Source organism: Dreissena polymorpha, chromosome 6 (genome assembly GCF_020536995.1).
Source record: "Dreissena polymorpha isolate Duluth1 chromosome 6, UMN_Dpol_1.0, whole genome shotgun sequence".
NCBI lineage: Eukaryota > Metazoa > Mollusca > Bivalvia > Myida > Dreissenidae > Dreissena > Dreissena polymorpha.
Window position 1 is genome coordinate 105,937,955 of NC_068360.1, and position 972,632 is coordinate 106,910,586.

The following is a 972,632-nucleotide window of genomic DNA, read 5'->3' on the forward strand; positions in this document are numbered from 1 at the left end:
TTTTAAACAAAGTCTGACAATTACGTGTGTATCATAATTTTATGTTACTGGATCTGTTCGTTTTCCAAGAAGACTAACCAACAATAATTGTCCCAAGACTCGACTATACTTCTTCTATAATTGAATACATTTATGTTTACAAAATAATAATATCTAAGGGAGAAAACAGCACAAAAAGACCAATCATGACTAATCTACAGAATACTGCAGCGCAGCGCCACTCATTTTTCGTATTTCGTTATTATACCTAACCAAAAACGTTAAACGGGATCGAATTATCAACATTGTTTTATAATTTGTACAACAACAAGCATTTTGTTTTTGTTTCGGTTATTGTGAAATCGGAATATGAACTAAAATACTTTAATTTTCGTATTCGTTTAGTCAAATGCAAAAAATACACAAACAGACGGTATATACACGAATCTTATTGACAGTCCTCTCACAAAATGCTTCAAAGAAAAAACAAATTACAACAACAAAAAAGTCATCACTCTTTCGACCTTTTTACACTTTCGACCTATTAGTAATACTAGGTATGAATAATACCTTTTTAATTATCCAATTTTACATTAACATTATATTCCATTGAGTCGATGAGAGATGATTATACCTTTTATTTATTTAATAATATTTTCTCTTAATAAACGTAATAAGTAGATTTATTTTAATAACAAGAAAATCATGACATGTGTTCCTCTTTTCTTTTTGTTATTACTATGATACGAACGGCAGATTATACCCGCACTTTGAAGTGGAGCTGCTAAGTACGCGACACGGATAATGTGAAATTTAACACTCGCTCACCTGTTATGATAAATTATGTATGGTAATATAGTGAATCATGTTTAGTGATTCAGATGTTAAAGTACACGAAAGTACACTTATTTGGGTCAGTTTGTATACAGAGTCCCTAAAAGTATGTTGTTCTCTCGTGTTTTACGATGTCACACGTTGTTTTACCTGACCGTGATGAATATGTACCTGTTAATTCCTAGCATGCATCACAATATGGAAGAAATACGAGGAATTGTAAGGAATCAATTGTTCTACTGATGGAGATACCGATAAATGAGATTGTATATGCAATACATAGTATATATGTTAAATGGATCCAGAATGTGCAGGTAAGCCAAAGTCTCAATTTTTTAAACAAATATAGTTTAAATGTATTTTTTTAACACAAATAGGGATCCTTGCACATTATAAGAATTACAATATCATACAAATAATATGATAGTTCATTAAATTAAAATGAATCATTCTAAAACCACTTATGCCGATAAATATTCGTTATATAGAAAAGACCAGAATCGATAAATTGACCGCCGCCATATTGGCTATTACATGACCCGCTGCCATTACGGTACTGAAGAATCTGGTAGACTACAAAGTTAAAAGATCTCACAATACACAAAGATTAGAAACATGATGAATTATACTTCGCATGACTAAAACTAATACAAGCTAGATTTCTAACATATGTGTTTCTGCAAAAATATTTAGTACAACACGTAATGTTTAAGGCCGAAATAGCTGGCTTGTTAAGTACTTCGTTCACTTATGCCTTTGCTTAAAACACAATTATTATTTTTGAATGTTCGTATTTGAAGAATTTTAAAGTCACTATCACGCTCACCAATACATACGGCTACTGTATTATGCTATATAAAAACATTCGACAACAAGTAGTACCATACGATGGTTAATTACAATAGGAAGACCCTAAAAACAAGTAACATAGATGTAAAAACGTTATATTACAAGCATTCGGCAAGTTGTAAGCATCTAAATATCTAAATATCGTTCCACGATGTAATCTACTTTCGCTTTCGAGTCAGGATCGGATTCATTCGGGTTGCGTTCATTTGCATAATTTATACAAGCCATTTTCGCATTCGCCAGTTCCAGTTACACAGAATTCATTTTGATTTCACAAAATGATTATTCATGAGAGCTACGTCATGCTTCCGACGCTTACCGTATCCAATCTCGTGTTCGCCCGTAAATGTTCGGATATTTCACGGGAGATATCAATTGAATTATTTGTGGCCGCAAAAAAAATAAAAACGAGCATTTTGTATCTCGTTAAATCAATTCTACCAGACAACATCCAACGTTGAAATTTTGCATTTTGCTAAAAGGAACATTGATTTTTTATGGGTTAGCTTTGTTTAACGAAATATTCGATATTTTTGAGCGTGATTGTTACTTTAAAGGTTATATAAGCATCTAAAGTCTGAAGTAAGCTTTGTGATGTTTAGTTTCAGAGATATTTATATATAAGCATCTAAAGTCTGAAGTAAGCTTTGTGATTTTTAGTTTCAGAGATATTTATTACCGAATCTGTGAAAGATTTATGGCCAAGGTACAAAATTTTATTAAAAATCAGATATCTTTCATTTAAAACATAATTATTTCTTTATAAAATGTCTATAGTTCCGGAGATACTCATTACGAAAATTTATAAGATTCAATACCGATGCAGACTTTTATATTGAGTAGTTCATATCTTTGTATTTATGCCCCCGGATCGAATGATCGGGGGTAATTTGTTTTTGGCCTGTCTGTCTGTCTGTCTGTCTGTCATTGTATGTGTGTCTGTCCCAAAACTGTAATCTTGATCATAATTTTTCAATATTAAAGATAGCAACTTGATATTAGGCATGCATGTGTATCTCATGGAGCTGAACAATTTGAGTGGTGAAAGGTGTATTTAAGTATCATTATTAAAGGTAATGCTAACATATATAGCCGAAATAAAGTTTGTCACTTTAACTTAAATCTGTCCGGATATATTTATAAGCGAAGCACAGTAAGAATTCAGGTAGAGGCAAACTTTTTAAATTAAAAAGTATCTGGTTTAGTCTTAAACTTGAGCGTAATTGTTAACAATATCTTTATATATCTTTATCTTCATTTTATGTATTCGGATTGAAAGCGTTATTTGGTATATCTGTGAGACCACATGTCTGCACCTGTGTAGATGCCGTTATTTAGATAAGATACCAATTGCGTCACCTTCTAATAACATGTACAATAAAAATCAAGGCCAAATTCATGCTAAGTTGTATTACTCTTAATCACCAAATAACTGAAAAAATATTTATTTAAAAAATACAAACTATTTTGTGATGATCAAATCGATTTTTTTAAATCTTCATATATATTAAATAAAATGCATCACTTCCTTTTATTGTTTAGGGCCCCAACCAAACATATAGGTCTCTGTATCGTTCTTCAGTACTGTAATCGCGGAGCATGCGAGTATTCAGTGACAGTCATCCGGGAGTTATCGATTTCTTAGGTTGTCTATACTTTCGTTATCTTATATCGTGAAATATGAATTGTTAACGATCTTTAATAAGACTCATTATCCCCATGTGTTGGATAAGGACATTAACACTAAAAAGCGGCAGGATTTATCTGTCATATAGCCGATCATTTATAGACATATATACACTGAAATTGGATGATTCTCCAAATCCTTATAGCAATTGACTATATTTTAATATTAATGACATTTCTCTTTCATAAATGGTTCATAATGTTTTATTGTGATCTTGAAATATAATAAAATATTATAAACACATAACTAATACAACTTTACAATAATTACAGGCAACTGATGAAGCGTAAAAATTGGCTTTTAAAAAAAGGCACATATTGACTTCACGAGCAACGTATCCGTTTACAGGCGAAACCATAAACTATTATCCGTTTACAGGCGAAACCATAAACTATTTTTAATAGTACGATTGGGTTACATCTGACGCGACGAGTTCATCTGTACATGACATTGTCCTGTCAAATCATGAATTTAACTTTATTATTTAGACAAATATGGATATGTTATGAATATTGTTGATAAATAAGTTGTTCCACAAAAACACATTTTCTACATCAGAATTTGAAATAACCGAGACATTTTGAAAGCTTTACAGACGAGTTTTAAATTATGAGTGTATTTGGCGAGCATGCAGCCGTCGTTTTTGGGGGGATATATATTTCAACAGGATACCCTAAATGGTTTTATGAGTTGTTGTTGTCCTATAATCTAAACATTACAAAATGTTTACAAAATCATCAGCATACTTTAACCGTACAATACTCAGCTACAGTACTTCCGGCTTTTATTCAGTGCCTTAATCGGTGATATCAATCGACATATAAAATAGTTGTTTTGCTAACCACAAAACTTTCGCCCCTTAAGGAAATGACTTCACAATAATTATTTCAACACAAATCCAAATCGGAATACGAATTGAATTGCTTGAATTTATCAATATCTGCAGTTTTCTACCGTTTTCACAGATTGTGTGCATGACCTGTTGGACGGTGAAGGTTTGCACTGTGAATCGATTTTTTTGATACTGAGCACGAGCATACAATTTACTGAAGGAATGTCAATTGCGTGTCTGATTGTTCCTTTTTTTAACAATATTCAGTACATAAATTAAAACTAAAGAACACACTTACCTCAACAGAGTCAATGTGTTCTGATATAATCCTATGCCGCTTCTTGTATTAGCAGCCTACGCCACGATGTATTCGGTAATACTATTGGTTAAGCGCCGATAACTAAAAAAATCACTTTAACTCTTCAATAGCGTAACCAGCAATGCAAAATCCCAGTAACTTGTGTAAATTCAGAAATGCTATTTAAGTTTTAGTTTCAACCACTAACATATAAAATATCGCATTCGCGTACGCTTGTTTGCCACTGACGCTTACGCGAAACAGGTTGTTTCGATTTAACATAGACGAACATTACAAGTGAAATGCGAATAGAAGCTATGCTTGTTTGTAAACGCATTTTAGCAATTTGATATTAGATTTTAGCAAATATAAAATCTTGTATTTCAGGTAGATTGCAGATAGCTTCCGATATTTGCGAAGACACATTAACACTGATCATGTACCATGATCTAAAATATACATTATATGCATCTATTGGCGTTTTAAAAAACTAAAAATTATGAAGCGTTACAAACGCGAAACGATTATGAAATTTGGAGAGTCTGTTGTTATCGTTATTGTGTGACACAACGAGGTTTACTTATATTAAAGTATAAAATACGACATTCAACGTATGCGAACGGATGGCCGATAAGTTTTAGTGCTAGCGCGTAAAACGAATACTTCACACATAATTATGTGTATTATCGTCGTACGTATAAGAATAAAATTTCGCTCGAACATATAATGATATCAGCCTGAATAAAGCACGGTTTTCGCTATAAATGTGTTGTTACGGTGTATCGTTTGATGTTTTCTTTTCGGGGATATAGATCTACATCACAGGATTCTGAAACAACTTTTCTACGATGAAAACGAAAACAAATCATCTACATACTTCATGTAAACATGTATTGCATAATAATGAGTTTAGAGTAAAATGTGCTCGTTCTTGTATGACATATTAACTCATTTTTGATATCAGCCTTAATAAAGCACGGTTTTCGCTATAAATGTGTTGTTACGGTGTGTTGTTTGATGTTTTCTTTTCGGGGATGTAGATCTACATCACAGGATTCTGAAACAACTTTTCTACGATGAAAACGAAACAAATCATCTACATACTTCATGTAAACATGTATTGCATAATAATGAGTTTAGAGTAAAATGTGTTCGTTCTTGAATGACATATTAACTCATTTTTGAAGCGATAACAGACCCGATCTGCCTGGATAAATTTTCGACGCTGATTCCTGTAAACATAAGTTACAAAATAATGTTTTCAAAATATAAATTATTTACCAAACTGATAACATTTGACTATGGCAATACAAATTGATCGCAAGCTAAAATCACCCGGCAAATATGAAGGATATATTACATGCTACATTTATTTGTGTAAAGTTCCCATTGAGAAAATAACTACTATGGTTATGAAAATAAACCGATATGTTTACAACCCTGGAACAAGTTAATAAACCGTACACTGGCTTTATTGGTTAAGGCATATATCGACATGATTTTGTAAATATATGAAACAATCTTTTAGCGCAAGACTGTGTACTCTGAAACAATTTAGGCATATTATACTTCCGTCGAAGCTGAATATTTTTAGTTGTGTTATTAAAATAAACTATTGCATATCGTAAAAGCTTTCCTACTTCTTATTGCGAATGGAGTTCAGCAAAACAGCTTTTTGGCGCAATATAGTCCTTAAATTATAAAACAAACTTAAACGAACTTGTTCACAGGGAGAAAATGTGCATAATAACATGTTTAAACATTTAATATGCGGTGTTTGCACGTTTCGATAAATCAATATAGTATTGAAAGGAGATTGCAAAGGAGTGTAGAATAGTTTTATATTTGCACATGCACTCTGACCTATTCCACGTGTACGTCCCACGGGATGTAAAACAAATACGTCTTAAAATGATATATATAAATGCGGTTTCTCCTCATACCTCAGTCACTTAGACAATTCAAAATATTCACTTTTCGTCATTGCCATGATTATGCTATAGAACTTACCGGTAAATTAACACCATAAAACGTTGCATTAGCATGTGCTGAAGTGAAGAGAAAGAGTCCCCGAGTAATTAAAGCATTGTGTACAGTAAGAACCCAGCATGGCATAAAGCGCTGATGAAACAAATACTATGGAGACCGTTTGACCGTTGCTCTCTGGGACAAAATAATCGATACAGCGTTCGAAAACGTCTTTAATTATGGATAATCCTTTAAGGTAAACTATAACTATACTTACGAAGACTGGGGTAGAACATGTTGAAAACTGCGTTAATTGTACATAATTATACTGCACACAACACATAATGAATACAGTATCTATGCAAAGAGCTAACGCAAAGTGTTGTTTAGACAACGGTGTACACATAATTAATACATTGTTTATGCAAAGAACAAACAGAAAGTGCTGTAAGGCAACGATGCTTTATAAGCAGTAAGAAAAGGCCAATAGTTTGAAAGCGTAGAAGAACGTTGACATCCCAAGTTATCCATATTAACGCAAAATGCGATAGTCAAAGAGAAAGACAGCAGGACATAAGAAGTACGTATTAATGAAAATGATGCTTCTCTAATCGACAGCCCTGTAATTGGCGTCGCACTGGAGTGCGGCGACTAGTATGTAATGCATTTTTTTTCGCTTATGGGAGGAGAAGTTATTTTACGGATCAATGTATATATTTTTGTTTTAAGAATATCTTGCATAGTGGTGATTTGTTGTGTAAATTAGTGTAAATAAGTACTGCATTTGTGCCTGTTACATTTATTACAACATTTATTGCCAATAATGCAAAGCTAATTGTTTTTATTAATAACTGATCCACAACTGATCAAAGGGGAAAGACCACAGGGACTGGGAAAAAACGCGAGACTTTCTGGTTTTGTATAAAAAAAAAAACATAATCAAATATATATATTTTGTGGTTTTTCTAACAATAGCGCAGACTGTTGCTGTTCGATTTTTGGTTAACGCGTATTTTTTTCAATTTTACAAAACGACAGCGATTACACGCTTTATTGCTTTATTAATAACAGTTACACTACAGTCACTTATTACGGCAGTAGGTGCTTAGTGAGATCAGAATAGTCGGTCCAATTAAATAAATGTCAATCTAAAGAAATAGATATTGCTAGTGACACTGTTAAAGCAGAAAAATGCATACGGTATTTGGGTGCATATTTAGACGAAACACTAAATTTTAAAGAACACATCAAAATTAAGTGCCGTACAGCCATGTACAACTACCTTAAAATCAAAAACATAAGGAAATACTTAACAAAAGAAGCAACAGAAATACTCGTTTTGTCTTTGGTAATATCCCATCTAGATTATTGTAATCTCATCTTCTATGGAACTGCTCAATGCAAAATAAACAAAATGCAACGTATCCAAAACATGTGTGCCAAATTGGTACTCGGCCGACAGAAATATGACAGTTCAAAAGATGCCTTGTATGAACTACACTGGCTACCAGTAAAGGCTAGGATAACATTCAAATTACTGAACTTCATGTATAATTGTTCTGTTGGTAACGCGCCGAAATACCTTACAGAACTTTTAAAAGAAAAAGTACCAGTACGTAACCTACGATCTACCGTCTCGTATGACGGATGTTATGATGTGAAACGCACAAAGAGAAACATTTTCATGGACAGGAGTTTCGGAGTTGTTGGTCCGGAACTGTGGAATGACCTTCCATCAAGCATCCGGACTTCCGCATCAATAAACATTTTCAAAAGGAATTTGAAAACATTTCTCTTCAGAGACTATTACAACCTATTTTAATTTGAATACATGTGATGTAAAAAAATAATCGAGACTCAGTTGTACGGGCTTATTTGTCAATAGGACTCATAGCACCAAGCAATTAAAGAATTATGCGGGCTTCTTTGCTCGAAAAGGATATTTATTGTACAAGTGACTGGTAACCAAGAATCATTAGGGCTTCTTTGCTCAATGATTGAATTACATCAACCAGCTGTCTTTTAGTCATGCTTAGGCCTTCTAGTTGTGTCTTATAGTCACACTGTAATTTTAACCTTCAAGTTGTTTCTTGTAGTCACACTTGGTCAGTCTATTTGTGACTTGTAGTCACGATAGTTCAAATAAGGTTAAAACCCAAAAGAAGTGTCCTTAAGTATGACAGGTGACCGGTAGCTGTGGGATCCGACAGCCAGAGTGCAGAAATATCCTTTTACGTATCATTTTAGTTAATGAAAAACAGTGTCTTTATGATGCCAAATATTTGCTCATATTATCATTATAATTATTGTCTTAACTCTAGTTATATCAATTTATTACATAATATTTTACTTTTACTGTGTTTTAATAGTGTAGCCGGTATCGTTTTATTGCTTAAGTTCCTTACAGCATTCTTATTTATATCACACATTTTAAGATCATTAATCCTTTAATTAATGCTGCATAATATTATCAATACCTCTTATTTTTTTATCAATTTTATGTACATATATATGTTTTGTACAACGCCATTGAATATAATTATATAAATAGGCGTTTCATCAAATTAGCAAGTTTCAAGGTTAGTTTCAAGATATCGCCGTATTTGGAAAGCGTTTCGGCTATAAGCGATATCTACGGTAAAGTCCGGAAATCATACTAAATACACGAAATAAATTTGTATTTTTTTATTTAAGAGTTCAATTTGCTTATCTCTTTAAGATTTATTAACTATACAATACAAACATAAGTAAAATTAATTCGTTTAATAAAATATTTGTGTTCATGACGTCACGGTTGTTGACATTTTCTTAGCAAAATGAAAGTGCGAAATAAAAGCGAGCGATTTGCAAAATCGAAAAAGAAGCCAATGCCGATCGACAACGTTGTGTTAGATAACAATTATTCAATTACCGAGCTCTGCGATGGCGATTTGTGTGAAAATGACTCACGTAAAAGCTATTCGCATTTGCTAAATGGCGTGAAAAGAGTAAGCATAAGTGGGTGGGGGGATGGAAGAAGATTGATTGACTCGTTGAGCTGGAGGTTTTGCTAAACAAATTACAGTATGGTCAGTTTTGTAATCCATTCCTTTGACAATATATAACATTGTTGGCGAACTACAAAATGGCTTTAATGGTTATGTGTACGTTGTTTGTGAAAACCCTGACTGTAGAAAAGTCACCCGTGTTGCTTATGGAAAACAGCACCATCTCAAGATCAGGGGAATGCCATGCTTTGACGTAAATACCAAGCTTGGAACAGGTATGCATGTCTTCATTATTCAACCTGCCATTTCTATCAATGTTTAATCATTGTACAATTGCCATTGATCTTTGGACTTCTTATACATTTTCAGACCCCTTAAAATTCCAAGTGTCGTTCCAAGTAAATATTTGATTAGCGTGTAATTATATGGAAACATTCCGGTGCCCATCATATTCAGTTTTAAATTTAGTTCCGCATTTGTGTTGTTAAATCCAATTGATTGCTCATTGATGTTATTTAATAATGTAATGATGATACGAATCGATTCTATGAAAATACATTTGACAGACGTCATTATTAAGTAACTACGGTCTTATTTTGTTTTCAGGTTCTTATAATTTTCAATTCTCTTTTCAGCAATGAAAGTCTGTATGGGCAGGCCGGTGAAGGTAAATAACTTCCTAACCACTCTAAACATAACGTTTATTGCAAATTGAAAGAAGATAGAGGCTCGTGCTGGGGAGGCCATCAAGAAACTCAACTGCGTCGTCTGACAAGGCTGCCATTGATGCTTATGAGAAATGGAGTAAGTGTAAAAACAAACTTAATACAATGTTATTGACTATTCTGGTGCCAAATTTTAGAATTGTTTCTCATCAACTGTCTTCTAATTTCCTATTCCAGATGAACATATTAACAATAATTTTGTTATTTAAGGCACTGTGTTCATAGTTTGGTAAAATTACATTTTTTAAAGATTTTTGGTTAGAACCCCAGAGCAGGCGCATTATTAAAAATATTTGTGATTGTTTTTATAAATATAAAAAGCTATTCCAAATATTACATTGTTTTTACATAAATTCATTACTTTTAGTAATAAATCTTATGAAGGAGCATAGCTATATTAAAATTCTGAGCTATTCATATAAATGGTGAATTCTTTTCACAAGCGATCATTTGAGTTCAACGACTTTTCAATATGTAATGTGTTTGTTGTGCTGAAAATTGATTTTTCTCATAACCAACGATCATAATAAGGCGTCAGAATGAAACTTAAAGGGGAATTATAAAATTCATGAAACAAGCATTGTGTGAATTTAATTTTGTATTTCAGTTCGAGGCCTGATGTTACTCAGATTGCTGCTGTGCATTTGAAGACGGGTTTTAAGTTCTCGACATATGTGAACAGTGCCAATTTCTTCCTAAGCTCAGAAAGTGATTGGCATCTGTGTTGGTGATCATGGCATAATGCATGTAAATGGTGGAAGTGTTGATAGTGTATCAATTAAAACTTCTCTACATGATTGTATGATGTGGCTTGCAAAGTTTCCCAGAGCCATATTTGTTGATCATAATGGGCGCAGGTTTGATTTCCCGGTTTTGGTTAGTGCATTGCTGAACACACACTGTTTTGAAACGTTTTGTAATCTTGTAAGCAGTTTTGTTGACTCTTTGCCGGTTTTCAAAATCGTATCCTTGACAGTCACACAAACAGGAAGATCTAGTGAACGTGTTCTCCAGGCAACTTGCAACGCCCACCGTGCTCCTGATGATGTTGAAGCACTGGGATCTTTGCTTAAAACATGTAACATAACTGACAATATGGCCCACATCTTTACTGTTACAGCAATCCATAATTCAGTTTGTTTAAGTCATGAAAAGCCTTAAAGGCAAAGAACATTAGATTGTTAGACGTGCTGTTGCCTAGAGGACCTCTAAAGCGACCATCAACTGAACACATTGTGGAATATTGACTTGCCTTGTGTCATTTGAAAATCATATTTTCTAGTTCCGGAGAGGATACTTTCATTGCTAAAAACAATGAGGGACTACCAAAAGTCACACACGCAAACAAATATTTTATCTGAAGTGGTCCCTAAAATCGGTCAGTTTTTCAGTGACGAAAAGTGACGGAACGAGATGATATGGCTTTCCAATGACACGCGGCCAGTCAAAATCACGCAATGGCTTTATACCGATACTAAATTATGTACATCTAGTTGTCATTAATCTGGCTGTTTTTATTAAAATATAAGTTGTATATTATTGTGCTACATGTTTAAATCAAAATGATAACTTATACATCTTTATGCTACGTAATATTGGGACAACTTTGACATTTTGTGGTGAAGTGCGCCTGTATTCATATGTTGACTTTAGGCGACCTTAAGATTGTATTATTAGCTCAGCTGTTTTCGGAGAAAACTCCGAGGTATTGTCATAGCCTCTTCGTCGTCCGCCGTCGTGCTAAAACCTTTACATTGGCTCTAAAATTAAAGTGCTTCCACCTACAACTTTGAAACTTCACATGTACATGCACCTTGATGATTTCTACACAACACACCCATTTTTGGGTCACTAGGTCAAAGGTAAAGGTCACTGTGACCTCTAATATAAAACTTTATCTTTGCCTCTAACATCATAGTGCTTCCACCTAAAACTTTGAAACTTCATATGTACATGCACCTTGATGAGTTCTACATGCCACATCCATTGTTGGGTCACTAGGTCAAAGATCAAGGTCACTGTGACCTCTTATATAAAACTTTAACTTTGCCTCTAACATCACAGTGCTTCCAACTACAACTTTGAAACTTCATATGTACATGCACCTATATGAGTTTTACAACGCCACTCCCATTTTTGGGTCACTAGGTCAAAGGTCAATGTCACTGTGACCTCTAATATAAATCTTTAACTTTGCCTCTAACATCATAGTGTTTCCACCTACAACTTTGAAACTTCATATGTACATGCACCTTGATGAGTTCTGAAAGGCACACTTCTCTTTCAATGACACTTTTTTAATTCTGTATCAACTAACAAAATCCAGTCAAGTACGTTTGTTAAGGTAATTGTCAAAATATATGTATATCCCATTACAAAAAACTATATATTTATGCCTCCCTTCAAAGAAGAGGGGGTATATTGTTTTGCTCATGTCGGTCGGTCGGTCGGTCCGTCCGTCGGTTCGTCCACCAGCTGGTTTCCGGATGATATCTCAAGAACGCTTATGCCTAGGATCTAGAAACATCATACATAGATTGATCATGACTGGCAGATGACCCCTATTGATTTTCAGGTCACTAGGTTAAAGGTCACAGTGACTCGAAATAGTAAAATGGTTGCCGGATGATAACTCAAGAATGCTTAGGCCTAGGATCATGAAACTTCATAGGTACATTGATCATGACTAGCAGATGACCCCTGATGATTTTCAAAACACTAGGTCAAAGGTCAAGGTCACAGTGACTCTAAAAAGTAAAATGGTTTCCGGATGATAACTCAAGAATGCTTACGCCTAGAATCATAAAACTTCATAGGTACATTGATCATGACTGACAGATGACCCCTATTGATTTTCAGGTCACTAGGTCAAAGGTCAAGGTCACTGTGACTCTTAACAGTAAAATGGTTTCAGGATGATAACTCAAGAATGCTTACGCATATAGTATCTTGAAACTTTATAGGAACATTGATCATGACTGGCAGATAACCCCCTATGATTTTAAGGTCACTAGGTCAAAGGTCAAGGTCACAGTGACTCGAAATAGTAAAATGGTTTCCGGATGATAACTCAAGAATGCTTACGCCTAGGATCATGAAACTTCATAGATACATTGATCATCACTGGCAGATGACCCCTATTTATTTTCAGGTCTCTAGGTCAAAAGTCAAGGTTACAGTGACTCGAAACAGTAAAATGGTTTCCTGATAATAACTCAAGAATAATAAGGCCTAGGATCATGAAACTTCATAGGTACATTGATCACGACTGACAGATGACACCTATTGATTTTCAAGTCACTAGGTCAAAGGTCAAGGTCAGTGACAATAAACTTATTCACACAATGGCTGCCAGTACAACTGGGGGGCATGCATGTTTTACAAACAGCCCTTGTTTGGATATAGAGTAAATCCATAGAAAACGCTAAACCGAGTAAAGGGGTCGGTGTATTCAACAAAGTATAAAAAGATAACCGGCTGGTAAAAAGTTTTAACATTTTGCAATTTGTTGTGACATACAATTTACTATTTGGAAATAATAACAAAAAGTGTTTCTGGAAAAGGACCCATTATGCTCCCACTACCTTAATATCTTAGTAAGAAGGTGATTTTCAAGCGGTTCCGTAGTGTAGTGGTTACACGCTGGCTTCACATGTCAGAGGTCCAAGGTTTCAGCCCCAGTAGAATCAAAATATTTCAAATGTGTTCTATGTTAAGTTTTTGTTTTGATGTAGACATTTAAGTTAAAATAAATATGCTGTTTTATTGTAACCATTTTTTGTTTTTATTATGCCCATGAAATATATGTGTGAGAGGGTGGGGGCCGGGTTCGTAAACACATTAAAACCTTCTTTGTTCCACTATCCTAGCAACCACCTAGTTACTTATAAAGGCGCTGTAGAGCGCGAAGCGCGACACGTATTATTAATTGTAATAATAAGTCTTGAAAAAGGAAGCAGCCGCTTATCAATGAGGAGCACTATCACAGCACCCCAGTCTCATTACTATCAAGTCCTCCTACAGGTTTTTTTAAGAACCACATATAGAAGGCCGCAGCCCTGACCCGTATCTTGCCAGTGGTATGGGCATTTGGTATGGACCTTTAACCCCGCTCACTATCCAGCGTTTAAACTTCCAGGTTTACAATTAAACCGACTATTAATAGCTTAGTAATATCTTTAGTTAGAATGTGATTTTTCAAGCGGTTCCGTAGTGTAGTGGTTACACGCTCGCTTCACATGTGAGAGGCCCAAGGTTCGAGCCCCAGTAGAATCAAATTATTTTATTTGTGTTCTATGTTAACTTGTTGTTTTGATGTAGACATTTTAGTTTAAATAAATATGCTGTTATATTGTAACCTTTTTTTTTTGTTTTTATTATGCCAATGAAATATATGTGTGAGAGGGTTGTAACACTATTTCTGTATAGTCATCACTATTTTAGTAACATGAGATGCATTGTCACGGGCGAAATACATTTAAGACAGAAATGACGCACATTCGACCATATCTTGCGGTCAATAAAATATTAATTATTCACGAACTGCTTATATAAACAGCTTATATAAACAGGTTAAATAAGCCTATATAGTAAGAAATAATTTAACGACCAAAAAGTGATAGACATGGTTATATCCCGTTTATAGTTATATTTTTTATGGTTATGAGTTTGTGTCAAAGTGATGGATAACGCTGTTTACTCCCTAAAACAAGTAGGTCAGCATCAAGGTCACCATTTTTGTATAAAACGGACCGTGTTGAAACCTCTATTCGAGCCATTCAAGCCAAGCGGTTTTGAACTAGCACAAGTGAATATCCCAATTTCTGGCTTCACGGGATAGTGCAAGAGAGACGGACATTCGGACATTTGTTTTTCTGGACGGATTATTGTTTGTGTTGGAGTATCTTGTTTATTTCTTTACTGATTATTTCTTGTCTCAATTTCTTAAAGAAGAATTACAAAACAAATAAGAATAAAATACATTTACATAACAATATTTAATCAAGAATAAAAGTTGTTATATGCTACAAAAAGACTTGTTGCCTTATTATGCAAACTGATGAATAATCTACGAATCTGGGACATTTAAGTCAAATCAAAAAATTGCACAACGCGACTTAAAACGAACATTGGGAAACAATAGATTATCATTCTAGACGCCGTGACGCAATATAGTCACTAAGTGCCACATAAGATAATCATTTTTGGCGCCGTGACACAGGATATCTAAAAGATTACATTATCATTTTTGGTGCGACGTGCCAGGATATTTAAAAGTTTGCAGGCAACAGCATATCTATTTTTGGAGCCGTGTGACAGCAGCAGACGACAAGAAGCAGTAACGTTTTCGTTTTGCAGTGGGACGATGCGACCGGAGGCAGTGTAACATTTCGTTTTTCAGTGGGACGCCACGATAGACAGCAATAACCATTCATCGACACGCTAGGAAAGCAGACGACATTAACACATTTTCTTTCAGCGGTAACAACAACAACAACAACAACGACTTTGGCGACGGGAGCAGCGGACAACCTACACGACAACGACCGGAAACAGCGACGAACATTTTGATTTATATTTATTATATAGATTTAATTATTGTTAAGCAAATAATGCTTATTATCTAAATATTGTTGTAATAATTACAGGTCACGCACATATCGGTGGAGCTATCCTGAGAAACGTTTGCCGGAAGCTGAAAACGGCATTTTGTCACGTGAACCGGAGTCAGGTCAGAACTTTTTTCTGTCTCAGTTCTTTTGACCTACTTGCCAACTTGTTAAACACTCATATTTAAGGTTGAGCTGGTTAATATCCACATTTTAGGTTACGCTGTTCAGTTTTTACATTTTAGGATTAAGAAATAAGATTACGGTTTTTAAGAAAATAATATAAAGATGGCCACTGGATCGCAACAAACACCATATCACTGGCTGAAAGTTTAATTAACTTACCGGACACTTTATATGCAAACACAGCTTTAACACAGTTACCACGATTTTCGGGAAAATCGTCGGAATTCCATGATTGGACATTAGAACTAGAGAGATTTTTTATGATTCATAATTGCGATGAGGCCAGAAAAATTAAAATAGTTTTTCAGACGGCTTCAGGCCCAGTCTGTGAATTTTTAAAGCGATTTTTAACCACAAACCCTGAAGTTAGGTACATTGACTTAAAAGCTGAATTGAAAATGCGATACGGGGATATAACTGACCCACAATACGCCTTAAAGCTATTAAGGAACGTTAAGCAACGTGCAGGGGAAAATGTTGCATATTATGGGGAACGCCTGTTGATGTTAGCTAGGGATGCATGTGAGGGTGAACTCGATGAGAGGGATCCCATACAACGAATTTTAGTAGGCCAATTCACTGATGGGTTGATTTATCAACCTGTTAGAAATAAATTAATACGGAGTAATCCAAGGAATCTAACGGAAGCTGTTAATATGGCCCTAAAGGAGCAGAATATCTTAAAGAGGGTAAACATGAGGAAAGGTCACGGAGAGTATGAGTCCCATGATCATGGTCCACAACCGATGGAGATAGACCATGCGCGTCCGACGCGCAGGTGTTATAAATGTGGCAGGAAAAACCACATAGATAAAAACTGTAGAACAGTTAACGCAGTCAGTCAACAAAAGGAACTCGATAAGCAAAGAATCCAATGTTACACGTGTCATTCGACAGGTTTTTTGTCAGAGATTGTCCTCTTAAAAAAAGTACTACCGAAACCACGTTTGGAATTGATGATTACAGGAACAAATGTCATAATTGTATTTGAACCAACCATTTTATTAGGGATTGTCCGAAACCGATGACAATTACAGGTTCTCTAGCGCACCATTTTCATACGCAAACTTTGAAAGCGAAACGTTTAAACCGACAACGACCTTTCGACGCAGGCCAACCGAAAGGAACAAACTAGGGGCCACACAACTTTAATTACCAGAAGATCCTACCTCGTGCTTAATTAAATTAGGAAATGTTAAAGTTAGGGTATTAATCGACACAGGTAGCGATATAACTATTTTGAGTGAAAAAATATTTAAACAAATTTCTCCGCGTAAAAATATGCGTAGATACTCATTAAATATTCAAGCTGTAAGCGGCGACAGTCTCAAAGTTTTAGGTATATCGACACTTTCATTCACAATAGGGAGACAGAAACTAGTACACGATTTCGTTATTATAAAGGACATTAATCGAATTTGCATAATAGGAAGAGATTTTCTAAACAGATTTAGCGCAAGAATTTATTTTGATTTAAAACGAATTCGAATTAATCATGAAATGATTCCAATTGAGAGTGACATTCACATAGCGTCATTGGTACGCACATGTCGGTCAATCACAATTCAGCCGTATACTACGCTGGTCACACAAGGTAAAATAAAAAACCATAACTCCACGTTTGAAGGCGTACATAGTTTAACACCGATAACAGACTGTATACACGATGAACCAGGTTTTCAATTAATTGATACGATATTGACCTTGTCAAAAAGCAATAGAATACCAATATGCGTTGTTAACAATACCGGAAGAACAATACGATTACGAAAAGATTATATTATTGGAAAATTAGATAAATCAGTCGAAATAAATACCGTTACGTCTTCTAATGATAAGCAGTTTATGGAAAATGATGAACAGTTTAAGTTTAATTGCAATCCGAAATATACGCACTTAATTCAGCCGATATTGAAAAAGAATACCGATTTATTTGCACAAACGGATAAAGATTTAACTCCGACTTCTGCTATTAAAGCGAAAATCGATACAGTCGATCACAAACCTATTAAGTTAAGACCGTATCCCACACCAATCAAACATAGGGAAATAATAGGAAATACAATTAAGGAAATGCTCGAAGCGGAAATAATTGAACCGTTAAGTTCTCCTTGGTCTTTTCCAGTAGTATTTGTAAAGAAATCAGATGGTTGTCTTCGTTTTTGTGTAGATTTTAGACAATTAAACAAAATAATAAAAGATGATGCCTGGCCTTTACCTCGCATAGACGAAATCTTACCACTATTAGGAGGGTGTAGTTTTTTCACAAAATTAGACATGAAGTCTGGGTTTGGGCAAATACCTGTTGATGAGAAATCACGCAAAAAACTAGCTTTTACTTGTGCAGGGCTAGGACTTTACCAATTTCGTGTAACACCATTTGGGGCAAAGATATCTCCCTCAATATTTTAAAGACTTATGGATACCGTTTTGAGGGGCTGTGGATCTTTTGCTATTCCATATCTCGATGATATTATAGTGTTTAGCACTGACGTCAATAGTCACTTGACCCACATTCAAACCGTATTTGATAAATTAAGACAATATACTCTGAAATTAAAACTTTCGAAATGTAGCTTTCTTGAGAAAGAAACAAATTATTTAGGCTTCATATTAAACAAACATGGTTACAAACCCGACCCGGAAAAGGTTAAAGCAATTAAAATTGTTCCTTCACCACAATCTGTTAAATACATCAGGTCATTTGTTGGTATGTGTGGTTTTTATAGACGAATAATACCAAACTTTTCTCAAATAGCGGCACCACGGATCGCTCTTACAAAGAAATATGCCCGTTTTAATTGGACATCCGAATGTCAAAGCGCCTTTGACATGTTAAAAGAACGACTGACAAGCATTCCTTTATTAGGTTTTCCCGATCGTACTAAAGGTTACAGACTTTACACGGACGCATCAAATGATTGCATTGGGGCTGTTTTATGCCAAGAATGCGACGAACAAGAAAGCATTATTCCAGGAATACCTAATGAACGACCAATTCACTTTTTATCCCACAAATTAAGTGCTACAATGCAAAAATACTCAGTTATAGAAAAAGAAGCGTTTGATACTAAAATACGCACTTGACAAATTACAAATATACGTACAAGACGCACCTGTTACGTGTTTCGTAGATCACCGACCTTTAATGTACCTTTTGATAGCAAATTTAACAAATAAAAAGTTACAGTCATATGCACTAGTTATTTCTGGTTACAACGTAGACATAAAATATATCTCGGGATGTAAAAATAAGGTTGCAGATATGTTATCTCGATGCAGACATGATGGGACAATACCTGAGGTAAATGAGGAGGAATTACCTCAACATTTTGACATTGGAAAGCATGCGTACGTAGCAAAGGTGCCAGACACGAAGTTAAGGGACTCCGAGGACAAGAAAATGGAGGTAAATGCAGTCAATTTAAATTTAATTAATCCAAGTAAAGATTCTTACATAACTGAAGACAGTGAAACTCAGAAAATAACGCCACCAGTGTACATCGATGACGGAATCGATGTGAAGAAAGCACAGGCTGAAGACCCGCAGATCCAGAAAAGGATCACAGAACTAGAAAGGGGCGAGAGAGAGGGGAATTCTACAAGGTACATTCTTATTGACCAGATATTATACTATCTTAGTGACAAAGATGAAGAACCAATTTTACGACTGTTCGTTCCTTCCAATTTACAGGCAAGCCTAGTTGAGCATTATCATGATAATTTGGCACACATGGGGTTGATAAGTATTACGATACGTTAAGGAGAAAATACTTTTGGCCTAATATGTACAAAGATTTAAACAAGTATATTCGTTCATGCGTTACTTGTCAGGAACGAGCCAAATCTCATAACAAAATTCCAATTCAAGAAACTAGAGTATCTCATTCAATCGGTATAACTTGGTCTGTAGATACCCCAGGGCCATATAAGGAGACTTTGGCAGGGAATAGATACCTTATCACATTTGTTGATGAAAACACTAAATGGGTAGAATCATTTTCAGTCAAGAATAAACAAGCAGAAATAGTAGCACACCTTTTCCTCGACGAAAGTATCCCCAGATTTAGCTTTCCATATCAGATAAGATCGGATAATGGAACAGAATATTGCAATCAGGTGATTACATTTGTAAGTACTATTCTATAGGTAAAATTACCACTTCAACGCATAACCCCCAGGCTAATGGTCAAGTTGAAAGGGTTAATAGAACACTTAATGACATGATTTCTAAGAGAATAAGTGAAGGAGACATTAACTGGGATTTGCATATTAATGCCTGTTTGACAGCTATTAGGACAGCACCTTCAGAATCGACCGGATTTAGCCCATTTTTCTTAATGTACGGACGAGACCAAGTCTTACCATTAGACAGTTTATTACAACCGCACCGGAAGTACATGGGAGAGGATATCTCGAGGTACTATATAGAAAATTTACATAGAGCCATGAGACAGGCTCACAGTAATATGAAAAAAGCTAAAAGAAAACGGAACCAGAGAATTAATGCAGATGCACAGGAACCAGTATTAGAGGTAGGTCAAGCCGCTATGATAAAGAATCATAATCGCACTAATAAATTAGACAGCTATTATAAGCCGTATTATAGAATAATTGAACAGATATCTCCAGTTACGTTCAGGGTTAAGAACGTAGCGAACGGGTCAGAACAAACCGTGCACGCACGTAATATAAAATCGGTAGATATCGAGACTTGGGACGTTCCGCAAGAGCGACTCCAGTCGAGTAAAGGTAAGCGAAAAACTACCTATGTTGTACCACCGAGCAGTGACAGCGAGGTGAGTGATAGCGAGATGAGTTCTCATTACGAAAGTCAGAGTGAGGATCATATGTCGGACAATGACGATACACCCTTAGCGAAATTAATTAGGCGACGTGTTCATGAGCGCAGTAATTCATCAGACAGCAATGATGACATACCTCTGGTCGAACTAAAGAGAAAATATAGACGAAAGGCAGAGCGTATGCGCGAACACAAAAGGTCAATTTCGGGTGAAAGAAGTGATCACTCCGATATGGAGATTAATGTAATCGAATACGCAAGTCCGCGGTCGATTAAGAAACATTACTCCGCTAAAAATGACGTTGTAATTGATTTAATCAGAAAGATGTTAAAGTAAATATAAACTCTCTGTACGTGTGAAAACACATACTTTTAATACCTTCCAGGACAGAATGTACGACTTTCGACTGACGATACGACTATGGACATTGACAGTTATCACCGGGTTGAGCATCGCACAACCCATTGTAAGGAACAACGTAGTTTTCCTACCCGTAAACAAATTTTCCGCAACACAGTCTACATGGACAATAAGCTTTGTACTAGATCTACAACCGTATGACGACTTCTTAAATGCATTAAGAGCAGACTTGACGATAACAGAAAACTTAGCGACTTCAATGACGAACAAGTACCTACCCACTAATGCATATAAGTTTCTAGATTTATATTTAAGTTCTATTCAAGGGTTAAATGCTGAAATTCAGAAGCTATATAGTGTTTACATTCAGCTTATGCACAAAGTAAATTCAAACAAATTTATACGTCAGAAACGAGCTTTATTTGATTTTGGATCAGATATATTAAGGGCTGTTTTTGGTGTTGCTAAAGATAGCGATATTCAGCAGATCCGTTCTGTTTTAAGTACTCTTCATCAGAGACAATTACGTTTAATGCATGTTAGTTCACAGTCATTTACGCTGCTGAATCCCACACAAAACGCGGTAAAAGGAAATCGCAACTCGTTAAATGACGTAATAAACACCCTTAGCAAAGTTGAAGTAAGATTACGTAACGTAACTGACGAGGTTAACGGCAGGTTACTTGAAACTAATAATTTCATGGTAGCATATTTTCATTTGGATCTTCTTATTCAAGAAGTAAGGGATTTAATGTCACGAGCAACCCTTATGTTTGAACATTTAGATAATTAACTCACCGCCTTAAGTTTAGGACATTTGTCACCAAATTTGATTCCTCCTTATCAGTTAAAGGATTTACTTTTAGAAATCAAAAATGAATTACCACCGTTGAATACGTTACCGTTTGACATCGAGAAGGAAATTTTAGAGTACTATAAATATCTTCCATTATCGGGCGTTATCGAAAATAACAAAATGGTTATGGTAGTAAAAATACCACTAAACGAGCAATATGAATATTATCAGATGTATAGCATAATTAATATTCCGCTCACATTTGCTAATACGACAAAAAGCCAATTAACGTCAAATATGGCCGTAGCGAAATATGACATTCCATACGCCGGTATAGCGATAAACTCGAAGCAAACGAGATACGCATTACTTGAAACAGGAGAGATAAATAATTGTGTTGGGGCACCATTTTGTCAATTAATGAAACCTCTTTATCCGATTAAACTATCAAGCACATGTAGTGTTCATATATTCATGAATAAACAATATTTAATAGCTGAAAATTGCAGGGAATCGGTTAAACCCAATGTACAGCTACCTTACGCCGAATATATTACTAATGGTGTTTGGGTTGTGGTGACACCAAAATCACTGAGGTTATCTATCACTTGCAAACGTGAAAACAATTTAGAGTCGAGTTGGTCAACGATTAACCCACCGTTTGACATAATTACTATTCCTCAAGGCTGTACGGCAATTAATGATCTAATTACGTTGTCAGCCACATTTGATTACCGATCTACCGCTACAATTACTGATGATTTTGTACAAATCATGAAGAAAACACTTAATATACCTTCATTATCTATATGGAAAGAGTTCAATGAAAAAGTGATTTATTATGGGACGATTGAAATACCCAAAACACTCCCTTCTGTAGATTTTATTCCCATTGATTCATTGTTAAATGAAATAGAAACCGCTAGGCAATATAGCACGAAAAATAAATTGAACATGCTTTCATTCATTACTACGGGTGTAGTTACGTTGATTATCATAGGTGTATAAGCCTATATCATTAAGGTCAAATGTAGAAATAGATGTAAGAGGAAATTCTTTGAGAAATTTAGGTACTTTGGCAAAAGGTCAAGGACTGAGATGGGTCCTGACGAGGTTTTTATGGCGAGCATGAATGCCTCAGCCCCGGTAAGGGAAAACTTCACCGATATGGTGATGCCATCAAAGAATAAAACAAACCTCAATTACATTGCTTTGTATCCTAAAACTCAGGAGACCGAAACTTAGGATTTGTTTTACTATGATATGTTAATTGTATGTCTGTATATTTGCATAAACCGAGGAACACTGGAGACACGTGCAGGGCGACCATGGTTCATCGCTAAGCCGCCAGGTGTTATGACATTCTTGACCGGGCGACTTGTGCAACGAAGGCGATAAGTGAACCAAGTGACATTTGTGGCACGTGTAGACTCTTGACTTAATAGTGAACTTGTGTGACTTACAAAAGTGTTCCCATTTATGATAGGACTTTACATTCATAGTCAGACTTTGTTTTATAGTAGGACTTGACTTGTTAAAGGACTTTGTGTTTATTATAGGATATTGTGTTTGTTATAGGACTTTGTGTTTATTGTAGTACTTTATACTTAATCATATCCTGATAACCTACTTATACATTGAATGACTTTGTGTCTGTTTGTATAAGACTTATTATTTAATGTGACACTTTGGTGTAGGGTTTGCATTTTCATGATAGATTATTTGATATGGTGTTTCATGTTGATGAAAATTGATGTATTGTTGTTTGATATGCATTGTGACGACATAGCATAGGACTTCCCTGACATTGACTTTGAGGACGGTTTGGAAAAAGAATTAAACCCTTAATTATTTTTCTTAGAAAGGGGCGTATGTAACACTATTTCTGTATAGTCATCACTATTTTAGTAACATGAAATGCATTGCCACGGGCAAAATACATTTAAGACAGAAATGACGCACATTCGACCATATCTTGCGGTCAATAAAATATTAATTATACACGAACTGCTTATAAAAACAGCTTATATAAACAGGTTAAATAAGCCTATATAGTAAGAAATAATTTAACGACCAAAAAGTGATGGACATTGTTATATCCCGTTTATAGTTATATTTTTTATGGTTATGAGTTTGTGTCAAAGTGATGGATAACGCTGTTTACTCCCTAAAACAAGTAGTCAGCACCAAGGTCACCATTTTTGTATAAAACGGACCGTGTTGAAACCTCTATTCGAGCCATTTAAGCCAAGCGGTTTTTAACTAGCGCAAGTGAATATCCCAATTTCTGGCTTCACGGGATAGTGTAAGAGAGACGGACATTTGGACATTTGTTTTTCTGGACGGATTATATTTGGAGTATCTTGTTTATTTCTTTACTGATTATTTCTTGTCTCAATTTCTTAAAGAAGAATTACAATACAAATAAGAATAAAATACATTTACAATACAATATTTAATCAAGAATAAAAGTTGTTATATGCTACAAAAAGACTTGTTGCCTTATTATGCAAACTGATGAATAATCTACGAATCTGGGACATTTCATTCAAATCAAAAAATTACACAACGCGACTTAAAACGAACTTTGGGAAACAATAGATTATCATTTTAGACGCCGTGACGCAATATAGTCACAAAGGGCCACATAAGATAATCATTTTTGGCGCCGTGACACAGGATATCTAAAAGATTACAGGGTGGGGGGGGGGGGGGGGTTCGTAAACACATTAAAACTTTTACAGTGTTTTCATATCAATGAGTACTCAACCCCTATCGTAAATGAGCAACGTTAGAATAAGTTCAGAATCATCTACCCTTGAAGTTGAGAAAAATATGAAATTACGCTTACAAGATGAAGCTGATTTTTTAAACCTACACAGTTCTGTTCCATTACTGAAAATTGCACACGGATGCCAGTACAAAAAAGGAAACCAATGTAAATAAAATGAACTATGAAATATTTGAGGGTTACAACACAAAATCATAGATAATGGTTATTTTGGGGTTATAACACAACATCATAGATAATGGTTATTTGGGGGTTATAACAAACAATTATAGATAATGGTTATACCAGTATCTTTTTCTATGTTGTTTAAAATAATTGGCCAATATATTAATATTTACATTAGAAAAAAAATCGTTCCATGTAACTTCATTGAGTGCCTTTTACACTGAAATTTCCGACGCCCTTTGATGCTTTGCATCAATACTTTTATTGTTAAATGTTTGAAATATATTTAAATTTCGATACAAAGTGTAAATCACCCTCTCAGCTTGTTAAAGTTTTCCTTTTTATACAATTCGACACTAACAGCTTGATAATAAGTAAGAGACTATTTTAATTGTTTACTCATTCGTGAATGTTTCGTTAAGGATACGTTTAAAATTGCTTAATTTACTTTAGCAGTATTGTAAAAAACAAGCCATTTCGTCTTCAGGAATTATTATAACTACTGTAATATGAGCTGCGTTATATAACCGTAGAAGTCTGGCTTGGCTGATGAAGCACTTGCGATGTGATATTTAAAACGCGGTATTGTGTATAATATCAATCATGTACGGATATATGATACATCATTAATGCATTGTACTGGATACGACAATACTCTTATTGTGGTCGATTTTGTTTGCAAGAGCCATGCTTTTGTTTTCTAAATGTAGTGTACCCAAAACCTACACAACCTTATACGAGTTTTACCTGACTCGCATACGTATGTACGTATGTACGTATCAATGGAGCATAAACAAAAGCGACAGCGGTGGAGATAAAGATGAACGCGATTGTATATCCAATACATAGTATAATTGTTCAGTGGATCCATGTATATCAGGGAAACCTATGGTCGATGTTGTAATACAGCTTTAGTTGAAATGTTTCTCTTTTTTTAATAACACAAACATGATCTACGACTTTGCATACAAAGCTGTTACACATAGTGGTAAGTTTAATTTTATAGAGGGGACCGTTGTACATTATTAGAACGAACATATCGTTTAATAACAAGGAAGATAATAAAAATACAAATATGCATACAGTTCTTCTCGTGTAGAATAATTAAATCTGAACGTGCCGATCAATAATTGTTCTATGCTGGCCTCATCATGAAATATAAATTATTTCTGGAGTAAATTCTGACTTATTATTCCTTTATGTTTGATGCGGAAATAAACATACATTGATAGGTGACTGTAAAAATATGTTTGCCAAATAATCCAAAACAATACGCTGTACAAATGAAATCATACATGAATATTCAATTGAAAAAAAGTTATGTCTTTAAATGACGATGAATAAGTTAAAACCTATATCAAACCCAGTTCAAGAATACAATAATTATTGTCAACCGAATGATTTAGTTCATTTGTCAACATGAGTTGTCAATTTTGTTAAATGTTAATATCAATTTTGTTCATTTTGTTCAAATAGTATTGACATTTTTTCGGTTTCTGAAAATGATACATTCTTTGACAAAAGACTAATTGTATCAATGCATCGTGTGCTATTTTGCTTACAACGTAAATGGCATGGTACGCTGGAAACATCAATTTTAAAAGTGGTGATTTCGTCAAACAGCTACTTTCGCTTGATAAACATGAAAGTGACTAATTCTTATAATGAACACAAGCAAAAGTAGACATAGTATTGCACTTGGGGATTAAACATTATTAAATGTTAGATAAGAAAAGAACAATCTGATATTTGAACTCAAATTAAGTGAAGATATCGCAATGTGTTAAGACATTATAATATCATCATAAATATCTACTTACACTGTACCGTATCTAGGTATCCAAAATCACATCTAAACACAGACACTGTTTTCGGATGTTAAAGTTTCAAACATCAACACACCTGCTGTCATGAACGATATGTTGCTATTGAAGTTTAAACGTAACTGTTACGCTTTGCAATAGTGGAACATCGCAGGTAAACTTTGAAAGCAACTCTGTATGTGTGTAAATGCATTTTCGCCTTATGATAGTCTGATATATTCGTATACATATCGGTTTAAGGGAGAGGATATATAGCCTCAGGTTAAATGTCGATGATGCATTGTACTGTGGCTGTATTGCAACGGATATTTTGTACAAGTTTCATTCACGTGGGAATTTGTTTTCTAATTCAACAGTATCATCACCATCACCATCAGCATCATCATCATCATCATCATCATCATCATCATCATCATCATCATCATCATCATCACCATCATCATCATCATCAACATCATCATCATCATCATCATCATCATTGTGCCCAAACATCCTCATTACAACCAGAGTGTTAACATGGTTTTACTAAAGCCATATCAGGACAAATGCCTCGCCCCCTGCAGCAAATTGTATAAATATGGATAACTTTAGCCAATCCAAAAGATAACCTTTGGTTAACTTCATCCGTTTTTGGATATTTTATCCAACGTGGTTATCCTATTGTATAAAAATGCAAGTCGCATTGGATATCTTTATCCGATTTGGTTAAAGTTAGCCAAACATAAAAAACCCACAATGCATATTTAATCTGGTTCCGGTCAAGACGGTTTCGCGGAAAGTGTCATTTCAGACGACAACAAAATGGCTGAAACGCTTTCGCTTCGTAAAAAACGTTCAGTTAACTTTTTCCATGAAGAAACTGCTGTAATCCGTGAAGGTGTTATGAAATTTGACAAAGTTTTGACAAAGAAATTTTCAAGCGGCTCAACACCAGTCACCAAGAAAATTCAAGATGGGGCGTGGGCCGAAATAACGGAAAAAGTGAATTCCGTCGGTCGTGCGTGTCGCACGATTGACGACGTGAAAGGTATGCGAACGCCAACATTGATATTTTTCGGCCATTCGTTAATATGAGATATGTAAATATATGTATTTATTGATACTTAACTGATGTATTGAGGTGTTAGTATTCCACAAGCCGAAGTCGAAGATCAATGTCCGTGCGCATGTAATCATAGCGCCGTTTGAAACGCAATATGAATCCGTATACAATTTCTAGAGACTACTATATAGAGATTATGCATAATTACACAAATTTATAGAGCTTATTGTCATTCCTTCAATTTCAGAAATGAACAATTCGCATTTTCCGTAAATATCTGACAAGTTTCAAATTGCGCGAGTGACTTGTTGTAATATGAGCCGAGATAGAATAAGACAAAATTATGTAATCAGTAATTTTATTGTGTGTTATTTATTTAGAAAAATATCGGAAAATGGTCGCGAAGGCCAGAGAGTCGCTTACGATGGAGCGAAAAAACGCCCGGCAGACGGGTGGCGGACATCCGATGAAAGCCGCAGACACGGTAACGATGTCAATCATTGAAACAATGAAGGACACGCCGTCCTTCAGTGGGATTTCGGGTGCTTCTCAATCCGAAACAACCATCGGTATGTGACCACCCGTGTACTTAATTATTAAAAAAAATAACTATATTGATTATGAAAGATCCACTGCAATTGTACCTAATGTATAAAAACAACACAATTTGATTATACCTAAATCATAAACCACTGAAAAGACTTACACTGTCGAGTGCCTAATTTTTCTATGCCAGCTACATACATGTATCTAACTATTCTTACCTTTCATTCAATATATTCACATAATTCCATTTTAATCCATACATCTTTTTATTCTCGTTAGGTGCAGTGCGCAGCGCAACAGGATTTGTTGAGCTGCTCCAACTGGATGGTAATTAAATCCAATTTATTTTAATTTCCTTTGCAAGAAACAAAACACAGTCAAAACGGCCCCAGTCAAAACGGCCCCTGGTCAAAAATAGTCAAAACGGCCCCACTTTGGTCAAAACGGCCCCAAAGACAGTTTTTAAGTTGGTCAAAACGGCCCCATTGTGTAACAACAGAACTTTGTTTAATATTGTATTTATTTGAATAATCAAACATAACAATTGTTGTTAAACATAATAAGTATCAAATAGTTTATATTAATTGTAATGAAAGAATGAAAAATGAGATATATAAGTAAGATTTCTTTGAAAAAATGAGTTAATTATATTTGTATCAAGTACATTCTAACATAACAATTGACAAGAAAGATATTTATGAGTAAGAATATGAGTATTTTTTTTATAGTAAAACATAATAATTATCAAATAGTTTATAATAGTTGTCAAACAGAGATATTTAAGTATGATTTCTGTGAAAAAAAGTTCTATTTGTATCAATTACATTCTAATAGTTTACGAACATAATAATTGACAAGAAATAACGAAAATGTTTCAGTGTTTCACACTGGCAACAATGTAAAGCAAACGCACAAACGCCCAGCTAAATTAATATCTTGATTGATTTCAGTCATTAATAAGTTCATCACTCATTCATTTCAACTTCCTCTGGTCTCTTGGGTACCATTGGTCTGTAGAACGTACTGCACCTCTTCAAGAGTCCACTCGTGGACAGCGTCCCGGCCCTGTATCTGAAATAACAAAATTATAACAACGATACATTTCGTTAAACCATACTTGAAACAATTAGTTACAAAGATATAAGAATTCTTTTTAAAGAACGAAATTACGCTAAATAAAATACTGGTATGTGTACCAAACTTTTATAAAAAAAATAATACATCAATACAATTTTATTTTGATATCTTCTACTTACTCTTCCCAAGCAGCAAACAATTTGGCCTGAATCGACCGACTGGAACAATAAGACATTAAATCTATATCATTTGGTCTCGCTGAATCCGAATCCGGTGCTACTTTTCCGTTACCCGTTAAAGGTACCATATATTTAAATATATTTTATTATTACAAACAATACTGATACAATGAAATAATTAATTCGTCAAGACTAGATACATATTGCCGCATCAAGAATACGTTTAATACAGAACAATATCTGGACATAATTACAATTTAAACTCTGTAAGCTGAATGTCGTAGAAAGTGAATATCATTTCTTATTAATATGCACAATTTACAAAGATATACGAAAACATATTATCATTTTATTTAATAATACATAAACAGTCCATTATTTATAGTCTCGTTTAAAAGTATTAGTAAATTTTGGCAAAAAAGTTATACTTGTAATCAATATATCAATGTTTTTCATTAAGCACCCTTTATGGAAAACGTCCAAAAACTCACCACGGATACCTTAAATTCCGTCGAAATAGATTTGATCATTACAAACATCAGTTAACAAAATAATTCGTCAAGACTAGATACATATTACCGCATCAAGAATACGTTTAATACAGAATAATTTAATTAAATATTGTCATATGAACGTCGTAATAAATGAATATTATTTGTTATCAATATGCTCAATATACAAAGACATAAGACATAACCAATACACATATGCAGAGCTGTACATTTATTGAAAATCTAAATATCAACTGATATACTTGATATTCGCTTACCTGAATTGCATGTTCGGTGTTGCCATCTGTCACAAAGGTATCATGAAATTCCCTGTTGACGCGGTCGAACTGATAAATCACACTCAATACACTTATCCTCCATTGCACAATTATACACTCAAATATATCCGTATAGAAACAAATAGATCATAATAATGAACTACATGCTCTTTCGCCGATATTTATTTGATCGGGAAATAATTGATTTAAAGAATATTATTAACACTTATGCAGATTATACTCAACAGTTTGCTTTAAACAATACATCTAAAGCACCTTTAATTCCTTTGAAGTTCACTTCAATTACGACTTCAAATAAGATCACAAGTAATCAATAACCTTTTGATTGTGATAAAACTGTGATATAATTATAGTATATGTACAATTAGTCTAATTTGTCAAAGATACATAATTTATTCTCATAATAAACTTACGCTCATTCTCGCCGGCAAACAAATTATTTTCAATTAAAAACCGACGCAATCAGTTATTTGTGAGATAGTTGAACAATTGAGAATTATAATATAATAAGGCACAATCAATATTTGTTTGATATGTTTGTATGTACGTAAAATAAACTAAATCCTTTAAAGTTGCAATTGCAGACTTAACTAAAGAAAATAACAGAAGTACATTTCATATATATTTTTTTCTTCTGATTTTTTATTTCGTTTTGACTATCTGTGGGGCCGTTTTGACTAAATGTGGGGCCGTTTTAACTATCTATGGGGCCGTTTTGACTAAATGTGGGGCAGTTTTGACCAAATGTGGGGCCGTTTTGACCAACTTAAAAACTGTCTTTGGGGCCGTTTTGACCAAAGTTGGGCCGTTTTGACCAAATTTGGGGCCGTTTTGACCAAGTTTTCGGTCATTTTGACTAGGGGCCGTTTTGACTTGGGGCCGTTTTGAATGTAAACCCATTCCATGTGCCTCCATGTCGCTTAAAAATCACACTGTCACTGATAAACATTACACGCTTCTATGCATAGAATTTTCTAGATTGTGTAGTCTTTTGGAAGAGTTCATTTTTTTTCGTAGGTTAATGGATACTAAAATAATCAATACTATGTACGCAAATGCCTTTAATGATTAGCGAGAAATTGACATTATAATCGTACTATTAATTTCCTTTCTTGCAAGTATGCTTATAATCTGAGAAATCATGCGTTTGTTTATAAAGTGTTACATGCTCTTGTATGTGACATCTCCACGACTCCGACATTGGCGTAGGTCAGTTTGCCAAGGCAAATGAGGCTACTTAAGGGGAATACATAATATTGTTGCTTTTAATAATATTTAAATATATTTATAAATCATTTTTTTATATATTTCAATGATGTTCATGTATTTTCATTTTAGACTTCCTCAACTTTGCTGACGATATTCGTCCATTCGACGATGATGAAACAGTAAACGGTAAGTTATATTGTTACTTTTACTTTTTTAAATACATGACTTTGTAATAGCAACATGTCAAGGAAAGTTAGATAGCTTGTCATTAATGTTCACTTGCATCCAACAATGATAAGCAATTAATATGGAGCATTAAGAAAAACACACAAATGACATTACATAACAATTTATCACTAAATAAATCAAGTATTATTTATTTATTGTTGTAAATGCATCAAAGCATGGCTTTAACAATAGTAATAATTTACTTACACATTTATACAAAACAAAATTTAACATTTTGAAATCAGTGATTTTGTTTGCCCAAAATTACCGCCTCTTACAAAATGTTTCCCAAATGCAAAAAGTTAAAAAAGGTTGTTTCTTAACAGCAAAAAGTAACTTTTTTTCCGATTGTTGATCCACAGTCACAATTTTTTATTGCACTGATTTGTTTCAAGCTTTAAAAAAAAATAAGTTGCACGGCTTGACTACCAACTTTTGAAATTGAGTTGCCCAGGCCAAAATCTACTTGCCCCGGGCTCACGGTCAACCACTAATTTCCATCCCTGATGCAGTTATAAATAATTGATATACTGTTGCTCTTAATCATATTGACTATATATGTTTAAAAAAATCACAGGAAATTAAAATAAGTTAATATTGTTTTCTAAATTATTAATAAATGATTTCATTTTTTTCCAGAAACATCAATAGACAGCAGTGCAGATCAAGGTAAATATCATAATTGGCTTATACAATCAAGAAACGCCTATTGAACACACTTATGAAGTTAATACGATAAGTTAAATGCATTAACTTTAAGTGTTTTATTCCATAGAAAATATTGAAACTTAACATTGTAAGTAAGTATTTAACAAGATGTAAAATAAATATCTGCATTTCAGTTCTTAGTGTGCCTGTTCCTGTGAATAATAAGGAAATTAAACCAAGCAGGAATCCAGCTATTGGTAAAAGGTATATCCTAATTTTTTTCTCATTTGTTACATATTCAAACTTTGTATAATAATTTCATTTATTTAATAAATTTAATAATATCATTAAGGAAATCAAATTTAAATGGGAAAACTCTTACGCCTTACTTAGATTTAAAAATCAACATAAACACTGCAGATGTATGACATAATAAATACGATTTTGTTATTAAGTTATAATAACTTATTATTTATAAATGTTTATGGTAAAAAATGCTACAAAGCACTTTCCTAAAATCAGGAAAGAGCAGACCCTGAGGGAACTGCAGATGGCATATTATGCTGGAGCAATTGCAGTTCAACAGGAAAAGTTGCTCCTTATGAAATCCCAGAGAGAGTTTTTTGAGGAGGGAAACCTCATGATGGCATTTGCCAAAGACAAACTGTAAAAGAATGTCATAAAACAACATTTTTATCATTTTGAAAAAAAAATAATTCTAAAAATGATAATAAATGATACAAATTACATTTGTAGCCGGGGTTTGTGTTAACAACACAAGGGGTTTTAAGTTCCAAGTTTTTAATATATGTGAATGATGGTCAGTGACCAAGACTTAGTGTAGAAAGTGGCAATTGAAAATAGCCAACTACAACATCTACCTCTTGCAAGGTTTAACAAACAAGTGACTTAACATTTAGTTACTATTTTAAATTATATGGATTAACATAAAATCATCTCACAATAAACACAAAAATGTAAATAAAGTAAGTTATTCTTACTAATTTACACCTTTGCCTATACCAGCAAATTTAAATTACTGCAGTACACTATCCACCAGAGTAGACACTCAGTAGTAGGCAGTGTTTACAAGGTGCGTGAGACAATTCCTGATTTATATTTAAATACATCTGTTCAATCAGCTGATGGCTGACCTAGTTGTCAGTTAAATGTTAACATAATGGATCTCTATAATTATGCACAGGGAAAATAATCAAAATTATTAAACGATATATTTATGAACACACATTTTTAAGACTTGTTTTGTCTTTATCAGATGTAAATGAACACACATTTTATAGACTTGTTTTGTCTTTATCAGATGTAAATGAACACACATTTTTAAGACTTGTTTTGTCTATGTCCGTACATCTTTCTGAATACTATTACGCCATGCATAGATCAAGTCACCCATGGTGCCTTGTAATGTCCGTCCGTCTTCATCTGCAATTAATGTTATTTATTGATGATTAGTTTTATTACTCATTATTATTGTTATTAATATTGTTATAAATATTATTATTTATGTATGTTATAAATGGTTTTTTAATATTCAATATTATTATTAATATTACAATTAGTGTGCATTGCTTATTAATTTAATACTATTGTTCATTGTTAAGCTAGATATAAACAGCCTTTTACTTGTTTAGTTAAGTATTTTTAACAAATTTATTGCACATAGTCATAATATTTGTTTAATGTATTCTTAGCATTGAATAAATTATTTTCAAACCTGAAATAGTTTGCAGTTATTGCACCCCTGATAGCCTGCCCGTCAGGTTACCCTCAAGCTGGACAAGTGGTGGAGGTTGAGGGTCTTCTTCCTCTGGGAACGCCTCCCTCTCACCCCATGCCTTAGCGAGATTGTGCAATACTACACATGCCATAATTATTTTTGTTACCTTGCCCTGCTTCATTCGTACCTAAATGTTTAAAGAACATTATTAAACATTTTTAAATTAAAATAAGTTAATTTGGTGCATATTTTTAGATATTTCATGATATTAAACATAAATGTTATAGTGCTTATTAACACATTTATTCTTAATTAATACCTCTCCATGAAGGACATGAAACCTCCGCTTCAGTACACCGAATGCTCTTTCGATAACATTTCTTGTCTTTGCATGTGCGTCATTGAACATCTGTTGCTGTGGGGATCCTGGTGTAAATATGCTATAGTTACAATATTAATTTCAAACATATAACATCAAAATGAACTTAGACATGTGTTATAAGAAAAGATTCAGTACAATGTATTTTGTAAAGACCGGTAAATGGATAAGATGTTCAACAGAGAAGCACTCACCAGGATGCAGGTAAGGTGTCATGAGAAACTTCCTGCATAGGTAGGCACTGTCCCCCAACACAATTCCATCCTCCAAACCTTTGAACAGAACAATTAAACAACAATTACAGAATGATCCTCTTCTAAATTTATATAATTTATTTTCACATCATTTTTTTTACAATAACCTTTAGTTTAAACCTATTTATTTTAGCTCGATTGCATCGAAAGCTGTAGGCTTATATAAACGCTCTCGAGTCCGTTTCCTGGGACTATAACCAGTACTTGGTGTCGTTGGGGGAGATCAAAGGAACGTTCCCAGTGGGGTCCGAACCCATGACATCCAATTCGCTAGGCGGACATCCATTACGCCACGGCGAATAACCTTTTATAAGTTTACATTTATAAATGAGAAACAGGAACATGCACAACAATAAATGAAATAGCATTAAACAAAATCAATCCATTTTAGAATATGCGCTTACCATGATGATGGGCTTCCAAATAATCAGACAGTACTAAGGTTCTGAAAACATGAGCATCATGAGTACTTCCAGGCCATGTGGCATTTATGCTGGTGAATACACCTGAAATATGATTACATAGAATATAATGTATGCAATTTAACTATAGACGTTCCGGTGCAGTAAATCATTAAAATAGTATGATACATCTTATTATTAAAATGTAGCAAGAAAATAATTCTTTGTAGCCTCTTTTACTGTATATTCATCCACTTAAGAGTGAAATCGACTTTTTCTACTGAATGAAAAGAATTTCACCACAAGTGAGACATTTAATTAGACATTTTATATACACTTCAACACCGTTATTTCGAACACCGATAATCCGAAGTCACCGTTATTTCGAAGTATTTTTCCGGTCCCGATTTTGGTTCTTCTTTGTTTAATGTAAAATTTCATTGTTAATCCGAACTTCGTTAAACCGAAAAAATCGTTAATTCGAATTGATTCTGTCGGTCCCAACACTATAATTCGCACCTAATCATCAATCTTTAATCCGAAGTCAAAGCTGCAAAACGCTGAGCATAATTTCACACCTTTGTCGTCTGGGCGTGGTGCGTCAAAAGCTGATAATTACACCTTTGGCGTCTGCGCGTATCGTGTTAATTTTATAATGTCGTCAAAAGCCGATAATTACTATTTATGTAGTTTGCATTCTTTAGTAACAAATAAACGTGTCAAGTTAGGTCTGAGTAAATGTTGTCCAAGGAAATTCATCTTATATAAACTCTACCTTCTGCGAGCAAAACACGGGCGGAAGTGAGTTCTTCCATCTCCTTGACAAATAGGACAAATATGTTACACGCGTCCAGTTTAATGCTGTTCAGAGAGACATGGCGTCTTATTTACAAAAAATGTTAATCCATTTCCAAAAATGTATTCATCTGTATTTACGTCATGTATGACAATTTGTGCTATTCGTTATATTTTATATGGTCTGGTAATTTGTGCTATTCGTTATATTTTATATGTTCTGATAATTAGTGCATATTCATTATATTTAATATGTTCTGTACTTAGAGAAAACATAAAAAGTAGAACAAGAATCGTTTTATTCCTTCGTTTGTTACAAGTAGAAATCTATTGCAATCTGACAAAAAAAGTAAACAATTATTAATAGTAGCGTGTAACCGAACCATGCGAATTCCACAGAATTATTACAGAATCTGAGAAGTCGTCTGTCAAATGTTTATTTCGAATTATCGTTAATCCGAAGTTTTTTTAACGGTCCCGACGACTTCGAAATAACGGTGTTGAAGTGTATTTCCAACAAAAGTATGGCAAAATAATTTACAATGCACACCCAAGCAACCACTTATTTGTCTGTATCTTTCCTATCAATCTGTTCAGTCAACATTTATATAGGAAAACATAAATCTTTTGAAGTAATTTTGATATAATCATTAACAAAATATAGCTTATAGACTAATAAACACAAAAACACTGTTTAAAAGTGAATATTTTCAAAAATTATTGTTTTTGTCTAACAAAATCTAAAATTCACATGTTTTTAACCAAAATACAACATCTATGTTGTATGTTTTTTAAATAAGCATTACTAACTTAAGTTTTATCAGAAAAATTTCATAATTACCAAAATAAGGGGGTGGATGAATTTATAGGGTTGGATGAAGAGAGATAAAAGAAGGCTATCGGAATTCCCTGTTTTGTGCCTCTATAATACAAAGGATCAGACTATATTTTAACCATGAAACAGACTTTACCTATCTTTATTTAGAATCGTTACGTCATTTGAACTGAGTACATGTGAGTTTTTGGGCTCAAAATATGCATTACACTGTGGAAGTTTGGACTTAAAGGACTTGTGTTAAACGAAAAACGGAATTATAATAAATCGTACCAGATCATAAATAAGTGTTACGGAATCTTTGATCTGGTGTGTAAAACAGCAGGATGCATATAAATATAAATAAATGGATTTATAAAATGAAGGGATACTCAAACTTGAAGGTAAGAACTAAAATTATGTTTTGAATTTTTGTGTACAAATTGATAAATACCTCGATGGTCGCACGTTGCCTGTACATTGACACTGTGATAGTGCTTTCTGTTCACATATTGCTCCTCGTGTTCATGGGGAGCAATGATGCGAACGTATGTTCCGTCGATCGCCGCAATTACAGACGGAAATCCAGCGATTTTGATAAAATTCTTGTTTAATAATTGATTTATGTCTGTCCGTCTTCGGGAATTTAATTGTTTGGTCTTTCAGGTCACACAGTTTGTCAGTTAATCTGGTCACTACCCTTGAAACCGTGGCAATGTCCACCCCAAAAGTATCCCCTATTAATTGCAAAAAATTTCCGGAAGCAAACAATCTCAGTGTTATCAATATTTGCTGCCTCGGTGTCAAGGGTTGATTCCGTCCAGTTGGTCTCTCAAGTCTATGTCCGATCAGTCGTTCTATGCGGTCGATGCTGTCAGGTGTAAATCTAAATCGTCGACGTATTTCTTGAGGGTCGTCAGTTTCCGTAAATCTGTCAATTCGTCGACATTGTCTTGGTCGTCTAGCGTTCGGCATGTCAAAGTCAGCCATTTTGTCAGCGCGTTCTTCATTTGGATAAAGATAATCAACGTCAAATATCTTGGCTAAATCTTATCCAAAACTTAACCAGAACGTGAACCGTTTTGGACAACTATTTTTTTATACAATCGCTAACCAAAAAAGATATCCTAAAATTGAAGATAACCAAAAGTTATCCGCTGGATAAGAGTTATCCATATTTATACAATTGGCTGCTGGTGGCTATGTTTTTGCAATAAACCGTAACCGTTTTAAAACTCAACTGAGTATTCACAAGAACAAATATTCTGACCATGTTGCATGGCCATGGGACCTTAAACCTGACTCCTAAAGTGTTAACAAGATTTTACTGTAGCCAACTTATGAAAAATGCCCAGCCCCCAAGCGGACATGTTTTTAATAAACCGGAACCATTTTCGAGCTCTGCCAAGCTGTAATTAGAACAAATCTTCTGACCATGTTACATGAAGATCGGACCATAAATGTGACTTCTAGAGTGCAAACAAGGTTGTTGTTTTTATAGCCATATGAGGGAAACGGCCCGGTCCCCTGGCGGTCATGTTTTATAACGGACCGGAACCATTTTCAAACTTAGCCGAGCTATCATAATAACACATATTTTTTCAAATGTTCATAAAAATTGGACCAGCCCGCACCCTGGCGGTCATATTTTTTAACCAACTAAAACCATCGGAATCAGCTGAGACATCATTAAGAAAAATGTTATGACGAATTTTCGTGAAGATCGGACAATAAATGTGACTTCTAGAGTGTTAACAAACCTTTTCTTTAATTTAACCTAGTGACCTTGTTTTCGACCTCACGTGAACCAGTTTCGAGCTCGACCAAGATATCATTAGCACAATTGTTTGGGCCAAGTTTCATAAAGATCAGACAAGCAATGTGGCCTCTTGAGTGTTAACAAGGCAAAATGTTGACGACGGACGACGCATGACGGACAAAAAGTGATCCCAAAAGTTTACAATGAGCACGTTGTGCTCAGGTGAGCTAAAACACTAGAGCAACACAAATGCATAGTAATTGTTTATTTCCAAATTTGAACAAAGCATAAGAATTGTAAGTTATCTCAACGCTTATACTTGTATTAACATTAATCGTTAGAACAATTTTCAGACTGGTAAAAGGGTAATCATGCAAAAAAATGTACAGAAAATCAATTGAGATGTAACAACGTCTTACTCCATTATCAACAGCAGCGGAGAAAATACAAACTGTTTGTTGTTTTACTGAAAGCAACATAATTCATTTTGAGCCTTTTATCCACTTTTTCTCGCATATTAAATGAGAACATATAATATGTGTTTCCTTATATATAATTATAATATTTGGCCAACACAAGTTAATAAAGGGATTTGTTTGATAATTAACAAATAATCCAAATGTATTTATACTCCAAAGGAGACTTATTATGGAAAATAAACATTTACATAAATTCCCTGTAATGTAGCTGGTATAACATATTTATCAGTTTGATACATAGAATACAATGAACATAAGAAATATATTTTAACTGTTTCAGTTTAAATTGCAATACACTAGCAATATTACATATAATCTAATCAAAGTGCATAACACATACCTACATTGTGATTGATATTATACAATAACGATCCTTAGCGATCAATCAATAATGTTTATTTAGACATATATTTTAAACAACAATTAAATGCTTTGAAAAAAAGTAACATACTCTATTTGACCATCATAAAGCAAGTATACAATCAAAGTTCGGTATCCGTGAACAAAATTGAGAAACATACATATTGTATCACATTCACCCATTCAAAATTTCGTTATTAGCTGACCAATTTCTGATTTGTACCGATATTTAGGATTTGTTGTACTTTTCACATTTCTCATAATTGGTCTTTTCTACGAAATTTAAACTTGAACAAAAAACTTCATTGACCATGCATGCAGTCATGAATTTTATGCAATGTGAACTACATTCGTTAACCTGAAAACTATGCTTTTAATATGCAAAATGCAGATACGAACATCGCAATTGCTTTATTTTGTCAAAAGCTTCTGATTCTGCATGAGTAAAACGTTTTTCAAGTTGATATGCATGTACCTTAACTAAATATGTTCTGGGTAATATGCTTTTTTAACATAATAATACAACCGGGTTATTAAATGCTAATTACAAGAAGTGATCGGTCCCTTTTGAAATATTATTATTGTAACACATGTAAACCTTAGTGGGTGGGGTAATATTTATTTACTATTTGATATTTAACCTATGTTTCGAATGCTGTCTGCAGTTAAGTTATAGTATTGTATGAGACTCTAATGATAACAGACTTGAAAATTTACCTGGATTACCAGCTACGCGATTGTTGGAGTTTAAATCCAGATTCTTGTAAATTTATTGTACACATGTTCACTTAGTGTTATTTAACCCTAGGTGGCGTTGTAGCTGAGAATGACGTCACTATTACGTAAACAATCTGCTGTAAACTGTTTTTATACTGAATCAATTTTTATTGTTTTAAAATACTATTTGCATTTAAAATAGCAAATATGCAGGTAATTTATGTAGTAGTATATATTATATTGTTAATACATATTGAAATGTTATATTTTTCATTGAACAATCCAAAGTTATTGGTGATTCTGTCAGTCTTCTGCTGTTCACGTTATGACATTCTAATACTTAGCAGAATTCTGCGGTAACATAATTTCTGAGAGTATAAAAGGCCGTGAGTTCTGAGTTTGAATCACTCTAACCAGAACGGTTGGGTCGGTAGGTGATAACGCAAGAATATGAGAATAAAAGAAAGACAAAGGCTTTGAAAGTTGATGGTTTGTAATTGACAACCTCATAAGAAAAAGAAATATAAACATACAAATATAACAGAAAACTTGCGGAATTATAACAGAAAACTCACAGAATTTTAACAAAAAACTGGCAGAATTTATCTGCATTGAATTTCTTTTATTTGGAAATCCATTTTGGGGGACAAGTACCCTTGTAAGGTTTCAATTTGTCATGATGTACAACTTTCACATCAGTCACAGATTTAGAAATTGTAAAATATAATTTTGGTCACTAATTTTACTTTGGATGAGATATGGACCGGAGTATGGTGTTAACAACTTAGTGCATACTGCTTCTTTTCTTCTCACATTTAAATACCAAACAATGTCACCAGCATTGTACTGATTAAATGTTTTTCCTGACCCGTTCAAATCTGTATGTCTTTTAGCAGCATTTTGTAAATGTTCTCTACAAATTTGATGGCAAGTTAGCATTTTATTTTTGAGTTTCAAGACATAATCACCATAAGAGGAGATCAATTCATTTTTACTGTTTTCAAAACTACCAAAAGCAATCTCAGCAGGTAGTCTGACCTCTCTACCCAACATTAATAAATTTGGAGTCAATTTTGTAGTTTCATTGGGAGTAGCTCTATATGCTGCTGCTAAAAAACCTAAATTTAAATTCCAGTCAGTTTGATTATCAGACAGATAAGCCCTGATCATGCGTATTAATGTTTTATTATATCTCTCAGTTTGACCATTGCCTTTTGGGTTTCTACTTGTCGTTCTCGTTTTCTTAATTTCAAGCATTTCACATAATTCTGAGAAAATTTTACTTTCATAATTGCTTCTTTGATCACTATGAATAGAAATAGGGCATCCAAATCTTGCAATAACTTCATTTAGTATCACTCGAGCTGTTGTCTCAGCTGTTTGATCAGGTACAGGTATTATCTCCACCCACCTCGAAAAATGATCTGTCACTGTTAAAATGTACCTATTACCCCTTGGAGTATAAGGCAGTGGACCTAAGAAATCAGTGGATAATCTGTCTAAAACATTGCCTACTGTGAGTGTTCCTAACGGAGCTTTTGGATTTATTGTAGGTGTCTTGTTAGCACCACAATTGTCACATTGTTCAATCCATAAATGAATATCTTACCTAACACCATACCAATAGTATCTCTGTAACAACTTTTCTTGTGTCTTTTTGCGACCAAGATGACCAGATAAGATACTGTTATGCATCTGATACAAAACATCTTTTTGTAATATCTTAGGAATTAATAATTGTAAAAATATTTCTGAATTATCCTTCTTATGAAAACGCCTAAAAATCAAACCATCCTTTATAATCAATGCATCCCAGCAATGCAAATAGTGACGTGTAACCACACTTTCTAAATTGGACATATTCCCATTAGGTTTGCTACCCAATGACAGCCATTTTAATATAGGCCCGATATCTTTATCTTTCATTTGCAAATCTATTATGTCTTGTATAGTAAAACTGTTTGACCATGTAATGTAATCATCTAAGGAACCAGTTTTTGACCTTGTAGTCATTGATCTACACACTGAACGATACACAGAATTGAATTTCAATCTGTAAACAGTCACTGTAATAAGTACTGTTAAAACAAGACTTATTGTCTCAAACATTGACCTTTTCATTAGGCCAAACAAAAAATATATTCCATTCAGACAACAGCTGAACAACAGTAATAATAATAAACAATCAACACTTCTTGTTGATTCTATATTTGTTCCAGTATTTGTAACCTTGACATTTGACTCATTTACTACATGTATGTCGTTGACCTTTGAATCAGTAACTGAACAAGTCTTTAAAGGCTCATTGTATATTTTGTTTGTACATACATTTTGACTTGAAATATCATGGATGTTTGAATCCATTTCTAACGCTCTTTTTCTACACTTGAAACATGGTCCACATTTAAGCATTTCCTCGGTATCAATATCTTGACAATTACAATCTTTTGGATTGGGACACCTTGACAAAGCATCAGCATTGCCATGTTTTTGACCTTGCCGGTATTCAACTTGGAATATGTATCCTGATAGGATTTCTAGCCAACGTGCTATTCTGCCTGTAGGCGATTTCAGGCTAAAAAGCCAACGTAACGCCCTATGATCTGATCTCACTCTAAATTCTCTACCAAGTAAATAATGACGAAAGTATTCGACAAAATATCGAATAGCAAGTAATTCTTTATCTGTCACACAAAAGTTTCGTTCTGCTTTACTCAATGTACGACTAGCGTATGCGACAACTTTTTCTTTTCCACCTTGTATTTGACTTAATACAGCACCTATACCAAAATTACAAGCATCACAATCTAAAATGAATTCTCCATCATTTATTGGTAAAGTCATGAAATCTGGATTTGTAAGACAATGTTTCAATTTGTCAAACGCTATTTGACATTCATTTGTCCATTTCAAAGAACTATCAGTTTTGGTGAGATCAAATAAAGGTGTTGCAATAGTACTGAAATGTTTTACATGTTTACGATAATACGAGCAAAGACCAAGAAATTGTTTAACCTCTGTTACATTCTCGGGGACCTTCCATTGTAAAACTTTACTTACATTACATGGATCTGGTTTGACACCTTTAGCAGACACCCTGTATCCAAGAAATGTAACCTCATCTTTCAACAACTCACATTTTTTAGGCTTGAGCTTTAGATTTGCCTGTCTAAATCTGTTTAAAACCTCAGATAACCTGTTTATGTGGTCAGCCACTGTGCTTCCAAATACAATACAGTCATCAATATAGATGATACATGTTTGCCATTGTAGACCCGTTAAAGCAAGTTCCATAACTCTTTGAAAAGTAGCTCCACTATTGGTCATACCAAACGGCATAGAGGTAAACTCATACAACCCATATTTTGATGTGAATGCTGATTTGGGAATGTCATTTTCATGCAAAGGAACTTGAAAATAACCTGATGTAAGATCTAGTGTTGAAAAATATTTAGATCCTGCTACTGTGTCAATACATTCATCCACTTTTGGTATTGGAAATGCATCTACTTTAGTGACCTTGTTTAACAAACGATAATCTATGCATGGCCTTATTGTGCCATCCTTTTTGGTAACTAAACAAAGCGGTGAAGCCCAAGGGCTGTTTGATGGTCTTATTACCCCTTGGTCAAGAAGTTTATCAATGGCCTTTTTTTCTTCTTTTTGATAAGCAATTGGAACACGCCGAAAAGGTTGTTTGATTGGCCGTGCATTGCCAGTGTCAATAGTGTGCTCAGTTAAATTGGTAAGGCCAATGTCATTTTCATCCTTAGAGAAAACATCCTGGTATTCTATAAGAACATTTGCAATCTTTTTAATATCAGACTGATTTTTGTCTTTAACTGAGTCAGTGTACAGTGTTTTTAAATGTTCTGGTATTTGCTCACTTATGCTGTTATCATTTGCTATTTTAATGTTGTCCTGAGAAACATTTCTTAGGACTTTGTTTTCAGGTGTTTGAACAAATTGTAATCTCCTTATTGAATTTGTATTGAGGTCCTGCATATTTTCTGACTCAAGTAATTGTACTGGGTTATTTGCTACAACATCTGCTGTACCAATCACTGTGTCTTGATTGATTGAAACATCATTAGGAAATGGATTTATCAGTCTAACTTTAACTGTTGGGGCACTATTGATATTTGCTAAACTTGTGGCCATCATAACAGGGAAATTGTTTTTAAAACTAGCTGATGCCTCAATTAAAATGTCCTACCATTGGGTAGCAAACCTAATGGGAATATGTCCAATTTAGAAAGTGTGGTTACACGTCACTATTTGCATTGCTGGGATGCATTGATTATAAAGGATGGTTTGATTTTTAGGCGTTTTCATAAGAAGGATAATTCAGGAATATTTTTACAATTATTAATTCCTAAGATATTACAAAAAGATGTTTTGTATCAGATGCATAACAGTATCTTATCTGGTCATCTTGGTCGCTAAAAGACACAAGAAAAGTTGTCACAGAGATACTATTGGTATGGTGTAAGGGAAGATATTCAGTTATGGATTGAACAATGTGACAATTGTGGTGCTAACAAGACACCTACAATAAATCCAAAAGCTCCGTTAGGAACACTCACAGTAGGCAATGCTTTAGACAGATTATCCACTGATTTCTTAGGTCCACTGCCTTATACTCCAAGGGGTAATAGGTACATTTTAACAGTGACAGATCATTTTTCGAGATGGGTGGAGATAATACCTGTACCTGATCAAACAGCTGAGACAACAGCTCGAGTGATACTAAATGAAGTTATTGCAAGATTTGGATGCCCTATTTCTATTCATAGTGATCAAAGAAGCAATTATGAAAGTAAAATTTTCTCAGAATTATGTGAAATGCTTGAAATTAAGAAAACGAGAACGACAAGTAGAAACCCAAAAGGCAATGGTCAAACTGAGAGATATAATAAAACATTAATACGCATGATCAGGGCTTATCTGTCGGATAATCAAACTGACTGGGATTTAAATTTAGGTTGTTTAGCAGCAGCATATAGAGCTACTCCCAATGAAACTACAAAATTGACTCCAAATTTATTAATGTTGGGTAGAGAGGTCAGACTACCTGCTGAGATTGCTTTTGGTAGTTTTGCAAACAGTAAAAATGAATTGATCTCCTCTTATGGTGATTATGTCTTGAAACTCAAAAATAAAATGCTAACTTGCCATCAAATTTGTAGAGAACATTTACAAAAAGCTGCTAAAAGACATACAGATAGGAAAAACATTTAATCAGTACAATGCTGGTGACATTGTTTGGTATTTAAATGTGAGAAGAAAAGAAGCAGTATGCACTAAGTTGTTAACACCATACTCCGGTCCATATCTCATCCAAAGTAAAATAAGTGACCAAAATTATATTTTACAATTTTCTAAATCTGTGACTGATGTGAAAGTTGTACATCATGACAAATTGAAACCTTACAAGGGTACTTGTCCCCCAAAATGGATTTCCAAATAAAAGAAATTCAATGCAGATAAATTCTGCCAGTTTTTCTGCCAGAAACAGAAACTATTATTTGCATGCTGTTTAAGCTCATTAATAACAATGATTGTCATGGTAAAAAGATTAAAAATAATGGTATTACAATATTATAACATGTATTAAAACAAACTTTTGTGTATTTTCAGAATGTCTTACATCAACAATAGAGGCAGGATATTTGAATGCCAACATTGCCTTCCAAAATATCAAGGCGAAAAATCTAAAGTTTTTGATCATTTTTACAAAAAACACGTCGCTTTGGACAAAGTTCCATTTTATTGTGCAATTTGCAAATTTGTGTGTGCATCCGAAGTGGATTTATATCGTCATGTTAAAAAATGTAACTTTCCTCCACATGAGGCAACTGTAAATGCCATGTTGGCTAATAATGAAAACGTAAATGAAAATGCTTCATTAATCAAAAATGTCAATCCATATGTTCCAACTTCCTTGGACATTGTTCGCTTTTCAAAAGAAGATTCGTTTTTGATTTTTAACAGTCGTCGTAAGTCTTCAGACATTTTGAAATCTGCAATGGAATCGTCAGGCTTAAAAACGAATTCCATTCACAGTACCCCTACTGTTGACATTTTGCCCGAGATGTTAGGTGAACACGATTTGTCACCTTTTGACTTTCCAGAGTCACCATTACATTCTTCCAATAAAAGAATTTTGTGTCCTACGAAATCTCCATGGAGTGTATCTTCCATGTCTTCGTCTTCTTCATCGTCGACGTCAACTTGTGACACTTGTATAAATGATCTCAAATCTGAGATTCTTGAACTGAAATCAGCGGTTCATACGATCGGCTTAGCGCTGGGCCAATTAGTTGATGAACTCCGTGAGTTCAAAGCGGAGAAAAGGGCTGTTGTTCCAGCTTTTGTTGTTCCTCCCATTCAAAATAGAAAGGAGAATGAACAAGTCATTGTTCGAAGGCCAACAATCACTGAAAGGTGTCATTACCAGCCATCTCCTGCGAGTTCACGTGGTCGAGGGTATCATCCTTACCGGCAACAAATGCGGAGGCCACCACTGTTCCCGCCAAAGCCAGTGAATACCCACATAAGATTTTGATACAACGTGTTTTGCACAGCAATTATTTTGCACTGGTTTCCTGAAAAACATAATAAGCTAACCATAAGTAACTTCTTTGTCATTTAAAAAAAAATCATAAATTTATACTAATTTTAATTGTAACATGCATATGGAAATAATGTCTTAAATCCGAATATGCAAATGCATCCAAAATTACTAACTTAGTGGTCGGCTACATTTAGAAACAGATTCAAGAAATAACTAGAATCTTGCCATAGAAACAATTAACGCACTTTAACATTAAATACTAATGAACTGTTAACATACCGAGTTTTGGTATCTCTCCTTCCATTACATGTAAATAATCTAGAAAAAACGAATCGAACTTTGAATAGAAATTCTAACGGCATGGCTGGTAAAGGGAAGTAACTCTTTAAACCATGCAAACTGTGTAAAACTCGGATCAGCAAAGGTCGTAATGCACTAAATAATTCCGACGGTTACAACCTTAATTGTCATTTTTGTTTTTGGCAAACAATACTATGAAATGTGAAGTAAACATAGTCATTTTATTAAAAAATTGCTGCATTATAACAAGAATAATAATAGTCAAAGAGTTTATTTAACATTTGATGTGTTGTTACTGTTGTTGTAGTTTTATTGTTTATGTTGATGTTTAAAGGTAAATTTAAAGAGCATTGGCTCTTTGCATTGTTGTAAAATTGATCTTTAAAAAGATCGGAATTTCCTCCAAATGTTTTAATCACTTTTGACATGCTCTGTTGTTTGAGATGCTTGTGATAGGGGAGGAAACATTCTAGTCTTATCCATGCTCAATTTTGATATATGTACTTAATTTGTTGTTATAAGTAAAATGTCATGAGCATCACAATGTTTAATATATTTGTTAAAAACCCTTGCTCATAACTTACTTGTTAACATGTTTGTTCCTATTATTGTCACTTGTGTTTTACAGCACTAGGTGATAAGTATTGTTATTATCGGAATGTTATATATGCTGAATATATTATCTATTTGTTAATGTGTATTGTATTAATTGTTCAATGTCGATAGTTAGACATTAATTTAATAAATTTTATTTATTGAAAAGGAGTTATTTATTTATTGTGATTGTTTAAATAATTCTATGAACTTAATAGTTTTGTGAGGACACAAACAATCTTAAGAGGGGGGTAATGTAACACATGTAAACCTTAGTGGGTGGGGTAATATTTATTTACTATTTGATATTAAACCTATGTTTCGAATGCTGTCTGCAGTTAAGTTATAGTATTTTATGAGACTCTAATGATAACAGACTTGAAAATTTACCTGGATTACCAGCTACGCGATTGTTGGAGTTTAAATCCAGATTCTTGTTAATTTATTGTAAACATGTTCACTTAGTGTTATTTAACCCTAGGTGGCGTTGTAGCTGAGAATGACGTCACTATTACGTAAACAATCTGCTGTAAACTGTTTTTATACTGCATCAATTTTTATTGTTTTAAAATACTATTTGCATTTAAAATAGCAAATATGCAGGTAATTTATGTAGTAGTATATATTATATTGTTAATACATATTGAAATGTTATATTTTTCATTGAACAATCCAAAGTTATTGGTGATTCTGTCAGTCTTCTGCTGTTCACGTTATGACATTCTAATACTTAGCAGAATTCTGCGGTAACATAATTTCTGAGAGTATAAAAGGCCGTGAGTTCTGAGTTTGAATCACTCTAACCAGAACGGTTGGGTCGGTAGGTGATAACGCAAGAATATGAGAATAAAAGAAAGACAAAGGCTTTGAAAGTTGATGGTTTGTGATTGACAACCTCATAAGAAAAAGAAATATAAACATACAAATATAACAGAAAACTTGCGGAATTATAACAGAAAACTCACAGAATTTTAACAGAAAACTTGCAGAATTTTAACACAATTATTAACTTATAACTCTTACTTTTCGCATGTAATGTTATCATTGACATAAATGTATTATGTTCATAAATGTGTGATATGATGAAAATAATAAATGATACGTTTGACAAAATTTATAAAAAGTGTTTATTTTTCACTTCTTAACTAAAAGGAATTTATCTTGACACGATTCGCTACCGCTTCCGAAGATATTTACTTTCACAAAAGTCAGAGTCGTGACATTATATACATATCGTTGTATGTTCAGATCAATCAGAAAAGAAAGCGTACTTACAATGGTAAATTTTGGTAGTGAAATGTACGAGTAAAGATATAAAAACTATATATAGAAACTAGCCTACGAATGCTCTTGGGAACACGAGAACATACCTGATTTTCGCTGCTGTGAACCCGATTCTTCTTGACTATAACAGCTGAATGGAATAATTATGTTTCGAATAGATCAGATTGTTGACCATCTGGCTTCAGCATCGTCATCGACTTTTCCTACTAAAACGAAATATGCAAACTAGTTAATATAACTATTGTGATTCTTGTAAGAGGACAAATATAACTGATATAAATATTACCTCAGTAATATAATGTTGTAATGCTATATCTGGGAATATATCAATCACACTTACATAAATGCGGTTTAAAATCAGCTCTTCTGTAAGCGATTAAATCATCCACATATCGCTCTGTCAGGAATTTCGAGCCTTAAAAATAATTGCTGGATTATGCCGATACAATATTTAATAGCACTAACTGGTTTGGCATTCCCTTTGACCACAGCATGATAATGTACTTTTTTCGGACATGCTTAATTTAAAGTACAGGTCCGCAGTTTGTGATTTATTTTTAAAGTGTTACATTGACACTTCATTTAGTCATGTGATGTTTGCACGAGATACAACATCTTATGTAGTTTTACATTATATTTTCAAACTTTGGAGCAGAATTATCCTATTTTGAATATAAAGCGTTGTTTTTTAATAATTTTTCCCAAACACTCTAAGTAAACAAAACGCCTGACAATTTTGGGGAAGATATAAATGCTGGCGAAAATATCGGCACAATATGAATACACATTGATTCCTATATGAGTATTCATGGGAACATAATGTTTATCAGTATTATGGGAAACACTCATGACATAAAACAAAGGAGACGCCTAGTACTTGCCAGATTGACAAGTTCTTGTAACGCTATAACAGCTGTTGCCTACTTCAATGTCAGAATAAGCTCGGTCTTCATTACCTAAACAAAATAATATAATATTGCTCGTGTGTACATTAATTGATTATAATTATTCAAACAAATATAGTGATTTATTAAGAAACAGAAAAAAAAACATTAAAGAAAATGTTCCTTTGTAGGTTGATGAAAACACTGAGATACATTTAGTTGATCTTTTCTCATACACTTGCTATTAGCTGCGGATCAACTGCATAATTCAGATATATATTGTTGTTGTTTTTCTAAAGACTATTTTTGTTTTTATATCCATGTTAACATATACATTTAAATGGTTATGTGAAATGTGCTAAATGAAACAAAATATTAAACAGCGTAATAGTGTCGGCGATCAAGAAATATATGTAATCTCGATGCAATTGAAAGGTTTCATTTCACGGCGTAATTTTTTTTTTCTTTCAATATGAATACATATATAAGCTCAGTAAAAATAAAAGCGCTACTTAACTTCTTTTTCTCACGAATCGTCATATGTAACAGGATTTTGAATATCTAACAACAAAAAGGTTTATACTTTAAAGAGCATAAAACATTAAAACATTATTAAATTGGATATTTAATAATACAAATAATCAGAAACTTTAGATTTTTTATTTTAATTAAATGAAAATGCTTCAACTATATTTCGCATTTAATAATAGCATCATTTTATTATAACAAATAACTTACCATCAACTGCAATGTCTTCGAGCGTTATCCCTCGGAACCTACTAATATTTCCGCTTTCTATTTTGTGACCTTCGGCTTCTCTAGTGTTGAACTTTGCAGCCAGTACATGCCTGTGTGTATTTTCACCTTATGACCCATGGGATCAGTAATGGTATTAATTTCGGAGTCTATGATATCAATAATCTGCAATAATTTATATTATAATTACTATATAACCCTTAATACTTCAGTTAGACAAACTTTTCACCTAGTCGGGCGAGAACAATGTTTTGCTGCTTTTACACTACAAATAAATTACATGTTTTTAACAAATTGTCGAACTAACTTGAGACTTTGTTGCAAAATACTTGCTTGTGTTCTGATGAGTTTTGCATGCATCAACCATTGGCACCTTCCCGTGAAAATTTACATCGCTTCGCAGCGTTCTATATGTGTGCTGTCCTGTTTTTCTAAGTGTAAATCACATTTTCATTATTTCATATTTTATTTCGTGCATATATGTGGTTTTAGTAATTTCGTATACAGAAATGAAAAATTTATATATGTTAACCTACCATACAGAAAGGGACTGTTGTTTTGTCTTGTTCATAAGAGAAAGTGTATCGCATCAATCCTATCTGGATAAAGAATGACGAATATTTTTCGGAGACCTCGTGTGGACTTGCCCCGCACTTGAATCACCTTCATTAAATAAAAAAGGGTGATTTACCAAGTATATCCAATCTGGATAGACCCAATAGAATGGCTTTAAGAAAACTAAATGTTATGAAAGCACTATCGATTGTTTTATAATTATTGGCCGTAATAAGATGGTGTCAATTTAAATATTTCCAAATATATATAGACGGTATAAATAAATGAACCATACTTTTGTGTAACTAACTTATCACATTTAAATACTTTACACAACTCTAAAATACATAGAAAGTAAGCGCTACATTAATATATTAAACCTTTTGGGAAAAGCTCGTTCGGTGATGTCGAGAATATTTGCGATCTCATCCGTTTCATTTGATTCCGATTGCTATTCCATCATAAGGAAATCAGCAACCTTCATCTCTTCAACTTCAGCGTTTCTCCTCTTGTTGAATATAGTTATACGGGCCTTCACCTTCTGAGCAGTTAAAGCCCATGTATTGTTTTCAGGATGTGTATTTTCACGTGTTTCTGTATATTGTTAGTAAGCCATGATTTAACCTTGTAAGTTGATCTGTAAGGAGAAGCGTGTCCAGTTTATTAATTTGCCTTCGTCGTTAGCGTCGTTTTGCAATGGAAGTAACTGCATTGTTCCTGTTTGCTTGCAACATGTACTGGAACTCTCTACCTACGTTTTGAGCGTGAGGATAACCTGTTTGGATTTCTAGACTTATTTTAGCAATGCTATATGCTTGACGTAGTGCCCAAGCACTAAAGCAATCTGTGGGCTGTCTGAATTAATAGGCAGTGGTTTTTGATTCAGCCACAACAACGTTAATACGTTTTCCAACTAAAAAGTCGGTTAAAGGCAAAGTCTGTTCTTTTTCTTCATTGAGTTTTTCAAGTAATCGCCCAACTGTTGTTATTTTGGTTCTTACATTATTCAGTTCACGAATTCTGAGCTCGTTCTCTTCGCCTAGGCGACCAACAAGTGATTTTGCAAACCCTTGTCAGTACGTCATCCTTACAAATACGTGGCATCCCTGGGTTTGCCGAGGTTTCTTTTGATCCGCTGAAAATTACTTCTAAACCTTTCTCGTCATCTGAAACTTGTTTTACAAACGTATTGGTGGTTTCAATACGCAAGTAGAGATGTACTGAAATTAATGTTTTTGATATCCAACCTATAATTGATAAAATGTTTATATAAGGACAGTAGACTTTAAAATCAATAGTCAATATTTCGATGTACGTCTCATTACTCGGAATCAACTCAAGTCATTATTTTCGGTAGAACTGAATTCGATTTATAAAGAAAAACAATGGATACTAAGATATAGTCTATTTTATGCACAAAAAGCATAAAATAAACTAAAATAAAATAAATCTGCAAGTTCTTAAGATATTATAAAAAGCGAGTTGTTACTTTATAAAACAGATTCATTCGCGCTAAAACGCAGATGTATGTCTATTTTTGTTACATATGTTAAATTTGATGGGTGTAAAAATAAACTTCAAGGCATGTTTCTCCTTTATTGTTTTGCAACATATTTAAATTTCGGTATATCCTTAAATACTATATAAAACAAAACATTATAATGTTCCTCACTGTGATCCTTTTTTTAATGAAAGTTTAACATAAAGTAGAGAATAATGAATTAACATGGTGAAATATGGCGGGCAACCCACTTGATATTCGGACCAGCGTTTAGCTGTAAACTGAATAACAACATACTGGTTTGTTTTGTGTTCAAATTTAAGGAACTTAACATTTACTTAGTGAAATAAAAATTCGGTTTTATTTGTATTGAAGGATTATTACCCATTATTTGTTTAAGCTCTATTGCATCAAAAGCCTACTGCTTATTGACAGACTACCGTGTCCGTTTCATCGTCATAACCAGTCATTGATGTATTAAGAAAAGATTTTGTTATGATTAACGAGCTTTAATAAGGACTGTACGTACTGGTCGTTTAACACGAAAATAATATTTATTACGATTAATGGTACATTTAAATTGGTTAATAACAAAACACAAATAATTGATAATTGAAGCATAATATATATTTTAAAGTTTTTTAAAAGATTATCGGTACAAAACAATATTAACCATAAGTGTAACTTACCTTTACTCGAAATGGCATCTAGTCGTTTCCCTTCGAATTTATTAAGATGTCCCTTTTCCATGGCGATTGACACCTTCGTTTTTTCTAACAAAGAGCTTTCAAAATTGTAGTCTGTACACATCTGTGTGGACGATTAGGTTATGACCCATTTGGTCTGCCACTATTTTCAATTCAAATTCGGTCATATCAAGAATCTGTTTGAAAATAAAATACAAATGTGTTTAAAGTAATTATTAAATGTACCTCATCATTGTATTTTAATGAAAAAAAACTTATTTGTAATTCTTCATTAACTTATTGTTCAACTTCATTATGACTTTATAAGAAATTGTTGATATGAGATAAATCTTAGATTTAGTATTTGAACATGGTTTAGAAACATGTACCTATGATGTTGCAGCCAGGTATTTGCGTAAAGTTCGTGTCCTAATACGATTCTGTTCCTTCAGATCAAGACACTGATTTGTCACTATCCGCATCACATCGCATCCGTCTAACGGTGTTCTGTCACTCGGTCTATAATACGCATAATTGTGAAAATGATAAAGAACGAATTTGATTAACTAACACAAAAAACTAACTTTTTTTTTAATTTAATATATTTTTCATATGAAGAACTAGAACGTAATCCTTGTCATATTGAAAAAATAAATGTAATTTTTATTTAAATATGTCTAATGGTCTTGAAAATGCGCATAATTCATATCAATTATGTACATGGTGCAATTAAACGTATTTGTAGCTTTGAAAAGTTACGAAATAAAATAACAATTAAATAAGGTCCCTCTTCGATTCGTTTCATTTAGACATCGTATTTAAACATAATATGTGGTTTTAAAAATATATATGATCAACATAAACATACTTCCATCTATACCATAAGCATAATTATACCTGCAGAAGATGAACGGAATTGTGCTGTTTCTTCTCCGAAGTTGATAGTAAAGGGCCTCAATTATGTCGGGCGTCAGTTTATATGAACTTTTCGGAGACATCTTGTCGATTTCCCACGCACTTTAACTGCCTTCAATCTGGAGGTTAAATAACTTTAGTAGTAATACATGTCATCAATAATAGAAAATATTATCATCTATTTAATATCACGTAAAGTCATTATCATTTTTTGACGTTATTTGAAATTGATATATTCGCACTCATAACGGAGCTGTTTCTTACGTGTCTTATGTTTAAGATATATTTCAAAGTAAGAGCAAACTTCTAAGATAATGAAATGTATTAATAATATGCTGAGCATACATGGTTTTCGTATTTAAATTTTCCGCTAAAAGATTAGCCAATTAAAACCTAAGGAGGATAGATATACAGAAAGCGACAACATAAAAACAGCAAACGTACTACCTTTTAGATAGAATTCGATCGGATACATCGAGGGAGCTATTTATTTCTCTGTCTACTTCGTCGTGCTGATGTATCTGCATGAAATCCGAAACTGTTGTGTATTTAGATAATGCCGCTACGCCACGCCTACTTGTAAATGAAGCGTAGCAACTCCCCGCCCCATGTTCTTCATAACTGCATGTTGACCTCTGATCTGGTTAGTTAGTTGTTAGGCATTGATCGCTTCTATCGTTGAATGATAATAAAGTAGCCACTGAAATTATATGCGTTTCACTTCGTTTGTTTACCCAAACACAACAAACTGGTGACGAGGATAAAACTTTGTGGATTATATTTCGAGAATTTTATCCGTTTAATAAGATTGTGCGTGCAATTCTGGATATAAACACAAAATGGCAACGGGCCTGATTGGGAACATTAACGCATATGACAGCAATGTTGAAACATGGACTTCCTACCAGGAACGACTTGAACAGTACTTTGTGGTCAATGACATCGATAATGAACGAAAAGTGGCAGGACTTTTAACGCTCTTCGGTGAAAAGACGTACGGGTTGTTAAGGAACCTTACCGTACCAGCAAAGCCGTCCGAGAAATCGTATGAGGAACTTTGTCAGCTTTTACAAACTCATTTGTGCCCGAAACCGTTAATAATCGCGGAGCGATTCCGATTTCACAAGAGGAAACAAGCAGTGGGCGAAAGTGTGAGTTGTTACGTAACTTCACTTCAGAAGTTGGCAAAATTCTGTGAGTTCGGATCGAACTTGAACGATTCTTTAAGGGACAGGTTCGTTTGTGGACTTAAAGATGCAGGAACACAGCGAAGATTATTGTCAATCGCTGATTTAACACTGCAAAATGCCATAGAAATAGCGCTTGCCATGGAAGCTGCACATAAGGACGCCGCCGAGTTACAGTTATCGGCAGCCGCCGATGTGCCTGTCAATCGAGTTGGACATTCAACAAAACCCAAGAAATGGAAGCAGCACAAACATGCCAAAGAGAGCAGCAAGTGCATCCATTGTGGGAAAACTAACCACCCCTCCGAAAAATGCAGACTGAAAGATGCAGTTTGTCATCACTGTAAAGCAAAGGGACATATAAAGGCTATATGTAGGAAGCTTAAGTCGGTGCAGTGTATGGAGGAAAACGTTTCAGTGATCAACACTGTGAATAAAGGAGACAACGGGAAATTCATCGTTAAGCCGATATTTAACGATGTCGAGGTACCCATGGAGCTTGATACAGGATCAGCAGTTACCCTCATATCAAACAAGGATTTCCGAAAACGATTCGGAAATATGAGGCTCGATCCTGCTTTTTCCATACTGAAGACATATTCAGGCGATGTCATAGAGCAACAAGGGACAGTTATGGTGCATGTCAGTTACAATGGACAATCGCGAACAATGCGACTTTGCGTCGTGAAAGGTGATGGGCCTGCACTGTTCGGAAGGGACTGGCTGAGTCACATCAAACTGGACTGGGACACACTTTTTAACGTGAACTCTGTAACAACGGAAGGCCTGAAGGTACGTCTAAATTCTATACTTGAAAAACATAAAGACGTGTTTAGTGACGGTATAGGACAGGTGAAGGGCATTAAGGCAAGGCTCACCCTAAATGAAAATGCTCAGCCTAAATTCATAAAGGCTAGGCCGGTACCATACTCTATTAAGCCAAAAATAGAGAAAGAACTGGACAGTCTCGAGAGTCAAGGAATCATCTCGAAAGTGGACACCAGTGAATGGGCAACACCGATCGTTCCTGTCGTAAAAGGAAACGGCGATGTGAGAAATTGCGGTGATTTTAAGGTTACCGTAAATCAATCAATCAAGGTTGATAGATATCCTCTCCGAAGAATCGAGGACGTTTTCGCCAATCTGTCAAATGGGCGAAAATACAGCAAGCTTGATATACGACAAGCGTACCTACAACTAGAATGCGAGGACGAAACCAAGGAGTTGCTAACGATCAACACCCACCGAGGATTGTACCGTTACAACCGGATGCTATATGGGGTTTCTTCTGCTCCAGCTATATTGCAACGCACAATGGACCAACTTCTTCAAGGAATCCCTGGGGTGCAGTGCATGCTGGATGATATGGTGATTACTGGTAAAAGTGATAATGTGCATTAGGATAACTTACAAAAGGTGTTGTGTAGGTTACAGCAATATGGAATTAAAGTAAATAAGGACAAGTGTGAGTTTTTCGTGCCAAGGATTACATTCTGTGGTCATGAAATTGACGAACAAGGTTTATGGAAGTGTAAGGATAAATTAGAGGCAGTATTGAATACACCACCTCCATGTGATGTTACATCACTTAGGGCATATCTCGGGGTAATCAATTATTACCATCGTTTTCTGCCAGATCTCGCGACCGTAACAAAGCCCATGAACGCGTTGCTCGAGAAAAATCGAAAATTCGTCTGGTCAAAAGAATGCCAGAGCGCGTTCGAAAAGTCGAAAACACTTCTCATTACGGAACCTGTTCTTACACACTACAGCCCGGAACTTCCGGTAAGGCTCGCGTCGGATGCCTCACCGTTCGGTATTACCGGTGCATTGTCACACGTTATGCCAGATGGCTCAGAAAAGCCGATCGCGTTCGCATCAAGGTCACTTTCCAAAACTGAAATGAAATATGCTCAAATCGATAGGGAAGCATTGGCAATTTATTGGGCAGTACAAAATTATTACCCATATCTCTATGGTAGAAAGTTCACATTGGTTACTGATTGCCAACCCCTCACTTCAATATTCAGCCCGAGCAAAAGCATTCCGGCAACGACTGCCGCACGCGTTCTGGATTTGATTACGATATACAGTACAAAAGTACTAAAATGCATACTAATGTGGACGGATTGTCGCGTTTACCCGCGCCGTCAAAGGAAAAGGGCAAAGAAATTTCAGTTGAAGATGTGTTCTACACTTCTCAGTTAGAACAAATTCCGGTCACGAGCGCGGAAATCAGCCGAGAAACTAGGCGGGAGCGCGTTATGTCACGTGTATTTAGGCAAGTACAACAAGGTTGGAATACCAATGATAATGACCCTCTTTTGAAAGGCTATTACGCGCGACGAAATGAATTGACGATTCACCACGGATGCTTAATGTGGGGCATTAGGGTGATAATTCCCATTAAGATGCACGAACGTGTGCTTGATTTATTGTACATCAGCCATCCAGGTATCGTTAAAATGAAGGCACTAGCGCGTAGTTACGTCTGGTGGCCTGGCATTGATACTGACATCGAACACATGGTTAAAAGATGCGAACCGTGTCAGATGCAACAGAAATCGCCCGCGAAAGTTCAGTTACACCCGTGGGAATGGCCTACGTCAAGTTGGGAGCGAATACATGTAGATTTCATAGGTCCATTTCTTGGACGCATGTTCTTGGTTATCGTAGATGCTCATTCGAAATGGCCAGAAGTCATCGAAATGAAATCGATAACTTCTGAAAGAACAATTGAAGAATTGCGTACAATATTCGCAAGATACGGCTTGCCCAAACAATTAGTATCAGACAATGGTTGTCAATTTACATCTGAAGAATTTTCTCTGTTTATGAAGAGAAACGGGATATGTCATATAAGAACTGCGGTAGCAAAACCGTCTACAAATGCCACATTGTACGACGGGAAAAACTCCTGCAAAACTATTTTTCGGTCGGAATTTGCGTAGTAAACTTGATTTGATGATACCCGACACACAGACACGAGTCACTAATGGTCAAATGCAATTGTCAATGGCTGACAATAGAAAAGTTTGCGAATTCGAATTAGGCCAACGTGTCTTAGTGCGAGATTTCAGACCTACTTCAAGGGAAAAATGGATCCCTGGGTAAATAGTTTCTCGAGATGGTCCACTTTTATACAAAGTAGATATCGGGAATAATATGACATGGAAACGCCATGTTGATCAGCTTCGCGCGTCGGAAATGCAGAAGTATTCTGTTATAAATGTACCTGTTTTCACACCCTTAGAAACTACTTTAAATGCCGCGAACACAAATGTCAGTGAACTTCAGCCGGCACCGAATTCGATGGAAATAAATGAGTCCCGGGATAATCGTTGCAATGATACGGATTTACGATTGCCAGAAAGACGCTATCCATTACGCAATAGAAGACCGCTCGAACGCCAGCAGTACTAATGACACTGATGGTTTAATGTTTAGCCAATTACGTTTTATGGTGGCATACATACATTAACTTTAATTGGCAGGAGAGAAAGACAGGTTATCGGTTGTTTTTACAACCTGTGTCGAATTTGGACGCTCACTAATTTTCTTAAATTGCATGCTATAATGAAGAAAAGGTCATGCTTAGTTAAGAGAGGTCATGAACTTAAAATGGAAAGGTTTTATTGATTTATTATTCTAATGGTTAGAATTGTGTTCATTGATATTTACATGTAAACGCATGTGTTTGTATGTTCATTTTTATTTACATGTATGATCAATGAAATTAAAAGGGGAGAATTGTTGTGTATTTAGATAATGCCGCTACGCCACGCCTACTTGTAAATGAAGCGTAGCAACGCCCCGCCCCATGTTCTTCATAACTGCATGTTGACCTCTGATCTGGTTAGTTAGTTGTTAGGCATTGATCGCTTCTATCGTTGAATGATAATAAAGTAGCCACTGAAATTATATGCGTTTCACTTCGTTTGTTTACCCAAACACAACAGAAACCTTTAACTCTGCGACTTCAGCGATACAACTCTTGTTAAAAAGCGCAAATCGCACAAGCGTAATCTGCCCGGTTTTCTCCCATGCCCTTCTGTTAGGTTGGTCATTGTGTACACCTTCAATCATTTCACCACAAAGACATTCTTTCAGTGCTGTGAATTCTTCAGAGAGGGGCATTCATGTTGGCTGATTTATATGCCGGAGCTTTTGCCGTCTTTTTGCGACGGACGACACTCTATTATTCCAGTGATTTCTTAAAGCTCTCTTTCCTAAATTCGCGTTAACTTTTGGGCCATTCCGAATGGACACACTTACCTTTAAAAATGTCATGTGCTTAACATTATGTCCTTGTGACGTAATAGCCTAAATCTAGTTAACATTTGAGGGTCATTCATTTACAAAATAACGATATCATGGTGCAGCCTTATTACAAATTGTTAATTAATTTTCTCAACCGTTTTCCCCATGTACTGTCAATTTGATAGACCAAAATGTCATTTATGTGTGAGTGTACCTTCCTTAATAAGCTGGACTTTTCCTTATATTACATACTAGCGTCTAGTGTTAAATGGTTATATAAACTGTCACTTTTTGCATTAAAGAGGTACCACGCACACAGGCAAGAATGGAGTTGTGCGATTTCTTGTTGTATTGGGCGAGGCCCCGTTTATGAGCTCGCTTGTATCTTGTGAATTAACTACTGGATTTGTTAATGGACTTTGGAAAGTTTATGAATAAAAATATATGGAGCAAAATAAAATGGAAGCTTTATCTATGTGTTAGCGTCATTGTTCAGATCGAAGAACGCTACACATACTAATACCAATGCAATTTGGGGTAATTTGCTTTGTTTCGAAATTGCAATAATAGCGTTCACAAATTGAATAAATTTTGATCCTGCGCCTTGAATGTACATTTCCTTCAACAGTCTCTCAAACGTTCTACTTTAGTTATTATGTTGTATATGTCTTTCAACCTTTGTTCTGAATCTCCGCCCAAACGGCATAACATGGACTTTGCAAACTCGCGAATGTATTTATTGCGCCTGTACAATTCAGGTATGCCCGGATTTGCCGACGTTTCTTTAATGCTTTGTATAAGGCTTCCAACGGCGGATTCCTCTTCGCAGACTGGTTTTATAAAGGGCGAACGTAGTACACATGCATCCCGCCTAAAGTTTGTCGATGGCTGTTCATTGTCTGGCATTAATGCACAGCTCTTCGTGTAAAGCCAAAGGAAGCTGTTTAAGAAGAAGCCAAGAAAATACTGGCACGACAAACATCGTTCAGTCGCGTATGCGGCGTTACTTCCTTAACGACGGGAGACGATCAGCTCTCCAGATCCATTCTCAATAACCTGCATTTAAATCGACCTTAATGTGATAAAGGATACGCATCACAAATAATAAATAATGGCTGTGTACGCATTTGATACAATAATTTCAATTCTTTATAATAAATCAAACTGATTAAAATACATTGTCAAATACAGTTATAAGTAACAAATAAAGCATGACTGCATTGAATAAAGAATTAATGTTGTTTGTATAAAAAATAAAGAAATAAGAGAGATAATTTATGAATTGGTAAGTAGAGAGTTCCCCTTCGTATTGTGCTGGAAATGTCCTTAGTTTTTCAGTTCCAAATATTTGTGCCTTCGTTCTTTTGATGCTTTTGGACGCATAAGAACTAACTTTTTTCCGGCTCGTTAAAATGGATGTTTGTGTAGTGCGTTGAAATTTTCGAAGTAAATATGCGTGTACAGTATAAACAACTATGTTATGTGCATGTAATCCCTTTTACCGTCCGCTTTGTGAGTATACAGAGGAACAGTTACCGTTAGTGAAAATCATTTCTATAAAGAATAAACGACTCGAAATGTAAATGCATAATTAGCGAATAATTTCGCATTATTATTTCAATTGCGACACAAAAGAAAATGGATCCGAACGGAATTTTATTTAAGATTCATAGAATGCAACTGACAATAAATTAAACTTACAAAATATAAAAAAATCTATATAAGGTAGCGCACCCCTAATGCTTTCCCGCGATTTCTTCGAAGGTTGAAGAGCCTTATATTAAGCGCCATAGTCTAGGGGTTAAGGCGATAGACTAGAAATATGTTTTGGGATATTCCCGCGTAGGTCCGACGACGTATACTTTTTTGCGACGCGTTTTATTTTTATTTTCTAACGTAATTTGATTTAATATGGCATATAAGCTATGTTTATTGTTAAATATGTTGCAATTTTTATAAACATTCTTCATTTTGGTTTATTAAAACAACGTTATGGCTAAATTTGGTGATTTACTGCTGAAAATACGAACCATGCTTGTTGCATTTTTATATTTTTTCAAAAAGTAAACGGTAAATCTGTCTACTTCTTGGTATTTTTGCTGTATATAGTGTATCTATAAAAACTAAGTTCAACATAATACTTAAATGATACTATTTTGAATTTGATGACACTTTGTTTATAAAGCGGGTATATACGATTTTTTATATGTGTTTAATTGTAATATATTGATAAAATATGTTACAATAACACATAATAGGCAAGAAAAATTATACATTACAGCCGAATTTCATAAAATGCAGCAAAGACAAATTAGCGCCCCGAGCCGATAGTGACGTACATATTTTCCTACAATAACCGAAGCATTCGTCTTTGTATTATAAACCATTAAACTCGTAAGTTTAGATGCACATCGTACATGTATGGTTTACATGCTGGCGAATTCAGCTGTGCAGCCGTTTTCAATTTCAGAATTAAATATCTGGCTTATTTCGCATTTTTCGACACATGTTCTTCTTAACTTTTATTTTAATTTATATTGAAATATATATATAATATTTTTTTACACAGTTTATATAAATTCATAAATATTTGACAAAATCGTATATATCCGCTTTAACCAACCCAATTTCTACTTGCCTGAAACCATTTACATTTCATGGCGCTCTTCCATAGATAACAAGTTATAAAAAATAAATGTCTTTTATCTTGTTTAAACTTTAAACACCTTTACTGCATCTGTACACATCAACTGCATGCTTATATTTGGAAATCTGGATGAATTATGGAACGTTGATAATCCCAGCGGTGCACAAAAACTTGACAAAAGCCGATTGTGGGGGTGGTTTTGAAAAAATCAGTTTATTCTTTTAAAACGCATGGAGAGACTACCTAAACATTTGCATATAGTTCAGTGAAGTGATGCTAATTAAGAAAATAATAGATTATATTATATTTGGATAGGTGCCCATTACGGCTGCGCTACCTTAAAACAATTGTTTGGCTTTGGTCTGCATTTAAAACAGATTCTTTTTTTTTATTTTGCCTCATCTTAAATCATATTAATGTGTATAGTATAGTGCAATTAGATATAACGAAAAGATAGCCCCTTTAATGTCGATCAAATGTTATACATAACCAAAGTAACATATAAAATACATTTAAACATTATTTACATACAGTTCTTTGGTTTAAGTATGCGGTTTAAATAAAGCATTATATGGAATCATATTTACAAACATTTTAGTCAAATAGCCGCGTGCGTACAATTTTCAGAATAAAGTTTATATAATGTGAATACAATGTTAATGATTTAAAACTAGTAATACAAACACGATCGTTGCCCAATACAATGACAACTCCCCGTTATGTACAGTACTAAGTACCAATACGAATTGTTAAAGCCCCATTAGTACTAAAAATCAACGAACATTTCGTACAATATTTCGTAAAATAATGTTAAACAACTAAAAATCAGTGTTCCTTATGGCAATTGTCGAAATTTCAACGCCAGATGTTTGTAGATACAAAATGCTCGTTTTTATTATTGTTTTGCATATTTAATTCCAGTTTAATTGCCTGCAACGATATGAACGACACGACACATGACACGATATACGACACATGAACACTAACATGGTACCATTTTAGTGTTCGTGTGTCGTATGAATAGATACATTCGCGGGAAATTAAAATGGAATTAATTGTGTCACAAATAAATAAATTATTTTGAGATAATTCATTTCTACCTTTAGGTGAAGATAAAAGGTAGAAATGAATTATCTCAAAATAATTTTTCTTTTAATTTCGCCATGTCTGAACACCTTGTTTGAGGTCATACGTAGGTAAAAGAGTTTTTCGTAACACAAACAATATTACTAACGATAACCAGAATTTGTCACAATAGTGACGAAGAATCTCCGATGAAGCCACATGTCTTAATATTGAGTTTGGTGTATATAATTTCTTAGTTGAAAAAGGGAAAAATCTTTTGAATGCTTTTACGTATGATGTTGAACTTGCAAATGCACAACTTAATATCATAAGGAAAACTGCCTGCAAAATTCAATGGTGTAAATTGACAAATGCAGGAGAAAGCTTGCAAACATATTTGTGTCTACGAACAGACGGACGAACAAACGAATGGATGGACAGACGGACGGATTGACAAATGGAGTAATGAATGAATGAATGGATAGATAAATAAATAAATAAATAAATAAATAAATAAAATAATAAATAAATACATAAATTAATTAATTAATAATAAATAAATAAATAAGAATCAATGAATGAATTAATGAAAGCCTGCTCTGCTCACAATTCTTATTTATTAGTTTTGGTATTGCATTCTTAAATATAATTAAGGTTCATGTAGAGGCTTCAATTTGAAAAATGTGGGATCCATAGCATTGAACTCAAATTTGACTAAAGGAAGAGTTCCACATTGAAAATGTATACATATATGCTTTAAAGGATGTTTTTCCTTCAAACTGCTATTTTGTACATCAACGTATCATAACATCCACAAAATCAATCAAAATACAAAGCGATTTTAACAATAAAATATACATTATTAAAAAAAAATCTGAATCATGTTTATTCCACGTATTTCGTCGGAAAATTATATAACTAGTGATTAATATCGACATTGACGAGGGCAAGTCACGCTTAAATAGTAAAAAAAGTTTACATATCTAGAAATATCAAAACTCGAACACATGTCATTTCATCACCATGGGGCAGCCATTTTTAAATTAATAAAATAGAAAGAAACATGATAAAAACTCACTCATCGCCTAATAGACATTCCAAACGGTTGACGATGACAAATGCATTGGATTGTAATCTTTCCGTTGATGTTTGCAAACTGCACGATCAGACCTCATAAACACTCAAAAGAATAACTATGTAAGAAGCATTTCACCAATGTTTACAATCGTTGTCGAATCACATTACTTATATTATTGCGCATACAATAGTACGCTTACAGACTGACAGAAAGATCGATACGTAACTCCGTTCAATTCATCACAGTATACTATTATATTGATAATATATAATAATACATCGCTTAAACAATCTAAAAGTAGAAATAATTCTTAAAACGGAGTTTTTAATAACGAAAGTGAAAACAACGGAAGTTGGATGGATATTCTGTGAGATGCACTTCGGCTCCACAAAAACAATACAAATAAACTAAAAAAGACGTGTGGGGGAAAATTTTCAGCTGGAAAGTATTTGAAATACGGTAAGTGATGATATCTCTACGTGGTCATTTCTGTTATTTAATGCGATCTCTTGCTGATTAATGTTAAAAGGTGTTTTACTAGTTGTTACCCAACTGTCAAAATAAGTATGTGTTTTCTCAGGTATGTGTATACACATACCCGGTTTTCTCACCAATGCACGTGGTTTCGACCGATTTGTTTTGCACGTTTTTCTACGGAGCACAGCGATGGCCACGCTTTCAAAATGGGTAGAAGGAATCGAAATATAAAATCAATCGGTTTGCCAATTTCTTTATATTCCTTTACAATTTTATATGTCATCTGCAATCTATTTCAATTTGAGATGGTTTAAAATTTGCAATTTGGTTGAGAGGTAAATAACAAAAATGTTAAGCCTTTGAAATAGAATTGTGACTCTTATTATCCACCATACCTGGATTTTTAAACAGTAGTTACGTTTTAGTTATTTTTAGAACTTTGTTTAGGTAATTTATCCGAAAAAGGCAGTTGAATAAAAACTCATTTGTTGCTTTATGGCAATAATTTTCTGTGACATTGCTAACATGTATATAGCTTTGTATTTATTCAACTTAAGGTAGTGCATATCCTTCCTATCTTTAGATTGAGATTTTGGTAAATTAGTGTAAAAATGTATTGGTTTTAAACCAAAATATGAATAAAGCACACAAATATTGAATGTCAAAAATGTGTTTATGTTATTCTATCCGTCTGAAGCTTTAAAATGATACATAGTTTGACCATATTGTACCACATTGAATGAAGAAAAACCAAAGCGAAGTTTTAATGAATTTTATCCCCCCCCCCCTCCCATGAACCTTAAACTACAAACAAATCCCAAGTGTTTTCAAAATTATCAATATATTCTACATTTCACAGGTATGACGCAAAAACACGCGGTAACAAGATTCACTTCAGTATGTATTATATTTAATCTTTAAACGTTCCAAATTCCGTGAATAAAATATATATTTATATTCAATAGTTCAATTATTTATTGAAATCAAGATCTTAAAAGGCGTTTTCTTCCATTATTTTAAATAAATAATCCAGAAGATCGTGATACCGTAGCCTAATCTCTTTTCCTTCTGTATCTATAAATAAACTATTTATTAATAGGTCTTTGGGCCAGGTTATCTAGAGGCTAACCGCATACAACATGGTATGATGGTTATGCAATAGTCTGTCCATACAGCGTAATTCCGTTAACCTAAGGCTTCTTGAACAGTATAACTCGAGTCGTATCGGGTGAAATACAAGTATTGTTTTCACCGATACGACGTGAACGCGGCGACTCCAAAAAATCAATTCAATTTATTCAAGTGTATTGGCAATACGGCATTCTACATTTTGCCAAGTCATATATACAAAAGAAATGTGGCCAAGACAGTTATACAACAAATCAAATAAAATTTAAGCAAATATGACACTCATAACAAATCATATGTGTGAATATTAAATTGATTTATGTTTGTTGGCATGTTATACAACACCTAGACTATTTAACTTCCCGCCTCTAATTTTCAACACGTCGACACAAATGTTGCAATGTTTCCTAACATTTATACAAGACATCATTAATGAAAATGTTTAATTTTCGTATTTATCATCCATGTTATATTACGCAGGATAATGAAATACAAAAAGAGCATATTTTACAAATCTATTAAATTATATGAATTGTTAATAATACCTTTAAATCCCTAACATGATATGGGCATTTTTGAAAGTATATTTTAACCTAAACATTTATTCAGTTATCAGTCAATCGGTTAATCAATCGGTTACATTAAAATTAATTTCGTTGTAACGTTTTGCATCCCTAAAACGTCGTGGTAAACCAATTATAAAAATGTATTTAAATAAAGTATCATCCTAGAATGTACATTTGAACTGTTTCTGTATGATGTTTTTCAATTTGAACAAATTTAAGTTACACGGCTTACTTGATTAATGCCTATGAGATGGCAAAATTATATCATAGCTAGTTTTGAAATAAGGTCGAACATGTGTAACAAATCTGTCGCTTATATGAGTCATGTTCCGAGAAAACTGAGCATAATGCATGTGCGTAAAGTGTCATCCCAGATTAGCCTGTGCAGTTCGCACAGGCTAATCAGGGGCGACAATATCCGCCTTAATTAGATTTTTGCTAAGAAGAGACTTCATTTAAAAGAAAAATATAAAAGCGGAAAGTGTCGTCCCTGATTAGACTGTGCGGACTGCACATGCTAATACGGGACGACACTTTACGCACATGCATTAAGCCCAGTTCTCTCAGAACGCGGATCATATGATTAATTTATAAAATCTTTGAACAGCGAAAGATAGAACGCTTAATATGCTTCATTGCTAAATATTCTGGCTTCTTTATATTATATTCACGTCCTTTATTGTTTCAAACAAGCCAATAAGCGTTGATTAGTAGTTTACTAAACTTAACTTAACATTCAGAATAAAACGGATATAAGGCATCAACAAAAATTAGAGTTTTATGAAATTTCTTATGATTTTTAATGCAAGTCAAAATCTCATTCATGAACAAAAACAAGTGCAGTTGGGAAATACCCAACCATTCTTAAATCATACGTGTAATTTTTGTTTGCGTAAAAGATATTTTATTATAACTTTTCGTAATGAAATACGCGGAGAAAAATGACATTTAACATATGATATAAATACAATCATATGTAGGTTCCTTTACAATTTAGATGTATTTAAATAATTGCTTGCTATAGATTAACAACATTATTTCTAAAATCAGAGACGTATATGTTATCCACGTTTCTGCTAAAATACACAGTTGATACACACCTTAAGAGATGTTCAAAATAACACAACGCTTATTTCAAAAAGTGAGTATTAGTAAACTCAATAAAATTACCGAAAACTATATGTTTTAAATACGCGTTGTTATAGGGATATAGTTAGTCAACAGCAATTAATTGTTTGTGCGCATACAAATTCACTCACTTCCATAAAACAGTAATAGAAAAACTACTTACATTTTCCGCTGGCTTTCGGATGCATGTCGGCCATGCCCTTCAGACTCATTCAAAGGATTTTGCAGCTATTGCCATGATGGCAGGCAGTTAAAGGGTACTAAATACCACTTGGATTCCCAGGTTTGCGGGATAAACAAGTACTTCAGCTGACTGATGCAATAATTAACACCTCGCCTGGAAGACGATCGCTCCAACCTGGACAAGCTAACACCAAAGTGGCGTCTATAACGCTACAATCTGGGTGTTTTGATGATTTTTTTCCCCTTATTGCACTGGAAAAATTGTTTTGTTTGTATCATTTATTTATTTGCAAATGCACAAATATTAGTTTTTAAGCTATCTAGAATGGGTATTTCGGTAAGTTGAAATACACTCAGACGCTCTCGGACGCTTTTGCGGGTCGAAATCTCCCATATAACTACGTATAATAGTGGTATAAGTAATAAGTTACACTTCTTCAATTGTATTTATCGATGTTAATTAGTAAAATATTAACAAAACATTGTTTTACTTGTATCTGACACGAAATGGCGTTATATATTTGGGATTTCGGTAAGTAAAACAAGATTTCCGACGCCTAGCGGCTACTGTAATCTCCCATGTAATTTCGTATTAAAAAGATATTTATAATATTAAACAAATCAGTTTGGTCATTTCATGAAATACGTTAACACTCTATAAAGGGGATTTCGGTAAGCCTACGTTTTGAAGCTGCCAATAGCAGACGCTCGCGCGGGTACCGACATCCCCGAAATTACCAAGTGTAATGGTGGTGTTAGTTATAAATAATAATTCTAAGATTATATTTATCGATGCAATTTACAAAACATTGTTTTCGCTTGTTTTTAACACCAAAATAGCGATTTATAACGTTTATATCGGCAAGTTACTTATCTATTTATTTATTAATCAAACTATATAATGGACAGTGCTACACACAAAAAAGTTTGGTGATTTTCTGAAATAAACTGACGTTCTATAAAGGTGATTTTTGTAATTCTACACATTGTCGCTGCCATTAGCGCTTGTGAAGATCACGTATCGGCTTTGAAGATTGTATTTATAAACGCCTCCAACAAATTTCTATAGATACCGACTTTTCGATGTACATAAACCCAAATAGACACCTTTTGACTATATTTCATTAACTTTTTTTCGAAGAAAATAACCTTAATTCGTTTTAAAATGTTAGCCTAGTCATATTTGTTAGATATAACAATAGCAACATTATCAGAAGCGCAACAACAACAGAAACATGAAAGAAAAAAACAACTTGCTATTATGTTGTTGGTGCTACGTATGTTGCTTTGCTGCTATTAATAATAAATCAATATAAATGCAAGTAAGCACTCTTATTCTCTATATATCGTTGTTGGTGAATTTATAAAGTCGAAAGTCGGTCAATAAAATACGCGTTCAACTTTACCTTATACAATTAACGCGATTCTCTGTTAAAATTGCATACCACACTTATGTGTTTATGATCGGAGCATTGCCTCCATGTACCGGTGCTGATGTCAAGCTAATCAAAACAAATATACGGTTAATTAACATTTCTTTGAGTTGAAAGTGAATTTTTTACATAAGAATATCATGCCAATCACAAAATGTAAACAAACTCAGCATTGCGCCATTGGGAATTATTAAAACAGGCTCTTTTTTTCATCTGAGGGTGAATTTTGATATTATTTCTGTCTTAGGGTTAAAAGTTGTGTTTTAATTTACAACGGATAAATATATTTCCTACGTTATATGAAAATATTTTTTATAGATAATAATAATATTTTATGTTTATAATTTTATTCAAAATCGATATAATATATAGAGGATATTTGTTGGATTCGGTGGATTATCGATTTTAATTCACGAGTGATCATAGAAAATAATATTTTCACGAGTGGCGCAGCCACGAGTGAAAAATATATAATATATGATCACGAGTGAATTAAAATCGATAATCCACCGAACCCAACAAATTGTCTTTTTATTTAATACTTTTTTTCACAGTTTATATATATTGTTAAAGAGTTAAACTAAAGAATTTTGCTGGGAAAATGACGTCATTTCGTCAAAAAATGACGTCATTTAACATAAACAGTGAAAATAATCGATAATTTTCAATGATAATTTTCATTGTTTAAAACAGTGAAATTAACAGTTTTAATTCACTGATATTTCTCTATAAACCACCGGAAAGCATACAATAAATACCAAATATTATATTTTATTAATTGTAATAAACCATATATTATAGTTTATATCATTAAAATAATGTATTCTATTTCAACAAGGGCTGTTTGTAAAAAACATGCATGCCCCCCATATGGGCTGTCCGTTGTAGTGGCAGCCATTGTGTGAATACGTTTTTGTCACTGTGACCTTGACCTTTGACCTAGTGACCTGAAAATCAATAAGGGTCATCTGCGAGTCACGATCAATGTACCTATGAAGTGTCATGATCCTAGGCAAAAGCGTTTTTGAGTTATCATCCGAAAATCTTTTTACTATTTCGGGTCACCGTCACCTTGACCTTTGACCTTGTGACCTCAAAATCAATAGGGGTCATCTGCGAGTCATGATCAATCTACCTGTGAAGTTTCATGATCCTAGGCATATGCGTTCTTGAGTTATCATCCAAAAACCATTTTACTATTTCGGGTCATCGTGACCTTGACCTTTGACCTTGTGACCTCAAAATCAATAGGGGTCATTTGCGAGTCATTATCAATCTACCCATGAAGTTTCATGATCCTAGGCATATGAATTCTTGAGTTATCATCCGGAAACCATTTTACTATTTCGGGTCACTGTGACCTTGACCTTTGACCTAGTGACCTCGAAATCAATAGGGGTCATCTGCGAGTCGTGATCAATCTACCCATGAAGTTTCATGATCCTAGGTGTATGCGTTCATGAGTTATCATCCGGAAACCATTTTACTATTTCGGGTCACCGTGACCTTGACCTTTGACCTAGTGACCTCAAAATCAATAGGGGTCATCTGCGAGTCATGATCAATGTACCTATGAAGTTTCATGATCCTAGCCCCAAGCGTTCTTGAATTATCATCCGGAAACCACCTGGTGGACGGACCGACCGACCGACCGACCGACCTACCGACCGACCGACCGACCGACCGACCGACATGAGCAAAGCAATATACCCCCTCTTCTTCGAAGGGGGGCATAAAAATATATGTGCAAAATAAAAATATTGACACTATCACAAATAACACTAAAACTTTATAACGATTTAATTTAACTAACTACTTCATGATATTATTGCATAATATTATTAGTATATAGATATTTGTATACAAGTGTTCATGTATTTATAAATTGTATGCATACACAATATATTAAATATTACATTTAATAATTGTACTAAATATAGTATATAGTTGAAGGCAGTCCGGACAGGCTAATGAAGAAACACTTTCCGCTTTAATGCGATTTTGCTTTTAAAGGCAGTCTCTTTCTTGCGAAAAGGAAGTTGTTTCTGATATATAAATAATGAATAAATAAATGAATATGCATTCCGAATAACATGTACTCGTGTTTTCTGCAGTTTATACATGTAGAATTATTTAACTAGTGCGTATGCTCTTCAGAATAAATGAATCTTCAGAATAAAGGAACAGAGCAGCATGTGTCGGCAAATGCCATACAATGTACAATCGATGTGGTTGTAAAATTGATCAAATTGATACGGTCAAGACACCTCACACGATATAAATTTCGCCGCAGACCGGTGCAAAATGCTGAAGAGGTGAGAATTGTTTTTTGATTATCTTAACAGTCTGATGTCCGGATGTAGAGTGAATCTGCAGTCTTGGTGAGTTAGCCAGGCTATCAGACATCTGGTATGACGAGGAAAATTAATCTTAAATTAAACAGAATATAAATATTTTAATTATTATATTATATCTTTTAAATCATTTATTATATTATTATCATTTTGATATATATTATTTATTTTATAGAAATATGGAAGGGTTATTTCAATTCGTTTTCAACATTTAACTATGGACACAATTGATGTCCATCTCTGTGTCTGCTACTTTTACTGCTGCTGCTGTTAATAAAAATTCTACTACTACTACGACGACTTATAGTATTATTCTACTAACACTGATACTACTACTACTTCTAGTACGACTTCTAGTATATGTTTTAGTATAAGTTGGTGCGTAACATTAGTTTTATAATAGAAAATGATATTTCATTTAGCTTAGTCAAAACATAGGTTAAAATGATAATTCACGCAAAAAACAGTCCGCACTTTGCTATTTGTATTTGTTATACCACCTAAAGCCTAGAAGACCATAGTCAGATGTACATATAGGGATGATACGGAATGCTGAACAGATGTCTGTTTTGGCCATGTATGCGTTTTACCTAGGGATTTGATTATTTTTATATTCGTCATCCACATTTTCATACGAAACTTCTGTGAACTCTGACAGAATTTGACCATTTACAGACGTTCCAGTGTGACGTGGGTATGACAGGTGATGAATCATTCTAAAATTCCCAGGTTCCTTGTTTGGAACGACGCCAATTGGCGATATCTTAAATTCCGCAAAGGGTTTTTCTTCATATGGGCCATTTATTCTTTGCATTTCTACTTCTTTGGCCAATTGTTTAGAAACTATTTCAGGATGCTCTTTTGCGGATTGAAGATTTGGGCTATCAGAGCTAGTTCTATCGCCACAGAAATTAAGTTTAAACCCCGACTTAAAACCTTCCACAAAATATTTTTTGTCCTCTGCATCATAACCATCTAGAAAGGTCTGCAATATATGCCAGTTGACATGAGTGGGTAAGGGATCATTAGTTATTATTTGACCTGTGTTGGAGGTTTGACCTGTTTTGGTTGGCTGACCTGTTTTGGTTGGCTGACCTGTTTTGGTTGTTTTACCTGTTGTCATGTGCTTGACCTGTGTTTGATTTGGACCTGGATTGATCGGGTCCTGTAGATCTATTGCAGCATTTAAATTGGGGATGATTTCCGGAGCGTGTTCTGCATCTGTGGGAGAAACTGCAGCCGTTAAATATTTCCCCTCTGTTTAACCGGTTACAGGTATTCCTGAGTTGGCCCGATTGTGGGCCGGTTGACCGAAAGGGCTGCCTCTGATTCAATGCTTTGATGTAAAGCTCGTGATGAATGGAGTCCCATGGGAATGGTCAGTTTTGGCGTAATTTACGAACATTTGTATCGTATAAATGCTAGTTTCCACGGGCTTTTGCTATAATTCGTACAGTGTTACAGTACTGCGCTAGTTGTTCGGCAGAGTGTGGATATTTTTGCCTATACACAGAAAACAAAAACGGCAAAAGCATCTGTCCACTGCTCAACACTTATAAACATGCGTGAGGCCACGGGGGTCAAGGACTGGATGCCTTGATTAGAAATAGTAATGCACAAAGTGTCAGCAGACTTACTAAATGCAGTGGAAAAATCCACAAATTCATTAGCCCAAATTTTCTCTTTGACCTTAAGGGGAACTGAAGCATAAAAAGGTATGGATGGTGACTGTTAAAGGGATATAGAATTATTCAAGATTGATGGGTTCCCAGGAATACCAGTACCTGTGAAAGAGCTATTGTCCGCCTGTACCATGTTGTTGTTCAGAAAATTGTCCCGCGGTCCCTAATGTTGGTTTGCTTAATTTCCCTCATCGTTTAGTTGCTGTTCATAATCATCCATTGTAGTTGATGTCTGGCGCAAGTTTTTCCCAAAATGTCCGATATGTTCGTCTCCACTATGTCCTCCAGTCTACTTGAAATAATTTCTACTATTTGTCGTGATATTTGTGTTTCGATATCGTTAGTAACGCCAGGCAGAGATTGGTTCCCAATTTGTCTCGTAATTCGTGGATTGGCCTCGTTTACAGCCTGGGATTGGCTCCCATACAGTCCGGGCGTGTCAACGACTGGTCGTCTTGCCGCCCTATGTCTGGTATTGTCAGTTAGTGCCAAAATTGCAGGGTCAGTCGTGTTGATTCTGTTTGTGGCTGTATGTGAGGCTGTTTTGAATTGAAGAAATTGTTATGTAATTGACAAGTTATATGTTAGGATATATATATATAATATGTTTTTATTAAAATCTGTAGCGACATATCAAACAAGAACTGTAGTAATGTACACCTGGTTCGAAATCAATTTTAGTTACAATGGAATCGTCCGATTCATTGATTATAATGTAATATAACTGTTTTCTATCATGATATCTTACTGCTTTCAATTCTAAATAAGCAATATTCTTGACATTTGAGATCAGCCTTGATTTCGATTTCATTACATAAGGAAGCAGTGATCTACATATATCATAAAATGTACTCCCCTAGAACACTCTATGTATAATTCTTCACAGCTCTCTTAACCGCATGCCGCAATGACCTGTAGAAGCGATGTTGACCAAAATGGGTGAGGTGGACCCCGTCTGATGCAAATATATGTGTCTTCTCTAATATACTCGCCACGGTTGATGGGAACCCAGAGTTTATGCCTATCCCACACCACAGTCTATGTCGTTCTCGCCAAGCTGAATTACAACAACTTATGGCTTGTGTATATTTAGAGAATTGTCAAATCGTTGCTTAAACTTGTCAGTGCTGGTAATGTGTAGTACAAGTGCACAGCTTGTCAAATAAATATAACTATGCAATCATGTATAGTCTATAAAATAACGTATAGATTCAAATAAATTTAAAAAAATTCTTTGTTCTTTATGCGCATAATTAAAGATCGTTACACTTCGTGTGTTTCCGTCATTGTTTAAAGGGAATATAGCCAAGCTGATCCGATTTTTCTGTAGATAGGTTAAAGTCTATCTGATTGCCGTTCCTTTCACCCAACGCATAAAAAAACACTGATACGTTGTTTCGTATTGTTTGCATATATATTCTAACACGACATGCGACTTGTTTTCTATAGACAAAGAAGGAAATCAAGGAGGAGCTTAATGTTTCGAAAATAGTTCCGAATAAATAAAGAAAATATTGCGGTAAAATGTACGTGCTAAAACCCGCTCTAAAAGAAATGTAATAAATGTAGCAAGTATATAAATTTAATCAAACAACAAATTGTATATTTGGTGATAAGTGGCATATCAGCTTTTCAATAGCATCAATAAACGTGACGCCATTAAGTTTCTACGATTGTTGATCTCAATGAAAGTGCCGTCATTTGCAAAATATTTAAGAATGAAAACGACGTCATATGTTTGTACAATTTAATGACGTCGCTAAATATAGAACTTTGTACTAAGAAGGGCGGAATATTGAAACATATAGTTCACGTCCAAAAGCTTTAACCAACTCAATCAGAATCGTGTTAGAATCGAAATAATATTGTTCTATGATGGTTTGTTATCGAATAAACAACAGTAAGGAGTATAGATGCGTGTTATCAAATCACTCGTGCTTCGCACTCGTGATTTAATTCCTACGCATCTATACTCCTTACTGTGGGTTATTCGACAACAAACCATGATAGAAAAATATTATTTCTTAAATAAACAAACGGTGAAACTCTAAAAACACAGGAGAGAAAGTATTGTTCGTAAACACTAAGATTATAACATGCACTTACTTTTAACATACAATTATTAAAACTTGGATCATCGGAATATAAAATGCAATGCATCGGGGTTCATCCTAGAATTGGTTTCAAACTAGTCGTGTCTAAAACGATCCAATGATGACCAAAAATGAAAAAAAATAATTCCAAAACGATAATCGTTTCTCGAATAGTACACACAAACTTTTATTGTACTAGTGTCGTAAGTATAAGACACAAATTGTATTCTGACATGTAATGCTTTCATCCTAATCAGAGGGGGTAATCACGTGATAGTCAAGATGGCGACGTCCATGACGAGACAGTTATTTTTCGCCGTGTTATACCCTTTACCTTTGTTACTTTTGTTTAATTTTTAAATTACGCTCACTTTCCAGCCCCGCAAAGAAAATTCGCAGCGAGTAAATTCGAGATAAAGAGCGAATATGAACACGAAATAAACGCTTGTTACTTTCTTGCTAACATAGCTGGAAAGTGAGCGGCATTTAATTAATAAATACAAGTTGTAACGGTATGTAACGGCGAAAAATACCTGCCTCGGAATGAACGTCGCAATCTTGACTATCACGTGATTACCCCCTCTGCTTATTAAACCACTGTTTTCGCTATGATTAAAATTTAAATATTAATATTGCGATGTGTTCTTTAGAGGGATGTAATTTATACTACACATAATTCCGAACGTTATGCGTTAAGAAAATAAATTGATTATAATTACTCCGATATTGTAGTAAACCGTTATGCATAAAGGCATAGTTGGTCAATATAAAGCATTTGCCATACAAAATTCTGCTCTGCAGATTATAAAACTAACTCTCTCCTCATGTGTAATAACATCGTTTTCGAATAAAGTCTTTATGACTGACTGAATACTTAAGGCAAATTCTATGTCAAACAGCTTATAGTTGTTCACTTTTTATTTGGGTTTCTATTGTAGTATTATCGTGCAGCAAGACAAATAATGCCATTGAATTGTATATCATTGCACGTGTCTTAATTTTATTACATGCAGTTGGTTAGTGAAACGTTCCTAGATATTTGACGGTGGCAAAACGATTGCACGTTGAAATTCATTCCCTACAGGATATGTTGTTTTTCTTTACTCGCAATCAAGCTGACTGACATCCAAATAGTATGGTGTATTATTTGTGAACGCATTTTGTTTTAAAAAGTTGAAACATGCGTAAGGCGTCGGGATGAGTTTGTGAAGCACGTGTGTCAAGATCAGTGCCGTAAATTGTGCAGTGTTTTCAAGTATTTATTTCATAATGACATCGATGAAATAATTATAAAACCATACAAACAATATTTAAAAGCACAAACAATTTCACATGTAGTAGAAAAAGATCGTGGTGTTATCCACATCCAATATAACGCTAATAATTCAAATAACCAAACAAATTATAGTTATTTCACAAAATACCTCGCACAAAAAGAGACATTGTGTTAAAAAGTATCCGTTTAATTGCAATTCAAAAATAAAAATGATAGAAACATATAACCATGTATTGTTTGTAATCAGTTAAATGATATTATGTTAATCATTCGTGTTCACTACACAAATCAAGTTCCTTCACACATTCAATTAATTGCCAGTTTAAAAAAGTAAGCACATATAATTATGTCATTATTTTTTAATTTTAAAACGGAAATTAGTCATTACACACAAACATTTACATTGCACCATGTCACAAAGCTAAAATGTATGACCATACATAACGATACATTTATACTTATAAGTTATATTTTCAATCGTGTCTTTTGAATCACGCGCTGCTCCCTCTATATTATAACGTTATCACCTTTATTTAACTGCATAAATAACAACTAGTATTTGTCTCGATCTACAAAAATAAGCATGTACAAATATATGTGTAACGTAATACAGACTGCAATACAACTAATTAAACTATTCATGTGAATAAACACGTGTATTTCATTATACGAAAATACGAACGTGCTTAAAGCAAAAAACAAATATAACAGCATGATGCGTACATATCTTGCAAAGTTTTCTTTCTCATTCAGTTAAGGTTATCGCATAAACGATTTTCAATGGTGAAATAATGGGTTCAACTTGTTCAATAAGCAAACAATGATTCGTATGTATTAAATAACACGTGTTTGCCATTGTATCGATCTATAGTTAAAACGATTAACACAAGTTACTATACACAACTTGCCGAAATAATGTATAACGATGCCAATAAGCTGCATTGAGTTGTGGCTGTATTGCAACGGATAATCTGTATCATTTCCATGCATCTGGTAAACTGTTTTCTAATTCAGCAATATGACCTGTTAAGTGCTGTAGCTATATGAAGGTGGTTTCTAATGTGTAGTTTCCTCTCGCAGTAGTCTGAAAGCTTTTGTAATCCAATTAAAATTACAATCTCATGAAATAAATGTAATGTCAAAATTTTCATTTTTAACTCATTTAGAAAATTTAATATAATTCTAATTAACATAGTTTTAATTAATTTCAATTAACAAAATCTTAAAATAGTTATTGCATAATGTTAGAAACTCTTATTTTTATGTACGGAATTGTGCAGTTTATTTTCTAAAAGAAATATATCACAGTAATAACAGTTTTACGCATTGCGTTAAGACCCGGTTTCCCAAAGCACTACTCATTTTGTAAGCATATTTTCCATTTTAAAGTCACATCATACATTTAATTTATGAAGTTTTTAAACAAATTTAATACATAAACAAATAGTAAACAGAAAATAGAATCAATAAACAAATATAAAAAAAAGATGTAAAAGAAAAATTACAGCAAACAAATATTTCTCTATTGTACTCAATCAACCACATGTTGATTCTTACATGTCGGAATCTTACATTGGTGTACTTATGAATGAACCAAAAGCAAACTAAACACCAGCTAAAGGATAAGTAACACATTCCGATCTAAATTGTTTTCCATGTTGGGAACGGGGGGAAAGAAGTCTTGAGAATCTGGAAAGTTCCATGACTTAGGGTCAACGGTTTTGACCCGAATAAATATGAATAAGTAAGTAAATAAACGTGTCACGTGAGACCACGTGAGATACGTATTTGGAAATGCCGATTACATTTCTAGGAAATAGACCTCGAAATGATATTTTAAGATCCGCTCTGGGCAGATTCGCCAGAGCGTTTGTGATATTACTTTCAGGTAAGGTTTTTGTTACTTTTGACTTATTTACACACTTAAATTATTGTTTGCTGCAAATGAATATTTTCATACTTAAACTATTGTTCGCTACTTTCATTCAGTTTAACTACATTCAATTTAGGGTATTTAGGAAAATTGTTTAACTGCACAGTACCAGAATAGAATATAAATGATTATGTATTTATGATTGTCACTATTTTATAACTGTTATACTAGCAAAATCAATAGTACTGTTTTCTCATGAATTAATATTTTTTTTGTTTTGTGATTTGATAGAGAAAAGTTAATGTTTGAAAAATGTTAATGCATGATTTTGTGTTTATGTTGGTTTGTATTGTGCTGTATTGTGCTGTTTTGTACTGTTTGGGCAATCGGTCACTTGCCTTAAATAAAGTACCAACTAATTGTTTTTAATGAAAATTCAATACTGCTCCAGCAGCTGGAGTTTCACTTCTTTATATTGAAAATGGGAATAGTATTTTGTATGACTGATTAATTTATAATGATTAACAATACCATTGCCTATATATATATCACAAATAATATTTGTGTATGCAAATATTTATGTTGTTTTGACATATTATTGAAAGCGTTTGTGATATTTCTTTCAGAGAATAAAATGGGCTGTTTTATATCATCGACTTGGTTATTTATGTCTCTCATGCATCAAAGAGTGTCAGCGCTTAACGCTCATTGAACTTAAAATATAGTTGACATAATATTTGTAATTTAATGAATAGGGCATTAAGACCGAAAAACGAAGAACGGACAGAATTATTAATTATATTAGAATTTAATAATTTGTCATACGATAATTAATGAAGATCCCGTTACCTACAATGTAAAACGGAAAAAATGGAAAACCTTATTGCGCATGAAATTATAGGAAACCAACGAATGACACTTTACTAATGCAATATAAAGAAGTGAAACTCCAGCTGCTGGAGCAGTATTGAATTTTCATAAAAAACAATTAGTTGGTCCTTTATTTAAGGCAAGTGACCGATTGCCCAAACAGTACAAAACAGCACAATACAGCACAATACAAACCAACATAAACACAAAATATGAATAAAGCTGGGGTCACCGCCTTGGAACGGTCAATGCAAAGCATTGGGGGTTTAAACCTGGTAATAGAGCGCTCAACCTCACACTTTGCCCAGCAATATTATTAATACATTTAAAAGTAAATAAAATTTAACGTCATAGCATTTTAACTCAAATTAAACAATAATAAAAGGGAATTAAAACGCATTCAATTTAATTACTATTTAATTACTCCATTGCATTGAAGATACAAGAGTAACAGAGTTACAACTTTTTGACGAACGATCAAATAAAACTATTAACAATTGTCAACTACATTCCTTCTTTATAGAAAAAGATTTGAGAATATAGCGTCATGGAGTTAATATCTCAGATAATCATCGCGCAAATACAGGAAGAAGCAGCAATAATGGGTGTAAAAATTCCATATTACATAGCTTGGTTGTTTATGTGACTGCTAAAAAATCAAAATAATTAAATCAAACAAGAAACGCCTATCAGAGAGAAAATATAAATAAAATGGAACGTTATAAACCCAATGACCTATGCATGTAGATTACAACTGGGAAAGTCGGTCGTATGACGTCACAGAAATCCATAATGAAATAATGACGTGAACAAATTCCAGGGGCAGTACTAAATAAAAATTTAATGGGGCTGTGCTACTAATAAAACAAGTTTAGGTGATTTAATATTAAGAAGCAAATGAATAAAAATGGTAATTCCATTAAAGCGACATTATTGGAATCAAACAGTATATAGGTGTTTTGACGACTGAAGACAAAAATGATTTGATGTACGATTTGAGTCCAAATGTAGTTTTCATGCAGATTTGTTAATACGACACAATGACACAATTTTATTCAACAGTGAAAAATGCCTATAATGTAGTTTTCATGCAGATTTGTTCATACGACACAATGACACAATTTTTTTTCAACAGTGAAAAATGCCTATAATATCACTAATGATTCCAAGTTTTAAGGGAAGAAATATATAGTAAATCGAAAACCATCAAACACGTGTTTTTAAGTACATAAGCATCGTATCCTTTTGATAAAAACAAGTTAATTAAATTGAAAAGTTTAATATGAACATTTGGTTTAACATATTTTAATTTGCGGACACGCTTCAAAACATCTCCGTAAAATGATGGATGGGAGATTCCATTATTTAAATGCCATTTTAAAGAAACATTATATTTTGAAATTAAATCACCATACTTAGAGTAAAATCTATCAAATTTATTTCTAAGGTTATGATACAAAAAGCCTTGTTTTAGCAATTTTTAGTTAATATTAGATTACGATCATTAAAATCTTTAAAACACGAACATTCTCTGGCATAACGTACTAACTGCGAAATGTAAATACCATAGGAAGGTCCTTTAGGGATGTTGCCATCTAGAAACGGAAAATTCACAATTTCAAAGTTAAAATCGTCCCGTTAGTCGTATAAACTAGTTTTGATCAAATTATTATTAATAGTTAAATGTAAGTCTAAATACGCAGCGTCTGTATTGGATATAAACGATCTATTTAAGACTAGTTGTTTTGGGTAGATTTTGTGAATACATTTTTCAAATAATGGATGATCTAAATTAAGTATGTCATCAATGTACCTACTAGTAAGGTTAAAACAATTAATCAAATCTACTTGCTTAGTTTTAGATAATTCTAACATAAATTCACTTTCATAACAATATAAAAAAGGTCAGCTATACGTGGCGCACAATTAATACCCATAGGAACACCAATAATTTGTTTAAATATTTTACCATTAAATTCAACAAACAAGTTATCCAAAAGAAAAGTAAGTGCTACACAAAAGTCAAGACCAGTCCAAATGATGTAATTATCTAATATCTGATTAGTAAAAAAAGCTGTTTTAGTGTTTAAAGCTAGATACAAACACTTCTACCTAGCAAAAGTTTTTTTCAATCAAATAAACAAGTTGGGATTTTATTAAAGCGTGAGGAAGCGTTGTATATAGTGTAGAAAAATCATAAGTACTTACCTGTGACACCTTATATTTTTTATTTTCTATTTTATCAATAACTTCTAAGGTGTTTTTTATTGACCAAAATAGGTTAATATTACTATTTTCATAAACTTTATTACAAAGTTTAGCTATATGATATCTAATAGCACTCAATGCAGATGTAAGATACACTGATAATTGTTTGGTGGTACAAGACACTGAATTAGCGATACAACGACTTTTATATGGCGTCTTATGTAATTTAGGTATCCAGTAAAGTGATGGCAATTTCTTGTCAGTAATATTGACTATTACATTTAACTTTATGCATTGGGCAATGTGGTCGGTTATAATGTCATTAGGTTGGTTATTGTACTCACAATATGATGTAGTTTGTGAAAGTTCTTGTGAAATAGTTTGAACATAAAACACTCGTCATATTATAATAACATTATTAGCAGCCTTATCAGCAGGAACTAAGACGAATTTAGATTTTAAGTCTTCAAGCAATTTACAGAGATTTTGTTTATTAAATTTAGGTGAATGCGGTAGGGCCAAAGGATGTGTATCATAAAACATATTTTATTCATGGCCATACTAAATATTTTTGTTTTCCAATCATTGAGCGCAGTAATTTCAGCATTTTCCTTCCTGCACCGTTTAGTGCAATAATCATGTAAGGATGTTACGATATTCTTAATGCAGTCATCAAAATCAACAGGAATAGGCAGTCTGTACTTAGGGCCTCTGCGTAGCAAATTTCTAAGGTTTTTATTTTGAATGAAATTAAGGTCCCCAGTAATAACATGTCCAACTGGACCATATATATATTTAGAACTAGTACAGTCACATAATGTAGGACAATTTCTTATTACATTTATATCTGTGGAAATAGAATTATAATTAAAAACGATACTTCTTACAGGTTTACTATATTTGTAACAAATGAGTGGTGATTCAGTATTGCGGAAATAAGGGGCAATCAACCGACGTACATTTTTATCATTGAATATTTTAGGAAGGTCAATTAAATCAAGACCTTTGTTACAAAACTCAATTTTGATACGATTTCTAGTTTTGTTAAGTACATTTTCAATAACAGGTTTAAGATAGTAGTCAGTGAAAGATTCAATAATACAAGCACATTCATATAGAGGGTCAGATTGAAGTAAAATAAGTTTACATTCCTTATCAATATGCGCCAACGAAGAAACAGAAAGAGAGCAACGTGCACTTAGTAATTTATGTTTACCCCCATTTTGTAATAATGTGAAGCAATCATTTAAAGAAAGCAGACGTTTAAATGTACGCCTTAAGTTACCATTTTTCCTAATGCCATGTGAACGTTTATTTCTTAGACGTTTACCTAACAGAGAAAATGAATTAATCGATTTATTTTTAGAAATTGTTCCAACCTTTAGAATATTATCATTTAATCCAAGTGGGTAAGCTGATTGCAAACGTTTAATCCATTCAAATTCTGACATGCACCTTGCTTTTAAAACCAAACACTTCCCGATAGTTTTGGTTTTCTGATTGGTCAATTTGTGCAAAGGAAAATACCGATGTATTTCGTCACAGTGCTTTTTGTGGCGCATTAGTACTAAAACCATGCGATTGGGGCTATTTTATTTTCGAATACAGAATATGGAGATGCAAAGTGGTTGTTTGCAGTAAAAGAAATTTTTCGTCGGTATACATATATTATGTTACCTATGGGGCGAATTACAGAAGGCAATCGCCCTAAAAATACAGTCATCATCCAACAAAAGTAATTTATTTTCATGAAAACGTATACATACAGATACTTCAAAAACGTGTGCATGAGATTAGAGATACTAATGAAGACAATTCAGACGTATATGTTTAACATTCATTCACTACATATGTAAACTTCGTTATCTATAATGAGTTTTTTAAAGTATAATAATCTATTATTTTGTGAAACGCCTCTGTATGTATATAATTAAATCAATCTTGATATTTTAAATATATATTGACTAACAATTTTAAAGGCACATAATACATTTTTGGACGTTTTAATAAGTTGTGATCATTTGTTTGTTACTCATAGAATTTTACAATCGTTGGTATTTTGCTAGAGCAAAATTTTGATGGTTAAAAAATTAAACAAAAATCCTAGATCGTCAGTTTTGTATATGTGTCACTGGGATTTAAAAATACTATTTTATTATGTGGTTTTACCTCGCAAATATGCCATTCAGGATAAAATTGAGCACAATAGTTAGACAACTTCTGAAAATAATTTATTTATATTTTATTATTTATTAAAATGAATAACATCCAAATCTACACAAATTGTTCATGGGTTACCATAAAATAAGAAATTAAGGATTAATCAACTGGGTCACCAGGTTCTTGTGTAAGAATTACAGTGCGATTTCATTGAATACAAAAAACATCGAAGTCAAACAATAAATGCTTAACTCCAAAACATTTAATTACGACTGGAAAGGCATTATATAATGTAATAATTATCCGTCCCTGTTTGCTCATTTTCGCGTGGGTCATTGTTCTTTTGACTGTATGACTAATATCTGTAACATAACGGAAATATGTAGATGCCTTTATGTGCCCATGAGCGTAAACGAGTTTTAATCATTTAAATTATTATGACATTTAAAAGATGATCAACCAATACAATATCAAACTTTTTTCAAATTAAGAAAAGTAGTTTCTGACCAGATTTGCTTATCAAGTAAATTAAAACTTTTCAAATTAAAAAAGAGGATATAATGTATCCATAAATCAAAACGAGGTCACATGTTTTAGTCTTCCGAAATGATGTTCAAATTGTAAGTAAACATCGAAAACAAAAAAATGCAGGTTCGCATCTAATTTCAGGTCAGTCTCGTTTTTATCATAACATAAGAACTTGCTTTATCTAAAAAAGACTATTCGGATGCAGTGCTATTTCAAGTGACGATACGTAAGGCGTTGTTATTGTAGATTATGTTTCCGTTTTTAATTGTTATTGAAGAGAATGATTTCCTATCTTTGTACAAGTATTTATTTCTTCTTGGAAGGAAAGTTAATTAGTATAGCTCATAAGCAGCATGTGGTTGACCCTTGACACTTCTTTCATAAGAAGGAAGTGTTTAATGGGTCTTCGTTGACTATTGTTTATTAATATATTTCCCGAAAACAGTTGAGTAAAAAATACTGTAAAAAGATAACTTCGTATATACATCAGTAAATGATAAAGCATTGCTTAACTTTTTTTTTGAATGTCATGTCCAATAATGAAACCTTTTAAAGAATGTTTTTATTGTGTTTGTGTTGTTTAAACGATTGTAATATTTGTTCTAGTAATTACGCAGCTAATACAACAATTCATTAAGCATTCTTTTGTACTATGCCAAAAGAATGAAACAAATACCAATGTGTTTTGGCGCATGAATTGGTATTATAATGTATGTATATAAACTATGGATATCAAATAGTGGTTGCGTGGTTCTTTTTTTCTCAATAATTTCAAATTCTCTGTTTAAACCTCTGGTACTTACGATTGTCAAACCATAACTTTCATGTTGCACTTCATAAGAGCACAATTCTAGATAAGTTTTCAGGAAGGAAATACTTGATAGCATCTGCTTATCTTGTCTTCAAGGCAACTGATCAAATTGTTATAAAATTAATGGCAATACAAATTTACACTCTTTGAGTAGTACTGAAAACTGATTGTGAAACTCGGGTCTTTAAAAGACACAAGTGGATGCGACGACCGGATTTGTAACGATTCTCCACATATCGATTTGCCTCAGTGTAAAAACGATTTGTCACGGCTTTGTCACGATTAGCCACAATCGTTGAAAATAACAAATATATGTATTTAATTTTTTGTTAAAGGATCTTTGAAATAAATATTAGTAGTAACTTATCAAATTTGATTTCCAGTATAATGATGAGGGTTGCACTTATTCATTTATGTCATTATAGGATAAAATGCTGAATTATCTACTAATGCTTTCGATTGATAATGCATTTTAAAGGTGAATATAGTAATATAGAACTTAATGACAATTATTATCTTGTAACGTGGATTCAATCATGAAATGAACGCGAATCATTCACGTCAGCCTTAGATTACACTGGGCCATACAAATTTACCGCGGTTCGGAAAAGCGCCACTGAGTAAATTAATATGACAAAAAGGGTCACTATGTTGTTTGGTTAACAGTATTAGCATGAGATTGTTAGCTCACTCGCTTTCTCTTTCTTTTCTCTCTACCTCATTCCTACCTAGTGACAAAGTTTTTGGACGCATATGACCTAAATTCGAAATCGTTCTAGTTTGTCAATATTAATATTCTAACCATGTTTTATAAAGATTGTGTTACAGATATGATCCTTAGAGTGTTAACTTGGTTTTTATAAGGCTTGAACCTGGTTAACTTGTCTTTAACTCACATAACACTGACACTGAAATAAAGCCTTTCTAAGTTTTGAACTGTTGACCTAATATTTCGACGCGCGTGACCAACATTCGAACTAAGACTCGACGATGTCAAGAAAACCAATCAGACCAGGTTTCATCTGTAACAAATTAGGCTTGTCTTTTCAGATATCACCTGGTTATATATTTTTAAACGCCCGTGACCCCGTTTCAAACTCGGCCTAGATATTGTCCAGAAAAACATTCCGACCAAGTTGTATCAAGATTTGATAAAATTCTTGGCAACAAGCTAATACATGCCAACGCACACCGCGTACTGCAGAACGCCAGGACACAGTGTGATCAGAATAGATTAGCTAGATAACTTCGTACTAGTCAGCTTACATGCTAAAGCATGACAACACACACCACCTACTGCACGACGCAGGACGTCGGACATTGCTTGATCAGAATAAATTAGCTAGATAACTTTGTACTAGTGAGCTCACAAGCTAAAACATCACAACACACACCGCATACTGTACGACGCAGGACGCCGGGCATTGTGTGATCAGAATAGATTAGCCTGATAACTTCGTGCTAAGGTGAGCTAACAAGCTAAAACATGACAACACACACCGTTTACTTCACGACGCAAGACGTCGAAAATTGCTAAATCAGAATAGATTAGCTTAATAAATTCGTACTATTGAGCTTACAAGCTAAAACATGACAACACACACCACATGCTGCACAACGCCGGACGCCGGACATTGTGGGACCAGAATAGATTAGCTGGATAACTTCGTGCTATGGTGAGCTAAAAAGCTAAAACACCACAACACAAACCGCATATTGCACAACGCCGGACGCCGGATATTGTGTGATCAGAATAGATAAGCTAGATAACTTCGCTCTAGTGAGATTACAAGCTAAAACATGACAACACACACCGCATACTGCACAACGCCAGACGCCGGACATGGAGTGATCAGAATAGATTAGCTAGATAACTTCGTACTAATGAGCTAACAATCTAAAACATGACAACACACACCGTATACTGCACAACGCCAGACGCCGGACATAGTGTGATCAGAATATATTAGCTAGATAACTTCGTACTAGTGAGATAATAAGCTAAAACATGACAACACACACCGCATACTGCACAAAGCCAGACGCCGGACATAGTGTGATCAGAATAGATTAGCTAGATAAATTCGTCCTAGTGAGCTAATAAGCTAAAACATGACAACACACCCCACATACTGAACGACGCCGGACGCCGGGCATTGTGTGATCAGAATAGATCAGCTAGATACCTTCGTGCTAAGGTGAGCTAATTAATAAGACTGAGGAAAAACTACATATATTTCCCATACAACATTTGAATTAAATATCAGATTTGACGAAATAGACACGCGGGTATTCATTACATATAAATGAAAATATACCAACTAACGATATATTATTTGATGAAAATGTAATCACTCATCAGACAATTGGCATGATTCCCGAATACCTATAAAAATCAAGCGAATTTATATTTGGATTAATCATACAAAAAACGTTCAACAAAGCCGAATAGCACAATACATATTGTAAAATCGCAAAAGCAGAGTTCGACCATGGAAGAAACAGTTTCAAGAGAGTTTAAACATAATATAAGACCAACTTTTATTTCATATTGAACAAATAGGATAGCATTCGGCGGAAAGGCATGGTGTCAACACACGGTAAATGGTATTGCCAAATAACTAACACGAACGTTTTGCACAACAACAACAACAACAACAAGTGAAAACCATGCATTATCGATACGATATGCCTGTCACTTTAATTATATGTATAAATATGACGTACACGATAAATGAGCCAATACGCCCAATACGCCACGTTTGAAAATACAACCCCTAATTGAACAAATGATACACAGCATAATGGAAAATCAAGCCGACCTGATAATATAACTGCAAAATTAACGAGCAGTGTATATACATGTAATGTTATAAAACTCCATCTAAACATATATATAACACCAACATATCTAGGGGTTGCGACCCCAATCATGCATAAACTGATCGGGGAATAACCATCATTTATATAGTATCAAAAATTTGCCCACATTTCCTATTCAGCATAATAACTAAATGGCTTGAAATAAATCAATCAATAACCTTTTAGTATGGTTATCATTTGGGAAAAACGTACCGTCGATTGCTTTTTATTTTTGAACAGTCTAATAAATAAGAGCCTTGTCACACACACAACAGCCGCCCCCAACCGGATTAATGCCGGAATAAGAACATCTCCAAAAACCTAAACAAATCACTTTTAGTAATGGCCGGATTAAGATTTAGTTTTTTTAAATATTTTCGTAACCACATAGCAATCACAATTTCGATCTGACGACAAACTACTTATTTAGTAGAAAATTCACCACATTTTGCAGGACAAGAAATGACAGAAAGTAGGGCCTTAATATGGGCAAGGCAACATATTTCGTAAAATAGTCGTTGTATGGTTAACTTTGTAGATTTAACGTGACTTAATGGTGGTGTTTCCTCTTTATTACTGATATTCAATCATCCGTATAGCAAAATTTCATTACGTATTACCCCAATTACAAAATTTGATGCTGCAACCAATTAATACTGTATGTTACTCTATAGAAATCATCAATAGCCAATATATCACGTTGGGTTTGTCTGTATTTACAATAACATTGGCAAATGAAAGAGGGACGAACCAGGATTGAATATATTTGTTAAAGAGTTGAGAATTTAAATGAAAGGGGAGGGGCGATAATCATTAAAATGGAAGGAGAGGGGGCGATAACCTTGTTGGTGGGGAAAAACAATATAAGCCCCGCTCCCGACCCCATTACGCCTGCCACTCGCTTAAGCAAAATCACAAATATGACCCTCTACTTTCATACCAAGTTTCATAAATCTACCTTTAGTACTTTAGAGGTGTAGCAGGATTTAGATTTAAGTCATTACTCACTTCCGAAACCATAGCAATCACAATGTTTGTTTGAAAAAAAACTTGATATCACCATCTGGTCCTCGATCCTCAACTTTGCTCAGCTTTTAAAGTGATCACAGAGTTTCTAACTGACGGATGGACTTAAACATCTTAAATAACGTCCATATTGCCCATATAGACGTCTGTCCTCATAGAAAGGTTTATCAGCCTAGCTAAAGTACTTTTTGAGATATCGCAGGATCCACACTTGGACGGGCAGACGGAACCACGCACACACAAACGAGCAGGGGATAAACCTATAGACCCATCCGGTTACATCGGTAGGGGTCAATTAAAGAACACAATTTGGACAACAAGTATACTGCATATTTATTGATTGTGATCAGATAAATGACCTAAAACGAGCACTGTTATTTCAAAGACTTGTATTACAAATTTTTAGATATCTGTACAAAGATGGTCGCCGCTCTACATGAGATGTACACATCGATGTATACATACACATGTATTCGGCTTTTTATTAAAGTTGTTGGAAAAAAATCTAATTCCTCACTCTGTATAACATCGAACGAAGATGTCAAACAAGGCCATCAATATTCAAGCATGTTGATTTTATTCTTGTTAAACGATGTTATAGAACACATAGACTGAACTATCAATTGTATTACAACTATTTACGACATAAACATGTTCCTGTTGTCATACGCTGGTGACCATGTATTTTATTTTTAACTTATCCAATATATCTACAATACGAAACGAAATTGAACACAACTGCTTAATGTCTTATCACACGATTTACTCGGTCGTAGTATGGGTTTTTACTTAAGCAAACGAAAAAAAGGGATACAAACTTTATTACATACACGGATATTGACAAAAATGAATCTACGAACTTAGGCAGATATCCGCGTTACTAGGCAGATGGGCGTTGCATTCAATACGCAAATTACATATACTACGCTACTGGTTTAAAACACTATCGTCTACAAAAGACAGTCCTATACAATACAAGTTCAACACTGTTAAGAAGTGCGCATTAAAACATTACATACAACCACAGGAATGGGTCATTTCTAGAGTACATACATACTCGCTAAGTTAGACAATCAAGCAATGTTGATACAACAAATGGATCAAACGAACATTAATAACTTGATAAAGATTTGCTTGTTCGATAATTTTAAATATAGCTTTAACATTGAAAACAATAATTGATGGCATACTGTCGGTCTGCACTCACTCACAAGGTTGCGGTTATCATCACATAAATCATAAATAGAAACAGGACCATTGACTACTATCCTACGCGAGAAATAAAGATTTTTAATCTTAATGTTAAATAACCGAATATCGGATTTGACATATGTGTCCTATATAAAGAGAAATGAGGAGAGAATACATGGACCATGTAATTTCAAATGTGCCAAACATTAAACAAGTTCGACAGCTTACATATAAAAGACGCTCTCAATTAGAACATTTCACGATTAATTTGTTAAATATATGTATTTATTCTGGTTTTGTTAACTTTAATTATTTCAATAACTTATATTTACATATTACGTAATATGTAAATACTACAATATATTGTGCCATAAAAGTAGTGTATCTTTTGTATATGCTAATAAATGTTCTTGTTGTTTCTGAGGATAAGCATTTTCTGATTGACAGAAAATAAAACAAAACAGATGTGACCAGCTTATGTACCTCCATAACCTCGTTATAATGAAAACGAAAATTATTCCCTGGATGTCAATCATATCTATAAATATCAATACGCACCAATAAACCCCCTAGCAAACACTTATGAATCTGTGACGAATCGTTATCAAATTGCAGCGAATTGTTGTGTGGTCATTCGTTATAGAGGCGAATCGTTATAGTACCGACGGTCTCAACCCACTAGTACCATTAAAACTGAATATCAAGCTATTGTAATCGGTTTGAATGTATCCTTACACCACGTAAGTATGCACACAAAGACTGCCTTTGAGTTTACGCAATAAGCAATTAAGTGGATTTGTCGGTATTAGCTTGGCCCGAATAAATGAAATGCTCGTAAACATGTTTTCAGGAGTGGATAAGTCTCTATCAAGTATAATGTACATGTTTTCATTCTCTTTAACGTCTTGTGTGGTCTAATAAGATTATTATTATATTAAGCACAAGGTATACACTCGGTCTTGGCCATGTACTACTTCAACATAAAATGAAACACAAGTTGTGCTGTTGTTATCAATATTTCTAGAGAGAATATGCCTTAATCTAAGAAGGACACGGTTTTAACTGATTTGCCTTAAACAAGTGCATTTACTTGTTTGTTCCATAGCAATCCAGCCGATCTAGTTTCTTTCCAAGGATATATGGCCATATATAAAGTGTACACCTTTGATTAATATTGAATACAGATTGAAGCTTATGTATCGACAAAGTCGACTTGCAATCGTACTTCATTAATAAAGGTTTCTACTGAAATACTATGTAATTAACAGTAGGATATCTTGTGCATCTTGTTACCAGTGTATGCTTATTTAGGTAAGCGCACACTAATTATAACTAAAAAACAGAAGCCTCATATAAGACACCTGAAAAAAGGCCTATAATGACTTATCAAAATAATTATAATTTGAAACAAAGAAAATTGATGATTTTGAATAAAATAAATAAGAAGTGAACGCGAATTAAGTGCGACTTCTCATATGTGGCTATATTTCGCGTATATTGCTCATATAAAAGTAGCTAAATATTCGGACAGGACTTTTATCAAATCATACGAATCATAATGTTTATACATTGCTTTATAATGTAAAATTTGGAAAAATAACACACACGTAAACTCAGAGGGTGTTAATACAAATACAACTATTTTCCGATCTTGTAAATTTGCTGATAAATTTCGATACAATTTATACGAGTTTTTGTTTTTGTTAGTTTTTGAACCTCTACACAAAGATTGTTTTGTTTTCATATTTTAAAATATAGACAATAATATACCTTCAATCTGATTTGCATATTCATCAACATATTATTTTTATTTATTTTATTTCAAAGGTAATGTTCTCTGTAATAAGACAGGAAAATTTTTGGTAATATAGACACACTATCTGGAAGGTCGGGCTTGTCTTTTCTATATTATCAAAAACCTATTGTTACTATGAATGCCATCTGATACGAGTACATCCTCTTTAAAGTTAATACTGTATGCGCGTCATTTAATCACAAAATAGGCCTTTTGTGATTTGTTTTCAAGACGAGTGTTACTAATTTTCCAGTTTAGTTTCGTTTAAAGACGATGAGAGGCTTAGTGCTTCACCTGACACCAAAACGAAATCATTTCACTTCTAAAACATGTATGTTGCAAGTTAAAAGTCAATATACTCAACTGACCAAGTAAGGGCACAATATTGCGCAATTATTTAAATAATTGTTGATGTAGGTTTACTTAACTTGATCGTGTAGTCGTAAAATCAGTCAGGTAACAATCGGCATTGTCTGGCATACGGTCGCACAGAGCTCTTTTGGGGATAAGGGATAGTAATTCCTATACTGAGGAGCGTAATATGTATTACAGTTCATGGTCCTATAACTGATCAATGTCGTATAGAATATGACCTTGTAGTTTAATGATTTCAAAAATATAAGAACACAGTTTCCTAATAGAACAGTTCAACCAGGCTAATTTAAACATTAAAAACATTGCATACAGTAAAGCTTTATAAAGAAGCTTAGCATGGTATATAGGCTTACAACAGAATCAATAGCTGCAACACGTGTACACTTACGGGTTTTTTCACTCTGTGTTTTCAATACTTTTCTTTGCAGTTTCGTTTTCGAAAACTTGTCATAATTTGAAAGATTAAGAGAAGGCAACACAACAATACTTCCATAAACATCAATTGCACAATGATGTGTAATAATTCTGGTTTTTGGTGTACGTTATGCAGCCGATACAGTCAAACGACTCATAACTGTGCAAATAGTGTACGTTTTGTTCATTTAGTTAATTAAATGTTTCATGGAAGGAAGTTAATCAGCTTGTTAATATTTGAAGTTTAATGTCAGCAGACTTTACCGTTAACGCCGAATTAAACAACGTCAGGAATATTTTTTTAATAAACTGTAATATTTATATTGAATTTCCTTGTTTTATAGTCCGATCATTGTAAAGTACAAAATGACCTTTAAAGGGGTCTTTTCACAGGTTTTGGCATGTATTGAAGTTTGTCATTAAATGCTTTATATTGATACATGTCAACATTGGATCTTAAAAGCTCCAGTAAAAAAAAAACAAGAATAACATTAAAGAAATAAAAAAAGTTAACCTCAACGGGGTTCGAACCACTGACCCCTGAAGCCCTGGAGTAAAAAGTATTCCAATTAGACCGCTCATCCATCCATGCTCATAAAATGGTTAATGTATTTTAAAGTTTATATAAGCAATCCGTGTTGTACCACAAAATAAAACGACAACAACACAATTCTCCAAATTATTCAATCGTTTCGCGCTGCAACGCTTTATAATTTTCAAGTTAGTAAATAGTCAAACGATGCACATAATGGATATTTTAGAGCATGGTAAATGTTCAGTATTACTGTTTTCTCACACTTATCATAACTACAACGAACATTTGCGAATATAAAACATTTTTTTTTAATTTTGTCAATTTACCAAAACGTGAAAAGGCCCTTTTAATTAACGATATGGCCGACACCTAAAATTAACATGACATTTTCTATATATATTTTTAACCAATCCGTGAGAAGTCACATGTTGAAAATATCCTCTGTATGTATTTTTAACGGAACTAAACGTGAATACACTTACTAAGTTTTCAAAGTGTTTCTTTCTTCATTATTTAGCTCTTGAGTTTCCATTGTGAACACACCGGTCTTACTGACAATAACGTAGTGACGTTACCATCTATGCATAGAATGCTGAAGTTTCGTTTTCGAACAAATTGAAGGCTACAACACAATAACAATTATTGGGATATAGAAGTTTGTAATTTTGATTTTTATAAATATTTGTTTCTTCTACTACTTCGTCTCCCTCTTCTTCTTCTATTATTTCTTTTCTTTCTTACAGTTAGTACAACCGACTTAAAGAAGTATTCGCTTAATTTAATATTTAACATTTTTTTATATTTTGATATTTTTTTTAATCTCGATATTGTTGAATCGCAGGTAATAGACTTGTGAATGTGTGTTTTTATTAATTAATGTGCGACTATTTAACCCTTTACCACTTAGATACGTATTTTGATGCATTTCAAGTGCCTTAGAAAGTTAAATTTAATTAAAGGCCTTTCTCACTAAATTCAAGCTTTGAAGGCTTATTTCCAAACCTAACATACTAATGCGCAGCAAACAACATAAAACCTGAACGGACTGAGAGTTACTCGCAGGCTGTTCTGGTTTTATGCTGTTTGCACATAATCATTTTCACTTTGCCTACGAGTGGGAAAGGGTTAATATAATATATTTACTATCAACATTCTTGTGGAAATAGCTTATTTATATATTTATTGTGTACTACCTTCACATATAACTTGCAGCGCCCACTACTTGTTTCATCGTTCGAGCAAACGTTCAAAATAAATGTCAAAAACCTTCACTCGTGTTAAATAAGAAACAATAATAAAATTCAGAGACTAAGAGGGCAGATTAATATTTCTGTAATAAATTTACTTTTATTTGAAGTTGTTACGTTTCACAACAGACTTATTGTGTATCATTTATTTTGTGATCGAAACGTATTGTTTTTTTTAATCTATGGTGCAGGTACAGAAACGTACTTTTTTAAACATCGATACGTCGGAACCGAACGTTTTCGACAATGTGTTCACACGGATCAAGAATTATTATATGTATATAAAACAACATATACTTACTTTATTCTAATAACAAAACAATTTATAAACAAGGGCTGTTTGTAAAACATGCATGCCCCCCTATATGGGCTCTATGTTGTAGTAGCAGCTATTGTGTGAATACGTTTGTTGTCACTGTGAACGGTGGTGGTGGTGGTGGTGGTGTAGTGGTGGTGGTGGTAGTAGTAGTGGTAGTGGTAGGTAGTAGTAGTAGTAGTAGTAGTAGTAGTAGTAGTAGTAGTAGTAGTAGTAGAAGTAGTAGTAGTAGTAGTAGTAGTAGTAGTAGTAGCAGCAGCAGCAGCAGCAGCAGTAGTAGTAGTAGTAGTAGTAGTAGTAGTAGTAGCAGTAGCAGCAGCAGCAGCATTACAATACCAATACTTAAGAATGATCAAATGGGAAAAGGTAACATAGCACTGGCAGTAAATATGGGGCTCATTTACAGGTCAGATTGGGAATCTCTGCTGTAAAATGAGATTTTAAATGAATTAAAGGGAGGCAAATGCTGTAACAAAAAGAACATGCATAAACGGTAGTTGTTTCCCTTGTTTGAACCATGCTAAATCCTTAAAATGCCTATTTCCAGTAACTGTGACCTTCGACCTAGAGACCTCAAAATCAATAGGGGTCATCTTCGAGTCATGATCAATGTACCTATGAAGTTTCATGATCCTAGCCCCAAGCGTTCTTGAGTTATCATCCGGAAACCACCTGGTGGACGGACCGACCGACCGACATGAGCAAAGCAATATACCCCCTCTTCTTCGAAGGGGGGCATAATAACATGATCAAAATTGATGACCACCATTTACATTCTTACTGGAATATAGAATATAATAATGGGTTGGTGAATATGTATCCTGTGCATGTCCTCAAGGTAAAACTGTGGACCTTATAAACTCATCAAAATAGTTTATTAAAACATCAATGTATTTAACATGCACCCTATAATGCGGATATATTGAACCGGTTTAAATCATAAAATGCATCATAGCATTGAAATGTTAGTTGTGGTTATACTACACATGGTATCAAATACCTTAAAAAGATTAATATGTATTACCGAAAACAAGAAACAACAACATAAAATACAAAATCAATATATTGTTACACTTTCAGTAACAAATCGTGGTCAACTTTATAAAAAGAATCCTATTAGTAAATAATCTGGTTCATGGTGCTTAATCTTCAATTTTAAACTATCGAAGTTTTAGCTGATGTTTAGTGTGTGCAAATTTCGACATTATATCATATTACCGATATGCACTGTGAATACTTAATAGTTAATTTCGCTTTTCAAACCTCCTTTACGTACTCTTAAACAGATTGAAGTAGCGATTATCAACCGAAGGTGACAATACTGTGCACATACCTCGTGCAGCATACAGGTTCATGATCATTGTAAATATGGTATGATCATTATACATGTCATTCTTTTGTATGTGTTGTCTTTATTTCATATTTGATCTTATAAAAAAGAGGGGCGTTTGTTGTTTCGTGTATCAAAGTATATGCATATTAACATCGTACACTTGATAAATTCATGTTTAATGCGTGTCAGAAAACGATAAATGACGTAATATTTCCAAAAATTTCCTTGCATTCTTATGTTCTATTCAGACATAATTGGTAAAATTATATTTCATATAGTGCATGATTATCAATAAAACAATTATTATGTCAACCTTCTCTATACGCGCTTATATAAATTCCACCTCCTTATGCCAACCAGTGGGCGGAGTCCAATATTTGGAGGTGCGCGTGACGTCACTTGTCGACTGCTATATTCCATATTATTCTAGGGCCATAATGACCAAAGGCTGCAGGCTGTCTGACTGGTTATCGCAACGATGAAATGCCCACAAAAAATGTGAACAAGATTGGTGATGATATATTTAAAGCTGGTTGGCTTAAAGAGCGAAAAATATTTGTTTGTCATAATTATTGTGCAATTATTCAGACGGGTTACAAGTTATCTGGCTGGTTATCTAACTTAGCTACAATATTCATAGGTACTTGAATATTTTTGGGTCTAATATATAATAAAATAAAAGGTATTCAACGATGAATTAAAAAAAATCGCCTTCCGTCACAATTGACATTTGGACGTCGATAATTACAGACTTCGATTTTGGGGTCATATTTGTGAAACTTTTAGCTTTTTTTTGGGCGTACTTGGTAGATTTTCATCAAATAAACGGTGTTTAATCATAGAAGGACGCTACTTGCTGGCAACCACAATGACATACGTGTGAATTGTTTGATCTATCATGCTGTTTCATAGTATTATTCAATACACCTGTGAAAGCATCGTTGGATACCTTACATTTATAAGGACCCACATTTTTTGAAGTACCTGTTGATAGATTATGCCCATAAACATGTCAGCAAGCTAAATAGTGAAACGATTCGAACTGTTTTGAGTTACTTAGCGGACAGGATTTATATGCCGTTTTTAAAATTCAATATTATTTAGTGTGCCTCAGGCGATCTGACTTAACATGGCCGTGATATTATGCCCACAAACAGTAGCACAACGATTTAAACAGTTTGAGTGAGATTGCGGAAAAGGTGAATTGTGCCTCTTTTCATAAGTCAATGGTCATGCGACTACTAACCAATCTTGCCTCTTTTCATAAGTCAATGGTCATGCGACTACTAACCAATCTGGATAGATATTATGACTTCACACAATTTCAGAAAAATTGCATGGAAATCCGATTTAAACTGTATGAGGTAAAGAGCGGACATCCTCCTGGAGAACGACTGTCAGCAGCTGAAGTTTCCCTAATAAGCAACATTTTTTGAACGGGTGTATAAAAAGGATTTATTGTTTCAGAGAACTTCTGAACGGTTAAAAATAAATGCCAACATATCGTTTTGAATACTCTTGCAGATGTATTTAAAAGCAGTGTTTACATTTGTGTAAAAAGTGTCTACTTGATTTTTTTTCCAAGGCCAACCATGATTGCAGACTAGGTGACATTGGTATGAATGTTTCTCCTGTAAGAACATTTTACAGGAATATGAAAGGGTTTCACAACAAAACCAGTAATTAATTACAACGGAGGGGTTGACTGATAGGTAACTTAGATTGAAGTCAGTATCGGCTGACCAAAAATTAATACATGAACAGTCAGTATATTGGTTATTGGGTTACAAGGTATATGGTAGGCTCTGGTTGAGACGTGGGTTCCTGTGGAGTCGTGGTTATCACCTCCGGAAACCCGATATTCTGTGAGAAGTTGGATGTGCTAGGAGAAGTTGCCGATAGATTTCGATAAATTTCGGTAGGGTGAGTAAATCAAGTTCTAGAATTGTTTTAAGGCATTCTTGAATTAAAATATATTTTGGTGTATGCAAATATGCAAAGGAGGTATTACCATGTATGTTAGAAAAATCCTGGTTATTAATATTCAGGATTTATTGAAATATGGCTATTTAAAGTCGACGATGCAGGGATTTGTCCCATATTTAGCTCTTTATTTACACATTTCTTTAAAGGTATGCCAGTGAAAAAGTTTGTGCACCGACAATTATATTAACCAATGTCCCCGAGTAACATATCCGCCAGGATTTCATAAAAAAATTCATATTGGTGGTAAAATTCGACTTTATATTCAACATGTTGATGAAAAAAATGATATGACATGGTGCTATACAAAGATGTCGAGATATGACATGAGTGCAGTTCATTTATGAACTTAAAAGCTCACTATTACAGCTGATTTATGCCCACTCTGATGCACTGTAGATCATTATCATTGAACTTTGAGGTTTTATAATTATACTCTTTATCATTTTAAAGTTAAATGAACTGTGTCACAGTAAAAGAGACATTAAGGCGAGTGTGGCCAGTCTGGATCAAGATCAGCCTGCGGTCGCTTGAAAGCTGATTGCTTAAAAGAGGTTTTCTGACAATAACAAATAGTTTAATTGGATACACAATGTACTGATTGCACTGCGCTTTTCCTGTGACATGGCTCAAATAATAGATTTGTCATGAATCAAATGATTTATTTCAAATACTATTCTTTCTTTTTTCTTGTTCCTCATATTAACGACTCCAGCACGTTCCTGTTGAAAATTGAATACTGCTTAAGGCGATGCTAGGGGCGTGAGAGATGTTGCACCTTACATTATCGCTCGATTGTTCATTGTGGGCTCGGGTACTACTTACATGTACCCCGGGTACCCTTAAGTATACTTACATGTACCCCGGGTACAGTTAATAAACTAAAACGTACCCGGGAAATTTAACGCTGAATCGGTCGTTGTCGGCTATTTTTTTTTATTTACTATAGTTTCACATGTATGTCAATTTTCTGTAAAATGGCCGCTATGTTATCGGAACACATACTCAAAAAGCATGTTGATGCAGTTTTTTTTAAGAGAAATTTGTTTAAGATAATCGGTTGCGCGTTTTACGACATCGGATTTTGGACGGGAATACAACTCGGGTACAGTCTAATATCGACCGAGTACGATAACGTATATTTACCGTACCCGGGGTACATGTCAGTATACTTAAGAGTACCCGGAGTACATGTAAGTAGTACCCGAGCCGACATTGACCAATCGAGCTCCATTATTTCTCATGAACCGACTCAATAAAACCAAGTCGGCAATATTTGATTTTATTTTTGATTTGATTGCTCTCGAGGGATCGAACAATTTCAGCTTCTTCCTAAAAGCCTAGTGGTAGTGTCGACTTTGATTGCATGAGGTTGCGCTGCGGGTTTGATCCCCAGAAGCGACATTAAAAACTAGCCAACTGTGTTATCTAAAAGGCTGCTAAACCTAATATACTAAGACAATGTGAATTTTCTCTCACATGTTGGTCATAAGTTATATTATATAGCAAGAGGGCCAAGATGGCCCTCAATCGCTCACCTGACTAACTTTGCCACATCAACTTAAATTATATCAGACCCATATACAATCCCAAGCCAGATTTTATTAATTAATACATTCTGACAAAATAACATTAAGACGTGATGAAAACGGTGACCTCTATGTTTGTTTTTCAAGATTAACAAGAGATGTGTTTGTCAAAAACACAATGCCTCATATTGCGCCGCTTTGAAGCCATATATTTGACCTTTCACCACTCAAAATGTGCAGCTTCATGAGTTACTAGCAACCCCTGTTAAATTTTAAAATTTGTCATACATTAGTTTTATTAATTTAGCTAGATAGATATTCAAATCGCTTTCCAAAACAGTTTGAATTGTTAAAATATCCCCACCGGAAGAGAAGTTATGACAATTTTTTCGATTTATTGGAAAATATTGGTACTTATTACTACATAGTAAATGCGTTAAATCACAGCACCTTCGCCTTATGGTACTACAGAGAAATTGACATAACTTTTGTTCTAAAGAAGATGTTTATTACTATAATCATCATGTGTGCACAACAAAAATAAACAGTTTACAACAAACCATTTATAGTACATACATCATAACTCAAGCACATGTTCATAACATAAGCATATAATAAATTTACATTACATGGACACATGATATCATGAACATACATTTTAGCAGAAGGCCATAATCCACATCATGTGTGCATAACATAAAAAACAAGCAAATTCGTTGAATTGATATCCCCCGCCAAACTAGACCTTTGTCACAGATGTAAGCATTTTTTCAAGATACAAAGGACCATAACTCCGTTATTAACAAATGGTGTTCAATGCCATTTAGCGTGCATCATCGTCTTATTCATATATATATATACTCATACCAAGTTTCAATGAAATCGGCCAAAGCACTTTTAAGATATGGCTCCGGACGCAAAAGTGCCGGACGGACGGACAACGCCAAAACAATATCCCACCGCCTTTGGCGAGGCATAACAAAAGTACAACAAAACATGTATAGATATACACACATAACTCAAGCACATGTTCATAAAATAAGCACATGATAAATTTACATTACATGAGAACATGATATCCTGAAAATACATTTTAGCAGGCCATAATCCGCCTCAACTTCAATCCAGCCCAAATCTTGAAATCAAACTTGTCCATTGGTGGGCTGCCTATGGACAAATTCAACAAGTTCTTAAAGTTTTCAATTTTAATAGAATTTCTCAGAGATGTTGAATGTCGATTCCCTTTCTACCAAGAAAAATTAACTACATTCTCATATATGCTCTCTGCATTTGCTCTTTGAAGTTCAGCCACACCTAAAAAGTAAGAATGTGGCAAAGCCATTCAAAACTCATCAGTTTCCAAAAGTCTAACATAGGTCTCTAAATTTCGCTTCACTGAAATGTCTGTACTCTCATCGATCAAGGTACTGTACTTGCATGATGTCTGTATCTTCTGGAGAAGATCACTCCTCAGAACGTCTGCCATACAGTTTTGAAATTCCGACACACTGGAGCTGTGTTCATATGACGTGTTGCTGTCAACTCGAAGGTCATTGTGCTGGGTTGCACCCTGAAAATATATAAATACAAATTTGCATCCTGAAAATATAATTTATGATTTCAAGTATATTTTGCTCAATATTTGTAGCAAACTTAAACAAAATCAAATGTTATCAATCAATTTAAAACAAATCAAATTTGTTTTAAAGATCTTTTATTTATTTTTTTACCTGCAAGACACACAATCTGTTCAGGTCTGGAACCAGCGATGATGCGAGAGTATGTTGTGCAGCAAAGTACAAATTAGTCATAGCCGACACTAAAGCCGCTTCACGTTTGGATATTGCTGCAGCCTGCGCATTTGTCATTGATGTTTTCAGACTTCAAGCTTGTGAGGCCTCTTTATGATCTGAAATAAACAAAATTAATATGCTAAATTTCAAAACAAAAAGCCCATTTTAAAAAGTGTCAATATTTATTTATTATGAAAATCACAAAATAGTATTGTTATTTTTAATATATTATTAATAATATAAAAATTGTTCATGTATATTCATGTTAATATTGATTGTCATTCTTTTTTATTACCTTTTGATTTTTCGTGTTTTGAAATGTCTTTTTTCAACATACTACACCCAAAGTGAATGAATTTGATTTTTGAAACTGTATGCATATTTGCAATACATCGTTTTTGATTTTGCATTATAGTCTAACCACTTGAATTCCGAAAGCCAAACATCTTTGAATGATCTATTATCAGATTTTAGACCGTGTCATTAGATTCGTCAGAGTCCAAAGGACGCTTATTGCCTATGGTCGCCATAATGGCAGTCGCAATTTCCGACACTTTCGCCGAAAATGTCAAGGGTTTTATACCCGTTCATCTATCGTCATTCACAATTGTAACACATTTAGCCTTTAATCATTACAAACATTTCGAACTTCTCGAAATTAAAATCAATTATCAACTTCTTTACTTACGTTCATTGTGTGACTAAGTTGATAATTCGCTAACGGCTTTTACTCAAATTGATTGAAATCAGATGTAATTGTTTATTTAAGCCGATAAGATGTACGATTACACCATTGTTTTGTTTTCACACCAGTTATTTTTCTTTGTCTCGATGACCGGTTCTGACCGGTGTTAATGCCGACTGCGTATCAATTTTTCGAGTCAATAACACGGCGATGTATTGAAGCACAGTCTACAGCTGAAAGAGTTTATTATCTGGGACGGCATTTGTCAGGAAATAAATCGTTAATATTTTATTCGATAAATTTGCTAAATTTTCACCATTGGCAAATCTGGCGAACGGCAGCGAGAGCCCTGTAACGATTCAAAATCAGTTATTATCAGGATAAACATTCTGACCATATTTCATTAAGATCAGATGAAAACTATGACCTCTTTTGTCTACACAAGGTTTTTCTATGATTTGACCTAGTGACCTAGTTTTTTACCCTAGACAACCCAAATAAATCCCAACCCAGATTTCATTAAGATAAACATTCTGACCAAATTTCATAAAGATTGGATGACAAATGTGACCTCTATTGTCTACACAAGGTTTATCTATTATTTGACCTAGTGGCTTAGTTTTTGACCCCAGATGACCAAAATATAATCCCAACCCAGATTTCATCAAGATGAACATTCTGATCAAATTTCATAAAGATTGGATGAAAACTGTGACCTCTATTGTCTACACAAGGTTCTTATATTATTTGACCTATTGACCTAGTTTTTGACCCCAGATGACCCAAATACAATCCCAACCCAGATTTCATCAAGATAAACATTCTGACCAAATTTCATAAAGATTGGATGAAAACTGTGACCTCTACTGTCTACACAAACAAATTGTTGACGGATACACGCACACACGCACGCACACCGGACATCACGCGGTTACATAAGCTCACCATGTTACTTCGTGACAGGTGAGCTAAAAACTCACAGCAGTAGTAAACAATTGGACAATAACTAATGAACGCATCTTTCATTTGTCTTTGACACTTTGATTTTTTACATGGCTTAGATTTAAATATGTGACTTGACTTTACCAGCACTCTTGTAACAGAGCTAAAGTTTATATGTACCATTGAAGATCACCTAAATCCAGATTTGCTTTTATAGAAGTGTGGAAAGTTTTAAGTGTGTGACAAGTAAGCAACAATTGGTCATTACCGAGAGGCCACAACTAATCTATGACTGTTACTTATGTGTCAGACCAGGGCCATGATTTCAAAATCCAGGACATGCATGGTCAAATCTTCATGAAATCAAGACGAACAATTGTATTTTAAGTCCTTTATTGACCTGGCTATAGTTCTCAGACTATTATAAGCTCAATCAGTATATTTATATCATTATTTAAGCTTTGTGTATTACAAAGACCTATATAATACATTCTATAGGTCTTTGATTGTAAACATATACACAATCATGCAGTTACATTATAGCAATAAATAATAACAAAGCCACCCATACTATAAAGGTCATTGACAGAGCCTATGGTAAAAATGTGAACACATTGAGTGTAATCGCACTCTCGTGCCAGCAAAAACAACACGTTGACAGGTTATCATTTTAGACAGTTCTACTTTCACTTTCATTTTGTGATATCAAACTATTAACAACAAGACTATTGCCAAGCAATATAGTCCCCTACCGGCTCCACCATTGTCAGAAATTACACCAGTCAGAATTTTTGTTGTTGCCATAGCAACCATAACGTTTGAAGTAGGAACAAAGTGAAATGACGTGCACAATGTCCATATTGCCATCTATCCATGTTTCAATATAAAGAAGTGAAACTCCAGCTGCTGGAGCAGTATTGAATTTTCATTAAAAACAATTAGTTGGTCCTTTATTTAAGGCAAGTGACCGATTGCCCAAACAGTACAAAACAGCACAATACAGCACAATACAAACCAACATAAACACAAAATATGAATAAAGCTGGGGTCACCGCCTTGGAACGGTCAATGCAAAGCATTGGAGGTTTTCAAGTTTAATAAACAAATAATAAGAACTTTTAAAGTTATCGCAGGATCCAGAAAACCACCATTTTCAGCAGTAATTCTAGTCTATTTGTTGCCATAGCAACCATAATTTTTGACGTAGGACCAAAATGAAATGACGTGCATAATGTCCATATTGCCATCTATCCATGTTTCAAGTTTCATGAAAAAATATTAAGAACTTTTAAAAGTATCGCAGGATCCAGAAAAGTGTGACTGACTGACTGACAGACAGAGCGCAAACCGTAAGTCCCCTCCGGTGAAACCGATAGGGGACAATTATGTGGCTGAGAAAAACATCGTCATTGCTTATTTAATATATTTTTTGCACATTTCTTAAAAAAAATTACATCAAAACACGATTTTCTTCGATAATTAAAACATTTCTGACAGGCTACCGCTTTGTTAACATATTTGGACGTGTGTAGATAGGACCGCATTAACGCTTCCGAAATGTGTATTCATACTATTGCCTTCGAGGTACTTATCCGATGTTTGACGGAAGGGGCCGAAAAAGTGTGATTGTGGGTCAAGTTCCCCATGGTTACTACTTTTCCGTACCCAAAATTGTTCGTACCCAATTTGTCTTCGTACCCATTTTTTGTCATACCCATTTTTTGTCATACCCAAATTTTTGTTCGTACCCAAATTGTTTTCGTACCCAATTTTTTTTATCCACATTTTTTTCGTACCCACATTTTGTTGGCATATTTTTGTTGTACCCAAATTTTTTGTTCGTACCAACATACACAATTGTGGTGATGTAGATAAACTTAAATTGATGCTATTATATCCAGCCTCTTCAAAAGCATCGTCATACTAGTACTGTCAGTACTTTCATTTAAGTTGTACAATTGATATGATTGCTTATATGCATATTGTTTATGATTATAGATACATAACATTTGTTTCCTAATAAACACGAAATTGATTATAATTTGTAAAAAAAAACACGATAAACTTGTCACTGTTGTCTTCTATGCTAATGGCAATCACCAAAGAAGTAACCATCTCGGCAATGTCTTTGTTTAGAGTGTTTACAGCATGCAAATCCTGAAATTGGAACAGCCAATCAGAACCCACGATTCAACCAGAACCTTACTTGACGGTTTGACACAGTCAACACATTTGATTATTTTGATGTAAACAGACAATAAACATTTGGGAAAAAGGGCAAAAATCAAAAGACAAAAGGTTAATAATTATTTTCGTAGTGATTCATGGTAATATATTTATAAAATATTTGAGATATAACATACTTATGAAAGTTAACCACGACTCAACCAACATATAGCATACATCTTCAAGCTTAATAAATATACACAATGATAATAATACAGTTTATTAATGATTATCGTTATATTTTTTCATACATACATGTAGATTGATCACATGTATTAGTACATATTTATTTCTTACTTTAAACAACATAATTAAAATATAAACGCATGTATAATTATTGTTTGTAGAATGGTTAAGGCGCAAACAGTTTCTGTTTGTCCGTGCATCAAGGGACATATACAAGTTTATACAAGTCCCTGGCGCATAATATGGTATGCAAGTCCAAAAATTCGTGTATTGCAAACAACTCCGTGTGAACGAATACTTGTGAACTTGTTCACAATTATAAGACAGCGTGTCGGAACAGAAACGCAAGACCGTTTAGTTTTGAATGTAAACCTTAAATGACTGCAGTTTTTGTCAGGTGAAGAACTCAAATTAATGGGCTAAATTTGTTCATAATCATTGGTGCCAGAGCCAGTTCTACGACTTCCAAGGTCAAGGAGACACTTAAAGGTAATGCCAAAAATCACCATTAGGGTAACTATCACAATAAGTGGAGTGTGAATATCCTTATACATATAAAATGGGAATATTGCGCATTTATCCAAATGATAACTTTAAAGTTTCCTCTCTACCTTTGAACGTTTTGGTTAACTGACCAATTTTCGCTGTAATTATGTTATTTGCGAGGAAACAGTAATACTGAACATTTACCAGGCTATAAATATCCATTTCATCTATCTGTTGACGATTAAAAAACCTGAAATAATAAAGTGTTACAAATGCGCAACGATTGAATTATTTGGAGTTTGTTTTCATCGTAATATTTTGTGACATGACGAGGTATTGCGTACACATGGTATAAAATAGGCTGCAGCTCTAGACTTTTACTACAAGGGTCAGGGGTTCGAGCCCAGCTGTGGATTACGTTGTTCGTCTCTCTTCATTTGTATTTGTGTTTCATGCTGGATATATTTAGTTCCAATTTTTAAATTTATCAATTTAAATCATTGAATGACAAACTACAAAACATGCTTAAATTTTTAAACCTAATCTTAGTTAAATACCGTTCAGATAACAAAGACGCCCATATACATGTCAATCTATCTGCAATACATTTCAACTTTCAAAGGTCTAATTATTACTACTACAGCGTGTACACCAATAAGTAAATTATTAAAATGCATAAAGTAGAAATATACATGAAACCATAAAACACAATTATAATCATCTAGTAAAGAAACAGATGAGCTACTTAAATGTCTAAAAAAGCCACATAGCTTACAGCAAAGAACATCAATCAATTTGTAGGTGTCCATTTAATATTATATTGTGTTAGTTTAGTTTTGCTAGATGTCAAAGTATAAATGTACATTATTTGAAAAAAATCGATACTGAAAATGATGCCTATTTAGATGTTTAAATATTGTTGTATAGAAAAGCAATTTTACATAATTTCCTATTTTGTCCTTTTAGTGAGTTTGTTGTCAAAATATATGAAATACACATATTACATTATATAAATATTAATAAAAAAATCACCATGAGCACGTAATGCTCAGGTGAGCTCAAAAACAAAATACATGATAGTATTGGCAACAAGAAATCAACATATCAGTGTGTATAGCTAGCAACAAAGCATGGTTATCTGAATTTAAAATTTAACATCAAAATTAACAAATGTATGCAGAATGTAAATTTGCTTACATTTAACACACATCATAGACACGTTTGCATTATATGAATACATTAAAAGTAAGCATGCACGTTCTTAAAAACATGCGGTCACGAACGCATGAATCATGCAAAAATCTACTCTTTTGTAAATATTGTACCCAAAGTAGTTATTTTATGACATTTAAAACTTATTTAACGTATAAAAAACAATGCCATATTTGTTTGTTTTTTAAAGTTAACATTTTGCTTTTTTTGTAAATTGAACAACTCACCAAAACATGTCAAGAAACAAAAACACTTCTGACACTGACACATGAGCAACAGTGATGAATGGGCGACACACGTACTAACGTGTTTTAAAATACATATAAAATACAAAAAAGGCATATGATAAGAAAATATAGGATTTCTTCGTCTAGTTCAGATGCTTTAAGTTTTCATTCTGAAGATTTCAACCACTATCTATCTATCTATCTATCTTTTATAAAAACAAATCTTTAAAAAAATATTTCCCAAATCATAATCTAACATTTTTAATCTTTTTCAATTACCAACCTTTTCTTATTGTTAAATGTTCATGCATCAAAGCATGCACCAAAGCAGGTCCTTGTTTACACTTTTTTTTGTAAAATGTAACAATTCATGAAATTAAAGCGATTACACGATTTTTTATATGTGTTAAATTGTAATATATTGATAAAATATGATACAATAACAAATAGGCAAGAAAAATTACACATTGAAGACGAATATCATAAAAAGCAGCAAAGACAAATAAGCGCCCCGAGCCGATTGTGACGAAGATATTTCGTACCTATTTTCCTACAATAACCGAAACATTCGTCTATTAAGTTAGTGTTCGTGTGTCGTATGCATAGATATCGTTGCAGGAATTTAAAATGAACCGTTAAACTTAATTTAGATTCACATCGTGCATGCATGATTTACATGCTGGCGAATTCGACTGTACAGACATTTTCGATTTCAGAATTAAATATCCGGCTTATTTCGCATTTTTCGACACGTTATTCTTAACTTTTATTTTTAATTTATATTGAAATATATGTTTAATAAGTTGTTTACACGTTTTATATAAATTAATAAATATTTGACAAAATCGTATAATCTCGCTTTAAATTCATCCTGCGATTAAATTGCAATTATATTTTTTGAAGAAGAAGTATATAATGAATTCACAAAAACATAACTATTTCTGCTGCTCAGAATTACAAATAGATATCATTTCAATTGTTCCAACTTACTTTGTTTAACTGTATATTCAGAGGAATAATGAACTATCATGCGACCAATTTTGGCATTGATCTTGATATTCAAAAGATAACTGTTTTTTGTTCTACTTCTTGCAGTACAATTTTGCAGCATTTATGGCTCTATTTAGCCGTCGAATAGTTGCTTTTTCACTCTCTTTTCTCCTCCATTCTGCCATACACTTGTAACTGAATAAACGATTATTCTGTCCACATTCAAAGTATAAGGTGTTCATTCGCGCATCTGTCAAACCAAGTTCAATGCCCAGCATCCAATATTCATTACCTATGGAACTAGCAGCGCTCCAAAGATCACTGTCCTCCGCTGGTCTATCATCATCATCCGAGTCTATTAGATCTAAGGTGTGTTTGTACCAATATTGTAAAGCCTCTGCTCGTTCCACTGTATGACGCGGACGACACGCTTTGCAAATTAATTCATTGTCATACATGAAGTCAGCCACTCGTAGCATGCCTTTATTGTGTAAAAACTCTTGCATGAATGGACACTGAATGTACTCCTCAAATGCAGTAGCGGTCCTAGGATTATCCACAGATTGACCAACGCAATTAAGCAAACACATCCGAAGAGTGTGCCTGACGTCTTTACATAATTGGAAATCTATATCTTCAGTGTATTTCTTCGACCAAGAAGATAGTCTTACATAAATGATGTGGTCCTGGTACCAGATTGTCAAAGTGTATGCTGAATGTGATTGAATGTCAAACACAGCAACTCCATTGTATAACAGGGTTTCGTCGCCTTCTTGGCTGATAGGCCAAGTGCGAATACATAAAGCAACAAGTCTGTGGTAGAACGATTGAGGCATAAAATTCTCAGAAAAAACAAAACATAAAACCTGTGTTGTTTTCTTTGCTTTAGGTGAAGTTAAGTCGGATATGAAAGGTGGTGGTTTCTTTAGTCGACAAGGAACAATATGGAAGTCAAGATATTTGGTATTTAACTGTTGACCGGCATCATGTTTATCTTCTTCAATTTGGAGATCAGCAGCCATATTTCTGGCTTCTTTAGCTTCTTCAAACGTAAATGGCTTTACCATAACATCTAGATGCTCCATATACTTAATGACATAAACTCTGTTGTCACCTATTGTTTTTGCACTTTTGTCCATAATTTCATTAAAAACCTCAGGTTTAAGAATAGCAAGATTCGTATAATCTTCCCATGCATCGAAATTGCTTGGGTTCTTATTCTTTACATGAGTTATAAGGCACTGGAATGCTTGAATGATCCACTGCGGATCAAGAATTATCAGACCTTTAAGTTGATCTGTGTTGAAATATAGTATGTTCCCATGCCTGTGCTGAATCTCCAAAAACAATTGGAGTTCATCCTCACCAAGTGGGTGTACATTTGATTCATTTGCGTTTTGAATGTCTACCATTTGAAGAAGCTGTCTTCCTTCATCTCTCAATTTATCCAATGACTGCTCCAATAGAATCCATCTAATAGGTCTCTTTTTACCCCAATATTCTTGATTCTCAGCCAAGCAAAGGATTTCCGTTTTCAACTGGTTAAAAACTGGATCTGCAGGAGACAAATTATTAACCAAGAATTTCCGGGGATGAATATGCTTTAATATGGGCGAACCCTTAACAAAAGCCCTCTGCAGTGCTTTCTCAAAATACAAATCATTTTTAATTTCTTTTTCATCGTTGGTTCCCGTCATTTCATCTTTACGCGTGCCAACTAAAATAATGCTTGGCTGCAATTTTCCTACTGATGACCCATCACCGCTATACATGTGGATCGCATTAAGCCAAAACTTAAAAACATCCAAATATGTGCAGTCCTTCATCAAACCACACAAGATTCCGCATGCCTTATCCCCTTCTCTGACAGGATCGTCTAAACTTTTTGTCAAATCCATTAAAACTAAATATATAGAACTTTTATTCAAGAAAAACTGATGAGTAGAATAGTAGAGTGTTTGGCCTGCAAAATCCCAAACAGACACAGTGATGTCTTTCTTTATAACGGGAGCAGGTATGTTGACAGGAACATCCTCATACATTTCAGGTAGCTTCTGAACAACTTTAATAATGTCCTTTATCCCCTCATCATCTCTTTGTTCTTTGACATTGTGCAGTACTTCTTCCAAGGAAATTGATGGTTGCTCTAAATCAAAATTTAGGATACCAGGTTCCGATGCCTCCCTGCTTGTGCTATACATTTTACCGATTATTTTGGTTTCCTTTAAGGCTGTTCTGTATCTATTGTGATATTTAAGATATTTTAATTCTTTATCCAAACACCAGTCACCATTATCTATCAGCTTACACCTGTGCAGGTCAAAACCTTCTGTGCTCAAAGGAATTATGTTTTCATTCCTAAAGTTATTTATCAGATTGTTGACAAGAGATGTCTTTCCTGCGCCAAACATGCCTAAAATCATTAGACGAATCTCATGATCTCCTTCGTAGCCATATTTTAAAGTTTTGGCAAGAATCTCGTCTGAGTTGTTAGAAATCTCTTTCAGTGAATCCATAATGTTGTCAAAGTAAACCTTCTTCACCACATGCCTATCTACAAGAATTTGTTGATCATGCCCTTCAGCCATTGTTTGCAATACCTGAAGAAAAATACTTGATTTGAATATTCTTTTTAAAGACAACAAACAACAGCAAACTGATATACAGACGTGGATACCCTGATAACACACAAAAGACCACATTTGGAATTAAAGTATTATATTTACATTTAAGTAAGGGAAATTGGGGTCACTAACTCAAAGGTCCGGGTCACTGTGACATTGAGTGTTAAATTGGTTTCCGTTCAATACATCATCAAAGGATAGAATCTTAATAATGTTTACAGTAATTACAATGGTGTGTATAGAAATAAATAAACAAAACCAGTTTGACTAATTTGTAAAAATTCCTTTTTTCACTGAAACAAGATAAATGCTAATCACGAAATTGATGATCTTTTTGGTTCACTAAATTGGAATTGGAAAATTAGGTAGAATTGTTTTTCTCAACTTTAACCTATTTGTTAGCAAACATCAACAACAATAATTGCCCAATTTTGGAAAAACGAAGCTGTTTTTCCCAATCAAAAAGCACCCAGCATTACTCCCAAAATGGTTAAAAAACACTGACACCAGTTGTCCTACGATATTAACAACACTACATACAATGGCCCTAAATATCAAATACATCCCACTGGTACTAAATATCGACGATACCATTATGGATATTTAATTCTTTCATGCCCAAGGTATTTCTACCTTTAAAATTGAAACGCTGGGCATATGTATTCGTTAGGATCTTAAAGTAATGGTTCAGTAAATCCACGAAATTAACGAAAATGAAATTTCCACACATAATTACGATTTTAAAGTATTAAAAGGAAAGATTTTATTTACACATCCATAACTAAAACTACCAGGATAAAGTACCTTGTATTTGATGGACTGGCATATGGCAGAGTCGGGCGTCAGGTGATCCTGTTGTAACTGTTCCAGGTGTTGAGCATTCTCCTCCTCCGCACGACCTACATTGGTTGTGATGCTTAAGTTGACTCTTTCTCTTTTACTTTCAGCAAGAGCCTTCTCCCCCTCTGAGCTGTCACATGACTTTTGTTCGCCAGTTGAGCAGTCTATTGAGTCACAAAATGCGCAAATTTTAAGTAATAAGATACATTGATCTTGAGTTAGAGAGGCCACAATAGTAATTTGGCAAATAATAGATCATTCAAAGGATATAATACAGACGTTCTTCAAGTGATCTAACTGCCGAGATTCTATGCAAAAACACTGGGACCAAGTTTCATGGTGATATGATTTAAACTATTTCAGTTATAAGAAGACAATGTTAACTTGGTTGATATTTGATAATTGAAGAAATATTATTCAGAAAAGCTTACGGATTTCAGACTGGTTATCAAACTTTGTAAATTTTGTATGCATTTATACAAGTTCCCCAAGTGTGATTATGACCCACTATAATACTATTTGAGTTAAAAGAAAGACAATGTTAATTTGGCTTTTCTTTAATTCAAGCACAAACAGGTTTTAGTTGTTAACTTCCCAGAATCTGTGAGGCTCGTGTCCCCAAAACAACAATTAAGATTCTCAATCCATTGAATCGGCCATAAACAATTCTTCAAAAGTTATTTATAACTAAACTAAACAAAAGATAACAAAAGTGCTCTGTATAAGTACATATGATTTGTCAACAGCATTTCAGAGTTTTTTTTTTATATAAACTACAACTAAACGTATATTATTTGTTCAATGATTGAATATACATTTGGTATAGAGAAATGTTTATACCTTGATTCATATTATAAAAAATCTTTCTTTACAAATATTTATGTCAATAAGTAAATAATATCATTTGGACACTATTTCAACCCTTTAAATCTTTTTTCTTAAGTTAAAAATGAAACAAATTATTGGCGTGCCAAATAAAACTTACTATGCAAAGCTTCAAGCTGGTTTATTTTATATTTCTTAAGAACCTGATTTAAATAGAATTACTATAATTAATTAAATGTTTTCAACAAGACATATTTATTTATAAATATATATTATATAAACCAAAGAAATTACTGTAGATTCATTACATGCTTGTTTATCAATTAATTTCTGTTAAAATACAATCCTAATATAATGTTGGCTGGATTTTAACTGTTGATTCTGTTTTCAATTGTGACTTTTGTGATTATCTGGATATATTATATCTGTATAATAAGTAATCAATTTGGTGTGGCATAAGTTGTTTATACAATTATTGTGTATTACTTCAAATTAATATCATAAAATAAAAAATAAACATCATTTCTGAATCTTTGCTGAAACCACACCTGTGGCTGAAACTGGTATATTGTACAACAGTGTACACTCTGTTGAATGACAGTCTAATTGACACTTTTACACTTAACTGATTGAATTACAGTTTAATTTAATCCCTTCCTTGTTTATCACCTTGATGAAATTATTCCTAATCCCATAACATCAGGTTTGACTGTTGTTTATTAACCCTTTCCCACTCAGAAGCAAAGTGAAAATGGCTATTTGCGAACAGCATAAAACCAGAACAAACTGCGAGTTACTTGCAGTCTGTTTATGTTTTATGCTGTTTGCTGCTTATCAGTATCTAAAGGTTGGAAATAAAGCCATTAAAACTTGAATCTAGTAAGAAAGGCCTTTAATTAAATTTAACTTTCTAAGGGCCTACACATGCGTAAAAATACTAATCTAAGTGGTAAAGGGTTAAGAGATGTCTGTTTGAAAAGTATGATTGCAAAAGTTTAAAATAGCAATAGATACAAAACCAAAATGTGTCATCTTCGCCATCATAATGTGGATTAGTATTTTTTTGGTTAAAAGTCATAGAAATCATGAGTTGGCGACGAGACATCATTCTTTGATTTGGGCTGAAGCCTTTTAAGAATCTTCGAGTATTGTTTTGGGTTTTTGTCATGCATTTTTCTCAATTTAGGCATTATTGTGTTTAAATTTCTTAATATAATAATTCATTACATGTTTATACTTTTTACTTGCATATTGTCCGCACAATTTATTATCAACGGTTCGCTAAAGTATACATTTTTTTGCGTCATGACAATTTAAATAATATCCTAAAAGATAAATTAAAATGCTTTGAATATATTTCTCTTTGAACGCGAAAGGATTGAATTATTTGGAGAGTTCTGATGTCGTTATATTTTGTGAAACTACGAGGATTGCTTATATAAAGTATACAAGGGCTGTTTGTAAAAGACGCATGCTACCCCCCCCCCCAATTGGGCGTTCAGTTGTAGTGGCAGCCATTGTGTGAATACGTTAGAAACCATTTTACTGCTTCAGGTCACTGTGACCTTAACCTTTGACCTAGTGACCTGAAAATCAATAGGGGTCATCTGCTAGTCATGATCAATGTACCTTTGAAGTTTCATGATCCTAGGCCTAAACGTTCTTGAGTTATTATCCGTAAACCATTTTACTGTTTCGACTCACTGTGACCTTGACCTTTGACCTAGTGACCTGAAAATCAATAGGGGTCATCTGCCAGTCATGATCAATGTACCTTTTAAGTTTCATGATCCTAGGCCTAAGCATTCTTGAGTTATCATCCGGAAACCATTTTACTGTTTCTAGTCACTGTAACATTGACCTTTGACCTAGTAACCTGAAAATCAATAGGGCTCATCTGCCAGTCAAGATCAATGTACCTATGAAGTTTCATGATCCTTGGCCTAAGCATTGTTGAGTTATCAACGGGAAACCATTTTACTGTTTTGAATCAGTGTGACCTTGACCTTTGACCTAGTGACCTGAAAATCAATAGGGGTCATCTGCCAGTCATGATCAAATGACAATGTACCTATGGAGTTTCATGATCCTAAGCCAAAGCGTTCTTGAGTTATCATCTAGAAACCATTTTACTGTTTCGAGTCACTGTGACCTTGACCTTTGACCTTGTGACCTGAAAATCAATAGGGGTTATCTGCCAGTCATGATCAATGTACCTATGAAGTTTCATGATCCTACGCCTAAGCATTCTTGAGTTATCATCCTGAAACCATTTGGTGGACGAACTGACAGACCGACCGACAGACCGACCGACATGTGCAAAACAATATACCCAGAGAGGCAAACAAATACATTCCACATTGTATAAGCACGGATGGCCGAGTGGTCTTAGTTGTTGACTTTTACTCCAGGACTCCAGGGCTAAGTGGTTCGAGCCCTGTTGGTGGTTACTTTTTTTCTTTTTTAATTTTATTCTTGATTTTTTTTACCGGAGCTTTTTAGATCCAATGGTTACATTTATCAATATAAAGCATTTAATGAAAAACTTCAAAACATGCCAAAATCTGTGAAAAGGCCCCTTTAAATCTATGGAAGGCATTTCAAAAAAATAAAGGAGCTGTCAGAAGACAGTGCGCTCGACTTTTCGAGTGCTTGACAGTATAACGTAAGCCATCATAAGGAAATTGTTCATATTCAATAAAGTCAAGGTAATATAGTCATATTCTAAGTGGAAAAGGACCATAATTGAAACATATTGATCACTTATGTTTTAAAGACGTTGTGCTTTATAGACGATTCTGAGTTCAAGTATATTTCCAACAATCTATTGAACATTTGTAAAGACATAAAACAAACTAATAAGATTTTATTTCAAGTTTGATAGCAAAAGGTTGGGTGGGATGGTTGGACGGTCCTTCAAAAATAAAATAAATATTTGTGTTTTTTTTTACCATTTTCAAAAACTGTGTTGTTTTTTTTTTTTCGGGGGGGGGGGGGGGGGGGGCGGGGCTTGGGGGTGGAGAGGGGGGTATAATGTGGGGGTGTGGTCATTTATTAGATGATCTTTCAAAAATTAGAAAAAAAAGGGAACACATTTTTTTTTTTGGGGGGGGGGGCGGGATTCTGGGGTGGAGCGTGGAGGATGGTTTGGGTGGAGTCTATTGTGGTATGTCAGGTATGTGTTGTTTTGTCAAAGTATTAATCAAATCTGATCATAAATAAAGAAGTTATGGCAATTTAAGCAAAATTTATTAATTTGACCTTGAGTGTCAAGATCATTCAAAGATCAAGGTCATATTCAACTTGTCAGGTACAGTACCCTCATGATGGTAAGAAAGTATTTGAAGTTTGAAATCAATAGCCTTGATACTTTAGAAGTAAAGTGGATCTAAACACAAAATTTTACAAAATATTCAAAGTTACGAAGACAAAAAAATGGCCATATTTCCTTTAAAATGCCAACCAGAGTTATGCAACTTGCCCTGTACAGTCCCCTTATGATAGTAAGCGAGTTTTCCAATTCTGAAAGCAATAGCTATGATACTTTAGGAGTAAAATGGACAAAAACACAAAACTTAACCAAATGTTAAATTATCTAAGTATAAAAGGGGCCATAATTCCGTAAAAATGTCAGTCAGAGTTACATAACTTTGCCTGCACAGTCCCCTTATGATAGTTAGTAAGTGTTGCAAGTATGAAAGCAATAGCTTTGATACTTTAGGAATAACAAGGCTATTGTCAAGCAATATGGTCCCCTACCGGCTCCACCATTGTCAGAAATTACACCATTTTCAGATTATTTTTTTTGGTTGCCATAGCAACCACAGTTTTTGACGTAGGAACAAAATGAAATGACGTGCATAATGTCCATATTGCCATCTATCCATGTTGCAAGTTTCATGAAAAAATATTAAGAGCTTTAAAAGTTATCGCAGGATCCAGAAAACCACCATTTTCAGCAGTATTTCTAGTCTATTTGTTGCCATAGCAACCAGAATTTTTGACGTAGGAACAAAATGAAATGACGTGCATAATGTCCATATTGCCATCTATCCATGTTTCAAAGCAATAGCTTTGATACTTTAGGAATAACAAGGCTATTGTCAAGCAATATGGTCCCCTACCGGCTCCACCATTGTCAGAAATTACACCATTTTCAGATTATTTTTTTTGGTTGCCATAGCAACCACAGTTTTTGACGTAGGAACAAAATGAAATGACGTGCATAATGTCCATATTGCCATCTATCCATGTTGCAAGTTTCATGAAAAAATATTAAGAACTTTAAAAGTTATCGCAGGATCCAGAAAACCACCATTTTCAGCAGTATTTCTAGTCTATTTGTTGCCATAGCAACCAGAATTTTTGACGTAGGAACAAAATGAAATGACGTGCATAATGTCCATATTGCCATCTATCCATGTTTCAAGTTTCATGAAAAATTATTAAGAACTTTTAAAGTTATCGCAGGTGTGACAGACAGACTCACAGACAGACAGACAGACAGACAGACAGACGCACAGAGCGCAAACCATAAGTCCCCTCCGGTGAAACCGGTAGGGGACAAAAAGAACCTAAACACAAAACTTAACCAAATTTTCAATTTTCTAAGTATAAAAAGGGAACATAATGCTTACAAAATGCTTGACACAGTTGTCTGCTCTCTATCGTTAGGTCATGTTGGTTAAGGTCAGAATACACTAAATAGTTTCCCTATATAATTCAATGTGAAAGCGACAACTTTAGGCAAAAATAAATGCAACATTTTGCACATAGAGACCCCGATAACCATACCTTTTCTTAAAGGCCTTTCTAAGCGGAATCGATTTATGCAATACAAAATATAACATGATATGTCATGTACAATGCAAGGAAGAACTTGACACAAATCAAAATCGAATGTTTTTGCAACTTTTTTTTTCGGCCGTTTCTTAGTGGAGTGTAACCTTTTTCAGTGCGATGGTTTACTATAGTCTTCAAGTTTTTCATATTTCAGGGATTCAGTAGTGAACACCTATTCATGCCCTACCATTATCTCCGAAAGATAACACCCGAATACTAGATAAAAGTGTAAAACATGCCTTCCTGTCAACTATGGAATTTTTTTAGAGAGTACAGCCCTTCATGAAACGGTTATTTAGTGTACTGTAACCTTAAGATGTATGCAAAATATAAAAGCAATATGACAAGGTACATAGAAAATAAATATGTTAGGTGGTACGCAAACTTTAACATTGATTTATCAATAATATGCATACTCTTAGTGGAAAAAGGGCCATAATTCTTACAAAATGCTTGTTACAGTTGTCTGCTCTTGTTTATAAATTGGGGTAATGTTGGTAAAGAAGTATGCAACATATGAAAGCGGTATGCCAAGGGACATAGAAAATATTTGAGGTGGTACGCAAACTTTAACATTCCAACACTCACGCAGATGCCGGGGTGAGTAAGAAAGCTCCACTATGTATATTTCATATATAATAGTCGAGCTAAAAATAAAATATGATGTATTACAAGCACTTTGTCTTCGTTGGGTTATCATAACTTTTGGAAAAGTTGAAAATTAGGCCTTAATAAGTTAATTTTTGCTTTGTACCGAAATCAACTTCAGATATTAAACAACCGTAGTAAAATCTAGTTATATTATTCATCAAATAATTGAGATCCTTGCATGCAAATATAGTTCTTGCATTGAAGTTCGGTCATAGTTTTATCGCAATACAATTAACTGATAAGCACCCTTGCATGTCCTACTGGCTGCAAAGCATTATATAGAACGAAATGGAAGATGTCCTATCTAATGTTTTTTTTCTCAATATGCCATTTTTCCCGCGTTTGACATTTGACTTGACATACTGGAGACATTTTATATTACTTTTGATTCAAAGAATTCTGATAAATATGTCTGTATCTGAGTAAAATTTATTTGTAATGGTCATCAATCTATTAAACTGCATAAATATATTAAGATCATTAAATGTAAAAAAATAACGAGAACAAAACGAAATTGATTATTCCACACCACATTTTATATATGCTAAACAAAATAATTTAGCATCCACAGTTTTGCAAACTTGTATATGTTTATTACTGACACACAGACACATTAATGCAACAGTGCATACATACTAATGTTTGTAGTTTGAACGGTACACTGTTGTATGTCAAAGTGTGCATGTTGACAAAGGACTTTAACAATGGAATTACAAAAAAAAGGGCCATGGTGGCCCTGGGTCACTCACCTGAGTAGTTTTAACGTTAAGCAAGAGTTGTTAACGTTGTTTTATGAAAAGAAAGGGTTTGTTGTTTCGGCAGATATATACATATATGCGTTATAAGTAGTTTTGTGTGTGTGTTTATGTTTTTAAAATAGACATTTGTTACCTATTTAATAATCAGCATCAGCAAAAGATAAGAAACCGTCGAAGACGGGTGATGTTCCCCAATTTTTTTTGGTCACAATATTGCACTATATATTCAGATAAAAGGAAACGTCTTGAGGGGCATAACTTTGGACAAAATAATACGATGGATGGTTTAGCAACTTTAAAATTTCAAAGGGCCATTATGCAACTCTCTAAATAAATCATCTAACCAGAACCCACAAATAGCATGCACATCTCCTCAAGGTAGTTAAGCTTCCCATAAAGCTTCATTGAATTCCAGTCAGTAGTTGGGGAGAAATAGCCCGGACAACAATTGCACTATATGTACAGTTTATAGAAAATTTCAAAGGGCCATAACTCTGTGAAAAATCATCTGACTAGAATCCGCTGATAATATGCACATGTCCTCTCGGTAGTGAAGCTTCCCATAAAGTTTCATTGAATTTCGGTCATTAGTTGCTGAGAAATAGCCCGGACAAGAATTGCACTATATGTAAAGTTAATGGAAAATTTCAAAGGGCTATAACTCTGTGAAAATTCATCCGACCAGAACCGGCTGATAATATGCACATCTCTTGGAAGTGAAGCTTCCCATAAAGTTTAATTGAATTCCAGTCATTAATTGCTGAGAAAAAGCCCGGAAAAAATTGTGCACGGACAGACGCACGGACAAACGAAGCGGCGACTATATGCTCCCCCCAAACATTTTGGGGGAGCATAAAAATGAAAATACTTTTTTTCACAAATTGTTGTCCAAATTTGAGATCATTAGATAAGCATCTCAGCATCTTTGGTTGTTATAGGAGATGACTAGTTACAACCTGTTTTGCAAAAAAACAGCTTTAGATACCGAAAACAACTGTATTTTATCAATAGATTTACAAATGTAGTGTTTATGAAATATATTTTGCATAAATAAATACAATATGTTAAATTGTTATCATATATCAAAGTTGGTTATAAACAAGTAAATGAGTATGAGAATATGTGCTAGAAATTAAACACTGGTCTTTTTTTAAGGTACAAAACATCACTTTACCTATCTCATAGTTACAAATGTGTGCAAATATAGAAATAAACACACACAAGACATTGGAACATTTATCATATCAAAACAACTGTTTGTAATTTAAATGCAAAATATGTAGCATAAATACATTATTTTTGCAAAAACAATTGCGAAAACAACTTTTCTTTTTAACCAAACATTTTTTTGTGCTTCTTAAAAGATGTGGTATAATTTTGTTGTTTTTTTTTACTACCAAATTGTTCACATTTTTGACATAGTGTTTAAACAACTGGAACAATTTTCAGACTCACCTTGCATGATATTTCCAATAGAAACAACGATAAAGGTCTTGGGAGTGCCCCATTAATTGGGGCCAATTTCCAAGGAGTGTTACACAAATGGCTATTTAAAAAGTCATCAATCAACACTATTGTACTGGAAGAATGCAAGCACAGGTATAAATGAGCTTTATAGAGAATAGGATAGGTGAATGAAAGGTCAAATAACATTCATATTTAACAAGTCTTGTTGTTTTATTGGTTTTACCAATATGTTGAATATCTGCAAAAGACAAAGATAACAATCTGAAGTAATTGCAATAATTAATTTGAGTAATGCAATAATTATAACTAGAGCTTTGTCACAGACGTGACCCCTACATGTAGCATTGACACAGAATATTTTGCAAGTTGTCTTCACAAACAAGAGGGCCATGATGGCCCTGAATCGCTCACCTGACTCATTAAGATCAGATGAAAACTATGACCTCTATTGTCTACACAATGTTTTTCTATGATTTGACCTAGTGACCTAGTTCCTGACTCTAGATGACCCAAATACAATCCCAATCCAGATTTCATCAAGATAAACATTCTGACCACAGTTCATAAATATTGGATGAAAACTGTGACCTCTATTTTCAACACAAGGTTTTTCTATTTATTTGACCTAGATTTTTACCCCAGATGACCCAAATACAATCCCACCCAGATTTCATCAAGAATTCTGACCAACTTTCATAAAGGTTGGATGAAAACTGTGATCTCTAATGTCTACACAAGGTTTTTCTATAATTTGACCTAGTGACCTAGTTTTTGACCCCAGATGACCCAAATAAAATCCCAACCCAGATTTCATCAAGATAAACATTCTGACCAAATTTCATAAAGATTGGATGAAAACTGTGACCTCTATTGTCTACAGAAGGTTGTTCTATTATTTGACCTAGTGACCTTGTTTTTGACCCCAGATGACCCAAATACAATCCCAAACCGGATTTCATCAAGATAAACATTTTGACCAAATTTCATTAAGATTGGATGCAAACTGTGACCTCTACTGTCTACACAAACAAATTGTTGACGGACGGACGCACGGACACACGCAGGCACGCACAACGGACGCCGGACATCACACGATCACATAAGCTCACCGTGTCACTTCATGACAGGTGACCTAAAAATATGTGTCGGAGATAAACATGAACAGTTGTGGTTAAAATCCCATAGAAACAAGGGCTGTTAGTAAAACATGCATGCCCCCCTATATGGGCTTTAATATAGTAGGAGTAGTAATAGTAGTTGTAGTAGTAGTAGTAGTAGTAGTAGTAGTAGTAGTAGAAGTAGTAGTAGTAGTAGTAGTAGTAGTAGTAGTAGTAGTAGTAGTAGTAGTAGAAGTAGTAGTAGTAGTAGTAGTAGTAGTAGTAGTAGTAGTGGTAGTAGTAGTAGTAGTAGTAGTAGTAGTGGTAAAAGTAGTAGTAGTAGTGGCAGTAGTAGTAGAAGTAGTTATAGTAGACGTGGTGGTGGTGGTGGTGGTGGTAGTAGTAGTAGTACTAGTAGTAGTAGTACTAGTAGTAGTAGTACTAGTAGTAGTAGTAGTAGTAGTAGTAGTAGTAGTAGTAGTAGTAGTAGTAGTAGAAGTAGTAGTAGTAGAAGTAGTAGTAGTAGTAGTAGAAGTAGTAGTAGTAGTAGTTGTAGTAGTAGTAGTAGTAGTAGTAGTAGTAGTAGTAGCAGTAGCAGTAGCAGAAGCAGTAGCAGCATTACAAGACCAAAATTTAAGAATGATCAAATGGGAAAAGGTAACCTAGCACTGGCAGTAAATATGGGGCTCATTTACAGGTCAGATTTGGAATCTCTGCTGTAAAATGAGATTTTGAATGAATTAAAGGGAGGCAAATCTGTAATAAAAAGAACATGCATAAACCGTAGTTGTTTCCCTTGTTCGAACCATGCTAAATCCTTACAAGTTTGGAAAGAATTGGATGAAAAATTTGGACTTTATTGCATAAACACCATTTTTTTCAATTCAAGGGGAGGTAAATCTGTACTTCATGGACCAATAATGCTCATTTTTTTGTAGGGTTCGTGTCCTCATTGATATAAAGACACTGTGCAAATTTGAAAAGGATCGGACAAAAAATGTGGAAGATTTTTGAAAGTTTTCACAAAATAGGCAAAAACGAATAAACATGCAAAGTTCAACGAGCTCCTGCGGCCATGTTTTTTGACGAATCAAATTTCTTTGAACAACTTTTTCAGGGGAGCCTTCAAAGGTCATCCCTGTGAAATTTTTTGAAAATCTGATGAGCGGTTTCTGACAGGAAGATTTTTTAAGGTTTTTACCATAATTGGTCATGGCGGCCATCTTGGTTATGTGATCAAATTTTTTTTAACAATTCTTTTGTCCCATGACCTAGGGATGCTCCACATGAAATTTAGTTGAAATTGGCTCAATGGTTTAGTAGAAGAAGATGTTTACAAATTGTTTACAGACAGACAGACAGACAGACAGACAGACGGACGGACGGACGGACGCCGGACGGTGAGTGATCACAATAGCTCACCCCGAGCTATCGCTCAGGTGAGCTAAAAACAGCGGACACCATGCTATATGTTTAAAACGCACTAAGTGACCCTGTGACCTAGTTTTTGACCAAGCATGACCGATATTAGAACTTGACATAGACATCATCTAGATACAACATCTGACCAAGTTTGGTGAAGATCGGATAAAAACAACTTGAATTAGAGAGCGGACCGACCGACAGACCAACCGAAAAGCTCACTCCTATATACCCCCCTAAACTTCGTTTGTGGGGGTATAATTAAATATTGGGTTGTTGTAAATGTGTCTGAATCCATGACCAGTATCACATCATCATTATCATCATCGTGCACCAACATCCTCATTACAACTAGAGTGTTAACATGGTTTTAATATAGTCATGTTGGGAAAACTGCAACTTCCCTGGCGGCCATGTTTTTCAACGAACTGAAACCATTTTCGAACTCAGCTATTATTAGAATAAATCTTCGGACCAAGTTCCATGAAGATTGGATTATAAATGTGACTTCTAGAGCGCTAACAAGGTTTTACTATATCCATATTAGGAAAACTTCCCCGCCCCCCTGTCGGCCATTTTTTCAACGGACCGGAACCATTTTCAAACTCAACCGAGCTATCATTAGAATGAATGTTCTGACCAAGTTTCATAAGGATTGGACTATAAATGTGACTTCTAGAGTGTTAACAAGGTTTTACTATAGCCATAAAAGGAAAACTGCCCCGCCCCCTGGTGGCCATGTTTTTCAATAGACCGGAACCATTTTCGAACTCAGCTGAGATATCATAAGAACAAATGTTCTGACCAAGTTTCATGACCATTGGACTATAAATGTGACTCCTAGTGTGTTAACAAGGTTTTACTATAGCCATATAAGGAAAACTGCCCCGCCCCCTGGCAGCCATATTTTTCAACAGACTGGCACCATTTTCAAACTCAACTGAGCTATCATTGAAACAAATGTTATGACCAAGTCTCATTAAGATTAGACAGTAAATGTGACTTCTAAAGTGTTAACAAGGTTTTACTATAGCCATAAAAGCAAAACTCTCCCGCCCCCTGGCGGCCATGTTTTTCAACAAACTTGAACCATTTAAAAACGCAGCCCATATATCATTAGAACAAATGTTATGACCAAGTTTCATGAAGATTAGTCTAAAAATAAGACTTCTAGAGTGTTAACAAGGTTCAACTATAGCCATATAAGATAAACTGCCCCGCCCCCTGAAAGCCCTGTTTTTCAATGGACCAGAACCATTTTCGACTCAGCTGAGATATTATTGGGACAAATATTCAGACAAAGTTTCATGAAGATTGGACAATAAATGTGACTTATGAGTATTAACAAGCTTTTTATTTCATTTGACATGGTGATCTAGTTTTTGACCTCATGTGACCCAGTTTCGAACACGACCAAGATATCATTGGTACAAATCTTTTGACCAAGATTCATGAAGATCAGACAATGTGGCCTCTAGAGTGTTAACAAGGCAAAATGTTGACAACGGAAGACGGACATGAGCACGTTGTGCTCAGGTGAGCTAAAAACATTGGGGTCTGTTTTATCTCACCATTCTTTTGTATACTTTTTCGGGATCTGTGGTCTTCTTATTATAAATGTATCAAAAGATATCACATTCATCAATCGGCCTCGGGCAACAGTTCCAAAGTCATCCCTATGATACCTTGGGACAACAGTTTTGACTGTTCACCGTGCATCCATGAAATAACTGTATATTGTTTAATGATTGGCGCAATTTTGTTCCACATACATGTACCCAGTCTCATCAAAGGGTTAGAATGTTCAAGGGAAGTTATTGATATACAGTACTAATACTAGAGAAGTATATATTATCATTTGCATTCTTGATGAGGTTCATATTTTTGTTATGCATATAGGGATTAGGCATAGCGTTATCAATGTTAATGAATTGTTTATACGTTTAAATAACTAAATTGACATGTACTAACCTTCTTCCGAACCCGTTAAATAATTTAACCTTGAGTTCAAGTGGTTGACTGCAAATAAAACAACAACAGTTAACTTGTTGCGCTCTTAATATAAAACAGGTGATTGATTTAAAGAATTTGTGCAATATACATTTATAAATGTAAGTTAATGAAAATGTATGTTTTCTTCTTTTCATCTAGACAAAAACGAGTCAACAATGAACCTTGGAGAAATTATTTTTCAAAATTTACGCAACAAATACATTTAAAGATACTCAATTTGATAAATACAACATATTTCAAAACAAACCTTAGTTACTTACTGCTTGCTTTTGCACAGCATGCAAAATATTCTTCGTCAAATTCCATTCTCAAAGTCAAATTTTCGCACCCTTCAAATGTTCTTAGATATCTTTGTACCGGCTCGAATTCCATTGCAATTGAACCATTGGAGAAATCCTCACATAATGTGATCCAGCTTTGTATCGAGGGAGATTCAATATAAAGCTCCAGACATTTTCTTTTTGTGCATATAATTCTGCTCAAACCTAACAATAAATTACAGTTTATATAAGTACACATAAGAATACATCTTCTTGGATATATATAGTAATACATACATATATATTACTCTTCTTAATCGATTTAATAGTTAAACAATAAATATTTCTTAAGAACACATTAAACAATTACTTGTTAATGTAATCACTTTTCATACAGTAATACATGTTTAACAATATAGTAAAAAATTGGAATTAACCAACCATGTTGTAATAAATTGGAATTTACCAACCTCTCTGAATTATTTGGAATGGTGCATAAAAATAGATTCTAAGAGTAGAGTTTTGCTGTTGTACAGGTGTCTGGTTAATTATACTGTTTGCTACATCATCCAGTCTCTTTGTAATATTTTCGTCAGCTGCAACATCCTCTGCATGGATGGTTAACTTGGATTCTTTATATTAAAATATAAATAAAAATACATTCAAACACACTACATTAAATACAGTTAAATTTCAATAAATTCAGCATTAAAAATCTAGCTCTCTATTTCACAGTAACAAAAACGATTCATATACATTACAATATTTTATAGTTTGTCTTGTTGCTCTCTCTTATTGCAATGTAACTTAGTTACCCAATTTGCCATGCAGGATTTCGCCTTTTGGAAGAATGACATCATTTGTAGTTGTTTGATTTATTTTTGTTTCAAGTTGTTCAACTCTTTTTGACAGTGCAAGTATGGCTTTAACAAAGAAAAAAATATTGTCAACTTAGCAGAAAGATAAATTCTTGGTAATATATGGAACAGTAAAATATATTTGCCCAAGGTGGAGATGGACCATCGGACTAAAATTGTTTTAACTGTCATCCCAAGACCAATGTCTTAATGTTTGGAGTCTTTTTGCAAACTAAAATGATTTACTAATTACTTGTAACAAAAGTAACAAAAACGATTCATATACATTACAATATTTTATAGTTTGTGTTGTTGCTCTCTCTTATTGCAATGTAACTTAGTTACCCAATTTGCCATGCAGGATTTCGCCTTTTGGAAGAATGACATCATTTGTAGTTGTTTGATTTATTTTTGTTTCAAGTTGTTCAACTCTTTTTGACAGTGCAAGTATGGCTTTAACAAAGAAAAAAATATTGTCAACTTAGCAGAAAGATAAATTCTTGGTAATATATGGAACAGTAAAATATATTTGCCCAAGGTGGAGATGGACCATCGGACTAAAATTGTTTTAACTGTCATCCCAAGACCAATGTCTTAATGTTTGGAGTCTTTTTGCAAACTAAAATGATTTACTAATTACTTGAAGCCAATGATAAATGCTTTTAAATCTAGCGCAAAAAAGGGAAAACTGCAATACAAACATTCTAATAATAAATAAAACATCGGCAATGGGATGCAAGGTTTACCAGGTCAATAAGTACATCAATGTTAATGAAGACATTTATTTATAAACTAGTACCGGTAATAAAAGATAACATATTTCTTTTAGATTGATTATATTATATTCATAGTTAGGATATGAGTGCCAACATGTCATACATATAAGTATACATTATGCATTAGTAAGAGTAGAAGCAGAAGTACCAGCAGCAGCAGTGGTAGTAGTAGTTGTTTTTTGAAGTAGTAGTAGTAGTAGAAGCAGTAACAGTAAGAGTAGACATAGTAGTTGATATACTAGTATTCATAGAAGTACATAGTACCAATAAAACATGACCTGTGTTTGTGAAACACAATGCCCCCTAATACGCTTTGAATCCGCAAAGCAGCTGTTTTAGACAAAAATGTTAAGTCCACAAGGCCCTTAACTTTGCCAAAAATCAATGGACTGGCACAAAACTCACACTTCATCCGTCAGTCATATAAATAGACTCACACATACACAAAAACCGCTAAATATCTGAACGACTTATGAAAAAAATCTGAAACAGAAACTTTCCAGTCCAACCCCATAACTTCGCCAAAATTCAATGGACAGGACCGAAACTCACATTTCATCGGTAAATCATGTAGGTAATACCGGTACTAGGTATACTCACATTCTAAAAATCAGCTTAATATCTTAAAGTGTTTTGTAAAAACAAACTCTGGAAAACAGAGAATTTCTATGTCCAATGTCCATAACTTTGCCAAAAATCAATGGATTGGAAATTCAAACTTCATTTATGTAAGTCATGTAGTTTGACTCGCATACCAACAATCTGAAATTGATTTGAAAAAACCCTCAGCAAAACGGTTATTATAGAGAAAATTCCAAGTCCAAGGCCCATAACTTCGCCAACGAGAGCGCCCACAGCGTTGGAAGTCCATTGGAAAGATGCAGGGAATTTTCTGTTCAATGTTAAAGGAACCATTGATTGAATGAAAATCTAAAAGGCTATCAAAGAGGAAAGTGTGTTTTTAGAATAAGTACACATAAATGAAACAAGTGGTGAAATATTGCAAACCATCCTATATCAATTGGAAAATCAGAAATATGTATCAAGGGCGCTTTGTATTTTGCAAGCAAGTAAATGCCGGGATGTTAATTTTATTTCTGATTGGCTAGACTTTTATTTATGTTCTTGTTTTAATTAATGTAATAATTATATCATTACTAATTACGAGACTGGACGACGTTTTCATTCGCAAGCTAAGGTCAAATTTATATCTTTGTTTTCCTTGTTTTGTTACAATTCGTTATACTGTTACGTTCGCTTCATTTTCTTTTAAGCAGAAAGGAACAATTTGTTGTTGTTGTTGTGTTGTTTTTTTGATGGTGTTGATGTTATATTTACGGACTTCGAACATACCCAAAATATTACATGCACGCTATATTTTAGAGCACAAGTTCCGAAGTTTTCAATCCTTATACAAATTATCTAAATAATATAATATTTGATCCTTATTCAAATTATTTAAATAATAAAAAAATATTTAATCCTTATTCAAATTATTTAAATAATGTGCAAAATAATTTGCAAATTAAGATGAATATACTGTAATTCGACCCCCTCTCTTGCCGCCCAAAATCGCAATGTAAATGTTTGCTGTCACAAAGTTTAAAGATATTGATGCCCTGAAAAATACAGTCTTCTGCACGAAACCAGACAATAATTAATCCGTTAAAACTATTTAAAGTAACGTACCCCATCAGTAAAAACATTAAAAAAGTATAGTATCTCAAAACCAAATATGACAAGATTCACTTTGTAAAATAAAACATGACTATGTAAAAAATTAGCAATCAAGAGATGTGTTTGTCAGAAACACAATGCCCCCTATCGCGCCGCTTTGAAATAAAATTTCAATATATCATTTGGCAGGTTTAGAAATTATCTCCCTTTTAAAGCTTATTACTTCCCTTGGATTGCATTTTTTTTTACTTTTGACCTTGAAGGATGACCTTGACCTTTCACCACTTAAAATGTGCAGCTTCATGAGATACACATGCATGCCAAATATCAAGTTGCTATCTTCAATATTGCAAAAGTTACGGCCAATGTTAAAGTTTTCGGACGGACGGACAGACAGACGGACTGATGGACAGTTCAACTGCTAAATGCCACCCTACCGGGGGCATTAAAATATAAGGAACGTATTTATTGAAGTTAATTGGAATGATGGCATATATGTAACAAGTGGAACTATGATAATTTAATCAAAATCTCGTCCCCATCCACATTATATTTTGGCATATTTTCAAATGTTATAAGATATGTTGCTTAAAAATATTTAACGTTTTTAATAGACTTTACTAATTTAAAGTAATAACAAGAGCTTTTCACAGTAGCTCCGAATTCCCGCCGAAATGTGTTTGCTTGTATGACAACATTTGTTTTAGAGAGTAAAATAATATTTGTACAACATGGCACCTGTGTCATCTATTTATATTTCAAGAATCAATTACATGTAGTTATATAGTGTTGGAGTTATGCTGTAGAAAATAAAATATATGGAAGTGAAAGAAAGGGAGATAATTAAAAAAAGAAGACTATAAACAGTTACTGTTCTTGATCACTGTATTTTTCCTTAAACTCACCTATTCATTTTACAGTGAATACTTCAGTTTTCAAATTAAGGTATTATTGCAAAATTAGATAAAGGGAGGTATTAAAAATTGAAAAGCTAAAATATTTACTATGAAACTAAATTAAATATAATTTAAAATTATAAATAAATTAAATATAAATAAAATAAAAAATATAAATAAATAAAGGGAGATTATTCAAAAACTACGGCCGAAAGAGTTATGGTTCATGTTCACTGCAATTCTCCTAGTTGCCATCTGTTTACATTTGTTTCAAGTAAATCCCTTCAGTAGATTTAGATTATGCACCGGACAAAAATTTACTTTGAAATTAAAGGGAGATAATTCGAAAACTAAGATATATAGAGTTATGGTTCTTAGTCACTGCACTTCTCATACTTGCCATTTGTTTATATTTCAAGTTTCAAGTAAATCCCTTCAGTAGATTTAGAGTTATGCTCCGGACAAAAATTTACTTTGAAATTAAATAAAGGGAGATAATTCAAAAACTAAGGTAGATAGAGTTATGGTTCTTAGTCACTGCACTTCTCCTTCTTGCCATTTGTTTATATTCTAAGTTTAAGGTAAATCCATTGAATAAATTTGGAGTTATGCTCTGGACAAAGTTTCGGACGGTAGGACGGATGCACAGACGGACGCACAGACGGACGGGACCAATTACTACATCCCCTCAGAATTTTTTTCGGCGGTAATAAAAAAAGTTGAACAAAAAACTAACGTCGCCGGTATTTGAACCAGTGTCGTCAGGATTTGTAAGCGGATGAGCTACCACTACGCCACACTTACTTGTATGACCTGTTGCAAATTATATTATCTATTGTAACCAGTTAATATAAAATAAAATGTGTAATCACCATCATATTACATGAATATTGTTGGAATAGTGAACACCTATCACACTAAGAATATAATTTCATGATAGAAATTCTCTTTACAAAACTTTTTTGAAACCACCTTGCGGGTGCAGACCGCTCATCTATTTTTCTTTTTAAAAGTGATGGTACCTATCTCAATTTCAATCACGAAGAAGGGAGGGGTGGAGTGGAGAGGGTGTATAGTGTGGGTGTGTGGTCATTTATTACCTTATCTTCCAAAAATGCAAAAAAAAATGCAAAGAAAAAAATTGGGGGGGGGGGGAATCGGGTGGAGGGGGGGGGGTAAAATGGGGGATGGTTTGGGTGGAGTCTATTGTGGTTTGTCAGGTAAGTGTGGTTTTGTCAAAGTATCAATCAAATCTAATCATAAATAAAGAAGTTATGGCAATTTAAACACAAATTAATAATTTGACCTTAAGAGTCAAGGTCATTCAAAGGTCAAGGTAAAATTCAACTTACCAGGTACAGTAACCTCATGATTGCATGAAAGTATTTGAAGTTTGAAAGCAATAGCCTTGATACTTTAGAAGTAAAGTGGATCTAAACATAAAAATTAACCATATATTCAAAGTTACTAAGTCAAAAAAGGGCCATTACTTGGTAAAAAGGACAACCAGAGTTATGCAACTTGTCCTTTACTGTCCCCTTATGATAGCTTGCGAGTGTTCCAAGTATGAAAGCAATATCTATGCTACTTTAGAGGTTAAGTGGACCAAAACACAAAACTTAACCAAATTTTCAATTTTCTAAGTATAAAGGGCCCATAATTTCGTCCAAATGCCAGTCAGAGTTACATAACTTTGCCTGCACAGTCCCCTTATGATAGTTAGTAAGTGTTGCAAGTATGAAAGCAAAAGCTATGATACTTAAGGAATAAAATGGACCTAAACACAAAACTTAATCAAAATTTTCAATTTTCTAAGTATAAAAAGGGCACATAATTTTGACAAAATGCACGCCAGAGTTATCTAGCTTTGCATTCCCAGACCCCTCATGATAGTAAGTAAGTGTACCAAGTTTGAATGCAATAGCATTGATACTTTATGAGAAAAGTGGACCTAAACACAAAACTTAACCGTACGCCGACGCTGACGCCGACGCCAAGGTTTTGACAATAGCTCTTTTTTTTTCTTCAAAAAATAGATGAGCTAAAAATAAATCTGCAAGTAGTATTTCTTACTTACGAATTAGGTAGTCATAAAGACCGCGCTGTTGACCCATACTTTGTTGTTGATGCATTACTTTTTACCCTCGTAGTTCATACGTGTGAACCAGTCTATGACCTTAACATCGGTATAAAATACTCAGACATGCTTTTTTCTGCGTAGCTGTTTTACCCAGCTTTTCACCTTAATTACTACATAACGCCAGCAGGCACGAATGAATACGTTCGAATATGTAATAGGCTGATTCGAGAGAAATCCCCTGAAATTTGGCTGCATCACTGTGTCTATGCACAACGCAAAGGATTAACACTGTTCAATGTACGAAATTCCGGACTACTATCTGCATGTTCAAAGGACCCATAGACACAAATTGTGGCCCAGTTACAACTACTCATTAAAATCAATCTCGAAGAATTTCAGGGTCTGTACTCAGTCACTAAATCGTCAGGGGAAGATATAATTGACTATCAATAGTCACAGTTTTGCTTTCAAGATGAGAAAAACAAAACACTACCGAAATAGTATAGTGTCGCTTAAAGAGGAAAATCGTTTACTAATCTAACCACAAATTGTTGCCGTACTCGGTCAGCGCGTCTGGAATAGGCTACCCTTATTTGCCAGTTTGGTGTATTTGCTTTTTTTTATTCATTTTTATATCAAAATGCATTGTGCTAAAATATGCATTTACAACTTGCACTAAGATTTAAAAAGACCTGTATCATGCGAAAATGGGTCTTTTGCCATATGCACCCATCACAGCTATAGCCCACCCAGCCGGTGCATCTCTCAGTCTGCACAGGAGATACATAATGAGACCATAAAACCTTGAGTGATTTTATAGCCGACAGCATCGCCTCTGACCAGACAACGCAAATGCACAGGCTGGGCTTGAGCTACGCTGGCCGAAATCTTCGCAAAAAAGTTAATGAGTGACAAATTATAAGAATTAGAAAATTATTAGTAAACAATATGTGTTTGTGAAACACAATGTCCCCCTATATGACGTTTGACCTTGAAGGATGACCTTGACCCTTCACCACTCAATATGTGCAGCTCCATGAGATACACATGCATGTCAAATATAAAATTGCTAGCTTCAATATTGCAGAAGTTACATTACATTAGCAATTTTGACCCATATATTTGACCTAGAAGGATGACCTTGACCTTTCACCACTCAAAATGTAGAGCTCCATGAGATACACATGCATGCCAAATGTCAAGTTGCTATCTTCAATATTGCAAAAGTATTCATAAAATAAGCGATTTGGGCAACATATATTTGACCTCTGACCTTGAAGGATGACTTTGACCTTGACCTTTCACCACTCAAAATGTGCAGCTCCATAAGTAACACATGCATGCCAAATATCAAGTTGCTATCTTCAATATTGCAAAAGTATTCATAAAATAAGCGATTTGGGCCACATATATTTGACCTCTGACCTTGAAGGATGACCTTGATCTTGACCTTTCACCACTAAATATGTGCAGCTCCATGAGATACACATGTATGCCAAATATCAAGTTGCTATATTCAATATTGCAAAAGTATTAATAAAATGAGCGATTTTGGCCACATATAATTGACCTCTGACCTTGAAGGATGACCTTGACCTTTCACCACTAAAAATGTGCAGCTCCATGAGATACACATGCATGCCAAATATCAAGTTGCTATATTCAATATAGCAAAAGTTATTGCAAAATGTTAACGTTGGCGCAAACCAACCAACCAACAGACCAACCAACAGACAGGGCAAAAACAATATGTCCCCCACTACTATAGTGGGGGACATAAAAATATCTTATCTATTTTGTCTGGCAACATCCTACTACATTCTGGCATTTTTACCGCATTTGTACACGCCACTGATTGCAAGATGTCTTTTCGATTTGCGGCTATAAAGTCGATTGGCTTAAGCCAATGAACTAACAAGTGTTCCGCGGTCGGAGATTTCAATTGGGTCATCAACTGTCTAAGGCCAATGCACATGTGAGGTATCAAGCCAATAGGTCAATTGGTTGACAAGGTTTTTATCGGGAGCGATTTTCACACTTTGTGTGATTAGTGACCTTGACCTTTGACCTTGTGACCCCAATTTCAATAATGGTCATCTACTGTCCAAGGCCAATGCACATGTAAGGTATCAAGCCAATCGGTCAATTGGTTGACAAGTTTTTTATCGGAAATAATTTTCAAACTTCATGTGAAAGTAACCTTGACCTTTGACCTAGTGACCCCAATTTCAATAGGGGTCATTTACTGTCCAAGGCCAATGCACAATATCAAGCCAATCGGTGAATCAGTTGACGACTTAATGATCAGAAACCATTTCACACTAAGTGTGTTAAAGTGACCTCGACTTTTGTCCTTGTGACCCCAATTTACATAGGGGTCATCAACTGTCTAAGGTCAATACACATGTAAAGTATCAAACCAATCGGTCCATTCATTGGCGAGTTATTGATCGGAATGATTTTCACACTTAATGTGATAGTGACCTTGACCTTTGACCTAGTGACCCCAATTTCGATAGAGGCCACCTACTGTCCAAGGCCAATGCACAAGTGAAGTATCAAGCAAATCTGTCAATTGGCTTCCAAGTTTTTGATCCGAAACAATTTTCACACTTAGTGTAATAGTGACCTTGACCTTTGACCTAGTGACCCCAATTTTCATAGGTGTCATCAACTGTCCAAGGCCAATGCACATGTGAATTATCGAGCCAATGGGTCAATTGGTTGACGAGTTTTTGATTGTAAACCATTTTCACACTTAGTGTGATAGTGACCTTGACCTTTGACTTAGTGACCTCAATTTCAGTAGGGCTCATCTACTGTCCAAGGCCAATGCAAATGCGAAGTATCAAGCCAATGGGTTGACAAGTTATTGATTGGAAACCACTTAGTGTGATAGTGACCGTGACCTTTGACCTCAATTTCAATAGGGGTCATCTACTGTCCAAGGCCAATGCACATGTGAAGTATCAAGCCAATCGGTCAATTGCTTGACAAGTTATTGATCTGAAACGATTTTCACACTTACTGTGATAGTGACCTTGACCTTTGACCTAGTGACCCTAATTTAAATAGGGGTCATTTACTGTCCAAGGCCAATGCAAATGTGAAGTTTCAAACCAGTCGGTGAAATTGTTGACCAGTTATTGATCGGAAAAGATTTTCACACTTGCCCTTTAAGCTAGTGACCCCAATTTCAATAGGGGTCATCTACTGTCCAAGGCATATGCACATATAAAGTATCGAGCCAATTGGTGAAATTTGTTGAAGAGTTATTGATCAGAAAAGATTTTTACACTTAGTGTGATAGTGACCTTGACCTTTGACCCAAATTTCAATAGGGGTCATCTACTGTCCAACGCCAATGCACATGTGAAGTATCAAGCCAATTGTTCCATTGGTTGACAAGCTATTGATCGGAAACTATTTTCACTCTTAGTGTTATAGTGACCATGACCTTTTACCTAGTGACCCCAATTTCTACATGGGTCATCTACTGTCCAATGCCAATGCACATGTGAAGTATCAAGCCAATCGGTCAATTGGTTGATGAGTTATTGATCGGAAACAAACTGGTCTACCGACATTCAGACTGGTCTACCGGCAAGACATCCAGCAAAACAATATACCCCTGCTTCTTCGAAGAGGGGCATAAAAATCAAAGGACCGGAACGAAACTCAAACTTCATCTTAAAGTCATGACGGTAGACTCACATACCAAAAATCAGCTAAATACACATGTATCTAAAAGCGTTGAAAGCGTTAAGCTGCTAAATTTGTGTTGGTGTTAGTGGTGGTGGGTTGTCTTATTAGTTACAGTAACAAACAGTTTTAAGAGAAAGATCTTTGAAGTTACTTACTGTCCATGATATCATTCTTATCTTTTCCTAAGGTTGATAAATTCTGTGCTTGTTCTGTTTGATTCTTCAAATAAGCATAAGATATATTTCTTAAATATTCTTAAGTAAAATAATTACGTAATATCACTGCTGTCAAAATAATCGACAAAAGTACAAAAAACCAGTACATATTATAGCTAGCTTTAAGTGATAACAAAATCGAAATTCAAACCATAACTTTGTTTTTGTTTGTGCTTTTGTTTTTACAATGAAGTTTTGTTAAGTTTTCACTTAATCTATGTTATAATTCTAATGGATACATACTTGTTTCAAGGTCTCTAAATTGCTCTGGCAATCATGCCAACGCTGTTCAAGAGCTTCCAAATTAGACTCTTGGTCTTTTCTTAACCTATCAGTCTCACTTTTATTGACATTTATTTCCATGGTTAAATTTTTAACAATTTCTTTCATATGACTTTGTCCCTCTGTGAAGTCGATCAGTGTCTGTTTCATTCCCAGGTTTGCATCAATAATTGTATCAATCTGGTGTTGCGTAGTTAAAACAAAGTCCTCTTTTTCGAGCTACAAAATATGACAATACCATTAACAATTTATACGAATAATGTTTAAATTAAAGTACATACTAATCAAAGGTAATTTAATGAAAAATGATCACAATACACATTAAACAAAATAGTGAAAATTTACCCCCAATATGACAAATCAATTTTTAAGTAAACCATGAAAACCATGAAAACACATGCTTATAAAAGGGAAGTAATAGATTACGGAAAATGGATCATTTTTGTCTATTCACGCAGGGCACCAATAGCTTTAAAACGTAACCTCTGCTTCAGTATTATATGTGTACTTATTTATGTTGGAGAACTAGATTATTAGCGGAAAATAGCAGCCAAGAAAATTCATAAATGCCAAATAATTTAAATTTGTAGGAACTCAAAGTAACACCAGTTGTTATAAATAAACCAATAACTGTTTAATATTTTTAAAAATAATAATTGTTTAAATATGCGGTTAAAGTTAAAGTTTAAAAAAATATATTGACAAATAATACAGCAATTAACAATTAATTTACTCACTGTAGGACATGCCATAATGTTACTATTATGTTTGCTACATTAGCAACTAGCCTTAAATAAACAAGAGGGCCAAGATGGCCCTAGTTCTCTCACCTGAGAGGAGTGGGTTCATTCAATCTTAATCAAACGTCAAACTTGACCTAGATATTGTCCTGGCAAACATCCTGGTCAAGTTTCATCATTATTGAACCAAAACTCTGGCGAATGGAGTGTTTTTGTTTTTGTAAGATTTGACCATGTGACCTATATTTTTAGTTGACCCCCCTTACCAAACATCAAACTTTGCTTACAAAAATATATATTTTGACCAAGATTCATAAAATCTGAAACAAAATTGCGAACTCTAGAGTTTTTACAAGGATTTTGTATTATATAATGAAAATTTGGACAATCTAAGGGCAATAATTATGTCATTAATTATGTGATTTTGCTCATTATCAAACTTGACTGAGATATTTCAGCAACTTTCATCAAGAATGCTTGAGAAGTGTGAATGCTAGAGTGTTAACAGATGGACGGCAGACAAAGACCAATCCTAAAACCTCACCTGAGCAATCAGGTGAGCTAATAATTGTGTTTCACCGATCTGAGCCATTTTCCAAATTGTCCAAGAAATCAATAAAACAAATGTATTGACTAAGTTTCACGATGATTAGGCAAAAAATGTGACTTCTATTGTGTTCGACCACAAAGTTTCTCTCCAGTCACATAAGGAAAACTGCCCCCCCCCCCCTGGCGGCCATGTTTTTTACCGGGACCATTTGCGAACTCATCTGAGATATATATAAAACCAATCTTTTCGACAAGTTCAGGATGATTGGGCAAAAAATGTGACTTCTAGAGTGTTCACAAGCTTTTTTTACAATATAAATATAAGAAAACTGCCCCCCCCCCCCCCCTCGGCAGCCATGTAATTCAACTGACCGAACCATTTTTGAACTCAACTCTCATATCAAGGAAACAAATGTTCTGACCAAATTTCATGAAAATTGGGCCAAAAATGTGACATCTAGAGTGTTCACATGTTTTCACAATATATAGAGAAAAATGCCCCGCCCACTGGCGGCCATGTTTTTTCACCGATCTGGACAATTTTAGAACTCGTCTGAGATATCAATAAAACCAATGTATAAAACCAATGTTTTGACCAAATTTCATGATGATTGGGCAAAAATTGTGACTTCTATTGTGTTTACAAGGTTTCTCTGTAGCCAAATAAGGAAAACTGCCCCGCCAACTGGCGACCATGTTTTTCAACGGACCAGAACCACTTTTGAACTCAACTAACATATCATTAAGAAAAACATTTTGACAAAGTTACATGAAGATTGGGTATTAAATCTGATTTCTACAGTGTTTACAAGGTTTTTCTTTTTTTTGACCTAGTGACCTAGTTTTTGACCCAGCATGACCCAGTTTCGAACTGGATCGAGATATCATTGGGAAAAATGTTCTGACCAAGTTTCATGAAGATTGGAGAAAAAATGTGGCCTCTAGAGTGTTTACAAGGTATCTCTATAGCCAAATAAGGAAAACTGCCCCGCCCACTGGTGGCCATGGTTTTCAACGGACCAGAACCACTTTTAAACTCAACCAACATATCATTAAGACAAACATTTTGACAACGTTTCATGAAGATTAGGCATGAAATGTGACTTCTACAGTGTTTACAAGGTTTTTCTTTTTTTTTGACCAAGTGACCTTGTTTTTGACCCAGCATGACCAAGTTTCGAACTCGACCGAGATATCATTGGGAAGAAGCTTCTGACCAAGTTTCATGAAGATCGGAAAAGAAATGTGCCCTTTAGAGTGTTTACGAACAAATGTTAACGGACAGACGAACGGACGGACAAAGACCGATCACAAAAGCTCCCCTGAGCAAACAGGTGAGCTAAAAATACACAGTTTAACAAATATATCAAAATTTTATTCCGAATTGGTTATTTGGTATATATGTGAAATCTTTTGATGTGAACTACTGTTTTAAATGGTTAAACTTTATAAATTTGACTGTGTATTTCCAGTTGATAAAGGTTAGAAAGGCTGCTTTTCAAAAACAAAACAAGAGATGTTTTCATCAGAAACACAATGCCCCCTATTGAGCCGCTTTGAAATTAAAAAAAAAATTAAAAAATTACCTTTGACCTTGAAGGATGACCTTGACCTTGAACTTCCACCACTCAAAATGTGCAGCTTCATGAGAACGGTGCTTTGAAATGTTTTTATCTTTTTTTTGACGTTGGACCTTGAAGGATGACCTTGACCTTGAACTTCCACCACTCAAAATGTGCAGCTTCATGAGATACACATGCTTGCCAAATATCAAGTTTCTATCTTCAATAATGCAAAAGTTATGGCCAACCTTTAAGGTTTTTTTTCGGACGGACAGACTGACATACACACATTCTGACATACTGATGGACAGTTCAACTGCTATATGCAACCCTACCGGGGGCATAATAATAATACTAACAAGCAAATTCATAGAATTGATATCCCCCGCCAAAATACTTCTGGACACAAATATTTCTGGACGGATGGACAACGCCAACATCATCCTCTTATCCATGTATATAATCATACCAAGTGTCAATGAAATCTGTCTAAGGACTTCCAAGATATGGCTCCAGACACCCAACAAAGCTTTTTTTCAAAATACAAAGGGCCATAACTCCGTTATTATCCGTTGGTGTACAATGCCATTTGGCGTGCATCATCCTCTTATCCAAATATATACTCATACCAAGTTTCAATGAAATCCGCCAAAGCACTTCCAAGATATGGCTCCGGACACAAAATAGAATTTTTTAAGATACAAAGGGCCATAACTCCTTTATTAACAGCTGGTGTACAATGCCATTAGGCGTGCATCATCCTCTTATCCATATATATACTCATACAAAGTTTCAATGAAATCTGCCAAAGCACTTCCAAGATATGGCTCCGGACACAAAAGTGCCGGACGGACGGACGGAAGGACCGACGGACAACGCCAAAACAATATCCCTCCGCCTTTGGCTAGGGATAACAAGCAAATTATTTGCATTCATATCCTCTGCCAAATTATTTTTGTTTATGGATGGGTGCAAATTCCTTGATACATGTATATGGTATAATCCTATAAAAAATAATTAAGTGTAGGGTAATTGTTTTTATTAATTTCTTTTCTCCTTGTTGATATATATTACACCTGTTAAGTTTAATGTTGAAATATTGTGGTGTATCTTAGATATAGCACTGAAAAGTTGCATCATACAAATCCAACACAGGACAATAACTCTTTTTAAAGAAAGTGTAGAATAATGGTTCTGTGCATGACATTTTTTTCAATTGATGTAGACACACCCATGAAGTTTCATGTTGAACTGTTGTATTGTATCTGAGAAATAGCCCTGAAAATTAAAATTAAAAGCGAAATGCAATAACTCTTAATTTTAGAAAGTGAAGCAGTGTTCACACTAGGCCTAAATGGAAGAGCACTCCTCCATGCTGTTTCGAAGTCCCGCCCTGCTGTTCCAAGGCCCTGCTCTGTCCTTTTAATCTGTCCTTTTGCAATTGACTACAAGTTTCACAAGCAAATTCATAAAATTGATATCCCCCACACAAAAAACTTTGTTTATGGGATCGGTGCATTCCATTGATATACAGTATAATCATTAGGTTAAGTGTAATAATTAATAGGTAATCATTTAGTGTAGGGTAATTGTTTTGATACATTACAATGCTTCTCATTAATATGTACACATCATTCATGTACAAAAACAACAAAGGACAATAACTCTTAGTTAGGAAAGTGCAGGGTTATGGTTCTTGTGCATGGCACTTCTTTTCATTGATTTCTACACAACCTTGAAGTTTCATGTTGAAATGGTGTATCATATCTGAGATATAGCCTTCAAAAAATCCATCATACAAAACAACAAAAGGCATTAACTCTTATTTAAGAAAGTGAAGGGTTATGGTTCTTAACCATGGCACTTCTCCTAAATTTCAATACACCCATAAGTTTCATGTTGAAATCTTACTTGTATCTTAGATATAGCCCTGAACAAGATGTGCTTGTGAAACACAATGTCCCCCTATATGATGTTTGACCTTGAAGGATGACATTGACCTTGACCCTTCACCACTCAAAATGTGCAGCTCCATGAGATACACATGCATTTCAAATATAAAATTGCTAGCTATAATATTGCAGAAGTGACATTACATGAGCAATTTTGACCCATATATGTGACCTTGAAGGATGACCTTGACCTTTCACCACTCAAAATGTGCAGCTCCATGAGATACACATGCATGCCAAATATAAAGTTGCTATCTTCAATATTGCAAAAGTATTCATAAAATAAGCGATTTGGGCCACATATATTTGCCCTCTGACCTTGAAGGATGACCTTGACCTTGACCTTTCACCACTCAAATTGTGCAGCTCCATGAGATACACATGCATGCCAAATATCAAGTTGCTATCTTCAATATTGCAAAAGTACTCATAAAATGAGCGATTTTGTCCACATAATTTTGACCTCCGACATTGAAGGATGACCTTGACAGACCTTTCACCACTCAAAATGTGCAGCTCCATGAGATACGCATGCATGCCAAATATCAAGTTGCTATCTTGAATATTGAAATACTGCAAAAGTGTACATTAAATAAGCGATTTTGACCCATATATTTGACCTTTGACCTTGAAGGATGACCTTGACCTTGACCTTTCACCACTCAAAATGTGAAGCTCCATGAGATACATATGCATGCCAAATATCAAGTTGCTATCTTCAATATTGCAAAAGTTATTGCAAATGTTAAAGTTGGTGCAAACCAACCAACAGACCAACCAACCAACAGACCAACAGACAGGGCAAAAACAATATGTCCCCCACTACTATAGTGGGGGACATAAAAAATCCTCATACAAAAACAAACAAATGGCAAAAACTCTTATTTGAGAACATGTAGGGTTATTTGTCTTGTGCATGACACTTCTCCTCATCGATATCTATATACATCTATGAAGTATCATGTTGACATCTAAGAATGTTTCTGAGATAAAGCTCTGACAAATTTTGTGACAGATGGCAGACTAACAGACGAACAATGCAAATATTATATCTCTCAGCCTATGGGGATAATAATAATAAAACGTAGTTCTATTTTACAACAGTTTAATTATCAAATCGTGCCATTTCTATGAGCTTAAATCACGTTGTTATTCAATAAGGCCATCCTTATTCTCTTATTCAAAAATTCGTTTGATTTGCATAACCCGACCGACCCACTACATGTAAAATCGGCCCAACAATTTTTTTTTGCTCGCCAAAACTTCTTTCCGCTTTTTATCCTTTCCGGTTATTTGCGTCATTTAATTGAATGCTCTTTCAAGCATATCTAGAATAGCAATGAACAAAACGCGTACCGGTATTTATTTGAGTCGCCTATTTATTTGACATATGCATATCATATTATGTGATTAATTAGACTTTAAATACAATTTAACCGCTCTTGTTTTTCTCGTATCCCTTAATTAAAATACGCTGCTGTTGTTAAGGATAGTTTGGGAGTAAAAAACAAATTAATTAATTATCACCGTTCAATTCAATTCGGCAATCGGCAGAGATGTGTAATATTATCGCCATATAACTAATAAATTAATTATCACTCTTTAATTCAGACCGGTAAATATTCGGTAGAAAGATAAAAAGTGGTCAGCTTAGAAATATTTACCGACGGGTATTGTCATGTTTTTGTTTCATTTGCTTATCTCTTTATACGACTTTCCAACCGGTCGCTATTTTGGAGGCAGACGGCGATATTAAATGTGTATTCAAATTATACAACATCTGCGCATGAATGACCCAATATTATCAGATAGCTCCACCCGTTCTCACGTTTCATTCGACAACGTCATGTCAAGTGTAAGCGAGCTCAATGCTGATTGGCCAGCTACCATGTGCACTTCATTAACAATAAGGTCAAGCAATGTCTTATCGGGTACAGACTGGGTTTCGTTAACTGTTCGAATTGCAAACACTTTCATTGAAACAAAGAGACAAATATAGAAAACCAGTCCGGATTAAAAAGGGCGGATGTTTTCAACGAACTTTTACTAGATTTTCGCATTTTCGCAAATTAGATTTTTCTTGAGCCAAATTTTCAATAGTTTTGCAAATGACTCAAATGGCAAACGACAGCACGAGCATTGCGGACGTGTTATTATTGGAATAAATGCTCACTAATACAGGGCTTGCGCTGTCGTTTGCCATTTGCGAAAGTAAAGCGAATTTGACTCTAGAAATATATAATTTGCGAATATGCTTAAATCTCGTTAAATTTCATTGAAAACATCCGCCATTTAAATCCGGAGTGTTATTTTAAAACAATTTTTCTCTTTGTTTCCATGAACAATTTGAAGTGCATATGGTAGCGACCCATCAACATTGAGTTCGCTATCGGGTAATATTGGGTCATTCATGCGCAGATAATGGAATACACAGTTGATATTGTCGTCTGCCTACAATATAACGGCCGATGGCAAAAGTCGTATAACAAATAAGTAAATGAAAAGAAGCTTTTTATAGAAAAAATAGACTTACGAATACACGTGCGGTGATACGGACGGTGCAGAAAAATCTTTACCAATTTTCTTTCATGAGGCAGAAGACTTAAAGCTTTATTGTCAGAAAAAAAAATGCAAAACAAGATGGGTTTGTTAAACACAATGTCCCCCTATATGATGTTTGACCTTGAAGGATGACCTTGACCTTGTGAAGGATGACCTTGACCTTTCACCACTCAAAATGTGCAGCTTCATAAGATACATATGCATGCCAAATATGAAGTTGCTATCTTCAATATAGCAAAAGTTATTGCAAAATGTTAAAGTTGGCGCAAACAGACCAACAAACCAACGGACCAACAGACAGACAGGGCAAAAACAATATGTCCCCCACTACTATAGTGGGGGACATAAAAAGGGCTGTTTGTAAAACATGCATGCCCCCCATATGGGCTCTCCGTTGTAGTGACAGCCATTGTGTGAATATGTTTTTTGTCACTGTCACCTTTACCTTTGACCTAGTGACCTGAAAATCAATAGGGGTCATCTGCCAGTCATGATCAATGTACCTATGAAGTTTCATGATCCTAGCCAAAAGCGTTCTTGAGTTATCATCCGGAAACCATTTTACTATTTCGGGTAACCATGACCTTGACCTTTGACCTAGTGACCTGAAAATCAATAGGAGTCATCTGCGAGTCATGATCAATCTACTACTCAAGTTTCATGATCCTTGGAATAAGCGTTCTTCAGTTATCATCCCGAAACCATTTTACTATTTCGGGTAACTGTGAACTAGACCTTTGACCTAGTGACCTCAAAATCGATAGGGGTCATCTGCGGGTCATGATCAATGTACCTATGAAGTTTCATGATCCTAGGCATAAGCGTTCTTGAGTTATCATCCGGAAACCATTTTACTATTTCGGGTCACCATGACCTTGACCTTTGACCTAGTGACCTGAAAATCAATAGGGGTCATCTGCAAGTCATGATCAATGTACCTATCAAGTTTCATGATCGTAGCCATTAGCGTTCTTTAGTTATCAACCGGAAACCATTTTACTATTTCAGGTCACCGTGACCTTGATTTTTGATATAGTGACCTGAAAATCAATAGGGGTCAACTGCGAGTCATGATCAATCTACCTATCAAGTTTCATAATCCTAGGCATAAGCGTTCTTGAGTTATCATCCGGAAACCATTTTACTATTTCAGGTCACCGTGACCTTGACCTTTGACCTAGTGACCTGAAAATCAATAGGGGTCATCTGCGAGTCATGATCAATGAACCTATGAAGTTTCATGATCCTAGGCATAAGCGTTCTTGAGTTATCATCCGGAAACCATTTTACTATTTCGGGTCACCGTGACCTTGACCTTTGACCTAGTGACCTGAAAATCAATAGGGTTCATCTGCCAGTCATTATCAATCTACCTACGAAGTTTCATGATCCTACGCATAAGCGTTCTTGAGTTACAGGCTGTCAAGTGACCTTTTTTCAAAAAGTAGGAAAATATAGGAACTACTTTTGCAAGAAAAGTAGGAAAAAAGTAGGAAAAAGTAGGAACTTTTCCCTCAAAAGTAGGAATACATAATACTAATTTTTTAGACACAGGTCCAGGAAACATAGCTTGAAACAGAGCAGGAGTGCCATCACATGTTATGTATGGATACCCACTTGAAGCTACCTTAAGGGCCCAGAAGATTTCAGCCTTTTGTACCTGTTCCTTGTGTGATGGATGTACTTGCATACAGATAGATTTATCCCCACAGCCCTGAGAGCTGCTTGGCTTTTGGGCACTTCCAAACAAACGCTTTTGTGAATTATCATGCATGTATTTCATGTTTTCCTTGTGTTTTTATCCATCTGCATGACTTATAAGTTGATTAGCACCAGAATTACTACAAGATGGACTTCATTCAGACAGTACAATATCTTGCAAACTCATTGCCGGTATCTCTCTTGCACCATGATCCCAGTGTTTTTCCACTGTTGTCCAACTTCTCCATCCATGAAGGGTTAAACTTTGTTTTCCCACTAGGAATTTTAGCACTTATAGTGTATCTATGATAATTAAGTTTCAAGCAAAGCTACCCTGATAAAGAAGTATACATTAGATGCTGTTCATTTTGGTGTATCATCAAATAAGTGGTTAGAGGTCTTCTGTGTAGCGATATAAAAATGGTAATATATTGTGCATGTTATATCTTTAAGCAGAAGACCAAATTTATTTAGTGATACACCAACTTGTTGTACAAGATTAATACTAGTATATAAAGCAGTGTCAATGCTCTACTACAGCTACATTGTGAAACCTTTAAATTGACAATAGGGTGCAATTATAATGACTTAAGTTACATTCAAAATGACTGGTCATTGCAGAGCAGATTATGCAACTGGAGATAGGACCTTATCACCTGACATCTTTTATGACATCATTGATTGGGCAATGAAACAGTTGCACTACATTGTTTATTCCAGTTTCAAATAATGGCTTTTACATTATTGATGACTTTGCGGGAGTGTAATAATGCCGTTTAATAATTTTAATACTTCCCTTTAACACCTTGAAGTTGCCTCACTAGCTATGGCATCATACAGACAAGAATTGTGTTTGTCCGAAACACAATGCCCACTATTGCGCAGCTTTGAAATAAAATTTCAATATATCATTTGGCAGGTTTAGAAATTATCTCCCTTTTAAAGCTTATTACTTCCCTTGGATTGTATTTTTTAACTTTTGACCTTGAAGAATGACCTTCACCTTTCACCACTCAAAATGTGCAGCTCCATGAGATACACATGCATGCCAAATATCAAGTTGCTATCTTCAATATTGCAAAAGTTATGGCCCATATTAAAGTTTTCGGACGGACACACACACACAGACAGACAGACAGACAAACGGACTGACAGTACAACTGCAATATGCCACCCTACCGGGAGCATAAAAATGTATCAGGGCATTTAGGCTCTGTGCATTTATCTTTAATTACTAAACATGATGTACCTATGATATCAATAGAACATCATATCCGTTGTCATCTAATACAGAATTTATAACATTATATTTGTAAATGATGAAAACTCGGCAAAGCATCAGTTTTATCTTTTTTCCAATAACTTGTGTAATAAATTCCATATTACATAACCACTCATACAATACATGTATCTCTATATCTCTACATTCCAAACAGCAATATCATGTAAACATGCATAAGGTTTGGTCAAATTGTTGTCAATGGAAACAAAATAAAACTGGAATAAACAATGGGTTCCCTCAGCTCTTGCATCACTGGGAACTGTGTAAGGTAGTGAAGTCTGCAGTGTACAAATGCTAAGAAAGTAAACAAGGCACTATTGTTACTTCAAAAAAAAATTGTCAATAATTTTAAAAGTTACATAAGAAATAAATATTTATGCTCCTGAAGAGGTGCTAGCAGACAGTCAGCATGGGTTGTCAGGTCTCATCTAGATGAATGCACATTAACAGGGATACAGTCATGCCATAGATTCATTCATCCTGCAAGTTTACTAAAAAAAACTCTTTAAAAAAAATAATTCTCCATTGAAAAAGAAAAAGTAGGAATAGTAGAAAGATTTGGTAAAAAAATAGGAAAAAGTAGGATCCTGATGAAAAAGTAGGAAATAGTAGGAAAAAGTAGGAAAAAGTATGACCGCTTGACAGCCTGGAGTTATCATCCGGAAACCATTTTACTATTTCAGGTCACTGTGACCTTGACCTTTGACCTAGTGACCTGAAAATCAATAAGGGTCATCTGCGAGTCATGATCAATCTACCTATCAAGTTTCATGATCCTAGGCATAAGCGTTCTTCAGTTATCTTCCGGAAACCATTTTACTATTTCGGGTCACCATGACCTTGACCTTTTACCTAGTGACCTCAAAATCAATAGGGGTCATCTGGGAGTCATGATCAATGTACCTATGAAGTTTCATGATCCTAGGCCCAAGCGTTCTTGAGTTATCATCCGGAAACCACCTGGTGGACGGACCGACCGACAGACCGACCGACATGTGCAAAGCAATATAACCCCTCTTCTTCAAAGAGGGGCATAATAAAATCCCTACCTACCGACCCACCCAAATTTACCCGGGGTGGGTTAAGCCAAACAAACAGTTTTTTAAGGATGGCCTAATAATCCCAATTTATTCACCATATAATACAAATTTATATGTAGGTTTTTATGCTATGATGTTGCAATTATTTCTGAGCTATAATAGAAACAGGTCGGAATTCATGTTTTATTGAATCACACTTAAAATAACAAATACAACAATAATGCAAAAGGTAAATTATAGATTATCGAATATATTGCTGTCAATTGAACTTATGTTTATTGTATGGCATGAGACAACTAAAGATTCATATCACATACCACCTCTGTCAATCACAGGGTAACACATAAAATGTGAAATACTCATAGACCTAATTTCCCTGCTTCTAAATCATTTTACTAATGCTTTTTTACATTTATCAGGGCTCCCCCTGGCTCAAAACTTTCTCAATAAATAATTTTCCTATGGAATTGTGCATACAACAACAAAGACTCTACAGACCCATTACAAGATATTCAACGCACGCAGATATTTTGTGTGTGTCTCTCAACATTGCGAGCTATCAATTAGTTTTCCAACATGTGTGAAGAGCAGCAAATTAACTCACCTCTACTCATTTGAGGATCAATACTTACCGTATTTTACCATGCATAGCGCGCAGGTTTTTACCTTCAAATTTCAAAATAACAAGATGTGTTTGTGAAACACAATGTCCCCCTATATGATGTTTGACATTGTAGGATGACCTTGACCTTGTGAAGGATGACCTTGACCTTTCACCACTCAAAATGTGTAGCTCAATGAGATACACATGCATGCCAAATATCAAGTTGCTATCTTCAATATTGCAAAAGTATTAATAAAATAAGCAATTTTGGCCACATATATTTGACCTCTGACCTTGAAGGATGACCTTGACCTTGACCTTTCACCACTCAAAATGAGCAGCTCCATGAGATGCACATGCATGCCAAATATCAAGTTGCTATCTTCAATATTGCAAAAGAATTCATAAAATGAGCAATTTTGGCCACATATAATTGACCTCTGACCTTGAAGGATGACCTTGACCTTGACCTTTCACCACTCAAAATGTGCAGCTCCATGAGATACACATGCATGCCAAATATCAAGTTGCTATCTTCAATATTGCAAAAGTATTCATAAAATGAGCGATTTTGGCCACATATAATTGACCTCTGACCTTGAAGGATGACCTTGACCTTTCACCACTCAAAATGTGCAGCTCCATGAGATACACATGCATGCCAAATATCAAGTTGCTATCTTCAATATTGCAAAAGTATTCATAAAATGAGCGATTTTGGCCACATATATTTGACCTCTGACCTTGAAGGATGACCTTGACCTTGACCTTTCACCACTCAAAATGTGCAGCTTCATGAGATACACATGCATGCCAAATATGAAGTTGCTATCTTCAATATAGCAAAAGTTATTGCAAAATGTTAAAGTTGGCGCAAACAGACAGACCAACAGACCAACAGACAGACCAACAGACAGGGCAAAAACAATATGTCCCCCACTACTATAGTGGGGGACATAAAAATTCAGTGCGCGTAATTAATCAACAGGACGCTTTTCTGGTTGCTAAATTGCAAAAATCCATTTCGTAATCGTTAATCTTCACACTTGCCGCCATTTTTTATTGCAGAAAACTACACCCTATACTGTTATAGACTGACGGGCCGTTGTCGAAACAACAAATAGCGGGAAACGGTGGGAATGAACGGGGTAGTAACAGTTTTGACAAAAAAGAAAAGATGAAAAAAATGTCTTTGTTGGTGTTTTCACACTTCTTCATTGATTGTTCATTTTTTTTTTTTATTGAGGTATATCGACCCCCGCGTCGTCGTGGTATTGTTTGTTAAAGTTTTTGTTGTCATTAAAAGTCATTGATTTACAACGCAAAACGTCTTATTTGAACTGACGCTAATTATTTCAATCATATTTCTCAACTTCGCTTTTGCTTTATTTTGATAACTTAATCCAAAGTTTAATGTTAGCAATTCTGAAAATTTGCACTCTATGTGAATTGACAGTTTGACGTCATCAAAGGAAAGCCGCTTCCTGTCTTAAGCAATAAAGCGACAAGTTTCTCGCCGACAAAATTGGCTTCCTTTGTCTAGCAATCAACATGCCGAACCAATCGTGTATTTGTTCCTCAATGGCAATCGTCCAATTAAATAATAGCACGTGCAAAGCTCCGCCTTCAAACCTTTTGCAGAGAATGGAGATGGAGTTTAACGGTTAATTGAGCAAGTGTTTTACGTAAGTAAGAGTTCCGATTTGCCGAAATTACTCGACCCTAAGCATTGAAACGACGAATACATTTATCAATGATTTTCTGATCTCTGCATTAATATGCTACCGTGCGAGTATACTACGTAGGTAACAAACCAACAATAGAGATATAGACCCGTTTTATTTTCTTTCAATAGAGAAAAACAAATGATATTTGTCTAATGGCTTGACGCTGATAACGCCGATAACGTCAACTGTATGGAATAGAGCGTTCGGGTGTATTGTTTGACTCACTATAAATATTAATCAACAAGACGCAGTGAAGGTCAAACTGGATTTAAAGGGGCCTTTTCACAGATTTTGGCATTTTTTAATTCATTCATTAAATGCTTTATATTGATAAATGTAAACATTGGATCGTAAAGGCTTCAGTAAAAAATCAAGAATAAAAATAAAAAAAGGAAAGAACATTGCCCGGAGCAGGTTTCGAACCAGTGACCCCTGGAGTCCTGCCCGAGTCCTGAAGTAAAAACGCTCTAGCCTACTGAGCTATTCCGCCGAGTACACATACTTGACGTATTTTATACCTTATATAAGCAATCTTCGTAGTTTCACAAAATTTAACGACAAAAACAGAACTCTCCAAATTATTCAATCGTTTCGCGTTGCAACGCTTTATAGTTTTTAGGTTTTAAAATCGTCAAAAGATGCATATAATGGCTATATTAGACCATGGTAAATGTTCAGTATTACTGTTTCCTCACAAATATCATAACTAAAACGAAAATTTGCGAATCTGAAACAACTTTTTTCAATTTTGTCAATTTACCAAAGCGTGAAAAGATCCCTTTAATGGGGAGCATCTCTTAATGGGGAAATATTTTAAGTCGATGAAAAATAAAATGGGATCCACGGACGATTTGCGTAAAATTGGACATTGCGATGTTGCGGGTCTGCAGAAGACTATGTCATACTATGTTGTGAGCGGCAGGTAATGAAAATGTGAGGAATAGGTAATAGTGGTCAAATTTAACGCGCAGGGGTCTTGAAAATAAGGACATATACGGTGTTCTCAAGAGTATAATCTTTAAAATTGTCGAAAATATAGTGCTATGCAACCCATGCTCCTGATCGTATAAACGCTCCCTACTTTAAAACAAAAAATTAAGCGCCCGAAAAACTTAGATTAAAAGATTGCGCAATATAAGAATGGAGGCCATTTTCGGCCCAATTTTCAGGTTTTTGGACTTGAATTCTTTTTTTTTCCATTTTGGCTTTAAAAAATTGCATGCGCGTTATACATGGGAGCGCGCTATACATGGTAAATACGGTAAACAAACTGAGGTAAATGGTGATGTTTCATATAGATTTTGGATATATCATATATCTATATAGGTTTGCATTTGAATGTAAAAATATACCTTTTGAAGAACATTTAGTTGATGTTCAATTTCTGGACCACAATCAGGGTACTTGATCTCAACCTCCTTCAACAATGTTGTCGCATGAAAAAATAACTCTTTCATAAAACCATCTGAGACCTTCATTGTACTGGAATGACATATATCATTCCGCAGACGTCGAACCTTAAACAGAGTACCACAGAATGTGCCAATTTTGTATACACAGATATTTCAAAAACTTTGTCTTGCAATGTTGAACAAGGTGCCCAAAGGCCCTAGGTTTCTCACCTGAGATATGTAGAAATTAACCTTTTTAAATATAGATTTTGTGATGTTTAAGTGTTTACTCCTTACACAGATATAATGTGCTATGAAACAGTATTATAAAATTATAAGTTTTTTTATAAAATTATAAAAAGGGAGACAACTCTGTCAATTCAACATATTTCAATCGCCATTTTGCAGTTTCTTCCCATGACACTCTAAACTAGAGTGTTCACAAGCTGCTTTACTATATAAATATAAGAAAAATGACCCCCCCCCCAGCGGCCATGCTTTTTTACCGATCCAAACCATTTTCGAACTCAACCGTCATATCCAGAAAACACATGTTCTGACCATATTTCATGAACATTGGACCAAAAATGTGACTTCTAGAGGGTTCACATGTTTTCACTATTTATATAGAGAGAAAACTGCCCCGCCCCCTGGCGGCCATGTTTTTTCACCGATCTGGACCATTTTCGAACTCATCCCAAGATATCAATGTAACCAGTGTTTTGACCAAGTTTCATGATGATTGGGCAAAAATTGTGACTTCTAGAGTGTTCACAAGGTTTCTTTATAGCCATGTTAGGAATACTGCCCCGCCCCCTGGCGACCATGTTTTTCCACGGACCAGAACCATTTTTAAACTCAACCAACATATCATTAAGACAAACATTTTGACAAAGTTACATGAAGATTGGGCATCAAATGTGACTTCTACAGTGTTCACAAGGTTTTTCTTTTTTTTGACCTAGTGAACTAGTTTTTTACCCAGCATGAACCAGTTTCGAACTCAGTCGAGGTATCAATGGGACAAATGTTCTGACTAAGTTTCATGAAAATCAGACAATAAATATGGCCTCTAGAGTGTTCACAAGGCAAAATGTTGACGACGCACTACGCACAACGGACAAAAGGCGATCACAAAAGCTCACCATGAGCACGTTGTGCTCAGGTGTGCTCAGGTGAGCTAAAAAGGAAACCAATGTAAATAAAATGAACTTTGAAATATTTGGGGGTTACAACACAAAATCATAGATAATGGTTATTTGGGGGTTATAACACACCATCATAAATACCGTAAATCTACGAATATAATACGCACTTTTTTACCTGCCGATTTTTTCTTCAAGTAGGGGGTGCGTATAATATACGAGTTTAGAGCAGAACAAAAATTTTCCTGTGCAAATTTTCAACTTAATCGCTGTTATTTGCTTCGCGGCAGCCATTTTGAACTACACCGTTATATCAAAGGGGTGCAACAGGGCTCGCGCTGTTGTTCGCCATTTGAGTCATTTGCGAAAATTTTGAGAATTTGGCTCAATAAAAATCTTATTTGTGAAAATGCGAAAATCTAGTAAAATTTTATTGTAAACATCCGCAGGCTGTCAAGTGACCTTTTTTCAAAAAGTAGGAAAATATAGGAACTACTTTTGCAAGAAAAGTAGGAAAAAAGTAGGAACTTTTCCCTCAAAAGTAGGAATACATAATACTAATTTTTTAGACACAGGTCCAGGAAACATAGCTTGAAACAGAGCAGGAGTGCCATCACATGTTATGTATGGATACCCACTTGAAGCTACCTTAAGGGCCCAGAAGATTTCAGCCTTTTGTACCTGTTCCTTGTGTGATGGATGTACTTGCATACAGATAGATTTATCCCCACAACCCTGAGAGCTGCTTGGCTTTTGGGCACTTCCAAACAAACGCTTTTGTGAATTATCATGCATGTATTTCATGTTTTCCTTGTGTTTTTATCCATCTGCATGACTTATAAGTTGATTAGCACCAGAATTACTACAAGATGGACTTCATTCAGACAGTACAATATCTTGCAAACTCATTGCTGGTATCTCTCTTGCACCATGATCCCAGTGTTTTTCCACTGTTGTCCAACTTCTCCATCCATGAAGGGTTAAACTTTGTTTTCCCACTAGGAATTTTAGCACTTATAGTGTATCTATGATAATTAAGTTTCAAGCAAAGCTACCCTGATAAAGAAGTATACATGTAATTAGATGCTGTTCATTTTGGTGTATCATCAAATAAGTGGTTAGAGGTCTTCTGTGTAGCGATATAAAAATGGTAATATATTGTGCATGTTATATCCTTAAGCAGAAGACCAAATTTATTTAGTGATACACCAACTTGTTGTACAAGATTAATACTAGTATATAAAGCAGTGTCAATGCTCTGCTACAGCTACATTGTGAAACCTTTAAATTGACAATAGGGTGCGGTTATAATGACTTTAGTTACATTCAAAATGACTGGTCATTGCAGAGCAGATATGCAACTGGAGATAGGACCTTATCACCTGACATCTTTTATGACATCCTTGATTGGGCAATGAAACAGTTGCACTACATTGTTTATTCCAGTTTCAAATAATGGCTTTTACATTATTGATGACTTTGCGGGAGTGTAATAATGCCGTTTAATAATTTTAATACTTCCCTTTAACACCTTGAAGTTACCTCACTAGCTATGGCATCATTAGACAAGAATTGTGTTTGTCCGAAACACAATGCCCACTATTGCGCAGCTTTGAAATAAAATTTCAATATATCATTTGGCAGGTTTAGAAATTATCTCCCTTTTAAAGCTTATTACTTCCCTTGGATTGTATTTTTTAACTTTTGACCTTGAAGAATGACCTTCACCTTTCACCACTCAAAATGTGCAGCTCCATGAGATACACATGCATGCCAAATATCAAGTTGCTATCTTCAATATTGCAAAAGTTATGGCCCATATTAAAGTTTTCGGACGGACACACACACACAGACAGACAGACAGACAGACAAACGGACTGACAGTACAACTGCAATATGCCACCCTACCGGGAGCATAAAAATGTATCAGGGCATTTAGGCTCTGTGCATTTATCTTTAATTACTAAACATGATGTACCTATGATATCAATAGAACATCATATCCGTTGTCATGTAATACAGAATTTATAACATTATATTTGTAAATGATGAAAACTCGGCAAACAGCGATTTTCCTCCTTCTTTATAAAGTACCGGTAAACGGTACTTTCCCAATCGAACGAAAATTCCCAAATTCCCAAAACGGTACTTTCCCAATCGAGCGAAAATTCCCAAATTCCCAATCGGCATCTGGAAAAATCCCAATCAGCGTCCGAATTTTTTCTCAAAACGATAGAAAGTTTCGTAAAAAAACCAACTTTCGGCGAGCGAACAAAGAAAATCGTATAGTTGTGTGTAACCACGCGCTCGATTAATTTCGGGTTTTATTATTCAGCGCATTCAATCAATAGAGTTGTTACTGTTTCCGGTTCTTTTGCCAGGCAGCCAGCGTACTGTTTTACGTCGGTTTGTAACCTTATCGTAGTTTGAAATGAGTCATAATAGCAAATATTATGCCAAAAAACCAATCGGAACCATCAATCACAGGACACATTGACAGCAATAATGATGCTGTGCAGGGAGGGATGCAAGCAACTGAGTGATGATTAAACATCAAAGATTGTTGAAATTTCACAAAAATGAAAGAGAGAGACATTGCTTTAAAAGAGATTAAAACAACTAGTAAATGATTTGGTGTGTTCTTTATAATATTTTGTTATTTATATAAACTTTATAACTTAATGGTCATTAAGGCATGCCTGCAAATGATTATTTAAATGGGTATGTTCAATTAAGTATGAACTGTATGATGTATTCAATAAGACCCAAACTTCACGACGCGATTTTCCCAATTTCAGGATTTCACGACTCGATTTTTCCCAATTTTGAGGTTTTCACGACTCAATTTTTCCCAATCGGACCGGTACGGGTACTTTTCCCAATTGGACAAGGAAAATCGCTGGCAAAGCATCAGTTTTATCTTTTTCGGCGTAAGCTGTATTAAGCCAGCTTTTCACCTTAGCATGACCTTTGTAAGTGTCCAATAAAATTCCAATAAAATTTCCCGCGGCTAGGTACGAATGAATACACTTCATTTATTCCATTGGCTGATTTGAGTATACCACCAGAACATTGCAAACATATCCGCGTCTTTGTAACACTGTTTTACTGTATGAAACAATTTTATCTCGAATGAAAAGGCTTAATAGATAGAACAGTTTTACACTCAATTCTCGACATCAATACAGTTTGTGCGTACACCTTTTATTTTCAGAGTATTACCAGCGCAAGAGCGTTTATACTTAAAAGGCTATGTTCTCATATTTAGTACTTACTTCCTTATTCCTGTCAACATGTTAACATGTAAAAGTATAAAGAGCAATGGAAGCGAGGCCTCACTTTAAAGCATTGCATTTCAACCCGCGAGGTATATCGGGTCAATTCGCGGACATTCAGAGTTTATATACAGGTCATCACCGGAGAAATGGCGGCCAGTAAAATAATCGTTATATAATAAAGACGCTATCCGTGAACTAGGTGACCTGGAATTTTCTTTAGACCAGAAATATGTTAAATGAAGATATTCAGCAATATAATTATGGTATGTAAATAATAGATTCTTAATGTGTTTTCAACAATACAATGATAAATATTATTGTTGATAAATTTAACAATAATTATTCGTCCATATTGCTTAATGTACTAAAGTGATATTATGAGCATGTAACAGTTAATAGGTGTCTATCGCAACCGTTGATTATTTTTGATGTTTCTACTTCATATACACTTATATTAATTAATGCAGCATCATCATACTAAAACAATATACCAGAAAGAGAAAAATAATGCATTTGAATATCAACCGTACTTTCGTTTGACAACTGATCATGCGTTTACGAGTTGAACCTAAATTTAGTTTTAGTGCAGATTTGTTCATACGACACAAAGACACGAAATTGTTTTACGGATCATTTCAGCTTACAGGACTGGGTGGGTCACGTAAGAATATCGAATATAAAATATATTTTTATAAACAACTGGTAGCAAGGTGAGTTGCAGATAATTAATCAGTAACCACATTTTAACTAACTATTTTGACCTGTTAATTCTTTTCAGCTCAATTCAACAGTGCAAAATGCCCATAATATCACTTTAAGCATTAGCACGATGATAATTGATACTGTTAATAATCGAATCAAATAGCAATGCCCGACAAACCACTAAAACAGGTTTGTTCGAAGAACGCGCCTATAAATACGGATACTTCTCGTGTGGCCGGTTGACTCATATGTTTAAATTTCACTTCCATTCTTCTTTTGGTTTTCTGTTTTGTATCTATAGGTTTATGACCAGCAATATGTTATAATGTAAAATAAGCCGCGAAAACTCCCCGTAACATCCCGTACTGCGTGTGATGCAGCTAAGAACTGCACAGAAAAAGACATTCGCTATCCTTGATCTCATTCATTAAACTATTTACGCCGTATATCTTTTTTAAAGATATTTCTTGTTTCCATAACTTGTGTAATAAATTCCATATTACATAACCACTCATACAATACATGTATCTCTATATCTCTACATTCCAAACAGCAATATCATGTAAACATTCATAAGGTTTGGTCAAATTGTTGTCAATGTAAACAAAATAAAACTGGAATAAACAATGGGTTCCCTCAGCTCTTGCATCACTGGGAACTGTGTAAGGTAGTGAAGTCTGCAGTGTACAAATGCTAAGAAAGTAAACAAGGCACTATTGTTACTTCAAAAAAAAACTTGTCAATAATTTTAAAAGTTACATAAGAAATAAATATTTATGCTCCTGAAGAGGTGCTAGCAGACAGTCAGCATGGGTTGTCAGGTCTCATCTAGATGAATGCACATTAACAGGGATACAGTCATGCCAAAGATTCATTCATCCTGCAAGTTTACTAAAAAAACTCTTAAAAAAAAAATAATTCTCCATTGAAAAAGAAAAAGTAGGAATAGTAGGAAGATTTGGTAAAAAAATAGGAAAAAGTAGGATCCTGATGAAAAAGTAGGAAATAGTAGGAAAAAGGAGGAAAAAGTATGACCGCTTGACAGCCTGCATCCGCCATTTAAAATCGGACTGGTGTTCTGTATTTGTCTCTTTGTTTAAATGAAAGTGTTCGCAATTCGAACAGTAAACGAAACCCGGTCTGTACCCGATTATGAGACATCGCTTGACCTTATTGTTATTGAAGTGCGCATGGTAGCTGGCCAATCAACATTGAGCTCGCTTTTTCATGAAATGACAGGGTTTTTTTTGGCCCGATTTTATAGCCGAAATTCGGCTATGTTCCCAATCCCAAAAAGTATACTTTTTTCCCAAAATGTGGCAAAACATTCCCAATTTCCAAAAAAAAAAAAAAAAAAAAAATTTTTTTTTTTTTTAAAGAAGTCTAATGCGTATTTTATCTCAATTTCAATTCAATTACATCTAACAAAGTATTATATGATTTTGTTCTTTTAATTTGAATGATTATAAAGAGTTATATCAAATTTAGTATTTCCCTAATCAGTGGACTTTTCATGTGGAAAAAAAGGCTAACGTATTTATTTTCCCAATTTCATGAAAATGCCGATACAATTCCCAATTCCAAAGCCATGGGCTATCTTCCCAAAAAGTGGAGAAAAAACCCTGAATGACGTTGTCGAATGAAACGTGAGAATGGGAGGAGCTATCAGATAATATTGGGTCATCCATGCGCAGACACTGTATACTTTCAATACACAGTTAATATCGTCGTCTGTCTACAAAATAGCGACTGGACGCTAAGTCGTATAAGGAGATTAGCAAATGAAAAAAAACAACTGACAACACCCGTAAATAACTATTTCTTAGCTGACCACTTTTTATCTTTCTACCGCATATTTACCAAATCTGAAGTAAAGAGTGGTAATTAAATAATTAGTTTTATGATGCTAATAGAGTCTATTACACCTGTCTGCCGATTGCCGAATAAAATTGAAAGGTGATAATTAATTAGTTTTTTACTTCCAAACTAGCCTAAATGACAGCAGCGTATTTTAATTAACTAGATCATGAAAAACACGAGCAGTTTAATTGTATTTTAAGTTATATTAAAGTATCGAGTTTGTAACTCGAAAAAAGAAAAAGTAATTCATCTAGACAACTATAAAAACGGAAGTAACCATTTTGTCTTCTTATTACTTTATTATTATTATAATTATTATCGTCCTGAATATTGTCAAATTGAATTAAATGTTACAACAAAAACAGCGTCTCTGCTTTTTTCTTTTGTAATTATGACTGCTTGACCCGGATGTCAGCAAGGGGCCCGTGTGTTATCGTTAACAATCAATGGTAATATAAACAATAGACAGAGATATTTTTTATGCAACTGTCATAACAACAGCACTATAACACATCCCGATCAATATACCGGGGTAACAGATAGTTGACAACACCAAATTGATTTGCTTTGTTCACAGCACAAAAATATATTGACACATTTTTTCAGAAATGGCCGATTTCGGACACTGATTTTTTTAGTGCGTATTTTACTTGGATTTTCAATTTTTACCGATAAACTTTGACCAAACTCGGGGTGGGTATTATGCACGAGGGCGTATTATATTTGTGGATTTACGGTAATGGTTATTTGGGGGTTATAACACAAAATTATAGATAATGGTTATACCAGTATCTTTTCCTATTTTGTTTAAAATAATCGGCCAATATATTAATATTTACAGTAGAAAAAAATCGTTCCATGTAACTTCATTGAGTGCCTTTTACACTGAAATTCCAGACGCCCTTTGATGCTTTGCATCAATACTTATCTTGTAATGAAACTATAATGAGTATTTGTCAATTTGATTAATTGAGTATCATTGCATACTGAAACAAGGGCTGTTTGTAAAACATGCATGCCCCCCATATGGGCTGTCAGTTGTAGTGGCAGCCATTGTGTGAATATGTTTTTTGGCACTGTGACCTTGACCTTTGAATCTTGACCTGAAAATCAATAGGGGTCATATGCAAGTCATGATCAATGTACCTATGAAGTTTCATGATCCTAGGCGTAAGTTTTCTTGAGTTATCATCTGGAAACCATTTTACTGTGTCAAATCACCGTGACCTTTGACCTAGTGACCTGAAAGTCAATAGGGGTCATCTGCGAGTCATGATCAATGTACCTATGAAGTTTCATGATCCTATGCGTAAGCATTCTTGAGTTATCATCCGGAAACCATTTTTCTAAGTTGAGTCAATGTGACCTTGACCTTTGACCTAGTGACCTGAAAATTAATAGGGGTCATCTGCGAGTCATGATCAATGTACCTATGAATTTTCATGATCCTAGGCATAAGCGTTCTTGAGTTACCATCTGGAAACCATTTTACTATTTCAGGTCACCATGACCTTGACCTTTGACCTAGTGACCTGAAAATCAATAGGGGTCATCTGCGAGTCATTATCAATGTTCAGTCCAACCTGCCAATAAAGACCACTCAAGGGATTTGGTCGGTGTGGTCTTTGTTCACAGGTGGTCTTTATTCGCAGGGTCGATCGAAACTTTGCAAAATATGCTAGTAGTTTTTTAACAGGTACCTTATCTATGTATGTGCTCTATTGTTTAAGTGTTTGAATACTTTTGCATGTATAATGAAATAAAGGATTGAAAACAGTTTTGTTTTACATCGTAAATGATATAAAACCGTTAATTTCCTCTATTTGAGTTTATGAAAGCCCCAAATTTGTCTTTGATATTTTCGGCAATTAGTACATTAATCGCGAGTCACTTAAATACAAAGGAAAATTTTTACACTTTTGACAAACTGTCAAATGCAAAAGAGGCAGGCGACTACCAATTATCAATGCATGTTAAATAAACAAACAACTGCTGTCGAGTGCATTAAACTGTCACTTGCCAATAGCTCCATGGCGACCGACAAGTCCACTGGTAAGATGTGTATCACGTGAGTACGCAGCGTCCTGGCGGTCATTTTGTTTTTTGAAAGATGGAAATTGTTGATTTTTATGATTGCAGTGGTCGTTGTAAGCTATCAAAATGGAGATTTGGGAATGTAAAAGGGTGGTCGTTGTTCTTTGTTCACAGGTGGGCTTTATTCGCAGGTTCAATATATAGTGAAATCGTTCGGGAGGAAATCGGTGTGGTCGTTATTGACTGTTGGTCGCTATTAACAGGCGGTCGCTCGGGCAGGTTGGACTGTACCTATGAAGTTTCATGATCCTAGGCACAAGCCTTCTTGAGTTATCATCCGGAAACCATTTAACTATTTCGGGTCACCGTGACCTTGACCTTTGACCTAGTGACCTCAAAATCAATAGGGGTCATCTGCGAGTCATGATCAATGTACCTATGACGTTTCATGATCCTATGCCTAAGCGTTTTTGAGTTATCATCCGGAAACCATCTGGTGGACAGACATACGGACCGACGGACCGACATGTGCAAAACAATATACCCCCTCTTCTTCGAAGGGGGCCATAAATATGAAATATAACACTTTGAAATAACAAAACACTAACTAGAACTGCTTAAACTTTTAACACAGTTTAAAAAAAAACATTACTAGTCAGGGCCCTCATTCGGCGGCAGTCCCCCACCTGAAAAGTATACTTTTTTCCCCTTTTGGGAGGAAAAATTCCCCCTAAAAAAAAAAAAAAAAATTTTTTTTTTTTTTTTTTTTAATAGAAAGATGTGTCTCATGATTATTATATCTCAATTCTAATTCAATTTAATCTTTTCAAACATACTAAATTATGAAAAATGCAATGAATATAGTGCAAACTTGTACAAATGAAATAATGAGAGAGTAAGTAAAAAAATCCCCCCAAAAGGGAAACGCCGCGAAAATTCCCCCTCCTAAGGGCTGTGGACCCCTTCCCCCAAAGATGTGTGAGGGCCCTGCTAGTACCAACAAAAAATGTGCTTGTCAGAAACACTATGTCCCCTTCTGTGCCGCTTTGATTTATTTTAATTTTTTTATCATATGGCAGGTTCAGATAATTATCACCCTTAAAAGCTTATTACTTCCCTTGGATTTGATTTTTTTACCTTTGACCTTGAAGGATGCCCTTGACCTTGACCATTCACAAATCAAAATGTGCAGCTCCATGAGATACACATGCATGCCAAAAATGAAGTTGCTATCTTCAATATTGCAAAAATTATGGCAAAATGTTAAAGTTGGAGCAAACAAACAAACAAACAAACCAACCAACCAAACAACAGACAGGGCAAATACAATATTTCCCCCACTAAAGTGGTCAGGGACATAATAAAATCCTTGAGTAGAACAATTAAGCAAATTGACATGCTAGGCTCCATGTTTGTTGATAAGTTGCAAAATTATTGTCCTAAAGGTAAACATAAAAGAAATTCCATCTGCTAATCCTTTGTGTGTATGTTTGAGCATCAAATCACTCATATTTACCTAAATAAACATTAAACTACCATCGAAAGATTTTTCAATTCAATGTCGTAAATATTCAACCGATGCCGGCCATTTTTGTTGATAATCTCACTGTGGAACATAGTTGGTGGGGTAAACATGATAAAAACGCCGGAATAGGGAGAAGAACATTTAAAGGGGCCTTTTCACAGATTTTGGCATTTTTTAACTTATTCATTAAATGCTTTATATTAATAAATGTAAACATTGGATCGTAAAAGCTCCAGTAAAAAATCAAGAATAAAATTAAAAAAAGGAAATGAACATTGCCCGGAGCAGGTTTCGAACCAGTGACCCCTGGAGTCCTGCCAGAGTCCTAAAGTAAAAACGCTTTAGCCTACTGAGGTATTCCGCCGAGTACACATATGCGACGTATTTTATACCTTATATAAGCAATCTTCGTAGTTTCACAAAATTTAACGACAAAAACAGAACTATCCAAATTATTCAATCGTTTCGCGTTGCAACGCTTTATAATTTTTAGGTTTTAAAATCGTCAAAAGATGCATATAATGGCTATATTAGACCATGGTAAATGTTCAGTATTACTGTGTCCTCACAAATATCATAACTAAAACGAAAATTTGCGAATCTGAAACAACTTTTTTCAATTTTGTCAATTTACCAAAGTGTGAAAAGATCCCTTTAAATACAGGGGTTTATTGTATGAACCTTCATTTGTAAGGTAAGATAAGATGATTAAACTTTCAAACTCTTAAACCACGTTGTTTGTATTCGTCAAATATTCGGTTCGGGAGGTGGCAAATAACAAATACGATTTGTCCACAGCCGTATTGGAGTAATTCGAATATTCGAATGTATCGTTACAGCCCTATATACAGTACAGCCAAATCGGCACAAACATAATCCGCGGCTACGCCACGGCCAGATTATTAGTCCGCGGCGGCCGAATCGTGTGTTCACGCGGCGTATCGCCGTAGCACTCGGCATCGATCCGCGCAACGACGCCAAGTCTGTATTAACCTCGCGTACTTTCGCGGAGTAAATCCGCCGCATACGTACGCGGCGGATCGAGTGAAAAGATATCCACCTACATGTACATACATGTATGTGTAGCGTAGAATTAATTACGCGCAACTGTTTATGTTTCGTTCGATTATCATTATTATATTTGTAATCAGAAACACACTTCAGAATTTTAATGCTAACGCGTCCTTTGGCAAATTCTAGCGTCAAATAAACAGTGCTAAAATATCCTTTGTTTCATAAAAAGCGCGCGAAAATTATGCAGACATGTAGAACGTCGTTTGGAAAGTTTGGGTGTATTTTGTGTTGTATAAATACATGAACATCACGTCAGGCGTAAATCGCGTGTTCAGTGGAGAAAAAAACGCCCCGATTAGACGTTATTTCATCATCTCTATAAATAGTAACAAATGCCCAAATGTATTTGATACTTAAGGAAATATCGAGAATGTTTGTGTATCGTAAATATTTACCAGCATTTGCTTTAAAACTGGAATATACGGGATTATCGGGTAATTAGTAGCGATATTAACTGTATAATATGAACAAAATAAAACGTGTTTATATACGCATAATCAAACAATAGTTGTAATAAGCTGATAATTAACAAAACAACAAATACGTCGTCACCGTCTTGATTATTGATGTGGCTTCAAACTGCTTATTTTCTCAGCTAAAATATAATAGCGGAATCAACATGCAATTAATTTATAAATCCACCATATGCTGGAGCCTTGACCACTTGTATGTGCGAAAACATAATTACGTGACCTTGTTTATGTGTCAAATAAATACGCTACGGGCGGGAAACAAACTTAATAATTGGCCAGACACATTAACTATGCTTACATGTATATGCTAATACAATCCGCGCACAAAAAAATTATTATGATTTTAATTATTATTATAATTGTTCTTTCAAAATTTGTTAACTACATATAACTAATAATTTAAAAAAAAAAAATTTCATGGTCGCATCGACTCGGAATCATGTCGCAGACCGCGGCATGCCTCGGCGGACAGATGCGAAGTTTCGCGGCGAAATGCGACTTGCCGCCGCATACTGACGCGGCTTCAACGACTGACGCGACATCGACTCGTTTCGTCTTGCCGCCGCGGATCGCGAAATACGTTTGTTCCGCTTTGGCTGTACTGTACAATGTTACAAATCCAAACATGAAACCCGAGACTCTTCCCGTTTCAGAGATTTATGACGTTTAACAATATTAACTATACAAGTCTTTTTAATTTATTTGGCCCCTAGGGGTAGAAACTATTGATCCTGGTACTTGCTGTAAACGAACGGTGAACATGCTGCAAATACTTAACATCTGGGCCTTGAGGATTCAGGGGTGATTTTTTACAAGTTTTCACTATATACATAGCAAAAAAAAACAACAAGAAACCTTTGACCTCAATGGCATGATTTCCATAAACATGGTAGAGGACCGCCATATGACACTGAACATCAAAATCAAACCACCGAACCCGATAGTTATAATGAACAGGATTTGTCAAGTTATTTACGACAACTAACTATAGATGAAACTATTACTAAGTCTATATAACACGTGTGACCCTTGGGCGTAGCTAGTTTTGGCCCAAGCGGCATGATTTTGATAAAATGATACATGCCAAATACCAAATCTCTTGGCCATGCAATTTCATAGAATATTATTTAAGTTTGTACTATTTACACATTATGGCAAGAATAACCACCTAGGAGAGGCCAATTTTGACCCCAGGGTAATTATTTGAACAAAATTAGTAGCGGACTACCATTTTATCTTGCACACCTTTTATCAAACTCCTGACCCTTTCTGTTTCATAGATTTTTTTAAAGTTATTCACTAAATAAATCTATATAAATCATATGATTCCTGGGGCGTGGCCAGTTTCAAACTGAAAGGCATCAATTGAGTAAACTTAGTATTTGGCAACTTGACGATTTTACACCATATATTCAAGCCCTGACCCTTATGGCTTATGAACATTTTTTAAGTTTACATTGTTTAAATTTATGTTAAGCTCCACTGAATTATATATGCTTTTGACCAGAACCATTTAAACAACTTTTAAAGAGGGAACCGAGGTTCATTGGTAAGAAATTTTGTTTCAGTGGTTAAGAAGTTGTTATAAGGAAAATTTTGAGCACCTCATGTATTGACATACGACAGTCATCCGGGTATCCTAAAAGCTCCCCACGAGCACTTTGAGCACTTTTTGCTTTAAGTAGGGCTGTAACGATACATTCGAATATTCGAATTACTCTAATATGGCTGTGGACGAATCGTATTCGTTATTCGCCTCCTCCCGAACCGAATATTTGACAAATACAAACAACGTGGTTTCGAGTTTGAAAGTTTAATCATCTTATCTTAGCTTACAAATGAAGGTTCATACAATAAACCCCTATATTTAAATGTTCATTCCCTTATTCCGGCGTTTTTCATCAATTACCCCACCCACTATGTTACACCATGACATTATCAACAACAAGAGGGCCTGAAAGGCCCAAAGTCGCTCACCTGAGATAAAAAGAAATGACCTGTTCTTTGCAGCCCGAGATATCAATAGAACAAATGTTCTTACCAAGTTTCATGAAGAATGAACAACAAATGGCCCCATGGTGGAAATGTTTTTCAACAGACTGGAACCATTTTTGAACTCGTCCAAGATATTATTGGGACAAATCTTCTGAAAAAGTTTCATGAAGATCCAACAATAAATGTGGCCTCTACAGTGTTAACAAGGCAAATATTCATGACGCACAACGGAAGACAGCCAATTGACAAAAGGTGATCACAAAAGTTCACCATGAGCGAAAAATATTATGCTAATAAAGATTGTCACCATGTGTGAAGATCAGCAAGTGTCATTCAGATAAGATTGAACTAAAAATGTGACTAAAAGTATTCACAATGTTTTACTATAATTAACTGTGGTAGTGCAGTCTTGTTCGCTTACACAAGTGAACCGGTCACGGGACGGTTACGAGTTATGTAACTGTGAGAGCACTTATGTAATACAGAAATATTTATCGAGTCCAATTAAAGAACGCTTATTTCTAACACACTTACTGGTTGTAATTTAATTAACTAAAGACGTCAAGTCAGATACACCTGAATACACTCAAAGAATTAATCTACAAGTGAAAACCAAAGCAGCTTTAATGAAAATAACTAACTTTAGTCTAAAGAATCTATTCATTGTTAAAAATGAACAAATACAGAAAATACCTTAATGCATGTAAAAAGAAGTTCACAATCTGTCAAAAAACTGATATAAATACTAGTTACCGTTAGTCTAGAAGTTGCTTCAAAAATTTTGTTTATAAAAAAAGTCTAACTTAATCTAAAGAACACAATTTATGGAGAGTGGAAAACTCCAGTGACTCGAATATAAACAAGGGCTGTTTGTAAAACATGCATGCCCCCCATATGGGCTCTCCGTTGTAGTGAGAGCCATTGTGTGAATATGTTTTTTGTCACTGTGACCTTGACCTTTGACCTAGTGACCTGAAAATCAATAGAGGTCAAGTCAGTCATGATCAATGTACCTATGAAGTTTCATGATCCTAGCCATAAGCATTCTTGAGTTATCATCCGGACACCATTTTACTATTTTTGGTCACCGTGACCTTGACCTTTGACCTAGTGACCTGAAAATCTATAGGCGTCATCTGCGAGTCATGATCATTCTACCTATCAAGTTTCATGATCCTAGGAATAAGCGTTCTTCAGGTATCATCCGGAAACCATTTTACTATTTTGGGTCATTGTGACCTTGACCTTTGACCTAGTGACCTCAAAATCAATAGGGGTCATCTGCTAGTCATGATCAATCTACCTATCAAGTTTCATGATCCTAGGCCTAAGCGTTCTTGAGTTATCATCCAAAAACTATTTTACTATTTTGGGTCACTGTGACCTTGATCTTTGACCTAGTGACCTCAAAATCAATATGGGTCATCTGCGAGTCCTGATCAATCTACCTATCAAGTTTCATGATCCTAGGCCTAAGCGTTCTTGAGTTATCATCCGGAAACCATTTTACTATTTTGGGTCACTGTGACCTTGACCTTTGACCTAGTGACCTGAAAATCAATTGGGGTCATCTGCGAGTCATGATAAATATACCTATCAAGTTTCATGATCCTAGGCCTAAGCGTTCTTGAGTTATCATCCGGAAACCATTTTACTATTTCGGGTCACCGTGACCTTGACCTTTGACCTAGTGACTTCAAAATCAATAGGAGTCATCTGCGAGTCATGATCAATGTACCTATCAAGTTTCATGATCCTAGGCCCAAGCGTTCTTGAGTTATCGTCTGACAACCACCTGGTGGACGGACCGACAGACCGACCGACAGACCGACATGAGCAAAGCAATATACCCCCTCTTCTTCGAAGGGGGGCATAAAAATGAGAAGACTTTACAAAAGTTATTTTAATCAAAAGAGTCTTTCTAATTTAGAAAATGCCAAATAACAAGGTTGCCATGGAAACAGTTTCATAGCACAGTAGTCTGCTAAATACACCAAAAACAGTAGGTTAACTTGGCTTATAAGTAAAGATCAAAGATAAGGCTCTACAGTGCATTAGTACATGTACAGTTATTCTATGACATAGGTTTATTAAATTGCATGCAAACTACTGTCTTTATCTACACCACATTTTATGAAAGAAGTCCCAGGGTTATACAAGGGAGTTAACTATTAGTTAACTATTAGAAAGTATGTACAGGTTATCTTTCTTTAACATTATGGCTTATCACAACTAGACTGTTCAAATGCTTTCACTATATACATGTAGAGAAAACTGCCCCATCCCCTGGTGGCCATGTTTTTCCACTGATCTGGACCATTTTCGAACTCAACCGTCATATCCAGAAAACACATGTTCTGACCACATTTCATGAACATTGGACCAAAAATGTGACTTCTAGAGTGTTCACATGTTTTCACTATATACATATAGAGAAAAGTGCACCGCCCCCTGGCAGCCATGTTTTTTCACCAATCTGGACCATTTTCGAACTCGTCCGAGATATCAATGAAACCAATGTTTTGACCAAGTTTCATGATGATTGGGCAAAAATTGTCACTTCTAAGTGTTCACAAGGTTTCTCTATAGCCATATAAGGAATACTGCCCCGCCCCCTGGCGGCCATGTTTTTCAACGGACTGGAACCATTTTTTAACTCAACCAACATATCATTTAGACAAACATTTTGACCAAGTTACATGAAGATTGGGCATCAAATGTGACTTCTACAGTGTTCACAAGGTTTTTCTATTTTTTTACCTAGTGACCTAGTTTTTGACCCAGCATGACCCAGTTTCAAACTCAGTCGAGGTATTAATGGGACAAATGTTCTGACCCAGTTTCATGACGATCGGACAATAAATGTGGCCTCTGGAGTGTTCACAAGGCAAATGTTGATGCCGCAAGACGCACAACGCACGACGGACAAAAGGCGATCACAAAAGCTCACCATGAGCACAGCTCAGGTGAGCTAAAAATGGCAGGCATCGGTTGAATATTTACGATATTGACTTGAACAAGATGTGTTTGTGAAACACAATGTCCCCCTATATGATGTTTGACCTTGAAGGATGACCTTGACCTTGTGAAGGATGACCTTGACCTTTCACCACTCAAAATTTGCAGCTCCATGAGATACACATGCATGCCACATATCAAGTTGCTATCTTCAATATTGCAAAAGTATTCATAAAATAAGCGATTTGGGCCACATATATTTGACCTCTGACCTTGACCTTGACCTTTCACCACTCAAAATGTGCAGCTCCATGAGATGCACATGCATGCCAAATATCAAGTTGCTATCTTCAATATTTCAAAAGTATGCGATTTGGGCCACATATATTTGACCTCTGACCTTGAAGGATGACCTTGACCTTGACCTTTCACCACTCAAAATGTGCAGCTCCATGAGATACACATGCATGCCAAATATGAAGTTGCTATCTTCAATATTGCAAAAGTATTCATAAAATGAGCGATTTTGGCCATATATATTTGACCTCTGACCTTGAAGGATGACCTTGACCTTGACCTTTCACCACTCAAAATGTGCAGCTTCATGAGATACACATGCATGCTAAATATGAAGTTGCTATCTTCAATATAGCAAAAGTAATTGCAAAATGTTAAAGTTGGCGCAAACAGACCAACAGACAGACCAACAGACAGGTTAAAAACAAAATGTCCCCCACTACTAAAGTGGGGGACATAAAAATCGTTTGATAGTTGTTTAATGTTTATATAGGTAAATACAATGTACAAGTGATTTGATGCTCAAACATACACACAAAGGATTATAAGCAGATGAAATTTCTTTTTTGTTTATCTTTATGACAATGATTGTGCAACTTATCAATAAACTTGGTGCCTAGCAAAGGATATGCTATTGATATCGTTGACCCGCCTGCCAAATACACGTCTTTTGTCTGGCGCTACTTTGGTTTCCTTAATTGTTCTACTCAAGGATTTCATTGGTACATGTACTGGGAGACGGAAAACTACAACGGGCGAGGCATGGTATGGTATTGCGCAAGGGGGGGTTAGAGGGTTAGGGTTAGGGTTTGGGTTAGTGTTAGGGGTCGGGTTAGGGTTTGGGTTAGCCTAAACCCAACCCTAACCCTAACCCGACCCCTAACCCTAACCCTTACCCAAACCCTTTTTTGGGGTTATCACCCCTGACCATGCCTCGCCCGTTGTAGTTTTCCGTCTCCCACATGTACTAGTTATGTTTTCAAAACTGTTCAAAGTTTAAGCAGTTCTAGTCAGTGTTTTGTTATTTGAAAGTGTTATATTTCATATTTTCATCATGCAATGATACTTAATTAATCAAATTGACAAATGCTCATAGATTCATACTTTATACATGTAATGTTATGTCAAGTTGTCAGTAATTCTTTTGTTCATTGAAATTCATATTCGCGAATAAATATTTGTATTCGCCACCCTGTATTCGTGATACTTATCGTATTCGTCACCTAGTGTATTCGTTACAGCCCTAGCTTTAAGTGAGCTAAAAATGCAATGCAACATTTACTTTATAACTTCCAATAACTTTTAGCATAATATCAATTGTCAATAGTATGTGAATGTTTGTCAAATGTTTAAAAGTTGTATCCAGTCTTTCCGAAATACAGTCCAGGGCCCTCAATCTATTAAATCTGCCGCCAAAATTCGGCGGCAGTCCCCCACCTGAAAAGTATACTTTTTTCCCCTTTTGGGGGAAAAAATCCCCCTTAAAAAAATATATAAACATTTTTTTTTTTTTTTTTTTTTTGATAGAAAGATGTGTCTCATTATTAAATCTCAATTCTATTTCTATTTAATCTTTGCAAACATACTAAATTATGAAAAATGCAATGAATATAGTGCAAACATGTACAAATGTAATAATGAGAGAGTAAGTAAAAAAATCCCCCAAAAAGGGAAACGCCGCGAAAATTCCCCCTCCTAAGGGCTGCGGACCCCTTCCCCCAAAGTAGTGTGAGGGCGCTGCAGTCGGTCCTCGTATTTTTCGATAATAATTTGGAAAATCCAGGAATGATTCTTATATTGCAGGACCTCGTTTCCCGTAATAAAATTATTGCAAAATTTGGAATTCCATAAGCTATTTTCAGAAAAGTTTCAAGGCTAAAGTTGCCGAATTTACCGAATTATTAATGAATACTCCAATGATGTAAAATGCTTTTTTATTAATTGCATTTTTTTTTATATTGAAAGTATCAGATTTTTGCTGCGTCGTCAAAGCGAAATACACTCTTTGTCATCACTATACATGTATGAGTACATTCCGCAAAGGGAATCAAGACATGTGTGTTTTAGCTCCCATTTTATTGGATTATTTCTAAGTAAGCAGGACACAAAACAACCCTAAATGTCAATATAAAACGCACTTTTTACCAAAACACACATTTAGCGCACTTAAAAGTGCGTCAATTCTGTGTTTTTTGTTAATATCAGCGTTTTCAGTGTTCTAAAGTGCATTTAAGTGCGCATTTTGTGCGCTTTTTCTTTTCAAGTGCGTTATTTAAGTGAAACAGTTTGTTTTTTGTGTGTTTTCTTCATCTGTTAGTGCGCTTTTGAGTGTAGATGTGAGCAAAATGTGTGGTTTTTTCTAAGATCAGGGCTCGGCCGTGAGGGCGACATCTTCGCCCGGGACATAATAATGTCGCCCTTAAATTACATGAAGGAGAAGTTGACTTTGCCTTCTTTTTTACAACATCGACGTTTTTTTCTCTCAACTTTTTCATCTAAAAATTCTCTAGTTTCATATGTCATAAAGTCACCGATGACGCTTGATATGTTATCAGTTTATTATCACAGCAAAAGATCGACTGCTGTGAAAGCTTATCCAGGCAACTAGCATACATGGGCATTTACTCCAAACAATAACGGTTTAGAGCAAAAGATAATAGCGTGTCATTTCGCCGACAGTTTGGATCGTTCTCTGTTCTGCAAGCCCAATTAGTACACGCCTTGCAGGCGGAGTTAAGCGGTACATCAACATCGATAGTTACCAATGAGAACGTGCGCATTGTATATACATATGCAGTAGTTTACCTGAGCGATGAAATGACGTCGTTATAGACATGTATTTACTCTCAAAAGAGTTTACACGCGCAACACATTCCCAACAGTAAATATGAATGCGATTTATTCTAGTATGTTCTACTGTTTACTTGTTTCGTGTTTCAAAACTCATAAACACTAATTATCCAGTCGATGTGCAATTTCTTTTGTCAGACATTAATTCATAACCATATAAACAAAAACTAACAACCCAACCGTGCAAACTGTAGTGCTAATTTCCATAATTTTATCTACCGTATCCATACGTAAACGACTTTATTTTATATCCCGCAACCTCTTTGCGCGTGCTGTAAGTTGTCTAATGATTACGTGATAATTGATTGACCATTCGATAATTACAGGTTTTTGGCAGACGGCACGGTTAAAGAAAGTCGGAAAACTTATTAAAGAAAAACAAAATTGATCAAAGGTCTATTAATTACGTAGATCCACTACTGTAAAAGTCCAGCGAGTTTTGTCAGTTTGTTAATCCACCGATAATTACGAGTAACACCCATGTTATATAAACTGGAATCACAGTTCATTTTTATACTAACAAGTCCTAATACTACACAATAGACATTGAGAAAACACATTTCCTCGATAAGATATAAATTATCCGAGTAGAATAAAATTGCTATGTCATGACTCATGACCTTCGACATTGCAAATGGAAGATGTACTGTAACATAAGACCCGCGTTCAATTCAAAGCTGGCGATTCGAATTACAACTAATGGTGATTCAATAATGGAGAAAGCATTAACTGGATTTAACAAACATGTACGTGTAATAAGGTTTGTTAAACCAGATAACAAGGAAAATTTGGATAATTAAATGAAACAGGTAAGGCATTCTCAAGTGTACATATTTCGGATATATATACAATTCGGATAAACAGTAATAGATATACTATATGTCCCATGCATTAAGATTTTGTTTTGTTAAGACTCGTTTTTACCACAATTTGGTGATTTCATGACGCGAAGAATTTCCAATGTACCGGACCTGTTCCCAATTGGGTGAAAAAAAACACTGACTAATTATCATGTATGATTATGATGTAAATAGGGTTTGGATTGTCATTGCATTATTAAAGTACTGCTTATTTTATGATGCACATGGAAATCACAAGTTTTATTTGTATGAAATGATTTATGTGACTTAATATGTAAGGATTTATTGAATTTGAAAATAGTATTTGCTTGTCATTGATGATGATACTAAGGCTTGGTGTAATGAGGGGTATAAAACAAGCGAAGATTTTATTAAACGCCGAACAGAAATCACTTCTCCTTCTAGTGGCCTCACTTCTCCCTAATTTTAGCTCAGGGAGAAGTCACTTCTCCCTCAAGTTTGAACCTAGGCTGAGCCCTGAAGATGTGCGTCTTTTATCTAGGAAGTGCATCTTTTATCTAAGAAGTGTGTTTTAAGATTTACAGATGTGGGTTTTTTCTCACAAAAGTGCGTTTTTCTTTTTTGATGTGCGTCTTTTTTAAGCATAAGTTAGTCTTTTATTTCATAAGTGCGTTTTTATCATATGATCTGTTTTTAACGGATGTGTATTTAAGAAAACATGTTTAACACACTTCTTAAAAAGTGCGTCTTTAACAACCGTTTAGCAAATGTTGTACACAAATTGAACAAGAAACAAAATTGTTGCAGGCTCTAACAATTTATTTGCATCAAATGAATAAACATAGACATATACCTCAGTAACCTGTTACAATATAAGGTGCAGTTTGAATTCAAAGCGGTTACTGGTTGTGCATATGAACCTGTTTAATGTTAGTATACTTTATAATACAATTTCAATGCATATAACATTTCTAAAAATTTCAACCTAAATCAGACTGTGGGTAACTAATTAAAAATATTTAAAGTGTCAAAAATATTATGTGGGCTTGATAGTATCAATTTTATTTCCTCAACATAAAAAATAAGTATTTGAACTTTCTTATACTGATATATTTATACCCCAATACAATTAATGTCTACCACATTGACTATTAACATACATTTTAAAAGGCAATTAAAATAATATTGATAATATTACTATTATTTGCTAACACCATTCAGCATGTTATATTAAAATATTCACAATTAAATATAGTATGCTAATGGTGCTGTGTATTAAATATTCAATAAATATTTTGGTGTTGAAGTGTGCCTATCAGTAGATACATGTATTTCCTAGATTGAGTAATTGGCTGAGACAGTAGATCAGATAAGAGATTAGCATCATAAACATTAATCCCTATCAGTGCTCCATCTAAGCCTAACAAAGGGGTGTTGATAGACTTTTGATTGGTTGAGGCACTATCTATTTCAAAACAAGCAACTTTTGATTGGTTGAAGGGCAGGAAGCTATTGAAAACAAGCTTGCTTCAGCCACTGACTTTCTATGAGTTAAAATTTTAGGTATCATAAAACTTTGAGCAACATTAAGACATATGTTTGTTGCAAAGGAGATTCAAAGTGGGTGGTTAAAGACATTTAATGTGATATGGTCTAGTTCAACAATTGCCTGTATTTTTGGTATACTGAAGAACAGTCTGTTGCAACAGGTTTATATTTTCAATTCTGCATCCCTTTTTTATTTAGTTTATTGAATTAATTATGACCATTATCATATTTATGTATTGTCACTGGGAAATGTAAATGGATGAGTAAATGTAATGCAATTTTAAGAAAAAACAACACCATTTGAATTATGGCTGTATTTTATGGTTATTGTCATCTTAAATGTTATTTATACCTTTTTTTGGTCATTAATGAACAGATTTTTTCCCCCATATTAAATGAGAACTTTTATATTTTAAATTTAAAGGTTATACCCCATGGTGACCGTGTTATTTACATTGATCAGAAGCTCCTTTGGAAAGAATGTGCATCATCGCATGGCCTGCCAAAAAAGGGAGCAAGGGGAGACTACCTGATGTATTGACTTGAAAACCATGTTTTACCCTGCACATGCTGGCCAACATGAGGAGAACAGGAGTGGGAAAACTGCGCCCTCTCCTTGACCAAGAAAAGCTGGATTTGTTAAGAGTTAAAACTATACAGGGTACTGGTTATTGCATTTTAAAGGCGTCACACTTCCGACCAGTCCACACAGCCAAATGAGACCACGTATCTTGGTACATTTTCAAATAGTATTTTCTACCAAACGTATTTATTTATGAAAAGCGTTAAGTCACATGTGATCAGGGGATTAAAATTGCAAAAAATAAACAACCCAAAACAACAAGCAAACAAACTTGTTTTGATTTACATTAATAATTTTTATAGCAACGAGATTATCATAACAGCAATATTCAACACTTACATTATAAAATATCTTTCAGGACCTGATCAAATGAGATCATGCACGAGACGCACCGCGCAAAGGCCATGACAGTATAATAGTTGCAAAGAAGTTTGACTGGCTGGTGGCAGACGTGGAGAGAAAGATAAGAACCGCACTCCGCCGCCTCACGAAATGACAAACCTTGATTGATTCTCATCTTTTTTATGTATATAGATGTTCCTGTGTATATACTGTACATGTTATTTTTTAGTATGCTATTATACTTTGTTTATTTATAATCTAATTATGTTAATATTTATTTCATCAAATTGTCATTGATATTTAATTACTCATCAGTGCCTTCCCCAGGAATTTGTTCACGCGCCCCGGGGCCGACCGGGGGTGGTACCCCTCCCGACGTTGATTTTTTTTTTAATTTAACGTGTCAATTCACGTTCTGTGGTGCGTTATAACTCAAAGAAAAACAGCGTCAAAAGACGTCATTTGGTGCGCTATGACTCTTCAAAAAAATCCCTCAGTCATGATTTAAAAATATTTTTTTTTATATTGTTTAATTGTTTTAAAACTTTTCCGCACAGATAGTAAAATCACGACTCGAACTATTCCCCAATACATCCGTTTCAACCCGACTCTATTACTGTATATGCATACTTACTATTTTTCAAGTTTCTATTTATTACCCGATAATCCCGTTTATTCCGTTTTTATCAATCTCGTTCTGGTAAATATTTACGATAAAAGCTTTCAGTTATTTCTTTAACACAAACCTTGCCATTTTTTAAGTGACTATTTATAGATTTGATGAAATATTGCCTCTGAATATGCGTCAATCCCCTGACCTGTTTTGTGCTTGTTAAAAACGCTCAATACACGCCATTTGTATGCAAGAGACGCGACGTTGTACATGCTGCATAATTTTCGCGCTCTTTTTAATTGAGAAAAAGATTCGACACAAAATAAATTTGCACTGCTAATTTGAAGCAAAAATATTTAACGTTGCGGTAACATTTACATTCGGAAGTGTGTTTCGGATTAAAAACGCGTTAACATAGACTTACGGTAATGGGTTTCGGATTACAAATGTAATTATTCCCATTTGAGATTCCAACAAATATTAACCGTTGCGTTATAAATTCAACGATAATTTGTTTACACACTTTACGAGTCGAATAAATGTTTTGACGGAATTATGTATGAAATTCACGTTGTCCACGAGGATCACGGCCGGTTGCCATCATCAGTCTTCTAACTATCGATTATCGGACGAAACATTTACAAGTGTGCGTAATTAATTCAACGAAAATTTGTTAAAGCGCATTACGTGTCGAATAAATGTCAGAAAAACAAGGTGAATCAGTTCTATAAATGGACATGTTGAAATATACATGTACTGGAATTAAATAAATTGTTATCACATAATTGTAACCGGGAGTCATTTGCACAACTTACTCGCTATAATAATTAATTGTTTACCACTTACAATTAATTTCTCATATTAATTATGAGTCATAGGTAACACTTGTTGACAGTAAAAAGGTGTGATGATGATGCCCGAAACCGTCTTTAATGTTCTGTACTCTACTAAGTACCGGTTTTATATTACTCAAATGGTACAACTTCTTGCTAATCAAGCTGCGATAGACTCTTACTTCATGCCCGACGTCAATAAAAAATAATGGTCGATAGTTAACCCCGCCCTCATAAGCATTCGCATAACCGATTGGACGATGAACTTCACAGTTTGACGACTGGAAAGTTACCAGATACATCCTTGTCAGCATTCAAATGACCGTGTAATGTGGCTAGAATAATCGATACGCGCGTCATGCTATTCTCTTATCAGTGGATTATCCATTACCCCTTGTGGTGTTTATGGCAATTACTTGTGAAAGTAGGCACCGAGTGCTCTTTTAAAACAGGGAATATTGATACACTGATAGGGAAACCTTGATTTTTTTGGACAATCTCAACTTTCTTTTACTGAAGAATACACTGATCGGAAATTTTCAAGCGCCCCGGGGACTCTGATTTCGAAATTCAAGCGCCCCGGCAAGGGGCGCTTAAATGGCCTGGGGAAGACCCTGCTCATGTATGTTAACAAATGTTGGTGTACATTAAAGTATAAAATTTAATTATCTTGTAATTATTTAAAATACACAAATATATTTGTGTATAATTATTGGGTTTTAATGCTTAGCTGAATTAAAAAAAACTTAACAGCAGATTGTTGAATCAACTGTTAAGGCAAAAGATGCACCTTTAACGCACATGTGTGCTTTTTGTGAGTGCGTTTTTGACTGCCATTCATGTGCGTAAATTGTGCGTTTTATGTGGGTTAAAACTGCGCTTTAAACCGAGTCAAATGTGGGCTTTTTATAAGGCAGTACCTATAAAAAGTGCACATTTAGCTCGCTTAAAGCACATTTTCAACCCCCAGAAAAGCGCACATTTAACACACATGCACTTTTATGTGGGTTATAACTGCGCTTAAAGTGAGTTAAATATCCGCTTTTTAAAATAAAAAAGCTCACATTTAACTCGCTGCAAAGCACAGTTTTAATCCACTTAAAAGCGCACATTTTACACACATAAATGGCAATCAAAAACGCACATATAAAAAGTGCACATTTAACCCACATAAAAGCGCACATTTGACACACCTGTTTGTTTTTATGTGGGTTATTCATGTAACTATGCTTAAAGTGAGTTAAATGTGCGCTTTTTAAATAAAAAAGCGCACTTTTAACTCGCGAATAGCGCTGTTTTAACCCACTTAAAAGCGCACATTTTACACACATAAATGGCAGTCAAAAACGCACGTATAAAAAGCGCACGTTTAACCAACATAAAAGCGCACATTTACCCACAAAAAGCGCACAGTTTATTGTTTTTTTGTTTTTGTTAAAAACGCACATGGTAAGAAAAAGCGCACATTAAACACAGTGCCAATACTGTCACGTTTAACACACGCAAAACGTACTTAAAATGTACATTTCACACACTTTTTTGAGCAGGGAAAGGTCATTGTGAAATTATCGCAAACTGTCAACATCACCAAAGGAGTTACAATACAGTTACATAACATTAATTACAAAAATGAACATAAAAACAAGTATTTAATTTAACTTTTAACTTGCACACAATGTAATAAATAAAGTGAAGCTCTCAGGCGTACATTATTTGGTTAAGAAGAATTAAGTTTAATTATTTGTCAGTGACATTTATGAATATTGATATTAAATAGTTTCTTTCTATAATAATATTAAAATATTGTTAACAAATATCATTTTTTGTCTTAAATGATCTTTTTTTGGGGGGGGCCGGCAATGATTAGTCCGGGCCGGCAAAGGCTGCATGATTATAGGACCTCCTGGCCGGCAACAAATTTTTATTTCAGGAAGGACTGGTTGTATCTATGTTACACAGACTGTGCCAGAGTGTTATCCTATCCATTAAGGCCAAAAGAAAACTTAGCCTTTTTTCAGTGAGGCCAGGCTTTGAAGGCATATTTAAGAAAAGTTTCATTTTACAATTAAATTTCTGTTATGTTTTCATTTCAATAGGTTTTACTCTTTCTGTGTTGAAAATTTCAGATAAATCGGCCAACTCGTTTGGAAATTATTAAACTTAAAAGTTGCCTAAACTTGCAGAAAACTGCCATTTTTGCGTGACATTTATTTTTTGGTAAATAAGTAATGCATATTAAAAGATATTTTAATATCATATTAAATTATTTTTGTATTTATACGGTAGACTATCATTCTGTCTTTCTCAGAAAATCATTTTCGAGAGAAAAAACAAACATTTTCTGATTTTACGTGTTTTTTTTAAATATTCTCAATTGAGGCCAAAAGAGCATTTCATACCTTGATTATATATTGCATGAAATAAACCATACAGGCAGCTTTAAATGTATGTAACCTATGTATTTTACTAGACATTAGGCACCATCTTTGATGGTATCCTAACCTTTGTCATAATATTTCCTGTATTCTGAAGATTTGTGTCCTAAAAATCACCAAATTTGTCCTAACAGTCACAGGTTGACAGTGTGTCTCTTCTAATGCTCACTGTTTGACAACGATAGCAGATTTCTTTGAAAAAGCTATCTTAACTTATTCTTAAGACCAGTCTTCACGGTTAGTATGAGCCCGACAGCCCGGGACTGGTGAAATGGTATAAGGGCTATTAGAAATAAAAAAATTATATAGTCAGGCTATTGGATTTCTTGACAGTTTCAAATAAAGCATCATTATTCGGGCTAATGGTTTAAATATATTACTATGAAGACTGCTTAAGACCCTAACAGAGGTATACATATTTCAGTCAAACGTATATGCTGACAAGTACATGTATTAACTGTATATTGCCTGGAATATGTGTCCCAACAGTCACGGTTTTGTCCCAACAGTCACGGCTGTTTTATGTGCCTCTATTTCTGCTTTAACATCACCCTAAATCAGCGATTTTCCTCCTTCTTTATAAAGTACCGATAAACGGTACTTTCCCAATCGAACGAAAATTCCCAAATTCCCAAAACGGTACTTTCCCAATCGAGCGAAAATTCCCAAATTCCCAATCGGCATCTGGAAAAATCCCAATCAGCGTCCGAATTTTTTCTCAAAACGATCGAAAGTTTCGTAAAAAAAACAACTTTCGGCGAGCGAACAAAGAAAATCGTATAGTTGTGTGTAACCACGCGCTCGATTAATTTCGGGTTTTATTATTCAGCGAATTCAATCAATAGAGTTGTTACTGTTTCCGGTTCTTTTGCCAGGCAGTCAGCGTACTGTTTTACGTCGGTTTGTAACCTTATCGTAGTTTGAAATGAGTCATAATAGCAAATATTATACCAAAAAACCAATCGGAACCATCTATCACAGGACACATTGACAGCACTAATGATGCTGTGCAGGGATGGATGCAAGCAACTGAGTGATGATCAAACATCAAAGATTGTTGAAATTTTCACAAAAATGAAAGAGAGAGACATTGCTTTAAAAGAGATTAAAACAACTAGTAATTGATTTGGTGTGTTCTTTATAATATTTTGTTATTTATATAAACTTTATAACTTAATGGTCATTAAGGCATGCCTGCAAATGATTATTTAAATGGGTATGTTCAATTAAGTATGAACTGTATGATGTATTCAATAAGACCCAAACTTCACGACGCGATTTTCCCAATTTCAGGATTTCACGACTCGATTTTTCCCAATTTTGAGGTTTTCACGACTCAATTTTTCCCAATCGGTCCGGTACGGGTACTTTTCCCAATTGGACAAGGAAAATCGCTGTAAATATAAGCGTGCATGTCATTGTCTTCATTGAAAAGCCATTGAGAGAATAAGACTGGTCTTTGACCTTTCGGGTTTATCAATTCATTATACTAAATATAGAAACTTTTTGTCCCAAGAGTCACCGCTGATTTACTATCCACAGATCACAAAATTTTAATGGACCCCAAATGTAATACTCTGTGGTCCACATGATTCCCAAACCTCTGTTATTATAATTTTGTTACATTGTAGTGTAAAATATGCATGAATACTGACTCAAAATAATGGTTTTAATGCAATGGAACATGTCCCAACAGTCACATTTATACATTTAATTAATTCTTTAAAATATTTGCACTAAACCGTTAAATATTTTCTTACTGCTTTGGTTTTCATCTTACATAAAATAATTAACAAGATGCGTTTGTGAAACACAATGTCCCCCTATATGACGTTTGACCTTGAAAGATGACCTTGACCTTGACCCTTCACCACTCAAAATGTGCAGCCCCATGAAAACACATGCATTTCAAATATAAAATTGCTAGCTCCAATATTGCAGAAGTGACATTACATGAGCAATTTTGACCCATATATTTGACCTTGAAGGATGACCTTGACCTTTCACCACTCAAAATGTGCAGCTCCATGAGATACACATGCATGCCAAAAATCAAGTTGCTTAATCTTCAAAATTGCAAAAGTATTCATAAAATAAGCGATTTGGGCCACACATATTTGACCTCTGACCTTGAAGGATGACCTTGACCTTTCACCACTCAAATTATGCAGCTCCATGAGATACACATGCATGCCAAATATCAAGTTGCTATCTTCAATATTTCAAAAGTATTCATAAAATAAGCGATTTGGGCCACATATTTGACCTCTGACCTTGAAGGATGACCTTGACCTTTCACCACTCAAAATGTGCAGCTACACGAGATACACATGCATGCCAAATATCAAGTTGCTATCTTCAATATTGCAAAAGTATTCATAAAATGAGCGATTTTGGCCACATATATTTGACCTCTGACCTTGAAGGATGACCTTGACCTTGACCTTTCACCACTCAAAATGTTCAGCTCCATGAGAAACACATGCATGCCAAATATCAAGTTGCTATATTCAATATAGCAAAAGTTATTGCAAAATGTTAAAGTTGGCGCAAACCAACCAACCAACAGACCAACCAACAGACAGGGCAAAAACAATATGTCCCCCACTACTATAGTGGGGGACATATAAATATAGATCTACTTGGTACATTTGATTCAATACTGAATTGTAAAAGGGCAATAAATTAAGTAGGACGTGCAACATAATATTGCCTTTTTATACTTATTTTTTTTCAAAAAATAAAATACAAGATTACTGTCCTTTCCAGCCAAATAGAGCATTATATTGTGTAAATGTATTAAAGGGCAAGAATTCTCCTCCATTACACTAATAACTGATACTTCACAGTAACTTCTCATTTTTGTCCCAACAGTCACAGTTTTAGTGATTTAATTGGTGACATCATTTCTCAATCAAAGCGCGGTAGGCGCTGAAGGCCTGGGGCTAGATTTAGTGTGCTTGCATGGAAGAAGCAGTGCTTTCCACAGGCAATTTAACGGTCCCTCAGCGGGGCGCTTGAATTTCAAAATCAGCGTCCGCAGGGCACCTGAAATTTTCCAATTAGTGTATTCTGGCAGTTACTGCAGCTTAAAATCAAAGCCGGTTTACGATCCTTTGTCGCTTTATCCAATTAAAGCCCACCTAAAGGCAGAGCGTCTTTGTCTTACAGGGGTTTTTTACCTTATATAACAGACGCCGAATATCGGCGTCTTCCCCCACCAGCTAGGCTGGTTTTTTCCCCTTTCCGGACCAAAAAATTCCCCCTTAAAAAAACTTTTTTTTTTTATAGAAAGATGTGTCTCATGATTATAATATCTCAATTCTATTTCAATTTAATCTTGTCAAGCGTACTAAATTATGAAAAAAGCATTAAAACAGTTTTTATTTTTTCCCCAAATATGTCTCTATCGCCCTCTATTTTCCCCTTTCACCCAGCGTCCAGCGTCTTCCCCTTTGTCTAAAAAAAACCCCTGTGACTTAGAAAATCAATATTGGCCAATGAGAGTGCATGCTTTGTATGAGCAACAAAAGCAGGCAGGAAATACCTGCAGTTAAATCATGCAGACAACTCCTGACATACATATAATGGCCAATCATATAATTGGTCAATTACTAAGAAGACTGAAGATGGCAACCGGCCGAAATCCTTGTGGACAACTTGAATTTCATGCATAATACTGTCAAAACATTTATTCGACTTGTAAAGTGTTTAAACAAATCATCGTTGAATTAATTACGCAACTTTTAACAAAGGGCTGTTTGTAAAACATGCAAGTTCCCCATATGGGCTGTCCGTTGTAGTGGCAGCCATTGTGTGAATACGATTTTTGTCACTGTGACCTTGACCTTTGACCTAGTGACCTGAAAATCAATAGGGGTCATCTGCGGGTCACGATCAATGTACCTATGAAGTGTCATGATCCAAGGCAAAAGCGTTCTTGAGTTATCATCCGAAAATCATTTTACTATTTCGGGTCACCGTGACCTTGACCTTTGACCTTGTGACCTCAAAATCAATAGGGGTTATCTGCAAGTCATGATCAATCTACCTATGAAGTTTCATGATCCTAGGCGTATGCTTTCTTGAGTTATCATCCGAAAACCATTTTACTATTTCGGGTCACCGTGACCTTGACCTTTGACCTAGTGACCTCAAAATCAATAGAGGTCATCTGCAAGTCATGATCAATCTACCCATGAAGTTTCATGATCCTAGGCCTTAGCGTTCTTGAGTTATCATCCCGAAACTATTTTACTATTTGGGGTCACCGTGAACTTGACCTTTGACCTAGTGACCTCAAAATCAACAGGGGTCAGCTGCAAGTCATGATCAATCTACCCATGAAGTTTCATGATCCTAGGCGTATGCGTTCTTGAGTAATCATTCAAAAACCATTTTACTATTTCAGGTCACCGTGACCTTGACCTTTGACCTAGTGACCTCAAAATCAATAGGGGTCATCTGCGAGTCATGATCAATGTACCTATGAAGTTTCATGATCCTAGGCCCAAGCGTTCTTGAGTTATCGTCTGACAACCACCTGGTGGACGGACCGACAGACGGACCGACAGACCGACATGAGCAAAGCAATATACCCCCTCTTCTTCGAAGGGGGGCATAATAATTGTTGAAATCTCAAATGGGAATAATTAAATTTGTAATCTGAAACCCATTCCCGTAAGTCGATGTTGACGCGTTTTTAATCCGAAACACACTTCCGAATGTAAACGTTACCGCGACGTTGAAACATTCTTGCTTCAAATAAGCAGTGTAAATTTATTTTGTGTAGACCGCTTTTATCAATAACAAGATGTGTTTGTGAAACACAATGTCCCCCTATATGATGTTTGACATTGTAGGATGACTTTGACCTTGTGAAGGATGACCTTGACCTTTCACCACTCAAAATGTGCAGCTTCATGAGATACACATGCATGCCTATATCAAGTTGCTATCTTCAATATTGCAAAAGTATTCATAAAATAAGCGATTTGGGCCACATATATTTGACCTCTGACCTTGAAGGATGACCTTGACCTTTCACCACTCAAAATGAGCAGCTCCATGAGATGCACATGCATGCCAAATATCAAGTTGCTATCTTCAATATTGCAAAAGTATTCATAAAATGAGCGATTTTGGCCACATATAATTGACCTCTGACCTTGAAGGATGACCTTGACCTTGACCTTTCACCACTCAAAATGTGCAGCTCCATGAGATACACATGCATGCCAAATATCAAGTTGCTATCTTCAATATTGCAAAAGTATTCATAAAATGAGCGTTTTTGGCCACATATATTTGACCTCTGACCTTGAAGGATGACCTTGACCTTGACCTTTCACCACTCAAAATGTGCAGCTTCATGAGATACAAATGCATGCCAAATATGAAGTTGCTATCTTCAATATAGCAAAAGTTATTGCAAAATGTTTAAGTTGGCGCAAACAGACAGACCAACAGACCAACAGACAGACCAACAGACCAACAGACAGGGCAAAAACAATATGTCCCCCACTACTATAGTGGGGGACATAAAAAGGGCGCGAAAATTATGCAGCATGTACAATGTTTTGTCATTTGCATAGAAAGCGTGGGTGTATACAGCGTTTTAACAAGCACACAACACGTCAGGGAACTGACGCATGTTCAGAGGCAATATTTCATTAAATCTATAAAAACATGTAGTCACTTATGCCGAAATTTATTGGATACTACATGTATAGACAAGAGCTGTCAGAGGACAGCGCGCTCGACTATTCGAGTGCTTGACAGTATAAAAAAAACGTAAGCCATCATGGGGAAATTGTTCATATTCAATAATTTATAGACCGAGTTTCAAATACTGAAATATTAATTTAAATTATGAGCACAGCGGGATTTATTACAATGGAACTCGAGATGTTAACTGACTGACGCACGGGTCAAATTTTCTGTGCGTCAAAATGACGCACGGCAGAAAAAGGATTGCGTCAAAAACGAGTCATTTTTAATTTGCTTGCGTCAAAACGCAGGATTCTGCGTCTATTGAAATCCCTGATAGATTTATCAATAATATGCATATTCTAAGTATAAAAGGGGCAATAATTATGACAAAAAGCTTGATAGAGTTGTCTGCTCTTGTTTATAGGTTGGGGTGATGTTGGTAAACAAGTATGCAAAATATAAAAGCAATATGTCAAGGGACAATGAAAATAAATGGGGTAGTACAAAAACTTTAACATTTGCTGCATATTCTAAGTGGAAAACGGGCCATAACAAGAGCTGTCAGAGGACAGCTCGCTCGACTATTGGAGTGCTTGACAGTATAACGTAAGCCATCATGGGGAAATTTTTCATATGCAATACTTTATTAAACAATCTTTCAAAAATAAAAAAAAGGAACAAATTTGTGGGGGGGGGGGGGTAGGGGGGTAGGCGGGGTGAGAGGGGGGTATAATGTGGGGTGGGGTAATTTATTAGATGTTGTTTAAAAAAAAAATTGGGGGGGGGGGAAGGAGGGGAGGGGGGATGAGAGGGGGTGTATACCCAGGCGAAATGAAGGCCATATGACCATGGTCTACCATGGTAGACCATGGTTAAACCATGGTCGACCATGGTCATATGACCATGGTTTACCATGGTAGACCACGTTTTGTTAAATGGCACCACGGTTTTTGACCATGGTCATCATGACCATGGTCAACCATGGTCGACAATGGTCAAATACCATGGTTAAATAACATGGTCGACCATGGTCAAAGACCGTGGTGCCATTTAACAAAACGTGGTTGACCATGGTCTACCATGGTCATATGGCCTGTATTTCGCCAGGGCTTGCAGTCATTTACAGGCTATTTTAAACTTGAATAGGTCTTTACTTCTAGGTCCTAAAGTTTAACATGACATGCCCTTAACTCTTTTACATTCCATTCCAAATAATTTCCACACCAGTACAAGTTATATCAAATAAAATTTGATGCACACACTGAAAATACCAAATAACTGAAAATGCATTGTGAACAAGAGATGTGTTTGTCAGAAACAAAATGCCCCCTACTGCGCCGCTTTGATTTTTTATTTGACCTTGAAGGATGACCTTAACTTTTAACCACTCAAAATGTGCAGCTCCATGAGATACACATGCAAGCCAAATATCAAGTTGCTATGATCAATATTGCAAAAGTTATGACCATTTTTCGAAAACCTTAACGCAAAGTGTGACAGAATTTCAGACAGACTGATCACCTTCGGGGGCATGAAAACTTATTCACCAATACAACTTCTTCAACAGTTTGTAAACATGGTAAAAATTGTGAAGGATATAGGTGCTGCTAACAAAAACAAAAAAAATAATATTATTCAATTCTGTTGAAGTTAAGTGAGTAAAAACAATGTACTTCTTTAAAAAGGTCCTAAAACTGCTTTAGAGCTTGTTATCATTAAAATATGCAACAGATATTTAAAGGTGATACATAATAAATTATAAGCATTTTAATTAATAACAAAACATGCAATATTTTCATTTAAGATACAAGTTTATGATTGAAGATCACTAGCAACGCTCACACTGATAATCATGTCAAATACTCCCCTGCGAAATGTTGTTCTGCAGTTCACGAATAATTCGTGAACTGTTCATGAACTGTTCGTGAACCGAGTTCATGAATAGTTCACGAATAGTCAGTGAACAGAAAATGGGCCATGTCTGTGAAATGTTCTTGAAATTTTAGTTTGTGAACTGTTCATGAACACTATTGGCATGAAGTGTTCATGAAATATTCTTGAAACCTAATGGCATGAAGTGTTCATGAACTATTCTTGAACCCTTATGGCATAAGTGTTCATGAACTATTCATGAACACCAATGGTATGAAGTGTTCTTGAACAGGTCATGAACAACACAGTTCTTGAAAAGTTCTTTAGGGTTTTGCTGTTCATGAACAGTTCATGAACACTTTCCTTCCATTTTTCAATGGCCCATTTTCTGTTCACGGACTGTCAGTGAATAGTTCATGAACTATAATTCTTCATGAGTTCATGAACTGAGGTCTTACAAAGGTTATTATAAGTGTAAGCAAACATGAGAGACTACAAACAATGTCATCAGCCACAGACTGCCAGGCTTAGCACATTGCTAGTTTTCAAATTGTTTGTCAATGTCTTCAACACACTGCCATTTTCCTTTCTGGCGCATATTTGAGAATATTGAACACCATGCACTGTCTCTGGGTCCTTTCTGGTATGAGGTAAACTGTTCACATGTGCTCTAGGGAATAAAAATCATAAAAAGGTCTATAGTAAAGAGTTATTTACATTCAATCTATTATAAAAGCGAATCTATAATCAATATATATTCCGATCTGACAACAGGAAAAGGACTTAAATGTCTGGTTTTGTTAGGCTACTGCATGGTGATTGGTCTGATATTGTTCTGTAGGACATCTATCTGGGGTAAATTAAACAAGACAAAAGTAATATTTAAAATTCATATGTATATCATAACATATTATATTGGCCCCAAAACTAAGATACTTCCCATAAGTGATTATTTTACATAATAACGAACAAATACGAATTTAATGTACAGTTACTTAGTGCAGGGCTTCCGCTGTCGTTCGCCAAATTCGCCGTTGGCAAAAATTTCGCAAATTCGGCAAATAAAATTCTCGGTTGGCAAAAATGCTCGGCGAAACGTTTTTAAAATTTGGCGAATAAAATTCTCGGTTGGCGAAAATACTCGGCGAAACGTTTTTTGCCTGTCAAGTACCATCCCAGATAGTAAACTCTTTAAACCGTCGACTGTGCGTCAATACATCATCGTGTTATTAACCAGAAAATTTGATACGCAGTCTGCAGCAACACCGGTCAGAACCGGTCATCGAAACAAAGGAAACTTGCTGGTGCATTGCGTACTGGCAGTGATGTCACCATCTATGTATAGAACGCTTGCTGGTGTGAAAACAAAAGGTGTTATCGAACATTATGTCAATACCACGGGCCTGGCAAAAGCATTTAACAAATAAATCAAATCATATCAAATAAATTTTATTTTGAGTCGGCAAGACAATAACAAATAACATAAGCTGTGAAGCTTTTGAACCGACTATACAACAAATGTAAACAGTAAAACAAGAGTAAAGAAACTAGTTAAAAGAAAGACAATTACTTGGGTATTAAAATACAAATACATAATCAGAAGAAATACAAATACACAAACAGTCGATACAATTTAAAACTAAATTTAAAAACAAAAAACTATTTCTTCACAAAAACACATGAAATCTTGTTTCAACAGGAAATTGAGAGCATTTCTGTTTAATAGTTTCATTATTATAATATTTTGGGAAAGGTAAAGTTTGATTAAGAAACCAACAATTTTGGAAATAAAAAGTATACCATTCACTCGTTGAAATATATTTCGGATAAGTTAAAAATTAGGACATTTAAAGATACGGACATTTATGTGTTGGTTTGTTGTTGATAGTTTGTAAAACTATGTTTTATCATATTTCAGGCAACTAGAATGGATGATGGCAATTATCTGGGCCTTTCTGTAAAGAAATATGCGTGAAAAACATTCATTTATTTGAGCCTAGAAACATCCACCACTTACAGAAAATGTTTTAACAACAGAAGCTGTCAAAGCTGATGTATATCATATCCAAATGACCAAATATAACTAACAATATGAAGTGAGAGGCTTTGAAAATAAAGCATCTTTAGTCTTGATCAACTGTTACGTTTTGCAAAGATTGAAATATGTGCTCAAGAATGAATATCTTTAATATAATGAAAATGTGCTTATTTTGTAAACAATGTGAACTGAACATGTGCTTATGATGTATGTATAAACTGATATTCTGTTATGTAGAATAAAACTATGATTATTACATTGATGTATGTATATCTAGATGTATGCATATATATAAATGTTTTTGTTATAAACTGATATTCTGTTATGTACAATATTTTAAAAGGATGATTATAGTAATAAATATATTTAAGCTTCATATTTTAGATATTTGTGTTCTTACACCTCTAGACTTTCACGAGGTGGTCCCAAATGCTTGGCTAAAACTTTGGCTACAGTTTCTAAAATTTGGCTACAAAAAAATCCAATTGGCTAAAATGTTGGCTAAAGAAATTTTTGAGCCAGGGGAAGCCCTGCTTAGTGCAAGCCCAGTACCTTGAAGACAGAATACACTGCAGTCTGTTTGAAGCTTTTTCCAGCATTTGGTTGTGGATGCCCACTCAAGTTGAATTTTGCTATATGGGGGACATTCATCACCCTGAAATTGGTCTGTTCATTACAATAAGTTACATAAAAAACTTAATTTATAAGCATCTGCATTGCATATGTTATGATTATCATAGCAGATTACTATTTATTGTAGTATTTGATTTCTTTCTATTTTAAAGAAAACTAACCACATTTGTTCTGGAAGCGAATTATTTCCGTTAAATATCTATTTTATTTGGCATGGCAGTTATTTTATTAGATAATGAAGAGTTTGTACCACTTTAAAGCTTGTTTCATTATTGAACATAATGATATATATTTTGGAGACTGTTGCACTGTGTACCACAAATAAATACATAATTTCCAGTAAACTGTTACATTACAGACTTATGGTACGAAGTCCACAGGGTACGAACTCCTTAAAGATAATTCCATTTTATTCATATCTAAGTAAATGATATAGACACCTTTTAAATTATTCTAATCACATCAGTTTAAGAATTACTTAACTACCAACTTATCGCGCGGATTGTTTTTCTAAATTTAAATTCCAAAGAACACAAGCAAAACTTCCAAACATATGGTTGTTACTGGTTGAGTCGTGGGTTCTGTTTGATTCGTGGGTATAGAAATCGCCTGAAATCTCGCGATAGAATGTTTGCACATGATGCAGTTCGTTACGGAAAAATGTTTTGACACGGTCACCATTTTTTCCGATCAAAAATGCGTCAAAAACAAGTAAATAGTGTAATTCATCATAACTTGATAGGTCGGTATGAAATATTTCCCCATTTATGTATTGTTCACATAGTGTTTCAAAGTAACACAAATTCGTTTATTTAGAAGTATTTACCATGCTACATCGTCTGTTGACATTTTTTCACAAGAAATTAACCTGTCCTGCAAGGTATGTTTAAAGGCTATTTATAGTATACAAATCTTGAAATTCGGGCATCCAATCAGAACCCACGAATTAACCGGAAGCTTATTTTCATGATTGTAGTTTGACACTATCAACACAGTCGATTATTTTGATGATAAAAGACGATAAACATTTGGAAAAAAGCAACAAATCTTAAAGAAGAAAGGTTAATTATTATTTTCATAATGATTCATGGTCATATATTTATAAAATATGTGTAATGTAACAACTTTATGAAAATTACCCACGACTCAACCAGACTATAGCATAATGATAAATATGTAATACCACGAAAATATATGACTCATCATTGCAATAAAAATTTGCGAGTTACAACATGTTTCATCCTATACTTTACATAATATTCTTAAAGTGTTCACCTGTTTGTTTGTCACTTTTTCCCCAGTAGAACAGCGTATAGTAAACTCTGCAGACCACAATATTTGTTGACAAGAACGAATCACTGAACACGTTTAAATAAAAGAACGCCGTAATGTCACTTCCGGTGTAGACCGGCATTTTCTGTCATCTATTTTCGCGACTTGTCAAAATGTCGATCCGTGACATAAACGGGCGTTTCCAGTAAGTTAAAGTGAAATAAACAGTAATTTAGACCACGACTACACTTCGGGAGTTTATATAAACGCAGAGAAACAATGTCTAGAGAAGAACGTATCCAGTGATCATAGTTTGAAGGCTAATTCAGTAATTGAACTTTGTGTTTTGTTGGACAACGAAGTTACGGTTTTGAAAGACTGTGTTTAAGAGAAAGATTGATATAATTGTGATTGTTGATCATATTTATGTGACTGGAGTTAATGATAAAAGTCAACTATTGGACGGAAGTGCTGATAATTACAAAGAAAACTATTAGTGAAAATACTGTCGCGGTCGCCGGATTGTCGAATTCGGACGCTGATTGACAATTCAGATGGAAATGTAGGTTTTTCACTGATTTATGCGATTTTTAATGTATATCCCATTTTTCAATTAATAAATTAAATGTAGCATAAATGGTCAGTTTCGTATCCATTAGGAATAATACATGTATTTGGTATTAAATTTGGATGAAGACTGTTGTTTTCCCTTATTTATTAATCCAGTTTGAAAGTGTTCATCATATAAAATACTAGTAATGACATGCATTGTCACGAATGTCTGAATTAATAAAAGCAATGACACTTACACAATATGGATTATATCACACTTACTATTAAACACGTCAGTTGGTACTCCTATACAAGTGCTTGTTTATTTGACCTCGGTTTAGACTACAATTGTTTTGTTAAATATTAAACATGAAGAAAATGTCAATTATAGTAAACTGTAGATGTCATTTCTTTCCAGAAAAAAGGCAAGGTGAGGAGGGAATTATCGGGGGCAGTAACTGTGTAAAACCGTCGAAAAGGCATGTCAGTAGCTCAGGATACTTCATGGCATAAACTGGGTTTCGGCAGTCTAAAATGTAAGTTAATTGTAACAAACACTTCATTTGAAGCAATAGATTGTCACTGAAACAAAACTTTACATTTAATTTTATTAAAAACAATTTAGGAATATATGTCTGTCTGACCGTCTGTCTGTCAGTTTATTTTTAACTTTTCAACTTGTTAAGATATCAACTCCAAACTTCATGCATAAATAGTGCACACACATTACTACATATGTACAATAGCTGCATTTTTTATGGATTTAATTCCCCTGTTCAGTTGTCCTTGTTTTACTGTCGAAGTTAGTTGTCAGGGTGATATTTAGTTCTCCTTCAGCAATGGTTCTAGTTTTATTATAAAGTCAAATAATTTATTTCAGCACACACATTCTTGATGTCCAAGCAAAAGTATGGAGGGCAGATAGTGAAGTAGGTCATGTCTCATCGTATCTGTGAAACATATCTGTGAAACGTGCCAGTGGCGGCAAAGAAACCAGACCGGCCAGGTTGCATGTGCACAGGACTGTCCACAAATTGAGGAGTGCAAAAACAATTTTCTTTTGCTAAAATGTTTTACTTTGTATAATGTTTTTGCATAAATTTTTGTAAGGCGTGCACTTTAGCCGTCACATCTTTTATTGACCCAAACTTGTTTTTAATGACCGACAGAAAAATGTTATACAGCCTTCGGTCAAGTAATCTTCAAAAGTTCATGTCGATAGATGGACTTCAGTATGTGGCTTGTATGCCAAACTTGAAAGGTCACAGTATTTTCAAGTAGTGTGTGCCATTTTCAGGACCATCATGGTCCCCTAGTTGGAAAGTCGAAGAATAATTAACATTATTGTATATTTTATGTAAATGAACATTTAACACCATGGGAATACTGAAATGAAAATAAAAGTAACTTTGCCGATCAGGGTCCATGTTTTAATTTACCATGGCCAACTATTTTCTGTCTTTTGTCACCATTGCCGACCATGGTTAACCATGGTCAACCACGGTCCATGTTTTTTGTGACCATGGTCAACCATGGTCTGTCTTTTGTCACGATTGCCAACCATGGTCGACCATGGTCACCATTGCCGACCATGGTCTATGTTTTTTGTGACCATGGTCAACCATGGTTGACCATGTTCCTGATCATGTTCCACCACGGTTTTTGATGGTTGACAATCAAATACCATGGTCAACCATCAAAAACCATGGTGACCATGGTCTACCATGGTCATCGTTTCGCCTGGGTAATGTGGGGTGTGGTGATTTATTAGATGATGTTTAAAAAAAAATGGGGGGGAGGTTGGGGGGTGGGAAGGGATTCTGGGTAGGGGCGTGGGGTATTGTTTGGGTGGAATCCATTGTGGTATTCAGGTAAGTGTAATGTTTTGTCAAAGAAATAATAAAATGTTATCATAAATAAAGAAGTTATGGCAATTTAAGCAAAATGTTCAATTATCTAAGTGTAAAAGGGGCCATAATTATGTCAAAATGCTTGATACAGTGGTCTGCTCTTGTTTATAGGTTGGTGTCATGTTGGTAAACAAGTATGCAACATATAAAAGCAATATGTCAAAGGATATAGGAAATATTTGGGGTAGTACGCAAATTTTAACATAGATTTATCAATAATATGCATATTCTAAGTATAAAAGGGGCAATAATTATGACAAAATGCTTGATAGAGTTGTCTGCTTGTGTTTATAGGTTGGGGTGATGTTGGTAAACAAGTATGCAATATATGAAAGCAATATGTCAAGGGACAATGAAAATAAATGGGGTAGTACGAAAACTTTAACATTTGCTGCATATTCTAAGTGGAAAAGGGGCAATAATTATGACAAAATGCTTGATACAGTGGTCTTCTCTTGTTCATAGGTTGGGGTCATGTTGGTTAACAAGTATGCAAAATATGAAAGCAATATGTCAAAGGACAAAGAAAATATTTGGGGTAGTACGAAAACTTTAACATTTGCACGCAGACGCTAACGCTAACGCTTTCACTTAGTTTAACGCTAACGTTAACGCCGACGCCAGGGTGAGCAGGGGTCTAGCTAGGTTCAAAATTTAGGGAGAAGTCACTTCTCCCAAAGGCCAAAATAGGGAGAAGTGGCATCTTTTCGGGGAGAAATGGTACTTTTGCATCCAGGGGTCAAGATTAGCTCAAAATTTCCGGAGATGTCACTTCTGTACAGTTGCGTCGTAGGTCTTCATTTTACATGTATTTTGCGGCAAATTAAAGAAGTTAAAGAAGTATTTCCGTTCAGCTTTCAATCAACTCTTTACTTGTCTTATACCCCTCATTAAGCCGTGCCAATTATCATTAATCAGAAACAACTCTTATTTCACACTTTTGGGGTCAACATTTACAAATACAAACACACACTCACTTAAGTGTTCATTTTTGTTATTGATGTATTTAACTGAGTTTAAGGAATACATTTAACACTTAACATGCTATTTATGTGATGACTGATAAGCTATTTCAATAATAGAGGCTGAAATGGGTGATGGAATTCAAAAGGCTGCATTTCATTTATAATAAGAGATGTAAAGTACATTAAACCTACATTTTTCTTATTTGTAATTGATTGTATATTATTCTGGTACTTAAAAAAAAAAAAATCCTGTACAGGTGTATCAAATAATTCCAGGGGACAAAAATATTTATAAATGGCACTCGTCCTGCAGGACAAGTGCATTAAAATTCTCACTCGTCCTGCAAACGCATGCACTTGTCCTTCAAATATGTGTGAAAGAAAGATTGCAAAGGACTGATATGACTAACAATGTTTCCTATATCACTGCTAAAATGCTGCATACTTAGTTATTCATGCCAGCTGATCACAGAAGAAATGTTAACTTACTTTATTTATGAGGAACACAAAATAAATAAATGAAGACAAATTTGTTTTTTCCTTTTTCTAATGCTTGCGTGCTTTCCATTTCGGATGGTTGAACATCGCTCCTGCCCCCTTTAAAGAACGCTCGTATGTCAGACATTTTTCAGATGGAATTCAGACTGGTTAAAAACCGTACTTCGCAGTAAAATAATTCTTTAAAAAAATCAATACTTACAGTGAATGAAGTCAGATGGTTCCCTGTAAACATGGACGCGCAAAGTTTACACCAAAAAGCCAATATTTACTCGGGACACAGTCTCGCATAACAACGCACACCAGGTCCTGCTGTATGAAATTTACAATTACGATTTCCGGTTCATTCGCGTTCTACTTTCAGAATAGATATGCTTTAAGAAACGATTTTATTTAATGAAAAAGAGTCTTACTGGTCAGAAAATACATATTTTAACATCAGTTTTTTTTCACTCGTCCTGTAGGACGAGAGCTTTAGGGTAATTCACTCGTCCTTTCAAGATTTCACTCGTCAATACGAGCGGACGAGTGGATTTTTTGTCCCCTGAATTCTAACAAAACCAGTAATATTCATAATCTTCTTACTTCCTGGTAAATTTTAAGAAAATCAAGATTAAATCGAATTTATATTGTGCTACAATTTTTTAAAATAAAAATTAATTTAAAATCTCATTTAACAGCACAGCTTCCACATCTTACCCGTAAATGAGCCCTATATTTATTGCCAGTGCTAGGTTAACTCTTCCCGAGCAAATCGCCCACTTCGCCCACTAGCGAGACCCCTGGTGAGTAGGATAGCTCCACTATATATATTTCATATATAATAGTCGAGCTAATTATGACAAAATGCTTGATAGAGTTGTCTGCTCTTGTTTATAGGTTGGGGTCATGTTGGTAAACAAGTATGCAAAATATGAAAGCAATATGTCAAGGGACAAAGAAAATATTTGGGGTAGTACGAAAACTTTTGCACGCTAACGCTAAGGCTTACGCAGACGCAGACCCCGACGCCGGGGTGAGTAGGATAGCTCCACTATATATATTTCATATATAATAGTCGAGCTAAAAAATGGCAATGTTTGTGTTGAAGAAATTATTGAGAGCTTTTATCGTAAATATTAACCAGAAAGTGCTTTACAAAAATGGAATAAACGGGATTATAGGGTATTAAATAGAAACTTAAAAAGTAGCAAGTAAGTATGCAGTAATAGTCGAGTTGAAACAGATGTATTGGGGAATCGTTTGAGTCGGAATTTTACTATCTATGCGGGAAAGTTTTTAAACAATTAAAAAATATATCTTTTTAAATGACTGGGGGATTTTCTTGAAGAGTCATAGCACACCAAATGACGTCTTTTGACGCTGTTTTTCTTTGAGTTATAAAGCACCACAGAACTTCAATTTACACATTAATTTTTTTTTCAATCAACGTCGGGAGGGGACACCCTGTCGGGAGGGGACACCCCTCCCGAAGCCACTCCTTTCAGCCCCGGGGCGCCTAACAAAATTCCTGTGGAAAGCACTGAAGAAGTATTGTCCGAATTTCTCCATTTGTCAGAATTTATACGGACTGACCGTTACGTAAGTGGTTGAGTGCAGAAGCTCAGAGACTGTAAGAAAAGACAATATTTGTGTAAATACTACAAGGTACAAAGACGGTGGAGGACTACATGATACTGGTGGTGGAACGATAATCTTTTGTTCAACTCTAAAGATCAAGTAGAGGTTCGTCTACATAGGCGGTGAAGATATACAACAACAACAAAAACAACATGGCCGCAAAAAACTGTTATTGTTGGCGTCAAATAAATCACTTTCATAGCCTACAATAGCGTTTTATTACATAATTAACAGATCGGGAAAACACTCATACTTCCTTTGTAATGTGTATACAAGAGAAAATCCACTTACTCTGATAAAGAACATTGTACAGATTGTGTAATTTGTCTCACATATAACTTTTCGCACTTGATTTGCGCGTTCGATCTGCACAGTGAAATATCATATCCTGTAACTTCATCTATTTCAGAGAATGATATTGAATATTTGTTGTTGTTTTTTCATTTTCTTTTTTCTGGAATGTCTTGTTAACGCAAAATAAAATAACAATGTTTTAAAATATGTTTATAAATACCAAATATAATGTCTTCAAAAAATGTTCTAGAAAAAAATTCTTCCTACTGTCTCCGTAAACACTCGTATCTTTTCAGCCTAGAACGTCAAGTGAGGAACTTATTCTCGCATGAATATGCAAACAATAAAAAGTATGTTGTAGCCAATGCTTAGCAACACTGTTATCAGCGGTTTTCCTTGTCCAATTGGGAAAAGTACCCGTACCGGTCCAATTGGGAAAAATCGAGTCGTGAAAACCTCAAAATTGGGAAAAATCGAGTCGTGAAAACCTCAAATTGGGAAATTGGTGTATTTGATTTTTTACTCCCAAATACTTTAAAATTAATAACCAAGTGTTTTCAAGCTGTCAATGTTATATAAATCTAGGTTCAAGCTATAGAGCTGCAAAGGGAAACTAACTAAATGTTGCTTAACAAAAAAAAAAAAAAAAAAAAATTTATTTTTTGTTATTTACCTTTAATTGGGAATTTAAGGACAGCAATGGGGAAATTTGTATTTTTTTCGTAATTGGGAAAGTGCCGTTTACCGGTACTTCATAAAGAAGGAAGAAAATCGCTGGTTATGTTATATAGTGATGTTCTGTATCAGGGTTTTTTTTTAATAAGAAAGTGACGCCGATATTCGGCGTCTTCCCCTACCAGAATTTTTCCCCTAAAACTACCATTTCCCCTCCAAAAATATAATTTTTCACCAAAATATAATATTTTACCCTCAAAGAAATGTTGTTTTTTTCTTTTGGGAAGTCGACACTTATCCAATTTGTACCATGTACAACGCTCTCTCCCGACGAACACTCAAATCTGGGGATCCCAGTGATTCTATATATAGCTCTTAAATTATGTCATGGAAACCGGGCAACTAATCGTTTTAATCATGCGACTATTTTACTGGATTCTGGTCTTGCGCGAGAAGGGTTTTTCGTCAATTAATTACCGGAAACCAGTGGAATTTTCATCCGGGTTATGTGAAAGCCAAGATATAAATTTTAAAACAGAAAAAAGTCTCACAACTGGCGTTCATACACAAACAAAATAAAAGTTCGGACTCGGAAAATATTAATTGCGTTGACGCATTTTTTAAGAATGAATCATCAAAAACCGTTCAAACCCAGCAGGATTCGGAGGTACATGTAATCAACATCGATTAATACTGTCGGATTATTGTGAAAGTGAAAGTAGACAATCGGCAGCTGCCGCACCTTTCCCTTCCAATACTGTAGCAGATCTAGATCATCAACCCATTCATCATGTCTTGAAATCACAATATTAACATCGTTCCCCGGCCCCAGTTAAAAACATTTCCCATTATTAAATCTATCCCTGCAACTTTATTTAGGACTTTGACTTTAATATCATACTTGTTCATGTGTTCAAGAACAAAAAGGTCAGAGACATGCCTCTTTTTCTAAATAAAAATCTGAAGTCTGTACGCGAGTTATAGACATTGAAATGAACAGTTTTTATTTTTTCCCCAAATATGTCTTTTTCGCGCTCGATTTTCCCCTTTTACCCAGCGTCCAGCGTCTTCCCCTTTTTCTAAGAAAAACCCCTGTAGTATTTACAAGGCGGGTTATTGAGATCTGCGAAGAACTAATTTTATTGCGCATGAATTAAGTGGTAAATCGGACTTTTGGGAATTTGGATTTTGGAAGCCAGCCAATTCGGATAGGCTCAGAAATTTGTATCATTACTATGGCCTTGGGGCTATGCCCCAGGCCAAATACTACGCAAGATAAGTTGGTCAAATTTTGAACATTGATTTTAATGCCATGGTATTAAATGACAATCATGTTTGTGTACAAAATAGTCCTTGATTCTTCTTTAAATAAAACTGACCATGTTCAAGACTCTTTTACACTACCTTTTGACCCTTATTTTCAAATAAGGATGTTTATAATGCACAAAGTAGTTATATTTCTCATTCTCTATATCCCAACTAACTCATAAAATAGATAGATAATAATATACATGTCTCTTTTATTCCTATATTTTGTTATAATTTTCTTGTACATTTTTTTACATTTTTAACAAATTTTCTGTCAGTCATGGTTATTTTGTTCATACTGAACGAAAAGATTTACTTGAAACATTAACTATTTCATAAAATTTGAAGTTTCGGCAAATAGAAACATCTATATTATTTCCACTTGTAAAAACTTTATTTTTTTACAAAATGTCACGCTTATTTTGCTTTAGGCTTTAAATTATTTGTCTTATCATCATTTTTAGAGTCATTTTACATAAATCCACTTATAAACATTTATTTAAACTTGATCAGATGAAATATTTCTTATAAATGACAATATGTTAACGACGCTTATTTCTTAAGAAATGACAGTCGAAGTAGTGCAAAACATTAAATAAATTTAGATAGGAAAGACAATCGTCTACAATTATTGATGTATAATTTTCAGTCTGGCTTGATGTCATAGTGCTTTGATTTACATTTTATATTTAAAGTGAAACTAACAACTTTTTTAAATGATATAACAAGAAACATTCATGTCAGTAAGAATATGATGCAACGAGAGGTTAAAATACACCACTAAAGATTCCATAAAACATTTTGACTAAAGGTTCAAATAAAAGACAAGAGTTCCGCGGTCGGAGATGACCGCATTGAAGCCGGATTTTTGATTTAAATGACAGGAAAGTACCTTTCGTGTTTTTGTCAATGCAATACTTAAATTACTGAAATATTGTTCAAAGGTCTAAGTGTGCTTGCAAACCTTTACGTCAAGTTTGAGATTCTAGGTCCAAGCATACCAAAGTTATAACAATTTTAACATTTTAACATTGAAGGTCACAGTGACCTTGACCTTCAAATGAATGACATTGAAATGAGCAGTGGTGATCTTCTAGTACTGGCCAACCTTTATGTCAAGTTTGAAGACTCTAGGTACAAGCATACCAAAGTTATAACATGGAATAAGAACTTTAACATTTTTACCTACCAAAGTTATAAGAACTTTAACATTTTTACATTCAAGGTCACAGTGACCTTGACCTTAGAATGAATGACCTTGAAATGACCAGTGGTCATCTAAGTGTGCTTGCAAACCTTCATGTCAAGTTTGAAGACTCTATGTCCAAGCATACCAAAGTTATAACAATTTTAACATTTTAACATTTAAGGTCACAGTGACCTTGACCTTCAAATGAATGACATTGAAATGACCAGTGGTCATCTTCTAGTACTGGCCAATCTTTATTTCAAGTTTGAAGACTCTAGGTACAAGCATACCAAAGTTATAACATGAAATAAGAACTTTAACATTTTTACATTCAAGGTCACAGTGACCTTGACCTTCAAATGAATGACCTTGAAATGTCCAGTGGTTACTTACTAGTTCTGGCCAACCTTCATGTCAAGTTTCAAGACTCTAGGTCCAAGCATACCAAAGATATAACAACTTTAACATTTTTACATTCAAGGTCACAGTGACCTTGACCTTCAAATGAATGACCTTGAAATGTCCAGTGGTTACTTACTAGTTCTGGCCAACCTTCATGTCAAGTTTCAAGACTCTAGGTCCAAGCATACCAAAGTTATAACAACTTTAACATTTTTATATTGAAGGTCACAGTGACCTTCACCTTCAAATGAATGACCTTGAAATGACCAGTGGTCATCTGTTAATCCTGGCCAACCTTCATGTCAAGTTTGAAGACTCTAGGTCCAAGCATACCAAAGTTATACCATGAAATAAGAACTTTAACATTTTTACATTCAAGGTCACAGTGACCTTGACCTTCAAATGAATGACATTGAAATGACCAGTGGTTACTAACTAGTTATGGCCAACCTTCATGTCAAGTTTCAAGACTCTAGGTCCAAGCATACCAAAGTTATAACAACTTTAACATTTTTTATATTGAAGGTCACAGTGACCTTGACCTTCAAATGAATGACCTTGAAATGACCAGTGGTCATCTGTTAATCCTGGCCAACCTTCATGTCAAGTTTGAAGACTCTAGGTCCAAGCATACCAAAGTTATACCATGAAATAAGAACTTTAACATTTTCGAGCACGCCGCCACCCCGCCCGCCCGCCCGCCCCCCCGCCCGCCCGACAACATCAATCTATAAGCCGAGATTTTTTCGAAAAAAATCCGGCTAAAAAATATTATACCGCATCCAAACATCCAAGGTTGTGGTAAAACAATCCGTTGATCTGTCTGTTATTCACACATATTTGGAGAAGAGCAGTGACGTCAGCTTCGCACAAATTTTTTTTCTCCTCGTAACCCGGTGTAAAAATGTAACACTTCATCTGTTCCCATGGACTTGTAGACCAAAGTGTACTTTTGGTGTTGGACCATTTTGGATCATTTGACACATGAGATGCCTTTATCTGGTCATACATAACACCACAAGCCTCATTTTGAGGACAAGCCTTTTTAGACTTACCCTTGCAGTCACACTTTTTGTATTTACACTCATAGGGTTTGTGAAATGGTTTTAAGCATGTGATGTCACATTTATTGCATGTATACGACACTAAACCTTGTGTCAGAGTAATGTTTCTAATATTATCAGTACTTTGTTTATTGCAATAATATTCTATTAATGGAAGCATTCCATCTTTGACACATTTAATTGCTAAACTAGCCGTTATCCAGTTTCTAAATTCACTGTCCGAAAACATATCCATGCTTCTTACCTGAAATAACAAGGAATTAATTAAAATCTTTTTTAATACTTAAATATGCATAATTAGAATGATTGGCAAATCAATTGTATATAAGACCAATCTCAGTACAAATCACAATTAAACGATAAACATGTGGAGATATGTATTCTGTTTATGCTTCACGGACGCTTTCTGTCTGTGAGTTTTCCTAAGAGTTCATTTATTTTAAGATTTTCAGGTTTCGTTTAGAAATAATGTCTACCCTTTCAAGGAAATGCCACAACATGTGGAATTATTCTTGTATATGAACAAAATAAGCTGCCCTTGTTTTTGAGTAAAACATTGCATAGTTTAACAATGATTATGCAACTACTACATCACAGGTATCAAGGATGTAGGATTGTTTGCACTTGTTGTAAACACAAGTTTCATGAACCAACCGGAACCAAGTTCAAACTCATCCAACATATCATTGGGACAATAGTCTGACCAAGTTTCGTGATGATCGGACAATAAATGTGGCCTCTAGAGTGTTAATAAGGTTTTACTAAAGCCATATACATTGTATAGCCATATTAGAAAAATGCCCCGCCCCCTGGTGGCCATGTTTTTAAAGCAACCGAAACCATTTTCTAACTTATCCAAGATATCATTGGGACAAATCTTCTGACCAAGTTTCATGAAGATCGGAAAATAAATGTGGCCTCTAGAGTGTTAACAAGGTTTTACTATAGCTATATAAGAAAAAATGCCCCGCCCCCTGGTGGCCATTATGTTTTTCAACCAACCGGCATCATTTTAAAACTCGTCCAAGATATTATTTAGATGAATCTTCTAACCAAGTTTCATGAAAATCGGACAATAAATGTGATATCTAAAGTGTTAACAGAATTTTACAATAGCCATATAAGGAAAAATGCCCCGCCCCTTGACAGCCATGTTTTTCAAGCAAACGTATCCATTTTCAAACTCCAACGCCGGATATTGGGGAAAATAAGGAAGGTCTTAAATAATCAATTTAACATATTTTACTGTTTTTAAAACAAATTCAAGGCAACAGATAATTTAATTACGCAATATATTCTATTTTCTACACTAGATCAGCTTAACTTCTGTATTTAAAGTTTAAAAAAAAAAAATGGGGGGGGGAATGAAATCTGGGGGAAAATTTACCTGCTGACGGGAAAAAAATCTGAGGGGAAAGGGCCATTTTTTGGCGGGTCACAAAGAAGGAAAAAAAAAACTGAAAGGCGATCACAAAAGCTCACCATGAGCACATTGTGCTCATGGTGAGCTAAAAATATACAATTGATAAATGGAGGGTGGGGTAATTAATTATAATTGAAAACCGAAAAAAATATATATTCATTTTAAACTGGTTCAGATGTACACCATCCCTAAAGATAGGCGTATCTGGGTTTGTTAGATGCCGCACTTTCCCTCTAATTGGTAATTACAGACGTGTTAATCATTATGGTATATTCTCAACTACTGTAATAGATAACATCAATCAGTAAGTGTCATAAATATAGCGTATCCGAGATGCAAACATGCGAGTCACTAATGCGAGTATTATACCCCTATTGAAATTGTAAAACTATACATTTGATTGCTAAATTTTAATAACATGTATTCAATAGGTATAAAAACATGTTTTATAAAAATACATGGATAAAACATGTGTTGTTTTTATTATTTGTTAAGATATTAAAACACATGTATTTTTTATTTAATATTTAAGTGATGTAAGAAATTGTAATTAACATTGTCAAACGCGGCATCTATTAATTTTAATAACAATGTTGACCAGTTGAATGTTATTGTTGACATTCAAGATTTTTTTTCAGTCGACCTATATTAAGTTCCTATTCATTGCAATAATGAATAGTTTTAGTTGTTTAACGGAAGTATGACAAACAATGAACTTAACAGAGAATTGTGTCAAGTTTTGGCTGTATCAACTAACAAAGTATACAGTTTTGTTTTTTCCCATACGGTAATACCGATAAATGAGGACTTAAAATTTTGCCGTAAATTTCATCTCGTTCTCTCCAGAGTTATAATAATATTTGGGTTCTTACTCAGTGTTCTCGTATTCTGGATATAAAACGCTCCAGTTTATGTACGAGAAGGACGTTTTTGAAGTTGCGCCTTTTTTTTCAGTAAGTACCGAGCACAGCACAGTACATATATATAATATGATATGATTATATATTGTATAAATGGGTAGATTATTGATAAAAAAATGTTCACTATTTATTGTTCACGATTTCTATACATAGTTATTAACTTAATACCGCCAATTAGAGCGTGAAATATTACAAACAGAAAAAAATTGTTTATTTCTGCCAACATTTTGATATTTTAAACAGAGTATTTAAGTATCATTGATAGAGGAATAATGTTATAATATTATTTATAATTTCAAAACATTTTTAGTTGGTGATGTTATTCACGTCCAATAAATACATCAGTTCTTCTTATCAACCTGATGCCTGTTGTCTGCTACTGTTTCTTATCATAATTGTATATATTACAATACGACGCTTAAAAAATGTGGATTGTGGATCATCAAATTCCAATTGTGGTACAAAAATGCTTTGATATATATGTCAAGCATGTGCACTTAACAAAAAACATACAATATTTCTTTATTTAATGTAGAATTTTGCAAAAGTAAAGCGCTTTATATAAAACAATGTTTTATTTTTTTTTTCTGGTTGAGTAAAAAAACGTATTCCATATAATGTTTGTACATAATTTATAAAAAGAAATATAATGATCCACGTGATGTTTTATAATTTTGTTAAGTGCGCATGCAATTGAACGTTGAGTTAAGCGTGAGATGCAAATTAAATTACACATGATCAAAAACTCAAAAACTGATACCACTCGTCAGCTTGATTTATAAATCATGTTCCATCGCACCAATGTATTAACATAACGCCAGCAGACCTGAATGAAAACACTTCCTAAATTCCAATCAGGTAAATAACAATTACAATAATAAAACAGGGGAAGTATACACTGTGTATTAGCAACCTGCTGTGGTGATCACTATCTTATCAGCTCAATACACAGGCACCTGGCTACTGTACTGGATAAATTGGATTTACTGCCAAAATAACTGATTTCATTTATTGCAGTGCTTTCCACAGGATTTTTGTCAGGCGCCCCGGGGCTGCTAGGGGTTGTTCGGGATGGGTGTCCCCTCCTGACGTAGATTTTTTTAAATTAAACGTGTCAATTCACGTTCTGTGGTGCGTTATAACTCAAAGAAAAACAGCGTCAAAAGACGTCATTTGGTGCGCTATGACTCTTAAAAAAAATCCCCCAGTCATTTAAAAAAATATATTTTGTATATTGTTTAATTGTTTTAAAACTTTCCCGCACAGATAGTAAAATCCCGACTCGAACGATTCCCCAATGCATCCGTTTCAACTCGACTCTTTTTCTGTATACTTACTACTTTTCAAGTTTCTATTTATTACCCGATAAACCCGTTTATTCCGTTTTTATCAATCACTTTCTGGTAAATATTTACAATAAAAGCTCTCAATTATTTCTTTAACACAAACCTTGCCATTTTTTAAGTGACTATTTATAGATTTGATGAAATATTGCCTCTGAATATGCGTCAACCCCCTGACCTGTTGTGTGCTTGTTAAAACGCTCAATACACGCACGCTTATGTATGCAAATGACGCGACGTTGTACATGCTGCATAATTTTCGCGCTCTTTTAATTGAAAAAAAGATTCGACACAAAATAAATTTCCACTGCTTATTTGAAGCAAAAGTATTTTAACATTGCGGTAACATTTACATTCGGATGTGTGTTTCGGATTAAAAACGCGTTAACATCAAATTACTGGAATGGGTTTCGGATTACAAATTTAATTATTCCCATTTGAGATTTCAACAAATATTAATATCAACGATAATTTGTTTAAACACTTTACGAGTCGAATAAATGTTTTGACGGAATTATTCATGAAATTCACTTTGTCCACGAGGATCACAGTCGATTGCCATCATCAGTCTTCTAACTATCAATTATCGGACGAAACATTTACAAGTGTGCGTAATTAATTCAACGAAAATGTGTTAAAGCGCATTACGTGTCAAATAAATGTCAGAAAAACGAGGTGAATCAGTTCTATAAATGGACATGATGAAATATACATGTAATGACTATAATAATTAATTGTTTACCACTTGCAATTAATTTCTCGTATTAATTATGAGTCATAGGTAACACTTGTTTACAGTAAAAAGGTGTGATGATGATGCCCGAAACCGTCTTTAATGTACTGTACTGTACTTATTACTGGTTTTATATAACGTAAATGGTACAACTTCTAGCTAATCAAGCTGCGATAAACTCTTACTTCATGCCCGACTTCAATCAAAAATAATGGTCGATAGTTAACCCCGCCCTCATAAGCATTCGCGTAATCGATTGGACGATGAACTTCACAGTTTGACAACTGGAAAGTTACCAGATACATCCTTGTCAGCATTTAAATGACTGTGTAATGTGGCTAGAATAATCGATACGAGCATCATGCTATTCTCTTATCAGTGGATTATTAATTACCCCATGTGGTGTTTATGGCGATTACTTGTGAAAGCAGGTACCGAGTGCTCTTTTAAAACAGGGAATATTGATACACTGATAGAGAAACCTTGAATTTTTTTTACAATCTCCACTTTCTTTTACTGAAAAATGCACTGATCGGAAAATTTCAAACGCCCCAGGGACTCTGTGATTTGGCCTGGAGAAAACCCTGTTATTGCTAAATTGTTGTTTACATTTAAAATAAACAGCGAGAATGGATCCACATCACCGATGCACATTTTTATTAAGTTCACTGTAATCTGTTCTTTAAATAGACATAGCCTAATTAAAGACGGCGCTAATAAAGTGTTATGGTAGATATTAAGAAATAAAATCCATTTTCGCATGACACTGGCAGTATAGCATGTAGTATTATATAAATAAGACACATTTAAGACATGGATAAAATATAAATAAGACACAATGTCATATGAATCTTTCATTTCTTCAAAAAACTAAGCACGTAGTCACAGGTAAATAAGATACATTAAACACACAGAAATAATGAATAAGACACATTCACATCTTTCATTTATTTAAAAAAAACATGTGAATCTGAAGCAATACATTTATTACGGGCACATTATTCTAAAAGTCGACATACAACATAAGTTTACACATTTAAATCTATATGATGCATGTAATTTGTTTTTATAATAATGATTATTTTTATGATTATAGATATATCTCAAAAGTTCTGCTAATCTATACTTTCCATATTTGATAAGGGAGGATAAAAGATTACATTATTATTTTGTTATTATTATAATTTTATATACTGTTTTTTTCAACGGAAAATAGTTTGCAAAGTTACCTGAAAACATCAACTCTTAATGTCATGTTTTAATGCCATTTTTGACAAATACCTAAATGTCTGGATGAGCAGAAATTAATAAAGTTTTAATATGTAAATAGATTAGTTATACAGTTTTACAGTGAGCATAATATTTATTAAAACTTTAGATCCATTTCCAGTCATTGAAATTCAGATTTAAATCTACAAGCAAGTCATTCGGCGAAGACTCGACAAGCTCGATCGGCACTCGTTCTACGAAATTAACGCTAAATGACATTGTAATCTTATTGACTTAATTGGGAAAATTTGGTCATTTTTGGGGAAATTTTAGTCAGATTTTTGGGAAAATGGGTTAAAGTAACCATGGGTCCAAAATCTAACTTTATATCAAGTTATAATAACTGCCTTCAAAACAATGGTAAGAACATGATTCTGTGGAGTCTATCTAATGTTAGTTATGCACGTGTGTGGTTTAAAGAATCTTAATATAGGATTTTGACAAATAGGAAAGTGATTACATGAAAGCACATTAAAGTATCTTACAATAACGTATCTTACCAAAATTTTTAGTTTTTATTACCATCATAATGTTTGTAGAGCATTATTAAGGAATCTTAACCTCATGGAATATCATACATTTTTTTTTCCACTTTTTGGGAAGATAGCCCATGGCTTTGGAATTGGGAATTTTATCGGCATTTTCAAGAAATTGGGAAAATAAATTCATTATCAAACTTTTTTGCCCCAAAAGTCCACTGATTTGGGAAAATATAATTTGATATAACTCTTTATAATAATTCGAATTAAAAAAGAAAATCATTATTATATACTTTGCTAGATGTAATTGAAATAAAATCGAGATAAAAGAATCATAAAGACACTTCTTTCTAATTACAAAAAAAAAATAATTTTTTTTTTTCGAAATTGGGAATTGTTAAGCAAATTTTGGGAAAAAAGTATACTTTTTGCCATTGGGAATATAGCCGTTATTCGGCTATAAAAACAAGCCAAAAAAAACCCTGTCATAGGTGTGAAAAAATTCGAATTTCGTCCATTTGTGTTGTTTTAATTCTCAAACAATGAGTCCTATTTCTATTATAAACATGTAATGTGACCACTGCAGATGTCATATACATATAATTCACACTATATATTATTTCATACCAAATATGTGTTACCAAAATGTGTTAACGTATCGTACCGCAGTTTACGGGACACTCATTAGATATGTTATGTGAACATAATGAGCATGCTTGCAGTGTCAATTTGCATATTTTAATGTTTGCCAGTTATGTTTCCTTCAGTTCGCAAATAAAAGCCCTCTATAAATCACCAGTTATTTATAGTTTGTGTCCCTTTCACTTTATCACCCATGCCTGCGACATTAGAAATAATGCATTTCATAGGTAAATGTCAAATATCAACTGAAAGTGACTTTTTAATTTGGTAAAAAGTGCTGTGCAGTGTGCGAAATTCGCACTAGCCCGAAGGGTTTTGGCTAATGGGAATTAAATTTTTTATATAGTCGGGCTAGTAAGAAATTTTACTTTTTATATACAGTACACTCCACGCGTTTTCCCCAAAAAACGCGCTCCCTCCGCTGGGTTTTTCTGCTAGCGAGTGTTCACGTGGCGTTGAGAGAGCGAGGTGAACTTGATAAAACGCTCGGCGTTACGCCGCGTTCGCTAATTCCCGTGGCATGTATTACTTTAGCCTAGTCGGTAAATGCAGACAATTTCCCTTCTTATCAGTGACCGCCGCGCAACGCCACGTTAGCAGTGTGCTACTGGGCATGCCAAAAAATAAAAACATTGTTATAGTAAATTGTTTAAATACTGTAGTACATGTATAAAAAAAGATAATTGTATAGAAAATTAATACGTATAAAAATTATGTTTTTTAATTCACAGGTACGTCTGCAATATGAATGAATAAAAGACATTTGACAAATTAATATTTAAATCATAACACATATAAGACAAGAATAAATGTTCTGTAAAATTTCCAAATGAGAATAATAATAAGTAATCCGAAACACACTACGATTTTTAATGTTAACACGACGTTTACAAATGCTTCCATTAAAGTCATCATGTATATTTCCCGACAAAAGCGCACGAAAATTATGCTGCAATGTACAAGGTGTACTCCTGCAATGCGTGCATGTATTGATTTTTTTATACAAACTTTATAGCGCAGAGAACATTGAATTTTGTTGATTTCGCTTAAAAGTTTCTTTGGTATTTTTTAACAAAATTATATCGTGAATAAGTTGATATTTCCTCCAAAATAATTTCAAATCATACACGCCGAATCTTTATCGTTCCGGTATTTTAGTAGAGTAATTATTTTAACAGTCTTCAGAATTGTGAAAATGAGTCGCGAACTTGCAATAATTGTGAAAAAATTTGAAAAAAACGAGTCGTGAAGTTGTGAATTGTGTTCAAGATTAAATGTAGTAAATGCAAGTAAGTACCGGTAAATATTTCGTTTCATTAAAAAATCTAATCCTCATTTGTATATTTTCGAACCAATCAAAATTAATTATTCAACCTATAAAATTTAAGTGAACATGATAGCCCCGAATCTTAAGTGATGTTATTGATATTTAAATGATTGGTCGGCTCATGCATAAGATCCGCCCTTTGCATGACGTAATCAAGAAATTTAGCCAATTGCGATTTATTGCACTTAAAATATGGCTCACCTTCATCTCACATGACAAAAGAGGCATTTACATTTTATGCAAACTAGTACAGTGCAATGATCAGCAAAACCCTTTAATATGTCCTGTTTGTTGTTTAATTGCTGATTAACATATTTGACAAAATCGTGCAGTCCTGCTTTAATTCCTAATTTATGTTGGCTAGATTGCACATTACCGGTTTGCTGCCATCTTGGATTCCATAATTCGCACAACTGCACACTAATTATAAGGGCTAGGGTTAGAGTGCGTACCAGTAAAGTGCAACTGCCCCGGACTGTTTTGTTGCTCTTATCCGCAGTTGGTATTCGCACCATATATATATCTACCAGATGTGTGATTTTATCTATTTTACAAACAGAAGCTTTTGTGGGCTTTTCAAAAATTATTGAAGTTATAGTACAAGCACTGTTCTGTTGCTCTTATCAGCAGTTGGTTTTCGAACCATATATGTTTCTACCAGATTTGTGCAAAATAAGGGTTTATCTGAACAACACAGTTGGCAAATTAGCACCATTTTACAAACAGAAGCTTTTGTGGGCTTTTCAAACATTACCCAGTGTCCGACAAATTTCTTATTTTTCAGGTAGCCCACTGGGCTATTAATAAAAATATTTGGTAGCCCATAAATTTTTCCTACAAAATGATAAGAGGGTGGTTTGCATCTTTATTTTATTTCTTCATTTACATATACGGTACATAATATGTATACATACATATACATAAAACAGCAAGTAGTCTGATGTACACAGTCAATATCGTAAATTAATGTTACTGTACAGGCACCGTGTACTTAAATGTAAATGTACCAAAGAAAATCATATACTACATGTGCGCATGTATACATGTGTACTGAAATTCAGACAGCACGTTAAGTCGTACACGTAAATAAAGCGTTTAGATGATCAATACGATTGACTCGTATGGTGTTAATCAATGCAATTTCCCTTTTTAACAACAAATACCGAGTTTCAAGAAATCAAGAGTATTAAATCATTTATTTACTTGTGTCCCACTTTAAGTACTGTCCTAATTTACGTATTGCATCCGTATGTTACAACACTTGTGTGAAGTCAGTATACAATACAATAATTGTTTCAATAATGAAGGAACTGATACAGCGTAACGGTAACGATACAGCGTGTTTACATGATATTTTATTAAGAGAAAATGTAAATGCCAAATAATTCGCGAGATACCCCGGTACTTTAGTTGAAATTCACAACGAAACTTTTAAGGAAAATTAAATGATCTCAAGGTTGTACCCGCTACGAAATTTTTATTTACAAATAAATACACCCACGCCAATTGTCGCGCGCTTTTTATCAGGACAAAGGAATTCATTCTTAAATGTAGAATTGTGTAACCTAAAATAGCTGTACATAACGCGTGCAAACCATGGCAGGTTATTTACGCATGTTTCAATACAACGTTGGTCCTCATTGGGAGCTTATTTCATCATATCTTTAAATAGAACCATATGCCGAAATTCATTTGACACTTTGGAAAATTTCAAAAGTTTGTGTTTATGACTCTTATCGTCTATATTACCCACCCATAATTTGGTTTTAAAAATATAAATCAGGCATATATGGGATTATTGATTAACAGTTGATTAATCCAATTATTAATTGACAATGCAAACTAATTAGCAGGTGTTAACCAAAGACCTATCAATATACAATGTATATTGATAGGTCTTTGTGTTAACCGCGTTCACAAAATTGTCATTAATATTCATTTTCGGTTTCGTTACCGTTTTGAAGAATCCGCTATTGTTTTGATTTATTTAATGTTTGGCGTCCTTGGATATTTAACGACATCAAAAACCTTGTCGCTATTACTCATTGTTGCGGTTAACAAATAATTCCAAACTGCGAATGATGTTGCATCATGTGCGCCAACTATCCAACCGCTCTCATTATATTATTAGCAGACGACAAATGTTGATTCTGATTGGATGATTAAAATACACTGTTACTGTTTAAGACATTACCGCAAGTGATCGGTGACTGATTAGATAATTGATTGCACTTTGTTATCGGATTATAAGCAATACAGTGTACAAACACATGGTCAGCGTGTTTATTCTACGTATGTCTGTCAATAAACCGGGCCACCGCTCTTATAAATTTATAGTAGCCCGGCGGGCGTCAGCTGGAAAATTTCAGTAGCCCAATGAAAAATTTCGGTAGCCCCTGGGCTCCGGGCAATGGATTTGTCGGACACTGCATTACCTCATGTGACCTTTTGAACTGACAATATACCGTTCTAAATCATAATAAAATTTCAATTAAATGTAATTCTTTGTAAAATTTTGCTAAGCAAGTTAATCATGCTATTATACAGCATTGCAGTTTACCTATATATTTTTCAAAAGGTCAGAATAGCTTAATTGGTAGAGCAACCCAGGCTGGAATGATTGCTAATTTAGATGGCTCACAGGGTGGTTTCGGGTTCGAATCCCGATCTGACCTTCGTAGGTAAATTGTGGTTGCAAGGCTGGCAACTGATAGTGTGACAAACTGTTTTGGGCAGGGTTTTGGGCTAACAGTTCAGTTCACAGGGGTTTTTCTGCCTATTTTGGGAAAAGGAGTCTGACCAAATTGGGAATTCTTTATCGACAAAATTGGCCATTTTGGGAATTTTTGCTTCGATGAAACAGCTCATTTGGGAAAAATTGTGAATATATCATGCTTAAATAATTCAGTAGTTTAACAAATAAATTTGTTTTTTTTTGTTATTTTGTCTTCTTTATATAAACAGATGCAATATTGGGCATGTTCAACGTTTAGTAAAGTACTGCAGTTTTGTTTTTCAGTTACAGTTACACTCTGAGATTAGAACTGAACAGTCCAAACCTTAAACGGATCTTTTCACTCTTTGGTAAATTGACAAAATTGAAAAAAGTTGTTTCAGATTCGCAAATTTTCGTTTTAGTTATGATATTTGTGAGGAAACAGTAATACTGAACATTTACCATGGTCTAATATAGCCATTATATGCATCTTTTGACGATTTTAAAACCTAAAAATTATAAAGCGTTGCAACGTGAAACGATTGAATAATTTGGAGAGTTCTGTTTTTGTCGTTAAATTTTGTGAAACTACAAAGATTGCTTATATAAGGTATAAAATATTTCATATATGTGTACTCGGCGGAATAGCTCAGTAGGCTAAAGCGTTTTTACTTCAGGACTCTGGCAGGACTCCAGGGGTCACTGGTTCGAAACCTGGTCCGGGCAATGTTCTTTTCCTTTTTTTAATTTTATTCTTGATTTTTTACTGGAGCTTTTACGATCCAATGTTTACATTTATCGATATAAAGCATTTAATGAATAAGTTAAAAAATGCCAAAATCTGTGAAAAGGCCCCTTTAAAGCAGATATTTTTGACTAAAACAAACACTGGTTAGTCACACAAGTTATAAGACACTTCATTCTTAAAAAAAAAAAAAATAAAAAAAAAAATTCCGTGGTTTCTTCTATTTAACATTAATTGAGCTCGCTTTGCTGCTTTGCCTTATTTCATATTATGCTTTTCTCATATTATATTTTTACATATTTAGAAACGGTGGAAGAAAACCATTACAACGGTACCAAAAAATGTATGGTCGGTTGGAAAAATGATGCTTTTATAACCCCTTTTATCTTTTCCGTGTTTTCCTCAAGCCATTGTTTTGTGTACAAAAAAAACACAAATGATCGGTCAAATTTGGCCGCGATTCAAAGCCAGAATCTGATACCGACAAACAATATTTTTACATCGTTAAAAAACGTTAGAGGATCCTCTTTACAAAGGTACCATTATAATTAATATCGAATCAATAACAATGCTTTTATAACCACTTTAACCTTTTCCGGGTTTTCCTTTAGGCATTTGTGTGTGTAAAAAAAAACGTTAAAATAGGCCGACTTTGACCGCGATTTACAGGCTGACTCTGACCCTGCCATAAAATATTTTTACATGGTTAGAAACTGTGGAGGTTCTTCTTAACAACCAGGGCTTTTTTTTCTTCTTTGCGATTGGCCGTGGACGGACATTTCACAATTTTGACACGGCCAATTCACAAACCTGAGATGTCCGTGAATATTTACAAAAACGGCCGTTTTAAAACGTGAAAAACGGACTTTTCGTGCTCAAAACTGTCAAAAACGGACATTTCGGAACAGAAATATAGGTTTCAAAATCTCGTTTTAAATTCCGAATTCGCGAAAAATTGTCGACTCGCGTTACCGATGTTTGTTTGTTTTAATCGATTTTAAAGTGTTGTGTAACTGGTGAAACCGGCGTAAATAGTAAAAGCTCTGCCTAGCAACGTCACTATAAAAAAATGGTGATGCGGAGCGCTCGTTACTTCACGAAGAAAATTAAAAAAACGCAAATAATCCCGAATTATTGAAAATTTGGATAACAGTGAAGAAACAAAAGCTTTCTATAGAAGGGTAAGTTTTAAAACATGCACATTGATAACATTATAAGAAGTCATTTGATAAAAGTGAAAGCATCTACCGCGGCTATGTATTAATGGAACTTGGAAGCTAGTCAAAACGTCCTCTAGTATTGATGACCGTGACTTGTTATTCGCTAGGATCATATTTTTTTCGGTTTTGTCGGTCCTAGACCGATTGGGGTCATAAAAGACCGATTGAAAATCCCAAACAGTCGGTCCGATTCTGTTTGCTATTAAAATTCCCATGTCATGAAATCGATTACACAGTGTACATGATAACACACCCTAATGACATTCTTATCTCGATTAGGTGTGATAACCATTCGCTGCAGTCTCTAAACCGGTCAGGACCGGTTTATTGCACGTCAGACCAAGAATAAAAAACTTGTGAACAGCGGATTAAAGACGCATCCGAAATGACGCGTCTGAATGCACGCCCTGTAACTTAACAAAACATGCCGATACTTTTTCCGCCAGCGTACCGGTAATATAATTATGAATGAAAGTCGCGGATCTGATCGACAGAACAGCCGAAAGTTTTTTTTATGGGCGGAACTTCACATAAAATAGTACACAAGAAAAATAATATACATTGAATAAATCTTTAGTAAAACCGGGTTAGAATCGAAATAATTCATGTACTTTATACTTTGTTGTTGAATAACTCACGACCGGAAAATTAGATGCGTGGTTTCAAATGCTTCGCTCTCGTGATTAAATCCCTACCCATCTAAACTATCGGCCGTGGGTTATTTGACAACAAATTATTTCTTAATTATTTGGTTTGTTGTTGTCAGTAGCCAACCTACGCACAGACATTTGTTTGGTTCAGTGCATGTTTGTAAGCTATTAGCGAGTCGACAACAATTTAAAACATCGGTATAGACTTACACAGATTAATAATATTGACAACGATGAAAAAAGTCTGATAAAACAGCACACGAAACAACAATGAAATACCAAATGATAAAACCAGTTGAGAAAACTCGTTCCTTTTAAAAAAAATGCCTAAGGGAATTTTGTTTGTACATGTATTATACCACCTTCATGAATGGCAAAATCAATGGTATATATTTTAACGTAATTTGTCATGATTTCGGATATACATTTTCGGATACTTTTCCCCATTTATATACGGACCAATTGATGTTGCGGGAAAATATGATCCCTGGTTATTCGTATCTGTTTACAATTGTACACTACGCGACCCGTGATTTTTGCCACGATTCTCGCATCACCGCAATCGATGCAACGTGACAAATCGCGGTGATTCCGAGCGACAAGAAAATTTGAGTGATGTCTCGGCGACTCCATGGTGACCGTCGCGCGATGTATCTCGCTGTTACGCAATCAGCGCGAATCACCGCGAACCGCCGTGGTTCACCTTTTTAAGCGATTTACATTGAGGGTTACACTACATTACATGTAACATATATGTATACACTTACATTATACATTGCAATAATAAAGCTTTTGTTGTTGTTGTATACAATGGGCATATTAGCTAAAATACTCCCGTTATGACATTAACTTGATGAAGTAATGTCGGAAGCTTTAACGGCTCCAAATTAATATAACAGCGCAGAATGATCATGCAATAATTATTGAATATAACATGTAAACATTATTTAGCTAATTGCATTAGCAGAATGTTTATTAAAACTTACAATCAATTATATTCCAGGCCCGAATACACTACCACTGTTTAAATTCCATATTGTTGCCATATACATGTAGCGTAGCACTATGTAAATTGAAAATTGCATAGTGTTTCGTCATTGGTCGGTTATAAATACCTTGTTTCTCTATCCATGGTATTAGATTTAGAAAAAACTAATAATTTGATAATTTACGAGAAATATAAGTTTTCCATTTAATCTTTGATCTTAACCGTGTGTGTTTATTGACGTTATTAATTATGTTAATACTTTTTTTGCATTTCATTAAGAATTATAACGTGTAGCCCTTTTGTTAACAGTGTTTAGCAAACTATTCGCGCCTTAAGACACAGAAAATTGTTTAAGTAACACTTTCATTTAAAGGTTAAATGTAGAGCTGCAACGATTTACCAACAGCTTGATTCGATTTTGATTTCAGACACTCCGATACCGATTTTTTCGATTCGATTCATCTTCAAACCTAGTTTTATCATATATTCACTCTTATGCCTAAAAATTAACATTTCTGTTCAAATGTGATTTCAATACATCACATAAAAAAGAATAGCAAATTAGGAATTTTAATATAAAAACTTCTCACTAGAAGATTGTGTTGAAAACACAATAGTATAAAAAAAAAAAAATAAGAAGAAGAACGTATCTGGAATCAGTGGAATGGTAGTACTATCACCATTATACTTTAAACCAAAACTGCTATAAGCATGTCTACCATTGTGCCATGACAGCATCACCTGTTACCTGTAGGACAAATCACATTCTCTAATAAACTTAACAAAATTCTAACAGAAATTAGAACTACTTTTCTGGCTCGCGACTTCAGTAGTTGCACTTGTGCCACCCTTAGTCTTGCTAAATCAACGTTATGTTTGCGTTAGTTGCAATAATCCAACTCCCAGCTATTGACCCTCCGGGTCTGGAGCAGTACGTATGTACTCATAAAAGCTCGGAGCATTCAAGAAGAACTAATGTTTGCGTTAGACATGTTGCATTAGATAAGTGGTTGAGCCGGACTTAGCGTACGCCACATCCGTGAAGCACAGTTTGCACATTGCTTTATCTGTAGGGCGACCATTCCATAACCCAAATACCGCCACACTTTTGATTTTAGCTTTTTAGGCGCATCTGATAATTTCAATTTGTCGGCAACAACTTGTTCAGCCATTTTAACGCTTTTTCCGAAAGTAGACCGTAACGCGCTTATTGATTGGATGACTAAAGTAATAAGCAACCAATCGCGCGCGTCGTAATTACAGGTAAAGATAAAACCTTCACCTTCCCTTATCAATAGTCGGAATACAGCGTGCTTTACGTATCTATGTATATATAATGTATATATGTTAAATAATCGAATCGAATTTGGTAGGTTTGGTATCATAATCGAATCGAAGCATTTCGAATCGATTTTCGATGAATCGGATCGAATAGTTGCAGCTCTAGTTAAATGTAATCGGTAGATTACGTCTAATTATTTGGAATAAATTATGCTTTACTTATTTATTTTCTATTTCAGGCTCCAATGCGGATAACTCGTTTTACTCGCGTTACTTTCCGAGCGTTGTACATACATTCACAATGCTTGATAAGCCGGAAATCCGAAATACATTACTGTTCTATTTTTAAGTACATGTTATTATGACATCGTGTTATATAATATGTTGTTATTACATCATTGGATATATATTAAAGCCATTAAACATTGTGTTTGTTTTGCTGAAAAAAATACGAGAATATCAACGTAGCACATAGCGTTCGCAGAGTTCAATAAATTTGATGATGATGTATAATGTTCATGCATTTCTCTTGGTTTTCACGCCCAAAACAAAAACAAGAGGGCCATGATGGCCCTGTATCGCTCCACTGCTGAAAAAGGCTGAAACAAATATTCTCTGCATGTGCAAATACTTAAATAAATATAGGCCCTATTTAAGCACATGTTCACTTTTGTGACCCCTGGGCTTGGTCAAATTTAACCACAGGGGCATAATTTGAGTAGGTCCTAGAGTTAAGGACAAGAATATTTTTAAAGTTTTCACAAAATAAGCAAGATATAAGCGTATATAATGTTCAATTTTGTGACCCGCAGATCAGGGTCAAATTTCACCCAAAGGGCATAATTTGCACAAACTTGGTAGAGGACTATAAGATGTTACTGCATACCAAATTTTGTAGCCATTGTCTGAATGGTTTTCGACAAGAAGATTTTTTTTTAAGATTTCACAAAAAAGGCGCTTTATAAGCGTTAATTCAATTTTGTGACCCCCCAGGGCCGGGTCAAAGAGGCATTATTTGAACAAATATAGTAGAGGTTTCTTAGATGTCCCTACATACCAAATTTGGTAGCCCTAACCCAATGGTTATGGACAAGAAGTTTTCACAAAATAGGCCCCATATAAGCTTATGTTCAGTTTTGTGACCCCCGGAAAGGGTCAAATTTGACCCAAGGGGCATAATTTGAACAAACTTGGTTGAGAACTATAAGATGTCACTACATACCAAATTTGGTAGCCCTTTGCCTCATGGTAAAAACAGAAAGATTTTTTAAGTTTTCACAAAATAGGCACTATATAAGCATATAATCGATTTTGTGGCCCCCAGGGCAGGGTCAAATTTGACTCCTGGGGCATAATTTGAACAAACTAAGTGAAGGACTATACAATGTCACTACATACCAAATTGTGTAGCCCTAGACCCAATGGTTATGGACAAGAAATTCTTTAAAGTTTGCACAAAATAGGCATTATATAAGCATATGTTCAATTTTGTGACACCCGGGGCAGGTTCAAATTTGACCCCAGGGATAAAATTTGAACAAATTTGGTAGAGGGCTAAAAGATGTCACTACATACCAAATTTGATAGCCATAGGCTGGATGGTTATGGACAAGAGGTTTTTGAAGTTTTAACAAAATAGGCCTTATATAAGCATATGTTCAATTTTGTGATCCTCGGGGCAGGGTCAAATTTGACCCCAGGGGCATAATTTGAACAAACTTGGTAGAGAACTATAAGATTTCACTACATACCAAATTTGATAGCCCTAGGCCCAATGTTTATGGGCAAGAGATTTTAAAGTCTTCACAAAATAGGCCTTATATAAGCGAACGTTCAATTTTGTGACCCCCAGGGCAGGGTCAAACTTGAACCCAGGGGCATTATTTGAACAAACTAAGAAGAAAACTATTACATGTCACTACACACTTAATTTGGTAGCCCTAGGCCCAATGGTTATGGACAAGAATTTGTAAAGTTTCCACAAAATAGACCCTATATAAGCATATGTTCAATTTTGTGACCCCCGGGGCAGGGTCAAATTTGACCCCAGGTGTATAATTTGAAAAAAAATGGTAGCGGACTATTAGATGTGTCTACATACCAAATGTATTAGCCCTAGGCTGGATGGTTATGGACGAAAAGATTTTTAAAGTTTTCACAAAATAGGCCTTATATAAGCATATGTTCAATTTTGTGATCCTCGGGGCAGGGTCAAATTTGACCCCAGGGGCATAATTTGAACAAACTTGGTAGAGAACTATAAGATTTCACTACATACCAAATTTGATAGCCCTAGGCCCAATGTTTATGGGCAAGAGATTTTAAAGTCTTCACAAAATAGGCCTTATATAAGCGTATATTCAATTTTGTGACCCCCAGGGCAGGGTCAAACTTGAACCCAGGGGCATAATTTGAACAAACTAAGAAGAAAACTATTACATGTCACTACACACTTAATTTGGTAGCCCTAGGCCCAATGGTTATGGACAAGAATTTGTAAAGTTTTCACAAAATAGACCCTATATAAGCATATGTTCAATTTTGTGACCCCCGGGGCAGGGTCAAATTTGACCCCAGGGGTATAATTTGAAAAAAATTGGTAGAGGACTATTAAATGTGTCTACATACCAAATGTATTAGCCCTAGGCCCAATGGTTATGGACGATAAGATTTTGAAAGTTTTCACAAAATAGGCCTGTTATAAGCATATGTTCAATTTTGTTACCACCGGGGCAGGGTCAAATTTGACCCCAGGGGCATAATTTGAAGCAATTTGGTAGAGGACTATTAGATGTCTCTACATACCAAATGTGATAGCCCTAGGCCCAATGGTTATGGACGAATTATTTTGAAAGTTTTCACAAAATAGGCCTTATATAAGCATATGTTCAATTTTGTGAACCCCGGGCAGGGTCAGATTTGACTCCAGGGACATAATTTGAAGAAATTTGGTAGAAGACTTTTAGATATCTCTACATACCAAACTTGATAGACCAAAGCCCAATGGTTATGGACGAGAAAATATGTTTCACAAAATAGGCCTTATATAAGCATATGTTCAATTTTGTGACCCCCGGGGCAGGGTCAAATTTGACCCCAGGGGCATAATTTGAAGAAATTTGGTAGAGGACTATTAGATGTCTCTACATACCAAATTTGATAGCCCTTGGACTAATGGTTATGGACAAGAAGTTTTGAAAGTTTTCACAGAATAGGCCTTATATAAGCATATGCTCAATTTCTTGACCCCCCGGGCAGGGTCAAGGGGCATAATTTGAAGAAATTTGGTAGCGGACTATTAGATGTCTCTACATACCAAATTTGATAGCCCTAGGCCTAATGGTTATAGACGAGAAGTTTTGAAAGTTTTCACAAAAAAGGCCTTATATAAGCAAATTTTCATTTTTGTGACCCCCGGGACAGGGTCAAATTTGACCCCAGGGGCATAATTTGAAGAAATTTGGTAGAGGACTATTAGATGTCTCTACATACCAAATTTGATAGCCCTAGGCCCAATGGTTATGGACGAGAAGATTTTTAAATTTTTCACAAACTAGGCCTTATATAAGCAAATTGTCATTTTTGTGACCCCAGGGGCAGGGCCAAATTTGACCCCAGGGGCATAATTTGAACAAATTTGAAAGAGGTTCACCTCAGGAACATTACTGAGAAATTTCATCAGAAATTGGACCAGTAGTTTAGGAGACGAAGATGTTTTAGGGAAAAGTTAATGCACGCACGCACGCACGACGGACACAGGACCATGACATAAGCCTCGCTGGCCTCTGGCCAGTGGAGCTAAAAACCTCAACATATGATTATTTATTGTGTACTGTCCAGCAGGGGATAGTGTTTTTTCTAGTGTCTAATTGGCACTCTTTGTACGTGTTCAAACTGTGAAAAGATGTGACAATCACAGAAACATCAGGATGGCGCTGCCAATTAAGTGCGATAATGGATCAAAGGGCATTGACAAAAAAAAAGTTTGTATATATTTTTTGGCGTTTACTCAGATGGTCTCTCACAACACAAATCCTATACAAGTCAAGGTATTATGTTTTACTTCTATCAGTAACGATACGGATACGGCGTGTTTTATTTGAAATGACTTTAAAAGAAATATCAAATTGACGGCGATTTAACTGTTTTTAAAATACCAAAGAAACATTTAACCGAAATTAACAGAATTCAATGTTCTCTGCGCTACGCAGTTTGTATAAACAAGAGGGCCATGATGGCCCTGCATCGCTCCACTCTTTTTTGCGAAAAAAGACATGCAATGCGCATGGGTTGAAATGTACTCAAGCATGTGACTTTCTCTTTCTATCCCTCGTCTCACTGGGGGTTTCAAGTTGGAAGGGTGAGCATTTTTATATATGGAAAAAGTTACTACCGTGTTAACTAAACACACTTAAAAACGACACATTTTGGACTTTCCCAATTTGAAAGAGGTTGCAGACGTCAATTAAATTAAAATGGAATATGAAGGGAATGATCAGGTAGGGTAGAAATAATTGTGATAAAAGGAGAAATTGCTCATCAACCCACACATCCCTAAGACCAACAGGCCTGAGAATATTATGATAATCTAAAGATTATTTTCTTTATATTTATAAATGTATTTAATTAAGTAATACATTTGACTTCTAAGATCAATTCATAACTTATATTAAGAAATTTATAAAATGGTCAGAAATATATATGGATTGTTGAGCAATTGACAATCATATCCACAATTCATGAGTCACGATTCACAAATGGAACAATGAATCATTAGTTATTAAAAAGCAGCATATACGATAGTTAAAACATTAAACTTCATTAATTTTAACACCATCTCTTGGATACAAAGTTTGAGTTTACCGTGCAGTATCATATATTGACTTTTCTTGAAATAATTATGTTCATGGAAGTTGTGTTTTTAAAATCAATAATATATTATTAAACTGGTTTAAACACTACAAAAAAGACATGAAATTAACATGTCATCCGAAATATTTTCATCCGGATATATGGTCACTTTCGACATATTTAAATAAAACCCGACTTTTTTCAGTTTGTAAGAAAAACATTCATAACACATGTTCTTACTTCAATGCCTTTGTAAGCAGTCACCATCTGACCTAAAATGGCACTAAATGACAGGGTATTATCTCATGTTTACAAGATGTTGATGTTGTTGTTGGTCACAGCCAAACGGCCGCAGTAATCTCCACTGGTAAACGTCATATGTTCAGTTTTGTGACCCCCGGGGCCGGGTCAAATTTGAGCCCAGGGTAATAATTTGAACAAATATGCTAGAGGACTATTAGATATTACTACATACCAAATTGAGTAACCCTAGGCTCTATAATTAAGAACACGAAGATTTTTAAAGTTTGCACACAATAGGCCTTTTTAAGCATATGTTCATTTTTGTGACCCATGGGGCAAGATAAAATTTGTTCCCAGGGGCATAATTTGAACAAACTAAGTAGAGAACTATTAGATGTCACTACATACCGAGTTTGGTAGAAATAGGCCCAATGGTTATGGACAAGAAGATTTTTATAGTTTGCACAAAATGGGCCCAATATAAGCATATGTTCAATTTTTTTACCCCTGGGGAACGGTCAAATTTGATCTCAGGGGCTTAATTTGAACAAACTTAGTAGAGGACTATAAGATGTCATTACATACCAAATTTGGTAGCCCTTTGCCATACGGTTATGGACAAGATTTTTAAAGTTTGCACAAAATAGGCCTTACATAAGCAAATTTTCGATTTTTTTGACCCCCCAGGGCAGGGTCAAATTTGATCCCAGGCGCATAATTTGAACAAACTTGGTAAAGGACTATAAGAAGTCACTACATAGCAAATTTGGTAGCCCTAGGCCCAATGGTTATGGACAAGAAGATTTTTAAAGTTTGCACAAAATAGGCCTTATATAAGCAAATTTTAAATTTTTTCACCCCCCGAACAAATTTAGTAGAGGACTATAAGATGTCACTACATACCAAATTTGGTAGCCCTTGGCCCAATGGTTATGGACAGTTAGATTTTTAAAGTTTTCACAAAATAGACCTTATATAAGCAAATATTCAATTTTTTGACCCACCAGGGCAGGGTCAAATTTAAACCCAGGGGCATAATTTGAACAAACTTGGTAGAGGACTATGAGATGTCACTACATAGCAAATTTGGTAGCCCTAAGCCCAATGGTTATGGACAAGAAGATTTTTAAAGTTTGCACAAAATAGGCCTTATATAAGCAAATTTTCAATTTTTTAACCCCTGGGGCAGGGTCAAATTTGACCCCAGGCGCATAATTTGAACAAACTTGGTAAAGGACTATAAGAAGTCACCACATAGCAAATTTGGTAGCCCTAGGCCCAATGGTTATGGACAAGAAGATTTTTTAAGTTTGCACAAAATAGGCCTTATATAAGCAAATTTTCAATTTTTTGACCCCCCGGGCAGGTTCAAATTTAACCCCAGGAGCATAATTTGAACAAACTTGGTAGAGGACTATAAAAAGTCACTACATAGCAAATTTGGTAGCCCTAGGCTCAATAATTATGGTCAAGAAGATTTTTAAAGTTTGCACAAAATAGGCCTTATATTAGCAAATTTTCAATTTTTTTACCCCCCGGGGCAGGGTCAAATTTGACCACAGGGGCATAATTTGAACAAACTTGGTAGAGGACTATAAGATGTCACTACATAGCAAATTTGGTAGCCCTAGGCCCAATGGTTATGGACAAAAAGATTTTTAAAGTTTGCACAAAATAGGCCTTTTATACTTTAGCCAGTGGAGCTAAAAATAAATGTGGTTTAATACTCTGAAGTAGAGCAGACGTTGATAAAGAACATGCAGACGGTTGTTTTGTTTAACTCACAAAAGGGTTATCACCTTTAGCATGAACCCCCTTGCGCGGTGTTGTGAAGCTGTGCCTGAAAACAGTTCCTTTGGTGAAGTCTGACATATATTATTCATTTGAATGCTATGCTACATTTGGAAAACATAGATTAGGAACGTCCGACGTATTGCTGTAGGACTTGATTAGGCACGTCAGACTTTAACTTTATATAGGACTTTGTTCTTCAATCTTGGGAGGTATATACTTGTTTAATACATTTTAAGTTAGAAAATAACATATATTTAGTTACCTAACAATTGCTTTTACAACAATTCTTCATCAAATTTAAACTTTAATATTTTCCTAATTCTAAAAAAAGCAATCTTCCAACAGAAATCATGCACTATAGGGATTTGTTGTGAATCGTTGGTCTGCTGAACTGTGTATTTTCACAATATATAATCAAGAACATGTAACACTATAAGACACGTTTAATGAAGAGTCATGCAGGAGATTGTTTCGTTAAATTACTACATCCGTTTATCGTTGGGCACATTTAAATTATCTAGCCGAGATAATTATATTGTCATTCGAGACATCAGTTTATCAAACACGAATATTATAACCTTGAACATTTGAATTTAATAATATATTGCAAGCACTTCATGTGACTTAAATAAAACTTTTTTACAACCTGCCACATGTCTGATAAAAGGGAGTTTCACATAACAGCACACAAACGCAATAAATCAATGCTATAAGTGAACACATTAATGTCTTTGAGGCATTCTGAAAACACTAAAAAAATCTCCAAAATGTTTGCCTTAGACACTTGAAACATCAATAAACTGGCCTCCAGAGCCCAAACAAACGTACAAGAGCATATAAATCTCGGCACAAATAAACAAAATATACTTGGCAATATTTACATAAACTTCTTTTAAGAAGATGATTATAAATGTTGATCTGTTTTGCTGTTTTCATAGTCAACATCAATGTAAATCGTGTTCCCTCACGTAAAAAATTCATAAATATGGAATCATTCAGTACTTAACAGCTGATTTAGAGGAATGAGTGCTGATTTAAGAGTTTTAAGTTTTTAGGCTGTCGCATGGATCTGATCCCAACGAAAATGGTTTCAAACCTGTAATTGACTTGTCCCGTATCTCATTAATAGCATTGTTTTCCATGAATGAAGAAAACAATCATTCACTCTTATAGTCTTGTTTCATATGTATATATATATACCATATTACAATTCATATTGAAAGTTACAAACTCATTTATACAGTTGATTTATAAAAAAGCACATTAAATAACCAAACAAATTGTAATAAAACTCATACATGTGTATTGCCGTACGTCTTAAACAATAAATTTTAGATAGATTATTAATTTAATTTTCTCAAACATGCATCTACTACGTTCCAATTTAACATATTTTATTCGCATGTTTTCAAAACTGTGCCCTTTGCTCCCATGGTGTGTACAGTCAAACCAAATGTAGGCATGCTCCCTGGATGTGTCCAATCACAATAATCAGTGGACATTTCTGTTGTAAAATGATCGTTGGTAAAAAAACAAATTTAGTATTTATGTCGTTGTTAATGCATAAAATGGTCTTTTGGCAAGACATACTTCATACTGCCTGAGCGATACATTGTTAAATGAATAATAAAACAATTGCTTGAAGGATGCAAACACAAAATTAAATTAAATGAGTCAATAATTGTTGATATACATTATCAATTTAGGCAATTAAAATATCTCTAAATGGCCAGACAAAACACATCTTATATCATGTGATTGTTCTAGTTCAAAATATAATTATAGTCGAGTTGGTCATGTTATTACTGGGTATCTTAATTTTGTTGAAATGCAAAACCTAAGAAATTTACTGCGACGAGGCCCTAAGTATAGACTTGCTATTCCAATCGATTTTCAAAGTAAGATAACAATGAAAAATAAAAGAAAAATTGCGAGGGGGGATTATAAGGTGGGGCGTGGGGGATTGTTTGGGTAGAGTCCGTTGTAGTATATCAGGTAAGTGTTGGTTTGTCATAGTATCAATCAAATCTGATAATAAATAAACAAGTAATGGCAATTTTAGCAAAATTTAATAATTTGATCCTACGAGTTAATGTCGTTCAAAGGTGAAGGTCAAATTTAACTTGCCAGGTACAGTACCCTATGCCATTAAGAAAGTATTTAAAGTTTAAAGCAATAGCCATTATACTTCAGAAATACAGTGTATCTAGACAAACAAGAGGGCCATGATGGCCCTGTATCGCTCCACTGCTGAAAAAGGCTGAAACAAATATTCTCTGCATGTGCAAATACTTAAATATAGGCCCTATTTAAGCACATGTACACTTTTGTGACCCCCTGGGCTTGGTCAAATTTAACCCAGGGTTGGCATATTGACCGGGACGGCGGTCAATACCCGGTTAAAACCGGTCAATACTGGTCGATTGAAAATTGTAGCATTTAAACATTACAAAGGAGCCATTTTATATTTAATCAATAATTATTCTGTAATTGATAAACTTTTTTCTGAGTTATTTATTGTAAAAAAATCTTTAAAGCTGTAAAAAGTTACTTCTTTATTATTTATGGAAACAGCCTCAAATACATAAGGACTAAGGCAATATCTTTATCTCAGTGTATCACATCTGTTACTAAAGTATTATTACTATTGTAGGTACCATTTCACTTAACTATTGATATATCTATATGATAAGCAGATGGACAAACAGAACTCTTGTGTATTCTAGGGTTATAAATCTAGCCTCTTAGTTGGTAATAAAATGCATGCAGTGTTATGTCTCTGATATTGACAATTAAGCAAATCTGCCCTATTTCATATCACTCACACAAGAAGATTACATTGTACTTGCTATTAATTTAATAGTTACTTCTAACTTGTTTCCTTTCTGTATTTAGAGGTGTTTTTTCCCTTTCATATTAAAAAGTTCAATTGGTATTCAAATGAATAAACAATCAAAGTTCTTGATTTTGCCAATAAATAATGATTTCCAATTGTGGGTCTACTCTTCTTTTCAATTGTTTTTTTCTTTTAATAATTATTTCTTATTATGTTTTTTATTCTTATATCAATAAAAATTAAAGTTTTTTACACTATTTTGTTTAAAAAGTATTTAAAGAAATCAATTCAAAAATACATGACAAGTAAGAATTGTGTCAAAAAGGTGCCATTTAAGGCCCTATTATCAGTTTTGGCTGCCCCAACCTGTATAGGTGAGAAGACTGTTAGAAGACTGTGGGGACAGTGGGGTATGAGGAACAACGCATACACAGTAATTGACAGGTTCTTGTTGAATCAAGCACAGAATTATATGAGCATCATAATTCATTAGAATTGGAAAAAAATTCAATCAACCAGAAAAATCAAATTGACCAACTTTGACATATTTGCAAAATTTTGAGAGATTGGCCTAAAAATTGCATGAACAGGTATAAAATAGTGGGTATTAATAGCTTAAGACATTATTGGCAACATGTCTGTTTAATTTATATTATCAATATTGTTTAATTAGGCATGGAATATAAATTAAAATTGGGGGTAAAGTTCAATCGACCAGTATTGACCAGTAATGACCACTTCGGGAGTATTGACCGGGGCGGTTTTAACCGGTAAAAACCGCCGGTTAAAACCGGGGGCGGTCGATTGGTGCCAACCCTGATTTAACCCCATGGGCATAATTTGAGCAAACTTTGTAGAGAACTACTATATCTCACTTCATTTACATACAAAATATGGTAGCCCTAGGTCCTAGAGTTATATACAAGAATATTTTTAAAGTTTGCACAAAATAAGCAAGATATAAGCGTATATAATGTTCAATTTTGTGACCCGCGGGTCAGGGTCAAATTTGACTATAAGATGTTACTGCATATCAAATTTGATAGCCCTAGGCCTAATGGTTATGGACAAGAAGTTTTGAAAGATTTCACAAAATAGGCCTTATATAAGCATATGTTCAATTTTGTTTTAATGTAATTCTCAAACATATTTACCGACATAAATGTTTAAGATTATTTTTTTGATGTTGGATTATCGGATAATTGTGAACATAAGAAGCGTTATGTACATGTTTACAGTTATCGATACGATTCGGTTTCTATGCATGATAATAATATATATTGCAAGCACTTCATGTGACTTAAATAAAACTTTTTTACTTTTTTATTGCAAGCACTTCATGTGACTTAAATAAAACTTTTTTACAACCTGCCACATGTCTGATAAAAGGGAGTTTCACATAACAGCACACAAACGCAATAAATCAATGCTATAAGTGAACACATTAATGTCTTTGAGGCATTCTGAAAACACTAAAAAAATCTCCAAAATGTTTGCCTTAGACACTTGAAACATCAATAAACTGGCCTCCAGAGCCCAAACAAACGTACAAGAGCATATAAATCTCGGCACAAATAAACAAAATATACTTGGCAATATTTACATAAACTTCTTTTAAGAAGATGATTATAAATGTTGATCTGTTTTGCTGTTTTCATAGTCAACATCAATGTAAATCGTGTTCCCTCACGTAAAAAATTCATAAATATGGAATCATTCAGTACTTAACAGCTGATTTAGAGGAATGAGTGCTGATTTAAGAGTTTTAAGTTTTTAGGCTGTCGCATGGATCTGATCCCAACGAAAATGGTTTCAAACCTGTAATTGACTTGTCCCGTATCTCATTAATAGCATTGTTTTCCATGAATGAAGAAAACAATCATTCACTCTTATAGTCTTGTTTCATATGTATATATATATACCATATTACAATTCATATTGAAAGTTACAAACTCATTTATACAGTTGATTTATAAAAAAGCACATTAAATAACCAAACAAATTGTAATAAAACTCATACATGTGTATTGCCGTACGTCTTAAACAATAAATTTTAGATAGATTATTAATTTAATTTTCTCAAACATGCATCTACTACGTTCCAATTTAACATATTTTATTCGCATGTTTTCAAAACTGTGCCCTTTGCTCCCATGGTGTGTACAGTCAAACCAAATGTAGGCATGCTCCCTGGATGTGTCCAATCACATTAATCAGTGGACATTTCTGTTGTAAAATGATCGTTGGTAAAAAAACAAATTTAGTATTTATGTCGTTGTTAATGCATAAAATGGTCTTTTGGCAAGACATACTTTATACTGCCTGAGCGATACATTGTTAAATGAATAATAAAACAATTGCTTGAAGGATGCAAACACAAAATTAAATTAAATGAGTCAATAATTGTTGATATACATTTTCAATTTAGGCAATTAAAATATCTCTAAATGGCCAGACAAAACACATCTTATATCATGTGATTGTTCTAGTTCAAAATATAATTATAGTCGAGTTGGTCATGTTATTACTGGGTATCTTAATTTTGTTGAAATGCAAAACCTAAGAAATTTACTGCGACGAGGCCCTAAGTATAGACTTGCTATTCCAATCGATTTTCAAAGTAAGATAACAATGAAAAATAAAAGAAAAATTGCGAGGGGGGATTATAAGGTGGGGCGTGGGGGATTGTTTGGGTAGAGTCCGTTGTAGTATATCAGGTAAGTGTTGGTTTGTCATAGTATCAATCAAATCTGATAATAAATAAACAAGTAATGGCAATTTTAGCAAAATTTAATAATTTGATCTTACGAGTTAATGTCGTTCAAAGGTGAAGGTCAAATTTAACTTGCCAGGTACAGTACCCTATGCCATTAAGAAAGTATTTAAAGTTTAAAGCAATAGCCATTATACTTCAGAAATACAGTGTATCTAGACAAACAAGAGGGCCATGATGGCCCTGTATCGCTCCACTGCTGAAAAAGGCTGAAACAAATATTCTCTGCATGTGCAAATACTTAAATATAGGCCCTATTTAAGCACATGTACACTTTTGTGACCCCCTGGGCTTGGTCAAATTTAACCCAGGGTTGGCATATTGACCGGGCCGGCGGTCAATACCCGGTTAAAACCGGTCAATACTGGTCGATTGAAAATTGTAGCATTTAAACATTACAAAGGAGCCATTTTATATTTAATCAATAATTATTCTGTAATTGATAAACTTTTTTCTGAGTTATTTATTGTAAAAAAATCTTTAAAGCTGTAAAAAGTTACTTCTTTATTATTTATGGAAACAGCCTCAAATACATAAGGACTAAGGCAATATCTTTATCTCAGTGTATCACATCTGTTACTAAAGTATTATTACTATTGTAGGTACCATTTCACTTAACTATTGATATATCTATATGATAAGCAGATGGACAAACAGAACTCTTGTGTATTCTAGGGTTATAAATCTAGCCTCTTAGTTGGTAATAAAATGCATGCAGTGTTATGTCTCTGATATTGACAATTAAGCAAATCTGCCCTATTTCATATCACTCACACAAGAAGATTACATTGTACTTGCTATTAATTTAATAGTTACTTCTAACTTGTTTCCTTTCTGTATTTAGAGGTGTTTTTTCCCTTTCATATTAAAAAGTTCAATTGGTATTCAAATGAATAAACAATCAAAGTTCTTGATTTTGCCAATAAATAATGATTTCCAATTGTGGGTCTACTCTTCTTTTCAATTGTTTTTTTCTTTTAATAATTATTTCTTATTATGTTTTTTATTCTTATATCAATAAAAATTAAAGTTTTTTACACTATTTTGTTTAAAAAGTATTTAAAGAAATCAATTCAAAAATACATGACAAGTAAGAATTGTGTCAAAAAGGTGCCATTTAAGGCCCTATTATCAGTTTTGGCTGCCCCAACCTGTATAGGTGAGAAGACTGTTAGAAGACTGTGGGGACAGTGGGGTATGAGGAACAACTCATACACAGTAATTGACAGGTTCTTGTTGAATCAAGCACAGAATTATATGAGCATCATAATTCATTAGAATTGGAAAAAAATTCAATCAACCAGAAAAATCAAATTGACCAACTTTGACATATTTGCAAAATTTTGAGAGATTGGCCTAAAAATTGCATGAACAGGTATAAAATAGTGGGTATTAATAGCTTAAGACATTATTGGCAACATGTCTGTTTAATTTATATTATCAATATTGTTTAATTAGGCATGGAATATAAATTAAAATTGGGGGTAAAGTTCAATCGACCAGTATTGACCAGTAATGACCACTTCGGGAGTATTGACCGGGGCGGTTTTAACCGGTAAAAACCGCCGGTTAAAACCGGGGGCGGTCGATTGGTGCCAACCCTGATTTAACCCCATGGGCATAATTTGAGCAAACTTTGTAGAGAACTACTATATCTCACTTCATTTACATACAAAATATGGTAGCCCTAGGTCCTAGAGTTATATACAAGAATATTTTTAAAGTTTGCACAAAATAAGCAAGATATAAGCGTATATAATGTTCAATTTTGTGACCCGCGGGTCAGGGTCAAATTTGACTATAAGATGTTACTGCATATCAAATTTGATAGCCCTAGGCCTAATGGTTATGGACAAGAAGTTTTGAAAGATTTCACAAAATAGGCCTTATATAAGCATATGTTCAATTTTGTTTTAATGAAATTCTCAAACATATTTACCGACATAAATGTTTAAGATTATTTTTTTGATGTTGGATTATCGGATAATTGTGAACATAAGAAGCGTTATGTACATGTTTACAGTTATCGATACGATTCGGTTTCTATGCATGAATTGGCGAGTCATCGTTGTCACCGATATCCACTGCGATCACGGCGAATTGCGGCGAATCGCAGCGAATCACCACAACATTGGGGGGATTTAGCGCGAAGATTATCTTGCTCTCGCGCGACGACGGTGTGACCAGTCACGTGAACTCGCGGTGATTTTACACCCGAAAAGCAAAATGCCCGCCTTGACTCGGCTAATTTTGCAAAAATCACGGGTCGCGTAGTGTAAATCTTGGTTAAAGTAATAATGTGGTCCCTTCATATATATTTTTTTAATTAAAATGCAAATTCATGACGCATATTCATGATTCAAACTTTGTAAGTAGTCTATATATGCTTTGTGATAAAATGTGAAAAATAAAGTAACTCGTTTACATTTCTTACAAAAGTACTGTTGTTCAATGTATACCTAATGTTTCAGATCAAATGCCAACTTCCCAGGGAGATCACCATGCACTGGCGAGGGTCAGGCTCACAGAACATGAAAATATCATGAAGAAGGAATTTTCCTCTTCAGATATTGTGAGAATTATTAACATTTTCAAGAGTAAAATGAACAGAGTTTTAAAGCTGTAAAGTCCAGAACATGTCTGAGTTATGTGCCCTTGAAATGCTCTATGTTTATAAATGTTTTTCCTGTGGTAAAGAAGTGTTGGGACCAGGTATTTTAGTTGCATTTGGTACATGAATGTTTTGCAAATCAGATATATGTATATGTGTTGTTATTGTATCAAATACAGTATTCATAGAAGGAAAATATGCCTTTATTGCATTACTTAAGGAAATGAAATTTTGATAATATTCAAGTGTTTAACATGCTTTAACTATACTAATGCATTGAACTTTGAATTTCACAATTTTAAGAATTTCGCGACTGATTTTTTCACAATTTAAAGAAGTTCGCGACTCAATTTTTCACAATTTTAACATGTTCGCGACTCATTTTTTTACAAAGTGAGGGGCCAGGGCCGCTTCACAAAGTCAGGAAAAAAGCCCTGACAACGGTACCATTATAATTAATGTCGGACGAATAATAATGCATTTATAACCATTTTTACCTTTTCCGTGTTTTACCTAAAGGATTTCTGGGTTTTCCGGATATTTCCGGGTTTTATACCTGCCCTCCGAAAGTATTACGCAGGGGGAAAAACCTAGTAATCCTTACAATCGGGTAATTCAGCAGACTGTTCATATAAATCTACATACATGATATATATACTAAAAACGTAAAAACTGTGATGAAAAGTGAAGATAAATACCTTAGAAATCCAAATTCAAATTTGGCGTGAAAACAGATCATTTATGTTAATTCGTCAATAATTTCTAACGTGGTAAGACAATCGTGATACATCGGCTATCTCGGATTCCTCCGTCGTCTGCTGATCCAGAGTGGTGGTCATTCTATACATAGATGGTGACGTCACTACGTTATTGTCACCTCTATACTTAGACGCATCACGCACCTCCATTTGGAGGCATTTATGACTACGACACAAAGAAGTCCGCGGATGAATGAAGAATTTGCTTTATAAGTAAACATTCATGTTATGATTTAAAAGTTAAGTATTATTTTGTTCAGTCTTACGGTCTTATGTTAGTATCAATCATATTTCGTTAGTTTTCAACAATTTCGCTCTTTATTCATATTTTTTTTAAACAGAACTTTCACTTTCGGTTGTATAACAACATGTAACCTTTATTGACGAAAGTTTGCAATGAAATAGCGTTTTCAAAACCGCTTAAAAAGTTTCAGAAGGTGTGTCTGATGCATGTTTTGAAAAGACACAATGTCATAGCTATATTGCCGACTAGTATGGGAACAATTTGATATTTCAAGTGGCTCCATTTGCATTGCAAGAGAAGTTCAAATTGACTTGTTCAGTTTGTTAAATTTTGACACCCTTATTATATATTTTTTTATAAGTGCCTGATAGATTTCTTTCTTTAAATAATTGAAATCATTGAAAAATTTAGTAAAAGCACAGCATTGATGTTCTATGATGGTTATTTTTAGTGGAATAGTATGTTACAATAAAACAATTATAACTATTGTATTAATGAATTTAGATTAGGTGTCATTTTTAAATGGGGTAGTAATTCATTATATGAGATTAGCACATTATATAGTTGAAAAATAAATAACACTTTAATGACTTACCATAGTGAAATAAAGTAGCATAGAATATGTTGCAGGTCATAAAATGTAAAACTGAAGTTCAAACTCAGAAGAAGCTTTACAAATATTTTACACTGACAACACTGTTGATTTTCCAAAAAAAATCCTACCTATCTTCATGCCCTAGTTTTTTGGGGAAAATTTAAATATTAATAATATCATTGAGTTAAATTATTAAAATATCAATATGTTTTTATTACATTAGCTAATTATAGTATTATATTATTAATAATGAAATACTTTGCAAGGAAAGTCCAATTCTGTTTTAATTAGTCTTAATTAGCTACTAGTAAAATTGAAAATATCAGTGACATCCAATAATTGGATTATATGCGTGTGAATGCATATGTTTTTTTGACAGTTACATAGTACCCTATTTAATTGTATAACAAAAAACAACTATAGTTCCACAACCCAGCCCAAGTTTACACAAACTGAATTAATTCATCAATTGATCCTATTTAATTATATTAAAAACAACATGTGTAAGATTTTGATAATATCCCATGTATTCCTCTAGTATTCCTTTAGTACACCCAAGGTTGGCACCAATCGACCGCCCCTGGTTTTAACCGGCGGTTTTTACCGGTTAAAACCGCCCCGGTCAATACTCCCAAATTTGTCATTACTGGTCAATACTGGTCAATTGAACTTTACCCCCAATTTTGATTAATATTCCATGCTCAATTAACAATATTGATAATATAAATTAAACAGACATGTTGCCAATAATGTCTTAAGCTATTAATACCTACTATTTTATACCTGTTGATGCAAATAAGTCAAAGTTGGTCAACTGGATTTTTCTGGTTGATTGATTTTTTTTCAATTCTAATGAATCATGAATGCTCAGAAAATTCTGTGCTTCATTCAACACGAACCTGTCAATTACTGTGTATAAGTTGTTCCTCATGCCCCACTGTCCCCAGTCTTCTCACAGTCTTCTCACCTATACAGGTTAGGGCATCCAAAACTGATAATAGGGCCTTAAATGGCACCTTCTTGACACAAACCTTACTAGTCATGTATTCTTGCCTGGATTTCTTTAAGTACTTTTTAAACAAAATAGTGAAAAAATATTTTATTTTCCATTGATATAAAAATTTAAAAAAACATAATTAGAAATAATTATTAAAAGAAAGTAGAGTAGACCCACAATTGGTAAACATTATTTGTTGGCAAAATTAAGAACTTTGATTGCTTATTCATTTGAAGACCAATTGAACTTTAAAATATGAAAACCCTCTTAATACAGAAAGGAGACAAGTTAGAAGTAACTGTTAAATTAATAGCAAGTTAACTCCTTTTGTGTGAGTGAAATGAAATAGCCTAAGGGAAGATTTGCTTCATTGTCACTTTCAGAGACATAACACTGCATGCATATTATTACCAATTAAGGCTTAGGGGCCAGATTTATGACCCTAGAAACCACACTAGTTCTGTTTGTCTTTCTGCCTATCAAATAGATATATCAATTGATCAGTGAAATGATTTATTATGATTGTTTTTAGGGAAGCCTCAAACAAATTTTACTAATTAAATAGATCCTTGAAAAATTGAGTAAAAACACAGCTTTGATGTTCTTTGAGGCCACACTTAAAATATTGTTGGTTTGCCCTTTACCGACCCTAGATTTTACAGTTGGGTAGGTAGGTAGGAAAATTATTTTATTTTATTTTAGAAATCATATTTCTAATACACTAATAGTCTTTGAATATTCATAACACTGGTATTAAAGCACTGTTGCAGTGTAAGAAGTCCTAGTTAGCTTAACCATATCTTGTTTGCTGTTTTCTTGCATATATTAATATCAAATGCATGCGTGTGTGTTATTGTATCAAATACGTGTTCAATAAATGCTGTTAATTGCTCTGAATGTAAATAAAATATCTACAATAAGGAAAACATCAATACCACTTATTGTAACAAGATATTTATAAATTATGATATGCCAATGTAATTGTATCAACTATCATGCATGGGTTGTGGTTACTTCGGTTTGCAGTAAGTATAAAACTAATTAAAATCAGTTTTAACTTGAATGAATGAATGAACAGTAAAGCAAACCGTTTAAGAAGCTATAGAAATCATTTGACTGACTGTGACAACCAAATTTAAACAAAATAAATCGTTTCAATTTTTCATCTAAGTTCTAACTTCAGGTTAAAAGCGAAAGTAGATTAACATGTGCAAATATTTACTTCATTTGAAAACTGTTATCCATTCCAAACTGAAATCTTCCGTTAAATAATAATAAAAACAAAATGTTCAAAGCACAAGAGATGCTGTGCTTTTAATTTGTTTAGATCGTATTCACAATTGAACAGAAGTTTACATGTTGACCTTCATTGAAGATTAACACTGTCCGCCATTTTCATGATTTTGATTGTTTTGACAGGAAGCGAAAATCTCTTCTATTTCCTGTGCAAAACAAATTTAAAAACTCGTAAATTAATTTCTTTTTACTGAAAATAGTTATTAAATTTATTTTTAAACCATATGTGATATGAAACCATGCATGACATGTCTTTAAAAAAAATTATTTGAAATCGAGACCACACGTACTTTATTGTTTTAAACAAAATGGCGGACTAAGTTGACAGTTTATAGACGCTTGCATAACTGCGCACCTCCTATTATTCCAAAATATTGACTACAGTATATGTCATTCACAACTGTTGATAATGACTCCTAACACTTCCCATATACATTTGGTTAAAAATCATATCTCGCAATATTGAACGCTTAATTACAACAACCAGTTTTGAAAAAAGGTCGCACATAAATCAACCTTTACAACAATAATTGCTGTGCAGACACCTTTTTTAAACAGAAGATTACTCCATGAGGTCGGATATTCATGTAAAAAATGTCTTTTAATGAGCGAACGCATGCAATACATCATTAAGTCCATATATAATTAAGAGCGGTGTATGCACATATTCGTTATTGAACATATTCCTGTTAATTAAGCACAATATATTTAAAGAACATACTTTTTTCTCGTCGATGATAGAAGCTTGTCACCGTTCGCCAACCAATTTCACTCCTCTGCACTTAACCTACTGCAAGATGGCTTAACTTGTCGAACGCTCGATTCGCACGTACACCACTTTGACGGTTGGGATTGGTGGAATGTTTAAGACTTCCTAGTCAAAGATCCTAGTAACAAGTGGGCTGCAAGCGAAATGAACAATACAGCCTTGTGCGTTCCGGCCGTTGAACCATTTACGTCCTTAGTCTTAGTTGAAATGACAAGTGATACTTGAAACAAATTGCGATTGCTATAAAGCGGCCCGTACATGTGTAGAAACCGCGCTCTATGAAACGGTTTTATTGAATGTGCGTGAAGTGTCGTCCCAGATTAGCTTGTGCGGTACCCTTCGTGTGTGTTTAAATGCCTGTAATTTAGTATGTGTTTGAATAGATTTTAACATAATTAATTTGTGATTACAGGTTTTCAAGTTATAATTTTAAACAAAAATTTGCACATTCATCTTAATTTTCATTCTATTTGTCTTTATTGTAAAATATGTGTTTAAAAGCGGGTGCTGTTTAGTGTACATTAGCTTTTTTCACAAAATGAAATTGTTATCTACCCATGGGTTTGTGTAGGTTTGTGTTCGAGAGTGCAGTAATTTTCATGGAATGAAAACTGGGTATAAGGATAATTTATAGAATGTTAAGAACTTAAAAAGCCGATTCAAATGAAAGTATATGCTAGATATTTTATACGGGTTCTAAGATATCACATTACACTGAAACATTTTACTATGAGTGCTTCAAACTTTCCATTCACTTGGTGACTTTTATTAAAATTTGTAAGCAAACAAATACAACACCATTTTCACAATTTAAGTAAAAAAAACGACGCGACTTTTCCCAATCTGAAAGGCCCCGGCCCTGTTCTCGAAATGGTGAAGAATAAAAAAAAAACATTTCTAACTTAGCCAAGTGACTCGCGGAAGTAAGTAAACGATGGACAATTTAAGAAATATATACTTCGTTAAAATGAAAGCAATTTAAAACATGTGTGTTCCCATACTGCTCGTCGGGTCCAAGAAATATATACAAATCATCCCAAAAAATTAAATGCTGCAAGCTATAGATCCCGCAATTACGTATTTGCTGAGTGTTCTTATGTCATTTGCGAGTTTTAATTTGGGTAAATACATTCATATTGATCTGTTCAGTACGACTAAAGTTATAGTCAAACATATACATTTTCGTGTAAATAGAAATAAGTGCGGATACTTTGTTAGCGGTGTAAGGGCCTCAGCAAAAATATATGTAAGTAAAAATAAATAGTTTGTACATGAAGAAACATCTGTTTGGACTCCGGACCATTTTAAAGGGACCTGTTCACGTTTTGATAAATTGAAAAAAAAAAGAAACATACAATGTTTCAGATTTGGATATGTTCGTTGTAGTTTTTATAAAGAAATCAGTAATACGAGAGTTGCCTTCAAAATGAACAAAAGGAATCCGTGTTTTTTCAAGTACATCCACGGTTTTCTCGAACCATTGTTGTGTAAGCAGATGTGTTAAATACTATACTTCAATGAACATGCAATTTGTCAATATTATTCAACATGCCTCATAAGAAAATTAGTGAAGCTGTGAAGGACATTGTTTTAGGCCTTTTGAGATGCAAATGCAGTTACAGTAGCATTCAAATGAACTAAAATGATGGACCATGCTATTTCTTTGGGAAGTATTCGGAATATTCGACATGACGCTACTGTATAGCGCAGAACAACGCCTGGTGGTCCTACAAATTCAACTTCAAGTAGACGTCCATATAAGGTCAAGCCTGACGTCGTATGCAAAATTCGTCGGTGGATCTCTAAAATCAATCCGCCGATCCAGAGAAAAAAGGCATTGGACACAGGAATGTCCAAGGGAACAGTATACTACATCATTAGGCATGTTGTGAAAGCAAATTGACGGAAGAAGTTAAAGGCTCATCAGCTCAACATGGCACAGATTCAGAAGCGCAGGGCCAGGTCTTGGAAGCTATATATCTAAAGCTTAAATGTGGCAAGTGGAGAGATTTTGTTACATCTGACGAGTGATGTTTTATCTTGGTGGAAGTTATAGAAGAAGAAGAGTATGTTATGTCAGAATGGGAGAAAACGTTGGCGATAAACTGAAGTTTGTAAAACGTGATGCGTTTGCCCGTGGCTCTATGGCGTGTGCTGCTTTATCGTCCAGAGGTAAATCAGTGATCAGAATAATTCCCAAAGGGACCAAGGTAAACTCAGAATACTATATCAATAAAGTTCTGAAACAATTTATACGAAAGGATGTACCGAGACTCTTTCCGGAGGATAAACACGTCATGACTTTCCATCAGGACAGTGCATCTAGCAACAATTTTAAACACTGTTTTCTACAAAAAATATCAAAACATTAACACCCGAAGAATGGACTTAAGTCTCTAGATGCGGCCCAAATGGATTTTGGTATATGGGGATACTAAAACGACGCTTACAAAATCGACACGTAAACTCACTTTCTGGTCTAAAAATAGCTCTGAAGGACGAAAAGCGTAAATTGGAACAAACAACCATCAACTAGACGTTGAAATCTTGGCCAAAACGTTGCAGGATAATTTACAATTGCCATGAATCTCATATTGAGCATTTGTTGCAAAACAAATGTATTTAGATTATAAATTATTCATATATTTTGTTTTGTTCGTCATGAAATTGGGCACCTCTCGTACTGAACATTTATGATGCCCTTAAATATCCATTATATGCATCTTTTGGCGATTTAAAAACCTGAAATTTATAAAGAGTTACAAACGCGATACGATTGAATAATTTGGAAAGTTGAATTGATATCGTTATATTTTGTGACATTACGAGGATTGCTTATACAAAGTATAAAATATGCCATGAACTATATCAGCATGGATGAAGGAGTGGTTAAAGCGCTAGACGTTTACTCCAAATGTCAGTGGTTCGGGTCCAGGTAAGGATGTTTGTTTTATACTGGAGCTCTTTAGTTCCGATGTTTACATTTATCAATTTAAAGCATTTAATTACAAACTTCAAACCAGGTCAAAAATCAGTAAACAAGCCCCTTTAATATATACAGATTTATCATATCCGTTTTATGCGGCGGCTACTAAAAAACGGAAACCGTCGCTTTGTGAAACAATAACATTATTGTCCTTAATTCATGACTCACTGACTCACTGTTCTTTTTCCACGAATGGTGTATTTTTAGTTTGGTTTTGGAATAGTTTGCAGACGGATAAACTGCACGATGCTGAGTGTTTATATCGTTAATCAAAAACGTTTTCCTGCCAACAAGAAGTATCCATATTGCAAATTACTAGAAGTTGGTATACACATGTTTTAATAAAACGTACTTAACCCACCGCGAACGACAACGAAATGATGGTCAGAACATTTATCATTATACTCAGTTATTTATGTGGTTAATTTGTAAATTCACACATTCATTAAAAAAATATAAGAAATTACTTGACGTACACATTATTACCTTTTTATAAATTATTCACTCGAAATGCATTCAAGTAAGAGCTTACAATAATTAAAGAATCAAACTAACTTTATTGAGTCGCGTCATGCGAAAATTGGTCTTATGCCATATGCGACCAGCGTAGCTTCAGACCTGCCTGCGCATTTGCGCAGTCTGGAAAGGCGATACCCAATCCGCTAATGAGACCACGAAACCTTAGGTGACATTATAGCGGACAGCGTAGATCTTGGCCGCCCGTAGTTAAAACCGATGTTCGCATGTCCGTGAATATAACGAATACCCATATAACATAATCTAAAAACCACCAAGAATTGTCTAATGTCAGATATTGCTGACAGTCAGATCCTCGGACTTGCCTAATTTACAAAAAAGGCGTAAAAAAGTTGTTTGTTTTCACCAACCCAATTGCTTTAACGTCCCTACGTGTTTGTGCGAACCACACCCTGATTTTCGGTATTGCAATATTAGTTTTCGATCTTATTCACTAAAATAACTTTAACTTAAAAAAACAACCGATCAACTTTACTTAACTGACTTCAAATTGACCAAAACCATATAAATATAATGTTAAATACAAAGTGGGAAGATTTCTTCATGTCATGGCATATTCTTATTAAGGGTAATCAATCGTAAAAGAAAAATTTAGAAAACAAAACTAACGTTTAGTCGACCTACCTACCATCATGTTTGGCTATGTTAGTGAAACTTTCTTTTGGACGAAATACTTTGTACTTATGTAACCCCTAGATAATCCAGCTTTCACCTGCCAAAATTTTTTGCTTAATTGGTAATTGTAGGCTCAGGTACTACTTAAAAGTACCCCGGGTACTCTGAAGTATACTATCATGTACCCCGGGTAAGGAGAATACGCTTAAAGGCACCAGGCCATACTCCGGCGTACTTTTAAACATATTTCCACACTTATTAACACAGCATGGACATGGACCTATTTGTGTAGGTCCCTGGCATGAATATTTAATAAAGACATACGTGAAGAGCAATCTAAAGAACACACTTGGAACTATTTAAGTTTATTTAAGGCCTATTATTTTTCATGTTGAACATTTCAATCGTGAATTAAGATGTTATTAAGAAAATTTAATAAATAATTAAATCAGTTAAGTAAATATTCAGAACAACACAAACAACGTTTATTTCAGGCAATAAACTTTGATTTAACATGAAAAACGTTATTTAAATTTAAAAAAAAGAACGTTATAGACAAAAGTTGATATGTCCTTTTCAATAAAAAAAAGTATGACATGTCCTGACATCTTATACAGTTTTGCAAACGAATAACTCCGGTACTTGTTCATTTTAAATCACAAAATTCATTTCCGGCTAGATATTTTTGTATTAGCTTGAGAGCGATTTTTAAATAAAAGATTGCTAAAACCACTTTAGTTTTAGACTTAACTAGATACATTATTTTAATTAAAAAAACTATACCTGAAATCTTAGAGAGTTCCGCTAATAAATTTTTCCGGACCAATTTTTGAATCACAAACTTCATTTCGGCTATAGATGTGTATATTACCTTTAAAATGACACTTACAAGGGAAATATTAATAACGAAATGGTAACTGTTTAGACAAACAAAGATATGTACTATTCAATAAAAAAAGCCATCCTCGGTCTTTAAGTACTGTTTATTGGAATAAAGGGGGTGAACACTATGATAACGTTGTAATCTGCCGAATTCTTCAGTACCGTTTTCAGTAGCGGGTGACGTAATAGCCAATATGGCGGCGGTCAATTTATAGATTCTGGGATTGTCTATTGGTTATATTACACTAATTCCGATTCCCATAGGGTCCCATTATAAAACTGACAACTTTCACAGCATTTTTCTTGCCTTTTCGACGTATCAATTTTTCCGAACCTGGTATCATTTTAAAGATGGATCTGTCCTCTTCCAATAATTGCAATCAAAAACATACCGTCTCGCAACTTCTAAGAAAGTAAATCGCTGTCGAATGAACCCACCGTAGAAAAACGTGTTTCGGAATCCTAATTTCGACAAAAGCCCCACACAATAGAAAACACACCCTCAAAAGTCCATCTTTTAAGTTAGCTTCCAATCCAAGGCATCAAAGTACTCCAGACACATACAGGATATTACAAATAACCACAAAAGACATGTCTCACATTGTTAAATGGCTTATATTCAAGAAGAGAAAAGGAACTCTTTAGAAATAGGCACTACTTTCGAATGGACCACGGAGGGATACACAATGATTTAGTGTAATGTAACCTTTAAGGGAACTCAACTTTGTCCTATCCTTTTCAAACTTTCTCCACATGAGATTTAAACTATTTCCACAATGAATATGCAATTTCAGTGCATTCGGAGGGGGGAAAAGGCCTTAAAATGGCCATTTAAAGCGGTGACTAAATTGGCCGCAGTCAAGTCGGAATGCATGATTTTTAGTCTAAGTGACGACAGCTGATTTTGTGTCTCTAATTATTGTTACGCGTAACTTTTATGGCAAAAACTGGTATCATTGCATGCGAAATTCACCAATATATCAGCAAAAGGCCCAAATAAATGTATTGATTGTGAATCAGTGTACTTTTCTTGATGAAAAAGGAGACTTTTTTTTAATTTTAAGCACTTTTTTCACACAAAAAACTCACTGACAGCATATAAAATCATGTTTTTCAAGAAAATTATTATTAAAAGCTTCACTTACAATCTAAACATACACATTGCAATTAAAATAATTAATGCTATCATGATGAGAGGAATAATTTGCAGCTTTCAAGCCGATACAAGCCTGCTACCCAAAATTAACACTTGAAATGGCGCAAATCGCTCCTTCAACAGCTTACGACACAATGTGACATTTGTTGCTCATCCAGATAGTCTCTCTCATTAAAATAAGTCCTGTTGGCTTCATTTTATTAAGTGTTCTCTTTAAAATCCAGCGTTGAAACTTAAGTTTTGCAAAAATGCCACAGTCCCCATGCAAAAAAACATGGTTGCTAAGGAATTCCTGCCCGAGGGGCCACACTAATGTCGGAAAAGTCATTTGGGTGTGATTCCTCTGTAGTTCAGTGTACATTCATTTCACTACCTGGGGATGACTATCAGGATCAATTTTCCCAGCTTGGTGAAGTGTTGACCTTTCAGGATGTCGATGGATCGTCCACAAGCGCTGCACCACTGCGGCCTCGGTACCGGACAGGGAGTCGGATTGAGGTGTACACAAACCCGGAGTCAGGCAAGGATCATCCAGACCTTTAATAAAATAAAATGTTAAGGCCCCTGAAACTGGCAATTATGTTCAACACTGAGATAAGGAAACACATAAAGGAGACATCATGCCATGGCTTTATCATTATTGACACGGCAAACTCGAGCAGCTGGGGACTCGGCTCTAAACAAAACAGGTATGCTCTATCAATCCGAGCAAGATGGCATGTCAGAGTTGAAAAGAGCAAACAAACATACAAAAGAGATGTAAAGGAAATTAGAAATTAAATGCCAGAAGTAATTTCAATTTTTTTTTTGTCTGCAAGGGTTGCTGTGGAAAATAGTGCTTAACGCATAGTTTGGCCTGTCGGGGTTCTGCTGGCAAGAACACATCGAAGTCATATCTGCCCGAGAACTGTAAGCTTGAGATAACCATATCTGATGAAGTACTGCTTGAAGAATGCATTCTAATTGTACTTGAACCAGATAGCATTGACAGCACAAGGCTGCAGACCCCCCAAAAGTGTGAGGCTTTCAATAGTGCTTACCTGATACCAGACCGCAATGCCCAAGACAGTGACTTTCTCCCGGAACTGCACAGGCCGCATCCGCAGCACAATCCTTAAGCTCAATCATGGTCTGGCTGACTCTGAAATAGTGAAATCTGAATTTACAGATGCTCCTTTTTCTAAAGTATATGAGTTTATTGCCTATCTTAAAAGCAATCACAATGACATACTAAAGAAGACATGTGCATTTCTGAAAAGACATACAGCTGCCTGATACTTGACTAGGAAAAGGCGCTATGGTCTTCACTCTGAAATTCATTACTCTAAGGGCTTAACAGAACCAAAGCCAGATCTTACAGCTAAATGGCCCCACCTACAGCTAAATATGCTTTATAGGTTGAAAATAAAGTTATTTGTCTGAAGAACTAGCGCTATTTACTCATCAGCTATGTTGCTCCACCGGCCGCAATTCTGTAAACATAGTGTATATATGGAAATACCTAGTCTACCGCATGCGACGCACCACTACGTCCACTGTAAATACACAGCTAAGTTAGTACTTTAACGAACAAACTGAAATTCATGTTTGAATTAAACAATCAGTATGATGACTCTCATTGAAATCATGTCCAGTGCACCAGTCAGAGCAAGACAGCTAGCGGATTGTTGACCGTCTGCGGCTCAAGGGACAAATGGTCAGGCCTACAAACAAAGAGAAAAATGGCATAAATGGGTTGCATTCATGTGATTTGGCATATTTTTCATCTTGCTCTCCACCTGAAACTTCAATCTTTGGACATAATAATATTTACATTCAAGATTTGTTGGAAATGTAACCCTTACTTGTCCATACCAGGTCCCCCTCCCATCCGGAACAGTCCAAAATCACCTAAAACATCCATTTGAACCTAAATATTGACATCTCTCATCTATTTTAGCACCCAAATCATCAAAACATTCATTAAAATTCATGTTCTACTTGTCTCGCTTGCAGACGAATCCACGTGACCTTGACATTGCAGTAAATGTGCTTTTTTAAGGTTATATTACACTAATTCCGATTCCCATAGGGTCCCATTATAAAACTGACAACTTTCACAGCATTTTTCTTGCCTTTTCGACGTATCAATTTTTCCGAACCTGGTATCATTTTAAAGATGGATCTGTCCTCTTCCAATAATTGCAATCAAAAACATACCGTCTCGCAACTTCTAAGAAAGTAAATCGCTGTCGAATGAACCCACCGTAGAAAAACGTGTTTCGGAATCCTAATTTCGACAAAAGCCCCACACAATAGAAAACACACCCTCAAAAGTCCATCTTTTAAGTTAGCTTCCAATCCAAGGCATCAAAGTACTCCAGACACATACAGGATATTACAAATAACCACAAAAGACATGTCTCACATTGTTAAATGGCTTATATTCAAGAAGAGAAAAGGAACTCTTTAGAAATAGGCACTACTTTCGAATGGACCACGGAGGGATACACAATGATTTAGTGTAATGTAACCTATTGGGGCATATGAAATTCCAACCATCGCAGCGACCTAGATCGGTCAGGGGCGATAAGAAAGGACAGGGATAACGTGCACGAATTAATATTGCAGTCGGCTCTTTTATGATCGGCGAATACGAAAATAAAAAAAAATACGTTTTCAGAAATCGCAATAAAAAAATTTTGGGTCGGGGGGTAAAAAGTGGGTCGGTCGGTAAAGGGCAAACAAACTTAATTTTAATTTACGCCTGATGGTCATTTAAAGTGGAATAGTTGTGATTTTTAATGAAGAATAATAACTATATCCAAGTTTTAACTGAAACACAAATTATTTTAACTAAATAATTATCATATTGGGATATTTATTTTGAGACAAGTAAATAAAATTGTTATGTAACATTTAAATTATAATGTCCCAATACAGCTAGTATGAACATTTTACATTGATTTGTAGTACTCAGGTGTTACCTCTCAAAAATATTCTTAAAAAACTAAAGGAAACTCAACGATGAAAATATTTTCAAAACCAGGCAAATAATAGGAAAGTTATGTTTTCACTAATATTAAGTAACAACACACACCTACCAATGAACAATATATCAGGCACTTATGGTGCAATATACAAGCGTTAATTGGATTGGCAAGTGTATATAACAAGATAACAGCTATTGTATAAAGGGGTACTTATGGTGCAATATACAGGCCCATTAATCAGCATTGATGAGATTAGGTGACATCTTTGAAGGGGGATAGTCATTCATAAGATGAGATTAGCACATTATCATACAAAAACATTTTTATATAGTAATAGTTTATCACTGTTTTAATTATTATTAATAAATTGCTTTGAATTTACCTTTTTTTAATTCATAAAGTTATTAATTTTTCCTTAAATTCCACAAATTCATTTCATAAAAACGGATAATTGTGTTTTGTGTTTTTTATATCAATAAGTTTTTATTACACTTGCTAATAAATTATATTATTAATAATGAAATAATGTGCAAGGAAAGTTCAATTCTGTTTTAATTAGTCTAAATGAGTTATTAGTAAAAAATAAAATATCAGTGACGTCCAATAATTTGATAATAAACATATGAATGCATGAAAAAAAATGTTGACAGTTACAAAGTAAATATGTATTTATCATATTTAACTGTTACAAGAAAAAACAGTTTTAAAATTAATTTAAATTTGATTTTACCATTTTTCAATTCACCAATTGACCATATTTAATTGGATAAAAAACAACAAACACTACATTTGCACAACCCTGCCCAGGTTCACTCAAACTAAAAAAAAGGTGTTAATTGTGTATTCAAAACGGGTCTTGATTACACATTATTCTTGGTTGCATTTGTGTTGAGCAACATGTATAAGATACTCATTAAGATTTTGAGGATATTCCATGTATTCCACTAGTACACCAACATGCACTTACTAATGATTTACATGCAATAATTACACAGTTAAACCCTCAAAAAAACAATTATAAAACCAAAAAACCATACAAGCTGCTTCATAGATATTAAAAGTTAATTAAAGACTTCATAAACAAAATAATAATTTTGATAATAAACAAAGATTATACTTCAACCGAACAATTATAAATTTATTGGGGGTGGGGGGGTGGGAAACATCTGCACTAAAACTAAAATGGGGGGGAAACGTCTGGGGAGGAAACGTCTTTGGGGGGAAACGTCTTGGGGAGGAAACGTCTTGGGGGGGGAATGACCGGAAACCATTCCCAAAATGGTGAAAAAAAACACTGGCATATAAATAAAATGGAAAACATACAATATTATGTCAAGAAAAATAAAGCTGTAAAAATCTCACCTGCTTGTCTTTGATGTTGCAATTAGCACATTCAGCATTTTCAGTATCTACTAAATAAATATATGAAAGTGCCAAATGTCCAAGATACCATGACGTCTTCCTCAAAATGTTAGATCCTTCGAACTCCATTTTATTTTATCCCTGACTAATCCTCTCACACATAAGGCCTACATGTAAGATTCCTTTTAATGTTCAAAGCGTTTATTTTAAATCGTTTACGTTCTCAAATTTCAGCAGGTATTTAATTATAAATATTGATTAATGATTTAGATTTATTTACTATTTCGAATATACAGTCTTGCAACATGTTTAGTTAGTCTAAGTTACGTGTTTAGTGATTCTTACAAACAATCGACTGACATGAAAAGTGGCTCCTTTTGAAGCGCAAACTGCATCCAACTATATATTACAGCTGGCCCGTTTTGATGGGGCCTGTTTTTGATAATAATTAATTACCATTTTTCACTTCCGTGTTTATTATGTTTACCAACGCCATGATGGAAAAAAAGTCCGTTTCCCACAATGCTTAGCGCGCATTCACACAGGTCAGTAAAGACCGGTGTGACACAATGGAGTGGTGGTAAGAATCAGAAATGAATGATAAAGGTTACATACAACTGTTAATTTTCGGTGAAAGGAAATGTCACTCTGTTACACTGCGGTTCATTAGGCACGAACGACAACTCTGCTAGGAGAATGAGGAAATCTGCCGGACTAAACATAAAAAATATTAATTACCTACGTTAATAAATAAAAAATTATTATCTCTCATTTAAGATGATTTATTTTAATTATACTTTGCAATTTGTATCCTTATTTTTATTAATACATGTACTACACAGGGCTTTTTTCCATTTTTAGCAAGGGCCTTATAAAGGCCCCATTCCCCAAGAGTGGCCTGTTCCCCTTACACGAGTTATTTAAAATGATGAACATTTACCCAAAGTTCAAGCTAACTTTGGGCAATTACTTCCCCTTTTTCAGTTTTTTTCGATAAGTTTTCGATCCCCAATATGGAAAACCAGGCCCATTCCCTAAATCAGGAAACAAGAGGGCCTGAAAGATCAAAAGTTGCTCACCTAAGATAAAAGGAACTGACCCGTTATGTGCAGCCCAAGATATCATTAGAACAAATGTTCTGACCAAGTTTCACGAAGAGTGAACTATTTTCAAAAAGATTTTTCTTAAATTCTTATAGCTGTCACTAATATTTGTGGCATAGTACAAAAAGATCCCAAGAAGAGGAACAGAAATATCCCAAGAACAGGACTCGAACAGTGAAAGTAAACATCTAAAGATTTAGTGCCAGTCGAACGGAAGCAATAGTCCAGCCGCTCCCAGCAACCCAGGAAGCAATCAACCATATTTTGACCACCGACAGCTATACACATTGCGGACATCAACAGCCCTCCGCATCGCTAACAATCAAAAGCCGTCCACATCGCGGACCGTCAACAGCTGTCCACATCGCGGATTATCAACTGTTCTCCACAATCACCAACTTCCACAATCATCACTGCCCTCAACAGCAAGAATAAAAGTGCTGAAGGCACTGAAGTTGTTCGCTATTGCATAATCTAAGACTCAACTCATTTGTCAAAATTTGGTTATAGTTTTTATAATCGCAAGTTTGAAATGAACACAAGCCATTAAAATGTATAACGAGTGTGTCTTAACGCACCGGTCGAGATGTGTGTGCACTGTTTATCATCCTATTTATGTTATAGAGATAACTTAGACAAAATAACAACAACATGTCTCTTTTTTGACGTTCTGAAAGCATAGAAAGTATGATAAAAATGGTATAATGAGACCCAAATATAAGAAAACAAGAGCTGCCTCAATCGGAAGACATATGCCCCCGAAAAACGCTTTTTCGAAACCTAAACGCAATTTTTCGATGATTCAAGGTCCGTAACTCAAGAGTGTCTGAGTCAATTTGGCTGATTATGTAACTTGACGTAGATCTTATTGCCTAACACATTTTCATGAAGTTTGGTGACGATACGATGACAATTACTTGAGTAAATGAGCGGAAACGCATTTTTGTTGATGATTCAAGGGCCGTAACTTAGAAGTCTCAGGGTAAATATTGCTGATTATCGAACTTAACTTAGATTTTATTGCCTTACACATTTTCACGAAGTTTGGCGAAGATCCGATGACAATTGCTTGAGTTATTGAGCGGAAACGAGAAAAACACTGAATTTTTCGATGATTCAATGGCCGTTACTCAGGAGTGTCTTGGTCAATTTGGCTGATTATCGAACTTGACCTAGATCTTATGACCTTACACATTTTCATGAAGTGTGGCGAAGATCCTATGACATTTGCTCGAGTAATTGAGCGGAAACGAGAAAAAACGCAATTTTTCGATGATTCAAGGGCCGTAATTCAAGAGTGCCTTGATTAATTTGGTTGATTATCAAACCTGACCTAAATGTTATTACCTTTCGCATTTTACTGAAGTATTGTGAAGATTCAATGACAATTGCTGGAGTTATTTAGCGGAAACGAGAAAAAACGCAATTTTTCGATGATTAAAGGGTCGTAACTCAGGAGTGTCTGGGTCAATTTGGCCGATTATCGAACTTGACCTAGATGTTATTGCCTTACACATTTTCATGAAGTGTGGCGAAGATCCTATGACATTTGCTCGAGTTATTGAGTGGAAACGAGAAAAAAAAACACTTTAAGATGATTCAAGGGCCGTAACTCAGGAGTGTCTGGGTAAATTAGGCCGATTATCAAACTTGACCTAGATGTTATTGCCTTAACTTTTTCATGCTGTTTGGTGAAGATCTGATGACAATTGCTCGAGTTATTGAGCGGAAACGCGAAAAAACGCAATTTTAGGATGATTCAGGGGCCGTAACTCAAGGGTGTCTGGGTCAATTTGGCCGATTATCGAACTTAACATAGATGTTATTGCCTTATGGTGAAGATCTGATGACAGATTTAAAATATACAATAAGATAATTGATGAAAATAAATAAAAAAAAATCTGCAAGCAATACATTTACTCACGAATTAGGTAGTCATAAAGACAGCCCTGTTGACCCGTACTTTGTTGTTGATGCATTACTTGTTACCATAGTAGTTCACATAGTGTCAACCAGTCTTTGACCTTTACATCGGTATAGATTGGTATAGAACACTAATGCGCTTTTTCTGCGTAGCTGTTTTACCCAGCTTTTCACCTTAAATGACAATTACATAACGCCAGCAGACACGATCGAATGAATACATTCGAATATTTCATAGGTTTGTTCGTGAGAAATCCCCTGAACTTTGGCTACATCACTGTGTCTGTGCACAGCATAAAGGATTCCAAACTTCTCTCTGCGTGTTCAAACAACACATCGACACAAATTGTGGCCCAGTTACAATTTCGCGTTAAAATCCAACTCGCAGAATTTCAGGCTTTTTACTCGGTCACTAAATTATCAGGGGAAGACATAATTGACTATCGATAAACATAGTTTTGCTTTCAAGATGGGAAAATATACACTACCAAAATAGTATATTATCATGATAAGAGAAAAGCAAGTCTGGAAATCGTTCCTGAACGCCTGGATAGGCTACCATTTTTGCCAGTTTGCTATACTTGCTATTTTGAATTCAGCATTATGTTAAAATGTGCCATTTACTATTCACAATTTATTTATATATATTTTGATATTTAAAGACCTGCGTTATTCGAAAATGGGTCGTATGCCATATGCGCTAATCATATATATAGCCAACCCAGCCAGCACATCTCTCAGTCTGGTCAGGAGATACATACCGAGACAGTAAAACCTTGTGTGATTTTATAGCGGGCAGCATGGATTTGACAAGACTGCCCAAATGCACAGGTTGGGCTTGAGCTACGTTGGCCGAAACGCCACAAGATCCATTTTCACATGACGCAGCTATGAAAGTGTGATTTAAATGTGTCGAAAGAAAACTGCGTGTTTATCAAATATTAACCCAAATTTTTAAAGTCTAGACCTTCCTTATCTTGTTACTAGGCTTCCTAAGAACCTCTTCATCAGGCTTGTTAACAGTTCCAAAATAATTTTAAGACGGTTTTTCTTCTTATTATGGCTTCAGCCATACGGAGAAGTGAAATTCATGCTTTCTCTGTGGAATACGACAATTTTCAGTTTGATCCGATGCAGTTCACTTTGTTGTGTCAGCGAGGATTCCTTGCTTAATATCAACTACCCTTTATGGCTTCTTAAAATCTTCAAGTTCCCAAGTTTTTCTAAAACTGGTAAACATGAAGATGAAGATAGACTTCTCTGGCCAATCGGGTCTTTAAAGTTCTATCTCAGCAGTGTTATTCAATTCGAGGTTCTCGCAAGAGACTCTTCATTTCCCTAAAAAAAGGAGAGGGGGAGATGTGTCTGCGGCTTCTATTTCTCGTGGTTAGCCTCGACTAAGAAAGATTTACTCTTATCTCTAATCTCTAATTCATTCCTTTTTAGGATCTGACCGCATGAATTAAGAGCTCTGTTTGTTTCGTGGGCGTATATTAATCGAACCCCACTTTCTGACGTGCTCCGAGCTGTTTTCTGGAGGAATCCGACCACCTTATTTATCTTTTTATCTTCGTTCTCTGAAGTGCCAACAATACAATTTGAATATGTTCGGTCTTGTTGTGGTTTCACTAACGGTACTGTCTTTTACGACAAAGACATACTTACTGTCCGAGAAGTCACAATTAATACCGTTCTAACGAAGATTAGCTGATAATCCTTGTTTTGGGTTTTGCTATCATTAGCTTATAACCCTGTATATGGGTTCTACTGTAATGGGAAAATATATACGAACCTTCCCACCGCAGCTTCAAAATCAGCTATTAGATAGCAGGTAACGTATTTATGATATTAAACCAAATTTTGTAAGTAAAATTCATTTAAATTATTAAATACTTACCTGCTATTGGTAAGTCCAACCTCCCACCCCGCTCTTCGATTAATATTTTTGTAAATATTATATTTAAAGAATATTGAGGGCTGGTTACTGATTTTTGCCTGGGTTGTATTGCACTATGTTTAGCCTAGACTAGTTTCAGGATAGAGGTGGCCGGTCCTGATGAAGTGTCTAATGCGACAGAAAGAACACGCACGGCAAAACGCAACAAGGCGTTGAGACGACCTGGTATGTTTAGGACGATAGAGAAAAATTGATGTTCTTGTAAAGAAGGAGTAAGTTCATGGTTTCCAGATACAAGGAGTGATAATCTGTTCACCTCTGTGTCTTGATGTAAACCACGACTGATGTGTTGTTAGTTGACACCATAACACAGGAGTCGTGAAGATGTTTTGCAAATAAAAAACAGCTAAAAAAGAATGCTCGCTTTTCAAGATGTTGATATGCAGGTGATATTCATTAGGATACCACATACTTGTGAATATAAGGATAAGTGGTTCCAGGTGAGCGTCCCCAACCTTCCCTGCTAGCATCTGTATAAGATGTAAGGAAGGTTGTGGTAGAAGAAAGTATACTCCTGCCCAGATAATCTTCTAGTCTAGGCACCACTGAATAGTGGAAAGTAAAGACAAAAAGATGGAAACATGTGTCATTGAATAATCCTGAGATCAATTCCAACAAACTTAAAAATAAAGCTGAATAGGACATAAGAAAAGACGTCCCAGTAGAAAGACCGGTTTGGTAAATACCGACCGTTGGCCGGAACCATTAGTCAAGGATGGGTGAGGAAAGAAATCACGGCAAGTCGAACTTTCCCACTCCCATCAGACTTGAAAGTTGGTAGAATAGGAACGTGTTGAACACATTAAAGACTATGACCTATCTACAGTAGCCTCTTTCTTGAACCAATAAATGGCAATTTTAAAATCATGGAAAATAAAGGTCGTGAAGTTATCGATTTGCGCAGTTCAGAAGTATGACTGAAAGTGGTACCTCCGGCATCGGAGGTGTGGTGGCAGAAAAGGTGAAAACCCTAGGAGTAACCTTAGTGAGGTCCACCCTTGCCGGTAGAATTCTTGGAAGTCTTCAAATATGACTTGGTTAAGCCCTTTATTTCAAGAATCCTAACCAGACGAATTCCGATAGGAATACGACCAGAAGTGTAATAGAAGAAGAACTTTAAGAGTGAAAAGATGTTCTTTCTAATAAACTTGTCTCCAACAAGGGAATCTTGAAAACGAATAGAGAGGATGAGGTCCCTCCAGATCCATAGCATCAAAGATCTGAGTTCGATAGCTCCCAAGCCATCTACAAGGCTGTGGCCGCCATGCGGTCAAGCTGGTAGGCAATCCTATGTATCAGCCCTCTCTCAGTTGCCAATTCTCCAACATGGAGTAAATAACTTAGATAGTAGTAGACACAACTGACATAGGAAGCGCAAGTATGATAATGTCAGAAATCTGACCCGGCAGTTTGGAAAAATCCAAATTGTTAGTCGGGTCAGGGACAGGGGACTTGTAGCTTTTACCGCCATCAAGCGGTTTAGGCTAAGTCAGGTCCTAAGGGACTTTCAATGACGATTGAGCAGGATTATTGTTGATTCCAGTAACTTGAAAACATGCACTGTCGTACAAGCAATAGAAAAGCAGAAGTCGACATGAAACGTCGTCTTGCTAATCCTGCTTGGGTCACGTATGTGGCCCAACTGTTCCGTGACAGTGACTGCAAAGTCTGTAGCCGACAGGTAAAGGCGGGTAAAATTCATCCCTTAGGTCTAATTATAGACCTGATTAATAGAGGTCAAATAGTAATGTTTGACCTCAATGTTAGACTCCGAGCCCGCTTCAGCAGAACCATCTGCAAGACCAGTGGTCTGCATGTAGCCGGCTGAGATAGCAGTAGGAATACCAGATTGCGGTACTGTCAAACCATTTATTTTCGTCATTTTAAAAAAAAATGACTATTTCGTCAGCACTTAAATTTGTCCATTTCTGGTTTTGAAAAAAAAGCGTCCGATTTGTTTGTAATGTTTGTAATACATGTAATACGCGGTTGCGAAAAAATCGTGCTGGGGAAAGAGGGGTGACACTTGGTAGTCACTTTCTGGAGGTGCGCCTTGTTTGGCATATGCCAATTAACAAGTCTGTTATTTCAGGTGATAGTAACTGTCCCATATTATTTTATGTCATTGACACGTTCTTTGTTATGATTAGCGGATAAGTGGGACTGAATAACCGTTATCACACATCGTCATATTTTAATTGTGTTTAATAGTATTGTCTTTAATCCGGATTCGCCGCGTGTTGGCTGTATAATCTGCAACACAATACACACAATGGGTAATAAAGTTGTTAACAATTAGCGCTAATCAACACTATTCTACCTAAACGAAGTCGACGCATTCGATACAGCCTTATTGCATTCGCGTTTTACAGGAAATGTCAGTTGTCAGTACACTGTATAATGCACACCCCTTTGTGTCAAAACCGGATTTAACTTGAGTGTGGATAGTCGACTGTTTCATGTTCTTTGTATCAATACCATCCGGGTATCTGTACTATAAGTATACCAGTCTACAAACAAGGTGCGCGCTTCCGCATATGGGTATTCGGACGTAAAAAAAATTGACCTACGGTTTAGCGTTCACGACGTCGAACGCATTTAGCAATATAACTCTTTTTTTTTTCACTATTTATTTACTTGCAAAAAAATACTAGTGGCTTATAACTTACCTTGCAATCTTTTTTTACATTTTGCGAGTGTGCGAGTGTTAATTTCGAGCCCTGTGTATAGGCGTGGATTACGCTGGATTTAAATGCCTCATGCCTACGGTAATTCAGTCTTATTTGTTTCAAATATGGGACATGATTGTTCGTTAGGATCTTAAATTCGCCCATCGGTCGAAGGACGAAAAAGACGAAAATTAATGTCTGACGAATAATAATGGTTTCACAGTATTTCATAATCTTCTAGCATTAGTAGTTCCTTATCCAGCACCAGAATGGATAAGCTGGGGAGGAAAGTCAACGATAGACCAAGTCAGCGGAGATGACTTGGAAACCAAAGGTCGCCAGTAGAACATCAGTATTGAAAGGCACAAAGTGTCCTGGAGACTGTTGAATCCATAAAGTATTGGATTCGATGAAGTAATAGCCAGGGATATACAACTAGGTCACGTAGAAGATACCCGTGCGGCTTCATAATATGACCGAAGAAAACACAGGGTAATACCAGGTGATTGGTAACTGGTGACCGAACCGGACCGGTCAATGACCGATGACTGTTGCCAGGTGAACGGACCAGTCATAATATGACCGGTGACGCTACCGGTTAAAGACCGAAATATGCTGGAATCCATATGGTCTGACATCAGTGCCGATAACTGCTCGGAAAAGAAGAGTGTGCCAAATGTCCAATCCGATGGCGATGAGACATCGTTAAAGCAGACGACGATGAGTCATTCGATGACGAAGAAGAGGAGGAAGAATAGTCCGATTATGATGAACGACGTCTTTCTCTGACCGGTGACCGGTGATATGACCGATGACCGGTGCCCGTTGACCGGACCGGTCATAATATGAATGCGTCAGAATGGAAATATCTGGTGAAGAAGAGTGACCATCCACGAAGTCATCGAACTGATAATGGAAACCGGAAATCAACGGTAGATTATCAGTATTGATAGGCACAAAGTGTCCAAAATAATTATGAATCCATAATGTAAAAGGATTCGATAGTATAGCAGCTGGGAGTACACGACTAGTCAACGTAGAAAATACCCGTGGTGCTGACAATGTAGATGTAGTGGCGAGAAGAACACCTAATCTCGAAGCCTGAAAGTTAAACGAACTAGTGTTCGTAGACAAATAAGGCTCGGTGACTACAACATGTGTGGATGCCATATGGGAACCAACACACGTGGAATGGAGACATGATATTCCGTAAAGGAATAAAATGGGGACCGTTGATATGACCAGTAGGTACGTGAACGCCTACGTGAGGAGTGGCGACGTCCCATATCCCTACGATGCCGAGATCTTGTTCGGCTACGCTGGAAATAAGGTCTCCTACAGTAGCGTCTCTGTGAGCGTTGACGTGATCGCTTACGAGCATATCGACGCCGAGAACTGCTCAATGAAGTAGAGCGTGTCCGATGTCTATCCTGTTGTATTAATGGTGACAGCTTGTTGACGATGATGAGTCTTTCGACAACGAAGAAGAAGAATAGTCAGATGATGATGAACGACTTCTTCTTCTGACCGGTGAATGACCGGTGACCGGTGGCCGGACCGGTCCATGACCGGTGACCGGTGTGACCGGTTACCGAACTGGTCAATGACCGGTGACTGTGACCGGTGAACGGACCTGTCATATAATGACCTGTGACGTCACCTGGTAAAGACCGAAGTATGGCGGGTGCCATATGGTCAGACGTCGATCGATGCAGAGCCAAAGCTCCGTGATCAACGTCCTCGGGAAAAGACCGACGTATGGCGGGCGCCATATGGTCTGACGTCGACCGACTGCCAGCATTAGCCCGTTTCGGTCAACGTCTTGCCCGGATGATCAAAGACCGACGTATGGCGGGAGCCATATGGTCTGACATCGACCGACTGCCTGCATTAAGCTCGTTTCGGTCAACGTCTTGGCCGATGTCCGGTGCAACCAGCATCTTCAAACTCTTGTATCTGCGACCATCATGTAGTCTATATATGATAAACAAGAGCAAAACATATTCAACAATAAATTGGTCATAGACCAGATTGTCATACGGCACATTAAATGATTATTTGCCCATAATAAAAATAATTTACATTCTCTCAGTTATTAATGTAAAAGAGAATGTCAATTGTGCGTATAATACCACTGCCGTAGAGCATAAATTAAACAAAAGTTTAATTCAAAACAGATGAAACAATAAAATGACCATAAACTAGATTGTCATATGGAACTTATCAAATCATTATTTGCACACAATAGCAAATGATAAACACTCTGTCAATGTATAAGAAGAACACGCTTTGCACGTTCTCGCAATGTATTAGAAGAACACGTTTTGCACGTGCTCGTTCGCGTCTGAAAACACCCAGCAAGGTAGAAATAAACCATTGTTCAATAAAAGCAAGCATTGCTTACCTTTACAATATCAAACAAAAGTCCATTAATTCCACATAAAATAATCCGAATGAATAGTTGAAAGATAAATTATACAATTTATCTATTCAAAACCCCATTCAACCATGTGAAATAAATCGAAAAACATGTTTCAATTCAGAGCCATGAAAAGACATGTATTCACCTGGTCGATCCGAAAAGAATATTGAGGGCTGGTTACTGATTTTTGCCTGGGTTGCTTTGCACTATGTTTAGCCTAGTCTAGTTTAAGTATAGAGGTGGCCGGTTCCCAGCTTGATTAAATTTCCGGATGAGTTAAACCCCTTGAAAATGTAATAGCTATTAGATAGCAGGTAACGTATTTATGATATTCAAATACTATATATTTTGGTGGTGAAGAAAAAAACTCATAACAAGACACATATAATGTGAACGCTCGTAGTATAATTTTTATCTACTTACACTAATGTGTGGTTTGACTATTATAACACACATAACATGCGGTGAATATGCGATTAACAAGGGAAATAAACAACAATAGTTAAACTTTTGTTTTCAATTTAATTCTTTAGAAACGTAAATTTCAAACTTTATTTTAAAGTCAGCATTTACGCCAAATATCTTTTAAAAAGATATTTCTTGTTATATTTTTTTGGTTTTAGCGATTATAAAGCATTTGTGTCAATAGTATACGTATAGATTATTATATGGAGAAAGTGTGCCTTTAGTGGTTATTGGCACATTTGGTGAGTTATTTGCACGAGAGCTTTAGCCTGTTTATTGCATATGTTCATCATGTGTATACATACTGTATGTCATGCATATCGAAATTAATAATCAATATCGAAATAAAAACATAATTTAATATAAACGATACGCTTACCTCAATGACAACTTTAAATCAATATTTATAACAATGAAATTGAAACGAGTTGCACTTACATTCTTTATTATTCCATCTCTTTATCGAAACTTATTTTAAACCACACTATTTTATTGTATTCCTATCGAAGTTTACAATTATGCACAATAAACACGCAATGCGAAATACGTTTTGCATTTGTTCGATGATTTAAACAAATATTTTACTGTTAAAAAAACAACACGTCCAACATGTTCTTAAAATCCAGATAGTTTGACTCAAACTAGTGTGTTTCGTCAGAGAAATTACGTCATACAACATACGTCATAAATTGCGCTATGAGTTACATGAAAAAAAGTACGGAAAGCCGATTTTGAGAAAAAAAAGCGATTCAAAATCAGTTCAGACGCCATCTTGTTTTAACGTTCCGGTCGCCAATTACGTAACATCAACGCGTGCCGACGATCCGCCGTTACTGCGAGATAACCGGAAGTTTGAAAATAACCGATTTTGGCACAGTGTGCCAATAACCGGTTATTGGCACACTTGCTCAATACCGAGACTTTCACGAGTTATTCGCGAAAAAACGGCCAATTTTGTTACTTAATATAGTAACATATGCAATAACTGTAGTTATTGGAGAACTCAGGTTTAATGTTTTATAAATTGAGAACTATGAGTATAAACAAACTTAACCGTATAATATTGCGTTGTTATCACCCGCGCAGTTGAGAATACATGAGATGTCGCCGCTACCTGTTGAGAACAAAAGAACTTTTCCCAGACATATCAATTTAACCAAGCTGTACTAGCGAGCACTATCAACAGGTGTACGCAACAGAGGCGTGATAGTTTATTGGACTCTCGATATCCCACTATTCTTGTTGAGCAGCTGTAGTTTTATTAATGACCTGTGCTGCGCAAAATTACCATGAGATTAAGACGCAACAAATAGTGGACTATTTTAATTATTCATTGACATTTTCTTCCGCAACACGTATAATTAAAAAAAATCTTCCTATATACGTTCCGCTTAAAAATATTCCATTTAACATGATATTTACGTGTCCATTTGTGAATAAATATAGTTGAAGAACTGAAACCACTGGCATACATTATACAACTCTTTCTTGGCGTGGATGTGGCAGTTATCAGGTTTATCGTACCTAACACAATAAACTGGCTTGAAAAACATGGTATTTACCTTAGTTGTTCGCAAGCGAACAACTAAAAATGGCAACATACCAAGGCAGGACCTCTTTTCACAATGATTTGTCTAATAAATCTGACCGACTAAACGGATTAGTTTAGGAAATTTTTGTAAATGATCAATTAGATCAAACATCAATAAAATGGGTTCATTTTAGTTTGTTATAGTAAAAAAAAGAGTAAAATACTATAAAAATGGAAAAATAAATTATGGACATGGTATTTATTTATTTCCATTTACAAAGCTTGGATAAAGAAAAAGGGTAAATGTAATTAAACAGAGAAAAAAATACTTTTTATGTAAATAATATGATTACATTTATTTTTTTGTATTATTTTTAATGTATTGTCAGATTATGGTAGGTGTCCCTAGAAGTTGTAACCAAGGATTAAAATAAGATCATTAAATTTTCTTCAATCTGATACTTAAAGTCTGGTATTATGATTTGCAGTCTACATGTACTATGATTATTATTGGGGATGGGAACGAATACTGGAAACGATATTCGAATATTCGTTTGTCATTATTCGAATATATTCTAATATTCGATTTTTAAACCATATATTAAAATGTCCTAATTTATGACCGTCCGGGGCAAACTATTCCTGATTGCCACAAATGCCACTATGAATCGTATCTTATGTGCAGCTGTGAAAAACAGGATCGAGTAATATTTGTTTTAAAGATCATTGATTAGTATGCTCTTTTTAAAATAAATACTGTTTAGTTTCTTTAGACGTAAGATATTTCAGAAAAGCACATAACCGTAATTCTAATTTATTTCAATACATATAATTGATCTGGATTACTTTCCATCGATACTATTTATGCTTTTGGTTTCGCTATTTTTTCTGGAATAAAGAACCATTTAAGAACGATTTAATTGCTTTAGATTTGAAAAACTAAATTCTGAGTACATAATCATTGATTTGCATATGGTTAACGGAATTAAATCATACATGTCAGATCTCGACGGGACAGTCCCGCCAGTTTGGTGATTGTTCCAGCGTCCCGATATGAGACAATTTGTTCAGATATTCGTTAAAACGTTCTATAAATTCACAATCAAATTCGCTATTCAAGCTCTGCCTGGCTAAAAGTTACCATCGCTATATACAGTATATAATCCCTTATTGCCCCCTATTGACAACCAACTTCTACCTCTCGAGTGCAACATTACCGGTATGTAAGGCGTAGACAGCTCTGTTAGACTGCATTTAAGATTAAAGGTTAACCAATCGCGAGAAAAAATCAGCATTTTCAAAGCTTAAACAATGTTCTGTTTTCTGTACTCTTCAATATGCATAAGGTACAGTAGGCTAAGTGAACAAAGCAATAAGTGGACTTATCAACTATGTAAGAATTAAATTAAATAAAGCTTAATAGAAACATAATTCTAGTGATGTTACGTATATTATTTCGGTAACTTGAAACGAATGAAGTTTTCATTTTAAGTCCGCAATATTTAATGCTTAATGTCATGAACATTAAATACATATTAGCTATTTAAATACAAACTTCAGTTAATTTGATACTATGCAAGTGATTTCGTTCCAAAGAATTATTTTATGTCTATTTTACTCATGTCATATTTCAAATGTAGATTCTATCTCTCAAAACGCAGTGTTGCGAAACGGACACCTTTATTGCTTCAAACTTTATACAGCCGGGATTCGATCATAAATTCCGTGAAATTATGTACAAAAGCATGAAACTGTATTCACCCGGGATTTGATAATAAATCTTGACAAAATATTAAAAAATAATATGTGTTTGTTTCGTTGTTTTGCTTCGTTGCACCTTACTTCGGTCCATGTGAATAACTGTGTCGCTGATGTAGACTAACCACAATAGTTATATCACCCCGATAAATTAATGACTTTTGCGATTCAATGCGTACACATCAAAGCCCATTAACACTCAAAATCAACGAATATTTCGGTAATTATATGGTAAAATAAAGTTAACCCATACAAAATCAGTGTTCCGTATATAACAGTCATACTTTAAATACTACATATGGTCTGGTAACTTGTAAACCAGACCACATATAGCGTTCACATTTTGGCTGTTGCTATAAGGAACAGTGATTTTGTATGGGTCAACTTTATTTTACGAACTATTTTACGAAATATTCGTTGATTTTGAGTGTTAATCGGGCTTAAAATAATGACTTGTACCAAGTTTCTGACAACAACGAGCATAAGTTATTAGGAAACGAGGGGCCGCTTTGCTTTGTTTTGAGTTTATGAAGATTTTCTTTCATTAAGTTCTTAAAAACGTTCACCTCTCGGTCACTAAAGGGTTTAGCCCGTTTTTCGCTTTTTTCTTTTGTGACAGAGTCAGAGGCCATATTGGACAATGTTCATCTGACAAATTGCGCGAAAACGACGTCATTTTCAGGGTTGCATTGTAGGTAATTTTACTGTGGTAAGATAACAAATGTCTATGGTTAGGTTACAACAAAGTAACCATCGTTTATACAAAAACAATTATCTTGCGGTAACATAACCATGTAAATAACTACGTTAATCAAGTTACTAAAGTTAATATTAACAACTGTTTATACAATTGACCGCTGAGGTTAAAAAACCTGTCAAAACACCAATTTTTAAATGTTTATCAATATACGTAAATGCTTTGCATAAATTTACTTTCATTTTCGACTGATTTTCGGAAAATTTGTACATATTGCATAACTATGAATTGATAGTAAATCGACGATTGGTCCCTCTCCTTATACCATCCCGTCGGCCAATTATCATCTCGTTTATTGATGGAAGCTGTTATCAAAGCAATGACTTTTAATGGAAACCAAAATTGCGATTGTGTACATATACTTATAACTTTTTGGAAGTATATTTGCATAAAAATAGAATATTCGAATATGAATTTTGGATTCGAATATTGGGCCGACTTTCGAATATTCGGATATTCGGTCCCATCCCTAATTATTATCATAGTAAGGACCATTTTATTGTAGAATTATGGAAAATTGTGTTTCAAAACATTATCTATGAAATTTGCAGCAAACTATAGAATGGTCGCTATCTTTTGTTAGTGGCTCTATCTAAGCTTCAAGGAAGATGTACTAAAGCATACATATGTGAGGAACCATGTTTGAATGGAACAACTGATACGACTTCTACACTTGACATGCCAGTTAATTGATGAGACTTATAATGTTCTTTTTTTTATCAGACAATAGACATTATGAGAATGTCTACATTTCCATATACCAGACTTACAAACAATGAAAATAGAGAGACTAATTTCAATATTTTGTGGATGTTTATGACATAGATGTCAATAGTTAGTAGTTTGATCATCAAAAATGGGTTGTTTTCAAATTATCAGAGGTAAGATGTCTCACATTTCGATGAAGGGGCCTACCAAGTAAAAACACAAGGACTAACTTTCTGAAAAAACATCCAAGTGAATAATGGTTTGTCATTTAATTCAGACCTTTTGTCTGCATTTTGTTTTTCTCGTTTTTTGTTCATTCCTTTGTAAGTAAATTGTACTTATTACAAATGTTTCATAATGATCCTATCACAAATCGCAATATTGTATCTTATTGTGTTCCTGTAAATTGCAAAGTACTTGTTTAATTTTACAATTAAAGTTATATACTGCTTCCATTTTATATGTGGCTTGCATTGTTGTAACATGGGCTTCCTTTTTTGGTTCAATATTAAACCTTAGCCTGAGTTTGTCTTCACAGTAGGTTAATTTTTCAGAACTGGTTGATTGCCATGAATTTAGTGCTAAGAACTAAGCGTGTAGTTCTTCACCCTTAGTTCAGATTTTCGCATTTCATTTCAAAATGCGAAGAGAATGTTGAACAATTGGAGAAAACTTGATGAAAGCCTCACCTTCTGCAGAATATCTTAAATAAGAGAACATGCCGATTAATGACACTTACACAAAATGATCAGTTGTGGAGATTTATACTTAGAAAAATTAAATGCGGAAAAATGAACTTATAATATATTATTTTATTTATAATTTTGTACATTAAATAAACTTTCATTATAAAAACAACTATTTTGTTACACTACAATATAAATCATTTATAACAAAGCTTTGATTTTATTAATATATGTGCATATTTCTATACTCAAATGATTGCGAGAAGCTGAAAAAGAAACAAAAGTGGGAACTGATCATTTTCATGAAGCGTACTTTCAGACCTAACGTATGCATTCTGCATCCAGCATTATAAGGACTATGCATATACCGTTAAATATGTCGTAAAGAGGCATCGTGAAAGACATTATCCCCTGTTAATGGCTATTCATGCATTAAATTGATCCAGACATAATCACTGATCTTTCCATTTATATTACCAATGATAATACGTTGTCAGGTGACTATTGCGCGCGACATTCTTAGTGCTTATTATCTTGTACAAAGTTATTAAAAATTCCATCCGTGCATAACCCACTTTAAATCCAACGATTGTTTTTATTTTACTATGGAAGTTCTCTCTCGGATTATTGTAATTTAGCCTGCCATCCTTTTTCAAAATTATAAATATCAGTTTCATAGAAAACAAACCACCCTTAGTCTGTACGAAAAACGTTTTAAAAAGCAGAAAGCTCTAAAAATAAACAGTTTTCATTATTTTACATTTGTAAAAGACGGAAATATTTCATATCACACATACATTCACATAACAACATATCACAAAACAGACATACAAAAGTATGACAAAAATTGCAACTTATAGATTATAGGTCAATCATGTAGTTAGCGTAGCTCTCTACATCATATTAAGTTATTTTCAACAATCACCTTTATTTGACTGAGGAACAAATAACACATATATGCGTTGATATAATAACTAAAATTAAAAACTACACAATCTTTAAACAATTTACAACATAATTGTACACGTTAGATGTCTTTACTGCATCTGTCTTCGGTTAAACCTCACATGAAAGTACGAACGTGTTTCAAGTAAAAACAAATAATAAAACCTGATGCGTAAATTTATTCCATAGTTTTCATTCATGTACAAGAAGTGTAAGCAAGATTATTTTTAAAATTTTTACAATATGGTTTATAAACTTCGTAAATTATCATAAATTTATCCATAAACTACATAGTTAACAACACGTTTTTGCAATTGTATCGGTCTATAATGAACATGAATATTAAAATTTACTATGCACAATATGTCCAAATCATAGGAACAGATGCCAATAAGCTGCATTGAACTTTGGCTGCATTTCAACGGCTATTCATGCAGAAAGAAAAACCCTTAATTAACGTCTCACTTTCGTACATGATATAACAGATACACATATAAAAATATGGTAAAAATAAAAGACATGTTCAAAACCACTCAGTGTGAGTTATGAGAGACACACCTATATATATATATATATATATATATATATATATATATATATATATATATATGTTATTACATATATGATGATAAAAGCGCTGTAGAACATGATATGATAAAAATTATTTGTTCAAAATTTGATATAAAACAAAACTAGTACAATAAGCATTACATATTTACAAACTATCTCCTATCTATACAAGGTATTTTGTCTGGTGACTAGTATATCATGACAAGCTTTGGCACTGTATTTAACGATTTCATCATTAGATAATATGTAACAGAATTTGTAATCATCACTATCAGAGAAATCCGGATGTATTTGAAATATCTTTGTAACAACATTCCTCAAATATCTTCGTAGAGATAACATGACATAAGTACATGATATTCATATTCCGTTTGGTTTATATTGCTAAAACTAAAACGTGCATTTGGTACAATTCGTTGATATCGTCCACTTCCTATTTTAAGTGGTGCTACAGCACAACGGAATTTATCAAATGCACTTCTAGGTATAAAATTATATTATAAATATAAGACTCAGTGTTGTATGTTTGTTTAAAAAGCTTTTATGTTCTAAGTTTGTTTCCTCCTCTGCCATGAGCAGCTTGTTCTCTGTTTATATTATTTAACCAAACAGCCTTATAATCATTAAATAGATCATCAGCACAGTTATTGGTAATATATTTGCGTTCAGATGCCGAACACTATAACTGATATCCAGAGGTACTTTCATACATATCTTGTGGTGCCAGTTCTTTGTGTGGTGTATTTTCATGTAAAACCATTTAAACTCGTCGTAGTTGATACGGTTATTGTCAATACTATTTAACGGGAACACGTGTGTGAGAAACGACTTTCACTGCCGTGCATTTGGGGGAGCCAACCCATATCTTCAGTTATTCCCACGTTAGGTGAATATTTTACCACTCCGAGACAGAAGCGACACGCTCTATGATGTACGGCATTGATAGAGGGATAGTCCTGGGTTCCCCGTATTGCTGCCTCGTAACGTATAGTGGCCACAGTATACTGTCGTACAGTTTCGTATAGACTTTACACGGCATTCCACAAAGTGATTTGAACTTTGATATAAGCAGTCCTAAAGCTCGAGTCGCTGACTTACCGACATACTTGGCCGGTACACTATAGTTTATAGAGATTCTGACAAAACACGCCCATAATATCTATATTCAGCAACACATTCGAGGTCATTGTTGCGACATATGGACCTTTAATTTTGTATTTCGGAAATGCATTATTTTACTTTTTTGTATTGATAGTCATTTTGTTTGAAGGAACATCACGATCCTAAAATATCAATGAGACTTGGTAGGTCACTCTCAGTCTCAGCAATGTGTACTAGGTCGTCAGCGTAAAGTGGGTGGTTAATAGTCGTTCCTTCTATATGAATGCCTATTCCTGACTGGCGCAGGCTAAGGTCATTGAGGACGACATTAAACAAGGTAGTTGACAATAAACGTCCTTGTTTAAACCGATATTTTGGCCAAACCAGTCTACAAGTTGACATTAACAGCAAATTCCACATTTTCGTACAAAAACTGAATAGCACTGAGTAGTTTCCCTTGAACCCCGTGTTTTTCTTGTTTTGACTACAGATTGCGCCTCGGGATCCGGTCATATGCCTTAAAATAGTGCACATAGTATGTGAAGGTTGATTGTTTATTTTTTGTACGGCATTCAATATTATCAGTCAATGTTGATACCTTGTCTAATGTGCTTTGTTTACGCCGAAAGCCGTTTTGTTCGTCGGCGAAAACGTTATAGTCTTCGGCTCACTTCGTAAGTCTATTATTTATCACCGCAAAATATTTTTTTTATTCAATAAAAGACATACAATGTAAACATGTATATCATCATAAAACAAAATGATACCATGTAGCAGCAATAATGTTCAAACATGTTATACATGATATGCTAATATATCCTGTTTTGTTCCTGTGGTTTTCTTTTGATTTAAAAAAGGTTATAACAATAACAATACCAAGGCTATTGTCAAGCAATATTGTCTCCTACCGGCCCCACCATTGTCAGAAATTCCACAATTTTAAGATTTTTTTTGTGGTTGCCACAGCAACCACAATTTTTGACGTAGAAACAAAAAGAAACGACGTGCATAATGACCATATTGCAATCTATCCATTTTGCAAGTTTCATGAAAAAATAGTAATAACTTTTCAAGTTATCGCAGGATCTAGAAAAGTGTGACAGACTGACAGACTCACGGACACACAGAGCGCAAATCACAAGTCCCCTCCGGTGAAACCGGTAGAGACAATAAATATGCTTTGTAAATCGATCCCGTTAAATTACAATACCCGGGTAATTGATTGGGTCTCTTTTGTCCAACAGACGGTTTTAAAACCGGTGTAATTAAGCCCTGATTCCAAAGGTTTGGGATTTTTCTAGTCTCACAGCAGACACAGAAAAGTATATTCAGGAAATATATACAAGGTTCCGACTGAATAACTTCAACGGGTATTTTATCATGCCCCGGGGCCTTGTTTTTATTATGAGATCTCACAGCTATGTGTACATCATCCAAGCTAATGCCTTGATTCAGGTGTTCTGTATTATGGTGCTCGAACATGTTAACTGTGTCATTATTCTCCTCAAAATTAGAGTCCGTTCCACAATTAAGTAAGGTTTGGAAAGCATGTTTCCATTTAAATAATAGCCTATTTTCCCAACCGATTTCAGATTTATTGTCCTCACAACCTTTTAATAACCTTTATTGTGATTAGCATGGTGCTTGTAGTTTTATGCGTGCCCGTGATAATTTTAAGTGCCGTAGTTTGAATAACTTGTAGCGAGTAATTTATCGCAGGATGAGTTATACGCAATGCTTCCGTAATTTATCTTTGCCCAGAAAGTGGCTTTATAAATACGCATAAGAGCTTATTTTATCCGTACCCCAGTTGTTTTTTGGGATGCATTTTATTAAATAAAGGTCTTTTTGGCAGCACACTCACAATTCAAGGATGTGATCTTCCCATGTTAGATATTTACATCAAATGCCATCACATGGAACGTAATTTTGTCAAGGTATGGAAGAGGAGTACCGCATAACGTTAATTGTGGGAGGTCTGCAATTTTCTTACATAGGGTTGCTGTACGTGCTCTGTTCGAAAATACGATTGTTTGTGTTTTTGTAGGATTAATTTGGAAACCGTATGATATACTCCAGTTCTCTATGGCAGTTAGGGCTTTTTGAATTTTATTTATTGCTTATTTAGGTGATTTTGAAGTGGTCCATACAGCACTGTCATCTACAAAAAGAGATATGTTAATTTGATCATTGTCATTCTGACAATTATGGGTGTTAATCGTTCGATCTAGGGTGTTCATTGTACCGGAAAATAAAATAGTTACGAGTACACTTCCTTGAGGGCAGCCGTTTATAGTATCGACAGTGTCGAAGGTCGCGTCATGAAGTCTCACTTTTATGCATTATATTTTGCAATAATCTGTGTTTGAAAATTCGATCAGCTGCAATTTTAAACCAAGAAATGAGTTACTTACACGTTCGGGTGTTATCAAAATTCAGGGCGACAAGCAATAGAAATAATATAATAACTTTATTACAATTGAATTTGCATGAACACACATTTTTTGTCATTCATATTGTCGTATTGCCATATTAATATAAATTTTATATACATGTATGCATTATATTTTGCAATAATCTGTGTTTGAAAATGCGATCAGATGCAATTTTAAACCAAGAAATACGTTTATTACACTTTCGGACGTTATTACAATTCAGGTTGTCAAGCAATTGTAAAAATCTAATAACTTTATTACAATTGAGATTGTATGAGAACACCTTTGTGTCATTCAAAGGTCGTATTGCCCTATACATATACATTTTATATACATGTATGCATTATATTTTGCAATAATCTGTGTTTGAACATGCGATCAGATGCAATTTTAAACCAAGAAATAAGTTTATTACACTTTCGGGCGTTATAACAATTCAGGTTGTCAAGCAATTGTAATAATGTTATGACTTGATTACAATTGAGGTTGTATGAAACTAACTTTATTGTCATTCATAGGCCGTATTGCCCTATTAAGATACAGTTTATATACATGTTTGCAATATATTTTGCAATAATCTGTGTTTGAAAATGCGATCAGATGCAATATTAAACCTAGAAAAAAGTTTATTACACTTTCGGGCGTTATTACAGTTCAGGTTGTCACGCAATTGAAATAATGTAATAAAGTATATTAAATTCAGGTCGTTATTACAATTCAGGTTGTAACAACGCTCGGCTTTTGTTCAGTTTATTTGCACCCCACGGGTATATGAAAGTTCCATATGTCATTCAGATTTCCAAATATGGGCATGCAGTTGATGTGTACAGATGCAGTACATGTCTTTAAAGTTTAAACAAGATGACATAAGTATTCTTTTACAGACATTTATTTTTTAAACTTGTTATCTATGGAAGTGCGCCATGAAATGTAAGTGGTTTCAGCCATGTAGAAATTGGCTTGGTTAAAAACAAAGTGTCATAAAATTGAAAATAGTATCATTAAATTTATATTTTGAACTTATTATTTTTAGATGCATTATATACAGCAAAAATGCCAAAAAAAGACAGATTTACCGTTTACATTTTTAAATAAAATAAAAATACAACATGTATGATTCGTATTTTCAGCAGTAAATCACCCAATTTAGCCATGACGTTTTTTTAATATTAAAAATTGAAGAATGTGCATACAAATTGCAACATATTTAACAATAAACATAGCTTATATGCTTTATTAAATAAAATTACGTTAGAAAAGAAATAAAACGCGTCGCAAACAGTATACGTTGTCGGCAGGATTCGAACCTGCGCGGGAAGATCCCATAAGATTTCTAGCCTATCGCCTTATCCACTCGGCCACGATAATTTTGCAAATTGTAATTAGTTTTTATAGTTGGACCTGAACTTTATCCATTAATCTATTAAATAGAGGTACTGATGCAATGTATTATGTGTAATTTGTTAATGAATTGGGCAAATATGCTTGTTAGTATACTACGTCATTTAGGTTATATATAGCACATCAGGTGCCATTTCGTCAATTAAAGGTAACCACAACTTCAAAACTGCAAATGCCGTATACCTGATGACGTGCAGTATATGAAAGAATAAATATGTTGGCGAAACACGAATGGCATTGAACAAGCGCATGAATCTACATAGTTCAGACTGGAAAATTCGCAAATTAAAAAGATCTCCCGTTTCCGCTCACTTCAGCGAATCTGGTCACTCGTTTGACAATATCATTTTGTATTGAATAGAAGCAAATACACAATAGTCCAACGAGGAGCGCAAGTCGCGGGAGACATATTGGATAAGGCGAATGAACACCCTTGCTCCATATGGAATAAATAAAAATGACACATAAAGGGAATTTTATATATAAATATATATATATGTGTGTGTGTGTGTGTGTTTTTATCTTGTACACCGTTTGCCGTCACATATCCTCATTACATAATATGAATGTAAAATATGCCTTTTCAGGACTTTTAATCTTCTTGAACAGAAGTAAAGATATAAAAATTCATTGCTTAACATGTTTTCTACTTCTCATATTTTTAGCCGCCATAATTCACACAAACATAGTTTACATCGGCATTTGGTTTTTCAGAAAACAAACCGTTCTATCCAATCTGGAAGAAACACTTTGATTCAAAAGACAGCTTTAGTCTTGGTTGAATTGTACATGTTGACATGTTTTCGAATGTAACTCTTGAAACATGATTTTAATTGATCTATGAACTATAACCTAGATATGTGCAGCAGCTTTATATCGTAAAAACAAACATCATAGGTATAAATAAATTGGAATCGCATTCGACAAACAAAACCCCTTCGAGAACTAAATTGGCATAATAATGTGGTCGTGACGGATATTTTCCTTTAGCTGTGAAGTTTAAATCACCGAATATTAAACATACGTTAGTTTAACACGAACATAGTATCGGTTAACATTGTTCTATATGTTTGAAAAATACGAAATTCGTAGGTTTGCAAATGGGTTAGTAATTATGTATCAAACTCGCAATTTCAACATACGGACTTGCAAAACTGCAGCCATATTCTACATTATGAACGTAAACAGACAAAACCTGTAGAAAACACTTTAATGTCAAAAAAACAACCTCATGCAAACTCTACTAGAACACATCCTTGAAAACAAGGCGAAAGCAAACAATGTACTAGTTTTTGACGTCACATAAGTTTCCGTTGATAGAAAATGGTTTAGTTTTAAGTATGTTTCCACATTTTAAATTGCTTTTTTTCGGTGGTTAGTCGTATTGCCAACCATTTAACGTAGTAGATCAAGCGGCATACTAATTCACGCATTGCAGTCGACGGGTTTCGTCTGGTTCGTCTTCTGAAGCGTATGCAGGCATGTTCGGTAATGTTGCATGTAAACGGAAAATTATGAAAAGAACCTTTTAGAATTTTCGGCCAACCGTTGTGTAAATGAGGAAGTTAACAGCGTGTTGCTCACACACAGCCACTTTGATAACACGTCTTGGTCTAGAAACCAAAACTGTGCAACAAGACCTGGCGTTTGGCATAAAATGAAAACCACAACGATCAAAATAAGTACAATGCTTATATTTGTTTCACTGTTCTCATTCATATTTGTTTCACTGTTCTCATACGGGTTTGGCGATATGTATGGTGCCGTTCTTCTCTTACGCATGCGCATCAACTCGATGACAACATATTCAATATAATGAGAATTACTAGAGGTACAATGTATATTACGACCATGTACGCTTAGACGCTATAGTACTGTTCATACCTTTCCGTTCTACCCAGATCTGTAGTTACAAGAGAAAGACAATCACGTTTGTTGCCATCGCATGACGTGACACAGTCAGTTATATTATCACATGCCGTGACTTTGGTCGTGACACCAGAACGAAAATCACTCCTGTTACCCACGCATGATGTGACATACTCAGTTATATTGTCACATTCCGTGACCATGGAAGCAAAGCATCGGGGTATGTTATATGCAATTGCAATAACAGAAATACTGCCGATCAGAATGAAAGTTTTTCTTCTATTGCAGACATGGATGGCACTAAACGGGTGGCAAATAGCAATGTAACGTTCAATGGTAACGGCCGCCGTCATCCACACGTTGGTGAATTGCAGCGTCATAACAATAAAATTGATGGGCGTGTACATGTGCGGGTAAATGACGTGAGTGTAGTAGTTCATTGCTGGATTATCTGGATGGAGCTGCGTTATGGAGATACTGGATAATCCAAGGATACATCCGACAATAATACCGGTGTCTGTAAGGACAAGAGTTCGTAAGAAATACACTGTCGTGGACTTCATTTCCCACCGAAATAGGACAATAATGTTAAGTATGTTCCCGATCAATCCAAAACTGCCAATCACAGGTAAGATGATGCCCCAGAAGATGAACATGAGTTGCTTACCCTGCTTAAATGCAACATCGCCCACGGAGAGGTTCACCTGCAGATTAAGCTCGGATACAGGCATGCTGGAACTGATAGTCTAACGTTTTTGCGTAATCACTACAGCAGCTGTAAAACGTCAACTTGTTACTGCTTAAATCGGCACATTTTGACCTGGAAAAAATCAGAGTGACGGGTGTATTGATAATGCGTATACTTTATAATCGTTGATTAGTTTTAAATAAGCATATTATAAGCCGTATATCACTTACTGTTTAAAAATTTATTTTCAATGTAATATAAAATAAAATGCTTTTTTCGGGTGAAAACACACATGTTAACACATAAACGGGAGACAATTATCCTATTTCGATCTAAGTCAATAATTACATGGTATTTATCTCTCTTTCTGTCAATAATAAATTAGTGTTTTCACATAAAACAAACAATATCGTATATGAATGAAAAAAAACTACAGTTGGGTATTTTGGTCGTTGATTTTATCTCAACCCATGTATAATCTGTGTGTGTCGACTTGGTCGACGTGAGCTTTATATGTCTCTACGAATGCTCGTCATAAAATTATGGTTCAAGATAGCGACCATGTACAATTGAAGCTATATCAAGTATTGATAGCGATTATAACAAAGAGGTATATAACCGGTTAGAATGGTACAACTCATTTATACAACAGAGTACTTTCATATGTTGTAATTGCACCAGTTATGAGTGAATGCAATATAAAATTTCATTTAGATGCTGAACAAGAGATTAGCTGAAACGATTACAGTACACTGTCATTACCAATAAAAATTCGTCTGTTGATTTTTTGTAGCTTGGCGTTTAAATATTATTATAAAGTTTTTCTAAGAATCAGCAGTGCATTATCTAAATTGAGAATGCTTACTTTCCTATTAAAACTTGACGCAGGACGTCATGGCAATAATAGAATCGTTTTTTGTTAAATCAATTTATTTTTTATTATATACGATGAGTATCACATTAAAAGTATGTATGATCTATGTATTTGCCAACCCCAATCTTAATTGTATTATGACATTTACAACAACTTTATTGAATTTGTGTAACAAACTAATCGTGCTTTTTACGAAATGTATAGTAATATGGTTCTAAGCCTCCTTGTAAGTTATTTTTCTACGATATTACAATCAGATTATTTTATATTTTCGTATAATACTGCTAATTCTCCGCTGACTTTGTAGTTGATATAAAATTAACTAGTACGTTCAAAATTACCATTTGTATTAATCACTTTATATACATGTAGACTTATCAAATCAGCATGTGTTTTAACATGAAATGATCTGTGTTTATGTAAATGTGAGTAGTATTATTCCTTTGATCAAGTTATGAAGAACGTGTTTATGCAAAAGTAACTGAATAAATATTGTGTTCTTCTTGTCTTCGTTGTAGTTGTTTAAATTGTTTAAATTCTGAGACAAAATTAAATGGTGGTTATGCGTCAATATTTTATATTTTAAACAATCGTTTACTTATTTAAGTACACATGTAAAACATATTTTCACAAATATAATTAAGTAAAGTGTATTATTGTTTGGTTTATTATGTTTTTAGGTCCGCTTCCGCATACAATCAGACCAGATATATATGTTGTGAATAAAAAGAAACTTCCTGATTACCCAACTTGCATTAACTTAAAATAACGAGTACTAAATGAAAACTACCAACAAACAAGGAAGTTTAAACGGTTGCTTCTAATTTAAATATTGTCATTTATGACGATGCTGCTTCAGCAGCTCGCCTAAGTTATCATACAATGAAAAAAATCTTCACAATGGTGAGCTTTATAAAAGACCGAGCCCGTCCGATTGAGATAGCTCGATTTTTCTAATCGGCATATCTCGCTGATTAGCATTGATAACATTCTCCAGCAGAGTTGTCGTTCGTGCCTCAACATACAACAATGGCCGCGCCCATGAGAAAATGTTCACACTCGTGTCGACACTTTCTTACAGCATATATCGACTTGTTTGGCTATTTAGAAACTGTCATTTAGGATATATGAGTTATTTATTTAATAAATCTCCGCTAATGTCGACAAGGAATTGAATTCGAAGGATATATTCGATGTGAATGCAGGACTTTCTGGATCTTGACAGCTTGACACGGCAAAATTGGTATTTTTAGTTATGAATTTAAGTCACATTTTTCTTTGTAAATTGTTTTCGAGCATTTTGCGACTTATTGAATGACTATGATACCCGATATCAACATATCACATGGGTTTTGCAGATCACCAAGCTGTCCTGAAAACATTGATAATAAAGTCTTTACTAAAAAGTCAAATTACTGGTTTGTATAATTTCTTATTTCTATTTAAGTATTTGATATCATTTTAAAGTCAAATGAACTGTGTCACAGTAAAAGAGAAATTAAGGCGATTGTGGCCAGTTTGGATCCAGATCAGTCTGCGGTCGCTTGAAAGCTGTGTGCTTAAAAGCGGTTTTCTGACAATAACAAATAGTTTAATTGGATACTGATTAGACTGCCCTTTCCCTGTGATCTGGCTCAAATAATAGTATTGTCATTAATCAAATGATCTTTTTTTGAACATTAATCAAGTGTTTTTTCTAGTCCGTCGGGATCAATGACCCCAGCAGTTTCGTGTTGAGAATTGAATACTGCTTAAAGCGATGCTAGGGGGCGTGAGAAATGTTGCATCTTCAATTATCTCTCATGAAATGACTCAATAATACCAAGTCGGCAATATTTGACTTAATTTTTGGTTTGGTTGCTCTGACGAGGGATCAAACAATTTCAGAATCTTCCTAAAAGCCTTAAGTTGTTGTGCAGTCTTTGATTGCAGGAGGTTGTGCTGCGGGTTTGATCCCCAGAAGCGACATTGAAAACTAGCCAACTTTGTTATCTAAACGGCTGCTAAACCTGATATACTAAGATAATGTGAATTTTCTCTCACATGATGGTCATCAGTTATATTATATAAAAACTCACAGCAGTAGAAAACAATTGGACAATAATTAATGAACGCATCTTTCATTTGTCTTTGACACTTTGAGTTTCACATGGCCTGAATTGAAATATGTGACTGGACTTTACCAGCTCTCTTGTGACAGAGCTAAATAGTAAATGTACCATTGAAGATCACCTAAATCTTAAATTTGCTATTATAATAGTGTGGAACGTTTTAAGGTTGCGACAAGTAAGAAAAAATGAGTCATTATCGAGAGGCCACAACTAATCTATGACGGTTTTAAAACAAGAAAAATCAGTGCCCGAATTAGATTTCATTACATAGTTCAATACAAATTAATTACAGTTTAACGTTAATGTTGCCAATGTGTCAGACCAGGGCCTTGATTTTGAAATCAAGGACATGCATGGTCAGATGATGTCATTAAAGTTTATACATTTGTTCAAATACATACAAATCTAAGCATGTATCTGTAACTAATGCAGATGTTATAAATAGTAACATGCATTAAGTCAGAAGGCATTTGACTTGTCTGCTGGTGCGTTGGCATACCAGGTGGCTCTGTTGCACTGGTTTGATGGACTGCTTGGATGTGTAGTTACATTTTATACAGTATATCAAACTGTATTATTTCAAATATGTTTGCATCTAGTATATTTATAATGATAATATTTACAATTTAATGTATATGAATGATAAACTTGACTGAAATCAATTAAATGATTGTGAAATCATGACAGTACTTTATACTGATAATTATTTAATTATGTTGCTTGATACAATCATGTACATCTATATCAAATGAGATCATACTGTACCTTCAGTGATGAATTTCAGTGATTAAATTAAATTCAAATTGTAAGTCACTCCCATCTCTCTCCCGAAGCGCGCATACGTAAAGGTCCTGCTGTGTACCAATCCAGATCCAGATCCAAAAATATTATACATAATTATGTATCATGTTGTTTAGAGGAAATGGTTTTCCCTCTGTTGTATCAATGTATTGTTTTACTTTTTTAACCAGTGTGTTTAAAGATATATAAACATACCTCCAGCGTCAGAGCTTCAGGCAATGAATATTTCACCCCCTGATCTTTTTTCATATGGATATTTTAGCTAGTTCATACATACAATACAGTCAATATATGTTACGTAGTATCTGTAAACATTGGTAGATTAAATTTGTACATTTAATATTATTTTTTAGTGTTTGAACGATAAAGTACAAGTGTTCATGCTCGATGAATTAAGAGCCTTAGTCAAGCGGTAGTTAAACATTTTTAAATTGTAAAATTTTCTGAAATGTACACATTTTCTCTTGAGCACTGTCCAGATATATAATGTATACCATTTAACCACTTTTATATGTAAGCCTTGACCAGATCTCAAATGTTTATCCCTTTTCTCTGGCACCCTGGTCATCTCCTGTTGATCACCTAACAAACACCTATCAAAATGGCAAAATATATGCAGAATAATTCATTTTATTCAATGGTTGAATGAAATACTTCAGAAAAAAATGACATCCTTTTCACATGAAAAATTCACTTTCACAGTCACAGTCATGGAAAGAGAGCCTGCACCGAACGCAGATCAAAAATACTTTTGATTTGTGGATCAACCCATATATGTGTGCATAAATATCTCAAGTCTTCGTGAAATCAGGACAAAAAATTGTATTTTATGTACTTAATTGATCTGGCTATAGTTATCAGATTCTTTCAATCAGTATATTTATATCATTATTTATGCTTTGTGTATTGTAAATATATACACAATCAGGCAGTTACATGATAGCAATAAATAATAACAAAGCAAGACATACTTTAAAGGCAATTGGCAAAGCCTATGGTAAAAAATTTGAACACATTGAGTGTAACCGCCCTCTCGTGCGTGCAAAAACAACACATTGACAGGTTGTCATGTTTTACAGTTCTACTTTCCCTTTTTAAAATTGTACTTCGACGTACAAAATGAAATACACTTCGAAGTATAAATGTGTACGTCGATGTACAATTTGTACTTCGACGTACATGTTTGTACTTCGACGTACAAATTTTCTTAACAGCCGATCAAAACACGTGTCTCATGAGCCGCTTTTCCTTCAGATTTATTCATAATAAATGTTTAAAATCTCTTTTTTTAATTGAGGACAAAATAAATAAAACTATCAAAATTGAAAACGAAAACTTTTTACAAAGAAGTTTCGAGTATTTAATGCATTGAAATAGAGTATATACCTATTTGAAGAAGATTCAAGATTACCTTTTTTTTTAAATATCAAGCATATTGTGAGTATTTATTGACCATGCGGGGCGGAATATCAAGGTCCAGCGCATTTCTGTGTAGGAAATTCCCAACGGTAACCAAACAGTTACCAAACGATTACGGGATTAAAAATGTATAATAACCTCCCTTGTTTTGGTTGTATTTTGTGTTAACCATTATTTGCATAAGTCAGAGGTTAATTCCGCCACGCCAGGTCAATAAATACGCATAATATCTATGAGTTACCGGTCGATAGTCGCATAATTTGGTATAAATAATAATAATAATAATAATGTTCAATAAATACGCTCAATATCTATTAGTTAGCGGTCGATAGTCGCATAATTTGGTATAAATAATAATAATAATAATAATAATGTTCAATGTCAAATATCTCTAAAAGCAACATATGTCAGGCGTCTTCTGATTGGCTAACACTCAAGAGTCAGTAAAGACTGAATGTCGAATTACAATTTTGTACGTCGAAGTACAAAAATGTACTTCGACATACATACTGTACGTCAAAGTACATTTCTGTTTTTACCTACTAGGTCGTTGACTTACGACCCAAATGGTACGACATTAATGTGTATTCTTTCTATTGCCTTCGAGGTACGATTTTTGACGGAAAGGGCAAAGAATGTGCGATTGTGGGTCAAGTTCCCCAGGGGTACTACGTCTCCGTACCCCAATGTTTTCCGTTCCAAACATTTTTCGTACCCAATTATTTGTTCGTACCCATTATTTTTCGTTCCCAAATTTTTTTCGTACCGATTTTGTTTCGTTCCCAATTTTTTTTCCTACATAATTTGTTTTCGTACTCTAATTTTTTTTCGTAACCAATTTTTTTGTTTGGCATAATTGTTTCGTTCAAAAAATGTTCTTTCCAATTTTTTTTTCGTACCCACATACACAATTGTGATGATGTAGATCAACTTAAATTGATGCTTTTATATCCATCCTCTTCAAAAGCATCATCACACCAGTACTGTCAGTACTTTGATTCATTTTGATTTGTATGTTATTTTGTACGAAAGCGCAATGTTGTCAGGTTATATCCCTATGCAATCTCAATGAGACAGGCGTTAAATGTATTTGAAATTGAAATACATATTTACCAAAAGACCTTATTTAATATAAATCTTAATGCAGCAAATGTTTAAAACTTTTTAGTTCTAAACAAGCTGATAAACTTGACGGCTTATAAACATATTCAAGAACTATATAATATGATAATAAAATGTGCTTTGGATTTCCTTATAGACAACAAGTACCGGTTTAAGTCCCAGGAAACGGACTCGTTTCAAATAAGCCTTAGGCATTCTATGCAACTGAGCTAAAATAAATAGGTTTAAACTAAACGAGTGTTTATAAATACAAAACAAACGTGTTAACAATTTTGGAGTGCTTTCTTAAGAAACAAAGTGTGCTTAGAACTAATTAAAGTCGCGAAAAGATAATTAATTGAACGCCCCCCCCCCCCCAGAGATATTTAAATGAATAGTTGAATTGCATGATTGAGATTTAAACTTTATTCATTCCATATGATTTGATTGTGTGGGGAGACTAATCACCATATAAACAAAGTACTCCATATCTAACTGTTTGTACCCACAAACCTTTGGTCCAAGTGTGAGGATTTTTATAAGTTATATGTTTTTCATGAACAGTGTACTTCTAACCGTCAAAAGCTCGACTTATAAGAATCTTAAGTAATCGAATTTTGAAATAAATCATTTCTTCAACAATTAACAAACAAACATTATCATGATATTTAAGTAAATGTTTATAAAAGAAAATGTCACTCTTATTATTATTACAATATTAATACTGATGGCAATTAAATTTCGATACTGTAAACCTTTTATTGCAGTTTATGCTGGCAAACGTAATTGTACGCTCTTATGATTTACATAAATATGCAATATGCAATTCGCAAGAAATCATATAATATATTAAACATGATACTATATTTATATGACTTTATTTTAAGCACCATAGTAGGAATACACGCATTTTCCCGTATAAAGTGTTGCATACGTAGTATAAAGATGCCAATTTTGATTGATGGACTTTGAATAACAAACATATATTTTTCTACGCGTATACTGTAATGTATTTCTAGTTCATATCAATGTATCGTGTAATTTTACTAATTTAAAGCAATAATTGAGTGATGTTCTAAACGTGTATGCTTTAACCAGATCAAGTATCTATTTTTCGTTTTTATAATTTAAACATATTATAATAAAACACTAAAACCCACCGTGACAAACTCATATATTTCCAGTTGTGAATGCACTGAGTTTGTATCCAATTGTTTATCGTACAATGACTGTTCATAAACAACTTAAATCTTACATTCGAATAATTGCCTTACTATTAACGAAAATGCAGTCACACATGAAGGTACATAGTTGGGGTTGAAATTTTGTTAAATGAGCCTTGTTAAATGAGCCATGAAATGTTAATCTTGTTATTGGCGTCGCACTGAAGTGCAGCGACTAGTATGCAGTACGTTTTTTTCGCTTATGGGAGGAGAAGTTATTTTACAGATCAATGTATATATTTTTGTTGTCAAAATATCTTGCAAAGTGGTGATTTTTTGTGTAAATTAGTGTAAATAAGTACTGCATTTGTGTCTATAACATTTACCACAACATTTATTGCCAATAATGCAAAGCTAATTCTTTTGATTAATAACTGCTCACAGGGACTGGGCAATAATAAAAGATCACAGGGACTGGGCAAATACGCGAACCGGTGAAACTTTCTGGTTTTGTATAAAAACAAAACTTCTTTGTTCCACTATCCTAGCAACCACCTAGTTACTAATAAAGGCGCTATATTGCGCTTGAAGCGCGAAACGTATTATTAATTGTAATAATGAGTCTTGATAAAGGAAGCAGCCGCTTATCAATGAGAAGCACCATCACAGCACCGCAGTCTCATTACTATCAAGTCCTCCTACAGGTTTTTTTAAGAACCACAAATAAAAGGCCGCAAGTATTCTTTGCAGACATTTATTTTTTATAACTTGTTATCTATGGAAGTGCGCCATGAAATGTAAGTGGTTTCAGCCATGTTAAATATGTTAAATATGAAAAAGACGATATGAAGAAATCCTAATGTAAGATGTAATGAAACCATATTTTAGTCAAACGTAATGTAACTGTCGTACACTTGACATTAAGGACGTTGAATTGATCTGTAACTTCATCGCTGCAAATGTTTTGAGCTAAGAGTTCTTGATTTATCAATCACTAAATAATTTCAGTAATGTTGGTCAAATATATATTACCATTTCAATGACTGTTACATTAGCCAGAAGATTCTGAAGATTCTGTTTATCGAATATATGTATAATCTCATCGAGTATGAATTGACCATTAATGGTCGATTCATAACTTGTCAAACGCACATTTACAACATAAACGATACAAGTATATTATATAAAACAACAGGTCGCGGCATTTAACTACACAAACCATTTATTTGAAAATATGTTCGGATACTATAAAGATAATGAATACACTAGGTTTTTGCACAACATATTTATGATTAAAAAATATTACAACTAAAATCTTATCAAGTGAGCGATAAACTGCGTTAGGATAAAACAAACAAGTTGATAACATCGTATGATAAGACAATAATAGCATATATTCAATAAAGTAAATGGTTTATATTTTAAAAAATATTTTTTTAATAGCATGTTTTACTAAAAACAATGACATTAAAGCTAAGGTCGTATCCAGATTTCTTCAGGTAATGTTCACGTGTAGAAAATTGTGTCTTTGTATATGTGAAATTATACTGTGTGTATCCCCTGTCCTGTGGCAGTTCATTTAACATTACACAGAGCAAAGACTTAAAAGAACATTTAGAGAAGTTGAACATATATGCGTTGAACATTAATGACATATCGACAGGCTTGACTGGTTTGACTACTACCATTGTATAACTTTTCCATTTATTAGCTATATCGCAGAAAAAAGGCGGTAAATACCGACAGACAAACGCTAAATTATTCTCAATAATCATGCTCCAGCAAAAAATTTTGGACAATCTCCATGATATAATTGATCCCCTTAGAGTCTGAAAACACTCTTACATCCTTACCTAATCTTCACATAGCAAGCAGTCATTAAGTCATGTAATGTTTTTGCTAAGATGATTGAAACAACATCAAACAATTTATAGACGAGTGTACAATCAGATCCTTTCGTCGTCTAATGCGTTCTCCTTCATTTTCTGTTGTTAGAATTGGAAACATTTAGAAGGAACATATTGGTTGCTATAATGATCGTTTCTTTCATGTTTCGCATGCGTCAATTTAAAATGTTCACATATGTTTTAACGGAAACTAGCCGAACAATTATCAATCATTGAATTAACAATCACAAATCAGCAATCATATCGTTAACTATCCAACAATGTGGGCGTTGGCTGTCCGTCCATCAAGCCACCTGTGGATACCGTACCCGATGTCTTCACAGCAAAATGTATAGTTGGTTTATAGAAGTAGCATGAATTACTTAACGGGCCTGTGGGGTTCGTGGTCCTTCAATCTGACTGTTATTCGTATTAACGCTCCGTTAGTTCGCATTCGCCATAGTTTGTTTGCATTTCTGTTACTCGCCACTTGTTTTTATCTTGAACACTGTTTGTCATCATATATATATATATATATATATATATATATATATATATATATATATATATATATATATATATATATATATATATATATATATATATATATATATATATATATATATATATATATACATTTATTTATTTATTTATATTTATTTATATATAGATCTTGCACTTTTCAGAACTTTTAATCCACATGAACAGTAGTATAGATTTAAAAATCTGGTGTTAAACTCTTTTCTCTTCTTCTCATAATTTAGCCGCCATAATTCACACAGACACAGTTAACATCGGCATTTGGTTCTTCAGAAAACACTACAATCTTGCAAAACTGCAGCCATATTCTTCATTATGAACGGAAACATAATAAAACACTTTAATGTCAAACAAACAACAACGTGCAAAACTCTCAAATGCCCATTTACACATACGTTTCCGTTGATAGAAAATGGTTTAGATTTAGGTATATTTTTACATTGTAATTTGCATTTTTTCGGTGGTAAGTCGTATTGTCAATCATTCAACGTCAAGTGGCATACTAATACACGCTTTGCAGTCGACTGGTTTCGTCTGGTTCATCTTCTGAAGCGTATGCAGGCATTTCCGTTAATGTTGCCAATTCATTTGCGCAATTGTGGGCACCACGGTTTCTTTGTCCTTGTGCATGTAAACAGAAAATTGTGAAAAGAATCTTTCTGAATTTTCGGCCAACCGTTGTGTAAATGAGGAAGTTAACAGAAGAGTTCAGAGCAAACAGCGTGTTGCTCACACATAGCCACGTTGATAACACGTCTTGGTCTAGAAACCAAAACTGTGCTACAAGACCTGGCGTTTGGCAAATAATGAAAACCACAACGATCAAAATTAGTACAATGCTCATATTTGTTTCACTGTTCTCATTCGGGGTTGGCAATATGTTTGATTCCGTTCTTCTCGTACGCATGCGCATCAACTCGATGATTAACAAAATATTCAATATAATGAGAATTACTAGAGGTACAATGTATATAAACAAACATGTACGCGTAGACACTATAGTATTGTTCATATCCCTCCGTTCTACCCAGATATGTAGTGACAAGAGAAAGACAATCACGTTTGTTGCCATCGCATGGTGTGATACAGTCAGTTATATTATCACATTGCGTGACATTGGGCATGGCACCAGAACGACAATCATCTCTATTGCCAACGCATGACGTGACACACTCAGTTATATTGTCACATTCCGTGACTTTGGTAGCAAAGCATCGGGGTATGTTATATGCAATGGCAATAACAGAAATACAACCGATCAGAATGAAAGTATTTCTTTTATTACAGAAATTTTCGGCACTGAACGGGTGGCAAATAGCAATGTAACGTTCAATGGTAACAGCTACCGTCACCCACACGTTGGTGAATTGCAGCGTCATAACAATAAAATTGATGGGCGTGTACATGTGCGGGTAAATGACGTGAGTGTAGTAGTTCATTGCTGGATTATCTGGATGGAGCTGCGTTATGGAGATACTGGATAATCCAAGGATACATCCGACAATAATACCGGTGTCTGTAAGGACAAGAGTTCGTAAGAAATACACTGTCATGGGCTTCATTTCCATCCGAAATAGGACAATCATATTAAGTATGTTCCCGATCAACCCAAAACTACCAATCACAGGTAAGATGATGCCCCAGAAGATGAACATGAGTTGCTTATCCTGCTTAAATGGGACACCGCCCACGGAGAGGTTCACCTGCAGATTGAGCTCGGATACAGGCATACTGGAACTGATTTTGCGAAATTACTTCATTAGCTGTGAAACGTCCATTTGTTACTGGTTAAATCGGCACATTTTGACCTGGAAAAAAGCACAGTGACGAGTGTATTATTATATGTATAATTTGTGATCGTCGTTTAGTTTTAAATAAGCATATTATAAGTCGTTTATCACTTATTGTATTAAAATGTATTTTCAATGTAATATAAAATAAAAATAAAAATTTCGGGTGATAACACATATATTATCACAAAAACGGGAGACAATTATCCTATTTCGATCTAAGCCAATAATTACATGGTATTTATCTCTCTTTCTAACAATAACAAATTTGTGTTTTCACATAAAACAAACACTATCGTATATGAATTTAAAACAAAAAAAGCAAGTTGTGTATTTTGGTCGTTGTTTTTATCACAACCCATGTATAAGCTGTGTGTGTCGACTTGGTCGACATGCACTTTATATGTCGCAATGGATGCACGTCATAAAATTATGGTTCAAGATAGCGATCATGAACAATTGAAGCTGTATCAAGGATTGGTAGCGATTATAACAAAGAAATATATAACTGGTTATAATGGTAAAACTCATTAATACAATAGAGTATGTCCATATGTTGTGATTGAACCAGTTCTCAGTGAATGAAATATAACATTTCATTCAGATGCTAAACAAGAGATCGACTGAGAGGTTACAATACACTGTCATTACCAGGAAAAAATCGTCTGATGATTTTTGTAGCTTTGCGTTTTAATATTATTTTAAAGTTCTTCTAAGAATCAGCAGTGCACTATCTTAATTGAGAATGTTAACTTTCCTAATAAAACTTGACGCAGGACTTCATGGAAATAATATAATCGTTTATTGTTACAATTATTTTTCTTTTTTATTCTATAAGATAAGTATCAACTTAAAAGTATGTATTATCTCTGCATTGTGATATTTTGAAGGCATTTTAAAGCAATTATATACAAAAATTCCTAGTTTGGTTTAATTTGCCAACCCCAATTTTAATTTTATTCTAACATTTGCAACAACTATATTTAATTTGTGTAAAAAACTAATCGTGCTTTTCACTGGCGAAATGTATAATAATATGGTTCTTAGCCTCCATGTAAGTTATTTTTCTAAGATTACAATCAGATTATTTTGTATTTTCGTATAAAACTTACTACAAGCCCTCTTCTGACTCTGTCGTTTATTTAAAATTAACTAGTAGGTTCACAATTACCATTTGTATTTATAGTTTTATATACATTTGACTTATCAAATAATCACATGTTTTAAATAAAATGATCTGTGTACATGTATAAAAGCCCAAGTTGACATGTGAGTGGTATTTTTATTTTGATCAAGTTATGAAGAACGTGTTTATGCAAAAGTAACTGAATAAATAGTTTGTTCTTCTTGTCTTCGTTGTAGTTGTTTAAATTCTGAGACAAAATGTTATGGTGGTTATGCGTCAACATTTTATATTTTAAACAATCGTTTACTTATTTGAGTACAAATAAAAAACATATTTTCACAAATATAATTAAGTAAAAAAATGATGGTCGGGGTATTATTGTTTGGTGTATTATGTTTTTACGTCCGCTTCCGCATACAATCATACCAAATATATTTGTTGCTAATAACAAGAAACTTCCTGATTACCCAACTTGCATTAGATTAAGATAACGAGTACCAAATGAAAACTGCCAACAAACGAGGAAGTTTAAACTGTTGCATCTAATTTAAATATAGACATTTTGCATTTTGATTTGTATGTTATTTTGTACGAAAGCGCAATGTGGTCAGGTTATATCCCTATGCAATCTCAATGAGACAGGCGTGAAATGTATATGAAAATGAAATACATATTTACCAAAAAGACCGTATATAATATAAATCTCAATATAATGTGATAATAAAACGTTCTTTAGATTTCACCATAGATAACAAGTACTGGTTCTAGTCCCAGGAAACGGACTCGTTTGAAATAAGCCCAAGGCATTCTATGCAACTGAGCTGAAATAAAACATGTTTAAACTAAACGAGTGTTTATTAATAGAAAACAAACGTGTTAACAATGTTGGAGTGCTTCCGTAAGGAACACAGTGTGCTTAGAACTAATAAAAGTCGCGAAAAGAACATTAATAGAACTCCCCCCCCCCCCGACAGATATTTAAATGAATATTTGAATTGCATGATTGAGATTCCATATGATTTGATTGTGTGGAGACTAATCACCATATAAACACAGTACTCCATGTCTAACTGTTTGTACCCACACACTTTTGGTCAAAGTATGAGGATTTTCATAAGTTCAATGTTTTTCATTAACATTGTACTTCTAACCGTCAAAAGTTCGAGATGTTTCTTTGAGGGCTTACTAATAAGAATCTTAAGTAATCGAATTTTGAAATAAATCATTTATTCAACAATTTACAAACAAACATTATCATGATATGTAAAGTGTATGTTTATAAAAGAAAATGTCACTCTCGTTATTATTACATGTCTTGTCTTAATAGGTTTTTACTAATGTTCCTAATCGTATTTTATCATTGTGTATTTTCTATTGGATCCCGAAAGTAGTCAAAGCAAAAGCAGGATATCTCAAAACATCATATCGGTGAATATTATATTCTTTTAACTGGAAACAAGACCATAACTTGTAACAGTACAATGAAAAAACAACTACTTACATGTATTTTTTTATTTAAATACAATTTAAAGACTGTTTTCTTCAAAATGTTTTGATTTATGTTTTAGATAAATATTGCAGTTCCTCGTGTGTTCATTTAATACTGATGAAAATTAAATTTCGATACTGTAAACATTTCATTGCAGTCTCTGCTGGCAAACGTAATTGTACGCTCTTATGATTTACATTAATATGCAATATGCACATCGCAAGAAATCATATAATATATTAAACATGATACTATATTTCTATAACATGGCTTTATTTTAAACGCCATAGTAGGAATTCACGCATTTTCCCGTATAAAGTGATGCGTGCGTTTTATAAAGATACCAATTTTGATTGATGGACTTTGAATAACGAAAATATATTGTTCTACGCGTATACTGAAATGTATTTCTATTTCATATCAATGTATCGTGTTATTTTACTTATTTTAAGCAATAATTGAGTGATGTTCTAAACGTGTATGATTTAACCAGATCAAGTATCTATTTTTCGTTTTTATAATTTAAACATATTATAATAAAACGATTAAACCCACCGTGACAAACTCATATATTTCCAGTTGTGAATGTACTGAGCTTGTATCCAATTGTTTATCGTTCAATGACTGTTCATAAACCTCTTAAATTTAACATTCGAATAATTTCCTTATTATTAACGAAAATGCAGTCACACATGAAGGTACATAGTTGGGTTTGACATTTTGTTAAATGAGCCTTGGTCTATTGATCTTGTTATTAATATATATATGAATATATATATCTGTGTGTGTATGTGTTTATGCGTGCGTTTATGGATCCCCTTATGAAAATGGCTGCCTGTAATGATGTGTGTCAATAAAAACGGAGGCATACCAGCAATAATATTAATAGTGAATAAAGAACAGTTTACTGGATTGTATCAGAACGATTTCGCGTAATTAATGTAGCGAACCTGGGCACCTATCCAAATTTAATCTAATGTATTATTTTCTAAATCAGCATCATTTCACTGAACTACATGCACATTTTGAGGTAGGCTTTCCATACTTTAAAAAAAATACTGATTGTTTCTAAACCACCCCACGCTCGGCTTTTGTCCAGTTTATTTGCACCCCTGGAGTATATGAAAGTTCCATAGTTCATCCAGATTTCCTAATATGGGCATGCAGTTCGTGTGTACAGATGCAGTAAAGGTGTTTAAAGTTTAATCAAGATGAAATTAGTATTTTTTTTACAGACATTTATTTTTATAACTTGTTATCTATGGAAGAGCGCCATTAAATGTAAGTGGTTTCAGCCAAGTAGAAATTGGGTTGGTTAAAAACAAAGTGTCATACAATTCAAAATGGTATCATTTAAGTAATATTTTGAACTTAGTTTTCATAAATACACTATAGACAGCAAAAACACCAATAAATAAATAAAAATGCAACATGCATGATTCGTATTTTCAGCAGTAAATCTCCCAATTAAGCCATGACGTTGTTTTTATTTTAAATATTGAAGAATGTGCATAAAATGGCAACATTTTTAACAATTTACATAGCTTATATCTTTAATAATAAGGTTATATGCTATATTAAATCAAATTACGTTAAAAAAGAAATAAAACGCGTCACAAAAAGTATGCGCTGTCGGCAAGTTTCGAACCTGCGCGGGAAGATCCCAACAGATTTCTAGCCTATCGCCTTAACCACTCGGCCACGACAACTTCTCATTAGTATCTGCTTAAATTAGATATCCATAAGTAAATAGGTAAAAGTGCTCTTCAAACTTAACAGAAATCGCGGGAAATCATTACAGATGCGTTACCTTAAAGTAACGTTATTGCTTGACTATTATTGAAATTATTGAAATGTCTTTCGTGTGCAATTTTAAACAAAAAAGTTAACTATTTAAGTAAAAGCAGGTTTTGTTACAAGTGATCATTGTATGAAATAGTGATTTTACTCTCCCAAGTTTGGAAATTGTAATTAGTTTTTATAGTTCGTCTGGTCCTGATTTTGTGATTTGTTAAGGAATTGAAGCAAATCTGCTTGTTAGTATATTACGTCATTTAGGTTATATATATATATGTCTCATGATATATTCTTAAATAGTTTTACTTATGCAATGTAACATATTTCATATACATAAAATGTACAAAGTTTGTAGTGCCTAATTTCTGCCACATCTCTTGCTTGGTTTCGCGACTAAAGGTCTTGATAAATCGTGCCTCCGTGCAAAACATGAATCGTTCTTGTGCGAGGCTCAGGCACCCTGTATGACGACCTTTAGTACAACAGTTTTTATCAATACTTGAGTTGTATTATATTTATCTAATAATACATTTATTTGTGTTATTGTCAATACAAAATATAGCATTTCAATAGTTAATATTAGGATAATATCTTTCTGCGATTTAAGTTTTAAATATGAAGTATCACAAAATTAAGTGTCTCGTTTATTAGACTAAGTCTTCATGATCTTTATAATTTCAGATAGACAATCGTCAACATCATAATAAAATACTTAAAAGACACTAAATTGATACATGTATTCGGCGCAATTAGCCTTTGAAAATGGTTTAAACTCGAAATATATTACTAAATTTGATTCATGTTTTCATTGTTTGTTTTGTATGTGTGCAGTGTGGATACAGTAGAACATATCCCCGTACACATGTTCAAAGTTTTTATATTTAAGTCTGTAAGCAGTTAAGCTATTTTTATATGTAAATGAAACTTATTTACGTGTATAATCTTTCTTAAAACCTAGTTTGCTTAAAAAAAATTGTACGGACATTCTTACATTTATATGTGAGGTTCGGCTAGCCCCTACACCGGTTTAAACTCTAGCTATTTACTGATCATTTTAAGGGGTTGATCCCAGTTTAAATCAATTTATATTTAAAGTGTGTGCTATGTTATAAAATAATTGGATACGTACAATAATTTATTTTTTGATAGAGCTCTGGAATGTTATTGATTGCTAGATTTTATAATTGTTAAATAGTAAAAACTGGTCATAGTGTAACTTGTGTGTTTTGTGCATCTTACCCATTGTAAAGTATCATATTTTATAATGTATCATTCATGACTGGATATCGCGTAAAATGTCATTGTTCACGTAACTGACTGCGTCTGAAGGCCTTTTTGTCATGAATTATTCATAATTACAAACATTATGAAGGCTGAAATGACCAAAACATCGTTGCAGTTACAGATCAAATTTATCATTTCTATTTTAATTTCGACTTATTTATCGTAACCTATGGTTGTTATTCCGCCTAAGAAATTTGTATTGATGAAGTTAGTGTCAATGATATCCGAGTACCTTTTGTAAAAAGGGATAGGAATTCATCTTTGTTACATGCAAGAGAAAGATCATTTACATGGTTAATCAAAGCGCTGAAGGCACTGAATTTGTACGCTATTGCATAATCTTAGACGCGACACAGTTTTCAAAATTATGTTACAGCTTTTTGTATCGCACGTTTGAAATGAACAAAACCCATTCAAATTTATAAAGAGTGTGTCTTAAAGCTCGGATCGAATTGTGGGTGCACTGTTTATCCTAATAGTTATGTTATAGAGATAACTTAGACAAAATAACAACAATATGTCTCTTTTTCTTTCGCAATAGGTTCCTGCAATGGCAACCATCTTTAGAATGTTGGTTTCCTTGCTAGATAATAACTAGCCTAGAATCATGTACATGTTGTGTTATGTGTAACTAATATTTTAATTATTTTTCTTTAAATTATTGAGCAACAATTTTGCCGACATGACAAATTACATTACGTAGAAAGATGAGACCCCTCTGTTCGTTACTTATGACGTTATTTTGGTCCGTTATGACTTTTTAAGAAAAAACCTATAAAGTCATGGATAACGACATTTTGTTTCATTGCTGAACACTTTTTCTCACGCAAAGCCTCGCATAATCCCAACTGGATCGATTCCCCAATGCATCCGTATCAGCGCAACTCTTATCAATAACTGCATACTTACTTCTTTTCTCGTCGCTGTTCAATGCCAGATTATCCCGTACATTCCAGTTCAAATAGTAAACTCAAGAATTTCATAAACATAAACATTCGCCTTTTTTCTTAAGTAGCAAATTAATTTTTGGCATATGTGACAATTAAAAGATGTGATGAAATAATGTCCAATCGAGACGGGGTTTTCCAACAAAACACACGTATGTCGTCTGACTTGCTGTTCAATAAATACACCAACACATTTCACGTGACGTTGAACACGTCTTCATAGTTTTCGCGCGCTATTTACTGAGACAAGGAAACCGCAAAAATACACGAAGCACTGTTTATTTGAAGCTACAATTTGTTTATGTGGCGTTGACAATAAAATTCAGAAGCGTGTTTCGGATTACAAATTTATTTATGCCAATTTGAGAATTCGACAAAACAATTTAGTGGTATGTAATGAATTCAAGTTATTAAAATTATTTACGTCAAATATATGATTTAACTGTATTTTGCATGTAACGCGCAATTTCCACGAGAAGAGCAAATGTTGAATAAATTTCTTGCTCAGAAAAATTCCAGTGGTCAGGGCGGGATTCGAACCAGGGTCCTCTCGTTTACTAAGCCAACGATCTACCATTACACCACTGTTCCGACTCATTTGTCGCCTGCATAATTTAACGGCAGGTAATGCAGGCCTACGAGTGATGTCGCTCATGCAAAGCGTGCACTCTCATTGGCCAATATCGATTGTATACAACGACGCTCCGCCCAGCGTAGCTAAGCTCATACTGACTTGCAAAACTCGCTACATTATTTGTAGGCTATCGCGTACAAATAAAAATTAAACATAGATTTTAAAAAGGAATAAAATACTCAAACGACAACAATTGAAAATTCCTATACTTAAATTTACTTCGATTTTTTTAGAAACGTGGAAAATATCCATATGGAAAGACCCTCGATACTGTTTAAAAACTTACGGTAAGAACTATATGTATGTTTGTTTTAAATTGTTTACAATTGTATCAATAATATTATTACTTAACAATTTTTGAATATTAAAAAGACGATAGGAAGAAATGCTACTGTAAGATGGAATGACACCATATTTAAGTCAAACGTAATATTACTGTCGTACACTTTTTAGTTTTTGGACAACATGATTATAATGTAAACAAATAACAATAAAAAATGAAAAAGGAAGTGATACAAATGTGTTTGGATAAAAAAAACGTTGTTGACAAAATCGTATGAACAGATAATAATTACACACATGAAGGTACATAGTTGAGGTTGACATTTTGTTAAATGAGCCTTGGTCTATTGATCTTGTTATCAATATATATATATGATTATATATATCTGTGTGTGTATGTGTTTATGCGTGCGTTTATGGATCCCCTTATGACAATGGCTGCCTGTAATGATGTATGTCAATAAAAACGGAAGCATACCAGTAATAATATTAATAGTGAATAAAGAACAGTTTTCTTAATTGTATCATAACGATTTCGCGTAATTAAGGCAGCACACCTGTAATGGCCTTTCCAAATATATTCTAATGTATTATTTTCTTTATCAGCATCATTTCACTGAACTACATGAAAATGTGCAGATAGGCTTTCCATGCTTTAAAAAAAAAATATGCTGATTTTTTGAAAACCACCCACGCTCGGCTTTTGTCCAGTTTTTGCACCTCTGGGGTATATGAAAGTTCCATTATTCATCCAGATTTCCAAATATGGGCATAGAGTTGGCGTGTTCGGATGCAGTAAATGTGTTTAACGTTTAAACAAGATAAAATAAGTATTCTTTTACATACATTTATTTTTTATAACTTGTTATCTATGGAAGAGCGCCATGAAATGTAAATGGTTTTAGCCAAGAAGAAATTGGGTTGTTTAAAAACAAAGTGTCATAAAATTCAAAATAGTATCATTTAAATTATATTTTGAACTTAGTTTTTATAGATACACTATATACAGCAAAGAACGCGCGTATTGATATTTCAAATATGTACGGTTGATTCGTGCGTGGCTGTTGACTCGTATATTTTCATTTAATTTCCATTCTTCTTTTATATTTCGGTTCTATGTACGGCTGATTCGTGTGTGGCCATAGACTCGTATATAATCATTTAATTTCCATTTTTCTTGCGTATTTCTGTTCTATATTTATAGATATATGGTTAATAATATCTATTAATGCGAAATAAGCCATAAAATCTGGCGCAACGTAATTAATATGCATGTGAAGCTTCTAAGAACTGCGCAGAAAAGGGCATTAGCTGTCTCATTGATATAACTCTTTATCTCTCATCAACCACAACCACTATCAACGCCGTATATCTTTTTAAAAGATATTTCTTGTTTATTAGTGTTGATAGATAAAAGTCAATGTCGGATTCGGAGAGTTCTCTTAAGCTATATTAAGTAGGTGCCTGTACTTTAATTTCGTCGATCAGATAGTATTTGCTAAGCGCTTGAACATTCATCGCGTACAGAAGTCTCTATTCTTTTAAGGTAGGCCGGGTCTAAGATGACGCTTAAATTGATTGGAAGTTTATTTTCCATAGATATCGTGCGCGCGCAGTATTATAGTTGATTAATTTGCTTTTGTTGGCCCAGTTCAACCATTGCACAGTGACACTTGATGTGTAGTAGCATGGTGCATGCAGTTTTACGCGTTCCCGTGATAATTTTAAGTGCCGTAGTTTGAATAACTTGTAGCGAGTAATTTATCGCAGGATAAGTTATACGCAATGCTTCCGTAATTTATCTTTGCCCAGATAGCGGCTTTATAAATACGCATAAGGGCTTTTTTTATCCGTACCCCATCATGTTAGATATACATCAAATGTCATCACATGGAAAGTAATTTTGTCAAGGTATGGAAGAGGAGTACCGCATAACGTTAATTGTGGGAGGTCTGCAATTTTCTTACATAGGGTTGCTGTACGTGCTCTGTTCGAAAATACGATTGTTTGTGTTTTTGTAGGATTAATTTGGAAACCGTACGATATACTCCCTTTCCTTATGGCAGTTAGGGCTTTTTGAATTTTATTTATTGCTTATTTAGGTGATTTTGAAGTGGTCCATACAGCACTGTCATCTACAAAAAGAGATATGTTAATTTGATCATTGTCATTTTGACAATTATGGGCGTTAATCGTTCAATCTAGGGTGTTCATTGTACCGGAAAATAATAGTTACGAGTACACTGCCTTGAGGGCAGCCGTTTATAGTATCGACAGTGTATGAGGTCGTGTCATGAAGTCTCACTTGTATGTATTAGATTTTGCAATAATCTGTGTTTGAAAATGCGATCAGATGTAATTTTAAACCAAGAAATAAGTTTATTACACTTTCGGGCGTTATAACAATTCAGGTTGTCAAGCTATTGTAATAATGTAATAACTTAATTACAATTGAGGTTGCATGAGAACAACTGTTTTATCATTCATAGGTCGTATTGCCCTATTAAGATACATGTATGCATTCTATTTTGCAATAATCTGTGTTTGAAAATGCGATCAGATGCAATTTTAAACCAAGAAATGAGTTTATTACACTTTCGGGTGTTATCAAAATTCAGGGCGACAAGCATTTGTAATCATATAATAACTTTATTACAATTGAATTTGCATGAAAACACATTTTTTGTCATTCATAGGTCGTATTGCCATCTTAATATAAATTGTATATACATGTATGCATTATATTTCGCAATAATCTGTGTTTGAAAATGCGATCAGATGCAATTTTAAACCAAGAAAAACGTTTATTTCACTTTCGGGCGTTATTACAATTCAGGTTGTCAAGCAATTGTAATAATGTAATTACTTTATTACAATTGAGGTTGTATGAGAACAACTTCATGCCATTCAAAGGTCGTATTGCCCTATACATATACATTTTATATACATGTATGCATTATAATTTGCAATAATCTGTGTTTGAACATGCGATCAGATGCAATTTCAAACCAAGAAATAAGTTTATTACACTTTCGGGCGTTATTACAATTCAGGTTACAATTCAGGTTGTCAAGCAATTGTAACAATGTTATAACTTGATTACAATTGAGGTTGTATGAAACCAACTTTTTTGTCATTCATAGGTCGTATTGCCCTATTAAGATACAGTTTATATACATGTATGCATTATATTTTGCAATAATCTGTGTTTGAAAATGCGATCAGATGAAATTTTAAACCTAGAAAAAAGTTTATTACACTTTCGGGCGTTATTACAATTCAGGTTGTCACGCAATTGAAATAATGTAATAAAGTTTATTACAATTCAGGTCGTTATTACAATTCAGGTTGTAACAGGCCTCATCCAATATCATGAAATATAAATTATATCTGGAGTAAAGTTTGGCTTATAATTCCTTCATGTTTGATGCGAAAATAAACAGACATTGATCAGCGACGGTTAAAATCTTTTTGCCCAATATTTAAAAAAATATGTCGTACAAATTAAATTCATGAATATAAAATTGAAAAAAAAAACAACAGTTAAATCTTTCAATGAAGATGAATACTTTCAAACCAATATCGAACCCATTTCAAGAATACAAGAATTATTGTCGACCGAATGATCTAGTACATTTGTCAACATGATTTGTCGATTTTGCAATATGATGAAATGAATTTTGTACATTTTGTTCAAATGAATTGAGTTATGACCCGTATAAGTTCAGTACCGGCATTTATCAATTTTGCAATTTAGAAAAGAACAATATTTCATCCTTTCTTATTTTGCCTCCTTGTCATTTAAATATCGACATTTATCAATTTCGAAGTGTTTAACAAATATTTTTCTGTTGCTTTATAGTTTGTTATGTGACGTACCATAAGGATCTAAAGTAATGAATTCTCCCTTAATTTAAAATTTTCCTTAGGAAAATTTATATCTTCATTAGGAACAATTAAATCTTCCTAAGGAAGATATCAATCGTCCTAAAGAAGATATAAATCTTCGATAGGGAGATTTAAATCTTCCTAAGGAAGAATTCGTGAGTTATGACCCGTATAAGTTCAGTACCGACATTTATCAATTTCGCAATTTAGAAAAGAACAAAACTTCATCCTTTCTTTTTTTGCCGCCTCGTCATTTAAATATCGACATTTATCAATTTCGAAGTGTTTAAAAAAGATTTTTCTGTTGCTTTCTAGTTTTTATGTGACGTACCATGAGGATCTAAAGTCATGAATTCTCCCTTAATTTTAAATCTTCCTTAGGAAGATTTATATCTTCCTTAGGAACAATTAAATCTTCCTAAGGAAAATATAAATCATCCTAAAGAAGATATAAAATCTTCTTAAGGAAGAGTTCGCGACTTATGACCCTTTTAGCCGCATCATCTTAATTCTTCCTGTGAATTTCAAATTCTTCTTTAGGAAGATTTCAATGTTATAACCAATCAGGGCTCTGCTAAAAATAACAACCAATCAAAATACGTGTTACATTGCACGCGCGCTATTATATCTTCATATTATTGTTGAATTCTGCCTCAGGAAGATTTAATTGTTTATGCAGGGCTCTTCCAGAAATTACTGTCAATCAAAATATTCTGATTCCACGCGCGTTATTTAATCTTCAATATTTGCAATATTAAAGATAGCAACTTGATATATTTATAAATTTATAAATGTTGACATTAATTAATTAATTTACATTTTGTCGTCATTCTCGTCTATTGTTATCAGGGCCGAACACATCACATCAAAGGAATTTTGAAAGGAGTCCTTTCCAAACTCCTGGTCAAGGAAAATTTTAAGTACAGTTATGAGTAACTCATTCGATCCAAATTATTATACAGACATAACATTAGTGCGATGATTCGCTGAACTGTTTATATTCGTTGTATTTGTTTTATATTCTTAACGGACTTTCAATTGGGCTGGAAAATTATACGACGGTTAATACGATATTTGCGACTAAAATATTAAAAGTAAGCAACGTAGTAGAGAAAAACTTAATTATTGTTATTTTGACGTGTGATATTTAAATACATCAAAATTACAACAATACATCAAAATGACAACGTTTTTATTTAAAGATATGCGTGTTTCCATTGCGTGCATTAACAAAAGGTCATAAATACCAGCAATTTAACATATCATTGTACTTACATAGTACGATGGGCAGGATATATAATTAAATTCGCTCGAATTTATATAACAACTCTTAAACAACCTTAACACTCCTCGGTTACAAACTAAATGCGCAGTATGCACCAAAGCGTGACAGTACCACGTGTATCTCATGGTACAAACGTAATGGGCTACTGCTTCAATGGATTGACATTGTACTGAAGCTTCAGTAAGAAACTGAATAATCGTCTCCCTATCGGTAAATATGATTGGTCTCATTGCAATCTTCAAAATATATGCTTTAGAAAGAAATCGTTAAGCTTTTTAAAACATACTATACATACATTCTCGAAATCGAATATAATTATTAGATAATATGTATCATCCATTTTTATTAAAGTTAGTCTTCATTTAAAGGGATCTTTTCACGTTTTAGTAAATTGACAAAATTGAAAAACGTTGTTTCACATTCGAAAATTTTCGTTTTCGTTATGATATCTGTGAGGAAACAGTATTACTGAACATTTACAAGTGTCTAATATAGCCATTATATGCATCTTTTGACGATTTAAAACCTAACAATTATAAAGCGTTGCAACGCGAAACGATTGAATAATTTGGAGAGTTATGTTGTCGTCGTTTAACTTTGTGAAACTAAGAAGATCGATTAAATGAGGTATAAAATACTGCGTATGCTTGGCAGGATGACCGAGCGGGCTAAAGCGTTTTTACTTCAAGATTCCAGGGGTCACTGGTTCGAGCCCTGCTGCGGGCAACTTTTTTTTCCTTTTTTAAATTTTATTCTTGATTTTTTACTGGAGCTTTTAAGATCCAATGTTTACATTTATCAATATAAAGCCTTTTATGACACACTTCAAAATATGCCAAAATCTGTGAAAAGGCCCCTTTAAAGTTTAATCCATTCAGTACTATACACAAATAATTATTTAGATAGTGTTTTTAACACTCACTGATAGTTAGTAACTGCACAACTGTTTGTATACATAAACGTGATTAATTTAACACAAATCTAAAATGTGTTATACAAGATGATTTTGCTTGCAAATTTTTAACGTAAGTAAATACCTATCCGTCTAGTGTATTTGCTTTAATCATATGCCAAAGTGTAATCGTGCCATGTGTTCAGACAAAACAGATCTAGTAGGGGTCAACAGAAAATACCAAACTATGCTATGTTGTTAAAGTTAACTTCATTACAGAACATAGGTTTGATACTTGATGAAGCAGTTCATTGCAATATCATTATACATACCTATATGACATTGATTTCTTTTAAGTCAGTTGCGATGCTCGCACCGTAACTTGTATCATTAAAAAATATAAACGAAATACGCTTTTTAATACTGATTTGTTGCACTACATATATAATGTATTTTTTTTGGCAGCATACTGCGAATAAAACATGAACACTTTCATATAAATGAGATATATTCATTGGCTTAAAGTAACTTTAAATTCAAATTTGTCTTATACATTATAATAACCGTGGTTGTAAATACGTTGAGTCATATCTTGAAAAGTATTCACCGCTTTACCGAAACGGTTTTAAATATCCCATACTTAGAAGCGATAAATTGTTTTCTGTGTTTCTTAAAAAGGAAGAAGGAACATACCTTGTATTACATTTCATAAACTTCATACCTGGCTGAATGTGTTTAAATGGATCTTTTCACGTCTTTGGTAAATTGACAAAATTGAAAAAAGTTGTTTCAGATTCGCAAATGTTCGTTTTAGTTATGATACTTGTGAGGAAACAGTAATACTGAACATTTACCATGGTCCAATAATAGCAATTATATGCATCTTTTGACGATTTAAAAACCTGAAAATTAAAGCGTTGCAACGCGAAACGATTGAATTATTTGGAAAGTTCTGTTGTTGTTGTTTAATTTTGTGAAACTACGAAGACTGCTTATATAAAGTATAAAATAAGACTACCATACTTATTTGGCAGGATGGCCGAACGGTCTAATTGGTTTTTACTCCAGGACTCCGGGGGTCACTAGTTCGAGCCCTGCTGCGGTCTACTTGTTTTTTCCTTTTTTAATTTTATTCTTTTTATTGGAGCTTATTAGATCCAGTGTTTCGATTTATCAATATAAAACATTTAATGATAAACTTCAAAACATGTTTAAATCTGTGAATAAGCCCCTTTAACGTTTGCAAATAATTAAGCATGTAGCTGAATTTGAATTGAGAATTGGTTTATGTAGCTGCCTAAAAGCATAGTACAAACAATAATAGACGAAATGTTAAACATTGACTAATGTATTGTATACTCGTGTTGTTATGCTGCCCGAAAATTTTTGTTGGAGCATTTAGTTGCCAGTTTGTCCTTCCTTACTTCCTTCCTTCCGTTACAGTTACGGTTTCTCATATCGCCTTCAATATTTTTACCGATCTCTTACATATTTGGCATGTAGGTACCTTGCATGGACCTCTTCCTTTTGATTAGTTTTGAGGTCACTGGGATCAAGGTCAAAGTCACCGAGGCTATTGTCCTCCCTTTCTTCAGTCACACTTTTGTTACAGTTTCTCATAGCGCCTTCAATATTTTACCGATCTCTTATATATTTTGCATGTAGGTACCAAGCGTTGACTTCTACCGTTTGATCAGGTTTGAGGTCACTGGGGTCAAGATCAAGGTCACCGAGGCAAATAGATTTCCTCAAGGTCAAACTTTGGTTACAGTTTTTCATAGCGCCTTCAAAAGTTGACCTATCTTTTATATATTTGACATATAGGTACCTTGCATGGTCCTCTACCTTTTGATGAGGTTTGATGTACCTGGGATCATGCCGGACCTGATATTTATTCTGAGGGACTTCAACAAGGTAGTCCTAAATGGTCAAAATTTTCTACATTTCGAAACCTGATTCCAAGTCCAACGTGTAAGACATGCAGAGTTTTAGACATGGTAATTTACAACAGACAGGATCAAGTCATGACTCATATTCAGTCATTGTACTTTAGTGACCATAGTGCTATTTGAGTTAGAGTTCCATTTTAAAGAAAGAGCGAGCGCATACTATGATTGTCATTGCTTATTATTAATACCTGTTTACTTAATTATGAACATAAAGGGAGCATACATCGTTTTCAACGATACTTATTGTTTATATAAATTGATATTTCAAATGTGGATGCATTTTATTAAATATAACTTAAAATCGCGATTTCTATACACTTCTGCAGTAAATAACACTTAAATAGGACTTTTTAATGGTTTAATTCAATTTTCGAAAACATTATTCTTAGATTAGAAAAAGAATGTAAACCTTACAGTCTAATAAAGCGAAGTAACGCTCCTTAAGAGAATAGTTACAACAATTGTTTCGCTTCTTTAAAATCAGCAATACATCCCATTATCAGCGTGTGTTACAGTTGTCCTCAACACTTAATTTAATATAAAATATATATAATATATATAATAATTTAAAATACACTGTTGACTTTAAAAACGTAAATGGTTCACTCTTAATAACAATTGTTTATAAAAACAATGCCAAGATAACTATTGATTTCCAAACTTGAAAGTAAGATGTGGGCATGAAGGTAAAGACAGTAGGTGAGTATCGTCGACCATATTTTTGTTCACTTAAACAGACCAAACAATATGATCTTTAAGCTTCGAATCGTCTTCCGGAAAATGTTATGACAATGTCTCTTGAGGTTTCCACTTTTATGGTACTGCCTTGTAATTATGTATTTGAACTGAAACTTTATCTAAAGGATGTTACTACATAAGTTCTGACATATTCTCTTAAGCATGTTACTACATTTGTTTTGTAATGCCAATTTATCTTAAGATGTTCCTGACAATATCTCCTGGGTATGTAATTACATTGGTAATATCTCTTGAGTATGTTACTTAATAGGTTCTGACGCTGCCATTCGCGGATGTCACTGTATAGGTACTGTCACTGCCTCTGCATGATGTCACTTCATAGGTTCTGACATTGCGGCTTGAGGATGCCATTGAATAGGTGCTGACAATGTCTCTGTATGATTGATAGATACATAGATTTTATTTCGGTATCATGGTGCAAACACAATTAACAAACATGTTGTATATATAAAATAATACATAAAAAACAAACATGATAATTAACCATGCAACACAGTACCAAGGATAGCACAAAAAGAGAGTGATCTCTTATTTCCATTGTGGTCCTTGTTACTGGTGGCATAACATACAGAGACATGAATTGTTGCTTAATATTATTATAGATTTAAACTGAGCATTAATAATACTCGAATTGGTGAACATTATTGTAGGAATATCACAGTTAAAAATTAGCACATACAACATGAAGTTAATAAATAACTTTAGTTATTAAAATAGTTTTAGCATATAAAAAATTATAACAGATAAAAATGACATTAACATCACAGACTGACTAGTGAAATGTAATTAAGAAGCGGAATGCATTTAAAAAAATACACATTATACGTATTACTTAGTATAAAAATATTATAAAACCTGACTTAAAAAGTGGTTTTTGACGGCAACCTTAAACCTATGGGACTCATATGTACTACTAATAGAACGAGGTTACACATTCCATTGTTTAAACCCACAAACGCAAAGGATCATATCACTGTATGGGTACTGACACTGTCTCTTGTTGCTGCCACTGTACAAGTACTGAAACAGCCACTTGTGTAATTCACTTTATCCTTTGACATAGTTACTTTATAATGTAACTGTATAGGTACTGGCACTGCCTCTGTCGGATGTACGTCATATGTTCTGCCATTGCGGCTTGAGGATGCCATTGAATAGGTACTGTCAATGTCTCTAAATGATGTCACTGTATAGGTAATGACACCGTCCCTTGTGGATTAAACTGTATCGGTACTTGACCAGACTCTTGTGGAGTTCACTTTATAACTTAGGACACTGTTACATTATGATTTCACGGTATAGGTACTGATATATGATGTCAATACATTGGTACTCACAAAGTCTCTTGAGGTTGTTTTAGCATTTGTAATGCCACTGTCTGTTTAAGTAGTTATTGCTTTGAAAATGTATGTTGCGGATGTTAATGCATTGGAAGTGACACTGTCTCTAAAAGATGCTGTTTTAATGGTACTGAATTAGTCTCTTGTGGATGGCAAGGGATTGGTACTGACAGTTTCACTTGATTCTGTTAGTGTATTCTGACATTGTTTCTTGAGTACGTTATTGCATTTTATTATCTCTTTTGGTAGTCACTGAATTGGTACTGGTCATATATAACAAAAGACACTGCTTTATGTCAATATTATTTCATTTGTTATTACACTTCTCTTGCAGATGATATTGCATTTTTACTGTCATTGTCTTTGGAGAATTTCATTTCATTACAACGGACACGCCACTTGTTGCCGAAGTTCTTGTATGGGTACTAACACAGTCTTTTTGATGATGGCATTACATTGGTAAAGTGTTACACTGCCTCTTTAGGATGTCATGACAATGGAACTGACACGGTTTCTTTAGGATGTTTTTCATTGGTACTAACACTATCTTGAGGATGTCAATACTTTGGTACTCACACTGTCTCTTGTGGATGTCATTATATTGGTACTGACACTGCTTCTTGAGAATGTCATTGCATTGGTACTGACACTGCCCCTTTAGGATGTCATTAAATTGGTACTGACACTGTCTTTTGAGGATGTGATTTAATTGGTGCTGACACTGCCTCTTGAGATGTCATTGCATTGGTACTTACACTGTCTCTTGAGATGTCATTACATTGGTACTGACACTGTCTCTTGAGATGTCATTACATTGGTACCCACACTTTCTCTTGAGGATGCCATTATATTGGTACTTACACTGTCTATTGAGAATGTCATTACAATGGTGCTGATACTGTCTCTTGGGATGTCTTTGCATTGGTACTGACACTGCCTCATAAGGATGTCATTTCAGTGGTACTGACACTGTCTCTTGAGGATGTCATTTCATTGGTACTGGCACTGTCATTTGAGGATGTAATTTAATTGGTATTGACACATTTTGTTTAGGAAGTCGTTGCACTGGTTCTGAGACATTCTATTTTGGTTTGACTACATGTATACTTGCATAACCTTTTGAGGATGTCATTGTATTGGTATAGACACTGTATATTGAGGATGTCATTTTATTGGTACTGACACTGTTTCTCGGTGATATTGTTGCATTGGTACTGACACTTTCTCTTGAGGATGTCGTTGCATTGGTTCTGACACAATCCCTTTTGGATTTGATTACATTTATACTGACATTAACATCTTGATTAACATCTTGAGGCTGGGATTGTTTTTGGTATCGACAATGTCTCTTGAGGATGTCATTGCATTGGTACTGACGCTGTTTCTCGGTGATACCGTTGCATTGATACTGATGCTGTCTTTTGATATGTTATCGTATTGGTACTGACATCCCACCAGTTGAGTCAATATACATATTGCAAGGGTGCTTGTCATCTCTTTGATGTTGGCAATACATTGGTACTTTGTTATCGTTGCATTTGTACTACCACTGGCTCTTCGAGGATGCGATTGCATGTGTACTAAAAGTGCCTAGTGAGGATGTCATTGCATTACTGACACAGTCTCTTAAGATAATATTGCTGCATTGGTACTGACACCGTCCCTTGGGGTTTTATGGCATTACTACTAACACTGTCCTTTGAGGATGATATTGCATAGGTACTGAAAAAAAAATTGAGAATATCTAAAAAAATGTACCTACACGTTCTGGTTTGGATTTTATTGCACTGGTACTTACACTGACTCATTTGGATTGATTAGATTTTTAGAATTTTTGATTTCATACTTTATATTAAACAATTGAAACTTTAAGTATGTTACAAAAAAATCGTCTGCTGCGTTGATATATGCTTAAGCATGTTCGACATTTGTTAAGTTACCAACAACAACTTACATCTATGCGTGTTTATGTACAATTTTAATATACATGACAAGGCCATGTACACATGGTTCATGCATAAACTGATAATATACATAACGTTTATCTCTTCTTAATTGATCTTTACGTATTTTTACACAATATGGTATATAGTGTAACGCCATAAGTCCGAAATATATGGAACTACCCAGTTACTACATCAATAAACTATGTATTTGTACTGTACAAAATATTTGTGTTGTACAACATAAAAGGTATTTTTTTATGCTCAAAACTTGCTTGTCGACCTATTTGGTAGTTATATTGTTACATAACAATGATGTCACCAATAAACCTTATATTGCATTGATTGTTAAGCATTATGTTTAAGTGCTGTCTCATGTCGTTTGCAGTCATGGCCATTTAGTCCTGCAATCCGCTTAGTTCGTTTTTAGCTCACCTGATTGCTCAGGTGAGCTTTTCTGACCGGTCTTTGTCCGTCGTATGTCCGTCCGTCCGTAAACATTTGCTCGTAAACACTCTAGAGGCCACATTTCTTGTCCCACCTTCATGAAACTTGGTCAAAAGCTTTGCCCCAATAAAAGCTCGGCCGATTTCGAAACTGGGTTGTGCCGGGTCAAAAACTAGGTCACTAGGTTAAAAAAAGAAGAAAAAACTTGTAAACACTGTAGAAGTAACATTTTATGTTCAATCTTCATGTAACTTTGTAAAAATGTTTGTCTTAATGATATCTTCATTGAGTTCAAAAGTGGTTCCTATGTGTTGAAAAATATGGCCGTCAGTGGGCGGGGCAGTTTTCCTTTTTTGGTCCAATGTTCATGAAAATTTGTCAGAACATGTGTTTTTTGAATATGACAGCTGAGTTCGAAAATGGTTCGGATCGGTAAAAAAGCATGGCCGCTGGGGAGGGGGTCATTTTCCTTATATTTATATAGTAATAACAGCTTTTGAAGACTATATAGTTTATCATGTCAAGGGAAGTAACTGCAAATGAAAAATTAAGTTAAATTGACAAAGTTGTCTCCCTTTTTAAAATATTTGTTTTAAGCACAAGAAAATTAAGTGGAATTAATTATAAATGATAGTTTTACATTCTGGAAGATAGCAAACTTTTTAATATGTTTTTTATTGTTTGATGATTCTGTACAATATTGCATTCTTTTGTCACACAATTAAAGCGTGACTTTACGAATTTTATATGTGTTAAATTGTAATATATTGATAAATACATATTACAATAACACACAATTGGCAAGATATTGAAGACAAATTTTATAATATGCAGCAAAGACAAATTAGTGCCCCGACCTGATGGTGACGAAGATATTTCGCACATATTTTCCTACAATAACCGAAGAATTCGTCTTTTTATTAGGATCGGAGTTAGTGTTCGTGTGTCACATCGTACATGCATGATAAACATTCTGGCGAATTCTACTGTACAGACATTTTTTTTTTCAGAATTTAATATCTCGCTTATTTCGCATTTTTCGACAAATGATCTTCTTAAGTTATATTTTAAATTATATTGAAATGTATGACCTTGTTAACACTCTAGAGGTCACATTTATTTTCCGATCATCATAAAACTTGGTCTGAAGATTTGTCCCAATGATATCTTAGATGAGTTCGAAAATGGTTTTTGTTGCTTTAAAAACATGGCCACCAGGGGCGGGGAATTTTTTTCTTATATGGCTATATATGCTTTAGTAAAACCTTGTAAACACTCTAGAGGCCACATTTATTGTCCAATCTTCATGGAATTTGGTCAGAAGATTGTTCTCAATGATATCTTGGATGACTTCAAAAATAAGTATGTTTGCTTTAAGAACATTGCTTCCAATGGGCGGGGCATTTTTCCTTATACGGCTATAGTAAACCTTGTTAACACTCTAGTTTTATTTAATTCAGTTGCCCAATCTTCATGAAATTTGGTCAGAACATTTGTGTCCTGTGTAGTAAAGTTTGGTTTAATTATGTCAGTTTTATGTACTATTAACTGTTTTATTTAATTTTTCATAACACAGCATTTTCATAATTAACAACTGTTTTAGTCATTATTACTTATGGTTAGCCTATAGACGAAGAGAAAGCTGTAATGAAGACAACATGTACACAATTTTGCAGTATCTATCTCCATTGTTTAACCTGCTGAGTCATATTTCCCAATCTATTTTTAGTTCTGCTCTAGAATTTGTTAGACCCCAGATATTGATCATTGCAGTGTGTAACTATTTACCACGCAGCTTACTGACCCTCTCGCTTTGCTGTATGCCAGATGTTAATATCAGTGGTCAGTAATAAAAGCTGGTTAAACTGCTTGATATATTTTTAGCTCACCTGATTGCTCAGGTGAGCTTTTGTGACCGGTCTTTGTCCGTCGTATGTCCGTCCGTCCGCCCGTTAACATTTGCTTGTAAACACTCTAGAGGCCACATTTCTTGTCCCATCTTCATGAAACTTGGTCAGAAGCTTTCTCCCATTGAAATCTCGGCCGAGTTCAAAACTGGGTTGTGCCGGGTCAAAATCTACGTCACTAGGTCAAAAAAAGAAAAACCTTGAAGTCACATTTCATGCCCAATCTTCATGTAACTTTGTCAAAATGTTTGTCTTAATGATTTCTTGGTTGAGTTCAAAAGTGATTCCGATCCGTTGAAAAACATGACCGCCAGTGGGCGGGGCAGTTTTTCTTATTTGGCTATAAAGAAACCTTGTAAACACTCTAGAAGTCACAATTTTTGCCCAATCATCATGAAAGTTGGCCAACACATTGGTTTTATTGATATCTCGGACGAGTTTCAAAATGGTCGGGATTGGTGAAAAAACATGGCTGCCAGTGGGCAGGGCATTTTTCTCTATATGTATATAGTGAAAACATGTGAACACAGTAAAAGTCACATTTTTGGCCCAATTTTCATAAAATTTGCTCAGAACATTTGTTTCCTTGATACGAGAGTTGAGTTCAAAAATGGTTCCGGTCAGTTGAATAACATGGCTGTTGGGAGGGGGCAGTTTTATCGTTATGCCCCCCCCCCCTTCGAAGAAGAGGGGGTATATTGTTTTGCTCATGTCGGTCCGTCCGTCCATCAGATGGTTTCCGGATGATAACTCAAGAGCGCTTATGCCGAGGACCATGAAACTACATAGGTACATTGATCATGACTCGCAGATGACTCCTATTGATTTTCAGGTCACTAGGTCAAAGGTCACCGTCACGATGACCCGAAATAGTAAAATGGTTTCCGGATGATATCTCAAGAACACGTATGTCTAGGATCATGAAACTTCACAGATACATTGATCATGACTCGCAGATGACCCCTATTGATTTTCAGGTCACTAGGTCGAAGGTCAATGTCACGATGACCCAAAGCAGTAAAATGGTTTCCGGATGATAACACAAGAACGCTTATGCCTACGATCATAAAACTTCATAGCTACATTGATCATGACTCGCAGATAACCCCTATTGATTTTCAGGTCACTAGGTCAAAGGTCAAGGTCACGATGACCCGAAATAGTAAAATGGTTTCAGGATGATAACTCAAGAACGCTTAGGCTTAGGATCATGAAATTTCATAGGTACATTGATCATAACTCGTAGAAGTCCCCTATTGATTTTTATGTCACTCGGTCAAAGGTCAATGTCACGATGACCCAGAATAGTAAAATGGTTTCCGGATGATTACTCAAGAGCGCTTATGCCGAGGACCATGAAACTTCATAAGTACATTGATCATGACTCGCAGATGACTCCTATTGATTTTCAGGTCACTAGGTCAAAGGTCACCGTCACGATGACCCGAAATAGTAAAATGGTTTCCGGATGATATCTCAAGAACACGTAAGTCTAGGATCATGAAACTTCATAGATACATTGATCATGACTCGCAGATGACCCCTATTGATTTTCAGGTCACTAGGTCGAAGGTCAATGTCACGATGACCCAAAGCAGTAAAATGGTTTCCGGATGATAACTCAAGAACGCTTATGCCTACGATCATAAAACTTCATAGCTACATTGATCATGACTCGCAGATAACCCCTATTGATTTTCAGGTCACTAGGTCAAAGGTCAAGGTCACGATGACCCGAAATAGTAAAATGGTTTCCGGATGATAACTCGAGAACGCGTAGGCCTAGGATCATGAAATTTCATAGGTACATTGACCATAACTCCTAGATGACTCCTATTGATTTTTATGTCACTAGGTCAAAGGTCAAGGTCACGATGACCCAAAATAGTAAAATGGTTTCCGGATGATAACTCAAGAACGCTTATGCCTACGATCATGAAACTTCATAAGTACATTGATCATGAGTAGTAGATAACCCCTATTGATTTTCAGATCACTAGGTCAAAGGTCAAGGTCACGGTGACCCGAAATAGTAAAATGGTTTCCAGATAATATCTCAAGAGCGCTTGTGCCTAGGATCATGAAACTTCATAGGTACATTGATCATTACTCGATGATGACCCCTATTGATTTTCAGGTCACTATGTCAAAGGTCAAGGTCGAGGTGACCTGAAATAGTTAAATGGTTTCTGGATGATAACTCAAGAACGCTTATGCCTAGGATCATGAAACTTCATAGGTATATTGATCATGACTCGCAGATGACCCCTATTGATTATCAGGTCACTAGGTCAAAGGTCAAGGTCACAGTGCCAAATAACGTATTCACACAATGGCTGTCAAGGTCAAGGTGACTCAGCTTAGAAAAATGGTTTCTGGATGATAACTCAAGAATGCTTACGCCTAGGATCATGAAACTTCATAGGTATATTGATCATGACTCGCAGATGAAATAATGATGAAACTTGACCAGGTTGTTTGTCTGGAAAATATCTAGGTCAAGTTTGACATTTGGTAAAGATTGAATGAACCGACTCCTCTTAGGTGAGCGAACTAGGGTCATCTTGGCCCTCTTGTTTTCTTTAGGACTGTGACTCATTTAGAAAATAAGCCCATCTAAAATATTTAGAGTATCAAAACGGGGCGCACGCGAGTACGAGTATTAATGCACGAAATTTTAGGAACAGGTTAAGAAAATATCATGTAATATTGAAGTCGGTTTAAACAGAATAAGTGTCATATACCTTACGCGCGTGATGGTTTTTTTCTCAAGATCATAAGCTTTTCTTAAGAAAATATCGCAGGAAGCCGGCTGTCCAACTACAAACCATCATTATAATGTTTTTGAAATAGCATACTCATTACGTGTCACTTTACATATCATATGAATACGATGTCAACATGTTTGTATTTTGATTGTCTTTCAATTTTACTAAGTTCAGACTTTGAACTGCTTAACACAAATATAAAACATGGAGCGGTTATCATTATGTGTGTTAAAGATGTTACTGACCCGTCCAAAAATGCCTATACAGTAACAGGTTTTTCTCCCTTATCGCCCAAAATCACGCATGCAATCATGTCCAATCAATCAACATATTTTTACGCACTTTTATCGGATAAATAATACATGATAAGAAAACAGTACGTTGCAAAATAAAATAAAAAAAACTGTCGAATTTCATAATCAACTTAACGTTATTATCATTTAAAATGGAAAGGTCTTCGTTGCGTCTTTCTTTCTTTCATATTCAGATTTTAACCCATCTGCGCAAAATCACCGACCTTCTTGTGCAAATAAGTTACTTGATATAGATACGGACGTCGTTACACTGACATGACAGTTTTATACGTGTATATTGTAATTCGAGTATGGTTATATCGTTGACAATAATATAGCTTTTAAAGCATTAACACATTACAGGTAAAGGTCATTGCGTATCGATTCTCTAAAATATCAACGTTTTTACATTAGATGTGTTACATGCAATTACATGTTCCTTTAACCGAATAGGTGTATACGTATGCAAGAAATGTTTGGTATAACGCATATATTAAACATATTACACGATTTTGATATTATATTTTAAATAACGGAATGTACAAAATGTTTAAACCAATATTTACGAAACAAATGAACTTTCTTTATCCGGCATTTTGTATTGTCTTAAGAATTTCAATCCTTGTATACAACATTTATAAACGTGTCTTAACATGACAAAATAGGCATAGAACAGTCCCTTTAATCCTTATAAAACATATATGAAGTCGCTGTCCCCAATCAAACGTAACAGGACTTCGATTGATCAGTGATAGAATATTGACCAACGGATAGAATGTTACGATTGTTTTAGACGGTATAAGGCTGTTGATACAAGATCGTTTTTTCAAAGTAGTCGGTGATTTTGATCAAGTTGCAAACCTGTTATATCGGACTCTCGATAACCTGTGTGAGCCCACCAGTTGAGTCAATCTATATATTGCAATGGTGCTTGCCATCATAATGCACTTTTCCCACTTTTCCTGTGTTAATATTATTTTATCCCATTTAACATTATCATCAACATTTCAAAACCATTTCGCCATCAAGATATTGAAATATGAATACAGTCACTATACGCCTACGTAACCAATAAACACCTGCAGGTTGTACGCTAAGCAGGAAGATAAGTACATGTTTACCACAAAAGCACAAGCTTTTGTATCATATTCATATGACATTTTGCCTATTACAATACCTTTCAAAATTCGTCGAAAAAGATTTAAGAATTGTAAATTGTATGCAACGAGAAAACGCAAACGAATTAAACTTATACCTTAAACAGAAGCTCAACTGATATCTAGCTTTGATTCATGGTATTCTCATAAAAGAAAATATATATGCACTTGGTATTGGCTTTCATTCCAATCAAAATTTCCTTTTGTGATATGTTGAAAACAGTTGAACAACTTTAAATAGATCAATGGAAGATACCAATGAGCGAAAAATATCTTCAAAACTATGTATTACATAATGATTTATAGCAACTAGAGGGTAAATTAAACTTTCCCGTAAGACATGACACAACAGCTTAATGCTATCAGGCTAACCTTTGGTAAATGCAGGGATAAACAACTGTCTACGTTGTTAAACATGTTTTATAAACTGATATAAAAAAAAATCTTCTTTTAAAATAAACTGCGGGAACAAATAAACACGATTGTTCGATTTTTTGGTAGGGCTTATCAAACGAAAGTCTCATCAATTTCATGTGGTTTAATGCGACATATAGTGATGCCGCTGTTGTCTTTATTAAAACTACATCATTCAAAATGTATACGCACGTTTCCTGGACAAGCATAGTCGTTAATGAATACATCAGTCAACATACTATTGACATGGGCAAAGCAGTTGTAAAGTGCAATCGTAACAAATGTGCATAAAATGCCAGAATACGCATGCATATTAAAGATCGTGACGTCATCATTCCATCAAACAAGGTCATTTGTTTGAATCCCATAGGAGTCGTGTAATATATGTTACGTCAATGTAACATTATTAACAAATACACAATTGCTTGAGATTAGGGGTTTTACATTTTTGATGTATAATGATACTTAAGGAAAATGCCATCGATATACCCGTAAAAGCTTTAATAAATTAGCGAAACAACACCATTCTTTTTATTTTTTAATTGTTACATTTGTTTGCCTTAACTTTTATACAGGTAGGCAGATTTTCAATATGGTCAGCGAAATTGAAACGTTATAAGATGGTTTGTATCGACTTCCTTGTTAATAAATGCAAATATAAACATATTATACCAGTATTAAAGTAGATAAAGCTTCATGTTTTCTCCGCATGCTAGCACGAAAGTAAGTCAAGGGTTTTCATACAAGCTCCCAAATGTCGACTATAATGTTTTATATTCAATAATTGTTAACGCAGGAATTATTACAAAGCATAAATGGTTTAAAAGTATTTTGCAGCCTCGGTACACTTACATCTGCGTGAGTGCAAATACGTTTGGTCACATGCATTAAAACAACAGGAAACTCTGTATTATGCATTTAATACGCCTATTTGTTATTAAAGGAATCTTCAGTTAACAGATCGCATTACATAGTTTTTAAGGACTAAACTGTGAACTGTATATTACAAAACGTATCAACTCAAAAGAAAATGTCATAACTAAAAAAATAAACATGTGACTGTACACGGGAAAGCATCAATCGCGCAAGATTTAATGATAAAAGTTCTCGTATTCCTCTACATGTATGCCACGGTGACATCATGGACAGTGTAAGTGGCATTTTCTATATTTTCAGAATATTCTATTCGGAACATCCCCATCGTTTTTCTTTACATGTATTCAGCTGTTCCGTGAGATTATGCAATGCTATAATGCACACTATTTGCAATCATCGGTAGTTAAAGGTGCAAGAGAAATCAAAAATTTGATAATTACAATGAAGAACTTGCGAACGCTATTGATCAGCGCAGTCTTCAGTATTCTTCTATAAAAGAAGCTAATAACAATTTTGCTAAATCAACCATTGTATTTACAAAATACATGTGTGTTTATATCACATCTATTTAGTTGTTGAAATACTTGATGGGATGCGACGAACTTACCAGTACTATTATTATTAAAGGCTTGTTTGTGAAAAAAAGACATTTCGTTAGTTCTGGACATGTACCTATTGTGACCACCTATCCTGCAAATAGGACAACTTTATTTCGAACATATGCCTTATTATGAAAAAAAATGTACTAAGTAAATATTAATTAATTATACAATGCTAGAAGGTAATACAAGCTAATCAAATATTGCTAAGTGGGATAAAGTGGTCCGTTTTTGTACATTATGGACCTATTTGAAGTTAAAATATTGAAAGAAATAAATAGCGGTCTTTCTCAAATTGAGTACTGCACTTACATTTTCCGTATTTTAATTGAAATGACAGGGTCGAACTCAAATGTCCAACAGTTAAATATGGCCAAAAACAGATTATGTTTGACATCAGTGGCGGTTTTAAACGAACGTGGGACTTTGGGCCTTTTTTATTGATGGCATAAGCTGCATATTGTGAACGCTTATTTCGTGGGCATGAGGAAAATGTATGTTTAATTACAAAAACAAACACTACGCATTTTCTATAACCTGACATGATGCATATTTATAACATTTTATCTTGATAAAAATTAATGAAACCCTCTAACTTGTTATATACGTGAATAATTACTGGGATTGAGTAATATAATTGCAATTACAATCACGCCTAGTATTGTTTAACTTGTGTCACAATATTGACTATCAATAAGCGTCCCTTAAATGCATTGCAACGATGGCTTTTCGATTATTTTACTCAAACTATCATTTGAAAAAAATTATATAGAAAGGTTGTTTAATACCTTGCGACCCGCAAAACATTTACTTCGTTCATAGCGGTATTTTGTTGCCGTATCTCGTTACTTTATGTTAAAATTACGCGTGTGTATACTTGTAGATGATTTATTTGTTGGGATTTGAACATTAGTAAAGAATACGCGGTCTTATTTACAATTGGGCTTACTTTTAATTTTGTTGCACGTATCATTTGAAGGCCGAATGAAGCCAATATATTAATGTGTTTTATTTGAAAACATTATATCGTAATGATCAGTTTTCGAAACAAGACACTTCATTTAAAAACAATCGGAACATAATTATTCCATATGCAAGAATGTATCATATATGTACATCATTAATCGTTCACATGCATGAAGTGCCTATATTTAACGCAGCATGTTACATAGCGTTAAATAAAGACAATAAACACATTTTAATACGTTTTATCATTTCAGGAAATATATTAAAATACAGTTTAAGGTAACTTCGTTAGGGAATTCAATTCTGCAAACGTTGTGTTAAAATGGTGCTATGTTAGCAGTGCAGAATTGCAAAATCAAGGAAACAGGTATATCAATACTGATCTTGAGCACGAAAAGTTATATATTACGTGAGTTTCTTTATGTGATGGATACTAGTTCAGTTTTTTTTCGGTAGGATGTTTTTTGTTGAGCAGCAGAACGACCATTTAATTTCGTCTAATTTACTATTTTACTTTAGATTTAAAAATCCTTAGCATTTATATATTTTTTTGCATACAATTTGCAAAGCAACGCTCTCAATTGCCTATTTGTGATGAGCATAAAACTCAATCACAAGCGAAAATGATACCAACACACATCTTAATGCATACACAATTATATTGTCATCACAGATTTATGTATATATAACCCCTTTATACTGAATTCAACATCGCTATGTACAAATGCAAAGTAAGAGATGAAAGCAGCATCTGACTGTAATTTATTCTATATTGAACAATAGTAACCCGCTTCTTAAAGTTCCCCTATTATGAAAATATGCAATTGTATAGTGTTGGACCTATCCAATGGCCGTTTTGTCATCTACTATAATGTTACACAACAGGTTTGAATTATTTGAGTAAATAAATTCCATAACTCAGAGCAATATATGCTTACTCGGATATTTCGACTATATCACATAGTCTTCATCAGCGATGTGCTGGTCAGTTGAACGAGTCACGTGGCGTAGGATGGTCACGTGACACGAGGAGAGCATTGTACACAGTAACTGGAACTTCCGCCTGTGAAAGAAGAGCTAGAACGTAATCCTTGTCAAAATAGAATAATAAATGATAATTTTCATTTAAATATGTCTAATACTCTTGAAAATGCGCATAATTCGTATTCATTATGTACATGGTGCAATTGAAAGTGTTTGTAGCTTTGAAGAGTTACGAAATTACATAACTATTAAATAAGATCCCTCTTCAATTCGTTTCATCGAGACATCATATCATATTCTATGGATTAAGAGGGAGGAGAAGAGCTGGCAGCTAACCACTGACCCGTAGTGCCTGATCAGCACTGCGGTTCCACCGCCCGGAGAGTGTCCTGGGATTAAAGGATGAAACACTTGTTGATGGGCGGCTCCCAGCTGATGAGTCAGTGGTTTCGTGCAGCACAGACTGTATTCAACACATTACTTATCTGGGGAACCAGTGACTTCTAGGAAAGACTAGATGGCAACCGAGAATAGATTGGTGACACTGGAAAGACAGGTGACAACCAGGAACAGACTGGCCAGGTGCAGGATGGGGTAGCATCCCAGAATGCAGTCTTCGTAAGAGGACAACCATTATTCAGCTACAGACTCCATTACAGAAGAATACCCCCAAAGTCTTCCGAGAGGGGGGGAGGATGAAAGACTTACACGGACGGATTCAACGGTTACGACACGGCTAGTTCAATCGACTTTGACTGGAAAGAAGGCAGAAACAAAGTGTAGGTGTGGAAAAGTCTGCAAGAATCTCAGGGGCTTGCGCATACATCAAGCGAGAACTATGTGTGGGCAGACAGCACGACAGCAGCAGCGCACAGATGTAATGTCTGGTGAGACGGTGGAGGATCCTAGTCAGGAACAAACCCACAGTACTGGGGACCTCTTAGCGGCTGACATGCTGGATACAAACACATTGCGATCGGGAACGGATGCTCAAGAAGTCTTCGATGATGAAGACCCACTACTGGCGTTACTGAGAACACAGAGTGACCCAGAGGCAAACACCGACTTACCACACTCCACAACAGCTCACAAGGGTGATGAATCTCCGAGGAAGCCAAGAATATCCTGGCCGAAAACGTCAGACAAGAAAGCATGGAAAGACCTGGATGATGACCTTCATGCAATACTGGAGACAGCACTCCAAGGAGCAGTTGAGAGAAAGCTGGTTGCTTTAACCAACCTTGTCTACACAGTTGGGAAAGAAAGATTCGGTCTGACTATCCAGAAAACCACCAAGAAACCTGTACAGATGAATAGAAGGCAGCGACAGATAAAGGGCATCAGGAGTGAACTGAAGGTTTTGCGAAGGAGATATAGGCATGCCAGGGAAGAAAAAAAGCCAGGGCTGAAGCAGTTAAGAGACAGCCAGAGGGAACAACTTTTAAACCTATGCAAGGCAGAACAACTTCGTGAGAAAAGAAGGAAAAAGGCCAAACGCCGTGCTGAGTTCATTGCAAATCCATTCAAGTTCTCTAAAAACCTGCTAGACAAAGAGAAATCGGGCAAGCTAGAGAGCAGCATGGAAGAAATTACACAGTTCCTAACTGAAACGCACTCTGATGATATCCGAGACGTACCGTTAGGCAACTGCCAGAGAATGGAACCAGTACCAGAACCCACAACACCTCTTGACACCAAGGAACCTACACTGAAAGAGGTTTCAGAAGTAGTTCAAAAGGCAAGAGCAGGGTCGGCCCCAGGACCAAATGGTATCCCTTACAAGGTGTATAAGATGTGCCCTAAACTTCTTCGACGCTTATGGAATCTTCTGAAAGTGGTTTGGAGGAAAGGTAAAGTTCCAGATTGTTGGCAACAGGCAGAAGGAATATTTACACCAAAGGTAAAGGATTCGAAGACCGTCACCCAATTCAGAACCATTTCCTTACTGAACGTTGAGGGGAAAATCTTCTTTGCTGTGCTGGCCAAGAGAATGACGCAGTATCTGACATCAAACCAATACATTGATACCTCAGTGCAAAAGGGAGGCGTCCCAGGGTTCTCTGGATGTGTGGAACATACAAGCGCCCTCAGTCAGATCATCAGGGAAGCAAAGGTTAACCAAAAAGACCTCACTGTTGTCTGGCTTGACCTTGCCAATGCGTATGGCTCCATACCACACAAGCTAATTGAGATCGCACTGAAGCACTACCACATCCCAGACCATGTGCAACAGATTATCAATGGGTACTTCAGTAACATACAACTAAGGTTTGCTGTAGGAGAACAGTCAACACCTTGGATAAGGCTCGAGAAAGGAATAGTAACAGGCTGCACTATTTCAGTCGTGTTATTCGTGATGGGAATGAACTTAATTATCAACGCCGCAAAGAGGGAAACCAGAGGACCAAAGACAACCTCCGGGATATACCTCCCATCCAATAGAGGTTTTATGGATGACCTCACGGTAACTACAACGACACACGTGCAGGCTCGTTGGGTTCTTAGAGCATTGGATGAGACAGTGACTTGGGCAAGAATGAAGTTCAAACCAAAGAAATCGAGGAGCTTGGTAATCAAGAAGGGAAAGGTTACTCAAAGGTTCACCCTCCAGGTACAGAGCGAAGACATACCATCCATAGTAGACAATCCTATCAAATGCCTAGGAAAATGGTACGATGCCAGCCTTAATGAGACAAGCAGCACAAACCGCACCAAGAACCAACTCCAAGAAGGTCTGAAACAGATAGACCAGACATCACTTCCTGGGAAATTCAAGTCATGGTTATACCAACATGGATTGTTACCAAGACTCATGTGGCCTCTAATGCTGTACGAGATAGCAGTTTCTACTGTGGAAGGCTTTGAAAGAACCATCAACAGATACCTCCGTAGATGGCTAGGGGTCCCACCAAGTTTCACCAGCATCGGACTATATGGGAGGACCAACCAGCTCCAACTCCCAATATCATCAGTTGTTGAGGTGTACAAAGTTGCCAAGGCCAGGATGGTGGTGACACTGAAAGAATCTTCTGATGACCTGATCAGGATGGCAGGCATAGAGACTAGAACCGGAAGGAAGTGGTCGGCAAGCCAGGCGGTGTCCCAAGCTGAAAGTATACTGAGACACAAAGACATCGTCGGAACTACTACGGAGGGCAGACAAGGGCTTGGCATGATAAAACCACAGCGATGGAGTACGGCAGATAAAAGGGAGAGGAGTCAGATGGTGCAGAAGGAAATCAGGGCGAGCGAAGAGGAGAGCAGAAGAGCCCGTTCAGTTGAAATGGGTGGACAATGTGCCTGGAACAAATGGACAACAACAGAGAGGAAGTTTACGTGGGCAGACATATGGCAGTATGAGCCGCTAAGACTCAAATTCCTGTTAAGGTCAGTTTACGACCTGCTGCCATCCCCAACCAATCTCCACAGATGGGGTCTAGTGGAAGACCCAAGTTGCAGTCTTTGTAACAAGCCAGGCACCATGGAACACATCCTGTCATCATGTCAGACTTCGCTGACACAGGGCCGCTACAGATGGAGACATGATGCTGTCCTTAGGGAGCTAGCAGATGTACTTGAGCGCGAGAGAAGGAAGAAAAGAACAGCAAAGAAAACAGCATCTACAAAGATCAACTTTGTCAAGGCAGGGGAAACAACCACAAAGCAAGCTCCTAGAAACACGTCGATCTTAGATGAATCAGACCAATGGGAGATGAAAGTCGACTTAGGGAAGAAGTTGGTCTTTCCCGAGATTGTCCAAACTACACTGAGGCCTGACATAGTGATATGGTCCACCAAACACAAGAAGCTGGTGACCATTGAACTCACCGTCCCATGGGAATCAAGGTGCGACATGGCATATGAGCGGAAGAAAGCCAAATACACTGATCTCTTAGACCAGTGCAGTTCCCGCGGTTGGAAAACATGGCTGTTCCCGATCGAAATTGGCGCCAGAGGCTTTCCCGCACAATCACTGTGGAGGATGCTAAGTGCCCTAGGAATCAGGGGAGGAGAGAGAAAGAGGGCTGTTGGGAGACAAGGTCAAGCAGCAGAGAGAGCGTCCAGTTGGCTATGGATTAAGAGGGAGGAGAAGAGCTGGCAGCTAACCACTGACCCGTAGTGCCTGATCAGCACTGCGGTTCCACCGCCCGGAGAGTGTCTTGGGATTAAAGGATGAAACACTTGTTGATGGGCGGCTCCCAGCTGATGAGTCAGTGGTTTCGTGCAGCACAGACTGTATTCAACACATTACAAACATTATCTGTTGTTTTGAAAATATATTTGATGAACATAAGCATACTTCCCTCTATTCCATAAGCATAATAATTATTATACCCTCAGAAGATGAGCGTGCTGTTTCTTCTCATAGGTAAATAGTCAAGGGACACAATCATGTCGGTCGTCAGTATAATATGTACTTTTCGGAGACCTCTTGTCGATTTCCCACGCACTTCAATTAATTTCAATCAGGAGGTTAAATAACTTTAGTATTAATACATGTCATAAATAGTAGAAAATAGTATCATCTATTTAGTCTCACGTTAAGTCATTAACATTATTTGACTGTATATGAAATTGATATATTCGCACTCATAATGGAGCTGTTTCTTGCGTACAGCTTATGATAAAGATATATTTCAAATTGAGTGCAAACTTCTTAGATAATGACATTTATTAATATATGCTAAAAAGCAAACTGACTACCTTTTAAATAGAAGTTGTTCGAATACATCAACTGAGTTATATATTGCTCTGTCTACTTTGTCGTGCTGATGTATCTGCATGAAATCCGAAACCTTTAATTATGCGACTTCAGCGATGGTTTTCGTAATTTAATTTACCGCTAAAAGATTAGCCGATTTAAATTAAAGGAGGATAGATATACAGACAGCGACAACTTTAAAAAGCACACTCACTACCTTTTAAATAGAAGTTGTTCGAATACATCGACTGAGTTATATATTGCTCTGTCTACTTTATCGTGCTGATGTATCTGCATAAAATCCGAAACCTTTAATTATGCGACTTCAGCGATACGACGCTTGTTAAAAAGTGCAAATCGCACAATCGTAATCTGCCCGGTTTTCTCCCATGCCCTTCTGTCAGGTTGATCATTGTGTATACGTTCAATCATTTCATCACAAAGCCATTATTTCAGTGTTTTCAAAGCTTCAGAGAGGGGCTTTCTTGTTGGCTGATGTATGTGCCGAAGCGTTTGCCGTCTTTTTGCGACTGACGACACTCTATTGTTCCAAGCCTGATAGATTTCTTGAAACTCTCTACTCCTCATTCGCGTCCTCTTTTTGGACACTCTGAATGGACATACTTACCTTTAACAATGCCAGGTGTTTTACATTATGTCCTAATACCAAAACAATTTGTGGTGATTTGCTTTGTTTTGAAATTGCAATAATAGCGTTCACAACTTTAATAACTGTTGATCCTGATATCATATGTTCTAGCGGCAATAGAGATGCGCGTTGAATGTGAATTTCCTACAACTGTCTCCCAACCGTTCTACTTTAGTGCTTACATTGTCCATGTCTTTCACCCTTAGTTCTGAATCTCCACCCAAACGTCCGTCTAGCGATAGGGAGTTTGTGGGTTCGTACTCAGGGAGCGTACTCATTATCTCCTCCATAGACAACAAGAACTGGTTCTTCACAGAAAACGGCCTCGACAGTGTCGATATCTTGCTATAATAAGCCTTCCTGTAATAGTCAGCAATTGACTGTATTAAGTAGGAAGTAGAAGTAGACGTAGAAGAAGGTCATTCGAAGGTAAAAAAGTTTTTTATAACACAAACAATATTACTAACGATAACAAGAATTTGTCACAATATCGACGAAGAATCTCCGATAAAGCCACATGTCTTAATATTGAGTTTGGTGTTACAGAATTTCTAAGTAGAAAAATGGGAAAATATTGTGTAAGCTTTTACGTATAATGTTGAACATAAAAATGCACAACTAAATAGTATAAAAAACTGCCTGTAACTTTCAATGGTGTACATTGACAAATACAGGAGAAAGCTTGCACACATGTTTGTGTCCACGAACAGACGGACGAACAAACGAATAGATGAACAGGCGAACGAACGGGCGGATTGACGAATGGAGGAATGAATAAATAAATAAATAAATAAATAAATAAATACAAACAAATACAAACAAATACAAACAAATACAAACAAATACAAACAAATACAAACAAATCCCTAGTGTTCATCAATATATTCGACATTTTACATGTATGAACCACGTGGTAACAAGTTTCACTTGAGTATGTATTATATTAAATCTTAAAATGTTCCAAAATCATTGAATTAAATATATATTTATAACAAACAGTTCGATTTTTTTTATTATTCAAGACCTTAGAAAGCGTTTTCTTTCATTATTATTAATAAATAATCGAGAAGATCAAGATACCGTAGCCTAATCCCTTTTTCTTCTGTATCTATAAACTATTTATTTATAGATCTTTGAGCCAGGTTATCTAGAGGCTTACCGCATACAAAATGGTATGAATACTATTGCCTGTCCATACAGTGTAACTCCATTTACCTTAGGCCTCTTAAACAGTATAAATTGAGTCGTATATATATCAGATTGAAATATTTGACTTGAAAGCGGCAACTCCTGATCAATCAAAGCGCTGAAAGAACATATCGAAATGTGGGTGCACTGTTTTTTTCTCATACATATGTTGCAGAAATAACTTAGACAAAATAACACCAATGTGTCTCTTTGTTTCGGAATTGATTGCTGCGCTGGCAACCATTTTTAGAAATTTGGTTGCCTTGCTAAAGAATAACAAGCCTAGACTCGCGTACATGTTGTGTTATGTGTATCTAATACTTAATTTATTTTCTTTAAATTATTGAGCAACAATTTTTGCCGACATGACAGACATTTAATGCATTATGTATTGTTGTGAGCCGGAATTGAATCATTTCCTAGGCCTTATTGATCAACATGCGCCAATTTGTATTCTATGTTAAATGGATTTAGTTGTTTCAAGCTTTGAAAAAGCTAGTTACCCTGTTTTTCAGCCCAACTGTAACCAACTTTTCAAATTGAGTTTCCTGGGCTTAAATCTAGTGACCCCAGGCTAACAGGCAACCACTAAACCTGTAAGTTATTCATGATGTAAGAGCTTACAGTGTATTGAACTCAAGACATTCAATTTGCAAGTCTGAAGACATTAAATGGACCTTTTCACGTTTTGGTAAATTGACAAAATTAAACGATTGAATCATTTGGAGAGTTCTGTTGTTGTCGTTATTTTTTTTCATACTACGAGGATTGCTTATATAAAGTATAAAATGCATCTTTCATTAGCACGGATTGCCGAGTGGTCTAAATGACATTTATTCCAGTGGTCAGTGGCTCTAGCTCAGCTGAGGGTAACATTTTTGTTTCTTTAAATTTATTCTTGTTTTTTATGAAGCTTTTAAGATCCGATGTGTACATTTATCAATATTAAGCATTTAATGACAAATTGTGAAAAGGCCCCTTTAAGATGTCTACTTTAAAATGCAACAAGGTACAAATTTAGAACTCATTGTTTATTTCATTTAAAAGTGATTTTGTTTATTTGCCTCGTCAGCGAGGATACTTTGAAGTAATTATTACTTTTTTTCAAAGCATTAATAGAAAAAATAGTTAAGCTTCATTTTGGGAAAACAGGGTTTAACGCATACGCATTAATTGTCATAAAATCAGAAAGTGTCGTCCTTGGTTTGCTTGTGTGCACTGCACAGGCTAATCAGTGTGCATAGGACACCACTCATTGACATGCATTAAGCCCCATTTTCCCTGAACGCAACCAATAAGTACATATTTCAATGACAAACTGGTCACTTTTGTCGCACAAGCTGTTAAACATTATTGATTACATACACACACTCGCTGTCTGCAGTGCACCAGTGGTGAAGTGTAAACAGGCAGAAGCGGTGGTTATCGTTAGTGCGAACAACTAAAAATCAATTCAATTTATTCAAAGCGTTTTGGCAATCCGGCATTCTGTCTTTTGCTAAATCATATACACACAGTATGGCCAATACATACAATAATACAAATAAAAGATATACGGAAATATGAAACGTATAACAAATCATGTGTGTGACTAATAAATACAACTATGTGTATTGGCATGCAATAATTTCACAGCTAGACTATTTAAATTTTCGCCTCTAAGTTTAAACCCGTCGACAAAACTGTGCAAAGGTTTTAAACAAGACATCATAAATGAAAATGTTTTATTTGACTATGTATCATCCATATGATATTACGCAGGATAATTTAATTCAAAATCGGGCATTTGTTTTTTACAAATCTGTTTAATTACATGAATAATAATAATATATTTAAATCCCTAACATGATATGGACATTTTTTAAAGTATACTTAAACTTAAACATTTACTCAGTTATCAGTTAATCGCTTTATCAATCGACTACATCATAATTAATTTCGTTGTAGCGTTTTGCATCCCTAAAATGTCATGGTTAAACAACTATAAAAATATATTTTTAAAAAGTATCATCCTAGAATGTTCATTTAAACTGTTTCTGTATAATGTTTTTCAATTCGAACAAAGTTACAGGGCTTAATTGTTTAATACATATGAGATGGCAAAAACATATCATAGCATGCTAGTTTGGAAATAAGGTAGAACATTTGTAACACATCTGTACCTTATATGATTTATTAATAAAATCGTTGAACAGCGAAAGATAGAATGAGTATGCTTCATAGCTAAATATTCTAGCTTCCATATATTATATTCACGACCTTTATTGTTCAAACAAGCCAATAAAGCGTTGATTAGTAGTTAACTAAACTAGACTTAACGTTCAGAAGAAAACTGATATCAGGTAATCACACAAATTAACGTTCTATGAAATTACAAGTGTTTTTAATGCAAGTCAAAATTTCATTCATGTACAAAAGGCATGTGCAGAGTTGGGAAATACTCAACCATTCTTTAAACATATGTGCAAGTTTTGTTTGTGTAAACAATATTAAGTTATAACTTTTCGTAATGAAATACGTGGAAAAAATTACATTTAATATATGATATAAATACAATTATATATGTAGGCTCCTTTACAATTTAGATGTATTTAAAAAGAATGACTTGCAAAATAATTGCTTTCTATAGATTAACAACATGGTGACTAAAATTAGAGACGTAGATGTTATTTACGTCTCTGCTAAAATACACATTTGATACACACCTTAAGAGATGTACTTAATAACACATCGCTTATTTCAATATGTGAGTACAAGTGCAGTCAGTAAAATTACTGAAAGCTATATGTTTAAACGACGCGTTATTATCGAAAGATAGTTAGTCGACAGCAGCTTATTGTTTGTGCGCATAAACATTCAACCTCTGTCGTAAAACGGTAACAGAAAAACCACTTACATTTTCCGCCGCCTTTGGTATGCATGTCCGGCCATTGTTTCACCCACAAACTTATAGACAATATCAAACGGCCGTTTTGAACATGCACGCAAATGCCCGTTAGACTTATTCAAAGGATTTTGCAGCTCTTGCTATGATGGCAGGCAATTAAAGGGTACTTATTACCACTTGGGTTCCCAGATTTGCGGGATTAACAAGCACTTTAGCTGACGGATGCAATTATTAACATCTCGCCTAGAAGACGATCGCTCAATCCTGGACAAGCTAACTCCAAAGTGTCGTCTATGAGTACAAATAACGCTACATTCTGGGTGTTTTATGATTTTTTTCCCCCTATTGCACTGGAAAAATGGTTTTGTTTGTATCATTTATTTATTTGCAAATGCACAAATATTAGTTTTTAAGCTATCTAGAATGGGTATTTCGGTAAGTTTAAACACACTCAGACGCTTTCGGACGCTTTTGCGGGTCGAAATCCCCCATATAATTACGTATAATAGTGGCATAAGTAATAAGTAACACTTCTACAATTGTATTTATCGATGTTAATTAGTAAATTTATATTAACAAAACATTTTTTTTACTTGTATCTGACACGAAATGGCGTTATATATTTGGGTTTTCGGTAAGTTAAACACTATTTCCGAGGCCGAGCGGGTACTGAAATATACAATGGAATTACGTATACTAGAGATATGTATAATAGTAAACTAATCAGTTTGGTCATGTTTTGGAATGCGTTAACACTCTATAAAGGGAATTTCAATAAGCCTACACTATGAATTTGTAATTTAATATAAACGTGATGCGATTCATATTAAGCATTGCATATATTTTATATAAAAACTTTATAATGGAAAGTGCTACACTGAAATAAGTTTGGTAATTTTCTGAACTTAATCAACGTTGTATAATGGTGATTTGGGTAATTCTACATATTGTAGCTGCCATTCGCGCTTGTGAAGATCACGTATCGGCTTTGAAGAATGTATTAATTCAAAAGCGCAAACTAATCTCTCTGGATACCGACTTTCCGATTTACATCAACCCAATTAGACAACATTTTTCCCATATTTCATTAACTTTTTTTTCGAATATAATTACCTAAATTCGTTAGAAATAATGTGCACCTGGTCATTTTTGGTAGAAGTAACAATAGCAACATTATCAGAAGCGCAACAACAACAGAAACATGCAAGAAAACCCCCTAGCCATGATGTTGTTGGTGCTACGTATGCTGCTATTGTGTCTTGTTCTGAGAAATCCGGTCATAATGCATGTGCGTAAAGAGTCATCCAAGATTAGCCTGTGCAGTCCGCATAGGCTAATCAGGGACGATACTTTCCGCTTAAACTAGATTTTCGGTAAAAAGGGACTTCCTTTAAACGGAAAATACCATTTAAGCGGAAAGTGTCGTCCCTGATTAGCCTGTGCGGACTGCACAGGCTAATCTGTGACGACACTTTACGAACATGCATTATGACCAGCTTTCACAGAACAAGCCACTATTAATGATAAATCAATAAGTGAATATAAATTTTAACACGCACTCTTGTTCTCTATAAATCATTGTGTGTGTATTTATAAAATCGAAAGTCGGTCAATAAAATACGAGTTAAACTTTACATTATACAATAACCGCGATTCTCTGTTAAAATTGCACACCAGCCTTATGTGTTTATAATCGGAGCATTGCTTCCATTTACCAGTCCTGATGTTAAGCTAATCAAAATGACGATACGGTTAATTAACATGTCTTTGAGTCGAGAGAGAATTGGCTATTAAAAATATCATCCCAATCACAAAATGTAAACAAACGCAGCATTGCGACATTGGGAATTATTAAATTTAAAGAGTTTATATCTCGTTACTTATGGCGGAGAAGTTTGAAATGTATTTGCTCTGATAAAAAATTGAAATATCCAAGGATCTAGTTATAAATCTGCCCGGTTTTCTCCCATGCCCTTCTGTTAGGTTGGTCATTGTGCACACCTTCAATCATTTCACCACAATGACATTCTTTCAGTGCTGTGAATTCTTCAGAGAGGGGCATTCATGTTGGCTGATTTATATGCCGGAGCTTTTGCCGTCTTTTTTCGACGGACGACACTCTATTATTCCAGTGAGCCCGATAGATTTCTTAAAACTCTCTTTCCTAAATTCGCGTCATCTTTTGGGCCATTCTGAATGGACACACTTACCTTTAAAAATGTCAGGTGCTTAACATTATGTCCTTGTGACGTAATAGCCTTAATCTAGTTAACATTTGAGGGTCATTCATTTACAAAATAACGATATCTTGGTGCAGCCTTATTACAAGTTGTTAATTAAGTTTCTCAACCGTTTTCCCCATGTACTGTCAATTTGATAGACCAAAATGTCATTTATGTGTGAGTGTACCTTCCTTAATAAGCTGGACTTTTCCTTATATAACATACTAGAGTCTAGTGTTAAATGGGTATATAAACTGTCACTTTTTGCATTAAAGAGGTACCACGCACACAGGCAAGAATGTAGTTGTACGATTTCTTGTTGTATTGGGCGAGGCCCCGTTTATGGGCTCTCTTGTATCTTGTTGATTAATTACTGGATTTGTTAATGGACTTTGGAAAGTTTATGAATAAAAATATATGGAGCAAAATAAAATGGAAGCTTTATCTATGTGTTAGCGTCATTGTTCAGATCGAATAACGCTTCACATACTAATGCTAATGCTAATGCAATTTGGGGTAATTTGCTTTGTTTTGAAATTGAAATGATAGCGTTCACAACTTGAATAAATTTTGATCCTGATATCAAATGTTCAAGCGGAAATGGAGGTGCGCCTTGAATGTACATTTCTTTAAACAGTCTCTCAAACGTTCTACTTTAGTTCTTACATTGTCCATGTCTTTCAACCTTTGTTCTGAATCTCCGCCCAAACGGCATAACATGGAGTTTGCAAACTCGCGAATTTATTTATCGCGCCTGTACAATTCAGGTATGCCCGGATTTGCCGACGTTTTTTAAATGCTTTGTTTAAGGCTTCCAACGGCGGATTCCTCTTCGCAGATTAGTTTTATGAAGGGCGAACGTAGTACACTTGCATACCGCCGGAAGTTTGTCGATGGTTGTTCATTGTCTGGCATTAATGCACAGCTCTTCATGTAAAGCCAAAGTAAGCTGTTTAAGAAGAAGCCACGGCACGGCAGACATCGATCAGTCGTGTATGTGGCGTTACTTGCTGGACGACGGGAAACGATCAGCTCCCCAGATCCATTCTCAATAATCTGCATTTAAATCGACGTTAATCTTATAAATGATACGCATCACAAATAATAAATAAATGATGTGTACGCATTTAATACAATAATTTCAATTCTTTATAATAAATCAAACTTATTTAAATATATTGTCAAATACAGTTATAAGTATCAAATAGAGCATGACTGCATTGAATAAAGAATCAATGTTGTTTGTATTTAAAATAAAGAAATAAGAGAGATAATGTATTAATTGGTAAGTAGAGAGCTCCCTTTCGTATTGTGCTGGAAATTTCCTTAGTTTTTCAGTTCTGTGGTGAATATTTTTATGTTTTGTGGACTGTAAATTTTCTGTTTCACCACATTGGAGAAACGTGTTTATTTCCAAATAAGAAACAAGTCATTTTAATAGTTTAGTTATTTAATATTTTTTAATATTCCGTTAACAAATTAACATGATGTAAATTTTAACTAAATGCAATAACTTCACTGTTCTTCACTGGTTCTTAACTGGTCAATCCGTGCTCAGTAAGTCCTTTATATAGTAAATAGTCACGTGGTTAGTCTTCCTTCAAATTAAGTTACTCCGACGGCTCTGGCGGCTCCGACGGCTTTGGCGGCTCCGACGGGTCATATTGCCCGTGGACCAGCACCGCCTTATCGACGGGTATATTGTACACACACATATATATATATATAACGGAGTTTACTCGCGTACTTCGAGACAAGTTCCAAATATTTTTGCCTTCGTTCTTCTGATGCTTTTGGACGCGTAAGTACTAACTTTTCTTCCGGCTCGTTAACATTGGATGGTTGTGTAGTTCGTTGAAATTTTCGAAGTGAATATGCGTGTAACGTATAAACAACAGTTATGTTCATGTAATCCCTTGTACTGTCAGCTTTTTGAGTATACAGAGGAACAGTTACCGTAAGTGAAAATTACGATAAGTGCTCATTTCTATAAAGAATAAACGACTCGAAATGTATATGCATATCATTTCGCATTATTATTTCAGTAACGACATAAAAGAAAAGGGACCCGAACGGAATTTTATTTAAGATTTAAAGAATGCAACTGACATAAAATTAAACGTACAAAAGTGAAAAAAAATATTTAAAGCAATTGTTTGGCTTTGGCCTGCATTTGAAACTGATTCTTTTTTTTTATTTTGCCTCATCTTAAATCATATTAATGTTTATAGTATAGTGCAATTTAATATGACGACAAAATAGGCCGTTTAATGTCGATCAAATGTAATTTTAAATAAATAATCAAGAAGATCAAGATACCGTAGCCTAATCCCTTTTCCTTCTGTATCTATAAACTATTTTTTTATAGATCGTTGAGCCAGGTTATCTAGAGACTAACCGCATACAACATGATATGAATACAGCGTAACACCGTAAACCTAAGGCCTCGTGAACAGTATAAATCGAGTCGTATCGGATGAATTACAAGTATTTAATTTAAAAATATTAATGCTACCTTTAAATCCCTAACATGATATGGGCATTTGTGAAAGTATATTTTAATAAAATTTATTCAGTTATCAGTTAATCGGTTAATCAATCGGTTACATCAAAATCAAATTCACTGTTACCTTTTGCATCCCTAAAATGTCATAGTAAAACTACTATAAAAATGTTTAAAAAAAGTATCATCCTAGAATGTTCATTTAAACTGTTTCTGTATAATGTTTTTCAATTTGAATAAAGTTACACGGCTTACTTGTTTACTATATCAGAAGGCAAAATTATATCATAGCATGCTAGTTTGGAAATAAGGTCGAACATGTGAAACAAATCTGTAGCTTATATGAGTCATGTTCTGAGAAAACTGGACATAATTCATGTGCGTAAAGTGTCATCCCAGATTAGCCTGTGCAGTCTGCACAGGCTAATCAGGGACGACAATTTCCGCCTAAATTAGATTTTTGCTAAGAAAAGACTTCCGTTAAACCAAAAATGTCGTAAAAGCGTAAAGTGTCGTCCTTGATTAGCCTGTGCGGACTGCACATGGTAATCTGGGATGACACTTTACGCACATGAATTATGCCCAGTTTTCTCAGAACGCGGCTCAAATGATTCATTTTTTAAATCTTTGAACAGCGAAAGATATAACGCTATGCTTTATTGCTTAATATTCTAGCTTCCATATATTCTATTCACTGCCTTTCTTGTATCAAATATGCCGATAAAACGTTGATTAGTAGTAAACTAAACTTTACTCAACGTTCAAAAAAAAAACTGATATTAGGCATTCCCAAAAATTAGAGTTTTATAAAAATTTCTTATGTTTTTAGAAAGCAGTAAAAATCTCATTCGTGTACAAAAGACATGTACAGAGTTGGGAAATACCCAACCATTCTTTAAACAAACGTGCAATTTTTGTTTATGTTAACAATATTAAGTTATAACTTATCGTAATGAAATACGTGGAAAAATGACATTTAATTTATGATATAAATACAATCATATGTAGTTACCTTTACAATTTAGACGTATTTAAAAAATGACTTGCAAAATAATTGCTTGCTATAGATAAACAACATAATGATAAAATCAGAGAAGTAGATCTACGTCTCTGCTAAAAAATACAATTGATAAACACCATAAGAGATGTACTAAATAACACAACGCTTATTTCAATAAGTGAGTATAAGAGGAGTCAGTAAAATTACCAAAAACTATTGTTTTAAAAGACGCATTATTATCAGAAGATAGATAGTCGACAGAAGCTTATTGTTTGTGCGTATAACAAATCAACTTCTTCCATAAAACGGTTACAGAAAAAAAAAAATTACATTTTCCGCTGCCTTTATGATGCACGTCCGGCCATGATTCATCCACGAACTTAAAGGCAATATCAGACGGCCGTTTTGAACATGCACGCAAATGCCCTTTAGACTCATTCAAAGGATTTTGCATTTTGCCATTGTGGCAGGCAGTTAACGGGAACTTAATATCGTTTGGATTCCCCGGTTTCGGGATTAACAGATACTTTAGCTGACCGATGTTATAATTAACATATAGCCTGGAAGACGATCGCCACCACCTGGACAAGCTAACACCAACGTGGCGTCTATGAGTATAGAAAACACTTCATACTGTATTATTTGGATTACGATTTTCTAATCCCTTTAAGCACTGAAAAGAAATGTGTTTTATCATTTATTTATCTGCCAAACAAAAAACGAGTGTTTAAGCTATCTAGAATTAGTATTTCGGTAAGTTAAACCCACTCAGACGCTCTCGTACGCTTCTCCCATAGAACTACGTGTTATGGTGGTATTAGTAGTAAGTAACACTTTCTTTTATTTCAACTACGAATGTTGATAAGTAAAATATTAACAAAACATTGTTTTTTCATGTATCTGACACGAACTGGCGTTTTAAAATTGGAGTTTTGAGAAGTTAAACACGATTTGCGACGCCGAGCGGGTACTGTAATCTGCCATGTAATTACGTATACAAGAGATATTTATAATATTCAACAAATCAGTTTGGTCATGTTTTGAAATACGTTAACACTCTATAAAGGGGAATTTTGTAAGCCTACATTTTGAAGCTGCCAATAGAAGACGCTCGCGCGGGTACCAACATCCCCAAAGTTACCACTTGGAATGGTGGTTTTAGTTATAAATAATACTTCTAAGAATACATTTATCGATGCAATTTACACAATATTTCTTTCACTTGTTTTAACAGAAAATAGAAATTTTTACGTTTATTTCGGCACGTAAAAATTGCGAAGTTACGGAGAGAGGGTAGAGAAATCCACCATGTAATTCAGTATAAACGTGATACAATTCATATTGAGCATTGCATATATACATCTATTTACTTATCAAACGTTATAATAGAAAGTGCACAAAACACAAAAATAAGTTTGGTAATTCTCTGAAACAAATTAACGTTGTGTAATGGTGAATTTGGTACTTCTACATAGTAGACACAGCTACTGCCATTCGCGCTTGTGAAGATCACGTTTCGGCTTTGAAGATTGTATTAATTAATTCCTCCACCTAATCTCTCTGGGTACCGACTTTCCGATTTACATAATCCTAAATAGACACCTTTTTACTATATTTCATTAACTTTTTTTCGAAGAAAATAAACTAAATTTGTTAAAAATGTGAATCTAGTAATTCTTGGTAGAAGTAAGAATAGCAACATTATCAGAAGCGCAACAAAAACATGAAAAAAAACGCCCCTAGCCATGATGTCGTTGGTGCTGCTGATGCTGTTTTGCTGCTATTAATAATAAATCAATAAATTAATGTTAATGCAACAAGCACACTTGTTCTCTACAAATCGTTGTTTGTGTATTAATAAAGTCGAAAGTCGGTCAATAAAGTGCGCGTTAAACTTAACATTATACAATTAGTGCGATTCTCTTAAAATTGCATACCAGCCTTATGTGTTTATTATCGGAGCAGCGTCTCCATTTACCAGTGCTGATTTTCAGCTAATCAAATCGACGATACGGTTAATGTACACTTCTTTGAGTTAAAAGGGAATTAGTTGTATATAGAGAATACTAGGTTAGCGTTGAATACAGAGAAGATTATAACTATATAACGTCTGGCATTTTTACCTATGGCATTTTTACCTATGGCATTTTTACCACTTTACCTATGGCATTTTTACCTCTGGCATTTTTACCTACATTCTCTGAATGTAGGTAAAAATGCCAGAGGTAAAAATGCCATAGGTAAAAATGCCAGAGGTAAAAATGCCATAGGTAAAAATGCCAGATGTAAAGTGGTAAAAATGCCATAGGTAAAAATGCCATAGGTAAAAATGCCAGACGTTATATAGTAAAACAGATTTTTGAGCAATATTTTTTAAGGATAATGAGTATTGTACGAAAACAATTTTTTATTTGAACTTGTTCAAGTGTCTTACTAATACATATAGACTGTTATTTTGTTGTTTTGTGCTTTATTCATTCTGTTTATTCAGAGACGTAGATAACAGAGACTGGAAAGTCACCCATTTTATATAATAAAGCGTGCCGAGTTCTCACCCGTTACGGGATTTCGCGAGACTTGAAGAAAAATATAGACGACGCCATTTTGTTTGCGAAGCGGGTAAAAGCTACAAACTAAAGAGCGAATTTAGAGCGAGTTCTTTGTGAACATTGACTGAATATGTTATTTTTAAATTGCTGGATAATGTTTTCACCAGACCAGTTCAGTAAACAAGGGACATCATTTGAGGTTACGGTAAGAATCGTTACGAACATTACTGCATTTTTACGCTATTCTCGGTAAACACACGTTTTGCTCCAATTGCAGTAAACTTGTGACACATTAAACTAAGAAAATATGACCTAAATATTAATAAATTTGATTTTTGTATTAAAGTACTGATTCGGTTTAATGAATTCACACCTTTTTATTGTGATATTCTGTTAGATAATAAATTTACAAAAAAATTACACCAGATTTTATTTACCCCATTTTGCCGATGCATTTGATTTTCTATTTAAACTCCTCATAGTTTTAGCGAATAAAACTTCGAATATAAACTACGGATCACATCATATATGGTTTCATTTTAAAGTGCTGATTTGGGTTTTATGTCTGCCCATATTTTCAGTGTGATATTCCATTAAATAATTAAGTTGTGCAAGTTTTAATTTTACCCTTTTTTTCACATACTTGCATTCAGCCATTTTGGTTTTCCATAGAAAACATGCATATTTCCAGTGACCAAAGCTAAAATAGGGTGCATTGCATCATATCATAACTTATATTTTTTCAAAGTGCTAATTGTAATTTATTAAGTCACATATTTTCATTGTGATATGCCTTTGAATAAGAAATTGACACCAAATTAAATTTTCCCCATTTTGTTGGTGCATGCTATAAGCCAAAACTTGTTTTAATCCAAACTCTGCATAGTTTTAACGACTAAAACTGACAACATGTTCTATCGATCATATCATCAATGGTATCATTTTAAAGTGCAGACTGAGTTTTAAGGAAGCCCTTATTTTCATTTTGATATTCCTTTCAATAATAAAATTATCCAAGTTTTAATTTGTCCTGTTTTTCAGGTATTTTCATTCAGTCGTTTTGATTTTCCGCAAAAACCTTGCATATTTTGCGTGACCATAGCTAAAAAAGGGTGCATTGCATCATATCATAACTTATATTTTTTTAAAGTGCTAATTGTAATTTATTAAGTCACATATTTTCATTGTGATATGCCTTTGAATAAGAAATTGACACCAAATTAATTTTTTCCCCGTTTTGTTGGTGCATGCGATAAGCCAAAAATTATTTTAATCCAAACTCTTCATAGTTTTAACGACTAAAACTGACAACGTGTTCTATGGATCAATCATCAATGGTATCATTTTAAAGTGCAGACTGAGTTTTAAGGCTGCCCTTATTTTCATTTTGATATTCCTTTTAATAATGAAATTATCCAAGTTTTAATTTGTCCTGTTTTTCAGGTATTTGCATTCAGTCGTTTTGATTTTCCGCAAAAACCTTGCATATTTTGAGTGACCAAAGCTAAAAAAAGGGTCCATTGCAATATATCATAACTTATATTTTTAAAGAGTGCTAATTGTAAATTATATAGTCCCACATTTTCAGTGTGATATTCTTTTGCCTAAGAAAATTACAACATATTTTATTTACCCCACTTTGCAGGTGACTTCTTCAAGCCAAAATGTTTTTCAATCCAAACATTTCATAGTTGCAGCGACTAAAACGTCAAATATTAACTATGAATCGCATCAAATATGGTATCTTTTTTTTTTGGCATGCCAATTGAGTTTTATGTCTGCCCAAATTTTCATTTTGACATTCCGTTAAATAATGAAATTCTGCAAGTGGTAATTTATCCTGTTTTCAGATATTTGCATACAGCCGTTTCGATTTTCCGCAAAAAAACTTTATATTTTGAGTAACCAAAGCTAAAAATGGGTGCATTGCTTCATATAATAACTGATATTTTTCTACAGTGCTGATTGATTTTTATTTAGCTCCTCAGTTTCATAGTGATATTTCTTTGCTTAAGAAAGTTACACCATATTTTATACACCCCATTTCGCAGGTGAATGTTTTAATCCATAAAAAGTTTCCATTCAACTCCTTCATAGTTGTAATCACTAAAACTCAAAACATATACTATGGCCTGTAACATAAACTTAATTATTTTACAGTGCAGATTTAGTTTTATGGCTGCCCATAATTTCATTGTGATATTCCTTTAAATAATGGAATTGTGCAATTTTTAATTGACCCAGTTTTTCAGACATTTTCATTCAGCCCTTTTGGCTTTCTGCAACAAAGCTTAAAGACTGTGTTAAAATTGCTTTTTATTTTAAAATAATTATATCCCAATATGATTGAAATTATACAAAAATGAATAAAAAATAAATTTGTTACAAAGAAATGGACTCATGCTGGCAATTCGAGGAGAAATATTATGGGAAAATTTTGATTTCAAGCATTCTGATGACAGTTGACAGTATTGAATAGAATTAAAGCTCAATTTCAACCTGTGAATGTTAATTTACAATAAAGAAATTTCATTATAATATGAATATGGTTAAATGCCTCATTATTATTGATTTCAAAAACAATAAAACTTAGCATATCTCTATAATTAAATTATCTTGATTAAATTTAAGTGCACACAGTTAGGGATTCCTTTATTCCTTTCTTAGCTTTCCCAAATATCCATAAAAATCTTCCAAGGCAGATGTAAAAATTGACCCTAGTTACTAATGTTATGTAATATTCCATACAGAACTGCCAATTCAGTCATCTAGTTTATGGCTATATGGGTGAAATATGCATTATCAGTAGATAGATCTCAAATTTATTATGGCAGAGACAGTATGGTGCCAGATATGTTGACAGCATGTTCTATGGATCATACCATTAGCCCTCCCAAATTTAATCAACTTTTTATAATAATCATGTATAATTAGGCATCATACTCATTCGCAATATAACTTTGTGTAAATTCGTATAAATAATAGTTTGTAGTTCAAACCGTTGATGAATGTGCTTAATTAAAAAGTGTTTCTGTTTTATAAGTTGAGGAAGGTTTAAATTAATTAATTATTAAATATATGATTTAATTTATAAATTTAGTCGTGTAATTATTTATATAAGAATTTAATATTAATTATAATGGTTCTTGTTGATCAATTTATAATATAGTAAAGTAATTTAATAAGGTGGGTTAGCTCAGGTAATATTTAATACCACACAATACCTGGTAACAAGAAACAATTTTGACTTATCACCAGGTATCTTGTGGTGTAAATGGTGGATTGGTTGTTAATTGTCTTTCTGTGTTCATTTGCTGAAATATGACAATGAATGTATTCATGAATTCATCAGGAAATATTAAAAAATGCATGTTTATATGCCTTCTTTATAAATTTTATGAGGCATTTATAATTTTCATCTAAATTTAGAATAGCATATAATAAATTTCATATTATTTGGTGCTCATCTGCAATGCTCATTGGTATTTCAGTTTGGCCAGGCCCAGGAGGGAGCGACTGAGTGATGGGATGCAACAGCGATCTCGACATTGACTTGATGAATCATCCCGAACAGCACTTGTCGATCGTCTCCTGCTCAATGAAGATGAATCCATAACTGGGAACTTAGGACGATACTTCTTTCAACAGCGCATTGTATGAAGACAAAGCAACTAAGTGTGGTTTGTCATCGTCAACAACCGAACCAGGCTCAGCTGCCGTTGGAGTCTGCCAAGTTGAGATCAATGTACCTATCAGGGTTGAGTGTTACATACTAAAGGAAGTGATCCAAAGCCATATATTGTCCATATGCACGCAAGAGACCTGGAAATGCTCTGTTTACATTCAGATCAAAGCAATGGCAAAACATATTAAGTATGAAAGTATGTGTAAATGAAGCAGAACACACTATTGTGTATGTATGTTCATTGTTAGGAAGTTGCTCAGGACCATTTTTTGTGGGAACACATTTCTAGTGATTATCTTTTTGTCAATTAGCTCACCTAAGCACAGTGTGCCATTGGTGAGCTTTTGTGATCACCTTTTGTCTGTCATGCGCAGTGTGTTGTGGGGCGTCAACATTTGCCTTGTTAACACTTTAGAGACCACATAAATTGTCCAATCTTCATGAAATTTGGTCAGAACATTTGTCCCAATGATATCTTGGACAAGTTAAAAAATGGTTCTGTTGTATGGTCTGTCATCATGAAACTTGGTCAGAAGATGTGTCCCTATGATATCTTGGGCAAGTTCAAAAATGGTTCTGGTTGGTTGAAAAACATTGGCACCAGGGGGTGGGCATTTTTCCTTATATGTCTATATATAGCTATAAAAAAAAAAATTTAACACTATAGAGGCCACATTTATTGTCCGGTCTTCATGAAACTTGGTCAAACAATGTGTCCCAATGATTTCTCGGACAAGTTCGAAAATGGTTCCGGTTGTTTTAAAAACACGGCCAGGGGGCGGGGCATTTTTCCTTATATGGCTATGGTAAAAACATGTCAACACTCTAAGTCACATTTATAGTCCAATCGCCATGATGAAAAATTATTATGTGATTATGGTTTTTCTTCAGCAATATTAATACCCTGCCTCAAACGATAACGGCTCTTATGCATTAGCTTACATGTTTGTTGCCTGCATAACTGCAGAATATTAGCTGTTTTCTTCCAATAAGTTATTTGTTATATCAACAACTTGCTTAATATGTGTTATGTTGGATAAATTGCTTAATTTTTGTTATGGAAGGTGTATTGATATTTGTTCATGAAATATGAAGTTTTGATGAAATATTAAACTGTAAAAACTATGTTCATGCATTCTTTTATTGCACCGACTAAAATTGTTACTACAGAGGTTTATGAAGAGACTTTATCACATAAATGGTTGCATAGGCACCTCTGTAGAAGCCGGGACACACTTAATCATAATGTACATGAGAGAACATACTTTTCAAGTTTAGATGATGCTTTTTTACAACATACGGAATCCATATGTTCTTTTCATTAACTTCGCATTCTGGGCACTCATACACAACTGACTGAATAAAGTCCTGAACAAATTAACTATCATAACATTCATCATAATTCACAATCACAATATTCATCATAATCGGTATAACTAGAAGTAAATCCAGATTTAAATCCTCGTCATCCCATGACACAATATCCGTTTCAGACATTGTGAAAAGACACAGAAAAGTAACTTCATAACTGGCTCGATATGCTTAATTACGGAGAATGGCACAGTATACGGGTCTGAAGATTTCTATACATGTACTCTAGGTGGTAATGTTATAATTGGTAAAATCGTGCATTGAATTTAGCGGTCATTAAAGAGAACAATGAACACAAACAGTCGATTAGAGCAGACCAAGAATAGATTCTCTCCATAAGAAGACGAATTTGTTCAGAGCTTTATTCAAATTATACTACACGTAAATGGCAGTCGGATTTATCAAATTTAAACACTGCAATTAAAATGAAAAACAAAAATCTAATTTAAACAAATAATTATTAGTTGTTTGTCGTAAGATTATGATCGCTTCTTTATTTGAATTTATCGTATTTCAAAGGCCATCATTAAATACCGGTTATGATGGTGTGTTTTTTCAAACTGGAGGCGAATAAAATCGCTAAATACAACAATGCGGCATGTGATTTATTGTAATTACATTAAAATTGTGTGATAGTACCGAAAACATTCTCATATTAATAATACATAACAGTTTATTTGTTTCAAATCGCAAAAACTGAAACGCGAAAGCGTGTTTCAGGAATGTTGATAAGCGTATTAACTACCGTGGCAACCGACAAACAGTTGCGCGCTTATCTCGCCGAAACCCGCGACGGGCGAGAGTTTACCGATATTTGGTGACCTGCTTATCTCTGTTATCTACGTCTCTGGTTTATTGGTTGGGATTTTTTGTTTCTTTGATGAATCGGTCATTAAAGGAAACTTGTTAAATTCATTGTAAAAGCTATTGGATTTTTATTGATGTAATGGAATCTTTAGATTTTTGAGGATAATAAATTATTAAAGCAATGTGACAAACAAGCAGGGTTTTGATGGTGATTATGTTTACATTTATTTTTAAATGAGGCATGTATTGATACGTCTAGCTAATTACAGCATTTAAACTTAGATATAAAGATTAATATAAAGATTTTGAAGAGAGTAATTTTTTACCCCACAACTAAAATTTTGTACATAACATCTAACTGTATTTTTTTCTTTATCAATTGCGGATTTAAAAAATTCACTTAACTTTGTTAAAACAGAAAGAGCTTTCTCTTACATCATACATTCTCACAAGTCATATATTTGTACAAAATGCATAAACATTTTTTGGTGTTATTTTGATGCATGTGTATTGTGTATTTATTATTATGGTTGTTTGATGTTTAGCTGTATATGCTTATGTCGCAAATAAACTCGCTGTTCTGTTCTGTTACCTTTATAATATTGGGATTTATTGTGCTCGAATTAAAGTCAGGGGAAGTCTACATTGTGTATAAGCAACCTGCTGAGTTGATCACTATCTTATTAGCTCAATACACAGGCACCTGGCTACTGTACTGGAAAAATTGGATTTACTGCCAAAATAACTGATTTCATTTATTGCTAAATTGTTGTGTACCTTTAAAAAAACTTCAATTAATAGTAAACGCTCTACCATTGTCTTATATTTATACCGTTTGAAATATTTAATGACAATAATTGCAAGCGTCTGTTTTATTTACCATTATTATTTTAAATACGCGTTCAATGGCAAATAATACAGGTAAAATCATTATTTTATGTGGATATCAATACAGTTAATACATGTTAATAAATGTCTATATATTCTAACCATAGCATACGCAATTGTATAATTCCGAACTAATATTATTTACTTAAATATGATCTAGCTAGAATCAACATCAACATTGATCAACATCACCGTTGTACTTTTATTTAGTTTTCAGTAATCTGTCCTTGAAATAGAGGTAGCCTAATTAAAGACAGCGCTAAGTGTGAAAGTGGAGATTAAGAAATAAGATCTATTGCATCGCACTGGCGCTAAAGCATGTAGTTTTAAATAAGACACATTTAAGACATGGATAAAATACAAATATGACACATATGAATCTTTCATTTCTTCAAAAAAATAAGCACGTAGTCACATATAAATAAGACACATTTAAGACACAGAAACAATATAAATAAGACACATTTGAATCTTTCATTTCTTAAAAAAGCTTGTGAATCTTTAGTAATACATGTATTACTGACACATTATTCTCAAACAACATGTTTCATTAAAAAAAAGGTTCCGTAAAATACTCAATATCCTTTAACAATGAATTTAACAAGTTTTCTTTAATGACAGATTCATCAAAGAAACACAAATTTCCAACCATTAACAACATGTTCAATTTAAAAAAAATTGTTTCATTACAATACTCAATATCCTTAAAAAAATATTGCTCAAAAATCTGTTTTACTATATAACGTCTGGCATTTTTACCTACGGCATTTTTACCTATGGCATTTTTACCAATTTACCTCTGGCATTTTTCCGCTGGCATTTTTACCTCTGGCATTTTTACTTATGGCATTTTTACCTCTGGCATTTTTACCGCACACCAGAAATTAATCGATTTAAACACCATAAAACCACCGTATTTTCTCTCACATTCTAAATTTTCTTACATTTCCTTTTTAAGCCAAAATATTTATTTTTTCATGATTCTAAATTTTCGGACATACGGATTTTCGTACAGTCAGTTAAACAGCGCTATTTTATCAGATTTTGGCCCTGTTTTTGCTTATCTGATGACCCTTCGATCATGCATTTTTACAACCGGATTAAAGTAATAAAACAGAATCATGCCTAAGGGCAATCGACCATTACATTTGCGTACTTGGGTAAATTACCTTGTAAACCTCTAATAAGCAATGGTTCCTTCCAACAGCGTTTGAAATGATATCGTATTAAGAAAGCCAAACGTTTATTGTTTTTACTTTTTATATATTATTTCAGTTGATTGCAAAGCTGTTAAGTTGTATTTTTAAAGTAAAGAACGAAGGGAACAACATAATAAAATTATGTACATGGATGTATTATTTCTACTTCAATTAAATAATTGACAAACAAACATAACACACTTGTCTCTAAATATTTTTCGTATTTAAATTTTCCAACACGAAAAACAATATCTTTAAGTGACCGGAAACTTATATTTATTACGGCATATAGTAAAAGCAGAGTTGTCTGAACCATAAGTAAAATAAAATTTAAAAAAATGACACAGCTTATTTTTCCCTCAAGTGTTAATGATAATATGGATAAACAATTAAAAATACATAAAGTCAATTGTGTTGATTACTCGTCATTGAAATATTGCAATGCCAATTATAAGACATCTGATTAAAAACAAAATGTATGTTGGAATACCTAATCTGGAAATACAAACTAATGATACTATTAATGCAACAACAACAATCACATCTTTTCAAGCGCAATCAGAAAACTGCTACAGCTTTGTATTAACAAACATAAATATGTTTGTGCTTATAGATTTAGATAAACTTCAAATCTTTAAGCGTGCTATGAATTGAATATAATTTATATTTAAAAGTTTTGCTACTCTGTTGATAACTAGAAACAGCAAAAAGGAAGATACCATTTTTTATCATCTAATTTTATTTATATTTCTTTGTTTATTTGTTTATGATCACAAGAATTGTTTGCATAACAGAGTGTGTCTAGATATACCGGTACCCTTATCAATATTTTAATGAATTGCAATAAAGCGTAGAAATTAAACAGGCCCTAATACAGACACCATTTTTATCGGAATACGATTATAGTTTCCATAGCAACTCGTAACGCTTTTTGGATTGAATGTGTAATGACTACTTTTAGCGACAAATTGACTTGGTCAAATACTGCATCTTAAACGGATAAATAAAATTGAAACCATTTATTTTCAATATTATCAACATTTTTATTTAGTTTTTAATACATTAAGCAGCAAACTCTATTAATCAAAAAGATTTGATATAACATCCGAATTCACTGCAATAATGAGCTGAGCGATAGGTTTTACGGTTGTTGAAATTGTTCATGATGATAACGATGATGACGATAACGACGATGATGACGATGACGACGACGAGGAGGAGAACAACGACGATGACAATGACACTGATGATGATGATCACGACGATGACGACCATAACGATGTTGTTGGTGATAGTGACGATTATGCTGCTGATGTTGCTAATGACGATGCTGCTGCTGATGTTGCGGTGGAGGCGGAGGAGCAGGACGAGGACGAGGGCGACGACGACGACGACGACGACGACGACGACGACGACGACGACGATGATGATGATGATGATGATGACGACGATGATGACGATGATGATAACGATGATGATGACGATGATGATGACGATGATGATGATGATGATGATGATGATGATGATGATGAGGAGGAGGAGGAGGAGGAGGAGGAGGAGGAGGAATAGGAATAGGAGGAGGAGGAGGAGGAGGAGGAGGAGGAGGAGGAGGAGGAGGAGGAGGAGGAGGAGGAGATGATGATGATGTTGATGATGATGATGATAACGATGAAAACGATGATGTTGATGAAAATAACGATACTGTAAGTAGTAAATTTACTCATTAATTGTTATTATAATACACAAGCACATGCTAATGGATCTGTATCCGCAAGGCTGTCAAATGAAAACTCACTTGGTATAAATATGAAAAATTGAATCAAAATATCATAATGCGGAGTGTTAAAATGTGTTCAAATCTAGCGAAATTGTTGCAGTACTTTTCTACCGAAACCAATGCTTAGCCCAGTTATTTTAAAAATAATTTCAAAATACCACGATACACGTCAATTGGCTTATAAATACATTTGTAAGTTTTACCTCACTCAAAAACAGTATTTATTGAAGACAGGGCGTCAACAATGTCCGAGTTTCATCAACGTAGCTTAAGTACCTAAAGTACCTTTCCGTTTGATTTATCGCAGGATCCTGGGTCCGCACCCACAGTCTTTAAAAGTGTCTGCATTAAAAAAGATAATAATTGTTGTTTGTAATAATCTTTTACAGCTCATAAAAACATGTAAATCCTCAATTCGTAGAGTTTCAGTATGATTTCATTTATTTAAAAAATAAAGACGGTTAACATATTTTATACACACATATATTAGCAGCTATACGCCATATAACATAGGACATAATGTATATTATAAATCAAAGCGCTGAAGGCACTGAAGTTGTTCGCTGTTGTCGTCCTTGATTAGCTTGCTCGCATTGCATATGCTTATCATTGTGCACAGGCTAATCTTATTTGACGTGCATTAAGCCCCGTTTTCCATGAAAGCAGCCAATATGTACATATTTTAATGCTAAACACTAGACTGGTCAATGGCGTTTACAAGCTGGTATATACATTCACTGCTAGAGCAGAATCATTTGTCGTCTGCTGCAGACAGGCAGTGGTTATCGTTCCTAGCAGAGTGAGTTGTGGTTCTTGCCGTTCTTAAGTCTTCTAAGCACCTACTGATTTACATTTATTACCCATTCTCTTGAAACGCCGACTAATAAAACGCGATAAACCGCCTTTAAGCACTTGGCACATTAACAAATAAGAACATTCCACACCTAACTCCTAACCGAGAACCGACGTCTTTAATCGCGAAACTATAACCAGAAATTGAATACCGCCAGAAACAACAATGAGCTCACTTCGATTAAATATAAATACACTAGATTCATTGTGTCCTAAGCAATCTAACATATTAACCGAAAATACCAGCGAATACAGTATTATATATGACATCGGTCTTATATATCGCCTCAGACATGCGAGAGCGCCACGACGAGTGAAGAGTGTGTGTATCAGAGTTTGTTCACAGGTCCTACTGGCCTCTTCACGAGATTTGTGTATCCCGACCTGAATGATGAATGAAATAGATGTAGTAACAATTATATGAACAAGATATATCCGTACCAATATCCATGTGAGCGCATACTAATAATAATTAATTTTTTAATCGCCATTAGCTTGAAAATAAACGTAAATAGATACAACAAAGACCAATTCGGAGACTTTAACATTTTTAATTACCTCCCCTGCAATAGAAAATATATATGGAAACTCGCATTTTATGGAAAATCAAAATCTCAATGTATGTTTCTCCGAAAAAAAATACTGGTAAAAATCATCTTAAATATAGCTGTATATTCGTATGTAATTAATTAAACAAGAGTTATAAAAAGGCATCGCAAAAAATCTCGCGTTTTACTTGAATAAATTACCTCCCTTAAGCCTATCGGAATATAAAAAATACGTTTATAAACAAAACGCGTTCCTTGCATAAGTGATAATAAAGCGCGTGCCCGTGCCACTCGTCCTCCAAATACTTACTAAATATAGTACAACGTTTCTACAATCATTGCGACTAACTCAAACCTCAGTAAATAAGTAACCAGGATAAATATACGTTGAGGTAATTAAGGTATAAAACATACATATAAAAATTTACATGTTCCCTGTCTGCCAAACCCGATCCATGGACTATAGCCACAAGAGGTTCCTATGTACCTATGTAGCCGGATTGCGCCCTCAGAGCGCCCAACACCGACACAGATCACGCTACTCTCCGGTCAAACACGATACTACATAGGACTGCTGCCTTTGTCACCATATTATCAGAATCATTTACTTGCAAAATGGAAACTTTCAACTGTCCTTTCACTTCATACATAAGCCTAATTATGATCGTTTATCGGAGTAACGGTGATTTCGATATCCGAGCCTTAAAAAGGTAGAATTACCGAAATTCCCGTTCTTACACGTTGTAGCATGGATCGGGTATTGAACACGATACACGTGTGTATTAGCACCCTACTGTAGTCCCGGCGGGGTGCTCGTTATCAACTGCATCTATACACCGGTAAGCAACCAGGGGGATATCATATGAAAAAAGAACTACATGTATCATGCATGTTTGATGTGTTAAAGTGTGTCACAAAATTTCCCTAACTGCCGATGTCGGCTATAATTTCGGTATAAACATGCAAAGAAATTAACATATATATAATGTTATTGCCGGTATGTTATTGGACATTTTGTATGTCAAATGTTCATTATTTGTATTAAAATTAAGACGATGCTTATTTGCCAGAAAGCGTTTATTTCAAATTCAAAACAAGCAATAATCATACATAATACCAAAAAATAAAACTAACAAAATGACAACAATCTCGCTTAACGCAACGTTCAGTGGCACGCGCACTTAACAAAATTATTGCAACAAATGCAAGCTGTAACTAATATGTGACTACTTGCTATACAACCAGTATCATGCGAAAATTGATCTTATTTAATTGTGGTTCCCTCTTTGAATTTATGTTGCCTGTCGACTTTTAGAATAATGTGTAAGTAAGAAATGTATTGCTTGCTCTACAACCAGCATCATGCGAAAATGGATCTTATTTAATTGTAAATCCCTCTCTGAACTTACGTTGTCAGTCGACTTTAAGAATAATGTGTCAGTAATAAACGTTTTTCTTCAGTTGCACATGTGTTTTTTTAAGAAAATTTAGTGAAAGATGCAACTGTGTCTTATTTATTTTTTTCTGTGTCTCCAATGTATCTTATTTATATGTGACTGTGTGCTTATTTTTTTTCAAGAAATGAAAGATGCAAATGTGTCTTATTTTAATTTTATCCATGTCATAAATATGGCTTATTTGTATAAGATAAAATGATATACTGCCAGTGTCATGCAAAAAAGGATCTTATTTCGTAAAATCCACATTCATGCTTTGTTCTTAACGTCACTTTTGACGTTAATTGACCTTTGTAAATGTCCAATAAAATTCAAATTAATTTCCCGCGGCTAGACACGAATGAATACACTTCATTTATTTCATTGACTGATTTGAGCATACCACCATAACATTGGAAACATGACCGCGTCTTTGTAACACTGTTTTACTGCGTGTTCAGCATGAAACAATTTTATCTCTAATGAAAAGGCTTGATAGATAGAACAGTTTTACACTCAACTCTTGACATCAATACACTTTGTGCGTGTACCTTTTATTTTCAGAGGATTTCCAGCGCCAGAGCGTTTGTACTTAAAGGCTATGTTCACATATTTAGTAATTACTTCCTTATTCCTGTCTGTGTACTAGTATATTTAAGGTCATAAAAGTATCTTTTTCGCTATCCTGATATTCGTTTAGGCAAAACCATTTTAAATTGTTTTCGAAATTGAACATTTAACATGTAAAAGTATAAAGTTTGAAACAAGCCGTCGTTCCATCAGTGGAAGCGTGGTCTCACTTTAATGTATTGCATTCCAACCCGCAAGGCATCAGGGTCAGTTTGCGGCCAGTAAAATAATCGTTATATAATATAGACGCTATCGCGCGAACTAGGTGACCTGGAATTTTCTTTAGACCAGAAATATGTTAAATGAAGATATAATTATGGTATGTCAATAATAGATTCTTAATGTGTTTTCAACAATACCATGATAAATATTATTTTTGATTAATTTAACAAGAAATATTCCACCATATTGACTAATGTATTAAGCATGAGCGCGATGATTCTCGATACTGTTAATAATTTAATCAAATAGCAATGCCCGACAAACCACTAAAACAGTTTTGTTCGAAGAACACGCGTATAAATATTTACTAATATGTACGGATACTTCGCGTGTGGCCGGTTGACTGATATGTTTTAATTCCACGTCCATTCTTCTTCTGGTTTTCTGTTTTGTATCTATATGTTTATGACCAGCAATATGTAATAATGTAAAATAAGCCTCGAAAACTCCGCGTAACATCCCGTACTGCGTGTGATGCAGCTAAGAACTGCACAGAAAAAGACATTGGCTATCTTTGAGCTCATTCATTGAACTTTTTACCTTTTACCAACTCCAACCACAATCAACGCCGTATATCTTTTTAGATTTTTCTTGTTTAAATTGCAGTGTATTGTTAATATGAATCTGTTTTTGAATATCAAAAACTTAATTGCCATTAAAATGAACAGTTTCCAGATTTGCAGGCATTTATGCATTTTCTGCTGAATTATTTTTTTATTTTTTATTTAAACTGCAGAAATAATGAAAACATCACTATCATACTTGTGATGTATTTTTTTAAGAATTTTCTACAGTTAAAATAATAGCATTTTCACACACACAAAAATACATGATATTGCATGACGTAATGCTTATCCCATAATTATATGTCATATTTCTCTTAGCCAAATGAATATATTTGTAGACCTATCAAATTTACATGATTCATTTTTATAGACCAGTTAGTTTGATAAACATATCTACGAGATTCAGATTTACACAGTAAACATACCTGTTTACATACTAAGCACCTAAGGCAATGCACCCTTTTGGTTATTTTATAATAAATAATTGTATAGCTTTAGCCGAATAAAGGTTGCATAAACTCAAAAATTTTCATTTAATTCATTTAGAGGTCTTTAAAAGGAATTGGACCCCAAGAAATAACATTCTCGTATCAGTTAGAGCACATGAAAGTTATCGCCACATTTTGGTACACACTTTTTGAAGGCTACGGCTCTTTCTCACTAGGGCAGTTAAAAAAATAAGGTGGCGAATGTACAGTTCTAAAGGAAAGAAAACAATATGTATGTCATGCGCAGATAAACATGCTTTAAAGCATCAAAAACCTATGATTTCTTTACCCCAGCATTGTCTGTGAATGTTTAATAATTTATTGATTTAACTACCACCAAGACTAGGGTTATTTCATTGCAAGAGAAAGTATTCCAGTAGTGTGCTATGGCATGCGGTGTGACGCATAATCCCAAGAAACTAGTTTTTTCATGACAACCTAGGTTCTCAGAATGAGAACCTAGGTTCTTGCTTGAAGATTGCACATGGCTTCCAGGACCCAATTTTTTATTCGATATCCTAGGTTTTCATGAGAACCTAGGTTTTAATGAGAAACTAGGTTTTTCATGAGAGCCTAGGCCTCATTTGAAAACCAAGGTTCTGGTAAGAACATCGTCGTACATATGAACAAGACGCGGTCACCGACGGCTTATGCCTGTTCAGAGCAAGAATTGTAGATGTTTAAACGCATATAATAGTGTGGTTGGCCTTAATGTCACGGAAAGTTCTAAGTCAATAAAAACATAGTTTTTTTCTTCTTTTTTTCCCTTAATTTAAAATTATCCATGAAAAGTGATTAAACAATCTCAAAATATGTACAGTGTTTTTTCCGTTCAAAATCGGGTCTGATATAACGTCCCATTTCTAACTGAATTTTTCCCAAATGGGTCGTCTAAATTCCAAAGAGTTTTTTTTAGATCTAAACATTGACAACGTTCATCTCCCATCCAGCTGTATAAGTTCAACCTTAGTAAATATGATACTGAAAACACTGTAAATCTCAATGTTGAAGATTTTTTTAGCAAACAACAACAATACTTATACACCACTTTTTGTAAAAATGTAACGAATTTTCCCCATCCAAAGGGATCCGGCTCCATTCCCAAGATGGAGAAAAAAGCAATACTGATTTTGTAAATTGTTTTGACTGTGAATGTAAGTGTTGTATATACATGTATATGTATCTTAATATTTCAATTTACAATATCCTTATGTATTCAATTTTCTCTGGACTTTCGAAATAAATGTGATCATTTTTGAATTGTTATTTTAGTTATTAAAATGTATTCTTATAGATAGCTATTCGTATCATGATTACACCAATATAAGTCTGTAAACATATTTCACATAATCAAGAGATGAAAAATGTGTTCTTTTTACATAACATCTATTCGTCATAGTTTGTTATAATATTACCTTCTTATAATTCATATTGGTTAAATATAACTAAACAATGTTGCATTTCTGCACCAAGCTATTTTTTATCCCCTGCTACAGGCGGAAGGATATCTGTAACACTACGAATTAATGTTTCTGTGTACTTGGGTTCTTTATAACTCTTGAAACGAAATAATAAATGAACAAAGACGTTCCTTTCACGTAAAAGTGTATTATTATTATATACTATCTTCCGCTCATCTCGTTACACATATCAGAAATAAATGTCTATTTGATCGTATAGTGGTAATCAGTTCTTTAATTCATTACAGTTATTTTCACAAGTCCAGTTTCTTAGATATATTAAGATATGTTTTTCTATATATCAGTTACCTTTCACAAGTCCAATATAATATATTTATAAGATATGTTCTTCTATATATCAGTTATCTTTCACAAGTCCAGTTTAATATATTCGGTAATATATTAATAAAAGAACGAAACGAAACGTGTTACGAAAAGCGAAACAGTTTAAATCCAAATTTCCACTGCACTCCCTTGACGCTACTTGGGATAACTGACAGTTTCCTCGAAAGAATGCGCACCGTTTAGGAAAAACGTCGGGTTTATATACCGACTGGTCACATTTTGCGACACCGTGTGTTTTGAACATCTGGTTTAAGATAGTAAACAGAACTTTTATTTATGTCAGATTGTTTCTATATTGGTTTTAGATGTAAACAACTAGGACTAATATGGAACGACTCTTTACGCAATTGCTTAGCCCCATTTTCCCAGAGCTAGGCTGTAATATATTTTATCTGGTTACATACAAATATTATTGTAAAAGCAAAATAATACTCCTGATATAGAAATATATGTAATGCATCAGTAATTATTGAGTATTTATAGTGAATATATTAGTCTTATTACAGTAAGTGCTTCGTTAGTTGCATAAACTGGTCATTTGTTACGACCCAATTTATCACATTGTTGAAATGTTATCAGTTGTTAATTTCGTGCTCATGATGAGCTTTTGTAATCATCTGTGTTGTTTATTGCCTGTCGTCAATAATGATATGTACCTTGTTTAAAATCTAAAAGCCGCATTTAGTGTCCAAACTTCATGAAATTTGCCATAAAGATATCTTGACCAAGTCTGACACTGGGATATGTGAAGTCAAAAACTAGTTCACTTGGTAAAGTTAAAGAATTTTTTTGTCAAAACTCTGCAGGTCACATTTTTAGTCCAATCCTCTTGAAATTTCAGTTAAACATTTGTTCTGATGATATATTAATTGAGTAAAAAAATGGTTTCGCTCCGTTTTATAACATAGCCAACATCCGAAAGGGCCAAACCTAGAGGTATGTAACTGGAACAGAACACTTGCTGTTGTTTTAGCACGCTGACGGTTACTGCAACCCATGGGTATGAAAACAGGATCCAAGTGTACACATTCGACATCACAGAAAAGCCTGAAGTGGAGGTAATGTTTTACAAAATTGTTTACAAAAGTCGCTTATCAAAATATAGTGAAAACATGTTTAAGGGATTTCAAAGACAAAGGTTGCTTAACTCAAGTAGTCCCATCCACAAGATTGACTTTAGTTTGCAGCTGGTCCTAGAACGTGGGATCTTGCTATCAAGGTGATTGCTCTGCCAAGTGAGCTGCTTACACATCTTATCTCAAATGTTTCTCAAGTTCAGTACAATTGCAATTCGCTGCAATTGTCTGTTTACTAGTCGAAATAGTCTAGGTCGTCGATGGTAAGCTTTTATAATGTCGGCCAGTTTGTCTAAGTTATCTTGCGGTTACTTGTACTCACCCACCTAGAGAAGCAGGGTATGTTTTAACTGGGTTTTAAGAGATCGTTTTTAACATACCGAAGTTTACACAAACGCTTACCGACTAGTTACCAACAAGTTACCGACTTTTAATCGCCGGTATGTATGGTTGCTGCATGGATTTCCTAAACAGGATTTTTAGCTCACCTGAGCACAACGTGCTCATAGTGAGCTTTTGAGATTACCTTTTGTCCGTCGTATGTCGTCTGTCGTAAACATTTTGCCTTGTTAACACTCTAGAGGCCACATTTATTGTCTGATCTTTATGAAACTTGGTCAGAAGATTTGTCCCAATAATATTTTGGTCGAGTTAGAAACTGGGTCACTTGAGGTCAAAAACTAGGTCACTAGGGCAAATTAAAGAAAGAGCTTGTTAACACTCTAGAAGTCTCATTTATTTCCAATGTTCATCAAACTGTGTCAAAACATTTGCTCCAATATTATATCAGCTGAGCTCTGGTAAGATGAAAAACATGGCCCCCAGGGTGCGGGGCAGTTTTCCTTATATGGCTATAGTATAACCTTGTTAACATTCTAGAAGTCTTATTTGTAGTCAAATCCTCATGAAACTTTGTCATAACATTTGTTCTAATAATATCTCGGCTGAGTTCTAAAATGGTTCCAGTTCGCTGAAAAACATGGCCATCAGTGGGCGGGGCATTTTTCCTAATATTGCTATAGTAAAACCTTGTTAACACTAGAAGTCTTATTTTGGTCCATTCTTCATGAAACTTGGTCATGACATTTGTCTCAATGATATCTTGGCTGCGTTCTTAGATGGTTCCAATTCGTTAAAACAACATGGCCGCCAGGGGGCGGGGCAGTTTTGCTTATATGGCTATATTAGAACACTCTAGGAGTCACATTTATAGTCCAATCTTTATAACACTTGGTCAGAATATTTGTTCATACGATAGCTAGGCAGAGTCTGAAATGGTTCTTGTCCATTGAAAAATGTTAAATTTTGCAAAAAGTAGAAATAGTGGTAAAACCGATCAAACAACAAGAATTATTACATATACATCGTATTTGACCTTTCATTTACTTATCCTACTCTTTATAAAACTCATTTATACCTGTGCTTGCATTGTTGCAGTTAAATAGCAATGAGATTATTGTGTAACACTCCCTGGAAATTAACATGTTTTTTGTTGTTGTTTCAATTGGAAATATCATTGCATGGTGAGCCTGAAAATTGTTCCAGTTGTTTAAAAACACTGCCAAAAATGTGAACAATTTGGTAGTAAAAACCAACCATTTATCACATGTTTAACGTCTTTGGTTAAGAAGAAAAGTTGTTTTGGTAGTTGTTTATGGCATATATTTTTTGCGCATTTGAATTACAAATAGTTTGACAGTTGTTTTGATATGACAAATTTTCCAACATTTTGTGTTTACTGCTATATTTGCACACATTTGTAACTCTGAGAAAGATCAAGTGATGTTTTGTTCCTTAAAAGATCAATTTTGAATTCATAGTACATTATTTAGTACATTATTGTCATACTCATTTACATCTTTACAACCGACTTTGATATATGATAACGGTTCAACATATTGTATGTAATTATGCAAAAACTATTTCATGAACACTCAATCTATTGAAAAAAATACAGTTGTTTTCAGAATCTAAAGCTGTGTTTGCAAAAAACGTTGTATCTAGTCATCCGCTATAACATCCAAAGATGCTGAGCCATCATGCTGATCTTATGATCGCAAAGCTGGGCAACAATTTGTGGAAAAAATGTACTTCCATTTTCTTATGCTGATTCTTATTATTCAATTACTTTCCTCATATTACTTTTATCCAAAATATAGATTTGTCGCAACGGTTAACAAATGTCTATTTAAGAAAACATAAACACACACACACACAATCACACGCGCACGCACGCACCCACAAATACATGCTTGTATAGGAACCTTTTCTGGGGACCTGGACTTTAACCTTGTTTTTGAGATCATGTTGACATCATTAAAACGTTGTCCTTTCGCTATTGCATACTAAATGAATACGCAGATATAGGTAGGAAAGAAAATTTTCTATTAAACAATACACGCAGTAGTTACCACAGAAAACACTTCGAGGACCTCTCTTGCTGAGCTACACTTACGAGGACATTTAAGCGAGGACGTTCATTTGCATAATTCAGACACACTGGACAGCTACATACAACACGAGGACCTTCATTTGCATATATCACACACTGGAAAAGTTCGTAGAAATTAAGGACTTCCAACGCGAGGACCTTTATACATACAATGCGCAGATTTTTAATGACAACAAATACACAAATTCACAGACTACTCGATCAAAGTTTCCAATTAATTAATCGACATCATTTAACAGTGTGCTTAATCTGTTACATCGCCAGTGATGCTTGACATAAGCTCATAATACAGCTTCGAAATAATCTTGCTCAAATCAGTCTTGTACCTCAAGGTTTCCATAGGTTCAACCATTCTTATCCCGAAAGAAATAAAAATTGTTGCTGTAAGCGAATCCCCATATCATCAATAGTGTGTCAATACGTGCGTAAAACTGCATGTCATATAACTAAGGCAATAACGAGCAGAAGTGCTTTGTACCATAGATAGATATTCAAAACACACTTTATTAGGTGGTTAGAAATATTCAGGTTCGCTTACAGCTGTGGACAAATCGGAATTCATAATCCACCTCCTTTAACCAACAAAATAACCTACAAAGTCACAAATATTTTGTACAAATAAAGTAAAATAGTGAACATGTTTGTCATAAAGTAAATGAATGATAAGAAAAGCTCGCAGTTGTTCGGTCCGTGTATATACCGTCTTTTCCTTTTTCGTTTAACATTCGAAACAACGAGACACGAAAATCAACGCATATAAGTTCATATAAGTTCATATTCCGATTTTCTAATAACCGAAACTTCAACAAAATACGAAAACAATTTAAACTTCTTTATATCGTTTTTCGTTGTACTTATTATAAAACAAAAAACGAAATTTATTCCCTGTTCATATTTCGTTTCGATTCATATAACAAAAGTACATGTTTGAAAATTGGAACGGATTGTTTAATACCGTTTACCGTTATTGGTTTGAAAAAAAAACGGTATACGAAAAACGAAAAACGAGTGGCGTTTGCGGGATGTGCTGCTGTCTTGGGGAGGTAACTCATTAGTGGCTTTTTGCGCGTATTTTTCTCCCTTACATAAGACTTAATCACTTATTTCCATCAGCATGGCTTCCTACGTTTTTTTTTCGTGGAGGTAAAGACACGTACGTAAGGGACAGAGTCGTGGATATTTTCAGTTGTTTTTCCAGGTATTGTATTTTTCCAATTTGAAATGATCATAATCTTGACATCGAAAGGTTTTCCAACGTACCGGTATTTCATGCCGATCCAGCCGATTAGATAGGGCTATAATTAGCCTCTTATGACACGTCTTGTTCTTTGCCCCTATGCTATGTAAATTCAGTACTTATTTTACAAAAAACAACTCGTTTTAATCCTATTATCATGGGGGAGTTCCTTACATTTTAAGAGCTGCAATACCCCGTCCCCTATTCCTATTTTTATTACCCGTTAGACCCGCATGACATTTTATGGACACAATAATCGGCGGCGGCTGCTAAAATGAACCTATGTTTTACTTTTAACGTCACCTTACATAATAGAAAGTTGTATTAGTACAGCCACTATTGAAAGAAAGAACAGGACGAAAGGAGAATAAATTTAAAAAAATGTTTTAATCTTATGGAACGGTAAAGTGCAAGGTGTCTAATATATAATTTCTAATTCGTTCGATTAATAACAAATACATGTTGCATTTAACAACTGCATTGTGATATGTCTAGTGATTTTAGCTCTAAAATAAGAGTTATAACCAAACACCTTATATGAAACCGCTTTGCGTTTGAAGAAAATGAAATTAAATATAATTAATAAATGTGCCAATTAAATAACTTATTAAACAACATATTTAATGTTCCTGAAAGAGCGCCCAAGATTAAGTAAATGCTAACAAGATATATACATTCCAATGATATTATAACGCCGCTTAATCTTTTTTCCTTTAAACGTTTCGTTACTTAAAGAAGGCGAATATCATGCGCCACGCCTATATAATCTACAAGTTTGCACTCGTTGAAATGTTCCGTTTAAGACCTCGGTTGTCTCCTAAAATGAAACTCGAATGCCATTATAGAAAAGTGCTTACATTTGTAACAATACGTGTATGAGTTGCTGAGTCAATGATATATATGAGGAGCGCGCCTTCAAGCGTTCGCTTGAATGATCTGTTTAAGTACTTTTATTAGTCGAAAAGTGTATTATAATTTTTTCGTTTTATACACATCCAGTTCATTTTAACAGTCCTTCAAAAATTGGACAAAATCTGTACACCAAACAAAAACGTTATTAAAAATAAATAAATAAATTTGTAACAACGTCAGAGTTGTAACTTATAAAATAAAATCCATTGACATAATATACTATACTTAGCGTTGATTTTTATGTTATTTGAATGATGTTTTCTCGCAAAGAGTATCAATTAATTTTATAATTGTTATAAGCAAATTTTCTTTATTCTATAAAGGGTTCTATAAAGGGAGCACCAAATATAATCATGTTGATAAAATTTAAAAAGAACTCAGTGCGTGAACCGATAGCTTTATAACAACATAAATTGTTACATTCAGGACCAGTGTCGCACCCTACATTTGCAACTTGTTGCAAATCACTGGTTCGATGCAAGAACTGCATGGACACCTGGTACGAGAGCCCACCGCCAGCCAGTTACCCGACGTGTTTGAGCCAGGACGGCACACGACGTGCCATGACAGGGCTTTATGAGGCCGTGCATGCTCTTAGAAATAATTAACCATACTAATTGAATGTACATGTGTATATATTTAGCAATAATGTGGATTTGTATTTCATTTCTTAAACAGATATGAATACAGTGTAGCAAATAATTAGATTTTTGTTTATTACTTGAAGAGAAAGGCTACGCCGAACAAAGATATTTAATTGTGCAATGATTATTGTAATGCATGTTATACATTAAATCAAATCCAATGACTTGAAACAAAGAAGGCATGTATATTGGTATCGTTATATAACTTTACTGTTGATCTATTCATTATTCCATTAGACTAGCCTAAAAGAGCTTTCCCAAGACTCGTCTATTCTTCCTCTATAATACATGTAATAGTGAACATTTTATTATTCAAAATAATAGTTTCAAAGGGAGGAAACTGCTCACTAAGATTAAGCATGAGTTATCATCCAAATAAAGCTGCGCAGCGCCCCTCGTTTTCCGTATTCCATGTATCGTTTTATCAAATCAAGAACGATAAATGAGAGCAGGCGCTTTGTTTCAATTTTCAAATATTGATTTTTTTTATTTAAATTGAAACGAAATAGGAATAGACATACACGTTTCGTGTTTTGTTTTGTAATTAGTAAAACGAAAAACGATATAAATAAGTCGATTTGTTCTTTGTTTTCGTATTTGTTTCGGTTATAAGAAAATCGGAATATGAACTAATATGCGTTTATTTTCGTGTTTCGTGTTGTCGAATGCAGAACGAAAAACGAAAGGACGGTATGTACACGGACCTTGTTTTTAATAAGTTCTTTTATAGCCAAAGCAATAAATATTGAAAATCTTGTTCGAATGACAATATGTTATACATATTAAAAATCATGCATCAACAATATCGAAAACAGACTTACATCGTTATTCAACTTCCTTGTAGAAACACGAAATATCAGAAAAACTGGTCAATCTGTGTTTTTGTTCCACCAAATAAAACAAGAGGGCCAAGATTACCCTATATTTGCTCACATGAAAATCACTTATCACTCTTTAAAACTTTGTTTTGATGCATGACCTAGTTGTTTACCCCAGATGACTCATCTTGCCCATCATATAACTAAGGCAAACATTCAGACAAAATTTGGTATGGATGCAATCAAAACATTGACTTCTGGAGTATCCACAAGGTTTTCCAGAAATTTGCCCTTGTGACCTAATATTTAACCGAAAATTACCCATTATCAAACTTGACCAACATATTATTGAAACAAACATTCTGACAAATTTCATAACGATCAAATCAAAACAGTGATTTCTAAAGTGTTCATAATGTTTTCCCTCATTTGGCCCTTGTGAACTAGTTTTTCACCAACAATGGCACAATATCGAACTTGTCCAATTTGCTCAATATTAACATCCAGACCCTGTTTTGCTTAACTTGGTCTAGAGTTCACAAGGTTAAGATTGATGAGTTTCTTTTAATATGATGCGTAGAGGCTTAATTACCAAACGTATGAATTACGCAGGAACAGGTGTCTAACGCAAACACAATTTGCTATTCCGCGTCACAAATTTGAAATAAATAAAAGGATCTTAACAAGCCGCTTAATACGGGGGGGAGGGGCGTTCAAATAAGCATTAGGCTTTCGATGCAATCGAACTTGAATAAATAGGTTTAAACTAACAGATGAGGCAACTTAACGAGCTTGGTTTACGATATATAACTAGTGTTTTCCGGTTATATAGTATCGCAGCAATCATTACGTTGACCTTTGCCGGAAAAGTTGTAAACTTGTATTATTATCAGCAAATGTACCAGGCATTTGATTGTAGAATAAAAAAACAGGGAACTGACTTATGTACGTTAAGTGCTGAGAGTTTCTTAATATTGCATTTTTTTCAATATGTATGCCTTTAGGGTTGATTATACTAATGTTTATTTTTCCAGATGCAACCTTGATTAAAAATTAGAAAAACATCAGGTAATATTAAATCTTTAAGTTTGTTTACAGATTTATATATATACTTTATAATTGTAGAATTAAGTATTAAACACAGTTCATTAATCTAAAGCAGGGGTATTACTCGTTGCATTGTGAGTTAAGGCATGACATATTAACTTATCACAATAATTATTTTACTTAACTGCATCATTTGCAATGTGTGACGGCACGTGCTTTGAGACATCATCATAAATGAACACTTGAATACGTATTCCACTACATTACTTGAAGACTCGTTTTGTCATTATTTGAAGAGTAATGTTATTCATTTCCTTGTTCCTGATCAAGAGCGCTGTATTTGTACAGTTAAAATCAGTTTGTTTGTAGTGCACAATTTTTACTTGCTCAAGTATTAAAATTTTGCATTACTTTAAAGCCTTGGTCTGATTTGTCCAAAATTCTTACGTATTTTAGTGGACAATAAGCCTGGTCACAAACATATAAGACTCAATGAATTTCTTTTTTACTTTTTTACTTCCTGATGATTCACGTACAAGTATGTAAAACCTTTGTATGGGTGCAGGTTTAAGCATGTCTAGTTTAGTATGACATGCTTGTTCAGACCGATTGAATTTTTGAGATAGCGTGTTTAGATCTCTATCGCGCGAATCTTTGCAATAGACACATCGCAATCATATTGTGTTTTTGTGTGTGTGTTTTTGGTTTTTGATAATAACTTCCCTGTGGTTGTTTTTGTTAAATTATTTTGAAGTAAAAATAACTTCCTCGAATGGATGTTTACAACATGCTATCAGAGTAGCATGCGCCATTTACCATTGAAAAATACTTTACCGAATTCATGGCAATTGTTAACGTTCGATCTAAATACAAGACACAATACGAATTGTTAGTTTAGTTTACGTTATTTTTCACGTTATAACACACACACACTCACAAACACGCACACACACACACACACTCTCACACACACACACACACACATATATATATTACATTTCCGGCGTCAACGTTGTTTTGTCGCCCTTTCCTGCACGTTAATACCGAATGGTCGGTATGTCCTTAGTTTTGCCTTCTACAATTGCTCCATGGTTTTGCGTTACTCGTCCGACCGCTGAGTTTTTCAAGTCTTATATACTGTATATTAAAGGATCTATTTGACAATTTGCAAAGTGTTGAGGTTTGTATTGCGGCTAAAATTTTCTAATATTAGTTAAACTCATCTAACAGTGTGATAAAAGTTCGCTATTTTTTCTTTAGCAAGAAGCAGAAGCTTCTGTCGTTCTTGTGAATCTGGTGGTTTCCTTATCACTTCCTTTACTGAATTTTCTTTTGAATGTATGTAGCTAAAATGCGAATATATATTTTATGTAAACGATATTTTGAAAAATGATCAGCAGTTGATCTTATGATTATTGTTTCTATCTCCTTTACGTGCCTATGACGTAACTGTTTCTGCAAATATAATGATCAGGACTATTTGTCAGAAAGAAATAATAGTATGTTATCTTCAGTCTTATTATTCTCATATATTTACTAGTATGTGTTGCTATTAAAATCTTGAACATGTATTATTTAGTATAGTCCGGAAATGTCTGTGAATGACAAGATCTATGCGTTTATAAACACAATATTTTAACAATATTTAGTTTTAAACTTGTACATGTGTATTATTGTAAGCGTTATCAAAATACTCATTTGTGTCATGTACAACCTGAATTATATGACAACACAATCGCAATACCATATTTCATCTTTTTCTTCAATGCAGCATCAAGACTATCATGTACCGTATCTGTTTAATCAAAAAGAAAGAAACACACATTATAAAAAAACAGTTAAATCGAATTTGTGTTAGTGTTTTTGATATAAACTCACTATTGCAGATTAATAACAGTTTCGCTCCTTGACGTGACATTGTTTACCTTTTTATTATCAACATAATTTATATGTGTGTGGCTTCTGCCTTGTTTTATCTAAAGCCTTATATAGTCACGTATTATAAATACAGTTGAGTAATAGTTCAATAAAATGTATTCACACATATTCGCAATTGCACTACTCAGCTGATGACATTAAAACGTATGACGTATTGTTTATCTGTGTATAATATTTCCTAGCCTTTTACGCTTTGCATAGAGCTATTAATAGCTCTAGTTAATTATCGACACCATATAATGACCTTTTTATAATAATCATATCTATATACAATGTGATTTGGATACGTTCCGTCATCACTTTCTTTAAATTCGTTGAAACCTGGTGCATCACTTTCAAGATCTAGAAAGTATCAAGTGTTTGCAATTGTTTCTGCTTTAAACCAGCCTCACGATCACATAGCAAAAACATACAACCCAACCATTCGGAAATATGAGGTGTCAACAAGCGCGTTTCATCTATTCAAAAGACTTTCGTAACGAACATGGTTGTCTTTCCTTTTCTAACACTGAAGTTGCCACTATAAATTGTATTAAAGAATGACTAAATTCGGGTCTACGTGCTTACATAAACAGTATGTGAAAATAGCGAATTTTGATGTGAACGTCATAAAGCGATGAACATTTAGTACAATTAGTTAGCACTTAAGTCTGATCATCTGCAGAATGAAACGGAAACAAAAACTGTTTAATAATTTTACGGTCAAAATAGTAATAGATGTGGATTATTTTATGCCGGCGGCAGCAGGAACGTACATCTTGTCATTTAAATCATTTAAATCATCATCGAGCTTCTACTTTTTTCAACAGCTGAAAGTTTTAGTGTAGCATATGAAATATGACATGTAACAAAAAATATCAAATAAATTGAAATAAAGAACGTTCACCCGAACTTGTATTTGTATTATATTCGACTTTATATTGTGCTTAATGAGTTATACGTCCAAAATTAGCCTTTTACAATTAGTCAGAATATCCGCCTTGATTGGAAAAAACTCGCTTATTGATATTAAAAAACTTCATAGCAAAGTAATTAAGGCATGCAAAATTTTTCAAACGGAAACAGCAGGTACGTAAGACTTGTCATTTATATCATCATATAGGCTGCTGCTTTCTTAAACATCTTACAATAGTATTGTTAGAATATGAAACAGGACATATAACAAGAAATATCAAATAAAATAAAATGAAGAACGTTAACCTCAATTCGTATATATATATGTTCGAAATTATCGTCACTTGGAAACCATATTCGGTATGAACACATAATGAATCTTCAAACAATGATGAGCGCGTTATATTGGACACAACCACACGAATTTAGACTTGAAAACCATATTACTTATAGACATATTATTAGTCCTCACATTATGGGCAGCGCGTTTTGTTGGCAGAATCATATAAATTTAGACACCTTGCAAACTATATTAAGTAGGGACAGAAGATTAATCTTCGAGAAATGGGGAGCGCATTATATTTGACATAACCACGTAAATTCAAAAACCATGGAAACCACATTTAATATTGACAGATGATAACGAAATGGGGAGCGCGTTATATTGTGCAGAACTAGACACATTGGAAACCAAATCAAGTATGGACAGATGATGAATCTTCAATGAATGGAGAGCGCGTTATATTTATCTGAACCATATGCATTCAGATTGGAAACCACATTAAGAATGGCCAGAAGATGAATCATTAACATATCGGGAGCGCATGATATTAGACAGAACCATATAAATTCAGACGCTTTGGAAACTGCCACTACTATGGAGAGATGATGAAGCATTAAACAATTGTGCGCTCGTTATATAGAACGTAACCACATAAATTCAGACACATTGGAAACTGATAGTACTATGGAGAGATGATGAATCATCAAGAAATGGGGCGCTCGTTATATTGGACAAAACCATGGATGATCATGCAGTATTAATGAATGAAATCTCCAGTTGTAAAGACACACCTTCGCATTGGACCAATGAAATAACTCGTGTGTTTAAAATGTCAGTTAGTTGAAATGTATGTATACAAAGGTTTCAAACGGCGCTGGACAGTTAGTTTTGATGCATTATGTAACGACAAGCACGGTAATAATGTTTTTTCATAAGTTTTATTGAATTATGGTATCGAGGTACATGGACTTTGCAGGGAAGATGCCCTTTACTCCGTGAAGATTTCAGTCTTAAATACTGCATGATCATTGTCAACTGGGTCAAGCGAATTGTGTATCGTGTTATTTCTTAAAATTGTACCCAGCATGTGTAGAAATATAACAAGATATATACATGTCCAGAAAGGAAATTTATTTCTGCGTTGAATAAGACCGGTTTCATGAAAATCGCTGCAAAATTGCTGAAGTAATGGCTGTTTAAAGCGATGCACCCCGTTTTGGGGTGATTTTTAGTTGCATACCTTGTTATATATATATTTGATAGTGATTTTTTCAGAAAAGTTAATTTTTCGTTATTATATGATTATTTATCATTCAAAATGATGTTTTCACTAATTAATAGCATAGCCACACGCTAACCACCTGTGCCATATACCTCTGATTTAAAGGAACCACTTCTCCTTCTGGAAATTAACATCTCTTTTTACTTTTCATCACATTCATGTTGTGCTTATGGTCACTTTTATGCCTCAGCAAGGCCTGTTTATTTAATACCGAATGTGTCATTTTTTTTGCTTTCCGAAACAGTGATTTGTTTATGTTCTTCTTTAGCTTTTATAATTTACTAAAATTCATTTGCGGATCTGTATACATTTTCCAGATGATTTCGGATATTTTTCATCAGTTTCGAACAAAAAAAGCAGGCGTGGACAATGTCGTTTACTCTTCCTGACTTTGAATGCCTGGTGTAGCATGTTTTATAATATATAGTCCCCGGTGTTTGTCACAAAAATCTTTGCTTATTCCGCTATGTGCCGACTATTTACATTATTGTCCAAAACAATCGTTGCGGGTCGTCTAGCTTGTTGGCACCTGGTATCACCTATTTTATCGTTATCGTCTATGCCGTCATGCTCTGATTGTTGTTCTGTTTCACTGTCGGGGTCTTCTTTTTCATAACTTTCCTCCGTGTCTGTGTCTGAACAGTGATTCTTATCAACAGTCCAGTCTGATTCTGTCGCATTGGTAGAACAACTATTGTCATCAATATTCCATTCTGATCCCGATGGACAGGACATGTCGTTCTCCCCTGCAAGAAGGCGATGAATGCATGATTGCATGCTTACGCAAAAAAAAATAATAAAGCGCAGTTGTTATATCAAACTGTCACAAGGTACATTATGACTCAAATACACTTATTTTCTTAAATCACATAATTTGAATTTATGAATTCTTTAACGAATACTTCTTATACGTGTACATATTATTCTTCAACTTATAAATTGACCAATTTCGATAATGAATAGTGTAATATGTAGTGAGAGTAAGAGTCGTAATTGCAAAACATTGATAATGATTTGGAAATGGATTGTTATATAAAAGGTGGATAAGGCACAACAATTGTGCATATCAATGTCTATACATAAATACAGATTTTTTTTTACAATAAATGCAAGTCATTAATCAAATTCAAACATTTACAATACCAAATAAAGGCTCTTATACATTTATATATACGAAATTAATGCCATATATTGATAAACATTATAACATCTATGTCATAAGATTCAACTCCATATTCGAATCCATCTAAGTTGCGGAAAAATCACTTACTTTTCCAAACCTTAAATAATAAACAATTATTTATTAACCTTTGCTGTCTATTTCGGTTGCTGCATAAAACATCGTACTTTGACTTGTTTATGGTTTGGAGACTTCGCTGTCATCTAATTGTAAACAGTCAGTACCAGCATATTATAAATCAAACTAACGCTTTGCATTCGGATATCGGTCGAATATGAATGTGAAAATGTCATCACTATAAATATCCAAACGTGTTAATAATTAAAACCGACCATCAAACTTGATTTCAAACATGTTCAATTTAATATATACAAACAATCTATAACATTATGTATATGCATTACGCAAATATGGTTGCTCTGGTTTCCAGAACTTGTATTGAACTGCTGTTTTTTTATCACGCATATAATGTACAGTACACATCCAAGTATGCATTTGTTTCCAAATGTTCATATTAACCCGAGTTCTTAAAAAAGAAGCAAATACATGAATTTAAATTTAACGATCAGAAGGACCATTATTTCGTTACTGCGGTTATTAAAATATGATATAATTATTTACGCACGCTCGGTGGCAGTACTAGTGGCTGCCCAAAACACGTATTCGCTGTCTGATTCCTGCGACACTTCCTCATTGGCATCGGTCTACAAGTGGTTATCTGAATATAAGAAGACAAAACTTATATATATAAAATAACGCTTTCCATTCTGATATCTGTTTCATACAATTATACAACATAAGTAAGTATTATGCTTAAAAATGGTTATATTTTAAAACTCGATATAGAGTACTGTGTCAATACATGTTTCATTCTGTTCAAATACACTATCCTCTATTTTCCCGACCTGTATGCCCTTATTATTTTTCTTTAGCAACGCCTGTTTGATGCTGATGTTTTTCAATACGAAAAACATTTGATGTCCTAATTCTCAAATTTTTAACTCCAGAACACTGCTGAATTTGTAAATCACAAGTACTGCGGATTGTACTCTGTGTACCTGTTTTACTTAACGTGTTGTGCCATCAGTAATACAAGGCTGTAAAATTAAGCTGCGTGACGACGTTACACAACGTAGATAGGGATGTTAAGTAATTCCACGAAACTAAATAAGAAGTTTAATAAGACATTTAGTGATTTACACCGTGCTCGGACTTTTTTCATGAATCAAGTTATCGACTATCAAACTACCACATAAACGTCTTAAAATAGTATAACATGAAAAGAATGGAACACGTATTTGAACGTGTAACATCCAGATTATAAGACTAAACCTCATTCGGAACTCAACTAAACACAAGGAAATAACACCTGTGTCATTGTTATATGCACTTGCGTCGCATCTTGACAAAAGAGTAGAGGTTATTGTTATTTAAATGACAAAGATAACTGCATGGGTTTAGGTCGCTTTTTGTTATACGTGTAAACTAGCTGAACAGAACATCGTTCCCTGAGTTACGAATAATACTTATTTTATCCGAGTGTATTTTTCATATGACCCGAAGTATTTCCCTGCTAACTGAAAACACAACAATTATTTACGTACCTTTGATGTCAGTGCAGGTTTCTGCAGACACTACATCTTTGTTGTTAGCTTGTTTGGTTGTTTCATTCTGATCACCGCTTTCCATAACGTCAGCTTATCATAAATAGTCGATACAATATCATTCAATTTAACGATTTCCATTCCGGTATCGGTTGAATATGACTGTGCATCACTACACGTTTCAGAACACGTGAATAATTAAAACCGGCATCAAAATGAGTTCAAACCATTTCAATGTAATATGTGCGAATACTCTATAATATAATTATAAACGTTACACCAATATGGTTGATCTAGTTCCCTGAACTTGTATTGTATTGCTATTTTTTTATCACGCATACGGTATAGTTTAAACATACAATTATGAATATGTTTCCATTTCATTTACCTGACTTCATAAAATAAGAAAAAAAATCTACATTGCAGAATCTAAATCATGACTTTAATTATACGTCAAAATGATCTAATTGTCATCATACGACTGATTTCAAAGGCAAATAATAATGCGGAAACGGTTTGGGCAACAGCCATTTAATTCATCACCTGCTGGTTCCTGCCGACCACAGGTCATTTATTATGTTATTAATAAGAAGTTCGGGAAGAAAATCCCAACTCTACACGTCATGTAAATGGTGAGCAAAATATGTGCTCTCTACGAAAGCAGTACCAATTGATTATTATTATTAACTACTTCATGTGCTTTGCTTTCCTGTAACTCAAAACACGCAGGTTTAAATTTAAAATCGAAATGCCCATTATAGCGTGTATTGTATACGATATACTAGTATATAATGTAATAACAAGATGTGATATGCTTTTTTTATTTGCGGGCAAATAAGAAGTAGATGTACAATCGCTATGACTGCCATGCAACTAGAGCTTTGTAACAGACGTGACGAATACCCCCACATGCCGCATTTACACAGAATATTGTGCATGTTGCACAGCGGACGCCATGCTCTATGTTTAAAACGCACTTAGTGACCCCGTGACCTAGTTTTTGACCCGGCATGGCTCATGTTCGAACTTGACCTAAACATCATCTAGGTACAACTTCTGACCAAGTGTGGTAAAGATCGGATGAAAACTACTTGAATTAGAAAGCAGACACCATGCTCAATATTTAAAACGCACTAAGTGACCCCATGACCTAGTTTGTTACCTCTCATGACCTATGTTCGAACTTGGCCTAGACATCATCTAGATACAACTTCTGACCAAGTTTGGTGAAGCTCGGATGAAAACTACTTAAATTAGAGAGCGGACACCATGCTCAATGTTTAAATCGCACTAAGTGACCCAATGACCTAGTTTTTGACCCGGCATGATCCATATTCGAACTTGACCGAGACATCATCTAGTAATTACAAATCAGTGGCGCATGTGATAGAGTGCGGACGTTTCTACCATATTTTAAGACCAGTGGTTGGTAGTTTTATGTAAATATTTACTTTTGTTACTTTGATGACAAATACACTTTAAAGGAATTGGAAAATCAATTGCGGAAAATTTGCAGAAAATATTAAGATTAATATTATATATTTTATTTGGGTGGTGCCTTAAACATATGTTTAAATGTTCAAAACCATAATGCGAATAATTGTGTAGTCATATTACGATAATAATAATATATTATCAAATATTATTGAGCGAGTGTCTTAAATGACACAAGATTGCATATTTACAGTAAAACAATAAACTTAAATTTAAATACCAATAATTGATTTTTTATGAAAAAAACGCCCAAAACTGGTACCTCCCATACAACGTGCGCGAAAAAAAACGTAGCTAACGTTCGTTTTGTGCATCACATATTTACACAAAGTCAACACAAATTTGAAATGGAGTGTTCGGACTCGGAGTTTTGTTTTTGCGGCAATTACGCGTGACTTTTATACAATAATTAAATTGCTAGAGATAAATACATACCATTATTAATATTGACATTCAAACCAGAAGTGGTAAAAAATAGCCAACACATATGTTTTAAGCTAAATTCATTTTTTACGAAAGTTACCTATTCGAGCAAAATACTAATATATGTAGCAATTTCCATCGTTAAACAATTGCTTTAATAACTAGTAATTGGTGTACCATTTTGTGTTGTTAATACAATAAACCAACTATAAAGACACAATTAAAAATTTCAGCAATATGTTCAAACGTTTAATATTGTATGAAGTACAACATGTTATTAGGACACTTTGCGTACATTTGTTTAAATTAGTTTCCAAGAACAGTTGTTTGGATTGTAGATTCTAATTTGGATAACCATTCATGTTTTAAAATCTTAATACTATAGCGAATGTATGTTTCCTCAAGTCGCCCATAATATATTCCTTCGTAGCAATGATTGCATCTATTTGTTAAGTTTCTTGCATACAAAAAAAGAAACATTACCTCAGCAACCGCTTTATAAAAAGAATTAGGGCTCATCGCAGTTTTGAAACTGTTTGAAACAGTGAAATATCAGTTTGATTTCACTGATATTTCTCTAAAAACCACCGGAAAGCATAAAATAAAATAATTTGATTTCGCTCGCTCGCTCCAATTATTCTGACAAAATGCTGTTGCTTTATTGGCCGACAAAAACGCTAAATAAATAAAAACTTTTACGTAAATGGTTTCATGCCAACGTTAAGTGTAAATATGCACAAACAAGAGAGCATAAAAGGCCCATAGACGCACATCTGAGATTTAAACGAACTGATCTGTTCTTTAAAGACCAAGATGTCATTAGAACAAATGTTCTAACCAACTTTCATGAATAGTGAACACCCTGGAGGCCACGTTTTTCATTAGACCGGAACCATTTTCATACACATCCAAGGTATCATTAAAACAAATATCGTAATAGATTGGACGATAAATCTGACTGTTAAGAGTGTTAACAAGTGTTTTTAAAAGCCATATAAGGAAAAATCATTGGAAGAAATCTTCTGACCAAGTTTCATGAAGATCAGACAATAAATGTAGCCCCTAGAGTGTTAACAAGGTTATACTATAGCCATAAATATAGCCATATAAAGAAAAATGCACCAGCATTTCCCAGTCCCCTGGTAGCTTTGATTTTCAAGCAACCGGAACCATTTTCGCCCTTGTCCAAGATATCATTGGGACAAATCTATTGACCAAGTTTCATGATGATCTGACATTAAATGTGGAATCTAGAGTGATACAAGCTTTTACTATAGCTCTATAGGGAAAAATACCACGCCTCCTTGGCGGCCATGTTTTTTGACCAACCGGAACCATTTTCGAACTCATCTAAGGTATCTTTAGGAAAAATCTTGTGTCCAAGTTTCATGAAGATCGGACAATAAATGTGGCCTCTAGAGTGTTATCGAGGTTTTACTCCAGCCATATATAGCAATTTTAGGAAAAATGCCCCGCCGCCTGGTGGCAATTTTTTAGAGCAACCGGCATCATTCTCGAACTCGTCTAAGATATTATTGGGATGAATTATCTGATCAAGTTTCATGAAGATCGGACAAAACATGTGGCCTCTAGATTGTTAACAAGGTATTACTATAGCCATATATTTTTATATAAGGAAAAATGCCCCGCCCCTTGGCAGCCATGTTTTTCAACCAAAAGTTATCATTTTCGAACGCATCCATTATATCATAGAGACCAATCTTCTGACCACATTTCATGAACATTGGACTATTAATGCGGCCCATACAGTGTTTACAAGGTTTATTAAAGCCATATATAGCCATATAAGAAACAATTCCCAGCCCCCTGGTGGCTATGATTTTCAAGCAACCGGAACCATTTTCGCCCTTGTCCAAGATATCATCAGGACAAATCTTCTGACCAAGTTTCATGATAATCTGACATTAAATGTGGCATCAATAGTGTTACAAGCTTTTACTAATGCTCTATAGGGAAAAATACCACGCCCCATTGACGGCCATGTTTTTCGACTTACCGGAACCATTTTCGAACACATATAAGATATCTTTAAAACAAATCTTCTGACCAAGTTTCATGAAGATCGGACAATAAATGTGGTCTCTAGAGTGTTATCAAGTTTTTACTCCAGCCATATATAGCCGTTTTAGGAAAAAAGCCCCGCCCCCTGGTGGCCATTTGTTTAGAGCAATCGGCATCATTTTCGAACTCGTCTAAGATATTATTGGGATGAATTATCTTACCAAGTTTCATGAAGATCGCACAAAAAATGTGGCCCCTAGATTGTTAACAAGGTTAAACTATAGCCATATATTGCCATATAAGGAAAAATGCCCCGCCCCTTGGCAGCCATGTTTTTCAACCAAACGTTACCATTTTCGAACTCATCCATTATATCATTGAGACTAATCTTCTGACCACATTTCATGAACATTGGACAATAAATGTTGCCTCTAGAGTGTAACAAGGCAAATGTTGACGCCGCATGACGCACAACGCACGACGCACAACGGACGAAGGACAAAAGGCGATCACAAAAGCTCCATGAGCACATTGTGCTAAGGTGAGCTAAAACATATAAAATAAAAATCGGGTGTTAACGCAAAACTCTTAACTTACTTGTTCTATATGGTTTCCAGGCCTTGGCCAGAACTCCACTGTTTTATCAGCTGCCAGTCCTGGCTTTCTTTGAAGCTAGCCGTAAGTTTGTCCCTATTTTCCTCGATATGCATTTGTTTCTCCTTTGACACTTGCGAGATCTTGTCGTAATCCTCTTCATGGACCGCTTTAATAACTTGAACTTGCGACATTTGTTTCTGTGTTTGATGTTGATGCATCAACAATTGATCAACAAGTGAATTCGCAGTATACAGAAAACTTTAAGTATGTATACGAGTTGGTACAAACTCACATGTTATGATTGAGTCGAATATTGTATTTCCGATCCAAAATGAACATAAATACAGGTTACTATAAAACTTTATTTTAAGTGTCTGGGATTCTTACATACTGGTCTTAGAGTGTATTAACTGCAATAAACATTGCATGCTTTACATGGTTATATATTACTCACTGATGTGGATGTATTTTGGAAGTGTGGGGAGGTTAATAGGGTACACATAAAAGTCGGCTCAAGATGTACCCATTCTATCATTTACCCTTCCTGTTTGACTGATTTGTACGGTTAACTGTTTTGAACAGGTAAATGTTGCTTGTGAACCGACTACCGTGTCCGTTTCATAGGCATAACCAGTAATTGATGCATTAAGAGATTTTGAGAATGCTCCCTGAGCTCCGTTAATTGCTATACAGACACAATGTTCACTACGCCATCGCGACCTCAGACTTTACGAAGTAAAGTATATAATATTCATACCTGGTTTTCGTTTTGTTGCTTTTCCTCATTTGTCCCTGAGTGTAGATTCGTGGTTATCTCTGTCACAAATAAGAAACGTAAACAATAAGGCCAAATAACAACACGCATCATTAACTAATGGTCACATGTTTTTTGTAGTTGTTGAATCATACGATGCTAAAATGTTTCATATGTGTTTAATTATATGGTTCATAATAAACAAATAATTATATATAATTTTCCCAATACAATATCATTTGAGATAATACAGTGACAGCACCACAACCAAATCAATAATTAAGCTTTAGTTAACGTTTTGTAGTAATCACTCTATAACCTGAACTATGTTGTTAACAATTTAGCATCAAAATGACAGGTTATATATTTAATATTTAATAGTATTATTGTTTGAAAAAGGATAATACCACTTCAAGCATGTTGTTTTAAATGTACACACCTGAAAGTGGTTCTGAGGCAGCATGTTGCACAGTTGCTGCGTTTTCATTTTCATCACCTGCAAAAAGACAATCGGGTAAAATGCGTTCATCTCAATTCTATATAGATTTAAAAGCATATATCTCATGTAGTTTACAAAGAATAACAATTGCATCACATGTTTACGATACATAATGCAAATTGCGATTTTAACATTAATTGATTACCTGATATTTCATTCATTGTCTGGTCAACTGACCATGAATCTTCATACTCTGCAGGTTCTAGAATGTCTTAATAATAAACATGTTAAAGTTTATATTAACAATTTGGTATTAATGTTCATTTCTTACCATATTGGATAAAACGATTTCAGAAATTCTTATTATTAACGAGCTTTAGGAAGGACTGTATTGGTCGTTAAACACGTAAAACACATTAAGAATATTATATTAATAATGTCGTGTTTATAATATTAAAATAGAAAATATGTATTACGATTAATGATCCATTCAAAAAGGATTTAAAAAAACACAAATAATTGAAGCATTATATATATATTATAAGTTTTTAAAGAATATCGGTACAAAACAATATTAACCATAAGTGTAACTTACCTTCAATCGAAATTGCATCTAGTCGTATTCCTTTGAATTTCTTAAGATGTCCCTTTCCCATGGCGATTGATACCCTTGCCACCTTCGTGTTTTCTAACAAAGAGCTTTGTAATCTGTTCACATCTGTGTGGACGTTAAGGTTATGACCAATTTGGTCTGCCACCATTTTCAAATTCGATTTGGTCATGCCAAGAATCTGTTTTAAAATAAAATACAAAAATTGATTTAAGTTATTCTTCATTAACTTATGTTTCACCTTCATTATGCCTTTATAAGAAATTGTTGATATGAGAGCAATCTAAGATTTAGTATTTGAACATGGTTTTAAACAAATGTACCTGTGATGTTGTTGCCAGGTATTTGCGTAAAGTTCGTGTCCGTATACGATTTGGTTCTCTCAGGCCAGGACACTGATTTGTCACTATCCGCATCACTTCACATCCGTCTAACGGTGTTCTGTCACTCTGTCTATAATACGCATGATTGTGAAAATGATTAAGAACGAATTTTATTAACTTACACAAATTAAACTTTTTTTTAATTTATTTTTCATATGAAGAACTAGAACGTTATCCTTGTCATAATGAAACAATAAATTATATTTTTTATTTAAATATGTCTTATACTCATGAAAATGCGCACAATTCATATCCATTGTGTGCATAGTGCAATTGACTGTGTTTGTAGTTTTGAACAGTTACGAAATAAAATAACTATTAAAAAAGGTCCCTATGCGATTCGTTTCATATAGACATCATATTTAAACATTATCTGTTGTTTTTAAAATATATTTGATAAACATAAACATACTTCCCTCTATATCATAAGCATAATTATACCTGCAGAAGATGAACGGACTTGTGCTGTTTCTTCTCCGAAGTAGATAGTCAAGGGCCTCAATCAATGCAGGCGGCAGTATAATATAAACTTTTCGGAGACCTCTTGTCTATTTCCCACGCACTTCAACTACTTTCAGTCTGGAGGTTAAATAACTTTAGTATTAATATATGTCATAAATAAATAATAGAAAACATGCTCATCTATTTAATCTCACGTAAAGTCATTATCATTATTTGACTTTATTTGAAATTGATATATTCGCACTCATAATGGAGCTGTTTCTTACACATATCTTATGATAAAGATGTATTTCAAATGAGTGCAAACTTCTAAGATAATGACATTTAATAATATACAGATATAATTCGTTTGGATAAATCGAGAGCGTTATATATTTATCTGTCTACATCGTCGTGCTGATGTATCTGCATGAAATCCGAAACCTTAAACTCTCGACGCTTGTTAAACAGCGAAATTCGCAAAAGCGTAATATGCCCGGTTTTCTCCCATGTCCTTCTGTCAGGTTCATCCTTTTGTATACCTTCAATCATTTCATCACAAAACCATTCTTTCAGTGTAATCAAATCTTCAGAGTGTGTCATTCTTGCTGGTTGATTTATGTGTCGGAGCTTTTGCCGTCTTTTTGCGACGGACGACACTTTATTGTTCCAGTGAGTGTGATAGATTTCTTGAATATATCTTGCCTCATTTGCGTCCTCTTTTTTGCCATTCTGAATGGGCACACTAACCTTTAACAATGCCAGGTGTTTAACATTATGTCCTAATACCAATGCAATTTGTGGTGAGTTGTTTTGTTTTGAAATTGCAAAAGTAGCGTTCATAACATGCATTTATTGTGTTCCTGATCAAAAATGTTCAAGCGGCTTTGGAGGTTCGCCTTGAACGTGCAATTCCTTTATAAGTCGTCGAACCGTTCTAACTTTAGTTCTTACATTGTCCATGTCGTTCACCCTTTGTTCTGAATCTCCACCAAAATTGGAATAACATGGACTCTGCAAACTCGCGAATTTATTGCAAAATTCAGGGATGCCCGGATTTGCCGACGTTTCTTTCATGCTTTGTATAAGGCTTTCAACGGCGGATTCCTCTTCGCAGACTGGTTTTATGAAGGGCGAAAGTAGAACACATGCATCCCGCCTGAAGTTTGCCGATGGCTGTTCATTGTCTGTCTTTAATGCACAGCTCTTCGTTTAAAGCCAAAGGGAGCAATTTAAAAATTAGCCAAGACATAACTGACACGGCAAAAATCGATCAGCAGTGTATTCGGCGTTACTTCCTGCACGACGGGAGACGATCAGCTCCCCAGATCCATTCTCAATAACCTGCATTTAAATCGACGTTAATGTGTTCAATTATTCGCAGCAAATAATAAATTAACGGAGTGTACGCATTTAAAACAATAATTTCAATCATTTATAATAATTCAAAATTATTTCAATCTATTGTCATATACAGTAATAATCATCACATAAAGCGTAACTGAATTGAATAAAGAAGCAATGGTGTTTGTATTTAAAACAAAGAAATAACAGAGATAATTTATTAATTGGTAAGTGGAGAGCTCACCTTCGTATTGTGCTGTAAATTTCCTTTGTTTTCCAATTCCAAAAAAAACATCGCCTTCGTTCTGCTGGACGCATAAGTGCTCACTTTACTTCCGGCTCGTTGAAATGGATGTTTGTGTAGTGCGGTGAAATCTTCGAATTAAATATGCAAGTGCAGTATGAACAGCAGTGTTTTTGCTGTAATCCCTTTTACCGTCAGCTTTGTGATTATACAGAGGAACAGTGAACATTACGATAAGTGCTCATTTTTAAAAGAATAAACGAGTCAAAATGTAAAAGCATAAGTATCGAATCATTTCGCATTATTATTTCAGTTACCAGATAAAATAAAAGGGACCCGAACGGGGTTTTGTTTAAGATTCAAATAATGCGACTAAAATAAAATTGAAGTAAAAAAAGTGAAAAAAATTATATAAAGCAATTGTTTGGGTTTGGTCTGCATAACAGATTACTTTTTAATTTTGCCTCATCTTAAATCCAATTTAGGTTTAGAGTAAAGTATGATTTAATATGACGACAAAATAGACCTATTAAATGTCGATCAAATGCTATACATAACCTAAGTCACATATAAAATACATTTTAACATTATTGACATTCAGTTCTTTGGTGAACTTATGAGGTTTTATTTAACATTATATGGAATCATATTTACAAATATTTTAGTCAAATAGCCGCGTGCAAACAATTTCCAGAATAAAGTTTATCTAATGTTAATAAAATGGTTATGATGTAAAACTAGTAATGAAAAACACGATCGTCGCCAAATACAATGACAACTCCTCGTTATGAACAAAACTTTATTCGAATACCAATTATTAATAAATATATAACTACCATTTTTCATTTGTTTTCTCAATTCCCCTGTAAAATTGATTGAGTCTGTTTGATGGTCGTCTTCAACGTCATCCGAATAATTGTTGCTGTCACCGCTTTCATCACTGTTATCTTCCCCTAAAGGTTGAAATTAAGTATCTAAAATAATGTCCTATTAATGTCGCATTGTTTGAACACTTTGTTTGAGGTCATATGTAGGTAAAAGCGTTTTTCGTAATACTAACAATATTACTAACGATAACAAGAATTTTCCACAATAGAGACGAAGAATCTCCGATGAAGCCACATGTCTTAATATTGAGTTTAGTGTTATAGAATTTAAGTTGAAAAAGAGAAACATCTTGTGTAAGCTTTTAGGTATGATGTTGAACATGAAAGTCACAACTTAACTGCCTGCAAGTTTCAGTGGTGCACATTGACAAATGCATGAGAACGCTTGCAAACATGTTTGTGTCTACGAACAGACGGAAGAACAAATGAATGGAAGGACGGACGGACGGACGGATTGACGAATGGAGGAATGAAGGAATAGATAATATTTTAAAAATTATCAATATATTCTACATTTCACATAAACTGCGCTGTAACAAGTTTCTCTTCAGTATGTATTATATTAAATCCTAAAATTTTCCAAATTGCTTGAATATAATAAATATTTATAACCAATAGTTCAATTATTTTTTATTATTCAAGACTTTAAATGCGTTTTCATTCATTATTTTAAATTAAAAATCGAGAATATCAATATACCGTAGCCTAATCCCTTTTCCTTCTGTATCTATAAACTATTTATTTATTTATTATTTATTTACTATTTATTTATAGATCGTTGAGCCAGGTTATCTAGAGACTAACCGCATACAACATGATATGAATACAGCATAACTCCGTAAACCTAAGTATAAATCGAGTCGTATCGGATGAATTACAAGTATTTAATTTCAAAATATTAATAATACCTTTAAATCTCTAACATGATATGGGCATTTTTGAAAGTATATTTATCAGTTAATCGGTAAATCAATCGGTTACATCAAAATCAAATTCCCTGTTACCTTTTGCATCCCTTAAATGTCGTGGTAAAACAACTATAACAAGAGCTGTCAGAGAGCAACGCGCTCGACTATTCGAGTGCTTGACAGTATAACGTTAGCCATCATGGAGAAATTGTTCATATTCAATAATTTATAAGACGATTTTTCAAAAATAAAAAGAGGAAAAAACATTATTTTGGGGGGCGTAGGGGGGTTAAGAGGGTGGTATAATGTGGGGTGTGGTCATTTATAAGACGATCTTTAAAAAATAAAAAAGAGAAAACAAATTTTGGGGGGGCTAGGTGGGGGGCAGGGATTTTGGGTTGGGGCGTGGGGTATTGTTTGGGTGGAATCCATTGTGGTATTCATGTAAGTGTTGTTTTGTCAAAGTATTAATAAAATCTGATCATACATAAAGAAGTTATGGCAATGTAAGCAAAGTGTTCATTTATCTAAGTAAGAAAGGGGCAATAGTTCTGTGAAAATGCTTGATACAGTTGTCTGCTCTTGTTTATAGGTTGGGGTCATGATGGTTAACAAGTATGCACAATATGAAAGCAATATGTCAAGGGACATAGGAAATATTTGGGGTAGTACGCAAACTTTAACATAGATTTATCAATATTATGCATATTCTAAGTATAAAAGGGGCAATAATTCTGTCAAAATGCTTGATACAGTCGTCTGCTCTTGTTTCTAGGTTGGGGTCATGATGGTTAACAAGTATGCAAAATATGAAAGAATTATGTCAAGGGACACAGGAAATATTTGGGGAAGTACGCAAACTTTAACATAGATTTATCAATAATATGCATATTCTAAGTATAAAAGGGGCAATAATTCTGTCAAAATGCTTGATACAGTCGTCTGCTATTGTTTATATGTTGGGGTCATGATGGTACGCAAGTACGCAAAATATGAAAGCAATAAATTAAGGGACAATGAAAATATAAGGGGTAGTACGCAAACTTTAACATTTGCACGCTAACGCCAATGCCAAAGCCAACGCTAACGCCAACGCCGACGCCGGGGTGAGTAGGATAGCTCCACTATATATATTTCATATATAATAAACGAGCTAAAAATGTATGTAAATATAGTATCATCATAGAATGTTCATTTAAACTGTTTCTGTATAATGTTTTTCAATTTGAACAAAGTTACACGGCTTACTTGTTTGATACCTTTCAGATGGCAAAATTATATCATAGCATGCGAGTTTGGAAATAAGGTCGAACATGTGAAACAAATATGTAGCTTATATGAGTAATGTTCTGAGAAAACCGGGCATAATTCATGTGCGTTAAGTGTCATCCCAGATTAGCCTGTGCAGTCCGCACAGGCTAATCAGGGACGACAATTTCCGCCTAAATTAGATTTTTACTTCAGTTAAACGAAAAAATGTCATAAAAGCGGAAAGTGTCGTCCTTGATTAGCCTGTTCGAACTGCACAGGCTAATCTGGGACGACACTTAAAGCACAAGCATTACGCCCAGTTTTCTCAGAACGCGGCTCATATGATTCGTTTTTTAAATCTTTGAACGGCGAAAGATAGAACGCTATGCTTTATTGCTAAATATTCTAGCTTCCATATATTATATTCACGGCCTTTATTGTTTCAAACATGCCGATACAACGTTGCTTAGTAGTAAAATTAGAGTTTTATAAAATTTCTTATGTTTTTACAAAGTAGTCAAAATCTCATTCGTGTACAAACGACATGTACAGAGTTGGGAAATACCCAATCATTCTTTAAACATTTTTGTTTGTGATAACAATATTAAGTTATAACATATCGTAAAGAAATACGTGGAAAAATGACATTTTATATATGATATAAATACAATCATATGCAGGTTCTTTACAATTAAGATGTATTTAAAAAATAACTTGCAAAATTATTACTTGCTTTAGATTAACAATATAATAACTAAAGTCAGAGACGTGGATGTTATCTACGTTTCTGCTAAAATACATTTTTGATAATTTGATAAACACTTTTAGAGATGTACTAAAATAACACAATGCTTGTTTCAATAAGTGAGTACAAGTGGAGTCAGTAAAATTACTGAAAGCTATATTTTTAAAAGACGCGTTATTATCAGAAGATAGTCGACAGCAGCTTATTGTTTGTGCGCATAAAAATTCAACCTCTTCCATAAAACGGTTACAGAAAACCCACATTCATTTTCCGCTGCCTTTGGTATACACGTCCGGCCATGTTTCAACCACGAACTTAAAGACAATATCAGACGGCCGTTTTGAACATGCACGCAAATGCCCGTTATACTCATTCAAAGGATTTTGCAGCTCTTGCCATGATGGCAGGCAGTTAAAGGGTACTAAATACCACTTGGGTTCCCAGGTTTGCGGGATTAACAAGTACTTTAGCTGACGGATGCAAGATTTAACACCTCGCCTGGAAGACGATCTCCAAAGTGGCGTCTATGAGTATAAATAACGCTACAATCTGGATGTTTTGATAAAAAATATTCCCTTATTGCACTGGAAAAATTGTTTTGTTTGTATCATTTATTTATTTGCAAATGCACAAATATAACTTTTTCAGCTATCTAGAATGGGTATTTCGGTATGTTTAAATACACTCAGACGCTTTCGGACGCTTTTGCGGGTCGAAATCTCCCATGTAACTACGTATAATAGTGGTATTAGTAATACGTTACACTTCTACAATTGCATGTATCGATGTCAATTAGTAAAGTATTAACAAAACATTGTTTTACTTGTATCTGACACGAAATGCGTTATATATTTGGGGTTTCGGTAAGTTAAACACTATTTCCGAGGCCGAGCGGGTACTGAAATATACCATGCAATTACGTATAGATCTACAAAAGATATTTATAATAGTAAACAAATCAGTTTGGTCATGTTTTGAAATACGTTAACACTCTATAAAGGGAATTTCAATAAGCCTACACTATGAATTCGTAATTTAATATAAACGTGATACAATCCATTTTAAGCATTGCATATATATATATATATGGTTGAGAAATATAATAAAACACCATATATATATACTACACTGAAATAAGTTTGGTAATTTTCTGAAATTAATTAACGTTCTATAATGGTGATTTTGGTTATTCTACATATTGAAGCTGCCATTCGCGTTTGTGAAGATCACTTTTCGGCTTTGAAGATTGTATAAATAAATGCCTCCAACAAATCTCTCTGTATACGGACTGCACAGGCTAATCTGGGACGCCACTTTACGCACATGCATTATGACCAGCTTTCACAAAACAAGCCACTATTAATGATAAATCAATAAGTGAATATAAATTTTTACACGCACTCTTGTTCTCTATAAATCATTGTGTGGGTATTTATAAAGTCGAAAGTCGGTCAATAAAATACGAGTTAAACTTAACATTAAACAATAACCGCGATTCTCTGTTAAAATTGCACACCGGCTTTATGTGTTTATAATCGGAGCATTGCCTCCATTTACCAGGCCTGATGTTAAGCTATTCAAAAGGTCGATACGGTTAATTAACATGTCTTTGAGTCGAGAGAGAATTGGCTATTAAAAATATCATGCCAATCACAAAATGTCAACAAACGCAACATTGCGACATTGGGAATTATTATTAAAACAGGCTCTTTTTTCGTCTTAGGGAGAATTTTGATCTTATTTCTGTCTTAGAGTTAAAAGTTGTGTTATATTTCCAACATTTTATATAAAATCAATTTGTAGATAATAATAATAATATGTTTTGTTTATAATTTTATTCAAAATCGATATGATATATTTAAAATATTATATTTTATTAATTGAAATAAACCTTATATTATAGTTTTTATAATTAATATAATGTATTATAGTTAAATATGTACAATATAAAAAATATTGACACCATCACAAATAACACTAATAACTTTTCTAAGATTTAATTTAACTAACTATTTAATGATATTATTCAATATTTGTATTAGTATATACATATTTGTATAAACATGTTCGTGTTTTTATAAGTTGTATACATACACAATATATTAAATATTACATTTTAACAATTGTAATAAATATAGTATATAGTTGAAGGCAGTCCGGACAGGCTAATCAAGAAACACTTTCCGCTTTAATGCTATTATGCGTTTAAAGGCAGCCTCCCTTTGCGAATAGGGAGTTCTTTCTGATCTTTATAAATAATAAATAAATACATGTCTATGCATGCAAAATAACCTGTACTCGTGTCTTCTGCAGTTTATAGAATTATTTAAATTGTGCGTAATCTTTTAGAATAAATGGATCTTCAGAATAAAGGAATAGAGCAACATGTGTCGGCAAAATCCATACAATGAATTATCGCGGTGGTTGTGAAATTAATCAAATTGATACGGTCAATAAACTTCACACGATACAAATCTCGCCGCAGTTCGGTGCGAAATGCTAAAGAGGTGAGAATTGTTTTTTGATTACCTTTACAGTCTGATGTCCGGATGTAGAGTGAATCTGCAGTCTTGTTGAGTGTGCCAGGCTATCAGACATCTGGTATGGCGAGGAAAATCATCTATAAAACTGTTTAATTGCAAATAGAAATATTTCAATTATTATATGACATTTTTATAAATCATTATATCACGTGATTATCAATGCAATATACTTTATTTATTTTATAGAAATATAACAGGGTTTTCTATTCGTTTTCGAAATTTATCATTCCCTCAAAATTGATGTCTATCTCGGTGTTAGTCCTGTCTGTTTCGGACTGTTATTTCTACTGCTGTTGCTTTTACTACTAATGCTTCTACTAACACTACTAAGACTTAAGTACTACTGCTACTTATACTGATACTACTTCTACTTCTAGTACGACTCATAGAATAAGTGGTACTATAAGGTAGTGCTTAGCATAAACTTTTATCATAGAAAATGATGTTTCATTTAGCTTAGTCAACACATGGATGAGTTTGGTTACTTTAAAGCCCAAAACACATGTAAAAATGAAAATTCAGGCAAAAAAGAACACCCATATATCGAGGCGCTCTTCAATGAGTCCACGATACTTTTTACTTACTGAAACATATGAGTCGTGCTCGGTAAAAAGGGGGTTTAATGCATGTGCGTAAAGTGTCGTTCCAGATTAACCAGTGCAGTCCGCACAGGCTAATCAGTAAAGACACTTTCGGCCTTAACTGGATTTTTGCTACGAAGTGATCATAGAAAAATATATTTTAACTCGTGGCTGCGCCAGTCGTGAAAATAGTATTTTCTTTGATCACTCATGAATTAAAATCGATAGTCATGATCGAATGCCTATCTCACTAAGAGTATAATTACATGATGGAAATTACCTGTACAAAACTTTTGATTTTTGACACCATATACAAATTCAAAACATACAATAAGATAATTGATGAAAATAAATAAATAATAAGTATGCGAGCAATACTTTTTACTCATGAATTTGGTTGTCATAAAGACAGCCCTGTTGACCCTTACTTTGTTGTTAATGCATTACTTGTTTCCCTAGCAGTTCACACAGTGTCAGCAACTCTGACCTAAACATGGGTATAGAGCACCGATGCGCTTTTTCGGCATAGCGGTTTTACCCAGCTTTTCACATAAAATGACTTTTACATAACGCCAGCAGAAATGCAGGCATATTTTTGAATATTTAATTGGCTGATTCGAGATCAAACCTGTGAACTTTGGCTACTTCACTGTGTCTGTTCTCAGCGAAAAGAATGTAGCATTGTTCAATGTAAGGAATTCCGGACAACTCTCTGTATGTTCAAACGACATAAATTGTGGCCCAGTTACAATTACGCGTTAAAATCCGTCTCGCAGAAGTTCAGGGTCAGTACTCGTTCACTAAATCGTCCGGGAAATATATAATTGACTATCGATAAACACAATTTTGCTGTCACAATGAGAAAACAAACAATACAAAAATAGTCTAGTGTCGCGATAAGAGGATAATCGTTTAATTGCCCAACATCAAATGTTTGCCGTACTCGGTCAGCACGTCTGGAAAACGTTCCGGAACGCCTGGATTGGCTGCCCTTATTTACAAGTTTGCTATTTTGAATTCAATTTTGCATCGAAAAGCATTGTGCTAAAATGTGCCATTTACAACTCACAGTGAGATTTTTAATGAACCTCGTCATGCGAAAATGGTTCTTATTCCATATGCGCCCATCATATATATAGCCCACTCAGCCTGCACATCTCTCAGTCTGGACAGGAGATACACACAGAGATCATAACACATTTAGTAATTTCATAGCGAACAGCATCGCCTCTGACCATATGGGGCTTAAGATACGCTGGTCGAAACGCATAAAACCCATTTTCGCATGACGCGGCTATAAAAGTTTGATTAAAATGTTTTGAAAGAACACTGCGTGTAAAACAAATATTTAAATACGATTTATTTCGATGGTGAAGACACATACTCATAATAAGGCATGTGAGGACACATGATGTGCACCCACGTAGTATAATTATTATCTACTGACACAAAAGTGTGGTTTGACAATGATAACACACATTTCATGCGGTGAATATGCGACCTACGATTGAAAACAAAACATACAATAGTTAAACTTTTGTTTTCATTATTTAGAAATGTATATTGCAAACTTTATTTCAAAGTCAGCATTAACGCCGAATACCTTTTTAAAAGATATTTCTTGTTATATTTAGTTGTTTTTTATATTCGGTTTTAGCGATTATAAAGTATTTTTGTGGTTGCCTATTGTATACCTGTAGTAATTGTTCAACGTTTTATAAATTGAGAATTGTGAATATAAACAAACTTAACCTTCTACTTTTGCGTTGTTAGCACCCGTAAATTCAAAAGATCGCCGCTATCTGTTGAGAACAAAAAAACGTTTCCCAGAAATATCATATCTAACCCCGCTGTAGAAGCGTGCAATTTGAACCGGGTTATCAAAATTCCCACTGTACTTGTTTATCAGCAATCTATTAATAGCCTCAGATTATGCAGATGCGATGGTTATCGTTCTTAGCGTAGTTAAGAGCAGACCGACTTGCAACTCGTCCTACTAACCTTAGTTGTTCGCAAGCGAACAACTAAAATGGCAGTATAAGACTTAAGTATATTATTATAAGCCGGGTAGCATAAATATGGCAGCTGTTACAGTGGCAGGCTTAATATACGCCATAGTTCTCTACGCCTGATCATCGATTTCGGTAGAAGTGAGCTGTTTAAGTACTTGGTAACACCTTAAGTTAAAATGGATGAACATCGCTCCATAAGCTGTCGCCATTAGGATTGTATATAAGCGCCAAACTGGAGATGATTTTGAAAAGACTGAAAATGAGTCATGTGAAAGAAACGCTTCAGTTTTAAACAACAGGTCGCTAAAGCAGCAGTCGCAAACGTAAGGTTACACAGTTGTACTATTTGCTTCTTTTTATTTATGTCGTTACCGCGAATTAGTTCTTGGTTCCAACGACTAATTAACTCGTTCCAAAGAAGTTACTCGTTATGGCGAAATGTTAAGTAGTTCCAACTTTAGTCGTGAGAACGAGTTAGTAACGAGTTAGTAAGTCGTAGAAACGAGTCAGTAAATCGTGGAAACGTCTTAATACTAGTAACTCTTGGGCCGATATATCGATTTAGTTGGAACGTCTAAATAACTTATTGGAACAAATAATTATTTTGTGGTAAAAGGCATAATCAACGAACGCAAAAACACGAATTTAAAAAAAAACTACTAATACAAGAGAGATTTATATAATATCGGACGACATAAAACAGGCTCTAGATGCTTTTCAAACTGTGTGTATTCTGATTGCCTTCTTATGCCGTTACACTGAGTAAGCTATCTCGTTATCATGACTAATGCCGTCGTTCCAACGAGTTAGCTATGTCGTAACAACTACTTACTAAGTCGTTCCCAAGACTTAGGAACTCGTTTACGCAACATAATAATTTTTTAATTTTATCAATCTAATACTATAACATATATTATCAATTGGTGGAACTAATTACGAAGTCGTTGGAACGAATTACGAAGTTGTGGGAAACATGCACATGTCAAATCTGTTTATTTGCACAGACGTGTGGAGCAGATTTGTATCGAATACAACGGGGTTTTCCTTAATGGCCATCGCCCTAGAAGGCTTTATAGTTGGATTACGAGGGATATTCCTATTCAACAGGCGGCATTTCGTTCCAGAGACGAGACGATCCCGGAGCTTTAAAATGTTTACAATTAAAGGGGCCTTTTACGTTTTGGTAAATTTGCGAAATCGAAAAATGGTTGCAGATTCGCAAATTTTCGATGCTATTATGTTCTTTGTGAACAAACAGTAATACTGAACATTTACCATGCTTTAAAATATCCAATAAAGGCACCTTTTGGGTATTCAAAACCCTGAAAATTATATCGCGTTGCAACGCGAAACGATTGAATAATTTGGAGAGTTCTGTTGTTGTCGTTATATTTTGTGACACTATACGTGCATTGCTTAATCAAAGTATAACAACTCATTGTATGAGCACGGATGTCTGAGTGTTCTTAGCGTTTGACTTTTACTCCTGGGGTCAGTGGTTCCAGCCCAGTTGAGGGTTCCTTTTTTCTTTCTTGAATTGTATTATTGTTTTTTTAATGGAGCTTTTTTGATCCACTATTACATTTATCAATATAAAGCATTTAATGAAAAACTTCAATACATGCCAAAATCTGTTAAAAGGTCCCTTTACGTGATTGGCTTGTTACATAAATCAGCTTGTAAATGAAATTAAAGATTAAATTGTGGTTAACGGCAATGCGCTTACAAATAACGAATTGAAAGACGAGTATTTTAAAACACAAATAAACATTATTAAAATGCATTAAATTTACAAAACATAACCACTATAAATTCGTTAAATAACAGCAATTTTGAAAGGTTTAACCTTTCATCGCTCCTTAATATTGTAACGTACTTTGGTGAAATCCTAACCATGGTATTGAACACCTTAAATAATGACGATGATGATGATGATGATGATGATGATGATGATGATGATGATGATGATGATGATGATGATGATGATGATGATGATGATGATGATGATGATGATCATGATGATGATGATGACGACGACGACGACGACGACGACGACGACGACGACGACGACGACGACGACGACGACGACGATGACGATGACGATGACGATGATGATGATGATGATGATGATGATGATGATGATGATGATGATGATGATGATGATGATGATGATGATGATGATGATGATATATGGAGTATGCTGACATCCTTGTGGTTCATACCATGTCCGAGGGAGTTAAAATGCTTTTTTCCGTTGAAGTCTTTCATCCGCTTCGTGTTCTTCTTTGTCTTTGTTTTAATGACCGCTTGGTTTCATCCACATATACCACTTTTTGACATTTGAGACAGACAATGCTGTAAATAATGTTCAACGTCTCACAGCTTTGCCTTTTCGATAAGGAAACTCCTTCTATTCCGTCAATCGTGTGTAGACCTTTTTCTAATTTCACAAACCACATATTTTCTTGTACATTTTGCTTCTTGGTTCGTTTTGTTTCTAAATTCTAAGTCCACAATTGTTGTTGTTCGACAATACATACTACTTCTAAAACGATAAATTGCAGACATTCGATGTACGAAACATGTATCTATATTTTCTGATTGGATAACAGAAGATTGATTTCATACAGCTTAAAATTAGTGTTATAAGCGATGCAATACGTGAAGAGAATTTCAAAATTATGTTGTTGTTTTTTACATTACAATTTCATTCAGTAAGAATTGCTCTTAATTTATAAAGAGGAGCACCGCCTTGCGGGTGCAAACGCTCGGCTGCGGGTGCAGTTTTGAATAAATGAAAGCTTGTCAAAAGAAAAGTAAGAGAGGTAAGTGGCGAGAAGAACTCATCTGAGAGACTATGCATCTGTAGATATAATACTTTCATTTTAAAGCCAGTGTGTGGAGTGTAGAACTGATGAATGTTCATCTACATATGAAGTTTCAAAGTTGTAGCTGGAAGCACTTTGATTTTAGAGCCTATGTTAAAGTCTTATATTAGAGGTCACAGTGGCCTTGACCTTTGACCTAGTTACCCAAACATGTGGCGTGTAGAACTCATCAAGGTGCAGCTGCATATAAAGTTTCAAGGTTGTAGATAGAAGCACTTTGATTTTAGAGCCTATGTCAAAAAATTATATTAGCGGTCACAGTGACATTGACCTTTAACCTAGTGACCTAAAAATGGGCGTGGCGTGTAGAGCTCATCAAGGTGCAGCTGCATATGAAGTATCAAAGTTGTAGGTGGAAGCACTTTGCTTTTAGAGCCAATGTTAAGGTTTTAGCATGACGTGGACGCAGGACGGCATACGCCGGACGGCTGACGACGAGCTGGCTATGACAATACCTCGGGTTTTCTCCGAAAACAGCCGAGCTACAAATCACCAAACACTACGAACTAGGCAAATATAAAAGTGGTTAAGTAAATTAATTTACTATGGGACACCAGATATACCAAATGTAATGTGTGAAAAAAATTATAGTCAAAACTTAAAAAACGTTTTACCTACAAATTAGGCTTATCTTGGAATACACAGTTTGTTTCAAACACTCTTGATGTATTTTTTTCTATGTCGCCCTTGCAAATTTCATGTTCCAAAACATTTGAAAGTCATGTTTGTCCATCGGATGGATTAGCTGGCAGATGGTTAGGTTAGAGCTGACCAGCATTTTTTTTTTTTCGCTCTCGACGTTATGAGTATTGTAAAACACCTTGTCTTCAAGTTTGGCGAAGTTATAGCCAGTTCAAACCGTACATGTACCAATTAAAAACCATGCTATATGCAGGTAATAATTTCCTGGAATATTATCTTTGTTAGGATTATTGTTATAGTAACTCTTACACACATGTTTTCATGCGGTACCTTTTTGTAGCAAATCATTCGACATTAAAAGTTCTTAGTTAAATGTACTGTCAAAAACCTTCATTTAACTGGTAACTGTGTCTGTTAATATTCCGTTTCAGTATTACATTTATTTATTGCATGTTCATACAATGTTCAATGTTTTGTTATACATTTCTTAATGCAATATATTTACGTTCTGTATCGTGAAAGTCTGTTTTAAAATGTGTTTTCATACGACTGTTACTGTTAAAGTTTGACATTTGAAATGTCACATGCATGCTGCTCTACGTTTTGCCGGGACTATTGAACTTGTCAAGTAACACGTTCGCTAGTCTTAACATATACATTTGTAAATAAACTCAGTTGTATAACTATTTTGCTTATTTGCCAGCAGCAAGTATTATGTCATCTCAGTTACGAATATGGCTAATGTTGTCAATTGATTAAAAAAAACACGAAGACGATAAGTAAACTTTCCCCATCGGACTGAACTGTCTGCTAAATCGGAACTTTGAAGCTATTCATATTAGAAATAGAACATTAACATTCACACTTTATAATCGGCTGCATATAATTTGGAGATAACTTGGAAACCTTACACTTTCAGTTTGAATCCCGATGACAACATAGTATATTACATGATTCGCAAGATTTACTATTAGTGACGATGGGTTTGATTTATGAATATGGGTCCCGAGAGTATCAGCCTGACCAGAATAACAATCCATATCAGTATGTATACTCTGTATGATGGATGAACAGGTCTGTGATTGCTGTGAGCCGTTATCGTGGGTTAATTGAAACGCGGATTATATCAATTGATACACAGAGTCTGACTTTTACTAGCTTACAACCGAAAACATACACAATATAAAAGGTGCAAATAAATGAATAGTTGTCGCTACTAAGAAAAACCGTTTCGCGTATACTGTTTCATGTATTTAGGGAAGAGGTTGCCAAAAATGTCGCTCATTAAAGTGTTCACGTAAAGTAAAAATAAGTAGGTTTGTAAACAGACTTAGATACAAAAATGACATCGGTGTAACAATTAAAAAGAAAGCGCACAAAAACCAAAACATTTTGACAAATGCATTCTTCATCCAGCATCATAAGGATAAGGCATATACCTTTAAATACGTCGTTGATTCACACATTACTAAAACAAAAAGAACCATCCTGAAAGACAAAATCTTTTCTGATTACCATTCATGTATTAAAATGATCTAGACATGATCAATGATCTTTAAACATATATTCTTATGATCATAAGTTGTCAGGTGGCTGTTGCGAGCGATATTCTTAGCGCTAATTATCTTTTACACACCTATTTGAAATTCCATCCATGCATAACACAATTCAAACGATTGTTTATATGAGTCGCGTTCTGAGAAAACTGGGCATTATGCATGTGCGTAAAGTATCGTCCCAGATTAGCACAGGCTAATCAGGGACGACACTTTCCGCTTTTATGACATTTTTTCGTTTAAATGAAGTCTCTTCTTGGCAAAAATCCAATTTAGGCGAAAAGTGTCGTCCCTTATTAGCCTGTGTGGACTGCACAGGCTAATCTGGAAGGACACTTTACGCACATGCGTTGTGCCCAGTTTTCTCAGAACGCGACTCATTTTACTATGGTCGTTCTCTCTCAAATTATTGTCATTTAGCATGCACTTTTTGCTAAATTCTAAATAGAATCTTCAAAGAAAACAAACCACCCTGTACGATTAATCTTTTTTATGTTAGTACAATACATCACAAACCAATTTCCATCACAATTTCAAAATATTACAAGTTCTAAAAGTTAGAAAGCTCTAAAAATAAACATTTATCATTATTTTACATTTGTAAAAGACGGAAATCTTTCATATCACACATACATTCACATAACAACATATCACAAAACAGACATACAAAAGTATGACAAACATTGCAACTTATAGATTATAGGTCAATCATGTACTTGTAGTTAGCGTAGCTCTCTACATCACATTAAGTTATTTTCAACAATCACCTTTATTTGACTGAGGAACAAATAACACATATATGCGTTGATATATTAAATAAAATTAAAAACTACACAATCTTTAAACAATTTACAACATAATTGTAAACGCTAGATGAATGTAATGCATCTGTCGTCGGTAAAGCTTCACATGAAAATACGAAAGTGTTTCGAGCAAAAACAAATAATAAAACCTGATGTTTCTTTTTAAAGTGTTGCTACACCACGACGGAATTTAGCAAATGCACCTCTATGGGACCTAGGTATAATATTATTATTAACATAAGACTCAGTGTTGTATGTTTGCTTAAAAAAGCTTTTAAGTTCTAAGTGTATTTCCTCCTCTGCCATGAGCAGCTTGTTCTCTGTTTATATTATTTAACCAAACAGCCTTATAGTCATTAAATAGATCATCAGCACAGTTATTGGTAATATATTTGCGTTCAGATGCCGAACACTATAACTGATATCCAGAGGTACTCTCATACATATCTTGTGGTGCCTGTTCTTTTTGTGGTGTCATTTCATGTAAGACCATTTAAACACTTTGTAGTTGATACGGTTATTGGCCATATTATTTACCCGGAACCAGTGTGTGAGAACCGACTTCCACTGCCGTGCATTTGGGAGAGCCAACCCATATCTCCAGTTATCCCGCATTAGGTGTATATTTTCCCACTCCGAGGTAAAAACGACAAGCTCTAATATGTACGGCATTGATAGAGGCATAGTCCTAAGTTCCCCATATTGCTGCCCCATAACGTATAGTGGCCACACTATACTGTCGTACAGTTTCGTATAGATATTATTCCACCAAGTTATTTGAACTTTGATATAGTTATAGCAGTCCTTAGGCTCGAGTCGCCGACCGAGCGACATACTTGGCCGTTACATTATAGTCTTGAGATTCTGACAAAACAAGTCCAAGATATCGATATTCACCAACACATTCGAGTTCATTGTTGTTACATGTGAATATATAATTAGTTTTAACAACATTTATATTTCGGAAATGCATTATTTTACTTTTTTGTATTGATATTTATTTTATTGGAGGTACACCACGATCCTAAGATATCAAGGAGACTCTGTAGGTCACTCTCAGTCTCAGCAATGAATACTAGGTCGTCAGCGTAAAGTAAGTTGTTAATAGTCGTTTCTTCTATATGAACGCCTATTCCTGACTGGTTAAGGCGCAGGCTCAGGTCATTGAGAAAGAAATTAAACGAGGTAGTTGACAATAAACATCCTTGTTTTAAACCTTTAGTTTGGCCAAACCAGTCGGTTCTATACGAGTTGATATTTACAGCACATTTCACATTTTCGTACAAACATTGAATAGCACTGAGCAGTTTCCCTTGAACCCCGTGTTTTTCTAGTTTTGACCACAGAATGCGTCTCGGGATCCGGTCATATGCCTTAGAATAGTCCACGTATGCTACGAATGTTGATTGCTTATTCTTTTTACGACAATACAATCAGTCAATGTTGATACTTGGTCTATTGTGCTTCCTTTACCCCGAAAAAACGTTGTGTTCGTCGGCGAAAACTTTAAAATCTTCGGCCCACTTCGTAAGTCTATTATTAATCATCGCAAACTATTCTTTGTAAATCGATCCCATTAATACAATAACCCGGTAATTGGTTGGGTCTCTTTTGTCCGACAGAGGGTGTTTTAAAACCGGTGTAATTAAGCCCAGATTCCGAGAGTTTGGTATCTTTCCAGTCTCAAAGCAGACACAGAAAATTATATGCAAAAAATATATACAAGGTTCCGACTGAATAACTTCAACTGGTATTTCATCATGCCCCGGGGCATTGTTTTTATAAAAAGATCTCACAACTTTGTGTAAACCATGCAAACTAATGCATTGATTCAGCTGTTCTGTATTATGGTGCTCGAACATGTTAACTGTGTCATTATTCTCCTCAAAATAAGTGTCCGTTTCACAATTAAGTAAGGTTTGGAAAGCACGTTTCCATTTAAATAATACTTTGCCAATGTCATTTGTTAAGGAACCATCTTCTTGTACTGTTTCCATTGGAATGTATTTAGTACGTTCCGAGCCTAAGCCTATTTTCCCAATCGATTTCCAAAACTCGCCAGATTTATTGTCCTCGCACGCTTTTAATAAGCTTTCTTGTGATTCAAACAAATATTGGCGTTTGCGTCGTTGTACACTTTTGTCAAAAAGTTTACGTTTTCGAACGTAAGCGTTCTCTTAGCATTTATATCCTTACATTTCTGCCATGCGCTTTCCCTTTGGCACATATCATTCCATTAAATTGTTTAATTTTCGTTCCACCATTGCTTACGGTTACGTTTCCTTTTGTTACTATGACCATCGGGAAATGATATGTATTCATTTCGCGTTTTATAATACATGATAAATCGTTGTATGTATTGTCTATACATGTTTATGTATGTTGATTTGATTCTAGCACATTTATTTCATCATCCAGCATAGCAATAATGTCTGGCGTATTCATAAAAACGTTTGGTATATTTGTTTTTTCATACCTTTTTTATTGGTTTGTAGGTACGTATCATTATAGGGGTGTTTTACTGTCTCTGGAAAACTTGCAAATTTCAATTCTATATTCCACGATATTACAGGATGGTCTGGAATTGAGGTACTGTCCCTACATTCAATATCAATGGCTTCCGTTACGAATTTCGAATCTTTGTTACGTTAAAAGCACTATATATGTTTAGTTGCTCGTGCGGTACAAAACAGTAGTCGATAAAAGAACAAACCCGTACATATATACTGATATAGTAATTTCCGGTAAAATAACGTCCATTCAACATACACATATTCGTACTTAGTAAGAAGTCGACGTATCACAATGTTAGTTTGTCTTGTAGTTGATTACGTCTCGTGTTATCAGATCGTCCACACCTCTTATAAAATCGCCATTGTCTCCAACTCGGATATTGAAATCTCCGACTATTGTGACAATGCCTTCTGATTGATACTTGTATAAATGTGACATTAGTGTATCTAAACATTCATTCACATATATATGTCTAGATGTGTTTGCTGGTGGTAAGAACATATGGATATCACAAGGATTTCTGTTGTGTTCTTTTCGGTCAATTTAATCCACAAAATTCCGTCTGTTTCGTAGTAAGCTTTTCAATAAAGAATTGATCATACAAAGCATTTCGTATTAAAACACCTACACTACAACTTCCCCATCAACGTTTACAAGGATATTAAGTATATTATTTCCAATACACGTATATCCGGTTATATTTAATATGTCATGTTGTCGTAAATGAGTTTCCGCCAATCCGATTATTTTACAATTCCAAAACCCGCATGAAACATAGTCCCGGTAGCGCTTGTATCTTGAAAAGTGCGGTATATGGTAGTCACGTGATTCATTGTAGTCATAACCACAAAAACTGTTTTCAAAGACAAGGTCACGTGAATTGTAGGAGGTTGTCTCGGTCGCCGCCACCCTGTTTACGTCCGTGATTGCAATATCCGTTTTCCAATAATCGGGCCGCATACGTGTCGCGATGGCGACCGTTACGGTATTGTGACGAAGCTGGTGTGTTGCCGCGTCGATTATCCATACCTTGCCTGTCCCGGCGATACGTAACGCGCTGCAAGTAACCACCTGTGTTTGTTCGCTGGTCTGTTTGGTCCCGTAAAAATAGCTTATTTTCTCGCACATAGTTTTTGTCTTTTCCTATCACTTTATCTTTAACATTTTCGTTGACTTTTACGGGTAAATTTCTTATAACAATGTTATTCACTCCGCTATTTATCTGCGACGTATCAATTGCATGTGTTAAACTGTCTTCTAATTCAACAACATGCATTAACATGTCCTGGGCTGTAGCTAAGTGGTCGCTCGTTCTTTTTTTCCGTTCGCACTCACAATAGTCTGAAAGCTTTTCAAATGCAATATTTTTTTTGTCTATATTATTTGATGACATGTATTGCAAATAGTACAGGAATGCCTTGACATCGGCTTTTAACACATGCTCAATGTAACGACTTCCTACTTTTACATCTGCACATTTTATTTCAGCGTCTGTGATAGCCCTGTCTTTTTCTTTTATCAGATATTCTGGAACACAATTTATTTCACTTCTAAACAACACGATGGGAAAAATGTTCTTTGCTAAATAGTTCATTAATATTTTTTTCGATGAACACTTGTTTGATCGTTGATCTGACTCATCTTCGACATCGATGTTTTGTTTTGATGATTCTGATATTTCATTCACACCTGGTGCAATCATATTTTCAATTTTTTCCAACACTGCACAAGCAAGGTCATACTGACGTGTGCATACTAACATTGACGCATATCTTAAATGATTCGTGATGTCTTTTGATCCGAGAGATATTTCGTACATTTCAATAATGTCACTAGTAACCTCCATTCTGTTTGCTATACAATCAGATGCTTCCTGGGATGCTGCATTGCTACACATATTTTGAAACATAAATTCAAGCTCATCCTTGTATTCGTGGTCAGTTGTTATTGCTGACTTAATTTCTAAAGCCTCCGTTTTTAGTTCGTTGCAAGTGCGTCCATACGGCTGACGATAATCATGACGAAATTGTTTTAGCATCTTTTTTATTATTTCAAAACGAATTTCTGTGGCAGACAGTATAGTTTCATTACTTGAACCTAAGGAACCCGCAGATAGTCTGCAGCCTACGTCATCCATACGTAGCGTATGAAGACAACACAAGCTTGATTTAACCATCTCTGTAAGTTTTTCTTTCAAAATCTGTAGTTCATTCTTCGTTAGCTTTTCTGCAAACAAATTGACAGCGGAGATGGTGTAATGTGGACAGTAGCCTCTTTTTAAAAAACGCCTTAGTGTTTTAAGACAGACGATAACACATTGCACGAGGTTGTCATCTCTCCATATGTATTCTGGAAATTGTTCAATTGTAAACAAAAGAGCCGTTTTCATGTGAAACGTACTCAAACGGTCATCAACCAGAGGATGCAGAAACTCTTTTTTAATCATTTTTGTAATTACAAACGCCTTCATTTGTACGATGTTAAGGTCAAACATCAGTACACGCTCAGTCATGTTAGTGGACATTCGGAACTGCGAATCAACATACGTATTTTGGTATTGGAGCTTAATGAAGCCAAAACGACGTTCATGATTGTAACCAGATATATGCCCTTTGACGCCGGGATTAACCATATACACTTCACATTGTTCTGCCTGTGAAAGCGTTTCTTGTTTAGGCCAGTGACCCGGTCTTGGCCGTGTAAACAAAACCTTACAATTATCCGGCAATGAAAGCCAGCGAACTGCCCAAACGATGTCAATATCAAAGGTGGTGTCGGGTTCATGATACGTGCATGCAGGTCCATTTCTAATCATTTTAGAGTTTTCAAATTGTGCTAAAAATATATCTAAATTATGATTAGAATTTAAAAACAATCGGCCTTGTTCATTGATTATAAATCTTTTACCAATCTCTTCCCTAGGTACAGGAATAATGTTCTCCAAACTTTCAACGTGCGAAAGGCAGCAGCATTGCGGTAAAGACGTTGGTTCTTGCATAACCAAAGGATTATATATTAAAGCCTGATAATGCGACGGATGTACAAAGGCATTTTGGATTTCAAAATAAAAAAGTCTATCGAAGTCAGAACACATACCAATGGTCGTAGAGCCCTCGCTTTGACTACCAAACGTGATATGTTTGACAAATAGTTTATTGAAACATATAGAAACATATCTATCCATTAGAAGACTGACGTGGCGTCTTAAAGATACCATTTCTTCATTAACTCCAATATCATCCATGACCTGCGATAGTTCTTTAGAAAATCGTTTCAAATCCTTTTCCTCCATTTTCATTTGTTTGTTTTTTATTTCATGTATATGGTAGTTGATATTGTGTCTGTCTGTTCAGTTACATTTTGAACACATTCTGAAATAAAATAAAATAAAATACTTAATATATATATATGTTTTAAAAATTTAACGAATTATGCTATCCTATATGTAACGATGCTAACGGAATACTTATAAATATAAAAAAACATGTATATCAGGCCTAAACATTGTATATTCCTTTGCACTTCAATAAAGACACAAAGACCAAATTACAATTCATTTTAAAACTTGAAACAATCAAATTATACTTAACTTCCTTCCATTAATGCATACACCGCAGCAAACGCCGGACCTTAAGGAGGCCATCAACGGTCTGCGGTTGTCCCTCGATCAGTATTCACTTCATTTTACACAGAGCGAGACGGTGGCCGACAAGGTGAAAGCAAGCTGCAAAGGTTCATTTTAGCTACTATACGGCTGGGTTAATAGAATAAACTTTAAGCAGTTTATAACTGAAGACGGAATAACATAAAATGGAAGCACATATCGTTCTTATTATATCAATATAAGCATTGGATTTAAGTTGTAATTAAAGTTAGCGTGTCGTAGCGTAGCGAGAATGAGCCCACCAAATCTGTCAAAAACTAACTAATTTCGAAACTTAAAAACATTAAAAAGAAGGACAACATCCCCGAATATTTATACAAAAAACTTCAGAAAATGTACCCAAACTTTACGGAGAACCCAAGGTCCACAAGAAGGATGCCCCCCCCCCCTACGCCCTATTTTGTCGAGTATTGGCAGCTTTATGTACCCCACCGCCAAGTATTTAGCCAACATTATTGGCCCTTTAGCGGGAAAGACGGAGCACCACATCGTCAACAGTGTTGACTTTGTTCAGAAAATCAAGGTACTGGAAGTACCGCAGGGAACAAGATTAGTTTCTAATGATGTATCAGCATTGTTCACAAGTATTGCTGTAGATAAAGCTTTAAAAGTGATTAAAGACAGGTTAGAAAAGGACAACAGTCTATCAAGCAGGACTGAATTTAGTGTGGACTCAGTTTGTGAACTTCTAGAACTTTGTTTGAACAGCACATATTTTATTCAAAGGGTACAGTTCTTTCAGCAGAAACAGGGTGCAGCCATGGGTTCTCCAGTCTCGCCCATTATTGCAAATTTATATATGGAGCACTTTGAGAAGGAGGCCTTAGACACCACCAAGAACCCAACTTCCGTATGGTTCAGGTACGTGGATGACACAATGACCAAACTCCATGAGTATGATATTGAGTCGTTCTCCTCACACTTAAACTCCATATATGAACACATTAAGTTTACGTCGGAACAGGAGGAAGATGGTGAGATAACCTTTTTTGACAATTTTGTTCACGTGAACTACGATGGTTCCACCAAGGTTACCGTTTACCGAAAACCAACACACAACGAACAGTACCTGAACTTCAATTCCAACCACCACTTAGATCACAAACGGTCAGTAGTCAGGACATTATTCTACCGAGCAGAGAAAATAGTAAGTGAGAAACATGACCAAAAGTCAGAAATTGAACACTGCAAAACTGCACTTAGGGCAAACGGTTATCCAGAGTGGATGTTTACGACCCAAAAGAAGAAAGACAAAACACCATCTGATAAATCCACCAACACAAAACCAAAAGATCAATATTGGTATGCCATAAATCCGGGGCACATCAGAAGCTCTGCACAGAACATTCAAGAAATATGGTGACAACACGTATCATCGACCATATAACTCAATCAGACAACAATTAACTCACGTTCAAGATAAAACAGACAAATTGAAAAAGTGTGGGGTGGTTTATTACATACAGTGTGAACAATGCAAAAACGAGTACATATGTGAAACAGGAAGATCATTGGACATAAGACTGAAAGAACATGTAGCCAGATCCAACTCGGCCATACATGAACATTGCTCCCACACAGGACACAAGATTTATCCAAACAACACCAAAATACTAGCATCCGAGGGCTCGCACATCAAAGAGACAATTAACATCAAACAACGAAGACCGTCGCTTAACCGGAACAATGGGCTGGAACTTCCGCCGGTGTACAACTCTCTCCACGTGTCACGTGACCATCCTACGTCACGTGACTCGCTTAACTGACCAGCACATCGCTGATGAAGACTATGTGATATAGTCGAAATATTCGAGTAATCAAATATTGCTCTGAGTTATGGAATTGTTTGACTCAAAATAAAGTCTTAAGTTTTCTATATACATTACAAACGGAAAAAAATCTTAAATATCTATTTTCATAAAAGGTTGACTATTCGTTTTGCATTAACCTTTCAGCCCATAGTATAAGTCAATACGGAGACTATTTGTTGGCATTTATGTAAATAAATTAATAATCATTTATCATTATATAAATTAAACACTACCAAAACATGTCCGTATAATTTGTAACAATCGCGAGCCTCAATTCAATTGTCATTGCGGTTGCTTTCTTTGATGTGGCTTGTTAAATGAAAGTGAAAGGAGCGGTTTTAGGCGATTTAAACAGTTTGCGTCATAGAACTAACTTTCTAAGATAATATTTGCAAATGGTGTACAGTGAATTTTAAACAGGTAAGAAAAATAAACAAGAATTGTCGAATAAACCAGGTGACTGTATGAAAGATCTAAAATATCCGTTTAATGCATAACCAAAAATATACACAATGCTTATAGCTGTATTTTTAACTGCTTAATACTTTCCTTAATTGCATCTGATAAATGGAATATTTTCACATCATTAGAATCAACATTTTTAACAAATAACATAGTAGTTCGCTAAAATTAAAACTAAATAAATTGGGGTTTTATTGATGAGCTCCGCGTTCTTACAACTAGCATTCTAAAACCCCTCACTGCCGATCAATATTCGTTATGGCCTCACCCAATTTTACTCTATATTTAAACTTATCGCTGTGTTTTGGATACGGCAATAACCAGACCATTTATAAGAGCATGATTCTTGCCCCAAATAACCTCGTGTTTATATAAATATAACCCATAGAAAAGTAAATTATGTTTTAATATAAATGGTGTACCTCTTTCATTGATTGTTTATATTGCGTAATGCTGATCTTAAAATATACTGAAGCACATGCGACTCCTTGTACAAGAGGAACTTGAGTTATTATCCACCAATTTGTACAAATATTTCGTTCAAAATACAACTCCTGAATGTTTATTCAAGCGGAAACAAAACACTTTGTGTTTTAATGCCCACCCATAAGACCTATATTGAACATCTGACAGAATTCAATACTTATTGACGAATACTTACTAAGTACATTTTTAAACACGATTTGCAAATCGTGTCAGTTATTAACGATGAGGGAAATGTATGAATTATGACAATAACGTAGTGGCATAGAGCTGATTTGTTCATGACATTTAAGGCCCAGTCTCACTATGATGCCGGCGGAGCCCCGGTGCGTGATCCGGCATCTACCGGGATGAACCGGGGCTCTACCGGGATGAACCGGGGCTCCACCGGGATGAACCAGGGACGACCGGGGACAATCGGGGCTCCACCGGGAAAGTATTAAAATGTTAAATACCTCCGGAATGAACCGGCGTGGCACCGGGAACAACCGGCACGGCACCTGGAACAACCGGGACGGCACCGTAGCTCCACCGGGGCCCATACAGACCCCTGCAGAGCTAGGGCAACGCCCTAAGTACATAAGTAAACCGGCGCTCTGTCGGGACGCCACCGGCATTCACCGAGGCTCTGCCGGGGCATTACCGGCGACGACCGGGGTTACACCGGGGCGTTACCGTAGCTTTGCCGTGGTTTGATGAATGCATAGCCCTTGTGAGTGCCGGCGGAGTAACGGTATACCGGGGCTCTGCCGTAGCATTACCGGCTTTCACCGGGGCTCAACCGGGGCATTACTGGCTTCTACCGGGGCGGCCTTGGGAGAAAGTGTGACCGCGTTAAAAAAAAATCTACGAAACATCCCGGTTTCCGCCGGTCGACCGGCGTTAGAAAACCGGGATGGACCGGGGATCTACCGGCAGTAGTGAGACTTGGGCTTAACTATGTTTAAATCCGTTTCTGAACATGAATCATTCTAACATAAAAATGGAGCCCGTATTGGGTACATTTGTCAGTTTTTCTTCAACAATTTATATATTTTTTTAAGAAGAAATTTGTAAAAGTATTCTATCGCTTGGCATTATAAAAACATTATAATAAACAAAAACACAACTTTACATAATATGTATTTCTTTTTTTTTTAAGTAAAAGATAAGGGATTAAAAGTTGCTCCTAAAAATATAACCAAGATAAGATACCGTTTTTGAATACGACATTTCAATATCGAAAATAAAAAATATCTACTTACAGTGTTTCGTAGATAGGTAACCAGATAACCAACTGAACTTGTAAACAGCAAAACTATCACTGCAGAATCTTGTTTTTGTAAGTTAAAGTCTCAGCCACGTAAACTGTCGCTTTCGATGAAAACGTGTTGATAACGAAGATTAAACAAAACTTCCTGTTTCTATTTGCCACAGTGTTACATTACGGGTAAAACAGGAACGGAACCTGTAACTCATTTTAGCACAAGGGCATTCAGGCATATCCATTTTTAACTGCGGTAAATATCAGGTATTGACGTTCTTGTTTAAGTAAGGAGAAGGTAGACACAATCGATACTGTTAAAATACATTTATTTGAGTTAAATAATGGTCCATAACAAATAAAGCACCTGTCAGGTAAAATCAATTATAGATCTGAAACTCAATATCGTGCTCCGTGTTCGAACCGGCTCTTAAAGTTACGATGTAAACTTGATCGTATAACTTGTATGCTTTTAAAAGAATCTAAATACTATCAGACTTTTGAATTTTTTAGGAAAACAGGTTAGTCCCCAAAAACGTACATTTCAAAATTAATATTTCAATAAAATCGTAGATACTAAAGATTCTTGATAATTATATTTGTTCTACTCTTAAATTACGTACCTTTATTTTTTGAACATTTGAAACCGTAATTAATTACTTTCCCCACGAAAATAAAGTTAAATGATTTTATTGGTCAGCATTTAATGTAAAGTTACAAGTCTGGCAATTTAACGAACAAAACTTCTGACTGCATCGTAAGGCGGTTATTCTGTCCGAATGAATGACTAATAAAACATCTAATACATAGAGGATATTTGTTGGATTCGATGGAATATCGATTTTATTTCACGAGTGATCATATACAATAATATGATCACGAGTGAATTAAAATCGATATTCCATCGATTCCAACAAATTTTTTCTTTTTATTTTATGCTTTTTCACCGTTTATTTACATTGTTAAAGAGATTAACTGGATAATGTCGCTGGATTTATGACGTCATTTCGTCGAAAAAATGACGTCATTTCACTGTAAAACAGTGGAAAATATCGTTATTTTTCACTGTTATTTTTCACTGTTTCAAACAGTGAAATACCAGTTTTATTTCACTGATATTTCTCTATAAACCACCGGAAAGCATAAAATAAAAGGGTTTATTATATTATAACCTTGACGGAATTGTTAAGTATTGTTTAATTGCGTTACGGCCTTTGCTTGATATTCGATTTGCTTTAAAGAGCTTAGTTAATCATTGTGTTTGACTTTGAAGGACCACAAAATGCGTAAGGTCCTTTATTGTACTTATTCGTTAAATCAAAATTGTCTATGTTTGTTTTTCTCAGACACGGTTATAAAAATAATAAAAAACAAGAACACACAAACAGTTCTTGACATGTCATAGTTATATTTTAGTAGCTAAACATTTCAAGGAAATCTTTTTTATATCTGCACCTAAATTTTAAATATACCTTTATCTGCTACACATGGTTTATATAGCTTTGTTTATATGTACATTATTTGAACTCGCATTAAATATTAAGTACCCAGCATACTGTGACAAGCTATTTATATAATGTTCTTGTAGTTTTGCACCGGCATCATGATGTTAAAGGCATAAAAAGACTTTCCTGTTGTATTATCGTTCCTTCTGTCATTTCTTCATTTTTCGCAAAGAATGGTAAAGTAGATTTGAATATTTCTTCTAACCTCAACTTAAAAAAATATGGGTTATTACGATTTCCTTCAATCCAAGCACTGCGTCCTTTAACTTATCCTTCGATCTTGAGCTAATAAATTAGCTACCCAGCACCTGTAAAGGGGATGTACTGTGTATGACAGACACAGATTCTTTTTTATATTGAAAGTTTAACATACACCCCTCATTGTTTAGCACAGCACAGAGGTCTAAAGTGGTTTTACTTCAGACTAACTCCAGGACTCCGGGGGTCACTGGTTCGAGCCCTGTTACCGGCTACGTTTTTTTCCTTTTTTTAATTTTATTCTTGATTTTTTACTGGAGCTTTTCAGATCCAATGTTTACATTTATCAATATAAAACATTTAATGACAAACTTCAAAATATGCAAAAATCTGTGAAAAGGCCCCTTTAATATATTCAAAACGCGGTTAGTGTATAAAGAATGTCGATAAGACAAGACTAAGCCATATTTATCAGGGTATCCATATCTTTTTAATATAGCATCTAAAACGTAGTTTCATTACAATAACTATAGTTGATATATGGTGACTAATCCCTAAATCATTTTACTAGCTTTCCGATACTTACAATACTAGGACAGCCAGACACCTTATCTGGCATAGTAAATTTAAGAATAAATATAAAACATATTTTGTATATGCCAATTAGAATATATATGGTGATTACAAGGTAGTAATCCGTATTTTTTGCGATTAACAACTTAAAAATAATCGCGTTTGTCGAAACGGACGTATACGTCTAGAAATCCTACTTTCGGTTTTAAAAGCGGTACCCTTTGAAAAATAATAAATTATTTGCTAACTAGGCTATAGATTTAATTTTATCTAAGCCAATTATAGTATATCTGGTGGTTACAAGGTAGAAAACCGTCCTTTTTAGCTTTAAACTTAAAAATAATCACGTTTTTCGAAATTGACGCACACATGTATAGGTATAGAAATCCCACTTCGGTTTTAAAACCGTTTGAAAAATAATATATTACTTGCTAACTATGCAATAGATTTAATGACAATTTTGCACACTTTCATATTGCATCCATATGTATTGATTAACGTGTATTTCATTGCAAGGTGTGTGGCTTTAAATGTGTAAAACTCAACACGCGCGTATAACACGGGTTCATGTTTTCATATGTAATTGTTTTTAGGATCGCTTGAGACGCGGGTAAGGTATGTTATTAATTCCGGGATGGTTGTGAGTTCCAGCTGACCCGTTAACCTGTTTAAGTTCCAATTGTTTGCCAGTTTCAAGGCGGTGATCATAGTTTTAATCATTTTATAATTATAGTTGGTTTTCTGTTATGAAAATAGTAAATGTGAACACAAAGTTCTCTCTTGATATAGTTTCTCTAGTTTCATTGTTTGCTATAATGGAAAGCATTTCAGGCGGGTCATTGTGTTATGTATCAGTGTGTTTTTCCTAGTATCTTGCACATGTCCAAGTAAGGCTATGATGATTGAATGGTTTTGCTTTAAAAACTATTTGTTCGCATACAATGCAATTCCCTTTTCTGTTAATACCGGTTTCTTATGTTTAAGAATCGAAATAATTATTTAAATAAAGGGATCATTTGATTAACGACAGAAGTGATAAGGTAAGCGGCCGAGTAATGGAATGAGTATGTGGGTTGCGGGAGTGAACGACTGACTTTCCAAGGCGACAATATTTTGCATTGCATGCAGCGATTCCCTTTTTGATCGCTGGATGGATATCCACAGTAAGGATACCAGTCTTGTAATCATGGTATGGACATGATAGTGCAATTATTTGAAAACCATAGAAAGTTATTGCGAGAGCCACATAAATTTGTGTTGCAGCGTGTGTTAAAATGGTTTACCGTAAAAACGATAGTTTTATTCATATTGTTGATTGTTCGGAGCAAGATATGAAACGGATTCGGGATGTGAAACATACAAATAATGAGGCAAAGCAATGTTAAAAACTATACATACAACACGAGACAATATTAAAGTATTTAACGATGCAAAACGTAAGTTGTTGGCAGAGGTGGACACCGTTAACGCAGACAAAAGGAAGACGCTCGACAAGATTAATAATACACTGTCGATTGCTCGTGCGCACAAGTCAGTGCCCGTTGTTCTAATGGGTCAGAAAAAGGAAGGCTTAAAAAAAAATTCTCACAGAAATGTGGGGATACTTGATGCAGATGAACAACAACTTACATTGAAACGCAATATTAATCTGTTGCGAGAAATGCACGTAAACTTTGCTACAGACCTTACTTATTCCAACGGTTATAATTAAATGAACCTTAGTATCTGCAAGAAAATAACAGATACACATTATTTTCGCTTATCTTATTGGTCATGTCAAATTTATTGATCACTCACATTTGGATTTTGAAGACCTTGGCTTCGTAGAGCTTGTTCAGACCAACTGTTGGAATCATATCTCGACTGAGTTCGAACATCGGTTTGATTCCTTAAAAACATGGTCGCTAGGGTGGGAGTTACCCTTTAATTAGAGTCTTTATTGACCAATTTATTTCAACCTCATGCCGACAAACTTCCATTACATTACGTGTTTCCTAGGGCGTTAAGTCTCAACAGTTGGTGTTCAGATGCAAGTGACAAATGTGCCTTTACATTAGTACAAACTTCAGTTTTTCGAGCAAGACATATCTTTAATGGACATCAGTCATATTTGTATGTTTTCAACAGTTATCAACACTTAGCCGGAAAAAAATTCTTAAGTATAAGATTTTTTATTCAACACTTGAATTTTTATCTCATGTCTGTATGTGTTTGTGATATGTACAAACCTTTCCAAAAAATAATTATATACTCTGTTGATGTTCATTTTATGGGTTTCTATGCATTACAATGTTCTTGTGTTTAATGATATATTTTTATGTAAAGTATGTACAGGGAATGAGAAGAATCTATATGGATGTTTGAAATTTATTTGTCGATTTTGCAATTCAACGAAAATTATTTACGTTAGAGTTGGAAAAGACGACCAATGTCGATGTCCGAAATTCGATACTATTCGTTTCTAAAGATGACGTTTTATTACAATATCGCTACAATAGTATAACTTATTGAGCAGAATCTTTTATTTATTGTGATATCAGTGACGTCTTCATATAAGGCATCTACCTACGACGTTACGCGACAACATATAAATTCGTTATTGACTGGTTAAGGGAAATCGTTTTACTATAATAATAATAAAAAGTGAACTTCTCGAAACCTCTGATCCCAAATGCATTCCCATGCTAGTTCTCATTCCACGCGTTTTACATCCAAAGTATCATCAAGATTGGTAAAATTGTTCACACTCAATGTCTGCATGTAAGCTACAAACACAGCACAGTACCTTTATCACAACTAGAAATAATGAGCAGGGCCTTTAAGTATGTCATTTAACAGTGACCTTGACCTGACGTGCCCCATATTCTATCCCACAGACATGCATTCAAGCTTACAATATCCAAATTAACATCAAGTTGTGAAAATATAGAATGAAAAAGGGGTTTAATGCATGTGCGTAAAGTGTCGTCTCATATTAGCCTGTGCAGTCCACACAAGCTAATCAGTGACGACACTTTCCACTTATATGATATCTTTCGTTTCAATAAAGTATCTTCTTAGCAAAAATCAAGTTAAGGTGGAGAGTGTCGTCCCTGATAAGCCTATGCAGACTGCGCAGGCTAATCTGGGACGCCACTTTACGCACATGCAGTAAACCCCTTCTTCACAGAGCTAGGCCCTGTTATTGACAGGAAAGGACTCCTGTCTGATACCGCCAACGTTCCCGGTTACAAATTTAAACAAACATTGTAGTTTCGCTGGCTTATAACACGAACAAGCAAAAAGTTACCGAACACATTTATAACAGTAAATTCTGTAACAAAACCATCATCAAAACATGATCTTACAACAAAAACATCATGTAATAAACAGCACATACATATACAAAATATTAAGCATGAACATAATATTAAGCACAGAATAAGCAAATGTTGTCACACACTCGACCTTAAAAAGCAAATCTGCAGATAAACAAGCTCATACATATGTTGGTCAAATGCAACTCTAATTATTCTAATTGGTCAAGTGGTAAACCCTACTTCACAACTTTCTGCTACATTGGATTGCATTTCGCCCTTCATTGCCCCCCGCTTTCCGATGCGATATGTTCTTTGCTCTGCAAACACTCGAGTGAATAATATTTAAAGCAGATTGTGTTCATCATCACTTCTCTATTGTTTTACAAAAGTATCTTATTTTCATAAATGAATCTGTTTAGCTGGCATTGAATAATATTATAAAAAGTTTTATTCTACTTATATTTCAATTTTGAAATTACTTATCACAAAACGACTAATAAAATAATAATGGGTAATGCAATTAAAGTTTCCTTCTTTTTGGATTTCTGAGTTTAATGTTGAGTATGCCAAAATGTAATACGCTGTTCAAACAGACATTGTTGTTTCACTGTTTAATGGAAGAATCACAGCATGTAAAACCAAACAACATTATAACAGCAGATTTCATGTAACAAAGACATCATCAAAATATGATCTTACAATATAAACACAATTTAATAAACGGCATATACATAACATTTAGCAAAGTCATTTCATAAAAACAAAACAAGTATGTATTGTCACTAACTCGGATTTAAAAAGAACAATACTGATCTAAAAAAATCTCAATTCAAGAGCAATCCTCGTATAATGTTAAATTACATACAATGCAATGCTAATAAGACTAATTGGTCAAGTCGTATACGCCACTTTCACAACTTTCTGCTACATTGGATTGCTTTTCGTCCTCATTACCCCCGCGGTACCGAGAAGACCCGTCCATTTCACTGCATACACTCGGCAACTGGTAGAGTTTGGTCAGCTTTAAATGATTTGAATTCCGTAGATACACAAATATAACGCGGGCGGCGATCTGACAAATGATCATTAAGCACGCGCTAATCAGCAGTAGGTAAACGGAATTGAAAATGATGTCACGAAGATTGAGAACTAAGGGAGATAACTCTGCCTTTACTGCATCGAGAAACATCTCACTCTGAACACCTGAAAAAATACCATTTCTTCTTTTACAACAAGCTAAAATCTTTCTCTAAAAGCGCAGTAAGTATGAAGCATTCAGACAAACATCTAAGGCTGGGCATATTATAGACATTGCGAATTATCTGTGCATAGTAACGTTTAAAAACGGTTATCCTCTAAAGGTTTACAACTTAAATAAAACTCTAATTACCTAATCAGGAAGCAAAACTTGTATTTCTTATCATTAAAACGATGCGTTTGTTAAAAAAGATCAGAAGTCTATACTCCTGAGGGCGGTGAACACGCATTGATTGATATGATATTAAAAATAAATGAAGAACAGTAACGCGTTTGCTACAGACAGGTCGTCGACGGAATCTCACCTGGGCTTAGATGTGCATGCAGCGGCAAGAAGTTGCACGAAGTGATCGACAGGGTGACTAGATTCGTGCCAAAGTCGCAGGACTCGGAGCCCGCCAGGTTGCACATGTCTGTGATCACGGTGTTCAACAGCAGTTGCTGCAATAACACACAGAAACATTTAAGTCGTGATCTGAGAAAACTGGGCATAATGCATGTGCGTACAGTGTCGTCCCAGATTAGCCTGTGCAGTCCGCACAGGCTAATCAGGGACGACACCTACCGCCTAAATTGGATTTTTGCTAAAAAGAGACTTCATTTTCACGAAATATGTCATAAAAGCGGAAAGTGTCGTCCCTAATTAGCCTGTGCGGACTGCACAGGCTAATCTGGAACGACACTTTACGCACATGAATTATGCCCAGTTTTCTCAGAACATGAAACATTTGTCTTCATGTTTTCATGAGTTCGTGGATTTTACCTAAGATACTACGTATAAACGTTACTTCAATGAAATGTCGGTATTAAACAATCCATTTGCTTCAACGGCCGATAACTAGTTGGTAGCAGGAAAATAAACTTTAAATAAATTAACAATATATATTCGTTATAAGAGAAAGCATTAAAAGCACATGAACCCTCAATTTGAACGAAAATTTGGCTTAAAATTTCGATTAAAAATAAAGTTAACACCAAAAAAAATCAGTGTTCCTTACAGCAATAGCCCAAATTTCAACGCTATAATTTGTGGTCTGGTAACATAAAAATAACGAGATACAGCACGCTTTTTTTTGTTTTTTGCGGGACAATATACTCAACACATGTTTATTTACTAAGTTAGTGTCGTGTGTCCATGAATAGTTGCGGGATATTAAAATGGAATATAATGTGACACCCAAAAATAAAAACGAGCATTTTGTATCTCGTTAAGTCTATGTAACCATACCACATCTAGCGTTGAAATGTTGGCTATTGCTATAAGGCACTTAATTTGTTCGAAATAGTGTACGACACTTTTGTTCATTTTGAGCATTTGTGTTATTTAAACGTTACAACGTCAACGGTCTGCCATTACATGTGAAGCGTCTTTTCTTCGTTTAAAGGATCCTACAAAAGGTTCCACCTCGCAATCAAAAATGCTGTACAAAAATATGTCCCATGTGAATGAATTCGTGAGTTAGAGACAATTAAGATGATAGGCAATACAAATTAAATTAAAGAAGCAAGCCAAAAGTTTAAACACATCGTTCGCGAACTACTTTTATATTCTACCGTAATTTTAATGATATAACAAACCCAATACACTTTTGATCAGACACTTTATGTACAAGTACCATTATCCTGGTACAAGACCCACCTGTCTTTCAGCCACTTGAACGAGAATATTGTTTATAGTTTGTACCTCGCCGTCAATGCTGTTTTTGTATACCACCAGAAATTCATTGAGGTATTCAACAAACTGTTCAACAACTTGTAAACTGATGTCACTTTGTCTGTCCAAGAGTGGTTGCATAGCGTCTATATCCAGCAAGAATATCGCCGATTCCATTGTCACAAGATCATGTGTCACTTTGGCAATTAGACATAATAACAACACGAATGCGCACATAAGCACTAATCTCCAAAATACGACAGACATAAATAGCGAATATGAATGTTTTAACACTTTTAATCCGTAAATATGAAAACATCCCTTATTTGACATATTATTTACGGGTGCTAACTGTTGACTTTTTGCACACAACTCGTTCAAAATGTCTTTTCTCTCTTGGTCGGATCCGCGACAGTATTCAAAGTATTTACGACTATCACCACCCCAAAAGTTCTTATCTTTCATTCGCCGAATATGGTCATACCCATCCTCCCATACATTTTCTGGCTTGGGAATATCCTTTCCAGTCAGTATAAAATGCAATTTTTTGGTGAGTGTGTCGCATGGAATACGGTCATCTAAACCATGCTTAAACGCATACCACGACTGAATTAACCACGATGATCTATACACTAGCAAACAAATATCCAACAACACAAAGACGCCTACGAAAAGAGGCAATATAACACTACGAATTCTTAGGACTGAATTGTCATCTTCCGTTGCCATTGTATTTTCATTTCCATTCGCTGGCTCAGAGTTAAATCTTAAACTGCTTTCTTGTTCGCTAAAATAGAACTTAAAGAAATTTGCAGACGGCTTAAGATTGACGAAATAATCTTCTTCAGGGTTTTGTTGAATGCCGCTAATCTCGCCAACATCTTCAAGCATTGAAAAGTCTAACGTCGGCAGCATAGATGTAACCCTATCAACAAAATAAGTATACTAACAAAGTGTCGGAATGCGATTTAAACGCTTTGCCAATTTTACAAATAGGAATTAATGACGGAATGTGGGGTGTTTTGTTTTATGTGTTCTTCCAAAGGTGATTCATTTACAATTGAATACATTATTTAAACAAATACCTTCCTGAAAGGTTTTATAAAACTCGGATTTTTAAATAGTGTTTCTAATGAATTTAATACAATTAAATGCATGTCGTATGAATTGCTTTTTGCGAAGGTGGTAAATTAACATTTTCATGTATACTTTTAAGACATCTTCTTTCCTTAAATGGTATGTATACATGTTTACAATATTACACACTATCAGTATGATAAATTAGTTATAACAGGTACAAAAACACTTACCTTTCCATCAGCATCTTTTTGATCTCGAAGATTTCCTGAACCTTGTCGATTTCCAACCACGTCAGGAACGCCGCTAAATTGTCTGTCACCTTGTTTAGTGGGTTTCTTTGAAGTAGTTGCTGCTCCATAAACAGTTGTTGTGGAAACTTAAACCACTTGTTTGTAGCAACAGATTGCAAATAAGATGCATATTTGATCTGAATTGATTTCAAGTTTTTGTCCAATGTCTTATTAAATTCGTTTAGAAATTTTGTCATTCCTCTTTGGTACACAATAAGTCTTTTTCTGGAATAGTCTCTTAGTTTTTCTTTAACAATTCCCGAGCTATTATTAAAAATTAGTTTCATCGTGTTTGATAAATTTTCATTCACATTCTGCGGACTGCTGTAATTAAAAGATGATTTTAAATGATTACTGCAAGCATGCATACGCTTGCCAATTTTGTCCAACATCTGTTGCACTTGATCAGTCTCCTTCCGGACAATCTCATCAAGGCTGACTTGCAGAAGAGCCTTAACATGAGAACTTACATTGACTGCCACTCCAACTTCGTTAATCTGATGCTGTTGAAGTGCATGAAAAATACCGAACGTCGCACAGAAAGAGAATATCACCGCGTAGGTCACGTAGAGCACAGTTAGAACAAGTTTTATCAATTTGGTTTTCTTGGATTCCTTAATCTCTTCAATCTTGTCGATGCTCTTAAGCAAAGTCATTTGCGGTCCCAAATCTGGCTTAGGTACAGGGATATCCGTTACAGTAGTTTTCGGTTTATTTTTATTACACTTAACATAGAACATTAGTAGGAATACTGCTATGCAAAAGCAGATGGCAACAATTGCCAAGAGGAAAAGCCACGGCGCTGATTCGCTTATTTGTGATGTCTCCGCATAACTCTGTGAATCCACAAAATATTGGGGTCCTTGCACGGACGACAAAACAATCTTATGGCTTGTGGAGGAATCGTTTATGACAACAGAGAAAACGTCTACAACGTTGACCGAGTTGCATCGTAAAATGAACGTTGTTGAAAAGTCCTTTGGGCAGGCTACAAGTATGTCATAGTTTGCAACGCGTTCAGATGTCGCTTCGAGGAAGACTTCCAAAGTAAAAAGTCCGGGACAAATGGTAACTGATCCTGGAATATAACGGAACGATATAAAGCTTTCGATATGTGTGCCCTCACCTAGTTTAAGAAATGAATGGTGGTACAAATTTATACGGCGTAGGATAAACGTGTATCAGACGGCACCCAACATCGTTGTTTTTTTTTTCAAGTGCCGTCAAAAATTACTCCTATTCCCCGTGTTTTGCGTATATCTTGAAATGTTAATGTAATTTTCATGTTTCAGGTTATCACAACAGATTTATTTTATATTTAAAGACACATCATCATGATAAACCCTACATTCGTTAACGCGTTTAATTAAAACAGATTGCAAGAACCTTTTTGACAAGTAAATTTTATTTGAAGACAGTGAAGTTTGCAATTAACTTGATAATTACAAACTGACAATGTCTATGTCAGTATACAACATGCAACAATCATTTCAATATGTCCAGACCCGTTCCTACAATAATTGCACGCATAAACATTACACTTACATGTATTCCGTATAACTAATAAACAGTGAGTTACCAGTAAGTGTGATATTCCAAGACTGCATTTGCTTTATCCAGGACAGTTCGCCATTCAAAGACCAAGGATTCATTTTCGAATCTCCGTAACGATCCTTGTAAAATGACATAACTGAAGTATTTTCTGCAAAAGAGGAAAACGAGCGCAATCATAAAACAAAGGTACTCTGAGGCCTTGTTCTTGAAACTCAACTTCTAACTTAAGCTAGACCGTATACAACAATTAGAGTAATGTGAATCGATCGTTTTAAATGTTCCAATAAAAATAAACTAGTGCAACATTTAAACACAGTGAAAAACATTTATATGTGAACTCATTTTTAAATTGGGTAACAACGAGCAATTATTCTACAGAACGGTCAGAATCGAGGTTAACAAGGTAAATTAAAGAAATAGTATGGTAATAATATTATACCATACCTGGTATTGAAAACCTGATATGCGGAAGCTCATCTTTAGACATGATTTGATACACAAACTGGCCATTGTCCATCCTTTTCTCCGGTGGTTGAACAGTTTTTCCATAGTCTTCATATATGCCCTGGGAGGGCAAAATTTGAGACAAATTCTTATCGCAACCTCCTTCAATCCACGTTAGTGTAGAATGTTGAAATGGACGTTCAAATTGTATCTTAGTAAATAACTTAGTCGTGCTCGAACTTATTGTGAATGGAGATCGTCGAAGGTCGTTAATGTTTTTCATCTTATGAAGTGTGAAGTTCTCAGCCTTCCTTGGGTCCTGATGCTTGAAGGAACCCTTCAAGATGACCTCGTCATCATATCTGCTCTCTAGAAAGGACATTAGAACAACACTATTAGTATAATGCCACACACATTTTAATTAAGCTTAGTCGCGATATTTGGTCTCAGAAATGGAAAAGCAACTCTTTATATTATATTATTACTTTTATTATTTGTAGACTTAGTAGTAGTAGAAGTAACTGTAGTTATTGTAGTAATATTAGTAGTAGTAGCATTATTATGTCGTAATACCAGTAGTAGTAGCATTATCATAAGTAGATGTATCACTATTATTATTATTATTATTATTATATTTATATGTTATGAACACATTGTTAACTAGAAACGTGCCTGTAAAATGATTCATTCTGATGAATGCTTCTTCCTCAAATCCATGCATGAAGTCAGTGAAGTTCTTGTAGGGAACTTCCTTGACCCGTGAGCCAAACGAGAAGTTCAGCCATGGCACGGTCGTCTCGTACGAAAATCGGTAAAGTGCAGTCGGTGGGTGATGTCTCAAGTGACAGCTGAATTCGTCCATTATGTGTTCGAACCGCGGCACAATTCCAATTCGGACAATAGTGCCTGTAATGAGTAAGAAATAAACAAATAGTCAAACGGTTTGCCTTTGCCATACGAGTACACAATGATATATGTGGCTCTCCAATTAAATTTGAATTTAGCATTAAATATGTTCTATGTAATGATGATGATTTTATTTGAATATCTTCATTGATATTGCTGTAGGACAATCGTTTTACGGACCTGCTGTAATAGTAATAATTATTATATGTCAATCTGCGTCTATAAAAATTTCAAATCACTATACACGGATACTTGAATATTTTTTAAGCCCCACATAATACCTGTCTAAAAGAAGTTCCATACATAGTAGAGATAACAGTAAAAAGACACAGAAAATCATCGCTCTCACTTTTTATAAATGGACTACATTTTCTTAATGTAACTCAACGAAACAATTGTTTTGATGTCAAACACATACCAAACACATACATGAGAAAGTCTTTTTAAGTGAAATATATCAGGAAAAGTGTTAATATTTCTGTTTTAAAAGCATTCACCTCTTGAACATTCTATATCCGGTGCAGGGCATTGTTCACTGTAGAACTGCTGGCACTCCGAGGAAGCGTGACACTGGAGGTTGCAGCAGTCGGTCTCGTTGGAACCTATAGGTAAAGCGTCACTTTGTGTTACTACATAATCTTGTGTCCGCATTGTGAAGTACATGTACTAACGAGTATATGTGAAAAAATGAATGTTTAATAATAATGTATCATGTTTTAAGCTGTTATTTATGAAAAGTTGATTTTCATCATTAGCTTCCAATTTCTTATCAGAAAGAATCAGTCCAAATGGTAATTATAAGTGACCTTCTGTATAACCAAACAGTCACGAAGTGTATTCAACAATGCCAGAAACGAAAACAAACTGGTTCTGAAAGGTAAACATACCAGATATACACGCCTGTTTTGTCAAGCAACGTCCACATGTCTCCATGTTGCTCTTGCACTCTTCAGACGGGAAGGTCAGATATGCGGGGTCAGCATACCTCTTGTTGAAGATCTCCTTGGCGATTTCAGAGTTGCCAGGACACTGGATGGTGTTTGTTGAGATCGTCTTAAACTGAGCATGCTCTGCCTTTTCGGGAACCTGAGATGTACAAAATTACCACTTAACCCTTTCAGTGCGGGAACCGAATTTTGAAGGCCTTTGCAAACAGTTTGGATCCAGATGAGACGCCACAGAACGTGGCGTCTCATCAGGATCCAAACTGTTTGCTATTCTGATAATATTCTTTGAAACATCGAAGAAAATGCTAATTTTAGAAATTCAGCAGACGACATTTTAGCGGACGACAAATTTCCCAGCATGCAAAGGGTTAAAAACGTAGTTTGACGCATTTGTAATCCCTTAGAAAGTTACATTTATTTCTTACTAGGTTCAAGTTTTAAAAGCTTCAGTTCCAACCCTTAGATACTGATGAGCAGCAAACAGCATGCATCCTAAACAGACTGCAATTACTCGCAGGGTGTTGTGGTTTTTTGCTGTTTGCACAAAGTCATTTTAACTGCGCTTCTTAGTGGGAAAGGGTTAAGGCAGATGCCTATAGTAGACCTATTTACCTATAAGGTGAGTGCAGAAATGGTTGGTATGACAATTTCTTGACAATTATTAAATTGCTAGAATCATATCATGTATCACTCACAATTTTACATAAAACTATAACTATAAACTGTCATGATATTTATGAAGACTACCCCTGATGATGCATGCCGTAAAATGTAGCAATGTCTCATTTATAAGAGTTCAAGAATACTAAAATATACATCCTGAATTTTAATAAAAAACAACTTGACTCATGAATAAGCATACTGCACATGTAAAATCTGAGACGACACTTTTAGCACATGCATTAAGCCAAGTTTTCCCAAAAGAAGCAAAGTGAAAATGGCTTTTGCAACCAGCATAAAACCAGAACAGCCTACGAGTAACTAGCAGGATTTATGCTGTTTGCTGCTCATCAGTATCAAAGGGTTGGAAATGAAGCCTTTAAAACATGAATCTAGCAAGAAAAGTCTTTAATTAAATTTAACTTTTTTAGGGACTACAAACACGTCAAAATACGTTTCTAAGTGGGAAAGGGTTAAGCACATGCATTAACCCTTTCAGCGCTAGAACCGAATTTTGAAGGTCTTTGCAAACAGTTTGGATCCAGATGAGACACCACAGAACGTGGCGTCTCATCCGGATCCAAACTGTTTGCTATTCTGATGGTATTCTTTGCAAAAAAATCGAAGAAAATGCAAATTTATGAAATTCAGCAGACAACATTTTAGCAGACGACAAATTTCCCAGCATGCAAAGGGTTAAGCCCAGTTTTCCCACAATGAGACGCATACACTTACTTTAGAGCAAGGCTTGCTGAATATCTGGGCCACATATTTGTCCCCGTCCTTGTAGTCGCTGGGGCAGCGTGGGAGATTGGTGTTCTGGGAGTCACACACGATCTCTCGCGCAACACTGGCAAGGTCGTTACCCACCAGCATGTTCAGGTCGTACTCATCTGGGAGGGGGTGTCTGCAATGTTCCAAATACAGTGACATGTAAATGTGGAAATGTAAATTACATGGTATTTATACCCAGGGAATAATGATTAATATGAAAATTATAAATAATGCAAGAAGTTAACTGCATCTACAGAAAAGTACAAAAGAACAGAAACACAACAAATAAATACACATACATTAAAAAACATCATGACCATACATGCCATAATTTTCAGACCAATTCCGGGACATTGAGTTAAATTTTCCGGGACTTTTGCCGATTTTCCGGGACATGTATAAAATGTAGCGATATTTATAGACATATGCATTTTTGGTACGTTTTTTTAGTTTCGCATCGTTAATTGCAAAAGTTCGAAAGCCTATCCGAAATACACTTGATCTATTAACGTCAAATTAAACATTACTACTTCCGTTACTAGATACAAGCCACGCGTTTTCAGTGTAAGTGTTCTAAACATTGATGGTGACGCGACTGCGTTATTGTTATTAAGACCGGTGTGTAACGCGTAGTTGTTGATACGCCTTTATTCATTTATAACATTTATATAATAAAAAATACAACAATACAGTACCGTTAGATCAAACTTAAACTGCTTTTAATTTTTTACTCAGCGATGTTGGACTTTAGATGTGTGAACAACTATCCTTTGCCCTTACACAGCGGGAAATAATGACGTAGTAGATTAAAGTCAATTAACAACCACATTAAACAATGCCCCTTTTTCGGTTTGACCGCGAACGTGAGACAATCGATATGATAACAGGACCCCTGTTAATTGATTGATTTTGACACGTAGCGTAGTCTGCCTATTCGGGTAGGCATTGTTCTAGTTATGATATATGCCAGGAAAAAGTAATAATGAACATTTACCATGCTCTAAAATATGCATTATTTACATCTTTTGACGATTTTAAATTGTAAACAAGATGTGTTTGTGAAACACAATGTCCCCCTATATGACGTTTGACCTTGAAGGATGACCTTGACCTTGACCCTTCACCACTCAAAATGTGCAGCTCCATGAGATACACATGCATGTCAAATATAAAATTGCTTGCTTCAATATTGCAGAAGTTACATTACATGAGCAATTTTGACCCATATATTTGACCTTGAAGGATGACCTTGACCTTTCACCACTCAAAATGTGCAGCTCCATGAGATACACATGCATGCCAAATATCAAGTTGCTATCTTCAATATTTCAAAAGTATTCATAAAATAAGCGATTTGGGCCACATATATTTGACCTCTGACCTTGAAGGATGACCTTGACCTTTCACCACTCAAAATGTGCAGCTCAATAAGTTACACATGCATGCCAAATACCAAGTTGCTATCTTCAATATTGCAAAAGTATTCATAAAATAAGCGATTTGGGCCACATATATTTGACCTCTGACCTTGAAGGATGACCTTGACCTTTCACCACTCAAAATGTGCAGCTCCATGAGATACACATGCATGCCAAATATCAAGTTGCTATCTTCAATATTGCAAAAGTATTCATAAAATGAGCGATTTTGGCCACATATATTTGACCTTGAAGGATGACCTTGACCTTGACCTTTTACCACTCAAAATGTGCAGCTCCATGAGATACACATGCATGCCAAATATCAAGTTGCTATATTCAATATAGCAAAAGTTATTGCAAAATGTTAAAGTTGGCGCAAACCAACCAACCAACAGACCAACCAACCAACAGACCAACAGACAGGGCAAAAACAATATGTCCCCCACTACTATAGTGGGGGACATAAAAACTATAAAGCATTACAAACGCAAAATCATTGAATAATTTGGAGAGTTCTGTTATTATTGTTATATTTTGTGACACTACGAGGATTGCTTATATAAAGTATTAAAGACAACAATCAATGTATGAGCACAGATGGCTGGGTGTTTAAAGTGCTAGATTTTAACTCCAATGGTAAGTGGTTTTAGCCCAGTTTGGGTTTACCTTTTTTTACCTTTTTTTTCTTTTATTCATTGTATTCTTGTTTTTACTGGAGCCATTTAGTTTCAATGTGTACACGTATCAATTTAAAGCATTCAATGACAAACTTTAGTAACATGCTAAAATCTGTGAAAAGGTCCCTTTAATCCCTACAGCACGCTTAGTGTCAGTGACTTTTGTGATTGACTGAGACAAACTGCATATCAGCCAGACAAAAACTGACCCTGCTACCATCCTGTATGCAAATTATCAAAACGATTATGACAGCTTTATCAAATCACTGACTACCGGTAATACATGATAGTTATCTGCACACAGATCTTTCATATGACTTTGTAGTTGTACAAACTTAAATTTTTATGGAGAATATCAATGATTTTCTAAAACACTTTTCAATATTCATACCAGAATGTTTTATTTGAATATTTGTCAAGTTTTCAAATAATCAAATATTAGATTCATTCATTACCATCCGTACTATAAATGTAAACAATAATTTTTCTTCCACAAGCTTTACAAAACTGCAGATTTTGTTTAAAAAGGTACCTGCAGTTGTTTTTTCGAATGGATGCCATCTGTTCTTTGACATCCATGGAGCCAGAACCGTTTATAAACTTCTCGTCATCGATGTAGTTGACATCAGCATACTCAGGAATCAGGAATATTTCTGATGCCCTGATTGTAATGGTCAGACCTAGCAGAAAGCATTTACATGTCAAATTACTTTCACCAATTGGATATATCTAAAACACCTTAAACTGAAAAACAATAGCTGTCTCCATCGGAAGACATATGCCCCCAAAAATGCTTTTTCAAAACCTAAACACAGCTTTTGAAACCTAAACGCTGACCCTAAGTTCAATGTCAAGTTCAAAGGGGTCAAAATAAGTGTGCGTATGGAAAGGCCTTGTCAACATATATACATGCATACTAAATATGAAGGTTACATCTGAAGGGACATAGAAGTTATGAGCATTTTTTTAAACCTAAACGCAAAAGTGTGACGGACAGACAGACGGACAGACAGGGGTATAAAAAGGCTTAAATTGAGTTTTAACACATTAAACAGTATTAGCATCTAATTTCATTTATAAAACAGATATACATATACATTTTATTAAATAAAGAAATACTGACCTAAAGAAAACAATATCAGGAGATTCATGGCACTTTACAATACAGGACAGTACACTTAACTTAAAATTCTAGCATAGCTGTGGTCACAACCTATTCAGCATACTGATTTCACATTTAATAGTAAAGCATAAAACAAAGATTTTGAATAACATAGTGGTTTAACTATTTCAAAGACCAATGCTATGGCCAACCTGATTCAGGTCGCACCCACACAAAGCCAAGGGCCTGTTTATTGCTGGACAGGTAGATGGACTCTTCCAGTTTCTTGATACCATCCAATCGCTCCATGAACAAGTTTCTGGACATGCTCACATTGACAGTCACCAGGTCTGGTAGGACAAAAAAACCATTGAATACTGGTAAATAAAATGTCACCAGATCTAGTGAGCAAACTGTGATTAAACTTTAAATGATGTTACACATGTGTTTAGCACTTGAAGTAATTTACTTAATTTATATAATATATATGTCTTCTTTATTGATATAAGATTTTTTTTCTCCAGGTTAAATACATCGACTTATATTTTAAATATGTTTTTTTTTTAACAATTATGTCACATTATATCACAGGATGAAGATAAACCCTCTCAAACTCTTGGAAAAGTCAAAAATGGCAAAGATTATACGACATACCTCTCAAAGATGCCATTTTAGCCTCAAACTGCCTCAGTGGAAAAGTCACATCTGTAACAAGGTTTAACTCAAACATATGCAACAGTTTTACACATATTACAAATATTGTAAAACATTTCAAACATTCAATTTCTGCGCAAAAACAACAACAATGTAGATCTAGTTTATGTAAATTACAAACACGAAACATGACAATGCCTGAAACCAAATTTTCAATTTTTTAGTTCTTAATTATTGTAATAATTGTGCAAACCAAGCAATTTATTAATTTAACCTACCTACACACAAAATATCAGTGCAATATAACCTACATACACACGTAAAACCCGCACAGGCTAATCAGGGATGACACTTTCCACTTTTATAGTATTTTTTGTTTAAAGAATTCTCTTCTTGATCAAACATTTGATTTGGGCGGAAAGTGTTGTCCCTGATTAGCCTGTGGGGAGTGGCTAATCAATTCCACGTCTGTATACCGATGCATATGGTGTCCTGGGTGGTGGTACATGCAGCAGCCTCATAAGAACTACCACTGCAATGGCTGCAAGCTGATAGAGACAATATGTGGATTATGCTGAAGCCAAGAAAGTCTTTCAAAGGTATTGTTACCTGCTTTAATCATTTTTATAAATGACAAATGAATTTAATAACTTATAACTTGGTAAAAAATTAGAATTGTTGCGCTTATTTTTTTATAGATTGATTTGGCATAGAAAAAGCTTGCAACCTATAATCAGATGTGTTATTTTGTTTCATATTTAAATAAATATATAAACTTTAGACTTTTCTGAAGAGGGCTATTGTTCAACAACATTCTGACAACTTGATTAACCCTTTCCAACTCAGAGGCAAAGTGCATATGATTATGTGCAAACAGCATAAAACCAGAACAGCCTGCTAGTAACTCAGTCTGTTCAGGTTTTATGCTGTTTGCTGCTCATCAGTATCTAAGGGTTGGAAATGAAGCCGTTAAAAATTTAATTTAGTAAGAAAGGTATTATATTAAATTTAACTTTCTATGGGACTACAAATGCGTCAAATACGTATCTAAGTGATAAAGGGTTAAAAACTGTTTGACAACCAGATGTATCAAGTACAACTTGTAACGTAGTTGGTATTAATACATTAATAATTGTAGAAAATTATTAATAAATATTTTATCACAACAACCATAATTTCATAATTATAGTATTCTTGAATTTTGGAGATAATTTATAGATGTTAATTATAAAGAATAGAATAGAATGAAATAGAAGTTTAAATATAGAGAAAATAGTGGTTTAAATAAAATTAAAGAATCTTAATTTAAATATTTACCAAATCATAATAAAACGTAATTAAGTTTACATTAAAATGTACTACGGTTATCACGGTGCAAATCAAAATGTGACTGCCTATAGGTATATACTTAAAGATGTCAAACAAGATTAGTTATGAAACACACTCCAAATATGCTTATCTTTAAAAGCCATCAACAAGCATCCTGTCAGCAAGGTTCAAACATGATAATTTGGTCTAGCGGGTTTCTGTGCGTCATTGAACCGGAACATAAGAGAGTCGGTCAACCGACATATTTATACTGACCAACCAGAACATGTATACAGCATGTTAGGTCAGTTTTGAATTTTTCATCTTTCTAAGAATAAAGTCTGAGTTTGACAATCCAATAGAGCAGTCACGTTTTCTTGTCGTGGCGGCCATTTTTGCCGCCGAACTGTAAAATTGTATTTCACGAACATTAGCAAGCGTTGTATTAGAAAATAATCAACAGAAAGAAATCGCTATGAAAAGAGAAATGAACTTTGTTTGTTACTGTGTGTTTTCCAAAAACAATGTGTAATTATGTCACAGACTATCACCTACGTTTGCACACGACATCTGTCTCCATGCTACACTGCTCTGTCATGTAAAACCCATCATCACAGGACGTTCTGCATGCTGAAATAACAACAAAAGTAAAGATAATTTCAATAAATTTGCATGTGACTTCTTGTGTATTTTTGGAGAATTCAAATAAAATACATAAAGGATAGCATTCACTACTTAATTTAAAATTTAAAGAAAAAGATGCTTAGGCAGCCTGCGGAGACATTGCCAAATCTAATGCAACATCAACTAACATTTGTTTCAATACACACTTTATGACTTATTTGTTGGAATACATTTTGAAAGTGATGTGTTCAAAATATATTAACAATTTTTCGCCGCAAAATTTATAGACTTCATAACCACAGCCTTTCTTTATCCCAGTAGTAAGAGACACACATGAGGTCTTTCAGATAGAAGCCCTTGTTTCATGGACACTGCATTCTCAGCCCTCAGGACCTTGGCTGCAATTAGTAGTAACTACCAACCCTCATTTGTTGCAGTTTCAAACTATTTGTTGCCATACCAAACCATGCAACTTGCAATGCCAGTACTTACGAACACACAGGAGATCCTTCAGGTAGAAGACCCTGTTACATCGACACTGCATGCCAAGCCCTGGACCCTGGCTGCTACACAAGGCGTGGACCCTACACTGCGTTAGGTTGTTACGACAGTCCTTAGACAGGTCTGGAAATACATACAATGTTGTTTACATTAAAAAAAGCAATTTTCTTTGGTTATCATTTTCATTCATGAACACAGAGTATGTTCATTTTATTGACACAATACATGTTACAGGGCAATAAAAAGGAACCAGGTTTGCAATGTTTTATTTATCTACACATTTGAGCCATCAATAGATAGGTCTGCATGTAAGATAATGTTGTATAGTCAGTGGAACACAATAACATCCACAAGTCCACTTCAGTTCTCATTGTGATTTATTTTTGTTGATTTATCTTCAACACAATTTAAACAACATTTCAACGCAAAAACCCCATCAAAACTCTAAAACATTCATGGTTGAAAACTTTTTTTCGAATTTTATTGACAGCTTGATCTTCATCTAACTGGTCCCAAATGCAACTCAAAGCTAGGCCTGCATGTGGGCTACCATTGCCTAAACTTGAGTGCAATAAATCCCTCCAAACCAAAGTTATTCAGTGGACACCCATTTCTATTTGAAGCACGTTTAACATGCCGTCTGGCATCAACAATAATACCAAGCAAGATTTCCATGCAAGCAATGTCCCAAGTTTCATCAAGACTGGATAATTCAACATTAAGTTAAATATATTTGGATTCCGCCAACACCATGTAAGGCATCTTTGACTATTAAAATGTTATTTCAATACCATACATTTTAAACGGCATTATACAATATAATATAAGTTAATATCTGTATTGTATACAATACCTTTTTAATTAGAACACATACACTTAGCCCAACATCACTCCTAAGCACAATCACTAACACACAAATACCAGAAGGGATGGATACTTGGGCATCTTTATGTCTTGGGCTGCAAGAAGGTAGTTCAAAATGCACAGTTCCATTTTTGACGATGCTGAAACAGCATCGTCCAAGGTATCATAACCATAAAAAAAAATCACAATGGCGCCCTATGTAAAAGACCGAGCCAGTCCGATTGAGATAACTTGATTTTTCAGTTACTTCCCTTTTGCATTCGCCACTGCGTAGGAGATTGCTCGTCATTGATAACATTCTCCTAGAAGAGTTGTCGTTCGTGTTTCAACATTCAACAATGGCCGCCCCCATGAGAGTCTCGATTCAAAACTTTCTTACTGCATAAATTGGCTTGTTTCGCTTTTTAGAAGCTGTCATTTAGGATATATGAATTATTTATTCACTAAATCTCCGCTTATGACAACAATAGTTGGAATTCGAAGGATATATACTCGATGTGAATGAAGGACTTTCTGGATCGTAACAGCTTGACAAGGCAAAACTGGCATACTAGTATTTTTAGATATCAATATAAGTCATAGTGTGCTTTATAAATTGTATTCGAGCATTTTGCGACTTATTGAATGACTATGATACCCGATATCAACATTTCATCGGGGATTTGCAGATCACCAAGCTGTCCTGAAATTCAACATTGATTTCAAACTCTTTACTGGTTCGTACTCTTTCTTAGTGTTAGTACTTTTTATCATTTTAAAGTTAAATGAACTGTGTCACAGTAAAAGAGACATTAAGGCGATTGTGGCCAGTTTGGATCTAGATCATCCTGCAGTCGCTTGAAAGCTGTTTGCTTAAAAGCGTTTTTCTGACAATAACAAATAATTTAATTGGATACTGATTTGACTGCGCTTTTCCTGTGACCTGGCTCAAATAATAGAATTGTCATCAATCAAATTATTTATTTCGAACATTAATCAATTGTTTTTCTTGTCCCTCGGGATCAATGACTCCAGCACTTTCCTGTTGAGAATTGAATACTGCTAAAGGCGATGCTAGGGGGCGTGAGAGATGTTGCACCTTCCATTATCGCTCGATTGTTCATTGTCGGCTCGGGTACTACGTACATGTACCCCGGGTACTCTTAAGTATACGTACATGTATCCCGGGTACGGTAAATATACTATAATGTACCCGGGAAATTTAACCCTAAATCAGTCGTTGTCGACTATTTTTTTGTAATTACACATTTATATCAATTTTCTGTAGAATGGTCTCTATATTATCGTAACACATACTCAAAAAGCATGTTGATGCAGTGTTTTTTTAAAAGAAGTGTGTTTAAGATAATCGGTTGCGCGTTTTACGACATCGAATTTTCGGCGCGAATACAACTCGGGTACAGTAATATGGACCGAGTACAATTACGTGTATTTACCGTACCTGGGGTACATGTAAGTATACTTAGAGTACCCAGGGTACATGAAAGTATACTTAAGAGTACCCGGGGTACATGTAAGTAGTACCAGAGCCGACAATGACCAATCAAGCTCCATTATCCCTCATGAACCGACTCAAAAAACCGAGTCGGCAATATTTGACTTAATTTTTGGTTTGGTTGCTCTCGAGGGATCGAAACTTTCAGAATCTTCCTAAAAGCCCTACGGGTTTGATCCCCAGAAGCGACATTGAAAACTAGCATACTTTGTTATCTAAAAAGCTGCTAAACCTGATATACAATGATAATGTGAATTTTCTCTCACATGATGTTCATCAGTCATATTATATAAAAAATTACAGCAGTAGTAAACAACTGGACAGTAATTTATGAACGCATCTTTCATTTGTCTTTGACACTGATTTTGACATGGCCTAGATTTAAATATGTGACTGGACTTTACCAGCACTCTTGTAACAGAGCTAAAGTTTAAATGTACCATTGAAGATCACCTAAATCCAGATTTGCTATTATAGACGTGTGAAAAATTTTAAGGGTGTGACAAGTAAGCAAAAATTGGTCATTACCCAGAGGCCACAACTGATCTATGACTGTATTAAAACAAGAAAAATCAGTGCCTGATTTTGATTAGATAGTTCAATAAAAACTAATTTCATAAGCCTGGAAACAGTTTAACGGTAATGCTACCAATGTGTCACACCAGGGCCTTGAATTTGAAATCTAGGACATGCATGGTCATTTCTTCATGAAATCAGGACACAAAATTGTATTTTAAGTCCTTGATTGACCTGGCTATAGTTCTCAGATTATTATAAGCTCAATCAGTATATTTACATCATTATTTATGCTTTGTGTATTGTAAACATATACACAATCATGCAGTTACATGATAGCAATAAATAATATCAAAGCCACCCATACTATAAAGGTCATTGACAAAGCCTATGGTCAAAATGTGAACACATTGAGTGCAATCGCCCTCTCGTGCCAGCACAAACAACACGTTGACAGGTTGTCATTTTTGACAGTTCTACTTTCACTTTCATTTTGTGATATCAAACTATTAACAATTATGTGGCTGAGAAAAATATCGCCATTGCGATAGGGTGGCCTATATCAGTTGAACTGTCAGTCAGTCAGTCAGTCAGTGTGTCAGTCTGTCCGTCCGTCCGAAAACTTTAATGGCCATAGCTTTTTTAATATTGAACATAGCAACTTGATATTTTGCATACATGTGCATCTCATGGAGCTGCACATTTTCAGTTGTGAAAGGTGAAGGTCATCCTTCAAGGTCAAATGTCAAATATAAAGTGTCTGTCTGTCTGTCCGAAAACTTTAATATTGGCTATAACTTTTTCAATATTGGCGTGCATGCGTATCTCATAGAGCTGCACATATTGATTGGTGAAAGGTCAAGGGCATCCTTCAAGGTCAAGGTCAAAGGTCAAATTTTGCAATATTGAAGATAGCAACTCCATATTCGGCATGCATGTGTATGTCATGGAGCTGCACATTTTGAGTGGTGAAAGGTCAAGGTCATCCTTCAAGGTCAAAGGTAAAATAAATGGCTTCAAAGCTGCGCAGCAGGGGGCATTGTGATTCACAAACACAGCTCTTGTTTAATATATTTTCTGCACATTCCTTAAAAAAACTTACATCAATACATGATTTTCTTCGTTAATTTTAATCATTCCTGACAGACTTGTGTACATATTTCGCTTACATTCTGACGCGCGTAGGTAGGACCGCATTACCGCTTCCGAAATGTGTATTCATACTATTGCCTTTGAGGAACTTATCTGATGTTTGACGGAAAGGGCCGAAAATGTGCGAGTGTGGGTCAAGTTCCCCACAGGTACTACTTTCCCGTTTCCCCATTTTTTTTTCCGTACCAAAAATTGTTCGTACCCAATTTTTTTCGTACCCAATTTTTTGTTCGTACCCAATTTATTTCATTCCCAATTGTTTGTTCGTACCCAAATTTTTTTCGGTCCCAATTTTTTTGTTCCCAAATATATTTTCGTACCCAAATTGTTTTTCATACCCAAATTTGTTTCGCAAAATTGTTGTACCAAATGTTTTTTTCGTACCAACATACACAATTGTGGTGATTGTGGTGATGTAGATAAACTTAGCTTGATGCTTTTATATCCATCCTCTCAAAAGCATCGTCACACCAGTCCTGTCAGTACTTCGATTTATTGGGGGTGGAGGGGCACGTCCTCGGAGACGTGGTTTGGTGCGCGTGTGGGCCTGGACCTGCTTGGGCAGAGATGGTGTCATTGGGCTTGGTATTACGTGTTTGTTTCTCAGAAGTGGTACAGGACGCAATTGGACAAACGATAAACTAACACGAACTGACAACTTCCTCTTTGACCTCCAAAAGACATAATAAGATAACATACAACTATGTGAAACACGCGTCACTAAACACATTATACAACTTGAAAGTTGGCATCTAAATTTCAGCATACCAAAAGTCAAAGTTACGTAATGTAATGATACATGGTTACTGCAAATATATTCATCGGAAATTAACAAACCGATGGTGCATGTGTGGTATATAGTTGGGCACAACTACCTGCGAAACAAATACAAATGAAGTACACAAGATAATCATTTACACATCAAACACAAATGGGATAACCACTAAAGGAAAATCAACGCAGAGCATTCAGGTAATGAATAGGTTTTAATGAGCTCCAAACCTCACACGTGGCCATAAAATATTTATACACATTTTTAGTGTAATTAAAAATTGACATAACATAATATCTTATTTTGTACAATAAATATTCCGCGAATTTATTAAACATCCCTCGAATACTGTAAAATCTTTTTTTAATCTATAGCATGAACATTCGTGGATCTCTGATTTCGGAAAAATGAGGAATTTGCATCGGTCATTTTCTTATATTTTTGTGTTAAATTCGGTGATAAATCAAATTGTCGCAAACTTTGCGATTTATATTAATTGTTTTTCTGATAGGGTTTTGGCTAAATTAAAAAACCACGTGATTTGAAATCGTTTATGTAACTTTGACGTATTAAAGGGGCCTTTTCACAGATTTTGGCATGTTTTGAAGTTTGTTATTAAAAGTGTTATATTGATAACTGTTAATATTGGATCTTAAAATCCCCAGTAAAAATCAAGAATAAAATTAAAAAAACAAAAAGGTAACCCTCAGCAGGGCTCGAACCACTGACCCCTGGAGTCCTGGAGTAAAATGTCTACTACTTAGACCACTCGGCCATCCTTCCGGATAAAATGACAGATGTATTTTATACTTTATATAAGCAATCTTCGTAGTTTCACAAAATATAACGACAACAACAGAACTCTCCAAATTATTAATTCGTTTCGCGTTGCAACGATTTATAATATTCAGGTTATAATCGTCAAAAGATGCATATACTTGCTATTTTAGAGCATGGTAAATGTTCAGTATTACTGTTTTCTCACAGATATCATAACTAAAACGAAAATTTGCGAATCTGAAAAAACTTCAATTTCAATTTTGTAAATTTATCCAAACGGGAAAAGGCCCCTTTAATATAATGTTATGTATTTTATGATTCACGTGCTTTTCGTTCAGAAAATGTATTTCATTATTCACATGCTTTTCGTTCAGAAAATGTATTTCACGATTCACGTGCTTTTCGGTCAGAAATTTTGATTTCGAAAATGTATTTTTTTTATATTCTAATACCCCTTTTGGCTCCAAATTATATTTTTGGTGGTAAATATGCTCATTTTTGAATTGTAATCAGGATTATTTTGCTTATCATGCATTTCTTAAGTATTTTCGCGCCATTTTTTAAAAACTTTGTTTACTTCTTTACTTTTTACTATATATTTCGATGTTATCCTGAGCTTATGGTGGATGTAAAAAAGTTCAAGTAAAAGTTATTGTAAAAATGCTGTTTAAAAGTTTGAAAAGAATACGTATTATTATAGGGTAATAAAAGGATTTAAAGAGTTGATCTTTGTGTTAATTCAGTATAGTTACAAACGGAAAAGAAATTCCGCTACACAAATCACGAAATCCTGGTAGCTAGCTCCCAAGTTCAGCAGACTTTTACTTCGGCATAAACTCTATCGCTTAGTCTGGTTCCCAGCTTCTATTGTAAACAAATATAATCTTTGTATACAAAGGGGCAGGCAATCCAGACTATCTATCGCTCAGATGCATTGTTGTAAAACGGTATTTGAATTGTCGTAAAATGGTTTTTCGGCGTCATTTACAGATGTAGATTACGTCCGTTTGGGGATAATACGACAAAGTAATGGCATCTAATTAAACCGAACAAAAGTTTAATTATATGAACCTTATATAGTTTTTAATTATATTTGTTACAAATGTCTCCTACAGATCGCGCATTTCGCTCAATTTTGATGGACTAAATAACAAGACTCCATCACGATTCAAACAACGTAGTCCGCACAGGCTTATCTAAGACGCCTAAACTAGATTTTTGTTTAGATGAGATATTATTTAAGCGAAACATTCTATAAGATCGGAAAAGAGTCGTACCTGATCAGCCTGTGCGGACTAAACGAGCTAATCTTGAATTGCACTTAACGCACATGCATTTATCACGCATAATCTGTACCATCTTCTTCACTTTATTTTTATTGTCTGCCCGATTTGTTTTCATTAAACACAAAAGGTCCTATCAGTTTGTATCATCATGCATGGTTTTGTAAGTAAAACTAAAAAATGTCCATGCAAGTAGACATATTTGACTGCAACATTTAATGTATGCACATTTAACAATACATGGTTTGCAATAAGTTCCTAGTTTAGAGATTTGGCACAAGGAGTGACACCATCTATCTACATGTGGTATGATGCTCTTATTGTTGTTTTATTTCTTTGATGATATTAAATGGTATACACACAAATAAAAAACATCTATGATCTTATGATATTTATATATTAATACACAAAACACCATTAACGTCCATCATGCATTTCACAACACAAACCAATTTCCTTCACCATTCACACAAATTACAATTTCCAAACAGTAAGCAATAATCTATCAACATACACGTTTGTCTTATATTTTAATAGAATACACATTGGAAATATGTCATAACACACATACATACACATAAAATCTATCACAAGGAGCACATGTATTAATATATATAACGATGCTTTTATATTTCTAAATTATGTGTTCAATTATGTAAATAGCGTATCTCTCGACATCATATCAATTTCTTTACACTTTACACCTGTATCTAACTGCATACATTGGATTCGTCTCGAGATAAATACTACAATTGACAACCACATTACGGTTATAAACACTGTTACTGCACAAATATGAACGGTGGATGCAACGATTTTCATGCAATTGTAGTCGGCTAAGCTTCAGTCTTTAATCTTTGCCTTCAGTTCTTGAACCGAAGAGAACCGATTCGAAAGGGCCATCGTGTTATGAAAGTAAAACGATAATACAACAACTAAGTACACGCACATTATCAGTGAAGAATATTAGTACAGTATAATACAAAATTGAAAACACCTTACTCAATAGTAGAAATAATTTTACATTTCGTAAAACTAAAAATACACACGTTGTCAAAGCAAATGTAAAAAAACAATGTTCCCCAGAACATGATGTGTGAATTTCTTCCAAAGTTTTCTTTCTATAAAGGGTTTTATTCAACACAGAATCGATTTTTATTAAACAATATTAGTTTAAAACTTTTTAAAGGAGCATCAAATTATACGCAAAGTTCTTATTGAACAAAGCGTGTTTGCAATCATATCGCTCTATTTTTAAGATGATTAACAAACTTTGCTATACGCAACATGTCCAAACAATCGAAAAAGATGAGAGTTAGCATGGTTATTGTGTGGCTGTATTACAAACGATCTTCTGTATGCTGTCCATGCAACTCGTAAATTGTTTTCTAATTCAAAAACATGACCTAACATGTTAAGTGCTGTACTTAAGTGATCCAGCCATTTACTGTGTAGTTTGCCCTCGCAATAGTACGAAAGCTTTGCTAATGCATATTGCCTTTTATCAATATTATTTGATGCAAGGTATTGAAATGCGTAGACCTCGGAATCAAACACATGATAAATATAACCACCCCTTATTTTTTTATCTGCATATTTTATTTTATCTGTAGTGATAGCAATACACTTTTCATATATCAAATGGTCTGGAACACAATTTATTTCACTTTGTATAAACAAAAGAAGACACGCTATGTTTCTGGCATATTCCATTAACACTTCTGTCGATGTACACTTGTTAGATTTTTTATCTGACTTAGGTTTGGCATTAATGCTTTGTTTTGATAATTATTTTATTTGAATCAAACCTGATATAATCATACTTTCAATTGTGTCCAGTAATGCACAAGCACGTTCAAACTGACGTGTGCATACTAGCATTGACGCATATCTTAAATGGTTCGAGATGTCTTTTGATTTGAGAGATGATTCGTACATGCAGATAATGTCAAAGGTCACCTCCCTGCAATTCGCTCTACAATCAGATGCTGCCAGTGATGCTAAACTGCTACACACACTTTGGAAAATAAATTCTAGCTCATACATGTATTCCTGGTCGGTTGCACTTGCGGACTTTATTGCTAAAGCCGCCATGTTAAACTCGTTGTGACTGCGAAAGAGTGGCAGTGTATGTGGACAAAGATGCATTTTGTGTATCATATGCGTGATTATTAAATAACGAATTTCTTTACCAGATAGTATACTGTCATTTCTTAGACCTACGGAGCTCGCAGATAGTCTCAAACCTACGTCATCCATACATAGCTTTCGAAGACAACGTAAGTTAGATTGAATCATCTTTGTAATATTTTCTTTCACATTATTAAGTTCATTCTTCGTAAGTTTACCTGCAAACAAATTGACAGAGGAGATGGTGTAATGTGGACAGTTGCCTCTTTTCAAGAAACGATTGAGTGTGTTGAGACAGTACATTACACATTGCACGAGTTTTTCATCTCTCCATATGTCTTCTGGAAATTGTTAAATAGTAAACAAAAGAGCCGTTTTCATGTGAAAAGTACTCAAGCGTTCATCCAACAGTGGTTGCAAAAACTCTTTTCGGATCATTTTTGTTATAACATACGCCTTCATTTGTACAATTTTAAGATCAAACATCAGTAAACGCTCAGTCATGTTTGTTGACATTCGAAACTGCGAATTAACATACTTAGTTTGCAATTGTAGTTTAATGAAGCTAAATTGATGTTCATTATCGTACCCAAATGTATGACCTTGACATCCAGGATTAACCATATACACTTCACATTGTTCTGCCTTTGAAAACAATCCTTGTGTGGGCCAGTTGCCTCGCCTTGGTCTCGTAAACCATACCCTACACTTGTCCGGCAAAGTAGGACATCGTATTGCAAAGACGTTGTCAAAACTTGGCGGCGTAACTGCAGGTCCATGCTGTTGCCCTTAAAATAAACTTGAGAAGTCCGATTCTCGTAAAATCATGTTTAAAGTAAACATGGAATTATACAACACTCGACCTTGTCTATCACATATAATGTGTTTTGCAATTCGTTTTGTGTCAGATATGAAGTCTATATTCATTGGAAAAAATATGTTGTTCGCGCATTTTATTACGGTTTGTAGGCTGCAGCATTGTGGTAAAGATGTTGGTTCATTTATAACATAATAATTGGTTTTTGAAACCTGGCAATCTGACAAGTGTAAATGGGCAACATGTGTTTCAGGATAACCAAGTTTGTCGGTGTCTGACATCATACCAATTGTTGTAGAGCCCTCGCTTTGACTACCGAACGTGAAATGTTTGCAAGGCAATTTCATCATGTTCACACGTATAGATATATATCTGTCAATCAGAAGACTAACATGGCGTCTCAAAGATACCATTTCTTCAGTCACCCCAATATCGTCCATTACCTGTGCAAGTTCAATTGAAAATCGTTTCAAATGTTCGACCTCCATATGCATTTGCTTTGCCTTTAGTTGACTTTTATGGTAGTTGTTTTTAGTCTCAGTTTTCATGAACATTTAATACACATTCTGAAAAACATTGAAACAAGACAATCAAATATTACTATATATCTTTGAAACTTTATAGATTTCGCGTCCATGTGTTACACGATGCTGATTGAGCTCAGTTTAAGATAACGACGTGTATTTTAGGCCTTAACATTGGAGATAATTCAATTATGCCACGAATACGGAAATACACGTCATTTTCAAACATTTAAAGATCAAAGCTTGTTTACAGCAATATCGTTTGAATGTGATTGTTTACTACATGCCTTTATGTTTTACTCGTAGAATCCATGCATAACGAAGACAGCTTTATTAAGGGACATAACGGCTCACATCGATTTATATTTCAGGGATTACGATTGCATTTTAATAAGTATGTATTGAATCTATGCTTATCACAAATGACTCTTTCCTATCAACGCCAAGTAGACTTTTTATTTTTAAAATTTAACAAATGTCTCGAGCGCAAAATAAGAAGTAATAGTAAAATCCGTTGGAATGGAATATCATGACGTAACGCTATATGCATGAGCATTTGTTATATAAATACTGCAGTATTGAACATTCGTATTCAAGAAAGTCAGCTCGAATCCATCTGGAGGAGTTGATTAAAATACAAAATTTTGGAAGTTTCACGTTGTCTTAACAAATTCACCAATCTATATTATTGTTAAAAGATAAACATACGCGTGAAGCGAGCATTATCACAAGGGGTGGAAACGAATATTTGAATGATCGAAAATTAGAATACCAAAAGTTAATCGGAAATTATTTTCTGTTCAAATACCTGCCTCTTAGCGTGTTTTAAATCACATGATTAAGAAGTACTCGGGTTAAGCTATTGTAGTTAGTCTATTTCCGGCACCCGGCGTCATGCCTAGTTGTCTTGCGGTGTCAAGATTTAGCTCGCTACCACTATAAATGCCATGTGTTCATCTCATCATGATGACACTTTGTCAGAATGTATATTAGAACACAAAGGCCAAATTTTAATCTTAATCGCGTGCGTCCAAAAACGAGGTAACGAGGTGAAATTTTATAAAACCTAACTACTACTAGAGATATCATATGTATTATTTAATCTTAGCCATATGTATTACCCAATCTTGGTAAAACTGTGTTAAAATGATAAAACTAGGAGGATTAATAATATGTTTACATTCAGCAAAATTCTTGGTTACCAGGTTTAAAAAAAAAATAAACACATAGAAAACAAAATGATGACGAAATGTATATAAATATATATATATATATATATATATATATATATATATATAAATATATATATATATATATATATATATATATATATATATATATATATATATATATATATATATATTGACCAGATCTACGCCGAAGTCGTATCTGGCTCATGTGCGTGTAAAAACATGGTCGCGAGGTAAAATATTTTATAACTAAACCTTATTACCATTTTAGACGCCGCATATATCAAATGCTAATAAACCTTGGTCAGAATGTTTTCCTGAGTAAAGCGCTGACAAGTCAAAATCTACACGTAATTCACATGGTCAAAATCATAGAAACACTTTTTACCACTGTAGTAGCCGTATGTAGTACTCAATCTAAATACATTTTGCTCGGGAATATGTAACGAGACAATTTCCAATCCGTTTGCGAATGTTGGTCCCGTGCGTAAAAAGCAAGGTTAACGGATCGGCATTAAAAACAACAACACTAGAATCTACCTTTATCAAGCAATCTTGATGAAACATGGTAAGAATGCTTACATTAATTAATTCAAGGACATGTTTAAATTATCAAAACGTCTCACAATAGGTAGTGGTTTAATTAAACCTCAACATAAGGTCACGAGAAAGAATACCGCACAAAGCACTGAGAATATCCCTAGGTACACTTGGATACTTACTGGATGAGGATGTCATGGTGCTTCCTTTTTTTCTATGCGCCATGAACAGCAAATAATCCTCCACTGAGCCAGAGCACATATCCGGTGGGATCAGAAGCATTGGATTGCTCGTTTGGGGGGTGGCACCTTCATAAAGAGCTGAAAATGGGAACATAAACAAATTATACAGATACCCTTTTGTCCAAGGTAGAGGCTTTTTTGGAGGATGCGGATCTATACAAGACAAAGAAAAAAAGAGTACAAAGTACAGTAGCCAAGTACACACCTTCCTCCATCCTTCCTTGGATAATTTCGAGTCTAATTGGAAATATATTTTACAAAAACAACTTTCTAAATCTCATCAATCTAAAATTAAAATGAAAAAAAAATAAATATTTCATATATCGGAGGGTAGTTAACACTGACACAGAGGGAATCAAATGAGATCGACACTGAGAAAGTTGCAGCTGCTTTTGAAGTGACTTAACGTTACTGTATTTTTTCGAAAGAAAATGTCGCACCATATCTCCATATTACGTGCTGAACGATATGCAATCAAAAAGGCCATTAACTGGGTAAAAAAATTAATTGTGGTATGTTCTTCTTCATCCTTTCGACAGAAAATTCAATCAAAAAACATTAATTTAACGTCAAATTATTACCATCAATTACACAGTTTATTCAGAGCAAATATAAAAATTGTACAAGTACACCTTGCCTGGTCACCGGCATATTCTTGTTTCTGGTGATTAGGTTGCGGATGTGGCATCTTAAGTTTGCCTGGGGACAAACAAAGTACACACAAGAAAATTGCCCATATTTTCCTGCAGGAATATACTCAAAGGCTTAACAAAATCGACCAACACCAAACAAAAACTTTAATAGAAATCTGAAGGCAAAACCTGACGATTAAATTATTTTGATAAACGTATGTCCCGTGTTAAGATGGAAAACAAAGGTTACTTTTTCGTGGAAATATTGGTAATTATATGCTAAACCTTGTAGCATTTTGGGTACAATATACATTCTCTCATACCGTATACGCCGCATCGTACAACAGCCCTCAACGGGAGGCTCTAAGCTGTCTGAGGTTTTCTGAAGTTGTCCCTCAGATTTACTTCAGTTGTATACTCGAGTAAAGGGGTGGCCTCTCAGGTGATAAACCGGCTGTAAAATTATATGGTATATATTTGCAGGGCTGGTAAAATATAAAGCGGCGGCCACGTTTACTAAGTAAAAAATGAATGCATATCAATGACATTAAGCAACTTAAATTATGTTATTATCTGTATACCCATGTATTTGTTTACACATTTGAATTCTTTGAATAAGACATTATATTCTAACACGTAGTAATTAGAGCACACGTGGATATCCCACTTTGTGTTATTTATATCATTATATCACATATTATTATGAATAACGGGAGTGACACAAAGTTTCTTCCATCGGTAGTGATACTGGGAAATGCATTGGAATGTGTGTTGATATTCGACTTGCTCATTCTAAAATGCCTATAGTGTTGACAATAGTTATGCCCCTTCAACAAAAATAATCGTAATGTTGGCTTTGAATTTACTCAACAAGCTATTACAACGAGTGGGGTCTCTGCTCATAGTTATTGTTTAACACTGTTGTTTCTTACTTATACAAACTAACATGTCTTCCGCGAGGGACGTTAAACGGGGTTGCAGTATAGCGGTGCTATACACCGGGCACTTAAAAGAACCAGGAGCGCATCTGAAATCAGGGCGTCAACTGTATCCCACGCGAAGCCCCACTTACACCTTTCTTTTGGCGGAGAGCACATAATCAAGGCTCAAATACAGTCTTCACATTATTACAATCAATAAAACTTATGGAATCATATTTCAATTGTGTAGTATTCCTAAAGCCAGTATATTACTATATTCCTGACCATTACATAACTACTGAATATTTACAATAATAAATATTAATGTAAAACATAACAATAAAACATAATCCGGTAAAAAACATACCACATAATTCCTCATAACTTAATAAAGATAACCACATATTCGGCCTAACTACTATATATGAAAATGTAAGGCATATGGGTAAAATATAATAATTCATTGCTCCTTTACCTTTCGACTTCTTAACTACCTATCTGACGAGTCACGGATTAACCTCTATACCAGAGCACATTAAGTTCTCATTGGCCACCGTTCACTGGATTATTTGGATCAGGGGTAAATTTGACCCACTTAGGCTCAAAATCAATGCCTTTCCCCTGAAAGGTCACAGGGGCAGGTCCACATTATAGATGCACTCTACGAAGAGGCTGATGGACCCGTAAATAAACTTTAAAATACACACACAGGGATTGTTTGTAATTAAATTATTTTTTAAGTATAACCAAAAAAAATAATAACAAAAAAGAATTGTGAATAGAACGGGTTTTTATTCATTCATTCGTTCGTTCGTTCGTTCGTACATTCGTTCGTTTGTTCGTTCGTTCGTTCATTTTTTTATTTATTCATGTATTTTTCAACGTGGATAGCGTATGTCATTATTGCCTATACGAGTATAAAAGGTTTATGTTGGAGATTTCATAATGCTTATAAGCAAATAACATAATTTTGGTCGTTAAAGCATGAATAAATATACAAATTGTGTTTTTCTATAATATAAGACATTCAGAAAAACACGACTCTCTGGCTCTTTGATAAAAAATAACCCTTTTCAATATTAATATCGTTATGTATGTGGCTTCTATGGAAAAGTATATTTCAGAATATCAGTATTTAAATGAACATATTAGATCATTTGTGGAAAATTGGTCATCGTTGTTTGTACTGATGGATTTGACGTTCAGAATGTTGAGATCCAGATTGCGTCGGTAAATTTCATTCGAAAGCATGCCACGTTTTACCATTACATACATTACGACAATCCCGTGACGAGTAATACCCGACCATTTTTACCGCAGTCTCATGAACACCTTATCGACTTTCATAAAAACTGCATGCATTTATAAACATCACACTAACATTGCGTGATAACTGCTATGCAGTATATTCTGATTGGTTCCAGATTTCGACAGCATTAAGTATGTACGTTATAAACCAGTTGTTTTTTAAGTTAATTGCGTTCTGGTGAAGGTAATTCAATTTGTTTTGCGTCTGCTCATGAGTAAATTAAACGAATAGAAATCGGTTATACAATCATCTGTTTAACATTAACACATTTTTCATTTAACCGCAGCTGCCGGTGTAGACATGCATTCGTTAATCAAAAGTTCGATTAAAGAGAATAATTGAGGTTACGTTTAAGTTACAGTTTTTTATAAGTGTTCTGTTTTACTGGGACGAACGGGCTTGTACATCTGTTTTACGACATTTGCTACATGTTTGATGATTTTTTCGAAAATGTTTTACAACTGTTCATGCATACTTATATGTTCAAAATTGTTAACGACTGTTTTAATATTTTTGTCAACTGTTTCAACTTATTTGATGGCTTTTCCGACATGATTTACGAATGGAAATTAGGGGTCGAGTTGTTATAACTCCTTCCACAGTTTAAGAATACATATCAAATTAACATCACACCATGAATGTACTTAATCAAAGTTAACCAGGTAATTGTCAGCAGGATTGTTTTGCGGTCCGAACTGGCGTTGTTTTCTGTTATTTAACATCGATGCAGTAACCTGTTTGTAATGGGGAACAGTTACTAAATAAGATACATTGACTTAAACGGAGTCTACGTATTTTCCTCTAAAGCATTTTATGGCAAACTAAATAATATTCACACCGCACTCAAAAGGCACTTTGGAGCATATAATCCTAGTGCACTTTAGGGCACATTATCCTCTAGTACTTTGGGGCATATTATCCTAGTGTACTTTAGGACACATTATCCTCGTGCACTCTAATACCTCACAACGCTTATACAATCCACATTTAAGTACCAAACAAGTAAACGTTTGTCTTTATTTCGTACCACGGTAATTACTTTAATTCGGGAAAAAAACAGTTTAAATGTTTTCCAACCGTTCGGCCCAGTTAACTTAATTGCAAAATCAGGCTGGTTTCACTCATGCAAATCGTGTAAGTTAATTGCGGAAACATATGGCTTCACAATCGATGCATAAACAACAAAATAATCGCAGGAGAGCAGAAAATGCAGTCATTATAAGTCTGCACAACACTCCGGTCTTGCATTTGAATTATTATCACGTACATTTAAAAAGAACATGGCAGTGAAAATTTGTATGCTCTTCTACTTCATAAATGCGCTAGCATTCACGGCTGCCGAGGAACCATCTTGTCCCGTGTGCTCCCGGTATGAGTACGAAGAAAAACTATTAGAAAGAGTGTTGAGAAACGAACTGGCTTTGGAAAACACCCTGAAGGAAATTAAGGAAACAAACGCTAAAGTATTGAGTGGTTTGGCGGAGTTAAATGAACATCGGGTGACTTTGATGTCGGCTTTAGACAAAGCTAAGCATGACGTCCAGACGATTGTTCAGGACTACAGACGGGAAATCAACATAAGCGACATTTCGCAAGGTAATTATATATAAGGTGCGGCGACGATAATATCGATACCTTTTCAATTAATAAGTACCAATTCCTTTAAGAGATGTCTTTCTTTTGTTAACAAAGAGCTTATTATTTATTTCATATTTATGTTAAATAGTATTGTGTCCGTCCATTTTAACTGAAACATAGAAAAAAGGGAAGTAGAAGCAAATTGCAGTAAATTGGAAAAGGCTTGCATTTATATCTAAATGATCAAATTTCCAATGTCAAACGCACAAGGCACTGCAGCCGCAAGGTTATCTTCATCGAGGCGTAATCACATGTATTAAACATTGAAAACAATCGTTGACTTCCGTTGCAATTTAATATCCTCGCACTTTACACGTATACACTTTTCATCTACCTTATTAAAATCTTTAGAATATACGTAGCTTCACTATATCTTGTAGTTATAACTTATATTGATGTAGCACATTTCACGATTGATGTATTCATTATTATTGTGTTCACATCCCGCAACATGTTATTGGAAACATTACTCTTAAGTGCCCAGCCATCCTATTTCTACTTGTGTAGGAAACAATTTACACTTAATTCACACCATACTATGCGGCCATACACCTTCGACTCATTTGAAGGTGCGTAAAAAATATACTAGCGTATTGAATTGTATATAAAAATCAATTGAGCGTGTGCATAGACTGATTTAGAATAATTAATATTTTATTACGCGCATGCAACCCGTCTCTTGGATATATATTGTTCACATGTTGAAAAGCTGAACGCCGATTTCACTATATATTCTTAATATAGTGTTGAGCATTTAATTTGATTTAAATACATTGAAGACAAAGATTTCCAAATATCTTGCATTCTGCCCCCAATAAGACACAAACATACAAGAGTCTTTTAAATCTCAATTCAGAATCGTTAACTGTGATCATACCCATGGGAACTTATTTAACAAATGTGCGTGCTATAAATTACATTTACAGATCAGTCGCATAGGACCCCGATTGTATACTTCCGTGCTCGCACGCCAGCGACCACATTCACTAGCGGGAATGGTGTTGTGTTTAGCCAAGTTGAGGTCAATGAAGGTCAAGGTTACAACAAGGTCACTGGCAAGTTCGCTGCCCCTGTCACCGGCGTGTACATATTTTCTGTACAATATTGTGCCGCTGCCAACAAATGGGCTTTTCTGGGGATTGTTCAGGATGATGCCCTTCTTGAAGCTTCCGGACACCATTCCTCGTCCATGGCCGAGGGGTGTGTAACGCTTCAGGTTTTCACAGCATTAAGCAGGGGGCAAAACGTCTGGGTGAAGGATACAAGCCCAACCGACACAAAATTGTATGAACAACCAGGACATAGGCATACGTCGTTTTCCGGCGTTCTGATACACTCTTAGGAGGAGGCATTTTGTTGACCAGAAATTGCGTTTGACGATAGTAGATTATCTAACTGTATATCTCACGTGAAATACAGTTCTTATGTGTATGTGTGTTAATTTGATGACATTCTGGTCTTGTTATTTGATGTTAACATGAGAAATTCGTTGAAAATGTGATAAATTGTATAACCTGATGCTTCAACGTCAAACGATATTATAATAATGGGTCATTTTTTATTAATTCTCGTTTTGTGTCCAATACATCTGCAGCGATTTACCCATTTAGACTTTATCGTATTAGAGGTGGTATCGAATTTCACGTGGTATGTTATTACAGGTAATATCGTATTACATGTGTTATCGCATAAAATGTGGTATGGTACTACACGTGGTATCGTATAACAGGTGATTTCGTATTACATGTGATATCGTATTACAGGTGATATCGTATTACAGGTGGTATCGTATTACAGGCGATATCATATGACAGATGGTATCACATTACAGTGTTTTCGTTTCTAAATAGTAATGCCAAATATTGTATTTAGAAAAAACTGTCCTTTTCTAACATATGAACATGTTATGTTAGCAAATTACTGTAAAACATCTACGCGTGTTTAACAGAAATATCATCGTCACATGCAATGTACACATGTATGTTAGCAGATCCTGAATAAAGTTTTTGTTAAATCTTACAATGCTATAATTATAATTCTTAAGCATAATTTATTGTGTTGCTTTTTTTCTTAAAATTATCTGACTCTATATTTTGGTGAAATTCGTGTTTCTGATTGTTACATGTTTTTGTACAGTTGAATTCATCTATAGTCGTAACTGATTAAATTAAATTCGATTGTTTAATTATGTTTTGAATAAAAAAATATTCTTTTATTTCTTATCATGCGTATAATATAGCAATTTTAATTATAGCAATCTGTAATTGCTTTTGATGGAAAAATACGACAAAAACAAAAAATAAACAAATCTAAATAACTGAATGTGGTGTCCGTAGTAATTGGGGGAAATCCGTTCTGTTCGGTATGGTGACCCTACAAAACACTATATATGGGCCATGCTCTGTGAAAAAAGGGTTTAAAACAGTGCGTAAAGAGTCGTCCCCGATTAGCCTGTGCATTCCGCACAGGCTAATCAGCGACGACATATTCCGCGTTTATTATTTGTTTCGATTTAAAAAAAGTCTCTTGCTAGCAAAAATGCAGTGTATGCGAAAAGTGTCGTCTCTGATTAGCCTGTGCGGACTGCATTAAATCCCCTTTTCACAGAGCACGGCTCATATGTTTTATCTTGCCTCGGCTTAATATCTGTTAGATTTCAGCCAAATGCTCCATTATAGCCGAGCAGTCTATTGTAAATTAGTATTACCAATATACACACCTCTCAAGTGTTCGAGTTTGTCGTAGATACTATAACATAGTTTATAATCGGTGGCATGATTTTTGGATGTTTTTCAACAACTGACTTTTTCGTGGACACGTCAATTCGTGGATTCTGATTTAGCCACCAAAAAAACGAATTCGTGTAGGTCATAGACGAGCCAGTGGTGGAGTTGCTCTGTATTATAGAGACGCACTTTCCAATGGTATTTCAATTATTACAAATAGACATGATACTTTAATATGGATTAAATTAGACAAAGTGTTTTTCAATTTAGACAATGATATCTATATATGCGGTGTTTATCTGTGGGGCGATGATTCCCCAGCATACAATAAAGTTAATATAGACTTGTTTGAATGCCTGGAATATGACATTACATACTATTAAAGTAAAGGTTCTGTCTATCTGATAGGCGACTTTAACAGTAGAATAGGTGATAAAAAAGATTTTGTTGTATTTGATAGTGTAAACCATTGTTTTGATGAATTTGATTATGTTCCCGATTATAATATGGAAAGGGCTTCAATGGATAAAAAATGTAACACTTTTGGAACAAAACTGCTTGATCTTTGTAGGTCAAACAATTTGCGAGTAGCTAACGGTAGATTAGGTAATGATTTTAATATTGGATCGTTTACTTATGTCGCCCAGCACGGAGCTTCTGTCATTGATTACCTACTCATAAAAGACACGAACTTCTCAAGTATACTTGACTTTACAATACATTCTGTAAATGAATGGAGCGATCATACCCCAATTAGTTTCTCTCTTCTTTGTAATAATATTACACCTGTAGTGAATGAAAGCTCCCATGTTAGATATAATTGGAATAGTAATTATGTAAATACCTTTCGAACCAGTCTGATCGCCAAATTGCCCGATTTTAATAGGATTTCAGGGAATATTGATAGCACTAGTCGGTCGTCTATAAATGATGCACTGAATAGTTTTACCTTTATAATCCGGGGAGTAGCGGATCCGTTATTTTCTAAAACAGTATATCACAAAAATGACAATACGTCATTCTCCGACACATCTCATGTGAAAGATGCAGACTGGTTCGACAATGAATGTAAAAATTTAAGAACAATATATTTAGATTCACGGTATGCTTATAATACATGTAAAACGAAAGTTAGTAGAGAATATTTTTGTAAATGTAAAAAAGAATACAAATTATAAGTACGAAAAAAGAAAAATTCTTACTTTAAAAAGAAATGCTCTGAAATGGAAAAACTTAGGTTTTGTAAACCGAAACAATTTTGGAGTTATTTTAAAAAGAATAAGAAATCTGTTGGAAATGATGTTTCTGTAGATGACTTTTGTAAATACTTCTCATCATTATGTAACGATGTATTTGTATGTAATAATGCAGAAGCAAATGTGTTTTGCCAAGAAAATAATTTTGATAATGATGATTGCCCCTTTGATGAGTTAAATATTCCTATTACTGCTGATGAAGTTTTATGTGCTGTTAAATCTCTCAAAAAAGGCAAAGCTGTAGGGCCAGACTTCCTTTTAAATGAGTATTTTACTGAAAGTGTAGACATCTTGTGTGCTCACCTGTGTGATCTATTTAATGCCATATTAGAGTCTGGTTTCTTTCCCGACAAATGGATAGAAGGAGTTATCGTTCCTGTACATAAGAAAGGCGATACAAAAAATGCAGAGAATTACAGGGGAATAACACTAGTTAGTTGTTTTTCTAAACTTTTTACAACTATTTTAAATAAAAGAATTGAAACGTTTTGTGAAAATAATAATGTTATATCTGATGCCCAATTCGGTTTTAGAAAAGGGAAATCAACTGTTGATGCGATATTTATTCTCCACTCAGTAATACAACACTATATAAATAATAACAAGCGTCTGTATGTTGGTTTTATTGATTTAAAATCTTGTTTTGATAGTATTAACAGAAATTGCCTTTGGCTTAAATTATACAAATGAGGTATTCAAGGTAAATTATTACGTATTGTTAAGGATATGTATGAAAAGGTTAAGTCTTGCGTTCGCAGTTGTAATACGTACTCAGACTTTTTTAGCTACGCTGTTGGACTACGTCAAGGGGAGGTAATTTCGCCTCTGCTTTTTTCTTTATTCGTGGAAGACCTAGAACTACATTTACAAAGTAATTAAGATTCAGGTTTATATTTTGAGGATATGTTGTTAATATTATTGTTATTTGCTGATGATATGGCAATTTTGGGTAAAACACCAGAAGACTTACAAAATAGCTTAGATAGTTTATATGGTTATTGTAACTGTTGGGGTCTTATGGTTATGGTTTTTAGAAAAAGAGGCAGAGTACTTCCAAATGAGAAGTGGAGTTACCATGGGAACTTGTTAGAAACTGTAGATAACTTCAACTATCTCGGTACAATTTTTAATTACACTGGCAATTTCGCTATGAATCAAGAGCATCTAATTGGTAAATCATTAAAAGCATTGAAATTACTTATGTATAATTGTAGAAAATATGATATTAAACCCAAATTACAATGCCAGATCTTCGATTCCTTTATAGGTTCAATATTGAATTATTCTGCCGAGGTATGGGGCGCAACTAAATCTAAAGATATAGAGCGTATACACCTCAAATTTTGTAAAAGTGTTTTAAAGGTCAGAATGAGTACTTGTAACGCTGGTGTATATGGTGACTTAGGAAGGTACCCGTTATATATTACTCGATATATTAGGATAATAAAGTATTGGTGTAAATTGTTAAATACTGATAATATTATTATGAAAACGATTTATCGACAAAGTATATCTGATTGTTCAAAAGGTTATAATAATTGGGTATCAAATGTTAAACAATTGTTAGAAACATATGGCTTTGCTGATTGCTTTATAAATGGTGATAATCTTGATTGTAAAACATTTCCACATATATTTAAACAAAGATTGATTGATACTTATAAACAAGACTGGCATAGTTCTGTTGAAAATAGTAGTGTATTAGATTTGTTACAAAATTGTAAAGATTCTCTGTCATATGAACTTTATCTAAATGTATTGCCAAGTAGTTTAAGGTTCTTTGTCACTAGAATAAGATTATCTGCACATTCCTTAAGAGTTCAAACTGGTAGATTCGGTAGGAATAGAATACCAAGAAATGAGCGATACTGTCAATGTTGTAACTCCGTCGATATTGAAGACGAGTACCATTTCACTCTTGTTTGTCCTTGTTTTAGCAATATACGTAAGAAATATATTAAGAAACATTATTATGTACGACCATCAATGTTCAAATTTATTGAGCTATTGAAAACTGAAAACAAATCTGTATTGATTAAACTTGCAAAATATATTAAAGAAAGCTTGGAAATTAGAAACGAAATTACAAATGTAAACGAAAACTGATCATCCTCTTTACATGCTGTGTTATGTTATATTGAAATGTCCATTAATTCGTGTTTATATATTATACTGATATACGTGATGTTATAAATTATCATATAATAATATGTGTATATGATGATGTACTATGTACAAATCAAATAAAATATCTGTTCTGTTCTGTTCTGTTCTGTTCATTTCCCAATGCGTTTGTTTTAAATTCGTGAATCGGTCTTCCCATGAAATCAACGAAACTTAATGACCCATTAATAATTATGATTGTACAGTAATTGAGAGTATGCGAAAAGAAATACTTATATAAAATCAAACGCAAAGGTGTGAATCACTACATGCCAAATGAATGACAAGCTGATAAACGAAATGTTTTTTTTTTGTGCACATTGCTTTATTCGACGACATAAATAAAACATTGACAGTATGCGCGCTTTGTACTGGTAAACTATCTTATCCAGAAAAAGTGAGTTGGATAGATAACTTTCGTGATAAGCCTCAACTACGGTTGAAAACAGAGACACATCTGACTAAACAAATAAAACAAGCAACTATAAATAATGGTACATTTGCCGTCATTTATAGCGCAAACAAAATGCGGACAGTTTTCAACAATATCAATACGTGTTTTACTCAGAATTAGTGGATGTAATGTTCATCAAGCAGTCCGTCCGTTTTTGACAACATATGTTTATTCAAGCGATATGAACTGCCGGGTTTAAAATAATCATAAGCCGCTTATACCCTTGTTATTCTTAGCCAGGTAGTGTAATGTTTTAACGCGCACGAGACATTCAGGTTACAAAGCTGGGATAACATACCTTTAATGGGCCAGTAAAAATCCCAGAGGCACCAACAATGTGTTTAATGTTATCATGAGTATTTTGCAATTTAAGCATTAACTCATTTTTTTATTAATAAGAAAAGCACAAAACAAAACAGTTCATTATAATAAAAATTGTATCGTTATTAAATATTGATGTACCATCGTTATTTCAAACGAATATCCAGCCGCTATTCTTGTGGGATTTTGCAGCTGCATTTTTTCTGGAGATTCTATCGCATATAACGATGCAATGTGGGGGTTTCGTAATTAAATTCTGAAAGCTGAGAACGGCACACGTTGTATTAAATAACGACCTTCGCTGTGGGAAAACGGGGTTTAATGCACAGGCTTGTCGTGTCGTCCCTGACAAGCATGTGCGTTCTTTAAATGCATTTAACCCCGTTTTATAAGAACGAGGCTGATATGTATGTGTTCCTGCTTGCACACTAAGCTAACGTTCTTGCACTGTCCACTTAGTTGTCGCAGTATACAAGCCATCGTTTGAAATCTTGTTTAAAACGAGTATAAATGAGTAAAATTTCAAAATGTATTTTCTCTAGTATGGCAGTATCCGGGATGATCCGGGGCACTGCCGTATATGGTCCGGGGACAGCCGTATTTATGTCAGTGTCGACCATGTGCGTTCTTGACATCAGGAAACAATTGTAAACCCCGGAACATCAAGGACCATGACGGCAGCTGCACGGTTTTCTGAGGACCCTTCGCGGCGGTAACTAAGAACACACCCGTACAGCTTATTTTTTGCTACCATCACGGATCAGCACGGAGAAACACGATGCCAACAACAACCAACACGGTGGAAATACGGCTGATACACGGACTATCACATAAGAACGAAAGACAACGCGCACGATTCCGGACTTAAAGGGTGCTTATAAGGACCTTGCAAATGAGAATCATATGAGTAAGAAAATGGCTCGCCAGACTGGTTAAATACGTATTGCTGAAGGATGAACCGAATTAAGGAGACCAAAATGGCATCTTTAAGTTCATGTACTTGATTTTCCTTGACCCAAGCGGTCATGCTGCTCTCCTATTTCTCTTAAATGTCATAGGCGTTTACTTTTTCTTTAAAGCTACAGTTGTTTATTGTGCTGATGCTCGTAGATAAACTTGTGACGGTGATGACGATCTCAACTTGTGACGGTGATGGCGATCTTGATCTCGACATCGTGATTGTCTCGTCCTGTTTCTGCTGTTCTTCGTCGGTAACAGGTGCTCTCCCCTACATCTATATCACATAGCGGTTTCTGTTTCGGTTTCGAGTTTTACGGATAAACGTTTAATATGAAGTTTATCGATTACTTCTTCCCAAGGAACTATCTTTCAAATAAATAAGAAAAAAAAAATCCAACAAATATATAAAAATAAGCAATGCAAACCAGTTTACCATACAAATAACTAGCAGTTTAGAATGTTAACGTCAACTATACATATGATCGTATCTTTTTTCGAAAATGTTGTTACATTTATTTACAGCTTACAGTTTCATCGTCCAGATGTATATTAGTGTATAAGTACTAAGCATTATATTTTGAGACAAACAATGCTGAATTACAAAAACTCAAATGCGTGAATTTATAATGGTTAATATTTATTCATCAGCGGGGAAATAATGACGTATTTAATATTTACCCCATAATTGATCGAATAGAACAGGCTTGTTTAACTTCAGTTGATAATATAACGAGGTCCATGCTGTTTGAACATTGTTAATGAACGTTATTTTAGGGACAGGAAAATATATATGTTGAGACGCAAAACGCAACCGCACAATATGCATGCGTTGGAAATAAAGACAGTTTAAGATTAAGTCATCGGCGATTTTTTTTCGTTTTTCACCAATATATAAGCGAATCAAGATTGTGTACGAACAAAAAGTCGATCTTTTAAAATCACGAATGCGACCTTAGTATTCATCCATTTTAAAACGGATCTGCCAAAAAAGCCTTGTATTTTGTAATAGAGTAAACAAGAAGATGCATAAATCATTGCCAGCTAAGAAATATTTGTTTTTTATTAACTTGGTGAGTTAGCCAGGCTATCAGACATCTGGTATGACGAGGAAAATTAATCTTCTATAAAACAGTTTTATTGCAAATAGAAATATTTCAATTATTATATTACAGTTTTATAAATCATTATATAATGTGATTAACAATGCAATATACTTTATTTATTTTATAGAAATATAACAGGGTTTTCTATTCGTTTTCGAAATTTATCATTCCCTCAAAATTGATGTCTATCTCGGTGTTAGCCCTGTCTGTTTCAGACTGTTACTTCTACTGCTGTTGCTTTTACTACTAATGCTACTACTACCACTACTAAGACTTATAGTACTACTGCTACTTATACTGATACTACTTCTAGTACGACTTCTAGAATAAGTGGTACTATAAGGTAGTCTTAGCATAAACTTTTATCATAGAAATTGATGTTTCATTTAGCTTAGTCAACACATGGATGAGTTTGGTTACTTTAAAGCCCAAAACACATGTAAAATGAAAATTCAAGCAAAAAGAACACCCATATATCGAGGCGCTCATCAATGAGTCCACGATACTTTTTATATACTGAAACATATGAGTCGTGCTCGGTAAAAAGGGGGCTTAATGCATGTGCGTAAAGTGTCGTTCCAGATTAACCTTTGCAGTGCGCACAGGCTAATCAGTGAAGACACTTTCCGCCTTAACTGGATTTTTGCTACGAAGTGATCATAGAGAAATATATTTTAACTCGTGGCTGCGCCAGTCGTGAAAATAGTATATTCTTTAATCACTCATGAATTAAAATCGATAGTCATGATCGAATACCTATCTCACTAAGAGTATAATTTCATGATGGAAATTCCCTGTACAAAACTTTTGATTTTTGACACCATATACAAATTCAAACCATACAATAAGATAATTGATGAAAATAAATAAATAATAAATATGTGAGCAATACTTTTTACTCATGAATTTGGTTGTCATATAGACAGCCCTGTTGACCCTTACTTTGTTGTTAATGCATTACTTGTTACCCTAGCAGTTCACACAGTGTCAACAACTCTGACCTAAACATGGGTATAGAGCACCGATGCGCTTTTTCGGCATAGCGGTTTTACCCAGCTTTTCACATAAAATGACTTTTACATAACGCCAGCAGAAATGCAGGCATATTTTCGAATATTTAATAGGCTGATTCGAGATCAAACCTGTGAACTTTGGCTACTTCACTGTGTCTGTTCTCATCGAAAAGAATGTAGCATTGTTCAGTTTAAGGAATTCCAGACAACTCTCTGTATGTTCAAACGACATAAATTGTGGCCCAGTTACATTTACGCGTTAAAATCCGTTTCGCAGAAGTTCAGGGTCAGTACTCGTTCACTAAATCGTCCGGGGAATATATAATTGACTATCGTTAAACACAATTTTGCTTTCAAAATGAGTAAACAAACATTACCAAAATAGTATAGTATCGCGATAAGAGGATAATCGTTTAATTGCCCAACATCAAATGTTTGCCGTACTCGGTCAGCACGTCTGGAAAACGTTCCGGAACGCCTGAATAGGCTGCCCGTATTTACAAGTTTGCTATTTTGAATTCAATTTTGCATCGAAAAGCGTCGTGCTAAAATGTGCCATTTACAATTCACAATGAGATTTTTAATGAACTTCGTCATGCGAAAATGATTCTTATTCCATATGCGCCCATCATAAATATAGCCCACTCAGCCTGCGCATCTCTAAGTCTGGTCAGGAGATACATACAGAGATCATAACACATTGAGTAATTTCATAGCAAACAGCATCGCTTCTGACCATATGGGGCTTAAGATACGTTGGGAAGAAACGCATAAGACCCATTTCGCATGACGCGGATATAAAAGTTTGATTAAAATGTTTTGAAAGAACACTGCGTGTAAATCAAATATTTAAATACGATTTATTTCGATGGTGAAGACACATACTCATAATAAGGCATGTGAGGACACATGATGTGCACCCCCGTAGTATATTTTTTATCGACTTACACTAATGTGTGGTTTGACAATGATAACACACATTTCATGCGGTGAATATGCGACCTACAATTGAAAAAACAACATACAAGAGTTAAACTTTTGTTTTCCTTATTTAGAAATGTATATTGCAAACTTTATCTCAACGTCAGCATTTACGCCGACTACCTTTTTAAAAGATATTTCTTGTTATATTTAGTTGTTTTTTATATTCGGTTTTAGCGACTATAAAGTATTTTTGTGGTTGTCTATAATATACCTGTAGTAATTGGTGTACATGTGTTCAACGTTTTATAAATTGAGAATTGTGAATATAAACAAGCTTAACCTTCTACTATTGCGTTGTTAGCACCCGTAAATACAAAAGATCGCCGCTATCTGTTGAGAACAAAAGAACATTTCCCAAAAATATCAAATCTAACCCCCGCTGTAGAAGCGTGCAATTTGAACGGGGTTACCAAACATCCCACTGTACTTGTTTATCAGCAACCTATTAATAGCCTCAGATTATGCAGATGCGATGGTTATCGTTCTTAGCGTAGTTAAGAGCAGACCGACTTGCAACTCGTCCTACTAACGTTAGTTGTTCGCAAGCGAACAACTTAAAATGGCAGTATAAGACTTAAGTATATTTTTATAAGCCGGATAATATAAATATGACAGCTGTTACAGTGGCAGGCTTAATAAACGCCATAGTTCTCTACGCCTGATCATCGATTTCGGTAGAAGTGAGCTTTTTAAGTACTTGGTAACACCTAAAGTTAAAATGGATGAACAACCCTCCATAAGCTGTCGCCATTAGGATTGTATATAAGCGCCAAACTGGAGATGATTTTGAAAAGACTGAAAATGAGTCATGTGAAAGAAACGCTTCAGTTTTAAACAACAGGTCGCTAAAGCAGCAGCCGCAAACGTAAGGTTACACAGTTGTGCTATTTGCATCTTTTTATTTATGTCGTTACCGCGAATTAGTTATTGGTTCCAACGACTTATTAACTCATTCCAAAGAAGTTACTCGTTATGGCGAAATGTTAAGTAGTTCCAACTTACTCGTGGGAACGAGTTATTTAGTCGTGAGAACGAGTTTGTAACGAGTTAGTAAGTCGTAGAAACAAGTCAGTAAATCGTGGAAACGTCTTAATACTAGTAACTCTTGGGCCGATATATCGATTTAGTTGGAACGTCTAAATAACTCATTGGAACAAATATTTATTTTGTGGTAAAAGGCATAATCAACGAATGAAAAAACACGAATTTTTAAAAAAACTACTAGTACAAGAGAGATTTATATAATATCGGACGACATAAAACAGGCTCTAGATGCTTTTCAAACTTTGTGTATTCTGATTGCCTTCTTATGCCGTTACACTGAGTGAGCTATCTCGTTATAATGACTAATTCCGTCGTTCCAACGAGTAAGCTATGTCGTAACAACTACTTACTAAGTCGTTCCCACGACTTAGGAACTCGTTAACGCAACATACTTATTTATAAATTTTATCAATCTAATACAAAAACATATATTATCAATTGTTGGAACGAATTACGAAGTCGTTGGAACGAACTACGAAGTTGTGGGAAACATGCACATGTCAAATCTGTTTATTTGCACAGACGTGTGGAGCAGATTTGTATCGAGTACAACGGGGTTTTCCTTAATGGCCATCGCCCTAAAAGGCTTTATAGTTGGATTACGAGGAATATTCCTATTCAACAGCAGGCATTTCGTTCCAGAGACGAGACGATCCTGGAGCTTTAAAATGTTTACAATTAAAGAGGCCTTTAACGTTTTGGTAAATTGGCGAAATTGAAAAATGGTTGCAGATTCGCAAATTTTCGTTGCTTTTATGTTCTTTGTGAAGAAACAGTAATACTGAACATTTACCATGCTTTAAAATATCCAATAAAGGCACCTTTTGGGTATTTAAAAACCTGAAAATTATATCGCGTTGCAAAGCGAAACGATTAAATAATTTGGAGAGTTCTGTTGTTGTCGTTATATTTTGTGACACTATACGTGCATTGCTTAATCAAAGTATAAAAACTCATTGTATGAGCACGGATGTCCGAGTGTTCTTAGCGTTTGACTTTTACTCCTGGGGTCAGTGGTTCCAGCCCAGTTGAGGGTTCCTTTTTTCTTTCTTGAATTGTATTATTGTTTTTTTAATGGAGCTTTTTAGATCCACTATTACATTTATCAATATAAAGCTTTTAATGACAAACTTCAATACATGCCAAAATCTGTTAAAAGGTCCCTTTACGTGATTGGCTTGTTACATAAATCAGCTTGTAAATGAAATTAAAGATTAAATTGTGGTTAACGGCAATGCGCTTACAAATAACGAATTGAAAGACGAGTATTTTAAAACACAAATCAACATTATTAAAATTTATTAAATTTACATAACATGACTACAAGTAACCACAACCAATTCGTTAAATAACAGCAATTTTGAAAGGTTGAATCTTTCATCGTTCCTTAGTATTGTAACGTACTTTGGTGTAAACCTAACCATGGTTTTGAACACCTTAAATGATGACGATGATGATGATGATGATGATGATGATGATGATGATGATGATGATGATGATGATGATGATGATGATGATGATGATGATGATGATGATGATGATGATGATGATGATGATGATGATGACGATGACGATGACGATGACGATGACGATGACGATGACGATGATGATGATGATGATGATGATGATGATGATGATGATGATGATGATGATGATGATGATGATGATGATGATATATGGAGTATGCAGACATCCTTGTGGTTCATACCATGTCCGAGGGAGTTAAAATGCTTTTTTCCGTTGAAGTTTTTCATCCGCTTCGTGTTCTTCAAGGCTTTGTTTTAATGACCGCTTGGTTTCATCCACATATACCACTTTTTGATATTTGAGACAGTCAATGCTGTAAATAATGTTCAACGTCTCACAGCTTGGCCTTTTCGATAAGGAAACTCCTTCTATTCCGCCAATCGTGTGTAGACCTATTGCTAATTTCACAAACCACATATTTACTTGTACATTTTGCTTCTTGGTTCGTTTTTTTTCTCAATTCTAAGTCCACAATTGTTGTTGTTCGACAATACATACTACATCTAAAACGATAGATTGCAGACATTCGATGTACGAAACATGTATTTTTATTTTCTGATTGGATAACAGAAGATTGATTTCATACATCTTAAAATTAGTGTTATAAGCAATGCAATACGTGAAGAGAATTTCAAAATTATGTTGTTTTTTTACAATACAATTTCATTCAGTAAGAATTGCTCTTAATTTATAAACAAGAGCACCGCCTTGCGGGTGCAAACGCTCGGCTGCGGGTGCAGTTTTGAATAAATGAAAGCTTGTGAAAAGAAACATAAGAAAGGTAAGTGGCGAGAAGAACTCATCTGAGAGACTATGCATCTGTATATATACTACTTTCATTTTAAAGCCAGTGTGTGGGTGTGTAGAACTGATGAATGTGCATTTACATATGAAGTTTCAAAGTTGTAGGTGGAAGCACTTTGATTTTAGAGCCTATGTTAAAGTTTTATATTAGAGGTCACAGTGACCTTGACCTTTGACCTAGTGACCCAAAAATGTGGTGTGTAGAACTCATGAATGTGCATCTACATATGAAGTTTCAAGGGTGTAGATATAAGCACTTTGATTTTAGAGCCTATGTTAAAAAATTATATTAGCGGTCACAGTGACATTGACCTGAGACCTAGTGACCCAAACATGGGCGTGGCGTGTAGAGCTCATCAAGGTGCAGCTGCATATGAAGTATCAAAGTTGTAGTTGGAAGCACTTTGCTTTAAGAGCCAATGTTAAGGTTTTAGCATGACGTGGACGCAGGACGGCATACGCCGGACGGCTGACGACGAACTGGCTATGACAATACCTCGGGTTTTCTCCGAAAACAGCCGAGCTACAAATCACCAAACACAACAAACTAGGCAAATATACAATTAGTTTAGTAAATTAATTTACTATGGGACACCAGATATACAAAATGTAATGTGTGAGGGACTTATAGTCAAAACTTAAAAAAACGTTTTACCTACAAATTAGGCTTATTTTGGAATACACAGTTTGTTTCAAACAATCTTCATGTATTTTTTTTCTATGTCGCCCTTGCAAATTTAATGTCCCAAAACATTTGAAAGTCATGTTTGTCCATCGGATGGATTAGCTGGCAGATGGTTAGGTTTGAGCTGAACCAGCATATTTGCTATTACTTTTTTCGCTCTCGACGTTATGATCATTGTAAAACACCTTGTCTTCATGTTTGGCGAAGTAATAGCCAGTTCAAACCATACATGTACCAATTGAAAACCATGCTATATGCAGGTAATAATTTCCTGGAATATTATCTTTATTAGGATTATTGTAATAGTAACACTTACACACATGTTTTCCTGCGGTACCTTTTGTAGTAAATCATTCAACATTAAAAGTTCTTAGTTAAATGTACCGTAAAAAACCCTCATTTAAAACTGGTAACTGTGTCTGTTAATATTCCGTTTTAGTATTACATTTATTAATTGCATGTTCATACAATGTTCAATGTTTTGTTATACATTTCTTAATGCAATATATTTACGTTCTGTATCGTGAAAGTCTGTTTTTAAATGTGTTTTCATACGACTGTTACTGTTAAAGTTTGACATTTGAAATGTCACATGCATGCTGCTGTACGTTTTGCCGGGACTATTGAACACGTCAAGTAACACGTTCGCTAGTCTTAACATAAACATTTGTAAATAAATTCAGTTGTTTAACTATTTTGCTTATTCGCCAGCAGCAAGTAGTATGTCATCTCAGTAACGAATAGAGCTAATGTTGTCAATTGATTAAAAAAACACGAAGACGAAGTAAACTTTCCCCATCGGACTGAACTGTTTGCTAAATCGGAACTTTGAAGCTATTCATATTAGAAATAGAACATTACAATTCACACTTTATAATCGGCTGCAGATAATTTGGAGATAACTTGGAGACCTTACACTTTCAGTTTGAATCCCGATGACAACATAGTATATTACATGATTCGCAAGATTTACTATTAGTGACGATGGGTTTGATTTCTGACTATGGGTCCCGAGAGTATCAGCCTGACCAGAATAACAATCCATATCAGTATGTATACTCTGTATGATGGATGAACAGGTCTATGATTGCTGTGAGCCGTTATCGTGGGTTAATTGAAACGCGGATTATATCAATTGATACACAGAGTCTGACTTTTACTAGCTTACATCCGAAAACATACACAATATAAAAGGTGCAAATAAATGAATAGTTGTCGCTACATGTATTTAGGAAAGGGGTTGCCAAAAATGTCGCTCATTAAAGTGTTCACGTAAAGTAAAAATAAGTAGGTTTGTAAACAGACTTAAATACAAAAATGACATCGGTGTAACAATTAAAAAGAAAGCGCACAACAACCAAAACATTATGACAAATGCATTCTTCATCCAGCATCATAAGGAAAAGGCATATACCTTTAAATACGTCATTGATTCACACAATACTAAAACAAAAAGAAGCATCCTGAAAGACAAAATCTATTCTGATGACCATTCATGCATTAAAATGATCTAGACATGATCAATGATCTTTAAACATATATTCTTATGATCATAAGTTGTCAGGTGGCTGTTGCGAGCGATAGTCTTAGTGCTTATTATCTTTTACACACCTATTTGAAATTCCATCCTTGCATGACATAATTCAAACGATTGTTTATTTGAGTCGCGATCTGAGAAAACTGGGCATTATGCATGTGCGTAAAGTATCGTCCCTGATTAACCCTAACAGTTTCCGCTTTATGACATTTTTTCGTTTAAATGAAGTCTCTTCTTGGCAAAAATCCAATTAAGGCGAAAAGTGTCGTTCCTTATAACTCTGTGTGGACTGCACAGGCTAATCTGGGACGACACTTAACGCCAAGCGTTGTGCCCAGTTTTCTCAGAACGCGACTCATTTTACTATGGTCGTTCTCTTTCGAATTATTGTCATTTAGCATGCACATGTTGTTAAATTCTAAAAAGCATCTTCAAAGAAAACAAACGATTAATCTTTTTTATGTTAGTACAATACATCACAAACCAATTTCCTTCACAATTTCAAAATATTACAAGTTCTAAAAGGTAAAAAGCTCTAAAAATAAACATTTATCATTATTTTACATTTGTAAAAGACGGAAATCTTTCATATCACACATACATTCACATTACAACATATCACAAAACAGACATACAAAAGTATGACAAAAATTGCAACTTATAGATTATAGGTCAATCATGTACCTGTAGTTAGCGTAGCTCTCTACATCATAAGAAGTTATTTTCAACAATCACCTTTAATTGACTGAGGAACAAATAACACATATATGCGTTGATATATTACAAACAAGAAATATCTTTAAAAAAGATATACGGCGTAAATAGTTTAATGAATGAGATCAAGGATAGCGAATGTCTTTTTCTGTGCAGTTCTTAGCTGCATCACACGCAGTACGGGATGTTACGGGGAGTTTTCGCGGCTTATTTTACATTATAACATATTGCTGGTCATAAACCTATAGATACAAAACAGAAAACCAAAAGAAGAATGGAAGTGAAATTTAAACATACGAGTCAACCGGCCACACGAGAAGTATCCGTATTTATAGGCGCGTTCTTCGAACAAACCTGTTTTAGTGGTTTGTCGGGCATTGCTATTTGATTCGATTATTAACAGTATCAATTATCATCGTGCTAATGCTTAAAGTGATATTATGGGCATTTTGCACTGTTGAATTGAGCTGAAAAGAATTAACAGGTCAAAATAGTTAGTTAAAATGTGGTTACTGATTAATTATCTGCAACTCACCTTGCTACCAGTTGTTTATAAAAATATATTTTATATTCGATATTCCTACGTGACCCACCCAGTCCTGTAAGCTGAAATGATCCGTAAAACAATTTCGTGGCTTTGTGTCGTATGAACAAATCTGCACTAAAACTAAATTTAGGTTCAACTCGTAAACGCATGATCAGTTGTCAAACGAAAGTACGGTTGATATTCAAATTCATTATTTTTCTCTTTCTGGTATATTGTTTTAGTATGATGATGCTGCATTAATTAATATAAGTGTATATGAAGTAGAAACATCAAAAATAATCAACGGTTGCGATAGACACCTATAAACTGTTACATGCTCATAATATCACTTTAGTACATTAGGCAATATGGACGAATAATTATTGTTAAATTTATCAACAATAATATTTATCATTGTATTGTTGAAAACACATTAAGAATCTATTATTTACATACCATAATTATATTGCTGAATATCTTCATTTAACATATTTCTGGTCTAAAGAAAATTCCAGGTCACCTAGTTCACGGATAGCGTCTTTATTATATAACGATTATTTTACTGGCCGCCAACTCCGGTGATGACCTGTATATAAACTCTGAATGTCCGCGAATTGACCGATATACCTCGCGGGTTGAAATGCAATGCTTTAAAGTGAGGCCTCGCTTCCATTGCTCTTTATACTTTTACATGTTAACATGTTGACAGGAATAAGGAAGTTAGTACTAAATATGAGAACATAGCCTTTTAAGTATAAACGCTCTTGCGCTGGTAATACTCTGAAAATAAAAAGTGTACGCACAAACTGTATTGATGTCGAGAATTGAGTGTAAAACTGTTCTATCTATTAAGCCTTTTCATTCGAGATAAAATTGTTTCATACAGTAAAACAGTTTTACAAAGACGCGGATATGTTTCCAATGTTCTGGTGGTATACTCAAATCAGCCAATGGAATAAATGAAGTGTATTCATTCGTACCTAGCCGCGGGAAATTTTATTGGAATTTTATTGGACACTTACAAAGGTCAGGCTAAGGTGAAAAGCTGGCTTATGCAGCTTACGCCGAAAAATAAAAACTACACAATCTTTAAACAATTTACAACATAATTGTAAACGCTAGATGAATTTAATGCATGTGTTTTCGGTTAAACCTCACATGAAAATACGAAAGTGTTTCGAGCAAAAGCAAATAATAAAACCTGATGTTTCTATTTTAAGTGTTGCTACAATTTGACGGAATTTAGCAAATGCACCTCTATGGGACCTAGGTATAATATTATTATCAACATAAGACTCAGTGTTGTATGTTTGCTTAAAAAAGTTTATATGTTCTAAGTTTATTTCCTTCTCTGCCATGAGCAGCTTGTTCTCTGTTTATATTATTTAACCAAACAGCCTTATAGTCATTAAATAGATCATCAGTACAGTTATTGGTTATATATTTGCGTTCAGATGCCAAATAGCTATAACTGATGTCCAGCGGTTCTTTCATACATATCTTGTGGTGCCTGTTCTATTTGTTGTGTCATTTCATGTAAGACCATTTAAACACTTTGTAGTTGATACGGTTATTGGCCATATTATTTACCCGGAACCAGTGTGTGAGAACCGACTTCCACTGCCGTGCATTTGGGAGAGCCAACCAATATCTCCATTTATCCCGCATTAGGTGTATATTTTCCCACTCCGAGGTAGAAACGACAAGCTCTATGATGTACGGCATTGATAGAGCATAGTCCTAAGTTCCCCATATTGCTGCCCCATAACGTATAGTGGCCACACTATACTGTCGTACAGTTTCGTATGGATATTCTTCCACCAAGTTATTTGAACTTTGATATAGTTATAGCAGTCCTTAGGCTTGAGTCGCCGACCGAGCGACATACTTGGCCGTTACACTATAGTCTTGAGATTCTGACAAAACAAGTCCAAGATATCGATATTCACCAACACATTCGAGTTCATTGTTGTTACATGTGAATTTGTTTTCACAACATTTATATTTCGGAAATGCATTATTTTACTTTTTTGTATTGATATTTATTTAATTGGAGGTACACTACGATCCTAAGATATCAAGGATACTCTGTAGGTCACTCTCAGTCTCAGCAATGAATACTAGGTCGTCAGCGGAAAGTAATTGTTAATAGTCGTTTCTTCTATATGAACGCCTATTCCTGACTGGTTAAGGCGCAGGCTCAGGTCATTGAGAAAGAAATTAAACAAGGTAGTTGACAATAAACATTCTTGTTTTAAACCTATAGTTTGGCCAAACCAGTCGGTTCTATACGAGTTGATATTTACAGCACATTTCACATTTTCGTACAAACATTGAATAGTACTGAGCAGTTTCCCTTGAACCCCGTGTTTTTCTAGTTTTGACCACAGAATGCGTCTCGGGATCCGGTCATATGCCTTAGAATAGTCCACGCAGGCTACGAATGTTAATTGCTTATTCTTTTTACGACAATACAATCAGTCAATGTTGATACCTGGTCTATTGTGCTTCGTTTACCCCGAAAAAACGTTGTGTTCGTCGGCGAAAACGTGAAATTTCTTCAGCCAACTTCGTAAGTCTATTATTAATCATCGCACACTATTCTTTGTAAATCGATCCCATTTATACAATACCCCGGTAATTGGTTGGGTCTCTTTTGTCCGAAAGAGGGTGTTTTAAAACCGGTGTAATTACGGCCAGATTCCGAGAGTTTGGGATCTTTCCAGTCTCAAAGCAGACACAGAAAATTATATGCAAAAATACATACAAGGTTCCGACTGAATAACTTCAACTGGTATTTCATCATGACCCGGGGCATTGTTTTTATTAAAAGATCTCACAACTATGTGTAAACCATGCAAACTAATGCCTTGATTCAGCTGTTCTGTATTATGGTGCTCGAACATGTTAACTGTGTCATTATTCTCATCGAAATAAGTGTCCGTTTCACAATTAAGTAAGGTTTGGAAAGCACGTTTCCATTTAAATAATACTTTGTCAATGTCATTTGTTAAGGAACCATCTTCTTGTACTGTTTCCATTGGAATGTATTTAGTACGTTCCGAGCCTAAGCCTATTTTCCCAATCGATTTCCAAAACTCGCCAGATTTATTGTCCTCGCACGCTTTTAATAAGCTTTCTTGTGATTCAAACAAATATTGGCGTTTGCGTCGTTGTACACTGTTGTCAAAAAGTTTACGTTTTCGAACGTATTTTGACTTAAGCGTTCTCTTAGCATTTATATCCTTACATTTCTGCCATGCGCTTTCCCTTTGGCACATATCATTCCATAAAAATTTTAAATTTTCGTTCCACCATTGCTTACGGTTACGTCTCCTTTTGTTACTTTGACCATCAGGAAATGATATGTATTCATTTCGCTTTTTATAATACATGATAAATAGTTGTATGTATTGTCTATACATGTTTAAGTATGTTGATTTGATTCTAGCACATTTATTTTATCATCCAGCATAGATATAATGTCTGGCGTATTCATAAAAACGTTTGGTATATTTGTTTTTTCATACCTTTTTTATTGGTCTGTAGGTACGTATCATTATAGGGGTGTTTTACTGTCTCTGGAAAACTTGCAAATTTCAATTCTTTATTCCACGATATTACAGGATGGTCTGTAATTGAGGTTCTTTCCCTACATTCAATATCAATGGCTTCCGTTAGGAATTTCAAATCTTTGTTACGTTAAAAGCACTATATCTGTTTAGTTGCTCGTGCGGTACAAAACAGTAGTCGATAAAAGAACAAACCCGTACAGATATACTGATATAGTAATTTCCGGTAAAATTACGTCCATTCAACATACACATATTCGTACTTAGTAAGAAGTCGATAAACGTATCACAATGCTAGTTTGTCTTGTAGTTGATTACGTCTCGTGTTATCAGATCGTCCACACCTCTCATAAAATCGCCATTGTCTCCAACTCGGATATTGAAATCTCCGACTATTGTGACAATGCCTTCTGATTGATACTTGTATAACTGTGACATTAGTGTATCTAAATATTCATTCACATATATATGCCTAGATGTGTTTGCTGGTGGTAAGAAACATATGGATATCACAAGGATTTCTGTTATGTTCTTTTCGGTCAATTTAATCCACAAAATTCCGTCTGTTTCGTAGTAAGCTTTTCAATAAAGAATTGATCATACAAAGCATTCCGTATTAAAACACCTACACTACCACTTCGCTTCGGAGCGTTTACAAGGATATTAAGTATATTATTTCCAATCCAACGTATATCCGGTTATATTTAATACGTCATGTTGTCGTAAATGAGTTTCCGCCAATCCGATTATATCCAAGTTAAAATGTTTTACAATTCCAAAACCCGCATGAAACATAGTCCCGGTAGCGCTTGTATCTTGAAAAGTGCGGTCTATGGTAGTCACGTGATTCATTGTAGTCATAACCACAAAAACTGTTTTCAAAGACAAGGTCACGTGAATTGTAGGAGGTGGTCTCGGTCGCCGCCACTATGTTTACGTCCGTGATTTCAATATCCGTTTACCAATAATTTTTTCCAACACTGCACAAGCACGGTCATACTGACGTGTGCATACTAACATTGACGCATATCTTAAATGATTCGTGATGTCTTTTGATCCAAGAGATATTTCGTACATTTCAATAATGTCACTAGTAACCTCCATTTTGTTTGCTATACAATCAGATGCTTCCTGGGATGCTGCATTGCTACACATATTTTGAAACATAAATTCAAGCTCATCCTTGTATTCGTGGTCAGGTGTTATTGCTGACTTAATTTCCAAAGCCTCCGTTTTTAGTTCGTTGCAAGTGCGATCATACGGTGTACGATAATCATGACGAAATTGTTTTAGCATCTTTTTTATTATTTCAAAACGAATTTCTGTGGCAGACAGTATATTTTGATTACTTGAACCTAAGGAACCCGCAGATAGTCTGCAGCCTACGTCATCCATACGTAGCGTATGAAGACAACACAAGCTTGATTTAACCATCTCTGTAAGTTTTTTTTTCAAAATCTGTAGTTTATTCTTCGTTAGCTTTTCTGCAAACAAGTTGATAGAGGAGACGTTGTAATGTGGACAGTAGCCTCTTTTTAAAAAACGCCTTAGTGTATTAAGACAGACGATAACACATTGCACGAGGTTGTCATCTCTCCATATGTATTCTGGAAATTGTTCATTTGTAAACAAAAGAGCCGTTTTCATGTGAAACGTACTCAAACGGTCATCAACTAGAGAATGCAGAAACTCTTTTTTATCATTTTTGTAATTACGTACGCCTTCATTTGTACGATGTTAAGGTCAAACATCAGTGTACGCTCAGTCATGTTAGTGGACATTCGGAACTGCGAATCAACATACGTATTTTGGTATTGGAGCTTAATGAAGCCAAAACGACGTTCATGAACGTAACCAAATCTATGCCCTTTGACGCCGGGATTAACCATATATACTTCACATTGTTCTGCCTTTGAAAGCGTTTCTTGTTTAGGCCAGTGATCCGGTCTTGGCGGTGTAAACAAAACCTTACAATTATCCGGCGATGAAAGACAGCGTACTGCCCAGACGAGGTCATTATCAAAGGTGGTGTTGTTTTCATGCAACGTGATGGCAGGTCCATTTCGAATCGTGTGAGAGTTTTCAAATTGTGCTAAAATCATGTCTAAATAATGAGTGGGATTTAACAACAAGCGGCCTTGTTCCTTGATTATAAATCTTTTACCAATGTCTTCCTTAGGTACGGGAGTAAGGTTCTCAAGACTTTCAACGAGCGGAAGGTAGCAGTATTGTGGTATAACCAAAAAATTTAATTGTGAACCCTGATTATCCGACAAGTGTACACATGCATTATCGATTTAATTATTAAAAGGACAGCATACTGCCCAGACGAAGTCATTATCAAAGGTGGTGTCGGTTTCATTACACGTGCATGCAGATCCATGTCTAATCAATTTATAGTTTTCAAAATTTACTAAAGGCATGTCTAAATAATGAGTGGGGTTTAGAAACAAACGGCCTTGTTCATCGATTATACATATTTTACTAATGTCTTCCTTAGGTACAGGAGTAAGGTTTTCCAATATGTCAACGCACAGAAGGCAGCAGCATTGTGGTAAAGACGTTGGATCTTGCATAACCAAATAATTCAGTTTTGAACCCTGATAATCCGACAAGTGAACACAAACATGATCGTTTTCATTATAAACAAGTCTATCAAAGTCTGAACACATACCAATGGTCGTAGAGCCCTCGCTTTGACTACCAAACGTGATTTGTTTGATAGATATTTTATTTAAACATATAGACATATATCTGTCCATAACAAGACTGACGTGGCGTCTTAAAGATACCATTTCTTCATAAACTCCAATATCGTCCATGACCTGCGATAGTTCTTTAGAAAATCGTTCCAAATCTTTGTCCTCCATTTTCATTTGTTTTGTTTTTATTTCAGGTATATGGCAGTTGATATTATGTGTGTCTTTTCACTCACATTTTGAACACATTCTGAAACAAAATTAAACAAAATATTTAATACAAATATATGTTTTAGAAATATAAGGAACTATGCTATCATATATGTACGATGCTAACGAAATTATTTTTAAATATGAAAACATGCATTTCAGGCCTTAACATCAGGGCTCACACGGGTCCAAAATTGTCTTCGGATCGGGTCGGGTTGGTGGGTTAAAATTTAAATACCCGAGAAAATTCAAGTCGGGTCGTGTCAGATAATACATCAGTTAATTACAATTAAACTGCATAAATAGTCATGGCATGTTTGAGCGTTCTTAAATATTCGACTGTTTGTCAGGTATATTGTTTAGAATATTATACTGTTTGTTGTTTTGACTTATTTAATTATGAATGAAACACTGAACTGCATATAATTATGTATAAGGTTTAAATAATGTTGTTGAATTTAATCGACAAATGTTAGAATTACTTGGAATAACCATCAAAAGTGCATGTATAGCAAAAACATCATGTCGAGCAAATATAAAGCTTGTCTTATTTTGATCAGAGAAGCCAAAATAACTTTCACTGAAAGCTATTACTGCCTTTTCTACTTTGAAGTCGATATATTTCATAATACATGTTCGGTTTTTTTAACGTCGCCTGCTTTGAATGTTAATAACAAATGAAACTCGAGGTTATTGCTTTTGGTGGGTCACTTCTATAACAACACTGCTTGAAATGATAAAGGGTGTGATTTGCCCACACTTGTTTAAAAGAGATTATTTGACTTCATGTACAACATGTAATCTTGTACTTCATAGCTTGCGACCTTAACCGGTATTATTCGCAGAAACTTTTACCCGGATACGCGGGCCTTTTTTTGAATCGCGTACTCAGTTTTTCGAGTACCCGTTTGAGCACTACATTAAATTGTATATTCATGTTCACTTCAATAAAGACACCAATACTAATACAATTATTTTAAATTTTATAACAATCAAATTACCATTCATTAACGCATACACCGGACCTTAAGGTGGCCATCAACGGTCTGCGGTTGTCCCTCGAAATTCACTAAGATGTATACCCAGCGAGACGGTTGCTTATCAGGTGAAGAACCAGCTGCAAAAGTTCATTTTAGCTACTATACGGCTGGTAAAATATAATAGCAATCAAGCAGTTCATAACTGAAGCGGGAGGAACATAAAATGGAAGCACATATCGTTCTTACTATATTCCTTTTATCATTGGATTGAAGTTAAGATTAAGGTTAGCGTGTCGTTTGATAAATTGTGTTTTTGATTTCTCCTGTTAAAGCTGAAACAGTGTCATAAATGAAATGTACATTACAGTTTCACTTGCAAACGATATGTAATGATACGAATAGTGCGCATTTAAATACCAAAATGTTCGATTTTTGTTGATTTGCGGCTTAGTTTTATTTGTCATCGTTTGCTAGACGAAATGTGGACGCCATTTTCTTAAGTTAAAGCCGCGCGACTCGAATCTTTTTAGATATGAGAAATCGTCCCATGTGTAAATATGAACATATTGGTCCGCCAGATACGAATTACGGCCCGCTTGTGACGTCAATTTATAACTAATTATAGTAAATATATATACTTTTCTTGAATGAGGCTGCGTTCTTAAGCAATTTTGCATTTGCCAAGCAACATACTCAACATCAACGTATCATAATGGAGTGTTTTTAAATTAGTTAAAATATGTATATCCCTCTGCATCGCAATGCTACTGCTGATGCACGCTATTAGTCTTGAGTCATCTGTATACATACCAAACGGAAAAAAGTATTTTACAAATGTATTTTCATAAGAGGTGGACTATTCGTTCTGCATTAATAGACATTTTTCTGTAATATTCTTGTGTCAAACATGTAGTACTTAACTTATATAGGTTAAACTATACTAACAACTGCTAACTATCTAAGCACTATCACAGTGAGAGAGTATTTTGCACATACCCATTACCCTGTTATTTTTATTTTTGTAAAGTCTCTATATTGATTGATTTTATTGATTTAAGTCTGAAAAATGTCGGACACTGAAGAGGTAGAAGGTGCTAAAAGTGTCAATTTCATTGCTGTTGAAATGTCTAAACAAAATATGATTAATAAATTGATGGCTTCAGGTTATAAGGTACGTATGCCGGAAACAAATCCAGACATTGCTAAGGGTACTCATGTTTCTTCAACTCCCTTTGATAAGGTTGAGAAAAAGCCATCTGCTATTCCAAAAACATTTAAATTTGAGCAAGCAGTCCTTTCTGATCAGGCTAGTGCTAGTCTACAGAATGTCTAGCATTTTGAATTTCCACATGTTTATGGTAATGTACCAAAGTTGCCTTTCTTTTCTGGTGAGGAACCCTGTCCTAAGAGTGAGGTTTCTTTTAAGGAATGGTTGTTTGAGGTAAAATGTCTTATGAATGATAAGAATTTGTTACCATCCAATGTTCTTCAAGCAGTAAGACGTTCAATCAGGGGGTCAGCCCGTCAAACACTGATCTCAGCAGGTGAGAATGCATCATTAGACAGTATTCTGTTGAAATTTAACACTTTGTTTGGTACAGCATTTGATAAAAATAATGTTCTGCAAGAATTTTTTAATGCTTCTCGGCATTCAGATGAGTCTGTGACTGCTTTTGCCTGTCGATTGGAATACATTTTGTCAAACTCTTCACAATCAATAAATATGAGTTCAGATGCTAGAAATGAAATGCTTAGATGCAAATTTTGGACTTCCCTTCACTCTGAGAAACTTAAGTCCCAGACTAGACATACGTTTGACAATGTTCTTTCCTTTGAACATTTAATGATGGAAATCAGGGTTGTAGAACATGAAATGTCCTTAAACCCTCACACAGTTGCAACCAAGACTGGTTCACAAACCAAAAGAGTACAGCAGATTGCTGTGTCAGCTGATTCCTCTGACATTGAGTGTCGGTTGAAATCTCTTGAGTTAAGGGTGGACAAACAGTATAACGCACCTTCTCAAAGATTGGACCAAGTGCTATCTGCTTTGCCCAACAATAGTCCTCCACAGCAAAGACCATACTACCCGACACCTAATTATCAAGATAGAGGTCGTGGTAGGGGTTATTACATAAATAACTACCCCAAACACAATTATAAGATGAATGACCCAAAAGAATAACTGCCTCTGTTGCTGGCCAAACAGGGGTTGGTAAACAAAATGGCCAATACAATTTGCATTTCAGACTAGTGGGTGAACCAAATAACAGCAAAATAAGTCTCAATGGTTGTCTGTTTACAGCATTGATTGACTCTGGTTCAATGGTTACCACTATTTCTGGAAATGGTTTAAACTCTTTGAGTACCTCAAATTTTACCGTTTGATACCCTAGGTTTGAAACTTAGTACAGCAGATGGTTCGTTGCTTAAGTACTGTGGGTATATAGAAGGTACAATATGCGTTCCTTCTATGTCAAATATTGCTTTTGATGTGCCAATTCTAGTTATCAAAGATAATTCATTTAACAGAAATTTTCCTGTTATTGTGGGCACTAATGTGATCAGACTTGTACGTGACATGATAGTTTCACATGATAGTAGTGAAGTCATTCCAGAGGAATGGAACATTGCAATTGCATCCTTAAATGTTACACCATTTGCAGCCAAATTATCAAGCATAGACCAGTCAAGCTAGGCCCGTTTGAAACGGTTTCTTTGAATTGTGTTGCTAGAGGGGTGAATCATGCTATAGCCAATGTAGTAACTGAAAATCATGATCCCTCAGCTAATTACTCTGTATGTCCAAGAGTAATAAAAATTCAACAGCATGGCAATTGTTGCAAATTTTCTGTGAAAGTTTGCAACATTGTTTTCAAACCAAAGTCTCATGTTTGTCAGATTTCTGAAGTTGAGGTCATAGATAATTGGTCCTCAAGTTTTCAGAATGACTCTCAACAGAAAAAACCAGTAAATGAGTGTATCAATGACCTTGGATTTAAGATTGATACTAAAAATCTTACACCCGAACAAGTAAAAAGGGTTCAACAAGTCTTAGGAAAATGGTCACAGGTGTTTTATAAAGGTCCTACTGATATAGGATGTACAAATCTTCTAAAACATAAGATTGTGTTGGAAGATTAAACCCCCTTCAAGCAGTCTTACAGACGCATACCCCCAGGGTTATATGAAGAGGTAAGGCAACACATTAAAGAAATGTTAGATGCCAAGGTCATTAGAGAATCTGAGTCACCCTTCAGTTCCAATGTAGTTTTGGTTAGAAAACGGGATGGTTCACTTCGGTTCTGCATTGACTGGAGACAACTCAATGCACGAACCAGAAAAGATGCATACAATTTACCCAGATTTGACGATATTGTAGATAGTCTTTCTGGTGCCAAATACTTCTCCAAACTTGACATGAGGTCAGGTTATTGGAATGTTGAGTTAGAAGAGGAGGACAAACATAAAACAGCCTTTAGTGTAGGAAACCTAGGTTTCTTTGAGTGGAACCGTATGGGTTTCGGACTCTTCAACGCCCCTAGTACTTTCCAACGTCTGATGGAACGCTGTATGGGGGACCTACACTTAAAAGAATGTCTCATATTTCTTGACGACATTTTGGTGTATTCCAAAACGTTCGACGAGCATATTGAAAGGCTCCAAGCTGTATTTTCACGCCTTGCTGAAAACGGTTTGAAACTTAAACCCTCAAAATGTGAGTTGTTCATGTCCTCTGTAGTATACCTTGGCCATGTGATCAGTAAAGATGGCAACTCCACTGATCCAGAAAAGACCAGAGCTGTCACTCAATGGCCAGCACCCAAAAACATTAAGGAGCCGAGGCAGTTTCTTGGCTTTGCTGGTTTTTACAGGAGGTATGTACAGCACTATGCACAAATTGTTGAACCGCTCAATGACCTTCTGAAAGGCCATGATACCACTGGCAGACCCAGCAAGAGCAAGAAACGGTCCAAAAAGACCATTAAACCAGCTGTTTGGTCTTGGGGTGAAGCCCAAAACAAAGCATTTCAAATGATCAAGGACAAATTCACATTCTCTCCAGTGCTTACATATGCCCAGTATGAAAAACCCTTTGTCTTGCATACTGACGAATCAGGCTCAGGCTTAGGTGCCGTCTTGTATCAGGTGCAAGACGGGATGAGCAAGGTAATTGCATATGCAAGTCGTGGATTGAGGCCATCAGAAAAACGGTACCCAGCACACAAGCTATAGTTTCTGGCACTTATATGGGCCGTTACCTAAAAGTTCCATGACTACCTTTTCGGTAACAAGTTCATTGCCTACACAGACAATAACCAATTGACCTATGTCACCAGTACAGCCAAGCTGGACGCTACTGGTCACCGTTGGCTCGCAGCATTGAGTACATATGAATTTGAGATTAAATACAAGCCAGGCAAACTCAATTTTCATGCAGATGCCTTGATAAGACTGCCTCAGGCCCAGGTTAGTGTTGATATGGTTCAAGCAATTTGCATTGCTTCTCAAATATCTGCACCAATTGCAGATTGTGTGGCTATTGATGCCTGTCCTCTTTCTGCAGAAGAGACCAGGACTCAATTGCCCGCAGAAGAAAGGACTAACTGGGGGCATGAACAAGCTCAAGATAAAACCTTTAGTCGAGTGATTGACCTACTAAAGAGTGGTTCCCAACCCAGGGAGAAAGCACTCCGTAAGAAAACGCTTAAGGTACAGCAATTCTTGCGAGAGTGGAAACGCCTCGTAATTGAGCATAATGTGCTGTACCGAACCACTTCTTTGGATGGTCAATCGGTCAAACAACTGGCTTTACCAAGCAGCTTTAAACAACAGGCGCTTAAAGGGGTACACGACGATGTAGGACACCCCGGTAAAGAAAAATCTTTATGGTTAGCCAGACAGAGGTTTTATTTACCTGGTATTGAAAAGGACATAGAGTCCAAGATACAGAACTGTGATAGATGTATCCTTAGGAAACGCCCATCGCAGACAGCTGGGCTGGTTAATATCACAACAACCAAACCCATGGAACCTGTGTGCTTGGACTTTCTCTCACTGGAACAGTCAAAGGGAGGCTATGAACACATACTAGTGATCACAGATCATCTCACTAGGTATGCGCAAGCTGTTCCATGCAAGAACCAGACAGCTCAAACAACTGCCAAAGCCCTGTACGACCATTTCATAAGATATTACTCTTTCCCTGATCGCCTCCACAGTGATCAGGGAAGAAATTTTGAGAGTAAGGTCACACAGGAGCTATGCAAAATAGCAGGGGTCGATAAATCTCGCACAACTCCCTATCACCCCATGGGAAACCCTGCTGAAAGGTTTAATCAAACCTTCTTTAAGATGTTAGGGACTTTAAATCCCGAACAAAAACATGATTGGAAGTCCTTTGTCGGTCCCCTAGATCAAGCATATAATGCTACAAAATCTGAGGCTACTGGTTTTTCCCCACATTATTTAATGTTTGGATGGAATCCCAGGCTGGCAATTGACACATTTTTAAGAACCGAACCCGGGAATGAAGGACATCCAGATCCTGCTGGATATGTGCATAAACTGCAACTTCGCTTGCAGCAAGCCCACAAGCTAGCTGCTGAGGCCTCGGCGAAGCAGGGTGCACGTAATAAAGCACTTTATGACCGCAAGGCAGGTGCATCCTGTTTGGATGTAGATGATAAAGTTGTGGTCCGTCAAACTCATTTTGATGGGAAACATAAACGTGCAGATAGATGGGAACCAAACACATATACAGTCCTGGAAATTCCAAATCCAGAAATACCTGTATATAGGGTTAAACGTGAGGATGGCATTGGACCAGTAAAAACCGTACACCGGAATTTATTGCTGCCAATACAACATGTATCCTCATTTCCTAGTGTTCCTATTGAGGTTACTCCAAAACAGAAAATGCAAATTGAGAAACGTTTAACCAGATCCAAGTCCAAACATGTAGATTCAACTGACAGTGACTGTTCAACAGACTCTGAAACCTACATTATTCCCCAGCGTAGAGCTGGATATATACCAGGTTATACAGCCACTGAACAAAGGTCAAACAGTCTGGATGTCAATCCCAACCCTCCTGGCTTGGCTGACACAGAATTTCAAAATTCTACATCCAGAACATCTACATCTTTTACCTCACTAAATGAAAATGTGGGTAGTAATCAGTCTGAACAATTGAACATTAGTTCTTTCATAGACCAAAATCAACCAACAACACAATCTACACCACCAACAACACAATCTACACCACCAACAACACAACAACATACAGTTACAACGCATCCAACAACGCAACAGGAATCAGTTGGCCGACCTAAAAGGCTTAGGCAACCTCCAAATAGATATGGAGAATGGGTCACGCCAATAATTTACTATGTGTAACTAAATTATACATAACAAAACCCATATAAGAATGCATTTTAGATTTGAATTCAACAGATTTTATGATATTTTAAAGTGTTTTTAATTATTTCTGCTTTTCCAGGTTCATATCTTCCATAGTTCAATGGTTTATAAAATATAAACCTGGTGAATGTTATTGGTTGAATTTTCATCTTGTGTATATTTTCAATTACTCTTAATCACTAAATGTAGTGTATAAAAGTAATACTGTTTCATACAGAAAATTATGTTAACAGTTGTCACTGTATAAATAGCAGTATATATTGATCAATACCTTGATCAGTAAATTAAGACTGTTTTTAGTAAATGTATTCTTTAAATCTATGAATTTTTATTTCAATTATTGTATATACTTAGATTCAACGTTCTAAGTTTAATAATTTTGCATATTTTCACTGTGCATAATTATAGAGCTTCATTCTGTTTACATTGGACTGACAAGTAGGTCAGCCATCAGCTGATTGAACAGATGTATTTAAATATAGGTCAGGAATTTTCCCACGCACCTTGTAAACACTGTCTACTATAGTGGAGAGTGTACTACAGTAATTTTCAATTGCTGGTATAGTCAAGGGGTTTACTATGGTAGGATGTTATTTAAATTATTGTGGTCTATATTTAAAATGTCAGGAGCCATTTTTTTCCAACAGAGGGAGTATGTTACAGGGTATTCACTCTGACACTAATCCTTTTAACAATACTAACGCAATCAAGACTGAGAGAAATTCAGTATGAGAGATACTTTGTGATGTATGAGTGAGTTTTATTACTAACAGTGCATGCTTTTATTGTGAGATGATTTCATAGTCATCTATATAATTTTATATCATAACTCAACATTTGGTCACTTGTTTGTAAAACCTTGTAAGAGGTAGTAGGCTTTTTCCAATTGCCACTTTCTACAATAAGTCTTGAGGTCACTGGTGAGTGCATTATTCTATGTTTATATAATTGTATTTTCTTGAATAACATTGTATTGCATATTATTTTATATAATTGTAATTTCTTGAATTGTAATTGTATTGTATTGCATATTATTATGTATAACAATGAATTATTTAAATTGTTATTATAATTGTCATTTGTTAATTATAATATGATTTTTATTCATGTTTCAGGCCATCATTTTCATCATTTATACTTTATAGTATTAAAAGCTTGGAACGTAAAACCCAGGTTGCGTAATAAACTCAATCCCCAGCTACATACATTTATATAAATGAGCTTATAATCAAAATTTAAATTAAAAACTACCAAAATATTCACGTATGTTATTTACCAATCGTGAGACTCAATTCACGTTATCATTTCGGTTGCTTTCTCTGATGCGGCATTTAAAAGAAAGTGAAATGAGCGGTTTTAGGGTATCTAATTTGTTTGCATCATATAACTAAGTTGCTTAGATTAAATATGCAATTGGTGGTCAGTGAATTTTAACCAGGTCAGAAATTTGTCGAACAAACCAGGTTTATTGAAGATCTTAATTTTGCAATGAATTCATAACCCAAAATGTATATAATGCTTATAGCTGTATTGTAAGCTGCTTCATATTTTCCTTAATTGACTCTGATCAATAGGATCTGTGCATACCATAAGAATCAATATTTTAAAATACTTGTATAGCATGTTCAATAAAAGTAAACTAGACAAATGAGGGTATCGACGAGGTCGGCGTTCTTACAACGAGCATTCTAAAACTACTCAATACCGATCAATATTCGTTATATACCCGCCTCACCCAATATCGTGCAATATAAATCATTTAATTCTATATTTAAACTCATTATTGCTGTGTTTTGGTTACGGCAATAAAAAGATCATTTATAAGTGCATGATTAATGCACCAAATAACCTCGTATTTATACAAAATGATTACCCATTGTAAAAAGTAAATAATGTTTTAATATAAATGGTGAATCTGTTTTATTGGTGGTTTAAATTGCGTACTTCGGATCTTAAAATATACTGAAGCACATGCGACTCCATTTACTAGAGGAACTTGAGTTATTGTTTACCAATATGTACACATATTTCGTTCAAAATACAACTCGTGAATGTTTATTCAAGCAGAAACAAAACACTTATGTATGCCCACTCATAACACCTATATTGATTATCTGACATATTTAAATACATATTTACGACATACTTACTGCTAACCTAGTGCATTTGTTAACACGATTTGTATAAAGGGACAGTGTCCGGCTTAAAAACAACCACCCGAATATATGTTGTTTGCTTGTTTTATTTATAAGAATTCCATGTCACATTCGTGGAAATTGTACGGAATTCTCTCTATCATTAAAATCTCTGCGGGCGCTGTGCTTATGCTTATTTTGAAGTAATGGCAACTCGTAGTATAAATGTATATATTAAAAGTTTATCTGAAAAGTTATTTGGCCTAGTTGAAAGTGACCAGTAGACAAAGGAGAGCGGGAAAATCAATGGTCAACCCTGACTGAACAATCATAGGTGCTCGATGTCAATGACAATGTTTTTTTGATTTATTGATTTATTTATTTTTTAGTTACCCGTTGTTTGTTATAATGCATACACATATTAAATTAATAAAAATCTTCCGACAAAACGTCCTCTTAAAAAAAGATAGTTCGACTATGTATGTAAAGATATTGACAAGGTAAATCACTCGCCATTTTCTAAAGCAACGGAAGTGCGTCATTATGCATAATTAAATCGCTGTCACCCCGCTAGCTTATTGAAATGCGCACGCAGGCCGGGAACCTCGCTCTTTATACACAATAACAGCCACTAAACACTATGCGCTAGATTTGATTTTTGACGTGCTGATTATTTTCAGGAAATCACCATGGCAGACGAAATCAAGTTAACCAATTGGTAAGGAATGATTCATGTGTATGCAATTTACAATATCTTTTGTTGATTGCCCCATTAATTGAGTGAAACAATAGTTACAAGGATTTATCACATCGTCTGTGGATGTTTCTGTTGAAACTGAAAGTAGATAGAGAAATAGCGAGGTTCCCGGCCTGCGCGCATTTCAAAAAGCAAGCGGGGTGACAGCGATTTAATTATGCATAATGACGCACTTCCGTTGCTTTAGAAAATGTCGAGTGATTTACCTTGTCAATATCTATGTACATAGTCGAACTATCTTTTTATTAAGAAGACGTTTTGTCGGAAGATTTTTATTTATTTAGTTTGTGTATGCATTATAATAAACAACGGGTAACTAAAAAATATATAAATAAATAAAAACAAACAACATTGTGATTGACATGCCTATGTGAACAATTACATCAACTGGAAAAATGATAATAACATGCTTCACTCAATTAACGCTAAGACTGGCCATCGGAACACAGCTTAATAAGTAAACCATGTTTACACAATACCTTAAAGGGAAATAATAAGATAAAAACAGAACAAATGAACAGAATACTTCAAAAAAATATTTCAACCATTTAACGGTGAGGGAAATGTATGAACTATGATCATAACGTATTGGCATAGAGCTGATTTTTTCATGACATTTAAATCCGTTTCTGAACATGCATCATTCTAACATATAAATGGAGCCCGTATCGGGTACAGCGTTATTTTTTCTTCCACAGTTTATTGAGTATTATAAATAATAAATTTGTTAGTGTTCTTTCGCTTGACATTATAAAAAAAAACTTAAAAACTAATAATTAACACAAACACAACTTTTCATTAGTTGCATTTGTATTTCTTAAAAAAAAAGTATAAGATAAGGGATTAAAAGTTGCTGCTGAAAATACAACCAATATAAGATACCGTTTTTCAATAAGACTTTTAATATCGGAAATTAAAAAATATCTACTTACACTTAATTGTAAATAGGTGAACAGGTTACCAAAAGAACTTGTAAATAACAAAATTATTACTGCAAAATCTTGTTTTGCAAGTTTAAATCTCAGGCACGTAAATTATCGCTATCAATGAAGGTGTGTTGCTAACGAAGCTTAAACAAAACTTCCTGCTTCTATATGCCACATTACACTACAGGTAAAACTTGAAATGAACCTGTAACTGTCTGTAAAAGCATTTTTAGCGTAAGGGCATTCAGGCATATCTTTTTTTTTTAAATCAGGTACATCATGTATTGACGATCTTGTTAAAGCGGGTATATACGATTTTGTCAAATATTTTTGAATTTATATAAACTGTGTAAAAAACTTATTACATATATATTTCAATATAAATTAAAATAAAAGTTAAGAAGAACATGTGTCGAAAAATGCGAAATAAGCCAGATATTTAATTCTGAAATTGAAAACGGCTGTACAGCCGAATTCGCCAGCATGTATACCATACATGTACGATGTGCATCTAAACTTACGAGGGGTGTTCCAGAAGTTCGTGGATTTTCGCTATAACTTTCATTTGGTAACATAAATGGACAAACAAATAGCATGTTAAGAATATTTCGTCCTTTCCAAATCTACTCTCCAAATATCATGGAAATACATAAAACAATAAATATATATCAGAGATTTAAACATGTGCACAATGCGCACACCGACGCACGTGTTACGTTTCTGTTCAACGTCAATGACGTTATGAAGTTAACAACTGTCAAATCTTTTCCACATAATCACCTCCAACGCGAATGCACTTTATGTGTCGGGAAATCTACTTGTCAAAAGTGTCTCTATACCAGTCAGCGTCAAAAGACAACACGATTCGCTTTGCTGCAACTGTAAGTTCCTGTTTACTTGCAAAGCGAATACCGCGCAACTGAGATTTAACTTCCGGGAAGACGCGAAAGTCCATAGGGGCCAAATCCGGGCTGTAATGAGGACTTGGGCGCTGTAACGTGAATTTTGCCGTAAATTCTGTTTATCAACGACATTTAAACCAAATTTAAATTCGCGTAACGCTCATACTTAAATTAAAATACACACGTGCGCCGCATGTCGTTACTGAGGTCTCTATGGCAACGCGTTTCAAATGCGCTTTATGGAATTCATGCATTTTTAGCTTTTATATAAAGTCCGTGATAATTGGTTTGTTTAATTGGTTTCATTGACTTTTACCATCAAACTAATAAGTTATAGCGAAAATCCACGAACATCTGGAACACCCCTGGTAGTTTAACGGTTTATAATACAAAGACGAATGCTTCGGTTATTGTAGGAAAACATGTACGTCACTATCGGCTCGGGGCGCTAATTTGTCTTTGCTGCATTTTATGAAATTCGGCTTTAATGTATACTTTTTCTTGCCTATTTTGTGTTATTGTAACATATTTTATCAATATATTACAATTAAACACATATAAAAAAATCGTATATACCCGCTTTAAAGTAAGAAGCAATGTAGACACAACCGATACTGTTATAATACGATATGTTTAGATATTTATTTTAGTTAAATCATGGTCCATAACAAATAAAGCACATGTCAGGCAAAATGAATTAAAGATCTGAAACTCAATATCGTACTCCGTTTTCGAAACGACTCCTAACGTTACGATGTAAACTTTATCGTATAACTTGTATAACTCGCATGCTTTTAACGGAATCTAAATAATTTCACTTTTGTACATCTAAGGAAAACAGGTTAGTCCCCAGAAACGTACATATAAACATTAATAAAATCGCAGAAACTAAGGATTCTTGATGATTATATTTGTTCTACTCTTTGGTTACGTATCTTTATGTTTTGAACATTTGAAACCGTAATTAATTAAGTTCCAAACGAAAGTAAATATAAATGCTTTTAAGAGTCAGCATTTCAAGTAAGGTTAACAAGTCTTACAATTTAACGAACAAAACTTCTGACTTCAGCGTAAGGCGTTTATTCTGTCCAAATGAATGACTAATAAAACATCTAATACAAGGGTTAATTATATTATAACCTTGACGGATATTATTAAGTATTGTTTAATTGCTTTACGGCCTTTGCTTGATATTCGATTTGCTATAAAGAGCTTGGTTAATCACTAGTTTGACTTTTAAGGAACATACAATGCGTAAGGTCCTATATTGTACTGATTCGTTAAAGCAACATTGTCTTTTTTTCTCTAACACGGTACAAACATTTATAAAAAAAACAAGAACGCACAAACTGTTCTTGATATGTCAAATATTAAGTACCCAGCATAATTTGACAAGCTATTTATACAATTTTCTTGTATTTTAGCCCCGGCATCATGATGGTGAAGGCATATAGAGACTTTTGTTTTATTATCGTTCCTGCTGTCATGTCCCCCTTTTTCGCAAAGAATGTTAAAATAGATTTGAATATTTCTTCTCGCCTAAACTTAAACAATTATGGTTATTACGATTTCCTTCAATCCAATATAAAGAAGTGAAACTCCAACTGCTGGAGCAGTATTGAATTCTCATTAAAAACAATTAGTTGGTCCTTTATTTAAAGCAAGTGAAAGCATTGTGCCCTTTAACCTTCACCTCTCATTGATAAGCACTAAACATGTGCATGATGCATTAAAAAGTCGAATTGTATAAGTAATTGAAATAATGTACTCAAAACAATGATAGCGTATAAAGAATATTAACGAGACAAGACATAAGACTAAGTCATATTTATCGGGTATCAATATCAATGACGCTTTACCTGGATCGAACAGCCAGATAACAAACACGAAATATATGCAAATTTCATACAATAAGTATATAAATTATAATCCATCTACTCATTGATTCTGTTAACCCTGAGCTGTTAGAATGCTAACGAAATTATGTCCTTTTAACTAATTAATCGCATAACTGTTGCAGCAGAACATAGACAGAGGGTGCAAGGTTGAGAGTACAAGCGGGATCGTTGTTACGAGTACCACATACTATTTGTGTTGTGTTCACTTGTTTTATGGTTAAAGGAGTCAACACATCTAAAATTTGTATGAGTGAGTCATTGATAATATTGAATCTTTATTGGGATGTTTTGTGTAAATAGTCGTTTCCGAATACACGTTCACTAAAGGTAATTTATGATTAGTGAAATACTAAAACATAAAATATATGTGTGTTTTTTGTTAATATTTATTGACTTCAGAAGTGAGTTGGATCTGTTACTTTTTTTGTTTGTTATATTATAATGGATACCAAAGCTCTGAATATTCTCTCCTGGTTACAAGTTCATTTAATATGAAAATTATGGTATTATATGAACGATGCAAAAGTGAATGACTTATACAAAGTTTAAAATATAACGCCATGTTATACAGGAGTGTATAGTTTATTATCATTCATAAATAAAAGGTGTGGAAAAGAATTTAGTTTCATATTTGAAGATGGCACAAAACAGGCAAAGCAGCCAACCATCAAAACAAGCAAGGCGTGTTAAATGCGAACTTACAAACTTAGAACTCTATTATCGTGGCAAGATTGTCAAATGCAGAAGCTATGATTATGACATGCATTGCTACCTTTCTGAACTGTCTAGTTTTGGTGCATCAGTATATTTAGAACATAATGCAGAAGTACAAGGAGATAATCAGGATGACACTGAATAAATGTAGACACGTGTTTATTCAATCTCTAGCGTCCGCTATCATTGCCAACAACATGCGATACGCTTCGTTTCTTTTCTGCATTTAAGAATATGATGAAGCCTGTACATTTCTACCTTAATTGAACAAAAGATAGAATATGAAACGTCTAAGATTACAAAGCAGTCATTTGAGCAATCTTTCAAACAAAGCTTTTCTTTTTTGTGATTTTGACAATCACAGGCGATGCGTTTTCCTGTATTCTTGCGGTGTGAAATGTACCGTTGGTTTTTCAGCACCGACACTTCTCCCGAACGTATCATAAAGATGTTTTACCACAAAGAGTGCATGTGTGTGCAGATCCAGCCCTATGTCTATTACATGTATCTACAGTACCTTACATACAGGGAACTACACCAAGAACATATACAGTCTTACACGATTCAGCTCCAACTTTGATACCTATTTGAACATGTGAGGTCATTGCTTAGAACTAGAGAAGAAATTAGAATCAGCGTGGAAGACATACACAACGTCTTTACAAAAGCTACCTAAAAGAAATGTGGCCATACTACACATATTTTGACGTCTGTGGCAAGTTGATCAAAGTCTGCGGACTATGGGGCATTATAACTACAATCTCGAAGTGACCAAACGAAACATGTATCTCTTATAATGTGTTGTATGACTGAACAATAATTAACACTGAAGGTGATTAATACCCTAGCATATCTGCTTGATACGGATGCTGAGGTTTGACGAAGGTTCTGTTGTTTTTCACTTGCGTTTTCAACGCATGGTCCATCATGGTGACATAGGTATAGTTTCCTTCAAACTTTGTTTCACAAGATGGTATAATGGATTTGTGACAATATTCTGAGTAAAGACAGTTTTGTAGTAACACTCTTTTCTATAAAGGTGGAAAACTAACTCAAATCTATAGATAATTAACACGTTTGTCTATTCTTCGGAATAATATCATCAATAATTGTATCGCTATTCTTGACATTTTATTTTAAACGTTCGGGAATAATATTACGAGAAACATGTGTTGTGATAGTGTTAAGCAAACTACAAACAACGTTCTCATTCAAATCAAAACAAAATGTCATGTCCGTAAAGATTAGTTAATACCAATTATTACCCAAAAAAACTCAAAACAAACAAGGGCTGTTTGTAAAACATGCATGCGCCCCATATGGGCTGTTAGTTGTAGTGGCAGCCATTGTGTTAATACGTTTTTTGTCAATGTGACCTTGACCTTTGACCTAGTGAAAATCAATAGGGGTCATCCGCCAGTCATGATCAATATACCTATGAAGTTTCATGATCTTAGGCCTAATTATTCTTGAGTTATCATCAAGAAATCATTTTACTGTTTCAAGTTACTGTGACCTTCACCTTTGACCTAGTGACCTGAAAAGTATAAGGGGTCATCTGCCTGTCGTCATGATCAATGTACCAATGAAGTTTCATGATTCTAAGCGTAAGCATTCTTGAGTTATCCATTGGAAGCCATTTTACTATTTCGAGTCATTGTGACCTTGACCTTTGACCTAGTGACCTGAAAATCAATAGGGGTCATCTGCTAGTCATGATCAATGTTCCTTTAAAGTAACATGATCCTAGGCGTAAGCATTCTTGACTTTTCATCCAGAAACCATTTAACTGTTTTGGATCACTGTGACCTTGACCTTTGACCTAGTGACCTGAAAATCAATAGGGCTCATCAGCCAGTCAGGATCAATGTTCCTATAAAGTTTCATGATCCTAGGCGTAAGCATTCTAGATATCTCATCCGGGAACCATTATACTATTTCGAGTCACTGTGACCTTGACCTTTGACTTAGTGATCTGAAAATCAATAGGGCTCATCAGCCAGTCAGGATCAATGTTCCTATAAAGTTTCATGATCCTAGGCGTAAGCATTCTAGATTTTTCATCCGGGAACCATTATACTATTTCGAGTCACTGTGACCTTGACCTTTGACTTAGTGATCTGAAAATCAATAGGGGTCATTTGCAAGTCATGCTCAATGTACCTTTGAAGTTTCATGATCAAAGGCCTTTTTGTTCTTGAGTTATCATCCGGAAACCATTTGGTGGACGGTCCGACCGATCGACCGACGGAACGACGAAACGACCGACCGACATGTGCAAAACAATATACCCCCTCTTCTTCGAGGAGAGGGGCATAATAAAACATTAAACCTCTCGAACATGCAATGAACTTTCAGTAATTTATCATTCACGAGAACACTCACAGGTTTTTCGTTTGCATGGTAACATATAATTAAAGCAGTGCGTTTGCTATTTTTATGTAATTTTGGTTATTCATGAACACCATGATATTGTTGATGTCTAAGATTATGTACAACACCTTACAGTAACAAAGAACAACTACAACTATATAATAGGTATTCAGCTATATAACTGTGTTATGCCGGTCCGTCTGGTGGCCTCATACGGCACCAACACCAATTAAATCCAAACGCTGAATACATAAACCAAGGCACCACATTTACAAATAAAAAATGGTATTGAAGGACATATATAATACGTGGTCGTTATCGTAACTTACTTATCGTAACTCATCGCACAACTATCGAAAATGATATCCTCCTCTCCTGTAACCATCCTTATAAACTGAGTGTACGAAGTCAACTGATATCCGCTTGACATTTGTCCAACATCTAAATGACATTCAATTGGTCGTTGTCGACTCAAGTACTTCTTAAAAGCACAGGTGGTTAGCGTGTGGCTATGATATTAATTAGTGAAAACATCATTTTGAATGATAAATAATCATATTATAACGAAATATCAACTTTTCTGAAATAATTCACTATCAAATATATATATATATAACAAGGTATCCAACTGGAAATCACCAGTAAACGGGGTGCATCGTTTTGAACAGCCATTACTTCATCAATTTTGCAGCGATTTTCATGTAACCGGTCTTATTCAACGTGGAAATGTATATATCTTATTATATTTCTACACATGCTGGGTAAATTTAAATAAAAATAACACGATACATAATTCGCTTTACCTACTTTACAATGATAAAACCGTATTTATGAATGAAATCTCCAGTTGTAAAGACACACCTTCACATTGGACCAATGAAATCACTCGTGTGTTTCAAATGTCAGTTAGCTGAATGTATGTAAACAAATGTTTCAAACGGCGCTGGACAGTTAGTTTTGATACATAATGCAACGGCAAGCACGGTAATGATGTTTTTTCGCACGTTTTATTGTATTATGGTATCGAGGTCCGTAAACTTTGCAGGGAAAATGCCCTTTACTCCGTGAAGATTTCAGTCTTGAAGCATGTCTTGTCGGTGTCTACTGTGTCATGCGAGGTGTATCGTGTTAATTCTTAAGAGTTGACCAAGCATTTGTACACAAACTGTTAGTATTTATTTAGAAACTATTTATAGAACAATAACATGATAAACACTTTTTCAAATTCAAATACAATTTATTTGGAATACATCATAAACAAAGAAATGACACATTATAATATAAATTACCTGTTGAACACGTATGTTTGTAATTGATTACATGTATTAAGATTCAGTATTTTACTCTTTATATTTTAAAGTTCCGAAAAAAAGAAAACTAATTCGTATGAAGCTTATAAAAAGGTAAATGTTAACACTCACCTTTAATGTTTGATTTAAATTGGATTGACGTGAAACTTTACTGTACGTAGTTATCCAACGCCGATTAACATATTCTACTGATGTGTGAAAAGATTAGCCACTTTATTTTATGTCGACTCGTTCCACGGTTTATTGATCGACACTTATCAACAGGTAAATAAAAAATATAATAGACTTGAAAAAGCAAACGCGACGCAATTTTGTTAACTTTAGGGTTGCGGGAGTCGTAACGACTTTAGATGCGATATTACGATACTTTCTTTTGTTCTTATGCAATACGGAATTTTTTGCGTATGGTAAATAAGTTATTTTAAATACGAATGAAACAACTTCGTGCTTATGCTATCGAGTGACTTATTAATTTATAACAATATAAATAAATATCTAATGTTGTGAATTCTGTAAATTGAGTTAACACAATACTATGTTTTCGTGTGAGAATAATGTTAGGGAACTATTTTAGTATTTCGTTGTAATAAAAAATATAACACTATTTTTTTAAAGAACACAAAATAATATAATACAATTTGAATCACAATTGCATTATATTTTAGTAGTACACAAAATACCGAATAATATGGATACTTAATGTTTATACAACAACTTTATCATCATATAATAGTTGCAACACATGGTGAAATACAGCCTTTACCTTATCACTCCAAACAAAATTATTTTAAACGACTGGACAAGGCACACACATCTTGCACTAAAAACTAATCCAAACGAAATTTCTCAAGATCGATAATCTCAACAGATCACTCACTCGCGGCACCAGACAATGCCATACAATTAGTACCTAGAAGGTGCAGCCCACTAAGGTTTGCATGAACTTTGTTCTGGAAATCTCTTTCCGAAACAAATATTTAAAAAGGTTAAGCATACGATTGGTTATATGCATATAAAACGAGACTAACATATATGGACATGAATATTGTGGGGGGTTTTTTTGAAGTAGGGTACGATCAAGGTTATAGCTAATATATCTGTAATCAATTGAATTCAAACTTTCTGTTCAAACTTGCAAAAAATGTGCATACTTGATATTGTTTACACGAATAACACCAGAACAAATGTAAACCCATCGTATTACTTAATAAATGTAACCTAGTTAAATCCAAATCCGCACGCGCTAATAAGTATCACAGAAATGATTTATTGAAATTTTCCGCGGTATTGCCGAAGCCCTTGCAAACAAATTGTAAGCAAATTCCGACATAAAAAGGCGCTGAGGCGTTGTATAAGTATTTATCGATCTTACAATGTCGCTTTAAAACGGTTTGATATTTGCTTAGCAATTCAGTTTTATTTAAAGACCGATCTTGCGTGCAATATCTAACATACCGGAAACTCAACTAAAAAACCAACACAAACATATATGCTCCAAAGATTCAGATAGCGTTCAATGCAATCAAATCCTACATTAAAATGGATATTGGCAAATCGAACAACGAGCAATTTTGAACGCATTTTGAAACATCTTTAAATATGATTGGACATTGAAATGGAGGTGGGAATTTGGCGTGGCAGACTTACAAAAGCTCTTAACAATGTTAACCGCAACACAATGCGGCCGTTCTTCACATGATTCGACTTCTTTGGCACCATGTTCAAAAAATATGGACATTTTTACTAAAATGTCCAATTGACTCGTACTCGTCTCACGTTTAACTGTTATGAGGTACCTATAAAGATAAACACTCTGTTGTCACGGTTACTTAATGCAATTTATACTCTACATATCTCTTGTATTTTGTCCCCACACATGTGTACGTTGCAGTTTTAAATCGGGAATTTACGGGAGATTTCACAGCAAATAGGTAAAACAGGGCCATGTATTATATGTATATTATACTATGCGTTAAAACAGTATACATTATTTGCATTTTTGGCGTTTTGACCGAGACTATTGATTTTTTAGTAAGGGATACAACTCATAAAATTTCATTAAACTAATTTGCAATTAGTATAATGCTAAAAATAATGCACTTTATAATCGGAAGTTTACTATAACAGCCATCATAGCAATTTGGATGTCGTCATGATGTCTTACACAATGAATCACTCTGTTTATATTAATTGTCATTTAAACAAATGCAGTGGCAATCATGTTTAAAGTGTTTGTTTTATTTATTAAAACATGACATCCACCAATATTTTTGTGTTTTCAGTGCATTTGATGTACTTATTGATGTCAACACCTTTTAAAGAACACCCAATTGACTGTTGTCTATTTAAATGAATATGAAATCGGGAGAACGAATGATCGGTGACTGCGTAACGCAGTAATGGGTAACATAAAGCAAATATCAAGTGTAAGAAATGATTGTCACCGAACATTAGCGTTTTCTGTCAGGCGAATTTTCTGTTTTATGTGATCGATTCGCGAACAATGAAATCGTTGAAATTTAAATCGTTATCTTTACAATCCATTCAATTTAACATGAATGTCTGTGCGTTCAAATAACGGATATATCAATGCAAATCATTAGACCATTACGTGAACGTTCATTTCATTGTGCATTGGTGTACACTTTGATTGTGCACGGACGTAAAATTAAAGCTTATTATTCTTTATATAAAGATCAAAATGCTTCGTTAATGTTGTAGAAATCAAACGTATTACTTCTGTATCTTCCGATATTGCTTGATTCGTTTTAATATTGAACGAACTCTCAAGTATAGGAAGTTATCTACAGAAGGTTTAACACAACATTAGCAGGTAAGCTTTACCCAGTTATATAATTAAAGTGAGGTATTCTATGTATCTAACTTTCATTCGTGAATAAGACTTTAACTTAAATAACTAAGATTTATATTGAAACTAAAATTGTAATATTAAACAACATGGATCATTTTGCTATGTGTATTGATATTATATATAAAAATTAAATTTGACACAGGTTCATAAAAAAGCAAAACGTTTTTACAAAATGTATACAATATATGTAGCTTTTCTCTAATAATTACGTTTTACACATCATCTTACTGAATAATGTTACTTTACTGATCACGTATCACAGCGTTGAACTTCATCATGAAGCCGTGTACATAATATGTATATATTATTACATGTTAACACGTGTTATTTGTTATTTGCATGTTTTTATTGCTTCACCCTGTGTAGTTGTTATCTCAACTTGTGTTGTTTTCTGTTTGGTTTAATACTTTCTGCTCATGCGAAACGTTGAGGCATTTCAGATTGAAAGTATATGGACATATTAACGTGAGGCTGTTCTAGGGGCACCGTCTTCCTTTTATGATCTACCAATTGAAATTGTTAAACATAATAATAACGCATAGGAATTGAGTGTTATCGTGAAATATATTCAAATATGTATCATGTAAACATTTACAAGAAAAGGTAATAACAGAAATGCTTCTTGAGCATTTTTAAACAAACGTTAACTATTTAAATCAAGTCAAGTTTTAAGGGCACTTAACAGGTTGCAGATCCGGTTGAAGTAAAGACCAATCAGATGTTTGTTTATTAGTATGTGCTGTTATATATCTGTGCAAATATGCATAGTTATTTCACAACGAATAGAAAGTAAACAGCTATGTTGCATCCGCTTTTCGTGTAAACACAACTTTGGTTTGAACACGAAAGTGAGTAACGTAAGGAATACAAATTTGTGTTAGCCTGTATTGAACGCCTTTATTTGTTGGCTTGGCCAAGATCATAAGTAGTGCATAATCTGATCATACTCCGTGTTCTATTCATGTGTGATATATTGTTCCTCAGCACCACCATCAATACTAATAGCTGAAAAAAACACCATTTGCAATAATTAATCCGTATCATCAACATCCGTGTCATCATTATCATAATCAGCCTTGCCGTCGTCATCATCGATATAATCTCAGCAGTAGCATGTGGTTCTCTTGATCTTAAATATTTTATAACTCTAATTGTATGTGTTCTTTCTTCATCGCAGAATTTTGATAAAATTGTATTTACTTCCTGTTATTAACTAATAGGAACTAATATAACAGTAATAATTACTTGTGACCCAAATTCATTTAAAGAAATAGTTTAAATAAAACAGAGAAGAAATAATCTGTTTGTAAATAAAAATATACATTTTTATATTTATTTAACATTCGTTTAAGTAGCAAATAACGGTGGTAATCATTGTTCAAAACGACATATTATCTATGTAAGACGTTTTAACATCATACTTCAAAATTATCTTTAAAACGTATTAACCTGATGTATTAAGCAACATTTGTTGATGATAAATTACATCTCGTAATGAAAATTATACATACAAGAGAACTACGAGTTACCGAAAATGTGCAAAACAGAAAATTTAAGACAGAATTACTATGTTATGTCGAGAAGTGCGCATTTGCATGTGAAGATATCACCATTATCATTATCATTTTACTGTTATATACTTGAAGCGTCATTCAAATAAATACTATTAACATATTCGTTCATGAGTATTAACGGGAATAAAATACAGTTATTACTTAAAATGTGCAAAATTCCATAAATTTTCTGATTATATGTAGTATAATAAACCCCTACGTTAGTTTATATGGTCGAAAATACTTAAAACAATCACACAGGTTTAGTCTTAAAAAAGCACGTCAGTTGCAACAGTTTTTCGGGTTTTACTAGAGTCGGAGTCACATTAGTAGGTGGGCGGATTTATCAGGTTTTTTTTCGAGTGGTAACTTTTCGAAATGCCTAACACTATTTCCTCAATAAAATACTTAACCGTTGATTACTACCAAACTAAATCACACTTATAGGTCATTAACTTCCCAACTAATTGAATTCAATATATCCGAGGTTATACTTTCAAGCAGAGTAATCTATACACAAGCGGGGCACTGAAGTACTAAATCAGATTATAGCTTAGTTATAGTATTATGGCATAGTATGAATGTAATACATATAATTTAAACCAACATTTATACCATGCGTGTAACAGTTGGAACAATGGGCTAGTGGTAATATGATTGGAATCGGAAGGTTCCTGCTTAGAATTCTTGTTCGAAACAGAACGCTGAATGTTTGCTGAGCAAACAAATAATTCTACGTTAAACTTTGCTTCTAAATCGGTTACTGTAAGGGAAATAAAACAGCAGCATAATGTACTGGGTGTTAACCTACGACTTTAATATATCAATCATATTGATCAGGGTTTGAATTTATACTTTTTATGTTTTGTGTTATTGTAGGACAAAATCGACGCTCGGATTGTACTCTACGGGCTACTGTACATGGATTTTGAAATTATTTCAAGATAAACTAAATAAGAGAGCGAGAGATATAGTTAGTTTTTTGAAGATGCCTCAAGACAGGCCCAGCAAACATAAACATACAACAAGAAAAGAAAAGCATGCGTGTAAAACAGTCTATGATGTGGCAGGTAGTGCGACGAGTGATAAAGAGTTCTCAGAGAGACTCTCGCGTATTCTGGATAGATTAGCATTCAATGAACATTTATTACAGTTTAAAAGAAAAATGTTTTACTCTTATGAACGTGAAATGACACTTGTGCACAAAGCTTTGGGTCGTAACAGACGCACTTATATATTCGGAAGTCAAATCGAGGGCACTTCAACGATAGGAATGATGTCTGACATAGACATCTTACATCGTTTTGAAATGTTTCGTTTGTATCTTGATTCCGAAACTCCGCCCCTTCAGCCGCATGATAACCAAGTCGTACTTAAAGTGAGCACAAACGGGTGTGCTTCGCAGTACTGTTTTTTATTAATGGATGAACCATTTAAACAAGCAAGGAATTTTCAAAAAATTCTTAATTTGAATCCGATTGATATCGTTCGTTTATGTCTAACGGATTGGGCGCAAACGGACGTCATGATTACACATGTAATTATGTTCGATACCCATCGCCGAAATCCAGATATGGTTAAGCATGCAAACAGAAACGGACCTGCAGATACTATTTGGAATATGGACAATGTTAAAGCGTGTTACTGTAAAAGTGTTCCCAAGCAATGCAAGTTCGTTTTCCATAGGCCTCGCCCCGGTCACTGGCCTTCTGAGAAGACGTTAAGAAAAGCCACGAAATATGGCGTCTTTATAGTACCACAAGGACCTCCAAAACATACGAACATTTGTACATACGATTATTTTCATTATCATTGGCGAATGTCCACAAATCTAATAGAAAGGCTTTTTATGTTAAGTTTACAGAAAGTACATCTGAAATCTTATGTTCTAACAAAGATGATAAGAAAAGAATTGTTTGTGCCAGAATATCGAGAAAGGCTGAGTACATTTCATTTCAAAACAGCCCTCTTCTTTGCGGTCGAGAACACAAGGCCTGATTTGTGGAGGGAAGACTCTCTTATCAATTGTGTCAAGTATATTCTTGTAACTTTGCGGCGCTTCTTAATACGCCGTAATTGTCCACACTTTACTATAGAAAATGTTAACCTTTTCGATGGAAAAATTGAAAGACACGAGTTTCAGAAATTGGAACATATACTTACATATGTTATCAATTCACTTCGGACAAGGATCGAAAATATACAAATGGACAACATTGGAAATACGCTTAAAGAGTACGGTACGAGCGAAACTTACTGCAGAAGATATTGTAAGATAGAATCAGTTTTATTTAAATATGTATATACTATTTTTCAGGGAGTGACCCAGTTTGTTTATGCTGAATTTTCAGAAAAAAAACTAAATGAACGGAAAGCTGCGGTGGACAGGGAATTAACACTTTTAGAAACGTATGTTCGCGCCCCGTCTGAGAAATACAGAAAATATGTCTATACATTGCATGGCCTCATGTCAATTATGGCAAGTGTGAGTGCTTCGATTTATCTAGAACATAAGACAGAAGGGCATGAATATAATAGCGATGGAATCAATAAAGCTAGAAATATGTATATAAAATCTCTTGAGTCCGAAATCATTGGCAACTACATGCGATACGCTTCCTTCCTATTCTGCAATCAAGAATATAATGAAGCTTGTACATATTTTGACTTGATAGAACAAAAGATACAGGAAGATAAAAAAACGAATCTTATTGATCAATTATTCATTTGTCCATCAGAGTCATTAGCATTGCAGATAGCAAAACAGTCATGGGAAAAGACTTTCACACAAAGATGGTCTCTCTTTTTGATGTTTAGACAAGCAGAGGCGATGTGTGTTCCTAAATTCCTTCATTGCGAAATGTACCGAGGAAGTTTCGGCACCTATCTATCATCTGAGTGTATGTCTCAATTTTATAGCAATTATGATTGCATTTGTGTGAAAACTGAGCCCTATCTGTACTTTTTGCAGTACCTTACATATAAAGAACTGCATCAAGAACCCAAAAAATTGGAGGCTTTGGAGAAATTATCACAATTCACTAAAATCAGTGTATATACAAGATTAGTCGCATTCGATTACGATGTTGTTTTGCCATTTGCCAACTTAGACACCTCTTTGAACATGCTAGGACACTGCATGGAACTGGAGGAGAATTTTGAATTGGCGTGGGAGAATTACAAATATTCTATACAACTGCTTCCTCAAAGAAATGCGGCCGTCCTGCATATAATTCGACTTCTGTGGAAAGTTAGTCAAAGTCTGCCGATATGTGAACTGCAATCTTGAAGGGAAAGAGCGAAAATGTTCTTCCACATATGTATTCATAAAATAGTGAGACACTGGAAGCGATAAAAGTTGAAATAATTTCAAAAATAAACACATACATTTTATCCGTTATTGCGGAATACAACAGTTGCAATATGAATCAACTACACACATCTTCATCGCTCCTTTCCGTATATTATATGACGTCATGAACTCGTATTAACAGTGGTATAAAATATCTCCACTTTGGCATTCGAAAGATGAATTTTGTATCTGATATGTTTTATACATTTATATTCCGGACTGACCTACATGGTTTGCACATTTTGTTCGTAAAATTACAGCTGACTGACAGGCGCAATTTGTATGCAGAGCTTCCAATAGAATTCTGTACAGAATTTACTCAAACTTAGTCCCGGTTTTGAAAAAAAAAATTAAATCAAAGCTTGCAAAACAGATTCAACGTGTAATTTTATTCATGCATATATTTTTGAAATAAAACACATTGATTTGTTATGTTATTATATCGTTTGTTTGTGTGTTTGTTTGCACAAACCTCTTTATAGATAAGTGGTTTATTTTCGATTAATTGTCTGCTTTTCATGACATTAATGTCTATAGTGTATATGTATGTCGTGACGTTCAGTATATAAGCACTGGAGGCTTAGGAGGTCAAAGCGTAGTCCGTTTGTCTACGACGTCGGGTATATGTTTTACTACGGGACATTGTGTCAATACACTACATAATCAGGCGACTTTCATCTTTCTGGTATTTATGGATTAGAGAACGGAACATCCATTAATGGTAGGAACTTATTTTCAATAAAAAAACGTATTAAAAATGCGCATAGATGCAATCTTGACATTGATTTACAGCTAAAATCGAAATATGTTGATTTGAAGTAATGCATAAGGTGGTTATCCTGTTAAAATAGCCAATTACAGTAACTTAACTTAAATGAAACTACATGTTACTTTGATACATTGTACATAAAACATTTTAAAGTACAAAACAGGTTACGAACATATATTTTAAACATTCACATATTTTGTTTCGAAGGAAATTACAAGTCGCTGTATGTAAAGGTTTTGCACAGAGTACGTATTGGTTGTGCAACGATCTACAAATGTAATGTATATATTACTCAACGAAGTTTCATACGTATATACGACTACTGTCAGACACATTATCATGCCAAATAATACTTTTTAACCTTTACTTCTGATAACTGGGTCACACACCAGTGGCTTAACGATACATAGATCAATATGGAAATTGTAAAGATGTGTTAATTAAACACAGTTGTAATCCTAAATTACATTCGTTAAATTGAAACTGATATTAAATCAGCGGTATATTTCATGTTTAACCGCATAAACGAGACACATGGTGGAATATAATTTAATGTAACATACCTATGACATGTCAAAGTGCATAAATTCCGAGTTTTGTTATTAGAAAAGCATAATCATACTTTTTTTAAACCCAATTTTTCTACCAATATGTACTTCGATGGTATGTTTATTGACACAATATTTCGTAGTACAACATAAACCAGACGTTGTAAACAAACAGACTACGCTTTGACCTCGTCAGCTCCCAGTAATACGTATCCATTCTAGAATCTGTTAAACTATTTTTTTCGAGTTATAAACCCGTGGAACACGTTGAAAAAAATAACCGCGAGTTAATTTAGGCTAGAATTCACGTGTGATACATGTTATGCTTACAGTATCCAATATTGCGTGGTCACTGTGAAATCATTAAACACATGCTGGAGGAAGACCAGATACAAATACTAAACAATACAGCACGCAAAATATTAAATCGTGTAGTTTATACAAATTGTCCATTTCAACATTGTGATAGACTTGTGAAAAGGGTTTTCAGATTTACTTTAAAACGGACGTTTTGTTTTTAAATTGAAAGTGTGTTGACGTTACTTTAAGTGCAATGTTGTGGGAAGCAATAATAACATAAAAAAACGCGTTGCAACAAACGTTGGACATAAATGCTTAACAAATATGTTTGTCTTCAAAAAGGTTGCCGAACCCAATATCGGATTAACACAGTGAAGGCCCATAGGCAGTACAACTTTTCGGACCCACGCCCCAGGCCCATAGTGCCTTTTAGTGCGTCACTTCCCAGTCAATTTCACTTATTTAAATTAAATTAACCTACCGGTGCCAAGGCTGGCTTAGACTTAAAGGGGCAGTCCAACGTTTTGCTAAATTGGCAAAATTAAAAAAATTGTTTCAGATTTATAAATTTTGTATTTTTTTAATGATATTTTTGAGGAAATAGTAATACTGATCATTTACCATGCTCTTAAATATCCATTATATGCATCTTTTGACGATCTGAAAACCTGAAAATTATAAAGCACCGTGCGACGCGAAACGATTGAATATATTGGAAAGTTCTGTTGTTGTCGTTGTATTTTGTGAAACTACGAGGATTGCTTATATAGGTTAAAAATACATCCGCTCTAAGCATGAGCATGGATGGTCGAATGGTCTAGGAGGCAGTCTCTTTACTCCAGGACTCCGAGGGTCAGTGGTTCGAGCCCTGTTGAGGGTTACTGTTTTTTCTTTTTTGAAATTGCATTTTTTACTGGATATTTTAAGGATTAATGTTTTTAATTTATCAATTAAAGCATGTAATGACATTCTTCAATACATGCCAAAACCAAAATATGTTGGACGGCCCCTTTAAAACAATAAACCAGTGTTTGGAAGATCATCGTATCTTGATATTGTTGACATTAAAAACCATAGGAACAGTATTGCTTAATTACGTGTATCGTCTCACAAATTATCTATAGAAACGGGCAGACAGCAGACAATTGTAAATAGATGTTATGCAACCTTAATTTCATCAAGAATGAATTTCACTTTGTTCTTAAATGTCCGTATTGTAATGAGATTAGGAATGCATTGATTCCAAAATATCATAGAACCCGGGGAAATATGTTCAAGTTTATGAAACTACTTTATAGTTCAAACAAAACTGTATAAAGGAGCTAACTATGTTTAGTTTAAATCCTTTCCAATAATAGAAAATGTCATATAAAAAGTAGTGTTAAATAATTATGTATTTATTGGTTCAATTGTTCAACTTTACGCATAACATTGTGTGATCACCGTGTTTTAAAAGGGCCTTTTCATAGATTTTGACATGTATTGAAGTTTGTTATCAAATGCTTATATTTTTTAAACATTGGACCTAAAAATATCATTAAAAAAAAACAAGAATACAATTAAGAAAAAGAAAAAAAGTAACCCTTAACTGGTCTCGAATCACTGACCCTGGAGTCTTGGAGTAAAAAGTCTTCCGCTTAGGCCACTCGGTCATCCGTTCTCGTGCATTTTTTACTTTATATAAGAATTCGTCGTATTATTACAAAATATAGCGAAAACAACAGAATTTTCCCAAATTATTCAATCGTTTTGCGTTGCAACGCTTTATCATTTTCAGGTTTTCAAATGTTCAAAAGATGCAGATAATGGATATTGTGAATGTTAAATGTTCATCCTTACTATTTCCTCACAAATATCATAACTAAAACGAAAATTTGCGAATTTGAAACAACTCTTTTTATTTTGTCAATTTACCAAAACGTGAAAATGCCCCTGTGACATTCTCACACAAACAGTTCACAAAAATATGTATTTCCTGTTTATTTAAAATTAACCGTTCTTTTAAGTCATGTGACGGTGTGTGTTTTGTGTGTGCGTAAATGCATAGTTCTATTTTGTATTAATATTGGTGATGATTCGCTTCGCATGTAAAAATAAACCAGATGTTCTGTTCTTTTCATTCAATGCGACAATGTCCGTTAATAAGTATAACGTGTACGGAATACCATAAGAGCCATCGTGTTTACACATCAAAATCCAGAAGGCGACAATGCGATAGTAAGATGGCGACAATGCGATAGCACTATTGTTGCCCTCTCGATTTTAATGTGTAACCACGATGTCCCTAACGGTATTCCGTAAAAGTGTAATTATACTGCCGTAATGTCAATACGACATCATAGGTATTACATTAGGATTTTAAGAAACCGATCTCTGTAGTATGCATATGGGCCTCTATAAGTCGCGGGACCAATAGACTGGTGCCTGCTCTGCCTAATAGGTAATACGGAACGGGTCGAAGCAATCTATTAGTGAGAATTTTAATTACCACGAAACGCCTTATCAATTTCATGTACATAACACCGACTTTGATACTTGAATGACAATCTGCATATTATAAATATTCGAAGATTGGAAGTCCGGATTGTTTGAAAGAATAGTTGAGTTTATTATATTTAAAACTCTATATTCAGTCACTATAACTTTTGCCTTGGGATCTAAATTACGGAAAGGCAACGGAAAATAAAGTATATATAAATATAATTTACATCGTCTGAGTTTACGACTTAGACGAAAATTATTTGTTCCCATAATGCAATGTAATGAACGCTTTGCCACACTGAAAGTGTGAAGGAGGACATCGAATGTGTTTGGCAGTTTTCCGCCATTCAGCTTTGGGCAGCCGAACTGTAAAGACATAGTTAACGATTGAGTTTTATTTCTTTGTTTTGTTCCAAATTCATTATTTAGTAATTGGTTAACTTGGAAGTGAAAAACACACTACGCGTGATCTTGTATATGTGCATGTATTAAAAGATTTTCATGTAGATAACATTAGTTTTGTTTATACGTGTTTTTGAGTAATTATATCATTTGGTGTGTGTCATGTTTGAAGCATGTTAATTTGTAACAAGTTAGAAAATACATGGTATTTTATACGAGATTAGTTCATTTCAAGTGAATTGAGTGGTATTTTAGTATTACGGGTTTTACACAGATCTGGTTAATGTAATCCTTTGTAAAGCAATCAATCAACATCGAACCATTCAATTATTTACAGCGACATATGCACTTAATTTCCATTTGACAAGTGCAGCGATATACACTCAACTGATAACGGGAGAAAACACAACATCGTGCATGTTCAGATCATATATCTATCAAATTCTTTGGATACAGGGATGCAAATAAAAGGAAGCACTTCAAAGAAATCAAGTTTTACTGTTTGGACAACGCGTATGTATGTTGCAGTGTTATCATGCACAATAAATGAAAAGTTTAATTAACCAATTCATTGCTCTGGAGAGGAAGGTAATCAACTACCAGATTTAATATGTACAATCCTGATAGCAGAAAGCGACTTCTGATAGCATTGCTCAGTCAAAGATCTTTAATCGGAAAGTAAACGTTGATGATTTGATTAAATGAATGAACTCATACATTTATTTGAAGATTCGATAAGTGATTGTTTGATTTTTTGAAAGAAGCAGATACTCGAAGAAAATAACACTAATTTGTCAAAGGCGTGAAGTATTAGCCGGTTTAAAAAAAATATCATCAATGTCCAAGTATACTATGAAATTCTCAAAACGAAAAAACAATTGTTTATTTTTTGGTACCTGAACTGTAGACGTTATCCTTAAAGAATTCGAAAATCACAGCCATCTTCTCCTTACAAATTCCAAATTGCTGAACATGGAGCTGATGTATTGCATTTTTATGGGGAATAAAACATTCCAGAGAAAGACTTTAAACACTTGTATTAATGTGTGAACGATTTTGACTACCCATTGTTAGATACTGGACTTTTGTGTCCGGGTAAATTGGGATATTTGTAAAACAAAAAAAATAGAATTTGTAATTAATATCAACGTTTCGATGCATATTTTTGTTTACACTGTTTCTATAAAATCTATAAAATCTTACTCAGTTAATACAATAAAAAAAACAGCAATGTAAGTTGCATACGATTCGAATTTAACGTTCAATGCACTAGCATTCTACTTTGTACATAGATCTACGTCAACAAATTAACGTAAACATGACTCAAATGCATTTCCTTAAAGTCGATACTGCAATATAAAAATGCAAATGCTGCCAACATGTTTTCAAAGTTTTAGTGTTTAAATACAAGAATTACTTGAAAGGATTGAACAATAAGAGGACTACAGTTTCGGACTAAGACATACATGCAAACGAATTTAATTTAGAAATTCGCTGTGAAACAAATTATTGTAAGAAAACATATAGTAGAAGCTGGCTAAATAATAAAGTGTTGTTAATGGGAAGAATTAAGTTTATAATGGTATCATGTTTGAAGCTTCACTGAAACCCCAACCCCCGACTTTCTCTTTATATGGATTCATTTTATTTCGGATTTTACCACGTGTTCTCTATAAATGTACGCATTATGTGCATTTTCACAACACATAACTTTTTAAAAATATTTCATACAATGCAAAACTTATGCAGAAAAACGTCAATCAACACATATGACATGAAGTTTATAAACTAAACGCATAACTGTTAGTATACATATAAATTCGCATTACAACATATTACAAGTCACACAGGTAAGACACTAAATAACGATACGGTTATACTTATTATCAATATGTTCAATCATGCCGTTAGCTTAGCTGTTTACATCATATAAAGTTTTTACAACCTTCACCTTTATTAAAATGCATCAAAAAGAACAAGTATTTGTGTCGAGCGTATTTCTAAAAGAGAATAACTACATACTTTAAATGAACACTATAACAGCGAAATTGTAAACGGAAAATGCAAATGTTTACTTGCATACCGCAAGTGTTTTCGGAAAAAGGCTCAAAGTTTTTGCTGCATTTCTTGAATCGAATAGAACCGATTAAAAAATCATCGCGTTATGGCTTAATTTCAAAGTAAAAAAATGCAAAACTAAGTACAAGTACGTCATCAGTGCAAATGTATAAGTTTAAAAGTCTATAAATACTCACAATCAACGAAAAGTTCGTACAATATTTCGAACAATATAGTTAACACATGAAACAAAATCAATGTTTTTATTTAGAGTACTAATTTAACAACACGTATTTGAAATTGTATTGGTATATCATTATAATTATTAAAGAATTAACTGTACACAATGCGCCCAAATAAACGGAAAAGGTGCCAATAAGCTGCATTGTAGTGTGGCTTTATTGCAACGGATATTTTGTAAAGTGCCCATGCACCCGGAAAGTCGATTTGTAATTCAGCAACATGACCTAACATGTTAAGTGCTGTAGCTACGTGGTCGCTCGTTTGATTTTGTAGTTCGCCCAAGCAGAAGTAATAAACCTTTACTAGTGCAAGTCGCTTTTTGTCGTCATTCTTTGATGAAAGGCATTGCAAATAGTAGAGGAATGCGTTGGCATTTGATAGAAACACAAGATTAATGTTATTACCACATAAGTGTAAATCTGGAACTTTGATTTCATCTTCTGTGATGGCCCTGTACCTTTCGCACCTCAGATGGCATGGCACACAATATATTTCACTACTACCAAACACGATATCAAAAAATATGTTTCCTGCATACTCCATTAATATATATGTCGATGAAGACTTTTGTGGTCTTTGATCTAAATTAGATACGGCATTAATTCCTTGTTTAAATAATTGTGTGTTTTTAATCATACTTGATGTTATCATTCTTTCTATTGTTTCCAGCAATGCACTAGCGCGTTCGTACTGACGTGTTGATACAAGCATTGACGCATATCTTAAACGATTCGATATGTCTGGTGATCTAATAGATGTTTCAAACATGCATATAATGTCACTTGTTACCTCCCTGCCGTTTGCTATACAAGCAGAGGCTTCCTGTGATGCTATTTTGCTACATAAACTTTGAAAAATAAATTCAAGCTCATGTCTGTATTCGCGGTCTGTTACCATTGCTGACTCAATTGCTAAAGCCCACCTTTTTAAATTTTTCTCATTGAAACATATAAGATTTTCATAATCCTGACGAAATTTTTGTATCATCCGCCCAATTATCGTAAAATGCATTTCTGTGCAAGATAGTATATTGTGATTTCTTGAACCGACGGAACTAGCAGATAGTCTCAAACCTACGTCATCCATACATAACGTTACAAGACAATGTAATCTAGATTTAATCATCTCTGTAACCTTTTCCTTCACAATCTGGAGTTCATTCTTCGTAAATTTTCCTTCAAACAAATTGACAGAGGAGATCGTGAAATGTGGACAGTAGCCTCGTTTCAAGAAACGCTTTAGTGGTGTCGAGACAGTAGATTTCACACTGGGCGAGATTGTCATCTCTCCATATTTCTTCTGGAAATTGTTCAAGTGTAAACAAAAGAGCCGTTTTCATTTGAAAAGTACTTAATCGTTCATCTACCAGTGGTTGCAGAAACTCTTTTAGAATCATTTTCGTCATTACGTACGCTTTCATCTGTACGATTTTAAGGTCGAACATCAGTAAACGCTCAATCATGTTAGTGGACATTCGAAACTGCGAATCAACATACGTATGTTGGTATTTTAATTTAATTTAATGTAACTTAATCGACGTTCATCATCGTAACCAGATAAATGCCCTTGAACTCCGGGATGTTCCTTGTGTGGGCCAGTGGCCCGGCCTTGGTCTCGAAAACAAAAACCTACAATTATCTGGCAAAGTAAGACAACGATTTGCAAAGACGTTGTCCATATCAAGAGACGTAAATGCAGGTCCATTTTGTTTCGCTCCATATAAATTATATTTGTTAAAAAGTAATAGGAAAATGTTTAAATCATACATGGAATTATACAAACATCGACCTTGTTTATCGAATATATATTTATTGCTAATACTTTCTGTTGGCGGCATTAAGTCCCTACTCATAAGACAATAAGTTTTGTTCTCCAATTGTTGAACCGGCTGTAGGCAGCAGCATTGTGGTAAAGACATTGGGTCTTTTAAACCCAAATAATTTGTTTTTGACTCCTGGCAATCCGACAAGCGTAAACAGGCAATATTGATTTCAGAATAAGAAAAGTCTGTCCTTGTCTGACTTCATTCCAATGGTCGTAGAGCCCTCGCTTTGACTACCAAACGTAAAATGTTTAATGGGCATTCAAAAACTGTTCAAATATATAGAATTACATCTATCCATAAGAAGACAAACGTGGCGTCTCAACGATACCATTTCTTCATTCACCCCAATATCGTCCATTACCTGCGCTAGTTCCATCGAAAATCGTTTCAAATATTTTACCTCCATTTGCATGTGCATGGTCGTTTATTGACATATATGGTAGTTGCTATTTGTCTCTCAATTTTTCTACATTGTGAACACATTCTGAAACAAAAGTGAACCAAAACATAAAAAATACAACTTGATATTTTTGAAATGTCAAAGACCTTGGTATAGTATTGTAATATGGAATTTATTTGAATATAGCATAGCAATATAGTGTATTTTAGACGAAAACATTACGTATAAAGTTGCAAAGCAATTAAGAAACACATACGGAAATACAATTCAATTACAATTTGCAAGCATAACAAGATCAAAGCTTTGGGTTCGCAATCACGTTTGAACTTTAACAGTGTAGCGGGCGTAACGGGTCCGATGCGTTAAAAGTAGTTTACCATGTCAAATCAGTTAAGAATAACATTTAAACCACTATATTAGAAATGTGTTTTATTCGATAAAAGAAATGGAATTTTTATCTTGGCAATACCAAGGCCTAGTTTGAATCGGGATAACGTGCGTCAAAAATCGATGTCAGCAGGTCAAATCGTGACTTAGAAGAAATAAACTACTAGAATTCACGTATATGGAACATTCTAAATAAAATATTTGTATTGTGTTAATATTTATGATATCAGGGTAATCTTTCATAAATGCTTACAGGGACAGGATAAGTATAGATACAACAAGCCTCTTTATCCTTTATAAGTCTCAAAACGTCTAAAGATATAATATGCTGCCGGATTCTATGAATGTTTAAGTAAATCTCAACTTACGGTCACTAAACACAATACAGCTAAAGGCTCTTAGAAAACCAATATGGTCGCATGTCGGAACAACGAGACATTTACTTGAAGAGGAAGCCAGTGTGCTGCGTTTGGCTCTGCGCCTGAACAGCAAATCGTCCGCTTTTTGGCATGAATTCCGTGGGAACAAAATCCAGTTACCGCTCTTTACGTAAATGGCACCTTCATAAAGATCCGAACCTGAAATACAAACAAATGGTACAGAAATCATCCGGTACCGATGATGACTTTTGATAAGGTGGCTCTAGACAAGGAATTTATAGCAGACCACTCTTCCCTTTGACAATTTCTGATTCTAATGTAGACTACGGTGGTTCCAAAAATATCAAAGTATTACATGATGCTAGTTAGAGAGAATCTGTAAACAATGACTGAAAATAACAATATTTAGGACTTGCTTAATGCTTTCAAATTCGTTAATACAAGAAATGTGGAATATATGCATATGCTGAAAGCAGCAATTACCCGATGTTGTTTCTTGTAATGTTGCAAAAACGCTTGTACTTAATTTGTCTTTTTCGTGTGGATTCTGAAAATTTAATCCAAAAACAATTAGTCAGAAAACCAGGAATACCTTTTAAAATACAAGTTTGATCAAGATCAAACTTGCCCTCTAAGATGAGTTGAAAACGAAAGCTTCAAGATTTATGTAGTAAAGATGAAGAAACAGGCAAGTGCTATGCTTAATGCCTCCAACTCTATGGGTGCATAGAAACACGAAGTCCAAGGGTTTAGGTGGTAAATCTGAGACCCGAAAAAAACTGAACTGTTCTGAGAAGCTATTGTGAATTCAGAAACAAATGTAATCAAAGCGCCGTAGGCGCTAAAGGCCTGGGGCTAGATTAAGGGTGCTTGGAAAGAAGTGTAGTGACTAAACTGAAGTAAATGTAAACGGATCCACGCTATTTTGCTGCCAGATACAGTGTACATGTATGCTGATGTTATGAAGTTGAAGGTTTAATATGTTACTCGTGCTTAATATGTCTATCTAGTTTTAAACACTTCGACCTTTAAGCTAAGGTCATTCAATGGTCAAGGTCATCATAAAATAGGTCAGTGGGAAAGTCTTGTCCAAAGGGGAGTTATGGACAAAAATAAAGTAAATCAATCATGAACCACAAGTTATGGTGAATGTTAAGTTATTGGGTGCTTTGACTTTTGAGTTCAAGGGCCAAGGTCATCAAGAAATATGTCCGTGGGACGGTGTTGATCAAAGAATAGTTGTGTACAAATATCAAGTGAAAAAATTATTCTGTAGTATGGAAGTTATGGCAAAAGTATAATTTTTCGGACAGACAGTTCAGAAAGCATATGCCTGCTTTCGGGGCATAAAAACAATGTATGTATGAACAAGTTTAAATTTAATATTAGATTTAGGGTTGTATTTTACAGACAAACATTTTCAAGAGATGAAGAGGAAGATTCATAAGTAAGGCTAGGTTTCTTTAACTGAAGTGTTAATCGGATGTCAAGCTTCTCATTTATACTCTGGACAAGCAGTATCAAGTGTTGACAAGAGCACTGCCAACGGGTGCAGGACGCTGGAATACAAGTGCTTGACACAGACTATGTTTCAAATCAAAAAAAGAGGAATAGTTTCCTCATGTCAATAGAAGTAGGTCATCACATAATCATTCTACAAGAGTGTTGGATTTCAAGTTGAAAGCTTTGAATGATTGAGAAATTGAAGTCGGAAAAGGGAAATAACTCTTACAAAACGGTGTATAGTTGTCTTCTGTTGTCAGTAGATGAAGGTGTTGATATTCTACAAGTGCATAGACTTCGAAGTTGAAAGCTTCGATAGGGTTTGAGAAATTGTAAGTCGGTAATAACTAGTAAAATATGAAGGATAAAGGTATGTGCTTTTGTCAGAAGTTGCATGTCATCATATTATATAAGTGTGCAGACTGTCAAGTTGAAAGGTTAGAAATGTTTGAGAAAATTAAGTTTTTTGTTGAGAATTTGCCATATTTCTATGTACTAAGTCAAAACAAGGGCAGATAATTCCATAAATATAGGTCACATGGTAACCAGCCTTGTTAGTATGGACTTAACAGGCAAAATTGAGCAAGTATTGTAAGTTTGAAGAGGATATCTTTGATAGTCTTTGCGGAAATTGACATTTACAGACAACTAAACAAACGCGGATGCCGACTACCTGGCTATGACATAGCTCCTGTTTTGTTTTAAAAGTCGAGCTAAAAAGGGAGATATTAATTAAGTTATGTGTGACTGGTAGACTATTTTCAGTCAATATAATGACAATGATGGCATTTTGAAAGGAAAGTGCTAATGATAATGAAATGTTTGAAAATGGTTTTGAGATCAATCTGAAGGCAGGGCAAAGTTACCAATACCATCGTAATAAATGAACAAGTACATAGTGCTGAGATCAGTTTAATGAACACAATGTATCAACAACCTGTAGAACATGGAAGGTAATTGTTTTTAACATCAAAGCTTAATATAACATTACATAATGAACTATTAACTAATAATCTAGCTCTACAAAATGATTTTAAAATGTTTGGAACAAGAATGGTATCATGCAATTCTCGTCCTTTTGTGTGAGTATTAAGATATGTACTGTAAATGTACAAGGGCTAAATAACAAAGACAAATGCACTAAAAGTTTCAAATGGTTAGACAAACAAAAGTAATATATGTCTTTTTTATACAGGAAAGTCACCTAAAACATACCTTAGCAAAAACATTGAAAAGTGGTTGGGACGGAGATATTTATCTTAGCGGACAACATACAAATAAACAAGGCATCGCTTGTCTGAGTAAAAGTCATACAGGATTAACAGTGGATTACTTGAACGAAATAATGATTGGCAGACAAGCAAGTATAGATATAAAAATACACGAAACACAATTAACATTAATGAACGTTTACGGTCCGAACATAGATGAATCCAAATGTTATAATAAATAACCAAGATAAGAACATTATAGTCGGATAGGATTTCAAAATTGTTCTTAACCCATTATTAGAGATAAAAGAAATGGAAATCTTTATACTCACTCCAAAAAAAGGGAACATTTTGAATAACATAATTGAAAACTACAATTTGATAGACATATGGCATACAGTTAATCCATAATGAAAGAAAATTCACCTGGCACTCAAACACAAAACCAGCAATATTTTGGAGATAAGATTTTTTTAAATATGCGAGTCTATTTGCAACATTATCGACACATGCAACATAAAACTAGGATTTATGACTGATCACTCGATAGTTGAACTTTAACTGCATGAAATACAACCTGAAAGAGGCCCAAGGTACTTTAAAAGTAAATAATAGCTTCTGAAAAGATACACAATATCAAACACAAATATAACAGGTAATAACCAATACAGTTTAAGATAACAAAGATGCAAATCCAAACACATTATGGGAAATAATTAAAGGCAAGATACTTAACACAACAATAAGATGCACGTCATTTAAAACAAGAGGGCCGTTAGGCCCTAAGGCGGTCACCTGAGAGCAAAAGGAACTAGACTATTCTGGACAAATGCAAGCTGATTCATGAAGATTAGACCAAAAAAGTGACTTTCAACATGTTTTTTTTTATATTTGACCTAGTGACCTAGTTTTTAAGCTCATATGACCCAGTTTCAATCTTCGCTAAGATTTCATTGGAACAAAATAATTTTTTGACCAAGTTTCATGTAGATTGGCCAATAAATGAGGCTAATATAGCGTCAACAAGTTTTCACTAAAGCCATATAAGGACAACTGCCCCCTCCCCCCGGGCGGCAATATTTTTCAACAAATCATAACCATTTTCAAACTCAGCTGAGCTATTGTTAGAACAAAGGTTCTGATCAAGTTTCATAAAGATTGGATAATTATTGTGACTTCTAGTGTTAACATTACTAAATAGCCATATAAGGAAAAATGCCACGCCCCCTTGCGGCCATGTTTTTAAGCGGACCTCAACCATTTTCGATCTGAGCCCAGATATCATTAGTACAAATATTCTGACCAAGTTTCATAGGCATTGGACCACAAATGTGACTTCTAGCGTTATAACAAGGTTTTACTATAGTCATGTAAGGAAAACTGGCCCGCCCCCTGGCAGCCATGTTTTTCAACAGACCAGAACCATTTTCAAACTCATCCGAGATATGGTCTGAAGAAATGTTCTGACTAAGTTTCATGAAGATTGGACAATAAATGTGACTTCTAGAGTGTTAAAAAGGTTTTACTATACACTAAAGCTATATAAGGAAAACTGCCACGACCACTGGCGGCCATGTTTTTCATTCAACTGAAACCATTTTCGAACTCGTTTAACATTTTATTGGGAAACATGTTCTGACGGACTAAAAATGTGACTTCTAGAGTGTTAACAAGGTTTTATTGTAGCCATTTAAGGAACAAGGGCTGTTTGTAAAACATGCATGCCCCCTATATGGGCTATAAGTTGTAGTAGCAGCCATTGTGTGAATACGTTTTTTGTCACTGTGAACAACGGTGGTGGTGGTGGTGGGTGGGTGGGTGGGTGGGTGGGTGGTGGTGGTGGTGGTGGTGGTGGTGGTGGTGGTGGTGGTGGTGGTGGCGGCGGCGGCGGCGGCGGTGGTGGCGGTGGCGGTGGTGGTGGTGGTGGTGGTGGTGGTGGTGAACCATTTTACTGTGTTGAGTTTTTCTTCGAAAGGGGGCATAACTAGGTAGATATAATGCAACCTTAATTTCATTTTTGCCCGATGTTTATTGATTCAATGCATTACAAAAATGCAGTTAGCCTTACATTTGGAAAAATTTAAATAAATTACAAGGGAGGCAAATGCTGTAACAAAAAGAACATGCATAAACGGTAGTTGTTTCCCTTGTTTGAACCATGCTAAATCCTTAAAATACCTATTTCCAGTAACTGTGACCTTTACCTGTGACCTTGACCTTTGACCAAGTGACCTCAAAATCAATAGGGGTCATCTGCAAGTCATGATCAATGTTCCTATGAAGTTTCATGATCCTAGGCCTAAGCGGTTTTGAGTTATAATCCGGAAACCATCTGGTGGACGGACCGACAGACCGACCAACATGAGCAAAGCAATATACCCCCTCTTCTTAGAAGGGGAGCATAAAAACTGCCATGCCACCTGGCAGCCATGTTTTTCAACCAACCGGAACCATATTTGAACTCGTCCAAGAAATCATTAGAACAAATGTTCTGACTAAGTTTCATGAAGATTGGAAAATAAATTTGACTTCTACAGTGTGAACAAGTTTTACTATAGCCATAATTGGAAAACTGCCCCGCCCCCTGGCGGCCATGTTTTTCTTCCAACCGGAACCATTTTTGAACTTGTCAAAGATTTTATTGGGACACATGTTCCGACCAAGTTTCATGATGATTGGACATAAAATGTAACTTCTAGAGTCTTAACAAGGTTTTACAATAGCCATATTAGGAAAACTGCCACGCCCCCTGGCACCCAGGTTTTTCAACAACAAGAAGCATTTTCGAACTCGTCCAAGATATTAATGGGACACATGTTCTGACCAAGTTTCATGAAGATTGGACATTAAATGTGACCTCTAAAGTGTTAACAAGGTAAATGTTGACGCTGCACGACAGACGACGCACAAAAGGCGATCACAAAAGCTCACCATGAGCACGTTGTGCTCAGGTAAGCTTAAAAAAAAAAGAAACACACAAACTTGAAAATGAAGCCATAAAAGTCAGTGAAGCACTTGAAAAACAGATGCATAAAAGAAACACAAATAATACCACCTCCATTGAAGAAGGAAATTCTTACAAAAAATATATAATAGAAGGAATTTATCACACACACGTCAATGGCATAATACTTCAAGCACGGACACAGCATGTTGAACACAATGAAAACAATACAAAATACTGTGCAAACATTTTAAAACGTAGAAGCAAACACAAAACTATACACAGACTAGTATTTAATGGCAAAGACATTACAAATAAAAGTCAAATAATAGAAAAAGCCTATTTTTCGAAACACTATAAACGAAAGAATGTCGAAAATAACAATCTCTGTAAAATAACACATCATGCTTTAAAGGAAGAGGAATAACAAGTATGTGAAGGATTACAAACTGAATATGAATATTGTGCAAATAATAGAACAAGCCTATTTTTTGAAACACTCTATAAACGAAAGAATGTCGAAAATAACACCCTCTGTAAAAAAACACATCATGCTTTAAATGAAGAGGAAAAAGAAGTATGTGACGGATTACTAACTGAATATGAATGTGGACTATCTCTTAAAGAAATGCAAAATAACAAAAGTTCGGAATCTGATAGCATCACTAACAAGTGTTATAAAATATTTTGGAACGATATTTAAACACATTTAACTAATTCACTAAATTATTCATTCATTTAACAATGGAGGTTTTACCACGCGGAAAGCAAAGTGTTAATGATAATGAAATGTTTATAAAGTGGTATCGAGATCAATTTAAATGAAGGCAGGGCATAGTTACCAATACCATTGTAATAAATGAACAAGTACGTAGATCAATTTAATGAACAGAATGTATCAACAACCTGTAGGACATGGAAGGTTATAGTTTTTAACGTCAAGGGTAATATAATTTTGCATAATTTAGTATTAACAAATAATCTAGCTCTACAAAATGATTTTAAAATGTTAGAAACAAGAAAAGTGGCATGTATTTCTCCTCCTTTTGTATGAATATTAACATATGTACTCTAAATGTAAAAGGGCTAAATAACAAAGACAAACACACTTAAATTTTCAAATGGTTAGACATAAAAAAGTTTTTTACAGGAAAATCACATCACACGTACCTTCGCACAAACATTGAAAAGTGCATGGGACGGAGATATTTATCTTAGCAGACAACATACAAATAAACAAGGCATCACTTTACTGATCAAAAGTAATACAGGAATAACAGTGGATAACTTGAAAGAAATATTGATTGGCAAACAAGCAAGTATAGATATAACAAGCAAATTCGTTGATATCCCCCGCCAATTTGCTGCTGGACACAAAAGTGTTATATTTGACACTCAAAAAAGCATTTTTTCAAGATAAAAATGGCCATGACTCCATAATTAACATATAAAGTACAATGCCATTTGGCGTGCATTATTATCTTATCAATATATATACTCATTCCAAGTTTCAATGAAATCCGCCAAAGCACTTCCAAGATATGGCTGCCGACACGCAAACAAATGCATTTTTTCAAGATACAAAGGGCCATAACTCCGTTATTAACAGATGGTGTACAATGACATTTGGCGTGCATCATCCTCTTATCCATATATATACTCATACCAAGTTTCAATGAAAACCGCCAAAGCACTTCCAAGATATGGCTCCAGACACAAAAGTACCTATAGTAAAAAGCATTTTTTCAAGATACAAAGGGCCATAACTCTGTTTTTTACAGATAGATGGTATACAATGCCATTTTGCGTGCATCATCCGCATATGCATATATATACTCCTACCGAGTTTCAATGAAATCCGCCGAAGCACTTCCAAGATATGTCTCCGGACACAAATGTGCCTATAGTAAAAAGAATTTTTGCAAGATACAAAGGGCCATAACTCTGTTTTTAACAGATGGTGAACGATGCCATTTGGCGTGCATCATCCTGTTATGCATATATATACACCCAAGTTTCAATGAAATCCGCCAAAGCACTTCCAAGATATGGCTCCGGACACATAAGTGCCTATAGAAAAAAGCATTTTTTCAAGATACAAAGGGCCATAACTCTGTTTTTAACAGATGGTGTACAATGCCATTTGGCGTACATCATCCTCTTATAAATATATATACTCATACGAAGTTTCAATGAAATCCGCCAAAGCACTTCCAAGATATGGCTCCGGACACAAAAGTGCCGGACGGATGGACAGCTGGACGGACGGAAAACGCCAAAACAATATCCCTCCGCCTCTGGCGGGGGATTGATTGATTGATTGATTTTATTTGGTAAACATATGAACATTACATAGTTACTACATAATGCAGACAATATAAAATATATTATCACAGCAATATACATAGCAAACCATGGAATGCACACACAATACCAAAAAAAAGAGAAAAATGATTTTCACTTATTTCCATTGTGGTCCTTGTTATTGGTGGCAGTAACCATGAAACAGTCATGTATTAGATTTTAATAATGTATATGTATCAAATATGTACTGTTTAATAAAGTATATTACTGATTAAGAATGAATAAATATAATCACATGTTCATTATTATCACAGAAGTTGCATAAGAAAGTTACACACTGCATAGGTAGTTAATAAACACACTTTGTAGCATACTATAAGTTAAAGAATAATTATGAGATCCTTGCATCTTATTGATCATAAGACTTAAAAATGTATCACAGTATTTTAACAGAACATAAAAATCATAATAAAAATTATACTATAAAAAGCTATAAAGACTCTAAAAACTGTTTCTTGATAATAATACACGAAACACAATTAACATTAATAAACGTTTACGGCCTGAATATATATGAATCCAAATTTTATGAAACATTACATACCAATAAAATAAATAACAAAGATAAAAATATTTTAGTTGGAGGTGATTTCAATATTGTTCTTTATGCATAATTAGAGATAAAAATGGAAATCTGTATACTCACTCCAAAAATAGGAACATTTTGAATAGCATAGTTGAAAACTACAATTTGATGGCATAATACTTCGTGCACGGGCACAGCATGTTGAACACAATGAAAACAATACAAAATACTTTGCAAACAATAAAAAACTTACAAACGAACGAAAAACTATACAGAAACTAGTAGTTGATGGCAAAGACATTACAAATAGAAGTCAAATACTAGAAGAACGCATATTTTTTAAACGATCTATAAACAAAAATGTTGAAAATAATACCCTCTTAAGAAATACACATCATTCTTTAATTGAAGAGGAACACACAATAATTCGATATGCCTGCACTTCCAGCTTGTTAAGTGAACAATCAATCGTGTCACATGTTATCACACATGATGACTCGAATAAACAGCCTCAGACAATGAACAGGAGCAAAATTTAAGTGTACAATTTCGAGTATTGAAAGTCTCATTCTTCAATCAACCATAATCTAATCTAGAAGTAAAAGTGCACTTTTGCCTTTCATAGATAAACTTTCAAAAGGACTTTTCGGCACTACAACAATGGATCATGTCAATTTTCTTGCTGATCACATGAATAAACTAACCATTTATAAGAATGGACAACTGTATGTCAGGTATTAAATATAACATGCTACCAAACAAATTTATTGACTGTGGATTGCAATCAACATCCTCAAATATGCACCAAGTCATTGATTATGTTACAAGTATTCTTATGGATCAAATAAGAGAAACCAGTAGCATACATGATGAATTAGAAGAATTTAAGTTAGATGGTTCAAGATTTAATCAATGGAAAGACATGTAATCAATGAATGACTTTCTGTTTGCAAGAAATGAATCAAGCTTGTTTGTAACTTTAAAACTTCTAATTTTATAACTGAAAGATCCTTTGCATTTATACAAGGTCGAGTCTTTTCCTGTACCTATAAATGCTACATCACATGATCTGTAGATGAAACTCAAATATTAAGTCTCCCTGCTTTCTTATTGATAACTAATGAGTGGTTAGACCCAATTAAACTGAATGTGTAGGGTCCAGCTTCAAGTATTGTAAAAATTATTTTGCATAATTACTTCTTCATGTTGTATATTGGCAATCTTTGCAAATGACAAAATCAAGCAATTATATGCGTAATTTCAGGTATGTTAAAAATGACATTATACCTACAGCAAACACAACTATATTTAAAACACTATGAATATATGTATACATATCCAGGTGACATCAAATTAACAAAACCAAATTATTTTTTTGCCCATTAAAAGTTTTTAAGACTTGTTACTTGAAAAAGAACAAAGGCTGTTTGTAAAACATGCATACCCCCCCCCCTATGGGCTGTCTGTTGTAGTGGAAGCCATTGTGTGAACACGATTTGTGTCACTGTGGTGGTGGTGGAGGTGGTGATGGTTTCATGATACCAGGCGTAAGCCTTCTTGAGTTATCATCCGGAAACCATGTTCCTATTTCCAGTCAACCATTTTTACTGCCTCATTTCATTGTGACCTTTGACCTAGTGACCTAAAAATCAATAAGATTCATCTGCCAGTCATGATTAATGCCCCTATGAAGTTTCATGATCCCAGGCGTAAGCGTTCTTGAGTTATCATCCGGAAACCATTTTCCTATTTCCAGTCAACCATTTTACTGTTTCAGGTCACTGTGACCTTGACCTTTGACCTATTGACCTGAAAATCAGTAGGGGTCATCTGCTGGTCAAGACCAATGTCCCTATTAAGTTTCATGATCATAGGCGTAAGCATTCTTGAGCTATCATCCGGAAACCATTTTTCTGTTCCGAGTCACTGTGCCCTTTACCTTTGACCTAGTGACCTGAAAATCAATAGGGGTCATCTGCCAGTCATGATCAATGTACCTATGAAGTTTCATGATCCTAAGCGTAAGCATTATTGGGTTATCATCCTGAAACCACTGTGACATTGACCTTTGACCTAGTGACCTGAAAATCAATAGGGTTCATCTGCTAGTCATGATCAATGTTCCAATGAAGTTTAATGATCCTAGGCCTAAGCATTCTTGACTTATCATCCGGAAACCATTTTACTATTTCTAGTCACTGTGACCTTGACCTTTGACCTAGTGACCTGAAAATCAATAGGGGTCATCTGCCAGTCATGATCAATGTACCTGTGAAGTTTCATGATCCTTGATCTCAGCGTTCTTGAGTTTTCATCCGGAAACCATCTGGTGGACAGACCATGTGCAAAACAATTAGCCCCCTCTTCTTCGAAGGGGGGCAAACAAATTAACAAACAAGTGATGTCATCATCCTTCGAAAACGAGAAAAATTGTCATATCTAGTCACGAGTCTTTTTTTAAATAAATTGTCAAACAAGAGCTGTCACCATAGGATGACATATGCCCCCTATAAACGGTTTGATAGAAGTTTTAGCATTTTACGAAACCTAAACGCAGATTTCGAAACCTAAACGCGGACCCTAAGTTCAAGGTCAAGGTCACAGGGGTCAAAATGTTTATGCGTATGGAAAGGCATTGTCCATATAATCATGCATACCAAATATGAAGGTTATATCTCAAGGGACATAGAAGTTATGAGCATTTTTCGAAACCTAAACGCAGATTTTGAAACCTAAACGCAGACCATAAGTTCAAGGTCAAGGTCACAGGGGTCAAAATTTGTGTGTATGGAAAGGCCTTGCCCATATACACATGCATACCAAATATGAAGGCTTTATCTCAAGGGACATAGAAGTTATGAGCATTTTTCGAAACCTCAACGCAAAGTGTGACGGAAAGACGGACAGTCCGATCACTATATGCCCCCTATTCTTCAAAGAGGGGCATAAAAAAAACTAGCAAAAGGAAATTACAATCTTCGAACATAGAAATCATCTACAATGTATGCTTGAATGAAAAATAAAAAAAACAAGAGCGTCAGAGGACAGCGCGCTCGACTATTCGAGTGCTTGACAGTATAACATAAGCCATCATGGGGAAATTAATCAAATTAATCAATAAGGTCAAGGTAATTGTTCAGGTATATTTTCAACAATCTATTGAGCATTTGTAAAGACATAAAACAAACTAATAAGATTTTTTTTCAAGTTTGATAGCAATAGCTTGGGTTGGATGTTTGGATGGTCCTTCAAAAATAAAGTAAATAAATATTTGTTTCTTTTTTTTAAACCATGTTTCAATGAAAAGAAAAAAAATGTGGGTTGGGTAGGGGGGAGGGTTGAGCGGGGGTATAATGTGGGGCGTGGTTATTTATTCGAAAGACTTTCAAAAATATACAAGGAAAAAAAACATTTTGGGGGGGGGGGGGTGGTGGGTGGGTGCAGGGATTCTGAGTTGGTGCTTGGGGTATTGTTTTGTTTGGGTGGAGTCCATTGTGGTATTCAGGTAAGTGTCGTATTGTCAAATTATGAATAAAATCTTATCATACATTAAGAAGTTATGGAAATTTAACTAAATTTTATTCTTGTGACCTTGAGATTCAAGGCATTCAAAGGTTAAGGTACAATTTAACTTGCCAGGTACAGTACCCTCATGGTATTAAGAAAATATTTGAAGTTTGAAAGCAATACACTACGCGACCCGTGATTTTTGCCTAATTAGCGGAGTCAAGGCGGGCATTTTGCTTTTTGGGTGTAAAATCACCGCGAGTTCACGTGACTGGTCACACCGACGTCGCGCGAGAGCAAGATAATCTTCGCGCTAAATCCCCTCAATGTTGTGGTGATTCGCTGCGATTCGCCGTGATCGCAGTGGATATCGGTGACAACGATGACTCGCCAATTCATGCATAGAAACCGAATCGTATCGATAACTGTATACATGTACATAACGCTTCTTATGTTCACAATTATCCGATAATCCAACATCAAAAAAATAATCTTAAACATTTATGTCGGTAAATATGTTTGAGAATTTCATTAAAACAAAATTGAACATATGCTTATATAAGGCCTATTTTGTGAAATCTTTCAAAACTTCTTGTCCATAACCATTAGGCCTAGGGCTATCAAATTTGGTATGCAGTAACATCTTATAGTCCTCTACCAAGTTTGTTCAAATTATGCCCTTTGGGTCAAATTTGACCCTGACCCGCGGGTCACAAAATTAAACATTATATACGCTTATATCTTGCTTATTTTGCGAAAACTTTAAAAATATTCTTGTATATAACTCTAGGACTTAGGGCTACCATATTTTGTATGTAAATGAAGTGAGATATAGTAGTTCTCTACAAAGTTTGCTCAAATTATGCCCATGGGGTTAAATTTGACCAAGCCCAGGGGGTCACAAAAGTGTACATGTGCTTTAATAGGGCCTATATTTAAGTATTTGCACATGCAGAGAATATTTGTTTCAGCCTTTTTCAGCAGTGGAGCGATACAGGGCCATCATGGCCCTCTTGTTTGTCTAGATACACTGTATTTCTGAAGTATAATGGCTATTGCTTTAAACTTTAAATACTTTCTTAATGGCATAGGGTACTGTACCTGGCAAGTTAAATTTGACCTTCACCTTTGAACGACATTTACTCGTAAGATCAAATTATTAAATTTTGCTAAAATTGCCATTACTTGTTTATTTATTATCAGATTTGATTGATACTATGACAAACCAACACTTACCTGATATACTACAACGGACTCTACCCAAACAATCCCCCACGCCCCACCTTATAATCCCCCCTCGCAATTTTTATGCCCCCCTTCGAAGAAGAGGGGGTATATTGCTTAGCTCATGTCGGTCGGTCGGTCGGTCGGTCGGTATGTCGGTCCGTCTACCAGGTGGTTGTCGGATGATAACTCAAGAATGCATACGCCTGGGATCATGAAACTTCATAGATAACCCCTATTGATTTTGAGGTCACTAGGTCAAAGGTCAAGGTCACGGTGACCCGAAATAGTAAAATGGTTTCCGGATGATAACTCAAGAATGCATACGCTTAGGATCATGAAACTTCATTAATAGATTGATCATGACTCGCAGATGACCCCTATTGATTTTGAGGTCACAAGGTCAAAGGTCAAGGTCACGGTGACCCGAAATAGTAAAATGGTTTCCTGATGATAACTCAAGAATGCATACGCCTAGGATCATGAAACTTCATGGGTAGATTGATCAAGACTCGCAGATGACCCCTATTGATTTTGAGGTCACTAGGTCAAAGGTCAAGGTCACGGTGACCCGAAATAGTAAAATTGTTTTCGGGTGATAACTCAAGAACGCATATGCCTAGGATCATGAAACTTCATAGGTAGATTGATCATGACTCGCAGATGAACCCTATTGATTTTGAGGTCACAAGGTCAAAGGTCAAGGTCACGGTGACCCGAAATAGTAAAATGATTTTCGGATGATAACTCAAGAACGCTTTTGCCTAGGATCATGACACTTCATAGGTACACTGATCGTGACTCGCAGATGACCCCTATTGATTTTCAGGTCACTAGGTCAAAGGTCAAGGTCACAGTGACAAAAAACGTATTCACACAATGGCTGCCACTACAACGGACAGCCCATATGGGGGGCATGCATGTTTTACAAACAGCCCTTGTTCTTTTATTTTTCATTGTTATCTTACTTTGAAAATCGATTGGAATAGCAAGTCTATACTTAGGGCCTCGTCGCAGTAAATTTCTTAGGTTTTGCATTTCAACAAAATTAAGATCCCCAGTAATAACATGACCAACTCGACTATAATTATATTTTGAACTAGAACAATCACATGATATAAGATGTGTTTTGTCTTGCCATTTGGAGATATTTTATTGCCTAAATTGAAAATGTATATCAACAATTATTGACACATTTAATTTAATTTTGTGTTTGCATCCTTCAAGCAATTGTTTTATTATTCATTTAACAATGTATCGCTCAGGCAGTATGAAGTATGTCTTTTGCCAAAAGACCATTTTATGCATTAACAACGACATAAATACTAAATTTGTTTTTTTACCAACGATCATTTTACAACAGAAATGTCCACTGATTAATGTGATTGGACACATCCAGGAGCATGCCTACATTTGGTTTGACTGTACACACCATGGGAGCGAAGGGCACAGTTTTGAAAACATGCGAATAAAATATGTTAAATTGGAACGTAGTAGATGCATGTTTGAGAAAATTAAATTAATAATGTATCTAAAATTTATTGTTTTAGACGTACGGCAATACACATGTATGAGTTTTATTACAATATGTTTGGTTATTTAATGTGCTATTTTATAAATCAACTGTATAAATGAGTTTGTAACTTTCAATATGAATTGTAATATGGTATATATATACATATGAAACAAGACTATAAGAGTGAATGATTGTTTTCTTCATTCATGGAAAACAATGCTATTAATGAGATACGGGACAAGTCAATTACAGGTTTGAAACCATTTTCGTTGGGATCAGATCCATGCGACAGCCTAAAAACTTAAAACTCTTAAATCAGCACTCATTCCTCTAAATCAGCTGTTAAGTACTGAATGATTCCATATTTATGAACTTTTTACGTGAGGGAACACGAGTTTACATTGATGTTGACTATGAAAACAGCAAAACAGATAAACATTTATAATCATCTTCTTAAAAGAAGTTTATGTAAATATTGCCAAGTATATTTTGTTTATTTGTGCCGAGATTTATATGCTCTTGTACGTTTGTTTGGGCTCTGGAGGCCAGTTTATTGATGTTTCAAGTGTCTAAGGCAAACATTTTGGACATTTTTTTAGTTTTTTCAGAATGCCTCAAAGACATTAATGTGTTCACTTATAGCATTGATTTATTGCGTGTGTGTGCTGTTATGTGAAACTCCCTTTTATCAGACATGTGGCAGGTTGTAAAAAAGTTTTATTTAAGTCACATGAAGTGCTTGCAATATATTATTAAATTCAAATGTTCAAGGTTATAATATTCGTGTTTGATAAACTGATGTCTCGAATGCCAATATAATTATCTCGGCTAGATAATTCAAATGTGCCCAACGATAAACGGATGTAGTAATTTAACGAAACAATCTCCTGCATGACTCTTCATTAAACGTGACTTATAGTGTTACATGGTTTTGATTATATATTGTAAAAATACACAATTCAGCAGACCAATGATTCACAACAAATCCCTATAGTGCATGATTTCTGTTGGAAGATTGCTTTTTTTAGAATTAGGAAAATATTAAAGTTTAAATTTGATGAAGAATTGTTGTAAAAGCAATTGTTAGGTAACTAAATATATGTTATTTTCTAACTTAAAATGTATTAAACAAGTATATACCTCCCAAGATTGAAGAACAAAGTCCTATATAAAGTTAAAGTCTGACGTGCCTAATCAAGTCCTACAGCAATACGTCGGACGTTCCCAATCTATGTTTTCCAAATGTAGCATAGCATTCAAATGGATAATATATGTCAGACTAAACCAAAGGAACTGTTTCCAGGCACAGCTTCACAACACCGCGAAAGGGGGTTCATGCTTAAGGTGATAACCCTTTTGTGAGTTAAACAAAACAACCGTCTGCATGTTCTTTATCAACGTCTGCTCTACTTCAGAGTATTAAACCACATTTATTTTTAGCTCCACTGGCCAAAGTATATAAGGCCTATTTTGTGCAAACTTTAAAAATCTTCTTGTCCATAACCATTGGGCCTAGGACTACCAAATTTGCTATGTACTGACATCTTATAGTCCTCTACCAAGTTTGTTCAAATTATGCCCCTGGGGTCAAATTTGACCCTGCCCCGGGGGTAAAATAATTGAAAATTTGCTTATATAAGGCCTATTTTGTGCAAACTTTAAAAATCTTCTTGTCCATAACCATTGGGCTTAGGGCTACCAAATTTGCTATGTAGTGACATCTTATAGTCCTCTACCAAGTTAGTTCAAATTATGCCCCTGGGGTTAAATTTGACCCTGCCCCGGGGGTTCAAAAAATTGAAAATTTGCTTATATAAGGCCTATTTTGTGCAAACTTTAAAAATCTTCTTGTCCATAACCATTGGGCCTAGGGCTACCAAATTTGCTATGTGGTGACTTCTTATAGTCCTTTACCAAGTTTGTTCAAATTATGCGCCTGGTGTCAAATTTGACCCTGCCCCGGGGGTTAAAAAAATGAAAATTTGCTTATATAAGGCCTATTTTGTGCAAACTTTAAAATTTTCTTGTCCATAACCATTGGGCTTAGGGCTACCAAATTTGCTATGTAGTGACATCTTATAGTCCTCTACCAAGTTTGTTCAAATTATGCCCCTGGGGTTAAATTTGACCCTGCCCTGGTGGGTCAAAAAATTGAATATTTGCTTATATAAGGTCTTTTTTGTGAAAACTTTAAAAAAAACTTTAACTGTCCATAACCATTGGGCCAAGGGCTACCAAATTTGGTATGTAGTGACATCTTATAGTCCTCTACTAAATTTGTTTGGGGGGTGAAAAATTGAAAATTTGCTTATATAAGGCCTATTTTGTGCAAACTTTAAAAAATTTCTTGTCCATAACCATTGGGCCTAGGGCTACCAAATTTGCTATGTAGTGACTTCTTATAGTCCTTTACCAAGTTTGTTCAAATTATGCGCCTGGGCTCAAATTTGACCCTGCCCTGGGGGGTCAACAAATCGAAAATTTGCTTTTGTAAGGCCTATTTTGTGCAAACTTTAAAAATCTTCTTGTCCATAACCGTATGGCAAAGGGCTACCAAATTTGGTATGTAATGACATCTTATAGTCCTCTACTAAGTTTGTTAAAATTAAGCCCCTGAGATTAAATTTGACCGTTCCCCAGGGGTCAAAAAATTGAACATATGCTTATATTAGGCCCATTTTGTGCAAACTATTAAAATCTTCTTGTCCATAACCATTGGACCTATTTCTACCAAACTCGGTATGTAGTGACATATAATAGTTCTCTACTTAGTTTGTTCAAATTATGCCCCTGGGAACAAATTTTATCTTGCCCCATGGGTCACAAAAATGAACATATGCTTAAATAAGGCCTATTGTGTGCAAACTTTAAAAATCTTCGTGTTCTTAATTATACAGCCTAGGGTTACTCAATTTGGTATGTAGTAATATCTAATAGTCCTCTAGCATATTTGTTCAAATTATTCCCCTGGGCTCAAATTTGACCCGGCCCCGGGGGTCACAAAACTGAACATATGACGTTTACCAGTGGAGATTACTGCGGCCGTTTGGCTGTGACCAACAACAACATCAACATCTTGTAAACATGAGATAATACCCTGTCATTTAGTGCCATTTTAGGTCAGATGGTGACTGCTTACAAAGGCATTGAAGTAAGAACATGTGTTATGAATGTTTTTCTTACAAACTGAAAAAAGTCGGGTTTTATTTAAATATATCGAAAGTGACCATATATCCAGATGAAAATATTTCGGATGACATGTTAATTTCATGTCTTTTTTGTAGTGTTTAAACCAGTTTAATAATATATTATTGATTTTAAAAACACAACTTCCATGAACATAATTATTTCAAGAAAAGTCAATATATGATACTGCACGGTAAACTCAAACTTTGTATCCAAGAGAAGGTGTTGAAATTAATGAAGTTTAATGTTCTTAACTATCGTATATGCTGCTTTTTAATAACTAATGATTCATTTTTCCATTTGTGAATCGTGACTCATGAATTGTGGATATGATTGTCAATTGCTCAACAATCCATATATATTTCTGACCATTTTATAAATTTCTTAATATAAGTTATGAATTGATCTTAGAAGTCAAATGTATTACTTAATTAAATACATTTATAAATATAAAGAAAATAATCTTTAGATTATCATAATATTCTCAGGCCTGTTGGTCTTATGGATGTGTGGGTTGATGAGCAATTTCTCCTTTTATCACAATTATTTCTACCCTACCTGATCATTTCCTTCATATTCCATTTTAATTTAATTGACGTCTGCAACCTCTTTCAAATTGGGAAAGTCCAAAATGTGGCGTTTGGTAAAGAGTAAAGGCATTTTGATTCCTATGGGTATTGTGAATCTGTTTCAAATCAAGTGCGTAGATTTGATCAACAGCATCTAAAAATATGTGAAATAGAAAGAACGACAATATCTTTTGGAGAGATAAATGTACCTATGTTATAAGCAAACGACCTGTGCAACAATTCCCGGGTTTTTAAGTGTGTTTAGTTAACACGGTAGTAACTTTTTCCATATATAAAAATGCTCACCCTTCCAACTTGAAACCCCCAGTGAGACGAGGGATAGAAAGAGAAAGTCACATGCTTGAGTACATTTCAACCCATGCGTATTGCATGTTTTTTTTCGCAAACAAAAAGTGGAGCGATGCAGGGCCATCATGGCCCTCTTGTTTATACAAACTGCGTAGCGCAGAGAACATTGAATTCTGTTAATTTCGGTTAAATGTTTCTTTGGTATTTTAAAAACAGTTAAATCGCCAACAATTTGATATTTCTTTTAAAGTCATTTCAAATAAAACACGCCGTATCCGTATCGTTACTGATAGAAGTAAAACATAATACCTTGACTTGTATAGGATTTGTGTTGTGAGAGACCATCTGAGTAAACGCCAAAAAATATATACAAACTTTTTTTTTGTCAATGCCCTTTGATCCATTATCGCCAGGGCTTTTTTTCCTTCTTTGGGACCCGCCGAAAATCGGCCCTTTCCCCTCAGATTTTTTTCCCCTCAGCAGGTAAATTTTCCCCCAGACTTCATTTTTTTCCCCTAAAAAAAAAAAATTTTTTTTTTTTAAACTTTAAATACATAAGTTAACCTGATCCAGTGTAGAAAATATAACATATTGCATAATTAAATTATCTGTTGCCATGATTTTGTTTTGAAAACTGCAAAATATGTTAAATTATTATTTAAGACTTTCCTTATTTTCCCCTAAATCCGGCGTTTCACGTGATTTTTTCCCCCAAAATCCGGCATTTTGCGCGATTTGTTTCCCCTCAAAAAAGGCCAGGCCCTTTCCCCAAAATCAGATAAAAACCCCTGATCGCACTTAATTGGCAGCGCCATCCTGATGTTTCTGTGATTGTCACATCTTTTCACAGTTTGAACACGTACAAAGAGTGCCAATTAGACACTAGAAAAAACACTATCACCCGCTGGACAGTACACAATAAATAATCATATGTTGAGGTTTTTAGCTCCACTGGCCAGAGGCCAGCGGGGCTTATGTCATGGTCCTGTGTCCGTCGTGCGTGCGTGCGTGCGTTAACTTTTCCTTAAAACATCTTCATCTCCTAAACTACTGGTCCAATTCTGATGAAATTTCTCAGTAATGTTCCTGAGGTGAACCTCTTTCAAATTTGTTCAAATTATGCCCCTGGGGTCAAATTTGACCCTGCCCCTGGGGTCACAAAAATGACAATTTGCTTATATAAGGCCTAGTTTGTGAAAAATTTAAAAATCTTCTCGTCTCTAACCATTGGGCCTAGGACTATCAAATTTGGTTTGTAGAGACATCTAATAGTCCTCTACCAAATTTCTTCAAATTATGCCCCTGGGGTCAAATTTGACCCTGCCCCGGGGGTCACAAAAATGAAAATTTGCTTATATAAGGCCTTTTTGTGAAAACTTTCAAAATTTCTCGTCTATAACCATTAGGCCTAGGGCTATCAAATTTGGTATGTAGAGACATCTAATAGTCCGCTACCAAATTTCTTCAAATTATACCCCTGGGGTCAAATTTGACCCTGCCCCGGGGGTCAATAAATTGAACATATGCTTATATAAGGCCTATTTTGTGAAAAATATTTTCTCGTCCATAACCATTGGGCTTTGGTCTATCAAATTTGGTATGTAGAGATATCTAAAAGTCTTCTACCAAATTTCTTCAAATTATGTCCCTGGAGTCAAATCTGACCCTGCCCGGGGTTCACAAAATTGAACATATGCTTATATAAGGCCTATTTTGTGAAAACTTTCAAAAGAATTCGTCCATAACCATTGGGCCTAGGGCTATCACATTTGGTATGTAGAGACATCTAATAGTCCTCTACCAAATTGCTTCAAATAAGGCCCCTGGGGTCAAATTTGACCCTGCCCCGGTGGTAACAAAATTAAACATATGCTTATAACAGGCCTATTTTGTGAAAACTTTCAAAATCTTTTCGTCCATAACCATTGGGCCTAGGGCTAATACATTTGGTATGTAGACACATCTTATAGTCTTCTACCAATTTTTTTCAAATTATACCCCTGGGGTCAAATTTGACCCTGCCCCGGGGGTCACAAAATTGAACATATGCTTATATAGGGTCTATTTTGTGAAAACTTTACAAATTCTTGTCCATAACCATTGGGCCTAGGGCTAACAAATTAAGTGTGTAGTGACATGTAATAGTTTTCTTCTTAGTTTGTTCAAATTATGCCCCTGGGTTCAAGTTTGACCCTGCCCTGGGTGTCACAAAATTGAACATACGCTTATATAAGGCCTATTTTGTGAAGACTTTAAAATCTCTTGCCCATAAACATTGGGCCTAGGGCTATTAAATTTGGTATGTAGTGAAATCTAATAGTTCTCTACCAAGTTTGTTCAAATTATGCCCCTGGGGTCAAATTTGACCCTGCCCCGAGGATCACAAAATTGAACAAATGCTTATATAAGGCCTATTTTGTGAAAACTTTCAAAATCTTTTCGTCCATAACCATTGGGCCTAGGGCTAATACATTTGGTATGTAGACACATCTAATAGTCCGCTACCATTTTTTTCAAATTATACCCCTGGGGTCAAATTTGACCCTGCCCCGGGGGTCACAAAATTGAACATATGCTTATATAGGGTCTATTTTGTGAAAACTTTACAAATTCTTGTCCATAACCATTGGGCCTAGGGCTACCAAATTAAGTGTGTAGTGACATGTAATCGTTTTCTTCTTAGTTTGTTCAAACTATGCCCCTGGGTTCAAGTTTGACCCTGCCCTGGGGGTCACAAAATTGAACATACGCTTATATAAGGCCTATTTTGTGAAGACTTTAAAATCTCTTGCCCATAAACATTGGGCCTAGGGCTATCAAATTTGGTATGTAGTGAAATCTTATAGTTCTCTACCAAGTTTGTTCAAATTATGCGCCTGGGGTCAAATTTGACCCTGCCCCGAGGATCACAAAATTGAACATATGCTTATATAAGGCCTATTTTGTGAAAACTTCAAAAATCTCTTGTCCATAACCATCCAGCCTATGGCTATCAGATTTGGTATGTAGGGACATCTTTTAGCCCCCTACCAAATTTGTTCAAATTTTATCCCTGGGGTCAAATTTGAACCTGCCTCGGGTGTCACAAAATTGAACATATGCTTATATAATGCCTATTTTGTGCAAACTTTAAAGAATTTCTTGTCCATAACCATTGGGCCTAGGGCTACACAATTTGGTATGTAGTGACATTGTATAGTCCTTCACTTAGTTTGTTCAAATTATGCCCCAGGAGTCAAATTTGACCCTGCCCTGGGGGCCACAAAATCGATTATATGCTTATATAGTGCCTTTTTTGTGAAAACTTAAAAAATCTTTCTGTTCTTACCATGATGCAAAGGGCTACCAAATTTGGTATGTAGTGACATCTTATAGTTCTCAACCAAGTTTGTTCAAATTATGCCCCTTGGGTCAAATTTGACCCTGCCCGGGGGTCACAAAACTGAACATAAGCTTATATGGGGCCTATTTTGTAAAAACTTTAAAAAAAATTCTTGTCCATAACCATTGGGTTAGGGCTACCAAATTTGGTACATGTGTATGTAGGGACATCTAAGAAACCTCTACTATATTTGTTCAAATAAGGCCTCTTTGACCCGGCCCTGAGGGGTCACAAAATTGAATTAACGCTTATGAAGCGCCTTTTTTGTGAAATATTTAAAAATCTTCTTGTCGAAAACCATTCAGACAATGGCTACCAAATTTGGTATGCAGTAACATCTTATAGTCCTCTACCAAGTTTGTTCAAATTATGCCCTTTGGGTGAAATTTGACCCTGATCTGCGGGTCACAAAATTGAACATTATATACGCTTATATTTTGCTTATTTTGTGAAAACTTTTAAAATATTCTTGTCCTTAACTCTAGGACCTACTCAAATTATGCCCCTGTGGTTAAATTTGACCAAGCCCAGGGGCCACAAAAGTGAACATGTGCTTAAATAGGGCCTATATTTATTTAAGTATTTGCACATAACTGAGAATATTTGTTTCAGCCTTTTTCAGCAGTGGAGCGATACAGGGCCATCATGGCCCTCTTGTTTTTGTTTTGGGCGTGAAAACCAAGAGAAATGCATGAACATTATACATCATCATCAAATTTATTGAACTCTGCGAACGCTATGTGCTACGTTGATATACTCGTATTTTTTTCAGCAAAACAAACACAATGTTTAATGGCTTTAAAGCGGGTATATACGATTTTGTCAAATATTTATGAATTTATATAAACTGTGTAAAAAACTTATTATATATATATTTCAATATAAATTAAAATAAAAGTTAAGAAGAACATGTGTCGAAAAATGCGAAATAAGCCAGATATTTAATTCTGAAATTGAAAACGGCTGTACAGCCGAATTCGCCAGCATGTATACCATACATGTACGATGTGCATCTAAACTTAGTTTAACGGTTTATTTGAATTCCTGCAACGATATCTATTCATACGACACACGAACACTATCTCCGATCCTAATACAAAGACGAATGCTTCTGTTATTGTAGGAAAATATGTACGTCACTATCGGCTCGGGGCGCTAATTTGTCTTTGCTGCATTTTATGAAATTCGGCTTTAATGTATAATTTTTCTTGCCTATTTTGTATTATGTTGACATATTTTATCAATATATTACAATTAAACACATATAAAAAATCGTATATACCCGCTTTAATATATATCCAATGATGTAATAACAACATATTATATAACACGATGTCATAACAACATATACTTAAAAATAGAACAGTAATGTATTTCGGATTTCCGGCTTATCAAGCATTGTGAATGTATGTACAACGCTCGGAAAGTAACGCGAGTAAAACGAGTTATCCGCATTGGAGCCTGAAATAGAAAATAAATAAGTAAAGCATAATTTATTCTAAATAATTAGACGTAATCTACCGATTACATTTAACTAGAGCTGCAACTATTCGATCCGATTCATCGAAAATCGATTCGAAATGCTTCGATTCGATTATGATACCAAACCTACCAAATTCGATTCGATTATTTAACATATATACATTATATATACATAGATACGTAAAGCACGCTGTATTCCGACTATTGATAAGGAAAGGTGAAGGTTTTATCTTTACCTGTAATTACGACGCGCGCGATTGGTTGCTTATTACTTTAGTCATCCAATCAATAAGCGCGTTACGGTTTACTTTCGGAAAAAGCGTTAAAATGGCTGAACAAGTTGTTGCCGACAAATTGAAATTATCAGATGCGCCTAAGAAGCTAAAATCAAAAGTGTGGCGGTATTTGGGTTTCGGAATGGTCGCCCTACAGATAAAGCAAAGTGCAAACTGTGCTTCACGGATGTGGCGTACGCTAAGTCCGGCTCAACCACTAATCTAATGCAACATGTCTAACGCAAACATTAGTTCTTCTTGAATGCTCCGAGCTTTTATGAGTACATACGTACTGCTCCAGGACCCGGAGGGCCAATAGCTGTGAGTTGGATTATTGCAACTAGCGCAAACATTACGTTGATTTAGCAAGACTAAGAGGTCGCACAAGTGCAACTACTGAAGTCGCGAGCCAGAAAAGTAGTTCTAATTTCTGTTAGAATTTTGTTAAGTTTATTAAAGAATATGATTTGTCCTACAGGTAACAGGTGATGCTGTCATGGCACAATGGTAGACATGCTTATAGCGGTTTTGGGTAAAAGTATAATGGTGATAGTACTACCATTCCACTGATTCCAGATACGTTCTTCTTCTTATTTTTTTTTATACTATTGTGTTTTCAACACAATCTTCTAGTGAGAAGGTTTTATATTAAAATTCCTAATTTGCTATTCTTTTTTATGTGTTGTATTGAAATCACATATGAACAGAAATGTTAATTTTGAGGCATAAGAGTGAAAATATGATAAAACTAGGTTTGAAGATGAATCGAATCGAAACAATCGGTATCGGAGTGTCTGAAATCGAAATCGAATCAAGCTGTTGGTGAATCGTTGCAGCTCTACATTTAACCTTTAAATGAAAGTGTTACTTAAACAATTTTCTGTGTCTTAAGGCGCGAATAGTTTGCTAAACACTGTTAACAAAAGGGCTACACGTTATAATTCTTAGTGAAATGCAAAAAAAGTATTAACATAATTAATAACGTCAATAAACACACACGGTAAGATCAAAGATTAAATGGAAAACTTATATTTCTCGTAAATTATCAAATTATTAGTTTTTTTCTAAATCCAATACCATGGATAGAGAAACAAGGTATTTATAACCGACCAATGACGAAACACTATGCAATTTTCAATTTACATAGTGCTACGCTACATGTATATGGCAACAATATGGAATTTAAACAGTGGTAGTGTATTCGGGCCTGGAATATAATTGATTGTAAGTTTTAATAAACATTCTGCTAATGCAATTAGCTAAATAATGTTCACATGTTATATTCAATAATTATTGCATGATCATTCTGCGCTGTTATATTAATTTGGAGCCGTTAAAGCTTCCGACATTACTTCATCAAGTTCATGTCGGAACGGGAGTATTTTAGCTAATATGCCCATTGTATACAACAACAACAAAAGCTTTATTATTGCAATGTATAATCTAAGTGTATACATATATGTTACATGTAATGTAGTGTAACCCTCAATGTAAATCGCTTAAAAAGGTGAACCACGGCGGTTCGCGGTGATTCGCGCCGATTGCGTAACAGCGAGATACATCGCGCGACGGTCACCATGGAGTCGCCGAGACATCACTCAAATTTTCTTGTCGCTCGAAATCACCGCGATTTGTCACGTTGCATCGATTGCGGTGATGCGAGAATCGCGGCAAAAATCACGGGTCGCGTAGTGTAGCTTTGATACTTTAGAAGTCAAGTGGATCTAAACACAAAATTTAAGAATATATTCAGTTACTTAGACAAAAAAGGGCCATAATTCTTACACAATGCTTGATACAGTTGTCTGCTCTTGTTTATAGATTGGGGTCATGTTGGTAAAACAGTTTGCAAAATATAAAAGCTATATGTCAAGGTATATTGAAAATATTTGAGGTGGTACGCAAACTTTAACATAGATTTATCAATAATATGCATATTCTAAATGGAAAAGGGCCATGATTTTACAAAATACTTCATACAGTTGTATGTTATTGTTTATAGATTGGGGTCATGTTGTTAAAGAATTTTGCACAATATGAAAGAAATAGGTCAAGGGACAGTTAAAATATTTGAGGTGGTACGCAAACTTTAACATAGATTTAACAATACCATGCATATTCTAAGTGAAAAAAGGGCCATAATTTTTACAAAATGGTTGATACAGTTGTCTGCTCTTGTTTAAAGGTTGGGATCATGTTGGTAAAGAAGTATGCAAAATATTAAAGCAATATGTCAAGGGACAAAGGAAATATTTGGGGTTGTATGCAAACTTTAACATTAATAATATGCATATTCGAAGTGAAAATGGGCCATAATTCATACAAAATGCTTGATTCAGTTGTCTGCTCTTGTTTAAAGGTTTGGGTAATATTGGTTAAGAAGTATGCAAAATATTAAAGCAATATGTCAATGGGCATAGGAAATATTTGGGGTGGTACGCAAACTTTAACATTAATAGTATGCATATTCTAAGTGTACAAAGGGCCATAATTCTACAAAATGCTTGATACAGTTGTCTGCTCTTGTTTAAAGGTTGGGGTCATGTTGGTGAAGAAGTATGCAAAATATTTACCCCCTAAGCAATATATCAAGGCACATAGGAAATATTTGGGTTGGTACGCAAACTTTAACATTTGTACGCTCCCGCCGACGCCGGGGTGAGTAGGATAGCTCAACTATATATATTTCATGTATAATAGGCTTTATAATAATAAGCTAAAAATGGGGGTCACCAGTAAAAAAAACGAAGAGTTCCCGCTTTACAATCAAGGTTACCCAATTTTCCAGAAACGCTATACTGAATTTGAGATTTTTATATGTGAGCATTAAGATGAGCTAAATGTTCAAAAATTATTATAAATAGATAAAAAAAAGAGGAAAAGCCTATAATAAACCCATTAACATATAAAAATACATACATCTCATATATCATGTGTGAAATGGAACCTACTCAGTGCAGTAAGATTTGCTAACCTTGTTAGAAATTGCTCGTGAAATGCGTTCTTCTATAAATAAGACTTAAATGTTACAGGGAAATAAGAACATTAATAATTAAGTAACAAGGCACATATAATCATTCAATCAAACACGTTTAAAGGAAAATAGATTTATCAATGTATTAATGACTAGTGATACTAGTGATATTAAACATTAAACTTATTATGACAAACAAAACAAATACACGATTGTCATGGTAGTTCTTTGAAGAACTTCGACAGGTTGGAATAAGTGTCTTCAAAAGACGCTTGGCATTGGTGACCCTGGGCTGACCGTCAAAGTTATTCATTATAAAAATGTTCTTGAGACCATCGCGTTCAAAGATCATTTTAAGATGCATAAAGTTGAGTCCAGAGCCAGCTATAATATTTATGTTGTTGCAGCATTGAACACATGACTGTTAACAAGAACACTCAGTGACTGCAAGTTCCTAGCTTTTTTACAGGTTGAATTTGAGTCCATAATCTGTCTGGTTTCATTTTCCTCCTGCACAGGTAATCAGCATACAATGTATCACTGAAATGTTGAAGTTGATATTTGACTAGTACATGTACTTATATTCAGACAGGTTTCAGTCGAACAAAATTATGCACAATTGCAAATTGTGTATGAATAATTTAAATTATTTGTATTTATTAAAATAAAAATATTTGGTCTTTTCTTATTAATTTGGCTTCAATAAGCCTTCTCAAAGTTGTTTCTATAAATTGACAACATTTTCTTCAAGTTATTTAACTTTTGTGGAACTTATTCTCGCATGAATATGCAAACAATAATAAAAACTATGCCGTACCCAATGCTTAGGAATTTTGCTTCAATAATATTTTTTTACACGTTTTATGACACTGTCATGTTATAAAGTGATGTTCTGTTTTCACAATGCGGGTTATTGAGAACTTCTTTGCAGGGACCTATTTGTTTGTATAGGTCCCTCTTCTTTGATTGCGCATGAATGACCGCCAAGTGGTAAATCGGACTTTTCCGAATTCATTCATTCGTGGTTGTTTTGGCAGCCAGCCAAGTCAGCTCATCTCAAAAAACGGTATTGAGTACTATGGCCTAGGGGCTTCGCCCCAGGCCAAAAATTCGGTTGAGATAAGAACAAATATTCTGAGCAATCGTCATACAGATAAGACAAAAAATATAACTTCTTAAGTTCAACAAGGTTTTACTTAAACCATTAAACTAAGCCGATATATCATTATAACACATGTTTTGAGCATGTTTCGTAAAAACTGGGAAAAATAATTTCTTCAAAACTGTTCACGTGAAAAAATGTCCATTGGGTCAAAAAATTCCAAATACAGTAATAACAAAATTTGAATGTTTAATAGAAATTTCAAAACTATTCAAATAAATAGAATTCTATCTTTCCATTAGAAGACAAACATGGCGCCTTATAGATACCATTTAAGTTTATGATAAGGGATAAACAGTGGCTACTGAAAATTCAACCAAGATAAGATACCGTTTTTGGAATAAGACATTTCAACATCAAAAATAAAAAAAATATTTACTTACACTGTACCGTCAATAGGTAACGAGGTAACCCACATTACTTGTACACAGCAACACTATCACTGCAGAATCGTGTTTTTGTAAGTTAAAGCCTCAGCGACGTAAATTATCGCCTTCAATGAAGATGTGTTACTGATAAAGTTTAAACGAAACTTCCTGATTCGATTTGCCACAGTGGTGCATTACAGGTAAAACTTGAAATGAAACTGTAGCTGTGTGTAAACGCATTTTAGCACAAGGGCATTCAGGCATATCCGTTGGTTATATCTCAGGTAAATATCTTGTATTGACGTTCTTGTATAAGTTAGAAGTAACGAAGACTCAACCGATACTGTTTTAAAACGATATGTTCGGACATATATTTGAGTTATAGCATGGTCCAAAACAAATGAAGCAGCTGCCAGGCAATTATAGATCTGAAACTCAATATTGTACTCCGTGTTCGAACCGGTGTGACGTGAAACTCGTCAGACTATGAAAAGGGTCAGATAAACGGAAAATACAGAGCACTGCGCATGCGCAATGGAAAAAAATAAACAAAATCGTAGTCGTGAGAACGGTCAGATAAAGGTAATTGAGCAATGATTCTTTCTATTATTTAAATATAATTGTAACAGACACATGACAATCTAGGCATAATATTTCATGTACAGCTTCGATTTCAATTTACCTTGAAATTTACTGCAGTTAGATCTATTTACTAAATGTATGTTAAACGACATCGCCATCGGTGCACAATATCGCTAGAGCCTACTCCACTTTGGTGCCACTTAAAGTGTTGAATGTGCTTTTTATACTAAACAAAAACAATTTCGACGCAAGTGAGATAATTTATTTAAAGTCTGATGTCTTAACAAAACTTAAATACAGGCGAAATAATTAATTTGAGATAGTTCTTTTGTAACCGACCCTAGGCCTAGCAACCCTTTGTTGATATCTTTCCTATCAATCTGTTCAGTGTGATTGACAGTCTTCATTTTTATAGTAACACACTTAACAATGAACTTGTCATGATTTTTATATAAAGCATTCAATAAATCGTATACACGAATGATAACCAACCCACTGTTGATAGTGAATATTTTCCTAATTATTTTCATCTACACCAAAATAGTTGGAAACTGTATATTAAAAAAAATTCCAAATTAAATGTAAATTTCTAGAAAATAAGGATAAGTCCTAGATGAGATATTTTATAAATTGTTTGTTACAAGGCAGTGGCTAGCAGTACGGCCCCGTACGACTAGCCAATATAGGCTCTGTACGTTTAGCCTTTCCTATAGGGACTGTCTAGCCGTAGGGCTGTTATAACTAATGAATATATTGATTATTTATTGATCTACGTGCAGATTTCTTTGCCATGCGTCATAAGAAAACGTGTTAATACGTGTACTTAAAATAGGTGTGCAGGCTGATTAGATGCTAATTGTTTTTCGCTACATGAACAGCCCGCAAGATAATCAGTGCATTTGTTTAAGCTACTTAGAAATTGAATTTCCGATTCGTACATAGTATATAAAGGGTGTATAAAATGGAGATATGAACATGTAAATTTATTTTGCCAAACCACAATTACAGCAATCAATACAAATCACAGTTATGGAATATATAAATATGCATTGTACATGTAAATATCAAATGTATACTTTAAATAAATAATAAATAATCTTAACTTAGTCAATGAAAATTTCACGACTATTGGACATAATACATGTAATGTCGACTATGCATACAAATGAACCTTCAGTAATTCAATGATTGCTTTTTAAATTGTAATTTCTTGCAACGGAAACAAAGATGCTAATTTGACAGTGTGAATTCACAGGCTTATCGGTGTGTTTGTTTACTTTTATGAGCTTCAACAAACTAATTACTGATTGACAGCACTGAATGACAATTCTATACTTTATTAAGTTGTACGGCTAGACAATCCCCATAGGAAAGGCTATACGTAAAGAGCCGTACGACTAGCCAACACAGGCTAGCTGTACGGGGCCGTATGACTAGCCAATACAGGCTAGCCGTACAGGGCCGTATGACTAGCCAATATAGGCTAGCCATACGGGTCCCTATGACTAGCCAATATGGACTAGCCGTACGGGGCTGTATGGCTAGCTACTGCCTTGTTAAAATTATCATTAATTAGTGAAGATATTCACCTATAGACAGTTGTGATAAAGAGATCTTTGTCAAGCAAATTGTTGGTTAAGAATTTTTCTCCATCAGACGTTTCAAATAAGGCGAGTCACTGGGTTAAATGCACCTCATACCATTTCGGCGACGGCTTGACATGATTTCTTACAAAAGTTACTTGTCTGTTTAAGAAATATATAATATTTGCAATTTTTCCACACACATAAATCTTGCACATAATTTTTTTTCTTTTATTTCATTTTCTCAGACAACCTGTTCAATACAGATTGATGGTTTTACCATACTGATATAGTAACATTATGTTACAGGCTGTTATATTTTCATGAAGATCTTTAATAATTTCAGGTAAAATTTACCCATGTGGTGGGTGCACAGGGCATTTATGATCCTGCAGCTGACCTCTTATGTAATACATTGTATTGTAAAATATTAATTACAAATAATGAACCTGCAAAGCAATTCAATTTAAGTATTTAACAATTGTGGCTTTATTGAGACATTCTCATCTTGAGGAAATAGTTCACTTGTTATGGCAGTTATTTTTACAATTGACCACAATTTATCCTGATTCAAATAGCACCACGTTGCATGTGTGGCAAAATGTCCATATTACAATGTATATTCATTAAATGTAGATCTTTATAAATTTGTTTTATAATCTTTATATTGTATGTGATTTGTATGTGAACTTCACCTATTCTCTAGACAGTCAAACTGTGCCTGTCAAGGGGTACGGACATTAGCCCTCTCTGACATTAGCCCCTAGGACAATAGCCCCTTCAAAAAAGTGCACGCTTGGAAATAAGCCCCCAGGTGTTTTAAATCGTTCATAACTTTTTTAAAGTAAGTATTTTTATTTCATTTTTTTAATTTCATATGTAAATACATACAATTACTTATATGTTGAGGTCTAATACATATATTTTTTTCAATATATAGCTTGTACCACACACTTAAATTTTAGTGTTTTTCACAATTTCTTTACTATTTAACTATTACTATTGGTGGTTTATTATTTAACTATGAAGTACTTTTTAATTTGAAAAATGTTAATATTTTTGTTATCAATGAAAATTGCATATTTATTATTTCATAATAACAAGGTAAACAAATTGCAAACAGGTACATGTATGAGTCAACAAAAGGGCCAGTGAAACACTACTTCATGAATTATGAATTGTTACTAAAAATCTTATTATGTCATCTTGATATTTATATAATTTTCTACTTTTTAATTGCATTTAATTTTAAAAAAGATGAAATTAGATACCGGGTACCTAAAAAATGAATTTAAAAATAGGTAGGGGCTAACGTCCTAAGGGGCTTTTGTCGCATGCATATCTTTATGAGTTCAAGTGTTGAATAGAATTTGTATGTATAAAATAAATGATTTATTATTATTTCTCTAAAAGTTAACATATACAATACTACATGGCTTTGGTTTTTTAAGTATTGCAGTCTTCTTGACTTTGTTATCTGAAAGTATATCTTTTTTTGAAATTATTTTATTTATTTAAAAAATAATGATGGCTGACACATTTTACACACTTGTTGTAAAAACAAAACCTGTGATATATAGACTGTCAATGTTATAAACATCTCATACTGATTTTTCTCCAGTTAAGTATATAGCAATTCATAATATAATAACCTTTAATGATATTTTATAAACATCAAATATATAAAATTCATTCAAACTTGTGTAAGAGAAATATACAGTTACTTTTGCTTTAAAATATCATATTGTAGCTATGCAGTTGTATTTTTATGCCCCGCTTTGAAGAAGAGGGGGTATATTGTTTTGCACATGTCGGTCCGTCGGTATGTCCGTCCACCAGATGGTTTCCGGATGATAACTCAAGAACGCTTATGCCTAATATCATGAAATTTCATAGTTACATTGATCATGACTCGCAGATGACCCCTATTGATTTTCAGGTCACTAGGTCAAAGGTCAACGTCATGGTATCCCGAAATAGTAAAATGGCTTCCGGATGATAACTCAAGAACGCTTATGCCTAATATCATGAAACTTCATAGGTACATTGATCATGACTCGCAGATGACCCCTATAGATTTTCAGGTCACTAGGTCAAAGGTCAAGCAAATTATTAAGGGTTCATGTATGTGTATAAACATCAAAAACAAAGAAGGAAAACCTTGGTTTGTAAGTACACTAAAATGGTCACACACAGTGACCGAGTTTTGGGGAAGGGCTGAACATACAGAATGAAATAAACAACCTGAAGTGCACATTAATCATAAAAGCATCATGAAATAAATATATAAAAAATATTTTATTTTTGCACTGCATTTAATATTTGTCAAATTTATGTTTGGTTTTTGTACACATAAAGAAGTCTAAGTTAAAACTTTAATATGTGTTGTGATAAATAAAAAGTAATTATGTTAGAGCTATGATAAAATAAATTATAGGTTCCTCTTTTTATATTAACATAAATCTTTTTATATGTCTGTGGTAATCAGTTCAATAGGAATTTAAGGTTTTTTATGTTTAAATACTTCCTTAAGTTATTAAAAGTTATATTTTTTGTTTATTTCATTGTTGTTGAACTTTGTATAAGTTTTGCTTTTTCACACCTAACACATGGGAGAAAAGGAATTTGTTAATTTAGTGAACTTCCTAAAAATGGAAATGTTTCCAGTGTCAGTGCAAGGCAGTGATCTTCTGTTGTCAAATAGTGAAATCATTATAAAACAAAGTCAAATCACTTTTTTATGGTAGGCCCTAAGGCTATGCTAACTACAAGACACTGGTGTTAGTGGTGTTGACTTGTACAATTTTACTGTATATGAGAGATACAGTGAGATTTATCAGACTGACTCCATGTATGCAATAATGATGATGATTAGTGGTGGTGACCTGTTTTTCTTATCAGTATATGACTATTACTGCCTGTGAGATGTTTCAGACCAACTCTATGATCAAACTTGAAATATAATCTTATTAGTTTGTTTTATGTCTTTACAAATGTTCAATAGATTGTGGAAAATGTACCTGAACCCAGAATCGTCTATAATGTCCCACTTCTTTAAAACATTAGCGAGCATAATGTTTCGATTATGGTCCTCTTCCAGTTAGAATATGACTATATTACCTTGACCTTATTGAATATGAATAATTTAACCATTATAGCTTACATTATACTTTCAAGCACTCGAAAAGTCGAGCGCGCTGACAGCTCTTGTTCTTTATATGGCTATAGTAAAACCTTGTTAACTCTCTACAAGTCACATTTACAGTCCATTCTTCATCACGAAACCTGGCAAGATAATTTGTTCTTATATAGATGATATCTCGGCTATATTTAAAAAACTGTTCGGGTTCTTAAAAACATGGCCATCCGGGGGCGGTGGGGGGTCAGAAAATTTGTCCCAATCAACTCTGGGGGTATCCGGACAAGCGCTCCTACGGACAATCGCTCCTATGCCAGGAGCGACTGTCCGCCCTGTCAAAACATCGTAGGAGCGAATGTCCGCCCTGTCAAATTTAGCGTGGGAGCGATTGTCCGTAGGAGCGATTGTCCGGGATTCAACTCTGGGCTATGTGAACTAAAAAAGGTCACTAGATTAAGTAAATAAAAAGCATGTTTATACCATAGAAGTCACTTGCATTGTCTAGTCTTCATGAACATCGGTAAGAACATTTGTTCTAACGATATCTCAGCCGAGTTCAAAAATAACAGTTGGTCAGTAAACTAAATATTTATGTTTTATAAAATTCTTTCATTATTTTGGTCTATTCCTTGTGATACTAGTTCATTTCCTTAGGATCTCAGGTAAGCGCCTTAGGGCCCATGGCCCTCTTAATGGTATACTAACAGTAAAACAAAAACATGGGATATTTTCAGATTTGAAAACTGGTATTTTACAGGTCTTAAACTTTAACTGTAATGTACCGCAGAATCAGAGATGTCTGTTTGTTTCAAAGGTCATGTGAAAAATTAACTTACGGGATGTTTTTCATATTATAATACCATATATTATATATATTATATTAATATATTAATATTGTTCAAATCTATATGTTGATAGGTTTAAAATTGCTAATTTTCCTCTTACATGTCCTTGTATTTCAAGATAGAATACTTTCCTTTCCCGAGGAAAGAGGTCTGGGTTTGAATCCCATCAGGGGCTTTAGAGGATGATTTATTTTTAGAAAAATGATAATATTTGCTCAACTTTGTCCCTAACTTAAACAAATAACTCTTTATAACATTTCTAAAGAATGAGGTTTCTGAAAATTCAATTATGCAAGAAGCATGTATAATTTGAGAGTAGACTAAGACAGCAAAGAATGTACATCCATTTTAGTTTTTATGCCCCCGGATCGAAAGATAGGGGTATGTTGTTTTTGGCCTGTCTGTCATTGTAAAAAAAACACTTTGTGTCTGTGTGTGTGTGTGTGTCCCAAAACTATAACCAAAACTTTAACCTTCGTCATAACATAACTGGTATTTGGTGTGTTTTTTTTCTATTTTTGGACCATGCAAAATAACTACAGAGTCAAATAAATAAACTTACCTTTTTACTATTAATTAATCCTTTTTTTGCAGACAACCAATTTGTTATTGTCCCCTACCGGTGAAAGCGGAGGGGACTTATGGTTTGCGTTCTGTCTGTCAGTCTGTAAGTCCGTCACACTTTTCTGGATCCAGCCATAACTTTAAAAGTTTTTCATATTTTTTCATGAAACTTGAAACATGCATAGATGGCAATATGGAGATAATGCAGGTCATTTCATTTCGTTCCAACTTCAAAAATTCTGGTTGCTATGGACCATATTGCTTTGCAATCTCTTGTTTTATTGTAAACTTAAACTGTACTTAATTCTAGCATGCCACTATACTTCTTTGATGTCATTTGAGCAAATTTCTCATTGTTTTGTAATGTATACATTGTTTAATGTACATTATTATTTCAAATTTTGTAGGTGGACTTCAATATGTATGATATACTTATGCTGCCACAGTGTAAAGGCAACAACCACTGGGTTTTGCTAGTTGCAAATGTTAAGTCCAGGAGTGTAACCATTTACGACTCGTTGAGTGATAACAACACGGCCTTGTTCGATTTGTTCTGGTAAGGTTCAAAGCTGTAATTCATTTTTTTGTTTTACCTGCTTGATATAGCTTTAACAATAGCAGTTGGTGTCTCTGAGCCTGTTATTCGATAATTGAATATGCCATTTTCAATATAGCTTACCACATATGTTCCCCATGTGGAGAAGCTGCTGCACATGCGTTAATAAGAGATAAAAGGTCACATTTAGGGATGATTAAGCTTTTTTGGCCAGTTCCAGTTATAATTCATCTGGCAATATACCAAACAAGATATTCAAAAACTTTGTAAATCTTATTTGTCTTCTATATTTGGATCTTAAATATTAACTTGTTATGACCACCTACACTTGAAAACATGATAGGCTATATATAAATGTAAGCTTGCTTTCTTAGTTCATTCTTTTTTATTATTGTGTCTTATCTCTTACATATTTCAAATATTGTGTAGATATACATGTGTTTGAAAACTGATTACCAAAACAATTTGGTATAGATAAAGTACCGCTTAAGTAGGCACATGATTGCGCTGATTTTTACCAATTAAATATTTGTTGCAGCCAGTTCATGTGTCAAAGAGCACAAATTGTAAAAGATGGTTTAGAAAAATGGGAATTCGAAGCGCCACCTTGCAACAAACAACGCGATGGAAAAAGCTGTGGAGTGTTTGCATTGATGGTAATAAATTAGCTTTATATGATTAGTAAATATATTTTTTTCTTAGTAAAGATCTGCATTAACTTTTAGTCACAAAAATAATGGGAGAATGAAGAATATAATCATCGGACCTTTCTGTTGGTGCATTGGTTTTTAGAGCCTTGCATTTTCTTTTAATTTATAAAGGACATGATATTTCATATGTAATATCATAACCTGAGGATCAAACTGTGTTATAGAGTCCCACTTTTGTCAACTTACCCTGAAAATTAGGTTAAACAGGAAGATTACACATGTTTCAATTTATTAATGTGTCATATAATGAAAAAAAGCATTCTCTTTGCTCCATTATATTATTTTGTATGAAAAGTTTTTTTTCAGTGTCATGTGATTGTAAATGTATGATGCATAACAAAATGAATACTTTTCACTGTCAAACTATTGTAATTGCAATTTGATTTTCAGAAATAGTTTTTTTTAGCACTTAATCTAGTGAATATATGCTTTTTTTATTACAATCAAATGTAGTTTTTTTAAGTTAATTATGAATATTTTATTTCCAGACTGCGGAATGTTTGGTCAGGAAAAAACATCCTACAATGTTGCGACAGCCCCATGTTTTAGTATTTAGAAACTACGTGAGACGCAGACTTCTGTTTCATGGAGTGCGTCAAACTTATCTGTGCGACTCACTCCACTGCAAAGACCCGCACGGCATAATAGAATGGATAGCATGTGATGTTTGCAAACGATGGCTGCATGAGGTCTGCGTCTCACAACCTCTATCCCAAGATGAAGATAGCTTTGTGTGTGATGTGTGTATTGCACAATACAGTTGATGTATTGAAACTGTGGGCCCGTCTTATCAAACATTGTACAACATTTTCACCTTACGATGCAATTTTCGATGCGTCATAAATATGTAACCGTCACTTGTATAATTACTTTTGTTGAACATTTCCATTCATTTCCAAAGAAGGACTCAAATATCCATCATAATTATTTGAAACATACAGATCATAATTACTTATATTTTAAAATTACAAAATTCAATCGTAAGTTAACATTTTCGTACGATCATTGATAAGACGGACCCCTGGCTTTAAATATAAATCAAAGTCAACTACAACTTAAAATTTAAAAAAAAAAAAAAAAAAAAAAGTAAAGCACTATTAAAAAGTGTGTGTGTACAAAGTTTACCTGCATAAATAGCTTGGACTTGCTTTATTTACATTATAGAACAACAAAGCAAATGTTGAAAATCGTTCATGATAGTTCTATGTATATTGTTATATCACTCATTTTAGGGCAATTATATTTTTTTGTTTAAAAAGGCAATCCTACTTAACATTTGCGGATTTTAGGTTATATTGATACTGATTTTTAGGTGATGCCATGTTTTATACAGTTAACTTGAATGTACAGATATTTTACGATTCATTGCTTTGTAACTGAATTGATGTATTTTTTACCACCTTCCTGTAAGTTTTTTGTTGGAAATTGAGATTTTAATGTTAAAAAGTATGCATTATTCAAGATAGATTAAATCAAATACAAATATTGATACCTGCACATTGATAATATTTCATTCACTATGTGTGTAATTTCCTATCCTTGACATGAATAAGTAATCATATAAGAAACAAACATTTGTTTGCAGCTGGTTGTTACTGCATGTGTAATTTCTATTCAAAATGATGGTTTAAATAACATGTGATTCAATAAGAAATGCATTTCTCATTATGATCATTCAATAATGGATAATCAGAGGAAATATAAAAGTCATCAATTTACATATGAAGTATTAATAACACCATGTTATTCGGGTACAGACAACTGTAACTTTCCTTCATTTATATATGAATCATATTACTATATGTGCTCATGCATACATGTTGATTATTGTTTATGTCTTAATAAACCAAGAGTAACGGGTATATTATAAATATGTGTTGTTGCTCAAAAATATGTTTTTGTAGCAGGAAGTGCTTTGGGCTCGATTAATGTGAGAACTCCACAAAATATTAATAAAATCCTTCTGTGCCTTTTATTTCTGAAAACAGAAGTAGCCAGTTACACATCTCCTAAACAAGTAAAGTATAATGAAACTTAAATGTTCTATAATCATAAATTGTTTATATCATATACACACAAAAATATTGATGATTGTAGTGCTCAGATTGCAAAACCAACTGTTTGGCAAAAAAAATGCAGATGGTTAGATTATGATGAGTGCCAGCAAAAAAAGAATAACTCTGGAGATAATAAATGATATGATAATCATTGCTTTACAGAATCACAATTGACCTAAATATTTATTTATGTGGTGATGTACTTTTTAATGAGTGCCTTAAGATTCCAAGAACATATTCTTACTTAAAATAAATAATCCCGATGGCGGAAATGAATTATCATTTCATGTTCATGAACCGGTTTTAAAATACTTTGTAGACTTGTAGTCTACTAAGCGGTGAGGACTTTTAGACCACCTGATAAACTTCAACTATATTTAGCCCTAGGTCAGTAACCAACTTAAGATATGCTAATATAATACTGATGACTGATGAGTCTGTTGTGTCTTATATTCTCGATGCTAGTTAAAATATATAGGCCATTTCAACCTTTAGACTGATAATAACAAGCAAATTCTTTAAATTGATATCACCCGCCAAATAAATTTTGATTATTGATGCACGCAGAACTAACTGAAAATTTTATTTGAAGGGTTGCACCCTTTCTCACTTATTTAAAAGTTACAACATAAAAAAACAAGAATTGGCAATAACTCTTATTTAAGAAAGTGTAGGGTTTGTGCATGGAACTTCTCCTCATTGATATCTTAACAGCCATTAAATTTTTACTTCAAATCATGTATAGTATCTGTGATATAACCCTGAAAAAATAACATCAGGCATGTACATATGTACTAGGGTTATGTTTCTTGTGCATGGCACTTATTCTCATTGACAATTATACACCCATGAAATTTCATGTTGAAATCTTGTATTTATAGTTCCTAAAGTATAGCCCTGAAAAGTTACACAACATCATACAAAAAGAACAAAGGCAATAACTTTTATTAAAGAAAGTGAAGGGTTAAGGTTCTTATGCATGGTTCTATATATGAGATATAGGCCTGAAAAGGTACATCATGCAATAACAATAACAAGAAAGTGCAATAATCATTATGTAAGAAAGAAGACGGTTATGGTTCTTGTGCATTGATAATTATACACCCATGAAGTTTCATGTTAAAATCTTGTATAGTATCTGAGATATAGCCCTACTTACATCATACAAAAACAACTAAGAGCAATAACTCTTATTTGAGAAAGCGACAGGTTATGGTTCTTGTGCATAGCACCTCTCCTCAGCGATATTTATACAACCATAAAGTTTCATGTTGAACACTTGTATTGAGTTTCTGAGATAAAGCCCTGAAAAGTTAGTGAAAGACTGCACCGTAATTAATGAAGGTCCCAATGTAAAATCTAAGCGATAGTAAAGTTAAATGTTTTTATTAGTCAGTATTTAAAGTAAGGTTACGCGTCTGATAATTTAACGACGCAGCGTTAAGCAGTTATTATATGTCCGAATGAATGACTAATACAACAATGTAACACAAGCGTTTATTATATTATAACCATGACGGAAAGTGTTAAGTATTGGAACATTGCGTTAAGGTCTGTACATGATATTCGATTTGCTATAAAGAGCTTGATAAATCATTTTGTTTGACTTTGAACGAACACACGAGGTCCTATTTTTTACTTATTCGTAATATCAATATTGTCCTTGGGTTTTTTCTTGAGACACGGTAATAAAAATTGATTAAAAAACAATGCACAAACTCTATTCTTGACATGCCATAGTTATTTTTAGTAGCTAAACATTAACAGAAAACCTTTTTATCATTCAGCTAATTGATTTTATAGAACACAATACGACCCATAAAGAAAAGATAAGGTTTATCCCACACCTTGGTTTATCCCACACCTAGTCATGTGTGGAGGAAGGTCATAATACACGGAATCAACTATAATCATTTTTAGTAAAATCGAATCAGATACGACAAAACAAACAATTTATACCAAGATGTAATATATTTTAAACACAAAATGCAACACAAACAGCAAAAAAAAAAAAATATTAAGCGCGCGTGCTCATGACGTCATTATTTTGTCAAACGACAAATGTTTTAATTCGCAAGACCATATTTTACGACACAGCTGACGAAATCAATTGATTGCGTCATTCAGGTCATTGGGTATGCAGTCGTTTAACGAGTTCACGAGTGTGTGTGTTTACGATGGATTATTATAATATTATGAATGTGAATTACAGTGTTGGGATATAAAACGGGAATGAAACTGGTGAAACTGCATTTCGATTTCGTTAAAATGTCGAATGTACTCGAATAACGCGATGTTTTGTTGACCAATCGATGGATTAAATTTAATAAAAGAGTCAGTAAATTGTTCTTTAGACTTTTCGAAGGAAATCGATGTTGAGTTAAAAGGGTAATTTCTTTGATGAATAAGTCGTTCCTTTGTCAGTCGATCAAAGAATGTCTATCCACAAACAATTGCCTGCTTACACCCAGTGCTTTAAAATGGAAAAAAATGGATGGCGATGAAGAAATGTGTCCAGAATTTTAACTCGTCATGAAAGCAAATTAAACTTTACGTCAAATTACGAAAATAAACATGGTTATTACACAACTTCGGTGAGTAGAATAATAACCAGTAGATGTTTAACTTGTTTATGTCAGTAAGTAACAAGTGTTTGAAAAGAAGAATTGTGTATAGACTAAAAATAACAAGTTGATAAAAGCTGAATCCTGCTTTACGTAGGTGTCTACACATTTTGTTAATTTCAAAATGGCAACCATTTTTGTTTTTGGTAATTGACAGTGGTTGAACAAGAATTGTAGTTTGAACACAACCGTATGTGTTCTACTTGAGTGTGTAACATTTGGAACGCTGATTAAACTTGAATCGAGGCGTATATATATAGCAATATTTTGCTTCGTTAGTCTTCTTTTGCGTGGAATTCTTAAGGACTATTTCGAGTTCCGTAAACGGGAAAGATCACAATTAATATTACTACGCAATCTTAGATTCAGTTAACGTAATGTGTTTTTGCTTTTATATTATCAATTAAATAGATAAAGAAGTGAAACTCCAGCTGCTGGAGCAGTATTGAATTCTCATTATACACAATTAGTTGGTCCTTTATTTGTCACGTAATCGTTCGTAGTTCATAGACGACACATCCCAGCAAACAATTGATGTTGTACCAACGTTGCACCACCGTCAGATTCTAACGTTGGGAGAAGGTTGGATGGTGGTTGATTTTGCAAACTTTTGCGTCGTCATTTTTCAACGTTGACCCAACGTCGGATTCTAACTTAATCTCAACCTCCCTGCAACCTTCTCCCAACCTCCCTGCAACCTTCTCCCAACCTCCCTGCAACCTTCTCCCAACCTCCCTGCAACCTTCTCCCAACCTCCCTGCAACCTTCTCCCAACCAAATAACTATCATGCAACGTACAACCTCCCTACAAAATCTAAATTCCAAACCAATAATATTCAAGAAGAGCTCCGCGGTCGGGAGACTTATGTCCACAAAGCAGGGACTTGACACAGGATTCACCTTTTGACTCGATGTTTTCAACTTATATCAATGGTATGCACAGGATTTTATTGGCGTTGTCATCCTTTTTAGCTTTTTGATTTCATTGTCCTCTGGATTGCTGAAAAGGGAAAAGGGGTTAAGCTATTGAGGTTTGGGGTTATCCCTTTCCGTCTTTTTTTTTGGATATATATCACGCTTACTTTCACTTATTGTGATAGTGACCTTGACCTTTGACCTAGTGACTCATATTTCAAAAGGGGTCATCTACTGTTCAAGGCTTATCGACATGGATAATATCAAGCCAATTTGTCACTGTGATAGTGACCTTGACCTTTGATCTCAATTTCATTAGAGGCCATCTACTGCCCAAAGTCAATAATATTCAATTTGTTGAGAATTTCTTTTAATGGAAACGAACTGGTCTTCCGACAGACATCCAGAAAACAATATACCCGCCTTTTTGAACGTGGGCATTATTACAACAAGAGCGCCGCATAACGGGTGCCAAGGCTCGGCTGTGGGTGCAGGTCAAAATGACCTTGACCTAGTTACCCAAAAATGGGAATGGTGTGTAGAAATCATGAAGGTGCAGCTAAATATGAAGTCAGAAAGTTGTAGGCGGAACCACTTTGATTTTAGAGGCAATGTTCACAAGTGTGACAAATGTTAAGGTTTAAGAACACAGAAGACAGGACAAGCTGGCTATGACAATACCTCGGGTTTTCTCCGAAAACAGCCAAGCTAAAAATCTTGTTTTCCCATCTTTATTTTTCAAAGGGGATTGTGACAGACATTTCAATGACCACATATTTACATAATTATCTTTTTGCAAAATGTAATTCTTTAAATGAAAACGAACAAACATTTCATTTTATGTACTTCTTCCAAGAAGTGTATTCATTACAGATCTCTACAGACATGGTCAATTCATTAAATGATTCAATTAATAACATTCACATGACATATCTATCAAAGCAATGTAATGAAGAAGTTAGAACATGTTTGGCCTGGATCGCTCACAAATAGTCCTTTCAAGAGTAAATTCATAACAGATCTAGTATGATGGAAATCGACCCAGCAGTTCATGATGATATTACTGAATTTGAGATTTCAAACGTCTATTTGAGTGTGTTCTGGGTCGTTGTAGCATTTTCATTGTTTAAAAAAATGTCAAGCACATGTTTGCTATAAATATAGTAATAACACATAGTAATTTACAATTATGGATCTACAAAATACAAAATCTTGGCCTTCTCCATGTTGTAATTAAACTTTACAATATACATGTGCAATAAGACTGTTTAAAACAAAACAATCACCAATAGTAATAGTAGCAAACTTTTTTTGCGAGGCTTGATTGCACCCATTACCCTTTACTAAACGACAAATTTTAGACCTTCCCAAATTGAAACAGATTGCAGATGCCAAATACAATTGTTATGGCAAAGTTTCAAATTGGTTGTCTGCTAAAAGAGTCAAAGATCTGCAGTAATGAACTACCTATGGGGTTTAGTCAGAGCAGTAATGGACTCAACACTGGATAAAAGACTTTTGTGTTCGACTCAGACCACTAATTGATTCATCACTGGATACAGAGATAATTAACCCTTTTCAAACAACATATCTTGGACTGACCAAAATTGAAAGAGGTTGCAGATGACTAATTAAATTGTTATAGAATATGAAACAATTGATTTGGTAAGTTAGAAATAATTAAGCAATTTCTCCTTTTTCCACAAACATTTTAAGAGTTGTCTTTAACAATCCCCTAAAATCTTGTTACTGTTTGGTTAAGGGTCAAGAATTGATGGCATTTGTAATTGTCTTGCAATATCATATTTAATACAAAACTATTTAACAGTGTTCGTCATTACATGAAAATCATGAATAAATGTTTAAACAGGGTTAAAAGATATCGAGAAATCGGTGAAATTAAATGTGTAAAAGATTGTTGTACAGCTTCATTAATCCTTCATACCAATAAGCACTTTAACCCTTTACCAAATGGCAAATTTTGGACACTCAGAAATTGAAAGAGGTTTTGGAAGGCTAACAAAATTGTAATGGAATATGGAGAAATTAATGTGGTAGGGAAGAAATCATTGTGATAAAAGGAGAAATTGTTCATCATGAGCAATTTCTCCTTGTATCACTATTATTTCAAGATTTGTCTGCAACAATCCCGTAAAATCCCGTTATTGTTTGGTAAAGGGATAAGCCACAAAACATTTATCCGCAGGTCCTAAGCGTGAGGCATCCTTAGCATGTCATTAAAAAAAATTATGGATTATTGTCAAGGTATCTTTTTCCACCTCCTTTCTTGTATGGGGCGTATTTCAGGTGGTAGCTGATAACTTCCTTGACTTGGTGTTCTGTAATATCATTGTTTCCCTTCATGGCACTAGCTGAAAGAAGAATTATTTTGCATTCTTTTTTATTTGTTCATTGATAAAGCCGCCTAAATTTATTATAATCTATAATGTACTTATATCATAAATAATGCAAAGGGGGTGTAATATAACGCTGTTGAATAGTTTGAAATTACACAAGTGTAATAACTCTTTGACATTACATTCATTTTTATTCAACTTACAGTTCACGCTTATAAAGCTATGCATTTCTTAATGCCTTTATATATGCCTCAGTCACATACAGGGATAAGACATGGGATTATACTATGGATACGATCGGGCATCATAAGTGGCAATCTTTGTGGTCCGTAGCTTTCTGAATTGTCTCTGTAGCTATTGGTAGTCATACATAGAAGTACTTGCCTGTCCATAAAATGTTTAAAACTTTACTATGGATCAAACAGATGTAGCTCATCCCCACAAACTGTACTACAAAGTACTGATCTGTTTAAGTCTGCCTTTAAATTTAAAATCATAAGCATTCGTTAGAATCATTCCGTGTCAGCTCCGTATCTTATTGTGTTGTACCGTAACGATTCAAGACAATATCATTAGAAGTTATGTGAAAGCATATAGCAACACTATAGTACATGATCCGTATATATTGGACCACAGACAGGCTTGGACTACCAGGGTCGTCCTTGAGATTTAATCCGCAGTGGAACCGGCATTAGCACCCGTGAATGTGTGACTGAGGCATTAGTATGGCATGAGTTTTGTACTTAAAAATTAAAGGCAAATAAACATACCAATTACAACTTTGAATGTCTCTGATGATTCAAACGATAGCTTCCCTTTAACTCCCTTTGAGTTGAATTTAGACATCAGTCTATTAGACATCAATCTGAAATAGTACACATACAAGTTAACATATGAATTAATTCCACCTAATAAACAATAGTAAGAAAGCAAATAGAGATGGAGTAAACACAGTATGAGTGATTGACTTTTCCAGGTGTCTTCAAACATTCATTTAGAGAAGAAATCTTTATGGAAGTATGGTTATGACAGTGAACAAATTACACACCAAACATGGTCTTCAAACAGCTCAATGGAAATTACAATATTGAATAACAAACAAAATGTGATACCTTTCTAATATGTTCTGCACAGCCTGCTTCGTATTTGCTCCACCAATCAGTGAAAGATGATAAACCTGAAAGAATTAGACAGTTGTATTTCAGGGTTGCCAAAAAGAACATGCTAATTAACCTGAAAGACAGCATAAGATAAATGTATCTTCCAGATAAAAGTTTTTAGAAAATTTTAACATTATTGCCATAATTCCATACAAAAGCATGTTCGGATCTATGGCAGTAACACTAAAAATTGAGTTTTTATCTGTACTAATGATAAACATATCAAAATGTATCACAATTTTTGGCACTAGTGCCTGCTGTTTTTGCCTTCATATGTTACTAGACGTCTTGTAGACAGTATTATAAATAATCAGATTTTGTGGGATAGACAACAGAAGTATGCAGGTAGGCAGTGTACTTTTTTCCCCTAGTTAAACAAGTATGTCAGTCTTTGTTAGGACTCGGTCTAGTTCTTATATAAGTATTAGTAATGTGGATAATTTGGTCATACAGATACGGTCAAACCTTTCAGTCCCCATTTGATGAAAAGATTTTTAATGATAAATGGTTTTTTTTGCATATAAAACTAAACTTTACTTCATTGAAATTTATTTTTTATCGAGGTTGACATTGACAACCTGGTTTCTCATCAATAAAATGATTATAAATAAATACATGCAAATCATTGCAGTCATGAGTATTGCAAATTATTCAGATTAGCATATTATTTTCATATAGAAGATTAAAACATAGATTTAGCAAAAGCGTAGTGTTGCAAATCAATTTCCGTCTGTAACAGATGTATTTGCATTTGTTCTTGGATTCTCTCCACTAAATTCATCCATATCCGCCATTTTTCTTGTTTATTATTGAAGTCAAGTTACGATTCATGAATATCAATTAGGTTGAATTCGTACTTCACAGTACTTAATCCCCCCCAAAAAAACGCTATATGGTTTGTTTTCAAACAATTTCAACTGTATTTTCAGTGATATCCACCATAAAAATACTTTTTCTTTTACAATTCTGCGCATATATATATATATATATATATGTCCGCAAACAGGGACTTTAAAGTAAATCCATAGAACTGGCTTATTTAAGAAAGTATTAGCCTTATGTAGCATGATTCTGATTTCTATATATATTAATATTTACCATTTTTTGTCGTTCCTCTGGTCCTTTTATTCTCTCGTCCAACAGATTGAACTCATCAATAGAATCTGCCTGGAAAAAGTCCTCTTCTTCAACAGTCCCGACTTGTCGTACACTTTTTATTCTTTTCAAAGACTGTATTTCTGCACTTAACTCGCAGAGTTTGAACAGAACACGTCTCTGAAATCCTGTAAAGATGATACATCAACATCGGTTTTCAGACTTTAAGAAGATGCAGTTTTATTCAGACTTCAAGAAGATGCTGAAAATGTTGCCTTACATTGAACATTTACTGGAAAACATTTCCGAAATTTACATTGACAGACATTTAATCAGAGTTACAAAAATTTGTCAGACTGACTAAGGTCCTTAATTAAGTCTGGCTGTTTTTATTTAGGGAGACTTTTGACTTTCCAATATTTATGTTAGTGAATAAAATAATTTATTAACATAATTCTTATTTCAAAAAGATTATATTATGTAAATTTCTACATATCCATATTTTTACTTTAATTCTTTGATCTAAGACTGACTGACAACCATTTCAAGTTTATTTTTTTAAGGGTATTCCAACACATTCTTCATTACTTCACGCCTATATGAGCCCCGTAAAGCAGAAATGGGTAATGTTTGAAGATTTTTATGCTTAATAACATTACAAATATTCAGCCTTTTCTGTTTCATCAAAAAATGTACACCTTTAAATTTCTTAATAGTCAATTTTCTACCATTAGTTATAAATAATATATAACACTATACTAACTGCACTGTCTTAAATTAAGATGGCACTTGACCTAGATTTGTACCTATATAAACAGGCTTGTATCAGTACATTTATACTACAGTTTACTTTGTTATACAAAGTGTTTAATTTCTCTCTAAAAGTCTTTAAACCTTGGAGCAAAGCCACCATTAAAATAACATGATCCTTTTAACAAGACTGATACTATAATACGACTAGCATTTATTGTAATTGGTATAAAGCAGACAATAAAAATGAGCCTCAGTTTTAAGTGCCAATTACATGTCAATAATGACGTCATCCTTATGTTGCGTTTCTTCAATAGTCATTTTTACTGTAAGACCCATTTCTGCTAAACGGGGCTCATATTGACAACAGTTGCTTACGTGCTTCTGGCATAGGAAATTTGTCCTCAGTTTTATTAGTCGATGACTTCCGAGTTGAGTTGTCCGGGGGAACAACTGACCTGTCTGATCGGTCAAATGACTTGCGGGATGACCTGTTGGACCTGTCTATTGACCTAGCATATGATTCATTGGATCTTGACCTAGATCTAGACCTGTATGACTTTGACCGAGACCTGTATTTTCGATACTCTTTATTTTTTGACTGAGAACTAGATTCATTTGTTCTTGATCTAGACCTATATGATTTTGACCTAGACCTGTGGGAACGATTATGGCGATACGTTTTAGATTTTGACCTTGATCTAGACTCATTGGATTTTGATCTAGACCTTGACCTGCATGACTTGTCTTCTAACATAGTGCTGGACATAAAGGGTGACATATTAATCTGTCCTAATGAAGACGACCTTGACCTAGACCTACTTTGAGACCTTGACCTCAATGGTAAACTTGACATGGAAGAGGACCTTGACCGTGATCTATAAATAGTTTTGGTCTTGTTCTGACCAGTAAGGGAACCTGAACTACTTTTATTTGCCTGAGGCTGACTTGGAGTACTTTTGCTCTTGGACTGACTTAGAGTAGTTTTGCTCTGGGACTTACTTGGAGCAATTTTGGTTTGGGACTGACCAGAAATAGAACCTTGCCTATTTTTGGTCATGGACTTACTTGAAGCAGTTTTGGTCTGGGACTGACCAGAATTAGAACTTTTACTATATTTGGTCAGGGACTGACTTGTAGAAGTTTTAGTCTGGGACAGACCAGAAAGTTGACTTTTGGAGGCCAGATTTGTTCCTGGACTTATAACTGCTTGTGATGTACTTTTTTTCTTATTTGGTGGTATTGGCAATGTTCCTACAAAAAAGAAAAAAGTAACCACTGTCACTGATGGTATGCCAAAAAAACATCTATATATTTATCAGCTATAGTGTTATCGATGTTAAATGGATTCTGGGTAAAAGAAATAAAAGGACACTATCCACGGAAGCTAGACTTCACTTTTCTCAGTGCTTGATAATTGAAAGCAATCAATAAATCTTATGTTATTTATGTCCTTGATGAGTAGTCTTAAGTGTAACTTGAGCAAATAGAATGGGGCAACCTGTATAATCTGAACACAAGATGCTCACTAAAATATAATGCAATTCCTAGCCATAGAAGTATTTTGTTGGATTTATTGCGCACTGACCAAAATTTCTGATCATCTGGCGCCTTACATGAAAGATGATTTGGGCTAAGCCTAACCTTGGGTGTTACAAAAGTTAAATCAACACCCAGGTCAAAAAACCCTCACCTGCTTATTATAAGAGATGCATTGACTGCAATTGGTTGCCTTTATGATTCAAGAAGGGTTAAATCATGCCAGCAATTCTGTTTTGATATATCCATCAGCCACAATGGTAAGAAGTAGACTAAGTTCACAATCTCTGTAGCAGCATTTGTTAATAATGAAATTCATTGAAAAAAGAACAAAAAAGAATTACTCACCAGATTTCTTATATTCAGAGCCTCCAGTATAAGTTACTCCTGTAGCACAAGCAACTGATGTGTCAGAATCTAAAACATTAAGATTTTTATTGCTTTTTTATGATGCACCAAGTCCAATCAATATTTCAGATCATCTGGCACCAAACAGGAAAAATAATTTTGGCTAACCACGGATGTTACAAAGTTCAATGCAACATCCAAGGTAAAAAACCACATCCCCTGCTGGAGCTAAGAGATGCATAAACTTCCATTGTTTTTTAAAACTATTAAGTCACCTTTTACGATTCACACAGGGTTAAAGGGTTACTCCAATTCTGAGTTAGAAGCCCATCATCCACAAGGGGTTAAAACAAGAAAAAGCTTACAGTCACATGGCTAGTCTAAATCTATCACTACTGGATTTATTTTCAATAACACATATTATGAAAGGTTTCTTCCACAACTTTTTAATTGCTGTCAAGTAGGAAATGATGCCAGTAATAACGGCAAAATACTGTTGTTCTTTGGTTTACTTTCTTTTCTTTGCAAACTTTAAGAAAGTTCTTTAATAGGAAATGTTTCTGATCTTCGCATACATGAAATACTAGTATTGGAAATCTGCTGGCAAATTCATAATTGTTTAATCCAAGAGACTGGCCTTCAGCAACCGGATCATCACTCATAACCATACTACAATTAACACAGAGTTATCAGTAATACAAACAATTTTCCAATTCAAAGAGAAATTAGTATAAAGGGAATTAGTGAAGTATGCATTTTTTAATCTGACATTTCCAGAGGATTTTGGATATTTCTCTGATGAAGAGTATTCACTTCTAGTGCACAGAATCAAAACTTAAGAATAGTCTTTAAACCTTCACAAGGAAAAAATGTGCTTTACCATCACAATCCCTGTCTGCAACATTTCAAAGGAACCAATCTAAAACCGGATATCGACGACATTCGGATTTCACTGTGGAAAAACATTGATAAAAGAAAATTACTCACTGGATTTCTCATGTTCAGAATCTCCAGTTTTGGTACCGCCTGTAGCACAAGCATCTGATGTTTCTGAACCTAAAACAAGAACAGCGTACAGACACATGGCTAGTCTAGATCTGTCACTACTGGATTTACTTTCAAGAATATTTATAAAGAAAGGTTTCTTCCACGATTTTTTAATTGCTGTCAAGTCGCAAAGGATGCCAGTAATAACTGTAAAATACTGTTGTTCATTAGATTTATTTTAAAATTATGCATTAACCAAGATTTTGTGATAGATAAAAAAAAATTAGTAATTATAAATAGCAGGGTCGACAGCCCAAGTTTTTAAGGTTCGAGCAAATTGCCTTAAAACCCACAACTAGGTAAGAAATTGGTTTCATGATTTTTATGCCAACCTTGAGTAATTAGTGTTTTTTCCAGGAGGACAAAGGGGCATGTCGCAGTAAATTTGAAGAGGGCATCTTAACGCGAGGTTAATGCAAAAAAGGGCAGATATACGCGTGGTGCCGTTTAACTGTAAAAGTACTGTTATAGATAATTACTTATCAATGATAACGGCTATGGGTATACTTGTATAGGTAATTTTTACTAATAAATTATAATGTGATTACACTGTTATAGATTAAATCTACTCAATTAATATAGTTGCTTAGACGTTGAAGTCTCTCGAGTAAATCAGTCGAAACGTCAAACACAATCATGGACGCTGATTTTGCGGACACGTTAGGTCATTAGTCAATAAAGATGTTATCAATAAGGGCGCGTGGCGAGTTTTGCCTTTAAAAAGGGCAGAGTGGCGAGCCGGGAGGGCAGCGTGGCGAATCGCCACGCTAAAAGGGCCTGGGAAAAACACTAGTAATACTAACAGACAATAAGATATGCCATTGTGAAAATAATTAAAAAAAACTAACCAGTTACATAATCTTGAAAGCTCTTCTTCTTTGGCTTCCGTTTCAGATCCTCCTCCTCTGAATCTGTCTCTTGAGTTGTTGTGAAAGTATAATCATCACATTCAGACTTCTGTTCTGAAATTTTAAAAAGTAATTTTACTTGAAATATATGGTACATCAGAACCATAACCATTCATAAAAGTTCAAATACCAGTTATTTTCTATGCAGATATTTAAATATATTATAATACTATAATGGGTCTACTGACTACTCTCAGTATAGGTTTAGACTTTGATCAGATAGAGAATCTTCTAAATAAACTGCAATATGAACTGGTCAATCAGCAGACAAAAGTTAGTTTTATAATAAACATTGAAACTGCAGTTTGCCAGGTCTCATCTTATCACTCTTAAAAATTACCATTTTCAATTATGCAACCTCAACATTTGTATATACATGTACTAATGCAGGGGTGTTGAAAGAAATTGGTAGACGGAAAATTGGCTGGCCATTTGATCATTCTTGCCGGCTACTTTTCATAACAAAAATTACTTAGAAAAAAATCTCAAATCAACCTCCTACTTTCATTTTTACTTTTCTACACCCCTGCTTATGATATACGTCTATTCCATGACACAAAAATTATACATGTATATATTTGCTACAGGCCTGCTAGAAATGCCAGATGCGATGTTGAACTGCTGTCAAAAATTGACAACATTCGGAACACCTCGTCAAATTTTTCAAATTGTGACCCAAATGTATGTAGTAGGCTGCCATCTTGGACGACCCCATTTTGACCCCATTTTGATGATCATGTGATTCTACCATGTAAAACAATCGAGAGGCTCGGGTAAGATGCGCCAAAATCTAGTATGACGCAAGTGTGACGTAAGCAACCGAACTACTTTGAACTACTTCTTGGCCCATCCTAACCTCCAGCTAATAATTGGGGGTGTTTTACCCCATGTCCTTCCACCAGATACACCGAGGCATGATTTAATCGGAATTAGCCGAGGATTCCCGATTGAAATTGACAAAAGCCAGATGTTCATTAAGAGCGTCCTCTATTAAAGTTAATTTTACTCACCAGACTTATGTTTAACTTTCTTCAACGGAAAGGATCTCCAGGAAGTTATTAGTGGCGTGCTGAGTTTTTCTATGTAGGGTTTTGCGTCCACTCCAGGTGGCCAATATATCACATTTTCTATGAAGTCCACCCAGGAAATTGGAATGACTCCCTCTACCTCAATTCCATTTTCCAACCACACTACTAAAGCGTACATTCTGAAGATAAAAATCATTACTCATTATATTTTTATGTATATATTGGGAGTTAAAATTTCTAATTATTTTTCTTTTTTTAACAGTTTCTCATATCAGAGGTCTCGAAAGCTAGGGGGTCCCATTTTATTGTATTCCCAATTTTAATTTTGGAAAAGTAAATCCTGTTTAAAATATTTAAATTTTGACACAAAATCATTCTGGTATCTCTTTTGGGAAGTCTCGATTTCACATACATGGCAGTGCTGAGAAAAGAAACTACTAAACAAGATGCGTTTGTGAAACCGCTATGTCCCCCTTACCGCTTTGACCTTGAAGGATGACCTTGACCTTTCACCACTCAAAATGTGCAGCTCCATGAGATGCACATGCATGCTTGATATCAAGGTGCTATCTTCAATATTGCAAAAGAAATAGCAAATGTTAAAGTTGGCGCAAACAGACCAACAGACAGGGCAAAAACAATATGTCCCCCAGTATATACATAAAAAGTTGTCTGAATATTTATACTTTATATCTATATGCCAGAATTTATTTAAATTTTATACATGGCACTGCAGCAGTTAACATGCTCTTAGAAAGTTCATAATTTATTAAATCATTCAATAATCATGCAGCATGCTCATAACTTGCTAACCAGATGCAGACTCAATTTACTCTTACCTTTTGCTCAGTGCTCAATTGTATGAAGCATGGGTACGAGGACAACTCCCCTTTCAAATGGAAATCTCACAAGCTTCTTATACAGTTCACCAACAGCAACACGTTTCCTTTTCAGTCGCAGATTATTCTTCCTGAAAGCAATGTTGAAAAGCTTTGACTCACAGGGCTTGGTGAAAAAGTTCTCGGCTTGTTCTGGTTTCAGAATTTGACATAGCAGAGTTTTTTGGTCAATTTTTTCTTTCACAAAGGCGTATGTTCCATCTTGTAGTAGGAAACAGTTGTTTTTTTCTTTTGTGGAAATAACACTAAATGTAGATTTCTGTTTAATTGTGACTTTAGCTGTATAACTCCTCTCTTGGATCCTTTTAGCTACTTGAACTATTGGATTTTTAGCATTTTTAACAAGTTTTTTGACTGAGTGCAAATGATTTTCATAAGGGAAAGCGCAAATATCATTCAACGAACAATTAAAGTGTTCACAGTCATCTGCTAAATGAATAAGTGAATGTACATTGTAAACAATCAATTTCGGGTGGTAAAATTCTTTGCTTTTTGTAACAAAATATGTCAGTAATTCCCGTGCATAGTTCAAGTAAAAATTCCTTGTTTCATTATCACTCTCTAGAAGAATGGACATGCCGACAGATAAACACAAGAAGTGTTCATACATATCTTTTGTCAATACCTTTTTGAGGACAATTGGACCGGTATACAACAAAAATTGCCGAAACTCTGTCGCCTTCCAGCGCTCAAAATCATATAATGTTCTAGGTTGACGAGCAAACTCAGATGGCAGTTTGCCAGAGTACATTAGTAGATTTGTTGAAATTTGGGTTAATTGTTGTGCAGATAGCCTGCAATTAGTTGGTCCCTGCTTTAGAAATCCAAGAATACGTTTTACCACGCCTAAACATACCATGTGCATGTAATCAAGCGCAAAAGATTTAACACAATTGATTCCGTACGTAACTAAAGGTGTTTCTCCCATTTGGTGCCCAGTGTCCCGGTATCTATTTGCGTTGAAGGCTTCATCAGTTCTAAGTTCACAAGAATGATCAGAGTCCAAAACGACACGATGATCTGTGTGGTAGCCATGTATGGTGCATCTTTCACAGGCATTGTAACCAGTGTGGCCCTTAATAGATTTCAGAAATGCACGAGCTGGAGCATCACATATAAAAGCATTTGCTTCAACCTTTATCAACGTATCTTCTAAACTTATTCCGTCCTGGATTAGTTCACTTAATTCTGTTAAACAAGAGTTCCGCGGTCGGAGATGACCGCATTGAAGCCGGATTTTTGATTTAAATTACAGGAAAGTACCTTTCGTGTTTTTGTCAATGCAATACTTAAATTACTGAAATATTGTTCAAAGGTCAAAATGAAATGTAAGTACTTTTCAAGGCATGAGCAAACCTTCATATCAAGTTTGAAGACTCTAGGTCTAAGCATACCAAAGTATTAACAACTTTAACATATTTACATCCAAGGTCACAGTGACCTCGACCTTCAAATGAATGACCTTGAAATGACCAGTGGTCATCTAAGTGTGCTTGCAAACCTTTACGTCAAGTTTGAGATTCTAGGTCCAAGCATACCAAAGTTACAACAATTTTAACATTTTAACATTTAAGTTCACAGTGACCTTGACCTTCAAATGAATGACATTGAAATGAATGACCTTGAAATGACCAGTGGTCATCTAAGTGTGCTTGCAAACCTTTACGTCAAGTTTGAGATTCTAGGTCCAAGCATACCAAAGTTATAACAATTTTAACATTTTAACATTGAAGGTCACAGTGACCTTGACCTTCAAATGAATGACATTGAAATGAGCAGTGGTGATCTTCTAGTACTGGCCAACCTTTATGTCAAGTTTGAAGACTCAAGGTACAAGCATACCAAAGTTATAACATGGAATAAGAACTTTAACATTTTTACCTACCAAAGTTATAAGAACTTTAACATTTTTACATTCAAGGTCACAGTGACCTTGACCTTAGAATGAATGACCTTGAAATGACCAGTGGTCATCTAAGTGTGCTTGCAAACCTTCATGTCAAGTTTGAAGACTCTATGTCCAAGCATACCAAAGTTATAACAATTTTAACATTTTAACATTTAAGGTCACAGTGACCTTGACCTTCAAATGAATGACATTGAAATGACCAGTGGTCATCTTCTAGTACTGGCCAATCTTTATTTCAAGTTTGAAGACTCTAGGTACAAGCATACCAAAGTTATAACATGAAATAAGAACTTTAACATTTTTACATTCAAGGTCACAGTGACCTTGACCTTCAAATGAATGACCTTGAAATGTCCAGTGGTTACTTACTAGTTCTGGCCAACCTTCATGTCAAGTTTCAAGACTCTAGGTCCAAGCATACCAAAGTTATAACAACTTAAACATTTTTACATTCAAGGTCACAGTGACCTTGACCTTCAAATGAATGACCTTGAAATGTCCAGTGGTTACTTACTAGTTCTGGCCAACCTTCATGTCAAGTTTCAAGACTCTAGGTCCAAGCATACCAAAGTTATAACAACTTTAACATTTTTATATTGAAGGTCACAGTGACCTTCACCTTCAAATGAATGACCTTGAAATGACCAGTGGTCATCTGTTAATCCTGGCCAACCTTCATGTCAAGTTTGAAGACTCTAGGTCCAAGCATACCAAAGTTATACCATGAAATAAGAACTTTAACATTTTTACATTCAAGGTCACAGTGACCTTGACCTTCAAATGAATGACCTTGAAATGACCAGTGGTTACTAACTAGTTATGGCCAACCTTCATGTCAAGTTTCAAGACTCTAGGTCCAAGCATACCAAAGTTATAACAACTTTAACATTTTTTATATTGAAGGTCACAGTGACCTTGACCTTCAAATGAATGACCTTGAAATGACCAGTGGTCATCTGTTAATCCTGGCCAACCTTCATGTCAAGTTTGAAGACTCTAGGTCCAAGCATACCAAAGTTATACCATGAAATAAGAACTTTAACATTTTCGAGCACGCCGCCACCCCGCCCGCCCCCCCGCCCGCCCGACAACATCAATCTATAAGCCGAGATTTTTTAGAAAAAAATCCGGCTAAAAATCAGACAAGAAGTCTTCGAGTGAATTTGGCTTTCCTTCTCCATAGAAAATACAGATCATGAATGGTGTGTAACTGTTTACACTGCAAAGAATAGGCCAAAACTGTGCACTTGTTGACTTGAACAAAGGTATTCCATCGATATTAAAATTAAGTTTTACAGTGTTATCTTCTAAAGAAAATGATTTCAATTTTAATATTTTCAGTAGATCCGTTTTCATTCCAAAGTATATATATTTTCCACCACATTTTTCACAGAAGTCTATTGATTTTGGAGTCTTAAGAAGAGTTCTTGCATCTTTTGGGAGGCCATTACAATGTGGCTGTAAAGTTGTTAGCAATTCATCTACACAAACTTTACTCACATTATGTTTTGCTGCCCATGATGCCAAATGTTTCCTCAAATTGTCACTTTCATCTTCTGATAAACTTGACTCGGTCTCAGAAGAATCTGAGGACTGAATTGTTTCAGAAAAGGAAAAGTCAGAAAAATTATCTTCACTTCTGTTATTATTGTCAAAGCTCTCATTGGAAGACGGATCAGACAAGTTCTCATTGGTGAAATGATCTGGAGAATGAGACAGCTCATGATCTTCCTGATGTTGGTCTTCATCACTACTACTTTCTGCTAAGGCATGAACAGCTGCTACATTCGAACGATAGCGTTTCCAGTATGACATAATTGACCCAATTTTAAACTGAAAAAGGAATTAAAAAGCATGCTTTAAAATGCAATTTTCAAATATAGCAGTTAGTAAATTACATCTATTTAAGTTAATATACACTCTTACATGCATGGAGTCATTCATTTTTACTGCTGAAATCTAGCTCTTGTAATAAAAGTTTAATAAACTAAATTATCTACAAGGTTTCACCAGATCGTCGGCTCTGGCATATCTGCCTTCATCGAAGCAACAGTACTTTGTTTATATTTGAAAATTACATTAAAAATTAATTTATTTACAATTTAAACAATGGTACTACTTTTTAGATTATAATAACTATATATCAGTCTATCACAACAGCAGTCGTTAATTGCTTGATTGTGTGGCAGCAGTAAAAATATATTTTCTTGTCCATTTAGATCATAGTTTACACATTATTGTTAAAAAAGAATACTTCATAAGCCAGTGGGGGCAGGAGTGGTCTTGCACTCTCCATAAGCACTCATGAAGAACAGACCCAATGGAAGACAAATCTTGTCTGTCATTGTAGATAGGCGTAACAATAGTATATATCAGTATATATCAGTGTAACCTAGATGGAAAATGCCTTCGAGGAGACTAAAGTGAGAATTGCCCGTAGAAAATCGTCAGTTAAGTACTAAAGTGATTATCAGAGGTAAGCGTGCACCCAGTGTGGGGCAAAAACCCACGACCACCGTAACACTAGACAAAGTGCTCTACCGACTGAGCTAACCGGACGGCTGGTTAATTGTTGTCCCCACACAGTCAGTACACTACTTTACCCCACCCATTTTCAAACAGTGGACTTTCATTTTTAATGACGCTCTGCATGCTCGCTGTTATTTCGGCATACTCATGCATGAACAAACATAATACATTTGAATACCTGTCTTTCCTGGTTGATATCTTTCTATTTTCTTTTCCGTTGAATCGAAGGTTTTTCGTTGAATCGGAGGTTTTTCGTTGGATGTTTACGTTTATTCGCACACGTTTTTTTGTTAGATCCGGTTCTCCGAGCGCATGCGCGACAGTTTCGCTTTTTAGTTTTTATTGTTTTACAAGTGTTTACCATCGTTTATTGTTATAGATGTCTTTATTATGACAAATTAAGACAAAATAACATATTTAATTATTTAGTTTTGGACTTTTATTTAAAAATTATTTCGAAGAATCATGTACGAAACTCAATCGCACATTCTCGGCCCTTTCCGTCAAACATCGGATAAGTACCTCGAAGGAGATAGTATGAATACACATTTCGGAAGCGGTATTGCGGTCTACCTACGCGGGCCTACGCGAATCAAAATTACATAGTTAAAACAAACATGGCCGGTTTTGCGAGTTGTTTACATTTTGCAAAGATGAAAATGGGGATTTTCTATGCTCTGAAGCCAGAGCAAGTACAAACTCTACAGGAATTATGGACGCCATCGTTGTTATTGTTTTTGTTGTTGTAACATTCTTAAAATGGTATCACGTGGGCGGACTACTTTCAACCCGTATTTCTCCCGAGTCCGATTATGATAATCTGCGAGGGGTACCGAATGGTACGAAATTGTGAGTTGAAATGCAGCGCCACCTATTTCGATATTCTGCAGGGGAGTTAATAAGGCACCTGCAGATTTTTAGCGATTTTACTGTAAAAGTTATTTACTTTTTCTTTCATATTTTGAGCGGTTTAAACCACCCGGCTCGGTTATCATCAAATTTAACTCTTATAAATATACAACGTTGGGTTGACGTTGGTACAACGTTGATAACTAACGTTTTATTGATGTTAGAAATTTAACGTTGTACCAACGTTGGCATTTGGTTGATAACCAGCCAACCAAAATCCGACTATAATCTGACGTTGTATTGACGACGCATGTTTGCTGGGATAGTTACTAACAATGTTCATTACTCTTAAATTACCGGTATGTAGCCTATCATTCGATATCTCGTCATGCGCGAATTGCCAAGATGACGAGTTTTGCATTAACTCCCATTTTCTCGTGCCGCGCATGGGACAAGTCGGTCCCTCTCTATTTATGTTAATTTCTCTGCATAATACAGGATAAAATATTCAACAACACCATGTATCAGTTTCTAGTCCAATTTAATGTCTAACATACTTAATATTTTCGGTTATACAAATACAGTCTGATAGCTACATGATCGTATCTTTCTCGATCCGTACACCTCCAAGTCTAAACGCTAACTGTCTTGTTTCCCTCTAACATCTGCCCCGTGAAACTCAGTTATCTATCCCATTGGTCAGTGTTCTATGTGTGTTTATTTCTAATTGGCTGAATTACAATCTGGAGAAGTCACTACTCAAGTATGCACACGTTAATGAGCGTTATGGTACAAATAATAAATAATGCAAATACAGCCTAAGGCTTGTGTCAACAGCATTGTAACCCCTTTGTTGTTAAACACACACCAGATCCAAATATTTAATCTTTTGACCGTCATGCATACTCGCTACTGATATACTTGTCAATATTTCGTACATAAAGAAAACCCAAATATTTCACCCATTTTCTCATCATTATTTGACACAACTTATCCTCTCAACTTGATTTTTATGTATTTTAGGATACAGAAAAATCTTTAAGAATGTAAGTATGGAAGTAAACGAAAACATATTAATACATACGATGTAGAAAATCAAACACGCAAACATGAAAACATCAGTGACTAAAACATATATATGATGAAAATCTGCTGAAATAATAAAACGTCGGAATATTCAAATAGTCAATGTCAATCACAATGACGTGGAATGCGTCACTGATTTGGGAAATCCGATACGAATGGTGTCCATTTTTGACATCTTTGCTGGAGGCGATGTGGCGTCTAGGTGAAGAGATGAGATGTCCGGTTGGAGAGTATGTGACATCTGGTTGTAGATGGTAACATGCAGTCGATTGAAGACGGTGGCTTCCGAATGAAGACGATGATGGTCGGTCGGAGAAGCTGTTGGTCCTCGGCTGTTGCACGATCTAGAATACTTCAAACATTTATTATATATAGTTCTGGAGAATGTCTGCATTCATGACTGTAGTATTATAATTAGTGTTTATGTACATGTAATAAAGGTAACACACATATATATATAAGTTCATAGACGATAAAATGTTCACCTAATATGTACAAAGTACGCGCGAGTTTTCATCGTCAAGTCCTTTCATATCATCGTATCTTTAAAAATCATTTTCGACGACGCGTGAAATGTCCATTAACAGTCCACTCGTTGTATGGTACTGATGCCGGTTCACAATTTGGATCCATGTCGACAATGTTGGATCCTAATTGAAGTCGTCTGTTGCGTCATCTGATTCTCGACGGATACATCGTCGTCGAAGATATCGGTATGCCGATGACATATTCTTCTTCTTTGTCGGGGTGTTAATATCTGATCACGATCTCAAATGCGTTATGAACGCATGTTGCTGCAGGCAAACCACGCCAACGATGTCAGGAGCGCTGCTTTTCTCCTTAACTTGTATCGCATTGGCAAATCTTATAGGGTCAATTACATGAAATGATAAACGGGCCTTTTATTTACATATTAATGGAATTTGCTATAGAAGCACTCAGATTACTATTCACACCTATGATAAGATATACCCAAATAAAATTAATGTGCTAAAGGAACGCGATTCACATGACGCAAATTTATGATGTTTTATTTAAACTATACGCGTTTGTCTATTCAATGAAATGCATTGTGCTTTATTATGTTTTATTTACTTTGAGAACAAAAATTTACAAACAAAATCCCTTGTCTTAATGTAGTTATTCTTATAAAGAAACGAAAAAGAATAAACTACATATTCGATCAGTATCAAATTTTTAATGAATCATAGCAATATAGTTGTATCTTTTCTTTTACATAATACTAATAAAAGATCCACTGCTTTGCTTTTAAGGATCTTTACAAACTGTATTAAAATGTTATGTATGCCTAGCGTTGGTTAATGTCGTTGTCAAGTGCGTTGTCATAAGCTTGTCACGTAATCGAACGTACTTAGTGAGTCCGCCTATTTTGATGGTTATTTATACCAATTTCGTTCCGTACTCGCCTAATTCGTGACCCACGCCTGTCATCAAGTAATGGGCGTCAAACGTGTGTATCTTGGCGTTCATAGACAGATGACAGACCATCCCTACGGATTGTACGCCTTCTGTATTCGCGGGTCTCCATTTAATTTGACAAGCCAATTTGTATTCACACCTGGAAAACGTATCGGAATGTCGCTCTTTCTCACTTAATGTACTTACTAATTGTTTGTATGCATTTTGCGAGTCACGATTCTTATATTTTACGCATCGGAATGTCGCGTTTCTTCCCTCTTAATGTACCTACTAATTGTTTATGTGCATTTTACGAGTCACGATTCTTATATTTTCTGTTTGTTACATATTACTGAAATATATCTATTATATCACCCGTAGACTTAAATATGACATTTTCATTTCATTCTAAACCCGTAAATCAATGCTAATGACGATACATTATCAAAATCGGACGATACCGTCCTCTATAATCCTGTTTTTACATATATACTACATATACATTCAAAACATATTTCTCTATATACAAAATTTTTGGGGTCTTTAAGTCTCGACATCTATCTCGCTTTATTTTGTAGTCCATTCATTTACATGTGTTCAGCCATTGTCTAAAGGCACGTGAAAATTGCTTTCTTCATTGCGTTATTTGAACGTGAAGTCTTTTTTGTCAATTTTCGTTTTTTGTGTTTTAACGCTACCGCGTCAATTTGCATCTGATCGTCTGAAGAATCATTTTCAAACCTACGTACAGGTGAGTTTTGTGAATTACCGTTATTGTAATGCATCGTATCTGATTCAATGGAGCTTGACTGTATATCCGCGAATTGTTTGTTTCTCAAATGTTTTTGCAGTTCCGCAAGCGGAATATTTTCCTCGTCGTCCGTATTATCTCTAATCTGTCGGGTCTGTTGCGTAATTACAGGTAACCCATGTACTGACGTATTTGAATCGCTATCAGAAGATAATGTGTCGTCCGCAAAGGCTAAATTTGCTTTTCTAATCGGGCGCGCTAGTGGTTTATTTATCATTGGCCATTCATCGATATTTGCGTGCCTTATTTGATCAGCGTGAACTTTAATAGTTGAGTTGTCTAACTGATTCTTTATTACGTATGTTAACGGCGACTTTTGTTCGATTATTCGATAATATGGCCTCCATTTACTGTCTAATTTATTCGTACGTTGAAAGTTTTTGTAGTAAACGGGGTCATTGATTTCGAATTTAATATCTTTCGTATTTTTATTCGCATAATCAGCTTGTCTACGTACCTTTTTAAATGATTTGTGTTGTTCTTCTTATATTATTTTATGATAATCTTCACCGTGATATTTACGTCTAGGCTTTAACAAGTTGTCTATTGGAAGAATAGGGTCTCTATTAAAAAGTAAGAAGAACGGTGTGTGCTTCGAAGTCTCGGATGTACAAAATCTCATTGCCGCTAAAGACACGTTTAAATGTTCGTCCCATTGTTGTACATATTCTTGAACCCGTTTTGATAGTATATTGTTCATAGTCCCATGTGAACGCTCGTTCATGCCAGACGCGGGATGATATATTGTCGTCTTTACGTGGTCAATGTTCATTGATTTTAATATTTCAGTGAAAGCTGTGCTTGTGAATTCTTTTCCGTTATCAGTTATAATTCTTATAGGACAACTATGACGGCAATAAATCTCGTTCATTAACAGGTGTATTACGCTATCAGAAGATTTATCAGGTGATGCGAACGCTTCTATGTATCCTGAGAATTGATCTACGAAACATATTATATATCTATTTCCGGAAAGCGTTTTCGGATATGGACCGCATTTATCTATGGAAACAACTGAAAACGGAAACGGCGGTATTGAGGTATCTGACGATATGGGAGCTTTAATTGCTTTTAAATTTCTACTTTGACATATAATGCACTTAGATACATAATCATTCAATTCTTTGAACATTTTAGGCCAGTAATATTTTTCTTTTAGTGTCTGAAAAAGCCTTTGAGACCCAGGATGCCCGTTTTCATCATGGTATTGCTTGACAACTGAACCAGTTAGGTGTTTAGGTACAAACAGCCTAAAGGTAGGTTCTTCATCGACGCTCGATATATAGTATAATATCCCATCAACCATAATAAATTTATCATCTTCGTGTTTGTTTGGTTTCCCTAATTTTAATCTCGTTTTAATCTCAGATATGTGTGGGTCTTTTCCTTGTTCAGTTTCCATGTTACAATCGTTTATTTTATCGGGTTCGATTGTCTCGTTATTTATAACCGTTTGTGGGATCGTGCTATTATCAATTATTTGTCTGTGATCGATATGCGTAGAGTCAATTACATTAATTTCGCGCGTCTGGTTTTGTCCATTTATTTCCGAACTAATCGTATGTTTATCGTTAATATCTAATTCTATTTCCGTTTGTTCGTCTCGGTCATTCGTTATTTTGGTGTTTGGGGGTCGGCTTAGAAAGTCGGCAATTATATTCTTTTTTCCCGATATAAACTCAATTTTGCAATTGTAACCTGCTATACTTAAGGCCCATAATTGTATTTTCTTGTTTTGCATCGGAGATTCAAGAAGGAATTTTAACGGGCGATGATCCGTTTTGATAACAAATTCGGCGTTGTGTAAATAATGGTGTAATTTATTTAGACTGTAAAATATGCTGTAACATTCTTTCTCAATAGTACTATATTTACATTGTGTTGGGTTTAATCGGTGTGATAGAAAGAATATCGGTTTTTCCCCTACATAATCTCCGGTTTCGTTATTCCCGCATTTTTGAGTTAAGCAAGATCCAATGCATTTATCAGATGCATCAGTATACAGTATATAAACTTTTTTCGGATCAGGGTATGAAAGATAAGGGATTTGCGTAAATGAGTCTTTTAATTGTATGAAACTATCTTCGCATTGTTTTGACCATTTAAATGGGACATTCTTTCTCGTGAGATTAATGAGTGGCTCGACTACTTCTGAATACGACGGACAGAATCTCCTATAAAATCCTGCAGCACCTAAGATGGATCGTACATCGCGCACGCACTTTGGCCTAGGGAATTGTCGGATCGCTTCTACTTTTAACGGATCCGGCCTTATACCATTTTGATCTATGATGAAGCCTATGTATCTAGTCTCTCTTTGTAAGAATTGACATTTTGATAGTTTTAGCTTTAGGTTATGTTTACTGAGACTCTGTAGTACTGTATCTACGTGTGATAAATGAGATTGCAAGTCAGGTGAAAATATTAGAATATCGTCTAGATACGCCACAGCGAAGCTCTCACAACCTTTGAGTACTTTATTAGCCAATTCTTGAAATATAGCACCGGCGGAGGAGGCACCGAAGGGCATAACATTAAATTGAAATAGACCCCTGAATCCCGAAGCGAAAGCCGTTTTTTCTCTGTCCTCTTCCTTTATAGGTATTTGCCAATATCCCGATATCAAATCTAAACTGGTGAAATATTTACTTTTACCTAATAACGGCAATAAATCATCTATTAATGGTAATGGATAGGCAATTGGTTTTGTAATTTTGTTTAATTGTCTAAAATCAACACAAAACCTTTTCTCGTCTTTATTATCTTTGTTTGAGTCATGGTTATTTTTCTTTTTATCTACTAAAACAATAGGGAAGCTCCACGGACTTCTTGATGGACTTATTAGATTTGTTGAGGCATTCCTTTTTCTTACCCATTAGAAAAACGGGCACTGACTGTTGCGCACGAGCAAACGACAGTGTATTATTAATCTTGTCGAGCGTCTTCCTTTTGTCTGCGTTAACGGCGTCCACCTCTGCCAACATTTTACGTTTTGCATCGTTAAATACTTTAACTATATTGTCTGTCTCGTGTTGTATGTATAGTTTTTAACATCGCTTTGCCAGCCAGATTATTTTATCGTTTTCATATCTTGCCACAAACAAACAACAATTTGGATAAAACTATCGTGTTTACGGTAAACCATTTTACACACGCTGCAACACAACTCTGTGTGGCTCTCGCAATAACATTCTATGGTTTTCAAATGTTCATTGCAGATGTCCAGCTCAATCATGTCCACACACGACTTTCTACACCTATATAGAGAACAACCATGATTACAAGACTGGTGTCTTTACTGTGGATAACCATTCAGCGATCAACAAGGGAATCGATGTATGCAATGCAAAACAGTGTTGCCTCGTTGGAAAGTAACTCGCGCACCCCCGCAACCCACATACTCTTTCCATAACTCGGCCGCTCACCATATCACTTCTGTCGTAAATCAAATGATCCATTTATTAAAATTATTATTTCGATTTTTCGTTTACAAAAGAAAACGGTATTAACAGAAAAGGGAATTGCATTGTATGCGAACAATAGTTTTTAAACAAAAACATTCAACCATTTCAGCCTTACTTGGACATGTGCAAGATACTAGGAAAAACACACTTATCTGGGGTACATAACACAATGACCCACCTGAAATACTTTCCAATATAGCAAACAATGAAACTTAAAAAACTATATCAAGAAGAGAGAACTTTGTGTTCACCTTTACTATAACAGAAAACCAACTATAGGTATAAAATGATTAAAACTAGGATCACCGCCTTGAAACTGGCAAACAATTGGGACTTAAACAGGTTTACGGGTCAGCTGGAATTCACACTCATCCCGGAATTAACCCATTTATGCCTAGTGGACTCTCCCATCCTTCTAAATTGGATCAATTTATTTCCAAAATAAGGGATGCCTAGTATATTTATTTCTATATTTAAAATATTTCTTACGGAAATTCCTTTAAGCAAACAGCGCAGACCCAGATGAGACGCCGCAAGCGTCTTATCTGTGTCTACGCTGTTTGCCAAGGCTTTTTTTTCTATACGCTAGGCATAAATGGGTTAATAACAAACCTTGCCCGCGTCTCAAGCGATCCTAAAAACAATTACATATGAAAACATGAACCCATTACGCGCGTGTTAAGTATTACACATTTAAGTGTCCTAGTATTGTAAGTATCGAAAAGCTATTAAAATGATTTAGGGCTTTGACACCATATACCAACTATAGTTATTGTAACGAAACTACGTTTTAGATGGTTTTTTTCAAAAGATATGGATACCCTGATAACTATGACTTAGTCTTATGTCTTGTCTTGTAAATATTCTTTATACGCTATCAGCGTTTTGAATATATATGCAATTACTTATACAGCGCGACTTTTTAATGCATCGTGCACATGTTTAGTGCTAATCAATGAAAGGTGTATGTTAAACTTTCAATATTAAAAAGAATCTGTGTCTTTCATACACAGTACATCCACTTTACATGTGCTGGCTAGCTAATTTATTAGCTCAAGATCGAAGGATACGTACAGTTAAAGGGCGCAATGCTTGGATTTAAGGAAATCGTAATAACCCATAATCGTTTGAGTTGAGGCTGGAAGAAATATTCAAATCTACTTTACCAATCTTTGCGAAAAGGGAAGAAATGACAGAGGGAACGATATTAAAACAGGCCAGTCTAGCCTTCAACATCATGACGCCGGGGCCAAAATACAAGAAAGTTATGTACACAGCTTGTCACATTATACTTGGTAGTACTTAATATTTAATGCGGGTTTGAATAATGTACAAATAAACAAAGCTATAAAGACAATGTGAAGTAGATAAAGGTATCTTTAAAATGTAGGTGCATATATAAATAGAGAATACTATAGAACGTTAGTAATAGTGTGATTGTGTACTTATATTTATCAACTTCAGTTTTTCGTACAAGAAATATTCTCTTAAATGAACACAAGTCATTTTGTATGTTTTTAAGAGGTATCAACAGTAAGCCGGAAATAAATTCTTAAATATAAGAGGTTTAATTTAACACTTAAATTTCTCTCTCATGTCTGTATGTGTTTGTGATATGTACAAACCTGTTCTTGTTATGGCTTACTATGCATTACAATGTTCTCGTGTTTAATGATATTTTATATGTAAAGTATGTACACGGAATGAGTAGAATTTATATGGCTGTTTGAAATGTATTTGTCGATTTCGCAATTCAACGAAAGTTATTAACGCTCATTGGGTCATTAATATCTTGAAGTCACCCCAAGGAGACATGAATCGGCTTCTTGTCATCCCCGGGTGACTTTTGGGCCATTTCAGGTCGACAATGACCCAATGAGCGTTATTAAAGTTAGAGTTGGAAAAGACGAACAATGTCTAGATGTCCGGAGTGCGAACTGATGCGTTTCTAAAGATGACGTTTTATTATAATATCACCACAGCAAGATACGTTATTAAGCAGAATCTGTTATTTATTGTGGTCGCAGTGATCTTCATATTGACCTCACACATCCGGTATGAAATCACAAGTGATGTCTTCTCATAAGGCATCTACCTATGACAACTCACACGCCAACATATACATTAGTTATCGACTGGTTAAGGAGAATCTTTATTCTATTATAAGAAACAGTGAACTTGATCTCGAAACCTCTGACCCCAAATGCATTCCCATGCTAGTTCTCACTCCACGCGTTCTACATCCAAAGTATCATCAAGATTGGTAAAACTGATCACACTCAAGGTTTGCATGTAATCTACAAACACAGCACGATACCTTCATCATTACTAGAGTTAATGAGCAGGGCCTTTAACCCATGTATGCCTAGCGTCTAGAAAAAAGGCCTTGGCAAACAGCGTAGACCCAGATGATCATCAGGGTCTGCGCTGTTTGCTTAAAGGAATTTCTGTAAGAAATATTCTAAATATAGAAATAAATATACTAGACATCCCTACTTTTGGAAATAAATTGATCCCATTTAGGGTGGGAGAGTCCACTAGGCATAAATGGGTTAAATATGTCAATTAACAGTGACCTTGACCTGACGTTCCCCATATTTTATTTCCAGACATGCATTCAAGCTTATAATATCCAAATTTACATGAAGTTGGGACAATATAGATTTTGGGTCGTGCTCTGTGAAAAAGGGGTTTAATGCATGTGCGAAGTGTCGTCTCAGATTAGCCTGTGCAGTCCACACAAGCTAATCAGTGACGACACTTTCCGCTTATATGATATCTTTCGTTTCAAGAAAGTATCTTCTTAGCAAAAATCAACTTAAGGTTGAAAGTGTCGTCCCTGATTAGCCTGTGCCTGTGACACTTTACGCACATGCAGTAAACCCCTTCTTCACAAAGCTAGGCCCTTTTATTAGACGAACACGCAAAAAGTTACCGAACACATTTATAACAATAAATTTCCTGTAACAAAAACATCATCAAAACATGATCTTACAACAACAAAGACATCATGTAATAAACAACACATACATATACATAATATTAAGCATGAACATAATATTAAGCAATTCCATTTCAGAATAAGCAAATGTCACACACTCGACCTTAAAAAGCAAGTCTGCAGATAAAAAGTCTCATACATATGTTGGTCAAATGCAAATCTAATTAATCTAATTGGTCAAGTGGTAAACCCTACTTCACAACTTTCTGCTTCATTGGATTGCATTTCGCCCACATTGCCCTCGCTCTCCGATGCGATTCGGCCTTTGCTCTGCACACACTCGAGAACAATTTGGTCAGTGAATAATATTTAAAGCAGATAGTGTTCATCAGCTATTCTATTGTTTTACAAAAGTATGTTATTTTCATAAATGAATTTGTTTTAGCTTGGATTATATAATGAACCGTATTATAAAAAGTTTTATTCTACTTACAGTTCGATTTTGAAATCACAAAACGACTAATAAAATAATAATGGGTAATGCCATTACAGATTCCTTCGTTTTGGATGTCAGAGTTTGATGTTAAGTATGCCAAATTGATATACGCTGTTCAAACAGACATTGTTGTTTCACTGTTTTAATGAGAGAATCACAGCATGTAAAACCAAACAACATTATAACAGCAGATTTCATGTAACAAAGACATCATCAAAATATGATCGTACAATATAAACACAATGCAATAAACGGCATATACATAACATTAAGCAACGTCATTTAAAAAAAAACAAGTATGTATCGTCATAAACTCGGATTTAAAAAGCACAATACTGATCTAAAAAAATCTCAATTCAAGAGCGAAGCCTCGTATAATTTTAAATTACATACAATTCAATGCTAATTAAGACTAATTGGTCAAGTCGTATACGCCACTTTCACAACTTTCTGCTACATTGGATTGCTTTTCGTCCTCATTACCCCCGCGGTACCGAGGAGACCCGTCCATGTCACTGCAAACACTCGGCAACTGGTATAGTTTGGTCAGCTTTAAATGGTTTGAATTCCCAAGATACACAAATATAACGCGGGCGGCGATCTGACAAATGATCATTAAGCACGCGCTAATCAGCAGTAGGTAAACGGAATTGAAAATGATGTCACGAAGATTGAGAACTAACGGAGATAACTCTGCCTTGACTGCATCGAGAAACATCTCACTATGAACACCTGAAAACAGAACATTGCTTCTCTTATAACAACTTAAAGCGCAGCAAGTCTGAAGCATTAAGACACACATCTTAGGCTAGGCATATTATAGAAATTGCGACTTACCTGTTCATTGTAACGCTTAAAAACGATTACCCTCGAAAGGTTTACAACTGAAATAAAACTCTTACTGCCTAATAAGGAAATAAATCTGTATTTCTTATCATTTAAAACGATGCTTTTTTAAAAGATCATAAGTCTAGACTCCTGAGGGCGGTGAACCGCCATTTATTGATATGATATTAAATTTCCAAATATTTCTTAAATTAAGAACAGTAACGCGTTTCCTACAGACAGGTCGTCGACGGAATCTCACCTGGGCTTAGATGTGCATGCAGCGGCAAGAAGTTGCACGAAGTGATCGACAGGGTGACTAGATTCGTGCCAAAGTCGCAGGACTCGGAGCCCGCCAGGTTGCACATGTCTGTGATCACGGTGTTCAATAACAGTTGCTGCAATAACACACAGAAACATTTAAGTCGTGATCTTAGAAAACTGGTCATAATGCATGTGCGTACAGTGTCGTCCCAGATTAGCCTGTGCAGTCCACACAGGCTACTCAGGGACGACACTTTCCGCCTAAATTGGATCTTTGCTATAAAGAGACTTCATTTTCACGAAATATGTCATAGAAGCGGAAAGTGTCGTCCCTGATTAGCCTGTGCGAACTGCACAGGCTAATCTGGGACGACACTTTACGCACATGCATTGTGCCCAGTTTTCTCAGAACACGAAACATTTGTTTTCATGTTTTCACGAGTTCGTGGATTTTACCTAAGATACTACGTATAAACGTTACTTCAATGAAATGTCGGTATTAAACAATCCATTTGCTTCAACGGCCGATAACTAGTTGGTAGCAGGAAAATAAACTTTAAATAAATTAACAACTTATATTCGTTATAAGAGAAAGCATTAAAAGCACATGAACCCTTAATTTGAACGAAAATTTGGCTTAATATTTCGATTAAAAATAAAGTTAGCACCTAAAAAAATCAGTGTTCCTTACAGCAATAGACCAAATTTCAACGCTATAATTTGTGGTCTGGTAACATAAAATTAACAAGATACAGCACGCTTTTTTTGTTTTTTGCGGGACAATATACTCAACACATGTTTATTTACTAAGTTAGTGTTCGTGTGTCCATGAATAGTTGCGGGATATTAAAATGAAATATAATGTGCCACCAAAAAATAAAAACGAGCATTTTGTATCTCGTTAAGTCTATGTAACCATACCACATCTAGCGTTGAAATGTTGGCTACTGCTATAAGGCACTTTATTTGTTCGAAATAGTGCACGACATTTTTGTTCATTTTGAGCATTTGTGTTATTCAAACGTTACAACGTCAACGGTCTGCCATTACACGTGAAGCGTCTTTTCTTCGTTTAAAGGATTCTACAAAAGGTTCCATCTCGCAATCAAAAATGCTGTACAAAAATATGTCCCATGTAAATGAATTCGTGATTTAACCTATACATTTAGAGACAATTAAAGGGATCTTTTCACGCTTTGGTAAATTGACAAAATTGAAAAAAGTTGTTTCAGATTCGTAAGTTTTCGTTTTAGTTATGATATTTGTGAGGAAACAGTACTACTGAACATTAACCATGCTCTAATATAGCCATTATATGCATCTTTTGACGATTTTAAAACCTAAAAATTATAAAGCGTTTCAACGCGAAACGATTGAATAATTTGGAGAGTTCTGTTTTTGTCGTTAAATTTTGTGAAACTACGAAGATTGCTTATATAACGTATAAAACACGTCAAACATGTATACTCGGCGGAATAGCTCAGTAGGCTAAAGCGTTTTTACTTCGGGACTCTGGCAGGACTCCAGGGTTCACTGGTTCGAAACCTACTCTGGGCAATGTTCTTTTCCTTTTTTTAATTTTTTTCTTGATTTTTTTACTGGAGCTTTTATGATCAAATGTTTACATTTATCAATATAAAGCATTTAATGAATAAGGTAAAAAAAATGCCAAAATCTGTGAAAAGGCCCCTTTAAGATGATAGGCAATACAAATTAAATTAAAGAAGCAAGCCAAAAGTTTAAACACATCGTTCGCGAACTACTTTTATATTCTACCGTAATTTTTAATGATATAACAAAACCAATACACTTTTGATCAGACACTTTATGTACAAGTACCATTATCCTGGTACAAGACCCACCTGTCTTTCAGCCACTTGAACGAGAATATTGTTTATAGTTTGTACCTCGCCGTCAATGCTGTTTTTGTATACCACCAGAAACTCATTGAGGTATTCAACACACTGCTCAACAACTTGTAAACTGATGTCACTTTGTCTGTCCAAGAGTGGTTGCATAGCGTCTATATCCAGCAAGAATATCGCCGATTCCATTGTCACAAGATCATGTGTCACTTTGGCAACTAGACATAATAACAACACGAATGCGCACATAAGCACTAATCTCCAAAATACGACAGACATAAATAGCGAATATGAATGTTTTAACACTTTTAATCCGTAAATGTGAAAACATCCCTTATTTGAGCTATTATTTACGGGTGCTAACTGTTGACTTTTTGCACACAGCTCGTTCAAAATGTCTTTTCTCTCTTGGTCGGATCCGCGACAGTATTCAAAGTATTTACGACTATCACCCCAAAAGTTCTTATCTTTCATTCGCCGAATATGGTCATACCCATCCTCCCATACATTTTCTGGCTTAGGAATATCCTTTCCAGTCAGTATAAAATGCAATTTTTTGGTAATTGTGTCGCATGGAATACGGTCATCTAAACCATGCTTAAACGCATACCACGACTGAATTAACCACGATGATCTATACACTAGCAAACAAATATCCAACAACACAAAGACGCCTACGAAAAGAGGCAATATAACACTACGAATTCTTAGTACTGAATTGTCATCTTCCGTTGCCATTGTATTTTCATTTCCATTCGCTGGCTCAGAGTTAAATCTTAAACTGCTTTCTTGTTCGCTAAAAGAGAACTTAAAGAAATTTGCAGACGGCTTAAGATTGACGAAATAATCTTCTTCAGGGTTCTGTTGAATGCCGCTAATCTCGCCAACATCTTCAAGCATTGAAAAGTCTAACGTCGGCAGCATAGATGTAACCCTATCAACAAAATAAGTATACTAAATAAGTGTCGGAATGCGATTTAAACGCTTTGTCAATTTTACAAATAGGGATTAATGACGGAATGTGGGGTGTTTTGTTTTACGTGTTCTTCCAAAGGCGATTCATTTACAATTGAATACATTATTTAAACAAATACCTTCCTGAAAGGTTTTATAAACCTCGGATTTTTAAATAGTGTTTCTAATGAATTTATTACAATTAAATGCTTGTCGTATGAATTGCTTTTTGCGAAGGTGGTAAATTAACATTTTCATGTATACTTTTAAGACATCTTCTTTCCTTAAATGGTATGTATACATGTTTACAATATTACACACTATCAGTATGATAAATTAGTTATAACAGGTACAAAAACACTTACCTTTCCATCAGCATCTTTTTGATCTCGAAGATTTCCTGAACCTTGTCGATTTCCAACCACGTCAGGAACGCCGCTAAATTGTCTGTCACCTTGTTTAGTGGGTTTCTTTGAAGTAGTTGCTGCTCCATAAACAGTTGTTGTGGAAACTTAAACCACTTGTTTGTAGCAACAGATTGCAAATAAGATGCATATTTGATCTGAATTGATTTCAAGTTTTTGTCCAATGTCTTATTAAATTCGTTTAGAAATTTTGTCATTCCTCTTTGGTACACAATAAGTCTTTTTCTGGAATAGTCTCTTAGTTTTTCTTTAACAATTCCCGAGCTATTATTAAAAATTAGTTTCATCGTGTTTGATAAATTTTCATTCACATTCTGCGGACTGCTGTCATTAAAAGATGATTTTAAATGATTACTGCAAGCATGCATACGCTTGCCAATTTTGTCCAACATCTGTTGCACTTGATCAGTCTCCTTCCTGACAATCTCATCAAGGCTGACTTGCAGAAGAGCCTTAACATGAGAACTTACATTGACTGCCACTCCAACTTCGTTAATCTGATGCTGTTGAAGTGCATGAAAAATGCCGAACGTCGCACAGAAAGAGAATATCACCGCGTAGGTCACGTAGAGCACAGTTAGAACAAGTTTTATCAATTTGGTTTTCTTGGATTCCCTAATCTCTTCAATCTTGTCGATGCTCTTAAGCAAAGTCATTTGCGGTCCCAAATCTGGCTTAGGTACAGGGATATCCGTGACAGCAGTTTTCGGTTTATTTTTATTACACTTAACATAGAACATTAGTAGGAATACTGCTATGCAAAAGCAGATGGCAACAATTGCCAAGAGGAAAAGCCACGGCGCTGATTCGTTTATTTGTGATGTCTCCGCATAACTGTGTGAATCCACAAAATATTGGGGTCCTTGCACGGACGACAAAACAATCTTATGGCTTGTGGAGGAATCGTTTATGACAACAGAGAAAACGTCTACAACGTTGACCGAGTTGCATCGTAAAATGAACGTTGTTGAAAAGTCCTTTGGGCAGGCTACAAGTATGTCATAGTTTGCAACGCGTTCAGATGTCGCTTCGAGGAAGACTTCCAAAGTAAAAAGTCCGGGACAAATGGTAACTGATCCTGGAATATAACGGAACAATATTAAGCTTTCGATATGTGTGCCCTCACCTAGTTTAAGAAATGAATGGTGGTACAAATTTATACGGCGTAGGATAAACGTGTATCAGACGTGCCCAACATCGTTGTTTTTTTTTTCAAGTGCCGTCAAAAATTACTCCTATTCCCCGTGTTTTGCGTATATCTTGAAATGTTAATGTAATTTTCATGTTTCAGGTTATCACAACAGATTTATTTTATATTTAAAGACACATCATCATGATAAACCCTACATTCGTTAACGCGTTTAATTAAAACAGATTGCAAGAACCTTTTTGACAAGTAAATTTTATTTGAAGACAGTGAAGTTTGCAATTAACTTGATAATTACAAACTGACAATGTCTATGTCAGTATACAAAATGTAACCATCATTTCAATATGTCCAGACCTGTTCCTACAATAATTGCACGCATAAACATTACATTTACATGTATTCCGTTTAACTAATAAACAGTGAGTTACCAGTAAGTGTGATATTCCAAGACTGCATTTGCTTTATCCAGGACAGTTCGCCATTCAAAGACCAAGGATTCATTTTCGAATCTCCGTAACGATCCTTGTAAAATGACATAACTGAAGTATTTTCTGCAAAAGAGGAAAACGAGCGCAATCATAAAACAAAGGTACTCTGAGACCTTGTTCTTGAAACTCAACTTCTAACTTAAGCTAGACCGTATACAACAATTAGAGTAATGTGAATCGATCGTTTTAAATGTTCCAATAAAAATAAACTAGTGCAACATTTAAACGCAGTGAAAAACATTTATATGTGAACTCATTTTTAAATTGGGTAACAACGAGCAATTATTCTACAGAACGGTCAGAATCGAGGTTAACAAGGTATATTAAAGAAATAGTACGGTAATAATATTATACCATACCTGGTATTGAAAACCTGATATGCGGAAGCTCATCTTTAGACATGATTTGATACACAAACTGGCCATTGTCCATCCTTTTCTCCGGTGGTTGAACAGTTTTTCCATAGTCTTCATATATTGGCTGGGAGGGCAAAATTTGAGACAAATTCTTATCGCAACCTCCTTCAATCCACGTTAGTGTAGAATGTTGAAATGGACGTTCAAATTGTATCTTAGTAAATAACTTAGTCGTGCTCGAACTTATTGTGAATGGAGATCGTCGAAGGTCGTTAATGTTTTTCATCTTATGAAGTGTGAAGTTCTCGGCCTTCCTTGGGTCCTGATGCTTGAAGGAACCCTTCAAGATGACCTCGTCATCATATCTGCTCTCTAGAAAGGACATTAGAACAACACTATTAGTATAATGCCACACACATTTTAATTAAGCTTAGTCGCGATATTTGGTCTCAGAAATGGAAAAGCAACTCTTTATATTATATTATTACTTTTATTATTTGTAGACTTAGTAGTAGTAGAAGTAACTGTAGTTATTGTAGTAATATTAGTAGTAGTAGCATTATTATGTCGTAATACCAGTAGTAGTAGCATTATCATAAGTAGATGTATCACTATTATTATTATTATTATTATTATATTTATATGTTATGAACACATTGTTAACTAGATACGTGCCTGTGAAATGATTCATTCTGATGAATGCTTCTTCCTCAAATCCATGCATGAAGTCAGTGAAGTTCTTGTAGGGAACTTCCTTGACCCGTGAGCCAAACGAGAAGTTCAGCCATGGCACGGTCGTCTCGTACGAAAATCGGTAAAGTGCAGTCGGTGGGTGATGTCGCAAGTGACAGCTGAATTCGTCCATTATGTGTTCGAACCGCGGCACAATTCCAATTCGGACAATAGTGCCTGTAATGAGTAAGAAATAAACAAATAGTCAAATGGTTTGCCTTTGCCATACGAGTACACAATGATATATGTGGCTCTCCAATTAAACTTGAATTTAGCATTAAATATGTTCTATGTAATGATGATGATTTTATTTGAATATCTTCATTGATATTGCTGTAGGACAATCGTTTTACGGACCTGCTGTAATAGTAATAATTATTATATGTCAATCTGCGTCTATAAAAATTTCAAATCACTATACACGGATACTTGAATATTTTTTAAGCCCCACATAATACCTGTCTAAAAGAAGTTCCATACATAGTAGAGATAACAGTAAAAAGACACAGAAAATCATCGCTCTCACTTTTTATAAATGGACTACATTTTCTTAATGTAACTCAACGAAACAATTGTTTTGATGTCAAACACATACCAAACACATACATGAGAAAGTCTTTTTAAGTGAAATATATCAGGAAAAGTGTTAATATTTCTGTTTTAAAAGCATTCACCTCTTGAACATTCTATATCCGGTGCAGGGCATTGTTCACTGTAGAACTGCTGGCACTCCGAGGAAGCGTGACACTGGAGGTTGCAGCAGTCGGTCTCGTTGGAACCTATAGGTAAAGCGTCACTTTGTGTTACTACATAATCTTGTGTCCGCATTGTGAAGTACATGTACTAACGAGTATATGTGAAAAAATGAATGTTTAATAATAATGTATCATGTTTTAAGCTGTTATTTATGAAAAGTTGATTTTCATCATTAGCTTCCAATTTCTTATCAGAAAGAATCAGTCCAAAATGGTAATTATAAGTGACCTTCTGTATAACCAAACAGTCACGAAGTGTATTCAACAATGCCAGAAACGAAAACAAACTGGTTCTGAAAGGTAAACATACCAGATATACACGCCTGTTTTGTCAAGCAACGTCCACATGTCTCCATGTTGCTCTTGCACTCTTCAGGCGGGAAGGTCAGATATGCGGGGTCAGCATACCTCTTGTTGAAGATCTCCTTGGCGATTTCAGAGTTGCCAGGACACTGGATGGTGTTTGTTGAGATCGTCTTAAACTGAGCATGCTCTGCCTTTTCGGGAACCTGAGATGTACAAAATTACCACTTAACCCTTTCAGTGCGGGAACCGAATTTTGAAGGCCTTTGCAAACAGTTTGGATCCAGATGAAACGCCACAGAACGTGGCGTCTCATCAGGATCCAAACTGTTTGCTATTCTGATAATATTCTTTGAAAAAATCGAAGAAAATGCTAATTTTAGAAATTCAGCAGACGACATTTTAGCAGACGACAAATTTCCCAGCATGCAAAGGGTTAAAAACGTAGTTTGACGCATTTGTAGTCCCTTAGAAAGTTACATTTATTTCTTACTAGGTTCAAGTTTTAAAAGCTTCAGTTCCAACCCTTAGATACTGATGAGCAGCAAACAGCATGAATCCTAAACAGACTGCAATTACTCGCAGGGTGTTGTGGTTTTTTGCTGTTTGCACAAAGTCATTTTAACTGCGCTTCTTAGTGGGAAAGGGTTAAGGCAGATGCCTATAGTAGACCTATTTACCTATAAGGTGAGTGCAGAAATGGTTGGTATGACAATTTCTTGACAATTATTAAATTGCTAGAATCATATCATGTATCACTCACAATTTTACATAAAACTATAACTATAAACTGTCATGATATTTATGAAGACTACCCCTGATGATGCATGCCGTAAAATGTAGCAATGTCTCATTTATAAGAGTTCAAGAATACTAAAATATACATCCTGAATTTTAATAAAAAACAACTTGACTCATGAATAAGCATACTGCACATGTAAAATCTGAGACGACACTTTTAGCACATGCATTAAGCCAAGTTTTCCCAAAAGAAGCAAAGTGAAAATGGCTTTTGCAACCAGCATAAAACCAGAACAGCCTGCGAGTAACTAGCAGGATTTATGCTGTTTGCTGCTCATCAGTATCAAAGGGTTGGAAATGAAGCCTTTAAAACATGAATCTAGCAAGAAAAGTCTTTAATTAAATTTAACTTTTTTAGGGACTACAAACACGTCAAAATACGTTTCTAAGTGGGAAAGGGTTAAAGACATGCATTAACCCTTTCAGCGCTAGAACCGAATTTTGAAGGTCTTTGCAAACAGTTTGGATCCAGATGAGACACCACAGAACGTGGCGTCTCATCCGGATCAAAACTGTTTGCTATTCTGATGGTATTCTTTAAAAAAAAATCGAAGAAAATGCAAATTTATGAAATTCAGCAGACAACATTTTAGCAGACAACAAATTTCCCAGCATGCAAAGGGTTAAGCCCAGTTTTCCCACAATGAGACGCATACACTTACTTTAGAGCAAGGCTTGCTGAATATCTGGGCCACATATTTGTCCCCGTCCTTGTAGTCGCTGGGGCACCGTGGGAGATTGGTGTTCTGGGAGTCACACACGATCTCTCGCGCAACACTGGCAAGGTCGTTACCCACCAGCATGTTCAGGTCGTACTCATCTGGGAGGGGGTGTCTGCAATGGTCCAAATACAGTGACATGTAAATGTGGAAATGTAAATTACATGGTATTTATACCCAGGGAATAATGATTAATATGAAAATTATAAATAATGCAAGAAGTTAACTGCATCTACAGAAAAGTACAAAAGAACAGAAACACAACAAATAAATACACATACATTAAAAAACATCATGACCATACATGCCATAATTTTCAGACCGATTCCGGGACATTGAGTTAAATTGTCCGGGACTTTTGCCGATTTTCCGGGACATGTATAAAATGTAGCGATATTTATAGACATATGCATTTTTGGTACGTTTTTTTAGTTTCGCATCGTTAATTGCAAAAGTTCGAAAGCCTATCCGAAATACACTTGATCTATTAACGTCAAATTAAACATTACTACTTCCGTTACTAGATACAAGCCACGCGTTTTCAGTGTAAGCGTTCTAAACATAGATGGTGACGCTACTGCGTTATTGTTATTAAGACCGGTGTGTAACGCGTAGCTGTTGATACGCCTTTATTCATTTATAACATTTATATAATAAAAAATACAACAATACAGTACCGTTAGATCGAACTTAAACTGCTTTTAATTTTTTACTCAGCGATGTTGGACTTTAGATGTGTGAACAACTATCCTTTGCCCTTACACAGCGGGAAATAATGACGTAGTAGATTAAAGTCAATTAACAACCACATTAAACAATGCCCCTTTTTCGGTTTGACCGCGAACGTGAGACAATCGATATGATAACAGGACCCCTGTTAATTGATCGATTTTGACACGTAGCGTAGTCTGCCTATTCGGGTAGGCATTGTTCTAGTTATGATATATGCCAGGAAAAAGTAATAATGAACATTTACCATGCTCTAAAATATGCATTATTTACATCTTTTGACGATTTTAAATTGTAAACAAGATGTGTTTGTGAAACACAATGTCCCCCTATATGACGTTTGACCTTGAAGGATGACCTTGACCTTGACCCTTCACCACTCAAAATGTGCAGCTCCATGAGATACACATGCATGTCAAATATAAAATTGCTAGCTTCAATATTGCAGAAGTTACATTACATGAGCAATTTTGACCCATATATTTGATCTAGAAGGATGACCTTGACCTTCCACCACTCAAAATGTGCAGCTCCATGAAATACACATGCATGCCAAATATCAAGTTGCTATCTTCAATATTTCAAAAGTATTCATAAAATAAGCGATTTGGGCCACATATATTTGACCTCTGACCTTGAAGGATGACCTTGACCTTTCACCACTCAAAATGTGCAGCTCAATAAGTTACACATGCATGCCAAATACCAAGTTGCTATCTTCAATATTGCAAACGTATTCATAAAATAAGCGATTTGGGCCACATATATTTGACCTCTGACCTTGAAGGATGACCTTGACCTTTCACCACTCAAAATGTGCAGCTCCATAAGTTACACATGCATGCCAAATACCAAGTTGCTATCTTCAATATTGCAAAAGTATTAAAAAAAATAAGCGATTTGGGCCACATATATTTGACCTCTGACCTTGAAGGATGACCTTGACCTTGACCTTTCACAACTCAAAATGTGCAGCTCCATGAGATACACATGCATGCCAAATATCATGTTGCTATCTTCAATATTGCAAAAGTATTCATAAAATGAGCGATTTTGGCCACATATATTTGACCTCTGACCTTGAAGGATGACCTTGACCTTGACCTTTTACCACTCAAAATGTGCAGCTCCATGAGATACACATGCATGCCAAATATCAAGTTGCTATATTCAATATAGCAAAAGTTATTGCAAAATGTTAAAGTTGGCGCAAACCAACCAACCAACCAACAGACCAACAGACAGGGCAAAAACAATATGTCCCCCACTACTATAGTGGGGGACATAAAACAATATGTCCCCCACTACTATAGTGGGGGACATAAAAACTATAAAGCATTACAAATGCAAAATCATTGAATAATTTGGAGAGTTCTGTTATTATTGTTATATTTTGTGACACTATGAGGATTGCTTATATAAAGTATAAAAGACAACAATCAATGTATGAGCACAGATGACGGGTTTTTAAAGTGCTAGATTTTAACTCCAATGGTAAGTGGTTTTAGCCCAGTTTAGGTTTACCTTTTTTTACCTTTTTTTTCTTTAATTCATTGTATTCTTGTTTTTACTGGAGGCATTTAGTTTCAATGTGTACACGTATCAATTTAAAGCATTCAATGACAAACTTTAGTAAAATGCTAAAATCTGTGAAAAGGTCCCTTAAATCCCTACAGCACGCTTAGTGTCAGTGACTTTTGTGATTGACTGAGACAAACTGCATATCAGCCAGACAAAAACTGACCCTGCTACCATCCTGTATGCAAATTATCAAAACGATTATGACAGCTTTATCAAATCACTGACTACCGGTAATACATGATAGTTATCTGCACACAGATCTTTCATATGACTTTGTAGTTGTACAAACTTAAATTTTTATGGAGAATATCAATGATTTTCTAAAACACTTTTCAATATTCATACCAGAATGTTTCATTTGAATATTTGTCAAGTTTTCAAATAATCAAATATTAGATTCATTCATTACCATCCGTACTATAAATGTAAACAATAATGTTTCTTCCACAAGCTTTACAAAAGAGCAGTTTTTGTTTAAAAAGGTAAGACATTACCTGCAGTTGTTTTTTCGAATGGATGCCATCTGTTCTTTGACATCCATTGAGCCAGAACCGTTTATAAACTTCTCGTCATCGATGTAGTTGATATCAGCATACTCAGGAATCAGGAATATTTCTGATGCCCTGATTGTAATGGTCAGACCTAGCAGAAAGCGTTTACATGTCAAATTACTTTCACCAATTGGATATATCTAAAACACCTTAAACTGAAAAACAATAGCTGTCTCCATCGGAAGACATATGCCCCTAAAAATGCTTTTTCAAAACCTAAACACAGCTTTTGAAACCTAAACGCTGACCCTAAGTTCAATGTCAAGTTCAAAGGGGTCAAAATAAGTGTGCGTATGGAAAGGCCTTGTCAACATATATACATGCATACTTAATATGAAGGTTACATCTGAAAGGACATAGAAGCTATGAGCATTTTTTAAAACCTAAACGCAAAAGTGTGACGGACAGACAGACGGACGGGGGTATAAAAAGGCTTAAATTGAGTTTTAACACATTAAACAGTATTAGCATCTAATTTCATTAACAAAACAGATATACATATATATTTTATTAAAAAAAGAAATACTGACCTAAAGAAAACAATATCAGGAGATTCACGGCACTTTACAATACAGGACAGTACACTTAACTTAAAATTCTAGCATAGCTGTGGTCACAACCTATTCAGCATACTGATTTCACATTTAATAGTTAAGCATTAAACAAAGATTTTGAATAACATAGTGGTTTAACTATTTCAAAGACCAATGCTATGGCCAACCTGATTCAGGTCGCACCCACACAAAGCCAAGGGCCTGTTTATTGCTGGATAGGTAGATGGACTCTTCCAGTTTCTTGATACCATCCAATCGCTCCATGAACAAGTTTCTGGACATGCTCACATTGACAGTCACCAGGTCTGGTAGGACAACAAAACATTGAATACTGGTAAATAAAATGTCACCAGATCTAGTGAGCAAACTGTGATTAAACTTTAAATGATGTTACACATGTTTTTAGCACATGAAGTAATTTACTTAATTCATATAAAATATGTCTTCTTTATTGATATAAGATTTTATTTCTGCAGGTTAAATACATCGAATTATATTTAAAATATGTTTTTTTTAAACAATTATGTCACATTATATCACAGGATGAAGATAAACCCTCTCAAACTCCAGGAAAAGTCATACATGGCAAAGATTACATGACATACCTCTTAAAGATGCCATTTTAGCCTCAAACTGCCTCAGTGGAAACGTCACATCTGTAACAAGGTTTAACTCAATCATATGCAACAGTTTTACACGAATTACAAATATTGTAAAACATTTCAAACATTCAATTTCTGCGCAAAAAACAACAACCATGTAGATCTAGTTTATGTAAATTACAAACATGAAACATGACAATGCCATGAAACCAAATTTTCAATTTTTTAGTTCTTAATTATTGTAATAATTGTGCAAACCAAGCAATTTATGAATGTAACCTACCTACACACAAAATATCAGTGCAATATAACCTACATACACAAGTCAAACCCGCACAGGCTAATCAGGGATGACACTTTCCACTTTTATAGTATTTTTTGTTGAAAGAATTCTCTTCTGATCAAACATTTGATTTAGGCGGAAAGTGTTGTCCCTGATTAGCCTGTGGGGGGTGGCTAATCAATTCCATGTCTGTATACCGATGCATATGGTGTCCTGGGTGGTGGTACATGCAGCAGCCTCATAAGTACTACCACTGCAATGGCTGCAAGCTGAAAGAGACAATATGGGGATTATGCTGAAGCCAATTAAGTCTTTCAAAGGTATTGTTACCTGCTTTAATCATTTTTATAAATGACAAATGAATTTAATAATTATGACATGGTTAAAAATTAGATTTGTTGCGCTTATTTTATTATAGATTCATTTGGCAAAGAAAAAGCTTGCAACCTATAATCAGATGTGTTATTTTGTTTCATATTTAAATAAATATATAAACTTTAGACTTTTTTGAAGAGGGCTATTGTTCAACAACATTCTGACAACTTGATTAACCCTTTCCCACTCAGAGGCAAAGTGCAAATGGCTATGTGCAAACAGCATAAAAACAGAACAGCCTGCTAGTAACTCAGTCTGTTCTGGTTTTATGCTGTTTGCTGCTCATCAGTATCTAAGTGTTGGAAATGAAGCCGTTAAAAATTTAATTTAGTAAGAAAGGTATTAAATTAAATTTAACTTTCTATGGGACTGCAAATGCGTCAAATACGTATCTAAGTGATAAAGGGTTAAAAACTGTTTGACAACCAGATGTATCAAGTACAACTTGTAACGTAGTTGGTATTTATACATTAACAAGGGCTGTTTGTAAAACATGCATGCCCCCCATATGGGCTGTCCATTGTAGTGGCAGCCATTGTGTGAGTACGATTTTTGTCACTGTGACCTTGACCTTTGACCTAGTGACCTGAAAATCAATAGGGGTCATCTGCGAGTCACGATCAATGTACCTATGAAGTGTCATGATCCTAGACAAAAGCGTTCTTGAGTTATCATCCGAAAATCATTTTACTATTTCGGGTCACCGTGACCTTGACCTTTGACCTTGTGACCTCAAAATCAATAGGGGTCATCTGCGAGTCATGATCAATCTACCTATGAAGTTTCATGATCCTAGGCGTATGCGTTCTTGAGTTATCATCCGAAAACCATTTTACTATTTCAGGTCACCGTGACCTTGACCTTTGACCTAGTGACCTCAAAAACAATAGGGGTCATCTGCAAGTCATGATCAATCTACCCATGAAGTTTCATGATCCTAGGCGTATGCGTTCTTGAGTTATCATCCGGAAACCATTTTACTATTTCGGGTCACCGTGACCTTGACCTTTGACCTAGTGACCTCAAAATTGATAGGGGTCATCTGCGAGTCATGATCAATCTACCCATGAAGTTTCATGATCCTAAGCGTATGCCTTCTTGAGTTATCATCCGGAAACCATTTTACTATTTCGGGTCACCGTGACCTTGACCTTTGACCTAGTGACCTCAAAATCAATAGGGGTCATCTGCGAGTCATGATCAATGTACCTATGAAGTTTCATGATCCTAGCCCCAAGCGTTCTTGAGTTATCATACGACAACCACCTGGTGGACGGACCGACCGACCAACCTACCGACCGACCGACATGAGCAAAGCAATATACCCCCTCTTCTTCGAAGGGGGGCATAATAATTGTAGAAAATTATTAATAAATATTTTATCACAACAACCATAATTTCATAAATAGTATTCTTGAATTTTGGAGATAATTTCTAGATGTCAATTATAAAGAATAGAATGAAATAGATGTTTAAATAAAGAGAAAATAGTGGTTTAAATAAAATTATAGAATCTTAATTTAAATATTTATCAAATCATAAGAGAAAGTAATTAAGTTTACATTAAAATGTACCACGGTTATCACGGTGCAAATCAAAATGTGACTGCCTATAGGCATATACTTAAAGATATCAAACAAGATTAGTTATGAAACACAGTCCAAATATGCTTATCTTGAAAAGCCATCAAAAAGCATCCTGTCAGCAAGGTTCAAACATGATAATTTGGTCTAGCGGGTTTCTGCGCGTCATTGAACCGGAACATAAGAGAATCGGTCAACAGACATATTTTAACTGACCAATAAGAACATGTATACAGCATGTTAGGTCAGATTTTAATTTTTCATCTTTCTAAAAATAAAGTCTAAGTTTGACAATCCAATAGCGCAGTCATGTTTTCTTGTTGACACAACTTGTGGCGGCCATATTGGCTGCCAAACTGTAAAATTGTATTTCACGAACATTAGCAAGCATTGTATAAGAAAATAATTAACAGAAAAAAATCGCAATGAAAAGAGAAATGAACTTTGTTACTGCGTGTTCTCCAAAAACAATGTGTAATTATGTCACAGACTATCACCTACGTTTGCACACGACATCTGTCTCCATGCTACACTGCTCTGTCATGTAAAACCCATCATCACAGGACGTTCTGCATGCTGAAATGTCAACAAAAGTAAAGATAATTTCAATAAATTTGCATGTGACTTATTGTGTATTTTTACATAATTCAAATAAAATACATAAAGGAGAGCATTCACTACTTAATTTATATTTTAAAGAAAAAGATGCTGAGGCAGCCTGCGGAAACATTGCCAAATCTAATGCAACATCAACTAACATTTGTTGCAATACACACTTAATGACTTATTTGTTGGAATACATTTTGACAGTGATGTGTTCAAAATTTATTAACAATTTTTCGCCACAACATTTATAGACTTCATAACCACAGCCTTTCTTTATCCCAGTATTAAGAGACACACAGGAGGTCTTTCAGATAGAAGCCCTTGTTGCATGGACACTGCATTCTCAGTCCTCAGGACCTTGGCTGCAATTAGTAGTAACTACCAACCCTAATTTGTTGCAGTTTCAAACTATGTGTTGCCATACCAAACCATGTTACTTGAAATGCCAGTACTTACGAACACATAGGAGATCCTTCAGGTAGAAGCCCCTGTTACATCGACACTGCATGCCCAGCCCTGGACCCTGGCTGCTACACAAGGCGTGGACCCTACACTGGGTTAGGTTATTACGACAGTCCTTAGACAGGTCTGGAAATACATACAATTTTGTTTACATTAAAACAAGCAATTTTCTTTGGTTATCATTTTCATTCATGAACACAGAGTCTGTTCATTTTATTGACACAATACATGTTACAGGGCAATAAAAAGGAACCAGGTTTTCAATGTTTTATTTATCTACACATTTGAGCCATCACAAGGTAAGTCTGCATGTAAGATAATGTTGTATAGTCAGTGGAACACAATAACATCCACAAGTCCACTTCAGTTCTCATTGTGATTTATTTTTGTTGATTTATCTTCAACACAATTCAAACAACATTTCAACGCAAAAACCCCATCAAAACTCTAAAACATTCATGGATGAAAACTTTTTTTGAATTTTATTGACAGCTTGATCTTAATCTAACTGGCCCCAACTGCAACTCAAAGCTAGGCCTGCATGTGGGCTACCATCCCGGGTGTACATTGTCCAGGGTTATCATGGAACTTAGGCTGGAAATCCATGGTATAACATGGAATTCCATGGAAATCCCTGGAATTTGATATAGTTTCCAGGGTTTTCCAGGGTTTTGTTCTTGAAATGTCCATGAAACATGGACTTTTTTTCCATCATTTTCCAGCCTTGGATGGAAAAGCATGGAAAACGCTGGATTTAGGCTGGATAACCATGGAAGATATTTCCAGATAGCATGGAAAGTGGGACTTAGAAATTTTTAAGCATGGAAAATACTTCAACATTTTCAGCTGACCCTGGAAAAGACTTAGACTTTTTAAGAGGAGAAAATAACTTATAAAAATGCAACACATTTTATTCAAAGTTAATCATAGTTCAACAATTTACACAATATATGAATAAAACATAAAACAATGTGCATAGTTTGATACATAAAAAATTATATATACACGGGGGGCAATATAGAAAAAAATATCATTCAAAATTCAAAAGACTGTGCAGCTAATACATGTAAAGTATTATTATGAAATTGATAAAATGAACTTGCACAATAAAAAAATTCTGATTCACAATTGCAATATTACACTTAACCTTACTGTGTACCAAATGTCATTATATTACAACTAGATCCCTAAACAAAAGATAAAGAAAACAAAATATAGATGTTAATTTAAATTATTGTAAGTTATTAATTTTAATAAACATTAACTGATCATGAAGCGTAATATTGGACTTAGCAAATCTCTATGAAGCTGAATAATAACTTTTTTAATTTTATATAAAAGAAAGTACAGAACAAAATATTACCGGTAACTGATAACTAAAAAGACGTTTTTATAAAAAAATATTTAATTTTATTTATACATTTGTTCATTCAATGAACATTCATTATAAACACAACAATTTGTCACAGTGTAATTCATTCAGCACAATGCTTTGATCTAATACTTATGTTCATGTTCAGATTCTAAAACACATTTGGGAGTAATTGTATACTTCATTTGTGAGAAGCTGAAAAGGAGACAGACTTGTGAATTTAGCATTATCATCAATTTACTTAGATTTGACACTTTTTGGAATTGCTGTTAAAAAATTTAAAATTTAGGAGATATTTATTGTTACAATAAAATATTTTAATTTTAAATATATGTTATCTATTGCTGTATGAGGAATGCTTCAGGTGGCATAATTGTATTTTTAAATACTAGGACATTTGCATTTAATATTCTGTAATATTAAGTCTGGAGGATGACAATGCATTAAAAATCTATTAACACTTATTTTTTAATTCAGTCCCTTAAATCATCTTATTTTTTTGCAAATTTGGCTCCTTTTTTATTGTTATATTTCATTTTTACAATAATGACTGTAAGGTTTAAAAAAAAAAAGAAGATTTATTTGTTTTCATCATTTTACGGGTTTCCGTTAACCATTGCACACATCACTATTTTAATATTTTTTACATCTTCAATATGAATGAATCAAGATTCTCTGCATGCTGTCAACTTAAATAGAAATGTATAGCAGTGAAAATTTCTGAAACACATTTCCCCTGAGTCTCTTAATCATCTGATAAACCCTGACTGACCACCAGCTGACCTGGTCTTAGGTATTCTGCAGCATCATCCCTGGGAATGTACATGTACTGGGCTTATAAACCGCCTGCTATCAGACTTTCAATTGGTCAATTTGAACAGGAAGTTATTTGTTTGAAAACAAGCGGGTTTAACAACTGACAAAGAGCTAATATTTTAGGCATAATTGAGCAACATTAGGACTAAAAACTGTAGTGTTATAATATCTTCAAATACTGACAGCATGAAGTAATGAGTGATGAAAGCAATGTGTATTTACTTCAATGTGGAAATCAACAAGAAGTTTCTTGCAAAGGAGGTAAAAAGTGGCTGGTTCCAGTGATATGGTCTCGTAGTTCAGCAACTGCCTGTTTTTTGGAATACTGAAGAATAATGGAACAGGTTTGTATTCTCATTTCTGCATCCCTTTTTTATTTAGTTTTATATTGAATTAATTATGATCATCTTATTTATGTATTATATATGTCCCTGGAAAATGTACATTGATAAGTTTATGTTGTATTGCAATTTTAAGCAAAAACAACACAATTTGAAACAAAAATAGATAAACCGTCACAACATTTTATGAAAACGTGTAATTGTTGTTTACAGTGAATTATTAATTGGCTTTGTTTTTATAATGGTTATAAATAAATGTCATCTTAAATGTTATTTACAGCTATTTCAGGTCAAATTTACTAAACTGATTGCTAAATTCCCTCTTTTTAATCAATAATTGAGAACTTTATATTTTAATGTTGAAGGTTTGAAACTCTTGCCCCCAAGACGAAGTTGTCGTTGATCGGAAGATCCTAAGGAAAGTATGTGCAACGGCTGCCAAAATGGGAGTAAAAGGGGGATTCAGATCTGATGTGTGGACTTTTATACCAGATTTTAACTCTGCACAAGTTGGCCAACTCGATGGGAACAGGAGTCAGGGCAAACCGCGCAGTGGAGATGAGCACAATATTAACCTGCCCTTGACCAAGAAAGCTGAATTTATTGAGAGGTAAAACTATACCGGTTATTCCATTTATCGAGTATCAGCTTTTTAAAGAAACAGCATTGGCCTTTAAAAATAGTTTTTTAAATGAAATAGTCAAAATACACGTTAAATGAAAAATATTATGACATATTATGAGGATGTTTGTTGGATCTGGTGGAATATCGCTTTTAATTCATGAGTGATCAGGATTGAGTTAAAATCGATATTTCACCAAATCCCCCCAAAAAAAATCTTTTAATGTTATTCTTACAAATGAATATTTTGTATTTTTGCCTAAAAAAAGTTCTGGTAAAACAATGAAAATTATCAATAATTTTCACTGTTAATTTTCACTGTTTGATTTAAAACAGTGAATTATCAGTTTTAATTTACTGATATTTCTCTAAAAACCACCCGAAAGCATAAATTAAAACACATTTTCTTGACAATATGCCAGAGTTATAACATCACAGCGCGTACAAAAGTTCCCTTTTGACAAATAAGCACCCTGCTCCTTTTGAATCCTAGCTGGAGCTCTGGATAAGATGAAACGTTTTAAATAGCCATTGATTCAAAATAATTGAAATATTTGAAATAGTTCAATTGTGCATTTCAGATTATGTCAAAGGATGGGGAAGAAAGAATGCTTGTGGAGTCACATTTCGATCGCTGACCTAAATAATGCGGAGAGAAATTCCTATGCGAGGAAACAATTGAAAAAATGTCTTGACAAATAGAGAACTGTTTTATATTGGCCATCATGTGTGTAGACAGTTTGTGTTATAAAAAAAGTGCAAATCTATCAAAATAGAATAATTTGGTGTATATATTTTGATTATTTTCATTATATGTTTTTAAAAGCTTACATTTAATGTATTTTTGTTATTTGTATTGAAAAGCTGCTCTTTTATGTATTTTTGCTATATGTGTTTAAAAGCTGATCCATCTTTTTTTATTTATTATCTTAAAATAAATATAAAGATAGTGTGTTAAATATATTTGTCATAATTTTAAGTTTTAAGTTAACCTGAGCACAAAGCGCTCAAGGTGAGCTTTTGCGATCGCCTGATTTCTGCCCGTAATCTAAATTACACCCGTAATCTTAATTACGCCCATAATATAAGTTACGCCTGTAAAGTGAAATTCCGCCTGTAATCTGAATTCCGCCCGTAAACTGCTTTCCGCCTGTAATTTAAAATTCCGCCCCACCTCATTTACATATTTCGCCCCTGTTTTCCGCCCGGATTACGCCCGGAATCCGCCCGTAATCCGCCCCTCTTCTTAAAATCATATATAGAAAAATACGTCCGGAAATAGTTTTTACGCCCGGAATTTAGTTTGTGATTCCGTGCCAAAACCGGGCGGAACATTTCGTACAGGATACACATATCAGATAGATTTGTGTTGGATTGGTTGCACTTAAAAAGATATTTATTTGTAGCTATAATTCTCTGGATGGATTTTTATTGAACATTTCTCAGTGTGCTATCAGTAGTTGATTTATATGGCATGACAAATATTTGTTTCCAATTAAATTCTTTTTCTCCAAGAAGGTTTTGCCTTTCAGTTTGAGCTTTAGAAGTTTCAGCAGGATTTTTAATTTGAAGGGTGTAAAATATTTTGTTCGTTTTGTTTTGCAATTATGTTTTCTATGTATGTTTTTTTGAGTACATGGTGTGTTATTTGTATTGGTAACTGCTTTAATATGTATGGGTATACTTTTAATCAATGTGTAGTACATCAGGGAATTACTTGTAGGTATTCAGAATATGAAGCATAAATTATCAAAAGATTAAAAGTTGTTTATTCTGTTGTTGTACAATTGATCTACAAACATTTTATGTTTCATTCAAACCAATGTTTATAGAAAAACGTCTTATTGTTAGTAGTTATATCTTAATTGTTCCATAAAATGGTTTTACTGTTAATTTTGGTTTCTAAATAATGAGTAACTTTACACCATGCCGATAGAACATTCGATTTAAATATGTTTTTGGTTGAAATTTCATCAAAAATATTATTTTTGATATTACATTCAAAAAGTTAGGAGTCACCATATGTTTTTAGAATTTTTTGGTAGAATAATTTTCATTTACTTGTATTGGTATTATCTAAATATTTTTTAACCCAACTGCATTTGATTGTTTTTGCAGCATAGTTAAGTTTTCGTTGTTAAATGAATAGTAAAGTGAATTAATTAAATGTGTTTTAATATCATTCCAGAATATTTTATAAAACTCGATTGTGATGCCCTCAGATCCTTGATTTTTGTTATTTTGCATTTCTTTTAGTGCTAATGCACATTCATATTCATTAAGTAATCCATCACACAATAGTTTTTCCTCTTGATTTAAAGCATGATGTGTATTTTCAAAGAGGGTGTTATTTTCAACATGTTTTCATTTATAGAGGGTTTCGAAAAATAAACGTTGTTCTTCTAGTATTTGAGTTCTGTTTGTTATATCTTTGCCATTAAATTAATTATTTGTATTTTTATTGCTGCTTTTATGGCAAGGTTTTTAAATAATGGACCAGAAGATTTGCATGCATGTATTCTGTTTTGTAGACCAGGATTTTTTTTTCCTTTCCAGTGACCATGGTATAAGCTGGACAATTTTCCATGTTATACCAGGCATCCATGGAATATTAAACGTGGAAAACCCTGGAATATTTTCCAGGGTTTTCCAGCAAGCATGGAAAAAATACCGTCCGAATACTCCATGTAATCTGGAAAACCATGGATTTTTTTCCAGGGTTTTCCAGCCAGCATGTAATCTGGAAAACCCTGGAAAAAAATCCATGGTTTTCCATGGTTTTCCAGATTACATGGAGTATTCGGACGGTATTTTTTCCATGCTTGCTGGAAAACCCTGGAAAATATTCCTTGCAGGCTGGACATTGTTCCATGGTAAAAATTCCAGGCTTTTTCCACATACCATGGACAATTTTCCACCCTTTTTTAAATATTGACGCTGGAAAAGGCTGGAAACTTAGTCCGAATACTCCAGCCTAATATTTTCCATGGATTTCCATGGAAAACCCTGGACAATGTACGCCCGGGATTGCCTAAACTTTAGTGCAATAACTCCCTCCAAACCAAAGTTATTCAGTGGACACCCATTTCTATTTGAAGCACGTTTAACATGCCGTCTGGCATCAACAATAATACCAAGCAAGATTTTCATGCAAGCAATGTCCAAAGTTTCATCAAGACTGGATAATTCAATATTAAGTTATAGTGACCCAAAACCTTGACCCCATACCCCAATCTTATAATTGTGCTGCATACCTGGGTAATGAAATATTAATAAGATTGAACCAATGCCCTTAAGAGTGGGTGGATATTGATTGATGAACCTGTCTAATTAATCACATTCTGAATATAGATACAAAATTTAATTCAGAGTGAAAATACATATGTGCCAATAAGCTGTAGGGTTAGCCTTCATTTCATAACTCCATACATAAGCTTGAGTTTGTCAATTGTGAGGAAACAGTTCATGTTGTTCTTAAAAAAAAATTCACATGTAATATCTAAGCCTTACTTAAACTCAAATCATTTAGCCTTTTCAAAGTTTATATGTAATCATTTAGACATCCAGACCGCAAAGCAAGCAATAACAATAATATGGGGCTTGGTTCATACATTATGGAAATATAATATTACAGCTGCAAAAAATTGTCCTCACTAATAACTAGTTCTGTGTGAATTGTAGGCATCTTTGTCAGGAGAAAATGGAGTTGCATGCTATAAGAAATCAACCCTGTAATTTTGATAAAAATTTATGATAATTTGCATCTGTATGACTTGTTTATGCATATATTTAAAGACCTCTACTGCAGACAATCTCACAAATCTATTAAAGCATGTCTCTGCGATAACCAGGCTTAATGCAATCTGCTAAAGCATTGTCCCTGATTAGCCAGTGCAGTCTGCACAGGCAAATAAGAGCTTACACTTATACATTTATGGATTTTCAAAGAAGGAAGTCTCTTCTAAACAAACATTCCTTCAGTCAGTGTGTGTCATCCCTGTACAGTCTAATCCAGGATGGTATTTCATAGTCAGTGCGTGTCATCCCTGTACAGTCTAATCCAGGATGGTATTTCATAGTCAGTGTGTGTCATCCCTGTACAGTCTAATCCAGGATGGTATTTCATAGTCAGTGCGTGTCATCCCTGTACAGTCTAATCCAGGATGGTATTTCATAGTCAGTGTGTGTCATCCCTGTACAGTCTAATCCAGGATGGTATTTCATAGTCAGTGTGTGTCATCCCTGTACAGTGTAATCCAGGATAGTATTTCATAGTCAGTGCGTGTCATCCCTGTACAGTCTAATCCAGGATGGTATTTCATAGTCAGTGCGTGTCATCCCTGTACAGTCTAATCCAGGATGGTATTTCATAGTCAGTGCGTGTCATCCCTGTACAGTCTAATCCAGGATGGTATTTCATAGTCAGTGTGTGTCATCCCTGTACAGTGTAATCCAGGATGGTATTTCATAGTCAGTGTGTGTCATCCCTGTACAGTCTAATCCAGGATGGTATTTCATAGTCAGTGTGTGTCATCCCTGTACAGTCTAATCCAGGATGGTATTTCATAGTCAGTGTGTGTCATCCCTGTACAGTCTAATCCAGGATGGTATTTCATAGTCAGTGTGTGTCATCCCTGTACAGTCTAATCCAGGATGGTATTTCATAGTCAGTGTGTGTCATCCCTGTACAGTCTAATCCAGGATGGTATTTCATAGTCAGTGCGTGTCATCCCTGTACAGTCTAATCCAGGATGGTATTTCATAGTCAGTGCGTGTCATCCCTGTACAGTCTAATCCAGGATGGTATTTCATAGTCAGTGTGTGTCATCCCTGTACAGTCTAATCCAGGATGGTATTTCATAGTCAGTGTGTGTCATCCCTGTACAGTCTAATCCAGGATGGTATTTCATAGTCAGTGCGTGTCATCCCTGTACAGTCTAATCCAGGATGGTATTTCATAGTCAGTGCGTGTCATCCCTGTACAGTCTAATCCAGGATGGTATTTCATAGTCAGTGCGTGTCATCCCTGTACAGTCTAATCCAGGATGGTATTTCATAGTCAGTGTGTGTCATCCCTGTACAGTCTAATCCAGGATAGTATTTCATAGTCAGTACGTGTCATCCCTGTACAGTCTAATCCAGGATGGTATTTCATAGTCAGTACGTGTCATCCCTGTACAGTCTAATCCAGGATGGTATTTCATCCACGTGCATTAAGGCTAGTTTTCCCAGAGACCAGATCATTTATGTTTGCCATGATAGTGTGTGAATTCTGGAATGACCCAGATATCAAATCAAAACTTTAAACATTTGTGTTTTTGTGTTTACTTAATCTTCAAGTATAATTCTTTACATATATTGCTAATACCTCACAACTGAGAAGGCTTATTGCTTGAATACTAGGCTGACAATATAAAAATCAAACACTTGCAACTTCAAAGGCAGCCATCTTTATGAAAAATATATGATCAACAATATATGTTACACTAATAAAATGGCATGATTAAAGTTTTTGGTACAGAGACAAATGGAAAGTTTATGTTCAAGGGGAATAATCACTACAAGAGTTCCTGTTTCACAAGCTTCAGATTGCTTCCCTTCTCAGAAAAAAACAAAGCTAATTTTAAGTAAACCTTCTAAATCAATCTTGTATATTACATTACAATCCTTGTATATTACATTACAATCCAGTTATTCTGTGTGGTGACCTAGGTCTTAATTTACAGTGAACATTCAGAATTCTGATTTTCTCTATTGACCATGTAACAAGCCCCACTGGGAAGAGATAACCTCATAAGTTCATACCAGTTAAGTCCAGCTACTGCAATATATGCCATTGAATTACAATGCCATCATTAGGTCATATTGAATAACTCAAATTACCTAGAATTGATCAAGAAACATCATTAGGTCATTCCGACAGTTTTTTAATCCCCATATATATATTGTGTGTGTGTTCTAAATCATAATCTAGTACTGTATATACCTACAATATCGCCCCATTGTTGCAAAAAGGTACCAATTGTACCTTCTAATTTCAATGTCAAATGGTACCTTTTTTCAATGATGGAGAGCTCCGCAGTCGCTTAGAAAGTTAAATTTAATTTAAGACATTTTTAACTAGATTCAAGTTTTAAAGGCATCATTTCCAACCCTTAGATACTGATGAGTAGCAAACAGCATAAAACCTGAACAAACTGCGAGTTACTTCTGGTTTTATGCTGTTTGCATATAGCCATTTTCACTTTGCCTCTGAGTTGTTAAGGGTTCATACAACTTATGTATTAGTGAATTAATATCAGATTAAGTGTCATATAAAAATAACTAAACAAAATTTATTTGTAATCAAAATCAAAAATTTTAATGAAATAATTCCTTAGTATATTTATTATTATTTTACCCTTTACACGCTTACTGGTATTCTAGATATACCTAGATGCTGAAATTTCAATATAAATGCACTTGTTTATTGCAATAGGTATGTTTAAATTAAAAAAAAAAATCAGATAATTCTGTATGATGTAATATAACATAATACAATGTACTCATGAACAATGAGTAGTGGTATGATTGTTTAAACACTTCTTTTGCAACATCATATACAGGCTTGGTAAAAAATGCAAATAATGTGTTCACAATTAATTTTGTGATGCACATAATGTGTTCACAGTTGTGTTTGTGATTCAAATAATATGTTCACAATTAGGTTTGTGATGCAAATAATGATTTCACAGATAAGTGTAATGCAAATAATGTGTTCACAATTCAGTGTGTGATGCAAATAAAGTGTTCACAGTCAAGTTTGTGATGTGAATAATCTGTTCAAACTTACGTGTGTAATGCAAATAATGAGTTCATAATTAAGTTTCTGATGCAAATAATGTGTTCACAGTTGTGTTTGTATTTCAAATAATTTGTTCACAAATAAGTTTGTGATGCAAATAATGTGTTCACAATTAAGTTTGCGATGCAAATAATGTGTTGACAATTAAGTTGGTGATGTAAATAATGGGTTTAAATTAAGTTTTTGATACAATAATTAATTTGTTCACAATTCAATGTGTGATGCAAATAATGTGTTCCCTTATTAGTTTGTGATGCAAATGCAAATAATGGGTTCACAATTAAGTTTTTGATGCAAATAATGTGCTCACAATTTCTTAATCTTGAGTCTTGCTACAACAGTAATGGACAAACACCCAATTACTGCTGCCACTCTGCAAACAAAGCTGTACGCTTGATAGCTCTAATTATCAGAATTTTTCTGCAGACAATCAATGATCAATTACTCAAAAAAATGTTATGTCACATTTTTATGGTTAGAAATATCTCCATTTGCAATTATTTTCCAATAAAATCATTTGCCCGGATTTCCGGATTTTTGGGGAGAAAAACAGTGCAACAATGCTGAACATGATAAAGAAAATAATAGGCCATTTATCAGCGCAGCAGTACAGCTTGATATGAGTATAATTGAATTGGATTGTCCTGGGCAAAAAAATATGATGGTTAGTAGCCACAGGCATTTAAGATGGTATGTAATCATAATACTAATGGTGTATACGCTGGATTGGCGCTGGATATAGTAAACAGATAAGAGCAACAGAACAATTCGATGTGGTGGTGGATGGTACTGATGATGATGCTGTTGTGGTTGATATTGTTGGAGTTGGTATTGATTGGCTTATGGGTGATGATGATGATGATTATGCTGCTGCAGCTGCTGCTGCTGCTGCTAATGATGATGATGCTGGTGGTTATGATACTGGTTGGGGATAATGAAAATAATGATGATGATATTCATTAAATTATAATGAACAAATACAGATATTTGGCATGAATTCTTTTTAATTAACTTTCATTACTCTTGTAAAATATTTATTAGAGCACTGCAATATGTAGGGGACCGTATTTGTTAACTCTTTCAGTGCTGTACCCGAATTTTGAAGGTCTTTGCAAACAGTTTGGATCCTGATGAGATGCCACAGAACGTGGCGTCTCATCAGGATCCAAACTGTTTGTTATTCTGATAGTATTCTTTGGCAAAAAAAAGAGAAGAAAATGCAAATTTTAGAAATTCAGCAGACAACATTTTAGCAGACGATAAATTTCCCAGCATGCAAAGGGTTAAGACTGTGCCTACCGAGCAGCTGAAGTCTGGTGACAAACACGGAACTGGACTCGGTGCCAATCTGTACATCGCGCAGGCTAGGGTCAGTGGCATAGGACCTCACATGCCCTAAAATAGACAACAAAGTATTTTTATATTCCCTAACATAAACATGTTTGTGTTAAGTTATGTATGTTCAAATGGTGAGTAATGATAATAAATGGCACAAATGTATCTACATAGAGAAAAAAATTTGGTTTCTTACGTTATACAGAAACAGAAATACTAGTCATGAACTATCAATTTAGGTTCTCCTGTTTGAATAGTAAATAATTATGTTTTCCAGGTTTTGGCAGAAAACAATGCACAAATGCTTACACTTATAAGTAGTTACTGTCATTAAAATGTATATGAATCTGTCCAATAATAAAAGTCCATTTTTGACAAAAAATACAAACAAATTTAAACCAAGCAAAATGTTTCCAGACAAACAAAAACTACCATTGTTATTATGCATGTGTTTTAAGTCTGAAATCTAAGTTAATTGTCAATTACTAGTGTGATTATGTCACCCTTTTAATGCCAATTATTTTCCTATAAATCTCCCAGATTTTCCAAAAATACAAGATATTACAATAAATGGCGAAAACAAACAGTTTTTAGAGGAAAACCATTAATTAGTGTTACAGAATAAACAGACTTTCGTTATACAGTAGGGCGTTGTTTTTTACACAAAACTATACCCGGGCGTACATTGTCCAGGGTTTTCCATGGAAATCCATGGAAAATATTAGGCTGGAGTATTCGGACTAAGTTTCCAGCCTTTTCCAGCGTCAATATTTAAAAAAGGGTGGAAAATTGTCCATGGTATGTGGAAAAAGCCTGGAATTTTTACCATGGAACAATGTCCAGCCTGCAAGGAATATTTTCCAGGGTTTTCCAGCAAGCATGGAAAAAATACCGTCCGAATACTCCATGTAATCTGGAAAACCATGGAAAACCATGGATTTTTTTCCAGGGTTTTCCAGATTACATGCTGGCTGGAAAACCCTGGAAAAAAATCCATGGTTTTCCAGATTACATGGAGTATTCGGACGGTATTTTTTCCATGCTTGCTGGAAAACCCTGGAAAATATTCCAGGGTTTTCCACGTTTAATATTCCATGGATGCCTGGTATAACATGGAAAATTGTCCAGCTTATACCATGGTCACTGGAAAGGAAAAAAAAATCCTGGTCTACAAAACAGAATACATGCATGCAAATCTTCTGGTCCATTATTTAAAAACCTTGCCATAAAAGCAGCAATAAAAATACAAATAATTAATTTAATGGCAAAGATATAACAAACAGAACTCAAATACTAGAAGAACAACGTTTATTTTTCGAAACCCTCTATAAATGAAAACATGTTGAAAATAACACCCTCTTTGAAAATACACATCATGCTTTAAATCAAGAGGAAAAACTATTGTGTGATGGATTACTTAATGAATATGAATGTGCATTAGCACTAAAAGAAATGCAAAATAACAAAAATCAAGGATCTGAGGGCATCACAATCGAGTTTTATAAAATATTCTGGAATGATATTAAAACACATTTAATTAATTCACTTTACTATTCATTTAACAACGAAAACTTAACTATGCTGCAAAAACAATCAAATGCAGTTGGGTTAAAAAATATTTAGATAATACCAATACAAGTAAATGAAAATTATTCTACCAAAAAATTCTAAAAACATATGGTGACTCCTAACTTTTTGAATGTAATATCAAAAATAATATTTTTGATGAAATTTCAACCAAAAACATATTTAAATCGAATGTTCTATCGGCATGGTGTAAAGTTACTCATTATTTAGAAACCAAAATTAACAGTAAAACCATTTTATGGAACAATTAAGATATAACTACTAACAATAAGACGTTTTTCTATAAACATTGGTTTGAATGAAACATAAAATGTTTGTAGATCAATTGTACAACAACAGAATAAACAACTTTTAATCTTTTGATAATTTATGCTTCATATTCTGAATACCTACAAGTAATTCCCTGATGTACTACACATTGATTAAAAGTATACCCATACATATTAAAGCAGTTACCAATACAAATAACACACCATGTACTCAAAAAAACATACATAGAAAACATAATTGCAAAACAAAACGAACAAAATATTTTACACCCTTCAAATTAAAAATCCTGCTGAAACTTCTAAAGCTCAAACTGAAAGGCAAAACCTTCTTGGAGAAAAAGAATTTAATTGGAAACAAATATTTGTCATGCCATATAAATCAACTACTGATAGCACACTGAGAAATGTTCAATAAAAATCCATCCAGAGAATTATAGCTACAAATAAATATCTTTTTAAGTGCAACCAATCCAACACAAATCTATCTGATATGTGTATCCTGTACGAAATGTTCCGCCCGGTTTTGGCACGGAATCACAAACTAAATTCCGGGCGTAAAAACTATTTCCGGACGTATTTTTCTATATATGATTTTAAGAAGAGGGGCGGATTACGGGCGGATTCCGGGCGTAATCCGGGCGGAAAACAGGGGCGAAATATGTAAATGAGGTGGGGCGGAATTTTAAATTACAGGCGGAAAGCAGTTTACGGGCGGAATTCAGATTACAGGCGGAATTTCACTTTACAGGCGTAACTTATATTATGGGCGTAATTAAGATTACGGGTGTAATTTAGATTACGGGCAGAAATCAGGCGATCGCAAAAGCTCACCTTGAGCGCTTTGTGCTCAGGTTAACTTAAAACTTAAAATTATGACAAATATATTTAACACACTATCTTTATATTTATTTTAAGATAATAAATAAAAAAAGATGGATCAGCTTTTAAACACATATAGCAAAAATACATAAAAGAGCAGCTTTTCAATACAAATAACAAAAATACATTAAATGTAAGCTTTTAAAAACATATAATGAAAATAATCAAAATATATACACCAAATTATTCTATTTTGATAGATTTGCACTTTTTTTATAACACAAACTGTCTACACACATGATGGCCAATATAAAACAGTTCTCTATTTGTCAAGACATTTTTTCAATTGTTTCCTCGCATAGGAATTTCTCTCCGCATTATTTAGGTCAGCGATCGAAATGTGACTCCACAAGCATTCTTTCTTCCCCATCCTTTGACATAATCTGAAATGCACAATTGAACTATTTCAAATATTTCAATTATTTTGAATCAATGGCTATTTAAAACGTTTCATCTTATCCAGAGCTCCAGCTAGGATTCAAAAGGAGCAGGGTGCTTATTTGTCAAAAGGGAACTTTTGTACGCGCTGTGATGTTATAACTCTGGCATATTGTCAAGAAAATGTGTTTTAATTTATGCTTTCGGGTGGTTTTTAGAGAAATATCAGTAAATTAAAACTGATAATTCACTGTTTTAAATCAAACAGTGAAAATTAACAGTGAAAATTATTGATAATTTTCATTGTTTTACCAGAACTTTTTTTAGGCAAAAATACAAAATATTCATTTGTAAGAATAACATTAAAAGATTTTTTTTGGGGGGATTTGGTGAAATATCGATTTTAACTCAATCCTGATCACTCATGAATTAAAAGCGATATTCCACCAGATCCAACAAACATCCTCATAATATGTCATAATATTTTTCATTTAACGTGTATTTTGACTATTTCATTTAAAAAACTATTTTTAAAGGCCAATGCTGTTTCTTTAAAAAGCTGATACTCGATAAATGGAATAACCGGTATAGTTTTACCTCTCAATAAATTCAGCTTTCTTGGTCAAGGGCAGGTTAATATTGTGCTCATCTCCACTGCGCGGTTTGCCCTGACTCCTGTTCCCATCGAGTTGGCCAACTTGTGCAGAGTTAAAATCTGGTATAAAAGTCCACACATCAGATCTGAATCCCCCTTTTACTCCCATTTTGGCAGCCGTTGCACATACTTTCCTTAGGATCTTCCGATCAACGACAACTTCGTCTTGGGGGCAAGAGTTTCAAACCTTCAACATTAAAATATAAAGTTCTCAATTATTGATTAAAAAGAGGGAATTTAGCAATCAGTTTAGTAAATTTGACCTGAAATAGCTGTAAATAACATTTAAGATGACATTTATTTATAACCATTATAAAAACAAAGCCAATTAATAATTCACTGTAAACAACAATTACACGTTTTCATAAAATGTTGTGACGGTTTATCTATTTTTGTTTCAAATTGTGTTGTTTTTGCTTAAAATTGCAATACAACATAAACTTATCAATGTACATTTTCCAGGGACATATATAATACATAAATAAGATGATCATAATTAATTCAATATAAAACTAAATAAAAAAGGGATGCAGAAATGAGAATACAAACCTGTTCCATTATTCTTCAGTATTCCAAAAAACAGGCAGTTGCTGAACTACGAGACCATATCACTGGAACCAGCCACTTTTTACCTCCTTTGCAAGAAACTTCTTGTTGATTTCCACATTGAAGTAAATACACATTGCTTTCATCACTCATTACTTCATGCTGTCAGTATTTGAAGATATTATAACACTACAGTTTTTAGTCCTAATGTTGCTCAATTATGCCTAAAATATTAGCTCTTTGTCAGTTGTTAAACCCGCTTGTTTTCAAACAAATAACTTCCTGTTCAAATTGACCAATTGAAAGTCTGATAGCAGGCGGTTTATAAGCCCAGTACATGTACATTCCCAGGGATGATGCTGCAGAATACCTAAGACCAGGTCAGCTGGTGGTCAGTCAGGGTTTATCAGATGATTAAGAGACTCAGGGGAAATGTGTTTCAGAAATTTTCACTGCTATACATTTCTATTTAAGTTGACAGCATGCAGAGAATCTTGATTCATTCATATTGAAGATGTAAAAAATATTAAAATAGTGATGTGTGCAATGGTTAACGGAAACCCGTAAAATGATGAAAACAAATAAATCTTCTTTTTTTTTTTAAACCTTACAGTCATTATTGTAAAAATGAAATATAACAATAAAAAAGGAGCCAAATTTGCAAAAAAATAAGATGATTTAAGGGACTGAATTAAAAAATAAGTGTTAATAGATTTTTAATGCATTGTCATCCTCCAGACTTAATATTACAGAATATTAAATGCAAATGTCCTAGTATTTAAAAATACAATTATGCCACCTGAAGCATTCCTCATACAGCAATAGATAACATATATTTAAAATTAAAATATTTTATTGTAACAATAAATATCTCCTAAATTTTAAATTTTTTAACAGCAATTCCAAAAAGTGTCAAATCTAAGTAAATTGATGATAATGCTAAATTCACAAGTCTGTCTCCTTTTCAGCTTCTCACAAATGAAGTATACAATTACTCCCAAATGTGTTTTAGAATCTGAACATGAACATAAGTATTAGATCAAAGCATTGTGCTGAATGAATTACACTGTGACAAATTGTTGTGTTTATAATGAATGTTCATTGAATGAACAAATGTATAAATAAAATTAAATATTTTTTTATAAAAACGTCTTTTTAGTTATCAGTTACCGGTAATATTTTGTTCTGTACTTTCTTTTATATAAAATTAAAAAAGTTATTATTCAGCTTCATAGAGATTTGCTAAGTCCAATATTACGCTTCATGATCAGTTAATGTTTATTAAAATTAATAACTTACAATAATTTAAATTAACATCTATATTTTGTTTTCTTTATCTTTTGTTTAGGGATCTAGTTGTAATATAATGACATTTGGTACACAGTAAGGTTAAGTGTAATATTGCAATTGTGAATCAGAATTTTTTTATTGTGCAAGTTCATTTTATCAATTTCATAATAATACTTTACATGTATTAGCTGCACAGTCTTTTGAATTTTGAATGATATTTTTTTCTATATTGCCCCCCCGTGTATATATAATTTTTTATGTATCAAACTATGCACATTGTTTTATGTTTTATTCATATATTGTGTAAATTGTTGAACTATGATTAACTTTGAATAAAATGTGTTGCATTTTTATAAGTTATTTTCTCCTCTTAAAAAGTCTAAGTCTTTTCCAGGGTCAGCTGAAAATGTTGAAGTATTTTCCATGCTTAAAAATTTCTAAGTCCCACTTTCCATGCTATCTGGAAATATCTTCCATGGTTATCCAGCCTAAATCCAGCGTTTTCCATGCTTTTCCATCCAAGGCTGGAAAATGATGGAAAAAAAGTCCATGTTTCATGGACATTTCAAGAACAAAACCCTGGAAAACCCTGGAAACTATATCAAATTCCAGGGATTTCCATGGAATTCCATGTTATACCATGGATTTCCAGCCTAAGTTCCATGATAACCCTGGACAATGTACACCCGGGTACAAATTGATGTAGGTAGGGCATGATCTTTACACAATGGGCATCTGTATTTGCACAATCCAGGGGCCTATAATTGTTTGTATATCTAAGGTCCCTGCACAATCTTTGCCAGATGGTCTTTTTTTATTGCCTTGCACAATTATTGTATGATCACAACAGAATACGGTATTTCGGTTATATAATTCTTCATAAGAGAGTATAGTCAGGTTAGGTGAATGGATAAAGAACTTTGAACAATGACTGTTATATTATATTATGAATACAAATATTATATATTATATAATATGATATAGAATTATGTGTATCTTTGGCCATGTGATTAAATTAAAAGATCTATAATTATACATAGCAAATAATATTTTGTTCATTCTTTTGTATAAGTTACTGTACCTAAATATAAAAGTAAGATGAATCAAATATAAAAATGATCCGTCTTACCATGGAGTGGAGATGTGTATCTTGATTTTAAATAAAGCGAAGAATGAAATAGGTAAATGCTTTTGAAGAAGAATGACAAGATAATATACAATTTTGACCACAGATAAAGGACCTTAGGTTCAGAAAGGTTCACAATAAGCCCCATATACAAAAATATATAAAGGCAATGTTCCATATAATTGTTTACATTATTATGTAGTTCAACATTAAATTAGGTCCTTTCCAGAAATATAAATACTTATTATGTGAGACAATTTGTATACCGCAGTAATATGTTTGATTTTAAGCTAAATGCAAAAAAATGGCCATATTCAGATCATGCGCCTCATATTCTGATATGGAAAAGCAGGATCCACTGCATGCCAATGTATGTCTTGTTCATGTACTTTAAAACAGAAAATAATGTGATGGCATTTTTATTGTAAAATACCGAACTGTAAACAGTAGTAATCAATCATGTGTCCACACAGTGCTGAAAGATTCACTGCATATGTCTAAAGAATGCAAGGTTATATTTTATGTTAGCGCGTGTGTATGTTGTTTTTAAAGAGGAATTCGGTTAAGAGACCAAGAAAAGTTTTAAAAAGTTTGTAAAGTACACAACATAAGTTAAAGTTTAAAATCTGGAGAATAATGTATTATAAATACATATTGACTGTTTCTTATTTGTTTATTATCTGGAACAAACATACAAGTAAAATGAGGCTTTATTATCAACTGGCTTATTTGGGAAAACTGGTAAATGTATGTGTGTAACCCTTTCAGTGCGGGAACCGAATTTTGAAGGCCTTTGCAAACAGTTTGGATCCAGATGGGACGCCACAGAACGTGGCGTCTCATCAGGATCCAAACTGTTTGCTATTCGGATAGTTTTCTTTGAAAAAAATCGAAGAAAATGCTAATTTTAGAAATTCAGCAGACAACATTTTAGTAGAAGACAAATTTCCCAGCATGCAAAGGGTTAAAGTTGCCAATAAGGCTAATCAGGGAAAAAACTTTCCCCATTTGTGGATTTTTTGTTTGAGGAAGGTCTCTTCTAAATGATTATCTATTGCTGAAAGTGATGTCGCTGATTAGCTTTGCACTGGACAGGCTAATTTGGGATGACGCTTTACTACACTGCAACTCCAATATATCACGGTCCGTTATATCGCGTTGTCCAATATATCGCAAATCGGCTATGCCTCCCAAAAATCTGACGAGCATAATCCCCAAATAAAATGTTTTAATCTGAGAATTTGATGAATTAAAATCCATTTCAAGCTAGTATTTTTCCCTTTTTTCACCAACTTTAATCCAACGTTCATAATCCAGTTTTGACCAGATTGTTTGCTTACATTGTTCATCACTTTAACACCTGTGTACTGCGATAAACAATAGCCCATCTTGTCAAACATCACAGGTCATTTCGGGCGTTACCATTCTGTATTGAATTTGCTTTGAACTGCCGAAACGCACCAGTGCACACATGAAGGTGTACACAATTATAACTGTAAATGTCACAAGTCAATACTGACCTATCTCAACAATCTGTGTGCGTTAGATACAGTGTAAACTACTTGCTTTTAATTTAGAGGTAAAGATCCCTCAGTTTGTCAAAATGCACGAATATTAAAACCCATGCTTTCCATGCTTTTCATGAGTATGAATGACGTCATTTTGTACATGGGTCTAATTTGTGCATGCTTTCTTGAACAATACAACTCGGCAATCTTTTTCGGATTACAAATTTAATTATATGCATTTGAAAATACTCACAAGGAATAATGTTTTGTGTTATACCAATGAATAACATATGAATATAACACATAATTGAATAAGGTAGGTAAATAGCGTGTTTTAAGATTGCATAACGATGCTAATGCATACATAAACATGCATACATAACCTTACAATTTATATCGCGCGCCGGATATATCACGGTCGCAATCTTTGGACCCCTTCAACCGCGATATATTGGAGTTGCAGTGTAATGTCGCTGATTAGCTTTGCACTGGACAGGCTAATTTGGGATGACGCTTTACTAATGCCAATGCATTTAGCCCAGTTTTAAAGAATGCAGCTCCTTTATGAAGTAATGATCACTTCGTTCTGCTTTATCTGATTGTTCATGTCAGCTAATAACAAGAAACCTTTATAAATTAAAGACAAAAAACAAAATGTTCAAAAGTTTCCTATTTAAGGGGCCTTTTCACATTTTGGTAAATTGACAAAATAAAAATAAAAAATCAGATTCGCAAATTTTTGTTGTAGTTATGATATTTGTGAGGAAACAGTTATGCTGAACATCCATTAAATGCATCTTTTGACGATTTAAAAACCTGAAAATCATAAAGCGTTGCAATGTGAAATTATTGAATAATTTGGAGAGTTATGTAATGTTGTCGTTATATTTTGTGATACTATGAGGATTGCTTATATAAAGAATAAAATACATCACTCATTGTATGAGCAGGAAAGGTCGAGTGGTGTAAGCAATAGACTTTTACTCAAGGGGTCAATGGTTCAAGCCCAGTGGAGGGTTACTTTTTTTTCTTTCTTTAATTTTATTCTTGTTTTTTTACTGTAGCTTTTTAGATCCAATGTTTACATTTATCAATATAAAGCATTTAATGACAAACTTTAATACATGCTGAAATCTGTGAAAAGGCTCCATTAATGTATTCAAATGAAAATTCAAGGCCAGCAATTAGTCACAACCTTCCTGTGAGAAGTAACAAGCAAAACTTACGTATGTGCTTCTCTTGTGGAACTGATATTCGAAGGGTAGGAATACTGTCATCAGCTATGCCAGTTGTAAATGGGTTCATCACCAGCAGAACGCACATCATCCCAGCAAGGCTAAGAATCACTAAATATGGTGTCCATGACATAGTGGAGTGTAGCCTGGTGGTGTCCAAGGACTTTGCGTCAGGAATCATTTGGGAATTCACAGCTTCGGCTCCAGATTTTGAGGCCAATGAAGGCACATTGTCAGCAGCACAGATCTGAAAGTGGAAAAACAAACTTTATGTTTAATTTAATGATCCATTTTTACAAAAAGATTTTAAAAACTTTCAGTTTAAAGGGGCACCAAAATGGGAAATAGGATAGTCTTATACATTATCTGTTTACACTTTGTGTAATAATTTTTCATTGTTGAAAAAAAATCTGGCAAAATAACAAATTCAACAGTCCAGTTGATTTTATATTTATTATTTCAATTTCCTTATGTTTTTATTTTTTATGTCATTAATCATATCATGTAAAAATAACTATTGACATACATAAATATGTACTTGAACTGACAAATTCCGTATCGATAATCATTGCACGTTTTATCACGGAAAAATTTAAGAAAGGAATGAATATCAAAATGTACGTTTGTAATTGGCATTGTAAATGTAACGAAACCGTAAATTTCCTTAATGAATTGATGAAAGCCCCAAACTTTTGTTTGATATTTTCGGCAATTAGTACATTAATTACGAGTCACTAAAATACAAAGACAACTTCTTACACTTTCGACAAACTGATAAATGCATAAAAGAAGCAGGGTGCTACCAATTAGCAATGTGTTTAGTAAACAAACAACTGCTATCGAGTGCAGTAAACTTTCACTTGCCAATATCCAATATTGCATAGCGACCGCCGAGTCTACTGGTTAGATGTTTATCACGTGACTATCACAGCGTCATGGTGGCCATTTTTTCTATTGAAAGTTGCGGAATCGTTGATTGTTATGATTTAAGTGGTCTTTGTTAGGTATCAAAATGGACATTAGGGAATGTAAAATGGCGGTCCTTGGTCTTTGTTCGCAGGTGGGCTTTATTCGCAGGTACAATATATAGTGAAATCGTTCGGGAGGAAATCATTGTGGTCTTTATGGACAGGTGGTCTCTATTTAAAGGTGGTCGCTGGGACAGGTTGGACTGTATATGATTTTTTCTTTTAAGTTATAATTCTTTTAAATGAAACCATAATTTTGAAAATTTATAAGAAAAAGAAACTTGTATGTTTCTTAGTTTAAATAATTATTACAAAACAAGAGGGCCAAGATGGCCATAGTTCGCTCACCTGAGAGGAGTCGGTTCATTCAATCTTTACCAAATCTCAAACTTGACCTAGATATTGTCCAGTCAAACATCCTTGTCAAGTTTCATCATTATTTCACCTGCGAGTCATGATCAATGTACCTATGAAGTTTCATGATCCTAGGCGTAAGCATTTTTGAGTTATCATCCTGAAACCTTTTTTCTTAGTTGAGTCACCGTGACCATGACAGCCATTGTGTGAATACGTTTTTTGGCACTGTGACCTTGACCCTTGACCTAGTGACCTGATAATCAATAGGGGTCATCTGCGAGTCATGATCAATATACCTATGAAGTTTCATGAACCATAGGCATAAGCGTTCTTGAGTTATCATCCAGAAACCATTTTACTATTTCGGGTCATCATGGCCTTGACCTTTGACCTAGTGACCTGAAAATCAATAGGGGTTATCTGCGAGTCATGATCAATGTATCTATGAAGTTTCATGATCCTAGGCATAAGCGTTCTTGAGTTATCATCCGAAAACCATTTTACTGCTTTGGGTCACGGTGACCTTGACCTTTGACCCAGTGACCTGAAAATCTATAGGGGTCATCTGCAAGTCATGATCACTGTATCTATGAAATTTCATGATCCTAGGCACAATCGTTCTTGAGTTATCATTCAGAAACCATTTTTCTATTTCGGGTCATCGTGACCTTGACCTTTGACCTAGTGACCTGAAAATCAATAGGGGTCATCTGCGAGTCATGATCAATGTACCTATGAAGTTTCATGATCCTTGGCATAAGCGCTTTTGAGTTATCATCCAGAAACTATCTGGTGGACGGACAAACGGTCATGAGCAAAACAATATACCCCCTCTTCTTTGAAAGGGGGGAATGTCAGAAAACTGCCCCCCTCCCAGCAGCCATGTTATTCAACTGACTGGAACCATTTTTGAACTCAACTCTCGTATCAAGGAAACAAATGTTCTGAGCAAATTTCATGAAAATTGGGCCAAAAATGTGACTTCTACTGTGTTCACATTTTTTCACTATATACATATAGAGAAAAATGCCCCGCCCACTGGCGGCCATGTTTTTTCACCGATCCTGACCATTTTCAAACTCGTCTGAGATATCAATAAAACCAATCTTTTGACCAACTTTCATGATGATTGGGCAAAAATTGTGACTTCTAGAGTGTTTACAAGGTTTCTCTATAGCCAAATAAGGAAAACTGCCCCGCCCACTGGCGGCCATGTTTTTCAACGGATCGGAACCACTTTTAAACTCAACCAAGATATAATTAAGACAAACATTTTGACAAAGTTACATGAAGATTGGGCATAAAATGTGACTTCTACAGTGTTTACAAGGTTTTTCTTTTTTTTTACCTAGTGACCAAGTTTTTTACCAGGCACAACCCAGTTTCGATCTCGGCCGAGATTTCATTGGGACAAAGCTTCTGACCAAGTTTCATGAAGATGGGACAAGAAATGTGGCCTCTAGAGTGTTTACGAGCAAATGTTAACTGACGGACGGACGGACATACGACGGACAAAAACCTGAGCAATCAGGTGAGCTAAAAAAGTCATGTAGATGTGAATTAACAATACCCTGGTGGAACTTAAACCTTACAATCTGATATAAATGTGGATGCCAACGCTTTCATGGAGTCGAAATAGTTTAACTTAAGATCACAAATGGCATTTTCACCTGATATTTTTCACGTATGAATATTCTGTGACGATTCTTTTTAAAGTGTAACTTATAAAATCAGAGTAATTTTCATTTGAAAAAAATATAACAAGACTCCCCAGATTTTGTTTTAAACTGGAGTATTTCAAGTTATCAAGGTTTTATCCTATAATTCGTTTACAGGCCAGTGATTATTGATTTGCACTAGGAAACTAGAAGTAATTTTTATCAAATATATGGGCCGTGCTCTGTGAAAAAGGGTTTAATGCATGTGTGTAAAGTGTTGTCACAGATAAGCCTGTGCATTCCGCACAGGCTAATCAGGGATGACACTTTCCGCTTTTATGAAATCTTTTGTTTAAAGAAAGTATCTTCTTAGCAAAAATCAAGTTTTTGCGGAAAGTGTCGTCCCTGATAAGCCTGTGCGGACTTCACAGGCTAATCTGGGACGACACTTTACACACATTCATTAAACACCTTTTTCACAGAGCACGTCTCATATTTATAATAATTATTTACAATATTAATTCTGCATTAAAATCATGCAGATATATTTTAATATAACAAATCATCTTGTACAAATTTTTTTATGAATGTTCTGATACCTTCTACAAGCCAGTCCGTCTGCTATGGTAATCATCACAAAATTATTATCAAAACTTCATCAGGAAACACATGACATACATGAGCACATTTGGATGAGAAAAATACACATCTCAAGCCAAAAGATTATGGTCAAACAAATAAACTTTGATAATCGTGCCAAAACAAATTAATAGTTCTAATTCTACAACTCATTTCTTAGGTTTAGAGAGTATTGCATTAGTTTTAATACAGCACTGAAAATATTACATGAGATTAGAGATTATTGCATTTAATTGTATTCTCATTGTTATACGAACTGCAAGGCATTCTTGTATTTATTAAACATGATACTATTAAGGCAAAACTGGTAACTGCAGCATTTATAAGATTTAATCGTCTTACATAAATCTGTTTGAAATTTGATAACCGCACCATAATAAGTCAAGAAGATTAGTACAATAAGCTGTAATCTGATCAGTATTAATTTTAATTAAGACGACTTTCATGTGTATCTCATCCTGATAGTTTTAACAGCACATATATTTATATGTCTTTCAACAGATAAGTTATTATAATAACACGGTTTATTATACACTTTTTACAATAATTTTTTCTTCCATCTATTATAAAGTAAAGTTTTAAAACACAAATACAATACATTGTAATCCCTGACCCGTTCCCTTTTCTGAATCATACAAGTTCTGAGACAGAACACAGTAGTAGAGTTATTGTCTATCATAGTATTTATTTAGCTGGTGTACTGTAATAAAATGTACTTTTGACCCAAAGGGTCCTCATCACCATATTGGGATTACTGCATAGTCCCAATAGAAATCACAAGCAGTTCATGACACATCATACAAAATTACAGCCAAGTCAGTCTATTGCCCACAAGACAGTCCTAAATTATACCCAAGCATTAGCATAAAAAAGAATACAATTGAATCTGACCACTCGAGGGTTTCTCCTTTTTCATCTAATGTTCACATCATTTCAGATATAATTCCTGATAAGTCTAGACCAATAAAGTCCAAAACATTATTGCTTGTCAAGTGTAGGTGGAAGCATTTATCAAGAATTAGTCAGTAATGCTAATAGTTACCTACATTTCAAGTGCTGAAGTGCAAATCTATGTTTAGCTGATCCCCTGCGAAATGTTGTTCTGCAGTTCACGAATAATTCGTGAACATTTCATGAACTGTTCGTGAACTGAGTTCATGAATTGTTCACGAATAGTTCGTGAACAGAAAATGAGCCACGTCTGTGAAAAGTTCTTGAAATTTTAGTTCATGAACTGTTCATGAACACTAATGGCATGAAGTGTTCATGAAATATTCTTGAAACCTAATGGCATGAAGTGTTCATGAACTATTCTTGAACCCGTGTGGCATGAAGTGTTCATGAACTATTCTTGAACCATTATGGCATGAAATGTTCATGAACTATTCATGAACATCAATGGCATGAAGTGTTCTTGAACAGTTCATGAACAACACAATGCTTGAAAAATTCTTCAGGGTTTTGCTGTTCACGAACAGTTCATGAACATTTTCCTTCTATTTTTCAATGGCTCATTTTCTGTTCACGAACTGTAAGTGAATAGTTCATGAACCATAGTTCTTCAAGAGTTCATGAACTGAGGTGGCATGAAGTGTTCATGAACTATTCATGAACAAGAATTTGTCAATTTATGCAAAGGTTATCATAAGTGTTACTAAAGCTCAACAAACAGGTCAGGGTAAAAAGAAACAAGTCTTGTATTAGCACTTAACATATTGATAGCAACATATAACAATAATTTAAATATAACACTAATAACTGAGATACAAGTGGTTTGATAATACTCTTTAAATTTCATAATACAACTTTGCACTATATGTTCATGAATAATTCATGTATTGAAAAGATTATGAATAGTCTCATTTTCAGTTCAAGAATCATTTAATAATCAATGGTTTCCCTGAAACGGTTACACTTACAGTGCCAAAGAACTTGAAATGAAACCAATGGCTGATCAGTTCAGCCGGTAATTTATTAAAGACTTACATTTTCAAATATAATATAAACCATGTGCCTTCCGTTTCAACTTCCTGTGCACACAATATTCTTTCTTTGTAAAAACAGCAATGCAATGTACATTGAGTTCTTGATATCATCTTAAACTGTTCTTGAAATAAGATGTCCTTAAAACGTTCTTAAACTTGTCTTTTAAGTCTTCCAAGAACAATGACAGATCCTTTTAAGAACATATTGGATTCTTAAAAAGTCCATCATACATTCAAAAACATTGTGTAGACCTGTTTAAGATCATCAGAAGGAAACATGTTGTTCAAAAAAGTTCTTAAAGTGTTCAAGAATAGTTTAAGAATAATTCAAGAACAGGAAAGGTCCTTAAAAAGTTATTGAAGTGTTCCTGAAGGCAGTTCTTGAACAGTTCTTTTACAAATGTTCTTAAAATTATCTAGAACAGGTCAAGAACTCTAACTTACAGTGGTGAAAGTACTATGCATGTTCATACTAACTTCACAGGTTTCACAAATCTACAAGATTTGTATGCTAGACATTTCAATATTACTTTCAAAAATATGTATGAAACATCTAGCACAAAGGAATTCATGAATTATTCATGATGGATCCTTAAAGTCTGTCTCAGAAAAGTCATTAGAAATACTTGTGCATGAAATGTTCATCACTAAGTATTTATGGTTAGATGAAGAACTGTTCATGAACTTTGAAATGTTCAACAATAATTCATAAACAGTTCATGAACATGTCTTAAGAACAGTTCATGTCCAAAAGTTCATGAACCAAGCTAAGGAACTTTTTCAGAACCGTTCATGAACAGTTCTTGATTGGCTTGAAGTGTTCATGAAATCATGAACAACATTTCGCCGGGGATATACCAGTAGAAATGCTCAGCGGACACAACAGTTTCATGCATAATGTTGATTGCTGCACATTTATATGTATCAGGATGAGTTTAATATAACATTGTATAACATTTATGTCCACTTTTCATGCCATCAACTAATCATCTTTTTTTAAGTAACACAAAAGCGAGTGTTAAGGAATTTTTACACCAAAATACTGGTAACATAAAACCATGAACTGCACACTACTCTACCAAATCCCTATGTATACAATTCTGACATAAAAAATATAGGCAGAGACTCTTATACACCAAAAACAGTGCACCAAATTTTACTTTGTTATATAATAATGTTTCACCTACAGGTACTTAAATACAATTTACCAGTCTCTATCATACAGAAAAGTGGATTAGTTGTTTTCAAGTCCATCTTAATAAACTTCCATGAAGCCAGCTTTGCTCCCAAAACAATTCACTGATCAATTTGAAAAACTGCATGTTGCTTCCTTTGGGTACAATTTGTCAATTGGGGGCTAAATCATTGGATTGAGGTAAAATTGTCTTTGGCATTATTGCAGAAACCTATACCCAATATTAGCCCAACCATGCTATAGACAGTCCCCAGCCATGCATTGGGTATTCTCTCAAGTTACTTACAAAAAAATGACCGAAGTGTATGAATGATGAGTAAAAGAATCTTGGTATTCCTCTTAACCCTGGGAAATTTGTCGTCTGCTAAAATGTCGTCTGCAGAATTTCTAACATTAGCATTTTCTTCTATTTTTTTCAAAGAATACTATCAGAATAGCGAACAGTTTGGATCCTGATGAGACGCCACGTTCTGTGGCGTCTCATCTGGATCCAAACTGTTTGCAAAGGCCTTTAAAATGTGGTTCCTGCACTGAAAGGGTTAAAAGACGCTATATTTCTCAACGTCACAACATTTCTTGTAGGACATTTTTGGACTTTTTGCATATTTTGGGAAGGGTCCAGGGCCTTTTTGATTTGGATTAATTGCAGCGTTTCGACACCAATTGGGAACTGGGTTTTCTTTTGTTGTTTTGTTCTACCAAATACTATAAAAAAAGTGTCTTATATTATTACAAATCCTACAAACAAATTACAATAATGTTAATATTTTTAAATATAAAATCTCAGATCACAATAAATGGAAGGCAGGCAGTCTATTTCCAGCAATAATTTGAATAATTATGTCCTAAGCTCAAAAATTTATTTAAAATGTCTTTCACACACAACATAAATTTAATATGGCTAAACTAAGATAAATTGGACTTAAAGTTGGAATTTAGAACTTCTAGGTCTGACTTCAGAAACTTAATGTTGATATGCATTAGGGCTCAACCATTCAATGTGCAGTGACCTTAAAGGCAGTTTCACTGACCTTTCGTACGCAGACTTTGCAATAACTACTGTTTCACTAACTTAAATCTTCTTAATATACTTGGATCCTGATTGAACTTAGAAGCTGCTTAAATATAGACACAAATATGATCTGTTACAAAAGCTTAATCACATACTATTAAGTAAGGTCTTTGCCTTTAAAATGGACAGACTTTTATCTTTTGAGGGATTTTAATGTACTTAATTAGCCATTATAATGACAATTAGACATTTCTAGTATCATTATGCTGAGTTGTATAACCGTTAATATTTGATCGATATCAATCACAGTAGCTTTTAAGGGACTGCAACCACGATTGACTGGTATGTTACATTACTTGAAAAAAAGTTCATATTTTCAGTATATTCGGTAATAATGTACCCAGTAAAATTTATTACCGAATATACTGAAAATATGAAGACTTTTTTCAAATAATGTAATATACCAGTCGTGATATTTTAATCAATATAAACTAATAATTGTAAAAAAATACGGTACTTTAGAACTTTTCATTTTTCGTCAATCGCAGTTGACGGTCCCTTTAAAGATAAATTCAGGTAATCACTCATGCAAATAATTAAATTTATAGGAATTCCTCCCTTATACTATGGAAAAATAATACCTTGTGCAATGCCATCTTCACTGTGATTAAAGACATTACCTTACCATTTTAATAAAAAATATTCATATGTTAATATTGTTTTTGAAAAAATAATAAAATGCCAGTTGATTTTTCCTCTTTGGAGCCCTCGAAATATCGACCCGTTCCCCTCGAAAAGTTTTTTCCCATATCCAAAATTTATATGATAATGCACAATTTAAGTATGATAAACACAAACATGTCAATGGCATTATTGCCATTTCAAAACTAAAAGGATACTTTGTCTCGGAAAAGAAACCTAGAAAGTGCTAGTGAATTGCAGCTCAGTCGATTTGCAAAGAAAACATATTAAAAGTTTTCCTTTGAAAATGGTATATGTCAAGCTTGGTTTGATTCATGTCTTAGTCTGTGCATTGTTCAGATTCATTTGCATATCCGGTGCTTTATTCTGTTTGTCACGCCACACAATATATAGCAATGGCATGTAACTGCTTGCATTGATACCGGTAAACAATTTTTTATTTTATGTTTTTATTTAAAGATATTTATATACTAAAATGAATTATCAAAAATAACAAAGTGTGTGTGTGTGTATAAAAAAAACAAACATGCTTGAATTTTCTCAGAAAAACAATCTTTTGAGATATTTGTCCAATATTGCCAAAAAAGTATGTTTCAACTAACATATTTTTCTGTGCATAATTTTTATCATTGTAAATTGAATTTTTCAAAAATATCAAAAACTTAACAGTTAATACAAACACACACAATTTATGGTCGTCACAAAAAAAATGTGGGGGGGGGGGAGGAAACAAACAATTAACTGTTGTTCTTATTTTTAACCTATATGCCCCCTTTAATATGCAGACATCAAGATCAGCTTCCTATTAATCCATATTTCTAGACAGAATCATTCTTGAGTGTCGGTTGAGCTGGATTATGAAAGCAGGGAGATGAAATTCCAACCAATCAATCCAAAAGTAAGACATGTTTTCATTACGGATCTGTCAGAAGTAATGTATTATGCACAATTGCTTATTTATTTAATATGCAACACACAAAAAGACAAACATTAAACCGTGCAAACTTTGTTATTGTATTTCATATTAGTGGAAAATAAGGATGTATTGCTTGACAAAAGGAAGAATGGTCTTTATAGTGATTATTCTAGATTGTAATAAACCTTCTACAAAAAATACATTCATTGAAGGGTCACTCCAATTGGATTATCCCTTTACAACTTAGATACGTATTTTGATGTGTTTGAAGTCTCTTAGAAAGTTATATTTAATTGAAAACCTTTCTAACTAGATTCAAGTTCTAAGGCTTCATTTCCAACCCTTAGATATGTAACATAACGCACATTTAATAATCGAAATTTGTTCCAAATTTCATACAATCTTAAATAGGCAGTCACCTAGATCAACATTTCAGTAGTCTCGAGTTATCAAACGTCAATAAGTACCGGGCACGAATATTTGCTTACCTTATGTGTCAATCTTCAGTCAATTCCTTATATATTCGTTATGTGTCCATTGCATACGTCATATTTATGTTGCAGACACGTGACTTTACAAACGGCCAATCAGAATTGCACATGTTAAATCAACTTTACGTTGCAGACACATGACTTTACTAACGGCCAATCAGAATTGCACACGTTAAATCAACTTCTGTTTTTGTTAGTAAATAGTCAGTCTGATGCATGCAGCTGAACATAAAAGGCGTATTATTGCTTGCTGTCTTGAGCGAGGCCCATTGTGGGCTTTTGCATTTTACCTTGAATTTGACAAACATTTGAAAACGTTGTGTTGTGTTAATACGCAGATATAAAACACAAACAAATTAAATTTAACTTTCCAAGGGACTACAAATGTGTCAAAATACTTATATAAGTTAAGTAAAGGGTTAACATAGTCACTTCCTGTAGGTCAGTGTGAGGTCAATCTATGAAAGCTATCCCTTGGGGATTTCTTTTGTAAGGAAGTCAGGGACATTTGCCACATTAGAGGATGTCTTTTCACTCTGTATTCAATCAGGTTTATAATTATAAACATTTAAAACCAAAATGGAGTAGCAGTCTTTTAGTTTTGGCAGTAAGGTAAAAGTTAAATAGCAGTTTCATGAAATTATATTTTAAAATGATTTAAGCAGATACATGGGAATGAACTAGATCTGTTGTGGCCAAACTTATTTTTTTATGTGCCAGTTTGGAAAGCAAATGAGTCTCCTCATGAAAGTTTTGAAGAGTTGGCAAATAACAAATCATTCATTGCATTGCTCATTATTCCAAGAGTGGTCCATGCCAGATTCATTTCATGGCTAGTTGACTAAGAACAAACAGGCGTGATGAGTTAACAAGTGCTTTTAGCACCTCCAGGAGTACCATGGCCATGGGCCTCCTGCAGATGAATGGATAATAATGTGATTAATCTTGGAAACATTTACAAAAGGTCATACCTTATCTTTTCTTCCCTAATAGTCTGTATTGCAATTATGCCTAATTTAATAAAAAAAACTTAATGCAAATTAGGCATATTTTTTTTACAGATCATACATTAATGATATTAACAAACATGCAATCCAACTCTTAAAGTGTTTCTTTAACATTTGAGTTTTAAAACTGCATTTAAGTATATAGTTTACCTAGCTGGACACTTCAAAATTGACTATATTACAAAATTCATATAGGGAAATAATTCATTAAAACAGACGTGTGTTTTTATTTGCCTTTTTTTCTAATTACGTAGCAAATATCCAATTAGAATACCCACTAATGAAGCTTAACCATTTCAATGGGGCGTCGTTTGCAAATGAAGTTATCACATTTAAGTATAATTATTTCTTGCTAAAAATAACGTAGTACAAATTTTTTGTACCAAACCTGAACTCAAATTTCTCTGGCAAATTTGCGTTCATTAGTTTGAGAGAAGTTTTTAAATAATAAAGGTATGGTATGGATTTTTCATCAGCACTAGGGTGTAAGACTTGATGAATTACATTCACATACTGCCTGCGATTAATGATTGAATATTTATGTCAAACAGGTAATGTTATTAGCAAACATTTGCTGAAAATTCACCCAGTAGCTGACTACAGCAAAGTATGTGAAAGGTTTTTGTTAACAATGAGTGGATGATGTGTTTTTAACCAATTTATGCCTTAAGTGGATTGGATCAATTTATTTCCAAAATTAGGGATTTCTAGTATATTCATTTCTATATTTAGAATATTTTTTACAGAAATTCCTTTAAGCAATTATAAATAAACAGCGCAGACCCAGATGAGAATATGCGGCGTCTTATCTGGGTCTACGCTGTTTGCCAAAGCCTTTTTGCTAGACGCTAGGCATAAATGGGTTTAACTTTCAGATCTGTTCCATTTAAACAGGTACTTAAATTATAAACATCATGTGATAAAAAATACATGGCGGAGAGGAAACATGCAATGAAAATTCATAACGAAGAAGAAGTGTTTGTACCTGGTGTTTCTTTTATAATGCTCCATCTAGATCCAAATCAGCATTTTAATTTGTTTGGTAACCAATGTCTGAACAATACAATCAATAACAAAAATTGCTTAAAATACCAACTGATGATAAAGAAGTTCATTGGTTGGTATGGGTAACTATTGAATCTGTTCGTTACAAAGGTAATGTTGAACATAAAATGACATACAAAACTTGACATAACAAAACTGACTAAAAAGTATTGGTCTTACAGACCAACATTTTATGAAAATAGGAAGGTCCAATTAAACACAAAAACTGCCGGACCAAAAGCTTTAGGCTTGTTGAAACACTCTTGATTCCTTTTCATGGAAACAGTACTTGGTGTCTTTGGGAGATGTTAAGAACGTTACCACAGTGGGGATCGAACCCATGACATGCTTTAATACGCTTTGCTTACATATAGTACTTACCAGGTTGTTCAAGCAGTCACGAGGTTTTGGATCCCCAGTACAATGTGTGGAACCATCCTTTCCAGGGACATCTGAAAATAAAGAATGATGATTGCAAAGATGAACCAGTATGCAAAAAACACACTAAAAATATGCGTTACATTCTGAGAAAACTGGACATATAGTGCATACGCGTAAAGTGTCGTTCCAGATTAGCCTGTGCAGTCCGCACAGGCTAATCAGGGACGACACTTCCCGCTTTCATGGCATTTTTTGTTTAAAGGAAGTCTCTTCTACACGAAAATCCAGTTAAGGCGGAAAGTGTCGTTCCTGACTAGCCTGTGCGGACTGCACATGATAATCTGGGACGACACTTTACGCACATGCATTAAACCCAGTTTTCTCAGAACGCAACTCATATAGCGATAATGAAAGCATGTTTTATACAATACAAAATGGCATTTAAATGTCAATCTGAGAGAACTTCCTTTACTTGCTTGTTTTATGTTGTTTTAATGGGTTATTGCAAATTTGAAATAAGTTTAGTTATAATGATATATTGTTTGTCAAGATCCATTGATTTAGAATAGATTTCAAGATTGTTTTAGAATAAGGAAGATAAACAATTTTTCATATTAGTATCACATTATACATTCATAAATATGTACTGTAATAAAATCATTTCAATTTTGTTGTTTGAACGATATACTGATGATTGATAAGCAGCATATTTTATCTTCATGTTGGTTAATCTTGTATGCCAATAATTGGTTATTGTCCCAAAAACAGATCTTAATAACAGAGTCTCCATATTTATGGCTCCCCATGCACTTCAGCTGTCCATTGATGGGAAAAACTCCCATGTATTATTATTCCTAGAAAATTCCACAAGACACATTTGCATGAATGAAAACATTTCTAATGTGCATTCAAACAACACTTAGTCATTAGCAACTCAAATAAAATGACCATTAACAAAGTACCTGACCATTCTTGGCATTTCCTACAAGTGTTAATGGATACTTAAAAACAATTTAAGTGAAACCCAAGATAACTGTGGATGAACCCAAAGCCATATGAATGCAATTCCATGATGAAGGAGGTATGTCTGTCAACTGTTTGATTTGCAAAGCCTATGCATATGTGTTATTGTGATGATTATGGTGTCTGTTCATGTATATTGTTGCACTCCTTTTGTGATACAGGCAATCAAATATTCAAATGTTTGGAAACAACATAGATACCCATTTTGTTTGATAAATGTATGTAATATAAATAGTAATAAGTATTTCTAAGTTTAAATGTTCTTTTGCTTTTTGCTTATATGAATGATTCTTTAATGAACTCAAAAGTTGTTATTATTTTTCCTTGGTATCTAGTTTAACGGTTTCCTAGGTGTTGTAACTTACTAACACTTTCCCCCGTAGGCCTGAGTAAATTATATAATGGCCCTTCTTAATTCTGAGGAAGATGGGCAATTACTGTTACAATAATTTCATGAAAAATCATCACACAAGTTATGCTGCATGACTGTGAATGTTTTATTTACTTTTTTGTCAATTTGTGACAAAAAGTTGGAGAATTGTAATGTTTCAATCAATGAAAGCAAATGCAGTCTTTAGGAATCAAAGGACAAGTGTAAAATAATCAATATCAGAGCTATTTTCATTCATCTTCGGAAATATTACCATATGTAAGTAAAACAATATCTGTGTCAGATACCTAAATAATTATCTAACTGAGTTAGTTTACATCTCTCACAGACTGTAATTAGGCTTTTATTGCCAGAGGATCTTCCTGAAGAATGCCTAATGCAGCATTTAATCAAAGGTCAACTGGAAATATCCTCTCAACATCTCTCTGAAACCAATCAGTTGCATTAATTCCCAATCACCTTTGCTCTGTAATTGATAATGTAAAACAAGAATGATAAAGTAGGTTAATTTCAATACTCCTGAACTTTTGTAAGCGCTAGTGGATGTTTCTCAGGTACTATTCAAAATGACTTTGATGTTACATAGGGACATAGCTCTCACTGAAGTCATGTGATTCAATATGATGTTTTATTGCAAATGTTACTGTATAAAATAACATTAATTCCTCAGTAATTGATTATCATTTCTAGGTTTAGTTTAGTTTAAGTTTAAACCTATTTATTTTAGCTTGATTGTATCAAATACATGGTATCTATGGGGGAGATCTTAAGAACGCTCCCGAAGTGGGGAGCAAATCCATGACCTCCTTGTCGCTTAAGGCGGATACCATATCCCCTATGCCATGGCAACCCTCTAGATTTTCTAGGTTTCAAAGTAAGTACAGACAACTCAGCAACAGATTTGGTAAACTGCCACATGCATTGTTAAAAAAATACCATCTCAAAGTCTGATTTTTGGATGTCTGATAGTAATTCTGTCCTCTCTAATTTAGCTGATATTCATTTGTTTCCGCAGGGGTTTCCGCTGTCAAATGATTTTTACACAACTCCCTGGGACATTTATGTTAGAATTGAATTTGCTTGACATGTCATGACAATAATACTGCACACACAGACATACTTCAAGGTATCGTTCACAGATTTACAGTGGTCACAAACAATACCTTCCACCCTATGCCTCATCTTGTAAAAAGTATAGCAACTGTTGAAAACAAAGTCACACGTTAGATTGCTGAGCGTGATGATATAGACAGTTCAAAACTTTGTTGCATCTCAGATCTGAGATACAGTTTGTCATTTGTAACATAAGACGACACAATCAACTCATGCACATCTTCATATCATATGGAACAATCCCTGCACTTTGAATCATGCTCTTTGAAAAGTAAAGAAGACAGATGGACGGAAAGAAATCTATGCGAAGACAACAGAAAGAAGGACCACTTGCAAATATTGACCATATTAAGATGCCTTCAAGACACCAACATGCATTGGCATTCTTACAACAACTATTGCCGCTTTAAAAAACCTTACTTTTTTTGGTAAATGTAAAGACACCAGCTGTTGTGACAGAGGTATTTAAGTCCCTGTGGAGAACTTCGTTTGATTTATCAGCTCATATATTGTCTTCTCTTGATTAATTAAGATGTGCTTTAAAGCTAGGCACTGCATGACAGAAGTAATTTCTACAGCCAAGTGTGGTGTACGACACTGTTATTTAGCTATTTACATCAACATCAATTACCAATGAAGAATTAGTATAGTTGAGGTAATTTTTTAAGAGCTTTGTTTCTTCTTATCCAAAAGAGTATATGTTTTCTCTACAGCATGTTTTTGAAGCTCAAATATTACAACTGCATGGGATTCAGTCAATCTTAGGATGAAAATATTTAAGGTGGTATCACTTTACTTTGATGTTGATTTAAATGTTTCTGCCCTCTGACCAGGAGGTTCTAGGGGTTCAATCCCTGCTCTGAGGGACCAGCATCATCAGAATCTTTCAAAGGATTGGTGTCACAGATGTATATCAAGGCCTCGTTCAAACTAACTGTTTTCAGAGTAGCTGTCTTACCTTTATTGACCTGTATTGACCTATATTAACGTGTATTAACAGCCAATCAAATGTGAGTGGAATTTCCCACCAATAGGCCTGAATCAATACATTATATATCCAATATGTTGTATATTGTGAACATACTAGTATTTATATTATATAAGTGCAAAAATGTTCATTGCAAATGTAATATGTACTATGCATTGATTAAAAGAGGTGTAAATATGCATTACTTGTACACATACAATGTAAGATACAACATAACACACATTTTATGTGGTGGATAAGGGAACAACAACTAAAACATAAGATACAACAAGGGTTTATCCCATTTAAGCCTAGGGGACTCTCCCATCCTTTTAAATGGATCCATTTATTTCCAAAATAAGGGATGTCTAGTATATTTATTTCTATATTTAGAATATTTCTTACAGAAATTCCTTTAAGCAAACAGCGCAGACCCAGATAAGACACCGCATCTGGGTCTACGCTGTTTGCCAAGGTCTTTTTTCTAGACGCTAGGCATAAATGGGTTAACCTTTGTTTTCAGTTAAATTTAGAAATTTAAATTTTCAACCTAAGATTATTTTCAAAATCAGGATATACACTCAATATTGTGTTTTTTTTTAAGTTAATTGTATTGTTTACTCTACACAATTTTTTAATTTACCAAACTGCACATGTTTATTTCATGTTTTCCAATTAACATCTGGCACACTATCTCAGGGTACAGCCTACAAATCCTGGAAGACAACTGCAAGTGTTGCATGGGAAATAAACAAGAGTGCTTAGTCAAAGAGTTTTATGTGCACAGAAATGTAATTGAGATCTCATTCATGATGATTGAAGCAATTGTTTTCCTTATTACTACTTTCAAACACATGTAGGAGGGTTTATGAAATTATATATATAGACAGCTGTTTATGTGTAAATAAATACAATGCAACAAATACTAAAATCATGGAAGATAACAATTAACACTCACATGATGATCCTTGAAGTATTGCACACAGATTTAACTATTTCAAAGTGTTACTAAGCTCTCTATAAATGCATACATGCCAGACGTCCCGATCTTGGCGGGACAGTCCTGCTTTTAGGGTGTTTGTCCCGGTGTCCCGATGTAACACTATTTGTCCCGACATTCGAACAAAACGATATACGCTCTTTAAGTTCACAATAAAATTCCCTATTCAAGCTCCGTCTGGCTTTAATTACCATCGCGTATCCCTTTATTGCCCCCTATTAACAAACCATATCTACTAGTCGAGTGATCCTGTGTTGTTTTTGACACATTATCAGCGATATATCCGCAAATTATTGATTTTATCGGGCATTCACACCAGGGTATTTTTATGATAAGGGTCGTTAATTGCTAGGGATAGATGCATTCTAGTGCATTAAACAGATTGCGTTTGTATTTCATGGCCCAAATCAAGTCCAAAGATACTATTATTACGCGGTATTCAGTGTATTATATGTCAAACAAATCGAGCGCTGGCCGATACCAGAGACATAAATTTACTTTTCGTTTTTTGCTGATTTTCAGAAAATAATTTGTACATATTGCATCAATCTAAATTAAGAGTTAATGGATGATTGGTTGAATAAAAACAGTGCTCGATGTGCGCACATCCCGTTGAACGTTGCCTCTGCACAAATGGGTTCATCTGCATAGTGCACATGTTTGTTTACTTCCGGAAAACGGAGAACGTCTGTGTTCATGCAATTCTAAACACATTTATCATCAATATTTGCCAGAAATTATGAGGTTTTGTAAGTAATTAGCTGATAACTGACTTTAGTAAATGTGGCATGATTGATCATTTTAGGTGTCCTGCTTTTTTGTAAAATGTCCCGACGTTTTTAATGGACTGTCCCGATTTGGACCCGAAAATTTCTGGCGTGTATGATAAATGACAGAATCCCCAAAAAAGATCTGTTTCATTTATTTTTTTTGCAATATTCAAGTACGATTTTAAAATTGACATGAGGAAAGTAGTTTTGGGGTATTTTTATACCATAACCAACCTGTATGTTGCAATTTATATGTACATATTTATTTTACATCATAAAGACTCAATTTAAAAAACCTGACAAAAACAACAACAACTAGAAATTGGAAAACAAAAAGATCATCATCAAAGTGTCTGGTATTGATGGCAGGATTTTCTTAGAGCTGAGTTTCCATGCCATTAAAGGGGCCTTTTCACAGATTTTGGCATTTTTTAACTTATTCATTAAATGCTTTATATCGATAAATGTAAACATTGGATCGTAACAGCTCCAGTAAAAAATCAAGAATAAAATTTAAAAAAGGAAAAGAACATTGCCCGGTCCAGGTTTCGAACCAGTGACCCCTGGAGTCCTGCCAGAGTCCTGAAGTAAAAACGCTTTAGCCTACTGAGCTATTCCGCCGAGTACACAGAGCTGACGTATTTTATACATTATATAAGCAATCTTCGTAGTTTCACAAAATTTAACGACAAAAACAGAACTCTCCAAATTATTCAATCGTTTCGCGTTGCATAACGCTTTATAATTTTTAGGTTTTAAAATCGTCAAAAGATGCATATAATGGCTATATTAGACCATGGTAAATGTTCAGTATTACTGTTTCCTCACAAATATCATAACTAAAACGAAAATTTGCGAATCTGAAACAACTTTTTTCAATTTTGTCAATTTACCAAAGCGTGAAAAGATCCCTTTAATGAGGGTTACCGTTGTGGCAAAATTTAATACTTAAGTTTTGAAAACTGGAAAAGATTAAAACAAGATCTGCATTGTTTGTGTAGTCAATTTTTGTGTGACTGAAGAAGTTTTAATTGGCAGAGTAGTTTGAATTAACACTCAGAGTTACATAAACATTCACTGGCATTGATTGAGAGATGCCACAAAGAATGGTTTGAGGTTATCACAAAGAAACACAATCCTGCTCATAAAACAGTCAGACAAGAAAATACACAGAACAAAAAAAACCTTGTACAGTGTACAAACACTTCCATTATATTTAGGGTATTTTCTTGCTATTAGCACAGGTGGTTAGCGTGTGGCATACTGATATTAATTAGTAAAAACATCGTTTTGAATGAAAACTAATCAAATTATAACGTAAAACCAACTTCTTCAAAAAAACAAATCACTATCAAATACATATATATCAAGGTATTCAACTCAAAATTACCCTAAAAACAGGGTGCATCGCTTTTAAGAGCCATAACTTCATCAATTGTGCAGCGATTTCCATAAACTCGGTCTCATAATGCAGAAATAAATTTTCTTTCTGGAAATATACATTATAAAATCTTGAAATATTTTTCGGCGTAAGCTGTATTAAGCCAGCTTTTCACCTTACCTGACCTTTGTAAGTGTCCAATAAAATTCAAATAAAATTTCCCGCGGCTAGGTACGAATGAATACACTTCATTTATTCCATTGGCTGATTTGAGTATACCACCAGAACATTGGAAACATATCCGCGTCTTTGTAACACTGTTTTACTGCATGAAACAACTTTATCTCTAATGAAAAGGCTTAATAGATAGAACAGTTTTACACTCAATTCTCGACATCAATACAGTTTGTGCGTGCACCTTTTATTTTCAGAGAATTACCAGCGCAAAAGCGTTTATACTTAAAGGCTATATTCTCATATTTAGTACTTACTTCCATATTCCTGTCAACATGTTAACATGTAAAAGTATATAGAGCAGTGGAAGCCAGGCCTCACTTTAATGTATTGCATTTCAACCCGCGAGGTATCGGGTCAATTCGCGGTTAGTGTGTGAATGTCAGAGTTTATATACAGGTCATCACCGGAGTTCACGGCCAGTAAAATAATCGTTATATAATAAAGACGCTATCCATGAACTAGGTGACCTGGAATGTTCTTAAGACCAGAAATATGTTAAATGAAGATATTCAGCAATATAATTATGGTATGTCAATAATAGATTCTAAATGTGTTTTCAACAATACAATGATAAATACTATTTTTGATTAATTAAACAATAATTATTCCACCATATTGACTTATGTATTAAGCATGAGCGTGATGATTCTCGATACTGTTAATAATCAAATGAAATAGCAATGCCCGACAAACCACTAAAACAGGTTTGTTCGAAGAACGCGCCTATAAATATGGATACTTTGGGTGTGGCGGGTTGACTCATATGTTTTAATTTCACTTCCATTCTTCTTTTGGTTTGGCGGGTTGACTCATATGTTTTAATTTCACTTCCATTCTTCTTTTGGTTATCTGTTTTGTATCTATAGGTTTATGACCAGCAATATGTAATAATGTAAAATAAGCCGCGAAAACTCCGCGTAACATCCAGTACTGCGAGCGATGCAGCTAAGAGCTGCACAGAAAAAGACATTCTTGATCACATTCGTTGAACTATCAACGCCGTATATCTTTTTTAAAGATATTTCTTGTTTACAAATGCCATTGTTTTCATTGTGGATCACAAATACATGAAATAACAACTAGAGCCTAAGTAGTAATAACTTGTCAGATTATAAACAATTGTACCAGACTGGCATTAGCCTTTGTAAGGTCCCAGATATAGCTCCCAGCAACAGAAAGCAAGAGTAACTATTCAGTCATATATATATATTATTTTTGGTTCTTATTATACATGATGCTTGATCGTTTTATATGGAACTCCTTGAATGTCTTATAATACCAAAACTTGTGATATTACGTCAATCTGACTGTGCATGAATGCCTGTAACCATTATATATATGCATAATCACAATATATAAATATATAATTTGAATATATACAGATAAAGCATTAATATATAAAGATATAATTTTCTTGACAAACAGTACCATTGGCGGGCGGGCGGCAGGCGGCGTCGACAGCAGTGTCCGCTCTCTAATTGAAGTAGTTTTCATCCGATCTTCACCTAATTTGGTCAGAAGTTGTGTCAAGATGATATGTAGGTCAAGTTCAAATATGGGTCATGCAGGGTAAAAAACGAGGTCACGAGGTTACTTAGTGCATTTCAAGCATTAAACATGGTGTCCGCTCTCTAATTGAAGTAGTTTTCATCCGATCTTCACCTAATTTGGTCAGAAGTTGTGTCTAGATGATATGTAGGTCAAGTTCAAATATGGGTCATGCAGGGTCCAAAACGAGGTCACGAGGTTACTTAGTGCTTTTCCAGCATTTAGCATGGTGTCGGCTCTCTAATTGAAGTAGTTTTCATCCGATCTTCACCTAATTTGGTCAGAAGTTGTGTCTAGATGATATGTAGGTCAAGTTAAAATATGGGTCATGCAGGGTCAAAGACATGGTCACGATGTCACTTAGTGCGTTTCAAGCATTTAGCATGGTGTCCGCTCTCTAATTGAAGTAGTTTTCATCCAATCTTAAGCTAATTTGGTCAAAAGATGTGTCTAGATGACATGTAGGTCAAGTTCAAATATGGGTCATGCCGGGTCAAAAACAAGATCATGATGTCACTTAGTGCATTTCAAGCATTTAGCATGGTGTCCGCTCTCTAATTGAAGTAGTTTTCATCTAATCTTCACCAAATTTGGTCAAAAGTTGTGTCTACATGACATGTAACTAGGTCTCGAGGTCACTTAGTGCATTTCAAGCACTGAGCATGGTGTCCAAAACCTTCAAACGGGCGTATCTTGTGACAGTTTGGCACTCTTGTTTAAGTTGAATTCATACACTGACAAATAATTAAATTTATTGTTCAATGAGACAGAGGAGTAGATGATTTTTTTCGTCTCTGAATTAGGTGATAAACATTCTAACACGGCACGTGCCAAATTTCATATAAACACAGAAGAAAATCATCTATGGGTTATTCTGCAACAAATTACGGGCGGAGCTTAATGTGTCGAAAATAGTTCCGAATAAATAACGAAAATATTGCAGTAAAATGCACATGCTAAACCCCGCTCTAAGAGAAATGTAATAAATGTAGCATGTATATAAATGTAATAAAACAACAAATTGCATATTTGGTGGTACGTGGCATAACCACACCTACAAAAATTGTTATTTGTTAGGAAACATAATTAAGAAAACATTTTTATCCCACTTTTACAGCGAAATCGGTTGATTAAAGCCCCGTTGATTAAATTTCATCTATAATCAACGGCAAGGCTATAATCAATGGCACGAAATGACGTCATCAACTGCCGAACCGGAACTACTTTTTCCCACGCACCTCGTCACCTGTGTTTGCCAAGTGCATCAATAATAAAAACAATCTCAAATGTTTGTCAATCTTAATGACCTTAAAACAAAGGAAAGTAGCAAAAAAACGTTTTTTTGTCATTTATTTTTATTAAAACCTCAAGTATTAGGTAAATTTAACACTATGCAAATAGGTTCTGTTGTTGTTGCTCCCCTTTGAAGAAGTCAGTGCGAGTTGCTCCCCTTTGACCGTAGAAAACAATCGTCTGGACCAAGAAATCCTGTGTTAATTTACAAGCTGTACTCGGATATGCATCCATCTGATTTTTCTTCAAAGCATCTTTTCTACCTGGCAATACGCACAAATGACACTGCATCCCGGTGATTCTTGCGTCAACAATTGGGTGTCAACAAGTTAGGTCAGATGCTGAAGGCCATGGCAAAAGATTCCGGCTTTCTCAAGCACAAGAGAATAACGAACCACTCAGTTCGCAAATTCCTGGTCCAAAAATTTCGAAATACAATTATCCACCCACTGAAACCATGGCAATAACAGGGCACAAAAATGTCCAGTCCTTAACCAATTATTCCAACATATCTGTTGAACAGCTGCAAAAGTGTTCATTCTTGCTCAGTCCAGTAAATGTAACAATCCAACAGTTCCTCTTGTACACCTTCACGCACCAAAACTATGGCCGAAATGCAGCCCAGACAACCACTGTCTACCGTCGAACTAGTTGATCTTGATGTTCGCCCCACCCAGTCACTTCACGGTTCACCAGCGTTCGAACAACTTTGCCTCACAATTCTTTGGTGCCACTTTCAACATTCAAAATGTTAATGTATATAATTAGCTTAAATCCAAGTAATCTTTGTTATTTCGTCACGAAATAACCACATATTATAACAAAGAAGCAAATAATGTGCACCTCGTGATCGACTCGATAGTTTGATATCGAAAGTGAATTGTGTGTGGTGTTAGGCTACGTTGTAAACAAATGTAGTTCCTTGTATATAACAACTTGATGTCATATTGATGTCATAAAACTTAAAGATTTGCAATTCAATATGATTAAAATTGTAATTAATAACGCTCGACACTTTGTTACAGAACGATATTCTGATTTAAAAAAATGATTATTTGATCAGCGGTTATTTTTGGAACGCGGAGTAATACACTGACCTTGGTTACACTACAGTCATTATCAAAGTACGACAAACACTCGTGAAAACTTATTTTGTTTAACTAAAAAAAGTTTACTGAATAAAAAGTGGGATAAATAGAATAATAGGTCAGTGTTGATTATAGATCAGGTTTATCATGCTCGGCACGAAAACGAAAAAGCACTCGCTAAGGCTCGTGCTTTTTGTTTTCTAAGCCTCGCATGATAAACCTGATCTATAATCAACACTAACCTATTATTCTCTATATAGCACGTCAGGTTTTCAGCAGTATATATAAACGTGACGTCATTTATTTTCTACGATTTTTGTTCTCAATGAAAGTGACGTCATTTACAAAATATTTATGAATGAAAACGTCATCATATGTTTGTACAATTCAATGACGTCAATAAAAAGTGAATTTTGTACTAAGAAGAGCGGAGTATTGAAAAATATAGTTCACATCCAAAAGCTTGAACCAAATCAATCAGAATCGTGTTAGAATCGAAATAATATTTTTCTATGATGATTTGTTGTCAAATAACCCACAGTAAGGAGTATAGATGCGTGTTATCAAATCACTCGTGCTTCGCACTCATGATTTAATTCCTACGCATCTATACTCCTTACTGTGGGTTATTCGACTGAACAAACCATGATGGATAAATATTATTTCTTAAATAAACTAACAATAAAATCTCAATTTTTCCACAGCAGGACTTTAACCCTTTCAGTGCGGGAACCCAATTTTAAAGACCTTTGCAAACAGTTTGGATCCAGATGAGACGCCACAGAACGTGTTGTCTCATCAGGATCCAAACTGTTTGCTATACTGATGGTACTCTTTGAAAAAAATGGAAGAAAATGCTTATTAAAAAAATTCAGCAGACAACATTTTAGCACACAACAAATTTCCCAGCATGCAAAGGGTTAACAGACCTTTTCAGTAGACTGCACTTTTCATTCACTTTGAATACTTTTCTGACAAATGTTGTGACAAACTTAGAGGAGATTTAACAGAACTGAACACGCTTTATTCCCTGGATATTTCCGATGACAAAATAATGTCAAATGAAGGCCAACAAATCAATTGGAGTTTTGTTGAAAGACTGATGAAAAATCTCCACCTTTCATTTTAATCACACTCCAAACCAATATGTTAGAAAACATATTATACTCTGCAATTTATTTTGCCTATTAAATTGGGAAAGTACCGATACCAGCCCAAATGAGAAAAATGAGAGCAAAATTAAATTGAAATTAGGAAAATTTCTGTCATAAGGTCTTCAAATTGAGAAATTGGTGTATTTGATTTTTTGCTCCCAAATTCTTTAAGATTACCGTAATTACTCTATGTTTTCGGACACTATAAGTTTTCGGACACCCTTTTTTTTAGAAAAAATAATTATTTTTTGTGACTCTTAATTTTCGGACACATGAGTTTTCGTCAATAATTAATGTCTCTAAGTTTTCGAACAGTATATTTTATAGCTCTATTTTACCAAACTTCGGTCCTGTTTTCCATATCTAAAGACACTTCAATCATGGGGTTTTACAACCAGATTAACATCATAAAACATGGCAGGTGCATGCCTAAGGGCAACGGACCATTACATTTGCGTTATTAGGTAAATAACCTTGTAAACCGGTAATTAACAATGGTTGCGCCCGATAGCATAAGCGTTATGACCAGGGGTAGTGCCAATTAACAGTTCAATTATCTACCGCAATGGTACTACCCCTTCTCAGTAAAATAGCTGTGACAAATAATAAACGCTTCAAAGCATGATACACCCTATTGCAAGTTTTACGAACAATGGAAGGTGTTAGACAACAACTAATGGAAATGAACAAACAAAGAATTCATTGCTTTTTTGTTGCGTTAATTACATAGAGTAATTACGGTAATTAAAATTGAATATATATAAGTGTTGTAAAGCTGTCAATATTATATTAACTTAGGTTCAAGCCATAGAGCTGCATAGGGAAACTAACTAAATGTTGCATTTTATTTTATTAAAACAATAAAGGCCCTACTTATGACCCTACATATATGGAAGCAAGAGATATGGCTCTTGTGAACTTCAAATCCCCTCAGTGAGACTTGGCTTCCTTAATAGGTTTAAAGTTGAGACCTCTTTAAGTTGTATAGGTTAAGGGTTTATAGTCAAATATTGATACTGGACTCATCTTCACCCAACTTTCACATACCCCCCCCCCCCCCCCTTGATTGCTGTGATATAAGTGGTCCCTGTACATTTCGCAGCCATGGAAAATTGGTTGGTTTCCCTCACAGGTACCCATTTACTCTTGGGTGAAGTCAGGAGCCAGTGTGGGATTATTTTTCTTCAGAAATTATGTCGTCTGAGTAGGATTGAAACCAGGGACCTTTCAATTCCTAGACCAGCTTCCTATCACTAGACCACAGTCTCAAGGTTGTTAAGATATGCTGCACACAAAATTACTCTAGAAATGGCACGACAGAGGCTGAAGCGTATCCACACACCGCATGTTTGACCCAGGGGCGCCCCAGGTTTGGCAATGGGGCCATGCATAGTTGAGATTGACTGTATTGTCATAAGAGAGGTTCAGTATCAATAAGAAGTGAATAGGTGTAGAAATGAAGAAGTTATAGTAAAAGGCAATTTTGGGTGGGTGTGGCCTATGTGGGCGGGGCGCCCCAGGGTTGGTAATGGGGCCATGCATAGTTGAGATTTTCCGTATTGTCATAAGAGAAGTTCAGTATCAATTAGAAGTGAATTGGTGTAGACATGAAGAAATTGTAGTAAAAGGCAATTTTGAGTGGGTGTGGCCTATGTGGGCGGGGCGCCCAAGAGTTGGTAATGGGTCCATGCATAGTTGAGATTGGCCGTATTGTCATAAGAAAAGTTCAGTATCAATCAAGAAGTGAATCGGTGTAAAAATGAAGAAGTTATAGTAAAAGGCAATTTTGGGTGGGTGTGGCCTATGTGGGCGGGGCGCCCCAGGATTGGTAATGGGGCCATGCATACTTGAGATTGACCATATTGTCGACAATAAGAGAAGTTCAGTATCAATTAGAAGTGAATCGGTGTAGAAATGAAGAAGTTATAGTAAAAGGCAATTTTGGATGGGTGTGGCCTATGTGGGCGGGGCGCCCCAGGGTTGGTAATGGCGCCATGCATAGTTGAGATTGACCGTATTGTCATAAGAGATGTTCAGTATCAATTTGAAGTAAATCGGTGTAGAAATGAAGAAGTGAATGTAAAAAAACATAAAAAAAATGAGTGAAAATCTCTGACCCCAGGCCCCACCCCAACCCCCATAACTGACGGACAGACAGACGGCGGAGATAACCACAATGTCCCCACCCTTTTCAAAAAGCGTGGGGATAGTAACAGAAATACACTGCAACTCTGTTAATACTAATAATGATGGCAATATATCTGAATCCCGATATAATTTTTCAGGTCATTCATGCAAGTATATGTATGGATAAGCATAGTTTGGCATTTTCAAAACACACTTTTAACATACCTTATTGCATTATGTTTTACATCAATATGTTATACATGTACAGTGTCAAAACATGAAACATTATTCCATGTAAGTATTTTCAAATGAGTATAATTTAATTTGTAATCAAAAAACCTAGTTTCATTGTTCACAAAAGTTTACAAAATCTAGCCGCAAAATAAACAGTCCTTGTGTATAAGTTTAAATACTTGGTAATTATTAAAAGAATGCAAAAATTAGACCCTATGTACAATATCACATCATTCTTCTGTGTGGAATGCATGGGCTTTAAATTAATAAATATTTAAATGCTGATTTAAAACTTTGTAGTGCAGGGGACACAACTAACTCTAAGATCTTTACTTTTGAAGACAGGCGACCGGCGATGAGGGGTGACCGGAAGTAGGGGTTGGACTCTAAGTATTTTGATGCATTTTTCATCCCATAGAAAGTAAAATTTAAATAAATACCAGCTTTCTTTCTAAATTCAAGTTTTAAATGCTTCATCTCCAACCCTTAGATACTGATGAGCAGCAAACAGCATAAAACATGAACAGGCTGCAAGATACTCACAGGCTGTTCTGGTTTTATGCTGTTTGCACATAGCCATATTCACTATTCTTCTGAGTGGGAAAGGGTTTACAAACAGTGAAAGTCAAAAGGGGTTCCATTGTGAAACTACTGTATCTGCTTAACATGCATACATGAGATACAGCACTTTCATCCTAAATCCTTCATTTGCAAGTCTAAGTAAAAACGCCTAAGTAATCCTGAACCAGAAATCCAAAAGCTGACTTTAGGTTATAAATCAGGAATCAGTCAGGTTTATTGGGGAGATATTAGCTGCCAAACGACATCCCAGAGTGTTTAAGGACCAGGGATGAAATGCGATTTACCAGCTATTAACCCAACTATTGTACAAACTTTGGAATTGTAATTTGATTTCCATGGAAATATGGCTCAATTTAGACATCATCAAAACCTTTATGTCTGGTTTTCTTACAGATCTATGAATATGATTTACATTTAATTGTGTTCTCTTAACTCTTTCAGTGCTGGAACCGAATTTTGAAGGCCTTTGCAAACAGTTTGGATCCAGATGAGACGCCACAGAACGTGGCATCTCATCAGGATCCAAACTGTTTGCTATTGTGATAGTATTCTTTTGAAAAAATCTTAAAAAATGCTAATTTTAGAAATTCAGCAGACGATGTTTTAGCAGACGACAAATTTCCCAGCATGCAAAGGGTTAACAGATTTATGGATGCAAAGGGGAACAAATGATTTCATAAGAAAATAAAAAATACATATTAAATATAAACACAAATATTATAATATTTGTTGTAATATTTAACTGTGTATGATTGCTTAATTATTGGAACCTCTTTGTTTAAATGTTTTTGGGTGCAAAAAGAAGAATTGACAGATCGATAAATAATAATTAATCTATACATTTTTAATAAATTACATAAATCGAAGCATACAAATCACTACAAATTATGAATGTTAAAGACAAAAGCAATTAACAGAAATAAATAAATCAATATAATTCCACATTTTGTAGAAGCAATCTGAAAATAGCTTATAATGTGCATTAACAGCAAAAAAACCACTAACAGCCTGCGAGTAACTCGCAGTCTGTTCAGGTTTTATGCTGTTTGCTGCTCATCAGTCAGTGATTTTTTTTGCCAGAAATTACAGCCGATATTCGGCTGCTTCCCAATTGCAAAAAATGACGTTTTTTCCCAAAAATTTTATTAAAATTTCCCAAAAAAAGACAAAATTTTTTTACCAATAAAGCCAATAAGATTACAATGTAATTTAGCAATAATTTCGAACGAGTGCCGATCGAGTTGCCGAGTCGTCGCCGAACAACAACTGACTTACGTATTTTTCGCGAATTTAGCCGAATACGATTTTACGTTGCTATCCACATCTCTCTCTATATTGCGGAGGATACCGACAAAAGTCGATGTATCCCGATTGTAAACGCCTGTTTTTACACACGGCCAAGATGGCGGCAAGCAGACGAGAAATTTTCGATGAGCGGCGAAAATGATAAATAACATTCAAATTAACAACAGATATCATATGGTTATTACGGAATAATTTAATGCGTGTGTCAATTAACGCAAAATACAACGTTTGAGATAAAAACAACAAATATTTATTACAAATCTTCACAGTGAATGTGCATCACGGAAATCAGTGTTGGGAAATTGGAGTTAGTCTACCGTTACTCACAAAGTTAATGCATTTTAGATGAGTATCGTTCGAAAATGGAAAGAGACAAACATGATATGATTTATATGTTAGTGGATCTGTGTAAAATCAGATTCATATGCATATTCTGCTTTATTATGATTGTCACGCTTTACAGTTTACTGAAATAGCATTGAAGTGCAAGATGTTGAAAGGTAAAGAAATGAAATAAATTATTTTAACTCCATTTAATACATCATTGACATAGCAAGACCACTAAAGCGTTTTTTTTTATAAATATTTGTTAATGTTTTCACCATATGATATTTAATTTAAAAGAATACTGAATTAAATTCTTACTGTTAAAGAGGTTATGATTAAATGGTATATTTAAGAATCTATATAGATTATTGCAAGTTCAATATGAATGTGGAAGGATATTAACTTAACATTGTCTTCATTGTAAGAACACATTAAATTAGCACTTTATAATATAAAAATGCTGTCAAACACTTTAATAATTTTAATTCCGTTCTTATAATCATATTTATAATGTTTCCCAATTTCATGGTTTATCGCGCTATTTTCCCAATTTCATGGTTTATCGCGCTAATTTTCCCAATCCAAAAGGCACAGGCTGTAAGAAAAAAAATCAAAAAAATTTACTGTCAGTATCTTAGGGTTGGAAATGAAGCCTTTCAAACTTGAATATATTAAGAGATGTCTTAAATTTAAATTGATTTTCTAAAGGACTTCAAATGTGTCAAAGTGCGTTTCTAAGTGGAAAATGGTTAAAGAGCAGATTTTTATCTAACACATAGTCAGCATTCTACATTAAAAGTTTTAATAAATATTAAAAGTGCAGCAACTAAAATAAATACGCAAATTTCATGCTACACTTTGTGTTGTAACATGGAGCAAAGATAATGAGTTTTCCATTGAACCCACAGTAATCATGTATGTCATCGAGAAAAACTACCTGTGTTCCCCCAGATACCTTGTTATACGCTAATTGGTGATGGAAGTACAAACTAAAAAGTCTTCCACTGCTATTTCTGTTACATACTATCAAACATCAGAGATTTATTACATACCGCTTTGTCACATTTTGGCTGCCTAACATTGGCACATATATGTATGAATATATCTTGTTGTACCACTTATTAACGTAGGGGTACATCACAATATTTTCTGGTGTACTACAGTAAAACTGGGGATTGCATAGCCAGACACTCTGTAAAAATGCAGAAAATATAGTAAAGGTGTTATGCTTATGGATTTGTTACAGTAACAAAATTACTAATATTCCATTTGGTCTGTGCTCTGTGAAAAAGGGGTGTTTGCTCACACTTTTACTGTGTCATCTGGTTCACTCTTTGCATGCTAGGAAATTTGTCATCTGCTAAAATGTTGTCTGCTGAATTTCTAAAATAAGAATTTTTTTCTTTTTCCAAAGAATACTATCAGAATAGCAAACAGTTTGGATCCTGATGAGACGCCCAATTTGTGGCGTCTCATCTGAATCCAAACTGTTTGCAAAGGCCTTCAAAATTCGGTTCCCGCACTGAAAGAGTTAACTTGAACTGACAGTGCACATATTTTAACTTATAACACAACTTAGGCGGTCAGGCCGGGAATCAATCCTATAATCTCAGATATGTAGTCATGCAGGTCTCTAGCAAGCGTGCCCGCCTTGTTACCATGTGATGCAAAAAGCGAAATTAAGCATACGTGTTCAACAAATTATTGATTTCCCCAAAGATCTTTAAATTCTCCCAAAATCAAACAGCAATATACTAAAATATAGTTCGATAAATTTTCGAAATTGTTTTTCTGCCATTTTGAGTGTATTGCAAATCATCATAAATTATATAATAAATAAAAAATTTATAAATCCATAAAGAGTATATCTATAGCACAATTATGTTATACTGACTGGTGTTATCATTTTGATCAAAGGTTTTAGAGTTAATTGTCTTAACTTCCCCTGCGAAGATTTTTAGAACTGTTCTATAACATTTCTAGAATTGTACTGGAACTAATGACTAGAAGTGTTCTGGAATCATCCTTAAAATGCTCTAGAACGATTAAGAACAGTTGTTGAACGTTAAATGAGAATAATTTCTAGAGCAATTTGTTCTGAAACAGTTCTGAAGGTTTGTTCTAGAACAATTCTTGAACTAGCGTTCTAGAACTATTCCAGAATTTTTCTTGAATAAATTTCCAGAACTGTTATAGAATTGTTCTAGAAATTTTTCTCATTTAACGTTCAACAACTGTTCTAGAACAATTCTTGAACTATCGTTCTAGAACTATTCCAGAATTTGTCTTGAATAAATTTCCAGAACTGTTATAGAATTGTTCTAGAAATTTTTTCTCATTTAACGTTCAACAACTGTTCCAGAATAATTCTAGAACATTTTCAGTATAATTACAGAACAGTTCTAGCCGGTGTGTTCCAGTACAATTCTAGAAATGTTTAGAACAGTTTCGAAGGGTTGCTTCAAATAAGTCTGGAACAAATGTTCTAAAACAGTTCTGAAAATGTCCGTAAACAGTTCTTTTCAATCTCTTCGGAGGCATCTGATGGGATCAGGCTCTTCTGTGTACAAGCAACTTGTCACGAGGCTCTGTAGGTGTTTGAGCACTTTGCTCTGAAATCATTTAGATAACAAATGTAGTCACATCTTAAACTAAACAAGAAGTCTAAATAATCCAGCTGGACAGTATTACAAATATAGACATAACGTCTTTTTATTTAGTCAATATTGAGTGTACTTATTATCAAAGTATTTAAACAAATAATTACACATTTGATCACAACATTAGTATTTTCAAATTGTGAATGCTTCAATACAGCAAACCTTGTAAGTAAACTGGTGATGGATAACACAATTTGACATTTAGCACCAACTTAAATACGAACGCAATATATTCAAGACACTGTTGCAGGTTTTTATGATTTGAACGCATTAAATACTGGATTTTATATATTTCTAAGGGATTAAAATAAAAAGTATTAGACAACCAACATACTACTGAGATTTTGCTTTGCAGCATTGTTCGTCAGGTCAATATCTTCGGAGGCATCTGATGGGATCATGCTCCTCTTTACAGGCAACTTATCACGAGGCTCTGTTGGTGTTTGATCACTGAGCTCTAAAATCATTCATGAAATGTGTTGAAAACCAAACTTGAGCATTGTGTCATGCGATCATGAATACTTTGTTTTAGTCCATCAAATTTCACATTTGGAAATTCTGGCTAGACTGAGTAGTTACTCATACAAACAATTAGCTAATGTTATCGAACGTTTGTTCATCAGATTTTTTTCCCAAATAAATTCACTCACCCCTGGCTAGTCTGAGTGAGTGTGAAATTGGATAACTGTGAACAATGTGTTCATGTTTCATTTATAACAGGGAAAAAATCATATATCTATAGGTAGTGTTGACCAACTGATAAAAAAATACTTATAATAACACTTATTCAATGGAGGCAAATTGAATTTCTTGAGTCTCATTTAAGTGTCCAACTCACATTCATAAATATTAAAGCCTGTAATTTTGGACTGCCTGCCTGTCACTGAACTGTGAACATGCCTTGAAAATAATACCTACCTTGAGTTTTTTTCCTATCTTAAGTTGCCTCGAAAGCATGCTTAGGCGGTCGCTTTGCTTGCTTTAAGAGAAACCTCGTCATCTGTAATCAACAGTATATACAAATTTTAATATTATTATGATAATATATTTATTTACAAGATTATTTTTCGTTATCCGAAAATATGATTGCCCGAACCTGTACTATTTACAACAAATTGTTTAACAATGATCAGGAAGACCCCTTAACTTTAATATTGATTTATTTCAATACTTTGTGTTTTTTATCAATACACAGTGTTATAAACAGTAAGTGAAATATACTTGCTCTACGGCGATTGAAATATGGACATTTTTAGGGGACATTGTTAACCGAGACACCGCCTCGTCAAATAGGTCCGCGTTGAGCGAACTGAAATATCATTTTGCGGTATTCTCCGACAGGAATTTATTAACATTAGTGACGAGGCGGGCTTAACGCTTTCAGTCATAAAAAAGTGTTCGCCCCATTCAAGAACCTTTTAGATTGGTACCAAAAAGTTTGGCTATCAAACGAATTTACTTACGATGGATTTCACTGATCACCGCATCGTATGTTTGTTTTTGGTAAGTGGCTTTGATGAGATCTCCCTCCTGGTAGTGAGCAACATCTATTTTGGGTGCGACTACATTTTGTGGTTCGATAAAGCTCATAACGCGATTGAACAAGAAAATAACGTCTGCCATTTAAAAAAAGCGCGCTTATATGCACCCGACTGTTTTTCGTTAATGCTGCTCCGCTGACAGTCTACGTAAATAAAATAAAAACCAGTCAGCTCTGTTTTGTGAATTTTGGCCAATGAAATTATCTCTTACATTTGGGGTTAGGCTGGGTAGATTTTCAGAGACCCGTATGATGCGGTGCTGAAATAAGCTTTGGAATTTAATTTTCCAACTTAAAATTAATCCCTCCTTACTAAATTCATATCTTCATGTTAAGTTAAACGACACATCGAAAGGAAAACCATCTTCATGTATCGGAAAATGGTAAGTACCAGTGCTTGATATGTGATAAAGAATAATCAACCAGACAGAGAGTTCTTACGATGCTGTCCGGTAATCTTGCGCAGTTAAGGGTCAATTGTTTTAAAAACATGTTCTTTTATAAATTGGCAACATAATATCTAAATTTATTATGAAAATTATAAGTTCATATGCTTATTAACACAAAAATATTAATTTAGTGAAGAACTGTCCGATTTGATTTCAAAACAAACATGACTCACCTCATTTTCAAACTATCACAGTGTCCGGTAATCTTGCGCACTTTGTATAATGACCTCGTTTAGGCAAAATTGTAGACATATGGTGTCCAATTATTGACAAAAAACATTCCAGAAAAATATTTTAAAAATCAGTTTGCAAAACCATTGAAATTAAATGTGGATTTCTAGTGCAGTTTTTGTTCACTACAAATCAAAAAATATATAATCACTAATAAAGTAATAATAGTGGACAATTACAACAATGTAATAAAAAAGTACCAGTATGCGTGAAAAAAAAAGCATAACAGGTTTGATACCACGATCATGCTTCCATAGTGTACAGAAAATATCAAAACTAGGCCATTGCGCATGCGGAGATCATACCAAATTGGTTTGACAGAATGGCAGGAAATGATGACTATGTCGTCTGATGCGATATATTTTCATGGCAAAAAATACCATAACTGATTGGATATTGTGCAATGGAATGCTTAATTACACATTGGATTTATGAATTCTTGATTTAAAGTATGGAAACGCTAAAGACTGCAGGGAATTTGTGATTCATTTTGAAGTTTTCGTAAGAAGGCCAGTATTTACCATGTATAGGGATGACGCAACCGGTGTTTGAATGTAATGATCGAATTTAATTTTGCATGGAATACGTAACTTTTAAATCCGTTAATTCTTTAAAATGTGAAATTCCATCTTTCATCACTAAAGAAAACCATTCGTCGTCTGCGAGAGTCGCAAATGCGAAGTGCGCAAGATTACCGGACGCGCAAGATTACCGGACTTAACTGTACACTTCGAAACACGGTTAAGTAAGTCAATGTGTATTGTGGGTCGAACACTATTCTTAATACAGCTGTTATTACAATTCATAAATGGTCCATTTGCTGAAGGGCGAGTATAAGGCAAATGGACGCATTTTTTTTTCTGTTTTATAACTGGTTATCATTTTTTTAAACCACATAAACACCAATGCTTATTTTTTTGAAGATTACACTGCAAGTTAGGCAAGTGATTTCAGTATTTAACATTGCTCAATGTTTACATTGAAAGTCTCATTGCACGCAACTTCAGGCTGGGATTATAGACCTGTGATGCTCACTAAAATTATTATAAACTTCTTGAGGCCCGGGAATAGTTTATTATGAGACTTTAATCTATCGATGACTTCAAGAAGACGAGACTTGGCAAAACATTAAATAATCTAAAAATTTGTGAAATTAACATTAATAACATGCAAGAGTAAAATGACATTGGTCACCTTTACACCCATGTATTCTGGAATGCCTGACTGAATAAGGTTAATTACTGAAATTTTAAGAAAAGCATATTTCTAAAACATCATTACAGAAGAAAACACTTTGTTTACATAAAACGAAAAAAACAAGTGTTATTTTGTCCGAATTATGTTGCCTTCCAGAAGTAGTTACACACTTGGTAGTGTGGCTCACACATGAGGTAGAATGGCCGTGGTAACTACTTGGGAGGCAAAACAACCTGATACTGTACAGAATTTAATTTTGTTTGAACATGTTGATTTTTGTAAACCACAATCATTTGCTTGTGAATTAAGTTTCTGTAATTATAAACCTGTTAATGAGTTAAAGAGTTTATATTTGTTTCAAAATATACATTCATATGTCTTTTTTCCAGGTCCACTGAAGCGTGTGAAGAAACTGTATTTTGATGATGAAACACTTCCAGTGCCACGTTCTACGCACTATTGGAGACAGATTTAATGTAGAACTGAGGAGCTGCGCCATGAGCGCATGATACGCCCGTCGTTCGCCAATGAAGTAGTAAGGTAATAAATAACCCTTTGAATCATTTTTTTACTTCAGTTTATTTGTATTTGAATACATGGTTTATTTTATAAGTACATGAGCATGGAGCGCCGTCTCCTTGACATTCATACCATATCTTTTTTTGAGTATATGTATGCATTTCTTTAGAGGATATGGAGTTGAAGTAAACCTGTTATAGATATTTTGACCAATAATAAAAGAGAAATGTAGATGGGTAAGTGGTAGTGTACAATCGGAATAGAAAAAAGCTCACCTTGTTCAATTTTTCAGGGATACTAAAAAAAAAAAAAAAAAATCCATCGAAGGATATTTGGGCTACAGTAGGACATTCAATGAAATCACGAAATTTTGACGAACAAAGTCCCATAACTCTGGAACGACAATTCAGAATTCCGTCAAAAACGAAAGGGGATCAGGGTTTATCAATATTAAGATTGTGTTAAAATTTGAAGAAAATCTGTCAAAGGATATTTGACGTAGCGTACGACATTAACAGACGGACGGACGGACGGCTACGGTAGGACATTCAATGAAATCACGAAATTTTGACGAACAAAGTCCCATAACTCTGGAACGACAATTCAGAATTCCGTCAAAAACGAAAGGGGATCAGGGTTTATCAATATTAAGATTGTGTTGAAATTTGAAAAAAATCCATCGAAGGATATTTGAGCTACAGTAGGACATTCAATGAAATCACGAAATTTTGACGAACAAAGTCCCATAACTCTGGAACGACAATTCAGAATTCCGTCAAAAACGAAAGGGGATCAGGGTTTATCAATATTAAGATTGTGTTAAAATTTGAAGAAAATCTGTCAAAGGATATTTGACGTAGCGTATGACATTAACAGACGGACGGACGGACGGACAGACGGACGGACAGACAGACGGACGGACGGACGGACAGACGCGGGGTATACCATAATACGTCCCGTCATAGACGGGCGTATAAAAACTACACAAATATCTGAATAATGTTATGAAAAAGTTGGATGAAATCCACCCATTACAGTTACCAGAAGCTCCTGTAGTTAGTCACCTAATTCCAGTTTAGTTCTCTGAGATTCTTGTGATGGTGAATGTTGAGGAACTCTGTGAAGTCCTAGTGTTTTAATTGTCACAAGATTACATGCAAATTCAGAAGACACTAAGTATGCAGAATTCTGAACAGATACAGTAAAAAAAATATAAAATAATGTGTAATTTGGTGACAAATTATAGTCAGTTATATACATGTATATGTATGTGTGTAGCAGAAGATTTTGTAAGGACTTAAAGGAGAAGTACTTTTTGGTATTTCAGGGTTAATTTTCTTCAGTTCTCCATAAAAGCTTATGTTTGGATACTCATTAGGAGTGCCTCGTAACGTTGTTTCTAGTGAGTACCCACATAATGTTTTAGGATTAGAAATAATACAAAGTATCCCAGACCTATCAACAAACACTCCTCCTTAACATTAGTCCTCTGTTTGTGTATGATATATATATATATATATATATATATATATATATATCTCATGACATGACAGCAATATCTTGCAGACACCACAGCAAGCAAAGTTTCAATGTGAAAATTGTTTTGAAATACAATTTGAAAGAAGTCAAATTATCATTGTCTGAACTAGTTTATTTTAAATATGTAGAACAATTGTAGGACAATTGTAGACTTTGGTTCTAGACCTGTTCTATATGTGTTCTTATTCCCCACTAGAATGTTTGTAGAACTTACTGGTTCTTAAAGAGTTCTAAATGTGTTCTAGAACTACAGTTTAGAACATTTTTAGAAATTTCTTGAACTTATTTTGTTCTAGAAATGTTCTAAAAATGTTCTTGTATATTATTGGAACAGTTTCAGAACTAAGCCTTGTTCCACAAATGTCTGGAATTATTCTAGAAAACAGTTCTGGAACAATTCCAGAACATAAGTTCTAGAACGTGAATATGGAACATTCTAGAACTGTTCTTGATGTTCTAGAACAGTTCCAGAACCGTTCCAATTTCTAGAACAAATCTTCGCAGGGGTTACCGGACCGAAATGTACAAAATAACAACGTATGCAACTTGTTTAATACGCAAGTATATTCAGATAGAATTCCCAAACTCAACATCCATAAGTTACAGTGCTAGTAAAATGATGTATCAACATTTTATATCAACTTTGCTTTAGATAAAATTATAAATACCTAAATTAATACATCATTTTGAATTTCTATACCAACTTGCTTGTACAATAACGAGCTTGATTATTATCTATGTTTTCCCTGTTGCCCCCCTGTGGTCTTATAGAGTATTTATGATATTTACTGTTGTGAGATAGACCTGCCTGGCATTAAAGTATCATTACTTCACAAGAAGTTCTTAAATGCCAATCAAAGTAAACATAATTACATAAAATATTAATATAACATAACCCACCAGCATAGCAATTAAATCACTTTTCTGAATTAACAAATATCCATGGAAAATATTTATCGCTTCCAAAAGATTACAATATATACAATACATCTTTATTTATATATTTTTACATGTTCGTTCAGGTATTTTATACCCTTTATTACTTATTTTTAACATTTGAAACACCGCTCACTTTTCAGACAAGAATTTCTACTAGCGTTTATTTCATATTAATATTCGCTCTATATCTCGACTAAACTCGCTGCAAAAAATGTTAGTGGGATGACCTAATTACAGCTCCACTAAGAAAATTTGCGGAGAGTAAAGTCAATATATAAAGCGCATTTTAATATGAAATAAACGCATCTTGTCAATTAAACAAAAGTAACAAAAGGTCTAACCCAGGATTAACCACTTAGATACCAATTTTGACACATTTGTAGTCCCTTAGAAAGTTAAATTTTATTAAAAACCTCTCTTACTAAATTTAAGTAGTAAAAGCTTCATTTTCAACCCTTTGATACCGATGAGCAGCAAATAGCATAAAACCTGAACAGGCTGCGAGTTACTCACAGGCTGTTCTGGGTTTATGCTGTTTGCATGTAGCCTGATTTCACATTGCTTCACTTTGCTTCACTTTGCGTATGAGAGAGACACTGGGTTACATAGCACTGAAATTCACATTTTCAACCTGTCATAAATTTACATTATGTTATATTTATAAGATGCATAAATGGCAATTGTTTGTTGCATAATGGCATGGAAATCATACACCAATCTTGCTGTACCAGTCAAGGAAGCTGTATTGATTAAGGAAATCAGAAACCAGTCACAGTTTGAATATTTTTTATAATCTTGCATGCACAGTTTCAGCTTTAACAATAACCTTTTAATAAAGAAGAATGGTAAAGCATTTAATTCAACTGCATAATTGATTCTGATGGAAAAAAACACACAAAATATGACAGAAATCTTCATATAATATATCATAATTTGCCACAGTCTAAAACTAGGCCTTATGATTGATCAGAAATGCACAGTAATAAATAATATTTTTGAATATTTGTAAATGACTGCCGTTGCATTACCAGTCTGCCAATGTTAAGTGATTTAACAGTTAACCCATTTATGCCAAGTGGACTCTCCCATCCTTCTAAATTGGATCAATTTATTTCCAAAATAGGGGATGTCTAGAATATTTATTTCCTTTATTTAGAATATTTCTTACAGATTATAATTCCTTTAAGCAAACAGCGCAGACCCTGATGAAACGCAGCATCATGCGGCGTCTCATCTGGGTCTTAGAGCTGTTCGCCAAGGCCTTTTTTCTAGATGCTAGGCATAAATGGGTTAAATATTGTTTTCAAACATAAACCTAATTAATTTATTGCACGTTTTCTGATATCAATATATCAAAATGTAATGCTGGTAGAATCTGTTGGGAATATGATTTTTTATTGTTGTAACCAACAGGTTGGTATTGCTATTTACAGGCTTGAATATTTAAAACCACTTTCTGTAAAGACACACTGGTGATTGGTTGCAAATATGTTGATCGCAACATATTAAAATTAATAAATATTGCAAACCAAAATATTTGACTCGCCAGTTGCAAGATTAAAACTGAAGATAAAAAGTGCCTTAAAGATTGGTATTCAAATAGAAATGGGCTGCACTCAGTGAAAAGGGGGTTTAATGCATGTGGGTCAAGTGTTGTCCCAGATTAGGGACAACAATTTCTGCCTAAACTGGATTTTCATCAAGAACGATCTCCCTTTAAACTAAAAATGCAATAAAAGTGGAAAGTGTCATCCCTGATTAGCTTGTGCCAACTGCAACGAAACTTTAAGCACATGCATTAAAACCCCTTTTCACAGAGCGGAGCCAAAATCTTTGGATTCAAATCCTGAAACATTGAAATATTAATACATACTAATTTACTTGTATACATAATTAAAATAGATCAAAGTAATTAACAAAATGTTAGATATTAATAATACATTCTATAATTAAAATGAAAGGTTATGAAAAGGTTACTTTTGTAACTGTGGATTATTTGACGTTAAGAAGAAATACAATTGACTTAAAGATAAAAAAATAAAAACCTATTGGCCAGGTTCAGGAAATGTTAAACATATTAATAAAATTCTTTTCTGAACTGTGGCACCAATTATTTCAGTGAAAAAATGCAAGTGAAGAACCTAATAATAGATGTGCTAACAGCTGCACTAACAATGATGAATTGGTAGTAGTTGTTGTGTAAAATGATGATGATTTTAACGTGCTCAAGATGGTTAAGGGATTATTTTGTGAGTACTAGCAGACAGACTATTCATATAAACTTTCTTTGTAAAGACAACAAACAACTAATGAAAGGTATCATGGAATGAAGGGCTGCAATGTCAAATTTACATATATATGACTGTACATGATTATATACTCACAACAAAAAATACTGTTTGTGTGATAAATGTATTTCTTCATGATGTCTGACTAAAGTATAAATGTAAATAAGTATTATAAGTTCACAGACAATTGATTGAATAACAATGAATTTTAGGAGAAGAATGAAAATGATGATGATGATGATGATGATGATGATGATAATGATGATGATGATGATGATGATGATGATGATGATGATGATGATGATGATGATGATGATGATGATGATGATGATGATGACAATCATGTCTTCAATTTAACTAAGGCAGGAATTATATTGGATTTAAATAAATTTCTTACCATAGGAGTTTCCCAATCCGTATCATGATCCATTTACAATATTTTGGCAATCAAAAATGTGCATTTCAGCGTTTCAACCTATTTCATAAATCACACAAATTCTCTTTTACTTCACAAGACACTGTCAAACATATACCAAATTACCTTAATTTCTTCTTGTTCTGTAAATGTCTGTTTAAATATGATAATTTGTTCACAAAAGCATTGTCACACAGTGACAGTAGGCCGATAATTTCACTCAATTTCACTGCATTTCCACCAATGGTGACTTGCATAACGAGTTAAGCCCAGTTACCACACTAATTTTTAGAATTTAACCCACAACTAAAGCTTAGTCCAAGGGTTTTGTAATAGTTATCACTGCCCTAGGTAACCAATAATCAGAGACCACATCTGAAACTGGTGTTTTGCATTGATACCAGCACAGGCAAGGACAGAAACTGCGGAGTTAAATAGCAGTGACCATTGTAATCCCTCAATGAAATCTGAATTCTGCGGTAGTCCAAAAGACTATAGGCTACTGCGAACAATTAAACTGTAGTAAAGTATTACGGGTGGTACAAATTATTGGAAAAGCCAATTTTCATATCCAGCTTGGTTCCACAGTCGTAAGGCAATACTGGTTGCAGTTCTGCTATGAAAGAGGTTTCAGTGTTCCTGTATGATACAAGGGCAAGACGAAATTTCTTCTTAAAGAAATTAGTGTTGATTAGAGGTAAGTGGTTTATTCAATATATTAGAAATGTTCACATGAATTGTATCTTGCAATTTTAATTCTGATACAGATTTGTACTCGTGCTCTTAATTAGATGGTAAACGTCGTGAATTATCAATGGGATGCATATATTGGAAGTATTGTTTAAGCATATATTCTTGTTGTTATTATTCATTTTGATGATAACTATGATGCTCGTGATTACCTTTTTTTGCAATGATCAGATGATCATCTAGGTAGTTGATGTATTTTTATTGTTTATAATGATGAACACTGTCTATAATAGTATTTTTTGACTGTATTATTATAGTATCAGTTATAGTAGTAGTAGTAGCAGTAGTAATAGTATAAGTAGTAGTACAAATAGTACTTAAGAACTTGAAGAAGTAGTTGTAGTGGTAGTTAGTAGCATTAGTTAAGTAGTAGTTAAGTAATATAATAGCTGCAGCAATTAATGGTAGTGCCTTCAATATTAAGTAGCATTTGTATAATATGTGTGCATAATTATAATTCAATTTGAAATTATTTTCAAGACCAAATTGTATATAAATTGTTTGAAGCATGCTTTGTGGGTTGCAATTTAGAAGAGAACATAAATCAGTGATAAAATGTGTCTTGTTCTGAGAAAATTGGGCGTAATGCATGTGCATAAAGTGTCGTCCCAGATTAGCCTCTGCAGTCCGCACAGGCTAATCAGGGACGACACTTTCCGCTTTTATGGTATTTTTACTTTCAAGGAAGTCCCTCATTGCCGAAAATCAAAATTAGGCGGAAAGTGTCGTCCCTGATTAGCCTGTGCGGACTGCACTTTACACACATGCATTATGCCCAGTTTTCTCAGAACGCGGCTCAAATTGTGTGCAGCACAAAAATGTGACACTGAAAGTGTAGCTGATGTAGTGAATGAGCCGTACTCTGAGAAAACAGAAATAAATACAAGTGTGTAAAGTGTTTCCAGTGTGTGCAGTTCGCACAGGCTAATCAGGTATGACGTTTTCTTCCTACACTGGATTTTTGCTAGACTTCCTTTAAGCCAAAAACATCATAAAAAAGAAAACAGTTGTTCCGGATTAGCCTGTGCTGACTGCTCAAGCTTATCTGGGACGACATATTACGCACATGTATTAAAGGGGCCTTTTCACAGATTTTGGCATGTTTTAAAGTTTGTAATTAAATGCCTTCCATTGATGAATGTAAACATTGGATATAAAAAGCTCCAATACAAAATCAAGAATAAAATAAAAATAAATAAAAAGGTAACCCTCAGCAGGACTCGAACCACTGACCCCTAGAGTCGTGGAGTAAAAAGTCTACCACTTAGACCACTTGGCCATCCTTCTGGGTACAATGCCAGATGTATTTTATACTTTATATAAGCAATCCTTGTAGTTTCACAAAATATAACGACAACAACAGAACTCTCCAAATTATTATTTCGTTTCGTGTTGCAACGCTTTATAATTTTCGGGTTTTTAAATCGTCAAAAGATGCATATAATGGATATTTTAGAGCATGGTAAATGTTCAGTATTACTGCTTCCTCACAAATATAATAACTAAAACGAAAATTTGTGAATCTGAAACAACTTTTTTTCATTTTGTCAATTTACCCCAATGTGAAAAGGCCCCTTTAAGCCACATTTTTTTAACCCTTTCCCACTCAGAAGCAAGGTAAAATGGCTATGCGTAACTCGCAGTCTGTTCAGGTTTTATGCTGTTTGCTGCTCTGAGTATGTAAGGGTTGAAGCCTTTCGAATTTGAATATTGTAAGAAAGGTCTTTAATTATATGTAACTTTCTAAGGGACTTGTAGTATAAGTGGTAAAGGGTTAATAAACAAGGCTCACATGAGAAATGTACAGCTTCATTGATACCTCCCCAAACAAACATTTGTCACTGATCCCTGAAATCCACTGCTATTTCACAGAGCAGCTTGGAGAGCAAATGTAAGATTATAACACAGATGATGGGTTTACTTGGAAAGACATTGTGATTGAGGATTAAATGCCAAACTGTTTTATCAGCTTTACATAACTGCTTCAGAAAGATTTGTTTTACACTTATAATTTTAGTCTCAGAATGGATGAGATTAAAATAGGTTGAAATGGGAAACTCAGTTGTCTTATAGTTAATCTTATATCTGAGAATAATTATATATTGCACAAATAAAATAAAATTTACATTAAATTATAAGATCATTTTTACTTTCTGACCTGCAGTCATATTGTGTTAGCACTTTGAAGATTTATTTTTGAAACAGACACTTAAATAATACCAGGAAAATGATTCTCAAAACCCTATAAATTGTTTTCTCACAGTGAGCAGGCACTGTTACCCTAATCACATTATATATATATAAGGGGTCGGCCAAGAGGGAGACTTGGGCCAGAATTTTGCCAAATGGCTAATGTCACTTTTTTATGAGCTAGGAGAAATCCATTTTGCACTAATTTGTTGTGAAGATTTTTTACTAATTATTATTTTTTTTATATCAAATCCCACCCATCCCCCAAAAAAACACAAACTGTTGTATGTGGGGTGGGGTGTGGTTGTAAAAAATCTAAGCACTTTCATGCACACTTGAATGCTTTAAGTAAGTTGTCTATTTAGTGTTTGTTTTACTTGATTGTTAATTCAATGTACAATTACAATAAATGAAAGAGCAGGATTCTTCACTAACAATTTTTGATTCAGTGATTTCAAATGGTAAAATAATGCAACTGATATTACAAGACTGATAAGATATAACGAAAAAACTTTTCCTTTATTTCTGCTCACTTCTCCTTATATGCCAGTCAAGAGATAGGTGACTTCTCCCTAAAATTTGATCCTAGGCCAACCCCTGTATATAGTCACGAAATAGATGGACAATATATGCTATGACGTCAGAGATAGGATAGACAAAAATGACACAGATTGATTTAAGTTTATTCTTTTGTAATCACAAAAAGATTGACTTTTGACCTCTATAAAAAAGGTGAAAAAGATTTTTGGAGCGAAATATACTGGCCATTGGCAGTTGAAGACAGGTGATCTTTATTCTAAGGTGTAATTAGGATTTTCATTGGGCAGAATCCAGACTGACTGCTGTTAGCAGGCGACAGTTGATAGGTGACCACTTAGTCACATGGGACTGTATAAACATGCATTTAAATATCAGGCCTTTGCTCAGTTATGCCTTGGCGAAATGTTGTTCATGATTTCATGAACACTTCAAGCCAATCAGGAATTGTTCATGAACTGTTCTCAAAAAGTTCCTGATCTTGGTTCATGAACTTTTGGACATGAACTGTTCTTAAGACACGTTCATGAACAGTTTATGAATTTTTGTTGAACACTTCAAAGTTCATGAACAGTGCTTCATCTAACCATATAGTATTATATAAGTAATGAACATTTCCTGAACAATTATTTCTGATGAATTTTCTGAGACAGACTTTGAGGATCCATCATGAATAATTCATGAATTCCTTTGTGCTAGATGTTTCATAAATATTTTTGAAAGTAATATTGAAATGTCTAGCATACTAATCTTGTAGATTTGTGAAACCTGTGAAGTTAGTATGAATATGCATAGTATTTTCACCGCTGAAAGTAAGAGTTCTTGACCTGTTCTAGAGAATTTTAAGAACATTTGTTCAAGAACTGTTCAAGAACTGCCTTAAGGAACAGTTCAATAGTTTTTTAAGGAACTTTCCTGTTCTTGAATTATTCTTAAACTATTCTTGAACACTATAAGAACTTTTTTGAACAACATGTTTCCTTCTGATGTTCTTAAACAGGTCTACACAATGTTTTTGAACATATGATGGACTTTATAAGAATCCAATATGTTCTTAAAAGGATCTGTCATTGTTCTTGGAAGACTTAAAAGACAAGTTTAAGAACGTTTTAAGGACATCTTATTTCAAGAACAGTTTAAGATGATATCAAGAACTCAAACATGTGCATTGCATTGCTGTATTTACAAAGGAAGAATATTGTGTGCACAGGAAGTTGAAACGGAAGGCACATGGTTTATGTTATATTTGAAAATGCAAGTCTTTAAAAAATTACCGGCTGAACTGATCAGCCATTGGTTCCATTTCAAGTTCTTTGGCACTGTAAGTGTAACCATTTCAGGGAAACCATTGATTAGTAAATGATTCTTGAACTGAAAATGAGACTATTCATAATCTTTTCAATACATGAATTATTCATGAACATATAGTGCAGTTGTATTATGAAATTTAAAGAGTATTATCAAACCACTTGTATCTCAGTTATTAGTGTTATATTTAAATTATTGTTATATGTTGCTATCAATATGTTAAGTGCTAATACAAGACATGTTTCTTCTTACCCTGACCTGTTTGTTGAGCTTTGGTAACACTTATGATAACCTTTGCATAAATTGACAAATTCTTGTTCATGAATAGTTCATTAACACTTCATGCCACCTCAGTTCATGAACTCTTGAAGAACTATGGTTCATGAACTATTCACTGACAGTACGTGAACAGAAAATGAGCCATTGAAAAAATAGAAGAAAAAATGTTCATGAACAGCAAAACCCTGAATAATTTTTCAAGAATTGTGTTGTTCGTGAACTGTTCAAGAACACTTCATGCCATCGGTGTTCATGAATAGTTCATGAACATTTCATGCCATAATGGTTCAAGAATAGTTCATGAACACTTCATGCCATAAGGGTTCAAGAATAGTTCATGAACACTTCATGCCATTAGGTTTCATGAATATTTCATGAACACTTCATGCCATTAGTGTTCATGAACAGTTCATGAACTAAAATTTCAAGAACATTTCACAGACGTGGCTCATTTTCTGTTCACTGACTATTCGTGAACAATTCATGAACTCAGTTCACAAACAGTTCATGAACAGTTCACAAATTATTCGTGAACTGCAGAACAACATTTCGCAGGGGTTACATGAAAATATTAGATTCTTACAACCAGCTTCTAAACAGTACCTGAAAGTTTACTTATTTTGCCTTATTCAACACAAGGAAATATCCTACTTTTTACAATATCGTTTACACTTTACCTTAGGTAATTACTCAAGACCAATTTACAGTATTTTACTTCAAAGCAAATATCACAACACCCCCTTTAGACATCCAATCACAGCGCTCTGCTGAATCCAGGACGATTCAGGAAACATGGGTCTGGTAGACTCGTTTGTTCCTCCATGATTTATCTCTAATTTTCAGACACTAGTTTGTATTTGTCTTGCACTCAAAACTTGTTTACCGTCAGTTTGTGTTGCCAACATGAATTCCAGGACCTTTACTTACCTGCCATGAATGCCAAGATCATAACAATTAAGTGGTCACCGATTTCCAAACTCATACCTAATTACATGTCAAGAGTTGAACGTTCATGTTCATATTGTATCAAGATATGAATCACATTGTTCAATTTACCACACACTGTTACGGTTAGTTCTCTTTTATTTTATAGAACAAAGTTATTCTTCCTTGGGGTTATTTTAATTAATTAAGTCATTTTTTTCATATACATTGTTAATTTATGACACACAATTCAAAATTCTAATCAATTTGTTTGTTTATAAATCACCATTGGTTTATTTTTTTTTGTATTGAAAGATTAAGGGAAAACAGAAGGTGACACTTCTTTATTCATGCCTTATTTAACAAGAACAAGAAACCGTCGGAGACGGGTGATGCTCCCCAAAGTTTTTTTTTGTCACAATATTGCACTTTATATTCTGATAAAAGGAAACGTCTTGAGGGCACACAAGAATTTTTTTATAGAAAATTTCAAAGGCCCATAACTCTGTGAAAAATCATCCGACCAGAACCCGCTGATAATATGCACATCTTCTCTTAGTAGTGAAGCTTCCCATAAAGTTTCATTGAATTCCGGTCATTAGTTGCTGAGAAAATGCCCGGACAAGAATTGCACTATATGTACAGTTAATGGAAAATTTCAAAGGGCCATAACTCTGTGAAAAATCATCCGACCAGAACCTGCTGATAATATGCACATCTCCTCTTGGTAGTGAAGCTTTCCATAAAGTTTCATTGAATTCCGGTCATTAATTGCTGAGAAATAGCCCGGACAAAAATTGTGCACGGACGGACACACAGACACACGGACGGACGAACAAAGCGGCGACTATATGCCCCCCCCAAATGTTTTTGGGGGAGCATAAAAATGATTTTTAAGGAAAACTTGTGTTAAGACATTACTAAATGAGTTCAAAAATTCATGAAAATTAAATACACAGAATATTACGTTGCATTTAAAAGTTACAGGGGTAACAGGAAAAGTGAAATTTTATGACACTAGTCCAAATTACTGAACAAGTGGATTAAAAAGTTTGTGTGATATGTGTTTATGACCTGTTTGTGTTTTGACAACAAATAAGGAGTCTTTTTTTTGCGACCTTCCAAGATGTTTTTTGGTTTTGTCTATTTCAGTCTCTATCAAACCCAATCACGAATGAAGTGCACTTACTTCTTAATTAAGCCTTACTTCTTACTTGCCGTCTTGGTCAGTTCATTATGGCATAATGCTGAGCTAATTTGGGGAAAAAATCCTCGCACTAACAAACATCATCAATACCTCTTGTCAAACCATAATACATTTCCAGGCAAATTAATGGCGTTACTTTACAGACAGAAGGAAACAGGAACATTACATAGGAGACTCATAATTTCATTTTGCCTCAGTAACTGTTATATTTGATGAACCCAGTTTATGATATGGAAGACAAATCGGGACAAATCCTCGCAATTCTAGAAGTTGCTTAAGAAGTTGCGTAATTTGTTAATATCATGCTTAACTTATATGGTGTTTTTCTGCGTTTCGGACAAAACAGGGTCAAAAGTGCATATCTAAATCATTAGAGGCCGTTGTTGAATTGACATTTGCATTGCAATTATGTCAAGAATTATTCGCCAAAACGGCGCAAATTGATGTAATTTGCGCAAAAGTTTCATGAGGGAAACCAAGTCATACTGCGTTCAATTAACATTTCCATGTTTAAATATAGACATGTGTAATTAAAAATAAATCCATATCTATGCCACAAAAGTATTTATTATATTTAAGACACACATATTATTAGAAAATAATCATTTAAGAGGCATATTGATGTTGGGTTTTAAATCAACAATATGAAATCCTATATAAGATCTATAGATTTTTTGTAACGAATATGATAACAGTTAGAAATATGGTAAACAAATCCACAAGTAAAATCAACATGTATGCTAATCAATTCAAACAAAAAACAAGAAAGAAAGAAACAAGACTATTGCCAAGCAATAAAAGTCCCCCACATACGCAGGATCCACCATTTTCAGCAATATTTGCAGTTTATTTGTTGCCATAGCAACCAGAATTCTTGACATAGGAACAAAATGAAATGACATGCATAATCTCCATATTGCCGTCTATCCATGTTTCAAGTTTCATGAAAAATATGAAGAACTTTAAAAGTTATCGCAGAATCCACCATTTCCAGCAATATTTCTAGTCTATTTGTTGCAATGGCAACCAGAATTCTTGCCGTAGGAACCAAATGAAACGATCATATTGCCATCTGTCCATGTTTTAAGTTTCATGAAAAAAATATGAAGAACTTTTCAAGTTATGGCAGGATCCAGAAAAGTGTGACAGACTGACAGACACACAGAGCACAAACCATAAGTGCCTCTCCGGTTTCACCTGTAGGGGACTAAAAAATCATGCTTTCTTTAATGAAACATCATGTTTCATTTGTAAGCTCCACTCTAGGAAAATGGGGCTGAATGCATGTGCTGCAAGTGTCATTGCAGATTAGCCTGTATATACCATATAGACTAAAAGGGACTTGCCTGTGTATACCATATATACTAAAAGGGACTTGCCTGTGTATACCATATATACTAAAAGGGACTTGCCTGTGTATACCATATATACTAAAAGGGACTAGCCTGTGTATACCATATATACTAAAAGGGACTTGCCTGTGTATACCATAAAGACTAAAAGGGACTTGCCTGTGTATACCATATAGACTAAAAGGGACTAGCCTGTGCATACCATATATACTAAAAGGGACTTGCCTGTGTATACCATATATACTAAAAGGGACTTGCCTGTGTATACCATATATACTAAAAGGGACTTGCCTGTGTATACCATATATACTAAAAGGAACTTGCCTGTGTATACCATATATACTAAAAGGGACTTGCCTGTGTATACCATATATACTAAAAGGGACTTGCCTGTGTATACCATATATACTAAAAGGGACTTGCCTGTGTATACCATATATACTAAAAGGGACTTGCCTGTGTATACCATATATACTAAAAGGGACTTGCCTGTGTATACCATATATACTAAAAGGGACTTGCCTGTGTATACCATATATACTAAAAGGGACTTGCCTGTGTATACCATATATACTAAAAGGGACTTGCCTGTGTATACCATATATACTAAAAGGGACTTGCCTGTGTATACCATATATACTAAAAGGGACTTGCCTGTGTATACCATATATACTAAAAGGGACTTGCCTGTGTACACCATATATACTAAAAGGGACTTGCCTGTGTATACCATATATACTAAAAGGGACTTGCCTGTGCATACCATATATACTAAAAGGGACCACACTTTCTCAGCCTTCAATTGATGTTTGCTTAATCAAGATTTCGGCTTTACATGAAAAAAATACCATAAAAGTTGTCCCTAATTAACATGTGTGGACTGAACAGGCCACTGATCTAGGACAACACTATATGCATATGCATTAAGCCCAGTTTTCCCAGAACATTCCTAAAATAGAAATATCTGTGGCATACAAAACAAGGTTATTATAATGATTAGGTATTACCAGTATATGGATTCTTAGTTGCATGCTATTTATGAGCAAGTGAACACTCATCAGCTACCACTTAAAGTGCATGTATTCGCTGGGTGATATAATCTATAATACATATGAAATAAAAGAAATTATGGAATAACTCTGTAATGAGTAAACGCAACTTAATTAAGAGTTATGCAAGACTTCGTTCAGATTTGTCCTGACTGTGAATATTTCCTGGATCGGATCACACAGCGATTCTAATCATGCTATAATCATGGTAATGCAGTATGCAAAAATTGTTATGCATATTAATAATGGAACTAATGAGGTACCAGTGGAGTCAAGAGCTGCAATTATTTACATGACATATGGCAGATGTGAGTTTTCTATTAATATAGGGATCAGTTATGTCTTAAAGTACATTCCTTAAATCATTTTTTTTTTCTCATATATAGTTTTGCCAGTATGAATGTAGCAATTTTGTTTTGTGGTAACTCTGAAAATAAAGCATATTTTTACTCATTTCTTTTAGGTAACAAAATGTGCTTTCAAAGTGTTTTCAATTATCAGAGCAATTGTTAATACAACTAGCATTAAGTTAAATGAAAGAAAATGCAAAACAAAATTTAAATGAAAATTTAGACGGATAAGTCATAAAGCAGGAAATACATCTCTTTTGAACAACTTTAATTAAATAGTAAGCACCCATTCCAAGTGAGAACAAAGAGGCTGTTATACAACAGTGAGAACAAAGAGGCTGTTATACAACAGTGAGAACAAAGAGGCTGTTATACAACAGTGAGAACAAAGAGGCTGTTATACAACAGTGAGACCAAAGAGGCTGTTATACAACAGTGAGACCAAAGAGGCTGTTATACAACAGTGAGACCAAAGAGGCTGTTATACAACAGTGAGACCAAAGAGGCTGTTATACAACAGTGAGAACAAAGAGGCTGTTATACAACAGTGAGAACAAAGAGGCTGTTATACAACAGTGAGAACAAAGAGGCTGTAATACAACAGTGAGACCAAAGAGGCTGTTATACAACAGTGAGAACAAAGAGGCTGTTATACAACAGTGAGAACAAAGAGGCTGTTATACAACAGTGAGAACAAAGAGGCTGTTATACAACAGTGAGACCAAAGAGGCTGTTATACAACAGTGAGAACAAAGAGGCTGTTATACAACAGTGAGAACAAAGAGGCTGTTATACAACAGTGAGAACAAAGAGGCTGTTATACAACAGTGAGAACAAAGAGGCTGTTATACAACAGTGAGACCAAAGAGGCTGTTATACAACAGTGAGACCAAAGAGGCTGTTATACAACAGTGAGACCAAAGAGGCTGTTATACAACAGTGAGAACAAAGAGGCTGTTATACAACAGTGAGACCAAAGAGGCTGTTATACAACAGTGAGAACAAAGAGGCTGTTATACAACAGTGAGAACAAAGAGGCTGTTATACAACAGTGAGAACAAAGAGGCTGTTTTACAACAGTGAGAACAAAGAGGCTGTTATACAACAGTGAGAACAAAGAGGCTGTTATACAACAGTGAGAACAAAGAGGCTGTTATACAACAGTGAGAACAAAGAGGCTGTTATACAACAGTGAGAACAAAGAGGCTGTTATACAACAGTGAGAACAAAGAGGCTGTTATACAACAGTGAGAACAAAGAGGCTGTTATACAACAGTGAGAACAAAGAGGCTGTTATACAACAGTGAGACCAAAGAGGCTGTTATACAACAGTGAGACCAAAGAGGCTGTTATACAACAGTGAGAACAAAGAGGCTGTTATACAACAGTGAGACCAAAGAGGCTGTTATACAACAGTGAGAACAAAGAGGCTGTTATACAACAGTGAGACCAAAGAGGCTGTTATACAACAGTGAGAACAAAGAGGCTGTTATACAACAGTGAGAACAAAGAGGCTGTTATACAACAGTGAGAACAAAGAGGCTGTTATACAACAGTGAGAACAAAGAAAAGAGGCTGTTATACAACAGTGAGAACAAAGAGGCTGTTATACAACAGTGAGAACAAAGAGGCTGTTATACAACAGTGAGAACAAAGAGGCTGTTATACAACAGTGAGAACAAAGAGGCTGTTATACAACAGTGAGAACAAAGAGGCTGTTATACAACAGTGAGAACAAAGAGGCTGTTATACAACAGTGAGAACAAAGAGGCTGTTATACAACAGTGAGAACAAAGAGGCTGTTATACAACAGTGAGAACAAAGAGGCTGTTATACAACAGTGAGAACAAAGAGGCTGTTATACAACAGTGAGAACAAAGAGGCTGTTATACAACAGTGAGAACAAAGAGGCTGTTATACAACAGTGAGAACAAAGAGGCTGTTATACAACCAGTGAGAACAAAGAGGCTGTTATACAACAGTGAGAACAAAGAGGCTGTTATACAACAGTGAGAACAAAGAGGCTGTTATACAACAGTGAGAACAAAGAGGCTGTTATACAACAGTGAGAACAAAGAGGCTGTTATACAACAGTGAGAACAAAGAGGCTGTTATACAACAGTGAGAACAAAGAGGCTGTTATACAACAGGTTTGCTTAATTCAAACCAATAATTGTGTTCAATAACCTAAAATAATTAGGACGATCTAAAAAAAGGCTCTGGGTTACTCATCCTCTCTCATGGGAGATATTAAAACTTAAAAATTAAAAAATTACCAGTGAACAAATCGCCAATACGAAGTCATTTGTCAATGGAATTTCATGCTGTTGAACAAGAGGCAGATCACTGATTCAGATTCAATCTTCCGTGATTAAACAAAGATATTATCTTGCATAAATTTTGCATAGAAGAGCCATTAATCTATGATGACAAAACAATGGGTTATTAACAATTTTTGTAATTGACTTACTCATCGACTCTGAAAAATTGAGGCATCCATCAATGCCATGATGTGATGACATGCACAGTTTTACGGTGCAAGGCATTGCACTCAGCCTTGCACCAACTTGTAAGGCTAAACTAATAATCATGTTAGGTAATTCTTCATGGGTAAGTGTTCTATGTATGTTGTTGTAGCATAGAAGCCCAAAAGAATTCCCTTTAACCTTTGTTTAACCCTTTGCATGCTGGGTAATTTGTCTTCTGCTAAAATGTCGTCTGCAGAATTTCTAAAATTAGCATTTTCTTCGATTTTTTTCAAAGAATACTATCAGAATAGCAAACAGTTTGGATCCTGATGAGACGCCACGTTCTGTGGCGTCTCATCTGGATCCAAACTGTTTGCAAAGGCCTTTAAAATTCAGCTCCAGCGCTTTAAGGGTTAACCTTTGTTTAAAATAAAGAAATGTTCTGCCTACTAAGTTACAAAAATTGCATATTCTGTAAAGTACCTCATAATTTTTTTTTATTTATATTTACAATAAATATAATAATTATGTAGTGCTCACAGCAGCGTTCAAAATGTTAACTATTTACACTATAATATAAGCATAGTTTTATTCAATGGTCAATTATAACAAAATCTGTTACACCCCAAAGTATTCTTTAACTGAAACGTGTGATTCCTACCTTCAAAGTTATGAAAATATTAGACATCGTATTTATTTGGTGACAATTGATTTATTCATATAATGAACTTCTATGACAATAAATTTTATATTCACATATATGCTTATATTAAACTATGCAATTCAGCTTTCAACAAGAACATGACTAATGGCAATTGCTTCAAATACATGGAAGACAGATTTATGGTTCTTGCACTTTAATTGTACCCACAATGTTCACTCAAGACATATTTAAGTTCCATCTAAAAATCTTCTATTGTAATTGATTTATAGGTGCTTAAAGGACGAAAACCCTGTAAATATTGCAGAGTTATGTTACTTTACCTCTGCATTTGATTTTGGAGCCCTTCATCAATACTGTAAATTCATTTATATTTGTTGGCATTAAATTTTGTGTTTTTTTACATAAGGACATCTGTATAAAACATAAATTCATGGATTTCTCATTATGAGGAAAACAATTTTCGGATGTGTTTGTGCTTACCGGTATGTTGTTGATTGGTCAATCATGAAATCAAAAACAAACAAGATGTGTTTATGAAACATTATGTCCCCCCAATATATTTGACCTTTGACCTTGAAGGATGACCTTGACCTTTCACCACTCAAAATGTGCAGCTCCATGAGTTACACATGCATGCCAAATATCAAGTTGCTATCTTCAATACAAAGGTATAGCCAGTTATAGTGTATATTAAATGAGCAATTTTTACCCATATATTTGACCTTTGACCTTGAAGGATGACCTTGACCTTTCACCACTCAAAATGAGATGTACATGCATGCTAAATATAAATTCAGTTGCTATCTTCAATATTGCAAAAGTTATGGTAAATTTTAAAGTTTGACGCCAACAAACCAACAAACAGACAGGGCAAAAACAATATGTACCCCAGTAATCCAGTATAGACGGCGGGACATACACAAATTACCACGAATAATAATGATTAAACAGTTTGACGCTTTATCTGAATCATTTTGATACTTTCCAAGTTATGCTTTCAACAAGCAAATTACAGTGCATAGCTATGTTCGGTACAAAAAACATTAGCAAAGTGGAATGTAAATAAGCCACATCAGTAAGTTAAAGAACCCAATTACAATACATTAGTGATGGCTCTAATGTCCTTTGGGTTGAATAAGACCTCAAGGATGTCATTGTAGACAAACAGGATGCATTGACCACCATTACCATTTGAACCTGTCACATGCTTTACATATGAAACCACATTAGCAACTAAAGGCCTTAGAATCGCCAGTTAATGGTATGCTGTTAATTATAATTTAAATGAGACCCGAGTGCATGTGTATATGAATGCTTTTACAGTGAGATACGTTCATTAGTATTTATAGTGACGTCTGTGGTATGCAGAGCAGAAAAAAGGAAAACAATTTCTAATTATTTTATATGTACACTGAACTTTGGTAACCTGCAATTAAAATATATGGCAAAGGTCATTGTCCATTCACATGGTAAGTAAAAAGACATTTATTTTCTCTTTGAAAATAGATGTTTTACTTGTGGAGCTATTAATGAGAGCAAGGTGATATGAGCTGTGTTCTGGGTAAACTGGGCAGCCTGTAAAGGCTAATCTGGGACAACACTTTCTTCCGAGATTGGATTATCATTAAAAATTTGTTTTTCCTTTAAAGGGGCCTTTTCACAGATTTTGGCATTTTTGAACTTATTCATTAAATGCTTTATATCGATAAATGTAAACATTGGATCGTAAAAGCTCCAGTAAAAAATCAAGAATAAAATTAAAAAAAGGAAAAGAACATTGCCCGGACCAGGTTTCGAACCAGTGACCCCTGGAGTCCTGCCAGAGTCCTGAAGTAAAAACGCTTTAGCCTACTGAGCTATTCCGCCGAGTACATATTCCTGAAGTATTTTATACCTTATATAAGCAATCTTCGTAGTTTCACAAAATTTAACGACAAAAACAGAACTCTCCAAATTATTAAATCGTTTCCCGTTGCAACGCTTTATAATTTTTAGGTTTTAAAATCGTCAAAAGATGCATATAATGGCTATATTAGACCATGGTAAATGTTCAGTATTACTGTTTCCTCACAAATATCATAACTAAAACGAAAATTTGCGAATCTGAAACAACTTTTTTCAATTTTGTTAATTTACCAAAGCGTGAAAAGATCCCTTTAAACAAAAGATTTCATAAAAGGGGGGAATGGTTTGTCCCAGATGCAACTGCAAAGCCTTATCTGTGATGCCACTTTATGCATGCATTGTTAGCCCAGTTTTCCCAGAAGATATCATGTATTTTAACTTCAGTTTGTCTGAAGTTCCAAACTCATTATTACAGAAACGAATTCAGTACCAGCAAAACAACCAATTTGCGCACATCACTAACGGCCAGCATCTGACAGTGACATAGCTGACTTGATGTCTATACCTCAGCATGCATGGTCAAGGCCCAGCGCTTACTGGTTCATAGACGCTTACTGGTACATAGATGTACTGGTGTTGGTGGCACTGATTGCCTGTCAAACTTATATGGCCTTGAAGACTGACCTTGACTTCACAGACCAATCCTGCATGGCAGAAATCTCCAGTCTTGTTTATTATGCTTTAAGATGTGGTTTATAGACTGTTCCTCAAATTATAACAATAAGACAGTGTCTGTACAAACTGTGCCGACATCAGACATTTATGACTGTTGGTGGAACTAATGACTTGTCAAACTTTGGTCCCATTTAAACCCCATGATGATTCCAATAGGGACAAGTTCTAAGAGAGAAAATATAAGCCTTTGAAGAATCTAAGGGTTTATTATTCATCATGATACCATGCATTAACATATATTAATGAAAAAAAGTCAGAATAATCAGGTAAAGGGGATTGGCTAATATATCCGGCAGCTCTGTTCTGTTATTGCAAAACTGTTTATGCAGAAATACTGTCAAGACCAATATCATTCTGGAGAGGGGCCCACACACTTTCCATGACACATTTCTGTATTTATTGTTAACATCACATGGTCCTGAACCAGTGCATATAAAGTACAATTGTCTGTGTGTTGTGAGGCCCTGATTGCTTGTCAAACTTGTACCCAGGAGACTGTCCCTGTAGACCAACTTTGGAAAACATTTTGGGCCAATCACATATTTTTCTTCTTAATCTATTTTGTTTATGATGGAATCAATTGTTTAAATACACACACAAAAATCATTCATTAAGCAGTTTTGTAAACATGGCACACTTTGGGAAACATTTATGAAATCCATATTTTTTAAAGATAATATACAAATTGTCAAAATCATTTTAAAAGGGGACCCACAGCAATATGTTTTAGCTTCAAAAGTATAAATTGCATGTGGTCAAATTAACTTGCTTTCATAAGGACATGAGACTTTGGTGGCGTAAAATTTGCTTGTCTAGCGATCGGTTCATAATTATAGATCGCAGTAGAACATGTCTTATGGTAGGCACTGTTCAATCTCGAAATCTGACAAAACCAATCCTGGACTCTATTGTTTATGATGAAGTGCATTGTTATATTAAGTATTAAAGCATCAATTGCCAGACAATTTGACAGTTCAGTTATAACTTAGGCAAAATTAGGACTTGACAATTTGACAGTTTTGTTATAGCTTTGGCAAAAGTGGGAGGAAATGATCATTGTCTATTGCTTGAAAACTAACTGAAATCGAAATTTTCAAAATAAAAGATGGTGAATATATTGTGGTCGTGTTTTCCCTAAAAATTGAAGGTGTCAAGCATTACTATAGTTCTCCAATACTTATGTTAAGGACACTTTCATAACAAACCATTAAAGGCTCATAGTGCAAAAGCAGAATGGTAACAGTGTATATCAAGGCGCTGTCATGCTATGTCAATACTTATTGCTGTATATCAAGGCACATGTCATGCTTTATCAATACTTATTGCTGTATATCAAGGCAATGTCATGCTTTATCAATACTTATTGCTGTATATTAAGGCAATGCCATGATTTATCAATACTTATTGCTATATATCAAGGCAATGTCATGCTAAATAAATACTTATTGATATTCATCAAGGCAATACCATGCTATATGAATACTTATTGCTGTATATCAAGGCAATATCATGCTTTATCAATACTTATTGCTGTATATCAAGGCAATGTCATGCTTTATTAATACTTATTCCTGTATATCAAGGCAATGTCATGCTTTATTAATACTTATTGCTGTATATCAAGGCAATGTCATTATTTATCAATACTTATTGCTGTATATCAAGGCACTCTCATGCTATATCAATACTTATTGCTATATATCAAGGCACATGTCATGCTTTATCAATACTTATTGCTGTATATCAAGGCAATGTCATGCTTTATCAATACTTATTGCTATATAGCACATGTCATGCTTTATCAATACTTATTGCTGTATATCAAGGCAATGTCATGCTTTATCAATACTTATTGCTGTATATTAAGGCAATGTCATGCTTTATCAATACTTATTGCTGTATATCAAGGCGCAGTCATGCTTTATCAATACTTATTGTTGTATATCAAGGCACTGTCATGCTATGTCATAAGGTATGTAGACCAAACTATGTTATATTTTTGTTTATATCAAATATTAGTTAACATTCACTGAAATAAAGATGTTCAATGACATAAATCTTCCAAACTTCTTTGCAATGTTCTCTCTTTGTATATAAAAGGTAATAAGGAAAATATGATCAAGGAGCAAACATGATAAAAATCTCAACCCGGCATACACCATAAAAAGTTAACTGTCCCAACAAAAAAATTGGAGTGGTCAAGTAAGTAGAAACATACAATTTGTGTGTATGCCTTTATCAATCCATTTGTTGATAATATACTGTCTTTACTGCTGAAGTAGATTGAGTCCACATTAATACTAATAATAATTGATGGGAAATTTTATGTTAAAAATATTTTATAAAAGCATTTAAGAAAATATCATGAAGTCATATTATGAGAACTTTTAATGAAAATACTTTTGTACAACATTAGGGCTTTATTAGAGAAATTAAACTGCACATAGTAATAAAAATAAAACATAAAATAAAAGATGTTTAATATATAACTTAAAAAAAAGCACACAAAGCATGAGATCCTCGGTTTTATTCTTACATGTACATACCATGAACATGACAGTTTCCCTGAAATAGGCCTTGTCCTTGCATTCATGTATTTCTGCTATTTTCGACATGTCCTTATCCGGGCAAAAGATATTGGCTATGACGGGGACATGAAGTGTTGCCCATCAAACAAAAAGGAAACTGATGTCACACTTAATTGGATCAATACACATGGTCCTGAAGAATTTAATTAACTGAATAACAGGAACTGTTCTGATTAAAGGAAAAACGATGAAAATCATTGACTTCAAAGATTTATTGATTAACCAGGTTTCTGCTAACTTATATATAGCTGATATAATGATGGGACTGGTTGCTAACAAATATATAATTAAAGGGACTTATAATGTTCACAGTTTGGTAAAATGACCAATTTCTACATTAAAATTTCAAAGATTAAAAAAGAAGGTACACATTAAGTTTAAGCAAGCGAATATAACACTCATGATGAAAAATGTTTACAATTTTGATTCATTAACTGAGCTGTTATAATCAGCAATCTAAATCGTTAAGATTTTTTACGCGTTTTTGACATTTTTTCTTAATAATTTTGGAGAAAAAAAAAGTTGAGTTACACTAGACAGCATCTTATATGTTCTGTTACTTATACCCCCATCACACCAGACTGGCGTCCTTACTGCGTCCTTACGGCGAACCAGGTCGCAGTGAGGACACAATAGACGCCGAAAGAACGCAGTAAGGACCCAAGAGAATGCAGTGAGGTCGCCGAAAATTGCTCAGGACGCGAGCCCACGGCGACTACTTAGACATGTTCAAAGTGGTCGCAGAAGTCCGTTGTTTTTACGGCGTTCTGTTAAGGACGTCGTATGGACGCCGTAGAGACACAAAAGTCGTAGTAAGGACGTGGTAGGGTCGCTGTAAGGTCGCCATGGACGTCGTGTGGTCGCCGCTCAAACCCACAAAAATTATCCATGACTGCAAGGCGACCGTACGGCGACCTTATTGCGACTTAAGTAAGTTCTTTGTACGTCTATTGCGTCCTCAGAACGACTATGGCGTCCTTACTACGACTTCATTGCGTCCTTACAGGGTTTATTGCGACCCTACTACAACTAGTGCGTACCTACTGCGACCCCATTGCGTCTTTAAGGCGACCATATAAATGCCTATATAAAGCAATCTTTTTTTCTTTTTTTTCTTCATTATGTTTCTCTGAGCCCTTCTGAAAAACTGAATAATTTACTTATTGCACAACACATTCTAAATCTTCAGCACCAAAATACTTGACCAAAAGCAGGTGGTATTAGGTGTACTGAGAAGGAGAAGGCAGGCCAGGTTGAGGCGATGCTGGGTAAGACCTTGGTTAGGAGATATTCGGAGGGGTCAGTTTGGACACTTCAATCGTCTAATGCCTGAGTTAAGACAAGAAGACCCAGCTTCATTCCAAAATTTCTTAAGGGTTCCACCAAATATGTTTTACGAGCTGCTGATAAGGCTTCGCCACCGCATTTCCAAGCAAGATACAAACTACAGAAAAGCTATTGATCCGGGAACAAAATTGGCAGCAACCCTATGCCATCTGGCGAATGGCGATCTGTATGCCAGCATGAAGTTTGACTTTTGACTTCTGGCCAATACACTGTCCCTTGTAGTGAAGGATGTGTGCCAAGCCATCGTCAACAAATACAAAGATCAGGTAATTAAGTGTCCTACAAGGCCTGAAGAATGACTAACAGTGGCGACCAACATTGAGCGCCGCTGGAGCGTCCCTCACGCCTGTACAAAATTGGATGCTCCATCAGCCACTCTACCATTACCTCTTCTTCTTCTAATGATAAATCGCTTCTAGTCGCTAGCTTACTTTTTTTTCAATTTAACGGGGCTGTCAGCTGGGTGCATTCTGCTAGCAACAGACTGAGTGTTGGTGTCCGAGCCCCTCTCTGGAGATGGTGAAGGACTAGCTACTTTTTGGGGTTTACCCCGCCCATGCGTCTTATTTCTAGGCATTATTGAATTTTTTCTCTGCACGCATCAACGATTAACAAGAAAATGAAATTTCTCACACAAAAAAACGGCCTTTTATACTACCAGTATGGTCGCCGTGTGGTCGCCCCGCAGTCGCCGTACGGTCGCTGCAGGGACGCCGCTCAGACGCTATATGGTCAGCTTTGGTCGCCGTAAGGACGCAGTACGAATGCGGTAAAGTCGCGAGGGACATATAAAGGACGCCGTGAGGACGCTCAGAATGCCATAAACCAGGACGCTGGTGTGTCGGGAAGGTGAAAAGCAGCATTTTTACCGAAAAAGTCATTGGCGTCCTTACTACGAAAATAAGAAAATTCCAGAAACACAGTCTTAGGTTGCCGTAAAGACGCCAGTCCAGTGTGACGGGGGTATTACATGAAAGCCTGCATTGTGCAGTAAAATATGTTGCTTTCAGAGGTCCCTGGTTAGCATCCCAGGAAAGCCAAAATTGTGTATTGTACATTTTTCTTGCTATAATAATTTGTTAATGCTATTTATAAAATTATAGAATTGTCAGTAAACATATTCAAAGATAGGAATATCTGTGAAATCCCTTTTAAAGAGCGAAGCAACACTTTGGACTTGAGGAAGGTTGTTAGTAAAGTTAGAAACACGTAACCTAGTTTTATGACCTTTCTTAATCTCCATTCCAGATTTATGAACGGTTCAATTGTTATTCATGATGAATAAAATCACAAACACTACCATATGCTTTGAAAAGCATAAACACCATTTACTTTTTGTTTGTATAAAATAGATCATTAAAATGTATAATAACTTAATATCGTAGCAGATTTTTAAGAATATGATTGACACGTGCGATCCTCCCTCATGATTTAGCCTTTCATGATCGGTCCATCACTACTTATTTATCATTATCATTATCAGGAAAAAATCTAAACCAGCGGAAAAATACTAATATTTCTCATTTTTTATCTGTTCATTCGCTAGCATTGTTACTGGACTCATTAATGAAAAGTTATTATAAATCACTCAGGGACTATTATAAGTTCAACTGTCTGCGATTAACAAGGTTATTCACTTGCTACAATGTAGCTGAGGTTATCAAAGGTGATCATTTGTTACATTCAAACAAAACTTAATTGGCAAAGGTTAATTGATTTTTGATGTAAATATAATTTATGGGCTACAATAATTAGCAGATATCTTTTGAAACAAATTAATTACCCAGCAGTCGATTCTAGTTCATATTGTTTTCATAGCCATTGTCATTATAATTGGGTGTATGGTACTGATTTTACCGCAACAGTCTGTTATCCATGGTTAAAAATATTAATTTAGTAAAACTACACCCCATGTTTTGATCAACGATGGCAAATATTGGTTTAAACTATCATACAATATGACCATTCATGTACATTTGTATTCATGTGCCATGCAGGCAAATATATTTCTTATAGTATTGTTTTACGTTTTGTAGATGACAATGCCAAATTCATATTTGTTGTATTTTAAAAGTCTAATAATAATACCCTGATAATCTCTAAATAATTTCCTCCCGGTATACCAAAACCTTTCATTATTTTAACAGCTAAGCAGTATTATTCCTACACTTATTCCTACACATTTATTTTCCATATTTTCAAAATTTCATTTTTAATTAACCCTTTCAGTGCGGGAACCGAATATTAAAGGCCTTTGCAAACAGTTTGGATCCAGATGAGACGCCACATAACGTGGCGTCTCATCTGGATCCAAACTGTTTGCTATTCTGATAGTATTCTTTGAAAAAAATGAAAGAAAATGCTAATTTTAGAAATTCAGCAGAAGACATTTTAGCAGACGACAAATTTCCCAGCATGCAAAGGGTTAAGACAACCTTGCTCTGACAGCTTTACATTTAAAAAAATATTTCTCTTACAATCCATAATGTTTCAAACTCTATTGGCATTATTCTTATTCCATGATACAACTTGTATCATACCCAACAAAAGGTAAACAATACTCAGTACATGAAATAAAACAAGAATTGTAATTATTTTAATGATCACTATGTTGGCATCATGAAATTGAAAGCAATTGCCATGAAAGACAACTCACTTCTTGCTTTCTCCAGCACTTACCTCCCCTGGGTTTGATTTTTCTTTTCATCCATGATTTTCTGATCATCCATATCAGCAAGACGCTTAACAAGGTCAGCAGAAGCACCCAGGCAACCTTGAGCAGTATTGAGGATCCTTCATTGGCTGGATGCTAAAACATCAGAGTTAACAATATTTAAATGTAGGTATTTACATTTAGTTTCTACATATTTATGCTTGCTTGAGCTTAAGGAAACAGTCTTTCATACATTATTAAAAGTCTTTCTGCTGGGAAGAAACATGCCAGTGTCTTAAGAGTCATCTCTGATTAGGTGGATAGTGTCATCCCTGATTAGCCTGTGCGGACTGCACAGGCTAATCTGGGACGACACTTTATACACATGCATTTAACCCCTATTTCACAGACAGTGGCGCATTTATTAGCAAAAAATTGGATGAACTTCTTGGTAAACAAGAAATATTAAGCAAATAGGACTATAACAAAAATAGAACGGTCAACTATAAGTTTTCTCATTTACAAGTTTTAATATAATTAACCACAACAACAGCATTACAACCATATTTCAAACTTCAATCCCTAAATTTTAAAAAGCGTTTAGCCAAAACAATATTAAAAATTTTCCTTGAACTATGCAATGTTCAGTTATTCTATCCATACTCTTACAATGGCGCCAAGTAATCCAGAGAATTAAAATAACTGTATTTGCAATAAACATGTAGCATCTCATTAGCTAGATAAGGATGCGGGTTGCTTAATTACAGAGTTCCTTGGCCAAACATCTCTATAAAAATGAGAATCAATGATTAAAAACATGTTTCTGCAAGAAGCTTTCACAAGACTATATTAAAGCACTCAAAGACAGATCAGACATTGTTCCCTGTGGACTTAAACTAACATTTTAATCGCCCTGTAACATGAAACAGTAATGTATCATACCATGCAAGGGGCCCATGAAAAGTTCCATGTAATAACAGCCAAAGCATTAACTATTTCAGTGCTGGAACCGAATTTGAAAGGCCTTTGCAAACAGTTTGGATCAAGATCAGACAAGTTGTAACAATGTAAGATTGGACCCTGCACCAAGCACCAAGGCCAGTTTTGACCCCTGCCAGGGTTATTATGTGAACAAAGTTTGTAAAGAACCACAATACAAGGTTACTTACAAAATATTGAAACATTTGGCCTTAAGGTTTCAGAGGAATAGATTTGGAAGCTTTTTTTAGTTAAAACTATATTTGACCACTAAGGGTATGACGTTTAAAAGGTCGCGTTTCGTGTTTTGCCCAAAAACGTTTACAAAAACAGTAAACGTTCAAAGGACAGTCAATATCAATATAATAAATATTTGGGGTGCAAATTACGTAGCCGACTAGCCGTACGAAGTATATCGATGACGAACTCCGAAATCCGGGTACATGCGGTAAATCCGGGCACTACCGAATTCGGAAGTTATTTATTTCTGATTTTGGTTAGCTCGGACATGAACGGAAACTAACAGAAAATCTTCAATACTTTCCGGACATTTTACAAATTGGCAACGAAACAATGCATATGCCGCGATCTTGAAATATTTTAAGTGATTGATTAGCAAAGTAAAGCACTACGGTAGCGTGTTGAAAGCAATATTTTAGCCAAATTATATATTTATTACGTTTTTGCTTATTAACTGGTTTTTCATTTTATGCAGCCAAACGGTATGCACTTTGTATTTCATGCGCAAATACGTACATAATTTTCGAAGTGTCGTTACCGATACAGTTTTTTTCGTCAGTTTTACATTATGTTCGACGTTTTTTAATTTCTTTTTATAGAATGACAAATACACATGTGGTGATACGGATGGTCTGGTTTATGCTATTTTTTGGTTTTAATATGGCGTCATTGCACGAATGGAATATGCACGGAATATAACTTCCGGAAAAAATTACTACTTTCAGTTTGGAAATACTGTGAAACCATTATTAATCGTCAGGCATTAATTTTCATAAATTTCGTCAGTCGACCGATCGGCGAATTTAAGATCCTAACGAACAATCATGCTCTATGTTTGAACAAAAACAAACACTAAGTTGAACAATATTTTAAAACTTTACCGTAGACATGAGGCATTAAATTCCAACATAATCCATGCACAGATTCACTGCTGTTTCGTAATCAAGATTTATCCGGTTTTGACACAAAGGGATGTAGATTACACAAGGTACTTAACTGACACGTTACACTTCTTTAAAATGCGTGTGCAGTACAGCTGTATCGAATGCGTTGACTTCGTTTATGTAGAATGGTAATGAATTAGCGCTAATTGTTTATAACTTTATTACCCATTAGGTGCATTGTGTTTTTCAGGGGTGTTGCATATTAGCCATCACGCAGCGAATGCCGATGAAAGACAATAAACCAAATGAAAAGATGACAATGTGTGATCAACATGCGTATTTATCACAAATTAATAAAGAATATTTTAATTTCTGTTTGTTGTTTGATTGTTTGTGTTTAGCCACACTTATTACTATTTTATATGTATCAATTTATTTATTTTTAAATTATTGACATTATTGATTTATATACCAGTAGTTTAATTTTTAGGAACAAACACACACATAGAGTTTATAATTTTAATGTTGATATCAGGATAAAAAGTGACATTTGAGACCAATTACTGTTCTTAAAATTATCAAAAATGTACGCTTGAAACTTTATTGAAAAGTGACAAAATAATTTCCTAACCCTAGTTATTACCCATATTGTTCACACCTTCCCTAATTGGTGCCGATAAAGGTACGATTGTTATCAGTATGGCAATTATAATAATAGAATAAGACTTATTGGCAATTGGCTTCGTTGTTAAAAACACTCGTTAACGGTTACTAGTATTCGATCCCACTTGTCCGCTAATCATAACAATGAACGTGTGAATGGCATACATTAAGAGGGTCCATTACTGTCCCTTGATAACAAAAGACTAGTTAATTGGCATGTGACAAACAGGCCCCACCTCCTGCAGTGATTCTCAGGTGTGTTCCCGCATTCGTACCACGATTTTTCGCAACTGCGATAGATCGCAAATATGTATTACACACAATTTGGATATTGACTGACGCATTTTTTAAAATTTAAAATCAGAAATCGGCGAATTTAAGTGCTGACGAAATCGTCATTTTTATAAAAATGACGAAATTTTGTGCTGTCGAAAATAAATGGTTTCACAGTATGCGATGGTACTGATGCTTATAAAACGGACATAGAGATACCGTTTAAACGGTTAGGTTTCGTTTATTTCATTTCGTTTAAACGTTTAGAAAAATCTGTAAACGTGATACCCTTATTGACCACTAGCTGGGTGCGAACAGTTTCATTTGACAAACTAAAGGGCCAATATACAATGATACATACAAAATATTATTACACATCAAGACGTTGTAGTTTAAGAGATGTGCATTTTTTACTTACAAAGTCTTTTGTAACAATAATAATGTTAAAGATATTCTAAGTTGAAAAAGGGGGAAACACTTTTCAATCGTTAACAATAAGGATGATAATAAAAGTGCATTAAATAATAATCCAACCTTATATCTTAAGGAACAATCTAAGCATGTTTTAATGTTGAACACTGAAAAAAGTAGAAGAACTTCTCCTGACAAATATGTGTCTCCAGACAGACAGACCGAAGGACACACATCTATGGTGATTCCAGCAGCCCTTGATTTACTTTGTATAATTATACAAATATTATAACAAGTATAATACAAGTATATTTCTAACCTTGGCTATATAAATGCAACTGTATTAAACACTAACCAGGTATTATCAATGCACTCAACAATAAGTACTTATTGTTTTACTCACCACAGAAAATGTCAAGAAAGACTGAGCTCCATTATGCAGTACGCTATGACCCAGTCTGGAACAGGGGACTCCACTCTTGCATCCACTGTGCAATAGCTCTGCTTGAATTGTGTCCCTTGCATTATGTGACTGGAAAAGCAGTTTCACCTGAAACAGTATAATGTCTGTCTACTTAAACTGTTAAAGGAACTATTGATACAAAAAAGAAAAAAGGTACACAAAAACATGTTCTACCATAAGTGTGTAAAACTTTGACATCACGGGGATTACACTTTCTGCCTAAACTGGACTTTTGCTACAAAGATAATTTCTTTGATTGAAAAATAACATAACAGTGGAAATTTTCATCCATAATTAGCCTGTGTGAACTGCACAGGCTAATCTGGGACAACACTGTAAGCATATGCATTAAACCCCTTTTTCTTTGGCCAGTTTATTATATTCAAGTGTCACCCAAATAGAAATAATAGCAATTGCAACAATAGGATTCCAGGGTGAAAACTTATTGAATACATTGTACATTTATACATGGATAATTATAGATTACATGACTGTGTAGAATAGGAAAGAAAATTTAAGCTTAAGCCTATTCATTTGAGCTTGAGTACATGATGAGCTAACATCAGTTGATCCTCAGCATTAATGTTTACATTTGAGCTTGAGTACCTGATGAGCTACCATCAGTTGATCCTCAGAATTAATGTTTACATTTGAGCTTGAGTACATGATGAACTACCATCAGTTGATCCTCAGCATTAATGTTAACATTTGAACTTGAGTACATGATGAGTTACCATCAGTTGATCCTCAGCATTAATGTTAACATTTGAACTTGAGTATATGATGAACTACCATCAGTTGATCCTCAGCATTAATGTTAACATTTGAGCTCGAGTACATGATGAACTACCATCAGTTGATCCTCAGCATTAATGTTTACATTTGAACTTGAGTATATGATGAGTTACCATCAGTTGATCCTCAGCATTAATGTTTACATTTGAGCTTGAGTACATGATGAACTACCATCAGTTGATCCTCAGCATTAATGTTTACATTTGGGCTTAAGTACATGATGAGCTACCATCAGTTGATCCTCAGCATTAATGTTTACATTTGAACTTGAGTACATGATGAGCTACCATCAGTTGATCCTCAGCATTAATGTTTACATTTGAACTTGAGTATATGATGAGTTACCATCAGTTGATCCTCAGCATTAATGTTTACATTTGAGCTTGAGTACATGATGAACTACCATCAGTTGATCCTCAGCATTAATGTTTACATTTGAACTTGAGTACATGATGAGTTACCATCAGTTGATCCTCAGCATTAATGTTTACATTTGAACTTGAGTATATGATGAGTTACCATCAGTTGATCCTCAGCATTAATGTTTACATTTGAGCTTGAGTACATGATGAACTACCATCAGTTGATCCTCAGCATTAATGTTTACATTTGGGCTTAAGTACATGATGAGCTACCATCAGTTGATCCTCAGCATTAATGTTTACATTTGAACTTGAGTACATGATGAGCTACCATCAGTTGATCCTCAGCATTAATGTTTACATTTGAACTTGAGTATATGATGAGTTACCATCAGTTGATCCTCAGCATTAATGTTTACATTTGAGCTTGAGTACATGATGAACTACCATCAGTTGATCCTCAGCATTAATGTTTACATTTGAACTTGAGTACATGATGAGTTACCATCAGTTGATCCTCAGCATTAATGTTTACATTTGAACTTGAGTATATGATGAGTTACCATCAGTTGATCTCAGAATTAATGTTTACATTTGAGCTTGAGTACATGATGAGCTAACATCAGTTGATCCTCAGCATTAATGTTTACATTTGAGCTTGAGTACATGATGAACTACCATCAGTTGATCCTCAGCATTAATGTTTACATTTGAGCTTGAGTACATGATGAACTACCATCAGTTGATCCTCAGCATTAATGTTTACATTTCAGCTTGAGTACATGATGAACTACCATCAGTTGATCCTCAGCATTAATGTTTACATTTGAGCTTGAGTGCATGATGAGCTACCATCAGTTGATCCTCAGCATTAATGTTTACATTTGAGCTTGAGTACATGATGAACTACCATCAGTTGATCCTCAGCATTAATGTTTACATTTGAGCTTGGGTACATGATGAGCTACCATCAGTTGATCCTCAACATTAATGTTTACATTTGAGCTTGGGTACATGATGAGTTACCATCAGTTGATCCTCAGCATTAATGTTTACATTTGAGCTTGAGTACATGATGAGCTAACATCAGTTGATCCTCAGCATTAATGTTTACATTTGAGCTTGAGTACATGATGAGCTACCATCAGTTGATCCTCAACATTAATGTTTACATTTGAGCTTGGGTACATGATGAGCTACCATCAGTTGATCCTCAGCATTAATGTTTACATTTGAGCTCGAGTACATGATTAGCTACCATCAGTTGATCCTCAGCATTAATGTTTACATTTGAACTTCAGTACATGATGAACTACCATCAGTTGATCATCAGCATTAATGTTTACATTTCAGCTTGAGTACATCAAAAGCCTCAGGCTTATTGAGACACATTATAAAGTCAGTGTCTTTGTAAAACCAGTACTTGGTGTCTTAGGAAGAAATCTTAAAAATACCCAAGAGAAAAATGAAAAACTCTAGAATACAAAAGAGATAAATGGTCTGCAACTTCACAAAGTCAATTTCATCTAAAAATGCTTAACTACTCAATAAATTGCTAACAATTTTGGGGAGACTTCTCAAATACCAGTCTATCTTTTAATCACTGAAACATCAAATCAATCAGAGTTTCATCACAAAATGACAGTATGCAATCCTTAATCAAACATTACAATGCTCAGTATTGAAACATTCAGGGAGAGATGTTTTCTGAGTAAACATTACTTCCCTCAAATGAGATCAAATGTGGCTAACTTGGCTAGAAATAGCTAGTTGAACATAAACGTTATATTCAGGTGTGTTATTCCAAGATAACCTATAATATAAAAGTGTATACAATTATGGGCAGCATCTTGCAAAAATAGGTCTTATGCCATGTGTGCACAGTGTAGCATTTACGCAGTCTTGACAGGAGCGACCCTGTCGGCAATAAAGTCATGCAAGGTTTTGTGGTCTCATTAACCCTTTGCATGCTGGGAAATTTGTCGTCTGCTAAAATGTCGTCTGCTGAATTTCTAAAATTAGTATTTTCTTCGATTTTTTTCAGAGAATATTATCAGAATAGCAAACAGTTTGGATCCTGATGAGACACCACGTTCTGTGGCATCTCATCTGGATCCAAACTGTTTGCAAAGGCCTTCAAAATTCGGTTCCCGCACTGAAAGAACAGACAAGGTAGCTTTTGATCAGAGGGCACAAAACAGTTTATTATTTATGATATTTAATCTCCATGAAACCGATACTCATGTTTAAAAAATTGAATTCATTATACCAAAATACTTTTGTATTCATAAAGATAAATATGAAACTGAAACATTATCATCCCTTGGCTTGGTACAGATAAACTTTTCTCGGATATTTAATATGCATTGCGTTCAAAGTACTGCATTGAGAATAAATAAAAACAGATACCGGTTGTAAATGATATCGTTATTATTATGTCTTTCACAGAAATGACACTATATATAGATATCTTAAAAATGATATTCTGTGTACATCCTGATTTTTTAAAATAAAGGTTGACACTCAATCTTTCAAAAGGGTGCAGTAAGAATTTGCAATCAAGAATTTTTAAAAGAAAAAAAGGAGATAAACAACACAAGGCCGTGGCATAATGCCATTATTTACAGAACATGTCGATTGTCATTTTATTAATGATTATTCAAATTATGCAGGACATAAAAAAGTAATAAAAATTGACCTTTAAAAACAATTGCAACTAAAATCCCACACAACAAAATGCACTGAAACACTTGGAGATTATTCTGTAGTATGATGAAAATCATTCACAAGATTGAGGCAGAGTTGTGTACAGAGAACGGTGTGACGAATGGTTGCGCAAATCAAAAGACATGACATCTATCATATCTTGGCAGACGATAATTAAACAGAGACTGGTCCTGTGATGTACCATATTATGGCATTAACCAGAAACCGTTTACTGAACAAATATTTCACAGTATTGCCAATCATGAAATATTTTAAACAAGAAATATGTTTAAAAAAGATATACGGCGTTGATAGTTCAATGAATGAGATCAAGGATAGCGAATGTCTTTTTCTGTGCAGTTCTTAGCTGCATCACACGCAGTACGGGATGTTATGCGGAGTTTTCGCAGCTTATTTTACATTATTACATATTGCTGGTCATAAACCTATAGATACAAAACAGAAAACCAAAAGAAGAATGGAAGTGAAATTAAAACATATGAGTCAACCGGCCACACGCGAATTATTCGTATTTATAGGCGCATTCTTCGAACAAATCTGTTTTAGTGGTTTGTCTGGCATTGCTATTTGATTGGATTATTAACAGTTTCGAGAATCATCACGCTCATGCTTAATACATTAGTCAATATGGTGGAATAATTATTAATAAATTAATCAAAAATAATATGTATCATTGTAATTAGTTGAAAACACTTTAAGAATCTATTATTGACATACCATAATTATATTGCTGAATATCTTCATTTAACATATTTCTGGTCTAAAGAAAATTCAAGGTCACCTATTGAAAATGGTGACAACTTCAACAACAACAAAGCAAACAAATTTACCATGACACATCTTATTCATAGAATTGCTTTTGTTTTTGAAAGCTGTCTTTAATAGTGCTGGCAGACATATTAAATGGGGGTTAGGACACCTTGCACAAGATTACAGACCTTAAATAATTAGCAACCAAAACTTTCACATTCTTTCCTATCATTTTTATCTCTAATCTGCATTACTTTCTGCATCCCTGTGTTGACTAATAAAGATGACAAATTCGCAAGTGTAGTGCATTTGGTATTCCTCCTATTTTTACTTTAAAAAACAACAGAAACAACCCATTACAGATCTTGGACTAAACTGATTCTGATTATAAAAGAGCTATTAATGATAATGATTGATGTCTGATTCTGAGGAAAGAAATGATAGTTATTAGGGGGGGGGGTCCAGAAGGATGATGATGATGATGATGATGATGATGATGATGGTGGTGGTGGTGGTGATGATGATGATGATGATGATGATGATGATGATGATGATGATGATGATGATGATGATGATGATGATGATGATGATGATGATGATGATGATGATGATGGTGGTTGTAATGGTGATGGTGATTGTGATGATGATGATGATGATGATGATGATGATGTGTTGTTGTTGATGATGATGATGATGATGATGATGATGATGATGATGATGATGATGATGATGATGATGATGATGATGATGATGATGATGATGATGATGATGATGATGATGATGATGATGATGATGATGATGGTGATGGTGAGGAGGAGAATTGTGAGGTAGATGATTATGCTAATTACATCAACTACTTAACATAGACAACAAACAATCTAGTGATTTATAAACAAATTATCAATCTTTAAACAAGTTCAAGCATTTGGAATAAATATCAATCTTGTATAATGCAATAAATCAATGAAGCCTTCTTGAGTTTCACTGAAAAAATATGCTACAATTAATGCTGTACATTCAATGGATTGCTCACATTTTCTGGCTATTCAATTCTCAAAGTGACCAGCTGTCTGTAAGGCCATGTAATCTTGTTATTTCACCAACAATGTGTGCTCAGAAGTCCTGATTTCATCAATAATGTTTCTCCTAATTTTGGACAATCAATACTGATACAAGTCAAGTTCTCCTGTTATCTTCAGTAAAACATGTGAGCCTTGCACTGTAAAAAGGGGCTTTAATGCATGTTCGCACAGGCTAATCAGGGACAACATTTTCTAACTATAAAACTGGAGTTTCATCAAGCAAAGTCTTCCTTTAAATGAAAAATACAATAAAAGCGGAAATGTCACACCTGGTTAGCCTGTGCCGACTGCGCACATGAATTAAACCCCTTTTGCACAGAGCGCAGTCCAAATAATTTAGCTTCATCGCCTTCACCTCATTATACCTACAGCTAAATGCACTAGAAAATCAAGAAGATTTTACCAACCAAATTAATATGCTAATAAGTTACAAAAAAATATCAACTTTTGGTAATTTTTAAATTGTGTTTTTTCTAATTTATGAAAATTGCGATGCATGCTACATGAAATGAAGCTTTTTTACCAGCTCCCCATATCCTGTTTACTCCTTAGGCGCATAAAATGCAATTTTACATACATTAGCATGATCTCTCAAGTTTTGAAATGAGCCACATAAAAGAACTGTTTAATTAAATATGCAAAGTGTCGGTGAAGATCCATTTAGTGATCTTAAGTAAACAAATCCTGGCTCGTGCAGGTTACACCATGATGGAGTATAAGATTGAAGGTAGTGTGTACAGATTTAAAGAAATTTAATAATGTTTTGATGAAATGACCAAACGATATTGGCAATATATTGCATTAAATTAAACAGAAGAAGTAATTTCTCACATATTAACTGCAACTTACAGACACAAATAGACTTCATACCTTGAAACAAAAGAAGGAATCGTTCAACTGAAATCAACGATAGCACACTGTATTGAGTGATTTATAATAGTTCAGGAACTATTTTCATGAAATTTTAATCATGAACTGTTCATGAAGTACCAAAATGGTTCCTGAAATTCTTGTTCCATTTCATGTGCTGTTCATGAATGTGAAGTTTATGAACAAAAAAAGTTCATAAATTGTCTAGTTCATTGACTTTACCACATGTTTAGTAGCATTTGTTCCATGAATATTACAGCTGTGATTTTGTTCAGCATTATAAACATTAATAGATTGACTAACTTGTCTTGAACCCAGAAAATACTTTGATTGTGGTACAGTTGTAATCCGCCGATATTGAATAAATCAAGAACTTTTGCACATCCCATGACAGTAGGTGTTGTATGGGATTTCAATTTTCATATGAATTACAATAGAGATAGCTGACAGGCCCTGTAGATTTGCAAAGAAGTTGGTGACATCCGTAGAATTCTGATAATGATCACCAAACAATGTTGACATGTACACATGCATTTCTTATCTTGTTTCTTTCACTGCGCATGCTTTACATAACATTCTAAAATTGTATCTATTTTATTCTACCCTACATTTGTTTTTGATATATTGAATTTCACTTCAATAAGCTTTAAGTGTACAACATTTCAATTGATAAGAACTTATCTTTATCTGTGGTGGATTAATGCAATCAATTACGCAAAAAATCTTTATTTGACTTTCAACACAGTACATTTAGGAGATTTAATCTCAATGACATGTTTAACCCATTTATGCCTAGCGTCTAGAAAAAAGGCTTTGGCAAACAGCGTAGACCCAGATGAGACGCCGCATGATGCGGCGTCTCATCAGGGTCTGCGCTGTTTGCTTAAAGGAATTTCTGTAAAATATTCTAAATATAGAAATAAATATACTAGACATCCCTACTTTTGGAAATAAATAGATCCAATTTACAAGGATGGGAGAGTCCACTAGGCATAAATGGGTTAATTCAAACCTTGAACATTAAAACATGTACATTATACAGGTTATACACCACTAGATAATAAGTAGAAATGTAGCCTTATCTAAGAAAATATTTCCCATTAAAGTAACATGCATATAATTTGCTCATGAAATAACGTTCTTACCCTAGCTTACTTAAATATTATACTTATGTTTTTCATCAGCAATAAAATGGTTATCAACTCATATTATTGTTACAATTCAATATATGCAGGTATAGCATTAACCCATTTATGCCTAGCGTCTAGAAAAAAGGCCTTGGCAAACAGCGTAGACCCAGATGAGACGCCGCATGATGCGGCGTCACATCAGAGTCTTCGCTATATGCTTAAAGGAATTTCTGTAAGAAATATTCTAAATATAGAAATAAATATACTAGACATCCCTTATTTTGGAAACAAATTGATTCAATTTAGAAGGATGGGAGAGTCCACAAGGCATAAATGGGTTAAATATACATTCAAATAATTAGTATGGGAGGTAATTTTTTTAATGAAAGCAGATTTCCATTAATAATAATTTTAAAATTTCCTCCTTGTATTGCAAATAATATCAATGATTTTTATTCCTTCCAAAACTGTATGTCGACTTTAAGGAAGCAGTTGTTTTGTTAATATAACTTGAAACGCTGAACAAACACAGACAATTAATTTTTTATTAATTTTAAATATAGTGTTAAATAGTATATTAAAGAGGCCAGTCATGTTTATAAGTCTAGTATTCTTAATAATAGCATTGTCTTAATTAAATGCCTACATATAAGGTTGCTGGGTAATATCTCTCCACATTGAAATGTTCCATTGTGGTCAACTGTTAATAGAAAGGCTGCATATATCTGCAACAGATTATCCTTTTACTATTATTCAGAAATGGTAAATGATCAGTAAACTGATGACAATATTAGAAACTTGTCAAAAAAACATAGGCATGTACTTGGTAGCCCACATGTTTTAGACTATAAACTATAAACTGTACTTCATTTTATCATGATGAATTTATGCAGTAAAAACGACAACAATCCTAGCTGTGGTCTTTGGTAAACTGGGAGGGACGGCAAACCCAAATATTTCTTGATGACATTCAAAGTGCATAGTACAATGTAGCCAACTTATTGATAGTGTTACTTTATTCACATTTATTCACACCAAACACTAATGTAACATCTTTATTGACATATTCATTACATATCATGACACTTTGGACACATTTATAGCGGAGATGCACAGCAGTCAGTGAAAAAGAAAGATCTTATTTCCCACCTGAAATTCAGTTATCTCTCAGTGGACAACATTAATCATTAATTTTTATCAAATATAAAAACAAGAGGGCCATCAGGCCCTAAGGCGCTCACCTGAAAGCCAAATGAACTAGACTATTCTGAAAAAAATGCAAGCTGATTCATGAAGATTATTTTGGACCAAAAAAGTGACTTTTAACATGTTTTTTTTATATTTGACCTTGTGACCTAGTTTTTGAGCTCATATGACCCAGCTTCAATCTCTAGCAAAATTTCATTGGGACAAATGTTCTGACCAAGTTTCATGAAGATTGGCCAATAAATGTGGCTAATATAGTGTCAACAAGTTTTCACTAAAGCCATATAAGGACAACTGCCCCCCCCCTGGCGGCCATGTTTTTCAACGAACCATAACCATTTTCAAACTCACTCGAGCTAATGTTAGAACAAATGTTCTGATCAAGTTTCATAAAGATTGGATAATAAATGTGACTTCTAGAGTGTTAACAAGGTTTTGTAGTAAATAGTCATTTAAGGAAAAATGCCACGCCCCCTTGCGGTCATGTTTTTTAACGGATCTCAACCATTTTTGAACTTAGCCCAGATATTATTAGTTCAAATATTCTGACCAAATTTCATGAGCATTGGACCACAAATGTGACTTCTAGAGTGTTAACAAGGTTTTACCATACAGTAAAGCCATATAAGGAAAACTGCCCCGCCCCATGGCGGCCATGTTTTTCATTCAACTGGAACCATTTTCGAACTCATCCAAGATATTATTGGGACACATGCCTTGATCAAGTTTCATGAAGATTGGACTAAAAATGTGACTTGTAGAGTGTTAACAAGGTTTTACTATAGCCATATAAGGAAAACTGCCATGCCCCCTGGCGGCCATGTTTTTCAACCAACCGGAACCATTTTCGAACTCGTCCAAGATATTATTGGGACACATGTTCTGACAAAGTTTCATGAAGATTTGACTTAAAATGTGACTTCTAGAGTGTTAACAAGGTTTTACTATAGCCATATAAGGAAAACTGCCATGCCCCCTGGCGGCCATGTTTTTCAACCAATCGGAACCATTTTCGAACTCATCCAAGATATTATTGGGACACATGTTCTGACAAAGTTTCATGAAGATTGGACTAAAAATGTGACTTCAAGAGTGTTAACAAGGTTTTACTACAGCCATATAAGGGAAACTGCCATGCCCCCTGGTGGCCATGTTTTTCAACCAACCGGAACCATTTTCGAACTCGTCCAAGATATTATTGGGACACATGTTCTGACAAAGTTTCATGAAGATTGGACTAAAAATGTGACTTCAAGAGTGTTAACAAGGTTTTGATACAGCCATATAAGGGAAACTGCCATGCCCCCTGGTGGCCATGTTTTTCAACCAACCGGAACCATTTTCGAACTCGTCCAAGATATTATTGGGACACATGTTCTGACACAGTTTCATGAAGATTGGACTAAAAATGTGACTTCTAGAGTGTTAACAAGGTTTTACTAAAGCCATATTAGGAAAACTGCCACGCCCCCTGGCGGCCATGTTTTTCAATCAACCGGAACCATTTCTGAACTCGTCCAGGATATTATTGGGACACATGTTCTGAGTAAGTTTCATGAAGGTTGGACAATAAATGTGGCCTCTAGAGTGTTAACAAGGTAAATGTTGACGACGCACGACGGACAAAAGGCGATCACAATAGCTCACCATGAGCACGTTGTGCTCAGGTAAGCTAAAAACATGTTAAAAGTCACTTTTTTGGTCCATAATAATCTTCATGAATCAGCTTGCATTTTTTTCAGAATAGTCTAGTTCCTTTGGCTTTCAGGTGAGCGCCTTAGGGCCTGATGACCCTCTTGTTTAATTAAATTGTTTATCATAGGCAATAATAAATAATTAATAAAACGACCGAGTCAATCACTTTTTGGTGTTACCGCACGTCTCTTATAGACATTCACAGTTTTTTTTACATTACTTAATCGGACTCCCATAGCGCGGTAACGACTTGACACCTTTATGGTATGTTTAATCCGATTATCGATAATTGCGCGAGCAAAATGTGTGACACCGCACTCGCTGTGCTGACTAGGTATTGTTATTTTCACGCCTCGGGCATCTTGAGAATTTAGACCGTCCGGTATACTCAATGTATTTTACGTTGAAAATGACCAAATTTACGGAGATACCCGTCCAGTTTCCGGTTTTCAGAGAGTTCGGTTTATTCAACATTTTTTAACAAAGAAATAGAAGGAGAAAATACGGGACTGGCCCGACCGTCCGGAATCGGGAGAGTTCCGGTATTCAGAGAGTCCGGTATTGGCAGAGTCTACTGTACTACAATATGACATTGTAGTCTTTAGTCTAAAAATACTTATAGTAATATGGTATGGTTCAATGAAAAATACCGCAAACCACAAAATAGTCATTAAAAAAATTCAGTATGACATCATGCGTATTTAAGGATGTGTAAGGAATGCAATGTAATTGTTTTATATATTCTTGCAGTTTCAGAATAATGTATCATAGATCATATTGGGGACCTTTTAACTGATCCATTTGACAATCATAATTCAATTATCTTAAATCCAAATGCAAAGATTACAAGATATAATTTGACATACATAATAATTTTGTGACTCATAAGTCTTTACCTGCAATAATCAATGTTAATTATAAAACATGTCTTATTTTGTTCAAGTTAAACGACCACACACAGAGCGTAAATTGTACAGTTTTACAGTTGTATGGTGCATGTTTTTTTCTATAACTAAAATCCCTGCTGCGATTATCCTTTTAAAGGCGGTGAAAAAGGGGGTTCACTGACAGAGGTACTCTAAGAATGTGGTAAAACCCCTTTATATTCTTAAAATACTAAATCAATACGATGGTTATTCAATTATTAATAATTATTACAACTGTTCGCATATTCACATAAACGCTGTATTGTGATTGGAGTATTCCACTCACATGACCTGCTGTTTTTCGATACAACCATTAAGTTTGCACAAACTAATCAGGAACAACACTTTCAGCTTTTATGGTATTTTTCGTCTACAAGAATTTTCTTCTTAACAGGAAACAGACTACACGGGCTAATCTGGGATGATTTTTTTATGCAAAAACAATAAGCCCAGTGTTGTACTTAGAGACCAGCTCATAAAAATGTATTATCAAACACACCAGACTCTTTATCCCATTATATGAGACGCGTTCTGAGAAAACTGGGCATAATGCATGTGCGTAAAGTGTCGTCCCAGATTAGCCTGTGCAATCCCCACAGGCTAATCAGGGACGACACTTTCTGCTGTTATGACAATTTTCGTTTAAATGAAGTCTCTACTTAGCAAAAATCCAATTTAGGCGGCAATTGTCGTCCCTGATTAGCCTGTGTGGACTGCACAGGCTAATCTGGGACCACACTTAACGCATATGCATTATGCCCATTATTCTCTCAAAACGCGACTCATATGATAAACATTTTTTTATATTAATGAACATCATGTTTATCGCGTGGTTCGTAAAAACATACTTTTAAACAAAATTTGCATCATCATCAAAATAGCATTTCCTATCACCCTAAAATTTGCTTGATGGCAAATTAAACTGGACAAATTGCTCTCAATTTTCAAATTTGTCAAAAGGAGTTAATGGTGTAAAGCACACTCAAATGCTTTCAACAACAATACATAGGAATCTGTATCTAATTTCCTGTAAATAGCATTTTGAAGACATCGGAAGACAGAGTAATTACCCCGTAATTGTGGCCCATAAAGAGTTTGTCATGTGCTGTAACTAGATACTTGCATCTCAAAAGTTTATTGTCAACCACACAGTTTATTGTCAACCACACAGTTTTCAACCAATAAAAGCTTGTTCAGCAGTAACTTAAATGCTGAACATATTTTTTGGTGTCTGCCAGGCATACTGACGAAGTTTTTTTGCTACTGCTAACATTTAAATAATTGTTTACATGTGTAATTGGTGACGAATATTATCTTTTTTTACCAATTGTCATTTGACATTAAATATATTGATACTATTTGATATTAATTTAAAACAGACTATTATATAAGAATGATATTTTTGTCACATACAACTTTCAAAGGAGCAAGAAACACTATTTGGAAAGTAATGATGTACATGTAATGACTTTTTAATGACTTTATAGAAATGTTCAATCAATTGCTTTAATACATTTACTTTTTTTAAACTTATCATTCATCACACATTCTGGTTGAACTGAAGCATTATATATATATATAAAACAGTGATAAATACAAAGCCTTCTTTTCCCCCACCCAATGACCAAATACGCATGTCATAATCTATAGCAATTTGTGCTAAACAAATTCAAAGTTATAAGGGGGGCATAACTCTAACACGTTCTATGTAAATTATATACAACAAATTGCACATGCACAAACACATATATTAAGGAACAATGACTGCATTTTTGAATACTGTATATTATTACAAAGAGAATGACTACTTAATTTGATGAGTCGTAGTCTTCGGACAGAAAGATGGACAATCTTAATGTCAGTTGAGGCTTCAGAACCCCTCCCTCTAATTGTCATGAAGGGGGGAGAGGGGGAATGTGTGAAAACATGAAGGGGGGTGAGGGGGAATGTGTGAAAACATGAAGGGGGAGAGGGGGGATGTGTGAAAACTTTGATAAACTGTGCTCTATGAAAACAGTGCATAATGCATGTGCGTAAAGACTGTTGTCCCAGATCAGAGTCTGCACTCCACACAGGCTAATCAGGGAAGAATCTTTCCACCCAGTCTGTAATTTTGTTCATAAGAGACTTTATTTAAACAAGCAATTCCATGAAAGCGGAAAGATTCGTTCCTGATTAGCCCATGCAAACTTCACAAGCTAATCTAGTGTGACACTTTACGCACATGCTTTAAGGTCTATTTCCCCAAAACGCTACTTAAATGTTAATTAATCTTATATCCCAGTCACAAGCTCAGACAACAACCATTTGTCAACTTCTATTATGAATAAAAAAGTATAATATTAATTTTCTCTTCATACTAAATTTTATTATGCTTTAAACACACTCAAACACTTAAGCAGTAAAATTTAACACTGCATTTACAGCACATAAGCAAAGATGCACATACAAATGTAAAAACATATTAAATGTACTTAGCAGTGCATCTCTTTTAAATGGGGTCTCCTAGTGTATCCTATTTCTGGCTTGTACAACGGGATGTTATCTTTCAATGTTTGACTATACTATCTTGTCATTTTCTTCACTCTTCACTTAAGAAAACATCAACCTTTTCAAGGTTTGCTTTTTGATAAGATTTACACTGCCTCTTTATGGCTGCCAAGATTTTCAATGTTGGCAACTGGTCTTATGTGTGATAGATTTACGACCAAAATTTATAGCTTAAATATGTATATTTCAGTGCAATGTTGGTAAACCATTAAATGCAAATAAAGCAAACTGCTACAGACACTCAGTTTCTGATTTGATTCATAAATCTGTGCTCATGAAAATTTTATAAAAGTTATTTTGCAATTATAAGTTGTAAGGAGTGACAACACATGTCTTTTTTGTAGAAATTTGTGGCCACAATGATGCAAAAGTCATTTACATTTTAATAATTAACCACACAGTTAAAAACACTTAAATCAGATACATTTGGGGTGATTTAATTAAACATTATGAAATTAAATTATTTAAAAAATTGTAACGTCAGTTGTTATATGTTTCAAATGCATACACATATTCATAATATTGAATAGTACAGATACTGAATGTATGAAAACTGATTTTTTTTCTGAAAACGCAAACTAATTTTTTTGCTGTGTAATAGCATTTTTCTTCTCAAAATTGCAAACATGACAGCAAATGCCAAAAATGAATCAACATATGATTTGTATGTTTGTTCTATAATTCTTTGAACACATCTAAATCTATTAGGGCCTATTTACAGACATATAATTATTTGCACTTTCCAAACGAAGAAGTGCAAGACGGTACACCACCATTATCACTTTGAAATAGGTGTTAAATACAGGGAAAAATCCAAACAAACATAATGTCATGTTAGGCAGCTCAACACCATAGCAAAACTACACTGAGAAAAATTGTGAGTGGACAATTCAATCATATTTCAGTATAGACAACTTCACCGAGCGAAACTTTGAGTGGACATTGCAATCATATTTCAGTATAGAAAACTGCACCAAGCGAAACTTTGAGTGGACAATGCAATTGTACCAAGCGAAACTTTGAGTGGACAATGCAATCGTATTTCAGTATAGAGAACTGCACCAGCCAAACTTTGAGTGGACAATGCAATCATATTTCAGTATAGAAAACTGCACCAAGCCAAATTATTTAACTTTGAGTGGACAATGCAATCATATTTCAGTATAGAAAACTGCACCAGCCAAACTTTGAGTGGACAATGCAATCATATTTCAGTATAGAAAACTGCCCCAAGCCAAATTAATTAACTTTGAGTGGACAATGCAATCATATTTCAGTATAGAAAACTGCACCAGCCAAACTTTGAGTGGACAATGCAATCATATTTCAGTAAAGAAAACTGCACCAAGCCAAACTTTGAGTGGACAATGCAATCATATTTCAGTATAAAAAACTGCACCAAGCCAAACTTTGAGTGGACAATGCAATCATAGTTCAGTATAGAAAACTGCACCAAGCTTAACTTTGAGTGGACAATACAATCATAATGTCAGTATAAAAAACTGCACCAAGCCAAACTTTGAGTGGACAATTCAATCATATTTCAGTATAGAAAACTGCACTGAGCCAAACTTTGAGTGGACAATGCAATCATATTTCAGTATAGAAAACTGCACCAAGCCAAACTTTGAGTGGACAATGCAATCATATTTCAGTATAGAAAACTGCACCTGAAGCCAAACTTTGAGTGGACAATGCAATCATATTTCAGTATACAAAACTGCACCAAGCCAAACTTTGAGTGGACAATGCAATCATATCTTAGTATAGAAAACTGCACTGAGCCAAACTTTGAGTGGACAATGTAATCATATTTCAGTATAGAAAACTGAGTGACTAGTTTAGATCCTGTTCGACCCATCCAGGACATTCGATATCTCATCCACATTTTTAATTGACCTTTCAGTGCGTCATGTCAAGATGAAAATGTATCTTGTCACGCTGGTTAGCAAAGTAATCATATCACAGTCTGTTAAACACACAAGATGATGTATCAAATTTAACACCACAGGACTGGGTTGCTATGGTAATAAATAGCTCATTACATTATGTTTTCATAGAAAAATGTGTTATCAAAATAAAATATTATTTTTGGGAAATAGGATGTTCAGTTGTTTTTCCCAGTGTGACGTTCAGTTGTTTTTCCCAGTGTGATGTTCAGGGTTTTTTTTCCCAGTCACAGTGGTGTTCAGTTGTTTTTCCCAGTGTGATGTTCAGTTGTTTTTCCCAGTGTGATGCTCAGTTGTTTTTCCCAGTGTGATGTTCAGTTGTTTTTCCCAGTGTGATGTTCAGTTGTTTTTTCCAGTGTGATGTTCAGTTGTTTTTCCCTGTGTGATGTTCAGTTGTTTTTCCCAGTGTGATGTTCAGTTGTTTTTCCCAGTGTGATGTTCAGTTGTTTTTCCCAGTGTGATGTTCAGTTGTTTTTCCCAGTGTGATGTTCAGTTGTTTTTCCCAGTGTGATGTTCAGTTGTTTTTTCCAGTGTGATGTTCAGTTGTTTTTCCCAGTGTGATGTTCAGTTGTTTTTCCCAGTGTGATGTTCAGTTGTTTTTCCCAGTGTGATATTCAGTTGTTTTTCCCAGTGTGATGTCCAGTTGTTTTTCCCAGTGTGATGTTCAGTTGTTTTTCCCAGTGTGATATTCAGTTGTTTTTCCCAGTGTGATGTCCAGTTGTTTTTCCCAGTGTGATGTTCAGTTGTTTTTCCCAGTGTGATGTTCAGTGGGTTTTCCCAGTGTGATGTTCAGTTGTTTTTCCCAGTGTGATGTTCAGTTGTTTTTCACAGTGTGATATTCAGTTGTTTTTCCCAGTGTGATGTTCAGTTGTTTTTCCCAGTGTGATGTTCAGTTGTTTTTCCCAGTGTGATGTTCAGTTGTTTTTCCCAGTGTGATGTTCAGTTGTTTTTCCCAGTGTGATGTGAAGCTTCAAAAACTGGATTTGGAGAATAAAATTAAAAATATGGGGGCAATTAAAACTTTATATTTAACTACACTGTCTCGAAACATTATTTTCATATTTTGAGCAACAAATTACAATTTCATTTCACAATTAAACATTTTAAAGGATGATATGTTAAAGAGAAATGGCCCAAAGAAAAGGCCCAAAGAAACGTGCAGGGCCCTCAATCCATTTTAGGGGAAGCGAGTCGCTACCCATATCAGGGGGAATTTTCGCGGGGTTTCCCTTTTGGAAGGGATTTTTTACTTACTCTCTAATTATAACATTTGTACATGTTTGCACTATATTCATTGCTTTTTTTCATAATTTAGTATGTTTGACAAGATTAAATTAGAATAGAATTGAGATATAATATTCATGAGACACATCTATCTATAAAACATTAAAAAAAAAAAAAAAAAAAAATTATTTTAGGGGGAATTTTTCCACCCCAAAAGGGTAAAAAAGTATACTTTTCAGGGGGGAGAATGCGGCAGAATTTCTGCCGTGGATTTGACAGATTGAGGGCCCTGAACGTGGAATTAAAAGTTAATTTGGAATGTGGAGTTAAAGGGGGATATTTTTAAATTTATAGTTTTGTTCGTGCAATATTGAATACTGATTTCATTTATGCCACTCCCTTCTCCCTGTTATTTGCCTACGTGCATGTTGCATTTTGTGTCGGCGTTACAGATTGTACGCACATCCTGTAACATTCCAATAAGAATGATAGATAGCTAACATGGACTTTCAGTGTTGAGCAATAGAGTCTTAACTCTTCCAGTGCTGGAACCAAATTTTGAAGGCCTTTGCAAACAGTTTGGATCCAGATGAGACGCCACAGAACATTTTTGCAGACGACAAATTTCCCAGCATGCAAAAGGTTAAAGACATGCATCGTCATCCTATATTGTAGTCTCAAACCAACAACAAAGCTAGAGTGCTGAATTATGACTTTTGGGGGAAATGATAGATGACAGAACAAACATTTTGACATCTTATTCTAAATCATCAGAATATTTACAATTTCAGGCACCAGTGCATGTGTTTAAGTTTATCTCTGATTTTTACGTAAGATATGGATGCAAAGTCGACAAGAAATGTGTCCAAAGGACACAAATGTTTTGGACACAAATGCAACCACTTTATTTCTCTGGACACAGAAGTTTTGTTTGTCGCATGTATTTAAATACGAACAGTAATAATACAAAATGCCCTTTGTCACTGTTGTAACACTTAAAACCTATTTCACATATCAAACATTGACTTATGTGAGCAATCCATAGTTGATGCATACAAATTACATCTTGGAATGTTTAAAACTTTTACCAATGCACTATAACAAAATAAACCTGTGTACTATCACTAATGCTATAAAAGACTATGCACATTAACTTCAAATGTCCACTGTGACCTTGACCTTGAACAACCAACATGGTTGTTCACGCTCCCTGTCGTCCAGATATTTAGATTTTTTGTGAAAATTAATTTATAAATCCCATTTATGTATGCATAACAACATGATTGGTAATATAAGGGGTATATAATATACACAAACTGAAGCAAGTGACATGGTTGACTGGTTGTATGCATACAAAATATTGTCTTATTCTTATGATCACTTCTGCCAATTTGTTTTGAAATCCCATCATACAAAACAAAGTACATGTACAGAAATCTTTGATTTTGATGATATGTCATTTAATGAACATGCATCTACTGTGATCTTAATTTTGAAGCTAGCACTTAGATGAAATCCCACGCGGCACATTGGGTTGCACTATGAAATCCCACGCGGCACATTGGATTGCACTATGAAATCCCAGGCGGCACATTGGGTTGAAATGACCATCATTTGCGCCCATTAATTTTTAAATAAATAATGCATGACACAATTATAAGCCAGACAAAAACATATACCTGATTACCGGTACTGCCAATATTGTCTACTCAATGACCTTGATATTTATATAACCACCACTGACAATGTTGTTGCTAGTGACAGATTGTCAGAATTGATGATGATAATTTGGGCCAATCTATTGTTAAACCTCATCATGTACAGCAAAGTTATGAAATGGTCACAAAATGTCCCATTCAAACAAACAAAAACAAAAACACACAAACAAAAACACACAAACAGGGACAGGGGTTACGCCATAATTATGCCCTTCCACCATCATCATTCCAGGGTCATTAAGAGTTGTATATTAAAGGCTTCACCTTGGGCAACATTATTTTCTCTGTCATTTTAAGTATGTTCTCATTTCCTAACAAGACAGTTTTTTTCTAGGCTGAGCAGGGACTATTCTTGGACTCAATTTAAAATTAGTGCTGGTTTCCCATGTTTCCTTTTCAGTTTCTGAATATCAGATTTTACCCCCATACAAATATCTCTAGCTTCCAGAAAAAGGACATAATTTGTACAGGAGTGTCGTAATGAAAAATAACAATAAAATATTCATAATATTTTGGCCATATTTTACCACCAATGACAGCATAGATCAACACTTCCTATCTCAACTGTCTCTTGTCTTTAGTGACAAAATGTGGTCAAATCTTCCCAGACTGATATTGAAAATTTGTCATATTTCTTTGATATACTTCTCCAGAATTGCAGTCCTCACTGGGGTCATTTCCCAACTATGGAATCCTCACGTGCATAATGTATTACTTTCCTCGTTTAGGTTTATTATATATTATGACAGTAAAAGTAACTCAGATAATAGAATCTATGACAGTCCATATTTTATGTAATACAGTCAGATAAAATAGCAAGAACAATTTGACAACAAGACTATTGCCAAGCAATATTAAGTCCCCCACCGGTGAAACTCCACCATTTTCAGCAATATTTCTAGTCTATTTGTTGCCATAGCAACCATAATTCTTGACATAGGAACAAGATGAAATGACCTGCATAATCATCATATTGTCATCTATCCATGTTTCAAGTTTCAGGAAAAAATATCAAAAACTTTTAAAGTTATCGCAGGATCCACCATTTTCAGCAATATTTCTAGTCTATGTGTTGCCATAGCAACCAGAATTCTTGAAGTAAGAACAAAATGAAATGACGTGCATAACCTAAATATTGCCATCTGTCCACGTTTCAAGTTTCATGAAAAAATATGAAGAACGTTTAAAGACTGGCAGACTCACAGGCTGACGCACAGAGCGCAAACCACAAGTCCGCTCCGGTTTCACCTTTAGGAGACAATAAAATTGGCTTTAAAGAGACTTGTTCACATTTGTCAAAATGTCAAGTTTCATCAAAGCTGTCATAGTTTCAAACTTATGTATGCTAATTAACACTACTGACTAAAAAAATGTTTAAAAATATTCAACTAGGTGAGATTAAATAGCGTTTGTAACGCTTTTTATCAGGAATTTTGAACAAAAATTTTTTTTCTTTAATTTGTTTTCAGTTTTGTTTGTAAACAGTTTTGAACAATTTTAATGAAGCCATAACCGTATACTTAGTGAGGTCAGATTAATTGATTTAAATCATGTATTCAGTGTTACGGTATTATTATAAATTCATGCTAAAAGGTCAATGGCAGATATTGGGGAGCTATACTTTCTTAATTTTCGATTAGTGTTTCCATGAACATCCGTAACAATAATCATAACTGTTATAATTATGGCAAAATTCAATTCAATTCATTTTTGGTAAACCAAGGCATTCATAGGTTTTTTAATTACAAATAAAAGTGCCATTTCAATTTTTATTTTGATTAAACATGGCAGCTGTATTTCAAAACACATCACACCAAACAACTATAAACATGTGGACAAAGTGTCAAACAATGTGAATCTGGCCTATAAATATAAACAAAAAATTATGCTGACAAATGTTGTATGTCAGCAAGGACACATGGTATCTTCCTCTATAACCAGTGTGTTTATGTTATGTCCTTACATTTATGTCATTATAGTGACCTTTAAGAATACAACAATAGATTACATTGTTAGTAAAATTTTAGGTGCAACAAATAAAGTGCTCGATTTTTTAAGAGGAAACAAAAAATATTTTTGTAACTTTGAGTAAGGAAAATATATGATAAATAAACAGAAAGGATATGTTCTCTTATTAAAGAATATCATGTGTGAAAATTGCATGTATTTTCAAAAATTCAAAAGTATAATAATTATTTAAGGCATTAAATGCAGTAAAAGTGTTAATTAAACTTAGATAAATGCATATTAAGATTTGGCAGTAATGTTAATTACTTTTAAGAAATATTGAATGCATGTTGAATATCATTCATTGAGCAACAACTTTATGCATGCAGCCATAAAACACGCTTTAAAAAGTACTCAGATTGGTTGCTACAACAATTTTATAATAATGAAGGCCAGCATATATAGTTATAAGCTTAAAGCTCCTGTCTACTATAAATAATGCATTCGAAAATAGCAACAGTCGATATGGAAGAAAACAAGTGCCAACGCGTTGCTGCACGTGCAGTTTTGAATAAATGAAAGCTTGTCAGATGATTTTTTTTTTTTTAAGGTCACAGTGACCTTGACCTTTCACCTTGTGACCCAAAAATGGGTGTGGCATAAAGAACTTATCTAGGTGCAGCTACATATGAAGTTTCAAAGTTGTAGGTGGAAGCACTTTGATTATAGAGCCAATTTTAAGGTTTTAGCACGACGCCTACGGTGGACTGCAGACAACACGGCACAACGAGCTGGCTATGACAATACCTCTCCGAAAACAGCCGAGCTAATAACTTTTATTTCAGTGAAAAGGATTTCATATGCTAGAAATCATATATAAATGTTTATGATTGAAAACACTATAAGCAAATGAAAACTGAAGGTCACTAATAAGTTAACTTACTAGATTTACAAATGCGTTTATAGGAACTTTGTAAATAATACTCTCAAGAGTTACTCTACTGATTTCAATGAGATTTTCTTTGTATTTTGGTCAGTAAAATGGTTCATCAGTTTTTGCAAAAATGTTTTTTTTAAGTGTTTTTGAACTGAAGTTTATGGTTTTGCACAGTAGATATTTTTGGGCCACGCTCTGTGAAAAGAGGGCTTAAAGCATGTTTGTAAAGTGTCGTCCCAGATTAGCCTGTGCAATAAGGGACACAACTTTCCACCTAAACTGGATTTTTGCTATTAAGGGAATTTCTTTATACAAAAAATATCATCAAAGTAGAAAGTGTTGTCCCTGATTAACCTGTGCTGATAGGACAAGCTAGTCTGGGACGACACTTTACGCACAATAATTAGGCCCCATTTTTCAACAGTGTGGCTAAAATTCAATTCACAAAGTCGTAAAATTCAATTAAAGCACAGAAATAGTCTTATGGGCAGACCTTATTTTCAGGCCCAGTTTCAACAGTCATCATGGGGTTTCAGGCCCAGTTTCAACAGTCATCATGGGGTTTCAGGCCCAGTTTCAACAGTCATCATGGGGTTTCAGGCCCAGTTTCAACAGTCATCATGGGGTTTCAGGCCCAGTTTCAACAGTCATCATGGGGTTTTACAATTTTGTAACATACGGCCACATATTGTCTACATTTCATAAATACAGTGGGATGGTTAATTTGGTAAGTCTTGCTTGACAAATTTAATAGTTATGTGCAATGAAGCAGTATACACAGATTACTTAATTTGAAGAAAATCCTTTACCTGTCATAGATATATCTGCTGTGACATATTTTAGACAAATTATATTTATCCCCACGCTTTTTGAAAAAAAGGTGGGGATATTGTGGTTATCTCCGCCGTCCGTCCGTCCGTCCGTCTGTCCGTCTGTCCGTCCGTCCTGGCCACTATCTCCTCCTACACTAAAAGCACTAGAACCTTGAAACTTACACACATGGTAGCTATGAGCATATGTGCGACCCTGCACTATTTGGAATTTTGATCTGACCCCTGGGTCAAAAGTTATAGCAGTTGGGGTGGGGCCGCGTCAGAAATTATCACTCATTTTTTTAGGTTATTTTACATTTACTTCTTTATTTCTACACCGATTCACTTCAAATTGATACTGGACCTCTCTTATGACAATACGGTCAATCTCAACCATGCATGGCCCCATTCCCAACCCTGGGGCGCCCCGCCCACATAGGCCACACCCACCAAAAATTTCCATTTACTATAATTTTTTCATTTCTACACGGATTCACTTCAAATTGATACTGAACTTTTGTTATGACATTAGGGTCAATCTCAACTATGCATGGCCCCAATCCCAACCCTGGGGCGCCCGCCCACATAGGCCACACCCAGCAAAAAATTCCATTTACTATGATTTTTTCATTTCTACACGGATTCACTTCAAATTGATACTGAACTTCTCTTATGACATTAGGGTCAATCTCAACTATGCATGGCCCCATAACCAACCCTGGGGCCCCGCCCACATAGACCACACCCGCCCAAAATTGCCTTTTACTATAATTTCTTCATTTCTACACCGATTCACTTCAAATTGATATTGAACTTCTCTTATGACAATACGGTCAATCTCAACTATGCATGGCACAATTACCAACCCTGGGGCGCCCTACCCACATATATCACACCCACCCAAAATTGCCTTTTACTATAACTTCTTCATTTCTACACCAATTCACTTCTAATTGATGATGAACTTCTCTTATTACAATACGGTCAATCTCAGCTATGCATGGCCCCATTACCAACCCTGGGGCACACCTAGGTCAAACATTCGGCGTGGGGATACGCGTCGGCCTCTGCCGCGCCATTTCTAGTTATTCTTACTGCTGGCCAAAATATCTTGCACCAGGAAAACTGCTGTCACATTTAAGCTGAATACTTTAAATGGGCATTTTATTCTAATGATAAAACTTGCTTTTATAACTATCAATTTATTTGTACTACATGTATTTCATACAAATTTTATAAGATAATGAATATGAATGTTTCGAATAACTTGTGTTTGAAATGCACGTTAAGAGAAAATTTAATAATTGTATAACAATTAATTCACTGGCAGCAAATTAAAAATTTCAATGTTATAACAGTTTGTTCTGGAGACTAAGTCATTTATTGTTTTGTACACATTCTAGTGACTAAATATATGTTTTTCTAATGTTGTCCACAAGAATGAAAAGCGCCTATTAATATTTAGCTCAGCTGTTTTCGAAGACGAGGTATTGTCATAGCCAGCTCGTCGTTCGCCGTCTGCCATCCAGCAACCGCCGTCCGCCGTGCTAAAACCTTAACATTGGCTCTAAAATCAAAGTGCTTCCACCTACAACTTTGAAACTTCATATGTAGTTGCACCTTGATGAGTTCTACACGCCATGCCCATTTTGTGGTCACTAGGTCAAAGGTCAAGGTCACTGTAACCTCTAAAAAAAAAAATCTAACAAGCTTTCATTTATTCAAAACTGCACCCGTAGCCGAGCCTGGCACCCGTAGCCGAGCGTGGCACCCGTGATGCGGTGCTTTTGTTTATATTTGGGGAGTGGGGTTTTAATTTTTTCAATTTATTTTCAAGCATAAAGACTTAACAATGTGTGCCAAATTGAAAACCTTATTCATATACACACATAATGGATTAATCTTTACCTGTCATAATTTTGTTTCTTAATTAAAGTTATTGACATTTAGATGTGTTTTTTCCACCAACTTAAATCGTTAAAATGAAGTCTCTTCTTAGCAAAAATCCAATGTAGGCAGAGAGTGTCATCCCTGATAAACCTGTGCAGACTGCACAGGCTAATCTGGGACAACATTTGACGCCCATGCATTTAGCCCTTAGTTTTCTCAGAACACGACTGTTATTATTAAAAATGGCTTCCTGATACAGACCACAATTAAAATGCAACAAAGCAATTTAAAAAAAACAACTTCATTACTTGCAACAACAACAACAAAGCTGATCCCTGGAGCTAAGTTGTGCAATTATTTGTTTGTTTCCTTAGATGCAGTAAAAAGCCTGGCTAACATTAAATCAATGCCATGAACCTTTTAAGGACAGAACGCACCATATTCAGGCTGCACATGACCAATCTTGGATAACTTTGAGTTTTAATTGCATGTTTCATCATCCAAGCCCAACCAATATCCTGTGCTATTTCCTTTGCAAAAACTGGCTAACGATACAAAATAAATCATTTGAATCACTAGCAATAATCTTAAGCTATTCAGAAAATTATGACAGCCGAGCAACATAATGGACTTTCAGATGTGAATTAACTCGACTGTCATTACGGCTTATACCGTATTTATCTGATTCTAAACCCATTTATCCTTTCCACATTAGCACAATATACTCTCAATGGCCACAACAAATAATAGACCTCACTTATGCCTCACAATTCAATTTATTTCACTAACGCACAGCTCAATTTTAACGCCTGTATCTAATTTCTTCTCAAGGTGTAAACGACCTTGCTGATAGTTTTCAATCGATTTTCAATAGATATATTATTTAGAATTTAATTGATGCACGCACTATGACAAACAGATTGCATTTTGATTGACTTTGATGCCGTGATTATCTCACAGAAAAACTCCAATTGTGAAGAAATTACATTAATTTTTGTGAAATTTTAAAGTGTTAATTTTAATCTTTTCTTAAGTAAGGTCATGTAAGGTCAGTGAAGAGTATCATTTCAATCCATTTGAAACGTTTATTTTTCTTACAGATCACTCTCCTGCGAAGGGTGAAGCACTAATATTAGGTCATTGTTGTGAACTTTGAAACTATCTTAACCCATTTATGCCTAGTGGACTCTCCCATCCTTCTAAATTGGAACATTTAATTTCCAAAAATTAGAGATGTCTTAAGTATACTTATTTCTATATTTAGAATATTTCTTACAGAAAATCCTTTAAGCAAACAGCGCAGACCCTGATCATAGACGCCGCATCATGCAGCGTCTCATCTGAGTCTACGCTGTTTGCCAAGGCCTTTTTTCTAGACACTAGGCATAAATGCATTAAAGGGACCTTTTCACGCTTTTTTATCCTTTCCCTCTCAGAAGCAAAGTGAAAATGGCTATGTGCAAACAGCATAAAACCAGAACAGCCTGCGAGTAACTCGCACTCTGTTCAGGATTTATGCTGTTTGCTGCTCATCAGTATCTAAGGGTTGGAACAGAAGCCTATAAAGGTTGAATCTAGTAAGAAAGGTCTTTAATAAAATGTAACTTTCTAAGGGGCTTACACATACGTAAAAATACGTATCGAAGGGGTAAAGGGGTTCAATTGATAAAATTGAACAAAAATTGCTTCAAATTTGCAAATTTTCCTTGCAGTTATGTTTTTTGCAAGGAAACAATAATACTGAACATTTACCATACTTAAAAATATCCATTATATTTATGTTTTGACGATTAAAGAGCCTGAAAATTATACAGCGTTATAAACACAAAAAGATTGTATAATTTGGAAAGTAAGGTTGTTATCATTATATTTTGTAACATTACGAGGATTGCCAATATTACTTATACATTAGTGGTTTAAGCGCTAGACTTTTACTCCATTAGGTCAGTGGTTTGAGCCCAAGTGGGATTTCTTTTTTTCATTCCTGTAATTTGATTTATATTTAATACTGGAACTTTTTAGTTCAGGTGTTTTCGTTCATTAATTTAAAGCTTTTAATGACAAACTTCAACACATGCCAAAATCTGTGAAAAGGTCCCTTAAAATGTAACAATACATTATATAAACAATAATTTATTACCAGTGTCACTAATCTTTCATATTTTCACAGTCTTACTTTCTGTGTGATTAATGTACAAATTGCAAAGGGAAATAAGTGTATTACAATTATTTAAAAACACTGCAAATGTAATTGAGCTGAACTATGAGAAAATGGGGTTTAATGGTTTTGCAAAATGTTTCATCCCTGCTGATAGCCTGTGCAGTCCACAACCTTGATAAGCCTGCTCATACGCACATGCATTTTCCCAGAACATTTAAGGCTCCTTTAATAGTATTTAACCCTTTGCATGCTGGGAAATTTGTCGTCTGCAAAAATGTTGTCTGCTGAATTTCTAAAATAAGCATTTTCTTTGATTATTTTCAAAGAATACTATTAGAATAGCAAACAGTTTGGATCCCGATGAGACGCCAAGTTCTGTGGCGTCTCATCTGGATCCAAACTGTTTGCAAAGGCCTTCAAAATCCAGTTCCAGCGCTCAAAAGGTTAAATAAAAACAGGTTGAATTTTCAGATTCCTGAATGTGTATTTACCAGTGTTGTATTAAAAATCAATGTGTGTGATCAATAATTAACAGGTAATTGACTATCTCTTTGTATTCAATAATTGTGTATTTTTTTCTTTATTTAATGTTTTCATTACAACTATTTTCTTTACTTTTTTCGTAGGGAAATGCCATTTCCTCAGCATTTTTTATTTCATTATAACATGTGGTGCTATTCTCTTTTCTTTCATTACACGCAGCGCTTTTCAAATAAATATTGTTCATAATATCAAACAAGGATCAGCAAAGACAGAATATGTTTTAGGGATATTTGTTTAAGGATACACAACAAACATTGGCACACTCATGCCATCTAAGGCCGCTATCACCCTGCTAGAAAAGTAAACATAGGTATATTTTGAGAAGCCAGTTGTAAAACCACTTGTAGGAAAACCACAATATGTTTGTTGAATACAAAATTTATTGCTTTATTATCTTCCACTACCTACTAAAGGAGTTGAGTTGTTTAAACAGGGCATTTTTACCCCCAAAGTGGTGCTTTCAGATGTATGTACAGATCATTTCATATTAATATCAGGTTATTTTCCTGTCAGTGAATTATTGAAACGGAACATCAAAAAATAACTTATATAGTAACTCTCAGTCTGTTCAAGTTTTGAGCTGTTTGCTGCTCATCAGAATCTAAGGTTTAGAGAATTGATAAAGCCTTAAAAACTTTAATCTAGTAATAAAGGTCTTAAATTAAATATAACTTTCTTGTAGACTAAAAATGCATGAAAATACGTATCTAAGTGGTAAAGGGTAAAATGAAATATATGGTTATCATTTTATCTTTTTTCTTATTGTTCGCAAACAATCATATATTTTTCTCTAAGATGATGTTTCCTACAAACAACAAAACTACCCTATTAAAAAAAAGAAAACAGAGATTCTGAGCATTGAATATATAGTTCTAATTACAATTACTAAATAATATGTCAAATTATGCTAGATTTAAAATAATTTATTATTGAAATCTGATGTAACTCCAACATATCACGACTCCATATTGATGTTCATTGACCACTATTGAAACTTTGTAGTTTTTCTGTAGATCTAATAAATATTAAATTAAATATGTAGAACAACTAACTTTTATTTAACATAAAATATATTATACAAATCCAACATGCTCAAGTAACAACATTTATAAAAATCAAATCTATTTTGAAACATGTTTTAGAAGTTAAATGAACAACAAGCATTTAAATTTGATATAAAACGTACTGTTTTCAATCAAAATGTTAATGTAGTACAAACATATTAAATGTTTTATTTCCATGAAACGTAATTGAACTGTACATTTTTATTCCTGATTGGTTTTTCTTTTGGAAATAATTAGGAAATAAATTGCCTTAGCCATATTGATATTTGTGCAAATAACTACTTTTCATCTATTAAGAGTGCATAATGTTGCAAACAGCGCCATTAATCCAGCAATTAATTTGAAATCGTGCCATGTTTTTAGTAATTTGTCGAGAGATTAATTGAAGCTGCCAAGTTGAGGATTAATTAAAGGCGGAGTATGTTACATTTATTACAATGTTTAGTATTTCAATTGCTTGTTATACATTTGGGTTCAATATTTAAAAAACTTTTTGATTACAACAATATGAACAATGTTTACAGAAATTCCATACAAAGATTGCTATACCAAGTTGAATACAATATCATATCTAATGAATGCGTTCGCTCTCTCCAGCAGGGCCTTTTGATATAGCTGCTCGACATTTTCTAGCCATTCATTATGCCCCCCTTCGAAGAAGAGCCTGGTATATTGTTTTGCACATGTCGGTCCGTCTGTATGTCCGTCCGTACGTCCGTCCATCCGTCCTTCCAACAGATGGTTTCCGGATGATAACTCAATAAAGCTTATGCCTAGGATCATGAAACTTCATAGGTACATTGATCATGACTGGCAGATGACCCCTATTGATTTTGAGGTCATTAGGTCAAAGGTCAAGGTCACAGTGACTCGTTTTTGGATGCAGTTTAGGACCACATTTGCAGATTATAATGATCATGACTGGCAGATGACTCCTATTGATTTTCAGGTCACTAGGTCAAGGTCAAGGTCACAGTGAGAAAAAACGTAATCACACAATGGCTGCCACTACAACTGACAGTCCATATGGGGGGCATGCATGTTTTACAAACAGCCCTTGTTTAATACTTGTTTCTTTTTTTTGGCGTAGCTGCTTTACCTAGCTTTTTACCCTAAAATCCCTTTGCATAATGACAGCAGACCCGAATGACTACACTCAATTTTGTCAATTGGTTGATTTGAGCATATTCCCCCGGAACATTGGCAACATCACCGCGTCTTCGTAGTATATTAGGCTGTCACACTGCTCAGTGTAGGCTAATGCTGACTTATTTTCTGCATTTAAATTTGGCCAAGTAACAATTACAGATTACCAGTAAATTCCATCCCCAAGACTTTCAGGGTCAGTAAATTGTCAGGGGAAGAAGAAATTTACTTTTAATAAACACCTTCTGTTCATAGCACATTATTGCTCTCAAGATATCAAATAACACGAATTTTATGGAAAGACATGAATGAAAACCTATCAGTAAATGCCATTTGTCTTTTATTGTGAGACAAAGCTACCAAAATAGTAAATAGTAAAGTGCCCATGATAGAAGTGAAATTGTTTAATAATCTAGCCATACACATTTTGTGAAATTATGTTAGAAAACAGTGCTTAATTCCTGTGAGTCAAGCGTTGTCTCAGATTAGCCTGTCTAGTACTCTAAGATTGGGTTTTTGTTAATAAGAGACTACCTTTAATGGAAAAGTTCCATGAAAGTGTCGTCCCAGATTAACCTGTGTGGACTGCACCATTAAAGTGTTAAGTGTCATCCCAGATTAACCTGTGTGGACTGCACCATTAAAGTGTTAAGTGTCGTCCCAGATTAACCTGTGTGGACTGCACCATTAAAGTGTTAAGTGTCATCCCAGATTAACCTGTGTGGACTGCACCATTAAAGTGTTAAGTGTCATCCCAGATTAACCTGTGTGGACTGCACCATTAAAGTGTTAAGTGTCATCCCAGATTAACCTGTGTGGACTGCACATATAAGCTAATCTGTAACAACACTTTACACACATGCAGTAAGCCATATATGAGCATGGCTAATACCGGTATATCATTTCCATTTGTAATCTATCATGTGTGACATAGTTTATCTATCATGTGTGACATAGTTTATCTATCATGTGTGACATAGTTTATCTATCATGTGTGACATAGTTTATCTATCATGTGTGACATAGTTTATATATCATGTGTGACATAGTTTATCTATCATGTGTGACATAGTTTATATATCATGTGTGACATAGTTTATCTATCATGTGTGACATAGTTTATCTATCATGTGTGACATAGTTTATCTATCATGTGTGACATAGTTTATCTATCATGTGTGACATAGTTTATCTATCATGTGTGACATAGTTTGACAACATGGCACATCTGACATTATTATCATAGGTAAATTAAATGCTTGGATTGTTTCTGATATATTTGCATTCATTTTTGTTAATGCTACATTTGCAAGAGTTTAATGTTGCCATAACAGTTTACTTTAAGAGTGGTATACCTCAATTGATTTAATAAGCCTTCAGTAATCTTACGCATTCCTCATTAGATGCAACAAGAAATATCTTTTAAAAAGATATACGGCGTTGATAGTTCAACGAATGAGATCAAGGATAGCGAATGTCTTTTTCTGTGCAGCTCTCAGCTGCATCACACGCAGTACGGGATGTTACGCGGAGTTTTTGCGGCTTATTTTACATTATTACATATTGCTGGTCATAAACCTATAGATACAAAACAGAAAACCAAAAGAAGAATGGAAGTGAAATTAAAACATATGAGTCAACCGGCCACACGCGAAGTATCCGTATTTATAGGCGCGTTCTTCGAACAAACATGTTTTAGTGGTTTGTCTGGCATTGCTATTTGATTCCATTATTAACAGCATCAAGAATCATCGCGCTCATGCTTAATACATTTGTCAATATGGTGGAATAATTATTGTTTAATTAATCAAAAATAGAATTTATCATTGTATTGTTGAAAACACATTTAAAATCTATTATTGACATACCATAATTATATTGCTGAATATCTTCATTTAACATATTTCTGGTCTAAAGAAAATTCCAGGTCACCTAGTTCATGGATAGCGTCTTTATTATATAACAATTATTTTACTGGCCGCGAACTCCGGTGATGACCTGTATATAAACTCTGACATTCACACACTGACCGCAAATTGACTCAATACCTCGCGGGTTGAAATGCAATGCATTAAAGTGAGGCCTCGCTTCCACTGCTCTTTATACTTTTACATGTTAACATGTTGACAGGAATATGGAAGTAAGTACTAAATATGAGAATATAGCCTTTAAGTATAAACGCTTTTGCGCTGGTTAATCTCTGAAAATAAAAGGTGCAAACACAAACTGTATTGATGTCGAGAATTGAGTGTAAAACTGTTCTATCTATTAAGCCTTTTCATTAGAGATAAAATTGTTTCATGCAGTAAAACAGTGTTACAAAGACGCAGATATGTTTCCAATGTTCTGGTGGTATACTCAAATCAGCCAATGGAATAAATTAAGTGTATTCATTCGTACCTAGCCGCGGGAAATTTTATTTGAATTTTATTGGGCACTTACAAAGGTCAGGTAAGGTGAAAAGCTGGCTTAATACAGCTACGCCGAAAAAGAAAAATGCAAAAAGCTGCAAATATACCAATTAAGTGCCAATAGGTTGCAAGTAAGGAATCAGAACAAGATAATAGCAGCTACTGGGAATAGTTTGCAATCACATGATTACAAAACAATTCAAACAGTCCGGAAATACTCGCTAATAATGATAGTGCTCTCAAATACTTATGAAGTAAAATGCAAACACATTAAAATTACCTTTCAAGCATTTATGCAAATGTTAAAAAAAAGTCTTTGCAAACCACTTGAAAAGACATTTCAAGTGGAATACATCCTGCACGTATAAAATAGGGTTTTCAAAAAGTTTTTTACAAAGAAATGTGCACAACCAGATGAAATAAGGTCTTGAGAGTGTGATAATAACAAAAAAGATCAAACCCTTAATAATGTTTATCATAATTACAACTTATAATTTTAATTTCCAGTATTGCAATTGATTGTAATTGATGTTTCAGACAGACAGACAGACAGTTTATATCAATCCAATAAGGCATTTAAGCCCACGAGGACATATATACAATACAAGTATTGACGAACATGAAGGCAAGATTAAAGCAGTTTTCATTATCTGCAACATGAACAGTTCCCTTAAAGTTTGTCCAAAATATTGTTGCAATTCAGTCTGTATCATTTTATTTCTAATGCTTTGTATGGCTCGTTTTCATATCAACCCTTTTTAAGATAAAATTCATACAAAAACAAAAACAATCAAAGTATTAATATTGAATATTTCTATAAGCTGTAGACAAGGAAACCAAAGCAAATACCATGCTGTCAACTTCCATTTTCTCTCCTTCTTGGTGTCACATTGACCGTCTCTGCGTTGACCATTCAGAAACATGTTTTATAATTCTTGGCTGCATTATTATCTGTATAGCCTAAATATTTAAGGTTACCATTTGCAAAAGCTTTGCAGTTCAGATTTTGGCAAAGTTTCTCTTTGCACACTATTTGCATACTTAAACATTATCCCTTTCCCACTCAGAGCCAAAATAGAAATGGCTATATGCAAACAGCCTAAAACCAGAACAGTCTGCAAGTATAACTTGCAGCCTGTTCAGGTTTTATGCTGTTTGCTGCTCATCAGTATCCATGGGCGTCGGAGCTGGGGGCGACAGGGGCGGCGGCCGTCGCCCCAATATTTTCGACAAAAATGAAATTTCGGCAAAGACCTTTTTTATTTTATTTTTCATTTCAATGCCCGTTTATTTGAAATTATCTTTACCACGATGCAAGGTCACCACGCTTTCACGGTTATGACACGTGTATTGTTGATTGTCATCACCCGTCCGTGGTAATGTACGTGTCAATTATGTTATTAATTGATCGATCTCTTTTTAAACGATAATCTTTTTATTCTTGAGTAATTAAACCTGGGAATCTTTAACTGTCGGTATGATCTAAGCCTTTGCTTCTTTTTATTAATATAAAGGAAAATATGACATGAAAAAAATGTGCCGATATCCAATAGTCCTTAATTATCAAAAAAATTAAAGATACCTCAAGATACCTGGATTAATTGTAATAACTCAATGTAAATCAATAACTCTAAAAAACTTATTTAATGTTTTTCACCACTTTGTTGTGTTATTTCAATATGTCTCCTCCAAACCAACCATTACGAATTTCAAATTTCCATAACGGAATTTCGGGGAAAAAATCCAGAAGAATGTTCTTTCAACCCACATGATCCCTATTGTTGTGTTGTCTGCTACAAAGTACAAACTGCGACATATAGAGATCACTTCTCCATCGTCTGTCTGTCTGTCACAACTTTTGTCATTCAGAATATGCCTGCAAGAGACGTGTATAAGGTCAGGTGTCAGACATAAAAACGCACCAGAATGTACCATTTGAAGCTAAAATTTGAAACAAATTCTGGGAGAAGCCCCTGCCCCACCAGACCCCCACCAATGGGAGGGGCATACCTCATCCCATACCCACCCTCTCCACCGCCCCGATGTCAATTTGCTTCCGACGCCCCTGGTATCTAAGGTTTGGAGATGCAGCCTTAAAAACTTGAATCTAGTAAAAAAGGTCTTAAATTAAATATAACTTTCTAAGAGACAAATGCGTCAAAAAACGTATCTAAGTGGGAATGGGTTACACTTTACAGTCTTTGTACACATAAGTTTGCCCCCAACATCTGGGTCTCACATTTTACACAAGCTTTGCCCCTGAAAGTTGTAAAATTGGGACAGAAAGATGCTTTAACTGTTCCTGTATTCCTAGTCAGGTTGATTAATTATTAAGCAAAATACTAACTGATGAATGCTTTAAATGAAACCATAAATATCTTCAAACAGCAAAGGGAAATCAATTATGCATGTGATAGTTTTGTTATCATCTGTGATCTATTTGTTTAGAAAAGACATCTAACAACCCACTTTTCATGTGAGTAAAACAATTAATTAAGTGAACACATAGGAAGATGCTTATGAAGACAACCTTTATTTAAGTGGACTGGAAACAAATATTGTTGCATTTCAGAAAATTATCGGAATACCTTGTGACTGCCCACACACCTAATTTTTAACCAAAAATGTCCTGAAATTTGTTAAAAATGATTCACAGAAAAATTTAGCTTTTTTTTTTTCTCACATCATACTTTGTCATTTGCTTGAGGCTGGACTCCAATATTCTTTGGCCATTTCTATTGAATGACTAGGCTTTGATTGTTGTTGTTTCCGGTGTTGTGTTTTGTGTGTTGAGTCATATTTTATTGGCAGGTGGTGACAAAGGTTTCTCTTCTGCATTGTTCCTGCAGTTTTACAGTTACATTTCTTTGTGATCTCATAGGATTCACCTTCTGACATTTCTGACAAGAAAGTGGGACGAAATATGCATAAAATGGCACATTAGTGCCTTTTTTTTGGAATCAAAACCACGTTTTGAATTGATTATGTGCTGGTACAGGATAGGTTTGAGTAATCATATTTTTGTATTATGTTATTTCAGACTTTGAAGTCGTTTGAAAGACATATGTTGGGTAGTGGTGCAAGACAACTTGAAGTGGGATCAACATATAAATTCTATCACTAGTACATGTTCCGGTAAATCAAACCAATCACTAGGATTCCTTAGCAGAAATCTCAAAATAAATGCCCCTAAAGTTAAGGAACATGCATATAAAGTAATAGTAAGACCAAAACTTGAATATTCTTCAACAGTTTAGGATCCCATAATAGTAATCAACTTAACCAAATTGAAAAGGTGCAAAAAAGTATGTTATTGTGTTAGACTGGAAATGGTATGAAAGTGTTCTGGTAATTGGCCAATTTAACTCTTAAATTCTGTTATGAAATAAACTTAAAACAAAAATAGACAAGGTGTTGCTTAGAAACAACATCAACAAATTAATATTATAAATTCCAAACCTGTGGATATATTGTGATGATGTTGATGCTAAAATTATTTCTATCAAAGGTTACAATCAACTGATTTCCAGTTCAAAGTGGTCTGAAATCATCACGTAGTGTGTTTGCTAAGAGATACGGTTCTTTTTGGAATACAATTTCTTAAAATATAATATCCCTTAATCCAAACAAAAAAATACTCAATAGTTTTAATGTTTTATGATTAATATTGTGTTAACTATCGCGCCACAAAGCTTTGTATTACCAATTGTCTCTTTTAATATGACCACTCATCCACGAATTAGCCAACTTAATACCATAATACCTGTTAAGTGATATTTCTTTTATGAACTGGATAGTAATTAAGTAATGCATGATCATTTTACAGTTAATGTCAGAGGATCATTTTACAGTCAACGTCTTAATCACAAGAAATCACTTTCTGGCTTTGTTAAAACTTTCTGTTAATAAACATGAACAAGTGTTTGCCGCTTTAGTATATATACATGTTCCCGCCTTTTGCATAGAAATCCAATATCATAAAAGGTTAAACTCCATTTATTAAGGTGCATGGACCATAATGTATCGTGCATTGTTCACTGCATTGTTACGACAAAGATAAATAAAACAAAATACGAAATTGAAACTTAAAAACGTTGTATGCACACTGGTTGGCATTGAGTCAATTGTCTATGCTTACTAATGCATTGAAACGTCCCTTTTGGTTCGGTTTGTGACGAGCAATTATTAATTAGTTGTTTTATATCGTAAGTTCTTTCTAGCCAATTAAATTTTAATACCATATGTCATTGTATTTGTTTATAAATTTTAATTTAAATATACGTATGTTTGTAATGCAACATTCATATTTTCTGACAGATCCTATTGTCCTACTGGCCCCTAAATTTAACATATTTAAAATTGCATCAAACACTTTTAAATGTACAACCTATCAATTGGCGAACTCTATCAGTTTTATTTAAAAAAAATGAGCCGGTCTTCGGGAAAACTGCGGCGCTGAAGCCACGTGCCTAAAGTTTAGTTCCAGCTTAACAGGGAAAACATTTTACCCTTTCATGGAATTTTTCATTTTAAGTGAAAATGCAGTCTTGGCAGAAAATGTCGCCCCGATTAGATTTAGCAATCGGCACGGGTTGCCATGGGACAATACTTTAATTAAGATTGATATTTGTACGCTATATGCTTATAATTGAATGTTAAAATATTACTGTAAAATCATTATTATTTGTGGGACATTTTTTTTGAAGATTTCATGGGTTGACATATTCCCAAATGTAAAACAAACTCATCTGAAAATGACATACATAAATTACTCTTTTTCATTCCAAAAACAGAAATCCACAAATGTATGTGTCCGTAAAAAATGACATTTTATTATAAACCAGAAAATACCAGGATGACGAATATAAATCATTGTACAGTAATATTGCACTGACATTTACGCTTGACATTTTTAAGTGCTGCTGAAGGTTCTACGAAGCAGTGCATTTTTCGTGCTGTGGCATAATATGTTTGAGTGGTTATCATATGGTGTCTTGCGACATTTATTCCTCTCTGAAGAAGGCAGGATGTCTAATTGTGGGTCTTATGACAGACTTGCTTGCGTATCAATCCTTCAGATTTTTCTTTAGAACATAAATAACCAGAAAATGGACGAACTTACTTAACAAGCCCAGACCAATGCATCAAGACTGTATTTAATGTCGTTGCTCCACTAAATAATCTCAGAACAAGATCCATTTTGCTTGATTGTTTCACACATTAACAGTGACAGACCCTGTGTCTTCTGTAATGCCTACAAAATGTAATTACATCTCTCTGAACTTAATTGGCCCTTTTAACTCTGTGTTCCACATGTAACATCAGATCAAACAAAGAACCTCATCAGAATTTAATGTTGTCCACAATTTGAAAGTTTTTCAGTGAATTACTTTTAATAGCTTTTCATTAGAAACCAATGTCCATTACTGGGTTTTAGTGCCTCTAAATGTTGCGTTTTCCATTATATTCCAAAATTGAAACATTATACCCCTTTTATTTAATTGCAAACAAACACCAATTAAATGTAGTATCAATAAAAATAGCAAACAAAAGCTATGTCTTTTACCATCAATTACTGTATCTATAAAAAAAAAACACATACACAAATTACGCTTCCTAGAAATGATTGCTTTTTATCAAGAACAACAAACAAATGCAATCAAGATCTATCACGCTTTGATAAAACAATAAACTCACACTTTGATAAAGCAATAAACGTTGTTTTAATGTTCTGTCAGAGACAAAATATGCAACAGATAAAACATCATTGCATGTTAAAAATTGTTTTAGGATTTAGCCAAATTTGTTACTTTGTTGATACATTACGCAAAATATGTGTTTACTGTTAGTTACTGCTACCATTATGAGTGATTACATATTTCCCTGACCCATTATATTTCTTATATGAATGCCCTGTGCGCATAAATATTTGGAATGAAGATTTGAAAGCTTGACAATGTATTCATAACATGGAAAGACAGAATCAACAAAGACCCACCTTCTGTTAGCACTACCATAATTGATCTGGGAGACAATACCATGCTTCTTTTTAGTAGGGCAATCATGGGTCCCATATAAAAAAAATAGTACTAAATTTGCATTAAATGCCTCATTCATTAGACTACCTGCTTTAGATTGTCAAATACTGATAAAAAAATTACAACCTGGTCAGGTAAAGGCTTGACAAAACTTGGACAGGTCATGACTTCATCAGCAAAACCTGGTCAGGCCCAGTTTTAATTTGCAAAACCTGATTTAATCTTAATTTACAAGACCCGATCAGGTCAATTCTTTAACATCGAAACCTAGTCAGTTAATTATTTTATTTAAACTAAACCTGATTAGGTCAAGTTTTGATTTAACAAAATCTAGTCAGGTCAAGTTTTGATTTAAACAAAACCTGGTCAGGTCAGTTCTTAATCAGAAAAACCTAATCAGTTCATTATTGATCAGCACAACCTTGTTAGATAAAGTATTGATTAGTTAAACCAGTTAAGGTCAAGTACTGATAAGCAAATCAGGATCAGGTCAATCCTTTTAGCTGTTACATAGTTTGCATATGCAACATCAAGTTCAAAAATATGAGGTTAACCTATGATTATAACTTGCCAAACACAAAGATGGGACTAGGAATATTTGTGTGTAAAATTATTCATATTCCAAAAATCAAGATTTCTACATCCTTTGATGTATTTATTAAATGTTATTAGAATAATTATGATGATGTTTTTGATTATTATGATGATGATGATGATGATGATGGGGAGAGGGATAATGCTGATGGTCATGATGACGTTGAATATGATGACAGTGTTGATGATGCCAATGATATGACATGAATGCTGCCATTGATACTCACAGGTTGATGTTGTATAACCTCCAGACTCAATGTGTCCTCTACACCAGGGATGACCACCGTATCCCAAGTAACATCCTCGCCCTCCATGTTGATGGTTGGATCTTTCTGAAATTAGATTGCGTTTATCATTAATTTTTAAGAAAACTTGTATAGTCATTAAGATAAGTATTAATAGCATAGGTGGTTGCGGCAATATAAATATTTGTTGTGGAAGTGTTCGTGTCAATGGTAGTGAAAGTAGATGGTGGTGGTGATGGTGATGGTGGTACCACTAAAGAGCTTAAGAGCTACAGTTTTCAATGAATTTCTCAGCGAGTGGTCAATATTGATTTTTCCAGCTGTCAATCACATGCTTCTTGGTAAGCGTATCAGCCAATCAGCGCTTAGGCAGCAGAATACATGCTGACCCCACGTGAAGCTGTATACAATAATATTAGCGACCTCTGCGCTACGAAGTTTTTATTTAGCAATCAAATTTAATTAAGTCAACGCTTTCCTCGAGGAAGGATGGCATGATGGCATGTTGTACATGAAGTCTAATTTTTGCATGATTTTCATGTGTGCACGAAATACACGGGAAATGTTTATTTGTTGCTAGAATGTTCTTAACTTTCCGTGAATAATAAAATTTGGAAATGATTTCGGATTACACGTTTGATTTATATGCTTTGAATATACTTAAATTGAATAACGTTAATTGTATACCGATTGTCATAACGCATAATGCAACAAGTAGTTAAATAACGTGTTTTGAAATTGCCAAACTAAGCATATTGGTCTACATGCATGAATGACCTGACAAGTTATATTGCGATTCGGAATTAAGTGTACTCGGTATAATTAAAAGAAAGACGCTTTTTTACACTCCAAAATTCGCTTTCACTTACGTAAACTTTTCTGAAAGGAGGTACATGAAACATTTTTAGTTAAGTCGTTGATTTGTTGTAATCACTAAATATGAACGTGCTCTATGCTCTCAAATCACGTCACGTGATTAACGCATGTTCAATGGGAATTCCCCCATCCCACAATTCAATTTGTATATGCCAAAATGGCGGACGTTGCAGACGTCAATATTGGTCGTATTTTGGTATTGAAAATATAAATCGTAATAATACTGGATTATCGGGTAATGGATAGAGTTGGAACATGTACGTTTATTAAAATTCTGAAATAAAAGTGGGACTTCAAAATTTATGTCTGGGACGTCCAAAATTTTAGGCTTGGAAGTCAGGACTTCCAACTTTTAAAAGCAAACGGAAGCGCTGTTATCTTGTCCAAATCTAGTGCTGACTTGTCAAAATACAGTCTAATTATGTAAAACCGCCGTGTTATCTTTTCCAAATGTGATGTTGACTTGTCAAAACACAGTCCTATTATGTCAAACAGTTATCTTGTCCAAATCTGGTGCTGACTTGTCAAAATACAGTCCTGTTCTTCGAACCGTCGTGTTATCTTGTCCAAATGTGATGTTGACTTGTCAAAACAGTCGTGTTATATTGTCCACATCTGGTGCTGACTTGTCAAAATACAGTCCTATTATGTCAAACCATCGTATTATCTTGTCAAAATGTGATATTGACTTGTCAAAACACAGTTCTACTATGTCAAACCGTCTTGTTATCTTGTCCAAATCTGGTGCTTACTTGTCAAAATACAGTCTTAATATGTCAATACGTCGTGTTATCTTGTTCAAATGTGATGTTGACTTGTCAAAACACAGTCCTATTATAAAAAAAAAATCGTGTTATCTTGTCCAAATCTGGTACTGACATGTCAAAATACAGTCCTATTATGTCCAACCGTCGTGTTATCTTGTCCACATGTGATGTTGACTTGTCAAAATACAGTCTTATTATGTATACAAGTCAACACCACCTTTGGACAAGATAACACGACGGTTTGACATAAAAGGATTGTATTTTGACAAGTCAACATAATATTTAGACAAGATAATACTACGGTTTGACATAATAGGACTGTATTTTGACAAGTCAAGACCACCTTTGAACATGATAACACGACTGTTTGACATAATAAGACTGTATTTTAACAAGTCAGCACCAGATTTGGACAAGATAACACGACGATTTGACATAGTAGAACTGTGTTTTGACAAGTCAACACCGACGGTTTGACATAATAATGTTTTTTTGACAAGTCAACACCACATATTGACAAAAGATCACGACGGTTTGACATAATAAGAAACCTTCTAAAGAAGACAGAAAGAAATGTAACAACGTAAGACAGCTATGGCGTTTCATACGAAATAAAACATAATTAATCATCTTTGTCAAATCTATGTCAATATCAGTTATTTGCATTTTACATATTGACTCGACCACTTCTGGATTCAATACCAGAACCATGAATAATTTAATACCTTAATCGTTACACTACTGATTCGGTCGTTTTCAAATGACAGTTAGTTGCGAACACAAAGTACTTGTCGCTACAAATCAATGCGCGGTATTCCGTCTTTGAAGTGTGAATAAATGTTGTTTCCGACACGCGCGAATGCTTTGATCTTTCCCGCCGGTGTAATAATTACATATTCATTTTTAATAACGCATTAATCATGAGTTTGACGGACCATAGATGTCATTGATACGTCATGATTTATTACCATACGAGAATATTGTATTAATGAATTAGTCACTGGATATTTGTATTGATCAACTATTGTAATGAATTAAACAATGATTGCGACTACAAAATAACGACTACACTTATTTGTATAAATGTACATACATACATACATACATACATACATACATACATACATACATACATACATACATACATACATACATACATACATACATACATACATACATACATACATACATACATACATACATACATACATACATACATACATACATACATACATACATACATACATACATACATACATACATACATACATATATACATACATACATACATGCACACATACATTCGTGGCTAATGCGTAGAGGCAAAACACCAAGCAATCAACTGTTGAGAAACATAATTATTTGATTGAATTTAACGTTAACATTGTTTTTATATGACCGTAAACAGGGTTCAGGATCTCATGACTTTGTGGGGATCACAATTAAACGTTAATGGATGTAAACACAACAGTGGTTGTTTTTTTTTTTTTCAAATAACTTTTTTAAACAGTTTTTCTTAAGAATTTCAACTATTGCATAAAATACATGTGCTGCTTTTGGCAATGCGAAATACATCGGCATTACTTTATTTAATATGCCTGTGTTCTTGTTCAAATATTCGATTAATACTACGCGATTACTTAGTATGCTTCACGCAACGTGAAATGTTATCACCGATTTCAGTCGTATTCAAGGATTGATTCTTGTACCTTAAGACATCGACACAAACTGCAAGAAAAACTGTCTTTTATGCAAATGTATTGCAATAACTTGAGATATTTGCAAAAATAAAGTTCTTAACGGTGTATTTTCATTCTGTCCAGCCCGTGTGTAAATCCCTGAAAACCCATTTGATACTGCACCCTGGTTATTACCGATATAAGTTATAATTAGTGTCGTATAAAATGGCAAAACTGGTTATCTGTCGTTAAAGGAACTGTCAACCGCGATTGACGAAAAAAGAAAAGTTCTAAATTACCGTATTTTTTACAATTATTAGTTTATATTGATTAAAATATCACGACTGGTATATTACATTACTTGAAAAAAGTTGTTAAGTTTTCATATTTCAAATTTTACTGGGTATGTCTACCAGGTAACTACCAGTTAACTATAAATAACGCAAGTAGATTGATCATCATCGTCAGGTGGTAAACCCAGGAATGCAATTGTGCATGCGTCGTGAATTGTATGTATTTTATATATATAATGATCAATCTACTTGCGTTATTTATAGGGTGTATATCGTTATGTTACCTACTTTCGCGATGTACTTTCGATTTCACATCGCGAACTTTTATTACTGAATATACTGAAAATATTAACTTTTTTCAAGTTATGTAATATACCAGTCGTGATGTTTTAATCAATATAAACAAATAATTGTAAAAAAATACGGTATTTTAAAACTTTTCTTTTTTTGTCAATCGCGGTTGACAGTCCCTTTAAGTTTCGCAAAAGTTACACACACACACACACAAATATTGCTAATATTGCAGTACCACAAAACTTCATCAAAGGACGACATGTTTTATGTACAATAATATATCTGGCGGCAATTTTATGTAAACCATGATCAAATAAAATACAATAAAATGCACGAAAGTAATGGTTCCCAACATTTGCCAAAATGCCCCAACTAATTCAGATGTACGTCGGATTACCGCTAATAAATAAAAGTGAAAAGAATTACTTTTTTTTTAATTTCGCCGCATAGTCTACTTTACTCTGCAAACGACATTTCATGAGAATATTGTTCAATTAAGTTATATATATTAAATTCATGTTTGTAATGTCTTTACATTTTAAGACAACGTCTTGTTTTCATTTTAACCCATTTATGCCTAGCGTCTAGAAAAAAGGCCTAGGCAAACAGCGTGATGCGGCGTCTCATCAGGGTCTGCGCTGTTTGCTTAAATGAATTTTTGTAAGAAATATTCTAAATATAGAAATAAATATACTAGACATCCCTAATTTTGGAAATAAATTGATCCAATTTAGTAAGATGGTAGAGTCCACTAGGCATAAATGGGTTAATAATAAGAAACAACAGAGAAAGACAAAAACTGAAATTATGGCAAAAATAAAACGTTTGGCAGAAATGTAACAAAAATAAAAACTGTTTCCACGTATGCTTTGCCATTGTTAATATCGACAATGGAATTACGTATTTTATCTTTATTTTGCTCGCTCGCTCATTTGTTTTAAAGAAAACAAAATCCGTCTTAACATGAGATCAATTTGTTGTGGCCTTATGGTGAAAAGCAACAGATTTGCATGGAGTAAAATGATATTAAAGTGTCCTAGTGTCACCGCCTGAAGTATTTTCCGCAGTGTCAAACATACGACTTAGTATCGCTAATTAAATTAGGAGATAGTAAAAACAGAAATAAAACAGACGGTGCATTTTCAGAAATGTATTCTATTTTGTTCATACCGAAGTTTCTTTACACTATCGTTTTCTGAATACAGTCCTTGTTTTATGTTGGGGCACTCCCTTCATTGAACACTATACGCACAAACGTTTAAACAATAAATATAAAACATAAAATTACATGCCATGGTCTGGAGGATATACATCTATTCAAACTTGGCGGAAATTGTCAACATATTAATTATCTATGTATATATTTTGGCGTTGGCCATCTTTTGATGTAAAATATATCGCCGAAATATGGCAACGTTTCTGTTTACACAGGTGGTTACACAATCATATGTGGGTATATCTCGACTTTTCTTAATATTTATGATTTTATATTTTAAGAATATTCTGTCAGCAACCATTCACCCAGGTGTGAACATCGATAACAGGTCCTGTTTATCATAGGTCTCTGAAGCAGCACGCTATTCAGCGCTTGCAAAGTGATTGTATGGTCTGATATGAGCCCCAATAACAATGCCAATGTCTGGGCCTTGATTGGAGCAAAGCGTGCCAGCTAACGTCTTTAAAAGAGGTCTTTGTGAGGCGATGATCCAGTAAAATTCATTTTACAAGTTGCATTTATCTCTGGCGTTAAGTTGCCAGACATTGGTTAAAACACATCCAGACTTTATGTGTACAAAGATTTTTAAAAGGTGTCTAACGTGTAATGGTGGTCGTAAGATCGTCTTTCAAGATCACAGGTTTCTTCTTTTATCTCATATGCTCTCTTTATGATTTGAGGAACACTTTAATCTAATGACCCACTTTCAGCAGAACAAATCTTAATTGCGTTTAGCATGCAATAACGGTAATTAATTGGTTTGAGCTTACTACGCGTTCGTCTTGCAAACGTGGCATTTGAGTCAGTATTAACCCATTTATGCCTAGTGGACTCTCCTATCCTTCTGAATTGAATCAATTTATTTCCAAAATTAGGGATGTCTAGTATATTTATTTCTATATTTAGAACATTTCTTACAGAAAGTCCTTTAAGCAAACAGCCCAGACCTTGTTGAGACGCCGCATCATGCGGCGTCTCATCTGGGGCTACGCTGTTTGCCAAGGCCCTTTTTCTAGACGCAAGGCATAAATAGGTTAACACTGGTTTGTTTAAAGACTTTTAACATTTTGTATGAAAATTACGAGTAAGGTAATCACAATGAACACAATATTTATTGGTCATATAATAACCATTTTGGATGACGAACTTACAGAACAAAGACTGTTTTGCGTGCGAATTTTCTGCGAACTCACCCACGTTTTTATGATTAGTCTAATATATTGTACGTGCAAATCTGTTTTATACAAAACACCAATGTATTTAAAAGCAATTGAGGTTCATTTTTATGAAATGTTTTTAGAATAAATTTTGCTCCAAAAGTATGTACCACATAAATCAAACAAGCTACGAATGCAGACATCGTTGCACGTCTGCATATAACGTAATTAAACTGCACTAAATAAAATTGGCTACATACACAATGTTTCGTGCGCAATTTATAATATAATATTTAACGTCCATATGGTCGGTGGCGGCAGCTATATAGTCCCAAACTATGTTTTGACGAAAGCTGATTTAATTATTGTTTCATTATTGGATGCGTTCGTTTTATTATTAAATAATACGATTATCTTTGAATAAAATCTAGAAGTATTTACCTTTATAGGAAAACATGCATCGATTTGACAATGCATAATCAAAGTATTGGTCCAGAGTTCTCACAATTAGGATATGGTCATCAGGACTAGCGTTTCGCGCTTGTTTCAAATTGTTTTTGCTTTATTCTGATGCACTAATAATTTATCACATTTCAAATAAATAGACATTTACAATGTCTTGGTTCGTTTTCACCAACAGCATCTTCAATTTAGTAAAACAAGTACTTGATACAAGAAATAACGTTTGTGTTGTTTTTTCATATAGATTATGTGAACTCAAAAAATTGCATGTGATATTTACAAGTTGCAAGGCATTCCAAGTGTAAAACCATCTACCGGTACATAGACATCGTGAATATCAACGTTTTACGAATTAAGGTTCTATGAATAATACATTTCCAGACGCGTAATAGTGAGAATCGTCTCAAGTCATATCATCGGTTGGTGAACGGTGGTCGATTTTCAAAACGGATGACGCAACTGGTTTTTCTTATTATGTATATTCTTTTCTCGTTTCATATACATGCAACATAACGAGCTATTTTAGTTGTATACATGCGCATTATTTTCAAAGTCCATGTGATATGTATGTATCGTAATAGGACACTAGACGGATTATAAATAATCCGCGTACGCCACGAGGCCGCCTAATATTAGCAAGGTTTAATGTTTCATATGATACTTTATTCATTTGTTGGTAAGAATAAATTAACACGTAACTCTTCTGCGATTTACATTCTTGGTATACCTTGTAAGTGATAAGGAACACATTTACATAAGTGTTACATTGACCAAAGCATTCGTCAATGATCCTACTTACATCTTACATCACTATTTGTCTCGGGTTACCATATTTTAAAATGCTTAGATTACGAACTCAGGAATTTCAGTAGATTTTGAAAACCAGGAGTCAAATGGCCCAAGGTCTCAAAATAATGAGGGGTCAAAACAAAAATGAAAATGGTCAAAATACTTAAGTAACTTGAAATATTTCTAAATGCATATTGAAGGTTTTGTAATAGCTAATTTATCATAATAATGAATAAAACATTTTCACAAAAGCGTTCTTATTTTCATAAATAATGATCATTTCTGGTCATTTTTTCAAGTTGGATTGTGGAAAACAAATGTGTCAAAATGATGCAAGGCTAATTTTTTGCAGACATCAAAAGTGAGAAAATTGCAACTTGCTTGCATCAAAATGCAGGATTCTGCTTCAGTTTAAATCACAGGAACTGTTTTTCATATTCGAGTTACATGATCTACATTAAAATGTTCTTTCTCTGGAACCGAGTTTTTTTATATCTGTTTTCACATAGAACCATCAGTAAAGAATCATTTATTGCTTCATTCTTGCCGTTATAGCATACACTTCAAATATATATATAGCACGTAACATATGCATTTAAATTTGATTGATTTTTTTCAATTGTAGAATTTTTAAGTTTCTCATATCACTTCATGATAGAAATGTTCTTCAAACATGCAACATTATATTTTATATAATGTATTTGTTTATATTTACACATGTTTACTCTGGAATAAGAACATAACTGTTTTCATCTTGTTATTTACAACACAATTTAAACTAAGCACACTTCACAAATTAAAACATACGTGTTTACACAATCACAAACAGACTCATATTTGTCTAATGACGCCGGATTATGGATAACTTACGTAAAACTTGTCGACAAAAGTGTTGCAAAGCACACCTTGCACACGAAGAAGTATTTTATTTAAAAATGAATTGCAATATTTGTTTTTCGTGTTGCAAACTTCTGTTCACATATCAAGAGTGATGAGTAAAATTAACTAACGTATGCTATTTAAAATAATAAATATAAACGAATTGAAATATGTGCATTAAAAAGTAAGTGTTACAAAGAAATGCCTCTTTCATACAGATCTTCGTCTATAAACATTCAATGTAGCTATAAAGTTTCATTTTTATAGTGAAACATCTATACCACTGAAGAGAAAAGAATGGAGAAAATCAAGGAAAATAACAAAATTGAGATGCCGAGTAACGATTCTTCTACAATGCCACTTTCCAAAATGATAATGACCGCGCTATGAGAAAACGGGTCTCAATGAATGTGTGAAGAATCGTCCCAGATTAGCCTGTGCAGTTCGCACAGGCTGATTAGAAACGTTACGATTAGAAACGACACTTTCCGTTTAAATGGTAGTTTTCGTTTAAAGAAAGTATAATTTGAGTTTAGGCGAAAGTGTCGTCCCTGATTAGCCCTGATTTCAAAACCACAAGACTAATCTGAGACGACACTTTACGAACATGCAATAAACGCCTTTTTCACAGAGCGCTGTGCATATTCATTTACATATGATTTTCATATTGATGGCTTTTATCGTCTACAGTTTTACTCTTGGCAATCAGGAGGCCGTCACTGACGCCGCCGACCAAAGTAACACATGCGTTTTGCATACTTTGACGTAGACGGCACGAACATTTAGCGGAACGATATTGTTGTATTCAAAATGTTTATTTTTGTTGGCTACCCTATCTAAATATTGCGGTATACCACAAGATAAAAACTTTCACTATTTTGTATCACTTGCGCCACGGGTGTATCATTATCTTGTCCGTTAAGCGTAACATTTCGTTTTCGTAAGCCATATGTGGCATGAATAGTGGTTTGTAATGGTTCGTTTTCGAGTTAAATGCCACGTAAACATGCAAAAAGGTTACGACAAACTATAAGGGGATAACAAACAAAAAAATGCGTTCAAAGATTGAAACAAGCACTTTACCTTCGGTATATAAGCTTCACGTAGATTCGAATATAGATACAAACTTACAACTTGTTAAGAACAACGTTACGGTGTTAATGGTGAAATATATTTTCACTGTTTCAGCGAGATGCATCGTCATATCTGCCACTTTTGGTAATTAATAATCATGTTAAATTCCCGCCACGAGGCGGCGCTAAAATGCGAACGCCTTGGAGACAATATTCCTAGTCGCGTTGTCTGCGGCATTTCAAAAGACATTTAAGACGTTACCGCTGGAAGAACACAAGCATATATGAAAGATTCGCAGCACGGTTTCTTGGCATTTGAAAACAGCCAATTCATACAGGAGCGTCGGGCAAACAAGTTTAATGAATGAAAAAAAATATCGACGAGCACAATGTACAGACAGTTTATGTCATAATATTCAAAAACACTTAGTCACTGCGTTCAATTAAACGCGATTAAAGTAATTGTCGGTTAATCATGACATTACGTAATTAATAACGCATAACAGTCATTACATATGATGTTAACCATGTTTGATTTTAAAACCTTTATGTGTGCTGCTATACAACCTAATAAGGTTTACAAAAACATTTACAGAAACACTTCATTGATTCGCTGATTACTGTAAGTTGTTAATGTCATGATAGCAGTTATGTTCAAGTTAATAAATAACGTTACAACTTACATGGCGGTCGGTAAATATGGATGCACTTTTCCACCAAATGGGCTTATACACATATTTTCGCATTTTTGAAAAATGTCATTACATATGTCTACTAACAAATCTATAAAGTTTTCAATTGTCTTAACTAATTATGAAAGACTAATTATAAAAGCAAGAACACAAGTTGAGAAAAAATATTGCATTGCCCACTGACCAGGTTTCGAACCTGTGACCTCTTAAAGCGAAAGATACCGCGCTAACTCTGAGCCTCGCAGGCGTATTTAGTATTTAAAAGCGAAACATTATAAATGATACAATATTTGTACTGAACGTATATTTCTTATTATCGAGGAAAAGCATTTCAAACGCTTTATTTTTTTTAACAACTTCGAATGAAGATTAATCCATAAACCCATGTATGCCTAGATGACTCTCCCATCTTTCTAAATTGGATCAATTTATTTCCAAAATTAGGGATGTCTGGTATATTTATTTCTATATTTAGAATATTTCTTACAGAAATTCCTTTAAGCAAAGAGCGCAGACCCAGATGAGACACCGCATCATGCGGCGTCTCATCTGGGACGACGCTGTTTGCCAAGGCTTTTTTTTATAGACGCTAGGCATAAATGGGTTAATGGTCCAATATTTTACAGATTTTTTTCGTAGTCATGAGTGTTGTTTCGCTTGTTTTAACATAATGTAAACATTGTGTTTTTTTTATTTATGGCAATTATTTTGAAAATCGTCAATTTACCAAACTCTGAACAATGCCCTTTAACGTTTGAATATGCAATACTCAATCCTTAAACGAATCGCATGCTTTTTACACAACACATATATTGTTTTCTATCTAGATCTTTTATTATTTCTGTCCCGAAGGCTAAACCTTGAACAGTTCAGCTACTTTAATGTGGCATACAATACAAACGAAAAAATGACAGCTTGTTAAAACGCATGTTCATACTTTTGTAGTTTATTTTTAAGCCACTGTTTTAGAGAAATTGCATGCATGTTAAAATGCGAGACCGGTACAAGGTCTTCAAAGAAAAGTAGCCACGCGTTTCTGCATCGCTTTTTTAATCAAATGTTATTTCTCTTCTGGTACACGTGTCTAATATATTGAATTAAATATTGCATTGGCTGCAGAACACGGATAGCTTTGACTCATGTTCCGTCTTGACAGATATTGCAAAACATTAAGTAATACGCGTTATTGTGTGGTATACAGAATTGACGAAAATATCGCATTGACGGATATATTGAAGTGACTGATATTTTCCATTAAAGAACACTTTAACGTAACAGGGGTGGTCTAAACTTACTGGAATCACCGTAATCATTGGATTCTCAAACCAGATTCTTAAGACAATGTCTATATCGTGCGAATACACTTTAGCCGCGCTCTGCGAAAAGAAGGTTAAGTGCATGTGCGTAAAGTGTCCTTCCAGATTATCCTGTGCAGTCCGCACAGGCTTATCAGGGACGACACTTTTCGCTTTTCTTGCATTTTTTATTTCAAGGAAGACTCTTGCTCACGAAAATTCAGTGAACGCGAAAATTGTCGTCCCTGATTAGCCTGTTCCGACTGCACAGGCTAATATGGGAGGACATTTTTACGCAAATGCATGAAACCTCATGTTCGTAGAGCGTGGCTCATTTTTATATCAATGATAATAGGCACAGTCGATTCAAAGTCTAATTTATTCATGTTAAATTTGTATTTTTATTATACTGTAACCGCTGACATCGTCGTTATCATTGATTGTAAATGAATCTCTACATGGATGACAAATTAATAAAATGGTCACAACCGCCCGTGTTCTAAAGGCCATTAATTTTAAAGAATGACTCGCGATGTATTTCACACGCACGCACCTAAAACCATTGATGGTTAACACACAATAGTTTAACAGCATTATCTCATTTAAAGGGCGGACATGAAACTATTTCTCTACAGTATCTTAGATAAAAGATATAACACTTGTGTAAATAGTAGCAGTAGTAGTAGAAGTAGTAGTAGTAGTAGTAGTAGTAGTAGTAGTAGTAGTAGTAGTAGTAGTAGTAGTAGTAGTAGTAGTAGTAGTAGTAGTAGTAGTAGTTGTAGAAGCAGTAGAAGTAGTAGTAGTAGTAGTAGTAGTAGTAGTAGTAGTAGTAGTAGTAGTAGTAGTAGTAGAAGTAGTAGTAGTAGTAGTAGTAGTAGTAGTAGTAGTAGTAGTAGTAGTAGTAGAAGCAGTAGTAGTAGTTGTAGTAGTATTAGTAGTAGTAGTAGTAGTAGTAGTAGTAGTAGTAGTAGTAGTAGTAGTAGTAGTAGTAGTAGTAGTAGTAGTAGTAGTTGTAGTAGTAGTAGTAGTTGTTGTAGAAGCAGTAGAAGTAGTAGTAGTAGTAGTAGTAGTTGCTGTTGTTGTTGTTGTTGTTGATGATGATGATGATGTTGTAGTAGTAGTTGTAGTGGTACTAGAAGTTGATGTAGAAGTAGTAGTAGTAGTAGTAGTAGTAGTTGTAGTAGTAGTAGTAGTAGTAGTAGTAGTAGTAGTAGTAGTAGTAGTAGTAGTTGTAGTAGTAGTAGTAGTGGTAGTAGTAGTAGTAGTAGTAGTAGTAGTAGTAGTAGTAGTATTAGCAGTAGAAGTAGTAGTTGAAGTAGTAGCTGATGTTGTCGTTGTTGTTGTAGCAGTTGTAGTAGTGGTTGTGGTGTTTGTGGTAGTCACGTTTTAGCATTAGTATCATTACTGTTCTATACATAATGTTTCCATGATATTAATGCAATGTCATGTTCATTAAAACACGTTGATTAATCGCTATGTTAATTATTAAGTGAAATTATGTACAACATGTGTTAATCTATATAATTTCACGTCAAAAATAGATACATGGTTTGAAATACTAATTTATCTAGCAAGAAAACACTTACCAAAATAAATTCTCAGCGCACATCTACTGTTGACATGTGATTACCTAAGAGAATAGCATTTATTCTTCTAAAATCCAAGAAAAAAACTGCTTACACATTAAGTTGTACGATGTGTTGAGTTATAGCACATTGGGCGGAAATTCGTATTTGATAACCGACATAAAATTAATCCTTAATCTTTCGTTTGAAAACAAATTTGCATAGATTAATTTTTTCTTTCAATATTTCTGAATGATGTTTAAACGTCAGGGAGCGGTGAAAACACTACAGAAAGAACAAATTCGCGTTTTATTTGACTTGTAATCCAACGTGAATGAAAAATTTCACATTCCTATTCCACCGCACGAAACTCTGTTTAAGCTATCGTGAAACGGACACCACTTGCGGATATGATATTATTTACACAAAACTATAATTGATCTTCAAATAAACATATTTTTGCGTGCGTTTCGATCATAAAACGCACATGCAATCCTACAGCCTACAACACGCACAGGTTTCGGTTTGCCTAATTTAAATTCATTTCACGATTAAAGTTTTCAAGCGCTTTGTACATGCCCTGTATGGGGCTTAAACATGAACGTTAATGTCTGATTACGGACAGCGTTATTTGTATTAAAACTTAGCCAGATTTGGTTTACATTTAACATTAGTGTTAAACCTGTACGTTTAAGATATCGATGATATATTTTGATATTAAGCCGAATACAGCCTTGTGTTTTCTTACGCGACTTTAACAGGCTTTGTACTCGATCTGTTAAGACAAAAATCAATGGGTTTAAAATAAAAACCTTGCTGAATTTTGGATGCGAACGTTAAGTAAATACAATTGTAAGTTAAATGAAGCGACGGAGATTGCTAGTCAAACAGAGTTGAATTAAAAGACTCGACACTGTGTTTCCAGATTGTTAATCAAGTTTAGTCTGAATGGCAAATTGATAAAATTAACTGAGTACGATTGAGACGTTATTTTAAAACTTACGACTTCCGTCGCAATTTTACATGACTTCGCGAGGATAGATTTAAAGGAGCGGAAACGTGGAGTTTTATGAATATTTGAACAACACATCTCGGAGGTTGCCTGGATCAGTGTGAAATCATTGAGGGGCTCTGTCGGTCTAATCTTCAGCTGCATGAAGAGCTCGAGGATTAAATATCTATTGGGCGAGGTAATGGAGTAGTTGTGTGTGTTCGTGTTTGTTTTCTCCTGTCGTAATTTAAGGGAAGTCGCGTGCTGTTACGCCATTCAGATGTATAGCCATTCAGATTGCAAATAAGTATTTTTCTGATTTTTTTATATAACAAGAAATGATAAATTTCATATTAAACTCGTCTGTCAATAGTTCACATAAATTCGCGTGGATGTAGTCGTCTGAAGAGCAAACATGTTAGGACAGTTAACCATGCACAGCTCGTTTTAAAGCTTCACTCTCCAAAAAGCTCGTTCAAAAATTAAACTTCTAAAAAACACAATACATGTGCACATCTTTCGCTCATATGCATTATGTTCAATTTGTTACAAACGATATAGTTTTCAGTGAAATGTAAACCACATGTATCTTTATAAGACCTGTAGCGTTAAGCAGCGAATCAAGGACGCGCTTAGAAACGCATGTATTTGTATGAACACATGGCAGTTATATTCAAGATCACTGATTTCAGCAGCGTCATGCCAAAATGGGTCGTATGCCATATGCAAACTACGCAATCGCACAGTCTGTTCAACTACCATGTGTAGTATAAGGTCGTGTTTTCGTTAACGGACAGGGTAGCTCCTGACCTGACTGCCATGGCCGCCTATGTCACAAGGTAGCTCCTGACCTGACTGCCATGGCCGCCTATGTCACAAGATAGCTCCTGACCTGACTGCCATGACCGCCTATGTCACAAGGTTGCTCCTGACCTGACTGCTATGGCCGCCTATGTCACAAGGTAGCTCCTGACCTGACTGCTATGGCCGCCTATGTCACAAGGTAGCTCCTGACCTGACTGCCATGGCCGCCTATGTCACAAGGTAGCTCCTGACCTGACTGCCATGGTCGCCTATGTCACAAGGTAGCTCCTGACCTGACTGCCATGGCCGCCTATGTCACAAGGTAGCTCCTGACCTGACTGCCATGGCCGCCTAAGTCACAAGGTAGCTCCTGACCTGACTGCCATGGCCGCCTATATCACAAGGTTGCTCCTGACCTGACTGTCATGGCCGCCTATGTCACAAGGTAGCTCCTGACCTGACTGCCATGGCCGCCTATGTCACAAGGTAACTCCTGACCTGACTGCCATGGCCGCCTATGTCACAAGGTAGCTCCTGACCTGACTGCCATGGCCACCTATGTCACAATGAAGCTCCTGACCTGACTGCCATTGCCGCCTATGTCACAAGGTAGCTCCTGACCTGACTGCCATGGCCGCCTATGTCACAAGGTAGCTCCTGACCTGACTGCCATGGCCGCCTATGTCACAAGGTAGCTCCTGACCTGACTGCCATGGCCGCCTATGTCACAAGGTAGCTCCTGACCTGACTGTCGTGGCCGCCTATGTCACAAGGTAGCTCTTGACCTGACTGCCATGGCCGCCTATGTCACAAGGTAGCTCCTGACCTGACTGTCATGGCCGCCTATGTCACAAGGTAGCTCCTGACCTGACTGTCATGGCCGCCTATGTCACAAGGTAGCTCCTGACCTGACTGCCATGGCCGCCTATGTCACAAGGTAGCTCCTGACCTGACTGCTATGGCCGCCTATGTCACAAGATAGCTCCTTACCTGACTGCCATGGCCGCCTATGTCACAAGGTAGCTCTTGACCTGACTGCCATGGCCACCTATGTTACAGGGTAGCTCTTGACCTGACTGCCATGGCCGCCTATGTCACAAGGTAGCTCTTGACCGGACTGCCATGGCCGCCTATGTCACAAGGTAGCTCTTGACCTGACTGCCATGGCCGCCTATGTCACAAGATAGCTCCTGACCTGACTGCCATGGCCGCCTATGTCACAAGATAGCTCCTTACCTGACTGCCATGGCCGCCTATGTCACAAGGTAGTTCCTGGCCTGACTGCCATGGCCGCCTATGTCACAAGGTAGTTCCTGGCCTGACTGCCATGGCCGCCTATGTCACAAGGTAGTTCCTGACCTGACTGCCATGGCCGCCTATGTCACAAGGTAGCTCCTTACCTGACTGCCATGGCCGCCTATGTCACAGGGTAGCTCCTGACCTGACTGCCATGGCCGCCTATGTCACAAGTCCCATTTACGCATAATACGGCTCATTTAACATTAACCAAATATACAGCTGATATAAAGTGTTGTTTGCGTTCTTGTTAAAACTTTTAAAAGATGTAATTGTGAAGATATAACTCCTATTTTAAAGTTCATGGATGAATTGCTTATACGGGCGTGTTTTAATATTTGGAGAGAAAATATTACCGGGATTTTGCGAACGACGCCTATTACTAATGGAATTGATGTCAGACGCACAGTTTGTCATAGAGTTATAAAATAGCAATAAACGGCTCATGTCGGACGGGGTATACGGGGCAGACATTAAAGTATAGTCAGATGAGTTCCTCTTAAATACAAATGTACACATGTTTTCTTCGATTGTAAGAAAATTACCACTAAATATTCACATAAAAATGTTATTATTTCCACAATGTTGGTGTAAAAAGGTACTTACCTCTAACCGATTTATTTTGAAGTAATATAAAGTCTTATTATTTTCGCAACCTTTGTTTGTCTTAAGATGTAGACGAAACAGTTAAATACTCCTGACAGATGGTGATAGAAACGAAACATTATGATTTATGTGCATTAATACAATAATTAACAGAGGCTTCAATTTGAAGTAGTCACAATGATGAATGCGAAACTGTTTGGGAAGTCATTTTAACGCTACAGTGCCTTTCGAATCACGGCTGTCTGCAGACGTATAGTTTACCATGTTGTTTTTAGCGAGATAGACATGACAATGAACATCTTACCTCGTACGTAGATATATCCGATGGATTAAGCCATCTCGTGGCGAGAGATATATCACTTATTGTTACAACACAATCGGATAATAATAAACTGTTTAAGCGCAATTAATGGATAATTGCATCCAATATAATGTAACCTTATACACGTGCGCAAACCGTTGGTTAGTATTGCAATAGCGGCTGAACGACCAGTAAGGGTTTAAACACCAGATTTAAGGCCTAGCCTTAGTCCTTTTTAAAGTAAAGAAGCGTTTAACACGGCCAGTTTAGAATATATAATTTCACGTATCAGCTGAAATTCTGCTATCTTGAGTTGTCGCGGTTTTATGCCTAATCACACGTCATTATCTTCAGCAAGCTTTTCGAAACTGTTTATATTCTATTAAACTGTGTCACTCTATCTATGTACTCGCCAACCGTATTTCACTCACAAGTCAAGATCGCACACGATTAGCTCGCCACTGTTCCCTGATAGTAATTGTAGTAAAATTCAATCTTAAGTCACTATTTCCCCGTTACCGCACGGCGTCTTTTCCTCTGAAGATTATCACTCGTTGTTGTTGTGTTCTTTTAAGCATAATAAATAAAACGCTAAAAAAACGATTCCATGACGCAGTTGAAAAAAAGTGTTTAAACGCGTGGCTGTTTATCCAGTGAATTATCAGCGTTATTACTATAATACGGAAAAGTTTATATTTGGAAATAGGTGGGAGGAGTTACAATCGCTTGTCCTCGTAAGGTAATAGATCGTAGATTTACTTCTAGGTAGCGAGTAAATAATCTAAGAATGTCATCAAAACATATCTGAGTGAACGTTTTCCTCCTGTTCTATGTTTCATGGATATTAAAATTGTCTTAATTTAAAAATATGTTTCAAAATGTATAGAGGATAACACGTTTCCTAGTAAGTTTCTTGTTGTTTTTTATCACACTGTCTAGCTTAAATATCTATTTTATGAAATGTCGGAAACAATCCTTTAAATTAGTTTCTACGCTTTGGAAACGTAAAACCTTACGTCATATGACGTTTCCAACTCTGGCACACGTAAATCACACTACTTATGACACTTTTTACAATTTCTAAGCTAGGAAATCTTCAAAACTCCGCGCATGTGTTATCCGAATTCGGCAAAATCCGATTACTTTTTCGAAGCACTGTAAAATCCTACGTTACTCGAAATGGATCACTTATATCGCGTGGGTTTAATAACTCTGGTAGAATTGCTTAAAGCAAACCTATCACATATCCGGCGGCGGGCACACGTTTAGAACTGTTTTACGCGATCCACTGAACACTTATTATCTCCGCAAAGAACACGACATGGAAAAACTTGCAACTAGTGGACCAATACGGAGCAGTGAATTTCACCTGAGACGCTCAAGATAGCGCGGTTTAAGTGACAGCAAACAGAGATTATGAATATTGCAGCCGTTGAATAGATAGTGCTTCATACGCCATTTGGTTTTCAAAGTATATGCTTTAAATGAGTTTATATAACGAGTTTGTGAAGAAATGTTTGGGTTGGATAACTGTGTGGTGAAATATTTTTTTATGGTAAACAGTGGACAAACGCACGCTGTTATTTTGTGCGCTTTGAATACGTTGCAACATGTACACAGATATCAGTTAAATATTGTAAAACATAGTTGAATAAGATACAGTGTTGGACGATAGGTTTGGATTTAAGACATTTGATATGATAACTGCTATCTGTCAGTAAACTGTCAGTTTTGGTCGCCTTAAATTACTGTTTACATTCGTATTAACACCAGGTAATAACTTAACAATTATGTACTAGTATCTTGCGATATATTTGATAGTCGAGCAAGTTTGACCTAGAAATAAAATATGTAAGGTAGAGAAAATCAGTGTCGCCAACAGTTCTCGTTGAACTTTTCGGATACGCATACATTTCGGACATTGAACTGTGTCGGGATCTTGACGTACCCCTATGCCAAGTTGTTCAGACCGCTACTTCGGGATCATGTGACTGTATAAAGATATGTGTCCCTGCTACGTGGGATAGTGTATGTATTTATTGTCTTATCATCAGCATTGTGTGTCGTAGTTAAGGAAATATTGTGACTGGGGCCACAGCGCCTTGTGAGTTATACGGCACGAATTGCGTTTCTAGAGGGCAGTTTAAGGGCCCAATAAATTGGCTGGTGTCTGATTAGAAAGGGGCTAACCCGAAATATGGTATCGAATTTAGGTAGCGGTTACCGCCCCTGTAAGTTAGCGTCATCTTATACAGTCTTGGTTCTTTTTGTATTTGTTTATCATTAAATGCAAATCAATACAATTTTGTATATAATTGGGACTAATTTAAACATGGCTTTCAGCTTGTAGTGACATTAGGTAAAAAAAATTACTAATTAAAACCATAACAATTATTAAACAAATATTGGATAGGATCCATCATCACGTAGTTTGTAATGATGCTATAGAGTCATTGCGCGGATGTTGCTACGGTAGTCATTGAGAAAGCGTGGTTTAACATTGAAAGGGATGTCGGTTAGCAAGATTGATTGCATTGTAGAAGCAACCTCAATGGAGCGATATGGCTGTTTCCGAGCATAGCCCCGTCATATCTCTGTCACCATTATAAAACGCCTAATAAAGTTCTATTACATGATTGTTATTTAGAGTCATTATTTTTATATTTGTTACATATTGTGTATTGTTTAACCAATCATCAAACACTTTCATTTAGATATACATGTAGAACCAAACAAACAAGTATTTGAATTAGAAAACAACTTTTAAAGATTCAAACAATTTGAGCCTCGGTTTGGAAAAAAACTGGCCTTAATGCATGTGCGAACAGTGTCATCCCAGATGAGCCTGTGCAGTCTGCACAGGCTTACACGAGACGATGTATTCCGCTTTTATGGTTTTTTATCGTTTGCTCGTTTAAGAAAGTATTTTCTTAGAGAAATCAGGTCAGACTGAAAGTGTCGTCGCTGATTAACCTGTGCGGACGACACAGACTAATCTTGGGCGACAATAACGGTTAAGCATTAAGCCCCGTTTTCCCAGAGCGACGCATATTCGTGGCGTATCTGCTTCGCTCCTTTGAATCCATTTGCCTTGGGTGTTGGGGCGGGGATTTTTCTGGATTCAGTCCCGTCCCATCAAATGCCGGTCGCCATTTCCAACCACGTTTCGATGATGGTTTCAAACATAACAACACTTACATATTTGTTTGTGAAACATATAACATGACCATTAATGTAGTAAATTGCGTGTATTTTGTTTTAATTAGAACTATAGAACTAACAGTAAGTCCATACTGATCGGAAAGGCTTATAATTTAGCTTCGCCTAGGAAAACGTGGGGTCGAAACTTAAACTTCTGCTGCAGCAGAAAAATCCTGCTTGACCAGCATTTATTCTTAGAATAAGCCATTGAACTCGTCAGCCAATCAAATTTGAGCTTACAAACGGACGACATAAGCTACCTCTACGGAAATGAAATAGAGCCTGACAATAACTTTAGAAATACAAAGATCACTCATGAAATGTACATGAACAAAATACATAGCATAGTGACAGCATACAGAATAATATGTCACAAGGATAGGAATGAAAGCTTTGAGCTTATTGCAATTGCAACCTTCTGACCATTGCGTATAGATGTTGCTGAAGGTCGTTGAAATTTAACTTTTAGGTATATTGGGAAAATATTCAATCTTTGTCAGATGCAATTGAATTTTCGTCATAAGTTAGAGGACTTTCGTCTAAAGCACTGAGGAAAGTTTGCGATTGAGCAGATGAAAATAATTATAAGTATTGTAAATATTTGAGATGCATTTTTCAAAAGGACAGTAGTAATATAACAAGAGTTCTGATTGGCTGATGCCATAATCTAAAAATAAATACTGGTCGAGCAGGATTTTTCTGCTGCAGGGCAAGAATTTGCAGCATTTCTTTCTGCTGCAGAAGAAGTTAATATTTCGACCCTTTGGTGCGCAATACACGTGCACGAACGTAAAGTGTCTTTCCAAATAAGCATGTATTAGTCCACACAGGCTCGACAGGGACGACACTTTCCGCATGAACTGGATTCGGATAAGAAGGGACTTCATTTAAACGAAAAAATACCATACAAGCGGATGGTGTCGTCACTGATTAGCCTGTGCGGACGGTAGGGTCTTTTCTAGGACGATACCTGCGCTCATACATATAGCCCCGTTTTTTTCCAGAGGGAGATAAATTTTAATTGATATTTAAGTGGTAATTTTAGAGAGGTCACCGCTGCTTGGTGTCTGGTGCATGGAGTTTGGACCCATGTGTTGGATCCACTACTGACATAACCAGAATGCAGGCAATCCGAAAGAGTTCATGAATCGTATATCTTAAAATACATCATAATACGATGTTGATGGTCATTTTCTTTACACTTTGGGTTCTAGTATTGTTCAATATTAGAGTCGTGTTCTAAGAAAACTGGGCTTAATGCATGTGCGTACAGGGTCGTCCCAGATTAGCCTGTTCAATCCGCACAGGCTAATCAGGGACGACACTTTTCGCTTTTATGACATTTTTCGTTTAAATGGAGTCTCTTCTTAGCAAAAATCCAATTTAGGCGGAAAGTAACGTCCCTGATTAGCCTGTGCAGACTGCACAGGCTAATCTGGGACGACACTTTACGCACATGGATTAAGCCAAGTTTTCTCAGAACGCGACTCAAATTTAAAACTTTAATATTAGCAATTTTGAATGCGGCATTATAAGAAATAAAAATTACTTGACGATTATTATTGATCCTAAATTAAGATAAGTTGAGCCACGCTCTGGGAAAACGGTGTTTAATGCATGTGCGTTAAGTGTCGTCCCAAATGAGCCGGTGCAAGGCTTATCAAACATGACACTTTATTATGTTTTTTTTTCGTTTGAAAAACAATAGGTTATTCTTAGCTATACATCCAGTTTTCGGCGTTCAGTGTCGTCCCTGATTAGTATGTGCGGAGTGCGTTGGCTAATATGGGACGACATTTACGCTCATGAATTAAGCCCGGTTTTTGCCTCATTTAAAAGCTCTTTGGGTTTGTTATGCTTGACATGTAGCCCATGGCGTCCACAACATTAAAATCCGATTACGCTCTGACCGACCAATCTGGACTTTCGATAGGACATTTTAAAGTCCATTTTTCATTCCATATCAGGGCAAAATTGCGAGATAGTAGAGAGTTGCTATCTCTAAACCATTTAGGCTTTATCAAAAAACGCAGATGTTAGCAAATATAGCGTAACCCAGTCTATCTCCGAATAAAATATGCGGAGTCATTGTATTTATGTAAGGTTTGAATCGTATCCAAAACAGTGAGTCAGTGTGATGCTAAATCAAAATGTATTGACATGTTTTAATTAAAAATTAATTAGAGTCACACCTGGTTACGCGCAGACTGCCTGTCCCGTAGTCTACGGTTAAGAGTAAAATGTTTAGAGTTCACGCGACTCAAAGGGCAGCAATGTTTTCATTTGACTGCACACTTTTATAGTATTTGAATTGAAGCCATCACGTCTAACGCAAAACTGTGTTTTAACTGAAACTATTTAATATAAGTTATTTCTGTTCGGAAATCAATAAAAAATTACGATAATGCTGCTGATGATTATACTGATGTTGATGCCGCAGCAGATTATGATAATCTGATAACTATATTTTGATGATGATAGATATGATGTTGCTGATAGTGTTAAACTTGTTTATATGCTTCTGCTTCTGATGATGATGATGAGGAGGAGGAGGAGGAGGAGGATGATGATGATGATGATGATGATGATGATGATGATGATGATGATGATGATGATGATGATGATGATGATGATGATGATGATGACGACGACGACGACGACGATGATGGTGGTGGTGGTGATGATGATGATGATGATGATGATGATGATGATGATGATGATGATGATGATGATGATGATGATGATGATGATGATCATCATCATCATCATCATCATCATCATCATCATCATCATCATCATCATCATCATCATCATCATCATGAAAAAAAAATAAATGATTATGATAATAATCATAATTATAATTGTAATAATAATTGATAAAACCATCAACATCATCATCGCCCAAAAAAAAAATCATCATCAACAACACACTGTCAATCACTTGCTTGCACATCTCCTGAATTCCATACACCTACGTATTGGGCTCAAACAAAGCAGATTCAACTCATGCCATCTGTCATTACATAACGAATTGAAAAGTCACATAAAAAAGAAATATTTAGAGAAAGATTGTTTATCGACCAATAGACAACGATGTGTGGCTCATAATGTGTAGGAATTCGACGAATGGTTCATTATTGCATGAGAATGGCACACGGTTGTTTATTGACCGATTAATAATTTTAATGCGAAAGATATTGTGAGACAAAGATGATTTGATAACTGTTTGTGCACTTTTAATACAAACATTGTGCTAATCACTGCCCAGGGTAGGGACGTGTTTCTGTGTTGTTGATAAGTACTCATACAACTTGAATTTTGTTAACATGAAGATCGTGAAGATCAGCGAGTTCCAAATGTCAGACTTTTGGCTGCACTTGTGAACTTATTCCATCTTCGTGAATAGGCGTGTATATAGTTTTCTTAATTAACATAAATGAAGTAGCCCCCCTTTCAATATTTTTGGTAAATGATTTAAAAGTAAATGTCATGATTCTGATGCTTAAAAGTCGCATGCTTGTCAGGTGCGATTCGTTAAATAACTTATTTTCAAGTTGACAGGGTTCATGTCACTGGACTTATAGCAAAGATATATTGTTTGTTACGAAGGAAAACTCTGCAGAAAAAAATGGTACTCAGTATGTAATTTTGATTCAAAAGATTTCTTGCTTGACTATTTTACTTCGATATTTGCAAACGTATGACCGTCTTTTCATAATTGTTCGTGTATATTATCAATCGTACGGCGATCGTTTGATAAAGTGCTGGCATATATGCAGACGTATTACCATTGTTTGATTATTGTTTTTGTGTAATAGACGTATTGCCATCGTTTGATTATTGTTCTTGTGTATTTATAGACGTATTGCCATCGATTGATCGATGTTCTTGTGTATTTATAGACGTATTACCATCGTTTGATTATGGTTCTTGTGTATTTTAAGACGTATTGCCATCATTTGATTATTGTTCTTGTGTATTTATAGACGTATTGCCATCAATTGATCACTGTTTTTGTGTATTTATAGACGTATTGCCATCGTTTGATTATTGTTCTTGTGTATTTATAGACGTATTGACATCGTTTGATTATTGTTCTTGTGTATTTATAGACGTATTGCACTCGTTTGATTATTGTTCTTGTGTATGTATAGAAGTATTACCGTGTTTAATTATTGTTCTTGTGTATTTATAGACGTATGACCATCGTTTGATAATTGTTCTTTAATGTTTTCAGATGTAAGCTAGCTCGTCCTTCATGGAGCCATTCACACCGGGTTTATCTGCATATGATCAAAGATAATCCAAGTAAAGGTATTTAAAATATACGAACTATAAATGTATTTTTGTCTTTTTTGTGACACAATAGTTACGTAGGGAATTTAAGTAAACCATGTATACTATACCTTTTTAATTTGACGAATTGGAGAATCATTAAGGTGGATGCTTTGTATACAATAACATTTTCAATTATATCACAATTAGCACATGCTTTCGATTGTGTTTTTTTTTATATAATTTTGCATTTGCTTTAAGAAATATAAAAAAAATCTCAAAACTGTCGACTTTAAAAAAAAAGAGAAAAAAATGGTTTCACCAGATTGGTGACAAAAATGTACCGAAAACGACATGGGCATAAAGTGAGACGCCTCTGGCATTTGAGATAAAACTTAAATGACGAAAACCTTGCAGCACTCCAACTGAGTGGATTGGTCTCACATTTACATGATATCTACCTTGCACTCCAACTGAGTGGATTGGTCTCACATGAAAACCATGCAGCACTCCAACTGAGTGGATTGGAAACCTTGCACTCCAACTGAGTGGATTGAAAACCTTGCACTCCAACTGAGTGGATTGGTCTCACATACCTTGCACTCCAACTGAGTGGATTGGTCTCACATTTACATGATATATACTCTTGTGATATGACAAAACAATGAGATTATAGGAGAAGAAAATCCGCAGACTTATCTCAAGTATCCGATCCGACATTTCTTGTACCCATAAACATTTATTTTTGTAATATCTTATCGCTTTGATAGCATGGTTTGTTCACCCAAAAAAGATTTTTTTTTAAAGATCCTCCATCATCAGTACGAAAGATACATATAGAACAACGACAAAAACGTCACTATAACAAGAATACAATGTAACTATATTGACATAACCATTCCAACAGCATTAACAACATAACAACTCCAAAAATACAAACAACAACAATAACAACTACTACTACTACAACTACTACTACTACTACTACTACTACAACAACAACAACTACTACTACTACTACTACTACTACTACTACTACTACTACTACTACTACTACTACTACTACTACTACTACTACTACTACTACTACTACTACTACTACTACTACTACTACTACTACTACTACTACTACTAGTACTACTACTACTACTACTACTACTATTACTACTACTACTACTACTACTACTACTACTACTACTACTACTACTACTACTACTACTACTACTACTACTACTACTACTACAACTACTACAACTACTACTACTACTACTTCTACTACTACTACTACTACTACTACTACTACTACTACTACTACTACTACTACTACTACTACTACTATTACTACTACAACTGCTATTACAACTACTACTACTACTACTACTACTACTACTACTACTACTACTACTACTACTACTACTACTACTACTACTACTACTACTACTACTACTACTACAACAACAACTGCTACTACTACTACTGCTGATGCTGCTTTTGCTACTACCACGACCCATCATCACCCACCACTGGATCTCGAAATTTCATGAGCGTACAGTAATACGGAATAATCATTTGACTTACTTTGTTGCCAGCCTACATATATTCACAAAGAAATAATACTTTGGCAGTAAGATAAAAATAGGCCATGCTCTGTGAAAAAGGGGTTTAATGCATTTGCGTAAAGTGTCGTTCCAGATTAGCCTGTGAAGTCCACACAGGCTAATCAGGGACGACACTTCCGCCTTAACTAGATTTTTGCTAAGAAGAGTCTTTCTTTAAACAGAAAATATCCTAATAGCGGAAAGTGTCGTCCCTGATTAGCCTGTGCAGACCGCCTGGGATGACACGTTACGCAAATGCATTAAATCCTCTTTTAACAGAGAACGGCCCAAATGATCATCGTAACATCGGTCATATTCAAAAACATTTGGCAACAAACAACTGGATTGTGAAGGAGATATGTCATAAGTTAAAAAATAACATGATGAATATGTAACTTTTGTATAATATGTAATTGTTGCGAAAACGTGATTTATTCGAAGTAATACGTGATCACAAACTTGATAATTTCATGGTGAGAACATTATTGAATTTATTTTTCTGTTTTATTCAATTAAGTCTTTCAAGTGTCAATTTTAGGACTTTGTCTGCAGTGAAAGGAAAAAAGTTTCCCGCGAGACATATATTCTGAAAATCATCCCTCCCAAAGGTTAATGAAGCCATTCGCTTGAAGCGCTAAATAATTTACTAGCGCATAACGAACACTAAAAGACGAAACTCGCCCATAAAGTAATTAGTACGTGCGGGCAAGTTGGCATACTTATCACCAAGGCGGGATCTCTAAAAGAATGAAATATTTAGTGCACTCAGACATCAGATTCTTGTCTTAGGCGACACATGTTTTTTTTTAATCAACGCATGCCCAAATTGGTTCCATTTATTGCCCATAATTATGTCGAGCCATGTATTTAGATTAAAGAAAAACTAAAAATCGAAAAAATGCATTTCATTATGTTCAGCCGAACCTTTAATACATGTTTGCGTTTTTCTGTAATACATTTGTGCCGAGCTCTGTGAAAATCAGCTTTAATGGATGTGCGTAAAGTGTCGTCCCAGATTAGCCTGTATAGTCCGCACAGGCTAATCAAGGACAATACTTTCCGCATAAACTTGACTTCTGATAAGAAGATACTTTCTTTAAACGAAAAACATCATTACAGCGGAAAGTGTCATCCCTGATTAGCCTGTAATATGGGACGACACTTTATGCACACGCATTTAACCCCCTTTTCACAGAGCACGGCCCATTTTTATCGAGTTTAAGTCGATGTTTTCCCACATGATGCCCATCGCCCTCACATAACTTATTATCTGAGCCTCGCTAATGCGCATGCGTAAAGTATCGTCCAAAACAGGCGTGCGCAGTCCACACAGGCTAATCACAGGCGACACTCCACTTTTATTAAATTTGTCTTTTAATCCAAGTCTCTTCTTACCGAAAATGCAGTTTAGAAGGAAAGTTTCGTCACGGATAAGCCTGTGCGGACGACATTTTACGCATGCGCATTAAGTTCCCGTTTTATCAGAGCGTGGCTTATTTGGGTTACGGGGGATACTGCCAGATACAGGATGTTCCTATGGTGACCTACTACCATAGTGTTCAGGCTTGGGTCGTGAGGAGACCACGAACCGCTCTTATTTAGGTCGTAAAGCAAGAAAGAGTATCTGTTTTCAAGTTACATACAAAAAGCGAATGTCATTTTATTACTGTCGAATTCGAAAAATTCAGCGGTATTTGCTACACGTCGGGAAACCTTCGAATATGTTATTAAAATGTTAAACACCATCGCTACACGTGTCTGAAGTGCCCATCTCGCTGTCGAATCGGTATTCCGAGCCATTTTTAGAAACGTAGCTTTTATATTCATTGTCAGCAAAACAGTTCTATGCAGTTGGTTTTTCATAAGATATCAAAATACAGTTAATTGATGTTATATAAACTCATTTATAAAAATAAGCTAGTGCATCTCAATATCTCATCTGTTTTAAACAAAGAACATTAAAATTTATTTTTAATTAAAAGCGATTACCAGTCCATTAAATAACGTAACGACAAAAACTCGTAACTTTCTGTGAATGGCCTTTAACCCATTTATGCCTAGTGGACTCTCCCATCCTTCTAAATTGGATCATTTTATTTCCAAAATTAGGAATGTCTAGTATATATTTATTTTTATATTTATAATATTTCTTACCGAAATCCCTTTAAGCAAACAGCGCAGACCCTGATGGGACGCCGCAACATGCCAAGGCGTTTTTTTCTAGACGCTAGGCATAAATGCGTTTATTTACCATTTTCTGTTTTGCAATTACTAAATACGACAGAACTCTTTATGCTTCTGTTTCGTTACAGCCCGTACATGGAACGTGTCGATAACCTAATTATGCCTTTCACTTTCCAACTAATGGAAAACCTATGTTTTAATTAGTAAATTATTAAATCAATCAAACTAGGAGGTTCTATTTAGATTTAGCGACGTTAGAAACATTTTTATTTTTAGTTCTTCGCTTGTGAAGGACTAAGGTTATGAGTGTGCGTTGCAAGTCAGTCTGTTGTTAACTACCTACACTAGGAACGATAGCCACATCTGCCTGTTTATACTGTATCACTGATACACTGCAGACGGCAGTGTGTGTATGAAATCAATAGTGTTTAACAGCTTGTGGGACGACATTGGCCAGTTTGTCATTGACATCTGTACATATTGGCTGCTTTCAGGGAAAACGGGGCTTAATGCATGTCAAATAAGTGGTGTCCCAGATTATTCTGTGCACACTGATTGTATGGTGTTTTTCGTTTAAAGAGAGTCTCTGATACTGGGATGACAATTTATTCATATGCATTAAGCCTGTTGTTTTCCAAAATGAAGCTTAAATGATCTTTTCTATTAATGATTTGACAAAAGGTGTGGTAATAACTTCAAAGTAACTTGCTGACAAGGCAAATCACTTTTAAATCAAATAAACAACCAATGAGTTCTAAATTTTTACCTTGTGGCATTTTTAGTGAACATCTAAAAGTAACATTTTTACAGTTTATCATTTAATGCTTAATATTCATAAATGTAAACATTGAATCTTAAAAGCTCCATTAAAAAAAACAAGAGTAAAATTAAAGAAACAAAAAAAGCTATCCTGATGTGGGCTCGAACCACTGACCCAAGAAATAAAAGTCTATCGTTTAGACCACTCGGCCATCCGTGCTCATACAATGAGAGATGTATTTTATACTTTATATAAGCAATCCTCGTAGTATGAAAAAAAATAACGAAAACAACAGAACTCTCCAAATTATTAAATAGTTTAATTATGTCAATTTACCAAAACGTGAAAAGGTCCCTTTAATATCTTTAGACTTGCAAATTGAATGAGTTCAATACAATGTCAGATCTTACATCATGAATAACTTACTGTGGTTGCCTGTTAGCCTGGGGCGGCCAATAGATTTAAGCCCAGGAAACTCAATTTCAAAAGTTGGTTACAGTTGGGCTAAAAAGCAGGGCAACTTTTCAAAGCTTGAAAAACCCAATCAAATTAAACATAGAACACAAATTGGCGACTGAGGATCAATTAGGGCTAGGAAATGATTCAATTCTTTCTCACAACAAGACATGATTCATTAAAAATCTGTCATGTCGGCAAAATTGTTGCTCAATAATTAAAAATAAAATTAAAGTATTAGAAACACAAAACACATCATGCACATTATTCTAGGCTTGTTATTCTCTAGCAAGGCAACCAAAATTTTTAAGATGGTTTCCAGTGCAGCAACCAATTGCAAAAAGAGACATATGTTTGATATTTTGTCTAAGTTATCTCTATAACATAAATATGAGGATAAATAGTGCACACACATCTTGACCTGTGCTTTAAGACACACTCTTTATAAATTTGAATAGGTTGTGTTCATTCCAAACTTGCGATATAAAAAGCTATAATATAGTTTTGAAAACTGAGTTGCGTCTGTGATTATGCAATAGCGAAGAACAGTTCCTTCAGCGCTTTGATTATCATAGTTACCGAGGTACCATAATTACTGAACACAGTCTCAGCTCATCTGAGCACAGCGTGCTAATTGTGAGCTTTTGTGACCGCTTTATGTCCTTCGATCGTCGTACGTAATCACCGGTTACCATGTGAGCACCCTGGAGGCCACATTTGATTTTAACACTATTTATTTACTATAATATTTAGTTCTTCGAAAGTTCATATAAGCGAGATATTACAAATATACATATATTTTTGACATAATAAACTAGACAGGTCGAAATTTCTGTATTTCTTAACATAAAGACTTCAAAATACAATTTGTCAGAATTGAGAAAAAAAACTCAAGTCTTATGTTTCTTTTCTTTCAGTTAGAAGTACTGCTGATATTGTGTAAACAACTAAAAGTGTAACAACAATTTATATTAATTACACTATTACGAAAAATATAGTACATTGGCATGATGCGGTGTCTCATCAGGGTCTGCGCTGTTTGCTTAAAGGAATTTCTGTAAGAAATATTCTTGATATATAAATAAATATACTAGACATCCCTAATTTTGGAAATAAATGTATCCAATTTAGAAGGATGGGAGAGTCCATTAGGCATAAATGGGTTAAATTTTGACAATATCAAGGTATGTGTTAAGAGTGGGTAAACTGGTCCAGTGTTCGATAATTTGTGTACGCTGAACTCGGGTGAGCGCATCAGGGCCATAATCGCCCTCTTGTTTATATGTTAATTCTTTGGTGTCATTTCCTCTCATTTATGTTTCAAAAATTATTTGTCGGTGTATCTGTTCTTTATTCTGTCTGTTAACAACGGGTTTAAGTTAAAAATTATGATGCGTAGGAATTAAATTGTGGGGGTGTTTGACAAGTAAATGATTGTCTTTTAAAATGTATTGATGGACACGTACCGTTCAAACAAACAATTTCAGTTGCATAATTGAAGAATATTATGAATATATTCTACGAATTGATATTTCTAAGTTCATCACTTTTCCAAACCTATATGTTTGAAACTGTCTGTTCACGTCTTTATAGTTCATGACAAGAAATAGCATTCAATAACAGACGGCGTAATAGCTCCCCTGGTATTTCATTATACTAAAAACTACTTAAATTTCTTACAATAACTGTCATGTGTGAAATATCATAAAGATTTAATAATTTATCTGAATGTTTCAAGAATACAGAACTCTCTTTCTTCATCTTTTTTTACTTCAGAAAGATATATCGATTTTTCGTTGTTTATTTTATATGAAACACCTGATTTCAATATTCAAGAATTAAACCATGAGAAGTTTAGACCGATTTGTTTCAACGCTAAGTATAAGTACGACAAAGATGTGTTCAAAACGAACAATGATGATTGTGTAACATGTTTTGTAGTCCAACATTGTTTGATAAAATTGTGTGTCAGTTAGCAATAAGGTTCTGAACTTCTTTTAAAATTGTTACAGATAACTTGTACCCAGCTGATAGTGCACTTTGTCCACACACAGATCTGTGAGCCTCGTTCTGCACAAGCTGGGCTCAAGGCATATAAAATGTCGTCCCATATTGGTGCAGTCATCAAAAGATAATCAGAAAAACACTTCTCGCATTTATGGACTTTGTCTATCAAAGACAGTTTTTTTCTGAAAATCCAGTTCAGAAAGTTTCGTCCCAGATGAGCATGTGATGTCTGCACAGGCTAATTTGGGTCGGCTTTTTACCCACATAATATTTAAACAAGTTTGCCCAGAACGAGGCTTTATTTTGTTCAACGGTTTCAGACTGTGCCTGAAACTCTGATAGTGTTTTTGTATGCATTTAACGGTTAATGAAATGCAGTATCCACCAATGCGATAAACAATACGTTAAATTGAATGGCATGATTAAACATATGGGCTGTGCTCTGTGAAGAGGGGGGTTAATGCATGTGCGTAGTGTCGCTCCAGATAAGCCTAAGCATTTCGCACAGGGTAATCAGGGACGAAACTTTCCGCTTTTATTATATTTTTTCGTTTAAAGGAAAGTCTATTTTTAGCACAAATCTAGTTTAGACGGAAAGTGTCGTCCCTGTGACGTCACTTTACGCACTTGCATTAAACCCCCTTTTCTCAGAGCGCGGCCGATATCATAAATGTCATTTTTTGTTATCATACCACTATTAGGTTTTCTTATAATGATTTATAGTTTCCTCTTACATTAATGACAACTCTCATGCATTGGATACGTGTCGCTGAATACTTAATAAATTTAAAATGATCATTGATTAATCAGAATCTGATAGGGAACTGATACGTTAATCAGATGGATCGTTAACGAGAATATTATGTTTACATGTCATATGTTGAGACAAAAATGATTGACTGAACATTTAATGATTTAACCTGAAAAATACTTGTTTAATGTACTAGAATGACAATTCATGCACGATTCTCACATTCATTCAGAATTGCATTAACTTTTTTATTTGCCACGATCACGGCTGCCTATGCTTCATCAACGTACTGTTTTGCCGCTTATTACAACCACTAAACATGTATGGGTACAATTACGGTGTAAACTTATGAACTCCTGTAGTGTATACACACAGTTTTATGTAAAATGATGTCCTACGTAACATAATTCCAATAAGAAAGTCAGGAACATTTAAATACTAAATAATAGAAGTGTCTGCTGAACAGCAGTCGAAATAAAATCTACATATTAGTAAAAAATAATTGGTCAAAAAAGTGTCTTCTCGGCAAAGTCTTAACACAAATCAATCAAATCAAAAAGTCCCAACGTCCAAAAGTATCCACTGTGTAGAAATCAAAAAACAAATGAGTCAAATACAAATACAAAAATATATACTGGGTAGAGGTCTAAACACAAAGGAGTCAATTTATTAAAGAACTGAACTGGCGTATAAAACACATGCATACAAATACGATTAAGGAAGTTTCCTATGTCAAGCTGTCCTAATAAAATTAATCAAAATACATTGTCCGAAAGCCCATACCGCATAAAGGCCTCAACGCAAATAAAACAAAATGCCTTAATAAAATGTCTCTGCTGAACAGCAGTCCAATGACAAAAGGGTCGAATACTGCGTGAATAAATGAACTGTGTGTAAAAATGGGTCAGTTTTATAGAATGAAGATAATTTTTATAGAATGAAGAAGATTGATCATATGTCGCTGCTGCCGAATACACTGTCATTCATTTTAAATTTTGTGCGAAAACACTGTGGTAGGTATGTATAATTGTGCTGAACACAACATAAACACGATTTGCAAGTGTCATGCTTTGTCATAATTAAATGTAAAATTAGTAAAAAAAAATTTTAGAAGAATAAATATAGTTGTCTATTTTTAGCTATTTGCCACCAGGAAGGTAACCATGGTTACAGTTACGCGATGTTTGCTGCTTCTGGTTGCCATGGTAATCAGATGCCATGGAGACGAACCGGTCTCGCACCTGATACTGCTTGACGACCTGCCGCCATCCCTGTCTGGCTCTAAGATTCCGCAACTAGAGATTCGAACGAATTTTAGCGTAAGTTTTAATTGAACATCGCTCAGGGAAAACCGAATTTAATGCATGTTCGTAAGGTGTCGTTCTAGTTTAGCCTGTGCAGTCCGCACAGCCAAATAAGGTACGACACGTGCCGCTTTATGAAGTATGTCGTTTATAAAGAAATCTCTTCTAATTATGTATATATTATATAAATGAAAAATAAAAACGAAGATTATGTTTAGACGGAAAATGTCGTCCCTGATGACACAGGCTAATCTGGGACGACACTTTACAAACATGCATTTAGCCCTGTTTTCTACGAACGCGGCTCATATGTTCTCAAAGTGAAACTTCGGTTTCACCAGCAAGATAAGGCCTTAACCCATTTATGCCTAGCGTCCTGAAAAAAGGACATTGCAAACAGCGTAGACCCAGATGAGACGCCGCATAATGCGGCGTCTCATCTGGGTCTGCGCTGTTTGCTTAAAAGGAATTTCTTTTTGAAATATTCTTAATATAGAAATAAATATACTTGACATCCCTAATTTTGGAAATAAATTGATCCAATGTAGAAGGATGGGAGAGTCAACTAGGCATAAATGGGTTAATATCGTATGTATTTTGTTTATTTATGCCAAGGAATCAAACGATACGCAAAACAAATGTACAACACATGACAAACAAAACTATAACAAACTCACACAAAAGGTCTCTATCGCAAACTAAATGCCACACTCATCATTTTTAAATACAACATTTATGGCGTTCTTAAAAAGGAATCAAATTGATGCCGACTTGGTATTTGTTTTTTACTTAATTAAAACCCACATAATTTGCTTTCGCGTTTAAGACATTTGCGTGTCTTATGGGGATTTTTCCTTCAAAACATGGGCTTTAAGTGATGCATTTGATCATAGAAAATATGTTGTTTTTTTGTTTCCTCCCAGGCCACAATTTTAAGTATTCATAATCTTTCCAATCGAAACACGATTTTTAAACGTTTTCTGTCTTGTATTTGTGTTGCTTTCGTGTGTGTGTTTCTTAGTTTATGAGGTCCTTCCGCGCCGGAGGATGCTTTATGTGAGGACCGGGTGTACTTTTGACGTTTTTTTACGTCGCGTTGGGTGATACACCACAGGCAGCAAGTACGTTGCGTCATACAAGGTCATTTGTCTTTACTGATAATGAGACGAAAAACATCTTAACGAGTGAAAAACAAATTACGCCCACACACGGCGGCATTTTTCCTACCGCGTGTTTATAAGTCTTAAAACAAGTATAAAAACAAGATAAAGGGACTTTTATAGCTATTTCACTTATCGTCTGCAGCGTTTGGCAGCCACACGCGCGCAAGCTGAGTAAGTCAGGTTGCAATTTGACATTATTTGGCGGTGCAGAAGAAACATTGGTTGCAATATTCGCAAAGCTTGTCAATAGTTGCCTCATTTACCCCACGACGAGAAAATACATAATGCAAAGCTGTCAAGGTTCCATAGTGAGTGAGAGGGGGGCTGGGGTTCCAATGGTCGGTTGCATCATGGTCAGGGGAGAGGGAGGGGGGGGGGGGGCGGTCGGGCGCCTGGTGGCTTGCGCTAACCATAGAAGACATGCAACAGCAGATTGTTGCGAAGCAGACTCTCCAGAATCGAGTAACAGTTTTTTTTTACAAGAATGGCATGCAATAATTATTTTGAATCTGAACGTAAGCTTTACATTTAATAACGACAGAAGATAAACAGTAGTATACAGGCAACATTGAAGATTTTTTCAAGCAAAACATTTAATCAGGCAAAAACGGTAAAAACTTTCAAATAACGCCCATCATTCAAGCCATTTCGTAGGTTGAAAAGACATTACGAGAGCCCTGACGATTGAGAGTCTACTTCATGATACTACTATATTGTAAAAGAAGAATAAACCAGTTTTAAATCGAACCCAAATCAACATTATTGCTTCGGAAGCGACATTTATTTTACCTACACTTTGTCAAAAACGTGAGAAATGCTCAGTTAAGCGTGAGAGCTCAAAAGCGTCACTTGTTAAGCAGGCACCTGGTTATCTGCCCATTAAAAATAACACTCATTTCTACAAAAAAATACACTTGACCAAACCTTTTGGGTCTTTCTTCATTATAATTTCAAACAAATTATAAATTGCATATGTATATCATCCATAATGAAATTATTTATAAAATATATAATGATTATTGATAAGAAAAGAATAAGCATAAAACAAAAAGGAATAATGTATTATTGATTTGTTTTTGTTGTATATTTTATTTCTTAATATTAATAAGCATTTGTTATTTTCCGATTCATGTAATGATAAATAATATAAAGTGTACTTAATTTAAATACAGGTTTAATTTAGGAAATGCTAGTATTTTACCAAAACGGATTGACTGGTATTATCAATACAAATACAACAGGTCAAACTACGTCATCCACGAGTAATATATGGATTGTGAAAAGTGTGTTTATATATTTCTTGATATCTCCACACGATACTATTTTTGTATTATAACACATTTTATGCCTAGCGTCTAGAAAAAGTCCTTGGCAAACATCGTATACCCAGCTGAGACGCCGATGCGGCGTCTCATTTGGGTCTGCGCTGTTTGCTTAAAGGAATTTCATTAAGAAATATTCTAAATATAGAAATAAAAATACTAGACATCACTTACTTTGGAAATAAATTGATCCAATTTAGAAGGATGGGAGAGTCCATTAGGCATAAATGGGATAAACTTATTGCATATCTGTGCAGAGTAAGAACCATCAGATGGTTCAGTCTTGATTGTGCTATTGTAGAGCGCAGGCACACGCCAGTCTTGATTGTGCTATTGTAGAGCGCAGGCACACGCCAGTCTTGATTGTGCTATTGTAGAGCGCAGGCACACGCCAGTCTTGATTGTGCTATTGTAGAGCGCAGGCACACGCCAGTCTTGATTGTGCTATTGTAGAGCGCAGGCACACGCCAGTCTTGATTGTGCTATTGTAGAGCGCAGGCACACGCCAGTATTGATTGTGCTATTGTAGAGCGCAGGCACACGCCAGTCTTGATTGTGCTATTGTAGAGCGCAGGCACACGCCAGTCTTGATTGTGCTATGGTAGAGCTCAGGCACACGCCAGTCTTGATTGTGCTTTGGTAGAGCGCAGGCACACGCCAGTCTTGATTGTGCTATTGTAGAGCGCAGGCACACGCCAGTCTTGATTGTGCTATTGTAGAGCGCAGGCACACGCCAGTCTTGATTGTGCTATTGTAGAGCGCAGGCACACGCCAGTCTTGATTGTGCTATGGTAGAGCGCAGGAACACGCCAGTCTTGATTGTGCTATTGTAGAGCGCAGGCACACGCCAGTCTTGATTGTGCTATGGTAGAGCGCAGGCATACGCTTTCACGCGACGCAGGACAAAAAAGGGTATTCGCTCGTAGCATTGGTTGATGGTACCACTACAATTAGACGTTACAGGGTGATCATTTGATTTCGAGAAGAAGGAGACATCATGCTACAAAGTAGTCAAAGTAAAATGATCTAAGTCACTATTGTTCATGTTCATCATATGATTTAATCCAGTTAGCGCATTGGTTGATACATGCGCGTCCTATCTAGGTTACCTGGGTTCAATCCCCGTTCCCAAAAGCATGTGAGGTTGGTTTTTGGTCACCATACCGGACAGAGGGGTTTTCCTCCGGTAATTCCGGGTTCTCTATCCCTCCTCCCCCTACATAGCATAAGACCGCATCAGCATCAAATATCTTTCAGTAAAAAGTTTTTTGAATTTTTTTCTTTACTAGGTGGAAGTGCAGTGACACACTTATTGTCCACACATAATACCGACTCGAGCTCGTAAGGATCTTGTAAAATTTGAAATACGCACACACATTTACTGTCTAACCTCACAGTGGTATCATACTCATGAGCCAATAAACAACTCTGTATCGAAACATTAGCTTTTATCGGTATGTAACTAGCTGGAGTAATTAGTGATACAAAGAAACGAAAAGAACAAAATATCGTTGACAAAGAAATCTTTATGTTCATATTTTCGCAAAAAATTAACAACAAGCTTTTTGGAGCAATGGTTCGAATCAGTGTTTATGGTCTTAAAACAAATGGCGAGACATTTTATTGAAATAGTTCGTGTTTATACGCCTGTTGCATAAAGGGCTGAACATACGTAGACAATTAATTGCACAATGTCATAAATTAGCCTCGACGAGTGCGCCCAATAAAACTAATCTGCCTAGTTCTGCAGCGTTAAGATTACCCGTTGATTACGCATTAGGACTTGTTTATAAGTTGGCACCAGCGCCGTTTAATGTGCGTTTTGACCCCAGATAAGCCGGTGCATTAGTACGTCTTTTAGAGACCGAAGTTATAATAAGCTAGAGTTTCAGCGTATGTGATCTATTACACAAAAGGATTCATATTAATTGCCAAAGTAATTTAAAAGAATTACTCGAGTGCAAAATCTATATTAACTGTCATAGTTTACTGATTTAAATAATGAGCAAAAATGAATCAGACGGTTAATCCGATATCGGATATGTTTAAAGGGACATGTTTGTCAAAATTGCATATTTCAATTTTGTGTCAAAGATTCCTTAAAGCAGGTATACATTATATAAACACATGCGAAATGGCACTCGTTACTGATTAATTTATTTCAAATGAATTTTCCTGAATTGGTAATGCTAACTTGAAACACTTACATAAATGAAAAGCGTGTTGCACTTTTTATCTGTAATTGGGAAAATACGTTCTTCTCTAAAAAGTCTCTGACATTATCCACTATTTCTGCCATTGAAATTATTTACTTATTCTAAAATATCATTGGAAAATCTTGTGACGTATTATGTCATTGACCTGTCAGATTCACCAGTTTTTGTTATTCACTGCCATTGATGCCATTGGTTGTTGTTTGTTTTGTGTAAATAGAAGGGCACATGCTGGTTCCTGTACATAATCGATTACGCTCGATTTTCGCAGCCAATTTCATGTACTGGATTTTAAGGGAGCTTTTATTGTGACATTTTAAGTAAGAAGCTAAACAGAAGAGCTAGCTCCTAAGTCATTTCCGGATTAGAGCCCTGGAGGCCCATATTCAGAGGTACTTTTTTGGCCCATGCCATATGCCTCTAGTCGGCCGTAAATAGTAGATAGTCGATGGTACATGAGCAGTATGTTCCGACTAGTAGATAGTCGACCTATGTACTCGAACGCAAGTGCCCCTCAAAACAATACGGTTTTGCAAATCATAATTGATTTGAACTTGGTAAGACAATGGCACGCATTTCATCGGAACTTAACATTGATATAAAATATTTGGCTTTATTGAATCATTAGATGAAGCTAAGTAAGGGGGGGGGGGAATTATTTCGTCACGGTCTTGTGGGCCCCTTAAAGTTTCAGGGCCCATAGGCAGTTGCCTACTCTGCCTAATGGGTAATGCGGGGCTGTTCGGAGTGCATCTGGCCAAGTCGGGGCAGGGTCAAGGTTACTGTTACTTCAACATAGAAAAACAAGAAACATATTGTTTTCGTTACATAACTTGTGATTATTTTTTCCAATCCTGATAGCGGATCGGGTAAAGGTCGAGGCCACTGGACCTATAAATAGGAAATTAGTTTCCGGTGAAATATTTAATTTAGGATGGAGGTATTAAGACTGTGTGTATATAGGTTTCTTGTATTCAGATCTATCATGGGAGAATTGTTTTGTCCATTCAGGTGTGGATCAAGGTCAATGAAGTATAAACAAAGAACTTTTTTTGGATATTAACTTGTCATTGGACGAAGATCTTACGCTGAAATGTATTGTGTAGTAGCTTACGTACATTTGTATTTGAGACCAGTGGGGTCAATTTCAAGGTCTATTTCTAAAAAGGAGTTTTGTGGGGATATTGTTGTGAAAAAGTGCGTGTTTGTAGCTTACATGCAGGCCTAGGTTAGGATTGAACAGTTGTGTAAATAAATGCTTCTACGCACAGGCTTATCATGGACAACACTTTCCGCATAAACCGGGATTTTCTCCAAAAAAGAGACTTCCTTTAAACGGAAAAAACAAGGACGACATTGTTCGCACATGCATTTTACCCCGTTTTCCCACACCGAGGATCAAATAGCACGTATCAGGCTCTTACGCGTTAAGTTATGTTTGCTATGTTTTCAGGGGGAGTTAGAGTTTCGCGAGGCGGACGAGTTCAAGGTGCTCCTCAACATATCCGCCCCATCCATTCAGGGGGTGTATGCGGTCGCCGCGCAGGTTGTGCATAACAATGGCAAACTGCTGGTTCAAGTCGTAAGTGACGTTTTGTGTTAAACCATTATGTGTATTATTCCGATTTCTAATTCCAATCGGTACCACTGTTGTGTTTTTAGTCGTTTATCAAACATGCAATTAATATACCCATTAAACACAAACAATCAAAAAGATACATGTTTGTACCGTGATGGCGTAATGCGTATAACCTGATGCGCTTTTTTTTAAATCAGTAATTGCATACTTTTGATTTACTGTAGTACTGGTCCTAATAATTTGAAGATTTTGCTATGTGTTTGACGTTTTTTAATTACGTTATAAAAATTGTAATTGACTTCTTCGTTTATAGATGTAATTTTCAAGACCTAAGTTTTAAAGGAAAACTGTTATATAGCACCTTTGATACCATGTACGAGCAAACATTTTAGTCGGCAGGTCGGTCCGTCAGATCGGTAATGATTGTTCACACTATCATTTAAGTATTTCGCAACCACGTTTTCCCCGCAATAACACGATTCCTCTCTCCATCTGACAGTACGAAAAGCCGTCGGTGTACACGCCGTACTCCCTTCAATGGATCTTCGTGGGGGTCGGGAGTCTAGGGGGCGTGGTCTTCCTGGCCGCCATTATCTACGTCACGTGGTGGAACCAGACGCGGCAGTATACCAAACTTCTGAAGGAGAGAGCAATGGTGGAGGCCCGTAATATGTAAGTAACGTCGTGTGTATGAGGGTTATTTGTATGTGACGTCGTATATGTGACGTCGTGTATAAGTAAGAACGTATATGTAACGTCGTCTGTGAATTGTATGTATGAAACGTCGTGTACAAAGGACGCCATTTATGTTCCGTCGTGTATGAGGAATGTGTATGTGGTGACATCATTTGTGAGTTTTGTTTTTGACGTCTTGAATAAGTGACAACATGTATGTAATGTAATTTATTGAATACTGTTGTGACCTCTACAACTCCCCGCTTTAACCAGATTCCAGTCTCCTTCAGAACGATCTCAGACTAGGAGCGGACGACGAAAGTCCGTCCATACTTAGGGCAGAGCTGGAGAAGGCAGTGCGCAATCATAATGCAGGAAAATCTCCGGGAGTTGACAAAGTCCCTTCCGAGCTGATTAAGCATGGAGGATCGGCAACGACTGCTGCAATGGCGACAATTTGCCAAAATATGAAAAAGTAGCCCAATGAGTAGACCCAGTCATTTGTCATACCCCTACCGAAAAAGGGCAACCTCAAGTTGTGCGATGATTACCGCACTATCAGTCATCCTAGCAAAGTCATGCTACGCATCATCCTTAATCGAATGAAAAGGAAGGCAGCGGAACTGCTGGCCTAAGAGCAGGCTGGATTCAGAGCTGGGCGGGGCACAGTGGAACAGATCTTCAAATTAAGAATCATTATTGAGAAACACCTTCAACACCAACGCGAGCTCTTCCACAACTTCATTGACGTTTAGAAAGCTTTCGACCGCGTGTGGCATGATGGCCTATTGCATGTTTTGATAGGATTCAATGTTAACGAAGGATTGGAGCAATTCATTCAAGAACTCTAGGAAACGCCAGCCGCGCAGTACTTCTCAACGGCAGCAGGGGGACTTCTCCAGGACATCAGTTAGCATCCGTCAGACCCTGTAGGAGGATTACTGTATCGTCGAACCTAATTTCTCCCCAACGGCCAAACCGGTCAAGGGAATGATGATGGTGATGTATGTAATGTATTTCGTGAGTTGTATGTATTTGACGTCGTGTTTAATTCACATTTTTTTTAGAGCATCGTCTACCAGTTGTGTATGTGACGCTGTGTATACGTTGCGTTGTGTATATGACGTTGTCTGTGATTTGTGTATGGGACGCTTTCAAACCGAGAAATATTTTCAATTTTGAAAAAAAATAGACAAAGCTTGCCAAAATACGTTTTCGTTCATCAAGACATTTTATTCCAGATAAACCACAACCAAAATTACCATTTGATGTGCGTGGTTTAAGGATTTGTTGTTAGAACTGTACTAAAATATTTCCTTACATGACTCATTTTGTGAAGCATGTATTCCCTGGTTTCAGACATGTATTTCATATTTTACCTGTATACTTTGCTACCCGAGTATAGCAAATGTCGATCTAAAGTTGCATGTCGGTGCCTTCTCTTCCACAACTCGTCGATTTTTCAATCATAAAATATATCCTATTTATGCATATAATTAGTCACAATGAGACACGTTCACAGTTTTGTTTTAAAAGTTGTATAATGAATTAAAACATAATTACGGTGAAGTGAAATTTTTATTTAACTAGGTTTTTTATGATTCTAGTATATGTCATAATATTTTAAATAGTTTACAGTTCGTAGTAAATACATACAATAGCATTTATTAAATGAGCCTCGTTAGGGGAAAATGGTTTTTAATTCAAGAGATAAGGTGTCGTCCTTGATTAACATGTGCACTCCGCACAGGCTAATCAGGTACGACACTTTCCTCTTTAATTGTATCATCGTAATAAGCAACCATCTTCATACCGAAAATCCAGTTCAGGCTGGAAGTGTCGTCCCTGATTAGCCCGTGTGGACTGCTAAGGATAATCTGGGACGACACTTTACGCATATAAATTAACGCCGGTTTTCTCAGAGCGCGGTTAATATATCTCATGATATCTAGGACAAGGTCGTTCTAAGTCATTCACTGTGTACATGTAGGTCCCCGAACAGCGAGCACGGTGTAGCCCTGGGGTTGCTAGGCAACAACTGCGACGATGACGTCGACGGAGATGAGGACAGCGGCAGGAGGAACACAGTGGGTGAAACTTGCATTCGAGATTCGTTCTGCGAATTTCACAGACTTATATGTGACGAAACTTAACGTATATGAATTAAGCTCTGTTTTCACAGAGCGAGGCCAATTTATCTACGTGCAAGCAATTTTCACAGTGATAATTATTTTCATCGCTGTCATCTTGGTCATCACAAGTGGCAAGGTCATCTTCTGCGCCTTCAGTTTGATGTTCAATTTCATCATTAGATCTACCAATATCATAAACATGCTATCGTCTTGCAATTCCTATTCATCATATTATGAGTCTCGTTCGGGGAAATCTGGGATTAATGCATTTGCGTAAAGTGTCGTCGCAGATTAGCTCATGCAGTCCGCATTTCCAAATCAGGGACGACACTTTTCGCTTTTATAGAATTTTTCGTTTGAAGGAAGTATCTTTAAAACGAAAATCCAGTATTTGCGGAAAGTGTCGACATTGATTAGCTTGTGCGGATTGAACATGCTATCTTGGGACGACACTTTACGCACATTAATTAAACTCCGGTGTACCAGAGAGAGACTCAAATCGTTGTTGTGATAGTCGGTGTATTCCCAGAATCCATTTAATTAACGTCTTCCACCTCTTCGTCGTTAAAATATTATTTAATTAAATTTAAGTATTTGGCTTGTTATAACCGCGTTTCAGAACGAAATTTATGTATTGGTCGATAAACAGAGAACATAACAAGAAATATATATTAAATAATGAATTTATTCGAATCCGCCCTGTAAAAGTTACATACATCGTACATTTATATTGTGCACTTCGTTTCCGTGTTCTTTGCTCTTGATCTGAAATACTAAATACTATTTGCGTTCAACATTCGACAGAATTACACCGATTACTTACGCAAGCAAAACCTATTTATAGATAAAACTCCGCGGTTATCATGTGATAATATTATTGAAAATGTCCGTATTTTTGTTTGAGCCCCGTTCAGGGAAAACTGCTGTCAATGCATGTGCGTAAATTTGCGTCCCATATTAGCCGGTGCAGTTCGCACAGACTTATCAGGGAAGAATCTTTCCGTCTAGAATTGAATTTCGTGTTGAAAATTCTTCCTTTAAATGAAAATTCTCTTAAAGCGGAAAGTGCTATCCCTCATTAGCCTCTGCGGATTGCACAGGCTTATCTGGAACGACATTTTAAGGGCATGCATTGTGTCTTGTTCTGAGAAAACTGGGCTTTATTCATGTGCGTAAAGTGTCGTCCCAGATTAGCCTGTGCAGTCCGCACAGGCTAATCAGGGACGACACTTTCCGCTTTTATGGTATTTTTAGTTTCAAGGAAGTCCCTCCTTACCGAAAATCAAGTTTAGGCGGAAAGTGTCGTCCCTGATTAGCCTGTGCGGACTGCACAGGCTAATCTGGGACGACACTTTACGCACATGAATTAAGCCCAGTTTTCTCAGAACACGACATCATTTATCAGTATTTCCAGAACGAGGCTAATGTTTACTCACCAATCACCGTGGTTTCTTTCTTGAATAGACACGCGTCGGTGTCGGCAAGCCAGAGACAATCATGGAAGAGTCCGAGGAGTCCGCCGACGACGACAGAACGCACGTCAAATACAAACAGGTAGTGTCATGTCAAGGTCATTACATGAGCTTTTGTTCAATTGTTTTTATTATTATTCATTTGTAAAGTTCTGGGTTACAATGCCCTGGATTATATTGAAGAATATTTTACCTTGTTTTCGAAATTCTGTTGCATGCCTCATATCGTGCAATATAATAACTTTATAAACTATCCTATATGGAATGACGCACCTTAAAATCTGTATAATATAAACATTGCACTTTGTCCACAAACGTACACAATTGTCAATTTTAGGCTAAATGTTTTCTTATATTTGAAGTGAGCAACTTTATATTAATGTTTATAAAAAGCAATGTATATGGAATAAAACCCGCGGAACATTTTTTATATAATACGTTTAAATTGATTTTAGACTGATGTCAAGAAAATACAGCGGGCGTTGTCGCTAAGAGAGCGCGTGGACCGGACCTCCACTGGCAACTTTTTCCAGTCCGAGGACGATCTCTCTCCCGACGAGCGCATCGCCGGCGCCGACGGGAACTATACGCCGCTGGACGAAATTGACGACGTCTTGAATCACGACCACGTCATGCTTAACTCCCGGAGCGTTGCGAAACTCCCCAACCCGCGCGGAAATCTGGACTTTAATATTCACTCGAGCAGATCGGACGGGGATTTACTTGCGCACCCGAAAAAAGTTTCGGAGAGGGAGAAGGTAATTCCAGTACAAGCGGAGAAAAAAATGTTGGTGGTTCTGCCGCCCAAGGTTAAGAAATCTCAGAGTAGACAGATACCTATACCGCAACGCGCGGAGCCAAATCGCGCGGAGCCAAACATTTATCAGAGAGGTCTGAATCTAAAGCCGCCGGGAGCGGTGAACGACCTGAGCTCGTCCCCCGCGCGCGCCTCCAAGACGCGTGCTCAGGTGCACACTCCGGAACATCAATACTCAAACAACAGCTTCGGTCAATACATTGAACTCAAGCCAACGGACTACATGTCGCGGTCACGTGTCAGCCAAGAGTCCAATGACGCCTACGACTTGTACACCTACCCTGCGGACATCCCGCTGTCCACATTCAAGGCCGCTAACACCAGTCCGATGAAAGAATCTCACTACCAGGTCCCAAGGACGAAACCGATACCCGTTGTCAACTCTAGCGGCTCCCCAACCCCCTTTGACTTCGATAACCTGAGACCGAAATTCTCCAGATTTGAGGCAACGTCGCCTGGTGGAAAGTTCAGTATGCTTAGTGAGGATATAGGAAGCGACTCCCCCTCCGGGAGTGATGTCGACGATGATTTTGACCACAACATCGTGCGTCTGGAGGACTCGGATATTGAGGATCTGCCGCCGTCGCCGACGAAACCCGCCGACGGGGAGGCTCTGTCACAGGATAGCATGCCGCTTCCCAGCCCACCGGATATGAATAGCGAGTATCTACCGTACGGGAGTAAAGAGATGGGGCAGATCTCGCAGCTGTCCCCCAGACAGAGCATCGCCTTTGATAACAAGGAATACGGTATGTGGGTACATAGCACCAAGACCATGTTTAACTTAAGGTTTAAAGGCATGTTATATTCATATTAATATGAACTTAATTCCATGAAAATTTGGGGGAATTATACTAGTGTGTCCTGACACACAGCGCAGCGAGCCCTTATCACCCGCGTCATTTGAAAATGGACCTTACACACATCCGCGCAGTCTCGTTAGCGACCAGCGTATATCCTGACCAGACTGGGCGAATGACTAGGCTGGTTTTGAGCTACGTTGGTCGAACATGACATAAGACCCAGTTTTGCATGACGAGTTTCGTGACAACTCTCAGACAAATGCATCGCTGAGATTTAAACTGTCCACATTGTTTTAGAATAATGTCTGCTTATAACTTATAATTCTGATAATTACATCATAAAAGAACAGATGCACTCAATTCAATTTATAAGAAAATAAAGGTCATCGTCATAAACATACATAATTATGCACTATATACATGATTTTCAATTTAATACAAAACATACATCATTTCGAAGAAAATTTCAATTAAAAAATATATCTTGTATGCTTGGTCAATGCTAAATAACTAGTCTGAAAGTTGTTTGTGTCCACCATATTGACGAGAAACAAATGTTAAAAATGTACATTATTCAAATTTGTGTAAGAACCTGACTGTCGTATGTCGTGCTGAATCAGGACGGCGTTACCTCGATGCCAGAAACTGATTTATGGCGCTTAAAGTAAAGGTTTTCTTGCAGCGTTCTTATATATTACTATATCAGACAAAGGAAAGTGATACTTAGAGAAATGTTTTCGTGATATATTAGATTGTCAGACATCTACGTTGAATCATTATATAAGAGACTGTAAATTTACGATATTTGTATTGTGTAGTTGGCTCTAGTACATATTTTAGCCAAGCGAAGATAAGAAGTATTCTTCAAATCAAGATTTAAAAAAATAAAATATTACGATATATGATTTCCTTATGACCTGTTCACTCTCGGAATGTTGCTACAAAACAGTTGTGTTATTTACGTGCCATCATCGCATTACATGATACCACTGACGGTGTTAACAATTATACACTCAATGGTCACTTTTTGAGTTGTTGATTTTATATCACTGTTGTATGACTTCCATCAGCTGTCCTTTCTTGCCAACATTGACGTGATACGTGTGAACTGTATAAAAATGAACATAAATTGTGTCATATATTCATATTCGGTTTTGTTCATGAACATGTTTCATGAGGAAAATAATACTTGACAACGGTCCAGCTACACCATATGATCAACGGCATGCGAAAATGGGTATTATGACATATGCGCACAGTCTGGTCATACGCTAGCCATCCTGTACGGTACAAAGTCACGCAAGGTTTAATGGCCTCATATTAGGACAGAGTAGCTCCTGATCAGACTTTGTGATTGCAGAGGCAGCTTTGGAGCTACGCTGGCTGCAAATGACATAATGCCCATGTTCGCATGACGTTTCTCATGTGTCTGTATCACTCTTCAAAATAATCTTCTTACCCACACAGGTACACTTATTGCCATAACCGGGTCCCCGTCCCCCGGCGGCCCCTTTTCTAAGCACAGCGTCAATCGGTTTGTGTTTCCGCCGCCGGATGCAAGCCTGATCAAGAGGGAACTCGTCTACCCCAGGTTTGCAAACATGTTAAACACTATAGTTATCTGTATCCACGGAAAGGAAATTCGAGCGAGAGAGGAATATTGGAGTCACTCTGTCGGTCCGCTCCTAGGCATCAGATATGCTAGTTTGTTGAATGACCTACTTCCATATTTCTAAAGTGATCATATTGAAATTAAAATCCACTACCAAACCTTGTTTATGTTTTTGTTGAGTCAAATATGATAATGAATATAACTCAGAAATATACACTTTGAATAGGTTGATTTCAACGTTTTTTTTTAATTTGTTTACAGCGTGCTGCTATTGACCGTTCAAATGCGGTGACCCCAGCTTAAATATTTGGTTATTTAATTGGTCTTTGATGTATAGGCAAATCGTCATTTGTCTTCACTTAAAAAAAGTCTGAATGGTAGCTATAATATATCTCAGGATTTAAATTATTTCTTTTTAAGTTAAGGTTTTTACCCAGAAGTTTGGTGAATTTAAGCCCGGGTATAATTTATGTATTAATCGTTTCAAAGCGCTGAGCACCCGGTTGAAGTAAGTTCTGGCCGCTCAATGAATCTGCTGTCACCACCGCCCGTGGGCAGCTTTAAGTCGCGGGAGCGGAAATCAAGCACTGGAAAGCGGGAGCGCAACACAAGCGGCAGTGGAGCCGGAAATGGCGTCGACCAGGAGAGGGCAGCGGCTTGGGAGGCCCAGCGGGAGCGACGACTTAGCGGAAGCGACCGCGAGCGGAGGACCAGTGAGACAGAGAGGGAACGGAAAGCGAGCATCGGCAAAAAGGGCGGAAAGCCCCCGAAACAGTAAGTGCGAAATCGGGATCAATATAAGACGTTATTAAACTCATTAATGCTTAGTGGACTCTCCCATCCTTCTAAATTGGATCAATTTATTTGCCAAATAAGGGATGTCTAGTATATTTATTTCTTATTTAGAATTTTTTTTTAAAAGAAATCCTTTAAGCAAACAGCGCAGACCATGATGAGACGCCTGCGGCGTCTCATCTGGGTCTACGCTGTTTGCCAAGGCATTTTTTTTCTAGACGCGAGGCATAAATGGGTTAAAGGGACTGTCAGAAAATTACATCCACCAGAGCACGAAATACGCATCGGGCAACTAATCGAGTAAGGTGATGCACGTTGTTGTCGGCTGCCGTCGTCATCGTCCATAATAAACTGAAAAAGTGTTTGCATCCGCATTGCGAATTTTTAACGAAATTTGAAAAGAGTATTCATTTTTGTAAACAATAAACTTAAACCATGACAATCAATGGATTGTATTTCAAATAGAATTTCACTTTTTGATACTCCGTGTAAGCGTGCAAACCATTTCGAAAGCTAATGCTCGTGTAAGCATGTAAACCATTTTAGAAATGAATGCTCTTGTATGTATGTAAACCATTCCAGAAGCAAATGCTCTTGTATGTATGTAAACCATTCCAGAAGCAAATGCTCTTGTAAGCATATACACCGTTTCAGAAGCAAATGCTCGTCTAACCATGTAGACCATTTAAGAAGCAAATGCTCTTGTAAGCATATACACCGTTTCAGAAGCAAATGCTCGTCTAACCATGTTAACCATTTTAGAAGCAAATGCTCTTGTAAGCATATACAACCATTTCAGAAGCAAATACTCTTCTAAGCGTGCAATCCATTTCAGAAGCAAATGCTCGTGTAAGCACGGAAACCATTTCAGTAGCAAATGCTCTTGTCAGCATGAAACAATTTCAGAAGCAAATGCTCGTCTTTGCATGTACACAATTTCAGAATCTTATTCTATAGAATCCTGTCCAGAGTGAATGCAATATCATATTTGTGTCCCGATCGTCGTGAGATGATCGATTCCACTCATTAATTTATTGTATGATTCAATTTGTTAGTTTAAAAATACATTTCTGTTGACAGGAAATAACAAAAAAATCATAATGAATATTCAAGCCTTGCGTTGGTGTTAAAAAACAAGCCAATTATGTCTTCATGTTTAGACATTATACAAATTTATGACAGTATAAGGGCGACAAAAGATTATATCAAGATGATTTGTACTGATGTTGCAATTAATATGCATTTGAAATTGATACACGGATAATTATTATTGTAACTGTTTGCGAACAAGACTGTAATTTTATACGCGAATCCAATACAGACTGCGTTAATTGCTTTTTTCACATTCTTGTGCGCCAGTATAGAATGTAAATCTAAGATGATGAAAATACGCATGCAGTTGCCCGTTATTGTGCGTTGTAAACCCGGGAGAGTTGTCGTAATAATTTAACCCATTTATGCCTAGTAGACTCTCCCATCCTTCTAAATTGGATCAATTTATTTCCAAAATTAGGGATTTCACGTGTATTTATTTCTATATTTAGAAAATTTCTTACAGAAATTCCTTTAAGCAAACAGCGCAGACCCTGATGAGACGCCGCATCATGCGGCGTCTCATCTGGATCTAGGCTGTTTTCCAAGGCCTTTTTTCAAGACGCTAGGCTTAAATGGGTTAAATATTCTAAATAAAACATTTCATTGAGTTTCGTTTGTAACAAAACAAACCTAATTATTTTAATAATTGTAAATGTATATCAATACATTGTATGTCTGCTTTCATAACGAATACGACACTGTTTCCTTTAAAAATGTTTACCGTGTTTCTAATTTCGAAAGTGTTATGTGGGCAATGAATGGCGTGCTTCAATTCTTAGGTTATAACGTTAATTAGGTTCTGTGAAGAAACCTATACACGTTTATTTTCTACAAAGGTATAATCGACAAAATTAATTATAACAATTTAAACGTAATTTTCATTAACAGTTTACTGTTTGTTAGAATTTACTTTTTACCAACACACAGGGCAATGGTTTGTAATTTTAAACTGAGTTCGTGTGTATGTTTATACTATCCGTTTGTGTTTAACATTTTATCCAAACTCTCGGGGCTAAATGCCTGTAGGTAAAATGTCGTTGCAGATTAACATGTGCAGTCCGCACAGGCTCATCTGGAACTTCACTTTCTGCCTTTTTTTGTTCAAAGGAAGTATCTTTTTAAGCGAAAAAACATTTCAGCCGGAAAATGTCGTTGTGTTAAGCCTTTTAGGACGACACGTTTCGCACGTGAATTCGGCATCGGTTTCCCAAAGCGAACTTTATTTTATATTATATTTTGCAAATTACTACGTTGGTTCATTTTTAAAACTCAGCCTAGTTATTCGCGCGTTTTTTTTTCAATCTTGGTAAATGGTTATTTGTAGTTGTTTTACATTTGCTTATCGTCACCACGTTGTCACTACACTAAGCGATTCACTTATATTGTATTTTTCAAAAATTAGCATGACTGGTTAATTACGAATTTACATAACCTAAAAGATATATTTGATTACATGATGTTATCGCGTCGTAGTATATAAAGTATTCGCCTTGTGAAATCGATGTCTTGAGTTCGATCCCCACTCGTGGAGTGTTCTTTAGATCTTAAGCCACCAAGACTGCTTTTTGCAGGATAAGGACTCAGTTGTGACTCAATTAGAAGTAAGCTACGACGCAATTGAGCTATACGAATAATATAAAACTTGTTACTCACGTATTGTAGTTGACCCTCGTTATGATGAAATGAGTCTTATGACATATGCAAACAGCAATCATATAAAACTTGTTACTCACATATTGTAGTTGACCCGCGTTATGCTGAAATGAGTCTTATGACTTATGCGAACAGCAATCATTTAAAACTTGTTACTCACATATTGTAGTTGACCCGCGTTATGCTGAAATGAGTCTTATGACTTATGCGAACAGCAATCATATGAAACTTGTTACTCACATATTGTAGTTGACCCGCGTTATGCTGAAATGAGTCTTATGACTTATGCGAACAGCAATCATTTAAAACTTGTTACTCACATATTGTAGTTGACCCGCGTTATGCTGAAATGAGTCTTATGACATATGCGAACAGCAATCATATAAAACTTGTTACTCACGTATTGTAGTTGACCCTCGTTATGATGAAATGAGTCTTATGACATATGCAAACAGCAATCATATGAAACTTGTTACTCACATATTGTAATTGACCCGCGTTATGCTGAAATACGTCTTATGACATATGCAAACAGCAATCATATGAAACTTGTTACTCACATATTGTAGTTGACCCTCGTTATGCGGAAATACGTCTTATGACAAATGCGGCCAGCAATCATATAAAACTTGTTACTCACGTATTGTAGTTGACCCGCGTTATGCTGAAATACGTCTTATGACAAATGCGGCCAGCAATCATATGAAACTTGTTACTCACATATTGTAATTGACCCGCGTTATGCTGAAATACGTCTTATGACAAATGCGGCCAGCAATCATATAAAACTTGTTACTCACATATTGTAATTGACCCGCGTTATGCTGAAATACGTCTAATGACAAATGCGGCCAGCAATCATATAAAACTTGTTACTCACATATTGTAGTTGACCCGCGTTATGCTGAAATACGTCTTATGACAAATGCGGCCAGCAATCATATAAAACTTGTTACTCACATATTGTAGTTGACCCGCGTTATGCTGAAATACGTCTTATGACAAATGCGGCCAGCAATCATATAAAACTTGTTACTCACATAATGTAGTTGACCCGCGTTATGCTGAAATACGTCTTATGACAAATGCGGCCAGCAATCATATAAAACTTGTTACTCACATATTGTAGTTGACCCGCGTTATGCTGAAATACGTTTTATGACAAATGCGGCCAGCAATCATATAAAACTTGTTACTCACATATTGTAGTTGACCCGCGTTATGCTGAAATACGTCTTATGACAAATGCGGCCAGCAATCATATAAAACTTGTTACTCACATATTGTAGTTGACCCGCGTTGTGCTGAAATGAGTCTTATGACAAATGCGGCCAGCAATCATATAAAACTTGTTACTCACATATTGTAATTGACCCGCGTTATGCTGAAATACGTCTTATGACATATGCGGCCAGCAATCATATAAAACTTGTTACTCACATATTGTAGTTGACCCTCGTTATGCGGAAATGCGCCTAAAGGTATATGAGGCCAGCAATCATATAAAACTTGTTACTCACATACTCACGTGTTGTAGTTGACCCGCGTTATGCTGAAATGCGTCTAATGACAAATGCGAACAGCGTTACTCAAAACCAGGCTCCAGACGAACCTATGCGTATATGGCATAAGACCCTTCTCGCATGACGCGTATCATTTCGTATTTCCCCCATATTCTTCTTATTACAGTCTACACATGATGATACTGTCCGTATTCTGCGTTCTGAGTATTATGTCCGGAGTATATTGTGCCTCGCTGACAGGGGAGACGACTGTGAATATAGTTGTGTTTGTGCCCAAGAGTTATCCCTACGACAACTCGACGGTGATCTGCGCGAAAGACAAGACCTTAAAGGTCATCAATGCAGAGAGCGTCAATTGGTTTGGTACGTGCGAAGCAGACACTGTTAAATAACACTCTTTTTTGTATTAACGTTTCTCTCATTAAACAATTTAATTCAATGTATGTTCATTATACTATAATATATATTCAAAATTATTCAAACATTATAATATTAAGAAAAATATTAATGATAATAATAATAATAATAAATAATTTATTATTATTATTATGAAAACAACATATTAAAAATATCTCATCCGGGATTCGACATTGTTTTAAGATTGTGAGCGAGGCCCACCTTAAATTATTTCATTTCTCGGCGTAAGTTATTCGATACAATTGCACTGGATTGTATGTACGTTTCTGTCAGTAAAACTCCACGAATAATCAAACATATTTATTGAAATATATTATACTCATCGTCACTATTTCAGTGTCAAACGAACCCATTCTTCACAAGTTGAACTCCACCCTGTGTAACGGCGTGACCTGCAAACACACGTGTGACGAGAACACAGGGGAGTGCATATGTCGTCATGGATACCAGAAGAACGCGCGCGGGGACTGCATAGGTAAGTTGTGGATAAGTGGAATCGTGATGATGATGACGACGATGATGTTGCTGCTGCTTCAGTTATTAGTGATTATGCTAATGTTGATTACGATTATAAATGTATGCTATGATGATGATAGTGATTATGCTGCTGCTTCTGCTTCTGATGATGATGATGTTTGTGTCAGGGATCGTTATGATGATGCTATTGAGAGTGACGATGCTGATAAAGACGTCGTTGACTACGACGTGTACATACGGAAGTGAAATGCAGCCAGGTTTATTTTATGTTTCTTTTTAAGTCTTTCACGGGCAAATACAGCCAAGACATTTACCATGATCTTTTATTACCAGACATCAATGAATGCCACACGGGACAAATGCAGTGCCCAAACCCCAAATCGGGCTGCCTGAACTCGGAGGGCTCGTACGAGTGTCTGTGCTCCGAGAAAAGCAACCTGTACTGGTATCAGGGGCAGTGCCTGGACTGCTCGGACCCATGTCCTCAGGGGCTGTACGAGTATCAGCCATGTAACCAGGCGCAGGGACTTCCCCGGATATGCAGAAGTATGGAGGAGTTGTGTAGGCTTGTTAAATTCCCGCAAGCAAAGCTTGAAAAGGGTTGTATTGGAGTCACTTTTTTGTCGGTTGGTCGGCTTGTGTGTCTGTTGAGGTAGTCCGTCCTTATTAAAAGGCATACTTTTCTTTTGCGCAATCACTGAGAAAAATCTATTTTAGCAAGACACAGTTCCACGCGCAGTTACTCGTGATTTGTCTGCCCATAACCTTTACCCATGGACATAATTGTCGTGCACAATGTTATTCCGCTGAGAAACCTACGTTAACGTCCTCAGGGCACTAAATTAAAACTTGAATTATGTTATCTCCATAAGAATAGTGTAAATGTTGGTATTATTTTCACGTTATTTTTTCGACTTGTAAATGTTGGCATTCTTTCCACGTGAATTTTTCCACTTGTGACTGAGTTATGTCCCCTTGCCATTTTTATGACTTCCATGTCTGTGACTATAAGGGGGACATTTTAACGAGTTTTATTGTCGTATATTTGATAAATCTAGTACAGATTAATGAAACATGTTTCAGAAAATGGACATCTATTTCACAAGTAAAACTATACAATTATTTATTTGCATTATTGCTGCTGGGTTTTTCGTTTTACCGTAATGAAAGAATACTAGTTGTATGTGATGATATTTTATTTTGTCTTAAATCCTATACATAATGTCATAATTATAATAAGATTCAAATATCGCAATTAAAGTCATTACTGTCACACTTTTTACTAAGAAGATTGCGATTTGTATCATATTTCTAACAATTTATCGAAATGTAAGAAATTATCAAAATTAAATATTCATTTTCACGATTTTAAGACTGTACTCAGTTTTGCGGATCGAACTTCTACGTGAAGGAGCCCTGTACTGCACGTAAAGATGCCGTCTGCTTGATGTGCCAACCGAAATGTAACGGAAGTCGCGAGTTCGAGTACAAACAATGCAGCTCCATGCAGAACAGAGAATGTAAAGGTATAACCATATTTACAAACATTTAATTTTAAACATTTTGTCGTTCCCAAATTCAAACATATGTTTTACAAATTGTGTTTATTTACATGTCTTTCTCATAAGCTGTGCTACACTTGAGGTAGAACTTTCGATGTTCATACAAATCACGAACATTGTTTGTTTATTTACAAAAATGTACGAGACTCTGTAAAAATGTCGATACAGGTTTGTCAATACTTGACATACAGTTTTGAATGAGCTAATCATTTATATGACCAATACACGAGTGACAAATATCGCCTCCTTGGCGCGAGAAGTTACGATGTGACATTGAAATTAAAAGGCACATGGTACCTTTTTGCATCAGTGAGGCGATATATGAAACAAAACAAAACAAAAAAACTTCAACATACAAATTAAACTGCACGACTTCAAATGCATGATTTAAAATTTTGAATTGCATATTAATTAATTGAACTAATATAGTTATGTTTATAAGGTTTAAATACACAAGTTAATTATTAAATGATTTCTAATGTTTTAACTCATGTTTTGGTCAGTGGTTTTGAATGCAAACTTTAAAATCGGTAAACAATGTTTAAGACATGAGTTAAATACATCTAATAAATGTCAGTCCATACACGCCTACTGTATAATTGCAAAAATTATAATAAGCAGTCCTATTGAAGCATCAATTTCTTCAGACAAATCCAATTTGCGGATGCCGAGCGTCACCGGAAACGTGGTTCTGGACGACAGAGACACTTCCGGCGTCTCCCAGGACAATCTGTACACGTCGTTCGCATACAATCCTGTAAAGAACAACCAACTCAGCTTTCTGCTAAAGAAAGGGGTGGCGGGTACGTAGGCCATATTAAAGGTGTGGCCAGAACCTACGCGATATTTAAGTGTTGGCGGGTATCCTATGTTTATCTGATGGTGTATTATTTCATATTTTCGGCATGAAGATGGCATACTAATTTCGTCGTTTGAATTCATACTTCAGCGTTTGAGCGAGGACGGTTCATGAACTATTTGTGTACATAATTTTTCTTCATAGGACTGATATATACATAAATAATGGATCTGTTTGCTACAATTTATTTGCCCAGGTCTGGGATCAGAGATCTGGGTGGACATTACGCTCCTGGACGCCCAGCCCGTGATGATGTTCCGACCCGTGGACCACTCCCGCGAGTTCACCCCCGGGGAGTTCCCGGGACCCGGGCAAATCCTCAAGAAATACTGCCCCTACCCCCTGCCTTATCAGTATGAGTACAAGTACATCAAACATAATGTAAGTGGAGAAGGAACTATTTCAGATTGTATATGCATCACACATAAAGAATTCTTCTATTTTAATCATTTAGTTGGCTTTAGCGGCTCTGATTTGTTTAAGAACGTTTACTACAAGACTTACACCACTAATTGCAAGTATAATGTAACATTGCACCCCTTGGTGTTGCAAAATATTAACTGCAAGACACCAATAATTCTAGTAAGTTTTAATATTTGCCACTGGATTTTCCAGAACGTTTACTACAAAGGGGACACCAGTGACGGACTGAAAACTCTGAAGCCATGCGACAGCAAACCGGAGAGCTTCCCGAACGTGACCGAGGCCCGCCGCAACTCGATATTCTGTACGAAGCCCGGCATCCTCAGTGACGCCTTCTATGGGATCAATCCCGAGGACTACCGAACCACACAGTCAGTCTGGGAGGAGTACTCGGAGAGGTTGGTACTTGCTGTAGGCATTTCCGGAAAACAAATCAGCCGGGTGTATGGAAAACTCCGCACAGTCTGCAAAGCTAATCAAGGACGACACTTTTTGCTTTTAAGGAATCACCGGGACTACACGTCACGCACATGCATTAAGCCCAGTTTTCCCAGAACGATGCTCATATACGGCAGATTGGCGCACAGTGGGGTTAATACAGTGTACAAAGAAATGCTTTATAATATGTTGTTGTTTATATTTCATTCGAGTCAATGAGAAACTTACAGTATTTTGTTGTGATAGAAATTGTAGCCGTTTATTATAAGTACATCATGTTCATTTCTACCAAATCTAAACACATATGAGACCGTCTCTCAAAAAGGGGCTTAATACACGTGGTACACTTTCCGCAAAAATATTTCATTGAATGAGACATCTTTTAATAAAAAATCCATTAAAGTTGAAAGTGTCGTCCCTGATAAGCCTGTTCGAACACTTCGCAAATGCATTAAGCCCCGTTTTCCCATAATGCGTTTCATATGAATTATGTAACAGTTACAACGACTCTACTTGCAGGTGCCGCCGACTGCACGAAAACTGCGAGTCGTGTTCCAAGAATTGCTCCAAGCTGCTTCCGCTAGACACCAGGCCGGAGTGCCGCGTCTCCGTCGCCGACGGCACGGGGGATTCTCCCCGACTCCCGGCCTGCTACTCGTGCTGTATGAAGACCAGCTGTACCGACCCGTGCCGGACATACCACAACCACCAATGCCCGATGGTCAGGTATGGAATTTAGGCGTTGGGTAGTGTGTTTAGAAGATTTTGTCAGTTTCTTTTGTCAACTTTTTTTCCAATTATTTATAGTTTGTTTGGACGAATATATCAGTTTGTATCATGATTTTTCTCCAATGATGTATAGTGTGCTCGGTTGAGTATATCAGCTGTTATCGCTTTTTTCCAATGATTTATATTGTGTTTGTGCGAATATATCAGATTTTATCTTTTTTCCAACGTTTGTTTGTGTGTAGAGAGAGTCAGTTTTTATCAGTGTTTTCTTTACTTTTTGCCAATGTTTTATAGTGTGTTGGGACGAGTACATCAGTTTGTACCTGTTCTCCACCGTTCTTCCGATTGATTCATTGTTAATACTTTGTTTATAAATGTTTGATACATCTTTAAGCAGTTGTTTACTTGTATATTCACTCTTGTTTCAAGATGATTTTTGTTCGAAAACATTTGTAGTTTGTAAACAGATAGCACGTGTTCCAAGTTCAATACTGTTTAACCCATTTATTCCTCGTGGACTCTCCCATCCTTTTAAATTGGATCAATTTATTTCCAAAATACGGAAGTCTAGTATATTTATTTCTATATTTAGAATAATGCTTACACAAATCCCTTTAAGCGAACAGCCCAGACCCAGATGAGACGCTGTTTGCCAAGGCCTTTTTTCTAGACACTAGGCATAAATGGGTTAAGTGTGACTTAAGTTTTTGTTTGTTAATTATTGTTACATATATTGCGTTTGATATTTGTTGAGCTAAATATATAATTCTTTTATTACGCAGCGAATAGTCGTTTTATGATATTTTCCATCAGCCACCATCGTTTTGTGATATGAACAGTCATTACATTGGCGAAAATCGAAACGTGCGTTTTGTATATCGGCTTTTATTGCGATGTTATTAAGTTCAAATTATCAATAGTTGTGTTTTGTTATTAATTCTTGCCTTAGTGTGATTGTCGGCGTGCCTTTTAAGCGGGTAAAACCTGTAATGAATTCACCGTTCCAAGTCGGTGACCGCAGTCTATAATCATCGTTATGTTTAATGACGTGGTGTCATATGCATTGTCGAGTATTGTATAAGCAACTTGGTCACGTGTCATATCTACAAGGCTATATCAGACGGTTACGCTTATTTCTTTACTGATAATGTTTCTGGCGTTTCAATTACTATATGACATCCGTTAAAAAAAACTGGGCTTAATGCATGTTTGTAAAGTGCAGTCCGCATAGGCTTATCAAAGGCCACATTTTCCGTGTACACTGCATTTTCGTTGAGAAGAGACTTCATTATATCGAAAACATGCCATAAAGACGGAACGTATCGTCCCAGATTAGCTTGTGTGGACCGCACAGGCTAATCTAGAACGACACTTAACGCACATATAATACACATCTTACTATAAAAATGGCGTCCACATCCAGTCTTAGCCATAAAAAAGTAAAACATCTAGGTTATTGTTCTACTCACCGAAGTTATGTAATAACCATGTTTATTTTCGTAAAGTTTAATTTGCTTCCATGACGAGTTAAAATTCTGAACACATTTCTTCATCGCAATCCATCTCTTCCATTTTAAAGCACTGGATGTAAGCAGGCAATTCTTTGTGGATAGACATTCTTTGATCGACTGACAAAGGAACGACTTATTCATCAAAGAAATTACCCTTTTAATTCAACATCGAATTCATTCGAACAGTTAAAGAAAAATTCACTTACACTTTTCTTAAATTTAATCAATCAATTATTCAACAAAACACCGCTTTATTCGACATTTTAACGAAATCGAAAATGCAGTCTCACCAGTAAAGCCCTCGGGCCGTTATGCTCCCTGCGGACCGATTATCACTGCCCGGCCCGGCTCAGCCGTGTATTATCCTCTAATTATTTAGCCAAGTTGTTCCAGAACGCAGCTCATAAATGATAACTGTTTTTGCGCATTATGTTTCCAGATGCCAGGTCGGTAACCTGGTCCAGTTCCAGCTGGTTCCGGTGTACCAGAACGCGGACACGTACTACTGCCACGTGGAGCCAGCCAATGACCATCGCATCCTCACCCTCGAGTACAGCGTCATCATCGGCACCCAGGGGAAGATATTCCTTAAGAAGCGGCTCGACGTCCTCACTGACGGGGAGTGGGTGAAAAAAGGGCGACTTAGAAAGAGGTTTGTCGTTTAAATCTATTATTTTTTTATTGTACATTAATTTGGAACATATTTATTTAAGCTCTATTGCATCGAAAGCCTAATGCGTATTGAACTGATCTCGAGTCCGGCTCCTGGGTAGACCAGTACTTGAGTCCGGCTCCTGGGTAGACCAGTACTTTGTGTCTTTAGGTGGGATATAAAACACACTTCACAGTAGGTATCTAACCCATAACTTCCCGGTCGCAAGGTGCCTACCATATCTACGACGTCATGGCGACCTATAATTGAATATTATTCTGCATGGTTTAATTATTGTTTATTTGTGGTCGGACGCAAACTCAATTCAAAAACCATCTAACTTCTGCTTATTATATATTATCACATTTAATGGAATTATATGTACTTAATTATAGCTATTAAAGATCTCCAAGTTTTCGTAAGCATCTTAAACCGTTGGTCTTTTGTTTACTTCAATGAAGCCATTTCTTACATGCACAATTAGCGCAGTTTACAATGTTAGCGTTGTATTATAACGTAACTTCACCGTTTGCTATGACGTTTCTATCCAGCGACGCGATCATTTACGTGGAGCTTGACTCCCTGATTCGTGACCAGCCGAACCTCGTGACGGTACGTCAGGTCAGCCCAGACCGGGTATTCGTGGACGTAGGGCACTACCGGGCCCAGGGCGTGGCCCTTAGCTCCAGCGTCATCAGCGAGGACTCCGCGTTCATTCGGCCCGTAAGACCGTTTGGAATCAGTCAGAAACTTTTCGGTGAGTGCTGCATTTGAACTCTTGATAATGTAAGATAAAGGTATTTGAAATAGATTTAGCCAGTTATGTACATGATACAATGTTTAACATACTAGTATAAAAAAAATATCAGCCGCGTTATGGGATAACCGGACTTAATGCTTGTGCGTAAAATGTTGTCCCCGATTAGCACGTGCAGTCCGCACAGGCAAATCAGGGACGACAATTTCCACTTTTATGGAATGTTTCGATTAGAACAAGTCTAAACGAAAATCCAGTATAGGCGTATCATCCCTAATTAACCTTGCTAAATGCACGTGTTAATTTGGACGACACTTACGCACATACATTAAACTTGGTTTTCCCAAAGCGCAGCTAAATTCGTTTGGCTCAAACATTGTCCTATTTTCGCACCAGCCCAAAGGAACTGCGAGGATACTGATCTGGATGGCATCGTTGTCGGCAAGGACCTTCAAGACCCAAACAATGTTCTCCGTGACCTCGTGCCAATCAATCTCGGTAACGGGACGTTCCAGGTGTCCAACAAGACCTCGAGCACAGCCATGGTGGGTATCAACCCACACTCATCCATCCTCAAGGCGATATTCAAGCCGACGAAGGTCGATGTGACGGCCAGTATGACCATGAACGGAACCCATTGGATCATCACGATATTGGGGCGTGTGGAGAGCTGCCCAGGTAAAATACTAGGAAAAACTTTTTTGTATGGCTGATGTATTTATTTAATGGTTATAAAATGTTGAGCATGTAAAAACAAAAAACAAATAACACAATTTAATAAATACATGTTAAATGTAAAGAGTTTTATCGTGCAATAAGATTTATGATTTTCACACAGTTATTCTGAAATGCATTATTGTAATATTCCCAACTTGCTAAATCTGCAAGGGTTGTGATTACAATAATCAACCACTGGAAGGAGCTTGCCTAAAATCCCTCATCATCATTCAACTCCTGATTCCATTTTTCAATTTCCTCCTTTATTATAATAGCTCATAATATGCTCCGGGTGTGTATTCAGACATTATTCTGTTCCCCACAGGTGTATTCAGGCATTATTCTGATCCCCACAGGTGTATTCAGACATTATTCAGTGCCCTACATGTGTATTCAGACTTTATTTTGTTCCACACAGGTGTATTCAGCCTTTATCCAGTCCCCCACAGGTATATTCAGCCTTTATTCTGTTTCACATATGTGCATTAAGCATTGATTCTGTACCCGCAGGTGTGTTCAGCCTGAATGTGTCGGACTACAGCTACCTGGAGCACCCCTGGTACCAGTATGACGTCGCCGTCCAGTGCCCCAACACGTTCAGCGTTAACGTGTCCGTGCCCAGCGGCGACCCCCGCTCCCTCTCTAAGGACGTGCAGGTCCTCGTGAGGGACGTAGAGGGCGTCAAGATCCTCGTCGTCCACACCGTGGGTCTGCAAGAGGACTACTCTGCATGTGAGTCCACGGTTCTGCCCCGGTCCCGTATTCATTAAACAATTCTAAGATTTAAGACTAAGGATTTAAAACAAAAAAATTGAAATTTCCAAATAATTCTTCAATTTTGAGTTAAACCTTGCATAAACGTCCTTAAATTATGTTTTTCCTGCACTGAATGAATCGTCCACTTTTTTCATATACGAATATCATCTTTCATGAATATTTTATTTCAATGTTATTTATGATACTTTTTAAAAAGAGTAACCATATTTTGATACAAATTACACAAAGCAATCACAAATTTTACGATAATCGACATATGACCGTCTTGTGAATGGGTCTTATGCAATAATATTTCGAAGCGGACCCCTAAACCAGCCTGTGCATCCACACAGTTTGGTTCCGTTACCGAGACCACAAGAAATTGTGTGACTTCATAGCGGACAAGGCAGGTCGTAGATGGTATACGACCAATTTTTATGCTCCCCCAAAAAATTTTGGGGCAGCATACAGTCGCCGCTTCGTCTGTCCGTGCGTGTGTCCGTCCGTCCGTGCACATTTTTTTGTCCGGGCTATTTCTCAGCAATTAATGACGGGAAATCAATTAAACTTTATGGGAAGTTTCACTACCAAGAGGAGATGTGCATATTATCAGCCGGTTCTGGTCGGATGATTTTTCACAGTTATTGCCCTTTGAAATTTTTCATTAACTGTACATATAGTGCAATTCTTGTCCGGGCTATTTCTCAGCCACTAATAACCGGAATTCAATGAAACTTTATGGGAAGCTTCACTACCAAGAGGACATGTGCATATTATCAGCGAGTTCTAGTCAGATGATTTTTTTCACAGAATTATGACCCTTTGAAATTTTCCAATAACTGTACATATAGTGCAATTCTTGTCCGGGCTATTTCTCAGCAACTAATGACCGGAATTCAATGAAACTTTATGGGAAGCTTCACTACCAAAAGGAGGTGTGTATATCATCAGCCAGTTATGGTCCGATGATTTTTCACAGACTTATGGCCCTTTGAAATTTTCCATTAACTGTACATATAGTGCAATTCTTGTCCGGGCGTTTTCTCAGCAACTAATGACTGGAATTCAATGAAACTTTATGGGAAGCTTCACTACCAAGAGGAGATGTGCATATTATCAGCCGGTTCTCGTCGGATGATTTTTCACAGAGTTATGGCCCTTTGAAATTTTCCATGATTGTACATATTGTGCAATTCTTGTCCGAGCTATTGCTCAGCAACTTATTACGGGAATTCAATGAAACTTTATGGGAAGATTCACTACCAACAGGAGATGTGCATTTTATCAGCCGGTTATGGTCGGATGATTTTTCACAGAGTTATGGCCCTTTGAAATTTTCTATAAACTGTACATATAGTGCAATTTTTGTCCAGGCTATTTCTCCTCAACTACTGACTTAAATACAATGAAGCTTTATGGGAAGCTTAACTACCTTGAGGAGATGCGCATGTTATTAGTGGGTTCTGGTTAGATGATTTATTTAGAGAGTTATGGCCCTTTGAAATTTTTAAGTTGCAAAACCATCCATCGTATTTTTTTGTCCAAAGTTATGCCCCTCAAGACGTTTCCTTTTATCTGAATATATAGTGCAATATTGTGACAAAAAACACTTTTGGGGAGCATCACCCGTCTCCGACGGTTTCTTGTTACAATACGCGGGTCACATGATATCAAACTTTATTTCTAGACACGAGTCATACTGAGCCATCAGAAAAGTCAGAACTTGAGAAACAAGTTGCCAAAGACAAAGAGAAGACACACCCAGCGCATTTCTCCATTCTGTTTATTGCGGTTGTCGCTGGGGCAGTGGTCCTTCTCCTGTTTCTTTTGTGCTTCGGAGTTGCCTGGGAACAAGGTAAATAACATCCCGTAGGTCATAAAATGCTCTTGTTTTAAAATAATTCACACATTTGAAATAGACGTGACACTTCGGTTGGTTTTAAAAATCTTTTATTTAAATCTATTTTTACAATCTTGAACGAGACTTTTCGCACATGCTTTAAACCATGTTTTCACTTAAGGAATCTCAAAATATGTTAATATTCTCATAATTTATAGAATACAGAAGTCATAAGCTCGATGCCCATATTTTCAGGAATCCCTGCCGGCAAGTTTCAGCGGTTCCGAGTGCGCCACCTGGTGCTGCTGGTTATATACATCACCTTCCAGTTCCTGTACGCGTTGATGGTAACCATGACCGTGTTCGTGCTCATCGTGCAAGCGGTCAACAGGTAGGATTGTAAAATTGACCCTAGCTCATGACAAAACGATGTTTAATGCATGCGCACAGGCTTATCAGGGATGACACTCTCGCTTTTATGGCATTTTTCGTTAAAAGGAAGTCTATTCTAAGCGAAAATATTGTTAAGGCGAGAGCGTTATCACTGATTGCACATGCTGATCTGGGACGAAACTTTTCGCACATGCATTACGCCCCAGTTTCCCATAGCGCCGCTAAAATGTAATGTATTGTAATTGCGTTCTTTATTCTTCATTTGCAGTCCAAGTCTATAATCTCCAGATTCATATACCAACAATTATTGTGCAAAGTAGTAAATTTATTGTTAAAATGACTGTGTCGTGACAGATGCATTATATGGGGTAAATGGGGAAGTAAAGGAGACGACCCCTGGCCTTTTAATGCCCGTTTTTCGTTCGAAACACCATTTTATTGAATGATATGGATATTTAAAACATGATGTCATTTGTTCTTCAGAGATACGACGACGTTCATCCGCCAGTACAATCAGCAGAGGTCAGTGACCAATGCCCTGAGTCATCTGGAGCTGGATGCCATGGAGACACATCTATGGGCGGAGCTTGGGCGGCAGAACGCGAAAACAAAGGAACAGAAACAGGCGTGCTATTCAGTGATTCAGACCGTCATTCAGGACGTGGAAAAGGTGAGGGTTTCTTCACATGTTAAATCGACATTCCTGTTTAAGTTATGGAAATAATGACGATCATTACACGATTAAATATTATCTGGAGAGAAATTCTTATAAACGTCTCTAATATTTTATTTAAGGCAGTGGCCAATGTAGCCGGTATTATATCGGACACTACATAAACAAAAACACTAAACATAGAAATAATGAAAATCCAGAAACAATCGAGGAGAAAAGTTCTTGATAACATCTTTTTGTCTTTGAAGGCAAGTGACCAACAGCTTATGCAATGTTAAACTTATGAACTTGGTAACGTTAGGAGTGAGATTGTGTGGCGGCCCGGTTAGTTCAGTCTGAAGAGCACATGCCCTTATATCGAGGTGTCCCTAGATCGAGTCCCCGACCAGGGTCACAACTTTCTCGCCCGAACAAAACACAGTCGAATGAGTCGATCCAATGACCTTTTCAACTTCGCTCTAGCACTAATGAGTTAAATAGTTACAACTTTTGGATGAATTGCAGCTTCGTCAGTCAATAGAAACGAAGTCAATCAACGCGATGCAGAAACAGAATCTGAAAACGTTGATACAGGACCAGTCGAAGACATCACTGGATAGGTTTGCTGCGGACCTGTTGGAGTTCAGGTATCAACCCATGCAAAATACTAAAAAATCTTAGCGGACATGAGGTCCGGTAACTTTAACAATGTAATATTTACAATTAAATCAGACTAACTTAATATTATGACGTTCACAATGTTTAATATCAACTTAATTAAAACCCGTCCTATTAAACCATATGGCAAAACTTTGAATTAACAGTGAAGAAAGCTCTTTGATCAAAACTAAACAAACAAGGTGCAATATTTGACTTGTTTGAAGAATCGCGAATTGAATGTGTTATTTCACCAGCTAACATAGCAAGTTCGACTGGAAGGTTAAATTCGTTTTGTTTCAAAGATTAATAATTTATCGAAGTAAAATAAAGATAAACCAGTCCGTACTGTTGTAAAATATTTCTAGTTTCTTTTTCATTTTACACCAAAACATATTTTTACAAAATTTAGTTTTTTTGTTGGACACGAGGTCAGACAGTTTCGGGACTAATACCGGACCTTAGCAAATTGTATCGGTAATGCCCGAGGTCCGATGTCTTTCGCATAGATTGCAGGTATGCATCATGCAAAATACATGGAAAATACGAGCATCGTTGTGGGAAAACTGAGTTAAATGCTTGTGCGCAAAGTTTCGTCCCAGATAAGCCTGTGCAATTCGCACAGGCTAATCAAGCACAACACTTTCCACATAGACACAATTTTCGTTAAGAAGAGCCTTCTTTTAACCCTTTGCATGCTGGGAAATGTGTCGTCTGCTAAAATGTCGTCTGCTGAATTTCTAAAATTAGCATTTTCTTCGATTTTTTTTTCAAAGAATACTATCAGAATAGCAAACAGTTTGGATCCTGATGAGACGCCACGTTCTGTGACGTCTCATCAGGATCCAAACTGTTTGCAAAGGCCTTCAAAATGCGGTTCCAGCACTGAAAGGGTTAAACTAAAAATTCTTTACAAGCGCTCAGTGCCGCCTAGAGTAAGCTTATCGTGGATGACACCTCACGCATATGCATTAAGCCTAGTTTTCTCAGAGCGAGGCTGATTGTTATGCTGTCGTTTCCTTTGCAGGAAGAAGTATTCAAAGTACGAGGAGTACATCCTACATAAGTTGTCCACTGAGCTCAACAACACGTACGCCAGCATATCGAACTCCAAATGGCTGCAGGGAGCCCAGTTCCTGTACCGCTACGTACAGATCAGCAAGGAGCTACTGGGAGAGAAGAACCTCGTCCCCTGGATGAACTGGGTCAACATGCAGACCGACATGAGGAGCCTTGTGGAAGGTGAGAGGGATTTGTGGTCTTTTTTCGAATGTATCGTTTATGAACTTCTCTATGGGGCATGTGCGTTCAGTGTCGTCCCAGATTAGCTTGTGCATTCCGCAAGGCTAATCAGAGAAACACTTTCCACTTTGACTCGACATGTATCAAGCTCCGATTCCCCAGAGCGCTTATAACATTTAAAATTAAAAAATAAAATAAAACTTCTTATACTATTAAATTAACTGTACTAGTCTCTATAAACCAAATGCTTCAAAATAGTTGACGCATTTGCCTCTAATTAATTACTTAAAGTCGTTTGTAAACAATAAATCCCATTTCGACACCAAAACAAAGTTATCGAACCACTTTTTGCCAGTGCTCATTATACTGACAAGCATTATATATACCTAATTAATGTAATAATGAGGCTAAATAGAAAAAAATAGAAAAAAATGCGTTCATGTTTTGTTTGCCGAGTATGTCAAACCTAGTTGACAATTAATACCAAATTTTAAACCAAGCTCCTCCCAAAGATCTCAGGCACATACTTGATAGCTTCATAGCTCACTGCAGTTATATGAGCCGTGTTCTTTGAAAACTGAGCGTAACCCATTTATGCCCAGTGGACTCTCCCATCCTTCTAAATTGGATCAATTTATTTCCAAAATAAGGGATGTCTAGTTTATTAATTTCTATATTTAGAATATTACTTACTGAAATTCCTTTAAGCAAACAGCGCAGACCCAGATGAGACGCCACATCATGCGGCGTCTCATCTGGGTCTACGCTGTTTGCAATGTCTTTTTTTCAGGACGCTAGGCATGAATGGGTTAATGCATGAGCGTACAGTGTCATCTCAAATAAGCCTAATCAGGGACGACACTTTATGGAAATTTTCGTTTGAAGGATTTCTTTTCTAAACGAAAATCCAGTATAAGCGGAAAGTTTTTTCCCTGATTAGCCTGTGCGGACTACACATGCTGATCTTGGACGACAGTTAACGCATATACACTAAAACCCATTGTCCCACAACGATGCTCAAATGTTCTTCCTACAGGACTTACGCTTCCTCTCCCCGACCTCCCCGTCCTGACGAAGGACAGCCCCGACCTGACCAACAGGTTCACGCCTCAGCAGCAGCCCTTGAGGTCAGCACCCCTCTCCGTTCAGACCATCAACAAGTGGGCAGTCCAACCCGATATGGCTCAAAACTCGGCCAACAGGACTAGAAACGGTCGCGATGGTGAGACATTTTGATATACAATTTACTTCCCGGCATGATTTAAATTGGGGAAAACACATAAAACCCTTGGTACATTATAGTTTCGGTCAATTAATTACTGTTGATTTTGAAAGGATTTTAAATGGGTCAGCTTTCTTTTAACCCTGTATTTACTTTTTTTCCAAGTCTAGTACATATCCAGATTAGTTTATTGTATTGCTTTTTCTATACTAGTATACATGTACGCTATGTATTGCAATATTGAAATAGTAAACAGATGTATAGAAACACGCATAGCCAGCTCCGTAATCTTTAATACAAAAGCAAGCATGTATTGCTGTATTGTATAGTTTTATGAATAAAGAAGACCTGAATGAAACGTAAAGTACACAAGTTTGATGGAGACAATGGAATCAAAGAACTTAATCCCCGGGGTGATCAGTTCCTAAAATACCCATGGAAGAAATGATGAATGTTTCTAGAAAAATATGTAGAAATTTTCTAGCAATTTAAACAGATGCATAATTTACTTCAGTATGAATACTTAGAAACCACCTTGATAAAACGATGAACACATAACAAACACAAGTTGATACTATTATGTAAAACGGTTATTTGTTTTTGAGAAGACGAAACACACATTGATAACTTTACGATTATACGAGTATATCATGGATTGGAAAAAAATACTTTATTTACAACACAGCGATGGGAAAACTGACGTTGCATTAACTGTTGTCACACATAAAACACGAGTACCGTCACAATTGCACCATCGATTTGAAAATAAAATAAAAGGTCATAATCGATGTTGCCTTCATACTATATAAAAAAACAACAGCAGAATATGAAGTTAATCCGGTTGTTAATACAGCGTTTCGTGTGTTTCAGATACCCAGAGGAAGGTGACGACATTTGATATTGGCAGTTATAAAATATTCGTGGTGTGTATGGTCATCATAGACGTTCTATGGCTGACCCATCGCATCGTGAAGGCGTGCGGGATTGGCAAGCTGATCCTCTATGGCTACCCCGTCTATATGGACGTGCGGGACACAAAAGGTATGATTAAACAAAATTGGCCTCTTTCTGGGAAAACTGGGTTAAATGCATTAGCTTTAAATATCGTCCCTGATTTTTCTGAGCGGAATGCACAGATAATCTGGGATGACACTTTACGCACATGCATTATGACCCGTTTTCCTAAAACGAGGCTCAAATAAATATAACGTTACGTTAACATTGGAATGATAATTGTTTACAAATATTATTTAAATCGTTTATGTTGAAACATAATGTGGTTTACTTACATAATGCATAAATATTATTATTTTATAAGGCGGCTTGTTACCGTTCGGATTACAGTTGTTAAGTCGCAGTTCACATCAGGCAAAATAGTTCACATAGTTTACCAACATTATGCAATTATAAGAATACTCATTTGATCGTTAATAACAAAAATAGTTCCCATGTTAAGCCGCAGTACATCAATGCCATGTTAATACCTGGTTTATGTTTACATATTTAGTGGTATATGATGACGTTCAATATATATCGTGTTAGATCCAAAAATAAATTGTTCGCTGTGTGTTTTCATTCAAAAAGATCATTTGATAAATGTATCCATATCTAACCGATAATGGTTGGTATTCCAGAAACATCTTAAATCATTCCTGGAATAATTTCACTTAAGTTCAAAATTACAATGTTTTGTAGTTCTTTACTAGATAAGGACTCGCATGTTTCTTTTGGTATTCCTACAATAACATTGACATAATGATGTTATTTTGATGTAATTCTTGATGCTTTAGGACATGAAACACTTAAACAAATTTCCAATTTAAGGATAAGAATAAAATTTAACTTAAGATGCTTCTGGAATACGACCCCAGAATAACGTTGGTGTATTTGGTCGTTTTTTTTCGCAAATGAAGTAGTATATTCTAACATGTGCGTTTTAATGAGCAGATTGATATTTTTCGGACATCAATATTTCCTTCGGTGTGTTAAAAGTGAAAAATCTGATTTAGTAACATGTTTTTTTTATTATTGACTTGTTCTTATCGATATTTCCAGGCGAAAAGAAGGAAAACAAAACTCCGCTCATGAAGACTGTTAGAGACCTCCTGACACGAGTAAGTTGCTAGCTAACCCAATATAAAAAAACAGCACACATTTAAACTGTTTATTGAAACAGCTTAATGTCTTTGTTGAAACATATTCGTTTGCGTATTGTTTGTATTTGTTTTCGAGTTTTTTGTTTTTTTCAATTGTAGTGTTATTTATCTTAATATCAATTGTTGAATATCATAAAAATACATTTTACCATATGAAGACAACGTTTAAACTGCGATAATATGGATAAAATGAATGGTGATTAAATCGCAGTTATTTTAATTTCCTTAATATAAAATATGTCTAATAATCGTGTATCGTTATATTAACGGCAAATACAATATAATGCATGATTTCATATTTTAGTGTGTAAATCATATTCATTTTAGGTGTTGGCGAAGATGTTCATACCCAAGCTGATAGGAACGTTGTTTGTGTGCCTGATGGTGTACTTTGTGACCATTTGTGCGGACAAGTTTATAAACAGGAACTCCTTCAAGCTCTTTGGCTACTACAACGATATGGTGAGTGTCTTTTGATATGAGCCTCGTTCTGAGAAATCTGGGCTAAATGCATGTGCGTAAAGTATCGTTCCAGATTAGCCTGTGCAATCCGCACAGGCTAATCAGGGACAACACTTTCCGCTTTTATGATATTTTCTGTTTAAAGAAAGAATCTTGTAAGCAAAAATCCAGTTTAGGCGGAAAGTGTTGTTCCTGATTAGCCTGTGCGGACTGCACTGGCTAATCTGGGACGACACTTTACGCTCATGCGTTCAGCCCAGTATTCCTTGAACAAGGGTCATATAACAGGTGTTGCATAGTATTTTTAAATCTGTAACTCAAGTTAAATATGCCACGTGATTGTTTATGGTGTATGTTAGTTTTTTTGGTGTTCTTTTAAATATTAAAAAAAAAACATCTTTAAGATAAATACCACGCTTTGTCGTACGCATTTGTACTGTCTCTGACTGTTGGTGAATGAATCGCTTGCCAATAATCTGTGTAAACTGGGCTTATTGCATGTTCCAAAAATGTCCTCCCAGATTTGGCTGTGCACTCTGCACAGGCTAATCAGGGCCGACGCTATCCGCAGTTAGGGAATATTTCATTAAAAGGAAGTCTCTCTTAAACAAAAATCCAGTTTACGCGAAAATTATTTTCCTTCCGCACAGGCTTATCAGGGACAACACTTTACGCACATGCATTAAGCCCTGTTTTCCCAGAACACGGATCTTAAGATTGATCGTCTGCTCATGCAGCTGGAGTTTCACTTCGTTTATATGTGAAAACTTTCAGGAGGTCATTATGAAGATCAACCAAGACGCCATTAACGTCCGTATCCGTTCTCACGCGGACCGGATCAACCACATGGAGTTTAAGATGTACGAGGAGGCCATGAACGTGAACGTCAAGAACCACCAGTACGTGCTGAACCTGATACAGACGCAGTGGGGCGCCATTGAGCGCGCGCACTCCCGGATGTACTGCGAGTATCTGCACATGCTTAACGTGTCGGCGGTCTGCAATGAGGTACTAGGAGACGACTCCCTGGCGGAAGTGAGGCCCGATCGCTGCACGTTTCCGCCGGTCATGCCGAACCTGTATCAAAGGTACGTCGTCTTGTGTAGCTTGTTTTATTTTGTACGAGATTTAATGAAAATTTGTCTAGTTTGATTTTGTTCAATGCATATAAGAGTGATCATAAAAATATTTCCAGAGTTAATGAAAGGGTTGAGATCAAACAAAAAAGTTATACACGTATTATAGGCATCTGTTCATCCGCTTCGTAAACAGATAATACGATTTTATACATATTAAGTTTATTTAGCGTTGCTTAGGAAACATACTTGCATGACCTTAAATAGTTCAAATCAAAATTGGCTTTTTTGCTGTGCGATGTTTGAAAAAAAGAAAATAATTAGAAATAAACGTTTGAGTTTGAAAGAATGACACACACAACTGATTGTTGTTTACCGTCTGAAAGGTTGAAATGTAACGAGATTGTACGTTCCACACATGTATTCTGGTAACGGGATAGACATTTTAGTATACTGTACACGTTACCCTTTTTGGAGAATTAATAAGCTGAACAAAGAGAGTTCGAACAAATAGAAAGGAATAAAGAAATAAAAGAGTTATGTTAATGCACCATCGCAACGTAAAAAAAATCATAATTATGAACTGCCTAATAGTGTGGGTATATTTTTATATCAGGAATGCAACGGAAGCAGCCCGGATAGCCGGCGCTCAGTTGGACGGGTTTCTGTTCAATATTCGCAAGCTGGTTTTTGACACGTGCTACATCATCATCATATACCTGTCTGGTATCGTCATCAAGGAGCTGCTGTGTGCAGTCCTCTGGATTTATGTCAAGAGGTAGGTCACTAATGTCACGATAAATTAGCAAGAGGTCAGTCAATAGTATCCGGGTAAGTTAGTAAGAGTTCAGTCAATAATGTCACGATTAGTTTGTATGAGTTCAGTCAATATTATCACGATTAGTTTGTAAGAGTTCAGTCAATAGTATCACGATACATTAGCAAGAGGTCAGTCACGAGTGTCACGGTAAGTAAGAAAGAGTTAAATCAATAGTGTCACGATTAGTTTGTAAGAGTTCAGTCAATATTGTCACGATTAGTTTGTACGAGTTCAGTCAATAGTATCACGATATATAAGCAAAAGGTCTGTCAAAAGTATCACGGTAACTTAGTAAGAGTTCAGTCAATAGCGTAACGATTAGTTAGTAACAGGTTAGCCAATAGTATCACGATAAATAAGCAAGAGCTCACGGTTAGTTAAGTAAGAGTTCAGTCACTGGTGTCACAATAAGTTGGAAGAGGTCAGTCAATTGTGTCACAATTTGTTAGTAAGAGTTTAGTCAATAGTTTAACGAAAATGTTGGTAGAGATCAATCCAAAGATTAACGATTAGCCAGTAAGAGGTCAGCGAATAGTGTCACAATAATCTAGCATGACACCAATCAGTAGATTCAAGATAAGTAAGTAATAGGTCAGTCAATAGTGTCACAATTAGTTAGCAAGATGTCAGTAATTTGTTTAAGGATAATTTCATCAAAGCAAATGGTCAGTCAATAAATTCACGATTATTTACCGAGAGGTCAATCAATAGTGTCACACTAAGTTTGCAAGATGTCAGTCCATAATATCATGATAAGTTAACAAGAGGTCATTGGCGTTGTTATTTTTTCATCTTATTGTATTATAGACGAAATACCGTATCGTTAAACGGTGTACTTACTTTAAATATACGAACTATAAACCTCCAGAAATATTAACCAGTTAGTAGTTATTTAACTGAAGATCGCAGTATTAAAGTCCGAAATTATTCAATGAAGAACAATTATCAGCATTGATTAATCATTTCAGGTAAAACGACAACATATACTAGTAGTAAGAGGAGATAACGATGACGAAAAAATCACAATTAATACGAATTTTCTGGCCATGGTTAAATCCCCTATCTCTTAACTTAACATAATTGTACCTATAGTATGAACGCTTTTTATGCAGGTCGGGCTTCATGAGTTTGCGGATAATTTACGAGACGGACGAGGTGCCTGGATCATCGGATACCTCCACCTTAAACAAGACATGAACACAACGGTGTGCTTAATGTTTATAATGTTATGTAATTAGGATGTCATTGATACATATTCATCCGCCATCGGTTTCATAGACACAGCGTGGAATTATGCAGAGCTTTGATGGCTATGCATGGATAGTGTTTGCAAAGCAAGGAGCTTGGCAAATATTGTTTCAATATGACTACAAAGGTCTCTGTGTGAACGGATCTATTAATATTGTTTGTGAGACATTAAACTATCTTGCAGCATAATTTAAAAATACACAGCGTTCTTTGGCGCTGATTGCATTATTGAAAACGAATAGCCTTGCAATTTAAGGTACTTTAAAGTTTCCCCAGTGATACCATATTGGAACTTAACAGCGTGTGAATTGCGGAAAATGTACAAGTTTTCAGTGTTCAGCGCTTCATGTGACAGATGAATGCAATTAACATTTATCTTCTGCTTTGAAGTGCTATAATTTTGACGAAAACGTGCTGCTATTGTACATATATGCATTTTTATTACATGAATATGTGTTATTACTGTTATCGTTGTTAAAGTGTGATAGCTAAACATGCACATTTCATTTCTTAAAACTTAGATAAATAGCTTATGTGTTAAATGTCTTAAATGGTTACAAGTACTGTTTTATGTTATGCTTCATAGAATGTTTAAGTTCTGATGAGCTTTATAGAGAAATTATTTCGGCGGTCCTTTTAGTTCATATTATTCTCCTAGAACAAACTCATTTGTCTAACGATTTTCGTATGCTGATTGATGTATAAAATATATTATTTTTTTCATATTTAAGGAATGAAAACTTCTGGTATGAAATCATGCTGATACACCTTCAAAGTTGGCTTGAATATTGTGTTTTATTATTTTTTATATTTTGTTTCACCAGTTGAGTAATATTATCTAAATTCCGTTTATTTGCAAGAACATTTCGATTTTTCATTTCCAACTGTTTTTTAAGGTATTCAGTCTAGTGCAATTTTATTTATAAAAGAATTTAAACGTTATTAAAATTTTTCATCTTTGTGTCAATATGTCGTAACAGATTTTTTTTGTAATTTTATTTGCATAGCGTGCATTTACTTTTTGCAATACTAATGGGTGGTAAAGTATATTATGCGATACAAGAAGTCACGTGGCCGACATTGTTGGTCCTTTACTTATAATTTTAAATTGTATAGAATTGTTATAATACACGTTATGCAAAGGCAGTTGTCGTCATAACTTTATTTTTTTGATCGCATTATGCGAAACTGGGTCTAATATCATATGCGGCCAGAGTAGACTTTGATCAGGCTGCGAATGGATAAGACCCATCTTCGCACGACGCGGCACAATTAATAAGGGCACGACATCTTAACACCAATTGTTTTTATACTTTAGTCTAACAATGGACTGTTCTTTAATGGATCTTTTTCATGTATTGGAAATGTGTAATTTTAACAATCATTTATTCATTTTACATAATAATTTCAAATGCCTGTTTTATAAAAAGGGAAATGTGTAAGTCACGTCGCACTTGCGTCAGATATACAACCTTTTAAATTTTTGCTTCGTTTTAGTATTTGTGTGATCTCAGTATCATATATTCATGTTCATAACTCGTGAAGTGTTCATAATAATGCTGATAAACCATTAGGCATATGAAATAATAAAATACTGTCATGTTTGAGTTACGAACGATTTTTCCTTTTCCGATTGCCCCTTTTTTTATAAACACTGTGCAAGCTAACCGTCCGATTGTTATTTTGGACAACTTATTTGTGATACTGGAATACTAACTATAGTCCCTGACAACTGTCGAACACTGCTGGAAACTAGCATATAGTGCCTGGCAAACGAATATTTTTGGGAAACTAATTGTTAGTGCCGGAAAAACTGCTTCCACTGCTCGGCAACTGACTCGCAGTGGCAGACAACAGAGTTTTGATATCGGGCAACTGTCTATCGTTGCCGCAAAACTGTCTATCAGTGCAAGACAACTGTCTATCGGTGCCGTATAACTCACTCGCAGTGACAAAAAACTTACTATCGGTGCCTGACAGCCGTCTTTTATTGCTACAAATAAAACTTGATATTACAGGTTTTGTGTGCTTGCACCCCAAACTTAGGGCTTGGTATTCAATCGCTATGAAAACACGTCGATATACCCTTGTAATTAACCATGCTAGTTAAATTGATTCACATACTAATTGCTCCGAGTTTAAAAAAGCTCTCAATTTAAACTTATCGGCTGGCTCCAAGTTGCAAACCAAGTAGTCGGATGCAACATATTACGGAATACCGTTAGGGCCATCGTGGTTACACGTTACAATACAGAGTTCGACAATGCGATAGTACGATGGCGACAATGCGAATGTACGATAGCGACAATGCGATAGTACGATGGCGACAATGCGATAGTACGATGGCGTCAATGCGACAACGCGATAGTACGATGGCGACAATGCGATAGTCATATCGTACTGTCGCAATCGTATAATCGCATTGTCGCCATCGTACTATCGCATCGTCGCCATCGAACTGTCGCGTTGTCGCATTGTCGCTATCGTACAATCGCATTGTCGCCATCGTACTATCGCATTGTCGCCATCGTATTATCGCATTGTCGCCCTCTGGATTTAAATGTGTAACCACGATGGCCCTAACGGTATTCGTAACAGATTCTCCAGAGGCTTTATCTTGATGATTCATGTAAAGAATCGTCTGCAGTTGATTCCATATTAAACGTTTCAATTTTAATCGCTTGCCTAATGTGAAAGTAGCCCGCTGAAGAAATTAAGAATATTTTTTTTTCTCCTGCAAATAAAATAGAAAAATAACTCAGGAACGTGCGGATCATCGAGCATTGCAAAAATTGGGTTGAAACGAACATACTTAATGATGAGGACATAAGCCATGTTTCAGGTCAATTGTTGAAGAAATATGAAAGAAGCACACTTCACAAACCTGTGTGCGTGTGCAGACACAGCGAGATAACTAAAGATCAAGTAATGCCTTCACATACATTCTCTGCGGGGTTATAATTATTCAGTTTTTATTATCGTATCAATTGTTCTTAAGTATCAATCATAAAAATACTTAGTCACCCGATGATGCCTTAACTAAGTAATTGCAACGAAAACTTGGAATATTTGGCTGACGTAATATTATTTTAAACTCGTTCTTTGCACTGGCGGTAGCTTTGTCAATGGTACTGCATTGCTATAGTATGATGATACTTCAGCCGGTTATAACTGATAACTGTGAAATGATTAATTTTCGTTAGCATGAACTTTCGTAGTTAACAAAAAATCAATAATTCGTCGACACGTTAATTCGCAGATTTCTGATTAAAAAAGAACTTACCTCTATAGTTTTTAGATTTGTTTTTAATACTTATCAGCAATAACTCGAGTTGGGGAGAAGGGTCATTTGTGAGTGACTTACAGGAGTTGAGCCATGTTTATCATATGCAAATCTTCCTCGGGACCAAATGCCGCAAGGTTCGATTTCGAATTGCTATTAACTAGACAATTGTTACGAGGCGATAGTAACTGTTCATGTGTTATGATAAGCAAATTAGTAGGGCTGAATGACAATACACATATCGTCATCCCTTTACTGCGTGTATTTTCGTTATTCCGCCGCGCGTTGGCTGTTTAAGGTCACAATACACTAAAAGATTTCCTTAACAAATTCAATGTGAAGCAATAACTTTAACAAAACATAAAGTCAAAGTTTTGCGAGTAGACACCCTCATAACCATACCTTTTCTTAAACAGCATTCCAAGCCGAATTGATTTAAACACTAAAAAAGATAGGTCATGCAGTATGTAAGAAAGAACTCGAAGCGAATCAACGGTCACTGTTTTAAGGCCATCTTTGTACCGGCTTCTCTCAAGTTGATGAGGGCTTCCCACCATCTGCCAAAGTCTCATGTAGTCTCCAACCTAAAAGCAAAACACTGATTTTGTAGTATGGACGCAATAATAATATACCCGTTAACATGCCATGCGTGTTTGGAATCTGGTACAAAAGGTCGGGCCATTGTTAATCAATCAATCTGTCACAAGCCTCAATATGTCCTTATTAAAAGATTTTTGTATTCTAACGGTTTCTATATACAGTACTGTAAATTATTATAAGAACTAACATAAAGAGGAGATATTTATGAAAGTCTTGCTTTCCATATGCACTTAATTATTAAAGCAACATACATTGAAATGTAAAACATGGCATAGTAAATTTAAGTATAAATATGAACCATATTTTATCTATGCCATTATAATATATCTGGTTGTTACAAGGTAGAAATCCGTCTCTTTTGCGTTTAAAAACTTAAAAATAATCGCGTTTGTCGAAATGGACGTATACGTCTAGAAATCCTTCTTTCGGTTTTAAAAGCGGTACCGTTTAAAAATAATAAATAACTTGCTAACTAGGCTATACATTTAATTTTATCTATCTCAATAAGAATATATCTGGTGGTTACAAGGTAGAAATCCGTCTTTTTTGCGCTTAAACTTAAAAATGGCTTTAAATGACTCTTATGTTATCGAACGCTACACCGTAAGTGCGCGCATGTTATTGTCATATAAAGCAGGTCGCAGCGCGTTCATGCTAGTGTCTGCCACGTCGGTGGGTGCATTGAGCATTGTATTCCATTGTATGGACGACACAAAGGTAAGACTTGCATTTGGAAACCTGTTTGATTTAATTTGTGATTCATTTAGTGTTTAAATAGGACGAAACAAACTACTACGCACTTTGCATTAACGTTATATGTTACATATGTTTTATGTTTATGGTATGTTAATTATTTAAGTGTGGCAAATGTTCTATAAATATCAATCATAACAGTTATCTATATTTCTTTAGAAATGAATGTTCTGTACAGTTTAGATTTAAAGTGGTCGAATACATTTTCAGTAAACGACCATGGAAAATGGGTAAGTTTAAGAAAGTGTAGGAATTAATCGATTTAATATTGCTTGTTTTGTTATAAATAAACCTCATTTGATGTATAGAGCAAGTTAAAACAAAACACTAAACTTAACGTCTATTATTTTCCGTGTTAACATTTATTTTGTTAAGACATACTGATCCAATCTTTCTGTTGATGTATGAGATAAACCACATTTCACTTAATTAAAAAGCATTATGTTGTCATGCATTGATCAGCTATATTTCCATCGTAGTGCATAACACGGTATTCTCTATGGTTCTACTGCTAATGCTATGTAATACGTGAGGCTAATGTAAATTGACAAAAGAGAATAAGAGCTAATTTAGTAGGACTTCACGTACATCTTTTATGAAATGAAGCAATTTTCCCGATTATGAATATATCGTAAACATATTTCAATCAATTCGTCTAATTATGTTTGTTGATTGATTATCGTGAGTTTTTGTCTCTCTACTGTGTAAGCTTTTTATTATTTCAATTCTTCCTCTAATTATTTTCTTACTAACCCATCTATGCCTGGCGTCTAGAAAAAAGGCATTGGCAAACAACGTAGATGCGGCGTCTCATCACGGTCTGCGCTGTTTGGTTAAAGGGGTTTCTGTAAGAAATATTCTAAATATAGAAATAAATTTACTAGACATCCCTAATTTTGGAAATAAATTGATCCAATTTAGAACGACGGGAGTGTCCACTAGGCATAAATGGGTTAAACAGTATGGGAGGCATTGCATCCGATAATAAAAAACGTGTGTTATATGAACTAATATTAATGGCAGGCGTAAGAAACATATGAGAAATTCAGGTATGCTGAGATGTATAAATTAGAATTGAAATGAAGGATAAAGCAATTATGTACTTACAAAAAAAATATGTGGAAAGAAAACTGAAGTTATAATTACCGGACATGACAGTTCATTATGAAGTTTACTTTCAAAAGAAGACATTATTTCAATACATGGGCATTGCTCTGTGAAAAAGGGGTTTAATGCATGTGCGTAAACATTAGCAGTCCGCACAGGCTAATCACGGACGACACTTTCCGTCTAAACTGGATTTTTGCTAAGAAGAGACTTTTTGTAAACGAAAAATACCATGAAAGCGGAATGTGTCGTCCCTGGTTAGCCTGTGGGGACTGCACAGGCTAATCTGGGACGACACTTTCCGCACATGCATTTAATCCCCTTTTCACAGAGCACAGCCCATATGTATTCTCCTCGTTACCTCGCCAGAGCACAAAGACGATGCAGTTTCAGCACAACCCAACGTGTTGTTATGTAAATGTGTTATGATTGGAATGATTCTTAAGATAAAGTTCAAACAGAATAGAACGTGACTTTGTCACCGTCGTAAACTGAATTATGCAAACAAATATTTAAAACATGTAAATAAAACAATTTGCTTAAAACTTGTAACCATCTTATTTTAACTTGTTTTTTAATATTCACAATCGATCTCGGTTATTTTTATAATGTGGCAGCGTATCTTAAAAATCAATATCTAGTATTGGATCTATAAGCTAAGCGATTCAAATAGCGACATTCGATACCCATGGCCTATTTAATTACGTCTGCTGTCATTGAAAACATTTGCAGGTATTGAATTATAAGTGACATGTCAATGCTTTAAAAATAGACAAATATAATAAAACCTCAAAATATATACTTGTGCAAGCCGTCTGGAGACTTTTCACAAACAATATTTAAAATGAATGTGGACTGGGTATAGAACACTTGTACATGGATTTACGTGGAGTAAATATTACCACTGAATATATAGTATCGTTTTGCTTACAGTGGTGGGACGTTTTGAAGTGATACCATGGAAACGGGGAGCCATGTTAAGCCTAATGCGTGCGTCGAAGAGAGCAACTATTCAAACGAGCCACATCTGGATGCAAGCCAGAACAAAACATTTCTTACTGACCAGCACGAAAAATGCATAGACGGCTGTACAACAACGGCGATTCCACCTGCATGTCCAACCGCAATGGGTTCAAGTGATTGCACTTCTCACTGCGATTTGTGCAAAGTCGATGAGCTTCAAGTAGAAGCTGTTGGATTTTGTATCAACTGTACCGATTTCCTGTGTCGAAACTGTTTATTAAACCACACCAAGATAAAAGTAACGCGTTCTCACACAATTTTACAAGGAGAAAACCTACCCACTGATCCTGAACCAATAATAGCCGTGCGTAAACTAGTGAAATGTGATATACATCCTGAATATGATATTAAATTTGTATGTGCTGAACATTCGACCACTATCTGCGCAATGTGCCTCACAGACCAACATCGAATGTGTACTTTTCAGAAAATCAGTGAATTAAAAGAAGAGTATCGAAGGAAAGAAGCGACGGTAAAAGCCAACCTACTAGACGTTCATCAACGCATAGAGGAGTTTAAATTACATCGAGAAAAATATATCGGTGTAATTGAAGCTCAGCAAAAGCAAGTTATTTCGGAAGCACAAGGCATTGCACAACAGCTAATTGAAAAGATTGTAACACTCACTACAAAAGTGGAAGATACTGTAAACGGACACTTGGATAAAGAAACCACTACCACCAAAGAAAGTTTACGCGATGCAGATAATTTGTTCCAAGAAGTTAAACACATAACAGATTTATTTGAAGCGGCCCAGAAGTATGGCGGTTTAGATGAGTGCATTCTTGCTTCACGTCATATTGATCATAAGGTCAAGGAAATCTTTCGAAAAATATGTTTGTTGGAAAGTCACGAGGATAAACACATTTCGTTGGAGAAAAATGTACAATTATATAAGTTAGATACTATTTGTTATGTAACGCTTTTAGGAACAAAACAGCAAACAGGGAAAGAAAATGCGAGTGATGAAGTCATGGAACAGCTTCAAATGAATGAACGAGATGACAGCAAACTTAACATAACAACGAGCGAGTGCGGGACATCCTGCGATCTTTCTGTATTGATGTGTAATAAGGAAGTACAAACCCTTGACACAGATGCGCAATCTACTTCAGAAGCGACGCTCGTAAAATCGCCTGACCAGTCGAATCCGCATTTATGTAAGAGACCATTTATCGATCGGACTATTTTGCCAAATGCATTAACTTGTAAAATAAGTACAGCAAACGATTCGTTGAATTGTTTTATAACTGCTATCGTTATCCTTGATAACGGGAAGAAATTGATAGCTGATCGGAATAACAAAAAGATAAAACTTTTGTCAAACGACTTCGTTGTTTTGGAAGAATATTCTCTATCTGGATGTCCGATCGATATGTGTGTTGCTGACCAGAGCGTTTACGTTTGTTGCTTAAAAGAAAAGAAGTTATCGCGATTTTTGATTTGTGGGGATGGAAGGTTGATTCCAGCGAGTTGCTATCTAACTCGCTATTGGCCTGTGGGCCTATCTCCATTTGATGACAAATTGCTTATTCTTTGTTTCAAGTTAGATTGTTTGTTTGATTCAGTCAAAGACGAAAAAGTTGTAGTTGAAATAAGGAACAAAAGTAAACTCGACGCTTCTTTGACTGGACAATATAATAATGATGATCATGACTACCTAGAATACGCTAAACGGATTTTGACTGTTGATTCAAATTCTATTCTACTGGCGGAGCATGAACGCGTGTCTTGTTATGGTATTGACCAAGCCGAAGTTGAAATCGGCGATAGAAAATGGTACTATAAAAATCATGGCCAAAATATTTTAGAAAATGCCAGAGGTGTTGCTTTAGATAAGGAAGGCAATGCTTATATTTGTGGAGAAGCATCAAATAATGTCCACCAAGTACCATGCAATAACTATCTAAAAGGCAAAATTATAATTGCAAACATAAACAAGCCGTTTTCCGTATGCGTGGATTCTGCGAATGACATATTGATAGTCGGTTGTTGTAACGATAACTATTTACATGTGTTTAATTTCCAATGACTGTGTTAAAATGAAAAGAGTAATATGTAAAGAGTTATTATGTAAAGAATAATATTTTAAATGAGTTGAACTCTCGATGAACGCCAGTGTTAAAGTTTTGTAGTTAAACGATATCGTTTATAATTGTGACGTACCACGCTATCTTGTGATGAAATTACAATGGTTTTAGCGAAGAAACTCTGCGTTCTTCTTGTATACCAACGTTACACAATGCTTTGATTTCAAAGCTCATATATGACAGATTGTAACTGTTTATTACGGTTTTATTTACTCTAAAATATTAAAAGCTTTTGCTTATAGCAAACCATTCTCATCGTTTCATTCTCATATGAACAATTGTGTGAATTGAGCTACGTGTTACCTTTCACCATGAACTATGTTAGTTGTTTTGACAAGAAATATACATGCTCCTTTCCTTAGATACGTATACACAAATTTGGTGAGTTATTAAGGTATAGTTATTTAAAACCGTAATATACAAAAATGTTATTAGTTATTTAGTTATAGTTATTTAAAACTGTAATATATTAGGGTTTTTTCTACTCAATATTTAAAGTTTCAGTACTGTGTGTTTATCAAAATATCAATACTATTCACCACAATCAGCAAAGGAGATGGTCTAAGAATTTATTTTGAAATTTATTTGAAAATTTAAAAGTTCATGTTAAATACTTAATATACGATCAACAAGTTTGGAAGAAATAATTATATAATAACTATCGAATCAGCGCAGCGCTGTCATATCGTTACAAGCTAACACTTTCTATTCAACGGAATGTGACAACACATTATGTTGTGTGAGAAAAACCGTATTAAATTTACACAATTCGTAAACTTTATTATTCTTCCTTTTATATGTTTGTTAGCATGGTACATTGACCATAGAAATGATTAATAAAACATAATATTGGATCTTTGATTGTTTAACCTGAGGTCATTTGCTCATTTTAATGAATGGACATTACGTCATATTGTTTTGTTTAATTAGATGACGTTATTGAATAGCTCGGGTGGAATAACGTGTAATAATAACGGCGGAGTAAAGAAACATATATCCATCGATTAACGGCCCACCAAAAGGTTCTGTCTACCAACGTAATCCCAAACATGTCATATATCTGTTGTTTTACTTCTTATGTTTGGTGTGAGTGTTTACCAATATTCTCAATTGGTACATTTTGATTACAATATCAAAAAATGGCGTTGCTAAGGATAGTGTGTTTAGATTTTGTTTTATACAAAATATGACGTAATAGTAAATCTAAACGGTGTTTATTGCTTTTTTGAAGGGTTGAGTAAGAAGATTTGACTGTTGGTTCCAAATGTCGCATTGACAACATACAATAGTCACGTTACAAAGTGGTGCACATGACAGATGAATGCTGAAGCTATATATTTCGAAACTTTCCCAAGTTATTGGCCTAAACTTTGTACCTATAAATGAACTGTAAACATTGTTTTTAAATTTGTTGTCTTGAAGTTTCTTATTTTCAGCTCTCTATCAATACCAAATTCACGGTACGAAAACGACATTTGATCAAAATTGATTGGAAACACTTTATTTATTGTTATTAACTTTGACCTCATTATTAAAATAAAGTTATTTTGTCTCATTTACATTTATCTTTTAATATAAATAACACAAATGTGTATACATACATGAATAAAATGTACACCACTATATATTTTGTTCAATAGTAATACTACTAATAATTGAGTATTCCTTTTTATATTGTTCAGTATACAAAACAGATTAGACCTTCAAGCCACTTGTCGCATGGACCGAACGCTTTCAAGCAGAGTATGAACGCAATGATAGGTTCGTTTTATTAAAATTTGACACAAAGAAGATAAACAATACTTTTTCTGATTGTTACAGGTCGATTGTCAAACTCTCGATTGCCAGAAGAGCAAAGCTTTAAAGCACTGTTGTTTTTTGTTCGTCAGCCTTACTCTCTCTTCCTCGAGCGGATACAATTTGATAACATATATTTTAGCCGGGATGTTATTCATATGATGAAAACTCTTAGACTAGTTTATCAGAAATGGATACATACAAACCGTCAGAAAAAGGCAATTGTACCTCATGTTCATTGTGCCGCAAAATAGACAAGAAATTTCTTTTAAAATTATATACGGCGTTGATCTTTAATGGTTTTTGTGTTGAAAACAGTCGTCGATAACATCAAAGATATATGAAAAAAGTCGCAGATGTTGCTCTTAACTGTTCTTTGTCGCATTATATCCACGTATATCGAAATAAGTTCGAACGTATTTTACAAACTCATAGGAGACCCTATTCCAAATATGTAAACGCTCAAAGAAGACTAGTATTTGCGTAAACCTGCTTGGGGATATTAAACACTTTGCTTGTCACAAATGTTGATCACTCAAAATATTAATTTAAAATGTGTTCATTGATCCGACGAGTACTAAAGAATGAAAGTTTTGGCCGCTCAACATGACACATTTGGGTATGGTCTTTATAAAACATTTCGCAGTCTTTTAAATCCGGATTTTAATTAGCAAATATTTTAATGTCATGCGTTTCTTTGAAGACCAATCACATACACTGCAATCTGACACTATACGCTATTAAGGCTCCGATGTTGACATTTTGACAATATTACCTAAGTGTTATACAAAAAGCAAATACTGAAATTTTTACTCGAGTAAGCTTGAGACCCAAAAAATGTGTCTATATGACGTATGAACAAATTTACAAAAAGAGTGGGGATTTCCCACAGGCGTACATCGTTTATGCTATACTTCACAACAAAGGTTGTCAACCAGTTCTTCAGATTATGATTTAAAACCTTTTGAAAACAAGAAAGAACGTTTTCTTTTTTGCTTGGTTTACGTATTCAAGCAAAATTGCTAAAATGACAGCTATCCATTTGATATTACTGGAGGGAAATTTCTCAAACATTAAATGCAGTGGCGATCACTTCTTATATTTGCAATCCGTCAATAAAGGTATTAAGATACAACTTTATAACGTTCTTAAAGCACGCAGGTGTACGGAACAATGCTTTAAACAATGTAAAATAACTGCAAATAGGATACCTGGTTTAATACAAAAGTTATAGAAGTTAGCAATTTCACATGAAATTGTAACATGCACATGTCTTTAGTAAATCACAAGGCCTAAAATAGTAGGGTCTTCTTTGGCCTAAAGGTACTTTTTCACAGAAATTACAAAGACAGTGCCATACGTTCAGAAAATAATGCATACATTATATGCAAACTGTAGAAAACGAGTTTTATGGGATCTTGAACAATGGCCCATAAGACGTGCAAACATTTGCAAAAGACTTTAAAGATCGTTTTAAGGCATTGCTTTATTTTGGCAGTACTCGATTCCGTCGGTTTATGATCATGTTCCTTGTGTGGGTTGCGGGTCTTCAATACTTTAAGTAAAATCAGACAAACATTTCAAAATTATTATGTTATGTATAATCGTATAAATATCTACAAGCAATACATCATTATAACAACCTTTAATAACAAAATCGAAAGTTAGCAGCCAAAAATCATATTTGCATTTACTTTTTTGACTAACGTGAAATCCTTTTTAATTTATCTGGCCTCCGCTGGCATTCCACTGTTGTAGATCTGATATAAATATATATCTTTAGCTGTAGATACTGACGGATTTTAGTCAGAATGTTGTTTCTGGCATTTTTTACATTTTGTATAAGTGAAACGCGTTTTCTGTCTGTGAGTATTAAGTAATGTCACTTGCATACTTGTCCGTCTTGTTCAAAATACCTGCATTGTCAGCGTGTTTTCAGATATTACCAGAGCGTATCTTACAAGTTGCAACGACGGAAAGCAGAATATGAGGATAATTGTACGTCCACTATCGTTCTGCACATTATTTACTCATTGATTTAATTCGGTCTGCTTAAAACATCTTTTTAAAAGTCATCAATGCGTTGCTGTGACATTTCCGAAGCCAGGGATTTATCATTCATTATAATGAGTGTAATGATAGATGAGAAAAGAGAACGATTCAATTGAGACCAAGTTCCGGACAGGAACTTGCAATCGCGTCATGTGATCTCATGTGATCAAACGGACTCGGAGTTCTCCGGTGTTAAACGAAACGATATGTTCAGTATATTGCAAAGGCAGAGGTGCTATTTTACTCTTTTATATGAAATGATTTGCATTGTGCACTCTTAAATAATGTAAGGCAATCTGTATATAATTATAAAGAATGTTCAATGTTGTATTACAATTTGTACGTTTTGTCCTGTTTTGTATATGCACTAGGTAACTGTATTAAATAAATTACTAGCTGTTGGTAAAGGGAGATCAAGTTGTTGTCTTTCTTTGATTCTATTCGGGTTTTGTACTGCAGCTCTTTAGTAAAGATATTTACATTTATCAATTTAAACGAATGACGAAAAAAGCCAAAGTCTGTGAACCAGTCACAATATTTATTTCTCCTGTTAATGCATCTGGAGTTTTATTATATATATATATATATATATATAAATATATATATATATATATATATATATATATATATATATATATATATATATATATATATATATAATTAATTAAGGACACATTTAAATTATCTGACCGTATGCTTCAATATATTGCGAGCGTGTGCAATTTCCGCATTGGTATCAAATTACAGTTTTCAATGCTTTTATTCGAGCGTATGCCATGTCGACGATACTCCTTTAAATAAAAACAATGTCTACGTAATTGTATTCGTAAAACCAAGGTAAGATTTGAATATCAAACCAGATTACAAATAGTTGTTTAATGGCTATCCGTGTAACTGAAGTGCTGTAATAGAAGTACACAAACAGTCATACAATGTGCATGCCCGTTAACACATTATGCAAATGATTCCATCGTAGACAAGTTTCGATTTATATTAATTATAACTGTTTATTTTTCTTTTAACAAAAATGTTTCTACAAAGTTTTGATTAAGAACTAACCACACACAGCGAACGCCGGGTTATATTTAACAAAATATGTACATTTTATTAAATATGTCTGCGCATTGTTATCAAAGTGTACGGTGTTTTAGTAGAATCATCACATTTAATGTATGCGGTTAGCGAAAGAGAAAGAAACGAATACATCATCGTGTATCGAGGGCCGGATGTGATACATTTAAAGAACATATATTGTTAACGTCACGTTGTATCCATATATTATACATGTATGTGTCAAATTAAAATTCAACATCATAATACTCAATATATTAAATACACGCTGAACTCAAATGTAGATAGATGCATAACTAATTTACGTATATAGCGATTAACATGATACACTTACATGACTTGATATAATATATGAAGTATTAAATTCACGTTTATTTGTCCACGCGTTTACAGAACTTAAATCAATAAATAACTAAAAAAGATATTCGGCGTTCCGATTTCAACAATAGAGGTTGTACATTAACATTTCTAAATAACAACATTGAAAACAGAGGTTTAATGGTGGTTTTTGTTTTTCAGTTGTAAGTCGCTTTTGTTTTGTAGTGTATTGCATATGAATGTATACAATGTTTAAATCAGATTTGAACAGTGTATAAATCAATACATATCATGTACACTCTCATACAATTATAAATGCTGGTGTGTGCAGAATATAGGACATGTATCAATGAATATATGTACACGTATTTTCAAATTGCAGGCCTGTGTTCGTAGATATAAATGATAATACGACAGTAAAAATTAGTCCTAACATGGTATATTATGTATATAACATTAGTTCGATCTTCACGATTAAATATAAGGTATGTAAGTATTTCATTAAGACACAGTTTTCTATATACACACTCAATAATACACGTTTATCTCACTGGGTTTTGTAAATTTAAAATCTTATAACGATACATTTTAAATGTGGTATTAATGGCAAACGGGCACATAGCGATAGCCCATTCTGGCTTTCAAGGACGAGTTCCAGACAGGCTCAACGCGCACCGACCTCGATATCCTGCGAGATTTTATGTATTACGTTTAAAGAGAGTGCACAATGTTTGTGATTTAATATTGGCTTATGAAAAATTCAATTATAAATAAATGTTTGTGTATAAATTTAAACCATAAAACATGTCTTTTGGTGAGTATATCATGGTAGAGAACTAAAGGGAATAGCAATACTTACATACTAAAATATTGAAGTTCACATAATGCAATATTTAAAAATAGTTGTTAAATGCAAGAACACATTCTCTAAGTGCACACGCTTTTGCTAATATATAAAGGGGCAGGAATACAATCTATGGCTTACAATAGTTGAGTGTGGAACTGTATATATCCACTCATTAATTCTCTATGAGATACGATAGCGTTAGGCTCAACATTACGGTATCATCGTTTCAAACTCAGTAATTTTCCCTATAATTTACAATACGGCTGATGCAGAACTTATTTTAATAATTCGGGTCTATTGCGAAAACATTCTTTAACATTTTATTGTATGTTGATAAAAGTAAATAATTTGCAAACTCTGGGTAAGACAGCTAAGCCGAAAAAAGACAAAGCCAGTATAGTTCTTCTCTAATGTCTTTTTGTGAGATATTAACACTTAAATTTGATCCGCAATAATAGGATTATGTTGCCATTCACGTACAGAACAGCTATCTTTCCCATCCTGCTCAACATATCATGACTGTTAAAGTTTGCCAAGTAAGAAAACACTATATAGAATTTTTCCATTACATCATGTGTACCGATCCAATCACCTGTTGATTTTAAACAATCAGAGCATGATCCCCAGGTCATACCCTAATACCCATTTATAATTACCACTATGTATAACAGGTGACATTGTGTCATTATTTTATAAACTGTCTTATTCGATATTCCATATCGTTCATTTAAGAAAGCGCTGTGATGAAATAATCTCCATATAATGTTTAAATATATATCAACACATATTCATGAAATAGTAATAAATTATATAAATCCGAAATAGGTTTACCTTTTTGGCAATGTATGGTTATCGGGTTAGAAACCAGACGGGTTTAAGTGAAATAAACAGTCATAAGCAGTGTTTAGTATGATAATTTTCCTCATTAAAAAAATCCATTGTGTATTCTCAAAATGATCAAGTTTTGACGATAACATTAGCTGAAATACAAGCTTAGCAATTGACTGTTGTAAAATAACTGAGTGTAAATTTTTAATAAGTTTAAGAATTTAAACAGTTCTAACGACATCTGCGCACGGATGTTAAGGAGTTGTAAGTAAATGTGTATTTGTTAGATATATTGGATTATATATGCGTTCAGTACGCTGTTCACTTGTAGTTAAATGTGTTCAGGTATTATAATATGTTACAAAAATTAACGTCAGCTTTAAATGTTCGTGTTCAAAGAGTTTACTTTTTTGAAAAGTATAAACATATTTGGAATTGTTTTAAATTATGTAAATTTGAAATAAAAGAAATGTGTCTGCCCAAGGTCTCAAAACCGGGAGCTTTAGACGAGAAAGGTATCTTGTAACCCCTACACCACGTATGCTTTTGATTTGTGTTTTGATTTAAATTTACATGAATGCAATACACGTTTTTGCTAAATTATCGATGACAAGCGTTACAAGCCTATTATTTATTTTGTGTTCACTTTTATGGCGTATTCCGATGTTTGCCTTTTTTTCTGTCTGTTTTCGTTATTTGTAAAAAAATAACACATACACATCAAATGGCGATAAGATAAATAGAATACCATGTAAGTGTCTAATATAGAAACGTGTATTTTCCTAGAAGAAACTCGTTAACAGATTGCAAAGGTTCATGGTTAACGTATCCGTATTCAACACAAATATAGTTTTGGTGCTGGTGTAAGGTGACAAGTAAGGTTAATGTTGATTTAAAAAATGTATATTAAGACCGTTCAATGAACTAAATTGCATCACTTATTACAACATGCTCGCTTCCCACTTGTAAATATATATATATAAATATTTATATTATATATAAATTCTCTGAATTCGTCTAATAATTTAATTGTCACGATAGTTAGAGTCCTTTTTAGGATATATTTCATATAATTATACTTTTTATTATAGATATGTTTTAATAGCTTTAATGTTAGAATACATTAGGTTTTAAGCTCATGAGAACACATACAAATAATACACAATGTATATTTGTGCAATTTGTGTAATGCCTGTGCTGCATATTGTGTACCTTCTCTGTGCTTAATGTGAGGTTGGGCGTGCTGTTGAACCGGTGTATCTTTGTGTTGAATACGGATACGTTTATTAAGCGAGATTTAGACAACTTGAACCACGAACCACGAACCTCTAAGTAAAGTGACCAATAGCCTTTACAGTACAGGGAAAAACATAAAACAATGAACATTATAATGAGTGGGGGTAATTAAAGCCTAAGAACGATCGATCTAAAGCCTTTGAAGAGCTTAGAAAGGGCCGTGTCGCTCCAATTATAATATCTGAAATGTGTTTACATTGTGTTGCCATTACAGCAAAAAATTGAATTTTGTGAACAATTATTTAAACCATGCAAATAAAACCAATTTTCCAAGCATTTAATTTATCTTTATTAAACCTTGTTATTTCACGTAAACGAGCTTAATTAAACGACTTTTCAAATCAACGAAATATTATTTGTTATCCTATCCTATCATAATGCAACAGATGTGAATTTACACTCAATTTTTCTTATCAGACATATATATTATGCGAGTTAAATACCGGTTTAAACATTTATTCTGTTTAATGCAAACGACAATTGCACTATAAATGACATGTTTACGCTTAAATAACTATTACCTGTTAAACGTTATGTAATAGCCCAGGCAATATTTCTAACCTATAAGCAAATCCGTTTAAAATAAACGCTATAAATTTATGCACGCGCATAGCCTTAGGTATTTATTGCAACCATTTATTGCACAATATTCTTTTTGCGTTTAGTGGAGAAAGTGTCGTCAAGGATACGGAGAGCCTTGGTGATTTGCCGCTTGCTTGTGCCGAGAAAGACCGGTCACGATCTAGACACAAATCAGGCCATTAAATTGCAAACAAATCAGCGCCAATTACACACGGACGGATGCCAAACGCTGGAAATGGCTCGTGCAAGCGCACCATGTATCGGTACAAATGTTGACACTGACTATTGCGATTTATGCAAAGTTGATTCGTATAAAGTAGAAGCGATTGGATTTTGTATTAACTGTACTGAATTTTTATGTTACGGCTGTTTATTAAACCATACAAAAATAAAGGTGACACGTTCGCATGATATTTTACAGGGCGAATGCATTCCCTTTGATCTTGAACCTTTTATAACATTGCGTAAACTTTCAAAATGTGAATTACATTCTGAAAATGATATCAAATTCACATGCATTGAACATTTGACATCTGTGTGCGCAACGTGCCTCACACACCAACATCGAATGTGTACATACGAGAACATACAAGAATCTAATGCAGAGTATCAACGCAGAGATGAAATGGTAAAAGCAAATCTATTAAGTGTTCACCAACGTATTAAAGAGTTTAAATCACATCGAGAAACATATATCGATATAATCGAAGCGCAGCAAAAGCAAGTAATTTCGGAAGCACAAGACATTGCGCAACAGCTAATTGAGAAGATTAAAGCACTCGCTACAAATGTGGAAGACACTGTATCTAGACATGTAAATAAAGAAACAAGCATCACCAAAGAAAATATAAATGATGCCGATAATTTGTACATGGACGTTAAACGCATCACAGATTTATTTGAAGTAGCCCAGAGGCATGGTAATGCGGAACAGTGTATTCTCGTTTCCCGACATATTGATTATAAGGCCAAAGAAATATTGAGCAAAATGAATTCGATGGAAAGTCATGAGGATAAACACTTTGCGCTTGCGAAAACTATACAGATAAACAAGTTAGATAGAATCTGTTATGTTACGTTTTCAAGTAAAAAACATAAATCGAAACAAGAAGACACGAGTGATGAGGTTGCGGGACAGCTTCCAAATAAGGAAAAAGATAAAAACAAAAGTATTTCCACATCGCACAGTTTTGGATCATCCTCTGACCTTTCTGTTGTGATGTGCGATAAAGAGGTGCAGACCATTGACACAGCTGCGCAATCTTCTTCTGAAGAAACACTGGCAAGCTCGCCTCCGTCTTTGCCATAACAACCAGTTATATATTATCTGTTCGGTAAAAGGATCTATATGTATACTGAAAACAAAAATGATTGTTGAAATGTTATGTTACTGGTATCGTTATCATTGATAACGGGAAGACTTTGATAGACGCTCAAAATAACAAAAAGATAAAACTTGTGTTATCCGAGTTTGTTGTTTTAGTGTTGTATAACCTCTCTACGGGACAAATATGTTTATGTGGTACTGATCAGCACGTTTGCGTGTGTTGTTAGAATGAAAGGAAAATATCACGGTTTAAGATTGACGCGGATGAAAGACTTTATCCAGCGAGCGCATATGCGGCAGACTATTGACCTCACAATCTTAGTTCAACCAAAATGCGAATGTTCTGTGTTTCAAAACTTATTTGTGTAATGATCAAACATAGAACATTAATATTGAGTAATTTATAGACGCAAGATCGAAGCAGCGTATACTGAACATGGTGGAAAGGATGGTCATGAATACTTAGACGATGCTTAAAAGATTCTTCTTTTTGATTTAAATTCTAAGCTTCTGGCGGTGGATAAAAGCATGTCTTGTTACGGTATTGATCACAAAAAAAGTGAAATCAATTATAGAAAATGAATAACATGGGCAAACGTTTTTGCAAAATGCTAGAGGTATGGAACGGACATGTTTATATATGTGGTAAACGTCTACCGCGTTTCAAAAGACAATTTCCGTAAAGGTAAAATAATAATTTCAAACATCAATAAACAATTTGCCATGATATCTTTTGTAACTGGTGACGTGCCATATTAGCATATGATTGAAAAAAACGAAGTTTTAGACGAATAATTTGTTCACCAATGGCCCTCAATTATATGATTTCAACATTCATTTGTGGAGTCTTATAACGGTTGTATATTTTGTTCTACATTCTGTAGGCCAACGTTTATCGAAGAATCATTCCCTTTGTTTCCTTCTTGTAAGAACAGTGACGTGCATCAGCTTTTTTCCATTGAGCTTCCGAATAAGTGTCAACGCGAATCATGTTTGTTTTTCAATAATAAATACAATTTCTTAAGAACACAGGAATTAGAATTTGAGTTATTTAGGTTTAGTTAATCAAAACTAAAACTGGTTCTAATGCGTAAGTACAATGCGTTAGCAACATTACTATGATCGACATAAACCAAGAAAATGTTTATAAAATTCACTGTAAAATTTATTTTGAATGTTTAAATGCTTAAATACACGACCATTATAAGTTTGAAGAAATATGTGTTAAATAGCGAATTGTAGTTTAATTATATGTTATTTATGAATGAAATCTCCAGTTGTAAAGACACACCTCCGCATTGGACCAATGAAATCGCTCGTGTGTTTTAAATGTCAGTTAGTTGAAATGTATGTAAACAAAGGTTTCAAACGGCGCTGGACAGTTAGTTTTGATGCATAATGTAACGGCAAGCACGGTAATAATGTTTTTTTCATACGTTTTATTGAATTATGGTATCGAGGTTCGTGAACTTTGCAGGGAAAATGCCCTTTACTCCGTGAAGAGTTCAGTAAATACTGCCTGATCAGTGTCAACTGGGTCATGCGAGTTGTGTATCGTGTTATATCTTAAAAGTTGACCCAGGAGGTGTAAAAATATTGCAAGACATATACATTTCCAGAAAGGAAATTCATTTCTGCGTTGAATAATACCAAGATCGTGAAAATCGCTGCACAATTGATGAAAATATGGCTGTTCAAAGCGATGCACCCGTTTTGGGGTGATTTCTAGTTGCATACCTTGTTATATATATATTTGATAGCGAAATTATTTTTTTTCAGAAAAGTTAATTTTTCGTTATAATATGATTATTTATAATTCAAAATGATGTTTTCACTAATTGATATCATAGCCACACGCTAACCACCTGTGATTATGACGTGTTGTTTTTAATTATGATATGTGCATACTTTATTATGATGAGTGCTTTCTTTATTACGAGATGTACCTTTTATATTATGATGAGTTCTTTCTTTTATATGATGTATACCCTAGTTGTTATGATGAGTGCAGTCTTAACTATAGGTGTAGTATAATCTTGATTATGATGTGTTTCAGTATATTGTTATCGAGTTCCTGTATACTGTTTTGAATTTTTTAGTAGGTGAAAGTTATTATCTATTGTGATGTAATAATTTCTTATAACGACTAGTGTGTTCTTTATTATGATATGTTCAAGCGCTTTATGATGGTTGCTTGCTTCATAGAGGTGTATACCTTTTTTCTTTTATGAGCACACTCTCTATTATGAGAATTTACATATTTTATCTCATTTGTGCAGTCTGTATTTCGTCTTATGGTTCCTAATTTATTAGGTGTGCAGTGTGTATTTCGTCTCATGGTTCCTATCGTACGATGTATGCAGTCTGTACTTCGTCTTATGGTTCCGATGTAATGAAGTGTGCAGTCTGTATTTCGTCATATGGTACCTATGGTATGATGTATTAAATATGTTATTCGGTTTATGATTCCTGTGTTACGATGTTTTCAGTATGTCGTTCGTCATATAAGTCCTATGTTATTTTATGTTTTTCGTCTTGTTGTTCGTGTGTTATGATGTGTGTAGTATTTGTTTTGGCATATGTTTCCTGTGTTATAATGAGTGGTTTCATTATTATTGAAAGTTGATCCTTTATTATGTGTTAAAATTTATTAATAATGACATATACACTCCTGAGTATGCGTTGTGGCATCTTAATTCATGATGCGCACTTTCTTTATTATGAGAAGTGGATTTTTTTTATTATGATGTGTGTCGGCTTATTAGTACTTTCTTTATTTAGTTGTGTGGCTTTTTTACAATTATGTATGTATTCTTTATTGTGATAAATTGTTTAACTGTACTTAATATTCATTCTTATGTAAATGAAATACCTTAATGTGTTTAACAAGTAAAAAGTAGTATTAAACGTTTGTCTTAGAATGAGTTTTTACGGTTGTTGAGGATGATTTGAAAAACGATTGATTCTAAAGCCATTCGGAAGAGGTTATAAAATTTAAGTTAAAGACAGTACAAGAAAAACTGTAACACTAGAGACTAGAATAACGGAGAAAGAGATATTCGAATGTATGAAATAAAACGGGTAGAGACAGAAACAGAAATTCTAGAGGCCATTGAAATAGAAGTCAATGGAATGAGATGTTTAAATGGAAGTCAATGTTTAAATGAGGTTAAAAATAGTATGAAATTTGTTCAACGGATTTACTATTATTTATAATGTATCATCCGAGTTAAACTGTAAAGCAGCTCTCAGAAAGTTGGTTTCCCGGAGCTTTGCATCAGTGGAGACAAGTGAGAGACAGCATGCACACATATACACTCTGAGCATATTTAGAACATGGCATTCTGGTTTGATAATATAAGCACTTATTCAACATAAACAGAAAACAGGGATGATTCCTGCGGGTAAATTTATAACATATTTCTAACTAATCGAAGTATGTCAGTTAGTTTCCCGTGGGCTTAAACAGGAAAAACGTTAATGTATTTCAATGAGTTTTCATATGAGAGGTTGTCACGGCATATCAAAACAGGTAAATTGTGAATGTTACAGATGTATGGTGTAAAAGATCACCAAGTGAATTTAAATGCCTTGCTATAAACGACGAATAGAACTCATTGTGTTAGAAGGCGGGAATTTGTTTCGAATGTTACATTCGATACTAAGTTTAAACATCAGCTCCTGGGAGACCAGTTGAAAGTAAGAACTGACAATTAAGACAACAATCATTTACGTTACCAACTATTCAAATGGATATATAGCTATAGTTTTCAGATTAATGTTGTTTTAAAGCCGCGAAAATAAAGTTGATGCATAATTTTTCCGAAATGTATAATTTAAAATGTTACCATCAGTAACCACGTAACGGTGCCTTCATTAAAGAGAAAAGACATATTTAAAATCGATTGATCGCATTAAACTTTCTGCACATCTAAAACTTGGTAAGACAATGTCAGAACGTAGGCAAACATTTTAACAGTATTACATGAAATATCATGTAAAGGGATTAATCAGAAACATTGAAACTTTTTCTTCAAGAAAACGACCACGTCATCCAGGACGTTAACATCAAATACACACACAGTGTGCCTTGAGCTCTTCAGCGAGTATTGTATAACTTGAAAGCCTTGTTAATTTTTTTCAAGCTTTTTAGTGAATATTTAAGTGTGTCTGGTCAAACACATATCATATTTAATGAATGTATTTGCATCTCCCGATGCTTCAGATAAAATTGTGTTAAAGCTGTATTGTGTGGTGCGAGGTTAGAAAAGGCAGGTTTTCGTTCGTGTGTTATGTTATTTCTGATTGAATTGTTCAAATTGCGTGTTTAGATCTGTATCATGTAAAGCTTTGCAAAAGACATATAACATCCTTCATGTTTTGGTGTTAATTAACTCATTATAAAGATACATAACTTCCCTGTTGCTGTATCTGTTTTACTATTATTATTGAAGTAAAAATAACTTCCCTAAATGGGTTTACTTCTAAAATGCTATCATCATAGCCATCATATTTACCATTGTGTGAGATTCTACACATTCTACACAATACATAGCTGAATACCTTGCCATCGTTAATTTTTTATCTCAATTTAAAATAATTTAAATGGTTATCTTTGTTTAGAGCATTCTGTCCTTGTCACACATTTGGTTGAGTCCTAATTTTATTTAATTTAAAGATTTGCATTTTTATTTTACAATGCCGTTATTCAGAACAGTATAATTAGATGGGCATTGGCCATTAGCGAATACTGATTATAAACTTATTATGAGTAAATGCTGGAAGAGAGTTTACAACAATAACTGCGTCCAATACGAAAGTATGACTTTCATTCTGTCTTGATACTTATTGCCAGGAGTGGAACTTGCATTAATGCATACAAGTATTTTAAAATAACTCGGCACACATTTCCACCTATGGAATTCCGTTTCATACGAAGAACTATGAGCCTATAATCAAATTCAAATACAGAACCTGGACGTAAAAGTACTGTATTACGCTATATAGCATGAAAATACATATAAAGGTGTTCAAATAACAAGTTATGATCTATGTTAGATGATGCGTTGTAAGCACAATCCAAATGGTTTACTTCAAGATAAAGTTCAAACACAATTAAAGATAAAACAACAGCACTTCTTTGCCAAATAGCTCTTTTCCGTTCTATAATTTTAATCTACAAGACAATCAGAATAATAGTTAGTTGGCACAGATGTTAACCAATATGAGCGGTAGTGTTTAGCATAATAAACATATTGCTTTCTTGTAGGTCAAGGTCACACTTAAAGCTAAAAGGTCAAACACAATAAAAGCTAAAAGGTCAGAAAACAGCAGTGTTTTTGTAGAAACAAAGCTGTCTGCTTAATAGTAACATCGCATGGATTCCGAAAAAGTATGTCACACAAAGTTGGCTACCTATACGGTATTTGTTGCGCAAATGAACCACACTGCTACCTTGAAAGTCATAAATAAACCTAACATGCCAAAAGACCACGCTTAATGTTAAACCCTTGCTACAGTGTCAAAGAAATAAATGTGTGTATGGGGGGGGGGGGATAACTCAGTGTCAGTAATAGCTCTACTTCACGTTGTTGCAGATGGGTATCAAGTTTTCTGGTTAACACGTTGGTTACGTTTTGAAAAACTGGGCTCGCAATTCAACAATGGCAAGATTATAATTCGGAGCAGTGTTCTAGCTACTTTTATCGTGCAATCTGTCTGGGATGAGTAGTCTCCCTTAACTAAAAGTGTTGAGGATACACTGTTAAAATTAATAAAGTGGTGTGTTAGAAAATACCTCCATGTCATCTGTATTGGTTTGACTCCATAAATATAGAGCGTTATAATTTCATTATTTCATTATTTAAATAGCCATAAGAAGAGACAATAGATGACGTTGCTAAAAATCAGCACAAGTACAAGTGATGCTCAGTTTCAATTATAATATCATGAGAAATTGATCGTATTGAAATATATTAGTTGTTGTGAAGTGACATGGATAAAAGTCAAAATTAAAATTGCATCAATGTATTAGCTCACACATTTAATGTTACGCTCACCGAAAAAAGGTTGAGTGAGGTGTTTAAGTGTGTTAAATGAAGAAGATTCCACAGATTCCGCATTGATCTTAGTCTCGCGTATTTCCTTCAGCATAGTCTCTATAACCAGCTCATTTCGTAGATCACTAATAGGGCTGTCACGATACGCCGTGAGCGTACCGCGGTATATCGTGGTACGGCAACACTGTATCGCGGTACGTACCGCGATATTTTACAGAATATGTATCTGTGAAGAAAACAGCAGAATTACAAGTTTTACAAACTTTATTAAACTCAATAATCAGAAAACACTGGTATCATAGTATGACTAGAAACTGTAAAAGAAACTGTAATAAACTTGATAGAAGTAGTCATTGTTATTGTTCACGTCTTTTTCTAAAATGTCCGCCATGTTGTTTACAATAGCTGTGACTACGATCTGTGTAAATTGAACGCTTCAAGGGCATGTTCAAAATGCGGAGTCAGCGGGCCCAGTATTGAAAATCCGTAGCGTTCTGACTCTTCCTCGACTTTCAGAATCTTAAGATAACATGATTCGGAAGTGCCATGCTTTGAACGATCGATATACTAAAGAAAGAAAATAAGAAATAAAATAAACATCTTTTGGATAATTATGAACTTATTTGCAAAGGAAATCTGTCCCTAATTCCAAAAAAGGTACGGACCCATACATCGCCGTATTTTAAACGTGAAAGTTAAACATCTACATGTGGAAGCGCTTGCTTGACCTGGATATTAACGGATTATTTATTTAGCCCTTTTGAACCGCTTCTACATTTTTCAAAATGATATCTATATCAAAATAATTATGTAATGTATTTATATCTGTGCTAATATAATAATATTAAAAAACCGGTGCGGCAAGGCCGTACCGCGGTGCGATTTTTTTCACGACATGCACCGCGATATACCGGTATACCGGTGAATCGTGACAGCCCTAATCACTAACAATTTCCCCTCGAATTCATATCGAGAACAAGCCGTACATGGCTCTTTACCAACTGTAGCCAGGATGACGTTCATAAAAAAAACTAATCTTAACTTCAGCCGTGCGTTTAGTCCACTCGTGATTGCTTTACATCTTAAATGTATATATTTTCAGAGCGAACATTCCTTCGTTTACTTGTATAAAAATCATTATTTGATTTCCGGTTTTGCCGATAGGTTATTAATTAAAATATATGTACATTATCCATGAACTTTTTATTTTATATCATTTTACATTAAACAAGTTAAATAACGTTTACAGGATAAAAATCATGTTATTTTTTCATAATTAAGTTACACCAATAGTTTGTTTATGTCTTCATTATGACAATTAGAAACGTAAGGTAAACCAAAATGCATAGTAAGTATACACGCGCGCGCTTTCTAACAGAAACTTAATCGTTATTAGCGGATCGATTTTGTAGGAGTAACACACTGACTTTCGCCAGACATAGCTTTAACAGCTTCGATCATCAGCTTTACACAACCGACTTCACGGCCGGTATTTTGTATTTTGTGTAGCCGATTCTTTAAGAAGATTTATTAATAAGTTGAGCCACGGATACACTGGAAATTCGGAAGTTGATAGGGTTTTACATTGTTTGTATCCATAGTTTGCATTCTTTTTATTAAAATCGAGCAGTCGGACAGGTAGGGTTTCTTCCGGGTTATCCGGCCTCCATTTGTACCAGCACTTAACTAGAGAGGAGTGGTCGGACTCAACCCGGATCCTCATGTGGGTTCTCGTATAATGCAACCTCAGGCACAGAACGAATGGATAAACTTGATTGCGGATTACGCGTACATATCAGTCAATTAAGAATAATGACACCATAACTTCTTCTACCAACCTCGTCGAGTTAAGATCGCTAAATAATTGAAAGATGTATACAATGTTCTTTATGATAAGATATAAACAAGCATTATTACTTTATAAGCTCATTAACTTGATACCTTGAAACAGAGACTTCAAGTTATTGTTTTCAGTTTCCTTATACACTCCATGTACCATACCTTAAACATAAAGCTCGGACACACGTTCTGTACTCTTTCTAACGTACTAGAGGTAAATGTTTACGATATTAATTCACCTGCAAAATTGAAGAATATTATGACCATACATACAATATTATACAAATATACCTCTCGGTGCTTTGATTCACTGTGTGACGAAAATAATGCATGATAGTTGCTTTGAGACTGTATTTGTGAAATACAGCAATCGTGTTCAGTGTTCAAAAATGCAACATACTAATCACGAATAGTATTTCAGGACTGTATTCTAATCTCAATAACATAATCGGATTGCCCTTTATTCCGTAATAACGAAAGAAGTGTTCTAAACAGTGGTATTCATCATAGGCACACTCGTCAATACAGAGACAACACATCTGTTCGTAATTTCTAGATCTCAAATTTTAACCACCATAAGCATTTGTAGTTTTCGCAAAGACGGCTCATGTTATGTGAGTCCACGTTGTAAATATAAATCGCCTGATTAAATCTGAAATAACACTGTGCACAATGAAGCTTTTGTTACATTCATTTGTAGACAATACTATTCACAATCAGCTTTGGGTTTTGGATTAAATCCTTTTAATATTTTATCTATCTTTTCTATATTTACATTTGTATACTATATTGGACAACTGTTATACAGTATAAATATTAAACGAAAATGCACCGAGAGCATATCATCACCTTATATATATTTTAGCCATTACAATTAGATGACAAAACTAAACTAGCTCTATTCGAATCGTAAGTTATGCCAATCTTACTTTAAGGTTTAGACGTTTGGGGGCACTTATGCCAAGTCTGATATTAATAAATGGCGTTACAAATTTTGCTTAAGTATAATTTGTGTAAAACAATTTACTTCTAACTATGCTGTACTGAGTAAATTGGTAGATTCTCTTAAGCTGTTATATGCAAAATTATGGCATTGCGTGATTGGATGATAATTGTTGATAACCGAAATTCAACATTATATGGAGTGTTTATGAAACATATTTTATCCAATTTACATTTTAATCCATTTAGATAACCTTGGCTTTGACTATAAATTAAAACACAAGATTAAAGACTGAACGATCATTGTGTAAAAGAATGAACTGATGCATTAGCTTCACAGCCCTAAATAGAATACTTCTTTAAAATAATACAAAACCCTTTAAATATTCAAAATGCCTTGATTGGATAGCAAATTAAACTTTCAGATTCAAAATTGAGTAAATTTCGATGAAGTTTTCAACGTCTTAAAATGAAAATTGACAGATATAATAGGATATCCCGAGCACAACGCATGTCTAAACTTTATTACCAACATGTTTGTGAATCAGAATATCACTTTTTACTGTGCTGTAAGTTATTAAGCGAAATGCGCATAAAATATAATATCCGGACATCCCGACCTACCATTAGTAAATACATATCAATGTATGTCATGCACAAATGTTACTTAGCTCAAAACTGTAGCAAACATTTTGGAAGAAGCTTTCAATGTTGTATGGGTGAAAGTAAATCGTTTAGCTGCTATATAATTGAGTGTTTACATAACTGTACTAAAAATATGTTTTATGCAAACGTATCTTGATTGTAATATTTGATTATCTTTAAATACGTTATATTGTACGAAGCATTGTCCTGTTCATATTTATTATGTATATATAAACTTCGTCAAAGGCAGAATGACGTATTGCCAATAAACTATAAATTACACTATAAACTACGAATTAATTTTTTAATTACATGCGGTTCCCTTAAATTGAAGAAATTTTTAGAAAACTTAGTAATAAGAACACTTAGAGAACAGCACCAATTGAAAAGTAAATAATATACACAATACGATTATGTTGTTAATATATTATTATCAACAACATTATTATTGTTAAGAAAAACAATATTGAGTACCCAATATATACCATTAAATTATTATAGATAAGTCTTATTATACAAACATAAATTGTACTTCATCATTATTAATTATATTTTTCGAACTCATTTGCTGACTTGAAAACATGTGCGTAATAACATTTATACATACATTTCAATGCTGTGTTCTCATTCGGTTTCCTTAGTATGGCGCCTTTTGTGATAGAGGCTTAGATATATGTGTCATAACACTGTTAATCTTATTTCGGTTTCAGTTCGTAACGCATGCGTCAAAAAAAGGTAACAGACTCTGAAATGTTTTCGATAACACAGTTATCTATCATCAATAGTGCAAAAGTTATGATGGCCAATGTTAAAGTTCGGACGGACAGACTGACAAACGGACTGACAGTTCAACTGCTATATTCCACCCTACCGGGGGCATAAAAATTATCTCCCTTTAAAGCTTATTACTTCCCTTGGATTTGTTTTTTGACCTTTGACCTTGAAGGATGACCTTGACCTTTCACCACTCAAAATGTGCAGCTCCATGAGATACACATGCATGCCAAATATCAAGTTGCTTTCTTTAATATTGCAATGTTATGGCCAATGTTACAGTTTTCGGACGGACACACCGACAGACAGACAGACAGACAGACAGACAGACAGACAGACAGACAGACAGACAGACAGACAGACAGACAGACAGACAGACAGACAGACAGACAGACAGACAGACAGACAGACAGACAGACAGACAGACAGACAGACAGACAGACAGACAGACAGACAGACAGACAGACAGACAGACAGACAGACAGACAGACAGACAGACAGACAGACAGACAGACAGACAGACAGACAGACAGACAGACAGACAGACAGACAGACAGACAGACAGACAGACAGACAGACAGACAGACAGACAGACAAACGGACTGACAGTTCAACTGCTATATGCCACCCTACCGGGGGCATAACAACAACACCACTAAAAGACGTACTATCAAATAAAACTGAAATAACTATCAATAAGTAATTTAAGCAAGGGAGCCTTATTTGAAAAAGCAATATGCGATTTTGTCGTGGCAAAAAACATATGGAAAGAAAAAGAAGAAAAACTAACAAATTACGAATATTATACCATGTAACACACAAAGTGATCGATATTTTGCATTATGTAGGTTGTAATTCTCTCTTTAGTTCCATTTACTCATGATGCATTTAAGGAAAATTGTATTGTTGACAGCTATTGGAATCAAGCATTGGAATACCTGGTACATTTTGAGAATACTTGGTAGTAGCGGCTAATGTCTAAACAGGTAAAAAATATTGTTTGAGTTCATTTTTTAATTAATAAAACTTCACAAATGCACAATAAAATCTGCATATTGAATTAATGCTAAACTTAAAACGTACATCTCAGCACTGGCATACATAATTCACCGCTTAAATGATCTTTACGTGTACATCGAATTCGTTATTTAATATATATTGTACAAACAACCTTGAACTGAGTTTTTAAATGTCAGTTAAAAACCAAGATGCCTTAGAATGTACAAAGTGTGAGTTATCCAGCTAACGTCTCAATTGAACTATCCACTATAAGAAATGTACCTGTAAAGTATTGAATCTGAAGACCTCTCGATATATTGCTAAATACTAAGGAGGTCTTACAGATGAAGCAACACGCCAGAAAAGGAATTGTAACAATGACCGTAAACTAAATTGCTGGTTCCGAATGATTTCACCCATATCTTCATCGAAAGCGCTTACTTTACAAAGGCTTGCATCGAAACACACTGACTACCAATTGTTGAATGAAAGTACGAGTGCTGCAGCATTGTCCCATTACTAACTATTGTGATTTGCGCATATTGTGAAGGATTTGCACAGTAATGAACTGTAAACGCATACAGTCCTGGGATCGACACAGTGAACCTTCCGGTTTTCTGGTCATAACCTTGAATATCGTTGACCCGTACGTCTGTGTAGACAACGTCTTGTCCGGAAAGAGAGTAGACTGCTGGTGTATGTGCGTGTTGGAATGGACAGCTGGTCTAAAATATATAAAAATGCATTTCAGTTGTATTAAGTAAATATTATTATTTTAATAGAAATACCTATAGCTGTGTGGTTTTAAACAAACCCCATCTACATCGCGTATATGTATGTTTACGGTCCACTAATTTTACGGAACTGATATGTGAAACATTGAAATCCGTATGTCGATCAAAATCGCCATTGCATAACGTCCTTCAGCGCGACATATGAACAGTGAATTCAATATAGAGAAGCGTTCTTGTACATTGTCGATTTTCGAAGTCGATTTCACGTTAAATAACATGCTTCGTGCTAATGCGATTTAGCTTGACAATCGACACGTTCGCGTTATTTGCCCAATTTCACAATGTATTTTACTGTGCCGTTCGTTGTTTGCTATTGTCGTGTTTCCTGTTGAATAACGTGGGTCCTCGGGCGACGCGCAATATTCAACGCGACAAACGGCAAAACAATCCACTATGAACACGAAACCTCTGGTCTATTTCAAGCAAGAACATACGACAATAACATGATCAAATATCGTGCCTCGCTGTTCATGATATACTTTCTCGTTTATTTGTGTGGGACATTAAATGCGTCTCTAATAACATGCTAAAGGTATATTTTCAAATTTTATTTTAGTGGGCCGGCATTAAGAACACTTAGCGCCCTGGCTCCAAGCACTTTTTATTGTATGCACCCATTTTGTCCCCCATTTAACACAATCGACTAAGACAAAATGTTAATCGGGATCATCGTATTAGATCGTTTTGTATTATCACAAAGGGCGAAAAATCGTATCAATTCGTTCTTCCGAGCATATCGTTATTTTACCATCAGTTGCAAAAAAGGAAGTGACAGTTGATAATCAGTAATGGTCTATTTATTTTATGCGGGTCCAGTCCAGAATAGCACTTATTGAATATGATTAAAGATTGAAAAAACAATCGCATCGTACCGTCAAAGAGATAAATTGTTTTATATAAACGGAGTTTAACGTATAACCTTTTACAAGAACATAAAATGTCTGGTAACCCGCTCGTAATTATCGTGTAGGAATGAGACCTACTCGTAGTCAATCTGTTATAAAATCATTGTTAATCAACGGAAATTCATAATTTAGTTTCATCTAGAAACTCATACAATTAAGTGATTTTTTACCGAACATCTTTACGTTGTCTAGAATTAAATAGAATTTATTTTTAATGCCGCGTGTTGTTAGAAAAAAGAACACATGTAAAACAGCACGCACTTATCACTACTTATCTCATTACTATTTTTGAATAAATTGTTAATGACATTTGATGACAGAAAACAAAGAACGTGCATATTTCGAAAAATAAAGTGCGTTGATTCTTATTTTATTGAACCATAAGTTCATACTATATTTTTTAATGAAACAACCCGTCCATGGTGGTTTTATTGCATACCTTTCAATATAGCGTTCTCCATCGTTATCTGTGAAATCGTCATTGACGCATCATGTGTCAGGTCGGACACAGTCTCAGATATATTTGTCATCCCACTGCTTATTGACTTATCTAATTTCGATTCCATGTCGTCCTTGTATTTGTCCAAAGCTTCTATAATTCCTTCTAGTTTCTTTCTATCGTCTTTCATCAGATTTAACGCTGATTCAACAATGACGTTAGGCTCACGTATTTCCTTCAGCATTGTCTCTATGACCAGCTCATTGCGTAGGACCCTCTCTAACAATTTCTCCTCGAAATCATATCGAGAACACGCTGGGCACGATGGCTCTTTAGCCACTGCAACGAAGATGACGTTCATTAAAATAAATAGAAACTCCATATGCAGCATCATACTGAAGAAATAAGTTTCGCAGCCTCACAAGACAAGGTAAGCCAATAAGCGTGTACTCTTTAATAATCAGGCAAAGTGATATCTGCCTGCGAAGGTATTGATACTTTTTACTAGACAAGGGCCAGGTAAAATTATGTTTGTTGTTTCTGTCACTTAATGATACATTAGAAAAAACACTATAGATTATTATCATAAAGTACATTTTGTCTTTCTCAAGTAAAATTAATAAATGTTGTTTTATGATTTTATTAAAATATATTTTCTGGTTTGGCTCTCTTATATGACAGTGGATGGCATTAAGTTCATTTGTATTAACACGTAGATGTTTTGTGAAAACAAGTGTAAGGTGTAAAGTTCTTTAAAATCGGTTTTAACCTATAATGCTTTACATTGACTATTTTAATGCGTTGGAACCAGTTTAATTCATTGTGTGTGTTTGCTATGTCTTATCGGTATCATGTTTATAACAGGAGGTGTGTGTCATACTGTTTGACAATTGGCTCCTTTCTATAAACAATAGAGAACATATTAGTATAGAACGTTTAAAGTTTCACTTTTTATATATGAAGTAAATAGTATACTGTAAAAGTCGATGAGAAACTTATGGAAAAGAAGCAACGTTGACAACAACCCCTTTTCAGTCATGCTCACGATATAATTAGCATTGAACAAAAAGCAACGTTCAACACTAATTGGACAGTCTTAAGTTTTCAAGTATTTGAAAATATGTTCAGATGCATTTTTTTTAAATAATGTCATGATGAAATCCATAATGTGAGCAACTTAATAATTGTGTTGGGTACACACCATTATTAGTCCATAATACCCAATACGCAACAAAACATTAATTTGTCCCTTTATGTAGGAATGACATAAATAAATTAAGCTAATTTAAGTATCAGCCTGTGATGGACATTGTATGATTTACAGATTGAATTACACTCTTATTTATAACACTCTAATGTGTAATGGATATGGTGTCCGCCTAGCGACCATACGGTGACGTGTTCGATCCCCACTGTGGGAGCGTTCTTTAGATCTCCACAAAAGACATCAAATACTGGTTCTAGGCTAAGGCAACGGACTCAAGAGCGTGTTAAACGAGAAGCAATTACTTTAAATGCAATCGCGCTAAACAAAAATAGGTTTAAACTAATACATAAGAATAAAAACGTTGGGTATATATTGATAAATGAAACAAAGGTGTGTAATACCTAAGCTGGTTTATATAATACCAACGAAATCTACGTGATCACTTTTAGGCAAGCCATACATATTTTTCTTGTTATTATATTTGTCCTTACAAAATAATACTGAAAAAAAAAGAAATAAAAACAGAATATGTCAATTATAATATTAAATGTGAAGCAGCAGTTTCTTACTAATGAGCTCAATTGAGTGAACAAGGAACGTTCCAATTTTAAATTATATTGGCTACACACGCTGTTGTATATCTTGGTAATTCAATCACTCGTTCAGTGCCGTAAACAAATACATAAATCTTTTTTTGAATTGGTGTTTATTACACATTTCATAAGGCTCATAATCATTATCTTTATAAAGGAAGCCGTGTGTCCTGTCCGTTTGTGATTCCTTTGCATCTAAACTGTATTAAATTTCAAGTGGTAAATGCTTTCTTTTACTTTTATAACAAGCATCCTGGGATGTCCGGTTTTATCTATCATCTTTTCATTTATATTTATTAACATTTAAAAAGTTCTGTAGAATTTCTTTGTATCCAACCCATTTTTTATTTTGTTGAATAATTAAGTCACACAAATAGTTTGTAAATGTCTCCAGTATGATTCATAGAAACGTACCAGTAACCCAAATGCATATGAAGTATACAAGTGCGCACTTTCTAACAGGGACATAAACATATTACCAGATCGATTGTTTAGGGGTAACACACCGGGTTCAGAACTAAGGGTTCACAGTTTCAATCAACAGCTAACCCAAAGTGTCTTCACGGCCGGTAATATCTATCGCCACCTGTTTAAAGAAATACATAAACAAACGAGCCAAGAATTCTTCCGAGGTATCACTAATGACCGGAAGATTTTGGAGATTCAATGAAATGAGAAGACAGGAGGTTTTAATTCTTGTCAATAGTATGCAATCTTTTTTAATTGGGCAATCAGATTGGTGGAGTTTCTCCCGCGTAATTAGGAATAATTTATAATCATCAAGAATTCCGCGTGTGTAATACTATATGATAAAGGAATGGTGGGACACACACAGGATCCTTACGTGATTTCTGTTATTGTGCAGCCTCAGGCAAAGAACGACTGAATAAACTGAGAAATCTTGACAGTTACACCACAACTTCTGCTACCGACCTCGCTTTAGTTATCAAACTATATACAATGTATGGCTCCTTTTTTCAATCTGATGGATTGCATGTACGAAAGTGAGGCTTATTATTACCATGCATTAAATATGATACAAATCTACCTCTCGGTGCTTTGATTCACTATGTGTGGTAAATAATGCACGATGGTTTGGAAAACAACTGTTATTGCGAAACATAGAAATCCTCTTCATCTTTTGTTTTTGCAAAAAACCACGAATATATAATAATAATTCATCACGAAAAGTGTTTCAGTATTCTATTCAAATCACTTTAAAAGAAGTATGTTTCCCATTATTCAATTATTATCAAATTAGTGTTCTTAACAGTGGTATTAATCACCTGCATTATCTTCATAACAGAGACAAAACGTATGCTTTTAATCTCAAGAACTAACATTTAAAACGCCATCAGCAATCGTAATTTTCATAAATACGGTGCATGGATAGCTATGGGAGTTCATGTGGTGCATGCAGTTCACCAGTTTAAAGTAGAAGTCATAATGTGCAGCAAATGTATTAATAATCGGCGTGGTCTGTGAATGGACATGTTTTATATATTTTATTTGTCAATCACATAACACTATAAAGTGCAAATGTTTAAGTATAAATGTAATGTAAGTTAAAGGACACGGTATTTGTCTTGATGGTAACGGGATCCTGCGTATCATCACAGAAATATCAGAAGTTTCATTCCATGATGATGATATTGCATTTGATAATGAAAATTTAGCTTTGTTATAATTTGTTGTAGAAAATGAATTTTTTACATAACACAGCTTAAGGTTCTGCTTTATTCAAATTTAGTAATTTATCTTAAATGAAATATATGTATAACACACTTAACATGTGTAATAATATGTAATGATATACCACAAGGTCACTATATCACTTTAAGACTAAGACCATGTCACGAGACATACAACGATCGACAACGACAAAGAGTCGGACGTAGACGAGACATATTGGGGACTATGTAGTCACATAATAGTCATCTCAGGGTATCACCAGAGTCGGAAACCTGTAATTATAATTTACGAATACTCAAAATTAATGTACAACATTTTTAAATCACAATCTTGATATATCAGGACGAAAAACATATGTACACATGTCTCTAGTGGCCGTGTATACAATTCTTTGTCTCAATGACATCCCAATAGCTCGATAACTTGTATTTCATGGATTTCAATGAATGTAACAAACCTATTAATCAAATGACCCTTTACATTAAAATTTATAACGTTAAATGTAATGTTCAGGTGTCAAATTACTGAATTGATGAGTTAGTTTGTTTCTGCATATTTGCTTAATAATCGTCAAATGTTGTTTTGCTTACCTCAAATAAAAAAAACTAAGCGAACTTCAGAAAGTGTATGTTATAGAAATATTTTAGAGTAAGCGTCTGGCTAACATTTGAATCAAACTGATTCAAGGCAGATAATTTGTAGGAGTCAAAAGTGAGAAATTGCACAATGCTTGTATTAAAAAACGATTCCACTTCAATTGAATTCATTGTATTTAAAAAATTATGCCTAATGGCATTATTATACAGTAGTAAATCTTATCAAAACACAAATAAAATACAATTGAAAACTGTACTTGAAAATAACATACCAATTGTGGATAGGCATTTGAAGACATCCGGGACCTTTATGAAAGATATTTTATTTACACACAATTTATAAATACAAGGGATAAAACTGTACAAAATTATATTAAACATCATTGTCTGATAATAAGCCGAAATGTCTCATACGAATAAACGCAACCATTAAACTGTTTATAGTCATCCAACATACGTATCTATTAGAAAAATATAACCACAGCTTTATTGTACTCCTTCCATTTAAATAAATCAAACAAAGAAAGTTTTATAAACAATAAACGAATTTTATACTAAGAAACAGTTGTGCAACACTGCAATACGAACTGTGTGCACAATTTCTTGTCTTTGTTGACAGAAAAAATCGTGAATACAATACGAGTTTCGTGGTTTAGAAATAGCTAATGACACAATGATCAGATATTTTATTACATACGGTCTCCTCAGATAGCGTCTATAACAGAAAACGAAACAATAGGTACCATCAGAGAACAACAAGAATTAAAAAGAACATAGTTTACACAATACGATTATATTGTTGAGGTAGAATTCTGATCAAAGGATAAGTTCTTTTGCGAACACATTTATCACAATTCTCTTAGAATAGCGACTTTTTGTATAAACGAAAATAATGATGACTTCAAAGAATAACAGCACTGCAACGGAACAATTAATGTTTTAAAAGAAATACAACACAAAAGCGTACACAGTGTACGATGTAAAAACATATATTTAATACCCATTATACAATACAAGTTAGGTATAATTATACCCTAAACAAGTGGTACCATATTAGTGTCATTTGTATTGAACCAACTAATTTGCTGCGTGGGATACAAGTGCGTAATAACCTTTATATTTTCATTTCAACACTGTGTTCTCATTCGATTATCTGTAAATGACGCATTTTGCGTCAGATCGGATACGGCCGCAGATGTTATTGCGTTTATGGATTAATGATTAATTTGTTATCATATTTCGATCCTTGTTCGTCATGCATGCGTTCAAAAAATTTCATAGACTTTGAACTTTTTTTGACACCGCGTCGTATTTTAAACGTGTCATTTGCTGTTCAAGAATGGCTCTAATTGCATTTAGTTTTTGTCCGTCATCTTGATTAAGTTTTAACGTGGACGCCACCTGCCATTGTTCTCGCGCAGGTTCTTCAAACTTGTTTGCATGTTGAGCTCATTGCGAAGTTGTCATTGTAACAATCGTGCCTCGCAACTGGAACACGCCTGACACGATGGCTCTCTGGCCTCAGCCGTTTTAACAATTATAAAAATTATGTAATACTTACATTGTATGATATATACGGTATGTGCAGCATCATACTTTTCGGCTTTTTATAGCATTGATACAGCGTATCAAGCAGCATTTGCTTTTTATTATTATGTATTTGAATGAGCATGTATTCCTTTTCATGTATATTGCACGATTAGGACAATAAAGCACACACTAAATTTGTCGATGTGAGCTTTTATAACAACAGAAAGAAACGCGTGTGAAACGCGGAACAGTGTCTTAGTTATTAGTTGATACCTTATTGACGTTCTTTAAGTGATTTGTTAAATATGTTATATATTTGTTTTATTTTTTTTCTTTAAATAACATTTGACCGGTCCTTTCGGACCATTAAGTGTTTTTAAACGAAGGGAGTTTAAATTAAATTTGTAATTTGCATTAATACGGTTTGTGCATGAAATATTACAACAGCCTAAATAATATAAAACAATTAAAGTAATAAGTTGTATCAACATTTGTTTATGAATAAATTAATTTTCTGGAATCACATCATTTCTACACTATTTCATTTAAAAACACTTATATATGTATAGTTTGTGGCTTTAAAAAATATTTAACCAGAAACTTTTACAGTTTTGTATATACTTTGTCCAGCGTTCTGTTATTCCGCGCAACAAGAAATTCCGTGTTAAGGTTTGTACAGCGATGAGTTTTTATCCGATCACGATATAACGTATGTACCTTGTTTACACTTATATCGCTTCAAATAGGGTAATTCGGTCGGTCAAACTGTTTTCGTAGATGTTTCGATACATATATTATTTCCCACTTTCATAAGGATGTTCAATAAGAGAAATCTTTTAAATCTCTTTTCAAACTTGTTTCTTTATATGTACAAGTTAATTTAGCAAATGTGATGGGATTTGGCATAGATGACCAAAACGGAAATTAAAAGGTCTAAAAAAGGCTACAGTTAGCACTACACAGATATGGTCGGTCGAAAACGTGCCAACTGACGCCTTTAATAATCAACATTTAATTTACATTTCCGAAAGGAACTTTTTTTTTCATTATAAAGCATACATTGTATACATACATGTTTTTTTTTATATTTCCAAACAATGGTTCTAACAAAGTATACAGAAAAATATGCCTGATAAAGTTTTAGACCTTGGTGTGTGATATTTTGATCAATGACAACAGTAAGGGTTCTGTTATATATTATTAATGATCTTATAAGATTTAAAAAAAACACAATAATACTAAAAACATTATTTGAAAAAGATAACTTAAAATAAGAGTGAATAGTATACAAGTGGACAAGCATTATGATAATTTAATTCGATTCCATTTTTGATTAAATATTTGCAATTTGTCATTACTGAGGGCTATTTCTTTCTCAATCTGGATTTTAAGTTAAAGACTATGGATATAACAATTAAAATTTGGCATTTGTTTTCTGCACTTCATGTTAAAGATAAAGTATTTCATCAATATAAGAATAAAATTTACAATATTATTACATTCAAATGATTTGAATGAGTGAATTCCGACACTTACACTTAAATAGGATAGTTTAACGCTTAGTTGTTGTTGTTCAAGAAAGGATGCTAACTGGTTCCAAATAGGCTGGATGTGTTTGCACTCCCAAAATAGATGTTCTATAGTTTCGATGTTTTCACCGCAGAAGTCACATAAATTAGACTTAGATAATTTGCATTTAAAGAGATGTTTATTTGTAGCTATAATTCTATGGACGTATTTAGGATCTTGACTATGCACATAAGTTCTCACTTTCTCGAGAGATGTGTATGTACCCAAAACAAGCATCGAAAACCCCATATCAAATTAAACGATATTCTGTTCGAATTTAACGATCTTTTCTATAATCAAAACGCAAGAGTGTGTGTTTTAATTTAACGAAACGATATTTATTCCCGTCAAGGAATGTGTTTTATACCCCATATACTGTTTGTTCACATATTTGGAGAGTTGGAAATAAATGCTTTAGTTTGACCTCCGTTGTGAAATATGGCCTTGACCGTGATTATTGCCATGTGGATTTGTAGAAGAATTCTTATTATTATTTGTTCCCGTTATTTAAAAATCCTTCAATGCAGATCAAAATAAATATTATTTAAATGATATATTTTATCCAAGATGGCTGATAGTAGGTCATCTTAAACCTGAAAAAAATGTATGTGACACAATACAGCTCCCTTTGGATATAAAGAATGACAAGTTTATGTAAATTTCATTAAGCCTGAAACAAGCAAATATTACCGTCGGTTTTTCTTATAGAAGTGTATAGGGTTTAAAACGTTCCATTCTTTTCCTCATCAGGTAGACGAAGCATATAAACCGAAAATCTACCGGAGTATTTTCTTGACCAAATTACCTCCAGTGGGACATTTTTGTATTGTCTTAGAAAATATTATGTCAAACACGAATAGACATTATATTCATAAACTGGATTAAGTTTTATTTATTCAAGAAGGCTATATGCCGCAATGTTTAATATAATATTATTTTTCCCTTTGAATATGCAGTGATAGAAAATTTATGTCATTTTAGACTATCGGCCAAAATTTAGGAAGTAAGCAGAAAAGACTTATTTCTAAGACAAAATCAATAATCATAAAAACCAACCGATTATCTTAATATAATGATCAATTATCTGTTGTATATCAGCTTCGAGTTAACCAAAACACAACTTTCGTCATTTAAGAACAATATTTCAGTATATTTTAATACAATATTAAACACGAACAAACTCAACTCTTTAAAGTTCAACTCAAGCATCTCTTTATTCGGTTGAGAAAAGGTACAAGGCTATTGTTGGGATTTAAACACAGGTTGAAAACGTATATTGTATTCTCAATAGAAACATGATTTTGTAGGATGTATATGTTGATATAAAACAACAACAAAAACAACAACACGTAAAGACATAATATCAAGTAAAACTCAAATAACTATCAATAAGTTATTTAAGCAAAGGGAGCCTTTTTTGAAAAAGCAATATGCGAGTTTGTACAGGCAAAAACATTTATGGGAAAAAAGAAGAAAACCAAACGTATAACGATTATTATACCATATCACACATAGTGATCGATAGTTTGCATTTTGCAGGTTGTAATTCTCTTTCTAGTTCCATTTACTCATGATGCATTTAAGGAAAAGAATATTTTTGACAGCTATCAAGCGTTCGAATACCCTACATTTTGACAATTCCAGGTACTATACAGGACGAAAAGTGTTGTTTGAGTTTTAAAATCATTGAATAAAAATGAATGTTTTTTATAATAAAAAGACACAAATGCACAATAAAATATACATATTAAATTTATGTTAAACATAAAACGTACATCCCATCACCGGCATAAATCATTCACAGCTTAAAGGATCGTGTCGTGTGCACCCAATCCGTTATATAATATATATTGTACCACAAACTTTGAACTGAGTATTTAAATGTCAATTAAGAACTAAAATGCATAAAATTGTACAAAGTGTGTGTCATCCCGCTATATTAAAAATTATACTATCCGCAATAAAGTAATGCACCTGTAGAGTATTGAATCTGAAGACCTCTTCATTGCTTGCCAAAAACTAGGCAGTTCTTACACATGAAGCAACACGCCAGAAAAGGAATTGTATGAACCACCGTAACCTAAATTGCTTGTGCTTGCTTGTGATTTTACCCATATCTTCATCGATAGAGCTAACTTTGCAAAGGCTTGCATCGAAGCACACTGGTAACCATTCGGTACATAAAAATACGAGTACTGTATTTCTGTCCCATTACCGACTATTGCGAGATGCGCATATTGTGAAATAGGTGGGCAGTAATGAACTGTAATCTCATACAGTCCTGGGATTGACACAGTGAACCCGCCGGTGCTTTGGTCATAACCTTGACCTTCGTTGACCCGCACGACTGTGTAGACAACGTCCTGTCCGTAATCGATCGAGTAGTCTGCGGGTGTATGCGCATGGAAATATACTGTGGGAGTAGACAACTGGTCCGAAATAATTAAAAATGCATTTCAGTAATATTTTGAAAACATTATTATGTTGAATAAAAATAATTATAACTGTTTGGTATTTACAAACAAATTCTACATTGCGTATATGTATGTTTTGGGTTCCGTAATTTTACGAAACTAATATGTGTAACATTGAAATCCGTGTGTCAATCAAAAACGTCTATGCATGACGTCCTTCAGTGCGACACATGAACAGTTAAATAATTATAGATAGGCGTTCTTGTACATAGTCGTTGTTCGCGCTCCAAAGTCGATTTCGCGTTATATAACGCGCTTCGTGCTAATGCGATTTAGGTTGATGATCGACAATTTCACGATATTTGCCCAATTTATCAATGTTTACTTTGCCTTTCGTTGTTTTCCATTGTCGCGTTTCGTGTTGAATTTCGTGGGTCCTCGGGCGATGCGCAATATTCAACGCGACACACGGCAAAACAATCCACTATGAAAACGACACTACTGGTCTATTTCTAGCACGATAATTCGACAATAAAATAATTAAATATCGTGCGTCGCTGTTCATGATGTACTTTCTCGTTAATGTGTGTGGGGGAGTAAATGCGTCTCTAAGCACGCATATTCTGGAGGTTTAATTCCAAATTTTATTTAAGCGGGCCGGTTTTAAAAGCACAAAGCGCCCTGGCTCCAAGCAATTTATATTGTATGTACCCACTATGTTTTGCTACATCCTTACTTTTACGATCGTCGCCATAATTAAAATTGTGTTTTCCACCGAAAACTTATCGGAATCGTATCAGGGTTTGTAAGAAATTTAAATTATTAATGTCAATCATGTTAATAGTCAACGAGTTTGTTCCTACATTTAACACAATCGACTAATACAACATGATAATCGGGTTCATCGTATAAGATCGTTTTGTATCGTCACAAAGGGCGAAAAAGTGTATCAATGCGTTTTTCCGAGTCGTGTTAATCGTTCTTTTACCAGCAGTTGCAAAAAAGAAAGTGAAAATTGATAGTCAGTAAGGGTGTTTGTATTTTATTCGGGTCAAGTCCAGAATATCACTTATTGAATCTGATGAAAGATTGCAACAACAATCCCATTGTACCGTAAAAGAGATATTTTTTGTGTAAACGGAGTTTAACGTATCACCTTGTACAAAAACATATACATTCTGGGAACCCGCTCGTTATGACCGTGTTTATTTTTATCTAGAAACTTCATACATTTTAGTTATTTCTTACCGAACATCTTTACGTTGTCTAGAATTTAAATAGCATGTATTTATAATATCGCGTGTTGTTAGAAATAAAGAACACATGAAAAACAGCACGCACATCCACATAATATATTTCGTTGATAAGCCATCACTAATTGTCTAATTACTATTATTGATTAATTTGCTTATAACATTTTATGACAGAAAACAGAGAAGAGCGTGGATATTTCGAAAAATAAAGTGCGTTGATTCTTATATATTTTATTGAACCATAAGTTCAAAATATATGTTTTAAAGAAATAAAATAAATGTCCATTGTTGTATTCATGTCATACCTTTCAATATAGCGTTCTCCTTGTTTATCTGTGAAATCGCCATTGACGCATTTTGTGTCAGATCGGATACAGCTTCAGATATTTTTGATTCCATGTCGACCTTGGTATTTGTCCAGAGTGTCTAGAATTCCTTCTAGTTTTTTTCTATCGTCATGCATTAGATTTAATGTCGTTTCCACCTTGGCATTAGTCTCGCGTATTTCCTTTAGCATAGATTCTATTGCCAGCTCATTGCGTAGGACCCTTTCTAACACTTTATCCTCGAAATCTAATCGAGAACAAGCCGGACACGATGGCTCTATTGCCACTACAGCCAGGATGACGTTCATGAAAATAAAGAGACACTTTATGTGCAGCATCATAATAAATAATGGTTTCGAAACCTCACACAAGAAAGTCACACGATCAGCCTATACTCATGAATAATCAGGCAAAGTGATTTCTGTCTGCAATGGGTATGCGTATTTTATACTAGGCAAAGGCCAGGCAAAATTCGGTTTGGTATTTCTGTAACTGGGCGATAAATAAGAAAAAAAAATTACAACATATTATTATCATATAATTCATTTCGTTATTCTAAAAATATGAATTGATGGCATGCAATTTATTCTCGTTTCTTGCTTTTTATGAATTTTGATTCTATGAAGTTAATGTTAATTAACACACAAGTGTTTTGTGAATATATATATGTGATGTTTTAAAAGTTTTAAATGAAACTTATGGAAAAGGTAAAATGTTTCAGGGTGCATTGGCATACACGAATTTCCTTATGGTTATGTGTCTCCATGCTGTTAGTAACTTTTTAAATCTATTTTGGTATGCAACGGTATAAATGCATAATACTATCGACGCAATTTACTATAATTAGGACCTTTATGTAGCAATCGCACAGCTTAACTGAGCAAATGAAAAAAACAGCCTATGATGAAGATTGGATAATTTACAGAGCGTATTCCACTGCAATATAGAACATGATAAACTGTTGGTTTATGTTTAAAATTCAACACATTAATGCGCTGTGCTATTTCGACCATACGCCCATAAATTTAGTGTTAAACCTGATCACGGTAAGGTCAGGTAAGTTATATAATTTTTCTTGTTCAATCATTATGCAAATTTAAGCAATGAAACCCGATTGTGTCAATTTAACATTCGATAAGACGCAGCGATTGCTTCAGAAAGTTATCAGATCACTTGAGTTTAAAGAATGTCCCACTTTTAATCGTCATGGCTGTACAAGCTCATGAATTTTTTTTCTGACAGGGTATGTATCGGAATGTAATACGGCTCATGTGCATTATCTTTACTTAGGAAGTGGTTTGAGGTTGCGTTTATCCACAATGATTTCTTTCTTTCTTTTACTTTTAGAATAAGCATCCTTTGATTTCAGGGATTGAGCCCAAAAATAATTAATTAATACATGTACATAATCGATGAGCGTTTAATATATCAATTTACATTAAAGAAGTTAAATTAAGTTAATTTGTATCCAAATCATGTCTAACGTACTTGAGGAAATTGTTAACAAGATTATTTCACCCTCGAAATTGAGGCTTATTATAACCATATAGATACAATAGTATACAAATACATTCCTCTCGGTGCTTTGATTCAATGTGTGAGGTACACCATGCATGCTTGTTGCTAAGAGACTGATTTTGCGAAATATAGCGATCTTGTTCATTGTTGCTTATTGCAAGAAGAATATTGCCAATTATTCCATTATATTCGAAGAGGTGTTCTTAACAGTGGTATTTATCATCGGAGTAATCATTATGCCAGTATATATAATGTGCAAATATTAACGTTAAATGTCACATTCGCTATTAGAATACGATAGAAGATTTAAGAGTGTAAAGGTAGCGTTTGCGTTACATAGTTTTAGAAATCAAACAATCTACACAACACAGCTTTAGGTCCTGGTTTCTTTTCTTTAAATTAATTCTCTTGAATAAATAATATTTAAAAAACAAATAAAATATATAATATTATGTAAAGATATAGCACAAGGTCAGTATCAATTATAGACTAAGACCATGTAAATTCACAAGTTTGTCATTAGATACTCATTACATTCAACGATCACGATATACAACAAAGAGTTTTCTACAATAAAGAGTCAAACTTGGCAGAAACATGAATTCTCAAAACTAATACAAAACAGTTTAAAATCCCAATCACGATATATAACGGCAAATAAATATGTGCACATGTGCCTAGAAGCCTTCTCTTTCTCGTCCGAATAACAGCCATATAGCTCGACATTTTGTATTTCAAGGGATTTCCATGCAAACCAGGAATCAAATGCGCGCTTTCATTAACAGTTCATGGGTAAAATTTTATTTCAGGTTCCAAATCACTGAACGGAAACAGTTATTTCTGGATTTATGCTAAATGCTCTGCAAGTGTTGTTTTGCTAACCTAAAGTGAACTACTACGCAAACTACACACAGTGTATGATATAAAATATATTTTGAAGTAATGTTCTTGGTAATATTTGCATCAACACGATTCAAGGAAGATACTTCACAGGAGTGAAAATTGAGCAAATTTTACAATGCTTTCATAAAAAAGTAGGATTCATGCTTTAATTTAAATCCCTGTACATGTATATTACAAATAATTCCTACAAGCATTTTTATAACAGTAGTAATTCTCCACAAAACACAACCAAAATAAAAGTGTATACAGTTATGGACAAAAACAAAAATATATGTGGGTTGGCCTCTTGACACCACAAGCAATAAAAAAAATCTATACATACTATATATATAAACAAGTGATACAACTTTCAAAAATCATGTTTAATGCCATTGTCAGGACAAAAGAGAAAACTTCTTATACGAATGCGAAGAACGCACCGATTAAATTGTTTATCTACAGCCTACACATTTATCAGCTAAAAAACCTATGCTTGCATACACTAAATGTAAATATATACAACAAAGGAGTTTTTTTAAAAATGAGAGGAACTTTTTACTTGAACCTGAGTGTTTATCATGGCAATGCGAACTTCTACACAATTTACAGTCTTTGTTGGCAAATAAAATAAATATAAATGACAGCTCGTGTTATACAAATGTGTCATATGGTTAAATAGAAAATAGAAAAGAAGTAATTAAAAGAACCCTTGATTACAAATTCAATGAATAATGATGACAACTTGTTCTCACAGTAAACAAGATTCGACATGCTTCGAATAAATGTTCATAGGCGTTTGTAACAAAAATGTTATTGGTAAGATAAAAAAAACAACAATGACAACAAACATAATAGTAATTATAGTATAAATTGTAAAGATAATACCAAAAATGATAATAATTATTATTATCATAGTAATAATATTAATACCATTAATTATACTAACGAATAATTAAAATCATAATATTAATAATTATTATATAGTAATACATAAATGTCACATGGTTCTTATGGTTCTCATTTTACTTACCTGATGCGGTTCCTTTAAACACATACTCGTACATGAAATAAATCCATTGATTATAATTTTGAAATGCGGATAACATTAAAAGTTTAAGTTCTTAATTCAAATATACACGATTGAAATTACAATTACACGTTTTATGGGTACTTGATCATACGCTGTATCGTTGTACACAATTTTAAACTTAATAGTTAAATACGACTAATGACTTTTATTTTGGCTTTTTTCTTGTACTTTGTTTTTAAGTCATAATTTGTGGTCAGCATTAGTTTCTGTTTAATGGGAAACGTAGAATTTTAAACCATGAATTATATTTCTTCATGTGATATTACAACAGCATATATTATTTTAAATGTTAAAAAGTAATACGTTGCATCAATAATACTTTTTTATATAAATATATGTTGGATACATGCATCATAATTTCATTTCTATATAAATCCTCAATGATCACGTCATTTCTTCCCACGTATCTGAAAACATTTTCAAGTGTAATCAGCAATTACATACATAATCAAAAATTCATTTGGGTCGGAAGGAATTCGTTATGCATTGGATACATTAGCAGTGCTTAAGATTGGCACGCAATGTTATGAACAAAGGTAATTGGCTATCTAAGTGAACAAATACTTTATTTCCTCAATACAAGTCTAAAATGATATGTATTCACACAAGTATAACAGATAAATAAAATACATGTTTATACAATGTATTGGTCACTTTTAGTGAAATCATATCGTGAATTGCATTTGCACAAATCTCTCAATCAAGTTCAATTTTTGCAATTTTGATATAGTCACCAACCACAGAACTTGTTTAAAAGTATGTCGTCCAAAATTTGTCACATCAAACATTCATACATTTATCAGTATTGCTTTTGAAAACGCGTTAAATGGCATTGTTTTCTATAAACAGTTGATATTTAAGTTTGTAATTAAACAAATATTCACTAAGTCGACGTATATGCATCTTCTAAGCTCGCGTCAGGTATTCCAAAATCGCTTCATGTATTCCGAATCGCAATAATGGATGTATTATGTCCCATCAACCTTCTTAAGTATCCCACCGGTTTTATCCTATGCACGTGGATGTGATTGTTTTGTGTGTTTAACTGGCGTGGTACTTAGACGTAATTTTTTGTTTGATAGGTGGATTTTAATGTACCTTTCGCTTTCTAGAGCGGTACACACTTTGTAACGATTTCTTTTTTTAATTTTGGCATCATCAACGTGTTTAACTGGCGTATTGTTTCCTGACAATAGTAAAAATAGTATTCCGTTTTTTCGAATCAATGTTTAAGTCAACTTTGAGCTTATGACTATAAATTTAACAATTCCTCGTATATTGCATACTTGGTCAACTGCAAAAGAATAACAAAATGTAAACTCTCGACTCATGATGAGAAATATTGCTTCAAACATTCGCATCAATTCGTATGTCATTCAAGACAGTTATTTCGTGTAAAGCCTTCTAACATAGGAATTAGCTGTGTTTGCCGTTTGAAAGTCACAAACTAAGCTCACAAGAAAGTCAGTTTTAAAAAGGGGGTTTAAACTGTAATAATTCGGCATTACATGAATTAAAAGAGATATCAGCGCAACGAAAAAATAAAATAATTGTGACTTTTGTTATATCTTACTGTTAACATGTGCAAATACAGTTTATTATAAGAGAAAATGATATATGTGTACATTCAAAAGCTCGGAGGTGAAGTAATTAAACACCACATTCGTGGACGGTTTTTCTTCAATATTTTTTTTATTCCGACGTCCACGATATTGAAACAAAATTCGGAGGGAAGCACATCCTCGTTGAGCCGAAATGTCGTTTTAATTGAAATCAAACAAAATAATCTGAATGGGCTAACGGATGAAAAAACACACTATTCCGTGGCGAAAATCACAAAAACGACGCCATTTTCGAGGTCAGGTCGAACAAACCTCAATTAAACCCAGTCAGCTTCAGTATACGCATGCCCCCCCCCCCCCCAAAAAAAAATAATATGTATACAGTGGGTTACCGAGTAAAAAAAAGAAGTTATTTCATAGCGAAATTCTTTACAACGACGCCATTTTGGAAATCGGTTCAAACTAACGTCTTTTAAACCCAGTCAGCTCCCCAATACGCATACCCCTTGTAAACGTTCCAATGTGATGACCACTTCTTTAATCAGTATTGTGTTATATGTTGTGTTTATTTACCACCCTGTTTCGCATTTATGTTACTATCTGAGGTTAAACGGATTGATTCCTCTGATTTCTGATGTCACATGATTTCTTCATTATTGTATTGCAAAACACTTAGAGTGTTGTTATACTGTGTTTCTTTTCAAAATAGTTAACGGGAAATCTCGTTAAATGTGATGATGGTTGTGGTACTTGAGAAGCAACATTATACCATGTATACAATTTTTGTCTGCAAAGATTCGCATAGCCAATTGATAAAAGACAGACAATATAAATATCATATAGAACGATACGTAAGTGGTATGTCAATAATGTTGATGAACAACATGCTAAATGACATCAGGAAGTAATACAACGGCAACCAATGAATATACTTCATATACTATTCAACTGATAAATCTCAATGCAAGACGTCCATTTAATTAGATGTATTTTTTTTTATAGGAAATGCATGACTTTAACAGTTATGTGTGCATTTTATTTTCCAAACGTTCCCTTATTCAGCGCAAGCATAAATGGTCAATTCTTAATTGTAAAGCGATGTTCATGGCAATATGAGGGTCTGTATATTAGCGCGTAACGATAACGCCAAAACGCATGTTCCTTGTTTCCACTAATATCGCTTAAAATAGGGTAGGAAAGTCGGTCAAACTGTTGTTATTATTGTTACGATACAGGAGTTATTTAACACTTTAACACGGATGTTCAAGAACAGAAATCTGTCCAATCCTTGTTCAACAGGATTTATTTACATGTACAAGTTGGTTTAGCAAATTTGATCGCTTTGGCAAACATGACAGAAAACGCAAACTTGAAGGTCCAAAAAAGATTAGAGTCAGCAGTGAAAAGATAGGGCCGGTCGAGTAAGCTGAAAAACCACTTGTTTACGCCTTAAATGAATATATCGAATATTTATATTTATTGATATATGCCGGTATACTTATTACTTTTTAGATATTTGCTGTAACACAGTGATCGCTATATATGCACGATTCTGACATTGAATCTGGATAACCTAAATGCCGCGTGTACACAATTGAAACTTGTTATAAGAACTATAGGTTCAGTAAAAAAATTGTGTTAAATTCGTTATCAACAATTAAATTATTAAAAAGTTTTTTTTAACTTGCTTACATATTCTTAAATGAATCATGTAAATAACCCGTCGAAATAAAATTGTGTCATCGGCTTTGATCATGAGACGACTGGTTCGAAAACATAAAGCTATACAATACTTTATTATTCATTTGTCTGTCAGGATACTGTTTCATTATATTATGTGACATTCAATATTCTATCAACGAAGTATTTTTCGCATCTGTTTTAAATTTTTGTTTTTGCGTTTAACAGGTAAGGTGGTTATGGCTTATGAATATTTGTTCCAAGATCGAGCCGAGTCTGATCCGATGCAGCAGATTCTTTCCTGATGTGAGTGTTTATATATCGAAACTAAATCAAGGTATATTACCAAATGTGTTTAAGACCCCATATACTGTTTCTATTTTGTTGATTGTTTTTAAAACGTTATAGATTAAACAATACGCGCTTTATTTACCTCCTCAGTCATAATATAACATTGACCGTGATTGTTTCCATTTGAATTTGAAGAGAAAAACAAGCTGTTTCATATTGGTCATTATCTGTTCTCAGTTTCATGTATTTATAAATCCACCAGTGCATATATAAATAAATACGTATTTTATGATAACATTTTTATTAAAGATGTTGAACATTCGGTTATATAAAAACTGATCAAAATTTATGTCACGCAATACAGATAATTGTCTATATTAAGTTTGAACATTGCATTAACTATCAACTGACACCGTGGTTAAAAGGAAAAACTGACCGCAAATTTGCCGTTTAAAAGTTTATCGGGTTTAAGAAAATACATTCTTTAACTTATCAGTTAGATGAAGCATTGAAAGTTACCACAAACATTCCAAACAATATATCAGAAGTTTGCTTGACAGAATTGCCGTCAGTCGGCCATTCCGACCAGTTGTCGAAGAAACTATTATGTCAAACACGATTAGGTATTATATTCATGAACTGTATTTGTTTTGATAAATCCACGAGGGCTGTCTGGCAGCAATATTTATTATAATCACCAAATAAAACTTATATTATTTTTGAATGTGCAATGACAGACGTTTATTGTCTCTATATAAAGTCGACCAACATATAAGAAATTAACAGAAAAACGTATATTCAAGATAAAGTCGATAATCATCGAAACCCGCAAATACCCTTAATATAATGTTCGATTTGTATTCTTTTTATCACATTCGAATTTTCAAACTGTGGTAACTTTTGAGCACTGTTATAATTGTAGGTGTAATACAATTTCTTAAAATGAACACATTCAAGTCTATACATTTCCTCCTTTTGCATTTCTTTATTCGGTTAAGAATACGTAATATGACAAGGGTATTATGGTGATTAAAATACAGTTTTCTACAGGTATTGCGATGAGTAAAATACATATTGAAAAGGTACACTATGTTCTCCATATTAATATGACTGATAGTTTATATTGTCATATAAAACAAAAACACAAATCAACAACACGAACGAAATATTTTGAAGAAAAAATCAAATACGTATAATGAAATTAGTTAAGACTGCTGGCTTCATTCGACAGAGCAATACTTTACTACAGTAATTAAAGTATGGAAGGAAAAAGAACAAATTAAATCATAATTATGGATACAATATAATCTTAGATTGCATGTGTTTTTCCATATTTTACGAACTAATAAAAGAGCGATAATTAGTTTTCATGGTGCAGGTTGAACTCTCTATTATGTTATGTTTCCCATGTTGTATTTAGGGGAGATACTTTTTTGACAACTGTTAAGCGTTCGAATAATCTCAATTGTGAGAAATGCGTTTGTATCGGCCCATGTCAGGACGAATAACAGATTAAGCTGTGTAAAAATCATTGAATGAGCGTTCATGTTTAAGTATAGCATACACATGCACACTAATGCACACAATGAAAACCTTCACAGCGTAAACGATCCTTACGTGTACATTTATTTTGTTATATAATATAGATTGTATTGATTAACTTTAACTGACTATTCAAATATCAGTCAAAAATAAATGGTAAAACGCGCTTAAATTTATCCCAATAATACTTTCCACAGTCAAATTCTGTATGCGTTAAAGTATTGAATCTGAAGAGATATTGATTGCTGGTCAAGTACTATTCAGTTCTTACAGATGAAGCAACACGCCAGAAAATGAATTGAAACTATCGCGTATCTGGGTCAAACTGCTGGTTCCGAGTGATTGCACCCATATCTTCATCGATGGCGCTAACTTTACAAATGCTTGCATCGAAACACACTGGTGATCAGTCGTTGTATGGAAATACGCCACCTGTATTTCGGTTCCATCCCTGACTATGGCGAGAAAAGCATTTTTTGAAGACGTCGCGCAGGATTGAACTGTAAACGCATACAGTCCTGGGATTGACACAGTGAACCTGCCGGTGTTTTGGTCATAACCTTGACCTTCGTTGACCCGCACGGAACTGTAGACAACGACTTGTCCGCTATCAAGAGAGACGTCTGCTGGATATTGTGCGTGGAAATAAACCGTTGGAATAGACAGCTGGTCTGAAATTAATAAAGATTTATTACAGTTTCATTTTGAAACGATAGTACTTTTATGCGAATTTACTATAGATGTATGCTTTTTAAGAAAACACCTAAATTACGTATTTACTGTTAACTGCGTCGTCATTTACGGAACAGGTTAGTGTAGCAATCAAAGCCGCGTGTCAGCCTATATCGCCAAAGCAGGTCAACATAAGCGCCACGCACAAACAGTCCATCCATCATCGAGACGCGTTCTTGGTCGTTTGTCGCGCTGTGAAGTCTTTTTTCACGTAAAATATCGTGCGTTGTGCTAACAAGGGTTAAGGTGAAAATCGACAATTTTGCGATATTTGCCCAATTTATCAATTTCTAAATTGTTGTCCGTTGTTTGTAAATTTTGCCTTTGGTGTGGATGGTAGTGTTTTGCGTTACCGTGTGTGCGTGTGTGCGTGTGTGTGTTAGTGTGTCGCCATAAAGCGACGACATGCGACATTAAATGCGGCTCTTATCAAATTATGTATCTGTATTTCAAATGTTAACAGCTCGATATAAAAGTACAACGTGTTTTGGCTCCGAACACTTTTTATTGTATATATCAACTCCGTTTTGATACGCTTCCACTATTACGATTGGTACCATGATGGAAATCATGGTCTTAACCAGGAAAATAAACGCAATAATCCTACCAGATTTTATCAGGATTTATGCGATCTTGATGTCAATCATTTCAATCGTGTTAGTCGTGCAAGATTTTTGTCATACGCGTAAAACAATCGACACGGACACATTGTTAATTGGGATTATAATATCAGATCGTATTGTATTGGGAGAGTTTAAAGCTGTCTAGAATTACATTTTTTAATAATTCGCATAATGTTAGAATAAATCAACACATGAACACGGGCGCACAAATTAACACAATTTATTTCGTTGTCTAGCTATCACTTATTATCGCATATACAATAATTGAACGAATTATTACTGAAATTTGATGGCGGAAAACAAAGGACGGAAATAGTTTGAGCAGATTGATTAAGAATACTTTTATTGAAATCTAGTTCAGAATTGCTTTTTTTTAAACAAATAAAAAACATGTCAATAAGTTTATTGAAAGCATACCTTTCAACACGGCGGTTTCCTTCTTTATCTGTGAAATCGTCATTGACGCATTTCGTGTCAGGTCGGACACAGCCTCAGACATATTTGTCATCCCACTGCTTATTGCGTTATTTAATTGCGATTTCATGTCTCCCTTGGATTTGTCCAGAGCATCCAGAGTTGCTTCTATTTTTTTTCTATCGCCTTGCATCAGATTTAACGCCGATTCAACTTTGACGTTAGTCTCACGTATTTCCTTCAGCATTGTCTCTATGGCCAGCTCATTGCGTAGGACCCTTTCTAACAATTTTTCCTCGAAATCATATCGAGAACACGCTGGGCACGATGGCTCTTTAGCCACTGCAACCGATATGACGTTCATGAAAATGAATAGACACACAATTTGCATCATTATAATGAAATATAAGTTTCGCAGCCTCACAAGACAAGATCACCGAATAAGCGTGTACTCTTGAATAATCAGGCAAAGTGATATCTGCCTGCGAAGGGTATTGATATTTTATACTAGGCATAGGCCAGGTAAAATTATGTTTGTTGTTTCTGGCACTGAACGATACATTAGAAAAAAAACTATAGATTATTATTATAAAGTAAATTTTGTCCATCTCAAGTGATATGACTTTATATTGTTTTATGTTAATTATTGAAATATATTCTCTGTTTTGACTGTCTGATATGCCATTGGATGATATTAAGTTAATTTTTATTTACACGTAGATGTTTTGTGAAAAATTTGGGCCAAGCGTAAGGTGTAAAACTCTTTAAAATCAGTTTAAACATATAATGCATTATATTTACTGTTTAATACTGGTATTAAGGCATTGGTACCAGTTTATTTCATTTTGTGTTTGTGCTATGTCTATTCGGTATCATGTCAATTACAGGAGTTGTGTCTTTAACTGTTTGTCAATTGGTTCCTTTCCATAAACAACAGAGTACATCCTATTATAAGACGTTTGAAGTTTCACCTTGTATATATGAATTACAAATTATATTGTAAAAGTCCATGAGAAACGTATGGAAAAGAAATAATATTGACGTCAACCCTTTTTCAGTCAGTAAAACTATCATATTCACGATAAACTTAGCATTAAACAAAAAGCCACTTTCTACAGTAATGGGACTATCCAAAGTTTTAAAGTATTTGATAATATGTTCAGGATGCATTTGCTTAAATAGGTTTATTGTGGTAAGAATCCATATTGTAAGCAACATCATCATTGTGTTGGGTATACACCAGTATTAGGCCAAATTTCACTCTGATGCATTGCATTTACCATACTTTCAACCCAAAGCTCGAGAAACATGTTCATTACATTTTCTTAAGGTTATTGTCAACGATATAATTTCTGGCGAAAGTGAGGCTTATCATGACCATACATAAAATATTATACAAATCTATCTCTCGGTGCTTTGATTCACAGTGTGAGGTAAATAATGTTCGATGGTTTCTAAGAAACTGTCATTACCAAACATAGACTACCTGTTGATTGCTGTTTTTTGCAAAATACGTCGTTAATATAATAATAAATTATCGCGAATAGTATTTCAGGATTCTCTTCACATCACTATAAAAGAATTATGTTTCCCATTATTCAATTATCCTCACATTAGTGTTTTTAACATTGGCATTAATCACCTGCATTATCGTCATAACAGAGACTAATTATATGCGTTAAATCTCAAGAACTATCATTTAAAAGGCCATCAGCATTCGCAATTTTCAAAATAACGTGCATTCTAAGTTAGGTGAGTGGATGTTGTCCATGCACATCGCTATTTTAAAGTAGGAGTACCACTGTACGGCTTATATATCACGAAGAAATAAATCCAAATGTATCTTGTATCTAGTGGCCGTCAAAACAATACTTTGCCTGAATGACATCCCAATAGCTTGGCCACTTGTATTAATTGAACAAATCATTCCAACTAGAAATATTAGGACAGTAGTATGTTTAAATAATCAAACACTTTAAAAAAGCAATACGTTAATTCCGATTTTCTTCGCAACATTATAAACAGAAAAAGGAAGATATAATTATCTTTATTAATATGCTAGGCATTGTATTATCATCACAAATGCTTATGATGTGGATAATCCATGACATTTAATTCTGTCAAGCCTACGCAACACCATAACTTTCATTTAGTAATGATACATATTGCCGCAACCGTGATCAATTAATTGATTTTGGGAAGAACCTTTGGCTAGTCTTGAATATATATATAGTGTCAAACAGAAGGTTCTTCATGACAAAACATAACAGGCAAGAATATGTTTTCACCGAAACATGACAGAATTAAAGACTTTGGCAAAATTGAGCTGAATCGGATTACATTTAACTATAAAAAAAGAAAAACAAGAAAAACAGTTGTACAATCGCTTTTGATTACGTAGATTTCTTTCTAAGAAAGCCCTTTCACATAAGGTATGTAAATGGGGGTGTGTATGTACAAAATGTTGTTTTTATTTTCGCTTAAAGTTGCCACTATAACATTGAATTGTATAAGGAAAATATTGAGAATATTGTGACCTGAAATTAATATTCGATCAGGGTAACACTCTTATTTAAAAGTTGAACATAAACCTCAGTTTGAATAAAGCGAACACTTCTACGCATTTCATATGAACACGATGGTAATTTGCGAGGTTTGTTACAGGTTTTCCAACTCGAAAGAGCCATGTTACTTATACAAGCCAATGACCCATACAGTGAGAAAGTATTTGAACATGTTGTGTCCCTAACATTTCACATGCTAATTTGTTACTATAAAAAACTTTATATATATTTTAAATGATTTATTTGAAAACAACAACAAATACATTGTGTATATAATGTTCTTTACATGCGCATGATGTATGGATAATTTTGAAATATAATCACATATGGTACTTAACCGCATTTATGCTTAAATGTGCACGTCTTGCATTGTAAATTCATAGCTATATTTCCAAATTTAATAATTTTCATGCACCGTTTGCTTTGGGTTAGAATGATTTCCATACTTGAGCAACTTTAAAGAGCTGGATTCATTAAGAATCCGTTATGCATTCATATTAACTTATATTCTAGCACTCTGAACGCAATAAGTAATAATCAAGCCCAATATATTAGAAGTGACACTACTGCATTAAACAGCGGAAAACAATCACCGGGTACTGATGCTGGGTAATGAAAAAGCGTTTAACCAGTACAATTTAATTACCTTTTAAAACATAAAACACATTATGCAAAGAAGCACTGAAATCAGAAACATATGTTCATAAAAGTTGATATAAACATTTTGTGAGTGGTGTGGAAAAATAAACTTTTACGTACAATGGCGCATAATAAAGGCTTTTTCTGGCAATTAAAGTTTTCGTAATGAAACCATTCGGTTGCAAGAGATCGGTTCACAGAGTTAACAAAATAGACGATTATAAATTAATATTTAAATGTTAACTTTGTAATATATTCTGATAATTTGAAACCTCGTTAAATAATATATGTATATACATGTACACGACTAAATGATAAATATATTTAATATATTTAATGTATTAGGTGTTCGATTCGTCGGAACCGCGCTGTCAAACGTTGTCGTTCAAAGATTTCCCTCCCGCAAGGCTAGTCAGATGATATTGAACGTATACATTAAACATTTGCAAACAATTTTATTCAGATTTAAATAAATGCATGTAATGTTGATGTTTATGGAGACAAAGGTAGATATCGATTGAATGTAAACAGGTTTGTTAAAAATATAAAATAGAATTTTAAAATTCTAAAGAACCAAAATATTATTCTAAAAAATGTTAACAAAAACGATTTAAACGATTTAAATAAAGGTTAAACAAATTAAGTCACAATAGTTAACAACATATAACATTATTTTGAATTTGGCATTTTTTTCAAAAACCAAACGTTATGCAAGTAAAATAACTTTGTTAGAGAGTTCATATGTAGACTTGTTTTCAGTTTTAAACAAGGGTGGTATTGTAAGATGAATAACAATTATATTTAAGATATGTATAAAAATGTGTAAAACCTCCTTTGAAATGCAAGAACATTTAGACTCACTTTCTAGATGCCTACGTTTATTTTTGTAAGATAAAATTTCTCTGAGCACCCGTTGAGAATCCTAATTGGCCGATATGCTCAGAACAACATTCCACGAAAATAACGTTTTTGTTTATGCTGTAATGACGTTGATTTAGAAAACAAATACCATTTAATATGTATTTGCCGCTGTTACACTAATGTAAGAACATATATTAGCCGTATGTTTTATATCATCCCATCTTTATATACACGTTACAGACGTGACAGATAAGCAATTTATAATGTATGTACATATATCATAGAAGTTTTAGTTATAAGAACTACGATCCTTAATAAAACTTTTTTATAAATTGCATCACCCCTCTAATAGAACGTACGTGTCCTTGGCATCGATTGTGTTTTTATTTTTTATTTTTATTGATTTGTTTATTTATTAAATGTAATGTTATTCGTATTCACGTGACAGAAATAATGTGTATATTTTAGTATGAAGACGATGTACTGTTGTATAAGTCTGAATAAACTATCTTTAAACCGATATGAAAAGATTTTAGTTGCGATATGTTTCACGATATGATCGTTAGTGTTCACGATGTATATGCGGCTGTCCCTATATGTCTTTTAATGTAAATGCAGTTACATTGACTATCGACTATTTATTACTTACATCGACTCATCGTAACAGAACGTTGCTTTATACTTCCATGGGAGAGGTTCATGCTTTTACGATTGGCGCTGACCCATTTTCTCCACCATTGATAGTTGCATTCGGTATGTGCTTTTGAAAGATTTTAAATGTGTCAGCCATATTTGTGCCTACATATTAGTTAGGGGTTTCCAAGCTCCAACCAGTTGCTGAGTAAGCCTGTTGGTGTGTGTTGTTTAATATTTTATTGTTAAATCGGGTGGGATTAATTCCGCCTTTAAAGGCCATTCATTTTTTATACATATATTTGTTTAATAGCCGAACAGAAGACATTTTGAAGGCTTGCAACAATGTAGGATGGGGAAGTTGATGTTTGTATTGACCACATACAACGAACGTATAACGATATTTTTCAGTGCTTCGATTCGCGAGTGCACAATCATATAAGAGTTACCCAGATATCTCATCACAGATAGTAATCCTCAACTACATAACCATACAAACTAGATTGAGATGTAAAACACATCAATTGCGAAAGGTATGACGGATTTCTTCCCAATTTATATATTCGAGGAGTGCCTCTTACAAGTGAAAATCACTATATGCAGAACATTCATTCATATGAGAATAAATGTTAAATGTTTGTACTCATCGTCAACATCAGTATTGACGCAGATGCGTTGTATATGTAGTGAAAAGCCTTCTTTATGCCAGTAAGTGTGCCAAACCACTTTCAATTATTTCAAAGATAAAAATAAAGGCCGAGATCACTCCTGTACACTTATTGCAAGACGAATACGGTAGCCATTTTTTATTGAGCGTATTTTTAGAAACGAGGATTTATTCATGAAGAAAACACATTTGTTAGCACTATCCAAATTTAAAAAAACCCACAACAACATAACAACCGAATAATTCCACCCTATCGCGTTATAACGTTTGGAATTTCGACATATAATTAAGAAATAATTCGTGTACGTTATAGTTTGTTGTCGAATAACCCACGGCCGGAAGTTTAGATGCGTAGGGATTAAATCGCGAATGCGAAGCTATAACCTACACGAATTATTTCGATTCTAACACGATTTTAACTAAAGATTTATACAATGTGTCTTATTTTTATTGTGTACTATTTTATGTGAAGTTCCGCCCATAAAAATAACTTCTGTCGGTCAGATCTCCACCCTTCTGACTTTCATTCATAAAATACCGGATTATTGCGCTGGTGGAACATGTATCAGCATGTTTTGTTTAGTTACAGCGCGTGCTTTCAATGCATAAGCTCCGCCCATGATTATTGCAGAATAACCCATAAACGATTTTCTGCTTTGTTTATATGAAATTTGGCACGTGCCGTGTTAGAATGTCTTATAACTTATGGCATAAACAATGCTTATATTCAAATTTAGCCTCGAGCTTTACTGACCAATATTTTTGGTTGGGAGAAAAAAATCGCCTCGATTGTAGTTTAGCTGTGTTAGGTATACATATTCAATATTCCATGATCAGTACCGTAGTTATTCAGCATTCATGCTTAACATCAAAGTCCTCCTTTTAGTCAGATGCCAGGCTAGTCAGATGATATTGAACGTATACATTAAACATTTGCAAACAATTTAATTCAGATTTAAATAAATGCATGTAATGTTGATGTTTATGGAGACAAAAGTAGATATCGATTGTATGTAAACAGGTTTGTTAAAAATATAAAATAGAAGTTTAAAATTTTAAAGAACCAAAATATTATTATGAAAAAATGTTTACAAAAACAATTTAAACGATTGCAATAAAGGTTAAACAAATTAAGTCACAATAGTTAACAACATATAACATTATTTGAATTTGGCATTTTTTTCAAAAACCAAACGTTATGCAAGTTAAATAACTTTGTTAGAGAGTTCATATGTAGACTTGTTTTCAGTTTTAAACAAGAGTGGTATTGTAAAATGAATAACAGTTATATTTAAGATATGTATAAAAATGTGTAAAACCTCCTTTGAAATGCAAGAACATTTAGACTCACTTTCTAGATGCCTACGTTTATTTTTGTAAGATAAAGTTTCTCTGGGCACCCGTTGAGAATCCTAATTGGCCGATATGCTCAGAACAACATTCCACGAAAATAACGTTTTTGTTTATGCTGTAATGACGTTGATTTAGAAAACAAATACCATTTAGTTATGTATTTGCCGCTGTTACACTAATGTAAGAAAATATATTAGCCGTATGTTTTATATCATCCCATCTTTATATACACGTTACAGACGTGACAGATAAGCAATTTATAATGTATGTACATATATCATAGAAGTTTTAGTTATAAGAACTACGATCCTTAATAAAACTTTTTTATAAATTGCATCACCTCTCTAATAGAACGTACGTGTCCTTGGCATCGATTGTGTATTTTTTGGATTTTGATTGATTTGTTTATTTATTAAATGTAATGTTATTCGTATTCACGTGACAGAAATAATGTGTATATTTTAGTATGAAGACGATGTACTGTTGTATAAGTCTGAATAAACTTTGATCTTTAAACCGATATGATAAGATTTTAGTTGCGATATGTTTCACGATATGATCGTTAGTGTTCACGATGTATATGCGGCTGTCCCTATATGTCTTTTAATGTAAATGCAGTTACATTGACTATCGACTATTTATTACTTACATCGACTCATCGTAACAGAACGTTGCTTTATACTTCCATGGGAGAGGTTCATGCTTTTACGATTGGCGCTGACCCATTTTCTCCACCATTGATAGTTGCATTCGGTACGTGCTTTTGAAAGATTTTAAATGTGTCAGCCATATTTGTGCCTACATATTAGTTAGGGGTTTCCAAGCTCCAACTAGTTGCTGAGTAAGCCTGTTTGTGTGTGTTGTTTAATATTTTATTGTTAAATCGGGTGGGATTAATTCTGTCCTTAAAAGCCATTCATTTTTTATACATATATTTGTTTAATAGCCAAACAGAGGACATTTTGAAGGCTTGTAACAATGTTGGATGGGGAAGTTGATGTTTGTATTGACCACATACAACGAACGTATAACGATATTGTTCAGTGCTTCGATTCGCGAGTGCACAATCATATAAGAGTTACCCAGATATCTCATCACAGATAGTAATCCTCAACTACATAACCATACAAACTAGATTGAGAAGTAAAACACATCAATTGCGAAAGGTATGCACGGATTTCTTCCCAATTTATATATTCGAGGAGTGCCTCTTACAAGTGATAATCACTATATGCAGAACATTCATTCATATGAGAATAAATGTTAAATGTTTGTACTCATCGTCAGCATCAGTATTGACGCAGATGCGTTGTATATGTAGTTAAAAGCCTTCTTTATGCCAGTAAGTGTGCCAAACCACTTTCAATTATTTCAAAGATAAAAATAAAGGCCGAGATCACTCCTGCATGCTCTGTACACTTATTGCAAGACGAATACGGTAGCCATTTTTTATTGAGCGTATTTTTAGAAACGAGGATTTATTCATGAAGAAAACACATTTGTTAGCACTATCCAAATTAAAGAAACAACAACATCATAACAACCGAATAATTCCACCCTATCGCGTTATAACGTTTGGAATTTCGACATATAATTAAGAAATAATTCGTGTACGTTATAGTTTGTTGTCGAATAACCCACGGCCGGAAGTTTAGATGCGTAGGGATTAAAACGCGAATGCGAAGCTATAACCTACACGAATTATTTCGATTCTAACACGATTTTAACTAAAGATTTATACGATGTATCTTATTTTAATTGTGTACTATTTTATGTGAAGTTCCATCCATAAAAATAACTTCTGTCAGTCAGATCTCCACCCTTCTGACTTTCATTCATAAAATACCGGATTATTGCGCTGGTGGAACATGTATCGGCATGTTTTGTTTAGTTACAGCGCGTGCTTTCAGTGTATAAGCTCCGCCCATAATTATTGCAGAATAACCCATAAACGTTGTTTATATGAAATTTGGCACGTGCCGTGTTAGAATGTCTTATAACTTATGGCATAAACAATGCTTATATTCAAATTTAGCCTCGAGCTTTACTGACCAACGTTTTTGGTTGGGAGAAAAAAAAATCGCCTCGATTGTAGTTTAGCTGTGTTAGGTATACATATTCAATATTCCATGATCAGTACCGTAGTTATTCAGCATTCATGCTTAACATCAAAGTCCTCCTTTTAATTTCAACAGTTGGTTTATCGGGAATTTCTTTGTGGATGGACTTTTTTTATAAAATAACAAAGACACGACTTAGACTGGATCTTAATTATAAGGTTTTAATATCCTTTTGGAATATAAGTAACAATTTGCTCAAGGGTTTCATCTCAAATTGTAGTGAAACAATCCGTTACGGATCAAATTAATATAGAACAAAAAATGAATTTCATCGGTTTTATTCAAGTTATACAATCAAGACACTTTTCTTCAAATTAGTGTATTAAACTCCAATTAAAACACACAAGCACTTTCTAATTTAATCCGAGTACGTTTCAAAAAGTCATTTTGGTAATATGGTAAATTTATAAAATATAACTGTTTAATCTACAATTAACTTTATTAAGCTTAATATGAAACAGATTAAAGCGATTACAAACAATTCAAAGAGTTACCCGCCGGATCATTCCTAATTATTTTCGTGAAAATCTGTTTAGTAGCATGAGATATCTGTAAGCGAAACGTTTACAAACAAATTAAAGCATAAACAAGGCGATCTGTATTAAACATATACACATACATTTAATTAAAATATTTAAACTGAACATTAAGGCTACACTCGGGGGAAATATAAAAAAATACATTTTTTGCTAAAAATAGTGTTTAAGAAAGTATCTGATAATCAAAATTATGGTTTTGAAAGAATTCTGACGAATTTCCCGGTTGATCCTTAGTTACTATTATAATTCAGCATTTAAACACACTGGCTGACACACTCTTCGGCCATATATTTCCTCGGTGAGCATTTGTATTTATGTAACGAGACATGACTTAATGCAAACCGACTAAATTAGTTTTGTGTTACAATATTTATATTATAATCAATTAAATAGTCGCAGGTTCGTTTCCAAGCTAGCTCTTCCAATCAAACCGTCTTTAAACAGAGGTTGAGTGTACTATGGGCATCATACCGGAAACTATAAAACACGGGTTCGTGTCTGGTACATGACGTCTCCAGAAACTTACACTATGTCCGGATATGACAAAAATGTTTTGTTGTTTTTTTGCAATAAGCCACAATAAACACTGAATACACACGTACAACTTCACCTAATCATTCACGCAAAACATAAACGCTCACATGTAATCTCAACTAGTTATATAATAAATCTATGAAAAGCCTTTGGGGACTCCAGGTAAAATAAATATACCTATATAGTAACTATCGGGATTTTCATTTTTCGCGGAACTTTCATTTTCCGCGAAAAAAAAACATTGCCAGTAAAGTGTACGCAATCAACATGTTCGCGGAACATAACAATTTTTCAGTCGGAGCAATCGGACATAAAACACTACATAAAAATGGAGATATAAAAAAGCTCGAAACTTTCATATATATTTCGTCGTAATATTTTTTTCAACCCTGTAGAATAAGCGGGCTTTTTAAATTGCGCGAAAAATTAACAATGCCGTTAATCACGGGCTCAACCTCTTTTTTGCGATGCAGTAATACATGAGCCAATGCTTCTTCCGAGGTGGCGCTAAGGACCGGATGTTTTGACACTTCACGGATAATTCTACAGGATTCGTAAGGTTTATATGTTTTTCAACAAATATATCGCATTATTAAACAATCGGACAATGTAGTGCGATTCAGCGAAGATAAAGTCATCCACACATGTACAGTAACATACAATAACAATCGTTTTGAAAACGTGGGAACCTTTATACGGTGTGCATGCATATATATATATATATTGTTATACCCTATTATGAAGTGCGTGTTCTGGCATTATTTCAGAACAAACTGGTCTGTTTTTCATCTCCTTTGATTTATTCACACCTATCATACGCCAACGAGTACAATAAATGCGTATGACACCAATCTCGCGTTCGCTCGTAAATGTTATCTTCGCTGGAAATTAACACGAACAAATGGCGATACATGACGATATTCCGTCAAGAATTGACAGTACCACTTTGTTTCTTTTTTCCGCAAATAAACATCGGCATTAAAAGAAAGGAGATGGTATAAATCTCTGTAGGAAGATGAAATACAGTTAATGTCATCCGATACAGCTTGTGCCTCATGTTTTCCCAAATTGAATGCAAGCGTTTGTCTTGCATTGTTCGATATGCCTGTAAAAAATAATAGCAATAGGTAATTAAGATCATTTACAGCTGGATATTTAAACTTCGAGACATTTATTGGCAGATTATAGTAAAAGTTTACAAAAATGTCTCTTGAAACAAAAGCCATGTCAATACTTTAAATAGTAAGACAGTGGAGCTGGTCCACTCTCTATAGCTGTATAGATATTGGCCATGTGAAAAAATGTTATTGCATGTCTCTTGCGAGGAATGCTACACAATTTTCACGGATCACTAGAAGGAATGCAATAACATTTTTCAACATCGCCAGTCCACTCTCTAGACTGGCGATGTGTGAAAATGTTATTGCATTCCTTTCAAGAGGCATGCAGTAATATATTTCCATATCCTCAGTAAAGTATAGAGAGTGTGGCCCAGAGTTTGATTAATAAGAACTTTCCAGAAAGCTGTTCCTGACTTTGTGATTACTGTCGCCACTGTGTCATAGCAATTGCTGATTTTGCCGCTTATTTATTATTAAAATAAAACTATTTTGTAACACCAGGAAAAACTTGGTAGATTTTCTATTGATAAACTTGAAATACTAAGTACTAGTAGTAGCAGTCTAACTAAACTGTTATTAAGCACTTTGTTTCATCAAATTCATACAATTGACATAATGCTAAGAATGTCATAATTGTATTGATAAAATATCCATAAAGTTAGTAACACTGTAGCGACAATTATCCCCGTTTTAACAACATTTTCCCAGAATGTTACAGAGTCCATTCTCAGTTGCCATAACTTGCTCGTTCAGTAAAGTTATTGTTAAAAAACAGACAAGTCTTATAATTTTTTGTATATGAAGACTTTATTGTGTTTAGAAGGGAAAACACTTTCAAAAACGGGCAAGTGTAGAATGTTACAAGTTTCTATTTATTGTGCATTCTTTAGCTTTAATATCTGTAAAATAACCATACTTTTAAAAGTTAACAGTTTAATTTCAAATAGTTACTAAATAAATTAGATTAAGATATTTAAGATTTTTCTTGAATATTGTTTAATGTACCAGTAGCCCATAAGCCAAGACATATGAAATAGGGGTAAATTTTATTGCTCGTTGAGGAAAGTATTTTTTAAAACGGGCAACTGTCGCAAGTAATAATAGTTTGAATTACACGACTTGCTCCTTCTGGCAAGTTTGTGTCAAACAGGCAAGTGCGGAAAATGTTGATAGATGCCAAAAGTTGCTCAACTTTGGGCTTGAATATCTGACGAACAACGACATTTAAAAAAATCGCTGCAGTCAAATTCAAGATAATTGTTTTAAGATTGGATTTAGTTATTAAAGTTGTTCCTTGGATGAGTTGAGTGATGCCCGGACACGTTTTGCCAAGGTATATGAAAAACGGTCGTTTTCTTGCCTGATCGGGCAATTTTTCAATCAATATTTCCCGATCGGGAAAGTCAAAAGGGGATTTCCCAACTTTCCCCATCGGGCAAGATCCCCGACTGTAAAAGAAACACTGATGTTATGAGTTAATTTTATTTAACGAAACATTTTACGAAATATTCGTTGATTTTGGTTGCTTTTGGGGCTTGTACTTATTTATGATCTAGAAACCCCTGGTGAGTTTTGCGAATGTTTGTTAGAAGTCATAATACTTATTCCCCTTATTTCAGCAAACAAAAAGAAGTTTTTTTAATAACGAATTGTAAAACTTATAGCATAAATTGTATTCCTTTATAAACGCAGTAATAAGATTGTGAAATGTGTACAACTGAGATAGTATGTGTATGCCATAACGCGATTTGAAAAAGACTTGAATAATTTAAAGAATGTGCGGTCTGTATGGAAGCTGTTTAGCTGTATCCTTGTTAAACCTTTCACGTTTCAACCTGTGCCATGTTTTAAGTAAGCGCGAATTATTTATAAGATTATAAGATTAAAGGGTATCATTTAATTATTGCTATGCCAGCTTGACGTCATTTTTTCATTGCGATTGTAAGTTTCCTTTAAATTATTGAAAAATATTTCAAATGTAGAATTGCCCTTGCATGTTTTCCTTTGGCAAACATGCAACTTCGTGGTTGCTGTTGGATTTATCTCAGGAGAAACAATTAACGTTCATTTAAAACAAGTATAGGCAATGTGGCATTATTTAATATGCTTGAAAAACAGGTGTTAGAACAATATTTTGTTTGTAATCATAATTCAAGCTAGATGTTTGACGGCAACATTCGCCCCCGTTGTCAATAATGCCATTTGTAATTATTTAAAACTAGGTTTGATATTGACTATTGAACACGGAACGGAGGTTAATAACTATTAGAAATGATACATTTTTAGAATATGCGTTTATGACCTTAACCATTTGACACACATCTAAATAACTTTTTTTTATTCAGACGTCTACGATGTTGAAACAAAAGACTGAGGGAAGCACATCCTCGTCATTTATCATTTCTAATGTCACATGATTTCGATAATAGTGTATTGCAAAACACTAAGAGTTTCGTTATACTGTGTTCCTTTTTCAAATATTAAGCGGGAAATATCAAAAATTGTGATGATGGTTGTGGTATTTGAGATTCAACATTATATTCTGATTATGTTTGAAATTTTCGTCTGTAAAGATTCGCATAGCCAATTGATTAACGACCGGCAATATAAATATCATATAGAACGATTCGTACGTGATATATCAATTATATTGATAAACAGCATGTTGAATGACATCAGGTAGTAATACAAAGGCAACCAATGAAAATACTTGATATACGATCCAAATGATATTTCTCAATTCAAGACGTCCTTTAAATGAGGTAAACTGTTATAGGAAATGCTTGACTTTAGCAGCTATGTGTGCATTTTGTTTTCCAAACGTTCCCTTTATTAGCGCACGCATAAATTATCTGTTCTTAATTGTTAAGCGATATTCATGGCATGTTCTTTGTTTCAACTAATATCGCTTAAAAAATGTGGTAGGAAGTTTGGTCAAACTGTTGTCGTTATTATTTTAGTGATACAGGAGTTATTTAACGCCTTAACACGGATGTTCAAGAACAGAAAACTGTCCAATCTCTGTTCTAGAGGATATCTTTACATGCAAAAGTTAATTTAGCGAATTCGATCGCTTTTGCAAACATGCCAGAAAACGCAAACTTGAAGGTCCAAAAAACGTTAACAGTCGGCAGTTAAAAGATAGGGTCGGTCGAGTAGGAAACAAACCACCTGTTTACGCCTTAAATGAATTTATCGAATACTTATTGATATCGATATATGTCGGTATACTTATTACTTTTAAGATATTTGCTGTCACACAGTGATCGCTATATATGCACGATTCTGACTTTAAATCTCGATAACCTAAATGCCGCTTATACACAATTAAAATTGTTATAAGAACTATAGGGTCATTAAAAAGTTGTGTTAAATTCGTTATCAACAATTAAATTATTTAAAAAAAATTTTTTGTAATGTGCTAACATATTCGTTAATTTATCCTGTAAATAACCCGTCGAAAACAATGTGTCGCTCCGAGTCTGATCCGATGCAGCAGATTCTTTCCCGATAGTATATTGACGATGCCAATTCTTCTAATTATCTCGAGGCTAGTGTTTAGTTTAAACCTATTTATTTAACCTCGAATGCATAGATAGCCAAGGCTTATTTGAAACGCTCTCGAGTCCGTTTTCTGGTACTAGAACCAGTACTTGGTGTCTATGGGGGAAATCTAAAAAAACTCTCCCACAGTGGATATCGAACCCGTGACTTCCTGATCGCTAGGCGGACACCATACACATTACACCACGGCGACAAAAGTGTATGAACTGAAAACCAACCTACGGACCCGCCCATACTGAATTCATAGATATTTTGTTGGAATCGAACGATATATTCTTTAACCAAATGCAAAGTGTGTCCGTAAGTGTTAATATATCGAAAGAAAATCAAGTTCTATTACCAAATGTGTTTAAGACCCCATATACTGTTTCTTTTTTGTTGAGTGTTTTTAAAACGCTAAAGGTTAACCAATACGTGCTTAATTTTTCCTCCTCAGTAATAATATAAAATTGACCGTGAATGTTGCCATGTGAATTTGAAGAGAAAAACAAGCTAATTCATATTGGTCATTATCTGTACTCAGTTACATGTATTTCTAAATCCACCAGTGCATATATAAATAAATACTTATTTTATTTTAACATTTTTATCAAAGATGGTGAACATTCGGTTATATACAAACTGATCAAAATTTATGTCACGCAATACAGATCATTTTCTATATTAAGTTTGAAAATTGCATTGACTATCAACTGACACCGTGGTTTAAAGGAAAAACTGACCGCAAATTTGCCCTTTAGAAGTTTATCGGTTTGAAAAAAGACATACTTTAACTTATCAGTTAGATGAAGCAGTAAAGGTTTCCGCAAATATTCCAAACAATATATCAGAAGTTTGCTTGACAGAATTGCTGTCAGTCGGCCATTCCGACAGTTGTCGAAGAAACTATTATGTCAAACACGATAAGGTATTATATTCATAAACTGTATTTGTTTTGATGAATCCACGAAGGGCTGTCTGGTAGCAATATTTATTATTATCACAAAATAATGCTATAATTTCTTTTAAAAGGGCAATGATAGAAGTTGTATTTCACTATAAAAAATTGACCAACAAATAAGAAATTGACAGAAAAACGTATATCTAAGATAAAATCGATAATCATCGAAACCCGCAAATACCCTTTATATAATGTTCGATTTGTAATATGTATATCACATTCGAATTTTCAAACTGCCGTTACTTGTGAGCACTGTTATAATTGTAGGTGTAATACAATTTCTAAAAATGAACACATTCAACTCTATACAGTTCCTCCTTTTGCATTTCTTTATTCGGTTAAGAATATGTAATGTGACAAGGGTATTATGGTGATTAAAATACAGGTTTCTACAGGTATTGCGATGAGTAAAATATATATTGAAAAGGTATACTATGTTCTCCATAGTAATATGAATTGATAGTTTATTATGTTATATAAAACAAAAACACAAATCAACAACTCGAACGAAATACTTTCAAGAAAAAATCAAATCCGTATAATGAAATGAATAAAGACTGCTAGCTTCATTCGACAGAGCAATATTTTACTAATGAATGTGTGGAAAGTAAAATAACAAAATAAATCATAAATATGGATACAATTTAATCCAAGATTGCATGTGTTTTGCCATATTTTACGAACTTATAAAAGAGTGATAACTAGTTTTCATCGTGTAGGTTGAAACCCTCTATTATGTTATTTTTCCCATGATGTATTTAGGGGAGATACTTTTTTGACAACTGTTTAAAGTTCGAATAATCTCAATTGTGAGAAATCCGGTCAGTATCGGCCCATGTCTTATCAGGACGAACAACAGATTTAGCGGTGTAAAAGTCATTGAATGAACGTTCATGTTTAAGTAAAGCACACAAATGCACACTAATGCACACAATGAAAACCTTCACAGCGTAAACGATCCTTGCGTGTACATTAATTATGTTATATAAAATAGATTGTATTGATTAACTTGAACTGACTATTCAAATGTCAGTAAAAAAAACCTTAAGTCCATACATGGTAAAACGCGCTTTATCCCAATAATACTTTCCAAGGTCAAATTCTGTATGCATTAAAGTATTGAATCTAAAGAGCTATTGATTGTTTGTCAAGTACTATTCAGTTCTTACAGATGAAGTAACACGCCAGAAAAAGAATTGAAACCATCGCGTATCTGGTGCAAATTGCTGGTTCAGATTGATTTCACCCTTATCTGCATCGATGGCGCTAACTTTACAAAGGCTTGCATCGAAACACACTGGTGATCAGTCAGTGTATGAAAGTACACTACCTGTATTTCGGTTTCATTACTGACTATGGCGAGATAAGCATATTTTGGAGCAATCCCGCAGTATTGAACTGTAAACGCATACAGTCCTGGGATTGACACAGTGAACCTGCCGGTGTTTTGGTCATAACCTTGACCTTCGTTGACCCGCACGGAAGTGTAGACAACGTCTTGTCTGGGGTCAAGAGACACGTCTGCTAGATATTGCGCATGGAAATAAACCGTTGGAATAGACAGCTGGTCTTAAATAAATAAAGATTTCTTACAGTTTCATTTTGAAACGATAGTCCTTTTAAGCGAATTTACATGTATGCTTTTTGACAGGAAAACATCTAAACATCAAAATCTTGGTCGTTTGTCGCGCTGTGAAGTCTTCATACACGTAAAATATCGTGCGTTGTGCAAATAAGGTTTAAGTTGACAATCGACAATATTGCGATATTTGCTCAATTTATCAATTTCTAAATTGCTGTCCGTTGTTTGTGATTTTTGCTTTTGATATTGATTGTAGTGTTTTTGCGTTACCGTGTGTGCGTGCGTGTGTGCGTGTGTGCGTGTGTGTCTGTGTTCGCTTGCGTGTGGTCGTGTGAGAGTGTGTCGCCATAAAGCGACGACATGCGACATTAAATACGGCTCTAATAAAAGTATGCATCTTTATTTCAAATGTTAACGGGCCGATATAAAGGTACAATGTATGTGGCTCAGAACACTTTTTATTGTGTATATCAACTCCGTTTTGATACGCTTCCACTATTACGATTGGTGCCCTGATTGAAATCGTGGTCTTAACCAGGAAAATAAACGCAATAATCCTATCAGATTTTATCAGGAATTATGCGATCTCGATGTAAATCATTTCAATCGTGTTAGTCGTGCAAGATTTTTATTCTATGCGTATAACGATCGACACGGACATATTGTTAATCGGGATCATAATATCAGATCGTATTGTATTGGAAGATTTTGAAGCTGTCTAGAATTATTTTTTTAAATAATTCGCAAGATGTTAGAATTAAACAACACATGCACACATTTACACACTTTATTTCGTTGACTAGCTATCACTTATTATCCTATATATATACTATTATCGAACGAATTATTACTCAAAGATGGCGGAAAACAAAGGACGGAAATAGTTTGAGCAGATTGATTAATAATACTTTTATTGAAATCTAGTTCAGAATTGCTTTATTTAACAAATAAAAAAACTTGTCAATAATGTTATTCAAAGCATACCTTTCAGCACGGCGGTTTCCTTCTTTATCTGTGAAATCGTCATTGACGCATTTTGTGTTAGATCGGACACAGCCTCAGATATATTCGTCATCCCACTGCTAATTGCGTTATTTATTAGCAATATCATGTCTTCCTTGGATTTGTCCAGAGCGTCCAGATTTGCTACTTTTTTTCTATCGTCTTGCATCAGATTTAACGCCGATTCCACCTTGACATTAGTCTCACGTATTTACTTTAGCATTGTTTCTATGGCCAGCTCATTGCGAAGGACCCTCTCTAACAATTTCTCCTCGAAATCATATCGAGAACACGCCGGACTCGAAGGTTCTTTAGCTACTACAGCCAAGATGACGTTCATTAAAATGAATAGACACTTCATATGCAGCACTATAATGAAAAAATAAGTTTCGCAGCCTCACAAGACAATGACCCCCAATAAGCGTGTACTCTTGAATAATCAGGCAAAGTGATATCTGCATGCGTAGGGCATGGATATTTTATACTAGGCATAGGCCAGGTAAAACAATGGTTGGTGTTTCTTTCACTGAACGATACATTAGAAAAAAACACTAAAGATTATTATCATAAAGTAAATTTTGTCACTCTCAAGTAATATAACTTTATATTGTTTTATGTTTTTATTGAAATATATTCTCTGTTTTGACTGTCTGCTATGCGATCGGATGCTATCAAGTTAATTTTTATTTACACGTAGATGTTTTATGAAAAAGTTTGGGTAAAGCGTAATGTGTAGAACTCTTTAAAATCGGTTTAAACCTATAATGCATTACATTGACTGTTTCAATGCGTTCGAACCAGTTTAGTTCATTTTGTGTGTTTGCTATGTATATTCGGTATCATGTCAATTACAGGAGTTGTGTGTTTTACTGTTTGGCAATTGGTTCCTTTCCATAAACAATAGAGCGCATGATGTTATAAGACGTTTGAATTTTCATTTGTATATAAGAATAAAAAATTATAATGTAAAAGTCCATAAGTAACTTATGGGAAAGAAACAATATTGACGCCAACCCATTTTCAGTCAGTACAACTATCATACTCATGATATACTAAGCATTTAACAAAACGCAACGTTCAACAGTAATGTTACTATCCTAAGTTTAAAAGTATTTTATAACATGTTTAGGATGCATTTGCAAAAGTAATTGTATTATGGCAAGAATCCATATTGCAAGCAACGTAATCATTGTGTTGGGTATACACCAGTATTAGGCCATAACACTCAATACGCAACAAAACAATAATCTGGCCCTTAATGTAGAAATGAAACATCTAAAGTAAGCAAATTTAAGTATCAGCCTTTCATGGAAACTGTATGATTTTCAGAGTGTATTACACTATAATGAATAAAAATAAATGCCGTGGGTATATGTTTGTAATTGAAATATATGTTTATGCTACATACGCTGGTTAAAATTATATCAACGAAATCGACGTGATCACCTTTAGGCAAGCCAATTATATTGTGTTGTGTTATGTTATTTGTTCTTACATAGTCATAATAAAAAGAAAAAAGAAAAACGAGTATGTCAATACATGTGTATAACTTTTTAATATGAAGCAGCAATTTCTTTCCAATTCGGTTACTTGAGTGAAAATTACGTTTTAATTTTAATAAGTTTGGCTGCACAAGCTTTTTTTTATATCTTTAGCATGCAATCAATTGTTTTGTGCGTTTAATAACAAAACATCATGTTTTTATTGGGTATTTATCCAAAATTTCATAATGCTCATATACAGTATCTTTATAAAAAAGAGCGGTGTGTTTTGTCCGTTTGTGATTGCTTTACATATAAAATGAACTGCATCTCAAATGGTATATCTTTCTTTTACTATATAACAAGCACCGTGGGATGTCCGGTTTTATCGATATGCGTTTATTTTATATTTATTTACATTTGACAAGTTCAGTTAAATTTATTTGTATCCAAACCATATTATTTTGATGGATAATTAAGTCAAACAAATAGTTTGTGAATTTCTTATGTATGACCCATAGAAACGTACGAGAGACCCACATGTTCGATTACCATCTTTAACCAAACCGACTTCACACCTGGTCAATTCTATCGCCAACTCTTAAAACAGATTCATTAACAAACAAGCCAAGAATAATTCCGAGGTAGCACTAACGACCGGAAGGTTTTTGAAGTTATTAGGTTTATAGTTTTTGTGAATATTATGCAATATTTATTTTGTATTGGGCAATCGGATTTGTGGGGTTTCTTCCGGGTAATCCGGAATAATTTATTATCTATAGTCATCCAGAATTCGGCTTGTGTAATAAAATATTAGGAAGGAATACTGGGACACACGCAGGATCCTTGCCCTGGTTCTTTTATAGCGCAGCCTCAGGCGCAGAACGACAACATACACTGAGAACGTTAGTTATTGAATAATATACAATATCAGGGTTCTTTTTTTTCGATCTGATGCATAGCATGTACCATACGTTCAACCAAATGCTCGGTAAACATGTTTTATCACATTTTCTTAAGGTTATTGTCAACGATATAATTTCTGGCGAAAGTGAGGCTTATTATGACCATACATACAATATTATACAAACCACTTCTCGGTGCTTTGATTCAGTGTGTGTGGTAAATAATGCACAATGGTTTCGACAAAGACTGTTATTGGGAAACATAGAAATCCTATTCATTTGTTTTGCAAAATACTACGAATATATAATAATAAATCATCACGAAAAGTATTTCAAGATTCAATTTTAATCTTTTTAAAAGAAGTATGTGTCCCATTATTCAATTATTATCGCATTAGTGTTTTAAACAGTGGCGTTAATCACCTGCATTATCGTCATAACAGAGACAAGACATATGCGTTTAATCTCTAGAACAAACATTTAAAATGCCATCAGCATTCGTAAATTGTGTAAATACGGTGCCTGCATAGCTATGGGAGTTCAATCGGTGCTTGCAAGTTGCAAGTTTAATGTAGAAGTCATAATATGCAGCAAATGTTTTAATAATCGGCGTGGTCCATGAAGGACAATTTTAATATATGTTATTTGTCAAGCAAATGATATTATAAAGTGCACATGTATAAGAATAAATGTAATGTAAGTTAAAGGACACGGTATCTGTTTATTTTAACGGGATCCTGCATATAATGGCAGAATTATCAGAAGTTTGATTCCACTGATGATATTGCATTTAAGAATGAATATATAGCTTTGTTATATTTTGTTGTAGAAAATGAATTTCCGACACAACACAGCTTCAGGTTCTGCTTTATTCAAATTTAGTAATTTCATTTAAATGAAATATATTTATAACACATAACATGTGTAATAATCTGTAAGGATATACCACAAGGTCACTATATCACTTTAAGACTACGACCATGCCACGAGACACACAACGATCGACAACGACGAAGAGTCGGACGTAGACGAGTCACATGATAATCACCTCAGGGTATCACCAGAGTCGGAAACCTGCAATTATAATTTATGAATACTCAAAATTAATATACAACATTTGTACATCCCATTCTTGATATATCAGGAAGACATATATATGTAAACATGTATCTAATGACCGTGTAAACAATTCTTTGTCTCAATGACATCCCGATGGATCGATAACTTTTATTTCAGGGATTTAAATGAATTTTGCAGACCTATGAATATAATGACTACTTACATAAAAATGTATAATGTAAAATGTAATGTTCAATGCCGCGATGAGTATAAGTTTGTTTCTGCATGTTATACAAAATATTTTGAAGGAAGCGTCTTGGAACATAAACTGATGCGAGGCAGGCAATGTGCAGTTGTCAAAAGAGAGACAATGCACAATGCTTGGATGTGTGTTTTAGTGTGGTTATCATTTAATATACATGAAAATGAACGCATGCTAATTCAAATACATAATTCTAAAAAGCAAATGCTGTTTTATACATTTTATCTATGCTATAAGAATCCAAAAAGTATGATGCTGCACATACCATATCTATAATATAATATTAGCATTATATAAGTTTTATTGATATTATACTAGCTACTGAGGCCATAGAGCCATCATGTAAGGCGAGTTCCAGTTACGAGACACGATTGTTACAAAGACTACTTCGCAATAAGGTGATCATGCAAACAATTCTGCAGGACGTACGCGAGAACAATGGCAGGTGGCGTCCACGTTAAAACTTAAGCAAGATGACGGACACAAACTTAACGCACTAAGAGCCATTTTGAAATAGCAAATGACACGTAAAAAACCAGATTCGTTATCAAAAAAGTTCAAAGTTCCATGTTTAACACGCTTTACTTAATATTGGTATAATAGCTCACTTCGACAACTTGGGTGTGATTTAGAAAATTTGATCGAACTTTAAAAAAATAACGGAACACGCAAACTGGAAAGTTTAAATCAAGATTAAAGTCGGCAGTAAAATTATAGATTCGGTCAACAAGTGGAAATAAACAACTTGTTTACCGCTTACATGAATATATCAAAAGTTTATTTATATTGATATTTATCTGTTTACGTATTACTTTTTATATGTTTGCTGTCACAGAGTGATAACTACTGTAACAGATGCGCGATTCTAACATAAGACCTTAATTACCTTTATGCCTTGTGTACACAATTGCAATTGTTAAAATAACCTTTTATAAATTATGGGGAATTTAAACGCTGTGTTAAATTTGTTTGCAACAATTTTTTTAAGAATATATTTCCTTTAAAATGTGTAAATGTATCCTGGAAATAACCCGTCAGAAGAAATTTGCGTTTAAGATGTGTTCCTGTTTTCTGTAAACGCAACGTGCGTTTTGTTATAAATAGAATCTAATTCTAGATCTATCGTGGGATTTGTTTAATAGCCCGAATCCTTGTTTCACGCATTTTGAAGTTTTACACTTAGGGATATATTTTGACCTCCGATGCCAATATATGACCTTATCTGTGAATGTTGAAATGTTGATTTGAAGGAACAACATGTCGTCTCGTAAAAGTCCTATGTATTCCCAGATAAAGAAATATACTGTATTCATATCCAAATAAATTGGTATTTGAAGGACATATTTTTTACCCAAGATTGTCGACAGTTGGTAATCTTTTAAGTGATCAAACTTTACAATGCTCTTCATCTCCTTTTGGGTATAAATGATGTCAGGTTTGTGTACATTATATTAAAACTGAAACCATTGTTTAAATGAAAAAGCTTTTTTAATAAAAGATGATGTTTTAATATATCAAAACTAAGTCAACAGCTATATCAAAATCAATGTTGTTATTTTTTCAGCCTTCAGAGGCTGGTAGCGGTATTGTTATTTATTTTTGTTTTAAAACTTGTTTTAGACCTTTCTTGTAGTTCTGCAAGTAATAAGAAATATGTACAGACATTTAAATGACAATCTTCCTTAAACTCTTATATGCAAAATGTTAAGGCAATGTAAACTGCTATGTTGGTGGTTTCGCCAAATTATAAAATATGGACAAATTGAATTTTATTGCAATATTTAGCTATATGAAATAAATAGCACTCAAGACGGACGTTAGATTCACTGATAATTGCTTGGTTGTACACACTGAATTAGCGATTAAACGACTCTTGTATGGCGTTTAATGTAATTGAGGTATCCAGTAAAGTGGTGGCAATTTCTTGTTAGTAATATTTACTTTAACATTTAGATTTTTTATCTTAAACGTAGTTTGTGAATGTTCTTGTGAAATCGTTTGAACATAAAACACTCGTCATATTATTATAACATTATAAGCAACCTTATTTGCAGGAACTATAACGACTTTAGATTGTAAGTCTTTCAGCGATTTAAAGAGACTGTTTATTGAATTTAGGTAAAAGTGGTAAGGTAAAATGAGTTTTTCTATAAACAGATATCTTATTCACGGCCATAACTAAAACAGTCACATGATGAAGGTCAATTTTCTATTACACTATTATCTGTGGAAATAGCATTATAATAAAACATGATACTTCTAACAGGTTTACTACTTTTGTCGCAAATAAATGGTGATTCAGTATTTCGGAAATAAGGTGGTATCAACCGAAGTACATGTTTATCATTGATTGTTAAGGAAAGTCAATAAAATGAAGACTTTTGTTACGAAACATGATGTTATTAAAAATTAGTTGTTCCACAAGTTGAATACACATATTTGTTACGCTATGATCAGTTGTATTAAAGTGTTGGTATATAAAATTGTAAAATTTATTATTATTTTTAATTTTATAGAAATGCTCTCTAAAACGTGTTTTAAGTGGTCTACCAGTCTGCCCAACGTATTGCGCACACAACAATAAGGTACATTTGAAGTAACGACTTACTCTTCATGTATAGAATTTCATACAGGACATTGGATTTATAGATGATAGAATAAATGAGGACCTATTTTAATACTTGCAGCATAAAAATTTCCTGGAGTTGCATTTTTTTATTGTAGGATACCGATTACACGGAGCTTGATTACGATACGAATTAGAACCTTTTTGTTTAGAAACTCCAATACAAGATGCTCGAAGTAAATTAATTTTGAATGAAGGCTTAAAAAAGTAATTGTCTATAATAAAAAGGCAAATGAATACTTCGTGCAATCGAAATTCTCAATGAGGAGAGAACAACTTTAGGGTTTCCTGTAATCAATTTGTCTGTTAACTTTCTTGAAGACAGATTTGTAACAGTGTCAAGACTATTATTATTTGTTTCAATTGTGTCTTTTTTTGCTGGTTTATTTTCACCCTTGTTTTTAGTTCTTTTATCGTTTGATTTAAGTTTTTGTGTATCAAACTCTTGCATTTTTCTGTTTTTCTTATCTTGATAGTTCATTTTATGTCCTCTTAAACCAGCAAAAAAAAGACACATTGAAACAAATAATAATAGTCTTAACAGAAGCAGAAACAAGTCTATTATCCAAAGGAATATCTTTTGTACCGTCTAAAAAACACGTAGATTTATCTAAGATACACAGTGACCTAGCAGAATGGGAGAGACGGATGCGACTCGCAGAGTATTTCCATAGTGATGAAAATCAAGAAAGGAAAAATGAAAAGGAGGAATATAAGATAAAGAAAGAAAGCCGTTTTACTCCTGAACCTGGTAGAGAAAAGTGGCTAAATGCTTATATAGAAGCAGTTAAAAATGATATTCTAAATGGCATAAAAGAAAATGGACAGTCAAATATCACAAGACAAGAAAAACAAGCATTTCACACGTTACTAAATGATTCCAGTATAATAATAAGGCCTGCAGACAAAGGTTCTGGAATAGTGATAACAGACGCAAATGAATATGTAGAAAAACTCCAGAATGAACTGAATGACAGTACATCATATGAAAAAACTAATGGGAATTGACTTGAAAATGCAAACAAAAAGGTGAAGCAACTAGCAAATAAACTATTTAAAAACGACATTATCTCAAAGAACTTACAACAATACTTGATACCCAAATATCCATCAAGAGGGAAACTCAAAGGAAATCCAAAAATACATAAAAAGGCAACCCGTATAGAACAATCGTAAATGGCATTAGAACAAGTACTGAAAGAATGGCAGAGGTAGCAGAAAAGGAGCTAGAAACCTATGTTATAGAAACACCAAGCTATATAAGAGACACAACGGCATTTTTAAACGCTATAGAAAGGGGAAATAACAACACCATTACCAAAAGGTATTATCTTATACTGTTTTGATGTTGTCAAGTTATACCCATCAATTCCAAAGAAAGAGGGCCTAGAGGCGTGCAAACAAGCTTTAAATGAACGCTGTACTAAGACCATCAACACTGAAGCGGTGATTGAAATGATTGAAACTGTTTTAGAAAATAATGTGATCGAATTTTGTGGACAAGAATACAGACAAAAAGAGGGAGTAGCTATTGGATCGAAACTTGGGAGAAATTATGCCTGTTGTTACATGAGAAAATGGGATGAACAATTATCTGAATACAATAAACAACCAATATTCTATAAACGTTTCATAGATGAGGTTTGGACAATGGCCACATGGAATTGACAAACTCATGAAATTTTTCGACTATGCTTACAAAATACATGAAAACATCAACGTAGAATTAAGATGGAACACAACACAGATAGCCTTCTTAGATACAAAAATTCAACTAGAAGATAATAAAATAACAACTGATTTATACTCAAAGCCAACTGATAAGCATCAATATGTCCAATATGACTCAGACCATCCAACAAATGTGAAGAAAGCAATACCCTATTGATTAGGAATACGTTTAAAAAGAATATGTTCTGAAGAAAACAAATACAGACATCGGAAAAAAGAACTAAAACAGAATCTACACAAAAGAGGATATCCAAATAAATTTGTTAACCATGAATTATCCCGAGTTGATAATTTAAATAGGAAAGACTTACTTAAGAGGAAAGAAACACATAAAACAGCCAACAAGAAAGTACCACTAGCTATAACTTATTCTAACAACCTTCCAAATATCCACTCAATAATTCGAAAACATACCGACAAACTATATAAATCAGACAGAATGAAAAATGTATTCACAGACGTACCAATAGTTGCATGCAGACGAGATAGGAATATCGGTGACATTTTGGTTCATGGAAAAACAAATAAAGAAAGAAACAAACGTTTTCAACTAATACCACAATCGTGTAAGACTAATTGTATAGTCTGTTAAATGTTAAAAAGAGGTTTTCATAACAACCCAAAAAGTGAAATTTCAAACAAAGCAATAAAACAGAACTGTAACATTTATAACTTGGTGTACGGTATATTTTGTATTAAATGCCAAAAGATGGTATACGTCGGAGAGACAAGCAGATCATTAAAGGAACGTGCCAAAGAACACGAGGCTGACGTGCGGCTACGAAGAGAAAAACCAATCTCAGAACATTACAATGGTGCTGGCCACATAGTGCAGGATATGGGTGTATCAGTGTTTACACAAATAAGAGACAGTTCCCATTATTACAGACTTATTAAAGAATTGGAATTCATAAAGAAGTTTCAAACGCAATCACCAAATGGACTAAATACAAAAAATCAACTTGATGTTCTGCTACGGGAAACTATCTTGTAAAAAATATATGTGAATTTTTTTTTATATTTATCATCAACATAAATGAATGTAAAAATAATAGCACTTTATGCAATTTTTCTTGTCCATAATGTGTATATGATATATAGAATAGCAAGTATATATGATTATTTAATCAAATATCATTATAATATTTTACATAGATATGGATTGAAATAATTAGAGTCATTAAATAAGTTTACCCTATTTAATTCATGATTCTAAGTTTAGGTAGATTATAATTACATATGATGATGATTGATTTATTGTAAAATATCAATTTATTAAATATATAAAGCACACATTTAACATAAGATTAAGACACAATATGTAAGTGTTTAAAGTATTTTCATTTTTGGCGAATTTTTACATTTTTAGCGCCATTTTATATAACGCCATTTATGACGTCATCATGTACAACGTCATTTGACGTTTAAAAACATTTTTCTTTGTTATTTAAATTGTGCAGTCAAAAGACGTAAAAATGTAGTTAACATAGAATTTCCAATGTTTTGATAAAGGCATTATGCCGAAACGTCAATTAAAGGAGTATAATCACATAATAATTTTGATATATATTGACAAGGATATATGTTTAAAACTATTCAGAAATTTGAACAATGGAGTAAAATTTATATCAATTTTAAGATAATATATCATTATAATCTGTATCACTTCCAATAGGATTGCAGATTTATAGATAACGTTTAGCTTCAAGTAAGACATCAATATGAAACCAGAAGATTTCTTTTCAGTACATGTGTAATCATCATTTATAGGTTATCCAGATTATTGACGAGCAACATTTATGTCCAGTCTATTGATACATTAATTAGACGGTATTTGTGTTGCTGGTATTGTTTTACCTTTAAAATACCTTTTATGATGCTTTATCAAATACATTATCGGCATAAATTAAACTGCATACAGTGCGAACAACAATTTTGTAATATTTATATTGGCTATCAAAACGCTTTTGAAGGGCGAAACACATTTGTTTCATATTGCTTAACAGGGTTCGAGATATAATATTAATGTCTATTATATAATTATATTCAGATAAAGCTCACCCTGTTACTTTTGTGAATGTCAAAGATGATTTAAACAAAAGCACGTAATGCACGTTGAACCGTAGAATCGAACAACTAATAACTTAACCTTGGGAACTCAGTCTTATATTCAAAATCGTTATTCCAAGCGTTTTTCCTATCATCAAATATACGTTTATATAAAATATTTATGTAATATTTAATATTTATTTATGGCCAGATTGAAGTATAAGAAGCGAATAGTTTGCTATATCAATCATATACATTTTAATTGCTGATCAGAAATAAACTTTATTATAAAATAATATTATATCAAAAGATATATATACGACATGATGCACATGCTTGATGACGTGAAAATATCCCCTTTTTGTCTCCCCTGATTTTTTTGAAAACCGGAGTGGACAGACGATATTATTACAGCGATATTTGAACAGTACAAATATCGTGCGTCGCCGCGACTGTCAAGAAAAATATCGAGTATCGCTTCGTGTGTCTAGTGTCGCGGTCGTCTGAAATAAGACTGCGATACACGAGATTCGGATAATATGGGCGATATTTGAAAAATAAAATATCGTGCGTCGCCGCGACTGTCAAGAAAAAGATCAAGTATCGCTTCGTGTGTCTAGTGTCGCTCTTTGAACGCGACACTAGACACACGAAGCGATACTTAAATTTTTCTTGACAGTCGCGGCGACGCACGATATTTTTCTTGACTGTCGCGGCGATACTTGATATTTTTCTTGACATTCGCGGCGACGCACGATATATTTAACACGATATATCGCCTTTCTGGCTACCTACACAAGGGCGATATATCGTGTTAAATATATCGTGCGTCGCCGCGACTGTCAAGAAAGAGATCAAGTATCGCCGCGACTGTCAGAAAAATATCGTGCGTCGCCGCGACTGTAAAGAAAAAGATCAAGTATCGCTTCGTGTGTCTATTGTCGCCCTTGATGAAAGAAGTGCGAGATTATAGATGGCACTATCCGGATTCCGTAGAAAACTGATCGGAATCATATTAGGGTTTATAAGAAATTGACAATTAATAATGTCAATCATGTTAATAGTCAACGATTTTGTTCCTACATTAAAAATGATAATCGGGATCATCGTATAAGATCGTTTCGTATCGTCAAAAAGGGCGGATCGTGTCAATGCGTTATATAAGTGACAGTTGATAGTCAGTGTTTGTATTTTATTCGGATCCAGTCCAGAATATCACTTATTGAATCTGTTGAAAGATTGCAACAACAATCGCATCGTACCGTAAAAGAGAGTATTGTTTTTTGTGTGTGTTAACGGAATTTAACGTATCACCTTATACAAAAACATATACATTTTGGCAACCCGCTCGAAATTACCGTGTTTGAATGAGACACAATCGTAGTCGATCGAATATAAAATCATTTTTCATTAACGAAAATTCGTAATTTAGTTTTATCTAGAAACGTCATACATTTTAGTGATTTTTTAACCGAACATCTTTACGTTGTCTAGAATTTAAACAGCATGTATTTATAATATCGTGTGTTGTTAGAAATAAAGAACACATGTAAAACAGCACGCACATCCACACATTATTTCGTTGATAAGCCATCACTAATTGTCTCATTACTATTATTGAATAACTTAATAATGAAATTTGATGACAGAAAACAAAGAACGTGGATATTTCGAAACATAAAGTGCGTTGATTCTTATATATATGTTTAAAAGAAATAAAATAATATGTCAATTGTTGTATTCAAGTTATACCTTTCAATATAGCGTTCTCCTTTTTTATCTGTGAAATCGTCATTGACGCATTTTGTGTCAGGTCGGATACAGCTTCAGATATTTTTGATTCCATGTCGTCCAGAGAGTCTAAAATTCCTTCTAGTTTTTTTCTATCGTCATGCATCAGATGTAATGTCGCTTCCACCTTTGCATTAGTCTCACGTATTTCCTTTAGCATAGTTTCTATGGCCAGCTCATTTCGTAGGACCCTCTCTAACAATTTCTCATCGAAATCATATCGAGAACAAGTCGGACACGATGGCTCTTTTGCCACTGTAGCCATGATGACGTTCTTGAAAATAAAAAGACACTTGCTGAGCATCATCATAATAAATAATGGTTTCGAAACCGCACATAGCCTATAGTCACGAATAATCAGGCAAAGTGATATCTGTCTGAAATGGGTATGGGTATTTTATACTAGGCAAAGGCCAGGCAAAATTAAGTGTGGTGTTTCTGTAACTGGGTGATAAATAAAAAAAAAATACAACATATTAGAGCAAAGTCGGGTAATTTCGACACCTTAAGAGTAAAATTTGATTTAGTCATGATGTGTCGAAATTACCCTCCAAGTGCCCAAACTTAATGAAAAACACCGTTTTGACTTGTTGATATTTGCTAACGAATGTTATTATCGGTGCCGGCATAACTCAAAACTTGAAGCGATTTAACTTAATGCGGCAGAGTGTAATTTTGACAGTACGCGGCTAATTTCGACAGCCAGCGGCTAATTTCGACACTTGTCTTTGTATTAATTTTCAACAACTGTTTATATCAGTTATTTACATTGTATCTCTCAGTTAATAGAATTTCACGATCTCTTTCATGTCTAGTGTTAATTAGGTTGCGGTAGTTTAGTGGATGTGGTGTCCACCTAGCGATCAGGAGAGAGTGTCTAAATTAGTTGTAGGCTTTCCATGCGATGGAGCTTAAATAAATAGGATTATACTTAAATTAAGTGTTAATTTCAAATTAGAGAATTATAAATAAATTGCATTTAGAGTTAGTATTGTGCTCCCACTTGACTCAATATACAGTAATGACACCGTGTACTTAAACAAACGCCACTCGCCGCAATGTTCATCTCACTGTTAGCTTACCAATATGAACCCCGCGATGGGTGTTCAGATAAAATGTTGCGGGGACCATTTGCCATAGACGAACACCGCTAATCACCGCGGACCCATAATGTCTACCGCGGTGTGCATCGTGTTCGCTAAAAATAATTTAATATAAATGTATTGAATTGATCCCTTTCATTTAAAAGTGATAATGAATAAATAAAGTCTATTTTTATGTACATGGTGGTCAAAAGGATGTGATAAGTATTTAAAATATATTGGCAACAATAAAACGCCCCTGATACATATGTGTCAACTATATCTATCGCATACATGCAACTTCTCCCATCTTTATCCATTAGATGTACTCGATAATCCCATATACGCCCGATTTCCTTTTTTAAAGCAAATTATGTGATGGTAATATAGACGATAAGAGTGCTCAGGAATGTCATAAACATAAACGTTCGCAATTTTCGAAAGTATCAAATGAATTTCGGCATATGATTCTATTTAAAGATTTGATGAAATAAGCACCCAAACAAGACAGTTGTATTCCAACATGCGAAAATCACCTTACACGGTTTGCACGCGCTGGGTACAGCTTTTTTCGGTAAGCAACTTCTAGATGAAATAAATGAATTTCTTTGTCCTGATAAAAAGCGCGCGAAAATTGGCCTGGGTGTATTTATTTGTAAATAATTTTTTTGTAGCGGGTACAACATTGAGATCATTTGATTTCCATTAAAAGTTTCGTTGTGAATTTTAACTAAAGTTGAAATATCTCGCGAAATATTTGGCAATGCCATTATGAGTTAATAGTATTGATCATCTAAACTCTTTATTTACGTTTCAGTGTAAAAATTTAAGTGCATACGTGTGCACATACATATAATATCTACATGTAGTACACATGTATATGATTGTCTTTTGTACATGTACATTTAAAACGCGTGAATGACCCTCGCAGACAGGTGTTTACGGGGGTTGCGCAGCATCCGCGGTGATCACAGGTGATGCAATTAACGATATAATTAAGTAAAAAAATCATTAATCAATAACCATCACAATCTTTAAATAGCGCTAATTTTATATAATCTGCTTGACAAAATACAGTAACTTTCATATTTGGTATGCATGTGTATATGGACAAGGCCTTTCTATACGTACAACAATGTTGACCCCTGTGACCTTGAACTTAGGGTCCGCGTTAAGGTTTCGAAATCTGCATTTAGGTTTCGAAAAAAGCGTTTTTCGGGGGCATATTTCTTCCGATGGAGACAGCTCTTGTTTGCTGCTTGTCATGAAACAAGTCAGGTATTTTATTACACCTCTGCAGGTGCAGGTTATTATGAACAATCTGACATATGATAATGAAAATTCTACTCTTTATTTGTATTTCAGCACTTGATTACTTTGCAAATACAACTATGTGTACATGTTCATTAATAATATTTAGTTGTGCAGTTTTGACAATTGATTAGACACTATTCAGCATTAAAATGGAGTACGCTATTTATCCCTTCTTTATAAAGTAGCCGTAAAGGTACTTTCCAAATTAAAGAAAAACTACACAATTCCCAATTGCAGTCTAAAAATTTACCGAAGGAAAGAAAATTTGGTCTATTTTGTTCCAACAGTGCATTATCTGCAAGTTAACAATAAAATTGAGCACTGACACTGAACATTTCAAGCGAAAATGAATGTAAATCAATATTTGAGTTGATTTTTGCTATTGATACCAAGCAATTTAAAAGACACATAATTCTCAATTGGGAGATTTAAAGACGCGAATTTTCCCAATTTCAGGGTTTTTCGCACTACGTTTTCCCAATTGGTATGGTACAGATACTTTTCCCCATTGGGGAAGAAAATTTGCTGCTTGCCTGTTGAAGATTACTCTAACTTCCAAAATTGCAATATATTAACGGACAATACGTTTCTAAAATTTCTTTTTCCCGATTGCGTTTTCATCATTTTAGAGATTTTTTACATATAAATGACAACCGTCATTGTATCATAGCATATCGTTTACAGGTCTGCAGAAAGAATATACTCTGAAGTCAAAAGGGTAACAATTTAATACCACAATTTGAGATCAGTCTGTTCAATGTGTCACGAAAGCCTACTATCGTTTTCATGTGTTTTTCATTAAGACACAATTAATTTCCGCTTGTTGTGTCACCATCAGTTTCATAATATCATATCTATTACTTGAAATTGGGTGTACACTGGTTGAAAAGAGGCATTATGGATTGTATTTCATTGAAGTTTGAAACATATATGAAATCTAACCCTTAAGTCTTTGGTCACTAATTTAAAAATACATCAGGATCACAATTAATATCCCAACACAGTATCCTCACTGTCTAGAACATTAATGCCACTAGGACAAAACTCATTCAGTAATGTAACAGATGTAACTGAGATTAAAACAACAAATCTTGGTATGATAGCTGTAAAATCTCTTCCCCTATGATAGGCTCAGGTCTGTTACATCCATCTATCTATCTATACTGTCTAACTCCCCTTGCGGATATTATTGACAGGTGCGCAGTCAGTGCAGATAAAAGTGTTCAAGTGAAAAAGATAAAAATATGATAGATTTATTATAAGGTGAATTGATTTCAAGTTAAAAACTGATAACAACATGTATCCCGGAGTTCAAGGGCAAAAGGGGAAAGCGGGAACTGCTTAAACCCTTCAAGATCAGCTCAATAATACATTATAGTATTATTAGTATAGTAGACTTTTACAATGTGAGGAATATTTAATCCTCATCAAGTATTTGACGATTGAATAACATATATTTGTTTAATTACATTTCCATATAAAGATCTACTTTAATGTGATTGTTACATATATAAATAAACAGTCATATGAGGCTTAGCAACATAGGCAAAACTTTCCAAGCGTTTAAATGTTTTGTGCCCAAACTTCTTATTATCATACACAGCTCTCCTTATATTATATGTATTACATGATTTCATTCTGTTATTTTTTAATACAACATTTTAAACACATATACATATCAGACAGTGAAAACAGTATGTTGGAATGTACTTTTTGTTGTATGAAGTAAAATAGTTAAAGAAATAAATTTTGCTCTTAAATGCTTATCACATAAATTTGTGCTTAAAAGAAATAAAAACAAGCTTATGTTTATATATTTGGTTGATATCGGATCAATTTGGCTGAATAAATTGGTTGTTTGATTTTGCAGGGCCTTGTATTAATTATGTCATTGGCTTTGACCAAGTCAGTTAACTCATACACTTGATGAATGTTTAACTTATATGTAGCAGATATGCTAAATAAATATATGAGCCGCGCTCTGTGAAAAGGGGGTACAATGCATGTGCGTAAAGTGTTGTCCCAGATTAGCCTGTGTAGTCCACACAGGCTAATCAAGGACAACACTTTCTGCCTAAACTGGATTTTTGCTTAGAAGAGACTTTCTGTAAATGAAAAATATTATAAAGCAGAAAGTATTGTCCCTGATAAGCCTGTGCAGACTGCACAGGCTAATCTGGGACGACACTTTACGCACATGCATTAAACTCTCTTTCCACATAACTGGGCTCATAATTATGTTAAGTAAACCAAAACTTAATACTTAAATTTTAAAAGTTCAGACTTTTGCAGTTTATACAAGGTTTCAGTATGGAAAGTGTTATGAAATTATTTTGTCGGTGCGTACCTTTTGAAACATTATACTGACTGGCATTTTTATCATATATGAGGTGAATTTTTAATATTTGACAATTAATTATTAACAGCTACTGTGGATGATTTTGTGTTGCATGTAGAGCTGCAACGATTCGATCCGATGCATCGAAAATCAGTTAGAAATGCGTCGATTCGATTACGATACCAAATCTACCAAATTCGATTTGATTCTTTAACATATAGACATAGATACGTAAAGCTCGCTGTATTCTGACTATTTGATACGGGAAGGTGTAGGTTTTATCTTTACCTGTAATTACGACGCGCGCGATTGGTTGCTTATTACTTTAGTCATCCAATCAATAAGCGGAAGAAGCGTCAAATGGCTGAACAAGTTGTGGCCAACAAATTGAAATTATCAGATGCGCCTAAGAAGCTAAAATCAAAAGTGTACCAGTATTTTGGGTTTTGGGATGGTAGCCCTCCCTATAAAGCAAAGTGTAAACTGTGCTTCACGGATGTGGCGTACCCTAAGTCCGGCTCAACCACTAATCTAATGCAACATGGCAAACGCAAACATAACGTTTATTTAGCAAGACTAAGACGTAGCACAAGTTCAACTACTCAAGTCGCCAGCCAGAAAAGTAGTTCTGTTTCTGTCGGGAATTTGTTCAGTTTATTAGAGAATGTGATTCGTCCTACAGGTAACAGGTGATGCTGTCACGGCACAATGGTAGACATGCTTGTAGCGGTTTTGGGTATAAGTATAATAGTGATAGTACTATCACTCCACTGATTTCAGATGTTCTTATGATTATCTATTTATTTTTATTTTATTGTGTAGTCAAAACAATCTTCTAGTCAGAAGTTTTTTTATATTAAAATTGAGTCCTAATTTGCTATTCTTTTTTATGTGTTTTATTGAAATATTGACATAGTTTGTAAGACTTGGCAGTTTCTTGCAAAATATTTCTTACAAATATTAATTTAACACACTTTCAACAATTTTTAAAACACCGTTGAACCAACCAAACTATATCAATCAAATACACAATTTGACATATGCCAAAGATATCCAGGTATGCAACACATTTGAACAGAAATGTTTATTTTGAGACAGAATAGTAAATATATGATAAAACTATAGGTTTGAAGATGAATGGAATCGAAAAAATCGGTATCGGAGTGTCTGAAATCGAAATCGAATCGAGCTGTTGGTGAATCTTTGCAGCTCTAGTTGCATGCAAATATATGTCCCAAAGGTGAAGATCACACTTAGTTGTCAAAAGGTTAAAGGGACTTGTGAACAGATTGGGGCATGTTTTGAAGTTTGTCAATAAATAATCCAAAATTGCGAGATTTTAACAAGAAACATGTACAGCTCCATTTTGCATAAAATTTTGTAATGCTTTATTATTTAATTAGTTAATTAATAATCAATTTCAAATGGATATAATTCATACAGGAAGCTGTATTTTCACTATGGGTCTATGTATCATTTATGGTATTTCACTCCTAAATTTGAAGTGTTTGTTTTTTGTTAACCTGTGTCAAAATTTTGGAGAAACAAGTCTCTTCAATTATGGGCATTAAACAGCTTTTCCGGCATGTAGTATTTTCATTTATATCAGGAATGTTTAATTTTCCATAAATAATAATCATTTTGTTGAGAAACCTAGTGACAGGCAAGATACCATAAGCTCAAAGCTCATTTTAGAGGTAAAATGTAAAGTATAATTGTATCGCAGATGGTTTCTACTGGATGTTCAAGTCAGAAATATTCATGCATGTTTGAATTAAGATTTTGCAAATGATCACCATAATGACATTGTGCAACCCCTGTGCCCTTTGATTTAATGTTAAAATATGTGAATTGTACAGTTTGTTTTTGGCTTTTTAATGTGTAAAATAAACAAAACATGCATGATAGACCTAAATTTTGGTTGACATACTTTATTTACATCTGTCTAAACATATGTCTTGCATGCATCTGTGTTTTAAAAAACGTGTTACTATTTATATGGTATTTAACATCATGCAAATACTTTATTAAACATTAATAGGCAGTTTCAATATAATGTGTTTGTTCTAATTGTCTAAATAATTGTTAATTTTGGTACACCATGGTATGTAAAACATTACAAAACAGTGAGAGTCATCAGGCAAGAGAGCTTGGTTTATGTCATACACGTGGAGTCTACTGTTCTTGTTTAAACCAGCTGTTTTGGTACATCCTGCTCAAGTTACATGCTTCAATAGAAGCCATATCTAGATTTATTTGCTGATATGTAAATACATGTATGTGTAATATAAGCAACACATCTGTAATTTATTTACCCGTTTTAGTGACATACAATGCGACATATGTTGTATTAAATTGAAATAATTACATGCCAAAAGCAAACAAAAAAAATGCATAAATCTGTTTAAGAACATGGTATATACATTATGGTGAATATTTAAATAGATATGACTTTGGTAATTCTATTTTCCCACACATTTTGGTGAGATATACTACATTTCATGTTTGCTTTTAGTAAAGCCCAGGTGTTTGGTAGCCCTGAAGGCGCCTTGAATTTTGTGACAAAAATGATGACATATTAACATGCCACATTTCATTAATGTATAGGACTTAATTTTAGTGTATATTTGAAAAATTGGTATTTCAGAGAATGTATCCATGTCTTTTTTTATTTCCCCCACCACTATAGTGGGGGACTTATTGTTTTTGCCCTGTCTGTTGGTTTGTTTGTTTGTGTGTTTGTTTGTTTGCCCAACTTTAACATTTGCAATAACTTTTGCAATATTGAAGATAGCAACTTGATATTTGGCATGCATGTGTATCTCATGCACATTTTGAGTGGTGAAAGGTCTAGGTCATCCTTCAAGGTCAAAGGTAAAAAACAAATCCAAGGGAGTTATACGCTTTTAAGGGAGATACATGTATAGAGAGAGCTAAATATAATATTCAATAAGCTGCATACCATTTAAAGAGTACAGTAATTCTATTTAACGAATCTATCTTTCCATATGCGCTGGGAATGCTTGAAAACATTTGGAGTGTCGGAATTACCCACCATCGTATAAAATCGGAGGATAATTTCGACACCCCACAAATAATAGTTTAAAAAACGCTTGGCGGCATTCAAACACAAATACAATGTCAAGTGAAACAAATTTTACACTAGAACTTGTACAAATACCAGAAATACAGCGAAATCCCGAAGGGACGTAATTGACAATTATGTAACCTCCCTTAGCGAAGCTCATAACGTTATAAAAATTCGCTAAGTAATACAATATACATATTTTAAAAGACTCACTTACATGCAATTAGCGAGGTGTTTAATAGAGAGATGTTATCTGGTGATGTCACAACACCAACTACGTCACATTTTACAACGCAATCATATGGGATGATGATGATTTAAAACAAGTCTGATAAATATTGTGAAAAGTGTCGAAATTAGACGACTGTCGGAATTACCCTACATTGCGCTATTGTCATATAATTTATTGCGATATTCTAAAAATATGAATTGATAGCATGTAATTTATTCTCTTTTCTTCCTTTTTATGAATTTTGATGCTTTGAAGTTAATGTTAATTAACACAAAAATATTTTGTAAATATATATATATATATATATATATATATATATATATATATATATATATATATATATATATATATATATATATATATATATATATATATATACATTGTGCCAGTATATATAATGTGCAAATATTAACGTTAAATGTCACGTTCACTTTTATAATACGATATTTGTATACATTGTAACTAGGCCCTTCTTATTACGGCGGAGATATCAGAAGTTTCATTCGATCATGATGATAGACGATTTAAGAGTGTAAAGGTAGCTTTTGTGTTACTTAATATTGATTCTCTTGAATAAATAATATTTACAAAAAAATAAAATATATATAATATTATGTAAGGATATAACACAGGGTCAGTATCAATTATAGACTAAGACCATGTAAATTCACAAGTTTGTCATTAGATACTCATGACATACAACGATCACGATATACAAAAAAGAGTTTTCTACAGTAAAGAGTCAGACTTGGCAGCAACATGAATTCTCAAAACTAATACAAAACATTTTAAAATCCAATCACGACATATAGAGACAAATAAAATGTGCATATGTGTCTAGAAGCCTTCTATTTCTCGTCCGAATGACAACCAAATAACTCGACATTTTGTATTTCAATGGATTTCAATGCAAACCATGAATTAAATGAGCGCTTTCATGAATTACATGGGTTAAATTTTACTTCAGGTTCCAAATATCTGAACGGAAACAGTTATTATTTTTCTGGATATTTGCTAAATGCTCTGCAGGTGTTGTTTTGCTAACTTGAAGTGAAATAGTACGCAAACTGCACAAAGTGTATAATATCAAATATATTTTATATTGAAGTAAGCTTCTTGGTAATATTTGCGTCAAAACGATTCAAGGAAGATACTTCACATGAGTGAAACTTGAGCAAATTTTACAATGCTTTCATCAAAAAGCAGGATCCTGCTTTAATTGAAATACCTGTTATTTACAAATCATTCCTACAAGCATTATTAAACAGTAGTAATTTTCAACAAAACACAACCAAAATAACATTGTATACAGTTATTGACAACAAAATGTGGGTTGGCCTTTAAACACCACAAGGACTATTATTCTTTACATACTATACAAGGGATACAACTGTCAAAAATCGTGTGTAATGTCATTGTCTGAACAAAATAGCAAAATTCTTATGAAATGCCAAGAACGCAACGATTACACTGTTTATCCACAAACAACACATTTTTCAGCTTAAAAAGCCGATACTTGCATGTATTCAATGTTAACATATAAAACAAAGAAGTTTCATAAAACATGAGAATATTTTTACTTGAACCTAAGTATGAATCATAGCTATTCGAACTTTTGGAACATTTCCAGTCTTTGTTGGAAAAAACATATCATATTAACTACAGCTTGTGTTATACAAACGTGTTATACGGATAAATAAAAAAAGAAAAAGTATTTAAAAGAACTCTTGATTAAAAATACTTTGATGACAACTTGTGTTCACAGCAAACTTCGTTCGGATGATAATAACAATAATTATAATAATTAAATAAATAATAATACTTATAATAATACTTATAATAATTCTCTTTTTTTAAATAATTAATATGATTATAGGTGCTATCTAATTTACGGGCAAAAGCTTTTTAAGTTTTTTTGATAACCATGCATTTTTAATAAATATATGGACATGATTGTGTTCAAAATATTATAATTGTTGCAATAATTAAGTAATGCATCCAAAAAAATCAATCTTAAAACGAGTTACATGTTCCTAGCTTAAAGATCTAGCATCTTATTTTTTTGTTGTTTTCTAGCCACATTAATTTAAAGCTGGTTCGGTGGCTGTGGTATAGTGGATGGGGTGTCTGCTAACTGGCCTAGTCACTGGGAGGTCTCTGTATTGATCCCTTAAGTGGGAGCATTCTTTAGATAACCCTAAAGACATACTATGGCGTACTGTTTGGGCTGAAAGTGAAGAAGACCTACGAGGTAAAAAGAGAAATGTACGTTGAAGTACAATAATTGTACGTCGACATACAACTATAAAATACACTTCGAAGTATATATTTGTACATCAAAGTACAATTTGTACTTCAACATACATGTTTGTACTTCGACGTACACATTTTCTGAACAGCCAATCAAAACACTTGTCTCTTGAGCCGCTTTTCCTTCAGATTAATTCATAATAATTGTTTAAAATCTCTTTTTTAATTGAGGAAAAAATGAATAAAAATATCAGAATGGCAAAAAATAACACATAGAAGTTTCGAGTATTTAATGCATTGAAATAAATTATATACACATTTGAAGAAGATTCAATTGTTACCTTTTTAAAATTAAAATTATTCAGCATATTGTGAGTATTTATTGATCATGCGGGGCGGAGTATCACGACCGTCCAGCGCATTACTGTCTAGGAAATTCCCAACGGTAACCAAATAGTTACCAAACATTAACGGGATAAATAATGTATAATAACCTCCCCGTTCGTCGTATTTTGTGATAACCATAACTTGCATAAGTCAGAGGTTAATACCGCCACGCCAGGTCAATAAATACGCACAATATCTATGAGTTAGCGGTCGATAGTCGCATAATTTGGTATAAATTGTAATAATAATAATGTTTAATAAATACGCACAATATCTATGAGTAAGCTGTCGATAGTCGCATAATTTGGTATAAATAATAATAATGTTGAAACTTGAAACTTGCTAATTTGATGAAACGCCTATTTATATAATAATATTCAATGGCGTTGTACAAAACATATAAATATACGTAAAATTGATAAAAAAAAGAGTGATTGATACTATTATGCAGCATTAATTAAAGGATTAATAATCTAAAAATGTGTGATATAAATAAAAATGCTATAATCAATAAAACAATACAGGCTTTAATATTATAACACAGGAAAAATAAAATATTATGTAATAAATTGATATAACTAGGGTTAAGACAATAATTATAATGATATTATGAACAATGTTTTGGCAACATAAAGACACTGTATATCATTAACTAAAAGGATACGTGAAAGGATATTTCTGCAGTCTGGTTGTCGGATCCCACAGCTACCGGTCGCCTGTCACCCTAACGGACACTTCTTTTGGGTTTTAACCTTATTTGAACTATTGTGACTACAAGTCACGAATAGACTGACCAAGTGTGACTAGAAGACACGACTTGAAGGTTAAAATTTCAATGCGACTATAAGACACAACTAGAGGGGCTAAGCGTGACTAAAAGACCGCTGGATGATGTCATTCAATCATATAGCAAAGAAGCCCTAATAATTTTTGGTTAACGGTCACTTGTACATTAAATATCCTTTTCGAGCAAAGTAGCCCGCACAATTCTTTAATTTCTTGGTCCTCCGAGTCATGGTTGTTGGACAAATAAGCCCGTACAACTGAGTCTCGATTTGGTTTGAAATCACAGGTATTCAAATTAAAATAGGTTGTAAAAGTCTCTGAAGAGAAACGTTTTAAAATTCCTTTTAAAAATGTCTATTGAGACAGAAGTCCGAATGCTTGATGGTAGGTCATTCCACAGTTTCGGACCAACAACTCCGAAACTCCTGTCCATGAATGTTTTTCTCTTTGTGCGTTTCACATCATAACATCCATCATACGAGACAGTAGATCGTAGGTTACGTGCTGGTACTTTTTCTTTTAAAAGTTCTGTAAGGTATTTCGGTGCGTGGCCAACAGAACAATTATACATGAAGGTCAGTAATTTGAATGTTATCCTAGCCTTTACTGGTAGCCAATGTAGTTCATACAAAGCACCTTTTGAACTGTCATATTTCTGTCGGCCGAGTACCAATTTGGCGCACATGTTTTGGATACGTTGCATTTTGTTTATTTCGCATTGAGCTGTTCCATACAAGATGAGATTCCAATAATCCAGATGGGATATTACCAAAGACAAAATGAGTATTTCTGTTGCTTCTTTTGTTAAGTATTTCCTTATGTTTTTGATTTTAAGGTAGTTGTACATGGCTGTACGGCACTTAATTGTGATGTGTTCTTTAAAATTTAGTGTTTCGTCTAAATATGCACCCAAATACCGTATGCATTTTTTCTGCATTAACAGTGTCATCAGCAATATCTATTTCTTTAGATTGACATTTATTTAATTGAGGTCTACTACCGAACATGATGAATTCCTTTTTTGATGCGTTCTTTTTCAGTTTATTCTCGTTCATCCAGTTGTTAATATCAAGTGTGAAACGTTCAAGTTCTTAAATGGCAATTCTTTCAACAGAAAAAGATGTAGGTTTGAATCGCTTGTTTGCGGAGTGGTCGTCTGCAAAACCGTAGACTGTGATGGAGGGAGGAACGACATCAAACAGTGTTCCAGCGTACGTCAGGTAGAGCCAAGGACCAAGACAACTACCCTGGGGGACACTACACTCCAAAGAACGTGCCGCCGATAAAGCTGAATTAACACTTATACGACAGCGTCTCGGACAAAGATAAGAGTCTATCCAGTTTAGTGCCGTGCAACATGCACCGTATTGTTTTTGCAACACGTCTAGTAGAATGTCATGATCAACTGTATCGAAGGCAGCACTCAAATCAATGGCGATAAGTGCCGTAACCTCTTGTTCCTCCATACCTTTGAGTATATAATCGACTAGTCTAAGTAAAGCAGATTCACAAGAATGGAATTGTCTGTAGGCTGACTGATTTTTTGAAAGGAGATTGTTCAATGTCAAAAATCTCTAAAAGCAACAGATGTAAGGTGTCTTCTGATTGGCTAACACGCAAGGGTCGGTGAAAATTGTACGTTGAAGTACATTTCTCGTTCTACCTAGTAGGTCTTGTAGACTTTCGACGTCATGGTACGTCATATAGACACCAAGTACTGGTCCTACCCAGGAAACAGTGTGTTTCATCAAATGTCTCTATTCAACTTGACAGCTTGCAAAAGTAGTTGCATTTAGCATACAGTACACTGATTTAACATAATCAAAATCATGTGATGTGTCAAATCAATTTTGATTGACAAATTTGACATGATTCTTTTTTAATCCAATAAGTTTTAGACTGTCAAATTACACACACTACGTATTGAAAGCCATACCTGGAGCTTTCGTCTGTATACCACTGACTTCACCAGAAGAATGATTTCTACTGCTGGGAAACGTTAACACCGCTAATTGTCTTCTTATTTATTTTCAATGTATACTTATGTGTAACAGCATAACTAACCACATACTCGTTTCGCACTTAAAATATTTAATAAATACAGGTATCTTGCAGGTTTCTAATTTTCTTTCGCAAACTATTGTTGAATAGTTTAAATTTTGTCGCCACTAAAAAACTAGCCATTTTGTAGCAATTCTTAAATCACAGTCTAAACTGCATACACTTAGCTCTATAGTTACAATTTGAATGCAAGTATTAGAATGCATCATGTTATATCATCCATATGTTTTTATTTAAACATTCAAATAACACATAACACAGTACATTTATAAAAAGGTATGTGGTATTGTGTGGAGATACAAAACACTTCACATTATTTATTTGCACATAAAATAATAGTTACAAAATAAGTAATACTAAAACACTGTCATCAACCTACAGTACAAGAATATTTACGTATATGAAATTACAAAGTGGTGTTATTTTATTACATTTTACAAAATTAACAATGCTGGTTTTGTACTAGCCATAAAACATGTATCATGGATTAATAAGTAACAACCAAATTATTAATTACACAATAAAAAGGAAATCATATTAATTGCATTATGCATTAACTAAACAAGCTATTTGCTACAGTTTAGAATTACACTATTTTACTAAAAATGATCACAACAGGTCCTTAGTGCTTTTACATACTTGTGGTAAGTTTTGTATTACTAGTTTGACATATATTGGCAGACATTTGTCGATATACAGACTTAATTTGCATGGGAACTTACATATTTTTTCAGCATAATTGCCTTCAAATTGTTAATTTAACAACCCTTTGACATTGTTTGCACATCTGATCTTATTATACCATAGCTGATTTTTGTTTATAGATAGACAGATATAGACTTTTTAAAGTTCTATAAAAGTTCACACATGTTCAATCCAAGTAAACCAACAGAACCAATAACGATCACCAAACATAATAATCGTGTGTATAGCTTGGACATTTTAATAGTTCAGGAATCCCTCCTTTTTTGATTTCTGTAAACCAAAACTGTCAGTATTGCTGGATAGAATGGCTTGTGTGATGCCAAGCTCTTGCCTTGGCATAACAGCTTCTAAAAACGGAAAACCAACACATATCTTAAAATCTGATCAATGATGCAGACAATTTATAAATGTCTTGTTTTTTGTTGATTTCGAATCTGAAAGATTGTTTACGTAAGATTGTGGTACGATAATCCAACGGTATCGGATTTTGAGGTTTTAGGCCTAAACTTATTATAGTGATATGTGACCTTTCGGGATATCGGTAAAGTGCGAGCAGACGAGGTGTAAATACGTTAAAAATTAAAGCTAAAATACTAAAAAGTTAGATCGGAATATCTTTAAATCTTGTGAATAAATGTGTTTCTGATGGATAACAACGAAAACTTACCAGAATATTGCTCATGATCATACGTAAAACTTCTTTCTGAGAGCGAATGGAAAATGCGTCACGAATTCTGACAAATAAACAGTAGGGTGTCGTTATTGAAATACCGCGAGAACACTGGAAGAATAGAGATGCCAACTATAATGTTTAAAACAAATATTTTTTTAACAAGCGTTTGTGATTTGTCGGGTATAATAACAATAAGATATCGAAAAGATCAAAGCAAATAAATTCGACAGAAATCTAAGATTCGGCAATATATTTAAGACGGGTTATGTTCACGTAAATTGTGTTTGGTAAAGACTGTAACTATATGTAGTGAACCAGTCTTCGGCTTATACCCACTGAAGATGAGTATTCAGGGGAGATAATTGAGTAATGACTTAATTCTGGAACGGTTGCGAAGAAAAACAAATAATGCGAGAATATTTAGTGCGATTCCCTGCACAATTATGATGCCATTGATATAATTTTTCCTGAGGTATGTATTGACATGTGATTTAGCATATGTCAAAGTGTTTTAATTGTTCAAGGTCATAAATAGCGTCGCGAAAATATTTGTCGCGTGGCAAATATTTTTGACACGCATCCCTATGTGGTATTCTTATGTAATTTTATGTCTAAATTTCCATATGTATGAACGGTCAACGCCCGCTTCGCGGGCTTTTGCCCGTATTATCTTGTAATGCATAAATGTCACATGGTTCTTATGGTTATCATGATACTTATCTCCATGCGGTTTTATTTACACACATACACGTATAGAAAACAAATCCGTATAATAATTTTGAAAACTGGATAAACATTAAAAGTCCTGAATTTAATGTACATGATTACAATTACATGTTTTAAGGCAACTTGATCATACGCTGTATCGGTGTACACCATTTGTAACTAAATAGTAAAATACGACTTATGACTTGTATTTTGGCTTTTTTCTTGTAGTATGATTTTAAGGGAGTTTTAATCCATGAATTAAGTTTGGGCATGAGATATTGCAACAGCATATATAATATAAAAAGTTAAAAATTAATACGTTGCATAAATAACATTTTTTATAAATATATGTTGGATACATGTATCATAGTGTCATTTCTGTATAAATCCACAATGCTCACGGCATTATGTCCCAGTCTTTGAATAAATTTTCAAGTGTACTCAGCACTAACATACATGATAAATTATTCGTTTAGGTCGGAATGAATTCGTTATGGATTGGGCACATTAGCAGTACGGAAGATTAGCACGCAATGTTATGAACAAAGGAAATAACCTATCTAAGTGAACCTATACTTCGTATCCTGAATGAAAGTATTAAATTATATGTATTCACACAAGTATAAATCAGAAATAAAATACACATATATTTATCACTTCTACTGAAATCATATCGTGTATTGCATTTGCACAAATCTCTCTATCAAGTTCACTTATTGCGATTTTGATATATTTACCAACCATAGATCTTGTTTACAAGTATGTCGTCCAAAATTTGTCACATCAAACATTCATACATGTATCAGTATTGTTGTGGAACAACGCGTTAAATGTCATTGTTTGCTATAAACAGTTGATATTTAAGTTAATAATTAAAGAATTGTTCACTAAATCTACTGATATGCATCTTCTAAGCTCGCGTCAGTTATTCCAAAATCGCTTTAAGTATTTCGAATCGCAATAATGGTTGTATTTTGTCCCATCAACCCTCTGAATATATCCCACCGGCTTTACCCTGTGCATGTGGATGTACTTGATTTGTGTGTTTAACTTGCGTGGTTCTTTGACGTAATATTTGTGTGTGATTGGTGGATTTTAATATACCTTTCGATTTCTAGAACGGTACACACTAAGTAATGATTTCTTTTTTTAAAACTTGGCATCCTCAACGTCGATAACTGGCGTATTGTTGTCTGACAATGGTAAGCATAGTTTTCCGTTCCGTTCAAGTCAATATAAATCTCACCTTTGAGCTTATGACTCCAACTAAACAATTCCTTGTATAGTACATACTGGATCAACTGCAAAATAAAAACGAATTGTAAACTCTCGACCCATTATGAGAAAAAGTGCTTCAAACATTTGCATCTATGCGTATGTCATTCAAGACACTTATTTCGTGTAAAACCTTCTAACATAGGAATGAGCTGTGTTTGTCGTTTGAAAGTCAGGTCCCAAAATATGCTTACAAGAAAGTCAGTTCCAAAAAGGGGGTTTAAACTATAATAATCCGGCATTAAATAAATTAAAAGAGATAACAGCGCAACGAAAAAATAAAATAATCTTGACTATGTTATATTCTAGAGTACGCATGCGCAAATACTGTTTATAATACGAGAAAATGATATTCGTACATCAAAAAGCTTGAAGGTGAAGTAATTAAACAACAAATTTGTGGACGGTTTTCCTGCAATAACTTTTTTTATTCCGACGTCTACGATCTTGAAACATAACACAGAGGGAAAAACTTCATCGTTGACCCGAAATGTCGTTTTTATTGAAAAGAAATAATAATATGAATTGGCTAACTGGATGAAAATACACGCTAATCCATTGCAAAAAACACGAAAACGACGCCATTTTGGAAGTCAGTTCGAACTAACCTCAATAAAACCCAGTCAGCTCTAGTATACGCTTCCCCCCCCCCCCCGCCCCCATTTTAACATACAGTGGGTAACCGAGCGAAAATACAAGTTACCACTTAGCGAAAATCCTTACAACGACGCCATTTTGGAAGTCGGTTCCAACTAACGTGTTTTAAACCCAGTCAGCTCCCCAACACGCTTGTCCCCTGCAACCGTTCCAATGTGATGACCACTTACTAATCAGTTTTGTGTTGTATGTTGTGTTTATTTAACATCCTGTTTCGCATGTATGTTACTATCTGGCGCTTACGGCTTTATCCCCCTGATTTCTGATGTCACATGATTTCTATAATAGTGTATTGCAAAACACTTAGATTGTTATTATACTGTGTTTCTGTTCAACATATTCAACGGTAAATAACGTTAAATATGATGATGGATGTGGTAATTGAGAAGCAACATTATATTCTGACCATGTTTGAGATTTTTGTCTGCAAAGATTCGCACAGGCAATGGACAGACAACAGGAATATAACTGTAATATAGAACGATATGTACGTGATATGTCAATAATATTGATAAACAACATGTTTAATGACATCAGGCAGTAATACAGAGGCAACCACTGAAAATACTTGATATACTATCCAAATGATATATCTCAACTCAAGACGTCCATTTAATGAGGTGTATTTTTATAGGCAATGCTTGACTTTAACAGTTATGTGTTCATTTTGTTTTCCAAAAGTTCCCTTTATCAGCGCAAACATAAATTATTTGTTATTTATTGTAAAACGATATGCATGGCAATATGAGGGTCTGTTTATTAGCGCTAAACGATTACGCCCCCATGCATGTTCCTTGTTTTCACTAATATCGCTTAAAATGGGGTAGAAAGGTCGCTCAAAATGTTTTCGTTATTATTTAAACGATACAGGAGTTATTTTACAGAATCAAAAACAAACAGCCGTCACTTCTGAGCACTGTTATAATTTTAGGTGTTGTACAATTTTTAAAAATGATGATGTGGCAAGGGTATTATGGTGATTAAAATGCAGGTTCCTGCGGGTATTGCGATGATTACAATACATATTGAAAAGGTATACTGTGTTCTCCATAGTAACATGACTTGATAGTTTATATTTTCATACAAAACAAAAACACAAACCAACAACACTAACGAAATACTTTCAAGAAAAATTCAAATAAGTAGAATGAAATTATTTAAGACTGCTAGCTTCATTCACCAGAGCTATATTTTACAAATGAATGTATGTAAATAAAAAGAACAAATTAAATCATAAATATGGATACAATATAATCTAAAATCGCATGTGTTTTGTCGGCCCATGTGTTATCAGGACGAACAACAGTTTTAGCGGTGTAAAAATCATAGAATGAACGTTCATGTTTTAAGTAAAGCACACACATGCACACCAATCCACACAATGAAAACCTTCACAGCGTAAACGATGTTTACCTGTACATCAAATTCATTATATATTACATAGGTTGTATTTAATAACCTGAACTGAGTATTCAAATGTCAGTACAAACATTAACATTCATTAAATTGTAAAACGTGCTTTATCCTAATAATACTTTTCACAGTCAAATTAAGTATGTGTTAAAGTATTGAATCTGAAGAGCTTTTGATTGATTGTCAAGTACTATTCAGTTCTTACAGATGAAGCAACACGCCAGAAAATGAATTTCCACTATCGCGCACATCGGCTTAATTGCTGGATGCGAGTGATTTCACCCATATCGTCATCGATGACGCTAACTTTACAAAGGCTTGCATTGAAACACACTGGTGACTCGTCGTTGAACGGAAGTAAGCTATCTGTATATCGGTTTCATAACTGACTATGGCGAGATAAGCATAATTTGAAGAAAGAGCGCAGTATTGAACTGTAAAAGCATACAGTCCTGGGATTGACACAGTGAAGTTGCCGGTTTTCAGGGCATAACCTTGACCTTATTTGACCCGCACGTGAGTGTAGACAACGTCTTGTCCGGAATCAAGAGAGTGGTCTACTGGATATTGCGCGTGGAAATATACCGTGGGAATATACAACTGGTCTGAAATAAATACAGATGTATTACAGTTTCATTTAGAAACGATAGTAGTTTTAATCGAAACAACAATAGATGTATGATATTTTTCAAGAACACACATAAAATGTGGATATTAAAGTTGACGGTTTAGTTATTGACGGAACTGGTTAGTGTATCAATGAATGCCGCGTGTCGGCCTAAATTGCCAAGCAGGTTAACACACAGCGCTACTCAATCCGTTAATCCGTTTTCGAGAAGCGTTCTTGTACATGGTGGTTTTTGTCTGCTCATGCAGGGCTTTATTCTAGTTTTCTAACAGTAAATAATATTAACATACACAACTGTAAAAATGAAACAAAACAACAATGATAATGACAAATCACTAGAAAATAATTAATTGAGAGATACAAATATACAAGTAGTATATACAATTTTTACTAATATCAATGTCAATAATCCAATTAACATTCTATCTCAATATTTACACGAAAATAACGTTCAGATATTTGGAAAAGTATTTACAATTAATTACACTAAAAAATCGTATCAAAAAGCGCCAGAATGGTTTGATAATAATTGTATAACTGCAAAATGCAACTTCCGTAACGCAAAAATATCTTTAATAAGAATAAGTCCAACTCAAAACGAGAATAATTTGTACATTATAGAACACAAATATAAAAGAAAAGAAAATTATTGACATTAGATGAATGAAAGCACGCGGTAATATAACATTGCAATAACACAACCAAAAAACGTTTTGGAAAACAAGTAAAAAAATGCTATAAAGCTTATAATTAAAATACAGATAAGGCACACATGAACGAAATGTTTAATCATTTTCATGTTGTAATATAGATAATAAAATTAATGAACAAAATACAAATATACCACAAACAGAAATTGAACATCTTGAATAACAAATTTCAGATTCGGAATTATATCAGGCAGTTTTCAAACAAAATAATGGCACAGTTATTGGACCAGATAATAGTTTAGCTAATATAATTACAACAGCATAACATTCTATTAAACCGTACCTCACAACTATATATTCAAGAATATGTTTGATACTGCACAATATCCTGAGAGCTGGCGAACGGGTTACATCACAGCAATATTTAAAGGCGGAGAACCAAGCGATGAAAAAATTATCGCGGAATAATATTAAATAATATTTTATCAAAGATATATTCACATGTTCTTTTAAACAAACTGATCAAATGGTGTGATTTAAATTAAATAATATCTGACTTTCAATTTGGTTACCAAATAGGAAAGAGCACAGTCGACTGTATCTTTATTTTGAACAGTATAATCAACACACTCTTAAACTCTGGTCAAAAGTAATTTTGCATTTGTATTGATTATGCGAACTTTTATGACCGTATAAATTGTTCATTACTATGGCATAAGTTAATTACCCCATTCATAATCTCTAAAATGGTTTTCGCACTCAAAGCCATGTATTTATCAGTGAACTCTATCAGCGCTTTATGGCGAACTAGGACGATACCCCTTATCTGTCATAGGAAATTCACACATATTTAAATATTGGTTTAAAATAATATAATGTACAAAGTATAGTATCATAAACATAACATATACATTACCATTCAATGGCACAAATCAAAACATAACGTACAACAAAATAAATTGGGCTTATCAAATCAAATCAATACTAGAGCAGCTAGGTTTAACTTATGATAGGACTGAACACGAAACTCTGACAAAAAAATCTGGACAGACATACACTTACAATCTTATTAAACAACATTAATTTGATCATTACAAACAACACAGGTACAGTGAAATTAATAATTCGTCTAGGCTAGCTTCATATTGCCGCATCAAGAATACGTTTAATACAGAACAATATCAGGACATAATTACAACGAAACAATTTCAAATAGCACTAACTCAATTCCGCCTATCATCCAACAGATTAGAAATAGAACGAGGTTGATACCACAAAATTGCTCTGGATAACAGAAAGTCAATGTGCGGGAACAAAAACTGTCACGAGACCACAAATGCGAACGACCACGGCTATTTGGCGGACAAAACGTCAATCGAAGGTATGTTTTCTTATATTTTCTCCATTTTAACAGAACACATGTTACGATGTCTTGGTGCACCGTACGCAGTGCGAATTCTACTTTTCATTGATGTATTGCTCATATTTTTAGGTATAATACTTTATGAGAACATTCAAAGACAAATATCAAACTCGACGATGCAGACGACCACACATCTTGTTTATGTGTGCGTTTCTCTTTAAAAAGACCAAGTTGTTAATGTTTAACTATACGAAACAGACCAACAGAACAGCTTCGAAATGTAAATAGTTTTACAAAGGTTATTAACATTGTCTATAGTATAATTATAAGGGGAAACGTAAATGTGCGCACGACCACACTTGAAAAACGTTTGCGAACGACCACACTTGAAATATAAATTTATGCGAACGACCACACTTTATTATTAAACAATCGTTTTGTTTAGTACCTTTGTATACTTTAGCATAATGTAGTATATAGTCATAGAATATCCATTCATATAACAATACATTTTTTATTATAGACCATTTATATACCGTACGGGACGATCGCATAAATATCATCTGCTGGAGAAGTCCAAGGTTTTACCATCAGAGTGTGACCAGACCTGTGCGGCATGCAGCCTTTAAGTATAAACGCTCCGGTGCTGACAATGTGCAAAATATAAAGGGGAACAAACAGACTGTATTGATTTCGAGAGTTGAGTTTGAAACTGTTTTATCCGCTTAGCCTCTACATTTGTGATAAAACAGCTTCACTCAGAATACGTCGTTGCAAAACGCAATACTGCATCCGTACAATTTTCATATTAGCCCATGCATAATGAGAATTTTGTTTATGCTGTTCTTAAAATAAGTCAGTTCTATGATATGTTTGAGGATAAGCGTCATTTTTACAGGTTTACATTTTAAGGAGCATATTTCACTTTAATGAGAGACATAATTCACGAAATTTCCACAAAAAATGCATTCTATGTTTTAGCTTCCAAACTATATTTTACAAGGCAAGTATATTGCGAAGGACTTTCTTTTGCAAACGTTTTCACATATTGAACACTTCGGACATGTTGGCTCTCTAGCAACTGTAGACGTGATGATGTTCATAAGCGTCCTGCAGAATAATATTGTTTCGAACCTTACGAAGTAAAGTCCAAATGCAACTGCATACAACGGCTTTAATAATAGGGAAAAAATCATGTTAGCTTCACACGGAGAAAAGATATTTTCTAGTATGAAGAGAAACGTTTCTCTTACTAGAGCTCAATCACAATTATATGAATAAAAATAAAAAATCTAAACAAATTAATAGTTCAGTATAAATTATGTTGAACACAGATGAAAATTATATTGGTTTTATTGTACAACATATTCAAATACTAATATGTATATTGTTTTATACCATACATTTTAATTAATCAATCGTTTCATACATTTATACGTCACATGGAATTGAACTTTGAACATGTTGTTATCATTGTATGGGAACCATTACAAAACACATATAATTTGTTTCATATATACTGACATTTAATAAAATAGTTGTTATAGGGTTATGTGCAAACAACAGCAAACGTTGGCTGTAAAGTGATCTGTACATGTGCATGCTATATTATATTATGTGCAAAAATGTATCACTTAAGAGACTTATATATTGATATTCCCAAAGGTATGACCTTCACTATATTGTGCCCTTAGGATAAGAATTGGTTTTCATGGTTAAACAACTTCATAGAGTTGGGTATGTTAAGCATCTATTATGCGTCCATATTAAATAATGTACCAGCACTCTCGATGCAATAAATAATAATGAGCCCAGTATTATGGAATTACACAACTGAATTAAGCAACGCAAAACAACAATCTGTGATGGATATTGGGTAATGAGAAAAGTGTTTTATCAGTACAATCGTATAAACAAAACATAAAATACATTTAGCTTAGAAAACACAGTATTAAAAGCATATGTTCATAATAACTTTTATTTTTATGAATGCAATGAAAGCTCTTTATATTTGAATATTATTACTCCTTTGATGTTTTCCGTGCACACATAATATAACCAGAAATAACATATGCTATTTGGTAGGACAAGGTTTAGATACGATAACATACTTTTTACTGTTAGGCTCGTCGCTGGCATTTTTCACCAAAACGTAAAACAATAAAATATAATATTTATAACATATTTATAATATTTATAATAAATAACAATATCACAATAAAACTCTCCTGTTGCGAGACATCAGAGTACTAAGCGATCACGCAGACGATAATTATTTTATACATACTTGTTTCATTTTCTAAGTAATATTATCCGTTAATATATAGGCCCATGTTACAATATATATGCGTATATATGTACGTGACCACGACTTAATAATATACAGTTAACATAGATGTATGTTCAGTGAATCTGTACCCACTGAGCAACTGCATGAAGTCGCTCGCTATCGCGTACATTCTCCCAACAAAAGTCCTTGGCGCGCACGACGTGTGAGGTTGCATTTTCAGCTAGACAGCCGCGGTTGTCATACTTTTCCTTGGTATCGCCATCCGACAGCATCTCGTTCACGTCCTGTAACTCTCGGTAAATCAGTTAAACTTTAAGAGGCCTTCCGTAGGCAACAAGAGAGTTCGTGTCGCGTTGTCCAATGTTGCCGTTTCAGAGTAGGCCTATTACTGCGAGCTGTTTCAAATTTTGTTGTTATATCGGGTTGGGTTTAGTTGACGGTTAATAGCCATTTATATTTGTATATCTTAGTTAAATAGCCGGGCAGAGAACGTTTGCATTGCATAATGCCGGTACTATTGAAATACGGCTTGCTGCCTAGAGTGCGCTTTGAAGGTTACCAACAATGTGCGACTGAGAAGTTGATCTTTTATCGACCATATACTACAAACGAAAATGTTCAGTGCTTTGATGTACGATGGCACAATGATATAAAGGTACCCAGAAATGTTATCACTTATAGATAACCTCAACAACATAACCATACAAACAAGATTGAGGTGCAAAACACTCGGTTTCCAACTGTATGCACGGATTTCTTCCAAATTATTATAATCGAGGAGTGCTTCTTAAAAGTGATATTAACTATACGCATAACAATCATTCCAGGGAGAATAAATGTTTGCAATTTATATAACTTATATCTTACTCATCTTCAGCATCAGTATCTACGCAGATACGCTGCACATGTAAATACAATCCGGTATGCCAATAAGCAAGTGTTCAAGTGAATTTTTTTAACGAGAATTTATATATGAAGACAACAAATTTGTTAGCTCTTCCCAAATCCTAAAATATTACCGAATAATTATATCTCTTCGCGTTATAACGTTGGAATTTCACAGATAATGTCTTATAAATACTGAAACAAACAATGCTTTTACAAAACAACCTCTGACTAAAGCTTTACTAGCGTCTTAGTTTAAAGCTGTGATATCCATATTCAAGCTTCAATGAACAGTACCGTAGTAATGCCGCAAGCATTTTAACACCATAGTCCTCCTTTTTAATTTAGCAGTTTAGTTAGTATAAACGGAACTTTTTTTGTTGATTGACTTATTTGATTAACTAGCAAATGTAATGTAATGTTAATGAGTAATGTTTTAAAGTTTAATAGATATATATTATTACAATATTCTGCTTTTTTTCATATGTCAATTCCTTTTTAAAAACAGTTAACTTAAGAAAACTACTTTTTAAGTGGACTGAAGCGATTGAAATATTTTTTAAAGAGGGACTCCAATGACCATTCTTATAAATTTCGCGAACATCTGTGAAGTAAATTTTTTGTTATTTTCATATATTATAAACGCAACTTTATAAACCAGACACAAAAATATGTAATAAAATAATAACAATAATAATAAAATAAAACAACAACCGAACAATCGTTGAGCGGGGAAGCATACATTCATTTTTCAAATACCATTTACACAGTTTCAAGGGATCCAGAAATAATTTGATTATCATAAATTTGGTTTTGGACAATATTCTGACGAATTTTGGTTTTGATACTAAATAACATTAATAAATACTGACTGACAAAATCGCCAGCTATATACGTCTTCGATGAGCGATTGTATTAATGTAACAAGACATAATTCACTAAAAAAATAAATAATGTAATGCTTTTGTTAGAATTTGTTAGATTATTAACTCATTAAATCCAATAATCGCAGCTTCGCTTACCAGTGAGCTCTTGTAATCGTCCTTAAAATGATAACGTCAAATAGAGGGACGTTGTACTAGGGGAATCACACTGAGCACGATGTCGTGAGTCTAGTTTCATTACTATAAACGGTGCGAAACAAAAATGTATCTTTTTGCAACGGCTATATAAGAAACAAGAAGCATTGGATAAGAAGCACCCAATCATACGCGCAAACACGCACATGCACGCACACACTCTAACCTAGTTATATTATACATCAGTTTGCAAATATTAGCAACTTGCATACGAATCGGGTGTTGAAATGCGCACTATGATTATACTATGTTATTATATTATACTTTAAAATTAACAACAGCATCTTATTAGATACACAATATCAAACACAAATAAAACAGGAAATATTAAATACAGTTCAAAATAATAAAGATGCAAACCCAAACACCTTATGGGAAGTAATTAAAGTAAATATACGTAACACAACAATTAGATACACATCATTTAAACAAAAAGAAACACAGAAACTTGAAACTGAAACCATCAAAACCATTGAAACACTTGAAAAACAATTGCATCAAACAAATACAAATGATACCACCGACATTGAAAATGAAATAACATAAAAAAATAAATTAGATGGAATCTATCATACACATCTCAATGGAATAATACTAAGAGCGCGTGCACAGCATGTTGAACACAATGAAAAAAATACAAAATATTTCGCAAACATTGAAAAACGTAGAAGTGAACAAAAAACTGTACACAAATTAGTAGTCAATGGCAAAGATATTACAAACAGAACTGAAATACAAGAAGAACAACGTTTATTTTTCGAAACCCTCTTTAAACGAAAAAATGTTGAAAATAACACCCTTTTTAAAAATACACATCACGCTTTAAACCAGGAGGAAAAACAACTGTGCGACGGATTGCTTAATGAATATGAATGTGGATTAGCCCTAAAAGAAATGCAAAATAACAAAAGCCCAGGATCTGATGGCATCACAATCGAATTTTATAAAATATTCTGGAATGATATAAAAACACATCTAATTAATTCACTTAACTATTCATTTAACAACGAAAACTTAACTACGCTTCAAAAACAAGGTATTATATCACTTATTCCAAAACCTGGAAAAAACTTAGAATCCTTATCGAACTGGCGCCCGATTAGTTTACTAAACACTGATTATAAAATTGCAACTAAAAGTATAGCAAACAGAATTAAAAAAATATTACCATCAATCATTTCAAAATCTCAATCTGGTTTCATAAAAGGACGTTACATTGGTGAAAACGTTCGTCTTATCCAAGAATGCATAAACTATTTCAACAATTCAAATAATCCTGGTCTAATATTCTTTGCAGACTTTGAAAAGGCATTCGATTCTCTTGATCATTCATTTATGTTCTCCTGCTTAGAAAATATGAACTTTGGTGAAAGTCTCATTCAATGGGTCAAACTATTTTATATCGATATTAACAGTATAATCATTAACAATGGCTTCTTTTCAAACAGTTTTAACATCGAACGAGGGGTTCGACAAGGATGTCCACTCTCATCATCCCTATTTATTATTTGCATCGAGTATCTATCACATCACATCCAATCAAATAAACACATAAAAGGCATATCACTAGAACCTGACGAAGAAATCAAACAATCCCTATTTGCTGACGATGCAACTTATTTTTTAAATGACAATTACGATTCTTTCCATAACCTAATAGAGTCGCTAACCCTTTACGGAATGACATCGGGTCTTAAACTTAACAAAAGTAAATGTACTGTGCTACGAGTAGGTAAATTAAAACAAAGTAATGTTCAATATAAAAAAGAAATGAAATTTAATTGGACATCCGATGAAGCCACAACGTTAGGAATTACATTCACGAATAATGAAAAGGATACAGTTCTTAAAAACATATTACCTAAATTACAGAATTTAAAAAACTGCTTAAAATCATGGCATCATCGTAAACTTACACTAATCGGAAAAAAAACACAGTATTGAAAACGTTTGCACTTCCTAAATTAATATATGTAATAACAGTTCTCCCAAACCCACCAAATGATGTTATTAACGATATAAAATCAGCAATATTTAATTTCATATGGGACGGTAAGCCTGATAAAATAAAAAGAACTCAGTTAATTCAATCTGTAGAAAATGGAGGTATCCAATTAACGGACATTGACTCATTCTTGAATGCAATCAAATGCAGCTGGGTTAAACGATACCTAGATAATACCAATAAGAGTAAATGGAAATTATTCTACCAGAAAATCCTAAAAAAATATGGCGACTCCTTACTCTTTGAATGTAACATCAACAATACTATCTTACATGAAATTGCAAACGAAAACATATTTCTGTCTGATGTTCTATCAGCGTGGAGTGATGTCACTCATAACTTAGAAACCCAAACCAGCAGTAAAACAATTTTATGGAACAATAAAGACATAACTTCAAACAATAAGACGTTTTTCTATAAAGACTGGTTTGAACGAAGCATTAAATATGTCGACAAATTATATGACTACAGAATTAAGGATTTCTACTCTTTTGATAATATATGCTACATATACGGAATACCTTCAAATAATTTTCTGAAGTACTACACACTAATCAAAAGCATACCCATACATATTAAATCTGGAATCAATACAAATAATACACCATGTACTCAAACAACATTTGTAGAAAACATACTTGGAATAAAAAACAAAACAAATAAAATATTTTACACACTACAAATTAAAACCCTACAGAAAACTCCAAAATCCAAAATAAATGGCAAGCCCTTTTTGGAGAAAATGAACTTAATTGGAAACACATATTTACCATGCCATATAAAGCAACTATTGAAAGCACACTGATAAATTTTCAATATAAATACATCCATAGAATTATAGCTACAAATAAATATCTCTTTAAATGCAAATTATCTAACTCAAATCTGTGTGACTTCTGCAGTGAAAACATTGAAACTATAGAACATCTTTTTTGGGAGTGCAAACACATCCAGCCGATTCGGAATCAATTAATATCTTTTCTTGAACAACATCAACTAAACGTTAAACTATCTTTCTTAAATGTAAGTTTTGGAATGAACTCATTGAAATCAATAGACTATAATAATATTGTGAATTTTATGGTTATATTGATGAAATATTTTATCTTAAACATGAAGTATAAAAAACAAGTACCAAATTTTAATTGTTTTGTCCATAGTCTTAAACTAAAAATCCAGATTGAGAAAGAAATAGCCCTCAGTAATGACACATTACAAATCTTTGAACAAAAATGGGATCGGATTCAATTCTCATAATGTTTTGTCCACTTATATACATTTCACTCTCATGTTAGTTTATCTCTCAAAAATAGTTTTGTTTATTTTTTTATTTTTATTTTTCAATCTGACAAGATCATTGTGAATATACAACAAAACACACAAGTCCAGTATGCTTTCTTCCGACTTTATACAACTCATCATTTTTCATAACTATTCCTCTGTTGTTCTTTTCTTTTCTCTCTAAAAAATATATATATATTAGCATATCTTGTACAACATGTCTGAACGTTATTGCTTTTGTACAATCACTATGTTGTATGATCATATACATGTTTACATTGTATGTATGATATTGAATAAAAAAAAATAAAATGATTATACTATGTCCTTATATGACAAGCCCTTCTGCAATTTAAGTTGTTGGTGGTTTTGTTTTCATCTAACCATATATAACACAATACGAAATATAGTTATTGACGTGCTAACTTTAATGTCATGAAATGGTTCAATTATATGTGACATTACATGAAACATACGTGTAATAAAACATTAAGTGAAACTGAAAATAATAAAGACAATGAGGTTAAAAGTTGTGCAATGCATTGCACACCTTTATTTATCTCCGTTAAACAAATGGGCAATCAAAGATGTTATGATGATTTTACCAAATCATGTCCATAGTTTTTGTGTACATTTTATAAAATTATAAAGAAACCAAACGAATGCAAAAAAAAACACAAGTATCATTAGTTACGTACTAACATTGTAATTCAATAGTAAAATATCGATTATACGGCATGGATAGTGAATTTTGTTATAATTTAATGTTTAATTTAACGTGTTTTTATAAAATATGTTTTGCATTTGTATATCGCAAAATATGCGCAATTAGTGAAATAGTAGTGAATATTTGTTAAATGACCCATATGATACAGTTTGTTTCTTTCAGTTGACGGGGAATTTGACATATGCAGTAGAAATTCCGTGTATAATGCCTAAACCATGATCATTCATGCAATCAATCCAATCACTCGAGGTTTGTTTATAACGGCAATGTTCATTACTGATGTCTTGGTATGTTCACAGAGGATAAGTTAAAAACAAGTGACACTATATTACACAATCACAGATGACTGATAGTGATACAAAACAGCGCAAGTTTGGTAATTGTTATCAAACAACCATTGACAAAACAGGTTTTGTTTTATTAATGACTCAAGCATTATCGTCAAATGCATACACGAAATAAGGCAAACAAACATACGCATACGTCAAACTTTAACCAAGAACATGTGAATGTACACATATGCAATTAAATTTTATTGATTTGGACATATAAAATATTACATGACTTCGCGTAAGAAAGCGGGATCGTATGAGAAGGACAAATCTATTTTAGCAGAGTTAAACAAATGTTCGAAATCCGAAATTTACAGATATTATTTCATGAAGTTAGATATTGTATACAACATGTCAATACAGAAACAAAATACATACTACTATAGGTATGTATATTATCGGTTCAAAGTGAAAATTCTTTGTTTACAGACATTTGTTGACGAATCAATACAGATTTTCTCGTTTCATTCAACTAACTGTTAAACAAATAGCGTACCCGGTCTTCTTTTTGTAACAAAAGGTGCGTCTTGTACATTGTCATATAAAGGACATATTAGAACACAATGGTAGTAGTGTTCAATTTCGTTCTGTTCACAACAGTTATATATTCATTGGCGAACATCTGTTTATATAAATGTATCATAGGATGCAAATCTTAATGTGAATTTCAATTTTATCAAAGTACTTAAACCTTTCAGAAATGGCTGTTGATCCTTGTAAATAAATGGTAAAACACTATCAATTCATTTTTTCGCCAATAAACACATTATTATCAAAACTGTTAACATACACATATTCTTCATAAAACCCAATATACTTAAAACCTGAAATAAGTTTCCGAAAGATTCTGAACAAAGTTCGGAAGGTGTGCTGATATAAAAAATCTTAAAAATATCCCCATCATCAAGAGTGTTATATATACCACACCAATAAACACACCAGTGTCATTATTCAGATAGTCTCTATCAATTTAATCCATACAAGACAATCAATATAATCATATTTAACAACCGATACTCTTTTACTTTTCGTATACTATATATAATATACACAAAAATTGAACAACTTGCAACTCGCAAACCTATTGTGATAAAGTATATAGGACTGTATTGGATCACTTAATCCATGTTTCTGTAATGTCACATTATGAAAGAAATTTCACGAATAACGGCGATGAACAGTCGTCTGCTGCCAGCCCCTGAAAGTTCAAGGTTACACATTTCTCAATACTCGACATCCGTCCGAGGCATCTGGCTTGTACTGCTTCCGTTGATGAAAAGATTGCCCGCCCTCAGGAAACCCTCATTATTCTCTTCTCTAGCCTTCTGCATGAGCCTCTGTTCAGTCTCCATCACCTTAATTGGTTCCGAGATTACAAACCCTTTGAGGCCATGGACACGTTCGTAATCAATTCTCTATCCGCCTGGTATGCAAGTATTTGTAAATATAGGCATAATTTCGCAGCTGTAATATCAACATGTTCTTTAAATTTGGCGCACTTAAATGATCTATGAGGAGTTTCCATTTCGTAATTTTGACTCATGCAAGTCATGTATTTTCTTTTAGCACTGCTGATCTTATTCCTCGAGAGTTGTGTAGTATGTCAAATTATCCCGCATGCTGCGATATTTGAGATCAGTGACTTAGCGTTACATTTGATTCCTTTCCTTTCAGTCGTACAGCTAACTTATTGATTTCCTCCCTAACTCTAATTTTCACAAAAAATGTTGTACAATTGGCGCTTTTTCTCTAGTCATTGAAATTTGTTTTCATTTTAGAAGCTGTGTTTCCCATACATTCAAATGTCAATGTCAGAGCTTCATTATTGTTTGAGTGTTTTCTTAATTGGTAAGTTTTGTATCCATATTTGTTATTCTATTCAAGAGCATTTTAAATGTTGCTTTAATATGTTTGAGCTGAGAACACATGGCACAGGTTTGACAGAAAATTGTATTGTTCCACGGTGCAGTCAAGTTCAGAAATTGACTACCTATAAAACATACTGGCTGCGATGACATTGAATTGGGATATCAACTTGTGCAAAAATGACACGTTCATCTGAGGATACTTCATAACGTAAGTAGGATTTGATATCACAGTGCCTGCGAAAGAAACATATCTTCGATTGTCCATCAACTTGCCATTTTAAACGACGCGTATTGTTTTCTCTTTTGGGTACTTGAACTGTTCCAAGTCAACTGTTGTTTCGCTTAAGAGGCTTTGAAACTCCACAGACCAATATTTGCACTCACTTTACACACAATTTCACCTTTCAAGTAATTTATAAACCGCAAATTACTAAACATTTAGACAAATTCACCTCTAATGAATTTTTCCAAACCTCCGCGCAGACTCAATGTGCAGTCATCCCACATCTGCATCCCCCGCAGGCGCAGTCATCCCGCATGCGCGAGCATGTGTAATTATATGCTTAAAGGCTAAAAATGAAGTTACTATCCTAGACGATGTCATTTTTCACAAAAAGTCAACAATATATCAGGTATTTTAACTTCATTTTCATCCATGTCATACCCACGTACGCTTGTTCACGTTAAGACGAAAACTGAAACTGTGCGTTGAATTTGTGCAAAGCGAGAAAATTACATACGATCTTGTCTTTCTTTAATTCGTCCAATATTAATTATAATATACAAAACACGCACCGTCAAACGTTTGTGACGCATAACACAAATATACCACTTACAAGGGCTGACGCAGAACAGTCCTTCAACATTACACTTCACAAATATCACTTATTTAAATTACGCAACATCCTTTAATTAACATTACACGATGCTTAAACTTACATCTTAACTAGGGCATATGCCTGAAATGATGCCACATTTCACACGATTCTCAATATCAGATCCAAGCATTGAATCAGATCACTGCAAAATAGACTTATCAATTAAAACTGAAAACAGAACTTTACCCTATACGGAATTAAATGATGAACATAAATCGAGAAACTTACTCCAAATAGATCATACTTTTATATTAGATGAAAATAAAAGACTATTATTTATCATCAACCTTGAATCTGAAGAAATAACAAATGGATTAAACAACCTAACCTCAAATATATACACAATTACTCAATCTTCAGATATTGATGATATTTCTGGAATCATTTTTCAACGTGTTAAATAGAACTTGCTCACCATTAAAAAAAACAACAACATCACACACATAAATAAATTGACAAACAAACAAAATAATTGGTATGACAATGAATGTAAACAAAAACAGACAAATTTTGTTTATGAAACCCTCAATAATTATAGCACTGATAATAGCAACGACAACAGGAAACATATGGTACAATAAAGGTCACAGTACAAAGCATTCTTAAGATCAATAAGTTCCAACATGATAGAAAAAATACAGAAAAACTAATAAATGCCAGAAAAAATAATGCAAAGGAGTATTGGAAACTATTAAAAAAGAGTAGTACAAATACCACAACCACAAGCATATAACATGACACCTTTGATAGATATTTTAAAGCAGTAAACTGTCCAGACTCAGCATTCTACCAAGAAGATGAAGACACTTTACATTTTAATGAACGATATGTTAACTGGGAGTTCAATATTATGTTTGAAGAACTTAATATCGGAATAAGCAATGACGAAATTGTCAAAGCCGGTAAAGTGTTGAAAATTAATAGATAAGGAGGACCTGACTACTTCATAAATGAATTCTTCAAACCGGGATAAACTATCTTCTAAACTACCTAAGTAAATTATTTAATAAGATCTTCAAATTAAACTACTTCCATAAGAATTGGTCGAATGGTTTCATAATACCATTACATAAAAAAGAAGACATAAACAATCCAGAGAATTATCGAGGCATTACACTACTCAGCACACTCGGAAAATTATTTACAAGAATCCTCAATAATAGACATAACAAATGGGCAGCATTTCAAAACAATAGCATAAGTGTACACATCTTGCACGTGTATCACTGTAGTCCGTGTATGCTAAATTCCTTTATTTAGAAACTAATAAGTTAGTCAACACTTACATAAGCATCAACCTAACGTTTTGCTTTCGGATTAGGTTGTCACGCTTGTAAAACTGTACCACACTTACCATGATAAAATCTAGCTGAAACTGCCATGTTTGCTAATCCGATTATTCTCAAAAACACTATTTCACTAACTGTAACGGAAACACGAAAGTGAACCATTGACATAAACGTTTCGCATACTAATATCGTTATAAGCATTAATCTGAAAGGTTACACAACACCAACACAGTCGCAAAACACAAATAATTACAATCACAAAAATTATAATACCAAGGTTGTATAAACATTATATACGTTGTTAAAACTTTAATATGATACGTACTATTTGTACATATATACTTATGTGCATTTGTATATATATCGTTCGTATACGTGTCTAAATAACTTACGCAATCTTGTATAACTGTTATATGATATGCAAGCATATATGTAAATAAGGAACACTGATAAATGTACCTTTTTAATTGAAATGAAACGCTTTGCATGCCTACGTAAGTTTGTTTTTCTTTATTTTTGGCTTTCTCGTTAGGGATACATTTAACATCTTAAAAATTATTATTATTGCTCATATACAGATTAAGTCACCTAGATCTAATAAACTTTTGTGTGTGTTTACTCATCTTTTGTTTTCCGATCCTCATATTTGAAGTATATAACATATATATTGAAAATTCATTCGAAAAATACTTTTCAAATCTTCAGATTTTAAATTTACCTTTTTCAATACTAAATCCCATGTCATTAAGCAATAATTTACATTTGTCTCCGTAAGAACCCAATCTATGGTCTAAGAAAGATGAAGGTGTTGTTTTCCTCCAATTACTTCCAAACGTGTTTTATTATCAAAACAATATGTTGCTGTATCTTTAATTTACAATATGTATGTTCAGATACCTAACATGACGTAACATGCCCGCCATTAACCAGTTATATATTTCTTTGTATTGTTTTATATGTGGAATGATGGGCATTTCGCCTTTTTTCCTCAATAAAGCATATATACGCATATAAATGTAAACATGTCCGGTGTGAGATTGAACATATTATCGCGGTAGTATGTAAAACATGTGCATTTTAACACATATCTTTTCTAATAAAGTTATATCCTAAATGTATTTTCAAGTTTTTATACGCTTAGTTGAAATAGCTGTCAGTTCGTCTTCTTGAAATCACGGTTACTTTTTCGAGCGTATTTATTCCAGTACTATAAAATTATAAACTTGGTCGGTTATTTACAACCTTGTGCTACACCTCTTAATAGCAAAGGGCCGCTTTGATAAAGAAGAAGTGTTGGCCAGACTAAAGTCTTTACCATTTAAAATTGTTATTTTCAAATATGGGTCTTGGTAAAAAGGGACTTCCTTTAAACGGAAAATACCATTTAAGCGGAAAGTGTCGTCCCTGATTAGCCTGTGCGGACTGCACAGTCTTATCTGGGACGACACTTTACGCACATGCATTATGCCCAGTTTTCTCAGCCTCGTTGTGCGTAAAGTTTGCCCAGCTTAGTCTGTGAAATTGGCATCAGGGACGACACTTTCCGCATAGGCTGTTTTATCATTTAGAAGAGCTTTCCTGTTAACGAAACATTCCATTCAAGCGGAAAGTGTCGTCCCTAATAAAGCTTATCGTGGATGACACCTCACGCATATGAATTAAGCCAAGTTTTCTCAGAGCGAGGCTGATTTTCATGCTGTCGTTTATGCAGGAAGAAGTATTCAAAGTACGAGGAGTACATCCTACATAAGTTGTCCACTGAGCTGAACAATACGTACGCCAGCATATCAAACTCCAAATGGCTGCAGGGAGCCCAGTTCCTGTACCGCTACGGGCAGATCAGCAAGGAGCTACTGGGCGAGAAGAACCTCGTCCCGTGGATGAACTGGGTCAACATGCAGACCGACATGAGGAGCCTTGTGGAAGGTGAGAGGGATTTGTCGTCTTTTTTCGAATGTATCGTTTATGAACTTCTCTATGGGGCATCTGAGTTAAGTGTCGTCCCAGATTAGCTTGTGCATTCCGCAAGGCTAATCAGGGACAACACTTTCCACGTTGACTCGACATGCATCAAGCTCCGATTCCCCAGAGCGCTTATAACATTTAAAATTAAAAAATAAATAAAACTTCTTATACTGTTAAATTAATTGTACTAGTCTCTATAAACCAAATGCTTCCAAATAGTTGACGCATTTGCCTCTAATTAATTACTTAAAGTCGTTAATACACAATAAATCCCATTTCGATACCAAAACAAAGTTATCGAACCACTTTTTGCCAGTGCTCATTATACTGACAAGCATAATGTATACCTAATTAATGTAATAATGAGACTAAATAGAAAAAAATGCGTTCATGTTTTGTTTGCCGAGTATGTCAAACCTGGTTGACAATTAATACCAAATTTTAAACCAAGCTCCTCCCAAAGATCTCAGGCACATACTTGATAGCTTCATAGCTCACTGCCGTTATATGAGCCGTGTTCTTTGAAAACTGAGCTTAACCCATGTATGCCCAGTGGACTCTCCCATCCTTCTAAATTGGATCAATTTATTTCCAAAATAAGGGATGTCTAGTATATTAATTTCTATATTATGAATATTACTTACTGAAATTCCTTTAAGCAAACAGCGCAGACCCAGATGAGACGCCGCATCATGCGGCGTCTCATCTGGGTCTACGCTGTTTGCAATGTCCTTTTTTCAGGACGCTAGGCATGAATTGGTTAATGCATGAGCGTAAAGAGTCATCTCAAATAAGCCTAATCAGGGACAACACTTTCCGCCTTTATGGAAATTTTCGTTTGAAGGATTTCTTTTCTAAACGAAAATCCAGTATAAGCGGAAAGTTTTTTTCCTGATTAGCCTGTGCGGACTGCACATGCTGATCCTGGACGACAGTTAACGCATATACATTAAGCCCCATTTTCCCACAACGATGCTCATATGTTCTTCCTACAGGACTTACGCTACCTCTCCCCGACCTCCCCGTCCTGACGAAGGACAGCCCCGACCTGACCAACAGGTTCACGCCTCAGCAGCAGCCCTTGAGGTCAGCACCCCTCTCCGTTCAGATCATCAACAAGTGGGCAGTCCAGCCCGATATAGCTCCAAACTCGGCCAACAGGACTAGAAACGGTCGCGATGGTGAGACATTTTGTTATACAATTTACTTCCCGGCATGATTTAAATTGGGAAAAACACATAAAAACCCTTGGTACATTATAGTTTCGGTCAATTAATTACTGTTGATTTTGAAAGGATTTTAAATGGGTCAGCTTTCTTTTAACCCTGTATTAACTTTTTTCCCAAGTCTAGTACATGTCCAGATTAGTTTATTGTATTGCTTTTTATATACATGTACGCTATGTATTGCAATATTAAAATAGGAAACAGATGTATGGAAAAAAGGATAGAAACGCGCATAGCAAGCTCCGTAATCTTTAATACAAAAGCAAGCATGTATTGCTGTATTGTATAGTTTTATGAATAAAGAAGACCTGAATGAAACGTAAAGTACACAAGTTTGATGGAGACAATGGAATCAAAGAACTAAATCCCCGGGTTGATCAGTTCCTAAAATACCCATGGAAGATATGATGAATGTTACTAGAAAAATATGTAGAAATTTTCTAGCAATTTAAACAGATGCATACTTTACTTCAGCATGAATACTTAGAAACCACCTTGATAAAACGATGAACACATAACAATCACAAGTTGATACTAATATGCAAAACGGTTATTTGTTTTTGAGAAGACACACACATTGATAACTTTTTGATTATATATCATGGATTGAAAAAAAAAAAAAATACTTCATTTACAACACAGCGATGAGAAAACTGACGTTGCATTAAATGTTGTCACACATAAAACACGAGTACCGTCACAATTGCACCATCGATTTGAAAATAAAATAAAAGGTCATAATCGATGTTGCCTTCATACTATATAAAAAACAACAGCAGAATATGAAGTTAAACCGGTTGTTAAAACAGCGTTTCGTGTGTTTCAGATACCCAGAGGAAGGTGACGACATTTGATATTGGCAGTTATAAAATATTCGTGGTGTGTATGGTCATCATAGACGTTCTATGGCTGACCCATAGCATCGTGAAGGCGTGCGGGATTGGCAAGCTGATCCTCTATGGCTACCCCGTCTATATGGACGTGCGGGACACAAAAGGTATGATTAAACAAAATTGGCCTCTTTCTGGGAAAACTGGGTTAAATGCATTTGCTTTAAATTTCGTTCCTGATTTTTCTGAGCGGAATGCACAGATAATCTGGGATGACACGTTACGCACATGCATTAGGACCCGTTTTCCTAAAACGAGGCTAAAATAAATATAACGTTACGTTGACATTGGAATGATACTTGTTTGGAAATATAATTTAAATCGTTTATGTTGAAACATTATGTGGATTACTTACATGATGCATAGATATTATTATTTTATAAGGCGGCTTGTTACCGTTCGGATTACAGTTGTTAAGTCGAAGTTCACATCAGGCAAAATAGTTCACATAGTTTACCAACATTATGCAATTATAAGAATACTCATTCGATCGTTAATAACAAAAATAGTTCCCATGTTAAGCCGCAGTTCATCAATGCCATGTTAATACCTGGTTTATGTTTACATATTTAGTGGTATGTGATGACGTTCAATATATATCGTGTTATATCCAAAAATAAATTGTTCGCTGTGTGTTTTCATTAAAAAAGATCATTTGATAAATGTATCCATATCTAACCGATAAGGTGGTATTCCAGAAACATCTTAAATCATTCCTGAAATAATTTCACTTGAAGTTCAAAATTACAATGTTTTGTACTTCTTAACTAGATATGGACTCACATGTTTCTTTTGGTATTCCTACAATAACATTGACATAATGATGTTATTTTTATGTAATTCTTGATGCTTAACTATTGCAATAGGACATGAAACACTTAAAAAAAATCCCAATTTAAGGATAAGAATAAAATTTAACTTAAGATGCTTCTGGAATACGACCCCAGAATAACGTTGGTGTATTTGGTCGTTTTTTTCGCAAATGAAGTAGTATATTCTAACATGTGCGTTTTAATGAGCAGATTGATATTTTTCGGTCATCAACATTTCCTTTGGTGTGTTAAAAGTGAAAAATCTGATTTAGTAACATGTTTTTTTTATTATTGACTTGTTCTTATCGATACTTCCAGGCGAAAAGAAGGAAAACAAAACTCCGCTCATGAAGACTGTTAGAGACCTCCTGACACGAGTAAGTTGCCAGCTAAACCAATATTAAAAACAACACAAATGAAAACTGTTTATTGAAACTGCTGAATGTCTTTGTTAAAACATATTCGTTTGCGTATTGTTTGTATTTGTTTTCGAGTTCTTTGTTTTTTCAATTGTAGTGTAATTTATCTTAATATCAATTGTTGAATAGCATAAAAATACATTTTACCATATGAAGACAACGTTTAAACTGCGATAATATGGATTAAATGAATGGTGATTAAATCGCAGTTATTTTAATTTCCATACCATCATATAAAATATGTCTAATAATCGTGTATCGTTATGTTAATGGCAAATACAATATAATGCATTATTTCATATTTTAGTGTGTGTATCATATCCGTTTTAGGTTTTGGCGAAGATGTTCATACCCAAGCTGATAGGAACGTTGTTTGTGTGCCTGATGGTGTACTTTGTGACCATTTGTGCGGACAAGTTTATCAACAGGAACTCCTTCAAGCTCTTTGGCTACTACAACGACATGGTGAGTGTCTTTAGATATGAGCCTCGTTCCAAGAAAACTGGGCTCTATTCATGTGCGTAAAGTGTCGTGCCTGATAAGCCTGTGCAGACTGCTGAGTCTAATCTGGAACGACACTTTACTTACGCGCATCAGGCCCAGAATATGACTGGATGTGTTAACATCCCATAACAATTGATTCACGACTACGCTGTTTTGAGGCATATCATAATTAATATAACGTCGCTTCAGACGACGATTTAAAAGATAAACTATCAATCATATAAATCATATCCTCTTAATTATTATTTCGTTTGATTGTTTTTATGTTATAAGGCTAATATTTAACTACTCGTTAATGTTTGATTAGTAAATTTGGACTAATTTCGAGGTTTTGCCGCTGTAAAACAAGTTAAAACACCAACGATATATTTTATGTTTTTATTGACCTTTTTAAAATGGCGACTCCAGTATAATGAATTTGTGTTTGTGTTTGTCATACGCGTTTGTTCTGTGTCTGACTGTCGGTGAACGAATCACTTGCCATTAATATATTTTGTAGTCATAATACGAGCCGCGTTCTGTGAAAACTGGCCTTATTGAATGTTCGCAAAATGTCGTCCCAGATTTGACTTCGCAATCCGTACAGGCTAATCAGGCCTGACACTTTCCACTGTTGTGGAATTTTTCGTTTAAGGGATGTGTCTCTTAAACGAAAATCCAGTCAAGGCGGAACGATTTGTCTCTGATTAGCCTGTGCAGAGGGCGGCTTTTAAGATTTATCGCCTGCTCATGCAGCTGGAGTTTCACTTCGTTTATATGTGATAACTTCTAGGAGGTAATAATGAAGATCAACCAAGACGCCATTAACGTCCGTATCCGTTCTCATGCGGACCGGATCAACCACATGGAGTTTAAGATGTACGAGGAGGCCATGAACGTGAACGTCAAGAATCACCAGTACGTGTTGAACCTGATATAGACGCAGTGGGGCGCCATTGAGCGCGCGCACTCCCGGATGTACTGCGAGTATCTGCACATGCTTAACGTGTCGGCGGTTTGCAGTGAGGTTCCAGGAGACGACTCCCTGGCGGAAGTGAGGCCCGATCGCTGCACGTTTCCGCCGGTCATGCCGAACCTGTATCAAAGGTACTTCGTCTTTTGTAGCTTGTTTTATTTTGTAATAGAGTTAATGAAAATGTGTCGAGTTTTATTTTATTCACTGCGTTTAAAAGTGATAATATGATTGTTTCTAGAGTTGTTTAAAAAGGGTTGAGATACAAAAAAATTATAACCGCATTATGGGCATTTTTGCATCCCCCTTCATATGTTGTAAATAGAGAACACTAGTTTATACACATTAAGTTTATTTAGCAATGCTTAGGAAATAGACTTGCATGACATTCATCAGTTTCCATCAGAATTGGCTTTTCTGCGTGTGCGATTTTTGGAAAATAGAAAATAATTAAAAATAAACGTGTGCATTTTGGAAGAATGACACACAACTGATTGTTGTTTAACGTCTGAAAGGTTGAAATGTAACGAGATTTTCTTCCGTTCCACACATGTATCCTGGTAACGGGATAGACATATGAGTATACTGTACACGTTGCCTTTTTGGAGAATTAATTAGATTAACAAAGAGAGTTCGAACAAATAGAAAGGAATTAAGAAATAAAAGAGTTATAGTAATTTACCATTTTTTATAAGATCATAATTATGAACTGCCTATTAGTGTGCATATTTTTATATCAGAAATGCCACGGAAGCAGCTCGGATAGCCGGCGCTCAGTTGGACGGCTTTCTGTTCAATATTCGCAAGCTGGTGTTTGACACGTGCTACATCATCATCATATACCTATCTGGTATCGTCATCAAGGAGTTGCTTTGTGCAGTCCTCTGGATTTATGTCAAGAGGTGGGTCACTAATGTCACGATTTGCTCGAAAGATATAAGTTTCTAGCGGCATGATACGTAAGCAAGAGGTAGGTCGTATACTAAGTGTCACAATTAGTCCGCAACATGTGAATAAATAGTACAAGGATCAATACGCAAGAGGTCAGTCAATAGAGTAAGGATCAGTACGCAAGAGGTCAGTCAATAGAGTAAGGATCAGTACGCAAAAGGTCAGTCAATAGAGTAAGGATCAGTACGCAAGAGGTCAGTCAATAGAGTAAGGATCAGTACGCAAGAGGTCAGTCAATAGAGTGAGGATCAGTGCGCAAGAGGTCAGTCAATGGAGTAAGGATCAGTACGCAAGAGGTCAGTCAAAAGAGTAAGGATCAGTACGCAAGAGGTCAGTCAATAGAGTAAGGATCAGTACGCAAGAGGTCAGTCAATAGAGTAAGGATCAGTACGCAAGAGGTCAGTCAATAGAATAAGGATCAATACGCAAGAGGTCAGTCAATAGAGTAAGGACCAGTGCGCAAGAGGTCAGTCAATAGAGTAAGGATCAGTACTCAAGAGGTCAGTCAATAGAGTAAGGATCAATAGGCAAAAGGTCAGTCAATAGAGTAAGGATCAGTACGGAAGAGGTCAGTCAATAGAGTAAGGATCCGTGCGCAAGAGGTCAGTAAATAGAGTAAGGATCAGTGCGCAAGAGGTCAGTCAATAGTGGTGTATGGTTAATTGCACAAGAGGTTAATCAATAGAGTAAGGATCAGTGCGCAAGAGGTTAGTAAAAAGAGTAAGGATCAGTACTCAAGAGGTCAGTAAATAGAGTAAGGATCAGTGTGCAAGAGGTAAGTAAATAGAGTAAGGATCAGTGTGCAAGAGGTCAGTCAATATAGTAAGGATCAGTGTGCAAGAGGTCAGTCAATATAGTAAGGATCAGTGCGCAAGAGGTCAATCAATAGTGTAAGGATCAGTACTCAAGATGTCAATAAATAAAGTAAGGATCAGTGCGCAAGAGGTCAGTCAAATGAGTAAGGATCAGTGCGCAAGAGGTCAGTCAATAGAGTAAGGATCAGTGCGCAAGAGGTCAGTAAATAAGGTAAGGATCAGTGCATAAGAGGTCAGTCAATAGAGTAAGGATCAGTGCGCAAGAGGTCAGTCAAAAGAGTAAGGATTAATGCGCAAGAGGTCAGTAAATAGAGTAAGGATCAGTGCACAAGAGGTCAGTAAATAGAGTAAGGATCAGTGCGCAAGAGGTCAGTCAATAGAGTAAGGATCAGTGCGCAAGATGTCAGTAAATAAGGTAAGGATCAGTGCATAAGAGGTCAGTAAATAGAGTAAGGATAAAAGCGCAAGAGGTCAGTCAATTGAGTAAGGATCAGTACGCAAGAGGTCAGTCAAAAGAGTAAGGATTACTGCGCAAGAGGTCAGTAAATAGAGTAAGGATCATTGCACAAGAGGTCAATAAATAGAGTAAGGATCAGTGCGCAAGAGGTCAGTCAATAGAGTAAGGATCAGTGCGCAAGAGGTCAGTAAATAAGGTAAGGATCAGTGTATAAGAGGTCAGTCAATAGAGTAAGGATCAGTGCGCAAGAGTTCTGTAAATAGAGTAAGGATCAGTACGCAAGAGGTCAGTCAATAGAGTAAGGATCAGTGCGCAAGAGGTCAGTCAATAGAGTAAGGATTAGTACTCAAGAGGTCAGTAAATAGAGTAAGGATCAGTGCGCAAGAGGTCAGTCAATAGAGTAAGGATCAGTGCGCTAGAGGTCAGTAAATAGAGTAAGGGTCAGTGCGCAAGAGGTCAATCAATAGCGAAAAGATCAGTGCGCAAGAGGTCAGTCAATAGTGGTGTAAGGTTAATTGCACAAGAGGTCAATCAATAGAGTAAGGATCAACAAGAGGTCAGTCAATAGAGTAAGGATCAGTGCGCAAGAGGTCAGTCAATAGAGTAAGGATCAGTGCTCAAGAGGTCAGTCAATAGAGTAAGGATCAGTGCACAAGAGGTCAGTCAATAGAGTAAAGATCAGTGCGCAAGGTCAGTCAATAGTGGTGTAAGGTTAATTGCACAAGAGGTCAATCAATAGAGTAAGGATCAGTACTTAAGAGGCCAGTAAATAGAGTAAGGATCAGTTCACAAGAGGTCAGTCAATAGAGTAAGGATCAGTGTGCAAGAGGTCAGCAAATAGAGTAAGGATCAGTGCGCAAGAGGTCAGTCAATATGGTAAGGATCAGTGCGCAAGAGGTCAGTCAGTAGAGTAAGGATCAGTACTCAAGAGGTCAGTAAATAGATTAAGGATCAGTGTGCAAGAGGTCAGTCAATATAGTAAGGATCAGTGCGCAAGATGTCAGTCAATAGAGTAAAGATCAGTGCGCAAGAGTTCAGTCAATAGTGGTGTATGGTTAATGCACAAGAGGTCAATCAATAGAGTAAGGATCAGTACTCAAGAGGTCAGTAAATACAGTAAGGATCAGTGCGCAAGAGGTCAATCAATAGAGTAAGGATCAGTACGCAAGAGGTCAGTAAATAGAGTAAGGATCAGTACGCAAGAGGTCAGAAAATAGAGTAAGGATCAGTGCGCAAGAGGTCAGTCAATAGAGTAAGGATCAGTACGCAAGAGGTCAGTTAATAGAGTAATGATCAGTACGCAAGAGGTCAGTAAATAGAGTAAGGATCAGTTCACATGAGGTCAGTCAGTAGAGTAAGGATCAGTGCGCAAGAGGTCAGTAAATTGAGTAAGGATCAGTATTCAAGAGGTCAGTAAATAGAGTAAGGATCAGTGTGCAAGAGGTAAGTCAATAGAGTAAGGATCAGTGTGCAAGAGGTCAGTCAATATAGTAAGGATCAGTGCGCAAGATGTCAGTCAATAGAGTAAGGATCAGTGCGCAAGAGTTCAGTCAATAGTGGTGTAAGGTTAATTGCACAAGAGGTCAATCAATAGAGTAAGGATCAGTACTCAAGAGGTCAGTAAATAGAGTAAGGATCAGTGCGCATCAGGTCAGTCAATAGAGTAAGGATCAGTGTGCAAGAGGTCAGTAAATAGAGTAAGAATCGGTGCGCATGAGGTCAGTCAATAGAGGAAGGATCAGTGCGCAAGAGGTCAGTCAATATAGTAAGGATCAGTGCGCAAGATGTTAGTCAATAGAGTAAGGATCAGTGCGCAAGAGGTCAGTCAATGGTGGTGTATGGTTAATTGCACAAGAGGTCAATCAATAGAGTAAGGATCAGTGCGCAAGAGGTTAGTAAATAGAGTAAGGATCAGTACGCAAGAGGTCAGTCAATAGAGTAAGGATCAGTGCATAAGAGGTTAGTAAATAGAGTAAGGATCAGTACGCAAGAGGTCAGTCAATAGAGTAAGGATCAGTGCACAAGAGGTCAGTCAATAGAGTAAGGATCAGTACGCAAGAGGTTAGTCAATAGAGTAAGGATCAGTGCACAAGAGGTCAATCAATAGAGTAAGGATCAGTACGCAAGAGGTCAGCAAATAGAGTAAGGATCAGTACTCAAGAAGTCAGTCAACAGAATAAGGATCAGTGCGCAAGAGATCAGTCAATAGAGTAAGGATCGGTACTCAAGCGGTCAGTCAATAGAGTAAGGATCAGTGCGCAAGAGGTCAATCAATAGAGTAAGGATCCGTGCGCAAGAGGTCAGTCAATAGAGTAAGGATCAGTGCGCAAGAGGTCAGTCAATAGAGTAAGGATCAGTACGCGAGAGGTCAGTCAATAGTGGTGTAAGGTTAATTTAACAAGAGGTCAATTGATAGAGTAAGGATCAGTACTCAAGAGGTCAGTCAATAGTGTAAGGATCAGTGCACAACATGTCGTTAATAGTGAAAATCAGTACGCAAGGGGTCAGTCGATAGTGTAAATAAACAGTACATAAGATGTCAGTTAATAGTGTAAGAATCAGTACGCAAGAGGTCAGTCGATAGTTTAAGGATTAGTTCGCATGATGTCGGTCAATAATGTAAGAATTAATATTCAAGAGGTCAGTAACTGGTGTAACAATTATTGAGTAAAAGGTCATTCAGTTATGTCACAATTAGTTAGCTAGAGGTCAGTCTATAGAGTAACGATTAGTGAGTGTGACGATTAGTGAGCAAGAGGTCAGTGTCGTTTTTATCAACTGTTCATGGTGCGGTATAAGAAGAGATACCGTATCGTTGGTGGTTGATACTTACTTTAAATATAATAACTATCTAACTCCAGAAACTGTTATCACTTGCAAGTTATTTAATTGCACAAAATAGGCAAGTTAGAATTATTTAAGCGAGAACAATAATAGACATTGATGGATTACTTGAGGTAAAGTGGACAACATATAGTAGTTATTGAAGATAGCCCATACAACAAAAATCACAATATATCCAATTTTCAGGCCATTGTTGAACTCCTATCTGTTAACACAATTCAAACGGAATATTGTATGAACGGCTTGTGTTTTTTTCATGCAGGTCGGGCTTCATGAGTTTGCGGATTATTTACGAGACGGACGAGGTGCCTGGATCATCGGATACCTCCACCTTAAATAAGACATGAACACAACGTCGTGCATAATGTTTATGGCGTAATGTTTATGGATATCTTTGATACATATGCATCCTTCAACGGTTACATGGACACAGCGTGGAATTATGCAGAGCTTTTATTGCTATGCATGGATAGTGTTTGCAATGAAAGGAGCTTGGTTAATATTGTTTCAATATGACTACATAGGTCTCTGTGTGAACTTATCTATTAAAATTGTTTGTGAGACATATAACTGTCTGTCAGGACAATGTTCAAATACACAGAGTTCTTTGGCGCTGATTACATAATTGAAAACGAATAGCCAGTGCTCTGCTGGTTCCAAAGTTTAGGTAATTTATTTTGAACTATCAAGAATGATGCGATATCGGAACATGCACTACATGAATTTAGCATAATGAAATAGTAATAAGTATTCAGCACTTTGTGTTACAGATAAATACTAATAACATTTATCTTTAGCTTATAAGTGCTATAATTTTGACAAAAAAAATTACTATTGTACATATATGTCCTTTTATAATACAAATTTGTTCTATTATTGTTATTGCTGTTTGTGTGTGTTAGCTAAACATGTATAATTGCTCGAAACTTAAATAACTCATGTGTTAATTGTCTGTAATGGTTACAATTACTGTTTTATGTTATGCTTCATAGTATGTTTATGTTCTGATGAGCTTTATAGAGAAATTATTTGGGCGGTCCATTTAGTTCGTATTATACTCTTACTAGAACAAACTCATTTGTCCAACGATTTTCATATGCTGATTGATATATTTTTTCATATTTAAGAAATGGAAACTTCTGGTATGAAATCATGCTGAAACATCTTCAAAGATGGCTTGAATATTTTTTTTCTGTTTCACCAGTTGAGTAAAATTAACTACATAACGTTTATTTGCATGAACACATAGCTCGAAGAACATTTCGATTTTCCATTTCCAACTGTTTTATAAAGTATTCAGTCTAGTGCAATTGTATTTATAATAGAAGTTAAACGTTCGTCATTTTTTTCATCTTTGTGTCAATATATCGTAACAGATTTTTTTTGTAATTCATTTGCATTGCGTGCATTTACTTTTTGCAATAATAATGAGTCGTAATGTATATTTTGCGGTCCAAGAAGTCAAGACCTTGTTGGTTATTTACCTATAATTTTAAATTGTATAGAATTGTTAATATACACGTTATACAAAGGCCGTTCTCGACATTTCTTTATAATTGTTTGAATCGCATCATGCAAAACTGGGTTTTATATCATATGCGGCCAGCATCGACTCTGGCCAGAATGTGCGAATGGATAAGACCCGTCTTTGCACGACGCGGCTCAATTATTTAGGGCACGACATCTTAACACCAAATGTTGTTTATTCTTAAGTCTAACAACATACCCTGGACTGTTCTTTAATGGATATTTTCATGTATCGGAAATGTGTAATTTAAACAATCATTTATACATTTTACGTAAGAATTTCAATTGCGTGTTTTATAAAAACATGAAATGTTTACGCATGTCGTATATGCGTAGAATATTGTACCTTTTAGATTTTTGCTTCGTTTTAGTATTTGTGCGATCTCAGTTTCTTATATTAATGTTCATAACTTGTTAAGTGTTCATAGTATGTCATTATTAACATCTTATGCTGATAAACCAGTTGACACATAAAATAATAAAATACAGTCATGTTTGAGCTACGAACGCTTTTTTCTTTTCCTATTGACCTTTCTTTCTAAACACTGCGCAGTCTAATCGTCCACTTGTTATTTTGGACAACACATGTGTAATGCTTGAATACTGACTATAGTCCCTGAACACTGACGGGCACTGTAATAACTGGCATATAGTGCGTGGAAAAACGATTTTTTTGTGGCAAATGATTCTGCATGCCGGAGTACTGGCTTCCACTCTAAGGCAACTGACTCGCAATGCAAGACAACTGAGTCTCGTTTCCGGGCAACTGTCTATCGGTGCCTGAAAACTGCCTATCAGTGCAAGACAATATTGTCTATCGGTGCCGGAAAACAGTGCAAGACAACTGTCCAGCGGTGCCGGATAACTGACTCGCAGTGGTAGTCAACTTACTATCGGTGTCTGACAACCGTCTGTCAGTGCTATTAAAAAATACTTTATGTTGCAAGACTTGTGTGCTTGCACTCCCAAACTTAAGGGTTGGTATTCGATCGCTCTGAAAACACGTCGATAAACCCTTGTAATTGTCCACGCTCATTGATTCACCTACAAAATTGCTCCGAGTTTAAAATACCTCTCAATTTAAACTTATCGGCACGCTCCAACGCGCCAGTAGTCGGATGCAACAGATTGTCCCGAGGCTTTATCTTTATGATTCATGTAAAGAATCGTCTGCAGGTGATGTCATATTTAACGTATCAATTTAAATCGCTTGCCTAATGTGAAAGTATCCCGCTGAAGAAATTAAGAACATTGTATTCTACTGCAAATAAAATAGAACAATAACTCGGGGACGTACGAATCATCGAGCATTGCAAAAATTGGGTTGCACAAACATACTTTATAAAAGATGACATAAGCCATGTTTCAGGTCAATCGCTTAAGAAATATGAAAGAAGCCCACTTTCCAAACCTCTGGTGTGTATGCAGACAAAGCGAACTACGTATAGATCCAATCGGGACACCTCGGACAATTCCGCCATATCGGCGATCGTCTCTCGGGTGTATTTGGTGGAAGGATATGTCTAACGCCTCTAGGCGGAAGATATTACACCGAAAATATAGTTCGGGTTACACACCATTAAATTTGCACTAAATTAACTGATAATATAGATATAAAAGGACCAATGTTATTGTTAAACATTAGTTGTCATAACATACAAAATATTCAAATGTTAATTACATGTTTAGAAAGCCAATTAGTTGTTTCTTGAAGTATAAACAATACCATTATTCAAACTTAAAGAACCAGTATTTCTTATTATTGCATTAATTACCGGGGCCCGTATTCTCCAACCAATTCTTAGACTTAAGAATAAAAAATAGACTTAGAACCAAGAAAAATGTGTTCAGTGTTTGAATATATACAGGCCTCCACTGGTGATTATGTCATTAACAAAATGTTCTATATGAAGAATAATATAGATAGAGATATTTACTGCAGAGTTTGACTCAAAATTAAAGAAATTCTTGAATATTCTAATTTAAAGAATTTTCTTTATTCTTAGACTTAAGTCTAAGAATTGTTTGGTGAATACGGGCCCTGTACAACATTGCGGATGTTCTGCAGGGCGACAAACTTTGAGATTTAATCCATATGTTTAGGTTCTATACCATAAACAATCGTACAACACTGTACAGTGGTACAGGGAAAACTCTTCGGTGTAATATAAGAAATAGTAAACTCCACTTAGATCCCCCCCCAAAAAAAAAACATTATAGTGACAAGCCAGGCAGTCACAAACTGTATACAGACAAAAGCCATATAGCCCTCAGTGGGGTTTACTATTACCAGTATTGAGACACCTAAAGGGTTTCGCAGGATGGAATAAGTGGAGAGCTTGATTGAATTTGAGAAACAATTCTTTCTGTGCATTTGATGATGGCAACCATATAGTACTTCTGGCAGATATTTTTTATATTTTAGCCTAGGCAACTAAATTCCAGATGTTGTTATTCTGGCCAGACCGATACTCTTTAGCTGGGCAACCAAAAAACTAAATATGGTCAACTGTGCAGGCAACAATTGTAACTAGAAGTGGCGCGGCAGAGGCCGACGCGTATCCCCACGCCGCATGTTTGACCCAGTAAGCATTTAAATGAACCTGGTGGTGAATATAATGGATCAGCCCTGTTTTAGCCTTAAGTGTAAATTGGTTATTCCAATACTGTGGAGACACCAATAACACATATAAACAAATTAAGAATACAGTTTTTATGCCCCCGGTAGGGTGGCATATAGTTTTTGAATTGTCCGTCAGTCTGTCTGTCCTTCCGTCTGAAAACTTTAACATTGCCCTAACTTTTGCAATATTGAAGATAGCAACTTGATATTTGGCATGCATGTGCATCTCATGTAGCTGCACATTTTGAGTGGTGAAAAGTCAAGGTCATCCTTCAAGGTCAAATATATGGCTTCAAAGCGGCGCAATAGGGGGTATTGTTTTTCTGACAAACACATCTCTTGTTTTTAAATGAAAAACCAAAGATTTTGTTGGAATTTAATAAGGCATCGAGTATACATTTTAAAACTCAATTTTCCACAATATGAAACAACTTTTTTAAAAGGCACCAATAAATGCTCCTCCATCCCTTATGCACGCTAAACCAAGAATCAGTTTTTTATAAGATTATCCTTCAAAATGGGCAATACTGTCAAAATGCCCTTTAACAACTCTTGTGACATGCAGCTGTAGTCTATTTTCTCTGTATTTTTTTTTTACAGTGAAACACATAATGTCATCTTCATAGATGTATAGCTCAGAATTCATTTTATACTATATAAATATGTTATGTGGTCTTATCTATACAAAAAAACCTGGATATTTATGAAAAAACACCATCTCCCTGTAAAGAGAGATGGCATTTGTTCACCATTAACATTTATATATTCAGTAAATTGTAAGCAACAAACATGAAAAATTTAGTCCCCCAGTCATCAAGTTTTTAAAGAGTTCAACTTTGCTTAAGTAATAATGCATCAATGTTGATTCTAACAAAAAAAGAGTAGTCATTTATGCCTAAACAGTTCTGCTTTCCAGAAGAAAGGACGTCAAACACAAGCTTTAAACCATTTTTAGTTTTAATTATTAAACAAGAGGGCCATGATGGCCCTGTATCGCTCCACTGCTGAAAAAGGCTGAAACAAATATTCTCTGCATGTGCAAATACTTAAATATAGGCCCTATTTAAGCACATTTATATTTTTGTGACCCCCTGGGCTGGGTCAAATTTAACCCCAGGGGCATAATTTGAGCAAACTTTGTAGAGGACTACTATATCTCACTACATACATGATGTGGTAGCCCTTGGTCCTAGAGTTAAGGACAAGATTTTTTTTTAAGTTTTCACAAAATAAGCAAGATGTAAGCGTATATAATGTTCAATTTTGTGACCCGCGGGTCAGGGTCAAATTTGACCCAAAGGGCATAATTTGAACAAACTTGGTAGAGGATAAGATGCTACTGCATACCAAATTTGGTAGCCATAGTCCGAATGGTTTTCTACAAGAAGATTTTTAAAGATTTCACAAAATAGGCGCTTTTTAAGCGTTATTCAATTTTGTGACCCCCCAGGGCAGGGTCCAAGTTAACCCAGAGGCATTATTTGAACAAATTTGGTAGAGGTTTATTTTAGATGTCACTACATACCAAATGGTAGCCCTAAGCCCAATGGTTATGGACAAGAATTTTTGAAGTTTTCACAAAATAGGCCTTATATAAGCATATGTTCAATTTTGTGACCCCGGGGCAGAGTCAAATTTGACCCCAGGGGCATAATTTGAACAAATTTGGTAGAGGACTATGAGATGTCTCTACATACCAAATTTGATAGCCCTAGGCCCAATGATTATTGACGATAGGATTTTGAAAGTTTTCACAAAATAGGCCTTATATAAGCAAATTTTCAATTTTGAGACCCCTGGGGCAGGGTCAAATTTGACCCCAGGGGCATAATTTGGACAAATTTGAAAGAGGTTCACCCCAGGAACATTCCTGAGAAATTTCATCAGAATTGGACGAGTAGTTTAGGAGAAGAAGATGTTTAAAGGAAAAGTTAACGCGCGGACGGACGCACGCACGCACGACGAACACAGGACCATGACATAAGCCCTGCTGGTTTTTGGCCAGTGGAGCTCAAAAGATATTCAGCGTTTATCCTGATTTTGTAATATAGTATGAAAAATAACGTTTTTATTTGATTCTGTAGTAGAAACAAAGAAGAACCCTTTTCTTTTCAAAGTAAAAGTTTTATAATTATGATTAATTGCCAGGACATAATTATGGGCCTTTGTTTTTGACATCTGATATCTTGTGAAGCTAATAATGGTGCCCTAATACGAATGATACATGACATTAAGTAAAACAAAACAAAATTACTGCATAAGTGTGTGAGATAGAGAAAATTATCAAAAATCAATGAAAATTTTATTTGCATATTAAATACAACACACTTTGACAACAAAAAGTATTGTTTGTATAATCAATATGAACATAATCTAAGTTGCTGTTAATATGGGATCCCCACCAGGATATGAACCTGGATTTCCTCTCCATATAGAAAGGTGTGTTTGCTTACACTATAAGGATGTTCCAATTAACAGCAATAATACTGGTTACATTATTTCTGTAAACTATATTAATTGTTTAATTAAGTCTTGACACAAAATGTGTAAATACACGTTTTAAGCTTTTTAAAAACAATTTATTCTCCATCAATTTTTTAAGGCAACTGTCACATTGATAATGACATATATCATAAGGGCTCGCCTTTAAAGCTGCTCTGGCTCATGTTTTTCCACCAGCACTGAACCTGAAATCAGAAAAAGATTATTAAAAACAACTTTTTTTTGTTATAGAAACAATAAAATGCCTTTTTTATTTCAATAGATTATTGATCCCCATAAAAATCTGGACCATAACCCAACAACTCGTTGAAAATGTGTTTGCTTATTCACATCTGTGAGTACATGTGTTGGTACATGTGACAGTGAGGCGGTAAGATACTGCAACAACTAAATCGAAACAAATATTCAAATAACTACAATGGTATGTTTCTTATGCTAGCAATTAAGTAGCAAAGTAATGAGAATAACTAAATATGACATTTTGGGCTGCACTAACTATTAAGATCTATATAATGTTCAATGAACTTTATATACAAACAGGGCCGAGTTGCAACATTTTACAAGATAAAACGTTTGATTACTTGTACGGTAAGAAATAACACTTTTTAATTGATGTAACATGCATCAAAATAATCCCAAATAGTTTAAACAAAAAACACAGAAATATTAATTGACTAGACAGTAGATTGACATGAACAGACAGTAAAATAGAGTTTTGGAATGGTCATGTTCATCAGATCATGAACAAAAATAACAAAATTGGGACAATCAAAGCTCTACACAGTTTCCAACTAGTATTTTCAATGTAAAAGAAACAGATTAAGAAAAAAAGATGTACACAGAACATATGCTTGGAAAGTTCTGGGATTATTTCATCAAAATTTCTTCAAGAAAGTATAATGTGCTGAAAAGTTTAGCTTAATAAAAAAACACTTAACAATATATATATATATATATAATGTTACAGATATTCACATATAAACATTGGGGACGATTGAACTTAACCGGTACGCAACAGTTAACATCAAACAGCGTACCCTAACCCTAACCCTTAACACCTAACACATACCAACTAACGCAACACCTTATAATCCTTTTATCGTAATATATTTCCTTAGTATCGGGGGGCTACCGCCCCCAAACCCCCGCTTTGTCGAAAGTGGTAAACAACTGCGTACCGGTAAAGTTCAATCTAGCCAAACATTGTTACTGAACTCAACAGAAAGCACTTTAAAAGTTTCAATGACTTAACATATCGTTGTTGAAAACAAGGGGCGCTTGCTGCACTGGTAACAACACAATTATATAAGGCGATAATTTGCTCATAAAATGTCCATAATCAAGAATTAGGTAAACATTGTGGGCAGTCAATCGTTTGGCATATAGGTGTTTGAACTAAATTGCATCCGATAAACAAAATGGCAGCAAAAGCTATTGATGCTATGTACATTGAAAACCCGCAGAACTAGATATAATAAGCGCTTGGTGAAATCTACAATTAATTATGCTCACCATCTTGAAATAAAATGTTCTTCAGCAAGCGTCGATTCTTTCTTGTGTCTGATGCGCAATACACAACTGATTGCTTATTATGCCACTTGAAGTGATAAATAGTAATAACACATTTAATTAATATATCAGTGAACTAAATCTTGCAATAGACTAACACTAGTATAAATTATTACATTTTTTGACTTAATACATGGACATGTATAACTATGCTGTTTACAAATTTAGATAAGAGTGGGTCTCACTAAACACTGCAAAGACACTCACAGTCTAGCAAAGGCTACAAAGACAAGTAAAGTCAGATCAAAACACAAATAAGTTAACCAGTGTATAATAAATTTAAGACTATTAGGGGAATATATTAAGGAGGAACAAAGATTTTAACATAATTTTTTTTAATTTGGTCTACAGTAGTTTAGATATAATTCCAGACAAGTTATAACAAAGGCAATCCAAGAGTTACAGTGGGTTTATTGGACTTTGTGTACCTTTGCTACACTTTGTGTGTGTGTTTTTGTAGTGTTTAGTGTGAGCGTTACGGCATGTAAACAATAGCTTCTTTTAATTTTAGAGACATGTGATTAATGCTATAATGCTTCTTAAACTACGGAAAAACGTTTCGGTGTAATGTTTAGAGAATGTTTTTAATCATGTTTTTAATTTATTGTAATTAACATGTACATGTTCTTTACAATATATTCATATTTCTGCTCAAATGATATGCATCCATTGTTCACAGTGATTTTTGTATTTTAGCTAATCTACAATTCGGATGTAATCATTTGGGACCTACTGGCGGGAATTTTTAAGTGAATTTTACTGGATATGATTAAAGGTAAACTAAGGTTAAACAGCTATGCTGAAAAAAAGAAAGGAAGTCTTCCTTAACTGGGCCCAATCCACTGATCATTGGAGTAAAAGTCAAGCGCTTAAACCAATGGGCTATCAGTGCTTCCATAGTCAGTGGTTTATTTTATACTTTATATGAGCATTCCTTGAAATATCACACAATCAAACAACAAAAAAAGAACTCTTCCAAATTATTTGTGTCATTAAATGCAATATTGATAAATGTAAACATTCGATCTAAAAAGCTCCAATAAAAAACATGAATAAAAATAAATAAAATAAAAAGGTAACCCTCAACTTGGCTAGAACCATTGACCCCTGGAGTAAAAGTCTACCGCTTAGACCACTGGGCCTTCTATGCGTATAACAATGAGTGATGTATTTTATACTTTATGTAAGCAATCCTTGTAGTGTCACAAATTATAACGAAAACAGTCAATTTAAAGGTGCAAAAAGAGGTCAAAAGATGCATATAATGGCTATTTTAGAGCAAGGTAAATGTTCAGTATTACTGTTTCCTTGCAAATATCATAACTAAAACCAAAATATGCGAATCTGAAAGATTGTTTTTAAATTTTCTCAATTTACAAAAACGTGAAAATTTTAAATTAACTTAATGTCATAGTCCAAATAATTAGACGTAATCTACCGATGTATACATGTATCGACCTCATATTTATAGGATAGATGAAAGTATTCGCGTTCAGAATAAATCTGAGCCAAGAGTCTGCCAAAGCAGAAATCATCAAAAGACTATTGCGGCAATTTATATTGCCTACATGAAGTCATTATTGATAATTAATACTATAGGAGTACTCATTGTCAATACTGGAATTTTTACATTTAAACAAGTGTAATTATGTTGTGGGAATTCACAGATTTACACTTAATATTATTTAAAGAATGTAATCTTGAAACAGACGAGCTACAAACAACACATTTAATGTTTCTTCTTTACGTCAGGTTTGAAACCGTGGGTCCGCCATCTTGTTTTCAAAAGTAGTTCCAAATCCAATATGACGGCCGCCTTCGTACATCAGAGAGACGGTGTGGTGTAGCCCACTGTCCGATGCGTTCAGATTGCGTATAGATCAAGTAATTCATTCACAGCGGGGTTATATTTATTCATTTTTTACTGAAGTGCGGCGACTAGTATGTAACACGTTTTGTTTTCGCTTATGGAAGGAGCAGTTATTTTACGGATCAATGTACATATTTTTGTTGTCAGAATATCTTGCATAGTGGTGATTTTTTGTGTAAATTATTGTAAATAAGTACTTCATTTGTGCCTATTACACTTACTACAAAATTTATTGCCAATAATACAAAGCTAATTCTTTTAATTAATAACTGATCACAGGGACTGGGCAATAATAAGAGATCACAGGGACTGGGCAAATACGCGAACCGGTGAAACTTTCTGGTTTTGTATAAAAACAAAACTTCTTTGTTCCACTACCCTAGCAACCACCTAGTTACTAATAAAGGCGCTATAGAGCGCGAAGCGCGACACGTGTTATTATTTGTAATAATAAGTATTGATAAAGGAAGCAGCCGCTTATCAATGAGGGGCACCATCACAGCACCCTAGTCTCATTACTATCAAGTCCTCCTACGTTTTAAAAAAAATCCCACATATATAAGGCTGCAGGCCTGACCCGTATCTTGCCAGTGGTATGGACCCTTTGGTATGGACCTTTAACCCCGCTCACTATCTAGCGTTTAAACTTTCGGGTAAACATTTAAACCGACTATTAATAGCTTATTTTATCTTAGTTAGAAGGTGATTTTTCCAGCGGTTCCGTAGTGTAGTGGTTACACGCTTGCTTCACATGTGAGAGGCCCAAGGTTCGAGCCCCAGTAGCATCAAATTATTTTATTTGTGTTCTATGTTAACTTTTTGTTTTGATGTAGACATTTTAGTTTAAATAAATATGCTGTTTTATTGTAACAATTTTTTGTTTTTATTATGCCCATGAAATATATGTGTGAGAGGGTGGGGGGATTCGTAAACACATTAAAACTTTTACAGTGTTTTCATATCAATGAGTACTCAATCCCTATAGTAAATGAGCAACGTAAGAATAAGTTCAGAATCATCTCCCCTTGAAGTTGAGAAAACTATGAAATTACGCCTACAAGATGAAGCAGATTTTTCAAAACCTACACAGTTCTGTTCCATTAATGAAAACTGCACACGGATGCCAGTAAAAAAAGGAAACCAATGTAAATACAATAACTATGAAATATTTGGGGGTGACAATACACAATCATAGATAATGGTTATTTGGAGGTTATAACACAACATCATAGATAATGGTTATTTGGGGGTTATAACACAAAATTATAGATAATGGTTATATCAGTATCTTTTTCTATTTTGTTTAAAATAATCGGCCAATATATTAATATTTACAGTAGAAAAAAATCGTTCCATGTAACTTCATTGAGTGCCTTTTACACTGCAATTCCCGACGCCTTTTGATGCTTTGCATCAATACTTATCTTGTAATCGTATTAATTGTAACTTATTTTAACTCATAATAATACTTAGTCACACGCTGATGCTTCAACTTAATAATAGTAATGAAAACTTGGAATATTTGGCTGACGTAATATTACTTTTAACTCGTCCTGTGCACTGGTGATATGTCAATGGTACTGCTTTGCTATAGTATGATGATATCTTCAGCCGTTCAAATAATAATAACTTTGAAACGATGAATTTCCGTAAGCATTACATTTCATAGTTTAAAAAATCAATAATTCATCGACACATTAATTCGCAGATTTCTGATTAAAAAACGAACTTGCCTCTATAGTTTTCCGATTTGTTTTTAGTTGTTCGCGTAAAAAAAGATACAAATTAGCTGGAAATTAACTTAGCTTCAGAGCGGATAGCATTATAAAACCTTAAAGGGATCTTTTCACGCTTTGGTAAATTGACAAAATTGAAAAAAGTTGTTTCAGATTCGTAAGTTTTCGTTTTAGTTATGATATTTGTGAGAAAACAGTAATACTGAACATTAACCATGCTCTAATATAGCCATTATATGCATCTGTTGACGATTTTAAAACCTAAAAATTATAAAGCGTTGCAACGCGAAACGATTGAATAATTTGGAGAGTTCTGTTTTTGTCGTTAAATTTTGTGAAACTACGAAGATTGCTTATATAAGGTATAAAATACGTCACGACTGTGTACTCGGCGGAATAGCTCAGTAGGCTTGAGCGTTTTTACTTCAGGACTCTGGCAGGACTCCAGGGGTCACTGGTTCGAAACCTGCTCCGGGCAATGTTCTTTTCCTTTTTTTATTTTTTTTTCTTGATTTTTTACTGGAGCTTTTACGATCCAATGTTTACATTTATCAATATAAAGCATTTAATGAATAAGTTATAAAAATGCCAAAATCTGTGAAAAGGCCCCTTTAAAGTTCAATGAAAATGATCTACAATGCGTCAGAGTGGGCATAAATCAGCTGTAATAGTGAGCGTTTAAGTTTATAAATGAACTTCACACATGTCATATCTCCACATCTTTGTACAGCACCATGTCATATCATTTTTTCATCAACACGTTGTATGTAAAGTCGAATTTTTCCACCAATACGAACTTTTTAAAGAAACCCTGGCGGATATGTTACTCGGGGACATTGGTTTATATAATTGTCGGTGAAAAAACTTTTTCACTGGCATACCTTTAAAGAAATTTGTAAATAAAGTGCTAAATATGGGACAAATCCCTGCATCGTCGACTTTAAATAGCCATATTTCAATAAATCCTGAATATTAATAACCAGGATTTTTCTAACATACATGGTAATACCTCCTTTGCATGCACCAACATAAATTTTATTTCAAAAATGCCTTTAAACAATAATAGAACTGGATTTACTTACCCTACCGAAATTCTTTGAAATATATCGGCTACATCTCTTAGCAGTCCAACTTCTCACAGCATGCCGGGTTTCCGGGGGTGATAATGTGAATATCGTGTTAAATGGAATATTTTTGAACGGAGCTTATATAGAAAAGAATCAATAAACATTGTTTGTATGTTACGTGTCGCGGAAGAGATTGTTTATGAATGATTACAAAAGTCGACTATCTGCTGCGTCTTAATGACGTAGTACAGGTCATTCATAATCTGAGGCTATTAATAGATTCGGGAAAACAACGCAATAGTATAAGGTAACGCTTTTTTATATTCTCAATTTATAAAACCTTGAACGTGAGTTCAACAATAACTTCAGGTATACGATAGACAACAACAAAAATGCTTCATAATCGCTAAAACCGAATATAAAAAACAATAAAATATAACAAGAATTATCGGTTTCGTAACCTCGTTCATGCTTATACAGCGGGATTAAATTTGATATTTCTGGGAAACGTTCTTTTGTTTTCAACAGATAGCGGCGATCTTTTGTATTAACATTTGGGAGTGACGTACAGGAGTTGAGCCATGTTAATCACATACAAATCGTCATCGGGACTTGATGCCACAAAGTTCAATTTCGATTTGCTATCAACTAGAGAATTGTTATGAGGTGATAGTAACTGTACATTGTTATGATAAGCGGATTAGTAGGGCTGAATGGTCGCTCATACATCGTCATTCCTTTACTGCGTTTATTTTCGTTATTCTGCCGCGCGGTGGCTGTTTAATCTACAACATCTCTGAAAGATGCAATGACCACAATGGGAAATGATTGATGGAGAAAGTGAAGGATAAAATTCGCGAAAATGCTGCGGACCAGGAATTTCAAGCGGATATTTCTGCTCTCTAGACTAGTGTTAGACCACAGAGCCCCACCCCCTCTTATACGAAACAGCGTATTTCAATGGAAGCAAAAATAATGTACTCGTTTACATGTCATGCGTGTTTGAAATCTGTTACAAAAGGTCGGGCCATTGCCAATTCGTCAATCTGTCACAAGCCTCAATATGTCCTTATTAAAAGATGCTTGTATTCTAACGGTTTCTGTAAAGATAACTCTAACTTATTATAAGAACTTACACATAGAAGAGATATTTATGAAAGTCTTGTTTTCCATATGCACTTAATTATAAAATGACTCTTATCTTATCGCACTCTACACCGTACACTCTACACTTTCATTTCAATGCTAATTTATACATCTCAGCATACCTGAATTTCTTATGCCTGCCATTAACATTAGTACATATTTGGATCTTTTTTTAGTAACACACGTTTTTTATTATCTGATGCAATGCGCACGCTGGTTATGCGGATACTTTGATAACGGATGGCACTTCGATACCAGATAACACCAAAAGCCGCATGATATTGTCATATAAAGCAGGTCGCATAGCGTTCATGCTAGTGTATGCCACGTCGATGGATGCCATTTGAGTAGTGTATTGCATTGTATGCACGACACAAAGGTACGACTTTTTAGGGTGAGCATTTTAAGCCATTGTCTGGCGTGCATAATCGTTGTACTAGGTCCAATTTGGTAGCTCAGCCAGAATCTGATCATTTTGCTTATAAATTTACATTTGTAGACTCTGGTCGTTTTTCCAAACCAAGAGTAGGTAGTTTTGGTTCTAAAACATTTACAAATAATGGTATCAGTTTATGGAACAATCTTCCACAAAACATCAGGGATGTATCTAAACCTAGCCATTTCAAGGGTGCCATCAAATAACACTTTTTACAGTTTTTATAGATTTGTATAGTATAATTTTTAGTATGTATTTTATGTTCTTTTAAAAACTGTAATGCATTTTTAAGTCTTATGATCATTATGATGCTATGATCTCATATTTATTTATTATTTTATTTTCAAACTCTTAGTGTGCTACAAAGTTTGTTTATTAAGTACATATGCAGTGTGATACTTTCTTAAGCAGCTTCTGTGATATAATGTACATGTGATAATATTTGTCATAACTTAATCAGTAATATACTTGATATATTAAACAGTACATATTTGATACATATAAATTATTAAATATTTAATACATGACTTTTTCATGGTTACTGCCACCAATATCAAAGACCACAATGAAAATAAGTGAAAATCATTTTTCTCTTTTTTGTGTTATCCTTGGTATTGTGTGTGCATTCCATATGAATATTGCTGTGATAATATATTTCATGTTGTCAGCATTATTTAGTAACTATGTTATGTTCATATTTTTACCAAATAAAATCAATCAATCAATCAATCAATCAATCAAGACTTTCATATGAAAACCTGTTTGATTTCATTTGTGTTTCATTCAGTGCTTTTATAGGCCGAAACAAACTATTATGCTCTTTGCATGAACTTTATATATATTATATATTTTTTAATGTTTATGTTATACCAATGATTTAAATGTGGCAAATTTTCTATAAATATTGATAATAATAGTTGTATAGATTTCTTTAGAAATGAATGTTCTATACAGTTCTGAATTAAAAGGTCGAACACGTTATCAGTAAACGACCATGGAACGACCATGGAAATTGGGTAAGCTTAAGAAAGTGTAGGAATTAATCGATTTAATATTGCTTGTTTTTATTTATAAATAAACCTCATTTGACGTATAGAGCGAATTAAAACGAAACACTAAACTTTACGTGTAATAATTCCCTGAGTATACATTTATTTTTTGAAAGGCATACCGATCCAAACTTTCTTCTTACGTATGAGATAAAAACACATAACACTTGATTTAAAAGCATAAGGTTGCCATGCATTGAACACCTATATTTCCATCGTGGTGCTCAACATGGTATTCTGTATGGTTTTTGTGCTAATGCTATGTAACACGTAAGGCAAATGTATATTGACAAAAGAGATTTAGAGTTAATTAAGTGGGACTTTACGTGCATCTTTTATGAAATGAAGCAATTTTCCCGATTATGAATATATCGTACACATATTTCACTCAATTCGTCTAATTATTTTTGTTAATTAATTATCGTGAGTTTTTGTCTCTCTACTGTATAAGTTTATTTATAATTTCCATTCTTCCTCTAATTATTTTCCAATTAAACAGTATGGACCGCATTACGCCGGGTATGCGGATACTCTGATAACAGATGGCACTTCGATACCAGATAACAACAAAAGCCACGCGCGAGAGTTGAGTTCTTCAGCTTTTTTGCATTTGGTTTTCAGACTGTGGATTATAAAAAAAAAGATAAAATTTCATCGATAATCGTCACGAATTCGATGATCACTACGTATTTCAACAGAATTAAAATACTTGCAAATACATCAAGGACGTGCCAACTAATCGAAATGAAAGATCAATATGTCCATTCATGTTACAACATGTTAAATTGTAGTTGAATTACGTATTTGAGGAAATTCAAATGTTTTAAGAGTCGGGTGCCAAATTTTCATGGACACTTCTTTTACCGATCATCTCAAAGACAATGGCACTTCGATTCCAGATAACTCGACACTTTTTACCAGATATAACACACTCTATTTTGTGAATCAGAAATGCAATATTCGCTGTGGAATACTGCTATAGTAAGCCGGCAATAAATAAAAATGTATGTACTAACGTAAATTAAAAACGAATTACCGAAACATGTTCTTATCCCTTTGGAATATGATAATTAAAGGGAAAGGGAAGTGTAAAGGGAAGTGCTTCCTATAAGTAGAGCTCAATATAAAGGGAGTTTTCCAATCTCATTTAAATTTTGTGGCTACGCATTTGTATCGTTTTCATGATGCGATTCTAATGAGCACCAATGACAAAGGATTTTATGATGTGTATTGACCGCTTTAAGAACCCCTGCTCCCCTTATTTAGAGTCCTGCTATAAGTTCAATTGAACACAGTCGTGTTGATCCACGTGGACCGTTGTATTTTCAATTCTCTTAATCTCAATTTACCACTTAAAAACAAGTTTATTATTTAGACAATTATTTTCAGTCGTCACTTGAAATAATTTACTTCAGAAATAAGCATTTGAATCGTATTTAAAATTTGCACTTATAATATTAATTATATAAATTAATTATAAAAAGATTTTTGAAAACGAACAACGCCATTGGTTATATTTTACATGTGTATGTAATTACGTTATGCATAAATTCCCAATGTGTCGGGCTTGACAATGCAAATTGATTCGTACTTCAAAATGTTTGGTAAGAATAGCCATAATATACATGAATGCATTTCAGGTAGAACAGAATATAAAACTCGGTTATCAGTGTCCAATTTGTTGAAAGTCTCTGTTATCCGAAGTGCCCAATATCGGGAATCAAAGTATCCGCAACTTCATGAATACCACCTATTAAAACATGCTCTATCTTCGTTTATATTTCATTGAATACTATCAAAACTTCAGTACATGTATTTGAAGCACAATGATTACTATACATGCTGGAATATCAAACAATATATTGCAATATGTATAAGTAGTTTTATTGTGTTAAAATGTTTACTGTTCGTCCAGTTTATGCTGTTTTCCGACCGAATTTTGTATTTTTTTGGGAAAAACCTACCATTCTTCGTGATGTTTTTCTTTGCAATAGAAAATGATACACCATTTATAAACTCGACCATGCGCCTTGTCTAAAAAACTAATCTTTATGATAAAACTTAAAAAAAAGATGAACTTACCTCTCGCGCGTGGCTTTCGGTGTTATCTGGTATCGAAGTGCCATCCGTTATCAAAGTATCCGCATAACCAGCGTGCGCATTGCATCAGATAATAAAAAACGTGTGTTATTAAAGAAAGATCCAAATATGTACTAATGTTAATGGCAGGCATAAGAAATTCAGGTATGCTGAGATGTATAAATTAGCATTGAAATGAAAGACAGAAGGAATTATGTACTTACACAAAATTATGTGGAAAGAAATCTGAAGTTATAATTTCTGGAAATGTCAGCTCATTTTGAAGTTTACTTTCAAAAGAAGACATTATTTCAATACATGGTCCGTGTTCTGGCAAGATAACGAGGAGAATACATGTGGGCCGTGCTCTGTGAAAAAGGGGTTTATTGCATGTAGGTAAACATTAGCAGTCCGCACAGGCTAATCACGGACGACACTTTCCGTCTAAACTGGATTTTTGCTAAGAAGAGACTTTCTGTAAACGAAAAATACCATAAAAGCGGAAAGTGTCGTCCCTGGTTAGCCTGTGGGGACTGCACAGGCTAATCTGGGACGACACTTTCCGCACATGCATTTTATCCCCTTTTCACAGAGCACAGCCCATATGTATTCTCCTCGTTACCTCGCCAGAGCACAAAGACGATGCAGTTTCAGCACAACCCAACGTGTTGTTATGTAAATGTGTTATGATTGGAATGATTCTCAAGATAAAGTTCCAACAGAATAGAACGTGACTTTGTCACCGTCGTAAACTGAATTATGCAAACAAATATTTAAAACATGTAAATAAAACAATTTGCTTAAAACTTGTAACCATCTTATTAAACTTGTTTATTAATATTCACTATCGATCTCAGTTATTTTTATAATGTGGTAGCTTATTTTAAAATCAATATTTAGTATTCGATCTATAAGCTAAGCAATACAAATAGCGACATTCGATACTCCTGGCCTATTCAATTACGTCTTCTGTCATTGAAAACATTTACAGGTATTTACTTATAAGTGAAATGTTAATGCTTTAAAAATTGATAAATATAGTTAACCTCAAAACATATACAGTGGAAACCCTCTAAACCGGATCCTCTCTATACAGGAATCCTCTCTAAACCGGACAAATTGTCCGGTCCCATTTTTTCCCTATAAAACCATGCGTAAAATATCTCCTCAAGACCGGAATCACCACAATTCCGAAAACCGGTCATTCTTTGGATGAAAATCTGTTAATACCATACGTAATTGTACCTCTCTAAACCACTCAGGGCCGGTTTATTGCACCTCAGATCTAGTGTCAAGTTGTGAATAGCGGATTAAAGACGTGTGAAATAAATAAAGATGGTCGAAAAATGTGCAGACTGTAAAAATCGCAAAACAATTTAAAGATACTTGTCATGTGATGTACATAACGCTCAATAAATGTGATAATACTGAGTATAATTACTGATAACAAACTTAGGGTTCTTTAGTGTGTTTTGTTTTTTATATAGGATCCGTGCTTAATTTTAATCATCTTTATGCTATTAAATTTTGTATTGTTTATTACAATTGCTAATTTAGTGTCATAGACAATGGTGGTTTGCAGAGTTCTTGAATTAGTTGCATTTAGATATTCATTTAGGTTTTCAAATTGGTAATTAAGATAACTAAGACTAAAAATGTCCGAACCTCCTTCTAAGCGATGGCGCATTGAATTGAAGACAAAATCAAACTGATAAAAGACTCAGAGATGTTGCCAAAACCTATACGCAAGACGCGGTCAAAGAAATATCGGGTAGGAAAGTCAACGATCGGGGATATCGGGCGAAAAAAAGTCGAAGTACATGTTTTTTAGTATGAAAAGGAACTAAATTGGCCTAACACATGCATGCATGTATAAAATTGTTTGTTTTTCAGGGTGCACCGTTTGATCTATGTTGTGATTAATATTGCTTTCGAATCAACAGATTAAGCGACGTGTTTTTCTTTTGTGATGCAATATGAATGAATTTAATATATAAATAAACTATAAAAATTTGATGAACGTGTTTTTTTCACATTAGGCAATGTAATTGACCTTCTGAAAGTAAAAAAAAGGCATTGTCCCCTCTAAACCGGAATCCTCTCTAAACCGGAATTTCCTCTCGGTCCCGGGGCTGTCCGGTTTAGAGGGGTTCCACTGTACTTGTGCAAGTCTTCTGGAGACTATACTTGATCACAAACAATATTTAAAATAAATTTGGACTGGGTATAGAACACGTGTACATGGATTTACGTGGAATAAATATTACCATTGAATATATAATATAGTTTTGCTTACAGTGGTGGGACGTTTTTAAGTGTTATCATGGAAACGGGGAGCCATGCTAAGTTTCCTATTGCGTGCGTCGAAGAGAGCAAATATTCAAACGAGCCACATCTGGATGCAAGCCAGAACAAAACATTTCTTACTGACCAGCATAAAACATGCATTGACGGCTGTACAACAACGGCGATTCCATCTGCATGTCCAACCGAAATGGTTTCAAGAGATTACACTTCTTACTGCGATTTGTGCAAAGTCGATGAGCTTCAAGTAGAAGCTGTTGGATTTTGTATCAACTGTACCGATTTCCTGTGTCGAAACTGTTTATTAAACCACACCAAGATAAAGGTAACGCGTTCTCACACAATTTTACAAGGAGAAAACCTTCCGACTGATCCTGAACCAATAATAGCATTGCGTAAACTGGTGAAATGTGATATACATCCTGAATACCGGTATGATATTAAATTTGTATGTGCTGAACATTCGACTACTATCTGCGCAATGTGCCTCACAGACAAACATCGAATGTGTACTTTCCAGAAAATCAGTGAATTAAAAGAAGAGTATCGAAGGAAAGAAGCGACGGTAAAAGCCAACCTACTAGACGTTCATCAACGCATAGAGGAGTTTAAATTAAATCGAGACAAATATATCGGTACAATTGAAGCTCAGCAAAAGCAAGTTATTTCGGAAGCACAAGGCATTGCACAACAGCTTATTGAAAAGATCGTAACGCTCACTACAAAAGTGGAAGATACTGTAAATGGGCACTTGGATAAAGAAATCAGTACCACCAAAGAAAGTCTACGTGATGCAGATAAGTTGTTCCAGGAAATTAAAAAAATCACAGACTTATTTGAAGCGGCCCAGCAGTATGGTAATTCAGAAGAGTGCGTCCTTGCGTCACGTTATATTGACCATAAGGTCAAGGAAATCTTTCGAAAAATAAGTTTGTTGGAAAGTCACGAGGATAAACACATTTCGTTAGAGAAAAATGTACAATTACATAAGTTAGATACTATTTGTTATGTAACGCTTTTAGGAACAAATCAGCAATCAGGAAAAGAAAATGCGCGTGATGAAGTCATGAAACAGCTTCAAATGAATGAACGAGATGACAGCAAACTTAACATTACAACGCGCGAGTGCGGGACATCATGCGATCTTTCTGTATTGAAGTGCAATAAGGAAGTACAAACCGTTGACGCAGATGCGCAATCTACTTCAGAAGAGATGCTCGTAAAATCGTCTGACCAATCAAATCCGCCTTTAATTAAGAGACCTTATATCGATCGGACTGTTTTGCCAAATGCATGTACATGTAAAATAAGTTCCACTAACGATTCGTTGAATTGTTTTGTAACTGCTATCGTTACCCTTCATAACGGGAAGACGTTGATAGCTGATCGGAATAACAAAAAGATAAAACTTTTGTCAAACGACTTTGTTGTTTTGGAGGAATATTCTCTCTCTCTGGGTGTCCGATCGATATGTGTGTTGCTGATCAGCACGTATACGTATGTTGCTTGAATGAAAGGAAATTATTACGCTTTATGATAAGCGGGGATGGAAGGTTGATTCAGGCGAGCGGATATGCAACTCTTTATTGGCCTGTGAGCCTGTCTTCATTTGATGACAAAGGGTCATTGAAAAGCGCGGGTGAATGAACGTCGAATAATAACGAGTGGAAGTAAGAAACATATATCCTTCGAGTACTGTCTACCAAATGATACTGTCTACCAATGTCATCCCAAACATGCCATATATCTGCTGTTTTAATTCTTATTGTTGGTTTGAGTGTATACAAAATTTTTGAATTTGTACATTTTGGTTTAAGTACCACATAATTGCATTCCTATGGAAAGTATGTTTAGATTTGTTTTAATACAAAATATGACGTAATGGAAAAATATATACACATTTATATGTTTTTGGAAAGATTGAGTAAGAAGATTTTACTTTTGGTTCAAATTTTTCGCCTTAACTGCATACGCTAGTCACGTTACAAATCGGTGCGCATGAAAGATGAAGGCTGTAGCTATATATTTCGAAATTTTCACAAGTTACTGGCTTAAACTTTGTACATACCAATGGACATTTTTGTTAAATTTATTGTCGTGAAGTTCTTCATTGTCAGCTCTGTATCATCACCAAATTCAATGTACAAAAAAGACATATGATAAAAAATAATTGGATACACTAAGTTAATTGTTATTAACTGTTTTTAATTACACGCTGAGCTCGAATGTAAACGGTTGCATACAATAACTATTTGACGTCTATAGCGATGAACATGATACGCTTAAATGACTTGATATAATATATGAAGTATTAAATTCACGTTTATTTTTCCACACGTTTACAGCACTCAAAACATAAACTAACTTAAAAAAGATATTCGGCGTTCCAATTTATAAAATAAACGTTGTGCATTAACATTTCTAAATAACAAAATTGAAAACATTGGTTTAATGGTGGTTATTGTTTTTCAGTTGTAAGTCGTTTTTGTCTTGTAGTGTATTGAATATTTATGCATACAATTTTTAAACTAGATTTGAACAATATATAAATCAATACATATCATGTGCACTCTCAAACAATTAAAAATGCAGTTGTGCGCATAATATAGGATATTTATCTATGAATATATGTACATGTCTTTTCAACTGAAGGCCTGTGTTCGTAGATATAACTGACAAAACAACAATAACAAGTAATATCTTTAAAAAAGTTATACGGTGTTGATTGTGAATGTGGTTGACGAAAGATAAAGAGTTATATTAATGAGACAGTTAATGCCTTTTTAGCAGAATCACATGAAAATCAATTGCGTTGCGCCAGATGTCGTGGTTTATTTCGCATTATTAGATATTATTGACCATATATCTATAGATATACAACAGAAATACACAAGAGGAATGGAAATTAAATGAAAATATACGAGTCAATGGCCCTCACACGCATCAACCGTACATATTTGAAATATTAATAAGCGCGTTCTTCGAACAGACATGTTGTAGTGGTTTTCCGGACATAGTTATTTGACTCAATTGTTTATAGTATCGTGAATCATCGCGCTCATGCTTAATAAATTTGTCGCTATGGTGGAATAATTCTTAATAACAAAAACTTGTACTTGTCATGGAATAATTGAAAACAAGAAATATCTTTAAAAAAAAAGATATACTGCGTTGATTGTGGTTGGTGTTGGTTAAAAGTAAAGAGTTAAATGAATGAGATCAACGATAGCGAATGTCTTTTTCTGTGCAGTTCTTAGCTGCATTACACGCAGTACGGGATGTTACGAGGAGTTTTCGCGGCTTTTTTTACATTTTCATATTGCTGGTCATAAACATATAGATACAAGAAAGAAAACCAAAAGAAGAATGGAAGTGAAATTAAAACATATAAGTCAACCGGCCACACGCGAAGTATCTGTACATATTTTAAACAATTACACGCGCGTTCTTCGAACAAACCTGTTTAGTGGTTTGTCGGGCATTGCTATTTGATCCGATTATTAACAGTATCGAGAATCATGGCGCTCATGCTTAATACATTAGTCAATATGGTGGAATATGTCTTGTTAAATTAATAAAAAATAATATTTATCATGGTATTGTCGTACATTAAGAATCTATTATTGACATACCATAATTATATCGCTGAATATCTTCATTTAACATATTTCTGGTCTATTCCAGTTCACCTTGTTCACGCGATAGCGTCTATATTAGATAACGATTATTTTACTGGCCGCGAACTGACCCTGATACCTTAAGGGTTTGAACGACGACTTATTTAAAACTTTATACTTTTACATGTTAAATGTTCAATTTCGAAAACCATTTAAAATGGTTTGGCCAAAACGAAAATCAGGATAGGGAAAAACGATACTTTTATGAACTTAAATATACTTGTACACAGACAGGAATATGGAAGTAATTACTAAATATGATAACATAGCATTTAAATACAAACGGTCTGGCGCTGGCAATCCTCTGAAAATAAAAGGTGCACGCACAAACTGTATTGTGTCAAGAGTTGAGTGTAAACCTGCTCTATCTATCAAGCCTTTTCATTAGAGATAAAATTGTTTCATGCTGAACACGCAGTATAACACTGTTACAAAGACACGGTCATGTTTCCAATGTTCTGGCGGTATGCTCAAATCAGCCAATGGAATAAATGAAGTTTATTCATTCGTGTCTAGCCGCGGGAAAGGTTAGGTAAGGTCAAAAGTGACGTTAAACAGCTTAGCCGAAAAATTAGTCTTAACATGGTATAATATGACTCGAGAGGTCATTGTCGGCTCGGGTACTACTTACGTGTACCCCGGGTACACTTAAGTATACTTACATGTTCCCCGGGTACAGAAAATATACTTCAACGTACACGGAAATTTTAACGCTAAATCGGTCGTTGTCGGCTTTTTTTTATAGCAATTAATTATTTCAATATTTATGTCAATTTTCTGTTAAATGGCCTCTATTTTATCGAAACTCATACTCACAAAACATGTTGATCCATTAAAAAAATAATTTGTTTCGTAATTACGGTAATCGGTAGCGCGTTTTACGTCATCGGATTTTGGGCGAGAATAAAACTCGGGTACAGTCTAATGTCGACCGGGTACGTTTTAGTATTTTTACCGTACCCGGGGTACATCTTAGTATACTAACATGTACCCGGGGTACATGAAAGTAGTAGCCGAGCCGACAATGACCAATCGAGCTATGTTATGTATATAACATAAGTTCGATTTTCACGATTTAAATATATGGTATTTAAGTATTAAATTAAGACATAGTTTTCCTTATACACACCCAAATCACACTGGGTTTTGTAAATTGTAAATCTTATAACGATACATTTTAAATGTGTTATTAATGGCAAACGGGCACATAGCGATAGCCCATTCTGGCTTTCAAGGACGAGTTGCAGACAGGTTGACCGCGCAACGACCTCGATATCCTGCGAGATTTTATGTATTACGTTTAAAGAGAGTGCACAATGTTTGTGATGGAATATTGGCTTATGAAAAATCCAACTATAACCAAATGTTTGTGTATAAATATAAACTATGTAACATGTCTTTTGTTGAGTATATAAGGGTAGTGAACTAAAGGGAATAGCAATACCTGTAATTACATGATATAAAATATTTAAGTTCACATAATGCAATATTTAAAAATAGCTGTTAAATGCAAGACCACAGCCTCTAAGTGCACACGCTTTGGCTGATATAAAGGGGCAAGTACACAATATATTGATTACAATAGTTGAGTGTGGAACTTAATATATTCACTCATTAATTCTCTATGAGATACGATAGCGTTAGGCTCAAAATTACGGTAGCATCGTTCCAAACTCAATGTTTTTCCTTATAATTTACAATACGGCTGATGCAGAACTTAAATTTAAATTCGGGTCTTTTTGCGTAAACATTCTCTAACATTTTATAGGCTGTTGATAAAAGTCAATAATTTGCAAAATATGTGTTAGACAGCTACGCCGAAAAAAGACAAAGGCAGTATAGTCTTCTCTTATGTCTTTTTGTGCAAGATATATCTACACTTAAATTTGATCCGTAAAAATAGGATTATGTTGCCATTTGCAGAACTGCTATTTTTTTCCTTCGAGCTCCACATAGCATGACTGTTTATGTTTGCCAAGTAAGAATACACTATATGGAATTTTTCCACAACAACTTGTATACCGATCCGATCACGTATTGATTTTAAACAATCAGAGCATGATCCCAAGGTCATACCCTAATACCCATTTATAATAACCACTATGTGCTACAGGTGACATTGTGACATTATTTTATAAACTGTAATTATCGATATTCCATATCTATGTTTAAATGTATATCAACAAATATTCATGAAATGGTTATGTAATTATATATATCGGAAATAGGGTTACCCTAATGGCAATGCACGGTTATCTGGTTAGAAACCAGACGGTTTTAAGTTAAATAAACAGCAAAAAGCAGTGTTTACTATAATAATTTTCCTTATTTAGAAATCCATTTTGTATTCTCCAAATGATCAACTTTTGACGATAACGTTAGCTGAAGTACAAATTTTAATAAGTTTAAGATTTTAAACAGTTCTTACAACACCTGCGCACAGATATTAAGGATATTAAAGATCTGTAAGTAAATGTGTATATGTAAGATATATTGTGATATAAATGTGTTCAGTATGCTGTCTCGAAACCGGGAGCTCTAGAAGAGAAAGCTAACACCACGCATGCTTTTGATTTGTGTTTTTTCATTTAAAATTATATGAATGCAATACCCGTTTTTGCTAAATTATCTATGGCAAGCGTTATAAGCCTATTATTTTTTTACGATTTCGATTGATGATATAAATAACGAACATAAATATTTACATGTTTCTTAGTCAGGAGTGTTATTGTGCTTGTTTAAATATATTGCATGTATTTTTTGTAAACATATATGAATTCTTTTGAAAACATTTGTTTTGCAAAACTGTGAACAAGTCCCAAAACAGCAAGAACAAAGAATGTGTCTGTTACTGTAGAACTTAAGAGTCATAAAAATTAACAACGAAAGACATTTTTACAATTTTATGACAGTTTTGAAAATTGCAATAAACTCTCCACTAATTAACAACATTAATGATAGTTGTCATTTTCAGATGCGAAAACACTTGAAGCTTCTGTGAAATACATGGGTATATGCACATTTGGTAAAGTTGTTTTAATGTTATGGTCGAGGTGTACCTGTATTTTGATATTATATATCCAATAACCAGATGTGCATTGTCGAAATAAACTTATTTCAAGATTGTTGTGACAAAGCTGTCACGTCAAATAATGTCAATGAGTTCACTTTCATGGCGTATTCCGGTGTTTGACTTGTTTTTCTGTCATTTTTAGCTTTTTGTAAAAATACTACATACACATCAAATCTTGAAAGGATGAATAGAATACCATGTAAGTGTCGAATATCGATACGTTCATTTGTTTGAAACGAACTCGTTAACAGATTGCAAAGGTTTGTGGTTCAGGCTGTCTAAACCTCGCTTATTAAACGTCTCCGTATTCAACACTATTAAAGTTTTGAAGCTGATGTAAGGTGACAAGAACGGTTAATGTTTATTGAAAAATAAATGTATTTTTGACTATTCACGGAACTTAATTGCATCACTCATTACAACAAAGTCGCTTCCCGCTTGAAAATATATAGAGGATATTTGTTGGATTCGGTGGATTATCGATTTTAATTCACGAGTGATCATAGAAAATAATATTTTCACGAGTGGCGGAGCCACGAGTGAAAATATATTTTTTTATGATCACGAGTGAATTAAAATCGATATTCCACCGAATCCAACAAATTTTCTTTTTATTTTATGCTTATTTTCACCGTTTATATACATTGTTAAAGAGTTTAACTAAAGAATTTCGCTGAGATAATGACGTCATTTCGTCGAGAAAATGACGTCATTTCACAGTAAACAATGAAAATTATCGATAATTTTCACTGATAATTTTCACTGTTTGAAACCGTGAAATTATCAGTTTTAATTCACTGATATTTCTCTATAAACCACCGGAAAGCATAAAATAAATATATATTATATGTAAATTATCTAAATTCGTCTTTTAATAATTGTTTACTTATTACCACGATAGTAAGAGTCATTTTTCAGATAAATTTCATATACTTGCAATATTTATTTTAGATTTGTTTTTAAATGTTTAATTTCAGAATATATTAGGCTTTAAGCTCATGATTACATAGAGGATATTTGTTGGATTCGGTGGATTATCGATTTAAATTCACGAGTGATAATAGAAAATAATATTTTCACGAGTGGCGCAGCCACGAGTGAAAATATATATTTTATATGATCACGAGTGAATTAAAATCGATAATCCACCGAATCCAACAAATGTTCTTTTTATTTTATGCTTTATTTCACAGTTTATATACATTGTTAGAGTTTAACTAAAGAATTTCGTTGGGAACATGACGTCATTTCGTCAAAAAAATGACGTCATTTAACATAAACAGTGAAAATTATCGATAATTTTCACTGATAATTTTCATTGTTTGAAACAGTGAAATTATCGGTTTTAATTCACTGATATTTCTCTATAAACCACCGGAAAGCATAAAATAAAAATACATATAATACACAATGTATATTTGTACAATTTGTGTAATGTCTATGCTGTATATTGAGTACCTTCCCTATGCTAAGTGTGAGGTTTGGCGCGCGGTTAAAGCGATGTATCTTTGTGTTGAATACGAATAAGTTTATTAAGCGAGGTTTAGACAACCTGAACCACAAACCACAAACCTCTAAGTAAAGTGACCAATAGCCTTGACAGTACAGGGCAAAACATAAAACAATGAACATTATAGTGAGTGGGGGTAATTAACGCCTTAGAACGATCGATCTAAAGCCTTTGAAGAGCTAAGAAAGGGCCGTGTCGCTACAGTAAATATATCTGAAATGTGCTTACATTGTGTTGCCACTACAGCACATAAATTGAAATTTGTGAACGATTATTAAAACCATGCAAATAAAACCAATTTTCCAAGCATTAAATTTATCTTTATTAAACCTTGTTATTTCACGTTAATGAGTTTAAATGAAAAAAGACTCATCAAGTCAACGAAATATCATTTTTATTCCCATCCTATCATAATGCAACAGCTGTGAATTTAAGCTCAATATTTCTTATCAGACATATATATTATGCGAGTTAAATACCGGTTGAAACATTTATTCTGTTTAATGCAAACGACAATTGCACGTTAAATGACATGTTTACGCTGAATTAACTATTACCTGTTGAACGTTATGAAATTGCCCAGGCAATATTTCCAACCAATCAGCAAATCCGTGTAAATAAAAACGCTATGAATATATGTACGCGCATAGCCTTAGGTATTTATTGCACCTATTTATTGCACAATATTCTTTTTGTGTTTAGTGGAGAAAGTGTCGCCATGGATACGGATGATTTGGTGATTTGCCGCTTGCTTGTGCCGAGAAAGACCGGTCACGCTCTAGGCACAAATCAGGCCATTAAATGTTAAACAAATCAGCGCCAATTACACACGGACGGATGCCAAACGCTCGAAATGGCACGTGCACGCGCACCATGTATCGGTACAAGTGTTGACACTCACTATTGCGATTTATGCAAAGTTGATTCGAATAAAGTAGAAGCGATTGGATTTTGTATTAACTGTACTGAATTCTTATGTTACGGCTGTTTATTAAACCAAACAAAAATACAGGTCACACGTTTGCACAATATTTTGCAGGGCGAATGCATTCCCTTTGATGTCGAACCATTTAAAACATTGTGTAAACTTTCAAAATGTGAATTACATTCTAAAAATGATATCAAATTCACATGCATTGAACATTTTACATCTGTGTGCGCAATGTGCCTCACAGACCAACATCGAATGTGTACATACGAGAAAATACAAGAATGTAATGCAGCGTATCAACGCAGAGATGAAATGGTAAAAGCAAATCTATTAACTGTTCACCAACGAATTAAAGAGTTTAAAACCCATCGAGAAACATATATCGTTACAATCGAAGCGCAGCAGAAGCAAGTAATTTCGGAAGCACAAGACATTGCGCAACAACTAAATGAGAAGATTATAGCACTCGCTGCAAATGTGGAAGACACTGATTCTAGACATGTCAATAAAGAAAAAAGCATCACCAAAGAAAATATAAATTATGCTGATAATTTGAACATGGACATTAAACGCATCACTTATTTATTTGAAGTAGCCCAGAGGCATGGCAATGCGGAACAGTGTATTTTTCTTTCCCGACATATTGACTATAAGGCCAAAGAAATCTTGAGCAAAATGAATTCGATGGAAAGTCATGAGGATAAACACTTTGCGCTGGTGAAAACTATACAGATAAACAAGTTAGATAGTAGTTGTTATGTTACGTTTTCAAGTAAAAAACATTAATCGAAACAAGAAGACACGAGTGATGAGGTTGCGGGACAGCTTCCTAATAAGGAAAAAGATAAAAACAAAAGTATATCCACATCGCACAATTGTGGATCATCCTCTGACCTTTCTGTTGTGATGTGCGATAAAGAGGTACAGACCATTGACACAGCTGCGCAATCTTCTTCTGTAGGAACACTGGCAAGCTCACCTCCGTCTTTGCCATAACAGGCAGTTCTAGATCGATATGTTCTGTAAAACAGGATCTAAATGTAAAAGAAGAACAACGAATGATTGTGTGACTGGTATCGTTATCATTGATAACGGTAAGACTTTGATAGACGATCAAAATAACAAAACGATAACACTTGTGTCATCCGATTTTGTTGTTTTAGTGTTGTATAACCTCTCTTGGTCCCAATATATATGTGTGGTACTGATCAGAACGTTTGCGTGTGTTGTAAGAATGAAATGCAACTGTCACGGTTTAAGATATACGCGGATGAAAGCGAGCGCATATGCGGCAAACTATTGACCTCACATGCTGTTCAAGCAAAATGTAAATGTTCTGTGTTTCAAAACTTAATTGTGTAATGATCAAACATAGAACATTACCATTGAGTAAGTTATAGAAGCAATATCGAAGGAGCGTATACTGACCATGGTGGAAAGGATGGTCATGAATACTTAGACGATGTTTAAAGGATTCTTCCTTTTGATTTAAACTCTAACCTTTAAGCGGAGAATGAACGCGTGTCTTGTTACGGTATTGGTCACACAGAAAGTGAAATCAATGATATGAAATTGTGCTATAAATAAGCTATATAAGATATGAACAAGCTATTTTGTAAAATGCTTGAGGTCTAGCTAAAGATAAGAAAAGACATTTTTATATATGTGGCAAACGTATACCATGTGTCAAAACACAATTTCCGTAAAGCTAAAATAATAATTTCAAACATCAATAAACCATTTGCCATGATATCTTTTGTAACTGGTGACGTGTCATATTAGCATATGATTTAACAAAGAAGCTTTAGAAGATTAATATGTACACCAACAGCCAACAATTGTATGATTTCAACATTCATTTGTGGAGTCTTTTAACGGTTGTATATGTTTTTCCTACATTCTGTTGGCCAACGTGTATCCAAGAATATTTTTTTGTTTCCTTCTTCTACGAAAAGAGAGATGCATCAGCTTTTTTCCATAGAGCTTCCAAATAAGTGTCAACGCGAATCATTTTTGTTTTTCAATAACAAATACAATTTCTTAAGAACACAGGAATTATAATTTGAGTTATTTAAGTTAAGTTAATCAAAACTGAAACTAGTTCTAATGCGTAAGTACAATGTGTTAGCAACATCATGACTATGGACGACATAAACCAAGACAATGTTTAAAAAGTTCATTGTGAATTTTAGTTTGAATGTTTAAATGCTTTTATAGACGACCATTATAAGTTTGAAGACATATGTGTAAAATAGCGAATTTAAGTTAAATTGTATGGTGTTATCGTATATTTACGTGTGCATAACGTTGCCTTAAGGTACTTCCTGTTCGTAATAGTACCGTTTTAACATAAACCATGTGTATTGCAGGAAATAAACGAAATGTATTAATCTAACTTGTAGAAACGTTTTGTGTACCAATGGTACATTTGAGCTGTCATAGGTCCCCTGTTTATGCGATGTGATGTATTTTCTTCATTTTGCTTAGCAGTTTCAGTATTATGATGTGTACCTTCTTTATTATGATGTATGCATTATGTTTTTTAATCTTCTTGTGCATTATGACGTGTTGTTCTTTATTATGATGTAAACATACTTTATTATGATGAGTGCTTTCTTTATTACGAGATGTACCTTCTATTGTATGTCGATTTCTTTCTTTCATATGATGTTTTCCCTAGTTGTTATGATGAATGCATTCTTAACTATAGGTAGTGTAATCTTGATTATGATGTTTTTCAGTACGTTGTTATCGAGTTCCTGTATACTGTATTTTTTATTACGTGAAAATTATTATCTATTGTGATGTGATCATTTCTTATCACGACTAGTGTGTATTTAATTATGATACGTTCATTCGTTTTATAATGGATGCTTGCTTCATAGAGGTTTACCTTTTTTTCTTTTATGAGCACACTCTTATTATGAGAAGTTACATATTTTATCTCATTTGTGCAGTCTGTATTTCGTCTTATGATTCCTAATTTATTAGGTGTGCAGTGTGTATTTCGTCTCATGGTTCCTATCGTATGATGCATGCAGTCTGTATTTCGTCTTATGGTTCCGATGTAATGAAGTGTGCAGTCTGTATTTCGTCATATGGTACCTATGGTATGATGTATTAAATATGTTATTCGGTTTATGATTCCTGTGTTATGATGTTTTCAGTATGTCGTTCGTCATATAAGTCCTATGATATTATACGTTTTTCGTCTTGTGGTTCATGTGTTATGATGTGTGTAGTATTTGTTTTGGCATATATTATAATAGTGATTTCATTTTTATTGAAAGTTGACCCTTTATTATGTGTTAAAATTTATTAATAATGACATATACACTCCTGAGTATGTGTTGTGGCATCTTAACTCATGGTGCGCGCTTTCTTTATTATGAGAAGTGGATTTTTGTATTGTGATTTGTGTCGGTGTATTAGTACTTTCTTTATTTAGTTGTGTGGCGACTTAACAATTATGTACGTATTCTTTATTATGATAAATTGTTAGACTGTACTTAATATGCTTTCTTTTGTAAATGAACTACCTCAATGTGTTTAACAAGTAAAAAGTAGTATTAAACGTTTGTCTTAGAAAGAGTATTTACGGTTGTTGAAGATGACTTGAAAAACGATTGATTCTGAAGACATTCGGGTATACAAATTAAAGTTAAAGACAGTACAAGAAAAACTGTAACACTAGAGCCTAGAATAATGGAGAAAGAGATATTCGATTTATTAACTAAAACAGGTAGAGACAGAAACAGAAATTCAAGAGGCCACTGGCATAGAAGTCAATGGAATGAGATCTATAAATGGAAGTCGATGTTTATATGAGGTTGAAAATAGTATGAAATTTGTTCAACGGATCTACTGTTACTTATAAAGTGTCATCCAAGTTAAACTGTAAAGCAGCTCTCAAGATGTTGGTTTTCCGGAGCTTTGCATCAGTGAAGACAAGAGAGGGACAGCATGCACATCATACACACTCTGAGCATATTAAGAACATGGCATTCTGGTTTGATAATATTAGCACTTATTTAACATAAACAGAAATCAGGGAAAATTCCTGTTGGTAAATTTCTTACGTATTTTTAACTAATGGAAGTATGTCGGTCAGTTTACTGTGGGCTTAAACAAGAAAACGTTAATGGATTTAAATGAGTTTTCATATGAGAGGTTGTCACGGCAAATCAAAACAGGTAAATTGTGAATGTTACAGATGTTTGTTGTAAAAGATCTCCAGGTGAATGTAAATGCCTTGCTATAAACGACGAATAGAACTCATTGTGTTAGAAGGCGGGAATTAGTATCGAATGTTACATTAGATACTAAGTTTAAATATTATCTCCTGGGAGACCAGTTAAAAGTAAGAACTGACAATTAAGATAACATTAGAATTTCATTTACGTTACCGACTCTTCAAATGGCTATATAGCTATAGTTTCCGGATTAATATTTATTTAGAGCCGGGAAAATAAAGCATTTATCATTAAAATGTAACACAATTGATCGGATTTGGATTCCGCGTTATCCTGAGTCAGATTGACTATTATGTTTGCAGGAACTTCACGAACCTATGGAGAGCGCATTTAAAAACGCAAAATGATATATAGAAAATAACAGGTTACTGCCTGATCTTTTTGAAATGTATCAGGCAGGCCTCGCCGTTATTTTATTCGTGCCGAGCCTGATATATTACAAAAAGATTATACAGTAACCTGTTTACTTGTTTATCATACCTCTACGTCCCCGATTTTAAAGAAATAATGAAAAAAAATCGCTAAAAAGCTACAGTTTTAGCGGGAAAGAATATGACTTTTGTCGTTTGACGTATTAATAATGACGTCATGAGCACGCGCGCTAAATATATTTGTAAAACAAGTTTTTTGCTGTTTGTGTTGCATGTTGTGTTTAAAATATATTACATCTTGGTATCAAATAGTTTGTTTTGTTAAATCTGATTCGATTTTACTAAAAATATTATTTAATAGTTAATTCAGAGTAATATGAACATCCTTCACACATTACTGATATAAGAACTTCCTGTTTACTATGATATAAAAATAAAATAAAGCAGGCAACGTTATATCAGGCATATATCAATGCGGTGGTATGATACAAACGGATTTACGGCAGTAAAGTATGAAAGTTATGGTTCCAGCCTTAAGACATGGCACACTTCAGAGACGAGAAACACGCATTTGGTCAATCGATGAATGAAAGTCTGTCCGGGATGAAATGGCGCTTGAAACGATAGACGTTCGAATAATGAGTCTCTAATAAGACACACCAATATTAGTTGATCAGAAACCACGTAACGGTACCTTCATTAAAGAGAAAAGACATATTTAAAATCGATTTATCGCTTTAAACTTGCTGCACATTTAAAACTTGGTAAGACAGTGTCAGAACGTAGGCAAACATTTTAACGGTATTACACGAAAGATCATGTAAAGGGATTAATCAGAAACATTGCAACATGTTCTTCAAGAAAACGACAACGTCACCCAGGACGTTAACATCAAATACACACACAGAGTGCCTTCAGTTCTTCAGCAAGTATTGTATTACTTAAAAGCCTTGTTAAGGTTTTCCAAGCCTCTTAGTGAACATAAGTATGTCTGGTCAAAAACATATCACACTTTATTAATGTATTTGCATCTCCTGATGCTTCAAATAAAATTGTGTAAAAGCTGTTTATTGTGGTGCAAGTTTAGAAATGGCAGGTTTTCGTTCGTGTGTTATGTTATTTCTGATTGAATTGTTCACATTGCGTGTTTATATCTGTATCATGTAAAGCTTTGCAATAGACCCATAACATCCTTCATGTTTTGGTGCTAATTACATCATTATTAAGAACCATAACTTCCCCGTGGCTGTATCTGTTTTACTATTTTTATTGAAGTAAAAACAACTTTTCTTAATGGGTGTTTTCTAAAATGCTATCATTATAACCATCATATTTACCATTGTGTGAGATTATACATAATGCATAGCTGAATACCTTGCCATTGTTAATTTTTTTTTATCTCAATTTACAATAATATAAATGGTAATCTTGGTTTAGGGCATTCTGTCCTTGTCACACATTTGGTTGAGTCCTAATTTTATTTACCTAAAATTTTTTAATTTTACGATGCCAGTATTCAGAACAGTTTAGATGGGCATTTACCATTGACCTGATTATAAACTCATTATGAGTAAGTGCTGGGGGAGAGTTTACAACAATAACTGCGTCCAATACGATAGTATGTCTTTTATTCTGTCTTGATACTTCTTGCCAGGAGTGTAACTTGCATTAATGGATACAAGTATTTTAAAATAACTCGGCACACATTTCCACCTATAGAATTCCGTTTCATACGAAGAACTATGAGCCTTTAATGAAATTCAAATACAGAACCTAAATGTCAGAGAACTGTATTACGCTATATAACATGAAAATACATATAAAGGTGTTCAAATTACAAGTTACGATCTATGTTTGATGATGCATTGTAAGCACAATCCAAATGGCTTACTTCAAGATAAAGTTCAAATACAATTAAGGATAAAACAACAGCACATTTTTGCCAAAAAGTTCTTTTCTGTTCCATAAATTTTTCCATGCATGCAAGACAATCAGAATACTAGTTAGTTGGCACAGATGTTAACCAATATTAGCGGTAGTGTTTAGCATAATAAACATATTGTTTTCTTGTTGGTTCAAGGTCACACTAAAAGGTAAAAGGTCAGAAAACAGCAGTGCTTTTGTAGAAATAAAGATGACTGCTTAATAGTTACATTGCATGGATTTCGAAAAAGTATTTCACACAGAGCTGGCTAACCTATGTGTGTAGAGGGGGGGGGGGGGGGAGGGGGGATAAATCAGTGTCAGTAATAGCTCTACTTCACGTTGTGGCAGAAGGGTATCAGGTTTGCTGGTTTACACGTCGGTTACGTTTTGACAAACTGGACTCGCAATTCAACAATGGCAAGATTATACTTCGGAGCAGTGTTCTAGCTATGTTTTCCGTGCAATCTGTCTGAGATAAGTAGTCTCAATAAACTAAAAGTGCTGAGGATACACTGTGAAAATTAATAATGTGGTGTGTCAGGAAATTCCCCCATGTCATCTGTATTGGTTCGTCTCCGTAAATATAGAGTGTTATGTTTTCATTATTTCATTATTTAAATAGCCCTAGGAAGAGAAAATAAATGACGTTGCTAAAATGAGCACAACTAAAAGTAATGAGAGATTGATCATATTGAAATATGTAAGTTGTTGTAAAATGACATGGATAAAAGTCAAAATTAAAATTTCATCAATGCATTAACTCACACATTTTATTTTACGCTCACCGAAAAAAGGTGGACTGAGGTGGTTTAGTGTGTGAAATTAAGAAGATTCCGCCGATTCCACATTGATCTTAGTCTCACGTATTTCCTTCAGCATAGTCTCTATGGCCACTTCATTTCGTAGGACACTCTTACAATTTCCCCTCGAAATCATACCGAGAACAAGCCGGACATAATGGCTCTTTACCAACTGTAGCCAGGATGACGTTCATAAAAAAAATAATCTTTACTTCAGCCGTGTGTTTAGTCTACTCGGGGTTGCTTTACATCTTAAATGTATATATTTTCAAAGAGAACATTTGTTCGTTAACTTTTATAAAAATCATTATTTGATTTTCGGTTTCGCCGATAGGTAATTAATTCAGATATGTGTACATAATCCATGAACTTTTTATTTTATATCAGTACATTTACCAAGTTAATTAACGTTTACAGGATAAAAATCATGTTATATTTTCATAATTAAGTTACATTAATAGTTTGTTAATGTCTTCATCATAAGAAATAGAAACGTAAGGTAAACCAAAATGCATAGGAAGTATACACGCGCGCGCTTTCTAACTGAAACATAATCGTTATTAGCTTTAACTGCTTCGATCATCAGCTTATCCCAAACTGTTTTCACGGCCGGTATTTAGTGTAGCCGATTCTTTTAGAAGAATCATTAATTAACGAGCCACGGATACACAGGAGGTAGAGCTAATGGCCGGAAGTTAACTGGAAATTCGGAAGTTGATAATATTTTACATTGTTTGTGACGATAGTTTGCATTCTTTGTATTAAAATCGAGCAGTCGGACAGGTAGAGTTTCTTCCGGCTTATCCGGCCTTCATTTGCATAATCATTTAATTGGGGAGGAGTGGTCAGATACATCCCGGATCCTCATATGCGTTCTCGTATAATGCAACCTCAGGCGCAGAGCTACTGAATAAACTACGGAATACGCGTACATTTGAGTCAATGAAGAATACTGACACCATTACTTCTGCTACCAACCTCGTCTATTTAAGGTCGCTAATGCAATTGAAAGATGTAAACAATACTCTTTTTGATAAGATATAAAAAATAATCGGTACGATATAAGCTCCATGCCTTAATACATTGATACAGAGACTGCAAGTTATTGTTTTCAGTCTCGGTTTTTATTTTTTTTATACACTCCATGTACCATACTTTTAACATAAAGCTCGGACAAACGTTCTGTACTCTTTCTAACGTATTAGAGGTAAATGTTAACGATATGAATTCACGTGCAAAATTGAAGCATATTATGACCATACCGAAAATATTATACAAATATACATCTCGGCGCGTTGATTCACTGTGTGAGGTAAATAATACATGATAGTTGTTTTGAGACTGTATTTGTGAAATGCAGACATCGTGTTCAGTGTCGGATAATACTACGTACTAATCGCAAACAGTATTTTACGATTGTATTCAAATCTCAACAAAATAATTGTATTGCCCTTTATTCCATTATAATGAAAGAAGTGTTCTAAACAATGGTATTCATCATAGGCACACTCGTCATTACAGAGACAACACATCTGTTCGTAATTTTTATATCTCAAATTTCAACCACCATAGGCATTTGTAGTTTTCGCAAAGACGGCTCATACTTTGTTATGAGAGTCCACGTGGTGAATATAAATGGCCTGTTTAAAGCTGAAATAACACTGTGCACAATAAAGCTTTTGTTACATTAATTTGTAGACAATGAATAATATTCACAGTCAGCTTTGGGTTTTGGATTAAAATCTTTTAATATTTTATCTATCTTTTCTATATTTACATTTGTATAAATTCACTACATTGGGAAATTGTTATACAGTATAAATATTAACGAAAATGCACTGAGAGCAAATCATCACCTTCTATCTATTTAGGCGTGTCAAATAAGACACCAAAACTTAACTAGCTCTATTTGAATCGTTAGTTTTTCCAATCTTACTTTACGGTTAAGACGTTTGGGGGCATTTATGCCAAGTCTGATATTAATAAATTGCATTACAAATTGTGCTAAAGTATAATTTTTTGTAAAACAATCTACTTCTAAATATACTGTACTGAGTGAATTGGGTAGATTAAGCCGTTATATGCAGAATTATGGCATCGCATGAGTGGATGAAAATTGTTGATAACCGAAATTCAATATTATAGGGAATATTTAGGAAACAGATGAATATTTTATCCATTTTACAATTTACGAACAATAATCCATTTAGACAACCTTAGCTTTTACCATAAATTAAAACATCTGAATTAACGTGCGACATTGAATACACGATAACTAAAGATTAAAAGAACATTGTGTAAAAGAATGGACTGATACATAAGCTTCACAGCTCTAAATAGAATTCTTCTTTAAATTGAAACAAAACCCTTTAAATATTCAAAATATCTTGACTGGATACCCAATAAAAATTTCAGATTCAAAATTGAGTACATTTTGATGAAGTTCCCAACGTCTTGAAATTAAAATTGACAGATATGATCTGGCACAAGTTGTCATATCATACCATATTTTATTAAACGAGTTCAGGAATTTTCTTACTGAGCGAGCGAGCCTTTGGCCGAATTTCCTCGACGAGTTTAATAAAATATGGTATAAAATGACAACAAGTGTCAGATCTTTTTTATCACATGCTTTTAAATTAGCAAATTAAATAAATATTGACGCAAACATAATTATCCCGAATTTTGTTTACATTTCGTGACGTCATTTGACGTTGCAACGTCATTTCAGCAAAATAACAAAATGCGATTGGCCAATCGAACGGAAATAAGCCAATGAAAACGCTCAAAATGTATATTACACATGTGAAAGATAAAAAATTCGTAATGGTTATATCACATGGGAAACAGGGTATGACATATGATAAAAAAGGATATCCCGACGCATGTCTTCACTTTATTACCAACTTTGTAAATCAGAATATCACTTTCTACTGTGTTGTAAGTTATTAAGCGAATTGCGGATACAATATAATATCAGGACATCCTGACCTACTATTAGTAAATACACATCAATGTATGTCATGCACACATGCTACTTAGCTCAAAATTATAGCAAACAACTTGGAAGAAGCTTTGGATGTTGTATGGGTGAAAGTAAATCGTTTAGCTGCTATATAATTGAGTGTTAACATAACTGTACTAAATATTATGTTTAATGCAAACGTATCTTGATTGTATTATTTGGCTATCTTTAAATACGTTATATTGTATTAAGAATTGTCCTGTTCATATTTCTTTTGTATATAATAATGTAATTCGCCAAAGGCAGAATGACGTATTGCCAATATAGTATCAATTACACTATGAACTACGAATTAATTACTTAATTACATACGTTTCCCTTAAATTGAATTAAGTTCAGAATAATAAGTAATAAGAAACAGCAAAAATTAAAAAGTACATAATATACACAAAACGATTATGTTGTTGATTTATTATCATCAACAACATTATTATAGTTAAGAAAAACAATAGTGAATACCCAATAAATACCTTTAATTATAATAGATAAGTCTTATTATACAAACATAAATGGTACTATAATATTATAAATTATATTTGTCCAACTCATTTGCTGACTTGAAAACATGTACGTAATGCTGTGTTCTCATTCGGTTTTTTTAGTATTGCACCTTTTGTGATAAAGGCTTAGATAGGCTTAGTTTTAAAGCGGACGCCACTTTGACATTTGTCTCGCGCACGGCCTTAAGCATGCATTCTTCACTGTCCATGGATAGCTCATTTCGAAGTCTCTGTAGAAATTGTTCCTCGTTATCATAACACGAAGACGTCGAACACGATCGCTTAGTGGCCTCAGTAGCCAGGGAAATCTTCATTCAACTAAATAAATATGTTATACGCAGCATCACATATTTTGGATGCTTATAAACTAGATAAAGAGTATCAACCAGCATTTCATTTTCGGAAATGTGCATTGAATTACTTTTTATAAATCCTAAATGCTCTGTTCTGCATTCACCGTGCCAAAGCGGTGATCCCTCCTTTAATCTGTTTTGTGATAAAGGTTTTTATTATCGTCCTGTTTCGCATGTATAGTGTTTACGTTTTTTTCCTGTGCTAATGTTTATTGAGTCACACTATTTTATTGCAAGTCTCAAAGAGCGCTTGTATATTTTGTGATTTTTAAAACTGTTTAATGCGAAATACTTGATGCCTTGGTACTTCAATGGTAACAAAATATGACGACCATGTTTGAGATTTTTGTCTGCAAATACATATATGTAGAACTAAACAAACGATATGAAACTGTCATATAAAATGACGCGTACGTGATATGTCAATAATACGTATAAACAACATTAGTGATATCTGGAAATAATACCAAGGTGACAAATGAAAAGATTTGATAAACTGCCTAATTCATATATTTAAATTCAAGACATCCATTTCATGCTATGTATTTTTATAGGAAAATCTTGACTTAGAAAAGTATGTATTTATTTTGTCAAATGTCGACTTATTAAATGCGAACATAAAGTTCATTTAGGAGATTGTACAGCGATCCTCATTAAAATATAAGGGTCGATATTTTAGTTATGTACGATTACGCATAAACACATGTTCGTCGTTTCCTCTCAACACCGCATCAGATCGAATTTGGCATAGATGACCGAACACGCAAAGTGGAAGGTCTAACTCAAGATAATAGTCCGCACTAAAAAGATAAAGTCGGTCGAAAACGTGCAAGTAGGCAACTTGTTTACGTCTTCAATGAATATATCAAAATGTTATTCATAGCCGAAAGTGTCTTGACTATGCACATTCTTTGAGTTATCAGTTTCTCGAGGCACGTATTTGTACCCAAAACAAACATACGAAAACCTCCATATCAAATTAATCGATAGTCTGTTCGAATTGAACGGTCTTTTCTATTATCAAAACGCAAACATATGTGTTTTAATTTATCGAAAATATATTAACTCCTATCATGGAATGTGTTTATACCTCATTTACTGTGTGTTCACAGATTTTGAGGTTTGGCAATAAATGCTGTAGTTTGACCTCCGTTGTCAAATATGCCGTTGACCGTGCTTGTCGGCATGTGAAGAGGACAACAAACGGTCGCGTTATTATGTGTTCCCGCTATTAAAAATCCTTCAATGCATATCAAAATAAATATAATTTAAATGATATATTTTATCCAAGATGGCTGACCGTTGGTAATCTTAAATCTGATGAAAATGTATATGACACACTACAGCTCCCTTTGAATATAAATTATGTGTTCCCGCTATTAAAAATCCTTCAATGCATATCAAAATAAATATTATTTAAATGATATATTTTATCCAAGATGGCTGACCGTTGGTAATCTTAAATCTGATGAAAATGTATATGACACACTACAGCTCCCTTTGAATATAAATAATGACAAGTTTATGTAAATTTAATAAAATCTGAAACCGTGGTTTAGTAAATATTACTACTGGGGCCGTATCCACAAAGATCCTGAGGGAGATTTTTGCCTAAGTTTAAATATTTTCCCCTTAATTTTCGCTATTTTCCCTTAATTTTTAAGATATTCCTCAAGTATTATCCACAAAACAAAATGCCCTTATGTTTTGCCTTAAGTCGGCATTTTCGCCTTAACTTTTAAGGAACCTCCGGAGGACCCTTAAATATTAAGGAAAAAACTAACGTAGCGTCCATTTTAATGCGGAATCCTGTTTTCAAGGAGAGAAGTTAGAAAATCATCACAATCGGTGGGTGTATCTTATTTCTTTTGATAAATTTATCGATAGTGCAGTTGATTTAAATAGTAATTGTTTCTACCCGTTTATATTTGTTAGCGAGACAGGAAGTTGCAATGTTTACTTCCGTATGTAAAAAAATAAGGAATTGATCGAGGAAGTTTTCGCACGTTGGTTTCAAGTTGTTATTTTGTTATACAAATGTAAACACTGATTTAAAAGCAGTTGATGTGAAGTGTTTTTGTGTTTATGAAAGAATCATACTTGTTTGTTTGAGTCAGTAACGAGGAAAATCCGGAAATGTTGAATTGGGTTTACGGTCATTTCGTAGCATAGCCGTTTCGTACTCGTAGCTACGCATTTTCAGTTATTTCGTAATCATTAATCGATCATTTTGTAACCAAATCGGTTATTTTTGTAACCAGTAATTAAAACTGATTGTGTTTTCTATTATCAATTCAATTGCCATTTTTAACGTTATGTTACAAAATGACAGACGCCCCATCCGCCCATTGTATTGAATTTGGAGATGAAAAAACAACATTGGCGTTTCGGAATATCCGGTCACCAAGATGATACTGTATGAAATAAAAGTTACAAATCTTGCTGGGCTTAATCTATACTATATCGGGACGAACACTGTTCCAGTATTTGTATGTACTTTGCCTTGCAAGATAATGAAAATCAATCCATAAATGGCAGGATATATTTGATGGTAAGTTACTTTTCTACCATATAGCAATTCATACAGTACATTGTGATATTTTCAACATTTTGGTTATACAGCTTGCAGCAAAATGGCAGTTCGGGAGTATCGTGAGCGAATTGACATTGCACAGTTGACCAATGATGATCTGTACAAGAGATATCGTGTGAACCATGCCACATTGGCATATATAATTGCCCAGCTGGATGCTGCCTTAGCCCCCAATACTGACAGGAGCCACAGCCTTTCTACTGGCTACAAGGTCTTGATCACACTGAGGTACCTGGCTACCGGTGTGATACAGCTCAACACCGGTGATCTGCACTCTGTAGCTCAATCAAGTGTTTCGAGAGCAGTATCTCAAACACTTGATGCACTGAGCTCTCAAAATGTTGTGAGGAGACACATTAGATTCCCAACAACCATTGAGTCATTAAACAGGAATAAACAAGGATTTTTTCATATTGCTAGGTACTTCACTTTATAAGATATTTGTTGTTCCAATTTCTGATAATGAAAATACTTGATTAATCCTATTATATAATAGGAATATCATATAATTGTGTTAAATTGTGCCCTTGCAACAGGTATTTGTTCAATTTATTAACAACTGCATTTTCTGCATGTTGTTTTAATTAGATTCCCAAATGTGATCGGTGTCATAGATGGGACTCATGTACAGATCCAGGCACCATCTATTGATGAACCCATGTACGTGAACAGAATGGGTTACCATTCCATCAACACACAGGTAATGTTTCTTAAAATTGTGAAATATGTCACAAAGTGAATCGTATGTTGTAAACCATTGTGTTTTTAACAGATTGTGTGTAGTCCCCATATGAAAAGACATTGTGCATTGTGATAAAACTCTTTTATTGTTTGACTTTCTTTTTGCACACACTGCCATTTAATTGTATTATTGTTGATTTTAACCCTTTTATTGTTTGACTTTCTTAATGCACACAGTGTCATTTAATTGAAGTATTGTTGATTTTATTAGCAAGGCTGTTTTCCGAGAAAACCCGAGCTATTGTCATAGCCAGCTCGCCGTCCGCCGTCCACCCTAGGCGTCGTGCTAAAACCTTAACATTGGCTCTAAAATCCACCTACAACTTTGAAACTTCATATGTAGATGCACCTTGATGAGTTCTACACACCACACTCATTTTGGGTCACAAGGTCAAAGGTCAAGGTCTCTGTGACCTCTTAAAAAACAAAAAAAAACGTTTTTTTGCACCCAAGCGTGGCACCCGTTTTGCGGTGCTCTTGTCTACATTATAGCTGCTTGTGTCAAGTGCGATACTTATAAGTCATTAACAACCTTATTAACACCCATCTGAAATGGATGGATGTTATTTGGCAGTGTCCGTCCAAAAATTTTAAGAGCTGTTTCACAGTAATTGAAGTTTGGATTTTCATGAGTTTTGTCCCCTTAATTGATTTTGTCCCTCCAAAACTCTGTCTCATTCACCTCATATAAATTCTATGAATTTGCTTGTTTCAGATTGTGTTTGATCATAATGACATGATAATGGACGTTGTCGCCAGATGGCCAGGAAGTACCCACGATAGCAGGATCCTTAGAGGAAGTGGGCTGTGGCAAGTTTTCGATAGAAACCTGCTTCCACAGAATGACCACTTTCTTCTGGGCGATAGTGGGTATCCCTGCAAACGCTGGCTGTTGACGCCTTATGTGAGACCAGCTAATAACGCTCAGGAAGCGTATAACAGGTCAGTGTAAAAAGATAAATGAAACAGATCATATTTTATTTTGACTTAAACATGCAGCTCATCGCCATAAGCATGTTTAAATAATGTTTTTAACATACCAATTTTTAAGCCCCCCTTCGAAGAAGAGGGGGTATATTGCTTTTTACATGTCGGTCTGTCGGTCAGTCTGTCGGTCGGTCCGTCCACCAGGTGGTTTCCGGATGATAACTCAAGAACCAACAAACAGACCAACCAACAGACAGGGCAAAAACAATACGTCCCCCACTATAGTGGCTGGGGACATAAAAAACCTCTATCAGGTGAAACGAAATAATTTCATGTTATTAACAGGTCTTTGAGATTAAAATAATTACATCAGTCTATATGTGCATTTGAACAATTAAAATAGCTTAAAACTATTTCTTACATGAGTAAATTGCAATTTATTCCTGTTACGTGTAAAAATGTCAATTTTCATAATTATCCTTTTACATTCAAAAACAAAGTTCATTCCGACAAATGTTTGGAATGGTAAACAATTAGTTTAATATCTAAGGTACCTGTCAATGAAATTTCTCTTTGAAAATCCATGTACAGATTTCTGTGATCCCTTTGTAGATTTTCCCATTTTTTCTCCAAAATGAATTGCTCCCTTCTAATCTGGGCTCTTGCATTGAAATTTTCAGTAACTGCCACCCACAGTGCATTCTTTGTTGCTTTGCTGATTCCTGATATCATACATATATTCTTTTTTTACTTACAGGTACATAAAATGAATAATGCTCAAGTTAATGTAGTTTATGAAATATATTTATTAACAATGGTTTTATTCATATTACTCATTGTAACATTTAGCAACTCATGTTAAATAGATCAATATTCAATAATATGCACTTATTTTAATCAAACGTTTATTTATTTATTTTTATTTTTATCGCATTGTTCATTTAAAGTTTTTGTCATAATGCAATGGCTATATTCGCATATTATTACGATTCTGCTAACAGACATTTCACAGTCATAAAAATTAACACATGTAAAAATGCCCGTAGCATATAAAAAAAACTGTTGGGCCAATAATAAATTTCACGTTGAATAATCATGAAATGGTTAAGTGGAAACTGATCCTTCTTAATTGCAGAGATTATTATTCATACCTAATACTGTGTTGAAACACTGACTTAATTTCCAACAAATCAAGAGCTTAAATAAGTGTTGTATGAATATGTGTCAAAACATTATTATTGGACATAAAAATAATAAAAGGCATGTAGTGAATTCTTCAGTAGCTGGCCAGTCTGGCAATTAACTTTTCAAAGCTAATTTTGAAGACTGAGTGTTATGCAAATGATTCTCTGGTTGGTGTCTAAAGCTTGATACCAATATTTTGATACGTACGATTGCTGAATCTAGCCTTATCAACCTTGTGGAAAGACATGTCCATATCATGGAAGTCGGGATGCGTCTCTCCCATTATTTGGGTAAGAAGCAAGGAATCTTGCAGCGAAAAGTTGGGATTGCGTTTTCTTTTTTCTTCCATTTTGACAGTTTTGACAAAACGTCGTCTGCTATAAACATCCGGTATCGCTTCAGTGCTATTTTAAGATCCACAAAAAACCCAAACGCCGACAGTGGGAATCACAAATAAAACATGGCATTTAATGCTGCTTAAATTCACAAGCATTGTATGCATGTAATAAAAGTCACTCCCTTTATGTTTTCCATAAAAACTCCTTGTGGCACGCTTCGGAAATTAAAACACGTAATAAAATTCAACCGATTCTCTTTAGACAGAGACAACCGCCATTTTTGTATGCCGAGAAATCTCGTGGTATGTTATAATGACGACGTCATCGTGATGCTATTTTTATGTCAGGGAACCCGGGGATGTCCCTGACAACAAACTTAAGTCACTCCTTAGGCGAATTATGTTTCACTGAGGGAAAAAAATGCACGAGACAAAAACTTACCTAATCTTTTTCCTAAGGAATTTTTAAGAAGAATATTTAAGGGAAAAACTTGCCTTAGGTGATTTTTCGAACTTAAGTAAATAACTAAGAAAATGCCTAAGGATCTTTGTGGATACGGCCCCTGGTGTTTTCTTATAGAAGTGTATACGGTTTTAAAAGTTCCATCCATTTCCTCATCAGGTAGACGAAGCATATAATCCGAAAATCTACCGAAGTATTTTGCTTGACCAAATCGCCTCCAGTGGGGCATTTTAGTATTGTCTTAGAAAATATTTTGTCAAACACGAATAGGCAGTATATTCACAAACTGGATTACGTTTTATGGATCCAAGAAGGCTATCTGGCCGCAATGTTTAATATGATACTATTTTTCCTTTTGAATATGCAGTAATAGAAAATCTATTTCATTATAGTCTATCGGCAAAATTTAGGAAGTTAACCGAAAAAACTTATTTCCAAAAAAATCGATAATCATCAAAACAAACCGATAGTCTTGATATTATGATCAATTATCTGTTGTATATCAGCTTCGAGTTATCAAAAACAAAACTTTCGACATTTTAGAACAATATTTCAGTATAGTGTTAATACAATATTAAAAAAGAACAAACTCAACTCTTTAAAGTTCAACTCTTGCATCTCTTTATTGGGTTGAGAAAAGGTACAAGGCTATTGTTTGGATTTAAACACAGGTTGAAAACGTATATTGTATTCTCCATAGAAACATGGTCTTGTCAGATATATATTATGGTATAAAACAACAACACAAAAACAACAACACTAAAATATATATACTATCAAATAAAACTAAATAACTCTCAATAAATGATTCAAAGTATTTTTTTCTTATTCGAAAGAGCAATATGCGATTTGTCCTAGCCAAAAAAATACGGAAAGAAAAAGAAGAAAAACTAACTAACTACGGATATTATACCATATAACACACATAGTGATCGATATTTTGCATTACGTTGGTTGTAAATGCCTTTTTACTTATTAGTTCAATTTACTCATGATGCATTTTAGGAAAATTATATTTTTGACAACTATCGGAATCAAGCGTCGGAATACCCTAGATTTTATGAATTTTTGGTAGTAGCGATTTATGTCTAATCAGGACAAAACTATTGTTTGAGTTAATGTTTTAAATAAAAAACACACACTAAAATGCACAATCAAATCTACATATTAAATGTATGCTAAACGTAAAACATATATCTTAGCACTGGTATACATAATGCACAGCTTAAAGGATCTGTACGTGTACATCGAATTCGTTATATAAAATATATTGTACCAACAACCTTGAACTGAGTTTTTAAATGTCAGTTAAAAACCAAAATGCCTTAACATGTACAAAGTGTGAGTTATCCAGCTAACATCTCAATTGCACTATCCACAATAAGAAATGTACCTGTAAAGTATTGAATCTGGAGACCTCTCGATATATTGCCAAATACTAAGGAGATCTTACAGATGGAGCAAAACGCCAGAAAATGAGTTGTAATATCCACTATTAAATAAACTGCTTGTTGAGTATGCTTCCACCCATATCTTCATCGAAAGCGCTAACTTGTAAAAGGCTTGCATGGAAACACACTGGTGACCAGTCGTTGCATGGAAGTACGAGTTCTGTATTGCTGTCCCATCTCTGACTATTGATAGTTGAGCATATTGTGAAGGATTTGCACAGAAATGAACTGTAAACGCATACAGTCCTGGGATTGACACAGTGAACCTGCCGGTATTTTGGTCATAACCTTGACCTTCGTTGACCCGCACTGCTGTGTAGACAACGTCTTGTCCGGAATCAAGAGAGTAGTCTGCGGGTGTGTACGCATGGAAATATACTGTTGGAATGGACAGCTGGTCTGAAATAAATACAAATGCAATTACAATTTATGTGGAAAACACCCCTATTTTAAAGGAACACAGCTAATTATGTGCAATTAGTTTTTCACGGAAAAACAAACAAGCATTGTGTATATTAGGAAAAAGGTTTCGTTATTTACGGAACTTGTAAGTGACACATTGAAAGCCGCCCGTCGACCTAAATCGCATATGCACAGCGGCATTCAGTGCGACACAGGAAACGTTAATTCTTAGTCTAGACGCGTTCTTGTTTATTGTTGTACTTCGCACTACAACATCGAATTTTGCGTTTTGCTTATTCGATAAATGTTTATTATTGACAATTTATTGACAGTTGCTCATTTTACGTACGAGGAAAAACACTAGACAATTTAATATTATCATGTTTTATCCGATTTTGAAGTCAAACCTGTAAATCGTGTTAATCGTGATTTTTATCCTACCATTACCACTGCCAACTGAGACAAATTGTTAAGCAAAACCATCGTATCAGCTGGTACTGTATAGTACTAAAGGACGGCGAATCGTTCCAACTGGTATTTCCGAATCGTGGTGATCGTTTGTTGTTACCATCAGTTACAATCTAAATAATATATAACTATGAAGTTGACAGGATGTCGGGCTGTATTGATGTCAATTAAGTTTAGTGGTTTATAACACTGAGTCATGAATGCATTGTACCGTAACGGAGCGCATTGATGTTTGATTCACGAAGGGTGACGTATTGACTAGCACAAGAACGTATTGCTTCTCGGAACTTGATCGTGATTAAAATGTTTGATCGACAGTCAAGCGTGGACGCACGTAAAAAGCACTAAATATACCATGTGCAGTCGCATTTGAAATGCCGATAAGAACGTCTCAAGTCGTGACACCTTAAATAGTCAAATTATGAATAGATTGAACCAGAGTGATTCGCATCGTTTCATAAAGTATGGTCACGCATGCCATATTATTTAAGCCTTACATTGTCATTGAAAGACCATGCTCCGTGGCTTTCGTAGTGGATCGCACGATAGTAGGAAATCAGTAAGCGTTTATAAATTACAGCGCTACGTCTATTATCAAAATTAATGTATCGATATACATGTAGTTAATGTTGATGGTTAGAAAATCATTTTTACCAACACACATTTCTTAATTTAGTGCCATCTTGAAACTGCGTTATAGTTATTGTTAACCGAACACTATGGCGTTGTCTATTATTCAAAAATACAATGTATTGAATCGCGTGAGGAAATAAACTACAAATGTACACGAGATAAAACATCCACGCAATGTATTTCGTTGATAAGCAATCGTTTATTATCGCATATACTATTTCTGAAAAATATGCTATAAACTTCATAAAGTACATTACGATTTTGAGAAAGTTCGCGTTAATCACTGATGCATTTTAGTGAACCATATTTCGTTATACATTTCAAACAAAACAAATAACAGGTAAACGTTTCCATAGTTGTATTAAATGCATACCTTTCAATAAGGCGGCTTCCTTCTTTATCTCTGAAATCGTCATTGACGCATTTTGTTTCAACAAGGCGGCTTCCTTCTTTATCTCTGAAATCGTCATTGACGCATTTTGTGTCAAGTCGGATATCTGTGTCATCCCACTTCTAATTGCGTTTGTTAATTTCGAATCCATGTCGTCCTTGGATTTGTCCAGAGCGCCCAGAGTTGATTTCACATTTAGATTAGTCTCACGTATTTCCTTCAGCATAGTCTCTATGGCCAGTTCATTGCGTAGGACCCGCTCTAATAATTTTTCCTCGAAATCATATCGAGAACACGCCGGACTCGAAGGCTCTTTAGTCACTACAACCAAGATGACGTTCATTAAAATGAATAGACACTCAATGTGCAACATTATAATGAAAAATATGTTTCGTAGCCCCACAAGACAAGATAAGCCAATGCGCGTGTACTCTTGAATACTCGGGCAAAGTGATATCTTCCTGCGAAGGGTATGGATATTTTATACTAGGCATAGGCCAGGTAAAACTATGGTTGGTGTTTCTTTCACTGAACGATACATTAGAAAAAAAACTAAAGATTATTATCATAAAATAAATGGTGTCATTCTCAAGTAATATGACTTTATATTGTTTTATGATTTTATTGTAATATATTCTCTGTTTTTGCTGTCTAATATGACATTGGATGCTATTAAATAAGGTTTAAACCTATAATGCATTACATTTACTTTTCCAATGCGTTAGAGCTAGTTTAGTTAATTGTTTGTGTTTGCTATTTCTAGTCGGTATCATGTCAATTATAGGAGTTGTGTGTTATACTGTTTGGCAATTGGTTTCTTTCCATAAATAATAGAGTACATGCTATTATAAGATGTTCGAAGTTTCACTTTGTATATATACATTAAACATTATATAATAAAAAAGTCCATAAGTAACTTCTGGGAAAGAAACAATATTGACGACAACCTATTTTCAGTGAGTTCAACTATCATACTCACGATAAACCAAGCATTTAACAAAACGCAACGTTCGACAGTAATGAGACTATCCTAAGTTTTAAAGTATTTTATAATATGTTTAGGATGCATTTGCAAAGATAGTTGTGTTATGGTAAGAATCCATATTGTAAGCATCATTGTGTTGGGTATACACCAGTATTAGGCCATAACACTCAATACGCAACAAACCAATAATTTGGCCCTTAATGTAGGAATGACACAACTTAAGTAAGCAAATTTAAGTATCAGCCTGTAATGGAAATTGTATGATTTACAGAGTGTATTACACTCTTATATATAACGATAAATACCTTGGGTATATACTTGTTATTGAAATATACGTTTATTATACATACTCTGGTTAAGATGATACCAACGAAATCTTCGTGATCATCTTTAGGCAAGCCAATCTTATAGTGTTGTGTTTTGTTATTTGTTCTTACATAATGATAATGAAAAAAAAACCGAGTATGTAAATTCATGTGTATACACTCTTTAATGTGAAGCAGCAATTTTCTTTCTTTCTTTTGTGCGTTTAAAAAACAATACATCATGTTTTGATTGGAAATTCATCCAAAATGTCATACGGCTCATATACATTATCTCTATAAAAGGAGCCGTGTGTTTTCTAACAGAGACATTCACGTTATTTTCGGATCTATTTTAAGGGGTATGACTGGGGCCGGAACTAGGATTCACAGGTTCGATCACCAGCTTTACCCAAACCGTCTTCACATCCGGTAACTTATCGCCAGCTCTTAAAACAGATTCATTAACAAGCTTGTTTGTATTGGGTAATCGGATTTGTGGGGTTTCCGCCGTGGAATCTGGAATAGTATAATAATTATAATCAACCAGAATTCCTCTTGTGTAATAATATATTAGGAAGGAATGCTGGGACACACGCAGGATCCTTACGTGGGTCCTGTTAAAGTGCAGCCTCAGGCACAGGGCGACTAAATAAACTGAGCTTTCAGAACAGTGACAACACAACTTCTGCTACCGACCTCGCTTTAGTTATAGAAAAATATACAATATCAGGGTCATATTTTCAATTTGATGCATTGCATTTTCCATATTTATTTCAACCCAAAGCTTGGGAAACAAGTTCATTACATTTTCTTAAGGTTATTGTAAACGCTATAATTTCTGGCAAAAGTGAGGCTTATCATGACCATACATACAATATTATACAAATTAATCTCTCGGTGCTTTGATTCACTGTGTGAGGTAAATAATGTTCGATGGTTTCTAAGAAACTGTCATTGCCAAACATAGACATCCTGTTGATTGCTGGTTTTTGCAAAGACGTCGAAAATATTAGATTAAATTATCGCGTATAATATTTCAGGATTCTCTTCACATCACAATAAAAGAAGTATGTTTTTCGTTATTCAATTATTATCACATTAGTGTTCGTTCTTAACATTGGCATTTATCACATGCATTATCGTCATAACAGAGACAAAACATGTTTGTAATTACTAGCAAAACATATCTGATTCAACCGCAATCAGCATTCATACGTTTCGAAAACACCGAGTATACAAAGTTATGTGAGTCGATGTTGTCCATGTACATCGCCAGTTTAAAGTAGGAGTAACACTGTACAGCTTATATATATATATATATATATAACACGAAGAAATAAATATGTCCACGTTTATCTTGTATCTAGTGGCCGTCTAATCAATACTTCGCCTGAATGACATCACAATAGCTTGGCCACTTGAATTTATTGAACAAATAATTTCAACTAGAATTATTAGTACATTAGTAAGTCTGTGTAAGTTATCGAAAATAGTGGGTAGCAATTCCGACTTTCTTCGCAACATTGTATACAGAAAGATGAAGACATAATTATGTTTATTAAAATGTTACACAATTTATCAAAATTATTATTAAATTTATAATATATGACAGTTAATACTTGTAAGCCTACGCAACATCATATGCTCATGATAAATTTTGCCGCATCTGTGATTAATTAAACAACAAAACGTGATATAAATTAAATGGTACAAATCTTTGACATAAGCTATTCAAGTCATTAATAGGCGTCTTCATTAAAAAAAATACGGAGTCTGTTTTAAAGCCACAGTAATTCAAGAATAGTTTTCATCTTGTGCTTAAATAAATGCCAATAGGTGATTTTGAGAAGGACCTTTTGGCTAGTTTTGAATATATTTAAATTGTCGAACAGAAGGTTTTTCATAAAAATACAAAACAGGGAACCAAGGTTTTCACCGACACATGACAGAGTTAAAAACTATGGCAAAACATTGAGATGAAACGGATTACATTCGACTAGAAAAAAGAAAAAAAAAAGAAATACAGGTGTACAGTCGCGTTTGATTATGTAGAGTTCATTCTTGCAAGTTACATGTAATACCCTTTTTTATTGTTTATATCAATAAAGCTAAGAATGCCCTTTCAAATAAGGTATGGTTATGGGGGTGTGTGTCCGCACCAATTGTTTTTATTTAGATTAAATTCGCAACTATTACATTGAAATATGTAGGGGAAATATTGAGAATATTGTGACCTGACATTATTATAAGTTGAGGGTTACACTCTTATTTAAAAGTGAAACATAAACCTAAGTTTGACAAAAGCGAACACTTCCACGGATAGAATATGAACAAGATTATGAACAAGATGGTAAATTGCGAGGTTCTGAAACTCGAAAGAGCCATGTTACTTATACAAGCCAATGACCCATAAAGGGAGAAAGTATTTGAAGATGTTAAGACCATAACATTCACATGCTAATTTGTTGATATAAAATCTGCCGTTTTGAAACAAAATATTTAATGAATTATTTGCAAACAACAACAAATACAGTGTCATATAATGTTCTTTACATGCGCATGATGTATGGATATTTATGCAATATTATCACATACGATACTGAACCGCATTTATGCTCAAACGGCAACGTCCTGCATTGGTAATTCATAGCTATATTCCAAATTTAATAATGTTCATGCACCGTTTGCTTTGGGTTGGAATGATTTCCATACTCGAGCAATTTTAAAGAGCTGGGTTCATTTAAAATACATTAGGCATTTAAATTAACTTGTATTCTAGTTCTCGCAATGCAATAAATAATAATTAAGCCCAGTATATGAGGAATAAAAAGACTGCATAAAGCAAAGAAAAAAGCACCCGGTTATGGATGTTGGGTAATGAGAAAAGCGTTTGACCAGAACAATCTAATTATCTTTTAAAAATACAACACATTATGCAAAGAAATACTAAAATCATAAACATATGTTCATAATAGTTTTATTTAATTATATGTATGGCACTAAAACCTAATTGAAAATGTATATTTTCACCTATAAGATTGGTGCCTTGTACACGCACTGTTTTTCGAAATAACGTACGCTGTTTTGTAGCATTGGAATCAAGATAAGATGTTAAGTTCATGCACAATAAGATACGTTCTACTGTTCGGGTTGCCGCCAACATTTTGTAAAATCGTGCACAATACCCGCTTTTTCTGGCTATTAACCTTTTCTTAATGAAACCATTCGGTTACAAGAGATCGGTGTACAGCGTTTACGAAATAGACGATAATAAAGTAATATGTTAATGTTTACCTTGTAATATCTTTTGATAATTGAAATCCCCGGTACATAATATATGTATATACATGTTCAGGACTAAATGATAAATATATTTAATACATGTATTAAGCGTTCGATTCGTCGCAACCGCGCTGTCAACCGTTGTCGTTCAGAGCTTTCCTTCCCGCCGGGCTGGTCAGATGATAATGGACGCTTTTATTAAACATTTTGCAAACGATTGTTTCAGATTAAAATAAATGAATTTAATGTTGTTGTTTATGGTGAATTGGGTACATATCCATTGTATGTAAACAGGTTTGTCAAAAAATATAAAATAGAAGTTTAAAATTCTAAATAATCCAAATATTATTCCGCAAAATGTTTACAAATCAGCTTTAAACTATTGAAATAAAGGTCATACAAATAGGGTTACAATAGTAAAGAGCATATTACATTATTTTGAATTTGTCTATGTTTTTTAAAATCCAAACGTTTTGCAAGTAAATAGTTTTGTTAGAGAGTTCAATGTAGACTTGGTTTCAGTTATAAACAAGAGCTATATAATAGATATGTATAATGTATGAAAAACCTCATATAAAAAGGAAGAACAATTAGACTTACTTTGTAGATGCCTACGTTTTTTGTGTGTAAGATAAATAGTCTCTGTGCTTCCGTTGAGAATCCAAATTGGCAGATATGCTCAAAGTAACATTCCATGAAAAGAACGTTATTGTTTATGTTGTAATGACGTTGAGTTAGAAGACAAATACCATTTTATATGTATATGCCGCTTTTATACTAATGTAAGAAAATATCGCATGCTTTATATTTTTCCATTTGTATATACATTTTACACGGTTTAAGTTTCGTGTAACATATAATATATTTTGAATGTATGTACATACACTTGGAGACTTTTCTAACGCAACGCGTATTCAAATCAATATTGCTCTCTTATTTTAGAACGGATTTTTTACAATTTGGACTAAGACTTATTCAACACAATACTAATACTTCATGTAAATTTAGTTGAAATTTATCAGCATTAAAATATCAAACATAACAAATTAAAAAATAATCATTTAAAAAGTAAAGTTCTCAAAACCGTACATCGTAAAATAATAATGGGAAAAGTAAAACGCATTTACTTACATGTCTTAATGACCGACCGGCTTGCAACATTGCGCTTATTTATCTTTATACGAGCTTTATCGTTTTTCTAGATAATGTTTTGTTTTCCTAATATAAAAACCAACCGGGAATGATGAAATTGAAATTCAATTTGAATTATATAGCGTTGTACTAAACTTGGTGACCGAACGCCGCAGCATTTTTGAAACATTAATATCTCATTTATGAGTAAATATTTTGATTTAAAATTGTACATGTGATCATTTGACTACAGTATGTGCAAGCAAACGATAAAATAACTCATTCGTGACGATCGGATGTTTTAGCAATTGGGTAAGGTAGCCTGGAACATGCCTATAGCGCTGTTGCGCTCCTGAAATTTCATACGAGACATATTGATTTTTAAATTAAGTGTTAGTTTATCTGGTGTATCAACCCACCTAAAATGAAGAAATTGAAATAAAAATAGAATCGTATCGCGTTTCACCATTTTCGCTTGCAACCAGATGATTATTTTATGATTGAATTATGATAAATGCTTTTGGAAGGATTTTAAATGTGTCAGCAATGTTTGTGTCTACATATTTCTAAGCTCCAGCCAGATGCGGAGTAAGCCTATTGGTGTCTGCTGTTTAATATGTTGTTGTTATATCGGGTGGGATTAATTCGATGGTTTAAAGATATTAATATTTTACATATTTGTTTGATAGCCGAATAGAGAACGTTTTGCAAGTTTACAACACAGTACGATGGAGAAGATGATGTTTTTAATGACCATATACAACAAACAAAATACTGTTCAGTGCTTGATTGGCGAGTGCACAATGCTATAAGAGGTACCCATAAATGTTATCACATATAGTTAACCTCAACTACATGACCATACAGACAAAATTGAGGTACACAACACATCAATTGCGAAAGGTATGCACGGATTTCTTCCCAATGTTTATAATAGAGGAAGGACTCTTACAAGTGATATTCACTATATGCAGAACATTCATTCCAGGGACAATAAATGTTAAATGTTTGCAATTTACATAACTTATATCTAACTTATTATCAGCAACAGTATATACGCAGATACGTTGTATTTGTAGTTGAAATCCTACTTTATGCCAGTGAGCATGTGTTCACAACCAGTTTCAATTAATTCAAAGATAAAAATAAAGGCGGGTTTCGATTATTTCAAAGGTGAAAATATAGGCGGAGATCAATCCTGTCCTTGTCATAGATTGGCTTTATTTAAATGTTTAATTGACTTTGCATTTATATAATATTATTTTGTTATTCGTATTCACGTGACAGAACACATATATGTATATTTGAGTAAGAAGACGATTTACTGTTGTATAAGTCTGAATAAACCGTTTGTCTGTTTCCCTTCCTGTCTCTCTGCTTGTCTGTCTGTAAGTCTGTCTGTCTGTTTGTTTGTCTGTCTGTCTGTCTGTCTGTCTGTCTGTCTGTCTGTCTGTCTGTCTATGTCTGTGTGTGTCTGTCTGTGTGCGTGTCTGTGTGTGTGTGTCTGTCCGTCCGTCCGTCCACCCGTGTGTCCGTCCGTCCGTCTATCTGTCTGTAACACTTGTTGCAATTATTAAACGACGTTTTAATATTATTTGGTCACTAGGTGTGAACCTCATCCACATGACATTCTCTTCATACATGGATCTTTCTTCGAAATGATGTATGTTTTGAATTTAATTGAAACACATGTTGATATTGTTTATGTATGTTTATGCCGATAATAAACTGTTCCGGTCTTAACAATTTAAGACTTGATCCACTTATCACACCATAAAATGATAAGTTGCAAACACAACGGAAATTCCAACTAAAACATGACTGACTCTTTAGTTATCACAGTATTATTGCAGAGTGCGGATGTTAAGGAAATAGCTTAAATTATGTTTTAAAAAAAATCGGCGCTTATGTTTACAGCTAAATGTTTACTTTTATGTTGTTGATATTGTATTACCGATGTTTAACCATTAAAACGTTTCTTAATTAATTATTTTAGGTACTATTTAGCGTGTGTTTATTGTTTTTACTCTTTTTAGTTTTCCTCGTAAAACTTCTCGTAAATCATCCTTAATTCATCAATTAGTTTTGAACCGCTGACCCAGATCGATTTCAAATTTGTTACTTACGAACGTTTAAACATTGCAGAGAAGCATTATTAAACCACATGTGGGCGGGGATAAAAGTGTGTTAATATGTGTTATCGGTCAGGGTGTATTAACACGTAAACATATTGGCCTAGCGTCTTCAACATTATAATGCTTTAGATGAATAGTGAAACGTCATATTAGATCTTTGATTGTTGAATCTTACGACATTCGCACATTTTATGAATGGAATTGGCGTTATATTGGTTTGGTATGGTTAAATGAAGTCATTTATAATCGCGGATAAATGAATGTCTGAAAAAGATGGGCGGAGTATTGTTCTCATGTCTTTAAATTTACATATGAAGAAAAATAAGATGGTGTATATATCAAAATAATAAATTTTTTATCATAATTTGTGGTCGAGCAATCATTCGCATTCGATATTATATTAATATGCATCAATACGCGTGACCGTGGATTATTGGACATCAAACGTCAAAGAAAAACATATTTCTAAAATACTTCGTAATTCGTTACATTCTAGTTTTAAACTGTACCACATGTTTATAGGCCATTAATGGCACACGATGTCATATGACTTATTCAAACCTTTTATTGTTGTTATTTTTGATATACCTTTTATAAAACGCATTTTTAACTGAAAGCTAGATATATGACGAATTGTTATTGTGTATAACTGTAAAACTGTTTGAAATTGATTAATCATAAGATATTTCCTAAAATCCCTAAGTAAATCAGTCATTTCACGAAACTCCTGAATCGTTTAGGAACTTCACGACATTCCTAGTTGCACAGATTTACTATAACATATACTTATTGACTATAATAATAATAATAATAAAAATAAATAAATAATAATAATAAAATAAAAATTAAATAATAATACTATTAAAATGATACTACTACTACTACTACTACTACTACTACTACCACTACTACTACTACTACTACTACTACTACTACTGCTACTGCTACTGCTACTACTACTACTACTACTACTACTACTACTACTACTACTACTACTACTACTACTACTACTACTACTACTACTACTACTAATAATAATAATAATAATAATAATAATAATAATAATAATAATAATTATAATTATAATAATAATAATAATAATAATAATAATAATAATAATAATAATAATAATAATAATAATAACTACTACTATTACTACTACTACTTCTATTAATGCTACTACTACTACTACTACTACTACTACTACTACTACTACTACTACTACTACTATAACTACTACTATACCTACTACTACTACTACTACTACTACTTCTACTACTTCTACTTATAATAATAATAATCATAATAATAACAATAGTAATTGAGTTTTCCTTTATTTATTGTTTCGTTAACACAACTTATACAAACCTTCTGTTCTCTTTTCACGAAGGCGTTTTAAACACAATTGATTGGTTCGTTGTATTTTAATTTGAAAAGAAGAATAACAAAATGTTTAATTAATCAAATAATTGGTTGTTTGTTATAGGAAATAACAATCATGTTCATGGGATGAATCATACACAATACATTCCTTAAAGATACCGTATCTCGTTCTCTTTTTACCGGCAACATCTATTAAAGCTGGGTACACAAGTGTAATTGATTCCTGGAGTAAACAACCTTCATAAGCATCCGATTAATTTCACCGTTATTCTATTTTTATGCATGCTTCTGCGACACAAGGGCACGAACAATGTACATACGTTTTTGTATATAATCCGATGGTAAAACTTGAATAAGTATTTTATATTACCCCATACAAGAACTATTTTCAGAAAAGGATAGTCGGCGTCAATTGGAAATACGAAAATTGCGAACGGAGAATTATACATCCTGAGTTAAATTACCAACTAGATAATGCTTAGGCGTAACAAAGTTGTTTTTTTACTCTAACCGGATCGATTCTTATTGATGGAGTTGTTCCTAAATGTCTTTTATATTCTATAATGAGTTTGCGATCACTTACGCTAAATTCACTAAATAACGATAAAGTGAGTGGTCAATTTTTGCAACATTCGACCGTATTTTAAATTAACTAACTACAGGAATCATGTTTAAAATAGTTCTTCTTGAATGCTCTGAGCTTTTACGAGTACATACGTACAGCCCAGAGATCCGGAGGGTAAATAGCTGGGAGTTGGATTATTGCATCTACTGTTTAAAAGAGATTTGGAGGATTTATGCATGTCATGGCACATTTTATTCAATCGAAACGCGTAAAAAAGTTAACGAAAAAATGCGATGTATGTGGCAACAAGATTCTTTTTAGTCATCAACGTGTATCACGCCATAATAAAATAATGTAATTTAGATTCTAAAATGTATGTACAATCAAAGATATATCAATAGTTATGCTTATTGCGATATCTTTGGTATAATATTTATACAGACGATACCACAAATTATTATAAATCGCACGTTGGCTATATTTATATCTGCTTTAATAATTGATTCTGATCGTCCTTTTGTTTATAACAAACGAAAGATATAAAGGAAATATTGGTTACTCATGGGCTTCGTTGATACATTTTTCCTCGACATTACATACTGCTACTGAGCGGCATTCACCGATAGGTTTACAATACATTCTTTCTATATAATTTAATATTAATCTGATTTGTAAACATGTAAACAACAATGTTTTTGTCAAGTTGTTATTTGGCAGTCTTTAAAGAACGTGATTTGTCGCTTGCAGTAGCTTGTGTTTGTCGTATGTATTTTTACAATGAGAAAGAAATAACAATTGTGTTATACTACATAATATTCTACTATTTCGTGATTTGCATGCCATTGTGTTCCTCTTTATTAGTTTGTTTGCTTCACATAAAACTATATAACTGTTGTCTTTCGATTGTTGTTGCTCTAGTCGCATCAGTGAGATCGAGAACCATTATATTCATAGGCGAGCCAAACCGATCATAGATTAAACCAGCCTACATACGAATCTTTCCTTAACAAAAGAAATATGCAACGCAACCACAACCAGTCCCGGATTGCCCAATGAAGAGTCGGCAACTGCATATGAGCCCCGTTACTTTTAGGCGCCACATGAGACCGTATTTGACAATGCAAATTAGATTATTATTATTATTATTATTTTAGATCATTGTGCGATTCCGATGAAAGGCTGGACATTGTCCAACCAAGTGAACACCATGTATTATTTGCAAAACCGTATTGTTTTGCTGATTATTTCGTTTTCAAAAAGTGCATTATTGGGCTCAAATAGTAGGCTTATACAAAGAATGAAATTAAGTGAATACTAGCGTTCTTGCAGGCACTATGCCGACTAGAGGCCTGGGGTGTGGGTCCCAAACTTGTCACTGCCTATGGGCCTCCACGGTGCATATTCCGGTACTTACCATAAACACAATGCAATTCACACACTTTGTGGTTTAAATATTTTCTAATATTAATATGCACATACTTAAAAGAAATGGAAATGTTTTTTGATGAATGTGATGTTTGACTTCTTTATTCTCCTTTCGCCTTTGACTAAAACTCGAATTTGCATGAGCAGATTTGCTTATAGTTTAGTTTGCTTACATATTCAAAGTCTACCGCTATTCAAATATGAGTAGAAAAGACACTCCTTTAATCGCACGTTATCTATGATGGTGAATCCAGTTAGCTGAATCTTGCTTGGTCCCCACCACCCTGCCCTTTAAAATGTATTTTGTTGATGTAAACAACATACCCTTATTATTAAATAACAACAACCATGCAGTATGGCATATCCGTAGCTCATATTACTTTTTTTCCACAGTATTTGCCCCAAAACAGTCGATTAGGGATAAGTTAATTCAAGTGCATTTGTTGCATTAGTCTTTCTCTTAGATTGCATTTTTTTTAACTTTATTGAAATTGTTGTTAGTAATTCTCGTAAAATAGGACGCGAAAAAAGTTTAAAGGCTAGATGCAATGACCGTGCCTAATATTTTGTTACTTGTGTTACGATATAAGCTGTATAAGTTCTTCGCATTAGTTATTGTATATATCTAAAAAGAAAGACTATTATCATCATACATAAGTTTATAGATTTCCCATTCTTTCGGCGAATCGTTTACTAGGTAGACAGACTGACCGAGCGCTGTCCATGTCCAAAACAGCGGAATGGAATAAACTGGGTTGAACGAAAATTATTAGTTATATTTATAACTAACGACCAAATAATGTTTATCAAAATTCAAACATACCGACATTTGTAACTTCACAAAAATTTGTTCCCATGAACGGACATAAAACCTCATACAACGGCTTTTATTTGAACATATTACACACAAGGGTGGCCTCTAGGAGGACATGAACGAATCGCTTCCAGACAAAGAACACATAAAATGACCTCAAGTTAGACATAATAGATCCAAGAATTGCATTTAGTCAGACATAAATCATCAAAGAAAGGCGTGACAATGGACATTAAACATTCAAGAATGGCCGTCAGTCGGACATGAAACATCAAAGGATGATCGTCAGTCTGACTTAAGGTAGCGCACCTCTAATGGGCACATATCCAAATATAATTTATTTAATTATTTTCATAATCAGCATCATTTCACTGAACTACATGCAAATTTGTAGGTAGGCTTTCCATGCTTTTCAAAAAATATACCGATTTTTTCAAAACCACCCTCACGCTCGGCTTTTGTCCAGTTTATTTTCACCCCTGGGGTATATAAAGGTTCCATAATTCATTCAAATTTCCAAATATGGGCAG

The 972,632-nt window shown here is 34.6% G+C and overlaps 11 protein-coding genes, 4 long non-coding RNA genes and 1 other non-coding gene across 34 annotated transcripts in view; 5 read left to right on the top strand and 11 right to left on the bottom strand.

The window, feature by feature from the left end:
* The first annotated feature begins 55,000 nt into the window (after positions 1 to 55,000).
* On the top strand, positions 55,001 to 56,749 carry LOC127835974 (uncharacterized protein K02A2.6-like). Its single transcript, XM_052362392.1, has one exon. The coding sequence runs from the start codon at positions 55,001 to 55,003 to the stop codon at positions 56,747 to 56,749; it is 1,749 nt and encodes a 582-aa protein (XP_052218352.1).
* Positions 56,750 to 100,374: 43,625 nt separating this feature from the next.
* On the bottom strand, positions 100,375 to 101,665 carry LOC127835075 (uncharacterized). The gene is made up of 2 exons (XM_052361332.1): positions 101,505 to 101,665; positions 100,375 to 101,344 (listed from the first exon to the last, which is right to left on the bottom strand). The coding sequence occupies exons 1-2, from the start codon at positions 101,640 to 101,642 to the stop codon at positions 101,117 to 101,119; spliced, it is 366 nt and encodes a 121-aa protein (XP_052217292.1). The 5' UTR covers positions 101,643 to 101,665; the 3' UTR covers positions 100,375 to 101,116.
* Positions 101,666 to 106,144: 4,479 nt separating this feature from the next.
* On the bottom strand, positions 106,145 to 111,117 carry LOC127835073 (uncharacterized). The gene has a single exon (XM_052361329.1). The coding sequence runs from the start codon at positions 111,107 to 111,109 to the stop codon at positions 108,614 to 108,616; it is 2,496 nt and encodes an 831-aa protein (XP_052217289.1). The 5' UTR covers positions 111,110 to 111,117; the 3' UTR covers positions 106,145 to 108,613.
* A 389-nt stretch (positions 111,118 to 111,506) lies between these two features.
* Positions 111,507 to 231,966, bottom strand: LOC127835975 (uncharacterized). The gene is made up of 10 exons (XM_052362393.1): positions 231,831 to 231,966; positions 150,880 to 151,044; positions 135,770 to 136,027; positions 135,467 to 135,530; positions 126,523 to 126,630; positions 125,791 to 125,952; positions 125,321 to 125,545; positions 125,019 to 125,066; positions 111,950 to 112,149; positions 111,507 to 111,536 (listed from the first exon to the last, which is right to left on the bottom strand). Exons 2-10 carry the CDS (start codon positions 151,003 to 151,005, stop codon positions 111,507 to 111,509), a joined length of 1,221 nt encoding a protein of 406 aa, XP_052218353.1. The 5' UTR covers positions 151,006 to 151,044; positions 231,831 to 231,966.
* A 9,183-nt stretch (positions 231,967 to 241,149) lies between these two features.
* On the bottom strand, positions 241,150 to 243,153 carry LOC127835077 (uncharacterized). The gene is made up of 2 exons (XR_008028334.1): positions 243,008 to 243,153; positions 241,150 to 242,504 (listed from the first exon to the last, which is right to left on the bottom strand). It is a non-coding gene; the product is annotated as an uncharacterized LOC127835077 (long non-coding RNA).
* A 44,063-nt stretch (positions 243,154 to 287,216) lies between these two features.
* On the bottom strand, positions 287,217 to 287,298 carry Trnas-aga (transfer RNA serine (anticodon AGA)). The gene has a single exon. It is a non-coding gene; the product is annotated as a tRNA-Ser (tRNA).
* Positions 287,299 to 313,838: 26,540 nt separating this feature from the next.
* On the top strand, positions 313,839 to 317,120 carry LOC127835976 (uncharacterized). The gene has a single exon (XM_052362394.1). The coding sequence runs from the start codon at positions 313,839 to 313,841 to the stop codon at positions 317,118 to 317,120; it is 3,282 nt and encodes a 1,093-aa protein (XP_052218354.1).
* Positions 317,121 to 359,448: 42,328 nt separating this feature from the next.
* LOC127835080 (uncharacterized) lies at positions 359,449 to 368,111 on the bottom strand. The gene is made up of 7 exons (XR_008028336.1): positions 368,071 to 368,111; positions 367,635 to 367,693; positions 366,878 to 367,043; positions 362,342 to 362,434; positions 361,363 to 361,455; positions 360,866 to 360,940; positions 359,449 to 360,303 (listed from the first exon to the last, which is right to left on the bottom strand). It is a non-coding gene; the product is annotated as an uncharacterized LOC127835080 (long non-coding RNA).
* Positions 368,112 to 401,646: 33,535 nt separating this feature from the next.
* On the bottom strand, positions 401,647 to 724,165 carry LOC127835070 (uncharacterized). 14 transcript variants are annotated; one of them, XM_052361326.1, is made up of 23 exons: positions 723,721 to 724,165; positions 706,665 to 706,769; positions 667,851 to 667,997; positions 664,025 to 664,154; positions 613,436 to 613,506; positions 601,072 to 601,327; positions 591,572 to 591,667; positions 580,273 to 580,404; positions 579,712 to 579,786; positions 577,450 to 577,521; positions 576,973 to 577,023; positions 414,639 to 414,776; positions 413,857 to 414,004; positions 411,188 to 411,359; positions 409,733 to 409,931; positions 409,343 to 409,447; positions 408,612 to 408,845; positions 407,940 to 408,308; positions 407,521 to 407,643; positions 405,882 to 407,019; positions 404,557 to 405,496; positions 403,223 to 403,358; positions 401,647 to 402,863 (listed from the first exon to the last, which is right to left on the bottom strand). In XM_052361326.1, the coding sequence occupies exons 2-23, from the start codon at positions 706,749 to 706,751 to the stop codon at positions 402,544 to 402,546; spliced, it is 5,139 nt and encodes a 1,712-aa protein (XP_052217286.1). In that variant the 5' UTR covers positions 706,752 to 706,769; positions 723,721 to 724,165; the 3' UTR covers positions 401,647 to 402,543. The 14 variants fall into 14 exon arrangements, with proteins under 14 accessions (XP_052217286.1, XP_052217275.1, XP_052217285.1 ...); XM_052361315.1 differs by having other exon boundaries at positions 414,639 to 414,779; XM_052361325.1 differs by lacking the exon at positions 414,639 to 414,776 and adding an exon at positions 576,535 to 576,672.
* Positions 415,566 to 417,564, bottom strand: LOC127835082 (uncharacterized). Its single transcript, XR_008028338.1, has 3 exons — positions 417,505 to 417,564; positions 416,944 to 417,018; positions 415,566 to 415,628 (listed from the first exon to the last, which is right to left on the bottom strand). It is a non-coding gene; the product is annotated as an uncharacterized LOC127835082 (long non-coding RNA).
* Positions 538,823 to 552,562, bottom strand: LOC127835074 (serine/arginine-rich splicing factor 4-like). 2 transcript variants are annotated; one of them, XM_052361330.1, is made up of 11 exons: positions 552,428 to 552,562; positions 547,752 to 547,882; positions 546,895 to 547,091; positions 545,825 to 545,938; positions 544,917 to 544,985; positions 543,930 to 543,998; positions 542,421 to 543,296; positions 541,296 to 541,480; positions 540,150 to 540,214; positions 539,808 to 539,902; positions 538,823 to 539,052 (listed from the first exon to the last, which is right to left on the bottom strand). In XM_052361330.1, exons 3-11 carry the CDS (start codon positions 547,088 to 547,090, stop codon positions 538,928 to 538,930), a joined length of 1,794 nt encoding a protein of 597 aa, XP_052217290.1. In that variant the 5' UTR covers position 547,091; positions 547,752 to 547,882; positions 552,428 to 552,562; the 3' UTR covers positions 538,823 to 538,927. The 2 variants fall into 2 exon arrangements, with proteins under 2 accessions (XP_052217290.1, XP_052217291.1); XM_052361331.1 differs by lacking the exon at positions 552,428 to 552,562 and adding an exon at positions 547,391 to 547,482 and having other exon boundaries at positions 547,752 to 548,068.
* On the bottom strand, positions 632,353 to 634,246 carry LOC127835079 (uncharacterized). Its single transcript, XR_008028335.1, has 4 exons — positions 634,099 to 634,246; positions 633,554 to 633,635; positions 632,970 to 633,092; positions 632,353 to 632,587 (listed from the first exon to the last, which is right to left on the bottom strand). It is a non-coding gene; the product is annotated as an uncharacterized LOC127835079 (long non-coding RNA).
* On the top strand, positions 720,798 to 912,189 carry LOC127835069 (uncharacterized). Of its 5 annotated transcripts, none has more exons than XM_052361313.1 (34): positions 720,798 to 720,909; positions 731,156 to 731,232; positions 740,089 to 740,268; positions 746,405 to 746,533; positions 747,030 to 747,202; positions 749,196 to 749,292; positions 750,802 to 750,891; positions 751,265 to 752,375; positions 753,897 to 754,020; positions 754,531 to 754,815; positions 759,274 to 759,470; positions 759,862 to 759,999; positions 760,335 to 760,547; positions 761,375 to 761,527; positions 762,211 to 762,366; positions 762,619 to 762,803; positions 763,038 to 763,243; positions 763,803 to 764,009; positions 765,963 to 766,175; positions 766,727 to 766,932; positions 767,329 to 767,610; positions 768,160 to 768,381; positions 770,093 to 770,260; positions 770,501 to 770,636; positions 771,122 to 771,308; positions 771,816 to 771,937; positions 772,975 to 773,189; positions 774,226 to 774,411; positions 775,282 to 775,452; positions 776,467 to 776,525; positions 776,895 to 777,029; positions 777,804 to 778,117; positions 778,722 to 778,883; positions 780,038 to 781,015. In XM_052361313.1, the coding sequence occupies exons 3-34, from the start codon at positions 740,113 to 740,115 to the stop codon at positions 780,120 to 780,122; spliced, it is 6,483 nt and encodes a 2,160-aa protein (XP_052217273.1). In that variant the 5' UTR covers positions 720,798 to 720,909; positions 731,156 to 731,232; positions 740,089 to 740,112; the 3' UTR covers positions 780,123 to 781,015. The 5 variants fall into 5 exon arrangements, with proteins under 5 accessions (XP_052217273.1, XP_052217274.1, XP_052217270.1 ...); XM_052361314.1 differs by lacking the exons at positions 720,798 to 720,909; positions 780,038 to 781,015 and adding exons at positions 725,198 to 725,745; positions 910,422 to 912,189; XM_052361310.1 differs by lacking the exon at positions 720,798 to 720,909 and adding an exon at positions 725,198 to 725,745.
* A 12,301-nt stretch (positions 912,190 to 924,490) lies between these two features.
* Positions 924,491 to 932,159, top strand: LOC127835250 (uncharacterized). The gene is made up of 2 exons (XM_052361587.1): positions 924,491 to 924,578; positions 930,062 to 932,159. The coding sequence occupies exon 2, from the start codon at positions 930,087 to 930,089 to the stop codon at positions 931,575 to 931,577; it is 1,491 nt and encodes a 496-aa protein (XP_052217547.1). The 5' UTR covers positions 924,491 to 924,578; positions 930,062 to 930,086; the 3' UTR covers positions 931,578 to 932,159.
* Positions 932,160 to 952,881: 20,722 nt separating this feature from the next.
* LOC127835977 (putative nuclease HARBI1) lies at positions 952,882 to 954,772 on the top strand. The gene is made up of 3 exons (XM_052362395.1): positions 952,882 to 953,499; positions 953,668 to 953,779; positions 954,536 to 954,772. The coding sequence occupies exons 1-3, from the start codon at positions 953,120 to 953,122 to the stop codon at positions 954,770 to 954,772; spliced, it is 729 nt and encodes a 242-aa protein (XP_052218355.1). The 5' UTR covers positions 952,882 to 953,119.
* Positions 954,773 to 958,181: 3,409 nt separating this feature from the next.
* Positions 958,182 to 972,632, bottom strand: part of LOC127835978 (uncharacterized) — a 25,941-nt gene continuing 11,490 nt past the window's right edge. Inside the window, exons 3-4 of the mRNA XM_052362396.1 lie at positions 960,060 to 960,398; positions 958,182 to 958,582 (exon numbers count right to left, since the gene is read on the bottom strand). Of these exons, the coding sequence (XP_052218356.1) occupies positions 958,182 to 958,582; positions 960,060 to 960,398 (740 nt within the window). The remainder of the gene's footprint in view (positions 958,583 to 960,059; positions 960,399 to 972,632) is intronic.

Coding starts and splice junctions, on each gene's coding strand:
- LOC127835974 (XM_052362392.1), top strand. CDS start 55,001: ATGGCAACGGGCCTGATTGGGAACATTAACGCATATGACAGCAATGTT.
- LOC127835075 (XM_052361332.1), bottom strand. CDS start 101,642: ATGACAAATGCGCAGGCTGCAGCAATATCCAAACGTGAAGCGGCTTTA. Junction 101,345..101,504: donor ACAGATTGTGTGTCTTGCAG/GTAAAAAAATAA, acceptor ATATATTTTCAG/GGTGCAACCCAGCACAATGA.
- LOC127835073 (XM_052361329.1), bottom strand. CDS start 111,109: ATGGCTGAAGGGCATGATCAACAAATTCTTGTAGATAGGCATGTGGTG.
- LOC127835975 (XM_052362393.1), bottom strand. CDS start 151,005: ATGAAGGTCTCAGATGGTTTTATGAAAGAGTTATTTTTTCATGCGACA. Junction 136,028..150,879: donor AACTAAATGTTCTTCAAAAG/GTATATTTTTAC, acceptor CATATTTTGTAG/CTCGAAAAAGAGGACTTTGT. Junction 112,150..125,018: donor TTTAACGGGTTCGGAAGAAG/GTTAGTACATGT, acceptor GTGACTCAATAG/ACTGCTCAACTGGCGAACAA.
- LOC127835976 (XM_052362394.1), top strand. CDS start 313,839: ATGTGTGGGCAGACAGCACGACAGCAGCAGCGCACAGATGTAATGTCT.
- LOC127835074 (XM_052361330.1), bottom strand. CDS start 547,090: ATGTACGCTTTAGTAGTGTGGTTGGAAAATGGAATTGAGGTAGAGGGA. Junction 540,215..541,295: donor CAGAGGAACGACAAAAAATG/GTAAATATTAAT, acceptor TAATTCTTTCAG/GTTTATCATCTTTCACTGAT. Junction 539,053..539,807: donor GACATTCAAAGTTGTAATTG/GTATGTTTATTT, acceptor TTCTTCTTTCAG/CTAGTGCCATGAAGGGAAAC.
- LOC127835070 (XM_052361315.1), bottom strand. CDS start 706,751: ATGGAGGGCGAGGATGTTACTTGGGATACGGTGGTCATCCCTGGTGTA. Junction 580,405..591,571: donor CACCAGACTTCAGCTGCTCG/GTAGGCACAGTC, acceptor ATGTATTTCCAG/ACCTGTCTAAGGACTGTCGT. Junction 579,787..580,272: donor GAAGGATCTCCTATGTGTTC/GTAAGTACTGGC, acceptor TTGACATTTCAG/CATGCAGAACGTCCTGTGAT.
- LOC127835069 (XM_052361313.1), top strand. CDS start 740,113: ATGGTTACAGTTACGCGATGTTTGCTGCTTCTGGTTGCCATGGTAATC. Junction 750,892..751,264: donor CGCACGTCAAATACAAACAG/GTAGTGTCATGT, acceptor AATTGATTTTAG/ACTGATGTCAAGAAAATACA. Junction 761,528..762,210: donor GCAGAACAGAGAATGTAAAG/GTATAACCATAT, acceptor CAATTTCTTCAG/ACAAATCCAATTTGCGGATG.
- LOC127835250 (XM_052361587.1), top strand. CDS start 930,087: ATGGAAACGGGGAGCCATGCTAAGTTTCCTATTGCGTGCGTCGAAGAG.
- LOC127835977 (XM_052362395.1), top strand. CDS start 953,120: ATGGCAGTTCGGGAGTATCGTGAGCGAATTGACATTGCACAGTTGACC. Junction 953,500..953,667: donor GGATTTTTTCATATTGCTAG/GTACTTCACTTT, acceptor TGTTTTAATTAG/ATTCCCAAATGTGATCGGTG. Junction 953,780..954,535: donor ACCATTCCATCAACACACAG/GTAATGTTTCTT, acceptor TGCTTGTTTCAG/ATTGTGTTTGATCATAATGA.